The 912785-nt window shown below is 25.4% G+C and overlaps 118 protein-coding genes, 4 long non-coding RNA genes and 3 other non-coding genes across 225 annotated transcripts; 67 read left to right on the forward strand and 58 right to left on the reverse strand.

The window, feature by feature from the left end:
- Positions 1–624: 624 nt before the first annotated feature.
- LOC122849422 (protein PFC0760c-like) lies at positions 625–4038 on the reverse strand. Its single transcript, XM_044148119.1, has 3 exons — positions 3797–4038; positions 1194–3721; positions 625–1105 (listed from the first exon to the last, which is right to left on the reverse strand). Exons 2-3 carry the CDS (start codon positions 3673–3675, stop codon positions 645–647), a joined length of 2943 nt encoding a protein of 980 aa, XP_044004054.1. The 5' UTR covers positions 3676–3721; positions 3797–4038; the 3' UTR covers positions 625–644.
- Positions 4039–4277: 239 nt separating this feature from the next.
- On the forward strand, positions 4278–13476 carry LOC122848680. 3 transcript variants are annotated; one of them, XM_044146917.1, is made up of 6 exons: positions 4278–4506; positions 4581–4851; positions 5169–5629; positions 6047–6274; positions 6366–6563; positions 6633–13476. In XM_044146917.1, the coding sequence occupies exons 4-6, from the start codon at positions 6078–6080 to the stop codon at positions 12772–12774; spliced, it is 6537 nt and encodes a 2178-aa protein (XP_044002852.1). In that variant the 5' UTR covers positions 4278–4506; positions 4581–4851; positions 5169–5629; positions 6047–6077; the 3' UTR covers positions 12775–13476. The 3 variants fall into 3 exon arrangements, with proteins under 3 accessions (XP_044002852.1, XP_044002851.1, XP_044002853.1); XM_044146916.1 differs by having other exon boundaries at positions 5169–5496; XM_044146918.1 differs by lacking the exon at positions 5169–5629.
- A 45-nt stretch (positions 13477–13521) lies between these two features.
- On the reverse strand, positions 13522–14776 carry LOC122848684 (STING ER exit protein-like). The gene is made up of 4 exons (XM_044146931.1): positions 14549–14776; positions 14305–14461; positions 14006–14234; positions 13522–13923 (listed from the first exon to the last, which is right to left on the reverse strand). The coding sequence occupies exons 1-4, from the start codon at positions 14667–14669 to the stop codon at positions 13768–13770; spliced, it is 663 nt and encodes a 220-aa protein (XP_044002866.1). The 5' UTR covers positions 14670–14776; the 3' UTR covers positions 13522–13767.
- A 120-nt stretch (positions 14777–14896) lies between these two features.
- On the forward strand, positions 14897–18754 carry LOC122848683 (glutamyl-tRNA(Gln) amidotransferase subunit B, mitochondrial). Its single transcript, XM_044146930.1, has 8 exons — positions 14897–15222; positions 15306–15419; positions 15502–15674; positions 15756–15904; positions 15963–16387; positions 16458–16594; positions 16673–16796; positions 16864–18754. Exons 1-8 carry the CDS (start codon positions 15001–15003, stop codon positions 17077–17079), a joined length of 1560 nt encoding a protein of 519 aa, XP_044002865.1. The 5' UTR covers positions 14897–15000; the 3' UTR covers positions 17080–18754.
- LOC122848681 (protein phosphatase 1 regulatory subunit 12B) lies at positions 17735–31852 on the reverse strand. Of its 10 annotated transcripts, none has more exons than XM_044146920.1 (20): positions 30471–31852; positions 29083–29213; positions 28879–28997; positions 28355–28802; positions 28122–28267; positions 27819–27938; positions 27618–27700; positions 27417–27546; positions 27215–27329; positions 26658–26795; positions 26273–26467; positions 25968–26096; positions 25167–25353; positions 24533–24682; positions 24196–24376; positions 24012–24121; positions 23536–23604; positions 21266–21580; positions 20284–20379; positions 18978–19088 (listed from the first exon to the last, which is right to left on the reverse strand). In XM_044146920.1, the coding sequence occupies exons 1-19, from the start codon at positions 30717–30719 to the stop codon at positions 20284–20286; spliced, it is 3111 nt and encodes a 1036-aa protein (XP_044002855.1). In that variant the 5' UTR covers positions 30720–31852; the 3' UTR covers positions 18978–19088. The 10 variants fall into 10 exon arrangements, with proteins under 10 accessions (XP_044002856.1, XP_044002859.1, XP_044002864.1 ...); XM_044146919.1 differs by having other exon boundaries at positions 26273–26470; XM_044146921.1 differs by lacking the exon at positions 20284–20379 and having other exon boundaries at positions 17735–19088; positions 26273–26470.
- A 450-nt stretch (positions 31853–32302) lies between these two features.
- On the forward strand, positions 32303–41659 carry LOC122848685 (CCR4-NOT transcription complex subunit 1). The gene is made up of 4 exons (XM_044146932.1): positions 32303–32869; positions 33289–33501; positions 33572–40848; positions 40939–41659. The coding sequence occupies exons 1-4, from the start codon at positions 32768–32770 to the stop codon at positions 41015–41017; spliced, it is 7671 nt and encodes a 2556-aa protein (XP_044002867.1). The 5' UTR covers positions 32303–32767; the 3' UTR covers positions 41018–41659.
- Positions 41660–43773: 2114 nt separating this feature from the next.
- On the reverse strand, positions 43774–47269 carry LOC122848686 (pyruvate dehydrogenase phosphatase regulatory subunit, mitochondrial). The gene is made up of 5 exons (XM_044146933.1): positions 47070–47269; positions 46711–46972; positions 46092–46632; positions 45834–46017; positions 43774–45764 (listed from the first exon to the last, which is right to left on the reverse strand). Exons 2-5 carry the CDS (start codon positions 46956–46958, stop codon positions 44035–44037), a joined length of 2703 nt encoding a protein of 900 aa, XP_044002868.1. The 5' UTR covers positions 46959–46972; positions 47070–47269; the 3' UTR covers positions 43774–44034.
- Positions 47270–48155: 886 nt separating this feature from the next.
- On the forward strand, positions 48156–50063 carry LOC122849423. The gene is made up of 7 exons (XM_044148120.1): positions 48156–48481; positions 48640–48804; positions 48887–49042; positions 49224–49307; positions 49426–49521; positions 49638–49808; positions 49961–50063. The coding sequence occupies exons 1-7, from the start codon at positions 48156–48158 to the stop codon at positions 50061–50063; spliced, it is 1101 nt and encodes a 366-aa protein (XP_044004055.1).
- Positions 50064–52714: 2651 nt separating this feature from the next.
- Positions 52715–59046, forward strand: LOC122848687. 2 transcript variants are annotated; one of them, XM_044146935.1, is made up of 9 exons: positions 52715–52821; positions 53290–53852; positions 53934–54203; positions 54307–54458; positions 55676–55773; positions 55862–56222; positions 56317–56528; positions 56622–56993; positions 57088–58839. In XM_044146935.1, the coding sequence occupies exons 2-9, from the start codon at positions 53499–53501 to the stop codon at positions 58644–58646; spliced, it is 3378 nt and encodes a 1125-aa protein (XP_044002870.1). In that variant the 5' UTR covers positions 52715–52821; positions 53290–53498; the 3' UTR covers positions 58647–58839. The 2 variants fall into 2 exon arrangements, with proteins under 2 accessions (XP_044002870.1, XP_044002869.1); XM_044146934.1 differs by having other exon boundaries at positions 52723–53216; positions 57088–59046.
- A 256-nt stretch (positions 59047–59302) lies between these two features.
- LOC122848688 (tRNA (adenine(58)-N(1))-methyltransferase non-catalytic subunit TRM6) lies at positions 59303–60775 on the forward strand. Its single transcript, XM_044146936.1, has one exon. It carries the CDS (start codon positions 59393–59395, stop codon positions 60773–60775), a length of 1383 nt encoding a protein of 460 aa, XP_044002871.1. The 5' UTR covers positions 59303–59392.
- A 379-nt stretch (positions 60776–61154) lies between these two features.
- LOC122848694 lies at positions 61155–64744 on the forward strand. Of its 2 annotated transcripts, XR_006373480.1 has the most exons (10): positions 61155–61290; positions 61647–61710; positions 61927–61990; positions 62180–62245; positions 62445–62504; positions 62706–62782; positions 63079–63150; positions 63385–63453; positions 63659–63717; positions 64666–64744. It is a non-coding gene; the product is annotated as an uncharacterized LOC122848694 (long non-coding RNA). The 2 variants fall into 2 exon arrangements; XR_006373479.1 differs by lacking the exon at positions 64666–64744 and having other exon boundaries at positions 63659–63770.
- Positions 61763–61831, forward strand: LOC122850751. The gene has a single exon (XR_006373658.1). It is a non-coding gene; the product is annotated as a small nucleolar RNA SNORD31 (small nucleolar RNA).
- LOC122850749 lies at positions 62030–62098 on the forward strand. The gene has a single exon (XR_006373657.1). It is a non-coding gene; the product is annotated as a small nucleolar RNA SNORD31 (small nucleolar RNA).
- LOC122848693 (carbohydrate sulfotransferase 5-like) lies at positions 62901–67005 on the reverse strand. Its single transcript, XM_044146942.1, has 8 exons — positions 66491–67005; positions 66259–66411; positions 66057–66184; positions 65502–65623; positions 65158–65393; positions 64885–65083; positions 64629–64808; positions 62901–64564 (listed from the first exon to the last, which is right to left on the reverse strand). The coding sequence occupies exons 2-8, from the start codon at positions 66278–66280 to the stop codon at positions 64243–64245; spliced, it is 1209 nt and encodes a 402-aa protein (XP_044002877.1). The 5' UTR covers positions 66281–66411; positions 66491–67005; the 3' UTR covers positions 62901–64242.
- On the forward strand, positions 65289–73358 carry LOC122848692 (beta-1,4-glucuronyltransferase 1-like). Of its 3 annotated transcripts, none has more exons than XM_044146938.1 (5): positions 65289–65395; positions 70665–71275; positions 71380–71748; positions 71996–72334; positions 72423–73358. In XM_044146938.1, the coding sequence occupies exons 2-5, from the start codon at positions 70904–70906 to the stop codon at positions 72861–72863; spliced, it is 1521 nt and encodes a 506-aa protein (XP_044002873.1). In that variant the 5' UTR covers positions 65289–65395; positions 70665–70903; the 3' UTR covers positions 72864–73358. The 3 variants fall into 3 exon arrangements, with proteins under 3 accessions (XP_044002873.1, XP_044002874.1, XP_044002876.1); XM_044146939.1 differs by lacking the exon at positions 65289–65395 and adding an exon at positions 67296–67818; XM_044146941.1 differs by lacking the exon at positions 65289–65395 and adding an exon at positions 69574–70032.
- Positions 73359–74630: 1272 nt separating this feature from the next.
- On the reverse strand, positions 74631–79202 carry LOC122848691 (probable GPI-anchored adhesin-like protein PGA55). The gene is made up of 3 exons (XM_044146937.1): positions 78568–79202; positions 77765–78115; positions 74631–77693 (listed from the first exon to the last, which is right to left on the reverse strand). The coding sequence occupies exons 1-3, from the start codon at positions 78869–78871 to the stop codon at positions 75358–75360; spliced, it is 2991 nt and encodes a 996-aa protein (XP_044002872.1). The 5' UTR covers positions 78872–79202; the 3' UTR covers positions 74631–75357.
- Positions 79203–81437: 2235 nt separating this feature from the next.
- On the reverse strand, positions 81438–85943 carry LOC122848695 (slit homolog 1 protein-like). Its single transcript, XM_044146943.1, has 2 exons — positions 83850–85943; positions 81438–83775 (listed from the first exon to the last, which is right to left on the reverse strand). Exons 1-2 carry the CDS (start codon positions 85257–85259, stop codon positions 82189–82191), a joined length of 2997 nt encoding a protein of 998 aa, XP_044002878.1. The 5' UTR covers positions 85260–85943; the 3' UTR covers positions 81438–82188.
- On the forward strand, positions 81769–81840 carry Trnam-cau. Its single transcript has one exon. It is a non-coding gene; the product is annotated as a tRNA-Met (tRNA).
- A 3330-nt stretch (positions 85944–89273) lies between the features above and the next one.
- On the forward strand, positions 89274–97210 carry LOC122848696 (cytospin-A). Of its 5 annotated transcripts, none has more exons than XM_044146944.1 (9): positions 89274–91563; positions 92723–93355; positions 93430–93885; positions 93971–94406; positions 94560–95561; positions 96081–96278; positions 96345–96521; positions 96607–96989; positions 97077–97210. In XM_044146944.1, exons 1-9 carry the CDS (start codon positions 91126–91128, stop codon positions 97164–97166), a joined length of 3813 nt encoding a protein of 1270 aa, XP_044002879.1. In that variant the 5' UTR covers positions 89274–91125; the 3' UTR covers positions 97167–97210. The 5 variants fall into 5 exon arrangements, with proteins under 5 accessions (XP_044002879.1, XP_044002883.1, XP_044002882.1 ...); XM_044146947.1 differs by lacking the exon at positions 89274–91563 and adding an exon at positions 91793–91843; XM_044146945.1 differs by lacking the exon at positions 89274–91563 and adding an exon at positions 92261–92369.
- Positions 97211–98378: 1168 nt separating this feature from the next.
- On the reverse strand, positions 98379–99994 carry LOC122848698 (histone deacetylase 3). The gene has a single exon (XM_044146949.1). It carries the CDS (start codon positions 99678–99680, stop codon positions 98379–98381), a length of 1302 nt encoding a protein of 433 aa, XP_044002884.1. The 5' UTR covers positions 99681–99994.
- Positions 99995–100308: 314 nt separating this feature from the next.
- Positions 100309–101971, forward strand: LOC122848699 (suppressor of Mek1-like). The gene is made up of 3 exons (XM_044146950.1): positions 100309–100446; positions 100573–101434; positions 101524–101971. Exons 2-3 carry the CDS (start codon positions 100648–100650, stop codon positions 101943–101945), a joined length of 1209 nt encoding a protein of 402 aa, XP_044002885.1. The 5' UTR covers positions 100309–100446; positions 100573–100647; the 3' UTR covers positions 101946–101971.
- Positions 101972–103372: 1401 nt separating this feature from the next.
- Positions 103373–106743, forward strand: LOC122848700 (coatomer subunit gamma). The gene is made up of 3 exons (XM_044146951.1): positions 103373–103695; positions 103838–105528; positions 105608–106743. The coding sequence occupies exons 1-3, from the start codon at positions 103656–103658 to the stop codon at positions 106511–106513; spliced, it is 2637 nt and encodes an 878-aa protein (XP_044002886.1). The 5' UTR covers positions 103373–103655; the 3' UTR covers positions 106514–106743.
- Positions 106744–106900: 157 nt separating this feature from the next.
- On the forward strand, positions 106901–110392 carry LOC122848701 (methionine aminopeptidase 2). 2 transcript variants are annotated; one of them, XM_044146953.1, is made up of 5 exons: positions 106901–107117; positions 107406–107483; positions 107581–107894; positions 107975–108647; positions 108801–110392. In XM_044146953.1, exons 1-5 carry the CDS (start codon positions 106973–106975, stop codon positions 109004–109006), a joined length of 1416 nt encoding a protein of 471 aa, XP_044002888.1. In that variant the 5' UTR covers positions 106901–106972; the 3' UTR covers positions 109007–110392. The 2 variants fall into 2 exon arrangements, with proteins under 2 accessions (XP_044002888.1, XP_044002889.1); XM_044146954.1 differs by having other exon boundaries at positions 106916–107117; positions 107584–107894; positions 108801–109107.
- Positions 109443–123679, reverse strand: LOC122848702 (uncharacterized protein DDB_G0284459). Its single transcript, XM_044146955.1, has 5 exons — positions 122095–123679; positions 113257–113314; positions 110723–110879; positions 110478–110652; positions 109443–110400 (listed from the first exon to the last, which is right to left on the reverse strand). Exons 1-5 carry the CDS (start codon positions 122578–122580, stop codon positions 110320–110322), a joined length of 957 nt encoding a protein of 318 aa, XP_044002890.1. The 5' UTR covers positions 122581–123679; the 3' UTR covers positions 109443–110319.
- Positions 123680–128776: 5097 nt separating this feature from the next.
- On the forward strand, positions 128777–129986 carry LOC122849424. Its single transcript, XM_044148122.1, has 5 exons — positions 128777–128938; positions 129008–129151; positions 129256–129374; positions 129445–129680; positions 129755–129986. Exons 1-5 carry the CDS (start codon positions 128878–128880, stop codon positions 129984–129986), a joined length of 792 nt encoding a protein of 263 aa, XP_044004057.1. The 5' UTR covers positions 128777–128877.
- An 847-nt stretch (positions 129987–130833) lies between these two features.
- Positions 130834–133058, forward strand: LOC122848703 (dihydrolipoyl dehydrogenase, mitochondrial). Its single transcript, XM_044146956.1, has 5 exons — positions 130834–131035; positions 131236–131521; positions 131591–131957; positions 132050–132812; positions 132893–133058. Exons 1-5 carry the CDS (start codon positions 130997–130999, stop codon positions 132956–132958), a joined length of 1521 nt encoding a protein of 506 aa, XP_044002891.1. The 5' UTR covers positions 130834–130996; the 3' UTR covers positions 132959–133058.
- A 392-nt stretch (positions 133059–133450) lies between these two features.
- On the forward strand, positions 133451–157205 carry LOC122848704 (dedicator of cytokinesis protein 3). Of its 2 annotated transcripts, XM_044146957.1 has the most exons (12): positions 133451–133902; positions 137664–137747; positions 137859–138052; positions 138291–138439; positions 150392–150476; positions 150578–153459; positions 153629–153646; positions 153769–153931; positions 154190–154627; positions 154697–154838; positions 154917–156319; positions 156394–157205. In XM_044146957.1, exons 1-12 carry the CDS (start codon positions 133866–133868, stop codon positions 156559–156561), a joined length of 5763 nt encoding a protein of 1920 aa, XP_044002892.1. In that variant the 5' UTR covers positions 133451–133865; the 3' UTR covers positions 156562–157205. The 2 variants fall into 2 exon arrangements, with proteins under 2 accessions (XP_044002892.1, XP_044002893.1); XM_044146958.1 differs by lacking the exon at positions 153629–153646 and having other exon boundaries at positions 133452–133902; positions 156394–157186.
- LOC122848705 (innexin inx3) lies at positions 139047–144848 on the reverse strand. The gene is made up of 5 exons (XM_044146959.1): positions 144566–144848; positions 141239–141427; positions 140665–141092; positions 140198–140593; positions 139047–140110 (listed from the first exon to the last, which is right to left on the reverse strand). The coding sequence occupies exons 2-5, from the start codon at positions 141399–141401 to the stop codon at positions 139904–139906; spliced, it is 1194 nt and encodes a 397-aa protein (XP_044002894.1). The 5' UTR covers positions 141402–141427; positions 144566–144848; the 3' UTR covers positions 139047–139903.
- Positions 157206–159399: 2194 nt separating the features above from the next.
- Positions 159400–176265, reverse strand: LOC122848706 (protocadherin-like wing polarity protein stan). 3 transcript variants are annotated; one of them, XM_044146963.1, is made up of 5 exons: positions 176159–176265; positions 161933–170685; positions 160610–161573; positions 160433–160439; positions 159400–160314 (listed from the first exon to the last, which is right to left on the reverse strand). In XM_044146963.1, the coding sequence occupies exons 2-5, from the start codon at positions 170568–170570 to the stop codon at positions 160303–160305; spliced, it is 9621 nt and encodes a 3206-aa protein (XP_044002898.1). In that variant the 5' UTR covers positions 170571–170685; positions 176159–176265; the 3' UTR covers positions 159400–160302. The 3 variants fall into 3 exon arrangements, with proteins under 3 accessions (XP_044002898.1, XP_044002896.1, XP_044002897.1); XM_044146961.1 differs by having other exon boundaries at positions 159400–160333; XM_044146962.1 differs by lacking the exon at positions 160433–160439.
- A 409-nt stretch (positions 176266–176674) lies between these two features.
- LOC122849425 lies at positions 176675–178612 on the forward strand. The gene is made up of 5 exons (XM_044148123.1): positions 176675–177089; positions 177156–177591; positions 177656–177884; positions 177946–178204; positions 178262–178612. Exons 1-5 carry the CDS (start codon positions 176826–176828, stop codon positions 178610–178612), a joined length of 1539 nt encoding a protein of 512 aa, XP_044004058.1. The 5' UTR covers positions 176675–176825.
- Positions 178613–178673: 61 nt separating this feature from the next.
- LOC122848708 (cilia- and flagella-associated protein 69-like) lies at positions 178674–180046 on the forward strand. The gene is made up of 3 exons (XM_044146965.1): positions 178674–178872; positions 178940–179247; positions 179320–180046. Exons 1-3 carry the CDS (start codon positions 178739–178741, stop codon positions 180039–180041), a joined length of 1164 nt encoding a protein of 387 aa, XP_044002900.1. The 5' UTR covers positions 178674–178738; the 3' UTR covers positions 180042–180046.
- A 141-nt stretch (positions 180047–180187) lies between these two features.
- Positions 180188–193867, forward strand: LOC122848707 (plexin domain-containing protein 2). The gene is made up of 4 exons (XM_044146964.1): positions 180188–180832; positions 191390–192337; positions 192432–192641; positions 192749–193867. The coding sequence occupies exons 1-4, from the start codon at positions 180739–180741 to the stop codon at positions 193351–193353; spliced, it is 1857 nt and encodes a 618-aa protein (XP_044002899.1). The 5' UTR covers positions 180188–180738; the 3' UTR covers positions 193354–193867.
- An 8336-nt stretch (positions 193868–202203) lies between these two features.
- Positions 202204–203786, forward strand: LOC122848709 (nucleoporin Nup43). Its single transcript, XM_044146966.1, has 6 exons — positions 202204–202399; positions 202503–202607; positions 202687–202811; positions 202889–203162; positions 203249–203495; positions 203584–203786. The coding sequence occupies exons 1-6, from the start codon at positions 202286–202288 to the stop codon at positions 203754–203756; spliced, it is 1038 nt and encodes a 345-aa protein (XP_044002901.1). The 5' UTR covers positions 202204–202285; the 3' UTR covers positions 203757–203786.
- A 30-nt stretch (positions 203787–203816) lies between these two features.
- On the reverse strand, positions 203817–205953 carry LOC122848715 (PDZ domain-containing protein GIPC3). Its single transcript, XM_044146973.1, has 5 exons — positions 205820–205953; positions 205256–205604; positions 204886–204982; positions 204446–204825; positions 203817–204375 (listed from the first exon to the last, which is right to left on the reverse strand). Exons 1-5 carry the CDS (start codon positions 205861–205863, stop codon positions 204133–204135), a joined length of 1113 nt encoding a protein of 370 aa, XP_044002908.1. The 5' UTR covers positions 205864–205953; the 3' UTR covers positions 203817–204132.
- Positions 205954–206102: 149 nt separating this feature from the next.
- LOC122848716 (glucoside xylosyltransferase 1-like) lies at positions 206103–208809 on the reverse strand. Its single transcript, XM_044146974.1, has 3 exons — positions 208278–208809; positions 206353–208197; positions 206103–206231 (listed from the first exon to the last, which is right to left on the reverse strand). Exons 1-2 carry the CDS (start codon positions 208725–208727, stop codon positions 207535–207537), a joined length of 1113 nt encoding a protein of 370 aa, XP_044002909.1. The 5' UTR covers positions 208728–208809; the 3' UTR covers positions 206103–206231; positions 206353–207534.
- A 133-nt stretch (positions 208810–208942) lies between these two features.
- On the forward strand, positions 208943–211593 carry LOC122848712 (zinc finger protein 675-like). Its single transcript, XM_044146969.1, has 2 exons — positions 208943–209742; positions 209819–211593. Exons 1-2 carry the CDS (start codon positions 209047–209049, stop codon positions 211346–211348), a joined length of 2226 nt encoding a protein of 741 aa, XP_044002904.1. The 5' UTR covers positions 208943–209046; the 3' UTR covers positions 211349–211593.
- Positions 211594–211773: 180 nt separating this feature from the next.
- LOC122848714 lies at positions 211774–214207 on the forward strand. The gene is made up of 4 exons (XM_044146971.1): positions 211774–212164; positions 212253–213632; positions 213714–213946; positions 214014–214207. The coding sequence occupies exons 1-4, from the start codon at positions 212110–212112 to the stop codon at positions 214188–214190; spliced, it is 1845 nt and encodes a 614-aa protein (XP_044002906.1). The 5' UTR covers positions 211774–212109; the 3' UTR covers positions 214191–214207.
- Positions 214208–214533: 326 nt separating this feature from the next.
- LOC122848717 (protein FAM32A-like) lies at positions 214534–215618 on the reverse strand. Of its 2 annotated transcripts, none has more exons than XM_044146976.1 (4): positions 215527–215618; positions 214957–215046; positions 214744–214876; positions 214534–214656 (listed from the first exon to the last, which is right to left on the reverse strand). In XM_044146976.1, the coding sequence occupies exons 2-4, from the start codon at positions 215037–215039 to the stop codon at positions 214534–214536; spliced, it is 339 nt and encodes a 112-aa protein (XP_044002911.1). In that variant the 5' UTR covers positions 215040–215046; positions 215527–215618. The 2 variants fall into 2 exon arrangements, with proteins under 2 accessions (XP_044002911.1, XP_044002910.1); XM_044146975.1 differs by lacking the exon at positions 215527–215618 and adding an exon at positions 215210–215271.
- On the forward strand, positions 215613–222671 carry LOC122848710 (glycogen debranching enzyme). Of its 2 annotated transcripts, none has more exons than XM_044146968.1 (3): positions 215613–215719; positions 216456–216558; positions 216649–222671. In XM_044146968.1, exons 2-3 carry the CDS (start codon positions 216474–216476, stop codon positions 221271–221273), a joined length of 4710 nt encoding a protein of 1569 aa, XP_044002903.1. In that variant the 5' UTR covers positions 215613–215719; positions 216456–216473; the 3' UTR covers positions 221274–222671. The 2 variants fall into 2 exon arrangements, with proteins under 2 accessions (XP_044002903.1, XP_044002902.1); XM_044146967.1 differs by lacking the exon at positions 215613–215719 and adding an exon at positions 215768–216118.
- Positions 222270–225902, reverse strand: LOC122848713 (LMBR1 domain-containing protein 2 homolog). Its single transcript, XM_044146970.1, has 3 exons — positions 225485–225902; positions 223406–225403; positions 222270–223323 (listed from the first exon to the last, which is right to left on the reverse strand). Exons 2-3 carry the CDS (start codon positions 225108–225110, stop codon positions 222971–222973), a joined length of 2058 nt encoding a protein of 685 aa, XP_044002905.1. The 5' UTR covers positions 225111–225403; positions 225485–225902; the 3' UTR covers positions 222270–222970.
- A 309-nt stretch (positions 225903–226211) lies between these two features.
- On the forward strand, positions 226212–229369 carry LOC122848718 (zinc transporter 9). Its single transcript, XM_044146978.1, has 9 exons — positions 226212–226575; positions 226656–227125; positions 227187–227373; positions 227463–227545; positions 227621–227744; positions 227845–227983; positions 228063–228599; positions 228681–228929; positions 229013–229369. Exons 2-9 carry the CDS (start codon positions 226666–226668, stop codon positions 229055–229057), a joined length of 1824 nt encoding a protein of 607 aa, XP_044002913.1. The 5' UTR covers positions 226212–226575; positions 226656–226665; the 3' UTR covers positions 229058–229369.
- Positions 229356–232058, reverse strand: LOC122848720 (protein aurora borealis). The gene is made up of 2 exons (XM_044146980.1): positions 230835–232058; positions 229356–230755 (listed from the first exon to the last, which is right to left on the reverse strand). The coding sequence occupies exons 1-2, from the start codon at positions 231403–231405 to the stop codon at positions 229836–229838; spliced, it is 1491 nt and encodes a 496-aa protein (XP_044002915.1). The 5' UTR covers positions 231406–232058; the 3' UTR covers positions 229356–229835.
- A 108-nt stretch (positions 232059–232166) lies between these two features.
- Positions 232167–233639, forward strand: LOC122848722 (peroxisomal biogenesis factor 19). Of its 2 annotated transcripts, none has more exons than XM_044146981.1 (5): positions 232167–232309; positions 232606–232791; positions 232850–233016; positions 233101–233349; positions 233418–233639. In XM_044146981.1, exons 1-5 carry the CDS (start codon positions 232249–232251, stop codon positions 233637–233639), a joined length of 885 nt encoding a protein of 294 aa, XP_044002916.1. In that variant the 5' UTR covers positions 232167–232248. The 2 variants fall into 2 exon arrangements, with proteins under 2 accessions (XP_044002916.1, XP_044002917.1); XM_044146982.1 differs by having other exon boundaries at positions 232183–232322.
- On the reverse strand, positions 232513–235737 carry LOC122848719 (phosphoglycerate kinase). Its single transcript, XM_044146979.1, has 4 exons — positions 235403–235737; positions 234646–235333; positions 234347–234566; positions 232513–234254 (listed from the first exon to the last, which is right to left on the reverse strand). Exons 1-4 carry the CDS (start codon positions 235720–235722, stop codon positions 233974–233976), a joined length of 1509 nt encoding a protein of 502 aa, XP_044002914.1. The 5' UTR covers positions 235723–235737; the 3' UTR covers positions 232513–233973.
- Positions 235738–235842: 105 nt separating this feature from the next.
- Positions 235843–236997, forward strand: LOC122848723 (ubiquitin-like protein 4A). Its single transcript, XM_044146983.1, has 3 exons — positions 235843–236130; positions 236281–236386; positions 236471–236997. The coding sequence occupies exons 1-3, from the start codon at positions 236083–236085 to the stop codon at positions 236764–236766; spliced, it is 450 nt and encodes a 149-aa protein (XP_044002918.1). The 5' UTR covers positions 235843–236082; the 3' UTR covers positions 236767–236997.
- Positions 236998–237021: 24 nt separating this feature from the next.
- On the reverse strand, positions 237022–238149 carry LOC122848724 (gem-associated protein 2). Its single transcript, XM_044146984.1, has 5 exons — positions 237944–238149; positions 237799–237883; positions 237573–237728; positions 237220–237510; positions 237022–237155 (listed from the first exon to the last, which is right to left on the reverse strand). The coding sequence occupies exons 1-5, from the start codon at positions 238048–238050 to the stop codon at positions 237063–237065; spliced, it is 732 nt and encodes a 243-aa protein (XP_044002919.1). The 5' UTR covers positions 238051–238149; the 3' UTR covers positions 237022–237062.
- A 214-nt stretch (positions 238150–238363) lies between these two features.
- LOC122848725 (dentin sialophosphoprotein-like) lies at positions 238364–241964 on the forward strand. Of its 2 annotated transcripts, XM_044146987.1 has the most exons (4): positions 238364–238713; positions 238812–241311; positions 241380–241606; positions 241855–241964. In XM_044146987.1, the coding sequence occupies exons 1-4, from the start codon at positions 238686–238688 to the stop codon at positions 241908–241910; spliced, it is 2811 nt and encodes a 936-aa protein (XP_044002922.1). In that variant the 5' UTR covers positions 238364–238685; the 3' UTR covers positions 241911–241964. The 2 variants fall into 2 exon arrangements, with proteins under 2 accessions (XP_044002922.1, XP_044002921.1); XM_044146986.1 differs by having other exon boundaries at positions 241380–241917.
- Positions 241965–242253: 289 nt separating this feature from the next.
- Positions 242254–249635, forward strand: LOC122848726 (MATH and LRR domain-containing protein PFE0570w). Its single transcript, XM_044146988.1, has 10 exons — positions 242254–242732; positions 243551–243856; positions 243952–244047; positions 244173–244481; positions 244557–245125; positions 245197–245355; positions 245466–245546; positions 245964–246071; positions 246161–246337; positions 247100–249635. Exons 1-10 carry the CDS (start codon positions 242538–242540, stop codon positions 248508–248510), a joined length of 3411 nt encoding a protein of 1136 aa, XP_044002923.1. The 5' UTR covers positions 242254–242537; the 3' UTR covers positions 248511–249635.
- A 328-nt stretch (positions 249636–249963) lies between these two features.
- Positions 249964–262306, forward strand: LOC122848727 (REPTOR-binding partner). The gene is made up of 4 exons (XM_044146989.1): positions 249964–250162; positions 258541–258634; positions 260830–260951; positions 261653–262306. Exons 1-4 carry the CDS (start codon positions 250124–250126, stop codon positions 261755–261757), a joined length of 360 nt encoding a protein of 119 aa, XP_044002924.1. The 5' UTR covers positions 249964–250123; the 3' UTR covers positions 261758–262306.
- A 900-nt stretch (positions 262307–263206) lies between these two features.
- LOC122848730 lies at positions 263207–302605 on the forward strand. Its single transcript, XR_006373481.1, has 5 exons — positions 263207–263462; positions 263809–263885; positions 283571–283637; positions 285986–286100; positions 302532–302605. It is a non-coding gene; the product is annotated as an uncharacterized LOC122848730 (long non-coding RNA).
- On the reverse strand, positions 266308–300763 carry LOC122848728 (dipeptidase 1). 4 transcript variants are annotated; one of them, XM_044146990.1, is made up of 11 exons: positions 299072–299937; positions 298081–298954; positions 293803–293956; positions 290512–290644; positions 288095–288245; positions 286016–286085; positions 281278–281454; positions 281042–281126; positions 279998–280073; positions 270228–270363; positions 266308–266783 (listed from the first exon to the last, which is right to left on the reverse strand). In XM_044146990.1, the coding sequence occupies exons 2-11, from the start codon at positions 298203–298205 to the stop codon at positions 266664–266666; spliced, it is 1227 nt and encodes a 408-aa protein (XP_044002925.1). In that variant the 5' UTR covers positions 298206–298954; positions 299072–299937; the 3' UTR covers positions 266308–266663. The 4 variants fall into 4 exon arrangements, with proteins under 4 accessions (XP_044002925.1, XP_044002926.1, XP_044002927.1 ...); XM_044146991.1 differs by lacking the exon at positions 299072–299937 and adding an exon at positions 300575–300763 and having other exon boundaries at positions 266481–266783; XM_044146992.1 differs by lacking the exon at positions 299072–299937 and adding an exon at positions 300575–300743 and having other exon boundaries at positions 266481–266783; positions 298081–298869.
- A 1702-nt stretch (positions 302606–304307) lies between the features above and the next one.
- Positions 304308–306966, reverse strand: LOC122849426 (histidine-rich glycoprotein-like). The gene is made up of 9 exons (XM_044148124.1): positions 306935–306966; positions 305949–306128; positions 305581–305850; positions 305402–305490; positions 305101–305308; positions 304976–305017; positions 304830–304901; positions 304674–304739; positions 304308–304607 (listed from the first exon to the last, which is right to left on the reverse strand). The coding sequence occupies exons 1-9, from the start codon at positions 306944–306946 to the stop codon at positions 304308–304310; spliced, it is 1239 nt and encodes a 412-aa protein (XP_044004059.1). The 5' UTR covers positions 306947–306966.
- Positions 306967–321422: 14456 nt separating this feature from the next.
- Positions 321423–344079, reverse strand: LOC122848732 (multidrug resistance protein homolog 49-like). Of its 8 annotated transcripts, XM_044147000.1 has the most exons (15): positions 343708–343818; positions 343545–343632; positions 341476–341576; positions 340617–340848; positions 340387–340524; positions 340079–340308; positions 329492–329625; positions 328369–328438; positions 327932–328016; positions 327663–327856; positions 326464–327550; positions 326155–326358; positions 324133–326064; positions 323894–324040; positions 321423–323589 (listed from the first exon to the last, which is right to left on the reverse strand). In XM_044147000.1, exons 7-15 carry the CDS (start codon positions 329601–329603, stop codon positions 323386–323388), a joined length of 4035 nt encoding a protein of 1344 aa, XP_044002935.1. In that variant the 5' UTR covers positions 329604–329625; positions 340079–340308; positions 340387–340524; positions 340617–340848; positions 341476–341576; positions 343545–343632; positions 343708–343818; the 3' UTR covers positions 321423–323385. The 8 variants fall into 8 exon arrangements, with proteins under 8 accessions (XP_044002935.1, XP_044002933.1, XP_044002936.1 ...); XM_044146998.1 differs by lacking the exon at positions 343545–343632 and having other exon boundaries at positions 343813–344079; XM_044147001.1 differs by lacking the exon at positions 343545–343632 and having other exon boundaries at positions 343708–344079.
- Positions 344080–345326: 1247 nt separating this feature from the next.
- LOC122848731 lies at positions 345327–361708 on the reverse strand. 3 transcript variants are annotated; one of them, XM_044146994.1, is made up of 11 exons: positions 360772–361708; positions 359740–359816; positions 359142–359365; positions 356873–359059; positions 350976–356793; positions 350699–350906; positions 350366–350506; positions 348074–350138; positions 346809–347972; positions 346493–346736; positions 345327–346418 (listed from the first exon to the last, which is right to left on the reverse strand). In XM_044146994.1, the coding sequence occupies exons 2-11, from the start codon at positions 359803–359805 to the stop codon at positions 346293–346295; spliced, it is 12243 nt and encodes a 4080-aa protein (XP_044002929.1). In that variant the 5' UTR covers positions 359806–359816; positions 360772–361708; the 3' UTR covers positions 345327–346292. The 3 variants fall into 3 exon arrangements, with proteins under 3 accessions (XP_044002929.1, XP_044002930.1, XP_044002931.1); XM_044146995.1 differs by having other exon boundaries at positions 350366–350500; positions 360772–361052; XM_044146996.1 differs by lacking the exon at positions 350366–350506 and having other exon boundaries at positions 360772–361052.
- A 4738-nt stretch (positions 361709–366446) lies between these two features.
- LOC122849427 (protein takeout-like) lies at positions 366447–367747 on the reverse strand. Its single transcript, XM_044148125.1, has 2 exons — positions 367375–367747; positions 366447–367268 (listed from the first exon to the last, which is right to left on the reverse strand). Exon 2 carries the CDS (start codon positions 367191–367193, stop codon positions 366447–366449), a length of 747 nt encoding a protein of 248 aa, XP_044004060.1. The 5' UTR covers positions 367194–367268; positions 367375–367747.
- Positions 367748–367871: 124 nt separating this feature from the next.
- On the reverse strand, positions 367872–370932 carry LOC122849428. The gene is made up of 3 exons (XM_044148126.1): positions 370625–370932; positions 370110–370529; positions 367872–370026 (listed from the first exon to the last, which is right to left on the reverse strand). Exons 1-3 carry the CDS (start codon positions 370927–370929, stop codon positions 367902–367904), a joined length of 2850 nt encoding a protein of 949 aa, XP_044004061.1. The 5' UTR covers positions 370930–370932; the 3' UTR covers positions 367872–367901.
- Positions 370933–372074: 1142 nt separating this feature from the next.
- LOC122848733 lies at positions 372075–399120 on the reverse strand. Of its 2 annotated transcripts, XM_044147006.1 has the most exons (17): positions 397911–399120; positions 397598–397778; positions 396577–396735; positions 395888–396492; positions 379075–379315; positions 378796–378904; positions 378680–378704; positions 378357–378591; positions 377931–378277; positions 377341–377410; positions 376934–377242; positions 376642–376777; positions 376222–376544; positions 375540–375647; positions 375370–375453; positions 372667–373260; positions 372075–372470 (listed from the first exon to the last, which is right to left on the reverse strand). In XM_044147006.1, exons 4-17 carry the CDS (start codon positions 395920–395922, stop codon positions 372315–372317), a joined length of 2772 nt encoding a protein of 923 aa, XP_044002941.1. In that variant the 5' UTR covers positions 395923–396492; positions 396577–396735; positions 397598–397778; positions 397911–399120; the 3' UTR covers positions 372075–372314. The 2 variants fall into 2 exon arrangements, with proteins under 2 accessions (XP_044002941.1, XP_044002942.1); XM_044147007.1 differs by lacking the exons at positions 397598–397778; positions 397911–399120 and having other exon boundaries at positions 396577–397076.
- Positions 399121–399132: 12 nt separating this feature from the next.
- Positions 399133–414419, reverse strand: LOC122848736 (CD151 antigen). Of its 3 annotated transcripts, none has more exons than XM_044147010.1 (10): positions 414157–414419; positions 413490–413690; positions 413309–413409; positions 412954–413208; positions 401421–401516; positions 400925–401119; positions 400096–400263; positions 399863–399955; positions 399299–399439; positions 399133–399219 (listed from the first exon to the last, which is right to left on the reverse strand). In XM_044147010.1, the coding sequence occupies exons 5-10, from the start codon at positions 401496–401498 to the stop codon at positions 399172–399174; spliced, it is 723 nt and encodes a 240-aa protein (XP_044002945.1). In that variant the 5' UTR covers positions 401499–401516; positions 412954–413208; positions 413309–413409; positions 413490–413690; positions 414157–414419; the 3' UTR covers positions 399133–399171. The 3 variants fall into 3 exon arrangements, with proteins under 3 accessions (XP_044002945.1, XP_044002947.1, XP_044002944.1); XM_044147012.1 differs by having other exon boundaries at positions 413282–413409; positions 414157–414401; XM_044147009.1 differs by lacking the exons at positions 412954–413208; positions 413309–413409; positions 413490–413690; positions 414157–414419 and adding an exon at positions 408148–408211.
- On the forward strand, positions 409254–412805 carry LOC122848735 (tudor domain-containing protein 3). The gene is made up of 3 exons (XM_044147008.1): positions 409254–409897; positions 409998–410082; positions 410176–412805. The coding sequence occupies exons 1-3, from the start codon at positions 409872–409874 to the stop codon at positions 412300–412302; spliced, it is 2238 nt and encodes a 745-aa protein (XP_044002943.1). The 5' UTR covers positions 409254–409871; the 3' UTR covers positions 412303–412805.
- A 344-nt stretch (positions 414420–414763) lies between the features above and the next one.
- Positions 414764–419115, forward strand: LOC122848737 (serine/threonine-protein kinase PLK4). The gene is made up of 6 exons (XM_044147013.1): positions 414764–415034; positions 415137–415235; positions 416065–416391; positions 416504–417958; positions 418053–418250; positions 418339–419115. Exons 1-6 carry the CDS (start codon positions 414978–414980, stop codon positions 418519–418521), a joined length of 2319 nt encoding a protein of 772 aa, XP_044002948.1. The 5' UTR covers positions 414764–414977; the 3' UTR covers positions 418522–419115.
- Positions 419116–419442: 327 nt separating this feature from the next.
- On the forward strand, positions 419443–422949 carry LOC122848738 (neuronal membrane glycoprotein M6-a). 2 transcript variants are annotated; one of them, XM_044147014.1, is made up of 6 exons: positions 419443–419883; positions 420467–420622; positions 420739–420875; positions 420956–421138; positions 421220–421370; positions 421445–422949. In XM_044147014.1, exons 1-6 carry the CDS (start codon positions 419880–419882, stop codon positions 421759–421761), a joined length of 948 nt encoding a protein of 315 aa, XP_044002949.1. In that variant the 5' UTR covers positions 419443–419879; the 3' UTR covers positions 421762–422949. The 2 variants fall into 2 exon arrangements, with proteins under 2 accessions (XP_044002949.1, XP_044002950.1); XM_044147015.1 differs by lacking the exon at positions 420467–420622 and having other exon boundaries at positions 419448–419883; positions 421445–422931.
- LOC122848739 (N-acetylglucosaminyl-phosphatidylinositol de-N-acetylase) lies at positions 422919–424662 on the reverse strand. Its single transcript, XM_044147016.1, has 5 exons — positions 424031–424662; positions 423871–423952; positions 423608–423804; positions 423399–423529; positions 422919–423327 (listed from the first exon to the last, which is right to left on the reverse strand). Exons 1-5 carry the CDS (start codon positions 424341–424343, stop codon positions 423187–423189), a joined length of 864 nt encoding a protein of 287 aa, XP_044002951.1. The 5' UTR covers positions 424344–424662; the 3' UTR covers positions 422919–423186.
- Positions 424663–427457: 2795 nt separating this feature from the next.
- LOC122848740 (mitochondrial fission process protein 1) lies at positions 427458–429003 on the forward strand. Its single transcript, XM_044147017.1, has 3 exons — positions 427458–427666; positions 427752–427879; positions 427945–429003. Exons 1-3 carry the CDS (start codon positions 427609–427611, stop codon positions 428251–428253), a joined length of 495 nt encoding a protein of 164 aa, XP_044002952.1. The 5' UTR covers positions 427458–427608; the 3' UTR covers positions 428254–429003.
- A 2572-nt stretch (positions 429004–431575) lies between these two features.
- On the forward strand, positions 431576–445508 carry LOC122848741 (LIM/homeobox protein Lhx5). Of its 3 annotated transcripts, none has more exons than XM_044147021.1 (8): positions 431576–431838; positions 434421–434613; positions 439841–440073; positions 441682–441906; positions 443743–443981; positions 444076–444358; positions 444527–444715; positions 445086–445508. In XM_044147021.1, the coding sequence occupies exons 2-8, from the start codon at positions 434441–434443 to the stop codon at positions 445202–445204; spliced, it is 1461 nt and encodes a 486-aa protein (XP_044002956.1). In that variant the 5' UTR covers positions 431576–431838; positions 434421–434440; the 3' UTR covers positions 445205–445508. The 3 variants fall into 3 exon arrangements, with proteins under 3 accessions (XP_044002956.1, XP_044002954.1, XP_044002955.1); XM_044147019.1 differs by having other exon boundaries at positions 431721–431838; positions 444548–444715; XM_044147020.1 differs by having other exon boundaries at positions 431721–431838; positions 441703–441906.
- LOC122848742 lies at positions 437451–485917 on the reverse strand. The gene is made up of 4 exons (XR_006373482.1): positions 485853–485917; positions 484353–484457; positions 463569–463604; positions 437451–437696 (listed from the first exon to the last, which is right to left on the reverse strand). It is a non-coding gene; the product is annotated as an uncharacterized LOC122848742 (long non-coding RNA).
- A 185-nt stretch (positions 485918–486102) lies between these two features.
- On the reverse strand, positions 486103–497243 carry LOC122848743 (GATA zinc finger domain-containing protein 14-like). The gene is made up of 3 exons (XM_044147022.1): positions 496847–497243; positions 487782–490406; positions 486103–487505 (listed from the first exon to the last, which is right to left on the reverse strand). Coding segments are annotated over exons 1-3 (2850 nt in total). The 5' UTR covers positions 496849–497243; the 3' UTR covers positions 486103–487282.
- Positions 490935–496847, forward strand: LOC122848744 (DNA ligase 1-like). 4 transcript variants are annotated; one of them, XM_044147024.1, is made up of 9 exons: positions 490935–491238; positions 491380–491574; positions 493325–493670; positions 494026–494313; positions 494409–494734; positions 494857–495100; positions 495304–495601; positions 495690–496002; positions 496093–496745. In XM_044147024.1, the coding sequence occupies exons 2-9, from the start codon at positions 491404–491406 to the stop codon at positions 496252–496254; spliced, it is 2148 nt and encodes a 715-aa protein (XP_044002959.1). In that variant the 5' UTR covers positions 490935–491238; positions 491380–491403; the 3' UTR covers positions 496255–496745. The 4 variants fall into 4 exon arrangements, with proteins under 4 accessions (XP_044002959.1, XP_044002958.1, XP_044002961.1 ...); XM_044147026.1 differs by having other exon boundaries at positions 490965–491238; positions 495391–495601; positions 496093–496778; XM_044147023.1 differs by having other exon boundaries at positions 490936–491574; positions 496093–496744.
- Positions 497244–498583: 1340 nt separating the features above from the next.
- Positions 498584–502603, reverse strand: LOC122848746 (jmjC domain-containing histone demethylation protein 1). Of its 2 annotated transcripts, XM_044147028.1 has the most exons (5): positions 502300–502603; positions 501917–502196; positions 501100–501813; positions 500144–501063; positions 498584–500006 (listed from the first exon to the last, which is right to left on the reverse strand). In XM_044147028.1, the coding sequence occupies exons 1-5, from the start codon at positions 502339–502341 to the stop codon at positions 498879–498881; spliced, it is 3084 nt and encodes a 1027-aa protein (XP_044002963.1). In that variant the 5' UTR covers positions 502342–502603; the 3' UTR covers positions 498584–498878. The 2 variants fall into 2 exon arrangements, with proteins under 2 accessions (XP_044002963.1, XP_044002962.1); XM_044147027.1 differs by having other exon boundaries at positions 500144–501813.
- A 107-nt stretch (positions 502604–502710) lies between these two features.
- On the forward strand, positions 502711–504078 carry LOC122848747 (coiled-coil domain-containing protein 42 homolog). Its single transcript, XM_044147029.1, has 5 exons — positions 502711–502757; positions 502827–502949; positions 503016–503304; positions 503364–503603; positions 503665–504078. The coding sequence occupies exons 2-5, from the start codon at positions 502834–502836 to the stop codon at positions 504019–504021; spliced, it is 1002 nt and encodes a 333-aa protein (XP_044002964.1). The 5' UTR covers positions 502711–502757; positions 502827–502833; the 3' UTR covers positions 504022–504078.
- Positions 504079–505008: 930 nt separating this feature from the next.
- On the reverse strand, positions 505009–507996 carry LOC122848749 (coiled-coil domain-containing protein 63). The gene is made up of 7 exons (XM_044147032.1): positions 507654–507996; positions 507177–507572; positions 506773–507107; positions 506434–506657; positions 506112–506374; positions 505747–506039; positions 505009–505671 (listed from the first exon to the last, which is right to left on the reverse strand). Exons 2-7 carry the CDS (start codon positions 507525–507527, stop codon positions 505497–505499), a joined length of 1641 nt encoding a protein of 546 aa, XP_044002967.1. The 5' UTR covers positions 507528–507572; positions 507654–507996; the 3' UTR covers positions 505009–505496.
- Positions 507997–509026: 1030 nt separating this feature from the next.
- Positions 509027–532197, forward strand: LOC122848748 (bicaudal D-related protein homolog). The gene is made up of 5 exons (XM_044147030.1): positions 509027–511558; positions 524152–524484; positions 524692–524861; positions 530484–530760; positions 530916–532197. Exons 1-5 carry the CDS (start codon positions 511316–511318, stop codon positions 531531–531533), a joined length of 1641 nt encoding a protein of 546 aa, XP_044002965.1. The 5' UTR covers positions 509027–511315; the 3' UTR covers positions 531534–532197.
- Positions 532198–532519: 322 nt separating this feature from the next.
- LOC122848750 (NADH-ubiquinone oxidoreductase 49 kDa subunit) lies at positions 532520–534558 on the reverse strand. Its single transcript, XM_044147033.1, has 4 exons — positions 534341–534558; positions 533751–534172; positions 533215–533686; positions 532520–533138 (listed from the first exon to the last, which is right to left on the reverse strand). Exons 1-4 carry the CDS (start codon positions 534436–534438, stop codon positions 532733–532735), a joined length of 1398 nt encoding a protein of 465 aa, XP_044002968.1. The 5' UTR covers positions 534439–534558; the 3' UTR covers positions 532520–532732.
- Positions 534559–536452: 1894 nt separating this feature from the next.
- Positions 536453–541124, reverse strand: LOC122848751 (ankyrin repeat domain-containing protein 29-like). 4 transcript variants are annotated; one of them, XM_044147034.1, is made up of 6 exons: positions 540602–541124; positions 539348–539386; positions 538257–538600; positions 537866–538106; positions 537542–537785; positions 536453–537463 (listed from the first exon to the last, which is right to left on the reverse strand). In XM_044147034.1, exons 1-6 carry the CDS (start codon positions 540626–540628, stop codon positions 536910–536912), a joined length of 1449 nt encoding a protein of 482 aa, XP_044002969.1. In that variant the 5' UTR covers positions 540629–541124; the 3' UTR covers positions 536453–536909. The 4 variants fall into 4 exon arrangements, with proteins under 4 accessions (XP_044002969.1, XP_044002971.1, XP_044002970.1 ...); XM_044147036.1 differs by having other exon boundaries at positions 539325–539386; XM_044147035.1 differs by lacking the exon at positions 539348–539386.
- A 150-nt stretch (positions 541125–541274) lies between these two features.
- Positions 541275–550576, reverse strand: LOC122848752 (longitudinals lacking protein, isoforms H/M/V-like). Of its 3 annotated transcripts, XM_044147040.1 has the most exons (5): positions 550429–550576; positions 547218–547654; positions 546501–547137; positions 546205–546390; positions 541275–542248 (listed from the first exon to the last, which is right to left on the reverse strand). In XM_044147040.1, exons 2-5 carry the CDS (start codon positions 547590–547592, stop codon positions 542226–542228), a joined length of 1221 nt encoding a protein of 406 aa, XP_044002975.1. In that variant the 5' UTR covers positions 547593–547654; positions 550429–550576; the 3' UTR covers positions 541275–542225. The 3 variants fall into 3 exon arrangements, with proteins under 3 accessions (XP_044002975.1, XP_044002974.1, XP_044002973.1); XM_044147039.1 differs by lacking the exon at positions 541275–542248 and having other exon boundaries at positions 544718–546390; XM_044147038.1 differs by lacking the exons at positions 541275–542248; positions 550429–550576 and adding an exon at positions 549835–550170 and having other exon boundaries at positions 544718–546390.
- Positions 550577–550881: 305 nt separating this feature from the next.
- Positions 550882–552601, forward strand: LOC122848755 (DNA-directed RNA polymerase II subunit RPB9). The gene is made up of 3 exons (XM_044147043.1): positions 550882–551275; positions 551348–551421; positions 551499–552601. Exons 1-3 carry the CDS (start codon positions 551144–551146, stop codon positions 551686–551688), a joined length of 396 nt encoding a protein of 131 aa, XP_044002978.1. The 5' UTR covers positions 550882–551143; the 3' UTR covers positions 551689–552601.
- On the reverse strand, positions 552264–556541 carry LOC122848754 (myb-like protein X). 2 transcript variants are annotated; one of them, XM_044147041.1, is made up of 4 exons: positions 556372–556541; positions 555241–555345; positions 553756–554530; positions 552264–553665 (listed from the first exon to the last, which is right to left on the reverse strand). In XM_044147041.1, the coding sequence occupies exons 1-3, from the start codon at positions 556426–556428 to the stop codon at positions 553781–553783; spliced, it is 912 nt and encodes a 303-aa protein (XP_044002976.1). In that variant the 5' UTR covers positions 556429–556541; the 3' UTR covers positions 552264–553665; positions 553756–553780. The 2 variants fall into 2 exon arrangements, with proteins under 2 accessions (XP_044002976.1, XP_044002977.1); XM_044147042.1 differs by lacking the exons at positions 555241–555345; positions 556372–556541 and adding an exon at positions 554654–554857.
- A 1384-nt stretch (positions 556542–557925) lies between these two features.
- On the forward strand, positions 557926–559409 carry LOC122848758. Its single transcript, XM_044147050.1, has 3 exons — positions 557926–558084; positions 558166–558608; positions 558682–559409. Exons 1-3 carry the CDS (start codon positions 558036–558038, stop codon positions 559165–559167), a joined length of 978 nt encoding a protein of 325 aa, XP_044002985.1. The 5' UTR covers positions 557926–558035; the 3' UTR covers positions 559168–559409.
- Positions 559410–560211: 802 nt separating this feature from the next.
- On the forward strand, positions 560212–566062 carry LOC122848757. 4 transcript variants are annotated; one of them, XM_044147046.1, is made up of 4 exons: positions 560212–560411; positions 563329–563554; positions 563648–564090; positions 564173–566062. In XM_044147046.1, the coding sequence occupies exons 1-4, from the start codon at positions 560337–560339 to the stop codon at positions 564800–564802; spliced, it is 1374 nt and encodes a 457-aa protein (XP_044002981.1). In that variant the 5' UTR covers positions 560212–560336; the 3' UTR covers positions 564803–566062. The 4 variants fall into 4 exon arrangements, with proteins under 4 accessions (XP_044002981.1, XP_044002982.1, XP_044002984.1 ...); XM_044147047.1 differs by lacking the exons at positions 563329–563554; positions 563648–564090 and adding exons at positions 560512–560728; positions 560811–561253 and having other exon boundaries at positions 560246–560411; positions 564173–564923; XM_044147049.1 differs by lacking the exons at positions 563329–563554; positions 563648–564090; positions 564173–566062 and adding exons at positions 560512–560728; positions 560811–561253; positions 561336–561995 and having other exon boundaries at positions 560246–560411.
- On the reverse strand, positions 565534–567458 carry LOC122848756 (cleavage stimulation factor subunit 1). Its single transcript, XM_044147045.1, has 4 exons — positions 567091–567458; positions 566027–567017; positions 565852–565945; positions 565534–565778 (listed from the first exon to the last, which is right to left on the reverse strand). Exons 1-4 carry the CDS (start codon positions 567198–567200, stop codon positions 565534–565536), a joined length of 1440 nt encoding a protein of 479 aa, XP_044002980.1. The 5' UTR covers positions 567201–567458.
- Positions 567459–567538: 80 nt separating this feature from the next.
- LOC122848759 (ribonuclease P protein subunit p20) lies at positions 567539–568187 on the forward strand. The gene is made up of 3 exons (XM_044147051.1): positions 567539–567727; positions 567812–567980; positions 568069–568187. The coding sequence occupies exons 1-3, from the start codon at positions 567548–567550 to the stop codon at positions 568185–568187; spliced, it is 468 nt and encodes a 155-aa protein (XP_044002986.1). The 5' UTR covers positions 567539–567547.
- Positions 568188–568245: 58 nt separating this feature from the next.
- Positions 568246–568814, forward strand: LOC122848760 (transmembrane protein 203). Its single transcript, XM_044147053.1, has one exon. It carries the CDS (start codon positions 568246–568248, stop codon positions 568657–568659), a length of 414 nt encoding a protein of 137 aa, XP_044002988.1. The 3' UTR covers positions 568660–568814.
- A 954-nt stretch (positions 568815–569768) lies between these two features.
- LOC122848762 lies at positions 569769–574601 on the forward strand. Its single transcript, XM_044147055.1, has 10 exons — positions 569769–570146; positions 570248–570340; positions 570518–570713; positions 570854–570962; positions 571442–571543; positions 571699–572119; positions 572186–572740; positions 572803–573224; positions 573293–573500; positions 573565–574601. Exons 2-10 carry the CDS (start codon positions 570313–570315, stop codon positions 573792–573794), a joined length of 2271 nt encoding a protein of 756 aa, XP_044002990.1. The 5' UTR covers positions 569769–570146; positions 570248–570312; the 3' UTR covers positions 573795–574601.
- Positions 574602–575538: 937 nt separating this feature from the next.
- Positions 575539–584383, reverse strand: LOC122848761 (protein shuttle craft). The gene is made up of 2 exons (XM_044147054.1): positions 584228–584383; positions 575539–579566 (listed from the first exon to the last, which is right to left on the reverse strand). The coding sequence occupies exon 2, from the start codon at positions 579479–579481 to the stop codon at positions 576056–576058; it is 3426 nt and encodes a 1141-aa protein (XP_044002989.1). The 5' UTR covers positions 579482–579566; positions 584228–584383; the 3' UTR covers positions 575539–576055.
- A 126-nt stretch (positions 584384–584509) lies between these two features.
- LOC122848763 (histone acetyltransferase KAT2A) lies at positions 584510–587997 on the forward strand. Of its 2 annotated transcripts, XM_044147057.1 has the most exons (4): positions 584510–585913; positions 585998–587292; positions 587378–587600; positions 587632–587997. In XM_044147057.1, the coding sequence occupies exons 1-3, from the start codon at positions 584784–584786 to the stop codon at positions 587569–587571; spliced, it is 2619 nt and encodes an 872-aa protein (XP_044002992.1). In that variant the 5' UTR covers positions 584510–584783; the 3' UTR covers positions 587572–587600; positions 587632–587997. The 2 variants fall into 2 exon arrangements, with proteins under 2 accessions (XP_044002992.1, XP_044002991.1); XM_044147056.1 differs by having other exon boundaries at positions 587378–587997.
- Positions 587998–588389: 392 nt separating this feature from the next.
- On the forward strand, positions 588390–591585 carry LOC122848765 (actin, clone 403-like). Its single transcript, XM_044147060.1, has 5 exons — positions 588390–588534; positions 588608–588652; positions 589213–589697; positions 589778–590156; positions 590370–591585. The coding sequence occupies exons 3-5, from the start codon at positions 589572–589574 to the stop codon at positions 590993–590995; spliced, it is 1131 nt and encodes a 376-aa protein (XP_044002995.1). The 5' UTR covers positions 588390–588534; positions 588608–588652; positions 589213–589571; the 3' UTR covers positions 590996–591585.
- Positions 590973–596126, reverse strand: LOC122848764 (uncharacterized protein DDB_G0283357-like). Of its 2 annotated transcripts, XM_044147058.1 has the most exons (5): positions 595831–596126; positions 594687–595558; positions 593194–594074; positions 592906–593124; positions 592647–592830 (listed from the first exon to the last, which is right to left on the reverse strand). In XM_044147058.1, exons 2-5 carry the CDS (start codon positions 595467–595469, stop codon positions 592737–592739), a joined length of 1977 nt encoding a protein of 658 aa, XP_044002993.1. In that variant the 5' UTR covers positions 595470–595558; positions 595831–596126; the 3' UTR covers positions 592647–592736. The 2 variants fall into 2 exon arrangements, with proteins under 2 accessions (XP_044002994.1, XP_044002993.1); XM_044147059.1 differs by having other exon boundaries at positions 590973–592830; positions 594687–596126.
- A 4206-nt stretch (positions 596127–600332) lies between these two features.
- On the forward strand, positions 600333–601436 carry LOC122848767 (probable ATP-dependent RNA helicase ddx52). The gene is made up of 2 exons (XM_044147062.1): positions 600333–600880; positions 600944–601436. Exons 1-2 carry the CDS (start codon positions 600364–600366, stop codon positions 601375–601377), a joined length of 951 nt encoding a protein of 316 aa, XP_044002997.1. The 5' UTR covers positions 600333–600363; the 3' UTR covers positions 601378–601436.
- An 18-nt stretch (positions 601437–601454) lies between these two features.
- Positions 601455–603204, reverse strand: LOC122848768 (glutathione S-transferase 1-1-like). The gene is made up of 7 exons (XM_044147063.1): positions 603114–603204; positions 602975–603034; positions 602797–602905; positions 602674–602732; positions 602426–602567; positions 602186–602353; positions 601455–602110 (listed from the first exon to the last, which is right to left on the reverse strand). Exons 2-7 carry the CDS (start codon positions 603001–603003, stop codon positions 601958–601960), a joined length of 660 nt encoding a protein of 219 aa, XP_044002998.1. The 5' UTR covers positions 603004–603034; positions 603114–603204; the 3' UTR covers positions 601455–601957.
- LOC122848769 (glutathione S-transferase 1-like) lies at positions 603114–607360 on the reverse strand. The gene is made up of 6 exons (XM_044147064.1): positions 607346–607360; positions 604497–604637; positions 604373–604431; positions 604161–604302; positions 603919–604086; positions 603114–603842 (listed from the first exon to the last, which is right to left on the reverse strand). The coding sequence occupies exons 2-6, from the start codon at positions 604632–604634 to the stop codon at positions 603690–603692; spliced, it is 660 nt and encodes a 219-aa protein (XP_044002999.1). The 5' UTR covers positions 604635–604637; positions 607346–607360; the 3' UTR covers positions 603114–603689.
- Positions 607361–609354: 1994 nt separating this feature from the next.
- On the forward strand, positions 609355–614190 carry LOC122849429. The gene is made up of 6 exons (XM_044148127.1): positions 609355–610393; positions 610464–610916; positions 611604–611930; positions 612909–613223; positions 613698–614030; positions 614183–614190. The coding sequence occupies exons 1-6, from the start codon at positions 609376–609378 to the stop codon at positions 614188–614190; spliced, it is 2454 nt and encodes an 817-aa protein (XP_044004062.1). The 5' UTR covers positions 609355–609375.
- A 47-nt stretch (positions 614191–614237) lies between these two features.
- LOC122849430 lies at positions 614238–615288 on the forward strand. Its single transcript, XM_044148129.1, has 2 exons — positions 614238–614717; positions 614783–615288. Exons 1-2 carry the CDS (start codon positions 614279–614281, stop codon positions 615286–615288), a joined length of 945 nt encoding a protein of 314 aa, XP_044004064.1. The 5' UTR covers positions 614238–614278.
- A 1294-nt stretch (positions 615289–616582) lies between these two features.
- Positions 616583–623164, forward strand: LOC122848770 (uncharacterized protein PFB0145c-like). Of its 2 annotated transcripts, none has more exons than XM_044147065.1 (5): positions 616583–616992; positions 617634–619595; positions 620040–620192; positions 620688–622326; positions 622402–623164. In XM_044147065.1, the coding sequence occupies exons 2-5, from the start codon at positions 617754–617756 to the stop codon at positions 622446–622448; spliced, it is 3681 nt and encodes a 1226-aa protein (XP_044003000.1). In that variant the 5' UTR covers positions 616583–616992; positions 617634–617753; the 3' UTR covers positions 622449–623164. The 2 variants fall into 2 exon arrangements, 1 of the variants encoding a protein (XP_044003000.1); XR_006373483.1 differs by lacking the exon at positions 616583–616992 and having other exon boundaries at positions 618320–619595; positions 622402–622637; positions 622710–622729.
- Positions 623165–623990: 826 nt separating this feature from the next.
- On the forward strand, positions 623991–625453 carry LOC122848771. The gene is made up of 3 exons (XM_044147066.1): positions 623991–624125; positions 624222–624352; positions 624413–625453. The coding sequence occupies exons 1-3, from the start codon at positions 624048–624050 to the stop codon at positions 624861–624863; spliced, it is 660 nt and encodes a 219-aa protein (XP_044003001.1). The 5' UTR covers positions 623991–624047; the 3' UTR covers positions 624864–625453.
- A 113-nt stretch (positions 625454–625566) lies between these two features.
- On the reverse strand, positions 625567–626366 carry LOC122848772 (40S ribosomal protein S27). Its single transcript, XM_044147067.1, has 2 exons — positions 626252–626366; positions 625567–625880 (listed from the first exon to the last, which is right to left on the reverse strand). Exon 2 carries the CDS (start codon positions 625877–625879, stop codon positions 625622–625624), a length of 258 nt encoding a protein of 85 aa, XP_044003002.1. The 5' UTR covers position 625880; positions 626252–626366; the 3' UTR covers positions 625567–625621.
- Positions 626367–627243: 877 nt separating this feature from the next.
- Positions 627244–628590, reverse strand: LOC122849431. The gene is made up of 5 exons (XM_044148130.1): positions 628420–628590; positions 627883–628325; positions 627595–627788; positions 627312–627519; positions 627244–627261 (listed from the first exon to the last, which is right to left on the reverse strand). Exons 1-5 carry the CDS (start codon positions 628466–628468, stop codon positions 627244–627246), a joined length of 912 nt encoding a protein of 303 aa, XP_044004065.1. The 5' UTR covers positions 628469–628590.
- Positions 628591–633706: 5116 nt separating this feature from the next.
- LOC122848773 lies at positions 633707–636305 on the reverse strand. Its single transcript, XM_044147069.1, has 7 exons — positions 635770–636305; positions 635309–635483; positions 634810–634977; positions 634514–634672; positions 634245–634349; positions 633999–634103; positions 633707–633818 (listed from the first exon to the last, which is right to left on the reverse strand). Exons 1-7 carry the CDS (start codon positions 635945–635947, stop codon positions 633815–633817), a joined length of 894 nt encoding a protein of 297 aa, XP_044003004.1. The 5' UTR covers positions 635948–636305; the 3' UTR covers positions 633707–633814.
- A 30-nt stretch (positions 636306–636335) lies between these two features.
- Positions 636336–644470, reverse strand: LOC122848774 (myotubularin-related protein 13). 2 transcript variants are annotated; one of them, XM_044147070.1, is made up of 6 exons: positions 643693–644469; positions 641202–643605; positions 640849–641110; positions 637420–640762; positions 637261–637343; positions 636336–637191 (listed from the first exon to the last, which is right to left on the reverse strand). In XM_044147070.1, exons 1-6 carry the CDS (start codon positions 643790–643792, stop codon positions 637099–637101), a joined length of 6285 nt encoding a protein of 2094 aa, XP_044003005.1. In that variant the 5' UTR covers positions 643793–644469; the 3' UTR covers positions 636336–637098. The 2 variants fall into 2 exon arrangements, with proteins under 2 accessions (XP_044003005.1, XP_044003006.1); XM_044147071.1 differs by having other exon boundaries at positions 636978–637191; positions 640849–641086; positions 643693–644470.
- A 1274-nt stretch (positions 644471–645744) lies between these two features.
- LOC122848775 (E3 ubiquitin-protein ligase UBR2) lies at positions 645745–652776 on the reverse strand. The gene is made up of 2 exons (XM_044147072.1): positions 652589–652776; positions 645745–651663 (listed from the first exon to the last, which is right to left on the reverse strand). The coding sequence occupies exon 2, from the start codon at positions 651592–651594 to the stop codon at positions 645949–645951; it is 5646 nt and encodes a 1881-aa protein (XP_044003007.1). The 5' UTR covers positions 651595–651663; positions 652589–652776; the 3' UTR covers positions 645745–645948.
- A 1985-nt stretch (positions 652777–654761) lies between these two features.
- On the forward strand, positions 654762–656228 carry LOC122848777 (malignant T-cell-amplified sequence 1 homolog). Its single transcript, XM_044147074.1, has 6 exons — positions 654762–654995; positions 655167–655319; positions 655402–655502; positions 655577–655710; positions 655930–655997; positions 656074–656228. Exons 1-6 carry the CDS (start codon positions 654985–654987, stop codon positions 656153–656155), a joined length of 549 nt encoding a protein of 182 aa, XP_044003009.1. The 5' UTR covers positions 654762–654984; the 3' UTR covers positions 656156–656228.
- A 611-nt stretch (positions 656229–656839) lies between these two features.
- Positions 656840–660458, reverse strand: LOC122848776 (extensin). Its single transcript, XM_044147073.1, has 3 exons — positions 660340–660458; positions 659943–660071; positions 656840–659863 (listed from the first exon to the last, which is right to left on the reverse strand). Exons 2-3 carry the CDS (start codon positions 660004–660006, stop codon positions 656970–656972), a joined length of 2958 nt encoding a protein of 985 aa, XP_044003008.1. The 5' UTR covers positions 660007–660071; positions 660340–660458; the 3' UTR covers positions 656840–656969.
- Positions 660459–660588: 130 nt separating this feature from the next.
- On the forward strand, positions 660589–662089 carry LOC122848778. The gene is made up of 3 exons (XR_006373484.1): positions 660589–660678; positions 661499–661599; positions 661810–662089. It is a non-coding gene; the product is annotated as an uncharacterized LOC122848778 (long non-coding RNA).
- Positions 662090–662376: 287 nt separating this feature from the next.
- Positions 662377–740313, forward strand: LOC122848786 (NADH dehydrogenase [ubiquinone] 1 alpha subcomplex subunit 10, mitochondrial). Of its 3 annotated transcripts, XM_044147098.1 has the most exons (7): positions 662377–662539; positions 676300–676387; positions 696128–696215; positions 718664–718738; positions 738778–738851; positions 738920–739975; positions 740066–740313. In XM_044147098.1, exons 5-7 carry the CDS (start codon positions 738783–738785, stop codon positions 740183–740185), a joined length of 1245 nt encoding a protein of 414 aa, XP_044003033.1. In that variant the 5' UTR covers positions 662377–662539; positions 676300–676387; positions 696128–696215; positions 718664–718738; positions 738778–738782; the 3' UTR covers positions 740186–740313. The 3 variants fall into 3 exon arrangements, with proteins under 3 accessions (XP_044003033.1, XP_044003031.1, XP_044003032.1); XM_044147096.1 differs by lacking the exons at positions 662377–662539; positions 676300–676387; positions 696128–696215; positions 718664–718738 and adding an exon at positions 738585–738670; XM_044147097.1 differs by lacking the exons at positions 662377–662539; positions 676300–676387; positions 696128–696215; positions 718664–718738 and having other exon boundaries at positions 738685–738851.
- LOC122848785 (WD repeat-containing protein 18) lies at positions 663473–664854 on the forward strand. The gene has a single exon (XM_044147095.1). It carries the CDS (start codon positions 663603–663605, stop codon positions 664848–664850), a length of 1248 nt encoding a protein of 415 aa, XP_044003030.1. The 5' UTR covers positions 663473–663602; the 3' UTR covers positions 664851–664854.
- LOC122848789 lies at positions 666455–667783 on the forward strand. Its single transcript, XM_044147102.1, has 5 exons — positions 666455–666650; positions 666877–666948; positions 667037–667273; positions 667363–667521; positions 667582–667783. The coding sequence occupies exons 1-5, from the start codon at positions 666593–666595 to the stop codon at positions 667677–667679; spliced, it is 624 nt and encodes a 207-aa protein (XP_044003037.1). The 5' UTR covers positions 666455–666592; the 3' UTR covers positions 667680–667783.
- On the reverse strand, positions 669009–675323 carry LOC122848782 (leucine-rich repeat, immunoglobulin-like domain and transmembrane domain-containing protein 3). The gene is made up of 3 exons (XM_044147091.1): positions 674669–675323; positions 672437–672740; positions 669009–672020 (listed from the first exon to the last, which is right to left on the reverse strand). The coding sequence occupies exon 3, from the start codon at positions 672014–672016 to the stop codon at positions 669998–670000; it is 2019 nt and encodes a 672-aa protein (XP_044003026.1). The 5' UTR covers positions 672017–672020; positions 672437–672740; positions 674669–675323; the 3' UTR covers positions 669009–669997.
- LOC122848787 (carbonic anhydrase-related protein 10-like) lies at positions 677566–683003 on the reverse strand. Its single transcript, XM_044147099.1, has 9 exons — positions 682725–683003; positions 680705–680819; positions 679734–680113; positions 679536–679631; positions 679378–679444; positions 678913–679067; positions 678325–678453; positions 678113–678164; positions 677566–678041 (listed from the first exon to the last, which is right to left on the reverse strand). Exons 2-9 carry the CDS (start codon positions 680766–680768, stop codon positions 678025–678027), a joined length of 960 nt encoding a protein of 319 aa, XP_044003034.1. The 5' UTR covers positions 680769–680819; positions 682725–683003; the 3' UTR covers positions 677566–678024.
- Positions 705044–714328, reverse strand: LOC122848781 (paired box protein Pax-6-like). 4 transcript variants are annotated; one of them, XM_044147090.1, is made up of 6 exons: positions 713078–714328; positions 710323–710547; positions 707555–707695; positions 707020–707436; positions 706230–706414; positions 705044–706015 (listed from the first exon to the last, which is right to left on the reverse strand). In XM_044147090.1, exons 1-6 carry the CDS (start codon positions 713598–713600, stop codon positions 705761–705763), a joined length of 1746 nt encoding a protein of 581 aa, XP_044003025.1. In that variant the 5' UTR covers positions 713601–714328; the 3' UTR covers positions 705044–705760. The 4 variants fall into 4 exon arrangements, with proteins under 4 accessions (XP_044003025.1, XP_044003023.1, XP_044003022.1 ...); XM_044147088.1 differs by having other exon boundaries at positions 705338–706032; XM_044147087.1 differs by having other exon boundaries at positions 705338–706032; positions 706230–706429; positions 713078–713713.
- LOC122848779 (activated Cdc42 kinase-like) lies at positions 728592–738479 on the reverse strand. 6 transcript variants are annotated; one of them, XM_044147081.1, is made up of 7 exons: positions 737680–738479; positions 737146–737238; positions 735211–737064; positions 734975–735120; positions 734464–734694; positions 730453–731096; positions 728592–730363 (listed from the first exon to the last, which is right to left on the reverse strand). In XM_044147081.1, exons 1-7 carry the CDS (start codon positions 737705–737707, stop codon positions 729649–729651), a joined length of 3711 nt encoding a protein of 1236 aa, XP_044003016.1. In that variant the 5' UTR covers positions 737708–738479; the 3' UTR covers positions 728592–729648. The 6 variants fall into 6 exon arrangements, with proteins under 6 accessions (XP_044003016.1, XP_044003015.1, XP_044003012.1 ...); XM_044147080.1 differs by having other exon boundaries at positions 728593–730363; positions 734960–735120; XM_044147077.1 differs by lacking the exons at positions 728592–730363; positions 730453–731096 and adding an exon at positions 731392–734001.
- LOC122848790 (synaptobrevin homolog YKT6) lies at positions 740308–742341 on the reverse strand. 2 transcript variants are annotated; one of them, XM_044147106.1, is made up of 4 exons: positions 741990–742321; positions 741721–741913; positions 741373–741644; positions 740308–741309 (listed from the first exon to the last, which is right to left on the reverse strand). In XM_044147106.1, the coding sequence occupies exons 2-4, from the start codon at positions 741908–741910 to the stop codon at positions 741169–741171; spliced, it is 603 nt and encodes a 200-aa protein (XP_044003041.1). In that variant the 5' UTR covers positions 741911–741913; positions 741990–742321; the 3' UTR covers positions 740308–741168. The 2 variants fall into 2 exon arrangements, with proteins under 2 accessions (XP_044003041.1, XP_044003040.1); XM_044147105.1 differs by having other exon boundaries at positions 741149–741309; positions 741995–742341.
- A 56-nt stretch (positions 742342–742397) lies between these two features.
- LOC122848784 (succinyl-CoA:3-ketoacid coenzyme A transferase 1, mitochondrial) lies at positions 742398–744376 on the forward strand. Its single transcript, XM_044147093.1, has 4 exons — positions 742398–742592; positions 742669–743807; positions 743882–744093; positions 744189–744376. Exons 1-4 carry the CDS (start codon positions 742509–742511, stop codon positions 744374–744376), a joined length of 1623 nt encoding a protein of 540 aa, XP_044003028.1. The 5' UTR covers positions 742398–742508.
- Positions 744239–747258, reverse strand: LOC122848783 (ATP-binding cassette sub-family G member 5). The gene is made up of 6 exons (XM_044147092.1): positions 747020–747258; positions 746626–746887; positions 745982–746557; positions 745681–745903; positions 745398–745612; positions 744239–745292 (listed from the first exon to the last, which is right to left on the reverse strand). The coding sequence occupies exons 2-6, from the start codon at positions 746822–746824 to the stop codon at positions 744619–744621; spliced, it is 1887 nt and encodes a 628-aa protein (XP_044003027.1). The 5' UTR covers positions 746825–746887; positions 747020–747258; the 3' UTR covers positions 744239–744618.
- Positions 747259–747408: 150 nt separating this feature from the next.
- LOC122848780 (ABC transporter G family member 4) lies at positions 747409–758791 on the forward strand. Of its 4 annotated transcripts, none has more exons than XM_044147083.1 (6): positions 747409–747565; positions 748144–748378; positions 755140–755262; positions 755335–756665; positions 756753–757219; positions 757302–758791. In XM_044147083.1, the coding sequence occupies exons 3-6, from the start codon at positions 755150–755152 to the stop codon at positions 757884–757886; spliced, it is 2496 nt and encodes an 831-aa protein (XP_044003018.1). In that variant the 5' UTR covers positions 747409–747565; positions 748144–748378; positions 755140–755149; the 3' UTR covers positions 757887–758791. The 4 variants fall into 4 exon arrangements, with proteins under 4 accessions (XP_044003018.1, XP_044003017.1, XP_044003020.1 ...); XM_044147082.1 differs by having other exon boundaries at positions 747409–747561; XM_044147085.1 differs by lacking the exon at positions 748144–748378 and having other exon boundaries at positions 747414–747565.
- On the reverse strand, positions 758577–760425 carry LOC122848788 (serine/threonine-protein phosphatase 4 catalytic subunit). Of its 2 annotated transcripts, none has more exons than XM_044147100.1 (6): positions 760186–760425; positions 759765–759928; positions 759534–759686; positions 759207–759458; positions 758874–759112; positions 758577–758792 (listed from the first exon to the last, which is right to left on the reverse strand). In XM_044147100.1, the coding sequence occupies exons 2-6, from the start codon at positions 759912–759914 to the stop codon at positions 758663–758665; spliced, it is 924 nt and encodes a 307-aa protein (XP_044003035.1). In that variant the 5' UTR covers positions 759915–759928; positions 760186–760425; the 3' UTR covers positions 758577–758662. The 2 variants fall into 2 exon arrangements, with proteins under 2 accessions (XP_044003035.1, XP_044003036.1); XM_044147101.1 differs by having other exon boundaries at positions 760199–760416.
- A 213-nt stretch (positions 760426–760638) lies between these two features.
- On the forward strand, positions 760639–764523 carry LOC122848791 (putative pre-mRNA-splicing factor ATP-dependent RNA helicase PRP1). The gene is made up of 5 exons (XM_044147107.1): positions 760639–760921; positions 761353–762872; positions 762990–763112; positions 763206–763559; positions 763646–764523. Exons 1-5 carry the CDS (start codon positions 760872–760874, stop codon positions 763771–763773), a joined length of 2175 nt encoding a protein of 724 aa, XP_044003042.1. The 5' UTR covers positions 760639–760871; the 3' UTR covers positions 763774–764523.
- A 113-nt stretch (positions 764524–764636) lies between these two features.
- LOC122848792 (grpE protein homolog 1, mitochondrial) lies at positions 764637–765871 on the forward strand. The gene is made up of 3 exons (XM_044147108.1): positions 764637–764830; positions 765124–765553; positions 765635–765871. Exons 1-3 carry the CDS (start codon positions 764751–764753, stop codon positions 765821–765823), a joined length of 699 nt encoding a protein of 232 aa, XP_044003043.1. The 5' UTR covers positions 764637–764750; the 3' UTR covers positions 765824–765871.
- Positions 765872–766020: 149 nt separating this feature from the next.
- LOC122848795 (DNA mismatch repair protein Mlh1) lies at positions 766021–769071 on the reverse strand. The gene is given in 7 exon segments (XM_044147113.1): positions 766021–766527; positions 766602–766665; positions 766917–768294; positions 768297–768406; positions 768481–768680; positions 768742–768805; positions 768884–769071. Coding segments are annotated over 7 exon segments (2421 nt in total). The 5' UTR covers positions 768997–769071; the 3' UTR covers positions 766021–766035.
- A 969-nt stretch (positions 769072–770040) lies between these two features.
- LOC122848793 (cadherin-89D) lies at positions 770041–787342 on the forward strand. Of its 5 annotated transcripts, none has more exons than XM_044147110.1 (23): positions 770041–770083; positions 770553–770703; positions 774542–774671; positions 775660–775790; positions 775887–776045; positions 776878–776986; positions 777187–777389; positions 777945–778073; positions 778817–779768; positions 779907–780068; positions 780221–780398; positions 781122–781380; positions 781567–781870; positions 782338–784007; positions 784165–784377; positions 784478–784566; positions 784657–784740; positions 784819–784887; positions 784956–785153; positions 785720–785932; positions 786001–786177; positions 786436–786845; positions 787148–787342. In XM_044147110.1, exons 3-23 carry the CDS (start codon positions 774569–774571, stop codon positions 787180–787182), a joined length of 5847 nt encoding a protein of 1948 aa, XP_044003045.1. In that variant the 5' UTR covers positions 770041–770083; positions 770553–770703; positions 774542–774568; the 3' UTR covers positions 787183–787342. The 5 variants fall into 5 exon arrangements, 4 of the variants coding, with proteins under 4 accessions (XP_044003045.1, XP_044003044.1, XP_044003046.1 ...); XR_006373485.1 differs by lacking the exons at positions 770041–770083; positions 770553–770703 and adding an exon at positions 774293–774437 and having other exon boundaries at positions 786436–786701; positions 786784–786845; XM_044147109.1 differs by lacking the exons at positions 770041–770083; positions 770553–770703 and adding an exon at positions 774293–774437.
- Positions 787343–790645: 3303 nt separating this feature from the next.
- LOC122848796 (neuropeptide SIFamide receptor-like) lies at positions 790646–810184 on the forward strand. Its single transcript, XM_044147114.1, has 3 exons — positions 790646–791712; positions 803527–803626; positions 808795–810184. Exons 1-3 carry the CDS (start codon positions 791112–791114, stop codon positions 809567–809569), a joined length of 1476 nt encoding a protein of 491 aa, XP_044003049.1. The 5' UTR covers positions 790646–791111; the 3' UTR covers positions 809570–810184.
- Positions 805137–807551, forward strand: LOC122848797 (cuticle protein 63-like). Its single transcript, XM_044147115.1, has 2 exons — positions 805137–805250; positions 806319–807551. The coding sequence occupies exons 1-2, from the start codon at positions 805239–805241 to the stop codon at positions 806661–806663; spliced, it is 357 nt and encodes a 118-aa protein (XP_044003050.1). The 5' UTR covers positions 805137–805238; the 3' UTR covers positions 806664–807551.
- Positions 810185–818405: 8221 nt separating the features above from the next.
- On the forward strand, positions 818406–820002 carry LOC122848799 (cyclin-dependent kinase 2). 2 transcript variants are annotated; one of them, XM_044147124.1, is made up of 5 exons: positions 818406–818692; positions 818929–819142; positions 819225–819497; positions 819577–819780; positions 819879–820002. In XM_044147124.1, exons 1-5 carry the CDS (start codon positions 818553–818555, stop codon positions 819987–819989), a joined length of 942 nt encoding a protein of 313 aa, XP_044003059.1. In that variant the 5' UTR covers positions 818406–818552; the 3' UTR covers positions 819990–820002. The 2 variants fall into 2 exon arrangements, with proteins under 2 accessions (XP_044003059.1, XP_044003060.1); XM_044147125.1 differs by having other exon boundaries at positions 818932–819142.
- Positions 820003–820268: 266 nt separating this feature from the next.
- Positions 820269–831355, reverse strand: LOC122848798 (nascent polypeptide-associated complex subunit alpha, muscle-specific form). Of its 7 annotated transcripts, none has more exons than XM_044147118.1 (10): positions 831178–831355; positions 827783–827921; positions 825764–827210; positions 825582–825625; positions 825325–825490; positions 825043–825251; positions 824785–824970; positions 824042–824086; positions 823237–823398; positions 820269–820719 (listed from the first exon to the last, which is right to left on the reverse strand). In XM_044147118.1, the coding sequence occupies exons 2-10, from the start codon at positions 827843–827845 to the stop codon at positions 820309–820311; spliced, it is 2733 nt and encodes a 910-aa protein (XP_044003053.1). In that variant the 5' UTR covers positions 827846–827921; positions 831178–831355; the 3' UTR covers positions 820269–820308. The 7 variants fall into 7 exon arrangements, with proteins under 7 accessions (XP_044003053.1, XP_044003052.1, XP_044003054.1 ...); XM_044147117.1 differs by having other exon boundaries at positions 825582–825628; positions 831178–831354; XM_044147120.1 differs by lacking the exon at positions 820269–820719 and adding an exon at positions 820843–822328 and having other exon boundaries at positions 825582–825628; positions 831178–831347.
- Positions 831356–836297: 4942 nt separating this feature from the next.
- LOC122848802 (myosin light chain 1) lies at positions 836298–839660 on the reverse strand. 2 transcript variants are annotated; one of them, XM_044147128.1, is made up of 5 exons: positions 839089–839660; positions 838784–838814; positions 837614–837922; positions 837449–837535; positions 836298–836490 (listed from the first exon to the last, which is right to left on the reverse strand). In XM_044147128.1, exons 1-5 carry the CDS (start codon positions 839089–839091, stop codon positions 836447–836449), a joined length of 474 nt encoding a protein of 157 aa, XP_044003063.1. In that variant the 5' UTR covers positions 839092–839660; the 3' UTR covers positions 836298–836446. The 2 variants fall into 2 exon arrangements, with proteins under 2 accessions (XP_044003063.1, XP_044003064.1); XM_044147129.1 differs by lacking the exon at positions 836298–836490 and adding an exon at positions 837003–837086 and having other exon boundaries at positions 839089–839226.
- A 133-nt stretch (positions 839661–839793) lies between these two features.
- LOC122848801 lies at positions 839794–841292 on the reverse strand. 2 transcript variants are annotated; one of them, XM_044147127.1, is made up of 2 exons: positions 840380–841292; positions 839794–840300 (listed from the first exon to the last, which is right to left on the reverse strand). In XM_044147127.1, exons 1-2 carry the CDS (start codon positions 840468–840470, stop codon positions 839867–839869), a joined length of 525 nt encoding a protein of 174 aa, XP_044003062.1. In that variant the 5' UTR covers positions 840471–841292; the 3' UTR covers positions 839794–839866. The 2 variants fall into 2 exon arrangements, with proteins under 2 accessions (XP_044003062.1, XP_044003061.1); XM_044147126.1 differs by having other exon boundaries at positions 839794–840303.
- Positions 841293–841419: 127 nt separating this feature from the next.
- On the forward strand, positions 841420–857539 carry LOC122848803 (protein unc-80 homolog). 11 transcript variants are annotated; one of them, XM_044147134.1, is made up of 36 exons: positions 841420–841559; positions 841633–841744; positions 841825–841873; positions 841994–842020; positions 842113–842133; positions 842206–842351; positions 842421–842577; positions 842648–842882; positions 842954–843063; positions 843124–843207; positions 843289–843366; positions 843436–843566; positions 843649–844276; positions 844336–844484; positions 844878–844907; positions 845195–845330; positions 845399–845587; positions 845675–846191; positions 846280–846854; positions 846917–847124; positions 847199–847340; positions 847431–847540; positions 847637–848043; positions 848106–848241; positions 848309–848575; positions 848678–848932; positions 849220–849730; positions 849826–851068; positions 851160–851433; positions 851506–851810; positions 851891–852535; positions 852645–854556; positions 854629–854724; positions 856307–856429; positions 856799–856947; positions 857021–857539. In XM_044147134.1, the coding sequence occupies exons 2-36, from the start codon at positions 841656–841658 to the stop codon at positions 857537–857539; spliced, it is 10653 nt and encodes a 3550-aa protein (XP_044003069.1). In that variant the 5' UTR covers positions 841420–841559; positions 841633–841655. The 11 variants fall into 11 exon arrangements, 10 of the variants coding, with proteins under 10 accessions (XP_044003069.1, XP_044003070.1, XP_044003075.1 ...); XM_044147135.1 differs by having other exon boundaries at positions 849235–849730; XM_044147140.1 differs by having other exon boundaries at positions 846941–847124.
- Positions 857540–857762: 223 nt separating this feature from the next.
- On the reverse strand, positions 857763–860006 carry LOC122848805 (carboxypeptidase Q-like). Its single transcript, XM_044147141.1, has 7 exons — positions 859517–860006; positions 859247–859397; positions 858915–859164; positions 858630–858788; positions 858461–858542; positions 858203–858385; positions 857763–858068 (listed from the first exon to the last, which is right to left on the reverse strand). The coding sequence occupies exons 1-7, from the start codon at positions 859870–859872 to the stop codon at positions 857804–857806; spliced, it is 1446 nt and encodes a 481-aa protein (XP_044003076.1). The 5' UTR covers positions 859873–860006; the 3' UTR covers positions 857763–857803.
- Between the last annotated feature and the right edge of the window lie 52779 nt (positions 860007–912785).

The raw sequence follows: 912785 nt of genomic DNA on the forward strand, positions 1-912785 counted from the left end.
ATATCCCTGTAATTTAATTAATTAAAAGACTCTAGTTGCACGTTTCATATTCATCATTTAATAATTAAAAACAATAAATACGCTTTTTTTTTTCCTCATAATCAGGCTCAATTCTTGAAATTAAAATATTTTCAGTTTTATTTTGTATATTACAATATTTTATGTCTAAGAAAAATGATACCAACATATTATCTTGTCACATGAAACGTTTGAAAGTTGAACTTGATAAAATTAAATAAATAAATTTTCATTTCTTAGCATGAAATTGCTACTGGATAAATATTATTTCACTGGAGTATATTATATCATTAAAATGTTATATCAAGAATCAAAAGGAATCAAATGGTCATCACAAGATCAACAAGATTCAACAACTTTACAATTGGTTTTCATTGATTGCTTGTATCTTGGTGCAAACACTTCTTGACCAAGTACTGCTGATTTTTTTAAATTTTTGTTTGTTTTTAAAAAAAAAAATAAATTACACAAATGTATAAATAAATGTATTCATACTCACTGAAGATTCACATTTAGAAAACATTAATTTTTGATTATTAAAAAATTGGTCTTTTATTTAAATTGCTATTTTTTATTATTAATTAAACTGTACAATATTTTAAAATTTAATGAAATTAAATAAATATTTAATTTCGTATTTTAAGATCTGATGATTCTCCAGTAATTTTATTTTTTGATTTAAAATTATTTAACCATGGCACAGTTGCAAAATGATTTGCACTTAAATTACAAAATATTCTTTTAGCTTCAAGTGCCCAACCAATTATTATTTTATCTGTTATTAAATAATTTTTATTTTTGTATTCAATACATCTAGCTAAAATCCAACGATCCATTGATTCACACTTTTTACTAAATGTTTTGCTATTTTTTATAATTTTTTCCCAACGTAGTAGTTGATTAAATGAAACAAGTTTACGACATTTACTGTATTTTCGTAATTTTTTTAAATCCCAATTTGGATGTTTATACGATAAATTTAAAACTTTCATTGCTGTATCAAGTGGAATTCTGGTACACGTTGGTTTTGCTGGTTTGAATGATTTAATTAATGCAACATTATCAGATGACTGTTCCCCTCCACCATCTGCAAATAGATAAATAAATAAATATTTAATTTTAAAATAGAAAAAAATTATAAAATTATAAATATATTATTTTTTTTTTAAACTTACTGTTATTAACATTTAAATTATTTCCAGCAGGTAAATCACCAATTTTTAAATCTGTTGGTAATCCAAAAATACCATAATTTTTTTTAAAATTTAAAATCCATGTTGTAGATGCACAAAATTTCATATTTTTCTTTGCATCATCAGGCATTTTATTGTATGCTTCATTTGCCCATTTTCTTAATAAACCATATGTTATTTTTTTATTTTTATCTCTGTACTCAATACATTTAGCATAAACTGAACGACAAATTTTTGTTCTTTTATTTGTAAATGAACCACCAATTTTAACATGATCAACCCAACGATTTAATTGATTTATCGTATAAAGATATTTACATCCAGTTTTTTTTTTTAATTCTTCAAGTGATATACCAGGATGTTTTTTAAATGTTTTTAATACTTTTATTTTTTCATCATATGAAGCAAAATATCTTGGTTTACGTTTTACTTTATCAGCAAGTACATTACTATCAATTTTACTTATATCATTTGATGCATCATCATCATCACCATCTGTATCATCATTTGAACAATTATTTTTTCTTGAAACAGTACCAGTTGTTTTATTTTTATCACCAGGTGATTCCTTGGACAATTGAAGATTTGGTGATTTACCAATTATTTTATATACACCTTTAAATCTAGTTAACCATTTTTCTCCAATTGAAAACATCAGATTATTATCATCATTTGGTATAATAATTTTATTTGCCTCTTTACCCCATTGACATAATAGATCATTACTAAATTTCTTTTTAACATTTTCAGTATATTTTTTACATTTTTTATATACCAAACGATCTCTTTCATTTTTTTTATCAAAATGTGAACCATGTTTTATTGATTTAGTCCATGATAATACTTGTTTTCTATTATAAACTTTTGAACAACCACTAACTTGACGTATTTTTTCCATTGACCAATTTGGATTATCATTGACTAATTTAATTACTTTAATTTTATCTTCATTTGATACTGGCTCTAATTTATAAGTTGAAGTTCTTTTTTTTTTTTTCTTTACAGCCGTTGATTCATCTGGATTATTTTCTTTATTTAACTCATCGCTTTCTTCATCATCAGATACTTGATAATCAGGATAATATCTTTTAAAATTTGCTACCCATGAAGATTTTTCATTTGTTCTATTTTTATATTTTATAGGAATGTTTGGAAAAAATAATTTATGTGCCTCATATGACCATTCCATAATTTCATTGGTTGTAATTTTAGTTTTGTTATTTTGTTTTTTTTTCTCAATACATTTTTCATATATCCATTTAAATATTTTTTGATTTCTTTCTTTTTGAGAACCACCAGCTTGAATATGTTCATTCCATAAATTAAGTTGTTGACGACGTTCAATTAAAGGACAACCAGTTTTTTCTTGTAATGTTTTTATTGACCATTCTGGATGTTTTTTAGCCATATTAACAATTTTAATTTTCATATCAAGCGGAATAAATTCTCTTTGTTTTGGTGATTTAGATGATTTACTTTCTTCATACTTTTTTACTTGATCTTTCCATTTACGAAGCTGATGATGATCCTGAATTTTTGAGCATCCACTGTGTTGTCGTAATTGTTTTAAACTCCAGTCAGGATTTTTATCTAATAATTTAAGTACTTTTACTTTCATCTCATAAGGAATTGACGTAGATGGTTTTTTAGAACGACATTGAAATAAAACTTCTTTATCTTTTTCTCTTTCTTTGTTTGTTTTTTTATTTTTATCTCCAAGTGGTTTAATTGGTCTGGATCTTTTATTGGTACTTTTTTCAAAGCTTGAATTATTTATACTTGAATCATCATTTTCATTGTCACTACTGTCATTTAAATCATGACAATCATCAGAATCATAATTATTATTATCATCAGCTGAATAATCTTCATCTTGATCATCATCACAGTCAAAATCGTTGTCACTATTTTCATCACATAAAATTGAGGATGATGGTCTCACTGAACGTCTAGTTGTCATTCTTCTACTTGGCAACTCGTCGTCATCATCATTACCATCATCATCATTATTATTATCATTATTATTATTATTATTATCTTCAGCCTCTGAACCATCAATTACATTGACTTCTATTTCTTGTTTAATTTCAAGTTGTTTTGGTTTTAAAAAATTTTCAGCTGCATTTTTTTCTTTTGAATTTATATAAACCCAACATTCTAATAAATTATTGTTTTTTTGTTCATTTTTAATACTCAATAATTTGTTTAAACGTTCATTCTGTTCATCAATCAATTTTCTTCGAGTATTTTGCATAAATTCAAACATTTTTTTACCATAAATTAGTGATCTTTTAGATATTGGTTTATCAAAATTATCAACAATGTTGATGTTTTCTTCCAAGAGATCAGTACAATGATAAAAAGCCTGCATAAATATATTATCAACTGTATTTTCATTTTGGAGATTTTTTTTACAGGTTCCATTTACATTTGGAGAGTATGAAGTTTTATTTGTTGATGACATTGTGTATTGATTATTTATTAATTTTGTATTTACACATGTACCTTATCTAAAAAAATAAAATTTCATAAAATGCATGTTTTAATTTACGACAATAAACAACAGGGTAAAAAAAAAAACATACCTAAATAATTATTTTTCATTCTAAAAGATAAGAAGACGTAACCACATGGTCAATGATGTAAATCGTTTTTGGAGCCAGTGTTTTAAGAGGCTAGATGTACAACAAATGTATTTTTTTTTTTTAATTTATTCTATTGTATGCTGAATTAAATTGTGTTATTTTTTCTTCACTATGTTCCACAATTAATCTTGAGTTTTGTTAATTTTTATTAAAATTAAAACCCAATGTTTTGCAATGTTTTTGTTTATATTTTTTTAATAAATAAATAAAAGAGATTTTTCATAAAAAACGACAGTCGCTCGTTGAAAATAATTTCAAACTTAAAATTAATAAAAATTGTTAAAAAAAATAATAAGAATATATTATAATGCTATTGTATTTTTATTTTAGATAAAACTTATTAAATAAATTATTTTTATTTATTATTTAACTCTTTTTTTTTTTAAATAAAAAAATTACAATTACAATATGGCTGATAAAATGGCCGACTGAGCGCCAAAAAAAATTTTACTATTTACATCTCACGTGCTGTCTTAACACGTTTTTATATTTACTAATTACTTGTCAATCATTGTCAATCTTATTTGTGATTTTCGTATGTCATTATTACTGTCATCTTGATTGTTAATTATTTTTTTCAATGGATCAACCAGCAAAACGTCCAAAACTAACAAATGACGCATTGATTGTAAACATAACCAAGTCTATTGGTAAGTCCAAAGTGTAAATAAACAAACAATAACTCATTATAAAATAAATAATTATTTAATTTTTATTTATTTAGAATCATTAGCTGACTCAATACAAAGCATTGGAAAAACTCATGCATCATTATTAAAAGTAAACAAGTCATTAGTATCATATATTCAAAATAAAAAACAATCATCAAACCAAACAAATTTAGTTCATCTCCAAGATGAATGTTAACTCTCAAAAAATGTCAACAATAAATTTCTGGTTTAAAAAAATACCAATAACAAATGAAATGCTAATCATTGAAATTATCAGTCAACATTGAGACATAATGACACGATTTTAAAATCATCTTCAACAATGTAAGATAAAAATAAAAATTCTATAGTTTAATAACACGTCATGTTTCTTTTTTTTTTTTAACTAAAAAATTATGACAATGTCATTAAAAAAATCGATATAAAAAGACCATTAAGTATGTCATCTAAAAATATATAGGATGTTTTTTATATAATATAAAATAATATTTAACTTTTAAGTCATCAACAAAATAAAAAAGAAAAAATTTATTTATTTCTTAAAAAAAATTTAATGAGAAAAGATAAGCGCCATCTGCTTGACTTATTATAATTATTATTATTATTTTATTATTTGTTTTTCTTTATTTTTATTTACATAGATGAGCAAAATGATGAGTACATAGGACGAGTACATAACATGCCTGTGTATGTATTACAAAGTCGAGGAAGGGGACAAAAAAATAATAAAAAAAAAAAAAATGTATAGCGCGGAGTAAGCTCCAATAGACAAGTGATTACAAATACACGAGTTGTCTTGGTACATTGGTTCAACAAAGTTCAATTTAAATTGTGATAACATCAAAGAAAATTATAATAAAAAATTACAAATGTTATATGAAATAATAATGTGATTGTAGTACTTGTTAAATGTGCGCAATGGAGAATATTAATATTATTGAAAAACCAAGGGCGGCGTGAGAAAGCGAGGTAAATACATACATGTACGCAGTCAATCAATAAATTATTGAAAATGCCGCGTTAAGTATTAAATTACAATAAAATTATTAAATATATCAATTCAATTTTTTCATCAATTTTATCACCACCAAATAGACATCAAGTAATTCAATACTTTAAATAATCAAAGCGCAATTATAAATATTGATTTTTTTTTTCTTTAAAATAAATAAAATAAAAAAAAAACATTAAGTTGACGTTTGTCAGGATCAATGGTAACCTGTCGTGTTTGTGATGATTATATTAAAAAAAATTATCAATCGAGGATTGAAAAAAATATACAATATCCAGTTACAAAAATAAATTAATAATTGTTATGACAATTCGTGGATGTTTTTTGTTTCAAATAAACATGTTTACTCATTTTTTTGTCTTTGTAAAATAAACTCCAAAATAAAAAATAAAAAAAACAACAAAACTGATAAAGTATTATTTTCGTTTTTTTTTTTTTTTTTAAAGATAAGGTAAAAAAATATAATTTTCTATTGATGATAAAGTTTGTTGAATTTTTATTTTAAAGGTGACTAAATATGGAAGTTTAATTACGTCTCATGGCTGGAGGCACTTGCACTGACAAGCCAGGAATTTTTGATAACGTGAAAGAAGAATGGTCATATCATCGTCAATGTCAGTTTAAAAATAAGCTTGACAATAAGTTGTTGAGTGATACTTTTTATAAAAGAAGAAAAGTTGAATATAAACGTACTTGCACGAGAAATATTTCTCTATTTCAAAAAAATATATTTAGGTAATTCATTTGATTTTTTTATTTCTCAGTGTATTGATTAATTTATAAACAGTACGTGTTGTATTATTATTTTTTATTCCTTAAATTACAGAATATTAACTGGATGTTTTAATAGTGATCTTTATATAATACATGATACAAATGTGATAAAAACAAACTGTTGCATATTTAAAACAAGATCACCAAGTTTGTACAATGTTCTAGAATATTTTTTTGTTAAAAATGGGAAACCAATAAAATGCTACCTCAATACAGTTCAAGCATTCCAACGAATCGACAATTTTGTTAGGTAAATAATATTTTTAAATTATTTAAAAACCAAAAATCATCATATATTTTATAATGAAATATATTTCAGATTACTGTATATCAATACTGATATATCAAGTGAAGAAAAGACCCTGTTAAAATTTTTTTCAAATGAAAAAAATTGTATTAAATCAGAGCTAATTAAAAGTGATGAAAATGATGTAAGTACAAGTTCATTAGAAATGGCTGATTCTGGATTAGAAACTGGATCATTGAGTCTCAATGAAAATACAGAATCAGAAAATTCTGGTACTGATATTGAAGAGTCGCATGTCAGTGATTACATTCCCACTGATGATGGTTTTATACGATTAAATTGTAATGCTGATAAATTAAATGATAAAAATATATTAACAAAAGAAAATAAGTGTATTGATAGTAAGGCATGTGGTTCATCAAGCTTAATGGCTAGACAGTTTGATCAAAAATATTTATCAGGTAACAATGGTGATGATGAAGATGAAGAAGAAGAAATTACGACTTGTGACAATGTTGATGATGTAGCACGATATGAAAATGAAGTTTTAAATGATATATTTTATGAATCAGATGGCAATGATAATGAACAGAGTGCTTCTTTTGTACAAACTGGATCATTTGAATTTATTGAACCTGAAAATTTATCTTCATCAATGCCAATTGGAGCAACAAAAAAAAATACAACAACTGTTGATTTATCTAAAGAATTTATTTCAGAAAATAATTATCAAGATGAAAAAACATCAGCAATTCCACAAACAAGAAGTATGATTGTAGAAAATATTCAACATGAATTATCACATTCAAATGACAATTCTCTTAATAAAAGTTCATCAAGTGTTAATAATTATTATTTTATTGATGCATCAAGTCTTAATGATGAGACTGAAGTTGCATCAATAACAAGTACTAGTCAACAACCAATTTATATGGAATCATTAAATTACATTCCTTCAAAATCACAAAATTCCAATGATCAAATGAATAAAATTATTTCAAGATCATCATCATCTCATCAATGTGGTCATGATGAAATTGCTGAATTTCAACGTGAGCTAAAATTAACTGAAACATTAGAACCTCTTGTTGAACAGCGTAAAGTAAAACGTGTTGATTCAATAACAGATGATAAAAAAATTGAAAAAGAATTACTTGTTGTTGAAATAAAAGAAGCTGACAGTGGTGAAAGTAATCATCCATCACCATGTATTGATAATAATAAAAGACTACAACAATGTGAAAATAATTCAAATATTATAAATGAAAATACAAATGATTCACGTAGATCTTCATTAATACGTGGTAATACATTTGAATTAGAGCCTGGTGATAAAAAATTAACAAATGCCAGACAAGAACATGAGCGTCGTCAGGGTAATCTTGTATTTAGTAATTCAATTCCACAATATTCTGGTCATCGAGTTGATGGTGATTCAGTGTCAGATAGAACAAGCAATTATTCATCAATGTCTTCATATTTTCCTCATGATGCATCATCATCATCAAACAATAGTATTGATAAATTAAAATATCAAAGAACAAATCATCATGATTTTATGTCATACGATGGTAATTTAAATAATTTTAATGATCCAAAATATCCAATGATAAAAAGTGCAAGTGATAAATTATTAGTAGATTGTACAGAAATTAATGATAATACAATTGGTGATTGTATGAGTTTACCAATGACCTTTGATGATCACAGTCATTTTGGTAGTATTAAAAAAACAAAATGTGATGAAACAACACCTATTGTATCTGGTGGTGTCTGTACAAATGATTATTCACAATCAGTTATTGACAGTCCAGTTATTTTACGTAGAAAAACAGAATCAACACCAATTGTATCAGGTGGCTCAATAATAATGACACCATCACCGCCACCAACAACAACAGCAACATCATCAACACAAGATAAAATTAAATCAATTAATAGATTATCATCATCAATGACAGCATGGGTTGTTGATATGAGTGATTGTACTAAAACAAATGAAAAATCAAATCCAACATCACCAAATATGTCAAAAAGTTTATCAACAAATGAATCATGTAGTAGTAGTAGTAAACAAATAAATCATACTAAAACACCGGATAAACCAAATAGTTTGGGTTTTTTTATAAATTTAAATGACATTGATAAACCAAGTATGTCAAAAACAACAGTAACAACAACAAAAAAAGATCAAAATTTTATTAATAAACAATCATTTTTTATTGATTTATCATCAAGTAATAATGATGATAAAAAAATAAAAAAATATCAAAATAATATTAGCAATGATTGTGGTAAATTACAACATGATAAAAATGAAAAAAAAAATATATTTTCAATGTTTATTGATTTAAATGATACGAAAGGTGTTAAATCGAATGAAAGAGAAATTAAATCATTGAATAGTTTACATCAAGGTCATCGTAGTATAACGGATGATGACATTGGTAAAAGTGATAGTTCAAAAGAACTGAGATCGTCTACTGATAAAAAAGGTGTATTTATGTTTATTGAATCAGACTCACCAGTTGTACGACGTAGAACATTGTCAACATCAAGACCAGCATTTAAACGACACTCATGGAATATGGAAAAAAGTCATCAACAAATAACAACAACAAATGGTAATAGTAATGGAAATAGTAATGGTAATGGTAATGGACATATTAATCGTGATACAATATTTCGTCGTGAACATAAACGTGCACACAGTGTATCAATTGATCCAGATATTCATATGAAATTAACAGCAAAAAAAAGTGATTCAAGTATGTCATTAAATAATATTGGTAAAACAAATTCATTAAATATACCAGAAACATCACAAGAGGCAATACAATCAGAATTAAATAATGATCAAATTTATTATGAAATTCGTGATACACCACCAAATTCACATATTGAAATAATAAATGATGATTTACGTGGTCGTGTTATGAATCAAGAATACAAAGAACTTGTACGTAGTGATTGTATGTATTCAAGTACAGATGCATCATGTGATGCTAAAATACTTGATGATGAACGTTCAGATATTTCAATGTGGGAAAAAACACCAACTGAAAGTACTGATTGTCATACAAGAAAAAGTGAAACATTTGATATAAGTAGTGGTGGTGGTAGTGGTCCATCACCAGAAAGTGATAATAATGATTTTGATTTAATTGAATATCATAGTGATATTATAAATCAAGTTGATCAATTACATACAACAAAAATATCTGAAACACATAAATCATTGACTGAAAAAATTAAAAAAATTGAATGTGAATTTGATGATGATAAATTAAAAATTATGAGTAAAAGTGATAATACCAAAGATAAAAAACAACAAGCATCATGTTCAGGTTTTGTTAGATTATCTGATCTTGATAAAACACCAACTGATGATTCAATTAAAGCAACAACAGCAACAACAACAACAACAACAACAAATAATCGTATGAGTAAAAGTATACCTGAAACATCTTGGATAGAGAGTAAATTAGCTGTTAATCGTACAATTATTGGACCATGTCAAATAAGAACATTATCATCAAGAAAATATTCAACAATAATGAGTACATCATTACCAGCTAAAAATAATAAATCACCAACTGATGAATTTACATCATCAGCTCTTAGTGGTGGTGGTGGTGGTGGTAATGAAATGCCATCTGAATCTGATTTAAGTAGTATGCAAAGTAGCATGGCAAAATCATGTGCAAGTACTGAAGAAACAGAAACATCAAGTATCATTGCAACAAAACCATATAATCGTCTTGGTGAAGATTTATTACGTATGTTTATTGAAGAAATAAATCCAGATGTTACAATTGATGTTGGTGGACGACGTATACGTGCACATAAATGTATATTAAGTTCAAGATGTCAATATTTTGCAGCAATATTAAGTGGTAGTTGGATTGAAAATGCTGGTAATGTTATAACACTAAAAGGATATTCATATAATTCTGTACATTTTGCATTGTGTCATATATACAGTGGTGAAAGTAATATTCCAGATACAATAAGTATTGTTGAATTAGCAACACTTGCTGATATGCTTTGTCTTGAGGGTCTTAAAGAAATTATTGGCTACACATTAAAAGTTAAATATTGTCATTTATTTCATAAACCATGTCAAATTTGTACTGTTGGAGTTTTAGAATGTATGCCATTGGCTGCTGCTTATGGACTTGATGAAGTTTATAGAAAATCATTGAGATGGATTACACGTCATTTTGTACGTATTTGGCCATGTAAAGCATTTGCATCATTACCAAAAGAATTAATGGATAAATGTTATCAACAACATATTGTACATATGTCAGCAGATAATATTTTACAAACAATAATGGATTGTGATAAACTTTTAGCAACATTACCAAATGTCAGATGGGCTGAGCCAGTATTTCGTATGGTTTCAAATTTATTAGAAATTGCATTAAAATATTTATCTGATAATTTTTCAAGTATACTTGGTAATGATAATTTTCAAGCACTTGGTAGAGATTTAACATGGAATATTAGTAGACTTGAAGATAATATATTGTCATGTGCTGATAAATTATTACCTGATCAAGCTTGTAAAAGTTATTCAAGAATAAGTAAAATGATTTCATCAATACCATCTGATGATTCAATTATAAAACCACAATGGAATTTTTTATTTATTGAATTATTAAAAAAAATAAAAATAAGAGTTGAAAAATGTTTAATTAAAGATGCTGCTAGAGCAGCAAGAACAACAACATGGTTAAAAATGGATTTAGAGCTACGTAGAAAAATTCAAGAGCTAGCTTGTCTTGTTATTTTACCAAATGAAACAATTAAAAGACCAACAAGACATTCAAATTTTATGAAAGATATTAAAACACCACCAAATCGTACATCAGCAAGTAGAAGTTTAGATTTACGAAGAGTTAAAATGACAATTACTGATCAAGTTGATTTAAAAACAACAACAACAACAACAACAAAATCTAATATTTCACAAATTAAAAATATTATGACAAAACCAAAGACAGATCCACTTGAGCGTAAAATGCAAACAACTAAAATTGGACAAACTATTGAAGCTAATATTAGACCAAAATCATGGCCAAATAAATTAGAAGTTAAATCACGTTATTTAGAGCCAAGAACAAAATCTGTACCCAAAGAAAATCCATCAGATAAAACAATTGTTCAACAAAGAAGAAAAAATTTAATTTCATCATCAGATTCATCAAGAACATCAAGTCCAGCAATGAAAAGAGCTGTTGCTGCTGCTGTTGCTGTTGGTGTTGCTGTTAATGCTAATAAAAAACCAATAACAAGATTAAAAATGTCTATTAAAAAAGATGTTAAAGCATTGTCAACAGATAGTTTAACAGAAACATCAACAAATAATAAATCAAAAAAAAAAGATACATTAAGTAAAAGTTGTGGTATAACAAGACCAGAATCACCATCATTAAAATCAAAAAATAGTACTATTGACATTGACATATCAACTGACTCACTTGCTGATATTAAAAAAAAACCAATTACTACTACTAGAAAAAATGGAAAAATGGATAATTCAATATCAGCTGATAGTTTAGATCAACACAAAACACCAAAGACAAATATTGCAATTAAAAAATCACCTATATTAAATAAAACAGCCACAACAACAACAACAACTGGTGGAAAAAGTCAAATATTAGAACGTACTAAAAAATCATTATCATCATCACCACCAATTAATCAAAAAAATCCACTTAGTTTAACTACCAAAAGACCAGCAAGATCAGTTGAAAGTTCAACAGCAGCTAGTAGAAATAGAGCAGCAGCAACAACAACAATTTATCATGGTTCACCAAGTTTACGTAGAAGTCTACTTGATGCAGCTAAAACACCAGATATACCAAGCAAAAATAGCAATGGTATATCATCAAAAATAAATTCACGACAAAGTACACCATCAACAAGTACACCTACATCAATTAAAAAAGATATATTTAATCCACCACGTAGTGAAAGTCCAAATAAAAAATCACCAAAATTAAATGGAACAACAACATCAACAACAACAAGACCAACAAGACCAATTAATGCTGGTAAAAAAACACTAAAAGGTATTGAAGATAAATTAAAAAATAAATGTCTTGTTGCTGAAACTCTTGGCTCTAGATCAGGTACATTTTTAAAAGATGAACCGACTGTTTTAAAAAAATCCGATATGAAAAGTACACAAGTTACAACATAATTTATGTAACTTGTTTTATAAAAATTAATGATTGTAAACATGATTAAAATTAAATGTGTTAGTTTGCCTATTTTGCTCTTTAATCACGAGGCTAATAATTTTCGTGAAAGTGATAATATCTTTATCTACGTTAATTAATAATAATCAGTTGATCACTGAATTTATTGAGATTCATTTAAGTTATATATAAATAGATTGGTATGAATGTGTTAATTTTCAAGGAATTTATTACGTGTATAGAAAAAAAAATTGTGTACAACCACTTAATTAATTTGCAATATTTATAATTGCTATGGAATTCCAAACAATTTTAAGTGCGCTATTTTTTATTACCATCGCTTAATCAATTTAGATGTATTTAATTTTTTTGCTTCGAAATAGCATGTTATATAATAAAAACTTGTAGTGGAATATATTTAGCCAATTTATGGCAAGTAATGTTTATAGAATTTCACACAAATTTCATTACAAAACGAAAAAAAAAAAGAAAAAGAAAAAAAAAAATTGAAAAACAGCCATATATATCTTAGTAATATCTTTTTGTTTTTTTTTTTTAAATTTCATTATAGGTGAATTGCCATTGTCAATCGATTAAATTTAAAATAATCTATTATTTGTTTTGTTTATTTTTTTATAATGAAAATGTAAAAGTGAATCGGGAATAAGCATATATGCCAATCTCAGTTACAAACTGTCATGCTGGCATGTTATGATTGGCAATTTTCCAATAAATCAAAGCTTCTTTTTTTTGTTTTTTTTTTTTCATTTGAAATAATTAAATATAGGATATTTGTGAAAATAAATAGCCGATTATTATTATAAATTAATTAATTATAATTGATTATAATTATCTAGTCATTTATATATATTTTGAATGATTTACTTTTAATGTAATGTTAAATTATTTCAATACAACAATATTAAAATACAAAAATTTGTTTTAATTATTTACCTGTACATATATTTATTTATTTATTTTTTTAAATTAATAATTTACATATTCAATAGTGTACCTCTAGGTTTTGTTCTTTTTGTGCTTTCTGGTTCAGGTGGTGGCATTACTTGTGCTTTTCTTTTACTTATTCCTTTTCTTTCTAATTGTTTCTCAATTATTCGAGCATTATTTGCATATGAATCAGCAACTTCTCTCTGTAATTATTGTTTTTAAAAAAAATTATATTTAGAAATGATTGTTAATTGTTTTTAAATAATATTTTAAAAGATAACTTACAGCTTCAATTTCATCTTCTTCTTCGTCAATTGTTGATACTGTTACTGAACTAAATTTACCCATATTTTTAGTATGTTTTGTCACCATAATTTTCTTTGGTTTTTCAATTGCAACTTGATTATAAATATCAGTCATTGGTCCTTCTCCTGAGCTTTGAATAACAGATCCTTTTACAATAAATACAACATTTGATGTTCGATCATGTTTATAATATAACAAGAGTCCACATCTGTCAAATAAAAATTATAATAAATTAATATACCTATATTATTTTAATGCTTAATTATTTGTTTACTTACTTTTTGCATTTTTGTCGAAATTGTCTTTCAATTCCCTCTTGACGTTTAAGATAAACTGTTTCATCTTGCTCACATGTTACTCTGTGAGCATGTTTACTTCCATCAATAACTCTTGCTCCATCACGTTTTCTCAGTGGTAATTTTTCAACAGCACAATCTATATTTATTAAAATATAAAAAATCATAACAATTAAAATATGTAAAAGCTTTCATTTTTAAATAATTATAATGTACTTTAATTTACCCAAAATAAGTGTCATTTGTCCACAGAGACAATAATAAGTGTGCAGTGGTTTTTCTTCACCATATTCTTCTTGATCTTTTGTATCCGAACAAATTATACTTCTTGATACAACTTTTGGCATTTTTATTTAGATATTTTTATTGATATAAATAATTAATTTATTAAACGTATTGAAACGTAAAAGAAAACACAACAAGTTGTCTGTTTCGATAACCTCTATTTATTGTTTATTTATTTATTTATTTTTTTTTTTTTGTCCATCTGTTTGGCCTCCTATACACTATTGTTTGAACTAATTCTAATATGGCGGACATGTGTTTTTTTTTATTTATTTATTTTTGAAAAACTTGTTATGATTTTTTTTTTTATGCTATTCTAACCTGGTGCTCAATAATCTAATGTTTTGTTATTGTTAAATAATTACCGGCTTGTCAATAGACACATTCATAACAATGAGATCATTAAAGATTCTTAAACTTCGTAAATGCAATTGTCAATTTATGAATGTCAGAAGATTAGCTACTAAATCAACATGGAAACCTGTTGTTGGCCTTGAAATACATGCTCAAATATCATCAGAATCAAAATTATTTTCTGGAGCAAGTTCTAATTATGGTGAACCAGTTAATTCTTGTGTTTCATTTTTCGATTGTGCTACACCAGGAACACTACCAGTAAGTTAATTTAAAAAAAATATAATAGCCAAATTGATATTCAATTTTATAAATTCAAAATTATTTTTTATCAATCAAAAAAGGTTCTTAATAGAAAATGTGTTGAAGCTGGAGTGCTGACTGCTCTAGCTCTTTCCTGCAAAGTCAATGAAGTATCTTTATTTGATAGAAAACATTATTTCTACGCTGATTTACCAGTAAGAACTTTGAACTACATCAATCAACTTATTAATAACTAATCAACTTATCAAGCCAAATTAATATTTAAACATTTTCTAGTCAGGCTATCAAATAACACAACAAAGACAACCATTGGCAATTGATGGTGAGCTAAAATTCAATGTATTCTCTTCAGATACCAAGATTCCATCATATACCAAGGTATCAAAAATCAAACAAATACAATTGGAGCAAGACAGTGGAAAGAGTCTGCATGACGAAAAAAGAGGCTTGTAATTATTACCAACGAAATGCAAAATATTAAACTTTATATATCTTGTATAAATTATAAATATTTTTTAATATAATTGTAGGAGTCTTGTTGATTTAAATCGAGCGGGTGTACCACTAATGGAACTTGTTTTTGAGCCAGATCTTGCAAGTGGTGAAGAAGCTGCAGCTCTAGTCAAAGAACTTGTCATAACTTTAGAAAGATTAAATACTTGTTCCTGCAAAATGGAAGGTTTGTCTAATTAACTTGGTCTTTAGCTGGTTAATTAATTAATTTATTTGTTTAACAGAGGGTGCATTGAGAGTTGATGCAAATATATCAATTCACAAACCAAATGAACCACTTGGTGTTCGAACTGAAGTTAAAAATATTGGCAGTATAAGAGGAGTTGGTGGAGCAATTAAATATGAAATTAAACGACAAATGAAAATTTTAGAATCAGGTGGTAAAATTGTTAATGAAACATTGTCTTGGGATGCTGAAAAACAAATGACTGTGTCCATGAGAGACAAAGAAGAGAAACAAGATTACAGATTTATGCCAGAACCAAATTTACCACCACTTCGTTTACATGTTGATGATAGAAATGATAATAAATTTAACTTAGTAGATGTTTGCAGTTTGAAAAAAGCCATACCTAAATTACCAGAAGAATTACGTGATAATCTTAGAAATAATTATGGCTTATCGAGACAAGCTACATGCAGTATTGTCGTGAGTATATTAATCTTATTTAATATAATTGTAATATTGTCAATTTAAATTATGATAATTATTTATTTAGAATGAACAAAAATTATTGCAATTTTTTGAAGAAATAATGCAAGAAAATAATGCAAGAAATCCAAAAACTGTGACTAATGTTTTATTGATGGAACTCATGGAATTTGTTAACAAAAATAAACTTGAACTTGATAATGTGTAAGTTAAAAATTAATTCTGTTATTTAAAACTATATTTATTATAAATTATTAATTAATAATCATTATTCAATTCAAGGAGTTTTTCATCAAAACAAATTGGTGAAATAGTTGATCTTTTGCAGAATCAAACAATAAATTTAGCAACAACTAAAAAAGTGTTTAATAAATTACATGAAAATCCAGAACAAATGCCTAAACAAGTAAGTGTCTCAATCACATTTATTGTCATTCATTTATTATTATTATTAAAATTAATTTTATTCATAGATAGTAGAAGAGGAACGTTGGTCGCAAATTAATGATCCAGATGAATTGACAAAAATGTGTCAGGCAATATTGGATGAAAATCCACAATGGGTTACCTTATACAAATCTGGAAAAACCAAGTTGTTACGTGCCATGTTGGGTGCAATTGTTAAAAAATATGAGGGTCGTGCTAACATGGGCAAAGTTGTTAAAATATTTGAAAAACTTCTTGAGTAAATTGAATTTTAAAAAAATAAATAAATGTATTTTAACTTTATCATGATTAAAATAAATTACTAAACAATAAAAATTATTATTATTCATGTAAATTATTCATTAGAAATTATAAAAAATTATTCAAATAATTAATTCAAATTAAGACAGCTTTTTTTTAATTATATTTTATTTATTTGTATAATCATGAACGATGAAAACACATTTGCCAAAAGCGTGTGCAATCAGTTTCATTAAATAAATAATAAATACGTAGTTATATCTTAATGTAAATACTAATTACTATATATTTCCAAAATATTTAATTGTATAAAGTTTCTTTGAATATGATTTTTAATTATTTTTAAATGTTCTAACTAGTTTGATGAACAAATAAATGACATATATATTTTTTAAATGTTGATACGATTTATGATAAGTTTTAGCAAAATGCTGTACAACAACGATATCATTGATTTTTATGATAATGATTTTTTTTTTCAATAGATAAACACACTTAATACTATATAATACAATAAGCACATGAACATCACTATTACACAATTCCATATAAGTTTTTTTTTTTCCATCAATTATATCTAAATTGTTACTGTGTAAATTTTTGTTCTCTATTTCGTAATTTATTCCTTTGTAAATTCGTTTTTTTTTTCCATTATTAATTTTTCTAATTTTATAAATTTATTGCAAAAAAATTTATCGCCAAATTAGCTTAAATCATTTAAACGTGTATCAGTAAAAAAATGTTAATATTGTTTTTTTATTTTGTTGATTGATAGTTAATATATTTTGAAAAATTCCGGCCTTGATTTTATTAGAATGAAATTTAAAGCACAATCTGGCAATTTAGAGTTGCTTTTATCATAAACGACTGAACAATTGTGGTATAAAATTTTTATTTTAATTAAGAGATTTATTTTTTAAAATGATCGTTGTTAATTTTTATATTGTCTCACAAGTTTTTGTAAATAATATTATAATTATTGTTTACCTTCAATTGGTGGCAATGACGATATTATTTATAAATTGCAGTCTTTTTTTAATTTTTTTTTTACAAAGGCCACTCGAGTAACATATCATTCGTTTTTACTCAGATTTATTTTCTTTTTTCAATTAAAGTATATACTAATTTTTAGAAAATTGTATATAATTTTAATTGATTTTTTTTTAGCTCGTCCCCTTAATTATTTAAATGTATATTATTTTAAAAAAATCACAATATCTCAAACGCAATTTTATAAAAAGCGTTGTTTATTATTTTCAAATTATTTCAATTATTTTAGTGATTTAAAAAATTTTATTTATCATTTAATAGAGACAGTAGTAAAATTTTTGAAATATTATTTATTTTTCGTATTAAATCATTCGATTCGATTCGTTAAAATTTATTTAGAAAATATTTTATCTACATAATTACATAAAGTCCTTTGAAAAAAATTTATATCAACATAATCACTTTTATTAATTTTATCAGAGTTAAATTTTAATATTTTTTAAATTTTTATTTTTCAATTATTCAAACTTATTGACATGTGAATTAAAGCTTTTTTTAAAAATTTTAAGTAATTGCCGTTTAAGCATTTAACAATTGCTTTTTGGCACTGCCACAAGACTGAATCCACTTTGATAATTTTCATTTTTTAAATTTTTATATAATAAATTAAATTATTAATAAAAACATAAAAAAAAAACTCAATTGATTTATTGAAATAATAATAATAGTCAAAATGATATATTAATTATAATGTTGATTTGTTAAATATTTTTTTCTTTTTCTTTTAAATAACATAATAATACACAATTCAACAAATAAATCGTTTCCAGCCTTTCTCTACTTGGCGCATTGATAAATTAATTTTTTTTTTCGTATTTGTTTCTTTGTTTGACACCTTTGTTTTTTGTTGTTTTATTTTTATAATTATACTTATTTATTTGGAGAGTTTGCTGATAACTCTGATTAATGCTCCATTTTCTTCTTTTAACCTTAGATTTTCAGCTTTCAATTGTTCCAAGACCTAGAAGATAAATAAATATATTTTTTCTTTTAATTTTTTAATCATATTTTGACATTGTTCAGTGTGATGTTTAAAAAAAATTCATTCAAATATTGCTGATTGCTATTTTTGAAGGAATTAACAATATCTAAATTGACAATAAAGGATTAAGAATTTTATTTTATTTTCATTCACATTATTTATTTAATTTTTTATTTGATAATTAAAATATAGAAAATAATAATATTATCTCACTATCGACGATTCAAAATAAAATCACTTGCAATAGAAAAAAAAATCCAAAAAAAAAAGTTATTTTAATTTTTAAATAATACTCAAAAAAATAAATAAATAAATTTGAGTGGTATTTCTATTGAAATAAATTAGTTCACTGAAAAATAGATAACACATCATGCGAAAATAAAAAAAAACAAAAATCAAAAATTAGTAAAATTCTGAAAAATAAACCTGAAGAATAATTAAGTTGTTTTTTGTTTAATAAATTATAGGAAGATAAATAGATAAATAATTTAATTCTTCAAGATTTAAATGAGAAAAAAAATAAGGTAAATCATGCACAAGTAATGTCGAGTCATATGATGTAAGCCATGTGCCTTGTCCCAAAATTAACTCATGCGAATTGACGTGCTGCTACTGAAAAGTGTTACTATGATAATAAATAATCATTTGCATATACTAAATTCTATTCTTAAATAGAATCAAGCCGTAAATTTATTTAACAATTATTTTTAATTATTTTATATTTTATTTTTGTGAAATTTATTATTATTATGGGGTGATAGCGAACGATTGTGTGTGAATTAATGAAATTTATGAATTTAAATTTTGTTAAAAATATATTTGATAATTAACAGCCAAGTTATGAAATGTATATGAAAAATGTAATTTTAATTTGACGATTTTAGTGTAAGTAAGTTGTAGCACATATTGTTTACTGCATTATTTTAAAAAAATTAAAAAATGATAGTTTTAATATCATTAGTCATTGGAAAAAAATTTTAAAAGAATGAAAAAAAATGTTTTGTTTTTTAATTGAAATATATATATATTATTATAATGTGAAAACAAAAAACGATATTAACAACAACGAAATTAATTAATGTCGTTTTGAGGAAAAAAAATTTACAATATTTATTGATTTTTTTTTTGTTTTGTTTGTTTGTTAACGAAGATGCTGTTCATTTTAATCCTTTACCTATTTAGTAGTATTGGTGAGTTTGGATACGACGCGGGTAAGTGCCCGATTTTCGGCTTTCAATCGCTCATTTTCGGCTTTGAGCTTTTGCAATTGCTGTAAACAGTTAAATAGTTAGCCTAAATATTACGTAAATAATCCCTTTACCTTTTTTTTTATTAATTTTTTTATCGATTATTTTTTATTACTCAAGTTTATTAACAACAAAGCCTCCTGGCAAGAGTTTACCACAAAAAAAAAAAATAAAACACCAGTAATTAAAATCAGTAATAAACGAACGAGTAAAAATTTATAAATGAAAAAAAATATTTAAAACAAATATACAAATAAAAAAAAATAAAAAAAAATCATCTGGAGCATAAAATAGTCTCAAGCGAAGTTGCGAAAGTTTTATTCGAAATAAAAAAACAAAAAATAGATGCACCAAAATATGAAAAGTAAAAAATAAAACAAAAAAAAGCAATGCAACGAAGTCCTTGTACCTTGAATTTAAAAAAACAAGAAAAATATATACCAATTGTTATAAAAAAAAAAAAAAAATTAAAAATAAATAACACCCTTTTTTTTGCAATCCGAAAGAAATAAAAAAAAAAAAACATTTTCAAAACTTTAGCGTGCATCAAAAGATATGATAGACACTCGTGACAGTTGATTCACAATATTATTTAAACATTTTTTTGTTTATCAATTTATATTTGTATACTGTGCTCTAAATTATTCCAAACATGTTGAAAAAAAATTTCCAATTTAAGTATTTTTTGAAATAAAAAAAAAAAAACAATAATTGGAATAATTTTAGATAGTGTAAAAAATGAATGAATGAATGAATTGATAATTACATGACAAATTTTTGTTAACACATTGTTTTTTTTTATAACAGTAAAAATATATATATCCAAATATAAAATGATATAATGTTAGTAAATAAATTAAAATACGAAAAATTAAATTTCGAAATAAAAAAAATTTTAATATAAATTACCTGTAGCTCTTCTTCCATTTCGGAAAATTTTCTTTCCATAGCTCGTCTTTCACGTTTTTCTGCTTCTGATAATAAATTTTTATTTTGATTATTTTGTGATTTTTCCAATTGATTTTTAGTTTCTTTAAGTTGTTCATCAGAACGTCGAAGTTTATCTTTTAATCTTTCATTCTCAGCTTGTGATTCTTCCCATAATTTTTTATAATCAAGATCACCATTTTCTGAACTTATTGATTTTGTTCTAGTTGGAGTTGATGGTGCTTCTGATGAAATTGAGCCTAGTCTACTTGATCGTCCAGATCTTTCATTGCCACTCTGTAAAATAAACCAAAAATTAAAATACTCATCTATTTTAATTTTTCATTCAACTATTTAATTTAATTTAATATAATAAATTAAAAAAATATTTGTCCTTTATTATCTTACAGCATATCCTTCTGAACCAGCTAAACTTTGTAAACTTGAGCTTCTTGAACCAAAATTAACTCTATCAATTTTAGGCTTACTACGATTATTATTAAAACTATCTGATTTATCAATAGATCTTCTTGTTTTATTTCTATTTGTATAATTATTATTACTATTATTATTATAACTTGATGATGGAATTGCAAGATTTAATGAACTAATTGATGAATGTGTTGGTAATGTTAATGCACCATAACCAGATGCAGTACCACCATATGTTGTATATGAACTTGGATAATTTTTATTTGAATTATTATTTGTATATGAATTTTGATAATAATTTTTAGATGATGATTTATTAAATATTGAAGGGGTATATGAATTTTGACTTATTCCTAATAAATTTGTATATGTGCTTTGATTTGTTCCAAATAATACTCCAACATTTCTAGGTCTATTTCCAAATATGGAACTTCCATTTGCTGATGCTTGAGCACGTAAACCAGCTGCAGTTGTTGGCTTTGAATATGCCCTTTTTCGATACGTTGACATTTTTATTACTATTTATTTTTACAACTATTTTTTTTCTTTTTAATTTAATTATAATTCACATTTTAGTAGGACAGTTTAATAATATTCATCAGTTACACTTGCAATTTATTCATGACAATTATTTATATCGTTTTAATGTTTAAAAAATAAAAATAAAGAAACAAATCAATTTGGAAATTATTATATCGAGAAAGTGGTACTTATTAAAAGTGCTCCACTGCCACTGACAGAGAATGTTTGACTGATGAATACTAGCCAGTTCAACTCAGAGTCATGAGCAAGCTGAATTTTGTCGTACAAAAAGTATATATGTATTGAATCTCAACCAAAAAAAAAATAATAATTTATTTTTAGAATTATCCACATACACGTCACACACAATACTATAGAGGCACTTTGAAGGTTTTTTAATTTTCAAGGCGCGTATTTTTGATTCTACAGTTATCTCGTAATTGCCTGGATTGAAAACTGTTTTTTTTTTTTATTTATTTTTCTTTCATAAATGTAGCCAAAAACATTACTTAAATTTTTCAAGTGTTATTTTATTATTTTATTTTTTTTTTTATTTTTCTATTCCATGAAAAAATTTACTTCTGGTTTGATTTTAAAGAGCAAATGTCAAAGTCCATGCGGAAATGTTGATATATTTTTGACTCATCAAATGACTAATTAAACTATTTAATTTTTTTTTTCTTTTTTTTTTTTTAAATTCTTATTATTGAATGTTGTTTTACGTTCCAGAGATGACAATGAATTCATCAGGATGCATTTAACTTGTCTTAAATTAAAACAATCAATCAATTGAAAAAAAAAGAATAAAAAAATAATGGAGATAAACTAAATAAAACAACCGGTAGAAATAGAAAATAATAAACTATTGAAATAAAAAAAAAATATATACCGTTTTTAGTAGGTGCAAAATTACTGAAGACATATTGTATATTTTATTTATAGTAACTGGTATGTAAGAATAGAGGTTAATCTTTCTTGTAGTTGACCCAAAAATAAAGCGTAACCATTTGGTTAAAAGCGTAAAATAGATTGAATGTTATGTAGTTGATTATCTGCATCCGTGATATACAGACATTATACTTTGGTAGACACTGTGTCTGCCAATAAACCCAAAATCCCATCAACCCTTAATTATAAATATTTTTAATAATTAATTTGATATATAAAAATATTGCTCTCAATATTATAATGAAAAAAAAAAAATAAATAAATAATAACGTTATTTATAAACTATTATTATTTCTCGGAAAAATAAATTTAAACAAATCAAAAATAATAATATACTTGTTTATTTTTACCTCATGATTGTTTCTAGATTCCTCCGAATCACCGACACTCGAAGAATCTTGTTTTTCTGGATCAATTTCCTAAAATATATAAATTTTATAAATTAAATTTTATCATACTCAACGAATATTTAACAATAAATTATTATTAATTATTAATTAATAATTTTATATATTATTATAATTAAGGCTTTTGTTTTTTCTCAAATTATAATCCAAAATTTGGTAATTTGAAATGGAACACCTAGATATTATTAATAGCTATCGGCTCTGACGTCATTTACCAAACAGTTTTATTTTTTTTTAATTTTTTTATTTTGTTAATACCCACGCATTTTAAAGCTTTTTGTATGGTGCCAAACACATGTGTGTTTACAGAATAACAAATAGTTTAACACGAAATTCGAGGAATGATTATTAAAACGAAAAAAAAAAAAAACAAAATAGCCATTAAATTAAAAATAAAATATAAAATTTATAATACTAACATCCATGTCAACGTGAACGACACCCGTCGATCTTCGTTTTGGTCTTCTTCTCCTTTGTATGACAGCTTGTGTTGCTTGAGCATTTCTACTATCATTTTCTTTATCTTGTTCTGTAATTAATTACAAATTATTATTGCATAATTGGAGAAAAAAAGAAAATAATTAATAAAAAAAAAAAAAAAACCTTTATCCTCGGGTGATTTTAATGATCGTCTGAGAGGTAGAGTTACAGTTGCATCAGCAGAACCAGTTATTGGTTCAACTGGTGCTGAACTAGGCCTTGGTACACCTGTACCACCAGATGGTCTTCTAATATATGCCGTCGTTGTGTCAGATGATTTATTGTTGGCATCTTCCAACTGAAACTGTCAAATTAAATATATAAATATAAAATTTAAATTATTTATTGTTATTTTCTGTTTATAATGATGTGATTATTTTGTTTTTTTTTTTTGAATTTATAAGTTATTTTATTATTAAGCCATAACAATTTGTTATAACAATTAATAAGCAACACAAACCTTGCTCCCATTATCTACCCTTAGTCGCCACGATGGCCGTCTTTCAGGCACATTTATTTCTTCGGGCACTTTATTTGTTGTAACTGTTGTAGGAGTTGCTGTTGTTATTGTAGCTGTGATTGAGGCTGTTTGACCGATTGACGTTGTTGGCTAGGTAATTAAATATAAATTGATGATAAATAAATTTATATAAATAAATATTTTAAAAAATAGACTATAAATGATTTTAAATAATTTTATCTGTTGTCTATATTTTGTTCGTTTTTTAAATTTATAGTCAAATAAATTTGTCGAAATTAGATTATTCAAAATCAAACTGTAAATTAATATCACGTGTTAATTTTTAAATAATTTAAATTATCTACATTTAAAAAATAATTCAAATGAAAAAACAAAAAAGACAAATACAACGTTAAAGAAAAAAAAAAATTTCACTCAATTCTTTTTTAATGCAACGCAAAAAAATAATCATCATAATAATGTAATTTTTTTTTAAATGACTACTATCTCAAAATATTGAACAATCACTTTGTAAAAAAAAGAAAAAAATCTATATTTTTTAATTTTATTTTGATGCATAAAATGTTTTTATTTAAAAAAGCCCTGTTAGTTTTTTAATGAGTTACAAACTTACCTGAGATAATGAGGTTGGTGGTGTGACATCATTAGTCTGTTGTTGTTTCTTTTTAACTAATTGTTCAGCACTTTTAATTTCATCAAGTGTAACACCCTGAGTTGATCTACGAGTTTCACGAACTCTCTTTGCGTGAGCTTTCCTTTGTGTTTCACTCTCTTCATCACGAACAGGCGGCACAAACGATCTAATTTTTAAATAATAAATAGAGCAATTAATATTATAATAAGGAAAATTAATTAATTTATAATAATATTAATAAATAAAAACAAAATTATTCAGTGAATAAGCATTGTTGTAATAACAAACAAGCTATTAACACAAAATAAATATAAACATTTAAACATATATTCAGCTTAAATAATAAAACAGCTATTAACCTGTATATATAATTAATAAATTGATTAATAATAAAAACATATATTTATATTAACAAAATAAAAATAAAACAAGTTATTTTTTATTGCATCACAAGATCCGATAAAACTTGACAAGCATCTGTAATTCGAGAGGATTAGTGATTTATGGATTTCATGTGTTTATGGACTCAAGTTTAAAAAAAAAAAAAAATGATAATAAACAAGATAGGCATTGAGTCTTCTTCACGCACTTTTCAAGTGCAAAATAGGGTTAAATAAATCATAGTAAAAAGCCATTTGTCTCTTTCAACATGCTAATGCAGAAATTAAAAAAAAATAAATAAAAATTGTATCACATAAAAATTGAAACACTTTGATAAAAAAATGAATGAATGAATAAAAAAAACAAAAAAAAAAATATCTTTTATCCACAAGTACGCACTTGAAGAAATTCTTGAAGATATTTCCTGGACTGAGTTTGCTTCCAGCTGGTGTATTTGGTGCTGATATTGTCATCATTGAATTATGAAGTGATGTTATATTTGCTGAATTCACATCCAACGTTTGATTGCTAACCAGTCACATCAAACATTACATTGCATCATTGATTTTTTAAAAACCATTTTTAACATTTGTTTTTTTTAAATTTTCTTTGTCATTTACTTATTTATAAAGCCAAAGACAATATAACCCGATAATAATTTGACAACATGAATAAGCTAAATAAATATTAATTGAAATAAATACCTGCGAATTTGATTTGATGGTGCAGGACTTGTTGTTGTCGTTGTTGTTGTTGCAGTTAGTGTATTGCTGGATGATAATAATGCTGCATTTGACAATGTTGGTGATGATGAAAATTTATTAACCGTTGATGTTGGTGATGATGGATTACTTTCTTGAGGTACTCGTGATAATTCTAAATTTAATTTCACCTCTTTCCTTCTGAACAGAAAATTTATTATTATTATTATTATTATAATCAACGTCAATCATGAAAATATAAAAAAAGAAAAAAAAAAAACATTGTTTTTTAAAATCATCTACAAAGCAAGGGAAAAAAAGCAAACTATTTAAAAGAAAAAAATGATAAAATATTTATATTATTATGATTAAACATGCTTTTTAATACCTGTCAGTTTCGCGCAAGGATGCAGAACGAGTGGTCGTAGCGTTGGTGTGGTAGGGAAGAGCTGGATGACAGCGGTGGAGTGTGGGGCAGGAAGATGCCTTGATTCGAGCTCGCAATGCCAGATACTGCTCATAGAACCTGCACAACATGCATCATGCCATGCATACTTTCTACAATTTTTTCTATTTTTTTTTTTTTATGCATCTGTTTTTTTAAATTAATTTATAAATTTCACACTTGGTGAAATTTTAATATATATTTATTAACTACATGTATAAAAAAAAAAAAAAATACGAGCTCAAATAACTAAAATCACTCAAAGTTCATACTAATATAATTTTTGAAAAAAAATTCACAAGGTAAACGTACTAGGTAATTTTTTTAGAATTAATTATTTTTCAACATGTAAAACATGTGGGATTTTTTAAATATTTTTTTGCTACGTTTACCTCATGTATTTCATATTAAAAAAGCCAAAATAAACAAAAAATTTATCTATTAAATATATCTATTAAATAATAAGTTACAAAAAAAAATTCATCAAACTGATAACATACTTTTGGTCTGTCTCAAAACTGTGAGTTCTTCGAAGAACAACTTCTGGATCGATATTGACTTTGTTGGTGATTATTGGTGTCTTTGTTGATGATTTGTCTTTATCTTCTATTTTTTCTAATTTATTAAAAACGAAAAAATCATTATAAATAATGTAAATAAATAATAGTCGATTATTTTTTATTGAAAAACTTTTTGACTTACTTGATGAGAGTGTATTTGTTGGTTCTACCTCTTGAATTCGATTTTTAAATGAACCTGATCTTCGCCAGGACGGTATCGTCGTACCTTCTTCGGTATTTTCAGTCTGTTGTTTTGGTGGCAATGGAGGAACCTGAGTTTAAAAACAAAAATACAAATTAAATAGAATAATAAATATTATCAACTTTTATTTTATAATATTACCTGGTTAAGTGTTTTAGTTATTTCGATTGGTGATACTGGACTGTGTAAGACAGTGTCATCTTTATTAGCTCTATTTTTTTTCTCTGTAATATCAATGCAAAATTAATTAACACAAAAATAAATACACATATTAAAAAATTGAAATAAACAAATAATTTTTAAATATAAAATGATTAAACAATATCCGCGTTTTTATCTTACCATCGTCTGTCAAACCGACAGACTGATTTGATAGTTTAGATATACTAGAAACTGAGGAACTCTCAGAGTCTGAGCTACTCTCAGATTCACTTGTTTCAATATCTGTTTCTTCTCCACTTTCTATCCACGCAGCATGCCAAACCAAATTTGTTATTTAATACAATATCATATTATTATTTTTTCAACTTGTAATTTACACTACCTCCTAATATGATGATTATCATATTTTATTTATTTATTTTTTATTTAAAAGTATATTTATATATATAAAAAAAAAAAAAGAATTAAATATAGACAACTCACCGACATCACTGTTGGTTCCTGTACTCGTATCGTCTTTAACTGATTGAATTTCTAGTTCAACTTTTATCACCTTATTTGGTGTCTCCTCTTCATATGTTTCACCACCTTCTTGGGTGGTCACTGTATTCTCAATACTTGGAGATATACTGTAATTTTATAATCATTATATTATTATCATTACAATTATAATTTGGATTAAATTTAAATTAAAATAAATTATAAAATTGATTTACCGTTTCTTTGGTATTGGTTGTTGTTTTTTGTTGTTATTATTATTTAATTGTGAATGATCTTTTAATAATCCTTGTTGTTTTTTTTTTAATTCTTCAAGTGATTTAAGTATATCATTATCAGCAATATCAAATGCTGTTTGACCAGCAAAATTTTTAATATTCATATCACAAACATTTTCAACAAGTAATTTACATGCTTCAATTTGTCCCCAATGTGCAGCACCATGTAATGGTGTCCAACCATCAAAATCTTGTGCATCAACATTACATTTAGCTTGTAATAATATATTCATAACTTTAAGATAACCTTTTGCTGCAGCAACATGTAATGCTGTTGCACCAGAACGTGGATGAATAACATCTTTTCCTGGTGTACCAGAACGCCATGATCTTGCATCATTTAACATTGATCTTTCTTCCTCACTTCTTGCTTGATCACAATCAATTCCTAGTATAATAAAAACATGCAAATTTAATTTGATAAATACGTTTATCTAGACAAATGCATATGTTAATAAATTTACCAGCTTTATTAATATGTTGCTGTAACAAATCTTCCATTTCATCACTTTCAGCAATATCAACAGCAAGTTCACCATCATTATTAACAGCAGCTAAATTACAACCCTGTTCAATCAAGTACCTGCAGAATAAACAACATAAGTTTACTTGAATATAATTTTTTTCAATTATTATAATATATTATTTGCCATAATAAATTGTCATACTTGGCAATTGATATAAATCCACAAGATGCTGTTGCATGCAAAGGTGTCCAACCTTCATTATCACCACGATTGATATCAGCTCCTTGTTCAACCAAAAATTCAACCATGTCCAAGTCATCATCAATACAAGCCTAAAAAAATTAAGGTAAATAATATATAGATCAAATCTAGTCATGATAGTATTTTTAGTAAATGAATGACTACTTTTTTCTTAAATTAAAAAATATAACATTAACGACAAGCAAGATGATAGGCCCCCAAAGTAACATGTATGAATCATTTCTACTATTCTCATATTAACAAAAAGAAAAAAAATAAATAAATATATATTTAAATAAATATTTGAAAAAAGAAAAATGGATTTTTATATATATTTTTTTTCTTTTCATTTTTAGCTTAAAATTATCTGTTACCTCATTCAACACAAATTTTCATGAGTCTAGCCAAAAAAATAAAATTAAGAAAGGGTATATGATAGAGGGAGGGAAAGAGAGAAAGAGAGAAAAGTAAGAACAAGGGGAAAATAAATAAAAAAACATAAAATTTAAAATAAAAAAAAAAAAAACCATCTGTTACAACACCAGTGGAACATGGATGTACACCAGGGCCTCTGACTTCTAATAGGTTGTAACTATTAATAGAATCATGGGCCACGTTTCCAACCATCTATAACACAAATTCGCAATTTTTAACTCAATTTATTTGAGTTTAAATATGCCAGGGGTTCTTGAATAAGAAAAATGATTATGTAATATTTCATGCTCAATTTCCTCTTGGAACAATTGAGACTATAATTACTAACAATTTTTTCTTTATTCATATTATATTTTAAAATAATAAAAAATTGATTGTCATTATCATGATGATTAAATGGTATTTATTTCTCTTGGCAATTCATTGTCATTTAAAGTCAATGCAAAAAATATGATTAATCAACTGAATTAATTGTCAATGATAAAATTAATAAATAAATTAAATGAAATAAAAAAATGAAAAAGTAAATGATGTCCAAAAATAAATGATAAATAATGTTGTTGAGATCAAAGTTTGGCAAGTTTGAAAATAATATTCATCCCAGATGCCCAAATAGACTCATCAAGATTGATTATACTGTAGTTTGAGTGGTAGGTGATTTTAAAGTAACACACAAGTATCACGACAAGGAAAAACACGATGAGATATTTATCTGGCAGAAACCAGGTTCTGAAATTAGACAGCTGGAGGAGCCCAGCGGCCATCTTGCACATGATAGACATTCTCTACATTACATTGTACAATAAAAAAAAACAAAATTAATTGTTAAATGATTCATCAATCAACATGATACTAAAAAATATATACAATGATGATGATGATAATGAAAATATTATTGTTTGACAATAAATTACCTGATGCAATGCAGTGAGTCCATCAACATTACCAGTATTAATATCAGCACCTTTTTGTAATAATCTAACAACTTCATCTTTGTCACCAGCAGCACATGCTGCTAAAAAGACACAATCGGCCGAGAACTTGATCTTTCTTGCAATTTGTTTAGGATGGGCCGGCTCTTTATTTGTCTCGGATTGTTCCCAACGTTTGAGCTGTTCGGCCCTCTTAAAGAGGGCCGAATTTGAACGTGTCTCAATCGACATTTGGTCCAATTTTATCTGGACAATAATTCCAATACACTATTATTCAATTAAATCCACTTTAAATACTATTTTAACACAAAACACAAATATTTATTTTCAACAAAAACAAATAAACAAAAACAACCTTTTCTTTCAAAATCAACACTGTTTCTCTTTTTTTTTTTTTTCTACAACAATTTGATCTACTAACAATTAAAATTTAAAAAAAAAAAAAAAAAAACAATTAAATAATTAAGACACTACACTTGTAATCCATGAGTTTATTGTCTTGAATATTTGGTGCCATGTAGTTTAATTATCCTTTGGTCCTGGTAAATGCTTGGATTGTTTTGAGTTGATGTAAAATAATATACAAGTCAGTTGACTTTGATAATGTTGATGATGATGTTGATGATGTTGGTGATGTTATTGGGAGGGGCACACCACTGTTATTCTTGTTACAAACAATAACTCCCAATGAGGCTATCTATGATTAGAGTAATTTGTTGTTTTTATTTTATTAAGATGAGAAAAAATACGTGGTGCCACGAATTTTTTCACTCTTGAATTTAATCCGGTGTATGTATGTGTGGTGTGCTTACGACTTGGTGCTGCTGGCACTCTGGATCTGTTCGTTACTTCAATCACCCTCCTCCTCCTCCTCCTCACTTTTTGTCTCTTCTTTTTTTGAGCGCTCTCTCTCTCACTCTCTCAGTAACTCTCTTGAGTTTTTTTTATAATTTTTTTATAATATCTTGGTCTCACTCGTTGTCTTTCTCTCTTTGACGACCGCGATGATGATGATGATGGTGGTGATGGTTGGTGATGATGATGATGATGATTTCGTGCGTGTTTTAAAACTTGTCGTTATTATCTTTGGTCTGATGGTCTATTCTTGGGACACACAAAAACCAACCGTATTATCAAATAATTAAGACAGAAAAGTAGCGCGCGCTTTACTCCATAATATAAATTAACATTTGTTATTATTATTTTTTAATAAATAATATAAACTAACTGATATTGTTCTATTACTAATAAATAAATCAACGGTCTTATTATTTATTTATTTTTCTTTCTCTTTTTACACTAGACACTGATTAGTGATTATTCTATTCGGAGCAAATCAGAATATGGAGGATGATCCCCACTGATTGTCATTGGTTCCGCCATTTTTATCATCATTAATCTAGGATTCTTTTTTTTCGTCATGTTTTCATAGAAATTTTTATTGTTTTCAAACACCAGCCTGAATTAACCATGACCTCTAGATGGCGTTTGTAGCACTTTTAATGGCGGAGAGTTGAGGTTTTTTTTTTTTTGATCCTTCACAATTGTGACAGTTTATTTAATTTATTTCAATGAAAAATTGTTAAACATAGTATCAAAAATTGAGCTCCATTATCTGTAATTAAAATTCACATAATTATCAATAATGATTGTACGAAAAAGTCAATAAATCAAAAGTGACAATTGGAAAAACAAAAGATTTTTTTGGACGCTTCATTGGAAAGTGCCCCCTGGCGGAAAAACAATAACGGTGAAAAAAAAAAAAAAAATTGCCACCAACTGCGTGTGTTCATTAGTGCGTCGACCAAGTTTTTTTTTTTTTTTTCTTTTCAACAAAAAGAACAAGTTAAAAAAAAAATAAACTCATAGTGTAAATTGTGCAAAAACAAACAATTAAAAATATTGATAAATTTTGAAAAAAAAATATTAACTTTTAGACAATTATTAAAAGTATCTTTGTTTCTTTTTTTTTCTCTCTCGATCTCTCTCTTTTTCTTTCTCTCTTGAAAAAAAAAGAGATACTCATTGTGCTGATCGTGACGTAAACCTCAAAATTAATTCAACAGTGTTAAGAAATTGAAGAGAGAAAAAAAAGGCAAATAAACTGTTGCAAAATAATTACAACAAAATTATTATCAATCCCCGATGTTGGTCGTAGGATTGTGCAAATGTAGTTTACATGCTTTTAACGAGGACAATATTGTACGGGGAGGCAAACCGTGAATACCGAAGAAAGCTTCAAACACGTTTGAAGCTTTCGAGGTCGGATTCATGGAACTATGAACCTGGACTCGTTATCTTTTACTTTGTCACAAATAAGTTATTTGATTGCAAATTTAAATAAACAAAATTATCGAGAAAGCTCGGAGGAAATAACAGTTGTAAGTTAACAATATTATTATTATTTATTTTTTGTTGACTCATTATTGTTCTCTACTTGTGAAAATAAAAAAAAAAAAAAATGCTGTCCATTTTTGAAGATCTCTCCCTCTTTTTTTTTTTTCTTTTTAATGTCCAAACATATGCTGAGAATTTTCTTTTTATTAAATTAAAAATAAACAATATAAAATGATAAATAAATTGCTCATTTAATTAAACTAATCACATGATATTTTTGTTTAAAAAAAATAAATAAAAATTTTAATTTATTAATGATAAAATTGTTTCTTCCGGTTTATTATTATTATTATTTTTTTGTCTTTATAATACGTTTAAAATTTATTGATTGAAAACTAATAACGTGGCAATTTTCGTTGATATGATTAATTAATAAATTTTTATTTATAAATATTTTTGATAGTTAGTACGGTGGAAAGGTCTAGAGGCGGACAGACACTTGCTGCGCTGTTTGTTCTCTCACGTTGATTTTTCAACTGGTGAACCACCATCAATTAATGCCAAGGATTATTATCAAGTACAGCTATTAAAACAAGAGTGTATTAATTTATTGGGAAAACCATCATTAGTATCAAATATAACATACGCAATCGATCATCCTTTGCATCAACAACAGGTAAAAAAATAATCAACTGAAATCCGTATATTTATAGGTTAATTATTTTTTTTTCTATTAATAATTACAGACACTTAAACCATCTGGAAAATTTTTTAATAATTTACGTCGTGTACTTGGTTTAACACTTGTTCAAGAAGTTGTATTTGCAATAGTTTTACGTCATTCAGAACACAGTGAATTACGTGAATTTGCACTTGAAGAAATTCACAAACAATTGCCTGAATTAATAAAAAATTATTTAAATTCAGATAATAATAGTAAACAAGAACAAGAAGAAGGTTTACACGATTCATCACCAGAAGTATTACATTTAATATTATCAGAAACACTTGCTGATAAAAATACATTTGGTTTATCAATTGAATCTAAAGAAAAATTTTTAAAAACTTTACGTCGTGATTTTCCCCGTGGACTGGTACCAGTGGTGCTTGCACCACTATTATATCCAGGTGACGGGGAAACACCTCACGTTAATAAAGAATTTATAATGGCATCAAATCAAATGGATGGTGGTTCGCTTGTCGAACTCATCATGGAACTTGGTTATGGATTTACAAGTAATGTTGATGAATGTAGAACAGCACTTGCAAATCTTGGTGCTAGAGAAATATCACCACTTGCTGCTGCTCGTGTATTAGCACATATGGCAAGAACATGTAGTGGTCTTGATGATGCTGGTGGTTTACAAACATTTTGGGGTAATAATACATCAGCTAATAGTAATAATAATAATACTGATAGTAATAGTAGTAATAATACTAATAGTAATAATAATAATAATAATAGTAATAATAAAGAAAAGTCAAATGATGGTAATACACCAGCAACAACTTGGAATGTTGAAATTTTTATACAAACATTAAAAGATATACAATCAACATTATCATGGAATGAAGTTATTGTTAAACTTGATCATGCAGAATTTCATATAAAAGATCGTCAAGGTTTAAATTTATTAATAACTGGATTAAGATTGGGTCTTCAAGTTCAAGGTTATCCACTTGATATGTTTCCAGTTGAATTATTTTATCGTCATTGGGATAATGTTGAGGGACAATTTTCATTAATTCAACAAATATTACAAAATCCAGATATATTTTGTTTTGCTGATTATCCATATCATTCAGTAACTGTTGATGCATTAAAAGCAGCACCAGAAAGTGATAGTAAAGAAGCACAAACATGGAGATCACTTAATGTTGTTGAATTATTATTACATATGGCTGAACGTGGTTTATATGGACCAGTACATGAAATATATAAATGGCCAATTCAACATTGTCCAGATGTTCTTACATTAGCATTATTACAAATAAATCCACCAATAACAATATTACGTCAAGAATTATTAACAAAATTAATGCCATTATTTTTGGGTAATCATCCAAATTCAACAGTAATATTACATAATGCTTGGCATGTTAATAATGGTAAAATAAAAGGTATTGTTATGCATTCAATGAGTGAATGGTATTCACGTGGTGATCATGATCAAACAAGATTATCAAGAATTTTAGATGTTGCACAAGATTTAAAAGCATTATCACCATTACTTGGACTACAATCATTTTCATTTGTTATTGATTTAGCATGTTTAGCATCAAGACGTGAATATTTAAAACTTGAAAAATGGCTAACAGATAAAATACGTGATAATGGTGAAGCATTTATAACAGCATGTATTAAATTTTTACAAAAAAGATGTCCACAAATTATTAATCCAAATATTAAAGAAGATTCAACAGTGCCAAAAGCAAGTCAATTACCACAAGAAACAATAACAACAATGTTAGCATGTTTACAAAGTTTTGCTGGTAATTTAACACAAGAATGCTCAGAAACAATTATGACAATGGTACAAAATTGTAATTTAATGTTAAGTAAAAATACAATAACACGTCCATTACCACCACCAGGTGTATTACGTCATCCTGGTTTAGTTGATCCATTTAATAGTGGTAAATTAACAAATCCATTATTTACAACAAAAACAGTTGATACACTTTGTAATTTAACAACAAATATTGGAACAATGAATTTAGGATCAGCATTAGGACCACCTGGTAGTAATTCAGCATTTAATTTACCTGGTGTACTTGGTCCACTTGTAACAGCACCTGGTTCACCATCAAGAATAATGGGTCAATCACCAAATCAATTTCCCATGGTACCAGCATTACCATCACAATTACATCCTGGTGGACCAGTTGGTACACAAGGACAAAATGTTATACAATCTGGTTCAACAACATTAACTGGACAACTTGGTCGTTTAGGTGCACCAACAAATATTGATAAATCATCAAGATTAGCTGATACATCAAATTTATTTCCTGATATACCACAAAATTTATCAAAAGAAATGGAAGATGAAGCTAATAGTTATTTTCAATTAATATATAATCATCCACCACATCCAACATTATCAATTGATGAAGTACTTGAAATGTTAAAAAAATTTCAAGACTCAACAATAAAACGTGAACGTGATGTATTTCATTGTATGCTTAGAAATTTATTTGAAGAATATAAATTTTTTCCTGATTATCCAGATAGAGAACTTCATATAACAGCACAATTATTTGGTGGTATTATTGAAAAAGGATTAGTTAATAATTATATGACACTTGGACTTGCATTAAGATTTGTATTAGATGCATTAAGAAAACCTGATAATAGTAAAATGTATTATTTTGGTATTGCTGCATTGGACAGATTTAAAACTAAATTAAAAGAATATCAAACTTATTGTGAACATGTTAGAACAATACAAAATTTTAATAAATTTCCACAACATTTAATTGATTATGTTGAATTTGGTTTACAATCACAAGAACCACCAACAAGACCACAAGGACCAGTTTTACCTAAAAATTTAGCAACAATGCTTACGCCAAGCACAAATACAACAACATCATCATCATCAACAACAACATATAAAGCTGTTACAACAACAAGTACAACAATAACAACAACAAGTACAACACAAATTAAATCATTAACAACAACATCATCATCATCAGCAACAACAGTATCAACTAGACCATCAATTGCAAATGCAACAAATATTGATACATTATTAGTTGCTACTGATAAAGAAGAAAAAATAACTCCACCACCAGAAACATTACAAGATAAAACAGCATTTATATTTAATAATTTAAGTCAACTTAATTTACAACAAAAATGTGATGAAATACGTGATATTGTAACTGAAGAATATTGGCCTTGGATGGCACAATATCTTGTCATGAAACGTGCAAGTATTGAGCTTAATTTTCATGTATTATATTCAAATTTTTTGGATTGTCTTAAAGTACCAGAAATAACAAGAATGGTTACACGTGAAACTTTTAGAAATATTAAAGTTTTACTTCGTAGTGATAAGGGAATTGCTAATTTTTCTGATCGTTCATTATTAAAAAATCTTGGTCATTGGCTAGGTATGTTGACATTGGGAAGAAATAAACCAATATTACAAATTGACATTGATTTAAAGAGTCTTTTAGTTGAGGCATATCATAAAGGACAACAAGAATTATTATATGTTGTTCCATTTGTAGCAAAAGTACTTGAAAGTTGTGCTAAAAGTAAAGTTTTTAAACCACCAAATCCTTGGACAATGGCTATTATGAATACATTAGCTGAACTTCATCAAGAACCAGATTTAAAATTAAATCTTAAATTTGAAATTGTTATATTGTGTAAAAATTTAAGTATTGATGTTGCTGATTTAAAGCCAATTGTTTATTTAAAAGATTCAGAAAAATTGAGAAATCTTGAGTATCAATTATCACATTTAAATAAAAAATCAGAAACAGCAGTAATTCAACAATCACCACAACAACAACAACAACCACAACAAGCATCAATTCAACCATCAACAATGGAAGAACTTGTTGGATCACAATCATTAGTACCAATTGTACAACAACAGCAGCAACAGCAACAACAACAACAGCAACAACAACAGCAGCAGCAACAACAACAGCAGCAACAAGCATCACTTTCACAGCCAGCATCAACTACACCATCATTACCAACTGGTCCACCAGAACCACGTTTTAATTATCTAGAAATAAATGTTAGTAATATTGCAAATATTGCTCCACACATAAGCATCAATAGTCAATTGCCACTTTGGCAAAGTCATCCACATATGAAACAATTTGTACGTCCTTCAATTGAACGTGCAATACAAGAATGGATACATCCAGTTGTTGATCGTTCAATTAAAATAGCATTAACAACAAGTGAACAAATAATACGTAAAGATTTTGCTCTTGATCATGAAGAAACACGTATGAGAATTGCTGGTCGTAATATGGTCCGTAATTTAACAGCTGGTATGGCAATGATAACATGTCGTGATCAAATATTAACATCAATAAGTACAAATTTAAAAAATGCATTTATAAGTTCAGCAACAGCAACACCACAATTAAAAGATATTGCTGAACAAGCAGCAAATATTATTGCTGCAGATAATATGGAACTTGCATGTACATTTGTACAAAAAACAGCTGTTGAAAAAGCTATACCAGAAATGGATAAACGTTTATTAAATGATATTGAATTACGTAAAATAGCTAAACAAGAAGGACGTAGATATTATGATCAATTAACAAAATATCAAGCTGAAAGAATGCCTGAACAAATACGTCTTAAAACTGGTGGTATAACTGTACAACAAATGATTGTTTATGAAGAATTTGCAAGAAATATACCTGGTTTTTTACCATTATCAGAAAGAGATGCACAAGCATTATATTTACCAAAAACAGATACATCAAGTGTTGCATCATTTCCAGTTGGTAATTCAACAACACTACCAATACAACAAACATCACAACAAGCTGTTTATGCTGCTGCAGCGGCAGCAGCTTCAGCAGTACCACCACCTCCACCACCACCACAGCCACATCAGCAGCAACAACAACAACAACAGCAGCAGCAACAACAGCAACAACAACTACAACAACAAGTACCACCACCACCAAATTCAGCAATAGCAGTACCACCATCATCAACAGTAGTAGCATCATCAACAGCTGTAGCACCAGTATCAGTACCATCAGCAGTTAATAATGATGAAATTGGTACAATGTTAGAAAAATTAGCAGGTGATGTTGATGTATTATTAACGGCAATGGGACCAACACCACAACCACAACAACAAGCATCACTTCATAGTATACTTGAATCATTAATGATAACAAGACGTTCACGTGATGCTGGTGCAGCAATGGCATTATTAAAAAAATCAGTTGAATGTATACTTGATTTACAATCATTAACAAGTGGTATTATGGAATCAGAAATAGCATTAAGAATACGTGATTTACATTTACGAATTTTAAAATGTTTACAAGATCCACGTGCATATGGTATGCAATGGACAAATAAACATGTTACAAGATGTTTAACTGAATGTCGTGATGAGTATCGTTTTAATTTTGAGGCTGTTGATTGTTTAATAAGATCACATTTAATAAGCTTTTTACAATTTGATTTATCATTAGCACAATCAATGGATACTGGTAGTGCAATGGCAACTGCATTTGCAATGCAACTTGTTAGTACATATTTAGTTGATGAACGTCAAACAATACATGTTACTGAATCTGATTTATATAATACAATTGAAATGTTAGCTAGAATGTCACATCATAGATCACCACCAGAGGGTATATCATTATTTAGATTAACAAATTTAATTGAATCATTACGTATTAATCATGATCCAGCAGTACTTGCTGATCGTCCACCAGTTGGACCAACAGCACATATACATTCTGGTATATTACAAGCAAGAGCACGTGATTTTGATGATCCACCAGGTCTCATGGAAAAAACTGAATTTTTATTACGTGAATGGGTTACTTTACATCATAGTCCAGCAAATGCACGTGATCCAACAAGAGCATTTGGTCAATTTGTACAACAAATGAATATACATGGTATACTAAAAACAGATGATTTAATAACACGTTTTTTTAAATTAAGTACACAAATGAGTGTTGATTTGTGTTATCGTGCATTAGCTGATCCAGCAGCAGCACCATCAATAATACGTGCAAAATGTTTTCATACACTTGATGCATTTGTACGTCTTGTTGCATTACTTGTTAAACATTCTGGTGATGCAACAAATACACATACTAAAATTAATTTATTAAATAAAGTATTGGGTATTGTTGCTGGTGTATTATTACAAGATCATGAAATGCGTGGTACTGATTTTCAACAATTACCATATCATCGAATATTTATTATGTTATTTTTGGAATTATGTGCACCTGAGCCAGTACTTGAAGCTGTTAATTATCAAGTATTAACAGCATTTTGTCATACATTACATATATTACGTCCAGCAAAAGCATCTGGTTTTTGTTATGCTTGGCTTGAACTTGTATCACATCGTGTATTTATTGGACGTATGTTGGCAATAACACCACAACAAAAATGTTGGGGAATGTATGCACAATTATTAATTGATTTATTTAAATATTTAGCACCATATTTACGTAATGCTGAACTTGCTAAACCAGTAACATTACTTTATAAAGGTACATTACGTGTGCTATTGGTATTATTACATGATTTTCCAGAATTTTTATGTGATTATCATTATGGTTTTTGTGATGTTATACCACCAAATTGTATACAAATGAGAAATTTAATATTAAGTGCATTTCCAAGAAATATGAGATTACCAGATCCATTTACACCAAATTTAAAAGTTGATATGTTACAAGAAATAGCAGTTGCACCACGTGTATTAACAAATTTTTCATCAATGATTGTGCCAATAACATTTAAAAAAGAACTTGATTCATATTTTAAAGCACGTGCACCTGTTACATTTTTATCTGGTATACGTAGTTATTTACAAGTATCACATGATGCTGGTATGCGTTATGATATACAATTAATGAATGCACTTGTACTTTATGTTGGTACACAAGCAATAACATTTATACGTAACAAGGGACATACACCAAATATGTCAACAATTGCACATTCAGCACCAATGGATATATTTCAAAATTTAGCTGTTGATCTTGATACTGAAGGACGTTATTTATTTTTAAATGCAATTGCTAATCAATTACGTTATCCAAATAGTCATACACACTATTTTAGTTGTACATTATTGTATTTATTTGCTGAAGCTAATACTGAAGCAATACAAGAACAAATAACACGTGTTTTGTTGGAACGTCTTATTGTTAATAGACCACATCCATGGGGTTTACTTATTACCTTTATTGAACTTATTAAAAATCCAACATATAAATTTTGGACACATGAGTTTGTTCATTGTGCACCAGAAATTGAAAAGTACGTTTATATTTTTATTATTATTATCAACTTAAACATTCAATTTATTATTATTATTGCTGTTATTGATTTATCATTTATTTTTTACAGACTCTTTGAATCAGTTGCAAGATCCTGCATGGTTCAAAAACAAGTACAACCAACACCTGAGCCTGAATTACCAGAGTGATAGAAACGACAAAAAAGGTTCAATTATTTTTCTTCCCAGTCACGAATAACTATTTTTTTTTTTTTCATTTTTTTAAAAATTCTATATTATTCGGTTGTCATTTATTATTATATATAATACATTATTAATATTCATTAGATAATTTAGCTACTCATGTAAAAAAAAAAATAATTCTTTAACTACGCCTATAAGTGTGTATAACTTTTTTTTTTTCTTTTTTAAATTAAATTAGAAATCGAATTTTTTTTTTTCTTTTCCTTTAATTTAATGTAATATTATTAAATTTATTTTTGTTCAAATTTATTATATATATATACATTTTCAATGCGGATAAACGAAACAATAAGTAACAATAATAATTATATCGATTTGTAAGTTTGAGTGACTTTAGTTGTAAATTAAAAAGTAAAAAAAAAAAAAAGAAAAAATAACAAAAAAAAAAAAAAAAAACATTTAGTGATAATTAGAGTATGAAGTTAATGATACAATTGATATGTTGATATTTTTAAAAAAAATATTTAACTGGTAACTGTATAAAATACAAATTATATGTAGATATACATACTTGCATAAGAATTAGATAATTAAGATAAATGAAAAGTGTTTCAATAAAATAAACTAAAAAATAAAAATTGTTTAAAATATATATGTTTTTTATTTTTTATTAATGAAACCTGCATTCTATTGATTTAATTCGGTTTTCTGTTAGCCTGATCTTTTAAGAGAGAAACGTTGTGGATTTGTATCAAGAACATAGAATGACTGAAGAGGTATTTGGTATTTTTAAGAATATTTATCTTCATTAATTTTTTAACAGGAACATAGAACAGGAAAAGAGGTATTTTGTACAATTTCTAGTTCACCTCTTGTGTTACCTGCTCTCCTGATATTTCAAAAATAAATTTTATTTTTTAAAATTCAATAAGAAAAAAATTAGTGGCGACATTAATTTTTTAACAGGATCATAGAACAGGCAAAGAGGTATTTTATTTTATTTCTAGTTCACCTCCTGCATTACCTGCTCTCCTGATATTTCAAAAATAAATTTTATTTTTTAAAATTCAATAAGAAAAAAATTAGTGGCGACATTAATTTTTTAACAGGATCATAGAACAGGCAAAGAGGTATTTTATTTTATTTCTAGTTCACCTCCTGCATTACCTGCTCTCCTGATATTTCAAAAATAAATTTTATTTTTATAAATTCAATAAGAAAAAAATTAGTGGCGACATTAATTTTTTAACAGGATCATAGAATGAGCAAGGAGGTATTTTATTTTATTTCTAGTTCACCTCCTGCATTACCTGCTCTCCTGATATTTCAAAAATAAATTTTATTTTTATAAATTCAATAAGAAAAAAATTAGTGGCGACATTAATTTTTTAACAGGATCATAGAACAGGCAAAGAGGTATTTTATTTTATTTCTAGTTCACCTCCTGCATTACCTGCTCTCCTGATATTTCAAAAATAAATTTTATTTTTATAAATTCAATAAGAAAAAAATTAGTGGCGACATTAATTTTTTAACAGGATCATAGAATGAGCAAGGAGGTATTTTATTTTATTTCTAGTTCACCTCCTGCATTACCTGCTCTCCTGATATTTTAAAAATAAATTTTATTTTTTGAAATTCAATAAGAAAAAAATTAGTGGCGACATTAATTTTTTAACAGGATCATAGAACAGGCAAAGAGGTATTTTATTTTATTTCTAGTTCACCTCCTGCATTACCTGCTCTCCTGATATTTCAAAAATAAATTTTATTTTTATAAATTCAATAAGAAAAAAATTAGTGGCGACATTAATTTTTTAACAGGATCATAGAACAGGCAAAGAGGTATTTTATTTTATTTCTAGTTCACCTCCTGTGTTACCTGCTCTCCTGATATTTCAAAAATAAATTTTATTTTTATAAATTCAATAAGAAAAAAATTAGTGGCGACATTAATTTTTTAACAGGATCATAGAATGAGCAAGGAGGTATTTTATTTTATTTCTAGTTCACCTCCTGCATTACCTGCTCTCCTGATATTTCAAAAATAAATTTTATTTTTATAAATTCAATAAGAAAAAAATTAGTGGCGACATTAATTTTTTAACAGGATCATAGAACAGGCAAAGAGGTATTTTATTTTATTTCTAGTTCACCTCCTGTGTTACCTGCTCTCCTGATATTTCAAAAATAAATTTTATTTTTATAAATTCAATAAGAAAAAAATTAGTGGCGACATTAATTTTTTAACAGGATCATAGAACAGGCAAGGAGGTATTTTATTTTATTTCTAGTTCACCTCTTGCATTACCTGCTCTCCTGATATTTCAAAAATTTATTTTGCTTTTATAAATTCAATAAGAAAAAAAATAGTGGCGACATTAATTTTTTAACAGGATCATAGAACAGGCAAAGAGGTATTTTATTTTATTTCTAGTTCACCTCCTGTGTTACCTGCTCTCCTGATATTTTAAAAATAAATTTTATTTTTTAAAATTCAATAAGAAAAAAATTAGTGGCGACATTAAGTTTTTAATAGGATCATAGAACAGGCGAAGAGGTATTTATTGAATTAATCATTATGTGTCTTTTTTTATCGTCAGTCTTCAGAACGTTTCTACAAATCTGACTATTTGTAATAGGATCACAGAACGAGCGAGGAGGTATTCTGTATTTTTATTAGATAAATACCTTCTCTCCAATTCTTCGTTTTTAATATTTGTCGATATATTTTCTTGAATTCTTACAAATATATAAACATGATCATCATCAACTATTTATTATTCTTTATTTAAAAAAATATTATTTACAGAATTTAATCATCAACAAAATACACTCGTTATATTTTCAATTATAAAAAGAAAAAATCCAGTTGCATTCCAAGAATAAACTAATTGATAAAAATAATAATAATATATATATAATAAAAATGGCACTATTTTAATTTGTTGATAAAAATAAAAAAAAAAAAGTTAATAAAGATAAAAATATATTATTTATAATAAAACAAAAATAAAATAATATTATCGAGATGTTGAATGATCTCTCGTTGCATGATAAGAATCTCTTTCTGAATCTGGAAATTTAGTTGGTAAATTTGGACTATGAAGATTACACTTAGCATGATATCTTATACCAGCAACATCAATTTCATAATCACCCTCAAGTACATATTCATTTGATACCTCTCTTGTATTACCATTGTCATCAATATTTTCAATAAAACCCAAACATACTTGTGCTTTAAATGTAAATCCATAACCAGTTGTTGTTGTCATACCACAATATTTACCATTTCTATAAATTGGCTCACCACCAGAACACCAAGTATCAAAATCAGAATCATGATCAATTAATAATAACTGTACATATCTTCTTCGTACACCATTATCACGTTGTTTTAATAATGCATCACGTCCAATAAAATTAATATCTTTATCAAATTTAACACGCCATGCACGACCACATTCTAATGGTGTTGTAAATGTATCTAAATCTTGTCCCCAAAATGCATAAAATTTTTCAACTCTAAGTGCACGTGTTGCATAATAACCAGCATGTTTTATTTTATATTTTTCACCAGCTTCAATGAGTCTTGTATAAATATGTAATGCAAATTCATTTGGTATATATAATACATATCCTAATTCACCAGTGTGTGTTAAATTCATTGTTCGTATGCCATTTGCAAGACCAACATCAAGTTCTTTAAATGAAAAAAATGGAAAATTTTTTGGACTAACATCTGTGTCTGTTAGCTCAGCTAATAATGGACGTGTACTTGGTCCCATTATACATATTGCTGTATATGCTGATGTTACATCAGACACAGCAACTGATCCATCACTTGGTAAATGACGATTAATCCAATGTTTACATCTTGTTTGTTGTATTGTTGGTGCAATCATCATATAATGATTGTCAGATATTCTTGCTAAACTACAATCATTTTCATATCCACCACGATTATTTTGCATACCAGTATGTATTATACTACCAACTGGTACATCAACATCATTTGAGCATAAATATTGTAATAAATCAACAACTTCATTGTCATTTGACCATAAATCAATTTTAGTAAATGATGAATAATCACTAATACCAATTGTTTCACGACATGCTGAATATTCTTGTGATACATGTTCAAACCATGGTGGTTTACCAAATGTATCTGTATATGCAATTTTATATGTTTGTGAACCATCAATTGAATCAATTGAATCAACATCATCATCTTTATCACGTTGAAACCATGATGGTCTTTCATATCCCATAACTTGACCAAATACAGCACCAGCTTCTTTTAATTTTGGATATATTGGTGACATACGTAAATTTCTACCAGTTTTAAATTCAATATTTGGATATTGTAATGCATAATGCATACTTGGTACTTCTTTAACACGATCACGTAAAAATTTACGATTATTATGAAGACCTAAAAATCTTGATACATCAAGTTCATACATATCAAGTGATGTTGAATTTTTAGTTATTAATTCAGCTGTTGCACGACCAACACCACCAGCAGCAGCAACACCAATTGTTTTCATTCCAGCAGCAATATAATAATTTGATATTTCTGGTGCTTCACCAACAATCCATTTACAATCTGGTGAAAATGATTCAGGACAATTGCATAATCTTTCAAGTTCAACTTCACCAAGACTTGGTACACGTAAAAGTATTTGCTCCAATAGAAAATGAAAATGATCCCAATCTTCTGGTAGTGCTCTTTCAGATATATTTTCTAAAAAATATAATAATAATACAATTATTTTTAAATATTTTAAGTTATTTAATTAATTTACTTTCTAACCAGGTATTATTCCATTTTCAAATGCTGGTTTAGCATTTGGTTCAAAACCACCAGCTAATAATCTTCCATTATTTTCACGAAAATAAATATAACCATCTAGATCACGAACAACTGGTGTCATTGGATTTAAACCAGGTACTTCTTTTGTATGCAAAAAATGATGCTCAACAGGATGAAGTGGAACCTGTAATTAAAAATTAAAAAAAAACATTTATTAATTTTATAATTATGAAAAAAAAATATTCAAGTTTTACAAACCTTAACATATGGCTCACTTAATTTACCAACATTTCTTGCCCAAAAACCAGCACAATTAACAAAATGTTGACAATTAATATTACCACGATTTGTTTCAATTGTTTTAATTTTTCCATTATGTGTTGCAACTTTTGTAACTCGACATTTTTCAAATACTCTAACGTCATTTTTTTTAGCTTCATTTATAAATGCTAAACATGTTTTATATGGATCAGCAACACCATCACCAGGTATCCAAATACCACCAACAAGATCATCAACTCTTAATAATGGACAAAGTTCAAGTGCTTCTGATGGTGTTACCAAATGACATTCAATGTCTCTTGATACTGATTGTGCTTTCATTCTTCTAAATACTGTCATTCTATCTCTTGTTCTAGCAAGTGATAAACTACCACATTCTTTCCATCCTGTTGATATTCCTTTTTTTTCAAATTCTTTATAAAGTGAAATACTATCTTGAGCTAATTTAACTTGTGCAAGACTTGGCTTAAATGCTCCAATTAAACCAGATGCATGCCATGTTGATCCTTCACCAACTCTTTAAATTAAATAATAAATTAATACAACAACAACAACAACAACTTGATCATCATATAAAAAATATAAACAAACTGACCTGCCACTTTCAAGGATAACAGTTTGTGAACCCCAACCAAGAGCTGCTAAATGATATGCAACAGCAGCACCCATAACACCACCTCCACAAATAACAACTTTGACATCTTTTGGAATAACATAATTGTCATCAAATTTATCAATATTTGTTGACATTTGACATGATGATAACAATATCCTAGACCTCAAGGACACTGATGATTGTATACTTGGCACTTTTTTCAAACAACCATAACATCTTTTCCACATTTTTAATTTTTATCCTGCAACAATAATCTCATATTAAATTAAACAATGAATTTATTTATATTTTTGATTTTGTTGTTTTTAACTTTAACAAGTTTTGTAGGTTATATCTACCTTTTTTAAAATTATATCAAAATTTTTTATCACATATTTATTTAATTATTAAATACAGGCTTTTTATTTTAGTTCATTTGGCTTTTATAAATATGTATTATTAATTGTTATTAGTAATACATAATTTTATAACAATAAGAATACATAACAAAAATAAAAAAATAAAATGGTTGCCTTATTTTAATAATGACAACAACAATGATTTTTTTATTATTATTTATTACTGCCACATGTGGAGCAACGATCAACGCAATATTTTTTTTTTATTATCGTAGGTCAGTTATTTTTTTTTTTTTTGTTTACATAATAGTCAGGGAAAAAAAGTCAAAGCATTTTTATTAAAAATTATGTTTATTAATTTATTAAGTCTTAATTTTAAATTTGATAATTGATAGAAAAAAAAATATTGCTACTATATTTTTAACGTCGTTAAAATAAAAATTAACCAGTACTCAATGGTGTTAGTTAATAATTAAAAAACAATAATTATTACAATTAAAAAACAACTAAAGGACTATTTGCTAGGACTATTTATAACAAATATGTTGATTTTTTTTTTATATTATTCGCCTTTCTTTTGCTTTATATGACTGATAATAACATTGTAGATTTATTTTTGTTAATTCCATTGCTTTTGCTTCGAGAAAAGACTGAAATTTTAACAAACCCTCCAAGACGTCCATGATTCATATTAATTAATAATATTTTGTCGTTTTAAAATTTAGAAAAACAATAATAATTAATGAAAAGTTATTAGTAATTATTACTTGGGAAAAATATGTCTTTAATATGCACTTGTTTGTTTATAAAGATATATTGGTAATATGTTGCTTTGATAATAATTATTCACACGTGGCTGAAGAGTGACAAATGGCAATGAGACAACGTGTTGTAACTTCGAAAGAATCTCAACTATTTCTTTTCGCAAATTTTTGCTATTTCCACGTCCATAGCCTCTTTAAGAGGTTATAATATGATCCTACGTTATCTGGCAACAATAAAAAAATTTATAAGTTTGTTTAAATAATTAGTATTGAAGTGTTGAAAAATTTTCATTTGAAAAACAAAAAAAAAAATTGTTTTGAAATGAGTGTCATTCTGAGAAATACGTTGCGTTTTGTTGGCACAGCGAAATATGCTACCAATTCAACAAAATATGTACGATCCATATTTTCGCAACGAAAAATACTCGACGATTTTAAAGAGAAGGAATTAAAATTGAGTGATCCCAATAATTATTTTATTATAAAAAATAACAACGAACCAACTAGTTTCTACCAGAAATTATGGTCGGCGTTCAGCGGGAAAGTGTACGTCGATGAGAACACATTGTATATCACAAAAATTGATTATTTTGTGGCATCAGTTAGTTGTGTTGAAGCAAGCTTTGAAACACCAATAAAAAAAAAGAAGTAAGTGGAGTATTAATTAATAGTTTTCAACTAATCAAAAGTGGATTAATTAAAGCCAGGTCACTATATATTGGTTTTTTATTCAGATATATCTTTATTGAACTGTTAATTAAAAAATATACATCATTAATAATAATATTAAAATTATTTTTTTACAGATTTTATTTGTCTCCCGCATTAAGCATTAAAGCCAACGAAAAATCCATTGAACCTGTAATTACTGAAATTGTCGACGAAAAACCATTTTCATCTCATAATGATACTATACGTGTATCACGTAAAGATGGTAAATTTACATTACAAAAACTAGATAGTGGTGAAACGTAAGTTGAATTTAGCAAAGCTACTTAAATTAGCTATAAATGGCAAATATATGTTATTAATACTATTATTTTTATTTAACAGTGTCACTTTGAATCACACAATTTATCTTGAAGCTCACACAAAAGAACGTCAAACAGAAGAAGGTGGTAAAGGAAATATTCCATCAATATTAATTGCGGATATTGTTTATGATGACACCAAAATAACATCAAAAGTAGGCAAAGAAGAACCGAAAACGTAAGTTAAACATTAATCAATTATTTTTTTAATAAAATTATATAACTTTCATATTTATTACTAATGTTTTATTTAGTGAAAAAAAATTACCTATTACGAGTGATGATTACTTATTTATATCTCTATTAATTAGGATTAATAAAAAATGTACTTCATTAATAATATTATTATTGACTTGCAGTTTCACTCACACACCTAAACTTCAACCGTTAAATTCTAAAAAAAAGTATAAAGACGAGAGAATACTTGAATATGATGATGATGAGTAAGTTGAATATTAACCAATTATTTTAAAGCATTTTTTTGTTTTTTACAATTGTTTAATTAATTTCTTTATTAAGTGAAAAATAATTACCCATTATTCATTTTGATTATTTATTTAGTGAAGACAAAACTATAAAAATTGACCTACAATTTCCAATGACCATGTCACTTGAAGTAACTCCACGAACAATACATGTAAAAGAGCTTGGTGATACGTAAGTCAAATATTTTTCAATAATTTTAAATCAATTTTTTACTATTAAGTGAAAAAGATTGACTTATCAAAGATTCGTTATTTATTTATACCTTGACTAAACTTTTTACTTTACAGTTTCAGTATTTATTACAAAGTTGACATTCAAACTTCCATAAAATCAACTGAAAATTTAGAAAATAAAATTCCTGCTACAAAAGAAGGTGAAAAATCAAAAATTGGTAAAATTGAAATACTACTTAACAGTGGGGATCTAGTACTTAGAACACCAGGTTATTTTAATGACATGTAAGTTGACTATTAATCAATTATTTTTCTTTTATTATTCAAATTGATGAGCAATATTTTTATTAATTATCATTAATATAAATAAAAAAGTTCCTTAATAAAATGTTTGTAAAAAATATACATTATTAATAATATTATTTTTTATTTTACAGTGTAAAGACCAATTACAAAGTCTGGATTACAGTTGACTTTGATGGTCCAGCACCAAGCATTAAGTTCAATATTGGTACAAAATCATTAATTTCTGCAAATTAAGATGTATAATTATTATATTTTTTTTCTTTGAATATTTGTACCTATAAATACCTATATGTTTTTTCTTTTTGGCTTATTTATTATAATAAAATTATAATAAAACGATTGTCATATTATTTTATTGGTTTTAATCATTAGTATTAAATGATCATTTCTATCGATAATATAAATAACTTAAGATTTTAATAGGTAAATTAAAATTTCCATTACCATGATCGAAGTTAAAAATTAAAAAAAAATAAATATACAATTGTTTATTGTGATCTAAAATTGATGAAAAATAATTTCAGATTGTGTTGAGACCAAGCATAACTGTTGAATCTGACACAACGAAAACCAACTTACAATTTCCAACATAGAATCTCAATACATTCAATTGTAAGTTGTTAGTTGTCTCTCTTCTTTATCAACTTTCCTGAGCTGCTTTTTCAAGTATTGGTCCAATTTCGATTAAACACACTTATGCTTCAGAATTTAGAAAAAAAAAATTAAACTTTGTAATACAAAAAAATTCTCCTACTATTAAAACGACAAGCCCAAGATCTAAATCGAGAAAATTTATAATAAATAATGTAAGTTGTATTTATTTGTGATGAATGCGAAATTAGTTTCCAATTTTCATGCATCGACTATAATTTTATTATTTTTGGTAATTGAAAGTTTTTTTTTTTTTTTTTATTTATTTACAGAAAATAACAATAATATTTACAAAGTTACTTTTTGAACGCACCCCTGCAGCGGACTGCACCTGAAAGGATTCTTTTTCATTCCCACGTGAAATGTGAATGGTAGCCAACTGCATACACAGCTTTGTTGACAAGTTAAAATATTTTTATTCTGGGCTTCTGGTCTTATTATATTTCATTCTGATTGATAACTCTGACTGGTAAAGATGAATATTCTTCTCCGAAAGTTCTGTAGACACTCGTTCATAATCGGTGGGTTTTTTGGGGTGTACGCTCTAATAAAACGGGACATGAATGCCTACTTGAAACAGTAATTAGTGATTTTTTTTTTAAATAAAAAAAGTGAAAAAAAAAAAGAAATAACGTATTAATTTTTTTGTTTTGTTTTGTCTGTTACAGGGCGGAAATCATAAAAAAAGAGTAATTATTAAATTTTCTTTTTAAATAAAATGTAAAAAAAAAAAAAAAAGAATTATGCATTAATTTTTTTGTTTTGGTTTGTCTGTTACAGTATCAAAGAGAAATATGGGGGAAAGTGAGTAATTATTGAAAAAAAATTACTTAATCATTAAAAAGTATGTAATTTAATTCAATAAAAATATAAAAATGATTAATTGAATAAAAATAAAAAAAAATTTATTCATTGGATTTACCTTTTTATTAATTTTATTTTATACACGTGGTTATGGTGAATTTTATTTTTTAAATTATTATTATTATCTATATTAATTTTCAACTTGAATATATTTTATTTAATAAAAAACTAATTGACTAAAGTTGAATTAATTTATTTGACACAAACTTGATTGTTTAATCAATTTTGCAAAGCATTGCAAAGGAACCACAATGCACTTCTAGAAATGTCTCGAATTTAACAAACAAAAGATTGAGGTTAGGTTTATTAATTATTCAATTTTTTTTTTTTTTTTTTGTCACTCAATATACAAAGACGTATAAAATGTATTCATCAACAATAACAGGCATTGATTATTATTTGTTGTCGTACTTGTGTTCAATGAACTTTAGAATCAATAACACTTGGTAAATTAACATTACAAAAACTAGATAGTAATGAAACGTAAGTTGAATTTTAATCAATTATTTTTCTTTCATTATTCGAATTGATAAGCAATATTTGTATTGACTAAGAATTATCATTAATATAAATAAAGAAGACGAAAAATTTTGATTGAACACACTTATGTTCCAGAATTTAGAAAAAAAATAAATAATATTTTTTAGATGGCTGGTGCTGTTACGACGTATCTTGTTATTTTAATCCAATTTCAAAAAGCTGATGATACCAAAGATACAATAGTAATATGCTAAAAAAATGATAAATGATAAATGATAAATGTCTCGTCAGTTCACAATTCAACTGCACTTAGAAGTTTTTAATGCTAAAAGTAAAAAAATATATTTATGTACATGTTTGTATTTTTAAGGATAATATTTTGTTTTTTTATTAAAATAAAAGGAATAAATTATGCGATAATAATTAAAATAAATAATCAACATATTGACAATATAATAACGTTTGATTTTTATTTCATTCCAGCTGGGTATAAGTTTTTGCTTGACTTTTTTTTTTAAATTAGTTTATTTTTTATATTCAAAATCTGAATGAAACTTTATTTTGTCTGGTTTTTTTATTTTTTGTTAAATATGTTTTGCTTTTCCCAGAAATAAATGGGTTAGTCGTTCGCAAGGATATTTAAACTGAATTAATACATTATATACATGTCTCGCGATTTAAATACTTCTTGTTTAAATATAATATAATAATAATGATAATTATAATAACAAATTAACAACAACAAAGTCGAAAAAAGGGTTAAACACACTACTGCCACCGGAAACAAAATTCAACTTCTAATTATTTACCTAGTATAACGTTAGAGGCGCATTATTTGTAAATCATTATTAATAACAATAATAATAAATAAAAAGAAAAAAAAAAATGGTGTTATGGCGTCGCGAGCCGATAGCCGTTGTCGTAAAATATTAAAACGTGTAATTAATGCATAATTATTTGTATAAAATTACACAGTGTTTCTTCAATTAATAACAAAGTAAATCTTGAAATTATCAATAATAAATATTAATAATTTAAATAATATTTTTATTATAGTTTTATAGTAGTGTTACTGTCCAAAATTTCAGGGACCATTTTTCGATTTTTTTTTTTTTTTTTTTTCTACAAGTATTAGTAAAAAATTAGAGAGAAATAATAAATAAATAAAAATATTAAGTCAACGTGTAATACGTGTTTTTGTGTGTTGGCTTATTAAAGTTTTAGTTTATAAATTATAATAAATATTTATTGAACAAAAAAAAAAATATGTTACGAAAAAAATTTGTATATTGAAAATGTCAATGAACATTATTTAAAATCTTGGAGCAGATTTATCAAAATAATAATATCAATTTACATAATCCAAAAATACTCCAAAGATATTTAATAACAGTAATTAATTAATTTAAAAATTTTTTTAGTTATTTTAAATTATTAAAAATAAACAAGTATTTTTAATTTTCAGATTATTAACAAAAAAAAAATGAAAATAGTTAATGAATTTGGACTGAATCGGATGATAACCTAACCTAATTATGTTGAAATCATGATACTTGGTAAAATTCAAGGATAATTAAAAACAATAATATTAAATTTATAAATAAATAAATATTTATAATACTTGGAAATAAATTTTTGTGATATAAATAATATTTGATAAATAAAATAATAAAAATGTCGTCAAATATGCAATTTGCAACTCCACCACCACCAATTAATCTGCCAAATATGTCAGTGCCACCACCAACAGCACCAAATTTATCAGCACCACCACCAAATTTGACAACAATAAATACATCATCATCACCATCATCATCATCAAATACTAATTTTCAAGCAAGATTTCCACCAAATAATCGTGATGGTAATAATCGTGGTTTTTTTAAGCCATTTAGACCTTATCATGCACCAAAATCAATGTCAAATAGTCAAGATGCATTACAAGATGAATTTGATGGTAAAAGATTAAGAAAATCTGTTATGAGAAAAACAGTTGATTATAATTCAGCAATTATTAAAACACTTGAAGTAAATATTTTTTATTATTATTAATAAATTACAAAGTATATAAATTAGTATATTTATTTATTTAATTAATGATTATTTTAGAATCGAGTATGGCAAAGAGATTTTCGTGATAGACGAGCATTACAGCCAGATGTTATGTATTATCCAGATCTTTTACCACCACCTAGTTATGTGGATAATCCAATAAATGCTGTGACAACGAGATTTGTTAAAACAGCAACAAATAAAATGCGTTGTCCAATTTTTTGTATGGCATGGACACCTGAAGGACGTCGTCTTGTAACTGGTGCATCAAGTGGTGAATTTACACTTTGGAATGGTCTTACATTTAATTTTGAAACTATTCTTCAGGTAATTGTTTTGATAGATTTTTATTTATTATATCAAATCATTATATTAATAACGAGTGTTTTTTTTTTTTGTTTGTTTGTTTTTTCATTTGATAATTGTTTAGGCTCATGATAGTCCAGTTAGGACAATGGTCTGGTCACATAATGAGAGCTGGATGGTGACTGGTGATCATGCTGGTTACGTCAAATACTGGCAGAGCAACATGAACAACGTCAAGATGTTTCAGGCACACAAAGAAGCGATTAGAGGACTCAGGTATATCATCAACAACCACACTAGAACTTTTTATCAACTTGCTATCAACTTATTTTTTATTTATACTATTCTATACGTTATTTTAATTATTGTCAAATTTATCATTTATTATTTTTTTAATTGCAACGTTTTTCGGTATCCACCTTGAATTCATTCGCGAATTTTTTTTTTCGAAAATTTATACAAAGAAAAATGATTTTTGTTTTTTTTTTTCTATCAACGTATGAAGCGTTTTTCATTTGCTCATTATTATTTTTTTTTTTCCTTTACAAATGAGTATTATTTTTTGTTGATTCGAAATAATTTAATTAATTTTTTAATATTTTAATTATTCATCTTGAGAAATTACTTCACAGTGCGGCTACGGATATTTTTTATTGAGAAAAAAATGTATCTGTTGAATTTTTAAAATAAAAATTATATAGATAAGCAAGTTGAATGAAAAAAAAAAAAATATACAATGATGCTTCAACCCAGTCGAGTAATTCCTATTTTAAAATAAAAATAAAGATAACAATAATCCTATCTCTCCTCAATATTATCACGTACGAAATAAAATTAATACTGATAAATTTATTTTATTAAAAATATTATGAAGAAAAAAAAAAGAACAATTGATATACATATAATAAAAAAAAAAATAAACATTGTTTTTATTTATTTTTTAAAATAATAATAATAAAAGAAATAAAATTTTCGGGAAACGGTTATTTAGCATGAATGGAGTGTGTGTGTTTTTTATGATGAAAATAAATAATTGATTCTCATATCAATGAGATAAATAAATGAATTTAAATAAATATAATTTTTGATAAAACAATTAAAAATAATAAATAAACCAATGTACATTCTCGTTCGTGAAATATTTAATTGTACAATAATCATTAATTATTTTATTAAAGATTTAAATTTAAATTTTATCTTGATAACATTGCTCGATGGTCATGTGGCATTTGATGATAGCATAAAAATTTTTAAAATTTAATTTAATAAAAAATATCAAATGCCAGTTATGACTGTCGGTGATGAATTGTTCGTTAGATGCCCTTTTCATTCCGTTATTTTTTCAATTTAATAAATAAATTATTTTACAATAAATTGAATAAATATTATTTTGATATTATTTACATATAAAATATATATATTTTTTTTAAATATTAAAACAGCACTATTGCTGTGTTTGTCATGTAATTACTATTTTTTTTTTCAACGGGTAGTTTCAGTCCAACGGATCACAAATTGGCAACCTGTAGTGATGATGGAACAGTGAGAATTTGGGACTTTCTACGGTGTCATGAAGAGCGAATCCTCAGGGGTATTTAATTAATTTTTAAAAACAACATAACATATTTATTCGGAAAAAAAAGAAGATAAAAAATATCTAAGAAACATAATTTTCATAGGTCATGGAGCAGATGTTAAATGTGTACATTGGCATCCACAAAAAAGTCTCGTTGTATCTGGAAGTAAAGATAATCAACAACCTGTTAAACTTTGGGATCCAAAAACAGGTCAATCATTGGCAACTTTACATGCACATAAAAGTACTGTTATGGATGTTAAATGGAATGAAAATGGTAATTGGCTTATAACAGCATCGCGTGATCATCTATTGAAACTTTTTGATATACGTAATTTGAGTCAAGAAGTACAAACATTTAGGGGACATAAAAAAGAAGCATCAAGTGTTGCATGGCATCCAAGTCATGAAGGATTATTTTGTAGTGGTGGAAGTGATGGTGCTATTCTCTTTTGGCATGTTGGGTAATTATAAAAAATTTAATTTAATTTTTCATTTTCATATATTTTTTTAAATTGAATTATTATGTTATTTGGTAATTTTTTTGCTTGACTGTAGAGCGGATAAAGAAGTTGGAGCTATTGAGCAAGCACATGACAGTATTGTCTGGACTCTTGCTTGGCATCCACTTGGACATATACTTTGTTCAGGCAGCAATGATCATACATCTAAATTTTGGACGAGAAATCGTCCTGGTGATTTAATGAGAGACAAATATAATCTTAATACACTTCCAGCTGGAATGGCTGGCATTGATGATCATGAAATTGGTAATAAAAAAAAACATAGAAACACACAATTATCAATGTACATTAATTAATTTTTATATAAAAAATTTAATAAATAATTAAATTAATTTTTAGCTGATGAAGCTGCAGAGATACCTGGTATGGGACCTGAAGATAGAATTATGTTGGATGCTGAACTTGAAGAAGAAGCTTCAATGATGACAGCTCCACCACCCGAAGATAAATCAGGTGGTATACCTGGTCTTGATCTTGATCATGCTATTGAAGAAAGTAAAAAACTTGCAAGTAAAAAAGTACCATATAGTAAACCAATTCCCAGAAATTTCCAAGCACAATGGAATGAAATGGAATCAGAAGATCCTGAACAAGTTGAAGCATTGAGTGCAATTGTTAATCAATTAATTGAAACAACACCTGGTGCTGTACCACTCACTGAAGTTGCACCAAATGCAATTATATTATATGGAAAAATGATAACAGTAGAACGTAAGAATATCAACAATAGCTGTTATTAGTACATTAAACATTTTTTAAATATAAATTAAACCTAACTTATTTTCTCTCTTCCTTTTTTATCTAGCTGGTTCAAAATTAGCAGATGCAATATTAAAAGGCAATGATGCTATACAAAAAATGATTGCTGACGGTGAAATTGAAGAATTAAAAGATGTACAACCAATAATACCTGAGGAAATAATTGAACCAGAAGAATATCTTCAAGATGAAGGTGATATTGATTATTCAAGAGTACCAGATATTGATCTTCCTGCACCTTTACCTAGTTCTAAATTTGCTCAAAATCCTGAATTATTAAAATCATTAAATCTCGGTGGTAAACGTAAATTTGAACAATTAATTGGCTGGAGTGAAGCAAGTAATTCATCAAAGACTCATGGTGATGATTCAGCAAATAGTGATACTGATTTACGTTATTTATCAAATACAACAACAGCCCAAGATATATCAAGTTATCTCAGTCAAGATGAAGATTTACGTAGATTAAATGCAATGGATCGTATTAATCGTGATGAAGATTTACGTTTTGGTAGTGGTTCTGGTTCAAGTGGACCAGGTAGACCAGATTTTGATTTACGTAATGCATTTGGTGATCGTGATTTTCGTCATACAATGCCACCACCACCATTTAATAAATCATCATCATCATCAATTGATTCAGATAAAAATAAATATGGTGATCAAGATAATCGTCCACGTGTTTGGGATGATGATAAAATTATTGGTAATAATGATTTATCAAGAAATAATTTTGATAAACGTAATGTTATGCCACCAAATATGATGAATAATAATTTACAAATTGGACAAATGTCAAATATGCCAAGTGGATTAGGTAAAAATCATCATAATATGCAAAATATTAGTCCAAATATGCCACCATCAATGGTACCACATCCAAATATCAATCAAATACCAACAAATATGCAAAATAAAAATAATAATTCAAATATGATGGGTGGTAATGGTGGTATGAATGACGGACAAGGTATGAATGATGGACCAATGAGTGGTCCACCTCATATGATGCATATGCCACCAAATTTTGGACCAAATGGACCACAAATGCCACCAAATTCAAATTTTAATCCAAATTTTCGACCTCCAAATGGTAATTTTGGACCAAATCAACATTTTCGACCAATGGGACCACCATTTGGACCACCAGGACCATTTAATAATTTTCCACCAAATTTTAGATGTCCAAATCCAAATAATCCACCACCAAATTTTGAACGTCCTGGTTTTGGACAAAATTATCGTAATCAAATGCCTGGTAATTCATCAGGAGGTGGTGGTGGTGGTGGTAATAATTCTGGTGGTTCATTTAATTCAGGATTTAATAAAAATTATGATAGAGGTGGTGGTGGTGGAAGTAGTAGTGGCGGTGGTGGTGGTAATGGTAACAATAAAAATGGACATAATAGTAATAGTAACAATAGCAACAACAATCGAGGAATGAATCGTAACTCAAACGATAATAACAGAAATAATAATTATAATAGTAGTAATAATAATAATAATAATAGTAGTAGTAGTAATAGCAGTAATAATAATAGTAATCGAGGAAGAGGAAGAGACAATGATCAATCAAGAGGATCAAGGTCTCGTGATAATTATTGAAAAGAAAAATAAAAAATACATTTCATCGTGAATTTGTGAATATTGATAATATGAATGGTCTAATATAATTAATTTTTATCATGAACGATTGATGCGAATGATTTGTAATATACTCTGGAAAAAAAAAAAAAAAATTCGTTCAATTAATTAAAATATAACTTGATTGTCAGTGAATGTTGAGTTTATTTATCATGAAAATTACAAAAAAAAAATTTAAAAAAAACAATAAAATATAAAATGAAAAAAAAAAAAAAGAAAATAAATTGTTCACGAGATGCCTTGATTTTAAAAAAATAACAATCATTTTTTTTTTTTTTTTTTGAATAATTTAATCAATTTTAAAGGCCAGGCAAACGTGTACTAAATAAAAACGAAAAAAAAAAAAAAAAAAAGAAATAAATTAATTCAAGTAAGAAGTTTTAATTAAAAAAATAAAGAAAAAATTGGATCAACAAATATATAACTTTTTTCTTTTTATATTTAAATAATAATTATACCCCCCTTTTTTCCCTAATTAATAATTAATATTATTATTATTATTATTTAAGAGATAATATTGTTTCCATTGGCATCATAAAGATGGAGTTTCGTAAGCCACGTGTGTGGTGTATTTAATATATAACCTAAAATTTTTGACAAACAAAAAAAAACTTTGACTTGTCTTTGTGTCTTGTTGACACAAAAAGTTTAATATAATAATTAAGTTTTAATATAAATAATTAAGTAATTAAATAAAAATTATAATAATGGGTGTTGAAGAGCAAGAAAATTTAGTTAAACTTGGTAGTTATGTGGTTGTACAAAAACAAAATTTTCGTAAGCTTGTTAAAATAACAGACAAACCAACATTTACATTGGGCAAAGAATTTATTGAAATGGAGCAATTACCAGGTAAACCATACTGGACAACATTTAAAATGGTTAGTTCTAAAAATGGCAAAAGAAATGTTGCACTTGAAGTTGCTGAAAAAGCTGATACAATGGAAGAATTATGTAGAGGAATTATAAGTGGTACTGATAATCGTACAATAACTGATGATAGTACATCACAAAAATTATCAAGAGAAGAAATTGAAGTACTTCGTGATGCTGGTAAATCAAGTATTGAAATTGTTGGTTCACTTATTGAAAATAGTTCATCATTTGCTGCTAAAACTGAATTTTCACAAGCTAAATATATCAAGAAAAAAGAAAAAAAATATTATAGATTTTTGATGATACATAAACCAACTCTATCAATAGTACAAGATATTTATTTTAAACAAGATTGTAATAAAATAAATTCATTAAGAATGGATACATTATCACAAATATTATCATACAGTGATGTTAAAGCTGATGGTAATTATTTACTTTATGATTCTGGTTCATGTGGTTTAACAGCTGCTGCATTATTAAGTAGAATTGGAGCTAAAACAACTGGTAATCTTGTACATTTACATCCTGGTAATCAAGCACAAATGACACTTGTTAATGCATTAAATTTTCCTGATGAACAATTAAAAAGAATGAGTACAGTTAATTTATATACATTTTTAAGATTAAATTATCAAGGTGAATCTGAAATAATACGTGAGCTAGTTAAAAAACATATAATATGGAAACAACTTAAAGAATCTGAAAAAAATAATGGAGATAATGAAGATATTCCAAATGCAAAAAGACGAAAATTAAATGATGAAGATGATGATGATAATGATGACAATGATAACAATGATATTGTTGTTGATAATGGTGATAATATTATTGATGATATTATTGATGATAATATTGATGTACCAGATACATTTAAAGAACCAAAATGGCTTAATGAAACAAGACAAGCTGTTGATTGTTTTAAAAATACAAAAGCTGATGGTTTAACAATTATTGCCAAGGAACATCCGTCAAATATTATTCAAGCATTATTAGAATTTTTGGGTACATCAAGACCATTTGTTATTTATCATTGTTATCGTGAACCATTACAAGAAACTTATATTATGTTAAAACAACGTAGAGATATTGTTAATTTAAAATTATTAACTAATTTTTGTCGTAATTATCAAGTTTTACCAAATAGAACACATCCAGAAATTATGATGAATGATTTAGGTGGTTATCTATTAACTGGTTATCTTGTTGATTAAATAAATTTTTAATCTTTTTTTTTTTTTTTTTTTTTAAATCATTGATTTTACATGGTACTCTTTGAGTATAACTTTATATATGTTTGAATTGAATTTTGTAAATATAATAACAATCATTATATTGATAATAAATTTTGTGATTTTTTAAACATCAATTTATTTGTTTATTGTGTTGTTTATTTATTTATTTATAAATAATTTTAAAATTTCCCGGGTTGTATTTAAAGATGGTGGTTAATTAGTACCGTACTACTTACGTACTAAAGTACTGTGCATACAGTACTACAGTACATTTTCGGTACGTAATATATAAAAATGGCGCTAAAGATGGGAAAAAAAAAATTATAGATGGCTGTCTTAAACATCCGTCAATGCGTAGACACCCTGAAATTGTGGTGCGCGGGTTGGAGTGGGTTGGAACAAGCCAACAAGCAAAGCATCATTCGATCACTTCGTCTCCAACTCCAAAAGGAATACCACCTTTCATCAAAAACTCCAAGCTTGTAACCACACCGGTAAGCACATTTTACAAGGTTTTATAACTTAATTAAAATATGATGCTCATCTAGCATTATCTTTGCCATCAAGTACTTTAAGCATTCAATATTAATCAACGCTTATTCATCATATATTTTGCCAATTATTTCAACCAATATTTTTCATTTTATAATATTACAATTTATTTTAAAATGCACGCTTGGCTTGTTAATTTTTTTGTATAAATTTTTCGTGATGATTTCTTCAGTCTCGTTCGTATGATTAATTACTGTGATTACGAATGTAAGAATTTCCTGATTAATTATTAATAATTATTTTAAATTACTCAAATGGTTTTTTTATATTTAACAATGTGTTAATTTTTTTGCTTCAGGTTATACAATGCACAGTGGATCCACCACGATGGACGCCAATCGTATAAAGCATCCAAACAAAAGGTAATTTAATTTTTAAATAATTTTCTTTTAATTGTTTTTTTAAATCTTGTGTATTATAATGATGCTATTTATTACCGCCCCAGTCTGATGTTCCATGACTGATTGGTTTTTCTTATCTGATTATTATTCAACTTAAATTCAAATAGAAATTTTACTGATAATAAAACGTGGTTTTTAAACAAAATTCTAATGGACAATATTTTTTGTTAATTACAGAAACAATGCTGCTCCAACTGGCTGAGCTACCTGAAAATTACAATTGATTCATCATCAATATCATGTAAGTTACATTGCTTTTTATAAAATTAAAAATCTCAATTTTAAAATGATGACTTTGATTACCGCCCCAGTCTGATGTTCTGTGACTGATTGGTTTTTCTTATCTGATCCTTTCCTTTATTTAAAAATATATTTTATTTGTTAAAAAATTAGCAAGTTACTAATTATTTTTATTTAATTATTGTTACAGATGATATGAAACTAAGCATCGACTTGATTCAACCATGACCACGTTGATCATTCAGCACCACGTGTTGTAAGTATTATTTTACTTGTAATTATTTTTTTTATATGCTTGATCAATTATAATCATTTAAATGATGAGTACTACAAACGCTCCAGTCAAACCGAAGGAACAGTGGCGACAATTGTTTCCTGAAATTAATTTAATTTAACAAAATTAATTGTCTTGTTAATTGCAAATGACTAACCACGTGTTTTATTTTTTTGTTTAGTTGGATTATTGGAAAGGCGTAGCATCTATTCCAAAGCATCTCTTCATAATTAATATAATGGTGAGTTTTTTTTTATGAATTTATATACAAATTTTATCAAGTCATTGTTTTAAATGATGAACTGTAATTATTAACAGTTATCCCTGTCTTACGAAATCGTGGTGATATCTTTGGTACCTGAAGTTGAACAATTAAACAAAAAAAATATGTAAATTTTATAAATAACAGTTTTTTAATTGAGTTTTTAATTTTTTCTTACAGATGCTTTAACCATGAGGGGCAAACACAAACCCTGGTGATCAATCAGCACCACCAGCATCATTTCTTCTATCATCAAGGTAAAAATTTTAACAATTACACAATTTCTTTTTCGTTGCATACAGTGATTTATAAGACTGGATTTATCAAGCATGCCTTTAAATTTCTAACTCAAGACTCATCAAGTCTACTTATTAATTGCCATAAATTTCAATATTTATTATTTTTAAATGATGAACAATCTATTTTAACAGTTATCCCTGTCTTACAAAAATCATGGTGATATCTTTGGTACCTGAAGTTAAAATTATTAACTAAAAATATATATTTTTGTATAAAGCAGTTTTTTAATTATAAAATTTAATTTATTTTACAGATGTCTTGAAGGATATAATTAACACATGCAGTCTTGATGCTCATTCAACATCATCAGCATACTATTTTCAAGGTAAAAATCTCATTTAAAACATTTACATTTTTGTAGTTAATTTTGTAATTTTACGTGATGATTAAATTTTTAACAAGCATATCTCTGAATTTTTGACTTAAGACTCGCTTGAGTCTTTAGTTCATATTGAAGTTAATTTTTGTCTGAATAATTACAAATAATTCTTAATATTATGATCACAATAAATAATACTTTGATTATTAATCTAATAATATTTTAATTTTTTGTTTCCAGGTGACAATTTGGTATCAAACACTCCAAATTTTCTCATCAAACATTTTGGATTTTTTCACAACAAAAAAGGTATAAAATTTTCTAAATAACAAATTAACTAAACAATTTAATTATTAAATAAATAATTTATACATGATGATCTAAACATATACGCTATAATGATAGAAAAACTACATGATTAGTTCTTGCCCTCACTGAGTTAATACAATAAAACAACATAATCACAGTTATTTAATATTAAAATATTCTAATAAGATTGATATATTTGTTTCAGACTTGACCAAAATAACTAGAACAACAATGCAGTCATCAATTCCATCATCTTCAATTCCCGTAAGTTTCATTTAATAATTAAAAAATAGTGACAATAAAATATTAAATGATGCTTCAATAATATACGCGATGAATAATTATGATATCACTCTTATAACTGATTAAATAAATAATTATTCAAATAAATTAATAAAAAAAATAGCGAAAAATATAAAATAAACGTGTTTTTTTTCTCTGTAATTTCAGATTGATGACGTTGGTCATATATAAACAAATAAAAATTATTTCTTTAAACAAAATTGATAAATTTGTCTTGATAATTATTATCCCAATATCTCTGATAAATATTTAATTGAACAATAGTTGATAATTGCATTTTTAGTTGATATTTTTTGTGATGTACATTCGATGATTTGGTGGTATGTTTGAAGGGTCAATTGACCAGGCACTTGGGCACATCTACATTTGTTAATATATATTTTAAAAAAATGGAATAAAATTGTCTTGTAGCAGCAGTATGTGTGCGTTGATGTACTAGCTTGCTTGATTACTTTTTTGGTGAAATAAATAGATTATTATAATTAATCACAACTCTAGTTGATAATCCATCAGTGGATGAAATTCTTTTTGATGTGTATGGTTTAGAGCAAGTTGATAGCCCCACAGTCTCATTGCATTTGAACAAACACTTTGTATTTCTTCAACTTCCTCAAATGCTAAATCATTACGCCAATGAAATGGTGCTGTCTTTGAATTTCTAAATGTACTTGATACACCACCAAAATCACGACTAGTATGAGTATCTAAAAAGTATTTTACTTTTTTATGTAAATCTAGGCCATAAAATTTGTACAAATTTTCAGTATTTGTATATGGATCAAGTGAAAAATCTTCATATCTCACAACCCTGAAAGACAAAAATAATTAATAAATTAAATAATTGATAAGCAGACGTTATTTAAATAACTTACATAAAATTATTTGGATATTTTTTTTTATAATTAACAGCTGCCTCATAATCTGATACAAGATCAGCACATACTCTTGCTGGTTCTGAACAGTCTGGACTTTTTGGACACCAGTCTCTGTGCTTTCTTGATTGCAATAAACCCCTTGGATCTCTCACCAATAAAACCATTCGTACACCAAGTCTATTAAATAATTTAATTATTTTTTTAAACTTATTTTATGATAAACAATTGTATTATTATTATTTTAATGTTATACTTTTTTTGTTTTAGTAAAAATTCAGCTACTTTAAGTCTTAATCGAACTAGCTTCATCGATTGAAATGGAAATAAACGACAAAATTTTGTAACAAAATCTGAATTCCAGCATATTCTTTTATGACTTTGACATTGTCGCCATAATTGAGTATTATGATTGAACACCCATGGATGAGTTCTTCCAAAATAAAGATAGCTTTCTAAATAAATAATTTAATTAAAAAATTAATAATGCTAAGCTATAATATAAATTTTGTTATTTTAGAAAACAAACCAAGTTTATGATATTGACAATTAAAAAGTGCATTAATATTTTTAATTGCTCGATGACTCATTGGTGATCCTCTTACTTGTGTTATACCAAAGTCAAGTAGTGGCTCATAATGATAAAAATTTGCTGGATGTGCTTGTAAAACATCACCAAGAAATGTACTACCACTTCTCCAAGTTGCCAGGATTATACTTCTCATTGGTCGTCCTCCTTTTTCCATCATGAGATCATCAAAACTACTGTAAGTATTTCACAATATGTTTATTTATTTTTTTTTTTTGTTGTAAATCAAATGTATAAATACAATTCTATAAATGAATTATCATTAAATCACATGACATAATCACCTGACATTGAGACCAGTTTTATCAAGTGGATAATTATAGTCTTCTAGCTCTCTTTCTAAAATTTTTTTTTGCATCTCTATAACTTCATGAATCTCCATTTGAGTCAAATTATTTCTATATATCTGTATTTAAAAATTATCATTATTTATCATTTATAAAATGCTCATAATTTTCTAGCAATTAATCAATTTGTTTTTTTATTTTTAACTAGAATATTTGTGTGTATTTTAAAAAAAAGAAAATTGATTTTTGTTTTTAAATTAAGCCTTATCAGTAACACGTGATAGCAATTGATAAGTTTTTAAAGCGAGGCAATATTTAAACATAATAAATAATAAGGTGTTAATTTTCAATCGGTACCGTGTTTCATCTAATTTGTACATCCAACATATGACACTTGTTAATTTATTTATTATTTATTTTCTTAAATGTCAACTGAAATAGATGTGCCAGTCTTTTTTTTTTTTTTTGATTAATTTGTTCTTGACACTTGGTGCTGCTGTTATTTTTCTATCTCATTTAAAATATGTTGTAATTGTTTTGTTTTATAATTACCTGAACTGGTGACTGAAAACGGTGTTCAATGTAATTACTTGTTCGTTGATTAAATACTAAAAAAAATATACATATTGAGGCCACTACAACAAGACCAAAAAAGCTCAATCTTTTTGATATTTTTGTACCTTCAATTAAAAAAAAAAACATACATCAATTATTGTCAGTTTGAATTATTAACAAATAAAAATAAATTACTTACTACTGACTCTTCGTCGTGACATTATTTTAATTTGTTGTTGTATTTTTTAAAAACAATTAACAACAACAAGTTGCAACTATTTTATCAACATAATAATAATACTATCAATATTATTATTCCATTTTTCAATGTTAATATTGTCTGATAATAAACCTAAAAAAATTAATATAAAATTAATTTTATGCTCACTTTTAATTAACATAATATTTATCTAAAAAAAAATAATATTTACCTCGACCCCAAACAAGCCTCATTGCTTGTGTGTCTATCACAAAACTAGCAAAATAAAATCACAAACATTCGAACCTTAGCAGTATTGATTTTGCATATTATTAACACCACCAACTTGTCAAGGATCAATTTACAATTTATTTTTAAATAAAAAAAAGGTGTATCAATAACAATAAAACATAATAAAATTAACAACAAATAAACTTGTCAATCAGTGAATTTTTTTTGTGTTAATAATTGTAATATCCACTTGATATCCAAGTGAAGGGGTAGAACTTGAAGAATCATTAAATCAACAACAATACGTGATGCAACTCGTTTACAATTCCTATCCGGTATTATAAATTAACCAATCAATCAATTTAATAACTCAAATAAATTTAATTTCCTATGCTACATTTTTTACATTAACTGCATCTTTTTTTTTTTCTTCCACCTCTCAATCAATAACATTGGCCTGATTTTCTCTCTTGATTTTTTTTTTCGAAAAACCATAATCCGGTTTACATTTGTCGGTAAAGCAGGTGAATTAATTTATTGTTTGATTATTAATTTACAAATAAAAACAACAATTAAAATTATTAATCTTTATATTTTTTTTCTCATAGATATATAATGATTTTAAATTTAAAAGAAATTCATGAATAGAAAATTTAGTTTCTATCGATAGAATAGTTCTCTGTAGAAATTGAGATGTTTTTTTTTTTTTTTTTGGGAAGCTGTGATATAGATTATTAGGAACATGTGTGGGATATATACATGTGTGATAATGATCCATTTATTTCGGAGCATTTCGGAGTATGTAGAAATTAAAAAAAAAAAAATCTTTTTTTGACAGTGCTTGTTTCATAGCATGGCCATCAGGCGGTTCCATCGGCGGCCAATAGTTCCGTCACGGTGAATGCCGTTATTATTATATACAGAATATCAGAATATATATTCTTTCCTCGCAGTAGAATTGAGTAGAATACACACCAGTTTAGACTTCAGATGAACCACCACTGTCAAGCACATTTTCACTTATCGTTAGGCAATTGTGGTGGAACAAAATTTTATCTCAAAGATAAACTTAAACAAACATAAAAACAGTTTAATTAAATAATAAAAAATATTTTTGGTTCTTTTTTTTTTTTTAAATTAATCAACAATTATTGACAAGTGTATTGGTGATATTTTATTGTTTTTATCATTAGTTAATTAGTTTCTAAATTTAATTTTTATTTCATCACAATTGTGATGTTTTATTTTGATAATTATCCTGTGAAATTATTGATGATCTAAATTGTTATTCAACCAACTATCACTAAAATGTTTTATGGATTTTATGAGGTAAATTTAATAAATATTTGTCATATTTTTTAGCACAATTCATGGAAATAAATTTGTTAATTCGATTTTACAATAAAAAATTGTTTTTTTTTTTTTTAAATATTTTTGGAGTATTTTAATAAAATATTAATTTAAAAAATTGGAGTTACCTTTTGCTAATTTTTTCATGCAAGATAACTCAAATATAATTTTTTTTTTATGAAAAAAAAAAAAAAAGAAAATAAATTCCAAGAATATTTTCAATTCATATGGAAAGGAACCGGAATTTCTCGCATGTCTTATCTTCATCTTCTTTTTACTCCACCTACTTTTATTTTTTTTTTTTTTGTTCGATTTTCCCCCCGTTGTCCAGAGGAACAAAAAAAAAAAAAAAAAAAATCTTAAATTTTTTAAAACCAGATGATGTTCCTTAATTCATGATAAATAGGATTACTATATCGAAAAAGACAGCGAGACAGGGAAAGAGAGAGAGAAAAAAATAAATAGAAAGGTAAAAAAATTACTAGTAAAATTTAAAAACCATGTGAACAGGTAATTTATTTATATTTTAAACCTTTTTTTTATGATATTTAATTTAATAAATATTCAAGGTTGATATATGAATGTCGAGGTAGCTTAAAGTTTTTTCAATATACGATCAAATATTTATTATAACATATACATGTGGAAAATGTATGACAAATTGTATTAGGATCAAATGTTCACTGCATCATTGACAATGCACATGCGCTTTTCGAAAGATAATAAAATAATAATAAAAGCTAAAAGAAAAAAAAAAATAATTAAATACAAATAAAAGAGAAATTTAAAATAAAAAAATAAAAATGATTTGGTTAAAAAAAAAAAAAGATAGTAATTATGTTTCGACATCATCATTTCTTCATTAGAAAATTTATAAAGAAATCTGTTTTTAAATGATTACTAGAAACAGCCAAACAATTCAAACGTGAAAAATAAAAATAATAATTAACAACGATCAATGACCGTAATACAAATAGTCATGCAATTCTTTGTAATTTTTAAAATCTATATTATGAAGAAATATATAAATTAATTTTCACAATCCTTGGAATACAGTAGTAAATTATTAAGTCAATATTAATTAAAAATCTAATATCAATATTTTATTATTAATTAATTAATAAATAACATTCTTATGAATTTTTTAAAAATATAAATACAAAAAAAAAAAATATAAATATTTATTTTTTAAAAATCCAAGAATTATAATAATTAATTTAAAAATAAATAATTAAAATTAATATTTATTTAATTTAATTAATTATTTATTTTTATATTAATAATTTAATAAATATACTTTTTTTTTCAAGTATTTAAACATTTACAGTTTGAAAAATGTAAAAAACAAAAAAAAAAAACTTTTCAAGGTCATTTAAATTATTTATTTATTCAAATAATTATTGTCAGAATATGATTTTTTTTTTTTTACTTAGTTCAGTACGTGATGTGACTTTAAAAAAAATATAATTTTATTATACTGAGAATAAATAATAAAATAGTTTGTTGATAGATTAATTGAGTGAAAGGCAAAGAGGATGAGTTGAGGTCTCTGACTCACTCTGGATTTTTCAAAGTGCCTTGCATTGAAATATCTTGATTTTTTAAATTCTTTAATATTTATGCTGTCATCAACAGGTTTAATAAATTCTTAATAATATTGATTTTATAAAATTTTATTTGTTATTTTATTTATCAATGAAAAATATTTGTCGTATCAGTATTTATTCAAATGGTCCATATTTAGTACTACAGATAAGATTGTCAAAGAAGGCTTTGGTAATAAAGATAGCAACGATTTCATACTATGATTGTTTGCCGTTAAAATTGAATTATTTTCAATTGCTTCGGAAATATTAATACAGACTGGTTGTAGTTAATAGTTATCGAGTACTCATATTATTTTATCACACTTTTTTTTTTTTTTTTCAAACGTTTAAATTATATTATAGTAAAATTGGTATTGTTTTTTTTTTTTATTAACGCTTTTATTAATTATAAACAATTGATTATTTTATTGAGTGAAATTTATAGTGTTTTAATTGTGTTCATTAGGGACAAAAATAAAATAATTCGTTATCGAACTCGGTCAAACGTGACAACGTCCGGTCTCAACATCCGTAGTAAATTTGTCCATGTGTATTGTTGAATAAGTATAATATTTATATATTCAAAATATTTAATTTCCAACTCCAGGTATTAATCAAAAATTCATTTAATCATAATACATTTGTCTAGTTTGTTTTTTTTTTCTTCTATTTATCTTTTGTTGGATAAGAAATTTTATATCTCTCAAACGAAACCTCGATTTCACTTGAGACAAATGATTTTTCTTTTATTATTTTTATTATTATGTATCCTTGTTTTTTTTTTTTTTTTCATTCCATCTGGTATTACTTATCTTTTGCTCAGGTTTCTTCATCATCATCACTATTTTTTTTTCATTAATTATGACGTAGAAAAAAAAATATATAATGTTGATTATTTCACAATATTGTCAACTTGATTTATTTATTTATAAAAATTTAATGTTACTTTATTATTATAAAAAATATTGACATACAATTATTAATTCAGCATTAATTAATACAATCAATTAAATTATTAATAATTATTATTGAATATTATATTTTAAATAAACATTGTATGTATTTAAAAAAAAAAAAAAAAAAAGTATTAAAGATTTTTAAATGGTTTTGATGATGTGATTATAAAATAAACAATATAGACACGATTTTTATACGATCAATAATAAAATGTGGATAAATAAGTAGTTTATTCAATTGTCTCGTTTCAAGTTTTTTGTAATAAATAATTGTATGTTACAGGGTCAGGCAATGTTCCAAATTCGATTGCGATGATACACGATAAATTCCAAACAAGTTGATGGTCAAAAATAAATAATAAAATAAAAAATTACGTAAGATGAAAAAACAATCCTAGCAAAAAATAAATTGCCTAGGCTAATGATAAAAATCATCAATAACCAGAAGCCAATAACAACAACAACAACAACAACAATAAAATAAAATTAAAGAAATAAAAATATTAAAAAATTGTTGTTATAATGATGATGATGATGATGAAAAGAAACTACGCTGTTCGTTTGTCAATAGGGCTAAATATTTGTGTATTATTATATGTTTGTGCACATTTTGGATCATCTGGACCATGGTCAGAAGACGGAGCAACAAATTGGGATAATAATGTTGTTCAAGCTCCACTTGTACAGGATAATCAAAATAATAATATAATTCCTTTTTCATCAAATGCAAGTGAACGAATAGTTGATGTACAAACAAATAAAGAAACTATTATTATTGAAAAAGATGATAAAGAAAAAATTGATGTTATAACAAGTGGTTTTGATGGTGTAATTAAAGATGTAGAATCAACGAAAATTAATTTACAAACTGAAAGTGTACCTGGAGGACAAGAGGTAATAATATATGTATATTTTTTATTTAAAATATTTAATCAATTAATTTTTATTTTTAACTTTATTATTTAGCTTGTTATTAATTTGGTTTTTTTTATATTTAGAGTCCACCATTGGTAGAGTCTTCCATTAGTCTTCAAGATGCAATTGGATGTAAAGATAAAAATCTTGATTCAAGAGTATCACAACGTGGTGATTACTGGGTACTTTATAATTATGTACCAATGACAGTATCAGTTAAATGCTGGGAAACAATAACATATACAACTCATGCAGATTTTACATTTCTTGATAATTTAGAGCCACTTCTTGAACGATGGAGAGCACCAGTATCAATTGCAATGTATACACCTGGTACTGATATACAACCAACTATTGAAGCAATTAAATACTTGAGAAATTGTGCAAGTCCACTTGTCGCTCAGCTTGTTACTTTTCATCTGTTTTTTAGCAGTAAGCACGTTCCAAAATCGGTTAGTATATTTTTTTTTTATTAAAGTTCAAAAAGTAATTTTCATATTTTTAATTAACAAACAATATGCAAATACATAGGCTGATTTTTTAAGTAAACAAATGTCTCTGATAATAATTATTTGTTATTTATTCAAGAAAAAAGAGATATATTTTTTAGACAATGTAAACCACAACCGGATGTTTATCGATATATTTTATTTGATTAAAAAAATCCTGTTTGAAATATTAATTAAATTTTTTTTACAGATTCCTTCACGTGAAAAAATTCTATCAGATAGTTACAATTGCAGTGCAGTTGCACCATGGTTAAATTCACTTTATACAACAAAAATGTATAAAAATGAAAAAAAATTATTATATCCAGTTAATGTTGGACGTAATATTGCACGTGAAACAGCAGTAACACATTATGTATTAGCAAGTGACATAGAATTATATCCAAGTCCAGATTTACCATCAAGGTTTTTAGAAATGATACGTCAACGTGATCAACCAGAATTATTAAAGCCAAATCCAAAGGTATTTGTCTTGCCAATATTTGAGGTTGATGAAAAAAGTAAACCACCAAAAAATAAAACATTACTCGTAAGTTATTTAAATGATAATAATTTATTAAAAAATGTCTACTTATTTTAAGTTTTTAAAAAACAATAAAATCTTGTATTATTTACAGTTAAAAATGTTAAAAAATGGTACAGCAATACCATTTCATAAAAAAGTATGCTCAGGATGTCATAGTGTACCAAAAAGTAAAGAATGGATGGAAGAAAAAGAAGTTGCTGGTTTACATGTATATCATGTTGGTAAACGTACTGGAGTGTTTATACATTGGGAGCCAATATTTATTGGAACAAATTTGGATCCAATGTATGATGAAAGATTAAGTTGGGAGGGTAAAAGTGATAAAATGACACAAGGTTATGCATTATGTGTACTTGATTATGATTTTTTAATACTTGATAATGCTTTTCTTGTACATCGTCCTGGTATTAAAATTTATAAAAAAGATAGTAGACGTGATGCATTAGCAGCCAAGACAAATGTGCTAATTAAAAAAATTATTGTGCCCGAGCTTAGAGTTATTTATGGAACAAGAAAAGGTTGTGTTGTTTAAAATTGTTGTTGTTGTTTTTATTTTTCTTTTTTATATTTGTTTTTTTTGTACAATTATTTTTTTGAAAAAGAAAAAACAAAGACAAACAATTAACGAGTAAAAAAAAAAAACGTGATAAAAATAATAATAGTAATAATGTGACTGAGGATGTGTACAAACAAAACCTCATGATTTTATTTTTTTTTTTTTAAATACTCCTATTATAATAAGTTTAATATGAAAATAATTTAGATGATAAGTGATTATCCCCCGATTGGATAAACAATCAACCGAAATCTTCTGTTCAGTATTAAATATTTTTTTTTCTTTTTCTACAAATAATAATTCATTGTCGTGGTGCCATAGTATGAAAGTAATTATTTTTTTTTTTTGTATAAATACATGGCCAAAATAGTACTTAAATTAAATCATGTAAAAAAAAAAGTTTATTATAAAAACCAGAGATAATTTCGTGTTGACCAAAGAATTTTCAAAATAGACCAATCGGGTTAGTATAATTTTAATTCAATTGTTTGAATAATATTTTTTAATTATTGAAAAATGAGATTGTGGACTTTGTGTAAATATGTATGAATATTTTGACTACATTGAGTGATTTTTTTTCTCATTACTTTTGACTTATATTTAACAAAAGAAAGAAAAAAATATTTGAAAAAAAGTTAGTTATAGCAAAATAATTGCATAACATATTTTTGTGCCTTATCGCCTCTGTCCTAAACGAAAATTTCTGTACATTAAAATATTGATAAAAAAGCAAAACAAGGACAAGGAATAATAAAAAGAAAAAAAAATAAATAATTAGTTGAATTAATTTCGTTTGTCTATTGCCAAGTAATATAATATATTTTTGAGTATTTGAATGATGATTATTGATCATGGGATATGACTGATGATTTTATTATTTTATTAATATTTTTTCAATGAGCTTTCGTGGAACGAAGCCAATAGAGTGGACAATCTTTGTTCCCTCGTGGATCAACTATACCATAAACAAAAATTATAAGTAAATTTATAGAATTTAAATAAATGAAATGACGAGATCATGTAAAAACAACAAATTAAATTGAATAAATTATTTACTATAATTAATGATTAATTCAGAGTAAATTATATTATGAAAGTGAGAGTTCTAAAACAATCTAAAATACCTCTTATATTCCTTCTACTAATTGTCATTTTTTTTCAAGAAATTTACGAAGGATTTTCGAAATAATTAGAGGAACATTCATGAGAGGGATTTATTCTAATTTATCAATAAATTTTACAGATTTTTTTTTAAAATGAATTTATTTAATTTAATTACTTTATTATATTTAATTTTATTTCAATGTCAATTTTTATTAATTAAAAATATTAAAAGAAAAAAATAATCACATATTTTTTCAAATTTCAGATGCTTCTTTTTTTGTCATATAATCACGTTGAGAAAAACACAATATTGTTTTGCTTTTTTTTTTTTTTTCTATAATTTATATTTATTGTTATAAAAAAATTAAATCATTGGGTATTTAAAAAATACTTAATTCATAAACAAAATACACATTTTAAAATAATATATAGATATTTTTTTTTTGTCTATTTAAATTTAACTTATCAGAACAATTTTTTTCTCCAAAAATTTTAACAAAAAAAGCCTCACGTAATTTTGAATGTATTGTTTTTTTTTTTTAAATTTATCATTTTCAATCGTTCATTTATTTTTATTCTATGTAAATATATAACTATATATTTATTATCTTTTTTTTTTTTTACAGAGAATAAAATTAATTGAGATATAACTCTAATCGTCAACACTTGGTTTTTTTTTTTTTTTTTCATAATTTTTTAAAATTCATTACGAGCTTTTGTTCATCGTGCTCATAGCTTGGTAACTTAATAGGCACAATTTCTTAAATATAATAATAATTAATAATAATAATAATAGAATTTATTGTTTGTTTTTTTTTTTTTTCTTTACAAATGATTTATCTGTGTGTCACATAGTAAAAATTTTTTTAGATTTTTTTCGCTTTTGTTATTTAGAAATAGACAACTTATTCGAAACAAAAAAAACAATAATTATCTACATGGAGTAGATACATTGTGTGTTAAGTAAAATTAACAAATGAACTTTAAGAAAAAAAAAAAATGATTATTTTGATGTGTGTCCCATCAAATAACGTATAACAAGTGAGGGAAGTATTTTAAATTTTTCTCTTGGAAGTATGATAAAACTGTGCTCAAAAATATTAAAAAAAAAAAAAAAAAAAAATTAATTAATTATATCAGATTTCTAATATTATATTTTACGAGTATAGTCTTCTATAATTTGTTTTTTTTATTTGACGAAAAAAACGAAAACGAAAAAAACAAAAAAAATTGTTTAGAAATATTATGAATATTTTTTATAAAGTAAAGAATACAAAAAAACGAAAATATAGACATTGTTTTTTTGTTAAAATAAAAAAATATTTAAAAAAAAAGAAAAAGACAAATTAATGACTAATAAATTTTGTTATTTTCCAAGACGTTTAAGACGAGAACGAGTACCAAGTGATCTAGCACTAGGATTATATGGAATAGATTTGACCCTCTTGGCAATACTAGGACTAGCATTTGACGATGAAGAAGATCCAATAACATTATTTGTTTTTAATTTACCATTAATAATTTGTGATGTTGATGATGATGATGATGATGATGAGGAAGTTGTTGATGTTGATGGTAAAGATGAAGACGATGAAGACACAATTGATTGTGTTTTAATTTTATTTGTACCAGTTAATTTAATTTTACCAGATAATGCAGCAATACGATTTTGTTTAACAATACCATATTGATGAGCAATTTGTGGTGGTACAGTATGACCAGCTATATCAACATTTCTTGAACGTAATGTTTTAATTGGTGTTGCTGCAATTGTATCTGATCTTAGCCATCTTTGTGGTGTTGTTGTTGTTGTTAATAATTGTTGATCAATTTGTATTGTACGATTATGTCTTGAACGTTCTGGACATGATCTTCTTGATGTTTTTGACTGATCCCAATCTCTCAATGTAAAATTACCTCTTAATTGTACTTTATTTGAGCCATTTATTGATGGACGTCTTATTGTTTTAACTGGTGTTGCTTTTTTCTCAAGACTTCTACGTTGAAATGATGATGTTGGTGATGGTATTTTATCATTATTATTATCTTTAATTGTTTTATTATTATTATTATTATATGTACATGATGTACTTGGTGTACTTTTACGTGTTTTTTGTGATAATGATGATTGATGACTTGGCCAACGTAAACGATATGTGTCATGATTTTTTTTGTCTTTATTTATTGGATTATTTTCATCAGTTGGTGGACATCTTTGATCCTCTGAACGCGTTCTACGTTTTGTTAATGGTTCTTCGGAAATTGTTTCTTTTTCTTCTTGTTCATCTAGTGTTGAACTGTGTCGTCTTTTTGATGTTATTGATTCATCAATTATTGTTGTAGTTGTTGTTGTAGTAGTGGTAGTTGTTGTTGTGGTTGTTGCTGTTGTTTCAGATATATCTTTTGTTGAATTTTTAAGTCTTGATTCAATTGTTGATTGTGATGTTATTAATTGTTGTTGTTGTTCTTGTGATGATGTTGCTGGCATAATTTGTGATTGTGTTGAATTTATACTTAGACGTCTTTTGGCACTGCGTAATTCAGTTTTTGATGTTGATATTTTAACAATATTTGATGTATCAGAATTATTGATTGTTGAACGTTTACGTGATTCACTTGGTGATTTATTATTTGGCTGAGTATCAAGTTTTGATAATGGTAATTTAAATTTATCACAGTCATTTATAGATTTATCTAGTACTGTTTTTGGTTTTTCTGGAGATAATATTAATGATGGAGGTGATAAATTTTCAATTGTACTCTCATTTGTTGGAATTTCATTTGGATTTTTAGTTGGACTATCTGGTTTTTCACTCACTACTATCACAGGTTCATTTATTTTATCCTCAATTATTATTTTATTATTATTTTCAATTTCACAATTAACTAAATCACTTGATGATATTTCTGGATCTTGTATATTTTCTGATATATCACTTGTTGTTGTTGTGGTTGTTGTTTCATCAAAAGATTCAACTGGATCTGTTAAAACTTCAGGTATTTTTTCAATTTCTACGTCAATTGTATTTTTATCTATAGAAATATTGTCAATTTTTTCATTAATTATTTCAGAGTTATTATTTTCACAAACAGCTGGTTGATCTGGTTGATCTGGTTGAATAATATCACTAGCAGCAATTGGTAATTGTGGCTGATTAATTTGTGGTGATATTATAATTGGTTCTTTCTCAACAATAGGTTCAGCTTCATGAATAACTGGAATTTTATTAAATTCTTCATTTTGTGCTGTAACTGTTTGATAAACTAATGATGAAGATGGAATTGGTACTGTAACACATTTTTGAGTTGATATATTTTCTTTTTTTCTATTCATTAAAACTTCACCTCTTGATGGTCCTGGTGGATCTAACATAAGTGTTACAACACTTGTATTATCAGCACGTAAACGTGTTGATGACCATTTTTCTAATGCACGATCAACAAGACTTTTTGATGGATTAATCCACATTTGTTGATCAGTACCAGTTCCAGTTTGTTGTGAAGCAATAAAATGTTTTTCATTATGTCTTTCAGCAGCTTGAACAATTGATACAGCACCTTGAGGTGTTAACATATTCCAAAGACCATCTGTACCAAATATTAAACAACGATGTGATTTAACATCAACTGTAACAACTTTAACATCAGGTTCTGGTGATACAACAAATGTATCAAGCTCAGAATTATAACTCCACAAATCACCTGTGATAAAAATAAATAAAAACAATAATTAATAAATTGTATATTTAAATTTATATATCAAGCTAACATACCAAGTGATCTGGCAACAGCTAGAAATGGAATTTCATCAATATGTGTTGATCTTCTAACTGGTCCTTTATGTCCAATTCTTGGTCTATTCCATACAACTCTTGGTACACCAGATTTACTAATAACTTTACCACCAGATTCTTGTATTCTTGATATTTCAGCAATAGATTCTGGCTTATGATCTTTTGTCAATGGTCTTGCTTTCCATTGTGGATCACCATCCTCTTGATATCCTAATATTATTCCTGAATCACCAACATGACCAATATATATTTTTCCTTTTCTTATAAATGCAATACTTGCTGTTGTACCAGCTGTTGATGGTAATCCTGATGCTGTTCTTGGCCATTTTTCTAAAAACCCAATATCAAATATTATTATTTTGTCTTTATACCAAATAAAAACAAAAACAAAAATACAAAAATAAAAATAAATAATGTCTCGTTTTTTTTTTTTTGTATTTTCATTTGATATTAATGATAAAATTAAAGGTAAAAAACATAATAAAGTTTAAGCTTTAAAAATTAAAAATATTAAAATATTTAAAATAAAAAAAAAAAAAGATTAAAGGTTAGAAAAACGTTACATAACCTAGATTTGGTTTTTATATTCATTGATAGGAACCATGAAGAGAAAGACAAATAAAAAAAAAAACATAATTAACGAGTGGGGGAAATACGCGGGACAATGATAAAAATCATTAGTGTATATAAACACAACAGATTACTCAAAAATAATATTATCATTAAATTGTGATATATTATTGATTTAATGATGAAAAAGAAGCAAAAAAAAAAATACATACCAAGTTCACGCCACATAGCATAATGTGTGTTAACGTATCCATCACGTATTGCTCTTAATACATCCTCATCCTTGTCACTCCAAAAATTTTTTTGTTTAACAATAATATCCATAAGATGTTCCTTGGCAAATGTTGCTGCTTCACCACCTCCATGACCATCAAATATACCAAAAAATGCATACTCCAAATCTTTGTCATCTGATGTTTGTTGATAAGCAACACTAAACATATCCTCCATATATTTTCTTCCACCTTGATTACAATGTCCAGTAACCCGAAGGTTAACTTTTATACTTAGTGGCATTATTTATTTTTTTTATTATTTATTTAACTAATTAATTTTTAATTTTTAATATATATAAAAAAACAAAATAATAATATGTCTATCACTTGGCACACCTTTCACCCATTTGGTGGCCACATTTAATCACAAAAAAAAAACACAAAATATTAATCAAAAATTATTACAGCTTTTAAAATATAATATAAATTGACCAACTAAATAATATTTACAATGAATATATAAATATTTTGTTTTTATAATGACGTGCACGTATTTTAACACGTTCAGACCGAACAAAATGAGAGAGACTCAGAGTGACTAAGAAACGGAAATCTCACATTAAACTGTATGTGAATTTTGATGAACAAGGGACGTTGGGGGTTGGTCGGGGGTAAAGTAAAATCCAGGATGAACAAATACATATGTATAATATATTTTCATCTCTTTTTATTTGTATTATTTTATATAGTTGTGTTTCATAATTAGCAATAGTATGTGTTGAGAGAGAATGATTGTGATTGGTCGAATGACAACCAACCGTAAAATGTTACTTGTGTGTGTGTGTGTGTATATTTTCTCTCCTTCTTTTTTTAACACACACAGCCCTTCTTTTACCCGAGGAGCGTCCCCCTTTTTGCCTGCTTTTGCCTGCTTTTGCTGTAATGCAGATCGATGAAGAGACAGAGGGGCCAAGAGAAAAGGAAGGCTCATATAACAGCATACACATACATAGAAATTGACCAATGAAATTGCTTGTTTTATTTGGGATCTCTCTCACTTTCAAGTTTCGAACAATTCGTACATCGCGCAATATGTCGCACGCAGTGCAATGTTGCCACGTTTATTTTTATTTTATTTATTTATTATCAATAAGACAAGATACTGATTCATCCTACATACCTGACACACAACATACCTACAATGTTAAATACTCTACGGTCTCAATTTGAATAATTTTTAACGAATATTTATTTCGCGCTTTTAAATTATATTTATTTATTTTTTTTTTTTTTTATATTTTTATGTTTATTTTGGTTGAGAAATTTTCCATTTTTTTACTCTGACTCATTCTGCAATTTACTCCGTTTTTTTTCTTTTTGATTTACTCCAAATTGTTAGGTTTTTTTTTTTGAAAAAATTTAGAGACAAACTGAGTAAATTCGGAGTAATTATTATTTATTTTTATAAGAAAACTTCAAGGCAATTTTTTTTATTTTATAATTTTTATTGTTTACCAAGCGTAAATGCCGTTTTTGTTGATTCTTTAACAAATTTCGTTGGTAAATATTAAAAAGGCCTTTTTTTTTCGAGGACAAGTAATTTTTAATGCAAAAAAAAAAAAAAAAAATTGATTGTCTTGATATAAACTGACAAGACAGGTTTTTTTTTAATTTTATTTTTTTGTAAAATAAGTAGTTTTATTGTATTTTCGCTTTTTTTTTTTATAAAGTGCTGTAAATAAAAAAAAACCTGAGTGAAGGCACATGTTTAGACTCGTGGATTTTCCGGCGCGAAGAGAGAACAAGAAAATTACATTAATGGTATAATTTGACAACACTGTCGTTCGAAATAGCACATATTAAATGTACACATGCGAATGTATTGGTGACTTTCGCCGTGGGTCTGTATCTTTTTTTAGGAGCAGCAAATTAAATCTCAATTTCACCAAAAATATTTTTGTTTAATAAAAAAATTCATGTTATTTATTTATCGGTATTTTATTTTTCAATTATATTTATCATTTTTTTATTTTATCATAAAGATAATAAAGACATTTAATTTATTTTTCTATTGAAAAATAATTATGAAGGAAAAAAAAAAAAAAAATTATATTTAAGATACCAGCTGTTGCGCTGATTGGTTGCATCATCATTCGACAAGATGGCAGTCTCGTCTGTTAAATTCACCTTTAATTAAATTTCTCCATCGATAAAAATTTCAATTACTCAAAAAATATATTATCTATTATTTTTTAGAAATTTCGATACATTTATTTGAATTATTTTCTAAACGACTTTTGTAAATAAAAAAATTAATACAAATTTAGTTTGTGGGCTTCGTTAACCATAGTTCATGTTCGCTTATAAATAGTATGTGTTATTTTACCACACATTTAAAAGGCAATATAATGTTGAAAACAGTTGGAAGTTGTTGGAAGGTTTCTGACAAGACCGATCAGGTATAAACATGTCGAGGTCTGACGCATCATTTTCTGTATGACCCTCTGTACAAATCCCACAATATACACAATATACACACACATGCAATATTATGCAACTCATCATTTCAACAATACATATAAATATGATGTACACATGTATGATCATTATTGACAAGTTTCAATAAAAATGCATTTTCCAAGTATCAAGAGACAATAACATCATATAAATATTATATTCATCTCTCCCAATATGGATTAATGTTTTTATTTTTTATTTTTATTCATAATATACATCAGCTGAAATATAAAAATAGGATCATTTGAATTTTTAGACACAGTAGTAGGCGGCCATCTGCTGATATTATTAAAGATTATGAGAGTTAGATTTTACCTTGAGAATTTGTGCTATAACGGTAATTTTAACTCTTTTTTTTTTTTTCTTTTTTATTGTCAATATTTTTTTTTTTTTTTAATGAAAATTGTACGTGTGTCGGGCAACATGGTGACTGTAGCTGACATCTATCAGGATAATTTAAAAATAATATCATTTAAATTTAGAGCAAAGTGGCAGCACCAACTGCACTGACGAAAATGCATTTGCAAAAAATAACTTTTTGAAAATGATTATTTTACAAGAATTAATTAGGATATTAAAATTTAAAAATTTAGCTAATATTATTTGATTTTTTTGATATTATAAGGAAAAATAATTATTAAAAATTCTTTGGCAAAAATATTCGCGGGGGTTATCAACAAGAGCAGAGTGGCGCAGTGGAAGCGTGCTGGGCCCATAACCCAGAGGTCCGTGGATCGAAACCACGCTCTGCTAGAAATTTATTTTTTATTTTTGTTTTACTTATATTAACTATAACTAATACATGAATCAATAAATTAAAAAAAAATAATTATAAAATAAAAAACAATTAATAATAATTAAAATTTATTAATATATATATTTTAAATCATAAAATTTGCTAATATAAATTAATATTTTAATATTTTTAAATAAAAAAAAAAATAATGTGAGTAAGTACATATAATTATATAATAAATACACGATATATAATGAATATATAATAATTGAATTAGGAGTAATTAGTGATATTAGCGAGTTGTTTCGCATCAGGTACTACACGATTTGCAACATCTACATGTATAATAATATAATACCTTGACATTAACACATTAAGAACATGATGACAGTTAAAACAATTGTCAAATTAATATTAATAAAATTATAAGCAGCAGTATTAACACTACTTTTTTTATAATTTTGTAAATTTTGTACAATTTCACGACTATCATGTGGACACTTGTAATATGTATATCCAATTGCTCGAACTTCTAAAAATTGTTTAAGATCCTGCCAGCATCTCCATTTAAGTGGATTTCTTCCAAATTCAAGTGTATCAATTCTCGGTAAATTAACAAATGTACTTGTATAAATACACTGAAACATATTATCTTCTAAATTTAAATATTGCAACATTTTCAAGTCATCCAATGCACCAGTTTCAATTTCCATTAAATTATTGTGACTTAAATCAAGCCAATTTAAATTTTCACATTCTTTAAACCATTCATTTTGTATAATTGTAAAACGATTATCTTTAATAACAAGTTTTTCAAGTTTATGCAATCCCCAAAATGCTCTTGAATCAATATCCCTCAATGAACAATTTCTTAAAATTAATTCAGTTAAATTTTGGAATCTAGCAAAGGTAATTGCTGGTAAATGGGGTAAATAACTATCATAAATTTCAATTGATCTAACATTACTTGGAACATTGCTGAGTATAAATTTATCTCCATTACTGCAGTGATAATGGGTGTGTTCATGGGTTGAAAAACATGAACCACTAATATTTGTTAGTGGGATGGGAATATCAAGATATGGAGTGGATGTTATTGCTGTTGTTGTTGGTGGTGGTGTTGGTTGAAGTGGTATTGATACATTTGGCTTAAGAATAACAGATGATTGACATGTACTCCAATTTGATTCACCATTGCCATACAAAACATCATTCAAACATTTTCCAGCACAATAAATATTACGATCTTCAATTATTCGAGCAAGTCTACGTGCACATAGACAAGTCCATGGATTTCCTGCAACACTGAGCTCTCGAAGATATCGTAATTTTTCTAAATTTTCAATTCCAATGCAATTCATTAAATTTTCTGATATATCAATATTTTCCAAGTATGGTAATTGATCAAATATACCATTATCAATACGACCAATATTATTTCTTGATAAATCAAGATGACGTATATTTCTAACATCACCAAACCATTCTGATCGAACAACTTGAATGTCATTATCACGAATAACAAGACTCTCAAGATTTACAAGTCCATCAAATGCTCTATGTTCAATATCTTGAATTGAACAATCACGAAATTCAAGTCTTTTAAGATAGCCATTAAATTTTTGAAAGACATATGAATTTATTGTTTCAATTTGAGATTTTGAAAAAATAATTGTTTCGATAGTTGAGGGAAGTGATTTAATGTCAATCAAAGATGCTTGAGAACAAACATATGTATGTCCACGTAGATGATTGTAACGATGATGATGATGATATTTTTGTGCTGGTACTGTTTGACAACCACCGTGTAAAGCAGCTGGAGGTGCTGTTGTTTCGACAATTATTGGTGGTCTCGGGGTTGTTTGAATTGGAGGAGGTCTTGGACGTGGAACTGGTGTTTCATATCCCCAACTCCATCTCACTCTTCCTGTTGTTGTGTAGTTGTAAAAATCCTGCAAGTATCATTTTAAATTTCAATATACAAAATAATTTTTATGCAGAATATTTAGAATAAAATTTAACTTACTTGAGTATCAGTGTTTTGAATGATAATTGGTAATCCGCCTTTTTCAAAACATCCTGGTCCATCAGCTCGGCTATTACTAATATCATAGGCAATTCTTTTATCTGTTAAATAACTCTCAAGATCTCGTCGACATGAACACAACCATGGATTTCCTGATGTTACAATACGTTCCAATGATTGAAGACCTTGAAAAGTTTCTTCAGGTAAACAAGTTAATCTATTTGATGATAAATCAAGTTGTCGTAGATTTTTTAAATTTTGTAATGCATTATATTCAAATTTTTGAATAAAACATTTTTCAAGAACAAGATCATTTAATCTTGATAAATCTCTGAATAAATAATTATTAATAATAGGCATTTTTGCACCAATTATAACTAATCTTTGTAATTTATGAAGTCCAGCAAATGCCTCAGGTTCAATATTTTCAATACCACAATTTTTTAATGTAATACTTCTCAAGCTATTACCAAATCTAAAAAAACTATATCTTCTTATTGTTGGAATTCTAATGTCAAACAATTCAATCCAGCCAATTTCATCTGGCAAACGATCGAGATATGATATACTAGAAGCAGTTGCTTCTCTCCATTCAATTTTTTTATGATTTGAATAATCGTAATTTGAATTTTGTGAAGGTGGTAATGATGGATACTCCAATACAGCCATACAATCATAAACACGATGAGTTGATTTTTGTGTTAATGAATAACTTGAATTTTTATAATAATAATTTTGCCATCTTTTTCTACGTCCATGATAAATATCATTAACACTTGATGATGATAAACCTTGATCAATTTTACGTTCTTCAAAAAATACCTTAAGTGATTTTCTACAATCACACATCCATGGATTTTCATCAATTCTCATTGTTTTAAGTCTTTGCATTTTTTTTAAATTATCAATTGGAAGACAATCAAGATCATTATTTTTTAAACTAAGTACTTCAAGACGTTTACTTAATATATTTAATACTTCTGGCTCAATATAAATTAATCCAGTATTATCAAGTGTAAGCATTTTTAAATTTGACATATATTTAAACATTGATTGTCGTGCAACATTTAATTTTGTATTTGAAAATACAAACCATTCTAATTTATCAAGACCTCTAAAAGCATCTGTATCTAATTCACGTATTTCACAATTATAAAATGTTAATTTACGTAAATTTTTAAAACGTAAAAATTCATCAGCCGGTATAATATTAAATTTAACAACAGTAAATTCAATCCAATCAGCTTCATTTGGCACATCTGCTAAATCATCAAGGTCACCATTAATACAAACATATGCAATTGTACGTTCGCCATATCTCTCAATATCAACTGGTGCCAAACTGCATTTTGACTCAACACTTTTAAATATAAATGCTAAAATTAAAATCACTCCAACTAATAAATTCATATTTATCAATATTTAATTAAAATAACACACAAGTGGGTGAATAGTTATCACAAATTATATTTTTATTATAAACTGTAGTTAATCAAGGTTTTTATTTGAATTTATTATGCAATAATATCAAACCGAATTAGTACAATCAAGGTTGAACAAACACTGCAACTTTGGAGTATATCTTGTTGCTCTTCTTAGTCACCCTCGCATTTCTAGCACAACACCAACAATGGATATATAAATATTATATTATTCCCTTGATATGAACATTATATTACAAGTCATTTTTTAATCCAAAATAGTGACTTGACTATGTGAACGTTGATGTTTAAATGCCACAAACTGTCATATGAAATTTTTAACATTTAGGTCAAATTGTCTTTACAATAATTTTCTAAAGGAAATAGATATAAAGCTAAGGGTTTGGCTTATAAAAGCGCACTTTCTTATTTCATCTATATCAAAAAAGAAAAAAAAAAGATAAAAAGGCACTCCTGTAGGTAGATATATACTAATTGACTGAATGATCGATTTGCACTAGTCACAAAGACGATTAGATGGGTTTTGTTGGGTAAAGCAATCGACCGACTGACCGCTCTGCTGTATGAAACAAGCGGTTATATAAACCCGTAAGGACAAGGTCAAATTTTCCCCTATGTTTTGCTCTATCTTTAGATGCTTTACTCTGCGTATTTGTTTGATGTATATTTACTAGGTGAATATTTTCAATGCACACTACTTGTATGATTTTGGTAATACAACTTTTCGTGAGTAACAATATATATATTGTAGTGACTCCCTCCTTCCTATAATTATCATCAACAACATCAACAGCATCAACATCATCTCAATATATATATTGTAGTGACTCCCTCCTTCCTATAATTATCATCAACAACATCAACAGCATCAACATCATCTCACGTACACACACGTGTTTTTATGTTACTCATATTTGTATCAACATGTGCATTCAATATGTAGCTGGCAAAAAAATTCACTCAATTTTAAACGATGAACTCAATTCAATTTGGATCATGTATGAATAAATGTTAATTGCAATTAATTAAAGATGTAGAATATTTTTTTTCTTTACTCAATTTTTTAACAGGAAATATAATATCGAAAAAAAAAAAAAATTAATAGATGATGTAATTATTATTTTACTACCTACGATCGACTTTGAAGTTTCTTCTGCATAATGTATATGCATTATTTTAATAAACTTCCTTGGATATAATTTTGTTTATTTATTTATTTTTTTTTTTCGTTAGATAATTGTATATTTGAAATTTTTTATATTAATGGAACTTTTAATTTACATAAATATATAATAATTATAAAATTTTTCTATAAAGCAAAGTAGAGTAAGGATTTTTTTTTTTCATTTAAATATTTTTTAAATAGAAATAATTTTGATGTAATTAATAATTTTATATGAAAATTTAAATAAATTTGTGTTGATAAAATTAATTATTATTTTTCATCTTAATTTAAAGAGCCAAAGTGTTACAAGTTCATGTGTCGGACGTGACAAAGACAGTAGTCCAATTTATCATCAACCCACTCATTCTAATTATGAAATCTTCAACAACATTGGGGTGTTTGGCCGATGAATAATAACAAATTGAAAAAAAAAAAAAACATCTCAATTTATTTTATTGTTTATAAATTTCTAATGTAAATATTTTGCCTTAAATTAAAATTTGTCGTATAAAAAAAAATTTGTAAATAAAATTTAACATAATATTTTGTGCATAGTACGCACATGTGGCTAATCGTAATGTTAAATAACACATGGCTGTCAAGAGCATACAGGGAGGAGTTTTCAAGACATACGTTTGTCTGTTTTATAGTAAAAATTCATAGATGTTTGATTTTTATTTATGTGTTTATGACGTCATATCTGTCGCCACGAAAGGAGACCAAGTATAATTCACATACGCCCAACTAAATAATAGTTTAAACTGACATTACACATTAACTATATATGAAAAAATAATATTACATATTATTAGAAATAATTAATAGGTTTTCTAAAAAAATTCTACGAATTGGTATTTATGATTAATTACATTTGTTTTATCCTTATGAGTGTATTTTTTTTTTTTTAAGCACAGTAAAGATCAATTTTGATGATGTCTACATGTCGTGATCACCAGTGCATAACACCATTATTTGTATACATATAATAAGTAGTGAGATGATCTTGGGCTTTGATGACAATCATTTTATACTCGATGGAAAAAATAATATAAAAAATTGATAGGTATATTATTTTTAACGTCAAAGAAATGGGTGTGTGTTTGATAAATTTTTTTTACAAATAAATGTCTAGATAAAAGGATTTATTTGATATATATTTTTTAATTATTATATATTTTATTTATGTCAAAGAAATTACGGAATTTCTATTGGTTTTAAAGTCACGTTTTATTAGGATATGTATATCGAAACTATTATAAACGCACGTGACCTTCAATGTGTCTTACATTATTCATCAGCTTTTCGTTTCTTAACTTGAATGAAAAATTTAAAACAAAAAGTATTTGTAAATTTTCATACTCGGATATACATAACGCGGTTTGAATTTTATTTTTTATTATTATGTTACTTGGCATTAAATATCACGAATAATAAATTAACACGATACAAGTCGCAATAATATTCTTGGCAAATATCACCAATTGATATATATAAATAGCAATATTACAAGTTGTTCATAATACTCAACATGTATCTTGTAACCACCTACACTGACTTTATCTAAATAAACATTAAAATATTATATAAAAAAAAAACAATAAAATAATAAAGCTGTATAATGAAAGAAAAATTACTTAAAAAATTTGACAAAAAAATAGATTTAAAAATAAATCACGTCACTTTTATTTTTTCGACAATTGATTATGAAAATTTTATAGATTTCTAATGTCAATAATTCTAATAGTGAGTGTTATTATTTTATTTTATATTTAGGTCAATATCCCGTTACTTTTTCGTTTGTTAATTTTGGCCTTTGGGTCATCCCTTAATAATAAACACATTAACATAATAATAAAATTATGAAAAATAAAAAACATATTATAATTTATAAATCAGCCACATGCCAACCACATTTCTAGTATGTCAACCAACTGGCATATCATATCATCATGCTCATTCAAGCCTAATAAAAGTATATCTTAAAAAATATTAATAAAAAAAAAAATATATAATCTCGATCAAAGAGAGATTATTATAAAATAAAATAGCCTTGAAATAAATAAGAAGCGCACATTAGTAAAATCATATAATTATAATAAAATTAATAAATAAAAAAAAAATATTACATATATAAAAATTTAATCTACACCTTTGATTTCCGCATAATTTTTTTATCAGGGTCATTTGTTAATTTTCTTGCGAATATGAAGGCGTTATAACCATGGCAAATTTTATTTTATCCAATCGATGATTATTTATACAAAAACCAGTTTTTAAAAAATTTAAAAAAGTTTAAAAAAAAAATATACGTTATTATAAGTTTCGATATATAATATCTCTTGTAAATTGGGGTACAGAATGCTGGGGTGTAATTTAACAAGTCAGGACTATTAAACAGGGATGTTTATATTTCATTTAACGATCATGGAAAATCGGGTCACATGTTTTCAGTTGCTAAACATAAAAAAAAAGCAGCAACAGCAGCAGCAGCATCCGATGAGTGAAAAAGAAGAAGAAGAAGAAGAAAAAGAAGGCAGGTGATGTGTATCCAAGGAAAGGGAACATACACAAATAAAAAAAAGTCCCAATATTCCAACTGGACTGATTCATCTATTGGCTGGTTGATTGGGCCCTCTGCTGGTACAACTTAGCGCCTGGATGCCTCTCTCTTTTTCTCTCTCTTGAGAAATAATTTTTTTTTCTTTTTAATATATATTTTTTATATATAATAATAATGTATATATGTGGGTTTGTAAATGTATTTATGTTGGAAAGTAAGTAAGTAGTATAAGCTGGTTATATTGCAAAGCCACCAGGGCCGCCACGAAAATCTCATCAGTCCCCTCGACAGTCCCTGCCAGTCCCGCAACACAAACTAAACTCGTCTTACCAATTATTCATTGTGTTTGTCTTAATATTACACTATTATTTTGTGTATTTATATTTAATTATCAAATTAATGACAATTACAAATTATGTGTGTTTTAATTGCTTAAATGTTTTTAATAATTTAATCATTTAAAATGCCTAAAATTAGTGCTAATAATGAGTACACATAAATGTGGATATTATTTGATGTTATTGTTATTATATTGATTGATCAAAGAAATAGAAAAATAGTGATAAAAAAGTATATTAAATAAATATGAGATAGATTAACTCCGAGGAGTAGTTTTTTTTTTGTTCTATTTTGTGTTGTTAATGTTGTCTCATTCAATGAATGAGGAAATAAAAAATGATTTGTTCGTGACAATGTCAATCTTATCATTTGGTTTATTAAACAATTTTTTGACGAGCAAAGACAACGTTGCATTCCGACGGGTTTCGTTGTCGTTGTCGTTGTCGTCGTCGTCGTCATCGTGAACGACCTCTCACGATCAACTCTAACTGGCCAACTTGGATGCATCCAAAGTACCGTACAATATAGCCAATTAATAATAAATTTATCAATTTCTATTTTTTTTTTAATATTTGCCAAATATTTATTTTTATATATATTGTAATTTATTTAAAATTTCATATTAGTTTTACTGTGATTTTATCTTTATGATAATTTATCCTGATTTTTTTTTTTTTCCTAGTTGATTTTTAAAAAAAATAATTCATAAAGTGTGATAAAAACAATTAAAAAATTAATTAGTGATTATTGTGTTATTAATTTTATTTTATGAAAATTAAATCATTTAATTAATTTTACATTATTTATGGCTGAGTATATTAAAATAATGTGAAAGCTGTGAAAAGATACTCGACTTGAATTAGCCACTCCTTTAAACATTTTTTTTTTTTTTTTATAATTTTATTGAACGTATTTATTTTTTTTCTCTCATTAATGCTTCTTGCCTGCAACAAGTGTTTAGAAACAAAAAAAAAAAATAACGTCACAAACTTGAATGCACTCATTCGTAACGTTAGAAATCAAGATAATATTTTTTCGAAAAAAAATAAAAAAACTATTTTAAATAATCAACTTAATAAAGCAAATTTTGTGAGTGAATTTAAATGAACTAAAGTGATTTAAATTAAATATAAATTAAAGCTATAAAAAAATTAAATTTATAAACAGTGATGATATACGAGTGTCATTGAGACACTGAAGTTTACATTGAGAATATGAGAATAAACGTAAATACATTATTTGGCAAATGTATTAATTCAAGTGTACATATATATATTTTAATAAACACAATTACAATTTTTGTATGAACAAGTATTAACGATATATATACACGAAACCAAGTTGTTCGATTTCTCATCGTTATCATTTTGCTAACATCAAAAGATAAGCAACACGAGAACTCTAAATATAAAAGAAAAAAAAAATTTTATAAAATGTTAAATCGTTAAATTAATATAATACGTGTCTTATTTTTTATTATATTTTCATCTAAAATTAATAATAATAAAGTGTTGATAATTATAAATAAAAAATATATTATTCAATTGATAATGGTGGAGAGCATATCTGATGATAGAAAAATTACAAAGAGTTAAATGATTAAATTGATGACGTCAGTTAAATATTAATAGTACTTCTCGACCAGTGATATATTTAGACAACTTAATAATTGTCATGAATTTATTAAAGTGAAATAAATAATAATAATAAAGATATTCTAAAAAAATTCTAAAAAGTGCAGTTGAATTTTTTTAGAATAGAGAAGTGACCATGATGAAGTTCAAATCGCTGTTTCGAAGAGGACAACAAAGCCACTTGCCCCATCAGCAACAGCAAACGGGTCATCCTCAGCCCCATCAACAAATTCAACAACAACAACACCAACAACATCAACAGCATCATCAACAACAGCAACAGCAACAACAACAGGTGGCACAAGGTGTTTTACATCAACGACAAACAGCAAGTGCATCATCATTAGATACTAAAACAGACAATCATCAAAACGTTGCTTGGCAAAATTCAATAAAAGCAAATAAAGTTAATACAAAAGCTAATAATAATACGAAAATAAACAGAATGCAGGAGCTCGAGCGAGAGCTCGAGCTCTTACGAAAAGAAAAAAATAGACTTGAAGCTAATTTAAAAGAAAGTGCTATTGATGCTAAACATCTTCATGATCTTCGTAAAGAAATTGCATATTTAAAGGTAAACTATTTTATTTTTAATTTAAAAAAATCAATTATTATTTAATAAACAACATACACATGGCTTCATTGTTATTAGAAATTGTTAGAGATGACTTAAAAGTTCATTCATTGAATATAAAATATACAAGACCCTCTTTTTTTTTTATTTTTTTTTTTTTTCGCATTCCTCAAGTTATTTCTCTTTGGTGTCTCGCCCTGAGGGCAATTTTAAACGAACCGTTGGTGAAGAAAGTCAGCATACAGCTGCTGTTGTGTATCTATACACTGCATATACAAATGTAATAATGTAAATTAAAAAAATATTATATTTAAAAAATAGAAACAGTGTGAGACAGACAGACAAGTGCTAATAAAAAAAAACCTACGAATCATCAAGTTGTAGCTGAAAAAAAAAAAAATTAATTTAAACAATATCAACTTGACGAAATAAAAAATAACAAATAAAATATTATAAAATAGACAAGTATACATTATCTAATATTTATTAAAATTTAATAAACAATTTTTTTTTTTTAAATACCAATAGCATATTTACCGATCGAGTAAAACATTCTCTTTCTCTTTTTTTTTTTCATTTTTTTTTTTTTTGTTCTCTCTTTATTTTTGACTTGTCTCTCTCAATTTTTTTATTATATTATTATAATCTATCTCTTTTTCTCCTTCAGTTTAAAATTCCTCTCTATCCAGTTTATCCAATATTTGTCTTTCTACCAATCCTGCATCCAGTTAAGGCAAGATTCAAAGCGTGTGATTACCGCGAATGTTGACGATATGAAAAAGTGTTATTTATCTACACAAGTTACGGTAATTAAATACCAAATTAAATTAAAATTTTTTTTTTTTTTTAAATATATTATATTATTGAAAAATTATAATTACAAATTATTTTATTTATTGTTTGATTATATAAAAAGTAATTATGACGCCACCACACACCAAACTGACTGGAACAACTCGTAAACATAACCCTTGATGTCGTGACAGTTTTTCATTTTCCATTTTTATTTTTTCTCTTTTCTATTTTATATTTATATTGAATTAAAAAAAAAAAAACATTGTATTACGTGGCTAGAGTGTTTATAAATATGGTTGTTGAATTTATTTTGTAAATTATTTGAAAAAAAAAATAAGTTGATTATTAATTTTATATTTTTTAGGAACAACACAGTCTGGAGGTTGAACGTCTAACAGAGGACAATCAGGTGTTACGTGCACGTCTTCGTGATGTTGCACATTCGCCATTGTCTGATGCTGAAAAACATCAATTATTATTGGATGCAACAAGAATGCATGATACATCTCAACAACAAGTACAGAATGAAATATCACAAAATACTGGATCAACTACAACAACAGCTACAACAACAACAACAACATCACCAACAACAGCAGGAACAACAACAACAAATTGTGACAATCCAAGATGTACAACACCAGAATGGGATAAACGTTCATCAAGTTCAGTGTCTGGTGTATCAGTTGCATGTTTACAAGATCGTATATTACAAATGGAAGAAACACATTACTCAACAAATGAAGAACTTCAAGCAACAATACAAGAATTAAGTGATTTACAAGCACAATTAACTGAATTACAAACAGATAATGAAAGATTATCTGAAGAAAAAGGTGTATTACTTGAATCATTGTGTCGACAAACTGAAAAATTAGAAGATTCAAGAACAAAAGTTGATACATTACAAGAATTATTATTAAAAGAAGATAAACCAGATGATTCATCAAAAGGTTATAATACTGAACGTGAACAAAAACTTGTAGATTTATTAAAGGTAAAATTTTTATATTTATAAAAATTAATTTAAAATTAATTTGTTTATTTGTTTTTTTAAAATTTAATTTATAGAGTGCACAAGAAGAACGTGAATCTTTATTACAAAAACAAGATGAATTAACAGCTGAATTAAAATTAATGAGAACAACAAATGAAACAAGTACAAATGAAGTAAAATGTTTAAATGAAAAAATTCAACATCTTGAATTAGCAATTGATGCATGTAATATTGAAAAAAAACAATTAGAAATTGAACTTGTTAATGTGAGACAAGAAAGTGCTAGTAAAAGTATAGAAATGAGTAGATTAACAACATTATTAGATAATGCTAGATGTAAAATTGAGGAGTTTGAACAAACACGACAACTTTGTAATAAAAGTGAAGCTGATGAATTATTAGATACAGCTAGAAGAGAAAAAGATACATTAGAAACACAAGCTGCTGCATTACAAGAACAATTATCTAGATCACATTGTGATCATGATAGATTAAAAGATCAATATTCACAATTACAAGAAGAATACAAGGTAATTTATAATTAAATTAATATCAATCAATAAAATTTATATATTTAAAGTATTAATTTATTTGTTGTGTTTTTTATTTATTAAGGTTACAAGAAATAATGCTAAATCAGCAATTGATGATTTAGAATATCGTTTATGTCAATTAAAAGATGAAAAATTATCAGTAACAACAAAATTACAAATTGCTCGTGATTCACTAACTGAATTACAAGCTCAATGTCAACGTCATCTTGAGGATAAACGTGAATTAAAAGCAGCATTAAATGAATCACAACGACGTGAACGTGAAGCTCAATTACGTCAATATGAATTAGCACGTGATTTAGATGAAGAACGTAAATTAAGAAAAGAAGAATCAACTGAATGGGAACAATTTCAAAATGATTTACTAATGACTGTTAGAGTTGCTAATGATTTTAAAACAGAAGCACAATCAGAACTTGAACGTGTTGTTATGGAAAATAAAACACAACGTGATAGACTCAGATCACTTGAGGCACAACTTGATAAATTAAACAAAGGTAACAAATTCATAATTATTATTTTATTTTTTTTTTTTCATATAAATAATTTTAATTATGTTTTAATTTTATTTTTCATTTGTTTTATCATTGTTTTTTTTATTGTTTTTTTTTTTTTATTTATTATTATTTTATATTGTTATAATGAAAAAGCTACTCCATGTTTGGTTGAGGACTCGTCATCTCGAAAAAATAAAAATAATATTATACTAAAACGTGGACGAACAATTCTAAGAAATCAATACACTGATCAAGAAAAATCATATGTTAAAAAACAAATATTAACAGCTAAAAATTTTAATGAAATTGATGGTGTTAAAAGAAAAAATAATGAATTAATTTATCGTAATTTATCTTGTCCAAATATTATAAATATTATTGATGAAAATAATGATGATAAATGTGTAAAAAAATATAATTCATTAGATAAAAAAAAATTGGTAAATAATAAATATTCATTATTAAATAGTATCAAAGGAATTGAAGCTATTGAAAATAATTCTTATCGTATTGATGTATCAAATTCAAAATTTTTTATATCACATGATGATTTATGTACAAATGTCAGAAGATCAATGGACGATTTAAATTTTAAAGTTGATCCGGAAATGACAAAAATATTACGTCAAAGTGTACAAAAAACAAATATTAATAATGATAAATATTTGACGAATAAATTTGATAAAGAATGTTTACAATTTACTGAAGAAGAAAAAGTTGTTGTTACAAAGCCAACAATTATTAATAATAATACAGATGCCAATGAAAGCTATTTAAATAATCCAAGTCCTGCAATACAATCGAAATTATCTAATGATAATATTGAAAATGAAACATCAATAGATAAAAATAAATTAAATAAAAATGATTCATCAAGTATATTAAAAATTCATTCAGTTAAATTTAAAGATAAAACATTAAATGATAAAAAAAATATTAAAAATTCAATATCATTATTGCGAAAATCAAGTTTTTCTAATATTTCTGATATTGAAAATAAATTAACATCAAGAGATGATTGTTCTCGTACATTGAATTATGAAAAATCAGATGTTTTTGTAAATTCAAAATTATCGAGTCCAGTAAAGGGTAGAACTCATTCATTGAAAAAAAAATTTGAAAGAATTTTGGAGGATAAAGAACTTCAGACAGGCCGTAAGTCGACAGAACAATTAAAACAAAAAAAAAAAAAAAATTCATCTGTGTTCATGTGCTTTATAAAAAGCAAGAAAGTCAATTGACCTGGCTTTTTAAAAATTGGTGTTATGAAATATTCTTGTATTTTTTTTTTTTTTTTTTTTAATTTCATTAATGCATTGGTGTTGAGGGAAAAAAAAAAAAAAGGAAAATGATTCATGTCTGTATACAACTGGTCCGCCTACGAATAAATCCAACAACTCTTTTTCTTTTTTTTTTTTTTTTTTTGTCTTCTTTGGTTTCTTCTTATTTAAATTTATTTATATTTCATTTTTATATTTGTCCATTGTCTACTATTTTTTTTTCATGTTTAATTTTATTTATTGTTTATTTTTTTTTTGTTCAATTCAATAATGTGATTGTTGTCAATGTATAAATAATATTCATATGTCTTGCTTTGATTGTTAAATGTTTTACAGCAAGTGCCTGTTTGTTTCAATTATTAATAATAATTATTTTAATTATTTTTAATTTTAGTTAATCAAACAAATACTCAGTCAGCACCACCACAACGTCCAGTTAGTGCACCAACAGAAACACAACAAAGTGTTTTATCAAGTGTTCAACAAGAAATGGCTGCTAGAAGAAAAGCAAATTTATCAAGACAAGATTCAAGGCTTTCTGTTAAATGTCTCATTGAAAGTATTGAAAATGCTACAAAACAAGCAAAAGCAGGTATGTCAAAAACAATTATTAAAATTAATTTTCAATTTGTTAATTTTAATTACTTGTTTTATTAAGGACCAGGAAGTCGTAGTAGTTCAACTTCATCATTAAATTCCATTGGAACAAATGAAATAATATCTACTAAAACTCCATTAAGAGATCAACAACAAATTAATAATTTAATTTGTCCAACAAATACAACAAATAACAATAAAACACAATCAACTGGTAACAAAAAACTAAATCTAACAGGTATAATAAATTTGTAAATTTTAATTCATATATTAAATTAAAATCAAAATAAAAATTAATAATTAAATTTTTATTAAATTTTTAGAATCTCAAAAAACATCAGTACCAAGTTTGAGTCCTGGTGAATTGCTTGATTCAGCAGCATTAAATGCTAAAGCAATTGATTTTGTTCGTAATAGTGTTACTGATTTATCAGAACGTAAAGATCCATTGTATGGTCTTGTTAAAAATGGTGGATCAAAAAGAAATGCATTATTAAAATGGTGTCAAAATAAATCAGTTGGATATAGAAATATTGATATTACAAATTTTAGTAGTTCTTGGAATGATGGATTAGCATTATGTGCAATAATGCATTCTTATTTACCAGATAAAATTCCATATGATTCATTAACACCATCAGAAAAAAGAAGAAATTTTTCACTTGCATTTACTGCTGCTGAAAGTGTTGGAATTCCAACAACTTTGGTAATTAAATTTCTATTATTGCTATCATTTATTTTAGTCATTGACAATTGTTTTTATTATTATTTTTTTATTTTTTCTTTCTAATAGAACATTGGAGATATGTGTCAACTAGAGAGGCCAGACTGGCAACAAGTTATGACATATGTTACGAGTATTTACAAACATTTTGAAACCTAATCATCTAAAATTTTTTTTTTCATTTGGCATTCGGTTAATAATGGCATCTAGTCAAAGAAAAAAAAAATAAAGCATGAATTAATTTAAGTTATCACAAAAAAAAAAAACAAAAAACAACAATGAAAAAGATAATAATTAATAATAGTTTGTTGTTGTTGTTTTAATTTTAATTGAACAATTTTTAATGTTTGATTTGCGACAAAACTGTCATAATGAAGTTTTAAGATTTATTTTTTTTTATTAGTAGCTTTTTTTTAAATAAGACTGATATAGAGATGATTGAAATATGAGACATATATTTTTAATTTTTATATAAAATATTTCATCGAGAATTTAAAACATTTTTTACTCGACATTTTAGAGCAAAAATAAGAAAACCAATTTAATTAATTTCTCAATTTTTATAAATTATTATACGAGTATTTTTGCTATTGTATTATAATAATAATAAAAAAATAACGTGAAATTTTCTTTTTTTCGATGAAAGAAAGATTTTATAATTGAGTAATTTAATTTATTTTTGTCATGTTATTTTAAAATCGCGTAAAAAATATATTATTAAAATAAAAAGAAAAATGAGTTCAATGATTTTTAAATAATTAACTGGATTGATTTGTTTTTTAAATAAAGTGTCTACCAGGAATTGAGTTAACCATTAACAATCCACACACATTAATTAAAAACTCTGTGATATAGCTTAAAAACAAATAAAAATAAATAACAAACAATAATTATATTAAATAATAATAATAATTAAAATGTGTGAGTGCATAATCGTTAATTTTTTTTTTTTGCTAAGAAAAATTATTTTCATCGATTCAATGACCTGGTCAATCGATTATCCTAGTTTATAAAAAAAATATATATATATAATAATAATAATAATATCTAATAAATAAATAAATAAGTCCATTAAAATTTTAAAAAATTCTTCATTTTACCATAAACTAGTATATAATTTATAAAATAAAAAAAAAAATACATTTAAAATATTTTGTTTTTTTTTTTTTCTCAAGATAAAGTTAGAATAAAAAAAAAAAAACATAAAAAAAAAGATTATTTTGTTGTTATTATTTTTTTTTTTTTCAATATATAATCTTATATAAAAAAAAAAAAATTGTAATTAAAAATTAATTTATTTACATTTATTTACTTAAGTGAATATTTACAAATTTCTTAAAATAAAAAAAAAAAAAAATAAAAAATGTTCAATCACGATTCAGCAACATCCATTTTATCCTGATCCTTATCACCAGAATAATATTCATTAGTTGGTTCAATAATTTTGTCAGTGTCTTGTGTATTATTTCTCGAGTCTGGATCTGGTTCTGGCTGCCTGTCCTCATCTGGTGGTAATGCATCACATGGTACATCTTGCATTTGTACACTTGGTGAATGTTGTACCATTTTTAAATTATCATAAACATGACGTGTTATTGCTTCTAAATATTGTTTACTATTAGCATTATCTTGTCTTGTAACAACTTCTGGATGTAACGTAAAATCAGGTGCAAAATATTCTAAATATTCAGTATATGGTAATTCATTACTAATTTGTTCATCCAATAATAATGATGTTTCATATGTCCAACATCTAGCAACATTTCTTAATGTATAACCACCACCACCAACAGTTAATAATGGTACATTTAAATCTCTAACAAATTTAACACATTCACCATGTCCTTTTGTACTTAAACTAAAACAACCAAGTCTATCATTTGCTAATGAATCAGCACCACATTGTAATACAATTGCTGTTGGTTGAAAAAATTCCATAACATTTGATATAACTGGTTTAAATACTTGTACATATGATGGATCATCAATACCTTCTTTAAGTGGTACATTTACTGAATAATAACGTCCACTTTCAGCACCAATTTCATACATATCACCAGTACCAGGAAAAAAATAATTACCATATTTATGAAATGATACAGTCATAACACGATCTGTTAAATAAAATGCTTCTTGTACACCATCACCATGATGTACATCAATATCAATATATAATACACGTGCATGATATTTTAATAATTCTAATATTGCAATAACAATATCATTAATATAACAAAAACCAGATGCTTCAAATTTTTTAGCATGATGAAGACCACCAGACCAATTTATTGCAATATCACATGTATTATTATTTAATTTTGTAGCACCTTCTAATGATGCACCAGTATACATTGAACAAAAATCAAATAAACCCTCAAATACTGGACAATCATCACCAACATTAAAATGACTTAAATATTTTGTATATCCTTGTAAATTTTGTGGTGTTACACGTTGAAGAAATTCAACATATTCATCTGAATGAAATCTACACATATCATGTGTACTTGCACGATAAGGCCGGTATATTTGCATTTTTTTATGAAGACCATAGTTTAATACTAAACTATGTATCACAGATAAACGATGTGGTTTCATTGGATGTCCAGGTCCATAATGAAAATTACCAACGTCTGGATTATAAAAATATGATACTTTTTTATTATAACTCATTTTTTTAATTTTAAATAAATACAACAAATTACTTTTTTTTTTTTTGTTTATTATTATTATTATTATTTTAATCAATTAATAACAATAATAATAATAATATCAACTTAGGTTATTATTAGAGCAATAAACACACACTTGCTCCAACAATATATTATTTAATTTTTTTTAATTTTTTTTCAATTAAAACACAATAATTTTGTGGCATTTGGAATTTTTTTTCTAATAAAACACTTTGTTTTATATTAATTTATATATATTTACTATTTTGTGTCAAACAATTGAAATAATTGACAACCAAAACGACGCTTCATGTTGATGGGGGTTTTTTTTTTTATTTAATTTTATTTTTTTGTATTATTGTTGTAGATGTATGAGTAGGTCGGTTATTAAGAACACTGTATTAACATTTAACTATTAAATAAGAAAAAAAAAACAATTGAAAATTTAATAACAATTTATAATTATTAATTTATTTATTTATAGGTAAATTTACAAATTCTATTTTTATTTATTTTTATTATTTTATAAACAATAAACAATTGTTTCATTTTTTTTTTTTTTTCGACCAATCAGTGTGTGTGTGTGTGTGTGTGTGTGTGTGTGTGTGATGTAGCTTATGGAAAAAAAAAAAAAAAAGACACACAAGCATCAAAAAAAAGTTTTGTTCGTTTCAACCAGTGTCAAAACAACTTGTTATTAAAAAAATATAATCAATAATTAGTTATGTTATTGTTGTTAAATTATAACTAAAATATAAATTAGACAGGTAATTATAATTGTTGAACATTGATTGATTAATTGATTGTTGTTGTTGTTATTATTATTATCATCATCATAACAATAACAATGAAAATGAAAAAAAAAATAACCTTTTATTATTATGCATCTTTAGGAATTTTCACGTGGCATTGTAAACTGGTGGCTAAATAAATATATCTATCTCTAAAAAAAAAAAAAAAATATAAAAATGAACAACTCAAGTGATGAATATTATTGTGAATTTGATAAAAATAATAAAATATTTGCTGATGCTATTGGTGTAAGTTTAGATCTTTTACGAAAAAATAATTTTTTTAATGACACCTCTGATGAAACAGTATCTCGTGTATCAGTTCATATTGGAGTTGAGATATATGAAACAATTAAAAAAATGAGAGAAAGTTTTATGAATGAATCTATATGCATTGATCATGAAAAAGTATTAGTAACATTAGGAAAAGATGATGATCAAATGAATGAAATAACAACTGCTGCTAATGAAATTCCAGAAAATCCACTTGAAATTGAAAGTGATGATGAATCAACAACAAATAATTATGTTGATTCAATTAAAAAAGAAGTTGATGAATCTTCAGAGGTAGACTGTGATGATTCACAAAAAGACAATGATGATTCAAGTATTAATGATCAAATTTTGGATAACAATAATGAAACAAATGGAAATTGTAGTTCAGCAATTAAATTAACAAATAAAATTACTTCTACAACTGGTGATTCAAGAAGTGAAAGAGCAAAACTTATAAATCAATGGGTTTATGCAAAATTTATTGAAAATAAAAAAAATAAAATAAGTGATGCACTTGTTAAATTTTGGGCAATAGAAATAAATAAAATTTTATCATCAAAATTTTGTCAACATGTTAAATTTGTTCCATCAGCTCATTGGTTGATACAATTTAAAAATGAATATAATATTGTTGGTCGTTCAACTGATTTACGAATTGCCAATCAAAATAAGCAACAAAATAATAGTGGTAATTAAAAATTTCATAAATATATTTATATATCTGTAAATTTGTATAATAATTTTGATGTTAATTTTCTTTTTTTTAAATTATTTCAGTTAAAGAATCTATTGTACATTTAAAAAGAACACCAATCAAAAGACTAATTTTACCTGAAGAAAAAATTAAAGTTGTTAATCTTGCACGTGAAAATCCAAATTGGAATTTGGAAATGTTGAAAGAACAAAGTGGATGTCATGATGTTACTGAGGAACTTTTGTCACAATGGAAAAAAGAAACTTCAAATGATGGAAAAATAATAAATAGAAGAAGAGCACTTAATGATTGGGTATATGCAAGATGTATTGATTACAAAGTTAATGGTTTTAAAATAACAGATAAAATACTTGTTACTTGGGGACTTGAGGCTAAAAAAAAATTCAATATACAAGATTCACAATTTCGTGCTGGTCCAAAATGGTTAAAAAATTTTAAATTTGCTCGAACAATTGTTGGTAATCCATCAGACCTTAAACTATAAAATTAAATTGTTTAAAATCATTTTTTTTTTTTCTTTTCATTATTAGCTCAGTGTTTTATAATTATGACAATTAATTTCATTTCAAGACAAATAAATTGAAAAAATAATAATGTATACACTAATTTTTCATTAATTTTTTTCTTGTTAAATTTATTTATAAATCAATTAATAATTAAATGTTTCATTAAATTAAAAAAAACATACATTTATTTAATTTTTTATAATTAAAATTTTTGAGCATTACCATAAAATCATTCTACATAAAAAAATATATAATTCTTTAATTTTTTTTAAGATGTACTATAGACAATCATATCAACATGATCACCAATATTTTTATCTTTAAAATTATTAAAGTGTTCAACAACGCCATAAGGTCTTCGTTGTCCTTTAACAGCACTATCAACTGAAGTTATCAAATGATCAGCAAATGTTCTTCCAGCAATAGCACCAGGTACACCACCAGCAGCTGCACCAATTGCAAGACCAGTACTACTTGATGCTGATTTTAAACTTTCTTCTCCTTTTTCATGTTGTCCTAACATCATATGTGTGATACCTTTAACGTGTCCTAAGCCTGGTGTTGCATCAATACCTTCTTCAGCTGCATGTAAAAATTGTCTTTGTGTATTTCTTGCACCTTGATAATCACCTTGATGTGCTTGTACTGCTGATGTTATTTGTGCAACTCCTGGTGCTTGACGTATAAAATTTTGTTGTGTTCTTTCAGCACCTTTCATATCACCTGATGCTGCTTGTACTGCTGATTTAACTTGAGAAACAAATGGTACACCATCATACCAACTTGCTTCAATTGTTGAAATAGCAACCAATAATAATGCCAATATTAATTTCATTTTTGGCTTTAAATATTTTACAATATTCAACTTTATTTGACGATATAAAATATCACAATGTAACTGATTCATGAATCGATCAGTTTATATATTGTAGATCTTCCATATCTTGATTAACCCTCTCTATCATAGAAAATTTACATAATTACGTTTTATTGATGCGTCATTGAATTTTAAGTGATGAAATTGGTTTTCCTTTTGTTTTTTTTTATCTATTAATTTTGTATTTATAATATTAAATCACGTTTATGTTGAGCAATTTTCATGCATTTAACAGGAAAAATTTTATAAATTATGTTTATAAAATATTAAAGTTTTTTTTTTGTTTTTGTTTACTTGGAATTACCAATCTACTATTTTCCTCGTTTATATTAAAATACTGCAACTAGTTTTTTTTTAAATATTTTTTTAAAACGTAGTATATTTTAAATTGATTAAAATTTATTATAATATTTATAAACGAATAAATAAATAATCAAACAAATCAATTATTTTAATTTTTTAATTATCAACGAGAAAAATTTAAAAATGGTAATTAATTTTAAAATTAAAAACAATAGAAAATTAATATTTTTTTATTTATATAATTTTATTAAATGTTAAAATTAATTATTAATGCTATAAAAGCTATTTAATTTTCATTAGGGTATATTTTTGGTTTTGAAAACTTTAAGCCTAGTTGAGATAAAAAAAAAATATTATCAAAAGTGAAAACATTGGCCCAAAAATGTATTTATTATTATGAGTATAATGAAAACAGTAATGGCTGCTTCCCAGATGTGTTAATGCCAAGTTGAGGTGACGTGTCCGTGTGTTTTTTAATCATATTTTATTATTAAAAAATATTATTAAAATGAATGCTTTTAAACGTGATAAAAAAGAGGAAGAAGATGGTAAGATAATTGAATAATTAAATTATTATTAAAGTCTTGAGTTGATTAAAAATATCAACATTATTGATTAACATGTTTGACAGTTCAAAAATTATGTTGTCCACATATGTAAAAAAATAATGTTTTTGTTTATTTTAACCAGGAGGTGGAAATCCATTTTCAAATCTTGAAAAAACAACAGTTCTTCAAGAAGCAAGAACATTCAATGATACACCAGTAAATCCACGTAAATGTGGTCAAATATTGACAAAAATATTGTATTTATTGAACCAGGGTGAACAACTTGGTACAACTGAAGCAACAGAAGCATTTTTTGCAATGACAAAATTATTTCAATCACGTGATGTTGTTTTACGTAGACTTGTTTATTTAGGAATAAAAGAATTAAGTACAGTTGCTGAAGATGTTATAATTGTAACATCAAGTTTAACAAAAGATATGACTGGTAAAGAAGATCTTTATCGTGCAGCAGCAATACGTGCATTATGTACAATAACAGATAGTGGAATGTTAGCTGCTATTGAAAGATATATGAAACAGGCTATTGTTGATAAATCACCAAGTGTTGCTAGTGCTGCACTTGTATCATCATTACATTTAAGTGGTGTATCAAGTGATGTTGCACGTAGATGGGCAAATGAAGCACAAGAAGCACTTAATTCAGATTCAGTTATGGTACAATATCATGCACTTGGTGTATTATATCAAGCAAGAAAATCTGATAGACATGCTGTTATTAAATTAGTTGCTAAATTAATGAAATCAAGTCCAAAAAGTCCATATGCAGCATGTATGTTAATAAGAATGGCATGTAAATTATTAGATGAATCAAATGAAGGTAATGAATTAATGGAATTTATTGAATCATGTTTACGACATAAATCAGAAATGGTTGTTTATGAAGCAGCACATGCTATTGTTAATTTAGCAAGAAGTGGTATACGTGAAATTGCACCAGCAATATCTGTATTACAACATTTTTGTAGTTCATCAAAACCAGCATTAAGATTTGCTGCTGTACGTACATTAAATAAAGTTGCAATGACACATCCAACAGCTGTTACAGCATGTAATTTAGATCTTGAAAATTTAATAACTGATTCAAATAGATCAATAGCAACACTTGCAATAACAACATTACTTAAAACTGGAGCTGAAAGTTCAGTTGATCGTTTAATGAAACAAATTGCAACATTTGTATCTGAAATATCTGATGAATTTAAAGTTGTTGTTGTACAAGCAATAAGAACATTGTGTCAAAAATATCCAAGAAAACATACTGTATTAATGAATTTTTTATCAGCAATGTTACGTGATGAAGGTGGCTTAGAATATAAAGCAGCAATTGCTGATACAATTATTGCTGTTATGGAAGGTAATGCTGATGCTAAAGAAGCTGGTTTAGCTCATCTTTGTGAATTTATTGAAGATTGTGAGCATACATCACTTGCTGTTAGAATATTACATTTATTAGGACAAGAAGGACCAAGTTCTAAAAATCCATCAAGACACATTAGATTTATTTATAATCGTGTTATACTAGAATGTGCTAGTGTAAGAGCTGCTGCTGTAACAGCACTTGCTAGTTTTGCTGCTGCATGTCCAGATTTATTACCAAATGTACTTGTTCTATTATCACGTTGTCAATTAGATTCTGATGATGAAGTTAGAGATAGAGCTGCTTATTATTGTACAATTTTATCACAACAAAAAAATAATGATTCAAATATTAATATGTTAATACATCCACCACAATTATCAACACCAAGTCTTGAAAGAGCACTTCTTAATTATGTCAATAGTAATATGGATACACCATTTGATATATCACAGGTAAATTATTATAAATTATTATCTCTATTAATTATTTCGTTATTTGATTTTAATTTTAACTTTAATTTTAATTTTATAGATACCAACAGCACAAGTTATTGAAGAACCAACACAAGCTGAAACACAATTAACATCAAGACCACAACAACCACGTCTTACACGTGAAGAAACTTATGCTGAAAAATTATCACAAGTACCACAATTAGCACCAATTATTCAAGGCTCTGTACTATTTAAATCATCACCAGTATTTGAGTTAACTGAATCTGAAACTGAATACAATGTCAAGTGTATTAAGCATACATTTTCTGATTATCTTATATTACAATTTGATTGTTTAAATACATTGTCTGATCAATTATTGGAAGATGTTAGTGTTGCTGTTGAACCACCAGAGGGTTATGAATTAATATGTGAAATACCATGTGTTAAATTAGCTTATAATGAACTTGGTACAACTTATACTGTTTTACAATATCCAGATGATGTTAATGCTGGTGTTGCAACAATTCCAACAACACTTAAATTTGTTGCCAAAGATTGTGATCCATCAACTGGTCTTCCTGAGGCTGAACAAGGTTATCAAGATGAATATATGTTGGAAGATTTAGATGTAACACTTGCTGATCAAATGAAAGGTATTAAAACACGTGGAATGGATATGAATGCTGCTTGGGAAGCTACTGTAACACGTGGTTTTACATGTATTGATGATACATTTGCACTTGGTGCTGATGTTACAAGTCTTGAGGCTGCTGTTAAGAGTCTTGTTGGTTTTTTGGGTCTTGAACCAGCTGATAGAAGTGACAGAGTACAACCAAGTTCAACATCACATGTTTTATTACTTCATGGATCATTCCGTGGTGGTAAAGAAATATTTGCTCGTGCTAGATTAGCTATTGCTAATTCACAAGTTACAATGCAACTTTCAGTAAGATCAAGTGATCCAGATGTTGCATCGCTTGTTCTTGCATCAGTTGGATAATTTATTTTTTATTATTTTTCTTTCATTTAACTCATATTTTCTTATTTTTCCAATTTTATTTTTCATATATAAAAAAAAAAAAAGAAATAATTTGAAAATTAGTAAAAAATAATTGTATACATAATTAAGAACATGAATTTTGATTTGGTATTATTGTTAATTAATCGTCAATATAATTATTTCAACATAATAAATAAATAAATAAATATATATAATAAATAATCAAATTTGTAATTTAATTTTCTTGACAAGTCATTATTTCATTGTTGTTATTAATTAAATTATTAATTATTATCTTTAAAAAATATCCAGTTTTCACTGATATAAATAATATCATTTGTCGGCGACATATAATTTTAGTGGAAATACATCTTTATATTTTTTTTTCTCTGCCCAAACATCGTGTGCATCGTGCTTCTTGTTTAACCTTCATCAAAAAAAAATTTCGCATTTATAAAAATGGCTGCTGTACTCGATGATGTCGGCAAGTCCACTGAAAAACATGTAGATGAAGAAATTGACGATGTTGTTGATAATGAAAATGATACTGGTGCTGTAGATGCTGCTAAAAAAAAGAAAAAGAAAAAAAAGAAGAAGAAGAATGGTATGAATAAATTGATTGATATTATTTATTTTTATGCTTCATTTTATTTGAGTCAATTACGACTGACAATGTGCGTTCAACTATTAAATTTTTATATTTTTAAATCAATAATTTAATTAATTATCATTATAATATTCAAACTTTAATTTATTATTTAATTTAAATATAATGTTGTTAAAAATTATTTGTAATTGACAAGCAAAAAAAAAAAAAAACTTGTCTTTTTGGGTTTTTTTTTCTTCTAAATCTTACTGTTGAAATTAATTATTTTTGGTTTTATAAATTTAGCTGAAGCTGGTGAAGCTACAACTGCTGCTGTAGATACAGTTGAAGAAAAAAAAACTGAAGAAAATGGAGTTGAAGAAGGTAAATAAGCTAATAATGAGTATTTATTTATTTTTTCTATAAAATAATATCTTTTGATGTTAAATAATATTATTTAATTTTTTATGTTAATTCGTAGCAGCTCCAGCTGAAAATGGTGAAAATGGTGAAGAAGTTAAAAAAAAGAAAAAACGTAAACCCCGTGGAAAAGGACCAAAACAACAAACAGATCCACCAACAATAAAAATATCAGATTTGTATACAGATGGAAATTTTCCAATTGGACAAATAATGGATCATCCATCAGCTGCTGGTATTGATGACAAAACAGCTAGAGATCGTTTTACAAGTGAAGAAGCACGTGCACTTGATCGTATGCAAAATGATATTTATAATGAAGCTAGACAAGCTGCTGAAGCTCATCGTCAAACAAGAAAACATATTCAACAATGGGTAAATATAAAAACAATATTTATCTTGAATTAAAATTAATTTTTTTATTAATTTTATTGACAATTTAATTAATTATTTAGGTAAAACCAGGAATGACTATGATTGAAATATGTAATGAGCTTGAAAATACAGCAAGAAAATTAATTGGTGAAGATGGATTAAAAGCTGGTCTTGCATTTCCAACTGGTTGTTCAAGAAATCATTGTGCTGCTCATTATACACCAAATGCTGGTGATCCAACTGTCCTTCAATATGATGATGTTACTAAAATTGATTTTGGTACACATATTAATGGTCGTATTATTGATTGTGCATTTACTCTAACATTTAATCCAAAATATGATAGACTTATTGAAGCTGTACGTGATGCAACAAATACTGGTATTAAAGCTGCTGGTATTGATGTACAATTATGTGATGTTGGTGCTGCTATTCAAGAAGTTATGGAATCATATGAAGTTGAAATTGATGGAAAAACTTATCAAGTTAAATCAATTAGAAATTTAAATGGTCATTCAATTTCACCATATCGTATACATGCTGGTAAAACAGTACCAATTGTACGTGGTGGTGAAGCAACAAGAATGGAAGAAAATGAATTTTATGCTATTGAAACATTTGGATCAACTGGACGTGGTATTGTTCATGATGATTCTGATTGTTCACATTACATGAAACGATTTGATGCTGGATATGTTCCATTAAGACTTCAAAGTTCCAAATCACTTTTAAATACAATCAACAAAAATTTCAGTAAGTTGTTATTCATAATTTTAAATTCACAAGTCAATTATGATAAAATTCTGTTGTTGTTTTATTTTTTAAAATTATTATCATTTGTTTTTTCTTATTAATCATTTTATAATGATGACATTATTGTAATAATTATTATTTTTAATTTTAAAGGTACTTTGGCTTTCTGTAAACGTTGGTTAGACCGTGCTGGTTGCACCAAGTATCAAATGGCTCTCAAGGATCTTTGTGACAAGGGTGCCGTTGAGGCTTATCCACCATTGGTTGATGTAAAAGGTTGTTATACTGCTCAATTTGAGCACACACTTGTTTTACGTCCAACTTGTAAAGAAGTTATTTCACGAGGTGATGATTATTAAACTATATAATAATTATTACCAAAAAAATTTTGTATTTCATATTTTTCTGATTTAAATAATGCAAAAAAAATTCATTTGCATACTTTGATAGAAAAAAAAAAACCAACAAACAAGTTAACAAAAAAGGCTTTTAAAATTAATAGCCTTGTTTTTTTTTCTTTTTTTATCATGAATTCTCGTGAATAATTTTTTTACAAAATAATTATGTATTGAGAATTATTATTAATGTTAATTCAATAATAAAAACAAAAAATAATACAAATCATGTGGTAAATTATTATTATTATTTTTCATATTTATTGTACAATTATTATATTATTTATTTTTTCAAAATATTTTGATTTTTTCTTTTTGTTATAATTTTTCTTAAATAAAACAATACTTGTTTTATTTAAAAATATATATAGTTAGATTTTTTTTTGAATTTAATTTTGCGCTCGTAATAAAAAACAAATTAATCTTAAAAATAGGAATTTGACAATTGGGTATTTTTATATTGATAAATAATAAACAAATATTTTCATTGTTGAAAAATAACATGAATTTAATAAATGATTAATAATTTAAAAAAAAAAAAAAAAACGAAGTGATCTGTCGTTTTCTATTGCTTATAATTAATTTATTTTTTTTATTTTAAATAGTGCAGGTTTGGTCCCAGTTATTGGGACAGTTCACTTCGAATTATTTCACTCATAAAATCGACAAATAATTCATATATAAATACACATACAATATTTTTAAATTTCAATAACAACAAATTCTATTAAAATTAATTTGCAATATATTTACGTAATTATAGAACGAAGAAAAATAAAATAGTTTGATATTATTTGAGGAAAATTAATTTACGATGTTAATATAATTTTATATAAATGCTGGACAAAGGTCCTTATCATGCCCTAGTCAACACCGGTTCAATGACCGATCTACATATATTTTCTCTCAATTTATTTTATTACATTTTTTTTTTTTTAAATATTATTTTCACACAAACAAGTCTCAGTTAAAAAAAAGAAAAACATTCTCTAAAAAAATTTCATTCATTAACTCAATTAATTAAACTTCCAGTTATCTTTGATTTTTTTTTAGCACATTTTTTTTTCTTTCAATCTTTTCCATCATATATATACACAGCCCATAAGATATTATTGAAAATTTTATTATTTATTGTGTATTAAAAAAAAAAAAACAGTGTGAAAAAATTAACTATACTATCTCCAATTTATGACTTGGCTCTTAATTATTTATTAACTCTCTCACTCTATTATTTAATCAGCTTTAATAATTTTTAAAAAAAAATTATATTAATTTAATCATTGTGAATCCGTGCGAGTTCTTAACTTGGCACGTGCAGTTACCAATGGATTTGGTGGTTCAATATTAATTGGATTTTCCTGTAGAAAAAAATGAGAAAAACAAATTAATAAAAAATATATTTAATTTAATTTATAAATTAATATTTAAAACTAACTGAAAGTTCAAGTTGTTTTGCTCGTTGTTCAAGTGCACGTTGTAATGCTGTCCTTGGATCATCTTTGTATGTTTCTTCACGATTTTTTTGTGATTCACGTCTAAGTGCAGAATCACGTTGACGACGTTCAAGTGCACGTTGAAGTTCACTTTTTTGATTTAATACATTTTTACCCCTTGAAATAATACAAAAAATAAATTAATACATTAATTATATTTTATTATATAAACAATATAAAAACTTACATTTTTTGATTAAATAATAATTCTCTACGGAGGTCTTTGTGGTTGTTGGAAATGAGGCACGGATTGTAAGGCTTTCGAGGTAAAATAATACCATCTGGACCCATGTGAGGTTCTGGTGGTGGTGGTGGTACTCCCATGACAGGTGCCATGTCTTTTCCTACACAAAAATACATACAAATTAATAATTTAAAAAAAATTAAATTTACATTATAAATATTACAAAACTAACTGCCATATTTGTGAGGTGATAAATCACCCTCAAGAAATGCAACTCGCGCTTTAACTGAATTTACACAACTATCCTCGCACATTACTGTTAAACTAATGCTTCTAAAATAATTCACTTGTCACGTTCTTCAAGTATTTTTATATATTGTTATTTTTTTTTACCCGTTAGAATAGGGCTTCATGTACTAATTGAATCGTGGGCAGAGTCAAGGTAAACCACTAGCAAGTAGGTGGCAATCATTATAAACAAATCTGCATAATTTTATATTTTTTTTTCGATATTCTTCCTCAATTTTTATTCATTTCGAAAGACAAAGTTCCTCTTTACATATTGATTATCAATTTATTACGCAATTATAATTTTAATCCCACTAGAAAAATACAGCCTCATCTGCATGACGTCAAGTCTCAGTTAATAAGATAATAAAAATAAAAAAAAAAAAAAATGTTTATTTCAATTATTCAGGGTCATTCTTGTGTATTGAAGATAAAATTGTTTTTCTTTTTTTTTTTTTCATGGCCTTTGAGAATGTGTATCAACGTAGAAAAACATGACGGTTTTTTTTTTTTAAATTTTTAATACAGAATAAATAAAAGGTACAAATTTTTTGTTTTTTATACAGGTGAATTTATTTACAAGAAGAAGTAGACCGAAACTCGGCATATTGATAAGTTGTATAGAAAAAAAAAAAACAAATTTATTTTAAAAACAAAATAAGAAAAAAAAAATTTATAAAATTTTTAATTGTCAATTATTAAATACCCGGTAATTAAAATTTATAATTTCTAATTTGACTGTCTATTTGCCAGGTTGTCTATGAATTCCTATTGATTTTTTTTTTTTTATTAAAAAAAGGGTGGTCATGGTCATTGACATTAAGTAAACGCTTTCACCGACAATTATTTATAAAGAAATTTTTTTTTTTTAAATGGTCCAGTAGACAATACATCATTACGTCTCAACAACTTAATACACAACTTCTCGTTTATTTATTATTGAAAAAAAAATAAATGAACTGTACTTAAATGACTTTCATTATCATTAAAGATAATTTTTTTTGATAAACGATTATTCAGTTAATAAAAGGTCAATTTATTAAATCGCAAATTTATTATTATAATAATAATTTCATCAGGATATTAATCGTGAAATTTCAATCACTGAATGATGATAAATTGGTGTGAAATTGTGCAGCAAGATGGGTAAAATCATAAACGATTTGTGCATATTGGCAGAAAAAAAATATCAATATCCTGATGGAAAATCAGTGTAAATATCAACCAGTAGAAATATTTATAAAAATACATTTTTATATAAATAAATTTTCTATATTCATGCAAATCAATAAATATATATTTGCTTTCCAATGTCAAGGTAATATGTGCAAAATATTTTTACAAACTAAGCATAACAAATCTAATGGCTGTTGTTTTATTTTTCATATTAAAAAATGTAATTGAATTTTTAAAAGTGAAAATAAAATAATATATATAAATGTCAACTATAAATGAAAGTATAAAAAAAAATTTATAAAATATTTAATTAAGCTAATATATATTATTTAAAAAAATAAAATTGTTGTCATTTTATAAGGAAGTATGACACACTTTCTCAAATAATTTTAATTAAAAAAAAAATAGCAATTAGCAAATAATTTTATAAATAAATATAAAATAATTAAATTGTTTTTTTTTTATAAAAAGAGATTATTTGTTTTTGTATTATTTATATTTGATAATATGTATTTAAAATACATTGTATCATACTGTAGTCAAAGTATTACAAGATTTAATCAATCAAAAAAAAAAAAAAAGTATGTGAATCCTATCAATGAAATAATCCATTTATAAATAATTGAACGATTAAGTATGTGACCTCAAATAATTTTCAAACATGATTTAAATATTTATACTGTATTAATTTAAATAACAAAAACCAAAATAAAATATAAAATACAAAAAAAAAAAAAATAAACAGTTATGATAAATTTTAGCGATATTAATTTATCATTTGTTTATTTATTTTTATAAATTAAACCCAAAGATATTTAATTGAAACTGTTTACAAAAAGGGAAGTAATGTTTTTTAATTTTTTTAAATAACCCGTCTATTAATTTTGAATTAATTAATTTAAACTGAAATTGTCTATCCTCTTTAAGGCCAATTGAAATAAATTTTGTTGTCGTCGGTGTAACATCAAAAATATATAAATTGACATTTAAAATAAATAAATTTGACAGTCTTATATTAACAGTAATATTATTTATTGTTTAAATGATTACTTGATTATTTTAAATAAACTCACCGTTTGTCAATGACTCACAGCTGTCTGGGTTATTTTTTTTTACGCCGTTTGTAATCACCTGTAACAAAATAAAATTAAACAATATATTATTTATCCAAGTGTATTGTATATTTTTTAAATAATAAAAATTTATATTTTATTATAATAAAATTATGAGACTATATTATTTTTCATGCTTCGATTAATTTAAGATTTTTAAATTATTATAAGCCAAGTTTGCAAGTTTTATTGTACATAGGAACGAAAGAACAAGTACTTGTTTATATACAGGAACTTAATTGCTTGCTTAGAGTTGAGAAAAATGAAAGTCTTGAGAGTATACTTAACATCAATCAGTTATAATCAACAACTTTTAATATATATAAAAATATAAAATTTTATTTTTTTATTGTTAAGTTATCAACAAGTTTTGATGTACGAAATTTTTTAAAAAATATGTGTCACTGAAACTTGGCATCATGGCTTGTAACAGTTACTTTTTTTTTTATTTGCCTGACGAGACTAGTGCTCCTTCAATGCTGTCCAAAAAATTGTGACTGGGAAAATGGGAAAATATTGGAAAATCGATCTTTTGTATAAATTCCCCGACGTAGACTAAACCAAGACGATCTTGACTAAAACTAAAGAGTGAATAAAAAAATATATTTTCAACTTATTTATAACACAGAAATAAAATTAAAATGAAAAAACTAAAAAAAATTAATTAATCTTATCTTATTTTTATATGATTCATAGGTTTTTTTTTTTTTCTAGAATATATTTTTATTATTTTTATTTAACCTTCGAGTTGGAAGGTCATGAGAATATATTTTCTTTAGATAATTTTTTTTATTATTATTTATTCGTAGAAATTTAAGATATTAAAAAATAATTAAACAATGATTAAAAATATTTGTCACTATTTAAAAATAATAATAAAAAAAAGTGTTATGTAATATTTAAACAAAGCATTATTCAAATATCAAATTGAACAACCACGTGTATGAATTACTGTTGCATCTATTATTATTTTAAAATTCATTTGCTTGTTTTAAAAATACGGAAATACATATCAAGTCGCACATAATTAAATTTGCAATAGTCTCTTGGAATTAATTGCTGCATCGAAATAACAATATGCTAAATTTAAATATAAATAAATCGAAAAAATACTCATTGATATTTTATCGATAGAAAAAAAAAAAAAAAAAGAATATATCTATATCTTTTAGAAAAAAATAAATAACAATTAAATAATAATCTGTTGTTTGACGTCATAAATAGATGATTCATTTTTTAATTAAAATTTTATGATTAATTTTTTTAGTCTTTTGAGAATTTCGATTCGAAAAATAATAGAAACTGTTAATTTCTTGTTAATTTTAGTGTAATAAAATATATATATTTTGCAAAAAATTTAATAACACAGTATCGAAACGAGTTCATAAGTTGGTAAAGTATACTTTTAAAAATGACATGAAATTGTCCGATAATACCATTAACTTGTGTTACTCATCATCGGCAATGTGAACCATGTAACGGGTTACCGCCCCACTGTCTCTCCTCATCAACTCGTTACTTATTCTATACACATGCAATTACAAATATGTACATCCACGTATATATAAATATATATTTATAATAAGTGTGTTGAATGTATCCGCATAACCGAGTCACCAGGTTTATCGTTGTAAATTCACACAACTTGTCAACACTCACCAAGCCAAATATATATCATTTTTAAATATAAAAAATTAAATCAAACAATTATTTACATGCATGTTTACAAATAAAAATATTCACATTATTTTATCAATAACAAATAAATATACAACACTTTTCTTCTATACATTTACAAATATATATTTTTTTTTTCACGTAATAAATTATTTAAAATTGAAAAATAATCTTTTTTGTATATTTTTTTTTTATATTGAATAGATGAACTTTAATCTTAGTAAGTAGTAAATAAATATTTAAAAATTTTATCACTGTCTTAAAAAAAATTGATAAATAATATAGAAATATAAAAAAAAAAATAATTTTAAAAATTACCAGCTCATTTTACTCCAAAACCAGGTTGATGAATTTTTTTTTTTTATTAATAATAATTTTTTATTTTCTGCGAATAATGCGTGAAAGTGTAATTGAGTTTGTTGATGATGGTGGAAATGATTGAGGATGTTTGTTAATTTCCTCAGTAAGAAAAAAAAAAAAAAATATAAAATGAATGAGATAAGACTTTGTACACTTTGTATAACGATGCACGCAGCTCAAGAGCGTGTTAGCAACTGAAGTAAAGTGTAGAATATTATTAACGTTGAGGTGGATATCGTGGATATATTTGTTGTCGGTTATACACTTGATAATCTAGCCGGAAAATAAAACGTGGTTTTAAATCCCACGAGGACTTTCACTTGTTTATAATAATAAAATTCAATCACTGTTGATGACAGTATATATACTGGCTTATCAATTGCCTATCATCTGCAATGATAATAAAGTAGCTCATGTTACTCGACAAGTAAAGGGGCATTTTTTATTATTCGCTACACTGATTTTTTATATTTTTTTTATTTATATTTACTTGCATGGTACTTGGATATCTTTTTTTCATTTTTTTCTTTTTTTCTTCCTATATTGCAATTGATTATAAAATTCATTTAAAATTATTATATTTAAATTATTAATTTAATAAATTAATATCGAAAATTAAAATATATTTACTTATGTATTTTTATATTTATTTCATTTTTATTTTTACAAATTTATTTTTGAATAATTTTAAATTTTTAAAAGAAAATATTTATCAATTTATTTATTCATCTAAATTCATGCCAATTATACTATTTATTTTATTGTTATTATTATTACTATTATTATTATTTGCAAAAAAAAAAAAATATAAATAAATAGGTTTTGTTTTTATTGTGGTCTTGATGGGTGAATGTCCTGGGCTTTGTTGGATGTCGGCATGACGAGTCAATCGGAAAGTCAATGTGGTCATGACTTGAACTGTAACATCCCGCTTTCTCAGGACATAAAAAAAAAAAAATAATAATGATACCTAATGATAAGTTAAAAATTATTTATTTATTTAAAAATATATTTGGTTATTTGTTTGGAAAATATTTTAAAGATAATCAAGCAATATAATCAGTTTTAAAAAAATATTTTTAAAAATTAAATAAATAATTTTCTTATCAATTTGTTATCTTGGTTTCTTTTTCAAATGTATTTATTGAAAAATAAATTGTTAATTATTTAGTGACAAAAATAATAAGTCAAAATAATACTTGGTTAAATTTTAACAATAATTTTAACAATAATTTTAGCAACAAATTTGCAAGTGGCCGTGAAACTTTCTTTTATTTTATTGCTACTCATAAAATTTTTCACTCAACAGATTTTATTTTTTATTTTATTATTTTTTTATTTTTTTATTTTGAATAATATTATAGTATTTTTAAAAAATGTTTAATTATTGTCAATGAAATTTTAGGATGACTTTATCAAAATGTTAATAATATAGAAACTTAAATAAAAAAAAAGGACAGTTTATTGTTAATTATACAAATTTGTTTTTTATTTTTTAATTGTTGCAAATATTATGTGACTTTTAATGTGAGTTTAGAATTTTTTAAATTAATATCTTTTTGTTTTTTAGATGAGTCTTTTGTATTGTTTAATAATTTTCAAGTCAGCTTGTGAGTTGTGTTTGATTTAGCTTGAGGATTTTTAATTTTAAAAATTTTATCTCGATACAATTTTTCGCGCCGACACAATTGCTGTTAATATATCTTCTAGGATTTCTTTTTAATTTAAAACCTGTGTGCATAAAAATATTATAACTCTGTATACCATTTGTTTTATTGTTATTTTCTGTGAATAGCTTGAAGAACTCTATGCATGATAAATTATTACTCATAATTCAAAATAAAATCCGATTTGGTTGTACAATTACGACTGTGTTAACTTTCTGTATATACATCTATTTTCTATAACTGTTTTTTTTTTTTTTTTTTTTTTTTTTTTTCGACTCATAAACTTTAATCAGAAGAAAAAAATATATATTTTTCTATTTTTGCAAATTTAAAATTACTATATTATAATATTCTTGGTAAATTTTTTACAACTCAATAAAAAAAAGGGTCATAAATTTTGTTTAATAAAATATATAAATATTTAAAAAAAAAAAAAATAAACTTATAAATAATTTATATTCTTTTTCATTTATTTATTTATTTATTTAAACTAAAAAAAAATAAAATATATAAATTGAATATATTTTAAATTAATAATTCATTTCCAAACTCAATGACAATAAAATAACTCTCACTTTTTTTAAAAAAAATTTCATAAAATTAAATTGTTATTCATCGTAAAGTAATTGAATATCAACAATAGAAAAGTTTTTTAATCTTTTATTAATACCAGACACCTTGAAATTCAAAATCAATTGATAGCATTATCATATTTCAATTGTAACATTGAAAACTCGAGACGATAAAAATGAAAAATGAAAAGAAAAAAAATGAGCAGCAATCTTGATGTGATCTTCATGGGAAATTGCATAAAGTCGTTAGTTTTAAGTATCGATTTATCATTTCCCTGTGAAATTTAACAACGATAAAAGTGAAAATATACGTGATAGGTGTGATGATGAAAAACAATAGCCGAGACGACGACTCCGACGACGACGACGTTGCCAAGACAAGAACCACAACTCATTATCCTACAACACACACATACACCACATTCACTCTTACTTTTATTAAAATCCTTTCTATACACGACCATGTCAATGCACCTCAATAAGAAAACTTCTAATCAAAATAAATCCTCGCATCATGATATTCAACATATTGTTTTTTTTTTTCTTTTCTTATGGAAAGCGAAATTTAAAAAAAAAACGAAAAATTGCATCAACATGTTTTTATGCAATTATGATGAAATTATTATCATTTTTCTTTTTTTTTTTTTTCATTTCAGTGAAAGCATTTTAGTGAAATTTTATAAAATAATATTGCATTTGAAATTTTTTAATTTATTTATTTTTTTTCGCAATATTATATCAAAAATTGCATAAATATTTCATAATGATGTAATTAAATTTTTTTGTTATTCAATTGTTTTAAAATATGCTTGTAAATAAAAAAAATATTATTTTTTCATAAATAGAAAATTAATTTTCTTAAATAACTCGACCAAGACAGGTTTTGATTTACGGTACATCGAAAAAGTATTTAGCGAATTTACCACTGTAACGAACTCAAGTGGCTATTTTTTTTTTTTTAGTCAACTGGTCAGTCTCACGAGCCACATGGCCTTTGCACTCATAGAAAATAGATTTTTTTTATTTACAAAGTATTTTAGTTTATATAAATAAAATAATTAATTTAAAAAATAAAAAGGACTGATGAACAAACAAAAGGTCAATTAGTGCTTAAAAAATTACAGCTATCTTTGAAATATAAATTGAATGAGAAAAATAAATTTAATGAAAAGAGCAATTGATTATTTTCAATTGTGACAAACAAACATTTACTATTTTCACACAAGGTTTACTCTTTAAAAACGGGACACGAGTGCGGAAGACTTATTTCTACTGACCCAGGAAATAAAATAGTAATAAAAAAAATTAATTTCAAAAAAATATAAAGTTAATTTCCGTTGTAAATTTTTTATTTTTTCCTCGTCAATTGGAATGATCAATGTCAGTATTCAATGTTTTGGCATTGGTATTTTAAATCCATAAAAAAAAAAAAAAAAAGATATTAAAAATTGATGAAAACTGAAGGTAAAAAAATGAATATTTTTTTTTTTTTATTTCTTTTTCGAATACGATTGCCAGGAAATTAATTATTCACATGTAATTTGACTTAAATTAAAAAAGCAAATTAAATTGCTTTTGAATAATAATATTTGAATGTTTTTTTTTATTTGAGTAACGATGATAATTACTTGGATTACAAGAAAAAATAAAAATAAATTGTGAGGAAAGACAAAACAAGATATGAAAAATTTTACGATTCAATTTATCTTTTAAAAAAAAAATATTTATGTCATCATGATGACTGTGAACAGAATCAATAGAGTCTTTATAATTAAAATTATCAATGAACTGACATTATTACGAGTAAAATTTAATTACTCTTTGGATGATTGTAAGACTCGTCGTTTAGAATATGCAATCTCCTCCACAAAATCCTCCAATCTTATCATGCATAACATGATAAATTGTCAACTATTTCCGTGAAATAAAATACTGATAAAATATTTATCTAAATTTATATTTAAAAATAAATAAACAGCCCCAAAAAACTCTGTAAATAATAAATAAATATAAATTTATCAGAATAATATATACAAAAAAAAAAAAAAATTATTTATTTAAAAAAAATAAACATAACTGTATAAATAAAATTTATAATTAAAAATTATTTATATACGAATATATAGTATTTATTTTGCCACACCCACACGATGAATCTTTGTATTTCTATTTTTAAATTTAACCTAGAGTGGGATTTTAAAGTTAAAACCCTTCAAACAACACATACCAACAAATATTTTATTGCAATTTTATTATAATTTTTTATTTTTAATTCACAGTGAAAGTTATTTTATTACAACTTGATTTTTCAATGATGCAATTTATTATTACATTGTGTTTTTAAATTCATTATATCATCATGCTAATCATTGTGATTAATTTGATAAATAAATAAATATTACCCTGGAAATAAAATTCAAATTGAGTAGTGTAAAAATTTATTTTTATTTTTAAATTAATAAAAAAACTGTTAATTAGTTATTGAATTTTAATTGGACAAGTGGGATATGTATGATTATTTTTTTAAAATCTTTTTTGAGAAAAAAGACACGAGGTCAAAAACGTGACGACAACAACACGATGTAAAATATGTCTTTGTAGCTACGTGTCTTATCATTGAAATGTATTGACCCTCGAATTCCTCTTTGCCATCATTTAAACAAGAGGAAATAATTAATTAAAATTAAAAAAAAAAAAATAGTATAGTAGAGTTTTATATTTTCAATAAATAAATAAATAAAATAAATCAAAAAAATAATAATTCTTATGTAATTTCACAATAGTATCATTGACATAAAAAAAAATTCTTTCGTGTGAATTTTTTTTCATTTTTTTTCTTCTTTTACAAGCATCAACATAAAGAATTCATTGAACAGAAAATTAAATGGGTAATGTGATGACAGTGGCTTTTGTTACTAGTATATATTTAAATTTACATTTAAGTTTACGTATTGCATTATTGCATTACAACTTCAATGCAAGTCTAGAATATTTAAAATGATTTATTTAAAAATATCTACATACTTGTGTTTTATATTTGTTTACAAAAATTTAATCAAGCTACATTGCCAGACGATAATTTATTTAAAAATAAATTTTTATGTTTTTCAAGTACAGAATTAATAAAAGAAAAAAAATAAATAAAACTAATTATAATTTGTATATACATACAGTGGAAAAAGTACTCTGCTATTTAAAAAAATAATTTAAAGTTTATTTTAAAAATTTGTACCGTGTTAAATAAATAAAATAAGTACGTCTCAAGTAATTGTTGAAATGAGATTTTAAAAAAAATATTCTACAACTGATGAAAATGAGGGGAAAAAAAATCTATTTTCATGAGCAAACGTACCTGTAGGATTAAATAACAACCCTCAAGGTAAAATGATCCTAGACCTACCGCATTAGGTGAAGTCTTGAGAAGACACTCGCAGTTCCCACGAAATAAAAAACTAAAAAATTTTTCTTTATAGTTGTAATATATACTAAGAAATAAATGATGATAATCTCCAAAAATATTTTTAAAATCTCAGGTATAGAATAGTAAGCTTACATGAAAAAAAAACTATTCATTGAGACATGTTGACAGCTGTGATCTATTGATTAAATTAACCACGTGTTTATTCTTTGTCAAAAAAAAAAATCTATATTGATCGATATTAATATAAAAATCACTCAACAGATAAAATAAAAATAAATAATTTATAAAAATTACAGCTACATTGTACGAAAAATAAAAAAACCATTAAATAATTACTTTACTCTATTTAATAAAATAAAAAATAAACAATATATTTAATTATAATAATTAAATAGATAAATGAGTTATAAAAATTGAATGAATTTTAAGAAAATATTTTCTATATTTGGATATCTATGACGATAATAAACCAACTCAATATATGGCTCATGTGAAATTTCATCGAGAAATATAATCGAAGAAAAGGTAACATTTCTGCACAACCTGTATATTTATATATATCATCATCATCATCATAATCATCATGATGATGATGATCATACAACGCAGACCAAAAAAAATAATAAAAAAACTCAACGACCAGGCAACATATATACACACACACACACTTATATTCAGCCAAGAATCTGAAGACGCAGGTGCAGGGGGTACTGGTTTCCCTGACTACTTTTTTATTTTATTTTTATATTTTTTTTACAAGACGACAGAGATCCAGCAAAAGAACCCAGCATCCTGCTCATTTGCCATACACAAATACACTATTTTTAAAAAAATATTTTATTATAATAATTATTATTAAAAAATTATAAAAATGCAAAATTTATACTTTTGATTTCATTATAAACTTCCTTGAAAATCACTCAAGCAAAAATATATTCACATGCATTGTATATATTCATGCAAAAAAAAAATAAAAATATATTCAACAGGATCTTTTAAAATTTAAAATTTCTCTATTGTTTTGATATTTTTTAAAAATAGAATTAATTATTAATAATTGATAAATTAATTCACTCATTAAATATGCAAAAATAAGACGAACCTCGTTGGTATTTTTACAGGATACTGATGATATTGATGAGGATGATGAAGTTGATGAGGTTGATAATGTTGTTGTTGTTGTTGATGATGAGGTTGATGGTAATATTATTATTGATGATGATGATGATGAGGAAGGCACTTTAATTGTTTGAGCGTATTGTGAAACAACGTTGCTACCACCGGTCTTGTTCTTATCCCGTTCGTAACTGACCAAAGTCGACGACGAAGAGTCTCGATTCTCATTCGTTGTGATCAACGCCTCCTTCTCTTCTTCCCTACTCTTTAGATCATTATGATGTTGGTCTTCTTGCTCTTGCTTCCTGAAGTATTTCAATGTTGTTTTATTTGTAATATTGCCATCGTCGTCGTCTTCATTGCTGTTGTTGTTGTTGTTGTTGTCGTAGTAGTCATCATCATTGCTCTTGTGAATTCGCAATGAATCTTGGTCACGGTATGATATTTCTTCGTTTTTTGATATCTCACACATATCCAATAGTTTCACAAGTGTGATATTTAAGTCACACACTTTTTTTTTTTAATTATTTTATACTCTTTGATTCAACAAACTTGTATACCAGCCAACTTGATACACTCGATTACTTACTTACTCACTTACTTACTTGTCGATTTAAACAGTTGAACTTGATTTTATTTATTTTTTATTATTATTATTATCATCTTTTAAATATTATTGGTGATTTTTATTTTCTTTTTTTTTGGAGTAAGTTGATGGGAAAAGATTAATTATTATTTTCATTCAGGAGCACTGACCTTAAGCCATTTGAATAATTATAATTTCATTCGAATTAATTCGATTAAAAACAACATTTTATATAATATTGAAAATTTAGTAATTAATAAATTATTATGTCAGGATTACGTACCATTACAGAGGTAATATTTCTTTTTTTTTGTTTTTAATTTTTATATTATTTATCTATAATTATTTAACCAATGAAAAATAACAAAAATTTATATATTTATTTATTTCATGACATCATGCTCTAAACTATTTCCGGAGCACGTGTTTATAAAAAAAAAAAAAAGAGTTATAATATGGTTCAATATGTAGAATAACAACAAGAGATAATAAAAACACAAAAAACCACAGATGAAAAAAAATTTAACTGGTGTGGTGGACACCCGTTGATTAAAGCGTGTGAAATTTAAAAAAAAAAAAAAATACTAAAGCTCAAAGTTCACGGTTAAATTTAAATTAAAAAAAAAAAACCTTATTAATATAAATAAACAAGTAAATAAATAAATGATATATCTAAAACGAAAAAAAGTCTTACGTCAATTGTCGAATTTCAATTTTTCTTTACGTCATAACTTAAAGATTTTTCAACACTTGATTTATTCACTTGAAAAAAAAATTTATAATAATTATTGTTTTACGAAATATTTAATAATAATAAATATATTATTTGATAATATTTAAAATAAAGCTACAATTGTTTAAATTGAGCCAGTGCGTCATCCGGCACAGACACATCTGTCGTTACTTTTTCTCTTTTTTTTTTTTTGTTCCACTTGGTTCGCCTCCCTTTCTACCCTTATATATATATTTTTTTTAATTTTCCCACTACGTAGATTTTGCCCTTCTGTCCTTCACACACAAATGTAAAATACACACACATATATAAATATTATTCATAGATATACATCACACACAGTCTAGTCGTCTATAGAGAAAAAAAAATAAAAACCCCTCTCTCTATTTGGCATGACTGAATGGTGAGCTTGAGTTGAACAAACCAAGGGGATGAAACAAGACAAAGAGGGTTGTAGACTGGCCTTGTATATCTCTCATTTCCACCCTCCATGATAACATGATAATAAAACAGGATCCCTTACGCATGCGTTTAATTTTTCAGAAAAATTTCTATTAAAATTATATATATCAAGAGCTCTCCAACTATTTTACCATTGTGAAACAAGTTTTTTTCAAATTGATTGTTTGTTTTGAATAAAAAAATTAATTGTTTGTTTGTATTTACAGATTAGATGATAAAATTTTAGATGTAAAATTGATATAATATTTTCAATTAGCTAAAGAATAAAATGTATTGAAAATTTTTTGTAAATTAATTTCTTTTTTTTTTGCATGTAAAAATGAATATATGAATTTTTAAATTATCATATTTTTGTAGAACTCTATTTACTAACAGTCGGTTGAGCCAATTTTTTACAATAAGCAAGTATTTTTTTGAAAATTATTTAAAGCTCAAATTCATTTGCCAAAATAAAAATAATAAATTTAAAAATATTAAATAATTTATTGTATTTGTTGTAAAATAAAATTTATTTATATTAAATAATAAAAAAATCATAGACAAATCATAAACATGAATATGTATATTATCTTTGTCAAGAAATTTTTTCATTGGTGGTTATTTGAGCCACTGATAAAAATCCAGTTAAAACCAAACAAAACTGGTTTCAAATCAAGGTAAAATATTCGAACACGCTTCTAATATAAAAGGTAATATTTAAAAAAAATAATATTCATTAGTTATTTAGACAATACCCAGATATCACCAACTCGAAAAATTTATTATAAAAAATTAAAATAGAAGAAAAATAAAAAATAAAATAATCAGCTGAACAATTTAATTCAATATGTAAGTAATAAATTTATTTTTCATTATTTCCAATTAAAAATATCAATTTATAAAATTTTAATTTTAAAAGATATCACATTGATTGAAGAAAAAAAAAAAAACAATGAAGTCTCCAAGTTGTTTGTTGCTGACAATAATGTTTATGTTGATAAAACATTCATTGCAAATTGATGAGAAACATAGATCAACAAAAGAGGACATTCAAATGAAACTTCTTCAACCATTGCCATCTGATATTGATTCAATAATGACAGAATATGGTGATGATGAAGCAATGAAAGATTTAATAACACGTCTTGGAGCAGTATCAATGTTTTCTTATCCAGCACCAGCTGGACCAGCAATTGGTATTGTTTTAACATTATTTGTCGAAATGTTATTGTCATATCGTTATAAATCAGAACCAGAAGCACCAATTGATACAAAAAAATTTGCAAAAAGTATTCGTAATTTACAAACATTTATCAATAAAGAATCAGATCGTGTTATTGAAAAATTAGAAGAAACAATATACGATGAAATGTTGGTTAATAAATTTCGTAATTCATTAAATTCATTAAATAGTTGTCATAAAAACAGTTGTTATAATTGTTTTGTAAAAAGAAATTGTTCATCAGATGATAAAAAATATACAAATGAATCATTGATTAATCCAACAAGTCCATACAGATTAAAATTATCTGAATTAATACCAAATTTTATACAAAGTCAAGAAACACCACTTGATGGTATTGAATCACCAATGAGAATATTTGATTACATCATATGGAAACATAAATCAAAGGTAACTTAAAATTTTATTAATCATTATCTTGTTTTAATTTCATTTATTATTTCAACAGATAAATCAACACTTGTATTGCAACAATACTGTATCTGAACATAAAAAAATTGTTCAAATAGCACAGTATGTATCAAGTATATTATCAAAAAGCTACTCAATGGTCATCATTGCAAATTTAGAAAATTATAAATTGAGTAAAAAAAATAATGACACAATAGGTAATTAAAATTAAATAATATTTAAATGATTATTTTATTGATATATTTTTAATTATTTTAAGATGCAAATGGATGGATTTATTTAACAATGAATTTGATTAATAATTACTATCGTGATGTCAAGATAACACTAACACAAGCTCAACGAGCAATCAATGAAACATCAAGAGATATTCGTCCATGTGATCCAGACAATCATGAAAGAGGTTCATTATTTTTATATAAAAAAAAAAGAATATTGATAAATGAAATTTTAATGTTATTTTAATTTTTTAACAGGTGTTACTTATGAACGTTTGGTGCATTTTATTCAAGCTGATTTATACTCTGGATGTTATCAACATCCTGATTCATTCGATTGCGATAATTCAACAAATATTAATACTATGTATTATGATGTAATTGATCACAATTTATTATTATTTTTTAAATGAATTATTTAAAATGATTGAAATAATAATTGATAATTAATTGTGTTTTTTTTTTTTTGTCCACAGTCAAATGATGAAGAAAGAAATGTTGAATATTATGCAGTTGATGTAGGACCAACTCCTTTTTTTATTTCAATACCAGTATTTACAAATAAATATGGTAAATTTGAAAGTAATAAAAGCTTAACTTGGAAAAAATGGCATATTTATTGTAAAACTGAAATATGTTATGATGATAGAATGGATAGCGAAATAACTGTTAGAAAATTTAGTTTAAATATAGCTAAAGCATCACATGGCTAGTATGTATTAATTAAAAATTTTATAATTATTATTAATTTTAATAAATGTATATAATTTTTTTTTCAATTGACAGTGTTGTAACTGGAGTTAGATTGGCAGTTAGAAATCGTACAATTTATGTTGATATACAAGAAGGGCTATTTGTTGATAATGTTGTTGTTCCTGAAAGTGTTAGATGGAAAAATACAACTGAATCAAATGATAATGTTGCTGTATTGAATCAGTATCAACGTATAGTTAGTATTGATGATATTTATTTGCCAAAAGGATCATATGTTAATGGTGTTAAATTTGAAATGAATGAAAAAATAATGACACTACGTGTTTATGGAATTAATGAGAATGGTAGTGTGATTGAAAAAACTCCTAAATTACATATGTTGGACTTGAGGTAAAAAAAATTTTAATTATTTACTTTTAAACATTTAAAATACAATATATTATATTTAATATTATTATTTATTTATTGTCAATAGATATTTTAGAGAAGAAATAAAATTAGAAAATTCCGATGTTTCTGAGCTCATGCCAAGTGCAATTGAAGAACAATTAATTGGTAAACCAGGCAAAAGTTATGTTCGATTTCAACCAACTGATTTTTTTAAAGATGCTGGACAAACAACTGTTCCTTATCTTGATATTCAACCAGTTGTTACAAATCCACCATCACCAATTCAAGGCCTTGGAGTTTACTACAAAGGCCACAAGGGTTATGGTGGTTTTATTGGTCTTAAATTATTAACTGTTGATATATCTGATAAATTAAATCTTGATACAGTTGATCGTTTATCAAATAATGTTGATGATGTTCTTAATAAAATGGAAAATGAAGAGTTGGATATTCAATTAAAGGAAGAAGAGTCATCAAGAAAATACAATGATGATATAATGGGAAAATATGATATATTATATAATCAATATTATCAATATAATCAGTATAATCAATATTAATAAAAATATAATAAATGTATGAAAAATTAATAAATAAATAAATGTTACTTAATTTATATCAATTGACTTTGTTGATTTTTTTTTTTTTTTTATTTAAATATATATTATTATAAAATTAAAGACACGTATCTAAAAAATAAAAATTACATGACATGATTCATCATGACCTTCAGATAAGAATATTAAAATAATTTTTTTTTTATTGTTAGACATAAAAATTTTCAAGAATATTAAATTTTCTGTAAATAATTTTATTTTTTTTAAAATTATTTTGGTGGGTTTTTTTTACTAATAGTGGTTAAAACCAGATTGAACTGGTTTCTAATCAAGTTTATTTATAACTTCTAACATAAAAGACATTTTTTTTTCTTTTGTTTAGCCAGTGATAACAATAAAAATAATAAAAAATCTAGATACAACTGGTTTAAGCTTTAAAGAAGCACACGTTTATTATAAAAGGTCATATTTTATTTGAAAAATATTCAGTTATCGTTTGGAAATACCCAGGTGAGAAAAAAAAATTTATAAAAATTATATAAAAAAATACACATTAAATTATTTATTTTACAACTAAAATTTTATTTAATTTATTTAGATAAATTTAATTTTCAAAAAAGCACACGCATATTGAAAAAAAAAATGAAGAAAATTGTCATCTGTTTATTGCTGATAGCAATAATGTTGATTAATCAATCAATTCAAAGTCAAGAAGACAATAGCAATAGAGTTCTTCGACCACTTGTTTATGATTTTGAATCAAATAGTGAATCTGATTCAAGCTCAACAACTGATTCAATAAAAGAATTAACAATGCGAGCATCAGCTGCTGGTTTTTTTAGCTTACCTTGGCCAACTGGTCCTCTTCTTGGTATAATATTATCATTATTTGTCGAAGTATATATAAATTATCAGCACAATTTGAAAGATGAAACAACACTTGTTAATTCAAAAATACTTGCAAAAGGTATTCGCGAATTACAAAAATTTATTCACACTGAATCAAATCGTGTTTTGATAGATTTAGAAGAGGTTATTTTTGATCAAACAATGATCAATAAATTACGTAATTCATTGGATGAAATTAATCGTTGTCATGATAACACATGTGAATATTGTTTATTTGAAAAAAAATGTCCACGTGTTGTTAATAATTATGTAACTGAATCATTGATTAATCCAACAAGTTCATACAGAACAAAACTATCAGAAATAATACCTGATTTTATATTGAGTGAAAAGACACCAATTGATTTAATTAAACCACCAATGAGAATATTTGATTACATAGCCTGGAAAGAAAATTTTTTGGTAATTTATATTTATTTATTTTTATGTATATAAATTTAATTATTATTTACATTTTTTTTTTTGTAGAAAAATAATGATTTATATTGCAACAATACTGCATCAAAACATTCAAATATTTTGCAAGTTTCAAGGTATATAACAAGTACTTTGACAAAAAGTTATTCAATGATAATTCATCAGTACATAGAAAAATATAATTTCTATAAAAAAAATAATCTTACAGAAGGTAAAATAAAATATACAATAACAAATTAATTTACAATGATTAATTTAATTATGTTTAATTTTTTTTTAGAGTCAAAAAATTCATTGTATTCAACGATGCTTTTAATTAATGATTTTTTTAATGATATTAATGTGATTGTGTCTGAAGCAAAGGAGGCAATGGCAAAAACATCAAAAGAAATTCGTCCATGTGATCCACAATATCATCAAAGAGGTATACATTAATAAATAGGACAAATTAATTTATCATTTTTTTTTTTTTTATTAACGATTAATTGGTTAATTAATTAATGTTTTTTTTTTTTTTTTTTTTTTCAGGTGTCACTTATGAGCCATTAGTTAATTTTATTCAGGCACAATTATATCGTGGCTGTTTTGCAGATCCACTGGCATTTGATTGTGACAAAAAAACAAATATTAATACTCAATTTGTCAATGTAAAAATTGATATTTATTTATTTATTTAATCAACATTATTATATATTTAAAAATTATTTTTTTTTACAGCCTAATGATAAAGAAAGAAAAGTACAGTACTTTGCAGTTGACAAGGGATTACGTGTGATGGGAATTGGTCCATCAAAACATGTAAAAGAATTTGGTAACAGTACAAATATAGAAAATTTAGAAAAAAAAACAACTGAATATTATTGTATTCCAACAATATGTTATGTTGATGATAAAGACAATGAATATACTGTTAGAAAATTCAGTTTAAATACAGCAAAAGCATCAGATGGATAGTAAATATAATTTTTTAAAAATAAATTATTTAAAAAATAATAAAAATAATATATTTATAATGATTTATTTACAGTGTTGTAACAGGTGTTAAATTATCATTGAAAAATCGTATTTTTTATATTGATATACAAGAAGGTAAATTACTTCAAGGTGTTCTTGTTGATCCTGACAGTTTAAGATGGAAAAATACAATTGAATCAAATGATAATGTTATCACATTAGACAGAAATCATAGTTCAGTTAATATTGATGATGTATACTTGCCAAATGGATCATTTGTAACTGGTTTGAAATTTTTACATTAACATTAATTAATTAATTAATTTTGTATAATATTTATGATGAATTAATTTTGATATTTATATTTTATTTTAAGGTGTTAAATTTGAAATGTATGAACAAGCTCTGCAACTGCGTGTTTTTGGAAAAACTAATCAAGGAATAGAAATTAATGAATCTTCTATTTTCAATAAAACAAGGTATAAAATTATTGATAAATTCACTTGACGTTGTTATATTAATTTTTTACAATTTATTTGTCAATAGAAAAGAAATAAAATTGGATCATCCAGGTCTACCTGAACTTGTGCCATCTAGTATTGAACAAAAATTAATTGGTGAATCAGGCAAAAGTTATGTTAGATTTCAACCAAGTGATTTTGAAAAAGATGCTGGACAAACAACTGTTCCTTATCTTGATATTCAGCCAGTTGTTACAAGTCCATCAACACCAATTCAGGGTATTGGAATTTACTACAAAGGCTCCAAAGGTTATGGTGGTTTTATTGGTCTTAAATTATTGACTATTGATATTTCTCATAAATTAAAAAGTAAAGCAACACGTGAATTATCAAAAGAAATTAAATATGCTCTTAAAGAATTAAATAAATTCCCAAAAAAAAAGTCTCCAAAAATTTATGAAAAAGAAGAAGAAGAAGAAGAAGAAAAAAATCGTAAATTAATTTAAATATTAAATCAACTTTAATTATTGTTTATAAAATTTAAAAAATTGTTAATAATGATTTTTTAATTATCAATAAATAAAAAGCTCTAAATATATTATATGATTTTAAATTTTTTGGCGCCCCCGCCATTTAACGATCCTAGCACCATCTATATTTGTTGTTTTCTTTTTTTTTTTTCTCTTTTCTCTCTTGCTCTATAAGATTTTTCATAAACCTTGGTGTTGAAGATTATGAAACGATAAGTCAGGCTAAAAATCCAAGTTTACTGCCTTCAATAATTATTAATTTTACCAAAAAAAAATATCCTTGTAATTAATCTTTCTAAATAAATTAATTAATAATTAAAAACAATGCAGGCCAATATGTGGAATTTAATGACAACAGTCAGAGTAAGTCAACAATTAATAAATATTTTATTCATTTATTTATTGGTGTTGAAAATATATAACCTTGTTCAAGGGTTAATGTAGATTATTTTTTTTGTAAATTGTCCATATGATTATCACAATTATCATCTGTATATTATTTATCTATGATTTTCCTTTTTGTTAATTAGCCAAAGTAATGAATAATGATAATTTTTTTATAGCCTGTATGCATAAAACGTGCCATAAATCCAACATTAACAGCATTACAACATAGATATGCAAGTACAATTGATGCTGATGTTGTTGTCATTGGAGCTGGACCTGGTGGTTATGTTGCTGCAATTAAAGCTGCACAACTTGGTATGAAAACAGTTTGTGTTGAAAAAAATCCAACACTTGGTGGTACATGTTTAAATGTTGGTTGTATACCATCAAAATCACTTCTTAATAATTCCCACTATTATCACATGGCACACAGTGGTGATTTAGCAAATCGAGGTGTTATTGGTAAGTCTAATTATTAATTTATTTAAAATGGTATTTTAATATCATATGGTATTTATTTATTTGACATAGTTGGAGATGTTAAATTGGACTTGGATAAACTTCTTGAGCAAAAAGACAGTGTTGTCAAGGCATTAACTGGTGGAATTGCTGGTTTATTTAAAAAAAATAAAGTTGAATGGGTCAAGGGACATGGAAAAATAACTGGTAAAAATGAAGTTAGTGCTTTGGGAGCTGATGGATCAGTTGAAACAACAATAAATGCTAAAAATATATTAATTGCAACTGGTAGTGAAGTAACACCTTTTGGTGGTATTGAAATTGATGAAAAAACAATTGTATCATCAACTGGAGCATTATCATTAAATCCAGTACCAAAAAGAATGATTGTTATTGGTGCTGGTGTAATTGGTCTTGAACTTGGTTCTGTATGGCAAAGGTACAATTATTATTTGTCAATATTTTTTATTATTAAACAAATTTTAATGTTTATATAAAATTAAAATTATAATTATTATTTTTTTTTCTTAGACTTGGATCTGAGGTAACTGCTGTTGAATTTATGTCATCAATTGGAGGTGCTGGTATTGATGGTGAAGTTAGTAAAACAATGCAAAAAATTATGTCAAAGCAAGGACTTAATTTTAAACTTGGTACAAAAGTAACTGGAGCAACTAAAACAAGTTCTGGTGTAAGTGTAACAATTGAAGATGCTAAAGATCCAAATAAAAAAGAAACACTTGAATGTGATGTATTATTAGTATGTGTTGGTAGAAGACCATATACTAATAATTTAGGTCTTGAAGATCTTGGAATTGAGAGAGATGAAAAAGGAAGAGTTCCAGTTAATAATAGATTCCAAACAGTTGTACCAAATATATTTGCAATTGGCGATTGTATTCATGGACCTATGTTAGCTCATAAAGCTGAAGATGAGGGTATTATAACTGTTGAAGGTATTGCTGGTGGTGCTGTACATATTGATTATAATTGTGTACCAAGTGTTGTTTATACACATCCTGAAGTTGGTTGGGTTGGTAAAACTGAAGAAGATTTAAAAAAAGAAGGAATTGAATATAAAATTGGTAAATTTCCATTTTTGGCTAATTCAAGAGCTAAAACAAATTTAGAAACTGAAGGTTTTTGTAAAGTATTGGCATGTAAAAATACTGATAAAATTCTTGGTGTTCATATGATTGGACCAAATGCTGGTGAACTTATTAATGAAGCTGTACTTGCTATGGAATATGGTGCAAGTGCTGAAGATGTTGCACGTGTTTGTCATGCACATCCGGTAATTATTATTTATTATTATTAATATATTTATCTTAATCAATTATTATATTTACATTTTATATTTGTATTTAATTACAGACATGCTCCGAAGCACTCAGAGAAGCACATCTTGCAGCTTACTTTGGCAAACCAATTAACTTTTAATTTTAAACTCATTATCAAATTTCTCAATTTAATACGACTGAGATAATTAATTCAACTTAGATTTTACCCTAATCTATTTAAAAAAAAAAAAAAAACAAAACTGATAAACAAAATTTAAATATATAATTCTGATATTTGATCTGCACGATTGTAAAAAATAAAAAACAAGAAAACATGAACAAATGCACTTAAGCTTTGCTCAAATCCATGTGAATTTAGGGTTGTAAATAATAATAATTAAAACACAAAAAAAAAAAAAAAAAAAACCAACAAGTGATTGATTATTGAGTTTTTATTTTTAACAGCTGATTGTCAATGAGCATTGTATTTATTTAAAACCAAATAACTTCAAGATTGATAAACAATAAATACAATTATTTAATTGACTAATTATAATTCAAACAAAAAGAAAACAACGACAATACTTTTTAAATTAAAATTATTAATTTTTTTGCTTGATTCAAATCAATTCAAATCATGGCAGCCATTTTTTTTTCTTCTCTCTCTCGTTACGCCCCCTGCTGATTCGTCTTAAAAATAAAACTGCCACCACCACACCACCGGCGTGAGATTTATTATTATTTTTCATCTCGCGTGTATGATTCGATTCCCCCGCTGGAAAATTACTCTCTCGCGTATCGTCAATAACACATACACTCACACAAATGGCAATATTGCGCGTGCGCTCTACTGTCAAAGATTATATACCAAAAAAAAAAAAAAGAATGTGACACTTTCTGTGTACACTTAGTATCAGCAACACACCCAAGTGTTTGTGTTATTATTTTTTTCATAACAATAATCAACAATAATAAACGTGTCTATAAACAATAACTTGTTAAAAAAAAGTGTAACAATCAATTTAATAATGTAGATTATTTAAGTATCATTTATAATAACATCAAAAATGTGGACGACAACAAAAACAACAAAATATGGAGTCGGTAAGTTCAAGATACAAATTATAATACACATAAAAAATGAAAAAAAAAAAAAAAAGAAAAATCAAATATTTCAACCCCCGGCTAGATGTCAAGCCATTCGAAATAATTACAGCTCCAAAATTTAATTTAATATTCAACAATAAACAGCTCCATATTTTTTAAACAAAAAATAAAAAAAGTTAATTCAATTTATATCAAAAAATAATAATTTTATAAATGTGTTTAATTAATCTTTTTGTTGTTGATATTTTTTTTTTTGTCCGGGTAGAAGTTTAATCACAACAATCTAGTGTCAAAATTATAATCATTATCAACAATAGAATTTTAAAAATTTAAAAAATAAAAAAAATATATATAACATGCTTATTTAAACGTGCAAACTCATGCACAGCGTGATGATGTGTTGGTCGGTGCTCCATTCATCCATTGATCCGTACAATTCTCTAGATTAAAAAAAATAAATATTATTATGATTATAACCGGCAGACTTTCAATTTGCAATTGACGTTGAATAAACATTCTCATTTTATTATTAATTTTTTCTAATGCCCTTGGTATTAACAAGGGCTAAAATATATTTTTTTTTTTCATTATCAAAAAATATCCATGTGATATGACTAAATGGTCCAGACAAACACAAAAAAAAATTCATATACAAACAATAAATATAACGTTTTACATTTGAGTCATTCAGCAGTCTTTTGATTCATCATCAAACAATAATAATTCACATTTATCTAGCATGTTTTTTTGCATTATTATTATTGATTATTCATATTTTACACAGTAGTTATTATTATTAATTATTATTTTTTAATTATTGTTATTATTTACAATTTAATTTTCATGAATGAAAAATTTTTTAAATATTTTTTTGATAATAATTTTTTTGAGTTTATTTTTGAATATAAATTTATGATTTTTTTTTTTTTTTACTTTTTTTAAATATGTGATATATAATGAAAAGAAAAGAAGAAATATATTTGTAAATGTTGATAGAGGTAAATTTGATAATTAAAAGGATCAGGTATATCAGGTGGCATTTGTAAGTGGATCCACTTTAAAGGGAATTATGCACATCAATGAATGAGGGAATAATATACACTTGACACTTTTAACTCTTTTTTTTTTTTTTTTTCAAATATCCAATTTTTGTACATGCTGGTTGCAATGATGAAAGTAATATTATTTATTGTTTTCTTTAAATAAATGTTGATAATATTGTGTCAGTCGACAAGTGACTTGTTTAAAAAATTTACTGATAAGAATAGTGCCTTTTTTTTATTTAAAAAAATACTTGGTTTCTTTGTGTCTGTGTGTTTTTAATTACTGGATATTATTACTGTGTTTAAATGTGCCACTTTTACACATGCTACTATGACAATTATTATTATTATTATTATTTGTATTCTCGGTTAGCCAATGTAATGACCTTGAAAATTTTGCAAATTAATTGTCATTATTTCTCACGTTACGTCAAAAATATATTAGTAATTTTTTTTTTAAATTTAAAATTATATTGATTTAATCTTTTTTTTTTTTTAAATAATTTATAAATATTTATTTATTTTATTATTTGTTATATTTTATTGAATATTTAATGTCATTTATGAATACTATTTTTCTGTGAAAATTAATTTAAAAAATATATTTTATTCATTAGTTATTTGAAAAATAAAAAAAGTAATTTTAAACAACTCGTAAAATAATATTTAAACAACTCGTTTATAAGTTAATTTAAATATATTATTTATTTTGTCTATAAAAAATAATAATAAAATTAATAAAAAAAATAGAGTGGTAAATGAGTGACCAATCAAGTAAAATGAGTTCTACATTTTTAAAATCTTTCACTTGATGGTTTTAGCATACATAAAATGCATTCCACTAAACTATAAAAAAAAAAAATTATTTCTTTTTCATATTTTATTACTTTTCTTTTCTCCATAATGGCTGTCTTTTTTTTTTCTTATTTATCTGTGTTTTAAATATTTATCTGAAGATAAAGAATAAGCCACAAGTTGAAATTCCCAAAACATTGATAAAAAAAAAAGCAAGTATCATTATGATGTTGAGACTATTTCGAGATGAGAAAATAATTTTAGTTTTGCATTGTTTACGTCTAGTCGTTTTTCATTTGTTGATGACATGCAAATATTTCCTTCAATTTTAAAATACACATAAATATTATACAATAGTGTAGCAACCCTTCTTGCATTTGTATTTTTGATATATATGTATTTAGTTTTATGTATACATAAAGCCCATTGTACTCTATCAATTTTGTACATAGTCTCATTTTGATACAGCCATTTGGACAATTTACCATTATCTACTGGCATTATTATTTTCATCATCATAGTTTTCTATCTTCCATTTTCAAAATCAATTATTGCATTTATATTTATTTCATTTTATCTTGTGCATTTATGTATAATATTTTTTTTACAGCTAAAAAAAGAATACGCTATAGAATTTTAAAAGAGATAAAAAAGAAAAATAAATAAAAAAAAAAAAATAGGCCTATTGATTCGATTCCCTGGGAAATTCTGGGAAAGCAAGAGTAAGAGTGATGAAAATAATGAATTTAAGTTTAACCAAGTGAGATAGAAATTTTGACGAGGGTGAAGAACGAATGCCCTTGCTTTTCTCTGCCAGGCCCTTATGTGTCCCTCGAAACATCCTTTGTTCACTGAAATATACTGGGGTTGTTTTATATGTATATAGACTTTTTTTTTTTTTTATTTATTTATTTTTTCTTTCTAATATTTTTTACCCTCTAATTTTCAACTTTTTTATGTGTGAACTTTGCATTCTTGCTAGAACAAAATGAAACCAACAAAAATTATTCACAGTGATGAAAAAAAAGGTCTTTTTTTTTATTTTAAAAATCAAATTAATATAGAAAAAAATATATACTACCTTTCTAAAATTTTGACTCATTAAATAAGTCATAATTATTTGATGATAATAATTGAATTTATTTAAAAAATTTAAACACGTGTTTCATCAGGTCATGACACTTGTTTAAAAAAAAACTACATACATGAATGATTTGTAAATGTTTAAAGTTTTAAATTTGCTTGTAAATAAATGGTATACTATTGTGCTTGTTCGTATATATATATATATATTAGAGTAGTCTAAAAGTTTGATTGTAGTAACAACATCAGGCAGCATCAGTTGATGAAAGTTTGAGTAAGGCAGGATGTAACAAGTAACGATACAGAGAGAAGCTTAAAAAGAAGACAAACACAAATACATCTTCAATTCTCATATGTACTATTTAAAATTAAAAATGAAAATATAAAAAATATCATGACCAACACACAATAACATTGGCTTGGAAACATACTCATTGAAATGCATCTCGCGTTGACTAGTCTCTGTTGGCTGGAGTCATTCACCGGAAGCTCATGTTATACGCACATTTTGTCGCACTTACATCCGGCTAATACCATCTTCATATTCCTTATCAAAATTCAATATTACAACACACACAAATCTTGACTGTTATTAGAACAAAATGCTCATTATTCAAAATCATTTTTTAAATAAATTATTGCTTGCTTGCTTTTTTTTTTTTTTTGCAATGATGAATTATTATTGTCAAATAAATTAAATGTCATTATAGAAAGACCCTTTTTATCCTCTTAAAAAATTGAGTCATTATTATGTACAATTGGTATTTTTAATTTAATTAATTTTACTTACTATATAACTGAGCATAATTATTAATTTTTGTATTTTTTTTTTTTCAGCCGTTTATAATTGGCGAGGGGAAACGAGATATGGTTTACCTCTGGAAATTGGTGAAACACTACAGATACTAGAAGAATGTGGAGGTAAATGTATTTTTCATTTTTACTAAAAATATATTATTTATTTTTATTAAAAAAAAAAAAACAAAACAAAAAGCATTTTTTTTTTATATAATAAACATTTTATTATTTCAGGTTGGTACAGAGGTTTTTCGACAAAAAATCGTGCAGTTAAAGGAATATTTCCAAGTTCATATATTTATCTTAAACCATGTAAAATTGAAAATGAAGGATTATTTGAGTCAGTGATACCATTGGAAGATCCAGTAGTTCGAGAAGTAACACTAGTTCTCAGAGAATGGGGTGGAATATGGAAACGACTATTTGTGGTATGTTAAAAAAATATTTTTTAAATTTATTTATCTTGTTTATTTATAGTAAACTGACCTAAATCAAAATTATTTTATATTTTATCAATAGATAAATAAATGAACAAAGAAATTCATGAATCATAATTTTTTTTTTCTTTTATTTTATGCTGACAATTAAATTTCCTTAAAAAAAACATAAATGTAATAATAAATTATAAATAAAACTGATGAATTTATATTAATATTATTTTTTAAGGAACGAGAAACCTACAAATTCAATACACTGAGAAAGGTAATGAGAGAATTACTTGAATGGCGAAGACAACTTTTGGCTGGCACACTTACAAGTGATCAGACAAGAGAGTTGAAGCTGCGAATTATCAACAAGGTCGACTGGGGAAATCGGTAAGTCCATATTTAAAAAAAGAAATTATTTATAAAATAATACTATTGATTTTTATTTTGAAATATTTTTATTATCAATTATCATATTATCATTTGAATTTAACATAATTTTTATTCAATTATTTTATTATTTTACTATTTAGATAATTAATTGTTTACTTATTTCAATTTAAATTTATAAGTAAGGCACAATTATTTATTTAGGAAAAACTTATTTGTGATATCACTTAGTTAACAATTTTCGTTTTTTAATATTTTAATTCTACTCGTATTGGAAATCGTATATAAGTCTATGAAATTTTTTTTATTATAAAATTTCTAATTATTGAAAATTCGAGTTTGAGAGGTTTTTTTAATTAACATATTATAATTACAAATTAATAGTGATTAAAATTTTTTTTTAAATGAACATTTAAAATATTACATGTCAAATTTTATAATGAGAATTTTTTTTTTAATTATATTTTTCTATATTATCAATTTGATTTTCTAGTAAATTAAAAATCAAATGTCCAGGTTTATTAAAATATCTTGAATTATTTTCTACACTTAAATAAAATTTTAATGCTTTTTCAATAGTCGTTGAAATTATTATTATCTCATTCAGTCATGGTGATAATTAATTTATTAAATTCCATCAAAAACAATTACGACTAAAGTCCAAGGATAAAGCAATCAACTGACTTTATTTTTATTTTATTTTTTTCACTCAGCTATTGTGTATTTTTTATTTTTCCATGTCTTTTATATATTTAGTAATATTTCTACTTATTTAAAAAAATATTTTCTTTATAATTCACATGACAGAACAATTTTATAATGAGATGGAAAAAATTGAAAGAAAAAAAATTCATAAAAGAATTGAATATCCTGGACGGAATATGCATTTAATGAATTTTTTTTTGCAATTTTATTTTTGTTGATATTGATTGAATGAAAATTATTAAAAATTAAAAATATTATTGTGACAAATTATTCGCTTTGCACAAGAATCGATAGAGTCACAGCCCACTGATCCAAAGCGAATCAATCGTGTCTCATCAATATTAATTAATTGTTAATTATTTAAATTAATAATAAATTCACTGGTATTAAAAAAATTTTAATATTTTAAAAATTTTTAATAATTCATTCAAGCAAATACAAAGTCAAAGTAAAATAATAAAAATATTAAAATACTATATTATTATTGATTATAAATAATTTAAAATATTAAAATGAAAAAAAGTCAATTATGCTTGCTTGTAAATAAAAGGCACTTGATTTGAATTTGAATTAAAATAATCATTTTTTTTTCTTGTTTTAAAAAGTCACTAACTTTGAAGATATTTTCTTCATTTGCATCTTGGCATTATCACAAAAATCGTCAAAGACTAATAATAATATATATATGTATATATATAAAAATTTTAAAATATATATATATGCGTTAATAAATATAGTTCATACATATAATATATATATTTAAATTTCTGTGTCTTTTGAAAATTTTTCAATTTCTGGATAAATTGGTGACATTTCAAGTGTACTTGGTGCTGATGGTACAGATGTTGGTGAATTACCGCTACTTGAACCAACTTTTAAACGACGACATAGTTCACCAAGTACTTCAGTAAATGTTGCACTACTCATATTTTGTCCCAACAAATGTAAAAGCAAAAAATCACCAATCTAAAATGCCAATAGATAATTATAATTAATATTTTTCAATAGCAAATGTTATTATAATTAGAAAAAAAAAAAAAACAATCAACTAACCTGTGTTTCTCTGATGAGTACATTTGCATCATTATCTGATGTAAACTTGAAACGTTTTTTAAGAATAGCTTCACGTGTACTTGGCATTGTAAGAACAGCCATACTGTATAAAACAGCAGCAGCAGACATAAGAGCAAGACCAATAAACCAAAACCATAAAAGTATATATATTTTTTCATTGAGAATATTCAATGCCAATACACAAAGTGCATCATGTGTTTGAATTGATCCAGATGGACCATATTTATGAAATGTACATTTTGTAACACGTGGAAATATTTTAATCATTGGATCATCACGTAAAAGTGGATCCATTTGACTCGTATTCCAAACATCAAGTCCATATGTATAAAATGTACCACCAAGAAATTTATTAACAAGATGAATATTAGTAATCTGTTTAACAAATAAATAAATACCATTAAATAATATTTATTAAATAAATATTCAAGTTTGTATCAACTTACCACAACAATTAAATTTAATACTTCACAAAAATAATAACCAGCTGCATAGCTATTATGAAGATGAAGTGTATCAAGTATATAAGTTACAAGTCTTGATGCTTTTGATGATCTTTCTTGTTTTGTTTCAAGTTGTGCACCACGCATACCATCAGATATCATTCTAATTTTTCCTTCTTCCCATTGTTTCCACATCCAATGTGGTGCATAAAAAAATACACCTTGAAAAAATAACATAAATGGTACCCATTGATAATACGAGTGATAAGTTTTTTCTTTTGTATTATCAACACCAAGACCAGGATGTGCAACTTCAGTACCAACTACTTTATTAAATTCATTTGGTAAACTGAAAGTGTATGTTATCCAGCAGTATGTATTTAAAATATGTCCACTTATTCCACCATCAGAAATACAATTTATTGGATCACCTAAAAATTTTTTTTAAAAACAATTATTATTATATTGTTGACTAACTTTTTTTGTTGATTATATACTATTTTTCTATAGTTTATAATTTCATGCAAATTACATGTTAAATATTGGAAAATAAAAAAAAATAATAAAACTAACTTACCAATGAGATTGTTTGCTGATACAATGATGCAAGCAGCAAATAATAATGCTGATGTTACTTTGTAGTGTGCCCTGAAGACAAGATTGTCAATAACGGCCTTGTCAATTAAATATCTAACTTTCACAAAACCAGCAACTGCTGATACAAGACCAAATACTGCCATTTTGTTTTAATGCTGCTAATTTTTTTCTGAAATTATAAAAATTGAAAAAAAAAGTACTTGATTATTATTTTTTTATATTTTATTATGTAGATCTTAATCAATTTTATGAGTTAAAAAAAAATCTTCATTGTCTTTTTCTTTTATAATATAAAAGAGACCAGTTGTATGTAGTTAATAATTTTATTGGTCAATTAATCGGGTTGAGTTGTAAGGCGTATGTTACAAATACAAAGGTCAATCACCAAGTTGAGTTGAGAATCATGGTAAAGTACTTGATGATGATGATATTGTGGCAAAGTTGGAACCAACTGACGCCACATAAGACAACTTGAAACACCGGTTTATAAAAAAAACCTCAAATTATATTAATATTTTATTTATTTATTAATCATCTTGTGGTTTTCATATTGTCAGATATTATTTACTCAATTTATTTCCAACTTGGAAAATATAAAACAAGGCTATATTTAATATTAATTTGATTCAATTTTTATTTTAATTTTAAACAATGTAAATGCAGCCTTCGTTGTATACTTGAGGTCAATTGGAATAAATAAGTCATCTTGTACAAGTTGTCTTATATACTTTTATATCGTGAGAAATATTTTCTTATAATTGTTTGTTAAATTATAGTCACACTTGGACACTGGAATCCAGGTGGTGATTTATTATAGATCATTGATCTTTTATTAATTTAAAAGTTATTTATTTATTTATTTTTTTTTTTAAATATTTTTCATAACTGAGCCTTCTTTTTTATCATGAATCAGACATTGTTTCATTATATTTATTTTCATTTTTATTCTTGATAAAGACCTTGTACTTTTATGACTTGTTAATACATATCCAATGATTCACAATATTTTATTTTTTTTTTTTGCCATTCTCTCACAAGCTTTGTCGGACAATTACTATATATTTTCAAATAAATAAATAACCAACAATTGAACAGAATAAATTACATTAATACATCCCGGAAATAAATATAATTTTTAAATAATTTAATAAAAAAAATAATAGAGGATTAGAAAAATGCAAATCTATACACATTTTGTTTGTTAAAAAAAAAACATTAATAGTATAAAAAAATATATATAAAAGGCCATCGTGAAGCACGCGCAAGCTTCAATACTACTTGGAATTTGTGCCGGATGAGTTAAATAATAGTCATTCATTCAGGGTTCATGTGTATAGTATGTAATTGTGAATAATGATGAGTAAATATAGGAAAGAGTCATTTTATATTTCTCAAAACTTTTGTTCTTTGAAAAAATTATATTAATATAAAAAAAAAAAAAAAATGATAAATTATTTTAATATTATTTAACAAAGAGATAAAATAATTAATCATTAATCAAATTTCAATAATATCAAATAACTTGATATATTATTTTTTGAATATATTATCAAAGAAACTCAATATTAAATTTTCTTTTTTTTGATGCTAGTGAAAGGATACTGCTGATATCATATTAAAACAAGTTTTATTATGGCAAATGTGTAATCAGTTGAATATGGTTCTATCAGTTTTAGTTGAGCTTATATTTTTTAAAAACTTTGAAAATATTTTTGATCATTATTTTTAGATTGTAAAAGAATATTTATTCAGATTAAAAATGATTGAACAATATATTTTTGGTGTCTGATGCACTTCTTATACGAAAAAGAAACAAAAAAAAATTATGGGAATATATTGTTAGGTCAAAGGGAGGAGTAGTGAAGATAAATTTATTTTGTCGGTTAAAATACGAGGCAATGTAAGTTGTATATAAAATCTCACGTGGGAATGCTTTTGTATATGAAATTCAAAGTCAACCGCCACCATCGAAATTGTGGTGGTGATCGTGATGGTGGTGTTGTCTCTTCCACTTACTTTTTTATTTTTTTTTTCGACTAAAGATTTTGACTGAAGATTTTTTATTACTTTTTATTTTCTTTTAGTTTATTTTTTTTTTTTTTCTCTTTTTATTATATTTATTTCTCTCTTTTTAAAATGGGATAAAATAAATAAAAAATTATCAAGTAATAAAACATCCAGAAAATAGATTAAAAAACAGAAAAGTTTTAGAGATAAGATATAAATTGAACCAACTAGAGTCTGTTAGAATATTTTAATATATATTTTTTGTACATTTTTAAAATTATTACAAAATTAATATATTATTTTTTTTGTCAATTGATTGACAAATATAATTATAAAAAATTATTTTGTCAGCGTGATCACTGACCAATTCTAGAAACTATAGAAAATTGAAATAAAAAATTCTGTATGCTTGGTGAATCACAGGGAAATATATACGTGATCATTGGGACGTTAACATTTGAGATAATAATATTTGAATTTTTAACGCTCTGTAGGATAAATATGTTGCTTGGTTGTATAGTACAGCGAAAGGTGAAGCTTAAAAAAGGAGTTGAGAGTTAAAAAATGTATAAAAAAAAAAAAAGGAAAGAGTTAAGTGTGGGAATGCTTGTCGTGTGAATTTACTTGGGCAAAACTTTGTTTAAAAAATTGTTTTATACTTTCAATTAGATAAAGAAAATATACATCAAAATATTGTTTATAATTTTAACATAAATATTTATGCTTAACATAATGTTATCATCAGTGACTTCTTTAGTTATACTCCATTTTATTATTTTTTTATTTTTTTTTTTCAACTATAAATCAAAAGATACCGAGAGTTACGTGACACATTAATTTTATGATCTAAACATACACGTGTTTTACGTTAAACAAGCATTACAAATAAAACAAATAACACATTATTAATTTAACATGACATTATATATCAAAGCAACCAAGATTTGCTCCAGTTGTTTGATTATTTCAAGCCAACTTAATAATGCCATGATAAATTAATTTAAAAATTATTTTTTTATTAGCTACAAAACAGAGCTACGATTAATTTATTATTTCTTTTAAAATATATATTAATAAAAAAAATGAGATACGAGCTAAATAAATTAATTGAAATACTTGTTGCTGCACGCATCCACAAATTACAAAAAAAAAAGGAGTAAAGTAGTTTTAGCTTCATTTTTCACAACGAAATTATTAAGCTCACAAATAAAGCTTTAAAATTAAATATTTAATATAAATTTAGATTTTTTTTAATACTAATCACACGCGTTTTTATTAGACGCTTATTTATTTTTCTCACCTTAATAAAAAAATCCTTATAAAAATTTCACTGCCGATAAAGTAGACCAATTGTTACTTTAACAGGTTTTTTTTCTAAATAATTCACGTGTTATTTAAATGAGATTGAACTATGTAAAACAAAAAGAAAATTAAATTATAAATTAAAAAAAAAAAAAAATCACAATTATTATAGATTTAAATAATTAAAGACGCAGAACGCGCCAACTCGGGGGCCCGACAGTACGACTCGGTGGCGACTGACTTCGGGGGTTTACCATTTGTTCGCTTAGCTTCACAAACGTGTGTTACAGGGCCCCTCCACAACTCGCCATATTGTATATTATATACGTGGGCTGCGACACGACCGATCACGACCCTCGGATTTTTCAAGGGGCCAGTGAAAGACACAATCATCTTATGCTAGTTTTTTAGAAGAGCCTAAAAAGAGACAAATATTTATTACACTTATTCATCCAGGTGTATAGTCAAAAAAAAAAAAAAATCAATCTTTTTTAAATTTTTTTTAAATCAAAATAATCCATATATTTGAAAAATATTCATTAAAAGATTTTGAAAAATCTTTTATTGCAAAAAACTAATAATTTATTTTATTTACGATTTTTTATTTTAATTAATAATATTTTATCAGGATGATAATGATTTTTTAAATTATTTTCATTGGTACAATTTATCTGGTGGTCATGACTCCATGAACTCAAAGTTCATGAGAAAAAAAAAAACATCATAAACAAATTATGTTGAGGAAAAAAAATAAAAGCACTATTATATGAAAATTTAGAAGAAAAACTTGTCCTTGACGAATGAATAGAAAGATGGGAGAGAAAAAAAAAAAAAAAAAAGAAATTTGAAATTTGAAATTTTCCAAAGATTCTCTAAGATAGTTTGCGATGGTTTGGAGTCAAGGTTTTCAACACGGTGAATACATATAACATGGTAACCATGCCAAGAACCTGTTCGCCCCGTAATTCCAAGCAAGATCTCGTCGTTTGGTCGCCCCCAAGTAAAGTATGCGTTTTTTCCTCAGCTACATCAGGGCAAGAGAGATGAAAAGGAAAAAAATTTAAAAAAAAAAATTGAGACAATCTCTCCTCTTTTTTCCTCTTTCTTTTGATTTCATTTCTCTATTTTTCTCAACTATATATGCACTTTATTGCATCGAGTACAGTTGTCATGGACATGTGACGGAAACTGCAAATTTTCATACATGCATACAAGTAATGCAACACGTATATATACATGTGTTTAATAGTTTTCTCAGCATTGCAATAAAAGTTCACGTGCATAGTATAATAATATACTTTCCTTATTTCTATTTAACATAAATTCATTCTGAAAAACTCCAATAAATGCACTTATTTTCGATATCAATAGTACCACTATCAATACAAACAAACAATTATTCATTTTATCATTATACTCATTGCGTAATTTTATTTTTTTAAATAATAAAAATTAATACGTTTATATTATTTATATAAATAATTGTAAGAGAGAGAGAAAGAGAGTGCTAATCTTATGATGATTACCCCAAAGGCATTTACTTTTGTTGTAATTTTTTTTTAAAACAATCCGCTTCGTTCTGATCTTTGGTGCTGCGTGGTTACGCAAAGCTACAGCCTGTGGAGATAAAAAAATAAAAAAAAATCATCGTGAGAGCTACCAACATTTTATTCACCTGAAACCCATACCACACTGAGAGAAGAGTCGCATGTATACATAAACTGGCTTTTTGTTGAATTTTTTTTGTATAAATACCATTGACATTTCATTGTGTGTGAAAAGAAGGGAAAATAATAAATAAAAGATAAAGAAAATACTCTAAAATGCAGAGTCAGAGTCGGACTTAATGCTATAGAGTCGGAGTCGGTGGGAGTCGGACTTAGCGCTAGAGTCGGAGTCGGACAAACATGGGTTTGTGCTACTGGCTGACGCTTATTTACTACTACTACTACAACTACAACTATTCACTTTGGATGCTGTATGATATAAATGTGATAGACAAAGATAAATATTTTTAAAAAACATATGGCAAAAAAGGATAAAATACATATGAAGCTTAATGAATGAAGGCAATCCTTGATCTTAATAAACGCGTATAAAATAAAATACATTCACTTTATCATCTTGGAGCTCTTTAAATTTTTTTTAAAATATTTTTTTATATAAAATATATAACACTGATATTTATTACACGAGAATAATTGTCATGAATAACTTGAATTTTATTCTTGCATGATTTTTATCTAAATTATTTCGATATAGTGTTGTTTTTTTTTTTTAAGGAAAAATATTTCTACAGTAATCTTTGGGGTTTTTTTTTCTGTTAAAAATAAATTTTATCTCTATTTACAAAGAAAAAAAAATAAATAGATCAACAGACAAATAGCGTGAAATAATTTATTTTTTTAGAGATATTACAGTGTTGAATAAAAAAAAAAAAAAAAAAAATTGTATAATAAATGTGGTCAAGAGACGGATTTAATAACAAGGCATTTGAACTAATTGAGAGTATACCTAGGGTCTCTAGTGGGATTTGACCCTGACATCCATTATTTTCAATCCTTTTACCCACTTTGCCATACTGCATTACATGCGCGTTATGTTCATGTGTATATTTCACTTCAATTTATATCGAGTCATATTAATATTACATCAAAATTTAATTTTCAATTTAAACTGATATAATAATAACATGGAAATAAATTGAAATATCAAACAAAAATCAATCGAAAAAAAGCGTATAAAATTCTATTATATGGTTTCTTTATTAAAATTAAAAAATTTAGCAAATATATAGATACAGGTTGTTAATACGACGTGATGAGACACGTTTTAAATTTTTATTTGATGATTCAGTGTTAAATATCATATCGACATTTGATTTTAGAAACAGCTCCAAATTCTTGGAATTGGGAAGAAAAAAAAAAAAGGTTCTATCTTTTACATAGATTGTATATGGGTGTAAATGTAATTTACAAACACATGGAAATTATTTGAAGATGAACATGAGAAGAGGATATAAAGAAAAAAAAAAAAAATTAAGTGGTAGAGAGGAGGAGGAGGTCGGTGCCTCCTGGGACGTGACGCCACTGTATACCGCATTATATATAGTGTAGAGAAAATTATTGTAGTAGAAAGAATCTTCCAACCGGTTATCAACAGTTTTTACTTGCCTTTGATACTTTGACTTTTACTCTCCACTCTTGTCTTGCAAGCTGAACATAGACACATTTTATCTATGTGTGTATTTATTTGACATTTGGATATTGGGTTTGTATATCATCCAGAAGGAAATTGATATGATGCTACAAATATTTTAAATGATAAAACACACTCTTTAACAGCTGCAATAAAATATTTTAATATTTTTTTTTTTATACACAAAGAACTCTTTTATAATGTTTATTTATTTTTTACATACATTTTAACTTACATATGTAAAATAAATATTTTAAAAATTATAATTAAGTGGATTATTCAAAAAAAAAAAAAATTCGAATAAAAATAATACACTGGATTAAATTTATAAATTTAAATAATTTAATTTTCTATTTAGAAAGAAATTAATAGAGTTTATAATAGTATATAGAAAATTAATTTTATATTCATTTGAAAATGTATAATTATTATTTGTCATTGACCCTTTAATATTGACAGGGAAAGAAAAGTTTTTAATTTAAAAAAAAAAATAGAAAAATATGTATATTGTTCAAGTGCATATGTCTCAAGTGTCGAATAATACTGACAAAGTAAATTTAATCTATTCAAAAGACGAAAAAAAAATTAAAATGATGTACACAATGGTTTTTTTTTTATTAAGTCAGATAATTTTACTGATGTTCATAGCGAAACATTTGTAACTCAAGCTTTCCAGCATCAGTCAATAATATTTTAGACGAAATAGTTTTTATTTTTTTTATATAAATTATATAAATAATAAAAATAGAGAGTTGGATATTTGAATCATTATATTTATATAGTTATAAAAAACAAGAGTTAAAACTCTGTAATTATAGCGAGAACTACTGTGTGTCTGCTACCATTTTTTTTTTTTTTTTTTCCATCGTATCAACGAAACCACAAGTTTTATTTGAAAAAAAAAAAATTCATTTCAATAGATTTATTTTTTTTAATATACTCATTTTGTTCTTGAATGAAAAAAAATATATAAAAAGTAGGATAGATTTATATTTTTAATAAAAAAAAAAATGGTAGAAAGAGGTAGAAAAAAAAATTTCGAAATCTAATGTGAAATTTTTAATGGAATTTGTAGATATAACGGATTTGTTATTTGGTGTTTTGTTAAATATTTAACATTAACTTGGTCGTCGTCGTATATAAGTACGGAACACACTGTGAAATAATCTGATATCTTTAGAAAGGGGCATAGGTCCCAGACATACTCACAGAATAATAAACCTGTCTCCACGCATTAAAGTCGCCATGTATTTGTCTGCATTCCATCAAACAATGACAAAGATTAATCATCAATTTTACCTATATAATTTTTAAACCTAAATACAACAAGTTAATAACTAACATTTTATATTGATCTGCCATTTTTTTATTATGTTTATTTAATTTAAAAATATAAAAAAAGTTAAATTAGTTGTAAAATAATCAATATATCAACAAGTTAAAATTTTCAATAAAGTCTAGATGAAATTAATCCTAAAAAAAACCCCTGATGCCTACGGCACTGGAAAACACTTTGAAGGATGGTAAAATGAACCCACACCGGAAGGCTGGTTCTGCAAACCACCAATGATCATTTTTTTTTTTTATTTAGGGAGTAAAACACTCCAAATTCTCATGAGATGATCCACCAGTCCACCACCACTCATGAAAATACTCCAGCCATATTTCGCTATACATTCTCCATTCTCATTGGACAATTTTAAAATGATAAATAATTCTCGTAGAATTACGTAATTCTTTTTTTTTTTTTTTTTTATTCTTCATTTTATTAACCATCAAAATTTTATAAACGTTTAAAATTACCAAGATACTGTCACCAATTTTTAAAATTATGCAAATTTTTAATTTACCATATACACTCAGATTGTCTATCAAAGCAAATAGCTTTACTATACTAGTACTTGATATTTTTTTAAACGAAAATGAATGTGACTTTCCCAGTTGGATAGTAATTTTCATTTCAATTTTTTTTTTTTTCTTCGAAACTCATTACGTAAAATTCATATGGATATGTTGGCTTGAAATTAACGAGACAAGAAAGAAAAAAATGATAAGAATAATATGTATGAAAATATTTTTGGAATGTGTGGCCAACTTGCCACTGAAATTTTTCGTTTATAATTTGAATTTAAAAATTTTTAATTTTATTAGTTTGCGTGTTTTTGGCCAAGGTCCACTTTATATATATAATATGTGTATGTATGTAATGTACACCGTTGCCAGAGATTCAAAAAGATCCTATACACACTCTAGTCTCTTGAGTGTTTTTTTACCTGTATATACCTGTCCATAAATATATATATAGTACATAGCCACAGCATTCCATTCGCGGGGGGTGTAAATGCAGGTTTATTTCCATCTTTTTTTACTCTCCATCATGCTCTTGTACTGTTTTTTTTTTTTTTTTGAGTTGAACAAGCGGATATGTATTTGAGAATGCATCAGACGTTGAGTCAACAAGTCTTGGGGTCATCGAAACTCAAATAATTCAATGAAAATTATATTCAAAATAATGTCGAATGTTTTTTTTTCGTTTCGATTTAAAGAGCAACATAACATCATGATAAATATAATTAAAATGTCCAATTGATTGAATTATTTATTTATTTATTTGTCATGATTTTAGAAAACTTGGATTGGATCTGGTGCCGAGGCAAGATGCTCATATGGTTGATCCAGATGACATGTCTGTTGTTGAACTTTATCATGTGGTAATAATAAATATTAAATTGATATTTGATCATTAATTTGTCTCTTATTGTTCATATATATTTGGTAAAAAAAAAAATGATAAAATATATTTAATTTACAGCATGTACAAAGTGCTGAAAATTCTCAGGGTGCATCAGGACGTGGTACAATACGTCGTAAAGAACATAAAAAAGTATTGACACATCATTTATATTTTTGTATGCGTGATTTTGGTCATTCTGTTGGTGAAGATTCAGAAATATATTTTTCATTATGGGATACAAAACGTGGTGAATATTTAAGTGAACGATTTTTAGTTAAAATATCAAAAGAAGGTTTTTCAAATTATGTTGAAAAATTACATAGTAATTGTACAATATTTACTGATCTTGGTAATGCTGATTTAAATCGTGATCTTTATATTGTTGCACATGTTATGAGATGTGGTAAAATGTTATATTCAGATTCAGGTAAAAATAAAACAAGTAATATTGTATATAAACGTCCACATGGTGTTGGTGTATTATCACTTGCTGAAGCAACACAAGATCATGAAGAATTAGAATTAACATTTAAAGTATATCAAGGTGAAGAAAAAGAATTTCATTTATTACATGAACAAATAATTAAAAATAATAAATGTACACCATTAAGTGGACAACCAAATTATGGTATTGTTGTATCATTAAAAGTATTACATGGTGAATTAAATCAAGTACGTGAAGAAAATCCATTGATATTTAAAAATGTTTGTTTAACTAAAAAATTAGGTTTTTCTGATGTTATAATGCCTGGTGATGTTAGAAATGATTTATATTTACGTATTGAACGTGGTGATTTTGAAAAAGGTGGTAAATCAACTGGTAAAAATATTGAAGTTACAATGTTAATATTAGATGCTGATGGTAAACCATTAGAGGGTTGTTTATTTGGTGCTGCTGGTGTTGATGGTAGTTCAGAATATCAAAGTATAATAATATATCATCATAATAATCCAAATTGGGCTGAAACAGTACGTTTAGCTGTACCAATTGATAAATTTTATGGTAGCCATGTGAGATTTGAATTTCGTCATTGTTCAACAAGAGAAAAAAATGATAAAAAACTATTTAATTTTGCATTTGTACGTCTTATGGAACCAGATGGTGGTGCAACAATACAAGATGGTTCACATGAATTATATATATATAAATGTGAAGAACGTAGTAAACTTGATTCACTTGGTTACTTATCATTACCAAGTAATTCAAGAGAACAAAATTATTGTGGTATAACACCAGCACCATTTACAAGATCACCAAAAGAATCAATACATATTACAACATTACTATGTAGTACAAAATTAACACAAAATGTTGATTTACTTAGTTTATTACAATGGAAAGAACATCCAGAAAAAATATCAGAAGCACTTGGACGTGTATTACGTTTAGATGGTGAAGAACTTGTTAAATTTTTACAAGATATATTAGATGCATTATTTTCAATGTTTCATACTGAAGATGGTAATTCAACAGCCCATTCTGGTCTTGTATTTCAAGTACTTGTATCAATATTTAGTTTACTTGAAGATACAAAATTTGAACATTTTAAACCAGTTATTGATGCATATATATCTGGACATTTTGCTGCAGCACTTGTTTATAAAGGTTTATTAAGTAGTGTACAACATTGTGCTGATTGGGTTACTGCTGCTGAAAAACAAGAACCAATTATGAAATGTTTTAGATCACTTGAATATATATTTAAATTTATAATACAAAGTAGATTATTATTTGCACGTGCAACTGCTGGACAATATGAGGATAGTTTTAAACGTGATCTTTATAGTGTATTTATTGCATTAAATAAAATGTTAACATTACCATATGAAATGGTATTAATGTCACAAGTTGCTTTATTATTATCAATATCAGATGTATTTGAACAATTAACAGCAGTATTACCAACACTTGAAGTTGTTAAATTAACATGTTCAATGTTAGATTCAGTACCAAGAGATCCACCACCACAATTAATGCAAGCAAAACTTGTTGCAATACAAAAGCTAGTAACATCAAAATTATTTCAAGATGATGAAAGTAGAAATTTATTATTAATAACAATATGTAGAAATATACGTATACATTTAGCACGTAGAGAAGAATTAAGATCATGTACAGATATACTTGGTGATATATTAAGTTTTTTATATAAAAAAGGACATGAAGATAATAAAGTTAATAATTGTATACATCATGATATACAAATAATATGTTTATCAATACTTGATGTATTAATACAATCAATAATTATTATTGTTAATTCAAATGGACCAGTTATTGGTTGTTTAGTTGCATGTTTAATTGGTTTACTTCAACAACTTGATGATGATCATTATATTTGTCTTTGGGATGAATTAACACATGGTGGTAGTAATGAAAGAAAAACACTTAAAGATTTTTTATTAAGAGTTTTTTTAGTATTACAAGATCTTGTACGTCAAGAAATATTTCCACCAGATTGGCTTGTCATGAGAATGCAAGCAAATAATATTATATTAAAATCATTAGAACAATTTGCACAACCATTAGCATCAAAATTTTTACATAATAATTTTGATTCACAGCTATGGTCAACGTATTTTAATCTTGCTGTTGCATATTTAACACAACCGTCATTACAACTTGAACATTTTTCAGAAGTTAAACGTGAAAAAATTGTTGAAAAATACAGTGATATGAGAGTATTAATGGGTTTTCAAATATTATCAATGTGGTCAAATCTTGGTGATAAAAAACTTGAATTTATACCTGTTATGGTTGGACCATTTCTTGAAGTAACACTTGTACCAGAAAGTGAATTGAGAAAAGCAACTTTACATATATTTTTTGATATGATGGAATGTGAACAAAGAGCAAGAGGAAGTTTTAAATCAGTTGAATCTGAACTTATTGATAAATTAGATATATTAATTAGTGAAAATAAAGGAGATGATGAGTATCGTCAATTATTCAACACCATGTAAGTATCAATTTAATTTTTTTCTCATATTATTCCAGTAAATTTAATAATATTAATAAAAATTTTCTACTCATAATAAATTTTTTTTTCATTTTTTATTATGCTTCAGTGTGTTGATATATACTAATGCTTGATAATTAATTAATTTTTTTCTTGCTGCATAACTCAGGGAGCACCTTAGCGCTGTGTAAGTCATTAAGTTTCTTTTTTTTTTTTTTTTCTCATCACATCATAAATAATGTGCACCTTGTTTATAAAATATAATAATAATACAAATTAAATTGTTATTTTTTTTTTTTTAAATTGAAGGCTATTGGATCGAGTACAATCAGAGGATCCAACATGGAAGGACAGTGGTACAGCTTTTATAACATCAGTTACAAGACTACTTGAACGATTACTTGATTACAGAAGTGTTATTCAGGGTGATGAAAATAGAGATAAACGAATGTCATGTACTGTCAATTTATTGGTAATATATTTATTATAATTTAACACATTTAAATCATTAATATAAATGCAAATTAGTTTGATAATTGACCTTGATATTGTGTTAAAAATAAACACGTGTTAAAAAAATTAAATTCTCATTGGGAGGGGAATTTAATTATTGGGAGACTTTATATAAATGACGTGATTTTAAAACGCAATATTAAAAAAAAATAACTTTGTGATTAAAGTGATTTATTAAAATAATAATAATATGTCAACTGTTAATTTATTTTTACAGAATTTTTATAAAAATGAATTTAATAGAAAAGAAATGTATCTACGTTATATTTATAAACTTCATGATTTACATCTGGCAGCTGAAAATTATACTGAAGCTGGTTTTACAATGAAACTTTATGCTGATCAATTGAGCTGGGATTCAATAATATTACCTGAGGATCATGTACATCCATCACAAACAGAATGGCAAAGAAAAGAAGTACTTTATCATCAAATAATTGATTATTTTGATCGTGGTAAATGTTGGGAAAAAGGAATACCATTAGCTAAAGAATTAGCATTACTATATGAATCACGTTTATATGATTATGCTAAATTAAGTCATATTCTTAAAATGCAAGCTAAATTTCTTGATAATATTTTAACACAATTACGACCAGAACCAGAATATTTCAGAGTTGGATTTTATGGTTTAAGTTTTCCACTATTTGTCAGGGTAATTATTATTTAATTTATTATTATTATTGCTATTAAAAATACATATTTATTATTTTATTTATTTTAGAATAAATTATTTATTTATCGTGGATTGGAGTATGAGAGAATAAGTGCATTTACTCAAAGACTACAAACAGAATTTCCAAGTGCTCAAATATTAATGAAAAATTCACCACCAGATGAAACAATAATATCTTCAGAGGGACAATGTATGTACTTATATAAATTATTTATTTATTTTCTATTTAAATATATATTAATATTTTTATTATTTATATTATTCAAAGATATACAAATTTGCAATGTAAAACCAATACCAGAAGAAGGTAGTCTTGGTTGTAGTTCAACTGAAGTACCAGATCGTGTTGTTGCATTTTATCTTGTAAATGATGTACGTAAATTTACATTTGATCGTCCAATCCATCGTGGTCCAGTTGATCGTGAAAATGAATTTAAATCATTGTGGATTGAAAGAACAACATTAACAACTGAATCAAAATTACCTGGTATATTAAGATGGTTTGAAGTTATTGAAAAACGTTCAGAAATGCTTGCACCAGTACAATATGCATGTGAAACAATGCAAAATCTTGAAATTGAATTACGTAAATTAATATTACAATATACAGCTGAACCACATAGAAATATAAATCCATTTAGTATGAGATTACAAGGTATAACTGATGCAAATGTACTTGGTGGTATAACAAAATATCAAGAAGCATTTTTAACACCAGAATTTTCACGTCAATATCCAGATATGATTGTACATGTTAATAAATTAAAAAATTTAATATTTGATCAAATAAGTATACTTGAATCTGGTTTACGTTTACATGGACAAATTGCACCACCAGGTGTACAACCACTTCACAAAAGATTAGTTGAAAGTTTTACATTATTAAAAGAAAGTTTAGGTCCATTAGCAAGACAACGTATTGTTAATCAAGATAGTATTATCAACTCACCATTACCACCATTGCCAATAAATGATAAACAACGTCCAGCAACACTTGACACAACAATTGGCTTGAGAAATTTACATATTGATGCATATGATTTAAATGAAGATGAAGGTTTTTATATGAGAGTTGATGGTGCACCACCAGTACCACCACCAATACCACAACGTGAAGTAAGACCAAGATCTGTTGGCTATGGCTCAACACCACCACGACCAACACATCAAAGAACACTTAGTAAACCATTAAGTCCAAAGTTACCATTGAGACATTCATTACCAACACCAACTGAGACTGATAATTCACAAACAAATATTAGAAGTTCATGGGGTGAAATTGGAAATGAACAAGCACCACCATTACCACCAAGAGGTTGTACACCTGATAAAAGAGAATCATCTGGATCAAATTCAATAGCACCACCAGCACCACCAAAACGTCTTGTACATAAAAAACATACTGAATGGAGTATTGATAATGATACAGATATTATTAATGATACAAATGATCTTCGTGATAGTGGTATATCAACAACAAGTATTACAGATATTCATTCACAACTTACAACACTTAATAATTTGAGTTATGAAGAATTTGAACCAAGACTGAGATGCACTGATAATATGAATATATCACCACCATCTGTGATAAGTACATTGAGTATTTCAACAACGAGTTTTACAACAACAACAACATTCCAAGGCTCATCAACAATTTTAAATCATGAGGTATAAATTAAATATTTATTTGACAAATGAATTATAGGTAATTATAATATTTGTTTATTTTATTTTTACAATAGTCAAATCCACCACCAATTCCACCAAAAGCAAATCAAGATATCCCATCAGCTCCATCAACACTTGAACGTGGTTCATCGAGAATTAATGTTACAGCTCAAGCTGAAAATTACTCAGTACCCAAACTTCAGATACTCTCTGCTGCAACAGACACTGAGAGTACTGTCTAGTATATATAAACCTAGTCTTTTTTTTATTAACTCATAGTCAAGAGTGCCAGGAGAATCATTAATAATATTTTTGATTAAAACGTGAACATAGATTTAATAATAATACAAACATTGTAATTTATCAAAAAACATAAGAAAAAGAAAAATCATTATCAAAGTATCATATATTATAATAGTTAGCTCATCAACATCCTCTATTTATTTATATGGATGATAAATACCAAAATAATTAAATATATAATTGATTCTTTTAATGAATTAAATTTTTTTTTATAAATATATATATTTTTCATTTTGCTACGTCTTTCTTAATCAATTAATTAGTATATATATTGTGATTTATTTATATCGTTGACGTGTGTTGTAGATGATAAACAAAACAAAAATAATATAATTAAATAATACATTCAAATATAAAATATTGAAGTAATACGAAGAATAAAAATTAATAAGTGATAGTATCAAAAATAGAATATAAAAAAAAATATATATAAATATATTTATAAATCATGTATTTTGTCATGTTTCTTTGTGAAAATAATAATTAAAGTGTACTCAAGTGTACGTCTAGAACTGAAAAACGAAAAAAAATTAGCATTTTCTAGCTGATTGCAATTAAATAAAGCAACTTTATAAAAAAAAAGTTTTCTTTTCTGAATTTCTAAACTTTTTGAAACACCGAAAACCTCTTTAGTAAAAATAATTTCAAACAGAATATTTTTTTTTTTTTTATTTTTCTATTTTTTTTTTTGGGAAATAAAGTTTTTTTTTTAAATATCAGAGAAACAGAAAAGTTAAGAGGTAAACTATAAATTGTATGAAATACCTCTTTGTCTGTTCTATGATCCTGTTAAAAAATTATTGTCGCCACTAATTTTTTTCTTATTGAATTTTATAAAATAAAATTTATTTTTAAAATATCAGGAGAGCAGGTGATGCAGGAGGTGAACTAGAAATCAAATAAAATACCTCCTTGCTTGTTCTATGATCCTGTTAAAAAATTAATGTCGCCACTATTTTTTTTCTTATTGATATTATATAAATAAAATTTATTTTTAGAATATCAGGAGAGCAGGTGATGCAGGAGGTGAACTAGAAATCAAATAAAATACCTCCTTGCTTGTTCTATGATCCTGTTAAAAAATTAATGTCGCCACTATTTTTTTTCTTATTGAATTTATATAAATAAAATTTTTTTTTAAAATATCAGGAAAGCAGGTAATGCAGGAGGTGAACTAGAAATTGTACAAAATACCTCTTTGCCTGTTCTATGATCCTGTTAAAAAATTAATGTCGCCACTAATTTTTTTCTAATTGTTTTTGAGGAAATAAAATTTATTTTTGAAATATCAGGAGAGCAGGTAACGCAGGAGGTGAACTAGAAATAAAATAAAATACCTCTTTGCCTGTTCTATGATCCTGTTAAAAAATTAATGCCGCCACTATTTTTTTTCTTATTGAATTTTATAAAATAAAATTTTTTTTTAAAATATCAGGAGAGCAGGTAATGCAGAAGGTGAACTAGAAATTGTACAAAATACCTCTTTGCCTGTTCTATGATCCTGTTAAAAAATTAATGTCGCCACCAATTTTTTTCTTATTGAATTTTAAAAAATAAAATTTATTCTTGAAATATCAGGAGAGCAGGTAATGCAGGAGGTGAACTAGAAATAAAATAAAATACCTCTTTGCCTGTTCTATGATCCTGTTAAAAAATTAATGTCGCCACTAATTTTTTTCTTGAATTTTAAAAAATAAAATTTATTTTTAAAATATCTGGAGAGCAGGTAATGCAAGAGGTGAACTAGAAATCAAATAAAATACCTCATTGCCTGTTCTATGATCCTGTTAAAAAATTAATGTCGCCACTATTTTTTTTCTTATTGAATTTTAGTAAATAAAATTTATTTTTAAAATATCAGGAGAGCAGGTAACGCAGGAGGTGAACTAGAAATCAAATGAAATACCTCCTTGCTTGTTCTATGATCCTGTTAAAAAATTAATGTCGCCACTATTTTTTTTCTCATTGAATTTTATAAAATAAAATTTATTTTTAAAATATCAGGAGAGCAGGTAATGCAGGAGGTGAACTAGAAATTGTACAAAATACCTCTTTGCCTGTTCTATGATCCTGTTGAAAAATTAATGTCGCCACTAATTTTTTTCTAATTGTTTTTGAGGAAATAAAATTTATTTTTAAAATATCAGGAGAGCAGGTAATGCAGGAGGTGAACTAGAAATTGTACAAAATACCTCTTTGCCTGTTCTATGATCCTGTTAAAAAATTAATGTCGCCACTATTTTTTTTCTCATTGAATTTTAGTAAATAAAATTTATTTTTAAAATATCAGGAGAGCAGGTGATGCAGGAGGTGAACTAGGAATTGTACAAAATACCTCTTTGCCTGTTCTATGATCCTGTTAAAAAATTAATGTCGCCACTATTTTTTTTCTTATTGATATTATATAAATAAAATTTATTTTTAAAATATCAGGAGAGCAGGTGATGCAGGAGGTGAACTAGGAATTGTACAAAATACCTCTTTGCCTGTTCTATGATCCTGTTAAAAAATTAATGTCGCCACTATTTTTTTTCTCATTGAATTTTAGTAAATAAAATTTATTTTTAAAATATCAGGAGAGCAGGTAACGCAGGAGGTGAACTAAAAATTGTACAAAATACCTCCTTGCCTCTTCTATGATCCTGTTAAAAAATTAGTGTCGCCACTAATTTTTTTCTTATTGAATTTATAAAAATAAAATTTATTTTTGAAATATCAGGAAAGCAGGTAACGCAGGAGGTGAACTAGAAATCAAATAAAATACCTCCTTGCCTGTTCTATAATCCTGTTCGGACATAATATATAAATTGTATATCATATTCTTTTTATTTTTTTTTTTTTACGTATAAATATATACAAAAGTTTGAGTATTATGCAGTACAAAGTCACGAATTTAGCAAAACAATGCTTTATCGTTTATAAAAAATTCAAAATAATAAAAAAAAAAAAAACTCTTACATAATAATATGAATAATTAATAATATAAAATAATATTCATAAAATCTGAGTATTTAAAAAAAAGTGGAATGTATACATTGCACGATACTGAATTGATATAACTTAATAATAATAAGTACGATTGAATAATTACAACTAAAATTATAATTATAAAATGAGCAAATTAATTTGTTTTTTATCCAAGCTCAAATACAGTCTATAGAAATTGTCACTGTTTTTTCTAACTAAATAAAAATCACATTTATACTTAATTATAAAATTATTTGTTTGACAATATAATTGCTTATTGTGTGCCCGGAATAATTAAATACTAAAGCTAACAAAATTATTAAGTACACATAAAATAATAATAATTATTTGTTTGTCTTTTTATTTTTTTTTGTTTTTATATTTTTTTTTTATTTCGAAAAAAGCTAATAACATCTACTATTTGAAATAGACTTTAGGCACTCACACAAACATTTCATCTCTTAAATATGGCTTTAATTTATTTAAAAAAAAATTTTTTTTTCTCTCAAATACAATCATGGCCACTGTATTTAAAATATCATTTATGATTTTACTGCTATTACTATTATTATTTATCAATTTATTTTATCATAAATATTTGTTTTATATATTTTTAAAAAATTGCATGTAAAAAGTGGCTAAGCCTATAAGGTATTTTTAATTTGTACGGTAATTTTCTTGTAGACGGAGTCTTTCAAACCGGTGTCTCGGCGTTAATATCCTTCCTGAAAAATAATAAGGTACCTTTCATTTAAAAAAAATATGTCATTGTTCATTTAATTATTAATTAATTTTTTACAAGGAAATTTATCATTGGAGATATTAGGAAATTTTAATGCTCACCTCTTCACTGAAAAATTCCACAATTGATCCATCACCAAGTCCAGAATAAAGAAAGTTTTTTAGAAAAAAAAGTGTTAGTTAGGTATATAGTTTAAAATGGAAAAAAGATAAAAAGATTGAAAAACCCAATATATAATTTAATGATAAATAAGTAAATTAATTAATAAAAAAACTTACTCAGTCTCTGTTATTGTTTGTTCATAATGAGGCAATTGTTGTTGTCTCAATGCTGCCAGTTCATTACTATGATGAAGATCATGACTCAATGAACTGGATAATATTCTTCCACTCATTGGTAATATATAATCTGGTGAATCTTCAATTAATGTTGGTGTTATTTTACCACCACCACCACCACGTTTTAAACTACCATAACGTTCAGTTATACTAATATTATCATGATGTGAACCATGAATACTTTGTCCACGTTTTAAACTTCCATAACGTTCAGATATACTTAAATTATCATTATTTGAATTTTGTGAATGATGACTCATACTTGATGCAAGTATTCTTGATGACATTGATAATAAATATGGTGTTGGTGATACAGTATGATCTTCTTCAGCAGTATATGGAAATGAATATTTTTCATGATGATGATGATGATGTTTATCATCATTATGATCAGAACAATTATCATCAATTTGTAATTTATTTGGTGAGCTCATATCTGGATAAGGTAATGGATTTGGACTTGATGTTTTATTTGATGCTATTTCATTATCTGATATTGTACCACCAGACCATTGACTTGATCTAATATCAACATTTGTTGGTAAATATGCTTCAGGTAATTGTGAACTCCAACGTGGTGCATACATTGGTTTTATATTTGGAAATAATTCAGTATTTGAGCAAAGTATATTCATATGATCAACACCAGCATTACCACCATTACCAACACCACCAATACCACCAACACCACCACCAACAGGTGTATGGATATTTGGTAAATAACTGTGTGACACTGGTTGTTGTATTGATACACCCATATTTTTATGTGATCTTGAAGTAACATCTTCATCATCTGAACTGTGTGAACTTGCTAAATCAAGACTTCTACCACCACCATCATCAGCATGTGAACCATCAGAGTCTGATTCTGAATCTCTACGTGGATTTCTTGGTTCATTTTGTTCTGAAATATATATATAATTTTATAAATAAATATTACGTATGAATTAATACGGTGTTTTATAATGGACAACTTGTTTCACGCTCTTTTTAATGATGCGCAATTATTTTATACTGTTATCTTTGATCTTAAATAAAATAAATAAATAAATAAATAAATAAATTCTCAAACATTCCAATCAAATATATTATTATTTATTATTAGTATATTTATATCAATCCTTGCAAGCAATTATGTACTTAGCTGCAAGTGGAATGTAGCTTGTATAACTTTAATCAAGATGTATAGTTTTTTTTTTTTTTTTAAATGAAAAATAAAATAAAAAATTTAAATTATATAGTTTAATTTTTATGTAATATTACCTTGACGTGAATGAAGAGTTGAATGATGACTACGTGAAGACATATAAGGATCACGATCACTATTATAATTACTTGTTGATGTTGATGTATGTCTTAAATGTGCATCACTTCTGTATGGACTTGATCCAGTTTTATTTGTTGATCTTGATGTTGTACTTGATGTTGATACACCAATATGTACACGTCTACATGCAGCATCAGCACCATTATAAGTTGCATATGCAAGTGCTGATCTTGATTGTCCATTAATATTTTGTGCACTACTACCATTACCCATACTACCTTCTAATAATGGTGCTTTTTTACCAAAACATTTGAGTAATGTTAAATATAAATTACGTCTAACACGTGTATTTATAAAACAATAACCAATAAGACTAAATGCAGCATGTATCAATACTGCCAATGACAATAAATATGATAACATTGGTGAATTTTCAGATGCATTTAATACAGCTAATGTCCAAGTTGAACCAAGTAATGGTAATGATACAACTGATAACCATAATAATGTTCTTAAATTACCAAAACCCATAATATGTTCTTTAAGACAAAATGCTGCTTTAATTGACATTATTAATATACAAAAATTAATAAATACAGCAGCACAAACTGGTCCAATTAATGCCCATACAACTGTTTCATAAATTGATAACCAGCAAAAATAAAAATTACCATATTGATCAGCACGTACACCAATTGTTAAACCAACAATAATTGCTGGCATTGCATAACCCATTGTATAATAAAAACCCATTTGTCCATGATTAACATCACGCATTTCAGTTAACATTCTATATAAATGAATTGAATCAACAAGTGTCCATGCAAATGCACTTAACCATGTATAATGTAAACCAATTGCTGTTAATTTACATAAAAATTCATTAGCAACAAGTGAACCACGTGCTTTTAATGCAATTAAATATAATAATTCAGCAATAAATACACAAAATACAAGATTTTTATGTATACTATTTGAATTTGTATTACTACCACCACGTATTAAACCAAGTATTAATAATGCTGATAATAATAATGGTAATGCAAGTAAAAATGAACTATAACTTGTTACATTTTCAAGTAATGATGGTTCTGGTACATATTCTAAATCTAATACATCAGTTAATACAGCAAATGTTGCTAATTGAAGATTTTGTACTTGTAATATAACACCTTGACATGAACAATTAACAATTTGTCGACCATATATATATTCAATTGATTCAGTAATACAACCAATACGACTCCATTCACCAGTACCACCACGTATCATACTCCAATGTACACATTGTGGATTTGCACGTATTTTTGTACCATCATCTTCAATAATCCATAGTTGTATTTGTACTGGTGATTTTATTTTATCAACACTATTTGTTGTTAATACATTTGTTGTACCATTTTCAGATGGTACTAATACAGATACTGTTACAATTGGTGAACCAACAGCAACTTCAACACCCCATCTAACTGTTATTGAATCATCAAATTTTTTTGGTAATAAACCACCTAATTCTTTATATTGTACATAACTTAATATTGCTTTATCATTAATTTGTAAATTTTTATTATTTATTTCACCTTGTGATAATGGTTTAATACCTAATAAACTTAATGGTACATGTATTTTAGTATATGGATCAAATCTATTTGGATCAGCTATGTAATTATTATATTTTGGAAATGTAATATATGGTCCAAATTGTGATGGTGTTGATAAAAATGTTGATGTATCTGGTATAATAATTTTTTTATCAGCTTCATATGGTCTTGATGTTGATGCTAATGGATCTTCTTTATAATCTGTAATTGCAGCTTCATAACCAAATAAACTTTCAGATGTAACAGTATCAAGACCCATAACAACATTTGTATTAACAATTTCAAATGGATCAGTAAATGTATTATGCTGTGAGCCAGTTATTATTTTTAAATATTTTGCCATTGCATCAAGTATTTTATCTGGTCCATCACCATTCAACTGTTGTATTCTTTCCCATATTGCATAATATTTTTTACTCAATATTGCACCAGCAATACCAATTAAATTTGGTACATAATCTTTATCTTGATTATGTGTTAAATGTAAATCAGCAAGATTATCTTCATATTTTAATAATGCAATTAATAATGATTCAGCAACTAAAACATCAGCACCATACATATTTTTAGTAATATTAACAGCATTATTAAGATCTTTTGAAATTTTAACAGCAATATCACGATTTAATGATATATCACCAGCTTCTAAACTTCCTAATTGATAACGTTGTTCAACAAATAATTCAGATGTACAATTAAATAAATCTGGTGGTTGCCAACCACCAAGTTTATCATCACATGATCTTGATGTTTTACCCTCAGCATTACCAGGACAATTTTCAATAGCAATAATACCAAATTTTGTTCTTGGCCACCATAAACCCTCAGAATATGATCTTGGACAACCATCATAAACAACTTCACAACCACGTAATGTTACTTCAGCATATGGATTTGGACATGCTGTACATGAACGTCCAATAACACCAGGACGACAACGACATTGTCCAGTTTCATTATTACAACGTGGTCCAAAACTACCAGTTGCATAACACTCACATGGTATACATTCATCTTGTCCTGGTGGTTGATAATGATTTTCTTTACATGTACATTCACCAGTTGTTTTATTACATGCTGGATCATAACCTTTTTTTTCATCACAATTACAAGGACCACATACTGGTGAACCCCACCAAGTTGCTGGACATGATTGATCAACACGAATTTCACAATATTCACCAGAATATTCATCACTATTACATTGACATTTATAGCCTCTTGATGTATTTTTATCTTCAATACATTTACCAGAATCACTGTGACATGGATTAATATCACAAATTGCTTCACAACTAGTACCAACACGACCAGCATTACATATACACTCAGATGATTGCCAATTTGTAATACATGATGATTCATTTGGACAACTAATACTACATTCATCATCAACAAGACATTTTGTACCGACATTTTCTTGTGCTGTTGGTCGTTGTAATACACTTTGATTTGTTCCAATACGTAAATCTTGTATACAACCATCAAAAAATGATAAATCAGTATTTATTGTTTGATCTGGACCACCAATTAATATTCTACCAACATATAAACCTTGTAATTTAGCTGTTAATTGTGTTATTATTGGTCTATCACGATAATTCATATCAAGTGATACTTGTCCAGTTTGCCAAATAATTTCAATACGTTGCCATTGTCCATTATTAATTGTTATTGGTGTTTTTATAATTTCTGTACCATCTAATGATACTTCAATTTTACCATCTTTTAATGAATATAATAGTGATGAATTTTGTCCAATTTGTATTGTCATTAAAAATGAATTTTTCATACGTGTACGTAAACTAAATGCTGTTAACCATGGTAGCTGTATTGGTCTAAGTAGTGGATTAAAACTTAATAAACCATCACCTTGAAAACGCCATGGTTCAGCAATTTCATCTGTGCATTGTGGACCAGAAAAACCATCTTGACATTCACAAAAAAAACCAGACCATATTTCATGACATTTACCATTATTATTACATGGCATTGATAAACAATATGATGATTTTTCTGGACAACCAATTGTCGTACCATTATCAGCAACATATGAATTTAAATCAATAAATTTATAATCAATATATAAATTTTTAATACAACCAATAAAATCTTTATTTGTAACTTGAAAATCTGATGGTATTGCTGGTAAACCACCAAGTTGCATTGGTCCAGTTAAATCAAGAAAACGATGACATGTTTCAGTTGCTTGATTACAACGTGTTTCAAGTATTTGTTCAGCACTACCAGCACATGACCAACGTTTACCAAGTCTATCACCATAACGTAATGCTAATGCAACATCGCAATCATCAAGTGCAATTGTAACTGTTTTATTAATATAAATAATTTCAACATTATGCCATTGTCCATCAGCAACACCACCAGGTATTTTTGCAATTGCTCTTGTTATTTCATCACCAAGTGAAAAACTAAATTGTACTTGTGAATTAATTATTTCTAATGCAATAAAATCATGTTTTTCATTATATCTACCATTATATAATAATAAACCTTCAGTTAATTCAGTTGCAAATGATAATTTTAATTGTAAACGATGTCTTTGTTTTAATGATGCAAATGTTAAAAATGTTGTTGGACCAAAACTACGTGATTTTAATTCACAATATTCATTTGTATTTTCTCGGGGTTTATTAATATTACAATTTTCACATGTTAAATGACCATTTGCTGTATTTGCTAAACATGTTGAGCCACCTTGACATATTGATGAACTACAAATATCTGATTCAAGTGATACTTCACAATTTGCACCAGTATACAGTGGTGGACAAACACATGTATAGCCACTTTCTTTTCTATGACAAGTACCATTATTTTTACATGGATTTGAATAACAAAGATTAACTTCCATATCACATAAATATGCTTCTTTACTACCAGTAAAACCTTGTGGACATTTACATGAAAATGTTGTTACTGGATATATTGGTCTAAATAATACAGTATTACTACTTGCAAAACCAGATGCATTACCAAATTTTAATATTGTTATACATTCTTCAAAATTAAGACATGGTTCTCTAACACATAAATTATCATCAAATGGTAATACAATTAATGTTGAAAGTCTTGCAAGTATACCACGATTAAGATAAACTCTTTCTTGTAAATATTGTGGTGTATAAAATTCATCATTATTACCTGGTTCAACTTTTCTTGCTGAAAAACTAACATTTAATATTTTACCATGTACATCTGTATCTTCTTGTACACTAAATATAAATATATTTTCACGTGGACATGGTATTATTGCAGCAACTCCATCAATAAAATAATTTAATAATGGACTTAAAAATGCTTCAACAGTCATATCATCAAGTCTAACTGTTATTGAATTATACAACATTTTATCAGTAATAAGTCTTATTGATAATGTCATTGTTGCTTTTGCCTCATTAACACCATCAGATACAGATACTTCCATTGTTGCTATTCTTGGTACATTTGTATTTAATTGTGGACTTAATAATATATCACCATTTGTTTTATTAAGTGTTATTATATTTGCATTATTACCAGATAATATATTGTATATTAATTTATCAGTAACATCAGCATCAAATGCTGGTATTTTACCAATAGCTGTTGTTGGAAAAAAATTTTTAAAATTATTAAATATTATTTGAAAATCTTTTAATACTGGTGCATTATCATTAACATCAGTAACCATTATTTGTACAAGTACATCTGATCTTAATGGTGATGATGAAGCTCTTATAAATAATTCAAATTTTTTTTTTGATGATTCATAATCAAGTTCTTCAAGTGTTAATAATTCAGCACGATCAGAACCTTGTTTTGTTATTAAACTAAAACTATTTGCATCTTCACCACCAATTATTGAATATTGAACAACAGCATTAATACCTTCATCAGGATCATGTGCATATATTTGTCCAACAGTTGAACCAATTGGTGAATTTTCAGCTATATAAAGTATAATTTTATCACTTTCAAATGCTGGTGGTGAATCATTAACATCTTCAATTTTAATAATAATTGGTACAATTGATGATAATGCTGGTATACCACGATCAACAGCTGCTGCTTTTAAATTATATCTTGATACAGATTCACGATCAAGTTGTTTAGCTGTTCTAACTGTTCCAGTTGTTGAATCAATTGCAAATGCACCATCACCATCATCCTCAAGTGTATATCTAACTCTTCCATTTAATCCCATATCAGCATCACTTGCTGTAACTCTTAATACAGCTGTACCAACAAGTACATCTTCAGGTACATTACCAGTATATTGTGATGCATCAAATACTGGTGAATTATCATTAACATCTGTTACTGATATTTCAACATCTGTTGTATCTGATAATGCTGGTATACCACCATCTTTAGCAGTAACTGTTAATAAATAACCAGATGATTTTTCTCTATCAAGATTTTTTGTTGTTGTTATTGCACCAGTTTGTGGATTAATTGTAAATTCTGATGTTTCAATATTATCACCATCACTACCAAGGCTATATGTTACTTGTGCATTTTGTCCAACATCTGAATCAGTTGCACTAACAACTAGGACAGTTGTACCAATTGGTGCATCCTCAAATACAGATACTGAATATGGTGCATTTTCAAACATTGGTGCAAAATTATTAGCATCAGATATATTAACATATATTAATGATGTATCTGTTCTACCACCAGAATCAGATGCTGTTATTGTTAATACAAATCTTTTTTCTTGTTTATAATCAAGTGGTTGTGCAATTGTTATTAAACCACCACCATTTTGTGCTGTTATTGTAAATCTACCACGTGTATTACCAGATGTTATATCATAATGTATTTTAGCATCTTCATCAGGATCAGTTGCTGTAACAAGTGCAACAGATGTACCAGGTTGATCATCTTCTGATATAACTGTTTCATAATTTTTTTGTTCAAATTTTGGATCATTATCATTTATATCAGTTACAGTTAATACAACAGTTGCACTACCTGATTTTGGGGGTTCACCAGAATCAGTTGCAATAACAGTAAATTGATAACGTGAACATTGTTCACGATCAAGTTGTTTTGTTGTATGTATCCAGCCACTTTCTGAATTAACAGATATTGGAAAATTTTCAGTTGATGCACCATTAAAATCTCTAGCACCAATTGAATATTTAATAAGTGCATTTAAACCTTTATCACCATCATATGCTTGTACACGTACAACTGAATGACCAATTGGTACACCCTCTGATACTGTTTCTTGTAATAAACTTGTAAAAAATCTTGGTGAATTATCATTAATATCTTGTACATGTACAATTAATTGTGTTGTATTTGATCTTGCTGGTGAACCACCATCTTGTGCTCTAACAACAATTCTATATGAATCAGTTGTTTCATAATCAAGTGGTTTAACAAGTGTAACATCACCACTTAATGAATCAATGGAAAATGTATTTTGTGTATTACCACCAATAATAGCATATCTTATTGCTGCATTTGAGCCACTATCAGCATCTGTTGCACGTATATGTGATATTATTGGATTTAATGTATAATCCATATCTTCATTAATTGTTGTTGTATATGATCTTTCTGAAAATTGTGGATAATTATCATTATCATCTAATATACGTACAATTAATGTTGTACTTGCTGTTTTTCTTGTTGATGGTGGATTTGATTGATCAATTGCATTAATAATAACAGTATATACTTCAGTTTTTTCACGATCAAGTGACATTCTTGTTGTTACAATACCAGATTTTGTATCAATTCTAAATGTTGATGAATCATCATTAAATGTTGTCATACCACCACCAGTTATTGATACAATTGAATATTCAATATCTGAATTTCTACCAAAATCTTTATCTGTTGCTTTAACAGCAACAACTGTTGTACCAAGTGGTACACCTTCACGTATTGGTGATTCATATTCAGACCATTCAAAACTTGGTGCATGATCATTTGTATCTAATACATTAACTTGTAGTGTTGTTGTACCAGTACGTGGTGGAAATGAATCATCAACAGCAAGTACTTTAAAATAATGTACTTCAACACTTTCACGATCAAGTTTTGATCTTGTTGTTACTTTACCACTTGTTGAATCAAGTAAAAATAATACACCAGAACGTGCATCTAATAATGACATCATTGAATAATGTACAGTACCACCTTCTGGATCTCTTGCTCTAACAATTGTAACAAGTTCACCAGGTTCTTTTTCTTCTTCAACAGCAGCAGTATAAAGACCACGTTCAAAAAATGGTGATCTATTACGTAATTCACGTCTAACACGTCTACCTAAATCAGTATCATCTAATTGTTGATGATGAAATACAATTTTTAATCTATGTTCAGCATCAGCTAAATGATTTGTTGTACAACGTAATGTCATTGATACTGATATTTTCCACATTGGATCAATAAAACATTGTTCAGATGCTGATACAAGATCACCAACACTACCTTCAATTAAAAATCTTGAATCAGCAACACCAGTCCATTTAACATCACAATCTTTTATTGCTGTTATTGGTAAAAAATCTTTTAAACCAGCAACAAGCTGTGATTCACGTAAACATATTTCCATAAATTTATCTGTACTTGGCATTGCATATGATGCCAATGTTTCAGCCATCCATCCTTTTGTTGATGCTAAATCATCATTATCATAACCACAACCAGTTATTAATACACGTAATGGTAAACTATGATAATCAATATTTGGTCTACCAAGACGTGTACTTGTTGAATCAATATAAAATGTAAATAATCTTGGATATTGTAAACCATCACAATTTAATGATTTAGCAAGTGTAACACGTCCATTATAAGGATTTACTTTTAATAATTTACGTGCAAAACGTGCAGTACGATCAGATGATACTTCATATTTACGTTTACCACCAAGTTTTGGTACACCTGCTTCAAATATTTGTGTACCTGGTGGTAAATTTGATGATAAAACAACCAGATAACCATCAGCCACATGACATAGACCAGCTATGATACATGCAACAACAAAAAACCAAATTGTCCTTGGCATTGTTGTTGTTTTTGTTGTTGTTTTATATTTTTTTTTTATTTATTTTATATTTTTTTATTAATAAAATTGATTTATTTATCTTTAGTAATTTTCTCGTCATCCTGACTGATATTTTCTGTAACAGATAAAAAAATAAAAGTGAAATTAATATCATAAAAATAATCTTATTCATTCATTTTCATTATAATTAATATTGTTTGATTTGCCATTGTGATAAAAGTTTATTCAAGATTGATCAATAAAGACAATGATAAGAGTATAACAAAGAACACAATAAAGTAGCATCCCTTGATTTTTTTTTTTGGTGGTGCTTATAGAGTTGCTTCTTTGTTAGTTTTTTTTATTTGGTGTAGTAGTGATGATGATGGTGATGGTGGTGGTAGTACATAGTAGTAGTATAGTATCGGCGAATCGTGAGACTTGTTGACCGGTGGAAGCCCTCGAGGGGAGAAGGAGGCTAAGATTAATAAAAAAAAAAAAAAAAATTCACAACGACGACAGACATGAAGCAGGAATATAATGCTGATAATAGGTATACCATACATACTACTACCAAGTAAACGTTGTCGTCGTCCTCGTCATCATCGTCGACCAGTCGGGTTTACTGGCACGCGAACAAGAACCAATCGAAACATTTGATAAAAATTATTTTCTCTTTTGCCTTCTCTTATTATTATCATCATTATTATTACTGCTACTTTTTTTTATTTCTTTTTTTACAGAGTTATAATAATAATAATAATTTTATACAATTTTATTATTGCAAAAGACAATATCATACTTTGCAATTCAATAATAAAAATTATATGATTCGTTCAAGCTATCTCTCTTGTCCATTCATGCATAGACATTATTTTTTATTTTTTTCCAAGTTTTATTATTCCAAATTTTTAATACAAATAAGTCGATATTTTAATTGACAAATTGCAAAAAAAAATTACATTAAAAAGTCTAGTCGTAAATGTAAAAACGAAATTTTTCTATTTGAATTTTTTTTTTTTTTAATTTTGAATTCATTTCTGCGTTTAGAATTTAACATTTTTGTGTAATTTTTTTTTTTCTTTTTCGCAATGGGTCAATTAAAATACCGAATAATTATCTTGGTATGATAAATTTTGATAATTGACCTTGAAGAATAACAACAAAAATTTAATCATAAAAAAAAAAAAAAAAAATGTTTATCTGTAAGTTAATTATTAAACGCTGATTTTTTTATATTCCACGATGCGTAATATTAAAAAATCAAATTTCAAATTAAAAACTTGACTCTACATTAATATATATATTTTTTTTGCATTGGGCCAGTTATAAAATATTAAAATACCAACTTATTCATCAGTTAAATTTTGATAAATAAAATTAAAAAATCATTATAATTTTCAATCAATAATCAGCTTCTGCAAAACAATTCGCTATATAGTCAAAAATAAAATTAAACAGCCGATTCATCACTGTTTAATTTTGTAGAAAAAAAAAAAAGCAAAAAATTAAATGCAAAAAGAAGCTATAGCAGGTCTTCTTTTCGCTCAACTTGCGACTAAACTTTGAGGGTATCATTTTCGTCTTGGCTTTACAACTTAAACATGAAACTATTAATTACGAATAAAGGTAAAAGATAAAAACTAAAAGAAAGAGAAATTTACCAAGCGATACTTGTATGGAATCCGGTTATACCAATTATCCTGCAAAGTCCTTCGAAATAAGAAGAAGAAAAAGAAGACCCTTCTCAAACGTTCCCGCCACCGCTTAGGGCCCTTATACACTATCAACATTTCTTTGTGTTACAATTTTAACAATTTTTTTTTTTTTTTTTAATTTTTTAATTTATTTAGTTATCTTTTCATTATTATTATCATCATCATTGTTTTTTTTTTTTATTTTATTCCCACAAAAGTCGCCCCCTCTTTGGAATATATATATATTTTTTTTTGCCATGACTGCAGCAAGGTGCCTTATACTCTTACTCTTGTTCAACGATTCCAGCAGCAGATTGCCTGAAAGACTTGACTTTTATTCAAGACACTTGGTATAATACTGTAACCGGTGTTTGACTACATATATATGTATTGGGATTTTTTTCATGGTCAACACAAAAAAAAAACGTAAGTTGTAGAAATTTCGAAAAAATCCAAAACCAAATATAGTAACACTTAAAAAATAAAAGAAAAATAAATAAATAAATAAAATAGATCAAACTATAATTTTAATATAACACTTTAAATAAAAATTAAATAATAATAATAATAACAATACAAAAATTATATTTATAAATTCGAAAATAATTTTTTTTCGAAATTTTTTATCGAAAAAATTTCGAAATATATAATCGTCGAAATATTTATCACGCTATTCAAAATTAATATTGCATGCAGTAAAATATTTTTAAAAATTTTAAAAAAATATAATAGATAATAGAGACAGGTATATAAGATAGTTTGAGAAGTGGATGGAGGGGGAGGGGGGATAATTACAGGTAAATATAGCGTGCAAAATGGCCCACACAGTAATTTAAGCCAACGGCAACGACAATAAAATATAACCACGCAAGAAACAGCAAAGTTTATATATTATTTTACCAAGTCACATGAATATATTTCTTTGAAAATGATTTTTTTTTCTCTTATATGCGAATATGTGTAAATATTTAATACACAATAATTGTCATGGCATTTTAACTGTCTGCATATATACAGTTGTTTTTTACATAAAAAAAAAAAATTAAATGATAAAAATTTTTAATTAAAAATCCATATATAAAATAAAAAATTCATAAATTTATTAATGATAAATTTTCTACCCTAAGAAAATGTGAAAATTTATATAATTTATACATTTTTTTTTTGTTTATTATAATATTTATTAATAAACATATTTAGAATGTGTGTGACTACGTCTTGTATGATGCCCACAAAAGATAAAGGTTTCACGGAAGACCGCTCGATTTTATAAAACTCGTTCCCACACAATCTCATCCATAAGTTTATATATAGTTGGGGTTTTATACAAACGGGTTTTAAGGCTCAACGCCATCATGATACTCATATACGTGCATACATTAAAATATGCCAAGAAAATGTGTACATACATATTGGGTTTTTATTATTTTTTTTCACGCATGATTACAAGTCATTTTATTTTTTCTACCAAAAAAAAAAAAAAGGATGAGAGTATGAGGATGTCTTTTGTGTGTGTGTTAAGCCATGAAACTTAAATGATTTTTTTAGCTCCAAAATAAAAAAAAGAAAGAAAGAAAAACAATTACAATTTATATTTACTGAAATATCTTAATTAAGAAACACTCAAAAGCATTGTCGATGACTTGCTCATAGCTGTGTTGATAATATTAAAGAGGTGTGGCTTAATATTACAACTATTACGGGATAAATTCAAGAATGAAAAGAAATTTAAAAAAAAAAATCATCAATGTGATGATGATGATGATGATGAACAGAAGGTATATATAAAAAAAACCTGCTCTTGCTACGGACGTTGTATTTTTTTATAAAATAAAAAAAACATTAAGATATATCTTTAAAAAAAAAAAAAAAAAAAAAAAGAAAACTAATAAAAAATTTAAAAATATATTCAATATTATTATTATAAACAATTTTTTGTTTAAATATTTTAATTGAAACATCAATAAGTATTTAATTTTTTTTAAAAAGCTCAAATTTTTTTAAACACTTTGCTTTGTATTTTTTTTTTTCCCTAATTATTGTTATTTTATATAAATAAATAAATAAAATATTTAGGGTATTAATAACAAGACATGATATTCAAATAAAAAAAATTAAATATATATGTAGATCAAATATTTTTATAGCCTGGAGCCTTCAGTCTTCGTCAAGGATTAATTTAAAAAAGTGTTTGGACATGAAAAAAAATTGCTTCAGATGAGGAAAAAAGGAGGGTTGAATTTCGTCAACATATATAGATTCTACAGGGGTGAAAGTGAAAGAGAAAGAGACTAAACTCATCTTTGTATATACATATTTTTTTTTTCCTTAATAAATGTATATACCTATATGGTGGACTATAGTGCTGAACAAGGGTGAGTGACTCATTCACCCTCACAAATACAGTCAAAGAGATTCAACGCCCTGTACATACATTGGGGTGGTTTTTTTTTTTTTTTTCTATTTTTTTTTTTATTTTCCCCTTCGAAATATCGATTTTAATTCCAACAAGCAGGAACAGCAGCACGAGCCAAAATAAAAGAACGAAAACTCACTTAACTTTGGATACACAATTGGATCCTTTGATAACAATTTTATAAAATATTTTTTTTATATATATAAATTTTTTAAAATAATATAATTACATGTGCATATATTAAAACAATAATATGCAGAAAATTAAAATTATTTAAAAATATTTCAACCCCTCTAGTCGTTAACTAACCACCCTATTTTTTAATTCTACTTTTACTTTTTTTTACTTTTTTTTTTTTTGTATACTCAATTTATTTTTTTAATGAATATATATATTTTTTTATATAAAAAAAATATCATAAATTCAGCCTACATTTATCGATTAAAAAATAATAGATAAATAAATATAACTATAGGTTGATGAACTCGTTCATTGAAGTTGAATAGACCGATAATGTAAAATTATTTAAAAAAAAAAGGATTTCGATTATTAATCTTGATTTAATAACAAGTTTTTTTTTTTTCTTTTACTGTATTGAGATAAAAATTTAAATACTCTCTCTGATCAGCCGAAAAAAAAAGAAAAAATAAAATGATATTTTCAAGGTATACATACAGGTATATATAAAAAACAAGTTTTTAATTTTTTTAATAAATTTGCCGATCTTTTTGATCGTTGCGTTATTTCGACTTCTGTTTTTTTATATTATCACAATTTTATTTTCATGATTTTAATTATGAAATTAATATGAAATACATATAAATTAAAATTTTTATCATCTTGATAATTTATTTATTTATATTTTTTATATTATCAATATGTAAATAAAAAAACAAACAAGAAAAAAAATATAAAGAGCCAATAAAATATTACAACTACTCAATTTCAATGTTTAAAAAACTAGAGATAATAAATTATAATAATTGATTTTTTGTAATAGATTGAGTTAATAAAAAAAATTGACAAATAAACTGTATATAAAAACAATTAAATAAATATATACAACATACAAACATAAATTATTTGTGAAAACTAGATTTTCTTCTTTAACTCTTTTTAAGTATTTATATTTTTTTTTTTTTGTTAAAACAATTGTGGTTACTCTGAAACGTGAGCGTCCGTTCTAATTACAAAAAAGGTGGAATATAAAAAATATAAAAAATAAAAAAAATTAGCTGGTTTTCCCTCTGGTGGGAAAACAACATCGGGTTCTTGGAGTATCTGTATCCGGAGGATATACATTCATAAATAAGTGTAAAAGAAAAAACTCATGTTTAATTTTTTTTTTTCAAATATTTTCTTATTTATAAATTAGAATTAAATAATACTATATTTTTTTTAAATTTAATTAATTAAACATTATTTATTTAGTTAATTATTATCCAAATAAAATATCAATTTTGTTGTAAAAAAAAAAAATCAAAGGATTGACTCACCGTACTCACTCAAGGTCATCAGGACCTGTCACGTTAGTTTTTTTTTTTTTTGTTTATATTTTTAATTAATCCAATCGATAACTGTTGCTCTTATTGTTGTTATTATTATAATTGTTTATCACAAATTTTTTACACAATTAAAAAAAAAAAAATCATTCACAAATTAATTATTATTTTTCACACAAATATATAATATTTATATAATTAATATATAAAAATACACTTGACTACAATATATAAAAAGAAAGAACAAAAAAAATAAATTAAACTTGTTCACTATGTGGCGTCCAACATTAAACTATACACATGGGAGCAGAAAAATACGTACGTTTGAAAAAAAAAATAAAATTAATAAATAAAAAATACACCTCTTAGACTGACCTATCAAAACGAAGTAGAAATTTATAAACATAACAAGTGGGGGAAAGCTCAAGTTCTATAAAATACCACCACTAAAATAAAGCGCTAATGTGCGCTGATGTAAATTAATGAAGGAATCTATATTATCGATAATTTATTGTTTATTTATTTTTTTTGTTTGTTTTTGTTTTTATAAGCAAAAAAACATCAAAACAAAATATGACAAATAGTTTTTTTATATGAGCAAGATTATAAATAATTTAAACAAGTAAATATAAATTAATTTTAAAGTTTATATTGTAGTGATATGAATTGTAAAAGTTCACGTGACGTATGGAGCAATGTTTATGGTAAAAAAAAGCCAATATGTAAATCAGCATCAAATACTGATAGACATGGATTAAAATTACTGAATGATGATGAATTTGTTGATGAAAATAAGAGAAAAGAAATGGAATATAGTATCAAGAGATTACATGAATTAATTTCTGATCCAATAACACAAGAAAGCAAGCCATGGATTGACAGATTGTTAAATAATTTTTTGGATGGTATTAAAAGTGTTGGATACGTATGTAAATTAGTAATAATAATAATAAATAAATTAGATAATTTATTGATGATGATTTTTGTTTAGAGAGTCAAGGATCTTCCAGCAATAATGCAAGTACTGGAATTTTTAGCCTGGAAAACACGAGATAATCCAGATTATCAAAAACATCTTGATAAAATGCTGGAACATTGTTGTTGGCCTCCACGTTTTGATAAATCATCTGAAATTTTATCATCTCGTGATGTTATTGAACATTATTTTTCTTTGCTTGGATATGTTATTGTTATTCTTTCAAATTATCAAGATGATATATCAAAAGTACTGAATGCATTGTGTCAACTTTTAACAAAAACAAAATCAATTGATAAATCAGCTGTTAAATTAGAGTATCGTTATGAAGCTGTTGAAAAATCAAAACTTCCTTCAATAATTGCTAATTTTATTGAAATTTGTAATATTGAAATTTTCGACAAAGTACTTGATTTAATTTGGATTATTGTTTCAATTTCTGATACATGCTGTGAGTCAATTTAAAAATTGTACAAATATTTTTCATTTAAAAAAATAAAATAATTCATTTTTAGGTCATAAAATGATTGAGCATGGAATAATAAATAATCTGTTGATAAAATTACCACAATTATTAGTCAATTCAGAGACAACAAATAATTTAAATTACATTGAAAAAGATGTTGATGATAAAGGCATTCAGATTGTCAATATTTTATGGAAACTAATGGCATCAATTGTTTTTTCCAATGATATTCCAATAACAGTAATGAAAAATTCAATTCCAAAATTAGAAGCCATGGAGTATGTATATAAATATTCAAATCAATCATCAAGTAAATTTTATAATTTAAATTCCTTTTAGATCACTTAAAAGTGCATTTAAAATTACACTCAATGGATCACAATCATCAAAAAATTTTACAACAATTAGAAATGATTTGAGTGTAATAATTTTATCAGGATTAACAGTCAAGTGGTCCCTTGTTGCTTCTGGTTTGGCTGATGACATAATAACATCATCAATATCAACCACCACTCCAACAACCAGTGATGATATTTTTTATCAAAAAACTCTACAATGTATTTTGTGTCATCTTGCTCACTGTGATGCATCGATAACTGTAAATTTTATTTAATCAATATTCATCTTGGCTGAGTTTGAATTTAATATTTCACAGATTATGAAAAAAAAATTTGTTGTATCAAAAATTCTGGAGGATTTGACATCAAAATATAATTCAAAGACCAATGTTAATTCAAGAGATTTAATTGAGGGATCTGGTTTGATTGAAAATTCCTTAAAAACTTTACAAAATATTGTGCCAAAAATTCCTCATCAATTTATCAATGAAAATGGGCCATCAAAAATTATATCAATATTAAAATTGAGCATTAAATCAAATTTAAATAACTCAATTGTTGAAGAAATTGCAAAAACTATTTGTTCATTGTTAATAAGTGATGATAAAATAATGTTAAAAAAATTTCAAGATGCTGAAATTGTATCTACATTAATTGGTAAATTTTAAAATAACAAAAAAATCAATTTAAAAAAAAGAAAATAATAATTTTTTTTAATTTTAGAATTGACAAATCAAATTATTAATTTAAAACAATTAACAAGACAAATTCAAAGATTATTAAAATTTTGTTTAATGAGTATTGAATTATCAATAAATAATGAAGATTTTTTATTGAAAAATTATGGAAATGAATTTTTGAAAATTGCTATTAAATTACTTGAAAGATTTACATTAAAAAATTCAAATGATTTTTTAATTGACAAAAGGTAACAAAGATAAAATTAATTTATCAAAAAAAAGCAAATTAATAATTATTTATATTTTTTATTCAAGATTATTAATAGCACTTGGTTCATTTATTTGGAAATGTATTGTATGGTGTCCAGAAAATTTAAAAACGTTTGTTGAAGATGGAGGAACATATTTAATTCTTGATACAATTGAAAAATCAAATATTTTAGTACAAAATGTTTATCTTGGTATTTTGATAGACATGTGTCAAGGTTCAAATTGTATACCTCATTTATGTACCTGGCGAGGAGTTGATAAATCAAAAGGGGCATTATCTCTGATGGCAAAAATTTGGAGAGAAGAAGAAAATACAATTGGAACAAAAAGAACACCAGAAGGCTGTGTCAAAGGTATATAAAAATTCAAACAAAAAAATAAAACAAAACATTAAAATAATAATAATAATTAATTTAAAAAAATAGATATAGAATTTCCATTGATGGGAATTGATCAATGGAATAGTACATTTAGATCAAAAAGTACATTTGAATTTAGTCCAGCTCTAGCTGCAATTTGGGGCTCAGTTAGACCAAAAATATACAGTATCAGACAAATATTAATATCGAATTCTGAAATATATGATAAAGTACGTGAACATTATAAAATTCTTCTTGATGATTTACCAATTGAGGATTCAATAACATATTGTATAATTGATGAATATCTTCATTTAATACAAGGACAAATATGGGCTGAAGTTTTACGTTATCTCAAACAAACTGGTGTTAATCCTCTTGGTTCAGATGGTGAAATGTTACTTATAATGCGACAAAGACATCGTTTATGTGGTTTAAAAATTCAAGAAAAACAAGATAAAATACTTGATGATGCTGATAAAAAAGAGCTACAGCTTGAAATTAATGAATTTCATAAAATTCGTGAGACTAAAATTACATCAGTTCTAGAAGCTGTTAATCAAATGGATCTTTTACGTAGAACAATTGATGCTAATTATCGAAGAAAAAAAAAAGATAAATTGATGAAAATTAAAGAGTCTTCTTCTTCTCAATCATCATTTACAAAAAGTATAAATTATAAAAATAATAATGATGATTTTACTCTTGTATCACCACCAAGTTCAGCTTCAATTTTATCTAATAATTTTTCAACTGATGAAGAGCTGTCTTATTCATATTATCTTTAATTAATTAAAATAATTAAATTGCATCATCGACAAGCAAGAAACCTTTTATATCGATTTTAAAAATGTACAACCAGGGGTCTCTAAAAAAATCAGAGAGTCTCTCTCTCTTGCTCTCTCTCTTTTGAATAAAAAAAAAAAAACACAATACACAAAGCAAGCCATCAGTGTCAACCAACATGCCGTACAATCAACAGTTTGGAGTATTTTTAATGTCATTCTAAAAAGTTTAAAAATAATATTAAAAAACCAACAAACTATTTAGTAAAAAAAAAAAAAGTGTAGCTAGCAAAAATAATAAAATTTTATATGAAAAATTAAGGAAGAGAAAATTTGTGATTATTTAAGTGCTCCAAAAGGCACCAAGAAGAGGACGCGACCTCGAGAAGGGGGCTTCTTCGAAGGACGTCGGTCTCCTTGTGCCCACAAGTAAATTTACTCCAAAAAAAAAAAAAAATAACAAAATTTAAAAAAGTGAAGTTACAAAACAAAACCAGTTAAACAGGAAAAAAAAATCACAAAATTCATTTAGAAAAAAAACAGAATAGCTAAAAGAACGGTTTTTTTTTTTAGTCAAGACCCCCCTTTGAAGTCATTATAACTTCCTTTGAAATTATTTAAAAATTTACTTGGGTCTTTTTTTTTTGTTATTGGATTTTATTGTGTAATTGTTTAAAAGAGTTACATTAATATAAAAAATATGGCGAGTTTGTATTTCTTAAGCCGTGGGTGTATCATTGGATTCACGATTGCCTTCATTTTTCTTGCATCAACGCCGGCCATCGCTGAACCAGGTAACCATATAAAAAATATATTTCTATATTTAAATATAATTATTAAATATTATATATTTTTGACAGCAAAAATTATAAAAAATAAATAATAAATTTAATCAAAAAATTACGCCTAGAAACGACAAAATTGTATGATTTTTTTTTTCTCTACATTTTTTTAATTCTTGATCTTCTTGGGAGAGGATTTAAGATGGAGGAGTAAACTTGTTGAAAAAAAAGGGTTCAATCATAAAAATAAAAAAAAAATACAAGTCACCCGCGTACAATTTGATTATTTTTAAAATCATAAAAAATAATTATCATTTTTTATATTTTTTAACTTGCAATTTAAAACAAAAATAATAAAAATTATAAAAATATACTTGTTCTCATTGATGTACCACGAATCATAAACTGGACTTCCGTGTTTTCATGTTCATGCTCTGTTTCTTTAATATATTTTACTATTATTATTATTTATTTAATTATATTTTAATTATTATTATTATTGTTGACTTGATTTTTTTTTTTTTTTTTTGTTTCAAATGGTATTTTTTAGATGAAGAAAAAAAATTAAAAAAATGTCAGTAGGTGTTTGAATGAATTATTAATGATGTTGATGATGATGGAACAAGTTTTTTTTTATTCTTTATTATAATGCTTGATGATTTAAAAAGAGTAAAAAAAAAAAATATATTTATATATTATTTATATTTTTAATAATTTTTTAGAATGTTAATTTATTTTGAGAATTTTATTTAGATTTTTTTTTCGTCTTCATATGGAATTGATGGAAGAAAAAAATTATATAGGATTATAGATAGATGGAAATGTAATTTGTATAAACATTATGTGTTTTTTTATTTTATTTTAATTTAAAATAAATAAATGTTGAGATCGCGTGTATTTTTATGCTTGATGAAACTAGTACAGCAAATAACTGAAAGTCACAGTACAGTCGCTATCTCAAAACCACCTGTTCACTATTTATTTATTTTTTTTTTATATTAATATTTTATTTTTACAGTTGTCAATGTATTTTAAAATTTTAATATATATATAAACTATATTTATATTTGTATTTTAAAAGTTAAAAATATGTATTAAATTATTATCTTGTTTATGAGAATTGAAGATTGATAATGTATAATATTCGATGAAATAATCTCTAGACATTTTTAGCAAACTAAAAATCAAACGAGTGAATGTAATATTAAATATATATTAAATCAATATTTATATTTTGATAATTTATCAATTATACAAACACAAAATGAGCTCGTATTATTTGTCAATTGATATTTTAAACTCCAAAAAATTTATTTCAAGTTATAAGAAATTTTGAGTATAAAAATTTCTTGATACATCGATTTTTTTTTTGTTGACTCAATTTAATATATTCAATAAATTCTATATTTAATTTGCAAAATAAAAAAAAATACCCACGTGATGTGAGTGTGGAATATTGAAGGAGAAAGCTAAATATTTAAATTTGCAAAAAAAAAAAAGTAAAATAAAAAATAAAATTACACATGATAATGTAGCTGAGAAAAATTATTAATATTTGAAAATTTTGTAGGTGGTAATTCCCACAATTTATCACTTTTCAAAATGTCTTATAAATTTTTCGAAAAATATTTTAAAATTTAAATAATACCTATTTTTTTTTAATTTCAAAAATATATTTACTCTACCTGTTTTCACATATTTAAAATTAATTAAATAATTATAAATTTTTCTAAATAAATACATTACATTTTTAAAATAAAAATATATTAATTTTAAAAAGAATATTTAGCAGACATTTACCTCATTTACGACTTGATGGTTTCATTTAATTTTCGCTCCATTTATATATTTTTTATTGCTATTTTTTTTTTTTTTTATATTATAAAACATATTTTTAATTTATCTTGTGTCATGGATCAAATCAACAAAATCAACAAGCTCATGATACTACGCAGTAATAAATTTTTTACAATAAAATTATTATTTTTATAATGGTGATATGAGTAGCAACCAATTGGGGGATGATTAATAATCAACAAATAAATATTGAATATTTTTATATAATATTTACTGTGTATTACAACCCTGTCTATTCATATACAAAAAAATCAATAAAAACCAAAGCTAACCCTTCTATTAAACATTTGTTTTTTTTTTTTTTTTTCATATAATATTTATCACACTATATTTTTTTTTTTATATTCACAAAAGTTTTTAAGTTCGTGCAGCAGAAAAGTGTGACTCATTCACCTTTAATATTCACACGTACATTTAAACTTGATGTTAATTTTTTGTTCACGATTTACACTTACAATGTCATGAGAATCGATAAAAAAATAATACATCATATACCACCCAACCACAATCATTAAAAATACTTGTTATATTATTTTAATATTTAAATTCAAAAGAAAAAAAAAGTAAAATAAATAATTTTTTAAAACAAATAATTATTTGAATTAAAGCCCGACTTTTATGAGCGTGAAAATAAAAAATAAAACAAAAAATATTCTTCTCTCTTTTTCTATACAATATACCTCTACTTACAAATTATTATTATTTTTTTTAAATTCAATTTAATAATAAAAAAAAAAAAATAAAAAATTTAAAGGGCATATTGATTGTGTGTCGGGTCCCGGAAATGCTTTTCCGTTTCCGGATACTCTCTCTCGATTAAACCACCAACAATATATCATTCATTGATTTATATTTTTTAAATTTATTATTATTATTAATTGACAATGAAATAAAAATAATGATAAAAATAAATAATAAAAAAAAGTGCAGTGTAAAGTCTTGCCATCTGTATACTAAAAATTTGATGCCATTGTTTTATCTGCATAATTAATGACATCATCATCATCATATTATTAACAACAATATTAGTCTTTGTAGTCATCCAATTGTTTTTTATTTTTTATTAATTTATATATTATTATTATTTTTCTTTATCACGTAGTTGTTAGTGAAGGTTTATAATGAGATGACTTGTGATACGAGAATTACAAGGCTATTGAGACGCTAAAATTGAAAGTACATTCCAATTCAATCGACATAAAAAAAAAAAATTATAAATAATAATGAATAACATGTATTTTATATTTGTGCATATATACTTGTATGTTAATTACAAAAATAAATAAAAAAATATTTTTATAAATAAAAAATACAAAATTAACAAAAAAAAAATTCATCTAAAAAAATTTTAAATAAGCATAAATTTTTAACATCCAGTTAAATTGATTTATATATACAAGGGTTATATTTTTTGTCACTTATTGTAATGATATTTAAAATATTATTATTATAATAATAATATACATTAAATATACAAATTGTATGAGGGAGGTGTGTCATTTTTTTTGATCGTTATTTAACACCCACCTTCATCATCATTTTTTTTTTTTTTATTTAATTTTATTGGTTGATTGACATTGCTTCATGACACTAAACTTAAACTACCTATTTTTTATTGTCATACAAATTATCTACTTGACAAAAAAATAAAAAATACTCGTTAATGAAAAATTAGTTTGCCTCAATGTTTTTTTTTTCTAATTGAATTTTAATTAAATTTTCTAATCAATTATATTACTAGATTATCAAAATAATAATCAATCATTTCAAGCTATTTTTAATTGTATATATGGAATATGAATGGTTTAATTAAATTAAAATTGATTAATTAATTTCTTGAAATATTATTAAATTAATTATTAATTGTGTTATTGGGTTACATTTAGTTGAGTAACATTTATATAAATGATAAAAAAAATGTAATAAAAGGGTTGAATAAATATCATGACAATTAGGTGGAAAAAAAAAATATAAAATGAATATAATCTATATATAAAAAATATATAAAGTTTCTAGAACGGGTCAGTGACGCTTGGGAAAATGCAAAATTGACGAGTTCGTTGCACTCTCTTGGGCACTATAGTTTAGCCTCTTTATTTCTGATGTCTATTCTACGTCATAGAGATGCATATAGATAGGTAAAAAAAAAATAAATATATATAAGCAGCTAGCTCAATATACTTGTGTATAAATGCATAACAAACGAGAAAAATTATTTAAAATTAAAAAGAGCCTCGCCTTCGTCTTCAATCTTCTCTCAAGTAAAATTTAAATAACAAATATATATAACAATAAATATTATTGTTGTGCTTCCTGCTTTTATAAATTTATTTTATTAATATTATTATTACAAAATTATTTTATTTCATTTCAATGCAGACTAAGGTCAGGGTTAATCTTGATTATTTATTTTTTTTTTTCTTTTTTTTTTTATCTTGTACCGAGATGTAATTTTAAAAAAAGAAAATTATCATCAGATGAGCATGATAAATTATTTTTGTCGATCACCGACATGGATCGTATGTTCCATTAAACAATTTTTTTTTTTTTTTTTTTTTATAACAAAAGTTTTTTTTTTTTTTTAAATCAATAAATACGTCCGGTTATTTATGTAAAAAAGAAAATTAGAAATTTTTTAAATATTGTTTATTACGATAAATGTAAAATAAAAAATTTAGAAAAAAATAAAAGGAAAATTTAATTATAAAAATATTTTTTGAATTAATAAAAAACATAGAAATTTTTTTTTTATATTAAATTAATAAATATTAATTTACAAAATAACAGATGTTAAAAAAATTTTGATATGTAGAAAGTTAAAAAAAAAAAAAATGGCTCGACAAAAAAATAATCTAACCGTACAACAAAGACCCACATCCAATGAATACACAAATTAAATTGAAAAAAAATTAATACGCATTTAAATTAAAAAAAAAGTATTCCATAACATAAAGACCCACATGTTGAAAAAAAAAAAAACATAAATTAAATTAAAAAACTTGTATGTATATTTAATTCGTTTCGTTGTAAACCAATCATGTTTCGAATTAAAAAAAAATCTATATATTTTTTAAAAATAGAATAATTTAATTTTAAAATAAAATAATAGCTATATTTAAACCATGCAAATATATATAGGATACGAGTTGAAGAAACGGTAAATCTTGTATAAATATAATCGACAAAAATAACGGTTAAAATCAGCTGTGAATTTTTGAACAAAGAAAATAAATACTTTATAAGAAAAAGAAAAAATAAAAAAAAAAATTCATGAAGGCGTCATTTCATATAATCATCATTTTTTCTATTTTTTTTTTTTTTTTTTTTTATATTGTTATATTATCCCGGATGATACTTCTCCACTTTCACGCATTTTACATATATTTTTATGGGGTTTCAATTTTACTAAATAGGCTTCATCAGGATTACTCAATGTCAAAAGTAAAAAAAATTTCTATGGTTTTTTTTTCTAGAAAAAATATCTTAAATAACTTTAACAATTTTTAAAATTATAAATATTAGTTTTTCCATTGACTTTTATTTATCAAAATTAATTATTTATTATTTTAAAAATACTATAATTGATACTCAAAATAAAAAACTATTTTTAAATGTCCTAATTAAATTTTATATTGATGATATTTTCTAATGAATAATTAGTAACCTTGATTGCCATTGAAAATAAAAAACATGTGATATTTCAAAAAGTAAATATTTAAATAACAATTATAAGCTGTTAATTGTTGGATTCTTTTGTTGGTAAAAAATATATTTATTTATTTTTTTCATCACGTAATATGAATAATACCTCGATTGTAAAAACTGCAAAACAGCAGGTGATGATCATCATTATCACGTCACAATGTAGACATTATTTAAAAAAAAAAAAAAAAAAATCTAACTTGTTCTTACAGTATTTATCAGTTTATTTATTTATTTATTTTTTGTTTATTTATTAGTTTATGTCCTTGTACAATTACGTAAGGTGGATTACGCAAAAGACAGGTATGATCACGATGTCTGGAATATTTTCACCATGTCGAACTCATTTTAATTTAAATCGAATTAATTTTTTTTTTTTTTTCTTCATATATAACGAGTAAATAAAAAATTTTATGCATTATTATTGTTTTTTTTTTTTTACGTTAAAGGTGTGACTTTGTTATTTGATCATGCGATTAATAAATTTTTTGGTGTATATTTTTAATTAATCCACGAATTAAATTTCAGGTTTAATATTTTTCAAATTAATTTATACTGTTGATATTTATTTTTCATCTTAGCTAATTATTAAAAGTGTTGTTTTACAAAATTAATAATAATACATATAAGATGTCTGAGATCCAAATAAACAAATAAATAAATAAATTGTATACCATTTAAAAATACAATTAAAAAAATTAAATTAAAATGAAAAAAAAAAATCCTAATAAGTAGTAAAATAAAAATCTATTTATAAATTTTTAATTTGAACAAATGTATATAAAATTATATTCAAGATCGAATGACCAATTGAAAATTAATTTTGACCTTAGAAAAAATACAAGAAGGTTTGGCTCAATCAAATAATAAATGAATGGAATTTTTTTATAGAAAAAAAAATTGGTTGCTCACACATTTAAACAAGTGCAAATTCAAATGACTTAAAAAATTTTTGACAATATAAAGTGTACAGTTAAAAATAAAATAGATAAAAAAAATTTCTAATCTTATACCTTTATTGCAGTTGATGATGAGAATTTGATATTGATACTTTTGATTCCATTGAAATTTATGCATCATCTGAAACAATAATTCAAATGATCAAAAAAATTGTATAATTAAAATAATAAATATGTTTGTATATTGGAGTATAAATATTTGATATTATTTATTCTTGAGATAAAATTATTTTCTCAGATTGTGAGTAGGTCGACTAGATTTCTCGTCACTTATAAATATTATTTTTACTTTTTTTTTTTTCCTGTTTTCTTTTTAAACTGTCACGACAATAGAGAGAGGCTTCATATCCCAAGGGTTTTTTATTTTTTTAAACATGACATACAATGTAATTGAACTCTCATTTTTAACTATTATTAATTTATTTAATTTTTAAAATTAATATTTACTTCCCAGCAATTTATTATAAATTCAATAAAATTAGATTTCATTTCCTTTTGTTTAAATAATTAATTTAATTTATTTTCACAACTAGGATACTTTCATTTCTTACAAAATATGTATTTATTTAACTTAACTATAATTAAAATTATACAGCCGTTTTTTTTTTTTTCAGTTTAATTTATTTGTTTAAAAATATTTGTGTTGAAAAATCTTGTGGATTATTTATTTATTCAAATAATCATCAAGTATAATTACTAATTAGTCATTCAAAATATTATTTTTTTTTTTCCTTTAATCAATTATTTATGACAATAAAAAAAAAAAATTATTTATATATATTTTAAATATTTTTAAATGATGATAAGATTTTATTTTTTGCGCACAATGTTATTTATTTTTTCCTATTAAACATAATATTATGATACTGAAAATATTTATAGAATTATTAATAATTATTTTAATCTGTCTGACAATAAAAATTATTATGAACCTGTATGATCTTAATACTTGAACAAGAATTCGATTCGCGTCGCATATTATATCAAATGAAAAAACTGCGTCATGTTGACTGACCTTCAAGACAATTAATTTTTTTTTATTTTAACGAGAATGATGACGTGACTATGCCATACAGGTTTTTCGTCTTGCCTCTTATTTTTTTTCTCGATTTTTCGATGATAGAAAATATTTTTTTATTATCGAAATATTTCTACACGAAATACACAACGTAATTTCGAAATATTTCCTCTATAAATTATTCTCTAAATTTTTCACGATAAAAAAATATAAAATAAATTATTTTCATACCAAGTTTAAATTAATAAATAAATTATATTAATTTTCGTCAAATTATTATAGATTGATCAATGATTCCTCTGTCATTTTAAATTTAAAAAAATAAAAAAAAATAGACTATAAATGTTTACTCAGCTGGTTTACAGTAGTCTCATTATTATTATTATTATTATTTCATAACAATTATTTTTTCATATATATTTTATATTATACGAATATTTTTTTATCATTTTTTTTTTTTACTCAATGAATATATGCTTGTGTCACTTCCGTAAGATCACTCTCGTAACAATATTCTGATTGTATATTTTTTTTATTTCGTTTTTTTTACGTTATCAATTTAATATACAATTTAATGCAAAAATAACTAAACATTAAAGTTATCTTATCAATGCAAGTATGCAAATCTCACAAAGCTCAATTTATTATTATCTTTTTTTTTTTTTTTCGTAAATAATATAAAAAATATAAAAATGAATTTGAATTTTATTTTTGTCAATAATGTCATCAGTAATAAATGTTTATTTAACTCTGTGATTTTTAAAATTTTTATTTTGATCTTTGCTTGGTAATTAAAGCATTTATTTCTGATTATAGAAAAGATTTTTTTAGAATTTATTTTTTAATGATAAATAAAATTTTTTATCTGTTTTTCAAGATAACCTCCGTTGATAGGTCACAAGATTGTATATATAAATGAAAAATAAATAACGTATATTTTTTCGAATAACAAATTACAAATGATAAATAATATTACAAGTATATCATTTTCATAATAATAAACAATAGCTACAGGTCATTTAAAAATATTTAATTTATTTATAATTCTTTGAAAACCATACTAGCATTTTTTAACAATAGTTTTTTTTATTTTGTTGATTAATTTTATTCCCCTTGAGTTTATTTAACATTATGCAAACATAGAATTTTTTTATTATTTAATTAATATTATCTTTTGATAATAAATGACTTCTTCTACTTTGTAAATTGAAACATTAATGCAATTAAAAACTTTTTAATATAAAACAAGATTATCATATATTTATATATAAATTAATTTTAATCTCATATAATTTAGTAATAATTAAATAAATAATTTATATATATTTATTATTTGTTTATCTATATTATCAATGACAAAAAAAGCTTTTTATTATTTTTATAATGAGATCTTGTTCTTGAATATAACAAATAGTTCTTTGTATTAAAATTGAATCACAAAATAACACCCACATAAAAGAGCTTTCACTTCATCTTTTTTTTTTTTTCCTTCATCATTATCTTCTTTGATTATTTATCATCATTTTATACGTATATTTTACTAAATTTGCATGATGTAAACAACTGGTTAAAAATACATAAAAATAAATAAATAATATCTGGACAATAAGTCGTCATACAACAGCATAAATCACAAATAATTAATCTTATTTATTTGTTTTTTTTTTCTTCATTATTATTTATGAAAACAAAGTCATTTAAAATATTAATTGAAAAGTTAGTATGTTATATTACAAGCTGATACATCATGGTACCAAGAACCATGATAAAAATAATATTGCGTGAAATAAAAGACAAGAAATAAATATATTTGTGAGACAAAATTGATGGCAAATGGCTTTTAATATTGTATATTAAATATTCATTGTCTTAGGATCGAAAAAAAAATATTTAAAACAAAAAAAATAGTTGATATTTTTTCGATTTATAAATTTAATTTCAATCAATCAATAAAAATATATATAAAATATCTAAAAGCTGGTTGGTTGAGTGTTAAGTGTACTTGTCATTTAACACTCTACTTAAACTCAATGGCATTACACTCTTTTGCACTTGAGATAAAAACTCGTGGTTTAAAATTAAAAATTGATAAAAAAATTTTAACAAGTTGTTTGCTAACAGATTGAAAAAAAATTTATTTTTCTATAAATTTTACTTGAAATAACTTGATAATTAATATAATATAAAAAAATATTATTATTAATTTTATTTATGATTATTATATTTTATCAATTTTGACATATTTAATCAAGGTAAAAATTATTAAAAATTATTGTGACAAGCATGCGCAATAAAAATTGTTTCAAGTAGGACATTGCCCCTTAAACTCGATATATAACTTGACAATAATATAACAAACGTCAGCGACAATAAATTATTTATATACCTGCATTTTTTATTTATTTTTTGCTTTATTGATTATTAAACACCATGATAAATTAAACAAAAAGAAAAAAAAAAAAAACAATATTTAATATAAAAGAATTTTTAAAAATTATAAATTTTCATTTATTTATTTTAATTATTTAATTTTATAATAAGAGTACACAAGTATGTTAATCAAAAATGCAACAAGAAAATTGATTTTAATTCAAAATGATTTATATTTACTCTTGGGGTTATTATTTTTAAAACTTTTATTTATATTTTTTTTATATTTAAATTATTTTAAATTAAAATTAAATTTTTTTTTCATCTCATGAAGAAATAATAATTATTATTATTTAAATATTTATATGATCTTACATACATGTAGGATGTTTAAAATTATATTTTGTGAGTCATTCACCCTAAGTCTAAAAGACTTGCTGTTCAATTATTTTCAGCACATTAAGGCCAAGTGATATTTTTAGTTGGCAATAATCGCGTGTTGAGTTTCGATTTATTTTACAGCTTAACTCAAATAATAATTAGCCAATAAATCATTAAATATACTATTATTATAAAATACAATATATTTTTTATTATTTATAAATTAATTATCTAATTATTTACATGATTTAACTAATAATTTTATTATTTTTTTTATTACAGATTCTATATTAAATTATAATGTTGATGAGGCAGATGAAGCTGCAATACAGCATACATTTTATACAAAAGAATTGGATGGTAATGTTATGCCAAAAAGATCAGAAAGATCAGTTGAACCACCACCACCATTATTACCATCATCATCACCACCACCATCATCATCTGTTGTGACAAGTATGCAATCTTTTTCAACACAACAAAAACCAATGACAGATCAAACAATAATTAAAAGTGCAACTGGTACATCAACAAATGTAACATATTCAACAGATAATTCAAATAATTCAACAACAAAAGAATCAACATTAAATTTATCACAAACAACATTAAAACCAGATATTAAAAAAACTGATAAAGATTCAAAATTTATTGTATCAAATCCAATAAATCCAACAAGTACTATTGGACAACCATTAAAACCAATAACAATATGGGCAAATCAAACACGTTGGCCAAATGCAACACGTGATATAACAAAAATAAATTCAACACAAAAATTAAATACAACAATTAAAATAAATGATGCAAATACAACTGATGTTGATGATATATCAATTAATCAATTTTCTGGTCAAGTATCAAATAATACATTAACTAAAAATAATATAACTAAAACAGAAGTTGATACACATCAATATTATAATAGTACACTTATTATTGATGAAAAAATTGGTAAAGAATATTGGATTGATATTGATAATCATCCAGATAAAAAAATTAATGAATTATTAAGTCAAAGTCATAGAAGAGCAACAACTGTTAAACTTAAATTTGATTTTCCATTTTATGGACATAAAGTACGTAATATAACAATAGCAACTGGTGGATTTTTATATACTGGTGATTATGTACATAGTTGGCTTGCTGCAACTCAATATATTGCACCATTAATGGCTAATTTTGATACAACAATGTCAAAAGATAGTTATGTTAAATATGCTGATAATGGTAATTAATTTATTATATTAATAAATTTTTTTTTTTTTTTCATTTGTTATTTATTTAATATATAATAATATTTGTATATATTTTTTTTATTTAGGTACTGCATTTACTGTTGTTTGGGAAAAAGTTGTACTACAAGATAAAAAAGATGCTGGACCATTTACATTTCAAGCAACATTACATGAAAATGGAGATATTGTATTTGTTTATTCTGATATGCCTTTGTTGGTAGAAGAAATTGAAGACAAAGCACATCCTGTTAAAGTTGGTCTTAGTGATGCATACATAATGGATAGAACAGTATTTTGTAAGTACTTAAAATAAATATTTTTATTATATGGATTGTTTCCAAAACCACCCAAATATTATTTTGTTAAATTAATTTAAATTTTATTTTTCATTTTTTATACACAGTTGTACGAAGAAAAACAATTTATGAATATCATCGTGTTAATTTTAATCGTCAAGAAATTAAAAATTGGACAACAATATATTTACGTGCATTACCAACATGTTTACAACAAGAAAATTGTACTGATTGTTTAACAAAAGTACCTGATTTTGCATGTAAATGGTGTCCAGAGCTAAATAGATGTAGTACAGGTACATCACGTTTTCGTCAAAATTGGATTGAAAAAGGTTGTGAATTAAGAAGTATTAAAGAAGAACATAGTTGTCCAGCAAATACAAAAATATTAACAACAAATATTGATATTAATAATCGTATTGTTAATGATCATGAATTATCAGCAAGTATTGAAACAAATAAATTTTCACATGAACCAATAATAGTTGGACATCCACAACATGATACAATGAATATGAGACACATGGGAATGTCTGGTATAATTGGAGTATTTTTAATAATATCAATGATTATGGGACTTGTTTGTTGGTCTGCATATGCATATCGTAATCCACACAGTACATCAGGACAAATGTTAATAAGATATCGTCCAAGTCAATGGACATGGAGACGTGGTGAAGCACGTTATACTGCTGCCACAATTCACATGTGATGAGATATATTATATATATTATTTTTTTTTAATAATCAATACTGATATTGTTGAAAGAAAAATTAATTTTGTCAATTATTATTATTTTTATGTATCGAAAAAAAATATCATATTTTTAAATTTAATTTGTTTAATATTTTAACGATGCATAATTATATTAGACAAACAAAAAAAAAAATATATAAATTATCATCAATTAATTCAATCAGTTAATTTTGAATAATCGTGATTTTTTTTTTTTTTTTCTTTTTTTAAATTTATATATTAAAAATAATTATTCAATGATGGACCAACTTTGTAATTTTAATTTACTTATTTTTTACAAACCATATTAAGTGGTTGTTAAATTTTTTTTTTTGTCTAAAAGTATATTTATAAATCAATGTTAAAAAATAATTCACAAAGTGCCTTTAGTATGAATTTATCAGAGTGATAACTGCTAATGGACAATCAAGTTTTCATTCAAAACAGTTCGATGATATTGTGATTATTGTTTTTTTTTTTCTTAGCAGGATACTTTGTTATTGTCGAAAAATATTTGTCTCTCATTTTTTTGTTAATTGTTTTAAATAAAAGTAAATTATTATCATTGTAATTATTTTATACTCTCAATATTGGAAGACAATTAAATGAAAAAAAAAAAAACAAAAGCACTATTTCTGTATGAGAAAATTTAAAAAAAAAAAAAAAATCTTGATAAAACATTGTAGTTTAATTTTTTTTTAAATAAATATATATTATTATAAAAAATGTAAAAAATCCAATGTAATTTCTCAAATGAAAATGGATATATATATATGAATAAATAGAAATATATTTATGAGTGACAAAACTAAGAATTTCTTTGACATGAAAAAAATCTTTTTTATAAATATAAAATATGTATAATTTGATCGAAAAAAAAAAACAAATGGGTGTACATAGTAGTTATGTTAATCATCATATAATTTTTAACTCAAAAAAAAAAGGTGCCTTTAGCAATTAAAGCGTTATAATATTTCAAATAAATTAACTAAATTTTTAAAATTAATAAATTCTTTTTAAACAGTTCAAAAAATAAAAAATAAAAGATTAATAAATTTTTTTTTTTTTATTATTAAGCTTTGTTATGTGCAATTTTCGCTGATATATTATAAAAGAAAAAATGTATAAATTATAATATATAAATTATAATAATCGTGAGTGAAAAAAAAAAAATACAATAAATAAATAAAATATTCAGTTATTATGATGATTTATCACTGATGATTTGATGAATAATATTGGAAATTATGTTGAGTTGAAATTACATTAAGTTACTATTTTTCATCTGCGATTATTTTTTATAGTTTAAAAAAATATATATATATGAATTATATGTGTTATTCAGTCTACAAAAAAAAAAAAAAAAATCGCTGCTTATATTCATCTGAACTTGTTATTTAATTTTTCTTTGATAAGATGCAAATTCCGTATTGTTTTCAAGAAAATATCCAATTGTTTGCTTGTCCTTACTAAATCTATTAGATAAAAAAGAGGAATGGAAATCAAAAAAAAAATCAGAATGACCTGGAGAATATATCAGTGAGTATCATGGAGTTTCAAAGGTGACCCTAAATGCAATTATATCAATGCGTTTATTAATTAAATAAAATCCTACCTTTTTAGCGAATGTTCAACTTCCTAAGCTGGTTATCAAAATGCTCCAATGCCATGTAGAATGTTCATGATGATCCTCTCTGATCAGCAATATCATGTAGTGGTTCATGATGATTTTATCCATTTTATCTGATCAGCACTACAGGTTCAATCATCACACACAACACAAGTACTATACACGCACAAAACAATAATCACTTTTACACCACAGAAGAATTTGTTTATAAAAATTTATAAATTAGTTGAGTTTTCATTTATTATATCAACTGATTTTTAATATTTCATTTTTATTGGCTTGATTATTCACTTTTTAATGTTATTATATTATTTTAATGGTTTATTATTATTATTATAAATTAATTTAATTATTCATGAGTAGAATCATGGTAGAAACACCATGAGTAGAATTATTTTTTAAACTGACCTGAACATACGGTGCCGGCAATTACACCAACAGAGGGCAGGTTTAAGCAGTCACGTGACTTTCAAAATTTAAAATCAATCGATGTAGGATAAAATAAAATGCAAGTGTATAAAATTATTATTAACTATTTTTTCTATTTAAAATTTATTAATTTATGGTTTATAATTTATAATTTTTTTTTTCTTGGTGGTTTTACAATTAATTCATTTAAAAAACATTTAATAATTATATTGGTAATAAAAAAAATATTTGAAGGTTTTTTTGTACACGTTTTTGTCACCTTGTCGCTTTTTTTCTATGACTTACTGCCTAACCCTGTCCTCTGCAAAGTGTCCAGGTGAAAAAAACGTGTACAAAAAAAATTTAGAATTTATAATTTATACTTTTTTCTCTTGGTGGTTTTACAATTAATTTATCAAAAAAATATTTAGTAATTATACTTTTAATAGAAAAAATAATTGAAAATTTTTTTTGTACACGTTTTTTTTACCTGGACATCCTGTCATATGCAAAACATATTTCATCCTGCCTGATGACTTATCTGTCGAGGACAGGTTTAGGCAGTGAGTCATAGAAAAAAAGCGACCTCTAATCTCCAGGTACGAGTCAGTCGTAGACACACCTAGAAAATTTCGTCAGTTCGTCTTCAGTTCGAGCGGAACGCGGAGTAAGTAGCACTTAAAATCTTTGGGTTGGATAAATTTTAAAGTTTGGTTAGTAGTACTGCATGTGCAGCCTCGTGGTTTTTCATCATAAAATTTTTCTCAATTTATTAATTTTTGCGTCCAGTTAAATAGTTTAAAAAGGTTAATTAGAAGTATTTTAAATAAACTCGTGCCGACTACCTCGTGTTTTTCAGGATGAAAAAAAAAAAAGGTAAAGTGCAAGTATTCAATTGAAAAAAAAAAATTATATTAATTAATGTGAAGAAGATTTAATAAATATGGGGATTCAAGTAAGATATACATGCAATTATCATTATATAATCATTTTTTCAATTTTAAATATATAATAATAATTATGGCAATAATTTAGAGTTTATAATTTATACTTTTTTCTCTCGGTGGTTTTACAATCAATTTATTAAAAAAATATTTAATAATTATACTTTTAATAGAAAAAAATATTTAAAAATTTTTTTTGTACACGTTTTTTTCACCTGGACATCATGCCATGCAAAATATGTTGCAGAGGTCAGGGTTAGGCAGTGAGTCATAGAAAAAAAGTGACATCTAGTCTCCAGGTATAAAGTAGACGCACCTGGCAGATTTCGTCAGTTCGTCTCCAGCTCGTACGGACTGCGGAGTGAATAGCACTTTAGATTATTCGGTACTTAGTTTCGTTTTAATAATTTTTAAAGCTTGGTTAGTAGTCCTGCACGTGCAGCCTCGTGATTTTTTCATCATAAAAATTTTGTGTCCGGTTAAATAATTTATAAAGATTGATTAGAAGTATTTTAAATAAACTCGTTTAAATATACCTACCTCGTGTTTTTTCAAAATTAAAAAAAAAGAAATAAAGTAGTGCTCGTGTTTAATTAATATAAATTTTTTTTTTTCAATTGAATAATGTGAATAAGATTGAATAAATATGGCCATTCAAGTGTAATATATATGCAAGCGTGTTTAATTATCATTATTCAATTATTTTTTCAATTTTAAATTTACAATAATAATTATGGCAATAATTTAGAGTTTATAATTTATACTTTTTTTTCTTGGTGGTTTTTACAATTAATTTATTAAAAAAATATTTAATAATTATACTTTTAATAGAAAAAATAATTGAAAATTTTTTTTGTACACGTTTTTTTTACCTGGACATCATGCCATATGCAAAACATATTTCATCCTGCCTGATGACTCATCTGCCAAGGACAGGTTTAGGCAGTGAGTCATAGAAAAAAAGCGACCTCTTATCTCCAGGTACGAGTCAGTCATAGACTCACCTAGAAAATTTCGTCAGTTCGTCTTCAGTTCGTGCGGAACGCGGAGTAAGTAGCACTTAAAATCTTTGGGTTGGATAAATTTTAAAGTTTGGTTAGTAGTACTGCATGTGCAGCCTCGTGGTTTTACATCATAAAATTTTTATCGATTTATTAATTTTTGCGTTTGGTTAAATAATTTAAAAAGGTTAATTAGAAGTATTTTAAATAAACTCGTGCTAACTACCTCGTGTTTTTTCGGGATAAAAAAAAAAAAAATGTGCAAGTGTTTAATGAATATAAATTTTTTTTTTCAATTGAATAATGTGAAAATTATAATAAATGTGGTCATTCGGGTGTGATATAGTGATAGTAATTTAATGAATAAGTGCTCAGTGAAAGTGTATAAATTTCAATAATGCCTGTTGCTGTTTTTGGGAGTTATTATGCATGGATCATTATCTACATGGATATTTGCTGAGAAAATTAACCAGATTTTATTGGATTACTGAAGACTACTTGGACAACTTCTACAGGATTTTGCAGTTTGCTGTTATACCAAGGTAAGTTCCTCTAGATCAAGACTGACTAGTTGTAATCATTAACCTATCCCGGAAAAGTGCTTTGATGTCCCTGAAGTTACAAAAAAAAAAAAAAAATGTATGCTATATATTTTTTTTTTGAAGCTTCTTGTCGTTCCAAATTATATATTATTTGTTGTATTGTTTAGATTCATTTTGACTGTTTTTTTTTTCATTAATTAAATTCAATTTTTATGCCAAATTAAATGGTGGTAATGTGAAAGTCAAAATGGATCGACCCTGTCTTCCTCAAACAGAGTAGACAGGGGTGATTAGGATTCATTATTATCTATCGTAATAATTTATAATATATAAATTATCACCCTTTTTCAATCGCGATGTATGCTAGTATGTAAGGTTTTTTTTTTATTTGACTTAAGAGCACTTTTCCAATCAAACATTTTTATTTTACGTTTTGTATTTGAATTGACAATATAATTTGGGGCGTGGGTTTTTTTTTATTGGAATAGAAATAATTAAATAAAAATATAAATTAAATTTTAATGGGGAAAAAATTCATTAGATAATTATTTTATGATATCTCTAAAAGCTAAAATACGTAGATATTTTAAAAATAAAATAAATTTATAATATAAGACCTTTAAATTCTTTTTCTCGAGTAATTAATTTATTAAATTTATTTTAATATTATGGCAGCTGTTCATTAGCTTCTTGAGTATAAATTATCCTTTGACTTGAATTATTTGGGGTTGGGTTGGGGGTTGCACCAGAGACAAAATAGAGTTTTTAGTTTAATAAAATCATTCAAAATCATTCAGTGGGTACGTGGTGATCATGGGATGCTAGGACAGACAGGACCTCCACGTGGTGCATCCTGGTTAATGCCAAGAAGTCTGTTAAATATTTTTTTTTGGCCAATAGATTGAATGACATAGAGCGTTAATTTTTCTAAAAATATAGTCGGGATAATTTATTTGCGTACGTTTTGGGAGGATCGATTTTCTAATAAAAATGAAATAAATTTAATTTAAATAGTACAAGTAAATTATGCAGGTGCTCATTGTGATGTATCCTCGGTATAATCTCGGGAAAACTATACTCTATTTCGTGACTCGTTTTAAAATAATATTGCATATTCGTAGGGGAGAATTAATTTTTTAAAAAACATGATAATACAATATATGTATAATGTTAAAAGTACATGTTAATTATGCAAGTGCTCCATGTGATGCATCCTGGGTAATGTCGGGAAAACTGTACTCTGTGTCACAAATTAAAAAATGTCAACCAATGCATATTTGTACGGGGAATTTTTCAATTCAAGAATAGATAAATTTATATATATAGTTTTACTGAAATCGATACATTTGTAATTAGTCTTTTTTTTTTTTTTTTTTTTGATATTTTTCGCGAAAATTTAGCTGGCTACCAGATCCTGGTAGTTTGACGACATCAACTCTTGCAGTTAGCTCTCAAGCCCAGCTAAATTTTTCTTGAGTCTGTAGTCTACCCCTATTTTGTGATAAATGATATACTTGAAGTATTCACCGGGCAGGATGGCGGCAGTTACTCAGACTGATCTACGGACTTCTGAAGTCAACTTGCACCCAAACTCAGCTGAACTATTTCTCGAATTCATAGAAAACTATGCGATATTCATTAGCATGCAGCTGCTACGTTGTGTCAATATGATTATCTGTGGCCTCTGGTCGGAACGCGAGACTGCTGAAGCAATTGTGTACTTCTTAAACCAAGTTGATTGTGTCAGTCGCAAATTAAAAAAAATTTGTTGTGAGACTTTAGTCATGAGGAATGAATGGCATTTATTTCAAGGTTTTTCTTGCCCTTACTCTTAGCTAAGTGATTTATTTGAAAATATTTACCTGACATACCAATCGCAGACTGGTATGAGTAATCAAATAAACAGAATTCTATTATTCTATGATTCTCGGCTAAATTTTTCTTAAGTCCTTACCGGTCCAGGGTACGGTGAGTTTAATCGAGAAATTCTGCCCCAATCTTAGCTTGATTAATTAAAATTTAGCTGGCTGTCAGATCCTGGCAGATTGACGACGATAACTTTTCGAAGTTATTATACTCTCAAGCCCAGCTAAATTTTTCTTAAGTCATTTATTGGTTCTGGTTGGCGGTGGGTGTCATCCATGCTCATTTCTAATTAACTGGTAAGTTGATCTCTAACGTAAACATACGTAGCGTATCTTAGATCCAATGATTTGTTTCGTTAAGTAATCTGCCCAAGCCAAGCAAGGGTTGCGCCGCAACTGCGTATAGAAGGCATTGCTTCACTGCTTATTCGCATCTTTTTCGTGAAATATCATGGGGGTTTTTTTTATTATTTTTTCGTTTTAGAGTTTTGAAAAATGTTCGATGTTAGCTAAACTATATGTATAATATTGATGGGTTTACTTAATTCAATGGCTATTTAAATTTTTGGGTGGAGCTAGTGTGAATTTTTGGGAAAAAATGTTTAATTTTTTAAAATTTGAATGTAGTATATATAATATGAAAAGTGCATGCAAATTATGCAGCTAGGTGCTCCGTGTGAGTATCCTAGGTAATCTCGGGAAAACGGTACTATATTATTGCGTCACAAAATCAAAAATATCGGTCAATGCGTCTTCGTAGGGGGGAATTGACTTGGCTATTTGCTGAGAAAAGTAACCGGATTCTATTGGATTATTGGAATATATACCTTGACATTTTCTACATGGCTTTGCTGAGAGGATTTTATATTGAATTATTGGAGACTACCTTATATGACGTTTTCTACATGGCTTTGCTGAGACAAATTTTATTGGATTATTGGGGTCCACCTTGACGATTTCTACATGGCTTAGCTGAGAGAAATTTTATTGGATTATTGGAGTCTACCTTGATGATTTCTACATGGCTTAGCTGAGAGGATTTAATTGAATTATGGGAGACTACCTTGGAGGATTTTGCTGATTGCTGTAATAAGGTAAGTTCCTCTAGATCGAGATCGACTAGTTGTAATTATTAACCTATCCCAGAAAAGTGCTTTAATATCCTTGAAGTTACAAAAAAATGTATGCTATATTTTTTTGAAGCTTCTTGTCGTTCCAAATTATATATTATTTGATTTGTTGTTTAGATTTATTTTGACTGATTTTTTTCATTAATTATATTTAATTTTTATGCCAAATTAAATGGTGGTAGTATGAAAGTCAAAATGAATTGACCCTGTCTTCCTCAAACAGAGTAGACGGGGGTGATTAGGATTTATTATTATCTATCGTGATAATTTATAATAGATAAATTATCACCCTTTTCCAATCGCGATGTATGTTAATATGTAAGGTTTTTATTTTGATATTTTACGCACTTTTCCAATTACTAATGTTTTAATAATATTTCAGGATTTTTTTTTTCAGGATGTCAATTGTTTCAAGTTTTTTATGTTTGATATGATTCTAATATTTTGAAGATTTTATTTGTTTCAGGATTTTCAAGACTTCGTCATCTGGTGTTTTTGGAGAATTATATTTCCAATACAAGAGGATTACTTATTCAAGATTGCGTAGTATAATGATGGCATGCAGAGAATCAAGCTTGTAAAAATGTCTTATCACAATGAGTGATAATGGCATAGTGACTTAAGTGGAATTAATCTTGAAATGTCCTATCACAGCAAGTGATAGTGGCATAGTGAATTACATTAAATTAATCTTGAAATGTCCTATCACAGCGAGTGATAGTGGCATAGTGAAATAAATTAAATGAAACCTAAAAATGTCCTATTACAGCGAGTGATAGTGGCATAGTGAATTAGGCCCACACATATTTTTTTTTTTATTTTTACATTTGCGTCGACTGATCTTGCTGCTATGAGCGCAATCGAAAAATTTAAACCGAAATAATTCTAGCTGCAGCTAGATGACGTGCGAAAAGCGTAATTTTAGTGGACTAGGTCTACTGGAGATACCACTTAAAAAAAAACGAGTCAAGTGTCTTACCTCCTGGGTGACTTGGAAAAGACACTTGAAATTTACATGTAAAAATTTTTTATTTATCATTTTTTAATATTATATTGATTCATATTATGATTGTTTTTTTTTTTTTTTTAATTATAATAGTTATAATATTTCAGCTATACAATTATAAACTTTGCTCCAACTTATTGTTTTTAAACATAATGGGCTCTTTTAGATTTTCAAATGCTCAAACGCTATTGGCTGAATAGCCTTGTGACAAAAGCCAATTGGAGAGCACCCTTACGTTCACACACATAGATACATGTTGAGAGAGAGAGAAAAAAAAAAAGAGCCACATTCAATGTGTTGGTGTGCATTGGTGTGTGTACTGATTGAACTTGTTGAAAAATAATTTTTAAATTAACTATTTAATAAATTATAAATAAAAAAAATGACAGAAAATATTCAGGGTACATTTACTTCAGAAAAAATATCAAAAATAAGATGGCAACGTGATGATTTTGATGAAGCTAAATCATTTTTGACTGGCAGTTGGGATAATCCGGTAAACTAACCTTTAAAATATGATTTGTTATTGTTGATATTTCAAATAGAGTAAATGTAAACAAAACTGTGATGCTAATTTATTTAATTTTTAATTATTACAGATCAATAGTATTGCTTATTGGAAATTTGAAACATCTGAAGAAGATGAAACATATCCAGTCAGTATTTTTTCATGTCCATTTTTGGGAGACGTGACAGAAATTCAGGTACTTAATTTATTTCTTTATGCTTTTTTTATTATTTTATAAAACATAAATTAATTATTATTTATTTTATTATTTTTAGTTTATAAATAAAGATCATTTTGTTGTATCATCATCACATGGATCAGTAAAGTTGCTCCAAATTCAAGAAGATCCATATCATAAATTTAAGGAAATTGTTTCTTGGGATTCAATTCATCAGTTTAAGTAAATAATTTGTTAATTTTTTGTTAACTCAATCTGTATTTTAATTATAAATAATAATTGATAATTAATAATTTTAGAACAACAGATCAAGCATCATGTACAGCATTAGCAACATTTAATCAAGACATTGCAACTGTTGGTGAAGATGGCAGAATAAATCTTCTTGCTGGACAACAAAAAAAACCATTTAGAGTTATTGAAAATGCTGATAGTTGTTCACTACTTTGTGTTGATTTTTTACGTCACAATGAAATAATAACAAGTAATACTCGAGGACATATGAAACTTTGGGATTTAAGAAATGATGAGGATACTCCAGCAACGACATTTATGCTTCCTGATCAACTTAAAGTAATTTAATAAAATATTTAAATACTTGAATAATAATAATTGTAAAATAATTGTTATATTAATATTTATGATTCTTATTATAATAGACTGAAGCAACAGATATTGCTCATCATCCAACACAAAGACACATTGTTGCAGCAGGAGGTGGTGATGGTAGTTTAACTGTCTGGGATCTTCGTCAGAGCACTTATCCAATTTCACAATTAATGGCTCACGATCAGGCTATTAGTGAAGTTATATTTCATCCAGACAGACCAGACAATATATTTACTTGTTCAATTAATGGAGAATTATGGCACTGGAAAAATGCACAAGGCTCTAAATTAAAACTTGGTAAATTTAATTATTGTTACAAACAATTTATAATAGTACTCGTTGGCAATTGTATAATGACTGTTTGTTATTCATTTTTTTTTTTTAGAAACTAGTGACACTCATTGGCTAACAACTCGAGGTAATAGTAGCAAAATTAATATTTCATCTCTATGTGCACCATTACACAAGCCAATTAATAGTATTGATATTGATAGATCTACTCTTTTATTTGGCTGTGACAATGAAGCACTATATGTCGTCAAAGATATTTTGGTCTAATTTTTTTATAATCTAATTTTTCAATAAATATTAATAACAAAAAATGCTGTATTAATTTAATTTATATTGCAATTAATTTTCATTTTTTTAATTTTTGAAAAACAAGTTTTATTTACACAGATTAATTTTAATTTTATTTTGTAAATATAATGTCTTGGAAAATGTCTTGTTTATACAAAAAATGATTATTTGATTTATAAATAATTTTTTTTTTTCTTTTTGCATATCTCATTCGTTATGTATACAATTTATTTTTGTACACATAAAATATATATTATGAATTTAAACATATAAATACTTGATATAATTGAAAGAAAGAAAAAAAAAAAAATGTATGGCGACAACCGCATTGATTAACTTTAAATATAAATTTTTTTTAATTATTGAATCGACCACTTCGGGCATCAGTAACAACACCCCAAACTTCAATAACAAAATCATCAGGAAATCCAAATGCTTCAAGATCAGATTTATCAATAGCTTCAGCAAAATCCATGCTGTTTGATTTTCCCACAGCTAAATCCCATATTTGACTTGCTAATTCATTATCATTTATTCCCATGAAATTTTCAAGTATTCCATTTATTTTATCTATGCCAATTGTTGCTGAATCATCAACCTGAATAAAATATAAAATATCAATTAGTTCCATCAGCATGAAATTGTATAAAAAAATAAAATAATCTTACTGTTTGTATTTGAGCATTTCCATCAGCTTTAAATCTCAAAGTTTCTTTTCCACTTCCATATCCTGGTTTTTTGCCTTTTCTTGGATCTGAACGTGGACCAATACTACCAAAACCATTTTTTTGTGGTTCAATAAGTCTCAATGTAAATGTTGCACCTTTTGGTATATCTTTAAGTAATCTTGCAACTTCAAAATGTCGTTTACCAACTAAATTTTCAGTATTAATACGTTCAATATGATCACCAACTTGGATCACTTTAACTTGATCAATAACTGATCCTTCTTTTATTCTTTTTATAAATGAATAACCAGCACCATTGTCTGTTATTGTCAGACCCAATGCATCCTCTGTTTTAACCAATTCAATTTCTTTTGGTTGACCTTTAAATAATAAATAAATTATTATCATAAAAATAAATTATTTATCAAGATAATGTATACCTTTTTGATGAGCAAATATAAAATCATCCAAGCCAATTTGACCACCAAGTAGCTCAGACATATCAGCTCTGTGTGTGTTTAAAGTACAAAAAAGTATCTGTTGATTAAAAAATGATATTGATTAGTCAATTGAATAACAATTTGTTTTTTTTTTTTAAATTTATTATATATATTTTTAGTTGTGCAAATTATTATTCAAGTAAATTTTCTTTTTATTTAACAAAGTGTTATTTAATTTGATAAATTTTGACTTGGATAAATGTCCATTGAGGTCATGAACAACGACAAATGTTTTTCACATCCAGAGAAGGGGATTTAAACAGTTAATATAAATAAAAATAAAAATAATAGAATAAGTATATAGTCTTACCTCACTAACTGGTAATTCGTAACACTCGGCAATTTTTTGATACAATTCACGCACGTTACCGAAGCCAGATATTAAACCAGTTGTACTACCATGAGCTAATTGACAATGAAAAACAAGTTGTGCTTTATTTTGATTAACGTCAGTTTCTTGATTTTGATTATTTATTTTGTCCCGTTTACTAAGTCCATTGCTGGTAATACTGTTACCAGTGGCATCACCAGTATCGTTTGTGTGTTTGTGTTGTACTTGAGATCCGTTATTTTGTTTTTTATCTTGTAATACACCGGTTGATCCCGAAGAACCACCTGATTTCGTTGAACTCTTTGTCCTGAACAACGGCATATTTTCACTGTTAAAAAAATTAATTAATTAATTTTTATTTTTATTATATTTATTAGATGAATAATTAGAAAAAATATTTCCTTTTATAATTATATTATGGGTGATTAATTTTTTTCCATCATCATATAACAAAAAAAAAGTTTCATCATCACGTTGCTTTGTAAAAAGATATTTTTTTTCATTTTATAATTTAATTATAAATATTAATTAATCAAAATTTACCTCATTAATTTTCTCATTCTTTCAAAAACCGTTGATTCTTTCATCTGTGTTTATTTTTATTTTTATTTTTTCTACTACGTATAAATTTTTTTATAAAAAAATAATGGCTCTCTTGAAAAATCACGTGTTATTGTGACACACAGTCATGACAATATATAAATTATACAACACAATAATCACATCAACAATAAACTATTAACTTTTTTTTTTTTCCTTGTTAAATTATTAAAATAATTATTATACTTAAAAAACAAATCAAGTTGTGATGAAATTATTACAACTATTCTGAAAACTTTCTCTTCTTATCTCCCAAAAGTTTTAATATTTTTTCAACGTCAACATAATGCACGATAACTGTTTATACTTTATCAGTAAAATTTCAAGGCTTTGCTGACGAGTCGTAAAAAGATTTCTCAAACAAAAAAAAAAAAAATAAAATAATACATATATTTTATCATCACACTATTGATAAGAAAAAAAACTATACAAACATGACAAATGGAATTTATGAATATTTACAAAACAATTCTTACCTGATACTTGATGTTATTGATGAATATTATTTAACAATAATAAATATTTAAAATAAATATCAGATAATCTAGTTATCAGTAGCAGCAAAATAAAATTCTCCACGTCGACAAAAATATTATTTTTACTGTGGTAATTAAATCCAATCGTTGGATGATTATTTATTAATCATAACTTGTCATATAATATCACAATTGACAATAACATTATCATTGATAAGTAAAATTAAAAAAATAATAACTAAGATAAATGATTATTTAAATTAAGAATTCAATTATTTTTTTTACACTTTTTAAATTGATAATAATATTTAAAATAAATATGTACTTTTAGTCTATTCATTTGGTTAATAGTAAAGAAAAAAAATAATTTTTTAGATAACGAATTACAGTGTTAACTTGTGCCGGAAAAGATAATATTTTATTATAAACATTATGACTAAATAAAAAATATGGAGCACAATGAACGAGCTTGATAGTTAGACTTGAGTCTTGATGACCCTATCGTGAGAGTTTGTTCATATTTCCCCACCACCTGTTACTCTTTCTGCTTTTTTTTTTTTTTTTTTTCATTTTAACTCTGTCTCCATCTCTCCTCTCTGCACTCTATACTTTTATCATTTAATTATCATTATAATATCAGTAAACTTGTACCTACAAATTTACCTTTTATTATTCAAACTAAAACTCCCAATAAATAAAATTTTAAAATAAAAGAAACAAGAATATATTGTGACCAATAGTCATTTTATTATCATTATCAAATTTTAAAAAAATTCATCATAATAAATTAAATGATGTTGCGATATTTCAAGTATAAAAAAAAAAATGTAAATCAGTTGTAAAAAAAACCTACAGCTAACAGTGTAAAAAACATATTTCAATACTTTTTTTTTTTTTTTTTTTTTTTTAAATTAAAAAAAAATTACGAGTACCTAAAACATCACAGCTGTTTAACAGATTTCTCTGATAATTTATTTTCTTGTTATTATCAATTAATTAATTAATTATATACTGAATATAAAATTAACAAAAATTAAACAGTTAGTATTGTCAAGCATCTACTAATTTCGATTGCATTATTGAGCATAACATTTAATAAAAATTGACAATCTATATTAGATCCTAAATATATCTACTTTTATAAAATTTTTAATACTTATTGTTATTATTGCTAGATAATAACTATGTAATAAAATTATTGGATAAATGTATTTCTGGTTGTATAATAAAAACCTTCCATACTTTTCCACAATTTGATGTATCTTCAAAATTTAAAAATTGTTGCATTGGCAAAAAGAGATTATCATATTTATCAGTATCTAATTGATACATTTGCATGGCACGATATACTGATCTAAATGGTGGTTGTTTTTGTGAATGAAATGTACCTCTTGATCCATGAAGTACAAGTGCACCATATTTTTCAGCATCTGAACAAACTGACATGTACATACAATGATCAGGACGATAATTATATCTGCATGAATAAATATATAGTCTTTCTGGATGATAATGAAATATAATATTAATAATATCCTGATCACCCCATGTTATTTTTAATTTATATTCTTTATGAATTGGTATAACATAATCTGTCCAACGAAATTCTCGCATTCTTGTTAAATTCATAAGCATAACACCAGAATTAACACCAAGTTTTCCATAATATGGATGTTTAGCAAATCTATTGTACCATCCAGTATTTGGATCTTCATGTTCAGGACTTAATGCTGCTAATTGTGTTGAATTCATTTTACTAAATTCATCCCATATATATTCAGGTGGTGCCAAAAATAATGTATCAGTATCAACATATAAAATTGCATCTGTTGTATTTAATAATGTCTGAAATTAATTAATTCATCAAGTTAATATAGAGCTTATTTATTTATATTTATTAATTATTATATTGATAAAATATTTACTGGTAAAAATAAACGTTGAGCTGCACATGGTTTAAATAATTTTTTCCACATTATAACATCACTTTGATCAGGAAATTTAATTGGTTTAATAGTATATGTAAATGTTTTATTTGTTTTGTACTTCCAATCAGTTAATTTTTCATCAAAATCAATTATAAGATTATCCTCAGTTATAACAATAAATTCAAGTGGTACATGAGTAAATATTAATGCTGATTTTAACATTGTCAAGGCCTCATCTTTTCTTTCACCACAAACAACAACACATATTGTTACTGTTTTATCTTTTTCCAATTGTTTTATTGGTATTTTAATTGTCGTTGTTGATATTATTAATTTTTTATTTATTAATTTTTTAACACTATTTGACAGTTGATTTTTTGTAAATAAAAAAATTAATATTGTTATTAATATAAAAAAAACTATTATAAATCTATACATGGACTTCATTTTGCCTTTTTTATTTATTGTTTTTTTTTTTTTTTTTATATCACATTATTAAAAGCTTTGATGATTTTTTATATTAGTGAGTAATTATTTTATACATATTATTTTTTATATTTTTAGTCATTTAGAAAAAAAAAAAACAGTATGTACTTTATTCTAACCTCAAAAAGATGATGTCAAGTGTCAATTCAATAGAGAAAAAAAAAGAAAGAGAGAGAGAGAGTTGTTGTTGTTGTTCCGCCATTTTTGTTGATGACATTATCAAATGACAATTAACAAATTAAAATATATTGTTCTTATTAATTTTTAACATACATAAAAAATGGTTAGCAATGAAAATTCAAATGATTTTATTTGTTCAATATGTGGTGATAAATTCAACAATGAAAATCAATATTATGGACATTTAAGAATTCACAGTGGAGAAGTTGTTTGGAATTGTGAAAAATGTAATAATCCAAAAATAATATTTACCTCACAATCAAAACTCATTGCACATGAAAAACTTTATCATAATTTAACAAGACAATTTAAATGTCCAAAATGTGATTTATCATTTGAACGTGCATCACAACTTAATTATCACAATAGAAGTTTTCATCTTTATGAAAAAAATCAAATTTGTTCAATTTGTAAAAAAGGATTTTTTAGAAAAACAGATTTAAATACTCATATGAATATACATCTTAAAATAAATCAATTAATGTGTGAATATTGTGGTAATAAATTTAATCATATTTCAAATTTAATTAGACACATTAAAACTCATAGTGGAATGAAGCAATATCCTTGTACAATTTGTGAAAAAAGATTTACTCAATTAAGTTCATTAACAAGACACAAAAAAATTCATACAACTGTAACTTTATCAAATGAAAAAATTAATAATAAATTATCAAGACGTAAACATTATTGTAAAACATGTGGAGAAAGTTTTCATTTGATATTTCATTTACGTCAACATGAGCAGTTACATGCTCAAAAAATTGGAGATTTTTCATGCAAAAATTGTAGCCAGGTAATATTAATTATACATATTGATAAGATGATAAATAAATTAAATTTTTAAATTGTTTTTTTTTTTTTAAATTCAGGTTTTTCAATGTCATCTAGACCTACAAGATCACAGCTGTAGAATTATTGATAAAAACATGAATGAAGATGTCATCGAGTATGATATTACATTGTTAAATAATGAAAATAAATTATCTCTTGAAATGAATGATGTAAATTCATCAGTGAGTCCAATTTTACGTGACATAGAACATAAATTAAGTAACATTGAAATTGATTCAAGCTGTGACGAAAGCATCAATATATCTGATTTATTAGGTCCTTATAATTATGATGAAATTGAATTTCCAAATACATCTGTGATACACTTGGAAAAAGTTGATAATGTTGAACAAATAGGGTGTAATTTATGTCATGATAATTCAGCATCAAAAGAATCTTGTGATAAATGTTTGCATATTGAAAAAAATCAATTATATATAGAAGTTTGTGAAGCTGATTATTTAAAAAATTTAGAATTAAATATTAACAATGATAAAGAATTTTGTTCTGATAAAAATCAACATGGTAATGAAAAAATACAAGAAAATATTGAGTTAATTTTACAAAATAAAATAATCAATTGTAGTTCATCATCATCATCATCATCGTCTTCAACAACACCACCAATTTCACATGATAATCAATGGATTGAACAACCATCTGATAATAAATTTGAATCATCAATGTATAAAAATTTTCATGTTAATAATATTATTATCAATCAAAATTGTGATAAAAAATCATTTGAAAATTATATTCATTCTTCTGTCTGTGATGATAATGAACCTATGATTCGTCTTGTACAAAATGAAGATGGAGCACAATTTTTTGAATTAATAAGAGATTCTGCTCATTATAATCAAATTGAAAAAAATGATATAATAACCAATAATAACGTAATAATAAATGAATCAGAAGTAAAAATAAATATAAAATCACAAAAACAAAAAATATCTGATAATAAAAAATTAAAATTTAGAGATCAAAAATTTGAATGTACAGTGTGTAATAAATATTTTACTACAATGTCTAATTTAAAACAACACACAGGTACACATTTTGCTGATCAACAAAAATTTAAATGTCAAAAATGTGATGTTTCATTTGCATGGAAATCAACTTTAAACAAACATATTGCTAGTAATCATAGACCAGATGGTCCACAAAAATTTGTCTGTGAAATATGTCCAAAAGTATACAATACATTTTCACAAGTTAATGAACATGTTAAACGTGATCATTTAAAAGAACGTAATCATATTTGTCCAGAGTGTGGTAAAACATTTTTTAAAAAATTTGATTTAAAATCACATATTAGAATTCATACAAATGAAAGACCATATATTTGTCAATCTTGTGGAAAAGGATTTTATCATCAAAGTCATATTATAAGACATGAAAGAATTCACTCTGGTGAACGTCCTTATTCATGTGATATTTGTCAAAAATCATTTACACAACCAGGATCACTTAAAGCTCACAAACAAACACATCAAGATACTGAAAAACTTGATATTCTTGATTATCAACTTGATGAAGATGATCCAACAATTTTAACAACAGTTTAAGCCAATAATTATCATTATTTATTTTTTATATTTTCAAGTTTTATTTATATAAGTAAATATATTAATTACTAATTTTTTTTTCTTTTAAAAGAATTAAAAAAATTGTATTTGAAGTTTAAATTTTTTTAAATATCAAAAGTTTTATATTGAATATAAAGACATTAAAAAAAAATAATTTCAATTTAATATACTGTGTATAAAAATTTTAATTAGTATAAATTGTTATTTAAAAAAAAAAAAAAAAACTTTGGTGTAAAATAATTTGATCCAAAGGCGAGGATTTCGTTTTTCATTTCGATCTGTTTCGATCAATTGAATTGTCGAAACTAGAAGGACATATTAACACAAACTATACACAATTTTCCATGTATTATATTGCATCACATACATGTAATTTCGATCATTTGATATTAAAAATATTATAAAGAGAAAAATGGCGACTATAAAAAGGTAGAAAACTATAGAGTATATCGAAACACACCTGGCTACTTACCTGAGTACACTTTACTCTTTAGTAACTCCACCATAGCCAACGGTATAAAAAAAACTATATCTGTTTTTTACTTTGTGTTGAATGTTGAATGTTGATGACTAAGCTGGCTCCAATCTACTATATATTCTATATAAGCTATGTTGTGTTAGCATCAGTCAATTTGAGTTAAACTTGGGCGTGTTGGGCGTTATTTATTATTTTATAACGCATCAATGACGCAATTATTTAATTAATATCTTTAATTTTTATAACGATAAACAATCAAAAAATGAAGAAAATTAATTTTTTTAGTATTTTATCTTTAGCTGTATTATTAATTAACGGTGAGTCAACTGTTATTAATGTTATTATTGTTTGAAAATTATATATTTGTAAATAGATGAATAATTTATTGATTTGATTAATTAACAGTTCGTGAATCAGTACAACAAGATGAAACACGTTGTACAATACCAGAAGTTGTTAGAGGTACATGGTTTTCTTGGGAAAATGGAAGAAATACATTGAATGAAATAAATGCAGAAACCATGACAGATAGAGGTTCATGTATTGCTATGAAAGAACCAATTCGTTTACATTATTTTTTTATATTTCAAAAAGATTCATGTTATCATTGTGTTAGATTAATTGTTCGTACAATAAATGTATTAGAAAAAGTTGAATTAACATGTGTTAATTTACCACCAAATGTTGAGCCAACAGTTGAACATGTTTGTCGTGGTATGCATGATGATCAACAAAAAATTCATCTTTATTCAGAAAATTATAAACCAGTTAATTGTCGTTCATCATTAGAAGGAGTTTGGCAATTTGCATATCAAAATCGTTTTAGATTTACTGGTGAATGTGATAATCCAGATGCACAAATACGTTCATGTCAAGATGCTGGTACACAATTTTTAATATCAAATCAAAAATTTAATATAACATATAAAAAATGTGATAATATGCAAGGTACATTTAATGGTGTTGTTGAATATAATTGTCTTGGTGATTGGTTTGAAGATAAAAATCATTTTTTTGTTGTTGCTAATACAAAAGAATCAAGAAAAGATGAAAAATATCGTTGTTTTTTAAAAAATCGTGATGATGATTTATATATTGGTGTATCAATAACAGCTGAATGTAATACATTAAAAAGTGTTGAAAAAAGTCCAGAACGTTTACGAATAACACCAGTTAAATCAGAAGTTGTTATACCAAAATGTAGATTACCACAAAATATGACTGGTGAATGGATTAATACAGCAAATATTGATGCTGATGTTATGATTAATGAAACACATATTGTTGAAACTTGGCATCCAGATGAGGGAAGATATAGAAGAACAATTTATATATGTCAAGAACAACGTGATAATAGAGTTATGATGGCTAGATTAACTGTTGATGGTTGTCAAAAAGATTATGTTTGTTTTAATTTTGTACCACAACATCATAATGTCATACGTTTTAGAAAAGGTCTTGCTGTTATTAATAATAATTTTCATACTGTTTGTTCTTGGGTACAATTTAAAAATGAAAGAAAATGGAAATATGATATTTTCTTAGCTAAAAATCCAGTACCTGTACGTTGTCCAGTTGCTGGAAAATATATGTTTAATCAAAAAGGTGATATACCATTTGAAACAAGAATTCTTGGTGGTGTTACATTATCACCAAGACCAAATACATACTGTCAACGAAATATATCGGATTTTTCAGTTTGTGATACTGATCAAAAAGAAATTGCAATTGATGAAAATTATTGTTTATCTGTTGATCATCATGGTCATCCAGTTGATATTTACAGTAAGTAAAAGCAAAAAAATTAAAAAGCCAATAATATTTTAATTTTAAATATTTATCATAATATATTGTAAATTATTACAGGTGAACCTGATTACAAAATGAAATGCATTGGATTTTGGAAAGAAAATTTAAAATCTTATTTAATAACGTATGACGAATTGGATCCATACAGTAAATATCGTTGTTGGGTTTATCAACGAGCTGATTTAAATCGTGTTTTAATGTCACAAGCACTTGGTCCATACTGTGCAACAAATCAAGATGTCAATAGTTACAATTGGACTGAAGGAGCTGCTGTTTCCATCGAGATGATTGTAATTTTTTTTTTAATTAAATATTTTAGTATCTTTATCAAAAACTATAATATTTTTTTGTTTTTAGGAATACGAACGAGAACGAGATCAATGCCCAATGGGCTTTGATGATGGTGCTAATCCTTGGGCAGCAACCGAGAGCCACATCAAAGTATTTCGATTTGGAAGTAATGCTGTATCATTGAATATTTCAATTGGATTATTATTTTTAACTATTTTAACTCTTTCAAAGTCACTATTTTAAATATTTAAAATTTGATTTAAGAATATATGAGTCAACTTAATAATGTGGTTCACACTAAACTCAGTGCCTTTTATCAAGTTGTAGAGAAAACCGTCCAATTAGATAATTTAATTTAGTAAGTATCCGTCCAAAAAAAAAAAAAAAACATACAAAAGAAATTATATACCATACATTATATTTTATCTTATTATTTTATAAAGCTTATACAACTATACTTGATTTTAATAAATTTTTATTAATAATACAACTTTTTTTTAAATTTACACTAATAGACGTAATAATATTATGATTTAAAATATAACTTAATGTTGATTGAATATTTAATGAAATAATTGTAGTAGATTTATTTGGTCCAACTGACTTTTGGAATATCAAAGTGTTCAGTTAAACTGTCCAGGTGTCTGTTGAATTCTTCAACACGTTGTTTGTGAGTTTTTGATGCTTTTTGTTTTATTCTTTCAGTTTGCTATAAAAAAAAATTATTAAACATTAATTATTAAACGTTAAAATAAATTAATAAATTATCTAAAATTAAATCGATTATTTAATTTACCATTTTTTCTTGCATTTTTAAAAATGAAAGTTCAGCTTTTGTTCTTTTTATTTCAACTGGTGTGGTATGTTCTTCTTCAACAATTTTTGATACTTCTACAAGTTTTTTCTTTTCTTTTTCCTTACGTTTTTTTCTGTAAATTAAATATTATAAATATTATGCATAAAAAATAACCAACAATGGCTTTGATAAGGTGTGTTTGTAATTACTTACTTTTTGCTGCCAGTATCACAATTTTTTAATTTCAATGCACCTCTTGCTACTTGAGCATAAGGATTGTCCTCGTTTGATGACATTGTCAGTCTAGAATTTTCAACAAAATTAAATTAAATTAACAAAAAAATTTTAACAACAATAATCCAAACAAAAGCACGAGGTTAGATTTGTTGATAATTTCTTTTTATACACAATAAAGTTAAAGACAATTATCTAAACTTTCTTGCAATTTTAATAAACAATCACCTACCAATTAAATATTTAATTAAATAGTCAGCAGAATTTAATTCAAACGTTTTAATGGCGGTAAATGACAAAATGTCATGGGCGGAATGCGATAGATGAACGCGAACTATATGGTATATTAGCACAGGTATAATGATATCGGTAAAAGCTGCTATTTAATTGTTAAAAATAAAGCTAAAATAATCATCTTTTGTACAGCATCAATTATGGGCAAATGGAGCATGAATCAAGTTTTGAAAAAAAAAGCAAAAATAATAAATAAATTTGGCATTTATACCAATAAAAATATAAAGAAAAAAAAAGAGCTAATAATGTTAATACCAACATAACCTTGCTCGATATTTATGTTGTTGTTGAATAATTATATATATAGATAATTATTATTACATATAATATTATTATGTATATTATTATTATATTCTCATGACCTCTGTAGTAAAAATTAGAGGTCAAATTTGAAAGATTATACTGGTGAACTTTTCTCGTCTTGATCAATTTATACCAAGATATTAAGGTAAAGTAATATTATCATTATTTATTTTTTTTTTTTTGTCATTCAAATGTTGAACTTTGATACTATAATTAGAGTGATTTTATCACAAATTTTATTTACCAATGAAAATAAAATAATACAAGATCATCAGACATCAATTTATATTTTTTTTTTTCTTTTTATATTTGCACAACGATTAAGTATCAAAAATCATTTGTGTACGATACTTGTTGATATTATAGCATGTAAAAGTTAATTTTTTTATTTCAAAATAAATTATAATATAAAAATATTAATTAAATTTTATTAATGAATATTTATAATTTAATGGAGCTAATAAAATTAATTGTTACAAGTATTCGTGTATTTTTTAAAAATTTACAAAAAAAAATTTATCTCAAATTATTTGGGTCAAGTAATGTAAGTTTATACTGGTTTATACTAAAATAAATATATGTAATTTTATAATCATGTAATATATATTTGTAACATTAGATCATCTTTTGTGTGGTATATAAATTTTTGTAATTGAAAACAAAATTAAATAATAAGTTTAAGATAGTGTTACTGACATGCTTGCCCTCTGGAACGTGATATGATTGTATGAGCTTCATATATATATTTAACTTGAGTCTATGTATAAATTATATCAACTCCAGTTTTGGGATATTTTAGCTCATTATAATTTTGTTAACGGTTACAGTGTGTTGTCTGAGCAACAAGATAATTAATTTTGAATAATTTAATTGTGTTGTAGACAGCAGAGATTAAAAATATGACAAATAAAGAAAATCAAGTGAGAGTACTCACTTTAAATCAAGGAGAACATCAAGATGGTATACTCTACAGAGTTAAAAAAAGTAATAAAATAATAATATTAATTTATATAATTTATTTTATGTTATTGTCAATATATTTGTAATAATTTATATTATTTTAATTAAATGCAGACTGGCAAATTGAGTTTCGTGTTGGTCCATCATTGCTGGGAAAACATTTGCAATTATTTACAAATCATCCAATTCAATCTGATAAAATATTTGATAGAAACACGTATTACGAGTTAAAATGGAACAGTGATGAATCAGCATTATTGCAAATAAATAATTCAGGATCATTTCATTATTACATCAAAGATCCAAGTGATAATAAACCATTAGCATCTGGCTATATTTTGGTTGAACCAGAATTACAATTAAAAAATACAAATGAAATATTACCTCTTGATTGTATTCAATGTCAAACAGTACTGTCAAAAAATTTGGGTCCATTCTCAACATGGGAAGAAAAATTATTGGTATCAAAAAATTCTGGCTACAATATGATACACTTTACACCAATTCAAGAACTTGGTGGTTCACAATCAGCATACAGTCTTTGTGATCAATTAAAATTAAATTCATCTTTTAATAATGATAATGATTCATCAACGACCTTCAATGACATTGAAAATTTAACACAAAAAATGCGTAATGAATGGAATGTATTATCAATTTGTGATATTGTACTTAATCATACTGCTAATGAAAGTCCATTTCTTGTATCACATCCAGAATGTACATATAATTGTGCAAATAGTCCGCATTTACGACCAGCATATCTTCTTGATGCTGTTCTATTTGAATTGACAATACAAGTTGCTGCTGGTGATTGGGAACATAAAGGTATTCCAACAGTTGTTGATACTGAAGAACATTTAAATTCAATACGTCATGCACTTCATACATATTTTTTACCACTTGTTAAAATTCATCAACTCTATAATTTAAGTGTTGATGAAGTTGTTGCTGATTTTTTAAATTTAGCACGTACAAAAATACCACAAGATACACAATCATCAAATGGTATTAAAACAATTAAAATTATTCAAGATAAAGAATACAGAAGATTAAAAGCAAGTATTGATATGGAACTTGCATTGAGTATTTATAATATATATAGAGTTGATTGTTTTGATGAAGAAACACGTCTTAAACGTTGTGCTGAAGAATTTCGTTGTAAAATTGAAGAACTAAGTAATGAAATTAATAATGAAATTAATAATCATTTAAATGCAGCTGTTGAAAATACAATTGCTGGTATACGTTATTTTAGAGTACAACATGATGGACCAAAAATTAAAGAAATAAGCGTGAGAAATCCACTTGTTCCAAGATATTTTACTGATTATGGTACATCACTTAGAACTCTTGTTGAACGTGAATCAGATATGTATATTGAGACAAATGGTTGTTATTTAATGGCTCACAATGGTTGGGTTATGAATAGTGATCCATTAAAAAATTTTGCTGATCAAGATTCAACAGTTTATATAAGACGTGAATTAATTGCTTGGGGTGATAGTGTTAAATTAAATTATGGTAATAAACCAGATGATTGTCCATTTTTATGGAAACATATGTCATCATATGTTGAACAAACAGCACGTATTTTTGATGGTATACGTTTGGATAATTGTCATTCAACACCAATACCAGTTGCTGAATATATGCTTGATGTTGCACGTCGTGTACGTCCAGATCTTTATGTTGTTGCTGAATTATTTACAAATTCTGATCAAAAAGATAATTTATTTGTTAATAGATTGGGAATAACATCATTAATACGTGAAGCAATGTCTGCTTGGGATAGTCATGAAGAAGGAAGATTAATATATCGTTATGGTGGTGAGCCAGTTGGTGCATTTTATCAATCAAATTATCGTCCACTTGTACCAAGTATTGCTCATGCATTATTTATGGATCAAACTCATGATAATCAAAGTCCAATTGAAAAACGTAGTATATTTGATCTTTTACCATCATCTGCACTTGTTTCTATGGCATGTTGTGCATCTGGTAGTAATCGTGGCTATGATGAACTTGTTCCACATCATATTCATGTTGTTGATGAAAAACGTCAATATACTGCATGGACCGAGAATGACAATGATATTTTAAATAATCAAAAATATGTCAATAATAAAACAGGAATAATATCAGCAAAACGTATATTAAATAATCTTCATTATACACTTGGTAAAGAAAAATATTCACAAGTTTTTGTTGATCAAATTGATACGGATATTGTTGCTGTAACACGTCATTCACCAGATACACATGAGAGTGTAATACTTGTTGCTTTTACAGCATTTAATCATCCTGATTCAAATGCCAATGATTTAAGAAGAAATGTTAAGCCATTAAGAGTTGAAGGAGTTGTTGAAGAAATTATATTTGAAGCTTCATTGTCATACAAAGATACTCAAGGTAATATTAATAATTCACCATTTCATTATCCAGATAAACATGAAAAAAATCAAGATTATATAAATGGACTTGGTAATAATTATATTGTTAATATTAAAGAACATATACAAATACCAGATTCTTCAATACTTGAAAAAGTTGATTCTGGTGATATGAAAATAACACAATTAAATTTTGTAAATCTTCAACCAAGCTCGGTATTTGCAATTCGTGTATCAGTACATGGTAATATTAAACCATCACTTGATAAACTTCATAATACAATTTTATCAATAAATAAAAATAGTGAAAAAAATGAAATACAAACAGAATTTCAACAAATATTATCACAAATTGATTTGTCAGATATGAATAAAGTATTGTATAGGTGTGATGAAGAAGAACGTGATGAAACAGCGAATAAATTTGGTGTATATAATATTCCTGGTTATGGACCACTTGTTTATGCTGGATTACAGGGTGTCATTTCATTATTGGCTGATATACGTCCAAACAATGATCTTGGTCATCCTCTTTGTGATAATTTACGTAATGGAAATTGGTTAATTGATTATACTTGGCAACGTTTAAAATATTACAAAGGTACTTATGCACTTGGTGCTTGGTTGGAACAAGCATGTGAACCATTTAAATCAATTCCAAGATATTTGGTACCAAGTTATTATGATGTTTTTATTGTAAATATTTACATGAATCTATTGGATCATTGTTACTTAAAAATGTCAAGTTTTGTTCAAAATAGTTCAACATTTGTCAAACTAATGTCACTAGTTTCAGTTCAAGTTGGTGGAATTGTTAAATCAGCTCAACTTCCAGATTTATCACCATTTTTAGCTGATCCAAAGCCAAAAATAATTAAAAATATTAAAAAAAATAATGATGATATTGAAGAAGAACAAGATGAACAAGCTTGTCTTACCCTATCAGCTGGTTTACCACATTTTGTTGTTGGTTACATGAGAAATTGGGGAAGAGATACATTTATAGCAATACGAGGTATGTTATTGTTAACTGGTCGTCATGATGAAGCAAGATATATTATTCTTGGTTTTGCTGGTACATTGAGACATGGTTTAATACCAAATTTACTTGACAAAGGAACAAATGCAAGATTTAATTGTCGTGATGCTGTTTGGTGGTGGCTCAATGCAATTCAAGCATACGTACAAGAAGTTCCAGATGGCATTAAAATAATGTCTGATAAAGTTTCAAGATTATATCCAACTGATGATTCACCAGCTCTTTCAGCTGGTCAAGTTGATCAACCTTTGTATGATGTTATACAAGAAGCATTAACTGTACATTTTCAAGGTTTATGTTTTCTTGAAAGAAATGCAGGAAAACAAATTGATGAACACATGATTAATCGTGGTTTTAATAATCAAATTGGTGTTAATCCAGATACTGGATTTGTATTTGGTGGTAATGAGGCAAATTGTGGTACATGGATGGATAAAATGGGATCATCTGAAAAAGCTGGTAATAAAGGAAAACCAGCAACACCACGTGATGGTTCAGCTGTTGAAATTGTTGGTTTAAGTAAAGCTGCTATAACATTTATTGCTGAATTATATAAACAAAATTTATTTCCATATGGTAGTGTACAAAGAAATAATCGTGATGGTAGTACAGTAACATGGAGTTACAAACAATGGGCTGATAAAATACAAGATAATTTTGAAAAATATTTTTATGTTGAATTGGAAGAAGGTATTGAGGGAGAAGTTGATACTGAATTTATTCATCGACGTGGAATATATAAAGATTGTCATGGAGCAACTCAACAATGGTCAAATTATCAATTAAGACCAAATTTTCCAATTGCAATGGTTGTAGCACCAGAACTTTTTAATCCTCAGCATGCTTGGAATGCATTAAACAAAGCAGAAGAAATTTTACTTGGTCCACTTGGTATGAAAACACTTGATCCAGCTGATTGGGCATACGATGGTAATTATGATAATTCAAATGATTCTTGTGATCAAAAATTAGCACATGGATGGAATTATCATCAGGGTCCTGAATGGATTTGGCCAATTGGTTATTTTCTTCGTGCGCGTCTTTATTTTGCTTCTCTAGTTGGTGGTAATAAACAGCTACGAAAAACAATTGAATCAACAGAAGCAATATTATCAAAACATTTGATTGAAGCATCAACAAATCACTGGCGTGGTCTTCCAGAATTAACAAATAAAGATGGTAAATATTGTCATGATAGTTGTCGTACACAAGCATGGAGTTCATCAACAATTATTGAGGTACTTCATCAACTTGAAATACTTAAAAGTGATCTACCAAATATTAATAATATTAATATTGTCAATTGATATAACTGTGCGTGTGTTGAACATTGTTATTTAGATATTTTTAAACACTCAAAACTAGATAATAGCAGTTTAGTTAATGAAAATACGAATCTCACAATAGAATCATCACCAAATTTTAATAAAACACACGCAGTTTATAATACTCTTGGAGGTGTGATTAATAGTAATTGTAATAATATGATTATTCATGCAAGTAGTAGCACAAGTTTAACAGCACTTATTGATAAATATAATATTTATAATAATGATCATATCTATGAAGAAATTAAGGAAAAAAAAGACGAAAAAATTTGTATTAAATGCAATATGATTGTGGATGATAAACCATCAGTTGTATACAGTGATCGATTAATTTATAAAAAAAAATATCTAAATACACAAGATGTATTTTTGGGACAAATTGGAAATGATTTACAACAAATGTTTTTTCGTTTTAACAATAACGAGCATGATGTTGATTATATGCCAGCTATATTTTATAATAAAACAAATAAAACTGGAATACTCGAATCTACAAATAAAAATCGTTATGATAATAATGATTTAACAAAAAATTTAATATCAGGTATTGAAATTCTTGATGATAATGTTAAGAATATATTTTTAAATACCGAATTATATCATCGAACTGAAATGAATTATCATTTTCGAATGTCAAACATTTTCATTAACGAACCAATGATTTTTCAAGAAACTCAGAATAAATTTTCATTTTATTATAACAAAAATAATAATAATGAATTACGATTATCATCATCAATGAGAAAACAATATCATCGTTCAAGTCTTTTACTTCTTGAGCCACTTTTAATGATATCAAGCAGCTTTTCCAAACAAGAAAATAAAATAAATCGTAATCGTGTAACGACAAATAACAATAATATAACTCTTGCACATATTATTATCGTATATACACTTTCATTTTTTCTTTTACTTATTTTCACAATTTACACATTACATGATTAACTAATAATTTCAATGAATATTAATTAATACTGTTATTTCTATTTGATTTGTTTAAACATTTTATTTAATATTTTCAAATTTATAATTATATTTTGTTTAACATAAAATTCTCTTTATTGACTTTGTTAAATTTTATAATAATATCATGATAAACAAAAATAATAAAAATGATTGTATTTTTGTACTAACAAAAAAATTTATTAACCATTTAAAATTGTCTCATATATTGTGACAATTTATTTACCTTTCAGGTATAATAAAATAAATATTTTTATCAAAAAAAAAACAAAAAACAAAAGAAAAAATAGAACGAGACATTGATTTTCATAATTTTTTTTTTTGTTAATAATTGATCTAAATGATTTTATCTCTAGCATGTTATAAGTTAGAACAAAAAATATTCTGGAATGTACAAAACATGCATGAAAAAAAAAAAAAAAAAATCTCATCTGTTGAAATAAATTATACACTGTTAAACTAAATCTCAAGCTTATTATTTCTATTATTATTATTATTAATATATATTTACTCTATATAACAATCGACTAACGTACTAAATGTATATTTATATATTTAAAAACACAATATTTATAGAGTGACTATTTATATATTATTTACGTGAAACAATTGTGATTTATTGACTATATAAAAATGAGATCAATTTGTGATGTTTGAGTGAATTTAAGAACATTTCTGCATATATTATTTAATGATAATGTATAAAAACAAAATTATACATCATCAAATATTCTACGTGGTGGAGCATTAATACTATGACTTGTATTTATTGACAATTCATCATTATTTAAAGCATGATAATCACTTGATTGATATTCATCATGATCATAATTATTAGCATTTGCAGAATTATAACTTGTTCCAACATAATAATCATTTGATTCAAAATCACGTAATAAACCAGCTCTTGGTGATTCAGTAGAAGAATCTAGTCTTTTCATTGATCGTCCAGTTTCATTTTGATTCGTTCGATATCTTGATCCAGTTAAGCTTGAATTTGTAAATCTTTCTTGAAATTCTCGTCTTCGATTTATATAATCTTCAGCTCTTTGTCGTTTTCTTCGTTCTATTTTTATTGTTAAAATAAAATAAAAATAATTAAAATTGTTTAAAAGTATTAATAATATAAATAATAATTTTATTATTACCTCGAAGTATAAGTTCTCGTCCTTCATCAACAAGATCAATGGTAAGTTCATCATCACCAAGAAATTGTTGAAATCCAAGTATTGATAATAATCTACTACCAAGACTAAAATACGTTGCCAAACAAAATGCCAATATAGCCATTGGAAAATAAATATTAAAACCATTTGATATAATTGACATAACATCCATATGTCCCATAATTTGTGTATAATGAGTTTCTAAAATTGATGATTTAATAATATGTGAATCCATATGTATTAAACCAAGAAAATTAAGACACATTGGTGGTGTCAAACGGCACAACATCATACCACTAAATATCAAACTATATTCATTTGTTTGATGATTTGGTGCAAGATAATAAATATTTAATAAACGTATTTTTAATACAGTTGAATATGCACAATAACAAAGATATGCAATAATAATTGTTGATAATATTTCAATAATAAAATAATTATATTTATCAGCAGCCATATTAAAAAATATTGCAAATAATGACAATACTGGTTTTTTATTAAAAAATGTAACTTCAGACCATACAACAGCACCAGATAAAAAACCAGCAATAATTGCTATTATTTTTTGTACATAATTTTTAATTAAACATTTCCAATACCATTCAATTTTTTCATTATATAATAAACGTTTATAAAATGAACGTTGTTTTGTAAATGATGATTTAAATTTTTTATCACGATTTAATTGATTATTTGATATATCTTCAAGATCAAATATATCATCAACTAATAATGACCATTGTGTTTCTGTTCTTTGAAATGTTTGTAATGCAATTATTGTATTTCTATGTAATCTTATTAATGATTTTTGTGTTATTGGTGTATCAATATTTGTATCATCATGTAATTGTCTTCTATTCATACGATCTTTTAGTTCAACTGGTACTTTTTGAAATATTGTTTCTAAATTATTATAAAATGGATGATTAATATCAATTGTTATTGATGCTGATTTTAATGATTCAAGTATATCATCAACTTTTTCTTCAGCTTCACATTTATCTAAACTTAATTTTGATGCTTTAAAATAATTATATTGTAATTTATATGATAATTTACTATTATTCCAAAGACTACGTGGTACTTCAACAAGTGCATAACCAAGTAATAATACTAATAAAAATAAACCCCATGTATTTGATGCTGATGATGCTATAACTTTTATTTTTTGACTATCAAAATTAACATCTGGTTTAATAGCAATATATATTAATAATATACCACATATTAATAAATAACTACCATAATATATTGCATTATCAATTAATGCTGATTTTAATTTTCCACGTACAGTAAAATCACCAGCTTTAATATATGATTGCATTAATGGTAGAATTAACCATGTTAAACATTGTGATGTCCAATAAACAATTTTCCATAAATCAGGAAATACACTATCAGCAACACTTGACCATGGTTTTTGGCATTTTGATATAGTCACTGTTGTATTTGACAATGTATTTATTGTATTTAATGAAATATTTTTTTCTATACATTGTCGATAAACAGTTGATGATACATCAAGTGGTAAAATAAATATTATTAAAAATGAAAAATACCAAGCAATTAATACTGATATTGTTACAACAATATGATTTCTCATTAAATTACCATATCTGTAAAGAAGTATTGCTGCTAGGCAAAATGCCAAAACAATATCAGTGACAAGTGGTCTAAGACTCATATTGATTATTTTTTTTTTTTCTTTTTCAAGTTATTGTCTTTTTTTTTTTTTTTTTCTATAAAATTTAGTTTACTTGTTCAACATCACGATTAGCTTTTATTTTATCATTAGCATCTTTTTGCATTTTTTCTAATTTTTCTAATGACACTGATTTTAATGGCAATAATTTTGGCTTACAAAGTAAATACTCAAGTGTTTCACTTTTATACAGCAATCCTTTTTGAGGTAAAACAATGTCAATTGGAGAATCAGCTGGTGTGTCTTGAGATTCTGACATTTTATGGCATAAGGACCTTTAACACAATATGAATTATTACATAATCAAAATTTTATATCAAATGATAATAATATTACAAATAATAATAATTACTTACAAAAAAGAGTTATGTTTTGATTGATGATATCAAAATTTGTTGATTTATTGTGTTATTTACAAATTAGACATTTTTTTTTTCACTTTTGATTTATAAAAACACTGTTTTTTACTTTGACAAATATCAAGTTGTTTTTCAATAAGGACTTTACAACGTCATTAACGTCATAACCAGTCATAACACTTATAATTTACATCTGGACACTTTTTTTATTTTGATTATGATGATGTGAATACGATGAAGACACAGATTTTTATAATGGTGTTATTAAAAAAAAAGCTAGTGATGAGAAAGATAATTTTATTTTAGCAAATAATTTGTAAATTAATTGTTCTATGAGTAATTAAAACACTTGATAAAAAATTTTAAAGAAAAAAAAAACCTGATGATATTGACATATGTATTGTCATAGCACTTTGATGGAAAATTTTAAATTTTTCTATTGGTTGAAATTTTTTTTTTTTGAAAAAATGGCGTACAATAAAAAACAAAGCGGTAAAATTTAAATCTATAAATTTTTAACAACAAACTTTAATGATAATTATTATTAATTAAATTAATACTAAAAAAACAGCAGATGATATATTATTTAAAACTTTGACTATTGATATTTAAATAGATAAAAAATTTATTTTTCCAAATTTTTCCGAAAATTTGTTCAATGGAAATAAACCTTTAATAATAAAAAATAGCTGCCATATTATTTATTTATTATTATACAATACAGTGGCATACAGTGTACATACACAGTGGTATGTACACACACAGCTGAACACAGCGTAAATACACAGCTTTACAATTTACATACCAAGAACAAGTACAACTAACAACCAGGAAGACCTCACCAGTCACCACCTCAGACTGTTGTATTTAGATTTTAGCTGGCACAAGCTGGCATATAATCAACATTGTAGTTTGTTATTGTTCAAACCAAAGTTTTTAAAAATAAATAATTACCAATTTTACAAAAAAAAAATACACATCTTGTTTATTAAGATATATTTTTTTTGATAAATAAATAAATCATTGTATACCACTGATGGTTTATCATCATTATCATCAACAATCATATTGCATTTATTAACACCAAGGTATATCAATTGTTTAATTATTTTTAATACCTTGCTACAGATGTTTTTAAATGTTTTCTTGTTTTTTTTTTTTTCTGTAGAATTGTGAAAATGCTTCATCGTTCATACAGTCTGTTCCCAAGAATATCTGGTAAACTAAATTGTCATTATGTAGATCAAGTGTATATGCTACAAATATCACTGGTTCGAAGACATGCTAGTCTTTGTATAACACCAAAATCAAGCAATAGTTTTTACAAATTACATTCAATAAAAAATGTAAGATATAAATATTTGACAACAAATTGTACATGTATTGGAACAAAAAGATTATCATCAGATGATTGTAAAAATAAAAATAATACAAATGATACACAAAGTAATTTACAACAAAAAAATATTGAACTTGAAAATGATAAATTAGGTAAACTTAAACAGCGAATTTTAAATTTTGAAACAATTGGATCAAATGAATCAGAAAAAACTGTTGATAAAAAATTGGATACTGTAGAGAATAAAAAATATGATAGTACAGATGAGGTTATTGAAAAAATACCAATTGTTAAAAAAGGTAATTTATATTATTTTGTATTTAAAAATAATTTTTATATTTAATTTTTTTGTATTTACAGTTAAAAGATTACGTGTTGATCATTCAGCTGCATCACTTGAAAGAAATTTTATAACACCAGTACGTGCAATGTCAGATTTCATGTTAAAACCAGCAGATATTGAGTCTCTTCCAAAGACAAAACGGCGATCACCATATGAGGATAAGCCACCAATAACTGTCTTCTGGAGAAAAGACGTAGAAGCCAAGTAAGATGAAAAAATTGCTTTTCTTTTTTTTTTTTAGAACAATTGGCTGTTGGATAATTATTTAAGATTAAAGCCTATTTACTTTACAGAGCACTCGAGGTTTGGGGCTCACGAGAAGCACTACTTAAAGAGCTACTGAGAAAAGAATTGGAACATAAAACTTATCAACAAAGTATGTAAAATATATTATTATTTATTATTAATTAAAAAAAAATTTATTCAATCATTAATTTTATTATAAATACAGATGTATTTACTGTAAAAAGAAGACTTCGTGATTGGCGACGAGAAATGGGAAATACTGAAAGTGTCAATCAAAATGAAGGTTTATTTGGAAGATCTGGAAAAGTTGTGTTGACAGCAATTGTAATGTAATATAAAAATTAATAAATAACTAAATATATACTATATAATAATAATAGCTATAAATGATAAATAAAATTTTCTAATTTAAAATAATTTTATTTACAGTAATGCAAGTAATTTTTTATTGAAACTTGTTGCTTGGTTTCTGACTGGATCTCACAGTATGTTTTCAGAGTGTGTACACTCTGCTGCTGATACATTTAATCAAATGATATTGGCATATGGAATACACAAATCAGTACAGGTATAAAAATTTTCTAAATTAATTAAATTATTTATGAAAAAAAAAATGAAAATAATTTGAATTATTTTTGTTTATTTAGAATCCAAATCCTGATCATCCATATGGTTATACCAACATGAAATATGTATCATCATTAATATCAGGAGTAGGAATATTTTGTGTTGGTACTGGATTATCATGTTATCATGGTATACATGGTATATTGTATCCAGGTCCAGTTGAATCATTTTACTGGGCATATTTAATTCTTGGTTGGTCATTTGTATCTGAGGGTGTGACACTTATTGTTGCTTATAATTCAATAAGAAAAGCTGCTGAAGAAAAGGGAACATCCTTTAAAGATTATCTATTTTCTGGCCAAGATCCATCTGTAAATGTTGTTTTTATGGAAGATTTAGCTGCTGTTACTGGAGTAACAGTTGCAGCTTCATGTATGGGCTTAACATCATATCTTGGTAATCCCTTATTTGATGCAGCTGGATCATTACTAGTCGGTGGACTTCTTGGAGCTGTTGCATCACTTATTATTTACACAAATGTTGCAGCACTTACTGGACGTAGTATTCCACAAAAAAATTTGGATAAAATAAATGCTGAACTTGAGTCTGATATTATGGTTAGTATTTATTTAATAAAATCAGCATCTTTAGCAAATTACTACTACTACTAATATATTGATTTTAATTTGTTTTTCAAGGTTCGTGCAATTTATGATGTTAAAGGTATTGATATGGGAAATAGTCTTGTTAGATATAAAGCTGAAATTGATTTTGATGGACGTGAACTAACAAGAGCTTATTTAGATAAACATGATTTAAATTCAATGCTTGAAGAAGTCAAGAAAATGAAAAATATTGATGAACTTGAACCATTTCTATTGAAACATGGTGAAAATATTGTTGACATGATGGGAGGTGAAATTGATAGAATTGAATTAAAACTAAAGGTAATATTTATAAAGCTCCATTCGTTTACTTTTTTAATCAAAATTTTTCAATAATATAGTAATAATGAATTTTATTTTTGCAGAAAAATCATCCAGAAATACGTCACTGTGATTTAGAAGTCCTATAAAAAATTACTTTGTAAATATTTAAATATAATAATAATATTTAAATATATATAACTTTTGTAAATATTTAAATATAATAATAATAATAATAATATTTAAAATAATTTATGTTATGAATTTTTATATATAAAAAAAAAAAAAAAAAAAAAAGAAAAGCACAGTTTTAATTCAAAAATGTTTCATGATACATAACTAAATTACTATCTCAAAGAATTAAAAATTAATAATGTTTCAATATGATTATTTTTGATGATTATTAAACAAGGTCCACAAAAATTAATTAAAAATAAAAAAAAAATGTTTGTCAACAAAAATATTTGCATGATTGTCATTTATTAAAACTAAATTTTTCTAAAAATTCAAATAATTACAAATAAATAATTCTAAATAGTAAAAAAAAAACATTCATACCTATGTAATCACATTATAATATAATACAATTTGACTCATAAACTTTTATAATTATGTTTTTCATATTCAAAAATTTTTTTTTTCATTTTTCTATATTTAAAAATTTAAAAATAGTTTTTCATTTTTCATCATGATGTTTTATCATATAAAATTGCACAGTGTTTTTGAAAAACACTATTTATCATCATCATACTTTATTGATCTTCATTATTGTCGTTTTTTTTTTTTTTCATTATTTTCTAAAATTATTATAAGTCATTCTTTTTGTACAGAGAAAAAAAAATAATATACCTATATATCAAAATGTATTTTCAATGAAATTAAACTAGTCACACGAGTTGTTTGATTAAAAAAAATTATAATTTAAGTTTAGTTATTATGTAATATATTATACTTTGATGGAGTTGAACTGAACATAATATTTCCTTGCCATTCAGATAATTTAATTTCTTTATTTTTAACATCATCAATTAATTTATCATTCCAGTAAAATGGTTTTTTAATTGGTGTTAAACACTGATTTTCAGTCAAATTATTAATACTATTTGTTTGATAACCAGTGTCTTGAGATTGAAATGCACTACTTTGTTCTGGACATTCTCCTACAAGAGTATTATTACTATCACCTTTATTTTTCAACTCAGCTATATTATTAAATGAATCAACACCAATATTTAATCTTCCAATAAAATTTGTACGTCTTAATGTAGATTTTTTTAATGGTGTTGTATCATTTAAAAAAGATACCATTTCAACAGTATCATGATCATTAAAATCATCACGTTTTTCAATATTTTCAACAACAACAACTGGTTGATGGTTTTCATTAGAATGTTTATCATCCATCGATTGATCAACACTCATATTAGACGTAAAATTTAATCTAGATCTATTACGTAATCTAATATTTTGATATGACAAGTTATTTGATGTGTTGCTTGATATTGGTGACACATCTAGTGGTGACATATTTCCATAATTAACATTTGGACTGCCATAATTTCTTGTCATATGATTTATATTTTGACAATGTGGTGTACCATTAAATTGACTTTGAGCTGGACTAAGTGTTGATTTTATTGGTGATATTATTAATGATTCTTCTATACTGTCTTCAAATGAATCATCATGATTGAAAAATAATTTTCTTCTTAATGAACTATTATTACTAGTATTTGCATCATTATTATCAATATTTTGATCTTGATTAAATGTAAAATATGGCTTTAATGCATCTTCAACTGATTTTGGAAGTTCTAGAGGTAGTGATAATTCTGTTTGTGACCAGCCTATGATATAAATTATAAAAATTAAATTATTAATTAATTGTAAAAAACAAAAAACAAAAAACGAAATACAAGTACTTACAAGTTCTAGTTTTTTTTGGTGAATCTTTGTTTGAGTGCTGATCTTCTTCTTCAACTGATTCTGTTGGTGATAATTCTACCAATGGTTTCATGGGTTCTTTTTTTAAACTCCAAGGACTTGGATGTATTTGACTCTCACTAAAAAATTTATCAATTGCTTTTTGTACATGTGTTTCAGCTTCAGGATCAGAACAATGAGTATTTTGAATTGAAAATTCATCAATTTTAGCTGGACTCATCATTGCCAATTCATCAATTGTCCATGAAAATTCTTGTGAATCTGGTGATACTGATGATACTTTGGAAAATATTGATGGACTAAGAACTGACATATGTAAACGATTTGTTAGATCAGCATCAAATGGATTTCTTGCAATGAATTTTGTCAATCCACATGGTGGAGTTAAGTGATTTGGAAATACAGATAATCCTCCAATACTATTTTGATATGCTCTATGTTTTTGTTTATTTCCATCTTGTTTACGAGGAGTTCTCAGTACAAGAGATGTTTTTGGCGATTGTACTTCAGAAGTTGGAGAGTTTATAATTGGATTTGACGTAACATAGTCCATTATTATTTAATACAAAATATTAATTATGTTTTTTAAATATATTTTTAGAGTCTATGAATATTTTAGGCAACACTTTATGTCATGCCAATATTTTTTGTTCAAGAACTTTATCAATCATCTCTCACAATTATACCTACACCAAAAAAAATTGATAATTTTCAATGATTTATCTTTTTAAATTAAGTCTCTATAATTATTTATAATTAATTATTTTTAATAACAGACAAATTGTAGTATTATCTGTACTGTTGTTATTAAATGTTTGTTGTTACAACCAGATGTTAACTGACTCAACCTGGTTCTATTTTTTTTTTTCATGTACCATAATTCTTCTGATAGAAACATTAGCTTCGAAACACTTGAAAGATGATATACAAATCGCTTTTCATTATTTATTTTATGATAGGAAGCAATATGAATAATATAAAAAGACTATTTAATTGATAATAATCCAAAATAAAGCAAATTTTATGTGATGTGAAAGCCAAGCTGAGTGAAGCTGAGTCCAAACAGTCGTGTAAAAGTGAAGTTTGGCTATCCTCACGGTTGAATCATTTTTTTTTTTACTAATTATTATTATTTTTTATCTAAAAAAAAATAGACAAATAAATGAAGAACTATAGTTAATTAATTAAATAATTCCAACTTTTATTTTTGTTATTTTGTTTACTTTTATTACCGGGGTATTATGTCGGTGTAAATTTACTTTAAAATTTAAATGTTTATTTTTATTTAGTCGTGGCAGCAGCAATGCTCTTTTTTTATATCAAAAAAAAAAAAAAAATAGAAAAAGATTAAAAGAGTAATTATTCTACAGCTGATAATAAAATAAAATTTTGAAAAATGTCAGAAGAAAATAAATCTGATCAAGCTAATAATTTAGAGTTAGATGATCTCCTCGACAGTAAGTCAAAAATGTAATTAAAAAATAATTTTAATTATTATAAATAAAATTTATATTTTAACTTTTTTTTACTTGCTATAAATAATTTTTCCTGCTATGAATCATAATTTAATTACCTCAGGTTAAAGTTCATACATAAGTTTATATAATTACAATATGAAATTTTCTTACTATTTATTTTCTATTATTAACATAATGTTTTGCTCTTTTTCGAAATTTATGTTGTCTCAGTTTATTTATTATTATGTAACACATGTATTATGTCTAATTTTTTTGTTTTGATTAAACTTTATCAGGTGCCTTGGAAGATTTTGATAAATTACCAAAAACAATTTCAAAGACAGAAAAATCTAAAAATGATTCAACTAAAAAAGAAGGTGATGAAGCTGGAGAAGCTTGGACCGATGAAACTTGGTCACAAGATTTTCTCAAAGACACTGCTGATAAATTAGAAAAAAATCTTCAAAATTTGATGAAAAATGGTAAATATTTATTAGATTCAATTATTATGAGATTTTAATTTTTATATTGATTCAATAGGTGGAGGTGAGGATGATGCTTTGCAAAAAATGGCCCAGACTGTTGCAAATTCAATAACTGGTGGTGGTAGTGGTAGTGGATCTGAAAATGATAGTGATACTAATGATTTTCAAGCAGCAATTGCTCGAGCATTAAAAGGCATATCAGCTACAAATGAAAATCTTCAGGTTTTATTCTATTTAATTTAATTGTTATTTTATGTTATTTTACAGAAAGAACACATGAAAATATTAATGTTTTTTATCTCTTAGAATGCAGGACCTGAAATGACAGAAGCTGATTTAGCAGCAATGTTTGGACAAGCATCAATTGATGAAGGACCAGATGGACTTTTTCCATTTATGCAAGGTATGATGCAATCTTTGTTTTCTAAAGAGGTATTGTATCCTTCATTGAAAGAATTGAGTGACAAATATCCAGCTTGGTTAGAAGAGAAAAAAAGTACTTTATCACCTGAAGACTTGGCAAGGTATACCAAGCAGTTAGATCTCATACAAAAGGTAATAATAATTGATAAAATAAAATGATCAAATGTAATTTTAAATTTAATAATTTTGTTGTATAAAAGGTCTGCCTAGAATTGGAAAAAGAAAAAGAAGATGATACTGAGGATATAAAGAAAAAACGTTTTGATGTGATACTTGCATTGATGCAAGACATGCAAAGTTGTGGACAACCACCTGAAGATCTTGTTGGTGATCAAGTAATATCACCATTTGATGGTGAAGGTGCACCAGCAATGCCAGCTTTACCTCCTGGTCTTGATCAACAAAACTGTAGCATCATGTGATCATTGATCAACATATGCATTATTTAAATATATTGTTTAAAATGTTTATAATCAAATTTTACATATATATCATTAGAAACATATTTTTAACAAATTTTTTCAACAGTCGAAATTTATTTCAAATAAATCATTAAATTTTTGTGTTTAAATAATATAAAAACCACATGTTATTGATAAGCCTTTTTATCAAGGCAACGAATTTTATTTATCAACAAAGAAGAAAAAAAGAATTTTGTTTTCAAATTTTACAATACTTTTTGTTTTTTTTTTTTTTTTAATATACTTGCTATGAATGTTTGTAGAATAATAGCTTTTTGATAGTTAAATTAGTAATTTAAGATGATGGTGACAAAGCAGCAACACCTGGTAAAACTTTACCCTCCAACAATTCCAAACTGGCACCACCTCCAGTACTGACATGGCTAACTTTGTCTTCAGTCTTCCATTTAGCTGCACAAGTTGCTGTATCACCACCACCGATAATTGTGATTGCTCCACGAGTTGTTGCTTCAACAACATTGTCCATTAAACTTTTTGTTCCTTTGCTGAAGTTGTCAAATTCAAATACTCCAGCTGGTCCATTCCAAACAACTACCTTAGCTCTTTTCAAAGGTTCTAAAAACAATAATGCAATTAAATTAAAATTATTTAGCTCTAAAAAAAAAAAAAAAACATTCAGTATCTTTTTAAAATAAAAAAAAAATTACCAGCAAAAAGTGCAATTGATTTTGGTCCAACATCAAGACCCATCCAACCATCTGGAATTCCAGTTTCAACATCAGCAGCACCAACTGTTGCATTCTCAGCAAATTTATCAGCAGTTATAAAATCAACTGGTAAATGAATTTGAACATTATTTTTTTTGGCTTTCTCCATGAGTTCATTGACAATTTTAGCACCTTCTTCATCATACAATGAGCCTCCAATCTATTTTAATAAAAAAATAAACCACAAAATAAAAATAATATTGAAGTAAATATAATACCCAATAATAATAATTAATTACCTTCATGTTTTTGGTAACTTTGAGGAAAGTATAAGCCATACCACCTCCAATAATCATCTCATTAACTTTATCTAATAAATTATTAATTAATTGAATTTTATCAGCAACCTTGGCACCACCAAGAATAGCAAGGAATGGTTTTTCTGGATTATCCAATGCTTTGGCAAAATATTGAAGTTCTTTTTTTAAAAGAAAACCACTGGCTCTGATATCAAAACCATCACCCATCATTGAACTATGTGCACGATGTGCAGTACCAAATGCATCATTAATATATACATCACCTAATTTTCTTAATGATGCACGGAATTCAGTAACTTTATCTTTATCAGCTTTAATTTTTTCTCCATTTGAACCAACACCTTTGCCTTCTTCTTCAACATGGAATCGTAAATTTTCCAATAAAATAATGCTACCTGGTGTAGGATCAGCACATGCAGCTTCAACAGCAGAACCAACACAATCATCCAAAAATGTTATGTCTTTTCCAAGAAGTGTTTTTAATTCATCAGCAACTGGTTTCATTGTATATTTTAAATTTTTACTGCCATCAGGACGACCCAAATGTGACATAAGAACAATTGATTTTGCTTGCTTTTCCAGTGCGTACTTGACAGTGTCAAGGGCAGCAACAATTCTTTGATTATTTGTGATTTTTCCATCTTTTAATGGAACATTGAAATCAACTCTACAAGATACAATAAATTTAATTAATTTTTTGACAAAACATATTAATGAATTTTAATTTAATAAATACCTTATCAAGACTCGTTTACCGGCGAGGTCAATCTTGTCAATACTAAGTTTGTTTAATGCCATGGTTTTTATTGAAAATTTATCAAACAAAATGAATTTATTGTGACAAAAGTATTGATCAGTTTTAGTGATCAATAAGTGTAATCTTCGATGATGAAGATTAAAAACAGTATTAACACAATGAACTTGACTTAGCGTTAATTTTGAGATTAATTTTGTCAAACTATCAATGTCAAAAGAAGGGCATTTAAGGTTGTGCTTTTGTATAAAATTGATTACGCGCATCAAAATTATTTTTCGCGAAAAGGTTTCATTGCACATTGAGCAATGTCATGCGCTTAGAAAAAACTTTTTGTCAGCTAAATAAACATATGCTGCCATCTATTTAACAATATATTAATTTAATAATAATAATAAACATTTTAATTATTATTATTATCAATTTGTTATTATTGTTTCAAAATATTATTATTATTATTGATAAAAATAGAAAAAAAAAACACTAAACATCATTAAACATAACCTTGTTTTGTCCAAGTTTGTGTAATAGAAAAAATATGTTTTAACACGAACAATTGTCAGAATATTACCAAATGAATGTGTTAAAAAATTGACATATTAATTTATTAAAAGATATTATTAAAATTTAATTTTATTGTGTATTTAATCTATTGTATCAAGATGAAATTGTTGGTCAAAATATTACAAGGGAGCGAGTGTACTGTCGACGTAAGTTACTGTCAAATTTCAATTGGCATTATTTTTTTTTTTATTTTTCTAATAACAATACTTGATAATTACTTGTAGTTATAAATAAATTTTTAAAAATTATTTTCAATTGTTATACCTATGTGTTTTTTTGTTTCAATTTTATAATAGATATCACCGTCAGAGACTGTCTTAGAATTGAAAAATAAAGTTCATGAACTTTTGGGTGTTGAGGTACCACAACAAAAATTACTTTTAACTGGAAAAGCTTTGGCAGGTAATAATAAAAATTTATTGAGTCAATAATCAAACAATAATATTAATTCAATTATTTATTTATACATGTTGTTTTTTTTTTTAGATGAAAATCTTTTGAGTTTTTATCCAGGTATTAAAGATGGTAGTAAATTAAATTTGGTGGTTAAAAAATTATCACAAGAATCAAATGAAAATAAACAACAAGTTGGAAAATCTGGTATCGTACTTCTCAAAGAATCAGTATCAAAAATTTTAAAACATTACTACAGTGAATCAGAAACAGAATCAATAACAAATGAGATGATTAAAGGCTTAAAAAATAAAGTTAATCATCTTAGTTTTGATGATCTTGAAAGATTAGCAACTACATTAATTCAAGATCAAGAAACGGCTGTTTGATTATTCAATATTAGATAAATATATATTTCTTTTTTTTTTTTTTTTTATCTTTAATTTCTTAACAATAATTCAATTGATGTAATATGATTTCTCTTATTTAATACAAATAGCTAATAATTATGTTTGATTGTCAATTATATGCGTACACAACTTTTAAGCATGAAAAAAAAAAAGAAAAATAAATAACTGCAATCGTATTAAATTTAAGAAACAAAAAAAAAAAAAAAAAAATATCAAATAAATACATTTTCTAGTGGATTAATTTTAATTATTTTGTTTTTATTTATAAATAATAATTAAGGATCAGCTAAATCCAATTGACGAAAATATCTGGCAACAAGACAAATCAAAAGATTCAAAGTGGCTACTTGTTGACTGTCATTTGTGGTCTGTTGATGAGAAAAAGAAGAAATTATCTATCAATTGTTTATTTATTATTGTAATTTTTCTTACCAATTTTGATCTGGCTATTGAGCAAGCTCGTGCTAATGTCCTTAGGCAGGAACAAACTGATGGATCCAGAGGTAATTCTATGGCTGCTAACAGAGCATAAATCCAAAGTCCCATATTTGTACTAACATATTTTTTACAATCTATTTCATCAACAAGATACTCCAAAACTTTTTCAACTATTGGCTGATTCATTCCAAGAATAATATCAAGTGTCGGAGGATTAGATGACTTTGATTCGTCTTTTGATCCAAGACAAAAATTTATCCATCCATTGGCATCAGTGGTATAAGGCTGTTAATAATAAATATTTAATTTTTATTATTTAAATTATTATAAATAAAAATAAAACATACTATTTTCTCTGAAGTCAGTGGCATTGGACGAAGTTCTTGTCTCTCTGCTTTGACTCTGGCAAAATTAAGTCTAACATCTGAAAAATCTGATACTTGATAATTTTGCCATTCTAGAGATGGATTCAATGATTCTGGTGCCTCAATACATCCTGCCAACTAATTAAAAATTTATTAATTTAAATTCATAATAAGTCTTAGCTTAATTTGATATTATACAAATACTCACTGGTGTTATATTTAAAGTTGGACGTTTTAGTTTTGATTCATCAATTTTAGCAACGACAATATCATCACAATTTCTTGCTTCAATTCTGAAAAATTAAATAATTATTATATTTTTCATTTTTAGTAAGTAATTTGTTAACACTTACATGACACGTTTTATATAATCATCACTTGACATTGGTGGATTTGTTAAATCAATGTCATCATCAATTTCTCCAACATGAAAAGCTGCTGTTCTGAATAAATCATTCATTATTTCCAAAACTATCAAAAATTACAATTTGATGAATTAAAAATTAATTAACAATTATTATTTTTGTATATTTTTATTTATTTTTAATTGCTATATATTTATTAATCAACAAATTAGAAAGTAAATTAATTGAATATTATTTGGATAATATTCTGTTTGGAAGAAAAAAAAAAAAATTAAATAAAAACATTAAAGTGCATTTCCACTTCCAAAATCTCTCTGATAGAGTCGTTCTCTGCTGCTAAGAATATCAACTAATTCCAACTGCCATTTTTTTTTTTTTTTTTTATTAATTTATAATAATAATAAATTAAAAAAAAAAAAACATGGGAACTCGTGTTTGAATCGTTGGTCTAATTTGTTTGTAAATAAATAAATAAACAATTTATTGATAAATAAGTCGACTTTAATTTTTTTATTGACGTTTGGTGGATAAAATTACGTTTTTATTGTTGATGAGATCAACTTTGGAATTGGTGATTGTTTCATTTATAATAAAAGTCTTTTTTTGTTGACAAACACACATGGCCAGTGTTGATGATTGAATTTAATTTATCAACAAATACCAAACACAAAGCTGATGAATAAAAAAGTGACTGAACCAAATTCAATCTTGTGAAGATAATTAAGCTAAAATGAATTTTGGCAATTGGGATTCAGTTGGTGAGTTAATTTTTCTTTTCTTTTATTATCTGTATACAATAATTAACCGTTATTTTTTATTTGGTTTAAGTTTAAATTAATTAATTAATTTATTTTAGAAAACTCTTTGTCCTCGAGAAATAAAAATTACAATGATTCAAAAAAAATAAGTAGAATTAATGATTATAAAAAAAATACTTGTAATTCAATTGATGATAGAAGTAATTCAGAATTTGAAAGTTCACCAGAGTCACAAAATTTTAAGCTTCATGTAACAGACAATTTATTGACTGACGATTCACCAGAGGTAGATGTCATTGTTAAATATAATAAAGCAAATAATCACAGTAGTTCAGATATTATTGTTATAAGTGATTCGAGTGATGAAGATTCTTCTCCTTCAGCATTCATACAAAAACGTCATGATAATATAAATAAAATTTCAACAAAATATCGAGTATCAAAATCAAAAAATCAAAACTATACAGACAGTGATAGTCCACATGACATCACAAGTGAAAATGAAAATGTACTTACAGGTTCAATGAAAAATGACAATTTAGAAAATTTATATAATGCTCAAAAAAATAAAAATACTTCTGATGATAGTTATGAAGAAAAAACACAAGATACAAGATATCATATTCCAGATAATAATAAATTAAATTCATCAATAATATTGACAAGTGATTTGGCTAAAACAAATCATAAATTAAATAATAATTATGACAATAAAAAATACAATGATACACCAAAATCAATGAAGCTCAGTGAATGTACAACACCAATGAGTAAAAAAGATATTGTAAATATTAAAAAAAAAATTGATTCTAGACGTGTAGTATTATTTAATTCACCAACAACACATTGGAGTAAAAAAACAATAATTGATGAAACTGATAGTGAGACTAATGATGATGAAGATGATGAAAATAGTTATTTAAAAAATAAAATAAATAAACCAGTATTAATTGAAGAAACAATATCAGATCAAGAATCCATTGATGATCATCAATGTATTAAATCAAACACACATGTTACTCCACCTTTAGAACGTACTTATTCAAGAAATCCTTCTATTGTTTTGTCTGAATCAAAAAAAAATCAAATATCAAATTGGCTAATGTATAATCCAAATGAATCAAAGAGTGATGATTCATTGAGTCAAGTTCCACCAAGTTTAAGCACTCCACCAGGTTCAGGAAATAGTAGCTTAGAAAGACTTGAAATTAATTATGAAACTCCAAATAATAGAGATAAATTTCGTAGAAATATTAATTGTGAAAATAAAAATTCTGATAAAACATCAACAACAACAACAAATAAACCGAAACCTAAAAATTTTACAAATGACAATTTCTTAAAGAATAAAAAATCAACTTCTAATGAGAAAAAAAATTACACACCAATTACAATAAGTAAACCAAAAAAAGTATTATCAAAATCTCCAGATAGAAGACAAACAGATATTAATAATTATGATGATATTTTGGAAAAATTATATGGCTCTAATTGGAGAGATAAAATAATTCAAAAATCACCTGATAAAAAAAAAACAAATGTTACATTACGTAGTAGAGGAGTTCAAACAGATATAAAAAAAAAAACTATACAAAGAGTTAAAAAAATATCTACTTCAAGTAGTTCAAGTAATGATAATTATAATACTCCTCGTAGTAAAAATAAATTTTTTAATGTTGAAAAAAAATTAGAGACTGTCATTAGAAAACCACGAAAAGATAGTTTTATTGATGATTCATCAGTATGCAGTGGTGGTGGTGGTGATACTACATATATGACTGCTTTGACAAATCCAAGTGTTTCACTTGATAATAATTTAAATAATAAAAATAATACACCCATGACAGCTAGACGAGTTATTGAAATTTGTGATACAGATGATGAACAAGATGACTTACAAATTAAAAATACAAATTTAAATAATAAAAAATTATCATTTAGTGGTGATGATGATTCATCATCAGGAACAAGTGAGTACGATCCATATGATATAGTTCTTCCAAAAAATACAAAAAAATTAAATTCTAAAAAAATACAATCAGGTAAAATAAATCCAAAATGGCCAAGTTCAACTTTTGATCGTGATTTATTAAAAACAAAAAGTTTTTTAGAATCATTATCATCTTCAGTACCAATGGATATATCACATCAAGATGCTAAAAAATATAAAATAAATTTTAAAAATACAAAAGAAGAATTATGCAAAGTACTTTATAAACTTTATAACGAAAAAATATTTGATAATCGTTTACCATCTGATATGTCAATTGAATGGAATATTCGTATGCGTGGTACTGCTGGTTTTTGTTATAATAAAAAATCAACAAAAACAATTGGTGGTATTACACGTTCATCAAGAATAGTATTAGCATCAAAAATTTTAGATTCAGCAGATAGATTACGTGATACATTGGTTCATGAAATGTGTCATGCTGCTGCTTGGCTATTGAATGAAGTATGTGATGGTCATGGATCTTTTTGGAAAGCATGGGCATCAAAAGCAATGAAAGCATTTCCAGATCTTCCACCAATTAGACGATGTCATGATTATAAAATTTCAACTAAATTTACATATCGTTGTACTTCATGTGGATACAGGTAATATATTATATATTAATTAAATTATTAATCATTGGTTTAATTATTATTTTTTTCTTTTGTCATAGTATTGGAAGACATTCAAAATCTTTGGATGTAGAAAAAAAACGATGTGGTCATTGTTTTGGCAAATTTGAGCTGTTGATTAATCGAGTTACAAAATCAGGAACAACATTGCAAACACCTAAAACAACAAAAGGACCAACAGGTTTTGCTCTTTTCGTCAAAGAAAATTATGGTACAGTTAAAAAAGAACGTCAAGGTGTTGCACATAAAGAGGTCATGCAAATATTAGGTCAGCAATTTTCAGCTATTAAAATTGGTAAAAAAAACAATGACGGGGTGGACAATGACGTAGTGTGACTGACAATTAATTAACAATGACAAATAATATTATATAAATAATACTAATCAATTTTATATCAAATAAGGCATCATGTAGATGGTTTTTTTTTTTTTTTTTAAACAATCATTTTTATTCAGTTAATTTTTAATTTTATTTTAATTAATTTTTTTTAAAACTATACATTGATCACGTTACAGGCAATCGAAAGGCAGACATGCTTCGTTATGTATATATGAGGAGGACTTGTATTTAATTTATTAATTGAATAATCTAAAAAATCTAAAAATCCTTATTTATAAATTATAAAATTTCATATAAATATTATTTTTTGTTTCTTTTGTAATAGCTGATACAGCTTTAAAAATTAATTATCATTGTTTTCAGTAAAATTTGATTGATTTACTAATAATAAAAAAAATAATAAAAATATGTTTATTATAAAATTGTTTATTTATATTTCAATTTGTTGATGTTTTTGAATTATTTGTTGATGTTTTTGTGTGTCGATTGTCGCTGATGAATTGTTTGATTGTAAAGTGTAAACTCACCTTATATAAAAATTGTCAGCTACATGAGCAGCTGCCCAGCGACAAGAAAGCTTGATGGTGTTGTTTCGTATTATCTATATCTATTTTTTTTTTTTTTATTCAACATAGCTGATTTTTTTTTATATATATTGTAGGAATCTCGTGATGGTGTCCATGTCATTACAGTGTTTTAAAAGGACCACGTTGTCCTATTTTTTTATGTGTATTATCAGTTTGTGTTTATGATTAAAATTTATCAATATATAGCTATAATAATAATTAATAATTTATAAATATATATTATATTATAAAAAAAATAAAAAGTATTATTATTTGTTGAGTTCATATGTAGAATGTCAGAATTAAAACGCGTGGCTCCACAAACTTTGGAATTTTCTGGCTCATTGAACAATGATACCAAGAAAGACAAAAAAGGTGATAAAGATAAACAACATGTTCCAACATTTAGATTTGAGCTGATAATTGATCATACTAATGAAAAAGGATATACTGAATTTCATTATGCTCGTTTATTAAAATCAGCCAAGGTCAGTATAAAAGCTTATCAAAATTTTAATATAAAATTAATTTTTTTTTTCATATAATCCTGGCAGCCGGCGCGTCGTCTTGCGTCGTGCCGATAACCACAATAACAAATTCCATGTATTATTTTTGTACCTTTTAAAAATGATCATTTATCAACATACTGGAACTCAACTCCATCATCATCTAGGTCATATTGTTTTATTATTTTAGGCATTTTTTTTTAAACATATTTTTTTATTAACTACCTATAACTTGACAAAAACATTGCTGTCATATTTTTCAGTATTTTTTGTGTCTCTCTTTTTTTCTTGCCTTCTCTTTTTTCATGATGATCATCATGATGATGATACAAAATAAGTACCGTTTCATATGAGTGTTGTATTTTTTTTTTTTTTGCAATTGTGATTCTCTTTGCTTGTACACAACAGGCGTCTACCTCAAGCTGCTGTTTACTCCAAATTAACACAAGTTAAAATAATAAAAATTATGATAATTAATTTTATTGATTAGATTTATATTTTATTAATTATTATGCTTTTATTTTAGATTAACTATTTTTCATTTTGCAATGTTTTCGTTTGTAGAGAATGGATAGATTTTTATCTCCTGAGAAATTGTAAAATTCTACTTTCGAATTGTCTTTCGATTAATAATCTCTTACCAGCTTGATTTGAAGAAAACTTGTTTGCAGTGTATCTTGAATTTTTTATATGATTATTAATATTTTTTTTCAAACTAATTTGCATTTACTTTTTACATTATGCAGCTGACATTTAGCCAATAGCATGTTTTTAATTTTGTTTTAATTTTTTTATTATAGAAAAAACGGAGTAAAGAAAGCAAATCAACAGAAGAAAATATTGTCAATGGAACAGATTTAATTAATGAAGATGATGATCATGATGATCATCATGAAAATGGTGATGATGGGGAAGATGATGATGATGATGATGATAGCGACGATGATGATGAACGTGATGATGATGAAGAACGTGATGATGAAGATGCAGATGCTGATGATGATGAAGACGATGAGGATGATGATGATGAAGATGAAGATGACGCTGATGATGATGATGATGATGATAAACTTCGTGAAGTAGCTAGACGCATGGAAGCAAAATATGTGAGTTTTTTTTTTTTTTAATTTTAATTATGTGATTATTTTCAGCTAATGTCATTTATATTTCAACAAAATGATGAATTTTTTTTACCCCACAGGGAACAACAAATGTTGGAAATAAAAAAAAATATGATGATGTTGATCTTGGGGCAGGATATGATGAAAATGATTCATTTATTGATAACACAGATGCGGTAAGACATATATTAAGCTCAATGATATCTTACATATGATTATAATTGATCAAAATTTATCTAAAATAATATTTAAACTCATTATTAATAATAATTACTCAATGTTATATGTTGTATGATTTTAGTATGATGAAGTTGTGCCTGAAAATGTAACCACAGCACTTGGTGGTTTTTACATCAACAGTGGTCCTCTTGAATTTAGTGTAAAGACTGCTCAGCGTAATTCAATATCAAATCAAAATCACAATAATAATAATAGTAATAATAACAATAATAACAATAACAATAATAATAATAATGATGGTGATAGCAGTGAAAGTAGTGAGGATGATGTTGAAAACAGCAATGAACCATCATCAAGAAGAAGAGATAGAGATATTATTTCTTCAAGTGATGATGATAATGAAGAGAATACTGAAGAGCCTGTTGCCAAGGTAATATAATGTTTTTTAAGATAATATAATATTATAATATAAAATAATTAACATGTAAAAATAAATTATTTTTAGAAATCAAAATTAGAAGAAAATGGAGATAAAAAATCTAATAATGAAAATACAATTAAAAAAATAATAAAAAATCCTGCTGATCAAGATGTTGAAATTGTTAATAATAGTCATAAAAATTCTGATGATAAACAAAATCAAATGGAAATTATAATAGATGATGATAATGGAAAAAAAAATAAATCTGATCATCGTCGACATAAAGATAAAAAATTTGATATTAAAAAATTTATTAAAAAAACAATTGTCAATGGTAATGAAGAAAAAAAATTAGATGTTAAAAAAACAGGTAGTGTAAAGGATAGTAGTATTGATGCTGCTATTGAAAGTGTTGTTAATGATGGAAAAATTGATGATGAATGTAGTCGTGATACATTAGATTCTGGTAAATCACGTTGTGTTGCTGGTACATCATCAGAATGTGAAGATACTGATAAATCAGATTGTCCATTACCTGATAACTTGCCAGAGGATATTAAAGAAATTGTTAATAAATTAAAAAAACATGCTGAAATTAATAAAGATGGAAAAGCTAAATTTTTTGATTCATCTGCAAATTCTTTGCTATATCGGTAAATAAATTTTATTATTATTATTATTATATTAAACATGAATATATTTATTGTAATATTAATTTTTTTAGTTTGGAGACAAAATTACGTCGTGAATCATTTGCAGTGAGATCTCAAATTTATGGTCATCTTGCACATGTATTTTCATGTAGCAAAATAACATTAGTTAATCGTGCCAAGAAACTTTGTATTCAACATGCTGAGAATAAAGTTAAAGAACCTTTGGACAGGTAAATTGATAATATGAATTTTATTCAGTTAATATTAATTCAATTGATTTATTTAATTCTAATTTACATTATCATAAATTACGCTGATAAAAGATTTGAATTTTTAACAGATTAAAAGTGATCATTGATAATATCATGCCAGCAGCAATTGAAAGATACAGCAAAGAGTGCCAGAGACTAGCAGAAGAAAAGTAAGTTATTTTTTAATTTAAACAACAAATGAGAAATAAAAAAATATTATTGTTTTTTTTTTTTATTTTTAAATATAATTATTTACAAGTTTTTATTTAATAGCCCACATATTTACTGGGAGATATATCGGTATTGTGGGTAAGAAGCCCAATAAAATTTCTTTTGAAATTTTCAATTGCTACTCAGCTGTAGCACATTATGAATATTTATTTTTTCTCAGCTGCATATCATTCATCACAAAAAAAAAAAAAACTTGACAAAAAAGAATCGTTTTATCATCAATGACATTAATTTTTTTGTATTTTGAATGAAAAATTTCTTGCTTTTTATTTTTCTTTATCTAAAATTTTACAGCTGATCACTCAAATAGTAAATTGAGTCGAAAAAATAAGTAAATCTGTTTTTTTTTTTTTCAGAGCACTTGATCAGTCACCGTCAGATGTTGACAGCAGTGAAGTTGATGATAAGCAATCTGATAAACATAAAATTCCTCGAAGAAGGTTTCCTTGGTCCACTGAATCCAAGTAATTAAAATTAAAAAAAAAAAAAATATAATAATAACCAAATAACTATTTTATTTTTAACTATAATAATTTTTATATAATTTTTTTAGAAATTTGGTATCTGAAATTGCTAGTATCTGGCGTGACTATTTTAAAATACGAAAACCAAGAAAAGAAAGCATGGAAATATTTGTTCAATCTTTTATGGAAACAAAAGTATTGCCTCTTTGGCCTTCAGGCTGGATGAATTTAAATATTATAATGAAATACGCAATGAATGAGCCAGCGTAAGTATTTTTTTAATTTTAATAACATTTATTTTTCTATAATAAAATGAAAAAAAAATATATAACACAATGATGATTGGATTAGTGTGAAAGTTTATGCTTTTATAATTTTTAAATAATACAAATATATTAATTACCATGGCTTTTAATGCTTTATTTATTTATTTTTTTTTCTAAAATTAATTTATATTTTATTATTTTTTTTTCATGCACGTAGATTTTTATTTCATTTTCTGGTGGTTGTATGTTCTAGGAAGCTGATAAGTATTGGATGAAAGCAATGTAATAGTTTATTTTCCCCAGTTGGATTACTAATAATAATAATAACGTACGATTAGTTTTTTTTTTTTAATTATTTTAAACATTATTTTTAAATTTTAATACATACTTCAGTCATAATATTATTTCATTTCTTTTGTCTATTTTATAAATATTAATTATTTTAATTATTTTGTTCTTTTTTTTTAATTTTTATTAATAATTAACACTGTTGATCTGTAACTCAAAGTATTTGGAGTAAAAAGAAAAGAAAAAAAAAATATAAATATGTACCTTTTAATAGAATATTGTGTTTAATACAATATTCAAATTTATTTGGCAAAACCTTTGAGTTTTTATCGCTTGTAATATGCATATATGAAAATTATTGGTAAATAAACTTTCTATTTTCTTTTTCTAATAATATCACTTGATCATAAAATAGCACATTATTATTTTATTGATATTTGAGTTTTTATTTTCACAATAATGAATCTGTTGCAGTGTTAAACGAAAACAGAAAAAACAACGCGACCCATCAATCCTAAATACTCTCCCATCGTCCGCAGTGACAAATTCGTCTTTAAGATTGACTGATACGTCAAATAAAATTAGCACAATATCAACATCACAAGAATCTGTCAAATCACCAACAAATACTATTAAAAATTCATTGGATAATCCACTTAATTATTCAATGACATCATCATCATCAAGTGGAAAAGTATCTGATGTTATAATTAATGAACGAAAGCATAGTAATGCCAATAATAATAATACTAATAATAATAAAAATAAAGATAAAATTCGAGAGTCTTCTAATACATCTAATTTACAAGATAATAGTGGTGTTCATTCTTCAACAACACCACCAAAAATATCAGTTGTGCCAACGTCACAACTTATGGCACAAAAATCATCAAAAAGTCATATTGATAAATTTAATCCAATGGATTTGACAAGTAGTACATTGTCAATAACTCCAGTTAATGATTATCAAAAATTAAATAAAGCTGGTAATAGTAGTAGTAGTGGTGGTGGTGGTGGTGGTGGTAGTGGTTGTAGTGAGATTAAAAAAGATGTTGTATCAATAACACCATACTCTGATATGTCAAATACAGTTAATACAACAAATGAAACTATAATTAATAAACCTGATACAATGTCTTCTTCATATTCAATGGCTAATCAAACTTCAAAACCAGTATCATTAAAACAAAGAATACTACAAGATAATACAGATACTAAAATGGAAAAACGAATAATTGATGAACGTGATATCGTACTTGAACAAACTCACAAGACTGAACAAAAAGAAAAAAAACGTGATAGATGGGTGGATGAACAAAAACACAGATCTCATGAATCAAAAAAGAAACGAAGAGAGCATAAAAATATTGAACATAATCATCATCATCATCATCATCATCAACATCAACAACATCAACAACAACAACAACAGCAGCAACAGCAGCAACAGCAACAACAACAATTGATGAATATTAATCATCATGATATTGGAAATTCTAGTAGTCAACAAGTATCACAATTAATGAAAGATGAACAAGAACAAAGACAAATTGAAGAAACAATGGCAGCAACAAATTTTTTAAGTCAAATAATTAATGATGATTTACCAAGATCAACAAATGATAAACGAAAAGATACAAATTTAACTGATGAAAGTATTAGTAGTATGATTCAACCAAGTGAACAAGAAAAAGATGTTCAAATGGTCATGAGATCCTTGAAAGAATTACAAGAATTACAAGAAATGAAGTATTCACCAAGTCATTCACCACATCAAAAACCCAAATCAAGTAATCAGTATGTTGGTTATTCTGATGATTATCATCGTTTATATCATAAAAAAGATGACAAGTCATTACGATTATCAAAAGATGATCAATGGTAGTTGTGTATTCAAAAAATGCTTCCAAATTGTTTTTTTTTTTTTCTTAAAAAATTATGACTGATCCGTACCAACCCCAGTTTTTATTTCTGATTCTAGAAAGACTAGCTTGTATTTAAATGAAAAAAAGAAAAAAAAAGTATTCAAGTATTTTGAAATTATATCCGAATGAATTGTACATAATATAAATCTAAATAGTTGGTTGCTACATATTATATATCTGACGATTTGATGATGTACAGAATTTTAATTATGGTGGATATATGTGAAAAACATTAATATCCAAATTGAATAATAATATTAAATATTTAAATTAAATAATCAGTCAAAATATAAATGAAAAAAAAAAATTAACAAAATTAAATATTATTACAGTGATATATTTATTTAAAAATATAAAATTTTGAAATGATTTTTTTTTTTTTATCATGCAAAAACAATTTTTAATTATTTTAATACAGTTTTTTTTTTAAATTTTCTTTCAATTGATTTTAATGAAAAAAAATTGCCAAAGGCTTTAACAAATTAACAAAATTGTCATGAAAATTTTGATGACTAAATTTCTAATAAATTGGAAAATGATTTATTTATTACAAATAATTTTAATAATACTATTAAGTACAGAGATGATAAAATTTTAAAATACAATTGTCAAACAGTTTTATTTTTAATTAATTTTTTTTTTGATTGGTTTTATTGAGTTGTTTGTATTATTTTTTAAGCTACCATTTGAGAATAATTATACATTGAGAATTATTGGTTGACTAAGATTATTAAAATATAAGTTTTAAAATATTTTTTTATTATTATAAATTATTATTATTTATTTTCTTGAATTGATGAATTTTTCTTTTTTTTTTTTTTTGTTTCAAATAAGGCTGACATACATAAAAATATCAACGATGATTGTAAATAATGGATAATAACAACCATCATCTGGTTCTACAAAATAATATTAAATTGCATGTATATTTTTTTTTGATAAAATATTATTATTAAAAAATACATGTAAATAATAGTTACGAATATCATTTTCAATTTGCATCATGATAATATTTTCACTAATTGTTAAATGAGTCATTGTCAAACAAATATTAAAGACATTTGTGCATGTACGAAAAAGCCAACCATATTCTGGATCTCTCAAAAAATCGTATCTTTCTAATGTCGCCATGAGTTTATTTTTTTTTTTTCTCTCAAATATAACAATAATTTTAATTTTGTATAGATAAATTAATTATTACTCTGTTATAAATATTATGAAGATTCAAAAAAAAAAAAAAATGAACAGTTGATTTTTATCGACCAAGTCAAAATAACAATTTTGTATTTATTATTATTTTTTTCTCTCTCTCTCTCCTTGTCGATAGTAGCGCCACAAATGACGTAATGTCTACAAACACACGCGCATCCCCTTGCGACTCTCTCGCTCTCTCTTTCTCCTCTCTCACCTCCTTTTTGCTCAGCTGAGTGACCTTGCAGTGTTTGTAAACAGACACACGTTGTCACACGGATTTTCAAGTTGATTGTCTCTAAAAAATATTCAAGTTGTTTAACAAAGAAATAAGTGTTATAATTAATTATCAATATTAATTGGATTCATCTTAAAAAGTGCAATGGAGGTGGAGCATATGTGTATCGTTGACAACGAGATGGTAAGTTTTTTTTTTTAATAATTTTTTTATATGTACAGAGTTGCCTAGTGTGATGCAAACAATCACAAAAATGAGTAAGCCATTATCAATTGAATATAAACAAGCAAACCGAATTTTACATCATAAATTTTTAATTATAATAATTTATCCAAGTAATTAGTCAATAGGATTTATTTTTGTTGTTATTTTTACCAGACAAAAACAATGTTATATATTTATTTTGCAAAGGGCGTAGTTTTTTTTCTCTTTTTTTTGTCTGCATTAGATTGATAAGTTGTGCTTGTGTGGGTCGGAAATTGAGGGGCGCAGGGGCCAAAGGGGAGGAATATAAAAATACTTAAAAAGCCAAAACAAAAAGAAAAATAAGTAATGGCGGTTGACTGTGTGTTTTTATCAGAACTTCGTCAACCTGGCGCCATAAAATTATATATATATGTATATAATAATTGTAATTGTGTATTTTTTTATGTGGTTTACATTTTTTCCGCGAATAACGCTGTTAATCAAGTGACGTCATGCGCAGATATTTTTTAAAATTTAATAAAACACGCATATCAAAATAAATAATATTTATTATTATGACAGCTGAGAAGACTAGAAGTCTCTAGTCATATTATAATTAATATTGTCATTTTATTTAATTACTTTTAAATTATAATATAGATTTTTTTTTCCTTTAAATTAATTATTAATTTGAGAATATACTGGATAATCTTTTACTGTTAAAATAATTATTGAAAATTTGATATAAAATTTTGGAGTATTTTAAAAATTTATTTGTTAATATTTATTATATAAAAAAATTAATAATTTTATGAGTTATATTGTTGAAAGATATATTTTTTGTTTAAATATTATCAGTTGGTTAGTTGATAATAAATAATATAGCCATGGGTCGGTGTAAAACCGCGACGAGGCGCTGTTTGAATATTATTCTAGAGTGTTTATTCGACGGTCGATGTGAGTAAATTGTGTGTTGAGCATGTAGCTTGTTGTCTCGTGGCAATACACCCGGACTACCGGAGGGGCACCGTGTTTCCTTAACAAACGGTCTCTGGACCATTTTAGTTTGTGAACTGCGCAGTTTAGGCCACTGACTTTATACACCGGTAAGTCAAAATATAAATAAACAAACATAATTATTTATTTAAAAAAAAATCATTATTAAATTTTAATTTTATTTATAATCAAACGCTCTTTAAAATTGCGTCTCTATTTACCTTATGCTCTGTTACAACTGCGTCGGTTATCATCGATTCAATATAAGGTCATGGACCTGACATAAAAAAAACTATCGGTAATTCAAGTTCGAATTTTTTCGCAATCTATCTTCGTACGTAATTCAATTTTTATAAATTTTTTTTTTCTTTAAATATTATAAATTTATTTGCAAGCATTTATAAAATGATTACGTTTGCTTTTTTTTTGTTTTTTTTTTTTTACATTACGTTTAAATTAAAAATTAGCATACAGACTTTTTTTTTTTTTTTTGGTTTAAATGAGTTATAATTTTGAGTATACGATATAATGTAATTAAAAATTTTCACCGGGTTGATTTTAAATTGTGTTTGAGTTGTTGATAGAATATTAGGTGCAGTTTAAAGGTACTGCGCAATTATCGCCTTGACGTACAATGTTTATTCCGACCTCAAGTGATTCTCATTGTGTTGTGTATGAACTCTTTTACTTATTCTAAATATATATATATATATACAATTTTTTTTATCAGTAATTTTTGTTTTTTAAATTTATCAACATATCAAATTTATGTATTGCTTCCTAAACACAGTGTCGAACAAGTTTTTTTTTCAATGATCATTAAAAATTATTTAAATATTATCTATATATTTATTTGGTGAACTTTAATTGAATGAAAAATAAATATAAATAGTCAATACTCTATAAAAGATAGACTTGTTTGCTTGTTTTCTTATTTAAAAAAAAAATAAAATAAAAAAAATGATACTCCTACGTGGTAATAGAAAGTATGATGAAGAGTTAGATAAAAAAGGGTTATAAAAATTAGAAATACAATTGCAAATAATCATGAATATTAAATGAATAAATTGAAATAAATTTTTAAAACAATTAAATGCATTGAATATTTAATTATTAAATTTAATCATGATGAATTTGATGAAATTAATAATAGATTTGTGATAAAATATTGAATGCAATATTAAAATTATTATTTAAACAATAAACACAATTAAATTTATAGAAAAAAAAATATAATTTTAAAATGCATTTTTCAAATTAAAAGCCATTGCTAAGATTTAAAAAATATTGTCATTGCGTTGGTCTTTACATCAGTTCTACTCCATTATTACATACAACTACGCACACACATACACAAACATTACACATATACACATTTACAAGTATATTCCCCAAGGCTTAATGTATATTTCACTGATTTTTTTTTTTTTTTTTTTATTATTTCCTTGAACTACATTTACAGTGAGAATTTTGCACATTGCTGGCTTCGTTTGAAGCTGCTACCATACTTTTTTTTATGGTCTCATGTTGCCTTACTGTTATTGTATCTGACAACTTCCATACAAAGTTCGCGTTGATTTTCACCGATATACACATATTACATGCATATATATATAATTCAAAAATTGGCAAAGCGACAAGCTTTACTTTGTGTATGAGACTCAGTAACACTGTATTTGTTTGAGATGGTTTTTTTTTTTTTTATTTTTAAAATAATATACTTTATTTTTTCTTATGAGAATCAAGCAAAAGTAACGAGTTAAGTTTGTTCAAAGCTTTGCTCACCTTATAAATTAAATTTAAATCACATGAAATCACATGAATCATGTGTATAGTCAATAATTTGATGCTTGAAATATAATTTAGAAATCATGTAAATCACAAAATAATAATATGAGCAATTTTTTTTATGATCAAAAGAAACAAGCTTTAAAGATCATCTTGTAATATTATATTTCTATGATTGATTATGGCTCTAATAGAAAATAGAACAAAAAAAAATTTAAATAGTTTTTATTAATATAATTTTTATAATTTAATACTTTTTTTTTTTTTGTTTTAACGGTTTTATTTTTGTTTTTCTTATATGAAATTTTTTAATGCAAACGTAGCTGTTGCCTGTATAGCATATATTTAGGATTAAAAAAGTTTTAGTTGATGTAATTCATTGGAGTTTTTATTGAAAAATTTTATGCTGAAAATAAAAAATTACATAAATATTACATTGGACATTAATTTTTATATTAAACCAGTAACTTTGAAGATTTATAAAAATATATTTAATTGATCGTTAGATGAAATTGGTGTATTGTTTCAAATAAATTTTACTATAATAGTTTGATATTGACAAGTGGGGTTTGGTTTGTTGTTGATAGTATTGACATTTTACATATTTACTTGTTTAAATTTATGCTTATTATATTGGATAGGTACACGATGAAATAGCCAAACCAAAAACATTCACGTCCAAATGTGTGACATTATCTGTGTTTTATCTATCCATTTTGTTTAACGAAAATATAAAAAATTCCGTGTAATATTGTTGAGATCTCGATGGTTTGTTGTATTTTATGATTGGATTTTCACAGTACAATGACCACCAAGTTGGAGTGTCAATAAACAGAACAAAAAAAAAAAAATTCTTCATTTAAAAAACTTGATCTTGCTCGCAGAGTATTTGATTATTTAATAATTATTTTACAGCACAAAATAAGCATTATTTATTATAAAAAAAAATAAAATCAAATTAACTCATATTTAGACAATACTAAAATTATATTTTTTTAATAATTTTGTCTTTTATTGTTGCACTTGTCAATACAATTTTTATTTAAAAAGTTTTTTAAAAAATTTACGGTTATAATAAAATCAAAAAAAAAAAAAAAAAATTGTTCATCTACGCTTTTAAAAAAGAAAATTTATCTCAAGTTCGTCTAGCATGGTTTCTAAAAGTGATATTATATGGAAAAAATAGGCACTTACTCGTTGTATGTGTCCCACTCCATATTTTGTGGTTCTAAAAAAAAAAAGAAAACCAAGCGAAATGAAAAAAGAATATTTTTTTTATTTTATTTTTTGTCGGTTTAATGTCCTTTTTTTTTTTATTTTATTTTATTTTCAGTAAGGTCGATATTTTCATTTGAGTTATTATTATTATTATTTTTTCTTCTGTATATTTTTTTTTTTTTTTTTGGCATAGAAAAGTATAAAAAAAAAAAATTATGAAAACTCAGTGAGCGATTTGGTCAAGTCGTGTTTATATAGAACGATGCAAACGTCCAACACTCGGTGATGTGCATTGTTTGAAAAAAACTACGGTCAATGAATGCACTCTTTTCTTTGACATTTTACTATACTAAATTCATTGTTAATGGTGGCTCCATCATGCTTTGAGTGCACATAAAAATTATGATCTTTTCAAATTTTTATTTTTATTTTCGATTCTATTTAATTTTTATGAAAAAGAAAAAAAGCCATGCAACGATATGAAATTTTTTTTAAAAAAATTGAATTTTTTCAAACGATAAAATATAAACAAACAAATATACAAGGATTATTGAGGATATAAAAAAGAGAGAATGTAAATAATTGGAGATAAAATTGCCAGCAGGGTTTGAGTCAGATATTTACGGTTGCCAAGAATCGAGGTGATGTGAAGTTTTATTGTTATTTTAGTTTATCCCTATGCAACTCTGATAAATTATTTCAAGCTAAATAAAAATATAAATAAATATAATTACGATAAATTGCAATTGAGAAAAAATATCAAAGTATTTTTATTAAAAAAATATTTATTTATGTATATTTTCTGATAATATAACCACGTAAAATAAATTCAGGACTATCATATTTCTTCTTGTAAAATTTGTTTGTCGTTATTATTTTTTTGAAAAAAGAAAAAAATATACAATAGTCAGCAAATTGTTATTGCAATATACAATATCAAAAATTCTAAAATAATGACATATCTATTTTTGCTTGCGTCGCATGGCCAAAACTAGTCTACAAAAAAATATTGTACCACACAGAAGTTTTTTTGTCTATTTTTTTTTTTCAAATACAAATATTAAAAAAAATAAAAAAAAACTCTTCCAACATATTACTGGTACTTTATACAACAGTTCAAATAAAACTCCCATATATTTTTTGAAAAAGATCTATTTTTAATATAGTATTATATACAGATCTCTGCTCTCATCCAGACTTTAATTTAACGAGTGGCTTATTTGAAACCATTGATTAAATTTACAATTGGATTGTAATTTAGTGTTCCGTAAATATCGCTAATCCAGAGCTGGTAAAATTAGCCGTATCAGTAAATAGTTTTATTCGAAATACATATTAAAACTTTGAATATATATATTGTATCAAAATCATTTTTGAATTTATGCAAAATACATGACACTTGTGATCCACTTGAATAAGATTATTTGGACATAATTTATCAACCTGAAAATTCATTCGACTTTGTAATTGTCATTGAGCATAAATTATAAATTGGATATATTATTTTTTTTTCATTTGGTTTTTATGATAAGTATATTTAATATATAATTATTTCGTTTCTTTAATAAAACATGCTCTATTACGCATATTATACTTTCATGTATTTAATCATTGAACCTGGTAAAAGCATATAATAGCATATAAGTTTACTAACAACAGCGTGAACATAAGAGTCACTCGAATGAGATGGAACAATAAGCACATATCGTATGCTTCAAATACCTTTTTTATTATTTTTTTTTTTCATCATGCATCCGCGCACGTATCATGTGCTGCGTGAAAACTCGCTGTATTTTTTTTTTTTTTCCTCTTAGAATAATAAATAAATAAACAAATGGTTATTGTAGATTCCAGCTTTATATTTATTCTATACATTTTATATTTTTTATACGATATAAAAAAAAGTAACTATATATATATCAAGCAAGCGTATAATAAAAATAAAAAAAAAAATATATAATCCAGCTATATGAAAAAAATAGATTCTTGATAAATTGTATCGTTTATGACACTCTCGATTCATAATTCAGTAAGACTATATAAAAATTTTTATGCAGAGGATGAAAGCACAGAATAATACTCAGCCTCTGGTGATCATAAAAATTAGTCGTGTTATTAATTACAGCCTAGATAGGGGTTAAAATAAAATGAAAGAAAAGAAAACTGAAAAAGGGGTTGAAGAAAAAAATGGAATGTATATAAAAATATAATTAAAATAACATTTTTTTTTATACTGAGTTTAAATGTATATAAGCGAAACAAACACAGCAATTCGCTTTTGTACATCGAAAATGCTCATTTTTCAATGGGTAAAAAAACCACAGGTATGCCAGTTTACTCTTAACATTTATTTATTTATTTTAAAAATTTATTTTATCTTTGGATGGGAATGGCAAATTGGTAAACGAATAAAAAAATAAAAAAAAAAAAGAGATAGCATGCAAAGCTAGAGTTCTAGGTTTGTCGATATCAACTAGTTTTGGTTGACCAAAGAGGCTATATAGTAATCTATATATATATTGCAAAGAAAAGTCTCTAATTAAGCTACTTTACCACTCTTGGAATCCTTTTTCACTGGGTGTTTAATGAGAGTTTCTATGACCCCTTCTTGCTATAGCATACACCTACTACAGATTTATACAGGAAATGAAAAAAAAAAAAAACAAAAAAAAACGTTTATAAAAGCAGACTGAAACGATTTTGCAGTTACAATTAATTTTAAACCCTTCCTCTTTTTTTTTATTATACAAAATTTTTTCTTTTCCTCTTCTAGACTTTTTTTTTTTTTTTATACTTTGTTTCTTGTTGTAACAAAAAAAAAAATTTTTAAACTTGAAATTAATGCTTGATAGTTAGACTTGAATATTGTAACTACATTGGCTTTTTTTTTTTTATTCTTTAGATTAAAAATAAATTCTTTTGTAAAAAAAGTAAAACGATATTGCCCTGTAACATTATTTTATATATTTTTTTTGTCTTTTGACCAGGACAAAATTAAAATGCTGAAATTACCCTGGGATTTCTTAATTCTCCTTGAAGTTATCTTGAAGTAAAAAAAAAGGAAAAAAAAAAAAAAGAGAATAGTCTTAATCTCAGTCCGAGTGTTTCATTTCAACCTCAAGAATTTTTTTTTTTTTTTTGATATTCCAAAGGATGTGTAAGATAGATAAGATAGAACTCGATAAAAAACAGTAATAGAGGTTTTGCCCCCGGAGGCTTTTATTCATTTCTTCAAGTCTTTTGTGCTCTATATACAAACTCTTTAATTAGGCTACGTAAATATCCTTCTTTTCTTGAACCAGCTTTATTTTTCTCATACTTTTACTACCCCCAGTGATACACACAGCAAAACTTATATTTCATAAAACTTGAAGAAATGTCCTGGCTCATTTGCGTGCTACTGTTAATGTTTCTACTTTTAGTATTAAGTGGCTTGAAAGAACATTTTTACTTTCAAGATTAATTTTTATAATTTTATTCGCATTTTTTATTTCTTTTAATTTTTTTTTATATTGTTCTTATTATTCCCCTTATTTTTTTTTGTATTGTTTTTATTATCACTTTTTTTCTGCTGTTGTAAAACTGGGTGCAAAGAAAAAAAAAAAAAAACTCAAGACATGGTTAGAGATGCGAGCAAAGTGTCGTCGTCGTATCCCAGGAAGAACAAAAAAATATATAGCTTATGTAAAAGATTTTAAAAAAACTAGGACGTTAATATTAGCCACGTAAGACAGAAAAAAAAAAATAGAATTCGAAACGATTTAATACCAGATAAGATTGAAAATAGACAAAATGTTGCGGTAAGCTTTTTAGAGCACGATGGACAGAAGATAAAAAATAAAAAAATTCTTATTTTGTCACTTCCATGTCAATGGGATTTTTAAATATATATAAAATTTTTTTAAACTAAGATGGAATTTTTTTTTTTTTATCAATAATAATAACAACAACAACTAGTATATGAATACATTTGTTTTTTAAAAATTGTGAGACTGTTTCCAATTTATAAATAAATGTCTTATAAAAAATAAATGACGTCTGTTCCATAGATAAAAGTGGAAAAACGTTTTGCCAATATTAATGTATAAAAATGTTTTAAAAGGATGACTTTATCTGTACCACTATGACTGCTTGGATAGCAAGGTGTCTTAAAAAAAAAAAATAAAAATGAAAAACGTGGGACATTGAGGATTTTAATCTACCATCGTTTTTCATGGGATATTATTTATTCGTCCATGGTGGATAATCTTCATTTCTTATTTCACATTATTTTTTAAACATATTTAACTTGAACGAGTGTTGAATTTTTATATATTAATTTATTTATATATTTGTTAATTAATTAATTTTTATTTTATTTTTTTTGTTTTTAGGAAGGAACTCGTGGTGACCGGAAAGAGGGGGGCAAGCGAGGACGCAAGCCCGGAAGGAAGGCATCCGACAAGGCGGACATGAGAGCCAAGCTTGGTGAGCTTTTATTTTTTTTTTTTTTCAATGTTTTAGTTGTATTTGAATTCATCATTCTGAGATTCCTGCAATTAGTTGGGAAAATTTATTTTTCTGTTCATCCCCGGCTATGTAAAATGAGGAAAAAAAAAACAACTTTGATATTGAATTTCATTGAAATTATGTATTTTTTTTTTTCAATACAAAAGCTTGATAAGAATTGAATAATCTATTTTCCTTCGTAAATCTTTGAAAGGCCCCTTAGAGAAAATGTTTTACCTTCGTTTTATATAAAATTTATTGCTCATATTACATGGATAATATATTTATATAATAATTTATTACTTAAATATACATTATAGTAATTATTTAATTTGATTATGTCAGTGACTGCTGAATATTTATTTCCTCACTTTTCATGGTATACAAATGGAAATAACATATTCAATATAGAATCATAAAACATTCTGATAATACCATAAAATACTTGGTAATTTGTTATCAGATTTAAAACCTTTTTGTGGTGTTTTTCTCTTTCTTAAAATTATTATTATTATTATGGTATATTTTAATTGATGTGAAAAACAATATTGAAAAGAATTTAGATAAAATAGGGTTTGATTAAAGTTATGCACAGTTGTAAAAGCCGCTTGAAGTAAAGCTTGAGTGAACAACATCCGCGACCAGGAATATTTATCTCTTTTGAAAATGAATATTTATAATATTTAATTTTTTCGTTTTTTAAAATGAAATGGTAAATTTTAGTGATTAATTCAGTAAGCTTTTTTTTTTTTTTTTGCAATCTCTGTATTTTTGTTAGTTATATCTCAGTTGCATTTTCTTGTATTTTGCAATTTTATTATTATTATTTTTTTTTTTCATGCAAAACATTACTTGAGTTTATTAATTTTACCATTTAAAATTACATGCATATGAGTTTATAAAATTTTCTAGACTAAATATAAGTCAAACTTGCAAGCACACCATCAACACTATTTTTGTTACATCAAAAAACAAAATCGATAAAGTATAAATGTTCAACATTTAATTTCATTGGATTGATCGTATTATTTTTTTTTTTTATTCTTGTTAAAGTGTATTTATTTTAAACTCAAAAGTTTATAATCATTGTAGTTTTTCGTATTTCTCTTTCAGCTGTTGTATTTTGTTTTCCAATTTTATTTTTATTTTTCTTTTTCACATTAATTCTTTCCAATATCCTAGTAGGTCTCCTGTCGCCACTTTGTTTTCAAGAGAATACACAGAAACGACAATACAGTTTTCTAACTATGTGGAAATTGTTCTTGATAGGTCATGGAAAAGTTTTATTATTTTATCATCAGTTAAAGCTAGACAATCAAGCTTTATTTACTATACGTCAAACTAGATTTTAACGGTGTAGCTATATATACAATGATGTACCAGCACCAATCTCAACCAACAACCATAATAAAATCGCTCATAATTTATTTTTACATGTAGCTTTAACCTTGCTTATTTTTTATTCTATATTGTTGAGCTTAATGTAAACTACAATGAGTAATTTTTACATAATTTTTTGACTCAATTTAAGTTGATAAAAAATTCTTTAACATATACATAAAATTTCTTGGAAAATTTTTAAATTTCTATAGGAGACAAATTTGTTAAATAAACTATATATTTTTTTTTCCTTTCTATGTACTGCATAATTTATATTTATTTAGGACTAATGAAAATAACCTTGACTAAAGCTTTACACCGTTTAGTTTTAAGAACAAAGCTATGACTTTAGTGTGATAATATCTGGATTAAGTTTAAAGCACTTTGTTCCGTTCACAAAGTAATGTGTAAAAAAAATTGTACAACATTATGTGGTTAACCACTTACACTTTGTAAAGTGCATTCTGACATGTGAAACATGCCGACTTCATCCTTTTTGTCTCTTGTCATTTGTATTGATTCATACGATGATATATAAATATAATAAAATTTGAAAGAGAAAAAATGAAAAAAAAAAAAAATATTAGAAAAATGAAAAAAATATATAAGTCTATAAGCTTTTGATAAAAGTTTTATTCGAAGCTCGTATTTTCATCAATTTAAACTGTAGTACTGTATATTATAAAATTTATCCACTTTGACAGTGCAAAGACATAATCATTACTTTTCAATTTATTTTTTTTATAAATCCACTAATTTATTTAATTTATTTTTTCTTTCATGATGATCGACAGAACGCAGTCGACAGAGTGCGAGGGAGTGTCGAGCTCGTAAAAAGCTTAGGTACCAGTACTTGGAAGAACTCGTATCCGACAGAGAAAAAGCTGTTCTCGCCCTCCGCAAAGAGCTTGACGTGGTAAGTATTTTTTTTTTTAAATAATAAAACTCTTTATTTTAATATAAAGAACTATAAAAAAAAAAAATTAAAACCATTTTTTCGTTCCTTTTTAATTTGTTTGTTTGTTTGTTCGTTGTTTTTTTTTTTTTTTTATTTTTAATTGTACATTTTTTTTTCTTTTTTTTACCATTGTTGACGGTTGTTATGTGATTATTATTATTTTTTTTTTTCACTTTTTATTTCACCGTTATACATATAGATATGTTACTGACTTGTGATAAATTCATTTGAAAATTTGAGTAATAAATCTGTGGTTAGAGAAAAATATTTTTATTCACTAAAATAATGTAAATTTTTTTTTTTTGCTTGCAATTATTGATAACAACTGGTGTTATAAATTATATAATATATATATTTTTTTCATTGGGTTTTTGATTTTTGTAAAAAAGTTATTTTTATATATGCTATTTGTCATTTGACAAGTATAACTGACACATTGCAAACAAGATAGAAAAGATCCTGCTTATAAATTTTTACCTGCTATAAAAATCCCTAAGCATCCTGATGACAGTTGAGTATTATTAATGTTACCAATTTCCTAAAAAAAAATTTCCATTTCTTATAATATTTATCACTTGACATTTGGCATAACATTAGTTATTTTTATTTTTTTATTTATATAGCTCAAAAAAATAAAATATATATTATTGACGTTTCAGTATCGAGGATGGGGATCGGAATTGGACGCTGGACGTATTCCTGAAGGACTTCAAACAATGCTAGAAGAATTTGGAGCTCTAAAAACCGAAAGAAACATCAATTAACTGTTAAAGCATTTTACCTCAACAAGAAATACTTCACTACTTTAACTCCAGCAGTTGCTGGACACTGGAATATACACATACTTATTTTTATAACAAAAATTTTATTCTTTATTCATTCAATTTTATAAATTACATAGTATTTTTGTTTTTTTTTTTTTTAATTTAAATTATTTTTTTTTTCTAAAAGAAAAAATATATTTGTAATGAAATGTAATGCAACAATTTTTTAAAAATAATTTAAATTACTTTTCAACTATTTTTTTTTCTGTTGCTAGTGGAGACAAAACATAGAATAAAAATGAATATTAAACTGAAAAACAAATCATCATTTTGCCTTAAAATGCTCGAGGATTTGCGTCAACGAGTTAAAACTCCAACAAAGAACCAACAAGAAAAAAAAAAAAAAATTATTATTACGTTAGAGATTGTATCTCACTTTATTTTTACAGCATGGAATTTCAATGTTTGCACTGGTATTGCAAAGATACTTTTATGCACATCCTGCGATCGCTCAGAGACAAATAAAAATGAGTAAAAAAAAAAAAAAAATAGTAATGTACATAAATAAAATAAATATACGAATGAGGTTTTTAAATCCCCTGAAAAATGGTAAGTATAATATATATATTTTTTTTTAATTCTGAATTTTTCATATCATTTCATTGTGCTTTATATTTTTTAGATTGAATACAATACAATTTTTTAATGACACTGTATTAAAAGCTTTCGAGTTTTTTGTTTTATTTTCTGAATTACGAAACGACGAGAAGAAAAAAAAAATTCATTTTATTGTTAAATCAATAAACAAAGTTTGTATGTAATTAATATGTTTAGAATTTCATGTTCAAATTTGTTTTTTTTTCTTTTTTTTTTTTTTTTTACAAGCTATAGAATAATTTTATTTTACTCGTTTGCCAAGCACGTATCCCTGGATTTTTAAAATTTGTTTTATTTTTTTTTTTTGTTGGAGTTTTTTTTTTTTTTTTTGGGATTAACCAATTTGTTGTGAGTGAAGCGTAAATTTAGACAACACAAGTTGCCATATATCAAATGAAATCTACATGTATCTGTTTGAATTTTTTTTTTTTTTTTTATTGTCAATATCTATGGAAATTGATAAAATTAAAGAATTTATTTTTCTGTCTTTTTTTTTTTTTACAGTAAAAAATTAACTTTTCAGTTATTGGAATATTCTTGAAAATTGAGAAAAAAAAAAAAGGTGAATAAATTATTTTATATTTTATTAATAAAATTAAAAATTACAATAATTTTATTTAATTAATTATTTTAATATATCATAATGTGTTAATTTCAATTTTCATGCAAATTATTTTTAAACATTCAAAATTATTTGCGCGCTTTTCGGCCATTCGCAAATTAAAAAAAAAAAAAAAAACTAACGGCCATGTTGATTTTGATGCCGGCCATTACAATGGCAAATATCGCACGTAGCCGAAGGACTCACAGGGACGCGCTCCAATTTTTGTCAATTTTAATATACTTTTTGGAGCAAGTCAATCCTAAAAGTGTACTCATCTGAAAGAGAAAATTACTACAATCATTTTGATGCATAAATTATTGGCGATTGGAGTGGATTAATTTGGTATTTTTAATAACAAAAAATGACAAGGATGGACTGCCTGTTGAGCATTTTTTTGTGTCTGTTGTCCCTTATTATTTACTCTGTTCCCGTATTATTTTACAAGTAAATATATTTTTTATTAATTTCAACTCCAATTTAATTATATTTTTAATATTTTACTTAAAATAATTATTGTTAATTAATAGTTGATTGAGTTTTTTTGTTTTTTTTTTTTTGCAAAAACTGAATGCGTGTGTTGTGTATTTGCATGTGTGAGTGGCATCCCTTACACATACACTCACACAATGAGAAGCTTATAGGATATTAATATTTTTTTTATTTTTCAATTTAATTTGATAAATGCAAATTATCATATTCTAATTTTAGTTAAAGTCATTGTGTTTGTTTAAAAATATTTTACAAATTGAGTTGATATTTTTTTTCTAATATTATCAATTATTTTTTGCAGCTTGTCTAACACATGCACACACTTATTGGCAGTTCCAAAACAAACATGACGTCCCTTTCTGTTTTTGCACTGTGAATGTATGTATTATTTTTTTCTTTATATAATTTTTTATTTTATTCTTAATTTTGGGTAAAGTAATATTCAATTAAAGACGTATTTTATTACTCCAATTATTTGATGTCAGTACAGGCTCAACAATATCCAACATTTTAAGGGTAAAACTTATCTCAATATACAATTGAAAAATGTTGTCGTCAACGCGTTTGATTATTTTAATATAAAAAACTCTAAAATAATTTTTTTAATTCTGAATCTTTTTACTTTTTATTTATCTATTTTTTTTTATTTTTTCATTTGTGTTAATTAAAAGTATTTTAATACTTTTTAAAAAGAATGATTAAAATAAAAAAGAGAAATAAATTGCGAGTACATACCAGCATAAAAATATTTCTGCCCTTTGCTGTTGTCAAGTCTCAAAGTAAACATGTGACATCAGGAAAATAAAAAATAAAAAAAAATCCTAAAAGAGAATGATGACCTTTTTGTCGTTTCACTCGTTTAATCATGTGCTTCATTAGTTGTCACTACCTAGCTTTTGTTAATATTTTTTGTGACGTGTTATCCCAGATAATAATAATAATAATTTATTTTTATTAAATGGAAAAAAAATTAATTTACTTGATCTCTCGGATTCATGATTATTTTGGATTTATTATTGATATAAATTTTACGTGAATTTTATATTTTTAAAAATCAATAAACTCTCAATACTTTGACGATAAATTTTCTCAAAAACAAAATGAGTTTTTTTCTTTTATCATCATCATTGTTTGTTCGTTTTTTTTTTTTTCTTTATTCTTTCCTTTCATCACGTGTTTTTCAAGTGAAATTAAAATTCAATTCACTTTGCAAGTTTGTTATCGTCAAACAATTTTATATCAAGCTGTGTATATAAACTATGTTTTCTATCGTTTCACATAAAGTATCACCGTTTAGCTCGTTCATATTAATATCACCTTGGTATAGATGACGATATTTATGGAGTCAAGTTTTTCAAACTTGCCTGACTCTTTTTGACCACGTATCAATGAAAAATTATTTATATTTTTCGTTAGTTTTTTTTTTCATTTATTCATTTGCCAAGTATACTTTTTTATTTTATTTATTTTTTTGATATACATAAAGCATCTTTTGATTGAATCAAATATTAGTTGGTAAACATTTTTAGCCGGTGAATTAAAAAAAAAAAATATATATTAAATAGAACATATTTTTTTTCTTCAGTTTTAAAAACTGAATTCACTTGGATTATATTGGGTAGTTGGTTAACTTTAAAACGTTTAACCATTGCCCACGACCGTGTCGTTTCGTCAAAACTTTTAACGAGCTCGTTAAAGAACTGCCATTTTTTTTTTTATTCATTTTTTTTTCCTTTCATTTTGACTGTTCACACGTTTGATATTAATTACTAAATAAAAAGGCGTTAAAAGTGTCAATCATTTTTATATTTTTTAAAAAGATGATTCATTAATTTAATTCAATATCAAAATTAAAAAAATAAAATAAATGATTTGTATTCACGAGTGCAATATATAGACTTTAAAAATAAGTAATGTTAATATTTTAGTCACGTTTAAAATGAGCTTCTCGAGCTTGTATGCATTGTCAGATAAACGATATAAATTTCAATGAATTGATGAATATAATACAATGCCTGTGTATTTTCTGTGTTACAAATAACAAGAACTGTATCATTCAGTTCAGTGAATGAGTTCATTACACAGTGGATACGAATAAATATAATTTAATCAATGCTGGTTAATCATGTGTTAATTGTGCTGCCTATAATTCCAAAGAATCGACTTGTATACAGTTTCATTTATATCAATTTAATATTAATTTACTCAAGCCCTGTTGATATAATAATACAAACTGATTTACTAAATTTAAATATATAGTTTCATTGATTTGATTAATTAAAAATTATTTTTCATATATATACAAAAATTACTTGAAATGTAAATAAATGAAAAAAGTGTTGAACTTAGGATTCACTTGAACTACTCAATTGAATTCTCAACGGAGCTTTCATAGTTTCATTGCAATTTTCCAGCAATCCTTTTGACTGCTTTTGATTTTAACTTTATAAAATGAGATGTTTTGAATATTTACTTGGCTTATAAATTGCAGAAAGACTTCTTCCTTTAAAGCACTGGATGGTAATAATTTAATTTCCTTTATTTTATATATACCAGTGCTTGTTTTATACCCTTATTTTTTTTTTTATTTTATTTTTTCTTGTATGAATTCATTTTCTCGTCGGGTTTGAGAAATATTTATGTGGTTTATGCAAGTCTAAAAGAAAAAAAAACTTAATTTAATACTTACGTGTTGTATAAACGTGATTAATTATGAAAAAAAAAAATTATTATTATATAAAAGTCAAAGAAAAATTAGATAATAAAATATCGGTATTAAATAAATTTTAAGAATTTGTCATGAACAATTAATATTTTTTATACAAACATTTTTGGTCATGGAATATTACAATGGTCCATTTGTCACAATGTCGGTTTTTTTTTTTTTCTTTTTTTTTTTTGATTCATAATATACATTTATAATAGATTTTATTTCATTTTCACTTGATAAAATTACTTGGTATTTTTAGTTTTTTTTTTTTTTTTTTTCTTGTTTATTTTCACACACTTTTTTATTTTTTAAAATTGAAAATTTATTTGTGCATTTTGCAGCGTAATTTTTTTAAATTAATAAATATTTAAACACTATTATATATAATATGAAAATTATAATAAAGAAAAAAATCATTGCACTTTTACACAAATTATTAAATTCACTTAGGGTTTTGCGAATTGTTGTCTAAGATTATAACGACAGTAATCTCTTCCGATAATATCATTTTCTGGTATGTCATCATTGAATGGTTCTATCCCTTCTGCTGCCATTCTGTCTCTCACCTGAAATTAAATAACAAAGTTTCGATAAATTGCATTGATTTTTTTTTTGTTGCGTTCCACACTGCTGTGGTTTATCCAATATTTCAATGAGTGATTAATTAAATTCTCCATGAACGATGCACGCATTAAATTAAATGTAAGGGAAATTAACTGCCTTCATTTATTATCATCAAAATATTTCTCGAATAATTTTCAAGAAATAGTACATCATATTATTTGAGTCATTAAACGGTATGGTTTTGTGTGTCTACAAAGATATTTACTGAAAAATTAATTTTATTTATTTATACATTCAACAGTTTTTTTGTCACGGTAAAAAATTTTTTTATTCGGGTAATATTTTTGTTGTTTTTAAATGAATCTATTTACCCACGATGTCGTTATATTTTTCCCATGTAAATAAGATAAATTTTACTATTTATTATTTAACTTATATGCACTACGTTAAATATTTATTTTTCAATAATATATTATCGTAAGTCGTAAATTATATTACTCAAATACAGCATTATTTGTTTTACTAAATTTAAAATAAATAAAGGTATTTTAATTTTAAAAGAATGATTTATATATTTGCATATAAACAATTACTTGGACAATTGATGTCTGTAATCTAATTCTCGGACTCGTTAGTGAGATTTTGGGGCTTACCGGATAAAAAAAAAAAAAAAAAAGAAAATCAGTACGATATATAAAAATAGTAAAAGCATTAGTAGATTGAGATGGACGTCATTCGGGTCGAATTTTTATTCAGATCACTGAACAAAGCACAAACAGTTTCAGCGTTGATCTGGTTTCCAATTAAATGAATTCCGGACACACTGGCTGATGGCTGAGTGATGGGAAAAAGTTGTGAAAGAGCGACGGTAAAAGGTGATAAAAAAGTAGATATATATATGTAGGTAGGAATAAACTATGTGCGAGCATGTTGACAGTGAGTCGGAAAAGACGAAAGAAGAGAAAAACGGGGAATGGTTCCAAAGAGGAAATGAGCTGGTGACGTATAAACCGCGGGCTCTAATCAAATCCTTGCGCAAAAAACGCATTGTGTCATTTTACGTTGTCGTAGACTTTAGTTTCCTCTTTTTTCAAAAAGTTTTTTTATTTTTTTTTTTACAGTGTATACGATAGAAATTCTGACTGATATTTTCCAGACACAATCAAAAGAATAAAAATGCGTAAAATTGTATTTTCTAGTTGTACATGTATATTATATAAATATAATTTATATTTTTCTATTGTAGTTTACATTTTTTTAATGAAAAGTTTTATTCATATAGCATCAGAGTAAGTCAAAACTGAAGAGGTGCTTTATTATATTATAAAACATATGGGTTTTTCTTTTTACGTTCAGGCATTTGTTAAAATATACGGATGATGACATCTAAGTCTGTATAAAGTTGATATAATTATTGTTTATAGGTCAAGAGAAAAACCGAGAAAAATATATTTCATGACAAAAAAAAACCACGTAAATTGAAAAATTATTTTGAGTTCAGTAATAAATTTTACATAATTCAAAAAAATAATTATCCATTGAAATAAAATATATATTATTTCATGGTTGAAATTTTAATTTTTAATTGAAACAAAAACTTGAAAATTATTTCAAATAAAAATACATAAAATTTAATTTAACGTGAGATAATAATTTGTCCTAATAACAATCAAATAATTTAAATAAATAAAAATTAATTAGTTAATTTTTTAAAAAGAAATTTGATGTATTACTGTATCAATTTTCAATTAGTTCTAGTTAATTAAATTGACTGATAAATTAATATTAAATAACTATAAACAACAAAGTATAATTGCCGAATGACGATGCAATAATTGCTAATGGATTGAAATCGAGTTATTCGAGCATATATATTTTAACAATGATCAAATAAAAGCAGTTGAGTGAATAAATGGAAAATTCTAATTGAAAAGATTTTAATATCTTGAATTTTTTATTTACTTTTTTTTTTTTTTATTCCAAGCATTTTTATTTTTAAATTTTAATATTTATTTGCCAATGCTAAGTACATATTCATTACAAGATCTTTTAGCTTTTCCAGAGGTGTTTTACTAAAAAATTCTTTTGCTTTTATTTGAATACGTTGTGCACATCGTCGTCTCGTAACTATAATTATTTCGGCAACGAATGTTATAAATACACCAAGTAATTTGTGTATAGCTATACCAAACTCAGCCAAAATTTCAAGACTCTTTTGCCTGACTGAGAGTTTTACCAGGTGGAAAGTCAAAGGTGAAACCCATGACTCTTTACGGAAGTAAGTAATGTGCAGTCAGTCATTCTATAATTACTTGCATCATGAGAGACTGAGATGAATTAACCTATTCTTTCAAGCGTATCTAATGTTAGTTAATTTTTTTGTATTTTTAAAATTATTATTCATCATTTCATGTCTACGTGCAATTGATTGAAAGCCATTTTACAATTCCCTATTTTAACTTAATCGATTCATGACATGATCAATTATTTTATTTTTTCTTTTTTTATTTTAATAATAAAACTGATCAATATACATTTATTCTTAACATAAAAGATTTCAATAGTTGTGCTTGTACAATCTGTCAAACCAAGACATTACATTTAACAAAGAACTTGGCACAAAAATAAATTACATTCTTTTTTTTTTAAATATATTTTTTAATATTTTTTAAAGCTTATATATCTTTGTGTATATTATCTTTCGTGGACAAGTGTTGGCACCTAATAGTAAATCGATTTTACATTTGGGAAAAACATACGCAAGCTAAATCTCTGTGCTTTTTTTTATCCCTCTCTTTTTTGCCCTCGCCCTCTTTATTGTCGTGAATTATTTGATACGTTATTTGGTAAGCTATATAAGAGCCCAACTGATACATCTTATGAAAAATAAATCAAAATAATAATAGAGCAACTTTGTATACATAGTTTATCTTTTTAAAACATGCTATAATAATTTTTTTTATATTTACAAATTATTGATAACTTTGATAACAAAAAAAAAAACATAATGACAGTTTATCGATATAATAAATATTTTTAAGACATCTGTTTGATTACCTATAGATATTGGCAATAGTCCAACATTAATATTACAAAGTGACCTTTGGCCCTTGAGTTTTTTTTTTGTATTCAACTTAAAGATACATGATTCTTATCGTTTTTTATTTTTTGAGTCGTGTGCCGAGAGTTGAACTTTTGTCCTGCGATATACAAAGTATTATATATCTATATTATATACCTTTCATTTCACTCTGTTAAACTCAGACCTTATTCAATTCACTATTCTATTGTCATTTATTTTATTCTCTAAGATGAACGAGTTTTTTATTTAATTTAATTTACTTTTTTTTTTCATCAAATTTAATAGCTACAAATTGAAATGAAAAAAAAAAAAAAAAAAAATTTTATAAAATTAATGAAATTAAATTTAAACTATTGAATTTTACCTGCTCGACTGATTTGAACACACGAATTAGATTTAGTCCAGCAAGTTTTTGAATGTCTTTCTCTGACCAGCCTTTCGTCAGAAGCTCAGCAAACAGTTCTGGATACTTACTGACATCCTCCAGACCAGTCGGTGTTCTGAAATGAAAGAGATAAAAATAATGAATAGACCGACTGATAAAGCATCTTTTTTTTTTCTCTTAGATTTATCTTTTTTTCCGAATATAAAAGATTCCAAATATATATAAATCTAATTCTGGTCCGAGTCGTTACTTAAACAATAACACAAACAATAATTATAATTGTGATAATATCATATATTTGTTCAACAATTGTAATAAGCATAATTCAATGAAAATTCAATACATTGAATGTATAATTGGCAGTACTTAATCGACATTTGCAGACAGATTTGTACATTGTAGTACTTATCCATTGCGCGTACTCGAAAATTTTAGTTATGTCAAGTATTCTCTTGTTTTTTTTTTTTTTTTCTTTGTACATGGGTTTATCGATCATTTTGTAGTTTTACAATGATCGCATTTGTATTGAATTATATAATATACATTTTATCATAGGCAATTGTCGATTTTCCAAGTTAACATATATATACTAAGCTTCCTTTATCAAAACTTTGTCACACCCATCTCTTTGAAAAACCTTTTGTGTATAGTCATGTTATCTTTTGGAGTAGTACAACTTAACAATTGCGTAGGTATCGGTGTTCTATGGTGAACACGAATTGCATTTTCATTGTTGTTATATATACATATACCATTGTACAATAGCTTTTCTTAAACTTTACCAATAGTAATCTATAGTAATAGTAAATTTTAGAATTTCAAGACTCCAATAGAATTCACTGATCCTCAAACAAAGTATATCTCTATTTTGCTATTGTTCATCTGTATGTATAAGTTTCCTTTCAATATCTACATCTATTCATAATTAATGAACTAAACTATATTAAAATTTATACAAAAATAATATGTAAAATAATATTTAATATTAATAATACAATTAAATTAGTAAATTTAAATATATCTAAATTTTAATATTCTTTTTTTAAAATAATTAATTAAATTTTAATTTTGATAAAAAAAGACAAAGTGTTGAAGGATCAAAAACCACACAAGGGTATATGTTATGGGTATATAGTAATATTGTGGTAGACATACTGCGTATATGGTATGTAAAGGCATGATGCTGTAACAGGCATGAAAGGGGTGGTAAATGTAGATGAGCAGTATGAGCCAATAAGCTTTTACGTGAGATTAAAATTCATATTACTTGGTCCATATATATAGTGTTCTGGTATTGCAACGACACAAGCATTATCATCCAGTATGAACACACTTCGTGTTCTTCTTTTTCTTTTTCTCAATATACCCTCGATCCACCTCCGCGCGTAACCGAGTCAACATTACACAATTAAACGCCACGGCGCCCAAATAATACAAGATCCGGGGGAGAGAAAAAAAAAAAAACATCAAGACAATTTCGAAAAAAAAAATATATACGTTAATTAGTAAATATAAAATTAATAAATATAAAAAATAAATAAAAATTTTTGAGATAGGACTTGATATATTCATTAATAATAATTTTATAAATATTAATATTTAAATGATTGATAAAGATGGCGGCATCTTGGTTTTTTTTTTTTACCGCCATGATTTCTCTCTCTCCAAGAAAAAAAAAAAAAAAAGTATAAGTTGTGGGGGGTCGAGGATTTGCGTACTATGGGAAGCGCGGGGTGCAGTATGATACTCACCAACTTTAGACATCTCAAAAGTGAATTACGAATTAATTATAAATATAAAATAATTGAATAATTTTAACAGTGAACAATATTATACATTATTGTAATTAATAATAAACAATCGCTGTGAGTTTTTATAATATATTTATTACTTTTTTGTCTTGGCAAATTATTTTTTTTTTTTCTTCAAAGAGTGAGAGAGAAAACATGGCTGTGTAAAAAAAAAAAAAAAAATAGCCAACTTGCCGCCATCTTTATTAATTTTTTATAAATTATAAATATTTATATAATAATTATTATTAAATATATCGAGTCATATTTCAAAAATTATTTTTAATTTTTAATTTATTAATTTTATATTTACTTAGGTAGGTATATTTATTTTGTTTTGAAATTGTCTTGATGTTTTTTTTTTTTCTCTCTCCCCCTAATGTTCGGGTGTCCTCGGGCCCTTGTGAGAAAATAAAAAACATCTTGACCTTGATCAGTGTTATACATAGCTCGGTTACGCGCGGGGATGCATCGCTCCGTGAGTAATTATAAATAAATATTAATTATAAAATTAAAATATTAATCTAATCGTGTAAACGGAATAAAATACGTTATTATTTACCGAAAAATTTTAGTGAAATAAATATAAAATTATCGGTAATTGTGGAAAAAAAAATGAACATTATTTTTTTGGAGCGTTAAAATTTTGTTTGAATATTTACATAATACACAGATAGTTATTGCAAATTTTCTGTGTTCATTTTATTTATTATGTCGTGATTAACATATTTTTTGTAAATTCGGAGCGGCTTGATAAAGATTAATTATTTAATTATTTTTTAATAACAATGGCGGCCAAACGGCGTTTTTGGCATTTTTTTCGTCATTGCCAATTTGCCATTTTACCTTTACCCCCAGTGAAGATAGAAAAAAAAAAAAAAATCATGGTGGCCGCAATATTGTGTGTGACAATCACGTGACAATATAGTGAAAAGTATAACAAACAATATTAGTTTTAATTTTTTTTTTTTTTTTTTTGGAGTATATCAAGAATTCCAATGATGCAATTTGTTGGCTGCTAAAAATATTTTCATCTGTCTACAACTAAAGTGCGTTATTTTATTTTTTATATATATCATAATTATAATATTTTTTATAAAATAATTTTGACTTTTTTTTTTTACTCGGATATATCGAGCCGGGCGTTATTTTATTTTTTTTTTCTCTCTTTTGTTTTGCAATTCGTAAACACTCACATCACACCTACTCAGCCTATATTTTTTTTTTTGAATTAAAATAAAAAAATTAAACAATGTTATTCAAGCGGCATTCGATTATAAAGTCTTATGTGTATCTTTTGTTTTGCTATATTTTTTTTCGTATATTTTTTCAAGGACACTATCAGCAAATATTTTTTATTATTGCTCAATTATCATTTTCATTTAAATATACTTTATTGTACTCAAAAGTCTTTATAAATTTATCTGTATAAAAAAAAACAATCTGAAAAAATCGTCTGATAAATTATAAATGTTAATAACAATATTTTATTTACAGATAAAATTTTATTTCGTATGTTTGTTGTCATTCGTAGTTTCTTTTTTATCGATGACGGAGTTTACGTTTTTGAAATGAATGTCACTGACCCTAGACAAGTTCTTCTCCTTTTTTTTTTTCTTCTTCTCAATATACCCTATTCATTTTTCATCATATACATATAGACATACACATTGTACACGATTTAAATGAAACTTTAGATTATGTTTCACGTGGTGCCTTTTTTTTTGTTTTTTTTTTTCCTTTTTGTTTTTCTTACTGTAATTAATGTCATAATAATTATCATTAATTGTTCTTTTCTATATCTTTGTGAATCTCTTTATTATTCTTTGTGGTTTTTATATATATTTTTTTTCTATTATTATTTCCATTAATATTTTTTTTTGTTAGCACATTTTTATTTATGTATTCTTGTTGATAATGATGCCCATAGGGAGTGAATCTTATTTTATGCTTAATGATTATTTTTGTATTGTAAATTTACTTGTTCACATTGTTCTGATATTTATTTAATTAATGTTATTTTATTTCTTAATGAATTATTGTTTTTATACAATAATTTATGACAAATTATATGAAGAAATCTTTTTTTTTTTTTTTTCCTCCAATGATTAAATGAATTTATTTTTTTTTTCTATATTTTTTCGAATTGAGGTTAACTGGGGGAAATAAAGTATGCCTGATTGGAAAATTCAATGAATTAATTTATTTTTGACGTCAATTTGAACTCATCGATTAATTTATATATTTTTTTTTTTTTTATTTAATTTATTAGCATCATCAATGTGATAAAAGTATGATCGATATATTTATTCTGATTTATTTTGAGAAGAAAAATTTTAATGATGTACTGTGTGATAATTAAAAAGCACTTGGTTGATTGAATTTTTAGAAAATTTTTCAATTAAGATTATCAATAATTAATTATACATTATTTGTGTAAAAAAAATTTAATTATAAATTGATTATTACGACATGAAAATGATATATTATTGCGAACTATTATATATATTATGATTGCAACTCATGAGTATAGAGAGTGGTTGTGGTTTGCAATTCAATCAGTTGTTTAAAGCCACAATGATCATAGTGTATATTATATTATTGGTCTATATAAATTTATACCTGATTATATTTTTTTTTTTTGACATTATTATTATTAATTTAAATTCTGAAAGTAATGATATTTCCACCTAGTTGAGTCTCATACTCAGTGCTTGATAAGGTTAATTTAAAAAACCACATCATACCACCATGGTATTACTTTTTATCATTAGAAATTGTAAACTTTCTTCACTCAGTCCAATTCACTATCTCCAATTTTCAACTGCCATTTGTTAGCTGTTTTTTTTACGAGTCCAGCATAATTCGCAAACTCGAGGAAGGCGTTAAAGAGATCACGATATCCGAGAGTATATCATTTTATGAGATCTTCTATGTAACCTATACGATTTTCTCAAGTTGCTATAAAAAATGGAAAAATTTTTATTAAATTATTACGACGTCTAGTATAGAGATAACCTAACGCAAATAATATATTGAACAAGATAAGCATTCAGAATATATAAATAAATAAAAACGATAAAAGCTTTTTTATTTTTTATCTAAATTTGACTTATTAATTTTTCTGTCTTTATTTTTTTTTTTTCTCTCATTTTTTTCTTTTATTACAGCAATAAAATACTATCTCAAGATATTACTGTGAAAACATTAAAGTATAAAAAAAAAATTATAATAATATTATCACTACTTTTTTTGTCTTCTTGAAATGGTTAAAAAAAAAAATAATGCAAATAAATTTTGATATATTTTTACATCAAGTAAATTCTTTAAAGAAACAAATTAAAAATTTACATGAATTTTTAAAATTTATATTCAAACAATGAATGAAAAACTTTTGGTATTATTTTAATTCGTTATTGGTTTTATAATATAATAATATTATTTTAAAAACTACACTGTACAAATGTCATTTTGAAAAATGTTTGATCTTGTTCATTTTTATTTTTTATACATATAACTTTAATCAAACTATTTTTGAAAAAAATTGATTATTTTTATACGCTATCCACATATTTCGATATATTTATTTTATTTTTTCCTGTGAAAACAAACGGTGAGAAAATTGAAGCGTGTATATAAAGCTTGATAGATGAAGAAATAGAAAAATATCGCAAAGTGCTAGTTCAACTTATTTCTTCCACACGAATTTCCAACGTGAGATCTATGTCGTTCATATATAACTCATTTATCTCTCTCTCCCCGGGTTGAAAAAAAAAAATATGAAAAATTAAATAAAAATACAGAAAATATTTGATCATTAATATTATTGATATAAAATAATTATGAGTGTATAGCAGTGAGAGACGACTGTAGTTTTAAAATTTTGTTATAACTTTTCTATAAACGAGGACATTGGCGCCTGTATCTATACCTTCTAAAAGGTTCATTGTTCATTGATTTTATAAACACAAGTATTATCATAAAAAAAAAAAAGAATAAATAAATTGACGGAAAATTTTTTTAATTTATTTATTTACACATAAATCACACATAATTCACACGTAATTTTTAGTCTAATAACATCAAGATTGAATGTTTACTGAAAAAGTTGTGCTACCTTAATATGTCAATTTTAAAAAAAAATATGTTGAATTTAAAAAAAAATTGTTTTTGATCCATTTTTCAATAATATAAAACACATACCTGCACAAAAATTTTAAGCCCAATTGCATCGAGATCCGATGATTATTGAAAAAGTTGTGCTAGCTTAATATTTGATTTTTTTAAAATGTAAAAATAAAAAATTTTCTTCAAATTTATTTCTTCACACATAAAACACATAATTCGCACAAAATTTTAAGCCCCACACATAAAATACATAATTCGTTGGTACTTAAAGAAAATTTTGCCTAATTGCATCGAGATCCGATGATTATTGAAAAGTTAGTGCTAGATTAATATTTGAATTTTTTAAAAAAATGTAAAAAATAAAAAAAAAATTTTCTTTCAAATTTATTTCTTTACACATAAAAAACACATAATTTGCACAAAATTTTAAGCTCAATTGTATCGAGATCCGATGATTATTAAAAAAGTTGTGCTAGCTTAATATGTGAATTTTTAAAAAAAAAATATCAAAAATATCAAAAAAAATTTTGTTTACTCGCTTTTTTTTGTTGTTTTTTCGTTGCTAACGAAATAAATAAAAAAATAATAGAAAAAGGCAAACAGAAAGCAATTTGTATGAGAGTAAGTGAGAAAAAAACAATGACCAATCAAATGTCCGGAAGACCGATGATGTTTGTCCTTTTTATATTAGGATAATATTTATAATATTTATAAAATTTAATTTTTATATTTAAAAAAATTACACCTTATTCATTAAATAACATAAAGTTTTTCAATAGCACTCATATTGTTTTAATTTTTTTCAATATAGTAAATAAAACAATGAAGCTATTTTTTTGTCTGATTTATCTCTGACCTCTATCACTTTTGGGACATGAATGTTTGATTCGATAGCAGTTGTACTTGCTAGTAGTTTTTGGTTGATCAGTGTATTTCATCCAGTCACAGAAGCCGGATAAAATACATTCAAATTTTTGTTACTTTGTTGTTTTTTCTATCACGTTAAAGTATATAAAAAAAAAAAAAAGTTTAAAGAGAAAAAGCATAGGGAACAGGGTTTGAATGTTGCAGAGACAATAAACGAACGGATATAGAGGCGTGTATAAGGTCATGACGGAATACCATGAAATAAAAAATATATAAAATAAATTGAAAAACGTTTTGAGATTTACAACGTACATGTGTATATTTTTTGTGTATTTAAATGGAATGCTTGATGTATGCTATGCACAACCAAAGACATTTTTTGACATGACAATGAACCAATGGCATTTTTTTTTTTTTACACACTTTGATTGAATATGACATACAGCATTTAATTGAATTTCGATTTTAAATATTTGCAAGAAGTATAAAATTATAAAACATTTAAAAAAATGCCAGCATTATAATTTATAAAATAAAAGCTTTATATTTATTTTATTTATATTTGTGATTTTGTGCAGTATACAGAAAGAAAAATCCTTCAAAATGTTTTCATTTTTTTTTTTATATAGAAAAATATTAAATGCAATTCTTAGAAAGAAAAACATAAAATTTGAATAGAGCCTAAATGAAGAATTATAATTATTTTTCATTTGCCAAATCTATAAAAAAATTTATTCATATATTTTTTTTAGATAACGTTGAATAGTTAAGCAGATTTTAAAAATACTTTTACATTTATTTTAAAAAACGTGAATCAATAAACTGTTTTATATAACTTACTATTGAAAAACTTTATTTTAAATTTATAAATAAAATTTTTTTTAAATATATATCAGAATTTATGGTAAATTTTTGTGAAATATTATTTAGAAAATTTATATCTGAAAACTTGGATGAAATATTTAATTAATTTTGTAGTTTAAAAGCAGCGAGTATGGTTGTTATATCAAAGGTATACGTCGACCTCTGTCTACATCCCGTTTCTTTACAGTTTTTATATATAGATATACATTACATTAATAAGTTCAAAAGAAAAAATAAAAAAAAATAAAATTATCCACATTTAAATACATGCGCATAAATCACTGTTTATTTAGACCATTGTGTGTTGATTTGTTTTTTGTTTTTTGTACATATATCTGCACACTATAGAGCTCCCTTTGTTTCCGGCTTATATCGTGTCACTTAGGCTTTCATTTATAAGTTCCGATCATTCATTTCCGACAGCTATGACAGACTTTTGTTCGTTAAAAATTTTATAGGATTATTGTTTTAATAATTAAATTCATCGCACCATGAAAAAGCTTTTTAGAAAAACAAATTGACAAAATTATTTTGAGCGACATTTCCACAAAATACAGTATTTATTCATTATTTTTTTTTCTCTTCAAAATACCTATAAATAATTAAAAAAATTTCATGATATTTTTTTTCTAATATTTAAAAAATATTATAATTAAACTACCTGGAAATTTTGTGAGATTATTTTTCCAATATCGGAATAGCATTTAATTAAAGTCATTCCGTGAGTGTTTTTTTTTTTAGAATAATTTTAAAAAAGTTATTTTTTGCAAAAATTATTTAGTCGGAAATAAAAATTGACCTCCAACAAAATAAACGCTTTTTACACAACCGATAGTAATATTTTTACAGTGCTAGTAAATAATTTGGATGAACAAATTTTGCGTATAGCTAAAAACGTTTCACGATTTACCCGAGTGGAAATTGAATCCGGCTTGGCCGGATCCTGATCCGAATCGGATCCAGTATGGCTAAGGTAATCCGGATCCGGGTTTCCTGACCCTTTTCGGATCCGTTATGGCTAAGGCTAACCAGATCCGGCTTTCCTTACTCTTTCCTGATTTGAATCGGATCCAGATTGCCGGACTTTAATCGGACCTTATTTTTTCTTTTCAAAGTTATCTCCGGGTTCGGTCAGGTTTGGCTAAGGCTAACCGGATCTGGTTTTCCTTACTCTATCCTGATCCGAATCGGATCCGGAATGTCGGACTTTAATCGGACCTTATTTTTTTTTTCAAAGTTATCTCCGGGTTTAGTCAGGTTTGGCTAAGGCTAACCGGATCCGGTTTTCCTTACTCTATCCTGATCCGAATCGGATCCGGAATGCCGGACTTTAATTGAAGTTTTTTGTCGTGCTACCGGATCGGTCAGGTTTGCTAGGTAAGCCGGATCCGGTTTCCCTGATGAAACGGATCCAACTTAGAAGTATTTATTTCAGAATGTCATTTTATTTGATAATAATAAATACATTGTTGCATATATATAGTATTAATCATATCAAGTTTTCTATTGTAATTTTGAAATAACTTTCTACACTTAAAGGACTTGATTTTATGGATTCCACGTACGCCGCCGTGGTCATAGGATAGAGTTGCCGACTTTGAACAGAATAGCCCCGAGATCGATCCCCGCAAAATCCGGAATTTTAGTTTAGTTTAGGTTGAATTTAAGATAAAAATATTGTTATAATGATTGTTAAAAATAATTGAAAAAGCAAATATTTTTTTTTTTAAATCAAAAATTTTTTTAAAACAAAATTCGGATCCGGTTTAAATATAAAATCGGATCCGATTTGGATGTAAAATCGGATCCGTTTTAGATGTAAAATCGGATCCGTTTTAGATGTAAAATCGGATCCGTTTTGGATGTAAAATCGGATCCGATTTAAATGTAATTTCGGATACATAATTTGGTATCCGATTTAGCCACGGTGTCCTTATTGTAACCGAATCCGGTTCACCGGATCCGATTCGGAGTCTAGCCGGCGTTACATTTTCAGTCCGAATCGGATCCGGCCAGCCTGATCCGATTCGGATTTGTAATCAGGTAAACCGGATCCGTCCTGGATCCGAATCGGACTGAAATTTCCACTCGGGTACTTACAAATTGATTCCATCGTATCCAGCTCCAATGCCAACGTGGTCGATTCCGGCGACCTTTCGCACATGATTGATATGCGCTGAAACATGAAATCGAAAATGATTGGTATAAATAAACGTTCTTGTATATACATGTATATATTAATATCGATATCACTGATACATTTATATACATGTATGAATAATCCTACATTGATAGTATATTATGCATGGGTTCAAACATGCAGGTTATCCGATTGCATCAACAGAAACTATAAAATTTTCAATGTACTTTTTAATAATCACAATCGTTTCATTTAAAAAATATCATTACTGCTTATTATTATTTTTTCTTTTTTGTTTTAAAAAAATTTAATAAACACATTAGAGTGCGTCTCGAGTTGGCATATATTTTTACTCATATATATATTTTTTTTTTTTTGAAGCTTCCGGGTATTTTTGCTCTTATATTTTCATGAGCTTTACAGAAATATATATAGCTGTAACTGGCATGCAATAATCGAGTGTAAATTGTTCATGCATAATACGTGATATCACTGAAAATTTAAGCTATTGTAAAAGAGAAGAATATGAAGAGATGTCAAGAAAGTTGTATGTATAGTTGGATGACGCAGCTGTAAGCTCTATATCATAATAATAAACTTTGCATCGTCATTAATATATAACTAAAGCCAGTCTTAAATTGTTATAATTATATATATAAAAAAGAACGTTTTAATATTTATCATATAAAATTTAATACTATTATCATTTAACTACCATGAGAAAAAAAAAATCTATTTGCATTTTGTTTTTTTTCTTTTTTATTATATACAAGAAAAAATTGGCTTTTATAATTATGTGGGATTTTTCATAATGTTGAAAAAATAATGCCAATCACGTTGTTGTTGTTAAGAAAATTTTCTTAAATATTTCTTTTAAATTTAAGTTGAAAGCTCGTAAAAAATACGGCAATGACATTACGTTTCGACATTACGCAAGTTCCACGTAATTACATAAAGAAAAAAAAAAAAAAAAAAAAAAATTTTCTCTTCGTGAATTAACTTACCGGCAACGTCTTGTAGTGTAGATCTTCCACTACAGCTTATAAAATGTGGATAAAATGAAATCATGACAATACCACCAGATGTTGCCTAAATAAATTCATAAAATTTTTATATTAAAAAAATATATACATCATTAATTGAATGATGTGAAATATCAATTTAATAACATAGTGAGTCAGCTGTGAATTTTTTATTATAATAATTAATAAATAATAAAATATATTATTATTATTTTTACCAATAATCGAAGTGCATGATCAGGCACATTTCGCGATGAATTGCAAAGTGCATGAGCACTACTATGACTAAAGATAACTGGTGCTCGTGAAATACCCATGGCATCTAGCATTGTTGGCACAGACACATGTGATAGGTCCACCATCATTCCCAGCCTATTCATTTCCAGCACTATACTCTGTTGAAAAAAAAAAAGAAAATATAAATAAATATATGAAATTAATTTTGTGGTGGTAACAGCAAATTCTATATTGTTACTTCTTTTAAAGAGTGGAAATTTTGGACAGATGTATAGAATTTGAGCTGTTACGTTTGCTCTGATAAACATGATTTCTATTGAATTCAATTGAAAAAAGAATTTCAGCAAGTTTGACAAACAAAAAATAAAAAAAAAATAAATAAAAAGTATATATACAAGGTAAAAGAAAAAATGTTTTTAGATATAAAAATTTCCAAATAAAAATCTGCTGCGGATATAACGTAAAAGACTTTACAATCTGATTTTATTTGTTTTGTTTTTGTTTTTTTTTTTTTTTTCGATTAATATTGCATGCAAGTAAATATATGCAATAGCAGTGCTCTCTTTATTTTAAATGAAACAATGATAATCAGTATTCAAGGGTGAATCTGGAAGTAAAAGACTTTTTGAAGCAGCTGAGCTGAGAATAAATAAATAATAATAAAAAATGAAAAAAAAAAAAAAGAATGAAAATAAAAAATACATGGAAAAAGACCCACGTTAAAGTTACTGACACTTATTGCCCTAGCTGCTTTGCCGTGCGAGATCAGCCTATTCTTTTTACAACAATTCACATGCTGAATACAAACGAATCTCATGATATTACTTTAGAATTTAAAAATTAAAAAAAAAATAAAAAGTTTGAATTTTCATGTCAATCTGTGTTGAAAATTGCCTTTCCATTTTTAAATCAAATTTTCAAGTATCTTTTTTTTTTTTCTTGCAATTTTAAATAAAAAGAAACATGCAGTGAAAAATGTCAATGAATAGTCAGACGTCATTTTACAGTACGTAAATTAATAGATTAAAAAAAAAAAAAAAAATTAATAATTAATCATTCATTATTCTGTTGATAGAAATTTACGTTTGGATTATAATAAAAAATTAAATATGAAAAAGAAACATTTTTCTTTATAATATTTATCAATAGAATACCCACTTTTTATCCCTGTGAAATTTTAATGATAAAAAAAATCTCATCAGTACATTTATTTTATCAATTTGAGTCGTCATTATCCGGCTTTATATTTAAGTTGATAATAAAAATAAAATAGTTTTAATAATAATAAAAGAAAAATATTAAGAGAAGAAAAAAATAAATTATTATTGTTGCAACTGAAAAGGTCGTAGGGTTTTTTTTTCATATAATAAAATGATTTTACAGTGTTGGAGAAGAATGAAAAAAAAAAATGTATATGTATAGTAAGAGCTGCCATTTCGGAAAATTATCCACGAGACAAGTATCTCGGAAACGGATGGCTGAAAGCGAATAAACCACAAGAGCTGTCCTATCTACTCTAGGAAAAAATAAAAAATAAAAAAAATATGAACTCTAGTCATCGTTGTCTGCACTTTGTATTTTTAATATTTTTTTTTTTTTTATATTTTTGCTTAGGACTCTAAGAATGTCGCTCAAGTAGTCCTTATTTTTTTTTTTTTATTCTTAAGTACTTGGTTTGTAAATTGTTAGATTTTTCCTGTCGCCTTTTCTTGTTTGTTTTTTATTTTTTTTTTTACGCTCTAGTAGTATACATAAATATGTGAAATACCTATTGTTATATACCGTCAAGTGTTGAACTGACAAAAACAAAATATAAAAGAAAAAAAAATTACGGTTGAAATTTTTGTCCTTATTATCAGCTGAAAATTGAAAATTTTCAACATGTCGATGAGATTCTATGCATTGTCTATACAAAGCAAATATTAGGAATGGGAAATTATTGATCGATATTTCTAATAGTTGAATATTTCAAACTAAGTTTTTCATGTTGTGTAAACTTTGCAAGTTGATCTTTAGAAAAGTTATAAGCAAAGTCTAAGAAGTTCAAAATTTTGTTATTACATTTACTAACTAATTTAATGCCACGAAAAAAAAAAATAAATAAATAAAAATAATTAGCCAGTAGATTTTTTGAAATTGTACTTTGAAAATTCATACTGTTTGTTGTTTACTAACTACCATTGTAAAAAAAAATAAACGGTAGTTAATGTAAAGTCAAGATTGAACCAACGGATTTTTCTATTATTCAAGCAATTTATTTTTTTTTTGTTTCAGATAGCTATAGAGAGACAATCGACTGAGCAATTGAAAGAAATAAAAAACGTCCTTTTGTTTTGACTGAGTAAGTAAATACATTTATAAATAAATAAAAAATAATTTTAAAAAATTAAACATTTCAACAAAGATGCACAGAGTAAACTTAATGATGATGAAAAATATAAGTAATAATAATAAAAGACAAAAAACACAATACTATATTTAAAAAACTCTATAAAAAAAAAAAAAACAATAATAATTTCAAGAATTAGAAGTAACATTTGTTGTATAAATTTATCGTACAAAGTTTTCTCTGTTTATATCTTGTGAGAAAGTAGTTGGTACAAGAGTTTGTATTCTGATTAATACACAACTTCGGCACTTGTGCGATTCTGAGAAAAGTGAAAAGCTCTTATTTTTTTTATTTTTTCTGTGTACATGATATACTTGTACATACTTGTGTTGGTAAGCTTCGTTCAAAAGCCCTTTTCGTTGTTTATCACAAGCCAAAAGGACAAGTTTTCTTCTTCACTATATATATCTTATATATTATTTTGACTCTCTGTTTTTCCCGTGTATATTTCATCTATATATATATATAGACGGTATATAATTATCATAATTAAAAAGATAAAATAAAAATCTTAAAATAAATTTAAGTCTTGCATGAATAATAAATTTTTACAAAACAATTGTAAACTATTATTATTATAATTTAATATTGATTTTAAACTGATGTCGACACATAATACATATAACAATAATTATTTGATAATAATTTCAATTGTTTTGTGATGAAATATATGATCAATATATCTATTTTTGTTGTGTATTATATTATAATAGTACAAACTTTTGCCAACAATTTCTCTGAACCTTGTCAAGGTACATTTTATGAAAATTTAATTGAGTTTTCGATGAATTTTGAGAATTTCGATGGATATAAATCAGATGTGTGTATGAAAGAGAAAGAGACAATAGAATCAGTTAAAGAATGAGTGGAAATATCTATGGATGCATCTTGAATATGGTATGCTTTACTGTGGATGCTTGCAAATACAATATGTTGTTATGTATTGTGTCGACACGATCAATGCTTGCAGGACACAAAATGAACAAAATTATATATATGTATATTTATTTATACTCAGTGTAGTTTCATGTACTAAAATTTACGTTTGCGACAGATGCTGAATAAATAGATAGTTAAATATTTTAATGACAAAAAAAAAAGTACTTAAATATTATTATATATTTCGCTTAGAGTAGTGTCCAATTAAATGAATGACAGTGAGAAGCTCTTATGAGACAATTTTAATAATTCCAATTTTTTTCTTTTTCATTTTATGAAACCCTTTTTTTTTTTATGTATAATGGTGGCATTTATTTTTTATTGTTAATTTCCAATTTTCTACTCTTAAAGTTTATTACTTTCAACTGAATAAAAAAAGAATAGTTTCGATTTTTTTTTTACTGTTCTTTGCATAATTTTGATATTTTTTTTTATATGTATAAATAACATTTTTATTGGTAATTTTATTGAAAATTGTTATTGGCAATTTTACTGAAATTCTATTTACTTAAAAATTTAATTAAAATAAACATGAAACATGTCGATATGGAATGGTATTTTTTCTATATATATAATATTATAAATAATAATAATATTTGTAGTTTATTTTAGAATTTCATATTTAGTTGATTTATTTTAGTTGGTTGTTATAAATTTCGTCCCTTTTTGTGGTCAATTTTAGCCTTTGAATATTCTCATTGAAAAGTCATTGAGAGAAACTGAGACTCAATAAAGTTATTCAAGACAAAGGAGTTATGAATTGGAAAATTGATCGAATCATATTTCAATGATGTATATAAATTGTTTGTGTTTATTTTATCCTGAGGGTTTCTGAGACTCTCAAAGCTAACTCAACATTTTCTAGTAATGAAATAATTAAAATATAAACATGATATTTCTGTTATATTAATAATTATTATTATTTCTTTAGCATCATTCAATTTATTTATATTTTTTATTAACAAACACACTATGTATAGAAAAAAAAAAAATATACATATATACTCGGAATACAGTGAAGTTTGAATTGTGTAATTTTGTTTAAAATACAAGCACTAACAATCATTCAAAATACCGCATGTTTTCATAAAATATATCGAGAGAATGAGTATAAAATGATAAAACAGGAGAGTAAAATATTATTCAACTTGTAACTCGGAATAATTAAAAACATAACATAAAATGATGTATTCTATTTTGCATACTCTTTTGAGTTTTTTTTTTTTTCTCTTATTTTATTCAAATTTCAAAAGTTTCAAAATTTACGTATAAACATGCAAATAATTGAAAATATATATTATAATTTTACATAAATAACAAAACAAGTACTTATTCATATATTTGTGTGTTGTTGTTGACAGATGGATAATATTTTTGATGATTAAACTTACTTTTCCAAAGTTTGAAAGACCACCAATTTGAGGCACTTGACCAGGTTCATCTGCTGTGCTGCAGTCTGCCCTACCGAACCAACAGGTAAGTAACTCAATAGCAACAATTCTGTACATTATTTGGATAAAGGGATCATGTTTAAATAGGCTATATATCAGGGCTATATATAATCATAATATATTTATATGATAATTATAATCATGTATGCATTTGGTAATCCCAATATCGTGCGACGACGGTTTGGCTCAACATTTTGTATATTATAAAGAAAATTATATATCGTGAGTTGTATACATAATGCACGCTAAAAGAGACTCTAATGGATAACGTTTGCATCAATAATGTTATTTATGCTAGTTATATACATCATGGTGTACGATTAGGTTTATCTTATTTCCATAAATTTTAAATATATACTGAGACTTTAGTTGAGTAGTATTTACAAAAGTCTACCGGCCTCAACCTTCATAATTTATGCTTTTAATTAATTTTGTATTTTGTCACCTCGAAATAGTGCTTTGCTTTTATAGTATAATTATATTATGACGAGTGTTTGCATATACATTGAAGTTTGTTTTAACAGAACTTTAGTAAGATCCTCAATTGCTTTAAAATAAATATATAAATACAAAAGTTTATAATTATTTTTTATATTTGTATTTCAACCGTTGACTCTTGACCACAAATGAATTGATATTTCAATTTTATTAAAAAATGTAAATTTCGAAAAAATATCTCTTGAAATAATTTAAAAAAAAAAGGGTTATTCGATATATATTAATTATTCATTTTAATCAATAATTGAAAGTTCAGTAACGTTTCGTTGGAATATTTGAATTTCTCGGAAAAATTTGTTATTAAAAATAAACTGAATTAATTTGTTTTTATAACGAAAGATTAATAATTAATATCAAAATATGCGACATGATTTTATTTAAATAAATAATAAATAATTTACGAAATTTAAACAACTTATTTATTTATTTAACAAAAAACATTTTGGTTGGAAATTTAAAATACAGATAATATTCAGAGGGCTTTGTTGTATACTCACAAATTTTTAGAATTTTCTAGCTTTGCATTTGTCGTTAAATAAATAAATAAAAAAATAGAAAAATATTCGTTCGTCCATGGGCTGTATTTCCAGAGACTGCTACTCTATTTATTTATTTAACAACAAACGTTTCGGTTGAAAATTTAAAATAGGGATAATATTCAGGGGGTTCACAAATATTCACAAATTTTTTAGCTTTGCGTTTGTTGTTAAATAAATAAATAAGAAAATAGAAAGATACATTCGTTTAGAAATAAAAAAGTTAATTAAAAAAAAAAAATTTCAAAGACTGATATTTGAGGTTGAATTTTCATTATCGATATGCTTATCAAAATCAGCACGTGCATCATAAAATAATTGACATATATATTCCCGGTTGTAATGCGACATGTATTATATATATTGACATATTGTTCAGTATTCTACGTTGGCTGGTTTTAGCTTGTCGTAATCTAATCCGACTAACGAGATCGAACACAAACTACATGCAATCATCAAGTAATGATAATACCAGTGATAACACACGCTTGCTCATCAATTGGATTATTACCGTAGCCGCACATGCTCAACATGGTTCGTTATTCGGATTACACATGTGATACAACCTAAATATATTTTTCAATATATTTTTATTTTTTTTTTAAACACGATATTATTTATTAAATTACCAATTATTATTAATACGTGACATATGCTTTATAGTATTATTTTATTATCCACAAGTTATCATGCAGCTTTTTTATTTTATCCTGGCATTTTAAAAATTTTTATATACATTTTAAAATTCAATATTAGTTTAATAGAATTTTCATTCATTTATTTTAATTAAATTTTTTCAAATTTATATATTTTATTAAAAAAAATATTATCACAATATAAAACAAAAAAGCTTGAAAATTGTGTTGAGAAATTTACAAGAAATATGACGATAAAATATATTAACAAAATATTAAATTATTTTTTATTTTCAATTTAACTTAATATTAAAATGATAATAATAATTAAATTCTATTTGGAAACTCACCAAGGTGTATTGCATGTGTGAGTTAGTGTTAAATATCTTGCACCCAATTCGTAGAGCATTCTCAATACAGCAAGACTTGTTCCAACAGCATGACCACCCTCAACACCGATAAGACTTGCTAATCTACCATCTTTATGTGCTTGTTCAATACCTACAATAATCAACAATCAGATATCAATTGATTAGTCTAATTTATTTTTATTATTAGCATATGCTGATGTATGCTTATATATAAATTATAATAAAAAAAATCATGGTCTAGATATAATATATCTTTACAATAAAAATCATCAATTTTTATTGTAAAGATATAAAATTTCTTCATTATTTGCTAACAAGTATATACAACTGGTTGAAAATGTATTTTTGTTATTCTTCGTTATATCCTAAATAAATATAAAAATACTATATGATAGTACATGCCTGCACACACAACTGAAATTGTGATTGCATTTGTAGCAAATAGGGTCTGTTATTATTCCAACTGTGTCGTCTTTATGTCCATTGACGAGATAAAAGGGAGTTGGGGTTTGCTTGTCTAATCAAGGCAACTCTAAAACTTGAAAATATAAAAAATAAATAAAAGTTTTTAAATAAAATTTCATGTAGACTATTATCATATACCACATTGAATATAATGTGGATAATTAGTCATTACTCACATCTGTTAATTATAATTAATTCAGTTGAAGTTATATAAATAATTAAATTTTTTTTATATATTAGTTAAATTAAAATCTTATGAACTAATTTGACTTTTTTGATGAGTTAAATTTCTCAAGTATATATGCGCAGAGATTAAATTTTAATATGTCGGCAATTAGTATACCTTTATATATATAATTCGCATGAGAATAGTAAATATAATACAAGCAAAAGTCACTTGAAAAATCAAGTTTCTCTGTGGGTTGATGTTAATAAATATATATGTGATTGTGACTTGTATACGACAAGGGGTCGTTGTCGTCGGAATTTTGAAGAGAATTAATGAATGGTGTTACCGGTTAAGGACCTTGTCTAACACCCTGGACAATTGCCAGTTGGGTCACGGGCCAAAATGTATATACACTCAAATTTGTTCATTGGGTTTGGCACGAAATAGGAAATTTGAACAAATCATTAATGCATTTTAAGAGTAACAAGTTAACACACAAATTTTCAACAATGAGAAATTGAATAATAGTTTGAAAAAAAAGGGAGTTGAAAATGTTTACCTGTAAACATGGAATATAATTATTATCAATTTTTAATTTTTTTTTTTATTACGTGCGGCATTTTGTGAGGACCTTTATGATTGCAAACAACATTAAAAATTCCCATATAGCTAGAACCCTTTTTTTTTTTTGATTATGCATTGATTAAACTATTATAATTTTATTAAATTATCATAGATTTTTTTTATATGAGCTACCTAAAGCCCAGAGCCTTGATTAATGTTGAAAAAATTTTTTTTGCAATAATGCATCGTTAGATATTTTAAAAAAAAATCAGGCAAATAGAAATGAGTCTCAACTATCATGAAAAAAATTCCCATCGTGATTTAAGCATTATTTAATAATAAAAAAAAAAAAAAAAAAATTAAACTCATTTTCAATAATGTAGACAAGTGAAAACAATTGATTTTTTTTTTTGACTAAATATTTTTTTTTATTACGATAAAATGAAAAAATCTATGACTAAAATTCACTGACATTTAATTAACTGAATAAGTCAATATATAAATAACGGAATAAATAAATAATTAAAAATAAATACATGATGGAAATAATTGAAATTGAAAATAATACTGTATATATCTATATTCGAGAATTGTTGTATTTTTGGACATTTGCCAAAATTTAAAACCTCTGGCCAATGTTTAACCCAATGATGTGTTTTGTGCTTTTTCATCATCTTTCTATATATCTGGACGTTTTAGTGTGGCAAACGTTTATTAAAATTGCATTGTTCTGTCGATCTGTTGTGCGTATTTTACGAGTCCCACGAGAAATTACTGAACCTGATACTAATTTTATAAGAGGTATATATATGGCTCTTTTGGTAGCCTGCTTGCTCTCGCTCATCAGTTAGACTAGCTATCATACATTAGTTCATATTGTCGTGGTTAACCATCTAGTCCATATTGTATATATATCAGTTAATGTATATATATACACTGAATGTAGAAAGATGTTGTACCGAGATCAATTTGCAATCATGTGCATCGAAGCATATGGGCGCCAGCAATTTACTGCTCAAGTCAAGCGAATATTCCAGTTTTGACCTCAAATCATGGGCATTGATTGTTTTTTCATTTTTTTTTTTCTATTATTTTTCTAGTTTATATATATTTTTTTCTCAAATATATATTATTAAATTTGACAAGTCTAGCTTTGATTTAAAATAATTTAAAATAAAAAAATAATATTGATATTTACCTTCAGCAGTCGTTACGAGAATCATATTTTGTGAATGTTTATTGACCAAACGACGAATTAAATCTATTTGTTCTAAAGCCAATTGTACCGAGTCAAGATGTTGTGATGAGCATGGTACATACGCCGACCAAAACTGCAAAACAAAAAGACATATTTTAATTAAAGTCATATGCACTTTATATCATTAAATATACAAATTAAAAAATTTATTAAAAACAATTTTAATGAAGGTGAGAGAAAATAAAAAAAGAGGTAGTTAAAATTTGAAATATGATATTTTTTTTTGACATATATTTGACATATGTTGTGTGTTGCATGTTCAGCATAGATGATGTTGCACGTTAAATTTTATTTATTTACGTGACATAACACAAACAAATATATGCTTTGCCATGTTGTTATGTGTTGTTGACATACATCACATTTATTGTGTATAATACAATTTTTTTTTTATATATCTATTCATATATATAAATGTATCATGCACGTTAGTTCTAAAAGTAGAAACCTTTCTCACGTTCACCATAGAGACTTCGTATTTAACAGAAGCACGCAAAGAAGCAAAATTTATGATTACTTCGTGCGCATGCATTTGGTTTTTAGATGGTGGAAATCGCATTTCGTCGTGTTACGAACGAAAGGTACTTTTTAATATTTTATCTAGATTTTTTTTTAAAACTATTACATTGAATTGCATTGTAATTTTACTATATATTCAGTGAAAATCGAGTTTTTATCATACTTTGAAATTCATCTTGATTTATGAAAACATTTTAGAACAATGAAAATTTTTAAAACTTAAGTTTACAATTTGCCAAAACGTTAGTAGATTTTTTTTATATACCTTCATAGCTTTTATAATAAAAATTGCAAATTTTTTTTGCTGTTGTATTTATAAAATAATTATGACAAACTTTTATTTTTTTTTTTTTAAATTAATTTATACAACTTACGGGTCTTGTCAAGTTTATAATATTTTTTTTTTTCTTTTTTCTACATCACTAATCTCGAGTAACCATAATTCATAAAAAAATTTTTTTCTAAAAAATTAATGTTTTAAAAAAAACTTTGATTATAAAGAATTCATTTTTTGAACAAGTTTAAATTTTGAGGCAACAGACTAACAAAGTGAGGACAGTAGAGTGTAAAGCGTGAAAAAAGTCTTGCATCAACTTTCGATCTTGTTCACGCTAGAAGAAACTATTTCCTGTTCCACCTCAAGGTCCCAGACGAAGCTTAATTATACTTGGGATTAATAGTGACAGTGACAAATAACTCCTCGAGGTACCATTGCATGCCCTGATATATGAGTCAAGTTCGTTGTAGTTTTTTATTTTATTTTTTTTTTTATTATCATCTTTTTTTGTACATCTTTCTTTAAAATTATCTTCTCGTAAATTCTTCTTTTTCTGTCATGAGCCACGTATTACATTGGCAATGAAATGAAAAAAAAAAATAAAAAAAAAAAATAAAAATCATAGACTAGTCAACAAGATAAATCCTTGAAAATTGACTGCACAGCCAATTTGGTTTTGTTCTTTTCTATTACATAGCTCTATACATAATTTTTTCTTATTTTTATTCAAGTCAAAGTAGACACTCGATCACATTTATACAAGACTTAACGACATTTGTGAAAAATATTTCTATGTCATTTTTTTTTTTTTTTTTATTTTTCTTCACGTATTTTTCACCCTCGCTTTTCGTGTCACGTATATAAATGCAAAAGTCTATTTTATTTATTTTTTTTTTTATTTTTCTTATCGGTTTTTCGTCGACCGATGGACATGATTTTATATATACCCAAGTTCAATTTCTCAACGTCTGTTTGTTTGACATACAAACACTGTATTTTATGTATTTTCTAAATCATTTTTTTGGTGACTTATAATCTATTGCTTATTGTGAAAGTTAAATAGCAAAAATAGTTGCATTATTTTTTAAAAGCTCAAGTATGCAGTTACATACTTTTGAACAATCATAGATCTACTTGCATGTATGTTGTATATGCGCTCAAACAACAAAAGTATTAATATTAATGATTTTAGTGTCGTGAGGGCAAAGTGAGTGTGGCTTTTACAATAATGAGTAAAATGGCATTCATACATGTATTTTATGCATGCATTATTTTGGTTGCGTGTATTTTATATTGTCGTGGTTTGTTTTGCTCAACAATTTAACCACTGGAAAAATATTTTGTCGACCGCACTCTTAACAATGCCTAAATACATGCATGTAACATCATTTAATGACTTTATATGTTTGCTCCATTTGCAAATATGACACACTAACAGTTCTATATTTTTTATTTTTAAAATAATCGTGTAATTTTATTTTTTTTTTTTATGTCAAATATACGTGTTTAATATTAGCACAAAAAAATTTAATTTGTATCATTGATTGTTTAAAGAAAAAAAAACAATTACATCTTTAAAATTCTTTCAAAGTTTTTTTAATCTATCAATAAGGCTTATTCTTGATCCTAATACTGTGGAATTTTTTTTTTTTTTTTTATTTTAAAAAAGAATAAAAGAGAAAAAAAATTCAGGTACATTTCGAAGAGAATCAGTGAAATATTTTGAGGTATTTTACAACAGAAGTAAGCATTTTTCGCACGTATCGGTGTGTGTCGATGTGTATTTTTGTGTGTATAAGGTACTTCTGGCAATCGTTAGAAGTGAAGAAGATTTAAAGAGCAGACTACTCGACGTCGGAAGCACTCACGGGCCAGATAAATATCTCCCTAGTGGAGGGTGAACTCCAATTTTAACGTCGGAAGCTTCTAAACTTTGTTAGAAAACTTTTTAAAAATTTGAGAAAAAAAAAATTAGTTTAAATTGAAAAAAAAAAAAAAAACGAAAAATATTCATATGGTAAACAGACGTAGTTTTATCTTAATATAATTTTTATTAAATTGAACTGAATTCATCGACAAATGTTATCGGCAATGTGCATTGATAAGTTTTATAGAATATAGCCCATAAAAATGAAATGATGCTTTAGCCAGAGCATTTTGATTTTGTATTGATCAAAAATGTACTTTCTCTGTTCATCCATTGTGAAGAGATATAATTGTTCCATCTGGCAAGTTGAAAATCACTAACAGATGGTAATTAAGAAATCAAATTTGCAGTTTGAAAGGGTAGAGAAGTGGAAGTAAGATGATAAGAAGTGATTATCCTATCTTCTATATTGCATATGCTATTGCTATTGTAATGAGTACCATCCGACCGATTATCATTTATGTTCAATTTTCATATCAATAATATCAATTGGTTTTATTAAACATACCTGGGCTGCTACCATTCCCTCCTTCAGTCTTCTCAAATCCGTGTGGCTCCAGACTGTATTAGACCATGGATGACTCTCTCGAAGATCATCAAATCGAAAGTCACGCAATTGATTTTTTAAAAATTTTCGAATATTCCAAGGTAGATCGTTGTGTCTAAAAATAAAATTAAAAATAATAAATAATTAATTTAAGTTAATGCATAGGTATAGATATTTTTCAAAAAAATCAGGCAAATAGAAATAGCTTTGAAATATTTTGAAAAAAATTCCCATCATGGTCCAAACATTATTTAGTGATAAAAAAAATCAAAACCTATTTTCATGGTGATATAAAAAAAAAATTCTCCTAGTTCAGGGTTATCATAATACATGAGCTGAAAAAATTATAAAAAAAAAAATTTAACAAACTTTTAAATTAGACTAGGGTGCTACATAGCATAGTCAAAACTTTGAGTCTTGATTTTGTTGTTAAATACTAATACAGTAATACTCAATTTATATACACACAGTGAGTAAACGTATTTGGCTTTTATGCTAACAACATGCAAATTTAATTCTTGTATGTAAATTTATAAATACGCATAAGACATATAATTTACAAAAATTAATAACTACAATGCGTTTGCATTGTGAGCACATCAGTTAGTGATCAAAATCGTGAGACTAATTTGCTACTTCAATTTATGTTATGCATACATGTAAAATACTTGAATAAACTTTTTTCAACACATTTTAAACTCAGAGTTTTAACTCAACAGGTTCGTAAATGGTTTTTTTTGTTAACATAACTTGTATGCATTGAACATGCAATTTGCCTTGTAGTGATCAGGATAATTAATTAAGCCATACAATCAGATTGAATGTACGATAATATATATACTATCAGGAACTATCGAACTGTCAAGTCCATTTTTCAAGCTTAATAAACATATTGATTTTGTGTATATAATGTAATTTGTTATAATTATTTATGTAAATTATTTTGAATTTTAATATTTCATTCTTTACTTTTGTTTATCCAATTTTTTTTTTTCCTCTTTTACAATTATCCCCTTTAGTCTAGAGTATCATTTGTTGAAATTGTTTGTTGAACAATGTCAAAGTGAATATAAAGCTTTTGTCCACTCATAGCTTAGATATTTGAATGTACACATATCGTATTGCAGATCTGAATTAAATGAAACTTTATTTTTAGTATACTTCAGAATCTTTTTTTTTTTTGATCCATAGAAACCACTGAATTTTATTCCTCATTATTTCGTAAAAGTCCATGTAATTTCAAATCGTAATCCTCTCGTCTTTAGCTCTTTATTCTATATGTTTTTTTTTTTTTATTTGACTGCTCTTTGTAGTTTAAAAAAATTATTAATACTCTCAATCTCATGTGGTCATTTTAAAACACTTGTCGCTCTTTGTTAAATTGAATTTATTTCTTTACAAAAAAAACCTTTACAATTTTCATGAATTTATGAATCACTTGAATTTTTTCTCATGTCAATCGATGATTGCCTGAATCGAAATATAAAAATTTATTGTATACATAGCATCATATATGTATAATTGAAAAAGTGTGATTATGTGGTGACCTGCAATATGGAATAGTGCTTTCTGCGCTTGACCGTTATATGAATACATATAATAGTACATATGCAACGTCAAAGTGGCTCCAATTGAAAGCTTCGTTGATGATGCACTTTTCCTCTAATATGTTTATGCACGATAGCGATTTTTATATTAATATTTCCTTTTACATATTCATATTACGTGTAATGTATCGCTTATATATACATATGTATATTTAAGTTGGTATATATCAGAGTATGCTCGGAATAAATGTAAATCGCCATATACATATCAAGTTGATTTTCAAATGGTTAAATCACTCATATAGCTATTTTTATTTTTTTAAAAATTACATGTTGGGTTTTTAATTAAATATAAATTAATATCCACAGTAGAAATACATAAATATTTTATTTTATTTAATAAAAAGAATTATATTATTTTATAATTTAATTTAATTTTCATATAATTCTACTTGACGTTTGATTTTAACATTTTCATTAATTTAAAATTTTTTAACTTTAATTTAGTGATATTTATATGAAGGGTATGCCTTTGATTTTATGTGGTCTTTCAAAAAATATTAAATTTAAAAACTCTTTAATAGCCAAAGTAAATAAAAGTATTAGTCGATAAATTTTTCGAAATGAAATATAATGTCATAAAAATTGACTTGAATGCTTTTTCTTTTGTTCTTATATAAATAGTGATTGAACTGTTTAAGTTAAAAGAATGGGCGTATAATTGTATATGATCGTAAAGTATTATCTTTGTTTAAAAGTCTGAAATTACGATGGGCAAATAAATCATTCATATATATTTATGGATATTGTTATAAATTTTTTTATGGATGAAAAAATATATTGGGTGAATCATACCGTATGTTTCAATTGCAATGTATTTTATAAAAGCTAAATATAATAGGGAAAATCGGATTTTCATGAGAATGGAAAAAAAAAAAAAAATTATCCTTCGTTATATATTACATAAATAGTTATCCTATTTTTTCTTTTTTTCTTTTAATTACATCATATTGAAACGATAATTAAATTTATTCATTAATTGACTTTTTTTTTTTTTTTTTGAATATTTTAAATTTTGTAATTATTGATATTTATTTTTATTATGTCATGTAAATTTTTCGCTATTTATTTAAAATTTTTAAAATGCAAATGAAGATAAATCATTCGTTTTCCAACTGTTGTCACTCCATGTTGGAAAAAAAAAAAAAGTTTGTTACACCATAGTGACGTATAGAAAAAAAGAGAAAAATAATGACTAGCATTTCAATTTCGATTACAAAATTGAAAATAAAAATGGCAAAAAACGAAAAAATTTCTAACAAAAAAAAATAAAAAAAGCTGAAAACAATGTTCAGCGACATAACAATTTAGTAACTGCTATAAAAAAAAATAAAATAAAAGGGTTTTGTACTGGCGGATTATTGTTGTTATTTTCTTTTCTTTTTTATTTTATTTTGGGAAAACATAAATGTACACTGATGCGTAAAAAGAATGGTGGGACAATTTTCGTGAAACTGTCGAAGATGTGACATTGAGCCTCGAGAGTTGATTGTATTACATATATATATGTATATTGTTAGAAATCCTCTGGGATTTTCGATGACGTTACTGAAAGAGGACACAATTTACCAGGACAAAGGACGAATCTCTGTCTAGTGATCCGGTAACATATTGGTACAGAGCGGACTCTGATGCCAGTATACAACTTTATATATATTATATGTACATGTAATACATACAAATATATATATAGAAACAAATACCAACATCACACGTTCATGAATAAAATTGCCAGAACTCATTCATGCATATGAATAAAAAAAAATAAAAATAAAATAAAAAATGAAGGTGCGTGAAATAGAAAAAAATAAATGAAATTTTCTCTCGCTTTTGTGGAAAATATATATGTATATTTTCTTTGTAAGCCACAAAATGCTGAGTATGATGCTTTTAAAATTAAATTCGATTGAACGGTAAAAAAAAATAAATAGTAATAGTAAAGCTTTTTGATATAAGATACGACAAGCGTACGCGCCTTATCAAGTTTTTCATTATCATAAACGATATTTTCCGGCAAGCTCATATTGTGCTTTATATATATATACAAAAAAAAAAAGATAAAGAAGCAACGGACACTGTGATAGTTTAACTTTAAAATGAACAAAACGAAGAGTTTGAAAAAAAAAAAAAAAATGAATAAATGAAAAAAATAATAAAAAACTAAGAAAGTGATATGTGTGTGATAACCAGTGTGCCCACTTGCACCAACTTTATTTGCAATATATATATATTTGTTTTTTTTTTGCTTCTATATATACACGTGAACGTTATAGTTTTTTCGACAATGACTTTTTTAGTTTTTTATTATACATTGTATATTATATACGACAAAAAGTTTTCGACCATTAAAGTAAAAATGAAAAATTTGATGAGATAAAAATGAAAAAAGAAAAAAAAAGATTTAATTATTTTTTTTATATAGTGAATTATAGCCTAAAAATAAATATCAATTTTTAATGAATTAACATATACATATATAAATTCAATATAATTGCTTTGATGAAAAAAAAAATATATAAAATTTATTTTTAAAAAATGCAATTATTTTAGTAATTAAAAAGGCAATTAAATTGTATAATTTTATCATAAAATCAATTAATTATTAAAATGATAAAATATATAATTTGTTTACCCATCTATGAGTGGAACATCTCGAAGTATTCTGCGGGCAGCAGCAAGACGATCGCCAGCATGAGCAGCCAAAAGTATTCTTGTCAAAAGCTGACCCAGCACCATCACACCCATCACCATCCTCATCCTCCACCTGGCTGGGCCCGCAGCCTTTTTTAACTGATAATGTCCTCATGCCATACCCCGATAAATCCGACAACAAATTCTTCTTACTTAAACTTTCATCATACCACTTAACTTAATGGACTATCATATTTTATTATTTTTATAATTTTTTATCAAATTAATTCAAGCACAGTTTAATTAAAAAATTTTAATATAATTTATTCAATAATAATATCAATAATGACACTTGATATTTTAAATATAATAAATTTCTTTTCATACATTTTTTTAAAATTTTATTTTATCATGTCAAGTTTTTTTTTTATGGTTAAAAAATATAATATGATTAAAAGTTGGATTAACAGTTTTTAAGTAAATAATGACGAGCTTTCATGTGCAAGTATATAACATTGACACTCCAATAGATGACACTTGCTGATCACTTTGATCAAGTTCTTACAAATTTCAGTGTCAAGTACACTTTTGACTTTATTTATATAATTGATCACCAATCTACTATTACACCCTAGAGTTTGAGAATCTACACTTTGTGTGATCGGTTTGTTATTTGTTTTATTCACTATATTCTGCACAGTGGTTTATTTTTATTTTTTTTTCACACACTGTGACCATAAAAAGTCTCATGGGTATCGTTATAAAGGTCAGACAAAAAACCAAAAACATCCTGTGAACATTTTTACTTCACAATGATTAATTAACTCATCTTGATAAATCAGTTTTTTTTTTTTTTTGTGTGTGGTATGAGAATTCTTGAGATATGAAAATATAAAAAAATTTTTTCATTATAAACTTGGAATAAAAAAAGGATAAAAATATTAAGGCTGCCAAGTAACTATTAAACCATAAAATTTATTTTATATATATACCTTGTAGTCATCCACTATGTATTTAAATTACTTGTAAAACTTTAGTTTGATCTTGGACGATTTAAAAAAAAAAAGTACATTAATAAATTGAAAGAGTTGCTGCTCTGTATTAATATTGCATAAATTTGTATAAATTTTTTAGTGCAACATGGTTTTTCGTTTAGACTAAAATTGCATATCAGTGTCTGATAAAAAATTTATATATTTTGTTTAAATCGATACAATTAATTGTATTCACATGTAGAATATTGCATGAAGAAATAAATATATAAATTTCAACACTATTCGATTTATCTATATTTATGACGCGTCTACAGGGAAAAATATTTCCATAGTTTAGTTGGATCTTGCACTTTTTGGCAGCCTTATGCTATCAAAGTATAATATAATTTTACATATAGTTATTCGCAGCAATGTATATATCTGACGAAGGAATATTGAGGTTTAGAAAATAAGAGATGAAAACCGTTTTCCAAATTCGATTTTTAAACGAAAAAAAAAATAGAAAAAAGTGAAGAAAGAGAAATAAAAAAAAAGAAAAAGGGATGATGCCTGGTTTATCGAATTTTACCGCTACTCCCTGAGGTATATTTTCGTATGCAGAACGCAGTCGTAAAGGTATTCTTGTGACTTTTTTGTATATATATCGTTCTCTTTTACCCCTAAAGCAAGGACCTCGTCTCGTTGCTGTTGGATTTTGAATTATTCAGTACTCTCTATCCATGACGAAGAATGTTTTCGTTCGAATTTTTTTGTTTTCTTCATTTTCATATACATTTATTTATTTATTTATATTTTTTCTTTTATTTCTTTTTTTTTTTACTTTCTCAAGTGGGGCAAAAAAGTTGGCCCACAGCAAGAAACCAAAAGACTTGTTTTACCATAATCCTTCACAACATATTCTTCGCGTATACTTGAAGAATTCTTTTCTTTTTTTTTTTTTTTTTCTTTTAAAAGTATGTAAGGTTTATTGTTTGTTAAAGCTTTTTAATACTCTATTTTTATAGCTCTTGTAATTTTTATTAATATATGGGGATTAAGACAAAAATAAAATTTTAATTTTTATATAGTTTAGAATATTATTTACGAATACAATTACATTTTTTAGTTATACTCATGTGACCAAAATTTATTTAAACACATTGCACGATATAATTTTTCATTTTTTTTTTTTTTTTTTGTATAACTCTGATAATTATTAAATTTTTATTAATACATGTATATTGTATATATTATATTTGATTAATTTATTTGTTTCCAATTTGCTTGCTGATTTCAATTATAAACGATACATATACAAAAAAGCAATCAAGCATTTTCCACTCGAGGATTAAAATGAATGAATTTTGTCGCATTGAATAATCCGTTGGAAATTAATTTTTATTTGTTTTTTTTTTATTTACCACTTTATTTTTATTTTATTCGATGCAAATAAAATTTTTTTAAATATAATATAAATTATATTAAAACAAAATTAATATGTATAGATAATTTTTTTTTTACGTTTTAAATTTTTTGATATGTGAATATGTAAATTTAATTTGTTGATTTTATAAAATTTCTATCGTTTTAATTGACGATATAATAATTAGTGTGAACAAACGTGAGACTGCGCGTATTTAACATTATACAGTTCAAGCCAAAATGAACATCAACGTACAATATTCGCGGTTTGGCATTCAGAACCCAACTGAAGGATATGTCGATGGTTTATCAGAGCAATAGTTGCGCGCTTGCGTGAAAACGAGATGCTCGACAAATCTCTTTTACATTTTACTTTTAGCCACACGGACATACTACACTATTCAGCTTGTATCACCTGTTTTTTTTTTTTTCTTAACTTCTGTATTTCTGCAAATTTTCGTTTGTTTTTTTTCCTACTCTTCTTATATATACTTTTATTATCCATTTTTTTTATCTTTCGTACCTCCCATCTTACTGATGAAGAGAAGGTGCGCGCATCGTAACATGACGTGCAAAAACTCGTAAAACTTTTGTCTTCACTTGAAAATTTTTATCATCTATCAAATTTTTCTATAAATTATGGATTCTGTTTTAAACGAAAAATGCATTTTTTATAAAAATAAAATCAAGGAAAATATAAATATATAAGTAAACGCACTTTTGTTATAGTGTTTTTTTAAAAAAATATTTTTTTCATGCATCCTTGTATTTTTTTCACCTAATATTATTATCATTATTATTATTATTAGTATTGATATATAAATCTGATCAGTACTGACTTTCGTTAATAAGATTATTTCTGTATAGAGCTAGTTTGAAAAGGCACATAGAAAAGCTTCAGACTTTCTTGTAATCAGATTTTCCAAGGCGTTAAATTTGACCACATTGTCATTATATACATATATATATATTTATTTTATATAAAGTTGAATTCACATATAAATTGAAGCAACGAAAATGTTTGCTCAAGACGAATCTAACTTGATGCCACGGGTCAATAAACAAGATATCAGACATGTTTTATCGATTGCATTTTTTAAAAGCACAGAAAAAATTTTATATATAACTTGAATTTTTTTATTTTTTCACAATTTAAATATGAATATTATTGTTTTTTATTAATTAATAATTTATAAATTTAATAATTTATTAAATAGTGGAGATATATATATATTCAAGTAAATATTAGAATATTAATTTATATAATTTATATGATAGTTATTTTACTCGATAAGTATATGTATTGTATAATTTTATGACTTTACGAGAATGTATTCAAGTATTTGTCTTTAGAAAATATCAAGTTACATCCATACAGTAAATTTATAAAAAAAGTTTTATGCAAATACGTGCACACCTATAATATTATTGAATAATAAAAATAACAAGTAATGTATAAGCAGGTGGTACATGTTGTCATCATATTGTTGGTCTATAAAAATATTCATATATATTTTCTCCACACCATCAATTTAATATGCTCATAATCCATATTTATAAATTTCCATTACAAATATTTACATAATCAAAAAAATTTAAATATAAATTTGCCCCTTCACATTATATTTTATAATAATGAATTTATATAAATGAAATATAAATAGCTTATTTTAAATTCAGTTAATTATTAATAAGTAATTTAAATATTATTTGTAAACATGAAAAGTATGAAATTTTTTTAAATTCATTATTTATAATTTTAAATGAAAAAAAATAATTAATTAATCATTTGTATGCATAGTTTTTTTTAAAATAATACATAATTTAGTGATGAAAAATTTTTGTATTAATATGGGCAAATTTTATTTGTCTAGCCGGGTAGAAATTCAAAGCCAATCTGTTGTCGGATTCCAAACATGAATCGATGTTGAAAACTGAGCTCTAATATACAGTTTAAAATGTTGAAAAATTATTTAAAATAAAATTAACTTTAATTTTTATATAATTGTATTTTTTTGGTAAATTATTTAATTTATTTTTTTATTTATTTTTGCAGATTATATATAAATTTCATAGGGGGGCAAGTCAACGACTTCAGTTGAGAATCTTCATCTTCAAAATTAATGGTGAGTTTAAAAATTTATTTTATCTATTTTATTTTGACTTTCTAATGATCAAATTCATTAAAAGTATTTTTTATCACATTTTTAAGTCATTTTAACTTGCGTTCAGTTATGCGTGTGTGGCTTTAAGCTTGATTATCGACGTGAATCGAGATTAAAGCTTAAAAGTTTTTACTAATTTAAAACTGGGTATTATTTTGAATTCACTCGTATAATTACTAGTTAAATTACAATTCTAATCGTATAATATCTTTAAATGCCATATTTACCATACATAAAAACTACACTTTTTATTTAACTTACAACATTTAGTTTTTGTCACAATTTTTTCTTCTTTTTTTCTACATTTTTTTTCCACTTTTTTTCTATCCTCAATATATATACTTATTTTACGATAAAGTACATCAATTTTTCTTTTTATTTTTCTACTATCTTTCAGTCGTAGTAAAAAATGGAATAGAAAAAAAAGGGACAAGAAAAATAGAAAAAAAAAAAAAAATCGAGAATTACCGAGAGAATAGAGAGAAAACATTTTTCTATGCGATTATTTGTTGTTTTCACACTTATATAGGTATTTTATTTTTTTTATTCCTCGAAAAAGTATAATTTAATTGGATAGAGAGGAAATATGAAAAAGAAAAAAAAAAAAAAATAGGATAAGTACCCACTGAACATTGCTTAAACAAGCCAATGAATTCTGATAAACCTTTTATCATTTTTTTTTTTTATCTCTCTATAGCTCTGTGCCATTGACTTTAATTTTCATTGCTACTGCAGCATTGATAATTATGACAAAAAGTATTTTAAAATCGACTAAATTAACGTATAAAATTTGGTCCAAGCAAGTATTGTTATTTTTGTTAATTTATTTTTATGAAATTTTTTTTTTTTTGATGAAGCTTTGTTTTGGCTCTTATTTAACTGAAGAAAAAAAAATATAACGAAAGTGTAATTGTAACTCTGGTGATTCACTATATCTTGATAAATAATTAATTATAATTTTATGATAATTCAAAAGTTCAAAATGAAAATTATATTATTCTTACTGAAAAGTGCATTGTAATTTACAGAAGAAAAGTAGCTAAAATAAATATAATTAACATTTCCGAGTGTATACTAAATAATATTTGAAGAAAATATATATATAAATTTAAATATCAAGTTATGTCTTCATCTTGCTTGTGTTGAGACAAACTTTAACAAAAGGATAAAACTTTCACTTTCATAAATTACTCTATAACCATGCGCATTTCAAAATAATGACATTTCCGAGTTTCAACGGGATAATTTTATTAGCCACTTGCGCCTTGTATCACTAACCAACAGCGCATTATAATTATGTACTTAAGCTGAGTCGAATCGAGCTCGGTTAAATTTACCCTTGGTTAAGTATTGAGATTATTTTTACTTAAATTTAACTTATATAAATTAACATAATGTCACGTACTTGATGCATTTAAATTTGAAAAAAAATCCATGTTATTTTACACATAAAAGCACAGTGTCATAGATATATTTTAATTTTTTTACAGAAAATCCCATATTGTTTTTAGTAATCAAATAATAATAAAATAGTTTTTGTGTACATGATTTTTGTAGATTTTATTTTATAATAATAACAGCTTTAATTACATTATCATTATAATATTATATGAGTGATCAAAACTGCTTATCAGTAGCTGTAAATTACATTAGACTTTTGAAAATAATTATACAGCAACAATTGGTAATCTCTCTTGTGCTGAGGCTCCATGTTTTTGGATATCGAGTAGACCAATTTCATCGTTGGCTTGAACAACTGGGTTACCAGGAAAACTAAATGCCTCACGATTTTCTGTTGCATCAAAATTATATCCACCTTCATTAAAATCATGTTCTTCATGTTCCTCGTGTTCGCCATATCCTTTATGATGATGGTCATGTTTGTGTCCGTGATGCTCTTCATGGCCATGCTTGTGATCTTCATGATGCTTATGATGGTGACCATGATGATGACCGTGTTCATGTTCCTTGAATAATATAAATATTATTTGAAATATTCAATGATCAAAAATATTGATAATTAATAATGATACCTCTTTGTGTTTGTGATCATGGCCATGCTTGTGATGGTGACCATGATGATGCTTGTGATGATGATCCTGGAGTTTAAAAAAAAATAAAAATAATATTTTCAAAATAAATAAGATGCTCTCTATTTAAAACTTGACTTGAATAATATTGACACTTACTTCTTTGTGTTCTTGTTTGTGTTCGTGTTTGTGCTCGTGCTTGTGTTCGTGTCCTTCTTTGTGATGATGATCCTAAAAAAATTATAAGAAAATTTATAAATGTGATAAAAGCTAGTTTTTAAATATTTAAAATAAAAAAAACAAACTTCTTTGTGTTTATGGCCGTGATGATGATGATGACTTTCAACCTGTAAAGTATTTAAAATTTTATTTTTCATTTTGCTTATAATAGATGACCAATTATTATAAAATATATGTAATTTTAACAAACCTCTTTGTGTGAATGATGATGGTGATGTTCGTTAACATGATGATGTTCATGATGGTGGTGATGTTCATTGTGATGACTGTGTTTGTGATGATGATGATGCTCGCCATGATGCTTATGCTCTTCATGATGTTGATGATGTGAATGATGTTCGTGTCCATGTTTGTGATGATGCCCCTTGTTTTTATGGATAAAAATTAATTTCAATATACTTTTTCGATTTATAAATATATTCTTACCTCTTTGTGCTCATGTCCGTGATGATGATCATGCTTGTGGTCATGTTTATGATCAATAACTTTACAAATTTATTTTGTGTTCTTCGTGATGAGCATGCTTATGATCTTGATGATGTTCATGCTTATGTTCGTGACCATGTTTATGATGATGACCCTTGAAAACAAAAAAAAAAAAAAAAAATATTAAAAACAACAGTTAAATAAACAATATTGGTAAATTTTCTTTATCATTTGATTGACAAACTTCTTTATGCTCATGTCCATGATGATGACCATGTTTATGACCGTGATAGCTATGATGATGACCGTCACGTTGATAAGGTCCATTGTATCTTCCCGCTTCAAGAAAATCAATACGATCTGATGCTTCAGCTGCTACTGTTTCAAGTTTAACAGGAACAGCTGGAAATTTATCATTAGGAATATTATTTTTTTTCACTTGTCTCAATGAAGAAAACTCTTGTGCAAGAAGATTCACTTCTGCTAATGGTTTCTGCTTTGGAGTTTTATTAGCCTGCAAAAAAAAAAAAAAAAATGATAATTTATGCTTTAAATTGTAACTTTCTATTTTATTTTTTTTATTTCTTTGGTACTTTTCAGTTTGCTACTTACAGTTTTATCAATAATCATTCGAGCAGTATTAATATCTCTTGGTACTCTTCTCAAAATATTATTTCCCGATGATTGGTCAAATTGTAAAGCAATTTTTTGATTATGATTTCTCGTTCGTGGATCTTGGTATTCTGCATCAGCAGTTCCAACCGCAAATCCAACGAGAATTAGGATCCACGTCTAGAAAAAAAAAGAAAAAAAAAAACAATCAAGAAAAATGATATTATTAATAAAAAAAAAAAAGAAAATTATTTTAATGTATAACTAAGTATGCAACAGTGTCCAAATTATCTTGTGGGAGGAATTAATGCTTGCTTTTTCGGTTTAAAACTCGAGAGAAATCGACTCGATGAATTCATCTCTGTACGTTCAACCAGAAGAACAAGATAATATCCACTAAATCGCTGGGGATTCACCTATTATCACGTTAACCAACCTCTCTCTCCCTCTTTCTCCCGCCCCCCTTTTTTAACCCTTCATTTCTCGCTTTTCTTGTCACAATGAAATAACTCGCATTGGCTTGCCGATAATAACAGAAAGTCTGAACAGAAAATGGTTTTGGTTAGTTGGATTGACTCAGCAATTCTATTCCCTTAGTCATGGTTTGTAATTCGATGTGTGAAATAATATGATAATAATTGTTATCATAATACACAAATTGGTAACTTTGAAACATGTCTGATATGTGTATTCAACTGTTAACGTTTATAAATCCAATAACTTTATAGAAAATAATTTTAATCAATGATATCGTTTCTCTCCTATTATATTTACACGAATATTCAAACTTTTTTTTTTATTTAATATTTCTAGTTAGTTATTATTTTTTAAATCTTTTATAATACGAGCAATACTATTTTATATTTTTAATTAACACTAAGTACAAAAAAAGTTAAATAAAAATTGCAAACTATTTTAATATAAAAGTGATGATTATATTTAAGCTTTTTGTTTGTTTGTTTTTTGTTTTTTTTTTTTTTTTTTACCGTGGACATCATTGTATCGTATTTCAGAAACGACCAACAGATAACTGAATTTAAAATATCATTGTGCATTGTCCTTTTATACTAGCCCCCCAAGATTTATCAGTGACTTCGGTACTAAGCGCTAAAGTCGTTTACGATTCTACAAAATGTTTTAATTGTCGTCGTAATACGCGGTGAACCGTGAAGTAAGAATCCAACAGGAACTTGGTCAATTGCAAAGCCAGTATAATAATGCAAAACATAAGGATTGTAGATTTTTTTGGAATTTCATAAACTCTATTAGTCATAAAAATTTACGATGCGAACATTTTTAAAATACAGCATCCAGTAGCTCGTGAACAATTTTTTAACTCTCAATCTTGAAATTAAATCATCGGCGAAAGTTTTTATTTATTTTATTTATTTTCTATTATTTTTTTTTTTTTACTTCCGGACATACGTATATACGCAATTTATTTGCTCAATAATTTGTAAATATAATTAACACACAAAAATGATAAATTAAAAATTTTTGTATGTCATAATATTGAGAGGAAATTATCAAACATTAAACACATGTCTCGAAAGAAAAAAAAAATTAATTTTTTATTGTTGCAATAGTTGTTAAAAATTAATATACAATTATTTTTTATTTTTAATTATTGTTTGTCTAATTTTCTGGTTCATAAGAAAAAGAAAATAAAAGGTGCAATACTCAATGCAATAAAGAATATAATTTTTTTTACAAATAAAAGTGAAAATAAATTATTTACTTAATAATTTCATTAAACTTTTTACAAGTTGTGAATTGTGATCGAGACAATATTATATAACAGAGTACATATACAATTTCGCTTCAAAGTAAGCATGAAGATAAGCTGATTCTGGTATATTTCAGTGATACTTTGCAATGACAAAGGTATAACGATATACTATACAAGAACAAATGTATATAAACTGTCAGTGAATAGAACCAACTTTTCTCGTAAACTATGACCCCGCTTTATTTTGCGAAAAGTTTAAGTTATCGTACCTTTTTTTTTCAAATTTCTCATTTTTTAACTGTAACAACGATAAATTCAAATAATTTATACTTGTATATATTTCATTGTTGTATATACAACAACAACAACGTTCTTCCAAAAACTATAAATGCCATTTTGATTCGTCTTGCGCATGATTAAAAATATTTACTTTAAATTGTTTAAAAAATTCATCCCTGTTTTTTTTCATGATGTAAATTTTATAACTTCATAAATCTGGAGATCAGCAAAATAATTTCCCTTGTGAGAACAAGATTGGCTTTATGTATTTAAAAAAAAAAAAACAAACAAAAAAAAAAATACAAAACACTGTACCTTGGAGTTGTGAACGGGTTATATAAATGAATAAATAATAGTCAACTTTGTGCTGTTCTATTCACGCGAGGTAGTATAATGAATATTTAAATTAAACGAACTTATGTGGTTTATATGTATATACACTATATATATGTAAGCTACAATAGAGCCCCAGTTTTCCTGATGAAACTTAAAAGATGTCATGGAATTTTATGTTGGCTCGTCTCCTTCAATTGTTGCGGTTGAAAATACATGAATAGTTAACTTTGTTTCTCTTTAGTCCTTATAATCGTAATTTCTAAAAAAAATTAATACATTATACAAAGTATATCTACCATTCGCACTAGTGAACTTTCAGCTATGAGGTTAAACTTGTCGCTAAAATTTGTTATACAAGATAATACACTTTGACTCTTCCAGTACTTGATTTTAGTGCTTTCAAGCTTTCAAGAATATATAATGCAAAAGTATATTTGTTGTTTGTGATTGTAGCATGTTAATAACATATAATTATACTATGTAATTTACATTTTTTATTTTTATTATTATTTTCAATGTTAATTGTTAGCTTGTATATATAGAGCTTTATCTTAATTATTTCATAATTAAAAAATTAACAAATTTGCAGATTAATTACATTTTTTAACTATGTGTACAAACAAATATAAATGCGTTTGTTTGGCGATGTGCTATTTGATAAATTACAATGTGACATTAACTGTGAAAATCCCAATTTTATATCTCAACTATAAATATATAACGAAGACCACAACGTGATCATAATAAATTACATTTTGTATTATAAAAAAAATTTCATCAAAACAAAAATCATAAAAAAATCAGTACACCATAAAAACTTTATTATTCATTCAATATATTTGATTATTTACTGATACTCAAATATGATGGAGAGTTGAAAAAAAAAAAAGTTTACAAGTAAATTTTTTTGCTTTTTTATATAGATATTTTTCTTCAAGTTTTATTTGCTATATATATAGTCAACGGGCATTTCGACGACTCGACGTGTTGTATAAATATTGTGATAATTCATTTTGTTTGTTTTCTCCAACAACTAATATAAAAGAAAAGGGATGCTAGTAAAAGTGCCTTGAGGTCATGAAATAGTTGTTGAAAAAAATGAAAAAAATAAAATACAAAAGAAGAAAAAATTCACGACTACCGCAATATCTTGAACAAATGTGACCGGGGGAATGTATAGGAATTACTGGAGTGAGTAAGAACTTTTTTGTCCAACCAAACATAGAAACTAACGTGCTACTGGGTTCACAAAAAATATCTTTCAATTATGTCAAATGCAGGTGAATTCGATATTACTATTATTATTTTTATTCAATCGATAAAATACTTATTTATTTTTCGTGTCATTTTTGAATGGATACACATGTTGAATGATAAAAAAAAAAATATATTTTCTTTTAAAAATAAAATATAGTGAGTCGATAGGCTTTATAATTTTTTTAAAGAAACATAAAATCATCTGAGACAAAATTATGATGGTCACGTAAAAGTTCGGTCGTATGAATCGAACGTGTCAGGACTTTTCAAAACCAATAATGCTATTCCTAAGAAAAATAAAAAAATACCTTCTCGTTAAATCCCAAAGTGTTGGAGTTACACGAGGTCAGGTTTTGGTTAGTTTTTTTTAGTATATACTTTTGTGCTTTTGAAAAGTGTATTTCATTTTGTAGAGTCTTCTTTATACTTTTCCACAATTTTATATATTCTCTTTTTTTCTCATTTTTGTTGAATTCATTTTTTTTTTTTTCTTAGTGATGCTGAAAGTGCACCTGGGAAATTACATAAAATTGCGAAATAGGTGTGACGTTAGTCATCTTGACATTTTTGGTTCAATTGGCTGATTTATTTTTATTGCTTTACTTTTTCAAATAGATTGATACATATATAGTGTACTCAGTTAATTATACTCCTAACCTATTAACGACTTGAAAACATATATGACAAATAAAAAAATCAATTTCACTATACTCCATAGTATTTTTTTTATTGAAAAATCTGATGATGTTAGCATGGTCAATGCAATATTCAAAATAAAAAAAATGACTCGAAATAAACTTTTTGTTTCACTTCAATTTCCTCAAACTTTTATCGTCTGGGTAGTAAAATATGTTTTGATTGGTTTTTTCTTTTTTTTTTTTTTTTCAATATGGTTGTGATTTGGCATTCAATTTTCCCACATCCTGTCGATCAGAGAATATAAACTTTTTCATACATAATAAGTCAAAAAGTTTCATTTTTTAAAATAAAAGTTTTTAACATTTTTCATTATTTTTGGACGCCTGATAAGTGTTGCAATTGCAGTTTATAGATATTCCATTAATTTGTCCAACTTTGATCTAACTCGACTGAAATATTTTAGTATTTTAGTTGGCTAGTTAAAAGCTCAGCTGACTCGTACGAAATTCAATCTGATTATAAAAAAGTTCTGGTTGACTGCACCATTTGTTTTTTTTTTTTTGTCCAAATGCCAAATACATATTTTTTCGATTAGACATACACATGAAAATTTTCCATTGTTTAATTATAAATAATAAAATATTATTGTTGAATTTTTTTTTTTTTTTTTGCTGTTGTGTGGTATACGTACTTTTTGTTCTAAAAAACTTGTTGATATTTTTTCGTATTTTATTTTACTTTTTTTTATTGTTATATTATTTTTCATGATCACATTGTTTTTATTGCATTTTGAGGAGAATACACGATACTTTGCATCGAGAATTTTATCAGAGATATTTAGAGCAATCTTTATTTTTCTCTGAACAGTTTATTTTTATGATATACCATTGAAATTTTTAACAATGAAAATTGAACAGTATATGTTTATTTTGCATCTGATCTAAAGAAAAAAAGTATATGCAGGAAAATGTAATAATTAAGGTTCATTGAGTAGACAAAACCCTTATAGCATAATCGATCGAGACGCTGGCAGGAATTCTCGATATACTTGTGCACTTGTAAAAATTTCTCCTACAAAAACGCGTTGGTAGATATATTTTTAAAAAATCAGGCAAATAAAGATAAGTTTCAACTATTGTAAAAAAAAATTTTTATTGTGGTCCGAGCATTATTTAATACTTAAAAAAATTATAATCTATTTTCATATTTGACCTTTTTAATTTTATTAAAACGTTATTTCTTGTGGATAACTTTTTTTGACCTTGAAAAAGTTGAGTTTTATCAGGAGAATTTTTAAAAGAATAAAATCTTAAAAATACAGTTATATGATTTTAATTTTGGCTCAAATATTTTTAAGGAAATTTAATGCTTTCATTATGATAAATCTGAACAGAAGTGTGCAATGTCATTAAACTAGATTTGTTTATCCTAAAAAAAACTTTTGGTTTTCCACAATTTAAATCCTTGTGCAATTCTATATCAAGATAGTAAATGCAAATTGAAACCACGCTTGTTTGATTATTCATGTATTTATCGTATCTTCGTAAATCAAGGGTTTCAAACACACAGCAGCCACTGATGAACGATGAAGAGATACAGAAATGACACTAAAATAATTAAACAAAAAAAAAAAACATTAAATTTACAATATTTGATTATTCAGTTCAATTATCATGCAATAAACTTTTTAGATAAATTTTATAAACTACTTTATTGCAACTATATTTTTAGGAAATATTTTTTTTATTTTTTCAAAGTCAAGTAGACCAAAGTGCACAAAAATTATGAGATCTTATATGTAGATTTACACATGGGAAATCGAAAAAATTTTGAGAATTTTTTAATGGTAAAAATAGAAAAAAAAAAAAAATATACACAAAACTTTTTAAACTTTTTATATTCGTAAATTCACTTACAAGCAGTATGGGAAAATGTAAAGTAGATGGAGTGAGATATACGCGATCTTTGATAGAAACTATACTCAGAAAGACTATCTTCATAAGATATAAATTTTATTTCCACTCAGTTTCAAAGCGACATTCAAAATTGGTAGGAGCCATACAAATGTTATATATATATTTACTTGAAGTCCGTTTGTTTTTGTGAGTCTATACACACACATACAGATACTGTTGTATAAATTTTATCGAAATACTAAGGAAACATCGCATGTTCGATTGAGGTAAATATAAATAATCCTATAAAAAGCCTTATATATACTTTTTGTGATTGAATGCTACCACGCTATAAGTCAACATTTAAAAAATAAAGGATAAAAAGACTAAAAAAATAAATAAAAAAAAAAGCTAAAAACTTTAGAAGAAAAATCAAATAAAAAAAATATATTATTTCTTTTCTTGTTTGAACACATATCGATATCGTTTGACCACAATATTATCGAGTAATGTAATAAGTTACAAGTGAAATGAAGCCGATACCCTATATGTTAGTGTTGCCTTCAAGTTTTCTGGTGGAAAAAAAAAAAAAAACTTGCTCACGAAAAATAAATAAAAAAGATAGAAATAATGAAAACAAAACGAGAATACGAATAGAGAATGATAATAATGCTACACGAGATAGACGCACAAATCACGTTATTCTCCCTGCCTCCCCCTGCAAGTCATATTGCACATTTTTGTTCCATTTATTAAATTTATACAATTTGCTTTTTTATTTTTCATTTTGTCTCAAACGTGTCTCGTTCAGACCAATTAATGTATATATACAAAACACATGATTTATTATTATTTATTACACTTAAAATACAATTTATTTATATATTTATTTGACATATTTTAATATTTAAAATACGAATAATAATTAAAGGCAAAATATTCGTCCAAAATGACATAAAACTATTATACTTGCAACAAAATTACGTAAGGGAATATAAATTTAAATTTAAGTATCATCTATGTAAATGATATAATAATAATTTGTCGAAATAATAGCGATCATTATCTCAACAACAAAATCCATTGTTCTCATATTTATTTTTTTCCAATTTTAAAATTTATACGTATAGAACATTCAGAATAAATACATATAGAAAATTCTCAATACTAAAATCTACTGGATGAATATAAAATTACAATTTTTCTCAATGTATTATTATTATTATAATATTTTCTTGTTTTAATAAAAGTAAAAATAGTAACACGTAGCAGAGATGAACCACGATCATGAAGTGAAATAGGAAGTTACCACAAGAAAACGTGAAAAGATTTTACATTTTGAAGCTTCACTTTTAGATAAGAATAATAAAACTCAAGTAACATTATAATATCAGCTCGTTCTTTGATATTTTTATCCCTTTACATCTTATTCTATGTGCTTGCTACCATGTATACATGCAATTTTTATAATGTATGTTTAAAATTGCACTTGCTGTAATAATTTTATAACCACTTTCAGCACTTCAGTTTACTTAAAAATTTCATGACTCATGCGTAATATTTTCATAATATAATATACCTTAAATATTGTCTCCTTATTTTCAAGGATCTTATGTACAGCTATTATATTGTATCAACATGTTTACGTTTTATCTTTACGTAATTGACAATTAATCGATTATTCAATGTAAATTGACATGAACAGTTAAATTTTGTGTTTATTGATACGAAAGTTTTTTAGTTCAAATGTAAACACTTTTAGTCATAAAATCGATTATAAAACTTTTATTTTTCTAATTTTTTTTTTTCTTTTATTTGTTTTCTATCTCGAACGAGACTCTTGTGTATGACTACTTTATTACCACTTGGATAATTACAATTTATTTCGAAAAATTCTTCGTTTATATTTATTATAAATTTTTTCATTTTAGAAATACTAGAATTTATCGAATGCAGATTTTATTTTTGTATTATTTTTTGTGATTGTTCATGTTGATTTATGTTTATACATGTAGTGAAAATGATGAAAAACATTTTCCGTTTCATAAAAATTTATACTTTCTTGGAATATTTATTTTCTTTTTCTGCATTATTTTTTTTTTTTTTGTAGTTTCATTTTCAATATAAACGAGAACATGAATCTGTCAATTCTAGTGGGAATAAATTAGCTTGAACATTTATAGTTTTATATAATAAATTTAACAGTATTTCATGGGAATTTAAAAATCCACAAAACAATATGAAGAAATATTTAATCTTTGCAAATATGGATTGCCTTATCTCATCACTGAATATTTTTTATATTTTTATTTTTCATGCTGATGTAAAAGTGTATGTCTAACTTCAGTTTTTGTAGCTGAAAAAAAAAAAAAAAAAATGAAAAATAAAACGGTCAGAGATTTGCCAAATGGGAATATACACTCTCGTTGATTTTCTTGATCTTTTACGACTGGTTTAGCAATAAATTTTGATGCAAACGAGCTAAGATTTTTTTTATCTATTTGAATTATTCATAATTTTGCTGACAGACATGTTTATTATTATTTTTTTATGACTATGAATTTTAGTAGATATATGTCAAGCATTATTTATTTATTTATTTTTCAATTTTCATCAAAATTTTTCAAATCAATTGTCAAATTTGAATTTTCAATAATACAAAAATAACAAATACATACACATATACACAGTAACAAATATTTGATATTAAAATATAAATAATACTCTATCTTGATTTTCTTTGTCATATTGTCATTTTTATGTATGCCCCAAGTTCTTTAAATATCCAGTTCTTTTGTCTGTATGTCCTAGTTATTTGTTTTTCACAGATCAAACAGCATTTTACTCTATACAAATAATCATTGTAACAATAATAATTCACACTGAAAAATATGTCATATTGAAGTAATTTGACATATTGACAAATTTTCGATCGATCATATATTTTATATTTTTTTTTTCTTCAACTTGTTTTTGTTGTTATCATCATCATCACCTCTTCAACAGCCGTCCCATTCGTTGTGTTATTATATTTTTTTTTTCCAAACATACGTGAATGTATGCTTTTTATTTTTTTGAAATGTCGTTTTTAAATTCCCTCAGTATCCATTAACATATTTATTTAAAAAATAGAATATAAATTGTTAAAAACAATAACGTGAAAAATTTGTGACATGAAAAATTATATTATTATTAAAAAAAAAAAATATTATTATCTTGCAAATATTCATAAATAATAAAACAATTGTCAAGTTTTTTTTTTTAAAATACATTTGAATTTATTGATCCAAGTTCAGGTTGGTGGTGCACAGTTGATAAAATTTTTAATGTTCTTCATGATGCTCCAAATTTTTTGTGTATTTATAAACTTTATTCAGACGTATTAATATTTTGACATTGAATTTAATCAATCCAACAACTAGTAGTTATTTTTTTTTTTTTTTTCGTTTTATTAAGGATTCAGACTTGGTTGAATTGTCATTTTATACTTGGAAGTTTATACTTTACCACTTAGTTCACTACAATCCAATGTATCTGGAATAGACAACGTAAGTAGCTTATAATGCCTCTGTGCTTTTCTCATTTCTCTCACTGCTTTAACTCCTTCCAGCACAATTCCACCCCCTGGAGTGTAAAGTCAGCATGTGCACCAGTTATTTGTTATCCGAGAAGCAACGGGTGAAATTAGTCGTCGTTGTGGTGAAACGTGAATCCTTCTCATCTAACTCAGTTTCATACCTGAGTTATACACCAGAGAATTCACAAATGACTTTATTGAAACTAATTTACAATCATTAACTATATTACCTAATCACATCATTTTTTTTTTTCTCAAATTTATTTTAAATTTAATAATCAAGAATTACTTGATTTTTTATTTTTTATTTTCTCAAATTATCATTATATTTTAAATGTCTCTAGTTTGATCCATAACAAAATTTTGTTTAGTAAGTATAATACTAGAAAAGGTCAGCCCAAGGTGTTCTCAAATTGCTTGGTACTTTGTAACCATTTCTGGTTTCACAGTTGCATCGTGTTTCAGTACCAAGTCTCTCTATATATATACCTTCACATACTTTTGCTTGTTGTAGAAAGCACCAAAACTTCAGTACCTAAAATTATTGATATATACATGTATATAATAGATATAATGATAACATCATATAATTCAGTTTTGTAAGTGAGACTATTATGTAAAGAAAAGGGATAGACAAAACAAGGAAAGAAGATTCAGGCTTACAGATATTGGAGGACAGTTTCTGTCTTCCGTTTCTACCATGGCTCTTTTTGAACAATAGCTAATAAATAGCCAAGGGCTAAGCTACATCGTAGAATCACCAATGTATCCACAATGTCTTTTAAAATCCTCCCGACAAAACTCATCCCGATTATCGAAAATTTATGATACACACTAGATTCTTGACTTTTCACAAATTCAAGTCTAAAATTAAATCAATTTAATATATTTTTGATTATTTTTCAATTTTGAACTAATAACTTTTTCAATTCTCCAGTGGTTTGGATATATAGCAAAATTGTCAAATTATATTTTCATTATATAAACAATTAAATTTAAATATTAATATACATAAATATTTAAATATCTTATTCATAAAATAACAGTTAAAAGTTATCATGATACTTGAAAAGTTTGATTGTTCTTCTAATGACTATTAAATTATTGATGAGCAATATAAAAATTAGATATTCAATGAATATCTAAGCTCTGTCAAAACTAAAATCGATTATTCAGATAAAATATATAATTGATGATTAACCCTAATAATAAATCACTTGTCAAGTTCCTTATTGCAATTATCGTTTGATGATTATGAAATAGACACGCCCATGTGTATCACCAAATATGTACCCCATGATAGTTATATAGCTTTAGTGTATGTATACAGAGGATATCCTTTGTCCAGCTGTGAATAGATATATTAACTGGCGTTAAGGCTTTGTTCATATATAGTATAGTCGTAGGTATTATCCTCCAAGAATCCATTTCAGTGTTGCGACCTGTCTACTAAAAGAAAAAAAAAATATATATCTGACATTTTTATATCTTCTTATATATAAGGTTTCTTGAAGCTTAAAAAAATTGAATTCAGTTTATTATTTTGATTGAATTATTTCATAGTTTGTAGCTAATTATATATTGACTTGAATTTTTCATTAGGATTTTTTTTTTGAATTGAATTTATTTCTGTAGAAAGAGAAGCCCTTGCTGGTCTTTTGAAAAGTTACAATGTCCACAATTATATATCAATTATTTTCATACAAAATTTATCAAATGCTCTGTACAATGCTGTACAGTCTATGTGTACTTGCAAAATTGGAAAAAATTTTATTGTATATAGAAAAAGAATTGCTGTAATTTCATTTATTGTTTCATTTATTATTATTTTTTTTTATTTTTATATATTTATTTACATATGATGTATTCCTTAAAAGTTGTCATGCGAGGAAATCATTTATATTTATAGTATAATGCAGTCATAGATAAACCGTGAATAGCTGTATTCTGAATGCAAACAGGCGTGTTACAACCCATGTGTTCACGACACGCGCACAAGCATGTGAACATGGCTTGTCAAGTCATTTACTATGAAGGACCTCGTTCGACCGTTGGTCTGTCTGTTTGACTATGTGTATATATCTATAAATATATATCTGTAAATTGTGTTACTGGAATTTGGTGACTAGCATGACCATTTTCACACTCAAATAAATTGCTCTTTTGCTATTGGTGTTTTCAATACATTAATACATTGCCCAACTGTATGGAAAAAAATTATTTTTTTGCATTTTTAAACAAACATGTTTGAAAAAAAAAATAAAAAATGAAAATTTCGTGATATGCAACAGCACGGCTATTAGAAAGTAGCAAGTGTAATATTTCTATACATTATCCAAGAAAGTTGAGTACAGCAGCATGCCATCTTCGAAGTTTGTTGTTAGTCGACCCTGTTTACGACAGCACACTGGGCGCGCCAGTCTGAGTAACAAGAAACCCTGTAAATAAAAAAGTCCTATTTTTTTTATTTCTCAGCTTTTTCTTACTTTTATCAGTTCCATATTTCTTATGAAATATATATTAAAAAAATTGAGTAAACAATTTTTTTTTTTATTTCAAGTTTATTGTTGGATTTCTTTTACGAAAAATTTTGATGATTTGATGAAAGATTTTGTACGGAGATTTTATTAAAAATATTTTCAACAAAAAAAAAAATTTAATTTACACGTCTGCAGATAGAATTTTTTGTTTAAATAAAATTACACTGAACGAGAAAATATTTTCGTTTTTTTAAATTAATTTTCAAAAAGTATTTTTGCTTTTTTTATCAATCACTAGTAAAAAAATTTTCCTATATATAAAAATTATTCTTTGCTCTATAGAGTTTCAAAAGAAGCTTTTTTTTCAGCCTAAAACGAAGTATGTATGTTGTTTTTTTTTTTTTAAGCGCTAGAGCATTGCTTTTTTTTGGTGATGAATTCAATACTTTGTTGGAGGCTTGTGGCTCTTCCATCTACGTATAAAAATACGAGATGTTATGAAATGGAAAATTTTTCAAGTATTATGATGAAAATTTTGTCGAATGGTTGAAGTGCGGTCTCGTGTTTCCAAACGTATGCTGACGGTTATATATATAAAGTATACTTAAAAAGTAAATGTAAGAAAAGTGCAAGAAAGATTCAAGTGCCTGAGGAAAATAAAACTGATTCCATATTTTTAGTAAAACTTTTCAAGTATTTTTTTTTATTCTTTTTATATATATATCTTGAGGCTAAAATACTGTATTGGTAATAAAATAACCAAGATAAATATAGGATTCATTTTTAATTTTTCATTGGGCATGATAAAATATTTATACTTTGTTCAATGAGCTATATAATTATAGCAGGTACTTGCCGCTTGTAAGACTTTGTAGATATCTATTCAAGAGTATTGATTTCCATTCCATCTCATTCTTTTGAACTCAACGAAGTTTCTTTTTTTTTTTTTTCGTCACTTGTCATAAGCAAGTATTACTTGAATGATAAATGACTGCTATTTTTTGCTGATATCTTTTTAAATTTTAAATGTTAAATTTCCCTAAGACTTTTTGATTAATTTTTTTTCCAATGAAAGCTCTGATTTGTCTATAAACTTGACAAACAAAACTTGAAAAATATTTTTATTTTAAAATTTAACGTATTACCTGTATACAATAAAATAAAAGTAAAAAAAAAAATTTTATAGTAATGTGTTAAAGTACTATGTGGTGTAACTGCATGAGTTTTCTACATTTATGATTTTTATTTTTATTTCTTATATCGTGGTGGCGGTGGTTATATTATTTTCTTGTTGAAAAAATTTTCTACTTGTTCGATGCCCTTTTTCGATTGTAAAATATACTTGCTTATAAAACATATACAAAGTATATAAAAATTCAAGAGGTAAGAAGGTGTATTGGTTTCAATGTTTTCACATATAAAAGTGCACTTTTTCATCGTTGTAAATTTTTTTTTTTTGTCAGTACTATCTTCTCATAACTGCAGTATATGTACAACACCCACTGCTGCGACAATTTTTCGAAACATCAATATCCATGTATATTTTTTATTTTTATTACAATACACTCATTCACATTTTATACGAAAATTGTTTTTTGTATAAAATATACATGGATGAATATGGTTATTATTTTTTATTTTTTTTTTTTCAAATAGTAACACGGTAAAATAAATTTGATTAAAAAATAACAAAACAGTTATTATCTATCTTTGATTATATATGACAATAATCCTCCCAACCATTGTCGTTAAAATGTATAGATACATAAAGAAAAAATAAGCACAAAAGCTTTTCAAGATTGTAGTTAAAGCAAAAAACGTATAAAAACAAAAAAAAAAAAAAGAAAGAATAAAAGTACTGATTTATTTGTTTACCAATGTCGAGAAATCCTTTTACAAAGTAAAATGGTGTGGTTAATATTAAACCAGACAAAAAACCTCCTTCCTAATTTATGTTTAACGTAGATTAATTTACAAGATTAATATGCGTATTTATATACTTTACGACTTTTTTAACTCTCAATATTTTTATATAAATCATACATCTATTGGAGAAATTTTTTTTTTCTTACCAAGAAATAACTCACCATTTGTAAATTATTTTACTATTATTTTTTCAATTTAAAAAGTCGATATAAATATTTAAATAAATGAATATTTGAATAAAAAATATCTAAAAGTAATTGAAAGTTGAAAAAAAAAATACAGTTGTTGATTTAGATAATTAAATATTTCTAAAATAAATTGCAATAATATATGTATAATTAATTGTGATGTATCTTTGAGTCTCATCTTATTTTTTTTTTTTTTTTTGAGTATCATGTTATTTCAAACGCTGGAATGATATCTCAATCGAGAATTTGGTATTCCAGAGAGGATAGAAACTAGTAGAATATTTCCATTAATGGTAAACCACAAACAGTTTCACACGCCTTGCACTTGGATCTCATCCAAGATCCTAGAATAATTGAAGTGTAGTCAATATGCTGTGTAGATATCTGCTACATATACACCTCCAATTAATTTCATTATAATTTAGTGTATACTCTCCTTAATTTATTTCTTTGATTGAGTTGAAAAAAAAAAAAACTTCCTCTGTATACATGATATATTTTTTTTTTTATTTTTTTTTTTTTTCGTTTATTAATAATATAGTGAATAGAACCATTTTTTTAAAATAATAATAAGCAATTAAAATCTTTTTTAAAATACATGACAATTATTATTATCAAATAAATTTACTAAAACTTCATTATATGTTTATTTTGTCTATAAATATAAATGAATCGTTTGCTAGTCAATTGATAAAAATCATCCAACATTTTTTTCTTCTTTTTTTGTTAAAGAATACCCAACAAATTTTTTTTTAACTGGATATATTGAATTTTTTTTTCAAAATTGTATTACTTGTTTTGTGTTAATTAGAATTTTATTTTTATTTTTATATAATAATTTTCTAAGATAATTTTTCTATATATATTTGTAAGAATATTTGTTTTTTAAATATTTTTATAAACAAAAATTTAAATTTTAAAAATAATATAAGACTCATTGAAATACCCGATATCAAATCAACCCAACACACGTTTTAATTACCGAATTAAATTTTTTAAATATTACCTTGGAGAAATACAGGTTTCATCAAGTTTTATCAATTTTTTTTCATTACTATTTAATAATTTATTAGGATTGAGATTTGTGTGTTTATATTTTAATTAGACACTAGATTATAATTTTTTTTTTTTTACTTGCCAATTTATTTAAAATTATTATTTATCGTTGTGATTTTTTTTTATAATTTAAGTTGGATTTTTTTGGTCCGGTGCGAAGATATCAAGTCAATGAGTTTTTTTTTTATACGAACATTAATTTTCGAACACGATTATATAATTAACAATTGTAGGCACATCAACAGTTTCATTTGTTTCAACGATTTTGCAAATATTTTTTTTCTTTGTCGTAGTTGGCATTGTGTAGTGTTTGTTTTTTTTTTTTTTTTTTGGCAGCTATATTATCCATGATTGTTATAAATTTATTATTATATTAATTGTAATATCACTGGAAATAGAAAAAAAAAAATTAAATAAAACAAACAAACAATAAAATACAGATAAAATTTGTTAAAATTAACTTTTAAGTTTTATTCCTTTTTTTTTGTTATTTATTTGGATTGTGATTTTTTTATTTATATTATTTTTCAACTACATTATACGACTATATCTGAAGTTATAATCTAAATTTGAAAGTGACATTGCCTGAGGAGATATGACAATTTTCAAATACAAACAGAACAAAATGATGCACGAGGATTTTATTGTATGATGGCCTTGATATTAAATCGTTGTGTATTATTTCTATATTTTTAAAAGATATATAATATTTATTTACATGTATATTCTTTGTGTTTTTGTTTCAGATGAAATAAAAAATTTATTTCAAACATAATGAGAAATTTGTCTTTGCCTGGAGCATTGGTGATGTTATACCGATATGTAGATTTTACGTTGCTTGTATCAAGCTAAATATTTGTTTTCACAAGAACAAAAACATGAAGTTAAAAATCATCTTACCCAACAAGAAAGGTAAGCAAAATATCCTTTCTTTTTTTCTTTAATATTAATTTTTAAATATTTGTTATAATATTTTCTCATATATCCGATAACGAAGACTCGAAGAATTTCAACTAAAAAAATATTACTCAAAAAATAAAACATAAATTTAATATTAAAATTTAAAGAAAAAAAAAAAAGATGACCAGAATAAATAAAGTGCAAATAATAAATACCAATAGAAAAAAGGAAAAAATTATAATAATAATTTTAAAAACATTTAGAAATTTTATAAACTAATCTACTTGTGTAATTTTTTAAAATTTTTATATTGCTCTCAAAAGTCTTAATTTGGTCTAATATCATTATCTACATCGATATCAATTGACCCGATTTTTTTAAGGTGCATAAATGAGTTTCTACAATAAGTACTTTTTGACAAAATGACATATACGCTCAAATGAATATCTAATTTTTATTTTTTTTAATTATTATTATTATAATAAAAATAATAATATATTATCTTTTTATTAAAATATCAGACAACTAAAGAATGAAAAAAAAAACAAAAAAAGTATATATATAGTATTGAATCACATCTTCAATGTCATTCTCCGGGGTTTCCTAATTTTTTTTTTTCAACTAACAATCAAAACTAAACATGCAACCTAAATAACTATAACGTAAAGGTTAGCATGCCATTTCTAGATGAATCAAGCCACATTGTATATTATCAGCCATTTTTTAGTTAATATTTTTCAAAAATTCATCATTTACTCATTTTAATTTTTATTATATATATGTATGTATAATAATAATATACACATAATGAGTTGGATAAAAAAAAAAAAAAAACAACAAAAAGTTATATTTTAAAAGTTCCCGGTGCTCCATTAATTAAGTTTTAAGTCATACATCAAAATTGCTCATTTAAACACCTACACATCCAATTTTAAATGCGCAAACTAATAACTTAACTAAACTTTATTATTAATATTATTATGATTATTAATATTATTATTAATTACTATAATTTTATCGTGAATATAATTTTCATTATTTATATTGATAAACAATTGAACACCTTTCCTCTCAAAAGACAAAACAAAAAAAAAAAAAAAAATGAAAATGAAAATAAACATGAAAAAAGAAAAAAAGAAAATTTATATATTTTGGGGCTCCGAGAACTTGGTAATTTACTCCATGGCAGCTTCTTGAAGAGCATGAAGATGAGCATATAGACCATCGGCAGCAATAAGATCATCATGAGTACCCATTTCAGCAACTTCACCTTTTTCAAGAACACAAATGACGTCAGCGTTTCTAATGGTGGCAAGACGATGAGCTATAGTGATGCAAGTTCTTCCTTCCATAGCTTTATCCAAAGCTGCTTGAACAATCTATTGTAATTTGAAAAAAAGAAGAAAAAAAATGAGAAAAAATAATATATAAAACTATATTTATACAACAGACTTAATAAAATAATTTGATATTGAATTAGTTTGAGAGTTTAGTAACAGATTGCAATATAAAAAAGAACAAAAATATATATGTGGTTAATCGAGTGTTTCAAGTATTTTTTCGAGTAAAAAAAATGGATTGAAGGATGGCTTGTTTTTACATAATTGATTATACTGTGAGTTTGTTTTTAAACATGAAAAAAAAAAAAAAAAAAAAAGTTAAGAAAGTAGAAGAAAATCTTACTTTTTCACTTTGAGTGTCAAGAGCAGATGTTGCCTCGTCAAGTAACAATATACGTGGATTTCTAACCAGAGCACGAGCAATAGCAATACGTTGTTTTTGTCCACCTGATAACTGTGTTCCTTTGCTTCCAAGCCTTGTATCGTAGCCCTATTTTTTTTATGAAAAAAGAAACAACAAATAGAGCCACAAAAAAATTAATAATAATGTTAACTTTCAATTTAAAAAATTAATTAACTTACAAGAGGTAAAGAGCTGACAAAACTATGGATGTTAGATTTTTTAGCTGCTTCAATAATTTCTTCCATTGTAACAGTACGATTATTATCACCATATGCAATATTTTCAGCAATTGTACGATCAAATAAAACAGGTTCTTGACCAACAACACCAAGTTGACATCTTAAAGAAGCAAGTGATACAGATGATATATCACGTCTATCCATTGTAACAGTACCTGACAATGGATCATAAAGTCTTTGAAGTAACTGTATACAAGTTGATTTACCACATCCACTTTGACCAACAAGTGCAACCATTTGACCAGGTTTAACAATTAAATTAAGACCACGTAAAATTTGTGATTCTGTACGAGTTGGATAATGAAATTCAACTTTTGAAAATTGTATTAAACCATCGGCTTTCCAATTTTTATCTTTTTCATCTAATTCTGGTGGTGTTGTTATTTCTGGTACACGATCAAGTAATCTAAATATTCTTCCAGCAGATATTTTAGCTGTATTAAAATTTGGAGCAAAAGCAAGTGCCTGACCAAGCATCCAAGAACCAAATATAAGAGCTTCAGAAACCTTAATTACATCTTGATAACTTAAACCTTCTCTTGCCACAAGATAACCACCGTAATAAAGACTAAGAGCATAACCAAAGTATGGTGTAGTTTGACCACAAGAAAATACAAGACCACGTAAACGATTTCTAGTTCTAGTTGCTTGTGCAACATGTGCAAGTTCAACACAATAACGATCTAAAAATGCACCTTCTTTACCTAAACTTGCAACAGTTCGTATATTTGATATTGCCTCAACTGCAATTCTTGTTGCTGCTTCCATTTTCTTTTTTTCTTGCATTCCTTGACCACCCATTATTCTTGCTTCAAAAAATACAGCTCCCAATACCAATGGAATTGATAAAACAGATACAAGTGTCATTTTCCATGTGTAATACATTGACACACCAATTCCCAAAACAAGAGTTGAAAGTGCTTGAAGAATTGAACCAACTCTACTTCCTGTTGCACCTTGAACTGCTGATGCATCTGATGATAATCTTGCACAAAGTGCACCAACACTATTACTATCCTCATCATACCAACCCATTTCTTGTTTTAACATTGCACCAAATGTCATTGTTCTTAAACGAGCAGTCATTCTTACACCAGCTAAACCAAACATATACATTTGTAAGAAAGTACCAATTCCAGTAACAACACCAACCACAATAAAGAGTATAGAAAAGTTGATTGTTTCTCGCATTACTTCTTCTGGATCTTGTAAACCTAATACATAATAAACTTCACCAAATAATACAGCAAATGCTGGAAATGAAGCACCAACAACTGCTGCTGCAAGACAACCGACTAAATTAAATGGCCACTCTGGTTTATTTAAATCAAATATTCTTTTCATTGGAACATCATATGGTTTTTCATGTACTTCTAATTCATCATCAGATGTTGTTGATCCACCAGCCAATGATAAACGATGTGAATGCATTGAAAGAGTTGAAAATTGTTTTTTTAATGGTGGTTTAACTTTTGGTTTTGCTGCTGTTACAGTTTTAGCAACTGATGCAGTTACTTTGGCTTTAGCTGTTGCACTAGCATCAGCAGATACAAGAGCATGATAATGTTGTTCTAAAGCAAGTAATTCTTCATGAGTACCCATTTCTGCTACTTGACCGTCTTTAATAAAAACAATTCTATCGGCATTTGTAATTGTTGAAAGTCGATGGGTAACAATAACAGTTGTTCTACCCTTTGATGCAGCATCAAGTGCACGTTGAACTGTTGCTTCACTATGAAGATCTAATGCTGATGTTGCTTCATCAAGTAATAATATTGCTGGTCGTCTAACTAAAGCACGAGCAATAGCAATTCTTTGTTTTTGTCCACCAGATAATTGTGAACCTCTTTCACCAACTGGACTATCGTAACCCTAAAATTTATACATATACATATGATATAATATTTGTATTTAATTTTTATATATCAAATTAAAAGAATTTATTGATGTTTAAATTATTACCTCGGGCAATTTGCTAATAAAGTCATGTGCATTAGCTTCCTTTGCAGCTTTAATCATTTCTTCTTCTGTAACGCTGTCATTGCCATAACGAATATTTTCACGTATAGTTGTATCAAAAAGAACTGGCTCTTGGCCTACTAATCCGATATGTGATCGCATCCATGAAACATTTAGTTTTGATATATCAACGCTATCCAAGAAAACCTAAAATAAAATATATACGTATATTAAATTATATAATATCATTAAAATTAAAAGCATAAATAATGCCAACTTCACTAATAAGAATAATAAAAAAAAAAAACTTACTTGTCCTTGTAATGGATCATAAAGACGTTGAATAAGTTGTAAACAAGTAGATTTTCCACAACCTGAACCACCAACAAGTGCCACTGTCTCACCATGTTTAATTTTTAAATTTAATCCTTGTAAAACTTTAACATCTTTTCGTGCCGGATACTTAAAATGTACATCCTTAAACTCTATATCACCCGTAACTTTTTCGAGTTTTTGACCTTCTGTACTGAGACTATCGATTGTTGGTACACGATCTAGCACTTGAAATACAGCAGCTGCTGATCCACGTGCAACAGCAAATGCTTCAAGATGTGGTGATGTTAATCCCATATTTTGGGCACCAGCAAGAACACCAAAAAACACAATAACAAGAACAGCTGGTGTATATTCTTTTTCTGGTTTTGCACGATCTTCAAGAATTAATGTTACACCATACCAAAATGCCAATGCATAACTGAGATAAATAATAAACCACATAACACCACCACCAACACCTGACCATAGACCTCTTTTTATTCCTGTTTTTTCAGCTGGTGCAAGTTTTCTAGTATATCTATCAACTTCAACTTTTTCACCACCAAAAGCAATGACTGTTCTTATTGCTCCCAATACTTCCTCAGCAACAGTTCCAGCTTGACCATAGGCCGTTAATTCAAGGGCAGTTAAAGAGCTTTGTACTTTAGCTACAATTGCTGTTGCAATAACAATAATTGGTGCACAACTTAATACTACAAGTGTCAATTTCCATCCATAAATAAATGATATGATTATTGATGAAATAAATGAGACCATTAAATACGTAAAAATTCCCAATTTTTCGCCAATTCCTTCTTTCATTTTATCTAAATCCTCGGTAATTCTACTGGCAAAATTAGTTGATGTATTGGTATCATACCAGCTCATATCTTGTCTCAAAACTGCTCTTAAAAACATTCTTCGTACTCTAGCAATTTGTCGGAATGCAGCAACGTTGAGTAAATCAACAGCAAAAATGGCAAAAAAAAATTGTAATGTTGATAATGCAACACATGATACACCAAAAGCTACTGAATCTTCATAAAGTGCATCCATACGTTCGGCATAAGTTGCATTTGGTCCTCTGTTAATAATATATCATTGCAAAATCATAAATATTTTTTAATATTAAATTTAAAAAAAAAAAAAAATAATATAACTGTGTTAATTTTAGAAATATTTTAAATATAACTTACAAGACTTTTCCACCGCCAAACCATGCCATGATGAGTGTTGGTGTGCTCGTTTGGTTAACCATATTTCGATCTACTAGTAATGTTGTAAATTCACCATATTGTATTGTTGATATTGGAATACAGAGACCCGTCAAGGTCCCCATCACCAGACCTCCGAGCACATACATCAACTCACCGAATGTCGCAAATCGAAACTAAAATGAAAATAATTTTTTTTCAAAATAATAAAATTGATAAAAAATTAACAATTATATTTTAATGTTACTTACGAGTTTGTGATAAGGCACGGGTGGAAGGGAAGGTGGTTGTGGAACTGGTTTTTCTTCCTCTTTGACCTGAGGTGGTATAAATTCCCTGTTGACAAAAAAATTGAAATTAATCACTGAAAATCATGTCAATAAATACGTAATTAAATTACGAATTTTATTATTTTTTAAATATATATAGTTATGTTCAATGTCACTCTGATAATTTCTGCAACGTAAAATTTCTCATTTGATTTCCATATCATGAGTTTGAGTTTCTTATTTTGTTATTCATTCATTTTTTTTCTTGTCCGTTTATTTATTTATTTCTAATCTTTTTTATTGAATGAAATTTATTTATTTTTTTTCTAAATATACATGTATATATATGTATGCACATACATAGATATAATATACATATATATACATATATTAAATTATTAATTCTGCCTTTTTCGTACACTGGTTCATCCTCTTCCGATAGCATATATTCAGTTTCCTTCTTATCCTTCGCCCTGTCTTCTGGTGGGTCTGCAAATTAAATAGGAACCATACTCACATGCTCATCAATTTTTTAAAATTGATTTTTTTTTTTTCATCATTTTATATTAAAATAATCAAGCAGTATGTTGATTATTTAATTTATGTTTATAAGGAAACGCCTAAATTAATAAAATAAAAGTGAAAATTATATTGAAAAAAAAATAAAAATAATAAATTTCAATAGATGTACAGTTCAAAGAGTCTTATTTTCAAGTTTTTTCATATAAATGAAAAAACTTTGATCAATTTAATATAAAGAATAAAAAGACTTTATATATAAAATAATGAATAATTAAACAACAGAGTTTATATTTAATTTGAAAAGCATGAAAGTAAAACGAAAAACCAATTGTGACTCTGTCAATTGATTCGAGTTTAAGATCTTTTATTCTTTAACAGACTCTTTTTTTCGTTTAATTCTTTTTTTTTTTTTTTCAAGCTATATAGATATTTTTTTTATTTTTTCTATTTGTAATATATATGTATATATATTTTATACCGTTCAGAAACACAAACTTAGAGTCTGAAGTAATTCCCCAGTGAGGGGAATTAAAAGATAGAAGAGAGAGAAAATAATATATAGAGCTTTCCATTAAACAGTATAATTGATGTTAGTAAAACTTTATAACTCCAAATCTACGATCGACAGACAAACTCGTAAGGGTAAAAAAGATGGAAAAACAAATGATATTAATATCGTTTATAGTATCATTAAATTATTCAAGTCTAAAAACTTTCAATTGTTATATAAGTCAAATTAGGTGTAACACATAAAATCTAATATAGTTAGTATATTAAATTCTTGAAGTATCATCAATTAGATAACTCACAAATAAAATATTTATATAAAAAAAAAAACAATATAATCAAGCCCTTGAAGATATATACTTTCTTCTTTAATTTATATAAAAAATATCAAATAATTTGATTTTGGAAAAATAAAAAAATTATTCAAAGAAAAAATAGACAAAATAAAATAATAAGAAAGGGCGTTTCCTTTTCAACTTTTTTTTTTTTTTTTCATTTTAAATTTCAACTTACACCTCGATTGGACTTTTTCCCGATGAGAGTTTAGCTTTGGTGGCTCCATTTGAATAGCCGGGGGTGTTGCCTCGCGCGGGCTCGTTGACCACTGATAAATTCGCTGCGTCATCTCGCATTCTTAGTTAACAACTCTGTAAAAAAATTAATAATTATTATAAAAATGTAATTGGCCTCAGAGTATAAAATAAATATTAATTAATAAATGAAATAGTTTATTTTTAAACTTGCAAAAAACTATTTGAATTTAATTTTAAAATAATAAATATAATCGATATGTTTTTTAATGAAATTTAAAATTAATAAATTTTTTTTTGATGTTGGAAAATTAAAAAAAATTCATATTGAAGAATTTCTATATGGTAACGTAACAATTTTCAATATCCAAAAGAGCATTATTTTTACTGTATACAAGAAAAATTTAGTGGTGTTCACACAACTTTCAATTTACACAAACTTCAACCACTGGGTACTTTTCAAACTCTCAAAACTTCATCACAAATAGGTAAAACTAACTTCAACCGGACGTTATCCTCGCCGTGTGGTAATCCCAGTGGTAAGCCAGTAATACCGCATATATTCCCAAACGGGAAACAGCTAGTCTACAAGCTTTTCCAAAACTGCTAAGAGCAATTCTCTCTCTATATACATGTACCCAACATACTTTTCACATGATATATATATAAATTGAACATGCATATAATTTTAATAATTATAATATTATTGTGTCTTTCATTATATAAATACATGAAATGATCATTAAAATAAATTTCTAAATTACTAAATTATTTAACGATAATTAAATTTATTAATCATTTAAATATATGATACTTTTGATTGAATTTGGAAATTTCATAATTTTGTATATAATATTCTTGTGGCGAAAATGTATTTCATGTAAATGATCATAAAGTTAACGTATATGGTAAGCCAGTCCCAATAGTGAGGTAGTTAAAATTTTGGATATAATTATTGAAAAGTCTTGGAAAACTTCCAGTAATAATAAAAAAATTATATATTTACATACGTAATAATTTTCAAATAAACAGACTTTATATTAAAAGCGTTCTCTTTTCGTGAGGGTCTATTTTAAATAGACTGTATATCCTTCAATTTTTTGTCTGCTCGTTTGAAATCATGATTTAAGTTTATATATAATCTGTCTATTTTTCGAGATTAATAGAGTGCGTCAATTGGAAAATTTTTAAATTTAAAATCAATGATTGATTTTGAAAAAGAAAAAATAAAAAGTTTTATTGAATTGAAATAATCTAGACGTATTAAGCACAATAGAAAATGATACATTCTCGAGGGTCATTGATTAGCGATTAAGAACACATTGCCTATTTATAATCGTGTAAATAAAATTTTTTATTTTTAGTTTGACAGTTGACGGGTATGATTTTAGGTGAACTCAAATTACCCAAAAGATCAAAAGAAATATTATTGTTTTTAAAATAATTATTTTCTCTGGTAATAAATTTTTTTTTTTTACTACTTATGATGTAACAAGTAAAAAAAAAAAAATAAACATAATTGCAATTTTACAAATGTAAGTTATACAATGTAAAAATGGCATTAAATGAAAATAAATAAATATAGATTTTTTTTTCATAACTCGAAGTCTACTTGACTTGCAAAATTTAGTTTTATTTGGCAGGTCCAAACGAGCCAGTGTTTTCTTGGCAAAATTATTTTTAGGATTATTTCTGGGTCGCACATGTGCGCATTAAAATTCAGTAGCCAGTAAAACGTCACACATATTTATTTGAATATATTGTTGTTGATGGCAAGCAAGTAAACAATAGAAAAGGTTAAGGTTCCTTGGATTGATAAAATAATTCACTTGATTCATCATGCCAAATTTTCTTTGTTATGTTTTTGCGCATATATACTCAACCACTCAAAGTACATCACATAAATACATATAGCCATTATCTTTTGTATTACAAATTTTAGCCATTTATTTTTGTAATTTTTTTTTCATACAATTATTATAAAAAAAATTAATATAATATTTTATGAAATAGCTTTATCAATTTTTATAAATTGTAATTATTTAATATTAGACTTGAAAAAAAAATAATATTTCTCGATCATTCGGTTTTTATATTGCGAAATAATTATGCCTGTTTGCCAGGTTTATTTTGAGGAAGACCTTGCGACTACTGTCTGTCACCTCATACCGCCTGATACCGCTGTTTAATTAACCCACTCATGTTGATATTCTATTTTACTATTGTAGTTGCGTAAAAAATTGTTCACTAAACTTTAATTTCCGGCTAGCTATTCATGTACAATAAGCCTACAAATAGAATTCAAATTAAAAAAAGAATTGATTTCATTGAAAAAAAATATATATGCACATGAGTGTCTATTTTTTTAGGAAAAAAATATATTGTTTGTTTTAAATTAATAAATTTCAATTATAACAAAGCAATATATTTTAATACATATATTAATTTTAATTTTAATTAAAAAAAAAACATTCAATAATTTATCAAAATATGATTTTGTTTTTTTTTTTATTTTTCTTCTGTAAATTATTTATTGTTATTATTTTTCATAATAAGCACATTCAAGAAATGAGTCTTTTGTAGATCGTGTTAATACACAAAATATCTATACTACAATGAGGCGTCCGGAACTGATAAGATTTATCGGATTCACTGAGATAAGATTATCGATAATTCAGTATCGGTATTTGAGTATCAGTAGCTAAAATTTATTTAAAGATAGCTTATTAATTGTTTTGTATTTAAAAATATAAATATATAAGTACATGTTATAAAAATAAAGGCTACATAAAGATTTTAAAGAAATGAAATATTTAAATATGAATCGATTCGACATTCAAAATAAAAATGGAAATTGTTTTATATTGAATCAAAGTTGACGTGTGAGAGACTATCACTTTGTTATCAAAATGCAACTAACTTTTAATTAATGTAAAAGCTTCACTCAACACTTTGACGAAAAAATGTCCAATGAAAATTCGTGATAAAATAATCTCCAATAAAAGAACAATCATATGAAAAATTATTTGAAAATAGAATTTAAAAAAAAAATGATCATTCAGTTAATTAAACTTTTGAAACTATCAAATGGATTATTTCTATTGTCATGATTATTCATTCAATAATTACCAGGCTTAACTTTAAAGTTGATAATTTAGCTTTTATTTTTTTCAAGTACAAAAATATTTACTATAATATATTTAATAATACAATTTTATTTTTTAATTATTGTTCCAGATGACATGAATTTAAATGGAACAAGCTGACGATATCAATCTTAAAGTTTTATTGTCAACTGCAGTAAAGGTAAGCTTTGCAATATTTTCTTTTTTAATTTCAAGATGAGCAAATTCTTTTGTATCGTTTATACAGTATTACATGTCAAATTTTTATTCCACTTTAAATTTTGTTTTGTTGGGCGTGTAGTTAATTAGCTTTGCTTTTTTTTTGTTATAAAAAATTCATCATTTTCAATTACTTTGACCTAATATAAAATTCATATTCCTCTTTTTATAAAAATTAATTGATTACTTTAATAAAAAAGAAAAAAAACTTTACATTTTAATTTGATAAAGCTAACAGATTAAAATAATTACTAGTTTATTTATTGATATAATTAGTTTAATATAATTATAAGTCATTTTTATTTTTATTTGATTAATATAATTATCATTTATTATGATAAATTAATTTGTACATAATTTTGATTCATTTTACGATTATTAAATTTTATATTATTATTATTTGTCATATATAAATTTTAATAAATTATTAATTTTAAATATCTTTATTTATACATATTTATTAAAATTACTATTATTTTTCAGATTTTAATTTGTCCATAGTAAAATTGAAATAAACATATTTATGTAATTAGATATTAAAATAAAATTTCAGTTGTAATTAAATATATTACATTTAATTTGATAAATTGAAATGATATTTAATAATCATAATATAGTAATGAAAGTAACAGATAAATTTTTAAATGAGTTTTAATTAAATTAGTAGAACAAATATTTTTTGAATGATTATTTTATGCATATGAAAAGTTAATAATATTTAAAATATATTTCAAGGTATTGAGTTTTTATATTATATAATTCAGAAGGTAATCGTATATAAATAAACTCAAAATTGCTTGTCCTCGATGATTAACATCAGTTACCTTGTCCGAATTACTGTTTCCAATCAATATCCCAAATATGTCTGATGAGAAGAGTAATGAATTTCGTTGTTTCGATAAACCCCTTCATAAGTTTCCTTTGCAACATTCAAATGAAAAAACTATTTTTTCTTCACTTATAAATTTATTTAAATTATTATTTTTATTTTATCATACACATGTAACACTTGATCGAATAATTTTTCACTAATTATGTATCACCGATAACGAAAAATGTTGTTGAATCAATTGCAATTAAATTTATAACAACAGGACGTCGTGTATAAAAAATTCCAGTTCTTCTTCTTGTCTCTATCTCAATTAATTCACCGATTGATGAAAAATCCCAAGTAGTTAAACTGACACGTAAATTTTCCGTCTGTTATTTTATATAAAAAAAAATATATATTATATAGATTAATTAAAGAAAAAAACTATTATTGATATGAAAATATAAATTTATTTTTTATCACTTGTTGCCGTTTCCACGATACGTATACACTAATTACTGACGCCTCTAAACTGCCACCACTGATCTTTTATATTTGTGACAAACATTATATTTGCTTTGCTTGTCTAAGCAGATAAAAACCTGAGAAATATATATCTCCCTTCCCCATTTAATAGGTGCTTCCCCTTTGCTGTGGGTATAACACACATGATCGTTGAACCTCAACGTCATCTTGATTTTTTAAACAACAAATAAAAACAGGGAACAGAAGAAAAAAAATAATTCATATCGTTATCAGAATAATAATCATTCATGTCATGCAAGATCTTTGGAAAATTCTTCTATAGCAAAAATACTCGGTAATGAATCACTTTTTTTTGTTTTTTTTTTTTTTTCGTTTTTTAATACCAAAGTGGTACACATGGTCTTCAGTGATGTCAGTGAAAGATTGAACAGATAAATAAATAAATAATTAAAATTAAATTTTTAATTAAATATCAAAATTGAATTAAATATTTTTTAAAAATTTTTAACGTTTCGTGGAAACAGCGACAAAGGATAAAGTTTGTATTTTCTATTGACCTACCATCGACCTTCGAATCTTTAGAACCGATTTAAAAAAAATTTTATTTCAATATATTTATTTGAATAATAATAAAAAATAATAATTTATCATATAAAATATATATTTATTTTAAAAACAATAACTAATCTTTGTAGAAAGAAAGGAAAAAAAAAATTCTTTATACTAAATTTTTGTTTGTTAACTATTAGATTTTAAATATTGGTTATTATTTGTGTAGTTTGTTTTTGTTTTTTAATTGTAAACCGATAATATATACGTAATATAACACAAACACCAGAGGGCTTTAGCAGCGTTGAACAAACTGACGCTACCACGACGACGACGACCTAACGTCCAGATACTCACTTACGCAATAAAAAACGAACAAAGTAAATCCCACGCAATGTAAAATAGCGTCACAACGACGTCTAACGTCGCCGGTAAATTGACGTAACCTGCGAGACATCACTTTTAACACGACAAAATGCACGAAAAGCTCACAAGCTAACAAGTTGTGGATGCATATTCTATATAGTATACAACAGGTAACCAAACAATCGTTTAATAAAAATTTAAAATAAATAAACAAATAAATAAAACCAGCAGGTACTGATTAAAATCGGTATACTCAAACTAAAAATTTCCAGTTTAAAAATTATTTTATCTATATACAATTGAGATATACCGAGATATCTATTAGAGATATTTTTTTTTAATTGAATAATTTAATTTATAATATAGAAAAAGTCAATAAATAATATCAAAGATAATTTTACCCTTAATTTAATTAAGTAATTAAATTAATTAAAATTAATATTATTAATTGAAAGTACTGGTGGGTTTTTTTTTTGTCTGACGTTTGATTGAAATAGTTAAATATTTGCAGCAACAAATTTATCCAAATGTGCAATAAATATAATCTGCATTTCGTTGCTTAGGCTGACACACTTACCTACATGTTCTAGATCTTTCGTGGTATATTAGTATTAGTGTCGAAAAGCTTTTGCCCTTGTTCTATTTTATAATGAAATTTCCGAATAATGGGGATTAGAAAATGAATATTTAATTTTAGATATCTTAAAAAAAATTCACTCTGTTATTTATTTTTTTTTTTTTACTTTTAATTTAAATTTTCTAAATGTCTAAATTTTTATTAATTATTAATTTTATTATATTTTAATATTTCAATAATAACTAAAAAAAATTTTAAAATAGAAAATCCAATTTTTTTTTTGTGTAAATGCCAAGGTAATTAGTGTCAAAGTTTAACAACTTTAACAAACAGGGTATAAACGTCAAGCAAAATTTTAAACTGTTACAATTTAATACTCTGGAGAAAAAAACTTTAAACTTACTATAAATTTTTGCTTCTTAAAAAGACGAATATATTAAAAGAAGGATTATATTTTTTTTTCTTATTTTTTACAATGCGGTTAAAAAGTTAAATAATATTTAAATATTTAAATTAACTTTTATTTCATCTTTAAAATTATTATACGAACACTGTTCAACAATTATTATGATAGTATAAATTCGTTGATGCTATTGGCTTGTATAAAAAAAAATTTAATTACAAGCTCATTTCTTAGATTCAATTATGATCCTATTGATTTAATTTTTTCCATACACAACTGACAATCAGAATAAAGTTGAATAACGTTTTTTTGTTTTTTAAAATATTTTATTTTTTTTTCACAACGTATTATTATCAAAAATATAAAATTTAATAATTCGAGTTATCTTGATAAATTTACGAGTAAGATTATTATATCTTTCTGTCATAAATAATTTATTTAAATATACGTATTATAAAATTAAACAAAAAGTTTTTCCTGAAAATAGATTACACTCTATACTAATAATAAATAATAATTATAAATCATATTTTCTGCTAGAAGAATGATATCTTTTTATGTTTAAAAATAATACATGATAAATGTCAACACCTTTGATAAGATTTCACAAGTCTGGAAAAAATTTCAACGCCACTATAAATTTATAAATATATATACACCTTCACAATGATTATCATGAAATTCTTTTGTTGAACTGATTTTATTTTTTCCGATAATAATAATAAATGGAAAAAGCTAATGATAGTATGAAAAATATGAATATACAAGTTACGATATTTTGAAAAATGCTATTTTCAGAGTTGAGTTATGTATTGAAGTATATTTACATAAATGGATGAAAAATACAACTGAGAAAGATAAACAACGGTGAATTCAATGATTCTAAGATATATCGGGACAACGTTCTCATCGATTATTATTTATTATTATTTATTATATATAAAATCACAATGACCATAAATTTATATCAACCGTTTATTCTTTTATTTTATAAAAATGCTTTTAGCAATAACAAAAAAAAAATACCCATACTCCCATTTAACTTTGATTTTTATTTTATAAATTAATAATCAATAGAAAAAAATTTAATTATGTCCAACGAAAATGCACTTAAAATTTTCTACATGTAGGACAAATTTAACTATTCGATAAATAAATTGCTAGTATATATATACTTGGCTAAAAAAATTTTTGGCACATCATTTAATCTCGAGGAAATTACGTCATTGAGTTTATAGTATGAATATCTTGTGACGCCATTCATACTTTTGAAAGATGTATTTTTATATATGAATTTATTATTAAAAAATTTTAATTAACATTAATAAGTAAAACTATAATTATTTTCTTTTAATTTTCATATGTATATTTAAATTTAAATATAGATTTCAACGTAATTTTTTGATATTTAATATAATCATGATGATGACAAATCAGCAGATTTAAAATTGAAAAACATATTATTCGAGTCATCAAGATTAAAAAATTTTAAAAAGATGACATTGCGATATATTATGATTATGAGTTGAGAGATGTATCTCTGATGTCTATATACTCATCGATGACAATATTAGTACATATATAAATTTAAATTTCAAAAGAACCAATATATTTTTTTTTTATATAATAAAATTGATTTCAATTTTATCAGTAAAACTGAGAACCATGACATTTCGTTTAAACGATAACGCTTTTTTATTTATCTAACATGATGTATAGAGTAAAAATGATTTAGAGCTTTTTAAAAGTGGAAAATTTCAATATGATATATAAAATAATATCAAGGCATTATAAACTTTTAAGCAAAAAATAAAAAAATTGAAAATTTCCTCGTGATTCATAAATTTTAATCAGGTCACGTAGGGCATATAGAACACGTATTCTCGAAAATTTCGATGCAAACAGAATGGCTGTTGATTTGGTTCATTGGATACACATTGCTCCGGGCTATTTCTCCGTGAGTAATCCGGATGTCATATCCGTTGCTTGTCGACAATTTAATTTAATTAAATAGCCATATATTAACTATGTTAATTATATTCGTAAAATAAAATTATTTGAAAATAAATATATAGTTTAATTAAACATGAAAACAATAAATTTGTCATTTGGAAAATTTGAATTTTTAAATAAAAATTAATTTATTCAAGATAAATTATATCTTTTTTTTATTTTTTTAAATTAAAATATCAAAGAGTTTTGTATTTACTAATATTTATCTGCAAGAAATTAGTAGTTTTACGGTCCGATGATTATAAATAACAGTAAAATTTCATGTTTTAATAATTCATAAAAATTCAGAGCTTTTTTAACAGAGCTTTCGCGAATACAGAACAAGTAATACCATCTGTGCAGAGCTTAACGTATTATAAAAAGTTGGTAAAATAGAAAGCTTGTTCTACCTTATCGATATACCCGATGATAAACGAACGAACGAAAAAAAAAAAATATATAGTTTTTTTATTTCAAATCAATAGCTTATATATTAATTGATATATCAATTCTAATTTTATTTTTCCTAAATCGTTTTTAGTATTATTTATAATTCCGTTAAATTTATTTGTTTGTTTTGGTTTTGTAATACCATGATAAGCTGTCCTATCGTATGTTAATACAAAATTTATCTATATAAATAAACAAATTTGTTTAAACAAACAATATAGCTTTTCACCCCTAAATTTATTCGATATAAATTAGTTTTTTTTTTTCCTGTGTAACGCTTTGAATGGGTCATGACTTGCCTAAACTCGCAGGGCAAACATAAAATCAAATTCATGTTTTTATAATAAACAAAAAAAAAATGTCTATGCTTCACAAAATATAGCCTATTATAAATTAATGATTTATCAAAAGTATTATGCTTAAAAATTTTATCAAGCTTATATAATACATTATGTACTTGACCCAAATAAATTTATAATGTTTTAATAATTCCTGAACTTTTTTGTTCATCAAGTTCTTACAGTTGATTAAATTCAAGTGACAAAGCATATCATCAACAACTCGAATGAAATCATAATACTTATGATGACACAAACAATATCAGTTGACATCGTTTAACTGCAATATTATAAATTATGCATTGTTTCTAGGCGTTATAATTATACGACTCAATATCGCTCAATTTAAAAACATCAATCATTATTTAAGTATAAGCGCATATACATTGTATCATTTGTATTTGTAAATTTTATTTTAGTTATTAAACCAATCAATGGGTCTGTAAAATTTTTGAAAAATTAATAATAATTATTCAAACAAATAATGGAATTTAGCTAAAGACAAAGTTATTATTTTTTTTCTTTTGTTTTTAATTTGTTTGAACGTGATTGTTTATTTTTGGAATATTAATAATATTTGACTTTAAATTTAAAAATAAATTTCAACAATTGCATTTACAACTACTGACAGACACGATAATATAAATATATATTTTTCCATTTCGTTTGGCTGATTAAATTTCTTAGAATGGTGGCATGCACATTTACAAGGTCATTTGCCATGTCGCTATATGCTCAAGTCAAAACTGTATATAAAACTCTCCCACTTTTTATCATTATATCATTATAGTGAGCCAGTCAAGTTGCCGAGGTCAAAATTTTTTTTAAATAGATTGCATTTTTTTCTACAATTAAGTAAAAAAAATATTCCACTTATTATTCTCAGTTAATTGAAATAGATGAGTTTTTTTTCTTTTTTAATCTATTTGATGAGGAGTTGTATTATTTTTTTAATAAATTTATTGTTGAATGAAATTAACAGCGTTGTATTTATATATTGTACACGCTGTGAGAATGGAAATTTCCACTGTTACGTTGCCATATTTTTATTCTCATACAGTTAAAAATAAACTTAAAATAAAATGAGTAACTGATTGTACGTAAAAATTTGTCTTTCAAAGTAATAAATATTTAAGTATTGAATAATTTAACAAAACAATTCGCGTAATTAATGACTAAAAAAAAATTCTTATCATTAACAAATACTGATAATAATTATTAGTGTAAAAAAAAAATAATTTTTTTATTACTCACCATTGTGAAGAAACACTGCCAAAATGGCATTCAAATAATTAAATTAAAATAATAATATAGCTTTTTTTTTTCTGTTTAATTGACTGATGCTTGTTTTATCATCCAATGAATTTTTCGATGTTTCAAATATTGTTGTTTTATTATTATTATTTGATATTTGTCAATTAAAACAATACCGAAATATATTGTCAATAATATATCACTGATAATAATTCTTTGGCACCTAAAACCTAGAAAAAATAAAATAAATTTTATTAAAAATATTAATCAAAATATTTTATATGATATTTTAAATTTTTTAAACAAACCTTTTTATAAAAAAATAGAGATTCCATAAATAATAATTCATAATAATGTATGAATGACAATTAGAAATTAATTTAGTTGTTAATATTCAACATCCTGTATATAATTGTACAGTACCCTTTTTAAAAATTAAAAGCACCCTCAAAAAATAAAAAATAAAAATAAATCAAACAAAAAAAAAAAAAGAATAAAAAGAAAGTTATATTTTAATAATAAGTGCTCGATGTCATACTTATTTTCAGCACAATAATTTTCAATTATTTTTAATTTTTTGCTTTTCGTTGCAAATATACAGGTGTCTTGAACCAAAATCAACGTAAAATAATACAATGTAAGATGTGTTTCATGTATCTTTAAATCATCTAAATTTCACGTATTAACTGTTTTCTGATATTAATCATCTGATTATTTGTGTTTCCAATAAACCTCCTCTGCTTCACCATATGACCTCCTATCAATCTAACCTGTAAATTTAAAAGTAAATAAACAAATTACAAATTAATAATAATATTAATAAATAAATATATTATTTATCAGTAATAAATTATAAAAAATAGGCGTGTACATTGTCATTTGTGTTAGTAACAGATAGAAAAATCTATGTAGTTTGTCTCTTCTGTTACTGTACAGCGACAATATCATATATATAATTTACTGACACGCAATATTATATAACAGTAATATACACATACACATCAATCAACTCGATAAATACAAATAGAAAAATTAAATTATAGACATAAAGAAAAAAAAAAAAAAAACATTGATAAAAGGGACTTGAAAATTAAGTACTATAATTTCTATTTCAAATGCGTCTATTTGAAGGGTCAACAGTATTGGTCAGGGTCGAAAATAAAATCTCCATGACGACAAACTCGTGGGTGTCCCCGAGGATCATTGATCTTAATTTAAGTGGCGTATATAGAATTAAATGAATTGCGTGATGCGTACAAGAGATTGATACGCGCGTGCCACTCATGATATTAAATTGTTAAATTAAATATTTACACTTGTCATTAGCTTATATTTTTAGTATTTTTTTTTTTTTTACATTTATTATTATAATTAGAAAAATAAAATTATTTACTAACAGTCATCGAGTACGGGCTGTTTAGTTGCACCTGCCGCGTCAAAACAATTACTGGCCAACTAGCCAATAATGCGGGCAGCCATTCACAGTGAAATTTTTAACCTGAAAGCAAAAAAAAAAAACAAACAAATTTGTATTGAATTTATATTAATATATAAAAATAAAAAAAAACAAGCGAAACATTTTTAAAATGGTTTATTGCAACGGAATACCATCATTAATCAATTCAAATGGAAAAAAACTTTGTAATAAATTTCATGGATTTTAGGTTTTCGCTCACTTATCATTTTTGAATCCCTCTAAATAATAATAATAATAACAATAATAAATGAAGGTTTATATTATATTATTCTTATATGAAATATAAATCAATAACACTCTTGTATATAAGGCTCAGCCCAGATGCCATGTGAAAAGAAAAAGATGCATTAATATAATGTTGAAACAATTTTCTTCCACTCCCAGGTGAAACAAACTCGGATGGTTTATTGATCGGCAAGTTCATTACACATTATCGCTATCAACAAACAACCATTTGTTATTATTATTATTATTATTATTATTTTATGCTTTTTTATTTTCGTGACTAATCTCTCGTGCTTGCTTGTTCTACTTTTAAATGAAGCTCGCAGGAATGTTTATATTTCCGCAATATAAATATCAAAATAAATTTTATTTTTATCATATTTTTAAATTTTTATATATTATTTTTTTATACAGATTAAAATTTTGTGAATTTATTTATATTTATTTAAAACTTGTTGAGGAAAAAAAATTAATTTAATCAGTATAATTGAATTTCACGCATTATCAGTAGTCATACGGGGAAAAAAAAATAATTATATTTAATAAATTAAAAAGAAAAATATTTAGATAGCTAATATAAATATGACACTTATTTCCGGCACTGTCACTAAAATTTGTGCTAATTAAAATATGTCTATTTGACCTTTTTAAAATTAAAATTAAATCAGGTTATATGCAGCAATATTTATTTTTTCTTTTTCTTCAATGGTTCATCAATTGAAAATTGTCGAATGAAAATTTTTAAAAACACTTTAAAGTTAAACTAATTTTTATATTAACAATTGTTATACGAAATTTAATGAATTTCGATTTTATAATATTTCAAAAACTAATCAACAAATGTAAGCTTTTATCAAACTAAATTGAATTTGTAGGTATATTTCGCGAGCGGTCACAGTTATGACGTCATTTAAAGCTCCATACCGAAAAACTTTATCCCTAAATTACAGTGAATGACGTAACTGGAGTGTTTTTTTTAATATATTATTTTTTTACTTTTTTTTCGGGTCACTCGTAGAGATATAGTACGTATATATGGGTGAAATATATATATGTTTAAAGCTAGAAAATCGATTGGTGAAATGCTCTGTCGGATAGACCTGGTGGTAGGTAACTGGAATAACGACAGTCGTGATTGTCAAAGAACCATTATGAATTTTCCTCATTTGGCAGTACGAAAATCTATACTTTAAGGCTATTTTCAACAATTTTTTTTTCCACTCTAAATATTTATTTATTTATTTTCAATTGATAATTATTCTAACACAGCTTGAATTTCAAATTCTTCAAGATTTTTTATAGTTTTAATTAACATGACACCAAATTACAATCTTCGAATTTCAAAGAAAAAAATTAACTAATTTGATGATTAAGAAAAATGTTAAACATAAACTTGATAGCACAAATTCTTTGAAGTATATAAATTTTATTTGAAAAATTTCAATTTAAGAATATATGACACTGGCGAAAAAAAAAAAAATAATATAGAATTACAAATGTAAGCAAAAATTTTATAGGATAAATAGAATGTTCCGGAAATAAATATGACGCATTAAGAATTTTCGTACAAACTGAAAATTTTTAAAATAATAATTTTCACAATATTTGAACCGTGAAAATTTTAAAAAATTTAGCAAAAGTTACATCTAAATTTTCATTGAAAAATCAAAACATTCAAACGTCAATATTGAGAAAAAAAAAAATAAAAAATATACTAAAAATATAGATAAAAAAATAATAATTAAAATATTAATGAATAATTACCTAGTTAATTTAAAATAAATGATTATTTACGATGAAAAATAGTGATTATTTCGCGACTATTGATCACTTTTCACCAGAGGAAAAAAGACTGAAAATAATAGAGATAAAATAGATATAGAAAAAAGAGAAATAGAGAGAGAGAGAAAAAGGAACAAGTGTCAACCTCGAGTGAAAGTGCTGCTGGTGAGCAGTCGCACAATTCGTCTGTATTTAACCTCACTCGTCCCTGGCGAAATCGATAAGATGTTATTTTTTCTATGATACTCACTTTATTTGAAATATCCTATTTTATTAAATTTTTAAATTATTTAAATACACAATTTACATGTGCAGAGTTATATGCACTCAAACTGTCACTATATAAATATTTATTAATTTAAATACAGTGACTTGATATTTAACTTGACGTTCGACGTTTCGCGAACAAATAGCCGATATGTACTGGCTCTTTCTGCCTTCTGCCAACTGGAGAGACTCTATATGTATACCATACATACGTGTGTCTCGATGTTGTATACGGGACTGACTGTGACGGTGGCAGGCACGAAACAGACGGCCCTGAGAAACTTACTGATGGTGTTCTATATATCTACATACTTACTAATAATTATCCAGATCATTTTGCGAGTCAACCCGGTCAAATCATTCCATAAGTATCAAAGTTCGATTCAAAAATATATAGTAACATTAAATTAGTCATGTAATTTTATTTGTTGATATTGATTTTTCATTCTAACAATTAAATTAAATACTTTTAATTTTAAAATATATATCAGTTAAATTTGCAATGACGCAAATAAACATAATCAATGGAAAATTTAAAAATTTCTAAATGAAAAAAAACAAGCAATAATATATAAGTAAATAATAATTAAAAAAAAAAAAAATTCTAATAATAATAAATGGTTATCTATTAATTAAGAAATTAGAAAAAAAAAAAATTTTAAAGGTCAATTGATAAACAGTTGTTGATTTTGTTTACTATTTTATTTATTCATGCATTTGTTTATTTATTTATTTTTTTTTTTACTTTATAAATTTCCCTTATATGTTATTGTTTGAATCTGATAATTTAATTTAAATTCTGGAGAATACAAATAGTTACAGTAGCTTAACAAACGCACCTGATATTGAAATAGCATCAAATAAAGTAACTACTTTACAGCTTTCATAAAAAAAAACAATATTCCACACAATATTTTTACGTAATAGATTTTTTTATGATTAAAAAATAACAACTCAAGTTTAATGTATCTAAAATTTATGCAAAAATATAAAATTTTACCGTTTTTAAAGTAATAATTTATAAATTATGTTAATCTGATTATTTACGATACCCGACGTGAAAAATAATAATAATAATGAAATTAAAATATCAAGGAAAAAAGTTTCTTTAATTAGAATCTAAAAATAAAAACATTCGTATTGGATAAATTGATTTATAAAAAGTTTTTATTTTTTTTTTCTCAAGTGAAACGTATATATTTATAATAAATGTATCAATGATATAATTTTTTATATAAATTATATTAGTCTTATTAATAAATAAAAAAAAAATATTATCATTATTTACATTTAAACTTTTTTTAGAAAAATAAATTAGCACAAATTTTTTTGTATGAATAAATCTAAACAGAAATACAATTTCATAAACATGTAACCGGTTTACTGTTGTGATATCATAACAAAATCTAGATATAAATGTATAAATTAAATTTTTTTCATATATATATACAGCCAAATCTGTTTTGGACATGAAAATCGATAGAAAAGCATGAATTTCCGCCTGGCCATTTTGGCAGTTTATATATATTTTGTGGCTCACAAGTATTTAGGTCACTGGCAAGGACGGTCATGGACAAAGATTCGCCTAAGAGTGGATAAATATAAAAAAAAAAAAGAAAACACAACTAGGACTTCAACAATAATCAATAAATCAAGGATTAGTTTTTATTTTATTTTTTTTTTACAAGAAGATAACCAAATTGCCTGTCAGTATTATATTTCAAACATCATTGATTTTTTTTTTTTCTTCAAATCGAATTATTATTATTTTTCTGTTTAATTTAAAAACCAAGTAAACTCATTTGAAATACATCAAGCTATGAAAAATTTACTTTGAACTTTTTTGGTATAAAATAAAATTTAAAAATATAGATGAATTAAATCTTTTAAAACAATTAGATAACCGAAAATGTTGTCTACTATGTTGCATTAAGCAAGTTTTGGAATCTTGAATTTTCGAGACATAATGCCGAGTTGAATTTACCAGTAATAGTTGTACAGCTGTACATGAATATGCATTGTTGCATAACACATTTGTTACTGCAGCAAGTAGTCGTTATGAGAAGAACAAGACAAAACTAATCTCAAGTTGAATTTGAGGTTTTCGTATAACTATAATGAAAATAATAAAATTTCCATAAATGTATATGCGGCTAAATTGTATAACATAATTCTGTTAAAAATATTAGACATTGTTCATCGAATTTCGATGACTAGCACGTTGTCTAACAAATACTTGTCAGTCCTTCATCTTATCTATTTATTCTGACAATCTGCAAAATTATATTGCCAACCACAAAACTATGCCAAAACAATTATAAATTTTAAAATAAATTTAATGCAAAAAAATTAAATTAAATATTTATTTTAACATTAAATAATTTATTCATTTTATTGAAGACTTTATTTGGTTTTTTTTTTTTTGTTTCTTTTTATATTATAAATATGTACATATGTATTTTATTAAAAAGTCTCCATATGTATGTCGTCCATGCTTGAACATGAATTTGCAAAATTAACTCTACCTCTTAAATTATTCTCTGATACCAGAGAATCATCATCAAGTTCTTCAGAAAAATTGACCAGCACCTAGAAATAAATTAATTGAAAAAGCAAATAATTATTTTTCTTTTTTCGCTCGCTTGTATTTTTTTTTCTCATACCTGATCTAAAGAACTTTGAGTAAGTGTATAATCATCAGCATTTAATTCCTCAGCTACCTGTTTTAATTTTCTAAAAGTTTCACTAAGTTTTATTTCTTTATTTTTTGGAATTAAAAATCTTGCTGCTGTTGATTGTCTTGATGAAATTTTGGCCATTGAAAAATAATTTGATATTGAATTATTTATTTTTTTTATTTCAATTGGTTGATTGAATCTCAAAAAAGCCACGTATCCTTCACCAAATCTTGAAGCAATTATAATTAATTATAGTATATTAAAATTGAAATAAAAAAATTAAGTAAATATAAATACATACTTGTGTTTTAAATGCTGAACAGTACCAATACATCGAAGTCCTGCTTTAGCAAGAATTCCAATACGAGTACAAAGCTTTTCACATTCAGCAACACTGTGCGATGTCATAATAACACATCTTTGTGTTTTTATTATTTCACGAACAGCATGTCCAACGAGTTCTTTTGATGCTGGATCCATACCACTTGTTGGTTCATCCATTAAAACAACTGACACTGGTGCCATAACACTTATTGCAGCACAAAGCTTTCTTTTATTACCACCACTTAAACTAGATATTCTTTGATGTGTATACTTGACTAAATCAAATCTTTTTAACATTATTTCAACTGATCTTGGCACATTTTCAAGACCACAAATTTCTCCGTGTATTGTTAAAGATTGATATGGTGTAAGAAAACCATCTAAAGCATCACCTTGAGGACAATAACCAATTTCACCATTACAAAGTGGTCTTCCATTAATTTCACAATTATTTATTATAATACGACCAGAAGTTGGTCTTAATTCTGTTGTTAACATTTTAAATGTTGTACTTTTACCAGCTCCATTAACACCCAATAAACCAAAACAAGTACCAGCCTCAATACCAATACTCAAATTTTTTAATGCAATATTTTTTCCATAAACACTTGTATATTCTTTTCTTAGCATTATTGTTTTAATTAAATCTTTACTTGTATTTTTTTCAACTCTAATTCTTTCTTCTGCTACATCATTGTCTTCGTCATTTACATTATTTTGATTGTTATTTTTTTTCCATGATAATTGAGGAATTATACGACATTCAATTGCAAGATTAATTAAATAATAAATTATTCCAACAATAAACATACATGCATAATTAGGTCCAAGAAGATCCCAGCCAAGTGGAGATTTGTATGTATCCATATTAAATCGTTGAAGAAGTTCAGCTGCAATATCATTTGTTGATAAACGAATAACAGCATCAGCAAATGCATATTGAGGAAATAAAAGCATTAAATTGTGAAGTATTTCACGAGCATTTTTCGCTGCATCACTTTTACCCAAAATATCAATAATTAAAATTGTTGATAGACAAAAAACACCGATGAATGTGTTGACACAAAATAGCACCATATTTGATATGCTTGAATCGTTACATACTTTTTCAAAAAGATGAGCAAAAGGTACTGCTCCCCAACTAAGAAAAAAAAAACACAATTGATTCTTTTATTTTTTTTTTTTTGTGTATAGATGTGATAATAATATTTTCTATTATATAATAAATATATTTATACTCACGCAAAGAGAAATAGAATGATACAAATACCAAGAAGATTATCCCTGGCAACATAAGCAGGAAGACCGAATATTTCAAATACAATAATGGCACATCCAATTGAACACAAAAATATAAAAAAATCCCAAACAAGTGTTGATGTCCAGTACGTGACTGGATGTACACCAGCTAAATATAATATACGTTTTTCTTCTGAAATACGTTCTCGTACAAGTTCTTTTGTACCTTGTGCAGCAACAAGACTAAAAGCCGTTAATAAAACCAAAGCAATTCCAATATCTGCTACATGTTGTAGTAAAGTTGTTCTATTAAGTTGATCACTTGATAATTTTATTGGATGATTGATGGTTTTTAAATGACCAGAATTTCCTGAAGCACGAAGAATAGCATCATTTAGTGCATTTAAAAATGACGGAAGTGAATGATATCCTTTATTATTAAACCAAACAATAAATACTGGATCTTGCATCAAGTGAGACAGTGACCATCCTCCATATCTTTTTTCAATATATTCGTGAAGAGTCGAGACAATCCATTCAAGAGTTGGTGGTCCATGAAGAGTTTGAACAAGTCCTTCTACTGATTTTGCAACACCCTGACAAATTTGATTTCCATCTGTGCATTCACAAGTTCCTGTGTCGTTTGCTTGAACTTTATGAACAGCTTCGTACTTGCCAATAAACTGATCATGAATTTGATATAGTACATGCTGAAGAAATACATCTGAATTATTATCAATACTGTAGAAAAATGTTGAGTGTTCACCATAAAGTTTTGGGCTTAAATCCATAGCTGGCTCGTTGCCTGAAGGTGGTCGAACAAGTGAAAAACCCATAGCAAATGCGACAAATATTGTTGGTAAAATTAATGTTGCAATTGGTGCTCTCCAATCTCTTGAAAAATGCCAAAATCTTTTTTTTAATAATGCTTTAATTTGTCGAAATGATGAAGGTTTTATTATACTTTCTTTTGTCATAAATTCTGCATTATTATCAACACCAATAATAACTTGAGTTTCTTGTTTTTTTTTTTTTTGTTCATCTGATTTGGAACAAAGATTTAAAAATACATGCTCCAGTGTATCACATTCCAATGACATACGTGAAAATTTGAGATTATTTTCATTGTCCTCAAGTGTATGCAATACTTTTTCAATATCATTTGTAGCTCCATTTTTATCATTGAATGGAATATTAATGCTTACTTCTGTTGCAACTGAAAAATTATCATTAACAAGAGTCTTTCCATTTTGAGCAACATTTTCAACAAGAGAAATTATATTTTTTTGTTTTAATTCAATATCATTTTCTTTTAATTCATCATGTGAAAAAGCCATATTTATCCAATAACCCTGACCGTAAGTTTTTTTTAAAGTTAGTGGTGATCCAGTACAAAGAATATTACCACGATGCATAATAACAACTGTATCACTCAACATATCAGCTTCATCAAGATGATGAGTTGAAAGTAAAATAGTTCTATTTGATCTGTGCTGATCAATTAGTCGCCATATTCGTCTTCTTGCTGCTGGATCAACACCTGCACCTGGTTCATCTAGTATAACAAGATTTGGAGATCCAATAAATGCCAAAGCAACACAAAGACGTCGCTTTGTACCACCAGAAAGTCTTGAAACAAGTTCATGTTCTTGTTTTCCCAATTCTAATGATATCATCATGTTATTAACATTTTTATCAATTTCTTCTTCATTCATTGAACCTTTTAATATTGCATAAAAATTCATATGTTCTCTTGGTGTTAAACTTTCAATTAAAACATTATTTTGTGGACAAACACCTATATTTGCTTTTGTTCCATTTACACCATTCAAATGAATTTCACCACAAGTTGGTTTTAACATTCCCGTTAACATTTTAATTATTGTTGTTTTACCAGCACCATTTCTACCAAGAAGACTTGTAACTTCACCACCACGTAATTTTAATGTAAAATCATTGACAGCAATAATTTCTCCTCTTTCACTTTTAAATGATTTTTTTACTCCTTCAAAACTGACACCCACGTATTTTTCACTGACTATTATACTGCTTGAATCACTTGCTTCATCTAATATTATAAAAATTTATCAAAGCATCTTCATTAATTCATCATTATGAAATAATTTATTATTATACAATTATTATTTTTTTTTTTATTATTAATTGCAAGTGATTTTAAAAGCTTCTTTGTTTGATAATAAATAAATAAAGCAATTAATAAAATAATGTATTAAATTGTGAATTGATGATATATATTTTAAATGTATAAATGAGGTGCAAATAATGACATGATACCTTGATAATTAGACGAAATGTGAAGTGCATCATTAGTGAAATAGAGGCTGTTGACGAAGCTAAGGTAGCTTTGATGACCGTAGATAACACTGTTATTGTCCCACCACAAACTACGTGATCTTAATTGTTGAAAACCTATATCTGAAATTATTTTTTGTATTTTTTGTGCATTTGTCAATTAATTATCACATCACTATATATATTTTTAAATCACTATATGTTAAACACAAATTATTATTATTTTTAATTAAAATTATATTGTGGGTTAAATACAAAATTTTATTATCAAATTAACTTGACAAATAAATAAATAAATAAATAAAAAGATTATACCTGAATTTGTATATCTATCAATGAGATAGCCAATAACAGCATAAATACAACCATCAAGTGCTATCATAAGTAAAACTATTCCAAGTGACATTTGATCATGTGAACTTGTACGATCCCAAATAGTTTCCCAGGTGAGACCTGTTCCTTGAACTTCACGTCGTGCTGCATACAAAAGTCCATAGCAAAAACTCGTTGACATACTTAGACACTACAATATTCATTTAGCATTAAATAGAATATATTTTTATTTAGAAAAATAAATAAATAAATAACTTACAAGTAAAAGATTATAGCCAAGTGCCAATGTTCCATGCCATGTTGCTTGCATTGATATGACAATAATAAATGGTAGATAAGTCAATAAAAATGTGACAACAGTTGTTATTGCTGCAAGACTTGCTGAGCTAAAAAATGTTGATATCATATAGCAAAATGTAATTATTGAAAATACATAATCCATCAATAAAATCATAAGTAAAATTGGATTTGAATTTGGTAATATTTTTCCTACAATGAGAATCAAACATATTGATACAGCAACAATTGTCAATTCAATAATTGATGTTATAAACCAAGCAAATGTATTTCTCCATGGTTTTAAACCCATAACACTCATTACCATGGCATTTTGTGATTCTCTTTCCCAAACAGCATTTCTAACTGTTGCACCAGCACACAGCATTAAAGCAAAAAAAAAACAAAGTATTAAACCTTGTGATTCATAAAGAGTTGATTGAAATGGTGCAAATTTCCAACAAGGATATGGCATTTGTTGACTCAGTGTTTTCCAATTTGATGTTTTTCCAGTTTTTATTTCTATAATTGATCGATCAATTGAGTCTTGAATTTGAACAAATCCTCGTAGATAACGTAGATCTTCGATGAATGATGATTCTGGTCCTGGTAACCAAAATTGATTTTTTATTCTTTTTGTTGATGGCACAAAATCTATATCCATACGAATTTTGTAAGTAACATTAATTGGTAAATTATCATCAATGCTTTTTCCTATTTTATTCGAATTTTCATTTATCAATTTATTATTTTTATCTTCTATAAAAACTACACCTGCTAAAAATTCATTTGTATTTGTTAATTTTTTTGCTTCTTCTTCTAATTTTTCTTCTGTTTCTAATCCTACAATTCTATTAACAAGTATACAATCCAATAAATTATTAAGCATATCAAGCATTTTTACAATTTTAATTGATTTTTTTAATATCCAAGCAACTTGACTAAAATCATGATTAAAAAATTCACCATTAAATTTTCCTTTACTCATTGATTTTATAGCAATTTTCATAACTTCTGAATCCATGACTTCTTTAAAATCTTTTAATTTATCACCCATGTCACCTAAACTTGCAAGTAATGTAAGAGTTTTTTCTAAATTTAACATTAAATTTTGTAAATTTTCTAGTTCTATAAATGTTTGATTTGCAAGACCCATTACTTTTTCAAATGGCAGTGAATTTGGTGTATATAAAATTCTTCCACGTAATAAAGGTTTTACATATGACCAAATAATTTTACCTCCAGTCATTGTTAAAACATTTTTATAAATATTTCTACAAAAATCTGTTGGCAGAGAATTTAATTCCATATCATCATAATATTTGTTATTATCTTTTAAGCTACTTATAAGCCGATAAAATTGTCCATTGTCTGACAATAGCTCATGTCCACACATTAATTTACTGGCATCTTGAAGAAATTGTCCACTTGACATATTGCTATCAGATGAAGATGACTGCTTAGTACTTGGCAAATTAATAAATAAACCAAAAGATAATTTTTGTTGAAAAAATGGTACTATTTCTTCAATCACAGCAATATTATCAAAAATAATTTTAGCATCAGCTTTTGTTAAATCAGCTTTTCTCAGCATACTATCCATATTAACATTTAACAATATTTTAATAACAAAAGCATAGTTTACATTTTTAACAAGAGCCACTGTTATATTTTGAATTGTCATTTCATCTAATGAACATAATATTTTACTTACTTCTTCAGCATTTGTTTTTGAATTATTAAAATTCAATAAGCTTTGAAGAGTTTTTAGGGAACAAAATGTATCTTTAAGATTTGCAATTTCACGTTTTTTTCTTATAATTGAAAGCATGTTAACATCAGATTTACCAAAAATTTGAATTGTTTCATTTGATAAATTAATATCATTTGCTAGAAATTTTTTAATTTCATTCCAATTTGAAAACATTTCTGAAGTTTTATATTTTATATTTAAAGAAATTAAATTTTTTAATACTTTCATTGATTCCAGTATATCCACTAAAGATTCAAGGTCATATTTGTCTTGTTTATTGTTGAAAAATAAATTTACGTAGTCAGGAATATTTCTAAGTGTATTAAAAAGTTTATCAATAGTTTGATTTTTCAAAAGACTGACAACACTATCAGCCACGTCACCACCATCAAGTACACTTGACACATCCTTAAAATCAATTTTATTGACAGTATCAAACAAATTTAAACTTTCAACAAAAATAATTGACATATTGTCTAAAATATTTTCCAACCATGACAAGTTTGATGAAGCTTTTAGCTGTTCACGTTTTATTAATTCATAGTCAATATTTTTAAATAAAATTTTAGCTATTTCTGAAGTTGTTGGATAATTTGATACAATTGAATCGTATTTTATAAGTTTACCACCTTCTTTTGTGTTTAAAAAAATTTCTAAATTTTTAATATCACATTTATCATGATTTTTCATGCAAATAAAATTATTTTTTTTATCAAGCAATAAATTAATATTAATTTTAGCATTTGGAAAATATTTTTTAACATCATTGATTTTTGTTTTCATTACAATATTCTCCAGTGGTATCCAATTGGCAATTGATTTTTCAATTAATCTTGTACACTCAATTAGTAAATCATGATTAGCTGAAGTATCTAAAATCTTAACATTTTTTTTAAGTACATCAATTATTTGAATGATAAAATTAACATAAAAATTTGGATAAATATTATTCATACTTTTTGAAGCATTTAACATACAATCCTTGATATTATTTTTTTCAACTGTATTATAATTTATAATAATATCTGTTAAATAATGTAATGTACTTTGTATTGCAGTTATAAAACTTTCAACATCTTTTTTTTTATTTAAATATTTATAATTTCTTATCATGCCAATTGTTTTTTTCCAATACAATTTTTTGTCTATGATATCTTGTATTTCAGCTGTCGTTATATTTGAAAATTTACAGAGAATATCAGTGTAAATTTGATGATCAGCCAATTGTGAATTTATAATTTCTAAAACATGAGTATTACATGATGAGCATAAAGTTTTTAATTGCCCTGGTGTAAATAATATTTCTTTTATTATTTTCATTGACTTTGAAATAGCTGAATGTGCCAGTACTCTTGTATCACGTTTTTCAAGTTGTTTTTTAAAATCATGTAGTGTATTTTTTTCAAATGACGTTAACCATGATGGAACACTGGACAATTTATTGTCTTGAGAAAAAATTCGTAATAATATTGTTTGAAATTGTTTAATTGGTACGAAAAAGTAAGATTCATTCAAAGAAACATGAAATTTTTTTTTGCCCTTATCGTTGATTGTCTCAGTGACGAAAAGAAAATTTTTATTGTCAATAAAATTAGCTGGAAGAAGTGGCTGAAAATATTCTTCCATACTTGTGTTTAATAACTGCTGTTTATTATTTGATACAATAAACTGACAAAAATCCGTAATACTTGAGATGATATTTTTTTTCTTAATATATTTTGATGGAATCAAATACTTGCTAATTTCACAAGCATTTACTTGGCCAGAAAAAATTTTTTTTAAGAAATCAGTTAATCTTTCTGAGTTCAAATAAGTGTCGATAGTTGAAATAAATAAATTTGGCATATCTTCAATGAGATTTAGCATTATTTTGAGTCGTTGATTTTTAATTGTCAGGTTTTTAAGTGTTCCCCAAGCATCTTCACTAGTGACAATGTCTGTCCAAATGTCACCAACATGTATAATTTTCCAAAGAGCACCCAAGGGACTATCACCAAAAGTATTATAAATTTCAACGATATCTGAAGAAGATTTAAGCTCATTATTAAACAAATTAAATTGTTGAAAAATTTTATGCATCACAATATTTTGTGAATCGCTAATTAATGATTTAGCTTCATCCGGTAATTTTAGCCAAGTGCTAGTATTAATAATATTTGATTTAAATTGCAAATTTTTGCCTGAATTATTGTTTACATTTATCCAAGCATCTAAAAATTCAAACAGACAAATTGCCAAAGGCTCAGAGCTTTGCAATGACGTACTTCTCCCAGCGACATAATCAGCATACTCTTCATTAGTCACACTGCTCAACAATTGATAGACATCATACGTACACAATTTAGTCAAAAAATATTTTCGTTGTGATTTATGCCAAAATTCGGAATGATTAAAATGTAAACTACACATTGAATATTTAAGTTCACTAACAATTGTCTCAGAAGTCATTGTTAAATTTAATGACCCAAGTGTTGCAATAAATGATATAGTTTCAATTGGATGTTCCTCTAAATATTTAAGAAGCTCATGAATGTCTCCAGGTTTTACCATGTTCCAAAGATGTAGCTCATTGTCATTTATTTTATTATGTTTCAGCACATCAGCTGCGTTTTTTAATACTTGGGATAATGCCTCAATAACAAGACGATATCTAGACCATCGAAACTCAACACTCGGAGTGGCTGATATTCTTGTAAGTAAATTATGTGCCTCAAGTAAATTTTTTAAATTATTAATAATAATTTTCCAATAATTATTATCTACAAGCGGAGAAATTTTTATTGTTCCATTTTGAATTTTTTTAATTACATTAATAAAATCACTTATGTCTTTTGGCAAACGAACGAAATGATTTTGATAATTAATAACCGGTGTTTTCCATAATTTAATTTGCTTTATATAAAGATTTAAAAAATCATTAAAATCATTGTAATCTCTATCACATGTAAAATTTTTTAGACTCCAGTATTCTTCAACTGTCAAGCCAATTTTATAATTAAAAAACCACGAGAATAATTTTGAACATGTTAGGCTGTCTTTGCTTGTCGTATTATGATAAATTAAATATTCAAAATTTTTATCTGTAATTCCATACAGAAGCGTTGCAAAAATATCATGAAAATGATTTCGAAATAATGAGAAAGGACTTTTCGGGCCAATTCCAAATAAACGTAAAATATTAATACTTTTTGTTTGACTTTGAAATGAATTTAGTATGACACTGATAGCATCATGAATAATTTTTGAAGCAAATTTAGCCATGATTAGGATGTCATTTGGACCTCGAGGGTTGCCAATTGACATCCAGGTATTTTCTACAGTAAAATTTGACTGAAAAATTGGAATACTTTCGTCAATTTTTGCATCAATATAATCAAGCAAAGCATTCATTCGTTTTTCTGATTCATAATTAGTAATTAATTTTTTTAATTCCACTGAAATATCCGTCAACTTTGGATCAATTGAATTATCATTTTTCATAAGAACCAAGAATTTATTAACAAGTCTTCGAAAATCCACGTAACCTGATGTCCAATTAAAAGCTAGTACAGATTTTTCATCGCTAACAATATGATGTACTTGTTCAGCATTTGAATGTTCATTAAATTCTTTGATAAAATGACTTTTATTACAAGATATTCTGTCAATCTGTTGTTGAAATTTTTCCGGTTGATATTCTAAAGCTTTACTAAAATTCTGATTATCACTACATGCTCTGTTCATATCATTTTCTAGATAATTTTTCATCACTTGAACTGGTTGAATAGAAATTTTTTGATTAAATATATCAACAATATCTTGAACAATTGCTAAACGATCATGAAAAATAGCATCTAAAAATATTTTTGATTCTGGCATATTTTGAATTATTTTATTAAGTCTTTCGGGACTTTTAAATTTTAAAATTTCATCCAATGCTTGTTCTATATTATCAGCAATTGACGTAAATGACATAGCAAGAGCGTATAAATTTTTCCCTATTGCTGATGCTTGAATATTGAATAGTGGGCTCTCTCCTATGTCGAATAATTTGTACAAAAGACCTACGCTGAAAAATTAAGTAAAAGTAAATTATAAAAATCAATTAATATAGTAAATATTTTTATAAAAATAAAATTTATTTATACCTGATTTGCAATCCATCAGCAGAGTTGAGATTCGTAGTCCAAGCTATCGTTAAATTTTTTCTAAATTCATCGAGATAATTTATTAAATTATGATTATCAATTTGAGATTGTTTAACAATGTGAGCGTATATTAAAACAAGTTTTTTGTTAATAAGCGTAAAGTTTGATGTTTTATCAAGAGATTCCAATTTATCAATACTAATGTTGAGTAATTTTTGAACAACCATGGCCAACCGACAGACAAGACTCTTCAAGAATTTGGCATTTGATTTTATTGGATAATTTATTAACTCACTAGTACTCTCAACACTACAATAAGACCTTGTAAAATTTGAAAATTCAAGTATTTTCATCATTTTCTTTTTATCATAAACTGTCGAGTAAAAAGATTCTAATAATTCCGATTTATACTCGTAAACTTGGCTCACCCAGTCTCCCGATATTTTATTCAAATTCTCAAGTATTTTATCAGCAATTAAATCAACTTTTTCAATATTTAATTTTAATCCTTCAAGAGAATAACTCTGAGTTACTATTAATTTTACAATACTAAGATAATAGCCAAAAATAGATATTTTTGTTTCGTCATAAGTTTCGTTGTATATATTTTTCCACTCTACAGTAGTAAATAAATAATTCCAGTTTAATATTTTTGCTGATGAATAATGATTGTAATAAAAAAACTCTCTGATACTCTCAATTGATGATGTGAAATTATTTTTTTTTAATGGCCGATGTAATTTCATACTAATAAAGGTAAACACAGTGTCCTTGATAATTTTTTTGAATTTATTAAATTCAAATAAATTGTAGATATCAGTAATTAATTGTTTTCCTTCATCACTGCAAATTAAATCATACGCATCAACTGCTCCAAGCTTTTCTAATTTATCGTGAAATATTAATTTATCAACAGTGTTGTTGCATACGACCTCGGCTATCTGTTGTTTGTCACTTAACTCAGCAAACTTTTCTGCAAAATCTAATCTCATAAATGAACTAATAATATTTCTATATATTTTTGGATTAACTTCTGCCATAATTTTATCAACAATCACTCGATGATTTTTTGTTATATTGTATATCTTTTCTTCCATATCGCCATGAACAATAAAAATATGCTGGATCAATTGAAACACATTGTCCAGCATTGATAAAATATATGTCAAAGAATTAACAGTATCCTCAGATAAAACATTCAACAAATTATCAAAAAGTTTTGCAGCTAATTCAATTTCATCAGTGTTATTAACTGGTAAACTTCTCATCAATAAATCACTCTTCGAAGACATAATGTAATTATCATCAATAACACTCGCAACACGTTTAATTTGTTTCAAATTTAATTGATCAATTTCTTTACTATCATCCAGAGTAAAAATCATTGAATTATCAAACTTGAAATTTTTATATTCAATTTTTTTTATCAATTCGAGAAGTGACATAAATTTTAACATACTTTCACGAGCAATTGATACATTTGAATCATCAAGTGTTGAATCTAGCTTTTCAATTAATTCATGTACAATTTCATAATCAATTTTTTGTAAATTAAAATCTTTAAATAGTGAAAGCATTTCTGGTAGTCGTTCACGAAGTTTTAAAAATGTTGGTATGTTATTTTTAAAAATATCAAGATCCAAAATTTTTGTGATAGTAATAGTAATGTCATCAATGAGATTATAACTTTCCAAAGTAGCTGTTATATTATTAACAATTTCTGAAAATCTTGACCAATCCAAATTTTTAATTAATTGATCAAACACAAGTGGAATTTGATTAGTATCAACATTACGAAGAGCTCTTGATAATTTTGGCATGTCTTCTTTATCAACTGCAGCGAGAAATTGTTCAAGTGTTTCTGGTACAAAAATATTATCTTCTAGATCAGATGATTCAAAAGGATCAACAAGATTAATAAGATTTATTGGAGTATCAAAAAGATCATTGACAAGATTCTCTCTGGCATCTGGTAGCAGTTCATTAAATGAATCTTTTACATCAGTAACATTAACAAATAAATCACTGAGTAATAAACCACCAACAAACATTTGTTTAATATCTGGTACTGTCAGTGTTTCAATCATTGATCGTAATAATTTGACACTTTTTGGAAGTATGCCAACAGCTGTAAGAATTGTTTTATTATTCAATACTGGCTGAAGATCCATTATCAAAGGTCCCAGTCTTGAAATTGCATGGAAAAAAAATAATAACATAATATAATATGAAAAAAAAATTACATAAATTAAATATGTCGTAAATTTACTTGGCTTTTTTGTAAGATGGTATTTCTTCATAATTTTCTAAAGGCTCACAAGGATTGCTAATACTGCAGATGAAACTTTGAGCAAATGGTAATAGTCCATCACGTGGCATAAGTCTTGCAGGAAATTGACATGTTGGATTATCTTCAGTATCCACATTTTTTCGTAGTATATATAAAAGTAAAAATATCACAATTGGCCAAAGAAAAATAAGGCCAAGCACTCCCTGTAAACATTATATTTAAAAAAAAAAAATTTTATTAATTTTTTACAAGCCAATTGTAGTGTATTTTATATTAAATTATTCTAAAGAAATAAAATGAGGTATTATGCAATTTTTAGCTTGATTAGTCTTTGATTAAAATAATAAATATACAAATAGCTTTTAATAATTACTTGTAGAATGATGGAAAAAATTTAATGACTTTGATATTATTTTTCATTATTATAGTCATCAAAAAACTCAGTTGAATCTCTATTAGAATTTTAATTTTTCTTTCATCTGTTATTATTTATTCATAATTTTTTTTTTTTTTATTTTGCATTTTTGTATTTTGACATATTAATAATATACCTGTATTATTGTCATAATAAACCTACCGTTTGCCGTTTCCGGACTACGTAATTCTTCCAAAGGAGAAGGCCAAGCTGGCCGCCCCCTTTCATCTTGACGGAAACTTGAAACAAACAAATAAAATTATCATTATTATCATTGAATCCTTTTTCCAGCTTTTTTTATTCTTTTTTTTTTTCGAATATTTTGAATTATACAACTTGTATGCTGCATCATATGTAAATAGTTGTTTTTCTCAGTGACTAATTTAACATAACAAGATACAATTCATAGATGTCATTTTTTTTAACGTTAATATATTCGAGCAATTTGAATAAATGAGATCCATATGTAGGACATTATGAAGCTTGATTTTTGTTTGAAAAATAATAAATCAGCTTACATAAATATAATGTACATATGTATGAGATATATACGCATATAACGAGTTAACACTGCTGCATGATCAGCTTTTACACTAACTTTCACCAGATCAATTTCTATATTTATTTTTTTTTTTTTTTATTAACTGCTAATTACAAGTGGTGCTCTTAAAATCATCAAGTTTTCATCTGCAGATGTATAAATAAAAAATAAACATAAATAATTTAAAAAATTCGCGTGACATGAAAAATACGTCAATGTCAAATTGTACAATCATCCCACAAACTAACGTCACTATCAATAAAAAATTATTGTAAAATTAATGGATAATATGAAAAATAAAATTCAATATTTAATAATAAAAAAATTATTTTATTTTTTATTTAGAAAAATTTTAAACTGCTTTGCAAAATCATAATACAAAATTTAAATGAAATTAATTTAATTATTTATTTTTTTTTTTTTCAAATACAAATTAGTCAATCAATAAAAAAAATTAAAAATATATAATTTTTAGTGTATACAAAAGGCAAGTGAACTTACAAAGAGATTTGCACTCATGTCATATGAGTTCAAAGTTCAAAGGCCACCAACACAATCATATCAACAATTAAACATGTTCAATTATTTCAAATGTTCGATAAAAATATTTGTAAAAAATTATTTTATTATAATTAAAATATTTAATAGCTTACCTCTGTTAATTATTATTTAATTAATCATAGAAAAAACTTGTTGATGTAAAATGTAGCACGATAAATATCCAACCGGTTAAATGATCAAATCCACTTGTTGATTTTTTATAAATATTTACAACGAACAAAATTAATTCTTAAATAATCAGTATGTTTAATATGACTTTTATTGATTATAAATATTCACTGGGGTTTTTATTAAATTGTTTACCAAGTTTTCATTTTTATCACTATCTTTAACAGATACTTTCTCGAGTCGACACCCGGATGGTTCGTATACGACTGAATATGAACGACGATTGTGTTGTGTTCCCTGTCTCTCAATAAAACAGGCATCTGATTTTTTTATATATTTATTTTCTCATAACCGCAATAACAGATGCTACACAATCCACAGTCAATAAATACATGATTAAATAAATAAATTAATTAATTAATAATAAATAAGTAAATAAATAAATAAATAATAATGATACTTTGTAGGATAATTTTTATCATAACGAAACATGTCAGTATGTTCAAGGTTACTATCAAAAATACTTGATGCCAAAATCATCGTTACACGCTGATTTCATTTATTGATATTTCTGCTATGCCTTAAATTCTTGACAACCAATAAGTAAATGTCTTTTTTTCGGTTCTTTTTATGTTTTTTTTTTTTTTTCTATAAATTGAATTTTAAAAAACATTTATATGTATTGAGTACAACAGCAATGATCATGGTTGTTATAAAAAATTGTTTTTCGTTCTACTTATGTATTATTGTTCTTCCTTCTTCTTCTTCTTCTGCAGGTATTATAATATTTTTAAAAAGCAGGTGTCCTTCAGCCAATTTCAGATACTGAATCGTCTTGAAAAAAAAGAAAGAAAAAATTAAGAGTTTAATGATTTAAAATTACTGGTTCGTCTGGTGGTTTGATTGTGGTTTTGAAATATATACATGTATGCATGTACACGTGTTATGAGTGTATAGGAAAACGTAGAGAGTCAAGTTAGCTATAGATCGAGAAATTTGTCTTACACCGTTTACTGTTGTGATCGAGTATACATTTTTATTTTGTTCTAAAAATTTACATAACATGATAGAGATTCAATGCTGGAAAAACTGTCGTTATGTTGAACGAATGAATTTTTAATTAGCCTGCATTAATATTAAATAGAGTATAGAAAAAAAATTGATTTCTGATGAGTTTTATATAACAAAAAAAAAAAGGATAGATAATTGACAATAAGTAAAACTAAATAATAATTCAAATTATTATGAAAATATGTTTTTTTAAAACCAAGGACAAAAACATTGCGGAAATTAAAAAACACATTGATTAATAAAAAATGTATATGTTTTGCTAGAATGATAAAAAGGGGGAGACTAGGATGAAAAAATACAGAAAGAAAAATTAATAATGATCGGTTCTGTAATTGCCATTTCGTTTGTTTTCCCATGGTCGTTTATATGATGACGAAATCCTAATGATGTTTGTGATTTTATTTGTCTCGTATCATGAGTCAGCCTTGAGCTATCACAGTGTGATCCATATTTATTAGTTATTTGATTCGGAAAATTCTTCTATATCTTTATTGTAACCGTTTGATTCATCATAATTAAAATTTTTATCGATCACTTATTCACTTTTGCTATTTTTCATAACTCATTAAATACTTCTTTGCCCATTCTATTATCCTGATACAAAACCTTTTTTTTCTACAATATTTAAGGTTTGTCAATATTAGAGAGCATAGTGTTTAACTCATTAATTACCTCTTTTTAGTTTTTGACTCATTGGATACCTCTTTTTTCTGTTCTATATTCCTGATAAAACACTTCAATTTTTTCGATTAATTTTAAATGTTCTTATTTGATAGTGCCACATAAAACCATACAACGTTGAACTTTCAAACTCATTAAATACCTCTTTGCTCGTTCTATTATCCTGTTCAAACAAAATTTATTTTTTTTTAATTTTTTCTATTTTATTTTCAAAAAACAAAAATTATTTTTGAAATATCATTTGATACCAGGAAGGTCATAAACGTGAACTTGAAATTCATTCAATACCTCTTTGCTCGTTCTATTATCCTGTTCAAACAAAATTTATTTTTTTTTAATTTTTTCTATTTTATTTTCAAAAAACAAAAATTATTTTTGAAATATCAGGGAAACAGGAAGGTCAGGAGGTGAACTAGAAATTGTATAAAATACCTCTTCGCCTGTTCTATAATCCTAATCGAACAGAATTTTTTTAAATTAATTTTCTCTATTTGATTTTGAAGAAATAAATTCTATTTTTGAAGTATCAGGGAAATAGGAAGGACTAGAGGTGAATCAGAAATTGTATTAAATACCTCTTTACTCGTTCTATGATCCTGTTCGGACAGAATTTTTTTTAATCAATTTTTTCTCTTTGATTTTGAAGAAATAAAATTTATTTTTGAAATATCAGGGAAACAGGAAGGTCAGAAGGTGAACTATGAATTGTATGAAATACCTCTTTGCCTGTTCTATGATCCTGTTTGGACAGAATTTTTTTCATTTGTTTCCGAAGAAATAAATTTTATTTTTAAAATATCAGAGAAACAGGAAGGTCAGGAGGTGAACTAGAAATTGTATAAAATACCTCTTTGCCTGTTCTATGATCCTGTTCAGACAGAATTTTTTTTAATTAATTTTTTCTATTTATTTCCGAAGAAATAAATTTTATTTTTAAAATATCAGGAAAACAGGAAGGTCAGGAGGTGAACTAGAAATTGTATAAAATACCTCTTTGCCTGTTCTATTATCCTGTTCAGACGAATTTTTTTTTTTTAATTTTTTCTAATTTTTTTTCAAAAAATAAAATTTGTTTTTAAAATAACAAGAAAACAGGAAGATCAGTAGGTGATCTATAAATTGAATAAAATACCTCTTGTTTTGTTCTATAATCCTGTTCAAACAGAATTTTTTTTGTTTAATTTTTTTTATTTTTGTTTCAAGAAATGAAATTTATTTTCAAAATACCAGGAAAACAGAAAGGTCAGGAGGTGATCTATAAATTAAATTGAATACCTCTTGTCATGTTCTATAATACTGATACAATACTTTATTTTTTTCTCTAAATTTTCAATGTTCTCCCCTATAGTTCTAAAAAAAAACAATAGATGGCGCTGAAATTGCTGACTCAAAAAATACCTCTTTGCTTGTTCTATACTCCTGATAAAACAGCCCTCTTCTATCTATGATATTTAAATGTGTTCAGTTTATAATCCCTGAAAAAAACAATAGATGGCGCTGAACTTGATAACTGAAAAAATACCTCTTTTCCTGTTCTACAACCCTGATTAAACAGCCCTCTTCTATCTATGATATTTAATTGTGTTTACTCTATAGTTCTAGAGAAAAACAACAGATGGCGCTTCGTAGTGTGACGCAAAAAATACCTCTTTTCCTGTTCTATAACCCTGATAAAACAGCCCTCTCCTATCTATGATATTTAAATGTGTTTACTCTATAGTTCAACAAAAAAACAATAGATGGCGCTGAACTTGTTAACTCAAAAAATACCTCTTTTCCTGTTGTACAACCCTGATAAAACAGCCTTCTTCTATCTATGATATTTAATTGTGTTTATCTTATAGTTCTAAAGAAAAACAACAGATGGCGTTGAACTTGTTAACTCAAAAAATACCTCTTTTCCTGTTCTACAACCCTGATAAAACAGCTCTCTCCTATCTATGATATTTAAATGTGTTTACTCTATAGTTCAACAAAAAAACAATAGATGGCGCTGAACTTGTTAACTCAAAAAATACCTCTTTTCCTGTTCTATACTCCCGATAAAACAGCACTTTTCTATCTATGATATTTTAATGTGTTTATCCTATAGTTCCGAAAAAAATAATAGATGGCGCTGAACTTGTTAACTCAAAAAATACCTCTTTTCCTGTTCTACAACCCTGATAAAACAGCCTTCTTCTATCTATGATATTTAATTGTGTTTACCCTATAGTTCTAAAGAAAAACAACAGATGGCGTTGAACTTGTTAACTCAGAAAATACCTCTTTTCCTGTTCTACAACCCTGATAAAACAGCCCTCTCCTATCTATGATATTTAAATGTGTTTACTCTATAGTTTCTGAAAAAAACAATAGATGGCGCTAAACTCGTTGGCTCAAAAAATACCTCTTTTCCTGTTCTACAACCCTGATTAAACAGCCTTCTTCTATCTATGATATTTAATTGTGTTTACCCTATAGTTCTAAAGAAAAACAACAGATGGCGTTGAACTTGTTAACTCAAAAAATACCTCTTTTCCTGTTCTACAACCCTGATAAAACAGCTCTCTCCTATCTATGATATTTAAATGTGTTTACTCTATAGTTTCTGAAAAAAACAATAGATGGCGCTTCGTAGTGTGACGCAAAAAATACCTCTTTTCCTGTTCTATAACCCTGATAAAACAGCCCTCTTCTATCTATGATATTTCAATGTGTTTACCCTATAGTTCCTAAGAAAAATAATAGATGGCGCTGAACTTGTTAACTCAAAAAATACCTCTTTTCCTGTTCTACAACCCTGATAAAACAGCCTTCTTCTATCTATGATATTTAATTGTGTTTACCCTATAGTTCTAAAGAAAAACAACAGATGGCGCTTCGTAGTGTGACGCAAAAAATACCTCTTTTCCTGTTCTATACTCCTGTTAAAACAGCCCTCTTCTATCTATGATATTTCAATGTGTTTACCTATTATAGTTCCCAAAAAAAACACTAGATGGCGCTGATTTTTCAAAAATATCGAATACCTCTTTGCTCATTCTATGATCCTGATACTCGAAAATTTTTTCCCACAAATTTTTTGAAATTAGAAAAAAAAATTTTTTTCGAAAATACCTCCTTGCACATTCTATGTTCCTGATACTCAAAAATTTTTTTTTCTATCAAATTTCAAAAAAATAGTGGAAAAAAAAAAATTTGAGTATCAGGAACATAGAATGAGCAAAGAGGTATTTGATATTTTTGAAAATACCTCCTTGCTCATTCTATGTTCCTGATACAAATCTATGATTTTTCCATAAATTTTTTGAAATTTTATAGAAAAAAAAATTTTTGAGTAACAGGAACATAGAATGAGCAAGGAGGTATTTTTAAAAATATGGAATACCTCTTCGCTCATTCTATGTTCCTGATACTCAAATTTTTTTTTTTATGAAAAAAAAAAATTTTTTTCATAGAATAAAATTTTTCAAATAGAAATTTTATATGTTGATAAAAAATTTTTGTAAAATTTCAAAAAATTTATGGAAAAAAATAGGACATAGAATAACAAGAATTTCATATTTTTGAAAATACCTCCTTGCTTATCATATGTTCCTGATACTCAAAAAATTTTTTTTCTATCAAATTTAAAAAAATTTATGGAAAAATCATAGATTTGTATTAGGAACATAGAATGAGCAAGGAGGTATTCTTAAATATTTGAAATAAAAATTAGGAAAACAAAAAATCGAAGAGGTAATTTTTAAAAATAACAAATTTAAATTTTGTAAAATATGAGATTTAATATCAGGAGCATAGAATAACGAAAGAGGTATTCAAAAGAAAAAAAAACACATTTTTGTTTCTTAATAATTATCGTTATTTATTTGTTAAACAATAATTTTTTTTACATTTAATCAAGAACATAAAAAGCAAAGTTTAATTAACCTGAAAGTATTGTATCAAAAGGAACAATTTTTAATGCTGAATTTGATATATTTGTAAATATTACAGAGAAAAATTGAATGAATGGTTTTTGTAATTCTTCAAACAGTTGAAAAGGATAATGCTCGATGACCCAGTATGCCGGAGCTGATAAAAACCAGTTACCATTATAAAGATTACTAAAATTAATTTTAACATCTTCTGGTTCTAGTGAAACTTGCCATTCGTGTATCTTCAAATGTTCTCGATTATTTATATCAATCATATTAGCACGTACTAGATGCTTTGTCATAATATTTTTCAATATTATTTGACATTTTCCATCTCCATGAATTGGAACACTATACATTTTACCTTTGAGAACATAGTCAGAAGCAAAAATTAGTTTTGGAGCAAAGACATTAAGACTTAAGGTCAAATTATTAAAATCAAACTTTAAATTAGATATTGTAATGTTATCAATGAGTCCTGTCACAGATATATTTTTGTATATCTGTCTGATACCATTCCCATCAACTTCATCAACATAAAAACTCTCTATGAACATTGGATCCATTGGTATTATGTTCAAAGCTGCATTCCCATTTCGCCATTTCCTCAATGCAATCTCCAAGTTTCGTTGCATGCATTCATTGAAATTTAAATTTTGCCTCGGACAAATTATAAAGCTTTCTTGACTATTGTCTTGGCAAATAATTTTTACGACAACTATCAACATCAACAAAGCTAATAAAATAGCCCTCATGATTATATTCAAATTGACAAGTCCAAGCACACCACTGTCTGTTATCTTTTTTTTATAACACTTTGGATTGAGTACCTATAAAAGAAAAATTATCTTATTAATGCTAATATTCAACTCTACTAATTATATTTTTTTAATTTAATTTTGGGCTTAGAATTGAATAAAAAAACTCAAACATTACCTTGACGAACTTGTGAACGCAATGAGCAATCGCTTTTTTTTCGTATATTAATAAAGTAATATATGAAAGCTATGCGGGCTGATAAAAAAGAATTTCTTTTTTATATTTATACATTAAGGTTGATAAGCCACTGTGAAAATACGCTGGTCACATCAACCAGACAGTGATACAAATTCAGAGACGTTGTAAATTATTGACGTAGATTCCATGACCAATTAACTACCTTCGTGTACAAAAATAGTCTGAGTAGAAATGCAGCATTCATCGCTCAATATTTCCGAGGTGCAGCTTTTAATAACTTAAATTACATTACTTCAATTAAAATATCATTTTTTACATACTAAAAATAGGAAAATACATACAATCTTCCAAGAAAAAAATATAATTTTTAATGTATATAATAATATTCAAAAATATTTGTATAAATATTTGATAAAAAAGAAAAAAAAAACATACCAATAGTGTAAATTAAAAAATTATAAATTGTCTAATATATTTTTAATAAAAATAAAAGGAATAAAAAAAATTCACTCAAGCAATGGCTCAAGTTTTTTGCTTAAAATAAAATTTTCCCTATCTTCTCTGTATCTTGCTTTTAATAAAAATTCCCAAGCCAATGAATTACTTGTAAATTCATAGCCTTGAGAAAATTTTTGGCATTGTACCAGCCAAGCTGATATATTTTGCACTCTTTTTCTCATGAAATTCATATTTTTTCTTTCAAGCTCTTCTTTTTCTTCAATCATTTTTGTTGTTAATAAAACAGTTTGCCATTTATCAAAATATTTTCTTGACAAAATAATTTGTTTTGCTGCCCAATAAATATCATATTCCGATTTTTTATTTGATGTATCTTTAGTTGATAATATTCTTGAAAATATTCGCTTGACAAAACTAGTCTTACTTTGTTGCTCAGATTTATCATCAGTATTATTTTTAATAATATCATCTTGTTTTATTTCAGCTTGACTATTTAAAAAAATTGAACACTTGTCTTTAACATTCACTATTTTATTTTCAGGTTGATTTTCAACTTTACCAGTCACATCAAGTCCTAAACATCTAATCAACAAGTCACCAACATATGGAATTGATGGAGGACATTGTTCAGCTTTTATCCAAGTTCGTCGATACGTATCAGTTCTGATACTTTGAAAAATTCTACAAAGTCTTATCATCGTCTCATATCGAGTTGCATGATGAGTTTTTAAATAACTCCATGTATTTTTAAGACGATAAATTGGTGGTGATTGAAGTCCAGCTAAAATTGAACGACAAGAATGATAATTTTTCATTGTATAACATTTATTTGCAGCATTTATAAATCTTGCTAATATTCTTGTTCTAATATCAATTTTTTTAATTGATAATATTTCACTGGTTATTAAACAAGATACACGATGACTAAATGCAATCCATGCACCAATATTTGGTGCATTTCTTGATGATTTTTTATAAACAATAACACCAATTTCTAATTGTGGAATACGTAAAAAAAGATCACGATCAATAATTGTTAATTGTTTGGCAATTGTTGTACTGTCTAAATCCCATGCAGTTATTTTTAAATTAATTTTTAATAATCTTCGTAATTGGCTAATTGATGAATTTTCAATAATACAATTATTATTTTTATTTTTTTTTAAATTTTTCATACTAAATAATAATTTATCAAATAAACGATTATTTTTATCATAATTTGTTATTTCATTTAAATTTTCTTTGTTATTATTTCGTTTATTAAAAAAATTTTTACTTGATGAATTTTTATTTTTTTTATGACTTTTATCATATTGAAAATCACTAATAAGTTTTAAATGCTTACGAAGTTCTTGATAAGCAGCAGTTGCAGCTCTTGGACGATACCAATAATCAGGTGTCCAAAATAATATAACACGACCTCTTGTTGCTGTTGTTAAAGCTGTTGATGGTAAACTTGTTTCTAATGATGTCATAGAAACACTACCTGAAAGTTGACGTCGAGAAACAGGTAAACGTAACTCTGATTCAATTGGTTGTCGACAAATTGTTACGAGACTCGATGAACGTCTATTTTGTATTGATATTTTATCACCAGGATGTACTGACCATGGTCCAAGTGCAAATAGAAAATGAGCTGATGTTGCAAGACCATAACGTCTCAAATGTTTTGATTTATTATTTAATATTTTTGATGATCTTTTTCCATTTTCCCATATTGATACTCCACTTTCAATTAATTTATATGGATCCATTAATTTATAAGCTGATTTAACACTAACAAAATAATCTGGATCACCTTTGTAAGGTTTAAGACATAAACATGAAGTACAATTTTCATTAACACCAAATCCAAATCTAGATAATTTTTGTTCTAGTCTGACACTTGACTCCAATGATAATTTCTGGTTATTAGAATTTTTTTTTTCTATTTTCTTTGAATCAACAGGATATACTTGTTGACAATTATGATCACCACATGTTACATATTCATTGGTTATTTTTTTAAATGATGGTGATATGTGTTTTTCTGTTTTACAATTACCTTCACGTGTAAAAATTACTTCACAAAGACCTCCACTTGGATTACGATGATTTCTTGCTCTTGTATTATTGTCATTTGGCCAACTATGGTAAGATTTTTTATAAGCTGATGTTGGCAAAAATTCAAATCTAAAATTAGCAAAAAAATAAAATAATCATTGATCATTTAATAAACAAGTAAAAAATTTAAATATAAACATAATGTTTTTTTTTGTTTTATTATTTTTAAATGCCTCAAATCCTCAAAACTTGTTCCAGCAAATCTTACAGGAATTGGTGAATAATATCCATGACCAAGTTCATTATATCCATCACCCAAATAAATATCTTTCTTTGACCAAACTCGTGATGAACTTGATTCATCAGTAAGACCATAATGTGCCCATACTCTACATGAACTTTTTTCTTTTTTTTTTTCTCCATTAGAATTATTGCTTGGTACATCATAATCAGATGATAAAATATAAAGTGTACTTGTACTTGATGAACTTGCTGCACTTGTTTCTGATAATGAACTTCCATTTTCTCTTTTTGATAATAATATTTGTATATGCTCACACCAACGTTTCCACTGAATATTTCTTCGCAACATACCACCAAGTTCATAGTAATTTGCTTTGCCACTTATTAATCTAAATATATATTTAATTATTATTATTTATTTTTAAAATGATTATTTATAAAAATTAAAAAACTTAATGTTATTTCTTTTTTGTATTAAGTATACCTTGCCTTCAATGTTTTTCTTCGTCGTCTTCTAAATACACTAAGATTAATATACTCAAGTGGATAAATTGAAACAAGCTCAAAACTTTCAATACTTGGATCAATATTTGGATGACATAAATAATCATTTTTTCCTCTAAAAACATCAGTTGCAATGATTAATTTTGATGGTGTCAAACCAAGTGCAACTTCACGTATTCCTTTACCATCTCTTGTTGTCTCAGCAAATGGTGATTCAACCAATATTTTATCACAAATATCTTTATACTCTGACAATAGTAATTTTTTAATTCTATTTTGTGACATATTGAGAAATTATAAAAAAAATATATTACTAAAATTGCACATTTAAAAATAGTTTAAAAAAATAAATAAATAAATATCATAAATTTTCTTTTTTTATTTTTGGTTATTAATTAAAAAATAAAAAAAGAATTTATATATTAGGTTGGAGTTATTAGCCATGAAGTTAAATTTAAAATGTCAATTATTAACAATAAAATTTTTTTACAATATACATTTCGATAAATCTATTATTTTATTTATTTAAAATTTCATATTAACTATGGATGGGCATGAATGAGATTTACAAAAGCATTTACACATAATAATTTACGTTATTAATAATAAGTTACATAATTACTAATTATTAATAACAAATATTATTATTTAACGATATTAATAACAACTACAATTGTTGTATTATTCAACGCAAAATTGACGAGACTGTAACTTTTTCTTTAACAAAATTTTACGCTTTTTTTTTAAGTTACATATTAAATTTTTATCATGATTGATTATCATTATTATTTATGAGTATATGAGAATGAAATTTTAAATTTTTCTAAATTATATATATTCTAAATTATTAAAAATAACAATCATATATTCAATGATTATTATTTTTTTACAAAATAATATTATTTATAATAATAATAATTATAATATCTACGTATCTTAATGATTAATTGGTAATAAATACTGTAAAAACATGTTTCGCATAAAAAAATGTAAATTCAATATAAGATTTTGTTTTTTTTTTTTTTTTTTTTGTTTTTGTTAAAAACTATTCATGTATATATACGAAAAAGTTTTGGTGAAAAATTGTATAATAATAAAAATAATAATAAAGATAATTTGTATATAATATGTATACATATAAGATTATATAAAAAATGAATTTTTGGATAAATACATCATCCTCATCATTTAATTATTTAAATATTATTTAATAGTAATAATAATATGTGTTAAGCAATGTATTGATATTTATAAATTTTGCTCATAGACATATATGATTGTGTAAATATTGCATAATAATTCAGTACTCAATTTGCCTTATCAGACTTTTTTTACTTTCATAAACTAATTGTTTTTCATAATTCATTTCTAATTTTTTTTTTTTTTAATAATATCGCATTATAGTTTGTGTATATATATATAAAATTTGTTTTCTTTTTTACTTTTTTTTTTTTTTAATTTTATAAATAAGATTACAATAAGATAATTCGTTGGATAGAAAAAATGCGAATGTTTTTTTTTTTCCACAATAAAAAATAAAAGCCAATTTTATTAAAATCTTCAATCTTATACTGGCAGTTATTTTCTTGTCTTTAAATTTTTTTTCTAAATAATAAAATTGCAAATTTTATACGGTGTGATATGATGAATAATAATAGTAATAATATCATTTATCGTGAGCCATTCTCTGGATTAATTTTAATGGTTACACGATTTGACAAAGCAGCTGCTAGCTTTTCTACATTACTTTGTAGAAGTGAAACTGGTCTTTCTTGTGTTGGACTCGTGACAATTTTTGTTGGTGACTGAGGATTGATTACATTTTCCTGTTGAGTAAAAAAATAAAAACATAAATATATATTATTAACACAGTAAAATTGCAAGAAACAATTATTTCTTAATAATTAATATATGCAATAATCCATTACAAATATCCGGGTAATAATTATAATTTTAATTGAAAAAATAACTTGATAGTTTTTTTTATTTTTATAAAATAGATATTAGAATATTTTAATTTACCTCTTCAGTTTTTTTTTTTAAATTTGAACGTTGTAATGTAGCAGCAAGTTCATTTTGAAGCCTTGAAACAACAGGGCCATTTGATACTTCCTCAAGTATAACTGGTTTTGGTGAATCTATCACTGTTTTACCTTGTGGTAAAAAATCAAGTCTAGACGGTTGTTTTAATTCACCCTCATATGTACCAATTTTAACAGCAATTTTACCAACTTGTGATGACACTGTTACTGATGATTGTGTATTATTATTATCAATTTTAGTTATACTTTTTTTTTCCATTATTGGCACTTGATTATTTGTAATTTCTTTATTAATATTTCCATTCATATTGGGTTTAATTGGTGGTATTGGATGTCGTGGACTACCGTTTGTTGGTGTTGTTGATGGTGATGTATTTGGTGTTATTAAAAAATATGTTGATGGTGGCTTTGGAATAACTGAACTTGGACTATTTTTCAATTTAAATGATTCAATACTTTGCATTTCAACTGTATCATCCTTATTTTGTGTTGGTGATAATGGAAGGGGTAATGGTGGTGGTGGTGGACCACCACTTCCACTACTGACTATTCCATTTGTACGTTTTTCTTGATCCTGAAAAAAATTACAAAAAAAATACATATTAATTAAATAACTTTTACTTTTTATAATTATTATTTCTAAAATATATGCTGAGACCGAGTGAGCTCACAAATGTATTATTGATTATGTCTTTTGTTACAAGTATGACTTTAAAAAAATAAATTTTACTTTTATTTTTCTATCAAGCAAATAAAATTAATGTAATATAAATTTTTGATTTGTTAAACTAACAGTATATGGAGTTATTTTGACAATTAAACGTGGTCCTTTAGTTGTTCCATTCATCTTGTAATTAATTCCTCAAGTATTAAAAATTTTAAAAGTAAAAAAAATCCACTAGTATTACGATTAAAATCACAAGTGTTTGTTCAATAATATAATTTTAAAACGGAAAGTATACTCTCACTACAATCACACGAGATTCATCACACAAGTCAGCTGGAACCGACTTGAAAAAATTTCACTTTACAACTAAATAACTAATGCAAAAAAAAAAATAGAAATAAAATTAATTAAAAATTTAAAGATATATTTTTTTTTTAATTTTAGGATTTTAACGATTGATAATAATAATAATAAATTGAACTTTGTTCGTTGCTAAGTTTCGGTGGCTAAAAGATAAAAAAATAATGATGACGAAATTATATATAAAAGTTCAAATAAAAGTCTGTTAAAACCGGTGAAATATTAATAATTTTTTTTGATAAAAAATAATAGATGTGCACGACAGTCTGAGGTGCAACCAACACAAACAGGTAAGTATACTCTTTTTTACAAGCTACTATTACATAAGTCAATGTTTATTATTTTCCGTGTTTGCCAACGAGTGTCAGACTTTAAACGAGTAAAAATAAAAAAGAAAAAAAAAATAATAATATATTTTTTTACGTAGACTTAAATTCATCGATCGATTATTGATGTCAACTTTTTTTTTTTAATTTTTTTATCACGGAAGCAATATTGATAACACGATAAATGTATAAAATTATATTTCAAACACATAAATTAAATAACTGTATTAATTAAATCATTTATGAAAAATTTATAACAATTTTTCTGTCAAATAAACTTTTAAATCAACGATAATTTTATAAAAAATTTTCTTTGAAAATTTACGTTGTTAATTAATTACTCAAGTCGAGGTCGAGCACTCAACTGAAGACAACGATATTATGAAAATTTTGTCGAGGTGTTAATTTTGTTATCTCATTTTATTCAAGCGACATCAGGTAAATCTGTGTTAGTTCATATATAAACACTTGATGAGTTAAAAAAAAAATATAAAAGAATAATAAAATAATAATAAAAATATCAACGATAATATAAATATATATTTCTTTTTTTTTTTACCTCTTCATCAGTGTCAAGCGTCAGTTATCATGGCTTTTCTTATCAGCTTAATGACATGAACAATTGTATTTTAGAATTTTTATCATTTTATATTTACTAAATGAAAAAATAAAAAAAAAAGAACAGAAAGTTTTAAATAAAAAATTATTTTAATAGAAAAATTTCTATTGTTATTATTATTATTATTATTATTATTAATTTCTCATTATTTATTTATATATTTAATAAAATTATGAGAATTTAATAAAACTCGATACTATATTCCTTTCGCTTTTATTTGAAAATTTCACGGGAAGCCACGACTCATCCACTCAATAAGGAAAATGGAGAAAGTTTTAATTCCACGGTCTAGTCGCCTTTTGTTACTCATTATACAATTTAAGAGGAAGGTCAATGCACTCGTTGAATTATTTTTAATTTTTTTTTTTTCGTTTACGTTATTAATCTTTAATTCAAGATGTAAATTTTTGTCTTTGCATTTTGCCATATTTTTTCGAAATTATAATGATTATTATCATTGTTTAAAGTAAAAAAAAAACATTTTCCTTGAACTAAATTTTATATCAATAACGATATCATAAACCACAGAAATCCACGTCAATATTTTTTAGACTTATATTTATTTTTAAATTATATTTTCAACTTTTTTAAAAAAAGTAAAAATAAAATTAATAATAAATAATCATGTGACTGATATATTTATACTAATGAATCACTTATCGGTTTTAAAATTTTTTAAAATTAATTATTAATGATTAATATTATTATTACCTTATCATTTTCGTTTTGTGAGCACTGAGGTTTTTGATTATTATTAAACATCTTTTGATGTGCCCGTTTAAACTCCTCCATTAACTTGAAAATAAATTTTAAAAATGATTAAAATATTAAATATTTAGTGTAATCAAATTTTTATCAATCAATAAAAATTTTAAATTTACCTTGTCATGTGCTGCATGTGCCTTCAAGCTTTCTGGATTTTGTATTTTTTTTTGTTCAAACAATGGTTTTTCCTTGGCTACATCAGTTTTAGTTGCATTTAAACTTCTCTGTAAATTTTAATGAATACCAAATTAATTATAAATATTTATTTTAATCATAAAAATGACAATGTAAAAATCTAAAAAATATGACGATTTATATTCACGTTTTAAAAATTATAATTATACGGGTGCTTTTAATAATAAATTAGCAATTTATGAAAAAATGAATAAAAAAAAAAATATTACAGTACTGTTGATAATAATTTTTCAAGTTTTACTATATAATAGCGATAATGTCAAGTGTTTTAAATGGCACTTTAAATGAACACCTGAACCACTATGAACAATTACTCATTCAAGGTGAAACAATGTCTACAAGCAAAAATATACTTGAAATATGTTGAATTGTTTCACGAGTCACTTGGCTAATTTCCATGTTCTTAAAATTATTTAACAGCCAGATAAAAAAAAAAAAAAAATTTCTTTTGATTCAAACACATCAAAGACTTGTTGTTTTATCAATAAAATATCAAAGAAAAAAAATATATAATCAACAATGTATTTTCAAAAATAATTCGAAATTTTTTTTTTTTGTTTTATATTAAATTTAAATTATTGAAAAAAAATATTTAAATAATACCTGTTGAGCACGTCTTTGAAGTTCTTGTGCAATAGCAGATCCAAGATCTGTATTTGATACTGGTTGACATGGACGACTAGCTGGAACAACTGGAGCACAAACTGGAACAAGCTCAGGTGATTTAATTGGTGGTGGAACAATTGTCGATGCAAATGATACTGTTGATGATGCTGGTTCACAAGAAGACGTTGATAATGATGAAGAAGTTGATGCACAATCTTTACCACATGATTCAAGACTTGATTCAGTTTCAGTTGAACCAGTACTACCCATTGATACTGTACTACCCATTTGTTTATTCATTACCATCATTGGTTTTGAATCTATAACAAACAAATTAACAAAAAAAAAAAATGTTAATTAATTTTATATAAAACAATTATTAATCAAGTTTAAAAAAAAAAAAAATTTTTAATTAACCTGTTTGCCATTTGTATGACATTGGCGGTGGACAGGGTGGTGCAGGTGAACCAGAATTTTGATGAACTTCAACAGTTGTTATAGTTTTTTTTTCTATATCTCGATGTCTTAATTGATTCGATAAATATCCATTATCCTATATAAAATAAATAAAATAAATAATTAACTGTCGGTAAAGTTTTTTCTTTTTTAACAATCATCAATAAAAAATTATCACTTTGAAGAAATATAAAAAAAAAGAAAAGTAAAACAAGGAAATAATGCATACAAGTAAAGTAAATAATTGACGTACTTTGTTATAAGGAATTCTATCATCACCAGATGGATTATAATGACTATTGCCATTATCTTTTTCATCGTGTAATCTTCGATTTCTTTCATCAAGTGGATTGGCATCAAAGTCATGACATTCATAGTCTGTTGGCGGTACTGGATCATAAAGAGGCTCATTTCTTGCCTCATTTGATATACCATAATTACCATGATATCCTGTATGTGATGAATAACCAATATTACCACGGCTTTGATTGATATTTTGATTATAATTTTGATTAACTCTTATGACTGTTGTATTGTTTGGTTTACGTGTCCATTCTGATGCCTGAAAAAAAAAAAAAAAACAAATATACATAATAGAATTTATTTTAAAAAATACAAATAATATTTAAAATTAATCAATTTAATTTTTTTATTATTTACCTGATCACATGATTGACTCCATTCAGAGGATGAACAACTGCTTGTTGACATTGCCTGTTGATAGCATTGTCTAAACAAATAAAAAAAAAAAAATATATAAACACACATGTCAAGGTTGCTTATCTTTTTCTTCTTTTTTCATTCTTCTTCTATTATTAAATCAATATTTAATTTACAATTATATTAAAATAGCTCAATCAATATATGAAATTATTCAACTGTAAATAAATAATTAATCAAATGAAAATTAATTCAAGTATATGAATAATAATTCATAGTAAAGAAGCTTATCTATTATAAAAATTATTATTCTTTATTGTATAAAATTAATCATATATCAATTGAAAATTTTAACCGATTAATTATTAAATTATAAATAATAAAATTGATGAAATAATATAAAAATAAAATTTTTTTTTTCTAATAATAATTTTATGTTATCATGTATTTTTCATATTTAACCTCGTGATTATATTGGTCAAGGTAATATGATAACATGTACTTAATAAAATCATAGAATGCAATATACAATAGTATATAGTTTTGTATAATTTTAATAAATTTATTAAATAAATTTAAATTTGTATTACCTTCCATTTCTATTGATAGCATTATTATCACGTTGATAACGTGAACCAATTGTATGTTGTGGTGATGGTGGATTTTGATGTAATGGTGGTGGACTTGTTGGTCCTAAACTTGATGATTCTGAATCATAACCACTTGATCCACGCATCCAAAGTGTTTCTGGACAATCATAAAGACCATTACTAACTGGAATTGGACGATTAACAACAAGATCAAGAACAGCTGCACTTCTCATTGGTTCAATGGCTTTTTCAAATGGTAAATCAGTTAAACGTTGACCATTACACCAAATAATAACATCACCAGCTTTTAAACCAGCTGCTCTAGCTGGACCACCTTCTCTTGTTCCCTATAATTAATAATTTTATTTATTTATGTAAACCATTATTATATTGGTAATTAAAATTAATTATTATTAATATTTTTACCTGAACAGTTAATCCAGGTACAGCACCTCGACAAACACCACAACCAAGACGTCCTTTTTCACCAATCATTATTCTTATACGTATTTCATTGTAAGGAATTGTCTCGGCATTTGTTTCACTGTATTGCAATTGTTGTTGATGATGCTGTTGTTGTTGTTGTAGCTGAAGTTGTTGTTGTTGCTGTTGCTGCTGTTGTTGTTGAACCATGTGCCATGTTACTGGATCATTTGGATTACTTAAAACAATGAAAAATTAAATATTTATTAAATAAAAAATTTTTTGATTTAGTTTTTTATTGATTTTTGAAAATAAAAAAAACTTACTCTTTTACTGGAATCATGCCAACACCTATAAAAATAAATAAAATTTTAGTATTGAAAAAAAAAGTAACAGTGAATTATGTATTGTGCATTTTTTTTTTAGTTAAACATGTACATACTTCGAATTTTTAAAACCAAGACTTGTTGTTTTTTTGCCAAAAGTGCAACTTCATGATGTAAAGCATCCTCTATGGGATATCCATTTACTCTGAATATTTGATCACCAACCTAGATGAAATAAAAAAGAAAAAAAAAATAGAAAAATAAAATGAGACACAAGAATAAAGAGTTTTTCAAGAACAAAAAAAAAAAAGAGCAAAAGAAGAATAGAATAGAATGAGGGTAAAAAAAAATAAAATAAAATAAAGGGAAGAAAAAAATTGTAAAGAGTTTTATACCCTGAGGCCATTTTTCTGGGCTTCTCCGCCTGGTTGAACTTCACTAACGTAAAAACCAGCACCATGTTCACGTCCACCACGAAAGGAAAAACCAAAACCGGAAGCACCACGACGTCTCAGTCGAACGTTTCTCGTAACTCCAATTACTGCCATTCTATTGCCACCAGCATTACCAATGCCTGGGCCACCTCCGGACGACGACCCTGTTCCTGTGCTTGATGCACTAGATGAACCACCAGATCTATAATTAAAATATAATAATTATAAAATTAATAGATATATCCTTGTTATTATTTCAAACTCTTTTTATTCTATTTAATTTTTTCTAAATCAATTTTTTTGATCATCGTTGCAATTTTTATATAATACAACTAAAAATAAATGAATTTAAATTATATTCAACTGGTCTTTATAAAAAAAATTAATAAAATTTCAAATGTAAATCATCACATCAATATTATTACATCTATTTTACTGTTATTTATCATCTTGTTAAATAATTCCCAAAAGATCAATAAAATAAAAATAATAAAAAATAAATGCATCTAAAATCCACAAAGATAATATTTTTTTTTTTTTGATGGGCAATAATCTTACAATAAATAGTAACGAGAATAATATTATAAATTCTTAATAATTTAATACTTAAAAAAGAATTCTTGAGAAAATATTTAAAAAAATTTTTTTTTATGTTCCATTTCAAAGTTAACCAGTTTTTTTATGAGAAAAAAAAAAAAAAAAAATTGATTCATTTGATATTTGAAAAGACGAAGAAACTATTTTATTTCATTTTTTTTTTTCTTTTCAAGTTGTTAAGTTGTATCACTAATGTGTGATTTTTTTTTTTTTTTTTTTTTCGAAAACTGGTAGAAGCTTCAGGCAAAAATAACCATCATTACAGATAGATAATGATGAATATTTGAGAGAAAATAAAAAAAAAAAAAAAAAATAGAACACTCTGAAAAATCTAGAGTATAAAAAATATTTTTCTTTCCACATTGAGTTTAAATAAATAATAAAAAAGAAAAAAAAAGTTACAAGGTAAAAATAAATATATATAAAAAAAGGCAAAACAAACTTTTCATTCAAGTCACCCAGTTTGTCCAGGTGTGGTTACATATATACTAAAGATTTCACGTAAAATCTAAACTCTCAAGTGATGGTTAGCTTTTCCTGATGCTTGATTTGTGTCAAGATGATGAGTATACCTAAGTTTGCTTATAAAGTTGCAAGAGTAGGTCATTCAAACGATCATTCAATATCACATAAAAATAATTTTTTTTTCTTCTAAATTCCAATATTTACAAACTATAATAATTCATATTATTTGAATTTCATTATTTTTTATTTTTAAAATAAATAAAAATATAATCTTGATAAAAGAAATAAAATTATTTGAAGAAAAATAAAATTTTATAAATATTTTTCGCGCATATATTTAAAATAATCAATGATACCGGTACACATAATATTATTTATTTTTTTTTTTTCATTAATAATTCATATTTATTGACGATGTGGTTTTTAACAATTCAGCATCTCATTTATTTTATTTATTTTTTAAATTTTTTCCTTTTGATGTAAATTCAATTTACGTATGGCACAGTTAATGTTTAAAATATAAAAATTTATATGTCTTATGCGAGTGTACTACAGTTAAGAAAAAAAATAAAAATAAAAAAAAACGTCAATATCGTCACATTTAACGGCCTTATGAATACTTTACGATTGTTACCATTGAACTCAGTATTTAAAAAAAAAAAAAAACAAATTATTAAACTGCTGTCACTGAAGCAAGATTTGTACTCTCTCTCTCTCAATTTATTTAGCGGTGAAAATCAAAGAAAAAAAATATATTTGAAATATATATTTTACTTGAGGAACAATATGACATATTTTCGTCATGATAATTTGCATTTCGTTTGAAAAAAAATAAAATATATTCGGTAATTTTGTCACATACATTTATGGTAATTTGGCAGAATATTTTTAAAGATGTATAATTCCCAAAAGGTGACACACCCAGAACCAAGTGTTTTTCTTTTTGACATTTTTTTGCATTCATTACTTGTCACAAACTGATCACGTTTTTACAACGGGATAATTTTCATTTTTTTTTTTTTATTTTACTGTTCTAACTGTGGTACATATATTTTATTAAAAAAAAAAATTCTTTAAATACCTCAATAATAAATTTTTTTCTAAACAACAACTTAAAATTATTCTCGAGATTTTGCAATTGAAGATGTAAAAAATAAAAAAATAACATTTTGCGGTTTTACTTCCCGTAAATTATTTTTCACTGCAATGAAAAAAACAAATTTCAAATATAAAATAAATATATATTTAAAATTAAATAATAAATAAAAAATTTAATTTACAAATGATTGATTTATAATATTTTTCAATTTTTCATATAAATAATATTCTATAAATTTGGCAAATTTTAAACTTTCTCTAAAATATTAAATAACAAAATATTTTTATTGATAATAAAAATTTAAAGGGAGTTTTCTATTGACTAAATCCATATTTGAATTTAACGATTTTTGAAAAGGATGAAAAAAAAAAAAATCTCATAAATCATTCAAATAGACAATAATCATCATTTCTCAACTACCATCAGCATTGAATATATTATAATAAAAATATTTTATAATGGCTGTATTTATTTTTTTTGTCTTCTTTGTAATGAGAATAAAAAAAAATAAAAATATTTGTATCACGCCTGAATAAACGTCGCATGTGTATCTTATTTTTAGTTTATTTATTCTCAACATCAACAACAAACATCTCTAGTATATAAAAAATTTTTTTTTGTTTAAATAAAAATATTATTTTTCTTTTCACGCACGAATGCCACTGATTTTAGTTCAATTCATAAAATTAAATGTAATATCGTACCTTAATATCAGGTCATTGATATACAACAAAATCATTAATAAAATCTAAATGACATATCGATGATAACCATAACAAAAAAAAAAAAAATACTATTTATACTTATATATGGTTTTGTAGATTTTTTAAAAAAATTTATATTTATCATTTTTATATTTAAAATAGGTCAAATTGCAATTTTTTATTACGTAGAAAGTGGAAGGAAGTGTAAAAAATATATACGAAAAAAAAAAAGCTGATTGGTTGAATTTAAGTGAATAAAATAAATATATATATGTAATAAAAATAAATAAAAACAACTAAATAAATTTGCTAAAAAAGAATAAATATACTTTTCAAATTTTTTTTATATCTCCATACGAAAATTAAATAATTTAATTTCTACTTTGTAATAACTCAAATTATTTAAAAAAAATAATATATAGATCAAGAAAAAAAATATATAAATATATTTGTAAATAATTTTCTATACTCATATCAGCACCTTCACAAGTAAAATGATCATTATCAATCTAAAATCACGTTAAGGTGTGTAACGAGAAGTAGCATAATATTAAGCCGTACAGATTAATCGATAAAAAAAAAAAAACGTCTCATGTGTAGCTCAGATTTATCATTGATGCGAATCTCAGATAAAAGACACGAAGTAAAATAATTTGTACCAATATTCATTTCTTCAAATCAAAAGATAAATTTCTTATTTTTTTTTTTTAAATTTAAATCAATAGTTTTTTTTTTTACTATTCAAAAAATTGAAAAGTTGAAAAAAATTCTTCCTACTTGCTGCCTTGAGGATAAAAGTATAATTTATTCAAAATGTCCCATGGGCATGTCTTTATAGATAATCAACAAAGTAACTGAGCAGGTGTATTGGTTGTCTTGGTGGTACTGATGAGATCCACACATGATGCCCCCCAACGATATATTCAACACAACTTTGAGTATTAATCTTAACGTGATACCAAGTTAATGTACGTGATCTAACGTTTACCATCATATTGTATATAGTTGTATGGTGTCTGTCACGCAAGTTGTTGTTGTTTATAAGAAATGCGTGTACGTGTTGAATGAGTGAGGAGTTAACTCGTGTAAAAGACCATAGCATCAAGCTAATGTAGGTCAGGAGGTCAGTGACTTTTTACCCACGGGGAACGTACAGGCATACGACAGTAGTCAATATCATTTTTTAAAATAATTAAAAAAAAAAAAAAAGTTTTTTTTCCAACTTTTAAATAAACTTGTAAAATTAACCAGAAAAAAAATTCAATTTTATAATTAAAAATTCATGAAAGTCATTGTCTAAATTATTGATTTGTCATACATTTTTATATAAAAAATTTTTTTTTTTTTTTTCAACAAGTAATGATGATTTTTTCAATTGATTTTTTTTTTTAAATATATACAAGTTCCTAGTCATTTTTTTTATTAAATAATGGTATAATGAAAACTGATGATTAACATGCTATAAAATAAAATTAAAAAATTAAATCTCACGATTGTCGTTAATATCTGGTATTAGTAATGTGCGTCTTACTTTTACTGTATTTTATTAAATTCTTTTTTTTTTTTTTTTTAATATTTTAATTATAGATACGTGGTTTTTTTTTTTTTTTGTTAATCATTGACTTGTTCGCACAATTTTTATATGCAAAATGAAAATTTAACACATGCATATATTTTCTAATAAATAATAATAACAGATAAAAAATAAAAGAGCATTATTGATGCATTATTCATTCAGTTATATATGACATTATTATTATTATTTTTTTTTTTTGAAACACATGCATGAATAAATACTTTTATTTTTATATACTATTAAATTTTTTTTCTTCTATTATTTATTATAAAAAATAATAATAATTTAAAAAATAAATATTTTTGCTAAGAAAGTTCTTTTTAAAAAGTCAAAGTTTTTTTTTTTTTTTTTTTTTTCATGACAATATATGTATATATGTTAAACAAATAAATAAAAAATTCCAAACAACTTTTTTTTTTTTCTTTCTTTTCTCATGCATTGACATAATTTTTTTTTTTGATGTGAAATTTTTACTGGGGCTGAATTAGAAATCATTAATTTTCTATATGTATATATGAGTATGTTTGTGTTGAAAATTATGATAGTCATTAGATTTGTGAGAGCAAATAATAATTCGACAATAACCAAGATGACACCTTTTTTGGTTTGAGTTATTTGGACATAAAATAATAAACGTGATTTCTTATATATACAAGATCAACATCATCAATAACTATTTTGGATATTTAAAGAAATCGTCAGTATTTAAACTCATCGAAACATCAATATACTTATTTAGTTCAAAGAAATTTTTTTCTTTTTTTTTTTTTTTTTATTATATACAATTGCGGTTTAAAGAAACTTGATAATTTAAAAAAATATATATAACTACTGTGTCTATACATTTATAAACTGGCACTTCTTCTCAACAGACAAATTATATTTTTTTTCTTATTTATTTATATTTTTTCTTTTCTTTACAGTTATGTGTATATATATGGGATTCCCTTGGGTTTCGATTGTGGTGTGAAGAACACAGAATAATATACTTTTTTTAAAATTTTTTTTCATTATTTTATATCTGTCACGCTTGATTTGTTAAAGATTATTAGAAGATTAATTATTTCAATGATTAAAACAACAGTTATTATACAAGTTATATTTGGATTCTCTAACAAATAATTTTTGTTATTTAATTTGATAAAATAATAAATGTTTACTTCAATCAAACAAAAAAAATTAAAATTAAAAACTTGTAATCAATTTTAAAATATTCATAAATTTCATTTGATATTTATCAATGCGGGAATTGATGTAAATTAATAATAAATTATTAATAAAATATCTAAATAGAAATAGAAAAAAAAATAAAAATAAAATTTGTTACAGGTGTTGCACCTTTAATTTACGTAATCACAGATGTAAATTTATTTATAATATATGCATTACAGCATTCAAAAAGTAAACACTTTCTACGTAATGTACAAATGATGCGAACAACAAAAAAAAAAAAAAAAAAGAAACAAAAAGTTCTTGAGTGTTGAGCATCCAGATACTTTCGAACATCTTTGCAGATATAACAGTTAATGCCTATAACATTGTTGAATGAAATAAATATAAATAAATACCTATATAGGTAAAAAAGAAACGAGAAAAAAAAAAAAAGATTTAAATTAAATATAAAAAGGTGTTTCACGTTTAAGATGCTGAAAGTTTAAGCATGTTGCTGTCACTCAATTTGTAGAAATTTCTGGCAGCTCAAATAAATATATTTTTTACAAAGCATTATTCAAAATCTCATAACAATTGCATAATAATACACATGACAAATAACAAAAAAAAAATAAATAAAAAAACAATTATTATAATCAAATTTGTGTTAATAATTTTTCAAATTAAAAATATGTATGTTTTTTTATAATTAAAGAATAAAATAACCATTTATTTTGTAATTTTAAATTTAAAAAAAAAAAAAAAAACATAATTTAAATAGTATATTGTAGATAAAATTAAAAAAATAAAAACAATTTGATGATATTGAGATAGATGTCAAGGGCATGAAAAATTATCTATGGATTATACCTTCACTTTTCTTGTGACATCTTTGACTTTTTTAAAATTAAAAAAAAATATATATATTTAATATTTCTGCTAATAGCTGATGCTCAAGGCGTAAAGTAACATATGAAATAAGACCTATTGGTTTTATTCCAACATGTGTAAATAAATGTTGTATATATATAAACATACAAATGTTGATTTTCTTTTATGACCTTTCTCATGACTTGAGAAAATATATATTGACTCAATTCATCACTATGTATTTAAAATTTTAAAACAATCAATTTAGTAAATAAATATAAAATGTTTTTTTTTTTTCGTTAAAAGCTTGTCTATTTATGTAAGAATTTTTTTATCTATAAATATAATTGATTAATATTTAAACATAATTAATAATTATTTAAAAAAAAAAAAAAAAGGTAAAAAATAATAGTATAAATGAATGAAATGAAATATTAAGACGCCAAAATTAAACAAGTTGTTTTTACGTGAATATTTTTATAAATGGATTATAATATAAATATAATTGCAATTTTACAAAATTCACATAAGCCTATTTAGTCATGAGAACTTGTTGAATTGTGAGATTAGAATGAATACATGTTTTATATTGCAAGTGTTGCTGGAAAAATATGTTGTTGTTGATGGGAAGGGCGTTTTCAAATGGATTATTATAACTCTCGCCACACTTTAACATATTGTTTATATATATATACAATATTTATAATATACACTTGCTATAATGCATTTCTTAATTATGTAACTTTATAGTAAATAGTATATAATATCAAACTATCTTGAAGAATTCAAAGGAGAGACAAAATTTTCTCACGCATCAAAAAAATTTCAACAAAATTTATCTGATAAATAAATTTTATTTCATTCAGTCAATTGTTAATTTAGAAAAATTAATTAAATAATCATTTTTTTTTAGATTATATTCAATTGATATTTAAAAAGTAAATAAATCAAATTAGAATAAAAAAAAATTCAACAATATATAGTTCAAGTAGTAGAAATAAAAAAAAGTAAATATATTTATAACCTTTGAGTTATTTAATAATGATATTTAACTTTGAAAAAAAAAAAAAAATTGTTAAATAGACCTTTGAAAAAAGAAGAAAAAAAAATTAAATTGACGACTTTTGGCTGGCAATTCCCTGGGGCCATTATATATGGCAAAGTATTTTTCTCATCAAAATGAAAAAAATATAAAAAATTATAGACATTTCAATATAGCCAATTTTAACTTATAGCCATTTGTGACTTTTTCATAAATACATATATATTATTTTTATATAAATACAACATTGTTAATACTTGAGAATAAAACTTTCACTGTTAATTTAAATTTTGATTAATTATTATGGTTGTATTATAAGATACAATTTTTTGAAAAATTACCACAATCTCACCTCGAGGGATCTCTAGTCACTAGTGCACTCTATGCCTTTTCAAAACTTGAATGACTCTTATTGAATTTTTTTTTTTTTTTTCCTTTCTTTTTCATATTACAATGCGTACTTGTTATATGATTATTTTTTAGTTATTTTTAACTGTCATTTTACTACTTATACTACGTCATTCAATTAATATCAAATTTTAATATTATATTATTTAATAAATTTAATAATTTAAAATGATTTATATATAAATTTTCTAGCTGAAAAAAAAAAGCTACTAAATTAATCCAAAATTTTTAAATTAATAAATAATTGTCAATAAATTAAGTAGATACTAAAGTTAAACATTTGAGTAATGTTGAATAATAAAAAATTGTTATTTATTTTATTTTTCAATATATGACTCATTTGTTTAAATATTATTGCGTCACTTTGTCACCCTTGACAATTGTAGATTATCGTTATCGTAAAATTCATTATGTATTTGCATACACAATGCTAAAAAAAAAAAAAAAAAAGAATCTTTTATGAAGGCAAAAAATAGCAAAAAATAAAATGTAATGAATAGCATGTGACTCATGTAAGACTTGCCCAAGCCCGCACGACGTTTGTTCATATCGATCTTGTGTCATACCCGCCGTTTTAAATCTATTTATGGTTAAATATGAAGATAAGCAAAAAAAGAAAAAAACCTTATGTGTGCATGGTGTTGATAAAACAAAAAAAATATATTTAAACATGTTTATTATACAACAGGTGTATATGTCAAAAAATAAATAAATAAAAGTGAATATATATAGCAAAAAAAAAAAATAATTAGAAAATTAAATTATGTTTTTTGATTAATTTAAAGAAATGATGAAAATAAATCTGACCCACTCTCGATGTAAAAATGAAATGAGTTCAAGTAGATAATAATTTACACAAATTCACACGAAAACTAAGTGTGATTAATCCGTCACAAAAGAAAAAACATGCCACACGATCTTTACTTTGTAATTTAGTCTTTTTATTTTTAAATGAAAAAAAAAAATTTTTCTCTATTTGTAATGTTAGTTGTTTTTTTTTTTTTTCGCTTTATTCTCCTTTTGCGCACTTTGTCTCATCATTCGCGACGATGTAAAACAATAGAAGTATGTGTTGCAACCGGGTTAAATTTTGTTACAAAGCATGAAAAACAAAATATATATATCCTGACATATGCGAGCAACTTTTACACAAGAATATTTTTATCCATAGTGTAAATGAAAATATAATAACGTTGAAAATAAACAATTCCTGTGAAATTGTTATTGTAAATTTACAAAGGCAAATATATTTTTATATTTTATATTTTATACTGTTGTTTAACAATTTTCCAAATATTTAAAAAAAAAAAAACTTTTAAATATGAAAATTAAATAATAATAGTATAATTTTTTTTTTTTTTTCCTTAAAATGTAATAAACATTTTTGCATCACTTGAAAAGTGAAAAGAACAATAAAAACATTAATTATAATCAATACAAGAAAAAAAAAAAAAAATTAATAACAATTTTTTTTTTACTGTTACTAATTTAAATTTTGAAATAAAAATTTTTCCTCTATTTCCTTGATTTTTTTTTATTTATATTATTGAAAAAAAAAAAATCTATTTCCTGACGCTTAAAACCAGAACAAGTTAACTAATTATTATTATTTTTTTTTTTATTTTTCTATTTTATCTAAAAACAATGTAATTTTGTTTAAAAAAAAAAAATAATAAAAATAGTGTCATAATTCAAAAAACTAGAGTGATAAAAATAATAATAAATTTTTTTTTCAATATTAAATTACCTGGATTATCAAAGAATATAAATTTTCAAGGGTGAATTATAAAATCTAAGGGTAAAATCAAATCTTGACACAAATTGGATTTTATGATATGGAAAATTGAATTCTCAATATAATAAAAGAAAAAAAAGAAAAAAAAAATTCTTTGAATTTAAAATCTCATTTATACTGATTGGTAAATAAAAAATTCTCGAAATACCTGAAGAGAGTTGAGTTTCACTTGGTAATAAAAGAGGTCAAGTGCCCTTAAGGTATCGATTGTATATACCATCATAAACTTTGAATTTAAAAATAATATAAAAAATATTATAATATTAATTACAGCAAACTTATATTTCTATTTATTTTTTTCTTTAGATAAAAATACCAAAAACAAAATAATCTAAAAGTAAAATAATGAAAAAATAAATAAAACAGTTTGTCGATGAATAAAGATATATATATGAAATATCTTTTGTTAATAATTGCGGAAACGATGAAACAATAGGATGCAAGCAATAATATTCTATAGCAATAATAACAAATCATACTGCATGTTTAAATATATAAACATTCAATGTTGAATTCTAAATACATATTTATATTTATACAAATATATCATGCACGTTGCTCATTATTATTATTAGCTAGATCATGAGCCAACAAGAAAGTCTCAGTTATATCAGTGGCTTTCGTGGTCGAGATAATCGACCTGAGGTTTTTTTTTTTTTTAACTTTAAGGTATCTTCTGTAATAACTTCTGTATTATATAAAATATAGATGAAAAATCTTCATCCAATGAACGACTACAAATATATATTGCATATGCCAATAATCATTTTTATAATGAATAATAATAATATATAAAATTAAAAATGTGTTATCTTAATATTTCTTAAACATTTATATATTTGTAGCGCTCTGATTTATTTTATGCTAATTAAAAATTTATATTTATAAACCTACAGTTATAATTATACATAGAAAATTTTTTAATTTCTAATTAGTTTTGTTGTTATTTATTTTTTACTTGGCGTAAATATTATCTTAATTTTGTTTTTTGTGTTAAAAAATAAAATTAGTGTAATTAGCATTTAGTTAAAAATAATAATTTTTTTTTATTATAATAAAAATTATTATCTAAATTTTTATATACGAATAATAATTATAATACAAAAATTAAAATTATATACACATAATTTTCAATGTGATAATTATTATGAAAAATAAAATACTCTTGTAAATTAAAAATTATAAATTATTTTTCTCTTAGAAAATAAAAAAAAAAAAATTATCTTTCTACGTAATTTTATGTTTTTTTTTTTTTAAAAAAATTCTTAAAAACTTTTTTTTAACAACAAATATTTAATTATATTTTTTGCATAAATATATATATATATTTTTCTGAAAGTTTCAAATGAAAAATAAATATTACATTAAAATTAATTTTAAAAATTTTTTTTTTCGTGAAAGTTAATAATTTTTTTTGTTTTAAATATTATGTTGTTATATAAATTTTATTAGAATGTTTGTAATTAAAATTATAAATTTTTAGTTTTATTACCGTATTTAAAAAAATTTTTTTTTTTTTCGTTTTTCATTAAATCATGTAATTTAATTTTTAAAATTGCGTGCAGTCGTATATAGTTTTATGTCATTTCGGACAATATAATCTCGTTAATTATTATTATTTATTTTAAATATTAAAAATCATTATCATTATGTTTACTTGGGAGGATTTTCATGGCAACTTTATCATATAACCTTTGTCATGAATTGATCAGAAAGTTATTTTTTTTTTTTATACAAAGGTCCATGTATGAAATCAACATATGCTATTATATTAATATAAAATAAATATATATAGTAAACTACAGAGTACCATATACCGACACCACTTCCGTTCAATCAATCTTGTGCATTGTCCTCGACAGGTGGACCATAATAATAATAATATCTCTCTCTAGAGTTAACCGAGTATGCCCTTAATAAAGCATGATATTTTATATAATATTTTTTCATTCAACGCAATAATTTAATTTTATATATCTGACTACAGTTCTATATATGGGCAATATTATTTTTATTTTTCCCAAATTCGGTAAGTATTTTTTTGCCAAAAATCATCATTGTTAAAAAAAAAAAAAATATTTCCAAGTAAAAATTTCATGAAATTATATAGGTATTTCTAACATCTAAATACAATAATTCTAAAAATTATAAAATTCACTCTGCATCTTTTTGACAAATAAATAATTTTTTTTTTTTCATTTACTGAATTTTCTTTTATTGAAATATATGAATTTTAAATAAATTTTTTATATATATACTTATGAGGAGTATATTTATTCGTTTGGTTGGTTTCCGGTCGATAGTTATTTCAATTTTTATTTTTATTTCTTTTTGCAGTCTAATATAGACCTTTATAATATGTTGCTTGTATATATATGATATTGTATTCGATTTGAAAGAGTTTCTTGAAGGCAACCATATAACATAAAATGTATATATAAAATATATATTTTTATGGTTTATATTATATATATAAAATAAATAAATAAATAAATAAATACACAATATAAAATACCAATGCAGTGCAGTAGATGGTGGGTTTGACTTTAGTGTATATACATGTATGTTAAAAAAGCGCTGATTCCCGCGCACACGATTTCACTTCGTTTATCCCATCTTATACAGTGTAGATATATAGGTATATAAACTGCGATTTTTACTACAAACGAGACGAGAGCGACCCCGTTGTCACGGATACCCGACGTGACGATACGTTATTATAAATGTGTGAATCGATCAGTATACAGAGGCTAAATAAACTTGACTACTTGAAATTTTAATGAAAAAAAAAACTAAACTAAATAGAGCCTGATTTATTTCATTTTTTTAAAATGAATAAATATATTTTTCAAAAAAATTATCTTTGTTCTGAGTATACTGTATATAATTATATTTATATATGTATAGGAAGACAACATATTGATCCAGTAGGGTTTATTTAATTATTTTGAAAAAAAAAAAAAAATAAAAAAAGGGTGTCGAAGACCCTATCTATCCTTTGGTAACATATAAACTGCACCGACCCTGAATGAGTTGAAACGTGACTGAATTTCATAAAACATTCATCCAACAAACGCAATACATAAATACAAACAAACTTGCTTATACTGCATATTTAAGACAAGTACATTTTGCACGCGATCAACAATGCCATTTATCTATTTGACACTCAATAAATCAACATTAAAAACACGATTGTTTAATTGTAAAACAAATAAACACGTATATAAATTATATTTATAAAATTCAAAAACAATTATTAATAAAAAAAAAATATATAAATAACAAACAAGGAAGTAAAAAATAAAAATGATGAAATATAAAATATAGATTATATGAAAAAAAAAAAAAATTTAAATTGTTTTATAAAAGACATTTACCCTCGAAAGAAAATCGATTTGAACGCACTGCCAATTTTCTCAGTCGCCAAATATTGATCCACCCCGCAAGGAGAGTTCATGCACCCCGAATAAAAACAACACACACACTCACACATTTAGAAAGAAAAAATTAATTAATTAACTAATGAAAAGTACTAAATAATAATACTCGGACTAATTAATTTTCTGATGAAAAATTTAATAAAAAGATGATGTACTCAAATAAAGTGGAAAAAAAAATTAATTTCAAGCAAAAATATAATTTTGATACTGGCTGGGATGTATAATAGATGAATAAATAAAAATTCCTAAGATTAATAAATAAAAGAGCATGATATAAATTTTTTTAAATAAAACCCATTCAGATGAATGAAAAAAAAAGAAAAAAAAAACATTAACAAGAATGCTATAGATATGAAGTCTGATATGATGTATCAAGTTGGCTATTTGACTTCCTTGCGTTTACAGTGCAAAAAATAAAATATGTGTATATAAATAATAAATATATATATACATATATATGAGAATGAAAGAGTCTCGCGGTCAATGGCTGCGGCGAACCAGGTTCAAGGAAAGCAGACCGGTTTGATTCGACACCGCGCGTTCGTTGTGAACACCAAAGATATAGAAAGGACGTACAAAGTTAAGTGAGATTGTCTAGGCTCAATGCAATAGTTAAAATGAGAAAAAAAAAAATAAATAAATAAATTACGTAAAATAATAATAATAATAATAGCAGAAAATGAATGATAATCAAAAAGAAGATGAAGAAAAAAGAAAAATGAAAGAGATCTCAGATCTCTTTGCTTGTACTGAGCAAAAAAAGAAGAAAAACTAATGATGATGATGGGTGAAGCAGGTGTTCAACAACAGAAAATATGCTGACAATTTAAATAAAAAAAAGAAAAAAATCCTACGTACACTGTGAAGAATTGAAAAAAATATATTTAAAAAAATGATAATTGCATATATAAATTAAAAATTCTATGAATGCTTGAATAAATATATTTTATAATTGAAAAATAATAGTCACATAATTATCACAAATAAGAGAAAATTGAATCTTCTTTTCTTTATAATATATATATATCCAATTAAATAAATCTCAGAACACATATAAATATTTTGTATATATAAAATATAAATAAAAGAAAAAAAAAAAGTAAATTTTTATTTTCTCTCTAGTTAAATAACAAATAAAATTCAATTATTTATTTTTAAATATAAATAAATAAATATTTTCATTAAATTCACAAGTATAATCCTACTCCCAAGTTATTATTTTAAACCAAGACTTTCCACATTCAAGCGAGAGAGCACAAGAAAAATAAAAAAAGTAGAGAAATACCATCGACAATTGGCTCCAACTGGCATTCACCATTTAGATTATTCACCTTGTTCTTTTATTGATTTATTTATTTCATTTATCTATTTGATGTTGTATATTTTTTTTTTTTAAATAAATTTTATTTCATTGGCAAGTCGTCACACACCCGGTTTGTAACCAGTCAACCAACCCCCTTACAAACCAGATGGCGTGAAGAGGAACAACCTGACATAAGCAAACGTCAGACAAACTACCTTTTGCAATTCCAAGGATAATATACATTTTATACTTTTTTATATATACGATTAAAACTTGTATTTTCTCTGTCAACTAAAGTGTCTCTATATGTACCTTATAAAATTACATAAATATATTTATTTTTTTTCATTATTTAAATTTCAAATATCTATATACTATTTTATAAATTTTTTTTTTTTTTTTAATTATACATATTTAAATTTATTTACCGGATAAAATGATAAGTAAAAAATATCATGCATATTTGACATTGTTGGCTCGTGAAAAATATTATAATTATTATTTTTGATCGAGCACGCGTAACCGGGAAAAAAAAAAATTATAATAAAATAATATTATAACAATAATAAGCTGCCCTGGTGGTCTCATTGCAACAACTCGTCAATTTAGAATAAAAAAAATAAAATATTCAGTAAATTTTGAAAATTATTTTCTATATTAAAATTGTATATTATTTTTTAAATGTTATTATTTATAAAAATATGTATGTTGTTTAAAATAATAAATATATTTGGTTTATAAAAAAAAAAAAAAAATGAAAATATATATTTATTAAAAGAAAATTTTGATATGCATCATTGATTATTAATATTGTAATTATTAAAAATTTCAATTTCATATTATTTCGTTTTTTTTTTTCATATAAAAAATAATTTAATAATTAATTTATTATCATATAAAAACAAATTATTTATATTATAAATTATATCTTAAATTTAATTCAATTTAATGATACAAATTATAAAATATATTTAAAGATTGATAATTAATTAATCGAGTAATATAATGTTTTCAATTTATCGTTATATTGGAAAGTTACGAGGGAAAGTTAATCAACAGAATAAAAAAAAAAAGCAAAATAAAATGATAGTAATTTCAAAAAAAAAAAAAAATATAATATAATTATTGATCCAGATTAAACTTTAATTGTCAAAAAAAAAATAAATGTAAAATATAGATAAATAATTCAAGTAAGTCGATTCGCTTGCACGAATTTCTAGAGCATTAAAGTTATTTAAGCGATTAGTTTTCTAAGCCTCATCAACAATTCAGGGTGGTTTTTTTTTCTATTTTTTTTAAATATACAATTATCAAGGGAATTTATAGTTCAAGTATTAGAGCTTAACGAGATGTTCATATGTTTATCATTAGATATTTTTTTGTGCATATTAATTGAAAACGTGGGCGCGGCATTATAAATTTTATATATTATCTTTCACGTGAATTGTCATGAAACTTTTAACTCTATTTTTTAAATTAATTTTTTTCATCTTCAAATATAATCCTATAAATGATGCTTATCAATCAACATATTTAAGGAAAAAAAATAAAATTGTTTAAATATTATTTAAATATGTTAAATATATTATCAAAAAAAAGCAATCAAATAAAAAAATTTGAAAGATAAAAAAAAAGTAATTATCATATGGTAAAATAAAAAAATAATATATAAAGATATAAATTTAGATTTAATTTACTTTAGTATAATATACCTATAAAAAATTTCTATATAAATTTTTTAAATAACGGTAGTCATATAGGCATTTGTGTAATAATTTCCCGTTCAAAATCCCAGATCTAATATTTCAGTCAGGAAACCCGATAATACCGATGGGATATCTCGCAAAATTAATATATTGGATATCATCAAATTCAAATTTCCTGATGAAACTTCTCATCCTCTATTAGATTATTATTTTTTTTCAATATTATTATCATTTTATACTAATAATAATTACTATTTGAAAAATATAAAAAAAAAAAAAAGGTTCATTTAAAAAACAACGCCATTCAATGAACTAATACAAAAGCGACCATTACGAAATTTTTTTCCTTTAATTACCATATCGATTTTAATTAATTTTTTTTTCATTTATATTTTTCTACTCAATTTTACTCATTCCACCCCTATTGTTATTATATATTTATTATTATCAATTAAAAAATATTTATATATGAAAAAAAAAATTGAAATGTTTTCTATTTTATTTATTCAAATATATATGCTATTTTTTTAAAATAAAAAATTAAATAAAAACGACAAGATAATTGTTTAAATATTTTTCTAATAATATATTGATTAAACAATTTTATAGTATACCTTTGCATAAATGCAGTTGACATGTTATTATCCATGGGGCGATTCCATACGTTTTCAATCACCAACTTGACTTACACCATTTAAAAAAAAATTGTTTCGATAAATCTTTTCACTTGTTTTTTAAAAATATATATAAAACTGCCACTTTTAAACACTTTGTTTATTTAACAAAACTTTTTTTTATTTCACTATTTTAAAAATACTTTTTTTTTTAAATTAAAAAAAAAAAAAAGTAAAACTCACTTTTAGAAATGAAAAATTTTTATAAAAAAAATATGTTATTTTTTTTTTTGTATTTTAATTATTAAAATGTACAGGTAATGTGGTCATCTGAGCACTACCTGACGTACTGTAAAAAACTGTAGGTTCTGAAGTGCCGGAAAGACTGATATTAAATACACAAGAAACGAGAATGCGCATTGGACCGCTTCTTTTCAACTTGGAAGGAGTATAATTGTGTTGTAACATTATGAAGCTACATGTATACATATACACACATTTATTATGACATTTGTTGGTTGTCAGTATCATCACCAGTTGGCGTTTTAATAAAAACGCGCTTTGTTTTTAAATTATTATTACATATCAACTTGTGGTTAAAAAAACTGTAAGATTAAATTTTATTTTAGTTCAATTAGTAATCAAAATAATTTCATTAATCAATTTTAAAAAAATATCTATATACTTACAGCTTTATCATGGACATGAAATTGTATAAAATATTTATTTCTGGATTTTTCTTTTTTTTGTGAATGAATGAACAAACGAAGTAGCAGCTTGAACTTACGATTGACGAAAAACCGACCCTTTATTTTCGCATTGACTCATCAACAATCCACGCCCCGTTCCTGCGCACAATAAACACAAAATTATTATATTTTATTTTTCTATAAACATATGTCATTTTTATTTTTTTAAATTTTTACTGAAATATCCGGCTAATTCATGGTTTTAATATAATTATTTGTTCCAGGGTTTTATTTTCTTTTTTTTTTCGCATTCTTTATTTGTTCATCTTGGTTTCAACTTATAGTGGAAAGTCATTTATTTTCTCTCTTTTTCATATATAATAGGCCGGAACTTGACCGAGTGTACTTGTTCAATATACGACGAGAAATGCATGCTCCACTTTCTGTCAGTATCACATCAACCTGTTCAACCAAGATTTTTTACCAATTTTCTCTCTTATATTAACAAGTACTCATCATGTCTATCAAAAAAATATATTCATTATTGTTATTATCATTTTTCAAATATTTCCATTTACAATTTTATAATTTATAAACACGAAAATTGTCTTACGTAAAATAATTTCAATATAGTCATTGTAATTCGAATGATTTTTTGAAAATTTTCGAAATTTTAAAAAACACTGCTATCGAAATACCAGTTTTAAAAATTTTCCAAGCATTCTATGAGTGATGAAAAATATTGAAAATGGTATCAATCAACAGCTGGAAGCTTCCCGGAAATATACCCTTATGATTTTCAAATTTTTGAAGGACATTAAATGACGAAAACGTGACCCATGTGAATACTAAAAAAAATAATCCTATCAATATAACAAAAGCTGTCTTTTTTTCTATTTACGTTATTTATTTTTTAATTTTTTTGAGTGATAAAAAAAAAAAGTAAAAACGAAAAAATAAATCAACTAGATTTACCATGCATTTACATTGAAGGAATAAATTCACTTTTCCAATACTTAACTCGTGACTCTGTGAGGCTATTTGACTGTTTGGAAACTTCCTGTCTCACATGGATTTAACATTCGAGACGAAATCAATACCAGGAATCATGTATCTTTGTTCTTTTTATATTTTTTTGTTACATTCAAATCCTTTAAAAAGCTTACTCTGTATTTTCAATTGCGTCAACAACATATAAACCTCTGAAAATCATGATTATATTAAAAAAATAATAATTAATTTTTAAATTACATAAAAATTGACAAAAATTAAATACAATTTTAATTTTATAATGGTGAATGTACTTAACAATGGTGCATTGTTTTGATATATACCTACTGTTTTTTTTTCCTGACTACTTCAGGATTATGAATTGTCAAATGTTTACTCCGAGCCTCAACATTTTTATCCGTATTTCATAACATCAAAATAAGGGGTGAATTTGTATCTCTGCCTTTTTTTTTTGTACAAACAAAAGCATTATAATTATCTCTTTTATAATACTCTTGAAGTTTTCATTGCTGTAAAAATAATCATTATACAATTTGACTTATTATGTTTAATTTATAATAATATTTTACAAAGTAATTTATATTTTATATAATACAACAAAATCATAAATTAATGAAATTTAATATAACAATATTAAAACAAAAATTAAAAATAATGATAAATACAATTTTAATAATAATAAAATATAAATTTATTGTGGTAGTAACGTAGATTTCTTTATGAGAATGCGCACAATTTTTTATTTCGTGAATCAACAGTAGGATATACCCTGGCTAAAATATCGACTTGTGGACCACAGCCCCGGACAAGCGCATTCACTTCTTCAGTTGACGACTGAAAAACTCCACAGAGATAAAGCCAAAGAAAAAAAAAAAATTGTAGCAATAATACTTTTGTCCAAAACTTCATCTTCCATAGACATTGTAAATTTATTTGTAGCTCTCATTTAAAATAGCTACAAAAACAAGAAAATATTCATTTATTTTTTTTTTTTTTTATTAATACAACACATATTTAAAATTTTATATTTAATTAAATTAATTATGATTATGTCAATGTATTTCAGTAAGGCACACTGGGTTTATGTATTAAACAAAAACTCAAAATGCAAGCAAAAAAAAAAAACATTGCCGTTTTTTTTTTTTCGATTTAAATAACTTATTTAAATTTTAAAAAATATTCAAGACAAAAGAGCTCAACTTGATTTTATAAAAAAAATTTAACTTCAAATTTACATGTCGAATTAATTACTGATTTTTTTGCTGTAAGAATTTTATTTTTTTTAAATTTAAATGTGTCAAAGTTTTGACATGGTCAAGCTGAGCTGTCTTATCTCATATTTTTTAAAAATTTGTAAATTTAAAAAATTACAATTTCAAAAATAAATCCAACATATTTTTTTGGTTATTAATTTTTTAAATAAACTAGTGATAATAATAATCAACTGGTGTATTTTAATAACAAAAAATTTTGTCATTTGTTTACCGGAAATAAAAATAAATAATTTTTATAATATTTATTCACATGTTATATTTTTTTCTTTTGAATTTGTTAATTTCCTTAAGGTACGTAAAACTCTCTGCGTCATTCTATCATCCTGAATAGTGCACATGAAAATATCATGCCAAATAACTGAAAAAAAAAAGAATCAAATTAAAAATTAAACAAAATAAATTTATAATAAATTTATTATTTTAAATAATTTATTTACCATGAGACAAGCAACAGTAATACCAGCAGCTCCAATAATTGAAGCATGTCTTTGGATGTAAAGTTCAGTGCCATTTAAACATCCTTTTGTATAAGTATTTGATACATTGGGTGACTCTGAATTTGCATTACAATTAAAATACTGCAAAAATAAAAATAATTATAAATTAATTAAAACTATTCAATTTAAAAATATTAATATGTATATATCTTTCAACGATAACACAGCAAACTGTTTGAACAACTGTTAAGTAATTGAATTAAATAATTATATCTAAGTGTTTCTTGAATGCCAGAACTCACATAATAATTTGTATTTTGAAATATATTTTTTAAAACAAATATTATCTTAGCGAAAAAAAGATATTAATTTAAACAAAATTTAATAAAAAAAAGAAAAATATTAAATAAAAATGTTAATTTGATAAATGACATTAATTTGACATGAAAAAAATATTTATATTATCTATTTTTAAATTTATTATATATAAATCATTTTATTTTATTAATATAAATATGTTGAAAGTTTTAAATGTTGTGAAATTTAATATATAAAAATGCTCACCTGTCCAGGCTGAATTTCACGACAGCAAGATTTTGGCAAATTAATACCAACTGAATTCCAATCTCTCCATGACTTGACACCACAGCAATGAAGCTAATAAAAAAAAAAGAAAAACAATATTATTTATTTATACTTTCATAATATATAAATTTTTTTTAAAAGCTTTAAAATATTTTTAAATAAAACTATATATCATAATTAAATAGAAAATAAATAAATATATTGGGACTTACTGTTCTTTGAGTAGCATCCCAAGCTTCACGATATTTAATTCTGTCATAATGCGTCATTGAGGTCTTCATTTCCTGCTCCAAAGAACCCAGCACTTTTGAACGAAAAACATATCCAAGAATTCCTCCAATAAGCATCATCACGAACAATAGAAATATTATCAAAAAATACTGTAAATAAAATATATAAAATCACAAATTAATAAATATTCCTAAAATTTATTTATCAAAAATAAAATTAAAAAAAAAAAATGTATTATTAAAATTTAAAATTTAAACTACAACTTTCATAATTAAATTGCAAAAAATAAACACACTCAATATCATAGTTGTAAATTTAAAATTAGTCTACTAAAACACGCATAATTAACTTGATAAATTTTCTACCCTCTACTATGAGTGATAAAAATAAAAAATTAATTTGCCATCTTAATATTGAGCAATAAAGTCAAATAGACTCAATCATTTATCTAAATTTATATTTCAATCTGTCTTTTTTTTTTTTTTTCTTTTTTTGTACATTACTCATTTGACACTAAAATATATATATTATTTCATTTTTAAAATGAGATTTTTTATTTTTTTTATTTCCCTCTGTAAACAACTGGCTTACATGATATTGCTCGAGAAAATTTTCGTAAATGTTTTGCATCTTTTTCTCTCTGTAATATAATAAATTATAATAAAATATTTATGATAATTTTATATATATTTTTTTTTCTTTGACTTTTTATTTTTTATTGAAAAATTAAATATATTTTCTGTACCTATATAACTACCGTTGAGTAATTAATTTAATAAATTATTTTATTTTAAAATAAAAAATACTTACAGTGAGAAGCATGCATTTAACTTCTCGTGATGCACCAAGACAACCAAAAAAGGATATAAACGCAACAATAATACCACCAACAAGTAGTACATAAACAGCACCAGTCAATAAATTATTTTCAAGTAATTCAGTTATAAAAGGTACTCGATCAACAAGTGCCCAGATTGCTAATCCAGCAACAGTACATCCTCCAATCTAAATTAAAATAAATAAATTTTTTTAAATATTAACATATATCTAAAATAATTTAATTATATATTTTTTTTTATTTATTTATATTAAAACGCATTTATTCAAAATTTTAAATAAATATTTATATCAAAAATAGAAATTTTTTTATGACGTTTTAAAAAGCCTTGGCAATGACATTGATATTTGACGTAAATAATTTTTGATTATAATAATTATGACAACTTCATATCATATTTATTAATAAAAAAAAAAAATTATACACATACAGTTAATGATAATATATAAAAATAAATAATATACTTACAAAAATAATAAAATTTGAAACAAAGAGTGAATACTTCATAAAACGACCACAGCCGTCCATTTCAGTTCCGTAACCCATTGCGTAATATCCGTTTGCCTGTAAGAAAAAAAAAAAAAAAAATTCAAATTAATAAATGTTCTAATCAAAAAAATTAGTACTATGATACATATATTTTGACCTATATATATAAAATTAAATTAACTATGTAAATTTAAAAAAAAAAGAAAGTTGGAGATCAATTTTTGAACATCAAATTTTGTCTAATGATTATTTAATTTTTTTGTATAATTTGCTTTCACTTGAGTTATCTCAGAGTTATTTTTTTTTTTTTTATTCAAATGATTATTAAAAAAATAAATAGATTATTCATGTTTAATCGAAAAGAAAAAAAACAATCAAATATAATAATAACAATACTTTAATTAAAATAAATACCATGAGTTAATATATTATTTGAAAAAAAAAAATTGTTATTAAAAAAGTAATCAACGTTTGATCACTGTAAGATAATATTTGCAAATAACAAATTTATGTATACTGAATTTAAAACTGAGTAATACATATGACGCAAAAAAATATGATAAATTTTGCTTTGATATTGAAAACATCAAGACTTGAATGTCATACGCTGATGTCAGCTAAGACAAGTTTTTCATAATAAATTATAAAAAAAAAAAAAATATTCACATCAAAATGAAATTATAAATTCAAGTTCAATTTATTTCATTATATTTAAAATAATATTATTATTTATTCTTTTCATGCATCAAATGACAAATCTAATAATGACGTGTTTTTCTTGAAATTTTAAATTTTTATAAATAATAAATATCGTATATTATGAGTCTTCTTATTTTGACCCAAGTGACCAGAATAATTAATAATTATTTTTAACCTTGGACTTGTATTAAACATTTAAAGTATATTACATTTTTTTTTTTTTTTTTTTTTTCCACACCTTATTAAACACGTGGCTTTGTTGTAATAAATTGTTATTTATATTGATGAATCATTTACTCTAAACCATTCAATATCAACACAATCAGATAAAAAAAAAAAATACTACAAGAAAAAAAAACACTTTAAATAATCATTTTATTAAATAATCTACTTTTTTCTTCAACAACATTATTTTAATTAATTCAACAATTTAATAATAATAACGAAAGAAAAAAAAGATAAAAATATTAATGACGAATTTATTATGATTGTTGATAATAAAAATTGTCATGTTTAGCATGATGTATGCAACAACAAGTACTTTAATTGTACATTTAAAAAATATATTAATATATTTAAAAAAAAAAATAAAATAAAATAATAAAAAACCGCAATTTACAGTCGTTTATATATATGGATATATTTATGTATTTATCCTCGACGTAAAGACCATTTTTGTTAAATGCATAAACTTATTGAAGGGTCACACACACACACAACTGATGATCAAATTATACTTTTAAGTAATAAAATAAAATTATGTAATCATCATAAGTAATATTGTAAGTGCTATGATGACCTAGTTTTATAAATGTATTTTTCCTTAATTTTCATATATAACAATATGTATATATTAAATTATTAATATTTTATTCCATCAGTTATGGTGATTTTTTTTTATTTATTTTTTTTATTTTCTGGGTTACCAGCAAGGACAAAATGCTTATTTTATAAAAAAAGAAATAATATTAAATAAACAAAGTATAAATAATACTTGCAAAATATATACAGGTAACCCTGAAAAAAAATGAAATAAAAAAAAATAGGTGTTTGTGAAGAGAGTGCATTACGTTGAATTGGAAAAATTAGAGAATAATTATTGTATAATAATTTTGCTTCGATTGTGAATGAGGAACCAGTTTTGATATTTTGTTGATCGTTGATTATATAGCTACATCGTTAAATAAAAGAATATATATCAAACCGGTTGCTTTACTTATTGTCCTTGAATATTATCTTTTTAAATGATCAAAAGCAGTGGTTTTAACCCAGATATGCAAAATAAAATCAGTCATCTTATTTTGTGAAAAGAAAAAAATAAAATAAAATCATAATAGTGGTTTTAATAATTTTGAGGATTTAAAATAACTAGTTGCTGCTTCCTTGATCAATTACAAAAAATATTTTAATTACATTTTTTATATAAAATTTAAAACTTTCAAAATTCTTTTTTTTTTTCTACTTTTTTTTAAATTTCAAATTAATGAAAAATGAAAGTGTTAAAAGAAGAAAAAAATATAAAATAAAGAAGATGATTTTCCACGGTATATTGAGCCAATGAAATTGGAAAAATATAAAATTGTGAGAAATGTACTTTCTAGTAGCCACAACAATTCAAGAAAGTGACAATTAATTTAAACATATATTTGCAATGAAATTTATCATAAAATATATCATTTCAAGGACAATATAATATCTTGATAATTTATTTTGATTAAAATTAAGTTACGTCCTTGCTAAATAATAATAATATCAACAATAAAATGATATTCTACTAAATATATAACACTAATTACCTGATAAAAATCATCATCATGTAAAAAAGAAAAAAAAATAATAATAAGTTAGCTCGAGAATTATTCTACACGATAAATCCAATTTTTAATTTTTTAAAATATTTTTTTTATCTTTTATATTCACGCAAATGGACAAGATGTTTAAATAGCCACATCAATTTACATTTTCATCAGATTAATTTTAATAATATAATAATAAAATTGTACTTAACATGAATTTATATTCATACGCTTTTAAAAAAATTTTGTTCTAGTTTTATTATTTAATTTTTTAAACTAGAATATTAAATTAAAAGTTTTAAATAAATTGATCATAAAAAAAAATTGACCAATATCTTAAAAAAAAAAAAAAACTAATTAATTATTTTTAACATTAATTACTTTAATCTGATAAAGTTATTATAAAGAGAATTTTTATTATATAATTTTATTTATCTATTTTTTTTTTTTGCTCGCATAATAATAAAAAATAAAATATACATTTATTAATAAATGATACTCAACAATGTTTGTTATTCAAAGTCATAAACAAATTAGTATATCACGTATATATAAAAATAATTTACGGCAATGTTATTAGTTTAATAAGTCCTTGATGTGTTGTAATAATATATAACGATATTTAAATATCATATATTACATTGTAAAATTATTTATCATAATTTTGATGAACAAATAAATATACATTTCATTCATCTGCTTTTATATTTAATTATAAATATTATTTTTTGCATGCTTATAATATACAACTAGATGAAGGATTCAATGTGGTCCAGAAAAACCAGACATATAAACTAGTATCATTTATACTTACTCAATAAAAACATGTATTATAATACACAGCATCCAAAGTCGTATATAATAATCAGCTAAAAATAATATTTTTATAAACAGCTATTTTTCATAAACTAATATAGATTTATTTTTTTAATTAATATGAATTTTTAAAAAAGTTAAATTTCTTACTAGAGAATACAATTTAAATATATAAATTAATTATTTTTTATTCTCGTTAATAAATTGATCTATATGCCAATTATTATTAGCTTCAAAAAAAAAAAAAAATATCTTTTTAATTAGTTATAGAAAATCATCATTAAAAATATTAAAACTATTTTTAAATTCCCTTAAGGTAGTAAAATTTATAGCTAATAATATTTTGATGATGTAAGAAACTATGTACACCTTGTGTCATGATGATAATAATAAATAATAAATAAACACCATGTGCTTATCAATAGTGTTAAATCTTTAAATAAAATATTTGAACCTATGACCTCGATAAATATCAATGATAATGTACATATAGAAAATAAAACTTTCCCAGCGACTAAATTTCAATTGAATGGATTATTTTTCTGTGAAATATACTTTGTAAAAATAAATATTTTTTAAATAATAAAAAGGGCTTGAAATGAACAAATTTCACGATTTAGTTAAATATATAAAATATACCTATATAGACACACGTATATAAAAAAAAATATAAATGTGTTTCTTTAGTTCTTAAATCCGAATCTGAAAGTATCGCGCGAGTCGAGGTCATCAAGTTTTACTCTTAGTATTACGGTTGTCGTTATTTTTTAAAAAATTTTTTTTTATTTTTTTGCTATGGAATTTTATTGAACTACCAAATTATCATCATAATAATAATTTTGAAAATTTTTTAATTATTAAAAAGCCAAGTGTGTAAATTGAAATAAAAAAAAAAAATAACAAAAATGGAAAGTGAAAATTCAATTTACAATAATTTATTGAATGAATTTTATAATACTTTTGAATTTACAAGTTTCTAATATACACTGTCAACAAAACACAAATTAAATACTTGATAATTATTTTTTTTTTTTTGACACGCATTATTTGCATTAAAAAAAAATCAAAAAATCATTAACACAAAGCTTTTTTTTTTACATATATATATAAAATTGTATTTTTCTTATCAGTATTGGCTTTGTTGAAATAATTTATATTGCATGTTACTCGTATATTTTTTTAAACACGCAAGGACCTTAGGGTTGAAGGATTTAAAAATTACAGGAATATATTTTTTATATTCCCATTGTTAAAAAGAAAAAATTAAATAGATAATTAACAAAATCATATATCAAACTAAATAACCTAAATTAAGTTATTATATACATCTAATAATGATCATTTTGTTTTCGTGAAAAAAAAAAAAACTAAGCTGTGTAAAATTTTATTTTATATTTTTTTTTTCAATTTCAAATTTATGGAAAAAAAAATAATTCTTGCGTATTATATAGTAAGCCTTGAATTTTCATTCTTCCTCAATAATTATTTACATTGATTCATAAATTACAAGGAAATATTTTAAGTGTTCATTATTTTCATTTTTATTATTTAACAATTGATAGTAAAATAAATATGAAAATCGATTTTTAGTAGAAAAAAAAAGGTGGTTATATTATAATAAATAAGTAATAGATAAATAAAAATAAACAATGGACCATTCGTTTATGTTTATTTTCTCAAGAATTTCTCTTTAATACGAGGGTAATAAAATAGAGACGCGCCTATAGCCAATTATTTATTATTTCTCATGATTTTCAATACAGCATCTTTTTTTTTTCATTTTCTAACATTTGTGGTATATAGAATATTTTATAAAATTTTAAAATTTATCACACTACTTTTACACATCGACTATTCTAAAAATATATATTATTATTTACCCTGGTACACTCACGAAACTCAATTTTCAAAATTCACAACTGTATCCCTCAAGTAATCTATTATAAATCCACACGTTTTTATATCTGTATAAAACGTTTCAAGCATTTTTCAAAGCATAAAAAATTTGTATTGAATTAAAAAAAAAAATATATATAATCAACGTGGGAGCTTAACTAATTGATTAAAAAATTAAATATCAATTTAATTAAAATGAAAAAAATAATTATTTTACAACCAAATAATAAATTGTTGTTGTTTTTTTTTTTTACTTTTCAATTTTAATTTAATCAATTATATATATGATAAATATCACACATTAAACATGAAATTTTAATTATAGAAAATCCGAATATTTTTTAAAAATTAATATATTAAGAAATATTTTTAAATATATTAAATAAAATAATTTTAAATATGCAATAAAAATCTCACGTTTGTATTAGATCAGTTTAAAGGCAAGATGATCCAAAGTTGCCTTTCTCCAGCAACCGGCACCAGTATATTAAAAGACAAAAACCGTCAAAAATTTTAAAAAATAATTATTTAATTAAAAATAAATAAAACAATAAAAAACAAAAATTATATCAACAATTGTTTATATATTGGCACGCCGAAATTATTTAATTTAAAAATAAACAATAGAAAAAAAAAATCAAATAAAAAATTATTTAAAAAAAATTGTAATTAATAAATTTTGTAAATATCAACATGAATGAAATTGGATCACTGTTTGATCTATATATATTATATAAAATAAAAATTTATATGTTTAAAAAAGATGGGCGTTGTTTAACAACAGAATGCTGAGACAAAACTGAAATGAAAAACAGCTTTGAGTCTGAGACCATGGATCAGAAGGCTTTCAGGCATTGGCTTAAGTCATCGCTATATACTATATGCAATGCGTATATATATTTCAACAATATTCCCGCCTGATGCCTTTTACTACATCTACGTGAATGTATGTTATAATATTTTATTCAACAAAAATTGGTGGGGATACATTTGAATGGGGTAAATATTACCACCAATTTGTCACGTAAAATCAATTATAAACAATAATAATAAATAAATAAATAATATAATTAACAATAATGTATTATTTATAATAATTTAAATATAATTATTGCATTTTAAAGAAAATATTTAATTATTAAAACGGAATTTTTTAAATTTCATCTGAGTTTTTGTAAATATTTGCAATTTTTTTTTTTTAAACAAACTAAATAAATAAATCAATAAATCAATAAATAAATAAACTGTTGAACATTTTTCAACACCTGATAAAATACCTATATGAATTAATTTTTTTTTTTTTTTTAATAGTAATTTTACGATTAAAAAAATAATAAATAAAATATATATAAAAAATTATTATTTAAAAATTGATTATTATTTTTTTTTTTATTATTATTATTTATTTGTAATGCAAAGATATTTTGTACGATGTTATATTTTGCAATATTTTAACGTTAAGTATGCCACGAAAGTTTCGTAAAATCAATTTGAAGTACCTGTTGAGCGTGATTCATCGTCGAAATATCTTTAACTCACTATAAGGATTTTAATTTTTAAATTATTATTACATGTTGACATTATAAGTATACCATGTATGCATACACATATATATATGCGCATTTGAATACGGAAAAAAAAAACATATGTGACGTGTAGAAATATCTAGTATCTAAGTCAAGTAACTATTGATCGTTTCTCTTTTTTTTTTTTTTTTTCATTTACTATTTTAAAACATGATTTTTCATTTTTCTAATATTTTTATTATATCTAACTATACTAATACACCTAATCCATCAACTGTTATGTAATTTTTTTTTTTTTTTATTTTGTTATTATTTTTGCAGACTAGAACAAAGAGGGTCAAATTTTTACTATACATTTATTGGTTTATTATTTATATTAAATTTATCATTTAATTTTAATTTATATTTTTGTTTTTTTTCTCTTTAAATAATAATTAATATTGTAAAATTTAATTTTTACAAATAGATGTTTAAAATTGAGTTTAATTTAAAATAGAATTTTTATGTTTTTGTTTATAAGTATAAACATAAAATGTGTGTTTTTATTGGAGACATCATCACCACTAAAATTAGTTACTCCAAAATGAATACACAAAAATGTTTAAAATAAGTCAATTGTATATTGATATAAAAAATAAAAATAAATTATATATACAATATAAAATAAAAAATTAAATAATTTTTTGGCATTCAATTTCTTATATTATTTAATATAATTTACATTTTTTATTTAACATGTCCTAGTTTCTTTTAAAATTAATTTAATTCATCAATTTTTATTATTTCTTTGTGTATCATCGCAATTATTACTCAATTTAAAAATGAAGTTTTATTGCGAGTGTGAAAGTGACTTGTCTGATATGTAAATAAAAAATTTTTTTTAATTTTTTAAATTATCATTATAAACAATTTAAAATAATTTAAAATACATTCAATAAAATATTTGTCTCTCTGATCTCTGCAAAATATTTATTATCAAAATGTATTTTATAATTAGAAAATAACTTTTTTTTTATTCAAATTTCCCGCTTCTCCGCCATTTTCGGCGTCAATCGGAAGATAAAAAGAGAGAGAGAATTTACCTGCGCAGTGATAGCAACAATAATGTGAGTAAATGTCAAATTACAAAAAAATCAATTCTTTATTAATAATTTGATATATCACGATAAATTAACTTGACTTAAACATTATTTTAATATTATTTTTTCATCATATTTTTTTGTTATTTTAATTATTTATGCATTATTTGTCAGATGATTGTTGTTAATTAATACAACACTTTGCACACTTACTAAATTTTGCATATACATACAACAAATCAAGATCAATGTGTATGTGTGAGTTTGATGAAAATTTCAATATGGTTGCTTTTGCTAAAATCATGAAAAATCATAGGTGCGGTTTTTCAATTTAATTATTATTTATTAATATCAATTAATAAATTAATAAAGTGTATTATTATATTTACTATATTTATCAATTAATCTGAGACTATTAATAAATACTGATATAAAACAACAATGTAAATTTGACAATACAGTGTGTTTATTTGTCATTTATAGTGCAGCATTATTTTTTATCTTCGAGTGTTTATAATTTATTTATTTATTTATTTGAGTTTACACTTTTCATTACGAGTGTAGCAACATATTGTGTATTGTTTGATAAACCAAGTGAATTTTTTTTTTGGGAGCATCATGGAGAAGATGAAGGAGCAGGGCTGGTTAGTTGATTTTTTTTTTTTTTTAATTTAATATTATTATAATGATTATTTATTTATTTAACAAAATAAAAAAATTAATTATTTATTTTATTTTTGCCAGGTACCTGACAGAGCAGGGATTTGATTTGATCAGTGATTCTGGTGCAATAACTGATGTACAAAAGCTGATAAAACGAGCATTAGATGTGAGTACTTTTTTGTTTTTTTTTATATTAAAAAAAAACAAAGATGAATATATGAATAATATTTACTGTATGTTGTTGTTTTTTTTTATCTAGATGGACTTGAGAGAAATTGGAAGTGGTCAAGGTGATATTAACAAAGGAAACTTGGTACTTCAAATACAAAAATTACGAAATGTTGCAGCACCAAAAAATAATCAAGAATCAAAATCAACACCAAGAATGCTTAAATATTATTTAACTGATGGTAAAAATAATTATCAAGCAATTGAACTTGAACATATATCATTAATAAATATAAATACACTACCAGGAACAAAAATATTATTAAAATTTACAAATATATTACAATCACATGGTATTTATTTATTAAAACCATCAAATATATTAAATATACTTGGTGGTAAAGTTATTAATTTAATTGAAAAATGGGAATTAAATAAAAAATTAGCATTTCATTCAAGAGTAAGATCAGCTGAAGAAGGTGGTCCACCACCATGGATACCATTTGGTAAAAAAATTATAAAAATAACTGAACAAGATAAAAATTTTAAATCAATGAATGATAAAGATATTATAAATAAAGATAATACTGAATTTGAAGCACAAAGACAAGATGCTATTGCTGAAGCTGCTAAACAAGGTAGTAAAAAAATATTTGGTGGTGGTAATAAACAATTACTTGATCATTCTGTACAAAAAATTGTTGATCATGGTTTTAATATTGATCAAGCTGAATATGCATTAAAAATTAATCGTAATAATGTTGATCGTGCATTAAAATTATTACAAAAAAATGATAATAGAGTTAGTGGTAATAATAATACACGTGAATCAAGAGAAACAAAAGAACCACGAGGTAAAAGATTTGAAAAAAAAAATGATGATACAAAACCAAGTATTGGAAAAGTATCATTATTTGATTTTCTTGAAAATAAATTACCAGCTCAATTAGAAGCTATGGAAATGACATCAAATACAAATTATAGTAGTGATAATTTTGGTAATTCAAGACTTGATAATAATAATTATCATGAAAGACAACATGAAGATAGAGGCTTTGATAATCAACAAGGAAAAGGTAGACGTGGTGGTAATAGAGGTGGAAGAGGTGCATATCAAGCACCACCAAGACATTCAGATGATTCAAAATTTTCAAAACCAAAAACAAATAATGAAAATTTTAATGGTAATCAGTATGGATCAACAAATACATACCAAGGTAAACCACCAAGATTTCAAAGAAATCCTCAACAATCACATTATCAACAAGAACAAAGTAATAGAGGTGGAAAATTATTTCAAACAAATGATCGTCATAATAATGATTCATCAAGTGGTTATACTAAAAATTCTTCAAAAAATCAATACAATGATAATAACAATCGTCATCAAAATCAAAATGAATCATTTGATTCATTTAATAAACAAAATGATTTTAAAAATAATTCAAAATCACACAATAGATCTAGCTTTGAAGTAGGCCCAAGAACATTTAATCCATCAATTGAAAAAAATTCAAAACAACCTCAGACAAATAAATATCAAGGAAACAATGATGATAATAATTTAAAATCAAATAATAGATCTAATTTTCAAGTAGGCCCAAAAACATTTAATCCAGCATCATCATCATCATCGACAGATAAAAATTCAAAACAAATTCAGACAAATAAATATCAAGGCAACAAAGACGTTAATAATGCAAGTCGTGTATTTACTGGACCAAGTCAAAGAAATAATCATGTTGAAAAAAATAAAATCGAGTCAAATAGTGCTGCTGCTAGTGGAGGTGGTGGTGGAGATTGTAATTGGTCATGGAAAAAAGGTGATAAATGTATGGCTAAATATTGGGAAGATAATCGTTATTACAATGCTGAAGTATCAGCTGTTTCATCAAAAACTTGTGTTGTACAATTTAAAGAGTTTGGTAATTATGAAGAAGTCTTACAAATTGATTGTATGCCAATAACTGAAGACTTTTCTCATACATTTATTAATGAAAACAAGAGACAAGAACATCGTGGTGGTAGTGGTGGTGGTGGTTCAAGTGGAAATAATCGAGCTCCAAGACATGAGGAAAATTATTCTGGTGCTGGAATGGAATTTCGTAGAAGTGGTGGTAATATTCATAAAAAAAAAAGTCAACAACGAAGAGCCCAGGCAATTTATCAACCACCAGCACAACGTGGACATGCATCAAACGCTCGTGAAAATTTATAAACTATTTATTTTTTTTTTTTCAATTCTTTTTTTTAATTTAAAAAATTAAAAAATTCATAGAAATGCTCATTCAGTTTTAAAAATTACTTGCAAAAAAAAAATTTAAGTAATAAAAACTGATACTATTATTAATATAAAACAATCAATAGTTGTAATGAGTTGTAAACATTTTTTTTTTTTTTTATAATCAATCTTCATAGTTCTTTTTTGCTTACTAACTCATTAAACATTGTTGAAAAAAAAAATAACTTTATTATGCTTTGTTCATTAATAAAATAATGAAGTTGTTGAAGCGACTGAGATAATTAGTTAAATATTCCAAATATAATTTGAAATATAACTTGTTTTTTTTTTTTTCTTTGTAATGTAATAATCAAAATATTTGAAAAAAAAAGTTACTTAAAAAATCATGTATGTATATGATGTTAATTATCAACTGTATTTGTTGTTGATGAAATTAATAAAATATAACTCAATAAATTTTCAAATAGAGAAAATGGGAATGATAATTTTATTTCAATTGACTTGCTACTAATATTATTGTTTCAGCTCAAACTATTTATCAACAACAATATTTATTTACGACTAAGATGGTTGATTAAAAATTTAAATTTAACAACAAATAAATTGGACATTGTTAAAATCACTTACCTATTGTAGCACCAGAAGAAATACTCTGCAAAGCCATATTGATGAAACTCAGATGTCCTCAGGTTGTACCAGCTAATTCATCAATTTGTCATCAACTAGACTTTGTACACAGACACTTTTTAAAAAATACTAACTCACTGATTTGATTTACAATTTCACTCACGATTTAACGCTTAAATATTTATACTTTTTTTTTTAATTGATGAAATAATACTACTCTAAATATTGGACTTTAATATTACACTTGCACAACCACTGAAAAAAAAATTAAACAAAGCAATATTAATTATTAATACAGTTGAATATAATTATATTAAAATACACTCACTAATGTTCTTAAAAAAAATCAACGTACTTTTAATCTCTGTCAACAGCATCATCATTGTTTTGATTTCTTTTTGTTTTTAATCATCTTACTAATGCACCTGATTTATTGACAAGGATAATTGATGATAGCTATAACATTGGAAAAATTATTAACAGTTAAATTTGTTATTTTATTTAGTTTAAAAATTAACAACAAAAAAACAACTCACTGTATTTGAGCATAACTTTGGCTCCAATAATGTTGTACCATTTTAAACATTATTTTAATATTAACAATTATGAGTCATTCAAGATAATAATCTCATGTTAATTTAGCCAATGTTTGTTTAAACTTGTTGACATCCAGTCTGACTCTATTTTGATATATCCAAAACATTTTTCCAAATTTTTTTAGTCACACTTGTTGACACCTGTAACATCAAACAAAAGAAAAAAATTAAATAAAATTATTAATTAATTTATAACAATTTAATAAACAAATAAAATTAATTATTTATTGTTTATCATTTATTTATTATTTATTTCAGCATGTCATGCTTAAAATTATATTTTCTTCAATTTCAAAAAAATATTTGTACATAAAAGGTAAATTGAGGTTATGTTGACACTAATTTTTAATTTATGAATAAAAAAAACACAATAAATCACTATAATATCGTTTTTTATCATAAAAAAATAAAAGAATAAAAAACAATTGTTATGATATAGTCAAACATTGTGACATGTTGTTTTATTATTAATTATTAATATTAATAAATATTACTTCAATTGACAGAATTTTTTTTATTCAAAAGTTAATTTTATTAATTTTTTTTACTAATATCCATTCAATTATTCATAACAAACGTGTGAATAATAATTATAAACAATATTTACCAAAAATTATCCATTTTTTTGTTGTAAATTTGTCATTGCTTGTTGCGTCTTGACTGTCATTGACAATATCCAATTTTTAGAGAAAATAACGCAAAAAAACCAAAAAATTTATGCATCATTGGATTAACAACACGTTAATTAATTAAAAAAATATAAATAAATAATTTAATTCAACCAAAAAACATCAAAAATAACGTAAATATTACGATCACGACGGAGCACAATTTTTTCTTTGTCATCACACAAAAAAGAAAACGAACACTGCGCCACCATGCGTCAAAACTAACAAAGAAAAAAAATTATCACCTAGTGGTAAAAACATAAACTATTTCTAAATAAAAAAAAAAAAATTATTATAAATAAATAAATTTATTAATAAATAAATAAATAAATACAAATTATTTATTTAATAATAGTAATAATAAGAAAATAAATCAATGAGATATAAATTAAATAAATAAATAAAAAATATTATTTATAAAAATAAATTGACACGCATGTGAAATCAATAAATAATAATAATAATATTTATTATTATTGTTATTATTTAGGCCATCTGTTTGTGTGTGTGTGTTTTACCGCCAAACCGGTTTTTACAACTTACTGATCCAATGAACTTGTCCAACCGAATAAAAAAAAAAGAAAAAATTAACATGGCGTGTGTAAAATAATGTCGTTAGTGTTTGTGCTATACACAGTTAAATTTTTATCAATACATAATATTTAATAGTGATAATAATATAGTAATCAAAACAATCGTTAATTAAATTTTTTTATTTTTTTATAAATTATTTATTCGCGGAGAGTCCCGGGAGACACTCATGGTTCCCGGGATGATACCGCATTACGAAAATCGCGGCTTCTGTTCTAATATCGAGGTTAGCATTTCAAATGTTTTTTATCTTTGTCTTATATACCTATATATACAATTGAATATAAAATTGTAAACAAATTAATTAATATTTTTTATTTTTATTTAGGCTTATCGACCAGAAAGAACTCCTTTTGACACTGGTGCATTTGCATCAGTACACAGAGGAACATGTCCACTTACCGAGAAAACTGTAGCAATAAAAATGGTATTTATTTTATTAATTTGACAGTGTCTTTTGTTTTTGGGCGTTACAGAAAAGTGTCATGGGCTTTCATAACAACATGGATAAATATTAATAATTAGTTGCTGTTGAATAATTATTTTGTTTATAAATAATTGAGTAAATTATTTATGTAAAAGTACACTCCATTTTTATTTTTTATTTGCTAAAATTGTGCTAATTTAGACGATAAAAAGCAACAGGTTTTTTTGCTATTAATTAATTACAATATATATACTATAAACATTAGATTTTTTTTTTTTTTAGCATGCAGTATTTGTCAAGTTATTATGATCAAATTGTCATTTCTGAAAATTACAGCAAACAGATGCCAATGCCCCAGGGGGGTCTCTTATATTGGGACCGTTTTTCACGTTTTACACTTGCCAAAAAAAAATGCACTGTGGTCACAATGTTACCACCACAAAATCAGCTTAGAAAAAAATTAAAAAATAAAATTCAACAGCATCCCAATTAGCGTCACTTTTATGTGTTGTATTTTTCTTTTTTTTTTTTCTTTTTTAACTAATTTGTTGCATCTGAACCGAAAAAATATTATGAGATCGGTCAGGGCAAAAATAACACCTTAATAACCCAATAAATAATCCAAGACAAAAAATAATAAATCCGTAGAAAATAAATATCGTACGAGATTATTTTTTTTTTGCAATCTTACAAAAAAAAAACGTGGATTTTATTACTGAAAATAATTATTGAGATCAGTTGATAAATCCATAGTTAAAATTTTATAAATAAAAATATATTTTTACGTTAATTTAAATTATAAACTGAATTGATTATTTTTATTTTCTAGCTATTGAGAGAAAAAATAATTCAAAGTCAAACACAATTGAGAGTTCAATCAGAAATAGAAATTCATTCAAAATTAAAACACAAATCAATTGTTGAATTGTACACAGTTTATGAAGATGAAAATTATGTATATTTAGTTATGGAATATTGTCCTGGTGGTAGTTTACGACATTTATTGGAAAAAGAGTATAAAGATGGTATGCCAGAATCACTTGCTATAACATATTTACATCAAATTATTGAGGGATTAATATATTTACATTCACAAAAAATTATTCATCGTGATTTTTCACCATCAAATGTACTGCTTACTAAAGATAACAAATGTGTAAGTTGATTTAAAAAAAAAACAATACATTTAATATCATTATTTAATAGTATTATTAAACATACAAATTAATATAAATATTTAATTTTTTTTTCCCCAATTTTGTACACAGAAAATAGCTGATTTTGGTTTATCAACATCAAATTGTCCTGATGCTACAAACAAAACAATGTGTGGTACCCCAAATTTTATTGCACCAGAAATAGCAAGAAATTCAACCAATTCACCAAAATGTTCATATGGACCACCAGTTGATGTTTGGAGTCTTGGTGTATTAATGTATGTCATGCTAGTTGGAAAAGCACCATTTCATTCATCAAGTATACCAGAAACTTTAAATAAAATTCAAGATGGTCAATTTAAAATACCATCACACGTATCACGTCAATCACAAGATTTAATATTAAAATTAATGAAAATTAAACCAGAAGAAAGAATTTCATTAAGAGACGCATTAAATCATCCATTATTTGGATCTTTTGATAAGGAATCATACTATGGAAATAATAACATACATTCATCAAGAACAATGTCAGCAGATGGTGATTCAGGTTTAGGTAATACACTATCATCATCATCAGCAACAACAATGAGTCAAAGATTATCTTCACCACGTGAACATCAACAAATAATGACAAATAATTCATCAATTGCACCAATTATAACAACAAATATTTCTAATTATAATTATCGTCATCCTAATAGTTCATCAAATAATAATAATAATAATAATACAAAATTATCTGATATTTTTCATAGTAATAATAGTAATATCAATAATAATAATCAACCATGGAATAATAATATATATTTAACATCAACACCACGTCCACCTGATACAACAGAAAAAACTCTACTAACACCAATTAATTCAGAAAGATTAGCACCAACAAGACATAAAACAAGAAATGCAATTTTAACAATACTTAAAAATGGTGAAATTTGTATTGAATTATTAAAAAAACATAGAGATCAAACAGAAAAAATACATGAAGTTTTTAGAATATCAAGTGATGGACGTACTGTACAATTATATAAACCAGCATATGGTAAAATTGGTGATGAACCACCATCACCAACACAATGTTTACATTGTGAAAAATGGTCAATTGATTTATTACCACAAAAACATTTAAAAAAATATTATTATGCTGATAAATTTATAAAACTTGTTAAAGCAAAAACACCAAAGCTAACAATATATCATATTAATGCTAAAGTACTTTATATGGAAAATGGACCAAATCCAGATGTTGAAATTCATTATTATGATGGAGTTAAAATAACCTGGATAGATTCTTGTATAAAAATAATTAAAAATGGAGTACCAATTAATGATAATTTATCTGGTGAATTAAATAAATACAGAAATGAATTTCATGTGTTTCGTAAACAATGTATTGACTTGGAGAGAACATTAATAGACTTGGAAAATGCAACAAAACAATCGTATTTTCCAGCAATAATTGGACGAAGACCACCACCACCACAATCAATTCTAACTGAATCATCCAGTTATCGTAACAAATCAAATATATCAAGTTTTTCAAATAACAGCCAGCCAATTGTAAGTATTTATTTTATTTTTTTTCCAATTGATTAAAAAAATAAAAACAAAGTCTCTTGAAATATATACCTAATATATTTTATTTTTTCTCTAGATACCATCGTATTCTGGTTCATTTGCATCAATGTCATCAGCAAATACAGCGAGATCAGTTATGGGAGGTAGTGTTAATTCAACAAATTATCCTATAACTATCAAAGCAAGAGATATTCCTGGAGTTGGAAGAATAAGCTATAATCCAAATAATAGTGGTAATATTGTCTTGGAATTTCATGATGGCATAAAAATAACTGTAAGTTTTCTATAAAACTTTAATTATTTATTTATTTATTTATTGAGTTAAAAACAATAATTAATATATCGAATTTTATTATTTTTAGATATCTCCAGAAAAAGATGGTGGTAGAACTTTTATAGAAGATAAAAAAACAAATAAATGTTTTAGTTTATCACGTGAAAAACAATTACCAGGTGATTTTCCGGACGCGATGAAAGAAAAAATGATCAAGTTGCCATCACTTTTAGAAAGATATGGACCATCAGCAAGTTATTCATATCGATAAACGTAAATTTAACATAAAATCATCATCACCAATAACAACGTTCATTCATCAACATTTCATTAAAATATATAACTGTATATATTTATAACTCAGTACAATTTATTTTTAAGTCATATATTGCAAATAATAATTATCTAAATTAAGCATATATGAGACAATTATCAGAGAGATTATTTTTTTAATTTTTTTTTTTTTTTTATCATTCAAAATAATTTTATTAATCCACTCGGTAGTTTTATAATTATATATATTATATATATATATTTTTTTTAAGTAAAATATTAGATATTTTTAATATAAAAAAAAATATATATTATTAAAAAAAAAAAAAAAAAAAAGATGACTATGTAATTGTAATTTTTTAAAAATACATTCAGATTGTTGAGCAATACTTGATTATTAATGACCATTGACTGTAGAAGCAATTGTACAAAAAAATGTATAACATTAATTAACGAGTTATTAGACTGATAGATTCATTGACCTCTTAACCATTTTTTAATTATTATTTTGTAAATATATATTTTAATTTGTCAATATGAAAACCAATAGGTAAGTATTTCATTCGTTTTTTTGTTTATCGACAATTTAATAAAAAGACTGACAAATTAAATTATTATTTAATATAAGTATTTTGTAACTACGATATATTATAATTAAAATAACTAATTTAAATAAATTATTTATAAAATTTCAATGAAGAATCTTTAAAAAGCTATTTTTTTTTTAATTTAAAATTTCCATAAACTTGAAAAAATATATTTTTATCAATGAAAATAAAATATTTGTAATCTTTTTCTATATGCATTGTGATTTTTTTTATATAATTTTTATAGTAAGCCATTCACTCGATTGAAAGTCAAAGCAGTCGAGCAGACAGACACGGAACGGGATTTTTTTTTTTTTATAATCCCATAATAAAAAAACAACTCGTTCACTCGTTGCAACGTCAGTCGCCATCTTATTTCATTCATGTCACTTGTGCGCATAGAGAGTTTTATACAACAATAAATAAATAAACAAATTTAATGTTTAAAAAAATAAATTAATATCATTAATTAATTAGTAAAATAATAATTAGCTCCAGTAAATTATTAGACTCCAAAACAAAAAATAAAATTTAAAAAAATCTGTCAAAGTGATTGTAATGATTGAGCTCAATCAATGTTATAATTATGGAGTAAATTAATATATCAAATATAATTGAGAATTATATTTTCCAATAATTGAGCGTGGGATGATGTTAATAAAATTAAATTAATTATAATAAAATTAAATTGATAAACAAGGGAGAACTGAATTGACAGTTTGTTAGCGTCCACACCCGTTTAACCACCTGCTAAAAATATTCATCAACAATGGGTATGTTATTTAATATAAATAATTGATTATTATTATTTTTATATTTCACACTAATTAAATAAACATTTATACTATCTCTTATCTACCTCACCTTTTTTTTCAATCACTAATTTTAAAAAAAATAAAACAAACAATAACAATATAATTTAAAAAAAAAAAAAAAAAGTAATTTAAAATTTATAAATATATTTTCAACAACTTTCACTATCAATATGACACTTAAAATAAAATACTGACGTTTTATATATATATTTTATTTATTTTATCTCTAAAGATAAAAACCATAGTGCGTTGCTTAGTAAACATCTTGTTGATAATGACTCTGTCTTTACTATCAATAGACATTTCATGGATTTAAAAAAAAAAAAAAAAAAATCCAAGAAGTGGGATTATTAGTCATGCATCAGTCATCACTTTATACTTTTTTTTAAAAAAAATATTTTTATCACTCAGTTGTCGCTTCAATCTTAAACTAGCTACTAGCTTTTACCTAGACACGATAAAACCTCATTTAATAGTATTATAAAATATATAAAATAAAGTTTAAATAAATAGAAAAAAAGTTTTTTAATTATGTCACGAGGTCGAGAAAGGAGTAGAGAATTTATTGATGATAATGATATTGAAGAGGATATACACAATGCACCAACATTACCATTGAGACAAAAAAGATTTATCAGTAATATCAGTATTGACAGATACTCTGAACGCACATTGCATGATTATTATGAATCGGAGAGTGAGTTTGTTGTTGAAATAATATTTATAAAATTTAATTAATAATAAAAACACGTGATAATATTTTTTTTTCTTTTAAATTATATACTAATATAGCTAATGTTAATTTTGTTTTAGGTAATACATGCAATGATTGCATGGCTAGGATACCCTATGCCACCCTAATTGCAACAATAATGTGTTGTTTAGGTGTTGGAATTTTCAGTGTATTTATGCACAAAGGTGCTACACTCACCAACATCATGCTTATTGATGCAAGTATTTTATTATAATCACTTGATTAGTCATTGTTTATTGAGTAATCATTTTGTTTTTTTTTTATTATATACTTTAGGTGTTTCGTATTCAATTAACATGGCTGGAGCCTCTTCAATATACATTTGCAACAATTGGAGTGAGTATGGCTGCATTGGGATTCATGATTTTATGTGTTGGTTGTTTGACAACTGGAGCAACACGTCACAAGGTTTATCGTGCTTGGAGGTCTCGTGTTGGTGGTAGAATATCTTGTGCAGTGGTATGTGTATTTTTATAATTTATATAAATTGTGTTTGTAAATTAATTATCTCTACTTATGTATTTTTTTTTTTTTTTATAGTTTATGGCAGTTACGTATATTCTGACTGTTATTTGGCTGTTGGTATTTGCAGCATTGATAATAATAACCGTTTCATTTACATTTTTTTGGAAAATATGCAACAGTGATGGTGTAGAAAAAAGAGAAACATGCATTGATTTTACACAATTTAGTAAGTTTAATTAATATTTTAAAATAAATTTTTCTTTAATTTATATTAATTATAATATATAATTTTAATTTTAGGTTTTGTATTTCCTGATGGTCATAAAAATGAATACATGAAAGCATGTGAATCAAGAGATATAAAAATTTTTTGTCGAGATACTGTTGAAAAAGCTTATGTTCCATTTATATTTTCAACAATTGCATCGGTACTTGTTATCATGAGTTTAATACATTATTTAATGTGTTTATCTGCAAATTATGCTCATATTCGTGATCATGAAAAATTTCAAGAACTTCAAGAGCTTCAATATTTACAAGATCCTGGTGATGGTGAATCACCACAACATGGTATGGGCACACTCTCATTACATCATCGTAGTAAAGACAGATTCTAGGATACAGCCCGTGAGATCTTTGCTTTGAGCCCCATGTAAACATCATCTTTATTTTTATTTTATAAAATTTGCGATACTGGGTGAATCTCTCGTTGTGCACAAGGTCAAATATTTAGTTATTTTTGAGGGTTCATTGACTAAAAAGATCTTGCGGGATAACACTGCTAATTATTTTAATTTTATAATGATTTTTATAATCAATTTTACACCTGATAGGGATCAATAATATATTCAAAAAAATATCACTAAATCATCTAAACATTAACGATAAATTGATTGTAATTTATTATCACTTTAAGATGAGATTTAAATATTAATTTAGAGCTTTATTATGCTCTATTATTCCATGGCCTGCACAATTAATTATATATTTTTGAAAAAAAAAAAAAAAAAACAACAGTACAACTGTTTATTTAAAATACAATTAATATTTTTTTATAATTTGCACAGGGTGTAGTAATATTTACAACTATCATTTTTAATTTTTTATGTTGTAAATTGGGGTATTTATGAAAAAACAGTATATTCCGATCCAGTGTTTTCTTTATATGCTTTATATATTGAAAACACAAAATTTTACGAGTACAAAAGATAAATTTTTGCAAGATAAATTTTATTTAATAATGAATTAATAATTTTTCTTTTTTTAATATTGTGCAATTACGAAGCGATAGTTTAATTTCTAGAAAATAAATTTTTATTTTCATATTTTTTTTGACGATAAAAATGTGTTCAAAATTAAGCATAGCTATTGCGTTGCTAATTATTATAATTTTTTTTTTATAAAAATTAATTTAAATAAATACGCAATAATCCAAATAGCGTGCCAAAATGTAAAAATATTTTGGTGGGAAAAATTAGAATTGAAGTTAGAAATTATTGAGAAAAAAAGAAAAAAAGAAATACGTCCATGTAGAAAGTATTATTGTTACTTTTTCATTAAATATAATTTTATACATAAAAATAATTAAATATATATATTATATAAAAATTTGATTAAAACTCAAAAATAATATTGTTTTTTTTTAAACAAAAAACATATCAAATGGCAACTAAATGACTAAATTGTCAAAAAATATTTATATTTAAAAAAATCACTTGATTATATATTTGTGTTAATCAAATAGAATATATATAAATGATATAAAATATCATAATTTTTGAGAATAAAAAAAAATGTATTTAACAAATTATTTACTCAACATTTAACAATGAGATTATTATTTATGCTAAAAGTGCCTTAAAAGTGTCTTACTATCATGGCAAAATTGTAATTAAATTTAAACAACAAATATATAAAATAAATAAATAAATAGACAATTAAATCTATATTTATTAATCGTAAATAATTTTTTTTTTTAAAACTTTATATACACTTTGGAATAGTATTTATAAATTTGTACAATTTTTTAAATTATTTTTCATTTAATGATCATCAAGTTGAAAATCTAGCTCAAGATCTATTGCATTAACTTCTTGAAGTGTATTTATTAATGTATATCTTGAAAATAACATGAATAATCTTCTAAACCAAACGTATTGTGATTTATGTGCAGCCATTGCAGTCTGTAATATAATTTTATTATTTTTAAATGAATTTAATAATCGTAAAAAATAGAAAAAAAAATTATCCTTACGTGAATTATTTTACGTTGTTCATAAGTCACCAAATACCAGTAAGAAGACATTAATAAACTGAATGGAAGATCCAAAATTTGAACATATTTTCTCAATAAATTAACAGACTCAAGAATATACAGTTTACAATCTGTAAAAAAAACATGATAAATTAGTTAAAATTCACAGCTAATTTATGATAAATTAATAATTTAATTATTGAACCAACAAGAAGGAATTTTTTTATCTAAACAAAGTGAAGCAACAGCATAATATAACGAAATATGATTTCTGTGTCCACTGACACCATATTTATCAAATGTAACAACAGCATCCATTTTATACAGCTCAATGTATTGTAAAATATTCTCAGCAACAATATCACTTGGCCATTGTACTGTTGGATCATCAGGTAGTTCTGTACTCCTGCAAAAAAATCATTGAAATTGTTTTCATCTATTTAAAATTATTTAAAATATTAATACTACTTACATGATTATTGTAACATTTGCATGAGGTATACCCATGATTTTAGCACAATCCCATAATTCTTGTATTCTTTTTTTATCTCCACCTTGAAAAACAAACAAAAAAATAAGACAAAAATTACAAATAATCAATTAAATAAATAAATAATAACAACAACACTTACCTTGACTAAAACAAAGTAAATAAATATTTGTTTTATTTTGTTTATTTAGCCAATAAATCATTGGTCCAAAAAACATGACTTCATCATCTGGATGTGCTGTGACAAGTAATAATCTTGATGGTGGTCCTGGAAGTTGCCATGCTTCATGATTTACTTTTTTCAATAATAAATAAACAAATATACAAACAAATATATATGATATTAATCCAAATACAATTTGAATTGATACTTCTCGAAAATACCACCACCACCATTTTTCAATATCAATTATTTGTTTATTAATATAACTTAATGTTAATGATAAATCAAACATTTCTTGTTTGTTTATTTATTATTTTTTATGTCAATTTAATCACAAATATTCACGAGTTGTCATTGTGAATAAATTTTGTCTATTTATCAGATAATATTCTTTATCATGACACGTTAATTTACGTTAATCTTTAAAAGGCTGGTGATATGTGGCTGATGATGGTGATGATGGAGCAATCAAGGACAACCGAAATACAAATGATTGATTGATGAATTTGATGATTGACCAATTGCTTGGTTATGTTTGTTTTTAAAATTAAATCACCATTGGAGCAACAGAGAGCTGTCAGTGTCTGTTGAGTGACTGTTGACTACTGCCCTCTTTACACATTTATTTGTTTATTATTTTTTCATTCATTCATGAAAAATAAATAAATTGCACAATAATGATGATAAATACAACAAAAATAGTTGATGAAAAAAATTACTAGGATGCTCATTCAAGTAAACTATGCAGATAACAAGAATAATTTTTTATTTCATAATATATTTTTCTTTAAATCTGAAGACAAATATAAATGATATATACTTATATGTTATCTAGATCAAATTTTTATATGGCATCAGTGTGATGAGATCATCGATAATAATTATTATTAAATTTATATTTTTATCATGTTATTTTTATTATTTGATGTCTTTTTTTTTGTAAGTTAATTTAAATGTAAATGGATCCATTTCTCCGCAAATACCAGGAAAAGTGCCCATTGAAAGACAATTGTTTGGATAACAACAATCATTTTTCATATTGCACTAAAAAAAAAAAAATAGTTTAAATTTAAAAATTCCTTATAATATAAATTTATTATTACTTTTTCAGCAAAATATTTGCATCTAGAAAAACTTTGACCAAGTGTTGTTAAAATTACGTATAACAATAATATAATTTTCATTGTAATATATTAATTCAAAAATAAAGATCAATGATAATTTTATTAAATTAATTCTTGGCAACTGGATGATATTTTTTGGTTTGCATCAGTATATAAAGCTTGTAATTTTTATATTTAGGTCATGTATATTTAGATTAACACAATTCAGTGACTATTGACAAGTCACAAATATTTTTCTTTTTTCACACAAAATAAATGCATTTATTAATTTTTTTATAATTACACAATAATGCAAATATGATTTATGAGAAAATAAAAGAATATTTTTTCGAGTTATTAAACTTATTGAAGAAACAGATTTTAAAAAAATCAATTATTTCGTCATGTAATATAAATTATACAATCAAAAAAATATCGAAACAAAGAAAATACAAAACACAAATATATAATATTTAATTTCTAAATTTAAATTTAAATTTTTATTATAAATATAGTGTATGATTACATTGCTTATATATTAGCTTGTTTTAAGTGAACTATCAGTTTGATTATTTCCTTCATCTTTGATATCATAATCATAAATTTCACCACTACTCACAGAAGCATAATTAGCCCTAAGTGATCTATCTACATATTTGCATACTCCTCGTGTATCACCTGGATTATTAGGAATGCATCGATATGAGTGAATACAACATTGTGAAAAAATAGTACACTGTTTTAAAAAAAAATTTAAATAACATATCAATTATTTGTTCAAACGTATAAAATTAATTTAAATATTATTTATTGAATACTTACTGGACGAAATTTGCCAACACAACTTGTTTTTCCATATGGAAAAATACACATTAAAATTATTAACAAAAAATAAAATATATTAAATAATTTTGACATTTTTAAAAATAAAATAACAATATTATCTGAAAATAAAAGAGAAAAAAAAATATACTTTTTTATTTACTTTTTATTTAACAATAATAATTGAGCTTTATAAAAATTATTGTTACGAAATATTTACCGTATGTTAAATTATTATTATAAGTATTTGAATAAAACAATTTTAATATTCTCAAAGTGTAACTTGTAATTATATGACATTGCTCATTTTAAAAAATGGTTTATATATGATAAAATATTATTAGTACAATTGGAATTTAATTAAAATTGACAGAACAATATTTAATTTAATATTTTGATTAAACAATTGTATAAGGACATTTATTAAATTTATTTATGATAAAACCAAGTTATTATTTGTTAATTTACATATTAATATGACATTTAGAGAAAAGACGCCGTCACGCAGAATTTGTCTGATCCAAATCTTAGACACCTTAAAGGTGAACAGCACTCAGTATGGAATTCACACTATAATACAAATTAAAAAATAGATATTGTTAAAGATTTAATTAGCCAATATAGTGCTAAAAAATAATTAAATATATACATACTTTTTCTGATGAACTTCTACACTGATCAGCTGATCCAAAAACTACACAAATTGTCAAAAAGACAATTAAAAAAAATACTAGTCGCTTTGAAAATGTCATATTTTTAAAACACACTTAATGATAATGAATTGATATAAACTCACAACTTGCTTTTTATAGTTTAAAAAATTATCAATGTCATAAATCATTTTAATCATGTGAAAAAATTGCGCCAATTAATTTAATATATTTTTAAAATTTTTATTTTCATAAATATTCATTAGTAAATATTGAATATTGCATAACCGAGTTATAAATATTTTTAGATTGATATAATATTTTTAAAAAAATTAAAATACAAAGTTGACATAAAATTTTATTTTTTTAAAATTTTAATATGATAAATATAATTTTAAAAAATTATAACTTAATTTAAAATAACACTTGTGCAAACTCTTAGTGAAATTAATTTTAAAAGAAATTTGGTTTTTAATTGTTTAATGATTTGGATAATTTATTGATAAATTGTATTTAAATTTATTTACATATATTATATGTGAAATTAAAAAGTGAGTTATCATTTTTGTCAACATCAAATTTAATAAAGATAATTATATGACTTATTTACTCTATTAACGATAAAATTTCCAGCTACGTGCATGTCGAATTTTTAAAAAGTGATAGCATGTTTATTTTAGGAATTTAATATTTTTCAAACTCGCGCAAAAATTACAAAAGCACAAACTAGAGTCTCTTAAACAGAGAGTGACTCTAATATAAATTTCGAGAGAAGAGTAAAAGACATCTTTCTGTAAGAGCATAAACTACAACCACAGTGTTATCAAACACATCATGGCAGAGTAGAACAACTGTTATTGATCTCATTATCATAAATATTTTATGTTGTGATTATGTAACCAGTGACAGTGTTTGTGATGAAAACAGTATGAAGTAAATAACAAAAATTTAAAATACAGTATTAATTTTTTGATAATAAATAATGCAGGATAAAAATTACCAAGGAGATATTTTTCGTGATGGTCCTTTGAGATATTTAGGTAATATATTAAAATAAATTTTTAATATATTTCTATAATATAAAAATTGAATAATAATTAATAATAATATTTTATTATTTTAAAGGCTATACAAATGAGGTGGGTGAAGCATTCAGAAGTCTTATTCCAAAATCACTTGTTTGGACCAGTTATGTCATTGCAAGTGGTTACGTAATTTCTGACACAATACACAAAGGACAAAAAGAATATCAAGTATGTTTAATTTACAAAAATTTAGATTATAAAAAAAAAAAATTAAATAACTAATATTTTTACAGAAACAAAAAAATGATAATGAGAATAAAATATCAAATGTTTTACTATCAACTGCTGATACACTTTTGTGGCAAAGTTTTGCATCAGTTATTGTACCTGGTATAACAATTAATAGAATATGTGCAACAGTACAGTATTTACAAAAATATAGTAAAAAAACAGCTATGAAAAGTCGATGGTTATCAACTGCAATTGGTCTTATTTCAATTCCATTGATTATTCGTCCAATTGACAGAGGTGCTGATCAAGCTATGAATGCAACATTTAGAAAATGGACTGGTTATCAACCACACAAAAATCATCATGATTAATTTATTAAAATAATTATTAATTAGACAATAGATAATAATTAAAACTTGACAAGTAGTACAAATTTTTAAAAATTAAATTTTATATACTATTGTAAAATTTTTATAGTTGTTTGAAATTATATTTTATAGTGCTTTTGACATTCCAACTATTTTTTTTTTTTTATTTTAAATTATTTCAAATTGTAAATCAATTTATTAGAAATTTTTGTAATTAGAATAAATAAAAAATGTTAAAATTAATTTTAAAAAACTTGTTGAAATAAAAATTTGAAAAATAGATTTGATATTTTTTTAAGAAATAAATAATGCTTGGATCACGATGAGAATTTTTTTGAGAATAGCTGGAGCTTGTTTCTATTTAGTGTAAAAATTTTAAAAAAAAATTATGGATGCAATTTTGTAGGAGAATTTTTATAAAGTCACTAAAATACGATTTTTTATTTCTAGTAGAAAAAGTCAATGAAAAAAATTATAGTCAGACACACAGTGCTGTTACAGTAGTAGATATTATATTGAGCGAGACGTGGGTTGTGAAAACGTCGAGAAAGAAGCCAAGCGATGGCGTTAGTAGTAAATTTTTCAGTCAAGGAGATAAAACCAACACTGGTCGTACAGTCTGACTAACACGTACCATTTCTACTGGCCGGCATTTTCTACTATTTATTCCAACTTATTGAAAACAAATAAATAAATAAATAAATAATAATAATAATTTAACAAAACTCAATACAAATACTGCTAAATTAATTTTTTAAAAAAAATAGACTCTACATTATAAATATTCAGACTAATATAACAACACTAACAATATTTAATTTTATTTCAGGTATATTAAAATAAACTATCATTGCCAAAGTGTAAGTAATGAAAAAAATAAAATAAAATAAAACCAGAAGCAGTAAAAATAAAATTCAATGTAAGTAGAAAATTGAATACACGAATAAAAAAAAAAAAAAAAATTAAAACACCACGAAACAATATTCACTTATAAATATATATATAAATTTTAATATTATATTCTTTGAATAACTGAACTTATTGCACAGTGAAAGTTGTGATGGGTTAACCGAATATTAAAATAATGACTTTTAGTGGTAAGATACACATGAAAATAGTATATTTTGTAACTTCAATATATGTAGAGACATTGGCAAGTTGCGGCCACAATATTTAACCACCAAACGCACATTGCAATATTGTATAACCCAAAAAAGCAATTCAAGTGAATGGTATATAAACAAGCTCATTTTCTGTAACCACTAAACAAAGAGAAAAAAATAAAATAATAATATCTTTAAAATATAAAAATATTAAATGAAAAAAAAAATTAAATAAATCATACATTGACATGTACTCACAAAATATATATAAAATTATGTGCAAATTTATATTTCAGAAATGACAATATCCATAGAAAAAAATGTATGCCTATATTGCCTTGTATGTATTGAAAAATTTGATGAAAAAAAGAGCAGCTAAATTAACCAGGGAAAGTCGGTATATAACGTATATAAAAAATATATATTTTATTTTTTTCAACTATGATAATGGAAAATATCACGTTGCTGAAATATTTGTTATTATATATAATTTTAGAGTGTATATATTGTACGTGCTAGAAAAATCGTGCAGTCGCCATTCACTCTGGCATTAGAAGTGTGTTTATTTATCCAAGATATAGCAACAATTTCAAAAAATCCATATATATATTTATCTGAGACATGATCGACATTGCCGAGTATATTTGCCACACCCAGCTATTTTTCATTTATTTATATATAATATATTATTTCACACAGTCTTTTAAAATATAAGCTTTAAGCATTTTTTATTTTTAAATATAAATATAAAATACAAAAATGTATATCAATTTGATTTATTATAATATACAAAGAGTAAACAAAAATTAAATTAAAAAAAATAAAAATGTATTTATGAATGAAAAAATAATTGTATATAGGAGAATAGTTGGCTGTTAAAGTTGTTAATGACAAATTAAAGACACGTAAAGATGACGAGGATGAGTAAAGTAGTAAAATAACCTGTAGCATTTTCCTCGGTAGCTGTTGTGCGTTGTTATAGATAAAGAGAGGGGTAAATATTAAAGAAGAAGAGAAAGAGAATGTTGGCGTGGATCGATAGGCATCCAGTCACGAGGCGGCACCATCAGCAGCCGCCACTGTCCTTCGCTACTGATGCAAACAGAAGCCGCCCCGTTACCTCGTTGTATTACCACGATTTTTTCAACTATCAAGAGAGGGGAAAATTTTACCTTTCACCCTCTCAATTCCCCTTATCACAAGTGTATATTATGCGCAGCCATACCGCGGCCATATCGTTGATAAAGTGGGGAATGAGACATGCCCATTTTATTGTATGTTTAACCAATGAAAAAGTATATTGAGGGGATGCGTTGCCAAGAGTGGGCATGGCCATTGTATTAAATCTTCCTTTCTCGTTTTTGGAGGATGACTTGTTGGGGGGGTTTACAGCCGCAGGTGCGGCCAGTTGGCTGGCGAACCTCGAGGCGAGCGTGCTCAAGGATTCGCTTGTCCTTTTAACTAAATCATTTCATCTCTTATGTATACATGCAAACAATAATTAAACTTGAAAGTAATTTAAAATCAATTATATTAATCAAGTCAATCAAATATCATTAATATTATTAGATTTGTTTTTTTTTTTTTTTTTAATAAATTTCATATATCTATTTCTTTCGTCGTGTTGGAAAGTGAAAAGTGGGCTTTACGATAATTGTGATTTCAAGTGAAGGATGCTGTATTATTTTGCCGTCGCAACATGCTAAGTTGCAGTCTTGACAATTGTCAAACTTTTGTGATTATTTATTTATAAATATATTTATTTATTTACTTTGTTTTATTTTTTTTTAATTAAGATAATTATTGAGTGTTAAAAAAAAAAAAAAAAATCTGTGCAGGGTGATGACAATGATATTTAAATAATGTGTTTGTTAAATAAATAATAAAAAAAAAAAAAAAAATGTTAATAAATACAAAAATTTAAACAATTAATAATAATTGTCAAAACTTTTATTTACAATTTTTTTCCAGCAAAAAAAAGAAAAAAAAAAAAAAGGAGTAATAAAAGAAAAATTAATATATTTAAATTTAAAAAATTAATTAAGAGTGATTTTTATTGTGTAAAATAAAAAAATTAAGGGTTTAATAATATATTCAAATTTTTCTATAAATAAAGTGAAAGTTTATTGTTTTTTTTAATTGCAAAAAGAAAAAAAAAAAAAGAAAAAAAAAGCTCATATTGAGTTAAAATTTTAGTGTTAATATTTAAATTGTTAAAAAACTTTAGTTAAAGTGGGTGCACTGGGGCCTTCGGGACCGTTTGATCGGTACGGGCCAGTTGAAGGTGGCCGAATCGGTGGCCCTTTGACGGCCGATAGAGTGGGGGCGGCCGCAGCCGCGGCTGGGGAGGTGGAGGGGTACGGGGTTGCTGGTGCTGGGGGTGGTGGTGCCCCTGGTATTGCTGCAAGCACCCCAAGAATACGTGAGGCCACCCTTGGAGGTCCACGTTGTGCCCCTCTTGCTCTTACCCAGGCCCACAATATTGGTAAGTCCCCAATTTAATTTAAGTTAATAAATAAATAAAACATAACGTAACACTTTATTATAAATTAAAAAATATTGACATCAATAAATATCTCGTTTTTTGACACCTGATAATATCAATAAATCGATAAATGTCAATAGTTGAAAATAGTTACGTTATCATGTATTGTATATCATTTTTTTTTTTTTTATTTATAAATTCACGTTTCAATCAGTTATATAAAAATTTGATTTTAGATTAACATTGCAGTAAATTTAACACATTTATATATGACAACTGAATATTGACATTTTTACATCAATATTTTATTATCAACGTAAAAATATATTTTCACAATTATATGCCTGTTAATGACAATGAAATATATATCATCAAAACAATATGTGAATTATATACACAGTTGAAATGTAAAAGTGTTAAATGATAAAATAATTTTAATGTATATTTGAGAATGATGTACATAAAAAAAACAAAATTAAAGTGTTAAAAAAGTTGTATAAAAATATATATGATAAATTTATTCATTGTATAAATGATATCTTAATATTCATCTGTCGTAATTATTTCTCATTAATAAATAACTTAGTATTTCGCATTAAATATAAATAAATAAATGATTTATCTATGCAAGTTTTAATTTAATTATCCTAATTTATTATTACACTGTGCGATTGAACTAGTATTTTTTATTGAAAGTTAATCGAGTAATTAAAATACTAGTAATATTTTTCTATCATTATACATGAATAAAATGTCACGTTGCTCTTAATGAGAATAGGCAGTTTAAGTAGTCAAAGCACTGTATGATCAGACATGAGTCAAATTTTAAGTTGCAGTTTGTTGCACCCTATTCATCAACAATCAAAGTTTCTTACAAAGTTGTTTCATAACTTTTAATTCTTTTAATAAATAAAAATATATATTTTTTATAATTTTATATATTAAACAAATAAAAGTATAGATCCTCAATATGAAAAGTTTATATATCAACTTTGTTTCACAATAAAAAAATATTTTTATTTAAAAACAAATTTAGTGACATTTAATTATACGTGGTTGGACATAAAAATTGACATGTTTTTTTATTTTTGTTTTTCATATATAACATATATACAGTCAGGTATTATAGCTATTGTATTTACCCTTTGTATAAGGGTTCGAAGTACTCGTATATATGAACAGACATACAAGGTCGAATATTTCATGTATATATTAACATGAATACAAACACGTAGACACTTGAACTCGACAGAGGGATAAAGGGGTGGGAATATTTTTGTATATATATATATGTATTTGCAAGGAGGGACGTCGACAGGCGGAAGAAGGGGTGGGTTGATTCGGTACTTGGTTGACAGCACCAGTAGCAGGGATGAGAGCTCCGCCCATTGTATATGAAAATATCACGATTTACGCGTGTATTTGTGCACAAGAGAGCAACAACAACCTTAGATGTGTATATAATACATACAGTGCAGGCCCAAAGAACATTAAAAAAAATAATATTTAATGCTTCATGTGCGTGTGTACTTAAAAAAAATAAATTTGCAAAAAAAGATTAAAAACATTTTTTTTTTTTTTCTCTGTACATGGGTAATTGTTTTTTTATTTTATTTTATTTTATTTTTGCAATGGCGATTAAGGAATGTAAAGTTGAGAATGGTGGGATTTTTTGAATTTTATTTTTTATTTTATTTATTTTTAAGTTAAATATATATGTCATTTTATTTTATCTATCATCTAATCTAGTTTTGATTAAAATCTAAAATTTTTAAGTTAAAAAAAAAAAAGGTAACGATGACATGGTGTTTAAGTGTGTGTATTTATATTTTATATTCACTATCTGATTATAAAATACTTAAAAATAAATAAATCATTTAAATTGCGTGAAGATTACAGTAAAATTATTTGATAAGAAATCATCACACTTTTTCATTCTTTTATTGAAATATATATATGAATTTTAGAAAAGAATAAAAAAAAAAAAAACATTTCTCAGATTTAATTTAAATTAATGATAATTTAATTATGGGTATCAGAGCTTGCTAGACTTGTTAATTAATTCGTGAAAAAAATATATATTTTCAGAAAGTGAATTGAGGAAGCACGTGTGTGGGCTACAAAGTGACAAATTTATACTTGCACCATGTTTTCTTCTTCTTGGAGTTTGCGCAATCTTTCGGAACGAGCATTTATCAAAAATTATTTTTTAAATTTTTATTTATTTATTATTGTTCTTCTAATTTATTTATCTATTTTTTTTTCAAACGAATAACCAAGTTTATATATGAACATGTGTTCTTGGAAAAACCATTATTATTTTGAACGATTAATGGGACTGTTTGTCGTAGAGCTGAGTACCTTTACACAATAGAAACAATCACGAGATATTTATTGATCATATTTTTTTATTTTTATTATCGTTATTCGTTTTTGTTTAAAAATAAATTTTTTTTTTTTTTTTGCATTCGATTTGAATATTTTTAAAATAATTTGAAATATATTTATCCAAATAATATCCACACAATTTAATATAAATTTTATTTATAAATAAATTTTTTAACAACAATGTTATTTTACAGGGAGATGTAGCGGATTGGCGATGCTTTTGACCTGCGCAGGATGCAAAAAGCCAATATTAGATAAATTTTTTCTAAATGTATTGGAACGAGCATGGCACATTGATTGTGTTCGCTGTTTTGATTGTGGCATTGAACTTCAAGAAAAATGTTTTTCACGTGAATCAAAAATTTTTTGTCGAAATGATTTTTTCAGGTAAATAAAAATAAACATTATTATAATACTATAATTATAAATAATAACACGTTTTTCCAATTGACAAACAAGCAAAGTAAATAACACAAAATGCATTATGCTAAAAAAAAAATAAACATATTTTTTTTTCCACCATAATTATACACACCTACATATATTTATATAAATATGTATATAATTTTTTTTTTTTTTTTTTTCCATAAAGCAATTGAGTGTGTGTTTTTAGCAATGTTCAGTAGAAGCTCATGATTATAATTATGTTGTACAGGAACTAAGTTGAGGCACGTTGAACACGTTCGATAATTGCGATATCATAAATAATTCATAACAAAAAAAAAAAAACCATCCATTAAAAAAAAATATCCATATATTCAACATTAAAAAGAAATTTCCTTTTTTTATATCAAAAAAAAATTTTTTTATACTTTTTATGTCCCTCTTCATCTTGTAAAGAATTGTAAGATTATGCAGTTGTTTTGTGAGCCTTGGGTGGTCTTTTTTTTTTTTTCATTTAAAAAAATTTTTTTCTTACTAAATACACTGTTGTACCATCAATTTATCAAAATCAAAAATAAATAAAAAGTTTATCACTCAGACAAATATATTATCTTAAAATATATTTTTTTAATTATTCACAAAATTAAGTATCATATTTTGAAGTTCATATAAATATGATTTTTCATTGATTATAAAATAATTAAGTATAAAAATATATAATACAACTTGTGCCACTTTTATTCTCTAATCTTAACGTTGGCTATTAAAAAAAAAAAAGTTATGTTTTTTTCTCTCTCTCTTATATTAATGTTAATACCAGCGGCGACGGCGGTAAAAAATTTTTTAACTTTAAACAAGTGTGACTATATGTGTCGGCATCGTTCGAACTTCTCAGACAATTTTACGATAGGGTAAACGAGGTAAAACCCACCGGTGAGCTGAGAATTGTCGGATATATAATATTTAAAAAGAGGCTGTTTTTTTTTTTTTTCTGCGTTTTATCGACTGTGTATGACTGTTTATATTCATATTATATATGTGAATTTTGAGTATTGAAATAATATTGTGAACTGTGCAAAAAAAACCTTGACATTTTCGTGGGAGTCAAATCGTAAAAGGCGCGCGCGATCTTTGACTCATTCTTCTATTCAGGTTAAAACACATACTTTTTATTTATTATTTATATATAATTATTTTTTTCTTTCTTTTTACAATAATAATATAATATATATTATTTTTTCTTTCAACATTAAATCCGTCTATGTATATTTATAAATAATAACAATAATAAAACTTCAATGAGCGTTGAAAGGAATTATCAGATATATGAAGAGTTATTTTTTAGCTTGTTTTTAATTCACTGAAATGTTTTTTTTTTTTTGAATAATTTATATGTATATAATATAAAATATATGTTGGTTGATTTATTGATGCTTATTATATGACAGTCGTTGAGTGTTTATTACGAATATGTTAATTGTATATATGTATTTATTTAATTTACGAGGTACTTTGAATCCCAATGAAAAATTCATTGGTTTACAAAATGCCTTGGTTTATATATTGTACATTATTTTATTTTGTATTATATGCATTGGGGGGGTATATAAAAAAATGTGCAGCTGAATTGACAAGAGATATGCTACTGTATGAGCAAAACATCCTGGGGTGCAAAAATTTTTTTTTTTTTTTTTTTCATCCAATTTGTGATAAATCACAAACTGGGGTTTGTTTTTTATATTTTTATTTTATTATTTTAATGTAATTTAAAATTTCATTGACGTAAAAAATAAAAATTGTTTTATATTCATATTTTTAGTCTATAAGAAAATAAGTAAACGCATTGTCTGCAGACAAAAGCTCATAATAATCATAAAAATAATTGTTTTTATTATTTAATTTTTAAAAAATAAAATGTTAAAAATATACTATGTATGGGCTTTAAATGTTTTTTAATTTTTTTTATTATATATAGTTATAGTTTAAAAAGCTAGTCAAGTGAAGACTTGGTTTATAATTAAATGGGAGGGCATATCACGATTTATCCCCTTATATCACTTTACGACAGATTCGAAAGGTCGAAATTACGTAATATTAATAATATTTACACAATATGACAAACACGTGTGAAACTTGGTAATATTACATAAAATTTAAGAAATCAAAATCATGAATTTTTCTTTTTTTTTTTTTCTAAAAAATAAAGTCAAAAGAAAAAAAAATCACGTTTATATTTAAAAGCTAAAATACAAATAGTTATTAAAAAATACATACTCGTATAAAATAATAATAATAGCGATATACTTCCTATTAAAAAAAAAAAAAAATGAAGCATAAAATAAATAAAAAATTTTAATATGAATAAAAACACGATATTAACCTGCAGATCAAAAGTAAAAAAAAAAAAAAAAGAAAAATTTATCTTGAATGAATGCAATTCATAAACTATTTTTTTGAATAATCAGAATATTAAAATAATCGAAAAAAAAAAAAAAATTTCGAATGGAAGTAAAGAAACGATAACCGGTCGCGCCAGACGAGTTGACGTTGGCTCGTAAAGATCCACGCGACTCTCAGCGCGAGAGATGTGACTCCTGCGGCACTCACACTGTGATTTTTTCGTAGTATTAAGGTTTTAACTTGCAATGTATGACATACAGTCTGGCATTTAAAGGGAACATCAATTCACATGTCTTGCGTGCTATTATATATTTTATATATATTCACATATAATAAACGTGTATGAAAATAAAACGAATAATTTAAAAAAAAATAAAAAAAAACAAAAAGTCATATTCACAAGTATTTCATTTCAATACAACTCACATATTATTCGTAAAGTTAGTTGGTACTACACCAAGAGAAAATAATATAATATTTAAAAAAGAAAAAATAAATAAATAAAATAAAAGAGAGAGAGAGAGAGTTATACAGACTTACCAAGAGGATCATCAGGGCCACTGAGAACTCGACTGAGAACGTGAAAATATAATAAATGTACCGTGACGTTGGGCCTCGTGAGAGTAGTCCGTTGGGCGTGACGGGTATTGCCGTCGCCGTCTCTTCTCTTCTTCCAGGAACAAACTCTATTAAATACATATAAATAATAAATATATATACATATAATCTAATATCAACAAAAATATATATGTCTGAATTTTAGACTCGTCAAAATCACCAAGTATTTTGTTGAAAAAAAAAAAATTTATAAATAAAAAAATATTCAACAACTGCCACCGTCGCAAACAAACTCGTTAATTTATTCAAATTTTATTTTTTTATAAATATATTCATTCAAATATGATAAAACTATTTTGAAATTTAAAAAAAAAGAAAGCTCGACTTTTCAAATGACATATAAACATTTTTTTATTTTTAAAAATGCTAATTGCAATTATATCAATATTTTATAAAAAAAATAAATCAATTTGGATAAATATTTTTTTAATTTTTTAAAACCTTAATAATAATTAATTCTTTATAACTATCTGGATATAATTCATTTGTAAATATATTCGTCTATATACAAGAAAAAAAAACCCGTTGAAATAAAATTAAAAAATGTTTTTTTTTGCCATCGATATTATTTTTATTTCGGATAAATCAATATGATTTAAACGCAAGCAATATTTGTGAGAATATTTTTGCAGGAAATAAAACATGTGTCATTTATAGACGCCAGTGGTTGTGGCAAAAAAAAAAAAAAAATCCATGATGGAACACACACATACTAGAAAACAAAATAAAAATATTCTTTTGGAATTAATGTAAATGGTTTGTGGTGAACCACGAGATTTGTCATTTTTTGATTTATAAAGGATATTGTGATAATTTTTGCCACTATGTTATAATATTTATATTCGATGAAATTATCAGGGCATTAATGACCATATGAATTTGTCAGTGACAAATTATAATTTTTTTATATTAACAGTAAATATAAATAAGCAAAAAAAAAAAAAAAAAAATCACTGTGTGGTATTGCATACAGTTATTGCATATACAAAGAAAAATAAAAAGTATAAAATATATTTCAAGAAAAATTTATCAATAATATTTTAAAATAATAAAAATATATATTATTTATATAGATAAATTATTTTGATAGAGATCTTAGTTATGCATGCTGTAGCAATGAAGTTTGCGTTGTAAATATCTTGTGAAATATCTTGGTAACTTCCTCGATGAGTACCAAGAGCACAACATAAATATAAATGTATGTTTTTTTGATGCATGGCATGTTCAATAATTTATTTTTTATTTTTTAAATACTTGTATGTACATGTATGAGTTAACATGTGTCGGAAAAGCCAGGTCATTTAATGCGTTCACTACTTTCATGTTTGTGTAGCCAGTAAATTTAAATGCGTGTCTATGTATATATAAGTTGTTTTTTATTTTTTATTTATTTATTTTTTTTTTTTTTGTATATATATATACACACGGTGTTATCCGCGGATGAAGGACCGACAGACGATGGACAGTGGAATGGACGTGAAACTAACGTAGAAAAAAAAAAAAAAAAAATCATATCCACGAAGAGAAGCAAAAATGGGTCCGTGGCAAATTGTGCACCAGTCCCACCCCCTTTTTTTTTTATTCTTCTTTTCAAAAAAATATTTTTTTTTATCGAGACGCCTCCTGTCCTATATTTCTTTCAAAATTCCATAGCTCTATCTTTTTTATCGTTCTTTTGAATTTTTATATTTTTTAAATTTATTTATTTATTTTTATTTTCTTCTGGTTATGGAAGCACAGATTCTCTTGTATTATCGCTTATTCTCTTGACTTTTAATTTTTTTTTTTTAACGCAAAAAAACACCCACACTCACACACACTCGTATTTTTGCCATTTGAATTTTATTTTTTTGTTTTTTTGATCTAGCAGGTAAAATTTTTTTTAGCCTCTAGGGGTATATTTTTTAATTCCTGAAGAAGGGAGGAAAGATTTGGCTACTGAAATATTTTTGGGTTGTAATTACTATGATTAATTAATAATGACTATTATTTTGATCAAAAATATTTGTAATTAAATGTGTTTACATTAGCTACTACTATTAATAATTTATTATTATTTTTTTACATCATCAAGATGAGAATTAAAATATCATTATAACATTAAATGACAGAATTTAAATACTTGAATAATTTGTTTCTAAATTAAACTGCTAATAAACCAGAGTCATGATTAACTAATAATATTTTTTTTTTTGTTTGTTTATTTTTTCAGACGATATGGAACAAAATGTAGTGGTTGTCTTCAAGGAATAAGTCCCCAAGATTTAGTACGAAAAGCAAGAGACAAAGTATTTCATTTGAATTGTTTTACCTGTATTGTTTGTCGAAAACAACTGACAACAGGAGAAGAGTTATATGTTCTGGATGACAACAAGTTTGTTTGTAAAAATGACTACCTGTCGGGAAAGCCCCTTGCTGATGCCCATCATACTCATGGACATCATGGTAAGTCTTTTGACTTTTTGTGTAACCATGTGGAAATTAAATAATAAAAATACCAAAGTTCAACTCAATCTTTTTTGTGATGGCCAGAAGGACTTAAAAACGCCTGAATGATTTGTTAGAATTTTTTTTTTTTCCTTTTTTACGGTTCTTTCAATTCACCTTTTTTTCTATGACAGTTTTTATTCTTCTTTTGAATATATATTTTATATTTTTTTCTGATAAACATAGACTATATTATTTAACAATCAATTTTATATAAAAAAAAAAAAATCTCATTAATTACCGACAAATTATTCAAACAAGTTAATATACAAATACTATGTCATAAAGTCATCAGATAATATTTTAAAATTTAAAATAATTATTATACATCATATGACTGTGACAGTAGATATTTTTATAATTTATTAAAAAATTTCAAATATATAATAATTGAGACTATATATCATATTATATTATGTAACTAAAAATATAACAATTGTCTATCTTTGTTTTTTCAAATTTTAATGCAATAACAAAAAAGGCCACGCTTTGACGCTTTCAAGTCAGGAAGGATTGGCGGGTATGTTCTCACCCCCTCTCGCTCTATTTAAATAAATTTCATTCAAAATCTATATATATATAAAATATAAAATAAAATACCGACCGATCGACCTATCAAAATCACAGTGGGGTTGAATTTACAAAGCTCGCGAACAAGCTGTGAAAACATGCGTTCAACACAAAGCTCATTCAACCCTTATTATTATTATTATAATATATATATATTTTTTTTTTCACAACAATGTTCAATGTATATATTTAAAAATAAATAAAAAAAAAAAAAAAAAACAATCAAGGGGTGAAAATTTTTTCGTTGTACAAATACCAAGGATAAGTGGTAGATGAGCCAAAGATTTTTTATTTTTTTTTTAATTCATTTGTTATTATATCCAACAATTCACCATATGATTGTAATAATATTTTCTTGCTTGATTTTCATACATTTATTTCATTTTTTTTAAAAATATTATTATTATTATTTTATATATTTTTTATTTTCTTAAAGTCTTGTTTCGATTTTATATGCATGCTGTAAAGAGGGTAGAGAGAGAGGAGGGAACAAGGGGTTTTTTTAAAAAAACCGTGAAACGAATACCAGAGGGGTCGTTACGTTACGCAGCGGGTTCCCTTTTGTCGCATGCCGACACCCAACCGCAACCAACCGCAAGAAACTCTCTCGCGCTTCAACGCCAAAGACAAGCCGACCGGGCCAAACGTGCTCGCCACGTCATTATCCCTCTTCCACTCGCTCTCATCATTTTTTTTATTTCTTTCTTTTTACCCACATATATATATATATTATTTTCTAGAGATTTTTTTTTCTCTCCTTATGCCCCCTCCCTCTTTGTAAAACGCAATCAATCATCAATACTTTGCAACAAATGAAAAATGAATAGATGAGAAAAAAATATAAAAATAATATAATATCTACTACGAGTGTGGATATATTTATAAATATATATAGTTTCTATTGTTTAAAAATAATTTCTTTTTTTTTTTTTTAAATATATATATAAGTTTTAAAAAATCTGACGTTAGTTGTTTGTGTTCGATGATTCGTAAAAGAATCGCCGATTATGCCAACAGGTGGTGATTCATTGATGGGTTCTGGATCAGAGGATGAAGATGAAGATGGAAGTAATCATCATCATCATCATGGTAGTGTTGGTGGTAGTCATTTAGGAAGTCATAGTTTGGGTCCAGGAAGTGCTGGTGATCAGAGTATTGGACATAGTAGTGATTTACCTCTTGGCAGTGATTCGTGTAAACAAGAGGATTCAGAAGATCAAGGTGAGTTTATTATTATTGTTATAACAGGTGGAAATTGATTACAATCGCGATTTTTTTGTTTTTGATAAATTTTCAAACTATAGAGCGACTTGAAAGTTTTTTAATTTGTAGTAAACTTTAATGCTATTATTTTAATTTTGAAAACTATATTTGACGGTTGAAAAAATTCATGAAAAAGAAAAAGTTTTTTCAATCTCTTGATTAAATCTTAATTTTTTAATGACAAGGTTACTCTTGGACTAAAGTACTGCAGTATTTGGACAGTATTATTTTTATTATTCTTTCATTTTTAATATTTTTCCTGCAAAATTCAATATTTTTTTTGCCAGAAGTCACCCTGTTTTAAAAAAATATTTTTCATGAATAATTATGCTTCTAATATTTAGTCAATGATAAAATATAAAAGTCTTCAATATTTTTAATAAATTAAAAAACCTATATATACATGAATATTCAAACAGCACAACGTTAAAAAAATCTGCGATTAATTCGCATCAATGAAAATTATAAAAATAATACAAACCAAAAAAATTCACCAAAGACAAACTAAAGAAATTTATGAATATCCATGTAATCTTTTAAAATGAATGAAGCAAAATAAAAAAAAAAAAAAAAGAGACACGCAAAACGATCAAAGCCAACCACCCATTATGATATCCAAAGTACATCTCACGCCCGACTGGCATATTATCCAGTTTTTTAGCTCTGCTCTTTTAGAAATATATAGAAGAAAAAGAGGGAGGATGGGGGGCAAAAATATGAAAGAATAAAGAAAATAAAAAAAAAAATAGAAACGTTGGCTGACGACAATAGACATCCCCCGTGCTTTTATAAAGGATATATAACTTTGGTTGTCTCGCGAGTGAATAGACACATAGACAAGCATGATCAAAATGATTTTTATCCAGTTTTGGTCTTATTGGTGATGTTGGTCACAGATCTTCAGCAACAGGAGGGTGGTATTATTCGTATTGTAGGGATATATATAGAGTAGTCCTGTTGTGCAGTGTGACACTGTCCAAACATTTTCTTTGTCATGTGGTTAAGACTTACATGCATGTATGCCTTTAAAATACATCAGTTGTTGGATTAACAGTATATATTATACATACATGTATGTGTATAAAATATATGAGCTACATATATAGCTTTCAACTCACTTTTCTAGTAATAATCCTTTGTGAATTGGGGGAAAAAAGATTAAGAGAGAGAAAGGATTGTGTGTACACTGTAGTGTATATATATTTATGAATACAAGTATCAGTGGCTTCCGGGGGTTGATGAGAGGGGATCAATGTTAAAATAAAACAATAATAAAGAATTAAAAAAATACATTGGAAAGACCCTTCGTTTTGGTGATGGAGCGCGTCGATGGGTAACGGATACATATACATATAACGATAGGTAAACAGCCTCAAGTGTACTTGTGTATAACTCAATACCTGCTGTCATCTGTTTATACAACTTGAGAGTCAGCCTTTAATGTTATTGTATGATAATTTTTTTTTGGCAGATTGAATGATGAAAAAAAAACAGTAACTCATCTCATCAATATATAATTTTTTTAATGTATAAAGAACGTTACCCTACAATCGTTTAATCAATCCGCAAAATTTTTGCAACGACGGTTGGTGAAATGTGGAAGCCTCAGTTTATACGCTTTAATATTTTCAATTGATTTTTTTTTTTTTTTGTTGTAAGGTATAGTGGTTAGCATACAAAATTATTTGTGTGTGATAAATTTTAATAATTTACCTTGAAAAACAACATTAAATCAATGTCAGATTTTGGGTGTATAGTTGAAATTTAATGTGGTTGACAAATAAATTATTATAGGTTCATTGGATGGTGATCCAGAAACAAGAGATAGTCAAACGGAAAATAAAAGTCCAGATGGTGGTGCTGGTGGTAGTGGTGATGGTGGTGCTGGTTCAAAAAGACGTGGTCCAAGAACAACAATTAAAGCCAAACAATTGGAAATACTTAAAACAGCATTTTCAGCAACACCAAAACCAACAAGACATATTAGAGAACAACTTGCTAAAGAAACTGGTTTACCAATGCGAGTGATACAGGTAAATATATATAGCCAATTGATTGATGTCATTAGCAACCACTCAATATATTTTTAAGTTAGCAAGTATCATTGATAATTTTAAAATCAAACAGGTATGGTTTCAAAATAAAAGAAGTAAAGAACGCAGATTAAAACAATTGACAACAATGGGTAGAAGTCCATTTTTCAATGGTTCAAGAAAAATGCGAGGTTTTCCATTAAATTTAAATCATGGTGGTCTTGGTGGTGAGGATGGTCCACCACCTGGATTTCCATATTTTCCATCTGATAAATTTGAATTTGGCTATGGTGGTCCAGTAGGATATCATGAATTTTTCGGTGGGCATCCACCACCACATTCACATGGACCACCCTTCCCTGGACCAGGCAATCCGAGTGAGTATACAAACAAGCTAAAATTACATCTCAAATAATTAATTAACTTTTATCTGTATATAAATTTTGTTGTTCATTTAAAAATAGTATTATGGATTTTTTTTTTTTGAGTTTTAAATAGAACAGGTGATTCGGGGATAGAACTTTGGTTTGATGTTGTCTGATTAGTGCAAAATTTATTTGTCACAGGTTTAGACCCAGCAAGTTTAGCAGGAATGGCAGCGGCTGCGGCTGTCGCGGGGGAGTATCCACCACCGGGTGCCGCGGGCGGCCCCCCGGAATTTCTTACGGGGCCTCCGGGACAGGGTAACCAGCCACCGTCGGGTGGAAGTCCTGGCGAGTTTCTAGCACCTACAGGTAAAAAATTAAAATAAAAAAAAAAATAAAATTCTTATTCAAAAAAACTATCTAACAAAAAGCGAAACGAATCGATCAATTTAAATCAAAACCAATTGACTGTACAATATATATTTCTATTTTTTTCATTCTTTCGGCATTGTGAATGATGTTTTTTTTTTTTTTCTTTTATCTTTTGTTTGATATACAATAGTACAGTGAAAAATTTATGGAATAAAAAATATAAAATTAATGCGTATATGCGATGCTTGAATAAAATAATTATTGAATTGATTTTTAATTTTTATTATTTTTTTATTATTTGATTTTTTGTTTATCGAATGAATTATTATTATTTTTAATCATTAGATATTCCTTTTTGCGTTCTCAGGTGGCGGACAGGGTAATCCCAGTGGGGGTGGTAATTGTGGTGGTCCTGGGGGTGGAGGTGGAGGCGGTGGAGGTTTTCCTGAACAACATCAAATGCAAAATGAGGGCCTCGTTTGGTAGAACAAGTTTTACATGTAATTATACACTTAAATTAATGAATTAAAAAAATATATATATAAATAAATCATTTTGAATATCGATTGAATCGAAAGTAAAATCATTGACACATCAAAAAAAAAAGAAACAAAAAATATTATAAAGTAAAAAATCAAAGTAAACAAAAAGCATGCTTACATTGATATAATTCATTTTATAAAAAAAAAAAAAAAAAAAATGATAAGAAGGAAAAATACAATTGCACAAAGACGTACTTTATATATATTTTAAACTTTTGTTTTGTAAAAAAAAAAAAAAAGAAAAAAAAGAAATTATCAAATATAATGAACAATAATTATTGCGAATTTTATTATTGATTTTTATAAATATAATTTTACTGATATATTATTCGCTGTAATTTTTATTTTTCATGTCATATAATTTTATTAATTATTATTTTATATTTTATATTATATTATTGTCCTTGACAGTACTTTTGGCAATATATTATTAATTATATATTTAAAAAAAAACAAAAAACAAACAAAAAAACAAAAAATATTATTATCATTATTATTATTATATTATTATTATGTATAAAATTTAAAATGAAAATGCCTGACCGTGTAATATGTACCCCTTGTTGATTATAATTAAACGTTAATCATTGCGAACATTTTGTAGATAAATACTTTGTTTCGCGCGTGCAATATAAAAAAAAATATTGAATAACGAAAAAATTTAAAAAAAAATAAATAAATAAAGAGAAATAAATTGCACACAGAGAGATAGAGAGTGAAAAAGAGATATACACAATACATTTATACTGACACACACTCACATACACATACACGAATACACTCATGTGAATAAAATTCAGTCACAAATATTATATATGTATAAAACAATGGCAGTGTGTAAATTAATCAGATTACATCAGCGATTACGTGTGCCCTTTTTAAATGACGACGAAAAAAATAAATAAATAAATTTAGAGTATAAAAATAAATAAATCACGTACGAAATTGTACTAATTGTCATTAAATATATATATATGAAAAAAAAAGAGAAAATAAAATTTGATGATAAGACATGTAAGAAGTAAGTGTTGAGGTGATTATCGATGTACATACACTGGCAAGAAATTTGTTTGAAGAGTTATAGAAAAAAAAAAAAAAACTTGGTGAAATGATGATTGAAAAAAGGAAAAAAAATTAAAACAAAAAATAATAAGTATTTCTATGAAGAAAAAAAATTGATAAGTAATTTTGTTATATTTGATTTGATTTGTTTAATTTTTTTTTTTTTTTTCTTTCATTTTTATCAAAAGTGATGGAACATATATATATACATATAAAATATATATATACATTTTTTTTCACTACGATAAATTACAACTAAAAAATATTATAATAAACCACCTCGTATTTCCGTAAAAAAAAAAAAAAAGTTGTTTAATTATTTATTATGTTCCCAAGTACTTGCATCCTTGAAAAAAAATAAAATAAAATAAACAGAAAATTAAATCACTGTGATTTTATAAAGTTTGCAATGGGAAGCAGACCAAGATGTCATTCCCGTATGGCTTGCTAATCTAATGTAATTTTATTTTTTATATTTTTTATTTTTTCTCGGTTGGAAAGGCAACAACCCTCTAGCTGCTAGAGGAAATCGCCCTATATACCTTCTGCGACACTTACACGCTTTATTACAACTTGCAAAATCGTTTCTGCCTCTAGAAATGTTTTTTTTTTTTATTTTATATTTTTTTTTCTGTCGTGTTCTAACATCGTTATATACAAGGTCTGTGTGTATATACATATTTACCATGAGACATCATCCAATGGGGAATTGATGGAGGATGTATATATATTGCAGTTTGGACATCTGGTGAATTCGATTTTGATGTGTTTCTGCCTGGGGGTATAGTTTTCTTTCATTGGGGAAAAACTATTTTATTATTATGATTATTATAAGTTGAATTTGGGGGCATGTATCTATTGAACACATGGATATATCTGCACACATTGCTCCCGATGGAATAATCATAATACAAAAGGTATTGTATATTTTTTGAAATTTATTATCATCATCAACACCAACCACCCTCTATATTTTTTTTTCACCTCTTTTAATATCGATAAATAATCTAATTATAATTTTTTTTCTTCAAATTAACTTGAAAATAAATTCTACTCAAAATAAAAATCCTTTTTTGTCATTTGATCAATTCAAAAATCTTTTTTTTCATTTAATCAAACAAAAACTTTTTTAAATCTTTCAAGTTGCATGAATTATGATATATAAAATTTTAGCAAAAAACACTTGTAATGATTTTATTTTTTAAAAAAGAGGTGCAGATCAGTTCAAGGAGTATATGACAGATGTGCACCCACCTTCGTAGGGCGCCAACAAGATCCCCAGGGAATACAACCAGGCAAACTGTCCCTCGGGTTCGCACTTTTATACAACCTCTACATAGATACATTATATGTACATCTTCAAAAGCCTTTGCAAGTCTCTTCTATCATCCTCTTTATACCATTTCATATTATATAAAATCGTAAAAAAAAAAATAAATATATATTCCAAACGATCATTGATCCTTCAGGGAATTCCACTGGGATCATCTTCAAACATGAATTAATACTGAATCATCATTTAAATTTCTTATGATATTTATACAGACTTGAATACTAAATTTAAAAAAAAAAAACTTAATGAATAATATATAAATTTATTTCTAAAAGTAAACAAAACTTGCTAACTATTTTTTTTTCTCGAGGATAAATTATGAATGAATGAAAAATATATTTATTTATATATCTACAACTGTTATAAATTTTTTTTTTTTTTTTGATTAAAGATAAATGTGAAATATAATGCCATCAATGATAAGACTGATAGGCAAAAGAAATAAAGAAAAAAAAAAATTGTGCAAAGGGTATACGCACACATAGAGATGAGATGATTGAGTTAAAAGATAGTGAAAATAGAGAGTCTATCAGGGGTTGAAAAACCATTGACGGGGGGTTTTTTTTATATTTTTATATTTTGAATAAAAGGGAGAAAACAAAACGTGTCATAGTCTAACGCGTTTTATAACTCACGTGTCATTTATAAACACGTGGCATATTCGTGTAGCCGACGGTAAGTATAAATCCTTCTCATTTGCTTGGCGTACAAAACTTGTCGCGCATTTCATATGTGCCTTATACATAATGTATTGTCGTGATATGCCCTGACGAATCACGCCCTGCTTAACCACTAACCCACCATCCTTATCCCCCTTTATGTTTTCTCATATATAGCCAGTATGTATCGTATGTATATAGGGCAATCTCTTCATCCACCGACTGGCGTCTCGAATTAACAATTCTCCATTGGGAATATGAGATATCGTCTCGTATCAAAATATACTTTTGTTCATTCATTGAGTTACACAATACCAATCTATTTTTTTTTTTTATTGACGTATTATTATTTGGTGTATATTAAAATTATAAAATTAAACTTGAAAATTATTATTTTTTTAACTTTAAAAGTTTATAAAAATTGTATCAACTTATATGTGTTTCAAAGTTTTAATACATCCGACGGATCAAAAACTTTATATACAAGGTCAAAAAAATTTCAACTTAAATATACATGTGAGTTGTCTACTGTACGTGGTACAATACGCGCATATAAATTATATGTATATATAAAAGTTTATATAATATATACATTTATGAAAAATGTAAAAGTGAAACAGAGTGAATAAACAGGCCACCGACCGCCCGTAGCTTCTGACTCAAGTCCAAAGGCTTAGACTAATCCACAATCCGGATTATCAAGCGTCTCAGCTGGGCTGGTAGAAAACACATTTGTGATTATTCGCGGCCTCGAGGATATATATATTATTTCACCTCTTTTATTTATATTTATATTTTTTTTTTTCTTAAATATATACCATGGATTTCAAGGTATTACGTGGTTTTGATACTAAGACTCATCAATGTATAAAAAAAATTTAAATTTTAAATTTTTTATATTTCATCAATTTTAATTTGACAATGTCTAACATCATCATCATCATTAATATCATTTTTTTATTATTAACACTATTATAAATTTATTAAAAAATAAATATCAATTTATAAAAAAAAAAATATATTTTGTTTTATAATAAAAATATAATTTATAAATAAATAATTCAAATATTTATTTTATTTTTAATTGATCACTTAATCAAACCTATAATTAAGTTAGTCATTTTATTTAAATTATATATTATATATGAAAAAAAAAAAAAAATTTGATCTGTCAATGAAAATTTTGGTCAAAAAATAAACTGTTCTAAAGAGGGTTAATTATATAAACGACCCCAATTTAAATGTAAAGGTGGCCCAGAGCAAGTAGACATATCTTTATGTAATATTTTTCTACCCCTATAGTTAAATAAAATATATTTCTCCCTTTATTATCGCGTATGTTTACGTTCCAGTATACTGAAATATTTGTACGTATTTTCTATACACAAGAAGTGCGGGGGTGCAAATTTCAAGAACAACGATATATACTATGTAATAAAGAATGAGTGTTTGTGAGAGGGGTTTGTGTATATCACAAGAGATTGTGTATAAGTTTGCGGGAGAGTTAATGTGAATGACGATCAAAAAATAAAAAAAAAAAATGACTAAAAACCTGCAAAAGATGAAAGAAAGAAAGAGAAAGATAAATTTGTTGTGTTTGGTATAGAAAATATATAGATGCGTGGTCCAAAGGGTGGTTTATGAGGGTGTACGTTGAGTATTGTTGTATAAATAGGTTTGGCGGGTTAGGGGTTGCTGAGTTTACCCTCAAGAGAACTGCACATGTCCAAATCGATTATACCGCCCCTTTCCAATTTCTTTTTTTTTTTTTTATTCTTTCTTGTACCTATTTTCTTTCTTTTACATTTATTTCTTTTGTTTTATTCTTTCTTTTCTTTTCTTATTTTTGCATCTTTAATTTTTGCTAAAAAATGTTAACTTTTGATTTGTTTTTTTTTTTTGTTTTTTTAAATTATATTTATACCCATGTGATAATATTTTTTTTTTTTCTTTTATTTTTCTCCCTTTGATAGGGGAAGAAAATCATAATTTGCCTGAAGGGTATGTATAGTACTCGGTTATTTTCAAACCATTTATTTTGTAAACGCGTGCAATCTCAGTGCTTGAACCATTTAATATTTATCGGAGAGAAAGCTAGTCGTGTGGGTGACACTCTCCAAATAATTTTTTTTTTTATATTTTTTTTTTATTTCCTGATAAGTTATCAGTAATAACTAAAAATATGATGTTACTGATAATAAAATTGTGATGAATTTATAAAACTGATAAAAAACAAAATGAATAAATAAAATTTGAATTTTGAATAAATTTTCTTTAATAACTATGAATTATAATTTCAAATGCAAAAAAAAAAAAGTATATATATTTCTTTCAGTCAATTTTTGAAGTGAAAAATATTTATAAAAAAAAAAATAACAAGCATGGTATTATTGTTGAAAAATATATAAATAGAGCTTTTAATATTGATCATTTTGTTGTATTAAAATATTAGGTAACTACATGACAAGCCATGACAAAGTCGCGAGAGTCAAGTGGCATTTATCATGGTCTGCACATACATTGACTTTACCCCTTGACAACTATTAAAACTCATTTTTCCATCCACCACAAAATGTTTCTAGCATCAAAAACATACTTTCTTTCATCTCAATTTCTCTCTCAAAATGCTTTTATAATTTTACATTTTTTTTTATTCTCTGTTTCTCTAAGCACAAATGATATGTCTAGCCTTTTTTTTTTTTTTTTGTTCCTTTATATGTGGACCATGCATTTTCTGTTCTTTGTGTATATATCAACTTTGCAACCCTCGGGTTCACCAAATGACTACACTCGTGTTCAACACACATTTGTATACAAATTCAACATTTCTCTAGCATTGGCCTGCACCATTAACTTTTGAGGGGGGACGAAACACGAATTAGCCGCAATGTTACTGCTGGTAATGTGCAGACTATTTTGTGTGCGGATGAAAATTAGTATTATTATTAGTGAAACGTGCAATTACCTATGTATTTTTTTTTTTTTGCAATTTTATTTCTTTTAATCACAATACTATAGTGGATAATGTTGATGCATCTATTAAACCACATGTACATACGTATGTGTTTATATTTTAGAATTTAAAAAAAAAAAATAAATAATATCTTTTTTTACTACATTTCGTTTATAATAATAAATGCATTCTTAGAATTTCGATTTTCATTTTTTCATCAAGAACTCAACGCAAAAAAAAATATTTTATATTTATTTTTTTTCCATCTTATATACATGGTTAAAGGTAAACACCGGAATGCTGATCACGAAAACTTTTATCGCGTGATACGTCTGATTGTTGAGCAACAAGAAAATTGAGGGACAGCATAGCGTGTCGTTGAAAAATCTGATGAGTCTTGTATTTTCGTGAAGTTGATCTCATTTTATATCACAGAAAAAAAAAAAAAGAAAAAGCTATAACCAGAAGGTAGTATGATGAGTTTAAGGGTAAAAGAGAAAGAAAAAGGGTGATAACATGTTGTAGAAAAAAATTAAAAATATAAATATAAACATGTGTATGTGTGCGAGAGAGCTTTTGCAAAAATATATGCACCAGGCGTCAGCACGTTCAAGCGTATATATATACAACAGTCCAGATACGCCCACCATCTGTCCTCCTATTGCTATACCCTCTTTTTGTCTGAAATATCGCACCCCGTCGAGCACACGAACATAGTCATGACCCTCGTGTTTCTATAAAAGAGGTCGGTGCCACCCGGAGCTTGCAACTGTTTCTTTTTGACTATTTTTTTGTTTTTTTTTCTTATATTTCCCCTCTCTCTCTCTCTGTCTCTCGACATATGACTTGTATACAATTATTTCCAGAAATTCGATTTTATTAGGTCTGATAAAAATTTGTCGTGAAATGATTCGGATAAATACTCGAATTAATAAATCTTTATGAATTTTTTACTACATGTCACATTGAGATTTACAAATAAATAAATATATATTCATTCAGACGTCGATGGTACATGTTGTTATCAAAAAAAAAAAATTAGAGAATTTGAGAGAATAAAATAAATATAATAAAAAAAGCCCAGATAATAAAAATGATTAATCGTATAAAAATTTATATGCAATTGAACTGATGGTGTGTGACAAAAATGAAATAAAAAAATATAAAAAGTGCATGATCCTGAAAATTGTAAGGGGAGTTATTTTTTGACTTGGGTTGAAAAAAAAAAAAAGAAATAATGGGGGAGAAGGCGTTTAAAAAAAGCGTGAAACAGGTGTCCGTGTTTAAAAAAAAAAAAAAAAAAAAGTGGGTGTGTTAAGACCAAGCACCTAGAGGCCCTAGGGATATAGTTCTTGTGTAAAAAAAAAAACAGGGGTGAATATCATATCGCTACTTTATGGTGCGTTATGGTTACGTTGCGTTGTATAATGTTATAATGCTCAAATACAAAACGAGGGTAGAATACACAAGTTGACATGTTAAGGGAGGTAGTTCAATTCAAGGGGTGGTCATCACATAACTGGTAGAAAAATTATGTCGCCAGATTTTACTGGTGCAACGATTAGCATTCTTTTACTTTATAACCTTCAATTTATCACGATTTAATTCCCTTCTGGTGCATTTATATATATTTCACCCTATAATATAATATTCCCCACATATACCTGAATTAAAATATAAAAATAAAATATTATAAATATTAGAAAGTAGCGACGACTATGTCTAGTATATTCAATCGTTTCTTGTTATAAAAAAAAATTTATATTAAAAAAATTCACATAAATAAAGTAATAAGTTTTTGCTTTTTTTTTTTGCATTATTTTTAAACCTTCAAAAAATTAATCCCAATAAATCATCATAAATAATAAAATCCATATAAACTATATACATCCGTCGATCATTAGAACTTCACCGAAAAAAATTAAGAGCATTAAAAATTTTTTGAACTTTAGAAAATAAAAAAAAAAAAAAATTTATTCTCGATCGCACCATGCAATTATTTAATTTCCGATAAACATCGATTTTGAATTTTAAAAAAGCTTCTATCCATGTCCCAAAAAACCAATGTGGGTTCCTCATGAAATTTTTATTTTTTTATCCTTTATTTTTTCAAATATTTATTTATTTATTTATATATATATATTTTTTTTTTCTTTTTTATTCACCAATGAAGATACGATATAGCAAAGAGCGCAGAATCATAAGCCCGGGAATCAAGCGCGCTCCCACAGCCTCCGAGGTCGCGTACTTGGCACAATATATATACAAACATATATTATAAAACAACGGAGCAAACGACTGGAGAACGTCACACCAATACACACGAATCATTCGAAAGAAAACGCCAAGAGAAATAACAAAAATAATATAAAAAAATCATATAATAATAAAAGCCAGAAGAAAACAAGAAAAATAAAAAAAAATAAAAAAAATATAACCAACCAACCAACCAACAAATAAAAAAAATAAATAAATAAAAAGTATTAACAAAAAAAAAGTGCGGGCAATGGGAGGAAGAGAGGAGGCTTGCAGATATGACCCTATGGCCCAGCACGTACGGGGCCCGTAGACTGCTGGGCCTGACTCCCGTATACAAGTTTATACAACTATAGATATATACATGTACAGCCAACTCTTTATATGCATCTTTTTTTTGTTTTTTTCTTTCTTTTGCTGGTTTAACTGCAACGCCCAGAAGGTAAGCCTGCGGCTGGAATACAAGGAGGGCCCCGGGTCCACCTCCTCAAGCCTATATTTATCCTCCTTCTTTATACCTCTCTTCCACCGTTTTCACTCTTGATATGCCTGATGCATCAAACCATCTACATGTATATATAAACTTCCTTAAGAATCACGCGCATTTTACCAATAATATCACAACCACAATCACTAACAGTACATGCACTTCAGTACCAAGAAGAGAAAACACGATCATCATCATGTTCTCAAGAAGCTGCACTTTGTATAAGAATATGATTTTCAAAAATTTTATATTTATTGCAAGTATTAGTGGTGGTGGTAGTAGTAGTAGTAGGTTGAGATATAACGTCCAACATTATTTTGTTTCGACGACCCAAAGAACAAAAACGCACGTTGATTCACTCGATCGTCATACTGATGTATATATTTATATATATATATATTGTGGAACAATCTTTCTTTTTTTATTATTTTGTCTCTCTCTCTCTCTTTCGTCTCAACAACAAACCGGGATGTATTATTATTATCCGACATTATCTATAATTCTGAGGTCGGGCAGGAAGCCCACTTAGGGTTTGTGATAGCCCCCGTGATTATAAACTCTCTCGGTCCCAACTTACGTATACACCTTTGCAATATTATATTCACCCACACATAAAATATATATATTATAAAAAAAAAAAAATATTATCCACACATGTATACACACATATTTATGTAAATACACTTGATGGAGCCAAAATACAAAACATTATCATCAATATATACAAAATTATTTTATCGAAAATAATATACAAAATTATTTTTCAACATTGTATATATAATACTAGCCGTGAAATGTAACATTAAGTATTGCAAATTATTTATAAAAAAAAAGAAAAAAAATATTAACAAAATGATAATAATATTTAATATTTTTTTTTTTTGTTTGAATGTAGTCGTTGTTGTAATGTTGTTGTTTCACAGGGTTTTGAGACATTTGTATCGAGTGCATCCGGTCCCGATTAAAGATAACACCGCCATTTGGTTGTACGAGAAAAAAGATCGGTCAAAATGATTGAGGTTGCATCGGAAGAAAAAAATAAATAAATAAATTTATATAGAAATTCGATGGATCGGGTTTCAATTTTTAAACAGGAAAAGGAAAGATATAAATGAATATAAAGATTTATATAGAAAGTATAGCCATTTGAATATGCCCTCGAGGCACAACAGTAGGCACACGGACCAGCCCCAAGACTGGCTACTTCGGTAATAGGCTCAAGACGATTATTAACTTTAAAATGCCGGAAACCACTTATATGCTACACCAACAGTTACCAATAACTATATACATAATAATTATAATAATAATAATAGCAGCATCTATGCACATCAAGTTACGTATGGTCTTTATTGTTGGGCCCTACGGGTCACCAAGATATACCACACCCAAGACACAAGGCCGCACACAACTCCATCAAAATGCCCCAGAGACATTAACCAACACATTATATAATAAAATAAAGAAAATAAATATCGTCAAATTTTAATAAATCAATAAATTATTTTTATAGAAAAAAAAAAAAAAGGAAAATAACAACAAATTTTGTAATCAATATGTTGGATATAAATAATTTAACTTGCTACTTGTAAAATCACTTGATCAGTTTGATACAGATCATCAGTTGAAATCACAAATCATGATTATAGTTCAAGAGTGTTTATCGCAGCAAATCGTGCATAGAAATAGAGATGATTTAGTTAAATTTGTCTAGATAATAAACTAAAATTAAAAATTAAAAAAAAAAATATGACAAGCCAAGTGGATATAGCTAATGCTTAAGGGTACAAATATGCTGGTGCGTTTTGCTACTGTGCGTGACGAAAGAAGGCGTGTCAAAATTAAACGCTAACTTTTACTCATTGTGGCTTCCGTAAATATATTTTCATCTTTTGATGATTCTATATATTTATGTTTATTTATATATGTTTATTTAAGTGTATATGTATTAAGAAAGAATTATATTGATACTGATGGTGAGCTGTCCAAGTCAAGTTATATTTCTTTTATTTTTTTTTCATTTTGTGAACCTTGTAATCAAATAATTAATAGACTGTGCCGAAAATGGCTGAGTGTTAATTATGTGTTTACATTTGATTTTTATTCAAGTGTATTTATTATTCTTATTATGAATGATATTATATGGGCTACCACTACCTGCTGCATTGAATATTAATTTTTTTTATTGTAATTTATGCCAATAAAATCATTTTAGTCTTCAAGTCATCGTGTCATAAAACCTGAAGTTGTTATTTTTATGAAAACTGAATATATAAAAAAAAATATTATTAAAAAATATTTATAAACAATATCAACCGGTAAAGTGTCACTTCAAGTTTTTAAAACTCGCACGCAAAAATACTGATTGCAAATATATTTTCGACAAGCGAAACCTTCATCAAAAATTATTATTTATTATATTGTTTTATTTAAAATTCAATTTGTCATTTTATATGTATTGTTTCATTTTAAAATAGTAACAGATGAAATCGTAAAAGTATATACATATGTATAATCAAAAGTTCTATACACTATTCATAATATTTTTTTTATGGTTTCATTTTCTGAATAATATACAGTCTATAACAACAATATGAAATCTATTACTTTTGAGTGTTATTCATAATGAAAAATATATATAAAAATAAAAATTGTAAAGCTACTTTGTTGTTACTTATGAATAAATATATATTATTTTTTTAAATTATTGTCATATTTGATTTAAAGTACTGATTCAACTTGCAATATATATATCGAGATTCAAAAAACGAGACAGCATTGATGTCTTTATTATGCAAATATTACAGGTGTGTCCTCCAAAAAAAAAAATAATATACAAAACACAATGAAAAAAAAAAAAGTCTCCACGAAAAAAATGAATAATAATAGTAATAAAAAACAGATAAATGATTTAGAAAAAATAAACAAAATAAATTTATATTATCTATGTATAAAAATGACATAGTTTTTTTGAAAAAAAAAAAAACTAAAAGATAAATGACTGCCACCCTTGAGTTTATAAAATAAAAAAAAAAAGTAAATTCAGTAAGAAATGACAAGTGTCAATCTTGGTGTATTGAAGATGTTAATAATATATTGTCATATATATTTCAACGATAGGTATCTGACAGGTTGCCCCCTGTGGTTCTTCCGGTGATCAAAAGTCATCATCTGGTTAGAGCTACCAATGTCATAGCCATTTCATAGCCCCACTGTGGTTTTACTAACAAAAGATACTTTAATTTTTTTTTTTTCAACCCAAAATAAATGTTGCCTATAACTGATACTCGTTGACAAAAAAAATTACAATTCAACCAACAATATAAACAAACAATAAAAAAAAAATTTCATAAGACAATTAACATTAATATATGAATCTTGACTTTTAAAAACAACAATTTTCAAATGTTAAAAAATCAAATAAACTTTCTTTTGATCAATGAAGCATCGAGATTTCACCCTCCCGACTCTTCCTCTCATTTCCAAGAGACTTATCATTCGTCAGATTTCTAATAATCAATAAAACAATTTATAATAAAATAAAAAAAAATATATATACCATTATAAAAAAGGAAAAATAATTGTGTTAACTCCAGTGGAAAGAATAGAGAGAAATTTATACATGTCTGGTATAAATTTAACCGTGAAATTTTGGATTAGCTACGAAGATGAGTTGAAAATCACCCAGAGATACCAGGATAAAAAAAATAAACGATCGACACATATCAGAGAAGAAAAAAAAAATAAAATTCGAAACGATAGTCGATGTTATATATAGTATAAAGTAGTCGATTGATATGCCAAGTATACTAGGGGATGTAACCTACCGACCCCCATACATGTACGCATACTGCAGAATCATTGATATGGTCAATGTCGAAAACACGCGAGCCTCGCGGGTAGCCACGTGGAAACGTCATCAGCAGCTGGATAACTCGCGGCTTTCTAGGGGATGCAGAAAGACGTGAAAGCTGCAGGAGAGAAGTGGTTAAACAGAGAAAGGGAGAGAGAGATAAATGAAAAGAGAGGGAGGAAAACTTAAGGGAGTATTTTTTGATGGTCTTCCAAATAGCAGGGCAAAAGTACGAAGGGTATAACTGGTGTGTATACCTTTGTATATATGTAAGTTGAATTTGTGGTGATAGTGGTGGATAAATATGTGTGTTGGTATTGCGTATATGTTTTGATGTCGCATTTGGGGTGAAAAACTTGGGTAAAATATTTTTTTTTTTTTATTTTTTGGGGCTTCAATGTATTTTCGGGGTTGGTTGCCTTCAACGTTTGCACCCCTTAAGTCGCCTCGGGCGCAACCACCAAAACCCTACTGGCAGAGCTTATTTCACGAACGACCGATCACCCTCTCGACTCGACTCAACTCGGTTCACGTGAGTCGGCTTCAACTTTAGACGAGTAAAACTATATATACATATTTAAATTTACATATTTTGATATATCTATATATAATTTGATCAAACTAACGAGACATGCATGGTACAGGTAAAAGAAATTATAGCTTATTATATTTGTTTGATTGTATATATATATAGCTATGTAGAAACATGTACAAATTTGCAATGATCAATCGGAGTTGAAATTTTAATTATAAAAATAAACATTTGAAAATAATGTTTAAACTATTTGGCATTGATATGAAAATTATGTGATTATTAAAATTAGATAAGCTGGAATAGTTTTTAATTAAAAATCATATTGTCAGTTGATAAAAAAAAAATTTCTTTTTTTATTTTTTAAAATAGTTTATTTATTTTTCAGTTTTCTGTTTATGACAGGAAAATTTCTGGCAAAAATAAAGCCTCAAGCTAATACCAGTATATTTATTTAATGAAGAAGAATGTACATAAAGATATTAAAGTTTGTGGTTTTAATGCAAAAAAAAAAAATGAATAAATGTCGCTCGAAGTAGATAAGAAAACGAAAATTAAATAACGTACGGCCTTGAGTCGTCTTCTGTATATCTATATATATCCAGAAGAAGGCACTATTCAATCTGAAATCTCCAACGTGGGTGCACAATAAGCCCAGCGTCAAAAAGAAAAATAAAAAAAAAAATGACAACAGAGAAAAAGCTCGCAAAGGTGAAGATAAAATTGAAGAGTGTGCGTGTGTATACAGTATAGAAGAGCTTTATTCGTATAAGCAAAAAGAAAAAGAGAAAAAAATTATATATATATATAAAAAATACGAGATTGAAAAAAAAAGGAAAAAAAAAAAAACTGAAATAAAAAGAAAACTATGTATATATAGCGTCAACGATGGCTTCGACACCCCTGGTGCACACGGCTGAGATGGGCGCACGAAGGGTCGAGAGAAAGAGGGATTTTGCGTTATCTGGCTGGTCCCAGGCCGTCATTGAAGCTCGCCCTTCGGGAATATAACGCGAAAGATAAGCACAACCCTGCGTTCGCCCACCCGACCTTTTCTCTCCTACTACACCCTCACATTATATATATCCTTCCCACAATGTGTCCCCCTCCTTCTCTTTACCATGCATAAATGCAAAAAGATCTTGATATGGGCTACACACACATACACATTAGATCCCTCAAAATACTCCAACAGACTAGACTTGAGGCAGATAGCCATGCGTATACCGTCAACATCAGTCGTCTACTCGGATAACGGTACATGAAAAGGTCCCCATTTTCAACCCCATGGGACTATTCCCTTGTAACTTATGAGTCAGATTTATCTGCACCCAGTCGGTGACTGATCGTCTCAAAAATTTCCCCCCACCCCCATACACTGCCGATATCATACATATACATCCTCTGACTTTCCACCCACTCACTCTTTTTTTTTTTTCTTTCTTTCTTTCACACGACCCTTATGTATATTATATACACCACCCAACTCGTCGTCGTATCTTTATCACTTCTCTTGTCTGCCTATGCTGAATTTTGAAACTTTCGAGCGAGCAGAAAGATATATTTCTATGATAACAGTCAATCTATATATATATAGTTTTTGGTAGATGTATATTCATTGCAATTTTCAACTCTGCACTGGTCCACTAACTTTAACGAATATACTGGCTATCATTGATCACCTTCACACTTTCACAACTTAATTCAATGTACGTACACTTAAAGATATCAGTTAATTTTATTTTTTATTATTATTTTTTTTTATATTGATTATTGACATTTCAAGGAGTTTCTTTTATTTTATTTTTCTAAACATTAAAATATTTATAGCTTTTGTTGGTTATTATTTATGTTGATAAGTATTTATTAAAATTATTGAAGTATGTTTTACAATACTTTTGTGCGTCATAAAATTCATCATAAAAAACATTTTTCTATTTATTTATTTTTATAAAACTTGTTATATATATATTCAAGTAATTTTTCTTTTTATTTTTTTTTTGTTTAAAATAGTTTGAAATGTTCAACAAAAGGAGAACAGAAATAAAAAATTTAAAAGTGTAAAATGTTGATGTGTATATATGAATTCATGTTGAACAACATCTCGACAGACGTGTGTTGTATATATAGTAAAGGTACATACAGTTGTAACACTCGTCATGGTGATTGGACGAGACGAGAGAATACGCAAAAGGGATGTAATGTCATATATGTATATCATATATGTGCGCGCCCCGTCACAGGCATAAACTTGGTTAATCAAGTGGAACTGTCTGTCGGGTAACTTCGCGGGCATAGGACAAAGGGACGAACGAATAAATGCCAACATACGTCCGGGACATGACCAGAGAGACAGGTGGTACACTGTTCATGTTGACCGCAATGTTTTATATTTGTTTTTATTTTTCAAAAATAATTATTCCAAAAAAACTTTTATATATTTTTTGATTTAGGAATGGCTTAGATATTTTATCATTTTATAAAATTAATTTAATTGAAATTTTGATACTAATTTTGGAAAATATATTTGAACCATGTAAATAGGAAATTGTGGAAACAAACAGATGCGTTCATATAGATGTTGAATACACGTCTGGCGTGTGCTTGAAATTTTCCCGCAATCGTCTTGTGAATGTTGAGAATTATTTCAAAATTGTAGAGGGATAAATTAGAGGATAAAGAAACCGAAGAATTGTGTGGGCGAGAACGATCGGCATCCAGATGACAGAGCCATGACCTAGGAAATCCCACGAAAAACTAGACTACGATTTGTAGTATAACAATTGAGGCCGTTCTTCATATTGGCATCAACACTACATTTTGCCTTCGAGACATGAGAAATTGATGTTGGCCAGACCGCGTTTTGCGGTCGTTGTGGTCGTTTTTATTATTATTATTTTATTTTATTTTTTTTCTCTTTTATTCATTGGTTTTATTGTTGATTTTTTTTTATTTTTATTGTTAGCTGATCGAGGGAGGGTGACCTTCAATTCCCAATTGATGGCTACGTTCATAAAATCCCAAGACATTATATTCCCCGCAATTGCCTTAACATTTTTATTATTTTTTATTTATATATTACATATGTATGTAATTTTTTTTTAATTTGAAAATTAAGTTTTAACAGAAATTTTATTGGAAAATTTGTTGTTTTAAATTCAAATTGATATACATGTATTTAATATGATATTTGATATTTAAAAATTTGAATTATTTTGTTGATATTATATTTGATATCCAATCGAGATTATATGCTGAAATATGAATATTATTTTTTTATTTATCATGTAATAAAAATTCAAAATCAACTATATATATATATGGACTGCCAAATAGCTAAACTAAAATTCCGACTTAATCTATTTTCAAAATGACTATTAATCTATTTATAATATTTTCGATAAAATAATGAAATTGTCATATGATGGATAAATAATTTCAACACAAAATCAACCCTCAAATAATTCAAATTGTGAAAGAAATAAAAAAAAAAAAAAAAAAAAATCAATATGTTGTGTTGTATTTCATAAACAAAAAACCAATCAGTTGTTAAAGACACTCGAGTATATACATACAATATAGCCGATAGCGCCTTATTCAGTCTAACAAAAAATATAAAAATAAAATAATGTTTTTCGAAACATGTCAACAGGTCACGATTTATAAAACAAAACTCTCCCTCGACGTCCAAATACAAGTCACGAAAAAATGAATATAAAAACATATATAAAATAATGGGTGTATATAAAAATCTACAAATATACATAACGAATTTACACACACACACACACACAAATTTATAAAATATATAGAAGAATAAAGTGGTGAAGGCTAGAAGAAAAAAGAGATGAGACGATGCTTGGTACACTCTCGTCTCGTATAGTCGATGACTAGTGATGTTTTCGAGGGCGTCGGCAAAACTTCAAGGACTGCTGACTCGAGGGCCAGAAACACTCGCGGGCCCCTAATTATCGCCCCAGGGGTTCCCCTTTTTCGGACACGGGATCTTTCTATATATACCCGATACAAAACTGCCCAACGGGGGTCCACTCTAGAAATCCCCCCTCAACCCCAATTTCAAACATCCAGACACTTTGACTCTTTCCCTCTCAAAATAAAAATCAAATGAAAAAAAAAAAAAAAAACTCCACCTTCTCCACCCACTCATATACATGAAAAAAATTAAATTAAATAGTACAGTTACATAGATAAACACGATATATTACAGCTGTTTGAATTGCACTTTTTTTTTTTTTTTGCATTGAATCATGTGCCAAATATCGATTAAACAATTGAAAAATTGTATGAAAATTAATCATAAAAAAATATAATCATAGATTTATATTTAATTTAATTGTTTGCAAATAGATTTATAAGTGTGTGTCATACTGATGATAAACATATATATATGTACAGTGAATGGTTAAATATTTGTGCAAACATTGATGCAATAGAGGAAATAGATATATGTGTGTGATGCAGACAGAGGGGAGTTAAGAGGAACAAATAGTTGGCAGATGACGGGGGATCAAGAGCCCGAGATCGAGAGCTTTTACTTGGGGGGTAAAATATATATACATATATATATTGAACAGTTATATTATTTCCAACATTCATGTACACAATTTGAGCGTCAACTGGAAAATCATCCGCTTGTGTTTCTTCCTCTCACGTTCTCTCAACACACACTCAAGAATTAATTTTAGTAATCGGATTTCGATATTGAATATTAAAAAAATATATATGTATATATTTATTGAAAGGGGCAAGAGAAAGAAGTCGATAAAACTTCCGGATAAAGTGCGATGTTAAACAAACGTAGTGTGAAGTCCTCAAGATAAATACACAAGTTTGTATACTCAATAATAATATAGTTGATTCAATATCAAATACACAAGTACTATATGCATTATATTTGGGGTAACAAAATATTTTTAGTGGCAAAAATTTAACAAAATAATATACTTGAAAGAATACTAAAGTGTTTGGTTCAATCTTAGAAGAGTCGACTTCATAATTTTTCATAGCGAAAAAAAATTGATTGATTATGTATAGAGTTGCTTTTTTATAATCTTTTCATTTAGACGAATTTTTTTTTTACAAAAATACTTTAAACAAATACCAAAGACTTGAGTCATTTGAAAATAAAAATGAAATAAATTTCTAAACTCACCTAAATTGCAGTTGATGTCATCAAAATTCATATCATCTGTAACAATAATTCAAAAAATAAATTTCCTGTATTCTATTATAAAAAAAAAAAAAAAAACTAAATTAAACATGTATTTATAAATATAGAAAAACGCATCAAAAAAATATGACAATGATTATGCTCTTTTCGAATGGAATCAGTCACCAATATCGTACACACAGACCGAATAATCCATCTTATTATTGTATTGTCGAGTGGTATATGTCGGAGGGTTTGTTAGTTTTTTCTGTATGATCATTGATGTTTTGCCCTGTATAAACTACAACTACACATTTTTGGTTCCCACAAAAAAAAAAAACAATCGCGTGCACGCACCTAAACCCCAAGAACTGACGTCCGGCTGTCAATCGAATGCCAGCAAGATTAGTCAAACCAAGTGCAAAAAAAAAAACAAAATAGGGGTTGATGTGTATGTGCGTTCATGTTTTATCATGACCACAATGTAACACTATTACCAAATAATTCCAACAACAGCAACAATATAAATAAATAAATATTAAAAAAAAAAAAAAAACACCGACGCAAAGACCAATACTGCAGGCAATAGATGGTCAATGACTTGGTAAACAGAAGAATGAAAAGCAAGAAAAGATGATGTCTGTATGTATATGCGTGTTAAAATAATGTATGTATGGGTAAATAAATTAGTGTGGATGATTATTGTTAGGTTTTGGACGCGTGACGCTAACTACCGGGACTTGTACCGAGCACCGGACGGGACGATTGGGTCACGCGCCTGTCTTTCCATCAGGAACCGACGGCTAAATTGGCCTCATCCATTCATGTTTATATCAACACATTTTGCATACTGTTAAAACATTCCACTTTTGCGTGTTATCTCCTTTTTTTTTTTTTTGCATATATTTTAATGAAGATAATTTAAAAAATTTTGTGATATAACTATGAAGATTATTTATTTTTTTATATTTAAAATAATTAATTGATTTTAAAATATTTTTTTATTCAAATAATAAATTCTCACAGCAGTGTGTTAATACTAATTAATTTTGAAAATAAAATAAAATCATTATCGTTTAATTTATAGATCAAAATATTTGATATATAAAGTCACACTTGAATATATACTTGGAATGACAAATTATGACATCGAAATTATTGGTGAATGATATATGTATATATGTAAAAAATTTGAGACCGCCCTGTCGTTCAAATTATAATATATATAAATTCGACCACTGTGTGCCCATCTCACAAAACAAAAAATGTTTAAAAATAAAAATAAAAAAATAATGTCATCGATGTGATCCACTGCAGGGATGCACGTGGACGTGCGTGCAACACGCCTCGTCCATTATCAAAGTGTCATGGACACACGCGTCGACATTAAGCTCACCCACGGTTTACAAATCCAATGTCATTGGTTTATTTTTTTTTATTTTTTACATGTCAAACTTAATTCGCATCATTCAGTTAAATGTATCATAAATTTTTTACGCTTATTTAGACAAAAAAAAAATATATAAATAAAAATCTGTTGCTATTTTTTATGACATCTCTTATCTCCATACGTATGACTTTGATATTTATAAATTTTTTTACAAAATTAGAATAAAAAAATTGAAAAACAAAAAATATATACTGTCGATTCTTAAATTTTTTTTGATGTAACAATATTGTCGTCAAAGTAAAATGATATTTATATGTAAAATTTTATGTATTATACAATTGTGGTTTATGTTTTTATATGTATATAATGTTCGTGTAGATTATGCACGCTGAAAATGTAGTGTATAAACGTTAGATAAAGAAGAAGAAAAAAAAAAAAAAGAGGAATAAAAGAAGCAACGCTTGGCCACAGGGGCTTTAATGAACCAATTTAAATGCATGCGATGATCAGTTGGCCTCACCAGACCTCTTCTCTTCTTCTTTTCACGCGCATCACCATTACTATATATATATATACTGATACCAGACGCTGCCACACGGGGGCGCCCACCCAACTCCCCCTTTAAACCAATGCAAAAATAAACGCATCACCCTTTTTTTTATTCATCTTGTATTATTTTTTTTTTTTTATTTTTTGCAACCCGACTCTAACTCACCAAAACCCAAGTAACCCTATCAAGACCTTTCTCTGTTTCCTTCTTTTTTTTTTTTTTTTTTTCTTTTTACTGGCATCTTCTATTTCATCTTGCATTTTTAGCCATTTCTATTTTAATTATTTCATTTTATATTCATTTATTTATTTTTATAATAATATTTTATCATATAGATTATACTATTCTGACATATATACTTTATTTTAAATTCTTTTTCATATTTCTCATCTAGCACCTCGTGTTTTAATTGACCACTTGGAATTTATGGATCGCAGTTTGTGAATTTATTTTTTATAAATCAAACATATAAAGTTATATCTACACAAGTTATTTTTTTTTTTTTTTTTATAATTAATTATATTTTTGTTTTATGGTTATATATATTCTCATGATGATATTTTGCATATATTAATTTTTTTATTTTTTATTTTGGGGAAAAATCAAATTAAAGAAAGACAAGAATAGTATTAGGTCCAGGGCAATGAAAGTTGATGAGGTCACATAGCATAAAAAGTGGAATTGTGAAGCCCTGGCACGTCTTACTTTATGCGACGTTCAAGGGTGTTATTTTCAGAGTCACGTAGAATAACTATATAAAGTCATCAGAACATAAGACAATAAAAGTGAACCAACGAAAAAAAAAAAAAAAAAAATTAAAAAACAAATTAATAGTAATATCCAGATGCAATTAAAACACCATCAAAATAATTGCAATACTCAAAAAGTCATTGAGCAAATGAAGAATTATATAGATCAAAAATAAAACCACAAGAAATTTAATTGTCGCATATTAAAAGCAAAAAAAGTAAATTAAATTATCATTATTTGATCAAAATTTCAAATGATGCATGTATTAGTGACAATGATGACAATATATATAAAAGAATCAATGTCAGCTGAATACATAGATATACATTAAGAATAAACATAACAAATGACATTGGCAATATTTTTCAAGTGTGTAGTATAGTCAAGGGGGTTTATTCCCTGGCGAGTTGATGATTAAACGTCGAGTTAGCAACAACAGCGCGAAAATACGCACCCGAAAACTACGGGATATTTGGACCCCCAAGGTACACACTCTCGTTCATAAAAACACATACATTTGACAATAATAATAATAATAAAATATATAACAATGATAATAAATATATATATATATAAATAAATTAATAAAAAAAAAATGAAATATCAAAAGAGTAGAGTCACTGCAACAAGTGAGGACACGAGTCGCGTGGTCCAACCGAGTGACCCCCTGTCGTGCCTTTTACATCATCGTGATTCTTCAAGACTTCCTCATATGTGAACCCCTTTTTTTCGCCCTTCAAGTTTCTCTGTTACACTGTCTCTGTATTGTATATAATGACTTTTTTTTTTTTTTGTCCTCTCTACCAATGAATCTCGTTATTACTATTACTGTTGAATTTTTTTATAATAATTTTTTTTTTGTTATGATTTTTTTTTTTCAGGAAACATATGGAGCGAAAAAAAAAGTCAATAAAGTCGGCTTGAGATCAAGAGATGAATACACTCGAGCATTCGATACGCACCCCGGGAGCTAAGAACATTTTCAGATCATTAAGAAGAAAGCATTGCGAAGTCATTCTTTTGAAATTTAACTTTTATGGATCTTTTTTTTTTATTTTTCGATTTTTATTTTTTTTTTACACACTTGCTTTCAACGACATGTCTATGATGGGTTTGTGGAGCTATGTACTTTACCGGTGTTTATGTTATACAGCATTTTTCGACACACCTACTTTGATGCTTTATGCCTTGATTTTTCAGTTTGACTCGGTTACGATGAGGCCAAACTCTTGGGAACTTTCTTTCGTGGGCGGAGTTGCATATGAATTTAGTAGACTTGTACAATTTACTGGATATATATCTATATATTTATGATTTTTTTTTTTTAAACGCCAGTATGGTTTTATGTACGCACTAATGTTATTTTTTATTCGAGTAATGATTTTTAAAAAATTTAACTATGCAACTTAAATTAATATTTAAATATTTTTTTTTATTATTGAATTACTCTTGTAAATAAAAAAATTGAATTTTTTTTTTTTTTATACACGAGGCTGACTGATTGTTCTACAATTTATTGAGACTCATTATCAGGTTTTGAGTATATGATTGTCATTGTTGCGTTAATTTAAAAAAACTGTATGGAAAAAAAAAATTTAAAAATAGAATTCAATTTTTTTAGCAATAAATAATGCACATGACGAAATTTTTTTTTTGAGAATAGTTGGAGCCTGTCTCTATTGAGTGTTTAAATTTAAAAAAAAAAATGACTGATGCGCGTTTTTGACAACACAGAAAAATAGGATAGCAAATAATATGAGAGCAAGTGCGGGAAAGACGACGACGACTAATGAAATGTCCAGAAGACCGATGACAGTTTTCGTTGAAGTGATAAGATGATGTATACTTTTAATTGAATAGCTTTTTAAAAATTAATCCAAATAGTAAGTTTTATTTTATTTTATTATCTCAATAATGTTTTATAATTTTATTTTTGGTCCTTTAAATATTGTGACATTAGAAAAATAAAAAAAATAAAAATCTATATACAAAATTTCGTGAGTCATCAATCAAAAAAAAAAAAAAAATCTAAAATGCATTAAATTCAAAGTGAATTAAAAACATATTTAAAAACTATTATTTAATGAAAATACATGTTCATTCTTGAACCCCAATTTCGTGAAATTATGAAAAAATCTACAAACAACATTGACAAAGAGCTGAAAAATTGAAAAAGAAAAACCTCAAACTCGACTTCTTTTATACAAAAGAATAAAATATATAGACGAAAAGACATTTTTATATAAATTTCTACAAATTGTATATAGAGAATCCGTGAAATGTCTTTGGTTAAAGCCACTAAATTTTTCAGGTATATAAAATACATCTACCTGTTTGAAATCTTTGCTCACATCCACCTGATTTTTTATTTTTTCTCCCTTAGCTTTTTTTTTTTGTACTTTGCTTTTTTCAATGTTTTTTTATTTTCAACTATACATACATGCATATATAGATATTTTATTATTATATTATATTTTTCCATTCGTGAAAGACTTTATATATGTATATACTATTTTAACTCACGCGCGCAACCAACAGCCGCACGCTCGACTTAAAAGAAAAGGTATGTAGAATGAGGATGGGGCGTTACCAAGCCCAAAGTTATTAATGGCTTTGACTTGGTTGCTATGGATATCCATAAGTCTTTTGGCTGGCGCAAGGGTACCGCACTTAAAGATATGATTTTTATATTTCATAAAACACAGGTACATTTAAAAAATAAAAAATTAATCTGTCATTGAATGAAAAAAATCAAAAGTGATCATGTGAACGTTAGCTTCTTCCACAAGTCGGTACAATTTAATGTTTGATTTTTTGATTTTTCAAGTCAAGGATTAATGTCAAGTTTACTTGACATTTCTACCTGAGATATATCTCATTTTTATTTAGAAGAAATCATTATACAATTAGTCTGATTATCCTTGAAAAAAAAAAAATAATAGAACAGCTATCAATATATTTCAATTTGCAATTAATCAAAATCGAAAAATATGGTTCATATTTATTATATACTCATGAGAGTGAGGAAAAAGTTACTTTGAAAGTTTATATTTTCACAATCATTTATGTTGGTTTATTTTTATCAATGCATTCATTCATTCATGAATATAATTTGTATGTTGCAATAGAAAATTCGATACTCAATGAATTTACTTGCCCCAATAAACCGAATATAGAAATATTATTAAATATTGAAAAAAAATAATAATAAGATACCCGTAATGAATAAATAGTAAAAATTAAAAAGAATTTAAAAAAAAATAAACACTACTAGTGCAAAAAAGACCCTGTTCATTTTTGTTCAAAAGAATTATCAGCTCGAATCAAGTGATACAAACTTGTGCGTCTACTTAAACTTTATTCGTCATCACAAATAAATATAAATAAATAAAAAAAATAAAATAAACCATCAAAACTCACATTCATATGACGTAAAAAACATATGAGAAAGATGAGACATGTCTTCGAAGCGAGACAAATGAGCGGCATTCATCAGCGTCACCTGTCCATCAGTCTGTCTGTAACTTTGACTCAAGTGAACCGCCCTAAACCACCCCATCACAAATCTTTAATTTTTTTCGTTCAAGAAAAAAACCAATATGAATGAAAAAAATAAAATAAAACCTCAACAAATATTAATATCATAAAAAAAAAAAAGCTTTGAAAAATTTTTGTTATTGATTTCAAAACAATTCATCATCATTTCGAAACTTCAAAATATTTTTTCGATATTGTTTTGTCGACAATTTATTTTATTTTTTTATATATTTTTTTAGATGCATATAAAAATACCGTTAGATTTGCGCAGCAAGCAAGAAAAATTAGAAAGACTTTGTATTCATTTTTTTTTTAGTGGAAATTACAAGAAGAAAAAAAAATGAAAATTTATGCCGAGACGCCTCTTTTATGGATGAAAAATCATCAGTCGAAGCACTCAACGCTTCAAGACGTGCTAGATGTGACTTAAGGAATGTTTTTTTGTTCAATTTTTTTTTATCTCTATACTATGTGTGCCTTGGAGGCTGAGTAAAAAAAAAAAATGGAATAAAAAAAAAATGACGTGTGAGTAGTCGAGGAGTAATGATTTGTTTATGGTGTCGGGTTCAAGAATTACATGCCTGCGAGTATTAAAGACAATGGGCCAAAGGTATCGCGGTATGAAGGTCAAACATATGAAATAAATATAAAAAAAAAAAAATTTATAATATACACAGTATATTTATCATTTTATTCTTTTGTATATTTATTATTATTTTTATGATGAATAACTTTCATCTTGTTGGCTCATCAAAAAATAACGATAAATTCAACAATTCAACATATTTAAATTTGAAAAAAAAAAATAAAGGCTTTATGCAGGTTTTTAAATTTTATATTAGTTTTAAAAAAAAATCATGGAGACGTATTATTCATACAATGATAATTATATCCTAATATAAAAAGGACAAACATCATCGGTCTTCCGAACATTTGATTGGTCATTGTTTTTTTCTCACTTACTCTCATACAAATTTCTTTGTTTGCCTTTTTCTATTATTTTTTTATTTATTTCGTTAGCAACGAAAAAACAACAAAAAAAAGCGAGTAAACAAAATTTTTTTTGATATTTTTTTTTTTTAAATAAATTGACATATTAAGCTAGCACAACTTTTTTAATAATTATTAGATCTTGATGCAATTGGGCTTAAAATTTTGTGCGAATTATGTGTTTTTTATGTGTGAAGAAATAAATTTGAAAGAAAATTTTTTTAAATATTTTTTATATTTTTTTTAAAAATTCAAATATTAAGCTAGCACAACTTTCTCAATAATCATCGGATCTCGATGCAATTGCTTAAATTTTGTGCGAATTATGTGTTTTATGTGTGAAGAAATAAATTTGAAAGAAAAATTTTTTATTTTTTACATAAAAATTGAAAATATTAAGCTAGCACAACTTTTTAATAATCATGATCTAGATGCAATTGGGCTTAAAATTTTGTGCGAATTATGTGTTTTTTATGTGTGAAGAAATAAATTTGAAAGAAAATTTTTTTAAATATTTTTTATATTTTTTTAAAAAATTGACATATTAAGCTAGCACAACTTTTTCAATAATCATCGGATCTTGATGCAATTGGGCTTAAAATTTTGTGCGAATTATGTGTTTTTTATGTGTGAAGAAATAAATTTGAAAGAAAATTTTTTTAAATATTTTTTATATTTTTTTAAAATTCAAATATTGTTAGCATCAACTTTTCAATAATCATCGATCTTCGATGCAATTGGCTTAAATTTTGTGCGAATTATGTGTTTTTTATGTGTGAAGAAATAAATTTGAAAGAAAATTTTTTTTTTATTTTTTACATTTTTTTAAAAAATTCAAATATTAAGCTAGCACAACTTTCTCAATAATCATCGGATCTTGATGCAATTGGGCTTAAAATTTTGTGCGAATTATGTGTTTTTTATGTGTGAAGAAATAAATTTGAAAGAAATTATTTTTTACATTTTTAAAATTAAAATATTTTAGCACAACTTTTTCAATAATCATCGGATCTCGATGCAATTGGCTTGAATTATGAATTATGTGTTTTTTATGTGTGAAGAAATATCCAAAACAAAATTTAAATCCTTTTCAGTAAACATTCAATCTCTTTATAATTATTAGACTAAAAATTACGTGAATTATGTGTGATTTATGTGTAAATAAATAAATTAAAAAATTTTTCTTTCGTCAATTTATTCTCATTTTTATGATAATACTTGTGTTTATAAAATCAATGAACAATGAACCTTTTAGAAGGTATAGATACAGGCGCGCGTAGCGCGCCAATGTGCTCGTGTAAATAAATAAATAATAGTTCTATAAAATTAATATTTAAAAAAAAAAAAAATCGAAAAGAACGACTATAATTTTGTAAATCGTTTGGTTGTTTTTTTTGGAAATGTATACCTGATTATAAAATAAAATAGTTCGGCACGTGTGAGATTCAGGATATTTTATTTATACATACAGACCGTCACCCTGAAGAGAAAAACGAGTGTCAAGATAAGTATCTAAGAACTGTCGCTCGGGTGTGACTAGTCGTTCGGCTCTGACGATTCTTCTCTTAGGATTCTAACCGATTTGCTTCTGAATAAAATAATAAATAAAACAAATTTATTTCATTATATATAGAAATCATAATTTTATATTTATTTTTTCATCGATATACTAATATTATTTGTAACTATATTTAGAATCACTTTGTCATGAAATTTTTTTTTAATTTTATAATTTTAAATGATTTGAAAAAATTACTGTTATTATTTATATTGAAAAGAGATCAACAGTTAGGTGGCTGTTCTATGTGTCTTACAAATTTTGAAAATATCTATATACTGATGCAAGAATTTTTTTGAGAATATAGTTGAAGACTTGAAGCTTGTCTCTAATTGTCTGACAAATTTTGAACAAAATTACTGATGCGTTTTCTCAGGAGAATTTTGATAAAATTAAAATTCAAAATCTTGAAAATTTAATTGGAAAACGCAAATTTATTTATTTATTTAATTGACAACAGAGAAAAAAATATTAACAAATAAGAAAAACGAGGACCAATTCAATATCCAGGAAAAGTCGTATACAAATATACAGTAAAAAATTATAAAAAAAATCCTACATTATCTTTATTCATTTCTAAACCACCTCCCGTAAATACTTTCATATAATCAGCCCTTTATAATTTGTTTTCAGCCTGAGACCCCATTTATTGACTTTATTAATTTTGAATTATTAATGCAACTAAAAAAGAAATTGTCACTTAGCAATACTGATAAACAACATTAATAAAAAAATTAATTTATTAAACAAAAACAAATGAAACATCATTATTAATCATTGTTTAATTCGAGAACCAATCATAGGTCTCGAAGAGAGGCCTCATTTTCCTTTTTATAGTAGGAAAAAAAAAAAACAACCCACGAAAGTATTTCAAATTTTAAAAAATTTAAACGTTTTAAATTTAAATGTAAAATCATTGAAATGATCATGAGAATAATTTAATGTTAATTTTCATTTAAATATAATCGCTTGAAAAAATTAAAAAGATATGCTGCAAGTATATAAAATTTATCAACAGCTGTAAATGATTATTGAAAATTGAAATATACTTTTGATAAGAAAGTACATATAATATGCGGTTAAGATATTGGATAGTGTATTATGAGAATATAAAAACGAAACGAAACGAAAAAAAAATAATAAAAAAAAAAAAAAAAACGCATACCCACACATGAGTGACTAGATTAAAGGCCCACCACTTACAAACAGTGAAAAGTGATTATAACAAATTGAGCAGAATCATTAAAGTACTTTGATGAGAATCTTCGTGCCTAAGGGTGCTGTTTTACTATATGCATATCTCGTGTGTAAACTATATTTACGCTTAACTCTGCAGTGTATATATAAGATTTATACAACACGTAAATGTGTATACCTTGTACTTGAGTGCAATACGACGTGTGGATAGACCATTAGGTAGCCAATTGCAGCCTCATTATTTACGATACATTATAAACCAAATTTCGCAATTTTAACTTTTTTTATTTTTTTTATTTTCAACATTTCATATATGCAATTCATTTAATATACGCTATTTTTAACAATATCCGTTTTTGTTTATATTATAATGAATAAAATTTCAATAAATCTATATAGCCATATGTTTTTATTTACTGTAATTTATTTTTAAATTTTTAACTTCAATGACAGCTTGTAAAATATATATCTATTTGCCTAGACATAAATTGAACAACTTGCAAGTCAAGAAAAAATAATTAAAAAATATTTTTAAAATCATTTTGAGACCTCTATACTCGTTTCATAAAATAATTATTATTATCACTTTGACGACCAGCTTTAACGAATTTTTTTCATTTATTTATTACAAAGTTTTCCTTAACTTACACAACAGCGGAAATTGGCACCCGCAGAACTTTCAAACGAAATGACAAGGGTGAAAGAAAATAAAATAAAAAAATAAAAAATGCAAAATTGTATATATAGAAAAAAATAATGAATAGACATAAAGAAGAAAAAATATATGCCAAAGTGATGACAAAATTTAAAAATAAATAAAAATTGACAAAATATAGTTGTTGTTATTTTCAGCATTGAAATATGGCAATGTGCCACAGTGTTTTTACGATTTCCTTCATTGAGGAAACTGCATTTATTATCGATGAGTTGAAAAAAAAAAAAATAAATAAAAAATATTACAGTAGACGGTAATTTAGTTTTAAAATTCTTGGAAACAAATTATATTGGAAGGTCCTTCGGATCTTTGAGACTTCTTTCAGAATATACTTTTTCGGTCTTCATTCATTCATTGGTTCATTCATTATTCTCTATGTTTATTTATTTTTTTTTTTAAATTTTATTATGGTTTATTTATTTTCACGGATATCCGGCTGTTACCGTGGATTTCTTCTGGTTTTACCAAGAACAATAAAATCGTCACAGAGGACAGACTTTTGGAATTTCTAAATTTCTCGGTTTTCTTGTTTCATTCATGTCAATTTGTCTGGGAATATATATTTTTTTTTTATCTTAAATTAAGTGTGATGAAATTTGCTCATAATAATTTTAAATAATCTTTTATTATATTGACTGAAGAAAAATAAATTTTTGCAAATAAAAAAAAAAAGGATTGTAATATCTATAAATATATATAAGCTGCGCAGCAATACTAGAAGTATAATTTACTTTTTGTTGCAAGCAAAATAATGGCATATGCAACATTAATAATAATAAAAAAAAAAAATATCCTCACACGAATGTCATTAATGTATATTTGTTATGTTCACTCGATATCCAATCGATCTTCCAGTCTCGGTTCGTTGACGGACGCGACGTTCGTGCATGCCAATCTCGATTTAACGGTAACAAAATATACCGCCGGCGATGGTCTGCATCCACAGACTCAAGATATCCCATCAAAAACCCTCATAAAATCTGCTGTTGTTATATTAAACGTTCAATAAAAATAAAAAATATATTTATAATTTATTATATAGCAACACGATGATTTTATTTTTTTTATATTTATTTTTAATGCAGAAGCTCGCGTCGATTGAATGACTCTTACTGTCATCTACAATATTTATATTTCAAATTATAAAATTCAAAATTCACAACTACAATATACCTGATGCTAGTGATTTTTTTTTTTTTTTTTTAGAAGCAACCACACACAATATCTCAATATAATAATTTTCAATTTTATTTTCACAAAGCTTGTGATAGATAATTGTTTTTAAAAAAAAACAAATAAGAAAAAAAAAGATAGAGATATACTTATTCGATAACATGATGCGTTTAAAAGTGCAGAGTGCAAGTGATGAGCTTCTCGTTTTAATTTCACCAAGAAAAAAAGAAAAATAAAAAAAACCAGGAGGCTGCATAGTCGAACTCGCATATACCCTGCAAACGATCATGTATATATATATGAAAAAATATCCAACTCCACCTCTATTTCTCCCTCTTTCTCTTTCTTCATTTCAAACTCAACTGACTCCCGGTGCCCATTTTCCATCTACTAGCTTTGTCTTCACTCACAAATCGTCTCTCCCTTTAGCTAAATCTGCCTGTTTCTCTTTTCCTCTCGACCCCAAATTTCATCTCCCTTTATCATCCTCCCTTTATATATATAATAAACCCTGCACCACCCAACACAATCCATCCCACTTTAGCTTCCAACCAAGCTTTACCAACACCATAAGTCTATCCTTTTTTAACCTCTTTTATTTATTCTATCTTCCTCACTCATCCTCCCACTTAGCCTCATGCCATGTTCCCGTGTGTAACGGGTAACTCTATCTTTATCTAATTCTATCTCGCGACCAAGCTTTCTCACTTGCACAAACAACCTATCAACTTGGTGGATAGACGTTGGGTCTCGGACGAACCATGATTCTCTCATACCATCTACCCACGGGTTCTTATACACCAATACAACAACGTTATGTTATATATACCCGTTGCGATATTCTCTACTCGTTGTGGTCGTGGCCGCAATACACGCCAATATCACTCGCACACGATCATGAATCTCAACATACAACGGGTGTACTTTATTTTTTATATTGTCACCATTTTAAATATATATATTTTCTTTTTTTTTTTTTTTTACAAATTTTTAATTATTAATTTTTAATTTTTATATATATAATTTTATTTATTTTTTTTTAACAATTAAACAGTTGTTATTTTCTTGTTTTTTAATTTAAAACAATTTAAAAACAAAAAATACTTTTGATTATGTTGAAAATGATTAATTGGCTTGCAGAATTTGGGATGTTTTTTTTTTTTGTTTCAAGTTTGATGATCTTTTTGGATGACTCGAGTGACTTGGTTTTTTATATTTTTTATATGGCAATATTCTTGTGCCTCGCATTATTGAGGGTTAAGGTTAATGCTAATGTGAAAAAACAAAAAAAAAAAAAAAAGCCATGAAAATGAAAATAAAAAAAAAAAAAAGGGCATTGGCTTTTCGTTTTATGATGATTAAAGTCATGTACAAAAATGAAATAAAAAAAGAAAGTAGAAACTAGAATTGGCTGAATGAATATATAATTGCAGGTGAGAGTCATCAGTTTGCAGTTGTCATAGGAAATTAAATTTTCAACAAAGAACAAAGAATACAACCAATAATTATAAAATACAAGAAAAAAAAAACATATTAATTTTAATGTATATTCGACAGGAAATAATATACTGTATATCCAAAAATACAGAAAAATAAATATAAAAAAAAATAATTTTAATTGCTTTTATAGTTCCAGCTATGTGAACTTGACGAAATAATAATTATTATCAAAATATATTTCATCAAAATATAATAGACATAATGATGTAAAAAACAAGTCAACATAAATCAAAATCAAGTAACTTCAGTTGAAAAATTTTATGAATATAAATCCATCAATATTTTACTAAGAGTTTATTAAAGACACACAAGATAGACATTGATTCATTGTCAATCTGACGTTTAGCCATAAAGATCAATGATGATAATAATAAATTATTAACAAAAAAATAAAAAACAATATTTAAATAATCCTCGACATTTCGAAAAAATTAGAAAATAAATTTTTAAAAATTATATTTCGAAAAAAAAAATAGCCAGCAAAGTATTGCAATAATTGGCAAAAAACAAAATTGATTTTTTTATGCTTTTAGTTGAAGAAATTACAACAATAACACTTGTTTTATAAATGGATAAAAATAAATTAATAAAAAATCCTGCAGCATCATTTGGAAAATCATCTTCACATTGAAGTCAATAGCGAGATATTGTATGTAACATGCTGATTAATATCCGCGTGTCTACAGACAATATGAAAATGTTAAGAAATAATATTCCACCTGTGGTTTAATGGCAGAATAATATAAAATAAAATACATTTGTTGTATATATATGCGTGTACGAATTTTACTGGGTCAAACCAAATGATTCCGGTGCGGAGAATTGTAGAATGGACTTGTGGAAATAATATATGAAAGAAGATAACGTTTTATGGAGAACCGTAAGAAAAGATTGATCAGTTCAATAATAGAATAAGATAGAATAGAATAGATTTCCAGGCTTTTTTTTTTCATTTTATTCCGTTCGTTTTTTTTTTTTTTTTTCTTCAGTTTTTCTTTTATAATATACTTATTCACTCGGCACGTAAAAAAAATGGCTGATGTAATAGAAAATAAAAAATTGATAGATTGTAAAAAAAAAAAAAAAAGAATTATTGATTATTTTTATTATCGTTTATATAGATTCAAGTTTTTTCGGTAATTTAGTGAATTATTTTGATGAATTATTTGCCGGAAAAAACCACAATAACTACAACACCGTGAACAAGAAAAAAATTGAAAAAAATTATGTTTTAAATTCACCTGTCTGTTGGATGATTTCAGATAAAATATAAACATGCATTTTAATAATTTTATATACGCATGTAGAAGTTAAAAAAAAAATGATAAATATATGTATAAAAGAAAAAAAAAATATTTTGATTTGAAACTTGTGTAACAACACTATTGAAGAATCAATTTGAAACGTTTTTTTTTTTTTTTAATTAAAAATACATTTTATACCAGCTGTCTATAAAATTGCCCACAAAAATACACGTACGATAATTTGTAATTAACAAGATAATCATAATTATTGTAACTATCAAAGATAACATCAATTTGTTGTATTTTATTTGATAATTATCTGTGAAAATATTTTTTGCAATGATTATAATTTTTAATCGACCCACACAACTTCAATATAATTTGTTTTTTTCAATTACTTGTGGTTAAAATTATTGTTATGTAAATCGATAATGAGTTATTAGCAAATCAACTATCAAAAAAAGGAAAAAAAATATATATCTTTTTGTATTTTATAAACAAAAAATAAACAATTACATTTCAATTGATTGAGTAGAAGAAAAAAATAATTGAATAATTTGATTTTAAATTGTGAAATTTTTATCTATGAGCAAAAAAAATAAATAAATCGAATTGTTTATTTAGTTAAATATAAATAAATTTATATCAATTACCATTTTCTTCATAGCAAAATTTAAAACCAAGCTACTAAAAAAATGTATATGTAATTTAACAAATTGATTGTATATAAATAAAATAATTAATAGTTAGATGATGAAAATCGACTAGATATAATAATTTCATATATCCACAAACCATTATAAAAACAAAATCAGTTTATACTATAACAAAGTGGAATAATAATATAAAATGTGAGAGTAAACGATGAAAAAAAAAAAATTAAATTGCGTATATCCTCAATCATTCATCGTTCCCATGATGGCAAAATAATATTTACTGATAAAAATCAAATAGATAAATATATATTTCTAAAAAACAAAAAAAAAAAAAATATAAACAAGCATGTGATGAGTGCACCTGTCCTTCAAAATTGCATTTATATATACACCATTATTATTAATAATAAAAAAATATTATCAATAATAATTATATATATAAATATAAAAACTCATTAAAGATTTTTTTCATTATTATTTTTAGATATACGCATATTTAAATACATATCTCTATTATTTTTGATGTATCATCAGTGACACGTGACCCACCTGTCACATTATCAAATATATTTTACGCAAAATTATGAAATTTTATTTATCATTAATCATAATTAACATTGATATATAAATTTTTTCATAAAACTTTTATTTTTCATATTCTTAAGTATTTTTAAAAATTGAATAAAATATTTTTCGAGCTTTTAAACGATATATTAATTATTAGAAAAATAAAATGGCTTCTTATTTTTGATAAAATATATATTTTTTTCTTTAAATGTCAAAATATAATATGTATAAATAATTTTCAAGTAAATTAAAAAAATTATTTAAACATAAAACAAATTGCGTAGAATGCAATTTTAAAGACAACAGCTCCCGCCCCAGAAGTTACAACGATAAATGAATGAATGCGCGTCATTACACTGGCAAAGTCATTTGAAGGAAGCCAATGCTATTTTACTTTTTTTTTTTTTTTTTTTAATTTTATTTTACCTCCTTCATTGGCTTGCCTTTCGAACAAACCATTCCACTGTTGATTTATCGACGCGGTCAAGATGAACGGAGGCCAATATATATCCATCCGCAAAAAAAAAACCAAAAAACATTAACATAAATAAAAATATTGTTTAAAATTATTGCAAATAATTTTTCAAAAAAATTCTATATATTTAAAACGATAAAACAATAAGACATGTATATATAAATGTAAAAATTTTTTCTAAAAAAAAAAATCCCCCCAGACCAAAAAGAAAACCAAAAATATATAAAAAAATGAAATGAATTTTTGTTTTATATAAATGAAAAATAGAAAAGTATGAAAATATATTGTTGGCAGTGGTGATTTTTCGAGACCACCCTGTATAGACAAGTAAATATATATATGTATAAGCCATATATATATAGAAAATAATGTATATAGTGGAGTCAGGATATAGTACAGTGGTAGACTGAGAGCTTTGGGTTGCCGCTAGCAGCGGTCCGTCCGAGACCTGACGTCTATCCTCTCATTTACCATTTGGTACCTATAGACAGGGTGTACCTATATAAACGTACGCGCGAACACGTTCAAGACCCCCGAGCAGCGCCCGATATACGCGAGAAAGCGTACATAGCTTGGTAGCTCCTATATGCTTTATTTTTTACCTCCCCTTCTCATCATTTCTTTTTTATTATTATATTTATTTTTTCTCATTTTTTTTTACGTTACTTTTTCTCGACCCTTCTTTTCTTTTTCTCGACCCTTCTCTCCTCTTTTTTCCCTTTTTTTTTCAAATTTATTTTTATTATTATTATTATTGTTATATATGTATTTTTTGCTTTTTATTTTACACTTTTTTTTTTTTTTTTTTTAACTTATAGTCTCATACCATGTATTTTTTTTATTTTTTGCCAACTCTGGATTTTTTTTCTAGAGAATTTTTTATTTTTAAACTCAATTTTGCAAAGTTGCAAAAAATATATATATATATTGAGGTGAAGGTTTGTGATGTTGATCAAACGAGAAATGAAGTTTTTGAAAAGAAAATATGTTTAAAAAAAAAATCAAGGTGTCATAGTGATGAAAAATATTTGAAATTGTATTTCATGGTTTTTAGAAAAATCATTGGGTGGTCTAGATATATTGCCAAGTGAGATATTAATTTACGAGATAATATAATTATTAAATTGAAAAAATTATGACATTTATTGTTCATAAAATATCAAAAATATTATCATATTTTTTATTTTGATATTGTTGGCGATAAACGTATTTATAACTTTATGTTGAATAGTTAATTTTTTTATTTTTTGTTTTAATTTCATTTCGAAATAAGGTAAAAACAGTAGCTCTTTTGGTATATTATGCTCATTATAGGATCTTTTACATTTATATATTAATGCTCCCCTTGAGAAGTAGAGTATAGCAAACCAAGATAATAAAACCCCTTGAGTTTAGCGTGAAAAATAAAATGAAAATGACAAGAAAAAAAAAATAAAATTTAAAAAAAAACAAAAAAAGAATTTTATACGTTGGTAATAAAAGTTTTTTGACAGAGGCTAGAGAGTTTTTGGTGTAAATTTATACGTTTTGTTATCGCATCTTTTTGTGCGCAAGTTGTTACTGCCATATTGGCTGGTAAAATAAAAATGGAATACTGAGAAAAGCTTGTCCCGGATATTAATGTGATAACGCACTCGCAGGTTAAGTGCTTGCAAAGCAACTTTAACAACTTTTCTATACATGGCAATTTAATGAATTTTTAAAGACATTTAAATTTTTTACTAGAAAAAAATTTACTAAACATTTTCATTAGAAAAAAAAAATTGTATACATTAGAATTTTTATATATCAATTTATCAATACCAAAAAAAACTATTAAATCATTTTCTATTTATATATTTATACAAATATATTTGTATAAATAAAATAAAATAAAATTTCCAAGACGCATTAATAAATAGATACTTATTTAATTTTTTTTGTGTTTATATTTAAAAAAAAATTTAAATCTCAGTTAATTACAAGTAGATCGATTAGCCAGAAAACATTTTAATTTTCTGGTTTAAAATGAGTGTTGAAATGTGGTCTAATCAGGTAATTAGCATGATCACAACCGTGAACGGGAAATTTCCGTTTTATTTTTTATAATTTTTTTTGTTATTTGTCTTCGGTTGATCCCCAAAAAATGATCGAGTATAGCTGTCTGCAGCCATATGCGGTGTTAATTGCTTCTTTTGAAAACGACTTCCCCACCCTCAAAAATCATCACCCACGCATTTATTTTTTTTTTCCATAAAATTTTGTCAGTTTCTCATACCCTTCTATTCATGTCACTCTTTTGGTTGACTATATTAACCGAGTCACAACGACTAACTAATCCGTCAGATCATTGCAACTCTATCCGGTCTTGTGTATATGCGTGAATGTAACCCTCTTCACAATCAGGATATATATTTTCCATATTAAAAGAACACGCCTTTATACTATACATGAGCTTTAAAATTTTCCACAATTTCAAAAATTGTAAAGAAAAAAAAAATATATACACGAAAACAATAATAATAAATTAATTTTTTTTTGTTCCCCGTCTTGAAAATTTAAATAAATTATTTTTATAAAAGCTTCTTTATACACATAAGCCGATTAATTTATTTTTTATTTTATCTAAAACGCATAATAATTATATTTTTTTTAATTTTAATTCTTTAAATAAAAAAGCCAAAATGTAAAAGCTTGAAATTTTTTTTCATAAGGATATTTTGTATGAGAGAATAAAAAAACAAATAAATAATTTTTTTAACTAAAATATTGATACTTTTGTAAATTTTACACATGTTGATTTACGAAAAAAAAATTAGATGAGTTTTATGAATTTTAAAATAGACGCATTTACCTGTCACATCAGTCTTTTTGTTAAAAAAAAAAAATATAATGTCATTTAAAAATCATATAGTATATATTTTTTTCGACACCATTGAAAATACAAGTCGTCAACAAGACAACCTGCTAATTCGATTATATGTTTGTTCGTGCTAGTCTAAACTGAAAGCTAAACAAAATTAGTCAGTCTATCCATCAAATATGCATCACCGAAAAAAAATTAATAAATAAAAACATGTACGTATACATCAGTATAGTATTTCTCGAAAACGAAAAATAAAATTAGATAAAAATTAGCAAGAATTAGGGAGGGAAAATTATAGAATGCGAGTCTACACATGAAGTGTGAATATGGGCGTCATCTTTCTTGACTCCAGCCACGCAATGGTCCGTAAAACTTGACTGGAGATGAAAGATGTAGTAATGTTAATTAAAACGCATTTTCAAACCTCTCGCAAGAATTTCTCTCACAAAAAAAAAAATATATATATGAAGCTATAACGAAAAAACATTGTTAAAAAAGGAAAAAGAGAAAAAAAAAAATAAATAAATGAGGAAGTAGCTGCAGAGGTAACGAAGAAGCTGCTGCATAGTAGACTAAGAATATTGGCAGTAAAAGAGGAGGAACTTTAAATTTTTTTTTTAGTTTATTTTTTATTTTTTCATGACTACCACTTGAAAGTTGATAGCTATAATAACACGTCCCGGACATGACGAACGCACGCCACACGCCCGTCCTCATAATTCTTTGTTCTTGTTTTTTACTGAATATATATCTGTATAATAATTAGAGATGCCGCAAGAGACAAAAGATAAAAAGAACAGACAAAAAAAAGTCACAAGAAATTAGACAAATCAAGATGTGACATTGGTTTTTTGTTTGCCGAATAAGAACGAGTTTTAAATTTATTTGAATCAAAAAATATAGTAAACTTTATACTCTATTTTTTTTAAATGAACGTTATTAGAAAATTCTATTTAAATAGAAACAAAAAACGATAGTTGCGGGGAAAAAATAGTTTTTCCGTATAGTGGTTTGAATAATGGTGTTGGAGGTCATTTTGATCACGATCATCTAATCATCACCTGATGGAAATTCACGTGATTATATGATTGTAAAAAAATAAAATATATAAATAAAACAATTCGTGACATTGTAACCTCTGATGAAACAAGCGAAACAAAGTAGAATAAATACATTTGTTTTTGTAAAAACGGGGTCATGATAAATTCCGCACTATTATATATATGGAATGATGTATAAATTTATAAAAATTAACAATGGATTTACTCGCGGTGCAATTCAAGTTATATTAAAAAAAATAATTTAAACAAAAAAAAAAGGATATTGTTTTATGATAAACAAATTTAATTTCGTTCTAATTTTTATGGAGAATAATTTTTTGTTGTATTTAAAATTATAACAATTAACGAATCAGAACAATAGTCTATCTATCCAGTGGATTTATCAAAGTATTCAAAGCGATTGTTGAACACTTTGGATCTTTGTCGAGACATCTGTTGGATACTACTAATATTTTGTTGGAGAAAAAATGAAACTACTATACCAACGTATTTTATATATCAACGCGAATGATTTGCTGTATGCCTGTATATAATTTTTTGATATCGCAGTTTTAATTAATAACCTGATAAAAAATTTACCTGGTACTTGAAATGGATAATCAATGAGATGATGCTCAGCTGTTCAATATCTGCTAATTACAAGTACACGTAGACCAAACATTCATCAAAACACTCAAATGAAATCTGATGGAAAAATTAAAATATAAAAACAATATTATTTTTTGCAATAAACATTTAAAATTAATCAAAATTAAATTATATTTGACTAATATTTAAAATCCTAAGATAATGTTGCATACATCCGGATAAATGGTATGTTTTTTTTCAATTTAATTTTAATTTTTTTATCTAAATCATACGAAGAGATTAATAAAATAATTTTTCTTATACGACAATATTTATCCAAATTATTAATAACAATTTAAAAAATGTCTTGGATTTTATTAAATTATTATTATGTTTCGGTGATGATGATGATAAATCATCAAATTTCGCTTGGCATTAAAATGTATTTAAATTTAAAATACGTTTTGAAAAATTATTGCCAAAAATACTAAATACGAGATTAGATGGAATAATAAATAATAATAGTTATTATTTATAACATCATCTTGCTTACACATAGAATTTAGTAGAATTTGAATTTGCCACCACTAAAATGGCGCTCGACGTGATAAAAGGAGAGACCTGTTTTAAAAAACGCCATCTGCTGAAAATATTTATCATCGGATCTCAGGGTTTCCCCTTCCTAAAATATCGTTGAAAAAAAAAAGAAAAAAAAGATAGAGAAAGAAACACATAAAAAAAAAAAAATTATTTATTTATTTATTAAAATGTCGAATATCATCGCCGGATATTAATAATTAATTCATATTAATTATTTAATTATTTTTTACAACGAAAACACTTCAAGTCATACACATTAAATTCATAAATTTCATAAAATGATAAAATTGTAATTTCAGGGTAAAAAAAAGGCAGCTTGCCCGGCGTTGTTTTTGGGGAAAAAAATAATAATAAAATGAAATGAAAAAAAAAAAAAAAAAGAAATGCGTATGAGTGTTAATAACGGATGAATAATGATTATGTATATATTAATGATTACAAATTAGACACTGATTCTAATTTCGAACCGATTATTTATTTAGAAAAAAAAAAAAAAAATGAATAAATACGACGCAATAATTAACGCAAAAAAAATGGCCGGTCTTGATACATGACGCCGGCAATGAGATGAATAGCCATCGTCGTCATGGCGCAAAAAATAAACGCTAACGATAATTAATTTATAAAAATAAATTATAAAATAATATAATATGACGGTTTAAAATAAAAATTAAGCACTCACGGTAATACTAATCGCAAAAAATGATAAATAAAAAATAAATTTTCAATTTTTTTATAGACGCGGCGGCCATTTTGATAGCCCGAATAAAACCAAATTTGTTAATTAAAAAATATAATGTAATGAAACAATTAGATAACAAAATAATATTAAATAATGAATTAGAAAATATTGAAAATTTATTTTTTTAATGATTAAATGATAATAATGAATTATGAAATGATAAAAAATACCAGAAAAGCAACAGGACTCAGGAGCACAAAAAAAGCCGGCTATTTCTCAACAATTACACACACAATGACACTGGACACCCCCACTTTCTTGGCTTCCTATAGTGTCCGCAAAAAAAAAAAAAACAAACAGCGTTGTCGTCAACAATGAACGCCATTTTGAATCAAAAACCAACATGGCGTCAATTCAATTTAAAAATTAAAAGTTTAATAAAAAACACACAAATTGAATAACGATGACACAGAAATAATACAAGCACTAAAATATTAAATATTTATTAATTATATTTATAGTGATACATTTATTAATTATTACATTCATTGTATTTTTCAACTTTTTATATGTATATGCAACATATGTCACAATGAATTATTATTTTCAAGCATTGTTACTTATTTAGTTTGATAAATAATGTTTAATTTCTAACGCACTTTAATAATGATTATATAATTTTTGAATTAAATATTCAAATAATTCTTAGCATAATAATAGAGAGAAAGTATTGAATTTTGGAATAATAATATAAATATTATCAGGTCTTTTGTTTTTTTAATTTTTTTTCTTTTATATAAAAAAAGAGTATCAAATGTTGAGATTTACCTGAGTTAGTTTCAAGAGCATTATTAATTTGTCAGTCTGTAAAGGCAGTTTATTAAGATATTGGCTTATTGATATATCTATTTAATAAATAAACATTATTATTTTTATAATATATATAATAGTAACTTTCTCTCGTAAATCATTGCATTCTAATAGCTGCACCGCATTTGCGCTTATGGACCAAGGGAAACTCCTATTAATTAATAGGTAAAAACCCGGTCGATGCAAATTATCAATTTCAACTGAAAAATATTATTATTCTCTGACCAAAAATAAATCATTCAAATAACATAAATTTTATTAAATAATATTTTTCAGTATCGTTGATGACTTTTGTGAGTGTAACAGTTTATTATAATATTTTTAATGCAATTATCGTTATAGTTATGAGTTAATATATATTCTTTGATTAAATGCGTGCAATTATTATTTTTTTTTTTTTTATAACAAAAATAGAGTATTCAATTATATAAACTCATATTGTTTTTTTTTATATTTTTTTTTTATAATTTGTTCATCATTAATAGTTTAAAGCTCTGATTTATCATAAAAAATATACCGAAAATTTATTTTTTTTAAAATAATTATTATTTATGCTTCACTTGGATTTGTTGTTTAAATTTTTTCGTTTTTTAACTTTATTTTTACTTGATAATTTAGTATTATAATTAGTATTTTTATTGTGCGTTTTTAAGCTTTTTTTTGCAGACAATAAATAAAATATCACAAATATATATATCATTGTGATTTTTATAGTGTATATGTGAAAAAAAAAAATGTCATTTTTTAAATTAATGTGTTAAAAATAACGTGAACAAAAATAATAAATATCTTAATGACGATTTAACTTTGAAAGAAGGCACATTTCATGCTGAAATTGACTTGCCATTGACTTTTCAAATAAACCAGTTACTTTAATTTTTTCAGCACCAGCAAGTTGTTGCCATTCTTCTTCAAGTTTTTCCAATAATGACTGACGATATTTTTCAACTGCAATCAATGAAGATTGTTGATCTTCTCTGTCCCATTTTTTCCATGTAAGTTTAGCCTCTTCACTAAAAATAAAATAAACAATAATTATTTTAAATTAAAATACTAGACAAAATATTAGCTTAAATATTTTTCATATTAAATTGGATAATCGCCTAATTGTATATCAAACAGTTCAAGAAACATTTAAATGTGATTTTGGCAATTGAGCTTTTTTTTTTTACAACATAAATTAAAATCACATTAAAAGTTTCAAGATGACTAATGTATTGCACATTGGCCAAGACATAAAAATGATTTTAAAATTAATAATAAATATAAAAAATTATTTTTATTTTTACCTGTAGAGTTCTGTATTTTCACAAAAATTAACACGTTGTTTCAATTGATCAATACGAGTTTGAATAGTATCCCATGCTTGTTTTTTAACCTCGTCATTGACATTATCATCAAGATGTTCCCACATTCTTTTTTCACGGAAAAGTTCAAGATTATTACGCATTTCACGAAGACGAAGTGCATCTTCCCATTCTTGTTTTGTAACAGCACGTGATTCTCTTTTTTCTAAATCCATTATTTGACTTTTTAATTTTGAATGTGTTAAATAAGCAAGCATTGAAAATGAAGCATTTCTATTGTAATTTGATGATTTATCTGTTTCATCTTCCATTTGACTTTTTTCATTATTATAATGATCAATATAATGATGAACTGGTGTATTATGATGACTTGTTAAATTTTCATGATGATTTTGTTGTTTATCAGTTTGATTATTTTGCTCATGTTCATCAGAAGCAAGAGGTGGTGTTGCCTCACGTGAACCAGCAGTATCAGATACATTTGTACCCTCAAGACTTCTACGCTTGTATCTATCAGCATATTTTGAATTTGGACGCCAAGCTGAAGCATTATCTTGTTGTCCAAATGATTTTTTTGATGATGATGATGATGAACCACCACTTGAATCAGAACCACGACGTAATTGTTTTTGTGAAAATTGTGATTTTTCATTACCAAATGTAAAACCTGAACCTTCACCAGCAGCTTGATTGTCTTTAAATTCTTGTGCTCTAATATCAAATGCCTTGGTATGATGAAGATCATTACCCTTTTTTCCATCAACATGTCTATTTGATGAATCATTTTCAATATATAATTTATCATCTTCAGCATAATGACGTCTTTCTAATCCATAAGATTCATGATCACGTTGTTGAAATTGTTTTTGTTGACTGTCAATTAAATTTTTATTATTATATCCCTCATTACCAGCAGCTTGATTTTCTTTAAATTCTTGTGCTCTAATATCATATGCCTTGGTATGATGAAGATTATTACTTTCTTTATCAAGTGAATATTTATTATTTGAACTCTCATCATCAGTTTGATTACCTTCAAATTTTTGTGCTTTAAGATCAAATGCTTCAATTTGTTGAAGACTTCTACGACTACCATCATCAATTGGTTTTGTTGATGAATCATCCTCAAGGAATGTTTGATTACCCTGATAAATATGACGTCTATCAGATCCACGTGGTCCAAGTTCATTTTGAAAATATGGTTTTTCATGACCAAATGAGATACTTGAACCTTCACCAGCTGTTTGATTTGTTTTATATTCTCTTGCACGAATATCATATGCTGCAGTATGTTGAAGATCATTTCCTTTATTTTCACTTACTGATTTATTTGATGAATTATCACCAAGCATAACTCTATTTCCAAGTAAAAAATGACGTCTATTTGATGCATGCATTGGTTGTTCATCTTGATGTGCATGTGCAATATTTGAACCTTCACCAGCAGCACGATTTGTATTAAATTCTTCACTTCTAATATCATGAGCAGCAGTATGATGAAGTTCATTATTATTTTTATTTTCATTACGTTTTTGTGATGATTGATAAGGTTGATAAAATCCAACACTTGATCCTTCACTTGCTGCCTGATTATTTTTAAACTCTTGAGCTCTTGTATCAAATGCAGCAGTATGATGTAAATCATTTTCATGATATTGATGTACAGGTTTTGTTGAAGAATCATCTTCTAAAAATACTTGATTACCCATTGTGATATGACGTCTGTCAGGTCCACGTGAATCAAGTTCATTTTCAAAAAATTTTTTATTATGAACAAAACCAATATTTGTTCCTTCACCAGCAGTTTGATTGTCTTTAAATTCTTGTGAACGAATATCATATGCATCAGCATTATTTTTTTGATTAATTTCATTTATTGATTTATTAAAATCAGTCTCATTGATATCAGATTTTGATGATGAATTTGATTGCATTGATGTATTTGAACCACCACCAGAATAAGGTGTTGGTGATGCATCATTTTCAATTGGTGATTTATTTAAATAAGTTGAAATATTTGATCCTTGTGCAGCAATACGATTATCTTTAAATTCTTGAGCACGAATTTTAAAGTCATCCATCTTTGAACATAAACCATGATTTGGTGATGATGACATCATATTGTTGTTATCACTACCATCAAAACTGTTGATACTATTTCCACTCATTTTGTTATTTTTTAATATAGCACAATCAGCTTTACTTGGATTTGAAAAATACGATTGAATTCTTTTAAATGTATGAGGATTATAAAGACTTTGTTCAGTTCTTTTTTCTTGTAATTTTTCTCTAAGTGCTTCAATTGTAAATTCTTCTTTTTTTAATGTTTTTGATTCTAAATTTTTATTTTCACGATTATATATTTCTTCGTCAGTATTTAAAATTTCACGTAATTTATTTTGACGTATTTTTAATGCTTCAGCTTTTTTTATATTTTCTAATTTTTTTGATTTTAATTCATCAACATTCCAGGTATTAAATTTTTTAGCTTTTCCACATTCACGTTCCCAATATTTTGCTGTTTGATTGTAATAATCAAATTTTACAGCTTCTTCGTGACGTTTTTGTGCTGCCAATTGATATTTTCTTTCAGATGGCCTTCCAAACCTAAATTTAAAATTTTAATCATCAATAAGTTTTATATGAAAATTTAAATTAATTTAGCTCTAATTATCTTCAACAAAAATAAGCAGTAGAATTATAACATGCATACTAATAATAAAGCGCAGCAAAAAATATGATTAAATTATTGTCATGACTTTTTAAATATTATAATAAAAATATCATGCAAAAAATAATTCTCTACAAAATAAATATAAAAAATTATGCTAAAAAAGAGTAGAGAACATGCCAAGTAATTTGATCAGTCTTTCAAGTGAAATATGACTCCAATATAGATACAGACAAAAAAAAAAAATAATAACAAATAAAAAAAAAAATTAACAAGTGTTGTAATCAATGACATGTAGAGTAAACAACATTAGGATTTAAATGATGACATTGATAAACAGGAAGAATATAATATAAAATATAAAAAGCAAATGATCATAAATGCAATACATATTTCAAATGAGACTTGTCATTTTCTGTAGACATCAGCAGTTGCGTCCTAGAAGACGTGGTTACGCTATTTTTGTTCATTTGCCTTGTGACGTCATACTCCGAAAATATCAAAATTTTTTTGATGAAATAAAACAGAGAGAAGGAGAGTAGATAAGAGGGGATAGATCATTATGATCCCGGTAGTCAGTTCAGGTCTTGATCTTTCCTTGACTTCGACAAAAATCATTGGATTCTTCAGTGACAAATATCATCAACAAAAAAAAACAAGAAACTAATTTAAAACAACAAGTGTATATTATTTGTATTTAAAAATTTTTTATACAATTTTTTTAAACTATTAATTAATAGTGAATTTTTTTTTTATAATAAATTAAAAGTGCGTATTAAATTACATGGATATTTAAAAATAAATAAATATTGATTGTAATTCAGTGTAAAAGTGATAGTTAAAAATTTCTGAATCAATTAACAGTTGTTTTTGTATTTTTGTTAATAAACTTGTGATAATTTTTTGAAGGATAAATTTTTGGTGAAAAATAAAATGCCAGGTGCGGGCGGTCAACAGCCCCAGAGGACAACCTTCAGACCACCGTGGGTCAGGGATGGACCAAATCCTTTACCATTACCAGCAGCACCATGGACTCTTAATTCTAGAAGAGAATCAAAACCAACCACTGAGGATGCTCCAGCTTTTACCAAAGTTACACTAAAAGTATTTTAATATTTTTCATTTTTCATTTTAATTCACCATTAAAATTATGTTTTTTTTTTTTTTATCTACAACTGCCAAATCATTGTTTACGAATTTATAAATTTGGATAAAAGCCAATATAATATATTCAAAGAAAACCAACTTGTTTTTTTTTTTTTTTCTTATTTTATTACTATTATTATTTTATGTATAATGTTTATTTCAAAGATCAAGGAAATTTTAAATTTGATTCCCTTGGATTTTTATTTTTTTAATGTGTTGGATAAAAAATTGGAAATACTTTTTGACTGTCAACGAGTAAGAGATAAATAAAATAAAAATATACCACCAAGTGTAAGATAATAATAATTGATGTTGAGTTCAGAAGGGTATAACTAACGTCGCTAGAATTTAAGTGTATGAAAACTTTGGGTCACGATTATTTCAAGCTCTCTCACATATCTATTTCAAATGTTTGACCTGAGCCAGCTGCTTCATCATGCTTTTTTATATGTTTAAATTAAAATTATAAAATTATTAAAATTATCAATTGATATATTAATTTACTAAAAAATTAAAAAATCAATTGACAAACAAATTATTTTATTTAAAAAAATATAACTGCGCATTAAAAAAATATATTTATACTCTCTCGTGTAACAATAAGCAATTAAATCAACAAAATTAAAAAAATTTATTTATCTCATTTTTTTTTATATAAATATATTTACAAAAGAAAGAAAAAAAAAAAAAATATTATTTTGAATTTAAAAGTAAGATGATACGTAGCATAGATATACAAAATGAATTTAATTTTTATTTTTAACTTTATGATATTAAACACAAAACTAAAAGTTGATTTTTGATTATATTTTTTTTTTCTTGAGATAATAAATATCAGGATGCATCAATCAATGCACATGTTAATATAAAAATAGATATAAAAAAAAATTTTTAAATATAAACGTCAAATGACATGGAAAAATTTCCAACAATAATTAATAGTGATAAGTTAACCAGAGTATAACACACATCAAGGTAATAAATAAAAATAAAAAATTCTGGCCAAGTGTCACACACATCAACCACGTGAGACAACACAAAAAACGTATTTAAAAATTTTGACGTGATCATGATTTTAATTCTAGCAATGTCAAGTTTGACCAATGAAAAATAAAAAACAAAATATAATCATAATTCATCATGTATAAAATTAAAAGCTATGATTTGTTATTAATAAAATCATTATAAACAATTTGTAAAAAAAAAATTGACTCATGATTATTATTGAAAGATAATTGAGAGCCAAAAAAATAAACAAAAGTTCTTTTAGTTAAACTAATCTCTTGAGTGAGAAAATAAGCACTCACTTAGTTTTTTTTTTTTTTTCTTCAATTTATTTTTATCCATTTGTTGAGGAAAAAAAAATTTCGAAAAATGTCTAGTGATTTACAGTCATGGAAAATAAACGAGGGAGAAAATGAAAAAATATATTTTGATTTTAAAAAAATAAAAACTACAAGTATAAACATTTGCCTGAAGCAATTAAACTTGGTAATATTTTTTAAATGAAAATTTAAATATATATATTTGAAATTTCGTTGGAAATGTTCTCCAGTAATGACAACTGACTGGAATATAAATATGAAACAGCCTCGGGATAATTTAAAATTGATCACAACAAGTGACGATGATGATGATGATGATTTGAATTGTATTTAAAGTAAAATAATTTAATTGATTTTATATTGAATTTGTTATTTGTTTTTAGAGCGTACCAAAAACACCAGATGCTGATGGAGTTGCACCAACAGTGCCTCCGGCAAGAAAACAAACTAAATTAACAATCATACCTTCGCAATCAAAAAATGATAAAAATACAGTTAATAAAGTTGTTGGAAAGCCAGTTGAAATAACAAACAGCAATAAACAAAATTCACCAATAAATGATAGTCCACCAAGTGGTAGTGAAAAAATAACAAAATCAAAAATTGGTGAAAATGGAAGAAATAATTCATCAACAAGTAAACCACAGTTGGCGAAACAAGTTCGTATTGATAGATCAAGATCACGTAGTGATAATAAAGTATCATTATCAAAAAGTGAAAGTACCACAGGTAAAAAATTTTTTTCATCTTTAATTTATCATAAAAATAAAAATAATATATTTTCTATTTTTAACACACTGTTATTGATTTAAACTTGCAACACAATTTTTTCATTATTATTTGTTTTAAATTGTTAAAAAATTGAATAATAATTAATAAATACAACTTGACATTAAAACAAGACAAGACAATACTGTGATATTATCGTTCATTGGCATCATCATCATCATCATCATCATGACAAATCTATTTTAGTATACGTCCCGGTTCTAATTATTCTTGTCTCGTATAAAATCATTTCCTCATTCGACCCTGTTTAATTATTAGCATTAAGTGATGATGTTTAATTGTAATTATATTAAAGGTGCACCAACATTATCAAAAAGTTCATCGAGGGCGGCAATACCACCACCACCACCACCAAGACCACCACCACCACCACCAGCACGTGAAGTTTTAAAAGATTTACCAGCATTGTCTGATAAACAAACAAAAATATTGGAGATGCTTAAATCGAGGCCACGTAAAAGACCAGATTGGCATGACATGATGAAGGAGGTTGAAAGTGGCAAACAACTTAAACACGTCAAGTGCAACGACAGAAGTGCACCAATCATTGAAAGAGTTAGCAAAGTCACGGCTGATCCCGCAGGTATTTTATTTAATTATTTTTTTTTAAATTATATTATACTGATAAATTTATAAATATAAAAAATAAATAAATACAAATATAAATATAAAAAACAGGTAAAGCACATTTTGTCTTCGAATCAGAAGAATCCAATATGCACAATCAACTACTTCATCAAATACAATCAGGAATTAAATTAAAAAGTGTCAAAACAAATGATCGTTCAAAGCCAATATTAGAAGGATTGAGAAAATTTAGAAGACAATTAACAATTGAAGAACAAATACAAAAAGCTGAAACAGCACCAGTTGAAACTGTTGAAACAGTTGATGAACTTGATGATATTGATGCTGTAAGAGATGATTTACAAAGTACTAAACAAATGCTTGCACTTGAATTGAGAAATAAAGAGGCATTGGAGAGAGATAACAAGAGGCTACAGGTAGAAATAGATTTGCTTAATGAGCTTTTTATTGATTTTTAATTAATTCTTTAATTAATAATTAATTTTATTTATTTATTTTTAATATTTATTTTAATCAAGATGTTTTTTTTTTCTTCTAGGCAAGAATATTAAATTTAGAAGCTGAAGTTGAAAGAGTAAAAATTCAACAAAATGTACAAGAGCATAAAAAACAAGATGAAAAATTGACTGAATCATTAAAAAAAGAAGCTGAACAAGCAAGAAAAGATGCTGAAAAATTGGAACAAGAATATTCAAATGTTGCTGAAGAGAGAGATAAAGCTAAATTAGAATTAGATGAAATGAAAAGAATGTATGCTGCATTAGAGAGACGCATGAAAGCTGGTAAGATAATTTAAGAGAAAAAAATAAAAATATATAAATATAAATTTATATACACACAAGTAATAATACTAACAAAAAAAAAATAGACTACTCTTGCTGCTGCTAATAACAACGACAAAAAATGCAATAATCCAATAAATAACGCTTTGCTTTTTTAATAAAACTGCTGTGCTTTCTTTTTTTTTTTATCGCTTTTAAAATAGAATATTATTGGGATTGGGCTGAGCCCATTGTGGAATCACCACAAGATGAAATTTCACCAATGGAATCAGCATGGTACAAATTTTCAGGAATGGCACTTGCTGGTTGTCCAAGTGCAAAAGACGTTGCTAAAATAGCATCACAAAAAAGTATTGATAAAGGTATTAAAACACCAAGTGAATCTGAGGAAGAAGATGAAACTTCATCTGAAGAAGATGAAGATGATGATCCTGATGCACTAGCAGAAAAAAGAGCATTAAGAGAAGTTAAATTGCTCATAACTAAAATATCAAATTTCAAGTAAATATTTCAATTGAAAAATTAAATCAATAAATTATTTTTTTTAACTTATTGATTTTACTTTCTTTTTTTTTTTTTTTTCAACTAGAAATAAACAAACAAATGCCAAAAATGAAAGACACGCCCTTAAGGAGCAAATAAAACAGCAACAAAAATTATTAAAAGATGAAAAAAAAAAATATAAAACACTACAAAAAGAAGTTGATAAAATGGCAAAATTAATGGCTGATACTGATGATGAAGATGATGAAGAAAAAGAAGAAGAAGAAGAAGAGGAGGAAGAGGAGGAAGAAGAGAGCTCAGAAGAGGAAGATTCAGAAGAATCTGAAGAGTCTGAAGTATCAGAGGATGAGGAGGATGATGAGGCTGAGGATGCTGAAGATCGTAAAGCCAAATTACAGGTAAATTAGTCAAGTGTGCAATAAAATAAATCAACATGCTTTGATTAATTTTTAATATGTTTTTTTTTTGTGATAAAATGTACTACCTAGGTGACTGCAAAGAAGCAAGAGAGTCGTTTGGCTTCACTGAAGAAGGGCAATTACTTGCTCAAGGCTCAAGTTGACCGGTTGAAAGACGACCTGGTGAAGCAGCGTGAAGATAGTCTGTCACTCCAGGAAGACCTTGACTCGGTCCTTGCTGAGCTTGGATAATTTATTAGTAAATTATCTCACTTCTATAGTTTATATGAAATTTAAATATATATTACAATAAAATACAAATAATCAAACAATTTATACATAATAATGATAAATATAGATTTTCAATTGGAAAAAAACAAAATAAAAAAAAAAAAAACAAAATCGTAACAGAAAAACAAAATTAAAAAAATAATGGAAATTTACTGCGTATAAAATACCAAGATGACGAGAATAGATATGGAAATATTTGTGTATAAAAAAAAAAAAATAAAAAAAAAATTCACTTACAAACCCACCATATACACCTACGTCTAAATTCTAAACACACTCACGCAAATTCAAGAAACTAGATTAAGAAAGTATCAATATTAATTTGCAATATGATATTAATAAAATTATATGATTTGTTATGGAGGTTATGATAAAATCAGACAAAAATAAAATTAATTTTTTTTTAGTTCTGATTTTTTGTTAATTTGTTTGTTATAATTTAAGATTTTTTAAAAATAAAATTATTGGCAATTTGAAAAAAAAAATTCAAACTGTTTTTATTGCTTACAAATTGTTTATTATTATTAATTAAAAATAAAATTTGACAACTTACATTTTATGATGACGTCTTTTTGATTGTTTTGTTATTTTTATTTGACAACTTTTTTAATTAAATGTTATTTATTTATTTCACAATTCACATACATTGACTATGCACTTTAGTGTATTTATGGTGTTTGGATGTTTGGGTATACAAGTACAAGTTGGATGAATCTAGAATATATTTGCGAATATATCAATATACGTATTGCGACGATGCGCTTTATTTACCGGCTTTTTCTTGAAGCCTGAAGGCGCACCTTCCACGGTATATCTATTTTTTTGACAAATATAGGTATCCTTGTTTGACTCTTTTTTTTTTTTGAGTATCAACGACGCACGCTTAAAAACAAATGCACATGTTTTAACTTTTAAGGTACAAATTTACGTGTGCAAGAGAGAGATAGTCGTTATGTATACAGGCGCTATTTAGAACTGGATATGGATCTAAACAAGGATGCCATATAACGTGTCGCACACACACGCAATAAAGGCGCACTTTAGGCAAAAAAAAAAATAATATATAATTTTGAAATTTAACGTTAGATAGTGCTGCCACTCTAGCCAGTATGATCGATATTTGAATTAATTTTATTTCACAATTTTACTTGTCATTGCGTAGTGTCATGCGCAAAATATAATAATTCATCAAAGGTATCCTTGGTGATTCAATAAATTCATTCAATTATAATTTAATTATTGACTAAATAATAAAATTTTAATTAAATATTTATAGATCTACTTTTCATCTTGCAGAAAAAAATTTTGATGAATTGTTTTTTTATTTTTATTTATTAATTTCCTTGTCAATTTATGCTACAACTGAAATTGTAATTTTTGTGTTGTCTTTTCAACTCCCACATTCTAGCAAACAATTTAATTATTTATTTATTAGATTTATAAATAAATGTAGCTAAAGAAAAACAAATATAGAAAATTTTTTTTACTTCCAAGGTCACAAGCATTGGCAATTTATTTACAAAGTTTCAATTAATAAAAACAGCTGGTACCAATTGAAGCAGCTGGCATATCCTGATGCTGGTTCAAGGATTTATTAAAAAAAAAAAAAACAACAAAAACAAATTTAATTTTAAAACAATTTATTACAGTTAATAGATATCAATTAATAATACATTTTTTTTTTTTTTTCGATTTTATTAATTACATTATCTAACATGATTTTTAATTGTTTTAAAAATTATCATTACAAAGAAAATATATTTTGATAAATTTTCCAATTATTGATCACGTATCACGAGTTATATTTTTTTAAGTTTTTTGTATTTAAAACTTTTTTTTTTTTTATACTAAATTTACAGTTTTATTTAACATTGATAGCACAAGATGTACTCTTGAATGATAAATTTATTTTTTTTTTCAAAAATATAAAAATGAAAATTATAAAAATAAGTACATCTCATGTTGTATTAATTTTTTTGATACTTAGAAAACTTAGTTATCTAATTCATAATAATTAATACTAAAAAAAATTAATTACTGTAGAAATCAATTATTGGATTTATATTTCATTGTTAATCATTAATTCGTTGTCAAAAAAAAAAATGTTTTAAAATAAAACCAAAATGAAGATTAAAAAGTTCCACGAAATACTCGTTTTCTGTCTGTTTCGTAGGAAGACAAAACCATGTTTTTTCGTTTTTAAATCATACAGAAAAAAAAAATCACTTTCAAAATTCTTTAGTTAATTGAAAATGTTATTTAAAAAAAAAAAAAAGAAAAAGGTTGATTGCACATTAACGAAATATTTCAAATCCCCAGATACTATTATCTAATGTTCACAACAGATGTTGTGTCGTGAAATCATTAACATGTACAGAGTTGTATTTATATAAAAAAAAAGGAAAAATAATCACAATTATAATCACTATACAAAATTTATTAATTACTCAAAAAATTAATAAAAAAAAAAAAAGAACTTTTTGATAATTACATTATCATATTCAATTGGATAAACTGATAAATCTTTTTTTTTTTTTTTATTTTCATTTTAAATTAAAGTTAATTTTCATTGCATTAAATTTACCTCATTTTTTTTTGAATTTTTTTTCTTCAACAAGTTTAACATCAGTAACATGCAAGTTATGAATACTTCTTGCTGCAAATTTAATAACAGCCTGAGTTGAGACTTGAGTTGTGTGTCGAAGATCAAGTCTTTTGAGTGCTTTACAACGTGTCAAATGATCAAGACTTGTTTCAGTCAATAATCTACAATTTGATAAATTAAGTGAAACAAGATTATTTGTTGTTTGTACTGGTGGTGTTGATAATTGTGCAACACCAGCATCAGTAACTCTTCCACAACTTGATAAATCAAGTATTTCTAAGTAAGGTAAATGTTGTGAAATATATCTCAATGCAACATCAGTTATATCACAACCAGCAAGTGTTAAATTTTTTAATTGTTTTAAACGTGATGATTTATCAATTAAACCAGGTCTTGAATCAACTGGTGGACTTAATATTTCTCTTAAACCATAATCATTTAAACCAGAAACATGACTAAGATCTAAATTAATTAATGGTGGACATGTACATGTACGTAATGCACATACACCAATCCATGAACAACCTGTTAATGATAAACTACGTAATTGTGGTAATCTACCAAGCAACCATGCTAATTGACGTTTAGCAATATTTGACCAATCAAGACAAAGATTTTCTGGTTGACGACGTACAATACCAGTTAAATGTGGTGCTGTTAAATGTATTTGTGATAAATTCATACGACGCCAAAGACTTGGATCAATACTTACTGTTGCCCATGCACGACATACTAATGCAGCAACAGCAAGATCACATGGACGTAAATATTTAAATATTGATAATAGCACTGTTTTTTGATTTGTATATGTCAATAATTGACCATTCATTTCTGAAGAATGTTGTATTGATGATGCTGGTGGTGGTGCTTGTGGTGGTACTGGTTGTGATGATGGTCGTGGTAATAGTCGTGGTAGTATTATTGGTGGTGCTGGTGGTGGTGATGATGATGATGATGATGACGATGATGATGAAGATGACGATACTGGACGAACAACAACAACTGGTTTTTTCAATGATTTACTTGTTGTACTTATTAATTGGGCTGCTAATTGAGTTCTTAATGTTGATTTTTTATCAGCTTCTGGTGATTCATTATCGTTCCATGTCTGTAATTATCATTATCATTCTTTTAATTTTTTTTTTTTTTTATTATTTATATCTGTAAGTATATATTGTTATGTTAATAAATTAAAAAAAAAAAAACAAACAAAAATAAAAAAATTATAATATAAAAAATTCTTACCACAGATGTATCTGATTTTGGTCGTTTATTGGGTGTTATTGTTGTCTCTGAATCAGGTGCTGATGATGCTGCACTTGATACTGATATTTTACGAGTTCGTGATTTAATAAAACGTGGTTTAACATCAACACTTAGTCGACAATCATAACATGTTGGACATTCCCAACTATTTGGAATATCATCAGATGATATTAATGGTTTACTATCAACATCAACACATGTTGGATGAACAATATCATAACATATTGTACATTCCATTAATGTTGATTGTGTTGTTGGTATTGGACGACCCATAAGAGGTGCTGGATGTTGTCCCCAACCATCCATATGACATATTTTACATGCTGCTGTTACTGGTAACATTGGTCTCATACATTGTCTCATCATACAAGTTTGTTTAGCTCTACCAGTACCACCAAATTTAACCATATCTTGACAATATGTACATTCACCACAATCAGCTCTTGTACATGCTTCACATTTTTTACATCTTGTACGTCTACGTCTTTGCATTGGTGATTTTGTTTCAATTTTAATGTCATTTGAAAATCTTTTAGTATATGATCTTTTAATTTTAAATGATTCACCATTATTACCACTATTACTATTACCATTTGAATTAGAATTAGCATTATTATTACTATTACTATTACCATCTTCATCTTTAACAATTATTTTTGGTACTGGTAATATTGCATAACCAGTTATTGCTGCTTCTGGACTATCATAACGATGTTGTTCAACAAGACATCTAACATCGTGTACTAATGCAACTGGATCACGTATTAAATCAGGAACATTTTTTTTAGTTGATGGTAAAGAATGAAGATACATAACAATTGATTTTAAACCATGTAATTCATATGGTGTTAAATGATGATGTAAATTTTTAAGTGTTGGTGACATTTGATTTCTTTTTGTTTCTGAAACATCTAAATGACTATTACCAAGTAGAACATAAACATATTGTTCCAATACATACCATAACATTTCAGTAAAAAATGGATATCTAAATTTTTGTGGTACTTTTGTATTTTCTTCAACTTGTGCAACTTTAAGTTGTTTTTCAATTCCAAAACTATGTAAAAAATTACCACCAAATACAAGTGAATCTTTTGGTGTATATACAGCATGTATCCAACCAGTTGGTATAAATAATGTCATACCAGCAGTCAATGATATTCTACCACATCTATCAACCATATCACCAAAAAATACATCTGATTGTTTACCACTTAACACCCATTCTTGATATAGTGATAAATTTTTTTCAGTTGGTGGTATTAACCAAAAAATTTTACCACCTTTTAATATATGATACCAAACACTTGTACCACCAAAATCAACATGAAAATCAGTATAACAACCTTTAACTGACATTAAACAATATTTTTGTACTTTTGGATACATCATATCTTCAAGTAAATTTGTTGATTCTGTTTGTGCTTCTTTTAAATGTCGAGGCCATACAACATCAACCCAATCAACTTTTCTAACAATTGATGGTGATTGTACATAATTTTCTAGCTTTGTATGACTAAATTCAAGTGATATTACATTTAATAATCTTGCTTTATTTTGATCCTCATAATATCTTTGCCAATCTTTCATCATCATATCTTCATTTTTTTGTGTATTTACATCCATAACATCAAGAATTCTTTTTGATCCTAATGAAAATAATAAAAATAAATATTTATTATACTCAATAACAACAACAACAACAACTTGCCAACACACGTGTATTTATATTTTGTATTTATTGACACTTACCAACACATGTTCTAACATCATTTACTGAAAAATTTTGACTTGGTACACGTAAACCAAGACCAGCTTTATCACGAAATAATAATGGAATACTTAATCCATTACGTTGAAGATATTCAATATTTAAATCTGATCCATTCATAACTTTAAAAAGACCTGTAAATTTTTTAAGATCATATCTTTCACATTCAATTTTTTCATCAAGTTGAAAAGTTCTTTTTCCCTCAATCTCTTCATCACCGAGTGTCCAATCATCTGTATAAAGTTTTTTAGTTCTTTCTCTCTAATAAATTATTAATAAAAATAAAATATAATTATTAATTTTTTGGTTATAAATATTAAATTACTATTCATTATTATTATTATAATAGAAGCCATTTGTTTACCAATTGACGCCTTCGGGGAAGCGAGGTAGTGTCATCGGCCATTGCAAACACGCTGTCGAAAACGTACTATCTCAATAGCATTAAAATTATTATATTTACTATAATTTTCTATGATATTGAATTCAACTATTAATAGTTATTATATTTCACAAAATAATAATCACATGTCACTATATAATATCCAATTAAAATAGGTTAAATGTTTGATTTGATTATAAACTTGGTGGTCCAATCGCGTACATGCTACCGCCACATTGAAAATATATTTTTTTTCTTTTTTTATTTCGCGAGTGTCGTGATATTTCAAGCAACCTTGACGGAGTTTATTGAATGACCACTATAGCGCTGTAAATATTTACGCCATTTTGATTGTTTTTTTTTTTCGACAAATATATACATTTAAAGTTTTTTTTTTTTCACCTGTTTGATCGATTTGTTGATGATGTTTACTTCATGAGGTTTGATAACTCAATTATGTTTTATTTATTATTTAATTGTAAAATATATAAATAATATTATGTTGACAGTTGAAACATGGCAGAGTTAAAAAAACAGTTTGAAAGTTTGGTAAAAAGAGCTGTTATTACTGATGATCTAAATAAAGCAATTCCAATTTATTACCAGTCAAAATTTAATCAACGTTGTGTCAAGTAATTTACAAAAAATAACAATATTAATTACTATTGTAAATTTAATGTTATTGTTTTTTTTTTTAGAAAATATCCAGAATGGGATGTTGCAAGAAATGGTCCAGAAGCTGAATTAATAAAAGTCCAGAGAGATTTGCTCCAGGCTGAAGATGAACTTGAAGCTAAACTCAATACTTATCCTGATAAACGTCAGGATATGAACAATAGATGGAATGAAGTAGAAGAAAAAGTTAAAAAATTTCAAGAATCATATAATGAGTTTAATAAATTTGTTCAAGAAAATCGAGATAAACGTGAACGTGCTAAAAGAAAAATTACAGAAGAAAAAAAAAGACAAAAACAATATCAAGATGAGGTAATTTTGTATTATTTATTTATCTGTTAAATAATATTTATTTATAATTTTTTTTAAAGATTCAAGTGTTGGAAGAGAAGCTAAAAAATATGACTGAAATTAGAGATAAAATGCAGCATTATGTTAAAGAGTACAGAGGTGCACAAGATTATTTAGAAACAGTTGTTAAAGAAAGTGAAGAATTTCAATCAATTGGTGATATATTTAATAGATACGAAAGTCTTCTTGAAGCTAGAAGAACACTCTCAGAACAACAAGATAAAAATCTACAAATTCTTGAAGATACTGGCATTGAAATGGTATTTATTTATAACAATATTTAATTAATAATAAATAATAAATTTTCTGTTTTATTTTAAGCAAAAATTAACTGAAGAAAAAAGTCAAAAACTCATGAGTTTAAATAATCAACTTGCCACATTACAAAGTAGATATGAACGTGCTAAAACTGAAGCATTAAAATGGGAAAGTATTGTATCACGAATAAAATCATCATCAGCTAAAAAAAATCTCGAGTTAACACAAATTAAATCTTGCTGTTGGAATATTTATCAACAAATATGCATCAGAAAAGGAGTTCCAATTGAAATTCATCAAAATGATATTGAAAATCAATTGATTCAAATAAAACGTACTATTTTGGTGCTTAAAAAAATTGCAAAATCAGCAAATGACAAAGCTATTCAATATGAAAATACCAATGAACAATTTTATTAAAATTTTACATTTATTTTATTTTTTTGTTTTAAAAATATTTTAGTCAAAGTAAAAAATATTAACTATGCTGGGTAGTTTTTTTTTTCTTGCTTTGTAATCAATTTTAATAAATAATCTTTAAAATTAATTAATTAGACTATAATTATTGCCAAAAAATTAACACGAATAAAATATTATTTTTTTAAAATGATGAGAATTACAGAGCACTGTATTATCATATAATAAAAATAATAATAACAATGATAATAATAATAATACATTATTATTGTGATTATTATTTCATATGAAAAAAACAAAACGAAAATTGGCTCGCTGTAAGCTCATCGTATAGCTTGATGTAATATTTATTATTTCAATTATTATAATATTAATTAAATTTATTTGAATACTGATTGATATGAATAAATAATTAATTGCTAAAATGTACGTGTCTTTTCCGAGTAAGCGAATATAAAATGGCGTCAATGAGAAAAAAAAGAGTTGAGTGAACAACAACGATTGTGTGATATTCTTCAAAAAATATCGCCAATTTTATCCATCAATAATTTAATAAATTATACAACAATCAAATCGTTAATGTTTGATCTTCAAATTGGTGTATAAATAATTGGATAATTTTACTTATTTTTATCAATAATCATGAGTATGTATAGATTGTGAATTTTGGCGGTTAAAAAAAAGGTATGTTTTGCTTTTCGATTAAGGTATAAAATGAACATAATCATTAATTAATGTTTTTAATTTATGCAAGATGACAATTGTAAAACTCAGGAACATCATGTGGAATAGTACAAAAGCACAAAAATGTTTTGAAACAATTGCAAAATAAAATAAATAAATCACAGTAAATTGATGATGATTTTCATGGATGTGAGCCTTGGTGAGCTTGGTGAGTCTTCTTGAAGCAAGAAAAAAAATCACAAACATCAATACGAAAATATCTACAAGCTGTTAAACAATCCAAATAGTATTTTTCATTTAATAATATTTAAACTTTGATTATTAATAATTTATTTGATTTTTTTTTTCCACAGAAGTTAGAACAGAAGAAGAAAGACAAAATACACTTATGATTGGTCAAACAATCAACTTGCCACATTAAAAAACAGATGATGTTGCTGTTCAACAAGATGTTGTTGTATCGACAATAAAATCATTATCATTAGGTAAGAAAAATCTAAAATTAATACAAATTAAGTTATACTGATAAAAACGACGCTGATCCCATTGATTAATCAACGTAAAACAAACAATTTTGCTAATTAAAAATTTTCACAAAATTAAATGGTTTATCATCAAAATACCAAACAACTTGATTAAATTATTATCGTGATAATTTTTTTAATTTTTAAATTAACTTAAACATCTGTGAATTTTCACATCAAGGTCTCGCTCGATTAAATTATTCTCATGAAACGTGGGAGTACTTTTTTTTTCATCGTTTTACTTCAGTAAATATTCACAATATTTTATTTTTAATTTTTAAAAATACTTCGTTTAGCTCCTGGTAAATGACAGACAGATACATTATGCATTATTTCTGAAATATCTTCAGTCAAACGTATTTCAACTTTTTCTTGTATTTTTTCACGAGACAAAGGTACTTCAAGTCCCTCATTTACAACCTGAAGTGTTTCTTTTTCTATGCATCTAAATTATTTCATCAAAAAGATAAGAACAGGATTTTTTAAAAAAAAAGAAAAACAAAAATAAAATAAAACTTACAAGGAGCAAGGTTGAGTAGGGACAATTTGTGGGATTGTAGGAATTTTTAATTTTGGTTTTTTATCTTCATCTAAACGAACAGCATCTGGCTTACCACTTGTTAAATCAGCCCAATAAATTTTATTAAATATCTCGGTTATTCTTTTCTCAATGATACCCAAATAAAGCATGACATTGTTCATTGTAACATGATTATTATCACCAAGTAAATTGAGAATCGATGAATTATCACAGTGAATATTGTGAAATAGAGACTCAATGCCTTCAAGTAACTTGTTGATTACCTCATTGCACTGTGAAAATAAAATAAAATTAAAAAAAGTACAAAGAATGAAAAAAAAAATAATTATAAAATCTAAAACAACCTCATTGAGATTTTCTTCAGCTGCATCAGCTTTTGCTGTTTGTTCTTCAAGTTGTTTAGAAATTCTATCTAATGTTTCAGCTTGTTGAAAACCACGATGTACATTAAGTGCTCTTGCTTCGTTAATGTCATTTCTTAATTGTGCAACACGAGTTTGTAAACCTTCTAATTCGTCATTTAATTCATTAACATAATTAAATAATGCAAAATTTTCTTCTTCTTGTTTAAGAAAATGTGCTGTTAATTTATCAATATCTTCTTCACCTAAAAAATTAATAATAAATAATAAATTCTTTGAATTTATTAAATTAAATTAAAATTACCAGTAAATTGTTGAATCAAAGTTAATATTTCCGTATAAGTTGCAATTTTATTTTGCATTGCTTCACTCTTAGCTTGTTTATCAGCTTCTTTTTTAGCATTTAAATCAGCCATTTCTCTGTATTGTCCTTTAATTCCTAAAAATTCTTGTAATTTTAATTCATTATCAAGAGTCCTTTGAAGTTCACACATTTCTGATGTATGTGCTTTTAAATCTCTTGCTCCTCTGTCGAAATAATATACACCCATAAAATTTAGTGATTATATATTTATAATTAACTTTAGAAAATTTATTTTAATAGTAAAATTTTTAATAGGTAAAAATCAATTGTAACTATTACCTCTCTCGTAGAGCGTAAATTTTATTCAACTCTTCGTCACGCTGATTGAATGTAATCGTAGCTTGCTCGATGAGATCATTGATGACAGACTTTCCAGTATTCAATTGACCAATCATTTTAGCCCAAAGTATATTAAATTGTGCACGTTCTTTTAATAGACTATCAATTTTATCACGTAATTTTGAATTTTCAGCAACAACAGTATTAAATCTTTTTGTTGCAACTTCCAAACGATTTTCTAATATGTCAATCATTCGATTATGTTTTTCAGCAATTTCAAATGATTGTGTATCAGTTTTTATTTTCATTTTTAATGCTGTTACTTCTTTTGATACCTGAATTTATTTTTAATTTAAAATTTTTAAATATAAAGTTTTAAATATATTTATTTATTTTTTTTTTACCTTAATTATTTGTTCTTGTAATTCATTAATTTGTTGTCTTTCATTTTTTATCATTTCCATGTATTTCGAACGTTTTGCTAGTAAACATTTTAATTTTTCATCCATTGCTTCATCTTTTTTAGTATTTGATTCTGATTTTGATGATTTTATTGCCAAATAAAGTTCAGCTTTTTCATGCTCAAGACGTTCAATCATAATTTTTTGATTTCTTAATTGTAAACGTACTTTTTCAGAATATGTTGTACGATCATTTTCCATTATTCTGTATTGTCTTTTAAGTCTTGATAATTCAGCCTCTGCCATTGTTTCAAGTTCAACTTCATCTTGAACTGGTGGTTGTCTAAAAGCCATTGTTTCTTTTTTTTTTTTTTTTCTTTACAACTCAAATTTAATTATCTAAAATTACAAAATAAAAATTCTTAAATTTGCAATTTAATTAAATGATAATTTTATTGTTATTAAATTAGTTAAACACACGTCGAAATATTTTAAAATGTTAAATATATTATTTTCTCTTTTTTTTCGACCAACTCATCTGTCGAATAATCCCGGAAAACATAAATGAATTGACATCCGGATACGGTGAAATTTATCCAGCGAAAAACACGAGCCAGATGGTTATGAACCACTTACAAAATTATACTATTTCAAAACTTCATTTTAATAATAAAAATAAAAAAATAACATCTGCCTCATTTCGAAGCACGTGCTATTGATTGTTGCACAGCTGGACTTTACTTGAATTTCACAGCTTCCAGTGTAGTTTTCTTTTTAAATTTTAAAACCTATATTACATGTAATTTTAATTTTCATTATATTTATTTAACAATTTAACAATCAAACGTTTCTATAGTTACGTATCTTTGTTTTAACTCTTTATCGTAATTCGAAAGATGGCGTTGTCTGAAAATTAAATAAACAATTTTTTATTATTAAATTTCATTCAATTAAATTTGCCATATTTTTCACAACAAAAGCACTAATATCGTTGTTAAAATTTCAACTTGAAAACAAGTGTTTAAATTTTTTTGTTATGAAATTGTTTCGTTTTTTATTGAAACACAAGCATACACACACAAATCAAACCAATGTCAAACCGTTCATTAAAAAAGAAAAAAAAAATTATTTCGAAATAAAATAGTATACTTTATCATAAAACCCACAACACACGTTTATAAATATATTTATTATTAAAATGTTCAAATGACGTACCCGGAAAAAAAAAAAAAAAACAATTTATTTATCAATATGAAAAAAATTATCATATCAATTTTGTGTTTATAAAATTATTTCGATAAAAAATTCTTTTCAAAAAAAAAAAAAAATAATAAAATTATCTACTCCCTTAATAATTAAAAAATGATAATTAATTTTTTTGGAGTAAAAAATAAAGTATAATTGTGTTTTAAAAAATTAATTTTTAAAATACAATTATATCTAGATGATAATTATCATGACAAATGAAATAATGAATTAATTTATTGATAGGCAAATAATTTTAATTAAATCAGTGTACAATGATTACAATTATTTACATGTGTTGAAATAATATATTAAAATGTACTGCAGAGTCATATCTTGCTGGGAATTTACCTGGCGGGGTGGAAGGTGATATTCCACTTGGGTATCGATGATGGGCGGTGGGGGGAACAGGTAAAAAAGAGGGGAAAAAAGATCAACAACACTCGCAATGATATTGTAGCAATATGGGAGGTGGAAAAATGAGAGAAAGAAAGAGTTACAATTATGTACCTAGTGCAAGAGGGTGGGAAGACACTGTGGGGATTGTTGGCTGTGTATAGTAGGGAGCAGGGGGGAAGTATGAAGCAGGTAAACGTTCCATTTCCATGCCCGCGTGTAGCTGCATGAGTCTCGTTTTGATACGCGTCTACGTCGGTTGCTAGTCGCGATATAACTAATAAAAAAAAATAACAACAAACCTCTGGTGACGCCACAATATTTTTATAAATAATTTCAATGATAAAGACTACTTAATTAAATAACATTAGATAATTTTAATTAAATTAATTAAAAACAGTTTTTTTTTTTACATTATATTATAATTAAATTTTAATAAAAAGGTAATGAGTCAATAAAAAAAGTGGGGAGTTTTGAATTTTAAATTTTTTTCTTTTTGTGTATGTATTACTCACAGACAAGCTGATTCCGTAATATTTATTTTTCAACTCACGAGTTAGTGAGTCAGAAATATAAAACAAGTTAAACTTGATGGTTAAATATGATTATTTAAATAAATAATATATATATTATAAATACATGGGTGATTTTTATTGAAAAAAAAAAAGAAAAGAAAAAATCATGGGCTGAGCAAACAAAGGATTTAAAAAATAATGAAAACCATCATGTTAAATTCAAGAAAAAGTGTAGAGTAGTAGAGTTGTATTTTTTATTTGACAATTAATTGTGACATATGTCAGCTGTGTGAATATTAACAACAAAAAAAAATTTATATCAAAGAGGATTATTGAGTTTTTTTTTTGGAGTAGACAGTCGTTGACTTTATCCATGGTCATCGCGTGTAAAGTTGATATTATTTTTCATCGTCATTGTGTTCTTTTTAGGTAAAATTTTACGGTACAAGGACAACTCGATAATCGAAATATATAAAAAAAAATATAAAAACAGAAAAAAGATTATTTCTGTGAAGAAATATTGTGTGAGTTGGAGTTACTCGAAACAATCGATCGCCTGCGGACGATTTTAATCGATCTTTGTTGTTGGTTTTTTTATATTTTATTCTACAATCATTTTTATTTTACCTTCACGAGAATCACTGTGTCCAGTTTAGACTGTGCGTGCAACATTTATTTTAGTTTTTTTTTTAAAATAATGATTTACGTTGAAGAACGAGAGTCGTCGTTACGCGTTTGGATATTTAGAGCCTCATCTTAGCATGAACCTTTTCGTGTTTTTTAGTTAAAAAAATAACAGTGAATATTTAATTATTAAATATATATTTTATTTATTTATTTTTTTGTCTTTTCCAAATGTACTATTTGGATATTGTTTGCTGGAGCAACAATAAAAAACGTGTTAAAATAAAACAAAAATTAAAAAAAAGTTTTTAAAAAAAATATCAAGTCAAGTAATTTGTTTTCTTTTTTTGTTCTTTTTTTTTTTTTTTGTGTTTCAATGATTAATTATAATTGACATGAAAAAATTTGTCATTTATGATCATTGATCAGATTTAAAAAAATATATATAATTATTTTTGCGGCACAATACAAAGTGTCACGTGAAAAAAAAGCAGATAAATAATTTATAAAAACAAAAAACTTGACAAACTAGTTTATTAAATATCAATCTGTCATATTATCATTTCTCATATGACATTCTCAATGAAATACCTATACCTAGTTTGACATTTAGTCAATAAATCAAGACCGGATGTTGAGAAATTCAATTGAAGAAAATTGTAAAACAAAAAAAAATACAAACTAAGTGTCTCAGTGTGTCATCTGTAACAACAAACTTGTTTTTACTATTTTACATTTTTTAAAATATCTCATTATTATCATAATCACCAGTAAATTTTTAATTAAAAAAAAAAAATAAATAATTAACAATGTTTTTAGTGTAGCACAAAAAAAAAAAAAATAAAAGAAGAAGATATTTATTTTTTATGAAAGTAAAAATGAAAAAAGAAATAATGAAAGTGTAAAAAAAAATTATGTGATTGACGCACAACGAAAACAGTGAGTCAAGTAGTATTTCAAAAATGTTTATGACGATAAATATTGAGGCGTTAGGAGGCATTGTATTGACTTCATTAAATGTTAGATATGGTGATAGGATACAACAACAACAACAACTGCAGCTATAGCGTCATTGATTATTGAACCGACGTATATTTTTTTTTATTTATTTACATTGTTTTGATAAGAGAAAGAAAAAAAACGTCACTACGACTAAAAAAAAAACCGTCCACCATTTCAGAATATCAAATAAAAATTAAAATAAAAAAAAAAATTGCATCTCAGGTGGGGATTATTGAGTATTAATGTGTCAAAAAAAAAAGAAAAAAAAAATTTCTATCGTCAAGAGTGTATGAGTGTATATAAGAGGTGAATAAATAAACAGTAGAAAAATTATAATTATTATTTTAATATATTGTTGAAATGCTGCCAAGAAAAGAGGGACAGTTGGAGCCTTATGCGCTTGAAGACATGATATCAGATTTACAAGCAAGGAGAAATTCCTTGGATAGGGATGATGATGTTGGTGATCCACATGAGTTACTTAAACAAAGAGAAAGAGATCTTGTACTTGCTGCTGAACTTGGTAAAGCATTGTTGGAAAGAAATCAAGAATTAACAAGACAGGGTGAAGCACTTACTGAGGAATATGCCAATAAACTTGAAGTGAGTTTTTTTTTTTTTTTTTTTGATTTTATTTATAAATATTTTAACATCAATTTAATGATGGTTCTTGAAATATTTTTTAACCCGGAAATTATTCGTCAATTGTATTGATCAAAAAAGAAATCAAGAATCAATATTGTATTAATTTTAATACAATTTCTTTATTTATTTTTAACTTTAAAAATAATTATAAATTTAAAACTGTGTTGTGTATTAATCATAAAAAAAAAAACAAATCGATTAATTACTCTCTCACAATATGGAACACTTAAAAAATAATAAATCACTTGTCAATATTTTATGAATTTAAATGCCACATTAATCGAATCATCAAAATAAAATTTAAAAACAAATATTTTTTTAAAAAGTATTTAGTTAAAGAAAGCACTTAATTGATCATCTATATATATTAAATATAAGAGTGAAAATAAATCGCATTAAAATTCTACAAGTCTGATTAAAAATGGATTCAGTACAAGTTTTTTTTTTTTTTTTCTAAAATATTCAATGAAAGTATTTTATTATTGTTGATGAATTTATTCATTTATTTCAATGGTGCATTGAATGTTGTTTTTACAATCTGGTTCATAGCTTAAAATTAAAACAAAAAAATTATTATTATTCTTGATATTTTTTGTGTCATAAAATTTAATGTATAGCTTGGTATTAAATTTATGGTGTCGACTGTCGAGTTTAAAACTTTAAAAGATTTTGGCAATTTGCCAATTTTCTACCATAATAATGTGTTATTTTTATTCTCAGTATATTTTAAAATATACATTTAATTTTTTGACTTTTTAATTCTCGCATCATCTTGATCCACATACTTATATATGTATCAAGATCTGGAGAAATTAATTTTAATTTAATCTCAGTTGAATTTAATTTTAGACTAGCTGCTTTTATATTTATTATTTATTTTATTCTGATGATAAATAATAAAGAAAATAATCTTCATTTGAGAAATTTTAATTTTTAAAATTGCTGCTTTTCATTAAACTGACCATGAATGTTAAATGTGACCGGTTGTTGACATTGAGCGTAATGCACAGTGAACAACTACTGATAAAAAAAATGATAAGACTTATAACAGATTCGAAAATAATTACTACACTTGCACAAGTGTAAAATATTATTGAAATAAACGGTGACATATATTATTATATATTTAAAAAAAAAATCATATTCAATTGCGATAACGTCATAATTATTTAATCAATTTTTTTTCCAACATTTATATTTTATTTTTTAAAAGTAATACAATTATTAAAACTTTTAGCTATAATTATTTATCATGAAAGTGAAAAATATATATAATTGAATTGAAAAAAAAAAACAAATAATAACATTTAAAAATATTAAAAACAAGAGTAAAAAAATTGCAAATGAAAAATAATAATTTTTAATATATAGTCATACACAATAGTAATGCAATTAATAATTATATTCGGCAGTTGAGCTCAGAAAGCTACGAAAGCGTGGAAACAAGTCAGCGGGACTTGGGTAACATAACTTTTAAAAGATAGATATAAAAATAAAATAAACGAAAAAAAAAAATAATCCATGTAACAATGCCCGGTACCACGCTCTGTCTGTCTTACTATGCTTTGATATACCGTTGTCCTATTTTGACCTCTATACTTTGCACAAATATGAAAAAAGAAATAAAAAATTATCCAAAGTGCATATACATTGTTGAGGAAGGGTCGGTACTTGTACAAGATTTATTATGTCTTGAGACAATTTACTCACGTAGTTTATACTCGTTATAGAACGACGTATTTCTTGCATCATGTTTTGTAGAAAAAAAATATCTCAAAAATAAAAATTCCAATTACAAAATATAAATACTAAAATCAATTTATATAATCGACATATTTATCTCTCAATTAATTTATATTTTTACTATTTATTTTTACGAAAAGCATGATGTCAGTTGAAACACAATTTTCACAAAGTTTTTTTATTAACGACAGTTTTTATTTCTAATTTTTTCTATAATATTTTATCGATCAGATTTAAAATATAATATAATTTTTCCTTCATATTTACTGTATCTAATATTCAAAGATTTTCTTTATCTGCTTGTTCCATGCAATAGATACATGTTGTCATAGAAAAATATAGAAAAAAAAAAAAAAATGCATATATATTTTAGTAGTTTTGCAATCGATATAGAGAATAGGTATATCACTTAATCCAAAGTTACAGACAGTCTACAGCCATGCTAAGCCACATTATTGTAAAAAAAAATATTTTATTTTTCTTTGGATTATAAAATGAAGCCAACTCAAGTGCAAATCCAGTTTGTGCTGCTCACTGGTTTGTTGTCATTATTATCTCGCTGATTTTAACTCGAAAAAAAAAACATTAAAATTATTATTTCTAAAAATTAAATAAATAAAATTGATAATAGTTTTTTTTTAAATATTTTTTCAACTATTATTATTATTTTAAATTAAAATTAGCCTCGTGTTTATTTACGTATATTCGCATGTCTATATAAAATGGGTGTTTTAAAAGTTAAACGTGTCAAGAATCGAAAAATTTAAATAAAAAATACTTCATTTAAATAATTACAAGCGAAAAATAATTTTTTAGAAAGGAGAGTAATGTTCGACAATTGCATTTCCGTATATTTAATATAATTATTATTATAAAAAGCACTATGGCGTGTACATCCTGTAATGGCAATGTGTGTATACAGGATAATTCATTACCGGAAAGATGAAATAACACCTCGACATCAATACACCCCAATATGTCAACTCCTTCATCGTGTAATAAATTATTTTTAAATAAAATTTTATTATTTTCTTTGAGCTAACAAAGTGGTATTATTTTTACTGTATAACAAAATATATTTCAAGTAGATTTTCGAAATGAAAAAAAATTACAGAGACATATGTTAATTAAAAAGTTTTTATCTAAACAACAATATCTTCTCAAAGTCGACGAAATTATTTGAAAAATAAACAAACAAACAATGACAATAATGAAAATTAAGGGAATATATATTTATCGTTGTTATTTTTTATAAATAAAAAAATTAAGACGAGTTGTTTCCGCTTGGTTCGCTAAATAAATTTACATTTAAAACAAATATTTCGTGCAATAAAGTGAAAGTTGGTCAAATCCTTTGTGTAAAAATAAAAAGGATATAACATGACATTTTCTTATTTTTTTTATAATGTCAAATTGTTATTTTTTATATTGTCTAATTGTAATTTTATTTTTATTATTTTTATTTATATAATGACCTGTTTATTATAATACATTCAAAAAGAAATGGCGCGAGAAATTTAAGGTATGTTTTTTCAGTCGGTGTGTAATTCAGGGTTATGAAAAAAAAAATTTTTTTAAATTAACAAACGAGATGAGTTAGATGTTCGTATCCGGCTAGGCTTGTTAACATTTTTACAAAATTTTATGGACAAGAATAATTATATATAAAAATAAAAAGATTTGATTTTTTTTTTGCTAAAATTTAAAAAAATTGCAGAAAGTTTTTCAATTTATTATTTACATAAAAAAATTATAAATTTATGTAATAATTATTATTCAATTGATATATATCCTTGAGAATAAATTAATAACTAAATTATTTTATATTTTATTCTGAAATTTCTTGTCATTCCTCCGCAATTTTCAATGACCCGGATACCGATTGACGCGAGAAATAAATTTATATTTATTATCTTAATGCGTATACTATTTTGTCTCGGTAAAATAATTTAACAATATTTTAAAAATTTATTGTTAGCGTCAAATTGAAAAATGAATATTTACAAATTAACATTTTATCTAGGACGATGTTATAAAAATATCAATAAGCTATTTCGAAATAATTCAATTTCTTGAAAATTACTATTAAGTAATAAAAGAAAAAAATGTCTCTTTTATCAATTTATATATTTTTTTTTTATTACCACATTTGCCTTTCTTAAATATATAAAAATAAATTAATAAATAATCTTCAGACGTGTAAAAATAACAATTGTTCCAGACGAATGATAAAAAAAATAAAAATTAAGTAAACACACATTTTTTTCTGAATTTTCTTGTACAGTAATTTTCTTTTCAATTATAAATTTGCAATAGACCTCAATTGAGACAGCAACACTGTCTATCATACCCATCAGAAAATTCTGAGAGTTTTATTTTTCTTTCATTATCTTTCATTTTCTTTTTTTTCTATATTAATTTTCAATGTACCTCGATATATATTCACACGTGTATCTTGCAATTTACAAAGTCACATGAATTCTTTCACTTAACATATTAATGTATTTTAATTACAACATTGTATAAAAATGTAAATATTATTTTAACCCCTTTTCTTTGTAATAAATCACCTAGAATTTTATATATACTGTTCCGAATAATCATCTTCACTTGTTACAATAATTAACACACCATATAGCTTTGTTTTTTATTTTCATTACTGACCCAGTGATGATGATAATATATACTGTATAGAGTGTAGATGGGAATTATATATTGTGTGGATACTCTTACCTACTGAGATTCCACCTTGATTATATTTTTTAATTACAATTAAATAAATATATAATTTTTTAATAATATTGTAGTTTATTATATTTGTTGTGTTAATTGTTTATCTTCGTTTTCTTTACCAACCATATATTCACCTGGTATAATTGTAAATAGTACAAACATATACGAATCAACGAATGTTTGCATTTAAACATCTGGCTAATTAGTCTTTTGACTGCATGATGAATTATAGCATGCACCATTTCACACATTCATACAGCTTATGTATGTGTTTTTTTTTTTTTTTTTTTTTTCAAGTAGGAAAGTTTGTTGTAATTAGTGCGAGTTTTAAATGCGTCAATATCATATAAATATTTCATTCGGAATATTTTTTTTATTTTACATTTATACTTGGGTTTTATTTCTTTAAAAAAAAATATATATTTATTTTGGAGTTGAGATGTTACAGAGAATTATTATATGAAAATATGAATAAAATAAATGGAAATGTAATAAGAGTATTTCTAGGTAATTAAAATTTTTTTTGTCAGCTCAAATTAAGTTGAAAAATTATTTTAAAAATGGCTCTAAAGTTGGCTAAATAATTTCGAGAAATCTTTAAATATTTTCATTTTTTTTGAACAACTATTAATAATATTTAAAATTTATTAATTAAAAAAAAATATATTATATTAATTTTTTACTCAAAAAAAAACTTGAGCATGCTTTAATTTTTTATTCATAGATGAAATATTTCTTAGAAATAAAACAAAGAGAGTCTTGTTTTGAATGTTATCATGAATCAATTCGTGGGAGGTTGATTATTCCACCCAGCATTGAATATTCAATTTAAATATAACAAAAAAAAATTAAAGTACAACCGGAAATTTACTCTTCACATATCAAACAAAACCGTTTAAAAATTGTCGAGGGTTTTATTGTATTATCCAGGTGCAACTACTCATTCATTGTATTATCCTTTTTTTAATTTTTATCATCAAGTACTTTTCAAATTATTTTAACAATACAGTATTCAAATTTTATAACTTGAATTATATACATTGTTTTTTCCTTTTACAAAAAATATTAATTCAATAATTTTCTTGTAATTTTTAAACATAGAAATTTATTTACAAACTTTATTTCAATGTAGTTACCCTAAATTGGAAAAAAAAAAATTCTTCAAGTACCAAAAAAAAAATCCCTTTGGATGAAAAAATATAGAAAATATAAAACCAGTTTTTTATTTTCGACTTTAAACACTATTTTCAGAGAATAAAAAAGAATTTTTTTTTGAAAAATACCTGGATTAAAAATCCTTGAGGTGGATGAGTATATGTACCGTTATAAAATAGGGCGTGAGAAATGACAAAGGCTTGAATGAATAAAGTAGACTCAAACCAGGAAACGGGAAACAGATGAGTAAGAAGGAATACACCGTGTCAAGTCTTGATACTCTTGATATAGAAAAAAAAAAAACTAAAATATATTCTACAATAGATAATACAAACATTGTAGTTAACAGATCAACATGCATAATTAGTTTACATAATAAATAGCTAAATTTTAGTATTTTACCTTAACAAACTTGTAATACACTCATTAAATTAATTTAAAAATTTTTAAAATTTAAAATACTCTAGAGAGTACAATCCAGTAAATATAATAAAATAATTTTTCAATTAAATATTCATTTTATAAAATTATAACAAAATCAAATATTTAAATATTTTTTTAATGTAATTTTTAATCATGTAAATTTCATTGAAAAATTAAAATTCTTAATTTTAAAACAATACATAATTAGATGATATAATTAGATAACAATTTTCATTTAATTAATTATCTAATTATAATAATTAATGAACTTGTTTTTTGTGGTGATTTAAATGTACCCAGCATTGTTTTAACTTGATATATATTTGCTATTAATTTTGAGGGTATAAATTCACGACATAGACAAAGTCGATGATGATGATGATGACGATGGTGGTGAGAATCACAAGATCACATCATACAAAAAAGGTGAAACCTTCATTTTACTCACACGAATTCAAGTCTAATAAGCCGTATGTTTCATTGACCTTGTTAATTAAAAGTCAACCCGGGTTTCAAGATATATTTATTGCACAATATTATCAGTTATGAATATCCGTTCTCATTATTTTATTCAATGCCATCATCATTTTGTATTAAAAATAACAAAAAAATTTCTAAATTACTATTATTAATTAGTATTATAAACGTGCGTGTTTAATGACCTCTTTGTTTTATTTATCTATTTTTTTTTTTCTACACTAATAAAGCCCAACGAAATTCCATCAATATACTTGTATTAATTTTTATTAAATCAACTATTTTTAATTACTTAAAAAATACTTGAATTAAATAAAAAAAAAAATTAATTAATTAATTAAAAATATATATTTTTTTATAAAAATAAAAAATATATCGTGAAAATATTTTTCCAGAAATTTCTTAATATCTTGTTTAAACAAAGGATTTCAAACTCTCTATAAAAATATTGTAACTTTTATTTTATAATTATCATAATTACGTAAAACCTTTATTATTATTATCATGATATTTTTTTTATTTCTAACATTATTTTAAGTAAAATGAAAAAAAAATAAAAAATAAATAACAACAGTAAGAGATGCGCAATAGATCAAATAAGTTCAAATTACAAGATGGACAGGATTAAATTCAGTTTATGTATTTTTTTTTTTTTATTTAACATTTATATACAGTATTTATAAATAAATAGCATGTGTTTGAATAATATAGCCAAGTATTACATGTATAAATTTATATATATATTCAGTTACGGACCATTGCCGTCACGATTACGTTTCTACTATCACAATTATTCTACTCCTTCTTTTTGGATTTCTATCGTAGCTGATATACTGAGGGGAAAGTGAATCGACAAATCAATGTCGATTGTCCTATATCGTATACATCTATTATACCATTTTATATTACCTTTCAAATAAACAATTCCTGTATTTAAAAAAATAACTATTTCAAACAACATTTTTATATTTAAATTAAAATCAAATTAAAAATACATTTATAATTTTATATTTTTCTTTACTAACAGTATTATTTGATTCAATTCAATATTATTTAAATTATTTTATCTGTAAAAAAATATATCAATTAATATTTTGGGCTAAGCTAAGAAATGTCTCTATTGAAATTAAAAAAATATTTTATTTAAAAAAAACCATGCTGAGGGAAGTTGGATTATTATAAACAATTTGAAAGTCGTACAGTTTAAATATATCATATGTTTATCAAAAATAAATACAGTTATTATATTACAAGTATTGTAAAAATGATTTGTTTCATAAAACACATTTACTTGCAGTGTTTTACTTTCTATATATAAATTAGTAGCAACGACCGTTCCACAATTGAACACCAATATTGTATGTAGACTTATTAATTTGAGCTTAAAAGGTATTAATTATTGTTAAATAAATAATTAAATAATAAAGATGATAGCGTGATTTATTCTTTATTAATTATTACATCTTGTCAGTAAAATTTGAAACGTCATATATTTATAGTGAAAAAATAATGGTACTGTTTTATACAAGTACTTGGTCAGCTATCATTATTGAAAGTGAACCTCTTGTTTATTTTTTTTATACTTAGAAAAATCGATATCTTGATTAACCGATTTGCTCATTTTATCGTATGAATTTATCTATTTTGCGCAATTTTATTTATGTTGTTGTTGAATATTATGTTTTATTATTTTTATAGATCAATTAATTCTATGACTCATTTTTCGATTTTTTATTTTTTAAATTAAAAATATTGATTGTTATATCATTTTATTAATTTTATAATTTTATTTTTCTACAATAATTAGTTCCTAGAAATTTTATCAAATACAGCTCTTTATATCCCGGAACAAAAAAATTATTTATTTACCTATATATTAGTTTGTGATAATGTGATGATCTCTTCAATATATATCAAGATATAAAGTTGATAATTTTTTGTTAATAATCAGCTTGTTTAGTATTTATTATTAAAAAAAAAAAAAACATATTTTAATACATTAGCAACAATGATAAATATAAAAAAATAATTTTAAAATATTAACGAGTGAGTTTAATTAACGAAGAAAAATCAAAGAAATTTTAAAAAATTTTCTTTTTTACTTGATAAATAATTTTATGAGATTTTATTTTATCTATAATATATTTATTGCGACGTAAAAAATATATTTATAAATAGGTCATTGTCATTGTCTCGATGCCACTTTGAATTACACGTACCTGATATCTCATCTAATAAAAAAAAAATAAGCTCAAATTTATATAAAAAAAAATAAATTTCAAGCTGACAGGATTTGTAATCTAAGATGGCATTCGACCTTTGAATAAACAACTATTTAATAAATACAAAAATATTATAGTGAAAGTATATCCACAGATATACAAGTTTTGTTTTTTTAAAAAAAAAAAACAAAATGCACATCTCTATCAATCACTTGGCTTAATCCAACTTTATTTTCGTGTCTAGAGTAATTAATTAAATGTTAAATTATTTTTTCTTTATATTTTATTTATTTATATAATTATAATTATTATTTTGCTTGAATGACATCGTTATGCAATTATTTTTTAGACATTAAATAACGGAAATAATACGTAATTATAAAGTAGTTTTTTTAAAACATTTTTAATTAGCTCAAAAAATTAATTTTAATTGTCGCACAAAAATTCCGTTATTTATACAATTTGTCATTTTTAAAAAATTTATTTTGCTTTTTGTTTTTCATGATAATTAAAAAAGGAAGTATTATATTAATTATTAATGAATATCAAGGATATTATTTATTTAATTAATTAATATAAAATAATTTATATAAGACATTTTTTAATTAACAAATAAAACACGGTTATTTTCAAGTTGTTATATTTATCATCAACTAAAAAGTGAACGGTCCTTTAATTTTCATATGAATAGATATTGCACATACATGCTAAAGTTATAACTCAATTAATTTATTTTAGTAATACAACGTTGTTTATAACACCAAAGTGAGATAAAAAAAAAAAAAGCCACATAATGTATCAGCATATTTAAATTTAATCAAATTAAAAAAACCTTTTAATTCAATTTATTTAAAAAATTTTATTAACTAAATTAAATTAGATGAAAAAAAAAATTTATCAATATAAAAAAATATAAATTAATTAAAATAAAAGTGTCAATAAATTTCGCAATGATAGCCTTGAATTTAAATGATTAATATTTTTAATTTTTTAATAATTTTTCATTCGAAATTAACTCAAAATTTTAGCAGTTTGTTTCGTGCAAATTTGAGTACATTTAAAAAAAAAGTTTCAAATATTTTTAATTATCAATTTATTGTCTATAAATTATTTTGTAACTCGAGTTATTATTTTTTATATTTTTTATTATTTATAAAATTATTATTGTGATTATTATCGTCATTGAAAATGTTGAGTATGATGGCCATTCACGTGGGTATGATTGTTTGAACCTGTATAAACTCCAATTGGTCGATGAGTTACCACGGGAACCAAGGACATTGGCTTTATGTTATACATTAACATCAGCTCAATAAAATTACCAAAACTATTTTGTTATATGTATAATAGTATTGTGAGTTTATTTTTTTTTATTTTCATATTTTTTTTCACCCACGTATTTACACACACACACACACCTCAATTAATCCACATTATTCTCAAGTTTAATTTTTTTTTATTTATTGATTTTACACCACACCTTTTGAATGATATTATTTTTTTAAAAAAATTTTTTATTTTATTTTAAATATCTATAAATTTGGAGAAAAAAAAATTACACGAGCAAATAATTTAAATAATTTCGAGGATGTTTTATTAGTCCTTCAACCCACATGTTAAAAAATAAAGGAAAAAAAAAATTATTTTATCATTTTTAAAAAATTATTTGTGAAAGTAATATTTCAAAATATTTTTATTTTTTTTTTTTAATTAATGTGTTTATAATTTTGTAAGAATATAATTAATTTATCATTTTTATTTTATATTTTATATGGTTCTTAGTCAGATGAAACTTTGAGATTTTAATTGCTCACAAATATCATGTAAATAAATTAATTTGTTATCATGATTTACAGCATCTGTTGTGATCTCAAGATAATGTACATTTTAAGATTTGATTTGCCTGAGTAAATTCTTGGTCATTTGACTGACTTTCCCTGTCTTCAGCCCCATGATTTTATTTTTTTTTTTAAATGTTTCTTCATCAGCATTTAATACAATACATATACTTTGCCATAAATTCACTCATCTGTGTCCATAAAATGAAACAAAGAGGTAAAATTCCAGTTGTAGATTATTTTTTTTTTTTTATTTAATTCAAAATCATGATTCAGCCCGGTGAATTTATTTTTTTTATAGCTTGACCTAGATAAATATAAATAATATTTTTTTTTTTTTTTTATTTTAAGCATCTAAGCACTCATATCATGCGGCATCTGGCACTTGTGAATAGATAAATTGACACTCATTGATTTCAAGATCAATGACCACTATTTTTTACTGATTAAATTTTTCTTTTTCATCATTTTTTATTTTAAATTTTTTATCTTGTATTGACATTGAATTATTTATTCATACATATGCTGTTTTTTAATTAATTTCACATGGTCATAGCTCACTTGAAATTTTTATTTTTTATTTAATTAAATTATTCAATATTTAATTGAAATTACAACAGAATAAATATCTACATGAATTTCTTTTTTCTTTTTTTGATGATACATTTGTACTTGTTTTGTATATTATACAATTTGTTAAGATGTAGTCGATATGAAGCCATGTAAAATCTCTCTTCAAACATTGTCGAAGAAAAAAAGCTAAAAAAATTTATAAGCTTTTTATTGAATAGAAAGTGATTAAGTTAAATTAAACAAAGGATTGTCTTTTACTCTTTTCTTTCTTTGGCCATGAATTAAGATACTGCCTGAGGTATTTGTCATTTTTTTTTTTTTCTATTTTTTCTCTTCACTTTGAGTGGCCTTGTTTTTTATCGACATAATAGTCTACTAAAAGTTTTCTCAAGTACATATAAATATATTTTCCATTGAGTTGAGTATTTAAAAAAAAAACACAAATTGATCTAACTTTAAATTATTAATTAACACATGGCTATATAAAAGTATTCAATTTAAATTTTAAGAAAAATATTATAATAACAACAAAAAGCTACACACGCAATTTGTACATTTTTTATAAATTAAATTTCTTATTGTGGATGTACTTGCGTAATGGCTATAAAAACACGGACGTGAAAACAAAGGGTTTATTTCTTATACTGTAGATAATTTTATGGAAACAATGTTATAAACGAAAAAGAAAAAAAAATACTTGCAATAAAAGGAAACAAAGTCACACTTGAAATAACATTTTATAAATTTATTTTTTTATTCATTAAATATATAATTCTGACGATATAAAATACCAAAAAAAAAAAAATTTTAAATATGGTAAACACAATACAAATAATTTACACAGATGTACATCAATGACTTGAACAATTTTTATTTTATTTTTATTAATTTTAATCGAGTTATTTGCTTAATAAAGTATATTCAGTAAAAAGCATTTTGTATTGAAAAAATTTTACATTGAAAATAATTACCTTTAAATATTAAAATAGAGTTGAGATTGTGGGAAAATTTTTTTACAGTTGATTACATCAATAACATTGAGTGAAAGTTTTTTTTTTTAAAATTTTAAATTTCATATTTATGAATCATCATGATGATCTGATAAATAAAAGAGCTAATAATATTTTCGTGATGTCAACGTTGAATGTGACATCATGTTCAATCGAGATTCATCATAAAATCTTTTATTCATAAACTTGTAAGAATAGTATTATTTATTTATTCTGTTGTCATTGTTATTCAAAAGAGGGATGATGCTACTTTATCATTATTTATTGCTCAATCAATCAGCAATTATGAGTATTCTAAAAACCTTAAAATAAACATTAATAAAGAAGTCAATTGTTGATTAGATTTTTTGTTAATATTTTGTATTTTTTAATTTCAGTGTTTAGAGCAAGAAAGACATTTATTACGTCGTCGTCTTGAGGAGGCCAAGGACGAGAGTGAAGCACGAGCTCTAGAATTACAATCAGATGTTGAAAAATTGAGAATACAACTTGAGGAACAAAGTGAAAATGCAAGAAGAGCTGAACGTGAACAAGCAACATTAGTTGTTGAATTGACAGCACAAAATACAAGGTTTGCTGATCAACTCAGAGAAGCAGCCAAGCAAGAGGAACAATTATTATCTGAGGTCAAGGTACTCAGAGAAAAAGTTACATTAAGAAGTACAACACTTCAGGATCATGTTAGCAGTTTAGAAATACTTAGAGATGAGGTAAACATAATCATAAATATCCACCAGCTAATTATTATATAAATATCAAAAATTCATTCAGTAAATATTGTATCCAATTTAAATGCTTTTAAATTATATTAAATGAATAAATTATTTTTAAGTATATACATAATTTAATTAGTAGATGATTTCTAAAAATATTCACAAGTGTCAATTAAAATAACATATTGAATATTAATTTTTTAGGTGGAATTGGTATCGGCACAACGCACTGAATTGGAAAGGCGATCATTAGAATTGCGAGAAGAACGTGCTCGTGCAATGTCAGCCCTTGAAGAAGCCGAAGAAAGGGCTTTAGCCTTGGAAAGACTTGCTCGAGAAGCAGAGCATCGAGCAAAAGTTGCTGAACGAGAAAGGTATATACAAATTGGCAGAATCAAAAAAACATTATAACATGTGGTCCCCGTTGATGTTCAGAATTAGAATTTATCAATAAAAATATTGCTGTTGAGGATGTGTGTTTTAAGAGCGTTTAAAAATCATACATTAAAACATGTAGTTGAATGAACAATGAAAATAGCCAGTTACTTCAACGACAACGTAAATTTCTAAGAAGCTATTAACACAGCTTCTCACTTGGTGTTATTTTAGACAAAACATTGCATTTTCAGTAAATATTTTCTATTTTTTGACTTTTATTTATACTTACTGACTAAGAAAAAGCCAGACTGTTATATATATTTGAGTCATCATCACTGTGCATATTTAGTATATACAATTCATTTTTTTTTTTTTTTATACATAAAAGACAATTATCATCGAGCTTCCAGACATTTCTGAAATAATAAATATCTATTGGGTGATACAATGTTCCTAATCTGAAGTTTTTTGATGAATGGAAGATGATGAAGTGAATAAAGTAAGCTTTCTGAATAACCAAATACCTCCAAATTTTCAAAATTACTAGGAAATCATACAAATGAAAAAAAAAAGCTTTCCACAACAACGTTCCTGCTCGGAAAAAACTGTCCGAAGAATTTTCAATTTTATTAGTGAATTATAAAAATAGAAGATCTTTCAAAAAAATTGAATACCTCTTTGCTACTTCTATGTTCCTGTTACGAATTAATGAATTGAACAAAAACTTTCCAAAGAATTTCGAATTTCATTGAGGAATTATAAATTAAAACAAGTAATCTTTGAAAAATATTAAAGATCTTTTTACAGAATTATAGACAGGTTGGGGAGTTTTTAATTCAATTTCTAGTTCACCTTCTGCATTACCTGCTCTCCTGATATTTTAAAAATAAATTTTATTTCTTTAAAAACAATTAGAAAAAAAAAAGTGGCGACATTAATTTTTTAACAGGATCATAGAACAGGCAAAGAGGTATTTTGTACAATTTCTAGTTCACCTCCTGCATTACCTGCTCTCCTGATATTTCAAAAATAAATTTTATTTCTTTAAAAACAATTAGAAAAAAAATAGTGGCGAGGTTAATTTTTAACAGGATCATAGAACAGGCAAAGAGGTATTTTGTACAATTTCTAGTTCACCTCCTGCATTACCTGCTTTCCTGATATTTTAAAAATAAATTTTATTTCTTGAAAATCAATTAGAAAAAAAATAGTGGCGAGGTTAATTTTTTAACAGGATCATAGAACAGGCAAAGAGGTATTTTGTACAATTTCTAGTTCACCTCCTGCATTACCTGCTCTCCTGATATTTTAAAAATAAATTTTATTTCTTTAAAAACAATTAGAAAAAAAATAGTGGCGAGGTCTATTTTTTAACAGGATCATAGAACAGGCAAAGAGGTATTTTATTTTATTTCTAGTTCACCTCCTGCGTTATCTGCTTCCCTGATATTTCTGAAATAAATTTTATTTTTCAAAATTCAATTAGAAAAAAAATTGGTGCGACATTAATTTTTTAACAGGATCATAGAACAAGCAAAGAGGTATTTTGTACAATTTATAGTTCACCTCCTGCATTACCTGCTTTCCTGATATTTCAAAAACAAATTTTATTTCTTTGATAACAATTAGAAAGAAAATAGTGGCGAGGTTAATTTTTAACAGGATCATAGAACAGGCAAAGAGGTATTTTGTACAATTTCTAGTTCACCTCCTGCATTACCTGCTCTCCTGATATTTTAAAAATAAATTTTATTTCTTTAAAAACAATTAGAAAAAAAATAGTGGCGAGGTTAATTTTTTAACAGGATCATAGAACAGGCAAAGAGGTATTTTGTACAATTTCTAGTTCACCTCCTGCATTACCTGCTCTCCTGATATTTCAAAAATAAATTTTATTTCTTTAAAAACAATTAGAAAAAAAATAGTGGCGAGGTTAATTTTTTAACAGGATCATAGAACAGGCAAAGAGGTATTTTGTACAATTTCTAGTTCACCTCCTGCATTACCTGCTCTCCTGATATTTCAAAAATAAATTTTATTTCTTTAAAAACAATTAGAAAAAAAATAGTGGCGACATTAATTTTTTAACAGGATCATAGAACAGGCAAGGAGGTATTTTATTTTATTTCTAGTTCACCTCCTGCGTTACCTGCTTCCCTGATATTTCAAAAATAAACTCTATTTCTTCAAAAACAATTAGAAAAAAATAGTGGCGAGGTTAATTTTTTAACAGGATCATAGAACAGGCAAAGAGGTATTTTGTACAATTTCTAGTTCACCTCCTGCATTACCTGCTCTCCTGATATTTCAAAAATAAATTTTATTTCTTTAAAATCAATTAGAAAAAAATAGTGGCGAGGTTAATTTTTTAACAGGATCATAGAACAGGCAAAGAGGTATTTTGTACAATTTCTAGTTCACCTCCTGCATTACCTGCTCTCCTGATATCTAAAAATAAATTTTATTTTTAAAACAATCAGAAAAAAAATAGTGGCGAGGTTAATTTTTTAACAGGATCATAGAACAGGCAAAGAGGTATTTTGTACAATTTCTAGTTCACCTCCTGCATTACCTGCTCTCCTGATATTTTAAAAATAAATTTTATTTCTTAATAAACAATTAGAAAAAAAATAGTGGCGAGGTTAATTTTTTAACAGGATCATAGAACAGGCAAAGAGGTATTTTGTACAATTTCTAGTTCACCTCCTGCATTACCTGCTCTCCTGATATTTCAAAAATAAATTTTATTTCTTGAAAATCAATTAGAAAAAAAATAGTGGCGAGGTTAATTTTTTAACAGGATCATAGAACAGGCAAAGAGGTATTTTGTACAATTTCTAGTTCACCTCCTGCATTACCTGCTCTCCTGATATTTTAAAAATAAATTTTATTTCTTAATAAACAATTAGAAAAAAAATAGTGGCGAGGTTAATTTTTTAACAGGATCATAGAACAGGCAAAGAGGTATTTTGTACAATTTCTAGTTCACCTCCTGCATTACCTGCTCTCCTGATATTTCAAAAATAAATTTTATTTCTTAATAAACAATTAGAAAAAAAATAGTGGCGAGGTTAATTTTTCAACAGGATCATAGAACAGGCAAAGAGGTATTTTGTACAATTTCTAGTTCACCTCCTGCATTACCTGCTCTCCTGATATTTTAAAAATAAATTTTATTTCTTTAAAAACAATTAGAAAAAAAATAGTGGCGACATTAATTTTTTAACAGGATCATAGAACAGGCAAAGAGGTATTTTGTACAATTTCTAGTTCACCTCCTGCATTACCTGCTCTCCTGATATTTTAAAAATAAATTTTATTTCTTAATAAACAATTAGAAAAAAAATAGTGGCGAGGTTAATTTTTCAACAGGATCATAGAACAGGCAAAGAGGTATTTTGTACAATTTCTAGTTCACCTCCTGCATTACCTGCTCTCCTGATATTTCAAAAATAAATTTTATTTCTTTAAAATCAATTAGAAAAAAATAGTGGCGAGGTTAATTTTTTAACAGGATCATAGAACAGGCTAAGAGGTATTTTGTACAATTTCTAGTTCACCTCCTGCATTACCTGCTCTCCTGATATTTCAAAAATAAATTTTATTTCTCTAAAAACAATTAGAAAAAAAATAGTGGCGAGGTTAATTTTTTAACAGGATCATAGAACAGGCAAAGAGGTATTTTGTACAATTTCTAGTTCACCTCCTGCATTACCTGCTCTCCTGATATTTCAAAAATAAATTTTATTTCTTTAAAAACAATTAGAAAAAAAATAGTGGCGACATTAATTTTTTAACAGGATCATAGAACAGGCAAAGAGGTATTTTGTACAATTTCTAGTTCACCTCCTGCATTACCTGCTCTCCTGATATTTCAAAAATAAATTTTATTTCTTTAAAAACAATTAGAAAAAAAATAGTGGCGACATTATTTTTTAACAGGATCATAGAACAGGCAAAGAGGTATTTTGTACAATTTCTAGTTCACCTCCTGCATTACCTGCTCTCCTGATATTTTAAAAATAAATTTTATTTCTTAATAAACAATTAGAAAAAAAATAGTGGCGAGGTTAATTTTTTAACAGGATCATAGAACAGGCAAGGAGGTATTTTATTTTATTTCTAGTTCACCTCCTGCGTTACCTGCTTCCCTGATATTTCAAAAATAAACTCTATTTCTTCAAAAACAATTAGAAAAAAATAGTGGCGAGGTTAATTTTTAACAGGATCATAGAATGAGCAAGGAGGTATTTTTATCCGATTTCTAGTTTACCTCCTGCGTTACCTGCTCTCCTGATATTTCAAAGATGAATTTTATTTCTTGAAAATCAATTAGAAAGAAAATAGTGGCGGGATTAATTTTTTCACAGGATCATAGGACAGGCTAGGAGGTATTTTATTTCGTTTCTAGTTCACCTCCTGCGTTACCTGCTTTCCTGATATTTTCAAAAATAAATTCTATTTCTTTAAAAACAATAAAAAAAAAAATAGTGGCGGGATTAATTTTTTAACAGGATCATAGAACAGGCAAAGAGGTATTTTGTACAAATTCTAGTTCACCTCCTGCATTACCTGCTCTCCTGATATTTCAAAAATAAATTTTTTTTCTTGAAAATCAATTAGAAAAAAAATAGTGGCGAGGTTGATTTTTAAACAGGATCATAGAACAGGCAAAGAGGTATTTTGTACAATTTCTAGTTCACCTCCTGCGTTACCTGCTCTCCTGATATTTCAAAAATAAATTTTATTTCTTTAAATCAATTAAAAAATAGTGGCGAGGTTAATTTTTAACAGGATCATAGAACAGGCAAAGAGGTATTTTGTACAAATTCTAGTTCACCTTCTGCATTACCTGCTCTCCTGATATTTCAAAAATCGATTTTATTTCTTGAAAATCAATTAGAAAAAATAGTGGCGAGGTTAATTTTTAACAGGATCATAAAACAGGCAAAGAGATATTTTATACAATTCACGGTTTACCTCCAGTCATTCCTTCTCTCCTGATATCTCAAAAATAAATTTTATTTCTTAAAAAACAATTAGAAAAAAAATAGTGGCGAGATCAATTTTTTAACGGGATCATAAAACAGGCAAAGAGGTATTTTATTCAATTTTTAGATTACCTCCTACGTTACCTGCTCTCCTGATATTTTAAAAATAAATTTTATTTTTTAAAAAACAATTAGAAAAAAAATAGTGGCGACATTAATTTTTTAACAGGATCATAGAACAGGCAAAGAGGTATTTTGTACAATTTCTAGTTCACCTCCTGCGTTACCTGCTCTCCTGATATTTCAAAAATAAATTTTATTTTTCAAAAAACAATTAGAAAAAAAATAGTGGTGAGGTTAATTTTCTAACAGGATCATAGAACAGGCAAAGAGGTATTTTATTTTATTTTATTTTATTTTTCAAAAGATGCTTAGGCAATGAGATAAGAAATTGATGAATATACCAAACAACATATATCTTAAAACTATTTAATATAACTAAATTTTTTAAATGATTGAAGTATAAAAATTATTATAAAAAACTAAATTGATTAAATAAAAAAGTCAATCTGGTTTTCCTTTACCCCTATTGTAGATTACATAATAACGATTCAATTTAATTTACAGAGACGAATTAGCAGCATCATTGGCAGCAATAGAAGCTGAAAGAAGAGCTAGATCTGGATCAATACAAAAACCACCCCGTTCATTGCAAGCAGAAATGGAGTGTGAGGTGAGCGGAAGTTCACTTGGAGAGACTGAGGATATAAGAACAGAAGTTGCAAGGGCGTGCAAAAGACTGAGAGAACTCAGTACACATCTACGACGTGGTGAAGATGATTCTGGATTACAAAGTGACTGTGATGAATCTATGCCTGTTATTGTTAATGGTTCAGACAGTGAGGTGAGCAATCAAATTATTTATTTACAGCCCCTGAAAGTTGACATGACATTGTATTTAGTGGATCAGATTTCACCCTCTTTTTTTATTGATACTCCGATATACTACTAAAAAAAAAAATGAGTTGAATTAAAAGCCTTGTTGTATTTATTTTTCAGGGTCCAGGAGCATTGTCAGAATTAGTTGAAGAAGTATTTAGTTTAGCATTAGCTGGAAGAGGTGCACCAGGTGAATTAAATTTAGCAGTTGAACTTCATCGTGTTACTGAAGAACTTGATCATACACAAAATCAATTAAAACAATCACAAGATGAATTAAAACGTCGTGGTGAAGCATTATTAGATACAACAAGTAAATTAAGTGTATGTGATGCTGAATTACGTGGTGTTAAAGAAGAACGTGATCGTGCACGTGGTGATATTGAAGGTACAGAATTAAATAAAGATGAAATTGTTGCACAAGCAATAACAGTTAGAGATCAAGCTGTTGCTAGAAAAAATAGAGCTGAAGTTGAACTTGCCAGAACGAGAATTGATGTTCTACAAGTTAATAGTCAATTAATGGAAGCTATACAACAAAAAATTGAACTTAGCCAACAATTAGAACAATGGCAAATGGATATGCAAGCACTTATTGATGAACATGTTAAAAGTAAATTAACACCATCAAGTCCACATATTACAAATGGTCATTCAACTGATCATTCAGATATATCTGCACCAGCTAGAAAAAAACGTAGTACTGGAAATGCTAAAAAAATGTTTGGATTATTTTAAATGATAAAATTGACTAATTTAATTTTTTCTTTTATTTTGTTAATGTGATGATGATTATTGACTTTAAATTATTTATTTCTATCTCTTGTGAAAAAAATTTGTAAATAATTTTTTGTTTTATAAAATCAAAGTGAATCAATTATTATTTACATCACATAAATTATAAATGAAACTTGTTTATTGTGTTCTTCTTAATTGGAAAACAATTTTGTGATTTGTTTAAGCTTTTTTTTTTTGTTTTTTATTTAATCTTCAAAATGTGTGTACATAGTGTATGTTAATTAGTTGATAAATAATTTTACATGTACTTAATTGAATGATGAACGAATGCATTTAATAATATTATTTTGATTATGAGAGAAAATGAGAATGTAATTATATTTTACTTAAAAATTATATCATCTGGTCCGTCCACCCAGTCGGGGCTCAGCAACGTTAATTTATTAATTCAAAATAAATAAATAAAGTTCAAATTTACAGAAACGAATTTTTACATGAATTCAATACAGTGCAATTATAATAATTTTAAAAAATTTCGATTGACGTGCCTTTATTGTTAAAAAATTGTAAATTATTATTGTGTGTTTTGATGAATTAATTAAATAAAAAATATTTTTAAAAATAAAACAATAAAAAAACAAGCAAATGGCTATTAATATTTTAATATAATTATTAATTTTGTTTTATAGTTGTTTGATTGAAAAAAATTATCTTTAAACTTTCTACTCTTTTATGTGTGTTTATAAAAATTCTCCCAAGAGAACGTATTAGTAATTTTTTTTAGAATTTGTACACTGAATAGAGGACAGGCTTCAGCTGTCCTTAAAAAAATTTCCATCGCAGATGAAGCATCAGTTATTGCACAATACCATAATTCGTATCTTTGAGATTTTAGTAATATTTTTTAATTTGTTTCAAGAGCTATGAGGATCGTGTAAATTAATTATCAAGTGATCTGATATTCAATATAAAAGTGTACATAAAAATTAATGATAACCATTTTTACTTTTATTTGTGAATATACATCACTGCATTGTGGAATTTCGTGAAGCATATTTATTTATTTGATAAAAAGAATTTACACAAATGAAATTACACTTTTAGCTATATATATTTTGTCGCTTTTTGTATTTATTTTTTTTTTCGTTTTTGTTTTATCTATTTTCTATAATTTACTTCGTCGCTAAAAAATCACACATTTATCGATCAATTTCACCAAAGACAACGTCCATGGTACCAATAATAGCAACAATATCAGCAAGAAAATGTTTTGGTCCAATTTCTTGTAATGCAGCTAAATGTGCAAAACCTGGAGCTTTAATTTTGCATCTATATGGTTTACTGCTACCATCACTAACAAGATATACACCAAATTCACCTTTTGGTGCTTCAATAGCAGTATAAGTTGCACCAGGTGGTACTTGAAAACCTTGACTGAATAATTTAAAATGATGAATCAATGCTTCCATACTTGTTTTCATTTCTTCACGACTTGGTGGTACAATTTTATTATCATCAACTTTAACTTCACCAGCTGGCATTTGATTTAAACATTGTTCAATGATTCTCAATGATTGTCTCATTTCTTCAACACGACATAAATACCTACAAAAAAAAACAACAACAATAAATATATTTAAATAACATTTTCTTTTGCAAATATAATGTATGATTTATTTACCTGTCATAACAATCACCAGCAATACCAATTGGTACATCAAAATCAACAAGATGATAAGCATCATATGGTGCTACCTTTCTGATATCCCATTTATATCCAGATCCACGTAACATAACACCACTAAAACCCCAATCAAGTGCTTGTTGATGTGTAACAACACCAATATCAACTGTTCTACTTTTCCAAATTGAATTTCTTGTTAATAAATCTTCAACTTGATCAATTTGAGCTGAATACTGTCTAGCCCATTGATAAATGTCATCCATTAAACCAAGTGGCATATCTTGTGATACACCACCTGGACGTACATATGCTGCATGCATACGTGCACCAGAAACACGTTCATAAAATTCCATAAGTTTTTCACGTTCTTCAAACAACCAAAAGAATGGTGTTAAAGCACCAATATCCAAAGCATGAGTACCAATACCCATTATGTGATTTAATATACGTGTCAATTCAGCAAACAAAGCTACAATTAAATTATTAAATTATTATCAATTAAATTAATCTTTTAGCAATAATAATTTACTTACTTCTTATGTATTTTGCACGTAATGGAATTTCAATATTTAAAAGTTTTTCAATGGCTAATGAATAACACTGTTCATTGCACATCATTGATACATAATCAAGTCGATCAAAATATGGAAGTGCTTGCATATATGTTTTATATTCAATAAGTTTTTCAGTACCACGATGAAGTAATCCAATATGTGGATCAGCCATTTTAACATATTCACCTTCAAGCTCAAGTATAAGACGTAATACACCATGAGCAGCTGGATGTTGTGGTCCAAAATTAATTCTTGTATTTTTAATATTTTGTTCAGGTACTGGTTTTGTACCTCTTGCTGGTGGACATTTCCATTTAATACCATCATTTGGATAAATAAGTGGACCCTGAAATTGATTTACATATTCTGCATCTGGTGTCCATTGTTCAGCATGTCTTTTGCTATTTTTAATATAAAAAAATTTTAATATATGTTGGTTTATTATTGAATAATAACAAATGATAAATAACAATGTGTTGAGGTTATATTTTATATTGTCTGTTACATAATTGTCATAAATTTTAGGTATTATTGTTGTTTTATATTTTATTGTTATTTATAATTATTACCTTATGATATTTAATGCTCCTGCAGTTTGAAGAAGACCCTTTTTTTCCGTAAAGGCACCGGATTTTCTTAAAACAGTACGTAAGACTCCGGTCGCCATTTTTCACTGTTTTTGACACAAAATTCACAATAATAATAATTGCATGGAGATGACAAGGAGGGTAATCTCTCTCTCGCGTACTAAATTTGTATATATATTTTTTTCTCTTTATATCCGCCATGTTTGAATAGTAGAGAGAGCCGAGAGAGCCGTCAGCCGAGAGAGAGCAACCGAGCGTCATATGTAAACATAAACAACTTGAACAAGTCACTGCAACCTTTATGACATATTATTATAATTGATAATTGATAAAAAATACTTTGAAATAAATATTGATTTCTGTTTAGGTATATTATTAATTCATGTTATTTATTATTATGTAAGTTAATACTGATAAATAAATATCTACTATTTTAATATTAATTATATCATTATATTACACTATCATACTAATATAATCTCACGTGGTAAAATATTTTTTTTCACACGTTTCTCCGCGTATTTCTATCGCGGAGAAATATTTCCGAATGTTTCTCCACCTAAGTCGATTCGGAGAAAATTCGGAAAAAAATTTTGATACTTTTCTCCGCATGGGTCAATTTGGGAGAAATTTGGAGTAATCGCGGAGAAATGCGGAGAAATTCGGAGAAATTGCGGAGAAATATTTTCACCAAGGACTAACGAAATTTGTGATGGTAACAAAGAACTATTTAAAGAAAATATCCTGTGATTCATCTGACTTTTTCTTCGATAATACGTGCAGACCCTGAACTAACTAACGGAAAACTGAAAAATTGTCTCAAAGTCATTGCAAAAAAATACAATGTTTAAATTAACGATGATTACCACTCAACTACCATATATTTACACAGTTAATTTATAAATTGTCTGAATTGAAAGGATATGCTGGACAAGTTGTGATCTTGATTGATCACAATACCTGTAAAATTGAAGATTTAAAACCTCAATATGATAGACTGTTTGGTTTTACAGAAGAGGAAATATTAAAAAATTTAAGTTTTTCTATAATTGATTTTATAGAAAAATCGAAAAAACAGAAAGAGCCAATAAGTAATACACAAGAGTTTATAAATAAAATACGAGAAAATTATAATGGATATCGTTTCTCCTTTGAAAGTGACACGAAAGTGTATAATCCAGTGTCCGTAATAGAATGCCTTAATAAGTACGAGATTAAGGACTATTGGATTCTAACAGGAAATCCATCTGTATTGAAAGATATTCCAATTGAAGACGAAATACCAATTAGTTATTTGCAAAAATGTAGTGACAATACAACTTTTTCTGCCGCAGAACTCGAGACAGTCGTTTATGAGATGAACAAAGAAAAAAAAACAGCAATATTTCTATACCACACTGGGTATCTAACTATAGTGAAAACTGATGATTCTAAGTGTTGTCAACTAAAATACTCAAACAACGAAGTGCGCAGTGAAATAAGTCGTTTATTTGGCACGCAAAATTTATGATAGTATTCCACAAAAAAAACGTGACAATTTTTATATTTTTAATTAACAATAGTTAAATACAGTTAAACAAAACTAAAAAATATATAAAGTAAATAATATAAAATTTATTTTCAAAGGTAGAAATCGCGCATTATTAAAATGTCTATTTTTAATTATTTAAATTAACAACCAGATATTTGTCATTAATAATGACTCATTATATTATTTTACTTGCCAAAATTGTCATACGATGCAACGTCAAATAGTCGCATAATCCCTGGTGAAAATATTTGTCCGAATTTCTCCGCGATTACCCCGAATTTCTCACAAATTGACCCATGCGGAGAAATGATTGGAGAAATTTTCTCCTCGTCGTTTATTTCGGAAGAATTTCTCCGCTGTAAAATTATTTTTATCTCTCCACCCTTTTTCCAACTTTCTCCACCATTAGTTCAATTTTTTTCCAACTTTTTCAATTTTTAATTTTTCCAAAAAAAAAATGACTAATTATTAATTGTTACATAACGCAAAGCATAATGATGTTTATTTTTTATAACATGTAAGAAAATAAATTATTAAAGTCATTAAAAAATATATTATACATATTGACACAAATATATTATCGTCATTTTATTTAAATCCGTTAATCCTTAATTATTATACAAAGGTAAAAAATTAAATATCAGATATAACAGCAAACTTGAAACAAGTCAAATATAGTGAGGTCACACTTTTCTTTTTTATATTTTTTTTTTCTCTTTTTAAAGGTACGTTAATACTTGATTATTCCTCAGACTTGTTTGGTTTTTTTTTTTTTTTCTTTTTTATCGAAATTTTACCTTAAAATATTATTTTCAAATTATATATAATAGCAATTAATGTAAAATGATTTATAGCATCAGTCTAATGATAGCAATAATTGAAATAAAAAGACTAAAAAATATTTAGAAAAATAATAATAATGTCGAGTCGAATTTTATCACAATCAAAAAGTGATAACAATAAGTTATCATGATGATAAGATGTTGTTGTTGTTATTTTTTAAAATGATAAACAATATCGTTAGTTACAGTCATAAAGTAAATAACGATGTAACGTTCGTGGTACTTGTAATCTACATACAATTTTAGGTAATTTATTACCACATAATTTTCTAACAATTAATCTTGCTTGATGTGTTAATGGTAATGGTGTTTTAGCAGCTTCCATAATAAGTACTCTTTGTGCATCAGTTAAACTACTTGATCTTTTAATCATACATGGATCAAAACTTTCAGCAGCTTCAAGAAGTGCTCTTAATAATCTTGGTTTATTTGCTGTATTTTGTAGTGAATTTAATATACCATGTGGATCACGAAATTGTGTTTTAATAACAACACGTGCACCATAACTACATAATAATTGTATAACTTCAATTGATGGATTTTCATTTGATGCAACATATTCAGCAAGTACTGGACGTAATGCTGGACCTTCATCACTTCGTATAACAAGATTTGGATCAGCTCCACGTTCAAGTAGCATACATAATATACCAAAACGATTTGGTATATTATCAGCACATGCAACATGTAAAGGTGAGCCAATTATTGGTGATGTTGCATTGACATTTGCACCTATAAAATAATAAATAATTAAATAAATTATATATTAAAATTAAATTGAAAAAAAAAAAAAAAACAAACAATACATACCAGCTTCAAGTAACATTTCAACAATTGAAAGATCACCCTTGAGAATAGCAAGATCCAATGCTGTTGGTTTTTGATAATCTGAGCCAAGATCCAATGAAGCACCTTGTTTCAATAATAAATTAATAACTGTTGGATCACCACCTAATATTGCATAGTGTAAAACTGTTCTAAAATCATGTCTTGGATCAGCCATTGCATTAACATCAGCACCAAAACTTAGCAGCAATAATACAGCAGCAATACCCTATTAATTAATTTATAAATTCAAGGTCAATAATTATTATCTTTATTATTATTTAATTAGTAAATAAATAAATAACTTACTTGTGGTAAACGTGCAGCTTTCATTAGTGGTGTTAAACCAGCACGATCACGTGTATTTGGATGTGCTCCAAATGATAATAAAAGTTCCATACAATCAAGATCCAATGGTGATATTAAATTAATTTCCGAACCAAAAAAATAACGTTTATTTGGATTTGCGCCAGCTTCCAGTAGTGTTTTAGCAACTTCAATGTGACGATTTCTCAAGGCAAGACGTAATGGCTCCTCGCATAACATTGTTCTATTTTTAAAATTTAATGAATGATAATTAATTTTAATATTTATTTTTTTTTTTTACTTGGCTAGAGATGATTGAAAGATAGCTTTAATTAAATAGGTATATAAATAATTATTATTAATAAATATGTAAAAATGAAAAACAAAAAAAAACCTTGGAAAAAGTTCATTTGTATCTTCACGATGATCAACTTTAGCACCAGCTTTTATTAATAATTTAACAAGATCATGATATCCATGTTCAGCAGCAAGATGTAGTGCTGAATAACCACATTCATCAGTTGCATCAATATCAGCACCACGTACAATAAGTAATTGTGCTGCATCAGTATATTTTTGCCATATTGCATAGTGAAGTGGTCTAAGTCCCTGTGTAACAGCATCATTTGGTTTAGCTCCACAAGCCAATAATATTCTTATTTCATCCAACGACTGCATTCGAATTATCGAATCAGCAAGTTCTCTTTGTAGAGGATTGGATATGCACTCGGTTGGCATCTGTAACGTTGAAGAAAAAAAAACAAAAAAAAAAAAACAAACAAACAAAATACTAAATTAATAAATGAATAAATACAAATTGGTTTTTATTATAATCATTCCTTAAAATTAAAATAGAATTTGAAAATAAAAATAAAAAGAAGAAAACATGCTAATGATATGATATTGTGATTTAATTTTGAACTGGTACCAGTGATGATTTGATGATTAAACGTTGCTTTAAAATAAAAATGACAATTATTTTTTTATTTTATTTTTAATTTTTGATTGTTGTTTTCATCAACTTGCCAGGAGTATTGAGATAAGTGAACGATAATGACGTGTACTCCATGAACCCATAATTTAATTTTCTTTTATAAATTATTAAATTTTATATAATTTAATTAATAATTATTGTCTGATCTTTATGACTGCCAGAAGCTTACTGACGTTGCATTTATTAAGAACATTCAAAGGGTAATGCTATTTCTAAAGCATCGTCATTTATCTCGACGAATCAATTACCATCTTAATTTTTTTTTTTTTTTTTTTGTATTATTATTTATTTTTATATTTTTGCTTTAGAATAGAGCACATAATTTTTAATCGTTTCTATATGTACATCTCTCAACTCCTTTAATTTATTTGTATATGAAGAAGAAAAAAAATGATAATAAAAGTGAAGCAACATGCATCTTAAGATCAATTGATGCATGCTAGTTGATTTTATTATTTATTTACAAACCCATTGTGAAAAAAAATACGCACTTCGTTTGATCGAAACAATGTTAACCGTGCATAAGATACCTGTAATAAAAAAAAAAACAGACAAAAAAAATGAAAAAGATTATTAAATATAAATTTTTAATTTATATACTTAATCCATTGACTAATTTTAACTTTCTAATATGTTTTTTAATTATTAGAAATAATTTAAAGTTATTAAATTATTTTTTTTTCAATGTTTTTTATATGTAAAAATAAAAAGCTATATATATACGAGACGTGCAGTCTGTTCAAATATAAAAACTTCCGCAAATTTGAAGGTAAAAATAATAATAATAATTTTTTTTTTTTTTTTTTTTGCGTCATATTTAAATCATAAAATGTAATTTTAATATTTCCAAAATAATCATGAAATGCTTTTGGAACATTTGCCAATAAAATAAACACTTAAAAATGACGCGCAATATAAAATATATATAAATTTGAATGAAAATAATAAAAAAAAAAAAATAATAATGTTTTTTAAAATTTAATTTAAATTTTATTATGAACAATTAATTAATCATTAATAATTATACAAAATCAAGACTTGTTCTTGACATTTATTGATGATTTACAAAATGTTGACACATGTCCTCTATACTCGTTGATAGAAAAAAAATAAAATAAAATAGATAAAAAAATAAAAAAAAAAAAAAAGTATCACGAGCTTGCGAAACTCAGGTTAATACGTTGCACTCACAATTTAAAAATAATCATTACAATATATATTTATTTATATAACTATATATTCGACGAAATATACATATCCTTTTTTTTTTTTTTTTATTCATTCTATCACTCCACAATAAAACAATATGTAAAAAAAAAAAAAAGAAAATTATTTTAAAACAAGAAATGTTAAAATAAAAAATGTATAATTTTTTTTTTTTCTATTTATATAATTTTTTTTTATATAAATTTAAATACAATTATATTTCTTCCTCCTGATTTTCAATTTCACCAACTTTTCTACTGACACATTAGAATCACAAAATTTTTCCCTCACTTATTTTGAATTATTTATTTTTCAATGAAAATAAATCGGACTTTTTAATTTTTTACATATCTCCATTACCATCATCATCATCATTATCATTATCATTATTAAATTTAAGAAATAAACTTTTTTCTTTTACATAATTTATTGTATTAATTAAAAATTAAAAAAAGTAATTAATCATGATGCACTTTGTTGATTATATATATATTTTGTTTTTGTGTGTTCACTATTGTTTTTTAAGTCAATTTACTTACTTCAAAAAGAGTACGATGTTCCAGCATGTAGAAATCGTGTTACAAACTGCCTTCTCAAAGAAAACACACTCCTATTTAAAGCATAGAACCGAGGCAATACCGCCAAAAATAACACAAAGAGACAAGATGATGATTTGGAGCTTGCGCAGCTTTTATTTTAATATGTACGATTTGATGCTACTTGTTTTAAATTGATCAACAATCATTTATTTAATTGATTGATCAGTGTTTTGGGATCATTATTATTAACGTCTTGCAATAAATAATTTTTTTCACATAATAATGATTGGAAGACATGATTGACTGATAATTGAAAAGGAGGAAGATCCTTAAATAAATATTAATACAAAAATTGTTGAAAAAAAAAAAAGGAAAATAAAAGCCATTATTTTGTTTTATTATTTTAAAAAAATTTCGATAAATTTTGTACGCACAAAAGACAAGTTTCATGCCAAGAAATTATTTTTTGGACAAAACCAAGGTGAGGGAAATCCCCAGATGGCAAAACTCCACGTGTTTTTTTTTTTTTAATTTAATTTTTCTTTTGTCGCTTATTTTTCTTGCATGGAATTAATTTGAGAGAGGGAAATTCTTTTGGTCTTGATAGTTTGTTTCTAGAAAGGTTCTTAACCGCGACGTAGAAATATTTCTATTCTTTGTGTATACATAATTCTTTTTCTTTTTTTTTTTAGAAACAAAGTTAAGACTACCAATAAAATTATTATAAATAGAAATTATTCAAGAATGATTAATTGATAACTGCAGTATGTGGAGAAAAATAAAAAAAGTAAAAAAAAAAAAAAAAGGAAAATTGCATTTTCGTACAATGACCCTGGCCCTCTCGGTCACAGTGACTTGGTGACAGTGAGAAAGGTCCGGGTGATCCCAGTCACTGTACATATTTTTATCATTTATTTTTTTTTTTTTCTTACATACAAAAAAAATCTCTTTTCTTAAAATCTTATATATTTGCTTTTACAAAATTTAATTTTCCCTTTTATTTTTTGGAAAATTAAAACTAGCAATTAATTTTTATGTTTTTTTTTTTTGTCATTTTCTTGTTTTCATTTCGTTCAGCTAATACTAAGTAAATCTATCAAATAAGCACGCTTTCATTATCTTCTTTTGGCACAACTATGTCACCAAGAAGATACATTATTATATAAAATACAAACACAAATGGAATTTCACTTCCTCACTTTAGCAATCAATTGATAATTGCACTAATCAGTTTTCTTTTTTTCAAAATTTTAAATAAAATAAAAAATTCGAAGCAATTGAGACAATTTTTTTTTTAATCATTTGGCTTTGTTTGAATTTTTGTTTTACGTTTGAGTCGAGTGTGTATGGACAAACGTTGATTTAAAATATATTATTCATCGTTGTAATCCTTTTGATGAATTTTAAGGTCGGTGTGACAATATATTCAATATATTGTCTGCTTGGGGGTTGGCTGGCTGACTGGACTATTTGTTGATAAAATTATTTATCATTTTTCATTATCATCTTCATCATTATATCATCATCCTTTTTCTCCTGTAATATCTTCTTCTCATCTTGCGATCTAGTCGACCTCGTGTCTGCAATGTGACGGAGAAAACAATCGTTTTCATATTTTCCCACGTTAGTGTATGTCCGTTCTTCGGCCTGCGAATAAATGCGCACAGACGTTAAAAAAAAAAATACATATATTCTTCATTCTGCGTAGGTATTTTTTTTATTTAGTTTAAAATTAAACTTGAAATTTTTTTTTGTTTCTTTACGTCCGGGACTGGATAACTTTCTGCGTTGTATTTTTTTTTTTTTTTTTAATTTTATCGCGATACCAGGCATAACTTTCATGCATACTTGTTTAAAAAAAGAAAAAAAAAAAAAATTAAATTAAAACAACACATTTTTATATATATGAAAAAAATTAGAAAAATAAAATTATATATGTGATAACATAAAAAATAAAATAATAATTTTGTTTGATTTTAGAATTAAATTTTATTAAGAAATACTCTGCACTTAAATGCCTTATGGTAATAATTATTTTTTTTTCGTTATTATATTTTATGATAATTATTGTTTATAGCATTGTTTCTAAATAACTAATTAGAAGCAAACTTTCACTAACACATCTTACATCATCTTAAAATTAAACGTAGTTATATGTCCTCAGAACACGTTTGTTTTTTTTTTTTTTTCATTTTCATTTTTCTTTTTTTATCTTGTTTATTATTTTCTATATCAATCATTCATAATTTTTATTTTTTTTTCATTATTCTAATGTATGATTTATAATTCTATTTGTAATATATATATTTTTTTAATATGATTGAATGAAAAATACTTGGGTTGGGTTGTAACGCGAATTTGTATTTAGCCCTAGTTTAAATTGTTCAACGTGATTTTGCTTTTTTTGCTTTGTTCATTTAATTTTATTTATATAAATTAAAATCTATTTATCACTATTACTATCATTACAATTATTATTTATTATTAAAATTAATTTTTATGAAAAAAAAAATATATATATCTCACTGGAAGATGGCGAACCTTTCAGCATTCACACGTTAAACAATTGGGACACTAATCTGAACTATCAAGCAAAAAACAAAAAAAAATATTAATTTGTTTTTCTATTTTTAAAAATTTTCTTAAATATTTCTCTTTAGATATATCTAATATCGAAAAATAATAATTTTTTTTCATCAGATACATGTGTGTGTGTGTGTCATTTTATTTTGACTTTAATTATTATTTTAATATCTAAATAATAATTAAATCATTTTCACATATATATAAACAAAAAAAAAATAAAAATGAGCATTTAAAAAAAAATGTAAGATTTCAATGATAAATATATATTTCTAAAAGAAATAATATTTATTTTTAAATTCAGTAAATTAATGATGAGAATTAAGTTTGATTGAGATAATTTCGAAATGTTCCTGCTTCAGGTTTTCGAAAAAAAAATATATAAAATTTAATAAAATGTAATTGATAATTTAATTGATGATTAGTTATTTTCTTTTTCTAAGAAATAATTGTAAATTAATTTACAAAAAAAATTAATATAATTTAAATATAATTACGTATGCTTAAAGAGAAACAAAGTTTTTTGAAAATTTCTTTGAAAATTTCTACAAAAGGAACATTTCGAAAAAAAGCTCTATTTATATATAAATATAAACTTATTATTGGCCACTGGAAAAAACGAATGCGTCAATAGCAAACACGACAAAAAAAAAAATTACTTTCTTTTCTTTTTTATAAAAAAAAAAAAAAAGGGTTTTATAATATTCCCTGAATAAAGATGCAAAAAAATTATTATTTTTTTGCATTGTCATTTTGTTGAGAACAACAAAAATGGCTCTATGTACCTTTGTGGTAACTGACTATCATTTATTTTTATTTTTTTTTTAATTATATAATCATAATTATATATTTTTATTTCCATCGATCAATCTTATTCATGAATCATCTATCTGTACAATTGTGTTGACAGCCAACGATGACTGTCAATGACGGGCAAATTACTAACGAAAAATGATAAATACAATTTATTTATAAATATAGGTAGAAAAAAAAGAAAAAAAATTCATCAAATTCATTCTGCATTGACTAAACACGACTAAATTTTTATTTTAAAAATTTGAATTTTAATTATTTCTGTCTTTTATATCATTTATTTTAACTCAGTTTTTTTTTTTTTTTTTCTTTTTCTTACCCCACAGGGTTTTGTCATTTTAAAAAAAAAAAAAAATTATTTAAAAAGTTTTTAATATTTAAAAAAAAAAAAAGACAATACTCAACATTTAATATATGTTATTATTCTTTTTTTTTTTTTTTTTCTTTTTACGGAGGGGTCTAGGCAAAAGTCCATTTAGAAAACTAATTTTATTCTGCATTGGTTTTTGGAATACTGGTAATAGATCTATTAGTTCATTATTATTATTATTATTATTATTTTTTAGAGCCTTTCAAAATTTAACTATGCTATCCTGTTGGTATTTTAGATAATTTAATTTTTTGTTATTTATTCATGATTATTTCAAATCATTTGTCAACGTTTTTTTTTTATTATTTTTATTTTTCTATCATTAAATTATTATTTGTTTATTACTACTATTATTTTTGTTCAGGTTTTTTTGTATCTAAGTTTCATGAGTGTAGTCTTGGTAATTAATTTTTTTTTTTTTGTTTTTGTCTATACAAATTTGATTATTGCATGAAAAAATATGGCCTCTTTTGAACATTTTATTTGACAAAATCATCAACACCGCACGAGTTGCTTTATTATTATTTTTTTTATTCAATACACATTACTTATCATTTTCTCACTTTCATTATTTTTTTATTTACTATTTTGTTTAACTTTTTTTGTTTATTTTTATTTTCTAAAAAAAAAAGCCTTTAACTCTAAGTCATGATTTATCATCAGAGTATTCGCGATGAATATTATTAAGTGTGTGACTAAAAATGTCGACTTTCATTATCGTGTCACCAGGAGGGTCCACCCGATTCAAAATATATATATATATTTTTATATTTAAATAAAAAAAAGAAAAAAAAAAACAATCTTAATCTAAAATTTTTTTCATTTTCATTATTATCTCATCAGGTCCTAAGTATTTTTATTTTATTTTTTTTTTTGTGTTTGTCTTTTTCTATACATGTTTTTTATTTAATATAAAAAAAATCTCAAAGGGCATGAGTACAAAAGTGTGTTTTTTATTTAAAAAAAAAAAAATGAAAAAATCAGTTATAAACAATAATAAAAGTAAAAAAAATATATTCGAAAATATATTATAAATGATAAAAAATTTAAGTTTAAATGGGTCTTTGTTTATTTTCCATTTAAAACGAAACACAAAATCAAATGATAATAATTTTATGAAACGTGGAAAATGCAAGAGGACCCTCCAAAAAAAAAAAAAAAAAAAAAATTATAATAAAAATAAAAAAAGAAACAAAATAATAATTAACTACAATCATTCATTCGTTAATTCACACAATTAACACGCACATAGACACATTCATGCACCGTTTTTAATAAAACCGGATTATGCGTTCAAACATTATTTATACAATATTTATATAGTATTACGTTTTACTATTTTAATATACTTTTCTTTTTTTACTTCATTTTTAAATGAAAATCTTATTTGTATAATATTTTTTTTTTTTTGTTTTCTTTTTCATGATAACCGTCAAATTTTTTTTCGAATGACAAACAAACAAAAATACAGAAAAATAAAATAAAAATCAATAAATAAATTTAGCAACTTGGTATCATGAAGCTACGTAATTAGAAAAAAAAAAAATTAAATAATCAATCGAAAATAGTATAATTTCTATTTTTTTCCATCATTTTGTTTTGTTTTTTTTTTTTTTTTTTTTCTACTACGTGATTTATTTATTAAATATATTTTTGTTTTCTTTTTGTTGTTGTTTTTTTTTTTGTTTTTTTGTTGTTCATTTGTATGAAATTTTGTCAGCGACAGGGGACGATGTAACCTACTACTGTAAACTAGAGTTTAAACTCTCATTCATACGATAATTCATCATATGATATGGTGGACTTCCCGAGCTACTCGGTTGACTCATCGACGCACCTATATTTGCCGATCCACGTCCACGTTTTCGCCTTTTTAAGATACCCTTTCGATCCATGTAAAAACGTATTGTGCTTATTGGAATGTTGTATTTTTCAGAAGCAACTTGAAACGTCGTGCCACGTACAACCATATCAGATGCTTGTTTAAGTTCAGCCTCTGAACGTCGTTGTCGTCTTTGATATCCTAATAATAATGATTTAAAGAAAAACAAAATACAAGTTAATATAAACAACAACTTACAGCTTTAAAATTGTTTCATCATAAAGTTTAAATGAAATATAAAATTATCTTACCTTCAATTGAGAGTAATGGACTGTTTGGAGTACTACAATTGCTTGAATTATTCGTTGGTACCATACTTATTGAATAAGGCTTGTCCTGTGGTATAAAAGTATCATCTGGTTCCATTTTAACCATACCTGGTGCCTCAGTCATTGTAGCTTCACATGAATTAAGTGCTTTTTCAAGATGTTGTAGTGCTTCATTATGTTCAATATGTTCAATATTAACAAAATCTGAGGTATTTGCTGATGATGGAGTTTCAGGTAAATTATTTGTTGATGGTGTTATTGTTGTATGATTATTATTAATTATCGTTGGTGTTATTGTTGTTGAACTATCAAGAAAATTTGTTGTTGGTATTTGTGGTTGTTGTTGCTGTTGTTGTTGTTGTTGTGGTTGTTGTTGTTGTTGTTGTTGTGATGGTTGATGTGAAGATGATGATGATGAAGAAGATGATGGTGGTAATGGTGATGGTGGTGGTGATGATGATGTTATCATTTCGTTGTTAGTTGTATCATCAAGTTTATTATCCATTGTTTGACTTTTTGATGGACTTGATGGTGTTGATGAGGTTGCTGTTGAGCTTTGTGCTGTTTCACTTTCACTTGGTGCATTACCATGTCCCTGCTGACTTGATAATCCACGTACCTTTATTTAAATGAATGAATATTTTTAATTTTATATTTTATATTATTGTTGAAATAAAATTAAGCAAAAAAATTTATTACCTGAAGTGCTTCAGCTGCTTGCATAAGTTTAGCTAGTTGTTGTTGTTCTACATAAACTTCACCACGATACATAAATTCAACAAGCGCCTGTAATTCCCACATACGCATATCACGTAAAAATATTATTGGATGAGTACATGGTATTTCAAGTAATAATCTTTCCAAATAATCACTGCATGCTGATAATACAACTTTATGACATTTTATTGAGCCACCATCACATGCCAATGTTACATCAACAAATTGCTCAGAACTCAATAATTTTGGAAATGCATTGTGCATATTTGATTGATGTGAATTCCATGATACACAAAATTGTTGACGATCACCATCAGGATAATTTGCCGCAGTCGGCAAATCACTACCACTTTCCATGATTATTATTAATTATTTTCCAATTAACAATTCACAAATATTTTTTTTTTTTTTTTTTCAATCTGTAAATTAAAAATAGAATATTAATAAATAAACTTGGTGTAAAATTAAAAAATACAAAAATAAATATTTCAACTAAAATTAAAATGATAATTATTATTTAAAAAAAAAAAAAAAAAACATAAATATAAAATAAAGTTATTTTTGTTATAAATGAATAATAACGATAAGAAAAAGTTATATTTAAATAAATAAAAAAAAACCACAAAGTAATAGATAACAAAAAAAAAATAAAAAATAAAAAAAAAAAAATGGTCAAACATGTGCTATATTTTGTTGATCACAAAATGTTGGACATTTTTTTTTTTTTAGCATCACAATATCAATGAAATAAGTTGATATAAAATTGATATTAATTATAATAATAAAAACTAACTGATTATAGAATATTTTGTATTGAAAATAAATAATTCAAGTGAATAATTCAAATGACGATAAAAAAGTTTGAAAGACAATTTTATAAATAATTTTTTGATATGATTCCTTTTGGTGTATAACAAGTAGAATAAATATATGAAAAAAATACCGGATTATAATTATTCGACAAAAATGAGCATCAGTGAATTAAACAACATGGCTGTCACGGCATGAGAATCTCCATTAACAATAAAATATACCCGAAAAGCCAACGGGTTCACACGAAAGAGCGCGTTGGTTGTTAGACATTTGGCTCTTCTCTCTTTGCCCCCTCTTTAAACAAAAACTATAATAGCGTCAAATTGCAAATGCCTATGTGTACATCTGTATATATATATATAAATTTTTTTTATGTACACATGTTAACTACCAATACTAATAAACTATAAGAAAAACCAAGCAAAGCCGACTAACAGAGAGAATGGCCCATCTTAATTCTCAACAAAAGGGAGGGAAAAAAAAAATTAAATTATTATTATTATTAACAATATATTAAAAAAAAAAAAGATAAGACTTGTCGAATAATAAATTTGTCAATTCAACAAATTCAACAAACATTATCTGTTAAAATTAAATAAACGAAAATATTTATAATAAAAAAATGTTGATGTTTTAATGGCAAAAGAACATTCTAGCGTCTGATTGTATTTGTTCAATTTTTTATATATTTTTTTTTTTGTTAATTCTCTTTCGTTGATTCTCATCCCAAGGATGCCGGAGAAAACCGAGGGCAGAGAGGGACAAAGAGAGAGAGAGAGAGAAAAAAAAAACCTTCATCGAAACTCCAGACAAAAAAGAAATTTCAACTCCAGTATTTATTAAAAAAAAAATGAAATGTATTTTATAATTTTTTTAAATTAAATAAGAGACAAAAAAAGCAAGCAAAACAAATATATTTTTTTTTTGTTTTTTAACATCCAGCCCTAAAAAATATAGATGAAATTTAATATAAAAAAAAAAATTATCTACACAGAGTATAATAATTATAATAATTAAAATACAGAGTAAAAACTCGGCATGGGATATTATAATGAAAAAAAAAAAAATATTAAATTAAGATGCTATGTAACGCGAACGTGACAGAGATAGAATAACCCACGCGTTCCGAAAGGTAAATTTTTTTTATTTTTTTTTTTTTCGTTTTTTGAAAAATCACGTGTTGGCAATGGTGGACGCTAACAGGTTAATCAAGGGTTCAATAGTAAAAACTAAAAAATTTTTTTAATCCAACAAAATGACTTAAAAAAAAAGGGCCTAAAAAAATAATTAATAATTAATAAATAATTAATAAAAAAATAATTAATTCGATAGAATAAAAAATTAATGAGAAATATTAAAAGGTTGATAAAATGGAGCATTAAAAAAAACGACTTTTTTTTCTCTTCAAAAATGAAAAAGAGAAGAAAAAAAAAAATGATAATTATTAATATTTTAAAGAAAAAGATAAAACGACGCTGCCTCGCCGACGAGGGCCATCATCCCCCAATTGGTTGGCAAACTGAGGGGTTGTTAAGACACACACACACACACGCAAACCGAGGGGTAAAGGGAAATTGATCTCATCTAATACACACAAAGCAAACACGCTTTTAATTTTTTAAAACAAAACTTTTCTTATTAAATTAACCAACAATTCACAAACACAAAAACTAATTATTATTTTAAATATTATTTAAACAATGTGTATTTTTTGTTTCATTTTTTTTTTTTCATTTAAATTGTTGTCGGCACAATGAATAATAATTAATTAACACAATATACCTACGTAATATAATTGTAATAATCACAATTAATAAATTCACAATTTATTTATTAAAAAACTTTGTTTTATTGTCCGCGTCGATTTTTTTTTTTTTATATATTTCGTGGTGTATTACAAGAATCCCTCAAGAAAACATGCATCCGCCGAGATTTGCACTAGCTAGGGGAGCACACATACACATTTAAATATCATTTAAATAAACACAAGTATACACTGTTTTATACCACACTGTTATACATATATAAATGAGCAGCAAAAAAAAATTATTAAGGTGGGGGTAGTTACTCAAACTGGGGGGTGAGCTTGAATGGGAACACTAGCGCTTTATGTGCCTCTTTTATATATTTATATGAAAATTTATATAGTTTTTTTTTTTTTTTTAATATTATATTCATTTTTTTTTTTTTTACATCATTGTCTTTATTTTTTATCTCACTCTTACTTTTTATTTTAATCCCTCCCTCTCTCTCGCTCTCTCTCTCGGTTGTGTGATAACTCCAAATTTGAATTTTCGAGTATTTTTATATTTTCAAATTTTAGTATACAAAATATTGTATTATTTTTTTTTTTTTGCTTTTTTAATAATATTTAACTTACTTGTTTAATTGTTGAATGGAAAATTTTTTTTTATTTTTTTTAAATTTTTTATTTCGGTGCTTCACCTCGTGGCTTGAAAGTACTTTTACGACGAGAATATTCTCCGTTTGGTCATTAATTATTTCGCTCGATATTATGTTTATTATAGTAATTATGTTGGTATATATATATAAATTTTAATAATGCGCACAAATACATTGCGCAGTTAGTTTATACAACCGCCAAACGTAAATAAAAAAATAATATTAATATTTAATATAATATAATAATAATTAAAAACATTATATTGTTTATTTATAAATTTATATTTTACAAAAATAATTTTTTTTTTTTTTAAATTAATTATTGACATTATTTATTGCTAATTATTGTCTTATTTATTTTTCTAATATTATAATTTAGAGTGGGAAAAATTTTATCATTGTTATTATTATTAAAATAATAGGGATTTATAATGGCGACTTCCGGTTGGTGAATATTTAGTATTAGCCAATGAAAAAGCTACTATCCCTACTCGTGTTATTTTCATTGGTTGTTGAGAAAAAGCTTGAGAGAGAGGAGAGAGAGAAATCGATCCATAAATTCATGGTCAATGTTTTGTTAACGAATTTTGTGGTTATACATCTCTTGTCTCTTATTTGTCATCTTTGTTTTTAATATTTAAATAAAAATATATATAAAATTTAATTGCTCTAATTAAGAAATAATAATAATAATGTCGGCTAGACTTGCTGGTTATGATTCACATAATGATGGTCCTGGTTTTGTTGGTATAAGATTTTGTCAAGAATGCAATAATATGTTGTATCCAAAAGAGGATAAAGTAAAAAAAGTTCTCATGTATGCAGTAAGTAAATTTTTACATTTATATTTAAATATAATCTTAATAATTAATTATTAATTAATATTTATTTTTTAGTGTAGAAATTGTGATTATCAACAATGTGCTGACAGTACTTGTATTTATGTCAACAAAATTATGCACGAAATTGAGTAAGTCTTGTTGATGTGTCATTTTTTTTTGTATTATCAGGATGAAAAATATTAATGTACTGGGTTTTTTTTAACAGTGAATTGACACATATTGTTGCTGATGTTATTTCGGATCCAACATTACCAAGAACAGAAGAACATCATTGTCCAGAATGTTCACATCATGAAGCTGTTTTCTTCCAGGCTCAAACACGAAGAGCTGAAGAAGAAATGAGACTTTATTATGTTTGTACAAATCAACATTGCTGTCATCGTTGGACAGAATAAATTTAACAATTTTATTTTTATTTATTTGATACATCTTAAAATTGGTACAACAAAATATATATATTATTAATTAAACTATGTGAAAGGCATTAATAAAACAAAAAAATTTCTATCATTATTTTTATTTGTTGAAGTAAATTTTTGTTACAAAAGTCAATCAGACACCAGCACTCCATCAATCATCATTTTACCATTATATTAATTATTATTTTTATTTAATTTTTGATCATTCAAGTATTCAATTAATTTGTCCAAAAATAAAATGAAATAAATAAGCAAATTTCTTTTTTTTTTAAAAAAAAGTTTGCTTTATTTATTTCATATATATTATTTCAAAATTATACCAACAATTGAATAATTTTTTTTTTTAACTTTACAAGTATTAAAATTAATTTAAAAAATGAAAATTATTTTTTTTTAAATGATAAATTTATCCAGAACCAAGGTTGATTAAAGAGTTTATATAAAAAACTATTTTCTCTTACATTCACGACTCATTCATTTATAATTTTTTTGTTTCTTTTTCGTTTATCATCAAATATTAATATGATAAAATGATAATATATATATATCTATATATTTTTTTTTTTTTCGTTTTATTACACATATCGCTTAGCTCGTACTGACCTTATGGACAATAACTCGTCAAGCCCATATATTTAATAAATGTTCATATTGTTAATTTATTTTTATCTAACTCGTAACTCTAGATATTTTTTTTTTTTTTTTTTGTTTTTCATTTTGTTTTAAAACTTACTCCAAACACACTGATAACTTTCTGACCACCAATTTTTTTATTTTTCTTTTTTGTTTATATTAATTAAATATTTTCGTAAAAATTAATCCAGCATTAGTTTTTAATAATAATCGTGCAGTCAGTTGTTTGACAATCGTACAACTTGATGATTTTAAATATACATATATTTTTTTTTTTTTTTAATTTAAAAAATAAACAAATTGTGTACGATATTTTATATCTTATTGCACCAATCGTACGTATTATAAATTTATGTTTTTCAACTTTCATTTTTTTTTGTTACATCATTTAGACATTCATTGCAAATAATTATAATTTTTTAATGTCTCAATTTGTAGAAAAATTAAATGAAATAAAAATATAACTAACATCAAGATTAATTTTGAAAAATATATATTTTTTTTTTTTTTCATCAATCGAACTGGTGGTCATTGTTGCTGTTGTAGTTATTGTTATAAAATACATTTGGAATTTTATTGATAAACAAAAAAAAAAAAATGCATTAATCATATAATCTATCTGTACACTCACAAAATAATATATAAACATATTTAATATGGTACCAGAAATTTTTAAAACTAATAATTGAATGTCATTTTTTATTATTTTGTTATTAAATAATTATATTTAAAAAAAATTTCATGCAATACAATTACTTCAAGATTGTAATTAAACACATTAATGTTAAACTTTTTTTTTTTTTTTTTACTGAAATATTTACTTTCTTTATCAGTACCAGTAGAAACTTGATGAGTAAATTTAAATTTATAATAATTATTTATTATTCTTTTTTTTTTTTTTAATGTAACAATTTAACTATGCATCCATATTAAATATATTTTACAATAATATTATCATTGTACATGAACAATATATGCCCTACACCTTGTCAAACTGTTGAATCAACACTCAGCTCATCTAAATTTAACCATTCACGAGATGAAATATTATTATTTATTAGTCGTATATATTTAAAATTAAAAAGATTGCAAGTACATAACAAAATATGTACTTGGCTACTGAGTTATATTTTTAAAAGAAATGTTAAATTTAAAAAAAAAAAATAAAAATAAATGGTTGTTTTATTGAGATGATTATTGTGGGCTGATTGATGATTCATTGATCAGTGATTGGCGATATCAAGGTGATGTTAATTTTTAATTATATACGTTGAAACTTTTTGATATTATTTTGTTTCAATGTGTGCGCCGTTGTGGTACCTGTTTAAAAAAATATAAATCATCAATATAAATATATTTTTTCAAGTACTTGTATTATACTTTAGGATAAATTAATTTATATAAACTTACATATGGTTGTTTAATGTAAAAAAGGTTATTCTTTTTTTTCATCAGTTGTCGAGTTTGATGTATTTGTTTCTGGTGTTACTTCAGTTGTTGATGATTTTTCAACAGGTAAATCTTTAACATCTTTATCTTTACTTGTTTCTGAACAATTATCCTTGACAGTATCATCATTTTTCTTTTGTTCTTCACTCGTTGGCGTTGATGATGGTGTTGTTGATGTTGTTGTTGGTGTTGGTGTAGTTGATGATGGTGATGTTGTAGTTGGTGATGTTGTTGTGGTTACTGTTGTTGTTGCTGTTGATGTTTCTTTTTCTATTACTGAATTATCCACTTCTTCCGTTGATTTTTCATCCTTGTTTGAATTATTTTCAGGTTTTTTAGTATCAACTACATCTTTGTGATCATTTTCAACATCATTTTTGTTGTTTTCTTCGTTTTCAACATCATTTTTTTCTTTTATTTCTTTATTATCATTATTTTCTTTAATATCATTTTTTTCATCTTTTTTTGGCTCATCTACCTCCATTTTTTCAGACGTTTCTTCATCATGTTTGTCGTTGTTTTTATTATTTGTAACTTCTTCATCTGTATCATTATTTTTAATGTCATTATTTTTATCTTGTCTTTTTGGACGACCACGACCACGTCCTGTACCTTTTGGTGTTGGTTCAGCTTTAGCTTTTTTAGCTGGTATTGGAGTTGGTGGTGCTGGTGTCAAACCTCGAGCTGAGCTACGAGTACGTCTTCTACCTTCAACTTCAGCAGATGCATTTAATCCCTGCAAAGTGAAAAAAAAAAAAAACAATAAAATAATCAATTCACTTTAGTACAAGTACAAAACAATAATTATGCTTTTTTTTATTTATTTTTCTATAATATTTATACAAGTTCAATGACGCACCGTTTGCATGTTCGAAAAATGGCGCCTCAATCGTTTTTTTTTTCCCCGACCAGTATTTATTACGTTTTTTTTTTTTTTATTTTATATTTTTTATAACATTTCCGGCGTATGTTTTTTGGTAGGAGAAATAAATACTTGCAAGTTAGTAAGAGATTGTGTCGTTATCCATTTCCCCTAACTCCCGAATTCCCCTCGTTCGCGCAACTCTCAAACAATATTCCTTCCACCACCCGCAATATATACACAACCAGGCATATGTGTGCATATATATTTCAACCGGAGGAAAAAAGACAGAAAAATAAATACTAAAAGAGAAAGAAAGAGGCCAGACTAAAAGCAACTGATCTGATTCTATAACTTTATATGCCCATATAATAAAAAAAAAAAATGCCTCAAGGGGAAAATACAACAAAAAAAAAAAGAAAAACATTTTTGTTTTGTTTTTTTTATCAAAAGAATTTAGTTTTAAATATATATAAAAATTTTTTTTTATAGTAAAATATATTTTTAGATGTTTTATCATCATTCATACAATTTGATAATTAAAAAATGTTGTTTTTTTTTTTAAATATTTATTCAAGTCTCACCTTGGCAAATGCATCACCCTCAGCAGCAACTTTTTCAAGGGTCGTTTGTCGCTTGTTGCCACCACGTTTATTTTTTGCTGCTACTTTCTCTTCTGATGCCTGGTCCTTCAATATATAAATAATATAAAAAAAAAAATAAATTAATAATCATAATAAAAATATTTAAAAATGCCAATATATTAAATTTTAAATTTACAAGTTAAAAAACTAAAAATTGACGCGCCCCTTGGCTCGTTTACGTGCGTCCCCCTCGCGCCATTTGTTGACCAATTAAAATTCATAAAAAAAAAAAAGAAAATAAACAATAATAAAAAAAAATGAAAATAAAAAGTTTCTCTCTCATTTTTGTTTATGTCTCGTCATCATCTCTTTCACAATAACATTTTAGAAAAACTAAAAATGTAGATTAAATAAAAAAAAAAAATCTAGACTAAATGATAATGGATTTTTTAAGCTGATAAGAGAATGCTTTGATTGTAAATTTTATATATATTTTTAATCATTATAAAAAAGCTTAGAATAATATTTAAAAAAATAAAAATAAAGTAATAATTCATCAAGTGGTAATTGATGATGGACTTTCCCGCCTTTTTGAGAGTCCCATCCTCAGCGTGGATACTAGCGACCCTCTCTCACAGACATAAACAACACACATAAAAAAATGATAAAAAAAAAAAATATTAAAAAAAAAAGAAAATAACATCCACCATCTTTGCTATTGAAGGTCGGGTACAGAGTAGCTTCAAAAGAACAAAAAAAAAAAGAGAAAAAAAAAAAAAAAAAAAAGCGCAAAAATTATCAGAATGATAGCGATTGTCGTTGGCTACAGGATATAATTATTATGATTTTAAAAAAATATATAAATTGACGATTGAAATGATGATTATTATATTGTATATGATTAATGAATTTATTGTTGATAAAGCCGTTTATTTTTTTGAGGGAAAATATTTGTGCGAAAATACTTGCACGCCGCCTTGATTCATATGATGTAAACTCGGCTTGACTTGAAACGTTAACGCATCCGAATAAAAAAAAAATGAGAATAAAAACGAATGAGAAAAAAATAAAAAAAACTAATGATAAATATTTGTTGATAATATTAAATTAATAATTATTAGAATAACTTACCTTGGACACATCATCGACACTTGTATCTTTCTTAGTGTCTGTCTTCATATCCGACATTTTAATGCACAATTATTATTAACACAATCAACACAATTTATTTGCACGATATTACGAACGTGAATTACGCGCTGCGCCCGGTCACCACACTGTTTATACGAATAAGCAAAGATGGCGGTTAGCGTGGGTCACGTGACAAACATTTGCCTCAAAACGCCGATGCAAGAATGTTTTTTGTCATCAACGCCATTTTTTTATTTTATTTTTTTAGGCGGGAATATTTTAAATATTATTATTATTATTCATATTTATTTATTTTATTTTTTTTTTTGTTAAACTTAAATTTTTAAACTATTTCTCAAATGAAAAAATATTTATTTTATAATTTTTTTTTTAATTAACTAGATGCAAGATCACAATAAATTCCCAAAGAATTTTGGCTTTTAAATAAATAAATAATAAATAATTTAAATATTGACAATATTTAATTAATGTGAATTGAAATGAAATTATTTTTCAAATACTGATATTTTTTTTAGTATGTAGTATTTTTTTTTTTTTTATCTAATTAGTAATTTTAGTTTTTTTTTTTGTCACCTAAATATTTTTAAAAAGATTGGGCACATTTTGATATTGCTTGTTATTTATATAAATAAATAAATAAAATTTTGAGTTTATTATTTTGTTAACATTTCTCACTTCACATTTAAATTTACGTCATTAGATAAAAAAAAAATTTCTTTATTTATATAAATAACAAGCAATATAAAAATTCGTCTAATCCTTTTAAATATATTTAGATGACAAAAAAAAACTAAAATGTATTTTTTATTTAAATTTATGTAATTAGATTAAAAAAAAAAATACTACATACTAAAAAAAATATCAATATTTGAAAAATAATTCATACAAATTTCATTTCAATTTACATTAATTAATTAAATAAAAAATAAAATAATGGCCATTGTATATTTGAAATAGCCTCTTTTAGTCTCTAACTCTCTTTAAACTTCTCAGTTCTCTCTCACTCTGCCGTACATTATATTTATAAAAATGCGGCTTAATATTTACAAGTCCGTTTACATGTTCGTTTATAGGCACACATGTGCAAATACGTAAATACATGTGTACGTGTATACATAGGCATTACATACACGGTGGCACTATTACCCGACTAACCGGCTTTCGTACATGAGACATTTCTATAAACGAGTTGTTGAGGTTGAATATTGTTGTATTTTGTTCACGTCAATTCACGTGCTGACGTGCATGAAGACATCCAAGTAAAATGGATATGGAGACTGCAGATTTAAGTCCTACCGAATGGCTTGAAATATTCACTTTAATTTCGAAAGAAGAAGTATGTTTTGAATTCTATATAATAATATTTTTGTAGCTACTGTTAATATTTATTGTTGATTCAATTGAATAATAAACTAATTTTTTTCCTTATACAGCTTGAGTTATCAAAAAAATCCTCAGATGATAGAGTAGTATATATAATAAATGATGATGATGATGATGATGATGGTGCAGAGGGTGATGATGATGATGATGATGATGATGATAATTATATTTATGGTGATGATAATTATGTTAATGGTAATATTAAATATATTTATGATGATGAAAATAGAAAAAAACTAGAAGCACAGTATGATTTGCGTATGATTCCCATGGGACCTCTATTTGCTAGTCAACCACGACTCGAAAAAAGTAAGAAAATAACACTATAATTTATTTAATGATTTGTATTACTCTAAATATACTAATAAAAATATTTAATTAATTTTTCAGTATGCAAAGATAGAGAGAACGGGTTTCTTAATTCATGCTTTACAAGATATACATTTAATAGCAATGAAAATGATTCAATTACTGAATTACATGACAAAGCAAATGATCTAGAGTACTTAATTAATCTCTGTGGAACTACTTTAACTTGTCTAGATGTAACAAAATATCCTATTTCTCATATAATGCCAATAATCAATTCTAATTGTCCAAATCTTGAGGAGCTTTATTTGGCATTCAAAGAAATAATGAATCAAGATTTTGAAAATGTTTTTTCTAATTTGTCTCACCTCACAGAGCTGTCGATTAAATGGCAATGTGAAAATTCAACTATACCAATTACTTTAGCCAAGTCATTAGAACAAATTGGTGGAACATTGGAAAGTTTATATCTTTCACGTGCCTTAAAAGAAAATGATATTTGTTCACCAGATTCATTGGCTTCGGTAAGTTTAAATTACAATATTATATTACAATAAAAAATATTATTTAATTTTTAATAAATTATTTATTTTTCAGGTATTTCCTCGACTAATCGCTTTGAATAGTTTAATTATACGTACTTTTGGACTAAGTCAACTATCACTCCAGTCTATAGGTGAAATTAAAAATTTGGCTGATCTGCAATTATACTCTTATCGGCCGGAAAATCATCCAATGTTTGATACAAGAATCAATATGTATCCAATTGGAAATTTAAAAAATCTCAAGAAGTTATGTATTGATTGTGATTATGGTGTTAGAGATGAATTTTTAATTAATCTTTGTAATAATGCTAAAAAATTAACGACTGTATCTATAACTGGCACAAATATAACTGATATTGGTATGAGTGCAATTGATAATTTACAGGAATTAGAAGTTTTTTATCTTCGTTCAACTGATCGTGAACGGGGATCAAAAAAAAACGAATTTATCACTGATGAATCAATTCAATGTTTATTCAATCAAAAATTGCACATCTTGGATATATCAAGTTGTATAATACCACTGGTAAAGGGGTAATTAAGCTTGCTAAAAATTTACCAAATTTAAGAGATTTACATATTGTAAACGCAAAGGTAAGTGAAAAAACTGTCAAAAAAGTAGAGAAATTAACAGAACATCGTAAAGAACCACTAATTATACAGGAACGAATTGAAAATGTTGATTGATTATTTTCAAATCATCGGTGAAATTAAATTATGTTTTTTTTTTTTTTATATCTAAAGCTGGAAATTAGATTGGAATAGAATATGTATTAGTAACTCAACTGGCAGGGCCAAATGAGTGAATTGTAAAAAAATGTAAATAATTATTTATTTAACATATAAAAAGTTAGACTTTTAAATATTAATTTTTGAATAAACTGAATTAAATAATACCCATGTTTTTATTGAGTATTTAACTTATTTTTTAAAGAGTTGACACTTTTAAGGTTTTTATTAAACCTAAACAATTAACATCACTTGCATTCTGCTGTACTCAATTGTTTGCTGAGTTCATTAAATAGCTTGATAGTTATTAATGAAAGCTGGACGACAGTGGAAAATATTTTTCGTCAGTAAGTAGACACAGTTTTTTTAACAAATGGATTTTTAGGAGGTGGAGAAATTCATATTTTTTCATGTGATGTTTAACTTATAAATTGTTATTAAATTTTTTTTTCTTTTTTATACAAGTTATTTTATAAAATAAATGCTGTTTTTTTCAATTCACATTCGATGTTTTTATGAAGTTTGTAATATTTTTAAAAAATTGATTATAAATTATTAATAAAATTTAAATTGAAAAAAATAGATTAAAAAATTTTTTAGATAGGTGTGTACAAAAATATCGATAATCTTTTTGTTTTTTTATATTGTATTTTGTATTATTATTATAATAACAATCAATGTGTTGGCAATTTGGCATTCTTCTGTACCAAAAACGAGCACGAAAATCATCACCAATCATCACTACATATGTGAGAAATGCTGGTGCAACTGGTGAATGCACTCTAGGTACACATGTGCAAATATGTACATGTGTACGTGTATACATATTACATACACGGTGGCACTATTAACCCGGCTAACCGGCTTCCGTACATTAGAAATTTCTATATAAACGAGTTGTTGAGGTTGGAGCTATTTTATTGTATTTTATTCACGTGCTGACTGAAGCTGACGTGCATAAAGACTAATCCAAGTAAGATGAATATGGAGTCGACTGCAGATTTAAGTCCTACCGAATGGCTTGAAAAATTAATTGAAATTTCGAAAAAAGAAGTAAGTTTTAAATTATATATATTATATTTTTGTAGTTACTGTTAATGTTTATTGTTGATTCAATTGAATAAAATAATAAATTAATTTTTTTATTATGTAGCTTGAGTTATCAAAACAATCCTCAGATGATGATGAAAATTATGAACATGATTATGAGGATTTTGAATATAACGATAATCGTAATTATTACGATGACAATGGTGATGATAATGATGATGAAGGTGAAGATGAAAATAGCAAAAACCTAAAAGCACATTATGATTCACGTATGATTCGCATGGCTCCTCTATTTATTAGTCAACCACGACTCAAAAAAAGTAAGCAAATAGCAACACTATAATTTTTAATAATTTGTATTACTCTAAATATACTAATAAAAATATTTAATTAATTTTTCAGTATGCAAAGATTTGAAAAACGAGTTTCTTGATTCATGCTTTACAACATATACATTTATTAGTGAAGAAATTACTTCAGTTAATGAATTACATGAAAAACCAAATGATTTAGAGTACCTAATTAATCTCTGTGGAATTAATTTAACTTGTCTAGATGTAACACAATATCCTATTTCTCAAATAATGCCAATAATCAATGCTAATTGTCCAAATCTTGAGATCCTTCATTCAAGGTTCAAAGAAATAATGAGTCAAGATTTTAAAAATGTTTTTTCTAATATGTCTCACCTTAAACATCTGACGATTGAATGGCAATGTGAAAATTCAACTCTACCAATGACTTTAGTCAAGTCATTAGAACAAATTGGTGGAACATTGGAAATTTTATCTCTTGCATGTACCTTGAAAGGAAATGATATTTTCTCACCAGATTCATTGGCTTCGGTAAGTTTAAATTTTTGATAAATATTATATTACAATAAAAAATGTTATTTAATTTTTAATAAATTATTTATTTATTCTTCAGGTATTTCCTCAACTAATTGCTTTGAATTATTTAGGTATAAGTGGTTTTGGATTAAGTCAACTATTACTCCAGTCGATAAGTAAAATGGAAAATTTGGATGATCTAAGATTATACTCTTATTGGCCGAAAAATCATCCAATGTTTGATGCAAGAATCAATATGTATCCAATTGGATCATTAAAAAATCTCGAGAGTTTATATATTTCTTGTGATTATGGTGTTAGAGATGAATTTTTGATTAATCTTGGTCATAATGCTAAAAAATTAAAGTGTTTGGAAATAATTGGCACAGATATAACTGACACTGGTATGAGTGCAATTAATAATTTAGAACAATTAGAAGATTTCAATCTTGGTTTAACTGATCCGACATCAAAAAAAAATGAATTTATCACTGATGAGTCAATTCAATGTTTATTTAATCAAAAATTGTACTCCTTGGATATATCAAATTGCATTAAAATCACTGATAAAGGGGTAATTAAACTTGTTGAAAATTTGCCAGATTTAGATCTTTTATTTATTAAAAACACAAAAGTAACTCGTGAAGCTGTCAAAAAAATATACGAATTATCAAAACATCGTAAAAATTCAATGAGGGTATTGCATTCAATATTGGCATAAATATTAAAACTGATACTATTTTCAATATTATCAAATAATAAGTAACCCAAACGGCAGGACCAAATGATCGGGTTCATCATTAATAGTATATATGTATAATAAAATTGTTTTAATTTAAATATTTACTTGCAATTTATTTATTTTTATTAATGTGTTATTTCTTGTCTTGAAAATAATTTAAAATAAAAAAATAATATATTTCTATTATTTATCATTTAATTAATTATAATAAATAATCACGAGGGCAATAAAAAAACATAAATAAATAAAATTTAAAATGCCAAGAAAAATTAAATCAAAAGAAGGGAAATCTAAGAGTAAATGAAATAATGCAGCAGTTGTTGAATATTGTAAATAATCTCAATGGCAGCTTTATCTGGTGGTACTGCTGGTTTACTTGGTTTAAATGGTCTATATGAATTTTAATTTATCTATTTGCTGTTTTTAGTTTATGGGCAATATAATATCTATCATTAAACAATTAAATTTATATTATTTATAATTTTATTTTGTCATTTAATGAAGCTGGAGGATAGTAGAAAAAATTTTTCATCAGTAGACACAGTTTGTTGACAAATGGATTTTTTGGAGGTGGAGAAATTAATATTTTTTCATGTGATGTTTAACTTAAAAATTGTTATTTATTTTTTTTTTCTTTTTTATACAAGTTGTTTTATAAATTAAATTCTGTTTTTTTCAATTCACATTTGATGTTTTTATGAAGTTTGTAATATTTTTAAAAAATTGATTATAAATTATTACTAAAATTTAAATAAAAAAAAAAAAAAAAGATTAATAAAATTTTAAGATAGTTGTGTACAAAAATAGTGATAATCTTTTTGTTTTTTTTTTTTATATTGTATTTTGTATTATTATTATTATAACAATCAATGTGTTGGCAATTTGGCATTCTTCTGTACCAAAAACGAGCACGAAAATCATCACCAATCATCACTACATATGTGAGAAACTGAGAAATGCTGGTGCAACTGGTGAATGCACTCTAGGCACACATGTGCAAATACGTACATGTGTACGTGTATACAATATAACGTACATACACGGTGGCACTATTTACCCGGACAACCGGCTTCTGTACATTAGACATTTCTACATAAACAAGTTGTTGAGGTTGCAGTTATTTTATTCACGTGCTGACGTGCTACTTATATATTAGTTATTACTACTCCAAGTAAGATGAATATGGAGACTGCAGATTTAAGTCCTACCGAATGGCTTGAAAAATTCATTGAAATTTCGAAAAAAGAAGTAAGTTTTAAATTATATATATTATATTTTTGTAGCTACTGTTAATGTTTATTGTTGATTCAATTAAATAAAATAATAAATTAATCTTTTTCTTATGTAGCTTGAGTTATCAAAACAATCCTCAGATGATGATGATAATGATGAAAATTATGAACATGATTATGAGGATTTTGAATATGATAATAATCGTAATCATTACGATGACAATGGTGATGAAAATGATGATGAAGGTGAAGATGAAAATAGCAAAAACCTAAAAGCACATTATGATTCGCGTATGATTCGCATGGCTCCTCTATTTATTAGTCAACCACGACTCAAAAAAAGTAAGAAAATAGCAACACTATAATTTTTAATGATAAAAAAAAATTCTGTATTACTTTGAATATACTAATGAAAATATTTAATTAATTTTTCAGTATGCAAAGATTTGGATAACGAGTTTCTTAATTCATGCTTTACAACATATACATTTGTTTGCGAAGAAAATGATTCAGCTAATGAATTACATGAAAAAGCAAATGATCTGAAGTACCTAATTAATCTCTGTGGAATTAATTTAACTCGTCTAGATGTAACACATTATCCTATTTCTCAAATAATGCCGATAATTAATGCTAATTGTCCAAATCTTGAGACCCTTCATTCAGGGTTTGAAGAAATAATGAGTCAAGATTTAAAAAATGTTTTTTCTAATATGTCTCACCTTAAAACACTGTCGATTGAATGGCAATGTGAAAATTCAACTCTACCAATGACTTTAGCCAAGTCATTAGAACAAATTGGTGGAACATTGGAAACTTTATATCTGTCATGTCCCTTTAAAGGAAATGATATTTTCACACCAGATTCATTGGCTTCGGTAAGTTTAAATTTTTGATAAATATTATATTACAATAAAAAATGTTATTTAATTTTTAATAAATTATTTATTTATTCTTCAGGTATTCCCTCAACTAATTGCTTTGAATCATTTAGAAATAAGTGGTTTTGGACTAAGTCAACTATTACTCCAGTCGATAGGTAAAATGGAAAAGTTGGTTGATCTAAAATTATACTCTTATTGGCCGAAAAATCATCCAATGTTTGATGCAAGAATCAATATGTATCCAATTGGGAATTTAAAAAATCTCGAGAGGTTACATATTTCTAGTGATTATGGTGTTAGAGATGAATTTTTGATTAATCTTTGTAATAATGCTAAAAAATTAAAGTATTTACAAATAACTGGCACAAGTATAACTGATATTGGTATGAGTGCAATTAATAATTCAGAAGAATTAAGAGAGTTCGATCTTGGTTTAATTCTCGAAGGTCCGCCATCAAAAAAAAATGAATTTATCACTGATGAGTCAATTCAATGTTTATTTAATCAAAAATTGTACTCCTTGGATATATCAAATTGCATTAAAATCACTGATAAAGGGGTAATTAAACTTGTTGAAAATTTGCCAGATTTAGATCTTTTATTTATTAAGAACACAAAAGTAACTCGTGCAGCTGTCAAAAAAATATACGAATTATCAAAACATCGTAAAAATTCAATGAGGGTATTGCATTCAATATTGGCATAAATATTAAAACTGATACTATTTTCAATATTATCAAATAATAAGTAACCCAACTGGCAGGACCAAATGATAGGGTTCATCATTAATAGTATATATAATAAAATTGTTTTAGTTTAAATATTTACTTGCAATTTATTTATTTTTATTAATTTGTTATTTCTTGTCTTGAAAATAATTTAAAATAAAAAAATAATATATTTCTATTATTTATCATTTAATTAATTATAATAAATAATCACGAAGGCAATAAAAAAACATAAATAAATAAAATTTAAAATGCCAAAAAAAATAAATCAAAAGAAGGTAAATCTAAGAGTAAATGAAATAATGCTCAATGGCAGCTTTATCTGGGGGTACTGCTGGTTTACTTGGTTTAACTGGTCTATATGAATTTGAATTTATCTATTTGCTGTTTTTAGTTTATGGGCAATATAATATCTATCATTAAACAATTAAATTTATATTATTCATAATTTTATTTTAACTTAAAAATTGTTATTTATTTATTTTTTCCTTTTTTATACAAGTTGTTTTATAAATTAAATGCTGTTTTTTTCAATTCACATTTGATGTTTTTATGAAGTTTGCAATATTTAAAAAAAATTGATTATAAATTATTAATAAAATTTAAATAAAAAAAAAAAAGATTAATAAAATTTTGAGATAGTTGTGTACAAAAATATTGATAATCTTTTTGTTTTTTTTTTATATTGTATTTTGTATTATAATAATAATCAATGTGTTGGCATTCTTCTGTACCAAAAACGAGCACGAAAATCATCACTACATGTGAGAAATGCTGGTGCAACTGGTGAATGTACAATAAGTCGAACAGGTCCATTGTGACCAAGTGAAAGAAGTGATTTTCTTTGTGCATTACGTGAATTCCATGCACATAAAGATGTTGTTGCTTCATCAGGAAACATAACATAATCTTCAGTATGATTAAAAACAGCTTGTGCTTTGTGTTCTTGTTTTCCTATAAAAATAAAAAATAAAAAAATCAATATAATCAAGTACCAAATAGATAATTTTATATAATTAATAATTACCAGTTGTTCCAGCTCCAGTATAAGCAATTAAACATCTGCTAGTTGAAAGTTCCCACAATTTAATATTGGAATCTTTTCCAGATGACAATAAATACTAAAAAGATAATAATAATAATTTAATTTTTACTATGTATTAATAAATTAGTATTTATAAATTAGTTTAAATAAAACAAACCTTTCCATTTCTTGTAAATGCAACTGAACAAATTTCATATCCATCATGTGCCTTGACAAATGTATTGACACATCTATTTGATACACCATCCCATAATTTAATATTACCATCTTTACCAGCAGATGCATATATTTTAGCATCTGGTGAATATCTTATACTTGTTATACCAGCAGTATGTTGATGACTTGGTATACTACAAACAAAACATTGTGCAGTATTAACATCATATAATCTAACAACTGGATGATTTGTACCAACAACAAGATAATCACCAGATGGATGAAATGATAAACAACGTATTTGATCAGCATCAGTTATTGTTCTAAATGCTTTTTTAACACTTGCTTTACTATAATCAAATAATTTAATTGAAAAATCACGACTTCCTGATACTAAAATTGGTTCTTTTGGATGAAATTCAAGACATGTTACTTCTTCAAGATGATCATATAATGTACGTATTACTGGATGTCCACCAGCTTGATCACCAGGTGTCATTTCATCTGGTGCTGATTTTGCAAGCATTCTATCAACATCAAGTATTTTAATTGATGCATCAACTGAACCAGTTGCTATTAATTGTCCATCTGGTGAAAATGCACCAGCACGACAATTACCTTTATGTGATGTAACATATGCTGTTTCATATTGAGCTGGTTCTGGTGCTTGTGGTTGTGTATCAGATTCATATTCAAGATCCATACCAGGACCAAGTAATGTATCAATATTTGTCAATGATTGTATTGAATTAATATTATTACTATTATTGTTGCTGTTGTTGTTGTTGTTACTATTATTATTGTTACTATTATTACTATTATTACTATTACTATTATTATTTGTTATTTCTTTTTTAGCACGATCAGGCTCATTTGCTATTCCCAATAGCATTAAATGGAGTAAACGATCAGATGGTGGACATGGTGGATCTGCTTGTGTCATACTTGATAATTGTACAGCTAGTGCCTGGTGTCCATCATAAAATAATTGACTAAAATCATTGAAATTATTATTATTATTATTGTTATTAATATTTTTTTTAAAGCCGGTTAATTATTATTTACCTTATAATTAATCTGTAGAGTGCTTCACGACTTTTAATTATATTTTTTGGTTCAACATCAAGATCTTTATTTATTGTAACACTATCAGAATTTCTTGTTGGTGACTGCATTTTTATTTTATATATTAATTAAATTCAATTAGTGATAACACATAAACGCCCATCAATCGATGGATCAGAAATTTTTTATTGCAAAAATTTGAGGGTTAAGACTTTGTTGTTGTCATTACTTTATTTCCTTTCTCGCTTTTTCTAACCCTCATAGGAATAATAATAATAATATTTACCTTAAAGCGATGATGTGATTGGTTGTTTATATTGGTTTTAGGAGAAATAACCAATCATAATTATTTAATATATAATAATTTATCACATGGTAAAAGAAAGAGAGAGAGAGAGAGAGAGTGTGTTCATAGATAAAAAGAAAAAGTAAAAAATTGTAAAAAAAATATGACAGAATGGCTGATTCAAGTGATGAAAAAACAATAATTGAAATAAATAAAATTATTGTTGATAATAATGATGATAATAGTGCAATGAAATTAAATTGTCCTGATCATATTATCAGGAAGAGATTACCATTGTCATTTCCAAAAAGAAATAAAGATATTTATGTTACAAAGAAAACTAATTTTCAGGTAAATAATATTTTTTTTTTTTCTCTAATTATTATTACTTAACCTCGTGTATTTTAAAAATAATTAAATATTATTATTAAACAGGCACAATTAAATAAATGTGAAAAATTATTATCAAATGGTGAAAGTGAAATAATTATTCATGGACTTGGAGCAGCAATTAATAATGCTTGTAATCTAGCTCTTACATTAAAAAAAAATCATAATGGTACATTAGATATTGATGTTAATACATCAACAGTTAAACTTATTGGTAATTATATTTATTTATATTTATAAAAGACATATAAACTTGGAATTTTATATTTATTTAATTGTTGTAATATTTTTTTAAATTAAAGATGATTTAGAGCCAACAACTGATGATGCTGATTATGAATTAAATACAAGAAATAATTCATCAATTCACATTAGAGTATTTAGAACAATAAATATTGGTGGATTAAAATATGAACAATAATAATAATTAATTATTAAAAGCTATAATTAAATTTGTCTTCCTTGTAAAATAATTAATAATGATATTTTCATTGAGTGAACTTGTTCATTGGCTTGGCCTAACAATATTCGAAATTTGGATAAATCTTGTATCATTGACAATATTTACAGTGCTTCTTGCATTAAAACTTGATGATAATTATTTTGATGATCAATCAGATTGGTGGATTGTATTTTCACCATTATTTATTGCTGATGCTTTAAATACATATTTTTGTTCAATAATATTTATAAGAATGCATATGGAAGGAATGATCAAAGTTGGTATTGCACGTGGTATATGGAGTTTTGTATCATTAATATTGATATTTGTATTTAAATATTTATTATGTAAAAAATTATCTGGACAAAGTAATCTTGAATACTCGGAAGTATTGAGTCCAATATTTATTTTATTACAACTAATTGCTGTTAGAGCTTGTCAATTACACTGACCAAGGAATCATGAGTTGATACAATTACAAAATACATCAATGTTTATCAACTCAAATGAGATATCAACTTTTTACATGGACATTGAATTTAGATGAAATTAATTATAATTAAATTTCATTATTGTAAATAAATTAAAACTCAATGTAAATATTATTAAAAATAAAAAAACAATAATAAAACAACGTGATAAATATTTTAATTTTTTTTTTTAAATTATCAATTAACTTTGAAGAAAAAAAAAAAAGGAAAAACGAATAAATAAAAAAATAGTGACATTCAATATCCTCGAAAAAAAATAATATGAATAATTCATTGAATAAAAAAGGAAATCAATCATGGCAATGATGTAATTGACTTTATCTAAATTTAGAACAAGTCGTGAGTGTACGTCAATAATCGGACTAAAAAGGGATGATAATTTAAACTTGCCTGTGTTAATCGTAGACAAGATATATTGATCGAAATTTTTTAACTATAAAATAAAATCAAAACATTAAAGAACAACAAAAAGAAAAAAGAAATTTTTTATAAATTTAAAAAAGTATCCTTGTAAATAATGACAATTAAAAAGTTACAAATTTTCATTTAAACTTAATAAATTATCTAGTAAAATATTGATTAATAGTAAAGTTCATAATTATAATTTCAAGTTTGACTGATTGAGTTTGTAAACTCAAAAGCATCTCTCTATTTTTGACTCTCTCTTTCTTTTTCAATGTCTCATAAATTTATCCATGCTGATAAATTTTTATTTACCTTACAAGTACTTGCTAATAACTAGGTCGTATATCAAGATGACTATCTCTATTAAAATATCTCTTCAAAAGGTTGAAAAAAAAAATAAACAAACAAGATTTTTCTAATATACATGTGTGTTAAAATCATAAGCTTAAATATTTGATTTCAGCTTCTCCTCAGCTCCATCAATAGATACATTTTTTATATTTATTTTCTCAGAAAATCTATCAAGAGCTTTGGACCATCATCTGCTCCAATTCAATATCAAAATAAAAAAAAAAAAAATAGGAAGAAGAAAAAGTTGAAAAAAAAAAAAAAGTGTTTATAGAAAGAGAGACTGGTTGACTGGTTAGTTGGTTGGTTGGTCGGTTGGTTGGTTGGTTGGTTGGTCTCTGTATCCCTTCCCAGGTCTCTTTTGAACAAGATCAATACTCCTAGGCAGAAAAGAGATGAAAAATCTAGTATATACTACCCCCGGCTCGTTAGGAGGGTGGTAAAGCTGGTAAGGCTGGTAAGGGTGGTGATAGTAGTGGTGGTGGTGATGATGATAGTGGTGGTAGAACAGTAGGCGGTACCCCCCAATACATAAAATCAAAATTACTCTGTATAAGCAAAGCCTGTTGCTGCTGCTTCTGCTGCTGCTGTCTGCCAAACACTTTGCAATACATACTTGTTGTGTAAAAGTAATTTTTTTTTTGTTTTTGTTTTTTGTTTTTTTCTCTCTATAAATATATTATATATTTATCAGGTGGGAAGATATCTATATAATTGATCGTTAAAAAAAATAAAAACATCATTTTAATTATTTACTTGATTTTTTTTTGATCACATGAAAAATTTATCATCAAGATAATTTAGTGATAATATAATTTGAAGGCCAGTTATGTGTTGTTGTTGTTTGATATCTCAAGATTATGGATAAACCGACAAGCATTAATTATGGTCAGTATTTTATTAAAATTTTTTAATATAATATATTTATTGGATAAATTTTAAACATCAACTTGATGCTTATCTTTTTATACCGCGTGATATTATTGATTATCGTTTGTATAATATATAAAACTATATTTTTTTATATGAATTTTTTTTTTGGTATTTTTAAAAATATATTTACAGATGTAACGAGAGATAATTCAACTGGAAATGATTGCAATTGTAATACAACAACATTACAAAAAATACTTGTAATTTCACCTTCTTGGATTTCTGTTAATCAAGACCTAAGATGGTTTTATTCACTTCATACATATGGCTTTGCATGTTTATTTTTTGTTCTTGGTTTCTACACACTATTTACAATTTTAAATTTAAGGTAATCATGTATTTTATATTCAATTTTATATTATATATATTTTTTTTAAATTACCATGTTTATCATGAATATAAAAATTCAAATTTATTTGCAATAACTTATATGCCTGTTTATTTTTTGTTTTATCTTTTCTTTTGTAGATCGCTTATCTCAAGTCGCCCATTCATGTCAACTATCAACATTTTCCTTTGTATCCTGGGGGTATCACGCTCTGGAAGCCTCTTTATAGATCCGTACAATCTTCAAGAGGTAAATAAAATACAAATTTATATACTTTTTTTATTACTATCTTTTTTTTTTTTTTTTACCCATCTATTTAAGTTTATATTTAAAAAAAAATAATAATAAAAAAACATCATAAAATCCTCGGTTATACGTTGAAAAATAATATCTACTTTTTTTTTTATTTTTATGTTGAATATTTAACAAAATTTTCAACAAGGTAAATTAATTTATTAAACCAATTATTCTTGGCTCTCTCTCCTTCTCTATATTTCTCGGTGTATCGCTCAGTTCCCTTGGGACATAATAAACACTTTGATAATAAAGTTTATTTTTCAATTTTAAAAATTAAATTTTATTTTTTAATATTTAAAATTTTAATTTAGTCAAGAATATATCACAACAAATAAAAAAGTAATAAAAAAAAAATTAAAATGAAAAACAAATGATGATAAAATTAAAATAAATAATTAAAATTGATAAATTGATTAATTGATTAATTTTAGACAATGCCAAAAGTAATTGGCTCGATAATGTGGGACATTGGTTTTCCATGTGTGACCTCGGCCTTCTGTCTCATCCAGTTGGCTTTTCTCCAGTTAACACAGGTAAAATATTAAAAATACTTTTCAACAAAGTTTTAATTAACAAACGGATATTATAATATTTCAATCAAATAAATTTATCAGATAAAAAATTGACAAATAATAAATAAATTAGCTACAATAATTTATCATTGATTTATTTTATTTATTTAACGCAGCTTAAATTTGGACCAGAAAAATTGCAAAAAGAGTCGTGCCTCAATTTCATAATAACATGTCATTTTTTTTGTATTATTGCAAGTGATGTTGCACTTGCATTGCATAATCATTTTATAACAAAATATATTGTACAAACAATATTTCTTGGATGGAGTATTATATTGTATTTAATATTTTTACATGCTGGTTATTCAGTTATGAATTTATTACGTACATTACCAAATAATTTATTAACACGTGAAAATTCAATTGGTAATCAAAAAGGTATAATGCAACTTGCAATGTTAGCACCATATAATAATTTAGCAACATCAGTTGCAGCTGCACTAGTACCAACATTGCTCAATTCAAAAATTATATCTGATGATAATAATGAGACAGTTATTTCAATAAATGATGATACTGATGACATTCAAAAAGGTGAAATTTAATTTAGTAATTTTATAATAAATCTACAATAATAAATCATTTAATTTTTAATTTTAGATCGTAAATGTAAACAAATAATAAAACCATCACGTAATTTAATAAAAAATATAAATGAAGATCAATCAACATCATCAACAGTTCCTGAGGTATATGTTAGACCACCAACACCAACACCATCAGTTGCAAATCTACCAACAATAACAGTATCAAGTCCAAGTCGTCGTAGTTCAGTATCAAACAGTCGAAGAGGATCAGATGTATCAAAAGGATCACGTAGAACATCTGATTGTAGTGTTAAATTTGTTAATGATAATAATACAAATAATCATTCATCAACAGCAACACCAACATTATCTGATAATAATTTTTCACAAATAATTGATCGACCAAGAACACCAGATAGTATAACAAGACGTCATTCTGATATGCCAACACCAACTGGTAGTAAAACAGACATAAGAAGATGTTCAGATTTTACACATGAAAAAAATAGAAGTTCACAATTTGCTGTTAAATTAAGAAGAAATTCTGATTTTGGTAATAGAACACCAAAAAGATTAAATTGTGATGAAAGTGGTAAATTACCACAAGTTCTTGATGTCAGTCCATCAGGTAATACATTTAAATAAAATTAATTAAAATTTATAATTTAAATGTATTTATTAATTTTTTAGGCTCAAGAAGAAATTCAGATCTTGGTGGTTTATCAGCAGTTAAAACACCAACAGAATCAAGAAGAAATTCTGATATATCATATCGTCGTAATTCGGAATTATCACAAATACGTCAAATGAATTCAAGTCGTCGTTGTAGTGAAATAAGTATTAAAACACCAGATAAAATAACAACAAGTTTTCAAACATCATTAATTAATATGGAAATACAAGAAAGATCTGAATCAGATTCTGATCAAGGTGATTTTAATGAAAAAGTATCATTAATGAATGAAAATGATAAATATAATATTGATGATACAAAAAATAGAAAAAAAAGTTTAACATGGAAAAATGTTGATACATGTAAAAATGATGATGATGATATAACTGTTGCATCAAGTTTACTTGGTGATAGAACAAATTTAGACAATAGAGTTGTTGTAAGTAAATTATTAAATATTAAAATCATAATTTTAAATATTAAATTAAATTATTTTTATTAATTTAGGGAAATGATTTTACATTACATGCAATATTAAATCATATTGCATATGTTAATCGTGCTAAATCAGATGTACCACTTTATATACCAGAAACAAATATTGGAGCAGCAAGAAAAAATCAAATTAAAAAAGTATTAAATGTAACTTATGCAACAGCAATACTTGGAATAATATTATGTATTGCTGATATAATAAGAATATTTGGTCCATATGGTTAGTTTGATATTTTATTTAACAAAAAATAAGAGATTTAATTTATAAAATTTTTTTCTTTTAGGATTATTGGGTGAGACAGTTAGACAAGGAATAAAACCAAAACCTGATGATTATCCACGACCATGGCCTTGGTTAATATATCAAACTTTGTGTCGAGGTTTAGAACTTATTATGGGATGTGCAATGGCAAGTATAACAAAACAACCTTCAGTCAGTCCAAGACATCAATATTTTAGTAATTACAGAAGTTACAGCGATAGAATTAAACATGGAGGTAATCCATATTTATAAAAAGGAAATATATTTATTATAATAAAGCAATATAACTAAAATGGACTGAAAAAAAAAACAAAAATATATTTCCTATACATATATAGTCTTCTTATTTATTGTTATATAATCAAGATAAAATGTTTTCAAATTCAAATAATTGTCTCAATTTGCATTTGGCATTTTTTTTTTCTATATTTATGTCAATGATTAAATTTAAAAAAAAAAAAATATATTAATGCAATAAATTTTCAAATTGACATTATATATAATCTTGAAACTTGGGAACACTTTGCATGCTGTGAAAATTTAAAAAAAGAAAATGGAAAAGATTGAATAGATTTTTAAAAAAATTAAATAAAAAACTAAAACTACTTTTGAATAAATCTATATAGAGAACAGATAGATTGCAGTCTTTAATAATTATTCTAAAACGATGAACTGTGTTCAACATTTAAAATAAGAATAATAATTATAAATTAATAATAATCAATTGTATATTTGGAAAAAAACACATTATCAAATGACTCATCTGTTTTAGTAAAAAGAAAAAACAAAAAAAAGTTCTTTATATATTTTAATCAAGTATTTAAAAAACCCAATCAATTTAAATTTCAAATTATCATGCAGGTTTTTCCTCTACTCTTAAATATATATATACTTTTTTTTTCGTTAGTTTATTGACTAATTGTCATCTAACTGTATATAAATAATTAAATAATACACTTGAGACTCTTAGAATTTTATAATAGATGTAAAAAAAAAAATTGGATACGTGTCTTAATTGTACATCGTTAATTGGTTTGTAATGTGAACCTCCTTTCAAAGTGCCCTGCTGTTAAATGTTCAAACACAATAATAGTAATAATAATTAATAATAATATATATACAAAAAGAAAATTTTAATACTGAAAATTGATTGTTAATTAAATAATTATCAATTAATTTGTTGAATGATAATTATTATTAAATAATATATGTGGCGATGTTGTGATTCTACATGTGATACACATCTTAATGTTTTTTCTCTCAATAGTTCCTAGTTAAATTAACCGTATTTTCGTAATAAATGTCGATTTTTTTTTTTACTTAAAAAAAAAATCTAGATTTCAGGAATTTAATGTTAAATGTGCCAAAGAAAAATTAATAATTATTAAAAATATTTGTGTTATCTATTTAAAATGTTAAAGAAAATTAATATTTATCAATAAAAAATGTTATTTATATGCGAATGGTAATCATGAAAAAAAAAAAATTAAATGTAAGAAAAAATAAAAGCCAATAAATCTATTTCTTTGATTGAAAAATTAAAAATATTTTCAATCGAAAAATATAATTAGAAGAAATAAGAATTTAAATTTTTTTGATGATAATAAATATTGACTTTAAATTGACTAAAAATTCATGTATTCAATTGTTAATTAAAAATAAAAATAATAATAATTATTGTTATTATAAAATAGATATTAAAATATATCTATTTCTTCACTTCATTGTATGATTATCATTGTCATGATATCAAAAACAAAATAATAATAATAATTCAACAGACACTTGTTTCTTGTTTTAATTTTTTCGATGATGATTGATAATTTATCTGTAAAAATTAATTTTGCAAACATGCATTACTTATTAATAAAGGGATTCTTAATAATAAAAAAATTAAAAATCATTATTTCGTTTTATTTTAAATTGTATATTTCGGCTTAGTTTCTTATCAATAAGACAAGTAATTTTATTTATTTAATTTAACATTTTCACGTTACTGGGAAATTAATTAAGACTGTTGCGTGTTTGTGTGTGTTATAAATAAATTCAATTTTCATTCAAAAAAATTATATTCTTTTGAAAACTTGTAAATGGCTTGTAAAATAAAAGCCCATATTTTTTTTTTTTGTCAAAAAAATGACATTTATTGAATTTTTTATTCACTCGATTGACAATGGAAATAAATAAATAAGTCAAACTCGATAGCTATTGTTCATCCAAGCTGCCATCAGAAAAAAAAAATAAAAAAAATTGATATTAACATACCAAAAAAAAAGAAAAAAAAATAATGGAAGAATGTAAAGCTTCTGTATTCATTGAAAAATTATTATCGATAATCGTTATTTATTGAGAGAGAAAAAAAAGAGAGAAAGAAAAATATTTGTTTAATAATTAATAAAAATAATAAATATAAAATAACCTAGCAAAAAAATAAATTCCATGTATAAAAATAAAAATAAATAAATAAATGTCTGTTATTTAAATAACAAAAAATAAAAAAAAGTTTATTATAATTACCGTGATGTTGTGGAAGTTGCAGTGCTTCTAATATTGAGCATTGGCCTTGGAACTTTTCTTTGACCATTGTCTCTTTGTACCATTTCAAGTAGACTATAACTTGGTAGCCAACATTTGTCTTTAACAGCAGTAGCAACAACATTACGTTTTGGTTCTTGATCATAAGCTTGACTTTCACAACCAAAATGTTCACATGCTTCATGAACAAACATTCTTTTTTCTCTATTCATATTATTAAATGAATAACTTCTTGATTTTTGTTTTGATGTTTTAGCAAGTTGTACCAATTCAGTTAATTGATCATGTACCATTTGACAAAAATGTGGATCTTTTTTAGCCCAACTTTTCATATTATCAGTATATCTTGGTTGTAATTTACCACTTAAATCTGGATTAACAATTTGTAAACCAAGTGCTAATTTTCTATTACGTTCAATAAGTTTACACTCATCATTACATTCAAGTGTTTTTAATTGATTTTGTTTTTTAGCTCCTTGTCCAAATACTTCTTCAAGATCAACTGAATGACCAAGTTGCATATCAGCCATTTTACTAGCAAGTATACCACTTGCAATACGTTGAAAATCTTTTGAATTTTCAGCACAAACACGTGTCATTGATCTGTGACCACATGTACATGTTACTTTAACCATTTCTTTACATGGTGTATCTGGACATTTATCATCATGACAAGGTGCAGCACATGGATGTCCACACATATCTCTTGATATTGTACATGGTTGTATACAAACTTGTCCTGGTTTTTCACAAGGACCAGCATGACAAAGTGTTATACATTTATGTCTTCCACATGATATTGGTTTATTACATGATAAACCACATGATAATTCTTTGACATAACATGGTACTGCTTTTCTTAATTCATGTTTCCCGTAACAATATTTTTGTGTTAGTACAGTACATGGTGGACATGTTGTATCACTATGACAATTATGAAATACATCATGATCACAAGCATGTTCTCTTGTACATGGTTTAGTACATGTTGGTTTTCTTGTACCACATGGTACTGGTGGATAAATAACAGCAGTACCACATTCACAATAAAGCTCCTCAAAACTACTACGATAACATGGTTGACATCTACCTTTGTGACATGTTAATTCACACTTGTGTCTACCACAACTTAATGTTTTTGAACATGGCAATGGACATACATGCTCAATATCAATACAACAATGTTGATTACATTTATGTTTACCACATGATCTTTTTTTAATACATTTTTTTTCACATCTAGCATCATCAGCTTTTGTTGTTAAATCAATACATGGAATTTCACGATCCATATTACCACAACGACATTTAACCCATGTACTTAATTCACATTGTGGACAGGTATTTGAATGACATAATGATTTACAAGTATGTGGTGAACTTGGTTGACCACATTTTAATATTTTTGAACATATTTTATCACATGTTGGTATTGGATCAAGACAATTATTACGTTTTTCTGTTAATGGTGTTTTTCCACAGTAACAACTTTTAATTTTATCAACTTCAAATGGACATTCATCACAATCACCTGGATGACATTTATTCATACATAAATGATTATTACAATTTAATTGTTTATTACATATATTATCACATGTATAATTATGATTTTTATCAGTATTACAAATAATATCTTTTGTTTCTTTTCCACAATAACATATTTGTTGAATTTTTTTATCACATGGTTCACAATCACCATGATGACATATTTTTTCACATTTATGATTACCACAATTTAATAATTTATCACATTTATCATTACATGATAGCTGTGTATCAGTACAACATTTTAAACTTTGTGTCATTTTACCACATCCACATGTACGTGATACCATTGCAACACACACTTCACATGAACCTGGATGACATAATAATGTACATTTATGACAACAATTATTTTTAGGACGTACTCTACCACATATTTCACCACATGAATGTGCTGTATCATGTCTATTCCATTCTGGATCACGTATTTTACCACAAAAACAATAATAATCATCTGGAATATCAATATTTGAATTTTGACATGCTGGACAACGCCAACCATTCTCTTCACTTCTTGATGATAATGCCCATTTTGTAATACATTCTAAATGTAATACATGATAACAATTTACACATGACCATGTTGAATCTTTTTGACGTATATAATCACAACAAACAAGACATTCTAATTGTCCTTTATTTAATTGTTCAGTTAAACGTTCTTTTTGACTTGCATCATCATCATAATCAAATTTTTTTATTATTATTTTTTTAGTTAATTGTTTATTACCACGCCAATTTTGTTTATCATCAATATATTTATTATCTTTGTGATGTTGTTGTTGTCTATCATCATCTCTATTATTTCTATCTAAATAATTTCTATGACTATTATTATAATCTTGATTATAATTATTACGTTTATATGATAATTGATTATTTGATATAGCTGATTTATCATCATAATAATCACGTCTACCACGATAACTAGAATCATCAGTTTTTTTAATTTTACGTAATTTATTTTTGCTATTATTATCATGTTTTATTGATTGACGTTCATCATCATTGTTTTGTAAATTTTTACGATATCTTTCATCACGTGGATCATCACTGTAGTCTTTTGTTGTTTTTACACGAGGTTTTTGGGTTTTTTCAACTTCAACTGAATCATTATTTGTTTTTACTGTGGTATTTTGATAATTATTAACAACACTTTGTTCATTTGTTTTATTTGATTGTTGTTGTTGTGATGAAGATGATGATGATGATGGTGCTGCTGAATATCTATCATTTTGATATCTACCATTACCACGACCACGTCCACGAGATTTATTATAATTACTTCCTCTTCCAGATGTTTCTTTAAACTGAGTACTGTCTACAACATTTTCATCTTCATAATTATTACTTGTTGTATGAACTTGATTATCATAATCTCCAGTAGAATTTGTATTTGTATTATTACTTTGTTGATGACCTCGTCGATTTTTATCAATATTTCTGTATGATGAATTACGATGATAATCATCTTGACGTTGATAATTTGAATTTCTTTTATTGTCATATTTACGATTATTTAATGAACGATTTTTGTTGTCAGCAAAAAATACTCTTGATGGATCAATTGGTTTTGTTGATGGTACAAATTCATTTGCTCCTGGATGTAAATTTGATGTTGATGTTGAATGAGATGTAAAATTTCTTGATTGATCATTATTGTAAGTTTTTTTTTGACGATTATTTTCAAAGTAACAATTACCAGATGAATTTGATTGTGAATATTGATTAGAATTACCAGAAGTTGATGGATTATTGTTGTGATAAACAAATGATTGATTTGATTGTTGTGAGTATGTTGAATAGTAGGGATCCTCATGAGGGCCACCCTCGTATGAGCCATCCCAAGTGGCCATACTGGCCCAATTTTATTATAAAAAAACTACAGTCACCAGTTGTTTTTATTTTTCTCACTTTTATTTATTTAATACAATGATTTAGCTAAAAAGATAAACAGAAATTATTATTATTAAAACATACATGAAAATATTGTAATAGACAAATGAATTTAATATTTGTTTTTCTTTTTGTCTTCTCTAATCCAAACAAACCATAACCTGCTTCAAAATATTTTCCAACATCTTGAAGCAAATTCAAAGCCAATTATTTTGTCAACTATATATCTCAATTGTCAAAATATACAAAATGTTCAATAAATAAAATAATTTTTATAAATTAATAATAAATTATTATTTTTTTATTTAAATATTAATTAAATATATTATTTTTATTGTTTTCAACAAAAAAAACAATTTACAATTTGTTGACCTGACAATTTTTGGTTATGTTGTTTCAACAAGTTTATTTTTTATTTTAATTTTTTTTAACACAGATGGCATAAGCTATCAAATATTTTTAATCCATCAATTTGAAAAATTAAAATTGTATTCTATATTTAATATTAAAATAATATTTTTAACCATTAAAATGTTAATAATAATAGTAATTTTAATAATAATAACTATAAGCATAAAAAAAAGCATACATTTTTAACACATTAAATTACACTATATTTTATATTGATATCAGATTATATTTTAAAATTAATATTTGGTTTTAATTATTATTTCACTTTTGAACTATTAATACTAATATAGTTTAATAAAATTAAATAATCAAATAATATAAAAACAAAATAAAACTATATTCACTATCACATTTCATCACACTATCATTTCAGTATCACATTGTCACACTAATTTTTTTTAACTTATTATTTCAATTTATGCAAGTATTGCAATACCATTTGATGTTTACCCAAATTTTCTTCAAGCACATTCACACAATGTACATGTGCCCACAAGTCAAATTTATTACATTGGATCCATTCAATTGTGTTTGAATACAATTGTTCACATACAAGGCACTCCTTTCTTCTTTAAATGTCTTCAACAATTTTACTGATCCATGTCGTTGTTGTACATTTTTTTGTATTTTTTTTTGAATATTTTCTTGTTTTTGTTCTTTTCTTAAATTCCTCGAGTTCTTTGATGTACTTGATTTAATGATGTGACAATTACATTATTACCTTGATGTCGATTATCCTCACGACTTGCCAGGTCAGCTCCATTTGATCAGTATTGTCTAAAGAAATATTTAAATTTTGTTTTATAATGGTATTTCACTGAAATGCAAGTGTTGAAGTCTCCTTTTATTATTTGTTTACTTTCATCATCAGAATCATCATAATATGATGGACGACCTGATCAAAACAATGGACAGCTTTGAGCAGCAATTGATGCACCAGTTGATTACCAATTGATTACCAGTTGATATAACAGCAGATGAAACAATTGAAAAAAATGTTGATGAAATTGCAGATGCTTGAAGTTTGTCAATTATAAATTTTATCAAGTTTGTCGTTTGTTGTAGTTGATGATTGTGTGATTGATGAATGTTGTAGACAATTGTTGATTTGGAAGAGTTATTAAAGTTGTTTTAAATCAGTTGTCGACAATTGTGGATAAATGTGAATGTTGAAAGAGATGTTGATTGTCAGATGAGTTGATGATTGTTTTAAGTGATTTTGATATTGTGGATAGTTATGATTATTGTTTTTGAGTGAGTTGTTGTTGATTGTTGTAATAAATTGATGATTGTTGATGGATTGATGTTTGTCGTTTAGTGAATGGACTGTTTGATATTGCTGATGTTGATTGATGGTTGTCGTTGAGTGATTGCTGTAAACAAGGGTTTTCATCAATTTACAAACTGCTCATTGACCAACAAAAAGTCTCAACAACACGATTTGGTGAATTTGAACAACTCTACTGTAGCAAAATGACCCAAAATGTCTATTAATTGTTAATGTGCTCTGTGTGTTAACCAGAGCAAGACTCATAATTTTGCAATGTCTTTTTTCGAGAAGTCTTCGTCCTGAACGTGGAATTTGAGTGGAAATTTCAGCATAGGCACTTGTTGACTGGCAACATTATGATTACATCCAGTGGCTGCAATCTGTATGTTGTATGTGGAGGTAAGCATAAAATGGCACAAATGTTGGAACAAGCAACCTAATTGAACAGATTATTGGTGATGACGTGTCCATCAAAGTATCAGCAGAACAAATTTATGCTGTTGGTTTTGTATACTTGATGAACCATTCAATCCAGAATGCAAACGTCTATTGTCATCCATCTAGTTCATTGTTCCCCAAGAACATTCCATTGTAAACAGCAATCAAGGATGGTGCATTTTTTTTTCCTCCCAAAATGAACATGGGGAAGCAGTTCACCTGATGCTGTTACAGACGGTGATGGTTATGGTCTTGCCACGGTGGTTGTTGTCAGTTGACCTGATCATCTTTAAAATTTCAAACAAAGAATATTTTGATGACGGTCTTTGGGTCATTTGAATGACTAGTTTCGTCGATATTAAAATTTATTTGGTGAAATCTTTGCAACATTATAACCATCATCAGGTCAATATTTTGTTGTTGTTAAATTCAACAAGTCAAAAAACAATTTACAACAACTTGGTTGAAATCAAATGGCTCGATATATCAACACAGACTCAAGGCTTTCAAAAAACTACATCAGGATTACATGTTTTAAAAGAAGATACCAGTCCTTACCAGTATGACCCGGTATAAGGAGACACGATTTTATTTTTTGGACACCAAGTTAGTAGTACTCGTGTTGCTTGGATCCAAGCCCTGTACCTGTTTGAACCTTGATAATGTATGGTCTTTAATTCTTTTCTTGGTTAGGGTGAAAATTGTTTGATAACTTCTAAACCTGTAGAAACAAAAACAAGAAGAAAAAAAGAAGAAGTTAAAAAATTGGCAAATAAAACTAGCAATTTATTTAAAATTGATAATTCATGTTTAAAATAAAAATATCAAAAACATGATAATATTCCAATAACTATGTACATGTATGTTATTCTTGATTTATCAACAGTATCACCATTGTACCAAGGTGGTTTGTAAACTATTGTATACCACTAGTACAATGGTAATATAATGATAAATCATCTCTTATAATTACTATAACACATGGTAAAATGGTGATAATGATGATAAATCATCACTTATAATTATAGGTATAACACTTTGTACAATGGTATTACTGATATAATCAGAATAAAAGTACATTTATTACAAAATAAACACTATCAATATTTTACAATTTGCTATCATGAGAATATAAAATATTTTTATTTATTGTATTGTTATTTTTTCTAATAAATATCTCATGATGTTAAATGAGTAAATACTCAATTGAATATGTTTAATGTATATGACTTATATTGAAATATCACCATTGCTGGTGTTGCTTACTATAATTACTAGTATTATCATAATTATCTATTTATATTGTATTACAATATGACTTTATTATCATTATTACCATTATTTAGTGGTATAACGTTACAATCTACCTGGTGATCTAAATATTACTGATTGAATCATAATCCAAAATAAAAGAAACACATTTATCATGAAGGGTAAATACTTCAATTATAATATTACCATTTGCTATCATGAGAACGTATTCATAGAAAATAATAATACAATAAATAAAAATATTTTATATTCTCCTTGTTAGCAAATAATATAAAACAGATAACTTATCCTCAAATAAATATACTTTTGTAAACTTCTCAACAGTATCACCATTGTACCAGGTAGTTTGTAGCTTCAATATACCACTTTGACAATGTTAATAATATTGATAAATCAATAATATTTATGTAAGAAACCATGTAACAGAAGATACAATATTATGTAACACTGTTTTGATATCTTGTTGGTGATATTATAAACAGGGATAATATCTATCCAAAAATAATTTGTAGCAAAATAAAACAAAGGAAACCAGAGCACTATACTTTTCACTTCAAATTGTCAAGGATTCAAAATTCATACATCTAAACGAGGATTCATGTTACGTCTTCAATTTCATACCTTAAAGACGGGTTCATTGATCACAATGATAACAATATTAATAGCTCTTACCATTTGTACTGGATCCCAGTCTTGACGAGTTGTTGTTCTTTTTAGAACTGATTAGGCCATTTTGTTCAAAAAGCAGAAATAAATAAAAATCATACAACAACGCATGTAAAACAATTTACAACAAAGGTAACAATAAATAAAACGAGTAATGGAGGACAATTACAATAATTATTAATCAACAATTAGAAAACAACGATTGTCAATCAACGAATGAAAATCCAATTGAATCCTAAATTTAAAATTAAAAAAACAATGGATTAGTTTGGTGTTTGGATTCATTCATTATTTTGCATCGTCGTGTACCATCTGTGTTGAAAAAAAAAAAATTAAAATAAGAAAAAAAATTGCTCATTTTAATAAAGTTGTCAAAACATAACCAAAAAATTTTTGACAGGTCAATTTGATGGTAGAATTGTTCTTTTTGTTAAAACAACAAAAATATAATTATTTAAACAAAAAATAATAATAATTTATTTTTGAATTTATAAAAATTGAGGGTTACTCATATTGAACACCCTGCTCATATTAGACCACTCTCCCCTATATCTCAATTGTCAAAATATAATTGTAATAAAAATACAAAAATTATTATAAATAAATAATTTGTAATATTAATAATTTAAAATGAAAAAAATATACTTACTGATAAAAAAAATTATTATTATTACTATTATAATTACAAATTAAAATTTATACATGAAATTTTTTTCTACATTTTCAGAGAAAAAAAAAAAAAAAAAACCTCCTGACTTTGAAACAACACATGACAGTGTTGCTGGGCCAGTGTTGCCACAGCTGTCTGATAAATAAATTGTAAATAATAATATGTTTTTAGCTAGATGGCACGAGTAAAATTTTCTTAAATCCAAAATGGCCTTTGTTTATTGACGGCCATTTTTTTAAAACAAACAAATGCTTAAAAAATTGGAGTACACGCTTTTGACAAATGCAAAGCAAAAAAATGGTATTATTATTAATAAAAAACGTTGTTTATATAAAATAACAATATATATATTTTTTTTAATTTAATAGTGTTTAATAGTTGTTTTTTTTTTTCAATTAAATCACCATTTGTGTTACGCAAAATTTAATTTGCCTGTGTGTGTGTTGCATTCCAAAAGAGGAAGAATAAAATAACAATAATAAAATAGCGCATATATATATAGGTTATAATAATAGTGTATATAAATAAATATAAAATGTCATCAGAAGATATAAACAATAGAACAGCAGCAATTCCAACTGAGGAAGCTGGCCAATCAGTTAGTAGTAGTACATCATCATCACAAAATCATGGTAATATTATTAATAACAATGTTGATGTTAATTCACCAAGACCTCAAGATCAAGCAAGCCGCCAAAATAATCTTCAACGTATACAACAACGTAAACAACATGTATTTAATTGGCCATTATGCAAAAAATTATTAAAATTAGCAAATTATAGTGCATGTCAAATTGATGATTGTAAATGTAATGGTTGGAAAAATTGTCAACCACCAATTAAATCACCTAAAAATGATTTACAACAACAACCACAAACAAATTTTACTGATCCATGTCGTAGTTGTACACATACATTGGAAAATCATATAAGTCATTTACCTAAAACAATTGATGAAGAAATAAATAAACTTCTTGGTATGGTTGTTGATGTTGATAATATATTTATGGGTATGCATAGAGAAGAAGATCTTGATACTAAAAAAGTATATTATTATTTATTTAAATTATTACGTAAATGTATATTATCAATGACAAAACCATTAATTGAAGGACCACTTGGTCAGCCACCATTTGAAAAACCAAGTATTGCTAAAGCAATTACAAATTTTGTATTATATAAATTTGGTCATGTATCACAACGTGAATGGCAAGCAATGTATGATTTAGCTAAAATGTTTCTTCATTGTTTAAATCATTGGAATTTTGAAACACCATCAGCAAGAAAAAAAGCAACAGATGCAACAACAATAACAGCTGCAGCAGCAATAGCAGCAGCAACAGCAGCAACAACAACAACAACAACAACACCAACAACAGAATTAACAGCAGATGAAACAAAGAAAAAAAAAGATGAAGAAATACCAGCAACATCAATTGAAGAAGCATCAATTTATAAAATTAATTATACAAGATGGCTTGTATTTTGTCATGTACCAGCATTTTGTGATTCATTACCACATTTTGATACGACAATTGTATTTGGAAGAACATTACTTAAAGCTGTATTTAAATCAGTATGTCGACAACTTATGGATAAATGTCACAGTGAAAGAGATAGAATGTCACCAGATAAAAGAGTACTTGTATTAACACATTTTCCAAAGTAAGTGGAGTTGTTATTATTATTTATTTAATAATAATAATAACATAATTAATTGTTGTTAATAATTATGTTTTTATTTTACAGATTTTTATCAATGCTTGAATTTGAAATATATTCAAAAACATCACCAATATGGGATATAGAATTTAAACAAGTACCACCATCACATTTACATGTATCATCACTTGATTCAACAAAAAATAATCCAACAACACGTAAAATTGGTGAATTTGAAAAAGTAACAGTAACACCAAATGACAAAGATACATTTACAACAATAAATATAAGTCCTGGTGTTAAAAAAATTGGTGATAAACGTGGACATGGTGATGTTAAAAATGATTCTAAACGTAGAAAAATTGAAGAAGCATTTGAAGATTTATCAGAAGATACACTTGTTGAAATAATAGCAACAATAAATGATCCAAATTATATGTCTGGACCAGATGCTGTATTTTTACCAAATGTACCACGTGATGAAACAGCTAAACTAGAAGAAAGTAAAAAAATAATTGAATTTCATGTTATTGGTAATAGTTTAACACAACCAGTATCAAAACAAACAATGTTATGGTTAATTGGTTTACATAATGTATTTAGTCATCAATTACCAAGAATGCCAAAAGAATATATATCACAATTAGTATTTGATCCAAAACATAAAACATTGGCATTAATTAAAGAAGGTAGACCAATTGGTGGTATATGTTTTCGTATGTTTACAACTCAAGGTTTTACGGAAATTGTTTTTTGTGCTGTTACAAGCCAAGAACAAGTCAAAGGTTATGGTACACATTTAATGAATATGCTTAAAGATTATCATATTAAAAATAATATAATACATTTTTTAACATTTGCTGATGAATTTGCTATTGGTTATTTTAAAAAACAAGGTTTTAGTAAAGATATTAAATTACCAAGAATAATGTATCAAGGTTATATTAAAGATTATGAAGGTGCAACATTAATGCATTGTGAATTAAATTCAAAAATTGTTTATACAGAATTTACAACTGTCATTAGAAAACAAAAAGAAATTGTTAAAAAATTAATACAACAAAGACAACAAGAAATACAAAAAATACATCCAGGATTAACATGTTTTAAAGAAGGTGTTAGAGGTATACCAGTTGAATGTATACCAGGTATACGTGAAACTGGATGGAAAAATTATGGACAAACAAGAACAAGAGGTGTTGCTAAAGGTACACAAGGTCCTGAACCAGTTGAAGCATGTTTAGATGTTACTGATTCACTTTATAATGCATTAAAAAATGTTTTAAATAGTGTAAGAAATCATAGTACTGCTTGGCCATTTTTAAAACCAGTTGATAAAAATGATGTACCAGATTATTATGATCATATTAAATATCCAATGGGTAATTTTTATTTTATATAATAATATCAAATTAATTTTCATTATATATATATTCATTAAATTAATTAATTTTATAATTATTTCAGATTTAAAAACCATGACTGAAAGACTTAAAAATCGTTATTATGTTGCACGTAGATTATTCATTGCTGATATGACAAGAATATTTACAAATTGTCGTCTTTACAATAGTCCAGATACTGAATATTATAGATGTGCAAATGCTCTTGAAAAATACTTTCAAACAAGAATGAAAGAAATTGGTCTTTGGGATAAATAATAAGTGTATTTTAATTATTAAAAAAAAAAAAACAAAAAAACGAAATAACTAAATATTATTCGAAATAATACACTACTATCTACACGCTTATTTTAAATTTATATTTTTTTTTCATTTTTAAATTATTATATTATTATTTTTTAGCTTAAAAATAATGTTTTTTTTTTATTTTATTTTTTTTTATTTTTTCCTTATCTTTATATCATGTTTTAATTTCCAATTGAAATTTCTACACGATCTGGGCATTGATGCTGAATCGAGAGTAAGGATATAAAAAAAAATAAAAAAATTGTATTGTTTTGTATATAAATATTATATTTAATGAAAAAAAAAAAAAAAATATGAATAACCAAGTTACTAGTCTACTTTACACCCTAGTTAATACTATTAAATTAAAACCGTTAATTAAAGACCGATGAGATTTTATAATGATGCCTTGGTATTTTTCGAGTTTTGGAATTATCCAATGGAACGACGATTGTGCATACGCAGTTTTTCAATGTACGCGTTAAATTCTTCAACTAAATTTTATTCAATCAAACAAAAAAAAAGCCAACAATATCTTGATCATGACATAGCCTTATGTAGCTGTGCAAAAAATTCTCTTTTTCTGGCAATAAAAAACTATTTTTCTTCTCAATTTAACTGATGATTTAAAATTATTTTTTTCATCATATAATTAAGTTGATTCGATCCAATTAATAATGATAATAATTGTCACACATGTCTTAATTAATTCTTGATATAAAAACAAATTTTTTATGTAAAAAAATTCACTTGTTTTTTTGTATTATTTAACAGTTGACTTGTCTGAATTTAGTTGGTTCAAAAAATAATTGAAACACGGATATTTTTTGACAAATATCCATAAATAATTTGTAGATAAGTTTGAATTAACTTGACAAGTTTACCTTGATTATTTTATACCATTTTTGGATGACGAGGTTCATCGATTCAAATTTGGTTTGTGTTAATTAATTAGGTCGTGACAAATAACACCAAAGATTGCCCATCTATTTATTTTTTTTTTTTTTAGATAAACTGATTGAGGTCAAGGACGATAGAAAAAATAAAAAAAAAGGCAAGTATTCTAAATATAAAAATGTAGTTTTTTTCTATTTTAATAGTTTTACAATTATAAAATTACATATCTTTCTATTAATTTATTTAAAAAAATGATTAACATTGTACTAAATGTCTAAAAAAAAATTAAGAAGGAAAAAGAATTTATTGTTTTTACATGCTCTGTTTGTCTGTACCGGCTTCATTCATTTTCGAGATTTAACAAACACGAGGACTTGCTTAATTGGCCATCAAGAAACACCAATTAGTAACACACTCATCAAAATATTTAAATTAAATTTTTTTTTTTTTTTTTTTCATTTATTGATATTTATTTTTATTTAATTGTATTAATTGGTAAAAGTTTTCCCAACGATTTCATCAAAATAAATAGTAAAAGAATAAAAGAAAAAAAAGGTGAAAGATAGTAACAAAAAAATTCTTGAAATATAATAATTGTGTTTTAAATTGTCGAGGGAAAATTTTCTGATATTAGCATGAGCATATTTGAAGAAAGGAAACTTGTTAAATTGACAAATAAAAAAAATTAAACTTTTTTCTAAATTTAATTGTTATTAGCTTTGGATATCTTGGGACTCTCTGGAAGAGACACAATTGTTTGGCATTGATAAATATTAAAAAGAAAAAAAAAAAAAAACTATGTAAAAGGCTGTGAGATTATTTAGAGCAAGAGTATTTGTACGTTTACATTTTACCATATATGCTCAGGGTAACACCCGAGAAATTGTAGAGGGGAGTTGATATAAAGTCTCAAGAGACTTGTTACACTGGCCACTCGTGAAGAAGACATACTCTAAATTCAAGTGTAACTTCTAGTCAATTAAAACAAAAAACAAAACAAAAAAACAAATTAATTGTGCACAAATAAAATATATATATTTTTTTTATTTTGGTTATTTAAAATTAAGTGATTAAAAATGTGTGACGATGATGTTGCGGCTTTGGTGGTCGATAATGGATCCGGTATGTGCAAGGCTGGATTCGCCGGGGATGATGCACCCCGAGCTGTATTTCCATCAATTGTTGGACGTCCAAGATATCAAGTAAATATTTAATTTAAAACAACTACTTGTTTAACATGATAATTTATTTCTTTTTTTTTTTTTATGAATAATTTTTAAAGGGAATAATGGTTGGTATGGGACAAAAAGATAGCTATGTTGGTGATGAAGCACAAAGTAAACGTGGTGTATTAACTGTTAAATATCCAATTGAACATGGTATTGTAACAAATTGGGATGATATGGAAAAAATATGGCATCATACATTTTACAATGAATTACGTATTGCACCAGAAGAACATCCAGTTTTATTAACTGAAGCACCACTTAATCCAAAAGCAAATCGTGAAAAAATGACCCAAATTATGTTTGAAACTTTCAATTCACCAGCAATGTATGTTGCTATACAAGCTGTTCTTTCATTATACGCATCCGGAAGAACAACTGGTATTGTTCTTGATAGTGGAGATGGTGTTTCACACACTGTTCCTATCTATGAAGGTATTTTTTCATTCATTCAATTTAATTTTCAATTTTATATTTATATTACATTTATGCAATTTATTATTGTGGATAAATTTGATGATGCCTGATGCCAAATTAGGTGGACTTTGATGTTGACAAAAATGGGCATAATACTTTAAATGGAATCTCGTTTTTTTAATTTATACAAATTACCTTTTATGACTTTTTTTTTTTTTTTTTTAAATTTAGGATATGCATTACCACATGCAATTCTTCGTCTTGATCTTGCTGGACGTGATTTAACTGATTATTTGATGAAAATATTAACTGAACGTGGTTATTCATTTACAACAACAGCTGAACGTGAAATAGTACGTGATATTAAAGAAAAACTTTGTTATGTTGCACTTGATTTTCAACAAGAAATGGCAACAGCTGCTGAATCAAGTGCATTAGAAAAAAGTTATGAACTTCCTGATGGACAAGTTATTACAATTGGTAATGAACGTTTTCGTTGTCCAGAGGCAATGTTTCAACCAAGTTTTTTGGGTATGGAATCATGTGGTATTCATGAAACAACTTATAATTCAATAATGAAATGTGATGTTGATATACGTAAAGATTTGTATGCAAATTCTGTATTATCTGGTGGTACAACAATGTATCCTGGTATTGCTGATAGAATGCAAAAAGAAATAACATCACTTGCACCATCAACAATGAAAATTAAAATAATTGCACCACCAGAAAGAAAATATTCTGTATGGATTGGTGGTTCAATTCTTGCATCATTATCAACCTTTCAACAAATGTGGATATCAAAACAAGAATATGATGAATCTGGTCCATCAATTGTTCATCGAAAATGTTTTTAATTATTATTTTCATTATCAATTAATAATTACAATATTTTTATCTATTTCGAAACAATATTTAAGTATATATATTTATTACAACTAATCGACAAATTATTATGACTTTGATTTTCATCAAATTTCATTAACTGAGTAGATGTTCTTTGTTTTTTATTTTCAAGAAAGATTATTATTATTAAAATTTACTATTATTAAGAGCTTGAAATTAAAAAAAAAAAAATGATAATTATATTAAATATATTTGCACTGTTTTAATGTTTTTTTTTTTTTCATTAATTTGTTTAATTCTTTTTTACAATTTTAATTTTTTCACATTATTTAATGATGATTTTTATTACACATTTATTAATTAAATTAAACATTATCTATTCGTTCTTTAAAACAAAAAAAAAAAACAATTTACTTTTTCTATCGTTATTACAGTCTCTTCATTTATTATATTATTATTATTAAAAACGACAAAGAAAAAAACAAATTTACTTTTTTCATTCAAATTTGTTTCTTCTATTTTATTATTATTATTGTTATTATTTACAGTTAATATTTATTAATATTGTACTCTTATTAGGCTCACAAAAGCTTCGATTCTTCAAGTCCTGGTCATTGAATATTGGACGGTAAATCGATAATTTATTTTTGATATTTTAAATAAGTAGTAGTTTATGTAAACAAATGTTTATTTGTTTATTTAATTTTCAAATTAAGATAATATTATCTTACAGCTTAAACTGGGGGAAGAAAATATAATTGACTCTCAGTATCACGTGAATTAAATGCAAATATAATAATAAATTTTTAAATATAATTAAATATATAAAATAAAATAATTACAAGAGTCTTAATTTTAAATAAAAAAAATTAGTAAAATGTAAAAAAAATATTAAAAATAAACAGACTCAAAGTAATGTTATTATTGTTTATTTTTATTTTTTTTTTTTTATATATAAATAAAATAAATTTATAATTTATTGTCGATTATAAAAAATTCAAGTTGATATGTCATTGAATCGCTTTAAATTATTTGGATTCAATTTTTTATGCTCAACAATAATTAAATGGTTAATTATATTTTCATAAATTCCCCACAATTTTAAAAAACATTCATAAAAGTTTTAATATTTTTTTTTTCTTTACTGGAGCTATTTACTCTAGACAATAATTTTTTACATTTTCTATATTCATAGTTTACACTGTTTGTGATTCTATATAATTTTTTTTTTTACAATAATATGTCATTTTGAGAAGACGAGTTTTAAATATTCTAACTTAAAAAAATTAACTGGGTTTTTTCTAATATTATTGATTTTTTTATAAAAAACCAAGGTACGAATGATTTTATTTAACAAAGGAAGTTGCAGTTTTTTAAATGATGTTTACCATCACCGATGACAGAATTTTAATTTAAAAAAGCAAGCAAGCAAGCAACACAAAACAAATAAAAATTAATTTCATTAATTGTTCATTCATTTGTATAAAAAAAAAAAAATTAAAATCTTTGGAAAATCTCGTTGCTTTTTATTTTTTAAACAAGATTTTTTTTGTTATAAAAATTTGTGCTGCCTTGCCATCATTATTAAAAATAAACATCATTTTCAAAAATTAAAATAAATTAACAGTTAATGCAACAAAAAAAAAAAAATACAATAAAATAAATAAATAAAAAAAAAAAAAAATGCCATTGACTGTTTCTAATATTATTAATTATACCAATACCTATTTAATTTTAAAAAATAAAATTAATTTATCTCCTAGATTTTCTTCTACCCGATGACGAGCGTTTCGGTCGTCGATTTTTAAGTCGATTTGTAGTAAGCAACCAGGGTAATGAAAATTCACTGTAATAAAAAATAAAAAAATATTAATAAAAAATTATTAGATTTATTATATTTAAATAATAATAAATAAATTACCTTGGAGTAAAACTAGGAATTGGTGCACCAAATGCTGCAACTGGTAATTGTGGATCAACTTGAAGACTTTGAATTTGATCAATTTCTGGCCAAAGTGTTGTTACAATTTCTTCTTCAGCTGTTGTCGGACATGGTCCAGTGTGATTTGTATTGTAACATGTTGCTAGATGATTTTGACGTTCTTGTCTTTGTTTTAATTTTTCAATATGTCGTTGTTCCCTATGAAAAAAAATAAATAAATATACAAATTAATAAATAAAATAAGCAATTAATAAATTAAATAATTACCTTATCCTCTGTACATCCCATCGTTTTCTTCTTCTTTCATCATTCTCAAGTTTTAAATGTCTTTTATTAAATATTTCATCATCTAAATTTTCAGTTCCTTCCATTGTATAACAACTTGTATATACTTTAACTCTCCAACTTGGTACTTCTAAATTTGATTCCTCTTCATCATCATCTTTTAATAAACTTTTAATTTTCAATTGATAATTTGGATCACCAATTGCCGTATAATAATGATTTTCAGTTGTTAAATATGATTCTTTTTTAACTAATGATTTACCTTTTTTATCAAATTTTCTATGAATTGTATTATCATTTGTTATTGATTTATTTTCTGGTATTGTTGATGTTGTATCATTGCTTATTGTTGATGAACATGATACACCACGTTTACGTTTACTACTACTACTACCACCACCTGATGTTGGTGTTAATGGATCTGATCGACGTTTTTTTTTACTACTACCACCAATACCAACACTACCAACATTACCATGAACACCACCAACACTACCACCACCACCACTACTACTAATAGCTCCGACATCCCAATCTAACCGTGTTTCATCATTGACAATAACATTTTGTTTATCATTATCATGTTTATTATCAATTGGCTCTTGTTTAACTGTTGTTATACCACCACTTGTATTCAATCTTATTTTAAAACTTTCATTATATGGCTGACTATTATTATCATTATCAACAGTTTGTATTGTTTTAATATAATCACCAGTATTATTACTTAAACTACTGACTGAATGTAAATTTGGTGGTGAACATGGTCCAGTATTATCTGATGTTACTGAATTTTCAGTTGATTCTGAACGTAATTTTTGTAAATTAACACGTCTATCCATACGTTCAATCCGCAATTTAAGCTGCAACAATTTAATTCCACGATAATATAACGTCATTTTTAATTTAATAATTTTTTAATTCAAACACAATAACTATATAATATTAAATTAAATAATTAACAAATAATAAATAACCAACGACATGTCTAAACACGTTGTGATATTGCATGAGAAAAATAATAGACACAAGCCACGATGCTTGACATATTTTTAAGTGGGGGAAAATTCTTTGAAATCCCGCCGAATGACTCTATTAAATTGTCAATTTCTACTTTATCAATTGAGCCGCCAATTAATATTGTCTACGCCATCTTTTTGTGAAAATTAAAAATAAACAAAAAAAACTCTAAATGGAAAAATCATAATAAAAAAAAAATAATAATAAATAGAAAATGATAGAGAGAGAGAGATGACCGTGACATTGACAAGTTGACAATTTATTTATTATTAATATTCAATTAATTAATTAATTAATAAAATTAAAAATCATCAGAGAAAAAAAAAAAAAGAAAGAAAATAAAAAACATAATCATCATTTTGTTAATTTAAAAAAAAAAAAAAAAACGAACATGATTAATAGGTAAATGATTTATATTTATCAGTCAATATTATGACATGATAAAATCATCTTACCGTTTCATTTTCTTGTCTCAATGCTGATAATAATTTATCCTTGGTAACAATTTGTTCAGATTGTTGTTGTATCAAATCAAGATGTAATAATAATAATTCTTTAAGATGTTTAATTTCACATAATTCATTATTACGTGAATCATTACCACGTAAAGGTGATGATACACCAAGTGTTGATGTTGCAGTTGCTCCAGTTGCTGGTGTACCGTCAGTCATACTTGCATACATGTGATCAAAATCACAAGGAAATGTTAAAATACCAGCTGGTGGTGATGATTTAATATTTTCACTTTCAATTGTTTGACAACCAGTTGTAAAATCGTTTGTTATTCTTTCATGTGCACTTGTACGTCCACTATTTGTCGTCGACGAGGTCGACAGATGATCGTTCATCGCCGCTACCATGTTGTATGCGGCCGTAGCCGCTTTTAATTTACCACTATCTTGTTTTTTATTTTTTAATTTATTATTTATTGATGAATTTAATAATATTGATGATGATGAAGATGATGATAAAGATTCAAAACAATCACCACTCAAACTTTCTATTGTTTGTAATGATGAGCTAGATGATGTTGTTGTTGTTGTTGTTGTTGTTGTTAATGATGACGACGAAGAAGAAGAGGACGAAAATGATGAAGAAGAATCACTTTTATTATTCAATAAATATTGACTTTTATTGTTGGTTTTTTTATTTTTCTTATTGTTGTTATTATTGTTTTTTTTTTTATTTAAATCATTATTATTATCAACAATCAAATGCTGTGACAAGACATTTGACATTATTCCAATTTCGTACTGTCACTTTTTTTTTTGAGCACAACATTTGTGGCAGCCGCATTGAGCGTACCACGCGCCCGTTTATAATACATCTAAATTAATTAATTTAATAATTTTTTTTACTTATCAAATAAAGAAATATAAATAAAATATATTAATAATTTTAAAAAAAAAAAAATAAATTATTAATTGTAGGTATAAAAAAATTTTTTTTTTTAAATATATCTATGATAATTTAAATTTAAAAATTTTATAAAAATGAATTAAATTTTTTGAAATTAATTTAATTTTTTTTAATTATGAATAATATAATAATATTTTTTTGGAGCGTCTTGAGGTTTATTTCATGATTATTATCACTCACTCACGAAAAGGAACGATTGAACGAACAAACTCAGCTTTTTCCCCTCGACGCCCGCCCGGAACTACTACTCATCACAAGGAAATGCACACATTTACCATTAAATTTAAAAAACCACACAATATTTAGCACTTGATTAATAGCTCGTTATATTGTTAAAATATAATTATTAATATTAAATGTAGTTTTGGAGTTATATGGTGTATTTAATATTAATTTTTTTATAAATCAAAAATATTATACACGAGGTGTTTACTGACGGGTAGCCAGTGCTTGCAGCGGCACGGCAATACACGGCGGCGTTACCCGAACTCTACTGTATGCATACGACATCTACAGAATTATTCTGGGCTTATTATATTGTATTAAAAAAAAAAAAAAAATTAACAAGAAAAATATACCGACCATTTTATTTCCCGCCATTATTTTCATCACGTGATTTCCGAATGACATTGTCTTATATCTTCATCTCCACACATAAAGAATAACAACAACAATATTGAAAATAATATTTACATTTTATTTGAAAAGCAATAGATATTTTTGGTTTTTAAAAAAAATAAAAAAAATAGTCATTAGTCAGTCTACCAGAGTCATCAATCATTTACCATAATATTATTTTGCTAATAAACAAAAAACTCAATATAAAAGTTTAAATTAAATTAACAGCTTAATTTTTATAACAAAAAAAAAATTGATTAATTAATTGTTCAAGGTAAGGATATCCTTTTGTGTATTAAAAAAAAATATATATTAATTTTATCCAACAATCGGCTGTAAACGAATTATCAAAAAAATAAAATTTTAAAATTTTTACATCAATTTTTGTAATACACGGAAAAAAATATTATTTATTTTTTTTTAATATTATTTATAATTTTTTAATTAAGTATTAATGTGTAAAAAAAAAATAAGCTTCAACTTTCATGTCTAGATAAATATAACGCTATTTTTATTATTATTATTATTTTTTTTTTTTTATCAAATGAATAATATTTATACATTATGATAAGATTTTTTTTTTTCATCACTAAATATCAAGAATATTATAATAAACGTTTATTTTTAATCTATTTGTGTGTCACTCAATTTTTATTTTTTTTATTTTACGATCATTATTATTATTATTCATATTTTTTATTTTATTTTTTTTCTGATTACAGCGCTACTGTTGTTCTTGTTGTTAAACAGGTAGGTGATGAACACGTGTTCATTTGGTGTGGGATCACATATAAAGAGAGTGTGGTACTGGAGAGTACAACAAATAAATTAAAATATTCATATTAAAAAGTTTGTAAGTTTATAAAACTTAAATAAATAATTGTTAATATAAAATTATAGGTTAAACATGTGTTTAAAAAAATTTAAAAACGACAGACAAGATTTTAGCCAAGCTGTTAATTATTGCTTGGCTAATTTAAAAGAAAAAAGATATTATCTAGAAAATGTGGACAATGAAAATACATCACAACGTTCAAAAAAATTTGGCAATAAATTATATGATTATATGGTTGAAATATTAATACAAATGCTCAACAATAATTCACAAGTTGACGATGATGAAATGTCAAGTATTTTAGAAATAAAAAATAAAAAAAATGATGATATTTATTTGTTTGACGAGAATAAAAATATTAATATTCAATTGGATAATATAAATAATAACGACAGTGAGAATAGTCAAAAATCACATGAATCCAAAGACGATAATAAGTATAAAAAAAATAATAAAAAATTAACAGTTAAAGCTTCAACATCAATGGTAACACGAAATAAATATAATCAAAATATAAATTGTTCATTAAATAATGATAAAAATACAATGCCTAAAACAGAAATAAAATACAATGAAATATGTTCCAATGATGACAGTGATTTATCAACTATTTATAATGACAATGATGAGGCGTTGTTAAAAAAATCGAAACAAAAACAAGATTATAATTCACAACGTAAGGGTAAAAAATATTCATGTATATCATATGAACAAAAAATAACAATTGTTGAATTATCAGATAATAATCCATTATGGTCATTAGAAAAAATTAAAGAAGCTAGTTGTTGTAATAGTATACGTTCAAAATTTCATATTACATTATTAAAACATGAACTTAAAAAAGACAAACAAATGATGAAAAAATTTCAAGGAATAAATGATATTATTTATCAACGTTGTGTTAATCAAAATTCAAATATTAAAACAATTACTGATAGTAAATTAAAATTATATGCTGAAGGTGCTAAAAAATTAGTTGGTACAACAAATGGATTTAAAGTTACAAAAGCTTGGTTATATCTTTTTAAAATGTACTATGGTTTAAATGAAAAAAATGAAGAAATATTTCATGATAAACAAAATCAACAAGGTTATGATTTTCGCACAAATATTGTTTATGATAATAAACAAGACAAAAATCATCAACGTTTTTTAAATACTGAAGGTAATTAATTTGTTTTTTTTATTTTATTTTTTCTAATTTTTAATAATTGTTGTTTAATTTCTATAGATAATGGAGTATCAGAGTACAGTTCTTCTGATATTGATTACCATCAAGATTTTGTGCCAAGAAAAAAGCAAAAAAGAGAGCAAAAAAATTCATTGGATTCTCAATTAAATATAAAACAAAATTTTTATTGTGAATAGAATTAATTTTTGTTTAGTCAATAAAAAATCTAGACGAATAAAAAACAAAAAAACAAAATTGATTCTCAATACTTGGATAAGCAATTGATATAAGCTTTATAATTTTACCACTGAAAATTATATAAAGTTAAATAATAATTAAAAATAATTAAATTTATCTTTTTATTTTAATATTCTTAAAATATTCATGTTTTTTTTTCTGTTTTACTTCTGCAACAAGTGTTAAATGTATCAAATTTTGTGTTTTTTTTTGTTATTTTAAGTCCTCAGGATCAGTCAACATTAATTGACATAGCTATTTTTAATTATTAAGTAACATTAAGAAGCTTCAAAAATGAATAATATAAATTCTTTAAAAATAATAATAAGGCAGTTTTTTTTTTTTTTACAATCACTTACCTTGAGCACCAACTCCAAATGAAATTTACATGTTTTTCGCACTAAAGCTTATTTTATTTATCCAAAATTATTTATCACATACAAGTTTACTTTTTTTTCACATAAAATTCACTAAACACACACCACAAAAAACCGTTATCATTTTTTAAACAAGTATGAATTATAAAGCACTGTTATATCAACAATTAAAATTAAACAAACAGATCAAAGTGATTTCTATATTATCAACACTAAACTATATTATTTAAATAGATAATAGACAAAAATTTACATTAAAAACTCTATGCAGTACTAGTAAAAATTCTAATTATTAAGTGACAAAATATTTCAACAATTGACAACAAAAACAAATAATTTTTCTGGCGTCACTGGTCAATAATATTGTCCAGCTTTTAATATAACCTCAAACACTCAAAAATATATTGATAAATTATTTATAGTGTCACCAGTATTATATCAAATATAATTGTTCAATAAATAAATTGTTACATCATTAGATAATTAATTAATAATAATGACAAATTGCACGTAAAATATGTCTCACTTACTGACGCCATCTTTTGTTTCTGAAAATTAAGAGAGGGGGCAAAGTTAAATTCTCAGAAAAACTTAAAAATAAATAATAAACAAATGAATCGATATTGAGTATAAACAAGTCGATAGATAAATATAAACTTGAAGACAATTGATTGAAAAGAAAAAAAAAAACAAAAAAAAAACAGCAAGGTTTTTAGGACTACTGGTTGTCCTTGGGGATTATTTAGTGTCACAGTAGGTGATGATTGACGATTGAGCTAAAGTTGTGATATTATAAACTGTTGTCTAAACTGTTGTGTCCATAAACATCAATCATCATGGCAGATTACGTGCAAAAACTTAAAAAAGACACAAGAGAATTCACTCATGCAATTAATCATTGTCTCAATAATTTAAAACAAAAAAATTTTTATCTAACAAATATTGACAATGAAAATATATCAGAACGATCAAAAGAAGTTGGTGAAAAAGTTTATGATTACATGTTGAGTATACTTGAAAAAATGTTCAACAATGATGAAAATAAATTCATAAATAATGATGATTATAATACAACATCAAAATCTTATTTTAAAATAAAACAAGAAATAATAAAAAATATAAACAGTGATATTAATTTAAATCAAAAAGATGGTAATATGTGTCGTGAAAATAATAATACATTGAAAAATAATAATTCATTGATTGTTATGAAGCATGTATCAGCTGATAAAACAAAAGTTGAAAAATTAGAAGACACAACATCATCATCATTGTCAAACAATAATTCTTTGAAACAAAATTTAAGAAGAACCAGATGTTCAAATTCAATAAAACCAGAACGTTCATTTTATAATGACGTTAATTCAGATGATGAAGAAGAAGAAGAAGAAAAAAGTGATGATGATGATGATGACTATGATGAGAATAGAATCAATAACAAAAATGGTAGACCAATAAAAAAAAGAAAAAAATACATGATACTTCCATACTCTGAAAAAGTAAAATTAGTTGATTTATCAATTGATAATCCAGCATGGTCATGGGATCAATTAAAACAAGTAACTGGCTGTCATTCATACGTTAGATCAAGAGCTCATTTTCTCGATATAAAACGTCAAATACTTAATGATAGAAATACATATGAAAAATTTAAGACAATTAATGATTGGATTTATCAATCATGTGTCATTGAAAATCCAGATATCATGGAAATTACTGATGCTAAGCTAAAATCATATACAAAAAGAGCTAAAAAAGTATTTAGTCCTGAAGCTAATGAATTTTCAATGACAAAGGGTTGGGTGTATTATATGAAAAAACGTCTTGGTATAACTGATGAATCAAATGATTTTAAACCAAATGTTAAACAAGAGCCTGAAAAATCAGGTAGTAAAAATGTTGGAATTTATTTGTTTAAACATTCAAGTTCTTTTGAAGAAGATGAGGCACATGATGAGGATAGTGATTGGAGCTTTAATGATAACACTGAAGGTATAAAGAAAATTAAATTTTATTTATTTTTAAATTATTAATATAATTATATTGTTTTTTTAGTTTTAGAAGATGAAGAATATCATTATGTGGCATCTGGAGATGATGATGATGATGATAATGATGAAGCAACATTATCATCAAAGAGTTGTGTTGATTCTAAATTATCATATGAAAATGACAATGTTGATTGTAAAAATATTAAAAAAGAGTTAAAGGCTTCATCGACTAATAAATATCATGATTCAGATACAAATAAAGATAACAAAACAATTTTAAAAGAAATCATTGAACCAAGTGCAAAAAAATTAAAAACAAATGTATCAGATGAAGAAAAAAAAAGAGTTGTTGATATGGCACGTAAAAATCCACAATGGAATCTTGAACAGTTGAAAAAAGAAAGTAAATGCCAAGAACTTTTATTTGTTAGTCAACTTTATGATTGGCAATCACAACTTGAACAAAATCGTCCAGGTTCTTCTAAAAATATATTCTAAAATCCATCGTTACTCCATGTAAAAACAAAATTAATTTTGTTTTTATTTTTATTAAATAACAAGACAAGTCCATAGTAACGATAAAATATAATTTTATTTTGACTTATTGACAAAATTATTCAAATAAATAATTTAATAATAATAATTTTAAATTGTTACAAGTAAATAGTTAATTGTAAAAGTTATAATTGTTCAATTTGTTTCTTGTTTGTAAAAAAATTATTGTTTTTTTTTTTTTATATACATTTAAGATGGATTTAAAAGCAATGTATTTAATAATAAAAATAAATAATTATTCTGAATGGTCAAGAGAAAAAAGACAAAAAAATAATTCACTTTCAGCATGAAATAATGTTGAGAGATTTAATTGACTAAAAAATAAATGTAAGGACTTGATAAAAAATTATAATTTCGTTTCAAAATAAATTGAAAATATATGAAAATAATTTGCTTGAATTAAATGGTAATTTATTTATTTAAATATTTGTGAAATTAATAAGTATATTTTTAATTTAATGAAAATTTTAAAATGATAAACTATTAATTAACAACAATAGATTATAAATTTTTTATTTGAAAATTATTCTGCAGCTTCAAGATTTTCTCGAAACATTTCACCAAGCATTTGAGCTGGTGCATTTATTTCTTCATAATCAAACTCTTGAAGAGCTTCTTTACAACGTTCAAACCATCCAGCTACATTTTCATAACGAGTTATATCAAATCCCCAGATCTAAATTTGAAAAAAAAAATAAATATAAATAGATTGTTTTTATTTTTTAAATATCATTGAGTATATTTAATTTACCTCAGCCATAGCAACACTGATGCATATTGCAAAATCAGCAATAGTTAAAATTTCACCAGCAACATAATCTTCATTTTCTAAATATACATTTAATATTTCAAATGCTTTTTCAAGTTCAGCAACACTTTCTTCAGGTACACTGTTAGCCATTTTAAATGTAACAGGAATCTAAAATTAAATTAATTATTAAATTTATAAATAATTAATTATTCATAGTATAATTAATAAATTATTTATTACATAAGATTCTCTTAATATTTTCGACAATGTTGCAGAATCAAAATACAATCGATGATCTACAATTCCCTTTCGTCTTGGATCTATTGGATAATACTTGTCATCTTTGGCATATCTTGTTGCCAAATAAGCCATAATTGCTCGACTTGGAAATAACAAAAACAAATATGATAATAAATTATTAATTATTATTAATAATTTATTAATAATAAATGAACAGAAATATTTATTTAAAGTTTAATATATTTTACCTTTCTGATAAAATAAAACTACCATCAACAATTGTTGGAACAGTATGTTGTGGATTTATCTAAAAAAAAAATTAAACAAACATTAATTATCATTATTATAATTATTTAAATATTAATAATTACCTTGATAAAATCTGGTTCATATTGTTCACCTTTTAAAAGATCAACTTCTTTTAAATTAAGTTCAACATCCAAGGCTTTGGCTAACATCATCACTGCACGACATGGTGGACTATAATTGATGAATTATTAACATTATTCATTAAAATTAAAATAACAATAATTATAAAATAATAATTACCTAAATGGCTTGTAGTAAAAATCAATCATTGTTTTTAATGAAATATTCACAAATATCTTTCTGTTTAAAATTATTTAATTATCATATTTAATTGTTTCATTTATAATATGCTTGTAATTTAAAAAAATTTAAAACTTACTTATTGCAGTATTAATAGTGTCAATTATTCTATTTTTTTCAAGCTGTTATTTTATATTGTCTATGAATACATGAAGATAAATATGTACTGTGAATTGATATTATTTTGAAATTACAATAAACTTTTTACATGCGCATAAAGACTGTTGTTGTCATGACAATCATTAATTCAAACAATGAGCTGGTATTTATATAATCCAACAGTCCATGACATTTATCGAGGTTTTACTATTTTTTTTTTTTATTGATTTGGCAAAATAAAATCATTTATTTACAGTTTATATTTTAAATGTTGTCAATGACATAATTTAATTTATGAATCATGATATTTATCAAGGTGCTGATATTTATGGTACTTGAAATTATATTAATGATAAATAAATATATATTTAAACTATTATATAATCAATTGATTTAAAATTTTAATTTAAAAAAGAATAATTTTGTTTTTAAATATTTAAGCATGCTTTAAACAATCAAAATTTGTTAATTTTTTAAAATTTGTATTATGAAAAGCTTGGCAAAGCAATCTTCAAGATGATAAATTATTGATTAACAACAAGAGAATATATATTTTTTAGTCTGCAGCTTCAAGATTTTCTCGAAACATATCACCAAGCATTTTAGCTGGTGCAATAAATTCATCATAATCAAACTCTTGAAGAGCTTCTTTACAACGTTCAAACCATCCAGTAACGTTTTCATAACGAGTTATATCAAATCCCCATTCCTGAATTAAAAAAAAATTTATCAATAATTACATTTTTTTTATTTTTGAAATAATATTGAGTATATATTTAATTTACCTCAGCCATTGTAACACTCATACATATTGAAAAATCAGCAATAGTTAAAATTTCACCAGCAACATAGTCTTGATTTTCTAAATATACATTTAATATTTCAAATGCTTTTTCAAGTTCAGCAAGTTTTTCTTCAGGTACACTATTAGCTATTTTAATTGTTACAGGAAACTAAAATCAAATAATAATTATTAAATTAATAAATAATTAATTATTCATAGTATAATTAATAAATTATTTATTACATAACAATCATTCATTCTTTTCCACAATGTTCCAATGTCAAAATACAAACGATGATCTACAATTCCTTTTCGTCTTGGATCTATTGGATAATACTTGTCATCTTTGGCATATTTTGTTGCCAAATAAGCCATAATTGCTCGGCTTGCAAAATAAAAAAAAACAATAAATAATATAATAATTAACAAAACAATTAAAGTGTAAAATATTTTACCTCTCTGATATAATAAAACTACCATCAACTATTGCTGGAACAGTATGCTGTGGATTTATCTAAAAAATAAAATTAAACAAACGTTTATTATCATTATTATTATTAATTAAATATTAATAATTACCTTGATAAAATCTGGTTCATGTTGTTCACCATTTAAAACATCAACTTCTTTTAAATTAAGTTCAACATCCAATGCTTTTGCCAGCATCATCACTGCACGAGATGGTGGACTATATGATATGTAGTACAAATCAATCATTGTCTTCAATTAAATATCCACAAATATCTTCCTATTAAAATTTAATTATCATTAATATTTTTAATTGTTTCATTTATAATATGCTTGTAATTAAAAAAAATTTTAAAACTTACTTATTTCAGTATTAATAATGTCAATTATTTTTTATAATTTTGTTAATTGGTAATTTATATTGTCTATGAATACATGAAGATACTGTAATGTTTTTTAAATTACAATAAACATTTTACATGCGCAAAAAGAATGTTGTTGTTATGACAATAATTAATTCAAACAATGAGCTGGTATATTAACCACAGTCCATGACATTTATCAAGGTTTTAGTGCTTTTTTTTTTCTATTGATTTGACGAAATAAAATCATTTATTTATACAGCTTGTATTTTATATGCTGTCAATGACGTAATTTAATTCATGACAATTATCAAGATGCTCAGATACTTGACTTACATCAGGTGATAAATAATTATTTAATTAATTTAAAATATAAATTTGACATATTTATCTGTTTTTGTTTTTAAATATTTAAACATGATTTAAATAATAAAAATTTGTTTATTGTTAAATAATTATCTTGTAAACATCTTGATATTTATATTGAGAGTTGTGTTTACTTTGATTTTAAAAGAGGTACAGTTAGATCAGATTTTGATAATGATAATAATAAATAATGATAACAAACAAAGAAAGAAAGAGAAAAGGAAAAGAGAGTAAAAAGGGTAGAGAGACGTCCAGCAGCATTAATTTCAGTTAAAACTAAATTGTGTTGTTTATTTATATTGATATTAAATTACACCCATAAAAATAATAATATTTAAAAAAAAAACATAATAATACTTGACAATATGAATAATCAAAATTATCAAGTAACTAAAAAAACTAAAATTGCATTTACTGATGCGTTTAACATGTGCTCTAATCGTTTAAAAGTTAAAGGTTATTTAACAAATCATAAAACAAATACTAATATATCATGGAGATCAAAAATTATTAGTCAAAAAATGTATGACATCATGGAATTAATGATGAATGAAATATCAAAGTGTCCAGATGATGAACCCATGTCTATTGATGAAAAAATAATAAAAATGTTTGGAATTGATTGTTTGAATAAAACAAAAAAAAATATTGATATTGATTCAAAGAATATAATTAAAAATATATTCGCAAAACCAACAAAACAAGCTGATGATTGTATAAGTATTGATAGTTGGAGTAATGAAGAATCAATTGATGAAGAATTTGAAAAAATTGACAATACTAAAAGTAATGAATGTGTTAAAATTAAAAAAGAAAAAGAAAATTATCACAAGTATGATTCAATGATTAATAATCCATTGTTTTCACCAATTGTTGTTATTTCAAATACAAAAAAAATTCAACAACAAATTGATTTACTTGTTAAAGAAAAAAAACCATTAATATCTGTTAAAAATGATACGTCATTTAAATCAAAACGTGGTAACGCTTACAAGACTCCATATGAGATGAGAGTTAAAGCTGTTAATATTAAATTAAATAATCCAACTATGACATTGGATGAATTAAAAAAACAAGTTGGTTGTAATGAGCTACATAGTTTTCATCAACTTGATTACTGGAAAAAAGACATAAAAAAAAAGGACATTAAAATTGATGATGATGATAATATTAAAAATTTAAGATTCATTGACACTAAAAGAATCATCAGTAAATTGGTACACAATAAATGTCTTGAGTATCTTAAACGTTATAAAAAAAAAAATATTTGTAGTCATAAAATAAAATCATTTGGAATTGAAGTAAAAAAAAAATATTCATCATTAAAATTTATTGAAAATTTTAATCCAACAATAATATGGTCTCGAAGATTTAAAACTTATTATTTTCCTTCATCAAAAACAAAAAATAAAGGTAACATGTAATAATTAAATAAATAATTATTTTTATTAATTTGAAATTTTTTATTTACAGATGAAATAAAAACTAAAAATCATTTGAATGTATTAACTAAGGATAAAGTAAATATTGTAAATTTAGCTCAACAACATTCGGACTGGTCAATTGTTATGTTGAGAGAAAAAAGTGGCTGTAATTATTTATCAAAGAAATATTTAAAATCATGGCAAAGACAAATTGATAAAATAAATGTATCTAATAATATTGATCGTTGGGTTTATGATAAATGTGTTGAATATCAAAAAAATAATAAATCATTGAGTGAAAAATTATTGATTGAATGGGCAGATGAGGCAAAAAAAATATTTCCATCTTCAAAATCATATTCATTTAGAGTTGGAGATTGGATTGATAATTTCAAACAATTTAACAATACAACTGAAATTGATAAGGTTCAAATGGATGAACAATAAAAAAGGTAAAATATATAAATAATTTAATACCAAAATAAGTTTTTTTAATTAAAAAAATTTATATTTTAACAGATGATTTATCAAGAATGCTGGAACCGATAAAGTATAATTAAAAAAATATTAAAATCATCGATTGTAAAATATTTTTATTGAGTTGTTCAATTATTATTATCATTGTACTATTTTCAAATGAAAATTTATTATAAATTTTATTTTTTATTATTTCAATTTTTGCTATGAATATATTTTAAGAATATTCTTTTATTTTGTTTTTTTTTTTTCTATTTTGCGAATTGTATTGTTTTGAATAATTTAAAAGTCAAATTTTCAACGAGATAAATATTAGGCAACAATGAAATACAATTTTTTTTTTTTTTCTAGACCTTTTTTTTTTTTATTTTTTCAACTCAATATGCAGCTAATAAATTAAAAGGGACTGCTCCATTTAAATAAGTTTTATGTATTTTCTAAGAATTAAAAAAAAAAATATACATATTGTAGACGTAATAAAATTTCTATTTTCCTGTATTTTGAAGCCGATGGGAGGTCCATCCTTTGGGCCTTTGTGCTCAGCTGCTAACAGCGTGGTAAGTTTTTCTCAAGTTTATTCCAAACAACCAGTTGAGCTTTGTCTTTTGTCCGAGTGACTTGGGTTGTTGACATAAATATAAAATAAATATATATATAATATATAATATAAAAAAAAATTAATTAAAAATGGAAAGTGCAGAGTATAAAATAAGTGATAGAGATAAGCATGATTTTACTGATGCATTTGATAATTGTTGGTCTCTTTTAAAAATAAATAATTATTACATAAATAAAAATAAAAGTGAAACAATTTCATGGCGATCAAGTGAAATTAGTCATGAGATGTACAAATGTATGCTTGAAATTATTAAAAAAATGTCAATAACTCAAGTGAGTGAATCAAAATGTACAGAGACATTGAAACAAGAGCCATTAAATGTAAATTTAGATGTAACTATTGATAAAGACACAAAAGATCAACATGAAGATAATAATCATTTGAAATTATCAAGTGACAATACTGGTGAATCAATAAATAATATTCCACCATTAATTCAAGATCCACTTGATCCACTTGTCACTGATGTTTATGATCAAAAAAATATTAATAAAAAAAGAAAAAGAAATATTAATAATTATACAATGAAAGATTATGTTATTAAACTTGCTCTTGATAATCCAAATTGGACATTAGAAGATTTAAAAAAATACAGTGGTTTTTATAATATAAAATCAAGACAAACACTTCAATCTTGGTTAAAATCATTGCAAAAATATGGTCAATTAAATGATGATAATACAAAACAATTAATTGAAAAAAATGAATTATTAAAAAAACGTTATTATGATTTTGTTCCTTATGATTTAAAAAAAAAACTCATTGAATTAACAAGACAAAATCCAAGCTGGTCAATAACAACATTAAGAAATCAAACTGGATTTTTAAATATTAGCTTTAAAAAAATTAAAACTTGGGAAAATGATTTTAATAAAGATGGATTGTTAATTGATAAAAAAATTCGTATTAATAATTTAGTTTTTGCAAAATGTTTGGAGTTTAAAAAAAATAATGGGACATTAACAAATGCATTGTTACGTAAATGGCATGATGAAGCAATTTATGCATATGATATTAAATTGAGTCATAGCTTGGCAAGTTGGATGCATTATTTTAAAAAAGAATATGGCATTGATGGAAATTCAAATGATTTACAATTATTTAGTACTCAACAAGATAATGGTAAGACTAATTGGCTAGACTAATTACTTATCAACATGATGTATTTTTTTATCTTACTAATTTTTATTTTTGTATAGATGATGGCAGATCACATGAACCAACTGATGGACCACTTGACATGGACAATGATAACAAAAATATTAACGAGAATTTTGTTGATAAAATGTCTGATACAAGCATTAAAATATCTGATGCTTTGTCCTCGTTGCAGATGGTAATACAATCTTCATCTGACTAAGATTAATTACAAGAAAAGATTAAATAAAGTTCATATAGATTTACTGACAAAAAAAAAATTATATACTCATGTTAAAAAATAATAATATTAATTAAATTTAATAAATAATATTTTCAAATACTCACAGAGTTTTTAATTGTTTATTATTTATTTTAAAAATAATAACAACATGTTTTATTTGACAATATATTTTCTTTTCTTTTTTTTTTTTTTTATTTATGTTTATTGTTTACATTTTTCTTTTCCGTTAATTTATAACACACAATTCGTCATGAATAAGGGCGCTCCAATCAGCTTAGTTGTTTTGTTTTGTTTTTTTTTTTTTTTTTTCCAAAAACAAAAATGGCTGATTGTGTTGTATTTTAGTTGATGTAAAAATTTCATGGCATCAACAATGTTTCAACAAAGTAATAATATTAACAGTGTTAATCAAAATCAACAATTAAAAATAACAGAAAATGATAGAAAAGATTTTTCTATTGCATTTAATGAGTGTTGGGATCGTTTAAAATTAAATAATTATTATGTATGTGATAATGATGAAACACCAACGCTTACTTGGCGTTCAGCTATTGTCAGTCAGGACATGTATAATTTTATGGTGACAATATTTGAGAATATGTCAAAGTATCTTGTTGACAATGTAGTTGATGCAACTGTCAAGGAAAATTTAAAACAAGATGATAAAGTTGATGATAATACACTTGAACAAAAAACAGAAGATAATATTTCACAAAATAACATAATTATATTCAATGATGAGCCATTTAATGAAGTTGAAATTGATCGTGTTGCAAATGATGAGGCAACAAGTGAAGTAAAATATACTGTTTGTAATAAATTCATCAATACCACTGATAAATCATCATCAAAAAAAATAAACAAGGACACAGACAATGCCATTGGATCAACAAAATCAAGTTCCAATTCACCAAGTACTTCACCTCCTAATTCTTTGCAAAAAAAAAATAGATTATCACTTGATGAAAAAATAAAAGTACTAAATCTTGTTAGTGAAAATCCTTCATGGACACTTGATGAAATTAGAAAAAATACTGGATATCATCAAATATTTAGTTTTAATCAATTATCTGAATGGCTTGAACATGTCAAAAATGGAGGAACAGTTAGAGACATGATGAATAAATTATATGACTCTGTGTATGAAAAATTTGTTGAAGCTAAAAATAATAATCCAAATAAAAAAATAAGCAATGATATGTTACGTCAATGGGGTCTTGAAGCTAAAAAAACTTACTCATTAAATGGTAGTATTGGAAAAATTAAATTTGAAGCATCAATTGGTTGGTTAAAAAAATTTAAATTACGTTATAATATTGTTGGAAACAAATCTGATCTTCAAGTTGGTAATCAAAAAAGAAGTCAACGATTAAAAAAAGGTAATTTATTTTTAATTAGTCAAGGTCTTTTTGATATTAATATATATTATTTTTTTTTTTTTGTTTATAGATAATGTTGATGTTGATGTTGATGTTGCTGGTCAATCAACTGGTCTATCAAAACAATCAGTTTCAACAAAACAATATAAAAAAGCAGCTAAAAAAATTGAGCCACTTGTTGCTAATAAAAAACGTGAACGTTCATTGACACTTCAAGAAAAACAAAGAGTTGTTAATATGGCAAGAGAACATCCAAGTTGGAATTTAAGAATGCTTAAAAAAATGAGTGGAAGTAAACATCTTCGTTCTATTGATTCACTTCGTCGATGGGAAATTCAACTTGAAGATGGTGGATCAATATTTGATAAAAAAGTTGAATTAAGAAATTGGGTATTGTCTAATTTTTTGATAAATAAAAAAAATAATATCAAAATAACAAATGACATGATTACAAATTGGTCAATTGAAGGACAAAAAAAATTTAAACTTCCTGATAGTAATTTTTGTCCAACAACTTGGATACGTACTTTTAAAATAAAACATCATATTTTTGGTGATGAATTTGATTTACAAATTAAAAATTTATCTAATGAAAATTCATAAAAATATATTTTCATATGTTATATTTATATATTCTTTAACATATATTTTTCTCATAAACATAATTTAATGAATTTTGATAATTCATAATTGTCCTTTATCGATAAAAAATATTCATAGTAATTTATAAGTATTTTTTTTTTTTTGCATTTTCTACATGTTTGTTAAAGTAAATGATTTTCATTTTGATGAATAAAATATTCTAAAAAAATATATTAACCAAATTTTTTAAAAATAGAATCTTTTTTCTTTTGTCAAATTATTAACACATGAATTGGCATATTACTAATGACAGTTGTTAATCTACTTTTTATATTTTTTTCAAGTATTTATAGTTGACCTGGATATAATGTGTTAAAAAGTCAAAGAGAATATTAAAATATTGATAACTCAGTCAACGTTGTAGCTCGTGTGAGATGAGACATATGTTGTCAAAAGCTCCAAGTAAATTAAAAATTATTTAACAATATAATTTAGTTGCTAAAAAGTTTTGGTGTTAAAAAAATTCAAGAAGACAAATTGAATAATTTAAAAATGCATTTAATCAAAAGTGATATAATGATGACTACTTTGTTGTTATTACTATTAAATATAAAAAATATATTAGCAGATTGCTGTTTACCATTTTGGACAGTTGAACCACAAATTGTCGTAAATGATTTTTCTCTGTACTACAAAGACTGTACCAATGGTTTATGTTTTTACGAGACATGTGGACATTCAGGATGGATAAATGGATATTTTTTTAATCAATCAATACCAATTGACTACAGTGTAATTGATGAAAAATTTCTTGGCACATCATTTTTTAATCGAAATAGATATTGTGGCAAGGGTGCATGTAATCCATTTGGTTGTTTTTGCGAAGATGGTTGTCAAACAGGTATCACTAAAAACCCATATGTTGATTGTACATTTAGCTTTGATGGTGTAAGCTGTACATTCAAAATGAATAAAGATGTTTTCTATCAGTTGGCTTATCCCGATAATTAACTTTTTTTACAATAACAATTATAAATTACTCTTTTTTTTTTGGTGTTAAAATGTTAAACTATTAATTAATAATAATTAAGTTAAATAATTAAGCCAGTATAATTTTTATAATTAATTTTGTATTTTCTACATGTTAATCAAAATAAATGATTTTCATTTTGATTAATAAAATATTCTAAAAAAATAAATAACCCAAACTTGGATATAATGTGTTAAATAGTTGTAAAAAATTTGAATGCTCCAACATGTTTTAATAATTCCCACCACATCAGTTAGGGTCAACACGGTTATCATGGGTTATTTTTAATAATAAAAATTTGGGGAAAATATAAAGTTGATTCGTGCAACTCTGTATTCAGTTACTCTCTGTGCGTTCGTTAATATCTATAAAATTCCATTATTGACGTGGCTTTACCACATCACAAACTAATAATTATTATTTTGTACCATTATTAAAAATATATCATCCATAATAATAAAATAATATTAATTTGTTTTTAATATATATATAAAATAAAAAATTATCTTTAATTATTAAAAAATTATAATTTAAAATAAATATTAACTGTATAAATAAGAGTGTTCTAAAATAAACACTTACAACATCAAAAAAAAAAAAAATCAATAAAAATTATTATTGATAACTCAGTCTGACTCTTTCAATGTTGTAGCTCGTGTGAAATAAGACATACGTTATTAAAAACTTCAAGTAAATTCCAAATTATTTAACAATATAATTTAGTTATTAAAAAGTTTTGTTAAAAAAATTCAAGAAGATAAATTAATTAGTTTAAAAATACAAAATTATTAAATTATTATTTGTTGAAATAAAATAATTTCAAAAAAATGCATTTAATCAAAAGTGATATAATGATGACTATTTTGTTGTTATTACTATTAAATATAAAAAATATATTAGCAGATTGCTGTTCACCAGCTTGGACAGTTGAACCACAAAATGTTGTAAATGATTTTCCTCTGTATTACAAGACCTGTAAGGATGGTGTTTGTGTATACGAGACATGTGGACTATCAGGATGGATAAATGGATATTTTTTCAATCAATCAATACCAATTGATTACAGTGTAACTGATAAAAAATTTCTTAGCACATCATTTTTTACTCGAAATAGATATTGCGGAAAGGGTACATGTAACCCATTTGGTTGTTTTTGCGAAGATGGTTGTCAAACTGATATAACTAAAAACCCATATGTTGATTGTACTGATAAATTGGGTATTATAAGGTGTGAAGTAAATATTAATAATTAATTTTTTTACAATAATAATTATAAATTACACCGTTTTTTTTGGTGTTACAAAAAACAAAAAAAACAAAAATGTTAAACTATTAATTAATAATAATTAAGTTAAATAATTAAGCTAGTATAATTTTTATCATAAAAATATTTATGGGATACTTGAAAATAAAATACGTTATTTAAATTTTTGCGGTGGCAGCAGTAGTCAATTATCGTCAAGTACATTAAAGGCCGTTTTCATTAATTGTCGCTAGATTATTTGTTAATTTTCACTCAACAACAACTGGCCCTTTGTCTCAGCTAAAAATATTAACAATGACTGCATAAAATACATCTCAAGTTGTTTAATTAATAATTATTTATATATATTGTGAATTGTCAAAGAGTATCAACAATGTTTAAACAAAAAAATGACACTAAAACAACAAAAAAACAATTAACGTCAATAGACAGAGATAGAAAAGATTTTACTTATGCTTTTAATGATTGTTGGGATCGTTTAAAGTTAAATCATTATTATTCATTTGGCAATGATGATGATTGTGAAATACTTTCTCGACGTGCAAGCATTGTCAGTAAGGACATGTATACATTCATGGTAAAATTATTTGACAATATGTCCAAACATCTTGATGCTGATGTTGTTAATGCTTATACTGATTCCGAGGCTGGTACTTATGCTAATAGTGATACTGATACTGACTTGACAGTTGATGGAATTATTGATGTTGATTCTCGTCAAAAGATTACAAAAAATCATTCAGCTGTTGAACATAATTATAGTAAATTAAATAACAAAATTAAAAATGAAATTAAAGCCAATCAAGATGATGAAGATAACACTGACAATGAATCATCAGCAAGTTCAACTTTATCATCAGTTAAAAAAGAACAATCTTTTAGTATTTTTGACGAATTACCTGATTGTAACAAGCCCACTGATGTTGTTGATAAAAAACCAAAAAAAAAACAAATAATTGTTAAAAATATTTATGCAAAAAAATATTCTCATCAAGTCAAAAAAAAAAGTATGAAAATTAAAAAACCTAAAAAAAATTCACCTGCAAAAGAAAGTGTTACATTTAAAGATAAAGTAAAAATTGTTAAATTAATGTTTGATAATCCTAGCTTGAAAATTGAAGAAATAAAAGAATTAAGTGGATGTGATGTATTGGAAAATTTTAGTCAAATTTATAAATGGGCAAATCAAGTTGACACTCAAGGATCATTCAAAAGTATTATGGGAGTTATTAATGAATCAGTTTATCAAAAATATAATGATAATATAAATATTATTAATAAAAATAATATTGATGGTTTATTATACAAATGGGGAATGGAAGCAAAAAAAAGTTTTTTTCCAAATAGAGATATTAATTTTAAAGCAGGCAAAGATTGGATTAAAAATTTTAAATTTGCAAATAAAATTAATATTAATACTGATCCTCCAAAACAACTGACAAGAAGTGGTAAATTATATTTTAATTATTTATTATTAAACAAGGTTTAATTATGTTTTTTTTTATTTTAACAGTTGACATGGTGCTAAGAGTCAAGAGATTACGTGAAGAAGAAGATGATGATGATGATGATGATGAAGTTGCAATTATCAAGGAAAGAAAAAAAACTGGTAATAAGAAAATAAAAAGACGAACTCTACCATCATTTGAGGATAAACAAAAAATTGTTAAATTATCAAATGAAAATCCTGATTGGAGTATAGATACATTAATTAAAATGTGTGGAGTTGATTGTGTTATTGATGAGGAAAAAATTGAAAAGTGGAAAAAAGAACTAAAAAAAGGAGGTTCATTACGTGACAAACATAAACTACTCAATTCTTGGGTGTTGGCAAAATTCGATGAGCATCGTAAAAATATGATTCCAGTAAACTTTGAAATGATTAAAGATTGGGGAGATGAAGGAAGAAAAGAATTAAATATTCCAAAACTTGCATCAAATGAAAGTACATGGGTTAATCGTTTTAAAAATAAAAATCAAGTTTTTGGAGATGATAATGATTTACAGCGTAAACCATAATTTTTTTTGAATTAATTATTAATTAATATTTAATCAACTTTATTACTTATTATTTTCACTTAATATTTGTTATTGAAAAATTATTTTTGAAAAAATAATTAAGGTTATTAATCTCTTGTTTAATAATTCAATCATTGTTATTTTTAAACTCAAAAATTGGGTTTTTTTTTTTTTGGTTTTGATGTACATTATTTATAATAATCACGTCAAGTTATAATAGTATTACTAATTCATGAAAAATATCAAGTCATTAAGACTCATGATTTGATAATTATTTACATGATACTATTTTTATATAATGATATAAAATATTTTATTTTATATTGATACTGTTACATGATATTTATTCAATAATGCAAAACTCAAATTAAATAAATATTATATAACAATATTAATATTAAATAATATATTAAATTATATATTAATATAAAAATAAATATCTGATTTTGATAAAACTTTTTCAATCATGTTAAAAGTAAAAGTTTTCATCAAATTTATTAGAAAATTAAGCAATAAATATTTAAAAAGATGGAATATAATTTCTAGCAAAAATAAAAGAATAATGACTTGCTAGAATTGCAAGAATGAAATAAAAATAAAAAACATTATTAATAATTGATATTTATTCAATTTGAATAAAATGCTTCGAGTCATCATAATTTAATTACAATTTACTTATTATTTTTCAGTTCAACTTTGTATTATAAAGTTAATAAATAAAATTATTTCATAATTTTTGATAAAATGTCAATTAAACTGGAGTTTTTATTAATTTCTATTCCTTTTTTTTTATCAAATTATATCAGTCTATTGTAATAAAAAATATAAATATTGAAATAACGTTTTACAATTATTATTTTTATTATTAAAGTATTTAAATATTTTATCAAATTACTTTAAGTTGATTAGGAAAGATAAATATCTTTGCTAAAGTATCTTCATCGTCTTTTAAATCCCACAGCTTTATATGTCCTCGAGTTTTAATTAAATGTTGCTAATTATTGCTAATGCTGTTCTAAAATTTGACTCCCTAAGCCCGCCTTTTGCAAATTTAAATTCTGTTTATCGGTAATTAAAAGTTCTTACTTATCGACATATACCAGGTGCTGCCTCTATCAAAGATAACGTAAATTCGTATATTACCGACACGCATTATAGTCACAATAATAATAATAATAATTTCCGAAATAATAATAATAAACTTTTCAAAATAATAAATACATATCAAATAGTAAAATGTAAATAAATAGTGTAAAAGTGGCAGTATAATAGTGAAGGGTTTCATTTTGAAAATTGTAGTCATTGTGTTGTTGTGTGCAGACTGCAGAGTAATGCAGTAAATTGCAGTGTACTGCATGTGTATGTGTTTATATATGTGTGATGATTGAACCAGCGAAAAGTTTGGTTTGCAGTCTGATAATTTTATCAGTCGGTCAAGAGTTTCATTATTATTATAATTATTTATATCATTCGAGTGCCAATTTTCAACGATAAAAAAAAAGAAAATAATAAAAAAAAAATATGGACGTATTTACTTGATGTGTCACATTATTGTCATGCAAATTAATAGCCAGTGTATGTAAAATAATTATTTATTACTTATAATTTATTTTATTTTTTTAATTGTGTTATGATTATTGTGTATAGTTTGTTTATTTTTGAGTTGAATGAGCGAGTTGAATCGATCTAAAGGCGAAAGTTGTTGTAAGTTGTTTTTTATTTATTTATTTATTGTTTCCTTTCATTTCCTTTCATTATATTTTATTTTTTTTATTTTTTTTTATCATCTGTTTGGAGTATTTAACTAAAAACATTCCATTGATTTTAAAAGTGTTATTATTATTATTTTTTTATATTTATTTATAGTTGTTATTATTAGACTAATAAAATAGATTTTTTGTTTTTTTTTTTGTTGTGCTAGAAATGATTGTGACAGTTTGTATTCTCATCTAGTTTGATAAATTGTAAATTGGAGTTTGCTATTAAATTTTTAATCAAGATACAATAGTCAAGTTCTAGTTTATAGTAGGACAGGGTCAGTAGTTGTAAGTGTAAATTAATTTGATAATTATTGAGAGATAATAGCTAAAGTGAGTAAATGACTATATATATTTATATTATCTGTTGAATGACCTAACCTTAAGCAAACAAAGCAACAGGTGTATTTCAGATTTAATGTGTGTATTTATTATTTTCAAGATGATCAAAAAAACTGATTAGATTTTTATATCCAATTGACAATTTGTAGATCTGATCATTCATCAAATCTAAAATCATTAAATAATATTTTTAACAATTTAATTTAATTTCCTTTTAATTTATTTTTTATTTACTTATCATTTTAGATGTACCAGGCTGGTGATATACTGTTAATCAAAAGGTCAACTGATGTGACAATTGATAATCATGTAATTGAATAAATAAACAAGAAAGGAAATTGAATAAAACAATATTTAAATATTAAAATGTCGGATAAACCAAATGAAAATGGTACAAAAATTGATATTATAAAACAAAAATTTGAACGTAAAATATCTAGAGATAGTAATAATAATGATGATGATAATATTGATGATGATGATGAACAAAAAGAGCAGCTACGAAGATCACTAAGTGCATCACCAGTTAAAAGAAATTTAAAATTAAATGTAACAAGACAATTTTCAAGTCCAGCTAGTAAAAATATAAAACGTACACCAGCATTTAGAGGTGATAAATTAATAAGAACTAAAAATTTAAATTCACCAATAAAAGAAAAAATTACGTCAATTGTTGATCATAATGTTAAGATATTTGAGGAAAAACCAGAGTATGGAAAAATTGGTAATGTTAAAAAGAAAAATACAATTGATGAAGATATTAAAAATAATAATTTAAGATTATTAACAAATAATAAAAAAAAATTTAATGAAAGTACTGTTAGAACAACAGTTATATCAAGACAAAAAAATATATCACCAATGTATACAAATCTTGATGATGATTTTGTGCCAACAATATTAACAACAAATGACAATGAAAATTTAATGATTGATGAATCAAATAAATTACAAATGAATGATAATGAGTATATGAAAATTAAAAATACAAAAGATGATAATAATAATGAAAAGCTAATTGATAATATTATTAAAAATTATAGAATTGATAATTTAAATGATTTATCAGAAAAAAAAATAGAAAATAAAGATACAAGACTTGAATTAACAGATAGTCTGAAAGCTGCACTTAAAGCACCATTGCCAACAGGTCCAGCACCAAAAAAACCACCACGTACATTTGCTCATAGTCCATTAACACGAAAATATCAAAGCAATAATTATGATGATGATAATAATCAACGTAGTTCTTGGCTTCATGAAGAATTTAATAAAAAAATAAGTATTGATGTACCTGATTTTTCAACGAGACCTAATTATCATAAAAATATCAAAGAAAATAATGGTTATTATATTGATGCTAGCACTTCAACAGATGATAAACATGATAAAAAATTAATAACACCAAATATTAATGATTTAAAGCCTAATATATCAAGTTTAAATTCAATAATTAATAAATTTCCAAATGACAATAATGAAAAAACATCAACAAGTAACAAACTTCGTAGTACAAAAGATTCAAGAAAAATGCTTGAAAAATTAGAGACAGTACTTTTTCAACATCAACAAGCAATTGGTTCAAAAGTTATTATACCAAGTAATAATAAAATTATTGAAGTTGAAACAAGAAAAAAATCACAATGTAGATCAGAAAATGATTTAGAAAAACGTGTTGGTAAAATTTTTTTTAATCATTTATCAAATACTCTTGAGGAACAAAATAAACATGTTTCATTAAATAAAAATCATGATTTAAAAATACGTAAACAATCAATTTTTAATTGTCCATATTTAAATTGTGCAAGTGAAACAGTATATGAACAGCCAAGTTTTAAAAATTATTTAACTGATAGTAGATCAATATCTGAAACATCATTGAGTGATTCAATATCAAATATTTTATCAAGTAATAATGATTTGTATGATGAATTATTAAGTCCAGCATCAAAAAGACTATCAACAGAGCTGACAACATTTTCAGATGTAAAAAGACGACAAAGTGATACAAAAATAAATGATGAACGTGTTTATGCTGAGCCATTTACATTTGACAAAAATTGTGGTACTGATATTACAAGTTATAGCGAGTTATCACCAGAAGAACATAATTATTTGTCGAGAACTTGGCGAGGTGGAAATAAACATGAAGAACAATTTGATGAAATTAATTCACTTGGACAAAAAAATAAAGAGCTACATTATATGGTAAGTATTTTAACATTTTTTTTTTTTTCTTACATTTTCTTTCCCAGAAACATAAGTAAATGGAAAAATAATAATAACAAATACCGTCATCTGGCTAATGAATATATAACGGCATCTGCTTTTGTCGTTATTTATCCTTCTACTGTAAAAATAAAAAAAAAAACTATATTATATTTCCATGCAAGAAAATTTTTTCATATCAAAAAATTAATCGTAGATAATATTATTGATCTAAAAGCAGTGCCCACTTCTTATTAAATCATTAAATGAAAAAAAAAATAAAACAAAAAAAGAACACTCCTTTAAAAAGCTACTAAATGTATTTATCCTTTTTTTTTTTCTATTGATTTTAAAAATATATTTAACAATCTTTAAATACCCTGTATGTGAGTGTGGGTCAAGGTGACATGTCTTCTAAAAAATTATTATTCTTTTTATTTTCAGTGTACTCCAATTAGTTCAACAGTTCACAAATACAATAATAATCCTCCAGAGAATATTGACAAAACATCACGTGATAAAATAAGTTTTCAAAGTTACATTGAAAAAACAAATTCATCAAATCAACCGTTACTTAACGGTCTTGATAAAATAAAAGTAATTATTATCAAATTAACTACGTAATACATATTTTTTCTTTATTTTTAATCATCATTAATCATGACGTAATAAAAAAAAAAAACACGAGTGAATCATTCATATGTGAAGTGACAATTAAATCGTAGATCAGTAATGACTGTAGCTTCAATTTATTTGTCAAAAAAATATGAGTGAATCATGTGGAGATTAAATCGTAGATGACTAATTGACTGTAGCTTCTATTCATTTATCTTTTTGAATTTCTAAAATATCAAATTTACAATAACTACTTAGTATCATTATTGAGTTTTTAAATTATAATTCACTTGTGAATATTCAAACGTAATTAAAACAATAAAAAAATTGTAGATTGCGTGACAGTGTCTGTTGTCACATCAAGTTGTTTATACAGTGATTAAATTACAAGACATGTAGTTATTACAATAATTATTCTAAACATAATATCTAGGCAAAACAAAGTTTTAATATTTTTATTTTGTTTTTTTCCTTCAGGCTGAAGATATTCTAAACCAGGCATTTGGACAATTCGTCATGGCTGGTAGTGAAACTTCTGTATCAACAGATTCAAATGCTTCATCTGATACAGATAGTCTTGCTTCAACAAAATCAATTGGTGATGAATCAACAAGTTTAATTGATAAACGAAGATTATTTAAAAGTCGTGAAATGAATAAAAAATTAAGTAAAGAAGAAATACATCGTAGTTTAACTGAAAAACGTAAAAATTATGTGAGAAATGTGTCAATGAAATATTCAGAAACTTATGTGCCAAGTATACGTGAAAGAAAAGATCAATTATTTGATGTATGTTTACTTGTTGCACTTAATTTAAGTGATAAAAAACCATATATCAAAGATAAATATCCAATAAATGCAACAGCACCATCACGTATTGAATTATTTTGTTTTCCTGATGCTCAAAAATGGCCATCATCAGATTCAACAAATTCAAGTCAATTTTATTCATTATCATTAATGGATGAAAAAGGTAATCGTAGACATGGCTATTGTTATCGTGTTAGACCAGAAGGTGGACCAATATTTCCACTTGCTTATTGTCTTGTTACAAAACATCGTGCATCTGGTTTTTATCATAAAATATTGCTTGAGCTTGAATCAAGACATGGATTGCCCAACAAAGAACGACGATATTTTATGGAAAAATTATACAACAGTACAATACCAAAGCCTGGTGATAATTTAAAAATTATTGGAGATAAATTATCAAGACAAACAATATGTAATAATAATGATCGTGATGAGGTTGATGATGTTGTTGATGATATTAACAACAATCATGATAATAATGATAATATAGAGTGTATTATAATGCGTTCAAGTGATCCAAGACTTGAAAGTCGTGATATGAGTTCATTATTTGATACTGTTAGTGATAAAATATTAATATATCTATTTGGATGTTTATTACTGGAACGAAGAGTTATTTTAATGTCAGATAATCTTAGCAAATTATCAAGTTGTATTGAAGCACTACAAAGTTTATTATATCCATTTAATTGGCCACATACATTTATACCAGTTCTTCCAGATACACCTGAATTATCACCTATTATACAAGCACCATTACCATTTGTCATTGGTATATTAAAAAAAAATAGCTATCTTAATTCAGATGTTGAGTCAATTGATGATGGTATTGTTGTTGATCTTGATACAAATAAAATTATTTGTATGGTTGGTGATGAATCATCAATATTACCATCAAAACTTCAAAAAGGTATTAAAACAGCTTTACATTGGGTTAAAACAAAAACCAAATATGGTGATGGTTTTAGAAATTTTTTAGTATCAGAAGCATTTTTACGAATTTTTGTTGAAACTTGTGCTCATCTTGAGGGACATTTAGTTGCACAACAAGATGGAAAAGTTATATTTCAAAAAGAATCATTTATTAAAGCTTCAAATTCAAAAGGAATACAATATTTTCTTGAATGGTTTGTTGAAACAACAATGTTTCATGAATTTGTTAATGATTTTATTGGCTGGATTGAAGGTTCAACTGTTAGAGAAAATAATGATATTAAATTATTTGTACAAAGAATAGCTGAATATCAAAAAAAAAATGATACAAATTTACAAAAAAAGTATTCAAAGAAAAAGAAAAATTTTGGTATGTATCATTTATTGCAAATTTTTTATTTTGAATATTTTATTTAATTGTCTTTTTAATTTTTTATTCTTTCAGGAGATCGATTAAAGGACTTGACGAATTTTTACACTCAAATGGGTTGATAAATATGTTTTTATCAAAACAAGGGGCCTTGATTAAAACACACCTGATTAGTTATATTAAAACGAAAAAAAAATATAGCAATAAATGCATCGCTTAAAGATTCATATGATAAAATTTATATTTATTATTAATTTAATATACAAGGGTGAATCTCATTTGTAAGAAATAGGACTGGTTAATTATAGTTGGTATTGTATATCAATTAAGTGTACTTATAAATTGTTATTATTATTGATATTGTTTTTTTTTTTTTTATGTAGAAAGTATGTGCCTTTCAGATGAAAAATAATGGAGCAAAGATCTGATACAATTTTTACATTTTATTTTTGAACCAAATTATTGTTGATTGATAAATTTAATATGGAGAATAATGTTAATTGTTTTCAGACAATTTTTTTCCATTATTGCCATTTTTTTTATATATATTTTTTTTGAATTAACCTGTGATTAATACCTGTAAATTTAAAAGTGTGAAAATTGATATTTTTATTGATTTTATATTTTTCTTAGTGTATGTATTTGGCATATGCTGAATTTTTTTTTTATATCTGTATGTAGCTTTAATGATTGACTTATATTGATTGAAAAATATATTGTAATTATTGACCAGTGTTGATGTTTTGGTAAATGAGTAAATTTTTTTTATAAAAATTTCAATTTTTTGTTGTTTTATTTAAATTACGAAATAAATAATAAAATTTATTTTAAAAAAGAGGTATTTGGTGTTTTGAAAAATTTATTTCTTGTAATTTATGATTCCCTAATAATTTTAAAATAATTTTTAATAATTTATAAGAATTTTTTTGTTGTTTGCCTAATAATTTTTCGAAAAAAAAAAATTGCAGTTTTGTATCAGGAGTATAGAATGACCGAAGAGGTATTTGTTATTTTTGTAAGCTTACTTCTTTTATTTTATAATTCCCTAATATTTTTAAAAATTCTTCGGACAATTTTTGAAAAAATTGAATTTTAGTACCAGGAACATAGAATGACCGAAGAGGTATTTGTTATTTTTGAAAGCTTACTTCTTCTATTTTATGATTCCCTAATAATTCTAAAAATTTTTCGGACGGTTTTTGAAAAAATTGAATTTTAGTACCAGGAACATAGAATGACCGAAGAGGTATTTGTTATTTTTGAAAGATTACTTCTTCTATTTTATGATTCCCTAATAAATTAAAAAATTCGACGGACAGATTTTTTAAAAATTGATAAATTGTATCAGGAACATAGAATGAGCCAAGAGGTATTTATTATTTTCGAAAGCTTACTTCTTTTATTTTATGATTCTCCAATAATTTTAAAAATTCGACGGACAGTTTTCGAAAATAAAATAATTAAATTTTAGTATCAGGAATATAGAATGAGCAAAGAGGTATTTTGTGTTTTGGTAAGTGTTGGAAAGCTTAGTTTTTGTATCATCATAATAATAACTACTTGTAACAATAAAAAAAATTTATGAAATTCAAATTTTCTATTATTCGATAAGACAGATTTCATCCATACCAATAAATTAATCCTACAAGCTGCAACAATTATTATTAAATTATTTTTTTTTTTTAAAGTATTTTATAATAATTAATAAACATTAAGTAATTATGTTTTCAATTGAAAATTCAACAAAATCAATATTATTATGTGGTCCACCAAGTATAACAAGAACATTTATGTTTGAAGTAAATAAAAAAAATATATTTTAAATAATAAATACAACAAACAATATTATATCTTGGCAATAACAAAAAAATATCATTGTTGTTTTATTTTTTTAGAGTGCAATTCATTGGGCTGAAAAAGATCAACGTGTTTTTTACATAACACCAGCTCCATTGACATCAATACCAGCAAAATATCATGACAGAAATGATCTCATTCCAACGACATTCAATATGATACGTTTCATGTAAATATAATAACCAACTGGTCCATCACTTGGCATTTAATTTTGTTCTAATAATTCCAGGCATTTATCTAGTTATGAGAGTCTTGTGGAGCAACTTGTTAACATTCATACCTTTGAAGTTCGACCATCAGTATTATTAATTGATAGATTAGATACATATATTCAAATTAAAGACCCTAAAGTTAAAGAACAACATGAAGTACACATTGCAAGACTATGTGCAATAATTCATGATTCAATGAATGCCTGTTCAAGATTAAAAAAAGTCCAGGTTCATATTTGTGTATCAGTATCACCAGATAATTTTAAAACAAATATTTATCAGCATTATTTTGATAGTATTTGGAGATTTGACAAAAACAATGAAGGAATTGTTGAATTAAAAAAAATCAAAGGTGATCTAGATTATCAAGATGTTTTTAGATACGAAAAATATGTTGATGGTACAGTTATTCTTAACAGTGTATTAGAATTGTGTAAAAATAATTCATCAACTCATAAAATTACATGAATAATTTGATCAAGATGCTTGAAAAAAAAACATGACAACTCTTCATGTTCCTGGGCCCCATAAGTTATGTTTTGTTTACACAATTAATTTATTTTAATCTTGTTATTTATGTTATTAACAGAACTGATGATTTAACACTAAATTTAAATTATTAAATAATATTTTAAGACTTTTCTGGATGACAAATTACATTTGTCATTTGATTCTTAATAAAAAGAAAATATAAAAACACATGTTACATCAAGTGTACCAGTTTGAATTGACCTTAAGGCATGTCCAACGCGCAACGAAAATACAGAGAAGTTTCTGAAATTTTGACAGTAGATTATTTACGTAATAATACACAATCCCCAATTTTTTTATAATTTTTTTGTCGGTGGTTTTCTTTTAATTAATTAATAAAGTTGACATTTTTCAAGAAGGTTCAAACATAGAGTGAAACTGACAGAAGAAGTTTGCATGTGTGGTCACACAGACATGTAATTGTCGTGATTTCATCTGCCAGTCCCACTCTATATTCAACCTGGCCAACATAATTTTTAATTTACAGTAAATGATATTTTAAAATTCAATTGGATAAATAGACTTAAATAAAATGAGTCAATAAATATTTTTTTAATATTAAATAAGGTCAAATATGATAAAAATAACGTTTTATGATAGATTAAAAAAAAAAATAATAATTATTCAAGAGTTTATATTCTGTGTTTTTTTTTTTTCACATTTTTATTTATTCATAATGAAAAGTATTGACAAAATTAGCATTGAACTTTCCTTCTGAAGGAGCATCCTTCTGTAAGACGAGCTTTTCCACCAGTTGGAGTGCACAAGATTGTACGACAACCATCACATTCAACGGGTCTCTGGGCATGAGAGAAGATTGTCTTGATTGCATAGCAACCTGGACATTTGACATCCATGAAGTAGCTGTTTGGTTTTTGAACAAGTCGCTTCAACTTGTGCTTTCTCTTTTCTTCAGCTGGGCTGGGATGGAGAAAATCTTTAGCTAATGGCATGCTGAAAATTGAAAAACAATTAAATTATTATTTGCTCAATAACACAACCGCATGAACAAATAATCATTTTTTTTTTTTTTAGGTTATGAACACTTTTATATCTTCCAAAATATTGTCAATTAAGTCAATAATTGCAAATATTTATATAAAAAAATAAATAAAATAATTAGCTTAATTTAATTATTAAAATATATTTGCAATTATTTACTTAATTGATAATATTTTGGAAGATATAAAAGTGTTTATTATCTATAAGAAAAAAATGGTGATGCGGTTCATGCGGTTGTACAACACCGGAATTTATACAACACTTTTTTAACATGAAAAATTAATTTCTAATTAATTTAATTATAATTTTATAATAAAACTCACTTGTTTTTTTTGTTAATTCACTTGTAATTGTCAATTACAGCGTAAGCCACGTGTTTTGATGACCGCGTAAGGACGTAAAAGAGAATTTGCTCGAAGGGTGACCAGATATCTGAGAAATGCGCACGCCGCCAAATCCGCCATTTTTATAAATGTTTCCGCCGCTGTCTATCACGCCAACGCGGGCTTTTTTCAAAAATAATATCATTATTTTTATCATAAAGAATAATCTTTAATTAATTTTTATTTAAATATTGCAAAAATTAAGCTAACCTAATTATTTCCTTGACTACATTAATTTCAATTAATTTCTCAGCTATATTTGCCAAAATGAATTAAAAAATATCTAGAAAATTACATGTTAATTAATATTTAGTATGATAATAATTTATTGTATTTATTGAAAAAATATAAAGTTATAAATCACAAATATACGTTTTTCCACACATATTTTATTTTCACATCTCAACAATTTTAAATATCTTTTTATCTGGTAAATTACTTTTACTTGATTTATCCTAATGTTTTGATGATATTGATCTTTATTATTTTTTTTACTACTCCAACTACTATGATCACTAAATACTGGCTCTTCCATTGTGTATTAAATAAAAAATTATAATTACTATAAACAATAGGTATTATAAATTTTTTTTTATAATTTATTTACCTTTTTTTTTCAATACATTTAATAGTTAATAAACTATATAAATACAAAATTATTTGTTAATATTTATTAGATAATAAATAATAGAAATATATTATTTTTTTTTTTTTTAAATTTATTTTCAGGACAAGAGATAACAAATTAATAAAAATAAATAAATTGCAAGTGAATATTTAAATTGAAACAATTTTATTATATTAAAACGAATCATCTCACTCATTCAGGATTCAAAGAAATAATGAGTCAAAATAATATTTTCATTTACTTATGTACGCATAATAGTTTTTTACGCTGTTTTGTTAATTTATATATTTTACTGACACCTTCACTAGTTACCTGTGTATTTCTAATGAATAAAATTCTTAAATTAGGTAAATTTTCAACAAGTTTAATTACCCCTTTATCAGTGATTTGAATGCAATTTGATATATGCAAGGATTGCAATTTTGGATTGAATAAACATTGCATTGATTCATCAGTGATAAATTCATTATTTTTTGATGGCAGATAAGTTAAACCAAGACCGAAATCTTCTAATTGTTGTAAATTATCAATTGCACTCATACCAATATCAGTTATATATGTGCCAATTATTTGTAAATCCCTTAATTTTTCAGCATTATTACAAAGATTAATCAAAAATTCATCACTAATACCATAATCACAATCAATATGTAACTTCTTGAGATTTTTTAAATTTCCAATTGGATACATATTGATTCTCATATCAAACATTGGATGATGTTCCTGCCAACGAAATGTTAATTTTAGATTAGCCAAATTTTTTATTTCACCTATCGACTGGAGTAATAGTTGACTTAGTCCAATATTACGTATAGTTAAACTATTCAAAGCGATTAGTCGAGGAAATACCTGAAAAATAAAGAAATAATTTATTAAAAATTAAATATTCTTTATTGTAATATCTATAAAGGTATATATATATTTATTAAAAATTTAAACTCACCGAAGCCGATGAATCTGGTAAGAATATGTAATTTCGTGCGAAGCAACATGAAAGTTCTAAACTTTCCAGTGTTCCACCAATTTGTTCTAACGACTTGGCTAAAGTCATTGGTAGAGTTAAACTTCCACAATCCCATTCAATCCACAGTACTCTAAGGTGAGACATATTAGAAAAAACATTTTCAAAATCTTGACTCATTATTTCTTTGAATTCTAAATAAAGGGTCTCAAGATTTGGACAATTAGCATTGATTATTGGCATTATTTGAGAAATAGGATATTGTGTTACATTTAGATAAGTTAAATTACTTCCACAGAGTTTAATTAGGTACTCTAGATCATTTGCTTTTTCATGAAATTCATTAATTGAATCATTTTCATTGCTTTTAAATGAAAATGTTGTGAAGCATGAAGGGAGAAACCTGTTCTTCCAATCTTTGCATACTGAAAAATTGATTAAATATTTTCATTAGTATATTCAAAGTAATACAGAATTTTGTTTTTATCATTAAAAATTATAGTGTTGTTATTTTCTTACTTTTTTCAAGTCGTGGCTGACTAGCAAGTAGAGGAGCCATGCGAATCATACGCAAATCATACTGTACAGCACGTGCTTCTTGTATTTTTCTTTTTTTATCTTCATCATCCTCATCCTCATCATCATCATCATAACTATCTTCATCCTCATCCTCCTCCTCATCATCATCATCATCATAACTATCTTCATCTTCATCTTCTTCATCATCATCACCTTCATTTACCATTGATACTATTACTTTATCATTTAAGGAATTTTTTGATAACTCAAGCTATATCAGAAAAAAATTAATTCATGATTAAATTCAATTTAATTAACAATAAACAATAACAGTAACTACAAAAATATTATTATATAGAATTCAAAACATACTTCTTCTTTCGAAATTATAGTGAATTTTTCAAGCCATTCGGCAGGACTTAAATCTGCAGTTTCCATATCCATTTTAGTTGGATCAGTCTTCATGCAGGTCAGCACGTGTATTGACGTGAACAAAATACGCAAAATACAACAAAATAGCTAAATAGCAAAACTGAGATCGGGCTACACACTGTAAAAAATAAAGTGTAAAGCGCCTGCGCTCCGTGCCCAATATATGGGACTGCGAGTATGTATGTGTGTTTGAACATACCATACGTTGCCACATGTAATTAGCTTTGTAAATAGTAACACGCTGGACTGAAATCCTCCAGGTTTACCTTGCCATTGATTCGACACACTATTACGTTTACTAGATTATTGGTGGTCGTCTGTGCTGAGTAAAACACAAGTGGCCAGGGAAGAATTTAAAAAAATCGATTCAATGTTCAATCGAAAAAAAAAGTAAAAAATAAAAATTAAATAGTATGATGATAACCCAATTAATTGTCTTTTTTATAATTTCTAAAAGATGAAAAAAAAAAAAATGCAAGTAGTATGTTTTATTATAAGTTATTTATTTTAACTTTTATAGATATATGAATTAAATTGTTTATATTATTGGTAGAAATGATCATTAATCGAATATTTGATACTACAACTATAAATCATAATCAAAACCAATAAAATAATATGACAATGTTTTTTTAAAATTTAATTATAATATATTATTAAACAAAAAACAAAAAACGCAAAAGTATATATGGATATATTAAGTCATATATTGAAAGAAAAAAAAATAATAATTATTGATTTTAATCTATAGACATGGATCTTTTTACACAAGGGTAAATAAGAATACTTGGTATTTTCTTATTTAAGTCAATTTCAATGTCAACTTCTTGTCTGATAAATATCCTGTAAAATAAAAAATAATATTATTAATAATGGATATTATTTATAAACAGTTTTTTACAGAACTTTTTCATTTAGATTAATATAATAATAATAATAATAATAATAATAATAATAATAAAAGAAAAAAGTTCGAAATTATTGATTAATATTCATTTTACCGTTGATCACTAGAACCGGCTTCTTCAATCATTAGATTACCGCTACTAAGTTGCATTCGAATTATACCATTTTTTGATAATGTGTTCGAACCGGAATTTGTTATAGTTTCAGCAGGTTCTTTGTAAGCTTGAATCTCAACATTGTGATAGACTATGAAACTAAAAAAAAAAAATAATATTTGTCATCAAAAGTTTATTAGAGATATAAATAAATAATAAATTTTTAATAAGTCACTTTTTATCCCTTAATAAAACATTAATAATATGATAATTAAATAATTTTAATAAATAAAAAATTAATTAAAAATTATTGAATAAATATTTGACTTACTAATCATCAGTATCTTTTATTTTTATTTTTTGTTGACTTCCTTCAAGTACCGCAGTCATTGGAAATTTCAGTTTCATTTTTCCGTACTGATCTGGACAATCAGTTCTAAATAAATAATCATTATACAAAATATTAATAATGATAAACATTAATAATAAAAACAAAAAATTGGTTTAAAATAATTGATTAATATTTAACTTACACTTGGCCATTACTTTTTGTTACTAGTTCATCTGGTACGTCATGTCCGTAACTTAGAAGTTTTTCCACAGACATTGGATTACCTATAGGTAAGTAAGTCCGTCTGTAAGGTAATAATAATATTATTAATGATGTATATTTTTTATTAAGACAGAGATGGTAACTTTCTTCACTTAATAGAACATTAATAATAATAATAATGATGATAATTGAATAATTTAAAAAACCAAATGGTTGGTTAAAAATAATTGATTAATGTTTAACTTACGTTTGAGGATTCGACCCAGCTTGTTGTGATATTATTTTAGCGCAATAACTTTTAACATCAGAATCAAGTTTTGGTGGTTTGAATGATACACCATCAACTTCTGAATATGGTGGTGGGTTATTGTGAGCTTTAACGTGAATTGTGTGTTTCAAAATAAAACTGTAAAATAAAAATAATGTTATTAATAATGTACCTACTAATTGTATATTTGTCATCAATAGTTTGTTAAAGATACAAATAATTAATCGAAACGAATAATAGATATATTCGAAATTGTTTTAAAATTCAACTTACGTTTCATTACTATTTTTTAATTTTAATGTTAATTTTTCACTATCAAGTGATCCATACCAATTATGTAATTTAAATGTTTTTATCTCTTCAACAGCAATTTTATTGCTTTTAGGTTCAATTGATTTTTCGTTAAGTTCAAAGCTGAATGTGGGAGGAAAAATTAAACTGTAAAATAATAATTATGATAATATTATTAATGATGTATATTTTTTTATCAACAGTTTAATTTATTATTTTTAGATATAGCGAAATAAATAATCTATATTCATGATAGGTCAATTTTTTTGTCTAGGTGCTTAACATCTAGTAATTTTCGACATATGTGCTATTTTTTTTTTTACAATTATTTAAAAAATAAAAATTTCATTGTGGGACAAAAATTTGAGGTGAAAAGTTGTCATAATTTTATCACTGGATGTTAAGCACCTGGCTGTAATAATAAATAATTTTAATTATCAAAGAATGGTTTGAAATTATTGCTCAATATATTCTACTTACTCTTTTCTTCCAAAGAAAATTTTTGGTGTTATTAATCCTATATTACCACTATCAAGTGATACCGTAAAACCCTTAATATTTAATGTTTTTATTCCATCATCAAATATTGATAATAATAAGTTCTTTCCAGCAGCCCGTATGGTTGACCAAAAACTAGTTGAATTTTGGATAGCTATAAAAATAATAAATAATATCAATTAAAAAAAATATTTGAATTGAATAAAAAAATAATATTTGATATTTTTTTTTGTATATTTTTATGATTTAGTATTTTTTGGGTGGATATAAAGTGTGATTACTGATTAGTACAATGGACATTGAATTGTAGCTAAAATTTTTATATAAAATAACCCTAAATTCACTCAAAATCACACGTAATATCCACTATAAATTGCTTGTAATTAATACAAGCTTACTTTAAAAAAAAAAAAAATTTAATTTAAAATAATAATATACCTTGAGTATCGCGTGATCTTTCTGATTCATGATGGTGGAGAGGATTTGATTCAAGTAATAATGATGAATCAATTCGACTAGTCGTAAGTGTCATAGATCGTAGATATTTTGTTGAATTAATTGGAGCATATTTTGTTGTGCCAACAAGACGCAATGTATTTCTCAAAATTCCACTCATTTTCTTATGTTTTATTCTTAAACAAGAATTTATTAACAGTTATCAATACTAATTGTTTAAACAATATATAAATTTTTTTGATAAACTTGATAAACAACGCGAGAAGACCAACAGGTGGCTACAACATGCTATTCACAAAAAAGAATTCAACCAAGAGAACTATTCTCTATTTTTCCTGCTCAGAAGTCAGACTCCACGTTTCGTTTGTCAAATTTATATGAGTGATTCAATTTGCTTTGATCTATGTACTTGACTACATTAATTTCTCAGCTATTTGCCAAAATGAATTAAAAAATACCTAAAAAATTACATGTTAATTAATATTTAAAATGATAATAATTTATTGTATTTATTGGAAAATTAAAAAGTTATAAATTACAAATATACGTTTTTCCACACATATTTTATTTTCACATGCACATCATCTCAACAATTTTAAATATCTTTTTATCTGGTAAATTACTTCTACTTGATTTATCCTAATGTTTTGATGATGTTGAGCTTTATTATTTTTTTTACTACTCCAACTACTATGATCACTAAATACTGGCACTTCCATTGTGTATTAAATAAAATATTATAATTACTATAAACAATAGGTACTATAAATTTTTTTAATAATTTATTTACCTTTTTTTTCAATACATTTAATAGTTAATAAACTATATAAATACAAAATTATTTGTTAATATTAATTAGATAATAAATAATAGAAATATATTATTTTTTTTTTTTTTAAATTTATTTTCAGGACAAGAGATAACAAATTAATAAAAATAAATAAATTGCAAGTAAATATTTAAATTGAAACAATTTTATTATATTAAAACGAATCAAAAGGCACAGTAGTTTTTTTAGACTAAAAAATGTACATTATTTGATTTCACCGATGATTTAAAAATAATCAATGCTAATTGTCCACATCTCACTCATTCAGGATTCAAAGAAATAATGAGTCAAAATAATATTATTTCATTTACGTATATACGCGTAATAGTTTTTTACGCTGTTTTGTTAATTTATATATTTTACTGACACCTTCACTAGTTACCTTTGTATTTCTAATGAATAAAATTCTTAAATTAGGTAAATTTTCAATAAGTTTAATTACCCCTTTATCAGTGGTTTTAATGCAATTTGATATATCCAAGGAGTACAATTTTTGATTGAATAAACATTGAATTGATAATGCAAGTAGTATGTTTTATTATAAGTTATTTATTTTAACCTTTATAGATATATGAATTAAATTGTTTATATTATTGGTATATGGATATATTAAGTCATATATTGAAAGAAAAAATAATAATAATTATCGATTTTAATGTATAGACTTGGATCTTTTTACAAGAGGGCAAATAAGAATACTTGGTATTTTACTATTTAAGTCAATTTCAATGTCAACTTCTTGTCTGATGATTATCCTGTAAAATAAAAAAAGTAATATTATTAATAATGGTCCATTATTAATGGATATTTTTTATAAACAGTTTTTTACATAACTTTTTCATTCAGATTAATATAATAATAATAATAATTTGAATAATAAAAGAAAAAAGTTCGAAATTATTGATTAATATTCATTTTACCGTTGATCGCAAGAACCGACTTCTTCAATCATTAGATTACCGCTACTAAGTTGCATGTGAAGTAAACCATTTTTTGATAATCTATTTCCTCCTGTGTTCGAAACGAAATTTGTTACAGTTTCAGCAGGTTCTTTGTAAGCTTCAATCTCAACTTTGTGATAGACAAAAAAAAAATTATATTTGTCATCAAAAGTGTATGGGAGATATAAATAAATAATAAATTTTTAATAAATCACTTTTTATCCCTTAACAGAACATTAATAATATGATAATTAAATAATTTTAATAAACAAAAAATTAATTAAAAATTATTGAATAATATTGGACTTACTCATCATCAGTATCTTTTATTTTTATTTTTTGTTGACTTCCTTCAAGTACCGCAGTCATTGGAAATTTCAGTTTCATTTTTCCGTACTTATCTGGACAATCAGTTCTAAATAAATAATCAAATTTTACAATGGGTAATTCTTTGTTTACATAATGATAAAAACATTAATAATAAATACTTATATTAATTAAATAATTTTAAAAAACAAAAAATTGGTTTAAAATAATTGATTAATATTTAACTTACACTTGGCCATTACTTTCTGTTAATGGTTCATCTGATACGTCATTATGTCCGTAATTTAGAAGTTCTTCCACAGGGATTTGACTACCTATAGGTGTGTAAGTCCGCCTGTAAGGTAATAATAATATTATTAATGATGTATATTTTTTATTAAGACAGAGATGGTAACTTTCTTCACTTATAATAGAACATTAATAATAATAATAATGATAATTGAATAATTTAAAAGACCAAATAGTTGGTTTAAAATAATTGATTAATGTTTAACTTACATTTTAGGTGGCAACCCAGCTTGTTGTGATATTATTTTAGCGGAATAAATTCTAACATCAGAATCAAGTTTTGGTGATTTGAATGATAAACCATCAACTTCTGAATATGGTGGTGAGTTATTGTGAGCTTTAACGTGAACTGTGTGTTTCAAAATAAAACTGTAAAATAAAAATAATGTTATTAATAATGTACCTACTAATTGTATATTTGTCATCAATAGTTTATTATAGATACAAATAATTAATCGATACGAATAATATAGATATATTCGAAATTGTTTTAAAATTCAACTTACGTTTCATTACTATTTTTTAATTTTAATGTTAATTTTCCACCATCAAGTGATCCATACCAATTATCTAATTTAAATGATGTTTTTTTCTCTCCAGCAAAAATTTTATTGCTTTTAGGTTCAATTGATTTTTCGTTTAATTCAAAGCTGAATGTGGGAGGAAAAATTAAACTGTAAAATAATAATTATGATAATATTATTAATGATGTATATTTTTTTATCAACAGTTTAATTTATTATTTTTAGATATAGCGAAATAAATAATCTATATTCATGATAGGTCAATTTTTTTGTCTAGGTGCTTAACATCTAGTAATTTTCGACATATGTGCTTTTTTTTTTTACAATTATTTAAAAAATAAAAATTTCATTGTGGGACAAAAATTTGAGGTGAAAAGTTGTCATAATTTTATCACTGGATGTTAAGCACCTGGCTGTAATAATAAATAATTTTAATTATCAAAGAATGGTTTGAAATTATTGCTCAATATATTCTACTTACTCTTTTCTTCCAAAGAAAATTTTTGGTGTTATTAATCCTATATTACCACTATCAAGTGATACCGTAAAACTCTTAATATTTAATGTTTTTATTTCTTCATTTTCAAATATTGATAATAATAAGTTCTTTCCAGCAGCCCGTATGGTTGACCAAACACTAGTTGAATTTTGGATAGCTATAAAAATCATATAAATAATATCAATATTATAAAAAAAATATTTGAATTGAATAAAAAATATTATTTGATATTTTTTTTTGTTTTTTTATGATTTAGTAAGTTTTTAAACGGCTATTGTTACTACTTCCACCAATTTAAGGTGGATATAAAGTGTGATTACTGATTAGTACAATGGACATTAAATTGTAGTTAAAATTTTTATATAAAATAACCCTAAATTCACTCAAAATCACACGTAATATCCACTATAAATTGCTTGTAATATACCTATATATAAATATACCTTGAGTATCGCGTGATCTTTCTGATTCATGATGGTGGAGAGGATTTGATTCAAGTAATAATGATGAATCAATTCGACTAGTCGTTAGTGTCATAGATCGTAGATATTTTGTTGAATTAATTGGAGCACATTTTGTTGTGCCAACAAGACGCAATGTATTTCTTAAAACTCCACTCATTTTCTTATGTTTTATTTTTAAACAAGAATTTATTAACAGTTATCAATACTAATTGTTTAAACAATATATAAATTTTTTTGATAAACTTGATAATAACAACGCGAGAAGACCAACAGGTGGCTACAACATGCTATTCACAAAAAAGAATTCAACCAAGAGAACTATTCCTCTATTCTTATCATGCTCAGAAGTCAGACTCCACGTTTCGTTTGTCAAATTTATATACAAGTTTACCATTTTGGCTGTTTGTTGTGTTAATGCCCATGGGAAGTATTGTATCTAATGTGTCAAATTCAATGAGTGATTCAATTTGCTTTGATCTATGTACTTGACTACATTAATTTCTCAGCTATATTTGCCAATATATTTATTGAATAATCCCAGACAATTTATTTATATTCTGATATTATTATTATTTATTTATTTTTTTTACATTAAACAGTATAACAGAAGATATTTTCTATAAAAACAAGCATCACATACACATCTTGAAATTATTCATTTAAATTCGTTTTGAGGTATAGCCCATATTATTAAAGCGACAATTTTTTTTCATTATATCTCAAACGCGAATTAATAATATATATTTATTAACCATTATTTAAAATTAATATTATTATATACTGACATTTTTATAGATCTACTAATATTATTATATTTTGTAACATTTATCATTGAAAAAAAAGAAAAAATACACAAGTAAAAAATATGACAAACAAAACAGTCTAGCCTTGGTATGTTAGATACAGTTGTCGTTGTTGTTTTTAAAATAAAAATAGCTTTTTCTATATAATATTTTGACATTTAACACATAATTATAATACATTAAATAATAATTATCATTGTTTTTTACATTTTATATTTGTGGTAATAAATATTCAAAAGATATTTCAAGGTGCGTTATTAAATTGTCTATCAAATGTTTATCATTATGTCAACTATTGATTGTTAAATTAATTAATTAATTAAATAGTTATTTGATTAAATAATTAATAATATAATATTGTACACATTTATAGGCTGTACAAATAATTATGTAACAAAAATTATTATTATTATATTTTAAATTGTTTCATTGTTAATTACTTTATCAGTCACTTGCAAAAATTTAAAATATTTTTGTAATATAAATGAGTATTTAATGGAATTATTTATAGACAACAAGCTTGTACTTTTTCTATCCATTCTTGTGCAGTTGTTGCATCAACAGCACAAAAATTGTAGTTACGTCTCTGTGTACGAAGCTGAAAATAGAAAATTAATTTATTTATATAATAAATAAAATATTGTAGAGATATTTAAATAAAACTTACATCGAAAAATGATTTCTCATCTGTTTTCTTTGGTGGTCCCGGTGTTGGTAAAGCTGGTGTTACTGAAACAAACTCAGCAAGATCTGTAAAAAAAAAAAAATCATTTAACATTAATAAATTATTAAAATAATAAATTAGTTTGTAAAATTATATTCATACCAATTTGACCCTTGCAGTGAGAATCTTCCATTGCATCGTAATATCTAAGTTGATGTTTTATTGAATCAAGAACGAACCAGCGTTGTTTCCATCCTTTTAATAATGCTCCTCTTTTGTACAAATAACCTTCATGAGTACGATTTTCAGCAACATTACTAGAAAATTGTTCATAATATTGTTGTGATGAAGTTTGTATTGTACTACTTGAATTGACACTTCCATTATCACCACCACTTCTTGTTAATGTATGTGATTGTAAATTATCAGCAACAGCTTTGTATTTTGTGCAATTTTTAGGTACAGCATCAGCACATTTATCATGACAAACATGTCCACAATCAACACAACGTAAACCAGCTTTAACTGGACCCCATAAAACACCAGAACAAGCATCACAATGTGTTGGTGTTGCTGAATCAAGTCTTTCAAATCTATGTGGATGTGCATATACTGATGAACTATCAGTACCACTTGTATTATTATTACCACCACCACCACCAGCAAGTTTACCTTTTAATAATAATTCTAATGTTGAACGTTTATGAATAAGACGTCCATGATGTCTAACAAGTGCTGTACTAAATGATGCATGTCTTGCTAATGAATCAGTATTTGGTAGTTCAAGTTTATCCCATAATACTTTCCATTTTTGTGGTAAATGACCTAATTCTGTTTCTAATTTATGAATTTCTTCCAATAAATTTGTAAATTGATCAGGTACCATTGTATCACAATTATCATAACCACGTATAACAATTTTACGATTACTTTTAACAATACCATCAGCAGCTTCAGCTTCTTCTTTTTGTTGTAAATCTTGTTGTAATATTTCAAGATCATAAGCTGGTCCATGTGCTAATTCTTCTTCTAAATAATATTGCCAAATATCAAGACTTGGTAAATGTGATACTGGACGTAATACAGGATGTTCAGAATTTGGTATATACATAAAATTATAAAATAATGGACATCGTGCATGATATTTTTCAATATAATCAAATATACTTTGTCCTAAATTTGTTCCAGTATGTGTACCAGCTAATCTACCACCTGGATAAACAATTTCATCATCACTACCAGTATCAACACCTTTATGATGACTTGTTAATGATCCACGTTTATCTTCAACAGCTGTTATACCAAATTCAACTCTATCAAATTCACAATCTAATAAAAATGTTCTAAATCTACATGATACAGAATGATAAGCTAAAAATCTTAAATAATAATCATTAAATTCAAATGCAAGAGGAAATTGTTTTTGTATTTGATGAATAATATCTAAAAATTGCATAAATGTTGGTGTAAAATTTGTTGCTTGTGAATTTGCATCAAGATTACTTCTATGACCAAATCTATGACCAAAACCAAGCCATTCTTTTTCAATAAGTGTACGAAAACCTTCAATTGTACGATAATGAGGATCTAAACAAACTTGTGCAATTGAGCATACTGTTGTTGTTGTATCCCATCCATCTTCAAGACAAACAGCAACAGATGAACCTTGTACATCCATTAAATCAATAACTGCTCCAGAAAGTTGCATTAAACTTTGTAATTGTTGTAACCATTCTGAACTTTCAATGAGTTTATAAAATGTTTGATCAGGCTCAACATTTGGTGCACTTGGCATACATGCTCTCATTAATTTTTTAAATGATGTTTTAGTATGTCTAACATCAAAATATTCAACAGGTATAAAATCTGTTTTTGGTGCTGGTTCAGTTTTAATACCTCGCATATTTGATTTTTCACCTAAAATATATAATGCAACACCTTGAAATGTATGAACACATTCAGTACCACTATCAGAATCAGCCGAGTGTCTCACAGTTACACCACTACCACCACCACCACCACCACCACTAGCACTAACACCACCTAAACCTCCACGATTATGTTGATTAACTGATGCTAATGATGCTTGTGAATTATGTCGTTTATCTTTTAATGATCCCCAACGTCCAAAATTTCTTGTTCCTTTACCAGCTGATGAGCCAAATGTACCAATTGCTTTATTAAATGGATTTCTTCTTGATTGTTCAGGTGTTGCATTATTACGTTCTTCAGCAGCAAGAAGTAATGAATCAATACTCAATGAACTATCTGACATACCACCAGGTACTGAACTTTGTCGTGGTACAGGTAATGGAGTTGCAGCAACTAATGACATAATATATTTTTCAAGTTCTAATGCTGATGTTGTTTCATTTGTTGTTTTTAAATTACTTGCTGATGATGGATGTGTTTTAAGCATTCCCATAACACCTTTACCATGACATCCAGCACCACGTATTAATAATGCTTTTGTACGTGGATGTCTCCAACTAACAACTGGCATTCTACTGTGACGATATAAACGACAAAAACGACGAATACTTTCATCACTAACAGAACTTGGTACAATTAATAAAGCTGGATAAGTTCTACATGTCATATATGCACAATTAACTGATGTTAATCTAAATTGTTCATTTTTTCTATTACCATGAAGACCATTTGGACAAAGACCTAATCTATACCAATCTCTAACATAACTACGTTCAGATAAACGTTCTAATGTTTTTGCATCAGTTGGTGGTGGTGGAGGTGGTGGTTGTTGTGAAACAAAACCACTAACTTCAAATTCATCAATACTCAAATCATCATCATGACTTAAATCAGTATTATCAGTTATTGGAAGACTCATTCTACCTGGTGATGTCATATATTTATTATCATTATTTAAATTCATATTTGGTAATACATATTTTTGTCTTTTTGATGATTGTTTTGGTTTAAAACCAGCTCTAATTGCTGTTTTTAAAAATGTTTTTTTAGCAAAACCTTTTAATGTTGCATTTTTTTCTTTTCCTTTTTGATGAGCTATTGGTGTTACTAATACTTGTCCAGTAAATGCAAAATGATGAAATATATCTGGTGGATAACGTGCTTTATGAAGTAATTTTCTTAATGTATCAATATTTTCTGGTGTAACTTCTTCATCAAATGCTAATTTAATTAATTGAAATGTACAAGAACGTAATTGAAGACCCTCTTGATTATAAGTTGGCATTTGATCTAAATGTGTTAAATTTTGTACAGCAACACGTTTTTCTTTAGTTAATGAAGCAACTGGAAATGAACGTACAACCATTTGTTCACATGCAAATGCATCAAATGGTATTCCCTTAAATACAATACGATAATTTGTAAGAAATATTGCTCCTTCAGCTGGTAATAATGGTGGTGTACGTGGTAAAATTCCAGCTGTTTCTTCTCTACCATCTTGAAGTAAACAAGCTCTTAAACCATCCATTATAACTTCTTCACCTGGTAGCATATTTGGTGTCAATATTTTTGGCTATAAATAAAAAAAATAAAAATATAAATATAAATGTAAATCTATTGAAGCTATTGAAGCTATTAAAGCTATTAAAAATATATTACTTTTTGTATTGGTGGTAATGTTTTACTTTCACGATAAACAGCTTCAAGTGTTTCAATATGCATGTGTACAACACCAGGTACCATTTGATGTAAACTTCTAACATGTTCAGCTGATACACCACCCTCAGTACAAACACGATCAACAAAACGTGATACCATTCTAATAACAGCACAACCAGTTTCACCAGGATCTGTTTCTTCAAAACCAGATTCAGCATCACCACTGTCACTTGCCACGCTGTTCCGTGGAACAAAAACATCGCTGTACGTTATAAAAATGTCAATGAAAAAAAAAAAATTATTAAAATAATAATTTTATATTATTATTATTATTATTAATTACAATTATTTACCTGTTTGTAATACTATTACTAGCTCTTTCATCATCAACAACATGATCTTGTTTATGTGATTTAGCACTAATATCCAATGGTACAAGAAGATAAACCATTCTATTTGCATAATGAATTGCTTGACTATACATTGTACCTTCTTCACTTGTTATAAATTCTTTTTGTTTATCAGAATCAATTGATGGCCATAAACGCATTTGTTCAGCAGCAATTTCTAATGCTGATGGTTCTTGATTACGATATAAAAATTCTTTTCCTTCACGTGGACTAATTGGACTAATATCATTATTATTATTATGGCTATTATTATGACTATTATTATTATGATGATGATTATTATTAGTACGTAATTTATCACTATATAAATAAAAACGTTTTATATCTTTTTGTACATCTTGATAAAATGCATCTTCCCAAAATTGTTGATTTTGCCATACAGCATGTTCTTGTATACATGTATAAGCAAATTGTATAACACCAGTACATAATTTACGACAAAATGCTGTTGCAAGTGGTAATAATGCAGCAGCAACACCATGTTCATCCATTGATGAATCATCTTGTAATGCACAATTCATTAATCTAACAACTAAATCAAATTGTTGATGTTCAAGTATTGCTTTATTACCAACAACATGTTGTGATAGTTCCATACATAATGCTAAACGTGCTGTTTTATTTTTTAATGCACGTAATACAGCTGGAAATGTTTTTCTAGCATCTGATATTTTATTATCAAATATACAATTAACACAATTACGTAATACCTCAAGTCTACGTGCTGAATTACTAACTAAATTTCTTGTATCATGTACAATTGATATGTGTGGTCCAGATGGTACTATTCTTGGATGTAATGGACGTAATGATGATAATGTTAATTTTAAATTATTTTTATTTAAACCTTCATCAATAATTGCTTGTACTTGTTGACTATTTATTAATGGTAATTGTGGTTGATGTATTCTAGCAAATGCACCATCTGGTGGTTTTAATATTTTTTGTACATATGGCTGAGGATTTGGATTTTCATTATTATATAATTGTTGTGCTAATTCTTGTATATGTGTTAATATACAACTTGGATTTTGTGATTCTTGTTTTAATTGTTCACTTAAATTATTATATAATTCATCCCATACATCACATGGACGCCATGGTGGACCACGTTCAACAATAAATGATGTAAAAAACATACAATCTAATACACGTGTTGTAAAATCACAATCAATTAAACAACGTTCACCTAAAAATGCTGCTTTATGAAATGTTATCATTGGTTTTGGATGTATACGTATTAATGTTAAACAACTACGATAACCTTGTAATAATTGTGCAAACATACGCATAAATACAGCACGTAATTCTTTATCAACAATTGATAAATTAATTTGACGATTATTATTTGGTGTAAATGCATAATCAGCTGATGATAGTTCTGGTTGTAATACCATTGATAATGAATCTTGTGTTTGTGATAATAATGGTTCTGATAATATTGATAATGATACACCATCTGGTACCATTATTGAACCACCATCTAAATCAGCAACAATAACATCCATTGATTCAGCAACTTCATATTTTAATGAACTATGTACACCCATTATAAATGGTGTTGGTGTACTTAATACTTCAACAAGTGGTGCTGGTAATAATGGTATATAAACATGTGTATAACGAAATGGATACATTAATGCTGTTAATGCACGACAACTTTCAGTTAATCTTGAATAACTTGATGAATGAAATAAAATTTTATGTTCAGTCATAACAGCACAAAATAATGTCAGCACATTACGTATACCTAATTGTTGAAATAATAAATAAACACTTGTATTTGTTATTGGTAATGATGGTGATATTGGTGGTTGTAATGCTTGTCTATCACCAGCACCAATACTAAAACGTACTTGTGGACCACCAGCTGGTGGTACTTGTATACAACCAAGTATATTACCAACTAATGTTTCTAATGGTATACCAATATTTTCAATATAAACAGTATATATTATACCAAGACAATTACGAAATGTTTCAATATAATCAAGACGTGATACAAGTACAAGACATTTTGGTGCATACATTATACTATGATGTGTTATTGATGGTATTGATCTTCCTAATGTACGATTATTATCATCATCAACTGGTTCTTCACCTTCATCAACTGGTTTACTTGGTACTATTGATACTGTTTCATTAAAACACATACATGCACAATAATGACGATTAGCATCAATATCTGTTAATACTGATACAAAAAAACGTGGTTCTTGTCTTTCAGTTGATAAAGCCCATCCCTGTGGCTGACAAAACCATTCAATTCCATCAATAAAGGGTGTATCTGGCCAATCTTTTTCCGGAAAACGTTGTACAATCATTCCATTACTCATACCAGCATCTATTTTTTTTTAACATTACAAACAACAACATTAACATTAATTGCAATTATAGCCTTGACATATTATTAATTTAATGAAAAACTTACTCTCTTTATCGTGGTCGTAACCAACGACCACGAAATAATCTGCTAGCCGAGACATCTCGGTATATTCTTGTTGTTTTGTGGGAGTCGTGGCACTCAACATCCCACAATCTCTGCAATACTTTACGTATCATTAATTGTTAAAACAATTTATTATTATTTTTTTTTTTTTTTTTTCAAAACACACAAATAATGTATTTGAAAAAAAAAACAATATATAAATAAAAAAACATTAACGGTTGACTGTCGAGCTAATCAAATCCACCTGATTTTACATCAACCAATCAACACACATAATTTTTTTTATTAAACTCACTTACAATAACAATCACATTATTATTATTATTAATAAATTATAAATAATAATCAAATCATAATGTTTTCTTATAGTGCAATTGTTTATTATATCAATCCAAGTTTAGATCAACGTCAAGTGTACATACACACACACACAAATTGACACATACACAACAAGGGATGATGATGATGATGATAATAATGATGATGACGACCACTTTTTTTATTTATTTTTTTATATTTCCACTGTGTTTCTCTGTTTCTAGTTACTCGTTTGATTACTTGGAATTTCGAGTGTTTATTATTATTATTTTATAGACATGCGTAATACGTTGAACATGGGAACGATGAGGATTTGAATCAATTATTTATGTATTTTTTTTTTGTCTTGCTTTGTTTAATTTATAATGATAAATAATGACAGAGTATATGTAGGTTATTATGTCTGTCTTTATCTTGTACTTTGATTCTTGAACTTGATCAAGTTGATGATGATGAAGAAAGATGCTGAAGAAATTGTGTCTCTCTCTCTTGATCGTGGTTCAATGGACCACGTTGGAAACCAAAAAATAAAGGAAAAAAAAGAGAAAGACTGAAAAAAAAAAACATAAAGATAAACAGATAAATGAATAAAGAATTTCAGGAAGTTAACTCATCATCTATTTAATCACATTCAATTATTCGAACTTTGTATTTTATTTATGATGAATTTAAATGAAATTTTTTTGAGATAAAAATAATTTATGATTCAAGTTATTATTAGTAGCTTTTTTTTTCATATAAATAATTATTTTTTTTTCACAAAAGTCTACTTGTTTATTTTTATTTATTAATTAAATTAATTTTAAAAAATAAAATACATAAATTATTAATTTATAAAAATAATAGTATAATAATTTATTTTTATTAGTTTGTTATTTTAAAATTTTAAAAAGGATATTAATAAAAATATAACAACAACACTGACAATAATTTGACAATTAAATTTTAAAACTTTATTATAACAGTAAAAGGTAATGATTTCATTTTACAATTTTTTTTTTTTAATAATCTTTCCTAGAATATTTTTATTATGAGCTTTTTTTTAAAAGCATTCTAAATCTATTTCGCTATAAAATTTTGAATATTTTTTTTTTATCATCATTTCGATTTAATAATCGAATATTATTTTTCATTTAAATTTTAATTTATTTCTCACATATCTAGCAACTTTAATTAAAATCAAATTAAAATTTTATTATCATCAATGACGACATAAAATCAGTGTAAATGAAAAAAAAAAAAGAAAAAAGAAAAATCATGATTGCCATTTATATAAATACACTTGAGTAATAATGTATTACTTTTAATTTAAAAAACAAATATATTATTTGTAGAATTAAAATGTGATATTTAGTAGGGCTAGTGATTTGTTTTTTTTTTTTTCGAAATTATAAATAAAATTGTTAATCTCATTATTTTCACTTAAATTATAGGTTTTTTTTTTTTTCATTTTTCCTTGTTTTTTCTTTCAATATATAAATATTGATGATAGCTATTTCTTAATTAATTAATATATAGATTTCATAATTAATTTTTGAGAAAAAAAAAATAATAAAATGTAAATATAATTCGCAAATTAAAAGAGTGACAAGATTTCTAATTCCAGTATAAATATTTACAAGTCTTTTTTCAATTTTTCAATTTCTTTTTCTTATTTTTTTTTTGGGAGCATTGATTTGTTTATTATATTGAAAAAAATTTTATAATTGGATAAGAGGGACGTGATGTATAATGATGAGGGTTGTTAATAAATGGACAATAAATAAATTCACACTCCCGACATGATAGACACACTGGATAGAATCACCACCACAAACTCTTGAAGAAATAAAAATTAAAAACAGAAAAATAATTAAAAAAAAAAAAAAAAAAATAGTAGATAATAATAAAATTTTTATAATAAATTCATTTCTAAAGTGGTTATAGATGTTGCCATTGTGTGGGCATAAGATTACTTGATGATTCAATGGCTCTAGCAACAGCCTCATGTAAACCATGTCCAAGCCACATTTGATTTAGCTGCCTGTATTTATCTTTGCATAATTTTAATGGATTACCACGTCTTAAACCTTGATCAGTTTCACCATACTCATCAAGATATGGTGGACAAGCAAAAGCACCACGATTTGGACTTCTTAAAAATAGAATTTCACATTCACGTACTCGTAAAAATATACCAACACCAGTACCACATTTACTTGCATGATAAGTACATGCACCAACCATATTTTTATTTAATTCAATTTGACAACAATAACTTTGTGAACATAACATTTCACCACAAACAAGACACATTGTTGGATTTCTTGAATCTTCACGATCACTATTTGGACATGTAAATAATGATACTGTATTAATAAGTTCACTATAATCATCTGGTAAATTAACAAGTCCATTGACCTTAAGTGGTTCTTCAACATTTATTGGTAAACGTGATTTTGGATGTTCCATCCATATTTTAGCAAGTCTACGTATTGATTCAGATTCTAATAAACCATCACATGTTATTGGTAAACCAAGATATGTACACATATTTTCAAATGTATCACCACCTCGTGATGTTAACTCCAATGGTGCAGGTACATCAGTAACATAATGAAAATAAAGTACACAACAACGTAAAAATGGCATTGATGATATTTTAATACGTCTCCATATTTCATTTGCCATTAAACAACCACTTTTAATACCAATTATTTCCATTAATTTTAATAAACTTTCATATTGTTGTTGATTATCATTATTATCTTGTATTTCATCATCAATATCCATAGCTTCATATTCAAATTCACTTGTTGCTAATATTTTAACAATAAGAGAAATAAATATTAATTTAAGTGCATGTGCTTCATGAAAACTACCAGTTATTATTGGTGGTGGTGCATCAGAATTTTTAGATAATAAACTTGGTAATGTTACAATAAGTGTAACAAGTATACCAAATGGATCCCAATCAGTAAAACAATCACCATCTGATGGATTTTCTAATATCATTGTTAATAAATTAATAGCATGATTTGCAAATATACTAAGACGTTCTTTATTATTATCATCACCACCACCAGCACTACCACTACTTGATGTACTATTATTTTCTTTATTATTTTTATTAAACCAAGTTGAACCAAGTAATGCTGATATTCTAGCAAGACACTCAAGACTATCACGTTGTCTTGATGATAATGCACCAAGTAATGGTTTATCTGTATCACGTAATAAAAATTCAATTGAATGAATTGTATATGCTGTTGATTTCCATGCAAGTAATGGTACTCTTGGATCACCATCATGTGGTTCAACACCTAAACCCTTGGTATATGTTGCTTGTGAAAATAAATGTATCATTGATATTAAATTATCAGATAATATTGTTTCTTTTTTTGGTGTTGTTTGTAAATCAAATGCTGCTGATATTTCTTTACCAAGTACTTTATAAATTTTACGTATTGGACAAGCAAAATTACCCTCTGACATATTATCATCATCATCTGAATGATCATTTAATTTTATATTTTTACAATAACGACATGATTCATGTTCATTTTCTAATTCAACTTCAGTAAATTCATTTGAATTTATTTTACCTTTACAATCAATTGTTAATTTTAATGCATCAAGCCATGTTTCAAAATCAACATTTGCACGATTAACTTCTGTTGGTTGTATTGATGCTAATGATGGTAACAAAGGTAATACAGTATTACTTAAACATTCACAAAGTGGACAAAGATATTCATGTTTTTCAACATCAAAACTTGCTGGTTGTCGTAATCTATATGGACGTCTATTTTCTTTAGCAAGTACATTATCAAAATATTTTTGCCAACATGATGCATGCATAACATGACCACATGTACTTGTATGAGGTGATGCACCAAGTTTTGATGATAAATATATTGAATTTGGTTCATCTGGATCATTACGTGTTTGACATAGTACTGTTGATTGTTGTACAAATGATGCAAGTACCATTGCTTTACCAGATGATGTTACAGCTTGATCCTCTTGACAAAGTATACATGTATAAGTTTTTTCTTCAGCAAGTCTTGCTGTTTGTTTTGAACCAAGACACATTGGTGCTTCTTCACTACATTCTGATAAATCCATTGATGATCCACGATCATTATTTTTATTTGTATCTAATGCAGCTTCTTCAAATAATTTTGCATTTTTTTTCATAAAATGTTTTTGCATTTCTTCCATTTGTGCCATTATTTTAGCTCTTTTTTGTGCTGCCATTTGTGTTCGCCATTCTTTACTTGATTTTGCTGGATCACTATTATTTGTTGTTTCTAATGTTGTTGTTGTAGATGATGGTGTTGTTGCTGTTGTTGTTGTTGTTGTTGTTGAAGTTGATAATGTCGTCGTCACCGTTGTTGTTGTTGTTGTTGCTGTTACTGTTGCTGTTGTTGTTGTTGTTGATGATGATGATGATTCTGGTATTGATTGTGATTCTTCATTTATTGCACTAGTAGAATTTAAAGTAGTTGTAGAAGTAGTAGTAGTATTATTATCATCAGCATCATTATTATTTATTGTTGAACCAGCTGCTTCACGATATTTAGCAAGTATCCATTTTAATAAATCTTTGTGGGCATCAATTCTTGGACTATTTGATAAATCTTCAAGTAATTTATATATATTACGTTTTGCTGCTTGTTGTGTAAAATTTAATGTTGGATAATAACCAGTCATTTGTTCTTGTAATGCATAACCAATTAAATGTAATATTTTATGTACTTGTGGTTCTGAAAAACTACGTGCACGTAAATTAAGTGCTCTTTCAATAACAGTTTGCATAATATGAAGCATAATATCACATTTTAATAAATTAGCAACAGCTTGAAATGTATTTGTTAATTTTGGCAATTGTGGTGGTGGACAACATTCTAATTCTCCCATTAATTTTCTACGTTTTCTTTGTGCTTCTTCTGATTTACTCAATTCTTCTTTAGTATAATGATAAAAAAAAACATTATATTGTTCATATAATTCTGGTTTAAGTTCATATAAACCTTTACCAGCTGTAATTTGTGGTGGTTTTTTAAAATTAGCAACATCATTTATAACACGTTCAAGACCAGTTTCATGATGTACACCATCTGGTAAAGTTTTATTTAATTCAGAATGTGACATTGGTTTAATACACAACTGTTGTATTATTTCTTTTTTTAATTTATCATCTGGTGTTATTTGTCCAATACCAGGTACATGTCTTTCACCAATAATTGTTATTAATAAACCCAAAAATTCTTCAACAAGATTAATAATTTGTCGTATACTATCTTCTTCAGGATTTTTTAATGCATTTGTTTCATAATCTGGATCAGCCCAATTAAATAAATTAAATTTATTTAATAAATGAATTAAAAATTCATCACTATTAATTAATGATGAGCCAACTTGTAATAATATAATATCACGATCTAACATTTCAGTTCTACATCTTACATTATGATAAAAATATAATTGATTTAATAAACTGTATCCATTTCTTCGCCACATACCAGCATGTACTTGTGATATCATAGCTTGTGCACGTAAAACTGGTTCAATAATTTTTTCTGATGTTAATGTTGGCATATTTGGTGTTGTTAATTCACTTGATGGATATTCTAAATTATATTTTTCTAAATAAAGAAATAAACCAGCAAGAAATCTTGATAATGGTAAATGTATTGATACAAGTTCTGATGATACATCATATTGTATACATTTTGCTGTATGACCAGATAATTGACGTATTATTTCTAAATTATCATCAACAATTGGTTCTTCAAGAAATTTTTTTAGCACTAAACGAATTGATTTAATTAATACAATTCTATCTGAACCACACCATTCAAGTGCAAGACTAATAACTGGTGATAATTTAATTTGTAAATTAAATGCTGATTCCCATTCTGGTTCATATTCCATATGTTGACCAACTTGACGTATAACAGCATCCATACATTGCATATTCAATAATAATTTTAATAATATTGTTATACCATGAAGAAAACCACGTCTCAATTCATCAGTCCATGTATCAGGTTTTGAACTTAATAAATATGCTAAATCACATAATATATATTGGGCTCTTTTAAATGTTGTATTTGCAGCACTTCTAATAAATTCAAGTTTACCATTTGCATTAAGACGTCTTGATGATTCAGAATTAAATGTATTTAATAAACGATAAAGTACATCATGATTAGCAATTAAATAATGTGCAAGTGTTGGTACTGTAAATAGCTGTACTGATAATGATGATATTGAAAATGAATGATCATGATCATCACGTATAAAATCTTTCATAACTTCACCATAATTTGCTGTAAATACAGTTGCTAATGATTTTTTACTTTCATAATCCATAAGCATACCAGATATAAATAATCTATGCCATACTGTTCTTGCTGCTTTCCACAATTGTGCATCACGCATTAATATACCTTGTACAATTGGTTTATCTGGTAAATTTTTATGTAATGCAACATCACTAAATATCATACGAAAACCTTTACAATTATTTATAAATTGTTGTAACCAATCTAGTAATTTCATTGAAAATATTTGATGTGCAATAACATGTGCATGTACAACAAGTACTTTAAGTGGTTGACTACCTTGACGTGATGTAAATCTTTCAATATCTGATTTTAATTCATTACATAATTGAAAACCTGAACATTTAACAACAGCTCTACCATTTCTATCAATATTTGTTACAAATTCAATGGCTTCTTTTGGTGAACATTTAATAACACGTGCAAGTGTATTTATAACTTGTTCAAATGTATGGGTTTCATCATTAAATAATACAGTACAATATGTATCAGTACTAGCATGTGATGATAATGGTCCTTCATCTGTTTCTTTAACATGTAAATCTGCTGGTAAACCTGGTGCATGTTCAAGTGATAATAATTCATAACAATATTGTAATACACCTTCAAATGTTGCTGTTGCACGTTCAGCAATATCAATTGGTAATTTATTACCACATAATTCTTCTTGTGTTTGTTTACCAGCAAGATGTATATTACAATATGGTTCATTTTTCCATGCTTCAGAATCACCACAATCACAACAACCACCACCAGCTGATGTTGCTATTTTATATTTATGATTTTGATGAGCTGATTCTTTAAAACATGTTACACATAATACACAAGTTGGATCCATACCACATTCACGACAAAAATATGTTGGTTCACCAACTTTAAAAAATCTACCACAAACTGATGGTGGATTTTCCATTTGTCTTAGCTGTTGTAATACCTCTATTGGATCACCATTACATATAAATTCTTCAAGTGTATTATATAGCATTTTTTGTGCTAAATCTTCATCAAAACTCCAGCCTAAACAATTACCATTTAGCTCTGGACTGTATATTTGTGGTACCCATATTCTCCAGTGTTCTTTAAAATGGGTTGATGCAAGTATACCTTTACTCATTTTATCCATCCAAACATTAATACATGGTTTACTTGATGTTGGAAAAACTGATGAGACTGGTGATAACTCAACATCACCAACAAGATGTTGAGCATCTGTTTGCATTGTGTCTTCATTCATTTTTTGAATTTATTTATTTTTCAATTTCACTTTGTTTTTTTTTTTTTTGCTTTTTCTCTTTGCTTCAATCTGCAACAAAAAAAAAAACATTTGTTATATTAATTAACAAATTTATAAATTATTATTGATTTTTTTTATATTTACAAATATTATTCAGCATTTTATATATGGAAAAATTAAAAATTAAATATATTTTTTTTACAGCTGTTGTTGCTGATACAGCAATTTTGATTAAATTGATCAAATGAATCACAACAAAAAATAAAAATAAATACAATTTAGAGAGGGAGAGAGAAATAAAGAGAAGGGAAAATGATCCTTTGTGACAGATTATTAGTGAGAGAGGAAAACAACATACGCAGTATATCACGAGTCACACAAAAAGAAAAAAATGGAATCAACCAGACTTGAATGCATTGAAAATTAAATTTGTTTGTTTTGTTATTTTAATTTATTTAACTTTTTAAGGAGCATGATGACAATCATATGAACTACCACAAATTTGTTTGCTCATGAATCATTAAACAACAGTTTTCTTGTACACATACATAGAGATATATGAGCCACTAAAGAAATACTATTTTTAAAATTTATTTTAAGAAGGATAAATTAAATACATAGGGAGTACATGACGATGAGGCCAAGGTTAATTATAATTTTTTTTTTTTTTTTTTTTAAATAAAAATAATAGAGAAAAAAAAATAAAACAATATAGTTTTTGTTTTAAAAATAAATTTGTTTTTCTTTTTTTTTTATTTTAATTGAATTTTTTTTTATAAAAAATGTAACTCTTTTTTTCTCTCACATAGAAAAATATATATATAACAATACAGCATTTAATTTCTTTCTTTAGATAGACTACACTTACACACCAACACAAAGAATTAATGAACAATAAAATAAAAAAATAAAAAAAAGTTTCTTCTTTTATGACACACAATTGTTTAATTATCACTTTATGTTATAAACATTTTGAAAAATAATAATGATATACCTATGTCTTAATAATTAATTGTATTTATCTAGGTTTGATCACAATATTGTTTTTTATTTGACATTTCTAGGATGTAAAGGACAACGATGTGCAACAATAAATATATATTGCACAGCTGCTTTTATGATGCACACAAAATTGCACAAAATGGCTCGTCAGTCGTCAGTCGGCAGAGTTGCCAGATGATTTAGTGTCATGGGTGCCGTACGAGGCGCTGAGGGAGCCAACGGGAGCCATATTTCAATATTTTATTCGTGAGGGAGCCAAATTTTAAACAAATCAAAACAAATTTGTGCAAAGAAAAATAAAAAATAAAGAAACATAAACATGTGTGATCCGTAGAGCGCATATTAGGCTTTACACAAGCAGAGTTAATTGAAGTTTTTGCAGATAATATCATTGAAATGCATAATAGTCTTAATTTGCCCTGGTGAAAATGATTTCTCCGATTTTCTCCGATATTTTTCCGTTTTTCTCTGATTTTCTCCGCATATTGTTGAATAAATTTTTCGTAGAAAAATCGGAGTAAAACAAAAAATCATTTTTTCCGATTATCTCCGATTTTTGTCCGCGTTTTCTCCGATTGTTTCCGAATTACTCCGATTTTCAAAAATCGAAGAAAATCGGAGGAATCAGATTATAAAGATGATTTTTTAGAGAAGGTAAATTTATTATTATGGCTATAAGTTAAGTGGAAATAAGAATGAAACCGTATATAACCCATGGTCTATCATACAATTATTGCTGAATAATGAAGAGATTTAATATTCTAAAATATTGAAAGTATATCATTACTATCTGAAAATCCATTATATTTAGCTAATATAGAATAGACTTAAATTCTGAAAAAGATTACAAAGAAATTACCTTAAATTGCGGGTATTTGACAATACAAAATTTTGATAATACAACAGGCATTTATACTTTAAAAATACCAAACTATGAAGTTAAAATGTTAATTGAAAATATGGTGAATGGTAATACGTTCAGAAGAAAAAAAAAATGGTGATTTAACAATGAACAATTCTCCAGTCACTGTTGTTTTTCTTCTTTATCAAGATGCTGATAAAATTATTGAAATATTTCAAGGTAAAATACTGATACTTTTAAATCAAAATCAATATTGTTGCTGAATAATGAATTTCGACGTTATTGGGATGAGAAGAGTCTCGTAAATCATAGAGATTTAATATTCCAAAATATTGAAAGTATATATATTTTTTCATGGGAGAATTTGCTTGAAAAATTGACTACTTTCAACAAAACTGCGACTGAAACAGGCAAAACGATTGGAATATATGGGGATCAGTCGGTTGTACTTGTTGGGCAATAAACAAGTATGGAGCGTCTGCATATCTGGAAAATTCATCCGAACTTTACGGTGTCATTACAATGCCCGGTCATATGTAAATTCCATGAGAGAATCAAATGTACATGATTTTTTTCATGGAATATTAAGAGGACTTTAAGAATCTACTAGCTAGTCACAAAAGTATTTTTAGTAAAACCTCATCTAGATCATTATGCAAGGAGATGATCAGATATAGAAATACAAACGTCGAAGTATATCCTGCAGATCATAGAATTGAAATACTTTTTTGGTAAAAAATATAATCCATCCAAAGCAGAGTTGACAGCTAGAAGAGCAATCGATCAAATCTATAATTCAAGATATTATCCGAATCATGAAGTGTCTCATAAAGAAATCTGATCAATAGGCATATTGTATGGGATCAACATGACATATTATAGACTCTTTAAATATGTCTTTAGAAGATTATAAAAAATTGAGAGAAAAAGAAGAAAAGAAAATTGTATTATTGTTTCTAACATTGATATATATATATATATTGAAATCAAAGAGCAACTCTTGTGGAAATAATTTCTCCGTAAATCTCTGGATTTCTCCGTACTATTCCGTAATTCTCCGGATTATTTCGATTTTCTCCAGAGTATTTCGAAATGGCTCCGGATTATTCCGGAATAGGCTCACTTTGAAAAAACATGGAGAAATTCGTAGCATTTTAAAAATACTCGAGTAATTGGGTAAAACAAAAGATAATAAACGATTGGTTTGAATTTTGGATATTTCGAACTTTCGAGGTATATATTTTTTTTTTTGACTCATTTTGACTCTAGTAGTTTTTGTCAATTTCAAGTGGAGAAACAGTGGGGAAAATGGCCCCGTGGTATCACCGCACACATACTTAATTGTCAAAATTGATGAATACACACATACACTTACACACACACATCACACACATAACCTTTGATTAGTTTTCAAAAGGTGTTTTCTTTTTTTAAAAACAAATTTACAATAAATTTAATATTTTTATTAATTATTGTGCCTATTGAGCTGTGATTTTGATTAATCTAAAGATTAACTAGTTAGAAAGATGTTTAAAAAGTAAGAAAAATTAATTAATATTTAATTATTAAGCTAAGCTTTTTTATGTTGAATATGTCACATCATAATTTATGAGCTTTATATTTGTTTATATTTTTGAATGAAAAAATTTAAAATACTTGAAAATTATAGTTGTATTTTAAAAAATAATGTTTCAATTATTTTATATAGATTTGATGAAAAAGAAAGTGTTTCTGGAGTTCAACAGCTAAAATCTTCAGTTCAAAAAGGTATTAGATTGAGACTTTTGGAACTTTATCCTCATCTTGAGACACATATTGATCAGATTGTCCCAAAGAAAGATGCTTTTCGTCTAGTCAAGTGGTAAAAAAATAATTAATTTATCAATTAATTTATCAACTCTATCTTATTTATTAATAAAAAAAAAAAAATTGTTCATTTTCAGTCATGATCACATAGAAATAATGGTAAATTCAGCTGGTGATCAATTATTTTTTCGACATAGAGATGGAAAATGGATGCCAACATTGAGATTACTCCACAAATGTAAAAAAATATATTTTAAATTATTTTATTCAATAACAAGACAAGGTGTTAATAATTTAAATTTTGTTTTTTAGTTCCATTTTTTTTGCCAGTTGAACAAGTAGATAAAGGTGCTATTAGATTTGTTTTGAGTGGTGCAAATATTATGTGTCCAGGATTAACATCACCAGGTGCTAAAATGAGTCCAGTTGAAAAAGGAACTGTTGTTGTATCCTTTTTAATTAATCATAAATAATTGTAGAGTTATTTAAAATAAATATGACAACCAAAATAATCACACTATTTGTACAGCTTTAAAAATATAACAAAGTAAATATTTTGTTTGTCATATTTATTTTCAATAACTCTACTTTATTGTTATATTTTCTATTTTTTTATTATTAAAATTAGAGTAGATGTTTTTCTTGACTTTGAATTAAAATAAAAGGCTGTTATGGCTGAAGGAAAACAACATGCGCTAGCAGTTGGTCTAACAACACTTTCAACAGATGATATGTAAGTCTAAAAAAAATATTAAATTTCCAATGACAATTTGTGCTGATGGATTTTATTATTTTGTTTTATTTTTCAGAGCTAAAATTAATAAAGGAGTCGGTATAGAAAATTGCCATTATCTCAATGATGGTCTTTGGCAGATGAAAAATGTCAAGTAATGAGGCTAATAAATTAATTATTTTTTTTTTTTTTTAAATTTTCTCAAATAAAAATAAAATATTTATCATGATGAAAAATCAGTTGAAATTTATTTATTCAATCAACATTATTTTTTTAAATCATTTCTTTATGATATTTTGTTTTTTTTTTTTCATTTTTTTTTTATACTTTAGATGAAAACAAATTAATTTTTTATTATTAAGGCGAAATTTAAACTAAATGATTCTTCATGATGATCATTTGAAATGTCTTCAGTTACCATTTTCATAAAACATCATGTATATAATAATGAAATTTCGTGATTAATAAAAATAATAAAATAAAATATGTTTTAAAAATTATTCCGAATATTTTTTAAGCTTTGAAATATGAACTTTAAAAAATAATTTAAAAAAAAAAACTGGATGTATATTTTTGGTAAAATAATAAACTAAAAACACAATTAATTTTTTATGTATATTTGCAAAAGAAAAAAAAAAAAAAACCATGAATTATATTAATATATAATCGTAATAGTTATAACTTTAAGAATAGGATAATAATGTACGACATTATTTCAATGGAGATCCACATAAATGCCTACATGATTTATTTATTTGTTTTTTTTTTTTTTAATTAAGAAGAATTTAAGAAAAAATGAAAATCTATTAATGAAATTATAATATAATTAAAACATAAAAACATAGAATGAGAAAAGAATTGTATTATATCTAAAACAAAAGTTATATAGTATTAAATTTGTATTATTAGATTAAATCAACAAATTATCCCATCGTAGTTGTTACAAAATTTTTACGAAGACTTTTAGAAAATTTAAGATGATCCTGGTTTTGGACAATCTTGTCCATCTGGATTATTGTCAGATGGTGGTCGTTCTGGATCATGTATTGGTGCTGGTGAATAAACTGGATTTCCACCTTCTGGATTTGGTCCAGGTTGTCCAGCATTACTTCCAGGATTATTATCAACTGAATGAGGTGATTGTGGATGATATGGACTATGATGAGGACTGTGTGGAGAATGTGATCCATGTGGACCATGTCCATGTGAACGTCCCATATGTGGAGCATATTGTGGATACATATTGGGTTGATGATAGTATGGATGTGAATATGGTTGAGGATAAGGTTGATGATAAGCTTGTTGTTGACCATAACCATATGATGGATGAGGTGGTCTTGGTGCTAGTGGTACATTTTGTGCTTGTCCTTGGCTACTTGGTGGTGGTTGTGGTTGATATTGTTGAGGATAACCACCTTGTCCACCTGGTATCATTGGTGGTGGTCCATGTGGTCCACCTGGACCTTGTACGGGTGGCATTTGTGGTTGATTACCTTGATGAGGTGGCATTGATTGATGATTTGACATCATTCCTGGTAATGGACCTTGATGAGGATTATGCTGTTGCATTGGTGGAGCTGGTGATAAAGCTGGAGGAGTTGGAGGAGCACTTGGTGCACCTGATGCTGAAGTAACTTGATGCTGTTGTTGTGGCGGTGGTGGTGGTTGATGATGATGTTGTTGTGGATGTTGGGGTGATGGTGGAGGTTGTTGTTGGCCTGGATGACTTGATGGAGATTGTTGATGAACAGAGGGTGGACCTTGATGTCCAGAAGGTGGTCCTTGGTGACCAGATGGTGGCCCTTGATGACCAGATGGTGGTCCTTGATGACTTGATGGAGCTTGTTGATGTCCAGGTGGTTGTTGATGACCTGGAGGTGGTTGTTGATGTCCTGGAGGTGGCTGTTGATGTCCAGGAGATTGTTGATGGCCTAGTGGTGGCTGTTGATGACCCGGTAATGGTTGTTGATGCCCAAGTGGTCCTTGTTGATGTCCTGGCATTGATTGTTGATGCTGAGGAGGAATTTGGTGTTGAGCCTGTTGAGCTTGTTGTTGATGTTGCAAAGATTGCTGATGTGGTGGTGGAGGTCCTTGCTGATGACTTTGTTGACCAGGAGGGCTTTGCTGATGTTGATGTAAAATTTGTTGATGTTGAGGAAGAACTGGCTGGTGGCCAGGAGGAGGTCCTTGCTGATGTAATGGCTGAGCTTGTTGCAATGACGATTGATGTTGGGCCATTGCTTGTTGATGTTGTTGTTGTTGTTGTGGAGGTGGTGGCTGAATAGACTGAGATGGTGGCACTTGTGCTTGATGCTGTTGATGATCACGTTGTTGTTCACGTTGCTGTTGATGTTCTCTTTCTCTTTGTGTATCACGTTGCTGCTGTTGTTGCTGCTGTGGATGTTGATGTGGTGGTAATTGAACATGTGGAGGTAAAGAAGGAGGAGCCTGTGGCACTTGATGCTGCTGCTGTTGTTGTGGGAGAGGTTGCGGTGGTTGTTGTTGTTGTTGTTGTTGTTGTTGAATAATAGGTGCTTGATGTGGAGAAATAATTGGCATTTGTTGTTGATGCTGTTGTGGAGGCATCTGTGGTGGTATTTGTGGTGCCATTGGTGGTGATACTTGTGATTGTATCTGTGGTTGTAGCTGAGGTGGCATTGGTTGTTGTACTTGATGTACTGGACTAACTGTCGCTGGATATAATGTTGGTGGAATAGCTTGAGAACCATTTGTTGTTGGTACTGGTGAAACAGACTTTGCTTCAACGTACGGTGGTGATGGACTACCTTTTTTTGATTCAATTAATTTTTCAGCTTCCATGGCTTTTTTTTGTGTTTCAGCTGCTTCAGCTTCGTTCATTTCAGCAGTTGCTTCTTCATTAACTGTTGCTGGTGTTGGTGTTGGAGTTGAATTTGGTGTTGATTCATTTGATACAGCTCCATCTGAACGACCATCATCTGTGCCTTTAAGTTTGTCACGTCTTAAAAGATCATATTGACGTTCTACCATTTTAGTAAAAGCATCCTCATCTACTGCTGGTTTACAATGTTTTTTTAATTCCTCTTGAAATACTTCACTTGTTTCAATAAATTTACGTTTTTTTGCCTCAAATTTTTCTTCAATTAGCTGTAATTCAGCTTCTAGTTTTTTTTGATGCATTGTAAGTGATTGTACTTGACGACGAAGTACTTGCATTCTTTGTGTTGTAACAACAGAACGTACATCTGGTACAACTGTATCACTAAATATTTCATTAATAAGACGATGATTACGTGAATAACGTGAATAAGCAACATGTTTTACTGAATAACCATCATCTTGATCATCATCATCTTCAGCTGGAAGTATATCGATTCTTCTATCTTGAGCAGCTTGATTTTTACTACTACTCGATGATCTATCATGTGTTTCACGTTCATCATTATTTTGTTGTGCAACACATAATGCTGATTTACCACGATTTTTAGCAGCAATATATGTTAAATATGCTGGTGAATTATGATAAGCTTTTAAAGCTTTTTCATATTCAACTTTTTCACTATCATATTCTTCAATAAAATCAGTTTTATCTTCATCTGGTAAATCTCTCCACATTTGTCCAATTATTTTACCAATTTCCCATAATTTTAATTCTGGATTTTGTGCTTTAACTTGATCCCAAACTTTTCTACTGTATCTCATGTATGGCATCAATGGTTTTTCTGGTGCTTTTGGAGGTTTTGGTAATCTTGAATCAGCTGGTGAATTTTTACCAGCTTTTTGAGGTGTAAAACCAGGATGTCCATGTGGAGTTTGTATAAATGGACTACCAGCATCTTTATTTGATCCAGATCCACCTCCACTACCACCAGATGATCTCATACGTGCTAAAAATATAAACAATAGTTGAATTACCTTATTCATTTTTTAAATAATTATTTGCTAATTAATCCAAGATCAACTTACGACTTGAGGACATCATACTAGATGCAGAAAGTGCAACTTGTTTGTAATTTCCTGGCAGGGCCATTTTTTACTCCAAATAGTTTTTTGATAAAAAACAATATTTTCTTTACTCAAATCTAAAATTAATTCCTACAATATAAAATAATACAAACTATTATTTTTTTATATAATATAAAATTTACATTTTGTGGTTAACATAAATATTTTTTTTTTTTTTGATTATTTAATCAAATGAACAGTTATGGACGACGCGAGACGCGCCCAGTGCCAATCACGATGCCAAGTCACCAATCATTGATATAATATCAAAAAAAAAAATACACAAAAACAAACCACTTATTATTTATAACAATTATTTAATAAACTTAATATATTATTACTGATAAAAGTATCATACATTTATTATCAAAATTTTATGCCATGATTAAGCCGGGCGTCTTTTCATCAAATTGTAATCAAATATAATTATTATGACTGTGTGTGTTTATATTTATTAAAAAATAAAATGTGTTTGCATGTGTGTGTTGCTGTCAGTTTGCCCATGTTTACATGAAAATTAAAGGTGGTATTCGTCATCATCAACTTCCCCCCTTTGAATCGTTGGGTGTCGCCATCTTTGAACAATATTTCGTTGATTTTATAGAAATTCAGAGATGGCGGATTATAGATAAAAACTAGTCAAGAGAGAGAGAAAAAAAAGGGTGTCATTTGATTGCCTCGGTGTGTGTGACAAAACGTGAGTTTTTTGTATGATTAATCTTATTTTTAATTAAAAAAAAAACATATTATTAGTGTATTTAAATATTCCTCGTTTACTCGGATTATTGAGCTTTAAATTTTTCTAATTTTTGCGTATATTATTTATTATTTTGTCAAGTTTTATCTACACCAAGTTATGATTTTTTTTTTTTTTTTAGGTTATGTTATTGATTTTCTACTTGAGTTTTTGAGTGACAAAAATAAAATTTTAATATTAAAAATATAAATAGAAAAAAAAAAATAGAAATTGATGTTGTTAAAATAATAATTTATTGAATAAATTTGCTAATATTTATAATAATTTAAATTATCAATTTTTTTTAAATTTTAAATTTAATTTTTATCTGTTAAATTTATCATTAAAAAAATAAAAAAAATGAGCAGTATCAGTGATAATTTAATTAAATAAAAATGTCATTTATTTGAATAATTACATAACAATATTTATTTTTATCTTTTTATAGTCTTTATATATAAAAAATAAATATCAAGTGTGTTAAATTAAATGACGTATAATTTATAACTCAAAAATAAACAATAACAATTTATTATTAAAAAAAAAAATAGTGAATTTACATTTGTTGTCAAAGAAAATTTTATTTATAATAGTTGCAAAATAAGATTAAAATTTTTTCTAAATAAACAACAACAACCATAATTTGTCAATGAGACAATTTAAAAATAAATGGCGCCACATTATTTTGCAATAAAAATAAACACACGTGCCATGACGTAGAAATAGATATCTCTAAATTATATTTATATTTTTTAATTTTTAATTTATTGTTATGTTACAGGCAACAAACCAAAGATTTCATTAGTTGAATAAACTTGAGTATTCATAATGGAGCGGCTTTATAATATGCAGCTAAATGCACTTGTGTTTGTTGGCTCCAAGGTAACTCTTCAACAAGTTTTATTATCAATTTGAACTAATTAATTTTAATCTCATTAATTAATTTCATAAATAAATATAATCTTAATTAATACTTTATAAGTGATAATAAAATAAATTAATTATTTACTATTATTATTGTATTTTTAATCTACAAACTACATGCGTCAAATATAATTTAACAATTTTTTTCATTAATATTTTTTGTTACAGATGGAAAAAAGCCGGATCTTACGCACATTAGAAAAATCAAGACTTGGTTTAAATGGCTCATTAGCGTGTATTGCAACAGTATATTCTTTTGGTGGCATATACGCATTTACACAAATGTATGAAGAAATTAAAAAAAAGAAAAATGACTCAAATAAAAATATATCTACAATTTAATTTGATTAAATTAAAATGCATATTAATGCAAATATAATTTATGCAAAATATTGTTATTAATAAATTATTATTATTATTATTAAATAAAGCTGATTATAATTATAAATTTTCTGTAGAAAATAATTCTAAATTATTATTGTAATTTTTTTTTTTTAAATAATTGTAAATAAAAATTAATTTGCATTAATGAAATTTGCATATCCATAATAAAAATAGAAAATTAAAATTGAAAATATACATTGTTTTACTTTATTTTAATATTAAACTTTTTTAAAATTTGGCGCTGTGAAATTAAAAAGAAAAACAATGGCGATTGTAGTAATTGTTTGTACCACGCCAGCGCTGTGATCGCTTAGCTCTGTTGAGTTGACGAATGGCAATCGAGTTGCCGTCAGTACCGTGAGTGAGTTAGATGTCGAAGGACGGTCAGTTGTGTGTGCTCTCGCGCTTTTTTTTTTGTGGCAAAATATTTTTATAAATTTGTGAATGTGAAATTGTGAATTGTAAACAAATGTAAACTTCAAGATGTATTGAAGTCTTTTTCCTGCTTTTTCTGGTACTGTTTCTTTTTATACTTATTATTTTAATTTAATTTAATTATCAAATGGCTTTTTTTTTTTCTAAATAATTTTCGTGCGACATAATTTGCGCGTAAAATGGCCGACGAATTTATAAGCTGAAAATTTATTTTTTTATTTCTCATATTTTTCGCAAGCAAATGATACTGTTATTTTATTTATTCGTTGATCTGTTTTATTATTTTTACTTGAGTCAAGTTTTCTTGTTGATGTTGATGAAAATAGGAAAAATAAATATTTGGGTATTGTTGGAGCAGCTCCGATCTTCGATTTTGTCTGATTTTGTCGGCGTCGTTTGCTCACATTATTTACGTTTTTATCTTTTACAATAATTTTATTTGATTTTATTTTGTCAAATAATAAATTTTTTAATAATATTCGTTATTTTAATGAGTATTTATGTGCAAATATATCGTAAATATATTTTTTTTTTTTTTGATTATTATAATTATTATTTTTATTTCCACGAAAAAAAAAAAAAAAAAATCAGTTGCAAACTTTCTCCGATAGTCGAGCCGCCGCCATTTTTGCTTAAAAAGCGCGCATTTTCAAATTTTGTTTTATTTATTTATTTATTTTTTTTTGACAATTAAATAAATAAAAAAAAAAACAATTAATAAATAATTAATAATTTTAATGCTAATAACGTCTTGTCAAAAAGTAAAATATCTAAATAATTGATTTTATTTTTCTGTTAATTTTGATAAAATAAATAATTAATAAATTGTTTATTTTTTATCAATTAAAAAAATTTGTTTATCAAATTTTTTATAATAAACAATTCATTTTTTATTATTTGCTGAGTTTTTTTTATTTATTACCAGCAAATATGAAAAGTGACAACCTTCTAAATTTTATATACAGTTTCTCATCTCGACAAAATCAAATAGTTATAGTTTACAATTCAAAATTTCAACCTAACCTATTAAAAAAAAATAACAACAAACGAAATACATGTGGTTGAATATATTTGTCGACATAATAAATATTTAAAAACATTAATAATATAAAATTTTAAATTAATTATTGAAAAATCTAAAAATGGCAAATGCCAAAGAAGTTATTGTAACAAGTGACAGTAGAGCAGAAACATGGAGTTCAGCAGTATGGGATCCACAAACTGGTTCTTGTTTAATGGTATATAAAAATGCTGCTGCAATTGGTGATAATTGTTTACAAATAATAAATAATAGTTATCTTATTGGTGCTGATATAACAAAATCACGTTTACATATATGGCCATTAAATAGTCAATCACCAGTTGCAAATTTACGTTTAACAACACCTGGTAAAATATCAGCATTATCATGTACATCAAATGGTGCTTATATTGCAGCATCAGTTGCTGAAAAAATATTTATTTGGCAAACATCAACTGGTAAATTATTAAGAACACTTGGACGTCATTATCAAACAGTAACATGTTTAAAATTTAGTGATGATAAATCAACACTTGTTAGTGGTGGTGATGATGGTCTTGTTTATGTATGGTCACTTATGAAAATAATTAATAATCATGATCAATCATCACCTGTATTTAGTCATTCACATCATACATTACCAGTTAAAGATATTTATGTTGGTAATTTTGGTGCTAAATCAAGACTAGTAACTGTATCACTTGATCGTACAGCAAGAATTTATGAAACACATACTGGTAGACAATTACTTGTGTTGGTATTTGATGTACCATTAACATCAGTTGCATTAGATTTAACTGAAACAAATTTATTTGTTGGTTGTGTTGATGGTGTTATACGACAAATTAATCTTTCTTCACCACCAAGAGGCATTGAGCATCATGTACCAAATGAAAAAAATGGTGGTGTTTATTTTAAAAGTCACACAAATCAAGTTACAAATCTTTCTGTATCTGTTAACAATCAAACATTATTATCAGGATCACAAGATGGTACTGTTAATATTTGGGATATTCCAAGTCGTCAATCAATCAGAACAATAACACACAAAGGTCCAATAACATCAGCATTTTTTGCTCCAGCTTATGATAATTTTCGTGCAACAAATTTACAACCAAATATTGTCATACGACCATTACACAGAATTGTCAATGAAGATGATAATGATGACATCATTGAAATTATATCACAAAAAAATGATAATGATCTTTTAAATATTGATGATTATCTTGAGGACAATGCTGGATATGGAGGCAATGAAGACAGTGCCAATAGACTTGCTGAAGCTAATGCTGAAATTGAAAAACTTAAAAAAATTAATAATGAATTGTTTAAATTTAGTGTTAAACATCTCATGGCTGATAAATAAATAACAAAATTATAAATATTTTAAAAGAATTTTTTTTCTTTTTTGTCTTATTGAATAAATTTTTTTTTTTTTTGTTCTCATTCAATAATTTTGTTTTGTTAATTTAATTATTTATGCAAATTACTGTCATTAATATTAAAAATTATTATTTAATAAATATACAGAAAAGGGTAATAGATTTAAAGAAAAAAAAAAACATTTAAGATTTATTAATAATTTGTTTGTGACTGAGTGTTTTCAATTAAGCTTTCATGAATATAAATTATTTTTGATTATTTTAACGGGGGGTGTAATTTGCTAATTGGATATAGAATTGAATGTTTTTTTTTTATTTTTAAATTTTGATATGTATTTTAGAGAAAACAAGAGGGAGATTACCTGCAATGATAAATTTACAAGCTGGCAAAATAATAATGAAAGAAAATTAACAAAGGGAGTAGATAAAAAAAAGAAATTTGAAACAATGAATAACAGGTTGATGAAAGTATAGAAGCGAAGATTCAATTAGTTTAGCAATTTTTGTGACGTAAAAAACGAGAGTGTCTTTTTTATTCAAATGAATTGTCTATAGATTGAGTTGATGTTACATACCATCATGCAAACGACGTCTTGATGTTTCTTCTGTTTTTATATTACGTGCAAATTACTTGATATTTTTTTTTCACTATCTTTTTCCCCCAACTAACTTATAATAAAGTCGTCGTTGTATCCTTCAAAAATTCATCAAACTAAACTATTCATTACCCCCATGACTGTTCATAATATATCTATATTTTTTTTTTTTTTATCGTTTTATTATAAATGAGTGACAATGAAAAACATAATATACTGATGAATAATTTAATTTTATTATCAATGATCATTGTTATCTATCAGACAGCAATACAATTTTACTTGTATTATTTTTTTTTTAAATAATTTTTCATCTTTTTTTTAAAATATAAGTACATTTTTCTTCAACAAGAATTAATGACTGACTGAATGTATATTTTTTCTTGATGATGATAATACAATGTAAAAGAAGAAAAAAAATTTATTATTAAAATTCATAAATTAAATTAGATGGAGTTTTTTTTTTTTTTAATTTTAAATTGTAAATTCTAAATATATATTCATTAAAAAAATATATTGCAATTTTTATAAGAAGATTTTACTAAGTATATATTGACAGTTTATTGAGTCTTCCATAATAAAGGATTCAGGATTTTAGAAAAAAAAAAAAAAAAAAATTATAAAAAATCCTCGTATTATTTTATCTTGTATCATATATAAATTTTTTTTATTTTTTTATTATTGTCATTGTATATTGTTCATTTCATTTTTCATTTTTATTTCATATTGTTTTTTTCCTTTTTTTTTTATTATTTCATTATTATTATCATCTATTTTCTGAATTAATTGAAGCTTGGTAGGAAAAATATATATTGTTTGGAGGGAGAAAAAAAAGAAAAAAAAGATATTGGGGTTGGAAACTGTTACTATCACGCACAGGTGGGTGGAAGTAAGACAGGATAGACCATGAAAAAGAGATGGGGATGCGCAATCTTCAGGGGGTTCTTCTTTAGATAGTATAAAAACCTTTGGCGGCAAGTTTTTACCTACCAGTATTGCAATCACCAACAACACAGTAGCATCATCTTTCATAAAATTATTTATTTTATCTTTAATTTGTCAATAAAATTTATTTATCAATAACAACAACTTTTAAATAATATTATTGTTGATTTTTTAAATATTTTGAAATGAAAGATTATCCAATTATCACTGTGATTATTTTTTTTCTTTTCACCTCGTTAAATTGTAAGTTTAAAAAAATTATTTTAAAAATTTTTCAAAGCTTTTAAAATTTATTTACGTTTATTTGCGCTATATTTTTTTTCAATTAAAGAAAAATCTAAAAAATATTCTTTAATATTTTTAAATAACCGTGAAAAATATATTGCAAATTTTTGTATATTTTTATTTTAATTATTTTAATAAAATAATTAATTAATTATTGTGTGAAAAAAAAAAAAAAAAAAAATAGTAGGTGCTGAAGGTTTTAAAGATACATTGCGATCATATCTTCGTCATTCGGCTTTGGTCCGTCAATTATCAGGTAATTACATAAATATTATTTAAAAAATTGATGAATTATTTATGTATAATCAATTTGATTTATTTTGATAATTTAATTTTAATTTAAGGTGGTGAAAAAACAAATGATCGTCGAGCATCAGGAATGTTGGCACTGCCACGAGTAGGAAGAGCACCCAGTTTTGCAAGACCAGATGGAGTTGCTGGATTGGTACAATATCCTCGTGTTGGAAGATCTGGACAGGCTGCTGTTAATAATTTAGAAAAAATATATTCAGTTAATAATGATATTGATTCATCAGACGCTGAAGCTCATCAAGAAGAAACTATTGATTTAAATTATCAAGGTGAGCCATTAAAATAATTAATAAAATTCAATATAATAATAAAATAAAATGATTAATAATAAATCATTTATTTTGTTTGTTTTATTAAGATCGATTTGATGGTGATTCTCAGCAACGCATTGATAACAATGGACCTTGGATAGGTCTCCATCAAAAATATCCCATCAGAAAAGAAACATCAAATCGATTAACCAATTGTGACACTCAAATTGATGGAGCTTGGGCTTTTCTAATTTCTCCACCTCGAGGTTCGTTATATTATCTATTTATTAAAACATCATTCAATATATTATTTATCATTATTCTAGATTACTCAAACAACAAACGGCAATCAACATTCAAGTTTAATCCTCAAATAAAAACATCAAGTGATTCTGATAATAATATTCCAACGCATTTAATTTGAATCATGATTATGGAGAAAAAAAAATATGTTGATATATAATTTCATGCATTGATTTAGCTTGAAATGAAATAATATTACAATGTGAAAATAAAAATATTTAAAAAATTATATAAAGATAATATTACTAATTGAAATTTAAAAAACTAAAACAACACTTTGATACTTTGTAATGAAATTTGTATCATATACTATTGTTTAATTATTTAATGATTTATTAATATATAAAAATTATTATTAATATTATTATTATTATCATTATGAAAAGAAAAGAAAAAAATATAGTCAAGTCCCCCAAGGTGCACCCTAAGTGTTCCGTAGGATTTTTTATTTTTTTTTTTGTTGTTTGATTCGTTTTTTCATTTTGTTGTAAAATAAATGACTTATTTTTTTGTTTTGTTTTATTTTCTAATGTTGTTTATTTCTGTTGTTTAATAAAAAAAAAAATAAACGACCGAAAAATTTCAAAAAAATATCGGAGAGTCTACAGATAAAGCGTCGTCGATTGAATCATTGCCGGATCCGATGCGTCAATATTTTTGAAGTGGGCCCTATCGAAAAATGGAAATATAAATCTAATAAGGCCAAAAATTGAAAATAAATATGATAATTGCAGACGCTGAAGAAGAAAAACATAAATTTAATTTAACATCAACTATTAAAATCGGTTCGGCGGTTTCAAAAAATTATCTTGCAAAAAAATTAAATCATACATTTTGTTTAATAAAAAAAAATAAACGACCAAAACTTCAAAAATATCGGAGAGTCTACAGATGAAGCGTCGTCGATTGAATCATTGCCGGATCCGATCCGTCAATATTGAAATGGGCCCTGTAGAAAAATGGCACTATCACAACTGATGGGGCCAAAAATTGAAATAAATACGATGATTGCTTTTGGGAAAAAAAAAACATAAATTTCATATAACATCAACTAATTCGGTTCGGCGGTTCAAAAAATCTTGCAAAACAAATTCTGACACTACATTTTGTTTAATAAAAAAATAAACGACCAAAAACTTCAAAAATGTCGTAGAGTCTGAATGAAGCGTCGTCGATTGAATCATTGCCGGATCCGATCCGTCAATATTTGAAATTGGGCCCTGTAGAAAAATGGCACTATCACAACTGATAAGGGCCAAAAATTGAAAATAAATACGATTATTGCTTTTGGGAAAAAAAATGGAACCTAATGGGCTTTATAGAAGCCAATTCGATTCATAACTTTTATTTTTATCGCGAAATAACAAAAAGTCACACGAAAAGTGAAAACATAAGTGTCCTACGGAACACTAAAAAAAATGAGGAAACAATATGAAAAAAAACAATTAAGTTAAAATTTCAATCATTTTATTAATTGACAAAGCGTTCATAATAAATACCGATATTTAACGTTCTTAATGTTTTTTTTTTTTGTTAAATTATGTTTGCCACATTTATTGGCAAATAGAATTTATTTATTTATTTTTTTGTTATTTAAATAATAACTACGCGTTATTTTTTTTATCTCTGATTTATTTCATTTCGTTTTTTTTTGTTGGGTAATTAATATTTACTGTTTAATGGCTATTTTCTTTTTTTTTTTTTTTGATCATATGGGTCATGTAACAAATATGTACACAGGTTTTTTCATTAACAAACTAGTGATACATCAGGAGCAGTAAATAATTCATGAGCGTTAAATTTAAATTGCTTCGATATTTATCCAAAAATCACCTCCACTTTGTCTCCATTTATAATATATATATATTTTTTTTTTACTTTAATTTATTTTTTTTTATTCTCACTTATTTTTTATACTGACTTAACAATGATTTTTTTTTTTTTTGTTATTATTACTAATAATGATAATAATAATAATAATAATATATATATGATAGTACGAAGAAAAAGATATATTGTTCATGAAGATATTTACAATATGATTTTTTTTTTTTTTTACCATTATAAGTTTTATAATTAATATCTAATAAAAGTTATCATTTATATATATATATATATTTTTTTTTGTTTGTCAATTTGAATTTCGGTCGTCGTTAATATATAATTATTAATTTTAATTCATTCATTCATTCGTCAATCGTCATACTTGAATAATATTTCAAAAGTTTTTTTTTATTTTTTTCTATTTAATTTTTATAATATATATTTAATTTTTTTTTTCATACAAAGCTAATTAACAGTATGATCAATTTTTTGATTATCGAAAAAGACTAGAATATATGGACAGACAGACTGAAAAAAAATTATCATTTCATGTTTTCTTGTAATTTTTTTTTTTTTTTTTTAAATTTGATTTATTTATTTGTATTTTTTTTTATTTTATAATGAAACGAATTCTATGGGTGGTTTAATTAGACTACGTGGTGGTGGTGGTGGTGATAATCTAAGATCATCAGTTAATGAAAATGTTGAGCTACCAGTTGCAGTAACACGAGGACCCATATTATCATAATGTCCAGAACTAGTAGCTTCAGTTTTAATTGTTCTTCTTGGTAATGTTGCATAACTTGATATAACTGAATTTGGTGGTACAATTGTATTACAATCATCAATTTTATCTATAATTGGTGGTGCAATAACATTAATATCAAGTAAATCTGGATAGCCATTATCTTGTGGCATTGCAACAGATATAAATATATTACCAAATGGTAAAACACCACCAGTAAATTCTGGTGGTGGTGGTGGAAAACCAACTGGACAATTATTAATACCACGTACTGATGATAAACTACAATCAGGACGTAATCTTTCAATGGTAACTGTTGCTGCATCACATATTGATGAATGTTCAGCTAATTCAAGATCACCTGGACTATATGATGTATCAGCAAGACTACCTTGTCCACTTCTATTATTACCACCACCATTTGTTGTTGTTGTCGTTGTTGTTGTTGTTGTTGTTACTGATAAATCAAGTAATTTTTTTTCTTGATCACCAAAACTTGAACTACTTTTAAGTTTAACTTTTTCTCTTTTATTTGTTTGTGGATTACTATTTGATAAACATATTGATACTAATACTGCTGTTATAAATGCACATATTGCTGCACCAGCACCACCAGCAAGTGTTAACCATAGTAACCAATTATCTGTTTGTGATAATGTTGGTGCTGTAAATATTCTTGATACAACAATATTAATATCTTTTTTATCATAACCACCAATATTTTTAGCATTACAAGAATATTCACCAGCATCAATTTCACTGACATTATATAATGTTATATTATTCCATCTTTCTGGTATTTTATTACCATATCCATTGTCAATAATAATTGGTCTTGTTATAATACTTGTTATAATTGTACTAGGTGGTTGTTGTTGTTGTTGTTGTTGTATATTTGTTTGTTCATTACGTGTTAAATTAAGTGGTACACCATTAAATTGCCATGATAATTCTGGTTCTGGTTCACCACTTATTAAACATGATAAACTTAAATTACCATTAACATCTTCTTGTAATTTATTTGATGTTAATTTAACATTTGGTGAACATGCAAATTCTGTTATTTTAATATCTTCCCAATTACGTCCTTGTAAACGTTGTGGTTCTGAACATACTTGACTAACTGAATATATTTTACGTGGTATATTATTTGGTATTAACCAATTACGAAAACCTTTTAATCTACAATCACATGTCCATTTATTACCATCAATTGTTAATGTTTTTAATTTTGTTAATGTTGATAATGTTTTTTCTTCAATATATGACAATTGATTATTATCTATTCTCAATGTTTCTAAATCACTTATACGTATAAATGCAAGACTATGAATTTCTTTTAATTCACAACGTTGTAATTCAAGTGTACGTAAATGTTGTAATGTTGGAAATTGTTGATTTATTAATATTTTAAGTGGATTACCACTTAATACAAGTACACGTAATCTTTCATTACCAAGAAATGTATTTTGTTGTAATTTTGATAAATGATTATCTGATAAATCAACTTCAATTAATATACGCATATCTTTAAATGCATCATAATTAATATCATATATACCAGCATTACGTAAAAATACTTTTTGTAAATTAACAAGACCAGCACGTTTAAATATTTCTGATTGTAATTCTGGTATTTTATTACCAGATAAATCAAGTACTTGCATATCTGGATCAAGTGATGCTGGTAATGATGTTAAACCAGCATCTGGACAAAATGCTGATTTTTTACCAGATGTCCATTTACAACGACAAACTGCTGGACAATCTGTCCAATCTGGAAATGCTGCTGATTTTGTTAATATAATACAGCTACTATTTATTATGAGGAGGGCAAATATTAGCCGCCCTCGAAGAGCGTCAATTGTCGTTGTATCTAACATACCCATCAACCTGAAAAATAATTTAAATAATAAATCTTAATTATTGTTTTTTAAAAAATAAACAAAAATAATATGAAAAATTTTCAAGACATTTTAACACGCACATGTGTGTCCATTGATGATAAACTCTAGTTTTATTTCAAGTATATAAAATTGACAAGTTTTGAAATATATAAATTGATGATAACAGGATATAATGGGGTCGAGAATATACACATATATATTTCTAACAAATTACCATCAAACACGAAGAGGTGATAATTATTCAACAAAGTGGCTATTCTCTCTGTATACTCTAATTATTACTATATGCATTATTTATATTTAATTATTAATATATATAATTATCATGAATATTTATATTTAAAGCTGATATATATCAACAAAATAATTTAAATGAAAATTTTTGTTTTTTTTAAAACTCACGTCGTTTATACTTGGTATATTCGACAAATCCAATAATGTCGATTTTTCCACCAAACTTTAACTTTTAGCTGAGTCCAAGTGTATACTTGCGTGCAGTCTGTTTCACCCTCGTCAATTAATCCTAGTGCTATTGTGCATGTTCTCATCGTTTCACAGTGAAACTCATTATAGTCTGGTAACAAGATGGGGAGTTTGATATGATGCTGATGCACTATATTATTCTCAACTTGGCACATTTACTCATCCATAATATACATTTTTCTGCAATCCTTCATCTTGCTATAACATTATCATTATTTTATATCTGTAACAAACAAATTTTACATCATCATATACAGGATACTTGTCAAGGATATAAAACAAAAATAAAATACTAAATATTTGTTTATAATTATCTAGTACTTGTACATCTTTATCATTTTTATTTTAATTTTTTTTTTGATTTATATTTTGAAGAATTAAAAAATAAATTTAACAGTATTATTTTTATGTATATGTTGTGTGTGCTTTGAAGAGTAAAGTATCAAAATTTTCAAAATAAAAATAAAACGTGACACAACTTTGATCTAGAAGCCAATTTGACAACGTTATCAAGTGTTATATTTTATTTTTATAAAAAAAATATATATAAAAATATAGGAAGTAAAAAAAATCGTGGTCGTTGCCCCCTTTTAGATAAAAAAAAAAAAATAAGAAAGTGATTTAAAAAAAAAAAAAAATAGGGCATTGCACAAAGACGAAAAAAAAAAAAGGGGAAAAAAAATCAGAAGTGGGTGCATTGTCTGACTGAGGGTATTAAAAGTCGTTTTGAGAAGCTAATTGACAACAAACCTGTATGTCAAAGTGGAATCTATATAACACGTTTTGCATAAAGTAATATGCTTGTGTTGATATCAGATATACATAAATCTTGCTCTATAATATTTTTTACTTTTTATTTTTATTAAGTAGGAAGGAAATACTTAATATTTTTTAACTTGGTGATACATAATACATAATAAAAATAATATTATTATTATAATTGATAGAGTGTGTTATAACGAGTACGCAATAACATACAGACACAAATGTATATATATCTGAAATGAACCAGCCAACTCAACTAGTCACAGTGCTTTCAGTATGGCGCATCGATCACATGAACATTATAGGGTGAAAGCGCATGGTACACACACTAATATAAAGAAATTTTTAGACTTGATGCGCAAAAAATATAAAGAAAAAAAAAATAACAAATAAATAAAATTAATAAAATAAAAATTGAATGTTAAATTTAATTTTGATCTAGCGATTTACCTCCTACTTTGATCTAGGTGATAAATTAAAAGTCGTCGACCATACATCAATTTTGTGTATGAAATTCAACATCCCCTACGGCATACCCTCTTTAGAATCACCTTCTTTAGTCGCGTTTTTTTACTCTTTCTTTATCTTCACCCCAACAACCCCCATCTACACTTTTCACAACCAACCAACCACACTTTTTATTATTATTTTTTTTTTACCACCTTGAGGCTTTTCTTCTTCTTCTAAATGTAATAAATGTATGTATGTATATTGTTGGTATATAATATGCATTATGTAGCTATGTACGTGTATGAATATTGGACCAAAAATGAGATTATGTTTTCCCGGTTATTTATTACACCAACATTTATCAAATAAATTGTCGTTTGAAAAATATATAGGCTCAACGGGAAAGAAAATTTATTTAATTTTTTTCATTGTTAGTTTATTATTTATACACAATCTATCACAAAAGTTTTAAATTGTTTTTTTCGATTTTAATATAAATTGTATTTTTTATGGGTTTTTTTTTTTTTTTTGTTTATGGGGACAAAAAATATTTAAATGACATTGGCCACGAAAATTCACTGTGTCGCGCTATCGATTTCGCATAAAATTTGGTTTTCAGTTTATGTGCTTTTTTTATTTATTTAAAAAAAAAATATCTACACTAGTTAATAAAAAAAAAATTTCAAGAAATAATATATGAAATATTATTATTATTATTAAAAATAAATAAAAATAAATTTATAATATTTGTATTAGACAAAAAACACTAGTGAATTGTTTATGTCATTTGAAAACAAACATTTTTTCGAAAATTTATTTATATTTTTTTGAGATAATTAATTTGATAATTATTTATTAACAATGAAACAATAATTGTTATTAAAAGCGTATTTGAATTTAAAAAAAAAAATAAATTTATATTTATTATTTTCATACCTCGACTTGGTAATAAGTGTTCCACTGTGAGATTCACAAGAAAAGTAGATAAATTTTGTCCTTCCATTTTGCAATTGTCAAAACAATAGCAGTTTATATAAAATATATGATGATGATAAAACAATAATTGTTAATGAAAAATTTATATAAATCACAATATCACATTAATTTATGGAATATTTATTAATTGTGGTTTTTAGAGAACCGATTGATCGGAGGACGCGGTACTGACACCCTAATCCAGGCCGGGTGCAGCGCCCCATATCGGTCACAATTCACAATTATTATTATATATTACATTAATATTATTATAAAATTTTCAAAATATCATTAAAAAATTATCTTAAACTAATAACACTAATAATATTTAATTATTTTTTATTATTAATATTTATATTTTATAATGACAAAATAATAAATTACACAAGTACGAATGAGATGAGAGTCAGAGTCTCAATGTCTGACTATACGTTGACACAAATATACATACTTACGAGAGTGGGAGCTTTTAGATTGTGTGTTTAAATTTGTGATTGTGTGTAACTATCAGAGAAAAGCACTCTGCACATTTACCGCAACAAGAGAGAGAAGCAATGACACAATTCACACACACAAAGCCGAAAAGCAAAAGCTCAATATATTTTTTTCTTTTGTTAACTTACTATTTTTTGGAGTCATACTATCTCTTATTATTTTCATCTATGTATTTTTTTTTTTTTTGCTCTTCTGTATATGCGCGCGAAAATATCATCATAGTTCATGTTTTTTAGAATAAAATTGTTACGATGGCGACACACGAGTATTCCAGATAAATCTATTTTTTTTTTTGTCTATTTTTATCAGGAGGACTAGATCTCTATTCTCTAGTTTATCTTGATATATTTTTTTTTTTAATACTGGTTTTTTGAGTGTTTCTTTTGTCACCGCATTTTCCATTGTGGAGCTTTTTTTTTTCATGTCGTTTTGTTGCTTTTGTTGTTAAATACAATATTATTTATTTAATTCAAGTAACTATCAATAATTTAATTAATTGTTGTATGTAATTATTGAGCTTTTTTATAAAATACTTGTTTAATTTTTTTTATTTTAAAATGTATATTTAAATTTTATGGTATTTATCAAAATGAAATTTAAAACAACTTGTTTTCTCTCAGTCGTGTTGAATAATAAAAAAATTATTGAGGTCATACACCTGAACCTGAGACGACGGATATGAGCTACAATAGTCAACCACAGACTTTCTCTCTTGCTAATTTTTTTTTTCACTTATCTCATATTGCCTTTCTCATATTATTCAAAAAGACATATACATGCGTACACACACTCGTCCTTGACACAGGTATTATATGTATCAACTTTTATTTAATTTTTTACATGAATTTATATATACTTGATTATTAAAATAAATTAAAGCCCTAAAAGTCGACTCAAAGTAGAAAATTTAGCTCTAGAATGAAGCTCAAAATTTTACCCTAAATTTGCCCCTTGAATGAAAATAAAAATTGATAAATTTACAAGTTAAATTTATACTTTTAATATTAAATTAAATATTGAAAAAAATATTTACTGTAATATATGAGTGTATTTTTCATTTTAATTATACATAATTTATTTTCTAATTATTGTTGTAGGTGATATGAATTTCAATGAGACAAAAAGACGACGAAGACGACAACATCAATCTTGAATTTCCATTTTTCATCTTCAAGTAAAGTGAGGGTAAGTTTATCAATTTATCTATTTTAAATTGATTTTCATTTTAAAGTATTTTCTTGTCGAAATACCAATTCATTTGAACTTGTGAGTTGCGTTTAATTAAGCGTGTAATTAATTAATTTTATCTGTGGCAAAAAAAAAAAATTATGTCATTTAATTTTTAACGAGCAAACTCTTTCTCATCTTGAGAATATATTTAATTAGAACATCGTTAGAGATAGTGCTTGACCTTATATATCTTTACCAATGACCAATTACATTGAAACTACTTAGAATTGAATGAATATTTTATCAATCAAAGTTGTCAGTCAATTGCTTTACTTGAAAATTACTAAAAATATATTTAACATAAGAGTAATATTTATTGGCTTCAATTAGATATAATAAAACATGACAATAGCCATGACAAATTTTATGGCTAGATATTTTAAAGTCACAGTTTGATTATCTTAGACAGTATATAAATAATTTATTATCTCTGTTAGCTATTTTTATTATTAAAAATCACCCAAGAAAAAAATAAAATAAAATAAAACTATTTTATTCTTCGTATATAAATTTCATTGAGAGGGATATAAAGTTTAGTATAAATCACCAAAAAAGATTATTAAGTTGTATATAAAAGACTGGGAAAACATGGGTTATATCATTGGTGTTGTAAGAAATTCTTTGGAATAAATTTATCTCAGTAATCCCGCAGTGACCAGTATTATATAAAAGACCCCTTGTATAACTTGTGAACGTGACATTCGAAGAAAAATATTTCAATAAATTATGTGACATATATATTGAAAGCTTGAAAGCGAAAATAAAGTTCATTCATGATATCGATTTTCACAAGCAACAGATAAATTAATTATTAATAAAATATATGAATAAAAATAAATGAAAATTATACAGGATGAAAGGAAAATTGTTGGCATCTTTTTAAGAATACATTTTTTTTTTTTTTTTTCACATTTTATTACAAGAATATAGTATAAATTTTTTTTTTTCTTTTTTTTTCTTTGAATTATAATATAAGCACACGCGCGTACGTGTAAATTATATATCGTATTTTTTTTTTTTTTTAATCCACTTTTTTCTTTTTTATCTTTACATTAGTCGCATCTCACCCCCGATAGTCATAGCTTTCATAATTTATTCGATATACTTGTATGTATAATATACTCTTATCTTTATTTATTTTTTTTTTTTATTCAACTAATTAACTATTATAGATTATCGTGTGTTTTCCAGTAAAATTTTAGTACATAAGTGTCTATTTTATTTTATTAAATTTGTTTTTTTTTTTTAATTTTTTTATCTGTAAACACTTGGCAATTCAGGTCTAATAATTTATACAACAAAGCATTTTTTTGACCCCACAGTAGCGCAATTATTTAATATCAATTATTTAATAAAAAAAAAAACATTTTTTTTTTTTTTAAATTCCTTTTTTAATTCCGCAATCCTCTTTTATTCTTCGCGCGCATTGATATGTCAATTTTTTTTTTTTTTTTTTTTTAAATATATATAATTGTTATGTATATTCAATAATTTTTTTTTTTTTTACAACAAATGTTCCACAGTTTATCATGGAAAAGCGTAGTAGTAGTAGTACAAACAGAATCTATTTAGTAATTCCATTTTAAATTAGGCTATTCCCAACTGTTGGCTGAAAAATATATTACATAAATTATTTAAAAAATTTTATAAATATTCAAAATAATAATAATTATTTTTTACCTTTATAATAAATGTCACGGTACATTGTTGGACAGTTCTTATTGTTATGATCCTGTTGACAAATGAAAAGGAAAAAAAATATAATCAATAATCAATATAAAAAACAAAAGAAAAATTCAATAGATAATAACAATGCCATTGTCAGTATTTAATGGCACGAAAAAAATTTATTCATTTACACAATGGAATTGATTAATTAATAGTTATTTTACCTGAATATTAAAATCAATATTTGTCCGGACTGGACGATGATGAAGTGGTTGCGTGGGTCTAAAATTATTTCCGAGTGGTGCTTTTGAGTGTCGTTTGTCACCTTGCATGAGTGTTCTAAGTGAGATGAGCTGTAACGAAAGATTATTTGATAAAAACAAATAAAAAAAAAGTAATTCATATAAGGGTATAATGAAAAGAGAAAAAAATAAAAGTTTAATAATAAAAGTAAAATAAAATTGAGATTAAATCTCAAGATTTGAGAATTGCGTGTCGTCAGTTTTTTTTTTTTTTTTTTTATTTCCCTAATTGCCATGGAATTTTAATATTAGTTTTATATATATTCGTGACACCTTATTTTCTTTTCATTTGTTCAAGCCTGAAGGCAATCCGACATATCATGAAAAACCCCCTGTCAAAATCAGTCAAAGGCTTAATAGAATAATAAAAATAATGGATTAATAAAATACATTTGAACAAAATGAAATGAAAAAAGTAAAAAAAAAAATAAAGAAATAAATCTAATTTTGTGTTTTATTTAATAGAGGAATATGTATATATAAGTATAAATTAAATATGAAAATTTTCACCTGCTGCTTTGTTATGTATATTGGTTTGTTGAGAATAATCCACGATGTGGTCTCGTGACATGCTGGCATCGTGATGGAGCCCTCATACGTCATGTAGTGTTTCGTGTCTGGCATAAGTTCTCGCACGGAAAACGGTTGAATTGGAATCTCCTCATCTGTGTAATTTTCGTGTATGCCAAAAAGTAATCGATAACGTCAGTCTTGGCACACTTTGTTTAAACGATAATCATCATTCACTCATCCTTCTCTCTATTACATATTCCTTTCATCACAATTATAAAAAGCAAAAAAAAAAAAAAATAAAACAAAAATACAAACACAAAAAACTATTAAATAAATAATTAACATTCATAATTTAACAACACAATAATAACATGAGCTATAAAAAAATAATAATAACTGGTTATAAAACAAACATTCAAAATGAAAAATAAACAAAACGAAAAATATATTAAAATAAATTACCGTTGTATTTTATTTCGTTGAGTCGATCGAGAAAACGTCTTAATGTTGGATTGGACTGATCACCTATCTAGAAAATTAAATAAATATAATTTTGATTTTTTTTTCTTTTTTTTCCATCGAGTTAATAAAATATACATATTGGGTGATAAAAAACGTACTTGTAAAAGTAGTGAAACAGCTACAACTCCTTGGGGCCTGTGCAGTGCATCAGAAAAATTGTTGTAAAGCTGGGAATTAAATCCAAATATTTGTATCTGTGAAAATAAAATTTTAATTTCCATATACATTAAAAATTGTTTACTCAAAAAAAAAAAAAAAATTAAATAAGTAATTATATTAAACAGAATTTGATATACTTCAGCTGGAAATGCATAGCCATCAACAGTATGTTCACTTCCACGATTATCAAATAGTCCATAATGCAAATGTATTTCTTGAAATTGATAACGATAACTGAGTGGTCCACCAGATATATTAACTGGATGTCTTGTATCATTTGCAACAGTAAAAACAATACCATGACCAGTATTATTAAGTACTCCCTCAACTCTATGTTTATCAACATGTAATGGTTGTAAATTACGATCATAAAGTAATCTTTTTGGTTCTAAATTAACTGGTGATTGTCTACGTCCTTTATTACATAATGACCATTCAGGATTAATCAAACCCCAAAATGCTGGTCCAGATATACCATCGTATGTCCACCATTCATCCCAACTGTAAGGTCTTGATTCTAATTTAAAAAATAAAACACAAAATAATAATAATAAAAAAACGTATAATAAATACATTTATATATGTTAATTAAAAATGCAAATTTAATTTGTCTGACAGAAAATTGCTTTTTTTTTTTTATTTAATTTGAATTTATTTTAACAGTTATTCTAACATTTGTAAATAAGAATTAAATTATTAAATTCATTTGCTCAATTTTAGTATTTAAAATTATTTTTTTAAATACTAAAATTAGTCAAATAAATATAAAAGCTATATTTTTTAAATTTCCAAAATTAACAAAAAATTATTTAAATAATATATTTCAACTTTTAAACTCAGCAAATATTTTATTCTCAATTTTAAATACTAGGATTTACTGAATAAATACAAGATTGCCCTTTTTTTTCTGCTTTTTTTACTAACTAGTATTAATTAAAGCAGTTAATTTAATTTGTCTGACTAAAACAAGTTTTTTCTACTTGAAAAAAAAAAAAATTATTACCGTTGTATTTTAGCATTTTAAAATTGAGATAAATATTGTAGAAATTATTTCTAAATACTGAGGAATATTCTCCTTGAAAATGTAATTAAAAATACTTTTAAATACCTTGTATTAATACGAGTACAAAAATACTCCATATGCCCAAAAACACTGAAACGTTTTGGGCCATTTCAAGCAAAATGTTTTTGTCAATTAAACATCATTCACGTTTGTCATTTTTCTGGAAAATAAAATAAAATAAAAAACAAAATAAGAAAAGATAAATAATGGCATAAATATAATAAATATTCAAATACATGAAATAAATAAAAGATATGTATATTTATATTTGAAATATCATGTACAAGTAAAACGACCACCAAATGCTCTTTGGAAACTGCTGGTGCAGGCTTTATGTCTTGTCGTTTGCCTCAAATGGCTTTTTTGATATTGCTACACACCAAAGCATTCATTCATATTTTTTTTTCCATTTTACTATATAATATACATTTTATTTTTTATTATTATCCTCATTTTCTTTTTTTTCATTTTATCCAAAAGTCGACTGGTTGAAAAAAAAAAAAAATAATAAAAAGGAAATGAAGACGAGAATGGAAAAAGTTTAATCGAAATGTAAAACTCGGAACCAAATACTTGAGTGATGAATGTATATGGCCAAATCAGATAAGTACTTTGAGTTTGAATACTCGAATTTTCCGAGGTAATCAATCGTAAAAGTAGTGAAATGGAATAAAAATAATATTAAAAAAAAAAAGACTTTATTCAGAATAATTTTTTAGGTGTCCTCAAGTGTAGCTATACTTGCACTTTAGAGCTAATGAAAAATAAAGAAGAAGAAAAAAAAAAGGGTATAAAAGAATAAAAATGTATAGAAAAAAAATATATATATAAAAAAAAATGAAGAGTTGTTGGTGATTTTTGCAAGACCACTTAAATCAACCTTGTATGTATGCCACTTGAGATTATCCAGTATATTCTTAAGTTGATAAAACTTGAGTAGGCCTAGGCTGTTGGTTTCGATCGATTGATCTGATCTTGTTCATGTTATTCAGTGTGAGGTACATGTTACTGTATACATGTATATCTATGAACAATACATGCGTGATGTATATGTGAAGTAAATGCTAGTAGAAAAAAAAAAAAAAAAAATTACAAAAGACAAGACAAAGTGTGGAGAGAAAAGAAAACCACTCGACCGAGCATCAGAATAAGCCTTGAGACCGGCCAAGTGCGAATGTGCAAGGCTAATAGTAGTTGAAGAAAAAAAAAAAAAAAAAAAAGAATACAAATAAAAAAATAATAAAGAAAATAAAACAGTAAAAAAATTGGAATACAGATAGTGCATGTATGTAAAGAGATAGAAAAAAAAAAAAAAAAGGAGATTTTGAGTTAAACTGAAAACGTTGAAAAAGTAATATAAGGGCGCCGCCACCTTGTTGGATTATTCTGAGTGTAACGACCCGTTTTTTTTTTTTTTTTTATTCCTTTTGTTTTGTCTATTGAAAGTTTTGCATTTATTGTTGTTTTATCGTCTGATGTTGAGATATGTACTTGTATATCGAATATACATATTTATTATCATTCTACAGGTACATTCAATATTTATTATTATTCATTTTTTATTTGAATATTAAAATTTATAATTGAGTTGTCAATTTGTAGTTTTCCCTCTGGATATATTTTCTTTTCTATATATATCAAACGAATGATTACGATATATAGTTTGTCCATTGGGGTGCGAAAATTGATGTATAAAATTTTCTACAACACATACACATACAAACACACATATATAAAAGAGGTTATAAGGATCGATCGATTACCCGCCGGGGTTCTGAAATTTTCGTTGGGTACGCAAACCTTGTGGAAATCAATAAGTGGTAATAGACTCGAGAAGCGCTCACCGATAGATTGTGTAAAGTGGAAAGCTGTGGTGTGTACACAGATCTGATCCAAAAGTCATTCTCATTATCAATATCAAATATCAAATATCAAAAAAAAAAAAAAACAAATTTATAATTAAATTAAAGCTATGTTTTTATTTACTTCATTTCTAATTTATATAATAATAATTTAATTAATTATTTTTTAATTTTAACAATGATTTATTATTTCAAATACTGACCTAACGATGAGATGATATCAAAAAGCACTGGCTGGTCAACACCCTCACCAGATGTCCCGTAGTTGATTATATATCAAAAAAAAAAAAATCCAGTGATAACAGTGTTTAGCAAAAATAATAATAAAAAAAAAAAAACAAAGTTTATAAATACATATATTTTTTTTTTTCCCAAAACAATTTAAAAAAAAAAAACAAAGGAAAAATATATTTGTATAATTATATATAAATATTATAAAATTATTATAAATAATAAAACTGACTTACTAGCTGGAGTTTCAACTGGAGGTCCCGTTTAAACTGCGCTTGCTCATAACACACGAAAATTATATACACTTCCCTTTCCTTCATCTATTTCTCTATCCCACTATTTAACTATCCGGTATCCGTATATGCGCTTCACGGTTATATTGCTTTTTCTCTCTACGGTATCCTCCCCATAGCCGGATAGATCTTCCGTTTTCAAACTCTGTATATTTTTTGTCTTTCTCATTTTCCCTTACCATATATTCATCTACCCCATTCCACCTGCAAACACATCTATATACATACACCTTGATGTATATGTCTATTTTCAAGCCAACTCTATCTCTCTGTCATTGTCTTTTTCCCATTTATATCAAGTTATTTTTTTTTTTTTTTATTTTAACTTTTCTTCTTTTTGCCAATCGCCTTTGCTATCCTGGCGACACTTTTACGCTTGGAGAGACGATGCAAACATAATATATATATATCTATGTAGACGTTATTCACAGGTGCGCCAAAGGTGTGTCATGATAAATCTGTATGTCTTCATTATAAAAAACTACACCTTTGTTTATTAATTCAAATGAAAAAAGCTCTCCTTCAAATTGAAGATACAAAATTAGAAAAATTAGTGTACCTTTACTTGCAAAAGCTCTAATTATATATTGAGCTTTTTTCTTTCCTTTTTTAAATCTTTTTGATTGGCATATTCAAATAAATTAGACTTGAAACTATTAATCTTCTTTTTTTTTTATTTTTTATATTTAAAGATGGTAAACATAGTTATCTATTTATTTTTTTTTTATTATCATTGTTATTTGTGGTGTTTTTTTTTTTGTTTTTTTACTAAAAGTTTTCTCGGGGCTTATTTTCCAAGGGATTTTGTTGGCCTGACAGCCGAGACATTTGAGACTGGTTTAGTATAAAAAAGTACACAAAAATAAAAAGAAGGACTCTAGGCTAGGCTGCAGTATGTGAGAGCCAGGATCAGGCCATCAATGCTGCTTTTTTTTTTTACTATTATACCTATTTATTATTATTTTTTTTATGAAGCATATATATTTTTTTATAACATTTATATTATTATGATGTGTTGGTTATTTTATATTTCATTTGAAAAAAAAAAGAAAAAAACAACATTGTGAAATGATAATTTAATATTAAGTAGTACATGTCAATGTTATGAAAGACCAAGTTTACTACTAGCCTCAGCACGTATCCAAGTTGGTCTGTGTTATACGAGGTCCGTAAGTGGACGTGTGCTGAAAGGTCGTGGCTGTTCCGTGGCGATTGCCCGTATATATGCGTACGCGCGCCACTATCGATTTTCAAAGCAATGGTCTCTCTACATCCTCCTCCAAAAATACCCACCATTTCTACTCAGCTTCTACAACCATCATTTTACATTTTTCTCATATGAAATAATATATTTCATAATGATATTTAAAAAACCATAAAAAATATATATATCAAAAAAATTTGTATTTATATTTTTTTGCGGTACTTTTTTTTTTGTATGTTGGTTTATCTTGTGTAGCCCTCTTTTGGGGATATGGCTCTTGATGTAATATGACATGCCTCCGGGCTTAAGAGGAAAAACATTTGTCAGTCCTCCCAACGCTTGGAAATTTGTCTAACAAATAACTTTATGTATATGTATGAAAAAGGATTTTTTTTTTTATTTGTATTTTGGTAATTCATTTTCTTTTGAAAATATTTTATTTATATATATTAAATTATTTTTACAGAGATTACACGTTATTTGGGAGGCAAAAGATGAAAGACCATTTGTATTTTGATATTTTTTTTTTTAGTATTGATGATTTATTTTTATTGTGATAAGTAAATTCATGTCGATATTTTTGATTCATTCATTTTTATATTATCATTGATGTTGAGATGGTTTTTTTTCTTTTTTTGTTGTATATTTAAATCGATGAGGAAATCATCAATGTGTTTATATACCAGGCAACTTGGATGACATGCATTTTATAGTGTATATTTATTGTGTATTTATTGTGCTCGTGAACATACGTGACATAAAAAAAATCCAAAATGTATATATGCTTGTGTCAAAGTGAATCTGTAACACTCATGACTGATTGATTATCTATCAAAATGACAATGACATGCTTCACTTATTCTTTTTTAGTATTTAATATATAAATTTTTATTATTTTATGATTTTGAATTTTAAATTATATTCTGTCAGCATAAGTTTTTTTTTTTTTATATAAATTTAACTACTCTATATAAATAAAAAATCGAGAATTTCAAAGGCTGGTATATATTTAAGCCGCTTCTCTCTTTACATTATCAAATCTATTAATCAATATTGAATATTTTTCAAAGGTAAAATATTTATTAATCAATATACCACATTGGTTATTTTATTTTTTTTTTTTAATTCTAAATTTTTTATAACTTTTTAAATTTTATTTTGAATTATTTTATTATTTTTTTGTTCATCGAAAAAATAATCGATTTTCAGAATAATTTATAAATGAATAAATAATGATTATAAAATAAAAAAAAAAAAAAACATAGTAATAACAAAATAAAATAAACGCAAGTGTAAAAAATCAAGCAAAAAAATATAAGCTAGCTCGAAAGGTTTTTTCAGTATATATGTAGTGAGAATGAGAGAAAGAAATATAAAATATAAAAAAACAAAAAAAAAAATTTAAGATGAAAAGAAAAAAACCATGAAAAAGCAGAGAGTAAAAAAGTTTGCTCGTTTGAAGATATTCTCCGTGAGTTTTCGAGTGCAAAAGGGGTAAAGCCCGAGGCAAGAAATTGAAAAGTTGGTTGGTTTGTTGGTTGGCTGCCTGTTAGATTTGACTAACACGTATAAAAAAAGCAAACAACCCAGTCAAAGGAAAGGATATATTCCTTTTGAATGAAAAAAAAAATAAAACAAACATTAAAAATATATAAATTTTAATATATATAAAAGTAAAATGCATAAAATTAATTTCATCTTGAATATTATTGACAAACAAGTGATAGAAAATAAAATAATACTAAATTTGTAATTAAAAAAAAAAAATATTGATGAGATGTATTATCAGATTAATTAGTGATAATACAATAGGTTAATTCAATTAAACGGAAGCAATGATGTAGAAAGTAGAATTGATCGTTCATTGGCTGGAATTGAATGCCAAAGAGAAAAATGACGAAAGATAGAAGGGGCTGGGGAGGAAAAGAGGGCAAAGGAAAATGTATAGAGAAAGGGGAAAATTTGAAAAGAGGGTAGCAGAGAGTAAAAGATATAGGTATATAGTCAAATGTGCAGTATAGTCAAATGGTCAGATGGGGTCCAGTTTTGTACGAGAGACGTACATAGAGATTTTGCAAGTGGAACGAATAATACGTTGATGTATCACAATGGAATGGAACATCCGTTGGCAGCAATGCAATCAGAATACATACAGAATCAGTGATACATTGAGTGAAAACGATGGAATGGGAAATTGAATCGGTAATACGATGAATAACATCGAGTGAGACTTAAGCAAAATCCCATATATAATAAACTTTAACCTTAATGCCTTTTTCAAATGACTATGTTTTATGATTTTCGATTATTTAAAATCATGTGACGATAAAACATCATTGCTCAAATATTCAAAATAAATTATTAAATTTATTTTTTTGATTTTTTAGGAAATTTAAATTACCTATTATTTTTTGCTTTTATTCTAAGAAGCTTACTGAACCTTTGTGTAAATTTTTTTTTTTACAATCTTTTTGGTTCTAATATTTAGAAATATAAATAGCTTTTTTTTTAAAAAAAAAATTTCTCAGAAATTTAAATTCTATTGATCGTGAAATACAGTTGGTTATTATTGTTTTTTTTTTAAATTTTATATTTAGATTCTTTTCTATTATTTTTGAAAAATTTTAATTGGTAGTTCCGGAAATTATTATGATAGATAGATTTTTGGAATATTTATATTTAATTGCATAAATTATATTGATTTGTGATATTTTAAGAAAAAAAAAAAAAAAAAGCTTGAAAATTAAAATATTGGATAAATTTGTTTTTAATTTAAATTAATTTTTAAATTAATTTCAACTTATTTTTAGTTTTTTTTTTTTTTTTTTGAAAAAAAAATGACAAGTAGATTAAATTCTTAAATATAATATTAATAATTTGTAATCGTGTTATATTTGTCGAAAAAATAGGGCAAGATTTTATCGTACAATTTGTTGGATTGTTCAAAATTCGTTTGGTTTTTTTTTTCTTCGACAGCTGTCTATTGATAATATTTTGGCATAATCTGAAAGTGCAAATATATATTATTTAACAATTATTTATACATTTATTTCGTTTGCAAACGAATCGAACAAAATTAAAAATAGCCACCATTGCAAAAAATTATTTCAAAGAGATAAATTTAATTTTATCATTACAAAACTATCTAAAAATATATTTTCTTTATCTAATATGTATTTCAAAAAACAATCAGTTTAAGAAATGAAAATACTCTTATAATTGAATAAAATGTTTTGTAATATATTTTTAGATTTTTCATATTGATTTTTAAAAATTCGACTATATTTTTTTTTATATCTTGTGTTATCTATTGTTAAATTTGTCATTTAATCGGAATTGAAGACATTGGATAGATCCAGAATATGGCCACTATTTTTTTTCATCCTCAAAAAGTTAGCTCTTCCGTATTTTATATCTAAAAATTCCAACCGTTCTTATTTCAACAAATGAAAAAAAATATGACAAAGAAAAATAAATGACACATATGTGTCGTAAAAAAAAAAAAAAAATGAAAAGAATAAAAATAAAAAATTGCAAATGCCAGAATAATTGTCTTCAACAAAAAAAAATAATAATGAAATAATAAAAATAATTTTTACGTGCTTAGGAGACTAAAGAAGGATTATAAAAATAAAAATTTAATTTTTTTTTAATGTGTTTAAAGTGTTGCATGCAAAATATAAATTTTTTTTTTTTTCTACAAAGTTATACTACTTTTATTTATTTAACCATAAATTGTTGAAAAAAAAAAAACTAATTAATCAATTAAATTTTTTTCTCAATTTGTCATTTAACAAATAAAAAATTATCATTTTATAAATTATAATAACGTCGTTATATATTTATATAAATTAAAACCAAAAATTGAAATAAATTATTGAAAATTTTATAGAAAAAGTTTTAATTTGCAGTAAAAAATTAAAATTTAATATAACCGTTAATTATTTTAGAAAATTAAAATTAAAAATTAATGAATTAATAATAGAATATTAATTTTCTTAATAATAATTATTATTAGATAAAAGTATTTTTGCTGAAAAGCATATTCAAGTTGTATAATGAAAATGGTAATAAGTAGAAACAGAATATCTTGAGTGGAAATACTTGGACTTGAGAATAACGATAACACAGACCATTATACCAAAATGTGATTAGATTCAGTTGGAATGTACCTTTTTTTTTTTTTTTTTCATATAAACTTTTTTTATTTTCTTAAAAAATGCAAGTACATGGCCAAAAAAAAAAAAAGACTAGCCAAGTACAGATTTAAATAAAAAAATATATAGATTGCTATGAACATTGACGTATACCTCCAGATTTATCCAAGACATAACCATCGTCATAAATTTTTTTTTTTTCTTTTCTTATACCTTTTTATTATTATTATTATTAGTTTTTTCTATTTTTTTTTCTTTTCATTCAACTTATATTGATCGTTTTTTTTTTCTCAACTTCGAAACGATGCATTCACATTTCACCTTTCGAGGACAAGTGAAAATACACAAGGGTGGCAAGAATACTCTAAATATAAAAATCAATTTCAATCAAATTCAACTCATAAATTTATTTGCAGTATATATAATGTTGACATATATATATTTTTCTTTTTCCATTAACTTGGGGTAGTTTTTTTTTTTCTTTCTTTCTTTTTTCATCCAATTGATTCTTCCATTTATATTTTTCAACGTGTGTATTGTACTCTGAAACACACATAAACAAAATCATAATCAGTATAATTAATAATATTCTATTGTGTATTTTAATAAACAATTATTTTTTTATTTTTTTTTTTATTATTAAATTTATTTTTTTTTTAAATCAATTTTATCGTTTAGTGTTTTGCAAGAATGGCTATTAATTTTTTTTTATCATATGAATACAGTTTCAATGATAATGAAAAAAGAGATTTATTAATAAAAAAAAAATTTTAACGTACTCAATAATATTGTCACAGACCCACTCGACATATTCTATATCCTTTGCAACTTGTGTGCACCCGGTACACATCTGTCAAATGATGTTATAAAAATTTTCCATTTTGACTCATTGTTGGAGTTGTGTTGTCACGTCAATTTTATATTTATCAATGTCGAAAAATTGATATCACTGAATTATCTATACGCGTGTTGACATATTTTATTTGATGATTCACGAATAATTTTATTATTTTATTTTATTTATATAATGACCTATTAAGTTTAAATAAAAAAAAAAAAATATCCAACCAACTAAAAATATAACAAAATTTTTTAAAAGAAATATCTTTTTATACTTTGTAGAAAAAATTTTTTTCAACTAAATATGTAGAAAAATTTAAGTATTTTAAATAATAAAATGAAATAAAAAAATTTACACACTATTCATGAGTTGAGTGCGAGTCAAGTGTGTGAAAAATAAAAGAAATGAATAAAAATAATTTTTTTGAGCTTTTGTTGTGTAACCAACTTTATATATTATTATTATTATTTTTATATATATTTTTATGATCGTATAATACGTTGTTTTATTTTAGTTCTTTTGACAGTGAAACAAAAAATGAATTGCTAAGTAGAATTGCGTAAAAAATTTTCTAAGATTTTTTTTGTATTGTAAATCAATTGAGAAATTTTATTTTTTGATTATATTTTTTTGCTGAGTTTAAATTTACAAAACAAACGGGGTAAATTGTCGTTATATTGAAAATATTTATTCGGGTTTTTTATTTAATTTTATCTTTGCTGTATGGCTCTTGTATAGTGGGTCAAGGAATTCAAGCTGCATTTATTATCATATATTTTGAAGCATTTTTTACTGGCTTGGTATAATAAAAAAATCAAAAAAACCCATACACTTTTAGCATTATGTTAACAAGAAAATAAAACAGAAAAAAAAAAAAAATAGAGTAAATGAAATTTCAAGTTTCATCACCACTGTGTAAGTTTCACAAATTTTTCTTCGTAATTCTGGGAATTCACGTGTATAAAATGACACTATGTTCTTTAAATTTTCTATACTTAGAAAAAAAAAGAAAAAAATTAAAAACAAAATATAAAAAATTATTACTGTAAACTTTTATCAAGTAAATGTAAAAAAAACTTGATTATTTGAGAATATTTAAAATTTAATTTACAGCTAACTCAATATTCTAAGGTAAATTAGACGAAAGAATATGCATTTTATATGAAAATATATATTAAAAAGTTTCATAAAGCTCAAGTATATGAACTTTTAAATTATATATTTAAATTTAATATTTAATTCTCTTTTATTTTAAATGCTTGTTAGCATGTTTAATTAATTACAACTTGAAAAAAATCAGATAATTTTAGTAACCTAATTGTCAATCAATGACCGATCAAAAATACATAATATATTGTATCTATATTTGTCGAATAATTATCGACGTATTTCCTGGATTCCAGGTCATGTCCGAATTAATTTATCACATTGAAAATAATCTTTTTTAAATATATTTTTTTCAATATTAAATTAAAGCATTTTAATCCAAAGTTTTATTTAATATTTATAAATAAAAAAAAAAGTATATATATACCAACAATATAATGTATATATCTAAAAGTATATAATCTCATTTCAATGAATTTAATACTTTGTAAATTCAGCAAGATTCTATCCCAAGACTTTTTTCTTACATAATTCTTTTCTTATCTTTCCCTCGAGAAGTCCTGAAGCAGTTATTCTTATACACACACATGATCTCATCCCCGTGAGAAAGAATACCATTGCTTTGAAAAGCTCAAGGTGAACACGACAAATAACCATATACAATTTTATATATACCTATGAGAATGAGAAAATACTTTTAACAAAAATAATAATACAAAAATAAAACTAAAAAAATACTATTGTTTATAAGAAAAGAAATAAAACAAAAAAAAAAAATAAAAATATAAATCATGCATCAGATAAAAAATGTAGATAAGAATATGATTAATTGATTGCATAATGATAATTAAAAATTAAAAATGCAAATTTATTTAGCTATCAAGATATATATAATAATTTTAATCATAATTGATATTAATTTATTTCTTAATAGCTGTATGTATATTTATAAACTCAATTTGATATATAATATAGCGATGAAATTAATAAAAAATGAAATAAAATTAAAAAAATAAAAAGAGAAGAACCAGGTGCTGGAAGATAAAGAGAGGGATAATATTTATAAAGAGGGAAGCAAGCTGAAATATAGTGTTGAACTTTATACGAGTATTAAACGACGAGTAACAATGAGAATGATGGTGCAAGTGTAATTTAAAGGTGTTTGTTTTTATATATATATATGGAGTGTATGTATATATATAGCATCAACAACTGTAGATGTTGGGCTTGGTGCAAGTTAGCATTATACATATATAGTAACATGAAAATTTGCGTTATGCTGTGGTCATGTCATCAGAGACTTGCTGTTTGTGGTTTTAGAAAACGCGTTTCAAACACCTTGACTTTCTCTAGCTCGATCTACAGACTTTCTATGTATACCAAAATTTTGCCACACTGTCTCACTTCCTTTCTCCATTAGCAACAACTTGTGTTGCTATTATTATTATAAAATTTAACCCCAACAATTCAACACAAATTCTTTATATACATATACAAATTTACAAATATGCTAGGAATCAAGTCTATGTAATTTTTATTTAAAAAAAAAAATATATTTTCTATTGGTATTTTGAAAAAATTATTTGGTTGATAATTTTATTAAATTTATATTTTTATAAATTAATTGGGTAATTTATTTTTAATAAAATAATTCAGGTTAATAATGATGATTAAAAAAAAGTATTTGATATATTGATGAAACGAATTGTAAATATTTATATTGTGTTGAGAATAACAGTTATAAAGAATTGTAGTTTATTTTTTTTTATTTGTTGATAAAGCTTGATGGCATTTTTTCTTCCCCGTCACGTATATATGTCTCTTATCGTTGGCTGACTACTGATATACCAATTAACGATTTCTAGGCACAAAGGGTATTTCCCACAAGACCTTTTTTCAAAGTCTGCATTTGTTGGGTTAAGAATCGTATGCTATATATATTAAGAGAGAAAATATATAAAGGATGAAATGATAGTGAATAGATGAACAAAGCCATTTTACCCAAGCCCATGTTTGCCAAGGAACTTTGCACCAATTAGATCATCGTGACCGATACGACTTTATACCTCAACTTAATCTAACTAGATATGTATCTCATATCGATATACCCTATTTTTAGTCACTTGTTAAGTTTAATTTTAATTTTATATTTTTATATAAAATAGTATTCATTAATTTTTTTCTTTTTTTTTTAATTAGCTAAATTCTTAATTTAAGTTTGTTTTTCTTTTTTTCGTTATAAATTTTTAAAATAAATAAATTTATAATTTTTAAAATTTTATAGAGAATGATAAGACTAATATAGTACAATTTTTATTTTTATACTTTAGTGTACTTTAAAGCAGGGGCGTATATAAGATAAACGAAATTTTGATGATGATCCACCTTGAGGGCTCGATACACATCTTTATTTTATAATAAAAAAAAAAAAATTATTATTGATTTATAGATATTTATTTTGATAGTAATAAGTTATGTATATTTAAAAATATAAAATAAAATACATAGTGATTTATTTTGTTAATAGTATCAATCAATTTTAATTTTTTTTTTTTGTCAATTTGTATAGAGTTTTTGAATGAAATATTTGGTACACGTGTTGCAAGACTATTAATATTTAAAATGATTTAATAATTAACACGTACAATATGATAAATATAATAGATTAAATATAATGTTAAGACATTAACAATATTTTGATTGAAATTAATAAAAATGACTTAAATATTATGGATTAATTTAATGTGTCACTTTGATGATCAGTGTTGCGCATCAGTTGAGCGTATAATCTCAATTAACGTGGTTAGCCATTTGGATTGACGACCTCCATCATGTGTTTTATACGAACAAGGTCTTGATTGAGTCACTGAAACGATGACCGAACAACGTGTTTAGATTCAACAACCAAAAGTTGAACTACCTATATATACATATTTCAAATGTAATCAATATAAAACCAACCAACATATATATAAATAAAAAAAAAAAAAAATTTTTAGCTTTTAAATCCTCTGTTTTTTTATGAGACATAAATCACTATGATACAATGTTATATGTTTTCATATAGGTTTTTAAGAGAAGATAGATTCGACGCACGTACAAACATGAACGATGATACGTATATCATAAAGACACAAACCACACATACGCACACATATATAAAAATAAAAAAAAAAAAATATAATTGATAAGCAAAAGATAGTTAAAGTAAAAAAAAATTGAATGATTTTAATAAATATATAAAAAAATTCTTACCAATGAATGAAATTTAAAAAACAGTTCTACAACGTTTTCCAATTAATAATTTTGTTGGTGGACATCTTATTGGTATATCAATAATTTGACTACCCTTAAGTCTTTTTTGAAAATAAATAAATATTTCTGTTGTTTCAATTTGTGCATCAGCAATTGTTGTTATTATATTTATTAATAAAAAAAATAATGTTAATAGTAGCAATGCCAGTAGGCGTTGTGATAACATTGTGATAATAATTTACATATGTTTATATTTTTATTATATATTATTGTTATGGCAAGTGAGGTTTGGCCTCCAGTAACGTACACATTCAACTGGAATTTCGAAAGAGATACTATTACGATAATGCCTTGAGTAACACATACTCTGTTTTAATGTGGGAGCCCCTTCTTGTTATATACTTTATATCGTTGGAATGTCATTGATAATATACACGCATCTATTGTGTATCAAAATTGATATATATCTTTGTGATTATAAGTACAATGTTATATGTCATCGGTTGATTCTTGGAAATATGATAAATCATTTTTAAAATTTATATAAATCATTTTTTTATTTAATTAAAAATTATTAAATTAATTTTATTCAATTGAATTAATAATTCATTAGTTTTTAATTGTTCAATTTAAAAAAATCCATAACTATTAATTTTTAAAATATAATAATAAAATAGTTTTTAATTTTTTTTCAATTTCAAGTTAATTGATTTTTTTTTTTTTAGAAAGATAATGAATAAAAAAATTGCTTATTTATTTATTTATATTTTTAATTAACTTACCATAATATTTCTCTACATTCACCCTTATTATTTTTCATTTCACCTTCTGAACATACTGATCGACTTGGAAAAAAAATAATTTCTTCTCTACCTTCTTCATCGGCCAAATTTTTGGTACTTTTATTTTTGCCAATATCATTTGTTACATTAGTAAATTCATCAATAATGTTTGATGAATTAACAGTAACATTATTATTTTTATTAATAATTAAATCTGTTTTTTCAGCCAGACTTATTATTATTAAAAAATTTAAGAGCACAAAAACAAGATGAATATTCATCGTTGACTTTATATTAATGATTAATATAAAATAATAATGTAGAATATAATTGAAAAATAAATTGACAACTGGTAGATATATTTTAGTATTGAAATATTATTATTTATTCATATCAAATAATTTGATCTGTATGCGAGTATTATTGATAAGTCATATTATGATGATCTCTGTAATGGAGATCAAGGTTGTCGTTCAATCGTGCCTTTAATTTCCGCAATCCATAAATTTTATATATGTAACTGTTACACTACCAACTACATCATGTTGCACACATGTATAATCAAATAATATTTATTGTATAAATTTACTTTTAATAATTTAATATGATATATATGTTTTTTTCGTTATGATTTTTCGTGTTACCATAGGGGTCTACATCCTCCTCGTCGATCAATTATTTCTCCTTTTTTACATCTTATTCGACGCTTTGGTGCATCAATTATTGATGCATCAACTTTAGGTCCAGTTGTAATGTTAATTTGATTATTATCTGATGGTGTTATAACATCAGCGTATGTTGATGGTTTAAAAGAAAAAGGAAAAAGACTTTTTATTGACCATGAATTTGTTAATATAATTGTTGTATAAATTATTAATAACACAAGTACACTGTGTGATGATTTCATTATTATTTTTTTCAAATGAAAATTCACAATATTTGCGTCACAAATTAATACTTTTAGTTTCAGAGTTCTATATATTCTGATTGAATTCAACCCACACAAGCATCATCATTATTATCAACTCTGACCGATAGTTTTTTTTTATTTTTTTTAAATTTATTTTGCCTTGATTATGATAACCTTCACTCGGAACGTATGACATTAAAATAAAAATATTTGGTTACTCATTTTTTCTGCTTCATATTCTCTTTTTTTTTTAATTTTATTTTATTTCTTCTTGTTATTCATATTGTTGGAGATACTGTGACGAGTTTGTGTTTTTTTTTTTTTTTCTGTTTTTACTCGCGTATGCTTCGCTAATTGAATTTTGCGAGGAATTTTTAATAGAATATTGTCATACGGATGACTCAGTAATGCTGAAAAAAATATGAGAAAAATATTGATAATATGTGGATGCACGCTTTTAAGTGCTCTCTAGCATGATAAGGCAAACGCAGTTCATTATAATCGAGTGTTCCATGTGACAAGAGGGCTCTCGACTCATTTCCCTATCTCTCATTTTTTTTTTTTCTTTTTTCCAGTTATATTTGGTTCCTCAAAATAGTATTATGATAAAAAAAAAATTGTATTGTATATATAAAAATAAAATATAATAAACTACATATGAAATTTCAGATTTTTAACTCGATTTGTCGAACAAGTTCTAATGTTACATAATTTAAAATAAAATAGTAAAATTCAGTATCAGCAAAAATATGTACTTGAGCATAGGAGCATAATTTTTATTTTAACTATACTAATTTTAACTTTTTTTAAAAAATTATTGTTGCAGGTGATGTGAATTTGAATAAGGAAAATTGACGACATCAATCTAGGATCAGAATTCTAGGATTTCAATCATCAACTTGAAATTTGTGAGGGTAAGTTTAAAAGAAATTTCTGAATCAATTTTTTTATTATCTTGAGTTATGAAAAAATAAAACTCGTATATACTGTCAGAATATTAAGACAATCTGTTTTAAATAATTATATAAATTAGTTCAGAGTATTGAGAATTGACCTAGCTATGATTTTATTTTTAAAACCCACCCTACTGTGTGGGAAGCACAGGAAACCACGTCAAAGTTGATTTTTGTGACCTTTTATCATCCCCAAAATTTCTGTCTTATTGGAACTTATAAATAATTATTGAAAAAATATAAAGATACCCTATTAATGATGTCATAATAATTTTTAAAAAACAATTTATACTCATCTCAATGAGTTTGTAAATTAATTATAATTTTTTTTTAAGCTTTTTAAAATATTGCGACTATTTTTATTTATTGATAAAAATAATAGAAAATATTTTTTTCAAAACCATCAGCCATCTAATGCACAAACTTCCAAACGACTCAAATTATTTTACTCATGCCTCGGTAAAAAAGATTTCAGCAAGTATTGTAATTTTTTGTGTTATCAACTGATGCAATCCATACTTTGTAGAAAATAAATTTAATTTTTTTAATTTCTCTATCATTTTATACATACATTTTCTTGTATTTAATAAAAAAAATCAATAGGTAATCATAAAAGTGCAACGACCAGTAAAATTGCAAGAAAAAGATATTTAAAAAAATTGAAAAAAAAAAAAGAATTATTTTTGCACGCATTATACAAATATATCGTGCACGTTGTATGTACTCTCAAAGCAGAAGCAAAGCTCAATTCACGCACTCCGGAATACTCGAATTATCATCAACAAAAAGGATAAAAATTTTTATTGAAAAGAATACAAAATTGACTGACGGATATTGACTGGCGGCAAAATAGTAGCTCTTTTAAAATTGCGTGCAAGAAAATTACCAATACGAACTTACACACGCAAGTAGGAAGTTGATGCAGAGTGGCTTTACGTTTTTTTTTTTTTTTTTTTTATTTATTATATTTCATAAAATATATATATAAATATATTATACACCTAGCTTATTATATACAAATTTTTTTTTTGTTCTTTCCTTTTTTTTTTTTTTTTTTTGGAAATATTTTTTTTTTTTATTCATCTTCCCATGTATGGTCTTTTCAAGCCTGGTTGATCACGTCCAACTTTATATTATCCTCTATATACATGAATTTATTTACGTATGTTAAAAAAAAAAAAAATTATACATATATTATGTACAAATAAATATACATCTCAAAAATCATCGAAATAAAAAACTTGCCGAAGTGTAATTTTTAATTTTTAAATATCATTTTTCCATTTTTTCTTCATGGCCGATTATCAATACTGTCTTTTGAATAAAATATTTATTTATTTAACATAAAGGGCTCTTTTTTATATAATAACACTTTTTAAAATTTTTAATAATTATTATTATGATTGTATTGAAGTGTATATGTATGATACATCTTGGCCGTCAAAGCGCGCCTCCCAGCAGTGCCTTAATATTCAAATAAACCAACCTTTATCATTCACACTTGACTTGTATATCATATTTTTTTTTTAATTTTTTGATTTTTTATTTTTAAAAAGGTGTATATATATTTTTAAACACTTAATATCTACGCTTTGTATAAATTTTTTTAGTCAGACACAGTTTGTTTGATAATTTACGATATATTTTGAATAAGAAACGAGAGCTGCTCAAGTGCTCACACAATTCTTCTATGTAAAATACTCTTTTAACCCTTTGTCACGCCTCAGATGATCAGTGGTTGTGTTCAATAGTCGGTTAAAATTTATATCTTAAAGTATAGACCCGCGAAGAGATTCACCTGGGAATCGGATAACATCCAGCAGGTAGATTCCTAGATCATAATCTTATATATGAGTATACTGTATACCCGTCTTTTTCAATCAAATTCATTTTGGAAAATTGCTTCTATATGCCGCTTTTATTTTATTTTAGTTTTTTTTTTTTTTTTAAATATACTATTTAAATCTTTACTTAGATCAAACAAAAATCCGTTTAATATATGTCAATTTAATTATTAAATGAGATTAATTTAAACATATTTTATTATTAAAAAATAAATAAATAAAAAAAAATATTTAAAATATTGTTTTTGTTTTTATTAATGTCGGTTGGACATATATAATATTCTGGTTGGTGCTGAATTTAATTAACTCAATGCTTAGTCAGCAAATAACGGAGAAATAAAATCTTCTCTTCCATCAGTTACGATTGATCGACCGTGACATTCTCCAAGCACAATATACTGATAAAAAAATTAAAAAAAAAAAAATAATTAACACTTGATATATGAAATATCAATTTTAGACAATAATATATATATATTGAACTTTAAATTACAATAATAAATTATACAACATGATAATACATATATTAAATATTAATAAAAGTCAAAATTAAAATTATTTTTTGTATAATAAAAAATTTAAAATAAAAAAAATTATATTTGAGCGACAAGTGAATAAAGTACACACAACTCACAAATTTTATAAACTACCAATATTTTGAATGTAAAGAATAAAGAGCCAAAGAAGAATGTGGCCATCGCGTGCTCTTCGTTTCTGTCGCAACAAATTAGACTAAAAATCATGAACAAGAATATCGCAGCAAATAACTTGCACACCAGGGGGTTTTACCCTGCTTCACCAAGAAACAAAATCAAACAATGTGCCTCTTCATTTTTTGTATTTTTTTTTATGCCTCATCTTATACACAAATAAAATATAAAAAATACTTATATATATTTTTTTTAATTTTATTTTACCGAGGTGAATAGCAATGCATATTACCTGTATATGCATAAAAGAAGAGGGAGGAGAAGGCGTTCTACTGTAGGCCTCACCCACACCTATCTATACATATATATACTATTTATATCATATATGCACGTGCAATAAACTCTGCTACATGCTACTGCTAATTTTTTCAACAATATTTGATCGGTCATTTTCTTTTTTTTTAAATTTGCTTTATATTTTTTTCCATTTGTTTCTGATTTTTGATTGACAAATATTTTTAGATTCAAATATAAATGCTATGTAAAGCTATGCAAGTCTATCTATAAATTCAAAATTAATTATATGAAATTTATAATAAAATAAATATATTTTTTTCATTTTTTTACATCAAATTGAGACAATATTTTTACCTCCGAAAGAGTGATTAAAAAAAATAAAAAAAACATACATGATTAGTACAATTTATTATCAATGTCATTGCTAATGTTATTATTTATTATTTATAATAAATAATAATAAAATTTAAATATAATTTTATTATTATATATTCACTAATTCACTTTACCGCGTGTGTCTGACTAAATGACTCTGATGCTCCTTGATGGGCTCTCTTGCAATCATCCAAAACTCCGGGCCTTCTTTAAATGCCTCATGAATAATTTTTTTTAACTACCTTTTTTTTTATAATTTTATATTCTTATTTTATTTTATTTTTTTAATACCTTGAATTGTGTTTAAGAATAAAAAAAAAAAAATTACAAATAAAAGTTATAAAGCGAAAGATAATAAAAAACAATAATTAACACTACTACGTGAGTTAAATGAATCTGCAATTTTTATTTCCGTATTAAAAGTATAATTTTGTTACAAACAAATGTGCATGATAATAATAAAATATATTTGACGTAATTTTATTTATTTTTTTTTTAATATATAAAATTTATAAAATTATTTATTGAGATGATTTTACGATAGCAATAATATCGCGTAATAAAAATAATACAACAAATGTTTTAAGCGTAAGATGGTAGTGCGAATAGATATATTTATATGAAAAGATTGCTATCAAATTCTCATTTATATATGTATATATATTGAGTATATATAGATATGTATAGATATTATGAGAATGATGATGATGAAACGGGGTCGGGACAAGAGACTTGTGGAGTCACTGGTTGCCCATTATCTCAACCGCCAAGTAGGTACATTAGGAACACAGCAGGGGGGTAGCCCCTGGCACCTTCCAACATCATCTTAGACATCATCGACACCGCGTTTATAACAGCAATGTTATAAATAATATATAAAAAAAATAAATATAATTTTTGAATAGGCAAAAAAAAAAAACAAAACAAAAAAAAAAAGATACTGCAGTGAATCGGTCAGGCTTGTTAACTACAATGTGCTCTTGAATATTTATTTATTATTATTTTTTCATTTTTTTTTTTTTATTTTGTTATTATATTATTCTTATTATTTTCATACAATTTTTTTTTTTTTTTTCATTCAACAATTATTAATAGCAACAGCAATGATCCTCCTCATCGCACATAAGTAAATTTTTTTATGACCCTAAAGTCAATGAATATTGTATCATCTGTATCACACACTTACCTTTTGTATATAAATTTGTTTTTTTTTTTTTATTTTTATTTTCTCAATTTATTTATTTATTTTTTAATTCATTTTTTTTTTATTATACATAGTGAACAGAAGATTTTAAAACGAATTTAAATGACTTTTACTTTTAGATGAGAGTTGAGCATTATGCTCTTGGCTTTGTATTAATTATTATAATTATTTATATTATATATTTCATCGTATATATAATATAAAATGAGAAGTCAAAGGTCCGACAGTAGTAAGTTAAAAAAATATTTGTACATAATTTATGTCTATGATATTCGCGTCACGAAAACGATTGAAATTTTGCTGATCGTAAGATATATGGATACATGAGAGCAATCAGTCATCACATATCCATCACATGAATATATAAAAAAAATTTTTTTTTTCTTTTGTAAAACGACATTCAATGTTTTTTTTTTTATTTTTAAATAAATTGTCAGAGAATTGCTTCTTGAATGATTACCTCATAAGGAGTATTTACATTTTTCGTGTGGCGAATGAATATGACACACGTCAAATGTTCCTGTTAAAATAAAATCATGTACATGTTTATATAAATAACAAGTATATCACACATTCACATTAGCTATCATTAGAAGAATGAGGTAGTCATTTTTACTCGACATATTTCTCGTAATCTTAATTATATTTTTTTTCATTCAATAATTAAATAATTAAATCAAAATGATATTTAATTTTTATCCATCGATATAAATTCAAAATTAAATTTTGAATATATATTTGTGAATTGAAAGAAAAAAGAGGAACTTATCTTGATTAAGTCAGTAATAATTTTATACGACGCGTTAATTATCAAAAAAAAAAATGAAAGACATTAAATAATTATTATCAAAACGCATTAATATATAAAATCGTAATAAATCAAGTCAAAGGTAAAGCACAAAAGTTGTTGTAAATAAAAATAAAAAAATAGTTTTTCAAATGACTCTCAGCTTCTTCTTCAGAGCATTATACTGCAGATATATACACACCTCTATATGCCATGTTGCCAGTCACTCCTATAAACATGCTAATGGCGGTTCGCGATAATAAGTTAGTGGTTAGATAGGCTCGCGCTCTTTCGTGGGCACCTTGGGCACCTGAGCTGGCTTGCAAATGCCAATACACATATATACGAAAAGTAAAAACGACAAGAAAAAAGTGATGTTTTTTAAAAAAAAAAAAAAATATGTAAGAAGAGATTAACAGCAAAATACGATGAAGAAGAAATGTATAAAAAGAGAAACAAGTAGAAAATAAAAATAAAATGAAGGGTGAAGACGGAGGCTGATTGAAGCAATCCTATATATGTAGCGTGCTTTACACGCCGATGGGTTCGTCGGTTTGCATGGTCAAATGACGATGAGATTGTCGTGGTTGGTATATATAGGGTGGGAAGAATGGTGTGAAATGAACAAAGATAATAAAATTAAAAGAAAAAAAAAAAAAATTAACATTGAAGGGGTGTGAGAACGGAGGCATCCACGTACGGGATAAAAAAATAATAAAAAAGTAGAAGCTAAAGATGAATAAAAAGAAGGGTTAGTAGCTCTTGTAACGCTATCGACTCTGTCGCTGTACATCACCATGATGCATCCTAGGCTCTCAACTTTATATATATCTTTTCACACACACACAAGTTTCTTTTTTTTAATCTTTTTAATTTTTCTATATATGTATACTTGTTTTAAACATATTCACACATTCCGCCATTTTTTATTGCATCCTATAACCATGTGATGATAAACCCATGTTACCACAATTTGACGACTATATTTACACCATTAAATTTAACAAATTTGCAATAATGCCTTCACATGTTTTTCTTATTTCCATTAAAACGACTTACATTTATGTATATATTATATCTTTTTTTTTTTATTTTCATTCTCTTGTGACTATAAGTTTTTCTGAATTAAGCTGTTGATGGTAAATGGAAAAGATAAGACACTCGATTGAATTGATCGTCGTAAATGATCACATATATACTTTTTTATTTTCTTTTTGTATTTCGTATTTCAATTGGTGACTATATCATAAAAACAAAGATAAAAAAAAAAAAAAAAATTAATAATAAATAAAAATAAAGGTTCGATGGTCAGTGAACGAGCCAATTAGTCGCTTTCGAATGCTCAGGTAACGCCGTATGGCCAATGGTTGCTATTTTTTTTTTTTTTTTATTATGTCCTCTTCCAAGGTACTCATCTGATGCATATATTTTTTTTTTCTCTTGTACATGTATTTATAATACATATTCAAAGACACATGTGTTTATTGATGATGGAATTTATTGATGCATTTTTTTTTTAAATCTTGTTGGAATTCAATGGAACTTCCGGGTCCAAAAAGCCACACAACTATTAATTAATTATTTTATTTATTATTTTTAATTGTTTATTTATTTAATTGTATACATGTTGAGATATATATTTATATTTTTTATATATCAAAGACAAGTTTTTTATTTTAGTCTCGTTCATGCGGTCCAGTGTAAAAGTGTGTGTGTGTTTTTTTTTTTAAAAGATTTCCCCCGACACGAATTGCTCTCATCGTCGTCGTCGTCGTCGTGAAACTGACCGCGTAAAAAAACAGCGTACCACGCTGGCTGGGATATCTTATCCACCCGAAGAAGTTTATAGCCCGGTCGACTCTAATTGGGCGAGAAATCATCGGGCACTCCTTTTCTTTCTACCCAGCAACCGACTCAAATACATCCACTAATTCACGATCCTCCGTGTCAACCTTCCATTATTTTACCATTTATTTTTTTTTTTTTATTTCATTTTCTTTCATTTTATCAGCAACTCTGTGTATTATCCACAAACATTTCTATCATTTCACACGTCTTTTTTTTCAAAAAAACATATTAAATTTATTTATTTTGTCATTGTTTTTACATTTAAAAATTTTTAAGTACTTACCAAATTCACACGTACGTCAATGATGAGTAGTTGTATATGTTTCTGAATGTGTATTTGAATTTGAAAATAAATATACATTTATGAGATAAAAATTTATATATACAATAAGCATCTCAAAGGCAGTTAAAAGGTGTATAAAGAGGTGAGGAAAAAAAATACAAACAAATAAAAATAATAATAATAAATACGCATAAAAGTAAAGCAAAAAAAAGAGAGAAAAAAAAAAAAAGACATATATAGTTTGACCGGTAATATCTCATTGAGAGAGAAGGAGGTGACTTTAATGTGCCCCTCGTCTCACGAGCAATCGCGTTGAAGCACTCGACGTGCCAGTATGAGTAAGATCGTTAATCTTTTCTCGCCGATCGGTCTCAGATAGTAATTGTTACGTTCTGAAATTGCAACGGACCGCGCCTCCGAATCCATGTGCAATATCTAGATATATACATACATTTATAATATTGATGCTTTTTTGATTTTGTATATTTATTTTGTATACTCATGTATTTCTTGACTACTCTCAAGATTTTTTTAATGCTCTATCACTATTATAACACATTGAGAATTTATGGGTATATATTATCCTCTGTATATGATAAGCAATGAAAACAAAATTCGATTTCATTCAATATTTTTTTTATTTTAATTTTTTTTTTTTTTGGTCCACTCTGATTTTTCTTATGTATACCTTATCAATTTTTTTTTTTTTTTTAATGAAAGATTCATAGTCTTAAATTTATGTTTCTACATATAAGGTGTTAACTGGTCAAGTGTCGTTTTAGTGTTAAAACCAGTTTTCCATTCGGTTTATATTCAAAACCCTGTTTATTTTTGAACGAATCTTCCCAAAAAATTCAGGCATTAATCGCGGGAGCGCTGATGACTCTTTATTCTATATACCCAAAATCACAACCACTGTTTTTTCTTTTTTTTTACCCTATTTTTTTTTTAATTTTATATTTTTTCTTCTGGTGAATATCTGCCCACTTTCGAATAAAAAATTCAGGAATCACGATAGCAGGGTCGACTCAAAAAAGAGTCTCATGCAGCAACTGGTTCAGAAAGTGTGAAAAAAATCATCAACTCTTTGATATATATTTTTATAAATTATGCATTCTTTTTTTTTTAGAAAACAAACAATTCCAAAAAAAAAAAAACAAAATAATAATCAAAATTAAAATTAAAACAGTGATTTTTTTTTTTAAACATCAAAAGGTACGAATTCTCGTAAAAAGATTTGCTTTTTTTAAATTATTTAATATTATTTTTTTATTACTCCATTAATTCTAATAATGGTTTCAATGCGATTTATATTTTTTTATTATTTTTTAAATTTCTTTTTTATAGGACTAGTTAAACTCGAACTTCAAGTCAGTTTTTTTTTTTATGTCGCGTTTGTTTTTTTTTTTTTTTTAAATAATATTTCACACAATTTAACGTACACAATAGCGACAACACAATAAATTTATAATGAAATATATTTAAACTTGAAAGCTCGTAATTAATTGTATCAAATTAATATTTTATTAATTTTATATGCCAAATTATATTTTTGGCAGTATATTAATATTAATAAAAAAATTGCGACATAAATAAAATTTTATTTATAATAATAATAAAATTAAAAAAAATGTAATAATAACACGGTTCTAGAATTTTTTTATGCTGAATATTTAAATCAGCTTAATTAAAAAAAAAAAAAAAATTGCTAAAATATTCATAAAAAAAAAAATATATATATATATAAACTAATTGATATTTTAATTAAATAAAATTATCAACACTTGAAATTTTTTTGAACCGTGTAATCTGTAGTTGAAATTATTGTGCACCCATGAAATAAAATAATAGGTACATGATAATAATAATTGCATCTATCAAGGCATATAAATAATAATAATAAATAAATTAGCGATCATGATGTTTAGTTAATTCAAGAGGTTGTTGATCAGTCCAGTGATCACGCCATGCATTAACATCATGATCAGATTCTTCTTGCACATCAATATCTTCATCCTCATCATCATGTGAATCAACATCAATTGAATCAGAATTTGATAGTCTTTCAATATTATTTGATAAATTTGAGCATATTTTATTTGGTGGAGTTGATGGACGATCATCACCAACAAGTTGACTTATCATTCTAAATGCACTTGGTTTTTTTTGTATTGTATCTTTAATAATTGGTGTACATACAGCTCTAAATGCACTATTTTCACCACCCATACCGCCAATTGATGAAGCTTGAATACGGGCTTGTATATGATCTAGACCTGAATGAGCTGATACAGGTGTTGTAGTTGATGATGTTGTTGTTGTTGTTGTTGTTGTGGCTGTAGTTGTTGTTGTTGATAAATTGGATTGATTTATTGGCTGTTGTTGTTGTTGAGTTTGTAGTTGTTGTGGTTGTGGTGGTGGTGGTGAACGTTTTAATAAATTCATACGTTGATGACGTCGCCATTTTGCTCGTCTGTTGGAAAACCAAACCTAAGAGTCACGAGTTAGTTCATTAGAAAGCTCGTGACTTATATTTATATACGTAAATATAATTTTAAAATATTTTTAAAAAGCACAAAAAAAATGAAAAATAAAAAAACTATTTATATATACTATAGAAAAAAAGTTTATTTGAATACGAAATTTTGGCAAAAGGGTTTATTTTTATTTTTAAAAAATTAACTTACTTGTACTCGTGCTTCTGATAATGATGTTTTTGATGCAAGACGTTCACGTGTTGATACACATGGATAATGAGATCTTTCAAATTCTTTTTCTAATTCTTCAAGTTGCTCTGGTGAAAATGTCGTACGATTTCGACGAAATTTTGGTTGTTCAGAACCATCAAGACTTCCATCATCACCCTCTGGATCTGTTAAATAAAGGCCTAAACTGATTTTTTTTCAATATTCTTAAAAATTTTATTATTATAATAATAATCAAAAGCATGCAATAGTTTTTTATTCTTCATATTGATAGAAAGTATATGTATGGAAAATAACGAAATAAAAAAAAAATGAAACAGGAGGCAATAAACGCATATATGAAAAAAAAAAATATGATAAGACATAAATAAACAGTATATAATCAGTGGTTAAGAGTTGGCACGAATCTAAAACTATCATGATAATTTATGTCAGTTGTATTCTTATTTAATGTTTATGGGCCGTTAATGAATCACTAAGTAATAGCCGTCCTGTCATGAATAATTAAGTAAACCTGCCTGCGATCATATCCAAAATAATGATAATTATCTTCACAATAATAAAAAAGTAAATATATTTAAATAATTTTAATAGATAATTCAATTTACTGTGTTACATTTAACGTAAAACATAAAATGTAAGAAAAATTTTTATATGCTACTAATAAAGTCAGATAATTTTTATATATATAAAAAAATTAAGGAAAAGAAAATTACTAGTGTTGCTATGTAAAAAATAATTTTAGAAAATTAATAATAAAATAGAAAAAAACCTTGTAAATATCCACGTGCAATTGCATCAGCATGTAATGCATGATCAGGTGAACCAGTTAAATTTGAACCAGTACCAGGACCACCAGGACCACCAGTACCACCTCCACCAACACCACCACTACTTGGACTAAGTGATGTTGGTAATAATAATGCTGATGCAGCACCAGCACTTAATCCACTTGGAAGTGGTGGCATCATCCATGGATGTCCAGGTGCTCCGGGTGTTGGCCAACCTCCTGGTAAATGATGTGATGATGGATGATGATGAGCTGAATTAAAATATGGATGTGGACCAGCAGCATATAATCCATAACCGGCGGCACGTGCAAATTCAGCTGCAGCACGTTCAGCAGCACGATTTCTTAAAATACGATTTATACTACTGACCGACGGTGCTGTTGCATTACTACAAACTCCTGATAACATAATTAACAAAAAAAAAAAAAAGATTTATTTTTATAATTTTTTTTACTAATTATAATTAATTGAGTAATTAATTTTATTTAAAAAGAATGAGAAGCAAGTATAATGCACCTTCTGATATCAGCCTTTCTCGAATTTCCCAAGCAAATATCGTTGGATTTTCTCGTTTGTACTGTTCAATTTTAGCTACAACTGCTGGTGTTGCTACTTTTGGTTTGCTGCCACCAATTAGCCCAGGGGGTCTCAGTGTACCTGGAAATATCATTTCATGTTATGACATTTTTATGATTATGAGTTTGTTGATGCTAGAGTAAATGTTTTTTGACGTATACACAAACATAATACAATAATACAAATCTACATAACTTTAAGCTTGTATTTTAAATACTAATCCAACTAATCTATATACATGTATTCACTTAAAAAAAAATAAAAAACAACAACTGCCGACGGCAAAATCATATTTAAATCGCATAAAAAATCCCTCTAAGTTTATATTTATTTTCAAGACAAATATTGTCTTGTTTATTTTTAAAATAATTTTTTTAATTTAATTAAATTTGCAGTAGTTTTATATTTCTTTTTTTTTTTTTTTATCAATTTTATTGCAATTAAATTTTTAGTAGAAAAAAATAAAAATACATATGTGAATGATGAGTGATAACTGATAATTAAAAAAACGTCCGGGTTAAAGTATCAAGGATTATAGTCTGTCAGGGTCATATTTAAAAATCCAAGATATTGTAAAAATAAAAAAATAATAAATAAAAAATAGTAATAATATAAGGAAATTAAAAACACGCACATTTTATCATTAATTGATGCGTGCGCGTTGGTATAACATTGGAAAAACATTATTGAGATTTTATTTCACATGCAAATATTCTACATTTAAAAAAAAAAAAAAATTATTAATTATTTATTTTTTAAATTATAAAAAAATATATATATACTTATAGATATTTATATAAATAATATATATAAGAGAAAATATTAAAATTGAGAAAAGAAAAAAAAAAAAAAAAATGAAAAAATTAGAATAAAATATGATCGAGTTGTGTTGCGATATATATAAATGTGTTATTTTAATGTAAACCAGAGGCGCAGTCAGACTTGAACAATTATCGGTCCTTACGTACTATTATTAATAATAATAATGACGAAAGAATAAGCAAAAGTCGATGGTTTGTGCATTATATCGCGTGCGCTCCCACGGGAGAAGTGCGTGTCAAGGTATAAACGATGTTCCCTACATAATAGCTATCCCTGCCCCCGAGCAAATTCCTCTGCGATTCGACCTTTTTTCACTTTAACATTCGCATGTTATTTTATTTTATTTTTTTTTTCAAATTTTCAATTTTAATCTTTATATATATTTTTAAAGCCTTTGTCATTTTCCTCAAATAATTCATTAGCCAGTTTTTATCTTCGTTAGTTGATTCAACCATCATAAAAAATTAAATTAAGCATCTACCAAAATAAAAATTATATTACATGTAATTTTTTATTTTATTTTTTTCAAGTTAATTATTTATTAAATACCTATATACATTTTTATTTATAACTTTTTTGTTTATTTTATTTATTTTTTTTACACCTTTATCTGTTTTTATACATGTGATTAAAAAAAAAAAGCACATGACACAAAAAAAAAAGCTCAATGTAAAAATTATAATAGAAAAAAAAAAAAAAAAAACTATGAAGCATTATAAAAAACATTGTATATAAAAAATGAAAATTGTGGAGATCATGGTGCGCGAGTTTGCGTGTCAGTCTTGCACGGAATCGATTGGCAGCTATTCGTGTGCCAATCGCTCGAGAATAATTCTACAAGTCACGTTACACATCTATACATAAATAAATATATATAATATATAAAAATAAAGTCAATATACATATACATAATAATATTAAACTTGATTTGAAATTATATATTTATAATATTTTATATATCTGTGTGAATGAGCTTTTATAAAATAAATTGATGCTGAAAAATATGATTATGTTGAAATTTTTATATTTATTTTTATTTATTTATATTGTCTTTTGGTTCGTTAAGTAATTGTGTGAGCCAGAGTGCTGCATTACGATTATGGATACATTATATTCACCTCGAAACGACCGACTTAAGAAGTTGGTATTCCGAAAATGAAGACATTACTGATGGGGCGTTAGACGTTGGTTTCTCGAACGGTATTTTTACGAGGTGATCGTAAAGTTAACGAGGATCTCGCGAGAAACGAGAATAAGAAAAAAAAAAAAAAAAGCCTCAACAACCAAATGAACGTGTAGATAAAAAAAATTGAAATAAAAAATAAACAAAAATAAAAATAAATAACTTAAAAATTAAGGCAAAAAAATTAAACAAGTAAAATAAGTGAGAAAATAATAGACCATTCAATATAATTTCCAATTGCTCTTATCTACATTTGCAATAATAAATGTATTTTAAAAAAAAAACAAAAACAAATTTTTCATGTGTTTGGATAATTTGTTATAAAATAATTTTATTTTTTATTTAATATAGAAAATGCAATGGATACAGTTCTAGTGTGCATACATCGTGCAATAAAATTAAATAGACATAAAATAGATATATACTATGTATGAAAACCATAAAGATAACAAAACTTAAACCAATGAAATTGCTTTATTTCCACCTGTTTAAAGTAAATTTACTATTTTTATTTAAATATTTTTCTTATTTTTCATTTGAATATACATTCCTCGTTAACATAAATTCTAGATCAAATATTTGTACAATTTGAAAGCATGTGCGTATATTTATTTGATAAAAAATATATATTTAAAAATAGAAAATATAAATTAATAATAAAAAAAAAAAATTTGTTAATTTGTGAGTAAATAAATAAACATACCAAGAAGTTTTGTTACAACCGCACCCTGCTGATTCAATGACAACACGTGATTAGCAAGATCATTGTAATGCCTTAGGGCACCTAGACCATGGGATAGTTCTAGTAATCGTTGACGAGATGCTCCACCACTTCCGCCACTTCCAACACCACCACCTCCACCACCTCCACCTCCTCCGGCGTTATTGCTACTAGAAAATCCACTACCGCAATTTTGAAGATTAACACCTGAAAAATAAACACAAAAAAAAGGGAAAAAATTAATTTTTTTAATTTACAAATTTGTTAATCAAAGTATGCTTCTATTATTTCAAAATTATTTTTATTTTTTTTTGTTTTATATTGTCATATATTTAGCTTGTTTTTTTTGTTTTTTTAATAATAATATTTATAAGCTATACTATTACATTGTTATATTTAATTAATTTTTGTTTTCAACACCTTCATTCGAATCACGTTTTCAACACTCTACTTAAAAGATTCATGTATGCTGACCAATTTCAATGGCTTCATTCTTGTATTTCTTGGTAACGCACACCTCACGAGAGAATCGCACTAAACCGCCGGCATTGAACGATTCTTTCTTTCTGTCGCCACACCTCATATAAATATTTTCAATAGACCGAAACCAGTAGCACCTAATATGCCACATCATTTATCACTATTTTTTTTATTCTCTATTATTTATTTTTCTTTTCATTTTTTTTTTTACAAATTGCGTATATACCGATTTCTTTTACTTCCTCTCTTCAATTGAACTTGCAACATTTTCTTTTGTTTAAAATATTCTATTGTTCTATATTCTTCTTCGATAACATTATTATTTGTTTTTTTGATTTTTCAATCATTATATATATATCTTCATAAAAATTTTATTTAAGCAGATTTATGCGTAAAAGAAAAAAAAAATTCAACTATATGTATTTTCATATAAATAAAAAGTAAATTAGATTAAAAAAGCTAAAGCTACAATTGTTGTGGAATTCAAAAATCGAAATAATAATCACAGAAAATTTAGCTTTACAAGCTTCAATGAAAACCAATGGAAAAAAAAAACTAAAATAAAAAAAAAAGAAGCATAAGAATACTATACATTGAAGTAGCACAAGTGTAAGTTCAATTTCACGGCAGTGGCTTCATCACGTCATTATATACATATTGTAGAACCGGTTTACAGACATAAAGTCCCTTCGATGAGCAAGATTTCTAGTATTTTTCGCGTGCAAAAGTGTCGATAAAAAAATACGAATGTATATGTAAAGTAAACCTATAAAATCTATATACATCTTCAGCAATATAACACATACTCTTTCAAAGAAATAAAAAATAATTTAACAATGAATTATACAACAATTATATTACAATTAATCATTGGCTATATAAAATTAAAAATCTTAAAAAAATTAATAGGGGGAGTATCATTTTTTCGTTATATAATTAACAACCTCTCGACATTTGTCTGTAAATAAAAATAAAAATTAATTTATACACATAAACGGTAGTTATTTTACACACTCTGTTTCTCTGTTAATATACCTTTATATTTTTATTGAATAAATTAACCCTATATATTCTGAAGGATTTCGATCATCTTTCGAACAATAGATTTTACGTCAATTCAAAGAAAAATAATACAAACAAGAGGTAAAAAGAAGAAAAAAAAAAAAAACTATAAATAATAATGATATATTTATACGAAGGGGAAGAGGTTTATGTATGTATAAACAGAATGAATCGAGGGACAGGTGACTCTTTGCGGCTCAACTGGTTTGTAAACTTCATCAAGTAGTGGTAGATGAGCGATTAGATCGAATTGATGCCTCCAAGATTTAAACACGTCTTATCTTAACCATACGAAAAAATATCGATAAAGATGTTAAACTTTCATTCATAATATTTCATCATTTATTATTTTTTTTTTATATATAAATTCATTGATAAGTTGGTCGCTTGATGTATGATAATAAAATTAATAAAATTAAGATTAATATTTTATGATAATGATAATTATGAAAAATTTCAACTAAACATATGGGCTTGTTAATTTTTATTGCACAAAATGAGCGATTACTTAATTTTTTTTTTTTAAATTCATTTTTTGATTTTGATGTGGTCATGATAATGTCCAGGTGCTCGTTTGAAGAAAAAAAGCACCTCCTTCCATCGCGTTAACACTATAGCCAGAGTCAACAAACCGGTCAACAGATAATTCACCTAATAGCCAATTAGACACCTCCCGTGTTCCCTCAGTGATTCTTAACCACTTATCTAAATATTTATGCAACACTTTTCAAAGAACTGAGACTAATTGACACGATCTCGATACGCGTATACACCATATATATGGATAACATCATTCAGATAAATTGATTTAATATTTATTTATAATTTCATTACTTTTTTTTTTTATTTTAAATTATCAATTATTTTATTTTTTTTTCTTTAAATCTCAATTCAATTAATTTGTTCTTATGAATAATAAAACAATAAAATTAGTTATATATTCATAGAGAAATTTAAAAAATTTTTTTTATTTTTAAATCAAACATTTATATACACCTTTGAGCTTATAGACAACCTGTGACAATATTAATATAATTCTGGAATTTAAATTCAACAACATCATCAAAGAAAAAAAAAAAAAACTTTTATATCAAATAGAAAATATTTTTTTTTTAATGAAAGAAAAAAAATAAATAGTGTCAAGTTGATTTGTCGGTAAAGAACAAGGTAAATAAATAAATATAAATAAACAAACCTTCGATAATTGATACAGCTGAAACAGGTGGTATTTGATGATGATGATGATGGTGATGATGATGATGTGGATGTTGATGATGAGCTGGATGTATTTGTAGTGATAAACGTGATCTTGATTGTGGTGATGGTGGCTCCCAGGGTCTTGTAACCATTGTACTAGTATTTGTTGTTGTTGTTGTCATATTATCATCATCTTGACAACATAATTTACCACTTGATCCAATACTATCACCACCACCACCACTGTGACTATTTCCAATTGCAATACGTCCTTCGTTATTTATATTATTATTATTATTTATATTATCATTGTTGTTATTACTATTATTGCTATTATTATTATTAATATTATTTGTGCGAGTTGATCCAGTGGCTGGACTACCACTGCCACTTCGACTGCCAGTGGCACCACTCAACACACTAGCACTTCCCACGCTGTCGACAATAATCATCTCGTTTATTGCTGTCACAGATTTTGCTATTGTACCTGGAGGTGTTGATACACCATCACCAATCATCATTACCAATTTACAAACTCATCAATGTTCATTGTTTTTTTTTTTATTTCTTTCAAATCACGGTTCACCAAAATATCAAAAACGATGAAATTTTTATATTTATTAAATAGAGTCTTTAAAAAAAATATATATTTATATATGTTGATAAATTAAAATTAATTTATAATAAATATTCACAGGTATTTATGTAAAATAAAATTTTTTTTTTTCTTTTTATTGAAGCTTTTTATTGAACAGCAAATTAGCCGACGGAACTGATTTTTGATATTTATTTTGTCATTTAAATATTCACAAATTATAACAGCAATTTAATTAAATTTTTTTTTCTACTGTCAATGTTTATCAATAATTGACAGTATAAACTAATTATTTTTATATTGTAAAAAAAATATAAAAATTTAAAAAATTAATGGTTATTTTTTAAAAGTAATATAAAATTTAAGAAAATAAAAATTATAAAAGTATCGATAATGATGAGTTTTAGAAGACAAATTTTTAACAATTATTAGCACTGTATTTAATTATATTAAAATCACATTAATAAACTACTAAAGTGTCATTGTAGACAATAAGTATTGTAAATATATATATATTATATGTACATGTTGTATATGTATATATAATGTTGTATAAAAATCGTTGCGCGCACACACAAGAAAACAAGAAACTTGTCTTCAAACACCTATATAATACCGTGACTGCTCGCGCTCCGCCGGATTCAAGCAGATTGGCTTCCGTTCGGTGGCTCGAAGCGCGCTCAGACTACCTTCTCTACCTCCCTCCCCACCCCAATGCCAAAGCCTTTTCTCAAAAACTAAGGTGAGATCAAGATTTAAAGCATTTAAGGCGCCCTGGACTCGCGCACGGCATCACTCCCTTCTTTTCCCCCTTTTTTCTCTCTACTTGTTGTTTTTTAATGATAATGATAATGATTATGACGATGTTGATGATGTTAATGACAATGACAACGCTGTTAATGATGTTGATGATAACGATAAAAATGAAAAAATTTTAATGACAAAATTAACAATAATTATGACAGTCTACTGATGATTTTTTTTCCTATGAAAATTTACCTACAGTTGCTTTTTAGCATTAAATGTCCAAGCCCAAGTCATTATCATAGAGAAGGGGTTTATTACACACATCCAAATTGACTATATTGTCACGTGTATACATATATTAATACAATGTACATTTGTAGTTGTAAATTTAATGCTTAAAGCTGGACTATACACACGAGCATAAACCCTGTGTGGGTTGTGCACCCCCGCTAATAATAATAAAAAAAAATAAATTAAATAAAACAACTCACGCCAGTCTCTCAGCAATACCCGCCCATCTACCATTACCAACCGATCGGACCAATTGGATGACCTCGTTGACGCCCATCTGGTAGCTACTGGTTACTACTCAAGTTGCCCTTTTTTATTTCGCTTTTTTTTTTTTTATTTATATATTCACACAATCCAAGTGAGCTTGTGAAAAACACTCATACGCAAACTATACTGACACACAAATATCCCCTACCTCCTATTACAATCCACCACCCCCCTCGGCTTTAACGACGACTCAAACTTTGAACTAACTCAGCAGCAGCATCGTGTCTGACCACGAAAGGTATACTCTACTTAAGCATGCTTGCATTTTCATCTTCCTCTTTTTTTTACTTTGTTCATTCTTATTATTATTTTTTTTGTTTCATTTTTTTTTTTTTTTCTTTGCATTATCGCTTCTTGTGATTGTTTCTTTGTGTGCTTTTTATATATTTATGTTATGCATAAAATAAAAGAATGAAAAAATGCTAAGAAAAAAAAATTTAAAAAAAGGACCACAATGAATATGAAAAAGAATATATTCTTATCACGGTGTTCATATCGTTACGGACAATTAATTTTCGAAATTAACCATCGATCGTTAGGGGGTAAGCGTTCTGGCTGATGTAGATTATATTAAGATTTTTTATTATCATTATCACATTGATATGCATTATGCAGTTTTATTTAATTTCATTGTTTTCAGTCTCTTTTTTTATTCAGTCATTTTTTTTTTTACAAATAAAATTTATTAAATTATTTTTTCTAAATATTTTTAATATATTATAATAATATACAAAAAAAAAAAATATATGTATGTAATGGTGAATAATAATTTAAATTTAATAAGCTTTTTTTTTTATTTTAATATCTAAAAGTACAATTTTCTAAGGCGATTAAATGTCTGTTATTATGTGTAGAATATATTATACCAGCATAAAACACAAGTTCAGGCAGGGTTAAACCGATATCAATATGGCTGCCCCTGAATTTGCATGACGAGAAATTATAGGATATAATAAATACAACATGTATATGAAATTTTATATACATGTAAATATAATATATGTGTTAATGCATGTATATAGTGTAAAGGTGGATATATATATAAGTGCATTAATAATAAAGTATAAACCACCGCCCCATTATCATAGCTACCAACTACCATAAGCACGCTTTTTTTTTTATTTTTGAATATATAACTTTTTTTTTCTTACTTTGATGTTAATGCTAATAAATTTTTTTATATTTATTATAGAACTATTTTTAAATTTCAATGAAAATAAATTTAATATTAATTATTTAATTTTTTTTTTTTTACTCTAAATGACATGAATTTATTTAATTAATTAATTAAATTAATTTTTTTGTTATTGATTTTATTTTTGATTATTTAATAGAGACTTTGTTGCATTGTTTCATTGTAATTTTGTTATTTTTATTTTTATCCTTGTTTTTTTTTGTATGCATGGGATGTCTGATCATAGATCTATTTTTCTACTTGCAAGTAGATATAATTTTGTATTAAAATGATTTTCGAACGAACGGAAAATAATATTTTAATTTAGTTTGAAATAAAACAAAATAAAAAATATTATAATGATGGAATATGATTTTCATTTTTTATATACAATAATACTGCTTCGATGGAGAACATCGGAGGTTAAACCTAGAGTCACAATGTCGAGTGATTTACATGAGTAGTCATTAAGTGAGTGTCATGTTGTTCCAGCACACGCGATCACTATTTTGGTGTCACGAAATGGCAGTTGAGCAAGCTTTATTTTTCAATACATTAACCATCATTTATTTAATTTACTGTCTTATGCAATTCATACAATGTAACAAAAAAATTAACCTTCTAAGACTCATTGGTTTTCATCAGTATATTCAATATACTTTTTTAAATATTAAAATACATGATGCCGTCATCACTCATCATTTAATAAAATAATTTAAAATACAAAAAAATTAATCATTCAAAAATTTACAATACCTGAATCAATGAAAATAATTTTCATTTTTTCAGCTTTTCATTTCTTTTTAATTTTTTTATTTTAAAATAATTTCTTCAATTATATTTACGCCAACTTTCTACATACATACACCATACTGCTTGAAATATTTTTTTCTTTAAATAACATATTTAAAATAAATACTTCCTTCAGCCTGACAATAAAAAAAAAATATTGAAAAAAAATTGCTTATCCGTTGCTTCACTGTTTTTTAAATATTCTGTAATATTAATAAATAATAATTTAAATATTAAAAATTAAAAATTAAAATTTGCTTTCCTTGGATAATAAAAAAATTCAATTTTCAAATATAATATAACGATCGTTATAAGTACAAACGAACAATTTTTTTTTTGTTTTTACATATAAAACTTTGAGCGAAGAAAATAATAAAAAGGTGTTACACGTTCAAAACGCATGCGTATTAGCATGTAACGAATGGTATATTGATTTGCACATCATCAAACAAGCAAGTAGGTGCTGATAATAATATTTTTTTAAATATTTTTCTTTATTTTCAAAGTGGACTTAAGAAGTCAAGTAGTGCATAAACGCGTTTCACATGATCATGCATGCGCGCGCCTTTCAAAAATATACTTTGCATATATAATATATGTATAGTCATGTAATAGAGCAAGTAGTATATATATGTGCATTTAAAAAATGAATATTATTATAATAAAATATATTTTCTATTCGATTCAGCGGCATTATATATCCCCCACTTTGAAGAAAAAGAGGAGGTACCGATTCATGTTGGGCGGACTGTGAATTCTCGTGACTGTGATTGGCTAGCCAACTCAATATAGTCTACAAGTGAGATTGGCAATCGGTGAACTGGTATATTGCTTTGATGATAATACGGTTACTATAAAGCAACGTAACTTCAAAATTGTACCCGCCTTTATACGATAACACATTGAATGCCTGAAAACTTTCTTAGATTTATATTTAGATTATATATTGCTATACAATTGCTAAGCAATTCACTATACAATACCGGATTTACGCATATACACGAGCTTGTGAAAATATATTATATATATTTTTAAACATGGAGTTTAATATCGAGTTCTTATGTATATTGCAGCAATTTTTTTTACACTTGTTTACAATTATACATCATAAATTTTATATTTAAACAGAATAAAAAATTAAAAAATACAGGTAAAATAGTTTTTTTACGATAAATTTATGAGGCAAAAAATGAGCTTAATTTGTACCTGGGTTATAGGTATTGCTCATATTGAACGACTAGAATTTTTTTAAACTATAAAAAGCTTTTTTGTGTTATCCAGGTAGAAATTCAAAGTCGAATCCAATGTTGAATTAATACTTAAAGCTTCAATCAACGTTGAAAACATTAATAATCATGCTCTATTTAATTGAGCTTTTATTTTTTTATTTAATTTAATTGAGCTTTTATTTTTCATATTACCATAAAATTTCTCCGTATATATTCTTAATTATAAATAAATTTTTAAGCTATAAAATTACTCCTGAAATATCTCAGGAAAAGTAAATTACCTATAAATTTAAAAACGACACCCTAACAATACAAATATTTAATATTTTCGAATAACAAAAATTGTAACATTAATTCTTCAGTAACGTACAACCGAAAAAAGAACAAAAAAAAAATCTTTCAGCCAATAAATGAACGTTACAAAGTCTTACACACATGTCTTTTTAAATATAAAGAAAAATACAATTTATTTTTTAATTACTGTTGCAGGTGACGTTAATTTAAATGGAACAAACAGACGACCTCAATCTAAAATTTCCATCATCAACTGCCGGACAAATATAAGTGAGTTTATCAATCTTTATTTTCAGATAACTGACTTTTTTTTGTATATCCTTAAAAGTATATTTATCGAGAGACTATTCATGGGCAGGTTTAGTGACACCAATTTTCTTTTTATTACTTTTTATTCAAATAATTTTTTTTTTATTTTTCCTAATAATGTTGTGCTATCTTAATATTAAGTTAGCACAACTTTTTTAATAATTAACTTTTTCTAATGAACTCTTGACCAAAATTATGTGCTTTTTATGTGTTTTTATTCTACGTTTAAATTAATTTTTTATTTCAACTACTTTTAATTTAAATAATTTTTTTTCTAACAATGTTGTGCTAGTTTAATATTAAGTTAACAAAACTTCTTTAATAATTAATGAATCTCAATGAATTCTTGACCAAAATTATGTGCTTTTTATGTGTTTTCATTCTACATTTAATTAAATTTTTTTTTTATTACTTTTTATTTAAACGAGCACATTGGCGCGCTACGCGCGCCTGTATCTATACCTTCTATAAGGTTCATTGTTCATTGCTTTTATAAACACAAGTATTATCATAAAAAAAAAAGAATGAATAAATTGACGAAAAATTTTTTTAATTTATTTATTTACTCATAAATCACACATAATTCACACGTAATTTTTAGTCTAATAACATCAAGATTGAATGTTTACTGAAAAAGTTGTGCTACCTTAATATGTCAATTTTAAAAAAAAATATTTAAAAAAATTTTGTTTTTGAATTAATTCTTCACACATAAAAAACACATAATTCGCACAAAATTTTAAGCCCAATTGCATCGAGATTCGATGATTATTAAAAAAGTTGTGCTAGCTTAATATTTGAATTTTTAAAAAAAATGTAAAAAATAAAAAAAAATTTTCTTTCAAATTTATTTCTTCACACATAAAAAACACATAATTCGCACAAAATTTTAAGCCCAATTGCATCGAGATCCGATGATTATTAAAAAAGTTGTGCTAGCTTAATATTTGAATTTTTTAAAAAAATGTAAAAAATAAAAAAAAATTTTTTTTCACATTTATTCTTTTACACATAAAAAACACATAATTCGCGCAAAATTTGAGCCCAAGTCCATTGAGATCCGATGATTATTAAAAAGTTGTGCTAGCTTAATATTTGAATTTTTAAAAATGTAAAAATAAAAAATTTTCTTTTAAATTTATTTTTCACACATAAAAACACATAATTCGCGCAAAATTTTAGCCCAATTGCTCAAGATCCGATGATTATTGAAAAGTTGTGCTAGCTTAATATGTAAATTTTAAAAATGTAAAAATAAAAATTTTCTTTCAAATTTATTGCTTCACACATAAAAACACATAATTCGCACAAAATTTTTAAGCTAATTGCATAGATACGATGATTATTAAAAAAGTTGTGCTAGCTTAATATGTCAATTTTAAAAAATATAAAAATTTTTAAAAAATTTTCTTTTAAATTAATTTCTTCACACATAAAAACACATAATTCCACAAAATTTTAAGCCCAATTGCATTGAAGATCCGATAATTATTAAAAAAGTTGTGCTAGCTTAATATGTCAATTTAAAAAACATATCAAAAAAAATATTGTTTACTCGCTTTTTTTTGTTGTTTTTTCGTTGCTAACGAAATAAATAAAAAAATAATAGAAAAAGGCAAACAGAAAGAAATTTGTATGAGAGTAAGTAAGAAAAAAAACAATGACCAATCAAATGTCCGGAAGACCGATGATGTTTGTCCTTTTTATATTAGGATAGTTTTTTTTTTCTAATATGTTGTGCTAGCTTAATATTAAGTTGGCACAACTTCTTCAATAATTAATGAATTCCAATGAATTCTTGATCAAAATTATGTGCTTTTTATGTGTTTTTATTCTACGTTTAAATTAATTTTTTATTTCAATTACTTTTCATTTAAATAATTTTTTTTTTCAATCTCTATTGTTGTCTAAATAATATACCCATTAAAATAACAGCATACATTTTTTTTCTGCTTCAATCGAAAATTATCCCAAACAATTAACTGGGTATTATTAAATTTAAACAAACCGATAAAAAAAATTACACAGTGGTAAATTTTTAAAACGGTTTTGTTGTACGTCCCAACATATGTTTTCATTTTTACATATCCAAACAATTTTTAACAGTATAAATATATAATTAATATAAATCTAACAATCTAACGTGAAATGCTTTAAATATCTAGATGCACTTTATTCATAAAAACCACGAAAAAAGACAAGCCTTTAATTTCGTATAGATATAGTTATTGGTATTAATGGATACATGTGTGTATAATAGATATAGCATGCAAAGGCAACCACCTGTGCGAATAGCTAATACCATATAATATAAAACATATATACATATGAATTTTCGTGTGTCCGGCCTACTTGGTTTATCAAAAAAAAAATCTATCATGAACCAAGAAAAGAGGCCTAACTCGTCTGTGTGTGCTATGCCAACCCTTTCGATACGCATAAATATATTAACTCAACTCTTAAGTTGTGTTACCTCATGCGTGCCAACTAGAACTCCTTCTTCCCCATCGACCCTTTCATCAACAATACAATTTTTTAGATACACTTTTTTTTTTTTTTTTTTTTTACTGCTACATAAGTGCCTGTCTAAGCATACCTCTTTTTTTTTTTACTGTATAAATAGCTAGCACAAAATAAACGAGATATTAAGGCGTCAACCGATAAAGACTCTTCATCAGATCATCTCAAATGTACACACTTATTATATTTTAACATCCGGAAACGTTTAACATCACATTTTTATTTGAAAAAAAAAAGCGCCTTTTTTATTTTACTAACCAGTATATATCAACAGATAAAAAGATAAAATAAAAGCATCCTTTTAACTTTAATTTTTTATATTTATTACATATACATAAAAACATTTAACCCTCCTTCCGTTCTCACACGCATTATTAATTTTTTTTTAAATTTCATAATTACATGAAAAATCTTTCAACAAATATTAATTTAAATATTATAAAATTAATATTAATTCAATTATTAATATAAAACAAAAAAAAAAAAAAAATAATGACAAGTATTTTTTAAAATTAATTATTAACTTGTAATAAAATTCAAACATACCATATGATTTTTTTTTTAACATACCAAATTTTTTTTTTCTGATTTTAAATTCTGTCAAAGTATATAAAATGTATTATTTTTTATTTCTGATGGATAATATGTATGCGGGAAAACTGATTGACGAACGGTGTATAAAATAAAAAAAAAAAATAGAATAAATTTATAAAAAATGTAAAAAGGGGAAAAGAGAAAAGATCAAGTGGGTTAAAAAGCGATAAATACGTGAAAGAGCGATAAGCGATCGCATATGCGCACGTGCTTAACAATATATATATATATATTGTATTTAAAATATATACAACAAGATCGGAAGCACAGTGCATATATAAAAAAAAAAAAAAAAGTAAAAAAAATCTTGTGTGTGGTAATAATGTCGAGTGATGTTGAGATATATATAAAAAGGGGTTTTAGATCGAGGGCAATTGGCTCCCTCTTTCCATCAGCCGGTGGCGCTTGTGTTTTAAAACTAAAGATACATTGTGAATTAAGTGAGAAGAACCGTCTGGTGAATCCCAGCAATAATATATATACATGTGTGAGGCCCACCTGTTTTGTCCACCCGTTCGTCGATCGTCTTTTATATAACATTTAGCCCCTTAGCCACAAATAGGATACGCTCCAGTTGGCACAGGTGTGTATGTGTGTACACTCTTTTCTACTCTTTGACTCCAGCTTTTATTTATTTTTTTCTTAATTCTCTACTCATTCTACCCTTTTTTTGTTTTTATATATTCATCTTTACTTTTTATTTTATAGGCTACCGATCTCAATTCATTATTATACAGTAGAATAGAGAAACAAACCGCCAAATTGATGCTATATTAAAAAGTCGGGATGCTTTTGAATATATATAAATCGATAAGGAAATTTAAGATGCACTCATGTCCTAAAGGTATTCATCAATAAATATTTATATCGAACAGTGTGTACCTGTGTGTAAGCATCAGGTTTAGCATCTGTCTGTCCAGTGTTAGGTAAAAAAAAAAACCCTTTTTTTACATCGATAATATATTGAATAAAAATAAAAGGGTTTGAAGAATTTATTGTTCTTAATGTTAAATACGTTTGAACGGTTATTTGCTCTTGGCGTGGAACACACGTTGCATTTTTATATATGAAAAATGGTCAGATGATGATGCTAATTGATGGTTACTACACATCGAAACCACTGCACATCAATTGAACTTTTCATGTGTCTAAAAAAAAATTTTTTTGTTTACAGTTAATTATTTTGTTTTCTTAAATTTTAAAAAGTATTTTTTTTTTTCATATTTTCAAGTCTGTAATTTATTTTTGTGTCATATATATTTAGTGGTTTTATAATTGTATGTGGGTATACAAAATTTGAGCCTTTTTTTGTCAAATTTTTATTTTCATTGTTTTTAAATTTTCGCATAAAAAGAATTGGAAAAAAATTATTTACATAAAGTATACAATCGGTTATAAGGCGTTGCAAATGTGCTCGATATTTTTTTGTTAATAATATTTAAAAATATTTAAAAAACCATAAAGAAAAAAAATTTTTAAAATAGTATATGATTTTTTTTTTTCTTGCAAATAATATATTCACATGTGGCTTTTTGATATCGGTATATCTGTATGATCAGATAAAAAAAAAAAGAAAATCAAGTTCGCACGTTTTCGCATTTGTTTATTTAATATGTATAAAATCACAAATAAATATAGTCTATCGTATTCAAATCAAAAATTCTAAACGGATGTATTGTAACGGTGTATAGTAACAGAGGGATCCAAATGATATGTCAATACAAAACCCATATGAGGGAAAAAAAAAAAAAAAAAAAATTCTATAATATATTTATAATATATACCAAATTCGTATGAATATTTCACTCGAGAGAATCATTTAATAGTTGAGCAATATAAAATCAGAAAAGAAAAGAGGAAACAATTCTTGGTTCGTTGGACCTTGACTTCCTTTCATTGTTTACTTTTTTGCATCTTAAATTTTTTCCCGCATACTTGTTATAAAATGTTCTTCTTCAATCTTTATCTTCACTTATATAGCTATTATATTTTCAAATTTTTTAAATTACTATGAATTTGTTTTGATGATAAAAATATCAAAAATAATTAAATCTATATGATAAAAAATTTCGAGAATTTTTAAAAATATACTTTAATTTTTTTTAGTAATAAATAATGCTTGGCCAATAAAAGGAATTTTTTTTAGACTAGCTAAAGCTTGTCTCTATTCACTGTAAAAATTTCAAAAAAAATTATCGATGCGTTTTCTTTGGAGAATTTTTATAAAATCGAAATTTCGAAAATACGAATTATGGTATTTTTACAATAATCAATGCTTTCCCTACATCGATAATTTATTTGATAAACATTTAATTCAAAAAAATTAATTAACAAAAATAATTAAGCCTATATTCATTGAAATTTTAAAATTAAATAAAAAAAATACATATATAAAATTTTATTGTATGCGATATTTAAAATTCATAATGCACCATTGAAATATTGTTAAAAAAATTATTGAAGCATTCATAAGTTGCTGTAAATATATTATTAAATTAATACTACATATTGATATAAATGATATAAACATTTGTTTGTACATATAAAATGATAGGCGTGTGGGTGAAATGGTAAATTCAACGAATCAAGCAGCTGGTTGTACAAAACAATGAACCAAAAGGAAAAAAAAAAAGCCACAAAAAATTTTGGTAGGGGTGAATAAGAGAAAGATGTATATATATAAATTACAATTTAATGCAAAGCCGCGATGAATCGAAGGCTCTCTTTCAACATCTGGCTGCGGTTTTGGCATTTAAAGGCGATAACATATATTGTCTACATACAATATATATAAAATTAAAAAAAAAAATATATATGTCTCTGTGTAATTCATCCATCCGTCTGTTTCATTGAAATTTTTTTTTTTTTCCTTACAATATGTATCTCACAATGTTTTTACAAACTTGTATACAAGAATCTTTACTCAACAAAAAAAAAAAAGAATAATATGATGACACTGAATAACAAGTCATTTGATGCACAACCGGATGTTAAAACTCAATGGCTTATTGAATGTTTGGTCAAAAAATATAAGTACCAATGTCAGTAACACTTTAGTATATATTTTTTTTTTCATTTATCATATACTTATTTTATTTTTTTTTTAATTCACATTTTAAATATACATTTATTATTATCAACATTTACAAATTAACTGCTGAAAAATTATCATCATATACATGACAAATAATGTTAAAAAAATAAAAAAAACGTAACAAAAAGGATAAGAAAATTATCCATGACTAAGAAACGTGTAATTTAAAATGTGTATATACGAATCAACCAGATGACACGACACAAGGAAGTCATTAATTAATTTTAATATTAAAAATATGAAAACAAAATGTTAATATTAACGTAAAAATAATGTCAATGCCATGAAATACAATGCAAATAATATGTACAATGCATTGAAAATTCAAAGATTCAGACAAAAATATTATTCAGTGAGTATAAAATTATATTAATAGTGCGTATATGTTATTCATCAGTTATAATACCGTTCATCAAGTAACATCCCGTGTGCGTGATAAGAACATGTACGTCCACATTTATTCATTCATTTTACATAAAAAATAATATTTTATGTCCAATAAAACCTTATATTTGTTAAGCGTCATTCATACTTTTGCGCGTCTGAGGAAAAACGTTTTGTACTACTGTATTTTTTTTTTTATTTATTTTATTATTTAAACTGTTTTTTTTTTTTTGCAAATTTATGTACGCATTGGTGAATAAAGGTATACAATATTTTTTGTAAATATGAAAATGAGTATAAACGATGGTAATAGACGGGGTGGAGTACACCAGCTGGCGTCAAGAATGACAAGATCTAAAATTAGAGCGATCTGCATTGCGTGTCGATCGTCGCATGCGCATATCGAACGCCCATTTCCGGCTTTGTCTTATTTTCATATAACCTCGTTCAATTCACATAGTCCTGGATTATTTATATATTCATTTATCTATATTTATTTAATATATTTATTCATTTTATTTGTCGGAAAATATACAAAATCAATAAATAAAAAATTATTGTAATAACAAGTGTTGGAGACGTTGCGGAGTATTTAAGACAATGTTTTTTTTTTTTTTTTTTTGTGAAATTATAATCAACTTTTGAAAATACGTATATGTATCCTTTGAAATTAATTTTGTCTGCGTGAGGAAGACATGCTTGCAGATATTTCCTTTAATTTTTTGGTTTTGTTTTTTTTTACCGTTATTCGTGTTGGTCGCAACGGAAGTGATCTTCCGCAACATTTATAAATATTAAATTAATTTTTTTTTTTTTTTTCTTTTTTGGAGGATGTTATAATTATGTTTATATCGATTCAATTGATGTTTATGACGATCAAACAACTGGGTGCTATTTTTCTTGTAGAAAATTTAAAAAAAATAATTTCACCAATTATATACTGTATTGATTGGTATAATTTAAATGGCTTTTAAATTTATAGAATTACTTTGTCAATTGATTTTTTATTTTTGAATGATTATTTACTTTAGAGATTAACAAAAAATTAATCAATAATTACGGGAGGCTACAAGCAAGATCAACCGGAAGATCAACTTAAAAATAGCACCAAAATAAATAGAAAATTTTTATCTTTAAACGAATCAACAAGAAATAATTTACCATGGTTGAAAAAAAAAAAAAAATTAGATTTACACATTGTAACAATATTTAATAAGTATATCATAAAATCATTTAAAAATAATATATTTTTTTAATTTATCACGCTTTCACATTGAGTGTTTAAAAATAATTTAAAAAAAATAACTCATAAATTTTATGATGATTATGATATTTTTGGTCATGGCATATAGCAATTAGTAATTTTGTTGACCCGGTAAAAATTAACAAGAAACATGTGATACATTTATGATCTGATTTTTGTTGCTGCATCTGCTTGACCGAAACGAAATCACGACATCCACGGTGTGAGATTGAAGGTGCTCAAAAAAAAAAAAAAAAAAATTAAATATAGAATGTGGAAAACAACAAAAATTTCTGCTTAAGGATAACCCATCAACAAAATCACCGAGAACCCTCGTTTGCCACTAATTAACGTTCACTTAACAGGTGGACAAGCCAATTTTCAACAAGCCCAATCTTTTATTTTTTTTTATTTTACATCTGGCAATTTTTATGTTAATACAACGGGTGCACTTCCTTCATGAATGTGTCGAGATTTAATAAAACCTGTTAGTACTTCACATTTTACATTTGTTTTATATTTTTAAATACATTTTTTTGTACTTAAAGAAATCAGGGCAAACCTGTTAATCACTTTCATTTATATATATTTATCAACGATAACGTTAAATACATACATTGATTTAATTTTTTTTTTTTTTTGTTCGAAAAACCATGAAATTTGATTTCTTTTTTTGGTACCAGGTGCATATATTGATTGGTATTTAATTGTGAAATTTTTTTTTGACATTATAAACTAAAAAATTTTGTTCTACATTTCATTTATGGAAATTTAATGTTAAAATAATGAATTTTTGGTTTTTTTTTTTTTTTCTCCAGGTGCAAATTGCAATGGAAAAAAAAAAAAAAGTCATTATTTTTCGCTGAAAATTATGTGTTTCGTTATAGGATCGTTGTAAGAAATATATTGTCGGATATTTTGATGGGTTGATATGTTGAAGAGTCAAAAGATACAAAAAATAAAAAATTCAAAGAATTAGTTGTGTTGTTGTAGTATATCTCTAATGGGCAGAGAGAAATAAGTGGATGATGAAAAAAAAAAAAATGAAAAAAAAAAGGGGGCTGTCTATTGTGGGCTGTGTAGAGCTTGACCTGTCGAAGAAACAAGACTTTAGTTATGGGTTTGAGTTGGCAGACCGAGGATCTACGATGTAGTATCGCGAAAAAAAAAAAAAAGAACAAGTCAAAAAGATATGAATCGACCAGGCGGTAGCAGCTACACACACTCCACCATACCGGCTGGGTGAGATAGTGATCACCTTAAAAGAATAAATAAATAAATATATAAACCAAAGAATATAGGCCCTGAGGAACAGACAAGAAGTCCAGATATACCTTTTGGCTTTTTACCACCACCTTGCAACGTACTATAGGCCACCTTACAGTATTTTTTAACATATGGTAGCTCATTAGATTAAACGTTACAAAGTGTTGTGGTGATATTCATATTTAAAAAAAAATAAATGAAAGAGTTCATCATGAGAATAAAAAAAAAGTAAGAATACATTGATTGTATAATATATAGAGAATAGAATAGAAAATTTTCGTTTGAAAATGCCAAAAGAAACGACAGGAAGTCATGGATGAAAGAAGAGTATAACTGATGAAAAGAGATTGTGAATCGAAAGGTGTTCTAGTCCGGAACTTAGTTTACTATAACGTTTACCATTACAAATATTAAGAACAATGCTTCAACGAGCCACAACACGCATTGACTCTGTAAATAACTATGTGAGTATATTCAAAATACAAAAGCCAATATATAAAAAAAACTAAATAGAAAACTAAATATAAAAAAAACCAGCAGTCTAATAAACATAAAAAAAGCACACTTAAACAAACACCTATCATCATATTTATATTTAATAACAAAAACTTTTAGAATAATTATCTGGCTTTGTATTAAATTTTATGTATAGATTAAAATTTATTTTTTTATTAATGATAATGTATGTTAGATATCGTATTAATTGGTTGATGATTATTTTAATTATATAAATAACATAAAAATGAAATTAAATCAATCGACTTGTTCCAGCAGCTGCCACCCAGAAGTTTAAAATGAGAAAACATAAATAATTAAATAATAATAATGAAATATATATTTGTGTATATTGATAACAATGACACTGGCTTGCACAGGTTGACAGAAATGAAAAATAATAAATATTACTATTCACAAGCAAATGAGTTATTTCTGTCGCGCGCACCCACATCCGTTTTTATTCTTTTACAAATTTACAAACACCCTAAAACACGTTGTATACTACAAATTAATATGCTACGCTTGCACGCCTTTTACCATGTTCCACGACTTTCATACATATGTTTTTTTTTTCTTTTTATTATTTTTTTATTACTGAAACTAATTATCATCGACTAACAATACTTTTAAATTCGATTTTCTCTTGTTTCATTGGAGTTACTTTGAAACACGTGCTTGAAAAAATTTAATATTAAATTTTATTCACGTTCAGGCACTTGAAAAGAAAGCATTTTTTAGTTTGAAGAGATATTTGTAACCATTTATCATTTTTATCTTTTACATTTTTCACATTCTAAATAAATTAATAGAAGAAAAATTTTTATGTTGAATATCATCTTATTATAAACCAGATCAATAATAAAATTCATTTTTTTTTTAAATTACATATAAAAACTTTTTATTTCATTTACAAAATTATCAAACTCATTTTTATTTTATTTTTATTAAATTATTATTTTTTTTTTTTTATATATAGTTTTAATTCAAGAAAAAAAAAAAAAAAAACACTCGAAATTTTTTAACGAAAACTACTAATATAATTGTTTATTTATATATATATTTTTTTTTATATATAATATGAATAATAAATAATTTACTATGACGAAATATATTTTCATTGAAGACATGTGATTTTTTCGTTGAAAAATATTAAAAAGAAAAAAGCAAACACTAATTTTTATATATAGAATATAAAAAGATTATTCTCCCGATTATAATATGTATAAAGATGTAAATATTTATTTAAATGAAATATAAATATATTTGGGTAAATTAAACTGAAGCAGTATCCTCTGTATTTCGAAGAAGAGCAGCAGCTTTAACAACATCACCACCACACTGGCTAAGCATGACTTGACAATCTTCAAGAGCAACAAAATTATCTTCTTTTTTTAATAGTCCCTGTAAACGTTCAAGTTTAATTGCCGCCAAAACATCCCAGTCAGTAGCATTAAGAGCAGCAACACATGATTCAGGACTTGATTGATCATGAAGTACTTTCATCATAATACGTACTTCATCTGATTGTTCACCATTATGAGGACCACGAGTTCGTCTAACATTTGGTCCATCACAAGCAAATTCTAATAAATCTTCACAAGAAACATGATCTGATTGTCTTGATAAATCACTAGTACGTCCATGTTTTTTTTCATCAATACGTTTAACACTTTCATTAACTTTAAATAACGACAATGATGAACCTTGACTTGGTCCAATTGTTTCTTTATGCATGCCTTCATTGTTATTTGATTTTTTAATTTCATCTTTTATTATTAAATTTGCATTACATGATTCATCTGGTACATTATCATCACACTCATTTGTATTGTCATCTGAATCTTTATCATCACAATCAATTAAATTTTCTGAAAATTCTAATAAATCCTCGGATATCATACTGCAACGATGCATTCTATTATTTTCAAGTGATAAAGAATCCAATGCAGATAGTTCTGAATCAATTCGTCTTTCAAATTCATCAGGACTGAAATTTAATTGAAAAAAAAAAAACAACAATTATTATTATATTAAATTGTGATACTTGATAAATTAATTTTAAATATAAAAATTTACCTATTTGATGCAATTTCAGATGTCCTTGAGTCAACAGTAAAATTTTTCGATTCTGTTGTTACTTCTGTGTCAGGTAAATTATATGAATATGAACCATCAACTTGATCTTCAATATCTGAATTATCAACAGCCATTTTAGCTAATGTTCTTGTAACACCATCACCAGGTATAATTAATGGATGTTTACGTTGATGTCTTGTTAAACTTGATTTTGGTTGTAATGTTTTTGAACGATCTCTTGGTGGTAATGGAATTGGATTTTCTTCAATATTATTTTGATTTTGATTATTTTCAATTCCAATTGCTGAATTATAACGTTCAAGTATTTTTCCATTTGTTGTTGGTATTGCTGGTGGTGCATGTGATGGTGCATGTATTGGTGATGAACGTAATTTTGGTAATGTTTTTGATCCAATATTATTAAAATCATTAATCAATGATGAATCACAAAAATTACCATTATCATCAATATTTGTTGTTACTGTATTTGACATACTATTATAACGATTACCACGTAAACGTGGACGCATTATTGGAACACCGGATCTTAACATTCTCAATGGATTTGTGTCTGTTGTTGTTTCCAGCATTTGTGTCTCAACCAGGCTATTGTAAACTTCCTTTGCTTCATCAGAGAGTGTTGCCTGCACATGAAATAAGGAAATAGGGAAAAAAAAAAAAAAGAATTTGGGAAATGAATAACAAAAAAAAAAAAAAAAAAAACAAAAAGAATAAAAAAAAAAAAGGAATTTAAACATGAAATTAATTTTTCCAATCAAAATAATAATAATATTAATAATAATAAAAATTAATAAAGGTTTAAAAAAAAAATAAATAAATAAATTATAAAAAAAATTTAAAAGCTATTGTGCACAATATGGAAATAATAAAATCACTTTTCTACTATAATTAATAATCATTATTATAATTATTCAGCTCATAGTACAAATGGTATAAATTTGTAAATGTATCAAAATTTTATGTTTCATTCGTGTATATAATATTATGATTAGTAATAATAGTCGTTACAATACTCAAGGTATCAAATGTTATATAATAATATTAAATAGTATGTCATGCAGGCATGCTAAGCGTAAATACGTTTTTAATATAATCGAAAATATGAATATACGTTATTATGATAATTTTTTTTTTTTTTTTTTGTATAAAATTGGAGCAATTGTCACTTGACAATGTGTCTTTTGATTATAAATTATTATTAATAATTAATTGAGAAATTTTTAATACCGTAGTATATTTTTTTTAAATAATTTTAGTAATTGTAATGGTGGTATAATAATATTATGGTGCTGGTGATGGTGGAAATGTAAGTGCATCCTGTGTAAATTCAGGATATTCAGCTGAGCTTGTATCTGAATCAAGTTCTGAATTACTTGTAAATGTTAAACTTGAACTTGGTGCACTTTCTGGCCATGATAACATGTTGTTACGTGATGAAAATGGTGGTGATAATGAATTTAAAAAACTTGTTGATGGTGGTGGTGATTTACCAGTATGATCAATTATTGAACAACCACGTGCTGTTTCTGGATGTAAAAACATACTTTTATTGTTATTATTATTATTTTTATTTAAATTTAAACGTAAACTTTGAGGTACTTTTTTACTACGTTTTTTAAAACGTAAACGTGCACGTATATCAGTTTCAGAATGTGATATTGAATCTGAATCTTCACTTGATTCAGCACCAGGATGAAATGATCTACGTATATTTTTTATAACTGGTCTTTTTGTTTCAGATAATGAGCCAGTTCTGTGACGATAAATATTTGTATTTGTTGTTATTGTATCAACAATTATTTCTGGTTTTCCATAATCATTTTTTGACGTATCATTTTGATATAATTTTGGAGGATCAAGAATATTAAGTTGTTGTTGTTGTTGTTGTTGTTGATTATTTGTTTTAATTGGTGAAGCTGATGAATTATCATTATGACCATTTGATGAATGACCATTACGATTTTTTGAATCAAGTAAAAAATTATTGTTAGATGTTTTTTTAATTTGTGAATCTTGTTTGAGTAATTGTGGTTCTATAAAATTAATATCTCTCATAATTGAGCTAGATGTTATATCATCTAAATTTCTCATATTTGATACTTTTGATTTGGCATTTGGTGACTCTAAATTACGTGAATTTTGAGCAATATTTTTACCAAGTTGTATCATATTTTGTGTTAATTTACCAAGACCAAGATTAAATCTTTGTCCTTTTTTAGCATCTAAATAATTTTTAACACTCTCTAAACCAGATACTTCTCTGTGATATTTTTCAGCAAATATTTTACTACTTAAATCACTACTACCATTACCAATTTCAGCATCAGATTTTCTTCGTAAACGTTGAAAATTAACTCTTAAACTTTCTGAACTACTATAAAGTGGTGATTCTTGTTTATCAGTCTCAGATATAAATAATGGATTATTTGATATTAAAAAAGGATAATTATTATCATGACCATTTTTATTGTCTTCAATTTTACGATAACTTTGTATTTTAATTCTAACAGTATCTAAATTTGCTCGTGTTGTACTGTCAAAACTTGATGCTGTTGCTATTGTTGATGTTGTTGTTGATGATGATGATGACGATGCAACAGTAGAACTTGTTGTTGCTACTGCTGATGATGATGCTGCTGCTGCTCTATAATTTCGAGCTTTAACATTTTCAGCATGATAAGCAGCTTCTCTTGCTTTTTGTATTTCAATACGTTTTTCAACTTCATCACGTGATAAATTAAATTTAATTGAACCAGGTACTTTTGGTCTTGTTCCAACATCAAAATTCATAATTCCATCAGTTGATAAATCAAATGATTTTGCTTTAACATATGGTATTTGATAATTTGACATATTTTCAAATTGATAATTATTATCATTTGTTTTAATATTATTTTTTCTCATGATATCTTGATTATTGAGCATTTTATTTTTACCAAATGTATCATGTCTTGTTGAAAAATGATTTGTCCAATAATTAATTCTTTCATTATTATCTAAATTATTATTTGAATTTTTTAAATGATTTTTTTCTTCTTCAAAACCATAAATTTCACGTTCAAAACATTCTTCTATATTTGTATCATCATCATAATATTTTGTTTGATCAAAATAACGATCAATATAACTTGTTGATACACGTTTAGCATCTTTTGACATTTCTAAATTTGAATTTGATAAATATGATATTTTACCATTACCATTTGTTTGTGTATTATTTTTTTCAATTAATACATCACCATTACCAAAATTATTAATACTACCATTACGATTACCATTATCTAAAAATTCTGTTGATTTAACAAGACTTTTTTTAATTGAATCATTATCATTAATAATACGTGTATCAAATTCCATATCCATATAGGATGTCCAGGCACTTGGTTTTGTTAATAATTCACGTGATTTTGCAAAACAAAATTCAGCAGATGCCTTGTCCCATAATGGTAATTTAAGAGTTGATGGAGCACCAAGTGATTCAATACTTGATACTGTTGATGATAGAGATTGTAAACTTGAGCATAGCCACTATTTATTATCATGCAGTGCACGCAAATTAATAATATATATATTTTTAAATAAATAAATAAATAAATAATTAATTAAAGAGGAAATAGGAAATGGATTTTGAAATATTACGTTAGTTTTTGTTATGTTTTATCAAATATTACAAATTCATTGATACTTTTGTTAGTAATAAATGTTAATAAAAATTATTAATAATCAAATGAAATAAAAAAAAAATCATTAACTGAAATAATTATTATTTTACTTGAGATGAGTCTAAGAAAAACATCTGCCATAAAAAGAAAAAAAAAAAAACTTTTTAATCATAATGTCTTAATTTGTTTGTGTTGGTGTGGATAAATAGATTTTTTTTTTTTTTATGTTTATTTTATTATAATATTGTGTCTTTAAAATATATACCAATTGAGAAAAAAAAAAAAAAAATAGATATTGTAATTTTGTTTAAATAAAAAATGTATGTACCTGTATGTCAGGTATACTAGCAGCTTCCTCAGAAAAGTGTCGTCTGTCGGGTTTAGGACTGTGTTGATGTGGCAATTTAAATGAAAATTTTCTGCGTCTTGTTGGACTTGCAGGTGTTCGTGGTGAATCTGGTGGATGGTCAAGATCCGACATTGAACGTGCGGTCAATTCCTGTGCCATCGCAATTGCCGAATAAAGAGTTTTCTGATCGGCAGCTGAGATTGGTTTCACCTGATATTTATTGTTTTTTTTTTTTTTCTTTAATTTTACTTTTGATATAGGGGATTTGTGTTAGTGTGTTATTAATTTTGCCGTACGAATTAAGACTGGATGATGATGATGATGGTTGATAATGATATTTGTGAATTATGATAAATTAATATTTCGAAATAAAAAGAATAAAATAATGTGATTTTTTTAAAAATTATAATTAAAAAAACAAAAAAAAAAAAAAAAAAACAAAACGAGAAAAAAAGAAATAAAAATTTCACTGTACATTTGTGGGACTCACGCTGGCTTGTTTTTTTTTGTTACTCTGCTTAGCTTGAATTTCACGAAGTTCATTTCTAGCATTACTTGATTCATGTTCAGCTGATGAATGATGACCAGACAATGAAGATGGTGGTGGTGGTGGTGGAGGTGGTTGTGGTGAAGAACCTTAAAAAATAAATTAAAAAAAAGAATTAGACTTTATTATTTTTAAAAGTGAAAAAAAAGAAAAAAAAAGATTATCAAGATATTATTTACCAAGTGAACGAAACATTTGATCCATTTCATCCAATAAACTTGGTCCAAAATCAAAATTTAATGGTTTATCAAATCTCAATGGACTATCTTGATTTTCTTCATCACTAATTTCATGATATTCATGATCAGCACCAAGTGCTTCAATGGCACTAGCACAATTTGGCATTATAATTGAATCATGTTGATGATTTTTTTTATTAATTTTATTATGATTTGTACTTGTAAATGATAATTCAGATGTTGTATCTGACCATAAACCATCAATGCTAACATCTTGAAAACCATGTGAATTTCTACTGTCTTTATTTGTGCATGATGATGCCTCAGCATTACGTTCATCTTGACTATAAATTTGACTAGAATTATCAGTAACATCTTCATGTGGTTTATATGGTGTTACAACTTGTCTTGGTAAATGTGGATATTTACCACCAAGAAAACTAATATCACCAAAATATGCTCCATCAAGACCAACATGACCAGTATGTTTTAAATCACCTTGTGGTGATGATATCATATCAGTACGTATTTTTTTTCTTTGTGATGATGAAAATACATTTTTACCATCACCACGTGTAAATTCACCAGGTTTATTACTTGGTAAATTTGAACCAAGATAAGCAATTGTATGAGCTGGATTAAATAATCCAGTTTTACCATTTGTTAATACACCTTTCCATAATATATTATTACCTCCTTTATCTAATACAGTTATAATATCACTTTGACGATATGATAATTGTCCAATTTCTGAACTATCTTGTACAGCTTGTACTTGTTCAGGTTTTAAATCTGGTAATAAATTTATTAATTCATGAAATTTTGGTCTTTTTGTTGGTTCATGTTGCCAGCATTGTTGCATTAATAAAAAATAATCATTTGGACAACAATCTGGTTGTTCAAGACGTTGATAATTTGGTTCATCAATTGCTTCTAATATTTGATGTCCAGTTAGAGCTGCCCATGGTTGAAAACCATAACTAAACATTTCCCATAATGTAACACCATATGCCCATACATCACTTGCTGATGTAAATTTTAAATATGATATACATTCTGGTGCACACCATGCTATTGGTAATTTTAAATTAACATTAAAATTTGTTTGATAATAATCTTTACCAACACCAAGTGCTCTTGATAAACCAAAATCAGATATTTTAACTTTATTTTTAGAAAATACAAGTATATTACGTGCAGCTAAATCACGATGTATTAATCTTTTAGCTTCTAAATATTGCATACCATCAGATATTTGTATTGAAAAATCACATAATGATAATACTGGAAAACTAGCACGTAAACTTGGCTCTTTTAAACATTCAAGTAATGAACGTAATGGTGCTAATTCAGTAACAAGCATCAATGAATTTGTATCAAGTACAACACCATATAAACGTACAATATGTTCATGATCAATAGCATGCATTATTGCTGCTTCTTTTAAAAATTCAATTGGATTATTTTGCATTCTTTCACGTGATAAACATTTTATTGCAACTTGTATACGTTCACCATCATTTGTCCATACACCCTGTTGTACAACACCAAATTCACCAGTACCAAGTTCTTTATTAACAATTATTGCATCTGCTGGTATCATATGTTTATTTGGTACTTTTATTGGTGGTTTATCTTGTTTTTCTTCAGCTAGAATTGACAAGCCACCAATTTGATCACAACCCTCTCTTTTGGATAATAACATTTTTTTAAATTTCAATAAATAATTTTGTGGAAAATGTTTTTGAAAATATTTTTTTAATCTACGCATTTCTGGTTTACTCATTCCAATTGTTGTTAAATCATCCTCTGTTACATATTTTAATTGTGCTGTTGTCTGTACCTTCAAGTCACCTAATAAATTATTTTTTTATAAATTAATTATTTAAAACTATTTTATTGTTTTTTTAATGAAACAAAGAAGGAAAAAATTACCTCGAATTCCTGCATAATACTGTTGAAGTTCAGCCTCCATGAGAAATTCATAAAGACCTGGACCAGCATTACGTGATATACCTCCTTGGGTATCTATTTAAAAAAAAATAAAATCAAATATTTTTTTTCAATTAATTAAATTAAAGTGTTGACAAAAATATATATTTATTTTTGAAAAAAAAAATCATCAAACAAATGACAAGTCGAAGGCTGTATTGACTTGAGAAAATAAATAAATAAATACCAAGGATATCATATTCCAACTTGAATTACAAAGTATAAATTACAAATATGCTGTTCAACCAATACACATATATATTTATTATATATATAAATAAATCAAACTGATGATCTCAATTGCATTTTTATTTCTATGGTGTGCTTTCACACACTCCCAAGAAAAAGTTATAATAAAAAAAAAAAAAACATTTTAGAAAAAAAAAATCTCTGCCTCGCAACAGTACCCATAAATAGAAAAATATATAATAATACATTTGTATTATTTAAAAAAAAATATAAAAAAAATAAACTTACCCATTTTAATGCTCCAATTTTCGTACATTAATAAATGCAAAAAATAAATTCATATAAAAATATCAAAGTAAATGAAAAATTATGAATTATTTATTCATTTTTTTTTCTTCTTCTTATTTGTAAATTTAATGTTAAAAAATATATGAAATATTTTTAGACATTCCTAATGGATATTGTCAAAAAATTATTGGCTTGATTTTGTTTTTTAATTATAAATTAATAATGAAAAAGACAATAGTGTTTTTGTGTGTGCTTCACAAGACCCGGCTTCAAATATTAATTCAATTAATCATTTAAAAAATAATTATTGAATATATTTTAATTTAAAAAATATATTATTTTTTTATTTATAATATTATTATGAATATACTGATTATTGTTGTTATTATTATTATGACTATTGTATTTTATTTTTTTTTGTGTATAAATTTATGTGAAAAAAAATGTATTTATTAATGTAATGTTATAAATTATAAATAATTTTATTGATTATATTATAATGTTCACTGTGATTTACAAATTTTAACACTGTTTTATCGTTCAATAATTGTGATTTCATACACTCGATAATTACAAACACACATTTTGTCCATTTTGTGTACAACCCATTTATAAATATATAGTATGTCTTTCTACAAATCCATAGTAACGACAACCAGTTTCTCTATGAGAAAGAGACAGAGAGTAGTGTAGAGATTTTTTACCCATTTATGAGATTTTTTTTTTTTTTCTTTGAATAATAATCATTCTTTTTCTTTTTTACTCATTGCACTATGTTAGAACTTGATAGAGAGAAAAATGAAAATGTACATACACAAGAGAGAAAGATGGAAAAAGAAATTTCATTTTCAATTGCATGAAATTGGTTGCAAGTGATGTTGATGATGATTCATTCTTGCCAACTTCAGACTAGATGTCCATGTCATTGTCATATTAAAAAAAAATAAAAAAGAGAGAGAGAGAGAGTGGGAGAGACCAGGAGAGACACTTGGTTAGTTCCAGCTGATTTTTCTGATAGTTGTTAAAATTAATAAATAAACATTACAATAAAAAGTATAATTTATTTTATTTATTTATATATTGTGTTATTTTTTACAGTAATCATGGCGGTGTTATTAAGACTTGGGCACTCAAAATTATCACCCTGTGGAGCCATAACAGGATTATGTAAGGTTAGTAATCAATTGTTAAGTTTGATTGATAATTGTTTTGTTAATTAAATTAATTATCATTGTTTTAGAGTGTTAAAAAAACAAGTGTAAATATTAATCAAATTGCATGGATTACTGGTAAAGCATTGAGAGATGATAGACCACCACGTCCAGCTCCATTTGATTGGAAAAATAAATCATACGCTTTTTGGCATGTATGGACAGATGCAATGATTGAAAGAATGGATGATAATTCAAAAATTGTTATTGTCGAAGGTTTGCCAGCTGTTGGAAAAGAAAAATTTGCTATGCAATTAGCTGATGAATTGGAAATGTTATATATGCCAACTCCAACATTTGATGATTATCATATTGATCCAACTGGTTTTGATTATCGTACATTTAATCCAAAATTACCAGATGATGCAAAATTTTATGATGATAAAATGTTTCATGCTAATCCAAAGGGACTTTTATCAGCATCAATACAAATGGGTTATTATTTTTTACGTTTTAGTGCATATATTGATGCATTAACACATGTTTTATCAACTGGACAAGGTGTTGTTTTACAACGTTCACCATGGAGTGATGTTGTATTTGCAAAATCAATGCTTACACAAGGTTATATGTCACCTGGTGCATATGATTATTATAAAAGTTCATTAGCAAATAGTCTACATCGTTTATTAAGGCCACATTTAGTTATTTATCTTGATATACCAGCTGAAAAATCATTGGAAAATATTATGAAACGTGGTAGACCACATGAAAAAAATTCAAAAGGTGTTACTCTTAATTTTCTCAAAGATGTAGAAAATAATTATAAAAAAATACATTTACCAACAATTGCATCACATGCACATATGCTTATTTATGATTGGAGTGAAGAGGGTGAAATGGATTTTGTTATTGATGATATTGAAAGTTTAAAATTTGAAGGATATGGAAGAGAAGATTCAAAAATGGAAGATTGGAGATTTAGTAGTATTGATTGGATGCGTGCTTACAGAGATATTTATCATAATCAGAAGATGGAATTGATGCAAACAATGATTATATCAAGGCTTGATGTACCAGAATTACTTATGTCTGCTAAAAGTATAGACATTTTCCGTGAATTACAAGACGAGCTATTTGAAAAAGTAAAAATCTTTTTAATTAATTTAAGAAATAAACAAAATTACTTGATAAATATTGACATTAATTCTTTTTTTTTTTTTTTTGTTTTATAGCGTCCAGGCTCTAAATGGGCTGATGGATATGATCCAGCAACCAATAATATATGGTTCAAGACAACATTTTCGAGAGAAAGTTATCCAAGCCGAGCTAAACTCATTGAAGGATCAAAATAAATTTTTTTTAATCCATCAATATTAGTTTAAAAATAACATATTATAATAATTGTGGAATTTTTCATTGAATTACTAAATATCAGTAGAAACAATACTATCGAAATAAAATTCAGAAAAATATTACACATAATTTATTTTTGTTATAATTGCATACATTTATTTCAACTATTGTTTTTATGCCAGTATATTATTATTCATGTTTTGGACAAGATAACAAATTTTTCAATACACATTTTGGGTTTTTTTTTTCTTTTTTAAACAATCAATATTGCAACATCAACTGTCATACACGAAAAATGACATTCAAGTTTTAATAATCATTCACATTACAATACCGTAATACATAATTATTTTACAATTATTCATCTTTAAAGAAAATAATTGATAACAAGTTAAAATAAATAACTGTTTATTGTGATTTGGAATTTTTTTTTCTTTAATTTTTGTAATAAATAAGATTAAAAAAAATAATAATCAAGGAATGCAATGGTTGATAATAATTTATAACTGGTATCCAGGTGGTCTTAAACTCTTTATCAGAATTTTAAATCCTCGTGATTATTTTAATGAACACTTGGTTATTTACAATACTGTTAATGAATTTTAATTTTTGTCTTTTAACTCAATGATAAAACTGAAATTAACAACAACTTTGTCAATCAAAAAATAAGCCTCAAATGTTAAAAAAATTAATTGAAAATTTTCAATGAATATATTGAATTGTTTATAAATCTCAGTGACATTAATATCATGATAATTAACTAATAACATTTATATGTTTCAATGGTTAAATGGAATCACGCTCAGTAGCATTTTTTTTTTATAAACTTTACATCGAAAATATTTAATTAATAATCCATTTGAATTATTTGTCATATATATATTTAGTTATACCAATCAAAACATCAAACCAGCAATTATTTATTTTTTTAATGATATATATTTTTGTTTGTTATTTTTTAGATGAAAATGATGATGATTTATTAAGGTGCTAAACTACAACATGAATTTGTCTTTCTTGCTGTTTTATAAAATGCTTTTGATTGTATACTTAGACCTTCTGATTTTGAAACAAGATCATCAAGTTTTTCACCACGTTGTAAAACAGCCTCCAGAGTATTGTGCTATAAAATTATATAAATTATTATTTATTATTTTTGTTGATTAAAATTAATTTATATATTTACCAGTATGATTTTAGTTTCATCAAGATCATTTTGCATTTTAGTGAGTGAATCAGCTTCTTGTGGATTTTGATATTTAGCTAAATATGTATTAATTTGTGGATAATCACTTGTTGCCTCAGTTAGTGTTGGCCAACTGTCAGCTGGATGTTTTGCTGCAAATTCATCAAGTACTTTTGTCAAGAGTGTATGTGATACACGATTTGGATATTCATGATCTGATATTAGCACACCAGCTAAACTATCACCACGTACATAAACATGACACATGTATTCTAAAAGAAATAATAGTTTATTTATCGAAATATTGTGACTTTATAAACAAAAGGTAAAAACAAAAAATATATTTACCTCCTTCTTTAACACTTTGTCTAGCAGCAATTTGTGTTCTTTCAACAATAGTCTTACTGACAAATCCCATGAACTCTTTGACACTTCCCCTTTGAAAATATGAAAAAGATTCAACATCAAATGCTTTTTTCAATGCAACTGCTGATACTGGTCCTTTGTACAAAACTGTCAATGCATACAACTTGACCATTTTCTACAAAAATATAAAATACATTGTTTTAATATTGATGTCAATAAATTCATTTAATTGATATATTAAACTTTGAAACCTTACTGATAATCAATAAAAACTTTTTTAATAAATAAATAAACAAGTAGGTTAAATTTAAAGCTGATGAAATAATTGTTGTTAACAATGTAAATTTTATTGTGACATGACTCAATTTAACACACAATACTAGTTGACAATAGGGTAATAGAAAAATATTCGATTTTAATTTTTTAATATAACTTTGACATTATTTTAGCACTTGACAATTATGATAAATTATTATTTAATCGTTGATTAATTTAACAGATAATTATCACAATATTGCAAAAGGAAGATATTTTATTAAAAGTGAGTAAAATCAACTAATCTACTTGAGAAAATGACAGCAAACAATTGAACGTTGCTTTAGACATTCAAGTCATTTCGGGACTTTAGTCATCTATATTTTTTTTATTTTTTATTGCAATTGTTTTGACGGTGTTTTATCAGAGAAATTGCAAGATATCCGGTGGACTTTTATCTATATTTTTTTTGCAAAATATTGTTGTATAGAATAGTTAATTATTTATAAAAAAAAATGGCATTAACAATAACAAAATTTTGTGGTATATTTGTTAAATATAGAACAGTTTTAAGTTACAAAAAAATTCAATTAAATAAGGTTTATAAATTTAAATATATTTTTGCATAACCTATAATGAATATGTTGATAAAAAATTTATATTTTTATATTTTAGATATCAGCAATAAATTTTTCAATAAAATCAAATATACCAGAGCATGAAGAAGATGATGGTGATAAATTAATAAAAGCACCAATTGGTGATGGTAAATATTTTTCATCAGTGGAAAAAGCTATATCAGATATTCCAAATGGAGCAAAATTACTTGTCGGTGGATTTGGTCTATGTGGTATACCTGAAAATTTAATAAATGGATTATTAAAAAAAGGATCAAATAATCTTACTGTTGTATCAAATAATGCTGGTGTTGATGATTTTGGTTTGGGTCTTTTATTAAATGAAAAACGTATTAAAAGAATGATATCATCATATGTTGGTGAAAATGCTGAATTTGAAAGACAATATCTTGGTGGTGAACTTGAAGTTGAACTAACACCACAAGGAACACTTGCTGAAAGAATAAGAGCTGGTGGTGCTGGAATTCCAGCATTTTTTACACCAACTGGTTTTGGTACAATTATTGAAGAAGGTAATGTCATAATAAAATATGATAAAGATGGTAATCCTGAAATATCTGGTGAACCACGTCCTGTACAAGATTTTAATGGACAAAGTTGCATTATGGAAAGTGCTATTAAGGGTGATTTTGCATTAATTAAAGCATGGAAAGCTGATAAAGCTGGTAATTTAATATTTCGTAAATCAGCAAGAAATTTTAATGAAGTTATGTGTAAAGCAGCTAAAGTAACAATTGTTGAAGCTGAAGAAATACTAGAAATTGGACAAATTGATCCAGATAATGTTCATGTACCTGGTATATATGTTGATAGAATAATAAAAGGTACAAATTATGAAAAACGTATGGAAAAAATTAAAACAAATGCTGCTGTTAAACCAAAAAAATCAACACCAGCAAGTAAAGCACGTGATAGAATAATAAAACGTGCTGCACTTGAATTTAAAAATGGAATGTATGCTAATTTAGGTATTGGTATGCCAATGTTGGCTAGTAATTATATACCAAAAGATGTTAATGTTACGTTACAATCAGAAAATGGTATACTTGGTCTTGGTCCATTTCCATCAGAAGATGATGTTGATGCTGATTTAATTAATGCTGGTAAAGAAACTGTTACTGTTTTACCTGGTGCATCATTTTTCAGTAGTGAAGAGAGTTTTGCAATGATTCGTGGGTATGTAATAAAAATAAATAATTAAAGTTAATAAAAAAATAGATTAAAAATGCTAATTAATAAATGAAATTTAGAAATCATATTGACTTGACAATACTTGGAGGAATGCAAGTATCACAACATGGAGATTTAGCCAATTGGATGGTACCTGGATCAATGGTAAAGGGTATGGGTGGAGCAATGGATCTTGTTTCAGCATCAAAAACAAAAGTTGTCGTTACAATGGAACACACAGCTCGTGATGGAAGTCCAAAAATTGTTGAAACCTGTGATCTACCAGTTACAGGTAAATAAAAAATCAATCAACAACAACAACAACTTTATTATATATTATTTTTTTTAATATTTATAATTATATTATGTTAATATATACTTAAATAGGTCAGCAATGTGTTGATATGATTATCACGGATCTTGCTGTTTTTGAAGTGATAAAAGGTGAAGGTTTAAAACTCATTGAACTCGCACCAGATGTCGAAATAAGTGAAATCGTTAGTTCAACTGGTTGTGAATTTTCTGTTGCTGATGATATAAAAGTCATGGGTCAAGTTGATGACAATGAAAGTTAAGTTTAATTGATTTTTCTTTTTTTGCATTTTATATTTTTTTTTTTTTTGTTTAATTTTTATTATTTGTATCATACAAAAAACAAAAAAATTTGTAATTAATTGTAAATTATAAAAAAAAAAGACTAAAACTAATTTAGTTTTAAAAAATTTCATTTTATAACGAAAGAAAAAAAAAATATATATGTATAGAAATAAAAAATAAAATAGCTATTATTTGATAAATTAAAAAAAAAAAAGAAAAGTTATTCGCGAAATTTAGCTTTAACTTTTGATGGTAATGGTAATAAATATAAAATACTATTAAAAATAACAAAACTAAGTGCAAATGTGAGTGATATTAATAAATTAAGTTCGACATTTAAAATTCTTGAAACATCTGTTTCACCATCTCGTATAAATCTTTCAACAATATAAGCACCACCATTAGCATATCTGCATAAACCAGGTATACCTGGACAAGATAAACTCTCATTATAAGCTAAATTTGTCGTACGATTTGGCATATCAATGATTAATTCATTAATAGCAAGTGATGCATATCTTGTTGGTAAAGCATTTGATAATGTTGACATGTAATTTGGTAAATTACGAATACTACGAAGACCACCAGATGCAATTAACAATGATATTAAAGTAAAATATAATGCAGTTATTGCACCAATAAATGGACGTTTAATAACCATTAAAAATGATATTGAAAGTTGTTCAGCAATAATATAACTTGACCAAAAAATACCAGATGCATAAGCCCATGATAATAAATTTAAATCAAGTGTTGGTACCAGTATACCAACTGTTATTATTGTTGATATAAAACTCAATGGTAAACTCAATAATGTATAGGCCGTTAAAAACATTGTACCACCATAAAGACCCTCACGTTTTTCTTGATAATATCTTGCTCGAAAACCAGGAACTGAAATATAAAAAAAAAAAAAAACAAATCATTAATATTGATTACACATTTCGTAAGCAAACTATTTAATTTAGTAAATTATTTTTCTTTTGCAATATTGCTTACATAACAAAGCTGTTGTAGCAATTCCAATAATGTAAAATAATGCAAGACAATTAAAAACCAATCCTCCAGTTTGCATAAAATAACGTGATTGAAGTGGACTTGAATGAGAATATAAAATACTCAATAATGATAAACAAAATGGTAATATTAATAAACGTGCTGCAAAGTGTCCAAGACCACATTTGTTAAAAGAAAATGTTGCAGCAAGTCCTCGTCTAAAATATCATAATAATTTAAATTAATTATATGTCATAATATTTTTTACAACAGTAGAAAAACTTACAAATAAAGTGCAAGAAGTGTAGAAAAACAACCAGGTCTAATTCCATGACCAAGACCTTTGTGTATAAAACCAACTGGCATTTCTTTGATACTTGGTGATCCTTGTGGTGCTTCTTTCATATATAAATTTCCTTCAATTTTAAATTTTTCAACTAACACTGATATTTGTTGATTTGATTCTAGAAATCTTTCACGTGATCGTCGATCAACAGTTGATAAACAAACTATTAAATAGAAAAACAAGAAATAATAAAATAAATAAATTTAAATAAATTAAATAAATAATATTTATAAAAACTTACGATAATACATAAGTGGATTTTCAAGTTCTGGACATGGAAATCCAACATATGCAAAATAATCAAGCATACTTCTTGTTGGTCCAGAATAAACAACAGCACCAAGACAAAGTAATGTAACACGACTAACAAATGGTAATACATCAGATCTTGGTGTTTCCATTGTTAATACAACAATTGATCCACGTTTTGTTGCATAAGACCATAACATTGAAACAATAAGATATGTATTTAATGGATCAGTATCCCATGTTGGTTCATCTAATAATAATAACATTGGATCTTTAGCTAATTGTACACCAAGCATTATTCTTCGATATTCAGCTTTTGTTAAATCATTAATTGAACGATTTGCAACTTGTGATAATGCCAAATCAGCAAGTGTTTGACGTACACGTAATTCACGATTATTTAAATTTGCAAGTGACATTGAATATGTTAATGTTTGACGTACAGTTAAACTTGATAATAAATAACAACGATGTGCAACATATCCACCATGACGACGAAATAATTCTGGTGTTAATAAACTACCTCCAAGACTTATTCTTCCTCTTGTTTCACCAATAGCTCTTCCAGCTTTTTTTAACATAAATAAATTAATGATATAAAAATATATTATAAATTATTTATTTATTTATGATTACCTATGACATCAAGGAGTGCACGTTTACCAGAACCTTTTGATCCTAATACAGCTAAAACTTCACCACCATGAACTCTTGCTGATACATCACGTAAAACAGCAGTTGGTTCTGTTTTTGATATACATCCACTACCTCCAATATTCATTGATGCTGAATAGGATACATTTGATATATCCAATGTACATTCTGGTACTGTCATCTTTAAATTTTATATTATTAAAATCCACAATTAAAATTCAACAAATAAATACTCCAGTACATTCTAAAAAATAAAAATAAAACACCATTAGTAAAATAAATTATTACAAAGTGAAATTTTCAAGTTATTTTTTATATTTAAATTATATGAATTTTTATTTTTAAATTTCTATTTTATTTATTTTTTTTTTTTCACCTTATATTAAACAATTTTAATGATAATTAAAAAATTGTTAATATTTAAAGTGTTCCTATGAAGTGTAACGAACAAAATTAATGATGTGAAAAAAATTTAAAAAAAAATTACTACTACTGTTTTTTATCATAAAAATATATAAATATTTATTTAAAATAAAAAAAAATTTATAATGATAATAATAATTGAGAGATAAAGAAATCAAAATTGAAGGAGTTATAGCAGAAGCGGTTGGATGAAGACTGGTGACTGTTTGACTGGTGTCTGATTGTAGTGGGGAACGAATGTACAAGGTATTTTAATGTTTTTTTTTTTTTTATTCATTTGGTTTTTTATAAATTCATGCAGGTAGTATAGTTTTATATCTGGGAGGAGGTTTCCTCCAGTCTACCTCTGCATGTTCTGATGTGGTTCGTTTAACTCGGAACTCATCGAGTGGTTTCGTCTGTTCGATGCTTTTGTACACAACAAATGCCGTAGTGAAACATACTAAAAGTTGAGATTGTTGGACCAAGGTGTGTGCTGGTAGTAGAAACAAGCAGGTAGGTAAGCAACCATGTATCTTCTATCTATTCTCTTTTTTATTCTGTAATTCCTGCTATCAAATTTTTTTTAAAAATATATATATACTCGCACCAATACAACATAACACACAGCAGAGAGTAGAGGTGAATGTCTTTACTCTTTATGGTGGGGAACAATAATCAAAATAATAATACAACATAAGATTGAGTTGAAAGAAAAAAATAATGAATCGGTGGTTTTCGATGAAATATCTTGTGCACGCTTTGTACATTTCTATCTACTATATTGGTTTGATTTTTATTTAAAAAAAAAAATTATTTTTGATACAAATTTGTAATTGAAAAAGGAAGTGATTGATTTTATTTTTTTTTCGTTAATGTAATTTTGTGATTTACTATTGTTATATTTCAATATATTTCGTTGATTTTTTTTACCAAACTTTTTAACTTTTTTTTTTTTTTAAATACAGTTTTGTGGTAATATTTTTACTGGTTGTTTTTTTTTAAATTTTATTTAATTGTGGTTCTACTGGGATTATTAAAATAAAAAAAAAAAAAAAATTAATACTGTGATTTAAAATTATTTTGGTGTCCTTGAAGGAAGAAACAAGCTGCATACCGATGTCGTTACATTGAACAAAATTTATAAATCGTAAAGAATAAATAAAACTTTAAATAAAAATTACTTTGAAATTTGACCTTCTGTGAAGACAAATCGTGTCTCTTGAAAATCAGTGTTGTATATAAAATTATATAAAAAAATCTCAACATCAAAATGAATCAATTTCTCTTGGAATAAATTAAATCAAATTTACCAATCAACAATTTTATTTCGGTGAGTTTTTTTTACATTTATATATATTAAAAAATTTCTATAATTATTTTGTTTTATTTCTAATTTTTATACAAGCTAAAAAATTGTTTTAAAAAATAAATTATTTAAATGATAATTACCTAATAATTATAAAGTAATTAAATAAATAATTATCATAGATTTATTGGAGTAATTTTTTGTAAAATATACAATACATAATATTGTAATGAGCCGGTTCAAGCAAGCGAAACTTAATACGCAACCGACGCTACTACAATATTTATTTATACTATTTATACTATTTATTTAAAAAATCATAATACTGCGAATTTAATATTGATTATAGTGTTGAGTGTCAATGAAAATGTGATTTTAACGTGTGGGCAAGCGAGCTAAGTAAATACTGACACAACTAGTCATTATCAATTCATCATTTGACACTTTTTTTTTTCATTTATATTTACATAAAAAATATTATTTTTTTTTTTATACCTGTTGATGATCATTCGTGTCATTCATTTGCAATTCAAATATCGATATTAAAAATAGAAACCACGCACGTATTATTTATTCAAATATAAAAATTATTCTCATGTTGATAAATAAAAAAAATTATTATTTTTTTATCATCCGATAGAGTTTCTTGACCTCAATTTCTTTTTGACATTTTTTATTTTCACTGAGGATGATGTTTCCGCAAATTTTTTTAAGCCATAATTTCCACGATTTCCAGGAAATGTGAATCAAACTTTTTTTAAAAAAAATGAATTTAAAAAAAACGTGTATAATAGAGTTAATGAAAAATATATAGGAAGAAAAAAAAAAAATGGAATTGAGGTCAACAATGCGCGAGTTTTGTGGATACAACTGAATCAAAGCTCAGACAATTGTTTTTCTTGTTGTAATTATTGTAATATTTTCTCAAAGAAATTGGTGCGTGAGAGTTTAATATAACACGCATTATTGCGTGACATATTGCCGGTAAATTTAAATTTAAAAAAAAATCAAAATGTATATATAAATCTGTCGATTCAACTAAATTCCAATACTCTTTGTTGTCAATTTTAATAATAATAAAATTTTTTTTAAATTTAAAAATACACACGGTGTGTTGAAATTAAAATTGAATAATGAAAAAATTAAGTTTACACACAGCAGTGTATTTTTTTTTTTTTTTTATTTTATAAATTCTATATAGACATTGTCGAAATGAAAGTGAAACTTTTCTGAATATTCATCAAAAGATATTTATTTCATTTGTATTGTGTTTGTTTAAAGTTAAAAAAAAATATAAACTAGTTGAATTTTCTTTATACAAAAAAGACAGTTGTTGTCGTCGATCTTCCGGGTATTTAATTTATTGTCAATGAAATAAGTTATAAAATTTTAATCAACAATTTTTTAAACTAACTATTCAGCAAAAATATTAAATAATTTTAATTTAATGTTTTCGTTATAAACTATAAAAAAAAATAAATTTATTCAACAGAAAAAAACTATATCATTTTCAAAAATAAAAAAATATATTTTAATTTCATTATTTATTATTTTTTGTGGATTTATTTAACATAATTATTATTATTATTATAATTTTTTTTTAAATTAAAGATTCTGTATATTGATATAAAGTCTAGATTGGACCAAAAATATTACCCCCAATTCGGTTTGATAATAATAACTGTTTGTAAAATGAATAAATTAAATAAATTCTCAACCTGTTTTTATTAACTGTTTCGTAGTCGACACATTCCAACGATAATCATCCCAGTAATTAAGGAAGAAAATGAAAATGAGTAAATTAAAATTACGTTATTCTAATTTGAATAAACTAGTTTCAAATAATCTTATGTTATTTAAATTAATAAATAATCATATATAAAAAAATATAAATAATAATTAATAACAAAAATTATCAATAATAATTGAATAAAAATATTTTTAAAAATTAAAAATTCATGAATGTGGAAATATAAAATATGCAAATTAATTTATTCTAAATATTACATATGATTATTATTATTTTTTTATAATAATATAATAATACTTCTGTTAAATTATACATTTGTTATGATAAAAATATATTTAACAGTTGTAAAAGTTATTGCATTTATGAAGAATATATAATCATCGTTCATATATATGCAGACTAGATTTGAAATGACTCACCATGATATTGAAATGATGATTGTTAGATCTCTATATAATTTATAATGACTTAAATTTTTTTTTTTTAAAAACGGATGGGTTGTACTTTACAGTCCTCCATGCATTCATCCAAGATGAACATGTAACGGTTTATTTTCTACATATTTACATGATCATATAGAGTTTTCTTTGGTATTTCATTGAAAATGTATGCCATTCAATTGCTGCCATGTCTATGCAATAATAGCCATTGAAAATATTATTTAAAATCATTCGATAATCTCATTTTGATACTCATAATAAAATTCAGATTTTTTTTTATTAAATTATAAAGAATGTAGAAGCAGATGTTACAAGCTAATGACAAAATAATTTTTTTCCTAATGAGATTTTTTTTTTTTTTCTCATACAAAAAGGACAGTTGTCATCGAGTCATCGATTTACCGGGCATTTAAGTGATTATAAATAAAATTAATAATAAAGTTTTCTTTCTCAGTTATTCCATTACTATATTTGTATTTCTTATACTCAAGGTAGAGGAAAAATTCTTTTTTCAGAATACCTCTTTGGTCATTCTATATTCCTGATATAAATTGAATTTTTTTTTTTTAAGTATCAAGCAAATATGAAATCGAAGAGGTGAATTTCAAAAAACAACGAATACCTCTTTTGTCATTCTATGTTCCTGATACATATCAAAATTTTTTTTTTTTAGAGTATCGGGTGAATATAAAATTGAGAAGGTAAATTTTCAAAATCACCGGATATCTCTTCAGTCATCCTATAATCCTGATACGAGATACTGATTTGTTTTTGTAAAAATATCAGACTAACAAAAAATCAAATGATTTAAACGACATTAAAAATTTATTTTCAAAATATCAGGAGAGCAGGTGAGAGAAGAGGTAAACTAGAAATTGAATAAATACCTCCTTGCTCATTCTATTATCCTGTTAAAAAATTACTGTCGCCACTATTTTTTTTCTAATTGATTTTCAAGAAATTAAATTTATTTTTGAAATATCAGGAGAGCAGGTAACGCAGGAGGTGAACTAGAAATTAAATAAAATACCTCTTTGCCTGTTCTATGATCCTGTTAAAAAATTAACCTCGCCACTATTTTTTTTCTAATTGATTTTCAAGAAATAAAATTTATTTTTAAAATATCAGGAGAGCAGGTAACGCAGGAGGTGAACTAGAAATTAAATAAAATACCTCCTTGCTCATTCTATGATCCTGTTAAAAAATTAATGTCGCCACTATTTTTTTTCTAATTGTTTTTGAAGAAATAGAGATTATTTTTGAAATATCAGGAGAGCAGGTAACGCAGGAGGTGAACTAGAAATTGTACAAAATACCTCTTTGCCTGTTCTATGATCCTGTTAAAAAATTAATGTCGCCACTATTTTTTTTCCAATTGTTTTTAAAGAAATAAAATTTATTTTTGAAATATCAGGAGAGCAGGTAACGCAGGAGGTGAACTAGAAATTGTACAAAATACCTCTTTGCCTGTTCTATGATCCTGTTAAAAAATTAATGTCGCCACTATTTTTTTTCTAATTGTTTTTAAAGAAATAAAATTTATTTCTGAAATATCAGGAGAGCAGGTAAAGCAGGAGGTGGACTAGAAATTGTACAAAATACCTCTTTGCCTGTTCTGTGATCCTGTTGAAAAATTAACCTCGCCACTATTTTTTTTCTAATTGATTTCACGAAAATAAAATTTATTTCTAAAATATCAGGAGAGCAGGTAACACAGGAGGTGAACTAGAAATTGTACAAAATACCTCTTTGCCTGTTCTGTGATCCTGTTGAAAAATTAACCTCGCCACTATTTTTTTTCTAATTGATTTTCAAGAAATTAAATTTATTTTCAAAATATCAGGAGAGCAGGTAACGCAGGAGGTGAACTAGAAATTGTACAAAATACCTCTTTGCCTGTTCTGTGATCCTGTTAAAAAATTAACCTCGCCACTATTTTTTTTCTAATTGATTTCACGAAAATAAAATTTATTTTTAAAATATCAGGAGAGCAGGTAACGCAGGAGGTGAACTAGAAATTGTACAAAATACCTCTTTGCCTGTTCTGTGATCCTGTTAAAAAATTAACCTCGCCACTATTTTTTTTCTAATTGATTTCACGAAAATAAAATTTATTTTTAAAATATCAGGAGAGCAGATAACGCAGGAGGTGAACTAGAAATTGTACAAAATACCTCTTTGCCTGTTCTATGATCCTGTTAAAAAATTAATGTCGCCACTATTTTTTTTCTAATTGTTTTTGAAGAAATAAAATTTATTTTCAAAATATCAGGAGAGCAGATAACGCAGGAGGTGAACTAGAAATTGTACAAAATACCTCTTCGCCTGTTCTATGATCCTGTTAAAAAATTAACCTCGCCACTATTTTTTTTCTAATTGATTTTCAAGAACTTAAATTTATTTTCAAAATATCAGGAGAGCAGGTAACGCAGGAGGTGAACTAGAAATTGTAAAAAATACCTCTTTGCCTGTTCTATGATCCTGTTAAAAAGTAATGTCGCCACTATTTTTTTTCTAATTGTTTTTGAAAAAATAAAATTTAATTTTAAAATATCAAGAGAGCAGGTAACACAGAAGGTGAACTAGAAATTGTACAAAATACCTCTTTGCCTGTTCTATGATCCTGTTAAAAATTAATGTCGCCACTATTTTTTTTCTAATTGTTTTTGAAGAAATAAAATTTAATTTTAAAATATCAAGAGAGCAGGTAACACAGAAGGTGAACTAGAAATTGTACAAAATACCTCTTTGCCTGTTCTATGATCCTGTTAAAAATTAATGTCGCCACTATTTTTTTTCTAATTGTTTTTGAAGAAATAAAATTTATTTTTAAAATATCAGGAGAGCAGGTAAAGCAGGAGGTGGACTAGAAATTGTACAAAATACCTCTTCGCCTGTTCTGTGATCCTGTTAAAAAATTAACCTCGACACTATTTTTTTTCTAATTGATTTCACGAAAATAAAATTTATTTCTGAAATATCAGGAGAGCAGATAACACAGGAGGTGAACTAGAAATTAAATGAAATACCTCCTTGCTCATTCTATGATCCTGTTAAAAAATAAATCCCGCGACTATTTTTTTTCTAATTGATTTCACGAAAATTAAATTTATTTTTGAAATATCAGGAGAGCAGGTAACGCAGGAGGTGAACTAGAAATTGTACAAAATACCTCTTTGCCTGTTCTATGATCCTGTTAAAAAATTAATGTCGCCACTATTTTTTTTCTAATTGTTTTTGAAGAAATAGAGATTATTTTTGAAATATCAGGAGAGCAGGTAACGCAGGAGGTGAACTAGAAATTGTACAAAATACCTCTTTGCCTGTTCTATGATCCTGTTAATTAAATTTTAAATTTATTAAATTTTCTAAAACACCGAATATCTTCTCAGTCATTCTATGTTCTCGATGTTACAGAAAACCGAAGAAGTATTTTTAAAAAATTGTACTTATTATTTATCAGGAATCTTTTATGCTGAAGAATGTATTGTTGAATTTTTCAAATATACTCATAACATAAAAATAAGTTGACTACTTGAATAAAAGAGCGACTCGGTACTTCTGATGCTATTGTACATAATCTCGTGTACTTTGCTTATATTATAATCATTTTATCCAATATAATTATACTTTTTATCAACCGCTATTCTTATGTCATATTTTTGTAACCTAATAATATGCACCTTTTTTATAATAGAAATAAATACCCTTATGTAGTTCTATGTTCCTATTACAAAAACCAAATTTTTTTGAAAACTGCCCGACGAATTTTCAAATTTATTAGGGGATTATAAAGTAGAGGAAGTAAAGTTTATAAAACACCGAATACCTCTTATGTCTTTCTATGCTCCTAGTACAAAAATCTAATTTTTTCGAAAACTGCCGGACGAATTTCTCAATTTATTAGGAAATTAAATAGTACAGGAAGCTTCATATAACATTTGATACTAACATTGTATAAATAGAAGTAGAAAATAAATTTTTATTAAACATAACTGTTAATATATTTTTGATTGATTTTTTAAAATGAAGGTTTCACTGAATTGCAGAAAGGAAAAATATATTTATCACTTGTTTGATGATGATCCGTTAGGATAATATTATAGCTAGAAATTATTACAACTACTTATTATTTGACAAATTATTTTCGCTGATTACAAATTGTTGTATCACAGGTTTATGTGATGATGATGATGATGCATTGATGAGAGTGAATCACGAAAGATGAGAGTTTACAATGTTACCCAGTAAAAAAAAACTGTATAATTTCTTTTTTATTTTCTTATTTTTTTAAAACTTTTTATTTTTTATTTGATTTTTCATGATGATCTGACACACACAGACAATCTCTCAAGTAGCGGTACATAAACAATTTTTGTTATTTTTTTACATCGCATTTCTCGAACAAATTTACGTACTTTACATTCCTTATTCTTCATGGACGATTGACGAACAACTTTTTTTTTTTTTTTTTATTTCATTTCTTTTAGTGCTTAATCTTACTGAAGATTATTTGTTGAGTAAATATTTTCTCATAGATAAAATGTGTTAAATGTAAATTATTATAAATGTTTTTTCTTTCTTTTCTTTTTCAGTTAATCTACAATGAGCTCTGAAGCTTGGGAGCTGGAGCGAAGGTATTCAGTGCCAGGTGCACTTGATATTCGTGGCTTGGAGCCACCAGCCAGCGAAGATCTTCATGCCTGGTCTATTTACAGGTAAAAATAAAAAAAAAAAATAAATTAATAATTATAGTAATTATTAATTACATTAATATAATAATTTTTCAGACAAAATTTAAATTCAGATTTTACTGATTCTGCTCTTGGCTCAGCAGAAAAATCTCCTTTACCTTATGGAAATTTTCAATTGCGTGATTCAACAGTTCAAAGTATTTTAAGACATCCAAGATATGGTCCAAAGAGTCCTCTAGCAAGTAACTCTTATACATATTTAAAATTTGGATTACCTCGTGTATTGCCACCATCAAGAATTCGTGATGGATCAAGTGGTTATAACTCCAGTGAAGAAGGACGTCGTATATCACAAAGTGGTGGAACTGGTGGAGGTGGTGGTGGTGGACAGTCTAGTTCAGCAATGAGATCAGCACGTAGTGATCCTGATTTTCGACAAGTACATTCAACACCACGTGAATATCATCAAGCACAATCACAATTAATTGTTAGTCCACGTGAAAATAATAATAATAGATTACGTGGTGCAAGTAGTGAAGCTAATTTACTTAATTTATCAAAACCAAATCGTCGTCATAGTATTGCACCAATTGATCCTGGTTATGGACATCCAAGTATAATTGGTACACATTCACAATCACATGGACATATTGGTCCAGGTGATTCATCAGTATACAATATGACAGGTGGTATGAGAAGATTAACAAATCATTATCCACATTTACAGTTACGTTGTATTGAAACAAGAGATGGTGTATTAAAAAATATTAGTTTAGAAGCTGGTGCAACAGATGTATTAGCTATTATGTCAACAACTGAAAATGAAGGAATGGGAATTATTGAAACAATATCTGGTAGAAGAAATATTAAAAGAGGTGATATATTATTAAATGGAAGAACAGTATCAACAAGAACATTAAAATCACGTGTTGCATATTTACCAGCTGAAAGTAGTTTAAGTTATGGTTTAACAGCACAACAAGTATTAAATTTTTATATTTGTTTACGTGGTGGTTCAAGAACATCAGAAATTGAAACTGAAGTTATATTACAAGAACTTGGTCTTGAAACAACAAAACATTGTCTTGTTGATACATTAACAACATCTGAAGCAAGAAGACTTGTACTTGCATGTAGATTACTTCAAGATGCTCATATTTTAGCATTAGATAGACCAACACATGGTCTTGATATATTTGATGCATTTTTTTTAGTTGAATATTTACGTCAATGGGCAACAAGAGGACAAAGACTTGTTGTTTTAACACTTCATCCACCAACTTATGAAATATTAACAATGGTATCAAGAGTTGCACTAACATCTGGTGGTAGAATTATGTACACTGGACACAGAAGAGATATGCTTTCATATTTTGCACTAGCTGAATTTCCATGTCCACCATTTAAAAATCCATCAGATTATTATCGTAAGTTTTTTTTTTCTTTTTTGTTTTTTAAATTTATTCAAATAATAGTAATAATAATTTTTGATTATTTTAATTATTTAATTTTAGTTGATCTTGTTACTTTGGATGATTTATCAGCTGAAGCAATGCTTGAATCATCACAAAGAATTGATCATCTTGCTGAAATGGCTAAATCAAGATTACCAATGTTAAGTGAACCTGGTCAACCTGGTCAATTACCACCAGCAATATATGATGCAAATATATTTGTTCAAATTTATGCACTACTTATAAAAACAATTATTTATACACAACCATGGACAATGATAAAATTATTACAAAAAATTATTATTGCAGCATCATTGAGTTTAATAATTGGTGGTGTATTTTGGAATGTAACTGAAGATAAAAATTTATATTTACGTGATAAAATTGGTTTTTATTATACAAGTTTAGGTGTATTATTTTGGCCACTTGCATTAATTGGAATAAGTGAAGTAACAAGTGCCAGACCAAGTATTGAAAGAGATATTAAAGATGGTCTTTATGGTCGTTTTATTCACATAATTATTGAGGTAATAATTATGACAGTTAAAATTATAATTATTAATTTTATTTTTCAATTATTTAATTGTTATAAATTGTTTTTTGTTTTAGCTATTGTGCAGTGTGCCATCATGGTTTCTTGTTTATGCAATATATTTGGTTCCAGCCTATGTAATGTCTGGTCTTCATATGGCAATTGATGAAGATTTAACATCATTATGGAATTATTTAGCTACTGGTTTACTTTATCTTATGTTTCAACATTTAATATGTATTTTTTTTGCATATATATGTAAATGGAATGGTCTTGCTGCTTTATTATCTGGTATTATAATTATAACTATGAATTTAACTGGTGGTGTAACATTACACTTGGATAATTTACCATCATGGTACAGAACAATAAGTCCAATGGAATGGACATTATCAAGTCTATTACCACAAGTTCATAATAACACAAATAAATCAAATTGTCGACAACAAGTACAAAGACAAGATATTATTGTTCAAGCACCGTGTGAAACAACAAATGGTGATTCAGCATTACGTGAAATAAGTCTTGATAAAATTATTGTTGATGCTAATTTTCAATTAAGTATTGGTATTGGTATTGTTTGTTTAATTATTGTCATTGGTTTTTTAATTATTCGTTATAGTACACAAAAACGACCGAGAAGTGCACCAAACAAACCATAAATTATTTATATTCATTGTTTTATATTTAAATTTAAATATTACAAGATGCAATATGTGCCAACCTAGCCATTTACTTAGCTATATTTTTTATTATCAAGAGTTTTTTTTTTTCTTTAACTCGTCTACCTCGGAAACAACAGAAAAAAAATAAATAAAAAATAAATAAAAATAATATTGTTTAAAAAGAAACAGCAGAGGTATTGAGCAATAAAAAAAAAAAATATAATAAAAAATACAAATTCATATTAGATTAGATATTATAGTATAGAAATTATTATTATTATTATACTTAAATTTACACGTAGTCTTTAATCGTTAAGAATTTTATAAAACAAATTTAATTATTTTTAGTAAACTACCATGTCTACTTTTTATTGATTATAAAAAAAAATAAAATAAAAAAACAGAAAAAAAAAAAGATAATATGTAAAATTGAGAAAAATAATTTATGAATTTTAAAAATATTGATTGGATAAGAATTATTATTGTTATTATTATTTCTTTTCTATAAATAAATGGTTTTTTTTTTTTTTTTTCCTTTTTTTATTAATGAATTAATTGCTTAAAATTAGTTTCGACAAGGATGTAATAGTGAGTTAAACTCGTCGGTATTATATTGTTTTTTTTTCTTTTTTTTTTTCAGTTGATTAATGATTTTTTAATGTTTGTGAAAAAATATCAAGGCTTTGACGCTAAAGGAGACAATTATTTTTTGCTTTTTTTTTTTGCAAATTGTTGGTCACTTAATTATTAAGAGCTGTATTATTTTATTTTATCTATAAAAAGTAGTCAGCTTGAGGCTTTTTACTAGGTATACCTCGACTCTCTTGTGGTGCTGCTTCAAATATTGTAAAGTCTCGTTGAAGATGCTCATTCAGTTCTAATATAGCAGCAACATTACCACATCTTGAAATAAAAAATAAAAATTAATAACAAGTAATTAACTATTAAGTATATGAAATTTTTTTATGTCAATTTGTTTTATACCTGTAGCAATAATTTGGTGCTGACCATACAGTTAATACAGTTTCATTAAAATGCCATTTGTATCCTTCCATAACCAATTGATGAGCTCGGCAAATCATGTCAATGTCATTAGCTGAATTAAATTGTGCAACAACATCACTACCAAATAAATATCCAGCACCTCTTGGTGACACACCCCAGCCTTGTGTATCTTCTGGATCTGACCACAAAAGATCACACATTGGTCCATCATGAGGTACCTTAAATAATTATCAACACATTTATTAATTTATTTATTTATAATATAAATTAATTATTCAGCAAATAAATAAATTAAAGTAGCACAATATTTACCTCTTGTTTTCTATCAATTGTTCGAATTTGATCAAGTGTTTGAATGCTTGGTGATAAACCACCATGTACACAAAAAATTCTTCCATCAATAATTGCTGATAATGACAAATAGTCAAATATTTCAGTACAATATCTCCATACAGTTATACTGCCATACTTGCGAAGACATTCATCATAAAAACCATAAACTTGTGTTATTTGTCTTGATTCATGATTACCACGAATTAATGTGATTCGATCTGGATAACGTACCTAATTAAATTTCATAAATAAACATAAATATTATTGATTTATTATTTTTAAAAATTTAAAATATTATTTATTTACCTTTAAAGCTAAAAGAAGAAGAAATGTTTCAACACTGTAAAAACCTCTGTCAACAAAATCACCCATAAACAAATAATTTGTCTCTGGTACATCACCACCAACTTTGAAGAGTTCTTTCAAATCATAAAATTGACCATGAATATCACCACAAACCTGTTTGACAAATAAACAATGCAAATAATTATAAAATTTAAATATTGTTGTTGTTATTATTATATTTAAAATACATACAGTTACTGGTGAATCAATTCGTTGAACATTACTTTCTTCAATGAGAATTTCTCTGGCTTTTGCACATAGTGCTTTAACCTCAGCTTCTTTAATTATTTCACATTTTTTAAGTTGTTCAATTTGACGATCCAAATCACTTGAATCAGCCATTATGATATATTATTCTTAAACAAAAAAACAACAAATAATGTCAAACATTGATATCTAACCTTCATCAAATATTATATATACAATTGTTGTTGAGTTAAAATTTCCCAAAATTAAATTTTCAATATTGAATAATTTTTTTTCTTTTATTGCATTTTAGTTATTAAAAAATAATTAATAATACTATTGAAGTATTTAAATTATTTTTTTTTTTTATCAACAAGTTTTTTATTTTTATAAATAATAGTAATTGTTTAAATTAATTTGTGTATACCAATAAAATTTACAGATGAATGAGAGAGTAACACGTTGATTCAATTGATTATTATAATTATTATTTTAAATGCAGTTAAATAGTTTTTAAATTATAAATAGTACAAACATATTAAATATGTAGTAATAATAATTTAATAATTATATTTTTAAATTATATTTTATATTTAATTAATGACGAATAAACAATGATGCTTCTTGTAGTTGGCACAAGGTCAAATACACAACACACACCAACACAAACTCAAACATTTTCTCCATTTTCTTTTTAACGTTAAGGTTAATTTACATGAAATATTGCACATGCGCAAATGTAATTTTTATAATAATTAATTAAACAAAATAAAGTAAATAATGGTGTTTATTTATTGTTAATTTATTGAATATTTATTTATTATTTTTTATATTAATTGTTTAAATAATTTCTTAGAATTATTTCTTAGAAAATGACACCATCTATTGGTTGAGTACCAAACAAAGATAAAAAAAAAAATTGGATTGGTGTGGGAAAAAAAAAATTAAAAATCATTAAAAAAAAAAAAAGGCATTGAATTTACATGTATAGCCATTTTGTGACGCCTCGCGGTTTTTTGGCTCCTCGTAAACAATAAAAATATATTATAACAAATTAATAATTTTTGATTAGATTAACAAATTACATTTTAATTAACAATAAATATCGACAAAATGTCGAAACGTAGAATTGAAGTTGCTGATCCTTACATCAAACGAAAACGGTGAGTAAAAAAAATTGTTGAAAATCAACGTAAACATGATTTTTAATTTTGCCATGTGTGTGCTACAATTATTATTTAGACAATATATCAATATTTTGAGTTGATCAATTGACAATGAATGATTATCAATAAAATAGTTATAAAATTAATTATTAACAATAATTAATTGTCATTATGTCAAATGAATTGAAAAAAAAAAAAAAGAAACAAAAGTATTTTTTTTTCTTTTTTACTTTCTAATTGAACTCTCATGCTCTCTATTTTTTAGACAAGCTAATTATACAATTTATTGACCCTTAATTTTGATGATGATAAATATTTAATTGTTGGATTATTTAATGAATGTATTATTAATGAAAAAAAAAATGTAAATAACAAATGTATTTGAGGTTACAATGAATGATGTTTTTTTTTTTCAATTGAATTTTTAGTGATGGTGAAGCTGGTGAAAATTCATCGACATCAGCACTTGCCCCATCAATACCAGCTCCATTACCAAAAGCTCAATCACAAATAAATCCATACACACAATTACCATACACAGCTCGTTATCATGATTTTTATAAAAAACGTATAACACTTCCAGTATTTGAATATCGTGCTGAATTTATGCGTTTATTAGCACAACATCAGTGTATTGTACTTGTTGGTGAAACTGGATCTGGTAAAACAACTCAAATACCACAATGGTGTGTTGAATACTCAGTGTCAATGGGATCAAAAGGTGTTGCATGTACTCAACCACGTCGTGTTGCTGCAATGTCAGTTGCTCAACGTGTATCTGAAGAAATGGATGTACAACTTGGTGAACAAGTTGGTTATAGTATACGTTTTGAAGATTGCAGTGGACCACGAACAGTTTTAAAATATATGACTGATGGTATGTTATTACGTGAAGGTATGTCTGATCCAATGCTTGAAGGTTATCAAGTTATATTACTTGATGAAGCTCATGAAAGAACATTAGCAACTGATTTATTAATGGGTGTATTAAAAGAAGTTATAAAACAACGTTCAGATTTAAAACTTGTTATTATGAGTGCAACACTTGATGCTGGTAAATTTCAACAATATTTTGATAATGCACCACTTATGAATGTACCTGGTAGAACACATCCAGTTGAAATTTTTTATACACCAGAACCAGAAAGAGATTATCTTGAAGCAGCAATACGTACTGTTATACAAATACATATGTGTGAAGAAGTACCTGGTGATTTATTATTATTTTTAACTGGACAAGAAGAAATTGAAGAAGCATGTAAAAGAGTTAAAAGAGAAATGGATAATTTAGGACCAGAAGTTGGTGAATTAAAATGTATACCATTATATTCAACATTACCACCAAATTTACAACAAAGAATATTTGAATCAGCACCACCAAATAAACAAAATGGTGCTATTGGTAGAAAAGTTGTTGTATCAACAAATATTGCTGAAACATCATTGACAATTGATGGTGTTGTATTTGTTATTGATCCTGGTTTTGCTAAACAAAAAGTATATAATCCACGTATACGTGTTGAATCATTACTTGTATCACCAATAAGTAAAGCATCAGCACAACAAAGAGCTGGTAGAGCTGGACGTACAAAACCTGGTAAATGTTTTAGGCTTTATACTGAAAAAGCATATAAAAATGAAATGCAAGATAATACATATCCAGAAATATTACGTTCAAATCTTGGTAGTGTTGTATTACAATTGAAAAAATTGGGTATTGATGATTTGGTACATTTTGATTTTATGGATCCACCAGCACCAGAAACACTTATGAGAGCACTTGAATTACTTAATTATTTAGCTGCTCTTGATGATGATGGTAATTTAACTGATTTAGGTGCTATTATGGCTGAATTTCCATTGGATCCACAACTTGCTAAAATGTTGATTGCATCATGTAATCACAATTGCAGCAATGAAATACTCAGTATCACTGCAATGTTATCAGGTAAAGTTTACATATTATTATTTAATTTTTAAAATTTTAATTTAATTTTTAATTTACAAGTATGTGTGAGTGAGAGGTATAATATGTTTTTTTAATTTACGATTGATATGGTATTAGTCCCACAGTGTTTTGTCAGACCAAATGAAGCTAAAAAAGCAGCAGATGATGCTAAAATGAAATTTGCCCATATTGATGGTGATCATTTGACGTTATTAAATGTTTATCATGCTTTCAAACAAAGTGAGTTTTTTTTTTATTTTTATTGTTATTATTCTAACAATGTTTTATTTGATAACTTTATATAATAATATTTTTTTTTTATTTATTATTTAGACAAAGAAGATCCACAATGGTGTTATGATCACTTTGTCAACTATCGTTCATTAAAAAGTGGAGACAATGTACGTCAACAATTAAGCAGAATTATGGATAGATTTTCACTTAAAAGAACATCAACTGATTTTACTTCAAAGGATTATTATATTAACATAAGAAAAGCACTTGTTGATGGTTTTTTTATGCAAGTTGCACATTTGGAAAGAACTGGACATTATTTAACTATTAAGGATAATCAAATTGTTCAATTACATCCTAGTACATGTTTAGGACACAAACCAGAATGGGTTATTTACAATGAATTTGTTCTAACAACAAAAAATTATATTAGAACTGTTACTGATATTAAACGTATGTATCTTATTTTTATTCTTCTAATTAATTTAATAATTTCGTTGTTTTAATTTTAATCTTAAATTGTATTTGTTTTTTTTTAGCTGAGTGGCTTTTGAAAATAGCTCCACAATATTATGACCTACAAAATTTCCCACAATGTGAAGCAAAGAGACAGCTTGAGGTCATTCAAGCAAGAATAGAGTCAAAACAATATCAAGAAGGCTTCTAACCATCTTCGAGCCTAGAAAAACTTTCATTATTGTTATTCAGTAGCTTCAATATTTCATGATATAAATATTATCATTTTGATCCATTTTAATTGTTGATAACAATTTTTTTAGAGCACTGTAAACTATTTTTCTTTTTACCTTCAAATTAAAAATATCACTTTCATATTTATATTATTATAAATAACAAACAATAATAAATTAAACAATTTTATGCTTTTTATTATTTCAAAAAAAAAAAAAAAACAATTTAAAATGTACGAGTTTAAATATTAATAAGCACGAGATAAAAAAAAAAAAACAACAACATTTATTTATATTGCTTATTAACAGATACAATTAATTTTATTATAATTGTTTTCTCAGCATTAGATAATTATAATTAATGAATTAATATACATAGAAATTTCTTAGAATTAGAAAAAACATTTTTCTTTTGTTAGAAATACTTTTAATTTGACAATAGAATCAAACAAAAATTAATAAGATAAAAAAGTAAATATAGTTTTAGTTTCATCAACAGTACAGTGTTTTATTTTTTTCAGCAATAGTTGTTTAATTAGTAAAACAAAAAATTATGTAAGGGCATTATTTGTATTTTAACGAAGAAAAAAAAAAAAAAAAAAGGAATTTAAGTTTTGTAAATAATTAACAATTGAATATTTCAATTTAAATTATCTATGAGGAATGAAATATGATTGACATTGTAATGAATCATTCCAATCAATAAAAAATTTAAAAATAATAATAAATAATCGTTTTGAAGGTCGTGTTTTGAGAACCACTGGGAACACGAGGGCGCACACGCTGAATTTTTTTTTTTTTAATGGTAGGCAGGTAAGCACCACTGGTTATTAAAAAAAAAAAAAATTTCATCATCATTCAATTCAACTCATGAGAACGGAGATAACACACAAACTTGTGTTTTGTGATTAATTTTTTTTATAAAACAATTGATTAAATTATCCAGATACAAACCATGGCAGTGCCCATTACATCAAGATTTCTTAAATTTGGTATTGATAGTTTTTGTCAAATAACAAAAAAAAGTGTTTTAAGGTAAGCCATAAAAATCTCTATGTCATTTTTAATTAAACATTTTAATCATCATGCTAAAATACACATGAAAATTAAAGGTTATGTATTAGATAATGACGACTCGAATATTCTCTCTTATTTTAATTTTTAAATATTAAATTAATAAGTAAATATTTTGGTTAATTATATTATCAATATTTATATTTTCAATTAACCTCAACATATGATGCAACATTACATTAAGTCTATGAATTAATTTTTTATCATCTTGTCAACAAGAAATTTATGCTAATGAAATTAAAATTTATCAACAGGACACAATCAATAAATTCGTTGTTAATAAATCAACGAAAAAATTATGGCACAGCAACAGAAGAAAAAAAAGTTGATGCAGATGCACCAGCAGATACACCAGCAGATGTACCAGAGACTGAAAAAAAATTAAAATCTGAAATTGAAGAATTAAATAAGGAGCTTGTATTATTGAAGGAAAAAAATATTGAACTTGATGATAAATATAAAAGAGCATTAGCTGATGGTCAAAATACAAGATTACGATTAACAGATGCAATTGCTGATGCTAAAATATATGCAGTTCAAGGATTTTGCAAGGATCTTTTGGGTGTTGCTGATATATTAGGCAAAGCAACTGAAAGTGTACCAAAAGATGAACTTACTGAACAAAATCCTCATCTTAAATCACTCTATGAAGGTCTCAGATTAACTGAATCTGAATTACACAAGGTACCTTTTAATTATTACACAATCAATAAGATCATTGCAAATTACAGTTTTAATAAATTAATTTTTTTTTTTACTATTTAGGCATTTAAAAAACATGGATTAGTATCTATGAATCCACTTGATGAAAAATTTGATCCAGAACAACACGAGTCATTATTTCAACAAAAAGTTGAAGGTAAAGAGCCTGGAACAATTGTTGTCGTTTCAAAAGTTGGATATAAACTTCATCAAAGAGTTGTCAGACCAGCTCTTGTGGTTATTGCAAATTAATATATTTAAAAAAAAGAAATAAAAAACTTTTTTAATCTTAATCAACAATAAGTCGTGTAATTCTGTGTACTTTTTATCATAAATTGTTGAATATGTTAAATAAAATAAGAAAAAAACTAAAATCAAATTGAATTTTTACAAAAAATATAAATATATATTTATTAACAGTTTTTTTTTTTTTGTTTAGTGAGGTATTGATTAATAATTATATATTAACATCTTTCAAAGACTTTATATAAATTTGGAAGACTTGCAACTTGAAGAATTGTTGAATCATGTGAAAAATGTTTTGGTGGTAATAGACTTTCTTTAATTGCTGGATAAAGAACATGTTCAATCATGTGTTTAGAATCATATTGTTCATTACTATAATCAACATGACTAAAAAACTTTGCAGTTTCACGACAAATACCATCAAAACATTCTTTTTCAGTAGTCCAATTGACCTCAGTTGATAAACGAAGAATATAAACTGGTAAATCACCTGGACATGGTAAATATTTATCCAATAATACTGGTAATGATTTTAGATAACCTTTTGAATCAATGACAATTGAAAAATATTCTTTTAACATTGGTGCTTTTTCAATAAGTAAATTTGTTACTCTTTGAGCAATTTCTTCTTTGGGTCCATCGTCTTCTGTCCATCCTACTTCTTCTGTGCTCAATCCAAGCATTGCCAGATCTGTTAATGACAAAGGATCCTAAATAAAAAATTAATAATCAAATTAATTACATTGATAATTATTTATCCATTAATTAATTCATGATTACTTACTGAAAATTTCAAAACTCCATAATTTGCAAAATCATAAAGCATAATTTCGTAAAAAAGTTCTTCACTGAAAAAAAGAAAAAAAAAAAATTATTTATTTATTATTAAAGTAATATTGCATAATTATAAAAAAATAATTTATTAATTTTTTTGATATAATTATGCACAATTACGAGTTACTTTCACTCGTTGATTGTGTCGTGTTATAGTCGTCATTAATGTGTCTTGTTTGATTTCTTAATAAACTGTCATTAATCATTAATATCTAGTTGAAAGAAAATTAATAAAAATAATTATAGTTAAATGAAAAATTCTTACGCAAGTATTCTTGTTTTACAAATGTAAAGATTGACATCACTTTGAAATAAAACAAGATCATTTTTAACACATCCAATGAATGACATTTCAGAAAGTATTTTTTTCAAGCCTTCATGATAATTATCTTCTACATCTTTACGTAATTGTAAAACAGTTGTTAGTTTAACTGGTCGTCGAAAATTATTTATTGAATAAGATTTAAATTCACTCAATTGACTTGGTTCAATTTTATCATTTGATTTTATTGATTCATCAACTTGATTATTATCTGGGCTTGAAACGTCAACATTTTTTTCTTTTTCTTTTGCTTTTTCTATGCTTTTAGTATTTTTATTGTTAATATTTTCATTTGTTTCTTCATCAGCTTGAGGTTTTTCTTGTAATTCAATATGTGGAACAACTGTTTTTATTGCTGGATCAACGACATTAGATTTAGAATTATCTTGAGGTGGCTCATCATCACTATCCATAAGTACAAAAGAATCATCTGGAATAATATCTTCATTTTGTTTATCATTTGGTTTTAATATTTCAACAGTAATTGGAGGATCAGTAGGAGCATTTGTTGAATTTGATGATTGAGATGATGAATCATCAAGAATTTTAGCCCAATTTCCTTGAGGATTTCCTCGTTCATTTGATTGTGTTGGTTCTGGTGTTGTCAGAGCATCGCTAGGACAAGTAAGCTGAAAGTTGTTATTCAATGATTCATCACTAATTTTATCAACAATTGATTCATCATTTATTTTATCAACAATTGATTCATCATTAGTTTTATCCGCAATTGATTCATCATGTTTTGCATTAATTGTAAAATTAAATTTATCCAATTTTTGATCATTAGCATCTGTTCTAATCATATTTTTAGCATACAATTTTTTATCATCTTTATTTTTATCTTTACTGTATTCTGGCAATACTTCTTCAAGATCTTCTTTGGTTATATCAACTTGTGGTAATCTTGCTTGAACATAAAATGTTCTTGATGATGTATTTGTTGATAATTTTTCATCCAATGCACCTTTGACAATTTCAATTATTGTATCCTCATGAAGAAATCTTACTTCATGTTTTGTTGGATGAACATTAACATCAACAATATTTGGATCAATTTCCAATGATATATAACACCAAGGATGAGTTTTTTTTGGTAAATAAATTGAATATAAATCTTCTAGCATTTTTTTAATTGGTGTTGAATCAACAAGTCTATGATTAATAAATAATAATAATGTCATTCGTTTCTAGCAATTGTTATTGCTTGTTGTTTTGTAATGGGTTTAGGTTGGCATAACGTTTTGTTTTTTTAGTGTAAAACCAACATGTGGATTATGAATTGCATATCTTGTTACGAATTGCTGTTGCCATTCTTGTTGCATTTAATTCTTGTTACAACATTGTAAAATAAATTCTCTATGAGAATTGTTGTACCCTGATTACCAGCAATTGATTTAATATCATTTTTTAATTTTCCATCAGTATATGATGCTCTAGAAAAATTAATAAACAATTAATTACAAAATATTCTAAAGTATTTTAAATGAAAAATAAAATAATTGCTTACTTGTAAGCAACATTGCTCAATGATGTTTTTGTGGTAATTGTCAAGTGGGCAACATGACTTATACTTGCCAATGCTTCACCACGAAATCCAAATGTTGAAATTGATTTAAGATCTTCAAATTTTTGAAGTTTACTTGTCGTAAATCTTTCACATACTATTTCCATATCTTCTTTTCTAATTCCAGTACCATTGTCTTGGATCTAAATTAATATTTTTATCAATTATTATCATTACAAAAGAAATTTTAATATTTTTAAATACCTGAAGAGATTTTAGTCCACCATCTTTGACAGTTATTTGAATATTTGTTGATTTTGCATCAAGACTGTGTTAAACATAAATTAAAAAAAAAATAAATAAACAATGATAAATTATTTTGATGACAATTATTGATATATCTAACCTGTTTTCAATTAATTCTTTTAGTGCATTTGCTGGTCTCTGGATAACTTCTCCAGCAGCAATTCTATTGACAACAACTTCATCTAATTTTTTTATTTTTGCTGGAGTTGACATTATTTACAACAGTTACTTTGTGTTTGATAAATAAATAAACAAAAACAAAATAATTATGCACACACCGGTTTGATGTTATTGTTGTTTATAAAAATATTTTTTGACAATTTTCGTTTTTACCTGTAGGTAACTATTGGTTACCAAAAAAAAGGGCGGAGCTTATTATTGGCCCGCGTAATTTAAAAGAAAATTTTAAATTACAAACGAAATTATTAAATTAGCATAAAAACCATAATAAAAAAAAAAAAACAATATAGAGCATGATAATATATTTTGAAGCTCCAAGTTTATGTGAACTTTCTTCGACCTTGTTTTTTTTTTTATTAATGATATCACGCAAATTCTCAAAAAATATATATAAATAAACAAGATAATTTATATGATAAAAATTTTAATAATCCAACGATTTAAAATTAACCCATTTATAAATCAAGTTCATAAAAATAATTCTCTATATTGTTTTCATATTTTTATAAATCATTTTTTATTTTCTTTTCAAAACTAATTATTATCAATAATTAGATTTGAGTGGATAAACACATGCTAAAGAAGAGATCATATGAGTAGAAAGGAACTTCGCTTGATGAGCAATAATCATATACAGTGATGATTAAAAAGTATTAGAAGAAGTGAGAACATCAAGCGATGGAGCATTTGTAAAAGCAAACACGAAGTAATCAAGTAAAGGTAAAGAGAGAAAGTACATACATCTTTCTTACAAACAAGTATTATTTTTTCATTTATTTTTATTGTTGTTGATGTTGTTATTGTTGTCAATATTGTTGGCTCGTGCGGTTAGCTCAGTGCATGCTCGGCAGTTGAGTTTACCAGGTGAATAATAAAACAAGAAAAATCACAGAGTGCGTTCAACCCGTGTACAATATAAACGAGTGTGTAATAATCTATGTACTTGTATATTTTATTATTTTTAAAGTGAAAATTTTGTGTGTTTTTTATATACTAAAAAGTGCAGCTGGATGATATTTTATTTTACAAAAATTATGACAACAAAAATGATCAAATTTAAATTATCCATAAATATTTATAATAAATAAAAAAAAAATATAAATACTACGTATAAATTGCAGTAAGTTTTGTTTATAAACTTTTTTTTTTTTTATTTATTTTGTCACATTTAAAAATTATTTTTTGTTATAAAAAAAAAAAGGAATTTTAACACTTGTTAAAAACACTTGCTTAAAAAAAATTTTATACTTGAATTTTTTTTTTTTTAGAATATTCTAGGTACGGATTTAAATGTTATATTAACGATGAATTTTTATTTTTTTTATTTTTTAATGAAAAATAATAATTTATGAAAAAACTTACATGCGCTTTTTTATGCTTTATCACGTAGTAAGTTCGTGTTCACTTGCACATCTTAGTTTACTCAAGTTTTTCAAAAGCATATAATTTTGATTTTTTTTTTTATCCATGTATAACTAAAATAGAGAATATGAAATGAAAGAAATGAATAAATATTTGTGTGTGAATCCATTGATCCCTGGATTTTATTACTTTTTTTATTTATTTTTTTTTTTCGTTTGGTTTATCAGTGTGGCACGTGAGTACTGGAATTATCCCACACTTTTTGGATTGAATGTCGAATAATAAATGTGTGGGTGCAGTATATATTGCATCGACTGAACGAAAATTTCGAGGACATTTACGATAGCCAGAGATTCGCAATCTGCATTCAAGGTCGAGGTCAGGAAAATTTAGTTTTCGTACAAAAAAACTTTTTCTTTTTCTTTATACACATGTATATTATGTACAAAATGTATTTAATTAAAAAGTTTTAAATTTAATATTGAAATAAAGATAAATAAAATACAAAAAATTAAAAACCCAGTCTACAATATGACAATTAAATTTACAAAAATTACTTTCACTCTTGAAATGATTTAAAAATAATTTTTTCTTCTTTGTAATTGACGTAATAACTATATAATTTTCGAGTTTGAAATAATAATATTTCGAAATAGACTATATTTCATATTTTCTGTGACAATATAATTTTAATTTTAACAAGACAATATTTAAATAAAAAACTTAAAATTTTTACAGTAATATCTCTTTATAACACCTGCAAAATTTATATTCAATTATTATTAGAGTCGAGGAAATTGTATAGAAAGGAGATATATACTTAACAACTGACCACGGGATAAACAAAATAATAAAGTTGCGTTCTATTAATCGCATAGAAAATATATTTATCTATCAAAAGATTTGAATAAATAAATATGAGGATGTGACAATTATGAGAAAGAAAGAGATAATAATTCAATCTCATATTAGTGCCTGAATATCAGTTTACAAATCCATCAATGTGAAAAAAAATTATAATTACAGAAAGGAAGAAAAAGTAATTTTAGACAGTATGAAAACAAATAAAATTATATAAAATACAACTTACGCATCGTTTCATTTCATAAATAGGTCAACAACTATTTTCTACTCTGATATTTTTTCATCAAAACTTCATGTCGCAATTATAGATCCTCACCCACTTAATTCTAATTGAGATTTTCCGAGTCGTCGAAGGCACATAAACTACATCTTTATCTTCTTCCTTTTCTTTTTGACTATATTATTTCAAAGTATTAGCCAAAGAACAATCAAACTGACGTGAAGAACAATAGTTAATTATTTGTTTTCTTTTCACCATAACTTTTTGTTATCATTATGCGAATAAACTAAATTAAACATCTCAATAAACTTTATATCAGATTAATAATTATAATATCATTAAAAAAAATTAATTTACATTTTTTATTTTCAATAGAAATTCACAGAGAAATGACAAATTAATTTTATTTCTATGAAATTCATCAAATTACTTTATCCATTGTTAAATAATGAATTTAAAAAAAAAAAAAAATCAAAAATAAATATACTCTTAAAAATAATAAAAATAAAAAATATTAATTACTGTAATAAAAAAAAGAAAATGATGAAAAATATTTATAACAAGGAAAATGTGTAAAAAAAAAAAATAAAAGAAAAATATTTTTTGATTTCTTTTATGATATATTTTTTATTTATTTATTTTATTTCAATTCGAATGTCATACTAAAAAAAATTTATCAAACCAAAGGGATAAAAAAAAAAGAATCAGTTGAAAAGATATTGAAAACATTGGATGCACTACAAAAGCCAAAATAAAGATGTTTGAAAAAAGAAAAACAAAATACATAAAAAAAAAAAAAAAAAATCAATGCCTTGTTGAAAATAAGAGCAGGATTAAAAAGATGACGGTCAGGGTCATCACCTTGCTCTTCTCAAAATCTCAATTTGTCCATACACCAACATCAAGAAATCTTGAGTGTTTTTATCCCAGCTTAAATTGCCATCTATATATATAAAATATAAACTATTTGATTTAAAATTTTCAGTAAAAAATCACACTTGATATTTTATTTTTTCTACAGATATTTTGTTATTCCTAAGGTGTTTCTATCAAAACTGAATTTAATTTTCTATTCACTCTGACGAGAAAGCAACTTTTGAAGACTTTTCAATCGATCTTACGTTGAAAGAGACATTTGAAAAAAAAAAAATAAAAAACTATTTTTATTCTTTATTTTATTTACTCAGATGAAAGCTCAATATTTTTTTTTTTTTTTTAGCTTGTTTTATCAGTGATTGTTTATTGAAAAAATAGTTTATCTATTATCTTGTTAACTGCTGTTGCTTGACTCTGTATAACGGTGTCCTCGACAAGTAGTGATCAAGTGTTGTACAAACAATTTTAAACTTAACTACTTTTTGCATATAGTATCCTGTTTATCCGTGTATACACATATTAATATTATTATAAACTTTAAATATTTTCACAAACATTTTCAATATGCTTTGATTTATTCATCCTGGCATTGTTTGAATAATTTTCTTTTCAACTTTATTTTATTTTTCTTTTTTTATTTAAATATTCTCACAAAATAAATATGATAAATCTCATTCAAACTAGATAAATGAAATATTAATATTCAAATAGATAATAGACAATGAATTATTATTTTTTTTGTAAATTAAAAATAATATTTATTTCAAATTAAAATTTCATTGAAATTTTTATCAATTGATTTTCCCATCGGGAGACTGTGAACCAGGAAATATTATTTATTATTTATTTGAATTTTTTTATGGTTGGCAATTGGTTCAGATGTATAACTTTCACGAGACTATGGACATTAGCAAAAATATTTATTAACAAGTAAATTAAAGTGATAATAGTTTATCGTATTAATTACGTAATAATTTTCTTTGTAAATATTAATTAATATATTTTATTATTAAATGTATATTATATTTAATTTATTTAAACTTTAAAAGGATGAAACACGCGAAAATATAAATTATTTTCCAATTTACTAAACCATTTAATCAAATAAAAAAAAATAATAATGATGAAATGAGTTTTGAAGTAATAACTCAGTAGTAAAATGAATTAATCATCCACTCAAATATAATTATAAAAAAAGGAGTAAAAAAAAAAAAAATCTACCGAGATTTAAATTTAAATAAATTACACAAAAAAAAATAAAGGATTACTATTTTTTTTTTTTTTATGAAATATACTCCACCTTGTGCTCCACACTTGTTTTCTCTGACGAATAACTTTCAAATATAATTCAACGAATTCAATTGAGTATAACGCCTAGTATTAATTCCAGTATATCCACATACATATAAATAATATATTAAAGTAGGTAAAGAGAGTAGAAAAAGGAAAAAAAAAATTGAGATAATATCTTGAATATAAAAAAACTAAAAACAAGTTTGATGTATAAAATGTTTGTTCTCAACAAACAATCAGGTTGAACTTTTTTTTTTTTTTTGTCATCATAATGAAATTGATAATTGGATATTGATGTAATAAAATGTCATATTTAATAATTTATTACAAAGTCTGATCTATTGAAATAAATATGAAATAAATATATTTATTGCAATGTATATTTTTGAAAGGCGAAAGGATGAGTTCCGGAAATATTACAAATATTTGTAACTGTTACATTAAATTGTACGACAAATAATAATATTTAATTTATAAATACTATATGTGAGATTGTAAAATATTATTTGAAATATAGTTTTGTCAATTTTATATATTTTTTATGCATGCAATTATTCCGTTCAGTGAGGAATTAATCGAACACAAAAAAAAAAAAAGTAAAGGTGTACTTCATACGAGATATGGAGAGTCATTGGAAGGAACGAATTGACCATTGGTGAAGTTTATATACAAGCAGGATCACATTAACTAGCACTATTCAGTCACTCGTGAAACGCGAAACTGGACGAAAGTTTTTATATTTTTTTATATCATTTGTGGCAAGTTGAAAGTGTTTCGTGAATATATATTTATTTTTTTTTTAAAAGAAACAAAAAAAAAAAAAAAAAGAAAGAGTCTTGTGATTTACTTAGTGCTAATTGTAAATAATTAAAATTGAAATTAATAATAATAAAAGAAACGAGTCTTTTGAAAGTATCAAAAATATTGATTAATATTTTTTTAAATAAATTTTTAAAATTTCAGAATTAATTTCCATGCAGATCTTTCAATATGAAATTCACACGACGAAAAGGGGAATTTTTTTTTTCAAATAAAATATTTAAATATTTTATTGCTGGGATATTTGTTTTAACTTGGATAAATTGTGCAACAGGTTAGTGAAATTATTTATAAATCAAATAATATATTTATTTAAAATTAATATAAATTTTTAAAAAGTAAATTTTATTTTTGGAGTAAATTTATTTATGATTTATGAATATATATTTTTCATTTTGAGCTATAATTAAGAAATAATAAAATTCAATGAAACGCGAAAAATGAATACTTAAATGAAGAAAAACCGTAATTTAAAATTTACCATACTTTTAAAATGAAAATTTTTTAAAACTTGGTATTTAAAGTTGCCATGTATAGAACAAAAAAAAAAAAAAAAATATATAATAACAGTAAAGCTGATGATAAATGACTTCCGATAATACAAAATTAATATAAACTGTAGTTAAGAGTGACTCGGTAATCTCTTCTGAATAAAATACACCATGAAAACAGTATTACAGTAATCAGAAAATTCAGCAAACGCATAGAGCCTTTCTCTGAACAAACTATAATCACCACCACGTGGCAATGAAAGTAAAAAAAAAATTTAAGACACAAACTAAACTCTTAATACGTAATTCGAAACAAGTCAACAACTAAAAATAAAAAAAAAAATATTAAACATACAAACAAACTTTGACTTATCATACAGTTTTGCAACAAAAAAAAAAAAAATGGAAAAGTTGAAGAAAAAAAAAAGTTTTGAATATAAAAAGATAAAAAAAAAAAATAATAATAATATTAATTTTCATTTGATATAGTTCAAGTTTGATGATGCAATTTTATTTTAAATTATCTGAATTATTTCTATAGAAATGCCACTGACAAATAAATTTAAAATTGAAAAGAGAATATAAAAGAGAGTGATTTTTCGGATTTTATTTTTCTTCAATATTCCATTCTCAATTGATAGTATTATTTCTTAAAAATCATTGTCAGTATATATTCTATTTCTATGTCAAATATTACCGGAAATATTGACAAGTAAAAAATTTTAAAATTCTGTTTTATTGATTTATAAATTTGTGATATTTTTTTATTAGGATGTCAATTTTATCCAGTTGGTGAATATTTAAAGTTCATCAGAGTACCTGAAAATTTAGCAGTTGGTGCTGAAGTATTGTCTCTTGAAGTTCATCCACGTACTCAATTAACAATCATTCCAATTGACCAGGTTCATTGATAAAAAAAAATCACATAATCTTTTATTATTAAAATAATATTTTTAGCGAATTTTTTTGTAATAATAATTGTAATATTTTAATGTCAGGAAGAAGATGCTAAATATTTTTCTTACAAGGATGTTAATGAGACTCATATATCTGTGATACTTTCACAATCACTTGATAATTTAATTGATTCTGGATATTCAAGGAACATTCTGAAGTTTCGTTTTCTTTGCGATTACTCAGACACTGCTAATTCACTGGTAAGTACAATAACCCAAAAGATTTATCAATAAGACTAGGAAAAAAAAGCTTAAAGGTTCTACCAAAAGTAGTTAAAATGATAAAAAATAATAGTAGTTGAAACAATTGATTGGTAGGATTATTTTACGGGTGGCTAAACACAAAAAAACATGGACCCGACGAGACAGAGCAATGAACGCATTACTTTATAACATCATCAACCTTAGTATCATTAAATTAACAATTTACCAATCATAATAATATTGATTTATTTAAACAATTTTATTATCAATATTAAAAAGTTTTATAAAACTTTAACAAATGAGTGATTTAAAGTTTTTTATTTTTTTTTTTTTTGCAACACATTTAACAAACCGTGATGAAAAAAAATTGAAAACTCATTCTTTCGTTGAAAAAATAATAAAAAAAATAATTTTATTTGTCATTTTAATTGTTTATCTTTTTATTTTTTTTTTTATATTAATTTATTTTACTTTTTTTAATGTATCTTGAAATGAAAAAACAAATATTTAACTTACTTTCCCCTGTGATCGCAAAAATTTTAAAAGCGTTACAATTGTGTTAAAGCATGTATAAATTGAAAAATAAAAATGGTAAAAATAAAGATATAAATGAAAACTACAATAAGAAAAAAAAAAAATCTGTGCACGTGATGGAAATAAATTTTTTTAAAAAAAAGAACAATACACACCTTCAGAGCGTGACGAGTAATAGAGATATCGCGTGTGAATTTTCATCTAATAATAATTTAATTTAATTTTTGAAATGAAAATTTATTTGATTTAAATTTTAATAAGTTCAAAAAAATAATCAAAATTTTTATAAATATAGATTTCTTCTCATTTGTCGATGACTGTTTACGTTGAAGATGTCAATGATCATACACCACAATTTATTGGAGCACCTTATAACGTGGCTGTTGATGAATTGACACCACCAGGTAAAAAAAAAAATTATACTTATTAATAAACAATTAAATGCAAATATTTACGCAATTGTAAAACATAATTTGTATTTATGTAGAGTTAAATAATCTTGATAATATTTTGATATAATTGTTTTCATATTATCTGCTGATTAATAATTATTTGCATGATGATAATAAATATTGAAATATTAACTATAATAATTGCTCAATAGGTACAATAATATTTCGTGGAATTAATGCATTTGATGGTGACAAAATAAACACACCAAATAGCGATGTGCATTATGCGATAGTGAGAGGTAATGAGGATGATAAATTTTCTCTCGAATCTGGTCATCGAACTGCTTTAATCCTTCGAAAATCACTCGACTATGACAATGGTGATAGAAAATATCAGCTCGTTATAACAGCAACAGTAAGTTGAATTTTTTTCTAAATATTTATTTTAAATAAATAATAAAGGTTATTAAATTTTCAATGATAATTACTTTCTAATAAAAATTACTGTGCAATTTGTGTATTTAAAATTATGATTTTTTTTAAAGCTGGTTATCCATGCATGTACTTATCACAACTATATGATATTAATCTTATATTTTTATTTAAATATCAATATGTTTTATCTATCTAGGGCAATAAAAAAAAAATTGTCAGCAGTGTGTAGTTGATATTTCAAAGTGATGTAATCGATTTATATTAAAACTCTCAAGTGTCTACAAACACAAACAAAAAAAAAACAATCAAAAAGACAAAAGAAACATTAGATAAAAGCCAATAGCTTCTTATAGAATGATAAACAACATAGTTGAAGATAAATATTATGATTAAAATATTTACTAGAGTATTCTACAAGCGTAAAATTTTAATCTACTAAAATATTAAGTGGCAAATGAGATCTTGAGTCAATGAATTAATTCAACTCGTTCAATTTATTGTGTTTATTTTTTTAATTATTATATTTAACCAACAGGATCGTGGTACACCAGTTAGAAGTGCAAATACAACAATTATTATTAACGTGATGGACAATGATGACCTTGCTCCAAAATTCACTCAAGACACGTACAGAGCAAAAATATACGAGACTTATCCTTTTCCGGTGAGTTGCATCCTTGGTGGAAATATTTCTCCGCTATTTTTTCACTTTTTTCCGAAAATAACCCATGGTTGGAGAAATGGCAAATAAATTTCTCCGACCTTTCTCCACCTAAAATTTATTCCGACTTTTTTTTAACTTTTTCAATTTTTCCAAAAAACAAAAACATTATTAATTTTTGAGTAATTATTAATTCTTGGTATGATGATGTTCATTTTTTTTTGGAAAAACTAAAAATTCGAAGACACTTTTTTCAAAAAAGTTGATATAAGTACCTACAATGTATATCAATATTATATATGTATATTGATATTGTATTATATTTATGTTAATTAATGTCATGAGCATTTACAAGGAACATACTATTGGGAAAAAACTTCTTTTTATATTCTTCGTTATTTTAATTGAAAAAAAATTTTAAAAATATAAAACTAAAAATGATGTTAATTTAAATGAATCACCAAGAAAAACAAAATCACATGATAAAGAAAATGTAAATCATTTAAATTAACATCATTTTTAGTTTTATATTTTTATTTTTTTACCATCTTAAAGTCTTGAGATTAAAAAAATAAAAAAATAAAAATTGAAAGGAATTGTTATAAGAAAAGCTTGAAAAGAATAAAAAATTCAAACGGAATAAATGATGAAATACATAAAAAAAGAAAAATATCTAGTTCTCGATTTAATGGGAAGAAAAAAAAAGAAATTTATTATAAATTTTTTTTCATTTTTTTGTCATTTAGAGAAGCTCGATTCATACAGAGATACACTTCGACAATCCAATATCAGCAAAAGACCAAGACACATCAATAAATACACCGATAAAATATACTATAATGACTGGTAATGAACGTGGATTATTTAAAATAAATTCACAAAATGGTAGTTTATATCTTCAACGTCCAATTGATATTGATAATGAAAAAATTCCAAACAATACATTTCATTTACAAATTCATGCAATGCAAATTGATAGTCCATTAAAGTATGATAACGCAAGAGTTGAAATTGAAATACTTGATTTAAATGATAATTTACCTGTATTTGAAGTTGAAAATTATAACATAAGTATTGTTGAAAATTTACCAAATGGTTTTAGTGTTTTACAAGTTGTTGCAACAGACAATGATCAAGGTGATAATGCTGAATTTATTTATCAATTAAATGACACATCTGGTGGTTTTTTAATTGATGAAAAAAGTGGTTGGTTAACTGTTAAAGATGAGCGTGTATTAGATCGTGAAAAAATATCATTTTTAAAAATGTTTGTTTATGCTGTTGAAAAAAAAAAAAGTGTTGTACAAAAAATTAATGGTAAATCATCAGTTGAAGTTGAAGTAACATTACTTGATGCTAATGATAATAATCCAATTTTTTTACCAACAAATATTTATGAATTTACAACAAAAAGTCATGTTAAAATTGGAACTGTTATTGGACAAGTACATGCTGTTGATAATGATCTTGGTAAAAATGGTGTTGTGAGATATGGTTTACAAAAAACAAGTGGTAATAGTAGTTATGTTAATATACCATTTTCTGTTAATTCACGTACGGGTATTATAAGTGTTTCTGATACTCCGCTTACTGAAGGACGACATGCAATATTTGTTGATGCAACTGATCAACCAGTTAATCCAAGTGAAAGAAGATTTTCATTGGCTGTTGTTACGATTGATGTGTTTCCTCCAGGTGGTATGTTTAATAATAACATTCGTTTTTTCTTTATACACTTAATATATTTTCATGAAAAAATATAATGTTTAATATAAATTCCAATAATTTTTTTGTCTAATAAAAATTATTTATTAAATTATAATTTATTTCTATCAGAGGATAAAATGTCAATGCCTGACTTTGTGGGTTCACCGTATGAATTTTGGGTTGGGGCAAATGTTCCAATTGGTACAAGTGTTGGACAGATTCGTATCAACGAAGCAGTCAAAAAAAAAAATCATATCGTCTACGATTTACTTCACAGCTATCGTGAAGGAGGTAAATAAAAAAAAAATATTAAATATTTATATGAAAAAAAAAAATGGAAAATAAATAACTTTATTATAACTTTGCCATTAATAAAAAATCAATTTGCCCAACTACTCATCAAGCAATGTATAAATAAATGAAATTGAAAAATTAATTTTCAGTTCCATTTGCGGTGGAAGAACAAACAGGCACCATAACAGTCATTGATAAAATTGAAAATTATGTTAAAAAATTATTTGATTTTGAAGCTGTTGTTACGAACGAAAGAGATTTAATGCTTGTTACAAATGTCTCAATTCATGTTGTTAATCCAAATGAAAATCGTGATTTATTTATAAAGTAAGTTAATCAATAATTATTTCCATATATATATTTTTAAATAATTCTTACAAAAATCACTGACTAGCATAAAAGAAAAAGTAAAAAAAAAATTAATAATAATAATTTAATTGACAATCAGTACTGCACGAAATGTAAAATTAATATTCTCAGGGACATGCAATTTTAAAAAATGGATCAATAAAAAATAAATTATGTTAAAATATCATGTGATGTATTTAAATTCTCTTTTTCAAGAATATCATTTCGTTAGAATGAAAAAAAAAAAAAATATATAAAAAATCGACATTGCCGCGGGAAATGTGTAACAAGAAAATTTTTTATTCCTTCGAGAATTCATTGTAGCATATCAAGATTATAGAATATTTACGTGCAATGTATCTGATAAATATAATAATGATATTATTAAGATATAGAAATTTTAAATTTTACAAACCGCACGTACATAGTATATTATATAAATTTTATTGTAGATGCAGTTATAATAAGATGAATTTTAAAACACTCAACATGCTCTGATAGTCAATAGCTGTCGAACAAATTTACGATAAAAATTTAAATTTAACATTAAATTGTTATAATAAAAATAAAAGATAAAAAGAGTAAACAAAAATATTATAAATAAAATTGTTTTTTTTTAAATTTTTTTTAGATATAAACATAGAAGAAAAAAAAAAAAGAAAAAGATATAATTTTTTTAAATTGTTATTTTTATAATTTTAGAGGTACAACAAAAGCTCCATTGGTATTTCACACAAAAGAAAATAGTCAAGATGCATTTATTGGACAAGTACTTCCACGTAATGTTACAAACGCAACGAAAAATATACGTTTTCTTATCGCCAATCAACGTGATGTGCCTGATATAAAAATAACTGAGGACGGTGAACTCTATACTGTCGGTGGTCTTGACCGTGAAATGAGAGAAAATTACAGCATCACTGTAATTGCCGAGACAACGAGGGGCCTCAGGGTTTTTCAAGTTAGTTTATTATTTATTTTATAAGATCAATATCATTCGTTAATTTTACTTTTTTTCATTTCATTTAGTTTTTTTTTTTTGTTTTAATTTATTTTTTTATTGTCTTGATAATAATTCATCATCATTATTTAGTTTGTTTGTTTTTCTATAATTATTTATTTGTTTTTTTTTTTTTTTTAAATAAAGGTTACTGTTGTGGTAGACGATGTCAATGATAATCCACCAGTATTTGATTCATTAATGTACGTGGGACGAATCAAGGAAAACAGTAGAATTGGAACAGAAGTGATACTTGATAAAAAAATAACAACTCACGATATCGACAGTTCTATCAACAGAAATTACAGTTTAATACTTGAAGGTGATGACAATAAACAATTTACAATTGATCAAAAAACAGCAAGAGTTTATTTCAATGGTATGGAAAATAATTTGTTAGATAGAGAAGAAAAATCAACTTATGAATTGCAAATTGTTGCAACTGACAACAGTAAGTGAAAGTTACTATTTGTATTAAATTTATTTAAACTGTTAGATAAATAATAATTATCAAATTATTATTTATATATATTTTTTTTTAATATATAATGTAATTCATGTATGTGACAAAAATGTAAAAGTGAACTTGTTTTTCTACTTTAAAGGCCTTCAGGATAAATAATTATTTAAAAATAAAAAAAAAAAAAAACATTAAGTATTTATAGAAAGTTTAAAATAGTGAACGTAAAAATTTAAATTATAGATATATATTTATTTGAAAAAATTAAAAAAATATTTATTTAATTGAATGTAATTTTAAATTAATTATAACTACTTGTTATTTTTGTTATTGTTCAAGTGAAGTAATAAAATTAGAGAAATCAGTTGCAGTTCACTTGAAACCACAAGTGTTGCATATTTTTTTTTTTTTCAAGTTTCTTTGTAAAATAATTATAAATAAACTTTCTTTATTTTTAGTAAATCCAAAATCATTGGCTAAATTGACAATTGAAATTGAAGAAGAAAATGATAATGCTCCAGTATTTACAAAAATGATTGTGACTCCAAATTACGATATAAAAGTATCAGAAGAAATAAATCATGATGATAAATTTAACTATCATAATTCACCAATTTTAAATGTTCCTGAAAATTCAACAATAGGTACAATGATTGTACGTCTTTTGGCCAATGACAAAGATGAAATTGACAATGGAAAAATAACATATGCAATTGTAAATGAAACAATAATGACAATTGATAGAAAAACAAATATAAAATCACATTTTATAATTGATAAAAAAACAGGTGAATTATTTGTATCACGTGTCTTACCACCAGGTTTGAAATTTAATCTTAAAATAATTGCCAAAGATTCAGCAAATCAAACTGATAGTATAACAATAAAAATAATAATTATTGACATTAATGATCATTCACCAGTATTTAAAAAATCTTGGTATGAATTTAATATACCCGAGGGTATTTATACAAGTTATGAACTTGGTGAAATAACAGCAACTGATATGGATATGAATGAAAATGCAATAATAAATTATCAAATAAATTCAACAATAAATAATGATTTATTAAATTTAATATTTGATATTGATTCAACAACTGGAATAATAACTGTAACTGGAAAACTTGACCGTGAAATATGTGATAGATATAATATTATTATTATTGCATATGACAATGGTAAACCACGTATGAGTTCAAGTGGAAATGTTGCAATAAATGTCTTGGATACAAATGATAATCCACCAGTATTTTATGGCTATACTGATATTATTTATACTCATAATAATGATAAATATATTAATAATAATAATGTTGAATTACCAATATATTATGCATCAATAAATGAAAATACAAAAATTGGTACAATTGTTACTCGTGTTTATGCAAATGACAGTGATTTTATTGGTAATGGTAATGGTTTAATTTTATATGATTTATCATATTTAATTGGTGAAAAACAATTTTTTACAATTAATAGTAAAGATGGTGATATAACAACAATTACAAAACTCAATTATGAAGATAAAAATTTTCATAATTTGACAATAATTGCACGTGATTTAGGATCACCAAGTCTTACCTCAACAGCATTTGTTTATGTTGAGATTGTTGATGTTGATGAACCACTAGATTATGATGATAAACTTTCAAACAATAAGCCAGTATTTCAACATCAATATTACGAAGTTGAAATTGAAGAAAATTCAATAGTACCATTAACATTATTAAAATTAAATATTTCAATGTTACATAATAATAATCAAAGTCAAAATTATAAATTTAGTATTATATTTAATGATAATGATACTGAGTTAAATGATTATTTTAAAATTGATTCTAATAATGGTACATTGATATTGATTAAAGAAGTTGATAGAGAATATAGAAATAATTATGAATTTAAAGTTAAAATTGATTGGCAAAAAAGTGGTCGTGGTATACCTGTTGTTATTTATCCAATAACAGATAATAGAATAAGTGATTTAGATATTAATGAAGCAAAAATTATTATACGTGTCAAGGATATAAATGATAATGCACCAAGATTTAGGACAAAAGGACGACCTCTCCTTGCAGCAATTGGTACATCCATCAATTATGGCCATGAAATTATAAAAATTGAGGTAGACACTTTTTTTTTTTTTATTTAAAACAAAGTTTAAATAGTTTTTTTAAAGAATATTATTATTATGATGATGATGATGATCATCATAAGTATGTGTAAGAGTAAAGAAAAAAATAAAATTGACATATAAAAATAATGAGTTTCATTTTTTATAGGCTGAGGATCCAGATGAGGGAATAAATGGTGAAATAAGATATCAAATTCTTGGCCATGATGATGCACTACGTTTTGCCATTGACCCATTAACTGGTCAAGTGCGATCGGTGAGTACATTTTATCAGGATGCCGGACGAGTTTTTGGCTTTGATGTCAAGGCAACTGATCTTTGTGGCTCGGAAAATGGAAGAAGTAGTATAGTCAATGTTTTTGTAAGTATTAAAAAACTTTTTAAATTCAAGTGTAAACATATTGAGAATTATAATTTTATTGTCTAAAACTTTTTAAATATAAATTTTTTTTGTATTTTAGGTTTATGTTGTTGATGATAATAAACAAGTGGTAATGGTATTGGGTCAAAAACCAATTGAAATTGAATATCAAATTGGAGAAATAACACGGTAAAATTATTTATAAAATTTTAATTTTTAAATATTATTTTGTGTATATTAATTAATTTAAAAATAATTGGATTTTTTAATTTTTTTTAGTGCATTACAAAATGTGACGGGTTTAGATGTTAGGGTGAGAAAATTAGAGCCACATATTGAAAAAAATCTTATTGATACAACAAGGTTTGCCAATTAATAAATAATAATTTTTTTTTTAAATTATAATTAGCTAATATTTATTTGTATTTTATTTTTTAATAGCACTGATGTTTATCTGTACGCTGTTGATCCAGTCTTGAATGTCATGGTTGAAATGGATAATCTAAATAGGTATATAAATTTTTATTGTGTACCCAAGTAAATTGAAAAATATATTTATGTTAAAATATTCTTGACAGTGTATTTAGAAAAAAAAAGAGTGAAATTAAAGGTGAACTTGAAAAATATCGTCTACTTGATATCACTGGAAATTCAATGAGACGTCAGCATTATTTAATGTCCACACTTGAAATGGGTGCGATTTTACTTGGATGTGTTATTTTCTTAGGAGCATTGATTATTGCCTCTTGTATTGCTTGTATTCGACGAGGCAAAAGGTATGTGTTTTTTTCTAAATTTTTTCATCTATTTTTCTATTCAACTTACTCTTCAACAAAAAAATTAAATTAAATTTATATATGAGTTTAAAATTTAAATAAAAATTTAACCATGAAGATTCGCATGTTGAAAAAAGATACAAAAATTTTTCATCTATTTAGATAAAATTTTAAAATAAAAATTAAATATATAATATCAAGTGAATACATGCATAAAACAGCTTCGATATTTTAAAATAAAATTTTGCATTTTATATGTACTCTTGAGTGATGCACATGCGTTGCACTATGTTTATATATTTTTAACATAATATAAAAGAATTTAAAATATTTTTTTATTTATTATTTTTTATAAATAAAGTAGTAAATAATTCTATTTAGTTAAAGTTTTAAAACAGTGCATGCTTTAAATTCTTCTTAAAACTTTTACAACATAATATATATACTAAAAAGTTTTTCAAGTTATCAAGGGTATCTTTATATCATTTTATGTTAAATTAATATTTGTAATTATGAAAATTTTAATACAGAATGTTAAATAAAAATTAATTTACTTTTTGTTATAGACACTGCCGTGATCCACCTTTAGGTGCTGCGATGTTTCCAGCTGGTGGACCAGTTGGTTTTGCATTGACTGAGCAAAGCACATCACTGGGAAAACCATCTCTATTTCCAGCTTTTGTTGATGGACTACGTTATTATCCAGAGCCATTTCCAAATGATGAAAGAAGGCTCAGTATTTGTGAACATGAGCCTGGCTGTGTTCAACACAATCCATGGTAAATAATATAAAAACTTTGTTTGTTTTTTTTTGTACTACAAAGTTATTAATATGAATTAATTTTAGCCGATCTCGTAGTTGTGGAATGACCAAGAAAATACCACAAATTTCTAGTGTAAATAGTGCAGGATGCCATAAGTCTTCAGTAGCTTCACTTCACTCGAGTGGACAAGATTCTGGAATAGTAGCACGTCCATGTCACTGTGGCCATTCATCGAGTCCTTCAAGTACTGATAGCAGCAAGTTCGTATTATAATTCTTATCAAAATTATTATTATTATATTATATAAATTAATTTTATTTTAAATTTGGCTTTTTACATCAAAATTCCAATGGTTTTACTTAATTTTAGTTTACCCTTTACTCGTGGAAATATACAAAGTAATTTTTCAAAGTATTTAACTTTAATAATTTAACATTTTATCCATCAAATTTAAATGTATATATAAATTTTTTTCCTTTTTTTTTTTTCTATTTTCTTTATCCTATTAAAATTCTTAGGATAATGAATATGGAGATATTGCGTTCCAGTAGCTATGAGGATTCCCTGAAGTCACTACATCGAAATAGCCTGAGTAATGAACAATCCTCTCGGGGACATGATACCACTGTGATTGGAGATAGTGGAGCTGTTGGTGAACATCAAACAGTCAACAAAAATAAACGACAAAGGTTACATCATACTTTGTCAAATGCAGATGTAATATATGATCGAGATACAAGCTTACACAGAGAAATGCGATATCGTAACAACAATGAAAAATTATGTAATGGAAATTTTCATCATGATAATAATAATAATAATAAAAATAATAATCATCATCATCATCAAAAGCATCATATTTCTAGGACAATGATTCGTGAGCATCCCACTGGGGGTAATGATAGTGTCAACGTTGTCAGGTTACATGGTTGGTGTGATAAAAAAAATTATTATAATCATTAAAATAATTAAAAAACTTTAAACACTATTTAATTGACAAATAGATAAAATTTTTAGTTTAATTTTGTAAAATTATTATGATTATTTCTACTTGTTAGTTTAGAAAATATTTATTGTATTATATATATTTTTTTTAATCGACAAAATATTTAAAAATTTTATATAATTTAGTTTTTTTGATAGTAAAATAAAAATATAAAAAATAGATTATTATTACTAGTATTTTAATAAATTTTTTAATATTTAAAATTGTTTAAATATTTATTTCAGGACGAGCTGGGTCGAGCCACTCACTGTATTGGTAAAAAATGTATTATATAATTAAAATTTAATTACTAGTAAGCCAAATTATTTCAAAAGTCATTTAAATGGTTACATAAGTCAATTAAATTTTTCTAGTTTTATTTTTTTTTTTTAAATAAAAATTGACATTGAATAAAAATTTAAAAAATAAATGTTTTAATTAAACTGGGTATTAATTTATTCTTTGTATAAAAATGAAAAATATTGTATGAATTAAATTAACATAATTTTATGTAAATCAATTAATAAATTATTTATTAATTAGTGTATTATTAAAATATAAATTTTGTAACAATCAATTATAATGAATCTATGAAAAAATGGTAATTAAAAAGCATTTTATCCTTGACATTATGAAAAAAAAAAAGAAAGAAAAACCTGAAAGTATCTGAACAATACTGCTGGTTAGGAAGAAGTCAAGGTGGCAAATGGGAAACAATTACAATTAGAGCATACGTATAAGAATATATATTTTTTTTAAAACCAGTTTATTTTATTTATTTTGTGGTACGACAAAGAATTTACCCCCACGAGTATTGCAATAATGATGGTCCATTTACTAGGTTTCTTTGTCTAATTGGTATACGAGTCCGGGGACATTTTAATCGTCTATTGGACTTAAATATCTGTGAAAGTGTGGGCGAAACTCGTAAATTGTTCAGCAAAAAATATTCGAGGACATCAAATAAAAAGTAGAACAAAAACTTTTTTTTTTTACAAGGCTGTTATCATATGCCAAATTTAAATATTTCGTTTTTTTTTTTTTTAAATGAGTTTCTTTTATAAAATTAATGACACCTCCAAAAATAATTTTACAAGACTATATTAATTTTAATTTTTTGTAATTAAATATATTTATCAATTTATTATACATATCAGTAATTTATTTTTATCTATAGACATGATTACTTATCAAAAATTACAAACTCACTAGTTTTTATTATTTTAATTTTTTTTTTATTTTTTATTGGCACTTTTTTGTCTCAAGTGTCTGAATGATGAATGACTAATGATTGCCATTGTAAAGTTTCATTAATCAGTTGATATAAAAAAGTTGATTTTATTTCAAGACAAGAAAACTGATGGAAAGCTTGAAGAATTTCATCATTACGTAGTTGTATCGATGACCCTGATTTTTCAACAATTAATATTATTTTTTAACTTTATAAACTTTTTTTAAATGATTAATTTTTTTTACATGATAATTTTTAATCGTCATTTAATGACACATATGTCAATGATTTTTTTTTTCATTGTTTTCTTATTAAGAAGTTTTATATTTGACGTCAATCGAACACAAGGTGCGATATGTTGCATGGGAATAAAAAAATTAAAATTTTTAAATGCCCAGGAACTTTTAAAGGTAACGACAACTTTGACCTGATTTCTTTGGTTTCTTTATTTAACAATTTTTTATTTTTTTCTTTATTAAGTTGAAGCAAGTAGTTTTATTAAACTAAGATAAAAAAAAAATAAAAAATAAAATAATTATAATAAATAGAAAAGCTCAGTCTCTTCTAGTACAGCCGATAGAACGAACGTATCTTTTTCTTGTTTTTCATTTATTTATTTAACAACAAACGCTCAGCTGGAAAATTATAAAAAATTGCTAATATATAAAATAAAACTCCCTGAATATTATCCACCATATGAATTTCCAATCGAAACTTTTTTTGTTAAATAAATAAATACAGAATGTCAATCTCTCAGTTGATTTATTATGATAAATATATTACTATGTAGTCATAGTGTCACTAAATCTGGCCATAAATAGCCCCTTGGTATAGTAAAAAAAAATAATAATAATAAAACAAACAAACAATCATGTCGATGATGATACCGCAAGTTGTTTTCTGACTATTAAATAACTTATAAAATAAAAAAATTCAATTTACAAATAACGCCATGAATTTTGACGATCAAAAATCTGTGTGGTGTTGAAATAAATGAGAATAATAAAAAAACGAAATAAAATAAGGAAATAAATAAAAATAATAAAAAAAAAAAAAAAAGCAAGGAAGGAAAATATAAGAAAAGCTGAGAGTTTACTTGCAAGCTTGGAAAAAGTCGATAGTGTATATTGTACTGCAGTTGTCACCGTGATTTATTATACGTGTATAGCATATTTTTTTTTTTTCTACAAAGAATAAATATATATGAAAAAAAAACGGTGTGAATTGGTATATGTTTTTTTTTTTTGTATGTTTAACACTTCAAGATATTTTTACTTCTTCAATAAATAAACTATAATTGATTTTTTTTTTTTTTCTATGTGGATTAAATTGTGAGCTACTTGTGCTATTTGAAATATTTAAATAAAATGACACTAACTTATGTCCATGTGTATGTAAAGTTATTATTTTTATGATTTTTAGACAACCTTTTCTTGTAAGCTTTTTTAAATTAGAAAAAGAGCAACTTTGTTTCATACAGTCATAAAAAAAAATAAAAGTAGAATGAAAGTAAATTAGAATTTAAAAAATGGTACTGATCGATGATTTTATAGTCAAGCTAGAATGCTAAACTAAGACTGTCTAGCCACTTGGTCGCATAGAAATGCCTCTATATTTTTTTAAAAGCCCTTGGATATATCTACATGGTATACTTATGAAAAACATCGTTAAATTCTACATGTATATTTCTTCGAAGGGCAATCAATCAAGAAAAATTTATAACAATTTTCAATGTTAAAAATAAAAAAAATAAAAAAGTCAACGATTTAAAAATAACAATAAAATAAATATAAAAAATATGAAATGAAACGTAAAAGATTTAAATTGAATCGTTATAAAATTTTTGAAATCAATAAAAAAAAATAATACGAGTGCTATAAAAATTGAATATATAAATGATAAAAATAATAAAACAGACAAAAATACTTCAAAAAAAAAATATACTAATTTATTTCTTATTAAATTGAAATTTTATATTTTGATTTAAATTAATTTCCATATCTATAGATTTAATTATCCACATTATAATTCGATATAATTTTGTGGTTTTTAAACAAGCATAAATGAAAATTAAAAATAAATTTAAATTATTTCAAATAAAAGTATAATAAAGCTTTTAATTGTTGGCATTATTTTTGCTATATAAAAAAAATTAAATATTCAAATACAATTACAGATTAATTGATTAATATTATCATAAAAATATAATGTAAAATCAATGAATAAAATTATATTTATTGTTAAATTGTAATTTAATTTATCATCAGATATGTTTGTATTAATGTACACATATATATTATGCGCTATTATTTTATGTTATATTGTTTATCATGTATATATATTAACTGCTCGTCATACAATTTTAGTCGCGCATCTCTGCATACATGTGCTTTCAATATACACAGCATCGCGCATTTTACAAACGCTTGCGCAGTTTAATAAAATTTTGATAACATATATATACATTGTCAAAAGAGCCCGGTTAATGCCAACGAGAACATCTAATCATTCCAGTACGCGGTCGACACCTAAAGCGGACTCATTTTTTTTCCATTTAAATAATCACATCAATATATCGCGACTTGAAAGAAAAAATTAAATTAAATTAATATTTTTCTGTTCACATAAATTAATCAAGTGTATTATATTTTTTTTTTTTCAAATTTTAATTATTTAAAATACTTATAAAATATAAATTTATTTAAAAAAAAAAAAAATGTATATTTTTGTTACTTAAAAAATAAATAAATTACTAAATTATTATTATAATAAAAAAAAATAATAAAATAAACAATTAATTAAGTGTAAAAATGTTAAATAATGAAATGAAAATTTCAGCGGGAAATAAATAATTTAAAAAGACAATTGATAGTAAATAAGTGCACGTGAAATAAGATATAAAATAGAAAAAAAAAAAAAAATGAATTAAAAAAAAAAATTAAATATTTAAATATAAAAGACAATAATTAAGTGTTTAAATGGACGTATTATTAGTGGATTTGACATCAAAGATTCTTCCAATGTTACAACCACAGTCACCATTACTAGAGATGGCTTCACTTCGTCTTCCAGATTCTGAAGAATTTAAAGTCGATAGAAACCATCGAACAAGTATTAATGGACAGCTAATAACAACTCGTAATCCATCACAATCATCAATTGAATTATCAACAACTCTATCACCTTTATATCAATCAAATGATGTATTTATAAAAACAAAAGATGAACTACATGAATATTTAAAAAATTCTATAACTGATTTAGTAACTTCATATAATAATAATGATGATGATACATCAGCTGGTTTATTTAATGCAAGCACATCAGATAATATACCAATTGAACATATGCCTAATCGTTTTTATAGACACAGTATTTCAATGACTGCTGTTTATTGTATTGCATATTTATTTGTTTTTATTGTTGGATTAATTGGCAATAGTTTTGTTATTGCTGTTGTTTATCGTTCACCAAGAATGCGTACTGTTACCAATTTTTTTATAGTCAATCTTGCTGTTGCTGATGTACTTGTCATTGTATTTTGTCTACCTGCAACACTCATTGGAAATATTCTCGTTCGTAAGTATTTATTTTATATTTTATCTTTAAATATTTTTTTTATTTAATTTTATACTTGAAATTTAATTTTTATGTAATCCAGTAAGATATTTTTCATTTTAAATTTTTACTCGTGAAAATGATGAAATATTAAAATATAATTTTACTTTTTTTATATTTTCCAAGTGACTTTGATGGCTCGAGAAAATAATTTTACTGTAATTAAATACGAGATTTTTTATCATCATCTTCTTCCGGTACCTTTGTACGTATATACAGTTTTATTGCATAGTGTTGTATTTGAGCTATAATTTTTATATCGTGTCTACAATAGTTTGGAAAATTCATTACTCTGTACGTGACTACTCTGAGAACTCTTGAAATTTATATTTACTCAATAATAAACAAAAAAACATACAAACATAAAAATAGTTTCTGTTAAATTGTTGAATTTGTTTATTGAAATATCTTGTCTAAACATATTTCATCAATTTTGTTTAACTAAACTTGTATATCAAAATAAATTTTAAAAGCTTTTCATCATTCGACAGAGGTCTATTGTGTTGTTTTTTTTTTTTTTTTATTGAACAGATCTGTCTTTTTTTTTTCCGATAAGTCATTGAGTAAAAATTCAATTGGTCAAGTTGAGAACAGAAAAAAAATAAAATGATAATGAATTTATGGGTAAACATTTATTGAGCCATATAATAATTGATGATACGTTCAATAATATTGATACAATAAAATGGTAAAATTAAATTTTGTATTTCATATTCTATTTACGAAAATATTTCACGTTTTGCCAATAATTATTTGTGTTAATTCAGTTGTATTGTTCATATGACTCATACCTATATATTTTTAAGTATGCTCTTTTTTTTTTATCAGTGCACTTGCCACATGATAATAAACACTCTTATCTATTCAAAAATATTAAATATCCATTGTATATAAATCTAAAAAAAATTTAATCCCAAAAGAAAATTTCTCTTTATTTTATTTTAAGCTGATTTGTTCCAATGAGCGAGTCATAAAGGGTTTTTTTTTTTTATCGTTAGGCAGCTTATACTTTGACACTAAATGGAAAACCTAAGTTTCATAGATAGCTAGACATAAAAGTAGTTTCAATCAAGGTATAGCGAAACACGTAGAAGGTGGCTTAGAAAAATAAAGCTGACAAAATGATTGTGTATTGTGTATATAACTAAAAAGCCCGGAAAATTCGTCAGGGCGATTCCATTTTACTATAACCCTTTCGTCATTACTCTATGTACAAATTGACAAGTTGCCATTAACATTCATATTATTTTTATTTATTTAATAAATTTTTTATTGTATAAATATTTATTGAAATAAAAAAAAAAAACCACAAGCATACAAAAAAAATAAAAAAATATACGATACTTTGATAAGCGTGTTTTTATAAGTGCGTTTTTTAAAATTACGAGTTTCATGACTGGCACACACCAGACAGTTTTTTTCATCATTTTAAATTACGTTTTTTTGTTTGTTTATTTGTTTGTTGTTTTTTTTTAATTTTTTTAAAATTTTATTTTAACATATTGAGATGAGTGAATTAAAAATAAGTATATTTTTTATATTTGTTATGAAGTTATTCAAAGGCTTAATGTAAAATTATTGGAATAATATTTGTTTGTGATCAATTGTCTATTCTTAAGGCTAACTTTATAATTCACAAGCACTACTTGGTGTATACATGAATGTTTATAAAGAGCAAATATTGATACAATTCAAATGCTAATCAATGGATTGATTCATCACGTGTTATTTTTTATTTTTTTACACTACTGTGAAAACGTCAAATGAATAATGATTAATTGTTATTAATTTTTTATATTTATTTTTTCTTATTTTTAGTCTTTGATTAATTATTTTTAATATACGTCAATGAAAATAACAGGAAAAAAAAATAACTGAAAAATAAGAATAAAAAAAAATAAATAAACACAATGAATATGTATAAATTTTAAAAACAAAAATAGAATGAAATATTTAACAAGTAGTAAATATATTTCCGTGTTGAAAATAGTGTTAAAAAAAAAAAAGCACAGTGTTTGAGTTCACATATATCTGTCGTCTATATATTGTCTACATCCCGGTCTAACGAACTTATTGGATACACTTCAAATGTGTATATACATAAAGATTGCTCGAGTACTTAAACCACGATGCCAAGCTAGATATAATATAAATTTTTCTATTACAAAAATAAATAGAAAAAAAAAAAAAGCTTAAGGTATCAGTGTCCTTGACACACAGTTTGAGTTTATTTGTCAAGTGCATACATAGGTGCTTACATACAGCAACAAAAGTGTCACATGTTTGCACACTTCAAAGATGCAATGTGTTTTGTATCAACTGACTTGGTAAAAGTAACAAAACTATATATATAAAAATAATAATAGAAAAAAAAAAAAAAAATAGAAAAAATCCATAAATAAAAAAGAATTATTTAAATTAAAAAATACCTTCAATATATTTTGTGTGAAAGTTAAAAATAAAAAGAAAAAAAAAAACAAATCGCAACAATCGACATAACGATAAATCTTTTTTTTTTTTTTTACTTTTAAAAAAACTTTCTCTCATGTTAAACATAGAGAAAATAAAAAACGTCGAAATAAAAATAACGAAAGTTTGTCTTGATCAAGTATTAAAAAAAAAATATACAATCAAAGTTAAAAGTCCTAAAATTTCATTGGAAGTTACTTGAAAAAAATTTATAAAAAAAAGGATATTTATAAAAGGTTTGAATATTTGATTGTCACCAGATGCATATATATAATTTTACGAAAATAAAAATATACTTAACGACAAATGAAAATATATAAAGAAAAAAAAAATAATAATAAAATTTAAAAGTATCTTGAAAATTATTCAAATAAAGAATATAAGTAGTAAATATTGAATGTTCTGCTAACATGGCATATAGGATTAATATATATATTTTTAAAGAACGGGTGTATTCCTTCAGCAAATATTGCAATTGAAAACTAGAACTCGACCTTCGCCGGTTGATGTACTTGTAGAAACTGCAATTGAGTATATGCACTTGCAAATTAGCACTCTACCTATTCTTTTAACCCTTTTTCACCTTCAATAATTTTGTATATAATTATTATTTAATTTATCCAAGTATTATTTACAATTGACAATTTTTATTTTATTTTATTTTAATATTATTTGAATTAAAATACTCATATAGATATATATGGTTACCACAGATTTAAACATTGTATTAAAGTTGTATAAACTTTGTCATTTATACATGTAAATTTCCAATTGATTAATTAAACTTTTTAGTAATATTATATACATAATGTATAATCTTGAAGAGAATTAATTTCAAACAAGTATTTCACAACTTTATCATCTTACATTAATTTCGAAATATCAAGTTGTTTGATGTTATATTACTTTAGTTGAAAAATATGAATAAATAAAAAATATTGTAATTTTTTTAATAATTATTGTTGAGTCTTATGATGAATTACAAAAATTTTAAAATTTTGAAAATAGATATTCTGAGGTTTTGCTTAGCTTATGAATATTTACAATTAACATGTACCAGCTTGGAACAATTGTATTACTGTGCACGTCAGAAATGACATATGTAATACTTCGTGTCATCATTATCATTTTATTATTATTATAATTATTTTTTTTTAGATATGAGTTATGATAGTAAAGTCAGTAGAATTATTGTCGATTGAGCTTTTTGAAAATAAAAATTCATTTTTAAAATAGAATAATGAATAATTTTTTATTCTATATTTTTTTGTTATTTTTTGGAATTTTTTCAAAGCTGACCTATTTAAAGAAATAGGTGAAAAATTTTTCCATCGATTTTTCTGCATAAATTTATTTTAGAAAAATTATTTTGTGATTATTTTAGAATAATTTATGTTTATTTTTTTGAATAGTCTTATTTCGAGAAAATTGCAGAGAAATTTAGAAAAAATTGCGAGGAAAGTTAATACATAATACAACTATCTTTAAAAGTTTTTTAAAAATATTATATTCAAGTTGGAATGATAAAAATGACAAATTGAAAATATTACTTCAAGGTCGAAAAAATGTGTGTGGAGTTGTAAGAGACAAATAATGATTGTGAGTTTTTTCAGGTGCAAATTGTGACGAGAAAAAAATGTACATATGCATATACGTAAACTAAATGGTAAAAAGGAAAAAAAAAAAATTGAAAAACATATTGTTGATAAATTAAGAAAAAAGATCAAAGTCTATTACTAGACTATTATTTTGATAATAAAAAAATTAAAAAAAAATAAAATAAAATATTTTCCATGTAGTAAAAATGAAAAAGAAAAATTTTATAATCAAAAATTTTAATTATTTTCTTTTTCTTGTTTAATATCGTAGAAGAAAATGTATGCCGTTTACCACACTTGACTTTAATTTTATTTTATCTCTTATTTTTTACAAAAGAGATAAAATTTTGAAAATTTAAAACGTGACAAAAAACACTTTGTAGTATGTTTTAATGAAACTAAAGAGATAAAAAGTAAGAAAGCCAAAAAAAAGGCATCAAGAATCAAGTCAAGTAAAAAAAGTTAGAGCAAGGAAAAAAACAAAAAAAAAACTAGTATAAAGAAGAAGAAACAAACAAGAGGTAAGATCAGGCTTACTTTTCATATATATAAAGTTAAAAAAATTTACGGGACAATGATTTCATTATTAGATGGTTGTGAAGCTATACCATTTGCCTTACTATGCCTTCTACTAAACTAGCACTAAATATAAAAGTAAATCAACAACGCCTTCACGAAAAGTTATTGTTATTACTAACGAGTAAAATTTTCATTAAATCTATATGTTTAAAAACTTAATAATAATAATACAATATGCTTCTTGAGTGTTGTAAAATAATAAGACATAGATATTTTGCCTACAACATTAAAAGTTTATTAAATATTAATTTCATTTCATAATAATTTTAATATTTTAAATATACTTATTGATTAAGTATAGGATAAAAATATATATTCATGAAAAAATAAGGGAAAAAAAAATGAAATAATAATTCAATTTGATAAATTTATACAAAGAAAGAGAATATGGAATTTCAGCAATTTAAAAAGTCAGCTGAATAGAGGGGTAGTTTGTGGAATTGAGTAAAGGAATAAAAATAAAAAAAAAAATAAAAAAATAATATAGAGGTAACCTGCAAGTATGTCAAGGCAAATGTGAGGCCAACACTCTCGCGTTTTCAGCCGACTGCAGTCGACCTAGATCATTACGGTTCACACACCTGTGCTCTCCATTTTCAGCCCCTTTGCCTCACTTTGTCTATAAATTTCAAGGAGTCTATGCCAACCCCATGACCCGGTCACTGGGGCTGCCAATAGGTGAGCTATAGTTGCTTCATCTGAACATACAATATAAATATATATTTTTATTTTTTATATATTATTTATATGTATATAAAATATACAAACTGGAATCAATGTAATCATCTGTCACATCAATATAATAATATATACAATCAATAATAATATCACTATGTGTTTGTTCTATTTTAATTTAGAAAAATAAAATTGATAAATAACTAAATGAAAAATTTTGATGACATTTAAATTTGATATAAAAAAAGAAATTATTTATACTCCCACAGTTGAGGTTAAAATTTAAATTGAAGATGGAAAAAGAAAATTTAAAAAAAAATTTTTTCTATTGAAGGCAATTGCCCTCTGGCATTTTTTTTTTTTTGCGGAAATGTTAATCGCCAAGAAAAAAAAAAAGTCGTCGTTTATAAAAACACATGGTATTTTTCGAAATTTAAAAAAAAATATTTTTTCTTTTCAATTGCTCATTCATGAGTAACTTGTAGTGTTTAACTTTGTAAATTTTTTGTTTACACAAAATGAAGATAAGCAGTATTAAAAATTTTTAAGTAAATAGAAAAATAAAAAATTTAAAAAACTATTATTTTAGATTGAAATTTATTAAAAAAGTTATTATTTAAATGAAAAAAGAAAAAGAAAAATTAGTAATATGTTTGATAATTTATTAGATTAAAAATCATTTGAGGGATTTGAATAATTTAAAGAATACAATAAAGGAAACAATAAATTAACAGTTTAATTTCACATGGTTGGCAATATTACCTGATAACTTTTTAATATTACTTTTTTTTTGTTGGGTTATTTCGACGAAAGATAAGCTAATGGATCATAAAATCATAAAACTATATAGCAGCTGTTGTGGGCTAAAGTGTCATTGATACAAAAAAAAAAAAAAAAATGGGAGCATCGATATTCGAACTTTCTACAGTGGGTTATTAATTATACAATATTAAAGAGTATTTTATTTGGGTCAAAATTAAGATCTAATAAAAAAAATTTTTAAATCAATACACATTGGATATTAAAAAATTACCGAAGCAGTAAATTAATAATTTTTTCAACTTATTAATATCCTAAACTTTTAAAAATATATATATAATAATATTTTTTATAATTGCAATTATTATCAACAGCTCTTGAAAGTACAAACAATTATATAATAAAAAAAATCAAGTTAAAATGTAAAAAAAATAATTTGGGTATTTCAGAGACAATTAAAAATTAAAAAATAAAAAAAAAAAAAAAAAGAACAAGAGTGTCTTCATTTATATTTAAAATGTTTTTTTTTTTTTAATTTTTTTATTTTAAAGATTAGCTAAAGTTTAAGATAAGATAAGTAATGAAAAATGAACAAACATGAATATTAAATTAGAGAAATATCAAGTGAAAGAAAATAGTGTGGTGAAAAAAAAAAAAAAAAAAAAACCTGACAAGGTTAGCCAGTTTGAGTGATATATAAAATACAGTTTAATTTTGAAATGATAAAATAGACATAAGGGTCGTGTTAGCCTACACTAGGCCGTTCTGATTATAAGACAAAGACATGGCCTAGTTAAATACTTGGCTCGTCTAAGATCATACCTTTGTATTTTCTATATAGATATATCAAATGATATATATTTATACGTATTTAGGTCACAGGTAGATGTCTCTACTATTTTAAAGTCAGTCCATCAGGTGATTTAACTAGATATTGAATTTAAATATATTTATTTTTTGAATTTAATTTTTATATTTTTAATTTTTTAAATTAGTAAATCATTGATCATTGCATATATGCTGAAATAGATGTAAAATATTTGTAATAACAAGTACAAAAAAAATAAATAAAAAAAAAACAATAAATAATAAAAATATCGGTCTATAACTGCATCCAGGATTCAGTGATAAGAGGCCAGTAGGACATCTGTATACACCAGGTATATGGTATTCAGGTCATGCGTTATATAATGCATCTCATATACTTTTCTGTGGTTATTCTCGCGTTCACCTTTTATACCCAGTTTTTAAATAAAATAATAAAATAATCAACAAAATATTTTTTCCTCATTTTTTTTCTTAAAATAAATTTAATTGTTAAATATCAATTTTATACTGTATATAGATATAAAAATATATTTTAATTTAAATTAAAATTTTGGAATTTCTTTGATCATTAATTTAGCTTTTATTAAAATTTTTTTTATAAGTTTTTTTTAAAAGCATGTACATCAAGATTATTGTCCGATGACTTGAGTAATTGTAACCGAAAAAAAAAAAAAAAAAAAAACCAGAAGATAAAAGTAAAAAAAATAAAAAATATATGTTTATAAACTCATCAAAGTCGAGTGAACATGAAGGTTGAAGATGTGCATGTACAATAAAGAAAGATGTATACCTAAAGCTTAATACTGGAAAACGAAGGGTCTGTAAAACCTTGATGGCATTTTAAATCGGAGCAGTGTCCCGTAAAAATAATACTGCGCATGTGAATTCAAAAAAGAAATATATATCAGCTTGAAGAAAAAAATCGACTAGTCAAAATTGCAAGCACCTGTTAGGCTCAGGATTGTCAGGAAGGTTGTATGTAAAAGAGGGTTAAAATGTAAAAATGTTTGTCCTACATTCAACATCGATGGGCCAATCTACAACTGGTCCGAAACATAAACACATACTTTTGCAATTTTATATATTATATACACAATGTATTTTTAGTAAAATGCTTTTAAAAAATCTTCAAATTTAAACAGGCACTTGATACTTTAGTATATTTTATTTTTATTTCTTTTTTCCGAATTTAAAATAAATAAATGAATAAATAAATAAATAAATAAATAAATAAATAAATAAATAAATAAATAAATAAATTTAATTTCAATTTTTTTTTTAAAACAAACTCTTTCATATTTATAAATGGATGACACAATGGCAATTTAAATAAAGACATGTGGGTCTTTGATGACAACAATAAGGGTAGTTAACTTTTGGCAAGCATTTTTTTCTTATGATGTCATGAGAGTGACAAGAAAATGTGGTATAAAGATCAAATCGTTTTAACAGTAAAGTAACTTGTTATATAGTCAACAATCTTGCAACTTAACACACCCTTTTATGATATACGAGATTGTTATGGGTCGAGACTGATACTATCCAATCCTAGTGATGTATAATATTTTATATTTTATTTGGGGTCAAAACACTTATTGAGTTCATCAACCTAGTTTTCTTAATTTTACTTAAATCTATACTTTGTGTTTATTTGAAACGTCGGCAAATAAGATTTATTGTTTACCAAGTAGAGTAGGTTCTTCAATAGTCAGACTCATGGCTAATCTATTTTTTCATTATTTTTTTTATTATGTAAAACATCAATTATATTAATTACATTTATTAAAATTATTATTTTTAACATTTAATTAAATGTTTATGTATTTAAAAATAATTTTATGCTTGATAGATTTTTTTTTTTTTTTTTTAAATAAACTTAGTAATATTTACTTTCGAAATTTTTTTTTTATATTAATTATTATAATTGATATTAATTGATGGAATAATGACATAATATTATCAATATCGTATAATCATTTTTATTAATTTTATTGTGAATGAAGATAATTGGAATTTTGAAATCAAATTTCATCAATCTTTTGGTATAATCATGATTTCATTGTCTTTTATTTTAGTCTCATCTTCAGTCATGAATTCAAGGGTATACATGGAATTCTTTATGTTGAATTCTCAAGTGAACCCCTCAAAAACTCATTATACGTTGCTGCATTTGTAGAAAGAATAGATCAATTGTCATTTTATAAATCCTTCATTAATATCAACATTTTTAATTGCTTTTATTCATGGTTTTTTTTTTTTTTTTTTTTACCTCAAGTATTTATTTCTACTTTGATGGTAAATCTCTGTTAGAAATATTCGATTTGAAATTCGCTTAGTATTAATAATAGTGATAAGAAAAAAAAAAAATCAATTGAATAAGATAAACAAGAAAAAAACCACAATCTGCCCACGTACTTGGTGTTTTGTGTGAATAGAATTTCAATAAAAAAGCCAAAAAAAAAAAAAAGGCACAACATTATTTTCAAGGAGAGACATAATATAAAATATTATTGTAAATTTAAAATATAAATAAATTCTCTACTCTAAAGTTCAGAGTCAAGCAAACATTTGTTTAAAACTTTTATCAAGTAGATCATTAATTTGTCGCAATTAAAATTCAACTATTATTTTAGGAAACATTATAATAATATGAAAACTATTTAATCAAACTTTTATTATATAATTAAATGAATGTAAAAAAAAAATTATCCTGTCAATATAACTTCAATTTTCCGATAAAATTATCAACTTGATTTAATAATAAAAAAACTATTTAATTGACAAGATTATATTTATATATTGTCAGAGGATGTTTACGTAAAATAATATACGAAATAATCTGTATGGATTTTTAGATTTTTTATTTTTTATTGATTAAGTTTGTCAACGTATTATCGTATAGTAACGGATAGGGTGATGATGTGACTAGCAAGTCACAATTACTTGACTCAACTTTAACATTATAAATAAAAAATATTATTTTCATATATATTTTTTTCAAATTTATGATAAACGTAAATTGTAATTAACGACGTAACGTTGTTTCGTTTCGAAACTGACAAGGATTTTAGCGTAACTATACCTCCCTTGGGGCAGATCCATTGCCTAGTTGAGGGCGTCGACTCGTTTTCGTGATCAATACATTTTGAATTTACATTTGCGTGTATATGACCATATAAATATAAGCTTCGGACATTAGTTTTATATTTAAATTTTTAATTACATATGCTATTAAAAAATTAATTTAAAACAAAATCTAAATTATTCTAGTATAATTTATTGTAGAAAAAAATATAGTAACGTCTGTCATAACTTTGACAAGAATACTCATTTAAAAATATAAATATATAGTATTTTTATTTTTCAAGTAATAAAAATAATTATTAATTAATTATAGTATTTTTATATTATTATATGTATGTGTCGGAAATCAAATAATACCAATAAGTTTGTCTGTAAATGAATAATAATGTGTCGGTGCATGTGAGAATGTATAGTGAAAGTATGGTTAAAGTGCGTATTGTATAATAGCTGTTTTATTATGAAACAAGTATGGTATTATTTATACCTTTACAACAAAAGTCAACTTATTGATTAACAATGTTATCTACAATTTTTGTTCTCATGGCATTTATTTATTTTTTTTAATCTTTTTTAATAAATCTATATTTATTTATTAATTATTTATCAATAAAATATCTTTTTTTTATTTTTTCGAAATAAATTAAGCTAATAAAAAAATAAAAATTACTTTATTTACAGTTAATATTATATGCTTTTTATTAATTGTATTAAAAATTATTATATTCATTCAAATTGAATCTCTTTATGTATATTTAACAACAGCAAAAAAAAAAAAAAAAAAAAAATACACAAACAATAGAGCTAGCTCACGTAATTTAATACAATTTGTGCATTCACTAGACCAGCTCGCGGTTCGTAAAATGATATATATATACAGTACCGAAAAATAGTCAGCAAACGAAAAAATAAAAAAACACAAAAGAAAACCACGAAAATATAACCAAACTATAAAAAAAAAAAAAAAAAAAAAAAACAAGTGATATTATTTGTTTATAAAGCAAACAAAAAAAAAAAATCAACAACGATGTGAAAGAGGATCAAAAAAAAAAAAAATAAATAAACTAAAAACAGTTGTATCACAAGCAAAATGATCTAAATCGGGTAATGCTCATATTTATCCACTTAAAAAGTTCTTATGCAGTCTCTGGCTATATCATTGGATATTGAATATCCTTGATATCGAATTATGCTAGCACTTTTTATTTAAAACCTTTATCTACTAATTAACAAAACACAGATATGCAAATAAAATGATAATTTATAAAAGATAAAAAAAACATATTTATATAAAAACTAATAAACGAGATCAAGAACAAATGATGAAATTAGATCGATTCATCCATAATAATGATATAATGTAAAATAGTACTCAATAATAATTATCATTTAACGCTTCATCAGTATAATTTGTTATATCCTTTCAATGATGCTGATGTATTTTGCCCTTCACTTATTAACATATGTATATAGAGATGCATGTTTTCATTTATTTTAATGCTATTTGTGTGTCAACAAAATCAAGCACTGTCCAAATTAATTTATGCATTTAATACCTCAATGAATTTATATATTACATTTATCCTCCTATTAAATTTTTCAACAATTATATATATCGTAAATTATTCATTGTTAAATACATAAATAAATCCATCTAAATTGATGAAGCAATTTCATTTATAAAATTAAATGAAACAATTTAAATTTTGAAAATATTTGGCGCTTTTTTTTCGTAAATTTTTTCATATTTATGATTTTTATGGAATATTTATTTTTTTTGTTTCAGCCTGGGTTCTTGGTCGTTTTATGTGTAAAACTGTTTCATATATACAAGGTGTTTCTGTTGCTGCATCTGTGTACAGTCTCGTTGCTGTTTCACTAGACAGGTAGGTTATTGTTATTATTTTTTTTTTTCTTCATTACACTAGCAAAAAAAAAAAAAATGAAATCAAAAAAATTTAATTAAGGAAAATCTGTGTCATCGAACAGAATAAAAAAATAATTTTTAAAAATAATTGATAATAATAAAATGAAAATAAAAAAAAAAAGGGTCATGTATGTACCTGACACCTATTGGTGATTACAATCGAGGTTTATATAATTGAAATGAAAAATAGGCTGGGTTTTAAAAACACTCAATTTTCATATATGTATACGCAAAGCTAACAGGTCACGGTCGATCCGTGATATTTTTTTTTATTTTTACTTGGATAAAAAAGTTTGCAGACAAGGAATATTCGTGAAAGAAAAAAAAAAAAAGGGTAGTTTGTAACAAGAGGGAGTGAATAGTAAAACGGTAGAATGAGACTGGCAAAGTGCCCTCATACACCAGAAAGGAAGCTTCTGTCTGTATATATCCTTTGTATTATCGACAAAATAAAATACAAAAAATATAAAGAAAAAAAAAAAAATATCCAAGATGAGCAAACTGATCTATTCTTTAACAATTTTTTTCGAAATTTTTTTTCTCATATATGTCTTTATCGTAAAAACTTATGCCCGGAAAATAGTCACTGAATTTTGCCGAGTTAGCTATAGCCTCTCATCTCAAAAGCATCTTCAAGAGATAAATAGAATTGAAAATAAAAAAAAAAAACATGAAAAAAACTATTATTTTTTATGTATAAAATATTGACACTTGAATTTACTATTCGTCATTTGTTTGTGATATCTTGATTTAACGAGATAACTGAATAATTCAAACAAATTGATATCTAAAAAATTTATTTGAAAAATATTGAAATATTATCAATAGTATATAAAAATTATATAATAAATTATATTTCTTCATTAAAGTTTTGGTTGACATGTGATACATATCGATGAAACATTTCTTTTATAATTTTATTTTCTTGATTGCATATGGAAACATACAGACACACATTTGTGATCAACAGAAATAACATGTAATTTGATAAGTAAATTTAAACTTCCTATACAAAACTTGATATACCAAAAGCTGTAATATGTACACACACTCTTGAATTTCAATTAATAAAAATAATAATTATTTAATTAAATATTACTCAAGTCAAGATGAATTTTACGAGGCTGTTGAAGAAGCAAATGCAAAAAACAATATCTTGGTTTAGTAATAATAATAATTATAAATTTGTGTACATATGAAGATGTATATGAGGGTTGTAAGTCAAGCTTGTTTTCAACACAATGATGCAAAACGCATTGTGATTGGTTTAATTTATCAACACCCCTCTTGCTTTTCCTCATTATTTCCCCCTCATAAGTGGTAACGGCCCTCGCAAATTGGCTGACTCAATAATATTACGATTTACCGTCATTCTATTGCATCAAATAAATATCACGTGATCAAAAATTTAACCATATACCTTTGGTTAGAAATTTATTATTATATTATTATTTTTTTTTTTTGCACAAATGTCTGTGTTCAAAGTATAAAAGGATCGTGTATGCTTAATATCGTCACTATCTCACTGTCTTTCAAGTAGTTTACTACAGAAATCAAACAAATCTTTCAACATGTTCAAGCTGGTAAGATTAATATGAAAATATTATTTTAAATAATTAAATATAAATAATAAAAATTAATTATTATTGTAAATTGTTCTTTATATTAAACGCGAGTATTTTTTTTGTTTTTTTTTTTTTCGATTTGTTTTGTTTAGTTGTTGGGTTTTTTAACATTTATATAGCTTTGATTAAAATTTAAATATTTTTTTTTTTTTTTCATTTTACTATTTTGTACGATTGGCTATTTTATTTTTTTATCGACTTTTTAATTTTTAAGTATTGGAATAGTGTGTATAGTTTGATTGTATATAGGATTTTGTAATTGAGTTTTTCGTGTGTAATACAAATTCGTTATTTCGTTGCCTCTATATCCAAAATAATTTATACATATATTGATGTTGCATGTCGGACATGTTAATTATCAAACATTAAAGTATAAATAAAAATAAATTTAAATATATATTTTTGTATTTTTTCTATTATTTTTAAATACGAAAATTATCTTGTAATTATTTTATAACTGAAAAAATATTTTTTTGAAGCTTAATTTTGTTGGGGTGCTTAAATGATTTTAAAAAAATTGAATTATAAGATAAAAATTAATAACGTTAAGCCAAAGACAAAGATAAACCAAAAAAAAAAAAATATCTCATTTGAGCCATATGTTGCACACAACATGTTGCAATTAAAAAACAATTTTTTGTATTTTTTATTTTCATTATTATATTTTTTCAATAGACATTAAATTTACAATTTTATATTGTTTTTTACTATTACTCGGATGCTATATTATTTGAAAATTCTTGATTATTTATTTAATTTTATCTCACACAATTTTTATTTTTATTTTTTATAACCTTTCAAGTACCTATTGACTCGTGATCTTTATCTTTGGCTCTTACATTCTCGCAGTGTTTAGTTCATGAATAAACATGTAAAAGTTTTTATAGATAGACTACGTATATTTTTTTTTATTATTATAGAATATATGTACGATATGTTGCATTGGAAAAAAAAAGATAAAAATTTATATATTATTTGAGCCATCATTAATAATTATTATTTTATATAAATTTAAAAATTAAATAGGCTGTTCTTGCTGCCGTTTTGGCCGTTGCTGTTGCTGCACCAGCTCCAGGTGGTCTTACTGGTTTAGTTTTGAATCACGGTCTTGGACCAATCCACGCACCACAAGTAATTTCTCATGCACCAATCCATTCAGCAGTGCATATTGTCGCACAACCAGTTGCTCCAGTTGTTCATGCTGCTCCAATTGTTACCAAAACAATCATCCCAAGCCACGGACCAATCTTGTCTGTTGGACATGGTCTTCCACTTGCACATGGTCTCCCACTTGGACATGGTCTTCCACTTGGACATGGTCTTGCTCTTGGACATGGCCTTCCTCTTGGACATGGAATCCACGGATTGTAAATAACATCCAATGTGATACCATCAGTAATTGTCAATAATAAAAAATCAACACTTCAACAACAATGTGTCAACAAATGAAAAAAATTTTTCAAAATTATATTATCAATTCAAAATTAATTGTGCGGCAGAAGAAATCAATTTGTAAATGATTTATTTTTTTTTATTTTTCATAAAAACAAATATATTCTATAATTAAAAAAAAATTTAGTCATTTATTTTTTTGCCTCAAAATCCTTTACCTCTTTTTATTTGATGTTTTTTTTTTTTAACAAACAAAATTTTTACTTGGTATTTTAATAAAATCAACATTTAAAATTCAAGCCACGTAGTAACATCTAATTTTACAAGCTGAGTCTGAGTTTACGTGGATGAGAGTGTTTTGTCAATTTTATTTTTTTATTTAAATTTATTTTTCAATGAATACTTGTGGATTTTAAAATCATGAAAATTATGAACTACATTTATATTAATTCAGCTAAAAAGTTTTTGAGCTTTAAAAGTTTACTGCTAAGTTGTTACGAAATAAAAAGATCATGAAGTACATCAAAAAATCATCAGGTATATCGAAATACTGGTACGAATTTAACATTGTAAAAAAATAAATGCATTATTAAATTGTTTACATTTTTATTATGATAATAATAATAAAAAAAAAAAAACAAGAAAACTACAAATTTAGTTGATTGAACATTTTGAAAGTTGACTTATTAAAAAAGTGCTATTCAAATTAAATCTTTGAAGCATTGATGGTTAAGCTTGCACAAAATTCAACAATTCTTAAATGAGATAGTCATTAATTTGATTGGCCTTTTGTCTCTACCAGCACGGAGAACAATTTAAAAAACAAACAAAAGAAAAAAAAAAACTATTAAACAAACAATTTTTTTTTAAATAATAAAATTCGATTAATAATAAAAATGAAAACACGAAGGCCATAAAAAAAACAAAAAAAAACTTGCAGCTTGTGTATTGTATTTCATCAAAAGTGGGACGGTAGAACGGCTGGATGAGTCCAAGACCAGGAAGACTGGTACGACAGTGGTGCAACGTATGAATGTACTGGTAAAACTTTGATGTAACTTCTTGGATAATAAATACTGTGAGCTGGATATATTGGTGGATATGCTGTTACAACACTCATGACAACAGCAAAAGCCAAAAAAATCTATCAATAAAAAAAAAAAAACCATAAATATTTAAAAAATAAAAAACAATATTATTATTTATAAAAAAAAAAACACCAACACAAAAATATATTAGAAAATAAATTTTTTATCTACCTGAGCAATAATCTTCATTATAAAATTGTTGATGAAAAAATTAGAAGATATTTCTCGTTGAAGATATTTGTTGTAATGAAGATGACTAGAATTTACATCAAATATTTATACAAAAATCCATTCATTGTTATTTAGACAAAATGTGGAGTGAGATAAATATTCCCATGAGTATATTGAATATATTATGATAACCAAGGATGCAATCGATCACAACAAGGTGACAATTAAACATAGCTGACATCAGTTAATGATGCTTTTATGTTTTTCATGATTCACATAAAATAATTAATCTGATAATCGTATTATGTTTTTAATAAAATACATAATAAATAATCTAATATGAATCATCAATAAATAATTAAAAATAATTACTTTATATATTGTTAATATTTCGTCATTGCTTATGCATAAATTCAATCGAAAAATAAAAATATTTAACAACTTGTAATAATGATTTATTCAATGATTTTAAATAAAGTGCATAGATAAATAAACAAAAGAGATATATGAAAAAAAAAATATAATTTTTAGATAAAAATATCAGTTAAATAAATATAAATTAACTTTAAGGCCTGATGATTTAAAACACGTGAATTCATTGGAGCGTTTAAAATATATACAATTTATGTAGGTGCATGAGAGTGCCATGGCCTATTGCGAAAGTAAACATTAGATGTTGTTTATATATTTATATACAATTCAATGTCTGATCAAACTGATTTTATGTCTATGACAAAACCGGTCTCAATGCTATGTACATTAATTTTCTTTTCATCTTGTGTTTTTGTATTTTATATACTATAATATTTAAAAACTGCATAGTTATTTTTTAAAATGATTTTTTGTTACAGATTTTTGGCGATATGGTGGCCTTTAAAATGCCAAATAACAAAACGTCGTGCACGTATGATAATTGTTGTAATATGGTTCATTGCAATGACAACATCATCACCATGGTTAATGTTTTTTGATTTAATAAAATATGGTGATGATCCTGATATGAGATTTTGTGTTGAAAGATGGCCAAGACCACAAGATGGTACATTATTTTTTATAATTTGTAATTTAATGTTGTGCTATGTATTACCAATGATATTAATATCATTGTGTTATATATTAATATGGATAAAAGTATGGCGTAGAAATATACCAACAGATACAAAAGATGCACAAATGGAAAGGATACAACAAAAATCCAAGGTTAAAGTTGTTAAAATGCTTGTTGTTGTTGTTATATTATTTGTATTATCATGGTTACCACTTTATGTTATATTTGCTCGTATTAAACTTGGTGGTGAACGAGCTGAATGGGAAGATGAATTATTAACAATTGCAACACCAATTGCACAATGGCTTGGTTCAAGTAATTCATGTATTAATCCAATTCTATATGCATTTTTTAATAATAAATATAGACGTGGTTTTATGGCAATATTAAAAAGTGGTAGATGTTGTGGTAAATTACGTTATTATGAAACTGTTGCAATAATGTCATCGTCAACAAGTATGCGTAAATCATCATATTATGTTAATAATAATAATTCATCAACAAGACGTGCTTGTCATGGACCACCTGTACATCAAGATAGCAATGTGTCTTATATATTTAATCACACTGGTGTTTGAATTGATATTTTATCAAAAAATTAACTTGATCAAGTAAATATTCAAATATACTATTTAATAAAATTTAATATTTTTAATAATTTATTATATTAGTATTTAATTTAATATACTGAATAAGTGTTGTGTGTTTTTTTTTTAATTTTTCTTTTTTTCTTTTTTTTTTTTGTCTCATCTGAAATTGTCAATCCGAGATTTTGGATCACCATGATCGATTGGCATTCGGATTGTATCAGTATTATGGAGTATATATTGTTTGAGACAAATTATTCATTTTATTTATATTCTAGTTTGTTTTTTTTTTTTTAATGTTTATTTTAAGATATTATTTTGAATAAAACTTTTTCTATATAAATTTTAATGGCAAATAAAAAAAAGAAAATCAATTGAATAAATATTAAAATGATTACCATGAATTATTCATTTTGAAAAATATTTGATTGTATTTTTTTTTTTGCTGTGATCTTGATAAAATTATGTACACTTTTCTCTATATAATTATTGAATAAAAAAAAAATAACAAAAATGAATAAAATTTATCTGTATTTATCATATCTGGCATGTAGCTTGTATGTTTATAATAAAAAAAAAAAAATGGAAAATAAAAAAAAGATAAAATATAAGTATTGAAGAAGCTTTTTTTTTTTTCTAGAATAATTGTAAAAAAGTTTTTGAATATATTTTCTTATACTGAAATAACTTCTGATTCATAAATTACAAATTTCTATCAATAAAAACAAGCTAATAATTATTTTTTCTAATCAATAAATTGTCGATTTTTATCAAGAGCTTACAGAGATATGAAAGAGTAAATGCGTGTCATGATTTGTCAAAATTAATAACTATAAAATAAATATATCTTTGAAATATACAACCAACGGAATATATATTTTCTGAATATGTAAAAAAATAATAATTAAAATTAAACAAAAAAAAAACAACAGCAATATTTGTATCTACTGTAAAAATATAACTATTTTTCCAACAAGAAAAAAATTAATTTTGGTAAAGAATAAATGAATAATTGAATAATGCATTGTAAAAACAAAAAAATTTGTCATAATGATTATTACTATCTTGAAAGGTTTCAACGAAAAAAAGAAACGAAATAGATATAAAATAAGTAGGAATAAGCATGCACATAAACCATGATAAAAAAAAAATAAAAAAAAAAACTAAATTTGTATCTCAAAAATATTCTTGAAAAAAAAAGCTTTCAAAAAAAAAACTATATTATCGTGAATTAATAATTATCGTAATAACAACCTCTTGGTTACGTTGTATAGGAAACTATCGAAATATATATTATTTTCGATATGCCTTCTGCTTTTGAATAAATATTTTTATGTATGAAAAATATCAATTACACAGTTATATTTAATACAAAATTAATACTGTATTATTAATAAAAATGGAATAATAAATTGTCTTATGAAAGAAATTGCAAGTCAGTTTGAAACAAGTGAAGCATGACAGGAAAAATAAAAAAAAAAAGTACAACTTAGTTATGAGTGACTAATAGCAGTATAGTTTTCTAAAATTGTTATGAATGTATAAAATAATAAAAAAACTATATCATAATTTTACACAATAAAATAAATATATATCTGATGAAAAAATATGTTGGACGAAAAGCTGATAATACTTGTCGAAAAAATTACTAATGCTAATATTTTCGAATGACAATGATATCAAGTTGTTATAATGAAAATATTTTAAAAACACGATATTATTTCATAAAAAAATTTGCATGTATTATCGTTATTTAAAAAAAACAATTCCATAAAAATTTATATGACATTTTGGGTGTTTAATTAATTATCGAATAAGGCAATTTAAAAATAAAAAAAATTGATAAATATTTAGTTAAAATTCGCTGAGCTATTAGAAATTGATTAGATAAAATTATTGTGCAGGTATGGTGTTAATTGATAAATTGAAAATACGATATAATCTTAATTAAAATGTAAAAAAAAAAAAATTAAAATTTATAAATTTTGAGAGTTGTTATTCTTGTATCATCAATATATAATCGAATATAAATAATAATATTACATATATATTTTCAATATGTTAATGATAATGTTAAAATTAATCTTGCATGAAAATGACACATACTATATATTCGATATCTAATTAATTAAATTGTGGCTTTAATAATCTGTAAATTTTTTAATTAAAACAAAAACTAATTTGTTTTAAATAATATCAATCAAATTTAATTTTTTTTTTTTTAAATTTTCTAAATTAAAAATTAATTTATTTATTAAATGATAATTTTAAGATTCTAAGTTTAATTCTTGTTCAAGCTTAATCACACTAAAATTTTATCCTCAAGGTAAAAAAATTTGACATTGATTTTTTTTATTATTTAAATATATATACACAATATTTACAGCCATTAAAATTTGTGTATAATAACACATTTATTTTTAAAACTTAAAACTTGTGTTTCTTAAATTTTTGATAATACGAGTTAAATGGAACAAAAAAAATCAAGGACATTGTAAATGCGATTGTACTTTCAATAATCGAGGTGAGGCAAGTCGATAGTCGTTTTAGATAACACATTGGAAAAAACAAAAAGAAAAATTTTGAAAAATAAAATTATATATATAATGTAAATTGAAAAATTTATAAATAATATTAATCCTATGTAAATAAACACAATATATTTTAAAATATTTCTTAAATTATAATTATATATCTAATATAATAAATTTTTTTTTGTTTATTTTCATAATTGTAATTATTAATTAATCTACTTTTGTACTTTTATATATATGAATAATTTTTTAAGCTTTCATTTGGAAATTATCTAATACTCGCATTAGTTTTGATATGTAAAAAAATATCATATATATTTTTTGATAATTTTCAAGTTTGTCAGTGCATTTAATTCTTGCATTATTTCATGAAGACATGTGTTGGAATAATAGACACACTGACACACTCGAGAGTATCATGTAGAATTGTGGTTTGTCACTTATCAAAATCCCTGCGAGTTTTGAGTTATTCCCAGTTGGTTTGTCTAAAAAAAAAAATATAATGTGTAACCAGGTCAGTCTTCGACTCGTCTTTGTGGTCATTGCTACACAGTATATCCATTTGCAGACTGTATAAATAAAACTATATATCGGTTTGCACAAAATTAGTTGAAAAAAAAAAAATCTTTAAATAAATTTAATAATCAAAAACGACTATCGATATGCCATCAATAATAAAAAAATATTTTCAGTACATAATCTTAATGCAATAATTAGAAAATACAAGTTGGAGTTAATAGCTTAAATAAATAAAATTAATTATATGTATAATGTAAATGTTTGAATAAAATATAAAATAAAAAAAATAAATATATTTTTCGAAATACAGAAATTAAATATGCATTAAAAATAGAAAAAATAAAATATGTTTTCGTACACAGCAATATCCTTCTATTTTTGAAACGAACAATAATAAAAAAAAAAAAATTTGAATAAATAATGATATAATGTAATAATAAAAATTTACAAATTGATCATGAAAAGTAGATCATCTATATGATGAAATGAAAATTATGGTAATATATGTTGAATTGTTTTTACCAGTCTCTGTGCTTTTATGAAAAAAAAAAAAATGTGAATTGAATGTACAGTGGAATTTAAAAGAATATGTATGGCTTTGTAAAATTAAAATATATAGATGAAAAAAAAAAAAAAAAAGTATATATTAATTTGATACGAAAAAAGAAAAAATAAATTATGATTGGATAATTGAATGGAACAATGAAAAAGTATGTATGTTTTTCGATAAATTTGTGAACTAAAAAATGTATATAAAGGCGAGAAAACGAAAGTAATTGAATAGTAAATATATAGGAAAGAAAAAAAAAAAAATACAATAATGGCTGCCTACGTAGAGTTTGAAAGAGAAAAAAAAAACAATATAAATAATAATTTTATAATTATAATTCGTATTAAAAATTGAAATATATTATTTATTTATTTATTTTTTACGTTGCTTTTAAAATACGTTAATTGTTATGATGGATTGATGTAGAAAATTCTGCATCATTCGAATAACATAAAAATGAAATAATAGAAACATATTAGTTAAGATAAATTAATAATAAATAATATCCACGAGAGAGTGGTTGAACCAACAACGATTAAATAAATTTAAAAAACAAAATTATCATACTGTTACACTTTGTCTGTGAAATTTAGGCACAAATAAAACATGTACCATAAGATTAAAAATATTCAGGAATAACACATGATTCAAAACATTATTTAATCGCAAAAAAAAAAAAAAATAATAAAAAAAATAGCAATTTTAGTAAGTATAAAGCAATTGTTGCACGATCAAAATGTTTGCAATATTGTTTTGTAATATTTAAGATTAAAAATATAATTATGCTTAATTATGCTTATTCGTGATTTCTTTCGAGTTTTAAAAATTTATATATGATGAATGATGAATAAAAAAAAAATGTTAAATTGGTATGATGAATAGTGTTGAATGACAAATACAATAAAATATATATACAAAATATTGAAACTATAAAATATTGTCGACATATAAAACCATTATGTTACATATATATTATAAAATGAAAAATAAATTTTAAGAATTAAAACAAATTGGGGATTTTATTTTTTAATTTTATAATCAATAATACCAAAGCCACTAATTTTTTTTTCAGTATATCCAGCTAAGATGAGACATAAAGCATGGTGTTTTGATTCTTCCACTCAGTTTTTTAAACTGAATATGAATTTAATGATTTGTCTATTCTTTTTTCGAAAAAAAAGTGTTGTTTGAAATAAAAAAAAATTTCAACGATATAAAAGCATTATTATTTTACTGTGACTTTATCATATACATTTGGATACGTAGTGCTGATTTAAAAATCTACAGGAGGTGGCGCAAAAACTAGTCATTTTTTTAATTTTTTCTATGCGATATTATTAACAATTAATAATTATTTTTAAATGAAAAAAATGAAAATATTATCAGGTAAGTTTGTTAATAATTAAAATTATAACAGCTTTAAAAAATAGTCATTTTTTTTTTCAAAAAAAATGAATTCAAATAAAAACCAAGTAGCGCCACCAGTGTTCTAAAATGGCCGATACATAAGGCGCTTCAATTGTACGGTCGATTGGAGAACTAAAAGTAATGCGCCAATCGGTTTTTTCTCCATTATCCGTAGTTCTCTAATTAACCGTACGACAAAAGCGCTATAAGTGAGACGGAACTGAGCTGAGACGACCCGTCGAAGTTCGAACCAGCTTTTATTTGTTAAACGTTTAAGAAAACGTACATTACTTGGACTATCAAGAATAACACGTAGCGGTGGTATTGCTAAATGCAGAAAGCTAAATACACAAAATAAAATAAATATGAAAATTGCAACACCATTAAAATCAAGTCTACTACGTCGTCGTTCAGTAATTGCTCAACGTTCAACACCAGCACCAATTGATAATATTGTTAATGATGATGAGATTGAACGTTCAAAAAGTCGTAGATTACTTGGACTGTCAAGAATAACACGTAGAGACGGTATTGCTAAATGCATAAAGCTAAAATCACAAAATAAAATAAATATTGAAAATGCAGTAAGTTTGTGTATCGATGATCTTATAGAATACCTGGTAAAGAATCATAATGAAGGTTCATCAAATAATAATAATGATAATGATAAAGGCATCATGGAGACATTGAATGATAAGAGTGATAAGGTTAGTCTAAAAAAAAAATTATTGCAGTCAAAACATGCTCGTACATTAAATATTGCATTATTGTTATTATAAATATAAAAATATTATTTATTCTTTTTAGATAAACCATCAGCATTATGATTATTATGGCAAAAATATAATAATTGACTATGTTAATGATGATTGCCTGGCTGAAATATTCATGTATGTGCCAGTATGTGAGAGACCAAAAATTGCACTAGGTATGATAATTATAACATATAAATTATTTAATTAAAAAAAAACATTTATTTATGGTATATTAATTTATTTTTTCAGTATGCAAAAAATGGAAAGAAGTCCTTAATGATTCTTGGTTTAATGTCAAAAAACTTGAATTAACTTATTGGAAATATCATGAACTTCCATATTGTTTAAAAAAATATCAAACGGTTGATGGAAAATTAAATTTTTTAAAGTCACTGCTTGATAAATGTGGTCGTTATTTAAGAACATTAGACTTGACAGCTTACGGTCATTGTAACATAGTGCCAATTATCAATGATTATTGTCCAAACCTCGAGAAACTTCGATTGAGATTCACCTGTATTCAAAATGCAATGTTATTCAATGCATTTACACGTCTCTCTAAATTAAAATCATTAACAATTATATTCGAAAATATGAAAGGTAAATCAATACCTCTGACTTTGATAAATTCATTGAAAAACGTTGCTGATACATTGACTGAACTTAATTTGTTAAATTTTGTCAATCATTTTGATGACAGCTGTGATTATCCAAAAGAATTTAATTGTGTAAGTTGTAACTTTTTATCTATTACAAATAAAAGATCAAAAGTATTTTTTTTATTTTTTAACATACTTATTTATAATTGTTTTTTCAGGTGATTCGTGAACTGAAAGTCATGAAAAATTTTGAAGTTGCTGGTATACGAGGTTTCGAAAATTTATCTGAGTATTTCAAAAAAAATAATAAAATGTCATTTTATTTTAACCATGAGGAATACCTTAGAAAATCTTCTTATCTGAGACTTTCGTTTAGATATATCAAGTCATTAGATTTAACAAGTTGCTATGTTAAAGATGATACTTTGTATACTATTGCCAATACCATCAAACGATTAGAATTTTTACATATATCTTGTAAATGGATAACCGATGATGGTGTAGTAGCACTTTCAAAGATGAATAACTTAACAGATATTATTTTCGACGGTCACAGTAACATTACTGATTCTTCAATCAAATTGCTCAAAAATATAAAAAAAATATGTTTGCCACGAAGCAATAAAATTACTGATGCTTCACTCACGAAACTTTTTGAAAATTCACCAAAAATTGATTACCTTTGTCTCCGGGACACAAGTGTGACTGCTGAATTTGTCAAAAAAGTAGCAGATATAACAATGAATCGAAAACGACGTTTGATGATCATCATTTCATTTATACCTGATATAAAACAATATACATCGAAGTATTTTAAAATATTTCCTTTTGAAAATATAGAAAAAGAAGAAAAAGAATCGTATATTTGGATACAAATGCCCACGTAGATAGTGTGCATTTCTTATCAATTAAAATTAAGAAAATAAAATGTTTGTAAGTTGACTAAATTTTATCTTTGATAATTTAAATATTTAGTCTTTTACTCTTTAATTATTTAAACAATTATACACAAGTTTACTTTTTAATATTTTTAAAACAACAATTTATTTTATAAGACAGATTATTAATATGATGCAGATTTTTCAAATACAATACAAAATATATATATATATATGTTATGAGTTTGTGAGGTGGCAAATAGGAGATTTTATTTTTTACATGGAGGGTTTAATCAATAATACCAAAGCCACTAATTTTCTTTTCAGTATATCCAGCTAAGATGAGACATAAAGCATGGTGTTTGGATGCTTCCACTCAGCTTATTGAATTGAATATGAATTTAATTAGCAGCATTTAGAATATTGTCATTTAATGTCGATTTATTATTGATAATTATTATATTGCAATTTTATAACTGGTTTATTTTTCTGTCATTAATTTATTAGATTTGTCCACTCTTTTTTCAAAAAAAAAAATGCCTGAATCTTGTCTTTGGTTGAAATAAAGAAATAAATAAAAATGATATAAGCATTATTATTTTACTGTGACTTTATCATACACATTTTGATACGTAGTGCTGATTTGGAACTCAGGAGGTGGCGCAAAAACTAGTAACTTTTTTAATTTTTTATATGTAATATTCCTTATATAAAAAGGACAAACATCATCGGTCTTCCGGACATTGTTTTTCTAATTTTCTCTCACTTACTCTCATATGAATTTCTTTCTGTTTGCCTTTTTCTATTATTTTTTTATTTATTTCTTTAGCAACAAAAAAACAAAAAAAAAAAAGAGTGAGTGAGACATAGTTTGTTTTTTTGTTGCTAACGAAATAAATCAAATAAACAAAGAGTGATCTTCGAAGGATTAAATCGGTAACATATACGAGCGCTTGATAGACTGCGCGACACATAAAATGTTTATTGTTATAAACAAATGCATCACCACAAAAATATATTTTACTTCTTCAAAATGTCCTTTATTTAAAGGATATTTCAGAAATACTGTGCAACAAATATTTATTGTAAAAAAAATTGTTTCAACTTTTAAAAAATTTTAACTTCATAATTTTCCACTGGTTTTTTTATTTTCAATATTTTTTTTTACAATAAATATTTGTTGCACAGTATTTTTGAAAAATCCATTAAATAAAGGACATTTTGAAGAAGTAAAATATATTTTTTTTTGGATTTTTATTGATGCATTTGTTTATAACAATAATAAACAATAAACATTTTAGAAATTATGGATACAGTGCTCTTATTATTAAATAATGATGTTTTAATAATTGTTTTTTAATGCAAGAACTCAATAAAAATATTATTAGGTAAGTTCGTTGATAATTAAAATTATAACAGCTTTAAAATATACTTAGTTGTTTTTTTTTTTTTTTTTAAGAAAAATTTAATGAAAATGAATTCAAATAAAAGCCAAGTAGCGCCACCAGCGTTCTAAAAATGGCCGACTCACTTTGAGAGTGTGTGTGCGTTTGCGTTTGTGTGTAAATAAGGTAAATAATTGTTGCAGCTTGTCTGTGATTATTGTCGGCTTTTTTTCATTATACTGGCTTCAATGCTTTATCCAAATAATAATATTTAATGTCGAAATATAAAGTCAAACATTCTCATTATTCAATAATTTAATTTATTTTGTTAATATTAATGTATACATATGATTAAAATTAATGCCGAGGCAATGGATAATTTTTCCAAGATCGAAAAAATTGGTGAAGGAACGTACGGTGTTGTTTACAAAGCCAAAGACAAATTAACTGGAAGATTTGTTGCACTTAAAAGAATTCGTCTTGAAACGTGAGTATTATAATTTGTTTAATTTAATTAATTTTATAAATCATTAGTTGTTAATAATTTTGTGACATTTTTTTGTATTTTGTAAAACTAACCTCTCAAATCTGAATGACTTTTGTTTACATCATGAATTGTTTACTTGTTATTATATCTTGCTGTACGTTTGTTTATTTATTTATTTATTTATTTTTCTTGAAAATATTAATAAGCCAATTAAACTAATATTATTATTTAATAAGCAGGGAGAGTGAAGGTGTACCATCAACAGCAATAAGAGAAATATCATTGTTGAAAGAACTGACACATCCAAATATTGTTCGGCTTTTTGATGTCGTCTATGGGGATAAAGATTTGTACCTTGTCTTTGAGTATCTTCAACAAGATCTCAAAAAATTTCTTGACTCTGCTAAATCAAATGCTGCCAATCAACTTCATTGGCATGAGTTAGTCAAGGTAACAAAAAAGAAAAAAAAAAAAGAAACAATTTAAATTACAATAACTAGACGTAAATTAATTATCTTATTATTATTTTTAGAGCTATTTATATCAATTATTAAAAGCAATTAAATTTTGTCATCTCAATTTGATACTTCATAGAGATTTAAAGCCACAAAATCTTCTTATTGATAGAGAGGGAAATATTAAATTGGCTGATTTTGGTCTTGCAAGATCATTTGGTATTCCAATGCGAATGTATACACATGAAGTTGTTACTCTTTGGTACAGAGCACCTGAAATATTATTAGGCACTAAATTATACTCATCTGCTGTTGATATATGGAGTTTGGGTTGTATTTTTTCTGAAATGGTATTTGATTGTTATTTTTAATTATTTACAATTAGATATTTTTGTTTTTTAAAATTGAATAACTATTTTTTTCTTATAGGCTACAAAGAGAGCTTTGTTTCCTGGTGATTCAGAAATAGATCAACTATTTAGAATTTTTAGAACACTAGGAACACCAGACGAGACAACGTGGCCTGGAGTTTCACAATTACCTGATTATAAATCAATGTTTCCTCAATGGGATCGAATGAATTTAAAAGAAGTTGTACCAAACTTTGATGATGATGCACGAGATCTTTTTTCAGTACGTAATAAAAACAATATAATTCAACATTTTTAATTTATTTTATTTTTTTAAATATATTCTGTCTAACAATAATTGATATTTTCTTTTTTGTGCAGAAACTTTTAACATATGATCCAAGTACACGAATAACAGCAATGGGAGCATTGAATCATCCATACTTTAAAGATGTAAAAACTATACTACCAATACTGCCAAAGAAAGACTGACCCTCTATGAATAATTTTTTTATCTTAGACCAAATACAAAGTAATACAGTGCTTTCGTATAAAACAACGTCATATTATAAATCAGGTTCAATCATTAATGTCTAAATGTTTTTTTTTTTTTTGAGTTTTTTCTACTAATATCTTTTTTTAAATATAATTCTATACGTATATTTATATTTTTTCTTTCTAGAAATTATATCAAGAGTATTAAATAAGAAAAAAAAAAAATAATAAAAACAATGAATTAAAATTGGTGAACACATAAATAAGAGTTGTGCAGTTTTCGGTGAGTAAATTTAATTGGTTTTTCGTTTTGTTTTTATTGAGCTAATCCTGCTCTACCAGATACCGTTGACGTATTAGTCAATTTAGGCAATTTTATTGATGTTGTTATTTGACTCTGTGGTTCTTGAGTTGGAATATTGTTAGTCATTAAATTTGTTAGCTTTGGAAGATAAAGATGACCGGGTGATGATTTTCTTGAACTGTTAGATGATGATTTATCAGGAGATTTTAAATCTAAACTATTTGGTCTTGATGCAATTGGAGATTTTGATTGTCTAGCACTTTTTGGTGTTGATGAACCAGATTTAGAAGTTTTGCTAGGTGATTTTGCTTGAAGACTCGTTAATAAATCCTCTGCTGATACTGGCGTAGTTACTGATGATGATCGAGTTTTTGTTGGTGTTGATGGTGGAGGATTTGGCTCTTGTTCTTGTTCATTTTTAGCCTGAAAATTTTATAAACAATCTATTAAATATTATTTGCAATTTTTTATACATGTAAATATTTAAACAAAAAAATTTACAAAGCAAATAATTTTTAATATTTCAAATACTCTTGTGCAGACTAACCTTTTTTTTTTTATTATTTTTTTTTATAACATAATTTCAACACTAGGCGTAGTGTAATTGTGGATAGCGATACCAAAAATCTGCTGTTAAATTCAACGTAATAGTGACGATGCTCAGTGCAAAATCTTTTGCGTTTGTTGATAAACAGCAAAAAATAAATAACAATTTTTTTGATAAGGTAAAAATAATATTGCCGAAAATTTAAAAACAAAAATATTATAATTAAATTCTAAATTCTTTTTTTTTTCAAAGATACAACTGATATTTTTGTTATTACATAAATGGTATCATTTAATATTTTTTTTACTTGCAACATATATTTTTTTTTTTCTATAAGTATTTGCACAGTAACGATAAACTTGTGTAGATACAGTCGTGATATTTCTATCATTAAATATTTATATAAGTCTTTATAATAAATTGCATTAATAAAAACAATTTTCATTAGTCATTACAATATTACATGATAGTTTTAAAAAAATTCATAACGAAGCAATAATATTTTTATTTTATTTTATTTTTGTGATGTTATAATAGTTAATTTTTAAAAGATTGTATGATCTTGTTTATCTGAATTTATTTTTGATGTTTGCTTACAAAAAATGATGTTTAATGTGGCATTTATTTTTTAGCAATAATATATTTTCTTGATTAATTAAAATTGTATTTATCAATTAATATAACTGCCAAGTCTCAATAGACAAGACTCACATATTTATATATATTTTTCCTTTTTTTTTTTTAATTTTAAATATCTCAAACAAGATAAAGATTTTATTTATCTATTTATTTTTTTTTACACGCAATTATAAATAAACATTTTACACATTCATCGATACGTATGACGTGAATTACAGAATTTAATTGATATATAATTATATCTTTATATTTACATCAAAGTAATGAACCTCGAAGAGAGAGGGAGAGACAAGTGCCACTATTACATGTCTGTGCTATGCTCAGAGTAGTTCAATCAGTAGACCTTTGATTTTAAAAAACATTAAACATCATATTAAAAATCTTTTTTATATTTTAGCATATAAATTTTTTATATTTAAAGCAAACTCCACACCTCGAGGGTTTTTTTTTTTTATGTTTTTAATAAACTCACAAGCTGAATTAGTTAAAAATTGCTAGTGACATTTTAAATGTTATTTTTTAAAATTATTATTAAATGATTAACAAACAAAAAACAAAACGAAATATAATAACAGTGCGATGATGGTGATGATCATGATGCTAAATAAACTGTGGCAGGATCATCTGGGCCCCATTTAATTTTGTTAATATTTTATCAATGATACACCATTGTCAAGTACAACTATACTATATATTTTTTCTTTTAATTATTATTAAAGAAAAATTATATATTTTTTTTGATTTTGGTATAGATTTTAAAGCAGAGTTCTAGTATTCCTGGTTGAGGTTCTCTTCTGATGTTGGTACACCATTCTTGCCATCAAGGAAGTTGGATGTTACTGGACTCTGTGACATACAACACAACAAATATTTTCTCTGAAACTATGTCGTGACAGTTACACATTAGTGGCTTGTAGACCAAGTGAATTAGTTCAACATCAATTTTCGATATGATCAATCTTTTTCTGAGGTAGTTTATCGATTTATTTTTATGATAGATTCGCTATTTCTATTTATTATTTACTATATTTGTTATAGAAAAAATAGATATGTAGTTGAGCTAATTGGATCTCAACCTTGAAATAATATCAAGCTATTTTGATTTGTATCTTTTGTCTTTTTTTCTCGTGGTAAAGTTTTCGTATATATTAAAAATAAGTACGAATAAAATAATAATCATATTGATGAGAGGCCAAGCTTAAAAAATTTTGGTGACACCATGATAGTTCTCATGAATCACTTCGTTTAACAATTATTGTTCTAGTAGATTAAATATTGATTTAAAAAAGCTCGTGATTTTTTGATAATCTAAGTGGTTTTAATTTAATTTAACAAATTACGTGATTTTAATTTTAAATGTGAATTGGCCCCTCGTATATTAGTGAATCTTGACAAAAGTGCAGCATGCTGAAGAGTTAACAGTTAAGGTCGTGTCTTACTTCAAGAGTTCTGCTTTTTTTTTTTTTATTCAATGAGAATTAATAGCAAAATTAAATCATGACTGGTTAACTTGAAAATAAAAAAATGTCTTGACACGACCTCAAGTGTAAAGCATGAAAATAGTAAAATATAAACGAAAATATCATACTCACTCTGAATTAATATATTACTAAAAACAAAAAAAAAAACAGGAAAAAAATAAATCGAAAGGATTAACTAGGGTTTCGGTTTTAAGCGAAGAAAAAAAAAAAAACAAAGAAAACAATTCTTTTAAATGAATTTACAATTTGGTAATTAGATTTTTTTTTTTATACCTGTCTACCACTGCCATTGACACTTTCTGCATTTGAACCTGTCTGTCGTAGATAATCTCTGTCGTTGAATATCTTCTTGTCACCACCACCGGGCTTGTGCTTAACATTTTCCAATGAGCCAATTTTACTTTCTGCTTTTATATCGATTTTCTGCGTCTCAATCTAATAACGTAAAATAATTATTACACTCAGATTATTCATTTATTTTTTTCAACTTATTTAAATGTATTTTTTTTTTCATTGCATTTAATTGTATCAATAATATATGACCTAAATTAATAGAATAATAAACTAAATAAATATCAAGTTGATAGAATAATATTTTTTTTTTTTTTGTTGTCTCAACAATATTTTTCTATTAAATATCATCAACATGATTTCATGGTTGATATTTATGGTGTACAGTTTAATGTTAAATTTACATTGAGTTTTAAAAATTCTCCAACAACATGCATTTGTTACATCAACCTGATATTTTGTTTTTTAATATATAGAATACAAAAAAAAAAAAATAGGAAAACTTTTATCGTTAGTAAACCTCAAATAAGTCATTTTAGGAGGTCACGATAACATGCACTAGCATGCAATATTGTCAAGTAAAATAGTTTACTTACTGAGTGATTTTTATTTTTTAAAATTTCATATTTTTCTCTTCAATAAATAGTATAACGTTACGATTTAAAAAAGTGACGTGTTGGTGATTTAGTAATTGTCGTAAATATATTTTTCTTTAAAATTAATTTTATCTTAATCTTGAAAATAAATTATTAAAGTGAATTAATTAGTATAAATTATTTTCACTTACGTGGCTTGATGATTCCTGAATTATTTTTGATGGTATTGCCTCTGTCTGATTACCGAAAAATGATAATTATGAAATTGTTAGTAGTAGCATTCTCATGAACATGCTCGTATGATGTTACTCAATTTATATTGAAAAAAATAATTAAAAATACAATGAGTATTTAAAATTTAAAAAATATTTAATGATTGATTATTGGCAAGTTGACTATTTTAATGAATATTAGTAATTTTTCACTCATCAAATAATTTGACCCAATTTATCATCACGTTGCTTCTGTCTAGGGCGTTAAACGACATTCCACATGCTAAATTTCACTCTCAAAGGCACATGCTATTTTAAAATAACACTATATGAACAATATGAATAACAAGGCTAATTATACAGAATATAAAAAAAAAAGATAGACCTCGTTGGAGTCGAGTCAACGATCGAGCAATCAATTGAGTAATTTTAGACACGTAAGCTTTTATTTTCATGTTATTTTGTTTTAAAATTTTTTACAAAAATAAGGTTAATTTTTCTTCAATTGATTGCACGATTGTTTAAATTATTTAACAATAAGTTATCTAATAAAAAATGCTAAAATTAATTAACTTTGACTGTCATCAATAGCAGTTATGTATTTTTAATTTTTAGTTTCTATTAAATTAAATTAAATTGAATTAAATTTATCAAGTCAAATTTAGTAAAAATTAAATGTATAACTGATGGATCATTATTGTGATTCATCATGTATTATTTACCTTGACAGTACCACCACCTGGTACATGTTTTGCATTTTCTTTTGATCCAACTTTTGGCTTAGCTTTGTCCTTGAAATCAAGTTTAACTGTTTCAATTTTTTTATCACCACCACCAGGTTTATATGTTGTGTTAGCCAATGAACCAACTTTTGGTTTAGCATTCCATTGTAATTTTACTTGTGGTATCTAAAGTATAACACAAACATCAAACGTTAATGATTTGGGATTTAAAAAAAAAAGTTGAATTATTTTTTTTACCTTTTTTTCACCACCACTTGGTGCATATTTATCATTTTTTGCAGCAATTTTTGGCTGTGCATTGCTAAAATCAAGTTTTCTATTTTCAATTTTAACTCTACCACCACCTGGTTTATAACTAGCATTTTCCAATGATCCAATTTTTGAACGAACTGTTTTTAAATTTGGTGATGGTGCTGCTCCAACTTGAACTTTATTCATAGGTACTTCTATTTAAAATTTAAAAATGTATTATAATATTTTTGAAAATTTTTAAGTAACTTTTGGAAAAAAAAAACTCACTTTTTTTCTCAGCTACTGGTGGAAGACTAGCCTCAGGTGTTCTTGGCATTGATTTAACTGATTTTGTTGGTGATTTTAATGGAGATCCTGCTGGTTTTGGTTTATTAGCTTCTTTTGGTTTTGATGATGGTGGTTTTTTTATTGATGACACTCCATTTATCTTTGGCTAATTAAAAATTAAATTAATTAAATTATTAACTCGTATTTTTTTGTTGTTAAAGCTTGGTAAAAATATAAATGACAATGACTTAACATACCGAATTACAGACAGATGTTTGATTTTCTCCATTTTCATTGCCAGCTTCTGAGAAAAATTAATCATTATTGTTAAAATGTTTCCTTATACTCATCGTGTTTGTAAGCAGAATACTTGATTTTAAAATTAAACTACTAAAAAATCATGTTGATTTTATTATATTATATTATTTTTACAAGTAACCTGATTTCATAGATCGTCCAGATACTGATCTTTTCATTAAAGACACTGGAGTCTGTGGTCTAGATGGACTTTTAACTGGAGTCGCTGGTTTCTCTGGAATTGAAGGAACTGGACTTGATACAGGTGTTGGTGATTTTGGAGACAATGATCTTGGTTTTCCATTATCAAAACCCATAACCCCTGGTGATTTTGCACCAGGAGATGAGGCAATACTTTCTGGTAGTTGCTCGTCAAATTTAGTTGGTGATCTATTTGATTTTGCACTTGATGTTCTTGATTTATCATCATCAGGTAATTTATTTTCAATAATTTTCGATGGTGATGCTAATGGAGATTTTGTGCCTGGAGATGAGCCAACACTTTCTGGTATTTGACCTTCAACTTTTGTTGGTGATCTATTTGATTTTGCACTTGATGTTCTTGATTTATCATCAATCAATTCATTATCATTATTTTGTGATGGTGATGGTGATTTTGTCATTGTGTTATCTAATTCTGGTGTTTTTGGTAAATCACTTAATTGAGATTTTGGTCGTTGTTCATCTGTAGGTGCTGGTGTAGAATTTCTTGATCCTACTGGACTTGAATTAGCACTAATTTCATGTTTAATAGAAGCTGATGATGGTGCTCTTGGTTCTGGACTTGATGTTTGTATAATATTTGGTGATGATGATAATGGAGAATTAATAGGTTTTGATAAAGGTGTTTCAGATCGTTTTTCATTTAATGATGATTTTGATTCTTTTTCTGAATCTATTACTACATCATCATCATCGTCATCCATGATGTTTTCATTACGTGATGCTGTTCTTTTTTTATCAGAGCTTGGACTTGAGGTATTTTGATTTATTTCAATTTCCATTTTTCCTCGATTTTGTGGATATATTGGAGGTTTTCTTTCCGAATTAAAATCACGTGGAGTTGAAGTAGGATATGTTGGTGGTGCTGTTACAACACCTGTATTTGGTATAATTCTTGGAGCTAATGGTCTATTTTCTGGATTATATTGCTGAGGTGCAAATCGTATTTGTGACTGTGGTCCACCAAGCTCTGGCCTTTGAAATCTAACTTGTTGTTGTTGTTGATTATTATTAAAAATAGGTCGTTGTCCTGGTTGTGGTTGATAAAGTGGTTCACGTATTCCTGGTGATGATCCTGGTGGTGGATATCGAGGTCCTTGTAATCCAGGATTATTTTGAGGTGGTGGTCCTCTTGGATATCCACCTGGTGGTATTGGTTGTCCTCCTTGTGGTTGTCGAGGAGGTCCAAATTGTGGTCTAGGTGGAGCAAATTGAATTGGTTGACCTGTTGGTGAATTTAAAGATGTTTTGCTGTCTAAACGATTTAATGGCTGTGGTCCATTGTTTACTGGATATCTTGCTGGACCAAGTGGTGGACCCTGAGGTCGTGGTTGATAATTTGCTGGTGGCCCTTGATTTTGTCTTTGCTGTAAATTTTTTTTTATTCTTCTTTTTGTTTAAATTTTATTTTTGTTGTTGTTGTTTTTGTTTTTTTAAATTCAATATTAAAAATAGAGTCTTTATTTGTATTAAATATCCCTAATTTATATTTCATTCTTAAAAATTCTAATACACCCTCAAACTTTGGCATCACCCTTGCTTTATAAATCATAATTTCATTAATACTTTTTTTTTTTTTTTTTTGTTCCTAAACATTATGCAAGATATATCAATCCATAAATTGTCTATTACCTAAAATTTATGATTGATAAAATTATAAAAAAAAAAAATTTTAAGCATTGGCTAATAAAAAACACTATATGTTTTTTTTTCGGTTAGTCTGGTTCATCGATCTACCGATAATGTGAAAACGGTGATATCCCGAAAGAGCATATCAACGGTACCTGACACGAGCAAGACTGTATATTGCCCTAGGATCGATTACTAAAACTACCTTACTTTTTTTTTTATTTTCTAGATCACTATTATGGAATTAAAATTTCGTTTTTCTATGATAATGAAATTTTAGAATTCATCATTATCTTTATCAACAGCTTACCATTGGCATTCCTCTTCCCACACCGGGATCATCCGGTGTACGCGGTAATTGTGATGACTCCATACCTCGTAAGCCCTCTTTAAATGATTTAAATTTTTCTTGAAATAACTGGATATCAACTAGACGTTACTCCATTAACCTGTTGCGCATGAATAACAAAATTTTTTGTATAAACGCACGAAAGGCCAGAGCCAGTTTAATTTTACAATTCAAAAATATACTGGCTCTTAATTTTTTCCCATATACTTTTCAAAATTATTATGTGAAATTTGCTTTGTTGACCTACATCGTGATTTCTATCTTTACGTGTTTATTTAATAGTTAGCCACTGGTCCCAATGATCCATCGTGCCAAGTCTCATCAATAATAAAAAAAAAAAAAAAACTACCTACGTGCCACTTTACTGTAGAAGTAAAGTCAATTTATGCTTGATATGAACAGCTGATTGTTGAGTCTAATTTTGTTCTTTCAATTCTAATATATACACTAATAAAAATAAATAAATAAAACTAATGAAATACTTTGTTTTGCATGATAGAATATATTTGAATTTTCGTGCATTACTTTTGATTGGTTTTTATCTAAAATTAAGTTGAAATAACAACTGCAATGTTTACTTGGTGTTGTGTGTGTTACTTAAACGACACTATATAGAAGCTAGAAATATAACGTCAAACACGCAGAGCTGTCCAACCCTCTGAATTAACTAAAATTCAATGCCAACACGTTTCACATGCAATTTATTTTATTTCAATTATTCAACTAATCGAAGTGTTTCAAATTTTTTTTACAATTCAAATTTAACTTTAATTTGAATTATTTGATTCACTCCTCGTATCAAAATAATTTATGCAGAGTTGAAAAAAAAATCGACAGCTAAAAATGAATGTATGGCAAAAATAAAATTATTATACAATGTACCTTTGCGTTACATTTGTTCGTAAACATTTATTACCCCGCTCTGGATATGAAATAAAAAAAACTATAAAAATGAAAAAAAAAAATTCTAGGCGAGGGTAAAAACATACTATCAGTTAAAAGTGGGTGAGGTGACTTTAGGGGGTGGTGCGACTACAAATGCACGTATTAAGTCACGCAAGGGAAGCCACGAAAGTCATATATCCCTGAATTATAATTGCTTGCTAAAATCTCAAGTTTACATATGCGCACAAAATTACATTTACCAATAATCAACTAATAATATTATGGCCTTGAAAATAATACTTGTGATAAATTATACATAAAATTACAAACATTTTTATGTGTTAAAAATTAATTTTACTTGAAATTTATACACTATCCTAGTCATAATAAATTACCAAGTATATTTAACTTAACAAATTTTGTCTTAAATGTAGTTTGCATGACATAAGCATGACTTCAATGAATAAAAAAAAAAAAAACAAAAAAAATGCATTATTTTCTTTTAGTTATGCTTGGTTTTTATCTATACAAATTGCATTCGTGATTTATCTGCTCCGCCCGATACCGGATTGAATCCTTAAACGGTGATCGATCACGTTACCCTGTTTATTTTCAAATTCAAAAGTGGCCCACATTGTCTTGATCTATTGGATACTCAGGAGAGCTTGAAGAACCTCGCGTCAATAATAAAAACAAAAATATCATCTATACATAATAATACCAGTTTGAAGGCTGTACAAATAACATACATTTAAGAAATAAAATATTTATTATTGTTATAATAAAATATAGCAATAAAAAGAAAATAAATTTTTTTTTTAAATTATGCCTCAATCGGTGTTGGATTTTTTAGGGAAATGGTTTTCTTATTGATCCACTGGTAGGACACGAGATCATGTTTAACAATTTTTATATATTTTTTTTAGTTTTATACTACTGTGTATCTATATAATTATCTTTTACTTTGTCATGTTCTCCATGTGTGTATTCGCGCAATGTGTATTTATTGATGTACAATATATATGTATATATAAAAAGTTCAACTGGGATCGTTAAGTTGGTTTGAATCAACTTGTGAGCTTGCACATTTAAAAAAATATAACAAGTCTTTTGTTTTTAGCAGAAGAAAATTTAAAAATTATTAACCCGGTTTTTTTATTATCATGATGATTGTAGTCATTGGATATATTTATCATTACTTATAGATTTTTTAGGGGAAATTTTTAGTCAATAATATTCAAGGTTCAAAGCTTAACGATGTTGTTTGTAGCTTAGAATGATTTAATAATTCGGTCGTCGTGCGCATTTTCATGCGTGATGGTCGTAAAGGTCGACACATATTTTTTTTTTGTTTTTTTCCCAATGTTAGTTATTTTCATAAAATAAAAAAATAATAAATAAAATAATACATGGCGTGTCAACGACGTAAGCAAAGTTATTTTAAGGAATTTAATTATTGATGTCTTGCTTATACAATTCTACTATCGCTTCATTGATCCAACATACACATAAAATATTAACGCCTTAAAAATATGAGCTTTTATTTAGAAAAAAATTAAAGTAAATAACGTGTTAATAGCCAAGTAATTTGAGTGTTTTGTTTTGTTTTTTAAATTATTTTGTATTTTATTACCCGAAGAGAAAATGCAGTTAAACAAATTTTTTTTTTGAAGATTAAAAAAATGTATGATTTTAACAAAAACCACTGTTCACTTACAGAAGCAAATTATTCACTAAACTAAATTTACGAATAGAATCCCTTCTGCTAGATTTTTAAATCAAATTAAAGATTTTGAAAAAAAAAAAAAAAAAGACAAATGGATGTATTTATTTGGCTTCTGAATAGAGGGTGATTCAATCGATTTATAATAATTTTTTTTCCTCAGTATATACAATATTATACCCGGTAGAAAAAAATAATAAATAAATAATAATTCTAAACAAAATATTTAAAGATTTTTAAACTCAAAGTATTTATAGAAAATACAAGAGTTTTTTAAAATTCAATTTTCATGAGAGCATTGACTGATGCACAATAAAAAATACTCGATATGACTACAGATAAATTTATTAAAAAAAAAAAAACTAGCAACATGCATTGCGTAGCTCTCACGCTACATGATAATTTATTAGTTATCAGTTAATAAATCAAATGAAGTTTTCAGGACACTGACCAATTTTGAGGTCAATCAAACAATAAAATATAATTTATATTTTTTAATAAAAATAAATAACTATTGTCGATTCATATTTTTACATATTGGTAAATAATTAATTGACTAATGAATTTGTATGCTTGCCAGTGAAATTTTTAAAATTAAAATACGTGAACTATTAAATAGAAAAAAATAATTGATTAATTTTATATATGTAGATAATAGAATTGTGATATTTAATCTAATTAATTTAATTTTTTATTTTAGATTTTACGTGTGTGCTGATATTGCTTTTATTAATGTGCAATAACTTACTTGATTAATGTAATTAATTTTTAATTATAACACAATTTGCTTGATGATATATCAACGTTTGGTTGGAACTTATGAACAACTACTGAACTTTCGTCCTGTCTGACTAAACTTCAGCTACTACTACTGTGCTTCGTTTTGTCCTGGCAATTCTGCTCCTGCGCTTAACGATACAACTGCCATCTGTCCTACCCTGTGATTCTAGACATGCCAGGTGAGAAATATATATACATACATAAATAAAAAAATAAATAAAAATTAACCAACACAAAGAAAAAAAATTTATTTCTCTTTTTAAAATAATTAATATTTTTATTTTTAAAGGGATTTCGAGTAGGCAACGGTCTAGCTGATTATTGATAAACCAGGAAAAAAAAAAACAACAAAAATTATTTACCCTCCAGACTAATTTAATCATTCACAGTCATCATGACTTTCTAATCTTCATCAAAAAAAATATAATAAAATTATGAAAGGGTGAGTACCAATAACTCTAATTATTATTTTTTTATTTTTCTCTTTCGAAATGACTATTTTACAAAGCACTGTAAGAAAAATTACCTGGTATTTTTTTTTATATCCATTTTATAGTAATTATTGATTAATTAGGTTTTATAAATATCCTTTTAATTTAATTAAATGCTACGATCCCTTTTTGTTTAGGATAATTCAGTTGATACAAAAAACCATGTTCTTCTTTTTATTATTTTTCTTGATCTTTTTTCTTTCATAAATGCAACATGATACATTTTTGTTTTTTAAATTAATGTTGAATATTTAAATTTTTGTTGAACAGTAGTTTCATTGAGAATTTTTCTTCATTTCTTGACACATGTTAAAATGATATTATCATCATGATATTAATATCAATCACATGATTATATGAATAATGTTCTTCTTATTTTAAACGTGAGATTTATTGAGTTTAATATTTTCTCAATTATTCATTTTTTTTTTTTATTTGAATTTTGTAAATTACTACACAACATCAACAGTATTATCATTGAAAAATTGGTATTTAGTTCAAGAATTCTGCTTACAATTTAAATCATCAACATTAAAATTATGAGTTTCGATTGATTGATGATTCATATCCAATCACTATTTCTTACCTGAAACAAATAAGTTTTAATTTCATATTAATAATTATTTAGTTAAAATAAATAATCCTGAAAATACTGAGAATAAAATTAAAAGTTTTTTTATAAGCAAGGCAAACCTTGGCTTACTTGCACTGAATCTTATTATTTTTTTCTTTTTATTTCCTGAAAAAATCATTAAAAACCTGCTATGGAAATTTGTGAATTAAAAAGTTTAAACGTATATTATGCCTTTTTGAGAATTTAAAAAATATCTACATGTTTCTCTGTCGTTCTGGTTTTTCTTGAGTCAGTGAACTCAGTTCGCATTTGATACAATCCATCAACTGGGAAGTACACACTTGTACACTTGCTGATTTTATCAAATATACCGTGTAAAATATACAAATGTCTATTCATTAAAAATTAAAACACAAGTAAACCTGAGGTAATCAAGTCAAGAGAAATTAATTGTAACTCAAATTATAGAAACAATTGTTTTTATGTTAAAGAGTAGACTGTTAATGGATTTGATTTGTCAGTTGTATCATAAAATTATCATGTGAAACAAATGATATATATGAGAAGGATAGGTCGACAATGTTACGTGCCATTAGCCATATTTAAATATACGTCTCGGTTTGAAAATTAACGATATAATATTCTCATTTCACGACAATCAGTCACGCCTGAGCATTGAAATTCAATAATAATATATAAAATTACAGGGTGTGCCAAAAAGAAACGATCGATTTCTTGTCTGGTTAAGACTACGAATTATTTTTTAAAAATATATTTACTTTGTTAATAGTTGTCATCAAACCAATCCCACAAAACATTTTATTTTTATTTGTTTTTTTTTTTTTTATTCTTTACTAACGAAATTTAAATTTAAAAAATTAAAACATCTTTTATTCTGTTGAATTTAATTAATTTAATGGTATTTAATATTTTTCAAATATTTTTTTTTCTAATTGAAAATACCATAGTAATTCTTTTGAGGATTTTTTTTATTCAAAATATATATACAGAATGTAAAAAGTTGTATGGATGCTGCGCATAGAGAGATTCGTTTTACTATTGATTTTCATTCTGCCTACAACTCCCAACATTTTGTTTCCTCTTCTATATAGAACTTTCCTCTCAGACCTCTATTTTTTCCATACACTCTTTGTATTATTTTTTTCTTTTCTTTCATACATATTAGGAAATACTTTTACAAACTATTCCAGCTACACGTGAATTATTTTAAAAACAAAACAGCCTGGGTCTATTGAAAATGTTTTATTTATTTTTTTTTTAATTTGAAATTTAATAAATTTAAATCACGTGAAATAGATTTCCATACAAAGAATAAATAAGCCTTTTTTTTTATTGCTAAACTAGAAAATTTTCGCTTACTTCAAATGCTTTAAATAAAAATAATAAAATATTTCGAAAATAAATTAAGGAAGCAAATATTGTATAATGTATTTATTTAAATTTTTAATCTATTATATCTTGAAAAAATTATGTCATTTTTTAGATTAGTCATTTAGCATTATAATTTATTCTAAAATGACTTTGTAATATTGCAATTATGCAACATATTCACGTTGTACAACTGACCCAGCTCAACACACATACACGATTATGGCCTTGACTAAACTCATCGCGACTTGTTAATGCCTTCTATTTTGATTTAAACTTCCTTTTTATCTCGTGTAAATTTAAAATCTCTTTAGCACCCACGATTTCTCAATTAGCTTGTATTTTTTTTCAATTAGTTTTATTTAAATAAAATTCATAAATACTATACAAAAAAAAATATTTTTTTAAATAAATTTAAACTTGTAAAAAAAGATAAACAAAAAGACATAAAAATTAAAACTTAAATTAAATTATTAACAAAAAAAGAAAATTCAATAATAATTTAATTAAAAAAAAAAATGTCAAATAAAGTTATTAGGTCAAATGAATTTAGCAGCTGCTCGAATATGGGCATCGAATGCTTGTTGTTGAGGGACTTGATGAGCCGGACATGTAGGCAGTAGTGACATTTTCAATGTAGGAATATCGAAATGTCTTATAAAAAATTTAATAACAATTAATTTTATAAAAAAAAAAAATAAAAAAAAAGACCTTCAAACTTGTAAATTATCGTATATAAAAACTAACTTTATGAATGCATAAAATATTAATTTATTATCTGATCAATTATCAAATTGTTTTATTATTATTATTACTATTATTATTAGATCATTATTTTTATTATTATTAATATTTTATTATTTTTATTGTTTATTGAAATTATATTGATATTATTATTATGAATAGTAATTATACAATTATATATGCAATGCTAATGAAAATAATAATAAAATATTTTAATAATTGATCAGATAATAAATTAATGTTTATAAATTATTAAATGCAAAACAAAAATATAATTATCTTTTTATTATTATAATTATTTATCACATAGAGTAGCGCAGTCGCAATTGCTGTGTTATCACACACAATAAGGTTGGCAGGTAAATAACGAAACCGTCATCTTCTTATTTTTTTTCTGTTTAATTTTTTTTTTTTTTTTGTGCAATTCATTTGTTGAGTTTAATCAATTTCTCCATCTTAGATATATATTTTTTTTTTTTTATAAATATTTTATTAAGTATATTTTTTTTTATCTTATCAAAGTTTAATTTTTTTGAGAGCATATCCGGGATTAATCAATACGACAATTTAATTTTTATTAAAAAAAAATTATAATTTATTTATAAATTCAACTTTTTTTAATAACTATTATTAAAAATTAATTATATTTTTATTTTAATTAATATTGAGATGATATTTAAATATTTTTAATATTAATTAAATATTGTAATATGATTCTTACCTGTTTTTGGAGACGATGAATTTTGTAGTCTATTTCGTTCCTCGCTGTTTCCTTTTGCAAGTACTTCCATTATCTCAAAAGACTTTAATAACTTGAATTTAAAAAAATTTAACTACATTCACTAAAAAAAAATAATAACTAATTATTTATTTATTTTTTAACAATTTGAATTTTAAAATTAATTTTTTATATAAAATTTTAAATAGACACCTTATCTTTTTTTTTTCTACTATCTTTCACACTACAAAAAATAAAAAAAACACTTGATAATAATATTCTTGATTAAATAGATATATAAACCGTGAATAACGACGTTGCTCGCGTACTAGTTTCGACGCGTTTGAAACAATTGGCCCGCTGCCGGGTTGAGCAATGAACGGTTAGCGATGTCTCCCGAATACTCCCCATATAGTACTTACTGCAAGCGAACGATTAAAACCGAGCATTTTCTGATATTTACTGAGTAATTAAATAATGATACAACTTGAAATTTCTGAGATTTTAATAAATAATTTTCAACAAATTACATTCAGTAATTCTATATAATCACATGTTGATTTATGTCGAGCAATTCAATGCAAATTTAACAACAAAATCATGTGTAAGCAGTGAATTTGATCAATTGATTCACACATAAGATTAATGAGTGATTTCTCCAAGTAAACAGCTTTAAAAAAATACAAAAATAATGTCTCTTCTTTAATTCTAGCGCGAAAAACAAATGAACCAAAATCATAAGGGTAGTTTTAAGATAGAAAACTATTTATAAATTCGAAAAAGACAATTTATTTTTTTGGTACATCCATGTAAAAATTGCAGCTCATTTAAATCATAGTTGTTCTAGAAATTATAATAACAGCTATTTTATTTTTCATGATACAAGGCCGCTAGTATTGCCTATGAATAATTTGATTTTTATTGAAAAAATTTATTTCAACACAACGAAAAGAAAAAGAAAAAAAAAAGAATGACATGTTGAATTAAATAAAAATAATATTTATGTTCGTGCAGCATTTTTTCAAATAGAATAAAATAAATCATTTGTGCAACCATTTAAATATTTTTAACATGTTTTATTTTTATTTCGTTTATATTCAATTACTATAATTAGAAAAAAAAAAAAAAAATGTATTATATTTTTTTTGAAATTTACAAATCATATTGATACATAAATGATATAATGTTTTTCTGGTAAGATTTATCAATTTTTTTTTTTACGTTGATAAAATGCGTACAAATTACTTTTTATGATTTAAAAAAAAAAAAATAATAATTTTATGTTTTAGATCTTGAATCTGGATAGTTGATGATATGATGATTAGTCGCCACCACCGGCCTTGTCACACAATCGACGGAGGAAAGCTGAAAAAGTATAGAAATTTTTAATTATAAAATATCACCACAAAAAAATTAAATAATAAATGAATATTAAAAAATGTTTTTCGTTTTTTTTTTCAGGAACATTGAAAAATAGATAAGCAGTTTGAGCCGTCATCGGCAGTATTAATTATAAATAAATGAGAAATAAAATAACAACAAATAATGATTAAAAATGAATTCATTAAATATAGAAGAAAAAAAAAATTATTTAGAAGAAAAATTTCATGACAATTTGTTTTGTTTCTATGCTAAAATCCACAGACTGGCTGGTTTATTGATTTCAGCATCTCGTGATGGCGCTGTAACTTTCTGTATTCTGAAATGTACGGTCAGACAGTATTGCTGATAATTAAATAGAAGCCAATAAATAGAAAAAAAAAATAAACACTCATAAACACAAACAAAAAAAAAAATAATGGCAAAAACAATAATGTGTTACGAGAAAAAGGAAAAATAGTAACAAAAAATTTTATTAACAAAACTACAGGATATACTTACGATGATATTATTTAATTGTTGTTTGTTGTTGCATTTAAAATAAAATGATTATGCAATTTTCATCATTTTCTTGAGGAAAGCTGTAAAAAACGAATAATTGGGAATGATAAAACTAAGGGGGAACTATTTGGATTAACATTAATTTTACCCTGGTAAAAAATATTAAAATACAATAGTGGGAATTTTTTTTTTTTTACTCTACAATTATACGATATTTTTAAACACAAATTATCTATATGGAATATTTTTAAATAACAGTAAAATACAAGTAGGAAAAAAAAAAAAAATAATTATCGTGCTTGGTGGAGGTCTTGAATCTATAAATAATTTTTTCTACAAATACTTGAAATTTTTAATTTACAAATCAGACATTTTTGAATCTAAATTACTAATACTTTTGATGTTATTAATTATTTTTTTTTTTTTCGTAGATTATACTTACGTGCATATGGGATGAAGCCATCTTCATCTTCTGGGTCCATACAATCTTTGACAACAATATCAACTTCTTTCTCATCGAGTTTCTCACCTGATATTAAAATTAAAAAAATAATTAAAAATGATTTTAAATTATAAAATTTTTTTATTTTAAATATTTGATAATTACCAAGAGTCAACAACATATTGGTAAGTTCAACACCAAGCATAGTTCCATTTTCAGCTTTATCGTAAAGCTTAAGACACTCAAGGAAATCTTCGTAACATCCTTGATCTTTATCCTCTTTGGCTTGGGCAAATATTGGCAAAAATTCTTCAAGAGTTAATTTTTTTTCACCTTTTTTTGTGGTACCACCCAATTTTTCAATTGTTGAATTTGTTGGGTTTACATTTAAGGCGCGAAGAACATTGCCAAGATCAACGGCGTCAATGACATTTGAGCCATCAGCATCGTAAATTGAGAAACAGAATTCTGCTCCTGATATAATAAAATAAAAAAAAAATTAAAAATTAATTTTTTTAATTTTATATTAATTAAAAAACATTAAAGCCCGCTTTTAAAGTCATATAGAATTCTATTTAAAAAAATAATAAAACTACTTGAAAAAAATCCTTGCTAAATAAAATAAATAAAATATCGTAGCTAAAATTTAAATTTAAAAATTTCTACGCGGGTTATGCACTTTTTCATTATTATTATATTTTGTTTTCTATTTGTTTTGATTGCACAGCTTAGAAATGCACGATGCAGGAACTATACAAAAATATCACTCTTCTATTTTTGGAGTATTTATTTTTTCCTTGCTGTCATTATTAGTTTCTCCCGTAGGCTACTCGATTGCGTACACTGGGTCATATTACCACTACTTTTTGCCTTGCCATATAAGATCAGATGAAAACCTATTTTTGACACCGGACGAGCTACGCTCACAATTGGAATCTTAGAATTCTTACGTAATATGTTTTTTTTTTTTAATTTGTTTATTTACTTAATCAATATTCCGAAATAATTATCTCTATGATTTTAATTTTTTTTTTTGCGTTTTAAATATTTGTCTGAAATACATTTGAAAATTATAGAAATACTAGAAAACTTGGATTTTTTTATTTTTCTATTTTATTTCGACACAAATATTTGTGATTATTTTGTTTTATTTTTAAAGAACAATTTCAATAAATTTCACAGACACTCACTGACAATTAATTATCCCATGATTTAATTTTTTTTTCTTTAAATAAAATAATTTTTTCTCGCGAATTAACACTGCGCGAAATATATTTTTTAAATTCACGTTTGTCTCATCGGTCCATAGCAAGAAGTATTTTATATTATACTCACTCTCGAGATCTCTGGGGCTAAGGGTGTCAGTCTGAAAAAATTAAAATACATAATAATATTATTTGATGAAAAATAAATTTCAAATAAATACTAATGATAAATAATTACTACAAGAAATAATTCTTAATTTTTGAACCAATATTATTATATAAATCAATAAAATAAAACAACAGTCGAATTTGAAAACTAAATGATTAAAAATTTAAAATAAATCGATGATAATTTTTAAAAAATAAATAACTAATGTTGTAAGATTAGAAAAAAAAATAAAAAATAAATATTTTTGAGTACAACTAGTTGCTTACCATTGCTGTTAGATATGTCTTGTGGCTACTGAATGATCAACGAATGAAGTTCGAAACAGTAATGCGAGCACCAGGTACCAGGAACATTCATTTATCGCTACAGAGGGCGACACAATTGTACCTAAAAAATGATATCCGAGAATAGCGATACTCTGTGATGAAGATCATTAAAAAAGAAACATCTTTATTTCTTTTTTTACTGGCAACACTGTAATTCCAAAAAAAGCCAATAGACCTTCGTTTTCAATCGTTATATTTCTAACTACTACGATAAATAGTTTTGTTACAATTTTATTTTCATATTAAATAGTTGCCAGATTTATTTTAACTGTTTTCTATTAATTTAGCTAGATCAATACTAAATCTATAATTATTTCAACTATCTTTAAAAAATCAATGAATAATTATTGATCGATCTTTCAGCAAATTATTCATTGAATTATCTTTCAAAGAAAAATTAAAAAATTAAAAATAATAATAAGTGATTATACAAAGCATCGTATTCCTTGTATAGTTGCTTGAATCAGATGAAATCTATTTCAGAAGTCAAGAGGTATTGTAGCACATGCACTGGTACCAAGCTCGTTTCAAAAAGAAATTTATTTTTGGTACGCGAGAAAGCCTCATGCACTCTGAGCAGACCAGTTATAAAAAAAAAAAAAAAAATTACAACACAATTCTATATTAAATAAACGGGAAAAAATATATTTATGTAAAATATTTATTTCGAAAGCCAAAATTTATTTAACATTGAATTTAGTTTTGTAAAGATAAATATCTATGAATTTTTAGTAGGACTTTTGCCAATTCGGAAGAACCTTCGGAGTCTTGCAACAAAAGTCATCCGTTTTTTAATAATTTCTCTTTCACTGTTGACAGGTATAACTGTATTTTGATCAACATTATCAGCATGTGTTGTCAATGCTTCTGATGACAATGACACTTCAACTTTTCCATCACCTGGATGTATGATATTTTTACTCTCAACTTCTGACAAATGCAAATTACTAATTGCACGTTTAAGTTGAATTTCCAATGGTGTAATATTAACACTCAATACATAATCACCAATCTGAAAATTTTGAAGATCATCACTAAAGTCTCGAACAAGACCAGCTAGCTCTGTGACTGATTGAACAATTTGTCCAACTTTTTCATCTGAATTATTATTTATTGATGCAACACTTTCTTGTTGATTTGCAACCTCAATAACTTCTTTTATATATATAAAAAAAAAGAAACAAAATAATTTTTACAATTGAATTAAAAGAGATAAATTATATTAATTTACCATTTGGAACTTGAGCTCTTGAAACATCGACAGCATCCATCATTGCATTTTCTACAATATTCTGGGCAATTTCATCAACTTTCTCAGACATTTTTCTATTTGAATAAATAAATGAAAAAATTGCAACTGTCAAAAAATAACAAAAGAGAAACTGAAAGATGATTCTCTTGAAGTTAGATTCATTCTAAACAATTGGAAGTTGTTTTCATTTTAATTTTAAAACATCATGTCAATTAAATGAATTTCATTTCATAGATAATATACCAGATAAAAATCTGTATTGTAAAAAAATTTAAACCTAAAACAAAATTTAAATAAATGAAGAATTTGATGATGGTGTTGATGACATTGCCGAGGACAATCTTCAGCAATATTTATTAAACATATATTTATAAAACATGCGTGCGCGCATATAAAAAAATGTGCGCCAGAGGGTTGAAAGGGTTGAAAGAGAGACTGCTTAAAAGCTCCAAGCTTAATTATGAGAGAGGACAAAAAAAAAAAAAAAAATTGGTCCAGCAGACTCCCAGTCTGATCGATGAACGACGGCGCATTGGATTCCATCCTGTTTGAGTGTAAAAACTTGCGCACATTTATACTGTCCTTTGCTGACAATACCATCAGGCAAACGAGGATATTTTAGTTTTTCTTTTATCCTCTCTTCTCAGTTCCTATTTTACCCTTGCTAAAAATCTGTTCGCGATATTTATTTCTCTTATTCACTATCGCAAACAATCACACTTATCACATTCACTCATGCGCTCTTTATGACATCCCAAATGCCGGAAGAAGTGTGCCACTAGGCCGAGTGTTGCACGTGATTTTTTTACTCTTTCACTTAATTATTTTCTATCATTTTCTATATTTTTTTTTTTTTTTATCTATCACTTGAATTGCAAGTATTGTTGCAATTTTTCCATCAGTTTCTAGTAACAATTGCTTAAAGATATATTAAAATTTCATAAATGAAATTTAAATTATAATAAAATAAATAAAATAATTAGTGAAAATGTCAATCCACATTGTCAACTAATTTTATTTCCATCAAATTTATTATGATATGAATTATTTAAAAAATGTTGGTGAATTTATTGAACAAGTAATTGACTCGTTATTGTGACGCAGTGATGTAAGAAATCATTGAACCAAACATGAGTGTGTCAACTTTTAACATCAATTTGTAGGATATTTTTTTACTTAAATATAGCTTACAATATCATAAATATAACAAAATAATTGTTTTATTATTTCAGGTAACACTTGAATTTTATTAAAAATGGATATTAAAAGACGATCCATCGATGGAAGCTTGTTGGAGCAAGCTTTGCCCATCCCGATACAGCTTTACCTTTGGCGTCAAATGAGGTAAGCACTTGTTAAAAATACACATGCATTCCTTTCCTTGCAAAAATATTTAACAATGAAATATAATATCAAATTTCTAGACCATTTACAAGAGCAAAACTTGGTAAAGTCCACGAGGCATCATGTTTGGTGAGATAATAATTAATATAATAAAACGTGTTATGTTTAAATTCAAAGAAAAATATTTTAAAATCATTTATACTGATTAATTAATTTTTTATATGCTGCTGTTGTTTTAATACCTGTCAGTTTTGTCAAAATGCACCTGGTCATCATGTAAGTTATTTTAATAAATATAATTATCAAGCATATCAATCTGATATTGTAAACTAATCTATTAATTATTTCAATGCTTACTGCAATGACAGGAAATGAAAGAGGCCAGTACAGTAAGTAAATTTCTTTGAATAGAAATGAAAAAAAAATTAGTAAATACATTATTGATGGATTTTTTGTTATAGTCATTTGAAAAAGTACTTGTTCAAAGTCTTCATAATGAATTGACACCATCGTTGACTGAAATATTGAGTTCAGTACCACGTTGGCGTTTGATTCAATCTGCACTACCGTATGTTCTTCATTCAGCTGGAAATCTTTTGCACAACAGGTATCATTGATATTAGAAATTTTTTAATTAGCTTATTGATATTAATTTATAATTTATAATTATTTATAGAAAAGATTTACAGCACATTGGAACGATGGAAACAACTCTTCTTTACATTTTGCATTGGTTTTTACTTGATGCTGCTGAAGAATGTGCTGAAAGTGATATGGAAACTGGAACTCCTAATAATCCATTTTATTATCTTTATTCAATACCAACAATTACGGTAAATAAAATTAATTAATATATGTTTATATATGTATGTAAATTTATAATTTATATTTTTATTATTACAGTTATTTGTTTATCTATTTGCTCCTCTTTGTAATCACTTGAAAGATATTGATTTTAAGACAAATTTACGATTGGAAAATGGAGTTAAAATTTGGACACCTATGAGTGAATTTAAACATCCAGAAACAGCTTGTTTTACAGCTCATTGTAAACCCAAACCAAGATCACTTTGGTTGAAAACATCAAAAATGAATAAACAACAACAGCGAGTTTCTACTGATATTTTTGTTGGCCCAAGTCAGTTATTATTTATTATCTTATCAAGTAGCTTTAAGTTTATACTTTATTGTATTTTTATTTTTATATAGAAAAAGAAAAAAATGAAGTTTTTAATGATGATGGTAGCCCACCTAATGTAGGAGTAAATATGTGTTTTCCTGATCATAATACTCCAAGTTCTACTAAGCAAGATGACGAAGTAAGTTTATCTAAAAATTATCATTTAAATATATGTCGAAATAAATTTTTTTTATTTTAGAATAATTGGGTTTCATCGCCTAAAGATACAGTATTTCCTGAAACAATACCAGAAGAAAGTTCAAGCACTGAAGATGAACACGTGGTAATTATAATAAATAAATTTGTCTTTCATTTGTTAGTAATAATTTTCTTTTATTTAAATTTTTTTGTACACGTGGGATAGGTCATTTTTCGGCTACCATCACTAACTGAATCCGAACAAGAAATGGATGGTGTTAAAGAAATTTTTACAATATATGCAGTGAGTATTATTAAAAAAAAAATAAAACAATTTATTAAATATATTTTTATTAATTTTGAATTTTAAAAGGAAGGAGCAAGTATATTTCATATCGCAATGGGAAGATCAACTGGTTCCAAGCAAACACTGACAATAGAACAAGTTAGTCCTTCATCAGAATCTGAACCAAATGACGATAATAAATCATCAACAAAGTTTGTGTAATTATTTTTTTTTTTATAAAATAATAATAAAATATTTATTCTACAAAAGAATTGTTAATTAATTAAATTTATTTTCTAGATTTCCTGATAAAACAAACGATGAAAAAGATAAAAAAGCTGAAAAAGATGAATCAAAATTAAAACGAGATACATCAGATTCTCGTGGTGCATTATCAGCTGATGCAAGTGGTATTCAACCATCAAATCGTGAAGCTGTTGTAGATGTTCATGCTGCAACATTTATGGATGTTGGAGTACTCAGATGTCTTTTTGTTTCACAATGGCAAGAAGAAGGAGTTTATTGGGCTTTACAATATTTATATAATCGTTTAAGAAAAATTGATGATGAAACAACAGTACAACAAATGCCAAGACGACGAAGTAATTCATTGCCAATTCCAAAAATTGAAGTATCAATATATCAAAGTCCTGAAAGCAAAAAAAGAGATGATTCAAAAGAATGTATTGATCCACCTGAACCACCTGTTACAATATCAGATTCAGCTGCAGATATTTCTTATAATGTATCAAAAAATCAACAAGAAATTGAAGAACATCATAATCATTTTAGACGTGCTAGTGAAAAAGCTAAAAAAAAAATGAAAATTGCTGATCTTAGAGCTTTTGTTGAGACAAAGCTATTATCAAAATCAGAAAAAGCACTTGAAAAAATTGGACAAGAAGAAAACAAAGATTTAATGGAACAAGTAAATATCAAATAAACAAAAAAATTAATTATATATGCTTAATAAATTGTAATTTACAGCATGAAGATTATCACAGAAGTCTTGATACTGGAGATGATCATTTAGTTCGACAAGCATCAACGTCATCTCGTATTTCTGATGAATCCAATGTCGATCAAATGCAGTATCCATCGAATCTTACAAAAGGAAAAAGCATGCCAAGTCTTAGGTATGTTAACGTTATTTTATTACTAATTTTTTTCAAATATAAATTCGTTTTTTTTTTTTTTTAATATATATTTTTTTAATGTTTATTTGTATATAAATGTTTTGGATAAATTATTAATAAGTACGTTGATAATTGAGACAGAGAAAAAAATAAATATATTAGATTTTAATCAATTCAATCGATTTGTATATAGTACTTACTGGTTATTAAACATTTCAGTAAATTTTAATAGTAATTTAAGATGTTTATAATATTATAATTACTCGAAATATCATTGAATTTATTATTTATCAAATTAATTTAAAATTTCATTCAATTTTTGTGTCTTTTTCTGTATGTATCTTTATTTTTCTTTATTTCATTTGCCTACTTTGACTTTGAAAACGTACTTAGCTGTTTGATAAATGAGCTGAACGCGAGTGGGTAAGTTTTTAACAACAACATCCGACAGATATTATTATTTTTAATTATTTTAGAAACACACTTGCTTCGTGAATGAGCTTAAGAAATTAAACACACAAATAGTTAGGCATTTGCAATAATAAAAAACACGTGAATGAAATAATTGATAGAATAGAAAAATTGTAGATAAATAATAATAGAAAATAGTTTGCTTGAATTGAAGAAGAAAAAAAAAAATATAGATGAGCATGAGGTTAAAAAAAATTGTATTATGCAAATGATTTTAATAATTTTTTTTTGTTATTTAGGTACATTGGTGATAATGATGAGGAAAAAAAGCAGGCTGCAGTACGACTGCACAGCCAATCATCAACAGTACCAAATCCTATTATAACTGTTACCGAACATACACCAACACCATCACCAGATTATTTAAAACGACAGGTAAATAATATTTAACAGTCATACAAAAATACATGAATCATATTTATAAAATTGTATAATTTTTGTAGGGTTCAATAGACAGTCAACTAGATGCAATAAGTATGCATGGTAAGCTAAATTCTGATAGAAAACCAAGCTTGACAAGATCACAGACTGATTCAAACATCACTTATACTGGTGAGGAAATACCAGAAGCACCAGGTTCAGCTTCTTACATAACAAAACAAGGTGACATTGATTATTATGTAATCTTAAAGGTAAGAAAATATTTTTAATAATTTTTTAACTGCAAAAATATACTGATATAATTATTTAATATAATTTTTTATTATTATTTTTTCAAGGCTGTACATTCAGTTGCTTTGAGAGATGCTACTTTTTGTACTCTTCGTGTTAGTGAAATTATATTAAATTTAATGGAATTATTAATGGAAATAGGAGTACTTAAACAATGTTTACGTGATGATAATGGTAGTAATGCTGAATCAGGAACTGATGTTAATGAAAAAATTGAAAAAGGTAGCAGAAAACATGAATCACCAGTTAATGAACAAGATCCACATTATGATCCAGATGGACGTAATTGGAATGCACATGCATTGATGATGAATTGTGTACTTCGTGTTATAAAACATTTAGGCTGTCCAAATGGCTGTGCTGAAAGTATACGTGGTCCACAAGCTGAATTTTGTAGATCTCAAGCTCATACAATAATTAATAAACTTCATCGTGCTAGTTCAAAATTATTTACTCGTTGGCTACGTAATATGGTACGAGATCAACCACTATCAGATATCATTGATGTTTTTCATGCGTATCTTGGTTTTTGCGTTGATCCAAGTTCGTTATTATCACCTCTTAGTGAGTAAACGTTGGACAATTTATACCTACGTTTTTTTTTTCATATAAATTAATTAAAACAATTATTTTTTTGTTTTTAAATTAATAGTTGCAAAAAAAAGTGCTAATAAATCACCAGATACAGCAACACAAGGAGGATATGCTACGAATTTTGGTGCTGGTCTTGGTGCTGGTTTTGGATCAATTGGTTTATCAACATGTATTCCAACAGCATCAATATCAGCAACTGCTGCTGCTTTAGCCTCAGCAACAGCAGCATCAGCAACTGCTTCTTATGGTGGAGTTGGTTATACATCAAGAAATTCAGAAAATCAAATTCTTGGATGTGTTTTTAAATTACTTGTTACTCGTTTTGTTAAAGATATTAAAATACTTAAAACTGCTGAAAATATATCATTATATTGTGATATAAAACAATTTGTAACATATGTTAAAGAAGCACATGGTGGTGTATTTAGAAGAGTTGCATTAAGTGGTATTTTAGATTCTTCAGATAGACCAAATAAACGTTGTACAAGTTGTGTTAAAACAACAAGAGTTATACGACATATACATCAAGAATTTGATGATATGGGTGATCTTGCTGATACATGTTATACAGTAGATGAAAAAGGAAATAGAAAATTTCTTTTTAAAAAAAGAAGTACATCATCAAATTGTGCTGTATGTTTATAATACTTGAAAATATAAAAATATTATTGACGTTTATTTATTTTTAAAAGTAGCAACCTGATTTTTTTGGATTACAGAGTCTTCTTGAGGCTGAACTTAGTGATGATAATGCTAAAATAAGTCAAAGTCCATTAGGTAATTTACGAAAAAAACATCATATGCTTACACCAAGACAGAGTGAAAGAAATTTAAGAATAAGTGATCCATCTTTGGGTGGTTCAAGATCAAGAAAAGCAACGAGATTTCAAATTGGTGGTATAGGTAATGTCATATTAATTTTAATACTAAATGAAATTTATTTAAATAAATATAATCAAAATTAAAATATTTTGTAGTTAATTGGTTTCGAAGAGAATATAGCAGAACAGATTCAACAGACAGTCATGATAGTAGTGAATCACCAACAGAAGCAAGTTTTATTCGTCAATCAAGTTTTTATCGTGGACATTATCGTTTAACTGGTCGTTCTAGTAGAGGGTAATAATAATTAAAAATATTTTTAATTTTCTTTATAATTTATAAATGTATATTGTAAATAAATTTTTAAATATATTTTCTTGTATTTAGAGTTAGTCATACATTCCAAAGAGCAAAAAGAAGAATGGAAAATCAATTAAATAAAATTGGCTTTAGAAAAGGAAATAAAAAAGAGAGCGCAGACGAAACCCCACGAAATTGTAAGTGTGCATATGAGAATTATTTTTTATTTTCAACAGTTACAATTTTTGTTAATGGTTTTGTTTTTTTGTCTATTTAAATTATTTTTTTTTTAGACTTTAGTAGAAGAACATCAACAGAATTTGGAGAAGGCTCAAGAGAGTCAGAATTTGTTGTATTAAAAGAACGACGATTAATACCACAATTTGCAGTTTTTGAAGGAATGCAACGTTTTTCATTTCTCTTGGAAATTTGTCAACCAGGTGCAGTACCAGATCATCATTTAATTGCAGCAATTTTAGATTTACCATATGCACCAGTTGTTGCACGAGCATCATTACTGCTTGAATGTGCTCATCTAGTACATCAATGTAATAAAGGACATTGGCCAACTTGGATGAAAATTAATTTCACATCATCTCGTCCATCAATGCCAATGGGAAATAGAAATATTCCAACTGGACTTAGACGTACACATGTATTACAACGAGCTGCTGGAAAACTTTTTTACCAGTGGGCTGAGGTAATGTATAAATATTGTATATAAATATTAATTTAAATAAATATTATAAAAATTATTTACAGGCAATTGGTACACGCTTGGAACAATTTATTGCTGAAGACAAGCTAAATGTTGATCAAATTGTTGCTATGGTATCTGATGAGAGTAAACAAAGAGATTTAATAATTGAAGATGAAGAAGAAGACTTTCTCGATGAAGGTATTAAAATAATAAAACCTTTATTTATAATATTGAATTATAATAAATTGATAATATTAATTTTTAGCAAGTATAAATGGATATGGATCTCAGTGTCCAGTGTCACTTCGTATGGTAGCATGTATGCTTTTACTTGAGATAACAGCATTTCTTCGTGAGACATACCAGAGTCTACCAAAATCAAGTCGTCTTTCAGCCAAGGAACGTCCACCACCATGGGAAAGAATGTACAGTCGTGAGGCAAATCGTCGCTGGAGTATGGCATTATCATCAATGGGACATTCACAAACTTCAGCTCAGAGTCTACAATCAATTGCTGGTGATCGTGAGACTGGTGAGTTGATGAAAGAAGCTATCGAAAAAGGCAATTGGGATAATGCAAATCCTATCACAAATCATCAACCATCTGATTCAATTGCCCTCGACTTTCGTTCAGAACGAAAAATCAGCTTTGTATTGCACGAGCCTGATAACGAGTCCGAAGGTAGCAGTAAGTCAACAGCAACAATACATGGAGATGATGTACAAACAAGTGATCGTGATAAAAAAAGAGGAGTTCAAACAACATCAGGAAGACCATTTTTATTACGTAGAGGAACTACTGCTGGTGCAGCAACTGGCTCATTCAAACGTAGAAGTTTAAAATTACGTCGTGGTACTAAGGAAGGCAAAGACATGGAATGTGAGGCTTGTAAGTTTGTGTTGAGTTTGTGATTGTGTGATGAATGAATATTAATTTATGATTGATTTATTTAATGACTGATGTGCTGGGTGAATGTTGTTTACTAATTATGTCTGTTGATTTAATGAATGTTTTTAAATGATAACATTAATTTGCACGTCACCCGCACGTCATTTTCATAGCCTCTAGAAATGATAATAAAAAGAAAAAAGAAAATTAATCAATTATATAGGCAAGTCTTAAAATGTAGTAAACCCTTGATAGTAATAAAAAATTATTTTTTGGCTTTTATTGAGTTGTTCGATCAATAGATGCAGTAAGACGTGCTGATTCAATTCAATCAAAAAGAAAAGTCAGCTCATTGTCAGATAGAAGTGATGGATCAGAACCTGGTTATTTTGGTGAAGTTAGTGGTGAAGAATCACCTGGTATATTGAGTGATGATCAACCACCAGAAAGTCCAAGTGATTCAAATGATACTGATGATTCAAATAAAAATTTTCCATGGTTAAAAGTACTAGTACAAACAGCAAATTCATTTAATTTTTATTGCTCACATCAAAATTTTTGTCATCCATATTGTCATCGTCGACAAATGCGAGCATGTAGCAGATTAATTAAATCTGTTAGAAAAGTTTATGGTGATGAATTTGGTATTATTAATGGAACTAGTACATTTGATTTTGATTCGGATTCTAATAAAAAAGAAGAAAGAAAAAAAGATAAACGTGGAAGAAATCCATCTGATCAAACAAGTACTCAAGTATCACCAATAAGAAGAAAAGATAGTCTTGGTCGAAAATTTAAGTAAGAAAATAAAAAATTTTTAATTATAAATATATATTTATTTTTATTAATTACTAACTGTTTTATTTTTATTTATTTATTTTTTTTGTTTTTAGAATTGACAAAAGTTTTGAAGGTTCACAATCTGGACGTGTTACTGGTAATCGAGATTCTTCAAAAGATCTTGCAGATCAAGATTCAGAACGAGGTCAAGATTCATTAAAAAAAAATGGTGTTGATAATGACAATGAAACAGATAAAGAAACACCAGCTATACTAAAATATATAAAAACTCAAGTTAAAGATATTTTTCATGCACCTTTAGCAACTCTTGTAAAAGGAGCAGTAGCAATGTCTGAAGATCTTTTTGTTGATGTATTACCAGTTGCATGGGAACTATTATTAGAATCAAATCAAGAAGTTGTTGCATCATCAGTTGCATTATTTATTGTAGCAGCAGTACGAGCACCAAATCAAGCAAGTGAAATAATGCATCATAGTCTTCAACATAGTAGTGCAGCTGTTAGAATAAATGCAATATTAAGATTTCAAATTTTATGGAAATTACGTTATCAAGTATGGCCAAGAATGGAAGAATCAGCACATCTTACATTTAAAGTACCACCACCAGGAATTGAATTTACATTACCATCACCAAAAATTGGAATTGAATCATTGCCTGTTGTTGATCCTCCATGGATGCCACAAGTTAAAACAAAAGTTGAAGAAGTTACAATTAATCAAGAACGTCATAGATCACTTGTAACAGCAACAAAAACACGTAAAAAACAACAAACAGAATTAATTAAAATGGCATTACAAGCACAAGATGATAAAAAACGTGAAGAACGTGAAAATTTTTTAATTACAACAATACCAATAACTGTACAAGCTGCATATGAACCAAGTCCAGTTGGTGATGATCATGATGAAGGAAATGTTGATGATGAAGGTGGTGAAACAGCACCGCGAAATACTTCTCATCATAATCAATCAGCTCTTTCATTATTTCCATCATCTTTATGTTCAGCAATTGTACAAATAATTAATCTTCTTGATGATGCTGCTGTTTCTGATGATGGTAATGCTGTTTATGAAGTTGCCTATCAAGTTATATGGAGTTGTCTTGTTGAAGACAGTGCATTATTTCTTCGTTATGTTCTTGAACGATTAACACGTGAAAAACAAGAATTAATGTTTAAAATTTTACGACATTTAATACGTTTTGTACCAAGATTACCACAACAAGCAGCATTTGCATTGTATAATTATATTATTGGATATGTCATGTTTTATGTACGATCACCACATGAAGAAGGTCAAAAATTTATTGGAACAGCTTTGTCAATACTCTGGATGGTAAATAAATAATAAATAAAAATAATTTTAAATTAGTTTTCTTTAAAAGTACTTGTATTATAATTGTAAAAATAATAATTTTTATTTACAGGTTGTTCACTCGGTTCATGGAATAATGTTTAAAGATTTAAAACAAATATTAAGAAAAGAGCAGTGTGATGCATCAATACTCTTGACTGCTAATGTTCCTTCGGCGAAGAAAATCATCGTGCATGGCCCTCAAGATCCTGACGCTGGTGGAATTCCTTCGCAGTTTCCTGTTCAGGAAGACACTCAGTTTTGTCAGATTCTCAGGGAATCCTTGGATTTCTTCGGTATCGAGGAACAAAAGCATAAAGAGTATTTTTTAGTTGACTATAAAACACGTAAGTAGTTTAAAAAAAAAAATTAAATAAATTTATATAACTATATGTAAATATTTTAATAATTTATTTCAGATCAAATTCATAATCCTTCCTCGTATGTTCGAGATTATTACTTTTTTAAAAGATCACAATATCCACAGCTTGAACTTGTTCATATGAAACCAGAAGATGCCTTTAATGCCTTGCAGAAACAAGAGTTAGTTCACAAATTTGTTGAAATTGGTAAAGTTTTGCTGACTTGGGCAATTTTGAAAAATGTCGATATGGTAGTTCAAAGAGTTGTTTTTTTACATGAAGAACTTATGAAGCTACCATCTTTTCCAAGAAAAGCACTTGAAGCAGATCTTGATTTATATAAAGGTGGTGAAATTGGAAGAGTAAGTAATATATTTAATATAATACATCATAATAAAATAAATTATATATTATATATGAATTTTTATTAAATTTATTTAAGGAATTACTTGGACTTGATGTGATGCATAAATTTATGTGGGTTAGATTAATTGCAAGAATGTTTGAAGCAATGGCTGGTAATTTTGCCTATTCAGGTGATATACATTTATTTTTAAATGTATTAAATGGAGCACTTGTTCTTCACAGTGAAGATTCATGTATTCTTCGTTATGTTGTAGCAACATATATTAATGCTGCACATAATTTTAAAAATATATTTTCAACAAATGGATATCTTTTAATAATGCCATCATTATTACAACTTTATGCAACACATCAAACAAATAAACTTGTAACAACAACTGTTGAATATGCAGTAAAACAATTTTACATGATGAATCGTAAACCATTTATATTACAAATGTTTGGAAGTGTCTCAACCATATTGGATACAGATGAATCAGCAACTCATGGTGATGCTCATAAAGTACCATCAACTTGTCTTTTCAATCTGTTACTAAGTTTAGAAACACCATCACCAGATCCACTTAATATTGGTGAATTGGTAAAAGAAGAAAAACCCCTCAAAGCCATTGATTTTTGTTATCATGATGAAAGTGAAATGGTCACTGTTCTTGACTGTATATCATTGTGTGTCATGGTCATAGCATATGCCGCAGATTCCATTAGAGGACAGCAGATGTTGGTAAGTATTTCACTATAAAAATAATAATGCCATTTAGACATATCCATTTAATATTATCACTATGTTATTATTTTTTTTTTTTTTCTTTTTAATTTAATTTTATATATAGATTATACTTGAGGCAATTTTACCTTGTTATATTAAACAAATTCAATCACCATCATATAATAAAGAAGGTAAAACAGAAAAAGAAATAATTAATCAAGTTGCAATTGCTGTTAAGACATTGGTTAATAATTCCGAAGCTTTGACAAAATATTATAATGGTCCACAAAAATCAAGTCCTGAGCATAAAGGATCAAGTCAAAGAAATTATGGTAAAGGTCCATATTCACCTGGTTTTGATTTTGAGGATGAAACACATACTGCAAAATATATGGAACATACAAAAGCAAGAAATATTTATGAACGTGATAATGAAGATTCTGAAAATTCTCATAAAACTGAATTTCGAAGACCACGTGATACATTATTAAATATGGTTGGTGAATATGTAGCAAAATGTACAGTAAGATTAGCTGAGCTTAATAAAAAATTACCAGATGGTAAAACAATTGAATTATTAGATTCAAAGTGTCACATAAGATTGGCAGAAATAGCACATAGTTTACTTAAAGTATCACCATATGATCCTGATACAATGGCTTGTCGTGGATTAAGAAGATATATGAATGATATATTACCATCAACTGAATGGTCAAGTGATGATATGAGACCAGCATTGATAACTCTTCTTCGTCGTCTTGATAAAACATTTAGTAAAATTTATAAAAAAGCATCAATACGTAGAAATACTGATTGGCAAGCAGCAAGTGATTTATTAAAAGGTGTTTATGAAACATTATCACGTTATCAATATATTGCACATTATCAATATCTTAAAACATTAATAAGTACTTGTCAAGCATTGATTATTGGTGATATGGCACTTGTTGAAGTAACATCAGCAGCTTCAGTTGCTCTTATGAGTAAAATACCACCAGCACATTTTTGTTCATCTGTTTTACGATTGATTGCACTTTATGTTATATCATTAGGTGATGGTTATACATTGGAAAATATTAGTGGTGGTAATGCAATGTTTGCTTCACAAACAAGAACAGAAAATATGTTACTTAATTTATTGATACCATTATTTTTACGTGTTGGTACTGGACGTAAAGATATACCAAAATTACGTCAATCTGATATTAGTTTTGCATTAATGGCAGTTTTAAATACTCTATGGCCAACTGGAACAAAAACAGCTCCAATAACTGTACAAAATTTAAAAGCAACAACAGATATTAGAACAGGAAGTTTAACATTTGCTGCAAGAGATCAAAAAATTTCAACAAAAATATCATTGTCATTGTATCGTGTTGCATTTCTTGCACTTAAAATAATGACAATATGTTTTGAAGTTGAATTAAAAACTGAATGGATGAAAATATTAAGAACAATGCGTTTATTAAATAAACGAAATGAAGCATCAATTCATTTATGGAATTTTCTTGAATTTGTTGTAACACATCGTACTGCATTATACATACAAATGTTACCATTTATTGTACATAAAATTGGTCAACCACCAATATCAGAACATGAACGTAATATGCAAAGTCTTATACGTGGAAAAATAAATGGTGATATTATGGCATTTCCAAAATCAAGAGGTACATTAATTGGTAATTTATTACATGAATTACGTGATTTAAAAGAAGAAATTGAAGATAGAAAATTTGATGAATTACAACCAGAACCAAAAAGAAGTGTTGTTGATATGCATGCAAATGCACCAAATGATGGACAATCAAGAACACAAAGACCATCATTATTAATTGATTTATTAACTGGTGATTTGGGTTCACGTGCTCATATTAATCGTACACCTGCTGAAACACCTGGATCACAATCAACTGCAATTGGATCATTGCCACATTCAATACATAATTCAATTCATTCTAGTAGTACAACTAAATCTTCAGCACAAAGTTTTGCATCAGCGCCACCAATACAAGGAGCTCGAGTTGATCAGCGAGGTATTTATTCATTATAAATTTTTACACTAAAAAATTAAATAAACTGTATTATAATGTGTTTGGTTTTTGTAGGTTCAGTATCTAGTCACAGTGGTGGATCATCAACAATAAAAGAAGCTGGTGAAATTACACCAAATGATAGTCAATCTAATCAACAAATAACAACAGGTAAAATTCCAATTTAATTCTCTTTCGAAACGCCCCTTTATTATTGATTAATTAATTAATTAATTAGTGTTTTGTATACGCTGTTTGTATACGTGCAAAGATTATAAAAAAAAATCAAAATATTTATTTTTTAATTTTATGTTTTTCTGTGTACAGACTTTTTAAGCTGTGACAAATAATATATAGATAAAAATATCGGTGCGTTAGATAATTGTCAAAAAGAAGATTTGCCTTGTGCTAATTAATTTCTTTTTAAAAAAATTGCAAATTTAATTGAAATTACCACAGTTGGATCGAGCCATTGTCTATATTTACAAAGAAATTTTATTATTTATTTTTTTAATTTTTTTTTTAATATTAAATATAATAATGTTTTTAATCGGTATTATTGATATTGAAATATTTTTTTGTTTTTTTTTTTGTATTAAATTGACTGTTATTTATTGTCGCATAATCTTTGCTTTATTTATTTATTTTTTTTAACTTTTAAAATTTTTTAAAATACAACCGTAAATGTATCTTTTTGTATCGTGTAACTGACATTCTAATTATTTTTTATAATTTATTTTAAATAAGCTATGCTAGCTAGGGAACGGAGGTAAGCCGATTCGACTACGTAAATTATTTATCTTAATATTAATTTCATTTAATTATTTATTTAAAATTCATTGTTCGTGTAATACCTCATACGTGTCTCTTTCTCTCTATCTCTTTTTCTCTTAATATTTATTTCTATTAAAAAAAAGCTTATATCACTTATCTGTCGTAAAATTTGAACTCATTCTATTTAAAAATTAATTTGTATATTCAAAGACCACGCTTTCGAGTATATATTTAGATTTATTCACCTAAATTGTTTATCAAAATTATTTTTATTTATTATTTTACATAACTCAACATCGCTATGATATTTCCTTGTATACTATTATTCATTAACCACATTATTTGACATTGTTTTCATTCATATATCACTACTTATTTATTTGTGATACCTTATCTAAATTAAAAAAAAAAAAAAAAAGGTAATAGCAGTATTTAGACAATGGTAATTTCCAACAGATGGTATTGATTATCCCTCTGTATAAATTATTGTGTTTACATTTCATTCATTATATGTTACAGACATACACACAGTAGTTGGCTGTTAAAAAAAAAAAAAGATAATTTTAATTTAAGCTCTTGTGGCTGCTACATGCAATGTTATATTTTTTTTTTAATTTTATCATCTTGCAATTCTTTTATTTCAAGTGCCTACAAAAAATTACTTAACCATCTTATCATTGTAAAGTCTTTATAACGATCATCGTCGTAAATAGACATTTCAATTTATCGATATTAAAAAAAATAAAAATTTTAAATTTCAAGCACTAAAGCACCTTGAGTAAAAAATACAGAATCAATTTAACAATCCAAACTGTATGATTACTTTGATAGTAATTTTTTACTATTCTTATTTCTTGAAATTGAAAGAAATGTAATGAGTATTTTATCATTAAATTTTAATAAGTGTTTAGTGTTGTCAACGATGATCGTCAATAAATTTTCCCCTCATATACTAGATGTTCAATGTGGCATGTTACAGACAGATCCCAATCATCTTCTACTTGTGATAAACGTAACAATGATACTCATCATCCTATCGTTACATTTCAAAAGACGCCTAAACTACGCTTTTTATCTTCTGTAGAGTTTAGAAACTCATCAGGTAATTTTCTATTTTCCTCAAAAATTTATCAATACAATATTTTTTTTAAGGATCATTTCCTAAATTAGATTTTCGTTCTTTAACACAGTCTCGTTGAATCATTAATTCACCAATTTTATTTTTAGTAAAAAAAAAAAGTAAAAAGTATTTTGTATCGAAAGTATTTAATTAATAAGCATGATTCTATATGTTAAAATAATTAGTGTACAATTTTCAGAATAATATTCTGAAAATAGATATTTAATAATATCATCAGACATAGAAATATAAAACATTAAAATATGTGCAAAAAGTTCATCGAAGAATAATTGAAGAAAGCACATATCACAAAGATAATTGTTAATTTAAATAATAAAAATTATTCATTAGGAGAAATAGTCAAGAGTCAACTAAGTCCGAACAGTCCAACCAAAGACAGCTCAAGCGAATCAAAACCAGACAGGCCTCGTTTGCAGCGTTCGATGGGACAAAGCAAGAGAACTTTTCGTTTACGAAAAAGTCGAAAGAGTCATACTGAGGTAATACAAAATTTATTAATATTAATTTTATAAATAAAATAAAAAATATATTATTTTATTATTAAATTATAAGGGATCACATTTGCAAGTGGAACAGCAAGATTTAATAACAAGTTCTCAAACACCACAAACGTCAGCAACTGAACCTTCTGACACATCATCATTTTGTTCACGTCGTAGTTTTTCAATTCGACCAAATGATACGGAAAAAAATTTAAAATTGAGCCCAGTGGACCAACATCATCTTCATTATCAGCAGCATCAGTATCTTCATCCTCAATCTGATATATCATGGGATGATGATACATCCAGCACATCAGGATATCGTGAATCATTTAGTATGCAACTTGTTTCAATTGAGGATAATAATAAATCATTAAATGCACCACCATTAGCATCACCAGATCTCAATGATATACCATCAAGTAGTAGCACAGCAACAAACTACATGGGCTTTGATGGAAGCTCACCAGATTGTTCACTTAATGGTAGTGGAGGTGAAAAAACAACCCTACTAGATTCTAGTCAAAGAACAGCATCACAACACAGTATTATGGTCTTCCAAGCACAAGATGAAGACACACTTATTTAGCAAATTCTTTTAATATCCAATCAGGCTTATTTATTTATCATGTGTTTGATTGATAAAAAAGAAAAACAGTTATTTCTACAAACGAAATTTATTTGTAGATTGTTTTACTGCGAAAACAGAGGCCTAAAATAATTTGTACGACGTGATTGTGTAGAAAGAAAAATAATAATAATTATTATTAACAGTTAAAAGTTTAAGTATTTATTATTATTATCTTTTTAACTTTAATTTTTTGTTTCTTTTATTTATAATTTTTATTTTATATCAGTTTAATTTCGGTGGTTGATGAGGAAGATTAAAATTAATATCAGCAAGTATATAAGAAGTTGCTGCAAATATTGCTGTTGACATATCAAGAGCAGATGAATTTTCAACAGTCATTGTATCGGCTTCGGTATGATGAAACCAAAAATATTTATTATTTTTATTCCATAGAGAAGCACTTGGTACACCAGCATTTGTCCAGCCTTCAATATCTGGACCAGTACCTGGACTACGAACTTTTAATGAAGCCATTGGTGATAATAAGCTAAAATAGCAGACAGATAAAAAAAAAAAAGTAATTAAAAAAATAAAGATATAAAAGAATGAGAAACAAGATAAAAGAAAGAAAAAAAACTAACAACTGTTACAATTTATGAAAACTTTTTTAATATCACTTACGTCAGAATTCTTTGGAGTATACAAGTAACAATTGGTGATCCAGTTACGTCAAGTCCCATTGGTGTAAATGTACCAATGTCTGATTCCATAACAAATTGAAGATCTGGCTCTTCAAGTTTGTGTTGGCTAATGTAGTAATCCGCACCGACTATACCCATTTCTTCAGCTGTCCACATGATGGCTCTAAACCATTTTACGACATTGTTAAACATTCATGAATTATAGATTACAAACATTTTATCTAAGTGCATGAATTACCTGAGTGTTCTTTTTGGTCGAAGATTCAGACTTTTTAATAGAATTAATGAATTCCATGAGATAAAAGCACCACCACCATCATCTAAAATATTATAAATTTAATTTTTTTTTTAAATTATTTATTATTTAATTTAAACTATTTTAATATCATTTTTATTTTTAGAAATACCCATTGCTCCTTGTCCAACATCCCAACTGTCAATATGACCAGAAACAACAACAATTTTTTTGGCTTTACTACTACCAACAATTTCAGCAACAACATTTCTTGATTCAGCATCTGGCATTTGATGTGCTTCCATTTTTATATTAATTTTAATTATTTTTCCTGTATTACAGAGTGATAAAAAAGATAAAAATAAAATAGGGTATTATAAAAACATTATAAAAATTACAAAAGTTAATCATGAAAAGTAATGCATTTAATTAAACTAATGGAAATTTTTTTTTTTACCTCGTTTAGCAATTCTCGATAAAAGCTCAGCATCTTCAATGGTTATACAAGCAGCTGGTATTTTTTTAATATTGTCGCTATAACTCATCATTCCAGTGTGTGGTGAATAAATTGAAAATGGTGTTACTGATCTAATAAGTACAGCAACAGCACCAACTTTTGCTGCATTAACAGCACCCAGTGATCGATATTTAACTGTTTCACCATACGTTGTGTATTTTTCATTATACACAACTATTTTACCAGGTATCTATTTTTTTAAATCAGATAATAATAATATTTTAATTCAAATAACTAACAAAGAAACAGCTGAATGAAAAAAATAAACTTACTTCGTCAGCTCGTTGTTCAAGTTCTTCAAAACTTTCTACCACAATTGCATTTGCTGTTATACCATCATTTGGTGTTCCAACACTGTATCCTAATCCAAGCATTTTAATGTTTTTTATTCGTGGTTCTAAAAGAGTTGCAGACTCTTTTCCTCTTGAAGAAAAAAAAATAATATTAAATATTCATTAAGAAAACTTTTTAAATTATATTTTTTTCTTTTTTTACAAAAAAAAAATTTCAATCAATTTAAATAAATAATTGTAATTATTTACCTGACCCAGTATGGTACTTGAACATTTTCACCGTGTACATTTTCAAGATTAAATTTCTTTGATCTTTCAAGTACATAATCAATTGCATCTTCGAGTGATTTTGTACCGGATAATCTTGGTCCAAATTCATCAGTAAAATCAGCAAGTTCTTGCCATGTTTTTCCTTTAAAAGTACCAAACATTGTTTCATTTATAATTCTATTAACTACTGGTGCATAGCTATCAATTTCTTTAATTATATTTGGTGGTAAATTATTTTCACATGTTTCGGTATTTAAAATTTTAGCAGTCTCACAATAACACCATGAAATTAAACAATTCGAATATAAAAAAATCGTAAGAATTTTCATTAACATATTGACATTTAATTTAAAAAACAAGTTGATAATTTTTTTTTTTTTTTTATTAATCAAAATATTAGTTGAATATTTTACTCAATGATATTTATTTTTATTATCTTGAGTGTCGTTTAACTTTGAACCTCAATTCAATACTAAATAAATCATACACAGTTACAAGTTTTTAAGTTGAATTTTAAAACTGTCACAGTGTTATCAAATATTGAATATTTAAAGGTCTAAGACGTATTGATAATAAAAGTGATATAATAAAAACACTTCTATGTATATATAAAGTTATATACATTGTATACATAGATAAGAAGTTTGATAAACAATACGTGCCTATAATTAAAGATAAGTTTTTTGTACAAAGGTCAGTTGTGTTTTATATAAAAAAAAGAGTAGTTTAAAAAAATAAAACTTGTAGGCTGGTAAGTTGAAAAACTATGTTGTTGATTGAACGAATGTTGATATTACAATTTGACCTACCTTTGATAGAACCGAGTGATGATGATATATTAATAAATTCAGTTGCTTTTTATCATAAAATAATAAATAACTATCCAATATTTGAAAATTATCATATCGGAATATTATTTTAATATTTTTAATTACAATCAAATTAATTTTACTTGTGATATATTTTTCATTTGATTAATTAATGATACTGAATTTAACTTATTCCAATATTTAATTCTTGAAAATTAATTGATTTTAGATATTATCGAATACTTATACATTTTATGAAATTAAAATTATCTATTAATGTGTTGGGATTTAACTGAGTAAATTAAATTCAAATTCCAAGAAATAAAATAGAACCTTTACTGATTTAAAATGAACATATATGACAGATCGGGGTTGATAATTTTACAATTCATAAAATATTAAAATAACGCGATCGAAATGAGTATAATTTTTTTTCAAATCACTGAATATTTATTACTATTTGCTATAAATATTTATGAATTTTTTAATAAATATATGATTTCATTGTTTTTGTTATTTAAAGATTTTCAAAGAATCCTATCGAAAAAATAATTTAAAAAAAAACAAAACCATGGAGTACGTAGTTGAAAAATACCACACAAAAAAAAAAAAATGTATTAAATAAATTTGTTGAATTTAATTCAGAATAAAACAGCATTAACAAAAGTAAGTTTTCTAACTCTTATAACAATTTAAGATATAAATAAATTAAAGAACCAAAAAACTAAATAAAACAACAAATAAAAATAATCATCAAAACGTAGGAAAAAGGATCACGTCCAAGTTTTCTCTAGTTGTTTGCGCTTAACTCGGCCGACGCTTTTCTCGAGTACGATTTGATGTTGCATAACAGTATTGGAATGCAGCCAGAATCCAGAAGGTTCGGCTTTTCAACAAGATTTTCAGGGACAAGAAGAAGTGTTGGTGAGTAAATAATCCCTATAAAATTTATCTATTTTTCTCTTTCGTATTATTTTTTTTTATCTCTATCTACATCTCTTTATCACATACACATATACATTATTCTCAGTATTCAAACGAATCTTTATATATCCGATTATGTGAAATTCAATATGCTCTATTTGTACTTAAAAATAGTACCTCTTAAAAATCGATAAAGTTCATCAGATTATTGAAAATTACAAGAGTTAATTACCAATTGTATTTTGAGCCGACGAATTATCAAATAGATGATACCTTAATTTATAACCAATCAATTTAATTTTTTTATTCATGTCATCCTTATAAAAATATTTTCAAAAAGTATATAAATAAATGTACATTTATTATTTTTTTTTTTTTTCATTTTTACCTCTACTTTAGTATCGTGAAATTCCGCAAAAAAAAATAAATTCTTTTCAACGACTTTTACAAGCTTTAAATTTTTAAAATAAAATAAAATTTTTTTTCTTTTTTTCTTTTTGATATTTCATTTTTTATTTATAATTTATATTTATAAAAATAATAATGATAATTGAAAAAAAAAAAAAGTAATAAAAAAGATAGTTCATAAAATCCGATGTATAAAAAAAATATACGATATTGAGGGTCCTTAAAAAAGTATATTAAAAACAAGTTATACAAGTACGTGACACATGTTTGAAAATGTCAATAACTCATCGAACATATTTAAAAGTAGTACATGTGTCATGTGTAAATTTTAACATAGTTGATACTCTATCAAAAAATAAAAATAATCGATAAATGAAAAATCTCTTGATGAAGCAATAAACATACAAATTTTAATTATCATGTTAATTGCTCGTGGAAATTATTATTTTTCAACAAATTTAATTAAAACGATGGCAATAATTACATTGCTATCGGAATTATCGACATTTTTTTTATGAAACAAAAATAAACATGGTGCATTTTCATGTCTAATAAATTGATCTGTTTTCTCTTGAATTATTTTTTTTAATTTGTTGAATTCAAATAGAATTTTTAACATCTAAAAATTAGTCTCATATGTACCGGACTTTTTTTTTTTTTTTTTGTTTTTTTCTTTTTAAATGAAAATTTTTATATAAAAAAAAAAAAATTTTAATTTCATTATAAAATATTTTTTAAACACATTTACAATTGTCTTTTAAATTATCAAAGTCCAGATAATTTCAAAAAATTTAAAAATCATATTAAAATCTCATGGAATCTAAATAAATAATAAAACTTGTTAAATATTTTTCAAGAGATGAGTAAAATGACCAGTTCTTGACATCCATAAATTTGTTAAAACTTCCGTTATCCAAAGAAAATTATAAACCTTGTTATACTGACGTTTTCAAACTTTTTAAATTTTTTGAGTGCTTCATAGTTTTTTTTTTTGTCATTTTGTATAGCTTTTATTTTTATTGAAGAACCTTTTTTTTTTTTTTCTTTTAATTTTTTGTTCATCAAGCAAAAATCAGCGTGCACAATCCATTAACGCTTGTGAAGGACGATCTACGAGGTCCTGTCGAGCTTTGTACTCTTCGAAAAACCATTAAATTGTTCGTTTCAAACGACCGGAATTCCGTTAAATACACTTAACTATGTGTTTGTATATATATATGAAGTAATTTCATTTGTATGGGTTTTCCGTTTTATATATTCGTCTCTATATTATCGATACATATTCGACATAGTCAGGTCTTTTCTCTCGTTGATCGGTGAATGTATAGGGCCTTGTCAGTCGTGATTTCATTTTCAATGGGGATAAAAACCACCGGAAACTCCTGGGACTCGAATGGACAGGTTGAAGCAAAAAAAAATTGCCGAGAGATAAGACAAACATTTGGATCGTGTGGCCGAGATATTTTTTTTTTTTTTCTATTTTGTTATATATATTTTTTTTTTCTATTCGTACCTGGTTTAGTTCGAATAGAAATTGCAGATAAACCTGACGTGCCAACGGATACGTTCGATAGATCTTTTTTTTTTTTTTATTTATTTGTAGATTGTTTTCCAATGATTTTTTTATTTTTATCTCGACAAATTTCGTGAACCAACAAAAGGTTAAATAAAAGAAAAAAAAAAACAATAATAAATGATAGAACGTGAGGGATTTTTTTTTGTTTTATCTTGTTTTTGTAAATGTGACAATTGAGGTATATTTTTGCAAGGTATTTTATCAAAGTATATTTCGATTTATTTATTCTCTTATTTTGAATGATGAGAAATTGATAAAATATAGTGAATCCTTTATTCAATTTTTTTGTGCTTATAGTGAGTGAAAAATCACTGAGAGAAATAATGGGCTTCCGATGCCAGTTAGTCGGATTTGCGAGAAAAGAGAGCTGGTATTAGAGAGAAGCTATAAAAATAGGACAAGCTTTAAAATAGAAAAAAATTTCATTCAAAAAAAAATTTTTTATATATATTTTTTTTCTGTATTATTTTTATTCGACACTAGAAAAAACTTTGATGATGATATTATCGACCATCTGTCGATAAAAAATTCCAATGAACTCATTCCACTGACAATGAAAATAATTCCTGATAATAATGGTAGAAATTTTTTATACGGTATATTTTGATTGAAGCTGAATGGTTATATTTTTTTTAATTTAATTTTTTTTTTCCTCAATTAAAAATATCATATTTATAAGAAATATATATATATATTTTTTTATGCATATGATATCCATTGAAAGTTGGTTCAGTATATTCTATCGAATTTATTTTTTATCATAACACGGATATGATTTTCGGATTGTTAACATTTGCCATCGTATTATTTGTATATATATAAAATACATATCAACTGTTGATTTTAAATAATTATCAATAAACTATGTACATATTTTCAAATTCTCAAATTAAATATTTAATCAGTTGCTTAAACATATCAATCAAATATCAAACTTTTTGAAAGTTTATTGGTTCATTTAAATGATAAAAAATGAATATTATTCAATTAAAAAAAAAAAATTAATAGTATATTTAGAAGATTTAATATTGCTTCCTGGTATATTATTAATTTATTTAAGCATCAAATAGAGTTTGCTGAATATATGTATATGTATAATATAAATATATCCCTACGCGTATACATGTCCTTCAAGTACACCTGGGTTTCGAAAATTGTTGAGAGAGAAAGAGAATATATATACAGTCAAGATTTTATCGTCTACCCAACAATATATTACTAGAAATCGGACAATGCCCGGGCATCTCGGAAATAACCCTGGTGGTCCTTGATTTTTTATATCCTATATATAAATTTATAGTGTACTATATATATAATATTATTATATGTACATGCTTTTTGCATAGGTATATGTATACATTGGTTTTAACATCTAAAAATATAAAATTCTATCAACCACTTGTATATAAAAAATATATATAACATACTATCTGTAATTGGGACAAAAAGCTTTGAGCTTGTCATTTTGTAAATCGACAACCAAGTGTCACTGACACTTTTATTTAAACTTTAAATTAAGGCTAAATGTCATAGTTAATTTACAAAACTGTTACAATCGAAACAAGACTATTTAGTAATTTATATCCAACTGTCTTTTTACGGAAGTAAATCTTTTTTATTATTAAAAATAATTAAAATAAATTATAAATTATTATTTCATTCAACTTTGAATTGTTTTAAAATTTAAAAATAATAATTATTAATTCAATTTATAATTTAATTTCAAGTTATTTATATAATAAGCAAATGACGAAAATAAAAAATCAATAATATTTTTTATTTATATATTTGTAGAGATAATGTCATTTAATTAATGGAACATAAATAATTTATTAATATTGACATAATTATTATTTTCAATATTATACATTGATGTATAATGACATCCGATATAGGTATATATTTATTATCATTTTATTTTCAATGTAAATAAGCTTATTTTATCAAATTTTACAAGCTTAACTTTGCTAAGCTAACTTTTTTTATTTTTCACTTATTGAATTTCATTTTTTATTTTTATTTTTTTTTTTTAATGATTGGATCAGTGCATAACCAATATCGTTACATAATATAGTATATTTTTTAAAATTTTTTTACACATAAATTTATGTATTTGTATTCGTGTGAAACAATGTTTGAGTAGTATAATGGCGGCAAACCAAATGATGCGCTACAAGGAAATTACCACAAAAGCCAGCTCGTTACGTCATCTAGCAGAATGCAAAGTGAGAAAGAGAGATCTATATATATGCATAAAATATATATACCATGAAAATGTATAGTTTCACGTCAAACGGTTGGGATAGTCCTATGTAATTTATATGCATTGTTAACCAAACCCACCGGGGGTATACGAAACCTACTTATAGTCGTTAAAATGCCTCTTGAAAAAACTCAACTTGGCCCGTCACATTGACCAAATTATATTACATTCTATATGTATATGTAAAGCCACTTTCCCATCCACTTACATCTCTTCAAATGCTCTAATTCAGTGTTGTTGGATCATATCTCACTCTTGCTCTTTCTATCTAATTTTACTATGATACCAACAGAAAAGCTGCAAAGGCCCCCAAGTGTAAATTCACCTATTGCCATAGTTGAAATAGAAATTCTCAGCTTGACTATATCTTTTGCCTGTTTTGCTTGTGGAAAACCAAGTATACATTGTACATTGGATAAACCATTACCCTCAGATCATTTTCCATTTTCTCATCTTATGTAAATGAATCTACCTCTTCAGACATTCAACCTGAAACATGATATTTTGATTGTGAAAATATCCCTTATCCTCATGTTTACTTGGTTTTAATTAAATTTTTTTTTTTTAGTATATGAGGATCAATTTTATTTACTAATATTAAAGTAAAGTTAGGGATCATATAGCTTTTTTAAAAATTCAATACAATGAAATACTTGAATTATTTTATAGTAGATCATGTTCTTAGCATCTACATTGTAGTAGAAAAAAAAAATATTATTAAGAAAAAAAAACTTCAAAGGTTAAAGATACAAGTTGTAGTAGGATTTTTTAGATGCTAGTGTAAGGGTTCATCACTCAAATTGATCAACTATGTTATACAAACGTTAAGGTTGACGCAGCATTGCAAATCTCTATTCCCTTGGTGTATATATTGGATGTAGACCTCTGATAACGTTATCGAGCTTCAGTACATTTTCGAATAATTACCACAAGTATGCAACCAAAATTCAGTCACGAGTAACATTATCGTTAATTTAGTAAATTCAAATAGACTCAATATGTCACAGTTTATTCACAAACCTAACGAAACGTGAATAACCTCTTTCATCTCATATAATTTATTCATCTTGTCAATATTTAAAAATCAATATTGTTTTAAACTGTTTATTTATTATTATTTTTTTTTTCATTTCTATTTCATGTATCGTGTATGTATCATGTCAAATTATAAATAGTTTAAATATTATTATTAATTATTATTATACATTTCTGGGGAAAACTGTTGATATTTATCATAGAGTTGTGAGTCAGAATAAAAAAAAAAAATGAAAAAGTATTCGGTAAATAAAACTTGATAAATAAATTTATAAACTGTAGTCATATTTATATGCAGTTTAGGTATATATCTCATCAGAGATCTCGTAGCTAAAGTTTCACCTCAACGGTAAACAGCTACGTGACGTGTCTAGAGACGTAAACGAACGAACTTTGATCGATTCAAACAACTATGCCAACTTGAAAGTACTCTGACATTTGAATTTTTAATAAAATGTCTTTAATGATAGTTAACAAATACAGAAGTAAATTGTTTTGCATCGCAATGACTGACGTTTATATTTCATACGTTATTTGTAGATGATAAACAATCTTTTACAATTAAATAACTCGACTGTGAACGTTTGTACGTTTTTTATAATGAAAAAAAATGAAAAACAGTTTGTTCAATTTCATTTATTTTTTTATTGTTTATGCTTGTTTGTTTGTTTTTTTTTTTATTTGGATAAACAGTAATTAGGTTCATAAACATTGTGTGTACATTAGCTCGAAGGGGTTGATACCAAACAATCAAAATGTTAACATCTTCAGGTTATTATATCACTTGAAAATTTAGAGATCAATACTTGTTGTCCACAAATATGTTTACACAAAATAATTACGATAATAATTGAGAAAGTTTATTTTATCTAATTTGACATATCAGTGATGTTATTTACACGAAAATTGAAACAATGTTGCGGTCAATTAAAAGTTTGTATTTTGTATTTAAATTTGATACAGTGTCGAGGGTGTTATTTAATACTTATCAGTAATTGCGTTATTAAATTTCCATAAATCTGAAAATTGTTTTAAATGTTTGGTTATAAATTCAAATATCAAACTATCTACTAGGAAAAAATTATTTTAAAAAAATCTACAAATATTTTAGTTTCTCAAATAACTCATTGATACTAAAAGCATCCAAAAATATTCATTACATTATTTATTAATTGTGATAAATTAGTAGTATTAAATAATTCACAAATTTTTGTTACTAAAAATAAATATAATTTGATATTTTTGGCTTTAATTTATTTTTCATAATTTAATTTTTTATATGCTTGTTGTATTTTTAGTATAGCAATATTAATTTATCGATTTATTTTTATTTTATTTTGACCTCACTTAAAAAAAAATAATTAAAAATAAAAAATAAACAGAGCTTGCAAGCTGAGAAAAAAAAAATAATATTAATTCACATTGAAGAGATTGTATTTGTCGTAGTTATTCAAACGTAAAGTAATTCGTAAACTTGACAAACAAAAGATTTAAGGATTTTTTGTAATCTCTGAGCCAAGCTCTTGTGGTGGTCCACCCTCTTTTAGGCTTGAGGATTTTCATAGATCCTCAGTCTAATGCTTTCACAAAATAAACCACCTTTCATATCACACTATCCTTTTTTTTTTTTTTCTTGAAATCTCTCACATGCTTAAACCTACAGCATCGTCTCTGATTTTTCTCACAGTGTTTTATACAGATTTTTTTTTTTCACCAATAAAATATCCATTGATTATAAAAAGCTCAATCTCACATAAACATACTCACATTTTTTTTCTTTTACAAATATATTTATTTGGAAAAAAAAAAAAATTTCTCAATTCAATTTAAAAACAAAAATTTTCATTTTACATTTATTTATTTATACGTATTTTATTTTACCGATTTTTTCACTTTAAAATCATATACAAATGATATCTAAAATTTTATTCATCTAGATATTCATGTTGGATGTGAAAAAAAAATTATTTCGACATACCCACAGGTTATTTCGTATTATTATTATTATTTCAGCTTATCGCTTTTTTTTTTTTATACATCATACAATGTTTTTTATTTTTTATATATTTTAAAAATTTGTTAATGCCCTCGAGAGAGTTCGGTGATAAACACACGTCAAGAGCATTGAGTCAGGATTTCAACATGAAATTTTCAATTTGGTAAAATAGCTATAGAAAAAAAAAATATTTATAATCCACATACTTTACAATGTGTACACAATATTAAATCATATTTTTTTTTTCAAATTTATTATTATTATAATTACTAATATTAATTACCATAATTATTATCATTATTATTATTTAATAATAAACCTTTGAGTAATTATTTTTCAAGTTAAAAATATATATTTTCGGATCAAAGATTATGAATATATATATTGGAGATTGAAAATTGATGAATTGTGGTTTTAATTGACAAACATGTCAGATTTCTGATCAAAATTAACCACCCCATTTGAGATTACATATATAGATCAATCATAATATAGATAGAATGTACATATAAATGTATTACGATAGTTATTATCCTAATCATAGTTTGCAGTTGCAGAGTACATGCAATAAACAGCTATTTTGGACATCAAGCCAAATCTCCGTAAACACGAAAGCTTATCACGTTTATATGTATTTGTGGCTGATTTCTTGCATCACCAATGATCCATAATTAGTTAATACATTAATACATAATATCTATATGAACATGATTAAAATACAGAAGCCTTGAAATTAATTAATTATTAATACATATTGATTATTTTATATGTCTTTTGTTTTTAAATAATTTAACAAAGTAAATGTGTCATTGGTATTTAATAAATTGCATTGTTGATGTGAACATATATTGAATTTTACTTGTATCAATTACAATATAATAGTGTAATGTTATGCAATGTAATTTTAATTAGGAAAATAATTTAAAATTACATGTATAACAATGCAAATAATTGTTGTATATATATTGTAAGTATATTCTCTTCTCATACATCTCTCGTTTCAATAATTCACTGTGCTCAATCATGAATACTATTATATGTATTCTACATCAGCCCTTTTAGTCGTTCGACATCACACACGCGTGAGCTTTGAGTACCCTCTCCTATATTCACCCTCGTTTACTATATATATATAACATGTTTGTATTTCACGTGACAATGACAATGCCCAAATTTACCTTGTTGTTTTGTACACTATCAAATTGATTCAATATAGTGTATATAGACGAATGATTGATGAAATACAAAATCACTGCTCGATTGACTTGTTTTTACATTTGCAAGCTTACTGTATATATTTTAAAAATGTTTCTGTATATTTATTTATTTTTTTCGCCTATTTAATTCATGCTGTTACTAAATTACAAAGCAAATTTAAAACATCAAAGTTGAAAAAAAAAAATTTTTCTGTTTTTTTTTTTTTTAAAGGTGAAAAAAAAAAGCACTGGCTTGTTTAATAAGTTACATGTCGAATTTCATATGTATAAAAAAAAAAAATAAAATGGCTTATTTATTTATAAAGATAAATGTATATTTTTTAAAATTATTTTTATGGAAGGAAAAAAAATATTTTAATTTATGTTTGAACGATAAATTTTCTCAAAGTATTATTAATTAGTTTTTTAATTATCAAGTTGATAAAATATTTATGTAAAATGATATTATGTGTACATATAATATATTCTGATTTGTCTAATTAATTCTATCCGTATATATTTTTTATTTGATATTTATTTTTCTCCATTTGGGAAATATATATTTTTGCTGTTTGCATTAGTAAGTTTTCCATTAATTTATAATTTTCAATGATACATATGAGATTTTATCATTGAAAATAAAAAATATTAAATAAATAAAATTGTTATTTAGGATCTTAGAGTGGCTATGTATTTCTAACTTGATAAAATTCAATTGAAGCTTTCATTGGCTCAGCATTTTCCCTTAACTCTAGCACTTTTCTTGTTATTTTTTATTTTGTAAAAAACAGTGGTAAGTTTTTATATCACTGTCGATTTAAATTCACTTTTATTCTATACGAGAAAAAGTCAAACAATTCCATGCACGTAAAATTATCATTTTTATTTTTTACTTTCATTTATGTCAATTCTTTTTATTATCATTTTTTTTTTCTCATTTCCTGTATAACTTTTTATTTTTTCATAAACTTATCAGTTATTACGATTATGATATTGATTTTTATTAATGAAAATATGTTTTACAACGGAAACTGGGTATCAATTTTATATAGATATTCATTTTTAATTAATCTGATATAATAAATGTAAATAACGGATATCTTAAAATAAAATAAAAATCAATGTAATTAACCTATAATTCAATTAGTTTACAATACAAAATTCTAAATAAAAAATATTCATCACTAAAAAAACATATAAATGAATCGATCACTATTTATAAAATAATAACCACAATAATATTTTTTTTTTTTCAACACAAAGAAACAAAGGGTCAATGAAGCAATTTCAATTTCGTAAATGACGATAAAATAAAGAGTTGAATTGAATGTTTGTGTTTGATTGTAATTGTCAATTTCAATGGACTAGAATGTGTATGTATAAACAGAAGACTGGGCAATAAGTTTCAAGTAATATAGAAATCCAAGTTATATAGCTCAACAAGATTTGGTCAGTCGAGTAGTTTTGCTTGTTCATTTTAAAAGATATTGAGTATCCTATATACTCATTTGTCTATATATCAACAATGTCCTTTTGTTAAAACATGGTATTATACAGCTTAAACTCCATGGACAATACAATTTGGAATTTTAATTATTACCTATATCGTGTACTGAATTGAAAATATTTAATCTATTTTATATATAAATGTCACAATTGCAAGTAGCTTTATTGATTTCAGCTATTTACATCAAAAAACATTTTAAAGTATGTGTCAAATAATTTTTTTAAGAAATAATAAAAAGAAAAAAATTACAAAAAATACAATAAACTTGATTGTCGAAGTGAAAAATTCTTTGAATTATGAGTAGTGGTGTTCAATCAATCGAAATCAATTTCTTTTTAGTATTCATTACATAAGGTATTTGTTGAGGGTTTAACGATATATATCAAGATCACTCGAAATGAGTTGGACAGAGAAAAATCCCAGCGCAAATGAAAACCAAATTGCTACCTTCATAGCGCACAATTCATCTCATTTCATTTATTTTTTATTTCATTTTTTTTTTTTTTTTTCATTTTTTCAATTTCATTTATACTTCACTGTCACTATACATCGGTGAGATCAGTTGTTCCACTTGGCTTAATTAAACACCATAAAAAAATACACCAATTACTTTTTAACTTTTGTATGAAGCCTTTGTCATTGCAGTTGTTTTTTAAATTTAAAAAAATATTGTCTTCTTTTATATATTTTTTTTTAAATACTTTGATAATTATAATAATAATTATTATTACTACTATTTTTTCACCTTTTTTATTTTATTATATTGGATGCTGGGTGTCTTCGAAGCTATCCCCAAATGAAAACAACGATTCCTTACAGTCACGCAGCTCCAATTAGTACAAAACTTGTACAGACCTTTGGTTTCTTTGCTCTCCATTTTCTTACAAATTTATTATGACTAAATTAATAAAAATATTTAATTGGTTTATTCATTTATTATACACCTGAATGTGGATTTTATAATTAAGTATATAGTCATTAAAATTCCTTTAACATACTTTATGAAATTTTTATTTTTTTAAATTATTTTCATTGAATTAAAATTAATTAATTAAGTTAAATAATTAATTAGTTATTAGTTTGGATAACTTTATAAAAATTTTAATAATTAAATTTTGATGTATAGTATAATTAAAATAAAAATATGCCTGAGGCTCGGAAGTCAATGCCACACATCAGAATGGCAAAATAAAATAAAATACTAATTAATTTTAAATTAATAAAATCATTCTATATTTAAAAATTCGAAATCTTTAATGTTTCGTTTTGATTTAACAGTTGCCAAATAAAATGAAAATAATTAATTGATTGAGGTGTCGGTAAATGCCTCTTGGAATATTTTTTATTTCTAATATTTTTCGAAATATTTTGCTGATTCGTATTTCTACACTACATTTCGATTTGCCGGTACAATGCTTCTACAGCCAATTCACATGGGATGTAATGTTTCAGATACAATCAAAAAAATGTACTCAATGGCTAACAATCATTGATCGTTTCTCACGTATTTTTCTTAAAGCTATTTTATCCAAAAAGTATTTTGATATTTCTATTTTCAAAATTGTCATGTTACTGTTAAATCGAATTTCTTTCAGATTGCATTGAAGAAATACAGTTGTCTATCCAATTTCCATAAAATTCTATTTCAAGTATACAAATACAAACCTTGTTGTTTCGAAACATTACCTAGAATTGTAATAATTTTTTTTTTTTTTCTTATTTTTATTATAAAATTAGAATTTTCGTTTTTTTTTTTTTTTTTTTTAATTTAAAAAATTTCTATTACTCTTGAGTTTTTATAAATAATAATTTATATAATTCCATGTTAATTTTGAAAAAGCTATTATTGATCTGAATAAATAAAATGGTTTAAATCAAACTAATTCTGAGCAGATGATTTTTATCAGGCTTATATACTTTGCTACCATATTTTGAGTCGTAAACTTGCTTTTTGTCAACGAGCATTGTAAGGTTATATTACTCTCTGCTTTATTACTTTTTACTCTATGTTACCGCTTTTTTTTTCTTCTCTTTTTTAAGCTCACTTTACGTTCACTACGTATATATATATATATATTGACAAACTAATTGAATGAGCAAGAGTTAACCATATAGCTAATTTAAAATGGCACGAATCGTATTATGGCAGTTTAAAGAGTATAACAGAGAAAAATAGATAGAGATATAAAGAGTAGTAGACGGTTTTTGGTAAATCTGTATTATACGAATTGCAAACTAATGGGATCCTTTAACATTGGCCCCCACAAAGCTCTTTTTCGGTCCGATAGACACGTTGCTGCTTCCTGGCACTTAGCTAAAACGCGCGCGGTGTTTGTTCATACCTCTCATTTTGTAACTGTAAACTTGTATATATATATAAATCGAAATCGTCTATCCATGAAGAAGAGCAGACTATTTTAAAATCTCGGACGATAAACCAAGGATCATCGACCATGTTATCTTTTGGAAAATTAAAGCACATTTCTAGTTATATATATTGTTTTTTTATTTATTTTTTGTTTTCATTCTACTGACTGATTCTATCCACGCGTTTTAGTCGTATACTTTTAAGCTGTTATATTTTTAAGCATCAATTTATAACCAGATTGTTTCTATACAATAGGATGACTATTTTGTTTATATTTTAAAATAACACAAATGAAGTAGAAAATATATTCTTCTTAAGTAAACCATGAAATCAGAGAAATGGATAATTTTGTTATCATTGACTGGATAAACATTGATTTTTTTAAAAAAATATTGTGGATTTTTATAACTTCAATTTATTATTTATTATTGAAAAGAATTTATTTTGTTATTCAATTTTTTTGTTATTTATTTTTGTATTATTTCAAGTTATTATTTCAAGTACCTATATATTTTTTTTTTCTTTTATCTTTTGTTATTGTTGAAAATAAAAAATAAGCTAGGAATTAAATGCAATAGATTTGTCATGAGCAATTAATTTACGACAATCTCAGGAGAATTACTCGACCGAATCTAAACTATTTTCTTACTTTCAACAGTAATTAAAGAATGAAAAATAATTAAAAATAAAACTGACCTAAAAAATAAACGAGACTGCAATTGAAAAATGAAAATAAAAAAATAAAAATAAAATGTGGTCAGTTGTTATTAATGAATGAAAAATCGACATATTGTGTTTCACGAAATTTTTATTTATTATTTTTGATTGTTTTTCATTTATTTTCTCGTTTTTTAAATCTACAAATGATATATTATGACAAACTGCTGGGTTTTCTCGTTAATACTGGCTCTTAAATCTCAAGATATCTGGAATTTCCCACGAAAATAATATATATTAATTTATATACATATATATTTCGTATATTTATTTTATGAAATAATTTTTTTTTTTATACATTTTACATTATTATATTTAAAAATTTTACTCACGGAATTGAATTCAAAGTTGGCTCGTGTTAGCCTGATGCTTATCCATTTTTCCTTTCAAATTTAAAATTATTAATTACATATAATTTTTTTTATATAGCTTATTATTTCAAGCCTTTATTATTTTTATCAAGTTTAAAAAAAAAAAACAAGTCTTTTACTTTTTTTTTCTACCATTAGGATGTAACTGTATTGCGTTTTTTTTTTTTGCTTTGATACTTTACTCGTACACCTTTTTGTGTGCACTTTATACCCATTTCGTTAAATAAATATCCTGAAAGATTAATAGTTAATGTTATATTTACTGTGAATCAATAAAAAAAATAAAGAAAAAAATATTTAAGGTTGGCTATGACTTGCGTATACATTTTATACCGTAAAACTAAAATATATAAAAAATATAAAATATACTTTGTAAATAATATATATATTATTGCTTCGAATGTGACCATTGCAAGGACATGATAAAAATAAATAAACTAAAATTGTTTAAATAATAAAAACAAAGACAATATGTATTTTTATCTTGTTGTATTTTTTCATATATTTATTTCTTTCTACTACTATTATTTAAATGAGCTTATCATTTCAAAGTGTAGACAAGCCTTTTTAATAATACACATCCAGCTAAGAATATATATGTAATGGAAAAAAATCTCTTGAAAAAAATCTCAATAGAGAATAATAATATAAAATTCACTTTTGTTATGGTTGGTATGTTTATACCAATATCCATATTACACACATATCTATGCACAACCAAACAATAGTGAAAAAATAACATTGACGGACTTATCCGTTTGCTTATAAAATCCATCGTATAAAAAGCGTACATATCTATTTACTAGCATTGTGCATATAAAAACATATGCTTTATCCAGTAACCCACGTTGTCGGGATTTAATGTCATATATATCATTGATGCTTATACACCCCCATGTTTCCATTTGTTTGTTTTTTTTTTTTTTCGAAAGCACAAATACACATTTTTTTTTTTTTATTTTATTTCTACAACTCGTATATATTCAAATGTGAAAATTTCATCAAAATTTTTAAAATAAAATAACATAAAATAATTAATTACAATTGTAACATAAAGTTTATTTTATTAATTCATTTATGATTGATGATAAATAATTTTTATATGTGCACACAAATATATAAAAGCGTTTAATTTAAACTATAAAATAAAGTTAGTGATTTATATGGTATTTGTATACTATATATGAAATACTCAATTTATTAAAAAGGTTATATTCATTAAATAATTGTTGAGAAATATGTATAAATACAGTTATTAATGATTTTTACATGTAGGCGCGATAAAACGTTAAAATTATATTGCATGTTACGTTATTGTTGAGAAAATTACTTATCGCGATATATATGTGAGCTTATATAATAATTTTCATGGCTATAATAATTATAAAAATTTATACTGTAAATGTTGAAATTCATATGCATTACATATAAAAAAATAATACTTAACGTCACGATATTCAACTTAATATGTATTTTTTATTAAATTGGGTCAATTTCAAAGCCAAACCACATGCACAATATGATTATTATATTTTTATTTTTTTGTTCATTTTAAAATTTACTTATAATTGTATATAAAATAAATATATAATTGAGTTTAATATGCGTAGAGAATGGTAGAAATATATATGATAAAATAATTTACTGATTGACATTAGAAAAATATATACACACGAATGGTGATAATGGTGCTTGTGGGGGTTGAACAATGAAAGGTCTGTGGGAACACAATGGGAGTGCAATGTCGAATACTGCGTATGAAAACTCATTTAAACTTGAGTGAAAATTTTACCATGACCATTTTACTTGCTACCAAATTAACCTCACAATTTAAAATTATCATATTCCCTGTTGGCTATATTTTTTTTATTTTTTAATGTTCCAGTAAATCATGAAAAAAAAAAAAAAGTAAAAATTTACTTCAAAAGCTTATATTAACTTTAATAAATTATTAATAATGATATTTATTTTTTTTTTTCTTCCATAATTTATTAACTTATTTTATTATTATTTATAACTCTATAAATTTTTACAATTGTTATATTTTTTTTTTTATTTTAAAATGTAAATGTATTTTTATACAAGTGATACAAGTCAATATATGTGTAGACACAAGTCTTAAATTCATGCAATGTCAATAGGAAAAAGAAAAAAAAAAATATATATATATTTACAGTATGAGAAAATGAGATGCACAACACCCTTATAGTTACACGATATATATTTGTCGCATACACGAGCTAATTTCATGCAAATGAATTGAGATCCGATGCTATTGTTAACGGGCCGTGCATGTGAACGAGATTTAACTACATGCTTATTGTATATAGTAGTGGTACCACCAATGAAATGGTTTTCCGACACCAGCAGTATGTGATATCTATATATTTTCCAGGAAATATATCTAAACCAAAGTGAAGATGTGCGCGTCTTTTGCACGTGTTATCATTTAATACCATTTCGATCAATATCCACTCAGTCAGATTGAATTTATATACAATGTATATGTACAGTTGCAAATACCCATACATAATTGTGCGCGTACAGGAAAATTTTCTGATATCACAAGTATATACTTAAAGAAAAAAAGTACATCTCATGTACTTAATTCTTCAGAATATACATAATTGATCTCAATGAGATTTTACACATTATCATGATGTACTGAGTGTATTCATATTTATTGTCAAGAGACAGACTAAAGTGAAGGCCTAATGGACACTCGTGTTTATAGTAATACATTATATGATATAGGATAAACCCTTTCAACTCAAATAGACATATCTGATATACATCGAGTGAGAGCTTGTCTTGTCATTTTAGGATAGTGTCTACTTATCGTGATTTGATGCTGTTTCTCTTGTATACTATTCTCAGCTATTTTCTCTAAAAATGTTTTTCAAAATATTAGCAACAACTACAGTTGAATAGAATATTTTTTTTTTTTAAATTCTACTATTTTTTTCTCTCCCAGTGTATACAAAAATATTTTGAGGGATATATATTCATAAAATAAAACTTTCATATAACGATTAAATATAATATTTAAAAAAAAAAAAAAACTAAAATTCTACAGTGTTGATTTTTTTTTTTTAATTTGAAAAAATGGATATAAAAATAAATTGTGTAATGAAAAAAAGGGCTTTTTCTATTCATTTTTGAATACCGGATATTTTTAGTGGTATGGGTTGCCTCAGGGAAAATTATGAATGCCCACTTGTGTGTAAAAATGCAGCTCACGATCGCTCGTTCTGGCAATTTCATTCGTTGGCTTTCCAAGAGAGAATCGTATCTATTGTTGAAACCTATCGTCCTGGTCACGATGCTTGAGTACTCAACTCGGTCCTAGAGCTTTTTTTTTTTTTTTTTGTTTTAAAGATCATCATGTATACGATATCTACGCTACCTTTTACACTTTATTATAATTTAATTAATATATATCAGTATATATTTTTTATTTTATCAAATAAATATTCTTTTATTATTATATCTAAATGCACACATAGACTCACTAGATAGCTATTGTATATTTTTTATATTTAATTATCATTTTCTATAAAATAAAAAATTCATATTTACAAAAATTAAAAATTTAATTTAATTTCTTTTTTTCATATTAAATTCAAATTTTTTTTTTTGTTTATAATTTACTTTACTTACTCACTTGATATATCTTAACAATATTTAAAATTACATTATAAATAAAAAGGGTTAGAAAAAAAAAGAAAAAAAAAACGTATACTTTGATAAATTGCATTTCTCAAGATACAAAAGTAGGATTATATTCCCGTAGAGGAGACAAAATACCTTACTCACATCATACATATATATATTTTGTGTCAGTGTATAATACAATGTGTAAACCAAGTGTATGATGAAATATATTGATGCCTCAAAGCCACACTAGTATATAGAAGAGAAACCTGATATTGACTTCCACTTCGATTATTTCTACAGTATATTTACTTTTCAAAAATTTATCAACAAATATTTATAATTTTAGTGGTTTTATAAAAGATTCATGTGGGTTTTGTTATTAAATTTATAACAAAATATTTCTTTACAATTTATTCCACATAAATTTAATGGATAATCAATTTATTATCCAATCAAAAATTAATTTGATCAAGTTTATTTATTGTTAAAAATTTTATTTGCATTCCAAGTTTTTATTTAAACTTATTTTTTATTAAATAACTATAGTAAAACTTTAAAAAAAAAAAAAAAAAACAAACTTTAGACATATAGAAAAATTGTAAATACATGAAAAATAAATAAATAAAAAATATAACTGCTTTCTATGGAATATTGTTGACTCGCTGTTCAGAAGAAAAAAAAAATATATATATTGCGTAATGGGAATTCAAGAAGATGGTTGTTGATGTATATTCAAGATGTACATATTGAAAATAAAAGTAAATAAAAGACGTGCATTTAGATATATATATTATTTTCATTTCATCTGAGACGGGCGTGGTCGAGCATCTCGCCAACGCACGGAAGTTGAAACGTACTTAACCGGAATACGGATTATACTTTTTGTTTGACAGAGTTGTGTTGTATCACCCTATATACTAGGTTCACCAACTTTCTCACCAAAAACACCCTCATAGTTTTAGTTATCATGTCTTTCGAGTCTTCTTAACTCACACCTAATTACTCACACTTTTTCCAACTTTTTATTATATTTTATTATTCATTGATAAATTATCATAAGTTAACAATTTTTTTTTGTTAAATGATTAACAAAAAAAAAACCTGCATAAAAAAGTATATATTAATATTATAATTGAACAATAAAATTTAAAAAAAATTCAACTATTCTAACATGGCGTTTCAAGTTTTTTTTTTTTTTTTTTTTCAGCATTCGTGTACATTGCACAGTGTTGAACGAAAAAAAAAAACCCTTTGTCAACGGCAGTAGCCAACCAGAAATTTTTCGATAAACGGATGCTTCGTACTTCGTAGCTAACCATAAAAAAAAAAAATGAAATAAAATAGAAAAAATTACGAAAGAGAAAAAAAAAACTTCTAAAAGGATGAAGGAATGAGAGAATAAACGAAAGAATGAATAGAGACGAAAAGAGTGTCGGGTAATTATGACGAAACGAGGCCGAGCAAAGAATAAGGAGAAGGTGGGTTTATTATAAGAATAGTGGAAAATTGGCAAAGGAAATTGCTCGTTTTCTCGATCTAAAAGTCTCACACTGCTTTCATTTTTTCTGATTTGTTCATTTTTTATTTTTTTTTATCTTATATTTTGTCCAAGAAAAAAAATTATAAGAATAGAAAAGAAATATCACGAAACGATATTTCGACAATTTGCCTTTTTTTTTTTTTTTATTTTTATAAAATGAAAAATTTAACGGTTAAAAAAAAAAAAATTCAAAGATGTGTGTGTGAATATAAAAGAAATAAAAAATCAGTACAAGGTAAAATAGAAATAAATTTTTTTTTCTCGTTCTTTTGACACTAAAAAATTTTGTAAGAAATATTTTTTTTATTTTCATTTTTATTCCTAGTGATGGTCAGTGATCATTCACAATTCAGGAGCTTTTGGTAAAATGAAAAAATATAAATCAAAAAATTGTAAATCGAAAACTATTCATACAAATCTATAATCCTTAAGAATAAAATAAAGTTCTACAAGGGTAGCTGGCACGTGGCGTCCATTGAAAAATGCCCTTTTCGTACGTGATTTTCTAAAACATTTCAACAACCTCATCAACAATACTAAACCTCAATTTTTATATTTATTATACATTAAGAAAAATAAAAAACACGAGCATATTAAAATGTAGTCACTGTTTGACTTTTATAATTTTTTGTTTTTTCGACTATATATTTGTAAAACCAGATAAATATTATTTAAATTATTCTTTATTTAAATTCACATTAATCTAATTAATATTGAAAATAAAATAAATAAAAATTACAAAATATTAATGTAAAAAAAAATTAAAATTATTGACATTGAAAATAATAATGATAAATTTAAAAAAATCATGTAATCAAAAATATTAATGTTGAAAAATAAAAAAAAATAATAAAAAGTAATAAACTAATTTTTAATTCAAGGCTATTTTTTATAGTTAGTAGTTCATCGAGTGAGCTGATGGTTAAGTCGGCAAGAGCCCTGCCTACAGTGCTTATGGTCTCGAGTTCAAAACCCAATAGCGTTTCCAATTTGGCCGGGTTAAATGTTTGGACAGTCGCGTACATGAAGAGAGTGCATATTTTTTCATTATTTGATTGGTCGGTCTCTTACATTTAGTGTTGATACATTACCAATGGTGTTTAAGGCAAATATAATCTAGCATAGACCATGTGAACAAACGCACTTGTTCTATACCAGAAAATATTTGCCTCAAATTCATGATATTTTTTTTCATTTTTTCTTAAAAAAAAACAATGCAACACACCTACACATATCCTATATCTATCTCTCTGTCATAATTATCGATGAAAACTGTTCTTTTTATAATAAAAAAATTATACATCATTTCTTTATTATTATATATATGAAAAAAAATCATAATAAAAAAGATTTTCACCCTCAATATATTACTCCACATTTGTGTATATAAATCAATTAACTTTTTGACTTAAAAAAAAAAATAAAATTGATAGTCTACAAGACTTTTACACAAGGCTTTTTAAATAGCTACCTATATTAAATTGTTCCCTAAATCGTTTAGCCAATAAAATAACATTATGAAGTCTTACAACTTGCGTTTTTTACTATAGAATATAATAAACATTAAATTGAGCAACTTGTCGGTGTATACAATTACGTATTACTGTCTGTATATATAAAGTTATAAGTATATACACATTGAAAAGTAAAGTATATATATATGTATAATACTCAAGAGTCTTGAAGCACGCGCTTACTCGACGTCTCGTTGAAAACGTGACGTTTGAGGGTCTTGTAGAACTGCTGATGTCATAATAAACATTCACTTCTACGTGAACTTCTTTATAACCAAGTACACCAAGTGTCAAAAGTTGACAGGACATGCGGAGTTTGGTATAAGGGGTGTAAAAGGGTTAGTAATAAGCTGAGTTTGTTGATACCATATACATCCACTGTGGCCCCAAGAATATATACATATATATATATAAATGTAGTTATACTTGAAATTCACGTATAAGTGATAACTACAAACTCATATTGTATATATGTATGTACGGTTTTAATAGACCATCCAGTGACCTCATAATAGTGACATAAAATTTTTGTATGGGTATAAAGAACAAAGGTGTATAAATATATATATCTTTTGGTGTGCATAAAATGACCTTCATATAGTTTTAAGTTGACATTTTATATATATATATGTTAAGAGATAGCCATTACATGGTTTTCACGTTTAAAATATATAGCATACTTTATTTTCATTATACTACCTTGAGAGTTTAAATACATCTTTGTATTTTTACACTTATTAATAATAAATTTTTAGTTATTAATAATAACTTTTATCTATAAATTATTAATAATTAAAAATTAATAATATAAAATACTTATTATTTTATTAAAGCTTTTATTATAAATTTTTTTTTTTTTTGCATTGGATATATCCCTCACTTTGTGAGGTTTGTTTGACATCCACTTATGTCTTGGAACTGTCAATTCAATCCATATATTCGCACGACATAAATAGAGTACATGAGAGAATTAGACCTGTCGATGAACAAGCGTTTTCCTCTATCTATGAGAAGCCTACTGTTGTACACTATGAGAGAGTGGTGAATTTAATAGGATCGGGTTGTTGTGCAATCGAGCATGACATTTCTAGTCTCATCTCAATCCATGGTCAGTGTTTGCATTTTCCTCGTCCCACATTACCCTTAATTCTTCTCTTTGCCATGTCTCTCTTGTGTTGCCTTTGTTGCAAGGCGTTTTATCACTTTGTATTTTTTTTTCTTTTTTTTTTATGCCACAAAAGTATTTTTCTTCCTCTTCATTGAATATTTTTTTAACAAAAGAAAAGAAAAGAATAAAAATAAAAATAAAAAAAAATAAAACAATCTCGTTTTATCCAAATACGTATATAGATGTATTTATACTTATAAGTGTCCTTTTTCCCCCAAGGGGAAAAATCTACGACGTGTCAGACGAACCAAGTCAGTCTTTTCATATCAGATACGAGTTTGGTGCCCGTATAAATATGTATATGTACATGAAACAAATTTTAGCTTTTTTTTTTTTTTCTTGTTTTTTTCGTGACTGTGAATTTTTATTCTAGCTAAAAGTATAGTATCGAGTTATTAAATCAATTATGTAAAACACAGAAAGATTTGTAAAAAAGATCATGTCCAGAAAATTTATTTAACGTAGCAGCGTATATCTCATAAGTCTTAGCACGTCTGGTTATTTTTACCAGATGTGAGTTTACACATACAGAAATAGTTGCGTTTGTAAGAGTTGTATGAAAAAAATATATAGAAAAAAAAAAAATAAATAAAAGAGATTAAGATGGGTCGAGAGCAAATGGGAGCACGATATAAGGTCGACAAAATGGAAAACTAGTGTGAAAAACAAAAAGAAAAAATAAATAAAATTGAAAAAAAATTCAGAATGTCATGAGTATAAGAGAGAAGAGAATAAAATGAGATGGAAAAAAAAAAAAAAGGCTGAAAGGTATGAAATAGCAAGATTTAAGGGTGAGTTGAGAAGAAGTGTGTGACACAGGTGGTGGTGAACAGAAGACGTTTCACCAAGGGGGTTGGTTAAGGCACATAAAAAGTATCGTGTATAGGGAGCAAGGATAAAATGTGAAGAAAGACAAGTTTGTAAGAGAATTGCGTGGCTTAAGAAAAAATAGGATTGCCAAGAGAAAACGTGCCCAGTTGAAACAGCCTCCACAGCTCTTGCCTCTGACAGAGGGCTGACGTTAAGGAAAATAATTGTCGGACAAAAGCCAAGGGAAACAAAAATATATCTTACATCAGTTATTCGTATATACGATTCATCTCATGGGGAATAAAAACCTTAAAGAAACACCAATCATTTCTTTTTTATTTTTATTTTTATAGAGTAATAATAATAATAATTTTTATATTTTATAATTTACTAGCTGAATAAAAAAGCTTGAGAAAAAGTATGAATTTGATTCATTGGATAATCAAGTCACAAACGTATAATCAATACCATGGAAAAAAATAAAATCTTAATTCACATTTAAATCTTAGTTTTTATGCGAGTAACATGCATACAATCTCATTTTTTTAATCAAATTTATCATGATAAAGTTTTATAATCATTAGGTGCATCGAAGCGAATAAATCAGCAGGTTCTACTGGAAGAAAAAAAAAAATATGCTTTCGATGTCTGCTGATTTTTTTTGGTTGATGCAAGTACCATTTTTTTTTTTTTTTTTTTTATGTTCCCAACATCAGCTTTATATTTCATGCCAATAACTTGTTACTATTTTTAGTTATTGTTAATTATTATTATTATAAACTGATAATTAGTTTTTTTTGCATTCTGTAATTTTTCTTGGTAATTAAAAAAAAATAAGGAGGAGATTAATCTTTTCACAGGATTATAGAACAGGCGAAGAGGTATTTTATTCAATTTTTAGCTTACCTCTTCTTTTACCTGCTCTCCTGATATTACAAAAATAATTTTTATTTTCGTGAAATCAATTAGAAAAAAAAAAGTGGCGAGGTTAATTTTTTAACAGGATCATAGAATGAGCAAGGAGGTATTTTATTTAATTTCTAGTTCACCTCCTGTGTTACCTGCTCTCCTGATATTTCAAAAATAAATTTTATTTCTTTAAAAACAATTAGAAAAAAAATAGTGGCGAGGTTAATTTTTTAACAGGATCATAGAATGAGCAAGGAGGTATTTTATTTAATTTCTGTTTCACCTTCTGCATTACCTGTTCTCCTGATATTTTAAAAATAAATTTTATTTCTTTAATAACAATTAGAAAAAAAATAGTGGCGAGGTTAATTTTTTAACAGGATCATAGAATGAGCAAGGAGGTATTTTATTTAATTTCTGGTTCACCTCCTGTGTTACCTGCTCTCCTGATATTTCAAAAATAAATTTTATTTCTTGAGAATCAATTAGAAAAAAAATAGTGGCGAGGTTAATTTTTTAACAGGATCATAGAATGAGCAAGGAGGTATTTTATTTAATTTCTGGTTCACCTCCTGTGTTACCTGCTCTCCTGATATTTCAAAAATAAATTTTATTTCTTTAAAAACAATTAGAAAAAAAATTGTGGCGACATTAATTTTTTTAAAGGATCATAGAACAAACAAAGAGGTATTTTATTTAATTTCTAGTTCACCTTCTGCGTTACCTGTTCTCCTGATATTTTAAAAATAAATTTTATTTCTCGAGAATCAATTAGAAAAAAAATAGTGGCGACATTAATTTTTTATCAGGATCATAGAACAGGCAAAGAGGTATTTTGTACAATTTCTAGTTCACCTCCTGCGTTACAAACTCTCCTGATATTTCAAAAATAAATTTTATTTCTTGAGAATCAATTTAAAAAAAAATAGTGGCGAGGTTAATTTTTTAACAGGATCACAGAATGAGCAAGGAGGTATTTGATTTAATTTCTAGTTCACCTCCTGTGTTACCTGCTCTCCTGATATTTCAAAAATAAATTTTATTTCTTGAGAATCAATTAGAAAAAAAATAGTGGCGAGGTTAATTTTTTAACAGGATCATAGAATGAGCAAAGAGGTATTTTATTTAATTTCTAGTTCACCTCCTGTGTTACCTGCTCTCCTGATATTTCAAAAATAAATTTTATTTCTTGAAAATCAATTAGAAAAAAAATAGTGGCGAGGTTAATTTTTTAACAGGATCATAGAATGAGCAAGGAGGTATTTTATTTAATTTCTAGTTCACCTCCTGTGTTACCTGCTCTCCTGATATTTCAAAAATAAATTTTATTTCTTTAAAAACAATTAGAAAAAAAATTGTGGCGACATTAATTTTTTAACAGGATCATAGAACAGGCAAAGAGGTATTTTGTACAATTTCTAGTTCACCTCCTGTGTTACCTGCTCTCCTGATATTTCAAAAATAAATTTTATTTCTTGAAAATCAATTAGAAAAAAAATAGTGGCGAGGTTAATTTCTTAACAGGATCATAGAATGAGCAAGGAGGTATTTTATTTAATTTCTGGTTTACCTCCTGTGTTACCTGCTCTCCTGATATTTTAAAAATAAATTTCATTTTCTTGAAATCAATTAGAAAAAAAATAGTGGCGAAGTTAATTTTTTAACAGGATCATAGAATAAGCAAGGAGGTATTTTATTTAATTTCTAGTTTACCTCCTGCGTTACCTACTCTCCTGATATTTTAAAAATAAATTTTATTTCTTGAGAATCAATTAGAAAAAAAATAGTGGCGAGGTTAATTTTTTAACAGGATCATAGAATGAGCAAAGAGGTATTTTATTTAATTTCTAGTTCACCTCCTGTGTTACCTGCTCTCCTGATATTTCAAAAATAAATTTTATTTCTTGAAAATCAATTAGAAAAAAAATAGTGGCGAGGTTAATTTCTTAACAGGATCATAGAATGAGCAAGGAGGTATTTTATTTAATTTCTAGTTCACCTCCTGTGTTACCTGCTCTCCTGATATTTCAAAAATAAATTTTATTTCTTTAAAAACAATTAGAAAAAAAATTGTGGCGACATTAATTTTTTAACAGGATCATAGAACAGGCAAAGAGGTATTTTGTACAATTTCTAGTTCACCTCCTGCGTTACATACTCTCCTGATATTTCAAAAATAAATTTTATTTCTTGAGAATCAATTAGAAAAAAAATTGTGGCGACATTAATTTTTTAACAGGATCATAGAACAGGCAAAGAGGTATTTTGTACAATTTCTAGTTCACCTCCTGCGTTACATACTCTCCTGATATTTCAAAAATAAATTTTATTTCTTGAGAATCAATTAGAAAAAAAATAGTGGCGAGGTTAATTTTTTAACAGGATCATAGAATGAGCAAGGAGGTATTTTATTTAATTTCTAGTTCACCTCCTGTGTTACCTGCTCTCCTGATATTTCAAAAATAAATTTTATTTCTTGAGTAGCTTAATTTTTAACAGGATCATAGAATGAGCAAGGAGGTATTTTATTTAATTTTAGTTCACCTCCTGCGTTACCTACTCCCTGATATTTCAAAATAAATTATTTCTTGAGAATCAATTAGAAAAAAAATAGTGGCGAGGTTAATTTTTTAACAGGATCATAGAATGAGCAAGGAGGTATTTTATTTAATTTCTAGTTCACCTCCTGCGTTACCTACTCTCCTGATATTTCAAAAATAAATTTTATTTCTTGAGAATCAATTAGAAAAAAAATAGTGGCGAGGTTAATTTTTTAACAGGATCATAGAATGAGCAAGGAGGTATTTTATTTAATTTCTAGTTCACCTCCTGTGTTACCTGCTCTCCTGATATTTTAAAAATAAATTTTATTTTGGTAAAATCAATTAGAAAAAAAATAGTGGCGAGGTTAATTTCTTAACAGGATCATAGAATGAGCAAGGAGGTATTTTATTTAATTTCTGGTTCACCTCCTGTGTTACCTGCTCTCCTGATATTTCAAAAATAAATTTCATTTTCTTGAAATCAATTAGAAAAAAAATAGTGGCGAGGTTAATTTTTTAACAGGATCATAGAATGAGCAAGGAGGTATTTTATTTAATTTCTAGTTCACCTCCTGTGTTACCTGCTCTCCTGATATTTCAAAAATAAATTTTATTTCTTGAAAATCAATTAGAAAAAAAATAGTGGCGAGGTTAATTTCTTAACAGGATCATAGAATGAGCAAGGAGGTATTTTATTTAATTTCTAGTTCACCTCCTGTGTTACCTGCTCTCCTGATATTTCAAAAATAAATTTTATTTCTTTAAAAACAATTAGAAAAAAAATAGTGGCGACATTAATTTTTTAACAGGATCATAGAACAGGCAAAGAGGTATTTTGTACAATTTCTAGTTCACCTCCTGCGTTACATACTCTCCTGATATTTCAAAAATAAATTTTATTTCTTTAAAAACAATTAGAAAAAAAATTGTGGCGACATTAATTTTTTAACAGGATCATAGAACAGGCAAAGAGGTATTTTATTTGGTTCCTAGTTCACCTTCTGCGTTACATACTCTCCTGATATTTCAAAAATAAATTTTATTTCTTGAGAATCAATTAGAAAAAAAATAGTGGCGACATTTATTTTTAACAGGATCATAGAACAGATAAAGAGGTATTTTATTCAATTTCTAGTTCACCTTTTCTCTCACCTGTTCTTCTGATATTCTAAAAATAAATTTTTCGTATTGTATCATTTTTTTCTTCACAGGACCTTGTGTATCTTGAATATTATGGTATAGTTGGCAACGCTGCAGACTTTCATTTTGTCTCGATGATATCTAGTGCATTCAAAAACTTGTATACCATCATTTTGTTAATACATATTTAGTTTTATAGCAACGCAGGCAGAAAACATAGAAATACGATATACACTCTTTATAGAAAACTCGACGAGGTCTCTTTTGCTGTCATCGAGCCGGCACAAACCTCCTCACAACTCTCCTTATTGCTTTAACTTCCATGGAAATAGAATTCCTTTCACAGAACACGGTCGAATCTAATTCGTGCGAAATGAGGGTTGGCATACTTGACATCCCACATGCTCTGAATGCAATGGCTAAAAAACTATATATATTATATTATACTCGATAATAATGATAATAATAATATAAATTTTTTTCCATCTCTTATCTTTCAACTCTCAAGTGGGAAAAAAGAATAATACGAAAAATTAAAAATGAACAAATGAATAGTTTTGTAGTTGAATAATGAGTAGAGAAGAAAATTTAAAAAATAAATGAAAATGATAAAAAAAAAAAGACACATATATGCATGAGAAAAATAAAGTGGGTAGTAAAGAAATGATGGGTTTTTGTCAAGGCCCTTGTATGGTATACCAAGGTAGATACAGGAAATAGCAAAAAAAAAAAAAACCGGATGATTTACCGTGAAAGAAAAAAATGAGGTGAGAAAAGGTGAAAGGTTAAAAAAAATTCATATATATATATATAAAAGTAAAAAAAAGAAAGAGGTTTTTCTTGGAAGATGCACGGTCGCATCCTTATCGATAAGTCCGTGGACATTCACGGAGATAAGAAGATGTCATGAAAAGTCTCATCTCATTTATACGACGTCAAAGGACTTGTACGCGTGTAAAGCCTTTTTATTTTTTTTCATGTGCATCAAACATTTTATTTTCTCGTTTTATATTTTTTATTTTTTTTCCAATAAATATATATAGTTTTTTTTTTTTTATTTAATTTTTCTTTTGTATTTTTCTTTAACCTATTGTTTTTTTTTTTTTACAATTTTTCTATGCTATTTTGTTTTATTATTATTTTTCGTTTTCCTTTATTTTTCAATTTCTTTTTTTTTTTTTCTTTAAGAAATTTTACAACAACTTTCACGTTCACCGAGGAAAAATATATGATTCTTCATATATTTATACTTTTCTTTCCCGGAGAAACTGGGATTGCAGGGTCATTTTTTTCTTTTTTGCTTCACCCTTTTACAAGTTCAATATTGACATTCTTTTAGGTACATTTTTTTTTTTTTTTCTTGGTACTTTTTTGTGCTTCTTGAGTACAATGTAAAAATATAAGAATGAAAAATAAGGCCATAGATGAATTTGGTGAAAAGAGAATAATAAATATAACCAAGAGTTTTATGAAAATAGATCAATTATCATAAAAAAAAATTTCAAAAACCAATTAAGTAATTGTGTATTTATAAGAGATGATAGAGAAACGAAATACTCCAATCAATGTTATATAAAAAGAATATAAACTAAAAAGTCATTGACATAATTTTGTCAGTGCTTTAATGAGATAAAATTTCTCAGACCTTTTAATTGAAAATCTATTGAAATAGTTGAACGAAGCAATAATTAAAAATACATGTGCATAATTTCCGTTCGACTTTTCACTAAATATATGTTCACAATCAATAATCCATCATTAAGTTTTTATAAATAATTTAATTTTTCAAATTGATTCTATAAAATAAAAAATTACTTCATTAAAACATCCCCTCATGTAAAATTTTCAGTAGAAAAAAAAATCATTATCTTTTTATTTCTAGCGATTCAAAAGTTTAAGTGTTTTATGTAAATTTTATCAGAGTTCAACTGGGTGAAAAAATGTCAGAGTCATGTAGAATTCGACATCAAAAAGATTTTTGCATATAAAGACCACTAGCATATATTCTCTGAAGAAATTTTATTGACTGCGTTAAGTATTTTCTGTAACAGAAAAATGAGGTATTTTTCTTTTCTCTTTTAGCTTTTTTTTTTTTCACTTTGACATTTTATCTTCCAATGCAAACAATGTTTTTCAGACCTAATATCGTTTTATATTTATATAAAAGGGACATAATTGACAGACAGATTTTTTTTTTAATTTTTCTTTTTTTCAACAATGGTATCATTAAAAATATTAATTGTTTATAATCAAATAAATTCATGAAAAAGGTACTAATGTCAACTGAAATTACACATTTATAAAACGAGAAAAAAATTTGATATTTGACTTTAAAAAAAAATAAAAAACATTCATTATTTTTTTTAGCAAATATAGATTTATAAAATGATCAAAGCTTTACAAATATTCACCATATCTGACTTAACTTTTAACATTTTTTTTTTTATTTTATTTAAAAAAAAATTAACTGAAAAATAAACTTGGATTTAAAATGAAAATTAATTTTCAATAATTTATACAAATTAATTGTCGTATATTAAATTCAATTATGTATAATTTTATAATTAATAAATTATAATTTATAAATAATTCAAGTAAATAGTTGTAAAAAATGATAAAGAATGAGAAAGAATGCCAAGCTTAAAAGAGATAGAAAATGAAAGCTTTGGTCAGGTACAAATTACTAGGGAGTCAGATGGAAACTAAACTAGACTTGGGAATTGTGAGTAGGCGCACTGGTATAAATAGCCATATCGTATAATATATATATGTATACACGCGAGTTTGCCGTTGATACTATAACAAAACTACCAACAACCTGATGTATATACATATAAAATAATGTATATATAAGACAACAGCCATGTCTATCCACCTAGGTACCTTCTTCTCTTTTGCAATGTTGCTGATGTCGGTAAGGCATAACACTGGTAGGTGGTATTAGTAATAGTAGTGGTATTCATAGTTGTGATAGTGCAGCTTTTATTCTCTCTTTGTCTTACCTATTTTAACAAGACAAAGTTTCTTTGTCATTGTGTTCTCGCTTATATCTTCTATCCTGTTTATGAGACTTGAATATTCGCTTGAAAACACCTGGAGCTTAATAATTCCATGAGGGCATTATTGAACCAGTCAATTAACCATCTAATATAATTTCCCTGCTGCATTATTATTATTTAAAACTATTTATATATGTATAATACATAATAAATATATTTAATATACTTAACTATTTTTCATTCACAAATAATTTTACTTAAAGTAATTACTGTGATTTTTATTTTTTGATATATCTATAATTCAATTATGAAAAATAAAAATTTAAATATTTAAATATATATTTTTCGAGATATTATAATAATTGTTCTCAATGGAATATTAAACATTATCGACTCATATAATAAGCTTAATAAATATAATATTTTGAGGTATTATAATGAGTACTAAATTTTATGATGATAATTGAATATTGTACCCATGAGACAAGTTCCAATTTAACTCGATACAAGACTTGATATATGAATATAGAGCTAATTTATTATATAGATCTCATCCGATATACATAGATATATACCTTACATAAACGTGTTTATAATACCAAAATTGGTAAAGGTATAAAATAGAAGAGAGTAAAAGTTAAAGTAAGACAGAGAAAGAGCAATAGATGAGTTATAAGAGTGCACGATCGTTATCATGATCGTGGTTATCATGGTCTACGAGACTTTTCGGACGTTCGATTATATTTAGATAACGTTTGTAGAGTTTCATAACGCAACTTCCTTGAAAACTAGTATTTATATACTCACCTGAAAATATACAACTTTGTATTGTAATACTACTACTTTATATTTACAGAGATTAAATAAAAAAATATACGATTAATGACTATATTCATCTATTAATATTTATATACAACTACATATGTATACATTCATTCAAACATTGAAAAATTTAATATACACATGCATTAATAAAATAACACAATTGCAGAGAAAAAAAAAATTTATATATAGTATGACTTTACATATTTATAATATATGAATTTGTGTTCATATATGTATTACACCGAGGACACATATAGTTAAATCAAAGCTATATCGCGTGACGGGATGGTAAATGCAATTACTTGCATGCAAATATACGAAAATTTGCTGTATATATAAAATTTGGTATTCCGCGGAATGGAGCCTGGCACGACAGGCTAAAGAGACTCTGGTTATTTGTTTTTTAATTTTTATTTTTATCATTATTGTTTAATATTTTTTATTATCTATATAATATTTATTTTATTCAAGTAACGTAATATTATTACAAGTGACATTAGCAGGTGCATCTATGGTTGAATTTAAAAAATATTTTTACATAGATTATATCTGAGAAAATGTCTAAATGAATTTGGGATTTTTATTGAGTGTTAATTGTATTTAAATCGTAGAAGAATTTAAATTAATTATTTTATTTGTAGAATATTGTATGAGCAAAGCGTGTTAGCATTTCATGGGCATTAATGAACCTTTTAGAAATTAATGAATCAAGCTTGCACGCAATAGAACAACCTTTTTTTTTTTTACCGATTTACTGATTTTTAAATTAATGATTAGAATAAAAACTTGAGATTTATAATTCGTTGATAATTTTATTTATACTGAACTTGAAAAAACATACAGAATTTTATTTTTGGATTTATTATTTGCCAATTTAGATTTTGTAATTATTTAATTTTAAACGTTTCATGATAAATCTATTTTTATTATCTAAATACTAGAAATCGTTTATGACTATCAATTGAATTAGATATTAATAACATTTTAATGAAATTAAAAAGCTAAATATACATTTATTATTAGAATCATAAATCTAGATATAAATTAAATATTTTTGAATAAATTTTAAGAAGTTAAATTCACAAATAGATAAATGACTTGAAGCATCTACTTATAAATAAATTTGTGTATAAAAGCAGAAATGTATAAATAGGCTTTCATATATGAAATTATAGAAAATATTCCGACAAATAAATAAGAAGATTGTAGCTTAACCGATTTTATATTCTCTCTATTATAAAAAGAACAGTTGTCATCGATAATTATGAGAGAGAGATAGATAGGATATGTGTAGGTGTGTTACATTGTCTTTTTATAAAAAAAAAATAAAAAAAGATATCAGAAATTTGAGGCAAATATTTTCTGGCATAGACCAAGTGCGTTTGTTCACATGGTCTATGCTAGATTATATTTGCCCCACACCACGCGAAGTCAAATCGAACATGAATGGTAACTATAATAAACCTCTCATCTTACTTGATAAGGTTGTAAAAATTTTTCATCAATATCACCTTTTATTAAACTTGACGTGTTTGAACTCGAGACCACAACCACTGAAGGCAGGGCTCTTGCCGACTTAACCATCAGCTCACTCGATGATCTTTTAGTTATAAAAAATAGCCTAGAATTAAAAATTAGTTTATTACTTAATATTATTTTTTTTTTATTTTTGATAACATGATTTTTTTTCATTTATCATTATTATTTTTCAATGTCAATAAATTTAATTTTTTTTTACATTAATATTTTGTAATTTTTATTTATTTTATTTTCAGTATTAATTAGATTAATGTGGATTTAAATAAAGAATAATTTAAATAATATTTATCCAGTTTTACAAATATACAGTCGAAAAAAAAAAAAATTACAAAAGTCAAACAGTGACTACATTTTAATATGGTCGTAAATATAAATTGAAAAGTAGAATTTCAAGTAAAAATTTCAATCGTTCATATTTAATAATAAAAATAAAATAAAATTACAAAAAAAAAAAAAATAATAAAAAGATATTTAAATTTTAATGTACATATATAAAACATGCTTATTCTACAATTAATAATATTTATTTCAACTAAATAATAAATAACTTGTATATAAAAAAAAATATCCATTGACAAAAAAAATTATAAAATGATTTTTTTTTCTCATTGTAAAAGCTTGATGAATATATGGTAAAGGTACAGACGAGTTGAAGGGTTGAGAGGGTTGAAGGAGAACAGTATAGCGTTTGCAAAATTAGCCCTGTTCACTCGATGAATTTCCACCACATCCGCTTTATTGGGGGTACCAAGAATTATCGCATAACGTTACCAAGCAGTTTAATTTAACGTAACGCATTATTCACGTATGTGTCGTATATAAACGATACCGTGAATTGACGTTAACGCAGGCCATGCAAAAGCTGACAAGTGAGAGGGGGGGAAAAGACAGAGTACAATCTATGTACTTTTATAAATGTAAAATATTTAACGTTGGAAAGAAGGCAAAGCTCGTAAAAAAACGATATCACATAACTTGAATGTAAAAGCTGATAACTAGTGTTGGGAAACAAACAAAAAATCATAAAAAAAATAAAAATAAAAAATGCTTAACTTTCAAACTATATTGCCCGTTGGTGGTTCAAAATGTTTGCATTTTATTTTTACATTTTTACTCACCAATAACGAGAAAATGAAAAAAAGAAAAAAAAAAAAAAAATTAAACGTGAAAGAGATACAGTCGTGTTAGTCAAAGAATAATACTTTTTTCATTTGTCTAAATTATAATTCAATGAAAAAAAAAAAAACAATCATATCTCATTTGTTTTAATTTAATTTTTATAATTTTTTTTACATATATAAAAATGAGGAAATTATACAAAAAACTTTCTATTTGATTTTTCAAGCTTTGTTAAGCTTGGTTTTTCAATTCATAATTTTTTATTCATAAATTAATATAATATGTATATTGCACTTTTTATTTTCCATTTCATGAATACCATAATACAATAAATTGATTAATTAAATGAACATAACAATGATAAAAAAAAAACAATATTTTAATATCTTTTGTTTTATAAATAAACAGCAAAATTGAAAAAAAGCAACGAATTCTTGGATAAATGTTGAAAATTATTTAATACGATCGTAAAAGGTTGCGTAAAAAAACTTAGAGCAAAGTCCATGCATTAGGGGTATAAAAAAAAAAGAAAAAAAATATGAAAAAGTTTTAATACCTCTAGTTTTTTTTTCAGTTGTTTTTTTTTTTTCGTTCCCCGTGGTATCCTATATTTCCATGAACTTATTGCTGCTTTTTGCGGGACACGTGTTGCCTGATGTATTCTGAAGCCAAAAACTTATATTTACCCATGAGAATCCTTATACTCATATTTCATAATGTGTCGCTGAAATTTAGTAAATATTATATATATATATCTATATATTCGCATATATATGTATATATAGATGAAAACCGCAGACTACTGAGCCTCTCGGGAGGCTTTGGGTATAGAGAAAATGACACTGGAGAATAAAACCACGAGTGCAAAATAGAAAACTAAAGAAATATATAAAACAAAAAATATTCACACCATATAATATAATAATAAAAACAAAAAAAAAATATACATACATCTGGTACATGCAAATGAAAATGGTGACTATTAATTTTTCGATATCTTGGTATCGTTGTATAGGTGTACGAAGGCAAATCAAACGAATGTCGATGGTACTTTTATGCAATTTTCATTTCCATATTTATTATTATCATTTTTTTCGATTATATATATCCAACTTCAATTTAACATTGAACCAAAAACAAAAAAAAAACCATAGGAAAATAAATAAAAATACAAAAACTTTCACAATAAAAGCAAAAAAAATTCGAATATAAATTCCATATATGTCTGAAAAATTCACGAATTAGTTTTTTTTTTTTTTAAATAATATTTTATGTATTTATATTTTATTAAATACGTTAAAAATAATCTCAGTTTTATAATTGTGAAATATATAATTAAAAATATATTTGAGAAAAAATTAGCAGGTATTTAATATTTCAGTAGTACAAGTCAAGCAGTGTCAGACCTCATTGTTTTTTTTTTATTTGACAAGCTATAAGTAACTTAAAATTATCAAATATTAATTTATTTTTTAATAATTTACATTTGCCAGTAGTACGAATCAAATAGTGTCAGACCAAAAATTGTAACTTTCAATTAACCAAGTAAAAATAAATATTGAATTTATGTAATCATTTATATTTAATAATTTTACTTGATTAAAATTAAAAGATGCCTAGTAATAAATGTATAAATTAAATGATTATAAGTGTGAAATATATTAATGTATTCGTTGAGCATCAGCATGAGTAGTCGTGGATAGTGTTGGATGTACGACGAGAACATTAATCCGCGGAGAATGAGTGACGTATCCCACGGGAAGTTAGTCCCAGTTGAATGAACACCTACTGCTTTGTATACAGGTAAAAGTATATCTTGCATTCCCCAACTGTGATTTATGAATAACGAAAAATATTGTAAATTATTAAAACGAAAATGTGTAGAAATGTAAAAGGAAAGATTTTCTCTGTTGGTTTAATTCTGATACAAAAAAGAAACATTTTTAAATATTTCAAATAAAAACTTGTCAAGTTTGAAATCCTATTTTACACCTGATGTTCATTATCTATTAACATTTATCCTTTTTATAATTTTATTTATTCTTTATCAATGTGATTTTTTTTTTATTTTTAAAATTATTTTAAGTATAAACTCTTTCATTTATTCAAATATTAAATTTTTTTAATACTTATTAGGTTATTATACAAAAATAAACATCATAAAAATGAGGCCAAATGAACCCTTCTTATCGTCACGTTTTATATAACGGAAATTTAAATCTTTATAGTCTAAAATGAATATTTGACGTTAATAACTTTTACCTCTTTTATTTTTTAAAATTTATTTTTAGTTTTTTAAAATCAATTATTAAGTTTTTACAAGAAATTTAATTTTTTTTTTATGTACACAAAATTTACTTTATATAATAATGATACACACAATATCTTTAAATTACCTTTAGCCAATCATTTTTTCATTATTTCTTTTTTAATATATTTTTAATTTGTTTTTCTTTCTTTTTTTTTTTTTTTGTTATTTAACTTTTATCTTATTCATTTTTATATCCTCGGGGAAAAAAAATACTGTTTGCCTCGGGAAGAATAGGATTATCAAGTGTGTCACGTTCGGAACATGTGTACTATACAAATATGTCAATAAAAAAAAAAAATTCATTAATTCAACGATAATGCAATAATCAAAATCAATATAACCACAGTATAATGTAAACACACAGTATTTTAAATGGAAAATTAAACAAAACCATAATTTTATAATTACATTTAAATTTATATGTTAATTCTATTTTATTTACGTGTACTTTAATTTTGATGAAAACTCACTCATATGTTATTAATTTGATGGACAATAAAAATGTCAATTAAGTTGGAAAAAAAAAAAAATATAAAATTATTTTAATGATAAACATAAATTATTAATAATATTCTGTTTTATATTTTTTTTATTTTTCATATAAAAATAAATAAATAAAGAGAAGGAAAAAAAAAAAAAGTTAATCACATCGTTAATGGTAAAAATGAAAGGAAAATAGCTGAAATGGAAATTTGGATGGAAGGCCATGTTCATGTCGTACATATAAGTGCACTTTTCATTTTTTTAACTTTTTTTATTTATTTATATTTTACATCTCGAGTTCGTTTCACATCGTATAAACAGCTATATACACAAGAGACCAAAAGATAAAAATATTTAAAAAAAAGATAAAAATATGTTTTTAAAAAAAATTGTATATATGAGTAGAGAGAAAATGATTTTTGCCGAGTTACTCAAGGATATACTCTTCCGTCCGTCTAATGGACTTTCGTATTTTAATCTAGTTTCACGAAATGAGTGAGAGAAAAGCAGAGAAAAAAATTAAAAATAGTGAGGATGGGTATATTCACAGGGGGAGAAGAAAAAAATTTAAAAAAAAAAAAGAATGAATCTGACGGTGTTACCAATAACCGACACAACGCCCTCGACAGTTTCAATTCCCGTTGGTATAACTCTTCCATCTCGAATTTTTTTTCATCGTGTCGTCACGTTGAAAGATTGCTCTATGCATATTCAAAATCAAACCAAATGGAAAAAAATTTGTGGTCTGACACGGTATTATGTGACGAGTCTGTGCGAGTCCATATTAAAATACCAAAAGTTCGTGTAATTTGTTTCTCTGTCGCTTTCTAAAAAATATATCTCATATACATTTGAAATAAAAATTCAAAATTCAAGTAATTCATTACATTCAAGAAAATTTCTTGAAGCAAAAAATAACTACAACAAAGAAAAAATTTAATCATTGCATAAAAAAAAAAAAAAAATACTTGACTAGATAAAAAATCCATTAAACTTTATCAACTATTGTTTGAAAATATAATTTGTATTTTTTTTTTTTTTTAATAAAAAAATAAAATTACATTGCTAAGAAAAAAATTTCTTTTAATTTTAAAATTATTCTTGTGATTTAAAAAATATTTTAAATATGAAAAAGAAAAATATTTTAGTATGCCTCATTATATTTAACTAATTTTATGCCACCCTTAAACTACCCTTCTGTCTCGTTTACTTTCATTCAACCGGTGATTGTTATGAATATGTAAATTTTACATGCGAGACATATATTGACCACCAAATCTGATATCCATCTATCCACAATAATTAGGATTCATTTAAGCAATATGTATTCATACGTTATTCAAAATTAAATTATACCTCAATTCTCAAACTATTGTCTTGTATATTGATTGATTGAATAATATCATGATATTTAGTAAAACACTTGATATATTATTATTATTTTTAATTTTTTTATATTTAAAAAAATTTTTCAATTTTATTTTTACTCAATAAAAAAATTTGATTGACAATTTTTATAGAATTTTTTATATTAATATGATAAGCCACAGAGTCAGATTGAATACATGAACTTGATGGGTGTTGTTTTCTATAAAACCTTTGTCCAGTTGAAATATATATTGAAAAAAAAAAATAACAGCAAAATAGAACTGAAAAACAAAATAAAAATCAAAATAGAATCGAATGGAATAAAATGGACAGTATTTTTTTTTATTCGTTTTATTTTTTGATCGGAGGGTTCGTCAGAAATTCAACTGATTTCGGACAGAGACAAATGATTTTAACTTGACAAGAATTGAACTTGGCATGCATTTTTTTATTTTTTTTTTTATTTAAAAGTTTATAACTTGACAGCTATACTGTCATTCTTTTTTATCGTTATGTTTTAATAATAGATAATTATCTATTAAATAATGTAAATTTAAATTGAATAAATTTACACTGTGAGTTTTTAATTACCAATCATGTATAAATATTTAATTTTAATACTAAAATAATAATTATTTCACGCTTCTATTGAACTCAATTATTTTAAAAATCAGTGGTAAAATATACAGTTTAAATAATAGCTTCAAGTAATAGCTATTATAAGTAGAAAGTAATATAAAATATAAGAAATATGTCCACATAAAAGTCCAATAGTTGACGAATAATAAAGAAGTCTTAAAACTGCTATGCCAATATAATCTCAAGAATCGATTTATCAATTTCTTTTTTTTTTTTATTTTTTTCATCATTTCTCGTGATGGCGCAAGTTTTAGTTTTTTTATATCTCTAAAGGTTATGAAAAAAATTGTTGAAAAAGTATAAGGAAAAGATGGAAATCAGTAAAAAATGAAAGAGATGAAGAAAAAAAAAAATCAAAGCTAAAAGTTGTTTATCCTATCGTGAGTTTGAATGTGCATACAAGAATTTGAATTTAGAGAAAGAGCAATAGTTTAGTTGACAAAATAAAATACGTAAATAAATACTCTATGTATATATAGATTTCTCTTACCTATATACATATAAATAAATGAAGCTTCCACTTGTATTTCAGTGTTTAACTCAATCCTTCAAACAACTTGATGTGATATATGCATATGGTATATCTACATTGGTACGTACATGCTTTGTAATTCTCTTATCTTTACATAAGCACGTACATTTCTCTCTTGACGTATCAACAACTGCGACATTTTCAACCTATGACTATTTGAAATGTTTTTCTTTACATATATACAACATCTCAATCCTCAGTTTAATTCTTAAAGAAACTAAAACACCAAATTATTCATCACAAAAAAATATAAATTTAAAATAAAAATAATTTTTTAAATTCATGGTAATTATTTTATATATTTGTATATAATCTAAAAAATAATTTTATAGACAAATATTAATTTTATCACTGATGAAGTATGTATGAGAATTACGTAGAAATGAAAATCACATGAATAGAATATTTCACATAAATGCCAGCTCATTTCTTCCAGCGTGATTCCTCTTTTCCTTCCTGTCTTCCTTCCTTCCTTGCTTGCTTTATCTACTTTGTCTGTACTTTTCACTTTTCAAATGAATATTGAATTAATTAAGTAATAATATCTTCAAAGTCCTATTAGCACAGTATAAAAATAATTCAAGTAATTTAAACTTATGAGTGCTATTATTTAAAATATTTTTAAAAAATAAAAATAGTAATGTTATTGTCTCACCATCATTGATGTGTATTGTTATCTCAATTGTCTGTAAATTTAATTTTAAATATATTAATAAAAAATGACTTTGGAACATTGCTAATCAAAGAAAAATAAAAATTATTTATATCTCAGTTAAATACCAAGGAAAATACATAAATCATTTATTAAAATATTTATTTAATTTTATTAGTTTTTTTGTTATCGAATAAATTCAGTATTTTGATCAAGTTTGTTTCGTTAAGAAAATATTTTTGTAGGATAAGTAAGGAAAAAAAAAAAAAAAGTAAAATACATGACAATCGAATCAAAAAAATAATTTCAAAAGGTATATGAGATGTTATTACACAGTCCATACACACATATCCCGTGTGATATTCAGCCTCAAGCGAGGACCATGAGAAATACGAGACTCTCTACAGTGTCTTTTATTTATTTTTTTTTTTTACGCGAAGGTAATATTGGCTGTTCCTCCGGGAGAGACAGACAATTTATATACATACACTTTTGTGGCTTTTGTATGAAAAGAGGAAGGCAATAGTAGACAAGGTACAGAAAAAATAAAACAAAAGAAAAATGGAGACAAATAAAATAAAAAAATTGGATAAAAAAAATAAAAGGAGTTTATTCAGTATATTTTTACATATACACCACCTTTACCAGACAAGACAGATGCAGTATGAAAATACATGACTCAGTCGGGTGTGACTAATCGAATCTACAAAAATACATACAATATGCCAATTGTCTGTCACGCTTATCTGATGCAAATAGTTTTTTTTTATATTACAAAGGTGAGACTAAAGCTTCATATTTATTTTGACTCAAAGAAAATTCATATATATTTGTGTATATAAATATGAATTCACGAACTTTGGTCCTTGTCACACATTGCATGATCGTTGCTTGACAGACTTAAATAAAATAAAAAAAATATATATACTGTTGTAGTAGTACCTTCGTCAAAATTGGAATACTACGTGTGCAAATGCTATTTTATATACACGACTTGTTTAAGGATTGAATTTCTTTGTCTCTCTTGATAAATAACATTTTTTTTTTCTTTTTTATTCACGAGTTTTTGATATATATTCTCTCAGTTGTGGATGAATATAATATAAATTATATATAAATGATTTTAAAAATTCTATTCAAATAAATTCAATTATATATTTTTGAAATCCACTAATGTTTTTCGGGAAAGCACGGACAAAGCTTCAGAAACATTCAGTTAAATATTTTTATCCACGAAGCAAAGAGTGGAGAAAATATTTTTTTTTGCTTATTTTATATTCCTAATACTTAACGGATATTTTTCCCTGAAAATTGTTGATTTTTATTAGAAAAATAGAATGAGCAAGGAAGTATTTTGAATTCGGAACAAACAACTCATTGTTCTCTTTGTATTCTTAATAATTTCCGGATATTTCAAACTACAAAAACAAACTGTAATTTCTCAGACTCGATGCAAAAAAAAAAAAAATGAAAAGGTCTATAAACAAATGCATGGCACCGAGGCAGTTTTTCTGATATCAATTATCAAAATTTCTGTATCAATTTTTATAACATCACCCTTTTGATGTGACCACATTAAATCCTAAAAATATTTAATTTACCAAATCAATAAATAGATTCAATTGAAAGCTTGAAAACAAAATAAAAATAAAAATTCTGACAGTGAGTTTAACAGCTGCGACCATCAAAATCAATTACTCTGCTATATCCCCAATCCTATTTTTTTATTTCATTTTTTAATTTTTAATATTATTTTTCATTTTTTATTTTATTCGTTTTATTTTTTTATATAATATATATATATATATATTATGCCACATTTTATATAAAAGCTTATTGCCTTTTGGTGGTTACCTAGCATCAAATGATTGGCGGCTACCATTTATGCGATTTTATCAAAAAAAAAAAATATAATATAAAATAAACAACAAATAAGAAATAAAAATAAAAATTTAAACTTGCTTTTTTTTCATTTATTTGAGCTCAATTTTTCTCTGTCTATTTTTCGATTCCATGCTCATGGAAATGTCACGAGTGTTGAGCCAGTTGGGAGGTGAATTAAATTGGATTTCGTTGAATCGTGAGTGAAGCAGTTTCAAAAGGGCGAACGTGCGTCAGACGCGTTACGTTGTGTATTCGTATTTCTGGTATTCAAACAGTTATATATACTCTAGGTATAGGCTTTAACAGAAACACCAGTAACATAACACAACATTACTATACCACTGCACCAAATACCACCTACATAAATGCAACAGAAAACACAGTGTGAGCTAAAGAGAAATGACAAAGTTGGAAAGGATGAAACTACATATATACAGAAATGGTTGCAACAGCGTTTCCGTATACCAACTCTTGTACTACTGTGTTTGCCGATCACCCCGTACTACTTAATGTTTCTCTTTGCTTTCGCATGTATACACCTGCACGATTCCCCAACCATTCATTACGTAACTCCCGCGGATTAGAGGACAATACCGTTGCTTATCATTTTACCTTTGTGTAAGTGTTATACACACACTTTTACACAAACTAAATGCATATACATAGGTGTTTTGGTAAATGGTTGATAGTAAGGATACGTGGATGATAGAGAAAGCTAAAAGATAGAATGTGTACATGTCCTGTGTGTGTCTTTATCCATTTGCTCTCTATTGGAGTACGTGGGTATCACCTCTGGCGAGCTTGGTGATCTTTTAAATTTATATATATTTGTTCTGGATGATATAGCAATAGTAGTACACAGGACACTTTCCAAGTGCATCTTGAGAGACAGCATATTCCCTTCATAAATTTATATTTAAATAGAGTACACTGTGACACCAAGATAATATGGATATAAAAATTTTAAATAAATAGCAAAAAACATTAATTAATATATTTAAGTTGGATGATAATTTTATTTTAATATTAGTTATTTAAATTATTTAAACTTCGGTTGACCTTAGTTTTATTTCAACAAAATAAACACATTGATTAACAGGGTATTCATTTTTTTTTTTAATATCACAATTGTAATATTAAAATATACATTAACATCACATAGCGTGTATCTTGTTTTTAAACTTTATGTATGTATGCGTACAAAGTTTAAGTGATGTTTATGTATATGTATATATTTTAAATACAATTGCTTTGTGTGTGGCATGGACCGGGTTTTAATTATTATACAAATTTTCATTCAGGGTGCGACTTTACCATTTGCCTCACGCAAACCATCAATCCGAAGTCATGACGTGAGTTTCAAAAGCAAAAAGAACAACTCTTTTTTTTTTTTTTATCTTATTTTTGTAATAATAATTTTTTTAAATTATAATTTTCATTGTTATATCCTTCTGAGTAAAGAAAATAAAAAAAAAATTCAACAAGTATAATATAAAAAATAAAACAACCAACTTGAAAAATTTTTTAATAATTTTTCTTTATATATTTATAATGAAAAAAAAAAGAGAGATGCATAAAAAAAATTTAAAAAAGTAAGATAAGTAAAGAAAAAAAAAAAAATATAGTTATAAGTAATGGTAGTAAAAATAGACGTGAGAATGAGAAAGGACAAAAATAAAAGTTCAATGTTGGTAAGAAAGAACAATATAAAAGAGCAAAGAAAGCGTCAAGACTCAAGACGTTGCAAACGCCATACTGAGCGATCGATTTGCCCCAAAGGCATGACACACACGAACAAACACACTCTGCTAAAAGGTGAATTTTTTTTCAATTTTTTATAAAAAAAAATCTATCCAGTGTGGCAAACGCGACCTGAGACCATAACGAGATTTCAGTCAGCGTCTTTTCTACTGGTGCCACATACACCCACATATACAAATAATAATAATAATAATAATAATAAGTTTAGGATCGAATCCTTAGGCATAAAGTGACAACTTAAAAAATAGTAGATCGTAAATTAAGTGCCAAGAAAAAAACAAGAACCTTAATCAAATATAAATAAAAATTGAAAAAGATAAAATTTCTTATTCTGTTATTTTAATGATATACTAAATTATCAACAAGGTATTTATTAAAGATATATATTTAATTCAAATAGCCGATATACTTAAATGATAAAAGGTACAAAATAATAATAATAATAATAATAATGAAAATAATAATAATAATGATAAGATAACTTACATAGTGTGCATAATTATTCGTATACCTATTAAAAGGTCTTTGACATGCACTTCACTGCCAATTTCAGTGGCTCTTTCGTGTGGTATATACTCATGCTTGAATATACATGTTCAAAATTATACACCTATCAATACATATATATATAACATTGTATGTTTTATAGAAACAGATGTAAGAGGAACAATGCCAAAAACGCCTTAGGATATTCGTTAGAGTCCTAAGTCCTTGACAATTTTCCTTATAAACACACTTCACATGTACAACCGCAATTTCTTGAAACCACCTAAATATAGACATACAATTTTGTTAATTATTAATGTTTGCATAAGTGTGTATATACATGAATAAATTTTATATGCATTATTCATTGACTAATCCTTTGTGTATATTTGTATATAATTATGTCCGCATGACAATTTAATATTGCTGAAAAAAATACAGTTTAAAATTTGGATATTTGATGAAATATAAATATGTCTCGATATCATGATAGTCATGAAGTATTAAAAATTCTTGAAATATATATATGGCCAGTTGTCAGACAACTAACGAGGGTTACAAGCATGGTTCAACCAAAGTGATGATACTCATTAATTGTTAGACACGGACTAGTAAAACAAGTCAGCCTCAAATTGTCTGTAATTTTATACATACATAATACAAGTAGATAAATTGATAAATGTTTATAAATTTTATATATTTTTGAATATATAGAAAGAACCATATTTATATTATTAATGTTTGTTAAATTTATTGGCAATTTTGATACTGAAATTGACCTTTAATTTTATTACCATACAAGTTACGGTTGTGGCCATGAGAATATTTATGTTTTATGATTACTAGACCATATGATTAAAAAAATAAAAAAAAATAAAGATCAAAGATATTTATGTTTGAAGATTGAATTAACTATTGACCTAAATTTTTGATGTTTTTATTATAAGGTGTTGAAAAGTTGAAAATTCCAATCAAAAAATACTTTGAAAATTTATTTAAATGGAAATTGAATGTATGTTAATGAGACACACAATATATACTCAATTAAAAGTACAAATTAAAATTTGCATTTATTTTTATATTATTTTCATTGTGATGTATAATGTACATTACTCAAAAAATGACAAGTTCTCCATCAAACTGTCAGTAAAATATTTCTCATGATAACTTATTTCCATATTAATTCTTTTTTTTTTTTTTTTTTTTTTTCTTTTTAATTAAAAATTGTCGGGTTTTATTCATAACTTTTTTATTTTAATTTGAAAAGGCATTCGTGTTTTGCTCGCGGCCCGATGATTGTGACCATGTCAAATCACTTTTTTATTTTTTTTATTTTTTCTGACATTCAATATACAATGTATAACACCAATGTATATAAAACTGACGTTTTAATATATATATATTAAAAATAAAAAATTAACAACTCCCTGATGGTCAATACGTTTGAGCTGATTCAATTAAAAACCACCACTATACACAAAATATTGCTCGCGGTTTGCCTTGTTATTAAATTATGAGGGTGATGACATTGCAAAACTTGTGTTTGAATTCATTCATCCAATATGTTGCAGCAAATTAATATTTTATATATATTTTATATAAATACCCGTTAAGCTATTATCGCATTGGGAAAACATGAGCAGAGACCCTACTGGGTCTCTTGATTTTTTTATGAATTTAAAACTATATCAACTATTTTTAAAAAATATTTTATTCATCAAGAGTCACTCAATTACTCAATCAAGTATGAATAAAAATACCTGGCTATCGTTATTCAATATATAAATTCTCTCATACTACACCCTTAAAATTTTTTCATCCAACCCAATTCATCAACTAACTATATAAATTAATAACAACATTTTTATAAAATTTAAAAATTAAAAAAAAAATTAATTCAATATTCAGAGGTGATGAATAAAGAATATAAAAATATAATTAATAATTATAATCAATTTTTTTTTATATTCTGGAATAGAATTAATAAATTGAAAATAAAAATTAATTTAATTTAATTTTTATGAAATATTTAAAATGTTAAAGATATAGTGTTGAAAAAAAAACTTTATCAAGTTTTTTTTTTGTAAATTTTAGTTGTCAAATTAGTTATATAAATTCATAAGTCTTTGAATCAAGCTAAATAAAGCTTTTAACTTTTTATTTTATTAGTAAGCTTAAAAGTCTTCAACTTAAAAGTCATACTTGAGTGATATTTTATGTTTTTCATTTAGCTTGATGTTTTTGTTGACACAATCATGATATTATACAATTATATATAACTATAAAGATACTTGAATATTTCTACAGAGAATTGAAAAAAAAAAAAAATTAAGAATATCATAGTTTTGTAAAGATGATGAGATAGAATTGTGGGGAAGAGACTGGCATATTGGTATGCAATAAACCGTGGTCGAAAGACGACAAGTGTGAGGTCAACTATTTCGAAAATTTCGACATAAATCGGTGGAGAGAGAGTGTTCAAGTACCGTTGTGTGGTTGAACTTCCGCCAACAGAAATTCTAGGTATCATAAAAGATGTTTATTGGTGCGGTGCAATGATTCTACAACCCCTTTTTTTTTTTTACATTTTTAATTTACAAGTCATTTTCCAGAATTATGCTTTCTTATTATATAGCTTTTCGTTTTTTTTATTTTCTTGTCTGGTACGTTCGTAAAAAGTACTTATTACAAAAAAGAAGTAAAAAAAAAAAAACTAAATAAATGAAAAAAATAGTTACTCAAGCATCGTTTATACATAAATGTTTATAACAGTCTAAGAAAAAAACGAGCTTGCAGTACTTAACATTTCGTCACACAGAATGACATGTATACCTATAACAAAATGAATCACGAATCACGCAAAGAGAAAGCCTATAGAAAAAGTTTACTTTGATTATACTTGTGTTGAGCTAGTTATTTGAAAAAAAAAAAAAAAATTAAGACAAGTTTTACCACAAGTTATCACCAGGCATTTATAAATAGTCGTGGCAAAAGGATACTTTCTTCACTTCACCCATTACGTGTCATTTCTCGCGTGCCCCAAGACACAATGACATTTGTCAACTGGATGGAAAACGAGTACTTGTCTAACATATACTGTCTTAAAAATAATATTTTTTTTATTTACTTTTTACCCAACATATAAAACTTTGGTCAGGCAAAACCCAACAACTATATAGTTTTCTTATACACGTCATGTATACTTTAGTTGAAATATCAACCCCATTAACAAATGACACTTTATCTTTTTATTTTTTACTCTTTTTTTTTCAAACATTTGCTCACAAATCGTTCTCGTTTTCTTGAATAAACGAGTTACAATTCTGTGGAGAAAAGAAAAATAAAATAAATAAAAAAAAAAAAACATGCGAAGACAAGAACCATTCGCATATGTCTATAGAAAAAGTTCTTGTACGTGCAATGCCACTGGCAACACCTAGTAATGACTTTTTTTATTTTATTCTTGTCCCTCAGACGAAAAGCCACTTCAACGACTACACACACACATGTACACTTTAAGTTTAACATTTTTATATTTTCTTCATTTTTACTCTTGCATTTTCATTTTTCATATACGTGACCCTCCTTATATATATTATTTTATTTTTTTTTTTTTTTAGTATTTTCATGCACATGTACTTTGGTTTTATTATTTTTCTTTTGTTTAATATTTTTTTTATTTGATTTATTTAATTTTTTGTTGTTTAACTTTGTGATTTATTTTTTTTACAATTATTATATGTAAAATGAATAAATGTAAATTGAAAAAAGAAAAATGATTTAATAATTTTTATGAAAACAAATTAAAAGAAAATAAATAAATTTTTTTCAGTTTATTTTTTTTTCATTTATAATTTTTGTTTTTTTTTTCCCATTTTGGTAAACTTCAAGGACTTGCAAAGATTACTCAAGCGATTAGTAAGTACGATGAAAAAAAAAAATGTCGTATATAAGATCAAATTTTAAGTTTTTTTTAGACTTTAAAATGCGATAGTCTGAGTACGTAATTCCACCATTTTTACCATGGCATGCAAATAAAAATGTTTAAACTCTAGCAAGACTGGTTGTAAAACCAGTGGACTTTTCATGTTATTTATACGTAAGTCTGTGAATACTTGTGTGTAATATGCAGCAGTGTAAGTCCAGTATATAGTTAAACGACACGCGTTATATATAGTAACCTAAATAAATAAACCAGAAAATTTCTTATTCCGACTGCGATGTTATCTCTGTCTGTGATATATATACATCCTCAATGAAGATATTTGTAAGCCTTTTTTTTTTCGTCTCTTTTGTTTCACAGCAAATGGGCATGATGCTTTGAGGTCATAAGCACAATTTTTATGACAAAAAATATCTTGTTTAAAGACATATCTGTATGAGACATTGACTTTTGATATATATGTAAAATAGAATATAAAATATAAAAAATAAATAAATAAATTTACAATAAGAAAACTTGAAAAACCATGATTTTACTGAGAATTTTTACTGCAATATATATACATATACTCAACGACCCACTGTCCAACAATTCCCAAAGGAATATAAATGGAAAAATATATATAAATGGTTGTGAATAGCTTTTACCATGTCAACGATTTTCAAGCACACAATTTCACAACTACCCCTTGGCATAAAAATATTCCAATGATTGCATCAAATCCAATGCAATTACTGTCTAAAAAAAAAATAATTTTTTTTCTATATAAAAAAATATGCTGACTTTGATACTTTCACAATCATATTTGTACAATTTTATTTTTGATTATTTTAATCTTTAAGAATTTTATTTGACCAGTAATAAAATTTATTTTATAAATTTTTTATTTAAATAAGTAACTGTAAATTTAAAATAAATATATGAAAAAATAAAATTTATTTTTCAATCGATTGAATATATTATTATTATTGAAAATAAAATATGCTGAAAAATTCAATGAAAACAAATATAAAGTAATGGTTAAATGATAATAGAGTAAAGAAAAAAAAAAAAAATAGCAGTATTTGATATTCAAGCACAACTTATATACACAGTCACAAATGGCGTGCACCGAAAGCTCCATAACAAGAAAATCCATTGAATATAATTCTTAAACATACATTAAACATACATGTATATTTAGCAACTGGCTTTTCATGTAAATTCAATTGTCAGTTATAACATGAATATTAGTTTTACTGTCTTCAATTTTTAAAATTAAATCATTATATTAAAAATTCAATTCAATAAATTTTAATTAGCTATCTATTACTATAAAAATTTTTATAAATTAATAAAAATTTTATTTCATTGAAATACAGCTGAAAATAAAAATTATAATTTTATAGGTTCATAGCACAATTATAATCAATGTGACTAGAAAAAAAAAAAAAAAAAAGCTACTAGCATAGCGACTGAAGTGGAAAATGCGGTTAATGCGTAGAGAAGAGATATTTTTAATTCTAGTTTTTTTTTTTCTTCTTTTTTACAATGTAATTAGAGTGGATAAAATATGAACAGCTGCTACAAAATTAACTACAATGTACCTTCTGTAGAATCAAAACGATGATTGCTTTGTATATACTTAAACCAAACAAATATTTGTTGGTGAATGTTTTATTTGTGTGTATTCATATATCAAGCCAAAACAGAACATATATATGTTTGTCATTTTGTCATATTGTTGAGACACCAACTTTCGATTACACAGCTAGATTATTCTCCTTCATGTTACAAAATTTAAATGTAACTTTCTTTGTATGACATAGATATAGAGAAATATACATTTCCATATGAAAATATTTTATCTTTGTTCTGTATAAACTATCAATTCACCTCAACATAAAATCACATACATACCTTGTGAACATCCCCAAAAGCATCGCGTGACATTTTGACTATGGCGATTTGGCCGAGTGTATTATTGCATGAAATATTCAACGTTTCTCTCACACAAGCTACAATGTTTCTCTTATGGTTTCTGTACATCTGGTTCCATTGGTACTTCGTTTGAAACTGAAATGAAACTACAATTCCCACCCCTCAACTATACACATTTATTTTCAACCTTATTCTAACCACATACCGTTGGCATTTACCAAAACTTTAGCGTGTTCATATTGTACTGGGAGGTATGAAAATGTGGAAGCAATCACAGGGGAAACGAGGCAAACATAATCTCAGATTTTAATGTATATATAAATATATTTTGCAACACTAGATTCAGTATAAATTTTAAATAAACCACACAAATTCAAGTTAAAATTTAATTTTATGAATTAATTGATTATGATAATAAGACAAAAGAATTTTTTTTTCCGACTTTTTAATTATACAAATTGTATAATAATTTTGAAAATTATTTTAATTAACTAATTTATTTATAAATTGAATAATTAGAGAAAAGAAAATCAAGCTACAAATAAATCTTTTTAACTAAAATTAAAATTCCTCTAATCAATTATTTTATGCTTTAAGCTTTTATTATTAAATTTTAAATAAGGTTGAGACTTTAGTTTCGAATCAATGACTTTTTTTTATTCATTTATTCTTGATTATTTTACTCTGACATTTTTTGTCAGATAAAAATTCAAAGTAATTAATAAGCAATTTTGATAATTGACCCTTAAATATATTAACTTTCAAATTGAGAAATTTTTTTTTTTTATCTTCAGAAAGTTTTAAGTAGCCAAGACAATATATATTAAGAATACTAAAAAAATTCAAAGACAATTTTATTGTTTTTTATATTTTTTTATTTATCAATTAATTTGTTTTTTTTTTTTTTTATTTTTTTTTTAAATTATAAAAAATAATAATAGTAATGATAGTAATAATAATTTTTTTTTTCATTTATTATTAGATTTTTTTTTTGTTTAATTATTTCATTCATATTCACTTTCAATTTTATCATTTTTTTAATTATTAATTTAATTTATGTTAGCGCAACTTATATTGTAAATAAATTATTAAATGGTAATAGAAAAAGTATCGAGTATTCAACGGATACAATATTAACATGTATGTACATTATTCCAACAAATATACTTGTACACACACACACAAGTGTACACACACATTTATTCAACATTATCGATATTTATATATATGCATATCAACGTGTGTTATCGAGAAAGTATATCCACAAATAAAAAATAAATTGGGCGATACATTGTCTCACCACGTTTATATATCCTTTTTTTTTTTTTTCAATAATTTATATTTTTCTAAATGAGCACTGTCATTGACAATCGCATTGCAATTCATACTCCAATTACATTCCAATTTTTTTTTTAAATATAAATTCATTAATCACAAATTACATAGCACTATTTTTTTTATATTATATTATTCATACTCATTTTATTTACGTTGAAATTAATTTATAAAAAAATCAGTATAAAAAAAAAATAGAATAGCAAAAATTATAAATTAATAATTAGCTCTATTTTATTAATAAAATTTTCATTTTTTTTATTTTTAAATAAATATAGATTTTAATGATTATATAATTTTTTTTTTTTTTAATTGTTCTATACTATACTATATTCGCTATATTCCACAACAGTTTTTTTTTTTTAGTATTTATTTTTTAATTTAGTATTTCAATTTTTTATTTTGGTATTTATTTATTTTTTTTTTTTGGAGTTGAACCGAAGCATTTAATAAAACGCTTTCGTATGAATATTTGACATACAAATAAATCTGAAATAGAGGGAACATCCAAGTACGATAATAATAATAATTATAAAATGACTGCGGGATTGGCCGAGGTCTGGCTATTTATTAAAAATTTATCTCAACTATACAGCATACTAAATTATCTAAAAATCAGATATATATTTTCAAATTTAATTAAATTATATATTTAAATATAAAAATGTATTTTTTTTTAGCACTACACTCAACCAATTCGTTAATGTCATTAATATTATTTTAATACAAATATCACCACATTTATTTATATATATTATACATCTTCAGATGTGTTGATTTTATTTTAATTATTTTCAAGCAAAACACAGCTAAGCAGTGTCAATTCAATGAAAAAAAAATATATATATATATTAATGTAATTAAAAAATTTTAACATACCAAAAAGTTCAAATTAAGATCTTCAAAAAATTTTAATTACATTTTAATTTGTCTGATTTTTTTTTTTTACTCATCGAGATGAAGTTTTTAAGTCATGTTTAAATGAAAAAAAAAAAAATCAA

The sequence above is a fragment of the Aphidius gifuensis genome, linkage group LG2 (assembly GCF_014905175.1).
Source record: "Aphidius gifuensis isolate YNYX2018 linkage group LG2, ASM1490517v1, whole genome shotgun sequence".
In the NCBI taxonomy this organism is placed as follows: Eukaryota; Metazoa; Arthropoda; class Insecta; order Hymenoptera; family Braconidae; genus Aphidius; species Aphidius gifuensis.

Coding starts and splice junctions, on each gene's coding strand:
- LOC122849422 (XM_044148119.1), bottom strand. CDS start 3,675: ATGTCATCAACAAATAAAACTTCATACTCTCCAAATGTAAATGGAACC. Junction 1,106..1,193: donor TAATTTAAATGTTAATAACA/GTAAGTTTAAAA, acceptor ATCTATTTGCAG/ATGGTGGAGGGGAACAGTCA.
- LOC122848680 (XM_044146917.1), top strand. CDS start 6,078: ATGGCTGGAGGCACTTGCACTGACAAGCCAGGAATTTTTGATAACGTG. Junction 6,275..6,365: donor TTTCAAAAAAATATATTTAG/GTAATTCATTTG, acceptor CTTAAATTACAG/AATATTAACTGGATGTTTTA. Junction 6,564..6,632: donor CGAATCGACAATTTTGTTAG/GTAAATAATATT, acceptor AATATATTTCAG/ATTACTGTATATCAATACTG.
- LOC122848684 (XM_044146931.1), bottom strand. CDS start 14,669: ATGCCAAAAGTTGTATCAAGAAGTATAATTTGTTCGGATACAAAAGAT. Junction 14,462..14,548: donor ACAAATGACACTTATTTTGG/GTAAATTAAAGT, acceptor TAATAAATATAG/ATTGTGCTGTTGAAAAATTA. Junction 13,924..14,005: donor AAGAAGATGAAATTGAAGCT/GTAAGTTATCTT, acceptor CAATAATTACAG/AGAGAAGTTGCTGATTCATA.
- LOC122848683 (XM_044146930.1), top strand. CDS start 15,001: ATGAGATCATTAAAGATTCTTAAACTTCGTAAATGCAATTGTCAATTT. Junction 15,420..15,501: donor ATTTCTACGCTGATTTACCA/GTAAGAACTTTG, acceptor AACATTTTCTAG/TCAGGCTATCAAATAACACA. Junction 15,675..15,755: donor CATGACGAAAAAAGAGGCTT/GTAATTATTACC, acceptor ATATAATTGTAG/GAGTCTTGTTGATTTAAATC.
- LOC122848681 (XM_044146919.1), bottom strand. CDS start 30,719: ATGTCGATTGAGACACGTTCAAATTCGGCCCTCTTTAAGAGGGCCGAA. Junction 29,214..30,470: donor GACTCACTGCATTGCATCAG/GTAATTTATTGT, acceptor TAATTTTTTTAG/GCTTGTATTGATGATGACTT. Junction 27,547..27,617: donor TAACTAAAACACTTAACCAG/GTAATATTATAA, acceptor TTTTAAACTCAG/GTTCCTCCATTGCCACCAAA.
- LOC122848685 (XM_044146932.1), top strand. CDS start 32,768: ATGAACCTGGACTCGTTATCTTTTACTTTGTCACAAATAAGTTATTTG. Junction 32,870..33,288: donor GCTCGGAGGAAATAACAGTT/GTAAGTTAACAA, acceptor TATTTTTGATAG/TTAGTACGGTGGAAAGGTCT. Junction 33,502..33,571: donor ATCCTTTGCATCAACAACAG/GTAAAAAAATAA, acceptor TAATAATTACAG/ACACTTAAACCATCTGGAAA.
- LOC122848686 (XM_044146933.1), bottom strand. CDS start 46,958: ATGTGGAAAAGATGTTATGGTTGTTTGAAAAAAGTGCCAAGTATACAA. Junction 46,633..46,710: donor GTTATCCTTGAAAGTGGCAG/GTCAGTTTGTTT, acceptor TTTAATTTAAAG/AGTTGGTGAAGGATCAACAT. Junction 45,765..45,833: donor TGAAAATGGAATAATACCTG/GTTAGAAAGTAA, acceptor TATATTTTTTAG/AAAATATATCTGAAAGAGCA.
- LOC122849423 (XM_044148120.1), top strand. CDS start 48,156: ATGAGTGTCATTCTGAGAAATACGTTGCGTTTTGTTGGCACAGCGAAA. Junction 49,043..49,223: donor GGCAAAGAAGAACCGAAAAC/GTAAGTTAAACA, acceptor ATTGACTTGCAG/TTTCACTCACACACCTAAAC. Junction 49,308..49,425: donor CTTGAATATGATGATGATGA/GTAAGTTGAATA, acceptor TTATTTATTTAG/TGAAGACAAAACTATAAAAA.
- LOC122848687 (XM_044146935.1), top strand. CDS start 53,499: ATGTCGTCAAATATGCAATTTGCAACTCCACCACCACCAATTAATCTG. Junction 54,204..54,306: donor ATTTTGAAACTATTCTTCAG/GTAATTGTTTTG, acceptor ATAATTGTTTAG/GCTCATGATAGTCCAGTTAG. Junction 56,223..56,316: donor ATTCTCTTTTGGCATGTTGG/GTAATTATAAAA, acceptor GCTTGACTGTAG/AGCGGATAAAGAAGTTGGAG.
- LOC122848688 (XM_044146936.1), top strand. CDS start 59,393: ATGGGTGTTGAAGAGCAAGAAAATTTAGTTAAACTTGGTAGTTATGTG.
- LOC122848693 (XM_044146942.1), bottom strand. CDS start 66,280: ATGTCACGACGAAGAGTCAGTA. Junction 66,185..66,258: donor GTCACGACGAAGAGTCAGTA/GTAAGTAATTTA, acceptor TTTTAATTGAAG/GTACAAAAATATCAAAAAGA. Junction 64,565..64,628: donor AAATATCCAAATAATTTTAT/GTAAGTTATTTA, acceptor TTTGTCTTTCAG/GGTTGTGAGATATGAAGATT.
- LOC122848692 (XM_044146938.1), top strand. CDS start 70,904: ATGATGATGATGATGATGAAAAGAAACTACGCTGTTCGTTTGTCAATA. Junction 71,276..71,379: donor GTGTACCTGGAGGACAAGAG/GTAATAATATAT, acceptor TTTTATATTTAG/AGTCCACCATTGGTAGAGTC. Junction 71,749..71,995: donor GTAAGCACGTTCCAAAATCG/GTTAGTATATTT, acceptor TTTTTTTTACAG/ATTCCTTCACGTGAAAAAAT.
- LOC122848691 (XM_044146937.1), bottom strand. CDS start 78,871: ATGCCACTAAGTATAAAAGTTAACCTTCGGGTTACTGGACATTGTAAT. Junction 78,116..78,567: donor TGCTATGTGGCGTGAACTTG/GTATGTATTTTT, acceptor TTGGGTTTTTAG/AAAAATGGCCAAGAACAGCA. Junction 77,694..77,764: donor AGCTGTTGCCAGATCACTTG/GTATGTTAGCTT, acceptor TTTTTATCACAG/GTGATTTGTGGAGTTATAAT.
- LOC122848695 (XM_044146943.1), bottom strand. CDS start 85,259: ATGAATTTATTAGTTGGAGTGATTTTAATTTTAGCATTTATATTTAAA. Junction 83,776..83,849: donor TTCAAAACACTGATACTCAA/GTAAGTTAAATT, acceptor TGATACTTGCAG/GATTTTTACAACTACACAAC.
- LOC122848696 (XM_044146944.1), top strand. CDS start 91,126: ATGATGAAGTTCAAATCGCTGTTTCGAAGAGGACAACAAAGCCACTTG. Junction 93,356..93,429: donor AACTTGTAGATTTATTAAAG/GTAAAATTTTTA, acceptor TTTAATTTATAG/AGTGCACAAGAAGAACGTGA. Junction 96,522..96,606: donor CAAAAAACTAAATCTAACAG/GTATAATAAATT, acceptor TTAAATTTTTAG/AATCTCAAAAAACATCAGTA.
- LOC122848698 (XM_044146949.1), bottom strand. CDS start 99,680: ATGAGTTATAATAAAAAAGTATCATATTTTTATAATCCAGACGTTGGT.
- LOC122848699 (XM_044146950.1), top strand. CDS start 100,648: ATGAACAACTCAAGTGATGAATATTATTGTGAATTTGATAAAAATAAT. Junction 101,435..101,523: donor TAAGCAACAAAATAATAGTG/GTAATTAAAAAT, acceptor AAATTATTTCAG/TTAAAGAATCTATTGTACAT.
- LOC122848700 (XM_044146951.1), top strand. CDS start 103,656: ATGAATGCTTTTAAACGTGATAAAAAAGAGGAAGAAGATG. Junction 103,696..103,837: donor TAAAAAAGAGGAAGAAGATG/GTAAGATAATTG, acceptor TATTTTAACCAG/GAGGTGGAAATCCATTTTCA. Junction 105,529..105,607: donor CACCATTTGATATATCACAG/GTAAATTATTAT, acceptor TTAATTTTATAG/ATACCAACAGCACAAGTTAT.
- LOC122848701 (XM_044146953.1), top strand. CDS start 106,973: ATGGCTGCTGTACTCGATGATGTCGGCAAGTCCACTGAAAAACATGTA. Junction 107,118..107,405: donor AAAAAAGAAGAAGAAGAATG/GTATGAATAAAT, acceptor TTATAAATTTAG/CTGAAGCTGGTGAAGCTACA. Junction 108,648..108,800: donor TACAATCAACAAAAATTTCA/GTAAGTTGTTAT, acceptor TTAATTTTAAAG/GTACTTTGGCTTTCTGTAAA.
- LOC122848702 (XM_044146955.1), bottom strand. CDS start 122,580: ATGTGTGAGATATCAAAAAACGAAGAAATATCATACCGTGACCAAGAT. Junction 113,315..122,094: donor CCTGTAAAAATACCAACGAG/GTTCGTCTTATT, acceptor ATTTTGTTACAG/GTGATTACAAACGGCGTAAA. Junction 110,880..113,256: donor CTGTGAGTCATTGACAAACG/GTGAGTTTATTT, acceptor ATTTTTGTGTAG/GAAAAGACATGGCACCTGTC.
- LOC122849424 (XM_044148122.1), top strand. CDS start 128,878: ATGATAATTCATCAGTACATAGAAAAATATAATTTCTATAAAAAAAAT. Junction 128,939..129,007: donor AAAAAATAATCTTACAGAAG/GTAAAATAAAAT, acceptor ATTTTTTTTTAG/AGTCAAAAAATTCATTGTAT. Junction 129,681..129,754: donor GCAAAAGCATCAGATGGATA/GTAAATATAATT, acceptor ATTTATTTACAG/TGTTGTAACAGGTGTTAAAT.
- LOC122848703 (XM_044146956.1), top strand. CDS start 130,997: ATGCAGGCCAATATGTGGAATTTAATGACAACAGTCAGA. Junction 131,522..131,590: donor AGCAAATCGAGGTGTTATTG/GTAAGTCTAATT, acceptor TATTTGACATAG/TTGGAGATGTTAAATTGGAC. Junction 132,813..132,892: donor GTGTTTGTCATGCACATCCG/GTAATTATTATT, acceptor ATTTAATTACAG/ACATGCTCCGAAGCACTCAG.
- LOC122848704 (XM_044146957.1), top strand. CDS start 133,866: ATGTGGACGACAACAAAAACAACAAAATATGGAGTCG. Junction 150,477..150,577: donor TTGTTGAACTTTATCATGTG/GTAATAATAAAT, acceptor TTTAATTTACAG/CATGTACAAAGTGCTGAAAA. Junction 154,628..154,696: donor GTTTTCCACTATTTGTCAGG/GTAATTATTATT, acceptor TATTTATTTTAG/AATAAATTATTTATTTATCG.
- LOC122848705 (XM_044146959.1), bottom strand. CDS start 141,401: ATGGCAGTATTTGGTCTTGTATCAGCAGTTGCTGGTTTTGTGAAAGTT. Junction 140,594..140,664: donor TATTAAATTTAATTGTTGTG/GTAAGTTGATAC, acceptor TTTGTTAAACAG/ATTACTAATATTCATCTTGT. Junction 140,111..140,197: donor TACTCATCAGAGAAACACAG/GTTAGTTGATTG, acceptor TTGGCATTTTAG/ATTGGTGATTTTTTGCTTTT.
- LOC122848706 (XM_044146961.1), bottom strand. CDS start 170,570: ATGCCAAGGACAATTTGGTTTTTTGTTGTTGCATGTATCATAGCTGGT. Junction 161,574..161,932: donor AACTCTTCATTCACGTCAAG/GTAATATTACAT, acceptor TATATATTTCAG/AACAAAATGAACCAAGAAAT.
- LOC122849425 (XM_044148123.1), top strand. CDS start 176,826: ATGAATTGTAAAAGTTCACGTGACGTATGGAGCAATGTTTATGGTAAA. Junction 177,090..177,155: donor GTATTAAAAGTGTTGGATAC/GTATGTAAATTA, acceptor ATTTTTGTTTAG/AGAGTCAAGGATCTTCCAGC. Junction 177,592..177,655: donor TTCAATTTCTGATACATGCT/GTGAGTCAATTT, acceptor ATTCATTTTTAG/GTCATAAAATGATTGAGCAT.
- LOC122848708 (XM_044146965.1), top strand. CDS start 178,739: ATGAGTATTGAATTATCAATAAATAATGAAGATTTTTTATTGAAAAAT. Junction 178,873..178,939: donor GATTTTTTAATTGACAAAAG/GTAACAAAGATA, acceptor TTTTTATTCAAG/ATTATTAATAGCACTTGGTT. Junction 179,248..179,319: donor ACCAGAAGGCTGTGTCAAAG/GTATATAAAAAT, acceptor TTAAAAAAATAG/ATATAGAATTTCCATTGATG.
- LOC122848707 (XM_044146964.1), top strand. CDS start 180,739: ATGGCGAGTTTGTATTTCTTAAGCCGTGGGTGTATCATTGGATTCACG. Junction 192,338..192,431: donor TGTTAAATATGCTGATAATG/GTAATTAATTTA, acceptor TTTTTTATTTAG/GTACTGCATTTACTGTTGTT. Junction 192,642..192,748: donor AATGGATAGAACAGTATTTT/GTAAGTACTTAA, acceptor TTTTATACACAG/TTGTACGAAGAAAAACAATT.
- LOC122848709 (XM_044146966.1), top strand. CDS start 202,286: ATGACAGAAAATATTCAGGGTACATTTACTTCAGAAAAAATATCAAAA. Junction 202,608..202,686: donor GAGACGTGACAGAAATTCAG/GTACTTAATTTA, acceptor TATTATTTTTAG/TTTATAAATAAAGATCATTT. Junction 203,496..203,583: donor AGGCTCTAAATTAAAACTTG/GTAAATTTAATT, acceptor TTTTTTTTTTAG/AAACTAGTGACACTCATTGG.
- LOC122848715 (XM_044146973.1), bottom strand. CDS start 205,863: ATGAAAGAATCAACGGTTTTTGAAAGAATGAGAAAATTAATGAG. Junction 204,826..204,885: donor TATATTTGCTCATCAAAAAG/GTATACATTATC, acceptor TATTATTTAAAG/GTCAACCAAAAGAAATTGAA. Junction 204,376..204,445: donor GAAATGCTCAAATACAAACA/GTAAGATTATTT, acceptor TATTTTATTCAG/GTTGATGATTCAGCAACAAT.
- LOC122848716 (XM_044146974.1), bottom strand. CDS start 208,727: ATGAAGTCCATGTATAGATTTATAATAGTTTTTTTTATATTAATAACA. Junction 208,198..208,277: donor CTCAACGTTTATTTTTACCA/GTAAATATTTTA, acceptor AATTAATTTCAG/ACATTATTAAATACAACAGA.
- LOC122848712 (XM_044146969.1), top strand. CDS start 209,047: ATGGTTAGCAATGAAAATTCAAATGATTTTATTTGTTCAATATGTGGT. Junction 209,743..209,818: donor CATGCAAAAATTGTAGCCAG/GTAATATTAATT, acceptor TTTTAAATTCAG/GTTTTTCAATGTCATCTAGA.
- LOC122848714 (XM_044146971.1), top strand. CDS start 212,110: ATGAAGAAAATTAATTTTTTTAGTATTTTATCTTTAGCTGTATTATTA. Junction 212,165..212,252: donor AGCTGTATTATTAATTAACG/GTGAGTCAACTG, acceptor ATTAATTAACAG/TTCGTGAATCAGTACAACAA. Junction 213,947..214,013: donor CTGTTTCCATCGAGATGATT/GTAATTTTTTTT, acceptor TTTTGTTTTTAG/GAATACGAACGAGAACGAGA.
- LOC122848717 (XM_044146976.1), bottom strand. CDS start 215,039: ATGTCATCAAACGAGGACAATCCTTATGCTCAAGTAGCAAGAGGTGCA. Junction 214,877..214,956: donor TGTGATACTGGCAGCAAAAA/GTAAGTAATTAC, acceptor TTTAATTTACAG/AAAAAAACGTAAGGAAAAAG. Junction 214,657..214,743: donor TAAAAATGCAAGAAAAAATG/GTAAATTAAATA, acceptor TTTTTTTTATAG/CAAACTGAAAGAATAAAACA.
- LOC122848710 (XM_044146967.1), top strand. CDS start 216,008: ATGAATATTTATAATTTAATGGAGCTAATAAAATTAATTGTTACAAGT. Junction 216,119..216,455: donor AATTATTTGGGTCAAGTAAT/GTAAGTTTATAC, acceptor ATTGTGTTGTAG/ACAGCAGAGATTAAAAATAT. Junction 216,559..216,648: donor ACTCTACAGAGTTAAAAAAA/GTAATAAAATAA, acceptor AATTAAATGCAG/ACTGGCAAATTGAGTTTCGT.
- LOC122848713 (XM_044146970.1), bottom strand. CDS start 225,110: ATGAGTCTTAGACCACTTGTCACTGATATTGTTTTGGCATTTTGCCTA. Junction 223,324..223,405: donor ACGAGAACTTATACTTCGAG/GTAATAATAAAA, acceptor CAATAAAAATAG/AACGAAGAAAACGACAAAGA.
- LOC122848718 (XM_044146978.1), top strand. CDS start 226,666: ATGCTTCATCGTTCATACAGTCTGTTCCCAAGAATATCTGGTAAACTA. Junction 227,546..227,620: donor ACATAAAACTTATCAACAAA/GTATGTAAAATA, acceptor TTATAAATACAG/ATGTATTTACTGTAAAAAGA. Junction 227,745..227,844: donor GTGTTGACAGCAATTGTAAT/GTAATATAAAAA, acceptor TTTTATTTACAG/TAATGCAAGTAATTTTTTAT.
- LOC122848720 (XM_044146980.1), bottom strand. CDS start 231,405: ATGGACTATGTTACGTCAAATCCAATTATAAACTCTCCAACTTCTGAA. Junction 230,756..230,834: donor ACCAAAAAAAACTAGAACTT/GTAAGTACTTGT, acceptor TTTATATCATAG/GCTGGTCACAAACAGAATTA.
- LOC122848722 (XM_044146981.1), top strand. CDS start 232,249: ATGTCAGAAGAAAATAAATCTGATCAAGCTAATAATTTAGAGTTAGAT. Junction 232,310..232,605: donor GTTAGATGATCTCCTCGACA/GTAAGTCAAAAA, acceptor AAACTTTATCAG/GTGCCTTGGAAGATTTTGAT. Junction 233,017..233,100: donor CTACAAATGAAAATCTTCAG/GTTTTATTCTAT, acceptor TTTATCTCTTAG/AATGCAGGACCTGAAATGAC.
- LOC122848719 (XM_044146979.1), bottom strand. CDS start 235,722: ATGTGCAATGAAACCTTTTCGCGAAAAATAATTTTGATGCGCGTAATC. Junction 235,334..235,402: donor GGTAAACGAGTCTTGATAAG/GTATTTATTAAA, acceptor TGTATCTTGTAG/AGTTGATTTCAATGTTCCAT. Junction 234,567..234,645: donor AAGTTACCAAAAACATGAAG/GTAATTAATTAT, acceptor TTATTAAAATAG/ATTGGAGGCTCATTGTATGA.
- LOC122848723 (XM_044146983.1), top strand. CDS start 236,083: ATGAAATTGTTGGTCAAAATATTACAAGGGAGCGAGTGTACTGTCGAC. Junction 236,131..236,280: donor GGAGCGAGTGTACTGTCGAC/GTAAGTTACTGT, acceptor ATTTTATAATAG/ATATCACCGTCAGAGACTGT. Junction 236,387..236,470: donor AACTGGAAAAGCTTTGGCAG/GTAATAATAAAA, acceptor TTTTTTTTTTAG/ATGAAAATCTTTTGAGTTTT.
- LOC122848724 (XM_044146984.1), bottom strand. CDS start 238,050: ATGAATGATTTATTCAGAACAGCAGCTTTTCATGTTGGAGAAATTGAT. Junction 237,884..237,943: donor GATTATATAAAACGTGTCAT/GTAAGTGTTAAC, acceptor TTAATTTTTCAG/AATTGAAGCAAGAAATTGTG. Junction 237,156..237,219: donor CAATAGCCAGATCAAAATTG/GTAAGAAAAATT, acceptor TCTCATCAACAG/ACCACAAATGACAGTCAACA.
- LOC122848725 (XM_044146986.1), top strand. CDS start 238,686: ATGAATTTTGGCAATTGGGATTCAGTTG. Junction 238,714..238,811: donor TGGCAATTGGGATTCAGTTG/GTGAGTTAATTT, acceptor AATTTATTTTAG/AAAACTCTTTGTCCTCGAGA. Junction 241,312..241,379: donor TGTACTTCATGTGGATACAG/GTAATATATTAT, acceptor CTTTTGTCATAG/TATTGGAAGACATTCAAAAT.
- LOC122848726 (XM_044146988.1), top strand. CDS start 242,538: ATGTCAGAATTAAAACGCGTGGCTCCACAAACTTTGGAATTTTCTGGC. Junction 242,733..243,550: donor GTTTATTAAAATCAGCCAAG/GTCAGTATAAAA, acceptor TTTTTATTATAG/AAAAAACGGAGTAAAGAAAG. Junction 244,482..244,556: donor CTGAAGAGCCTGTTGCCAAG/GTAATATAATGT, acceptor AATTATTTTTAG/AAATCAAAATTAGAAGAAAA.
- LOC122848727 (XM_044146989.1), top strand. CDS start 250,124: ATGGAGGTGGAGCATATGTGTATCGTTGACAACGAGATG. Junction 250,163..258,540: donor GTATCGTTGACAACGAGATG/GTAAGTTTTTTT, acceptor TTTTGTTTTTAG/GAAGGAACTCGTGGTGACCG. Junction 260,952..261,652: donor TCCGCAAAGAGCTTGACGTG/GTAAGTATTTTT, acceptor TTGACGTTTCAG/TATCGAGGATGGGGATCGGA.
- LOC122848728 (XM_044146990.1), bottom strand. CDS start 298,205: ATGAGGATGGTGATGGGTGTGATGGTGCTGGGTCAGCTTTTGACAAGA. Junction 293,957..298,080: donor GATGTTCCACTCATAGATGG/GTAAACAAATTA, acceptor TTTTATTTTTAG/ACACAACGATCTACCTTGGA. Junction 280,074..281,041: donor TACACTACAAGACGTTGCCG/GTAAGTTAATTC, acceptor TTCATGTTTCAG/CGCATATCAATCATGTGCGA.
- LOC122849426 (XM_044148124.1), bottom strand. Junction 305,491..305,580: donor ATGGACATGAGCATAAAGAA/GTTTGTCAATCA, acceptor TTTGTTTTCAAG/GGTCATCATCATAAACATGG. Junction 304,740..304,829: donor ACAAACAAGAACACAAAGAA/GTAAGTGTCAAT, acceptor TTTAAACTCCAG/GATCATCATCACAAGCATCA.
- LOC122848732 (XM_044146998.1), bottom strand. CDS start 329,603: ATGACGCAGCGAATTTATCAGTGGTCAACGAGCCCGCGCGAGGCAACA. Junction 328,439..329,491: donor GGAAAAAGTCCAATCGAGGT/GTAAGTTGAAAT, acceptor TTTAATTTGCAG/ACCCACCAGAAGACAGGGCG. Junction 323,590..323,893: donor TTGACACTCAAAGTGAAAAA/GTAAGATTTTCT, acceptor AAATTACAATAG/ATTGTTCAAGCAGCTTTGGA.
- LOC122848731 (XM_044146994.1), bottom strand. CDS start 359,805: ATGAAAGGGGGCGGCCAGCTTGGCCTTCTCCTTTGGAAGAATTACGTA. Junction 359,060..359,141: donor CCATCTTACAAAAAAGCCAA/GTAAATTTACGA, acceptor TGCAATTTCAAG/ACTGGGACCTTTGATAATGG. Junction 350,139..350,365: donor CATTTCGTCTAATTATCAAG/GTATCATGTCAT, acceptor TTATAATATTAG/ATGAAGCAAGTGATTCAAGC.
- LOC122849427 (XM_044148125.1), bottom strand. CDS start 367,193: ATGAGGGCTATTTTATTAGCTTTGTTGATGTTGATAGTTGTCGTAAAA.
- LOC122849428 (XM_044148126.1), bottom strand. CDS start 370,929: ATGTCACAAAATAGAATTAAAAAATTACTATTGTCAGAGTATAAAGAT. Junction 370,530..370,624: donor AGAAAAACATTGAAGGCAAG/GTATACTTAATA, acceptor ATATATATTTAG/ATTAATAAGTGGCAAAGCAA. Junction 370,027..370,109: donor CATTTAAAAATAATAAAACA/AAAAAAAACATT, acceptor TGCTAATTTTAG/ATTTGAATTTTTGCCAACAT.
- LOC122848733 (XM_044147006.1), bottom strand. CDS start 395,922: ATGGATAATAACATGTCAACTGCATTTATGCAAAG. Junction 378,705..378,795: donor CTTGGTTTTAAAAATTCGAA/GTATGTACATGT, acceptor TTATTTTTATAG/GTGTTGGCATGATTCCAGTA. Junction 373,261..375,369: donor CACAAAACGAAAATGATAAG/GTAATAATAATA, acceptor AATTTTTTTCAG/GATCAAGAAAAACGTACAAA.
- LOC122848736 (XM_044147009.1), bottom strand. Junction 401,120..401,420: donor TTTCAAATTTTATTATTTTT/GTAAGTATATTA, acceptor ATTTTAATTTAG/ATTGGAGGATGTACTGTTGC. Junction 399,956..400,095: donor GGGATGCTACTCAAAGAACA/GTAAGTCCCAAT, acceptor TTTTTTTATTAG/CTTCATTGCTGTGGTGTCAA.
- LOC122848735 (XM_044147008.1), top strand. CDS start 409,872: ATGGAGAAGATGAAGGAGCAGGGCTG. Junction 409,898..409,997: donor AAGATGAAGGAGCAGGGCTG/GTTAGTTGATTT, acceptor TATTTTTGCCAG/GTACCTGACAGAGCAGGGAT. Junction 410,083..410,175: donor TGATAAAACGAGCATTAGAT/GTGAGTACTTTT, acceptor TTTTTTATCTAG/ATGGACTTGAGAGAAATTGG.
- LOC122848737 (XM_044147013.1), top strand. CDS start 414,978: ATGGTTCCCGGGATGATACCGCATTACGAAAATCGCGGCTTCTGTTCT. Junction 415,236..416,064: donor AAACTGTAGCAATAAAAATG/GTATTTATTTTA, acceptor TTTATTTTCTAG/CTATTGAGAGAAAAAATAAT. Junction 417,959..418,052: donor CAAATAACAGCCAGCCAATT/GTAAGTATTTAT, acceptor TTTTTTCTCTAG/ATACCATCGTATTCTGGTTC.
- LOC122848738 (XM_044147014.1), top strand. Junction 420,623..420,738: donor TGATTATTATGAATCGGAGA/GTGAGTTTGTTG, acceptor ATTTTGTTTTAG/GTAATACATGCAATGATTGC. Junction 421,139..421,219: donor GTAGAATATCTTGTGCAGTG/GTATGTGTATTT, acceptor TTTTTTTTATAG/TTTATGGCAGTTACGTATAT.
- LOC122848739 (XM_044147016.1), bottom strand. CDS start 424,343: ATGTTTGATTTATCATTAACATTAAGTTATATTAATAAACAAATAATT. Junction 423,953..424,030: donor TTTACTTTGTTTTAGTCAAG/GTAAGTGTTGTT, acceptor TTGTTTTTCAAG/GTGGAGATAAAAAAAGAATA. Junction 423,805..423,870: donor GCAAATGTTACAATAATCAT/GTAAGTAGTATT, acceptor ATTTTTTTGCAG/GAGTACAGAACTACCTGATG.
- LOC122848740 (XM_044147017.1), top strand. CDS start 427,609: ATGCAGGATAAAAATTACCAAGGAGATATTTTTCGTGATGGTCCTTTG. Junction 427,667..427,751: donor TGGTCCTTTGAGATATTTAG/GTAATATATTAA, acceptor ATTATTTTAAAG/GCTATACAAATGAGGTGGGT. Junction 427,880..427,944: donor AAGGACAAAAAGAATATCAA/GTATGTTTAATT, acceptor ATATTTTTACAG/AAACAAAAAAATGATAATGA.
- LOC122848741 (XM_044147021.1), top strand. CDS start 434,441: ATGCTTTTGACCTGCGCAGGATGCAAAAAGCCAATATTAGATAAATTT. Junction 441,907..443,742: donor AGAGGATTCAGAAGATCAAG/GTGAGTTTATTA, acceptor AAATTATTATAG/GTTCATTGGATGGTGATCCA. Junction 444,716..445,085: donor CGAGTTTCTAGCACCTACAG/GTAAAAAATTAA, acceptor TTGCGTTCTCAG/GTGGCGGACAGGGTAATCCC.
- LOC122848744 (XM_044147024.1), top strand. CDS start 491,404: ATGCCAGGTGCGGGCGGTCAACAGCCCCAGAGGACAACCTTCAGACCA. Junction 493,671..494,025: donor AAAAAGTGAAAGTACCACAG/GTAAAAAATTTT, acceptor ATTATATTAAAG/GTGCACCAACATTATCAAAA. Junction 495,101..495,303: donor AGAGAGACGCATGAAAGCTG/GTAAGATAATTT, acceptor CTTTTAAAATAG/AATATTATTGGGATTGGGCT.
- LOC122848743 (XM_044147022.1), bottom strand. Junction 487,506..487,781: donor GAAAATACAGAACTCTACAG/GTAAAAATAAAA, acceptor TTTTATTTTTAG/TGAAGAGGCTAAACTTACAT.
- LOC122848746 (XM_044147027.1), bottom strand. CDS start 502,341: ATGGCCGATGACACTACCTCGCTTCCCCGAAGGCGTCAATTG. Junction 502,197..502,299: donor TTCCCCGAAGGCGTCAATTG/GTAAACAAATGG, acceptor ATAATTTATTAG/AGAGAAAGAACTAAAAAACT. Junction 500,007..500,143: donor CAAAATCAGATACATCTGTG/GTAAGAATTTTT, acceptor TGATAATTACAG/ACATGGAACGATAATGAATC.
- LOC122848747 (XM_044147029.1), top strand. CDS start 502,834: ATGGCAGAGTTAAAAAAACAGTTTGAAAGTTTGGTAAAAAGAGCTGTT. Junction 502,950..503,015: donor TTTAATCAACGTTGTGTCAA/GTAATTTACAAA, acceptor TTTTTTTTTTAG/AAAATATCCAGAATGGGATG. Junction 503,604..503,664: donor AAGATACTGGCATTGAAATG/GTATTTATTTAT, acceptor TTTTATTTTAAG/CAAAAATTAACTGAAGAAAA.
- LOC122848749 (XM_044147032.1), bottom strand. CDS start 507,527: ATGGCTTTTAGACAACCACCAGTTCAAGATGAAGTTGAACTTGAAACA. Junction 507,108..507,176: donor TACAAGAACAAATAATTAAG/GTAAAAAAAAAA, acceptor AAATAAATTCAG/GTATCAAAAGAAGTAACAGC. Junction 506,658..506,772: donor ATTTACGCTCTACGAGAGAG/GTAATAGTTACA, acceptor TTATTTCGACAG/AGGAGCAAGAGATTTAAAAG.
- LOC122848748 (XM_044147030.1), top strand. CDS start 511,316: ATGCTGCCAAGAAAAGAGGGACAGTTGGAGCCTTATGCGCTTGAAGAC. Junction 524,485..524,691: donor TAGAAATACTTAGAGATGAG/GTAAACATAATC, acceptor TTAATTTTTTAG/GTGGAATTGGTATCGGCACA. Junction 524,862..530,483: donor AAAGTTGCTGAACGAGAAAG/GTATATACAAAT, acceptor TTTAATTTACAG/AGACGAATTAGCAGCATCAT.
- LOC122848750 (XM_044147033.1), bottom strand. CDS start 534,438: ATGGCGACCGGAGTCTTACGTACTGTTTTAAGAAAATCCGGTGCCTTT. Junction 534,173..534,340: donor GGAGCATTAAATATCATAAG/GTAATAATTATA, acceptor TATTAAAAATAG/CAAAAGACATGCTGAACAAT. Junction 533,139..533,214: donor GCTGGTGATTGTTATGACAG/GTAAATAAATCA, acceptor TTTTTTTTGTAG/GTATTTATGTCGTGTTGAAG.
- LOC122848751 (XM_044147034.1), bottom strand. CDS start 540,628: ATGCTGGAACATCGTACTCTTTTTGAA. Junction 539,387..540,601: donor AACATCGTACTCTTTTTGAA/GTAAGTAAATTG, acceptor TTTTTATTACAG/GTATCTTATGCACGGTTAAC. Junction 538,601..539,347: donor CATTGTTTCGATCAAACGAA/GTGCGTATTTTT, acceptor TCAACGTTACAG/ATGCCAACCGAGTGCATATC.
- LOC122848752 (XM_044147039.1), bottom strand. CDS start 547,592: ATGGAAAGTGGTAGTGATTTGCCGACTGCGGCAAATTATCCTGATGGT. Junction 547,138..547,217: donor AAGCAGCTGAAGCACTTCAG/GTAATAAATTTT, acceptor ATTTAAATAAAG/GTACGTGGATTATCAAGTCA. Junction 546,391..546,500: donor TCCATTACTCTCAATTGAAG/GTAAGATAATTT, acceptor CATTATTATTAG/GATATCAAAGACGACAACGA.
- LOC122848755 (XM_044147043.1), top strand. CDS start 551,144: ATGTCGGCTAGACTTGCTGGTTATGATTCACATAATGATGGTCCTGGT. Junction 551,276..551,347: donor AAAAAGTTCTCATGTATGCA/GTAAGTAAATTT, acceptor TTTATTTTTTAG/TGTAGAAATTGTGATTATCA. Junction 551,422..551,498: donor AAAATTATGCACGAAATTGA/GTAAGTCTTGTT, acceptor TTTTTTTAACAG/TGAATTGACACATATTGTTG.
- LOC122848754 (XM_044147041.1), bottom strand. CDS start 556,428: ATGTCGGATATGAAGACAGACACTAAGAAAGATACAAGTGTCGATGAT. Junction 555,346..556,371: donor GTGTCGATGATGTGTCCAAG/GTAAGTTATTCT, acceptor TATATATTGAAG/GACCAGGCATCAGAAGAGAA. Junction 554,531..555,240: donor AGGGTGATGCATTTGCCAAG/GTGAGACTTGAA, acceptor TTCACTTTGCAG/GGATTAAATGCATCTGCTGA.
- LOC122848758 (XM_044147050.1), top strand. CDS start 558,036: ATGATTCCCATGGGACCTCTATTTGCTAGTCAACCACGACTCGAAAAA. Junction 558,085..558,165: donor TCAACCACGACTCGAAAAAA/GTAAGAAAATAA, acceptor TTAATTTTTCAG/TATGCAAAGATAGAGAGAAC. Junction 558,609..558,681: donor CACCAGATTCATTGGCTTCG/GTAAGTTTAAAT, acceptor TTTATTTTTCAG/GTATTTCCTCGACTAATCGC.
- LOC122848757 (XM_044147046.1), top strand. CDS start 560,337: ATGAATATGGAGTCGACTGCAGATTTAAGTCCTACCGAATGGCTTGAA. Junction 560,412..563,328: donor TTGAAATTTCGAAAAAAGAA/GTAAGTTTTAAA, acceptor TTTCTTATGTAG/CTTGAGTTATCAAAACAATC. Junction 563,555..563,647: donor TCAACCACGACTCAAAAAAA/GTAAGAAAATAG, acceptor TTAATTTTTCAG/TATGCAAAGATTTGGATAAC.
- LOC122848756 (XM_044147045.1), bottom strand. CDS start 567,200: ATGCAGTCACCAACAAGAAATTCTGATAGTGTTACAATAAATAAAGAT. Junction 567,018..567,090: donor CTCTACAGATTAATTATAAG/GTAAATAATAAT, acceptor CAATGATTTTAG/TCAATTATTTTATGATGGAC. Junction 565,946..566,026: donor CATTTACAAGAAATGGAAAG/GTTTGTTTTATT, acceptor TTATCTTTTTAG/TATTTATTGTCATCTGGAAA.
- LOC122848759 (XM_044147051.1), top strand. CDS start 567,548: ATGGCTGATTCAAGTGATGAAAAAACAATAATTGAAATAAATAAAATT. Junction 567,728..567,811: donor CAAAGAAAACTAATTTTCAG/GTAAATAATATT, acceptor ATTATTAAACAG/GCACAATTAAATAAATGTGA. Junction 567,981..568,068: donor ATCAACAGTTAAACTTATTG/GTAATTATATTT, acceptor TTTAAATTAAAG/ATGATTTAGAGCCAACAACT.
- LOC122848760 (XM_044147053.1), top strand. CDS start 568,246: ATGATATTTTCATTGAGTGAACTTGTTCATTGGCTTGGCCTAACAATA.
- LOC122848762 (XM_044147055.1), top strand. CDS start 570,313: ATGGATAAACCGACAAGCATTAATTATG. Junction 570,963..571,441: donor ATCCGTACAATCTTCAAGAG/GTAAATAAAATA, acceptor GATTAATTTTAG/ACAATGCCAAAAGTAATTGG. Junction 572,741..572,802: donor TCTTGATGTCAGTCCATCAG/GTAATACATTTA, acceptor TTAATTTTTTAG/GCTCAAGAAGAAATTCAGAT.
- LOC122848761 (XM_044147054.1), bottom strand. CDS start 579,481: ATGGCCACTTGGGATGGCTCATACGAGGGTGGCCCTCATGAGGATCCC.
- LOC122848763 (XM_044147056.1), top strand. CDS start 584,784: ATGTCATCAGAAGATATAAACAATAGAACAGCAGCAATTCCAACTGAG. Junction 585,914..585,997: donor GTATTAACACATTTTCCAAA/GTAAGTGGAGTT, acceptor TTTATTTTACAG/ATTTTTATCAATGCTTGAAT. Junction 587,293..587,377: donor TCATATTAAATATCCAATGG/GTAATTTTTATT, acceptor TAATTATTTCAG/ATTTAAAAACCATGACTGAA.
- LOC122848765 (XM_044147060.1), top strand. CDS start 589,572: ATGTGTGACGATGATGTTGCGGCTTTGGTGGTCGATAATGGATCCGGT. Junction 589,698..589,777: donor TTGGACGTCCAAGATATCAA/GTAAATATTTAA, acceptor TAATTTTTAAAG/GGAATAATGGTTGGTATGGG. Junction 590,157..590,369: donor CACTGTTCCTATCTATGAAG/GTATTTTTTCAT, acceptor TTTTAAATTTAG/GATATGCATTACCACATGCA.
- LOC122848764 (XM_044147059.1), bottom strand. CDS start 595,469: ATGTCAAATGTCTTGTCACAGCATTTGATTGTTGATAATAATAATGAT. Junction 594,075..594,686: donor TGAGACAAGAAAATGAAACG/GTAAGATGATTT, acceptor AAATTGTTGCAG/CTTAAATTGCGGATTGAACG. Junction 592,831..592,905: donor ATTCCTAGTTTTACTCCAAG/GTAATTTATTTA, acceptor TTTTTATTACAG/TGAATTTTCATTACCCTGGT.
- LOC122848767 (XM_044147062.1), top strand. CDS start 600,364: ATGATACTTCCATACTCTGAAAAAGTAAAATTAGTTGATTTATCAATT. Junction 600,881..600,943: donor CTTTAATGATAACACTGAAG/GTATAAAGAAAA, acceptor TTGTTTTTTTAG/TTTTAGAAGATGAAGAATAT.
- LOC122848768 (XM_044147063.1), bottom strand. CDS start 603,003: ATGATTGATTTTTACTACAAGCCATTTAG. Junction 602,906..602,974: donor TTTTACTACAAGCCATTTAG/GTAATTATTATT, acceptor CATCAATTATAG/TCCACCATGTCGTGCAGTGA. Junction 602,354..602,425: donor AAATATTAAGAGAATCTTAT/GTAATAAATAAT, acceptor ATTTAATTTTAG/ATTCCTGTTACATTTAAAAT.
- LOC122848769 (XM_044147064.1), bottom strand. CDS start 604,634: ATGATTGATTTGTACTACATATCATATAGTCCACCATCTCGTGCAGTG. Junction 604,432..604,496: donor ATGAACCAGATTTTATCAAG/GTAATTATTAAT, acceptor TTTATTTTTTAG/ATAAATCCACAGCATACTGT. Junction 604,303..604,372: donor AGTTTTATTATATCAGAGAG/GTAAAATATTTT, acceptor TTATTTTGCAAG/CCGAGCAATTATGGCTTATT.
- LOC122849429 (XM_044148127.1), top strand. CDS start 609,376: ATGGCATCAACAATGTTTCAACAAAGTAATAATATTAACAGTGTTAAT. Junction 610,917..611,603: donor TTGTCCAACAACTTGGATAC/GTACTTTTAAAA, acceptor ATATATTAGCAG/ATTGCTGTTTACCATTTTGG. Junction 613,224..613,697: donor TGATTGTACTGATAAATTGG/GTATTATAAGGT, acceptor TAACGTCAATAG/ACAGAGATAGAAAAGATTTT.
- LOC122849430 (XM_044148129.1), top strand. CDS start 614,279: ATGAAAATTAAAAAACCTAAAAAAAATTCACCTGCAAAAGAAAGTGTT. Junction 614,718..614,782: donor AAAACAACTGACAAGAAGTG/GTAAATTATATT, acceptor TTATTTTAACAG/TTGACATGGTGCTAAGAGTC.
- LOC122848770 (XM_044147065.1), top strand. CDS start 617,754: ATGTCGGATAAACCAAATGAAAATGGTACAAAAATTGATATTATAAAA. Junction 619,596..620,039: donor ATAAAGAGCTACATTATATG/GTAAGTATTTTA, acceptor TTTTATTTTCAG/TGTACTCCAATTAGTTCAAC. Junction 622,327..622,401: donor AAAGAAAAAGAAAAATTTTG/GTATGTATCATT, acceptor TTATTCTTTCAG/GAGATCGATTAAAGGACTTG.
- LOC122848771 (XM_044147066.1), top strand. CDS start 624,048: ATGTTTTCAATTGAAAATTCAACAAAATCAATATTATTATGTGGTCCA. Junction 624,126..624,221: donor CAAGAACATTTATGTTTGAA/GTAAATAAAAAA, acceptor TTATTTTTTTAG/AGTGCAATTCATTGGGCTGA. Junction 624,353..624,412: donor TTCAATATGATACGTTTCAT/GTAAATATAATA, acceptor TAATAATTCCAG/GCATTTATCTAGTTATGAGA.
- LOC122848772 (XM_044147067.1), bottom strand. CDS start 625,879: ATGCCATTAGCTAAAGATTTTCTCCATCCCAGCCCAGCTGAAGAAAAG.
- LOC122849431 (XM_044148130.1), bottom strand. CDS start 628,468: ATGATTCGCATGGCTCCTCTACTTGCTAGTCAGCCACGACTTGAAAAA. Junction 628,326..628,419: donor TCAGCCACGACTTGAAAAAA/GTAAGAAAATAA, acceptor TCAATTTTTCAG/TATGCAAAGATTGGAAGAAC. Junction 627,789..627,882: donor TACCAGATTCATCGGCTTCG/GTGAGTTTAAAT, acceptor TTTATTTTTCAG/GTATTTCCTCGACTAATCGC.
- LOC122848773 (XM_044147069.1), bottom strand. CDS start 635,947: ATGAGTGGAGTTTTAAGAAATACATTGCGTCTTGTTGGCACAACAAAA. Junction 634,978..635,308: donor ATTTTCTTTGGAAGAAAAGA/GTAAGTAGAATA, acceptor ATTATTTTACAG/TTTAATTTTTCCTCCCACAT. Junction 634,673..634,809: donor TTAAAAAATAGTAATGAAAC/GTAAGTTGAATT, acceptor TTTATTTTACAG/TTTTATTTTGAAACACACAG.
- LOC122848774 (XM_044147070.1), bottom strand. CDS start 643,792: ATGTTGAGTGCCACGACTCCCACAAAACAACAAGAATATACCGAGATG. Junction 640,763..640,848: donor CATTACCACCAATACAAAAA/GTAATATATTTT, acceptor TTTTATTTATAG/CCAAAAATATTGACACCAAA. Junction 637,344..637,419: donor TCACTGCAAGGGTCAAATTG/GTATGAATATAA, acceptor TTTTTTTTACAG/ATCTTGCTGAGTTTGTTTCA.
- LOC122848775 (XM_044147072.1), bottom strand. CDS start 651,594: ATGAATGAAGACACAATGCAAACAGATGCTCAACATCTTGTTGGTGAT.
- LOC122848777 (XM_044147074.1), top strand. Junction 655,320..655,401: donor GCTTTTCGTCTAGTCAAGTG/GTAAAAAAATAA, acceptor GTTCATTTTCAG/TCATGATCACATAGAAATAA. Junction 655,711..655,929: donor TTGAAAAAGGAACTGTTGTT/GTATCCTTTTTA, acceptor TTAAAATAAAAG/GCTGTTATGGCTGAAGGAAA.
- LOC122848776 (XM_044147073.1), bottom strand. CDS start 660,006: ATGGCCCTGCCAGGAAATTACAAACAAGTTGCACTTTCTGCATCTAGT. Junction 659,864..659,942: donor TAGTATGATGTCCTCAAGTC/GTAAGTTGATCT, acceptor TTATATTTTTAG/CACGTATGAGATCATCTGGT.
- LOC122848785 (XM_044147095.1), top strand. CDS start 663,603: ATGGCAAATGCCAAAGAAGTTATTGTAACAAGTGACAGTAGAGCAGAA.
- LOC122848789 (XM_044147102.1), top strand. CDS start 666,593: ATGAAAGATTATCCAATTATCACTGTGATTATTTTTTTTCTTTTCACC. Junction 666,949..667,036: donor TTTGGTCCGTCAATTATCAG/GTAATTACATAA, acceptor TTTTAATTTAAG/GTGGTGAAAAAACAAATGAT. Junction 667,274..667,362: donor TATTGATTTAAATTATCAAG/GTGAGCCATTAA, acceptor TGTTTTATTAAG/ATCGATTTGATGGTGATTCT.
- LOC122848782 (XM_044147091.1), bottom strand. CDS start 672,016: ATGGGTATGTTAGATACAACGACAATTGACGCTCTTCGAGGGCGGCTA.
- LOC122848787 (XM_044147099.1), bottom strand. CDS start 680,768: ATGGCCCAAAACGTTTCAGTGTTTTTGGGCATATGGAGTATTTTTGTA. Junction 678,454..678,912: donor TATACATAACAAAGCAGCAG/GTGAAAATTTTC, acceptor CTTTCGTTACAG/CTCATCTCACTTAGAACACT. Junction 678,165..678,324: donor ATATTGATTTTAATATTCAG/GTAAAATAACTA, acceptor ATTTGTCAACAG/GATCATAACAATAAGAACTG.
- LOC122848781 (XM_044147087.1), bottom strand. CDS start 713,600: ATGATGATTGGTGATGGTGTATCAACACCTCCAGGTACAATAGCAAAA. Junction 707,696..710,322: donor GGTTGTAACAAAACTTCTTG/GTATGTTTATTT, acceptor TGATATTTCCAG/GTACACTGAGACCCCCTGGG. Junction 707,437..707,554: donor AGAAAGGCTGATATCAGAAG/GTGCATTATACT, acceptor TTATGTTATCAG/GAGTTTGTAGTAATGCAACA.
- LOC122848779 (XM_044147076.1), bottom strand. CDS start 737,707: ATGTACGAAAATTGGAGCATTAAAATGG. Junction 737,065..737,145: donor GTATTATGCAGGAATTCGAG/GTAATTTTTTCC, acceptor ATAATTTATTAG/GTGACTTGAAGGTACAGACA. Junction 735,121..735,210: donor TCAAATGTTTCGTTCACTTG/GTAAATAATATC, acceptor TTATTTTTTAAG/GTTCTTCACCACAACCACCT.
- LOC122848786 (XM_044147098.1), top strand. CDS start 738,783: ATGGCGGTGTTATTAAGACTTGGGCACTCAAAATTATCACCCTGTGGA. Junction 738,852..738,919: donor CCATAACAGGATTATGTAAG/GTTAGTAATCAA, acceptor TCATTGTTTTAG/AGTGTTAAAAAAACAAGTGT. Junction 739,976..740,065: donor AAGACGAGCTATTTGAAAAA/GTAAAAATCTTT, acceptor TTTGTTTTATAG/CGTCCAGGCTCTAAATGGGC.
- LOC122848790 (XM_044147106.1), bottom strand. CDS start 741,910: ATGGTCAAGTTGTATGCATTGACAGTTTTGTACAAAGGACCAGTATCA. Junction 741,645..741,720: donor ACAAAGTGTTAAAGAAGGAG/GTAAATATATTT, acceptor TATTTCTTTTAG/AATACATGTGTCATGTTTAT. Junction 741,310..741,372: donor ATGAAACTAAAATCATACTG/GTAAATATATAA, acceptor ATAATTTTATAG/CACAATACTCTGGAGGCTGT.
- LOC122848784 (XM_044147093.1), top strand. CDS start 742,509: ATGGCATTAACAATAACAAAATTTTGTGGTATATTTGTTAAATATAGA. Junction 743,808..743,881: donor AGTTTTGCAATGATTCGTGG/GTATGTAATAAA, acceptor AATGAAATTTAG/AAATCATATTGACTTGACAA. Junction 744,094..744,188: donor CTGTGATCTACCAGTTACAG/GTAAATAAAAAA, acceptor ATACTTAAATAG/GTCAGCAATGTGTTGATATG.
- LOC122848783 (XM_044147092.1), bottom strand. CDS start 746,824: ATGACAGTACCAGAATGTACATTGGATATATCAAATGTATCCTATTCA. Junction 746,558..746,625: donor TGCACTCCTTGATGTCATAG/GTAATCATAAAT, acceptor TGTTAAAAAAAG/CTGGAAGAGCTATTGGTGAA. Junction 745,613..745,680: donor ACACTTCTTGCACTTTATTT/GTAAGTTTTTCT, acceptor ATGATATTTTAG/ACGAGGACTTGCTGCAACAT.
- LOC122848780 (XM_044147083.1), top strand. CDS start 755,150: ATGAGCTCTGAAGCTTGGGAGCTGGAGCGAAGGTATTCAGTGCCAGGT. Junction 755,263..755,334: donor CATGCCTGGTCTATTTACAG/GTAAAAATAAAA, acceptor ATAATTTTTCAG/ACAAAATTTAAATTCAGATT. Junction 756,666..756,752: donor AAATCCATCAGATTATTATC/GTAAGTTTTTTT, acceptor ATTTAATTTTAG/TTGATCTTGTTACTTTGGAT.
- LOC122848788 (XM_044147100.1), bottom strand. CDS start 759,914: ATGGCTGATTCAAGTGATTTGGATCGTCAAATTGAACAACTTAAAAAA. Junction 759,687..759,764: donor GAATTGATTCACCAGTAACT/GTATGTATTTTA, acceptor TTTGTCAAACAG/GTTTGTGGTGATATTCATGG. Junction 759,459..759,533: donor TTCTTCTTTTAGCTTTAAAG/GTAAATAAATAA, acceptor AAATTTAATTAG/GTACGTTATCCAGATCGAAT.
- LOC122848791 (XM_044147107.1), top strand. CDS start 760,872: ATGTCGAAACGTAGAATTGAAGTTGCTGATCCTTACATCAAACGAAAA. Junction 760,922..761,352: donor CCTTACATCAAACGAAAACG/GTGAGTAAAAAA, acceptor TTGAATTTTTAG/TGATGGTGAAGCTGGTGAAA. Junction 762,873..762,989: donor TATCACTGCAATGTTATCAG/GTAAAGTTTACA, acceptor ATATGGTATTAG/TCCCACAGTGTTTTGTCAGA.
- LOC122848792 (XM_044147108.1), top strand. CDS start 764,751: ATGGCAGTGCCCATTACATCAAGATTTCTTAAATTTGGTATTGATAGT. Junction 764,831..765,123: donor ACAAAAAAAAGTGTTTTAAG/GTAAGCCATAAA, acceptor ATTTATCAACAG/GACACAATCAATAAATTCGT. Junction 765,554..765,634: donor CTGAATCTGAATTACACAAG/GTACCTTTTAAT, acceptor TTTACTATTTAG/GCATTTAAAAAACATGGATT.
- LOC122848793 (XM_044147110.1), top strand. CDS start 774,569: ATGAAATTCACACGACGAAAAGGGGAATTTTTTTTTTCAAATAAAATA. Junction 784,741..784,818: donor AATCTTATTGATACAACAAG/GTTTGCCAATTA, acceptor ATTTTTTAATAG/CACTGATGTTTATCTGTACG. Junction 785,933..786,000: donor TGTGTTCAACACAATCCATG/GTAAATAATATA, acceptor AATTAATTTTAG/CCGATCTCGTAGTTGTGGAA.
- LOC122848796 (XM_044147114.1), top strand. CDS start 791,112: ATGGACGTATTATTAGTGGATTTGACATCAAAGATTCTTCCAATGTTA. Junction 791,713..803,526: donor CATTGGAAATATTCTCGTTC/GTAAGTATTTAT, acceptor TTTTTGTTTCAG/CCTGGGTTCTTGGTCGTTTT. Junction 803,627..808,794: donor GTTGCTGTTTCACTAGACAG/GTAGGTTATTGT, acceptor TTTTTGTTACAG/ATTTTTGGCGATATGGTGGC.
- LOC122848799 (XM_044147124.1), top strand. CDS start 818,553: ATGATTAAAATTAATGCCGAGGCAATGGATAATTTTTCCAAGATCGAA. Junction 818,693..818,928: donor AAAAGAATTCGTCTTGAAAC/GTGAGTATTATA, acceptor TTATTTAATAAG/CAGGGAGAGTGAAGGTGTAC. Junction 819,781..819,878: donor ATGCACGAGATCTTTTTTCA/GTACGTAATAAA, acceptor TTTTTTGTGCAG/AAACTTTTAACATATGATCC.
- LOC122848798 (XM_044147117.1), bottom strand. CDS start 827,845: ATGGAGTCATCACAATTACCGCGTACACCGGATGATCCCGGTGTGGGA. Junction 824,971..825,042: donor CAAGTGGTGGTGAAAAAAAG/GTAAAAAAAATA, acceptor GTTATACTTTAG/ATACCACAAGTAAAATTACA. Junction 820,720..823,236: donor TCAATGGCAGTGGTAGACAG/GTATAAAAAAAA, acceptor TAAAATTTTCAG/GCTAAAAATGAACAAGAACA.
- LOC122848802 (XM_044147128.1), bottom strand. Junction 837,923..838,783: donor TAGCCCCAGAGATCTCGAGA/GTGAGTATAATA, acceptor TTATTATATCAG/GAGCAGAATTCTGTTTCTCA. Junction 836,491..837,448: donor TGGCTTCATCCCATATGCAC/GTAAGTATAATC, acceptor ATACTTTTTCAG/CTTTCCTCCGTCGATTGTGT.
- LOC122848801 (XM_044147126.1), bottom strand. CDS start 840,470: ATGTCTGAGAAAGTTGATGAAATTGCCCAGAATATTGTAGAAAATGCA. Junction 840,304..840,379: donor AAGAGCTCAAGTTCCAAATG/GTAAATTAATAT, acceptor TATATATAAAAG/AAGTTATTGAGGTTGCAAAT.
- LOC122848803 (XM_044147131.1), top strand. CDS start 841,656: ATGGATATTAAAAGACGATCCATCGATGGAAGCTTGTTGGAGCAAGCT. Junction 844,485..844,877: donor AAAAGCATGCCAAGTCTTAG/GTATGTTAACGT, acceptor AAACGTACTTAG/CTGTTTGATAAATGAGCTGA. Junction 848,242..848,308: donor AGAAGACTTTCTCGATGAAG/GTATTAAAATAA, acceptor ATTAATTTTTAG/CAAGTATAAATGGATATGGA.
- LOC122848805 (XM_044147141.1), bottom strand. CDS start 859,872: ATGTTAATGAAAATTCTTACGATTTTTTTATATTCGAATTGTTTAATT. Junction 858,386..858,460: donor CGACCAAAAAGAACACTCAG/GTAATTCATGCA, acceptor AAAATGGTTTAG/AGCCATCATGTGGACAGCTG. Junction 858,069..858,202: donor ATACTCCAAAGAATTCTGAC/GTAAGTGATATT, acceptor CTGCTATTTTAG/CTTATTATCACCAATGGCTT.